Source organism: Zophobas morio, unplaced genomic scaffold, assembly GCF_036711695.1.
Source record: "Zophobas morio isolate AGI-343-1 ecotype UQ-CSIRO unplaced genomic scaffold, CSIRO_AGI_Zmor_V1 ptg000024l, whole genome shotgun sequence".
Classification (NCBI taxonomy): domain Eukaryota; kingdom Metazoa; phylum Arthropoda; class Insecta; order Coleoptera; family Tenebrionidae; genus Zophobas; species Zophobas morio.
The window spans coordinates 17,084,090-18,237,522 of NW_026972129.1; the positions used below are offsets into that span (position 1 = coordinate 17,084,090).

Here is a 1,153,433-nt window from a genome sequence, read left to right on the forward strand (position 1 = left end):
TAAGCAGAAACAGCAGATTCTTAAATTGCCCTGACTTGAAAAATGGACCAATAACCTGGAATGTGGAATTTTTAAATAAACACGTATATGCAACCTTTTATACAAATAATTAAGTAGACTCCTACCTTCACGCAAAAACCAATTTTCTAAAAGTTTTCGTTCTGCTACATACACTTTCTGATGATTTTACAGTGGTCCTATTTAAATAATGAGAACTAAAAAATAAAAATTTGTTTTAACATTTCTTTCTTTTGTTTATTACATAACGTAAAACGATATTCGTATAAATGAATTCTCTTGATGCTATTAAAAACCTGGTAATAGTTTTTATTTTCGAATAAACGACGGGCTCTATACGTTTTTTGCTTTTTTCTTGGGGTTTTCTGTTTTAACAAAATACATTTTCGTGGTGGTTATGCAACCAACATTTACCTTCCGTCGAAAACTAATACGGAGCTAAGTTCACACCGGTGTTGTCTGTTGGTAATTCTCACTTAAATGTCAAAGTCAAACTGAATTTACCGTTGATATTTAAAATTGTTTCATTAGTTGTTTGTGTTGTGTGAAATAATCCTGTAAAAAGTGTTAAGTGTTGTGTGAGAATATTGAATTGACTGAATATTTGATTAAGATGGAACCCGAACCAGAAAAGTTGGAGTAAGACTAAACATTTTTTATCACTTTTGTGACAACTGAATTTTTAGGGAACCAGAAAAGCCCATTTCTAAAAGAAGATCTTCGGTAAGAAACACCACATTTTCTGTGTCTACAAAGTGCTAATATATCACGTTTAACGTAATATTTAGAAAGAACTCTGAATCCATAGAATTAGAAGCCACATACTTCATCAATTGAGCATCATTGTTAAATAAGCATTACTGAAAGCTTTTATTTATTAAAAATGATTAAAACATCAAGTAAAGAAGGTTTAATACCAAGAAATGCTCATGATGGCTTTGTTATTATATTGTATTATCAAAAGTTGTAAAAAGGTTTATTAAAACCAAATTTTTCATGAATCCACCGTAAAAAATTCTTTGATATGAGATATGCTGTTTGTAATATTTATTTTTTGTTTCTTTGATGTGCAGTTGGTTCTAAATATTCGCATATTTTCAGTGAATATAATAGTGGGTAAAAGTAATTCTTGCCTCCAAGTATTGTTAATGTCAGTAAATACAACCCACAAAAAAGGTGTAGGAAGTCTTATTATCCCTTCAGGCATTTTTGCCAAATTTAAAATATAAACAGAAACGTATACGTTGCATTTAGATGTTACTACGTCACAACAAATGTTCAGTTATGCACCACTTTAATAAAAAATATTTCACATTAAAAAAACTCGTAACGTTTGTGACATAAACGACTACATAGTAAATTAAAATTCATCGTTTTGAGAAATCTGATTGCGTCGTCTTATTTTAAATTTTGTAGAAAAATTCACCTAAAAATGCGAGATTAATTACCCTTCAATAATACTTTGTTAGCATCAAGTGTGAAAAGTTTGATGTTTATTTTATCCATTGGCCCCAGAAGTTCTAAACTTTTTTTATTTAGGGCAAAGTAAATCATTTGCACAAAAATTCTATGTCATTTTAGTAATCAGGAGGTAGTTTTGCGCAGTTTCAAAAAAAATGTAAAAAGCCCCTCCAGGCAATGTAAAGTTTCACCAAAATTCCTACAACACCCTGCTTTCAGATATTAAAAATAGCCAAAGTGAGAAACCCGTTTGAGGAAATCGAAACAACGGAAACCTACACCGACTTCAACAGCACCAAACCAGTCCGTAGAGTCAGTTTCGCGAGCAGCAATTTCATAAAGTTTGTACTAAAACTAACTTAATTTTGATCACTGAAACTAAACAGTTCGGTTTTTTAAAGGCCATTCGTGGCAGATCCCGAAAAAAACACAATATGGGATACCACGTACGAAGAAGACGTAAATCACACGAACTCGACTCAGTCTTCGCAAGACCACAACACACACAGCTCCACGAAACTGGGATCAACATTCCACGAGTCCGGACCATCACTACATAATATCACGATGTTATCCGAACAAGATATGGAATATACCAACGTATTGTTACTTGCAGATAAGGAAAATATTGCACATTACCCCCCACAAAAGAAATTCAGTCTGGTTGACTATGCCAAAAAATTGTCGACAAATTCTAAAGACGTCGTACTTGATAAAACGACAGTTGTGTCAAAGAGTATGGAATTAACATGTCTTGCGCTTGATAAAACTAGCGAAAGCGTATATGATCGTCAAATTGGATTCAGCGAAGTTTCTTTGCACAGTGATGTGAAGGGAGAAAATTCACGCATAAACGAGATGGAATTTACTTGTCGAATTCCACTAAACAATTCAATAAAAACTGATGAAATCCCAAAAGGTGGCAAAAGATTGTCAACAAAGTGTGATAAAACAACAGTTGAATCAAAGAGTATGGAATTAACGTGTCATACTCTCAATGAAAATTCACGCATAAACGAGATGGAATTTACTTGTCAAATTCCTCTAAACAGTTTAGTAAAAACGGAAGAAATCTCAAAAGGTGCCAAAAAATTGTCAACAAAGTGCGATGATGTTGTAGTTGATAAAATTTATGAAAACGAATATGATTGTGAGACTGGATTTGGAGAAATTTCTTTGGCTAGTGATGTGGTAAAGGCAGAAAATACAGATAACATGGAATTTACTTGTCACCACCCTCTGAACAGTTTAGAAAAAACCAATAACACAGTGACAAATAGAAGCCAAATTTCAAGAGGTAATCTCACAATGGACTTCACGTGTCTTTCTGGTCTCCCTTCAACACAAATAAATGCTATGGAATTTACTTGCCAGACTCAACCAAATCTAGAGATTACTCGAGTTTCAGAAAGTAATTTAACAAAAACTGCCCAAACTATGGAACTCACTTGTCAAAGCACTGAAGCCCATTCCACAAAAATAGGTGATGCTACTGAATTTTGTCAGCCCCAGCAAAACGATTGCACGAAAAATGTTACTGGAGAATTAGAATATCAGGTTCAAAATAAGTCATTAAGAAACCACTCCATCAGATTAGATTCCATAGACGTGAATATGCCAATAAGTTCAGCAGATGTTGACACCGATCTGTGTTGGGACGACGATAATCCACATAGTTGTCCAAAAAGACCCAAATTTGACTTTGCGGACATTTCTCAAAACATTTCTATCAATTCAAAAGAAGCAGCGGCTATCGCTCAAATGTCGATCGGTAATTTTATGAAAAGAGACGACTCTTCTTACTCGGTTTCTCTTCAATGTTTAGTTAATGAGAACACCAAGACTGGTATTAAAACCAAATCGTTCGAGAAAAATGAAACTCTTCGGGAAAAATCTTGCCTAGCAGTGGATGATAATGAATTAATACCAGGAAGTATTAAAAACACTTCTAAAAATCTTGAATTAACCGACATTGCTGAAAATGTTGTCTTACCGAATAAATCAATGGAAACTTCTCGTCAAAATATTTCGCATTGTGGCAATAAACTCTATAAGAAAAGGAGTTCTGAAATGTTGATATGCTTTTCGCCGGTTGCTCAAACTACAGTCGATCAAAATCTTATTTTAAAAGACAGTTCTAATGGTTCATTGGCAGTTAACGAAATTTTTGTGGGCAAAAAAGACAACGAATGTGAACGCAGTTGTCAGATACCAACAGATCAAGTGAAGGAATCATCAGGTTTCAATAACACGTCTAAACTGCGTAACTCCAACACAAAAGAAGAGAAATCTTGTTCTGCAATGGAAATTGATGAGAGTTTTCTAGACGTTGAAAACCAACCACCAGTTGGTGTTTTAAACACTCCTTGTCAGAATGCAGGTGATAACAGTATAAGAAAGCCTTTGATTGATGTTGAAGTCAAAAGTATTCCTCAAAACCATTCTCTAGTGGCGAGCGAACCCGTGAACGTCTCTCAAATATCAGATGGTAATTTGACAACACAAAACAAAAGCTACTCTATTTGTCAAGATCTATTGAATATTCCCGTTCATAATGACACCACAGTTCCGTTAGGCGATAATGTGACAAAACTAAATGAAATCTACCCAGCTTGTCAAAATCTGTCAAATATTGATAATAACACCAGATTTGATGGTAAAAATGACAAGTCTGCGTTATCGATACCTATTCCTTCAGATGGTGATTTGACAAAACTAAATGGCAACTGTTCTTTTCGTCAAGATTCAGCAAATATTTTGGTTGGTGATAACACCACATTTGATAATAAATCTACATTATGGCCACCTATTCCTTCTCAGTCAATGACATTTCAGAAAAATGTAACCCTAGAAGAAAAATCTTGCTCCATGATGAAAGTAGATCAAACTTATGTAAATAAAAGTGTCATGGAAACAACAGCGGCAATTTTAAATCCTGAGCTGATGGCCACCAAGTTTGATAATAAAAATGATAACTCTACATTACCGTTTCATATTCCTTCTCAGTCAATGACAGTTCAGAAAAATGTAGCTGTAGAAGAAAAATCCTACTCCATGATGGAAGTGGATCAAACTTATGTAAATAGAAGTGTCATGGAAACAAAAGTGGGAATTTTAACTCCATTTGATAATAAAAATGATAACTCTACATTACCGCTTCATATTTCTTCTCAGTCAATGACAGTTCAGAAAAATGTAGCTGTAGAAGAAAAATCCTACTCCATGATGGAAGTGGATCAAACTTATGGAAATAAAAGTATCATGGAGACAAAAGCGACCATTTTAAATCCTAATTTGATTACAGATGACACCAGATTTGATAATAAAAATGATAACTCTACATTATCGCTACATATTCCTTCTGCAAATAAATCTCAGTCAATGACAGTTCAGAAAAATGTAAATGTAGAAGAAAAATCTTGCTCCATGATGAAAGTAGATCAAACTTTCGTAAATCAAAGTGTCATGGAAACAACAGCGGCAATTTTAAATGCTCATTCGATTCTAAATTACACCAGATTTGATAATAGAGACGATAACTCTACATTATCGCTACATATTCCTTCTGCTAATAAATCTCATTCAATGACAGTTCCGAAAAATGTCGAAGAAAAATCTTGCCCTACGATAAAAATAGATCAAACTTATGTAAAAGTGGAAATTTTAAATGCTTCTAATTATAGCGACCAACATCTGAATGTAAATAGAAACCTTGACAACAAGTTGGTAAAATCTCCCGAACAAAAATTACAACACGACCAATCGAACCTAGAATTAACCTCCACTATTCCGGTAATCAAAACACAACTGCCCAACTTGTCGACTTTAAAACACGAACTAAGCGCTTTGCGAACGCCAGAGCAGTCATTCCACCTAAATTTGACTATGAGTTCTGGTATTGACGACACTCAACAACTGCTTCAGTGCACTTATTCTAAAAGTCAACCGGTATCTTTCGCGACGCCTAAGTTCGAGGACAAAGACTCCAGTGGTTTCACCTGCAATTTGGAAAACACAGGACACATTAGTCGTCCAACTTTGACCAACATCAGCGAGTATGATTTAGAAGAAAACCTAGAAATAGGGAGGCGTGAATATAAGGAATCGCCGGACATTTCCATATTTGACATTCCAAGAAACAGCAAACTGAACAACATTAATGACACTTACGTCTTACAACATAAGAAAAAATCGGATGAATCGACACTTCAAACCAGTTATTGCGACGAAGACAACAGTGTGGGGATTATTGCAGATGATTGTCTACAAACGTTAGGTAGTGAAGACCAGTTGATTACGGACGACGCAATAGAAGAACTTAACAAAATGGCTGACACTTCTCCAACGATAAAAAAAGTGGAGCTAAAGAAAGTCAAGCTTGAAATAAGAAGAGTTAGTGAGTTGTCAGATTTGATGGAACGGATTCAAAGACAGCGAGCCGAAATAAAAAATTATCTGGAAAATTTCAAGTTCAGGCCTTTCCGTATCCCCGAAGAACTCACGATTTGGGAGTGCAATAAATCGCGCAATAATTCTGATCTCTTGATGGAAAGTAGTGACGAAAATTGCGACAGTTGTCCCACGATGGAAGACAGGATCAGAGAGCATGAAAAAAGGTAGTATCTTGTACTACCTACCTTATGGTTTAATTAAATTATATTTGCAGCTGTCAAAAGTGCTGGAAACTGGAGATGGTAGACGACGATTTTTATCACTTTTCTACGCTATTTGGAACTTTGGTGTTTGTGGTACGACTGGATGACGAGTCTGGTAAAGTTATCAATGTCCAAACAACAAGCAAACTGAAAGGTTAGTTGAAACGAAGCTGTAACACTTTGACAGTAATTGACTTTATAGAAACCGCTAAACCGTTCGCGCAATACGTCATGAAGTTGTTTTTGGACAGATTTGACACGCAAGTCGTGAAGTCTGCCATTGGGAATCGTTTTGACATGTTGTCACTGTTGGATTACGTTAAAATGACAATGTTACGACTTCATCGCTTCCAAAGGGAATTCATGTTGTGTCATGTGTTAAAAATGGAGGAAGAATTTGTGTAAGTGTTTATTTTTACCATTTAACTTGGTTTGACTGTTTGTTGTAGGGCTAAATTTACGATATGCAGCGTACCCTTAGGTATACATTGCGATGTCTTGGTAGATGTCGCCGACGTAGAAAACTTAAACTTTGAGAAAGACTTAAGAATTGTATCTCATATTGGAGTCGTCAACCAAAACGAAGTTATAAATTTAGCAAAAAAGTCTCCCAAAGGCTTAGATTTTTTCCAAGGTTTTGCTAAAAGCATAGAGGAATATTTTAATCACAAAGAAAAAAAAAGATTGGAGAAATGAGTTCTTAGTTCGAATGTTATTCAGATTCGTCACAAAGTGCAAATTAGGTTTTAAAAAAATTCTTTTATATATATCGTACGTTTATAATAAATGCTTTTCTTGTACAATTTGATTTTTACATTTACGGCTTAAATCGTGCTAAATATCGATAGTAACAAAAAGCAATAGATTACTTATATTATGCCTTATTTTTTTAATATACGTAGTCATCTGTTTTAAATTTTTTTTCTAAAAGATGACCACGTATATTAAGAAAAAAAGGCAAAATATAAGCCCCACCCACCCGCCCAATCTCAGTTGTGATGATTTTTTTATTCGTCGTGAACCAAGAGGGCGGAGTTTAATTGCAAAATCCTTATTCCTCGACAAGAAATTACCAGGTAAGATATGTTTTTGAGTATCATGTATCAAAGAATACAATATGTTGTAAGGATCCAATTCGAATTTTTAAATTTCAAATGAATTTCGCGCGCACAAGAAACGGTTGGTAAGAAGAAGAGGTTGGCAACCAACCACCCCAAAGAAACAGACGTGCGCAAAGTGAGGGTGGTATTGTCTTGAAAAATGGGTCACTTCGCTTTGACCGCTTCGAACAAACGGTCGACTTCCTTCGAGCGCTTCGAGCAACAGGTTGTATTTTTGATTGTGAATTATTCTGTGCCTTTTGCTGTTGTTTTTGCGTTTCCAGTGTTGATCCGTTCCATTGGGAAACCTAGCAGCCCCCGTTGAGCCATTGGGTGTTCCTGATTTCTCATCGTTCTTACGACGAGGTTTTTGTGTTCCTTTTGGCGGTAAGCCGTGTCGAAATCTTTGCATCTTTGGAGAGGTATGTTTTGAACACCTGTTTTGGACTGGGCCCTGTTTCGCGGCGAGTTTCAAGCCCCGCGGGTGCTTCTGACCTCGTGACACAGCGACGCGTGCGTTTTTTTCCACTAATCTCGTTTTTTTTTACCTTTCATTTAAAATCCATCGCAGTAGGGCTTTACAGGAAGTGATTTCTAGTTCGGGCCATGCTTTATTTAGCTATATTTGTGAAATCTGTATTTTGGATGGCGGCAAACGAGTTGTTATTTTCACCGTTCTTTGTTCAGGCAGCGGCCATTTTGAAGCGTCCATTTGTTTCTTTTAATCGAGCACATGTTTTAACTGAATCTATTGAACAAATTAACAAACATTGTGGGTCATGGGGGGACGTGCCTTTATTCTTTGGATTTAGCACATCGTTTATACAACGCCACAGGATTCATCGTATTTTTGCATCGCATATTTTCGACGCCTATTATTTGGAATGACGAATTCGTCCAACGCCATTTTGGATCTGCAGATTGTCTGCCATGTTTGTTTATGTGTTTTGTTTGGGGGAATGTATGTGTAATAATGGCCCACAATGTAGCTGAATAATTTCACGTTTGAATTTTAACCAATAACTTGACTGGACACGAATTAATATTAATCACATGTAAATTTGTTAACTCTACAATCTTTCACCTCATGCAATTTGTCTTTGTCTCATAATTTTAGCTTCAGTAATTTTCTTTGCTGTATAATTTGAATTGAACGTAAATTTCCATGCTCTGCAGTTTTGACCTAACATGATATTTAATTTGTACAAGCTTATTTCACACCAGATCTTGTTTTTAATAAATCTTTGCTAAGTTTTGATCATGTAAATATTTTGTTGATAAATGTTTCTATCATGTAAATTATCTGATGTCCAATTTTAATCTCAATTAAGAATTATTTGTTATTGAATTTTCGTAAGAGTGTGTGGCGAATTTAAATGTGGTTTATTGCTCTTGGTTGAAACTTTAACACTTGTTCGGTTGTAATTTAATATTAGAGTCATAGAGATTGAACATTTAAATGAAATTAAGGTAAATAACACATAACTCGTAGTGTACGTGGGGCGCGCGACTCCTTCTCAAACTGACGGGATTAATCGCGTCACCTGCACAAGTCCGCGGGTGTTGTATAGCTTCAGGGGGCGATCGCGGGTTTTTAACGCTGTCGGCTTCTGTCCATAGCCGGGACCCCACTACGGATCTGCGATCGTAACCGCCTCGTTTCGCAGGGCACGTTCGTAATGGAGAGATGCGTGTGAGCAGGCGTTGGTGTAGATAGAATCACCGTCGTGAGGGAGAACAGTGATGATCAGGAGTCCCAACCTCCACTGGCGTTACAACGCCCCCTCTGGGTATTTTGCTGTGCTCGTAAATGAAATTGATATATTTTGTTCTATGTTTTGTTCGATCGCCACACTCTCATAATGATTCGGGTTCTGCCATCCAATTTACATATGTGTAGGTCTTGTGTTTGTTCGGTTTTCATATGTGTATGTCTGTCAATTCGCGAGTGTTTTTCTTTCACATATCTTAAGGTGTTTGACATGTAATATGTCGGTGAATAAAACCCCAGGGGGTTTTGGGGAATGAAGACCGATGACACCTTGGCCCTGCGGACTCGCCAGAAGGGCAAATTGAGCCGTTGTCGTTCTTCGTTTCTTTTTCCCCCTTAGGAAGGCTTTTGACCAACCTAATTTTGTCTATTATTTCTTGCGCTCTCGACCGTGTATGCACTTGTATGAAAGAACGTCTTCCCGCCATTTTTCAAAAACAAAAAAAAAACACAACGTAGGTTCTCATTTGTTAGACGATCACAGCCAAGGCCAAACTTTGAACTTTGAATTTTTCGCGGGCCTTTCAAACTGTTTCAAGGTCAATTTTTAAGGCGGGAAGTTTGGGTTATCACAATGTATTAAATACAAATTAAAGCCAGATTTAGATCCGGACGAATGGGTGGAGCTTATCATTTGGCTTTCTTTTTTACTTAATCCATATAGTATTTTTCGTGGAAACATAAGGATTTTGCATTTAAGCTCTGCCTCCCAACTTACGACCAATAAAAAAAATCATCACGATTAAGATAGGCCGGGTGGGCGGGGTTTATATATTTTTTAAATTACCATTTTAAACATGTTTTAAGTCATAACGATTGAGTGGTGGGTAGGCGGGGCTTATATTTTCCCTTTTTTCCTTGATATACGCAGTCATCTTTTCTGAACAAGAAACTTAGAACATTTTTAACATGGTAGATCACTTATACTATTGTCGCAGATTTTAAAACTTGGACCAATCAATGTATTTGGGTAAAGCCATGAAGAATCACACAAGGTTATGCGCACTGAGAGGAAAAAAAACAGCGTCGCGAAGCCTCATTTTTCTATCTCAATAAATTCTTTTTGTATTTTATGCCCAGTACCCGACAAACGCGTTCCAGCACGCCTCTGAAACAATCGGTTTCTCAGGGCGAGTTCCATAAACTTTCTGTTTTGTTTTTGCAGAAATATATTTACAGTTGATAACAATTTTTTATTTCAGTTTGAAACCAACTGGAATTGCGACTTTGAAATAAAAATATATCTCGACCCACATCTAATAAGGCACAAATTTCAAAGATCACGTATGTTTTGTTGGTTGCCTGACATTTGACACAAATAGTAGATCAAATGTCACACCGCGTAGGTTAAACGAGAACTGGATTTTCGGGACAACCTACCTATGCAACATCTGGGTGAACGCACAAATGCAATAATCCACAAAAATGTGGTTTTTATATTGTAAACGAAACCTTTAACAACACATTACGTAAATTTTATCACTTAAAAATGTGAAACAGATTGTTAAACGCTCAAAAAACATGTTTCGGTGTACACCATGAGATTTTACAGGTAAAAAATTCAAAACACTGCGTTTGGTTAATTAACACTTTATTGATTGTTGTAGAAGATTTACAAAAAGGCAATACATGTGCTTGTGGTTTTTTTTAATTCTATTTTTTGTATTTTACGTGGAGTTTTATTTATATCTGAGTAACACACTTTCGTGGTTGAAGCCAAAATGTGGAAATCGAAACAATTGCACAAATATTCTCCTTGTTGCCGATCCTCAAGTTCTCGGCGAACGTAAAGAAATGTTCTCGTTTGTTACGCCTTTCAGTATTGCAGACAGTGATTTTTTTCTGAAAAAGACGTACTCTTGGGCTTACAGGTTTGCAGAACCTGATGTCGTAATATTCTTAGGTGACTTGATGGATGAGGGTTCAATTGCCAGAGATGAAGAATTTTTTGCGTATGCTAGAAGGATTTATAACGTTTTTACGGATAGCTCTCCAACTGCAGTAAAGGTAGGTTATTTCCATTATAATTCATTATGGTTATACTAGAATTGTGTATCTTTTTTTAGCACATTTGGCTGCCAGGTGATAATGACGTAGGAGGTGAAGAATTCGACGGAATAACTGATCAAAAAATGAAAAGATTTCATCGAGCGTTTCCACAGCCAGAACTCATCGTGCACAAAAATATTACCTTTTTTAAAATAAACCGACTGATTTTAAGCATTCCAGTCTTTAAAGAAAAAAGAGATTTTTATGATACTTCCAAAATTTTTATTGGGTTGAGTCATTTGCCTCTCATTTTCTTGCCTTCACCTTTTGTGGAAAAAGTAATAAATATCAACTACTTTCAACAAATTTTAAATATAACTTTGTAGGTGTTTAGAAAAATGCTACCTCAGGTTTTGTTCACGGCTCATGAACACAAATCCATGATTGTTATTACAGACGCGTTAATTAGACAGGACAGCCAAATTATCCCAGTGACACCCGACAATAATAAAATTTACGAGTATCCCTTGGGTAGTACAGATATGTACGAATTTATTATACCGACGTGTTCATATCGCATGGGTACTGATAAAATTGGCTATGGCTTCGCTGTGCTTGGTATGTATGTCTTGTCGCATGTTGTTCAATGTAACCGGGTTGTAATTAACACCGTCTTCATGTTACAGAACAAAATGAAATACGTTATACAGTGCTTTGGTCTCCGTCCCGTTTTACCCAACTTTATTATTATTCCATTTTTACATGTTTTAACTTGTTATGTGTTTGTTTTTGTTACTATTGTAAAAGTTCAAAAAAACGGTTTAGTCGAACCTGATCAGTACCTGTCAAATCCAAAGTACAATTGCGCTTAAATTGTGTCAAAATGCACCGTTTTAGTAATAATGATTGTTTTACCATAGAGAACTGACCTAGCAAATTGTCTACACAATGTGCCAATGCACAGAAATATGTATCTTTTGTGTCAATTGTAAGTGACTATAGTTTTTGTGTATTAATTGTTTTGTAAATAAGGAGTCACCAAATATTGGCACAAATTAGCTACATTTAGGATCTCAGGGCGACATGGCGAGGTGCAGTTTGTGACAAAATTTACAGCACATGACAGTCTTATACGTTACAACTAACTATATTTAAAAAAGCAATGTACATGAAAACTGCTTCTGATTTTTGAAACCAGAGTACTAGAATTTGATCATGTGACAACGTATTATTTGAAAATTTTAATGTCATAGCCAGTCGTAGCGAATTTGGCGGCAAGAACACATTATGGTTGTCAAAGATAAATTGCAGTAGGCGGCGCTAGTGTGTGTGAAACATTAAAGTCACTAGATATATATGGTTATCTAGGAACTTTATGAAACATTTGACACTTAAGTGGCAGCCAAAGTCCCTATATATTACTAATTTAGAGACTTGAAATGGCAGCTATTTTTGAACATTTTGTAATTTGGAATTGCTGCCGAAATCTTGCTCTGTTAAAACTGATAAATGTTGAAGTTTAAAGAAGTGAAGTTCGTGATCCATTCACAATTTCTGTTGCAAATTACAATATGTTTACCGCTTGTTATAAATAACTTTTAGAAGTGCCACATAATTAGGAATTTTGTACTAATAATACTTCTAATATTTTTATGCATTGACAATAGAAAAAGTATTGTGTATGAAATTTTCGACACAGGAAATTGAAAAACGTCCAGTCCATCCCTGGACAGAGTATAAATGTATTGATTATAATTGTTACAATTTGATTACCTTAAATTAGGATGTTTCTGTTGGTTTGTTGCGTCATCACGGTTAAAAAAACATTACAAGAACAATTTAAATATCCTCAGTCAACATTGGGTAATGGTTTTCAAACAGTACGATTTACGCAATTAAATTTTTCATTATGGTATGTTGACCTGAAAATCATTTGGAACATCAAATAAAACTGTAAACCATAGAACTGTTCAATTTTAGCGAAAAGTTTGTCTTCTCATTTAAAAAACCAATCTCGTAGTCGCTCTATTTCTATAAAACGATGTATGCACCAGTTTAGTATACATTTTAATGCAGAGTTGTCTTCGATTAGATTGCTTGAATTGGTATCACTGATTTAGTCGTGTGCCTGTCAAATTGATGCGTGCGCACAATTATCAAAACCCGCGGGAAATTTAAATTTGGCCTGGAATTGTGACAGTCAACAAAATGAAATCTACGTTGTGTGTGCGTTCAAGAGCCATTTACACTAGTGACAGGTATAACCAGTGTCGGATTGAGGGCAATTTACAAAGTGAGGCCCTGTGGTATTGTAAACAGATCTTGTTTTGAAAAAATTGTTGTTTTTGGAATTTTGATGACGCTACCAAGAAAAACAAAGCTAGTAAAAAAATTGTGGAAGGTTATTTTGACAGAACTTTCCTCGCCCTTGAAATATAGTCCGACAAATTCCGCTTGTTTAAAAATTATAAAATTGGATTTTGCGATAACTGTTTCTGTTTTTGCAACTTCAAAGTTAAATTGTTGATTTTTTTCCAAAAATCTGGATACGAAGGGTAAAAAGTCCTGTAACCTTAAAACGTTTGGAAAATTTCAGTACATTCGCTTTTGCAATTTTAAACTTAAATTGTAGAATACAATTGCGATTTTTTTCCCAAAAATCTCGATGTCTAGGAGGAAAACTCAACACGGATTCTAAATTACACATACGTGGAGTATGTAATTCTATAAAATTTGAGGAACATTTGTTCTGCAAAATTATAAAATGACGTGATCATTTTTTAGGAGGTCATGAACACATTTTTATTAAAGATGTACCATGCTTATGGTAATCTCAACAAGCTTGCATGTTTTCAAAGCATTCGGTTTTACAATTTCAAAGTTAAATTGTAAAATGTTATACAATCTTGTTTTTTTTTTTTTTTTTTAAATCTGGATGTCTATGGTGAAAACTCGACACGGAGTCATGGATCACATATGCAGGAGTATGCAATCCTATAAAATTAAATATATATAATACCAAAAAAGGGGCAAATTAGTGGTAAGTAAAATGATACGTTTCACCCCACATTTTTTTTTATTTATTATAAGGTGCTTTGTCTTTTTTTTTAAACTCCACGTCAAAAATTGCCTTTTTTATTTTATAAAAAAGCAATAAAAAATGCATGTCAAAGTTGGTCTGTTTTCTTAAAAAAATGATACAGTACCTTAAAATAGATGAAAAAACAGGTAAAAAAATAGCTTAAATAGATGGAAAAAACATTTGGGATGAAATGTACCACTTTACTTTCTACTGATTTCAATTTAGAAATTTCATCCAAAGAGCCTGATAATCCGATCCTTATATTTGGTAAATATAAATTAAAGAATTTAAGAAATTTCTCGGTGTCCCGGCGCCACAATCCGACACTGGGTATAACACATATTAGAACTATGCTTAAAGACCTGTCGCATATTATAAGCTTTACCCAGCCAGTTGTTGTCAAACTACGCGTTTCATGAATTTAACCTCTATTTGGGCAAATGACGTGAAAAACAAACCGTCAGCTCTGACTCATTTTCGTCACGCGATCCTGTGCTTTTATTTTAATTAAAATTCAAATCCTATCTTTTTGAAACTTGGAATATCTAGATAAGTACCAGAATTACCACGAGAGAAGCTACATTTAATTAAAACCAACGTTAATTAAAGTAGTTTGCGAATAAATGTTCAAATTTGAACTGTAGAAAAATATTAAAGCCCTTCCGAGTCCACGATGAGATTTATTTTACTGATGATAACTTTCGAGCCCTTTTCCCTCAAAATGTTTAGGACTAATTTAAATGCCATAAATGAATTATTATAAGTGAGAAAGATTATGAGTGTGGATAATGTAATAAGTAATAACTTAAGTAAAAACGTCCATTTTTTTTTAATTTTCAAATGGGGTTTCGCAATATTCTTTTTTTCCCCGATGTGAAATTTAATTTTTTAAAACGGAACCACAATCGATAAAACCAAGCGACTATAAAGCAGCACTCAAAAAGATTCGCAGGTGATTTAAAATCAGTGGTACCAATTACAAAGTGTTAACAATCTCATCATAATATCAGATTTTTAGGTTGATAATAATATAACATGTAAGTAGATCACGATTCTATGAAATTACCAGGGAAAAATTAACTACTGTTTGCTGCTATGGTTGGTTATAATCATGGTATAATGTTAACAAACAGTATTCAATACCCATGACAACAAAGCAACTTACAAGGTCGCGGTCAACGTCAGTTGATTTATTTGCAATAAAGTAAAACCCAGCTCACATGAAAACTTTATTATTATTTGTTTTTTTATTAGTGTGTAAACGCACCTAAAAATTGAAATAAAAATGTAAATGCTTTAAAATTACAAGATAAAAATCTTTTTTAGGCGTGGCTTGGATTTGACCAAACGAATTATGAAATTGCAGTTATAAATATCATCTTGTTCAATTTTAATTAAAAACTGTTTCATTTCGCTTAGAATAAGTCACTAGTTTGGAACGTCATGCGTAGATGAACATTGTTTTATAATTTTAGTAATTAATCTGTGATGATTTAAAAAAAATCGACTTGGGTGTACATATATCGTTTGACTTTTACTGTCAAATAACTGCAATGCCAACATTTTTATTTTAAAACACAATTCTATGCCTTACTACACTTTTTTTTGATCAAATGGTAACTGTGTATTTTCAAAAAAATTATTATTGACGACAAAAAATCGAAAATATTTAATACATATCGTGTTAATAGTAGTAGAAATGACACTAATAATGATACATTTCAAATATGCTGCCACTCTAACTCAGACATATTATCTACTTCAAAATCATCCAGTATTCGAACCTTCATGGCAGTTATTGTATTAGGAATAAATTTTTGAAGTAGCATTTCTAGGACTGGCTATGTCACACTTCTAGTAAGATCATTTTAATTTAATGTATGTACCTGCATGATACGTGTGTATGTGTGTATCAAGTAGTTTTTTAACCATTTATAATAATCGTAGTATAGGGAAGACTAAACTAGGAGCTAGTCTTTTATAAGTGACAAAGATCTAATAATGTGCATATTATTCCAATGTAAACTTATAAAGACATTTTTCTCTTGGTATTGTTAGAATGGAGTGCCAATAAACATATTTCTATATGTACTAAATTTGAACATATCAATATTAACTGATAAAGCTATAAGCAGTGAGAGTAGTAGTTAAAATTTGTTAGATATTGATTAGTGTGTTGTTTACTTTACTGAATGTTGATACTCCGTACTGTGGTGATTCACATGGAGATATGTTTCATGGAATGAATTTACATTATATCTCATTTTTATTATAAACCAGTTGCATTTTATTTTCACCTTCCAACGCTTGGCTTCGGTTTCCTAAAGCAGATACCCTTCAAAAACATGTTCATAGTCACGTTTTAATATCTTTGACTATTTCCAACGCTTGTAACACGCTATTTACTTGTTTAAAAATCCATTCGTGTTTATCTTTTAGTACGGCGCGACTGAAGTTATCTCTAAAAATACCGATTATTATCGTAGTTACGAAAAGGGATTAAATATAAAACGTTTTAACATATTAAACAAATTTATTCTCCTCATCTCCGAGTTACATAATAAAAACAGGGAATCGCAACTCTAAAATAAAACAATTTATCAACTAATCAGGAAAAGTGTTATCAGTCATATTTTGAACAAAATTATAAAATAAAAAATTATTCAACGCACTCACGCAGCAATAATTAAAGTGCAAAAAATACGTTACGCTTGTACAGGAATATAGCAATAGCGACCCACACAGCTGTACCCCAGAGGTTCATGAACAAATACGCCCCATGGGTTTCACTTGTGGGGGTCCACGCAAAGGGAAACGTGTCTTTGAATAACTCGTGCCCCACATACAGGACCAAAGAATTCATTCCTGGATAGAAAAACGGTCTACCACCCCACTTCCTCAAAATGTCAACAAGCACGAAGAGAAAGGCTTGAACGACAAAAGCCATTCCAGACAAAACTAAGGCAAAGGATAGAGACCACAATTGCTTATTAAGGGGGATCAGTCCGTCGTTTTGTTTGAATTCGCAAAGCGCCCCTCCAATTAGGGTCTACAAAGATAATAACTGTCATTCTGTCAATTAGTTAAAAATTAATACTTACTGTAATTAAACCCCAAGCTACCCAACGAACCGTTTTTGCTTTAACATCTTGGTAGGTATTGAGGGTGCGACCTGCTTGCACTCCAAAATAAACCGTCAATATTGCTGTTAAAGTTCCGAGAATACCTACAATGCATAATTTAGGTGCAAGTTAACTCAAGTAAACGTTTACCTTCAGGATCAAAATAAACATTGGTTTCATATAACTTCTTGCAAGCGGAATTTTTATACATGTGTTCCCCAAAAATTTGTCTATCAATGTATCCAGCAACACCTCCAGTGCAGTTGTAATGTTTACCCCCTTCATCTAAGCCTCCAGGCCCCAAATAACCTCTCCCACACCCTGGAACGTCCGCCAGGAACGTTACGCAAGTGTGTATTATAACTAGCGAAATCACAAAAAGCCACTGAGGCCATGCTACAACCACATCATGGATTAAAGAAACATTCTAGAATTAAATCATCAACCAATTGTCACAAACACACAAATTTTTACCTCAACTTCTCCTCTCTTAGTGAAAACTATTTCTAATATTCCAACCACAAAATACGTAATGCCGAATCTTTGTAACACTCCTGGGAATCTGAGAGACCCTATGGTTTGTAAATTTTGGTTGGAGTTGATGATAATACCCAACAAGATTAAAACGAAAGATCGTCTCATCACACTTATGACTAACTGTCGACGAGGAACAGCCCGTCGTAGTTTAGATTGTAAGGAAATAGTAAATGAGAGACCCATCAACCACATGAACCACGGAAATACTAAATCAGCAACCGTTATACCATTCCATACAGAGTGTGAGAAAAACCAGTATCTCCCGCCTCCATAATTTACAAAAATCATCACAATTATGCAAAACCCTCTAAATACATCTATGGACTTGATGCGATGCGGATGTTTCCGAATGGATGGAGTTCTTTCAATAACTAGGGGAGTCCCCGCTGATGAACCGCCTAAATCCTAGTATAATACAATTGGTTAAAATCAGAAATGTGGAGGTGATTGCTGCTTAAAACAATATTATTGTGTAAGTGAACGCTGTTTTAATAATGAAAATGATTGATCTTAATCTAGTTGTTTATAGTATTAATAATATTGCTTTAGAAGCTGAAATCACCTTAACACGACTAATTAGGTTGGTGATTAAGATAATTACATTCTCTATGTCTGTGTTCCATGTAATTAAGCTTCTCAAACGTCCGGAATTTTTATAGATACATTTAACCATATACCACAGTGTTCCAAAGCAAAAAAGTACGATAAAAGCGGTAAGTATTGCTATAAATTGAAATTATTTGTAAAACATCAAGTTGGAAATGTGAATAATTACGTAGATATGCACTGTCTGCAGGTTCTTTGATATAAATGGGTGGACATTTATGTTGTGTAAGGTTCCAACCATACCGATAATGTTCATACATTAATTTACTAACGCTACAACAATTTCATTTCAGATAACAAACTATGAAATCTATGCAACATTACATACCTGCATTGCTTTGTACTCTCTATGACATAGTACAGTTGCAAGGGATATCGAGTATTTACAAGTATTGAAGTATTCTGAAGGGGTCCTACCGTGGTCAAATCTTGAAAATCACATTGATGACACTCTGAATATTGCCCCACAACTTTAACTGTGTCGTTGATGCCGTTGAGGATGTCCAAACAAGCTTCATCGTAGACATAGTTTGGGTTGCGCATTTGGCACTTATTGATGTCTTTGAACAACATGGTTTGTTGCGTTGTTAATCAAAGGCAAATGGAAAATCTACTTGTTCGTGCCAAGAACGTGACTCATTTAATGCTGATATGAACAACACAAAAATCTACGCCATTATTTTCTTGTTCGATTTCGTTGTTTCTGCTGTCACTTTTTTTAATCCCCAACGTTAGCACTTTTGTGTGGCAAGTATTGTCCAATTTACAACAATTGTTCGTGGAATTTTGTGACGATAAGGAATCACACTTTACAAATAGCAGAGATCAAATAGTAAGAACATGAACAACACAACCCACTTTTCGACATTATTTGACAGCAACACAGCAGTGACAGATTACTCATAGGCGGCGTTGCCATGTTATAAAAAAACAAACAATCTTGACAAGACATTAACCTCGATGAGCAAACAAAATGTGGAGGGGGAATAATTTTGTTAACTTTATTCATTATTCACAATAGTAGTTATAAATATATAATATTTATATAAACATAATTTATGATGAATTGAAAATATAAGATTACATTCAAGAGAAGCTGCACCTCTAGAAAAATTTAAAACGCAACCAACAATACAATATTTTTAGCAAAACATTAACTTATTTTATTTAAGTTAAAAAAAAACAAATTATATACATACAAATAACGTTCAAAGGTTCAAACGTAAATCAGGAGCCACATTCTCTATCACCATTATATCAAATGGATTCTTTTAAAGACAACTTCTCTGTCCTTATGTAAAAATTGACCAGAATTTGTAGCGAATGAAAAATACGCGAAAAAATCTAGACCGTATATTTTGCCGACCGAAAAAAAGCAGAACCTGAAATTAGGCAAACTGGAAAATAGGTCGAATATTTATTATCATAATTAAAAGTCAGGAAAAAATTGTGTTGGTAACGGAATACGAATAATTTCACCTTTCTTAGATTATCAGCCTTCAACAATCTTAACAATGCTGTAACGGGCGATAAATTACTTATTTTTGGAGATGTTAAAACAATCGTCATTGTCATAAAAATCAAGGTTGTCCTTGTGAATCCTGGATTTTATTACTTCACACCATGCTAATCAAGGTTTATAAAGTTAAATATTGGCACCATTTGACTGGACACGATTTGTCTAGTTTTATAGATTCGTGATTTAAATTTGTTAATATCGGCAAAAAGTACATTTAGCCACTAAAAATCTTCATATTAAAGTTAATTAAGCTAATTTGATGGAAACACAAATACTTTTACGCTACCCGAAATAGACTGGTAACTAGTAAACAACTTTGAAAAACAACTCCTTTGGAAGGGTCTTCATCATGTCTTCATTTATGAAAGACCAAAAGATCCATTAAAGGTTAAAGGCCAGAGTTCCCTAACCAGTTGCCAGTTCAGTGTGTGTTGGTATAGAAGAGGTAAGTAAATGTTGTGATAACCCAAACATCCCGCCTTAAATTGACATGTGAAAAAAAAATGAAAGCCGAAAAATTTTAAAATTCAAAAATTGGCCTTGGCTGTGATCGTCTGACAGAATAGAACCTAGAACCCTACGTTGTGTTTCTGAAAAATGGCGGGATGCGTTCAGATGCAAATGGTGGACCCCAAGGTTGGAAAAGTACCGTTACATAAAACACAAAAGTTATGGAGGACATAGAATTATTTATTCCTCCACGCAATCGCTGTTCAGCTCCAAAAAAAAGAAAAACTTTGAATGACCTGGAATGAAATCAAACTAAACGTTCTGAATCAATGCAAATATGTATTTGAATATCAAACATTTAATAAAAACAAATCAAAATCTGAATTAAAGTAACTGGATGCAAATACACAAGTTATTACAGATGTGCGGCGGCAAATTTAAAATTATGGCAGTCAACAAGAGCACAACAAAAATACCCATAGGGGCGTTCTAGCACAAGCGGAGTTTGGGGCTACCGGTCGTGGCTGTTCTCCCCCGCGACGGTGATTCTACGTGCAGGCGATTACGGTCGCAAACTCGCAGTTGGGTCCCGGCTATCACGAAGCCTCCAGCGTTACGTCATCTCAACCGCCCGTGAATTCTATTTCTGCATCTTTTGTGCAGGTGGCGCGATTAATCCCGCCAGCTCGACTAGGAACTGCGCACTCCGCTTCTGCCACGTTTTCTGTGTTATTTAACTTCAATTCCATTCAACTGATATTAGCGACAACTGAACAAGTGTTTCAAAAAGAGCAATAAACAGCAATTCAATTCGCCATTCAATCTTGTGAAATTTTAAACAACAAATAATTCTTATGTGAAATTATAATTGGACATCAGATAATTTACATGAGGGAAACATTCATTAACAAAATATTTACATAAAAAAACTAGCAAAGATTCATGATAAAACAAACAGATCTGGTGTGAAGTAAACTTGTGCAAATAAAAATATTAAGTGAAGTTAAAACTGCAGAGCATGAAAGTTTACGTTCAATTTAAATTATACAACAAAGAAAAATACTGAAGTTAAAATTGTGAGCTTCCAGAGTTTATAACATCGTGAACTGCTTACCCCAAACAAAACACATGATAAATAAGGAAACACAAAAATATCCAGTCAGCGTTGCGAGGAATAAGCGTCTCGGTGATGTAATTTTTAGCGTTGCGAGGAAATGCCTCGGTGATGTAATCAATCTTTAACGTTGTGAGGAAATGCCTCGGTGATGTAATCAATCTTTAACTTTACGAGGAAATGCCTCGGTGATGTAATGATGATAACGATGCTAATAACCACATACGTATATGCATCCAAAAACCTTATACATAATTAAACAAACAAAATCAAACGAATTTTGACTCAGTGAATTTCATGAGATCTCCTAGTGTCTGTCTAAACAAATATAAAGTCCATTAAATTGTGTTAGAATCAGTTAACAATTAAAATCCTAATCTGATCGGTGAATTTACAAACAATAAAATAAATTTACAGCACGTGCAGCGTCGGTCGAAAATTAGCACTTTTCCGATTAGAAAACCGCAAGAATTAGTTGTGCGTGTTGGGGAAAACTGGGCGCCGTCGGCGTTACGATTAATTTTCGTTAAACAAAGGCTTCGTTCCTTTTATTAATTATCAAGCCAATTAATTTAACCAATAATGACGCTTTCACCATGCTCTCGCCATGCCGCCATCTTGTCTACTACTACCGCCTTCTAACTAAAAATCCCCTAGCGAGCTACCAACTACCCCCACATGGTTGCCTATATTTAACGATTTTTTTGATTAAATTTTTTTTCAAATTCAAATTATTCAAATGTGATTTCGCGCCACTATTAATTAATTTCAGCGCGAAAATTTGATTCAAATTCGGTCACCACAACCCTCAAAACAAATTGTTTTGAGTAACCAATCACTTGGATCATGGCATAATGCAACATCATATAAATTCTTTGTTTGAATCGTTGATAAAGTGTGGCAAATATTAACCTCATGTAATTTTGTTAGCTTTTGCAAATTTTTCACCCCATGCAATTTTTCTTTATATCACAATTTTGACGTCAGTAATTTTTGTTTACACATGTTTCACTTTACACCAAATCTTTTTTTGATAAATCTTTGCTAGTTTTCTTTCATGTAAATATTTTGTTGATTGATGCTTTCATCATATGTACAGTAGCGGTCATTTCTACGGAACCACTCGATAAAAAGTCAAGTTGGTAGCCCTGTCATCTAGTACTTTACACCGAACGCGGTTGGTAGCGGTAGTTGATATGGCAATCGAAACTAGCACAACACGGATGTTTCGGTTGCCCTCAGCTATGCCGAACTGTATCCCGTGCAGACTGTATGTTCTGTTCATCTATTTATTAAAATAAAATATCTACATGGACAATGGGGCCATCTAACCAGTCAAATTTTTGACACATATGTTTTTCCCCAGAAACCCGTCAAGGTCACTTACATCAAACAAATTTTGAAAATTTACACTAGGGAGTGGTTCTGTAGAAAAGATCGCGACTTTATGTATAAATTATCTGATGTCCAATCTTAATCTCAAATAAGAATTATTTGTTGTTTAAAATTTCACAAGATTGTATGGCGAATTTAAATGTTGTTTATTGCTCTTTTTGAAACTTGTTCACTTGTCGTTAATATCAGAGTCATAGAAATTAACATTTGAAATGGAATTGAGGCAAATAACACCGAAATACGTGCCAGAAGCGGAGGACGCGGTTCCTAGTCGAGCTGGCGGAATTTATCGCGCCATCTGCACAAAGATTGCAGGTTCTGTATAAGAAGTCAGGGGCGGTCGAGATGACGTAACGCTGTCGACTTGACCCAATAGTCGAGACCCAACTGCGAGTTTGCGACCGTAACGGCCTGCTCGTCAAGGCACTCTTGGGGTGCTGGGCGACAGTGCTTGCGATAGATAGAATCACCGTCGGGGGTAGGAGAACAGCCACGACCAGGAGCCCCAAATCCCGCTTGACTGCCATAATTTTAAATTTGCCGCCACACGCCTGTAATAACTTGTATATTTGCATTAATTCAGATTTTGCTTTGTTTTATCAAATTTGTGATTTTCAAATATTTGCATTGATTCAAAACGCTTAATTTGATTTTATTTAAAAGTCATTCAAAGTTTTTTTTTGGAGCTGAACATTAAGGCGATTAAGGCACAGATTAAGGGGTGTCCTCACCCGACACAACTTAGTCGCAGTTTTTTTTCTCTTTTTTTTTATCAGTGGAAGAATAAATAATTTTGTGTCCTCTATAAATTTTGTGTTTTATTTTGCGGTACTTTTCCAAACTTGGAGTTCACCACTTGCATCTGAACGCATCCCGCCATTTTTCAAAAATACAACGTAGGGACCAATTTTTTATGAGACGATCACAGCCAATGTCAAATTTTGAATTTTTCGCGGGCTTCAATTTTTTTTTTCACTTGTCAATTTAAGGCGGGTGGGCGGCATGGTTGGGTTATTACAATATTTACGCAAGGTCCTCCCAGTCTCCGTAAAAACTTTAACCAACAGTGTATAGTAGCATTATTCTTGTGGTTGTTTTGCGGAAAAATCTTTGTTGATGTATGGGATCTAATAAGAGTCATAAAACTTAAAAATGTTCTCTTCCAGAAAGTTGATGGCATCGTTTTCGTCAATTAAGAAAAGTGCTTCCAGAGTGTTTTTTGTTTTTATAATCAGAATATCTCAACCGATTTATCTTCCGGATTATTTTAAAGATGCATTGTCATATTATGTTTATTACACACGTATTAAAGGATTTAAAGCCATACATTGTGACTTCTATATCATGCAGACTGTGTTTGTACAACCCGATTCCACTTTATTACGATAAACTGTTATAACATTTAGCATAGAATAAAAAAATAACAGTGATTTTGTTATTTATTAAAATAAGTGAAAATACATTTTTATTGCTGTCAACTATCAGTAGTACAAGTTATAAGATAAACAATAAGATAATTCATACAATAGCAAAATAATCATAAAAAATCAGCGCCTATTTATTGATGAGGTGGTAAATTGTACCCATGTTGAGGACTGGGTTGTGTATAAGCTTTAGAATACGGATTTGCTTGACCTTGTCCATATACCCCTGGGGGTGGATGACTATACTGCTGACCAGGATAAGTTACGTTACTTTGTTGTGGATTAGTATATGCATTTGAACTCGGGACTTGTGTTGGATCTACCTGCTGCCCATACCTAAAAAATCAAGGAAGTTAGCGGAAATCACTTAAATCACGTTTACCCAGAATATGAGTACTGTTGTTGGGGATATGGCACACTTCTGTATCCCATCTGCGGATAGCTTGGGGTTGACGTCCTGTTGTAGTAGTCATTCATGTTATGATGGCTCGCTGCCGTCGAAGCAGCAATGGGCTGTCCTTGAGGCATGGGCAAGCCCGGCCCAGGTACCGGATGGGGTTGATGACTCTGTGCCTCATTACCGCCGCTCACGGGTGGCGTAGGTGTCGGTTTTGGAGTTTCTTTTGATTCTTCCGTTCCATTAGCTTGTGATTTGTCTTTAAGTGGGTCAAATTCACTCGAGTTTACTTTGTTCAAAGAATTTGGAATATCGCTGCCAGATTTATCTTCAACAACTAACACTTAGAAAGTAATAATGTGAAAATATGTTCATGGAATGAACTACCTTGTGTGGTTGAAGTTGCCGGCACTGTTACATTTTCACCTATTTCCAGAGAATCTAACAATTTGTTTACTTGATTTCTGATTGATTTTAGTTGTTGTTTAAGATTAATAACATCAGATGCGGATAAAATACTAACAGTCTCGCTTTTCTTATCACTGCTTGGTAAAATTTGTAGTTTTAAAATGCGACTACACTGGATAGCAAAGGAAAGATCTGAACTGTCAAATATTGTGATGAGGTCACCATCTGGAACACAATTTATTAACTCGGTACATTAACACTATCTGCTTTATTAATTAAATTATCTATCTTTCTCTACGACAGTGCGTCCTATTTTATTGTGACTAATAAAACACTACTCCAACTGCAAACATACCCTCATCTTTGTACTTTATAGTTATATCATCATTGGCTAGCAGTTTGCCCCTAAACACTCGCTGCATCATTAAAACTAATTCATCGTACGTAATTGCCTCATTATGTATAGGTATACGTCTAATATCATCCCCTAACTGCACTTTAATTATTAATTTGCCGCTAAGATCGAGTAATTCGCTTTTGGTATCCATGGTATATTTATTTCATCAACCTTAAATTTTAAAAATGAAAACTACTTTTCCAAATTATGCTTATGTGGTGACTAACTACTGTTACTTACGGATCTTTTTTTTAATAAATAATATGCTAAAACACTTTTACAGAACTCCAATGACAAACGTCAACTAACTTATGACATGTGTCAATTAATGTATTGCTAACTGTTGTCATCATATAGAAAGAAAAATCCCCAAAAATTAATAGAGACAATTTTTAGTTCCTGATTTTTAGTAGACGACATTTGGGTGGTTTATATGGAGTCTTAAACAATTTTAAGGTGAAAACGCGTTATTACATGAAGATTTTTATTTACCCCAAAAGCATAAAACTATATTTTTATAAAGAAACAAAAATTCAAAGATTTTCTTAATGGTGACTTTTTAGGGATTTTGATTATATCATTTCGTAGCTGGTATTGTGGTATGCATGAAGTTTGTTTATAACCATTTTACAAGAAAATAGCACATTATCGGAAAAGCGTTATCATTGTATATTATTAAACAGGCTGGAAGGGCATTAGTTAATATTTAAAATGAACGCCGAAAGCTTGAGGAAGTGTAAGTATGGTTTTCCTTTCGCTGCATGGAATAAATTTGTATTTAACATTTCATTCTAACCTAACATTTTCGCAGCCCCGAACAAAACCAACAAAGAAACCGAAAATGGGGCAGAACCTTCAGCCCCAATCTCAAAGAAGGGTATACTGACGTCATTCCTCACTGGAAAGTCAATGGATATTCCAGATTCAGATATTGTTTGTATTTACTGCATTACTCTCCACAATTTCTATTTTTCATTATTTTGTAGCTTGGGAGATGCAGATTCGTGTCAGAATTTGAAAAATTGAACAGAATTGGCGAGGGAACTTACGGAATAGTTTGTATGTTGCAGTTATTTGTGAAATTCTTGTTCTCTGACTGTGTTATTAGATCGAGCCAAGGATACAATTTCTGACAAAATAGTAGCACTCAAAAAAGTACGAATGGATTTAGAACGCGATGGAATCCCTGTTAGTAGTCTACGAGAAATTCAGGTTCTACTCAAATGCCGACATGAAAATATTGTGCACCTGAAAGAAGTAGTTGTTGGTCGGAGCTTGGAAAGCATATTCCTTGCAATGGAATACTGTGAACAAGATTTGGCGTCGCTACTGGATAACATGCAAGCGCCTTTTACTGAATCACAAGTTAAATGTATCATGCTACAGGTGTTGAGGGGTTTGCGTTATTTACACCATAACTTTGTTGTTCATAGAGATTTAAAAGTCTCTAATTTGTTAATGACTGATAAAGGTTGTGTTAAGATCGCCGATTTTGGTTTGGCTAGATGGTTTGGGGTTCCTTTGAGGCCGATGACACCACATGTGGTGACTTTATGGTATAGAGCTCCAGAATTGCTTCTACAAGCGCCTACTCAAACTACTAGTGTGGACATGTGGGCTGCTGGGTGTATCCTTGGGGAACTGTTAGGACACAAACCTTTGTTACCCGGAAGGTCTGAAATTCAGCAGCTGGAATTAATTGTGGACTTGCTAGGTATTTTTACATAATTTGCAATCAGTAATTTAGTTATTATAAAATTTTCTTGATTCAAGGTACTCCATCTGATGCCATTTGGCCAGGATTTAGTGAACTACCAGCTCTAGAAAATTACTCTCTGAAGCAACAACCATACAATAATCTTAAGCAAAGATTCCCATGGCTGTCAGCTGCTGGTTTGAGATTATTAAACTTTCTTTTTATGTATGATCCTCGTAAACGTGCCACGGCAGAAGAATGTTTACAGAGTAGTTACTTTAAAGAACCCCCACTTCGTAAGTTCATCAGATTTGAGCGATTTTGGAATTTATTGTGGTTTTTAGCGTGTGATCCAAAGTTAATGCCAACGTTTCCACAACACAGAAATATTAAAGGCAGTAAAACGTCAGCTCCTTCTGATAGTACCAATACTGGCGCAGGGGATCAAACCAATAATTTGCCAGCAATTTCAGATTTGGTAAGGAATTGTTACGTTTTTACAAAATGTGAAAAATGATTTTTCAGTTGGGGTCTCTTGTGAAGAAAAGGAGAATTGAATAAAATGGAACTTTAATTAACTTAAGAGTGTATAATTTTAGTTTTCTAGTTGCTGCAAATTGAGTTGTCCTAATTAATAAATGGAATTTCGTGATATGCGTGTTTTCTTATCATTATCACTTAATTTAATAAAGTGGTGTAGTAAGTATGTAGTGGTTTACTTTTGTGTATAAATGGTTGCCTACTCAAAGAATATACAACATCGACAACTTTCCAGTGTCTGGCGTGTATGGTGTACTTAACCTAACATTTTAAGTTCTTATGTCTTATTATTTTTAAGAAGAAGAGTTTCTTCTGTACAAAAATCTGTATCTAAAGCGTTGCGTGTTAAACTATAAAAAACATACGACTATTGTTTGGTCATGATAAAAGCAGGTAAGATTATATAAAATAGTAGATATGTAATTGAGGTTATGTCATAGCGGTTAGTAGAATAACAATTAAATAAAATGTTTATTTTTCAGATTTATCCATGAATATTCAAACGCATTGTTGTAGTTTATGCCTTCTTCTAAGACATGTATAACAGTTGTGGATTTTCGATTTTGTAACAAACGTTTTAGCAACGTTTTTGGGTAGAGGTTAGGTTGTGTTCAAGCAACACTTTTTGAAATGGAGAAGACACTCAGCTTTTCTATATTTAAAGAAAAAATTATCAAAACTAAGTAAATGTTATGAAGAGTAACTTAGTGCATACTATATATTTTTTTTTTCAGCGAATTACTTTGTGTTCTTCTTGAAAAAAATAAATCTTTGGACAAGTCACAAAAATTGATCCAGCAGTTAAAAAAGAAACTAGAACTAAACAGAAATGAAGTTAACAAGTTGAAACTTCGAAACGAAACATTAACATGTGATTTAACAGCAGTGGAGAAAGATTACAACTTACTCAGCACCGAACACATAATCTTGAAGGATCGATTTAAGCAACTAGAAAATGAATCCAATAACACTATCAATAATCTACAGGTAAATTATCAGTTGGCAAATCAAGAACTGAAACAATGCAAAGAGAAGCTAACCATGCTAGAGGAATTTAATGATGAACTTGAGACCGTACCATTTAAAAATCTAAAGTCTCCCACGAAAAGAAGACGAGTACCTTTTAGAAAGAAAAGATCCCCACAAAAAAAAGAGGGAATTGTTTTACATGATGTTGTTGCCATGTGTAAAGAAATCGATGAACTGAAAATAGAAAGGCAAAAACTTATTACAGAGAAGACTGACTTTCAATTGGAAGTATATGAATTAAAGAGAAAATTAACAGACTTTGAATCTGTTACTCAGGTGAATAAATAATGAGATATTTTTAAAACACAAAATCATTTGTCATTTTATTTCAGGATGAAAATAACCCCCTTAAAATGAAGGAAGAATTAGCGGAATTACGGAAAAACATTGAAGAAAAGGATAAGGAACTGGAGAGATTATCAAACAAAATCAAAAAAATCGAAAATCAAAAAGAAACATTGCAATCTGACAACGAAAGACTGAAAATTGAAAACTCCTTATGTCAAGAGGAAATTTCAACATTACAGAGCAAATGCCTTCAGAATGATAAACAGTCAGCAATCACTAAGACTAAAAACAAAGAGTTAAACAAACTTTCAGCTGAATTTAAACAGTTGCAACTAGAACGCTCTAGACTGCATGATGAAAATCAGAAGTTAAAAATTGAGAATAATTTTTTCCAACTTGAAATTTCATGTTTGCAAAACAAGAGTGAAAAAACCAGTGGAAACCCTTGTACACAAGAGGAACAGCATGACAGCCCAGTTCTAGATGATGGAAGCCCAACATTGAATGAAGAAAGCTTAGAACCAATAAATGACTGTAGGCGTGAAAGTAATAGTACACCTACAAATGAAGAAGTTAGTGCAATAATGAAGAATATGGTTGTTCCAGATAAATTATCCCCATTGATTGAACAACGTAAGTATTTTCTGGATTTATTTTTGTTGATTGCTTACTTTTTTAACCAAAGGTTAGATTCAGTTGGCAGTCTTGTTTTTGAAGAAATCACTAAAACAGAAATGTTATTTTTGAATGTAAGATTAGTTGACACCTTGATATGACATTCACAGAGCAGGATTGCCAACCAAATTTCAAAATCAAATAATCGGACATGTGAATTTCCATGAATTCATTATTAATAAATTGTTTTTATATAAATTAGCCCGTCACAACGATCAAGGTTTATCTTCACATGAAGACCACATTAACAGAAGTCCGTCCCCGCACGCCGACTTACGACACAACAACCAGGAATCCTCGCCTGCTAGGAGGGAATTGTTCCAAAGAAATATTACCAGAAAACGCAACTATTTAACGAAAAGAAGACAACTCGCAAGGAAAAAAGCCAAACAGGTGGATCTTTACGGCGCCTTACTTGCCTTGAAAAAAGCGAACATAAATTTCGTTATTAGCAGCAATTCTTTTGAGTCTCCCAATCGTTCGTCGTCTCGTTTAATAAATTTCGAGTGTGATAAAAATATTAAATTTAAAAATTTTGAGAAAAAGAAACCAGTCACCATTACCAAAGAATTAACTTGTTTGTTAGTAAATTGTAAAAGTACATATATGGTACTGAAAGGGTGCAAGGACGATGAGGACGCACCGCTGCTGGGTTTTGTGGGTGTTAAAAATGAATCCTTGGTGTCTCAGAATAATAATTTAACTGTAACAAGGCCTTTAGAGTCCCATATTTCTGCTACAAAGCGAGACACTACCAAGAAGTCTTGCAGTATTGAAAAGAATAGTGACGATGTTCCGAGAAATAATGAACAAGTTGTGCAGATAATAGAAGCAGATGATGAGGATATTTATGTTAAAAATACAGAAAAAAGGAACGATAGAAATAATAAAAAGGAAAAAACATCATTACAGAATAACAAAATCGTACATAACTGTAGCAATAATGAAACAGAAGACCCACTTTCCCATAACGAGGAAGATGAGAACACAGAAATGTCATCCTTGAATACAAAAAGAAAACCACCTAATCAGCCAGAACTGCGCAGAAGTAAGAGAAAACGTAATTCTTTAATGTCTATGTTAAAGAAAAGGAGAACTGGAACCGTGAATAAGTTAGCAATAACAAAATGCACAGCTTCATGTTTAGATGTAGAGGAAAAAGAGGAAAAATTAGAAAATGCCATTAAAAATCGAGCAAATAGCTCTGACAGCGTGCCAGTTCAAGATTTCGTATTTAAGAAACCCACAACAAGACCAAAATCATTCAAAAGGCCGCTTTGTAACAAAAAGCGGTCCCTACAACCACCGGTAATAAACGAACAGTGTGATACTAATGACAGTGGGGTAAATCTAGAGGAGGAAAAAACCGAAGATAGTATTGCTCCTATGGAAACGTCACCAGAAAAACTTCCCAAAACGACGTTTAAACGACCGGTTTGTAGTACTCGGAGTTCTCGGCGATTATCGATGGTTAGTCCAGAATGTGATAAAAGTAACGATAACCCGAAAATTCAAGAAGTAAATAGGGAAGAAAATATTGATTTGGAAAGCCCCAAGTCACCGACGCCCGAAAGTCAACCGCCCCCAGCCAACAAGCCAGTGTTAATTCCTCTAGAAAAAAAAGTACCTGAATTTGAAGAAAAAATTCCATCTAGCAAGATTGAAATGTTGTTCAGCAAACTCATCTTATACACAAAAGAGGAGGAGGTTTTGAACGAAGTTGTGCGGGAGTTTTCTTCCCAAGACCCGGAGTACATAGCTCAGTGAGTAGAAAATTTATATTTTTAACAAGTGTTATCTGTTGAATATATTTTCGAATTTTTAATTAATTTATAGGGCAGTGCTTGAAAGGATCGCTTTGGACTACCATGACAACCCAGACACCAAACACAGTCCCGCGCCTCTCATGACTGAGGTCCAGAGGACCATGTTGGGCTTCATGTCAAAACTAGAAAAAACGAGTGTGATCGGTGTGTTTGACAGTTATTTAACGTTATCTGAACAGAGACTTCTAACGTGTAATAAACTGGAGGAGTTCGGACCCGTCACGAGACTTTACCTAGCAATATGTAAATTGCATAAAAATATAACGCGGATGCGTAAATTGTGCTGTGATGTATTCTATTTTTGCGGTGATTTAGCGATACCATTTTTATTTATAGTTTTAACGTCTTGGCCGGAAGTAATACCTTATGCGGCGGATGCAAAAGGTAATGTCACACACTATGTTCTACTGATTTTTTAGGAAATTGGTTTCAGATTTTCCCTTGGCACGAGTTTTAGTTCAAATTGTGTACACAACTGACTGCAAAAAACCGGGTTATAACCACATGCCTTTGCGGGATATGCTCATCAAGTTTTATGGGTATCCAAAAGATAGGTGGGAATATGACGATTTTTTCAAAGAACTTTTCAACGGATATTTAAGTATGGTTGTTTGACTTGGTTAGTTGCATTTTATAATGGTTTGGGTTGCAGAAAATCCGTCTCGATCGTCAGATTTTGCGTTGTTGTTGTATTGTAAAAGCAGACCCGAAAAATGGGTCTACGAAAAAGTGGACGAACATCTGAAACCGTTAGTCAGTATGGAAATTCAAGATAATTTTAAGGCGACTTTAATTATTCTAATAGGCAACCTTTACAATAGATTTAGTTCCAAATCTGAAGTTAATTACTTACCGCAAATTCGAGAGTGGCTTTCAAGTCTAGTTAAAGGTAAGACGTTTTTGTTATATTTTCACAATTTAAACGTTTCCCTTTTGCAGAAGATACACCAGATGTAGTTAGGAAATGCGTGTATGTTTCTTTGAGTAGGTTAAAGAAAAAATAATTGTTTTAAATTATTTTGCAATAAAACGTTTTTTATAACTGGTTTAATTTTACCCTACAGAAAAAAAAATCTTCGGTTGTGTAGATTGTTTAATGCTTACAATACATTGTACCTAAATGACATCCTGATAAATCAACTTGTAAAATTAATTAAATATTTACAATTTAAAAATTTTCCTAATACTTTTACAATAAATAAAATTGAGTTATATACTTATAAAATCAAAATATCTTACTTAAAATTGACAGCCTCCCCAATTCTTTTATGTGGCAGTGGATCAAAAGGGCTAATATTTCTAATATACTGTTCCAAAGGCAACGACGAAATGTCAGCAGTTAATTCTTCCATAGCAATTTCTTTGTCTGCTTTTGCTTTTTTCGTTGCTTCATCAACAACGCTTCGAATTTCTGTATCAATAGTCTGAAAAAAAAAAAATACATATAAAAACATGCAAACGTTGAATAACAATTTCACCTTTAATTCCTCAGCTGTTACAAGATTTGCAGTGATAATTTTCTCCTTGAAAGAAGTAATAGGATCTCTAGTTTGACGCACTTCTTGGATCTCATCACGTGTCCTGTAGCTTGTGCCTGGATCCGACATTGAGTGACCTGAGTATCTAAAAAAAATAACAATGAAAGTCCGTTAATAAAATGCTTCTTCCAAGCTCGTCCTTTCAATTTTTTCCAATTTAAAAGAAGTGTGTTTTATAAGAACTTTGTTCACCCCTTCCAAAAATTTTATGACGTCATAACTCAAATATTACTTGATTATTTGTCATTTAGAAACGCACCCCTATTTTTATAAAATTTTTTCTCTAAAATTATTGTGTCACTGTCAAAATTTTTACAATTTTCTTGACTGTACCAGACTGTACTAGCTTTCCGATAATTTTTGTTGTACTGTACACCAATGAATCTAGTTATTTTGATGAAAGCACTTTTTACCAACCATTGAAATTTAATGTTAAAAAAATATGTTGGCAACACCCACGTGTTCGTTCCTTGTTTAGTTTGACAGTTAAAAAATACAAAACTTTAAAAATAGTTTTTTGTCAGTGAAGTTATGGGTTATGGGTTGAAGTTGTGGTGAGTCTAACATACAACACGACATATTTAAATAACTTACCTATAAGTGGCTGCTTCCATAACAACAGGACCTTTACCAGTGGCACAATGTTCAACTGCGAACCTAGCGGCTTCCCTAACAGCAAGGACATCCATACCATCAACCCATATACCAGGTATTACATCTCCTCTTGTATAATAGGCAGTATTTGCGGCAGCTCTTTCTGCACTTGTACCCATACCGTAACCATTGTTTTCACATACAAATATGCAAGGAAGGTCCCACAATTTGGCCATGTTGTACACTTCAAACACCTGCCCTTGGTTGGCAGCCCCATCTCCATATAAAGCTACAGCAACCCCATCTGTACCCTTATATTTGGCAGCAAGGGCTAAACCAACACCTAGTGGAACCTGAGCCCCCACAATCCCATTTCCGCCATAAAAATTGTTAGTGTACATGTGCATGGAGCCCCCTTTCCCCCTAGCACATCCAGACTGTCTACCTGTGAGTTCAGCAAGAACTCCCAGAGGAGGAACACCCATGATGTGGCTCCACCCATGGGCTCTGTAGGCTGTAATGACTGCATCATGGGGGCGCAGCGCGGCTTTAATACCCACAGCTACAGCTTCTTGACCCGAGTATAAATGGCAAAAGCCTCGAATAATCTTTTCTTTGTACAAGTTGCCAGCACTTGTCTCCATCCGGCGAATAGTGTGCATCTGGTTGTAAAATTTGAGGGCATCATCTCTAGTTAGGGTTACATTTGTTCCTGGACCTTGTTCTAAGTTATGTAAACGGAAGGGCTACAAGTACAATATTACATAAATAAAAATCCAAACATTATATAAATTTGTTTGCTTACTTTCGTTTCAAACGCTGCTTCAGTCGCATAGTTGTTTTTAGCATTAGAAATTAGTCCCAGAGCTTTCTGCAAAGAGAATTACGTCATTACTAGCTTAAGTAAGAAATAAATTTTATACATTTATGTTATAAACTAATTTCTTCATTGTCGAAAAAAGTGGAATGCGATCGATTACGGTGTAATTGCAGACCTTAGTTTAACCTTGCCCAACTTCCATTCCAAAATTTTCTAAAAAAATATTTTTGAAGTGGACTTACTTTTTGGGTTAAGGCTTTTTTGCCAAGAGATCTTGCGTAGCTTGGTAACATCTTGGTGACTTACAACAGGGGTAGTGATCTCTCGAATATGCGATAAATCGTATGGACGTCCTTTAAAATTTTGGTTAGGGAAAGGTCATTGCAGTCAGATCAGTTGTCAGCTGCGTGTGAAATGTCACTTGTCATAGTCTTGCTCTGTTTATCACGTGAATTAGATAAGGATATTTATTATCTCAAAATTGGCGTCTATTTTAAAAATAAAATATTCCAAGATTCTGGTTTTATTAGGATCCCTATGTAAAGACCGACGTAATTTGTGACGAATGGAAATTAAAAGCAGAACCCGAAAAATAGGTTGAAAATATGTTGTTAGAATGCGCGGGAAATATAAATGCGTTCATCTTGTATTATCACTTTGTACTGTATTGTTGGTTGCCTATACAAAAATGTAATTTTCTTTTATAATGTTATAAGATAAAATTATTATGAATAAAGCTCATAATAGACAATTGTTACGCTGGAAACAGATATATATTTACTCGTGCATTGCACTTACATGCTTGGCATATAAATATAGTGCATATTACGTTGCATAACGTCAAACAGTAGTGGTTGCATCTGGTGAACGAATTACATAAGTGACCTCGTAGGATTTTTTTTTACTTTAGAACAAAATTCTGCTTTCATATTTTGCCTGTTTTGTGCTTTTTCTACAAAATATATGATCTACATTTCTTTTTCGTCTAATTGTTCGGTTTTTACTTGAGTTCTCTTTTATTACCAGTGCGTAAATGCTTAATTTAATGACAAGTTGGACATGTTGTGGAAAAGTGTTTAAATTTTTTATACAAAATGCTTTTACTTCAATTGCGTTTTAAGGACCAAATTTTAAATGTTCTATTTCATTGGAAGGAACATTGAAGAATCGAAAAACTGAAACATCGAGACATCGAAAAGTCGAAAATTTAAAAACTTGATGTGTCGAGAAATCGAGAAATGAAGTCGATTATTCGGGAAACTGGGAAATCGAAAAATTGAAGAATCAAAAATTGAGAAATCGTAGAATTGAAACAGCGAAAAATCGAAAAATGAAAAAAATTGAGAAACCGACAATTTGAAGAGTCGAAAAATGAAAAATCCTAAAATTGTGATATCCAAAATTTGAAAATCGTTGGGAGATGTAGGCTAGGAAAATTTACCATTTTAAACGTGTTTTGAGTTTCTAAGAATTGAAAAAATCATCACAGTTGAGATGGGGTGGGTGGGCGGGCTTTATATTGTGTCTTTTATTCTTAATGTACATAGTATTCTTTGAACCACACGATACTCAAAAACATGTTTTTAATTTCCTGTAACGAAATAAGTATTTTGCAATTAAGCTTCACGGTGAATAAAAAAAAATTGAAAAATTAAAATAGCGAAAAATTGAAAAACTAAGGATTCGAAACATGAAAAAATCCATAAATTGAAAAACTGAAAAATCTAAAATTTAAAAATCGAAAAAGTAAAAAAACCGAGAAATTCAAAAATTGAAAAATTGAAGAATCGAAAAATCCCAAAACTGAAAATTCGGGAAATCCAAAAGTCGATAAATCGAAGTTGAAAAATCTAAAACCGAGAAGTCGGAAAATTGAAAGATCGCTAAAGTGAAACATCAACAAACTGAAATTTAAAAAATTCGAAGAATCGGGAAACAGAAACATCACTAAATCGAAAAATTGAAAATCGAAAAAGCAAAAAATCGAGAAATCGAAAAATCGAAACGCCAAAAAAATCGAAAAATTGAAGAATCGGCATTTTGAAAAATCCCAAAGCTGAAATACCGAAAAATTGAAAAATGGAAGAAACACTGAAGAATCGAAAAACTGAAACATCGAAAAGTCGAAAATTTAAAAAACTTGATGTGTCGAGAAATCGAGAAATGAAGTCGATTACCGAAAAACTGAAAAACCAAGGATTCGAAACATGAAAGAAATCCATAAATTGAAAAACTCGAAAATTTAAAATTTAAAAATCGAAATATTGAAACAACTGTTCCATAAAAAAAATGGGAAAAGAATTGAAGAATGGAAAAATAAAAAAAAAAACAAAATTGAAACATGGAAAAATTGAGAAATCTAAAACTTGAAAATTCGGGAAATCTAAAAGTCGATAAATCGAAGTCGAAAAATCTAAAACTGAGAAGTAGAAAAATTGAAAGATCGTTAAATTGAAACATCAACAAACTGAAAAATCTAAAATTTAAACAATTCGAAACATTGAGAAATAGAAGCATCAATAAATCGAAAAACTGAAGATCGAAAAAGTAAAAAAATCGAAAGGTCAATGTCAAAAGAATTGAAGAATCGAAAAACTGAAATATAGACAAAATTGAAAAATCGAGAAATCGAAGTCGAAAATTAAAAAAAAGTCGAGTAACCGAGAAATCAAAATCGATTATTCGGGAACCTGAGAAATCGAAAAATTGAAGAATAAAAAATTGAGAAATCGTAAAATTGAAACATCAGAAAATTTAAAAATAAAAATATGAAAAAAATGATAAATCGAAAATTTGAAGAGTCGAAAAATTGAAAAATCCTAAAATTGTAATATCGAAAAATTGAAAATCTTGGCAGATCTACTAGGGGAAGAAAATTCACTATTTTAAACGTGTTTTAAGTTTCTAGGAATAAAAAAAATCATCACAATTGAGATGGGGTGGGTGGGTGGGGTCTATATTTTGTCTTATTTTCTTAATGTACATAGTATTCTTTGAACAACACGATACTCAAAAACTTGGTTTTAATTGCTTGTAAAGAAATGCGTATTTTGCAGTTAAGTTGGTTCACGGTAAAAAACTGTCAAAGTTACAAAGCCATCGATTTTTTTTAAATAAAAAAAATTCCGTATGATCTACATTTCGAAAAAAAGTAATTTTATAAAAGTAAAAGTGGCAACACTGCACGCACCTAATGCGTGAATACTCCCGGCTTATTTTCATAGTAACGATGGTGACTGAAATCCACCCTTTATTTTTTTTTAGGACAATAACCGTAATAACCAGTAGTCAATATACGTTAATTATTAATAAAACAAGCTGTTATTTTTCATTAATAAATAAACAAACAAAAAACATTTAGTAAGACATTTATAAATTATAAACAAAAACAAAACCAACAAAAGAAAAATCTATTAAAGCATAACCAACTAAACACTAGAGAAGAGGTTCAAAATTCCTACCTTGGACATATAAGTAAGCTCGTAATGTTTCCAAATTTGGACCTGTTAATTAAGATAAAACTGATTTTGGCAAATGACATACCCGCGAAACAAAGAGAGGGTGGGTGGGCGGGGCTAATACCTGTTAAGATAAGGCTAATTTTGTCAAATGTCATACTCTCTAAGAAAATAGAGGCTAGGCGGGTGGGGTTAGTACCTGCTAATATAAGGCTGATTTTAGTAAATGACGTAGCTTCTAATAAGAAATTTAATTAAATTATTATAAGAAATGATACTAGAGGCTCCAAAGTACTTTCAAATTCTTTCCAAACAGGAATACCTAGAACCTCAAGATTGTTTTAAAATTTTCAGAAAGAAAAAACGGTTCCAAAATTAACTCAAAAACAGGTCAGGTCAGAATTTTCCAAAAATAGAACACCAAAGTCCCCTAAAATTAAAAGCGTAACGGAGAGTTAATCCGTCATTTTCCAGACACCCGGAATAAATATTGTGATCAAAGTAATAGGAAACTGCATTCAAAAACAATTCTCTGGAATGTCGTTAAAAAACAGTAATGGATGTTAAACTATAGATAATGATTTAATAGGAATTATTATTTTCCTATCTTTATAATAAGTTTCAAGTGAAAAATATCAACGTAATCGGACCAAAATTAAGTTGTACATGTGTATTATCGGGCGTGTTCTTGTAAAAACTAGATATAAAGGATGAGTATGCAACGTACTTCAAGTGAGACTTCTTTGATATGACTTAATCCATTTTGTAACAGACTTAAGTACATTTATTAAACTCTCTTGTTTCGGAGATTGCTATCTTAAAAAAAATCCAGCAGATAAATAAAATAAACAGAAAACTTACATATTCGTATTCTATAAGCCATGAGAAGACAAGAAAACATGCAATTTTTATTTCTTGTGGTAACAAAGTTGTGAAATTTTGATACTAGGATTAATTCCTGACATTTGTTGAGTCTTATTAGTGCTGCATAAAATCCATGAGTTTTGTCGCGAAGAGCCTTTAAGTTTATACAGGGTGTCTCAGAAATAAGTACATTAATTTTAACCAGTAACAGAACTCGTAAAACGGAACAACTTTTTTATCTAGCATTTTTTCGAAAACTCAAGTCGAATTTCGAATTTTCCCACCCATATATTCACGAGCCGTCTATGTTCACCTTAAATAATAACTTAAATAATAGCAACACTACAACAATGAAGAAGGTACCGTAGCAACCGTTTTGACACTGACAATCATTTTTATGTCAATGTTTTTATTAAACGTTGTCTCTTTAAAGTTTGTTTGGCACAGATTTCTAATTTATAGACGAAATGTGTTGAAATGGCTTTGTTTTCAAATCTGGAATGCACCGATATCGTTTTAACGTACGGTGAAGCTCGGGGAAACGGCACTCGCGTCCAACGAATTTTTTCAGAAAACCTCCCAAATCGTCTGCCAAATGTGCGCAGTGTTAAGAACGTTGCAGCATTTTCGAGAGTACGGATCTTTTAAACCGGCACCTCAGGATTGGGGTAAGTTACGTAGTAATAGAATTGCTAATATTGAAGAGGCTGTTTTGAAGAGTGTCGAAGCTCGACCGGGCACTAGCACGTATCACTGTCTAGTGTGATATATCGGAGAGTACTATTTGGAGGATACTCAGACAACAAATGTACCCCTTTTAGGACCAGGAAGTTCAGTTATTGAAATTAACAGACTTACCACGTAGGCAAAACTTTTGTGAGTGGGTTAATAGAAAAATAAACGAACAAGCAAATTTTGTATCTCTTATACCATCAACTGATGAGGTCGGTTACACGAGGGAAGGTGTTCAACACCCACATTTGGGCCGATGAAATTCCGTACGCCATTAGGGAGCAGGCTTTTCAATTTCTCTCTAAATGTTTGTCACATTGACAAGATTAGGAAAATACGTATCCTAGTAACTGTTTTTGACCATAAATTATTAATTATAATAATTATTAGTGTTCATGGGTGACTGAGGATCCATGGGCGGGTAAGCTTAATTGGGGTATAACTTTAACAATTTTTAACTTGATAATTAAAAAGTTCTTGACAAAACTCTACTAAAAAAAGTTGTTGAGTTCAATGAGCTCTATAACTGATTAAAATTAATGTACTTATTTCTGAGACACCTTGTATATTAGTAATTTATAAACCTTGCCACTTATCTTAAGTATAACGTATAATCCACATTAAGAACTCGGTCGATGTAGTGCGGACTATGTAAATTAATTCGCCAATCAAACTAAACATAATCTTGCAAGGCATATTTATTCGTAGTGTATTAGAGGGATATAAATGGCAATTGCACAGTAAAGTCAATTTTAAGTTCTTTCTGCTACCATGAGCAAATATTTAACTAAATGATATTAATTTCTTTACATTTTTTATTTGCTTACAACCCTTTTGACTGCGTTTCAGGTAATTACATGAGGTCATTTTCCATTTTCCACATGGATTGTGATGTCCTTGGGCGGTATATGATTTAGTGATTACCTAACGACGTAATTACGTTACCACGTGGCTAAATTGTCACCGGAGATCAAACGTGTATTTGTTAATAATATATATTTTTATACTAAAAGTTATCTTTAACATATAAAAATATTTTTAAAATCTTGTGTACAACAAGTACGTAGATGCGTTTTTTTTTTTTATTTTTTCCAAAACAAATATCTGCTTATTTTCGATCTTAATATTTTATAGTTTTTCAATTTAATAATAATATTGCTAAATGGTAATATTGCCTTCAATTTGACGTCAACATATCCTATGTCACTGGGTACTTTACTATAGAATGTTCTCACTTCACCCTTATATTTATTTTATCATCATACCACCAATATAGCTGGTTTTATGGCCATCTCTAATTCACTTCATTTACGAGAGATTATAAAACCCAAAAACCTCATATTCACGTTGACGTCTTCACACCTTGAGCTATTTTGCACTGTATGGTACCTACTCTTAATTTTACAGTTTTTTTTTTTTGTACCAAATTACTATTAAGTTTTATTTTATCACCTGATTAATTATATTAAAGTTACAAACGTATCAGATCATTACCATTAATTCACTAGACTACGTTTCTGAAAAAACTATAGTTTAGTCTACTAATGAAGGCACTGACGTTTTTAAATTTATTATAATTAAGTGGTCATTACAACATTATCAATAATATATGCAGAAGTCGTTACGATGTCGGTTTAGTATGTGCAAAAAAAACTCTCTATGTGTGGAATACATATAGGTATAAATAATTAAGCTTTCCAGTGGTGTACAAACAACTACTTGCTGACGTATTGAGACGGTAGCAAAAAGTTACTAAATCATAATAATAAATAATATTAGTGTGTAAAACTGTTTACTTTTTAAATATATTAATATTAATACATTTTTAATCAAAAATGGCAACTGCGTTGCTGCAGAATAAACGGTTTATTTTTGCAAAAAAGATTCAGTGTTATTTATAAGCAATAAGAATATTTTTTTGAAAACCGTACATCCAGATTCAAATAAGATAAGAACACAAACTATAAAACTGAAATAAAAAACTTGCGTACTACGTTCAGCGTTGCATTAACTACCAACAAGTATTTAAAACGCAGACCAGATTCTTTATCCTCAATCTCGACTAATCTGCATAAAAATGCAGAATACATAAATTTAAAACGAAAACAAAAATAAATAAACTTGCGCAAAAAGCGGGTTTTTCTTTGTGGCGGACATCCCACCAACGTAATTTACAATTTAACTCGTTTTGAATACCGAGTAATTTATAAAATTTGACGCAACCAGAACTATTTTCTCGGTAAATTTGATTATCGTCAATTTAAATGCAAAATAGTGCGGAACCGGTAGTCGTAATTTCTCAAAGCGCCTCCAACCCACTCGGCGTAAATTTTACCAAATTCGCAAATTTGAATCTTCATTGTTTAATAGCTGGATACGACTGATTAATTAATGCGAGATTAATTCGCAATGAAGGTTAATGCGCAAAACGCTTCTGAAAACAGGTTGGAAATAGTATGCGGGATTTTTCGCAGAACGAATATACACGTATTTTTCTATTTTTGTGAAAGGTGACGAGTCGAGAGGTAAAAATAAATGTCTAGGTGTTATCACTCGATGCACCTGCGCGTGCAACAGGAGGTAAATAAAAATCGTATGGGTTTTGCAATCACATTTATTTCAAAAATCGCTTTATATAAAATTTGTAAATGCATATAATGTCAAATTCGAAAAAAAATTACTACATTTCAATAGGTTTACACTAACGGATTTTGATTAACCAATAAACACAGACGTAGAGAGAGTAATCTGCTTATCACCGGCTGATCAAGACAATGCGACCTGCCCAACAACTTGTCTCGTTCATTAAAAAATACAAAACATATAAAATTTTCAAAGAAACACAACAACATAGATTGAACACGCTTTCAAAGCTCTTATGGATTACTAACACATAAAAATTGAGTTTTGGAAATTACGTCAACATCACTTCCACTTTTTGAATAGCTAACTTACAACTAATATAAAGCAACAGATCATACTTCTGGCACCATTATGGGCGCGGCTCGAATTTAACCGATTTTTGCACTACCAATGTTTTCCTTAAATAAACATTTAACGCAGATGCAGTAAAGAACTTTTAACTGTGAATAATAAAACTTGTTTCGCATAAAAAGGCGCATATGTAAATATTGTAAGGTATTAATCTCCGTTCTATGTAGAGAACAATTAATGTGAATGAACTTAGAGAATAAGAATTTTTTTAACTAATAATGTAAATTAAAAATAGTTATTATATAGTTATTATAAGTCTGTAACTAATTCATCAGTCTACAACACATTATCATTCAAGCCTTAGGCATTTGCAACTAAAGGTCAAACTTATTTGTTCTTTGCGAATCACGTGCTATTAAATTATAAATTTCGATTTTTTAAGTACCGTCCATGAGTTAAAACAGCAAATAAACAAAATAAAAACCATGTAGTACCATTATTGTATTATTAGCTATTATAAAGCAATTGAATAGACACTACCATAAAATAGCAATTTTCCAATTATCATTATTCGTGTAATTTGAAGCGGCGGAAGCTCTACTATTCACATCTAATTATGCACAAGCACAATTTTTCCAGGAGAACCTCCAAAGGTTTAATACGAGACGATACTTCAGTTGTAAATACCTGTCAGACTTGTGCAGCGTAAGTATTTTTAAAACGGAACACTTCAATGCCATTTTTTATGTAAATGAGCTTATAAATACTACGTTTTAAGTATTTATCCATATTACTTTTGTTTTTATTGTAAATTCATAAAAACGTTGAGTTTTGGCACGTTTTATCAAACATCAATTTTTGAAAAGAGAAAACCAATACACAATTGTAAAATCAGTAATGACTAGCTTTTTTCACAGTAACAACTCTAAAATTACGGTTAATTTCCAACAATATATTTGGTTTGAATTTTGTGATGTAATAAAACTTTAGCACCTTTTCAGAATAAAAGTGGATAAAAGTACTTACAACTAGGTATTCTTCAAAAAACAACTACTGAAATCAAAATTTAAACGTTTTAATACTGTCTAGTTAACGACTATTTCGTTCCTCCATTTTTCATAATTCTAATTGGTTTCTTAGTTCCGTTTACGCTAAGTGGTTGCTCTTCGTCTACGCACTTCTTGAGTTTCCTTAAGAAGAGAAATATTTTTAGTCTTGTAATCATGGTTTAAAAATTAATAACACTTACTTTCCAAAAGCTTCGCCTTCTTCTATGGTTTCTGGCAGCTTCTTGTTCAACGTTTCTGGTAAAACCAAAGATATGACACCTCCAAACAATGACAAGGAACCAAAAACTATCAAAGGAAGAGGGTCCCAAAATTTGCTCTGAAATAATAAACCAAAATAATTGCGTGTTTAAAAATGTCATACTAATTTTACCAGTAGATTAATGTAAGGTGAAGTAATCGAGCCCATGCGCGCACACGTAGATCCAGCACCTAACCCAGCATTTCTAATGGCAGTGGGAAATTGCTCAGTCGAAAAAATGTAAACTGCTCCATAGCTAGCAGTAATGGCTAGTTTTCCGATCATGGCTAAAGTAACTATTAACCATTGTTGATCTTCAATCATAAAAATTAGAGTGATTTAAAATAAGTTAACCATTGTTACCATTTGGAATGGCCATAGTAAGTAATAAAGCTAACCCGGCGGTGATCATGCATCCACACATCACAAACTTGCGTCCCCATCTATTCAAAGTCAACAAAAGAAAAATGTAAGCAGGAATTTCTACAGCTCCGGATATAACGAAGTTGATGTACGGATTTCCCCCTAAATTATTCGTGTTCCAAGAGAGGCCATAGTAAGTAATATTATTTGCAAACCTGCAATTTCTCGGTTAGTTGTAGTTCAAGGACATTTCAATTAAACTCTACCAATCAAATAATATAATCAGAGATCGTTTTCTTAAATTGGAATGTTTGAAAATATCCAGTACAGTCGCTTGATTGTCTAGACGATTGACAGGTTTTGCATCGGAAATGAGCAAATTGTGCAACTGGTCGTCCGTGATTGTTTTTTTGTTTGCTTTGGCAGCAATTTTAATAAGGGTTTTAGCTTCACTTATTCGATTTTGGCTGATTAACCATCTCGTAGATTCCGGGATAAACCTTGACGAAATCATCACATTTTAGCCACTGAAAGAACACAGCTCACTTCTTAACATCTGTCTGCGAATGGCCGTTAGAAATAATTTTCTGTTTTTTAAGAAGTGTGCTTGTTCTTCCAACGGCATACTCACCACCAGTAGCAAAAGAACACCAAACCGGGAATGGTCAACGCCAGCTGAAGGTTTCTCCAGTCGTTGATGTAAACAGCGAAGGCTGCAGTTAGCATGTAGCCAGCGGAGAAGAACATTTGGCACCCCGTTCCCGCCAAAAGCCGCTTTTGGGGTCCCACCATCTCCAAAGCTGCAACTCTTTTTTAGTAACGTGTACATGCGATATCGTTTTTTTACCGATGACGTAGGCTACTAAAAAGACGCCTGAAGTGGTAGCCCCGACGATGGCTCGAGCTAAAGAAAATGACCATAGTTCTGGTGCGAAGGCGGCGATTAAGCCAAAAACGACTTGTATTACTAGAGAAATGAAAAAGATGAGTTTCCTGCCGAATCTAAAAAACAAGATCGTCATAATGTTTGCGGGTTTTTTGTGCGAAGCATACTTGTCTGATAATTGCCCGAAGATTATAGAACCTAACATAACTCCTACCATAAAAATTGCATTGCTGGTGGCTATCGTGTGAGCTTTATCACATGTGAGTTCCCACTGAAAGCGTTATTATGCACTATTAAAACGCAGTTAATCGAAATTTTTACTAAATCTATTTAATTTGAGGATGTGTAAACGCTTACTTCGATTACTGCGGTGTATCCATACACGTCTGTGTCATAGACATATTCGTGGCATTTTCTTTCGGTATTATTAACAAGCATGACGCACGACGAATACTTTTTTTTGAAAGAATCCCATGGATAGGATTTATTCAATATTTCGGGGGTTAGGTGATAACTGGCATTGGGAAGTTCAGAGGGTAGTTTGCACCTAAAACAACGATTGCTGCAGTGATTTCATCCAAGGTTAGAAGTTTCTAATAGTTAAACGAATAATTTTTAAGTACATACTAGATTTTATTGTTCATATTTCACGCCACTAACTTATTTAAAAACTTAAGAGCCATTTTATATTACAATATTTTAATTGAGATTAATCACGTGGTACTTTAATGCCGTGTTAAAAATTTAATCGCAACGAAATATTTAACTGAGCTTTTGTAAACTGGTTCTAATTAGACTACAAAATGAAGGGCTATAAATACTACATAAATAATAATATAAACATTTTTTATCAAAATTCCTAGAATTCTAGGAACACAATATTGTTGATATCGGGTGAGCAAGATAATTCGTGATCGCCGTTGCCTGTTTTCAGAAAACGTATGCCGGTACTTTTTAAACTCATAACTGTTAAATGTTAACTATCGTATAGAGCTCACCCGATATGGTAATCGCTATATTTTTTGCACAGAAAAATGTACGTCATTTCAACTTGTTATTGAACAAAGTACTCGTAATATATGCAGTCTGATAAACTAGAAAGTACAGAAACGTTTTCTTAAAATTTTTGCTAATTAAGACTGATTTGGTAATTATAGAGCAATAACAAAATTTAATTTATGTATCCAATGTAGAAAATTGAAGAGGTCTATTAAAAAAATTATTAAATAAACTGTATTTTGAAATGTGGTCTTGCTTGTATTATGGTACTAAGTTTTTAATTCTTACAATTATAGTGTCTCAGATACAACAAGGTTATATGGCCCCACTAAACTTAATAATGGGATGTTATAATTCCTTTTGTGCGGCTCAATCCTAGCGTCATAAATCAAGGATTTGTCTCAATATCTTGCCACCTCAATATCTACTGCTGGGTAATCCGCTTAAATATTTTTCGTACATTAAACCCACACAATTTACAAATGTAGGTTTGCGTTATTAACTGATCCATTATCATCTTCACAGTACCCTAATTTTACAACACCCACATAACGTTGTAGTATCTGAGACACTATACTTTCAGAGGATGAATCCTATGAATTGGTTTTTGCTTTCAGTGTTTTTCAAAAAAGATCCACCTAAAGTGTTACAAGATAAGTACATTTCAATTACACCAGGAAAAACGATACTGCTTTTATTTTAATAATAAATATTTTATAAATCTTTACTCAAGAAATGAAAAGTAGATCTCTCATTTCCGCCTGCCTGCCTCTGTTGGCAATTTAATAGACATATAATCTCCGAAATTAGTGAACTGACTGTTGCGAAATTTAAACGTATTTGAGGAATATTATATAGATGGTGAAACGCTAATCAAAATTTGTTTGTTTATCCCCACCAACATTTGATGACGTAATCTCTAAATTTTGCTAAATCGTTAGTTAAATCCTATATAAATTTAAGAAAATACCTGTGTTTTATTAATTCGCTCTTATTTTGATCTTCAGCAACATTTTTGGGAAAAAAATAAAAATTGATAAGTACCTATATTTAACTTGTATAAAAAATTAAAACAGTGTAACTATAAGTACTTATGGTTTATCAGTGTACTCATATTTTTTAGAATTGCTGTAAAACATTTTCGTTATCTGTAGTTTAGGTAATAATCTACACCTATTTTTTTATTAGATATACAAAAAAAAAAACAAATTTCGCAGAATTAAATTTTATCATGTATAGGGTAAGCACGCGGTTTTTATATTTCATTAGCTGTTAGAGATAAAAAAAAGTCAAAGACCAATGTTGTACGGTTCTGTCAAGACTATACTCTACAATTATTTTAAACTCTGAAGTATTTTGTTTTCAAGGCATAACAGATCACTTAGTTTTTTTTTGATGAAACACTACATATTTTTTCATATTCTCACTAGTTTCTTCCTAGGCTTTATAACTACAGTTTATTTTTGAAATTCCGATGCGACGTTGCCACTATTTCAATTTCTTGAGTTTTTTAACAGTGTCAGTCTCTTAAAAATTAAGATTAAGCCCCATACACCCACCCGCCCCGATCTCAATTGCGATGAGTTTTTTTTATTCCTAATCAGTCGAGGGGCGGAGGTTAATTGTAACATATTATTTCTCTAGAAATTTCTACCCTTTTAAAGACACATTTCATATAGTAATAATATAGTAGAGAAGTGAGGATTTTGCAACTAAACTCCGCCTCCTTCAGCTCACGATGCATAAAACATTCACCACAATTGAGAACGGGTGGGTGGGCGGGGCTTATATTTGGTCCATGTTTTCTTAATATACGAAGTCTTCTTTTCCCAACAAGAAACTGACAATATGTGTAAATATGCTGTTGTTGAAAGAAAACTCTATATATTAAAAAAAAAAACAAACATTAAGCCCCACCCACTCGCCTTACCTACCTACTGAAATTCGGAATACTATATCGTATTAAGTAATAACTATTATGATAAAAACTTTTACACTGTCTTTTTTTTTTAATTAAATTATTATACATATACTTATGTAGTTAATGAGCGGCATTTAAAAATATTTGAACATGTTAGTAGAACTCTTTCTTTTATTTATTTTTATGGAAAACTGTAAAATATTAATTAGCTAGCATTAATTAAAAAATATCTGTATCTAGAGTTTTTGCATAGCAAATCTTAAAACTTAAAAATTAACGTTTTCCTTGTAAATCTAAAAAATAAGTCGCAGTTTAAATGTAATATATATATTTAACGTTCAGCTTTTTATCATGTTCTCAAGAGAAAAAAATAATCAGCCAATTAACACTGTTTACGTTATGAATTCTCATTAATAAATAAAAAAGTTGGAAGAGAGAATATGTATTTTATAAAACACCTGTATACTCGTATATTTGAAACCATAATACTTTTGGGAAAAAATATTTCACATTACAAATACACTAAATGAAACGCAGATTGTATTTGTTGCATTGTTTCAATAAACTTTTGTGTTCCAATGACATTTAAATGCACTTTTTTCCTTCTGAACAAAGAAGAGTGAGTTGACTTTTAAACCGCCGCTGATGACGGCACTACTTTGACGATGTCAGATCCAACTTTTCTAAACTACATTCTCGCTTCCGTCCCACAAAGGTCAGCTCAGATCGAGTTGTATAATAACTTATGATATATTATTATTATGCACATTATCCGATTTATAAAAAATCTGTTCCAGATATCGTGTTTTAAAATAGCGATATCAACAGCAAGTGACCTACGGAATTATTCCTATCAAGTCGCAGATATGAATAATTCCTTGAAGAGTGCATATCAAGAAAAATGTTGTATAAAATGCAATTTAATATGCGTCTGATTCATATGCATATGTCTAGAACGTTGTACTGTTGTACATATTTGATCACTCAAAACAATGACTAGAATAAATTAATTTAAACAGGTTTTTTGTGTATTTAAATTGGTTTTAAAAACAGTTAAAATAGTTTTGTTAATAATATGTACATAAATTTAATACAAAATTATGTATCCACCTGATAACATTTATCGGGTGAAAACAGTGATCAGAAGTGTGATGTATACACTTATGTCAACAGAATATCTAATTAATTATGTATTTTTAACCTGTTTATTACGGTGAAGGCTAACTAGTATCAATCTAACCAAAAATAACTGCTTCTGCGGTTAGATATTTTTTCTTATTGTTTACATTTAAACAAAAAGTCAACATGTCATAGTACATTGGAATATTAATGCACAAGTCATGAGACCTGGAAAAATATGTTATGACAATTTTATGATACCTGTCTTTTAATCTGCCATAAAAGAGATCAATAAAAGATTATTGTCATCATACCTTTTAAAAAGGATTATCGGAATAGTCAAATGAAGTGTAAATTCCATAAAAAATATATATAATGTTCTGTGAATAATTGGGCAACAAAATTAAGCACTTTCCTTACTAATGTATACACTATTAGCCTAACTTTTTTTAAATACACGAGCACAATCGTTAGTTACGTTCATATTTAATTACGGTGTTTGATAAGTCGGTAATAAACGTATATCGCTTGCAAAAAGCCATAAATATGGTGTTTTTTTTTTGTAATAGAATAAGAATTTTATACAGAATTCTCGTCTCGTTGTCTTTTTTGCTACACATATATTAGACATAATTCACTCAATTAATATTTTACGTAAAAATTTCAACTATTCTTCTAAAAATTACAGTAAATTGGTAATGAATTTACGTTTATGGTTGAAATAATTAAGAAAAGTGCAATGACCGACAATGGGAAAAAGTTGACATCTACAAGTTTACTGTCTAGAGTCGCAAGTATTTAAGCTCCACGTTACTACTTAAATATACATAAAGTTTCAATACCTTGGAATTTTATCTTAGTACGAGTTTTATTAGTTTTTTAGCTCCTCTTTAACCGTCAAACATAATTTTCTTGATTTATGAGCTTTCATTAGAGGGTCACTTATCGATATAATCTTAAGGTTAATTATCTATAATCAGTTCCATAAATTTCCACACAGACGTAGTCACAAATAATACTAAAATCGCTACTTTGACCAGACCACACATTTATTAAAAGAGATCTATTGTTGTCTGGTTACCGTCTTCTCGTCGCACTTTTCCATTATTTATCTTATAATGGAAAATTATGCTCATGTATGGATCAATTGATTAAATTTCAAAACAGCTACAAAAGTTATCGACGATAAACTTACGACACATTGTCAAATATCAATATGCGAACGTAAAAGGGTCAACATAATCTTACGGAAAAGTTACTAATAATAGCAGTTGAATGAACGTCTATTTATATGAGTGTTATTTTATAATTTAAATTAAACCATCTTATTTTAAACACTTAAAAGGACGATGGTTTATTTATTTGGATTTTTTATGCAACCTGTTACACACTAACGTTTCACTAAGTTTGCCCAGACCGCTCTGGCCTACTTTAGTTTCTAAATAAGACATTCCAAAAATTCAGAATTAGAAACGAGAAAAAATAAACACGTGATTTAATTACGTTGTTATAAATAAATAGTTGACAATAAATATTGACAATGTTTATTAGTGGATGACACTTTCATGTTACTTTAAACAACAGGCCAGCGTTTATCAAACCTCAGTGTTTACCACACATCCGTAAATGAAAAAAATGTATGTGATAATATGTATAAAATATATTGAAAATATTGATCTTGAAATTTGTGTTAAGATGTGAGACAGTGAAATAAAATGTAAATACTTCTATTAATATTTAATCTTCAGTCCAAGTTCCACAATTACTCATTCATTCATAACATATTTAAACAACTACTTACAAAAGTAGATATGTGTGGTATTTTTAATTAAAAAAAGTGCAACTTCATGTGAACTTAAATTTAAAGCAGGGTAAATTTACGAATTATTACACCCCCAAGGTAATCATAAGATAAATTAGGGAATAAAGCAAAACAGTAGTGTAATTAGTGTTGTAAGTGCTTCTTTTGTAATCATTTAAATATATTTAAAAAATGTGCTGCTGAAAGTACTTAAATAACATTGCTATACGTTACTTCTTCAATTGCGGCAATGTTAACAACGTAATGTTTAATAACTAAGGTTGTAAACAATTATATTACCTTCAGAAACAATTATGACATTATCTGTGTTGTATATGGTACACAATTGTACAGTTAGAAACTCAAAAACGTGAAGAATTCACTTTTCATACTTTTGATACACAAATTTATAAATTATTATTACAAACAGAAACTTATCGTTGTAATTAATTACAAATTTGTTTTAAAAACTTAAAGAAAGTGCATTGACTTCTATGTTGACACTTAAACCATTAACGAAGTATTTGTAACTGCCTAATTAGCGGCACTGGAACGTTGGTAAATATCTTTGATTACGCTGTAACATAAAAGATACATACGAGGAGTTTAAGCTCATAATAAAATAATTTGCCACAAGACATGAATTGAACAAAAGTTTCGAATCCAGTCGACGAAAAAATTACTGTCAATATTTGGCGATTACTGCATTTTTTTAAAAAATATTTAAAATAATGAATAACTACGTGCTTAATTGTATACTAGCACATACTGGTAACATTTACCACTGAAGTTGATTGCTGACACAGTTTTATTGCTTTGCTAATTAAGTGCCTGTTACAATATCAGCAATCAAAGGTCGCCAAAATACACACAATTAATTGTACACTTTCGGAATTTTTAAAAATTGTTCAAACATTCTCAAAATATTATTGACTTGTTTTTGAGAGAAGAAAGTGTTATCTTTAAGATAATACATTGATTTAGTAGGTATTTGTAATTTCTGCATTTTTAGTTTTAATTCCTTGGAACAATTTTTATCACATTTCGATTCAGTCAATGACAAATTTTATCTCTTTGGATCATGTTTCAGCATCAACTTCGGTACATATTGCTGAGTAATCCTTGACTCTGATCAGGGTGATAAAATAAAACTTGTTTGAAAATTTGCTAGTTGTAGTCTTGAATTGCAATTCATTTAATTACCTTTCTTTTTTGTCTTCTTCATTACTTACGCATTTGTGTTCCACCTTTCTAGTCTATTTATTCAATTTAAGATATATGCGATTAATTTGTTTCGAATTTAAATTTTAGTGTTTACATGATACGAGAATGATATTTTGTTGTTTTTACATATATTTTTTGAACCACATATTTTTATGTCTAATGCAGCCAATTCGTAAATAAGAACTAACCAAATGTAAAAATAATAAAAATGGTTATTTGGTTCTAGTAATTGAACAATATTGATTAGTACTCAATGATTACAGATATATGTTTAACATTAAATTTAAACTACCGTTAAAACAGTTTATGTGTAATTGTATGTGGTAATAATTTTTTTATATAGTTTTTACGTCTAAGTAGGTGCGCGTGACGTATTTTTTCCAAAAATCAATTTGTTTTCACAGAATCTTATAAAATATTATGTGTTACACAATATTACGCTAATTTTTTCCATTCAGTCTGTTAGAGCTTTTAAGATAGTGTCCGTCAAAAATATTGTTTTTAATGAACACAAGCAATTAGATAATAGATTAATCATGAATTGTAAAATCAAATTTAATGATATATAAATATTTTAACAAAAAAGGAAAATAAAGATACTTATTTGTAGAATACAAGTCAAAACAATTGACAAATAATATTTTTCAAATTTTTCTACTTTTTAATTCACCTCAAAACAAAATTTATTAAGAGTACATTTAGTAATGAGCAAATTATGAACAAAGATCTAGTCAAGTGTTACAATTTTTTCAATGCATATTATCACAAAAAGTAGAAAATATGTTTAATAATTAACAACGCTCGTATTTTTCAAAATTTGTAAATATGTACATACATTAATTGGTTGCCATTTTGAATAATTTACAAAACATGTTTTATGTTTTTTTTCCTGAGCACACAACTTAAATTTACTCAGGAACCCGTCCTTAAACGGATAAAAAAAGATATGAAAAAATAAAGTGGCTCAACAAAGAGACAGTGTTTTTAATTCTTCTAAATAAGAGTGAATTTAAAACTTTACCTGTATTCAGGTTCAGCAACGAGGAACACGTTGCCCAGTTTATGAAATGCACAGAGTATAGCTGGAAGGCATAATAGGAAATAGATGCGCTTCTGGTACCTTCCAAAGTCGCCTATTAATGGAATTACATCGTCGTATCCCATTTTATCGAATTCTGAAAGATAAATGGAACGGAAATAATTACAACTCTTGTGATAATCAGTAGCTTTAAAAGCCTTGTAGCATCTGACTTGCAATAATAAAATGTTTTTTTTTCAGTACCTAAAAGGTTTTTCTAGTAGTAATGGTATTTTTAATAGATAACGTCGTTATGCAAGCTTTATCACCATAAAGAATTTTTTCAAAAACAACAATCGCTCCTTTAATTTTTAAATCGCTGATGCAGACTAAAATCTGTAAACAAATCATACAAAAAGAGTAACTAATCACTTTCTACTCACAAATACCGGAATAAGTGATAATAATTAAAGAAAATGAAAAACTAATAAAACTAATTCGCATCCAAAACGAATTTAGCGCGTCTGCTGGCGTAACGACGTTACCTAGCAACGCGCCTAATGCGACCTCCGAGCCAACTAGGGCCGAACTAATAAATCGATACAATAAAATACAAGTCTACAGAGTAATCTCTATCAACCAAGAAAGTAAAACTTACCGATTTTACAGACAAACACTAATAGAGCTCACATGTAACACTCGCTACTTTAAAATCGAGCTTCTACACACGTTTCGGGCTAAATCGGGGTTACCAGTCTTCCAACTCAATTTTTACGCTGGCTTGTATGGAAGATGCAAATAATTTGTCTGGACCAACACACCGTCACGCCATCGCGATCATGCGCCCAAGAAAGATTCAAACAGCATGAGTTCTTGGGTTTGCTAAAAAATCGCTAAATTTGCGCAATTTTAGGATTTTTTTTGGGTCGGCTGCCCCAATTTCCGACAGGGATGATACAATAATAAAAGCAAATGCGAAATTTTCCGAGGGAAAAAGCACGCTTTACTTGGACTGGTGGTCGAATAAATGAGTCGACGGTGGTGGTACGCTTTAAAATAAAGGATTTACACGTAATGCAACTCGGGACGAGAGGTTAACTAATAATAACGATTTTTGACGAAGCTCGCATAAATAATACAAAAAAGTTTGAGGACCTCTGATCTGTGGTATTACAGTTGTCGACATTGCCGGCGTTGGGTATGTTCTGTCTTTGTTTGTTGTAGGTTATTCGTATGTGTTTATCTTTGTTTGCGAACTGTCATTTTTGTCGCTCGGACTGGTGTCAGACGATTTTTACTCTTATGTAACGTGTCACTTTGGCGCAATTTCGCAAGTGCACGCTTACAGTATCGGAAATTATATTGATTTGTGTCAACCGCAATGGTGACGAAGTGTTGAGGGTGTCGCGAAGTTGTATCTTGTATTTAGGCGAAAAAATTAATTAAATTGTCATCATGGCCACGTGTTTAACGTTAATTTAAGTTTAGTAAATGATATAAATCTACTCTGATCAGGTAAATAACGACAGTTTTGTTTTTATCTAATTTTGAGTAGTTTTTCGGGATGTAACTTTGTTTATTGAATAAACGCCCATTCCGTTTTAAATTACATCATATATGTAGTTGCTTGGTAGGAGAGTGAGTATGTTTGTGGTAGGTAAAATGTCCGCCGCTGGAACTCCATCCACAGACCCATGGGTCATTCTAGCCCGGGAAAGAGCACGTTATGACGAACAGTTCAAGTCCTTAAAACCCAACAATGGGGTAGTGACAGGAGAGCAAGCCAAGGGGTTTTTCCTCCAATCGCAGTTACCACCTTTGGTTTTGGGGCAAATATGGTAAGACCCACTTTAATCACCCCATATCGGTACTAAACCTCATTTTATAGGGCTCTAGCTGACACCGATGCCGACGGGAAAATGGACCTAAATGAATTCTCCATAGCTTGTAAACTCATAAACCTCAAACTGCGAGGTTACGAAGTCCCGAAAGTGCTTCCACCGACTCTTTTAGCATCTCTTAGAACTAATACTCCGCCTGCTATACCTCCTCTCCCCAATCCCGCTTTAATAAGTGCCCCTCCTAGACCAGAGCCGCCGAAACCAGCCTTAATGCAGAATCAGGTACCACCAACGCAACCACTTCTGCCCAACCTAAGTGGAGGAGGCGTTATGAATCAGCAGCCTCCAATCAGTGGGATTCCTCCAATGATGGCGGGGATTCCCCCACAATCATCCGGGGGAATTCCCACAGGAATAGTGCCTCCAATGCAGAGTGCTATCCCGCAAGTTCAACCTTTAATCGGGATGGGAGCGCAGCCTTTAGTCAATCAAGTAGTACCAAACACCGGTTTTCCCACTGCTCCTTTGGGGGCTAGCGTTCCACCCATGCCTAGCAATGTTCCGTTGATTCCGGGGGCGACGGCCGTACCGACTGCGGCGGCAGCCCCCATCGTTCCCGCTCCACATATGTCTCCAGTGGGGGCAACTACAGCCATTTCGAGCGTGGCGCCGTTGGGGCCGGGGGCCACGAGTACCCCCCGATCGAGCGTTGCTAGTTTGGATAAAACTGCGTCAATTGAGTCACCGTGAGTGGTTTTTTTATGTTTCATAGTCTCAAAATTGAGGGATTGGTTTTCAGACAAGTGGATTGGGCAGTACCACACCAAACAAAATTGAAATATACACAGATTTTCAACACAACGGACCGAACGCGGTCTGGGTTTTTATCTGGAGCCCAGGCTAGAAATGTTATGGTTCAGACCAAGTTACCACAAAGCATATTAGCGCAAATTTGGTAAGTAGGGTGTATTTAAAAGGGTAAATTTTGCTTTTGTTGTATTAAATTTTCTACAAGTTACGCTGAAGTTGTTTTTTTTGCATAACAAAAGATGTTTTACTATTGTGTATGTAGTTAATTCAAAGAAATTCGTGGTGAATGGGGAATTGTATGTGGTTACATAAATCAGGTCATATATCTGAGGCCGTTGCTATTGTGTAATTGTGTAAATACCATATAATAACGAGGGATAACTTTAAGGAACTGTACAAGGGCGACAATAGAATGTAGGCACCCGTGTTGATGACAGGAAGAGGGGCTTTACAATGAAAATGACAGCTCAATATTAATGTACAGTTAGAACCGATTTTCTAATGTACAGTAATAAAACTGTGTAGAAATGCTTTGAATCACAGCAGCTGATTTACTCCAATTTCTAAAAATATTTGGGTGCGTTTTTCAAGGGAGTGGATTTATGGTCGAAAAAATGACCCTCTAGTAGGGCATGAAATTTATTTTTAAAATAATGATGTCGGCATCGCATCTATTTGACCCTTTATTTGACCGTAACTGTTAAACCGAACGGAACGCGTTTAGTGTTACCAACACCACTTTTTTTTACACTAAATATCAGAACTTTTTTTTTAATATTTGTTTACAAAAACTAACCTATTTACTAATCAAATACTAACCGTTCTACCGTCGCTTACTACATATAGACTTTTTTTTTTAAATAGTGAATTACCAGCAACGGTAAATTTAATTGCTGGGGTACAATATTACGTGTACCGGATGTTGTGAGGGTTCTCAAGACATGGCAGCCTTAATTCTTGGCCATGTTAATTCCTTACACATTACGTGCTACAGTTATGTGACCAATGAACTCGGTTTATGTTGGGATAATTCCTGTATTAAGCAGATTTTGTTGTTATTTAGTAACATAATTTAAGATCAATTTGAAGTGGACCTTGGTGACTTCTGAGCTATATTTTCACCACAACGACTAATGATGCGTGATACTCGTTTTTTCCAACTCTGATTTTTCCAACCCCTCGTCTGTGAACAAATAGCACCTTGAACTAATACTGCTAAAGATAGCCGGTTCTGTTTAGGGAAAGCGTGCCAGGCTCTATTTCAGTTTTAGAAGGTGTCATAAATTTACATCTAGTACGTTGCGTTATTCGTTGACAAGGGTAGTCAGAGTCATAAAATCCCCATATCCCTTGAGCGTTTGGAGAATACAAAAAGATAATGAAACAAGAAAGAGGTAGATGTAATTTTCAATAGATTTCTTCATTTAATGAATTTCCAATTTTTTAAAAGATAATGCTAAGTTAGCAAACCGTATATGTGGATGTCAAATTATGTAATAAATAATTAATTCAGGTAATTATCTGTGTGACAGAAATTTGATAACAAGTTGATAAAACAGATAAAAAGTAGATTTTTTACACATACCTCACGCGTCACTGAAATATAACAAGTACATCTGCTATGCCAAAACGGATTTGTCGATAAAAATGTCTGTTTTTTTTTAATGACCTCAACTTTTTGGACGCGATGTGCGTATTGATTTTGGCAACTACAGTGTAATACAAATCATAATGTTAAAATTTCCTCAGTCATTTCTCTGATACCAATAAAATACAGTGCAACCTCGATTATCCGGGCCGACCGGGACCAGATGTTTGCCGGATAATTGAAATGAACGGTTAATCAAAATTATTTATTTATTTAGGGAAATACATATGTACGGTTAAATTAAACATGTTTTACAAAAAAAGCTCTCAATTTGGTTTGTTTTTTAGTTTTTAATTGTTTCTGTCTAATGAACGACTTCATTTTTTGTAAGTTTAAAATGGTAAAGTCATCAATATCTTGCTTTTCAAAATAATCAATCAAAGTATTACAAGCTTCCAGTGCTTGTCGATTTGTAATCTTATTGGAAGTGTGTTCTTCAAAGATATCATCATTTTCATCTGACTCTTCTTTGTTTTTTTCGTGATCTTCACCTGACTCTTCTTTGTTTTTTTCAGATTGTGCAATTATTTCTTCTTCAGTAAAAGTTTCAGTCCCGTGTTCTTGAAAATCGCACTGAATCCAATTGTCAATTACTTCAGCATCGACACCATCCAATGTTGAAATTTCGGAGGCAATGTTTGCTATGGCATTTGTAGTAACTTCACTCTCTACTATCGTTTCGTTCATATCTGGTACATCTTCTAATGTTAAAATTTTTAAAAATGCTCGCTTTATTGTGACATCTTTTACACAACTCCAAGCCTCAGCAATGCCATAAATCGCGTCCTTAATATTTAGATTTTTCCAAAACGTCATTGGGTCAGCGTCTTCTTGTAATAAGTCCATCATTATCTTTTTTCTGTAGTATCTTTTCATGTTCTCGATCACTCCTTGATCCATTGGTTGGCCAATAGATGTAACATTTGGAGGAAAGAACGCTGCAGTAATATTTCCATCTTCAGATTTCAATACTGTCTCGTCCATATGTACAGTCGCGTTGTCAAGAAGTAACAGAGCTTTTGGTGGCAATTTATTAACTTCAAGAAATTTTTTGACTTGAGGGATAAATTTTTTAAAAAACCATTCTCTGAAAATATCTCGTGTCATCCAACACGATTTTTGATTATAGTAATCCACGGGTAGATTATTTCTGTTAATGTTCTTAAAGGCACGTGGATTTTTTGACTTTCCAATCACAGTCAGTCGTAGTTTATGTCGTCCAGTTGCATTGGCACAACAAAGTATGGTAACTCTGTCTTTATTGGTTTTAAAACCTGAAGCACATTTTTCAGATTCGTGAGCTAAAGTTTTAGTGGGCATTGTTTTCCAAAATAAACCTGTTTCGTCGGCATTATATACTTGATCCAATTTTAAATCACGTTCCAGGATAATAGAGGACCCAGGTGGGTTAGGTAGCTTCGTGCTTGCCCGCTACACCCTGGGTCGTGGGTTCGATTCCCGCCCGGCTCTGGGTGTTGTGTATGTCCCCCGTTCCCCTGTAATTGGGCCTCCGGCCTGTTGGGGAACGTAATCAAATAAAATAAAAAAAAATAAAAAAAAAAAATATTTTCAAGCTCATAACAAAACTCAGTTAGAGCTACCTCGTCTGCACTCAGTTTCTCGCCTTCTATGGATAGCTCTCTTATTCCATGTCGTTTTTTAAATCGATATAGCCATCCATTTGAAGCCTTAAAATTTTCTCCAGGATTCAGTTTTTCTTGAAATAGTTGAGCTTGACGTAAGCACATTGGTCCCAAAATTGGCGTACCTTCAGCTCGTTTTTGTAGAAACCATTTAATCATTGCTTGTTCCAGTTCTTCAAACGTGGAAGCCTTCATTGTTTTTCGTTGGGAAACCACTTGCGTACTATCGGCTTGTAATAAAAAAGCCTGTAGATTTGTTTTGTTCTTGACAATATCGCGAACTGTTTGACGCCCTATTCCAAATCGTCTAGCTAGAGCTGCCACATTTTCTCCTAGATAAAACGTTTGTTTCAAAATTTAGATTTAATTATATATTCGACGAATATCTACCTGACCCATTTTGTTTGAAAATCTCAATTTTTTGTTCAATGGTTAGAACTGTACGCTTTCGTTTAGCAGAACCACTTGCACCTGGCTGATCCATAATTACTATATAAGTGTTCGATATTGAGTGAATATATTACGCTTTTACACCACAAAGTTTAAAACAGACTAAATAAATGTTAAATTAATCAGCTCATTAATAAAAAACGCTGTGGTAGCTATTATGATTTCAGTTTCATGCTTATACCACAACGCTGTTATAGGTGGGTAACATAATATTTTGTTTTACAAATCACATTTTAGCTGAGTTGTCGGCATGCTTGCATTTCGTGTTCGGCACGGATAATCGAACCACGGATAATCGAGGTTATCTACTGGCACGGATATTCCACCGCCCGGTTAATGCGCACCCGGATAATCGGGGTTCTACTGTAATCTGTTTCCATATTAATTTTTTGGGAAATGTGTAGAAATTGGCAGCATATTGGTGAAAAATAAGTACCTCGTATCGCATGTCATGTTTTCAATCAAGATCTATTTAATGAATTTTTTGAGATAAGGCCATCAACTTTTTGATGATGATGGATATATTAATTCTGATTTATGCAGTGTAATATTAGTCATAACATTGCTATGTTACCAGTTTTGGGGAAACTGGATCACCTTTTGCAGAAACAATTGATCAAATAAATCAGGTCATGCGTCAATTTTTTCAAACTCTTGTAAATAAAAACAAAAACACCAACCTGACGTAGTTGATAGGTGTTTGAGGTGACGGCTAAATAAACTTGTATTGATTTTCTGAAGTCGCTAAATCAATGATGGTGTTAAATTTTTGTATCGTTTTGGACGATATTAAAATATAAAAAAAAATCAGGGTGACCTGTGTAACAGTTGAGAATATCTGTCTAAAAATTTTTTAACAGACGACGGACAAACAGCAGACAGACGACCGGAAATAAGAGATTCAGATTCATTCAGTACGTCTAATTTTTATGATGAAGTCAGATTGTAAAAAAATATAAAGTTCGGTAAGCAAGTTAAGAAAAAAACTTTAAACGAACGAAGTTTAAGAGACGTATTTTTTCTTCTAGAAAGGAATTTATAAAAAATTTTTAGTCAAATTATGGGTTAATTGCATTCATAGAAATGGAAAATAAAATTTTCTTTTTTTACTTCCCCAGCGTAAACGAAGGAAGTATTGTAATCGCGCCCGTTGGCCGACTCTCTGCTTTTATGTTTCCTCGACCTTTCCGTTTGTCTGTCTGTCTGCCATCACGGATTTTGATTAGACAGTTAATCTCCGAAAATACTGGGCCGATTGTTGTCAAACTTCGTATTTATATTAGCAGCGCAGTGGAATTGTTGTGTTATATATTATAAACATGTCTCTAAAACACGGAACACTTTGATTCAGTAGATCTAATTGTCCCCTTTTATTCTTTAAAAAATTGTTAAAATGTGTTTTTATCAAATCTTCATCTGAGGGAGTTTGATTATCTAAAGGAAATTTGAAAAAATCTTCTAAATCTATAAATAAACCGCATCGACTAATTTTTATACCTAAATGTTCTCCTAAGGCTATAATGGCATCGGTTTCGTGATCTTGGCTCTTTAGTTATTTGCCGCGTATTATACAACATCGAACTAACAGTTTTTTCACTTGTTAGAGATTTGAGTGGACCAGAAAAATGGCTAAAATTTGTTTGACCACAAATTTTAAATATTCTGCCCCTGTATACTCAATCATTTATTAAAGTATTTTATATCTGTAAAGCGCAATGGATTTTTTAATACAATTTCTACTAATGTACCTTTTTGAAAATTTAAAATTGATCCATAAATAGCGAAAACCAGATAATCTCAAACTCATCACAATTTTAACGCGTTGTAGTTTCTTTTTGACAAAAAAATTTAAGAAACGGAAAAGCAGTCTGGGTATGGTTTTTTACGCTCATTTTAACGGTGTGCAGAAGTTTATATGTATTTCCATATGCTGGAATATGCTTTAGCTCACCCTTAAAATGATGAAGAGCTTATGTATATTATGGTTACTTGGTTTCTTAAAAAATCTGTGCTAAACTCATTTTAGATTTTAACTCTCTACTGGGTTAGGTTAATCTTCTCTTTGTGGAGACGAACCAGGTATAATAATCCCAGCAGATCAGGGAAACGATTCGTAGAGAAAAACAAAACAATATTTTTGAGTATTTGGGTTAAAAGTAATTGTAAAAGTGACTGAATTACTCAAAAGAAGTAATTCGTTACAATTACTCATTACTTGAAAAGAAATTGAAGTACAGTAATGAATTACTTATAATTGGATTATTTCCAACCCCTGGTAAATGATTTTTAAATTGTATGTAAAATTGATGACGTTATCTCAAAATTTAGCCAAATAAATTCTACCCAAAATGTGCAAAATATGCTGAGATTTTACTTGTGATTCATCATTGCATTCATATTTTTTATTGATCAAATTAAGAACAAGTCACCCCATTTTTCCTAAAACGTGAAAGCATAAACGTCTTTATTTAATACTCCTAATTTTTCTAGTGAAATTATGGGTTTATTACATTCATAAATAGAAAATAAAATAAAAGTAGCGTCAAAACTAGCTGCTCGCGGATAGTTTCCTTACTATAAAAATATTGTACGATTCTGTTCAGGAAATAAATTACTTTCGGAATGAGGATATTTTTGGTTTTTTCCTTGTTATAGGCGACGCTTTGGCGTACATGTCTAATCCACCTGATAAATTTACATTTTATTAATATCAATTAATTATCAGCATTGCATTAGTGTTTTTCCCGTTTATCGGTTGTTATCTTCACTGCAGGAATCTTGTAAGTAATTCTCTACTTTAACCTGTTTTGCTTAGTCAGATTGGAGATAATTCCGAAGAAATATATTTAATCAGTATACTAACGGATATGGAATGTTCCAGATGGCCTTATAAATATTCACGTAATGACTTTGCTTGACCTTCTAGCCAACAAACAAAAATTAATTCAAATATTAAACATGGGAGGGTGATATGTGGCAAATATATTGAAATCCACTTTGATTAGCTTGTTAGTTTCATCATTTTTAAAATTTTGCAAAAATATTAGATTTCAAACAAGTTGCAAATTTTTTTCAAAAAACACTATCAGGGAATAAGTCTCTAATTTCAGTGCAACAGTGAATAAAATTAAGAAAAATCTTTAAAGTCATTTACACATAAGTTCCTCGCCCTTGAAGCACAGTATGCACAAGAACAAATTTCTTTATGGCATTTTTTGAAACACGTCATCGATTTTTAATAAGTAATAAGTTCGTAGGTTATCAAATGTATCGTTTCTCTTTATTGATCTTGGATGAAATCCACCCGAAGTAGAGATCCTAAAATTAAATGTAATGTAATATGAACGGGGAAAAGTCAATTTGTGTCATCGTGTAATTTGTCACCGTGTATTCATTCTAGGGGATTGTCTGATATGGACGCTGATGGCAGGCTGGGTTGCGAAGAATTCGTCTTAGCGATGCACCTTTGTGAACAATCCCAACTAGGTAATCCACCTCCTGCAAAACTCCCTCCAGATCTCATACCACCATCCTTTAGACGTGGACCAAGGACAGCATCAATTTCTAGTCAAGGAAGCGGAGCTCCGATTGAACAGGACCCTGCTGCAACGCTGTTACAAAGTAACCCACCTCACAAAACGTGTTACAGTTACATTTTCTAACAAGCTTAATTGTAGCTTCGTTTGAGGATAAACGTAAAGAAAATTTCGAAAAAGGTCAGGCGGAGTTGGAAAGACGACGAAAAGCTTTATTAGATCAACAGCGTAAGGAAGCAGAGGAAAGAGAAAGGAAGGAACGCGAAGAAATCGAAAGAAGAGAAAAAGCGAGACAGGAAGCGGAGAGGAAGAGGATGGAAGAACTCGAGCGACAAATGCGGGAGCAACAGGAGCAAGAACGACTGAAAGAAGAAGAGAGGAAGCGACAAGCGGAACAAAGAGAAGCCGCTAGAAGGGAGATGGAACGACAGCGACAACTCGAATGGGAAAAGCAGCGATTGCAAGAACTGCAACAGCAGAGACAGAGGGAACAAGAGAACGTGTTGAAACTGAAAGCGAAAAGCCAAAGCTTGACGATAGAATTGTCATCTTTGAACGACCAAGTCAAAGAACTGTCACAAAAAATCTGCGACACCCGCTTGGGGGTGTCCAATGTTAAAACGACAATCGACGGTATGCGATCTACTAGGGATTCTCAAATGCAAGAAATGTCACAACTGAAAAATAAACTAAAGGAGCAAAATACGAAACTGTTGGCTTTGTCTCAAGAGAAGGCGAAGTTAGACGCAAAGAACAAACTTAACGCACAGATGGGTGGACTTGATGCGGAACAAGCGAAAATCGCCTTCGAAAATAAAGAAATCACGATCAAGAATTTGAGGGAGAAAATAGAAGACATGCAGAGGCAAATCGAAGGGAAGTTATCAGACATCGAAAACAACAACACCCAGTTATCCGACTTAAAGACACAGCTGCGCACACTCGTCAGTGAATGTGAAAGTTTGTATAGTGTGTATGAGGAAAAGAAGACTAAGGTTCTGGAAATGAAGAATTCGAACAAAGCTATGGATTATAGCGGGGGTTGGAAAACTAACGATGCTTGGGGAGATGATGGGACGCAAGCACCTTCTGACTGGCCAGTTGATAACTGGGGAGCAGCGGCTGAAACAACAGAACTACAGAGTGATGCTGGAGTTGTGAGGTATAGAGCACTGTACGAATTTGTAGCTAGGAACTCAGACGAGATTTCTTTCCAACCTGGAGACACAATAAACGTAAGTAGTCTGTGATTTACACAATTTGTTGAACATTCCGAGTTTTGTTAGGTTACGTTGTTATAACAAACTTGCTATTAACTTTAATTTACGATTAAAAATGTAAATACTACATAAATAAAGTAGAAAATTGCAAACTGGCTTGACGTAAATGTCATCCAATCAGTTTGTCCAACATGAAAAAAAAATATATCAATGCCTACTTTATTTGAGAAAATTAATAATTTGACAGTCGAAAATTTTAAAGATTTAAGTATTATTTATTTATTCATTAGGTTCCTACAAAACAGACTGGAGAACCAGGGTGGTTGGCGGGTGAAATAAGGGGGCACACGGGCTGGTTTCCCGAATCTTACGTCGAACCTATCGATGGTGTAAGCGTCAGAGATACACCAGCTGTTGAACCTTTTGCAGAAGAAACGGAAACGAAGCGTCTAGAGTAATTTTTACACATATAGACGTGCTCGTCGTTACCAGATTAATTTCAGGGGAATCGCCGAAGTTCCTGAAGTCACCGAAACAACGAATACTGTAGTCGAACCGCAAGAAATCATTCCCCAGCCTGAACCATCTGAAGAAGTCGAATACTACATAGCCAATTATCCATATCAATCTCAAGAAACTGGTGATCTTACGTTTAACGCGGGTGATGTAATAACTGTCGTTAAAAAGGAAGGGGATTGGTGGACGGGCAAAATCGGTAACATTGTGGGTATTTTTCCAAGTAATTACGTTCAAAAGGTGGATGTGGTAAGTTTCCGTGTGTGGATTTAGTGGTGACTTACGTGTGTTTTTGTTAAGAATTCTGGCACTAACTCATCTGCTGCGAATACGACCATTCCTCCTCCTCCTGCTTCAGCTGCAGATAATGCTAACACCCAAGTAGATAATGAGGTTTCTCAAATCAACGAAAATAAGGCTGTTGAGAAACCATTAGACGCGTCTATAACCTCGAGTGCACAGGTTTGTGAAGTTTCTTCTAACTAATTCATCTACATTTAATCAAGGAAACAATGCTTTGGTGAAATTAAAATAACCCCTCACACTCGTTAGTTTATTTGTTATATCGTCTCAGTAAATTAAAAAAAAATGATATGTTGAGTTAAAATTTTTATATTGAAAGTCAGTTATATACCTACATACAAATACAAACAATAACTGACTTAAGTTCGTTACAGAGTAGAGCTAATCCGGTCCTGTTCGAGATTTGAGGACCACCATGCTTCCACTGAGCATCTACAATTTATGGTTGTATGAATGAGGTGCCTAGTTTCTGTAACTTTTAGGTTGTAAAATTTTATTAGTATACAAAATAGTGCGCGAGGAAACAAAGTTCATATAGAAGCTTTAAAAAGAGATTGCATTTAAAAACTGAAACCGAACTTTTAAGTTAGTCATTGTTCACTGTATTTGTTTTGTCTTAGGAATGAAATTTGTGTACTATATATTTCAGTACTGTTACTACGACCATAAAATCAGGAAAATGAAACCTAGCGAAGATAACAGTTTAATTTATCTTAGTCATTGATTCTAATTTTACATATAAGTATAAATTTTAACAGGCTATTGTTTAAAATTACCAGGTTTACACACTGGTAGTTGACGTCGACAAACAATATTGTCAATTTAAATTATACAGTTACTTATTATTCTCATGTTTTTTTACAGAGTGTTAAAGGTAAAAAGCCCGAAATAGCTTCAGTTATAGCGCCGTATCAAGCAACAAGTGCGGAGCAATTGTCTTTGGCTCGAGGTCAGCTCATTATGATCCGTAAAAAGACGGATTCGGGCTGGTGGGAAGGAGAACTGCAAGCTAAAGGTCGAAAACGGCAAGTTGGTTGGTTCCCGGCTAGTTACGTCAAGGTTCTAAACAGCAGTGGGAGAGCTAGCGGTAGAACGACACCGGTTTCTACAACTAGAATGCAGCAAGAAGTCGTTATAGGTTGACTTTCATGAAAACAAGTTTTTGAAAATCTAACTGTATCGGTTTCAGATAAAGTAATCGCCTTATTCCCCTATGTCGCTGGCAATCCAGATGAGCTTAGTTTTGCTAAAGATGACATAATTAGTGTAACAGCTCGCGAAGAAGAAGCATGGTGGAGGGGGGAGCTGAACGGAGTGTCTGGGCTTTTTCCTAGCAATTATGTGGCTCCACTCCAACAGCAATGTAAGTAAAAGAATTTCGAATTCTAACTGCATGCATCATTTTTATTTGTCACTGGTAGAAATTCACCGTTTTGTTGTTTTTGTAGGAACATAACAGCACCCATCCTACCATAAGAAGCTGAAATAGTCGGAATTAATAGGGAAAAACTAGAATTATAGTGGTATAAGTTATACTCAGAATGTATGTGTATTTAAAAGCTAGTAAAATTCTATTGCGCTCCCTGTTTTAACAAGATAAGTTTTAAAAATTATGCTTTGTTGATTGTTATTTAAGTTTGAAAGAATCGTCATACAAAATCGCTAAAATCTTGTTATTTGAGTGACGTCGTGTCAATACTCTGTTGTTATCTTGTTAAAATGTGGTCACGTTGAATGTTAACGATGTGATTTTCATTGTTACTGTCTTGACTACATTGTGATTTATAATTTTGCTCATTTATTTTTTTATAAATATATTGTATTTATTTTTAACTTTTCAGTGAGTTTGGTAGGGTGGGTGTTGTTCTATTGGTAAGAAGTTTTAAATATTTATTTAGCAATAAGATTTTATTTCTACATATCTTCTCAACAACCACCCCACTAAACTACACTAAGGTCGAATAAATTAAGTTTGAACAATTTGCCTTTCCTGTTATGGAAATTATGTTAAATTAATTTATATTTGGAGAATTTAGGGCGCTTCCTATAGCACGGGAACAGTTACTCTTTTATTGTCATTTACAGCTGCTGACAGATCTTGCGCGGCTTAAGTCGTTCACTTAACTCTGTTAAACAAGTGACACTCGGTCACTATCCGCGCTCTCTGATACCTACGATATTTATGGCAACACTTGTTTATCTCACTGTTATGTAGTTGAAAAAAAAAATCTTTTTAAATACTCAATACTTTAAATGATGTAAATGTATTGCAAAATTAAATATATGCCACGTCCAGCCATTTTTATTTTTATGTGTGAGGTTAGTGGGTGATGATTGGCAGTACTGAGGCAAGTAGTCAATATTCATTTCTCCAGCAAACACGATAAACAAAAAGCGCCAAGATTCCATCAGAGAGTTTATTCAGACTGAGAAGGTGTACGTAGACGACATGTCCACAGTACATGAAGTTTTTGAAATACCTCTCAAGAAGAGTGGTGTCATAGCCAAGGACGAAGCAGAGAAGATATTTATGAATTGGCACGATATTTTACAGTGTAATCGGAATTTTTTGGCGGGTTTGTACGACTGGACGAGCTCAGGAAGCGATATACTGGGGCCAGTTATCAGTAAACATGTAAGTGATCGCAAATTTTTCGTTAGTGTGTGTAAAGCAAGCCAAACTAGGTAAAAACTTTTTAAAAGTGTGCAGACAACCACTCCACAGTTATAGTAGACGCCACTGTTTTACTACTTCGTCCAAGTATCAGATCATTAGAATTAATATAATGCACAATAGAACATGGTCTTGGGTAGATTTTTAATACTGAACAGTTTTTTCATCAGTTCTCTTTTTTTTTGTAGTCAGTTTGACTTGCTACACATATACATCGACGAAAAACCTGCTGCATTTTATTGTTAATATATCTGAAGCACCCCCACTGAGAGTTTTTGATCTTTTAGTTGCGCAATATGCAAGTTTACGAAATTTTTTGCGTCAAGCAGCTAGACAGTGCAGCTCTTTTACAAAAAGTGACAGAAACTTCGACAGCATTTCGAGATTTGATGAGAAAATGCCAAAATAATGTGGCTACGAAAGGAATGCCACTTTCGTCGTTTTTAATAAAACCGATGCAGAGAATTACAAGATATCCGTTACTAATAAGTAAAATTATCGAAAATACTCCACCAGACCACCCTGGTAATTATTATTTAGTTGGCGTGTGTTTGTAATCGCTGAATGGTATTACAGATTATGAATCGCTTCAAGAGGCTTTGAGGGATGCGGAAAAGTTTTTAAATGATATGAATGAAAACGTGAGACAAAAGGAAAACCAGGAGCGTTATGACTGGCTCCAAAGATGTGTTCAGAACGATCTAAATATAGTTTTTAACAGTGAGACGAATAAGTTAGGTCCAAGGAAGTTGAGTCATTTTGGTGGTTTAAGTAAAGTAAGAGATGAATAGTACATGTGACACTTAACAACTTTTTGACTTTTGTGAATTTAGGTGAAAAGTGGAAAAGAACTAGTAGGTTTTTTATTTAACGATTTCTTCCTTTTAATTCAGCCCAGCAAGAGCTTAGGCACACAATTTACATTCCAAAGAAACAATAATATTAGTTATAAAATGTACAAACAGGTAGGTGTTTTTACAACCAGTTGAATTCTCGCGTATGATCCTGATTTTTAATTCCAGCCAATTTTAATTCAAGATTTGACAATTAGTAGAGAGAGCACAGATCATGTCGAACAAGGAACAGATTCCAACAGAGTGATAAAAATGCAAGACAATAAAAATAAATACACGTTGTCTTTATTAGCGCCCACTGTAAATGAGTGCAATTTATGGGTGAAAAGGATTGAAAAATGTAAGGAAGTTTATGAGAAAGTGGAAAATTTGTCACAGCTGAGGCCAAAAACGAGTAAGTTTTGTTGTTGTTTGTTGTGAGTGTTAATGGTTTTGTGCGAGCTATGAAAATCGATGTTATATAAAGCTTTTGTTTCTAAACATTTAAATATATAGAGAGTGGTCACATATTTAAAGCTATCTTTTCATTGGAGGATCATTTATTTCATTAATTTAACATGTCTGAACAGTTTTTTTTTTATTAGCGTATTGCACAAGTCTGACCTAATTCGTTATATGTAGTTGTATAAAATAAACAAGTCTGTGCATGTTCATAGCCTTCACTGATATATTATTTCAAGGACATTTTCGACAAGTCTACACATGTTCGTACTGCTTATTGCACAGTATGACATTCCAAGCTTTAATATTTTTCATTTTATACCGGAAGTGTACAGACGGTTCTCGTTTTTGAAGTTACAATAAAAAATATATGTAACTAGAACAATTCATGGTTGCCATTTTTACCGAGTCTTATGAAAACTGTCTCTTGTGACCAAAAAATATTTTTCGTAGTAGAATTAGCGTGAGTGTATTCTCAAAGCTTTGTTATTTGTGTGCAGAGCCGCATTTGGGGAAATCTTGCGGTCGCCTTCTTGTTCTTGTCCAAAAAGGGAAACGCTTTGTTTCGTCCGGTAAGCCAATTTACATAATTTTCTTTGCATGATTTCAGTTAATTTTGATGGGATTTGGCTTCGACTAACCATTATTGGTGCTAATGAAATAAGTAGTAGAACTAGACACAAAACTAATAGTTTCAAAAAGAAAGGTATTTCTAGCATGAAGCTTACCAGTCGACGGCACTTCCCACAATGCTAATTTGTATCTGTTGGACTGTAGGTAAACCTCATACCGACAACGTGTACTGCAAAGTTACACTGGGAGATCAAAAGCAGCAGACGGACTTGTCTAAAGACCAAGTTATCAATGGAAACGTTCCGCAAAACGGGACACCTCAAGCTCCGACGATAGTCTGGAATTCCAGTATGCAGTTCCAGTTGCGAAATATTGACACCGAAATCGTAACTTTTACGGTTTTTGGACTGAATCTATACTGCCCGGATGGTAATAATTAATATGGCGTATCGAGAAATTTAATTAGTTTACGTTTTCGTTGTAGAGTTTTTGGGGCGCGCTGATTTAAAAGTGACGGAGGTATTTCGTGAAAGGCAACACACCAATGGTCCAATTATAAAAAAGTTAATACTGCATCAAGTAGAGTCAGGTGAAATTGTTGTTAAGTTAGATTTACAAATGTTCGATTTTTAAATATTGTTGACAACTGGAATCACAATTCCACCCAATCAAAATGTTAGTTGATATTGTTATTTATACATATATACAACACACTTTACGTGGTTATGTTATATACAACATTTTTGTATTTTTCTATTGTTGTATAATTTTTATATGACAATGTAAGTTATTGTGTAATGGTTATTACGTAGAGAGCATATTTATTTATATTTACTGGGTGCTTCTTCTGCCTCACCACAACTAACTGTAATTCAATGGTGCTCACTACCAGACTATTTTAGTTGCAACAACAATGAATATTTTTTATGAAAAAAGTAAAAGACAAGTGTGACAATTTTTGTGTAGCAAATATTTATGCCACTAGGTTAGTGTGTAGCATTTATTGTTAGTGCAACTAAAATAGTAGCACAAATTATCATTCTATTGTTTTCAGTTGACAATAATAATATGATTGATTTAGGAAGGTTATTTGTGGTGAGATCTTTCGTACAAATGTGTGTGGATTTTACATCCATTGTGTTCTAATAGAAGAAGTAATTCCTCATGACATAATTAGTACATCACATTTTGTAACACTATACACATAATGTACTACCGTAATTAACCCATTTGAAATGACTTAGCAAGTCTTATTTATCTCTTGCTCATCTTCATGACTTTTCAAAGATAACTTGTTATGCAACTTTTGAGGTGATAATGTTAATGTGCAACATAATAGGTAAAAAATCATGCTTTAATAATGTTCTCACAAAAAGTATGCAATAAATAATATAGAAATAACATTTTAATTTTATTTGCAACATGAATGTAAGATTTTGGTTAACGTTATTCACTTTCCTGACAACTTTAAAGTGGTTTCGACCACTTAGATTGGATTTGGATTTCGGATATTTATAACCTTGAAGTGAACAAAAATGGACATCCCATATCAAGAAATGAATACTATTATAATTAGTGAGAGAGCAATAAAAGACACGAGTAGAGGCAGCCATGGATTTTTGAAGATTGTCTTTGATCGAATTTTCAAATCCTGTCAGATTACCGTCAATTTGAAAGTCTGAGTTGAAAACGCAACAATCAAAGACACATTTTCAAAAATCGATGGTTGTCTTTGGTCGTGTTTTTTATTGCTCTCTACAGTTTTCAGATTACGGTAGGCTATGGAAATGTTATTCATTATTTTGATTGAAATTCTTGCTGTTTTTCCAAAGGAAATATGCGAATTTTCGACCGATGCTAACACGTGGTGTAAATTTGCTTTATTCTTTGTAAATTCACAGTTCGTGTTGGGATTTTAATCATTACTGGTTCCAACACAATTTAACAGTCATGAGATTGTTCAGAAAAAGCACATGCTAGGAGATTTTATGAGATTCACTTAGTCAGTATTCATCCTTTGTTTATCAAGTTATAAATAAGGTTTCTGGATGGTTATACTTAGGTGTTACATTATAACACTTCTTAGTTCCTCACACAATATTGCTAATAGTTCATTTACGGCAGTTAAATCAACCTAACCTCCCACGTTAGGGAAGGGATCGTGAAAAGTGTGATAGAATTCATAATATCGTGCACTGAGGGACGGGGGAATTAATTTTTTCCCCGGACATCAACGAGACGTATTTCTCGCGACGTGGGAAATTACACCACCGAGACATAATTCTCGCGACGAGGGATGCATTTTATGTTTATTTATCATGTGTTTGTTTGGGATAAGCTGGACAGTTTACGATATAAACTCTCAAAGCTAAATCACAGACTACAGCTGAATGTTCTAAGTAACCAGTCACTTGGATCAAGGTCTAATTTAACATAATGCAAATTCTTCGTTTGAATCGTTGATACTGTGTGGCAAATATTAACCTCATGTAATTTTATTAGCTTTGATGTATAATTTAAATTGAACGTTAATTTTCATGCTCTGCAGTTCCTAACCTCACGTAACATTTCTCATGTTCAGATCTTTTTTGTTTTTATAAATCTTTGCTAGTTTTTTCCCATCTAAATATTTTGTTGATTAATGCTTCCATCATAAATTGTCTGATGTCCAATCTTAATCTCAAATAAGAATTCTTTGATGTTTCAAATTTCACTAGACTGTATGGCGAATTTAAATGTTGTTTATTGTTCCTTTTGAAACTTTAACACTAGTTCGGTTGTAGTTTAATATCAGACAGAAATTGAATATTTAAATGGAATTGAGGTAAATAACACAGAAATACGTGGCGGAAGCAGAGTGCGCGGTCCTAGTCGAGCTGCAAAAGACCCAGATCTTGAATAGAAGTCAGGGGATCGGTCGGGATGACGTGACGCTCCCGGCTTGTTTTAATAGCCGGGATTTCCAACCACGAGTTTGCGACCGTAACGGCCTGCCCGCGCAGCACGTTTCTTCGTGATAGAGGGGTGCTAGGCGGCAGTGCTTGCCGATAGAATAGAATCACCGTCGTGGTGGGAGAACAGCCATAACCAGAAGCCCCAAATTCCGCTCGTGCTACAACGCCTGGGGTACCTACTTCTTTGGTCTTCGGGACACGAGTAGGTCTTCCGACCTGGCAATGAGCGAATCAATTGCCAACCTAAAAAGTGACATTTACTAGTTCTCTAGACGGTCTACCACTCTAACAACTGAAGATCTCCACACATGGTTGCCTATGTTTAACGTTTTTTCACAGTACAGAGATCATTGATGATGTGGTTTTTCTTAATTTGTTTTTCAAGTTCAAATTATTCAAATGCGGTTTCGCGGCGTTGTTTTTTTTCAGCGCGAATTAATTCAAACTGATCAATCGAATAAATAAACATCAGCATGCAACTCCTTAAATTTCAAAAGATATGACGGGACATTTTTAACTTCATTCTGTATATTGGGTTGCATAACCTCAGAAGTTATAGTGATTACACTCAATGAACGAAAATAGTCGAACATTTCAGGGAGGGGATAGTATTTTCTTCCCCGCTCAGTAGCTTGCTAACTTGACTTCTTTTTTACCGGCGCATGCTCACTTGGCCTACATTTAGTAGAACATTTTTCTGACTTAAATATATGAAATGCAAAATGCACATTTAGGTTCTAAAGTGAATCAGCGATAAGTTAAATTTTTTCGTCTTACTATTAGTTAAAATACCGTTGCAACTATGTATAATTGCTAAGGTGTCAGTAATCTTCAGTGTAATTTAAATATATACGTACACAGGCGGAACTAGTTAACAATACTTAAGTAAGTACTTCTTAACAATCGAAACAGTACCCTCCCACGCTTCAGACATGTTCGTGCGAATTTTAGAATAATCACTACATGACGTTTTCGGTGTGAAATCACTGACGAAGGAATGCAAAAACAATATAAGAGAAATCTCTTTAACGATAGTTATAATACTCTCAAAAAGGAAAGTCTTGTTTAGGATGAATTTATGAGATGAAAGCAAACATTTCTTTTCAGGGGTGAAATGATTGGTCACGTAGAAGGTTGCCACCTTTTGCGGTTGAAGAAATGAACATTAATTTCTATACATTGTTACCATTATTGTTATACAGTTTATTTATAGAATCGATAGTTTTGATTAGTGCTGGTTGTTTGTAAGCAGGGCTATGGTAGATTACTTAACACTTAAATATACTTTACAATTACAACCTCAACCCATCCAAGAGAAGTCATTTTTTGAAGTTGCATATCACAACTTGTTTTCTGATAAATTATTTAATAATTTTTTATACGTTTTGTAGTACCTAAGTCAATAGTAAATATTTTACCAAGACTAAAGTAAGGTATAAAATTCGATGGTGGAGACGTGTGGTGGCACAATATAATTGTGGAAAGTGAGGAGAGATAAATAAGCACGACCTCGAATAGTTTAATGGTCAGAACACCCGATTGGCAAGTGGAGAGAATTCTGAATACATTTCAGAATTGATCTTCACACAGTTATGAGAAAATATATTATGATTTATTTAAATAAATTACAATAAATAAATAAATAAACAAATAAATAAGTGTTTTTGTTAGATTCCCTTTTGCAAACAGGAGTCCTCGCAAATGTGCTTTTTGTATAAAATAACAGTGCTATCTTAATAGGAAGTCTTCCAGTCTCTTAATTCTACTTAGTTTACATTACAACTCGTCAAATTCGTCTACATTGCATATCTATATAAGATGATATTTATATTTAAAACAATTATGGAATATTCGCACAGAGTCCAAAATTTCGAATATCTCCACAACTTCCCCGCCAATCACCTAAGTCACTTGTTATTTTTGCCACACGAACACAGTCTTAATATAGTTTGTCACGTAATCACTCCTCTCTTTCACTGGCTTTCGCATCCTTCGTGCTATCCGACTCTTCGGGGAAATTATAAATGGGTTTAAATCCACCAATCAACTCCGGTTTGAAATTTTCTATATCGAATTCACTGGTGGTTGCTAGCGGTAAAGTTGTCACTTCCTCCCCTATCTCGGTGGTGGATTTATTTTTATCTCTCACCACCGACCACCCTTGAGACATCGAATCTAAGTTCATGCTCGCTTGAAAAGGGGCTTGAAATTCTTGTTGATAAATAGTCGACGAACTTTCAACATCGCTTCTATGGTTTGGAATTTCGTCATATTTGAATTTATTTTTTAACCCCAGATCGATCTGAGGGTGGGTGTGCATTACTGCACTCACTGTAAACTCGTTATCGGGGTTACCACGAATGGGATCTGCTTTATCGACAGTTCCTGGGCGAATTTCGGGAATTACGGGACTTCCGTAGTTCGGCATTGAGTATTTGTCGTATTTGTGGGGTTCGGTGGGTGTGTACGCAACAGCAATTGGTTTCTCAGTGTAAGTCTTCAAAGTGACTGAAATCTGATTCGAACTTGATGCCTTCAGCCCATTCACTATTCTAGATTCAATGTTTTCACCTATGGTGTTCCACTGATTACTCGAAACAAAGTTATCCGTCTCTTCCAAATTATTCCCGTTGTTGGAAGGAGTTTCCGGAATAGCTGGACTCAGTAGAGAAGGATCGGGTCTTTCCAGAGGGTATGGAAAGTCCGATTTTATTGGAAAAGTCGGTCGAGGATGCGGTTTTAGAATTGGAGCGTCATTACGGTCCTTGGGATTCAAAATCGGGTTCTGCTCGTAGTCAAACTTCTGGTTAATTTTTGATGGTGGTAGGGGTAACTCTGCTCTTGTACCAATCACAACGCTTTCCTTGTTAGCTGAATCAACCACGTCCATCTTAATAGGGGGTGTGTTCACGGGGTAGACTACATACAAGGGTTTGTCAGTTGGACCATTCATTTTTTCACTCTCTAAAGGAACTTCTTTCTTTTCTGATTTTTTGGCTTGGATCATTTGCAAGGTTTCCACGTCACCTTCGAGGTCAGCTATTCTTCTATTAGCTATGACTTTGGGTGGCATTTGAAAAAAACCGAACTGGTCTGGAAGAGGTTTCTTATCATTGATTATTCTGTCTTCAGCTATTGGTCTGATGTGATTTGGTGGTGGTGGTGGAGGTGGAGGTGGTGGGATTTTCCTCAAATTGTGAAGATTTTTAGGTGGCGGAGGCGGCTGCAGCTTCTCGAAGAAACCTACAGGTCTGTTGGAAGGTCTTTCCAGAAGTGGTTGCCGATTGAGATAAGGAGGTGGAGGCCCGTTGGGTTTCATATTAGGTCTAAACTGTGGCAAAATATTTGGAAGATTGTCTATCCTTTTGTACGCCATCTCTGGTGGTGGTCTTGGTGGTCTAACATATTCAGGTTTTCCGGAGTAGAAATGACCTGGTCTGGGATCCCATGGTGGTCGGGGTCTGTCAAGTCTAGTTGCTGCAGGTGGTACTACTTCTTTTTCCTTAGGAGGTGTGAGGTCACTTGGCAGCTGATGGTACATAGGTTTGGAACTTAATTGTAGAACTTCACGATTTAGTGGTGGTACCATACTGCCACCAGTGGTCTCTTTATCGTCCGGGAAAACAACTTTAGCTCCTGTACCTTTAGGGAAGTCAATTTTTTCTTCGTTTATTTCAAGCTTTTCGTCGACTACTTGACCAGGAATTTGTTTTAGACTGTCAACTGGTACGCCTATAGCTAATGAAGCTTCGGAGTTCCTTTGGGGTTGAATTGTAATAGAACTACCGGCTGGTGGGAAGTTTTGAACTGGTTTGTACACTTCGGGTGGTGTTTGAATAGGTGGTGGTGCTTGAACTGAATAACTCACACTATCTTTGCTATATTGGGCCTGTTGACCATACAGAGGTCTAAACGGGTTACTATCATAGGGGCTTTCCTTTAGTGAAGTACCGAGATATTGACCACCTTCTACATTCTGATGGTTGCCTACTACAAATGAAACCATGTCTTGGTCTGGCGCTATATGAATATTGCTGGTACTTGGAGGTTGTTGGGAAGGTTTCTCGTAACCAAACGGTTTAGGTAGTACTTTTTCGTTATTCAGTTGTTGGCGTAAGTTTTGTGTAGCGACAATTATCGACTGGTGGTTATTTACACCGGTTATGTGATTTTCACCAAGTGGTAAAGACGTTACTTTTAGGGCATTGTGTGGTTCTTGTGTGGGGGTTACAATTGGTTTCTCTGTTGGGCTTTCTTTGTCGTTATAATCATAATCGTCGTAACTGTCATGACTTGAGCTTGGATGGACAATAGTAGTACGTGTGGTACTTCTAGGAGTAGTAGTAGTAGTTGTAGTCGTGGTTGTACTACTAGTAGAACGTATAGTCGTGGTAGTTGGTACGATAATAGTGGCACTAGTTTTGTTCAAAGTCAATTTATTTTCGACAGCTATGTTGTCGTCGTGATCAAGATTATCTGCATATTCATCTTCATATTCGTAAGACGCCGATTCAAGTCCCATATTGGAACCAGTCAAAACGTTGGGTCCAGCGTGGGAATTAGGATAGTGTAAATGACTAGCGGTGGTAGAGGGAGGTTTTTCCGTCTTTTGTTCTACGTCGTACTTATTTTTATTGGACGGCAAGTTTTCAAAAAGTGTCGGTTTCGGTGACGGCGGTGCCGAAGGCTGCGGCTTCTGAGTAGTAGGATAATAGTCTTCATATTCCCCGAATAATTGTTCAAAAACACTCAACACTCTCCGCGTCGTTGTACTTGGTGCTTTGGTGGTCAGATAAATATCGTTAACATTCTTCGTCGTTAAAAATATATGACTAGGTTTTTCAGTCTCTTCGTAGTAATCTTCGAAATCTTCATGAAAACTGGGGTGGTTGATTCCACTGTTCATCAAATTCTGCGACGTTGACGTGAGATAGACCTGCGTCGTGGTTTTCGGAGTCGTAGTGGTTGTCGTCGTTGTTGTGGTAGTAGTTTCTGTTGTTTTCGGTCCGTTGAAATAAGTTTTCGGCGAACTGTAATAAGTAGGACTCCCGGTGGGTTTGAGCGTGGACGTCTTCACATTATAGTCTTTATGGTTGTGGTATTTGTTAACATTTCCTTGTATTTTTGTGTTGGCGTAAGAACTGGAGATCAGCGGATAGACATATTTGTCCGAGTTGTATTTAACAGGTAGGTTTAGAAAATCGTGAAAGTTCGGAGTTAGTTGGTTAATGTCACTGGGTCTGTGACTTCCTAAACTGCCGTCTTTTCGGTCGATGTTGGCTTTATCGTAGATGTTGGAGCTCGGTTCTTCGTCGACGTAGTCGTATAATTCGTCATCGAGTTTTAATGATGCCGTTTTGCTGTCGAAGTCAACTTTCCCGGTTAGTGGATCTTTCTCGAGATAGAAAGGTTTTCCTTTGTTGAATATGTTTTCCGGTAAATTGTAGCCGGGTAGTACCAATGGAGAAGGATTTGGAATCTCTTCGGAGTTGTCCGTTGAGTTTAAGACCAGTTTGTCCTCGTCTACATTCTGTTGTAAAAACAAAATAATGTATTTTTATGGAAAATTTTGATCGATAAAACGAGAATACTTACTGTATTATTTTTGACGATTTGCTGACTGCTGTCGCTGGTGATATTGGTTAAGGAACTGTTGTTATTGTCTAAGTGACCTCCCATAAGAGCAGCACCATCGACATAGTGTGACTGATTCAGCACGATTCCTGGTACCGATATGAGAATTTTTACAATTGTAAGAAGCACATATCGCAACTCCATGGTTACTGAAACTAAAAGAAATATTTAATAGACACCAGAAAAAATCTTGGATGGAACTTTTGTTGTTTTTTTAAGAAACTATTTTATTCAATTATTTTTTAAAGGTATTCATTTTCGAAGCTTAACAAAATTTTCATTATCAAATACGATTGAAACTTACATCACGCCACAATTTAAATTGATTATGGTTGGACGAAAGTTAAGAATGTTGAATGTTAAATCACAAGTAATTACAACTGGTTCGCCGTTGAAAGAATAACTGCAATTTGAATTTATTCGAAAATTTTGTTACGTAACTAAAACCTTATTTGTAATTTCGTGTTACGTACCGTGTTCAAGAAATAGCAGTTTTTCAAACAGATTTTAGTTGATATGACATACTCTTAATGTTTTATTTTTAATATTGTTTGTATTTTTTCTGATAACGTAATATAGGTTGTGATTTAGATTTATTTTTGTAAATGCAGATTGACAAATGTTCTGGATTCTTTTGTTAGGTCGGCAACATATTTAAAATTTTATGATTGTCGAATTGACATTTATGACACCCAGTTCGTAGTGTTGTCGTCTTAACCAGTTACCACGTTTGTGAGATGTACTCATGTCAAAATTGACAACTGTGAACAACCGACATATCAGCATGGCTGCCAATAATTCACAGTTGCAAACACAAAAATTTGCTTCAATCATTAATGGTCACCCGGTATAAAAAAACAATTAGAAATTTGACATTATAGTCAGAGTTACGGTTACTTGGAACAAAGATTTTCTATATTTGTTTATTAATAGTATTTAAACAGAATATTAAAGTCAACGTCTCACATCTTGAATTGGATGGGTATCACTTGACACTGCGAAAATTTAGCGCTAGTTGTTGTTTTCAGATTTCTTAAATCTCTAACATTACTGTTATTTACGTATCTTTATTATTATAATTATTAAATATTTGCCTTCGCCTATAATCTTAACAACAATTCCACTTTGTCAGCAGTGGAATAAATAATGTATTAAAAAATGGTCGAAGGTTATTTCTACAACACCTTCCTTCGCGCCTAAAATACACCAAAACAACTCAGCTTTTTTGAAAAATTATAAAATATGATTATACGAATTTTTTTTTAAGAGAACCCTTATAAGTTAAAATAAAGATATGTACGTATGTAACGTTAAAGTAAATGTAAAGAAGCGTGCTGTGCGTACGTTCCAAATGAGTTTTCCCTTGACAGTATTTTGTGATGACGTTATCAACATTTTTGCAAAGACACGTATATTACTTTGGGTAGGTGCTGTGTAATACTAATGATAACAGTATTGTATTGCCAAATTTTAATCAATAAAATAAATGGACTAATTTATTAATTTTTATGCGTCACCTTGTATAAGAAACTTAAAAACTTTTAATGCAGTTATAAATCACAAGTATGGACTCATTATATTTTGCGCATTTTGAATAGGATTTATTCGGCAAAATTTTGAGATGACGTCATCAATTTTTTGGCAGGGGATGAACGAAAAAATTTTGCTTAACGATTTATCATGATTAGGATAACCTAAAATATTTACAAGATTTCAGAGCAATCAGTTTCGCAGTTTCAAATTTATATTACAAAATATTGTTTCCAGTTTAGAATTGTTAAAAAAATTCGGGATATCTAGAGTGAAAATTCGACACGGATTCACACACCACCAGTACAGGAGTATCTTATTTTATAAAATTTAAAGAAACTTTTATTATACATTTTGGAGATGATGTCATCCCATTGGTGGTGGGGATGATTAGCCAAATTTTAGCTAGCGCTTAACCATCTACATGATATTCCTATTATACATACAAAATGTAAGAACAATCAGTCCAGTAGTTTCGGAGATTACTTGTTTAATACAAATGGATACGGACACCAGACAGACAGACAGACAGACAAACAGACAGGCAGACAATACAGATGGAAACGGAAGATCACTTTTTTCGTAGAGGTGTAAGTGGCAATTGGGCCGATGGACTCGATTACTATACTTCCTTTGGTTACACTCGGGAAGTAATAAATTTATAATCCCTTTACTATGCATTAATTTCAGCAAATCTTTGTTTAAAATTTTTATTAGTCGAAAAATTATGTTATTTGAGAGTAAAATAAATATGAGCTTCTTTAATTATAATTATTAGAGTACAAAATACAATTATGTTATTAGACTGAACATCCCTCATTTCTGAAGCACAATTAAATAAATCCAATTGTTTAGAAAAAAACAATATAGATAATACCATTCGCATATTTGGTCTGGTGCGGAGTGTCAGTTCGCACTTTTCTACAGATAATATGAAACCGAAATTCGATTGCATTATAAAGCGCAAGGCTATACCTATGTTTCTAGTGAGTTTTCCAAACGGAAACGGTTTAGATCAACATTTCCGCAAGGATACGTACCTATAGTCTAATATTGATAATAAAAAAGTCAGGCTTATGTATTATATGACTAAAAAGGAAGGTTTAAATAGTAATAATAGTAATAATATACAAAAACAAGGCGGATCCATAAAGCATAAAAGTGAAGAAGTATATTATTTTTTAAAATTGAAATGGCACATACTAAGCAAAATTTTAATGAGACAATTTTGATTAGCGTTTTACCATCTAGCAATATTCCTAACACAGAACATACATAAAAATTGACAACAATCGCTCGGGTACCTCCGGAAATTATCTGTTTAACAAAAATCCGCACAGGCAACCGACGACAGATGACAGACGACAGACAGAGAGATAGACTGAAACGGAAGCCTTATTTTTTCATACTCTAGGGGCCATGAAACGTCAACAAAACTTTTTACACCCAGGAAATAAAAAAGCGGACAATTTAAGGTTAATACAAAGTAGAGGACCAAATTGGTTTAAGAAAGTGTCAGCTTTAGTGAATCGAAATTTAAGATTTAGTAATAATACTGTTTATAATGACTTAATCAGGATTAGTGAAATAATAGGACGCAAAGATGTGAAAAATTAAAATAAATATTTATATAAAAATGTGATAAAGTTACAGAACGTTCCTCACCAGTGAATCAGTTCTTCATTCATAAGTTTTTGATAACATTTTGTGATGACGTTATGATATAATCAAAAAAATAAATTGCTTCATTCATAATTTTTTATTGAGATATTCCGTATAAGCAACTGAGAAAAATGGCAACATATTAGCTTACATCTCGAAGCATATTTTTCTAAAATACTTATTTAATATACTCTTTTGAAATTACGTCATCAATTTTCTAGTGGAGGTGAACAAACAAAATTTGGTAGATGTTCTGCAGTCTTTAACTCAGTGTTAGTTATCTTGCAAAAATTTACAAAAAAGTTCGTTGTGTAAATTCTAAGAGAAACTGTAAAGTTTCATTATATAAAATATAATTTAGCGATGTTTTTTTATGATAATCCCTATAAAGTAAAGCAAAATATTAATGCATTGATAAACCATAGGAATGTCAACTTACCATGCTTACGATAACCTTAAGCTTAACCTTTTCAAAATTTCAGAACATTTGGTGTTGCAGTTCCAGAGTTAAATTGGAAGACGTTGTTATATAATTTTGATTTTTTTCAAACATCTGAATATCAATATTCAACACGGATTCATAAATCACCAGTGCGAGAGAATGTTATTTTATTAAAGTTAAATAACATTTACTATTGTAACTTTTGGAGATGACGTCATTCCATTGGTGGTGGGGATGATTAGCCAAATTTTGGTTAGAGCTTTCCCATTTACATGATATGCCTAATACACATATAAAATTTGACAATAATCGGTCTGGTAGTTTCGAAGATTTTCCGTCTAATAAAAATTGACACAGACGGACAGACAGACAGACAGACGGAAACGGAGTACTTATTGTTTCGTGCTCTAGAGGTAATAACACATCTAGAAAATATGAAACTAACCATTCGTCGGATGGACCCTATTATATTTTACTTCCTTAGCTAACGCCCGGGAAATAAAAATGTGAATACACTAATCTCCCACAGAAGATAAATAATACAAGTGAAGAAACTTAAAAAGAGTGCAATAAGAAATAAAAACTGCCCTCTTTCAGCATTTTCGACAAATATCAATTAGACTAAATTCATTCCATATGCAGTTTCCACTTTGTATAAATACCATATGATCGAAAAAAAGTCCATGTAGTCTATGAAATTAATTTTTAAACTAGTGATGTCGGCATTATAATCATTTGATATTTTATTTGACAGTTATTTGACTGTAACTGTCAAAATCAACAAGGAACCTGTTGTTATTGCCAACACGTTTCATGGTTCACTAGATGACTTTTTTTTCGATCAAGTAATAGTGTAGTTATATGCCATAAAGAGTAAGAATAAACAAATTTCTTGGATAGAATCTGCTTATAGCAGAATAATTCTGTGTTGGCAACAATTTTTGAATTTTAAAAAATACTTGTTCCGTCCATTTTGTGTAATTTTCTTAAAGATATTTGGTAGTTTTAAAATTTTATAAACAAATTTTGTCCCTATTTATTTTTTAAACAAACATATTTAAGCAGAATATGTGTTGCAATTCACTACAATTTATTCTGCCAGTATATGGTTAAAATCATATTAATCAATTAATATCAAGTTTTAAACAGTCTGACGCAAGACTAGACACAAGTTATCATTACCATTATTATTATCTCTACCAAATAGGGTTAATCGACATTTAATTTGTACGAGTATGTCTTTCTAATATATTTTCTACTAATATGTCCCTCATTCATTGATTTTTATTTCGGGTTACACACGTACAAGTATGGTTGTTGCTGTTTATTTGTACTTAAAACATATATGTAGAGGCATTTTGGTTACTATATTTTTGGCACGCTAATCAAGAATGTTAAAATTGTAGGTGTTAATAACGGGAGGCGCTACTAAAAGTGTGCTTCCAAACATGTTTAGGAAGTTATGTTTGGTCAAGGTTACGTGGTTACCTTGCTCGAGTCTGTTGACCTACTTGTTTCATCATAGGGAAATAAACGGAATGTGGGTTCTTAATGAATAATCACACTCGGAAAGAAAATCGTCTTGATCTGCATCGAATCAAAGCCAGACAAATTTCACACTTCTAATTAATCGTTCCGCAATTAATTGAATAATACAGGAGCTGCTAGAATCCCGGTACTGTTACCACTTTAACGGATTATTAAAAATCCTATATAATTATTGTAACACTGCGAATGCTCTGTACAGTTATGTGTGATACAAATAAAAATTACAAAGAATCACCAGTTTCGTGCTCATTTACCTACACTTACGTTCACGACATTGTCAGTACAACGTAAAGTGAACCCAAAATAACTGTAATTGTAAAAGTAACCGCACTGGAAGCAGTTGCACTGTCTCCACTTTGTTTTTATTTTTGCAACTCATGGGAAGCCACTATTAATCCAAATTGCAGTCTACAATGCGATTTGGTGAAAGCAAAGTGAAGTTTTGGGAGCGATCATTGTTTCTTAAATTATTCATTGAGAACAAATGATCAATCTCTACAGATCTGCATAGCTTTAGCTATTGTTATCAAATGGTAAATGTAGCGTAGATTAACCTACTCCACTGACACTACTCTTTTGATCCTTTAGAAAATGGCAAAAGATGCAAATGAAGGATTTATTAATAAAACACCGTTAAACTTGTATTAGAATACGATGAAAGTGTAAAGCGACAATCTAGTCTTTGGTTAAAGAGCATCAGGTTTATGGAGAAAAGTTATTGGTACGACTTTAGACACAGTAACTAGTGCGTTATAAAACTTTTTTTACGTTTGTATTTTTCGAATCAACCGAAACGGTGAATTCGTGGTCAGTTTTGATAGTAGTTTTTACGACATTTTTTTTTTCGGTAATTCGGTCTACTACGTAAATTATAACCTAAATTAGCACTAGTATCAATTAAATGATATATGATAATTACATTTCGGCCCAAAAAACAAATACCACACACTCCTCGCCACAGTTAAAAGCATATTGATAATTTATTGAGTGTCCACAAAACGGTGTTACATATCAAAATAAAAAAAAATGAGTGCAAGAATGTACTTTTTTAATTCACCAAGAGATGCTTAACGGGACTGTTGAATAGTCTATGCAAATGTGTAGAGTTGTGAATAGTACCTGTGACAACTCCTCGCGACATATATCGTCGATTTGGTCACGAGAGTACCGCTACATTACCACGGTGTCTTCGTGAATATGTAGTTTACTGGTTCTTTGGGGCACGCTAAGTTAAGAACACCGAATATGTCATTAGCGAAATGGTACAAATTTTTGTTGGTCAAAAAAACAACGGCGATGTGTCAACACCGCTAAGTGGTCTCAGCGTCACATTGACTACTGACTTAATAACGAATTAATATTAAAGTGCATAGTAATTTTGACCATTGATGTCCGCTCTTGGCATGTTTTATAGATGCAGACTGCGAAAGCGCAGGTTTTCCTTTATATGTATATTTATTCTTACAAAATTTACATTTTGTTTCATTTACACGTACATAGATATTCCATTTAAAAAAAAAACACACGACTTTTACAGTAAGTGTTGTAAATTATACATGAACGTTAGGTGTATAAATCGAGGAAAAGTTTCACCAAATTGTAAATTTATATCATAGGTATAAATAATCATAGTACTACTTATGTAACGAGAATTCTTCCGTATATTGAATTTAATATTTTATTAAAACGTGAATTTTCATTGAATAAAAATAAAACTAGTTTATGACTTTAATATTAATTGTGTTCTTTGCAAAATTGTGTGGCTTAAATATCGTGTGAAGCAAATTTTTGAGTTGGCAATTCACAGTTATCAATGAGCGCCAAAAACCAATGAGGAGATTTCTACTGAATTGGCGCCCAAAATTTCAATTTTACATCAGGTATGCCATAATAAAATTTTAAATATGTTGCCAAGTTGACAAAAAAAGTCACAACATTAATGGTAACTCGGTATTTATATTTTTTATGACATTACAAAAACAATGAAAGGAAGTATTTCATGTCCAGTTGATTAATAACCTTATTATTAAATCATACGTTTAACGAAAGATTACATCACACTGATTATTATTTAAGTTAAAAAATGACATCATCTCAAAAAAATTGAAAACATCTTTATTGCTTATATCACTTTATTTTATTATTGTTTTTATTGTGTCAACAATTTATTGTAACAGTTTTCTCAGAAATAGCACATTTTTCCTGATGTAAGGTGGGATCAGCAAAAGACGTCTTCAGGTTGGCACTGGATGAGCAACCTGTTTTTCTCGTCGTCTGGTGCTCAATATAAGCATGAGAAAAACAAGCATCGCCAACTAGAGGACGAGACATACTGTATACAGGTACATATGTAATACATAGGTGTATATATATATTTTTTTTCGCTACATCATAAGCACTAACCTTATGTTTGGCGTGAAAAAAATCTTGTGTGGTTGTACATATATGCTGTAATGAAGGTAAAACAAAAACATAACCTGTTTAACTATTGTTTTTTCTTTAGTTTTTTTTGCTACTGTTTAATAATATGTTAAATATTGTTGACATTTACGTCAGTGACACCGATTTGTTAGTTTTTACAGTAGATAATGAAAAATATATTTAAAATTACAAGTAGGTACTGTAGATTAGTACGGACATAATAGACTTTTCAAACAACGAAAACTTTTAGGTTGAATAAATTTTATTATTAATGCATAATCTGGGTTCACTTTGCAATAACCTGTCAAATTTAGGATAACTTTGTATGCCTGTGCGTTATTCGTTAGGGATTTTTTATCTTGATGTTTAGATGACGAAAAATGTTGTGGCTACGTCACAGGAAAAGAAAAAGAAAAGTCACAATCACACTACTAAAAAAATACAAATATGTGAACCAAGTATAGCATAAATCACATTTCTCAATTGACATTTTTAGCTTAATATTTGTAATTTAATGAGTCACATTTTGATTATTAAATTTATTTTATCATAACACAAATTTTCAAATTATACTGTTAAAGTTACGAGAAGACGGATTAAATAATTTTGTAAAAAGAACACAATTTCGTTCCAAAATTTTTAATGTCCACTCGGATAACATGCTTGTTTACATAAAACTCTTTGTAAATATTTTGTTGGACAAGAGTAATATCTTTTTGTGTTTTTATATTTATTGTATACATTATCAGTATCTTTTCAAGTTTTTTCTTTCTAGAACTTAAAACATACAAATTGAAATTACTTGAAAAAAAAACGTAATTTAATATGTGAAGCTGACGTATCGTTATATTCTTTTTGTTAATCACACTTAAAATTCCTGTCAATAAAGTCGTTTTATATGTGAGAATCAGGTATTTTTGGTGACAATTTATTGCTGTTGTTGTTATAAACTTGTTTAAAATTATACATAATTATGTTTATTTTTCTGTTGTTTGAAATTTATAGACGTATATATAGTGCACTCAAAAATACGAAATGAATTAAATAAAACACACGTGAAAGAGATTTAACAAAATACAAGAAGAAGAGTTGTCATAAAACCATTTGATTCTGATGACATATCAATAAACAGTGTCTGAAGAATTCAAAAAAAATCCTTCCAGCAAACTTTTGAAAACATTAAGAAGAATTAATTTCATAATTCTGATTTATTTTAATGAACTGTATTTTGATAGAAAGCGATCTATAACGTCATTTTTTCTGTTGACAGATGTCATTTTTTATTTTAATCGAGTTTAGATTTGGATTAAAAAATATCTGATTTATGAAGTTAATTCTTCAATTCTGAAGTTTAATATTTAAAAAAATTTAGTCCAGACATTTTTTTCCATTTTTTCGAGTTGTTCAGAGCCTTCTTGACAACGTACCATCGAGCATAAACGTCATTTTTCCATCACTCTGTGTTTGTTTTTATAAAAATTAAAGTAATGGGCAAAGATTTTATTTAGTTAAGGTTACAAAAATGTAAACCATTTAAAACATGCCACAAAAAAAAATATCCGTCATCCTTGGATAAACGTATAACAGTTGCTGGCAATGTACTTTACTATTTTTGATAAGAGACAACAATTTACGTTAATTTAAAAGGCTATACAATTATTGGTTTCAACATTAACTACAATGTAATACGAATTTATACTCTAAAACCTCTAGAGTGACGATAAAATAAATACAGTTCAAAGTACCTAGCATTTAAAACAACAATACAGCGCAACAAAACTCTTAGAACAAAAATTAGAAGCTTCATTGTTCACTGATTAAATTTCTTCAATTTTTAGCAGAACTTCTTGCTCATATTTTACCTTTCTGATTAAAATATTTCATTGAAAAGGACTAGCTTCCACTATTATTTTTTTAAATTGAAACAAATTAAATAACTAATGTTGTGACGTAATAGAAACTTGATTTTAATTGCACGAGTCTGATTATGGGTTGTTAATAGTGTGGAACTTGTTGATTCAAAAATAGTTATACTTAGAAATTGCATTTTAAATCTAAGTCACATAAAAGTATTTGCGCATATGAAAATAATTTTACTTTTTAAATTGTCACAGGACTTATAATCAAACCAAAAAAGTTACATTGTCATAAAATATATGTGTAATGAAATTAATGAAGCATAAATTTTCAAATGGGGATTGGAACTGTTTTCCTTTCATTATATTAATATTAAATATTAAATAATGTTAATTATTCATTATTAAGTATAAAATATTAACATTAAATTACAAACAAACACCATATTTCATGATATGTATAAGAAACTTATTTGGTATGCGTGAATGTTCTTAACCGTCAGGAGTTTAGGATATCAATTTTTGCTTGAAATATCTTATTGATTTTGGAATTGTTTCTCTTATACTAAAAGTCTTTTACCAAACTGTGAATTTTAAAACTTCTACCTCAGTTTATTTATAAGTTTTTTACAAACTGTTCAAAAAGGGATTAAGAAAAACCAGTTGCGTGCAGTTTAAATAAGCAATAATAAAATAATACCACACATTTCAGTAAATCATTTTGTTACTTAAAATTAGTAGTGCTTAGGCCTTTTAGAGAAATATTTTATAAATCCAGCAAAGAACATTGACAAAAATTCAATTTTTTCAACTTACCTAATTGCTAGCCTCGACCTCAGATCACACAAAAGAAAGCGAAAATAAAGTCATAATTTTCACAAGCCCATAAATTGCTTAGTTCACTACACCACTAAATGGATTCATTTCAAAGCAAATAAACAAATACAAAAGTAGCTGACAAGTAAATTTGCAAAGAAACTTACATATCGTAAGACCTACTAATTTCACCGCAACAAACTCTCTAACTAACGGCAATAACGAAACAGACTTGTGACAAGGAAGTGTCAAGTAACGTTCACTAATCGATCAAGAACTTCACCGAGAACGAAAACTATCCGAATGAGCAAGCTTTTTACTGCAACGAGTTCTTTACTCTGCTAGCCGGTAAATGCAGTGACGTAGAAGAAGAAATGAAGAAAGTGGTACCGGAACACACACCCTGCTCTTCGTGATTCATTTTTATCCGGGTGGGCCAATTCCGAGGAATTCTTGGAAGTGCCTCGAAAAGGAATTCTTTCGTAAGTCGTGCTGTTCTAAATGAAAGATACCGATTCTATTTGTTTGCTACAATAAAGGAAAAGCAAGTGAATTTCGTAGATAATTCGTCAAGATGTTTGCCCCAGTTCTACGCCTCTGCATTGGTTCTACGGTACTTGCAGTGGGTATCAGGTACTGTTATTTAGCCGCGGGCTCACCTGCTATATAATTATTGACTCGAGTTATTACACATTTTATTAATTATTATATTTATTAGCACTTATTTACATCGTCAAAGTCTTAATAAAATGCTCTTCCTTGAGTACCGTTTTCTAGGTCAATTTTTGGTTTCATAACTCGCGGAGTCTTTAAGATTGCTATCTAAGCGTTTACCATCACGCGTTAAATTTTACGTCCTTATCCAGTAAAACGAGCTCAGTATACAACTTTCCCAAAATAAATGTGCAAAAGTGGAGACATGTTTTATTATATTTTATTGAAAATACTTAATTAATAGAGGCTGAGGAAATGATTTACACTCAACCTTCTTTAATTTTGCAAGAGTTTAACTGATTCATTGCTCATTGGTTAAGTGGGTCACTGTGTTTAAATACAGCAATTCAAAATTTACAGGAAACTGGAATGGGGACATCATTTCCAGTAATTTACATTCTTTTTCTTTGAACTTGAGCACTAAGTTTGGTGATTTGCGGTGATTTGTTACCTAATTGCATTGTGTGCTTATTCCCAGCTGCTACAGCTGTTGAAGAGATTGTTTTGTTCATGTTGAATACCCATTTTGTGAATATTTGGACTAGATACCGGAATTATTACAGCTGTCATTTATGATTGTAACAATAGCAAAAAAAAGCCATAATAAAATACGTCATTAAATTTATATAAGTTATTAATAACTGAGAAAATTATTGAAAGCCCCTCTTTCTTTGGAGGACCGAACAGACAATTTTGGTCAGCCTTTAACAATGTATAGAAGTATACATTTTCCAGACATACCTGCATTTTTGTATTCGACGAGCAGGAAAACATCAAGAAAACACAAAGCGACAAACATTAAAAAAATGTTTTAACAATAAAGTAACATAAAAATACGGAAGTCACAAATGTTTTTTTTAAATATGCAAACAAAACACTAAATGCTTGAACATTAGGAGGGTATCTATAACTTCACGGTACATTAGTGTGACATTTAGATACATGATATCTGTGTGAAATAACTATAAATATATCTACAACATGTGAAAAAGGTTTGCAATTTCAAAATTAAATTGTAAAATGTTTTTATACAACTTTGACTTTTTTCCAAAAGTCTGGATGTCTAGGGTAAAAAATCAAAATAGATTCATAAACCATAAGTGTAGAAGTACCTATGTTTTGTTATAAAATTTAAATTACACTTACTATGCAAAATTTTGAGTTAACGTCATCACATTATTGGCATAATAGACAAATTTTGGTTTTACCTGTCGCAATACTTTCTTAGTTTACGATGTAAAACTGAAACTTATTTTTATCATTAACACCAGTTCATTTTCGGTTATTTTATTTCTTTTATAAAACATCGATAATATATTTTCACAGATATCAGAAAACATCAGAAATAAGGCCACTTTGGTGACTTTACTCATCGCAGTCTTTTTAGTTTTAAATTTCCGCACTTCTATTAATATTAGAGTGCTGTTAAATTGCTTGTTGTGTTATCAGACACATTTTCAAATAAGCAAGTGACGAATTACAGATGATTTTCAAATATAAATCTGTATGGAGCAGTTAAAAGTATCATAAATTTATTTTGGGGGCATCATTCAATAAATCAATTTGAATTTTATGTTCTCGTTAAAATAACAATTTTCGTTCATAAATCAAATTAATTAATTGATATTATCCTTTCAAAATTTCGTCTTCAATTGCACTTGTGTACTACATACATAAAACAGTTTAAAGCGATATAATAGCGAAAAATATTGCAAACCTCGACACGATGCTGTTTAACCTGATACACTAAATTATTATTTCACCTAGAGAATATTTTTTGATAAAAATAATGTCATTGTTCACAAATTGAATACAACACTTAAAAAACAATGGTGGATGACGACCTTTTTCTGAAGTCGACATTGAAATCAAATTTTATTACACACTCTGATTTTGTTACTGTGCAACCTCAAAAGAATTTAATGTTCATAAAACTATTTTTTTTTTCAAATTTTTAATTTATAGGTACCAGTTTTGAAATTAATATTTAATGCGCATTTCGTCATTGAAGTTCTTTTTTATGGTCTTCTTTATTTTATTGCTTCTCCTTCTTTTGTACGGCATTTTCCTGAGCTTTGTCCATTTGAATAAAAGTTTAATTTTTCATCTACTAGTTTTTCTTTTTAATAAAGTTCAACTCGTTTACCTTTTTTAATTTTTTATTAGAATTATAAGCAATGGACAGTAGAAATATTGTCCATAATGTCATTAACGAATATTACAAAAAGTAGTGGTCCCAGTTTCTACCTTTGGGGTATGCCAAGATGAAGAAAAAAGTTTTAAACATGAAATTGCAATACTCAACCGAACGTTCTCTTTCAATAAAATAAGACTCTAACAGCAAAAGGAAGAAGAGGTTTTGAAAATCTAAATAACTCTATACAAAAAGAATAAATAAATAATGTGATCAAAAGCGGCACTGAAGTCAATGTAAATTACATCAACTTGGTTTTTGTGATCTATGGTGTCCAAAGCGTATTGACAAAAATTGGGGTAAGTAAATTAGAGGTGGAAGAACCTTTAATGTGAATGCGTGTTGAAATGGTGTAATGAGATGTTTAATTATTATTAATTATTAATTCTGACCTCACCTTTTTTTGAGTTAATTTTGGGACCCTGTTTTTTTTTGAAAAATTTAAAACAATCTTGAGGTTCTAGGTACATAATCCTGTTTAGAAAGAATTTGAAAGTGCTATGGAGCGTCTAGTTATAATAATGCAATTAAATTTCTTAGAGGGTACGTCATTTGCCAAAATCATTCTTATCTTACCAGGTACTACTAATTAATTTAATAATTCTTTTCAATAGAATAGATTCAAATATTTTGCAGAGTATACTTATTAGCTTGTAACTGTTAATACTTGTCGGGTTAGTATTTTTTTAAAACTGGTGTTATAATTGCTTTTTTTCAGATGTTTGCAAAATTGGACGCACAATCATTCAAGATAAAGTTAGGTATTGAAACGTGTCTTTGGATCTTCCCAGTTCTTCATAAACTTCGTTTTCAGATAGGTTTTCGTGTTTATTTCTCGACAGTAATGGAAAGACTAACTCTCTATTTATGTACATCGTATGTATAATGCATGGAGCTGAAGGGTTAACATGCAACGAGACACAAATGGGTCACTGACCATTGGCAAAATGCAAGCGTTGAATTAAACTGACGTGTTCAAGAAACTTGTGCCGTTATTAATATGACATGAGTAATTCGAAATTTAAATAAGATTTATTATGGGCTCTTTTGGAGATGACATCATCCTGTTGTTGGCAGGAATGATTAGCCAAATTTTGTGTACCATTTATACGATATTCCTAGTAGTTTCGGAGATTATGTGTGTAATAAAAATCGAAACAGATAAAACATGAAAGTATCCAGTCGCTCGAAGGATCCGATTACAATACTTCCCTAGCTTACGCTCGGAAGGAAGACGGAAAGCTAATTTGTGAACAATGTTTTTATTTGCTGCATAGCTGCTAACTAAGGTTGTCAAAATAACTGAATTTATTTTGATTGCTTTAAATTTCCTCATTAGAAAAAATAATCTAAGGCCATTATTACATTCGCCGCAAGCGAGTCGTTTTACAAACTTGTCCTCGTGTGATAGGTAATAATGGACTTAACAAAACATGTTTTTGAATATAATATTTTCTACAAGAGGGTTAAGAGCTATGTTAATTAAGGCATCGTTTTCAGCTGAAAACAATGTTTTAAATTTTGTGGTTTTAATATATTTGTCTTGCGAGTTGGTGGAACAATTTTTTAAATATCTTACTTGTCGGAGCTTATTTAATTGGGTGGCGAAAGGAACGCAGCTTAAAATTGTTTTTTTTATAATTTGATTATCTGAAAAAAAGGAAAGCTAATCTGTAAATAATTTTTTCATTTGTGGGAACTGGGTGTGACAACATTCGACAGTAAGTTGCATGACTGCCAACTATGGTTACCTAAATTTACTTTGATGATTTTTTAAAATGACGTTAAACTTCCTCAACAGAGATATAAATAATATAAAAAACTCGTTTTATAAGGTCACTGTCACATTCGTTCTTTGCAAAAACCCGCCGCAAACGGGTCCGTTTACAAACTCGAATTCGTGTAATAATTATGAACCTTACAACATAAGTATATTTTTTAATTTTTTTTCCATATCGTTGTATAACAGACTCTTAGAGCATTGTTTTGTGAGGTGGTATTACTGGTTTAATAATAGGGCTTGATCAAATTTGACATAACGGGTGTCTGGAAAATCGCGGATTAACTCTTCAGTACGTTTATGTACGGGGGTTTCGGGAGTCCCAAAAAAATAATACAAAATTTTTTTCTGATGTAGATTACGAAAAAAACGTAATTTTATAAACGTTAAATTGGCAACACTGCACGCACCGAATGCGTGAATACCTCCGGTTTACTTTCTGATTTCTGGTGACTGAAATCCACCTTTTATTTCTTTTGGGACTTAAGGCGCAATTCTGATTCAAACCTGTTAAAATTTAAAGGTTGTTAAAAAATAAACGGCCAAGCAGATTTAATAAATAAACCAAAAAAAAAACATTTAACCAGACATTTACATATTATAAACAAAAACAAAAGCAACAAAAGAAAAATCCATTAAAGCTTAACCAACTAAACACTAGAGAAGATGTTCAAAATTCCTGCCATGTGCATATAAGTAAGCTCGTAATGTTTTCCAATTTTGATCATTTTTTGTAAAAGTTAGTCATCAGTATTTGATAAGATAAAACTGAATTTGGCAATGATATACTCTCTAAGAAAAGAGAGGGTGGGTGGGCGGGGCTAGTAGCAGCCGAGATAAGACTGATTTTGGCAAATGAAATACCCTCTGAGAGAAGAGAGGGTGGGTGGGCGGGGCTAGAACCTGCTAAGATAAAACTGAATTTAGGTAATGACGTATCCTCTAAGAAACTTAATTAAATTATTATACTAAAAGACATTAGAGGCTCTAAAGCACTTTCAAATTCTTTCCAAACAGGAAAACCTCGAACGCTCGAACCTCAAAATTGTTTTAAATTGTCACAATTTTCCAAAAATAGAACAACAAACTCCCCTAAAATTGTTTAAAATAATTTTTAATTTACAAAAAAATGTCTCCCAAGTTAAAAAATGCGGCACTCAAGACTTTTTCAAATTCATAAAAAATTAAATACTACAAGCTCAAAAGATTTTTCAAGTTCATCCAGTAACAAAACACCAGATGGCCTAAAATTAACTGTCAACATTTTAAACTTAGGGTATTGAAAGCTTGGACAATTTTTGTTACGTCAAACATTTTTTATTCTTACTCGATTTTTGCTGATTAGTACCTTCGCTTTATATCAGGCAAACATTATTATCAAATGGAATTTTATCAAATTATTACAAAAACAACACAACCATATCTTTGTACATTCTAACTGAAATGGTAATTAACTAATTAAACATGGTCATGGATGAGAGAAGGAATTTTTTTACTATTTTTCCAGACTCACCTACTCATATACGTGTTTAATTTATATAATTGTCAACGCAGAGCTAATCTTACGATTTTTTTAAAAATCTGGATATAGATATTGGTAAATCAATAATTTTTCGTTTTGAAATTTTTCAATTTTGCAATCTTGCGATATTATAATTTTTCATTTTTTACGTCTACAGTTTCTCAAGTTTTAATTTTTCGATTTTTCAATTTTTTGTTTCCTCAATTTTCAAGTTCTTTATTTTTATTTTAATTTTTCGTTTCATTTCCTTCATTTTTTCAATGTTTCTTCCGATTTTACAATTTTTCATTCGTTACATTCTGCAAATTTTTCATTTTTTAATTTTTTTTTTGTTGGAAAAAAAAATTCGTATATTAAGAAAAAAAGGACAAAATATAAGCCCCGCCCACCCACCCCTTCTCAATTGTGATGAATGAATGAAAAATACATCACAATCGAGATCGGGGCGGGTGGGTGGGGTTTATATATACTTTGTTTTTTTAATATTTAGAGTTTTCTTTCAACAGCACGATAGTTAACATGTTTTCAGTTTCTTGTTGGAAAAGAAAAGAATTCGTATACTAAGAAAAAAATGAACAAAATATAAGCCCCGCCCACCCACCCATTCTCAATTGTGATGAATTTTTTATTCATTGTGAGTCGAAAGGTGGAGTTTAGTTGCTAAATCCTCATTTCTCTGCAAGAAATTACTATATGAAATATATTTTTAAAGGGTAAAATTTTCTAGGGAAATTTTGGTGTTACAATTATAAAACGCCGCCCCTCGATCTAACGACGAATGAAAAATTCATCACAATCGAGATCGGGGCGGGTGGGTGGGGTTTATACTTTTTTTTTAATATGTAGAGTTTTCTTTCAACAGCAGGATAGTTAACATGTTTTCAGTTTCTTGTTGGGAAAAAAAGACTTCGTATACTAAGAAAAAAAATGGTGTCCGGTCCTAGCATAGCAACAGAAACGTGCGTGTGAGAGGAGCTCCGCTTGGAAAAGCAGAATTGCACGTTTGTTGACAACAAGAATATTGTCGGTTTGGTGTATGAACAATAGTTGAGCCGAGGTGTGATAATAGTGTGGCACACCCGGGCAGTTGCAGAGTTTGAAGCAAAAACGAGGTAAGAAGTGCACGAAAAGAAACAAGAGACGTTGTGTTGTCGCCGGAGAAGGTCATCCTCTCCGACAAGTCGATTGGGAGGACGACCTTATCGCCGGCACTGAAGATAAGATACACTGTTACGACAGGGACGGCTTAAGGAAATTCAGATAGGCACAAGTAAATGTCCATATACAGTAAATTATTATCAAATGACAGAGGAAGGAAAGTACAGGAAAGAAAGTAGAAGCCGTAAAAGGAGCCAACCAGACCACGATACGTCACTGGAAGATAAAGCTTTCCAAAAAAGTAAGGTAACAAGCAGGTCACCAACAAAAATCACCCCACTCAAAAAGCAAGAAATGGAAGACATAAAAAAGTTGTTAGCGGAAATGAAGAGAGACCTAAAAAAGGAGATGGAAGAAAATAAGAAAGAAATAAGGGATGGTATTTATGATTTAAAGAAAGACTTAACAGATCTAAGAACAGAAACCCGAGAAAACAAGGAAGAAATACAAAACCTGAGACAAGAAATAGAGAAGAAGGAAGAAAGTTGGATAAAGGAGAAAAACGAATTAAGGGACAAACTAGCTGAAATGGAAGAAAGACTGGAAACCTTAGAAAGAGACAAAAGAAGGAATAATCTAGTAATAACTGGAATAAAAATAAATACAGATAATGAAGAAATATTAAAAGAAGCAATACAAAATATGATTGAAAAGGAAATCGGACTACAAATAGAGGTGACAAAGGCATATAAAGTAGGCGAAAAGATATGCATTATTGAAACAAAAAACTGGAATGACAAAATGGAAATTCTAAAAAAGAAAAGTGTGTTAAAGAACAGACCCAAAGGACAGGAAATATATATTAACCCAGATTACACTGTGAAAGAAAGGATAATTCAAAAGAAAATACGAGAGTTTGCAAAGAAGGAGAGAGAACACGGAATCTCTGTGAAAGTTAAATTTCAAAAAGTTGAAGTAGAAGGGAAAGTATGGAAGTGGAGCAAAAAAGACGATAAACTTATAGAAGATAAGATAAGAGAAGACTCAAAAAACTAGCAGAAATTGAAAAGGAAGGAACGATGATGACATTTGCTACGGAAAAGGAATATGAACAAGAAAAAGAAAAGGGAAGAAAAAAGAAAATCGAACAAAGAAAGAAATCAGGAGAAACTGAAAATACAAAAGAAACCTTGGACGAAGAAAAGGATAGAATAAGTATTATTTTTTGGAACATATGTGGGTTGAAGAATAAAGATAAAGACTTTTGGGATTATATAAGGAAATTCGAGGTGGTGGGCTTGGTTGAGACTTGGGTAGAAGAAAAAAAACTGGGAAAATACTAGAAATAAATTGCCAAAAGAATATAGATGGAAATCCGAACATGCGAAAAGAAGCAAGAAGAGGGGAAGAGCAAAGGGTGGAATAATAACAGGCATTAAGGAAGATGTAGAAGAAATAGAGGAAGAGAGAATTAAATCAGTTGAAGGAATACAAGAGAGAAGAATTAAAATAGGGGACAATAGTTGGAGGATAATGACAGTATACAGTCAAAACGTAAAAAAGACCAGTAGAGATTTAGATGAAATAAATTATGAAATAGATGAAAAATATTGCTTGGTGGTAGGCGGGGATTTCAATGCTAGAATTGGAAACAAGGGAGCTGAATGGGAGTGGGACAAGGAAAAGGATGAGGGAAAAAGGAAATCAAAAGACCGAACAGAGAACAAAGAAGGAAAGAAACTGTTGGAGTTGGTAGAGGAAAAGGGATGGAAAATACTGAATGGGAATACAGAAGGTGACAAAGAGGGTGAATACACATATATAGGGGGGCAAGGGAGATCAGTTATAGATTATGTTATCTGTAATGAAATAGCGGACCATGGCATCAGAGATATGGAGGTTGGAATAAGGAGCGACTCAGATAACCTACCAACAATTACACAGGTGGAAAAGACTAAGAAGGAAGAGTTAGAGAACAGAAGAGAAAAAGAGGTATACGAATGGAATGAGAAGTCGATTGAAGAATATAGAAGAAAACTGAGAGAGTACAATACAGGAGGAGGAACAGTGGAAGAGATGGCCAGAAAACTAAAAGTAGAGATGGGGAAGGCATCTCGTAAGAAGGTTATCAAAATGGGAGGAATAGAAAAGAGGGGAATTTCATGGTGGGACGAAGAATGCTGGCAGAAGAAAATAGAAGTAAGAAGGAAATTGAGACGATGGCTAAAGAACAGAGGTAATGAAAAGGAATATAGAAAAGAAATTAAGGACTATAAGAAATTAATAAAAGAGAAGAAAGCAAAGAAACAGGATGAAGAAGACCAGAAATTAAAGGATATAAGAACGGAAGCGGAAGCATGGAAATATATAAACCAAGAAAGGAAGATAAAAACGGGACCAAGTAAGAACATCAAGATAGAAGAATGGCGGGAATATTTTATAAGAATTTTAGAAGGCGCAGAAACTAACGAAGAACAGAAGACAGAAGTAAATAGACAGGAAACAGGCACAATAGAAGAAAGGGAAGAAATAGGGAAGGAAGAGGTGATAAGAGTAATAGGGAAAATGAAGAAAGGAAAAGCTGCAGGAATAGACGGCATTCAGAACGAACACTGGATTTACGCAACAGAGAATATAGTTGAGGGACTCACGAAAATGTTAGATAAGATCTGGAAAGGAGAAGGGTTACCAGAAGAATGGAGAGTGGGGTTAATCAGTCCCCTGCACAAGAAAGGAAACAGAGAAAAAGTAGAAAACTATAGAGGAATTACGTTGTTGAATACAACTTACAAGATCTACAGTTCCATTTTACAACATAAGTTGGAAAGGGATATAGAGGAAAAACAACTGCTACCAGAGGTGCAAATGGGATTTAGAAAGGGAAGAGGAACAGTCGAATGCATAGCGACCCTGGATCACATAGTAAGGAGGGAATTAAACGAAAAAGGAGGAAAGGTATACGCGCTCTTTGTAGATTTGAAAGCGGCTTTTGATATGGTTAATAGGGAAAGACTATGGCAGATAATGAAAGACATGGGCATCAGTAAAACACTAATAGAGAGAATTAGAGAAATCTACAGAGAGACAGAAAATAGAATCAGAGTTAATGGAGAAACGTCGATGAATTTCTGGACGAAGAAAGGAGTTAGGCAAGGATGTCCATTAAGTCCAACGCTCTTTTCCTTGTATATAGCAAAATTAGAAGAAAATCTTAGGAAGGCACAGATGGGAGGGGTCACTTTAGGGAAAACAAAAATCTGGTCACTACAGTATGCAGACGATATCGTCCTACTGGCAAAAACGGGTAAAGAAATAAGAGAGATGATGAAAACCCTACAAACATTTGTAAGAAGGAGAGAACTGCAAATGAATGTAGAAAAAACGAAAATGATGGTTTTCAGAAAGGCGGTAGGGAGAAGTAAGAAAGAGGTTTGGCAATGGGAAGAAAAGACGATAGAAGAAGTAGCGACGTTTAAATATTTAGGGTATACATTTCAAAGAAATGGAAGAAGAACCCAACATTTGGAAAATACAGTAAAGAAGGCAAATAGATTGTTGAAGGCGGTATGGGGACTGGCAGAGAGAAGGTTGAAGAACGATTTCGTTAGAAGAATATGGCTCTTCGACAGCTTAATAAAAAGTGTTATTATGTACGGTGCTGAAATCTGGGGATGGAAGGAAAGGGAGAGTCTAGAACGAGTACAGGCAAAGTATTTGAAATGGACGTTAGGGTTGGAAAAAGAGACACCAGAGTACATTGTATTAGAGGAAACGAAGAGAGAAAAACTAAGAATAGAAGCAGCACGAAGGGCAATGAAATTTGAAGAGAAGATCAGGCAGAACGTTGAATGCAAAATAATGAAAGAAATGTGGGAAGAGATAAGGGTAAATTATAAGAAGACAGCGGAAGAAAGAAGAGAATTTTACGAAGTAAGAGGTCTAACGGCAGAAGAAGTAGAGAGAAAAAGGATAGAGGGAGCAGAGCCCAGGAAGGAAATTTTAAATCTAGATGAAGAGTTACAAAGAAAAGAGCAAAGGAAAAAAATAGCAGAGTCCAGATATAATCCAAAATATGGAGAAATAATAGGAGGTCTAAAATTACCGGAGTATCTAATAAGAGGGAGAAAGAATGAAGACAGAAAGACAATAGCCAGATTTAGGGTGGGAAATGAAGAAGGAGAAAACTGTTACTGGAAAGAGGAAGAGGATAGAAGATGCGGATTATGTAGGGAATTTCCGGAGACGATTGAACACTGGCTAAAGGATTGTGAAGAGTTACGGGAAGTCGAGAAAGATAGGAATGAGCTATTGAACGAAACAGGTGATGGTCTGGAATGGATGAAAATGATATTAGAAAAGAAACGAAAATAAGGAAGCATTTCGAGAAAGAATATTAGTTTAAGTTAAAATATGTTTAATTGATATATATTTGTACATATATAGATATATTAAGGGAAAAATGTAAACCGGACTTCTTTCAAGTTCCGAATGGGAAAGAAATAAACAGTTACATACATACTAAGAAAAAAATGAACAAAATATATATACCGCCCACCCACCCCTTCTCAATTGTGATTAATTTTTTATTCATTGTGAGTTGAAGGGTGGAGTTTAGTTGCTAAATCCTAATTTCTCTACAAGAAATTACCACATGAAATACGTTTTTAGAGGGTAAAATTTTCTAGGGAAATTTCGGTGTTACAATTATTAAACTCCGCCCCTCGATCTAACAACGAATGAAAAATTCATCACAATCCAGATCAGGGCGGGCGGGTGGGCTTTATATATTTTTTGTTTATATTTAGAGTTTGCTTTCAACAGCAGGATAGTTAACATGTTTCATTTTCTTGTTGGGGAAAAAAATATAAAAGAAATGAAAAACTGAAAAATGTAAAAATTGAAATTTTCGAAATCTGGAATATCGGAAAACTGGAAAATTTTAAAATGAAGAGATATCGCAGAATTGTAGAAAGAAAGATTGCAAATGGAAAAATTGACGAAACGAAAAATTAAAAAAACAAAAAATTATAAAATTGAAACATTGAAAAATTGTAAAATTTTTTACGTCCACAGTTTCTCAAGTTTTAATTTTTCGATTTTTCAATTTTTTGTTTCCTCAATTTTCAAGTTCTTTATTTTTATTTCTCATTTTCTTAATTTTATTCACAATTTTTCGTTTCATTTCCTTCATTTTTTCACTGTTTTTTCTGATTTTACAATTTTTCGTTCGTTTATTTCATTCTGCAAATTTTTAATTTTTTAATTTTTTTTTTGTTGGGAAAAAAGTCTTCGTATATTAACAAAAAAAGGGACAAAATATAAGCCCCGCCCACCCACCCCTTCTCAATTGTGATGAATTTTTTATTCATTGTGAGTTGAAAGGTGGAGTTTAGTTGCTAAACCCGCATTTCTCTACAAGAAAGTACGTTATGAAATATGTTTTTAAAGGGTAGAATTTTCTAGGGAAATTTTCATGTTACAATTAATAAACTCCGCCCCTCGATCTAACGACGAATGAAAGATTTATCACAATCGAGATCGGGGCAGGTGGGTGGGGTTTATACTTTGTTTTTTTTTTTTTATTTAGAGTTTTCTTTCAACAGCACAATAGTTAACATGTTTTCAGTTTCTTGTTGGGAAAAAAGACTTTGTATACTAAAAAAAAAACGTAAAAATATAAATTGTTAAAAGCGTAGCGGAGAGTTAATCCGCCATTTTCCAGACACCCGGTATAATTGACCCTAGTTGCTGTGGAACGAATTTCATGTTATTCGACGCGTTTTGTCGGTTAAAAATCTTATTTGACTTGAAGGTACTAAGGAATTCCCGGCGAATTTGTAAATCCATATATTAACTTAGTCAAGGTAAGCTGAGCTCAGATAAAATTAGTTTCTATCTAAGAACAACCTTGCTTATGAACAATCTTTTTATTTGTCGCAGCTTGGTGTGCCTAAGATTGGCAAAATAACCACCGCCTGATCAAAAATGACTGAGTCTGTTGGCAGTACTTTTTAAACAAAAAAGTGAACTTTTCTTGCGTTTAGGTTGGCATAACGGAAGTACATAATTGTGTGATAGATATGTCAATCGTGACATGCGATAAATTTAGGTTATGTTTTGGATACAATGATACCAATTTCAGTTAAAAATTCAGAATCACCAACAGACTCAGTCATTTCTGATCATGCGGTAAATTTATGTTTTTTTTAAATAAAGACGTTTAATTTCCTCAATAAAAATGGTATAAAAACTAGTTTTATAAGGTCATTGTCATCCTTGTTCTTCTTTGTAAAAGTCGTATAATAATAATAATTGACCTTGTAAAATATATATTTGTAATATACTATTGTCAAACCAAGAAGATAAAATAAGTTAGTGGGATTGCTTTATCTTAATTTACTAATGATAACTGTATGCTTTCTTCGTATATTGTAGTGTGATTTATTATGTTATATGTAACCATAAATTTACTGCCTTTTTTTATTTTTTAAAAACATTAATTGCAATTGAACAATTTCATCGAATAGTGGGCCCATAATGTTGATGGAATTTTCTTGTTTAATTGTCCAAAATATGTCCCCAATACCTTTTCTGCATCAAAACTTGTAGATATGTTTTGACTCCTCAGGAATTAAATTTGAAAATACAATAAATATTAAGTGTGTGGTGTCCCAGTTTGAATTAGTTAGTTAGTGTAAACACGTGGTGAGCCTTAAGGGTACCTATTAATTTGTAGTATCGTAAAATTACCATTGCTTAAACAAAAATTAATCCTACTGACACCACAGTTTCTACCACAAGCGTAATTGTTTATTAATGTTTTTTTATTCTGAAATGTGAAGTTTCGCTCACGTGGTGTCAACTTTTATTTATTGTTTGTAAATTCACACTTCATGATAAGATTTTTAACTGTTCCTGGTTCTAACACAATTTAACAGTCATGAAATTGTTCAGATAAACCATTTGTTATGAGATTCACTTAGTCGGCTTCATTCATTTGTTTATTAAGTTTTAATTTCTCACTCGAGATTGCTAATAGTGCATTTATGGCATTTAAACTAATCTAAACACTAGTCCATTCTGCGGGAAAGGACTTTGAAAAGTGCGGTAAAATTCATATCCTCGTGGACTCGAAAAACGGGAGGGGTTTAATATTTTCTTACAGGTTTAATAGTATGTTTCAGGCATAATTATTTTCTTGAAGGTTTAGTATTATTTTATTGCGGCTTGAATTGAACCTTTATTCTCGACCGCGCCGCTCTCAAGCGTAGCGCTTCCGTGACCAGTTGATTTTGATTTTGATCTAATTAAATATATGTTTTTTTTTTGTATGTGATGTGGGGTTGCGGTCCACGCGTTAATCTATTTGATATAATTAATAATTTGAAAAAACACATGATTTATAACATCCTGTTTTTGTTGTTTAGAATTATGAATAAAGTGTGCCATATTTTAACCTCACTGTAAATTCATTGTTGGTTGACAAAGTGTGGCATAATTCAACTTTCATGTAACTTATTATCTATTCTTTAAAGATATTCTGTAGCAAATTTTTAAAAAGCTCATCAGTTACAATATACACAATTAAATTTGATGTTTTGAGAAACACCAGAATTCAATTAGACTTATTTTGTGTTTTCCTACGTCAGGAATTGTAATGACCATGCAGTAAAAATAGTAGTTAATATTTTTATCATGTTATGATTATAAATATGCAGAACTTCAAAACTCCATTAAATCTATTTATAATATTTATGAATGGTCTATTCAAATTACACTGCGGGTTTTCAATGTTGCTGGCTTTGTTGAAGCAAAACAAAGATTCCAATGTAGTGCACACAAAACAAACGCAGAACGTTAACTTTATAAACGATGCCGCTATGTGTGTAAATATGCAAACATGAATACACATGTGACAAATACAGGTCTCTATAACAACAGGTGTCCTCTTGCGTGCTATGAATTAAAAAACTTGTCGGTAATAAGGCTAAACGCTAAAATTTGTTTACATTTTAGTGTGTCGGAATTGATCAAAAACAACAAATAATAAATTGGTAGTCGTAAAAATTAATTTACTTAATTCAGCGCATAAATCATTTTAATTATTAAATAATCTCTTAAATTAAATTCTTCGTTCTTACTGTTAGTCCGGAGTGTTTATTTTTATTCAAATTAACTCATTAAGCAAAGACAAGTCGTCAAATAATTACGAGCTTCTTGTATTTAAATAAGTATACAAACAAAATAAATTACGTAACATTTCCTTGTTGTTAAAAGCTGTTTTTAATTCTTAGCGAAATTCTGATCCTAAAATAAATTTTATTTAAACCGTATTGTAGTCGGTATTCCGAAAAATCACGAGGCAGGTCCAATAAAATAAATTTAAGCACATTATAAAGGTATTTTTATTTGTTTATAACATTTGCCTAATGGTAGTTAGCGCCAAGAAAAATCTTAAATATTTACACAACGTCTTAAAGTGCATCGAGATCCATATAATAAACTCTTCGATTCAGGACTAATGAGTTTAGAATAGGAAATCACCGAGGTAGTCCAATAATAATTTAGCATTGGTCTAAATTTAAATTGTCTCTGACTGTCCAAGCTACAGCATGCATGCTCAATATTGCTCCTTCAGTTGTGTGCCGGAACCTGCGAGCTTTACGAGTCCTTAAGCTGCAGCCCATTGACAACAATGCTGACTTTTAGTTAACATCAGTGACTCGAACGTGAACTGTGACTGATTTTATGAACTGAACTGAATATGTGTTGAAAAAAATCGGGAAAAAATTCAGGTAAAAAAAATATTCCGAACTAAACAATTAACATTGAACTGAAGTACGGTAATGATGTTGCAAAATACTACGCCACCTACGAATTTACGACAATTGTTAAAGCGTGGGCATTATATCAGCAATAAAAGATTAGAGTTTAAATCGCAAAATGGGAGTGCTTACCTGAGAAACCTCGGTTTTCCATAAGAAAAAAATGCGGAGGAAAACAAAGAACAAAAGTGCGGTTTTACGGCGAAACGGGTTCATTATATGTTGTTTTAACATGAAATACCTTAATCAAAAATAATTTAAAATCCTTGTTTTTGTTTCAGATTTGGACAGTTTTGCCATGGTGGTATTTGGAACAGTGATGTTTGTCTTTCAGTTAAAAATTTTCTACGTTGTATCTGGGTTTATAAGTTATCCATCAAGAATATGATAGTGTTCTAAGGCATCATTTCCACTGTAAGTATAAGTCTCTTACATTAACACTTGCGAAGGTTATTTTATACTTAATTGAGAAATAATAGTTGCGTTAAATGTTGTAACATAATCTTTTACTTTCGTCGCAATAAAATAATGGTATAGTGTTTTAATGGTTTAAAATTAATTATTATGCTCGCACGTGGAATAAATGCGTGTCCAAAAAACGCGACGAGTTCCATTGAAAAACAACAAGTCTTTGTTTTAGTAGTTCCTAAGTATGCTCCTTTTCCTTGGCTGTTATGGGCTAAATAAATCAATTTAAATTCCTCCTGATCTCCAACCAAACCGATCCTACCATAACAGTAAAATTTATTGTGTCGTAATAATTAGGCACTTCGATTTAAAGTCGTCGCAGCGATCGTTCTTTCATTTCTGAAAAAAATGCACTTGAAATTTACCCGAAAAAATCGCTTCCTGGTACGTTTCCAATAAACTAATCACCACGTTGACCTACTTTGATTCATCAAAAGAGAACCTGAAAAAGTAAATAATCTCCGAAATGATTTGTTTTCGACGGTTGTAAACAATGAGAGTGGAGCAGCTTTAATTTTAGTAACTGCACTTCGGTGTATTACCGCGGCTAAACACCTTTCTTGGCTGATTTTCAACCCGATTTGTAACGTCATTTTAAAATTTTGGCAAATAAGTTTAGTGCTGTTGTGTGCTCGCCTTAAGCGAGTACACAAATGAGCAACTCAGAAGAAAGTGATAATGTGATGTGTGCGTTTCTGTTACTGGATTTTTTTCATTAATTGCAGTTTTGATAATGGATGAAGTCAACGACGATCCTTCAGTCCAGTTTCTGGAGTCTACAAGATTCTGGATTCAAAGGGTGCTTGTGCCTCTCATGGTCTGCATCGGGGTTGGTGGAAACGCCGTCACTGTTATAGTGCTGACGAGGTTAGTGTTTTTTTTTATTAACGTTTTCATGTGATAGCTCACAACAAAGTGAAATTTGATAATGACGCCTAAATTTTGCTTTAGTTTTGGAAGTTTAACTATTTTATATGTCTGAAATACACATCAAATGCGAAACATAACAATGAACGGCAATTAGAAACTTAATTTCACTGTGTAGTTCTTAAATTTGATCTTTAAGTGCGCATAAAAATAGCAATAAATTCGAAGCTATTTCTCGAACAAAATGATGATTGTAGGTTATGTGTAAATCCATTTTTCTACGCAGTTTTTGGTCATTTGGTTTTTTGGCGCGCAAAATTTTGTTACTGAAAGTTTCCATAGCGGATTTGCATACATTTTTCCATTTTTTTGAGTTGTCGATTATATTCTCAATGTATTAACAACGTTTATCCTTGAATTACGATGTCCGGGTCTAATCTACTGTACTAAAAATTCCAGAACGCATTTTCTGTATACACACAGGAGAAAGTTGCTTTCATTTAGGCTTCCGACACATAGTGACAATCTCGACTTTGTTGATTACTATTTTAAAAATCATCATACTCGAAAATATTTGATTTCACTTTTTCTAGAGTTTATGTTAAACAGGCAAAATTGGTGAAACAGTCTATATTTTAGAGAGAATTTAAAATGTTTGGTCTGACGTCAAAGCTATGACGTTATTGATAATATTTTTTAACTTCGAGTCATGATTTTTAGTGCGTGTTTAAAAGGAAAATAAAAACCCATGGTACCATATAAAATTTTAAATGTTAAGTGCTGGAAAAATAGGCAATATTATGAGCAAAACATGCAAACAATAATTAAATTTGAAATTTAGCCAAAATTTTGATCGTGTCAAATGCTTCTTCACTGTTTTTCACCTGTTGTTATATTGTAAGACAAAAAAAATGACCATTAAACATATCCCGATTTCTGTGATTATTTAAAATATGAACACATTGTTTTGGTTAAATTTAATTTCTCACAGTTTGTCACAATATTTACATTTTTTGTTGCATTTTTAATCTTCAAGATGTAGCACCACTTTTTTTCTCTTTTGAAGTATGTGTTATTTAAACATGTAATTAATGTGGTTACCATTTAAAAATATTGATGGCATCACCATTTTAGCAGGAAAACTCAAAATTTGGTCCTAAACTTCAAACAGTATAAAAAAGTAAATTAACCTGTTTTGAATATTTGCTTTCTTAATTTTTTTGCCCATCTTATGAACACACTCAGTCAACTGCGTCGTCGTACTTATATTTAAACCAGTCTAGATTCCACAAAGTCAAAAGTTGTAGTGACTACAAATACTTACATAAAAATAAATTAACTATCAAATTAAATACTGTTTTTTCAACCTTGAACAAGTTATCATTTGTTTTGTTGCAGCATTTGCAACATAATGTATTAATTGATCACTTATTTATGTAAATTATTGAACAATTAGGGTTTTATTTACAAATGTTTTCGTTTATTTGGGATCTGTAGAGTTTGAAATGTTGAAAACGTCTGAAATATACGATATACTTATATTTATTTTAAAGAAACTAACATCGGTACTACGAAAAAAAAATGTCATCGTCAAAATGTTCAATGTAATTTTATTTTTCAAAAAAAGGAAACAAATATAACAAATGAACACAATATTTTAATGGGTTTTCGGCCAACTTCAACAATTGTTCATGTCGAAGAATGATCACCCGAATCCTTCAAATTTTCCATAAATCCATAACTAAACGCTATAGAGCCACAATAATAAAAAATATTTAAAAGTTGAGACTTCTTCGTAATAATGGTTCGTTAATTCTGTGAAATAAAGCACTTTTCGTAGAATTACTAACTTTAGAACTTGGCAGTCTTAACACATTTATTTATTGTCCTAAAATTATATTTCATTTAAAGTGTGATTTGATGAGCAAATTCTTGCAACTGCAAACGCACTGAATGAAAATAACAAAGTATTTAAAAATATTAACAATGATCACAGACGAAATAGACGAATTCTGATACACTTTTTAAAGAAAAATTTATTTTTTTACAAATCTACCGAAAACACAAGATCTGACTGCACACTATTGTGTACTCAAAATAACGAAAAAGTTAAAATAAAATTTATACATTCGCATGAGTCACGTTTGTGACACTTTTATACTAAAGAAATGTTGAAATACTTTCATCGTTTGCGAATTGTCACCCAAAAAATTAATTTGCAACAACGGTGACCTTGTTCATTTCCAAAAATTAAAATAATGTCAATGTTAATTATTTTCGTATGTCTAAATAAATTCAAAACTTGCTGATGTAATGGTGTTTTTATGAACTTTAGAAATATTGCAGTCTTTTCTCCTTGTTACTCACGTAATAAAAAATGTTTACATACTTTGGTCACTTTTAACCGACCTTAATCTTGCTTCTAATTGTAAATTTTTAGTGTCTTGTTATTACGTTTCAAATTCAGCATATCCAGTTGAAGCAATTTAATATCTTTTTTCTTAGAATCTGGGAAACCTATTGCTCTCAAATTTTGTTAGACAAATAATCTGAGAAACTAATGAACCAATTGTTGTTAAATTTTACGTATTATGGGAATATCTATCGTGTAGATGGTAAAACGCTAAGCAAAATCCCCACCAACAACGTGATGACGTCACTTCGAAACTTTGCGTAGTAAAGTTAAATTTCATCAAATAACACAGGAGGATTCATGTATAGGGGCGAGGAGAATTCTATCTAAATAACTTTAAACCATTTTTTTACATTTATTCTTCTAATTTGAGCTGCTATAAATAAACCCAAGCAATTTGTATGTAGAATAAATTGATCTGAATGACAAATAATATTTTACACCAAAATATTCCAACCCATATACTTCCATACCACGCACGTGTTCAGAAAAGCGAGAACTAATTAACCAACTTTGGTGGATACAAATACTTTAAATACTTTTATTTTTCCCGTACAAAAATTTTGTCATAATGAGTAGAAAACTTTTCGTTAAAAAATCTCGTTTGCCCAACTACTAATATTTCAACAATGTATTTATTTTTTATTATTATTCAATTATCGCCTAATTAACATATTCTGTTTAATTAATAACAAGCAATACATTTGGCTGAACAAATAAAATCATTTTTGGTTAATCGTTATTCAAATTATAAGCATTAAATTCGTGTTGGCGCCGAAATGATGAAACTGTTTCTAATTACAATACAACTAATTAAAACGGAATGTTACGTCTTATGCACTTCCGATTTGATCTATAACGTAGTTTAAAAATAACTTACTTTTATCAGTTATCCAAAATTTTCAATGCCAATAATTAGGATTTCCTGTCTTTTTGATAAAAACTCCTGTGGTGACTAGTCTGGTGGATAAGGGGCTCAATTACGCATTTATTTATTTATAGCAATTTAGTTTCAATTACTTAGACTGGTGGTGATAATAGTTTCGACATCAAAGATGAGTGCGTTGATAGCAGTGCATAATGCTTTCATATTCTGGGACGCGATCCAATTTTCCGCAACTGTTTGAACATATATAATTGTGGATACTATTTAAATCTGTAAATAGGCAGATCAAATGACAATTTAAATTCAGTCGATGTGATTTATTCGAGGGAAAAATTTTATATAGCAGACATATTCTCAAATAACGATCACGATTGGCGTCAGGATACATTCATAAAAGCTGTGACAGTGGCATTAATATTCAAATTAAAGTTAATGTGACGGTTTCGTGTTCGCATCTCCGTGGATGATCGAAAAAGGATAATATTACATGCGATTTTCGAAAGGTTGAAATTTATTGTTCGTTGTATAATGGGGATTTTTTTTATATTCTAGATAATTAGAATAAGAGCAGAGATTAGAGGCTATTTTATTTTTCAAACAACGCAGTTAAAAAAATCGATAAAATAAAAATAAATTGTTGGAACATTTCCACACTTTGTTTCATTTGGCCTCATCAGTTACGAATTGACAGGAGTAATTTGCTTTTATTTGTATTGATAAAAATATTTTTAAAAGCAGTAAAATGTAGGTTGTGGGTAGCCTTGTAAAAAAAAGCGCAGATGCAGATGTAAGTGGTCGTTATACTAAATCTATGTAGGCAATTTTTGATTAGTTGGTCCCTGATAAGTCAAAATTGTTTTAGAAATGGCACAGAAAATAAAGTACGTTTAAAATTTCAAAATAATCGACTTCGTGATAGACCGAAGACAGACAGACAGACACATGGAAAAGAAATCTGCGTTTTCGTATTGATTAAGATAATCCTACTCCTACTTCAGTCCTTCGTTTAGTTATCGCCCAGGAAATAAAATTATTTCTAATAATATATACATATATAAACTAAGATAATATCGTGTAAAAATAAAAGGGCTTTTCACATCAAATGAAACTGGGTACGTTGGGGTCGCTTCTATAGTTTTTTTCCAAATCTTGGTTTCTGTTAGTCAATTAAATATATTTCCAAAGTTGACCAACGTTAAAAACATAAAATACTTGAAGTTTAACATGAAGTATTACTAAATTGTTCAGCCAAACGACGAAGCTACCTAAAGGTAAAACTCATATAAATCAAATTAACTTACAAAAATAAATCAAAGTGTCAAGGTTCGGTTCTGTACAAACTCATATTGGTTTAGTTATTTTTATAAAACAAGTCCAGGTGCGTCCAAAAATTTATAAATTGCACTGTGTGTAGCGTACAATTTATCATTTTCTGTTTTTGGATCTTCAAAATTTCCGCGTTATGGTGATTGAAAACCTAATAACAATGGCAAACATTTTTCCGAAGATCTAATAAGAACACAGTATAAGACATCCAACACAGTACCTTAACTAAAAGTTACTAAACACAAATGACTTCAATGCACCGATCGAACAGCTGCGGTATGAACTTCTGAAAAATAAACGGACGTCTTTTGTTATTCGAATTACAAACTTTAAACAGATTCTGTCTGGCATTGAGTTTTAGTTCTTGACTCGTTTGGCGGTTTTCACACAAACTTTAGAGATTTCTTGGTGTATTTGGGAAATTTATGGGTGTAATTCAAGTGCAAGTTCGTAATTTTCTGACAAAAACTTTGAAGGAAGGAGCATTCTAGAGGTCGCTAAATTGGAAGCAATCCATTGTAAGCGCCATTCAATTAGCTTTATCGGTTGTTTATGAACAAATCTATTAACACTGCAATACCTCATATTTAATATGAATCACCTTTTGTCGACTTCTACTTATCGTTTTTAATCTATTTTGGTCAATAACGGTATGGATCGATTCGTTTTTAATAAGCAATAACTAGAAATTTCGTTAACATGCCTTAAATTTTGTACAGTTTTGAAACTTTTCCATTTTTATTTTTTACCTATTATTGTTGTTTTGTTTGAAAAGTCAGACATTATACTACTTGCGTGTTTTATTGCACTTATTATTGGATTTCTTATTATATTAATGTTTTAACTATTTCATAATTAAATCGTTTAGAAATAAATGAAAATTACTTCAATTAACTCTTGGGACTGTTCATAGCGTGACTAACCGCAAACCCCAATAAAAGTTTATACACCGACAAAGCTTCTTTCCAAGGTTCGAACAATTTGCAAACCTGTTTAAGCACACAAAGGAACACTGTATTATTTATTTTTTGTAATTATATGCAGCTTAAAAAAGTGCAAGGTAAAAATAATATATCTGTTTATTTTACATATTCACACGTAAAATGCAGAACAATTACAAATTTGGTGCAGTTATTAGCAGACACTATGATTATTAGTGACCTCACTATCATCGTTGCAGGATTCTAAATATGTAATAAATTCCGTAAGCTTACGTAATCCTAGCTTCCCATTTACGAACTGCAGTTAGGGTCACTGCTGCCGAGTGAGCAATTCCTTCTACTGCACGCGGATCACACAAAGAGCCGCAATTCTTATCCACTCGAGACGAGAAGATTGCCCCGCTCAGCGGACTTATCTGCAATTCCAACCGGACCTTAACCTACAACAATTGGCTCCCAACGTGTTAATTAAGTTGGTGCTATAATTACGTATACATACTAAATATAGACTTCATGACGTGAAATTGTGCCTTCTGCCAGATAAAATATCTTTATATTATACTTTGAAATAATTTGATCATGTTACTTGACGTAAAGATGACATATTTATAATGTGGTAGTTCACTTTTTAACAACTTCTGTTGGCATCGAAAATTCCTCATTTTTTTCTAAAACGTTCATAAATTTATTATATCTTTTAGCGACCACAACAAATGCATCCGACAAAGATTTAAACTTTTTTTATCACATTGCATTCCTAACTCTTTATTGACAGATATATAACTCCACTCGTTAACCCAGTCCGACCCTGGAAAGAAAGCAAGCCGACACCTTGACAACGAGGGGTGAAAAGATAGTTCTGAACTCTAATTTCCAAAATTTAATGCACACTTTGGAGCAGTATCCAAAAATTTTCCATATCTTATTTTGGTCTACTAGTAGGCTGCTGTTTCAAGAACGCTGTTACCTGATGCACCTTACAAAAAAAAAAAAAACACAAAATTTATCTACACACCTGTTGACCTAAGTACCAAGTGACTATTAATGTTTGTGATTTGTTTGTCAGTGTGGCAATCTATTTAAAATTTCATGATAGCATATTTGATTGTCATTCAACGTCTCAATCAATCAACACATTTGTTATACAAAACTGACAACTGTGAACTAACGTACGAACAATTCAGAATTGCCAACACAAAAATTTGGTTCAATTATTAATAGTCACCCAGTATTTCCTTTAACGAATAACATTTTTTTAGGTGCAAATAATATGACCACATTGATGAGGATTAAAATTACATTTTGACTGTCCTTTTGTTTCTCCAATCTCAAAACAATACATATATACCTTTTACTATATTTTACTAGAAATACTCTTCCTAGAGCTTCCCGAGCTTCCATTAAAACAACTTCAAGGAAATAAACGTGTTGCTCATCAAAATTTTCATTAATTTTTATTTCCTGACCAGAAGCTAAGGAAGTATTGTAATAGGTTTCATCCGGCGAAAGGTTACAATATGAAAAAGTAGGTCGTTGCCACCTCTTTGTCTGTCTGTAGTCGGTCATCTCTAATTTTATGAGAAAATTTGTATTATTATTATTATTATTATTAATATTATTATAAGGTGTGCAGATAAATTTCAGTTTTCCGATTTCTCAAGTAATCTTTTTTTTTATTTTCCCATTTCTTCCCAAAGTTTCGATTACTCACTTCTTCAATTCTTCAATTTTTCGATTTTTTAAGCTTACGATTTTTCGACTTCTGGATTTTCCGATTTTCAGTTTTTCGTTTTTTAAACTTTAGATTTTCAAAAAATATTCGAATAATTTTTTGAAAGAAAATATTTTAATACCTAGAATGTATAAAATTATAAAAATTTGCATACTTTTAATTCAAATTATGTCAGCAATGAAAGAAGTCGACTTGTAAAAGAGTTTCAACAATGTTCGTATTTATATGAGTACATATATATGAGTATTTATGAGTTTTATGACCTGAACTGATTATCTGAAAGGGTCGGTCGACAAAGCTCCCTGTTCTGTCAAAGTGAACCATTGATTGAAACGGATCCTTTGTAAATAGAGTTGCCTAGTTTTACGTTATTTTCATTATTCAATATTTTTTTAAAACGCAAATATTTTGATAAACATAAATTTGAAACAAAAATGACCGGTTCTTCCCCATAGAGTCCAATGTTGTCTTTGCACTGATAAAAAAGTTGAAGCGAAACATGTTCTCTCCTCGTATAAAAATGGAATTTCCTTCGAAGAATGAACGATTGATTAAACACTAAACAATCACTTATTTTAAACAATATTGTGTCTTCCCCAGAGATTTAAACATAATCTATCAATTGAAATGTCGATCTTTTATTCAAAGTTAAAATCACGCCCGTGCAATGAACTTCTATTTAGCTCATTTTTCGGTCTGCTACTGGGCACCGTATAAGCTACAATCGACAAAACGTTAGGAATTTCATTATTATAATTCTTATTAAATAAAGACGTTTGTATTTTCACATTTTCGGGAAAATGGGGTAACTCATTCCTAATTTGATCAATAAAAAATATGAATGCAATCATGAATCACAAATAACAACTCATCACGTTTTGCACATTTTGGGTAAAATTTATTCGGCAAATTTCGAGATAACGTCATCAATTTTGTGGGGGGAATAAACAGATTTATTTTGATTAACAATTTACCATGCTTATATATATTTCCTTTTACTCCTTTTCGGTGCATAGGGCGTCCACCATGCTTACAACGACTTTAAAACGTCCGCAAGATTTTAAAGCATTCAGTTTTGCAATTCTTGATTTATTCAATAAAATAAATTGACTGATTTATTAATTTTTTTGGGTCACCCTGTATTAGCAAATCTAAAAAATATGAATGCAATGATAAATTACAAGCATTGACTCATCATATTTTACACATATTAGACATAATTTATTCGGCAAAATTTTTGAGATGACGTAATCAATTTTTAGGGTTGATAAACAGATACATTTTGATTAAAAAGTTACCATGCTTACAATAACTTTAAAACGTCTGCAAGATTTCAAAGTATTCAATTTTGTAATTCCTGATTAAATCAATAAAATAAATTCAGGCATTCATTAATTTTTTTGAGTCACCCTGTACAAGCAAAACCGAAAGATATGAACGCAATGATAAATCACTACAGTACACTAAGTACAGACTTTTGTACATTGTACATAGGATTTATTCGGCAAAACTTTGAGCTGACGCCATCATTTTTTTGGAGGGGATAAATAAATATAATTTGATTAAACATTTATCATGCCTATCATAACCTTAAAATATTTCCAAGATTTCAAAGCATTCGGTTTTGTAGATTCAAAATTAAATTGCAAAATGTTTTATAATTTTGATTTTTTCCAAAAATCTGGACGTTTGGGGTAAAAACTCAACACGAAGTCATAAACTACAAATATTTAAAACCCATTTAGTATGTACAGTTTTGAAGATGATTAGACAAATGTTGGTTAGCGTTTAGTCATTTACATATAAATACAAAATTTGATAACAATCGGCGCAGTACTTTCGAAGATTATCTGTCAATAAAAATCTGGGACGGCAGAGAAACGGACGGACGGGTAGACAGACGGACAGACGGAAACGGGAGACCTATTTCTTCGTACTCTCGAGGTCATGAACGGACGAGAAAAAGTAAAAGTAGAGAGTTGGCCGATTACGATTGTTATTAAAGAAAAATCCTATTTTCACCAAAATGCAAAAAAATATACATATTTTTTAAATAAATTCGTGTGAAAAAAATTGATTTACAAATTATTAATTAATTTTGTAACTTATCATCTTAGTGGATGTTTATCAGAAATTTTTTTGTCACTATAAATTAGTTCTGGAATATGTTTGATCCATGAGAAAACTAGGGAAGTTTTCGCTTTCAACATGTTTTGAACACTAACACTAGGAAGGAATGAGTACCTAATTTATCAAATCTTTTTTGCCAAGTACCTACAAATCAACGCATTTGGATAAACCAGATCATAAAAATATTAATCTTGACCCATCTTATTAAGGAGGTAAAACCAAGTTGTTAACATCTAGCGAAAATGATTATGTATTATTGTTTCTACGAAAATCATAACAATATGAACTTTTTGATGGAAATATTTATATTTCTTTTTTGAAATTATACGATAAACAAAAAAAAATTGCAAAATGTGCTGAATATATAGATATGCATTTTGCATAGAATCTGGATTCTATTCATGTGTTATTTATTCTTCGTTTTCAAATGCTTTTTAGTTCATTTATCCTTGTATCGTCGTTTCTTCCTTGTTTCGTAATCCTTTGAGTGTTGTGTAAAACAATTTCTTATTTATTCTGCTAAAATACATAATATGTTTAAATGCTACTTTTGTCTCTGTGTTGTTTTCCTTTACTATAATTCTCTGCTCATATTTCTCTGCCGTTTCATTATCCAGATTTTGTTTTCATGCTAATTTATTTTTCATAATTCCATTTTTTTCTTTAATTACTCCAGATAATTTCTTTTGCAGAGCTGATAATAGTTATTTATCTTATTAGTGGGATAGAGCCATTATTACAGCACTACGAGTGTGAAGATTGCAGAAGACGAGGTCGTTAGACCGAGTCATCTGTAATCACACGAGTTGCTGTAATATGCTCTAGCCCATGTATGAAATACAAAACTTTATCTACAACTGCCCAAAAATGAAAAAGAAAAAAAGCCGATTAAATTTTTTTATTAATTAAAAATCAAGAATCAAGAGAATTTTTGCAGTGTTATGACAACCGCTCAAATTTGTTGTAAACAACGCGTCAGTTTTTAGAAAAAAAATGTTGTTCAATCGAGAAATGAGTGATTCTGAAGCAGAAAGCTTGCCTTTCGAAACAGAAGAAGCTGCTACAAACCTAGTGTCTTCATTGTTCCCTGATAAATCAAAAACTAAATACGAAAAACGGTTCACTGACTGCTGTGCATCCAAGAAAATAAATCATGAAGCAAGATAGAAGGTGCTGTTGCCATTTTTTGAAGATTTGTCGAAAAGTTATAAATGCAGCAGCCTTTGGGCTGTATGTGAAGGTACTGAAGGTTATATCGACACTTCGATTGAAAACAAGAAAAAGACCGCTTCTGATATTCTTGGAGGTGATCCTGGAGCCAGAACAAGTACGGCCAGTAGCTACAACCGAGATTCAAGCATTATTAGAAGAGAAATCTTAAATACTGGAGCTGTAACAAACATTTTGTTAACAAAACCTAAGCATTATGGACAAAGATACAAATAATTTCATTTCATCTGGTATTAATATCAGTAATTGTAAGAAATGTATTATCGACGTGTATAGCAAATAAGTTAAGAATTAATCAATGTAATTTGTTGTAATTTACATGTTAATAAAATTCAACTAAGAAGTGGAGACCTTCATTACACCACTAGTGGTGTAATCTTTCTATTACACCACTAGTGGAATAAGAGGGTTTATTACTCAACTCAAACAGTGCCGAATGAGTTGTGTAATAAGGCCTTTATAAAGCAGTTGTAGATAAAGCTATTTAAAAAAATCCACTGTTGTTGTAGGTTTTCTTTCTGTCATTTCTTTTTGCTTGATTTTATCTTCCACCTTCTCTATATACTTTCGTCTTACTTCAGTATTTAATCTAAAATATTATGTGCCTTACCTGTGGTTTACCAAGCAATTTATTTTATTGATCATCTGTCCAAATTGATATAAGCAGCTACGTGGCCTTGCTAAAATGTTGACGCAATTTTGTAATGGAAGAACGCACTTGAAATAGACGCATAGCATGCTTTTTTACCTTTACTTTAATACTACACACAGTGAACCTGTAGGGTTATCTATAAAAAAATAAAATTGGCAAATAATCATGTTTTAAAATTTTTCGAAAAAGCTGTGTATGTCGTACTGTACTTCAGGACCGAGTGAAGTTCTATCTAAATAATCTTTGATCAATTTTTCAGTTGAGGTTTAACTTTTGTGAAATTAAATTTTTCATTCCCTAAAACTGAATAACTGAATAACGCGAGTTAATCATATTGTTATTTCGAATTATTTCGGTGAATAAAAATATGCTGAATTCACTTACATGTATATTTTCTATGCATTTTTTAAATACCACAATTATAGGTTTGAATAATGTTCACAAATTGAGTTAATCTTCAGAAGTCAATGAATAAAGTAACGTTATTAAAAACTAAAAGTGTTGAACTGAAAAACGAAAGCGAAAGCGCATTCTTCAGATAATTCGGACATTTCAGACATTTTTCATTCCTGACAGCTGAAGTGTTTGAAATAGCTAGGTATGCGTTTATGCATTAATATTACCCACCAGAAAGCCTATACATAACTCAATCTTCAACAAATTCAAATCTTTACGATCCTCGTGTATATCAACGCTAATCTATCAAACTAACAAACACGTCATTATTCTTTAGAAAAATGTGTTTAGAAAATTGTTTTCAATTTAGGTGAATGACAGAAGAGTTATATTCTCTAAAAGCATCAGCAGGAGTTCGAGGTTGAAAGAGTGGTAAAAATCCGTTAGTGCTACGATAATATATAAGATAAACATTTAAATCACCTATTTCATTACAAAAAGTAATTAGCTCGAATTTATTGCAGGAAACGTATGAGGTGTTCGACGAATATTTACCTAACTGCTCTGGCGGTGGCAGACATCGTTTATCTCTTGTTCGTCTTCTTCCTCTCCTTCGCGGTCTACAAGAACATCCACGACAGGAAGTACGAACTATATTGGAGATTTTATGGCTTAACGCACTGGCTCTGCGACTCTGCAAGTAAGCAATTTCCACCTACGTAATAATTTTCGATTGGAAATTAATTTCGCCCGATTCTACGGTGCGGAAATCTAATTTCACCTGCAAACGTGCTGACATTCTTGCAGGGGACATTCCAAACTCGACAGGAATTTTTCACGTGGCTGTAAAAAGTACAATGATTGTCTTTGTAATGAGTGTAAACATTTCCTAGTAGTTGTCAGTGTTAAAATTTATTTCAGTAGATAAATTGGATTGACGCCAAATGTGCATTTTCACAATACTAACGAAGTGTGCCGCATTTTCAAAATGACGTAGATAGTGAGCAATAACGCTTGAAAGAAACCTTTGATAAAATAGTCGATGATTTATTGAGATCGACGTGTGAGATGTTCAAAAAATATTCTCAGTGGGCGATTTTAATAAAACAGTCAATGCTGAATGGAGTTGGGTGTAAATTAGTTTTGTTAGAAATTGACTTGTCTGTCTTTATGCGTTATAAATTTTAACAAATCATTAAGCAATAAACAACCGAAGATAAAATAATAAACACATGTTAAAAATTTAAGACCTGAAAGTTGACAAACACTTTTCAGTAATAAAAGATTTTATTTAAGTAGATGGTACAAATTTTACCCACATCAAATTTTATGCAACGTCTCTCAAACATTGTCTCTAGATATTAAATTTCGTAAATTTTATTCCAAAGAACAGAATTTTTTTCAGTCTCAAGTTTATTGTATTTAGGAGAATTCAGAAAGTAAATTCTGAGACAAGTTTATTTATATAAGTATCCACTTATGAAATTCTTTAAGTTTCATAAAATACTCGTAGTTCCTTTGCTAGAAATAAATCGTCTGCGTATCACAGTTGGACGTAGTATAACGTAAAATTCAGGGAAATTATAAGGAGAACTAAAAATTAACTATAATTACTTATGGCAACGTCAGTAGTTATATAAAGCCAGTGTCGACCCACTTTCTGCTATAATAATATTAATGCAAGGGATAATTAACATCCTTGAAATGATCCTTGAAGTACACTCTCGGTTCTTGGTTATGCACCTGCGCCAGGTTAGGTTAGGTCAGTTCAGTAGTCAATTTGGGATTATTTTATTTAAGTTTTAATGTATTTTGAAGTATTTTACGTGGCAATCAAAACAATTATTTCCATGTAATATTTGTTTTACATTCATTTGTATACCCGAAATTTATTTTTTGAAAATTTACTTCATATTTTGTTAATACTAGCTAACACGCTCTAATGAGTCGATGTCCAGTTTACACTAGTAAAATCAAAGTGAAGCACGAAAAATATACGCAACAAATCTACAACAGAGTGAGGTGGACTTGTGATTTTAAAGATATTGTGAAACTGGCTTTAAGACACATGTTTTCTAACCAATAGGAACAATAGACTGTGTATTTACGCATGCACAATAAGATTATAAATATCTGACTTGTTTCTTGCTGGTCTTGTGCTCTGAATGTCTTTGTTGACTTAAAAGTTCCGTTTATTGTTCTGTGCCCATCGAGTGGGTATCTAAGTGTTGCTACATCGTGGAAATTCGTTTACAATACTAAATAAACTTCACATCTACAAAAAAATTTTTGTTGAAACAATAAATTTTCTAAAACTTGCGATTGCTTCAAAGATTTGAATTGGCGGCAGAGTTCAAATTTTCCGCTAAAAGGTGGGCCAAAATTGCTCTACATAACCACTTGTGTTAGCTTTGGACTGTGTTAGTATTAGTTACAGTCATTATCGTTTCATGTGTTTGTTGAATAAGAGCATTAGTAACTGTGATCTTGACTATTGAGCTCCAATTACAATAACAGCAATAAATTTTCGTGGCTAGTTCATAAAAATTTTCAAACGTCCTGTCACAAGCAGTTGAAGTACAATAAAACAAATCCAGTTAGAAAAAAAACAAAAAAATCGTTATGTTGTAATAATTTGATATGATTTCGATTTTTTTTTCACGAAAAATCTGGTTGATTCGGGTAAAAAATTAAGGCGGATTGATAAACCACCAGTACAGGAATATCTTATTTTGTAAAGTTTAAATAGCATTTACCATGCCAAATCTTGAGGAGAAGTCATCACCATCTAAAGATGAAACTGTACTTAACTAACCAAATTTTATCACTTGTAAATACACAGTATGAAAAGTTATTTTTGAGAATACTGTTGTAATTGTTCAGCTTATGAATAAAAATGTTTCTAGGATTGGAAAAATATGTTTGATATAATATATATTTATTTTTGGTAACTACGCCTTTAGTGTTTCCAATTTTTGAGTAGGTACGAGCCCTAACAACTAAATGTTCGGACAAACTAACCGGAGCGTTCAAAAACCACTCTTTATGAATTAGTTTTTAATTTTTATTATCAAATCACATAAAAATAGGAAGCTAAGATTTCAAAGAATAGTTTTTAATAAAAAATTTGAATGTTTTACTTTACATAGAATTTTAATTCAAATATGACTGTGGATTTTTCAGAAAAAGTGAATACACTTTGGCAACTAATTATTCGGACAAATATATAAAAACATTAATTTTCACTAAGTAGGCGGTGTGAATTGTTTGATTGTTAATAAATATCATTCTCCTCTTCCTGCTTTACCTAACTGTGTTGTAAGATCCATAGAAAAATATATATATTCTTTAACAAAATGGTTCGTGGACGTCCACTTGAAAAATCATTACGTGCACTTATTGTAAAGAAGTATTGCCAAGGTAAAAAAATTCGGGAAATTAGTGAAGAACTGAATTTAGCAAAGTCCACTGTAGCGGATATAATCTCACATTATCGCGAAACTGGTGGACTAGACGTTAAAGGAAAAAGTTCAGGAAGACCGAAATTAGTTTCAGAAAGAAGTCAAAGGCTCCTTGTAAAACTTTGTAAAAAAAATCGAAGAAACACATTGCGGGACATAACAGCACAATGGACGGATGAAATAGGGCATAAGCTGTCACGAGAATGTTGTAGGAAATGGATTCACAAGTCAGGATTAAGTTTTTATAAAGTAATTTTTAAGTTTTTGGTTTACATTTGTTCCACCGTGCCGTTACAGGCCAAAGAAAAACCTTTAATAACGGCAAATCAAAAGAAAAATAGGTACAACTGGGCAAAGTCTAAGCTGGCATGGACCTTGGAAGATTGGTCAAAGGTCATTTTTAGTGACGAGTCAAAATTTGATGTGTGCGTGGGAGATTTGCGGAGAAGAGTGATAAGATCAAAAAGTGAAGCGTTCAATAAAGACTGTTTAAAACGAACTGTAAAGTTTCCTAAAGGAATAATGGTGTGGGAATGCATGTCAGCTAAAGGGTTGGGGAATTATGAATTGGTGGAAACGACTATTAACGCCATGAAATACCAACAAATTTTAGAAAACAGTTTGTTGCCCTCTGTTGAAAAACTGTATCCGGACAACGATTATATTTTTCAACAGGACGGTGCATCATGTCATACCGCAAAAAGTACTAAGAAATGGTTTGGGGATCATGATATAAGAGTCCTTTCATGGCCTGCGAACAGCCCTGACTTAAATGTCATTGAGACACTTTGGCACGACACAAAATCCGTTTTGCGCAACAACCCCCAACGAACAGCAAAAATCGACGAAGTTTGGGCAAGTTTTACTCCTGAATACTGCAGAAGTCTTGTAAGTACTATGCCTGCAAGGATACGCGCAGTAATCAAAGCAAAAGGAGATGTTACACCATACTAAGTAAAAAAAAATACTCATGTCCGAATATTTAGTTGCCAAGTTTATTCGTTCATATCAGCTTCTTGTTGTGTTATAATTTTGTTAAGTTAATAATATTACAATTTTTGTTGAGAATATTGCATTAAAGATACCTACTTATATATTACTCTAGTTTTGTTTTTGTAAAATACATTTTTTTTCATTAAATTACATTTTTTTGTATAAAAGAATACGTGTCCGAACATTTAGTTGTTAGGGCTCGTAACCTCAACCCTTTTTGTTTCCCGAGCGTAAGCTAAGGAAGTATTGTAGTAGGATCCATCCGGCATGTTTCCTCGACGTTTTATGACCCCTAGAGTATGAAAAAATCTACCAGATCGGTTGTTGTCAAATCAAGATGTTATCACCTCAAAAATTTGCATGGTAAATGCTGTAAATTTTATAAAATAACATAATCCTGTAGAAACTTGTGGTTTATGAATCCGGCTTGATTTTTGTATACCCCAAATTGCATAACTGTATGATAGCATTTTATACAACCACATCGTATAGCGAAGTGGTTAGAGCGTTAAACTAACGTGGAGGTCGAGCGTTTCATTCCCTCATAGCTCACTTTTTTATGACAACTGGTGTTATCTATGTTTTCAAACCTACAGAGGTTATTTATCATAAAATAAATAAAATTTCGCAAATTCAAATTTTATAATTTTTAAAAGAAGCTGGATTAGTTGGAATGTCCTTTTTGATTTAACTTTGATTTATCTGCATACTGGTCAACGAAAATTAGGTCTTCAGTAGTATGGATTTCCTTAAACGTCAGGCTGTAGCGATATACATACTCGACATATTGGTGCGATATTTTTGTGAGTAGTATATATAAATCGGAAACCAGCTACAAAACCCTCCAAGCTTTCAGAAAAAAAATTACAATCCAGACAATTATTTAAATATTGCAAATTAAAATAAGCAAATACAAAACCGTCATTAAAATAACTGGATGGTAATACTCAAGTTGTAACGATGGAAACAAGTTGAGTGAAAAACAAACTTTGCAGTCTAGCCACAGCTGCGCGAAGGGCGTCTTCTTGTTAAGATCTATTTTCCCTAACTATCGCCACAACACAAGTTGTGGATTTTAAACGCAGGCTTTGCTTACTTTCAGCCCTGCAAAAGACGTAACTAACTAGCCAGCCTGATTCACTAAGGTTAAAAATAGGGTACTGTAGATGAACATTCATATGAAAACACCGATGAGAGAAAAACTTTCAATTTGAGTATGTAGTCCCGTCACTCCTGTCACGTCATGCATTAATCTCGGTTAGAGTTAACAATTTAGAAAAGAAAGTTAATAATTCAATGAAAATTAAATTCAAATAACATAAAAAATGCAGTCAAAATCAAAATAATAATAATTCGAGAATGAATGCTCATATTAGCTGTGAGAAAATAATTCGGATGTAAGAAGTTTAAATCCCACATATGAACTACATATTATGAATCTTGAGTAAGAAGCTATGACGTGTGGCTAAAGTAATAACAACTTAAGTAAACACATCCGGAATTTTTAGATATCATTGTTGTAAACAATAAGTTGAATCTGAATAATTGAATTTGCTGCGTGTATAAATTGTTGGAAAACTTTCTCAATCAATTTTAATGATTCTTGAGTTAAATTGTATTAGAACAATTAACCGTTATAAATGTTTACATGGACTGCAAATTTACAAAAAATAATTAACCAAAATTGGTGTCAGCAATTTGGAATAATAAAAGCATTACATATTTCATATTAGAAAATCATTAATTAACTGGTCTTGCACTAATTATACTCATTGAGTAGGACTCTGGCGTCGAATGCGATTAATTTTTGTTTAAATAATTGCTCTTTGGTAAATTTAAAAACAAAAAGACGTGCCTAATGTACATGTATTTCAGTTATTAACATATATACTGTTCAACATGTCGTCAAACTTGGGTTTTATCGTAAATAAAGTTAAATAAAATCATGTTGTACCTCTTATTTATTTTACGTCTAACCTGACCAGAGCTGACCTTACCTTACGTGACCAAGTGATATTTGTGAAGGAGTAACTTTAATGAGCATTACTTACCAAGAGTTAATTTTCTCCTTTTTAAATTAAAAACTTTCAACAACTTTGACTGAAAGTGTTACGTAGTCCATTCAGTGTTGATTTTTTTAATAACATCACCAATGTTTTTCGAGTGGAATTGCTTCAGTCCGTGCACTATTAATTTTTAATTTTTAGGCAGCGCATCTGTGTGGCTGACAGTATCTTTCACTTTGGAAAGGTACATAGCGGTTTGCCATCCAATAAAAGGTAAAGTGCTCTGCACCGAGAATAGAGCAAAAGTGATAATAACAGGAATCACAATTTTCTGCATACTTACCACACTTTCAACCACCTTCGAGTACGCACTCCAGATAAACGAAAGTTGCTCGCGTAACTGCACTCCCGAAGAGCTCAAGGCGAGACAACAAACAGTTGGTAAATGTCCCCAAAACGTAACCTTCCATCATCTACCAAATCATAGCATAGTAGTGACAAACCTTCAAAGTAGTGAAACCGACGAGTCTAGTGAAAACTTAGTGAAAGAGATCTACACTAACTTAGAGCCGACCATCAACAAACTACTTCCTGTAAATTGCACATCTCATCCGCACATCATCTATGTTCCTGTATATCCTTCGATGTTTAACGAAACCACTGTCAAAAAGTTTAATACTAATCTTATAGAAGGGCAAGTTAACACAAACAGTGAACCGTCAAAGGATCACACTGAACACTCGATTAAAGGAACTAATCATAATGAAACTTTTACCGCTACTGGTAAATTTGTAGTAACTACAAATGACACTTTCGACAATGACACCTGTTGTTTGAAGAAATTCACCGTTGATACCGAGCCGACTAATTTGGGCAAGAACAAAGCATACATAACCTTCATGTCCTGGTTCTCTGCCTTGGTATTTGCACTCATACCGCTGATACTCATTGCCACCTTCAACTGTTTTCTGGTCCACGCTGTGTACAAGTCTCAACACAGAAGAAGGAAAATGACAAATTCTCAGGTAAAAATAACATATTTTAGCTTGCATTTATCTCATTAATAGTTACAATTTTTCATTAAAAGAACTAATACCCCGTTTAGTTTAGATTACTTCAGTAAATAGCTCATTTTTGAGATACTCTACTAAATAATTCGAAATATGTAATTAATTATATCCACTCTGTACCACTGACATACTGAATTAGTTTAAGCTTTATTTTTCTTGTTAAAGTTGTGTCAACATTGATGCACAATTAACTTTTCGTGTTTGAAAAAAAAATACATGTAAACGTCAGCTTAATTAAATAAACAAGGTGTAAGAAGTGAGCGACTGCATAGTACAATTTATACAAACCAGGTTGTTTTTGATGACATGGTTAATATTCGATTAAATTTAAAGCAGCTTGGGTAGAGTGCTTTAAATAACACACCAAATTTTAAATGCATATTTTTGGAGCGGGCTTTAAATTTGGATTGAGATTTATGTTTTGTCGACCTAAACTGAGGTCAGTTTGAAACGGACCATTTAAGCAACAAACGCGTCACAATTGACATAATAGACTGAATAGTTTAATGAAAAAAATAAGTACATTTATAAAATGTTACGTCTGTAGCAATCGTGTGGGGGATTAAAAAATCCGATAAAACCATCAAAAATCATATCAAATGACTCAAAAATCTTCTTATTAAACAAATTCTTCAAAATTAAGCAAAAACATAAAAATGTACGCAAATAAATTCTATCAAATTCGGCGATAATTTTCCAACTTGGATGTTTTTCATTTCTAGCCAGCCATCACAATCCAGATACCATTTACTGGAAGAATTGTAAAAATGTAAAAATAAGAGAAAAAAATTTGTCTAAAAATTAGGTAAAAACTTATCCAGAATAACTAAAAAATTCCAAAAAACTGAAGTGTTCAAGATCCCCAAATTTTCTAGTCGTTCCCTTTGCGTGAGATCAATACTTGGCTAAAACCATCAAATTCCCAAAAACTTACAAAAAAAAAAATAGGAAAGAATCTTCTCCCACCCACTATATTTTGAGATAAAAATACTCAAAAATGAATATTAGTGGCGAAGTCGCTAAATCATACTTTTACAATGAAAATACGACTAACGCAACATTGACTGATACTAAATTGGGGGAAGAAAACAGGCAAAATCATCCTAAAAATGAGGTTTTAACCCCTAAACCAATTATTGTTAATCTTGTATCCCACTGCTGACACAATTTACAAAACTTTAACTTCGACTCCGTTTCCTCAAATAACCAAGAAGAACAAGTTATGTCCAAAACTTTCCAATAATTTTCAAATCAAAGTTAAAATTAAAATGAAAATTACAAAGTTAAAATTAAAATAAAAATTACAATGGATCAAAGGACGAGTTCATTGAGAGTTTTTCATAGATTACAAATTTGAAGCTACTTTTCGTCAATTTATTTAAATAATGGTAAAAATGGCCAAATTTTCGAAAATGTTCAGAAAAAAAGTTAAAACGAGTTCTTTTCTTTCGGGAAAAAGGATAATTTCGCTGCAATTTTCGTAGATTACGGATTTGAAGTTACTTTTGCTCTGTCGCTTCAAATGATTGATTGATTGATTGCTTGATTGATTGATGAAATAATTTTCGAAAAAAATTAAAAAAAAAAAACAGAAATAAGAGAAAAAGATTAAATTTATGGAAAAATCTTCATAGATTACGAATCTGATGTAACTTTAGATCGGCTTCGTCGAATAACCAAAAAAAACTGGATATTTTCCAAAAAATTTCGAAAAAATTCTTCAAAAAAATCATCTTCGTTTGAGAAAAAGCTTAAATTTATGGAGAATTCTTCATATACAAAGAATCTGAAGTAACTCTAGTTCTGCTTATTAAATAACCAACGAAAACCAGGACATTTTTTAAAAATTAAAAAAAAATGGTCGAAAGTTGTTTCAACAGAACTTCCCTCGCCCCTGAAGTAGAATGAAACATAAAAAATAAACACCTAATCAGATTTAGGAATTTAACTAGTTACTATGGAAATTTGCAATTTAACACCTTTTAAATTTAACAAGTTTTTACAAGATTAATAGAGGCCAAATCAGTCTTATCTTGGCAAGTACTAGCCCCGCCCACCCGCCCCCTATTTTGTCAGAGGATATGTCATTTGGCAAAATTAGTCTTATCTTAGCAAGCCTAGCCCCGCCCACCCGCCCCTATTTTGTCAGAGGATATGTTATTTGCCAAAATAAGTCTTATCTTAGCAAATACTAGTACCTGTTAAGATAAAACTAAAAAACTGATTTTGGCAAATGTGGCAATACAATATTAAAAAATATAATAAATTTATTTAGACAGAACATTCTTTGTCCATGAAGCACAAATAAACCTGCTAATTATTTTTAATTATCGATAAAAAAAAATCTTGTAAAACCTTACCTCAAAATATTTAATAATTTTTTAAAAAGATGTTATTGAGTTTTTGGTGGAGATCAATGATTTACGGGAATTAAATCGGCGTAAATTGTAAATATAAGAAGTTAATTAATATTTACATAATTTACTTTCGTGACCTTCTTCACACTTTTCATTCATTCTTCCAGTGCTTCAAGTTTTCGTCACATTTGTCTGAATCATTTGATTTTTTATGTTTCTTTTGTGTTGCTTTTGCTTTTTTTTCTACCACCATTAAAGTATGTTCATTCTTGTCTTAATATTCTTTGCACGCTTTCTTGTCGTTCTTTTACTTTAATTTCTGCAAAATTCTCTCAACTTTCATAGAATTTTGCCCCAAACTTCTTATACTTTCCCTCTTTTCTCCCACAATATAATTTCATTTCTTGTTTAATCCTGCTCCCATCTCGATTTTTTTTTCTGCGTTCTTTTATTTCTTTATATCCTTTCGTTCTACACATAAAAATAATATGTAATATATTATTACGTTGATCGGTGAATAAAATCGTCGTGGGTAAAACTCAACAATTTATTTCTTAATAATTCTAATTTACACCACTGATTACACAGCGATTATGTACAAAATAATTCCGGCGCAACTTGGCTAGATTCGTCTTCACTGAACCAACTGAATACTCCTTGTTCCCGACGGTGGCCGCTATTTAAACCTATACGTCCCGCTCGATGGATTGCGACTTCCGCTTCCAGGCTGTTCGTTTGCAAACGCCGCCCGGCCGATGAGTCATCATCGCCGTACATACTAGAACCCATAGGCGTCGTACAGGGGCGGTGTATGGGTTTCTTTCGTAACAATATATTTTCTACTGTTTTGGGCACAATATTTATCTACTTTATGGGGATAATTTTTTGCTTCCTTAGTAAGTGTGTTTCAGTAGCTACGCTGTGATTTTGAAATTTTTGGTGATCGTTCAATAGATTCTATATGCATTTCAATTACGTCTTTTTCTTTCACTTTTTTCTTTTTCGAGTTCATCTTCCGTAAAGCAAAAGTAACTTCACCTTTTTTTCTTTTATTTTTATTTTTGGTAACTCGTTAGTATTTTCGTGTAATTCTGATTTTAAATAAATAATGAGTTACGTTATTTGAAAGGACATACCTTTTTAAGTTGCTTTAACTGCCCATTCACAATGGACATAAGACATAAGAACGAGCGCATAACATAATTTACGTTTTTGGTTTGTGTCTGGCTTATGCTTATCTACGTTCACAGTGGACAGAGTGAACTCTGTAAGAATTGTTAAACTGCGCAAACGCAGAACGGTATAACTCCCGGCTAAACATAGAAACGGCTAACCTCAAACTGAGTTAAAAAAAATATCTAACCTAAAATTTCATACGATATTCGAACTTGACAACTCGCAGTACAGAACAGACTCGCCGTGTGAAGCTTTGATTATAATTTTTATAATATAATCAAAGGTGTGAAGTGCCAAGTGCCAACTGTCAAAGGGAATTCAATAGCAGCATTCAAAAGTCCCTAGATTTTAACATAATTTTGACATAATTCGTGCACAAAGTTGAACTTATTTCAACTTTGTGTACGCACACAAGGATTACATAAAACGTTCATAAGCATAAGAATTACGTTCGTCCACTGTGAACAGGGGTACGCGTTTTCCATAGTTTCAACTTTACGTATTTATGTAAGCTTTATGTACTTGTTATGCCTTATGTCCATTGTGAATGGGCAGTAACGTAGCAGAAAATAATGCGTTTTCCAGGTTTGTTGTGTCGATTTTAAAAAGGGTTTCGTGTTTCGTCCTTTTCATAAGGGGTACCTTCAGAAAATTAACGACCAGAAGAATTAAAACTTCGGGACAGAAACGAGCGACACTGGAGGTAGTAAGAAAAGATTTACTGTTTACTGGTCGTTCTTTTTGTTCCTTATTTCCTGAAGATGCCCTTTATTTATGTGACCAGAAACGTCGAAATTTTTCTATGTTTGGCTCCGGTTGTGTAACGTACGTCCATATAACACCCGATTTAGTAATTTTACTAGGAAATGATTAGTCGTTGTTGATGTGAGATCATGGGGTTTTTAATGTTATATTATGTTTCTGTATTGTTTGTCAGTTTGCACTTCCTCAGCGTAAGCTAATAGTAATATAATTATTTTTTTATAATTAAATAATAGTAATCGAATCCATCTGGCGATTTGCAACTTGCATGTTTTCTCGACGTTTCATGACCCCGAAAGTACGAAAAAAGTGGTCTCCCATCCCGTACCTGTCTGGCTGTCTGTCTATCGTCTAATCTAATCTAATCTTCGAAAATATTGGACCGATTGTTGTCAAATTTTATACATATATTAGGAATATCATGCAGAGGGTAAAATGAAAATCAGAAGTTGGCTAATCAAGATCACCACCAATGGGATGACGTCATCTCCAAAAATTTGCAATAGTATTTTTTTTATTTTATAAAATAAGATCCTCCTGCATTTTGGTGTATGAATCCGTGTTGAGATTTTACCCTACATTTTTCAACTATTTCGGAAAATTAGTTGGACATTTTCTTGTAAATTCAAAGAAATATTTAAAATTTGTTAATTTGAGACAATAGAAAAATCAGAACAGGTCAGGTCAGGTTTGGTCAAGTCAAGTCAGGTACATGAAAGAATAAATAAATTTTATAGCGAATAGTATAAGAAAAAAGTTACGATTGGCGCTTTTTTCTTATACTATTAATTACACTTTTTTGACCTCCTAAACAACAGAAGAAAATAATTAGCCCCGCCCACTCACCCTGATTTTTGAATGATTTTTAAGACAAAACTAATTTTGGCAAATCAAATACCTTCCAAGAAAATGGAGGGTGGGTGGGCGGAGCTAGTATTTGATAATATGTATAGAACTAATTTTGGCACTTTTAACATTTTTGGACCATTTTTCAACTATTTTCGAAACGTATTTTCTTGTAGATTTCGTTATCCAGTTTTTGAGCTAATCGTGGGAACCAGTTTGTTTTTTGGAAATTTAAAACAATTTTGAGGTTCTAGGTATTCCTGTTTAGAAAGAATTTGAAACTGCTTTGGAGTCTCTAGTGTCTTTTATTATAATAATTTAATTAAATTTCTTAAAGGATACGTCATTTGCCAAAATCACTCTTATTTTTGTTTTAATATGTGTAGACTTCTTTTCACAACATGAAAATTAAAACATATTTAAAATGGAAAATTTGTATAAGGAAAGTTTCTTGTTGTGAAAAGATAGCTATGTATTTAAAAAAAAGGCAAAATATAAACCCCGCCCACCCACCCTATTTCAATTCTGATTTTTTTTATTTGTCGTAAGCCGAGGGGCAGAGCTTAATTGTAAAATTCTTATTTTCCAGATTTTTTCATTTTCATTTTCTCAATTTTACATCACAATTTTTTGTTTTTTCATTTCCTTTCTTTTTCAATATTTCTTCCGATATATTATAATTTTTTGGTTCTTCAGTTTTCCAAATTTTCACTTTAGTTTTTGGATTTATCAATTATGCGATTTTCCAATTTCTTTAATTTTCGTTTTGCACATTTTCGATTTTTAAGTTTCTCAATTTTTTTTTCAGTTTTTTCATACTTCAAGTTCTTGACTTACGATTTTTAAATTTTTCAAAGATTTCGTTTTACAAGTACTTTTTCAATTTCACAATTTTGCAATTTTTCTATTTTTTTTTATTCGAAAAGTTGAGAAATCAAAAAATCGAAAAAATGAATAAGGAAAAATCGTAAGATCGAAAAATTGGAAAACCCAAGAATTGAAAAATCGAAAAATGGAAATCTTAAGTGTCGAGAAACTGAAAAATTAAAAATCTAAAACATGAAAAATCGAATAAATGAAAAAGTTTTAAAATCCAATAACTAAAAAACGGAAACATTCTAAAACATTAAAATTGAAAAAGTGAACAATTTTTTAAATTATATATATTTATTATTACATGTTTAAAATGAAAACTAGAAAAATTGTAAATAAAAAATTGAAGAAAAATTGAAAAATCGAGAAAATGAGAAATCTAAGACTTTTAATTCGCTTTCTATAAACCGGATTTCTTCTAAAATTGAAAAAACCAAGAATTAAAAAATCCAAAAATTGTAAACCCAAAAAGTAAATCAAAAAATAAAAATTCAAAAATTCAAAAATTTCACATTGAAAATTATAAAAATTATAAAATCAGAACATTGAAAAACAGAAATTTCGAAAAAAATATAGAAATTAAAAAACCGAAACGAAATGAAAAGTTGAAAAATAAAATTTCAAAACTCGTGAAACTGCAAACTGAAATATCCAAAAGTAGGAAAATCGAAAAATTGAAAAATTTTAAATGAAAACTCGGAGAATTGCATGTCGTAATTTTGAAGAAACAAAAAAAAGAGAAAAATTGAATATCCAAAAATTGAAAAAATTGGAATTTAGTTATACAGATTTTTGGAAAAAAAAATCAATATTGTATAACAACATTTTGCAGTTTAACTTTGACAGTGCAAGACCGAATGCTCCGAAATTTTACACATTTTAAGGTTATCGTATTCATGGGATATCGTTAATCAGAATTATTCGTTGAGCCCTCCCAAAAAAGCTGATGACGTCACCTCAAAATTTTGCCGAATAAAACCTCTTGGAAATGTAAAATATTATCACTCTCTACACTCACAGTTTTTAATTGCTTATACAAGATGACTCAAAAAAATTTATGAGTGAGGCAATTTATTTTCCTGAACTGACCTGACGTGACCTGATCTGACTTGACCTGACTTGATTCTTGAGACACTCACTACTGTTAATAAAAGCACGCTATTACAATTTAGCTTGAAAACAGTTTACGCATATAAAATTTTCTGACTCATCCTATTCATGTGTATGAAAATAAGTTAGATGAATAAAGTAATTTAATATTACCGCACTAGCGTAATATTACATTATAATTTAAAAGCAATGGGGCAAGTGAACTTTATCTCACTGGTGTAGATAATATGCAGTCGTTTACGTTATTCAATATAACTGAGGTAAAAGAATTATTATCACGTTATCATAAAGTTTACTTATAATGAAGCGTTAGTCTTGAGCTCCGATAACAATGTATTAGTGTGCGTTACAGAATTTGTTTAAAATTGTTTAGTGAAAAAAAATCTTAAGATATTTTTAATTTCAATCCTTTGTAGTAAATAAACTGAAAAAATTCTGTTTTCTCGTTTATTTGTGACTCTTGACCTGTGTGCTTTTTTAATAGTTCAATGTATGCACATACCGTCAGCAAATCGAATTAATTTCGACTTTTTATTACAGGAAACCGTTTCGATGTCCAACGAAAACCGCATAACGGTGATGTTAATTGGCGTGGTGTTTCTATTTTTAATCTGCCAAACGCCGACTGCTTCCTTCCTCATCTACAGCAATTTCCACGAATCGCAAGATCAAACCACAGAAAACATCCATCGCGGTAACACACAAGAAACGTACTTGTAAAAAACTGATAACGCAGATTCTTTTTCAGCTCTCGGCAACATATTCAATTTTCTCGTAACAGTAAATGCAGCTACAAATTTCATAATGTATTGCATTCTGTCGAAAAAATACAGAACGACGTTCAAGGCGTTGTTCTGTGGTCGTAGAAAAAACAGACAAGATACGTTAATATTGTCGTCGACTAGAACAAGATACAGTTCGGTCAATAATGGTATAAGAAGGAACGCCTCCGAATATCACACTCCAAGAAATTTGGAGGTAACTATATATTTCTTTAATAAAGGCAAATATGTAAACACCTACAACTTCTGCATTAAGATTTGAGCGAGGCGGAAGTTTACATGTTAAGGCTTTTTCCGCTCTTCTATATCGGTAAATTTTTATAATTCAGATATTAAAGCATTTGTTTTAACAACTGTGACTAATGGCTCTAATTAGAAATAACTACTAATACTGCACTGTTGACCTTAACTTTAGAAAGGTAAGTTCTCAGAGCGTATCCAAAGAGCAATATAACGCTCAAATGAACCATTTATGTGCTAATGACTAGTGCTTATAAGTAATAACTGCACATCAACACAACAAATTAGCAAATTCTCGACTAGTTTTTTTCCGTATTTGGTAATAGCGTTACATCGTGTAGTACAATTTTAATCGTCATAATTGATAATTGATGTTTACCTACTATTAACAATTTGTCTGAAAATGAAATTTTTAAAAGAAAAAACAGACCAACTTAGTTATTTGCTATGAAAAAAATAGTTCTGTTAGACAAATTAGAATACAGAAATATGTATTTTAGTGAAAAGAAAACGTGTAATTTTAAAAAACACAGATCAGTGCATCGAAAGTATGCAACCAATGTTACGTCAACCTCTTGATTAAAAAAAAACGTCTTGAATTATTGTCATAAAATAATCACAGATGCGTCGAATACAAACACCACCAAAAAAATGGAAGAAATCATGTTCTAACTGAAGAAAAGAAGTTAAAGACCGTACGCAATGTAGAAGAAAACCCAATTTATTGTTCTACAAAATCAAGATGTATTTTTGACGTAACGTTGGTTGCATACTTCCAATGCATTGACCTGTATTTAAATTGAAGTTAGGGGCTAAATGTGGGGTATATTTATAGTAAAAAAAGTTGGCAGTGTATCGAGTATATATAAAATTCCTTCTGTTAATACCTCAAGACAACTAGGTAGGTATTTATGTCACCAATAATGCAATTTATGTATTTTTATCTGATTAGGTTCCCTAACCAAGTGGATATGTAGGTACCAAGGAGGTTAAATGTATAGAGAGAGTACTGGGCTCGTTGTTTTGTGTCGCACATATACAAACCCTCTCTGCTGTTCGTATGGTGTTCGTACTAATTCGTGAATTGACGGATAAGCAATTGAGCGAGTCAGTGGCGGAACTAGATTTTACTGCTGTCTATTACACATTTGTCATTGTTCTAGATTTTAATGGATGTTTGCAAAGACCAGATACGCCAACGTGTGGGAAGTGTATTAACCACAGATTTTGTTTAAAAACCAATATTTTTTATTTTTCTTGAAATTGTACGAAATTGAAACTCGTCAGCCACTGTACTGCAGTACAGTAAACCTCTCGTGCCTCACTCCTCTCACCCGGGAGATGTTGGTCACACTTTGATATATGGAAGATACACGGCATACTCTCTCTATACATTTAAACCTCCTTGGTAGGTACTCAACTAAAATGATAAGTTCCTATTATGTCATACATATGTGATGTTCAAAAGGTAGATATGGTTATTTTGTACGTAGCATTTTAGATGCAACTGTTGTCGTATTTTATTAGTAGTCAGTGTAATAGAAACAATTGTTAGAAGTTTGCTTTTAAAAAGTTATATGTATGTATTTTTTTTTTTTTTTTGTAAAATTCACATTTAAATTTAAATTACATTATTGATGTAGGCAACCAACTATATGATAAATAAAAGTGCGCCGTATTTTGGGTTATCTAACGTCTGCACAGGATGAGAACAACCAGAAAGATACACAATTAAACCAGTTTAAATATTATTTTACCATTATTAGTTGTTTATCAAGTACTTAAATTAAAAAAATTTTATGGGTATAAGTAGTAATTGGGCACCTTTTTTTGTCTGAAGGTCGTAAACAAATTTCAAAATTTCGGCTGTGTAACAGGTCAAACTTTAAAAGTATTCCGATGTAACTGAGCTTCGTTTATTACATGTATGTACAAGCACTGTGTATAATGTACCTATTTAAAATGTGGTCTACCACATGGCCAAACTTTTGAACTATTAATTGTGCCATGGAGTAAATAAAATAGATTCTCTGTATAAGATGACGCTATGTTAATTAAAAGCATAAATTTTCCATAAATTTACAGTTCTTACATAATTTGAGACAGATGTTGATAAAAATTTAATTAGAACTCTCACTTGTACGTACACAAGTTTAATTTTACCAGCAAGCGTATGCTATATTTAAACAGTAGTAATAATGTTGGCAAAATTTTAACTATTTTGGAAAAAGTTAAGTAACAATCTGCACTAAATTGATTTGATTTAAATCATCTCACATGTTTTTTAGTTAAATGCCGTTATCATATTAAAAAGAGTAAATGTGCTTTAGTAAAATATCTTTTTACTTCCGTCCGTCTGTCTGTCTGTCGTCTGTCCGGATTTTTATTAGACAGGTAATCTCCGAAACTACTGAACTACTGAACCGAGTGTTGTCAATTTTTACACGTACATTAGGAATATAATGTAGATAGTAAAACTCTCACCAAAATTTGGCTAATTATCCCCACCACGAACGGGATGGCTTCATTTCCAAAATTTACAATAATATCATTTTTTTAATTTTATAAAATAAGATACTTTTGCACTTGTGATGTATGGATCCGTCTACAGTTTTCACCCTTGACATCCAGATTTTTGGAAAATCAAAATTGTATAACATTTTGCAATTTAATTTTGAAACTACAAAACCGAATCCTCTGAAATCCTGTAGACGTTTTAAGGTTATCGTAATGACGGTAAAAGGTTATTCAAAATTTGTTCGTTTATCCTCTCCCAAAAATTGATGACGTCATTTCAAAATTTTGTCAAATAATTCCCATCGAAAATTGTTTGTGAATTTTCATTGCATTTATATTTTTTTAGGGTGGCTCAAAAAAATTAATGAAGGAGTCAATTTACATTATTTTCAACTAGGAACGAGTCACTCCATGTCCCCGAAAATTTGGAAATAAAATACCGTTATTATTAGTATTACACTACACCTATTCAAATTAGTACAGATGTCTTTGCAAAAATATCGATGACGTCATCACAAAAGTTTGTAAAGGAAAAACTCATTTTCTCATAAAAATAATGAAAGAAAGAAGATGTACAAACAATATTGGTTAGCGACACGACAATTTTATGGCATAAAGTAGAGTCTGCCGTAAAGTGAATTTTGACTTTCTGTTTATTGTAACCTTGGCATGCTTTGATCCTCGGACAAGCAACCCAAAAGCAGACAAGCGTTGTAAATCATCACCACTAAAATACTGAATTACTGGAGATTTCAGTGACCACTTTTGGAAACAGAAAATCAATGTTCATTATTTCGCGGACTCTACGTTAATTTTTTAAATTTTATTCTAAATAGTAAATCTACATATTCGTAATCTGTCGGTTTGTATTGCTTTTGCTGAATTTTGCTTTTGGATTTTGTTGTTTTTTTACAGTGAGTGACATGATTTGCATTTGCTTTGGATAATTTTTTTACACAGTTTATACTAATTAAATTATTTTTTTTAACAACCCAAAATATAAATAAGCTCAGTGAAATAATTTTTCTCATGGTATATCTTTTTATAATTTTTAAGAAAAAGTTCTTTGGAACGTGTCAAATAAACGAACATTCAACATAATATGATAATATTTGTTTCAAACCCACACTGCTAATTATAGTGAGGGAGAAAGACATCATAATGTTGGAAATCAAAATCTGTACGTAATAGTAATATTAGTTACTTCCGTTTACCTAAGAGAAAAAATTCTCTTTGTTCTAGTTGAAATTTAAACAAAAACCGTTCTCAGAATTTACCAGAACATTTACCTTAATCTAAGAAAGTATCGTTTTTCACATTTGTTAAGACCTACTGATTAAAGAACAAAGTTGCCGCTATGCATTGTAATGTTATTGAAAAACCACAGTGTTTGCAACAGTATCGCATAACCAGTTATCAGTTTAGTTATTTATTTTAATATTTTCACAGTCACTTACATTTCATTTGCCACCCACACACTACAGTCCAATAATCGCAATAATACAAACACAAAACGCATTCCAGTCCAAAGTTGCAGATCATTTCTCAGGGTAATGAAGCAATCAATAATGTTGTATTACTCTTACAATTTTTACATTGATAAGTATTTCAAGTAAGATCACCATCATGGATCAAAAATTAAACTTACCTCGACGCCCACTGTAACATAAGTCAAAATAAACTTAATATTTTTATGTTTAATATTAAAGTTATTCAGACATGTGTACGAAATCACTGCAAAGGGTTAAAGAAACGTTAAAGTACTAAAGTTGCATCAAATACTTCAAAAGTTTGTTTAATAGGAGTCGTTAAAATCATAATCGCTCGAAATTATCTATTGCTCTTTTAATGAACTGTATCGAGTACAATTGTTTGATTTTTTCCGCTGCTCATCGCTTTTAAATTAGTTTGCACAATTCGCTAACATCTTGTAATCAATTTATGCTTATTTTCTATTAATGGAAAAAGTCTGATCCAAAATAAAATACTGTAGACATTTCTTGGCGATGAAATTTTATTTTGGATCTGACTTGAGATTTTATCTTTTCTTATATTATTCAGTATTATTGTCAATATTTTCGTTAAAGTGAGAATATTATATCATGAAACTGTCTCTGGTTGTTTCAGACGCAAAGTTTGACGAGCATTCCTCGATCCAAATCCCTTATGACCAGACCCCCTGGCAAAGCAAAATCCAGCGACATCAATCTTTAAACTATATTAGTTTACTTTTTCACTATCATGTATAATACATGTGCTTACCGATTTGTAAATAAAACACTAATTTTGTTTAATAAAAGATATTTATCAATTGTCGTTTTTATTTCCAGTAATTTTTTCCTTTCAGTATTTCAGACTACAGGTCATCATCCTCAAACACCTCCACAAGAAGTTGTGTTAAAATAAATAATAGTTATTTACAGTTTACAGAAGAAGTAACTTGTTTAGGTAAAAATAGACGTCAGAAAAAAGTTAAAATACATCGAAATTTTTATTACAACCACAACACGAAATAATAATAATAATTCTAGTCATTTTTAATTGAGGTTGACGGTTTTATTAAATGATTTCTTGTAGGAACCGTGTCCAAATTTACCAAATTTTATTATAGGCTGTATTTATTTTGGGAATAACGGAGCATGCACAGGGGATTAATGATTTTATTCATCAGTAATATAAACGATGTAAGTTAATCGCTAACATGAACACTAAAGAACATTAAATTTATTGTTTAAAATAAAGAAATAAATGGAATATCTTTGAGATGATTTTGTAGGTAAGTATGTAAAAAGTACACTTTTCTACTGAAATTTGGTCGTTTTTTTAACAAATTTATTTATAATATTGAAAACGTGTTAGTGTTAATACTTAAAAATCCCTGACAAAAAATGAATCCTTAAAAAATCTGAAATTGATTAAAATTAGTCGACGCGTTATACCAACCTTCACACAAACCGAGTTGATAACCTTGAAATGGTTGAGCAATCATAAAACACAACTAAGAAACATCTCGATTAAATCAGCTTTCAAACAAAAAAAGGCATTGAAATCGGTTCATCCGTTTGGAAGTTACGGTGCCAGAGACAAACGTTTCAAAGTTTGATTATATATTTTGTTACATTTTAATAGTGATAAATTTTATTGCTGAATTTTTTTATTAGTGTCAAATTAAAAATAATAAGCAGTTTTAGTCCCCGGGGTGCAAAGTTATATTATATATTAGGAAGCAATGTTAACTTTGAGAAAATCGAAATCGAACACAAATCGTGACCGATTTTAGGATTTTTCGGCAGGTAACTCTAAAAAACTGAAAAACACTGGCACACACAAGTCACTGTTTCAGACGGATGTACTACTCGACACCGGTGCTGATGTGTTTATGGAACTCGGCGCGGCATAAGGAAGTCTGGAATAGTGGCCAAGAATTCAACTAAATGACAAAGTGAAATCAGAGGAAAAAGTCTGATGAACGATGAAGAGTCTAGAGTCAACGTTCATGTAGATGCAGTTACTCAGCACAAAGTGAGATGTCTGGATGAATAACGCAATGCAACACTAAAAATATCACAGTTATTCTGAATACTGATTTATGTTAGGTATACCAGATTGATACATTCCAAAAATTAGAAATTCGTTTTGGAATCACGTTTTAAAATCACAAAATGAGTTACGATATTCTCCTGAAGATACATTTATTACATAAATCATTAATTTTTTTCTTTTTATTGTTTGCGATAAACCTGGGAAACTTTTCTAACAAAATATTGCTAAGATTGAAAAAGATGGAAGAAATACAAAAAAAAGTCGACGCGTTTCGCCAACCATGTTGGCATTATTGTCTGAACAAGAGTATAGTTTAATTGGGTCTAATAATGCCAATGTGGTTGGTGAAACAAGTCGACGATTTTTCTGTTTTAGGCAGTTGTGGGGTAATAAACGTTATGGCAGTGGCGGCTCGTGACCTTTTGAAATGGGGAGACACAATTTGATTGATGACATAGATATAAAACAGGTTGTTATCACCAATTAATAGACGAAATTGTGCGATGATGTTCTGATTTTCACACAGAATTTAAGAATTTATAAAAATACCTACAAGTCACAATGCATACATAATAATGTTAAAGTTTTTATTTTATACTGTCTTTCACTTATCACTAGAATGTAATTTTATTTATAATTAAAGTCTAATCTTCTGTTTTCGTTATTCATAAAAATATTTAACATTTTATTGTCAAAATTTTCAATTGTTTGCGTTAATTTTTTTTTCAACTAATAGCATCGCGAGTGCTTTTAATCGGTCCTGATTCATAGTCTTCATAGGACACACTTGATTCTCTTTAGGAAGCGCGGAGAATGAAAATTAAAACCCGCAGTTAAGTTACTGCTGCTGGGCACTGTCCGAACAGGACCCGATTCCAGTCCAATATCGCGACTACACGCACGGATTCCATGGCAACGGTGTAAACAAAACGTATCATATATCCAAAACACAACATCTTTAGATGTAATTGGACATAAGTTTTGATACATTTTATACAAGTGGAGCGAGATAAAAAAAATAGTTTTGATAATTATGACACAAATTTTCAGATAATTTTTTAAATATTGAAAATTACTATTTTGTTTTGTCCAGTGTGTTTGTAGACGTTGTAATTTTCGGGAACATGTGTCGTTTAGTTCTGAAAATATTTCGTCAATGATTTCCTTGATATGACCTATACATATATGTTTTACCTACTTTTTCAAACAAGGTCTATAATAAAGTTGCGTCATCCCATGAACATGAAAACTTTTCATTTTGTTGCGTGCTATGATTTTCGTCCAAACTTATGCATGTCGTAGAAGTCTCTTATCAAATTTTCCAATTTTCCAATGATATTTCAAAAGTGCTTTTTTCTAATGTGGCTATTTGAAAAAAAAATATTTCGATAGGACTTCCCTCTGCTTCTTTGAAAAATTATAAAATTTGATTTTGCGAATTTTTATTATTTCGATAACTTTCTGTACACTAAAACAATACAGGTAATACCAGTAACAGTGTAAGAAAGTAAATAAGCCTTATGTGTTTTCTAACACCCAATAAATGTATTTTAGCACTATTTTTTTTTATGTTTGTCTACGACAACAAACTTTTTTAAATGACATTCGATATATTTATATATTTTTTAGAGATTCTTGTCGAGCTTGTTTTTCTGAATTCATTGTTGTGTCATAATTTAATCACCAATACTTCGCTACTGCGCTTGATTCGAACACATTAAGTTACGAAAACACACTCTGTTAAATTATTTATATTTGATCTGGAGAGCAATACTCCACCCATGATAGGAAACTAATTAATAGTTGCTTAAAAATATGAATATAGTTTATAGTGAGTTTTTTCATTTGAAAATGTCCCGATCAACATTTCAGCAAGGACACGTATGTCAATTCCGACGCGTGCAGTATAATACTTATAATAAAATAATGCGGTGTACCGTTCTAATTTGATCAATAAAAAATAAACCACAAATAAATTCCAGTCGATATATAGAGTTAATAGTAGGATTTAATTATGTCCAAGGCGGGACGGGAAAACAAAAAAAAACTTTAAATTTATTACATCTACTTCAAATAAAAAAAATATACAGGATGTTTCAGCTGAAACTCCGCTGCTTAATATCTTAACATCTTAGTACAAAAAATAAAATTTGTAAACATAAAGAAATGAAAAAGAACTATTTTTGAACCAAATCTTGTTGATTAATAAAGTGCAACTGCTTTATTTCACTCAAATTTCATTTTTTGTTATAATATGAAATTGAAATAAATATCCAAGTGTTATACAAGGTGAGTCACTGAGTGCGCGTTTCTCGATATCTCATTACTTATTAGAAATAAAAAAAAAGTCAAACACCAAAATTGTACGGTTCTTTGAAAACTATACTCTAAAATTATGTTTGACTCTATCGAGGGTTTTGTTTTTAAGGCGTAATATATTAGTTAATTTTTTAATGAAACTCCCTATATATTTTTACATATCTAGATTGACTTCCTCTTAGACTTTACAACCACTTTTTATTTTTGAAATTACGATGCGGCGATGCCACGTTATTTCATAATTTTTGAAATTTTTTGGCTTTAAGGTTTCACAAAAAAAATCACAGTAGGTTTATTTTTTATATACATATATAATAAGGTACGCGCTCTGTTCGAGTATAAATGAGATTAATTTTTTTTTATACAGAATGTTTATAAAAATGTTTTAATTATTACAAGTTTCAAATATCGATATTTTAGTTTTTTTCAAATAGAACACCCCATATTTTTATTACTGCATCTTATTTTTTATTCTCTTTCTTTTTTGATCAATATTTTCTGTATATAAAAATAGAGTAAGATACAATAATAAAATACAGGGTATTCCATTTGAAAGAACTGAAATATCGATATCTGAAAATTGTAAAATTTTAATTTTTTTACAAACATTGTATACCTATATTAAAATTTGATTTAGTTGATACCACAATACAGCACGTATCTTTGTTTATCCTTCCACAAAATATTGTAAGGCAAACGTTAAAAAGAAGCCTATTGCTACTTTTTTTTTGAGAACCCTTTCACTGCCAAAAAAATTGATAATACGGCATCGGAATTGCAAAAGCAAATTGTGGTTGTAAGGTTACGGAAAGATCAAACAAAATATGCAAAGATGTATAGGGTGTATCATTTAAAAAACTAAGTTGAGTATTACATCTTAAAAATAGAACACTCTGTATAGTCAAATATAATTTTAAAGTACATATATATCTTTCTCTCTCTCTCTAATTAATGAAATATCGACGACCGTGTGTTTAGTGACTCACCCGCTCACCCTGTATATCACTGTAATCGTAATTTAACGGTTCCTCAAAATAAAAAAATATCTGTTTCAATTTAAAAAAATACTTATTATGTTTGAGTCGCGATGCCGATGTCATATTTAAGTTTTCCTTTTCAAACTAAAAGCAATAGTGTTTACAGAATTTCAATATCTCTATCTCTGTATACGCCATTTCTCTGTTCAGCAAAAATCAAACTTTTGTAAGTACGTAGTATACCAATAGTCACTCTCAAGATCGTGACGATTGGTTGGATTAGTTAAAGTGGTGTTCATGAATTTCAGCTATAATTTTTGACATATGAGTTGTGTCAGGTATTGCAACCGTTAGATAATATAATACCCTATGTGGTAGGGAAGTTTATTTAGTGCAACAGAACCCAACATACGGTGGACTTTGAAAAAAAGAAACATACTTTATATCTGAAGTGCATTCCCATTAAATCGCTGCTTGAGAGAGTTGTGGACTCGTGGAAGAAATAATACTGGTTTTAAAGTTGGGCCCAGGACACTAAACACAAGCTTGTATTAGGTTAAAAAGAACAACAGTTTTATTTGAATACAAGTGTTATAAAAAGAAACAAAGTACGCAAACCACATTTTATTTCGAAACATGGCTACTTACTGTTAATAATATGTAAAAAGATATCGCTAGACGAATATGTAATAGTTTAGCTAATTTAGATATACATGTTCTATAATTTTCCCATTATTTAGGTATGGTTTTAATTACACTATTATGTGTAATTTACTCTTAGAAATTTTATTTAAGGCTACTTTTTTCGTTAAAAATATATTTAAATTCATGTTTATTTTTTTGTTCCATGAAAACACTTTTTAGTACGACTTAAATCTGGAAATACATAAAATTGTCAACGTCATTTCAAAAAAAAAAGAGATAAGTCTAGCTTATGAGATCCTACGTTGCCGTTGTTTTATGAGAAAAAAAGAAACTTTATAGAAAATTTATAAATAAACATCATTTTTATCTTAAATATTAAACGATATTTATCAGTAAGTTCTTCTTAATCTCAATTTTCGGAATCTGCGACGATTGTCTAATCTAATCACTCGTCAATAAAATCAGCGATTAAACCACGAGGCAAAAACGCATGCCACCGATCACTCGCTTAAAAAAAGCAAATTACGAGTTCTTCCCTGAGTGCATTCCAGTCGAAGGTTCACCTGCATTTTTCCGAATACCTGCTGCAGCGCCGTTTTGCCGCCCACACCGAAATCAGCAAACCGACGCTTGCGTGTTGGCAACTGTTACCTACGCGCTGACATTTGAACATCGTCCAGCCAAGTCGAGTTGATCTGAGAATAGCACATGAACAAGTCTTCGGTTTACGAAACTAGTGTTGTGTGTATGTGGTGTGGTACAGGATACCTGGCGACTTTTGCAGGAAACCGTAAGTTTGCCGAAACCGTTTTACACCTCTTCGTCCTCCTTCGTGGCCAAAATTGGCCGCAAACTAGCAAGTGCACCTGCGTTATCACAAACGCGGACTTGTGTTGTTGTTATCGTTTTCGCATAAATATTTGCATAAAATGTTGTTTGGTAAAGTGATAAGTTGGCTGGCCTCTCGGCGACGAGGACTATTTTTGGTGTTATTTTTAAATTAGTCGCAGAATTAGAAAATTGTAGGTTTTCGCCTACATGTGTTGTTAGTTTAAATTGCATATTTATTAATTTTACCTTGAAATATTACATAATTTTCGCATACGATTGTTATATTTTATTAACTGTTGAAACGTGTTACAAAGTCATCAAATGATGCGTATTAGGTAAAGTACGGGTATCTTTTTTACTTCTCGTATGGTTACAACATTGCTTGCATCAGTTGCTTGTCCAAATTTGGTGAATTCTAGTTGTGTGGACGTACATACGGTAACATCATCGCATAAATGCGATTGTGATAATTTGTTTCCTTTTTCATCTTTTTATGAATGCTGTCACTTATTGTGATTGCATATCTATTATAACTAACAACATAAAAAGTATTAATTGTGTGTCAGTGTAACACTGTTGTAAACGGTTTAATAAATACAGAAAGAAAATATAAAACCGTGCCATTATTATGTACATACTTGTTATTTGTTTTAATTACTTACCTGGTATTACAATATTATTTTCTGTAAGTGCTAATTCATATTCAAAAGCTTCTGTTTATTTTACCTGAACCTACTTAAACAACTCCCATTTGTTCATCAGGCTACCAGACAACTATAAACTTCGTCGTACAATTACCTAGCACAGTTATTTTGTATTGTAAAGAAGTTAACAGATAGTGAACGAAATAGTAGCGCTTCCCCTCTTACGCAAAAAACGAACTTTCGAAAACCTGTATTTTATTTATAAGAATAATTAGTATATATTTTAAGTATATTGGTTGACACAAAACTATTTTTAAAATTTCTTTTGAACTAATATTGTTTCATTATTTGCTGCACTAGACATGTTTTTCTTGAAATTTAGTTCATTTTGATTGTTGTAATTTCCAAGTTTCTGAATTGGATCAATCGTGTAGAAGGTTATCTTAAACATCATTTGTTGTTGCAAATAAACGCAAACTGCAATCGTGGATTAGATTGTTTCACAAGGTCGTGTGTAATTGAAAGCAATTTTTCAATAAAGGAATTTTCGAACATCCGTAAATCTTTTTCTTAATAATTTGAATTGGTATATCGTCAAAATTTGGAAATAAATGACATTTTAAAAAAGTTTGTTCGTTTCTAAAATTGATTAACTGGTTATTGTTAACTACTATTGTGCAGTCTTGCCATGCATTTTGTTTGTAAGTTGGTACTGACAGATTGTCAAGTTCAATTTGAAATTTGACGTTTGATGTCAAAGTTTGACCACTTTTCTATTTGAAGTTTGACGTATTAAAATTTTAGGTTAAGCAGTGCGCAGTGATCAGAGGAAGTAGCAACTGATTTTAAAATCCATAACCTACCTAGATATCAAATATTCATGAAAACCCTGTATTATTATTGATTACTTAATTTCATTTCGTAATTATCCCAATATAATACTTCGAAATAGTTATAAACTTAATTCTGACGCCTACGTTGTAACACTAATCACAACGTAGCTTTTATTATTAAATAATATTGAATGTCAAAGTTGAAGAATTAATTTCCTAATTCTAAAGTATTTTAATGCACTGGATTGTCTAAGAGACTGTTAAAATCATTAATAATTTAATAAAAAAACATTATTTATAAAAAATGCCATTTTTTTGTCAATTTTTATCGGAAAATTAGATTTTCAATTAAATTCACATTAAAACACATCAGAATTACGAAGTTAATTCTTCAATGTTGAAGTTCGATATTTTCAAAAATGGTTCAGAGACTTTTTTTAAACATTTTTTTCAAATTCTGGAGAACTTTCGTAACAAAGTATCATCGAGCAAATACCTCATTTTTTCATCACACTGTATATCTATACAATCTTTTATTTAAATTTCCGAAATGGGAATTTCTCAACAATAAATGAAATTAGTGAAACATAATAATTGTTTTTTTTTTTTATTTGATTTTTCGTTTGACTTTCATTTAGGGAAATATTGCAATACCTTTTACAATATGAGAAAGGAGGTTCTCCGTTTCCGATTTCTACCTGTGGTCTATTGGAAATTTTATTAGTCAAATAATCTCCTAAATTAATTGAAATTTTTAATGGTATCATTCCCACTAAAAATGCTTCTAGACGTGTGATATATTAATCGATTCCTAGTTTTTGGAAAAATATCCAAAATTTATTACAAAATTTTACAATCTAACTTTGAAACTACAAAATCATAAATAACATATTGCTAAAATTCTGCAAATGACAAATAAATTAATTAATAAAACAATTAGTTTGATATATATAGTTTGATAATCTACCGCTTTCTTTGTTGGGAATTCAGTATCAAATTTTCTAATTTATCTAGAGATTATTAGATTTGCTTAATTGATTGTACTCCAGGGGCTCGGGAAGTTCAGTCTAAATACTTTTAGCTCAGTTTTTATTTCACGAGCGTAAGCTAAAAAAGTACATTTGTCTGGCTATTTTTGAATATCTTGAGTTTCATGACCCCTAAAATATGAAAAAACAGATCCCCTTTCCGTCTATCTGTCTGTCGTCTGTCTGTTGTCTGTCTGTGTCGATGTTGAATAAATAGATAATTTCCATGTATTTTAGGAATGTTGTGTAGATGGTAAAATGTCTACCAAAATTTGTCTAAGTGCCCCTATCAAAAATGTGCTGACGTTATTTTAAAATTAGGCATAGTAAATGGTATTAAAATCCTGTAAGATAACATATGCTACACTGATGGTTTATGAATCCGCCCTGGTTTTTTACACCAGACATGTAGATTATTGAAAAAAAAATCACAATTGTATTATTTATATCTTTTTTTGGCGTTAATGTAAATGCTTTTTAATTCGTATAAAATAACATCTATTCTTGTGGTTTATGAATCCGACGTGATTTTTTTATCCTTGACCCCCCGATTTTTGGAAAAAATAAAAAAATTTATCACAACATTTTACAATTTAACTTCGAAACTGCAAAACCTAATGATCTGAAATCTTACATGGTAAATCGTTAATCAAAATTTATCCGTCCACCCCCTCCCAAAGAACTGATGACGTCATCTCAAACTCTGTATTAGAAAACTCACTTGAAGCCTATGCATAGCGTGCTTCTTTATTTTTGTTTAACATAGCTTACATAGAAAATTAAATAAGTACGCAAAATCAAACCTTATAATTTTTCGAAACAGCTGGATATGTTGTACTATAGTTTAGATATAACCTTATTAGTCTAATATTGTACTCCTATTATTTATATTTTATTGGTTTGTATGAATTATTTTATGTTCTCATTACGTGTGTATAAACAATTTATTATTAATATTTTCTCCAATAATAATTAATTTAATATAGTAATTAATAATTAATAGTACTTATTGAATTTTTTTTTTTAATATGCCAATATGAACTGTCTAGAAAGCATGAATTGAAAGAATAAGTTTTATTATTGTGTTGTAATTCCTGAGCCAACGTTTTTTATGTTATGTAAGTAATATGTGTATTTTGTACTAAACGATAATAAAATAACACCAAAAAGTGGTAAAATCCTTATCTATAAATGCTATGACAAAAACGAAAGTGTCATTAAGAAAATTTAATTGTTAGCATACGTATTTTGATAAAAATGCATTGTTCATTATTTCTACCATTGTTATCTTAATTCTCTCTTAGTGATTATAATTAAATAATATTTACATTTGAAATTTGTGTTGTAAGTTTTGAATTTTGTTACACATAAATAATTATGTTAACTTTTGCGTATTTTTTTATTTATGTTGATTTTAGTTAGTTTATTGTATCAACATTAAATAGCATACATTTTGTTTGGTCTTCGATGTGGTCGTGTTTTATATAGCAACTCTTGTTAATACCTTTGAAAATTGCCAAACTGTAACGGATTTTGTAGCATGCTTTTTATTAATCAAAAAGTACAATTGGTTTTTGATTACGTTCTTAGTGGCAAGTGCTCCAGTGCAGCAATCTCTACAACATAGCATAAACTTCCATTGTTTATTATATGTATTTACAGGATTAACAATGTAAAGAATGCGTTGATAAGCGATGCTCTCTTTTTTCTAAAACATAAAGAGTAACAGTTCATAGTTGATTCAAAATTTGCGTAAAACAGTTGTATATTTTTAATGGAAAACAGTCATAAAGTTCCATTTCAATTTTAATAGCTATTTTATGATGTTTCAAAGTAATGGAAAGACTTAACTACTTACTTAAATTTTGATTAATTTTTGTATTTAAGAAAAACCCCTGGCTTTTGTGTGATAATATGTCAAAAACACCGACCTAATTTTTTCATCTTTCTCATCAAAATAATATCTTAGGCGTCTAGGATAACAATTAGGTCTAGCATAAACGGTTACAAGGACCCGCCATATTTTTTGGCAGCTGAAAAAACATCCTTGACCATTAACACTCACTCATACAACAAATTATTTTGTGTTTAAAATGTCTGAAGAAAATAAAAGTACAAGCAGCGAAAGTTCAATAAAATTCAAATGCTTACATTTTCAAGAGAAATCGTCCATCTAAAAATAATCCCGTTCAAATAAATAGATACGGCACATATTTTTTTATTTCATGTCGGCGTTGAGCCAGTTCTAGAATTAGTAATGATGAATTAATTATTGGGTTACTAAGTCGCTTGTTTAGCAAGGACAAAGCGCAAGTTTAACACAAGTGAAAATTTAAACTGGGCAGTTTTAGAGACGAGTGTGTTTCTAAATTTAAAAATACAATATGACTGCATTTGGCTCACTTCATTAATTTGTCACACTCAGTCAATTCTGTTAAGTCACGATGTCACATTGAATTGAATTAAAATGAAACGTGTGTTGATGATACTGATTAAAATAAATTAAAATACGGGGAGTGTGTTATATCGTGGAAGATATGTTTACTTTCGAGCTGGTAATTTTACTACACATCTTAGGAATAATCAAATACAGCCGCCGAGAGTCTGCAATTTAGCGACCTACGATAACCTATCGTTAAATAAAGTATGCGTTTACCAGATATATTCATCGTGAGAGTAAACTGTACTGGTACGTCACGAATTTGAATATAAAGTAAAATGTGGAAGGGGGTTTTAGTGAATTTTATTTTTGGGAACAATGTCGTGGCCTTTAATGATATGGCGAATAATATCGCAAAAATATTATCCTTTACTACGTTTCGTATGTAAATATGTATTTTTAGCTGCGAAATTTTTATACTTGGTTTATTTTAACTAAGTGACCTATAAAAATTTAATTCGTGGTACAAGAATTTTGCTAAATTTCCACGGGCACGAATAATTTTCCCAATTAAGGACCACAAAGGACTAAATTGTAAAACTACCAACTGCTTAAGTTGATCGCGGATCAGGTAAATTTGAATTTATTTAAAGAGGTGGAGAATTTGGAGTTTGGATCTCTATGGTTAAATGGATCCATTTCACTTTTAGTATTATATTTCCCGGCGCCTCCTCCAATTGTAGGTCCAAAAATAGAGAAAATTGTAATAGAATGTTGGGTTGCTTCCAGTATTTTAATGTACAACAGAATTTTGTATGTCAACAGTGTAAGTGAAACTAAATTAACCAAGTGATTTATATTTTTGTTGCAGTGGTTGTTTACCAACATCCGAGTGAAATATGACATAATTATATGACATACAGTGGACATATTACACAGCATGACGAACAATTACTGTTTCAGTTGGTATCAATAAATTTTCGTTGAAATTGGTAGAACTGGCACCCCATCCAATTTCGTGTTGTCAAAATTGACATAGTTCATAGTAACAATTCAAATATGAATTTATGATTAATTGTTCTTAAAATAGCATAACCTAACTTTCTTGAGCGCCTAAGGCTGAAATAGCCCCAAGCATTTGGCCCAGGTTCGGGAATAGCAGCACAAGAAAAAATTCTCACAGTTCGTTCTTATATTGCCAATTCAAACAATATTTGTAGATCACGCTGTATAATAAGCTTATTTTTTCTGATTTATAACAAATGTCATTTGTGATTAATGTAACATAATGATTATTCAATATAAAGTAGCCCAAGAGCTATAAGGTTATACGACCGTCATAAAAGTAGTTGACGGCAAATAAATACCCTCTTTGTGTGGTTCGCATTAAGCTTATCGGTTGTCAATAAATCGTCTTCTAAACATTTCTTCCTTGGATTTAGATATTTAGTGAAAGCGGCCCCTGAACGAAACGACAACAGTCGGTCGAACTGCAGTGGACATGTTATTTACGACCCTGAAACCTTTTCTATTGTAAACAACTTAACTTCGACACAATGGGATAATTTTAAGATGGCCGTATGACCTTATAGCTTTTGGTTTACTATACATCTAATTTTTTTCTTGTACATACCTAGTTTTTAAGTTGTAACTTTCAATGGTAAGAAACTCATATCTCTCTTATATTTGCAGAAATCCCCTAAGTTATTTATATAGAACTTTCCAAGATTTTAAAACAACAAATATCATACGCAGTAATGTTTTTTTTTTTAATTTTTCGAAATGAAATATTCATTTGCCTGGCGAAGAAAATAAACAAATGTTTGTTAATGTCATACATATCTTACAAATTATATATAATAATACCTTACCCAAATTTCGAAAAATTGTATTATACAGTATGTCCCCGGCATGAGTTCACAAGAGGAAAAAAACTGTATTTTCTGTTCAAAAAAATGACATAGGAATAACATTTTTTGCTTAATTCAAAACGAATAAATCTGCAATTAAAACTTCAATATTCCTGATCTGTACTCTTAAAATTATTTTTTTCATATTTGTAAATTTTTCGTTACTTTTAGTTTTTTTCGATTTTAAGGACACAGCCTGATAATATTAAGATCTTAATTGCAGATTTATTCGTTTTGAATTAAGCAAAAATGTTATTCCTATGTCATTTTTTTTTTAATAGAAAATACAGTTTTTTTTTCCTCTTGTGAACTCAATTCGGGGACATACTGTATAATTTTTTAGAAAAACTGTAAATTTTGGTGGTACAAACTCAAAAGCAACCTCTATTTGCGTAACAGTAAAAATAGGTACTTTTTTAAACTTTGACCAAAGAGTAAATCATGCCGCCCACCCGCCCTCTCTCTTCTGAGAGGGTATGTGATTTGCCAAAATCGATCTTATTTTAGCAGGTACTAACCCCGGCCACTCGCCTTATATTTTCTTAGATGGTATCTCATTTGCCAAAATCGGTCTTATTTTAGCAGTTTCTAGCCCCGCCCACCAACCCTCTCCTTTCTAACAGGGTATGTCATTTGTCAAAATCAGTTTTATCTGACCCACCCTCTCTTTTCTTAGAGCGTATGTTATTGCCAAAATCAGTTTTATGTGAGCAAATAGTGATGACTAACTTTTACAAAAAATGATCATAAAGTATTTTTTTATTATTTTTTTGGAAACCCCCGTATATAACGTACTAAAGAGATAATGCGCCAGTTCCCAGACACCGGGTATACATACATATAAAAAAATCAGTTATTATAATTTTCAAATATCGAAATTTCAGTTTCCTCAAATAGAACACTCTTATTCTATTTTTTCTCCTATTTCTTTTTGTTAAATATTTTCTATATTTAAAGTATTGTTATTGCGATTTTTAATTTTTTGACACCGAAATATCGAAGAAATGAAAACAAAAATTAGCAGTAATAAAATATTCCATTTGAAACAAACTGAAATATTTATCGATATTTGAAAATTGTAAGGTTTTAGATATTTTATGAACACTCTGTATATTAAAATTTTAATTAAGTGATGCCATAACACCTCTGTACCTCTCCATAAAATATGTAACACAGAATTCAGAAATAACATGACTGTGATTTTTTGTGAACCCTGCTAAAAAATATCAAGAACATTCGAATAACATGGCAACATCGCATCGGAACTTAAAAAATGAACTATGTTTGTAAAGCCTAGGAACAGACTAATGACAATATGTAAAAATACTACAAAGGTGTTCTATTAAAAAAAAAAAAACTTATGTACTATGCCTCAAAAACAAAATATTCCGTATAGTCGAAGATAATATCATTATTGCATACTATGTATGTATAAAAACTGTATAATTTTGGTCTATGATTTTTTTGTATCTCTAATCTAATTAACACGATATCAAGGACCACCTTTAGGACTCAGCCTGTATATTTAAAATAAAATGCAGACAATTAAATACAATTAATATTGGTTTGGTTTCTGTACCAATGGGAGTGAAAACTGTAAGCGGAAAATATCCAGGTCTGCCTACTATACAGTGTGTCACAGATAAAACTCCGCTGCTTTATATCTTGAGAACGGATAGAGATATTGAAATTCTGTAAACGCCATTGGTTTTAGCATGAAAGGGGAAACTTAATTTAGTATATTGCAAATATGGCGTCGGCGTCACAACACAAACCTGCTTTTTTAAATTCCAAGGAACATATTTTTTAACGAATTTTAATAGATCATTAATTTGCGTTACAATCATTTGGAAAATTAAAAAAAAATATTTGAGAATGTTTGAGCCTCTTTAACGCGAGACGTTATTAATCGCGAACTAATAAGAAGTTTTGACTTTACTGTGAAGGGCGACAATTCGAACATATGCTTAAATGGGTGTTTTTGAAACAGATTTTATTAATTATATGCGTCACATTTGCGATATACTAAATTAAGATTCCCCTTTCAAGCTAAAAACGATAGCGTGGACAGAATTTAAATATCTCTGTCCATTCTGAAGGCCGCGGAGTTGTATTTGGAACACCTGTACAAGCGAATTTACGTTCGCATTTTATGATAGGTGTTTGGTTTACCGAGTGTTATTATTTTCAAAATTTCTACAAAATTTTCTGTTTTTTTTTTCTAACGACGTCATTAATGTCATGGAACGGGTTGAGTACAAAAATTCCGTTTTTCTAAACCTTAAACTTAGAAACATTTGATGGGGGAAACCAGTTTATGTATTAAGTTTCTTTGTGATTATGCGGTACGCATAAATATAAAAATAAACCAAATACGTCTTTGTCGAGGGAAATTTTTTCAGTAAGAATATAATTTTTTTAGTTAGTGGTTTTACTAAGGTATTCACGCTTTGATAAGTTGTTAAATAAATCTCGCTGACAGCGTAAACAATTTAAAATGTAGATCACATAAAAATAAATTGACCGACCTCTTTGAGTGTTTGTACCAACTGCAGCTCTGAATTTTTTATCGAACTTCTTCCACCTTTTCTGGTCTTTGTGTATTTTGTCTCGACGTGCTTGTTGTCTCTTAATCTTATTTAAACATTTTCAAAGCACTAAACTATATCGTCATTATTGGTCTGAGTCACGTGCATTACAGTACATGCATTGTTGCAAATATGGACTATGCATGAAAATTAGTTACCTGATAACAGTAATGACGACATTTGAGCTATTTTATGTCAGCGTAATACCGACAGTTATCCAAGCATGAAAGTAAGAGTTGTGAGTCGCCTCTGTTGCTTGCTTCCACATAATTTTGATACTTATTCAATAAAACCCAATTAATTATACATGATATCTGAAATGATGCGACAGACCAGGCTAGAACAAGGCTATTTTTTCATTATTTACGAACAGAAGACGTGTTAAATTATACAATCCGCTTAAACAAATCACGGAATGTTTTTGTGACCACACAAAATAGTGCTCTATTACTTCTTCTTCGGAGGTTTAAGCAGGTTGGTTGGACGTAGTGGGCGGCCTTCACACCGTGTCTCTGACTACATCGTGGTTGCTATATTTGGTTAGGTCAATCTTTAGTTTGCAGCGTGTGGGTTTTTGACCATATGTTTTGGACTGCATATTTCGTTGCAGTGATTTTTTGTTCGATTATTGTTTCTGAAGGCCACCTTCGTACAGGAACGTTGCTTCTGATGGGACTGTTAATCGACCCGAAAAGAATCTTGAAAATGTGTCTTGATCTAACGCGTGCAATAAGAGATTGGTGGAGGTTATTCCTTTCATGTCATGCAAACTTGAGCTTAATTTAGAGAGTGGAAGTTGTATATCTGCACTACGTAATGTAAATTAATGGCCATTTACCTATGATTCATGCAAGTTTCTGGAAATGTGACCCCATACCAAATGGAGTGACTCGAATCAAAAATAAGGAATAAAGGAGTCTGGTGATGACATCACTTTATGGTTAAGAGAGATTAGTTGAGGGAATTCTCTATTTTGTTTTGTGGTGTAATGTCGTCTGGTGGGGTACAATGAACCTGCACGTTTTATTTTATTTTATAACTAAAAGTGCTAGATTTAGAACCTGAATCACTTAAGGGTACTTAATAGTACTTGTAAGTGAAGCCTAACCATAAAACGTAAAAAAGTTCCAAAAATTTTGAATGCTAAGGTTCCTTCATTTTTAGAAAAAGTTGCAATGTATGATTTTATATCTTTCATCACACTGTTGAAAAAAAAATAGTCGAAGGTTATTTCAACAGAACTTCCCCCGATTTTTCCGATTTTTGTTTGTTGAAAGAAAACTATGTATATAAAGAAAAAAACAAATATTAACCCCACCCACTCGTCCCGATCTCAGTTGTGATGAATTTTTCATTCCTAATCAGACGAGGGGCGGAATTTAATTATAACATCGATATTTCTCTAAAAAATTCTATCCTTTTAAAAACATATTTCATATGGTAATTTCTTGTAGGTAAATGAGGATTTTACAACTAAACTTCACCTTTCAGCTCACAATCAATAAAGCATTCATCACAATCGAAAAGGGGTGGGTGGGCGGGGCTTATATTTCGTCCATTTTTTTCTTAATATACGAAGTCTTCTTTTGCCAACAAGAAACTGAAAACATGTTCAACTATCCTGTTGTTGAATGAAAACTATGTATTAAAAAAAAAAAAACAAAAATTAAGCATGATCCACCCGCCTCGATCTCAGTTGTGATGAGTTTTTCATTCCTAGTCAGACGAGGGGCAGAGTTTAATTGTAACATCAACATTTCTCTAAAAAATTCTATCCTTTTAAAAACATATTTCATATGGTAATTTCTTGTAGAGAAATGAGCATTTTGCAACTAAACTCCACCTTTCAGCTCACGATGAATAAAGCATTTATCATAATTGAGAAGGGGTGGGTGGGCGGGGCTTATACTTTGTCCATTTTTTTCTTAATATATAAAGTCTTCTTTTCCCAACAAGAAACTGAAAACATGTTCAACTATCTTGTTGTTGAATGAAAACTCTTTTTATTAAAAAAAAAAACAAAGATTAAGCCTGACTCACCCGTCTCGATCTCAGTTGTGATGAGTTTTTCATTCCTAATCAGACGAGGGGCAGAGTTTAATTGTAACATCAATATTTCTCTAAAAAATTCTATCCTTTTAAAAACATATTTCATATGGTAATTTCTTGTAGAGAAATGAGGATTTCGCTACTAAACTCCACCTTTCAGCACACGATGAATAAAGCATTCATCACAATCGAGAAAGGGTGGGTGGGCGGGGCTTATATTTTGTCAATTTTTTCTTAATATACAAAGTCTTCTTTTCCCAACAAGAGACTGAAAACATGTTTAACTATCCTGCTGTTGAATGAAAACTCTATATACGTATTTAAAAAAAAAAGAAAGATTAAGCCTGACCCACCCGCCTCGATCTCAGTTGTGATGAGTTTTTCATTCCTAATCAGACGAGGGGTAGAGTTTAATTGTAACATCAATATTTCTCTAAAAAATTCTATCCTTTTAAAAAAATATTTCATATGGTAATTTCTTGTAGAGAAATGAGGATTTCGCAACTAAACTCCACCTTTCAGCTCACGATGAATAAAGCATTCATCACAATTGAGAAGGGGTGGGTAGGCGGGGTTTATATTTTTGTCCATTTTTTCTTAAAATACAAAGTCTTCTTTTCGCAACAAGAAACTGAAAACATGTTTAACTTTCCTGTTGTTGAAAGAAAACTCTATATACTAAAGAAAAAGATGAAACCCCACCCACCCACCCCGATCTCAACTGTGATGAATTTTTCCTTCGTTGTTAGACCGAGGGGTGGAGCGTAATTGCAAAATACATATTTCTCTATTGATTTGAATGAGTTTGTCTTCTTAAAACAAAGGACTAAAATTATTAATTAAACCACCATTGAACAAATTGGACACAATGTCGCCGGTTCGCCGAGTAAGCTGTTTGAGCCACGAGCTCATATATCTCGTAGTGGTAATATAACGTTATACCCTGCAATTGTTTTTGCAAAAATTTTGTTTAGCCAAAAAACTGAAAGCGGATTCGTATACTACAAGTATACGAGTATATTTTTGTATAATTCATTTTAAAATATGGTTCATTGAGGTGACGTCATCAAATTGTTGGTGGCAAATTTTGGATAGCATTTACGTGATATTTCTAGCATTCATACAAAATTTGACAACAATCGGCCCAGCAGTTTCGGTGATTACGTGTCTAATAAAAATGGATACAGACAGACATACAGACAGACAGACGGAAACGGGAGAGTACATTTTTCGTGCTGTAGGGATCATGAAACGTCGAGAAAACATAAAAGTGGCAATTCGTCCCATGAAAAAAATGTTCAAACTATATTCATAATCATAACCATAACACATTCATAAGATGTCTGTAGAGTGATGGTAATTTTAATCCGACAATGATGAGAGGTAATTTTAATTTCCTAAAGCCGATTACCGTAATGCACCGGAAAAATTCTTCGGCAAAGTTTTAAAAACGAAAATTGGTCTTTATCTGACAAAAATTTAAACAAGAGGTGGTTCACTAAAGATTGTATCTTTAAATTAACTCGTTCATCTAATTATAGCAATTCTTCCACATATCTCTATTAAAACGTAGCCGATTGCGAGGTAAAATCAACGAAGTTTATAATTATATGTTATCCGGTAGTTTCGATGTAGTTACATTACACACACAGTTAAACTTGGTTATCGAAGATGTTACTAGTAATGAAATATCCCCATAATTACTCGATTTATAGATATGATAGAAATCTCAATGCCAAAATTATATATCTTCCATCTTAAATTTTTCAGATATAACTGAATTAAATATATCTATGAATATAATAGGATTTTTTTGTGTAATAATAATGCAAATTTTATATTTAATTTCAAAATTTTGCACCCCTATTTCCATTGTGATAATTTTTTTTATTCACCGTGAATCAAGGGGGCGAAGCTTTACTGCAAAATACTTATTTCTTTGCAAGAAATTAAAAACATGTTTTTGAGCGTCCTGTTCAAAGAATGCTGAGTATATTAAGAAATAAAAAGGCAAAATATAAACCCCGCCCACCCACCCCATCTCAATTGTGATGGTTTTTTTATTCTTAGAAACTTAAAGCACGTTCAAAATGGTAAATTTTTGTAGGGAAATATGGATTTTGCAATTAGGCCCCGCCCCTAGGTCTGGCATTGAATGAAAACTTCATTAGTACATATTTAGATCAAGGCAGGTATGGGTATATTTTGCCTTTTATTTTGCTTAATATACATAGCCATCTTTTCACAACAAGAAACTTATGGTTAAAATGGTACAGTTTTGCAAGGAAATATGGACTTTGCAATTGCAAAATCGGTATTTCCTTATACAAATTTTCCATTTTAAACATGTTTTAAGTTTCATGTTATGAAAAGAAGTCTACACATATATTAAAACAATAAGGCAAAATGTATGACCAGTATACAGGACCCCATAGTGGTAACAAAAAATAACCTAACCAGGGAAGTAAGATAAAGATTTATTTCTATTTAAAAAATTCAATAACTGTCTCACATTTAGATCCAGTCACTATTAATACAGATCTAATTTGAGACTTAAATGTAGTGGCTAAAGCTAAATTAAGTATAGGCGATTGGCGTATCCACTTTGTCACTAAATATTGTCTCCGACATAGTTTTGGACACTAAATTTAATGTGTTGACATTAATAAAATATCTCCAATAATTTCCCAGTTTATAGACATGACAGAAGTATCATTAATTCATTACCTTAAGAGTATCAAGCACAAGTACCTACTATACAAGTAAAAATTTTTCCTGTTATATAAATTGGCTTATTTTTAACGAAGATAATTATTATTTATTATCATCCAGCTTTGATATCAAATTTTGGGCACCAAATAAATCGTTTATATTTCATGCAAAATAAAATATGGATTAAGGAACACCAGGAATTATTTGAAATGGTTTTCGTGAGTACTTCAAATCAGTACATAAGTAGTAAATATGGCAGTAGTGAAGGTCATCGCTAATTATATTTTCACTTTCACTATTCTAAATAGCCGCAGGGTTAAGCATTCATAATTATTATTACTCATGGTCATTCATGAAATTTCATGCACGTCACAAAATGTAGAGCAAATCAGTATGCGACATATATCTACATAAAGATGATATTCGCACTCGCTATACAGGTTTCTCTTCAAGTGTCTGATTACTAATGCTTGCACTTCCTAATTACTAGTGCTAATGATTGTGTAGTAAATGAATGAATGGTGATAAGCCCGACGCTAATTAGCATGGTGAAAGTGAAAGTGTAATTAGCGACGACATTCACTGCTGTCGTATTCACTCACTACGTACATACTCGACCCAGTTCATGACACTAGCCATTAAAACCAATATAACTACACCATAAAATTTATAAGATTAACTATATAAGACAATGTTCTGATTGTTCCATCAAGTATAGCGACATTCATGACCCCCTAGAGTACAAAAAAATAGGTTCCGGTTGCGATCTGTCTGCCTATTTGTGTTCATTTTTAATGGACAGATAATCTCCGAAACTACCGGACTGATTGTTTTTTTTATACGTATTTTAAAAATATCGTGTAAATGGTACAACTATAACCAAAATTTGGATCATTATCTCCAACAATAAGATGACGTCATCTCCAAAATTACCAACACTAAATCGTTTACCATTTAAAGGTTATCAGAAAACAAAAATTTTATATAATTTTTCAAAGAAGCAAGACTTGTTGGACTGTACTTCAAGGGAGTAGGAAATTCTGTCAAAGTAACCTTGGACCAATTTTGAACTTATAGGGTTAGAGCGATTATTATTATAATTTTTCGAAGAATCTCAATTTGTTCTCCCGTACTTCGAGGTGAGGGAAGTTCTGTTTAAATAATTTTGGACCAATTTTTATTTTCTGTGGTACGTGGATGTTAACACTTCATTCACAATTTATGATAACTTACTGCCGTTAACACACTGTGAGATATCGAAATTCGGCCTCATTCTAATCTATTTATTCATATTTCTACGTATATCTGTTTCGCAAAGATCTAGCTTAGATCATTTCCTGTTTTCACTGTTCATTAATGATTTACCGGTCAAGTTTTTATTTCGTTTGGTGTAAATTTAAGTTGCGACCGACCCAATTCTTTTTCTGGAATTGCTTCAAATTATTCTTTAACCTTCTAAATAATATTCTGACCTACGACTCTATAATTTGCCATCATTAGTTTTCACGTTCCAAGCGGTTTAATCCCTTTCTAACTACAATGTACATATACATAAATAGTTTATTTTTAGTTACTTAGATATGTCTACATACATGTCCTGAAATGACCGACATTCAGACATTACGCCCCACCTTCTCAAACTTCGTATGACCAGCAACCATTGATCCACGCATCACCTGACAACTGACTACTCTGATCTAACACACTTAGGGCTAAGCCATCCTGACCAACATGATTTGAAAGTTTATTGGAATTTAAATATTTTACTTTCTTAACCTATTTGAATGATACAGGGGCTAAACAAGGAATATCGAAAATACAAAACTTTACGTAATTAACGATTAAACTTTGAACGAAACTGGTTTGGTGAACTTGTTGAAAAAATATCATAAAGCGACTGCTTCCGTGCCACCGCCTTCGCATTATATTTTTAAAATAGCCCTACCACTTTTGTCTCGAAAACTAAAAAAAGATGTGAATAGATAGCTGAACATATGTATATTTTATTAATTATTTAAAGATTGTGCTGTAAACTTGTTTCCATTAGTAATTATAACCACCTCGCATATCGGCATAATCAAAATCAAGTACAAAATAAAGAAAATTTGCCACTTGTTAAGTGGTTCGTTTTTTTAATTAGTTAGTTAGATAAAATGACTTTGTTGCCAGTTGAAAGTCAAGGTGACGTATTTTGGGATTACTGTTCTATTGTATAATATTTTGTATAGGTATGAAAGATGTAGAATAAAAATTCCTAGTTCTAATTTTGCTTTAATTATACCATTATATCACTATTATTATTATTTATAAATCTAACTTCACTAAGATAATCGATATTCAGTGGTAACGGAAATTGGGGACACCTGTATATTTGTATCACAGTTAACAAAATGGTCTTCGAAAAATTGTGACATGTTCGTTAATATCACGAATAGTTAGTAACCTTTATGTTCAGAATTATGAAATAGGTAACAAAAGTGGGAAGTCTGTTTTTTTTTTGTTATATAACTGTGTAGATATATTTTATCGTCAAAATATCCTTAACTAAATAAATTAAGGAACGTGCTATTTTCTCATAAAATACACTTCTGCTTGTTAAAATTATCATTTAACACTTAATTAAAATTAATGGTACTGTTTATTCGGTAGCTGTATAAATCTATTGATGAATCTACAGCCTCCAGCAATTTTTTTATGTACTTTTAATTCTTCAAGAATCGTATGAATCGTGGCACAATCTTGGGATATCATATCATTTATTAAATCTCGTAAATTTGCATAAAAATTTATTTTAGTCAAGTGATGTCATAGTCTCGTTATGCAACCAGTCCCGTATTTTTCTATACACTTAAAAGAACATTACACTAATTCCAATTAAAATGTAGATTGTGTGGAACAAGTAACTGGTTTCAGCCTTGCATGATACTATATCTGTTATAAAATTATAACCATTTCCACATGTGACATTTTCATGGGGTGCTAGCCGTGGATTTATCGCGCACGTGTTAGACACAAAAAGAATTTGTAAACCATATGGTACGTGTTTAATTTACATTAAAGTCATGACACAGGTGCAAAGTTCACGCCATAACGTTAACATTTTTTCAGTTTTTATTAACATACAGATCAGGCGTAACTTCGTAGAACGTCAACAGTGAATCGACGCGAGCCATAAACGAACACGTTTCTTGTGTTTGTGATGGCAATTAGAAGCTTCTTGTTTGACAAGACTTTTCTTGTTCTTGCCATATTCACCGACTCTGATGCTAACGCAGCTAATGCAAGTGATTTCTAATTTTGTCAATAAGTGAAGAGACGGTTACGTAATACCTAATGTGTGTTGGCTTGGTATGCCGATACCTGGTAACAAAATACGTAAACAACGTTTGTTGTTTGAGTGGGACGTGTTCGTGAAACAGCGCGAAGCAACAAATATATCAGCTGCTTCATTCATCCGCCAGCGCAAAAGCCACCAAAATGGAGATGTAAATAGATTTATTAGTGTAACGGTGCTCGGACTGTCGTGTGTCCAAATGTAGACTTGTACCGGGTGTCTCATTATAATTTGTCTAACTATAGAACTTGGAAACGGAATAAAGAAATCTGTTGTTTTTAAAAAAACAGACGCATTAATATGAAAGTAAATTTAGTTCAAGTGTTTGGGCTAGCCATTCATTGATTTGTATGTGGTCACTGAGATCAAGGAATGTTGCCTATCGGTGACCAAAGTGGTGTGGTAACTAGAAAATTTACATTGTGTTTGATAGATACAAATCTACTGCGGTTGACATTTCGAAACTTTGTTTCAAGTTGAACCGCAAGAGGACACCTTGAAAGTGTTTTTTATGTATTTGCGAAAATTTGTCAAGCTGTCAGAAAACATTTATTTACTACTAGAGGACAAAAGTTTTGTTTTTGTATTGGCTTTGTGAAACGTTTCTATCGTATTATATATTTATTTCAGCAAAATGGCATGATACTAATTTTTGTAGTTTAATTTGTCAAAAAGCGAGAAAATAATACTGAGAATTTGTCAGATTCGCTGATAATGTTTGGTTGTACAAAGCTATTATTATCAAAAGGTGATACATCAAGTTGGCTTTGAAATTTCGGAAATTTTGCCGCCTCGTTGTGATCATTAATATGTCACAAAATGACGCTCTTAACCTAACTTTCGGTTTTTCGGTAAGTTCGTTGCCTGATAAGAGTGATAAGCAAACCAATAATTCACATCTAAGATAGGTTTGATACTTATCTGGATGAAACGGCATATTCTTATTAAAAATGCAATAGTAGATTTTCGAGAATCAACTTCAACGATACTTGTATATACATATTTTTTAATAACGTTGATAGAAATATGTATACATAGATAATAAATATTGAAAAAATGTGCCTCGGGACATGTAAAATTTCTGGCATAGTTTTGGAAATTACATTCTACCCTATAAAATTTTATTGGCAATAACGAGACGGACAGTAGTAAAATAGCAAGAGATATTTACAACTTAAAGTTGTTGCGTGCCGGTAACCCCCAGATGTTAGAAAACAGAATAATCCAGGTCCGGACAGGGACCATCGTTACTCACGAACGAAAATCACCATTATTTTATGAGTACAACTATAAATATTTCTTACCATTGTACTACTATCCGCCTCATTATTTTCAATAAAATTTTATAGGGTAGAATGAAATTTCCAAAACTATAAATCATTTGTGATTTTTGCCTTAAATTTCAACTTGTATAGAAGCGTTTATTAAACAATTCTAGTGATTTTTTTCTTATAACCTAAATTCAGGGTAAGGCTAATGTAACATTTATTATGGGTAAAAATTTAAGCATAATGCGGAATTTAGTTTGTTTTTAGGTTTTGAAATGAACACATTCATTTTAATGTGCACAACATTACACTAACTACTACTAATTATGCGACATTCCCATAATTTATGGAAATGATACTTAAGTATAATAAATGGATTAAATACTTTTTTTTTTCAAATATCACACCTCAGTAATTCTGAAAAATAAACTGATATTATGCGTTTGAATAAATTTTCTGTAAATAAAATAAATAGTGTAATAGGTTTTATTTGACGAACGGCTAATTTCATTATTTTCGACTTTTCATATCCTCTGGAATATGAAAAAGTAGGTCCCTATTTCTCTTTGTCTGTCACCTGTTTGTTATCATATGGTCATTGTTGTGATATTCTAGATTTGTTTGAAGAATGTCGCTGATTAAAATGTATTTCTTCTCGTCATTCCTACCAAAAAAGTTATGACATCATTTAAAATTTAATTAAGAAAATTTCACTTGAGACATAAACATAGCAAGCTTGTTAGTCTGTGATTTAACAATCCATTTCTATGTCTAACGAAAAAAGTAAAATTCCGAAAATCAAATTATATGCTTTTAATTTTTTGGAGGGGATTAATAAGCATACTAATAATAATTTTAAGGTATACTTGAAATTTCAGAGTAATCGGTTCGAAAGTTTTGCATATCGACGCCTTAATAACCAAGTGTCCAATATTTTTGTGCTCTACCATATGATAAATAAAAAACTTGTCAAGTGTACTTTGGAATTTATCAAAAAAAATTGATCGAAGGTTATTTCGACAAAGTACTTCTTCAAAAAATTATAAAATTATAATTTATAAATTTTATTTTTCACTGAAAAACCAAATAAATTAATGTACATGTAAAGGAGCATGCTATACTTATCTTTCAAGTGACTTTTTCTGTGACAAAATTAGGTGATGTCGTCATCAACATTGTATCAAGGACACTTGTATTGACTGTAAAACAACAACATTCACTCATTAAGTAGGCTTCTACCGCGCTTCTTTTAAACTATTTCTTTATTATTTACAATTAATAAACCAACCGACCGAATCTGTCAATATTTGGGATGGTTTATGGCTTAGGCGAACGGAGTTCTGAAATACACTATATAGTAGATTTTTTTTTTAATTTTGGCGAAATGTTGTAAAATGGTATATTTATATTTCTGTCTTCGTTCAACACACTGCATTTATGCAGGTATCGTTTCCGCCCCTAAAATGCTGAAAAATGCGAAATACAGTGTGTCGAACGAAGACAGACACCAAAACCTACCAAATATAACTGGTACTGTAAGCTGTAAGTTCAATGTAATACTAGATAATAATGACAGTGCTGTATACTCACACTTTCGGAAAAAAAAGAAAGAGGCATACATAATATTTTGGGTACTTTAGATTTGAGAGCATTCGGGTTGGCAATTTCAAAGTTAAATTGTAAAATGTTATTCAATTTTGATTTTCTTTTCTCAAAAATCGAATGTCTAGGGTCAAAAAAAGAATCTCACAAGTGCAGAAATATTTTTTAAATTTAAATAATGGAAATTTTGGAAATGACGTCATCTTTTTGTTGATGGGTACGATCACACAATTTTTGGTTAGCGTTTTACCATCTACACGATATTCCTAATATAAAATAAGATAAAATAATCAATCCAGTAGTTTCGGAGATTATCTGCCTAATAAAAATTGACACAGACAAAAGGCAGACTCAAACGGGGTACAGTTGGCTCCAGAAAAAACGGGAAATGTCAAAGTTAGTATGACAGATTATTGTGTGAGTTTTTCTAGTTTAAACGAGACTATTTTGAAATAGGTTAGAACCATAATGACATTGCAAAAATTTGGTGTCAAAATACTGACAAAACTGACAAATATTTAACAGATTTGTCAAATTGACAAGTAAGAGACAGGTACACTTTACATTGTACAAAAATTCCGTTTTTTCTGGACCCCACTGTACCTACTTTTTCGTACTCTAGGGGTCATAAAACGTCGAGAAAACTTAGTTTATGCTCAGGAAGTAAAAATATGTTAATAGTATCATTATTTTTGACTGACGTGATTTAAATCTGGCAATTTGACGTTATATTTGATAGAGGATGAATCACGGCTGTATAAATTATCGTTGACATTGATTTACATAACCGCAAAATATAAACGTGACACTATTCGACTTCTCGTATGAAAATGACAGAAATCGTCTAGAGTTTTTTTTTTTTTTTTTTGGACCATATACTTAGTACGCTTTAACAGATGTAAAGAACTATAAAGCAATATAATTACAGTTGTTAAGATGTCCTTATAATCTGTACTTGATACCAAAAAATGATACATAAACAATCAAAACTGAATGTGTAAGAAAAATGATTTAAGTATCTACACAGTCATCTTTTTATGGTTTGTTGTGTTCTACCGAAAAAAATACGATCAATTAGTTAGTCGACGAATCGTAGTAGAGTACACAGATTTGCACTTTCAGCCATCCAGCAATAACAATATAACGAGTGTTCAATCGAAAAAGTCATCAAGTTGGCGTTGTTTTTTTTTTGATAGAGGAAAACGCAGCGAAAAACGAATTTATTAACCCATACTTTTGTATATAATTGACATAAGACAGAGTTGTCGAATTTAGTTTATATACGAAAAAAAATCGTCGAAGGTTATTTCTCTCAGCCCAGAAACACAATAAAACAAATCCAGCTTTTTCGAAAAATTATAAAATTTGGGGAGGATTAGCTAAATTTTAGTTAGCACTTAGCCATCTACATGACATTCCTAATATACTTACAAAATTTGACCACAATCGGTCCAACAGTTTCGGAGATTACGTGTCTAATAAAAATGGATACAGACAGCAGACAGACAGACAGACAGACAGACAGACAGACAGACAGACAGACAGACAGACAGACAGACAGACTGACTGTAGGGATCATGATCATGAAATATCGGGAAAACATAAAGGTGGCCATTCGTCCGTTGGACTCGATTACTATCCTTCCTTAGCTTAGCTCGGGAAGCAAAAAGAGGTTAATTTATCGATTAAATTTTAGGTTTATTGTAAACACAATGTATGCAAATAAATCAACGCGAACTTGATAACTTCTGAACACCTAATATCTACGTTAAACAAAAGTTTTATCCGAACTTGTTTATTAACACTTTTTCTTGATGTGTGGAAATTTTTTGCACTGAATTTTGAAAATGATAGTTTTCACAATTATTTATAGTGTAATAAAAAATGAGCCTTTAATTTTCAAATTTTAAACAGTAATGACAGCAAGTAAAATCAGCTACACAGGAAAAACCAAAAGCATAATTTAGTAAACACATTTCTTTATGGACTATGTTTTTTCTTCATTTTGAGTCTTAGTTATATGTATAGTTTATTAGTGTTTTCCCACTTTCGGTAAAATCAAGAAATTAAGTTAGTTTATATCATGACAAATAATTTTGATAACTGAGTGCACGATCGCAAAATAAATATTTCTGTAAACGTTTTAAACCACTGTTTATACACTTAGAAATTGTATGAGATATTCTTCCCAAAGTAACTATATCGTCACTCCATTTAGAGGAAAATGAGACTTCTAATCTCTCCAAGAATGTGCTGTCCTTTTACGATCGTCTTTACATATTAGGCTTTATTGCTGCAGATACGTTATTTTATCACCACTTTGTATACCAATAAGCAATAAGTTTCTAATTTTACGATGTTCAAAAAGGAAGTGGGTATAAAAGGACATAAACTTAGTTTTATCATTTTTATTTATTTGTTTTGACTCAATAAAAGCGGTACCCAAACAATAAAACAAGCAATTCGTTAGTGAGTTTTCTTTATCGCTCCAATTTGCTAGGTGGTGTTATATTGATCACTTGAAATCAAATCTCAGCCAGTCTGTTTACATAAAAACCTAGACGCGATTCATATAAACCGACTTGAAACTAATTATATTTTCCATCTTTCCATTAAATCACTTCACACCTGGTTCGGTGCACCCCTCCAAGATGCAGATGTCGCAACAACCGGAAGCTCCGTTCAAGAAATGGGTTAACATCTCAACCCACATGTTCCAATTAGACTTCCCGCCTTAGTTTACGTCACTTTCAACAAAGCCTGAATCCTGCAATAAAACGTCATAATCCACTCACACTCTTCATCTGAAAATGGGATTGCGGTGGAATTTCCTCGCCCACATCTTTCCGACTAGCTATTTCCGAAAGTGACCCAGATCGGCAAAGGCGCCAATTCATGTCTTCACCAGCAATGACGAAGAGATAATAATACCAATGCATTAGCATGAACAGCCTTCGATTCAGTTCTAATTTTATCGCATCTTCGCTTTTCGGAGAGTTGCGAAAATGTTTATCACTTTTTAATTGGCGAATAAAAACGCATGAAACAAATCTCTTGGTGGCTATTCTTAGACGGTTCCGCCTAGTTTTCAACGACACCTGCAATCCATTATTAGTGAAATCGTGTCGCGTCACCTATTGTAAAGGCTAGACGACGTGGAGGTTTCTGAAGAGGTGAAATTGATGGACGTTACTGGGCTAAGGTCAAGCTCCGCGGTCGCCATAAAATCCCTATTATGGGCGAGAAGGGAACCTTGACCGCTTTGGTTCATTTGGTTTTATTGGGAATTTGACGTACACCACAAATATTGACGCCTCGTCAATGCCGTCATTTACAAATAAAAGACAAGTTTCACCTCTTTATTTGTTCGTCGAAAATGTTGTTTGGACGGACGTAATTTTTATGGGTTTGGTGGACTACTAACATTTTCGAATAACAAAATGGTTTTAAAAAATGGAAAAACTTAATGGATACAGATTTGATTTTAATGGTGGGTGTCTTCAGCTGTAAAGCTTGCATGCCAATTATAAAACAAAAAAAGCACATTTGCCGGACCTATAGGAGGTTTAATAATGGCAATATAGCCGCCTTGCGTGATACATTCAAATTTATTTGCTGAAGTTATTTGATAGGCACTAATGGACGTTTCACCTCACCCTAAAATAAACTTCACTTTAATTAAAACTTTATTTACACCCTGGAAATATTATATGTAAAAATAAATATGTAACAGACATAATTCTGACCCTGAGCATATGTTCAAGAACAAGCTTATTAGCTTGTCATGTGTTTTTATATATATATATTTTTTTGTGTAGGAAACTACGACCGGAAATTTATATTTGCACCATTTGTCACTTATTTTTACGTAGTGACTATAATAATTTTGTCATTTTTTTGGCAAAAATCGATGCTACTTCAGTGTGACAATTATTTATAAATGTATACCTTGTCGAAAAAGACAGCCTTATGTCAAAAAACACTATAAAAGCCAAGGGTGGTTTGTAGAATATGAAAAGTAGGTCTCTTTTTTCGTCTCTCTCGTGCGTCGTGTATCATCTGTGCCGACTTTATTAGTCTCTATTAATCTCTGATATTATTAGATTGATTGAACATCCCAACTAAAAATATAATGACGTCGTCTCAAAATTTTACTACAATTTTTCGTAGAAACTAAAACTGATTGCTCTGAAATTGTCTACACAAATTGTGTAAGGTTATCGTGAACATGAATTTGCTAAGTAAATCCTATTTAAAATGTGCAAAATAACATATATTTCTGTTAAGAAGACGTTAACCTGCAATTTTGTGGGATTTTTTTAATTGCGTCCTTATTAATTAATGTCAGACTTGATTGTCGACGTCTTTTGGATTTTTGTGGACTGCTTTTTACTTCTTGAGGGTAAGCCCAAGATAAAAGACGAAGTACCTAGTCCATCTAGCGAATGATTACTTTCACATTTTCTCGACGTTTTATGATCACAAGAGTACGAAACAATAGATCTCCCGTTTCCATCTGTCTGTATGTCTGTATGTGGTCTGTTCTTCGTGTGTATCGATTTTTATTAAATAGATATTCTCTGAAACTATCGGACCGACTGTTGTCAAATTTTGAAAGTGATTAGATTATCGTGTAAGTTAATCCCCGGCTAATTCCAATTCTTTTTTACTTGATGGGCGTAAGCTAAAGAAGTATTTTAACAGACCCTATCCAATCAATGGCTACTTTCATGTCGTACTTAAGGTACGAGAAAGTAGATCTCGCGTTTCCGTCTGTCTGTCATCTGCCGGTCATCCATCTGGAGGAATATCGTGTAGATAGTACAGCACTAACCAAAATTTGTCTATTCATCAATGGGATAACGTCATCTCCAACACTTACAATGGTAAATGTTATTAAAATTTTAAAAATAAGATACTCTTACACTTGTGGTTTATGAATCCGTGTTAACATTTTACCCTACACATCCAGATATTTGGAAAAAAAATGTATAAAATTTTACAAATTATGTTCTGAATTCTTGCAAAAAAACTTAATACACTTCAAGTCAGGTTCGGTCAAGCCAGGTCAGGCCAGGTCAGGTCAGGTAGGTCAAGCTAAGTCAAGTTGTAAGATTACAGTGAGCATGGTAGATCGTTATTCACAATTTATTTATTTATGACCTCTCCAAGAATTGATGACGTCGTCTCACAATTTTGCTTAATAAATTTTCAGTAAATTTTATAAAAGTGTATGTGTGATTTATGAATCCGTGTTGACTTTTTAGGCATCCAGATTTTTGGTAAAAAAATCAACATTTCACAATTTAATTTTGACATTGCAAAACCGAATATTGTGAAATCTTGCAGACATTTTAAGGTTGTCGGAAACATGGTAAATCGTTAATCAAAATTTGTCTGTTTATAATCCGCCAAAAAATGATGACGTTATGTTACAATTTTGCAGTAGTATTCTTCAGATTTATGATTGTTTACGCTAATATCCAGTTTTTGAGAAAAAAAAACCGAGTGTGAATTAATTAATTAATTAGACTTCTCATCTGTGTTGAAGATACATAATCAGTCAAATTTCATTTTCTTTTAACACAAATGTCGCCATTGATGCTTGTTATCTGAAGGTGCTAATAGTCGAATTCTTGCGAAGTATAGACATAAACAGTATAAGTTAGGCATGTACTGAGAAATTGAGAATACATTTTTTCTTGTTGGTTATCTGCTTTAAATATATTTCATTTTTTTTTGTTTATAAATTTTATTTTTTTTTAACAACTGAAAATGAAACAAATATTTATGTAATCGGACTCATCGCAATTTAATGGTCATTAAAATCCGTCAAAAAATATATGTTACAATTTAAAAAATATAGGTTATATGCATCACATTTATAATGTACAAAATTAAGCTTTCTCCTTTAAACTAAAAATATTGGCGTTTACAGAATTTCATTATCAAATTCTATAGCCGCAGAGTTTTGACTGGGACATCTGTATATTAAAAAAAAAACTGGTATTTTCTGGCTGACCTTAAATGAACAAATAAAGTACAACGAAATGTATCCAGCATTTTCGAAAAACTATAAAATTTGATGTTGCGAATTTTATTTTTTTATGAGAGCCCCTATAAATTGAAGTAAACGTATATATGTAATGTTATAGTAAATGTAAAGAAGCGTGCTACGCGTATGTTTCAAATGAGTTTTTACTTGACAAAAATTTTTGATGACGTCATCAATAAATAGATATTATTGTGGTTAACAACTTACCATGATTAAAGTAACTTTAAACCGTCTGCAAGATTTCAAAGCATTCGGTTTTACAGTTCCTGATTTGTTCAATAAAATAAATTAACTCATACATTTTTTTTTGTCACCCTCTATAAGCAAATCTAAAAATGTGATTGGAATGATAAATCACAAGTATAAACTCATCATATTTTGCACATTTCAGATGGGATTTATTCGGCAAAATTTTGAGGTGACGTCATCAATTTTGAGGGGGAGGAGGGACGAGCAAATACATTTTGATCAAAAATTTACAATACTTATGACAACTTTAAAACATCTCCAAGATTTCAAAGCATTCGATTTTGCAGATTCAAAATTAAATTGCAAAATGTTGTTATATAATTTCGATTTGTTTCCCAAACATCTGGACGTTTCAGGTAAAAACTCAACACGTATTCATAATCTACACGTGCAGAACTGTTATTTTATCGAATTTAAAACCCATTTACTATGTGCAATTTTGAGCTGATGTCATCACATTATTGGTGGGGATGATTAGACATGGTTTGGATACCGTCTACATAATACACATAAAATTTTGCAACCATCCAGTAGTGTCTAACAAAAATCGTCACGGAAGGCGGACAAACAGACAGACAGACAGACGGAACGGGAGACCCACTTTTTCGTCTCTAGGGATCATGACCCATTGAAAAAATATTCAACCAACCAGCCGCCCGATGAACTCGACGGTACTTTCTTAGGTTAAGCTTGGGAAGTAATATTAAACGGATTATAATGAGAAGAGAAATCCATTTTGAATTTAAATATTCTAAAAAAAAGCGTCATCGATTTTTTGAAGGAATTATTAAATTTATAGGCCGTTTTTGAATTTAAATATTCTAAAAAAAAGCGTCATCAATTTTTTGAAGGAATTATTAAATTTATAGGCCGTTTTTGTGGTATGTAGTAAAATTGTTCGTTATATATTTTTTACCTTCAAAAAGCGTATTAAATCACAAGGGAAATTATATTTAAAAAAATGATTTGGAATAATATTTGAAACATAATTTCTTGAAATAACTTCATTAACTTTTTGACAGAATATGTCGTTTCACAGGAATTAAATGAGTGGTTTTTAACTATAATCTTAAAGTATACCTAAATTTTCAAAGTACTCCGTTAGATAATATAATAATATAATAAATGAAAAAATAATACAAACAATTTTTTTTAGTATTTAATAATAATTTATAGCAGATATAATATGTGAAACGCTATTAAATATCAAACCTTTGATTTTCGAATAATCAATAAAAAAAGTTAATAGTAATATATTTTGATGTCACGTCCTTATGAAATCATGCTTCAAAAAAATCCGGAACGGCAGACAGACGGACAGACAAAACGACAGACAGACAGACGGAAACGGGAGACCTATTTCTTCGTACTATAGAGGTCATGAAAGGTCGAGGAAACGTAAAACTAGAGAGTTGGTCGACGGACTCGATTACAATACTTCCTTCGCTTACGCTCGGGAAGTAAAAATGTCGAAAATATTAAAATAACTATTCGATGTGATGTAGAATGGACAATGATCTTGATGCAAACAAGTTTAAGATAAAATGTTTTAAAATTTTCATGTGACTATTGGCTCTTTTTAAAAAAGTCGCTTAGCATCGTACAGAAAAAAGTACCCACTTTCATTTTTCAAAAAAAAGTAATATTGTATTTAAAGATAGAAAGTTGGAGAGGGTGACACTGCAAAAGTACTCACCATAACATTTTACATTCTTTTTATTTCATTTTATCACTCAACTTGTCATTAAAAATAAGTTTTATTACTCGTTGAATAAGGAAGCTATATTTTTTTATCATAGCTCGATTAAAAAAACAACTTAAATTCTGCCAAATTGTTAACTGAATGTCCTATTTTCTGGATTAGATGTTTTTAAATTGAAATTGAATAGTGATTCCAAATTTCAAAAACCGTTAAACCTATTTTACTTTATGTATCGTGATACATCGTATTTTGATATTCAGAACTTTTGGTTATATGAAAATTCTATAGCAAGTAGTTCGATAGTTTCGAAAATTATCTTTCTAGTAAGTTTGTAAGGAACACCAGACCGACAATGATAAAGAGATGGAAATAGAATTCTAATTCTAATTTTATATTCTATGAGCTCTGGAATATGCAAGTAGGTATTCTTTCAAATGTCCCTCAACTATCGCTCTTTACGCCTTCACCAAAAGAGATAGTTGCCAGAATACATCACAAATAAATTAAATTCGTATACTATGGATGAAATGAATATTTATTACAAGTTACATCCACCACACACAAAACCACAACAAACACATCAATTTTATCTATACAGAGAATAATATTAATAGTGATAGATTGTCGATTTGGAAACGTGCTTTTGACCTACGTACTAAAATAACCAAGAAACACGATAACAATAAAAAAACAAAAAATAACAGGCCATCAGTTTCCTGTAAAAGATTATGTCACACTGATTGCAACGAGTAGATCCTTAAAATGGTGTGATAAAGATTCACATTAAACCGAATAAAAAGAAAACAGCAGCTTTAGCTCAAAATTAGATTAGATTAGATTAGGACAAATACATTTTTGTTACATAATATTTTATTGCACAGGCTCCTTATCACATTTATTATGTCTTCACAATTTTTTGGCACGAATAGCAGAACGATCTCTGATTATACGTAACATCAATAATATAACCACTTTCAGAAGAAATTTAATAAAAAGTTATTTATCATTTTCCTGAAAAAAACTTCCTAGAATTTTATAATTTTAAGATAACTACCTACTAGTGTCACCTTTATTTCCACTGGCGTGGTACTTGAATTTAGCTAGCGCATCATGAATGACTTATTTATAAACCTAGAAAATAAAAATTTTGCTTCATTTAGGCCCCCCTACTCTAGGTGTACGCTTTCGAACTACTCACTATACAAACCCGAGTTCATGGTCTGAGGAGCGTCTGCTACATAAACTTTTACAACTAACACATCAACACATATCGCACTTGCAAGACTAATTTATGGATAATTTGTAACGAAAAACAAATTCTTGTCGGAAGCGGAATCCTTTGCATAAATAATTTTTGGTTTCAGATTAAACAACATGTCAACGATCGAACGAAAAGAATACCAAGAAACAAAAATAATGCGAACCGTGTCGCCAGTTCGCAACATCCGCAGTTCCAATCAAAACTTGGCAGAGTTTGATCACAATTTAGACTACTTGCTAGAGGACCTTCAAAATTCGGTCTCCCGTCCAGGCAGCTCTCTAGGAACATACCGCGAAAACCCAAAATCCATAGAAACTACAAAAACCAACTCGCTTAATCGCTTCGCTAACGTAAAATCTTCTAATCCTGTAACCGAATACTCATCCGATGATACTTACAGCTACACGGTATGTGATCAAAAATTCTTCAAATCTTTCGCCGAACTAAATTACCGAAATAAAAAATTTTAGTCGCCTGATGGCAAGAAGCACGTCACCGGGTACAAAAAGGAAACCTATTCTTATAAAAGCAGCGGCAGTGGTCCACCTGAAAATGTGCGGATGCAAAACAACATCAACCAGTTGGATTCGCTCTTGGACGACTTGCAACAAGTGAAGAATGCGCCGTTCCCGGAAAAAGGTGAGTCGTGTTCACACCTACGTGACTAATAATCATTGTTCCGAAAAATATTGTTAAAGACTTTAATTTCGTACTGACTCACGGGATATTTATAAAAGCGTTTGTTTTCCAGATTCTTATAATAACACTGGCGCTGATCCAGAATTTCAGTAAGTAGATTGTTGATTTAATTTCATTCGGTACTCCGAAATTTATTTTGATTCGCAGAAGAAACACCACGACCTCTTCGAAAAGGTCGGTGCAACGGGAATTACACTATGGCGATACTCCAAGATCGAGCTCCAGAAGTCGGACTTTGGAAAGGGCGGAGAAGGAAGGGTCGATCACTAGGGAGATCCAGTACACAAATGAAGGTTTCTACTAAGATGTTTTGGTCTTTTCAATGCTGAGTGTTTTCTGTGTAGGGACTTATGGAGACTTGCGACAAGTTAGAGGAAGATCGCCTTCCCCTTCGTCCAAAACTTCTACTCTGACTAAACAGAAAAAAGTCACCAACATGCATACTTATCCCATGGAAGTGGTGGAAACCACGAGTCCTGATATTAATCCAGAAATTTTGGCCCACCTTGACCCCAGCCTTCACCCTCCTGGCAATACTAAAGTAACCACTACCATTAAAACTTACACTTACGAAATTCCCGGAACAGGGAACTACCCCACGAATCTCGAGACTCCAGCGGATACGGATAAATATGTCTATTCTCCGAATCAGACCCAAACTACCCCCAGTAAAAGTTTCGTTTACAAGAAAGTTGAAAACAAGTCTTCCGAAAACACTTTCAATTATCCGTCGTATCAAAAACCAACACCACCAGGTTTTACTGAAACCGTAACCACTAGAACGTATCAGCCAGGTTATACACCCGACGTACCACCAAACCAAAGTTACGTATACAACGAAACTACCACCACTCGACAGGTCGATGAAAATACTCAAAGAGGTAGTCTTCCCCGCAATCAGAATCTTCCACCAAAAGCTTACATCATTGAAGAACATCACAATACTGTAACTAATAAAAATGTCAACCGTCCATATCCTGATGACCGAGACTATCCTCGGGGAAATCCTCCGCGCCAGGACACTTACATTATTAAAGAAATCCATGACACAAACACAACCAATATTAACCGCCCATACCCCGACAGAGATTATCCTCCTCCTACCCAACACTATGTGAAAGAAATCCATGACACAAATACCACTACGAACGTCCACCATCCTTATCCTAACGGATACCCTCCAAATGAACCCAATAGAACCATCATCTACAAACATGAGACCCGTACTACCAATAACTATGGACCTGGCAATAGACCTGGACCTGGACCCAACGATGTTGAGAATTTCGATCCCAATCATCCGCCGTATCCACATGATAATCGACGACCAAACGAACCACTCAATATCCAGTACAGGTACAAGTCGGAGAGTACCACGACTAATAATTATAAGGCTGGCTACCCACCGAGTGACGAAACCCAAGCGTTGTTGCCCAAACCCTTCCCAACTGAAAACCAACCGGATGGACCTCCGAAAAGACTGGACCAGCTTTTGGCTGATATTGGTAATGAGGTACGTATCTATACGTTAAACGAAAAATTTTGTCTCACATCAAAGTACTACAGTTTGACGAGTTCTTGTTTCAACAAAGCGGCAAAAGTCAACGCCTACTTTAATCTAACGGTCTTCGATTGTTTGTGGTTAAGCAGAAAGCGTTTTTTTTTTATTTTTTATTAATTTTAATAACATAAAAACAGACGAGACGTGTTGATTTTGCATGTCACGTTTTGTGGTTAAGCAAAATTTTCTACCTTCATGTCATCCAGCCATTTGCAATGAATATTTATTTCGAATAATAAAACAATACAGACATGAGAACCTCATCCGCATGACCAAAAATATGTGGAACGCCATGAAACATTCATCTAGCCGGTAACGGTCTGGACGTGATAGTAGCAGTATATAATGAATAAAATTAAAACGACTAAAAAAGTTAGATTTGATACAGTCATTGATGTAGGGAAGAAATAGAAGAGTGTCAGTTACAGTGCACATGGACTTGTATCAAATAACTATTCTGTTTAGTAAAAACGGAGTTGAAGAATTTTACTGCACTATGAAAACGATATTGAAGAAACGATAGACATTTTCAACAAAATTTAGAACAACTAAGAAAATTTGGCGGTGGTTCTACAATATTCCGACTTTAAGAAAAGGTTGAAAGTAGAAGCTTCATTAGATTTCTAAAATATTCAGGAATTAAAGCTAACCTTCTAGAAGAATTTCTCTTTCGAAGGAATAGAGCTAGAAAAAATTGAACTGCATTGATATAAGAGTTCTAAATGGGAGTCAATGAAAATCTATGAAAATTATAAGATTCCAGACAAAGACGTTAATCCTGATCAATTATAATGGATACAAATATTTTTAAAAATATTCTAATAGAATAGTTCAAAATCGCTAGTGGAGAATTTTAAACTAAAATAGAAAAGACAAGGAGATTTGTTTTTTTCAGTAGAAAAAACCCAACAAGTTTTTGAATATTTCATTACAAAATATAATACCCTAAACGGAATTAACGGACACCGTCAAAGAAAAGTACCTGCACTAACTTGTAAACTAATAATAAGATATGTAACGTCTTTGTTTAAATTTCGACAAGGCGGCAAAAGTCAGTTTTGCATTTTTTTGTCTTAATATTCATAATCTTCCCTTCACAACAAAAAACTGAAACATGTTTAAAATGTTAAATTTCATCCCCACACTTCTCTACAAATTTACCCTTTTAAACATGTTTTCAATTTATTGTCGTGAAAAGAAAACTATATAGGACACATATTAGAAAAAAGAAAGCATAATACAAATCCCGCCCACCGCCCCTTTCTCAATTGTGATAACTGTTTTTCTTTATTGTGAGCCGAGAGGCAGAGCTTAATTGCAAAATCCTTATTTCCCTACAAGAAACTACCATGTGAAACATGTTTTTAGGTATCATGGTGTGATAACCCAAACATCCCGCCTTAAATTGACATGTGAAAAAGATTTGAAAAGCCTCCGAAAATTTCAAAAATTAAAAAATTTGGCCTTAGCTGTAATCGTTTAACAAAAAGAAAACCTAAATTGTATTTGTTTGTTTTTTTTGTGGCGGAATGAGTTCAGATGGAAGTGGTGGACCCCAATGTTAGAAAAGTACCGCTAAATAAAACACAAAATATATGGAGGACACAAAATCACGTATTCCTCCACTGACAAAAAAAAAGAAAGAAAAAAAAGCTGCGACTAAGTTGTGCCGGTTGAAAACACTTCTTACTGATCAGCTTCAAAACAAAACTTGCCTAACTTTGAATGGAATCAAATCAAACTTTCTGAATCAATCCAAATATATGCAGTGGGGCGCACAGCGACAGCGGCATCAGAGCGCTATAAGAATGTGGCGATCGAACTATATCAATTTTATTCTAGAACACATCAAAAATACTCGGGGGGGGGGGGGGCGGTGTAGCACGAGCCGAATTTGGGGCTCCTGGTCCTGGCTGTTCTCCCCTCACGGCGATGATTATATTCTATCGGCAAGCATGCCGCCCAGCACCCCTTTATCAAAAAGAAACGTGCCGCGCGATAAGGCCGTTACGGTCGCAAACTCGTGGTTGAAAATCACCGCTATAGATAAGTTGACGGCGTCACGTCATCCCGACCGCTCCCCTGACTTCTATTCAAGGCCTGCATCCTTTTGTGCAGATGGCGCGACAGCCAGCTCGACAAGGATCCGCGCACTCCGCTTCCGCCACGTGTATTTGTGTTATTTATTTACATGTTCAACTTCTACATATAACTAATATTAAACTACAACTAAACAAGTGTCAAAGTTTCAAAAAGAGCAATAAACAAAACTTCAATTCACCATACATTCTCGAGAAATTTGAAACACTAAAGAATTCTTATCTGAGATTAAAATTGGATGTCAGGCAATCTATATGATGGAAGCATTAATCAACAAAATATTTACATGCTAAAAAAAAACTAGCAAAGATTTATACAACCAAAAAAATCTGGTGTAAAATAAAACTGTGCAGACAAAAATATTACGTGAGGTTGGGAACTGCAGAGAAAATTTTCGTTCAATTTAAATTGTACAGCAAAGAAAATTACTCACGCTAAAATTGTGAGATAGAGAAAAATTGCATGAGGTGAAAAATTGCAAAACTAAAAAATTTAAAAAATGCATCCAGCGTCGCGAGAATGTTTCTCGGTGGTGTAATTTCCAACGTCGCGAGAAAATATGTCTCGGTGATGTCATGATGATAACGACGATAATAAGTGCCCAAGAGGAAAAACTTCTAGTCCCCCTGTACCTCAGTGCATTATATTATGAATTCTGTCGTACTTTTCCCAGAGTGGGACAGAATTAGCTGCCATAAATGAACTATTAACAATCTTGTGTGAAGAATTAGGAAGTTATGTAATGTAACACTTAAGTATAAACATCCAGAAACCTTATTCATAACTTGATAAACAAAGGATGAATCCTAACCAAGTGAATTTCATGAAATGTCTTACCAAGTGTTTTATCTGAACAATCCCTGACGGTTAAACTTGTGTTAGAACCAGTAACGATTAAAATCGTAACATGAACTGTGAATTTACAAACAATACATCAAATTTACACCACGTGTTGGCGTTGGTCGAAAATTCGCATATGGCGTCGTTGTCTTTACGATTAATTTTCGTTAAACAAAGGCTCTCCCTTTTTTATTAACTACCAAACCCACTAAACTTTATCTAGCTACCTTACCGCGTCCTTCACTTACAGCAAACAAAACAACAATAACGTGCCACCTACCCTCTACCAAACAATTGAACTTCATTACCAACCCTCTCACTAGATACTACCCACAACTTTCCCTAGGAGAGCTACCAACTACCCAAAAAGAATTAAACGTGCACATGGTTGCCTGTGTTTAACGATTTTCTTGATTGAATTTTTTTCAAATTCAAATTATTTAAATGCGATTTCGCGCCGCTGTTTTTTTTTTCAGCATGAATTTTTAATTCAAATCTGGTCACCACAATGGTGTTGAAACAAAGCTGTATACGTCAAGAAAAAAAAAGTCAAAAATTAAGCCCCGCCCACCCACCCTCGTCTCAAATGTGATGAATTTTTCATTCGTTGTCAGACCGAGGGGCAGAGCTTAATTGTAAAATCGATGTTTCCCGCCAAAATAAAAATTTACCATTTTAATAAACGTTTTAAATATCTTGTCGTGAAAACATCATCATCGCATATATCTAGTCCGGGGGCGAAATTTAAAAAAAAATCAATATTTCTCTACAAGAACTTATCGTCTAAAACATGTTTCTAAGTATGGGGTTGAAAGAAACCTGTATAGATTTAGAAAAAAAAGCAAGAGATTTTTACTATACCTACCTATAATACATATTTATTAGTGTTAATATCATTTCCATTTCAAAATGTGAATTTTCATCGTATTTGAGTCTTTTTTATAAGAATTAACATTCAGATGTTGGAAAAACCTAAATATAACTTCCTCGGTTCCATAAACGTAATCAATTAATTTGTTTTAGCCCCCCAACAGTCCATACAATGCTAGTTTTAACGCACACGAACACGAAATGGAACAGAAGAAAAAAATCGAGACTCTAAAACGTCAGCAGGAAGAGGTTGAAGACGCGCAGAAAAAAGAACCTGTGCTGAAGAGCAAAAATGTGTCGGGTCCTCCAGTTTACTACCCACCTGGACATGAACTGTTTGCCCAAAAAGAAGAAAGTGGCGCCTGGAGAGCAGAAGTAAGTTTTGATTAAAATCTGTTACAACACATTTTATTATGTTGTGTTGTAGGGCGGCTATCAGAGAGCATCCGGAAAATATAAATACGAAGCAGAGAGTAAAAGCAAATCAAAAAGCAGTTCAGGTGCGGCGGTGGTGCCGGTGTGTTTACCTTTATGTTGTGGCTTGCCATGTACCATTCTTTAGAAGAAATTGGCTCAAAATTAAATTATTAACAAAAATTAAAGGTGCCTTAATGTTTGTCATATACCTCATCAACGTATCCGAGGATTTTGTTTAATAATTTATACTGTTGTTTTTGTATTATTTAACATTGTTTATTATTGTACATATTAAATTTTGGTATAAAGAGGTTTAAATCTTGCAATTCCTGTACTAGGATTAATATGATGTATTAAAAACGATAATTCTTTATTCGTTGACTAATTCTTGCCTCACTATTAACAATACTGCATTGATGTAAAGATGTATTTTATTATAAATAAATTTACAAATGTTACTGGATATTTTTACTCCTATCCTGAACTAGACCCAATAATACACAATCAGCCTCCAACAAGGTGACATCTTTCTCGTATCCTAAAAATTTCGACGACAATTCGAGCTGTTTTATGAGTAAACGCACTCTGGTGCCTCTCACATATTCACTGAAACACATTGATTCGGGTAATGCTATAATTGCATAAACAACCCTTACCCAGCATTTTTCTTTGGTCGTGGACAAACACAATGGAATTTCCAACCGAAATCTATATATAGGTCGTCATCCACCACATGAAATATTTTTCCAGTTACGACTTTACCTTCAGGGTCACCTAACTAAATGAAAATTATTCTAGTAAATGAAAGAAACTTAATTATGAACATACGTCAACAAATTTTGAATTACGAAGCAAGGATGCAAAAGTTTGTGGAAGTTCTTTACTTTCTTCTGTCTTTAGGGTCTCAAATTTTTCAAATGCTTGTGCATAACCTCCAAGTTTTGAGTCGGGCGGTTTTTCTCCACTAGCGTCTGAAGACAACGTTCTAACACATTTTAAATTGACAATTTTTGGATTTAATCTAACTAATTTATTTAAAGATCTTAACAAAGCCATCGATTATTTATATTTGTATTTGCACCTAACCTAAAACTTGATTTAAGTTGACAGTTTTAAAAACACGTGAAGTTATGTAACAACCGTACAGGTTATGTACATATGCATCTGCTTTTCGGTAAATATAAAATCATTGAAAATCTCGCACAGTCTCCTATTTTATTGATTTTTCAAATTTTTGTCTTTGAATAAAATTTTGCGCGATTTTTAAACATAATAATTGCTGTAACGACTGATAAAATTTGAATTTTTTCTTAACCATTGGCCTCCCTGAATAAATGTCAAAAAAATTATCCAACTAACTTCACGCGTCAAAACCAGTGAGCCGGTCTCAGTGTTCATATTTTTAGTACCTTGAAATTATTAATTTTTATACACGTGATTCTCACGACTCTCCAGAAATTGAAAAATGCCTTGCCCTGGTATTAAACCTCTTACCGGAAAGTTAGGACTGAAACCCTTGACATGTCAGAACATTTTATTCTACTACGCACCAATTCAAGGGGTTGTAAGTTACACATCTTTATCCATTAACGTCATGAACCCATCATTAATACTAAGGTGACTTCTAAAAAAAAACCATGCGGAGTAGCGTTACAGCTTGAGCAATTTCAGGTTATTTCCTCGTAGAGATATTACAAATATTTTGTTGGTTAACACCCTTGTTGGGTCTGGTTTATATTTGTATAACAGACCACACCTCAGTGCATTAGACAAGAAGGAGCGAATTGTGTACAGGTAATTAACACGTTGTGGCTAATTGTTGATTATTAAGTCATTCAAGATGATTTTAGTACCTTTGGAGCTGTGACTTTTTCCTTGGGTTCTGTGTTAATTTGGGCTATCCTCAGGAGTGTTGTGCCTGAGAATGTACCACTGTGTACAATTTGTGGAATTGGATCAGGTCTTGCAATGATTAAACTAGGGCGTGGATATGTGGATCACGTAGATAGTCTAGTTAAGAAGTAAAGCGAAACATGTACCTTAATACTTGAGCTTACCATATTAATAAACTTGAAGTAGTTGGTACATTTGTAGTTGTTTCTAGTCCCGCTGGACTAACTTTTAAAAAGAAGTCCTCCACTAAAGTGTAAATGTGGTTTTAATGTCAAATGTTACTGGGTGATGTACCATTAACACTTCACTTACTTTAAAACACTGTAAATGTAAGATGATAATGAATTTCTACTTCATTTATTTGTTATCATTTTGTACAAATGTTAAACTGACGCAAGCGAAAATAAACGTGTATGACATTATTTGACATTTTTATTATTATATAATTCAAAATTGGTGATGGCCATACTTAACACGTAATTTCAGCAACTAAAATGAAGAAATTAAAAATACAAACTTGAGTACATAGATGCGAAGATGGCCGAAATTTTAGACACTCCTCCAGAGGGAAGTGATTATATTAATGCTGAAATGGAACATCGACACCTGCTAAAATTCCTTGAATTGTTTTATATTACTGCTACACTTCAGGGAAGAATTGCATATTTTTTAATGTCAATTCATGCAGTGAATCCATCCATTTTAAAAAGGTAAATATTTTGTTGTAGAAACAATAATATTCTGATCGCACCATATCTAGTTTTACAGATTATAATCCTAAAAAGTACTTATTTGCTAACATGGTGTATGGTGTTGGTGTAATGCTTTACTGTAGACCGTCAATGAGGGCTATAAGTAGATTTAATCGGACCGTCTTTAGGTAATATAGGAGTATTTTTAAATTTTTCGCACTAATAGTACAAATGTATAAATATTGATTCTGATTTTAGTATTTTAGGGTCCTTGATGTTTAATCATTCCAGCCTGTTATTCTATGGATGGTTAGTTGAAAATTTTTCTCACCGGCCTTATATCTTAACGTTTTTGGGATTTATTAGTGGGAGAGTTATGATGCTGCATTTACTGGCATACTTGTACCATGTGGATTCCAGATATCGCGGGTTCCATATAAGACCGTACCCAGAATATGAGTCTATGTATCGTCAACATTAATAAACTAAATACAAAATGTATTGGCTTGTATATCTCGTGTTAGGTTAACCATTAATAGGTTACTGCTATCATTTAATTATTTTTTTAAAACGGATTATAGATATGTGGTAAGTTAAGGTTTAAAGCTTCAGTTTTAATTTTCCCGGGGTTAACTCGATTCCACTCGATACAAATCGAAGCTTGGCGAATACACCAGGCACGAGTTTATTGGATCTCAGCACAAATAGAGTTAAAATTGTGTAAGAATAAAAGAATAATTTATTACAAATGAGTTGAATTCACTTGCAATAAATTAACCTTTTTGTCAGTTTGACAAGAATTCAAAGTTCGTATTGTGTATTACTATGCAGTATTATACAGGATTTGCATACATTTTTCGTATATTAATGGTTATCTGTGACATTTGCACATACCTTACAGGATATTGGCCACTTCTTAGTAATGGCGGATATTTTTAAGGTTTTAATTACAAATCAGTGCTCACTTTAGATGTAAGTAGTACCGGGTTTTAAATCAGTCACATAAACGATTTATTGGTAATTAATGGTTGATATTAAATTTTTAATTGAGAGTTAGTCATGAGTTATACAACTTTAGATTTTGTTTATTTAAAATTGTTGTAGCAAATAAAAAATATCTATACATATAATATAACATTTTTATTATTATTTAGTATATATTACTCCTCTTATTGGCGTACGCATCCAAGAAGCAGATAAATACATATAGTGAGTAACTCGAATGAAATATTTTCAGTTGTGAAACAGAAAATCTTTGGTTGTGGTGCCATTTAGTGCCGCCATATTAATTTAAAAGTACCAGATATTATTCTGCTTTGTCTACGTATGAGTTGGGTTCCTCTCACTCATTTGTGCATATTCGGAACTGACCACACCTTAAAACAGTTGTAATAGTAATATGTCTAGTCACCTTAAAAATAAGTAGTAACAAGGACATCTTGCGTTTAGACAGCAATCTAAGTTTTTTGTCTGGAATTTATAATATAATCAAAGTGTCAGACATAACAATGCTTCATGTATTTTTGATCACAATGCAACAATGCAAAAGACTAAGAAATCGAAAGTGATATATTTATTACCAAATTTAAACATTTTTTTGTTTTTCGCAGTACAAAACATAAATCAATAAATATAATAACACATAGTTTGGTTGTTAAAAAATCAATTTAACTTTTAATCCTAAGATCTAGTAGGATAGGAATACCTATGTTAAGAAATTCTTAACTGCGCGATCGTATATATGAAATTTATTACCAAATAAAATGTTTTTAAAGTTTTCAGAAATGAAAATTCTGAATTATATTAAAAAAATGTATGTAGATTACAGTAAACTAATGCTAAGACATTTTGCTATATTAGGTTCTGTCAATACTTTTTTTTTTAACAAGTACCGGACCACTATTCACGATTGTGATTGTTTTGTCAGGTTGGTAACATATTTAAAATTTTACGATGGCATACCTGATTGCCAAAAATGAAAGCACCAAGTCAAGAATTGCCAACACAAAAATTTGCTTCAATCTTTAATAGTCATCAGTGGTCACAAGGTATTTTTACGGCTTTTGCGTATTTTGGCTACTAAATAGATTAATTATATTAAAACACATATGAAACATTTATCAGTTATCGTTATCAGTAACACCAACATCTTTTCAGTTTTAACAAATCCATTACCAAATCTTGAATAAAATCTATTCACGTTTTTAAAAATTTTCTTGACGTTTTTTAACCCTTTGAGTACGAAAAAATAGGTCTTGTGGTGACCAAATTTGAATTAAAAATTTCGCCCTGAAAAAAAATAGCGGCGCGAAATAGCATTTGAATAATTTGAATTTGAAAAAAAAATCAATCAAGAACATCGTTAAATCTAAGCAACCATGTGCACGTTTAGTTCTTTTTGGGTAGTTGGTAGCTCTCCTAGGCGAATTTGTGCGTACTATCTAGTGAGAGGGTTGGTAATGAAATTCACTTGATTGGTAGAGGGTAGGTGGCGCGTCACTGTTGTTTGTTTGGTGTGAGTAAAAGGACGCGGTAAGGGAACTAAGTTAAGTTTAGTTGGTTTGGTAGTTAAAAAAAGGAGGAAGCCTTTGTTTAACGAAAATTAATCGTAACGACAACGACGCCACAGTTTCCCGAACACGCGTAGCTAATTCTTGCGGCTTTTCCAAACGGAAATATGCGAATTTTCAACCGATGCCAACACGTGGTGTAAATTTGTTTTATTGTTTGTAAATTCATGTCAGAATTTTAATCGTTAACTAGTTCTAACACAATTTAACGGTCCTGAGATTGTTCAGATGAAGTACTTTTTAGGAGATTTCATTAGATTCACTTAGTCATCCTTTGTTTATCAAGTTATAAATAAGCTTCCGGGATACTTATACTTAAGTGTTACATAATAACACCTCTTAATTTCTCGCACAAGGTTGCTAATAGTTCATTTACGGCAGTTAAATTAATCTAACGTTGTCCCACTTTGGGAAAAGGACCGTGCAAAGTACGGTAGAACCCACTGGACTTAGGTAAGACGGGATTAAATATTTCCCCTTACAGAGACATTTTTCTTGCAATGTTGGAAATTACACCACCAAGGAGCATTTCTCGCGACGCTGTATGCATTTTGTGTCTATTTTATCATGTTTTTTATTTGGGATAAGCTGGGGACAGTCCACGATATAAACTGCCAAAGCTAATTGTTTTAAGTAAGCAATCACTTGGATACTGACATAATTTAGCATCATGTAAATTCTTTGTTTGAATCGTTGATAAAGTGTGGTATAATTTAGCATCATGTAAGTTCTTTGTTTGAACCGGTGATAAAGTGTGGGAAATATTAAACTCATGTAATTTCATTAGCTTTGCAAATTTTCACCTCATGCATTTTTTCTCTATCTCGCAATTTTAGCCTCAGTAATTCTCTTCGTTGTATAATTTAAATTGAACATAAATTTTCATACTCTGCAGTTCCTAACCTCACGTAACTTTTTATCTGCACAAGTTTTTACTCCACACCAGTTGTACCTTAATATCAGAGTCATATAAATTGAACATTTAAATGGAATTGAGGCAAATAACACAGAAACACGTGGCGGAAGCGGAGTGCGCGGTCCCTTGTCGAGCTGGCGGTCGGGTAATCTGCACAAAAGACGCAAATTTAGAATAGAAGTCAGGGGAGCGGTCGGGATGACGTGACGCTGTTAGCTTACTTATAGCCGTGACTTCCAACCACAAGTTTGCGACCGTAACAGCCTGTTAGCGCGGCACATTTCTTCGTTAAATAGAAGTATGCTGGGCGGCATGTGCTTGCCGATAGGATAGAATAGAATCACCGTCGTGGTGGGAGAACAGCCACAACCAGGAGCCCCAAACTCCGCTCGTGCTACAACGCCATCTATGGATAATTTTGGTGCGCTCTAGAATGAAATAGATATAGTTCGATCGCTACACTCTTATAGCTCTCTGGTGCCGCTGTCGTTGCATACAGTTTTTGTTATAATTTTGTTCTCTTGTTGACTACCATAATTTAAATGTGCCGCCACAATTTGTGTGTTAGGCAAGTTCACTTACGTCTGAACGCATTCCGTCACAAAAAAAAACAGACACTATGTAGGTATCCATTTTGTTAGACGAATTTTGAAATTTTCGCGGGCCTTTCAATTTTATTTTCACGTGTCAATTTAAGGCGGGATGTTTGGGTTATCACAGTCTTTCGTTTCCGTCTGTTGTCTGTATCGGTTTTTATTAGACGGATAATCTCGGAGCTACTACTTAGATTGATTGTTGTAAAATTTTATATACACGCATAGTGGAAATATCATGTAGAAGGTAAAATGCTAACCAAAATTTGTCTACTCATCCCCATTAACAATTTTATGACGTCAGCTCAACATTCTACGTAGTAAAGGATATTCAGATTTTATAAAAGAATGGTTTCAGGATCAGAAAAATAATGTATGTAAAAATTGTTGAAGTCTAAGTTAATTTTATACAAAACTTTATTATTAAATTCGAAGTACATATTTACACACGTGACATTATTGCATTCACGTTATTAAAGATAAGATCTGGTTAGAGTAAAGTTAAAGAATATAATGAAAAACAGTATTTTGCCATTGTTTGGGCCACATATCACTATTGCTACCAATTTAAAAAATATGTAGCTATCTGTTTTGTAAGTACTGTTTTTCAAACTGGAGTCCATTCAACGATACTACATATCTCGCACTTTAAAATATACACATAATTCTAACACTTCAAACACAGTCACAAGAATTTGATTCATAATTTCAGGTACACACAAAAAAAGGAAAAAATATGCGAATTGGAAATATTCATGAACGTAAACGTTATCTAGTGTACAAAATTATGTATCAAAAATTATATAAATAAATATAAATTAGCTTTAAATCAATGGATGTGTTCGTGGTGATGATGGGTGGTAACTTCGAAGTGTTCCGCATGTTCGTGATCATGAGAATGAGCACCTCCGTGGCTGTGCTCATGTCCAGCTGAAAAATAATAATAAGTTAGAAATCTGATTATTTAGTTGTACACTAACACTTCTCAAATAACCCAGCCAAATATACTTTAGTAAGAATAACGGGACATGCAACATAGTATTTAGCGTATGGTACGTGTCATAAATTAAAGATATAAAAGTTTATTTTGTAGCGGTATCTCCTCAGGCAAAATGATGCAATCTGCATAATGCATGTCATTGTAACCGGCGCCCCCACCATTTTTCAACAAAACTGAAACCAATTTTATAAGTCGAAACCCGCATCTATATTACTGTGTTGTTTCTATTTTCTCACTTTTCCTCATAATCTTACAGGAAGTGACTTCCATGTGTAGTTATTTGCATTCTTATGTTCAAGGACATGCGGGGCTGTACGGGAGAGTGAAGTATAATTCGATGTAATTATTGGTCACGGTTTGTGAAAATGACACTTTAGTTTCCTTAATTAATGTATTAGATATAAAATTACGTAAAAGTTGATTGTAATTTGTTGATCTTTATACACGGAGAACAAAGCAGGGAGAGGTGAAAACGAAGGTCGACCGAGTCTCCCTAACTAGGAAAAGTTGGTTCATATTTGGCTGCGTTCAGCAAATCGGAGCAAGATGGCTTCTCATAACCATAGTGGTTTTTGTTTAAGTGGAAGATTTTGCATACAATGAATTATCTCCTTTACATTTTTTAAATGTGCATTAAAATAACATGCAACATTTTCTCGTTACATTAAGAATTTTTTTTTATGTAAATGTGTGGTTTTATGCTGTCGGCTGGTTTTTAGATTTCTACTTAAAAACTTACGTAACTGAAAAACACCTTGTGCTTTACTAGGAATTAAAATACGTTATAATAATAATATTTTATGCGTTCTTTACGAAGTTGGGTCAGATTAGAAAACCAAATGTCATAATAATCATAGCATAAGCTAGTTTCCGTGTTCACTGTATCTAAGTTGAAAACTGGTTTGATTTCCCATAATGATTTTTTTAGGAATTCTGGTTTTTATTTTGAGCACATAACGTCTATAGGGGGATCTGACAAGATGGACCAATTAGCAGTTAAACAACCGTGAAAAATATATAAAACCATTTTTTCGGAATTTTTTTCGATGTCCCGGTATACGATAACACTAACGTTTAGCACAGGTCAGGTCAGGTCGGGTCAAACATTACAAAAATTTTCGACGCGTTTCACCAAACACGTTGGCATTATCTAGACAATGCTAACTGACTTTTTTGTTAATTTTGTAAACTTTACAGAGAATAGTGCATCTGGATTTTCTAAAAAAGTTTCCTAAACAAATTTTAAAAAGTTCTATGAACTGAAATACATCACAGAAATTTGCTAGAATTTTTATTACGGTGGATGATGTGGTGTTTTAAGATAAAAAAAATGGTCTAAATGGATAGAACTTCCCTCGTGGCTGAAGTACAGATGAATACATACAGATTATTGGAAAAAATAAAAAAAATATTTTGCGAATTTAATTTTTTTATGATAACCCCTGTAAGTTAAAATAATATAGGTGTGGACTCTTAAAGTACATGTCAGGTGAGTTTCACCATAACAAAATTTCGTGATGACGTCATGAACATTTTAGTAAGGACACGTATATCAATTTGAATAGGTAGTATAATACCACGAATAAAATAGTACTGTATATTCAAATTATTATCGATAAAATGTCACTCTGTATTAGAAATTCTAAAATATATGAATAGCATAGACTGATAACATTTTGGATAAATATACATTTAATTATTTACCATTGCAAATTTTGGAGAGGATGTCATCCCAGTGGTGGTCGGGATGATGAGACACATTTTGCTTAGCATTTTACCATCTGCACGATATTCCTAACGTACATATAAAATTTGAGAACATCGATCCAATAGTTCGGTAAAACACTAACCAAAATTTCTCTAATCACTCCCACCACTAATGCGATGACGTCATTTCAAAATTGTACATAGCAAATGGGTTTTAAATTGTATAAAATAACATAGTCCTAAACATGTAGTTTCTGACTCCGATTAGAGTTTTTATTCGAAACTATCAGATTTTTGGAAAAAAAATCAAAATTATAAAACAACACTTTGCAATTTAATTTTGAATCTGTTAAACCGAATGCTTTGAAATCTTGATCTTTTTAGTCAAAATATATTTGCTTATCACCCCCTAAAAATGAAAAAATTGAATTGACGTCACCCCAAAATTTTGCTGAATAAATCCTATCTAAAATGTACAAAATATGATGAGTCTGTACTTGTGATTTATCATTCCACTAGTATTTTTTGGATTTACGTATACAGGATGACTCAAAAAAAATATCATTGTATTTCAGGAGCGAGAAAAGTTCTGTCGAAACAACTTTCGACCAATTTTTTATTTTAATGATGTAGAGTTTGACAAAAAAAGTCAGAATTCTACATCACCATACAATTTAGCTAAAAGCTACAAAACCGACTGCTCTGAAATCTTGCAAATGTGTTAAATTTTAAAAACTGCATGACGTCATGTCAAAATTTTGCTAAATAATGTTAACTGAATAAATTTTGGGAATAGGTACCGCTGTTATTAGTATTTTTACTTCCCGAATATAAGCTAAGGAAGTATAGTAATCGAGTTCATCCGAAGAATGGTCACTTTTATATTTTCTCGACGTTTCAAGACCCCTACAGTACGAAAAAAGTAATCTCCCTTTTCCATCTGTCTGTTTGTCTGTCTGTCTGTCTGTATCCATTTCCACCAACAATTTGATGACGTCACCTCAATGAACCGTATTTTAAAATGAGTTGAATGTTATACAAAAATATTTTCTTGCACTGGTAATGCGCTGTGACAACTTTTCTTTGGTGCTGTGACTAGTATTATCCATGTTGATGGTGTCATCACAAATTTTTTATTGGTCAAATTAAAAACGAGTCAGTTACCCCATTTTCTCAAAAATGATAAAATAACAATTATAATGTTCATAATATTTTGTTCGATTGTGGTTGAATTAATAATTTTAGCCCTTTGTTTTGAGGAGACAAACTCATTCAAATGAAACTATTTTCTACGTAACATTCTTTCGAAGTATAGACATAAATAAACACTTGAGCTTCAGATTGCTATTAACTAGTGCTGAAGGACAAGATGTGCTATTTATGTCTCTGGTTACAGCCGTTCTCACAATACGAAATTCGTATAATCAGATTTTATAATTATTTTTAACGAGTTGGATTTTTAGAATTATACTTCGACAAGTTTTTTATTGATCAAATTAAAGCTTTGCTTATACAGGGCCACTCAAAAAAATTAATGGATCAGTCAATTTATTTTAATGAATAAATCAAGAATTGCAAAACTGAATACTCTGAAACCTTGCAGACGTTTTAAAGTTATTGTAAGCATGGTAAATTGTTAATGAAAATGAATCTGTTTATTCCCCCGAAAAAATTGACAATTTTGCAGAATAAATTCCCCCCCAAATGTGCAAAATATTGATGAGTTTTTACTTGTGATTTATGATTGCATTCATATTTTTTTAAATTTGCTTAAACAGGTGGCTCAAAAAAGTGAATGAATCAATTTATTTCATTGATTAAATCAGGAACGGCTCACCCCATTTTACCACAAAATTTTGGGAATACAATACTCTTATTTTTAGTATTAAACTGCGCCAATCCAAGTCGATATACCTGTTTTATTAAGTTATAAGAGTTATCACAAAAATAATTTTTATTTTTATTTTGAAGTGTAAACAAAATTAAATGGATCAAGATTCATAGTGCAAACTTGCAGCGAGCCAAACATATTGAATAAATAATGCTCGCGATGTGAGCAAGATGTTCTGTACGTTAAGTTTCATGGGAACTTCAAAGTTCGCAACTCATTGGTTTTATTCAGAAGTTAAATGACTTGTTATTATTTATAACTGTAGAAATTAGAGTACGTCAAGTTGAAAATCGATCGTTCAGTGTTTTGCTTTTTATATTTTTTCTCAGTCAGGTGTATTTGTGCTCCTTACACAATCTAAAAATAAATTAATAGGTAATCTTATCCGGTTTTTATTTTGATTAAACCTGTATTGGTCTTGTGCTTTTATTAATAGCAACATTCCTCTAATATCTGTAACCAAATAAATATTACATTTATTTTTTACTATTTCATTCTGGTTTCATTTAGTTGAATTTATTGGATCAAGAATGCAATAAAAGATATCCGTGCCCATGCACCAGTTTTGGGTACTATCGGATTTTAGCATAAAACAGTTCAATATAACGACAGAAATACTAATTGATCGTCGAATATAACAAAAGCTTCTTCAGACTAGCCAATTAAAAAGTAAAATTAAGTGTTAACAGATAAATGACAACGAATAACAAGTATAAATTACATGTTAATGTGCTTATAATTACTACAATTATACGTAGAGTCTAATTGTTTTTAATCTCCATTTCGTGTGCAATCTTTTACATTATTTACGCAATTTTAGTCATCGTATTGAATAATAACAGCTGGTTAATATTAAAATGTTACATAACGTATTGTGCTTTCGTGATTAAACATTATGTTTTAATTTACTACATTTTTCCAAAAAAAAAACACTTTAAAATTTAATTCATTATAAACATCCATTTGCAATATTAGAAATTAAAATTAGACCAGGTGACGAATAAGGTTTAATAACCTTCTTCGCAGAAAAGAGAATGTAAACTATTTTCCAATTATAATATACTATCAAGGGTAACGACCTTCAAAATTCTCGTTTGAATGGCAAAAAACTTCCGAACTTTCAAATGTAAAGATTTTTTTTTTTAATTTGAATCTTCGTACTGGTTTTATGAGTGGATTTCGCACGGCTTTATACTAATTTACTTTTTATTTTTCCCAGCACTAAATTATTATCGGTCTATTTTTAGCTGCGTTTTATATGCGTTAAATTACATAACGATTAACGTAATCATTATGTACGCAAAAATCTAAATGGGTTTAGTTTCGGTCTGCGTTATTTAATTGATCTCAATCAGTCAAATGTGTGTCCAATTAATCAAGAGAGTAGGTTTAGGGGACATTGCAATTACGGTAATCTGTTGACCTCACGTCTAAAATCTAAAACGCCTAATGCATGCATAACTGAATATATAAACTTACACGTTCTAATGCTTCAGATATTTCAAAGATGAATGACTTTATTTGCGTAATCCAATTACGTCAAAACAAAAATATTTTTACTAGGTTTTTAATATTACTAGTAAGGCTAAGGTGCCTTTCACAAGAGTGGAGTTGATGGAATTCTTTATTTTTATTAAAATAGCCCCTTTCAAATATTAACCACTAATTAAAATCTTTCGTAAATGGGAAGGCAATTTTGTGATGGTACCAAGTAAATGTATGCGGAAGTTGTGTGTAAATAACTTCGCAAACTTTTCTCTTAAGTAACAGTCTTGTCGATGTATACGCTTTTTCAGAACGTTATTTTTGTTTTAGTTGAAATGAAGTTAAATGGAGTAATAACCACGAATGTACTTTTAAAATTTTTGTGTCAAAATTTAAAACTCGTGCCAAATTTTATAGGTCAAGAATAAAACCTTATTTTAAGTTTAACCTTTTCAACTTTCCAACGTTACTCAACTTTAACATTTGCAAATTCCATCTTTATTTATCTAAATCATTAGTGGTATTTTTGACTTTTCGCAGCACCATAATTCATTATATAAGATTCTTTAGTGTAACATTAGCTAATTTAAAATATTTATCAACGAGTGTTTCATTAAACAGACATTAATTTTAATTTTAGCCAACATGTCAGGTGTTATTTATACAATTTTTGTTATTATTAATACATATTTCCGTGGTAACATTTTTGCACGAAGTCCTAAACATAAATATTATTATTCACGTATTTATTATTATTCTTCTCATACGACTAGCAAGCGTAAACTACAGCCGGACAAAAAGTGACTGACCCGTTGAATGACCTTCACATAGAAGCCACAACTTTTGCTTTTACACATTAAGAGCACGTCGTTTGTTCCGGAATAGCCTACTTTCTATCCAAGTTAACTTGAGCAAAATTACGTGGAAGTTAATCACTCATGACAAATACGGCACGAGTAGGCGCTCCAGCTCTTCAAATTGACGCTAATTGAAGAAAGCTTACCAGTACTTTTTATCACCAGATCTACAACGAAAACCCACCTTTCTAAATTAAAATCTCATTGGCATTCCCCAGTTCTACAACAATACTATCAAGGCGATCAATATTTACAGACAATCGAAGGCAAACGCACAATTACAACACTTAACACGATTTCTTCTCAAAAACATTTCCTTTCGAATCGGATAAGCACTCCAAGCATTAAAATGGGGACAACGCAGTTGCGAACACCATTTTGTTAGACTAAAATGGATTAATTTCACACAGCTCTTGCGACATGGCATCGCAAATAATAGGTAATGTTGGCTTTTGATGCAATAAGTGTTGTTCAATACGATTTATGAGTGTTTGAATTGATGCTGGCGAAACTGCAACATCAGTATTTCCTTTGGTGTATACAAATGTCACTTCAGGAAGTTTATTTAATAAGGTAAATATATTGGCTTGTCCTACAAAGTAAAGGACAGTTGTGAAGATTGTAAAAACATTGTTGTTGAAGTTATTTAAACAATAAAAAGAGTACATAATGGGTCTATTTATAGCTTACATTATTCCGGTTTAGTGGTAAATGTACCCAAGTTATTTTTTTCACTTAGAAAATAGCTTCCTAAAACGTATAATGGGGCCCATCCAACGAACAACGACTTATGTTTTCTGATGACCCCTAAAATACGAAACAGTAGGTCGCCTATTTGTCTGTCTGCCATCTGCCGTCTATATACATTTTTATCAGTGTGTTTATGTGTGTCAAGGATATCAATATTCAAATTTTATAACATAACATACCCCTGCATTTGTGGTTTATGAATCCGCCTTGAGACAAGTTCGGTTGATTTAAGGCGTTGAATTTCAGCAACTTGAACTATGCGCCCGTGAATCGGATCCCACCCTCGTCGACTTTTTTTTCTAGTATATACATGAATTTATTTGAATGTTTGACCTCAGGTCCGGGGAAAGTTTTGTGTAAATAAGGAACTTTGGACTAATTGTTTCTTCTGTATTTAAGTACATTTGTTCATAGGTATGTCTACTATTACTACTAGGTTTTGTAAAATTTGTAAATTTCTTTAATTTGTAGAGTGGAAATACTTTTATAATTAATCATTTATCAAACTTTGTGCGCATACCGTAATGAGATTTTACTAGAATTGTTATAGAGACGAATTTTGAATAAATGTTATTCAAAATTTTTATTATCGGTGCTGTATATTCCTCACAAAGATTTGTTAACCGACCTAATTTCATTTGATATATCACTGGGTTTATATATATTTTTTTCACTGAAATTATATATAACGGGCGTTCAAATAAAAGCGACGTCAAGCTGGCCTTGTAAATGTAAATTCAGGGCTTAGTGAACGATTCGTTCACATTTCCAAAGCCAACTTGACGTCGTTTTTATTTGAACGCTAGTTACAAATACATTTCTAAAAAAAATTGGTTGGAGTTTCGACAGAATGATAGGTATCCCTAATATTCATATAAAATTTCACAACAATCGGCCCGGCAATTTAGAAGACTATCTGTCTAATAAAGATCGGGACAGACGCAGGTAGACGCAGACGACAGACGATAGACAAACAGACGGAATCGAGAGACCTATGTTTTTCTATTCTAGGAGTCACGAAACGTCGAAAAAACATAAAAGGGGCGAGTCACTCGATGGATTCGATTCCTTGGTTCCATGTTTCTATGACCTTTCATAACGCCTAGAGTATGAAAAAGTAGGCACTCCATTATCTGTCGCATTAAATGGATGCTGTGAAATTTTAAACGTTTTTTAGGAATGCCAGAATTTTTGAAATTCTATGGGACTCGTGATGTTTTGTTTTAGAAAAAGTTTGAAAAATCACTAGCATATTTTTTTTTCAGAAGGCGGAAGAAACTTCGGGTCTTTGTCTTTTGCTTTTTGGAAGAGTTTAAAAGAATCTTGAGAGCTCCAAGTGACTTTTTTTAAAGCTCAAGGTATCTTGGGTGTACTGGTGTTTAATTTTTGAAACAAATACGAAAAACTTAGAAATGCCTAGTTGTTATTTTTTCAAGAATATCAAAACAATATTGGTCGCCTCTAGAGTTTTTTTTGTTTTAAGAATATGAAAAGTTCTTGGAGAATCTTGGTACTAAGTTTTTGAATGAGTTTAGGAAGAATTTTTAGAACCCCAAATCTTTTTCGAGTCCGTCGGCCGACTCTAAACTTTTATGTTTTCTCGACTTTCCATGACTCCTAGAGTACATGAAAAGGGTCTCCCTTTTCCGTCTGTCTGTCTGTCTGTCTGTCTGTCTGTCTGTCTGTCTGTCTGTCTGTCTGTCTGTCTGTCTGTCTGTCTCCCATCACGGATTTTTATTAGACAGATAATCTCCGAAAGTACTGTTTGCCAACTTTTATATTTATATTAGGAACATCGTGTAGATGTAGTAAAATGTTAACCAAAATTTGTCTAATCATCCCCACAAACAATGTGATGACGTCACTTCAAAATTGTACATAGTAAATGGGTATTAAATTGTATAAAATAACATAGTCCTACACAAGTAGTTTATGACTCCGTTTTAAGTTTTTATCCGAAACGTCCAAATTTTTGGAAAAAAAAAAATGATGGAACAACATTTTGCAATTTAATTTTGAATCTGCAAAACCGAATGCTTTGAAATCTTGCAGACGTTTTAAAGTCATTGTAAGCATGGTAAATTGTTAATCAAAATAAATCTATTTATTCCCCCCAAAAAATTGATTACGTCATCTCAAAAATTTTTCTGAATAAATTCTAGCCAAAATGTGCAAAATATGATGAGTTTTTACTTGTGATTCATCATTGCATTCATATTTTTTATTGATCAAATTAAGAACGAGTCACTCCATTTTCCCGAAAATGTGAAAATAGAAACGTCTTTATTTAATAAGAATTATACTAATGATATTCAGAACATTTTGCCGATTGTAGCTTACTACTTAATAGTTTTGATCCTTTGTTTTGAGGGGACGAATTAATTCAAATCAAACTAAGTCCATCGGGCAATTTGGTACTTTCATATTTTCTCGATATTTCATAACCTCTAGACAAGGCTGTAGCTAGAGGGAGACTGAGCCTCCCCTAGATTTAGACAAGTTATAATTAACCAAATGTGAATTACTAGGTATAAAATCAAAATAAAATGTAGTGTTTTTTTCAATAAGCGGAAGTCAGAGCAATAAAAAAGTCTGGACCGTCGGCATTGTGATCCGGTTATTCCAATTCGTAAAAAATATTTTTTAGTTTAGTTTCTGTTTTACTCTCATATCTACAGGTTGATAAGTGTTATGGCTATTTGTCTTAAATTACGAGTACCAAAAATGATTTTCAGTTCAGTCTTCAGTTATTACATTCGGCAGACGTGATTAAATTATTTCGTTATTTTATTGATTATAAATCACTATTCAAGAATCACAATAATACAATACTTTTATTATTGGTATTACAATGCATCTATAAAAACTGATTTTATTATTGGTATTACAATGCATCTACCCCAACTTGCAAAAATGTGGATGACATCAACACAAAATTTTGTAATAAAAAACTCACTTGTAACAAACGGTTAGCTCGTTTTTTACCTTTACTGTGAAACATTATATACATATTTTTATTTTAGGTTATGTTATAATGGTTGCCATAAAAAACAATAAAATTCGCAAAATCAAATCTTTTAATTTTTCCCAGTTTTTTTTTAATCTATGGATATGAAAATTCTTGGAGAATCTTGGTATTTTGTGATAATTCATTTTTAAAAAGCATGAAAAATCTTTGGAGTCCTCAATTTCTTTTTACGAGCGTAAGTATTGTAGTTTCGTCCATCTGTCTGTCGTCTGTGCCGGTTTTTATTAAATTTTGTATGCAATATGCATATTAAGATATCATGTAGGTGGGAAAACCTTAACCAAAATTTATGTAATCATTCCCACCCGTCATAATTCTATGACGTCAGCTCAACATTTTCCTCCCAAAAAGGATTTAAAGTCAAATGTGACACCCTTTGATTGGAATAAACCTACAAATAAACACCTTTTTATGCCAAATCATTTGTGCAAATATTATTATTGACTGCTTTTAAATTTTCTGCAAGGTCGTTGTTATAAGTGAATAATAATGTATACACAATAAAAAAAATGTGCATTTCGTAATTTTACAATGTATGTTCGATGTTGTCAACATCCGTTAAAATTAAATTTAAATACCACTGGTGTATGTTTCATTCAAACGGCTAGAGGCGCATGATTAGATGTTAATCGAAGAACTTAAAGTTCAATACATCCATTGTTAAAACTGCACATCATCAAAAAACAACCGAAATTTGAAATTTCACAGACTTGAATGGTTTGTAATCACAATGTGCGATCAGCAAAAAATGTCTTTGAGTTGGTATTGTATACGTGGGCTTGTATTTCGTTCCCCGATGTAAAACGACAAGAAAAATGCCATTCTGGTCAAACGCCAACTTGAAGGCGCAATTTATACCTAATAAATTTTAAAGTATATCTACTTACTAAAGTAGGTCTCCATATTCTCCTTGTTGAAATTTTAGCCTAAGTATGATGCAGTTAAACTGCGCGAATGCAGTTAATTGATATAAATTGGCGAAACCACATCAACGAGGACACTTATTTTGTAAGACAAAAACAATTTTAAATGTTTAAAACATGAAAATTTTAAGAACAGGTAGAGAAACAGAACCGGTTTTGCATACTTACAGGTAGGAGTGGTAATTTTTGGCCAATTGTATTACCCTTGAAAATATAAATTAACTTAACTTTATTTGCACCTTAAAACACTTTCCGCAATATTGTTTTGGTAATAATTAAAACAGTCTTTATTTAAATTACACACCGAAACCGAATAAGGCAATTAACCAGAAATAGTGTTGAAATTAGAATAATAATCCAATAGTTACAAAGAATCATTGATGAAAAAAGAACGGACGTTTTTTAGATCATTACTTGTAACTTGGGAAACCTTTCGTGTTAATTTTCCAAGCAGTTTATACAAATTAGTGTCACTGTAGTTTACTGTATTGTTTTAAATTTCACTAAAAACAGTGGTCCTTAATTTGGCCATTAAGCACGGATAAATTTTAATTTCCTGCAATTCACTACTCGTGACAAATACTCAAGGAAATAATGTTTCTTAGTACTGCATATTTAGCGTTTACCTTTCCATACAATAAAACTCACCTTATTTATTAATCCGGAAATTGCGCAATCGAAACGGAAGAAAAAATCAAAGCTTGTTAGTAACATCATTTTGTATCTTTAAGGAAAGTAGGCGCTCCTTCACCTTCTAAAAGCAATCAGTGATTGCCCAAAGGTATGACATTGAAGAGAAAATTTCTCTTATGTAATATTTAACAATCATTATTTGAAAAATGGTGGGGGCGCCGGTCACACTAACGAGCTTAAAATATGTAATACAAGCCAACAATTACTAATAGCACTAAAAGGAATGTTTTAATTTCGTTATAATTATTGATTACGTAGTTTTTAGTGTTTTGGAAACTTCCCAATTATATGCTCACTGAGTGGATCTTCTTATTAAAAGCGTAAGACACGTGCCGAACCAAATCGGAAGTTCAATGTTTCACTCACGCTTCATTACATAAACGAAATCGCGCGTTTTAATTGAGTAATAATGTGAATGAAAGTTGAAGATCCGATTAATTAATAAACAAGTCGGTAATTTAAACTAACGGTCGTCTTTATAGTTAACACGAATACCATTTTTCTTTCAGGTTTCTATTTTGTTGACGTCCGCAGAAAAATGAGGTTTACAAGTTGGAGACATTGCTCTGACATTGACCTTGTTGCTTTCTTTTTGCCTGGTTAATGTTATTATTTTGCCATTGTTTGCCAGTGAAAACAATAATAAAAAGTTAATGAAGCACTTTATACACACTAGTACCATTAAATTCATTCACGCAGAAGTAAAATAAAAAAAAAACTGCTTAGCGTTGCGCGTCGTCAAAGGCACTTTTTTCTAAAGCCTGAATTTTGCGAAAGTTTTACAATTGTGACTGCTTTCACCCTAGCCATGTGTTATGGTTAATTTTTTTTATTACTTGACGTGATCTGAGGTAGTTATTGTTAATATATGCCGCTAGAGTTTGTTTTTGTTATGTTAAGTGTTATGCACTATTGTGTACTTAATTAAATGAAGATGATAGAAAAAAATTTGTTCGCAAAGTTCAGTTTTTATTGTTAAGCTTTTAATATATGTGAATATAATTATTGCAAAAGAGAATGTGAATGCGATTCATGTGGTTTTCATTCATATTTATGACGTCAATTTGACCTTCTGCCCTTCTAATAGCGAGCTTTTTATGGTTTGCTCTTTGGTCGGACACTCTTTATTTGTCAACCAAAAAGGATCTCTTAAATATACATAAAGTAGTGTTTAATGTTTGCTTTTGATCATCACTATTACGACCTACGTTATATGTATTTATAGTACTATGCAAACGCTTTTTTCATCTTTGTTTTCAATTTTTACAGTACCTACTAGTTTTTTCTGTCAATTCTCAGAATCAATTAAAACGTTTTGCAAAAAGCCATTGCTATTCTAGTTCGTTTTTACGTGAAATTCAACAATTTGGTAAAATTTTCAAAATCGCTTGTGTTATAAATACGAAAAGTTACCTTCGACCTTTTTTAGCAGTGATTTGGGTTAAGAGATTCATATACATATGTAGACCGACAACTAATTCTATTATATTTTAATATAAAAAATGATGTTGAGCTTATTGCAGCAAATTAAATCTTTAATTACTAATTCTGACCTGAGCTGAGCTGAGCTGAGCTGACCTGACCCGACCCCATTTCCCCAAAACTGATACGAGTCTCCGTTTCCTATCATCGGTGGAGAAGGGTGAACTGACACTCCGCACCAGACCAAATATAAACAAGTCAACTGAGTGTGTTTGTGTCACAGAATGCGTTCGAATAAAAGGCAGTGGCAAAGAATGGGTGATTAAAGTATGACACATTAATGAATGCAAAAAATCTAGTTCTACGAGAATTTCTAAAAAAAAATACAAACAATCGTATTTTTGTTTCACGAGTGTAAGGTAACTTATTAAAATATCCCATCATAGAAATTTAAAAAAACACTGTAGACTTTTTGTTTTTATAGATATAGATTTTTTAATGAACAGATTCGATTTGGACATTTTGGAAGATAATAGACAGTTTTTAAGCGACAAATTTCGGTCAAAATAACTCCTGTGTTTGAGATATATATTTATTTAAGAAAAAGTGTACGTCAAAAATCCTTTTGAGAAGATGGTAAATCTTGGGACTATTTATGCTCAGTGCGCATAATGTGTTGAATAATTTATCTATTTTATACATAATGTATCACGCTGATTCAACAAATACCTCTAAATTTTTAAAGGAAGGTTGTGCACGCAAAATGTTTTAATTTGTTTGTGGAAACAGGAAGCAGTGAAGCGTAACTGAATTTTAAACAAATATTTAAATACGCTGATCTAAAAACTTCGTTAAAATAAAAACAATTAATTGTGTATACTGTAGTTGGTACCAAATAACCATTAATTGCAAAAAATCACACGACTTAATTATCCCTGTTGATTTTGGATTTTATTTTCTTTACAAAGTGTTTTTGTCTCTCGACAGGTTATTTTTCTTTTTTTTACAAATTATTATAATAAATGTTGAAATTTGTTGCGTAACTTTCTTATAAAAGAATTTTCTTGAGTTGATATTAATTCGATTAATTAACCGATTTAGCAATAAACTGCGTTTTCTAAAATAATTAAAATTATTCCATTAGTGTAATAATTACACGATCTTTCAGATATATCCTGATATAGAAATATAGAAAGTAGATGTATTCATCGACATCTGTACCATCGCTCCATTCTCGTCAACATAAATATTTAACATATCGCAATTTTCCACTTTACATTTCGAAACTTTCCACATTTTCGCTTCATTACAAGAAATTTCAGAATTTTATAGTGGTCGGAGTACGTGAGTGAGATTAATTGCACTTACTCAAGATCTGTAAGCAGAACATGACGGCAAACCCAAGTAAAATTGCAAACAATTGCCAAACGCCGCTATGGTGGTTTCCACGTTCTCTCGCTAGAACTTCGAAGAAGACGACGTATAGAAGAGTTCCTGCTGCCATTCCTTGCAAAACGATTGAAGCAACGTCCTCATGGCTGTCGTGAGATTCCGTCAAGACTAGTCCTATTCCTATGCCTGAAAGTTCAGCATAGATTAACTTTATGTTATATAACGTATTCATTATGCGAGTAGAATGGATGCATTTTTAAGATATGGATTTTAAAGGCCGCGTAGTCTACGTCGATTATGATGAAATTTTAACCAAGGATTATGAGTTTTGTGTCAGACAAACATCAGTTCAAATTAACAACCATAATAGTGCTTAGAGGTACATTTCACGTTTGTGACTTTGTATATTATGTTTACTGTCACGAAAATTATATTGAGTAATTTAAAATCAATTTAAATCTCCCAGAGGCGCATAGCCAACCGCAAACGTGTAGCTTTTTTAACACTCGTTAGATTCGTTCTAAGTATATGTGTAAGAATAAAAACCAATTTAAATTATATTTATTAGAGTGAAATTTGCGAGAACTGATACTTTTTCAAAACAGGTTGTAGAAGTGTAACTTTTTTAAAAAAATAACACGTCTATGTTAATATCATCAGTCATAACTCTTCAGATTATGACTCATAATTTCTTTTCTTGCAAAATACAGGTTTCTTGGTTGGTAGGGAAAGCCAGACACTTCGATACGCGCAGATAATAAAACCACCCAAAGTTGAATAAATATGAGGTTTTGTGGGCGTTTTCGTATTTTTTTTGTCTAGAGTCTACTTTTAAAAGACGAAGAGTAATAAATCGTATAATAATGAAATATAGTAACTGTGCTTTTGAACAGAAGTGGCAAAACATGTACCATTCACTGGCAAGAGATTGGAATGCAAGATATGGCGAATGTTCCGCAGTTCGTTGATTAGGTATCCGAGTATCCATCCCCTAAGGCTGTGACAAACAAAGCGAAATCCTTTTCAGGTATATTTAGTTGCAAGAATAATCCATGACATAGGCGGGTATTGAAGGTCATAATTAATTATGACAAGGTGCAATTATTTATGTTCTTTTACGAAAAATGGAAGGAGGTGTACATCATTGAAATGGTTTCAGGTAAATACTTATATAAGTACGCCGCTGGACTCTGTCCGTCCGATTTTTTAAACGGACTATAGGTGTCATTTTTAATATTTCTACTTATTATTATTTATTTACAATTACAGTAAAAGTTGGTGTTAGTTAGTGATGTTAGTCATTTTCTTAAAATTGTTCTTAGTATGAGCAAAGCTGCTTTATTTAAATTGTAGCCAATGCTAAATTTCAAAAAGAGATCAAGACGTATGCTATCCTGCAATCTTGATTTAATATGTATTTAAAAATGGCTTTTACTGTATTTCAATGGCTTGAATAAGCTTAAACACGAATTTTACTCCAGTTTTTAAACATATTGGGTATGCATTTGAGTAAATTGACCTTATTTCTTTATACATTGTGAACTATCTACAATAAATCTAAAATTTAATTGTTCACAAAAAACAAAGCCAACTTGATGACTTTTTCAAATGAACATCCGTTATTAGATACGTATACAGGGTAACTCACTAAGTGTTTTGTTTTTGAGGCATAGCACACCACTTAGATTTTCTAAACTACCTCACATATTTTTACACATTCTTATTAGCCTCTTCCTAGGCTTTATTTTTTTTAGTTATTTATGTATCAAATCGGCCGAGGATATAAACTTCAAATAATACCCGTCATACATAAAAATTGTATGTCTTACCGTTTAGTTTTTAATATTAACAAAAAAAAGGTATTTTTTGCACATTATTTTATTGGTTGCATTTACTCCATAAGAACTATTTCCTTAGATTAAAACAGCGAATTAACCACAAAAATAGGATTTATGTTTCTTGAGTTTCTGGAATTTTTTTGGGTCTTATTAATTTTTTCGATTTTTTTTTATTCCTGAATTGTTTGGTTTTTAGGGTTCTGGATTTTTTTAGAATTTTTTGTTTTTTTTTTCTGGATTTTTTTTGGATTTATTCAATTTATATATATTTTTTTTTCTTATTTCTTGCATTGTTTGATTTTTTGGATTTTTTTGAACGTTGTTGATATTTTTTGGATTATCTTGTTTTTCGGATTCTTTGGATTCTTCGGATTTTTCTAGAGTATTATTTCGTCAACAACGTACCAATAATCAAACGCAAAGACAAAATCATTAATCATAGTGTAGCACGTTTTCCCAACTTTCTTATTTTTTTTAGCAATGTAAGGGATCACAAAAGAAAACGCAATAATATTATTTTTTAAATATCTGTTACAATAGTTTTTGAACAGATAAACAGTCTTTTAAAAAAGTAAGTTAATTTTAGGTCCCCTGGTATATTATTTTCGGATAATTTAAAGAAATCTAATGTTTTGTTACTGGATGAACTTGAAAAAATCTTTTGAGTTTTTAGTGTTTTATTTTTTATGAATTTGAAAAAGTCTTGTGTGTCGCCGTGTTTTTTTTTTTAAACTTAAAACAATCATTTATGTCATTTGCCAAAATCGGTCTATTCTAGCAGGTACTAGCCCCGCCCACCCTCCCTCTATTTTCTTAGAGAGATCTCATTTAGCAAAAACAGTCTTATCTTGGCAGGTACTAGCCCCGCCCACCCACCCTCTCTTTTCTTGGAAGGTATGTCATTTGCCAAAATCGGTCTTATTTTAGCAGGTACTAGCCCCGCCCACCCTCCCTCTATTTTCTTAGAGGGATCTCATTTGCCAAAATCAGTCTTATCTTAGCAGGTACTAACCCCGCCCACCCACCCTCTCTTTTCTTAGAGGGTACGTCATTTGCTAAAATCACTCTTATCTTAGTAGCTACTAAACTATCAAGTTTAAATATAGAAAATACTTTACAAAAAAGAAAGAGAAAAAACAACAGAATAAGATGCAGTAATAAAATACAGGGTGCCTAATGGAAAAAACTGAAATATCGATATTTAAATTTTAATTAATTAATACTTAATTTTCGTTAGACCACAACAAAGCGCGTAACTTTATTTATCTTTCTACAAAATATTGTAACACAGGTTTTAAAAACTGAACCGTTCTATTTTTAAAAAACTTCAAAGAATTGTACAACTGCAGTCTGTAACCATTTTTTCTATTTTTGCTAATTAATGAGGTATCGAAGAGCCCGCACTTTGTGACTCACCCTGTAGATACAGCAAAATGCAGCAATGTGATTTTTTTAATTTCTGCCTTCGTTTACCTTAACGCTTACCTCAACTGTTGAGTCATGGCCAACTAGAGGAGAAATTTAAAAAATCACCTGATGCTAGTTTTATGTTTGGAGTTAGTTTTTGGTTGGAATTTTTTATATCGTCATATTTTCTAGTGACTTTTGTAATATTATTGCAGAATTTAAACTTGCATTTTAAAATAATTATCAACTTGCTTACATTTTGAAGATTCTATTTTTTGTTAATAGGATAATTTTAAACCCAATGAAATAACTAAGGTATTTCCAAATTTGTACCACCGGAGAGGAGAGGTGGACAAGCTTTCCAAGCCTAGTTATATCCTAAATAAATCTTTTTCGAAAAATATGGCCTAACATGCATCTAAAGACAGTGAAGTTGTGTAGAAACGACTTTGATTTCATGCAGTTTAGATAATTAAATGAAGCTTGTTTTGCTTAATTTATTTACAATAATAATTTTAAAAATGTAAAACAATTTAACCATATGAGTATAACTTTGGATTATCACTTAATTTTTTCCACAGATATTAATACAATGCTTTTCAAGGTAAATAAAGTTGACAAAATTGAGGAGATACAGTTTTGTCAAACATTTTAAATTTAATATATTTTTATTGCTGTGATAATTATCCAAAACATGTAGTTTAATTTGGCTTATCGTAAATGTATGTTCGACTGTATGTATATTTATAAATTGTTGTCAGTTGTTATTGACTATTATTCAAATGTTTTATTTACATGTTTAAATTGTTGTGGTAGGTCTTTCCACCTTTCGAGCATTCCATTTTATAGGACCTTGCATGATTTAAATTCTACCCACTGTCCAATTATAATGTTCTACAACATTGGTTGTCATGGATTATCAATAAATAATAATATTATCATCATATAGTTTAGATAGTTATGCTTGCATTCTACTATAAAATTGAGATCGTCGGCGGACAAAAAAATATTCACCTAATGGGGTGACAACGGCGAACGTTCCTATATACAACAAAACCAGAAGCAACTTCGTTTTCGAGGTCACAAGTTCGAATCCCACGCAGAATGCAATGACCAACTTATGTGTGGCTATGGCAGCGAACAAATACCAAACTCTCTGGACGTCGCCTTCAAGACCCACCGCAAGTCCTTCGAAAACGGCATGGAAGCTCAGCGCCAAAACCGCCAACAAACCACTGAAGGAATTCTTCAAGGCGGCGTCAATGTTGTGCGAATGCGAGTGCTTGTCGAAGTTAATGGTGGACTGGGAGTTGAGGAGCTCTTTATTCGAAGTGCTGATGTAGCTGATGTTCCCGTCGTCGAACTTATTCAGGGTGACCCTCGGGATAGTGAGGTTCCTCTTTTTGTTGCTGCACCTGATGGAGAGCGAGCGGTGCAGACTGTCGTCGTCCAGTTTCCTGTCAAGGAAGAGGTGAACCACTTCTTCGATGAGGTACACGAAAAAGAAGCCGAAGCAAAAAACCAGTTCTGACATCGGAATTCCACTGCCTATACTGGGAATTTTGTCGTGGGATTCCAGCATCATAAAACTTTCCCGCACTTCGGGTTGCAAATGGACGAAAGTCGTGAACAAGAGCACGCCACCACCGAAACATAACAACAAAGAAATCAACAAGTTTTTGTCACCGTCCACGGACTTGATGTTAATCCACTTGGTCAGTTTAATCGGGAGAATTCCGATTGCAAAGGACCCGATGCCTAAAACGCACATGGCCACCGCTTTCGCCAGAATTAAATCGGACGAGCCTTCGCTTTTCGTCGCGTTTCTAGTCACAGCTTCCATTTTTACGCCGACTTTTATCACACTTTTCACTAATTTGCAGCTTCGTTCCTACCTCTTCATGCCGAGTCTTCTTCCTAAACCCAAAAGCACACATTAGACACGAATTTCGAGAGCAGACGGTTCGTTCGACGTCTCGTAAACATTTCTTAGAACTGGATGAACGGGTTGAAATGTTCAGACCCAGTTTTAGCAAAAAAATTAGATCACGTAGCTAAGCGGTATAAAATTTTAATGCGAGCTTAGCCGGCGAGGTAGCTTTTTACGAAATATTCCACGGACGTGATAAATTCGTGCACATTTTTGCCAGTTTACTAGAGCGATCATTGCATACGATATCATTAATTATTCGAATGCGTTTTTCAACCCTTGACTTTCACTTCAAAAATATTGCAGGGAAAACCGAGCTTGATAGAGCTCGATGCGTTCGAGTGACCTCACAGCTAAATCTGGACACATTATTAGAAAACGAAAACGAGGAACGCAACTGTCTGGTAATTAAACTCAATTAAAAAGAAACCAAATTGGACTGCCTGGATTTTAACACGTTTTAAGCTCACAATGCACTCTAGCAAAGAATTTTACTTTTTCTTTCACTGCCGTAAGTTACACAATACGATATTCTAGTTGAAACTTTTTGTGTCAGGTTTCATAATGATCCAGTAGAACGAACTCTATTGGGTTGTTCTGGCTTAAATTATCGTTATTTACAATGGAAAATCTGTTTTTCCCTTTTGCGTTTGATTAAATCTCTATTTTCATTTTTGTTAGGTAGTTGGTGAAATTATAACTGTAATCTGATGGTCTCTATTAACATGTAATTCAAGCCGCCGTAACGGAAGTCGTTTTCTGGAAGTGAAACTGAAAACGCATTTAGAACGCGTAACAAGTGCATTTTTTTGGCATGCAAATTATAAAAGGACAATGCAGAGATATTTAATTATGGTATTACGTGCTTGCATGCTTACATCATGTATAAACGTACGTAGCTTCACTATCATGATAACGTGAAACCAAAAAAATATATATAATATATATGAAATACTTACTATGTAGTCTAGACAAATTAAATTTGATCGTTAATAAATGTCACAAAAATTTGTTTGTTTATTTTTTTGTTTTTGCTGTATTAAACTGGTCTAATAATTATATTTAGATCTATATGTCTGCAAGCATTTTTAAAATTTTTGTGTTCTGAATCACCACTGTCACGATTTTACCGTAATTCACCTCCTTCATCATTCTAGAATATAATTAATTATAATGCTAGTGAATTGCCGAAGACATTTAGCCTTAAAAGTGAAAGGACATATGTCTTAAGTTGTGTTTTCTTTTAAAATACGTTAGAAGTGAAGTAATCGTATGTAATCAAGACATGCCTCTTGGGAACTCTAATGTACAACAAACACAGTTGTACGTTTTTTAAATCCTGTTGAAAGACCCGCAGACACTTAAATACCAAAGTATTATTAAAGCTAAATATTACCTCGCGTGATAAAATTATGAGAAAAGGTCAGGTTTCTTGAAATTATAGGATCCTGCAGTATTGTGCACAACTATTGTCAGGTACGACGATAAAAAATGTGACCTTCTAATTAAAATGTTAAATACTTTGACGCAACAAACTTGGCAAAGTCAAAATTTGCAGAAAAGTAAGTTTTGGGACGATGGTCTGAATTAAAAATTGTTTATGTAGTAATTAATTATACCTAGTTAATTTTGACACCTTAATTAAGTCAAAATCAGTATTTTTTTTTAATAATGAATTTAAAGTTTATCATAATAAATTAGGTGTAGATCTGAATGTAATCCTTATAATTATTACTCAACAGTTGTTTACTTACGGGAAGGGATACATCTTCAATCGAAGGTTTATTTCTGTGATGAATACAAAATGTTTACCCTAATTTTTTTTTTGATGAAAATCATACCCTGAACTCACGCTGTGTTGTATTTAATCTGGCATTCATTGTAAAACACTCTAAAATGGAAAATAATTACATAAGAAATTCTCTAATTAATTAAACTCTATGAGGAAACTTACGAGAACTTCAAAAAAAGAAATCCTTTTCGAGCACTAGTTCCGAACTAATTAATAATCTCCATGTTAGTAGAAACAACGAAGGTTCATACGACGACCGTCGTTTTTAACAGTGGAATTTCAAATAATGTTAGTGTAAGAATAAATTGAAAAAGTAGTTAATATAACTATTCATTGTTTACTTTATTCCCTTGGCAATAACGATTTTACTTTATTCCTTTGGGGACAATGATTTTGAACGAATAAGAAAAAAACTTTTAGTACTTACTACAACGATTCATTATTTCAAATCGCCCGTGCATGGCATGGCATTTGCTTATTTCTTATGTTTTGTTTATAGGTTTTCGTTTTAAATTTTTGCGTGATTTTTACTTCCCAAAGTATTATAACAGCTACTTTCATGTTTTCTCGACGTTTCATGGCCCTATAGGACGAAAAAATAGGTCTCCTTTTTTGTCTGTCTAGCGCCTGCCGCCTGCTGTGTGCCACCTGTCTATGTCGATTTAAAAATCTTTGAAATTACCCTACCGATTATTGTCAAATTTTACACCGTATAAATGGTAAAACGCAATAATTTTATTTAAATTTCATAAAATAACATCCTCCTGCAACTGTGGTTTATGAAGCTGTTTCAATTTTTTATTTTAAGCGAACGGTCCCAAAGTTTGTAAACGTTTTAAGATTATCGCGAGAAACAATTTTATATCTTTAAATAAAATCTCACTTACTCTATACTTGCGGTTTATCAATGCATTGATAGTTTTTAGAATTACTTATACAGGGTGTAAAAAATATGTATATGTAATTTGCGTATACAGTACTATTATTAGTATTACACTGCACCTATTCAAATCGATACCAGTGTCTTTGCCAAAATTTTGATGGAAAGAATCACTTGAAACGTACGCACAGCATTCTTTACCTGTACTCTAATAGTCCACAGATATCTTTATTTTAACTTATAAGGGTTATCATGAAAAAATAAAAATTGCTCAAAATTAAATTTTGTACTTTTCCAAAGAAGCTGTCCTGTCTAAATAAATTTAGACGATTTTTTTCTTTATTTAGAAGTAGAAAAAGTGTAGTATTATTTTTGCAGTTGTGGGCATTAGTCACTCAGACGATAATGGCTATCATAATTGCTTATATAATGATATACATTTATGCACCGTCCGTAGAAAAATATATTTATATTCGTTCTAACAATTTTTTTTTTGCGATAACCCGTATGCGTAAAAACAAGACTTATAGTGAGCCAAATGTTGATGAGGCGAATACAAAAACTTTGGTTTCACAGTAATTTTAAAATCCTCCTAAAATTTTACACTGATCACTCCATCCAGCAGTTTTGAAGATGAGCTATTAAAAAAAATCTCCAAGAGACAAATCACATCAAACAAACATTTTCGGTAGAAACATAAAATCAGGCATTCGTCAAGATTACATTACAACATTTGCTTAATCTTATTACTGCTACTAACCAATTTTAATGATATTTGTACATAGCCACATAACTACACCTTTTTAAACCGTTACTCTGAAAAGAAATATTTTGCCGCTTCATAACTTCAGTAGTTTTAACTACATATTAGCTAAAGTGAAAAATAAAAAAATAATTTTTAAATACTAATTGTTACAATACTTCACTGATTTACGTTTGGAAAGTAAAAACACTTCAATATTTAAAAAGTTAGTTTAGGCCCATGGACCATTTGCGGAGTGACTAGTTTTACATATTCTCGATCCTTCATAGCACCCAGAATGTCAAAAGTAGGTTACCCTTTGTCTGTTATCTGTTGGCGATTTTATTTTTTATTTTCGAAACTAGTTGACAAATTGTTGTTAAATCATAGATTTGTTTCTAAATATTGTCTAGATCTAATCTAGATCTAATATCACCACCGGAAATATGACGACATCATCTAATAGTGTTGCAGAATAGGCTTTTGTGCCTATTGTGTATTATTTAATCAACCTTATTAAAATTGTGTATATAGGCTTTAAAAAAAAAATTAAAATTGTGTTACAAAATTTCACGATTTATCTTAAAAATTGGAAAACTGATTGTGCTGAAATTTTGTCCACGTTTTTAGGTTATCATGAATATGGTAAAACGTTAGTCAGAATTGATCTATTCATTGTTCAGTCTTATTCAAAATGTTAGAAAATCGTGCATATATTTTCTTTATTTATTTCATACACTCCTAATTTTCTTTCATTTAGGGGTTATTATAATAAAACATTTTTTTGCAGAATCAAATTTTATAGTTTAAGAAACTGGATTTACTTTAGTTGATCATACTGGTTAAGCGGAGGAGGTTCTATCTAGACAACTTTCGGGATCTATTTTGACTTGCTGAGCGTAAGCTAGGGAAGTATTGTAATCGGGTCCATCGGGCGATTTACCACTTTTATGTTTTCTCGACGTTTCATGACCCCCAAAGTGCGAAAAAAGTTGTCTATTTGTCTGCCCGTCAGTCTGTCTGAGTAGGTTTTTATTAGACCCATAATCTCCGAAACTATCAGACCGATTGTACCGAGTGCTCTGAAATCTGGCAACCGTATTCAGGTCATCGTAATCGTGGTAAATCGTTATTCAAAATTTATTCCTTTATCCTCACCGAAAAAATTGACGACGTAATTTCAAAATTTTGCCCAATAAATTCTCTCTGAAATATGCAAAATATACATTATAATTCTGTACTTGTGGTTTGTCAAAGCACTCATTGTTTTTAGAATTACTTATACAGGATGACTCAAAAAAAAAATAATGGAATGAAGCAATTTATTGCATTGATTAAATCAAGAACGACTCATCAATTTTTCCGAAAATTTGGAAATACAGTACTGTTAATATTAGTTTTACACTGCATTTATCCAAATTGATATACATGTCCTTGCAAAAATGTAGATGACGTCATCAGAAAATTTAATAACTTATAAAGATTATCATAAAAAAATAAAATTCGCGAAATCAAACTTTATAATTTTTCGAAAAAGCTGGATTTGTTGTATTATACTTCAAGGGCGGGGGAAGTTCTGTCGAAATACCTTCGACCAACTTTTTCTGAAATAAACTGTGTACTTTATGGATATTTTAGAGAGTATTTATTTGGCAAAATTTTGAGGTGACGTCCAGTATTTTCGGAGAACATCTGTCTAAAAAAAATCGACACAGCCGACAGACAGACACACAGACGGAAAATATAGGAAATATTTCAGTAGTTCAAGATTTCTGGCGGTAAAAATTAACAGTAATAATGTAATTATCGTGTTTGCACATCTGTGTCCATGACAATATATGGCAATTCGATATACGTGTTTCTTCTTTTAGACATTTTATCCAATACAATACATATAAGTGTATTACATCATTGTAATCGTAATTGAATTATCTATTAAAATCAGTTAAAAATGGCATATGTGCGTCTTATTTGCAAAATACTGAATTAAGATTTCCCCTTCAAGCTAAAAACCACGACGTTTACAGAATTTAAATATGTTTATTCATTCTCAAGGTCGCGTAGTTTTATCTGGGACAGCTATTTACTAATATTTCCTGTCTGAAATATACGAAGTGATCAGAATATAGTATCTAGAGTATTGCCATATTATTTATTAAATCAAAAAGTTCTCTTAAATAAGAAAAATTTTATTTAATTTAATATGAGTGTCCATATTATGCTTATTAATTGTACATATTAAAATCTTTGTTGTTTTTAGTTCTTGGTATAAATTTAAAACTGGAAAATAATATTTCAAAACTTTACCTATATTTATTCCTCATTTCCATAAAACAAAACCACTTTTCCCAATTTTATAGCTTTTATCTCGATTTGTTTAAATTAAAATTTGTTTAAAATTACGAATTCTTACTTTCTTTGGAGTAGATCATCAAAATAAGTAGTCGACAAACCATTGCAATTGCACAAGTTTTATAGATATGTTTACGCATTATAGAAACACATTTATCATTTTGAATAAGTATATGCACTAAACTAGATATGTTTTACCCGCTCGTTAAAAACAAACACTAACCTTGCTGTTATCAATAACAAAACTATTGGTAGCATACCTCAAAAAAAAATTCACGCACTGTAGTTGTATAACCACCTACAATTCACACAACCACTCTTCGAGATCCTTGAAGACGGGACTAACCGCCTGCATTCTCAGTTCTTCTTGCCTTGCATGCAATCCCAGCATGGGATTTACCATCACCTTCGAGCCACTAAAATTGGTCCGCAGGAATTCCCGCTGCAGCTGAAGAGTTGCAGCGAACAAAAAAGATATTCAATCGCAATTGTGAACTTGAAGGTCAGAACGCCAAACGACATTTAATAAATATTTTAGAAACTTGGTAAGAGGACTTTCTAATTTAAATACCGCGCCTATATCAGGAAACGATTTTAAATGAATGCAGTCACACGGTTGTAACCGAAATTGTTTTTTATTGCAACGATTGAACTTGATTTTTCAATTGAATTTACCACGACTGATCAATGTTACGGTCGATTATTGCTCTTAAAGAATTTACATAAATGGGAATTGTTTTGAAGGTCTGAGAACATTTCAGCGACATTGAGAATGTCGACACGAGGTGGATATTTCTAAGGGTTGTTTCTTTAAAAATGTAGAAGAATTAAATTTTAATAAGAGAGTATTCTCGTAGGGGAGGACCGCAGTTGCTTTATTAGAGGTGTGTTTAAAAAATTATTTGTTGTGTTACAGGCGAGCGTTCATTAAGTAATTTTTTTCATTCATGCTGGCATTAAAATGCAGAGTAGTCACCAGCACGACGACTCTAATTTGCCCCATTCAATTTAAATTAAACTTACTTCTTGCCGCTATAATTACGCTTAGATTTCGATTTTCAACACTAATTATTTTTATGCTTAGATCGGTCTTAAAAAACACAAAAGGAAAAATGAAAAAATAAATACCTGTAGAAGCGCTAATTTTCTTATTTAGGGGCACCGCTCACTAATAAAAACTGTAGCACTTCTTCCTCACATGTTTTAATGGAGAGAACGCGGCAACGCTAACCTCATAGCGAGTCGTTGAAGACTGAAGAGAAAAGGACACCGACATTTTACCCACACTGGATACATTATTATAGTAAGTACTGCACAGTGCTTCAAAAAATGTTGTGCATACATTGCAGTTTTGACGGAGATCCGCCTATTATTTATTTGGTTATAACGGTACACGGTAATTTGGACGCGGATAATAATTTTTTTTATTCAAAGTTTCATAAAGCATTGTATGTGTTAATAGAGCGAAAAAAATGATAATTTTTGTTGGTCACAATTTCCCAAATTTATAACTCATTTATAACAAAATTTTAGTGACATAAAATTTCTCTGTGATGTGCGGCGACCCACATTTTGTTAACTGTTTATGCCAATATTATGCCAGGCAATGATCAAGTTTTAGCTATTAGCTGTGGTAAAGAGAAAAATAAATATTCAGGGAACACCGAGGTGCAAATGTTAAGAACCGCTGCCTTAAAATCGTTAATTCCTATTGGTTGCGAGGACTGTTTGTAATTGGTTTGTTTTCAAATATACGCACTTGATTCCTACTTTAGAAAAAAAGAAAATAATTAAGACGTTATAATCACCTCACAATTAATAAAGTTGAGTCCGGTTTTATTTATTATATCTACTATTACATATATTTTAGTGGTGTTGACGATGACGGAAATGTTTTATCATTAAAAATATAAAAAGTGCTATAAATTTATTTACCTCGAACTTCGTCTTTGAAGCACAACAGTCCAATATAACTTATAGTGTGCATTATAACATAAATTTCAAACATCATTTGGTTAGTAAAATTTTGAGATTCCGTCATCATTTTTTGGTGGGATTGAACAGAAAAAAATAAGTTACCGTTTTATAAAAATTATCACACTGTGTACCTATAGTACAATAAAATATGTAAACCACAAAAACGACATGACTTATGTTGCACTATTTTTTTCTTCTTATATTTGTTTATAGAAAGAATTTTTCAAAAAAAATGAATGAATTGGTCTGTGTGTATTTTATTACTTAACAGCTTGTCACGTGAAGTGCTAATTTGATTTATAATTATTAATATAATTAGTTTCAAATTAAATACACACCAAAATCGGGACAATATTCGAACTTTGTACGTATAAAGTATTTTTGGTTTTATCATTCACAACTTTCTTTTGATTTAAGTTAGCATTTGCTTGTCGACTTCTTTGAAATCGTTTTCTAGCCTTTTGATGAATGAAAATGAAACTGTGAACTTGAAACTGTTACACATGGCTGCAGCTTTAATAATTTTGAGCTCATTAGTATGTCTTTCTTGTCTCAGAGGAAAACTGAAGGGTCTGTTGAACATAAGGTTGAGAACTGGCATGTACTGTTGTGACCGGTGATGGGAGTGAGCAGTAAAATAGCGAAGTGTATTGTGTTTTTTTTGATTACACTGATTTATAACTTATAATTATTTCTAATGACAAGAGACTCTCAAGTGATAGTTGTTTATTGTGGATTTCTTTGCATGTGTATTTGAAGCTATTAAATTGAGTACAAAAAATATCTGCAAGTTCTTGAAAGTTCTTTCACATAATGTTTACTTGTCGAAAGTAGCAAAAACGTCGACTGTATAGTAGTGTATAGTAATAACATTTTTAGTTTTACTTTAAGTTTTGAGATATAAAGATACAAAGTTTTTTTATGCCTTTAAAATTAAGTGTCATGGAATGGGTAATTATTTGGCACTGTGAAGTATTGGTCGGTAATTATCTTCGATATCATTATTACGGGGATATTCACTCTCATCACCGTATTGTGAAAAATTTTTCAAAAAAATTTAGTATTACTGTTATTATTAAAAACATTCAAGCATCGGAAATACTCAACTAGTTTTATGCGACGTGTTATTTACTTAGCAAATTTATTTCATGTGGTTAAAAGTGTTATTTATCCTTCTTCTACTTATATGTGGGGCGAACAATCATAGAGAACCGGTAGCAAACGATCTCTTATATTGGAGAGCTTAAATAAAATATGGATAGTCCGATGACCCGATGCTAAAAACCCGTCTCTTAGATTTGCTAGATGCAAATCTAACTTTTTATAGTTTTCGTTTTATGGATTGTTTTAAATTCTGGAAAGGGGATCTGACAGTTATTTTGTGCTACAAAATATTAAAATAACTTGTGGGTTTAGAAGTTTTCTGCAAAATAGTTTTAAGATATCTTAAATATTTGTACCAACATAATTTTATAATTATTTTAAATGTTAAACAAATAAGAAAAAAGTTCTTAGCGTAAACATCGACCAGATTTCTTACTTCTATATTTTAAATTTTATAATCTTTTTTTACAAAGTTTAAAGTGACATTTCTATTATTCTATGGCCTTTAGACCAATAGTAAACGTAGGACGATGAAGTGTCAAAAACCCGAAAAGTTCTGTTTCTGTGGATTTGATGCTCCCTATTCAAAAGCAAAATTTTTAACAAGAAAACAGACGTCGTGAAAAGTTATATACTAACTACTTTTGCTAACTATAATACGATATTTCTTTTGCGGTAAAAATTAGTTATGACGTTACAAATACAACAAATTTTTTTCAAAATTTACAAAGTCATAGTTTTCAACTTAACCTCCCTCGCTAATGTTTAGAAGCACATAACATCCTGAAATTAGAGTAAAACAATATCTTACTCATATTTACTAACATTTACGTGACCATAAAATCGTACAATACGGTACCATTTTTAAGGCCGAGTTTAATAACTTTACTGTACAATAAAAACCGATTTTATTGCTAATTTTTTGGAATTTTTACTGTTTTATTGCGAAGTCGGGTAATAAAAGTTGTTTGTAATTCAAACATTAAATTCAAAAATTGCTCTCATCACTCAATTTTGCTTCCCGAATTTGAAAAATGAAAAAAAACTAGATTCCCGTTTTCGTATGTCTGTCTGTTTGTTGTCTGGTGGTTATGTTATTAGAAACTATAGGGCAAATTTTTCTCAAATTTCGGATATATCTACTCGTATTTTAAGAAAATCGTATTTCTATTTCCCTTTCAAAAATTCTAGTGTAACTTTTAACACTCCGCATGGAGAGTTTTGGAAAAAAAAATCAAAATAGTACAACAGAATTATATAGGTTGATTCAAAAATGACTTATAAATATGACACGTTGTTAAAGGCTTGTTTATTGAATGAAAAAAAAATTATTTAAAAAATCCTTGGGTCCAAATGTAGAAGACAGAGGACTATAAAGTTTTAACAGACAGACGACAGATAGACGACAGACAAACAGACAGACGGAAACGGGAAACCTATTTTTCGTACTGTAGGGGTTATGGAACTTGAAACATTGAGGAAACATCAAAGTAGTCACTGTTCCGACGGACTCTATTACAACACCTCCTTCGGTTATTCTTGGAAAGTAAAAATAAAATTCACAGAATCAATTTCATTAAGACAGAAAACAATTTTAGACCTTTATCATCTTAGTTTAACGAGCAAGATGTAAGTTTTTTAATATGAAAGCATCTGTTTAAAATATATGAAATTTTGCTACAGAAATTTCAAAAAAACGTTACAGTTCAGAACGCTAGAGGATGTAAACCAAATTTGACATAAGCAAAGTTGTATATCTGACAACAAAAATATTCATGTATTGTTACGAAATAAACCCATACGCCGCCCCGGTACGACGCCTATGGGTTTTCTAGTAGGTGCGGCGATGATGGGTGAGTCATCATCGGTGACGGTGGCCAGGCGACGTTCCATAAAGACGAGTCTGAAGTGGGTTAGCGAAAGTATCGATTGCGGTACTCAGAAAAACCTCGAAGCGGCGTTCTCGATCCATCGAGAGGACCGTATAGATTTAAACAGGGGCCACCATCGGGAACGATTATTATTCAAGTCTTATTACTTTTGGAATGTAAGCTAAAGAAGTACATATTGTAATAGGGTTTATTAAGGGAATGGCTACTTTCATGTTTTCCGCAACATTTCATTACCAATAGAGTACGAAAAAGTAGGAGTGCCTTTTTCGTCTGTGTGATCTGTCGTCTGTCATCTCTCGTCTGCCGTCTGTCGTCTGTCATCTGTGTCAATATTATTAGACACGTAATCTCCAAAACTACTAATTCTTGTCAAGTTTTAATTTTTAACAATGTCGTGTAGACTATAGATGGTAAAACGCTATTCAAAATTTTTCTAGTCATCTCCACCAATAATTTGATAACGTCATCTCAGAATTTTGAATAGTAAACATATGATTTAAATTGTATAAAATGACATAAGCCTATTCTTGTGACAAATGAATTCAGTTTTTTCCAAAAATTATACAATTTAATTTTGCAGAAGTTAAAGAAGCATGCCTATGTTTCAGTTAGTTTTTCCATTACAAAATTTTCTTATGACATCACATAATCAACACCTTAGTACCGCACTTATCTCAATTTAGATAGGCGCAGTGTAATACTAATTTCCTAAATTTTTGGAAAATCGGGTAAGCAGTTTTTAATATGATAAATAAAATAAATTGCTTCATTCATTCTACTGTACCTCAGGGACCGAGACAGTTCTGTCTAAATAACCTTGGACCAATTTTTACGTTGTATTCATTAATTAATTTGTAACATAATGAACATGTTTATTTTTTACACTGACAAATAAATTTGTTAATATTATTTCTACTTTAATAAATAATATTGCTGGGTTCAATAATATGGCTTTCTGACCATAACAGGGAAGAGGATAAATTTGTTTAAAAACAAGATAAAATTGGCAAGTGAACACAATATCAACTATGTCATAAATCACTGCTAGCCCTTATTATTTTAGATTCACTAAGGTTTGTACATCTTTCTTTTTGTATATCGAACGCTATACAATCCAGAGATCTACCTCTGCTATAAATTATTGTTGTAAATCAACTAATTATATGTAAAGATATGAATTATGAATTTTTGGCTCTATTTCATATAAGCATATCGCATATACCGAACATTTTTGCCACTTATTTAACTTAGTAGTACGGATTAGTAATATCCGTTTTTTCCAAGTTATCCAACATTTTACACGCTATTTTATTACAGAAATGGAAAATCCTAAAACCCATTTTAAAACTTGTTGAAAATACCTTCGTAATCAACATTATCACGTTGTTCGTGTTTTACCACTAACAGCAATTAAATAACAGTTGACTACTTTTATGCTTGTAGTGCACGTACAAGCATATCAAAAGAAAAACTGTGTGTTGTGACGCAACAAATCTAGTATTTTTACTTTGTAAATGGATGCGTACAAACGTGCTCCTGAAGGCCATCGGTGGATTTCTTAACACTAATATTATTATTATTGTTCATACTTCCGTTGATCTAATATTATCTGTGAAAAAATTTAAAAAAGTAACACAATAGATTGTCGATATTGATTCAGTTTTTTACAAATGTCTTAACATTTACTTTAATAGTAGTAATAGTACACTTTAAATTAATAATAGACTCTATGCGTTTCACAATTCTTTTGCAATCGATCAAATCATTTCATTGTGAAACAAGTCTGTCGTACTTGACACACGCACAATAAATAATATTATTGAAAAGGCGAAATAAAAAAGTTTATTTTTATTTCAAACACGGAATGATGAAATGGCACCCATGACCTATCAGGGAATTATGGTCTGCCTACGGAGCAATGAAACTTAACTACCATTTACACACCAGTGTCAATTATTATAAACACAACTGCAAGAACCTATGAACAAAAAGACCGATAACCATGTAAAATGATTTTCATTAATTCGAGACAGCAGCTACTGCATTGTTTGCATTTATGGACGTACAAAATAGAAGCTTTTCCGCTGATTTAAAGCGTGATAACAACCATTGTTTTAAGTCAGACACTGCAGCAGTTCATTGCTGGTGGATCTCCATTCTTCTGAGCTGTGGATTTACAAATACTTATCGTTTCGCTTGCTTTTTTAAAACCATTCTCTAAGAACTGTAACGTCGGTGATGCAGTGAAGGTACACAGGTGTTTTTAAAGTTCGGACTAGATGAAATGAATTGAAGAAAGTACTTTCTAACACACAATAAGGCGATAATTTACTAATTTCTGCACGAAGCATACATTTAATTAACGAGCGAAAAAAGTCCACGTGAACATTGTAAAATCTAAACAAACAATTCCAAATTATGTCTAATAAAGTTATGCAACGATCATCACAATAAGTTATATTTACATCAGCGTAAAATTCTTCACACGCGTCTAAACTCGAATTCACGTCCGGAAAAGGATTTTAAGACGTGAACTGGAAATAATCAGCACCTTTTAAATCTAAGGATTCGGTTCGGGAGAAGGAAAACAAATATTTGTGGTTTTGTGGGGATATGTGTGTATACAACAGTAAACTGAGGGCTTAAAGAACGAATTTTAAATGATTGTAAAAAAGTTCGATGAAAAATTCTAGAATGCACTTTGATAACAACACTAAAACAGGTTAAACATCTTTTTACATGTACTGCATTTCAAGAACAAATTAAACTATTTTTAGTAGTGCTGTTAAGTAAAATTTACGGGTTTACATTTTTTTTTTTTTTTTTTAATAAGGAACGGCAAATGAAGTACACTGTACGTTCCTCGCCTCTGAAGCATAACCAATACCCCGTGGACGTCATATATTGTTTTTTAGCGTGGTTTATTTAAAAACATTAGTGTTAACAGTATTCAGCAGGGTATAAATATATTGAATTTATATTTTTATAAATGAATAAATCGTTTTTAGGACATTCTTTGTAAGACATAAAAACTGCAGCTGTATTTATTGAATCATATTTTAAAATAACGTCATCAGTTTTTTTGAAAGAACTAGGTACAATATAAAAATTTGTCGTTCTTACGTATTTACTAAATCGATTAGTAGTTACATCTTAGCAAAAATGTTATCGAAGTCCATAACTTAAGTAATTTGTTAAAAAAAATTGTAAAGTTTTATTTGTGATAACTCTCATATGTGAAAAATACCAACGTTGTACAGGGTGATAAAAAATTCACGGAAAAGTGCAATGGTACGTTATTGAGAGGTCACTGTAAAATTCGAAAAAAATTATTAAAATCCCTTTCGAACATGTTAAACTTCAAATTTGAAGACTTAACTATTACATTAAGTATTTAATATAATGCCCGCCAAGTAGATGACTGTCTCATTAAAATCTCATTCTGAAAATCCAGAGACGGAAATATCTTCATCTTTTACTTACAGATTCTAATAACGTGCCACTTCCTTGTGATTTTATTCTTTGCTTTACCTTTTTGAATTTTTTCAGAGAGATTATTCCACATAATAATAATATTCTGTAAGAGATCTTACGAACTTCTTAGGTTTTCATACTTTATGGAAAGGTCAGTACGATCTTTAAAATGTGTGTCATTTAAGTTTACATATCTAACTGAATTTTCATCTGCTTTTAGAAAAAAATTGGTGCAAAAAGTCTGGACAGAAACTTTTTTGTATGATAATGCCTGTAAATTTAAATTAAAGTATAGAAGAATTATTAGCATTATTTCCCGAACGTAAGCTAAGAAAGTACTGGTAGTAGGGTCCATCTGAGGAATGGCTACTTTCATGTTTTTTAGACGTTTCACGACTCCTAAAGTAAGAACAAATAATTCCTGCGTTTTCGTTTGTCTATCCTCTGTCTGTCCATCTGTCCGTCTGTCCGTCTATCTGTCTGTCCGTCTGTCCGTCTGTCCGTCTGTCTGCCGTCCCGGATTTTTATTAGACAAATAATCTCCGAAAGTACTCGACAGATTCTTGTGAAATTTTATACTTATATTAAGAATTTCATGTAGATGGTAAAACGCTAACCAAAATTTGGCTAATCATCCCCACCACTTATGCGCTGACGTCATTTCAAAATTGTATATAGTAAATGGGTTTTAAATTGTATGAAATAACATAGTCCCAGACATGTAATTTATGACTCTGAATTGAGTTTTTATCTGAAACGTCGAGATTTTTGGAAAAAAAACTCAAAATTATGAAACAACATTTTGCCATTTAATTTTGAATCTGCAAAACCGAATGCTTTGAAATCTTGCAGATGGTTTGCGATTATGATAAGCATGATAAATTTTTAATCAAAATATATTGACTTATCCCATCCAAAAAATTGATGACGTCAGCTCAAAAGTTTGCTGAATAAATCCTATCTAAAATGTACCAAATATGATGAATCTGTACTTGTAATTTATCACTCCATTCATATTTTTTGGATTTGCATATGCAGGGTGACTCAAAAAAATTAATGAATGCGTAATTGAAATCTTGGAGATGTTTTAAAGTTATCATACATAAGCATGGTAAATTTTTGATCAAAATGTATTTGCTCATCCCTCCTAAAAAATTGAGTACATATATACAGGGTGATAATAAATGATATATTTACATCTAGAGGACCGTGAACACGACTTGACAAAAAAAATTGCCGCTTTCGAAAAACACAGTTTCTAGGCGGCAGATTGCTCGATAAATCTCTTGGCCCGACCGAAAATAGGCTTTCATAACAAAATTTATTTTCTTGTAGAGTCCACATTTTTCTGTATCATTTATTCCTTTATGATTTAAAGAATAAACGTTAAAAATTGATTCAAGTTTGACAACTACTTAATTAACGGATTAATAATGATTTCACAAAAAGTCAAATGAAGCAGCAATTTCATAGTTCACTAGAAATCATTTATTAACGCCTGGTATTTACGATTATCAAAAAAAAATTTGAAGTAAAAAATTATTGGCAGTGAATGAGTCTGGTCCGTCAGTCTTCGGGATGAAACGCTCATTCGAGTAAATTCGGATTGAGCCACACCCCTGTTACAGGATGTACACTGCTGAATTTGGACTTACGAGTACATATCTCAAAAGAAAAATCAACTAATTTTTAAAACCACATTGAATTTAAATATGTATATCGAATGACCCAAATGAGAGTATGTAGATACTACAATAATTGACAAAATTAGCCTATTATTTCTTTCCACTTCCCGAATCTACCGGGCGACTTGCTCCTTTTATGTTTTCTCGACGTTTTATGGCCCGTAGAATACGAAAAAACAGGTCTCTCGTTTCCGTCGATCTGTCTGTCTGCCGTCCGATAGAATTTTTATTAAACTACTGGATTGTTGTCAGATTTTCTATGTATAATAGGAATATAGATGGTAAAATGCTAACAAAAATTAGGCTAATGATTCCCACCAACAATATGATGACGTCCGCTCATTATATTGCATAATTATCATTATCTGAATTTTATTAAATAATATACCCCTGCACTTGTGGTTAACACAAACATAAACAATTGAAATTAAACATGTAGGGTGATGATAACACATTTTTCCCGTTGGTTATGTACTTTCAATATATTTCAATTGTCCTCACGAACCACACCCCCTTAGAATTTACACTATTGATTTTTTAGTCAAATCATGAACGGTTGATCCCTTTCCTCAAAAATGTAGAATCCAGTAATGTCGTAAGCGGAGAAATAAGTATTTTTTCTTTGGAAAATCCAGTTTTGGTAGTGAATTTTTTCGAAAAATCATAAAATTAGTCATTCTTTAAAATTTCTCGATATGATATACTACGATTAAAATCTAGATATTTTTCGACGGTTTTGACATGAAATTCTTTTAGGGTGACGAAAATTCTTCCTTAGTTGTTCTCAGATTATTAATACTTAATTTGTCACGTAAAATTAGTAACTTTGACAACTACTTTTTAAGCTAAAATACGTCCATTACAATATTATTTTTCGTCTTGCTTGGCACTACGGCACATAAGCCGGTGATATATTTGAATGAATTTTGTATGTTATTTTTAAAATTAAGAATATAATTGATCACTAATATACAAGGATGAAAAGTCTCTTCCAGATATGTAGAATCATGCCATATAATCTGGAATAATATTTTTCAAAAAGTTATTATTTGACTTATTGGTTAATAAATCACAAATGCAGACATATAAGAGGACGTTAAATAGGCTCAGGAATTGTAGATAAAGTTTTATATGCACCACGTGGACTAACGAATAATTATTATCAAACTTGGACGATTACTCAACGTTGCTTTATGGATAAACTTTACGTTAGTGGTTAATAGTGCTTTCATACTACCGCTAGAATGAATAAATATAACTATGCGACAATTAACTAATACTGTTAATAAACACTGTAACTATTTACCAAGTTGGATTCATGAAAGCTAACTATTATATTATATTATTTACGACAGTTTATTGTTTTATATAAGACTCACGTTGAGGAAGCAAGCCACTCTAACTTAATAGGTGAAAATTAAAATAATTACAACAAACCTGATTTTGCGTTCCTGTGGTTAACTTGTTTTACTTTATTCTTGACTATAAATATTTCATATGTAATTAATTAATTACAGTGCTGCGCCGCTTTATTAAATTTATTACCACAAATAACTTAATTTTAGACGCAGACCCTTTTCCAAACAACAGACACCTGTTAAAATAATCACTAAAATAAATTAAACGCTTGTTGGTGGCCTTTAAATTTATACATTATTTAGCCTGTTGTAGTTATGATATCATTAAAGCACAATTAAACAGGGGCTAACAATTAATAAATGACAACGATAATATAAACAAAAAGGTAAATAACTGGAGGAAGTAAAATTATCTCATCTTGCAGCCAAGAAAAGTCAGTGTCCACTTAATGGTCAACATTTGTGTTGTTGAACTCGTATCAAAATAATGGATTTCGTTTGCTATGCAAATTTTAACTGTCTTAGGAACTAGAATTCACGCCGGGTTCTGCCTTTAAACACTAAATTATTTAAAGTAATTGACACTAATAAAGTGGAGGTCGGCAGGAACTATTTTAATCCTGTTTCTGACGCTGGACCTTAAAGCTGCAACAAAACAAAATAGGTATGCAAAGGTGCAGTTTAAGATATTTGCTAATATTAATCACAACTTTATCCTTGACTTCAAAACACTACATCAGAGATTCAATTATTATTCATGTGGTTCGTCAAGGTTAGTTATGCTCGAATTTCTGTAACTAGGGATTTTTTGCTAATGTTTGGTTGTACATTTATATTACTCATTATTGATTTATTATTGTTAGAGGAAGTTGGGAAAATTTGATGAATTTATTTTTCACAGTGCCAACAACCACACGTTATGCCTATCATTGCCACGAGATACGTTGGTAATGCACCGCTATTTTTACAATTATTGCTTAGACCCGTTGTCTATTTTTTTTAATTTTGTGAATATAATATAATGAAGAGGCGAGTAAGGTGATATGTAAATTGTCCCATTCATATAATATAACATGTTCGAAGAAAAAGTTGTCCAGCGACCATTAAAATTTAAGTTAAAAAATTTATGTTGGCAACACCAACGTATTCCTTGTTCATTTTAACAGTCACGGTCAAATAACTGTCAAATAAAGTGTCAACTAATTCCAATGCCAAGAAACATTATTATTTTTAAAATAAATGTTATGGCCTCCTACGACTTTTTTTAACCTATGGCACAGTTCATAGAATAATTCCGATAAATGTTTAATTCTATATTTGAGCGATCTTTCGCAGTTTGAAGAATACAAAAATGTCGGTCTTACGTTTCCATATTGTTAAAGAAATTTTACTGGAAATTTGTAGCATGAAGTACTCCATGTGTAACAGTTGACTGTTCTTAAGAGCGAAGTAACCATGAACCTTAACACTATAGTCTATTCTAGGAATTACCTCAAAGAATAATTATTCTGTTTGTTGTGTTCATGTCGTGTCTTTCAGTTTTAATTTATTTGTACAGTTTAAATAAATCTTATCTTGTCCAAGGAAAATCAGAGATTTTTTTTCAATAAAAAATATTTCTAGGAATTTTTATTAAAAGTATTGCTTATTTGTTGCAAAATGTTTACAAGCACGTTTTTTTGCCTTATCTTTCTAAGTCATGAAATTTTCAAGATAAAGTATAGTGTTATTGAAAAATTAATCTTGTAAGCAGGAAGAAATAAATGTGCAAAACACTCATAATAATCCAGATATATCGGTTCAGTGTAGGAAGGCAAAAATAAGTGTTAGTGATAACTACCGTAGAATTCATATTTTCATAAAATGTCTCAACAAAATTTTTCACTTCTTTGTAAATATAAAATGTTCTTAATAGTACAATCTTCCTATTTTCAATAATTATAAACACGTAAGTACTGGCATGTAAAGTGGAGCTTATAATCAACAATCTTGGCCATTTAACAGTTAACATAACTTTATTCCTAAACGGGAAAACCCAAAAACCCCCGATTCACGTTATTCATGACTCACAAGACCCAGGTATGAACACAACACCTTTGGTATCTTAAGTGTTTCGGTTTATTTCTTAGAAACTTTTACACAACAACTTTCAGCCAGCATCAGTACCAGGATATCGCAACAAACGTGGGAATACTAGGAAAAAATTTATATTAAAAATTCAACGATTACTCCGAGGTAGAAAATCGCCCCGAAGCAACAGCATCATTACGGTTTCTTGGAAATCATGTCGTCTCCCAGGCAGACACATAGAGGTTATTGAGTCATCTCTCCATTACAGATTTTTAAAATTGTATTATATTGAAGCTAATGCAGCGTAAACTGGAGCACGCGGTTATTTTGGAGAAAGAAAGAAATAAATCAAACAGTTATTATATAAAGGAATTAAATTAATAATTCTTCCCTACGCAAGACTTATTTTTCCGTTGCAATAAGTTTGTCATTTTCACACCGCCTACGCATTTCTTTTTATTAAAAGTACAATTGCGTCCTTCCTTTTTTACCAGAAGTTGTGGGCTTGCAGCTATGACATCACACTTATATTTCCATACAAGCTTCCGTATATTATAATTCACACTTAATGTTAATAAAGACAGCAAAGAGAAAAAAAATCGAGACCAATTTTTCGCATGCAGTGCAGATGTTATAAAGCAACAAAAAACTATCTACTGATTGTAATGAGAATAAATCCTAATATTTACAGTGCGTCCTAAAATAAATAAATGAAATCTTCGCACCTAACTTCTCTCGACTCTGAAAAAAGATTTATATTTAGAGATAACATCACAACTTTCTTGTAGCATACATATATGAATTTGTTGGCACATTTTTGATTCATTAAAAATGTGTTAAATTTTTTGAGATGACGTCATCAAGTTTTTGATAGGGATACAAAGATGATTTCTCATATATGTATACCATGAAGTGAAAACAACAGAAAATGTTAATGTATCTACAGTCTGAGATAATTCAAAGGATGTCAAATTCAGTGGAGCCAGTGACCAGCGAGCAGATATTCGCTAGGAACTCAAATTAACAATGCGTTAAAAAACATATGTTTTGTGTTGCTTACTAAACAACTGGTGTTTATTGTTTAATGTTTATATATTCCAGTTTATAAGAACCAGTCAAGGAAAAAGCAGCGTTAGATAGCAGAATAATTGCTTGCAGATAATAATTAATCAAACACAAATCATAGTAGAGCAGAAATACTATGAGAAGAACACACCAATAAAAGGACTCAAAGGAGGTAAAAGCGTCCATTTGCGAGTTTAATTTTTTATAACAGCACTAAAAACCTTAGAGGTTTATAGCTTCAATGGCTTTCACTATTTCTTCCCATACTTTTGTGTCCTTCGTTTTTCGTGTCCAGTTCTTAATTTCAGCTTTTCTTAATCTTCATCCATATTTTCTATGGTCGACCTCGATTTCTTTCTCCTCCTTTATTTAATAAAAATCCAGTGCCATACATTTTATTCCCACTATTAAATTTTTTATTAAATTATCTACTATTTCTTCAATTTGATTATTATTTCGTTTGGTTTCTTGTAATACTAGGATTTCTATTCCGTAATTGTTTGCCGTTCCTACCAGACTTCTAATGTTTTCTTCTTCATATACACTTTTATTTCTTTATCTTCTAGTTTACTAACAGTAACACTTTTCTTTTGTATAGAGATTGTTCTCCCTTAACTATCCGTTTTTGATCTCAATCTCGATTTCGTTTTCTTCGCCGGGTCCGTCTTCAATTTCCCTTTACCAGTTGGCCACTTTAGTTTTTTGCTTCTTGGATTTACCTTTTATTCCATTTCCACTCTTTTCCGTCTATCACTAATCTGTTATAGCCGATCTTAACAGTTTCCCATTTCTCTTTTTACTTCCCGAGCGTAAGCAAAGGAAGTATTGTAATCGAGTCCGTCGGCCGACTCTCTACTTTTACATTTCCTCGATCTTTCATGACCCCTAGAAGATGAAGAAATAGGTCTCCCGTTTCCGTATGTCTATCTGTCTGTCAGTCTGTCCGTCTGTCTGCCGTCCCGGATTTTTATTAGACAGATAATCTCCGAAAGTACTGGACCGATTGTTGCGAAATTTTGTATTTATATTAGGAAAATCGTGTAGATGGTAAAACGCTAACCAAAATTTGTCTAATCATCCCCACCACCAATGTGATGACGTCACTTCAAAATTGTACATAGTAATTGGGTTTTAAATTGTATAAAATTACATAGTCTTACACATGTAGTTTATGACTCCGAATTGAGATTTTACCCGAAACGTCTAGATTTTTGTAAAAAAGATCAAAATTATGAAACAACATTTTGACATTTAATTTGGAATCTACAAAACCGAATGCTTTGAAATCTTGCAGATGGTTTACAGTTATGATAAGCATGATAAAATTTAATCACAATATATTTAGTTATCCCCTCCAAAAAATTGATTACGTCACCCCAAAATTTTGCTGAATAAATCCTATCTAAAATGTACAAAATATGATGAGTCTGTAGTTGTGATTTATCATTCCATTCATATTTTTTGGATATGCATATACAGGGTGACCCAAAAAAATAATGAATGTGTAAATTTATTTTATTGATTTAATCAGGAACTACAGAACCGAGTGCTTTGATATCTTGCAAATATTCATTCATATTTTTTGGATTTGCATATACAGGGTGAACCAAAAAATTTAATGAATGCGCAAATTTATTTTATTGATTTAATCAGAAACTATAAAACCGAATGCTTTGAAATCTAATGCGAAAAAAAACATAATAGGCATGCAGTCGTCACGTTTCCGACAGCGAGGGAAGTACTGTCTAAACTCTTTAAACCAATTTTTTGGACCAACTTCAATCGTTTTGAAAATTTCCCCAAAATTTAAACTTCCTCAAATAAACGAATCACGGAACCTGATAAATTAAAACTGAAGTCCTACTTACCCTGTTTTCTGTCCTTTTCGGAAAAATATCCATTTTCTTTCGTGTTCACAGCAATAACACAACAGATTTTCGCTAATATTTGTTAATAATAAATTAGAAACTCGCGAAATTGCTCTACTCTTACGCCAAAAGGACGCGACGATCTTGTCGCCATCAAACATAAATTAAAACTGAACACGAAGGACCGAAAAACGTGACCTTTGGACAGGTAACTCACGTGACAGTGACGTCATCGCACGTCACGATAACATTGCAAAAATTATTTTTCATATTTTGTCCGCGAAATTAAGACATTTTCAGGATTAACTTAACAATATTCAAATAAATTGTTTTGTTTTTAATACCATCGTGTTTTTAGAAAAACGGTTTTCGGTTTGATTATCATATATTATTAGTTACTTACCATATTTGAGCATTATAAATAATATTAATTATGTCTGAATTATATTTAATGATATCGTGAAAATGTATAGCTTTGACCGATCAACTTCAACCGTTTCGAATTTTTTTCCAAAATTTAAACATTGTCGAGTAAACGAATCACGGACTTGATAAATTAAAACTAAAGTCGTACTTCCCCGTTTTCGGTCCTTTTCGGAAAAATATCCACTTTCGTTTGTGCTCACAGTACTAACACAACACATTTTCACTAATATTTACTAATATTAAATTAGAAATTCGCGAAAAGAAGTCTACATTTAAGCCAAAATATTTAGCCTTTTTTTCTTGTTCGTAATCTTCTTTTCGCAACATAAAACTTAAAGCGTGTTTAAAACAGGAAATATGGATTTTGTAATTACGCTCCGCCCCTCAACCTGGCAACGAATGGAAAATTAATCACGATTAAGAACTGAGATCGGGGTGGGGCTTATCTTTTTATTATTGTTTTTTTTTTTTTTTAGTTAATACATATTTTCTCTGAGCAACACCGTCACTGAAGAATAGGTTTCACATGGCAAGCAATTCTTGTAGAAAAATACGGATTTTACAATTAAATTCGGTTCCTTCGGCTGTCGACGATTAAGAAAAATCATCACAATTGAGATAGGATGGGTGGGTGGGGCTTATGTTTTGCATCTTTTTTTCTTCAAAATATATATTGTTTTTCCCCATAACAAGAAACTGAAAACATGTTTAAAATGGTAAATTTTATCCCATACACTTCTCTACAAATTTACCCTTTTAAACATGTTTCAGTTTCTTGTGAAACGAAAAGTACGGACATATATTAAGAAAAAAAGGCAAAATACAAAACCAGCCCACCCACCCTCATCCCAATTGTGATGAATTTTTCATTCGTTGTCAGAGCGAGGGGCGGAGCGTAATTGCAAAATCCCTATTTCCATAGAAAAATTTACCATTTTAAATATGTATTGTCGTGAAAACATTGTTGCGTATATCCAAAAAAAAAGGCAAAATTTAAGGTCCGCCCTCCAACCGCCATCTCAATTGTAATGATGTTATTCGTTGTGAATATTGAAATTCTAAAAAATCGATATATTTCATATTGGAAATTGTGGAGATGCGAGGGAAGTTCTATCGAAACAACTTTCGACCAATTTTTCTACTTCTGCTATTTGTCTAATTTGCTTGTGCTTGTCCCTTTCAGTTATTGTTAGATCCTCATTTACAAAAAACTTTGATTCCATATTTCTTAGGTTCATCTTAGTGTTTTGGGTTAGCTTGCATTTATCCTAGGCCACTAATTATTGTCTTCCTTTATTTTAAGATTTTCATTTTCTTTCCGAAATTCTGCATTCTCTTGCTTCAATTTTTTATCTTCTTCGTTAAAGCTTGGCAGGCCTTTCCTTATATGCTTTACTTCACATTTTATATCTTTCTACTCCATCTGGATCTGTTTCGTTACTCTTAATATACCTTGTCTTCCCCCACGACCGATCCTCCTGTTCTTTTACTTCTTCCAAACCCATTCTTCGTCTCCTTAATTCCTCACCTTTTTTTCCCAAGGATCCTTTGTAAAATATTCGTCAGTTGATATGTTCTTTTCCTTGGTTTCATGTCTTTACAATTTGCGAGTACTGTCCTGGCCTTGGCATTGATTACTTTTTGAGTTTTATCTTATCTACCTCTTATCAGCAATCAATTTGTAGGAGGTTTACGTCTATCGGAACTATTTCAAGTTTGTATAAGGCTGTTTATATTACGTTTGATTCTTATGAAATTGTTCTATGATCTCTTCTCTAGACTTTGTCACTTCTGTGATTTACACCACTCGATAGCGATATAAACACGTCTACACTCTCTGTACATTCACCTTTATAATTAAAAATATATAGGAGTAAATTTTTTAAATTCGTCCATTTCAAAACGAAAGTGCCTAAGTGACAAGTTGTCGTAACCGGACATGTTCTTTCCATAGTATTCCCAGTATACAACAATATTTGTACGTTTTTTGAATGAATTAAAAATGAATATTACTTGGGAATTTACATCATATATTTTTTTACAATTAACTACTAGTGTGATTTTGTTCTACGACATACATACAGATCCACACATCATTCTCATAATGACTTGGACAGATGACATCGACATTTCATGACTCCTAGAGTATGAACAAATAGATCCCCCGTTTCCATCTGTCTGCCGTCTGTCTATCGTGTGTCTCGATATTTTATTTATTGTACTAATCCACACATTTCTTTATTTTAACTTTTAGGTGTTCTCATAAAAAATAAATAAAATTTATCTGATTTATCCTGATATAATTTACCGTCGTGTAAGTGCCCGTACTAAACCAAAAAAACGTAATTAATTATTTCAAATTTTACTTAGGTATATTTTTTATTTGGACAGAATACATATTATTGACATTAAATGATAAAAATTTGACAAAAGTCATCATACAAAGTGCTATGTTGTAAGAGACCTACGATTTATCAGAGTTAACGACAAGATTTTTTCGATAGGGCAATCTTATCTGGAAGTTTGCAGTCCTAATTGCAATAACATACCTTATTTTAAAAAGCCGCCATACTTTTTAATGTAATTTATAGTATCCAATAAAAGTATATTCAATATTAAGTGATCTAAATTTAACTTCATTATCGGTATGTTCCAAGCATATTTGCCACCACTTCAGTTTTGAATAATTTTGTATTAGAATGCATTGATCAATCAAAATTGTCACTTATAGGTAAGTATCTCTTCAAACGAATGATGAATTCAAAATGTGAACTTTATCATAATACAGAGATTTTATTTAATCAATTAACTGTCACACAAAAGTAGCAAATAACGTATATCGTCTAAATTTTACGATAAATGTATAAAAAAAGAAACTATTTTTGAAACCATTAGATATGTTATCTTATTTTATTAAACTGGAAATGTACCAGTACAACATGTCTATTTTGTTCCTTTTAAAATAGGTGCTACCTACTCCTTACAACGTGGAATATTGTTGTATGTTTTTATTCATGATGTGATAAATTAGTATTAAGCTGGCTCAGGTCATGTTCCCGAGGATACGAGCAATTCAATACGAGAAGCTGTGTTGTAACTGTGTCTTTAAACACTACTTAATAATTATGAAATGATAAAATTATGAAGCTTATAGTTGATAATGGAAACATTAGAAGTAAGTCAAGTTTTCATTTATCTAAAATTTTTATTTGGCACATGGATATTTTTATATGTTTGCACTACAACAACGTATGTAAAATTTAAATATTATCTTATGTTAATTAAATCATCAATATATTTATTCTGGAACTGCAGTGACAGTAAAGCTCAGTATAATAACTTTCTGTTTTCATTTTCATGTTTATTTTTCACAAGTTGATGGATGTTTGGTATTATATGAATATAAGTTCAGTGCATTCAAACGAGTCTTAAAATTGTGCAAATGTTTATTGGCATCAACATTTTTGACTCAGTGTTAATTACACATACAATTTGTATCTTATAAAATGTAAATGACAGAAATTAATCATATTCTCACACATATGATTTCGAATAATCTCCCTGTGTAAATAATAACCAAATTTTAACACACACTTAGAAATGATTTCAATGTACACCATTTAACTAAGTAAATATAAAAATATTCAACACAAAGATAAATTAAAACTTAAAACTAGAACTAACTACTTGGTTTAATATATCACATAACCAAAAGAGATTTTTTATAAAAGTTGATCGTAGTTAATAAAAAAATATACTACAAAGTAGAAACCGTTAATCAATTAATGAAAACTAGTTCTCTCCACAGAACTGCTTCCAACATTCAATTTTCGAATAATTTTATGCAAAGCATAATAAGAAATCCCGCTAAAACAGCAAAAAACTGCTTAAGTCCACTCTTTCTTTCCGAACTCAAAATTTCGAAAAATACTACATACAACAAAGTACCTGAAGCAAGACCTTGTAAAAGTAATGAAGGCAAATCAGTAGCTGCTTGACCATCGTTCGTGACAATAATGCCCATTCCAATTCCTAAAGGACTAACCACGGCAAAAATAAACACGTACAATACAACTAACCACGTCCTCATACCTGAAGTTACAAGTTCAACTCCAATACAAAAAGCTATAACTAACTTATGTGCACTTACTGCTCCAAACATATACCAAACGTTCCTACTCGACGATTCTAAACCCACAGCTAAACCTTCAAAAAGCTCGTGTACTGAAAGTGCTAACACAACAAAGAGTCCTCTGATGGTTACCATAGTCGAGCTGCTTCCATCCGACACAAAATGACTGTGACCTTTACCATGTTTATGATGGTGGTCCATATGACTGTGGCCTATATGTTTCTTATCTTCTACACAGATAGTAATAGGACCTTCTATGTTTGTTCTAGCATAGTCGAATGACTGTTCATTTTCTAGAGTACCACGTCTTATGGATAGACTTCTTGCAAGCACAGTTTCTTCGTTGTGCTGACGATGCAAACAAGTGTGAACACACTCTTCTACAAAGTACATGATAAAAAATCCCGCGCACATTAAAAGTTCTGCATAGTGTAAGTCTTTCGTTCCAATGCTTTTTATACTTTTCATCTTCTCTGACACTTCTGGTAGCAGGTGGACGAACGTGGTATACAGGAGTACTCCACCACCCAGACAAAGCATCTTCTCGACATACGGATTCTTCTGTGAAGTGGAGTTCCACTTAAAGATCCGTGACAGAAGAATCGGAAGGGTTCCAAGCGTTAAAGATGCGGTAAATAAGACACACATCGCCACAGACTTGGCAGTGATTGTTGTGTCATCACGGTTCATTGTAATACAACTTTGAACAAATACAGGCAGCACAAATATACAAGATAACGTTGCTTCTACGGACAAAGTGGTTCTGATTATTGTACAAACATGTAGACTACTTTATGTTTAGAAAATTTCAAAGGGAAATCTTAATGAAGTAAGGCAAACGACATATTTACACCAAATATCGTTATCGACTACCTACTTTACGATATGATATCTTTTGCTTCAGAATAGGAGTGTAACGCTCTGATTTTCGAGTATTTGGAAATGTATCCTTTAATACTTAAGGTTAGTACTTACAACTCTATTTTAGAAGTATACAATGTCTCAGCTGTCTATTGTTTCATTTTTTTTTATTTTTACTAGAAGTTTTTAAATGTTTTATTTTCTTTTTTCCCTTTACACATAAGTACTTGTGAATCCTCGATTGTTCTTCTAATTCTTTCATTGTTTCAGATTGAGCCGTTTTACTAAAAAATCTAATCTCATCTAAACTAAATTATTAAACCAACAGTTGTAGGTTACAATAATGTAAATTTCATTGTTTCTAGATGTCTCATGACTTGTACAATGCAAAAATGTCGGTTTCCCATTTCCGTCTGTCTGTTGTCTATTGCCTGTCTGCTAGAGATTTTATTAGTCATGTACCTAATCGCTGAAACTACTAGACTGATTCTTTAGATGGTAAAACGCTAATTGTTCGGTCCATATTTTTATGATCAATCTAACCAAACTTTGTCCACCAAAATTTTGATGACATTAAGTCAAAAATGTATCAGTTAAATTATATTTAAAATGTGTAAAATGATATGTGGCTATACGTATGGTTTATTATTCCACCCACTTCTTTATTTTAACAGGTTAACATAGAGAAATTAGTACCATGTTATTAGACAAAACTTGAAGTTTTTAGAACAGGGAAATAGATAATGCCAATCACAAAAAAAACCCATGCTGTAATCTCTTATTTCTACTATAAAATGTTTTAAGTGTACTTTTTATGCGAAAATCTGGGTAAAAATCCAAGGCACATTCATAAACCACAAGTATAGGAGTTCAGCAGTATGTTATTTTATAAAATTTAAATAACATACAATTTTTTTTTGTGAAAAAGGCAAAAGATTATGGTGACATCATCAAATTGTTGCTGGGAATAATTAGACAAATTTTGGTTACGGTTTACCAGTCTACTCCTACTTGATCTTTCTAACATACATACAAATTTGACAAAAATCGGTCGATAGTTTTGGAGATTATCTGTCTAATAAATATCAACACAAACAACACACGACAGACAGACAGACAGACAGACAGACAGAAGACCTATTTTTTCATACTCTAGGGGTCATGAAACATGAAAAAAACATTAAAGTAGCTTTTTGTCCGATGCCTGTTAAAATACTTCTTAGCTTACGCTCAGCAGAATCAAGTAAAGTTCTGTCGTATTATATACATATGATTGTTTCCAATTTTTCTTTTCATTTCCCGAGCGTAAGCGACGAACGGCTACTTTCATGATTCCTCAACGTTTGATGACCCCTAGAGTACGTTTATCTGTCGCATTTCGTCTGTCGGAATTACCGGACCGATTCTTATCAAATTTTGTATGTAGAATACCGTCCCCCAACAATGTGATGTCATCTCAAAATGTTGCTTAGTAAATGTGATTTAAATTTTGTAAAATAACATTCTCCTAGACTTGCGGTTTATGAATCCGTCTTGATTTTTTACCCTCGATATTCAGATTTTTGGAAGAAATCAAAATTAGATAACAACAATTAAATACAATTCAACAAACACCAAGTGAGCAATTTTTTTCATTACGATAAGAATAAAATTATGCGGACCTTTTTAAGAATCAGACAAACACTCTGTGGAGTCGCCATCAGTGGCGGAACAAGCATGAAATTCCAGGGTGGGCCAACGGTTGGGCCCTCAAAATCTTAATTGGGCACGCATTGCAATGTTATATGTATAACCACATAGAAGTGACTTACCCCTAATGAAGTAATATTCGACGATTGTTGTGAGCAGCATCGAATTCTTTAACAATATCTTCGATGTTTGAAGATTTTGCCACGGCAGATTCGACGATGGTCACAACAAGATGAATTAGTCTTTCATTGGTCATAGAATTACGCACACATGTTTTTAAACGTTTTAAAGTGGAAAAAGTACGTTCACATGCAGCACTGGATACTGGAATTTTAGCACTAATAACCGCTAGTTTGTAAGTTTCAATAAATGCAATTTTATAAATTTTTAACATGTCTAAAAGGTCCATTATTCTCGTGATTTTCACGTTTTTTTCATTTTCATACATTGCCAACGCTGTTGGACGTATCATAAGTTCTGATTTCAACAAATCCAAATTACTTTGATAAAAAGTGGCTAAAGGAGTTAAGGCGTCAAAATTTAAAAATAAAGTATTGCTAGGATGCAAAGCTGCAACATCATCTGTGGGCACCGGGTTCATTTGCGGGGACTAAAAAAATGTTTTCGAGATTTTATTACAAAACAAGTTAAAAATTTACACCGGTATTCTTAGAAAAATTGAGGTGGGCACCAGGGTGGGCCGCAAAGTTTTTGGTTGGGCCATGGCCCACCCTGGCCCCCCCTCAGTTCCGCCACTGGTCGCCATGCATTTTTTACAAATAATTTGCGGTCAGGATGAATTTTTAATTAAAAGAAAAAAGTTCACAAGTAGATAGCCTTGGTAACAATATTATTTAAATGATTTAAGTGAATAAAACAAAGGACTAAAAATTATAATTGTTTACTTTGGCACAAAATTGTGGCGATTTGTGATTAAATGATTATACGAAAGAACTGTAAAGTGGGCCATTCGTAAACGTTTGGTTTATAAATCTACAAATCACTCAAATCCCTCAAAAATATTAAAATTTAAATCACTAGTCGATTAAAATGCGACGACAGACACTTTTCAACGACTTACTTTAAGATTGTGGCAGCTGTGGTTGTTGTTATAGACAACCAACACCACGATATCCTCACCATTATTCTGTATATTTTAAGTAAAGCTAAATGAGTTTTATTGCATCCGATTTCTAACAAAAAAAAGTTGACACTGTATTCTGATACGGTGTCTAGACTTTTGTAAGCTGCGAACAGTGGTGGAAACCGCATTCCGAAATTTTCATAAATATATAATTGAGATAGTGACTTTTAAAAATATTTGATGCAAAAATTTCAGTGAATCCTTTTTCATTTTACCACTATCCATCAATTTCGTTATACCTATATAATTATTATTTGGAACAACAATCAACTTGCCAGTAAAATTTGTTAAACTTGGAGATCTTTACGTGTTTTAATTTTAATGGACAAATATGTTTTTAAATAATAACATAGGTACTTTTACATTCTTAATTTTTGTTGAAAAATGTGAAATACCTATGTTGCCTCTTTATCATTCAAACAATTCATTTTTCACAATATTTTTTATTCTAAAAATAGTCTTTGTAATCATTTAGGTAATATGAATAGTTGGTAAATACATTCATTCACATAGGAAAATATTTACTAATTTTTATTGATATTCTGAGATATGAGTTCCCACGTATGTTTTATTTTAAGCGGAATACAAGTAATCTACAAAGAAAAAGGACAGTTTTTCTTACTATACAATAACATTAGTAATGTTTTGATAATAAAAGAGTCCAGACAAAATTCCTGTTCAAGTTTCAATTAGTAAATTAGTTGCATTTTGTAAAAAAAGAAATATTAAAACTGATGCAGAAACTTCGAGAAAAAAAAATTACTTTTGGTCAAAATCTAACCTTCACTAAACCTTACATTTAAATGTAATTTTGAACCTATAAAATACGAACTAAACTCTTGTTTGCGAACAAAAACATTTGTAAACACTGCTCATAGTGAAAATATGTAATGTATCTGTGTATATACATTATACACACACAAGTTAAAGCCTTAATGGTTACTTTATCAGACAAATTACTTGGATTCCCCTCACTTATTCGTCCATTTTAAAAATTTACCACAGCTTGAAAAAAAATACGTATACTAATCTTATTACAATTTGAACAATCATGCCGCGGAAACAAAAAACTGTTTATGAAAATTAAATAACTAATTTCTAAAAACATAAAATTTATAAAAAAGTATACAAATAAAAATTTTCCTGTTTCCTTGGTACAAATCATATTCGTTCGCCATATATTTTTAAACGCCACCTCTGTGTATTAAACTGAACGAAATTGAAATAATTCGTAAAACATTATGTAAATTTTGCTGTCTTGTTGTGTTTATTAATGACTACCGTCGTCAGTCGCCGAATTCTCCTAATCAATATCGGTTTGTTTGCTGAGTGGTAGATAACCAGTAATTCACTGCGAACAATAGACTTGCTACCTATCTTAACGAAAACACAAATTCTTAATAAAATTCCATTGACAGATTTTCCAAAACTAATTTGGCGAAATATCTTTATAATTACCTTGTATATTCTCAGTGAAACAGTTTTCGTTTTTGTGGTAAACTAAAATTCATTAATTTAATAACTTTAAAGTGCTTCCCAAACAACTAATGTTAATGGAAAAACATTTATTTGTTCTTACACATTCTCACAAAAAGCGTTATTTTCTTACTGATTAATAATACAGTGCGATTTTTTAAATTTCTGCTCTAGTTGGCCATTACATGCAAACGACTGACCTAAACGTTATGGCCAGCTAAAGCAGAAATTTGAAAAAATCACCCGATACATTCACACATTTTATTTATCTAATTCTTAATCTTAAGTTATCAATCACCATATTAAATGTTATAAATTTTACTTATAATTAATTGCAAAAAAGGTTATTTAAACAGAACTTCCCTCCTTTCCAAAGTACAGTGCAACAAATGGCGTTGTTTCGAAAAGTTATAAAATTTTATTTTATGAATTTTATTTTATAGTGTTAAAGTACAGGTAAAGATTCCAGAAGCATGCTGTAAGTATGTTTCAGGTGAGTTTTCCACCTCGCCAACATTTTACCAAGGACACTAATATCAATTTGAAATAATAATAATAGAATGAGTCGTTCTCCTCAAATTGGAAAATTTTGTTAAAAAATTGTAATCGCTTCAAAAAATCTGGAAATCTAGAGAAACAAATCAAGACGGATTCAGTTGTATAAAATTTAAATAACGTTTGCTACGCAAAATTTTGAAGTGACGTCATCACATTGTTAGTGGGAATGATTAGACAAAATTTAATGATTAATCCATTCATTTTTCGCCGTCCCGTTTTAACGAGAACATTATTATCAACCATAAAATTTTACGAGGTATAAATGCAACGAACGAAGTATATAACAATCAGTCCAGCAGTTTTGGAAATTGGATACCGGTCTACTAAAACCGCCAACAGACAGGCAGATGACAAACAGACGGAAACGGACGATCGCTTCCTAAATGAGCTTTATTTTAGCTTACCTTCGGAGGTAAAAATATGATACACAATTAAACCCTATTACTCAAAATAAACAGTGAACTTTTTATTGAAAGAGCGATAAAACTAATACTGATTTTCCAATCTGCCAAGAATTAATACGTTATAAATTTTCCTGCTAACGAAAATTGCACTGATAAAGAACTCTAAAAAATCTAGTCTATGAATTAGTGTGTATTTAAAATTTCACCATTTTTAACAGATTATAATTATAATTAGGGCAAACAAAAATTATAATAATACCTGGTTAAGCAGTCTAGAAACTATTTTTTTTGTATCAGACAGCTGATTAAATTCATGCAGTAATACTTAAGCTTTTAATCCAACATTACGCAGTAATTATAATAGTAATAGTAAAGTGTTCAATTTGGACCGATTTAGAAATCTGTGTTTATTTTACAAAAAAAAAACTCTTACCTCATAATTATTGTTTATCACAATTTTAAAATTATATTATTAAGATTTGTGTTACACACTTTTTGCATCATTTTAATTTACCAATCACACCAGCGTATTACTAATTTTTTTTTGTAGCTAAAACCACATTTTTTTTAATTAAAATTCGGCTTTTTTTACACGTTTTTTTTTCGTTCTGATATTTCCTTAAATTACTGGAAACATCCAACGATGAAATAAATGCATGTATTAAAAAAAAATGTTGCTACATACACTCTTATTAAGGGATGATATAAATTGTGTTATAGTTGGCGCGCGATAATCACATATCTTTGTAGATTTCAACTGCCTAATTCAAGTATTAGACCCACCATTGCAATCTAAAATTTTATTGTTAGTAACAATACCAAAATTTGTAGTATCTAAGGTGACGTTGAGTTTTGTACTCGTCTTTTATTTTATCTTATATCTACTACTCATTGTCGTATAAATCTATCTGTCAAGGAGTGATTCTCATCATCGTATTTTTCCGCATTAATTTATTTTTTAGGATTCTTTTAAGATAATTTCTATAAATAAACCTGTACTTTTTTACCCTTTGTATATGTATTTCTTCATTTTTCTTTTTGTATATTCTCACAAATCATACCGAAACAAACAACTCTTCCATATACAATAAAATTTTTATCGTTGCTTGATAATATATTTAAAATAAATAAATAAATTATTCACTTTCACTAAAACTAATTCCTAACATTATCAAAAATCCTAACAAAATAGCAAAAAACTGTTTGATTCCCGTTTTCCTTTCCTCTCTCAATATTTCGAAAAAAACAACATAAAGTAGGGTGCCAGAAGCCAGACCTTGTAATATCACAGACAATAACGCAGTTGAAGACTGTTCTTCTTCAGTAATCGCAATTCCAATTCCAATCCCCATCGGACTTACCACAGCAAACGTAAACACATAAATAACGACTAACAGTGTTCTCATTCCAGAAGTTACCAGCTCAACACCAATACAGAAGGCTATTACGAGTTTATGGGCACTTACAGCCCCAAACATATACCATACATGAGAACTAGACGACTCTAATCCGACCGCTAAACCTTCAAACAGTTCATGTATTGATAGCGCGAGCACTACAAGTAATCCTCTTATTGTCACAACTGTGGAATTTTCGATAATCATATGACTGTGACCTTCGTGACTATGGTCAATATGGTGGTGATATTCTGGGTTAGGATTTTCTAAAGACGGCACCAACTTTTCATCAGAACTAGAAGATAACTGACCTCGGCTAACAGAAATGCTGCTCCTTGCCGACTTCAAGTGATGGCGATTCTCTTTTTTGTGCAGGTAGACGTGAACACACTCTTCGACAAAATACATGGTGAAGAATCCTATGCACATCAAAAATTCGGCAAAGGGAAGTTTCGTGTCCGGGAAGTCTTGCAATTCTTCTAGGTTTTCGGCTACTTCTGGGAGAAGATGAATGAAAGTGGTGCATAGCAGCACCCCACCACCCAGACAGAGCAGTAGTTGGACGTAAGTGTTGTTTTTGGCATTGGTTTTCCATTGAAACCAATGAGACAGTTTTATGGGAAGGGTGCCTAAAAGCATCGATGAGAGGAAAAGAACACACATAGCCACTGCTTTTGCAGTGACTGTGTCGCTGCTTTCGTTCGTTGATGACATCGCTGTAAGAAATCTGTAGGAGAATGGGTTAAGGTGATATATATTTATCGCTGGGTATCTAATACTTACGTACTATTGGCTTAACACGCTGTTGGAATTTAGATCAGTAGTTGATATGGAATGAGAGTTTCCACTAAATTGAACGACTTATATAGCTGGGAGAGGGGAAGTGCATTATTAAAAAAAGAGATAATATTAAAACAATATACTCTAACTTCCACAAACACAGACTGTTAAATGCAAATAAGTAATTTGATAAGTGGGATTCACCTTAACATCAGCGTTGTTATTGCTAATTTTAATTGTCGTTTTATAAACATGTGCATTTTGACAAAATTAATTAATAATAAACCAGATAAAATATTTCCTTGTACAGGTAGTAAAGAAAAACTGAAAATTTAGTTGAAGGGTGTCCTTAAGAACATATTTCGTTCTGTCTGAATGCTGTTGTTACACTTTAAGTTTCAGTGTTTTGTGGCTATAAAATAAATTAAAAATGTAACTTAATAAGTCTACGACCTCAATAGTAGCATACATATTTTTCACATATTTTAATGACAACAATGGCATTATAATACGTGGAATAAAGACATTCTCTTTGAAATCTTTGCTGGTCGTTGATAAAAATGCTGAACAGAAGACACTGGATTACGATGTCAAAGTTTTAATTGATGTGAATTCACAAACTGATTAAATGTAGATAATCCCCAAAAAAATATAGATGAGTGTCTAACACAATATTGCTAAAAAATATTCACTTACAATGATGATGTATTACATGCATAAATGCATGTACTTCAAATTTTTTGTTAAAATTGGACAAAAATCTGAAAATAAATATTTTAGCTGTTGCAGCTTAGTCATCAATTTTGCTTAATTTTGATTGTAATTCTAAACTGTTAACTGAATTAAATTCACTCAGATCGAATTTTTCGTTGCTTTATATTAATGAATGTACCTACCAACAGAAAACGTTAAAATGTATATATAATCTACGATTTTATTGTTATTATTAAGTAAAATACACTGCCGATCTGACACAAAGGTTATACTTTTCAGGAAGTGTTTGACATTGTTTAGCTCTATTTTGTAATACTGGGTGATTCAGATAAACTTTATACGCCTCGTTATTCTAAGACCTGCTTGATTAAAATTCAACTGCAGCACTGCAGCACCCAGTATTTCTTCGTAATATAAAAAAGTTTAAGACGCCATTTTTTAAATTCAAGTATGAAATAAAAAAATATATGAAAAATCAGGGACCGTTTCTCGGCGAAAGTTATAACTCGCTGTGCTTTTTAAAAAATACCAATATATTCTAATTTAGACTATGTTTTTAATTTTCTCTTAAAATTGTAACTTTTTTAGTTATTGTAAAAAAAAAACAAAGTGCTTTTGGGGCAATCTCAGAATACGAGTTCCTGCACAGAGTGGGATATTGCATCCCCATTTCAAAGAACTTTTTAGTTCTGGTATTAGTTATATAACCTACATTATATAGTAAAACTTATGAACCGGAAAATCCAAAGCAATGATAATCTGATAAAATTAGCAACTATTACAACGACTTCAAGAAATGACTAATAAATAATCCTATTTATAACAAGTTTTGCGAAATCTCAGACAAATAACAGTTTTATTATTATTGTCCCAGTTATAGGCCGAGGAACTTCACACATTACGTTATAAGAGAATTATAAGTCACAGGGATAATGGTAATAGTGTAATAGAAAATCCGGGTTGCAAAAAAAATGAATAGAGAAATCACTTATCTACTTATTGTACTGAAATTAAAGAAATAGCAAAATCACCAAAAGCAGATATCAAATTTAATAATTTCTTAGAAATAATGTTGTAAAATTTAGAATAGCTACTGTGCTATCAAATTACGTAAAATGAGAAAAGTATATTAAATAAAAAAATTGGTCTAAAGAGTTTAGACAGTACTTCCCTCGCTGTCGGAAACTTGACGACTGCATGCCTATTGTGTTTTTTTTCTCATTACATTTTTGTAGTGGGAATTTAAAAAAAAATTGCGATGACGTCATCAACATTTTTGCAAGGACACGTATATCAGTTGGGATAGATGTAGTGTAATACTAAGAATAAAATTATTATATTCTCAAATTTTCGGGAAAATGAATTGGGTCGTTTTGAATATTGATTTGTAATAATCAATAAAATAACGAAACAATTTACTCACGTATACCTACGTATCAGAGGCAACTGAAAATCGTGTATGTATAAACATTCGTAATTTAAGATGACAGGCGTAACAGCATACGTGAGAGTCAAACAGAGAAACTGTAAACAAAACGACCATCGGTTTTATTGCTTCGACTTCCGCTTATTATATAAAACATTGGGTTTTATTTTAATTCTTGACGGTGAAATTCACAATTGGTTGATTATAAACATGTCTATTTCATATTCGCGGAACCAAGTGAACGCATAAAACAAATGCAGGTCTGTAATGTTAAAGTCGATGTAAATAAGCGTGCTACCCTTATGTTTCAACCCAGTTTTTCCTTTAACAAATTTTGTGTCTACCAAATAGGGTTGGTTGGGGTGTAATACTAATAATAAGTGTTGCCTTTAATTTAATCAATAAAATAAATTGACTTCATTAATTTTTTTGAACCACCTCTTAAGAAAATCTAAAAAATATGAATGGAATGATAAATCACAAGTACAAACTCATCATATTTTTTGCATTTTAGATAGGATTTATTCAGCAAAATTTAAGGGTGACGTCATCAATTTTTTTAGGAGGGATGAACAAATACATTTTGAACAAAAGTTTACCATACTTATAATAACTTTAAAATATTCCCAAGATTTCAAAGCATTCGGTTTTGTAATTCCTGATTAAATCGATAAAATAAATTCACGCCTTCATTATTTTTTTTGAGTCACCCTGCATATGCAAATCCAAAAATATGAATGGAATGATAAATCACAAGTACAGACTCATCATATTTTGTACATTTTAGATACGATTTATTCGGCAAACTTTTGAGCTGACGTCATCAGTTTTTTGTAGAAGATAACCAAATATATTTTGACTAAAAATTTATTATGCTCTTTATAGCCTTAAAACATCTGCAACATTTCAAAGCATTCTGGTTAGCAGATTAAAAATTAAATTTCAAAATGTTGTTTTATAATTTTGATTTTTTTTCCAAAAATCTGGACGTTTCGGGTGAAAAGTCGATTCAGAGTTGTAAACTACATGTGTAGGACTATGTTATTTTATACAATTGAAAACCCATTTACTATGTACAATTTTGAAGTGACGTCATCGCATTAGTGGTGGGGATGATTAGACAAATTTTGGTTAGCGTTTTACCATCTACATGATATTCTTAATATAAGTACAAAATTTCACAACAATCCGTCGAGTACTTTCGGAGATTATCTGTCTAATAAAATCCGGGACAACAGACGGACAGACGGACAGACGGACGGACAGACGGACAGACAGACGGAAATGGGAGACCTATTTCTTCGTCTTCTAGGGGTCATGAAAGATCGAGAAAACGTAAAAGTAGAGAGTCGGCCGACGGACTCGATTACAATACTTCCTTTGCTTACGCTCGGGAAGTAAAAATTGAAAATTTTAAAAAGGATATTTTAAATTCATATATATTTGACAATTACGAACATTGTGCAAGCTATTTTTGTGAAATATTTTATGTTTTGTATTGATGTTTTCATCAGTTTTATTCTTTGGTTCTCTCTAATATATCAAAATTTTCCGTCGAAATAATCTATTATAAAGTAAATGTTATTTTCTTTCTATTAAAATAACTGTCGATGGTGTAAATGATGATCAAAATTGCAACATAAATTTCATTTTGAAAACTGCGTCAAAACTAAACTTACTAATTGTTTTAAGTTAAAAATATGTAATCAAATAAAGAATATTCTTGAAATAGCTGAAGTAATTATTACCAAACACAGCTAAAAACCATCTCGATTAAACCAGCTTTCAAAACAAAAACACATTGAAATCGTTTCATCAGCTACTGTGCCACAGATACACAAGCAGACATTTTCAAAACAAAGTTATAACAGCTCTCCTTTTCACCAGAGGTTCTCTGTTACAAATTTAACATGCACTTAAACTCAATCATATGGAGTGGAAAGTAATGTTTCATTAGAAACGAGCTTTTTTTGTTGGTTTGAATTTGATCCAGGATGAAAAATGTTTATACGGTCAGCAAATACACATGCACTTTTAAGTCTTTTGTTTTCCACTAAAGTGCAGTAGTATTGCACAACTTGGTAATTAGTAGGTCATTTGGCTCGCGTGATTAACCTTGTACCTACTGATATCTTTTATCTCTTTTATTGTGAAAAATTTGAGTAGGTAAGTACACTTAAGTAGGCATGTTGTTCAGGTGTGAAATGGATCTCAATTGATAAAAAAACCTGGGCGTCATAATTTTAAATGACTTAGGTAAGTGACTTAGATTATACCGTATCTCTGACTTGTTTGTCCATGTTCGGAATGATGTGATTTCCGATACGATGAATATATGTGTAAGCTGTACCCATTGTATTAATTTTTTCGAGACTTTTCTACAAAGATAAGACGTATGACTTAAGTAATGTAGTTGGACATGACGCTTACGTCAACCGTTTCAATTGCTGTGCTGACGTATAGTAGCTGTCACAATAAGCTGAACGCCTCAAGCGCTGAATAAACCCCTAACCACGGCTTATAGATGCCATAAATTTGGGCCGAATGCCGCGTACCATTCAGTTAGTACTTAAATAAGAGCTATGCTGTGCCCAAACAGTGGAGAGTAATAAAAATTACAACCATCCTAATCACTTCAATGACTGGCAGCACGACCGCGCCCCAGGCAGCCTTCGGTCTAATTTGACGGCCACAATACGCATCATGGCCAACTAGAGCAGAAATTTAAAAAATAATAGGGTACCCACATATTATTAAAAATTTTAATAATTTTTTATTAATCAACTATTGCTTCTGCACTATTCGAAAGAAAAGTACAACTGAAGCGATTAATATATAATTATTACACTTTATATATATTATTAATATTATTGTTATTAAATATGCCAGCCAACAGGTTTTCACCCAATTACAAGCCGGCTTATAACAAAAAAATATTAGAAAATTATCGTCTAACACAGTAAGCAGCTATTATATTATTGCATATCCCAGAAAGGTGAGTTAAAGCGAAATAAAGAAATAAATGGATAAACAAATTTTTTCACTAGCAGCCATCAAGCATGCAAATGTCGACTCATTTAGTGGTAGCAAATTCAACTTTTGCGACCACCGGTTCAAAAAGAAAAATTGAGGTTATGTACGCAATGTTTGATGTGATTATTTCTTAAAAAATGAACAAATGTGTGCTACAAACATTACTTGAGTATACATATGGTAGTTGGTAGACGGTAGAAGATAAAATGATTAACTCAGCGACAAGTATAAACGGTTTTCTTTGTGTTGAAGATTTAGATTAAGTTTGATTAGAAATCAAAACAAAATCATGTTGCGTCAAAAAATTGAACGTTTATTTTTTCAGTTTATTGTCTTATGGTTTCTACTAATGAAAAAAATAGTATATTAACCACGATTGCAAAGCCACTTCTAGACCTCGCGCTTCAGAGCCCTCGACGCTGCGCGTCTCGGGTTCTAATTTGCGCTCGGTCTAGAATGCTTGGCTCTGCAACCTTGGCTAATAATATACTATTTTCTACTCACTATATAGAAAATGTGATTTTCTTCCCTCATTTAAGGGTACAAAGTGTCACTTTACCTCCCGGCGGGAGGTAAACTATTTTGGCTCCCGCCGGAAGCTAAATTACATTTTTGTCAAAAATGACATTTATAAAAATATAAAGTCACTAGATAGATCTATCTAGTGACTTTATAAAAATATAAACCATCTCGCCATCTCGTGGCTGTCGGTATTATAGATTCCTTCAGTAAACGTCGAGTCCCGAAACTGTCACTTCATTTCTTGCCATTTCGGAAAATATTTTTAAAATGAAATATTTTTTAAAATAAACTCAATGTCGGGGAAAAAATTGAATCCAATTTTCGTGCGTTAGGCATTTTGCAGGTTTCGGTCCCATGCCACCCTCCGCTTCGCGTCGGGTGGCAAATTAGGAGCTCAACCTGCAAAATGTTACCTACCGCACTCATAATGTAAATAACTATTTCATTTAAATTTTTATAAAATTGATTTTAAACGTTCGTTCGAAGAAAAAATTATATATATATCACTTGACCAAAGTGCCATTTCCTTCCTCGGATTCTTAAGGCCCTCCGCTATGCGTCGGGGCTCAACCTGAATCCGCGGGAGGAAATGTTTCACTTTGCTCCCTTGATATATAATAGTACATTATGGAACTAGTGGATGAAGTTGAATTTCAACGGCGAGAGTGATTTTTTCACACGAGCGAGTGCAACGAGCGAGTGCGAAAAAGAAACTCGAGCCGTTGAAATTTCTTCATCCGCGAGTTGCATATACTATTTTTTCTAAGAAATTAGGAAATAAATGTTTGTTTATGGTAGGTATTTTATTTTTGAAATACATTAACTGTAATAGAACAATTTGTGCAATTATCACCAATAATATTTACACTTTTATCGTAAGTATTATTTGAACTTGTATCTTTGTTTAAACTTAGTTGGCTGCTTCCTGTATCAATAACTGCACTTGTATCAGATTCGAAAATGCCGCATTGGCAGCATTCAAAATTTCTTCAAAAACTTCGTCAGTCTCACTCATGTTCATTGTTTTCACTTGTGTAAACTAGCAGTATTAAACGTCAAACACTAACGGGTCGTCCAGCCTAGGCGTCATGATTTTCGAAGCGCGCGAAGCGGACGGTGCGGTCGGTGCAGGCGATACGCGACACGTTTCGCTAGCTGCGAAACGCTCAGGCTGGACGACCCGTTAAAATCGTAGACGGCCGAGTATTTTTCCACTAGAGGGTGAAATGAAATTTCATCCACTGCCAGCGATGGGAAAATGACAAACTTCAACCTTAATGAGTAGAAAAATAACTATTATCTAAATGGTTCGAAATTATCATGGTACTTAGAACACATTTCATACAAGGGAAAAAATTTTTGAAATTAATACCTGGTGTTGCCAAATAAAATAGTTGATGGTAACGAGAAGAACATTTAGCTATGCCAAAACACATCTGATTTAGCAGTTGTGAACAATCGATCTTAGGGTAAATATTTTTTTAAGAAAAAACAATGAAGCTTTAACACGCCTAGATTGTAAAGTATCAAAGCCAAATCTTTGCAAGAGTTCGGACTGAGGAGTTCCTCTGACAGGATAAACACCATCGACCTTGTACGTTAAAAAATTCAGAAAACGTCTTTGAATTTTTTCAAGGGCATCAACATAAATTTGAGACGACGGAGCCCACACGATGCTTGCATACTCTAATTTGGATCTTACAAAAGCACAGTACAAATTACAAAGAGTGTTGATATTAAAGCAGCTACTATATAGACCTAATTATAAAACCAAGATTTTTAAAAGCTTCTGTGACTATGTTTCCAATGTGGTAAAAAAAGGTAAATTTGGCATTGAAAATAATTCTCAAGTCTTTAAATGAATCAACTCTTAATAACACAAATGCATCGGCGGTATAGTCATAAGATATTTTATAATTCTTATTTGTCACTGACATAATGCGGCATTATTATTATAATTACAGGTAAATTGTTAGATCTACTCCACTCCAAAAAGGTGTTAATATCGTCCTAGAGTTGCAGACAATCATTTACAGAGGAAATACGCCGGAAAATCTTGAAATCATCTGCATACATCAAATCTTCAGATTTAATATCCTTAACAATATCGTTTATAAAAACATCGAAAAGAAGAAGGCCTAAAATCGATCCCTGGGAAACGCCTGAAGTTACCGAGATCCTATCGGACTCATAAGCATAATGTTTAACATACTGAAATCTTGATGACAAATAAGAATAAATTAACTGAACCAGATGTCCTGACAGACCAATATTCAGTAACTTCACCAGCAATATCTCGTTACTCAGCTTGTCGAAAGCTTTCGAAAAGTCCGTATAGATTACGTCGACTTGATGTTTATTATCAAAGCTGTTGGACACAAATTGAGTGAAGTAGTTCTTAAGGCATGGGCGATATCTTCATTGGCCAGGTTATCTCACTGTTGAATACTCGTTGGTACTCTTGCAGTCTTTTAGTTCATGAACTACCTACCAAACATCGGGGACAAGAAAAGCTCTTCTTCCAAGTTATGCTGGAATGGTTAAAACCATTGCATTTGCAGTACCGGATAATATCCACAACATCATAGATATTGCGGCTGTCCAGTCCTATCAGACAATGACCGCATTTTAAAGTGTTTTTATATGAGATAATGTCAACTTGCAAGACTGCTTGAAAATAATCTTGACGATTCTTGATGGGCGCAAATTTTAAGAGAGTGCACTGTGCTGATTCCGCCAAAATATGTTTGTTTTGTTTTAACAAGTAAGAGATCGCCGTTTGTTCAGTTATATCTTTGGATTTACCCCCGCGATACGAATTCATTGTAACGGAGATTTACGTCCTGTATATCATATTTATCCTTAAGTTTTAACTCGTGTGCTAGTTTCTTAAATTCTGTTGGATTATGACATTTTAAAAGTACACCACCATTCTTTATTAATGTGTTTAACTTGCGCAATTCCAAGTTCTTCAGTATTATCAGGGTTAATTAATAGACGACAACTGCAAGTGTACTTTTAAGAGTAGCAGCATAAGTCAAACCAACTTCATTAGAAACATCATTTCCACCGTGGCGGTTAAGATTAGGATTTTGCTGCGTTACTTACTCTTTTAATTTAGATTATTGGGCAGATGTTTTCTGCATTTTTATAATTTGTTATAAACTATAAATAGTTAATTTCTGTAATCAGTGCCGACTGGTCAGACAAACTTATATAGGCTTGTACCAAGAGATCAATAAAAAACACGATTGGATTTTTGAAAGTTTGTATTTGTTAACTCAAACTTTTTAATCGACGATAATCTGACAATTCTATCAAAGACAAATCTTCTGCAATCCATGGCTATGTTTAATCGTGTTTTTTATTAGTCTCTCGGTGCTTATATGCAATTTACTAATTAATATGTTCAAACGTATTCACTATTCTGGTTGATTATTATTATTATTTTGCTTGTAAAAGTTTTTCAACGAATATAACTGACAATTTTTTTTTGTTTCATTTCGCCAGAATTTAATGTCTACGTAGTATTAATTTTGTAAATATGTACTTATTAACTTTTATACGATTCACTTTCAGCTGTAAATGACTTTACGTTGGTATGCAACCCTTAATTCTCTACCTGTAACGTGGGTGGCATATCTATCAAATATCAACTAGAGAATTTAAATTTGCGTTCTATTTCGCTTTGTGATGTTTTGTGACTGTTGTACAGCAGTTTAATATCTAACAAATACAAAAAATGGAAAAAAAACCTAAAGAAGCTGAAAACCCAAATGACGAACAAACTCTCAAGAAAGGCCGTCATCGGAAAAAACAACTGTACAATTCGATTTTGCAGCAAATGGAGTTCTATTTTAGTGATTCTAACCTCACAAAAGACCGCTTTCTTTCACAATTACTGCAACAAAGTCACTGTACGAACAGTCCTACTTTGGTATTTATTCTTAATTGATTAATGTTTCTTTTTCAGATGTGGAATTGAATGTGTTTCTCAAATTTAACAAAATCAGGAAACTTACATCAAGTGTCGAGGATATTCAAAAAGCTGTAAAGAACTCAAAACTGATTGAACTCTCAGAAGACAAGAATAGCATATGTCGGAAAGAACCAATTAAAGAGAAGACAAATGTTGACGAGTGCACAGTTTATGTGGAACGGTTGAAATCAGATGCCACTCATGAGTGGCTTCAATCAGTCTTCTCTGAATTTGGTAATGTCGTTTATACTTCCCTTCCAAAGTACAAAAACAGTAAAGGTATAAAAGGGTTTGCTTTTATTGAGTTTGAGAAAGAATCAGAAGCAGAGAAGGCTTTAACTTATTTTGAAAGTATTGGTTGTAAAATGCCTTCAAGTACAGAGCCTGAACAGTTGTGTAGTATTACTACATTTGAAGGCGCAAAAGAACGTGAGTTTACAAAGAAGGGGCTTCAAAGTTTGTCAAATAACACACATTCAGATGAATCTGAAATGAAAGAAGTTCAGAATGCATCAAATAAAAGAAAATTCCAAGAAACTGATGAAAGTATAAATGGTGGTAAAAAAGGGAAACGATTTTCTGATTTGGATGCGTCTGAAGGTGCTAATGACAATGAATTGAAACAACATTCTAAAAAAAAGAAATTAGAAGAAATGGAAGATAACAATGAAAATGATGAGGGTGCGAAAAAATTAAAGAGTGAAGCTGGTGAGATATCAGAATCAGAGGACACAGAAAACAGAAAAAAGAAAAAACTCAAAAAGGAACATAAAAAAAAGAATTATATTAAAGAGCTTGGTCTGCAAGTTTTATCAAAGTACGTGTGGTCGAAATTATATAATTATCTGATAAATATCTAATTGTTTTAGGAAAGAATGGAAGAGAATGAGAAATCGTTATTTAGATTTGCAGAAGAAAAAGATGAAAGAATTTAAGCAACACCTACATAAAATGAAATATGGTAATACGAATTATGGAGATAGACAAAATAAACCAAATGAGGCACCAGAAGAAAAAAAAGAACAGCCTTTGCCTAATAATGAGTTTGTGAAAGGTCTTATAGTGAAGATTAAATTGACTGAACCAATTGCAGATCCTAAAAAGATAAAGGTATAAATTTTCAATAATTTTTTACTTGAAAAAAAATATTATATTAAACATTTTTTTACAGAATGAAATTAGGTCTTTATCAACTGATATAAAGTATGTAGATGTACCAAATATAGGGAGTGAAGACATTTATGTCAGATTTGAGAACGATAAGAGTGCGAAAAATTTTTTTGCTCAGGAATTTGCTGGTAAAAAGGAAATTTTAACAGGCGAAGAAGAAACAGTTTACTGGGAAAAAATTCAAGCAAGTCGGGATGAGAAATTCAGTAAAACTAAGAAGAAACAACGTGGCAGGGACAAACTGTTAAAAAAAGCAAAACATATAAAGTTTGATGAGTAGTATTATGTACAGAATATGTGCAAACATCGTTCTCTGTTTTCATTTAAGTTTACAATAAATTCATATAAAAATATTCTATCAAAATTATGGTTTTATTTATTAAAAACCTTACAAATATTGACAACAGTCTCCAATCACACATAAAAAGCATACAAACATGTTAATCGTGGTAAAATGTTTGACATATTTTCACTACCACCTTTTACCACCTCCGCCTCCTCGTCCACCACCACCCCAGCCGCCTCTAAATCCACCCCCGCGGCCACCACGACCTCCAAAACTTCCTCCGCCTCCTCCTCTTCCTCCAAATCCACCACGATTACCGCCTCTTCCGCCGCCGCCACCACGTCCTCCGCGACCGCCACCTCTTCCACCTCGCTTCTGCACTGAACCAGGTTGTTTGGGTAAAAACCTCTGCAAAGGAAGCAACTTTGCCGGATCTATAAACAACTGCAAACAAAATAATTAACACTTCTCCACACATAAACTACTCAGTATTACTTTCTGATTCTTCTTGAAACTATTAGCTTTTACATCTTCTCCAAGCCGAATCGTGACATAGTAATCCCTTAAATTTCCAAAAATTTCATCAATCTTGCCTATTTGCTCCTTATTTTCTAAATAAATTGGGGCGTTGAAAAAAGGAACGTCTTCAATTTCCACTTTAGCAACTAAATCGTCTTGCACTGTGTAATCAAAGTAGCCTAGAGGAATGACTCTTTCTGGGGGCCCTTGATCGAAGTTCCTGCCTCCTCCTCGACCCCCAAAACCGCCTCTACCGCCGCCAAAACCGCGGCCGCCGCCGCCACCTCCAAAACTATTTCTTCCTCCGCCACCTCCTCGGCCGCCAAAGCCACGTCCGCCGCCGCCACCTCCGCGACCTCGAAACGACATCTTTTAAATGGTATTCACCGGTTGATCACGAATTCAGCTGCAACACGTGCCGAACTTTCCAAACACTTTCCAAACATAACCAACACAACGCATGTTTGAACAGTCGAGTGACATTTTAGTGATAAATTAAAATCCCCAAAAACTTTGAAAATTAATTTATTTTTATTAATAAGACTAATTACAACAAGACAACACAACAAGCACAAAATTACATTTTCCGGTGATTTGTCATTAACGCGTTTCATTAATGCATGATTTCTCTCTACAAATCATTCATTAATAAGGGCTATTAACGAATCATTTAATTGCTTTGATATAGGCAACCAGATATACATTTGACATTTACACCAACTAGATTTTCAAAATTTTAAATTTAAATATGATAAATTTAAAATAGTGCTTCATCAAAAATGGATGAGTACGAAGGTTTAACTCCCCCAGAAGTTGCGAAGACCGCAAATGTGGTGTCATTAGGTTTATTACCGGAAAAGAGTAGAATATTGTACGAAAAAACATACTGCGAATTTATAGTGTGGTGCGGGGAAAAACAAGTGTATATTTGGTTGCATAATTTCACTAAATTTAAATTTTTAAATAACTATAAAAAATTTATTTACGATCACCGAAAAAGCATTGTAACCAACACATTTGTTAAAACGCGATTAATAATCTCGAACATTAACGCGCTCGTTCCTCGCGCGTTAAAATATCTCGATTATTAATCGCCTTTATTAATAAACTTGTTGGTTAAATCGCTATTTGTACAAGTTTCTCAAGTTTACTCTAAAGGTTTCCTATAAACAGATCATGATTAACTACTGTAGCAACCAAACCCTTTTCGTTTTGAATTTTAGTTTCATCTTTGTCAGCTCATCATACTTTGTTGTCATTTTACCTTTCATTGCATTTATGCATGCATTTATGATTGCGTTTCCCGCACAAATGTTTCATTTTTTGATCGCGGTTATATGAACATAGGCATCCGCATTTCCCATTGCGACCTCTAGTGATTTATAACCTAGATTATTTGATCAATATTTAATCAAAAACATGTATTTTCAATTACCTGCACAAGTTGCTGAAATTAATTCAAATTTTTGGAAATTTTTGTTGAGAATTTTTTTGATTTCACCACTGTGCAACATTGACACAATATTCTTCAAAGTGTCCCTCTCAGGTTTCTAAAACAACGTACTCTTTTTTTAATTTGATGTTATCTAACACTCCTACCACATATTCTAAGTTACTAGACTTGGCGGTGTCCACCCACGCCCAGAAAGTCCGTGACTGACTTTCCAGAAAAGGTTTATGTCTGACACCGATCACAGGTTGGCCTTTTACAGCAACACATACCATTCTGTCACATACTGATACAGTTTTCCTACGTAAAGAAAGCATTAATTCTTTAAAATAACATAATCTTCAATGTACCAGTGTACTCGTATGTGGCATCTAAAGGGTCTATCCACACTGCAACATCTTTAATATCCGTCCAGGAATCATCTAGTGTTGTAGGAACTTCAACTTCAAGAAAATCAACTTTTTGATCTTCATCACATTCAGCTTTTTTCTCTTCTGAGATTACATTAAGTGTGGGATATGCATGTTTCAATGTTTTCATTATGGCACAGTATGACAAATAGTCTGCTGTCGTAACACTATCTTGCATGCCCTCTTTGGTAAGTCCCATTGTTTCAATTTTTAGGTTGTCTTTGTTGGAAACAACTTCTTTCCCGCCATTTTCGGCTGCGTTTATTGCCACTTTTAATAAGAGATTCTTTAAATTTATTTTAACAGACGATGGTAGTAAGAAGGCCCCTTCAGAACACTTTATTTTTTTTTTTATCATTTTGCTCTGTTTTTTAACGGCCTTTTTAAAATTAACATTTTTCAAAGATTTTTAAACTGTTTTGAATTTTGTACTAGTAAGGCCCCCTCAGCACACATCATTTTTTATGGAATCTACCCCGTTTTTCACAGTACCTTTAAAAAAAGTTAAAATTTTAAGGAAACTGTCTTGTTTTTCTGTTGGGACACTTCAGCACTAAAATGAATACGATTTCAGGCAAACAAATTCACCTTTGAAAACACTTAAAATTGGCCTTTTTGCCTTGTTTTTTGTTGGGTCAAGTCAGTGAAACGTTTGTTATTGTGATTCCTCTATAATAATAATAAAATTCCAACAGCCCCTTCAGAACGCTTTGTTTTTTAAGCATTTCACCCGTGTTTTTAAAGTATACTTTAAAATTAACATTTTTCAAGGATCTGACCTTGTTTTGAAGTTTGTACAGCCCTGTCTTTTAAGGTATCTTAAAAAGAGTTAAAATGTCAACCCTTTCAAACTGGTTTTACAACTATATAAAATCTGGTCAAGTAAGCCCAGAGACAATGTTAGAGCTAGTGTGTTAAGGCTTTTCCCTAGCAATCCTGTTTATGGGTCTATTCATTAAAACAATCAAACATTTTTAGACTTCACTGAGCAAAATTTAAACAAATTTTAAGAAAAATTATTTGATTTCTCAATCATCACTACCATCGGATTCACTGGAACTGGACCTAAAATTACAAGATCTAAATAGAAACAACAGTTAAACCAATCTTACTGCGGATCTAAGTCCCCTAAGGCCTGCGTGAAACGCAGTCTTTCTTGCATTGTTGCAAATGTAATGGTGATATTCATAAGATCATTGATGCGGAGTAGAATTTCTCTTTCTCCCATTAAAACTAATTTCTGCAGAGGCAGCTTATAATTCTCCTTGGGTGGATTTAAAGGCGTTATAGTTATTCGTCTTGTAGACACTTTTACACTTTTTTCGACCTCTTCGAAATTACAGAGGATAAGCGCTTTAGTAGCGAACGGCATAATCATGCGTTTTTGTTTAAGAGCAAACTGAAATAATCTCAGTTCTTCTATACGTGCATTTTTTACTCCAAAACGTTTTTACTCTATGGTAAATGATAAGCAAATATGTACAAGACAGAGTCGATTTGAAAAAAGGCTAATAAATGATAATTTCAATAATCTTTATCTAATAGTATCAATTTTATTATTCTCATATATCCTTTACGGATAAAGTAAAATAGATCGAGATAAATAGTAGGATCTTTGAAACAATTTTTAAATTTAAAAATAACTTCTTCTTTCATTGGATAATTAAATTTAATACTGTGGAAATTCCGCTGTTTGCTGTTTGAACAACAAACTAACGAGCCTATTTTTGTTGTCTGGAAAAATGCGTATCGACCAATGAGAATGCTTCGTAGCAGAGGGTGTGGCTATTTTAACACATGATTAGAGAGCGGATTTCTGTCGGGCTAGACAAGGCCAAACTCGGTACGGCTCGTACGGGATGGGAATTTATTGCAGGTACCGGCTGCACTTCGTTTATTTGAGATTAGAATAACGCTGCTTCGTTGCACTCTGCTGTTAATTCCAGTTCTCATTTACTTAGCCGTTTGATTAATAAATCGTTAATTGTATTTATGGAATCAAATGACAATTAAATGCAGTGATTACCTATCACCCGCTACTGAGTCCCGGCGATGCAGCGCGTCCCCACCTATATCGTGACGTAGCCCGACAGAAATCCGCTGTCTACACATGATACAAGTAAATATGGTATGGACATCCCATGAACCAAAACTCATCTTCTTCTGCGCAACGTTATCTGACGTCATGTGGAATGAATGACCTTCCACTTCTGTGTTGACATCTGATGTCAAATATCAATTTTAAGGGTTATGAGGCAGTTATGAGTTTTTGTGGTTATGAGGGTTATTGTTTATTGTTACCAAACTGATGCGTAAAAACAAATTGGTGGTTTGCTAGCGACCTAGCGTTGTTAAAAAAATAGCGGGGATGATAGCAAATAATAAGAAAATATGTATATTTCAGCCGAAGATACTCTGCAGAATAAAAATTGTGAAACATTGCAAATTGTTTTTACACTGATTGTGAATAGTAATAATAATTGTACAAAGAATCTCGTACATTTGGTAAGTACTAACCAATAATTGTCGTCAATTGCCTTGGTGGTAACACGTCTTCCACGACTGTTTGCTGGTTACCGGTGACACTTTCTCGTTGAATAGGGCTGGAGTTACTTTGGGACTGGAATAGTGTTCTTTCTGGTCCGTTAACTCAATAATTCTAGTACAGTCTGTCGTAACCTCAAATCGTAAACACATCAACCTTTCGTTGACAGATAGCGAAAATTACTAGCCTCGCGCTATCTTTGTTTAACACATAGGTTAGGTTCCTCTCTGTCGAATTCCGACCACAGGCAGTTTGCCGTACTTTCTAAAAGTAATAGTAGATCTATATTATTTTTCAAAATGGGCGCGAAGGTCAAGGACACGCAAAACCCAAAAATTTACTCTTAACTGTGTAGTTTAGTATTTTTTTACACCTCCTTATTTTACTTTATCGACAATGCAATAGTGCCTGATCTGTCACTTGAGACGTCAAGAACCGCATTAATTTTCAATCGTTTCTATGAACGCGTTCTATCGCAATATTTATGATAGTTTATGCTCGGAGTGGGGAAGTTAGAAGAACAACTTAAAAGCACCCAGCAGAGATCCTAAAAGAACAGATTTATAAATATGCCTAGGATAAATGGTATGGCAGTGACGAGAGCAAGAGGAATTATCCACCTATTTTTCAATATTCCTACCACTGTCAGTATAATCCAATTGAACTGGCCTAGGGACAGTGTAAACTATATTATAATAAACATATTCGGGAACACGCTGGTGCTATTGGCTATTGGTGTTGTACAGTCCCTATGGCGGGAGACCCCTTGCTACAGTAGGTGCAGACAAATAGCAAAATTTTATTAGACATTGTGAACGGCTGACGGGGATGATTGGAAGCGTTTAATGGGTAATGAATCATATGAAGACATACCCCCAATCATAATTTCTCTTGATTCTGATTCTGAATCAGAATGTTTTTCTAATAACTTGTCAGCTTGTCACTTTTTCATTTGGCATTTAATGTCAACAACAATCAGCATTAAAGCCCTCAATGCAAACGGCTCTAAAGTCCTTGTTATGTACTGCAGCAGTGTTGAAAGATAAGAGTGAAAGCAATGTAAATTCTGTGTTTTCTGTTATATACCATACTATTTAGTTACATTTTCTTTTGTTTACAATATTATAGACGTGTACAACAAAACGTGTTGTTTACTGTAATGTCCGCGACCCTACAGTTTTGCGAGGGTTCTGATCTCCGCTAACTACACTGGTAAGTTGTCGACCTTGAAATTTGCTTAAATTTTGAAAAGTGACTTTAGTTGGGCTCGGTAAATATTTCAATTTCCCGCCTGAATACAGCCAGGTGACGTCAGCAAACCTGCGTATGTCCATACCATATTTACTTGTATCATGTTTTAACATGTCTTATTCTAGAGGTATTATGCAACCAGTTATACAATCGGTATGAATTTTTGTTTCCACCAAAAAACAACTAAAAACAACTTAGTTTAAAAATTTATATTAAGTAGATTTGTACTATTTGTGGTAACAAAAAAATATACAACTGATTTTACCTCATTTTGAACTATTTATTCTTGTTCTTGCAGACGATCTCGGAACAGTTCGACAGATGTCGTTTATTTTCGCTCTTGGTCATTGTCATTTGTCAAAGTATTTTGTTTGATCTTTCGATTTAAGCAAGCAGGAGGGTATTCTATTAGCTGTGTCTATTAGTATTGCATTGGATTGAGGAGGATCATCTTGTTATCACAGGCATCCAACCATTCTGCTACAGTTCTATAGATTGGTAAGTGGATTTTTTCTTTCTTTGTCGTACTCATACTAATTTTATGTTTACGCATTGTTTGCTAAAGTCACAGTTTTTGTTTTTATTTTTTTGGAACCCTGCTCTGTTTTCCGCAAGATCATAATACACCGGATACCTAAACCCCATTCCAAATCTATATAGTTGACAGTCAAATTAAAGAATATTAAAGTGTAAACGAACGATAATATCCTTAATATACAATAGTTTAAGATTTAAATTTATTGAGGGTGTAAAGTTGGTTGAAGCCAAGCCCGCTTTACACAGTGCTTAATTTAAAACTCACTTTTGAGTTAAGTAAATACGATTTATGATACCACAACAATTAAAAATGGTGTGTTACAATCCTAAATATAACCATTAATGATGATTTGCCGGCTTTCCGTTTCCAAACGAATTTTTTTTATAAAATACTTATGTTAATTCTTTTGTACAATTAAATAAGTGTAAAGATTGGAAGTCCGATTATGTATCCCCCACATTTTTATCAGTGTGGGAAACAGTGTTGATGTAGTGTGAGGCGTGGGTACATATCATTAACTTGGTTATTTAAATCACTGAACCTGATGTTATATCAAATAGCCACAATTTTTCACAATAACAAATAAAAATTTTGGCGGTCGCTAACACGCTTGAAAGCAGTTAAATAGATACGTTAATTGACGTTAATATGGCAAATTCAACAGTTGTAAATAATTACCGGTAATAGTGGCGAAAAATTTAGATTTATTGGCGGTTGTCTATCTTCCGTATAAATATAAACAACTATCTGCAGTAAAATTAATACCAAATCGTGTATACGTATTGTATTAGGTGTAATAAATGTGTTCACAACATATTATTGTTTCAAAAAATATTGTTAAAAGTTGCTAAATGAAATTATATAAACTTGGAGATTAAAAAATACAAAAACAAAAATTACATACCCCCTAAGAAAATAGAGACCGATTTTGATAAAATGACTGGACAATATTAAGAGTACTCACTGGAATGAAGAGGGGGTGGGTGGGTGCAGGGCCGGCTTAACACGGTAAGCGAAAGATGCACCGCATCGGGGCGCCCGTGACAAAGGGCGCCGGGCGGCGGGCGCCGCCTATGCTATTATATTAACTCTATAAAAAAAAAATTAATATTAGTTTTGCATTGAATCACTACCAATAAAATATTATAGCAGTAACAGACCAAGGCGCCCATCGAAAACTTTTCAGAAAAAGCTACATTTTAACATTCCACTATGACCACCAAAACAGATCCCAAGAAGTCAATTCCTGACACTTTCAAACTGTAGTAATTGAAAAAAAGTGCGCCTTTGGGTTGGGTGATGGGACTTTTAGATCAATACCGACAAAAAATAACCAGATTTATGATGCATTATCTGGGTAACAATTTGACGAGACAGCGGTATGACCACACCCAGATGTTTTTCCTAACATTTGTCACGTTTGTTTTTACCATAAAAGTCCATGTCGGCATATTTAAAAATTTTATTTTCCAAGTCTAGTCGGTTGGTTTTGGTTGTGGCGGTTGTTCAACAGTTTTGTTATATTTTTCACTGTTCCTGTTTGTAGCCGAATTTGGTTGTGTGTATCATTTCGTGGTAAGTCTAAATTTAAAATAACTTTGAAATCGTATCAATTTTACAATATTAAAAATTGAAAAACGTTTGCAATATAAATATTTTTATATTTATACTATATATAGTTTAGGAAATATCGGTGTATCCCATAAAATTTTATTGACAATAACGAGGCAGACAGTAGTACAATGGTAAGAAATATTTATGGCTCACACCAGTCCCCCCGAATTTGTAGGAGAACATTTAGCAGGTAATTGTGCGCATAGGATCGGACTTCCGCTGCTTTAGAAATTTAAGGTCTGCGGATTACCGCCATGCGACAACTTTAAGTTGTAAATATCTCTTGCTATTGTACTACTGTCCGTCTCGTTATTGGCAAGAAAATTTTATAGGGTACAACGATATTTCCTAAACTATAGAAAAGTTGTTGCCCGCAGCTCCGTTTGCGTGGAATTCGCAATTAGGACTCATAATTTTTTTATACATGATCGTTTTCCGGGTTGGAACCGTGTAAATTGGGTTTCTGGGCTCAACGTTTCGCACACTTTCGTAAGTGGCATCTTCAGGAGCAGGGTTAAGAATAAGGCAAAAGAGCACGGTAACTCAGTATGTCAACCATACCAGAGGCGAAACTTTTTTGAGAAATTACACGGTTCCAACCCGGAAAACGATCATCTATTAATTCCGACCGTGGAAATCTCCGAAATTATCATTTTTCATCTCGTTCACAACTCCAGGGCCCCAGTGAACCCGTCTGACTTAAAAACTCACGGGATTTCTGCACAAAGTTTCATCCCCTATTTTGTCCCCGTAGGGACGGAATTTCCAGAAATCTTTTCTTAGGGTGTTTATGACAGAAAAGGAACCTACTGTCTAAATTTCATGTTTGTAGCTTCAGTAGTTTAGGCTTTGCGTTGATGAATCAGTCAGTCTGTCAGTTAAGACAAATACTTTTATATATTAAGATTGATTCATCATAATTTTATGCATGTTTGTTAATAAAAAGTATCTCTCTACAAAAATATGTGATTACAAAATTTTATTTGTTTTTTTTTTACAAATTTTTTTTTAAGGGCGTTGAACAATAAGTTTGCATCGGGGCGCCTGGTCGCTTAGAGCCGGCCCTGGGTGGGTGTGGGCTTGCTTATAAAAGATTCTGTATGAAAAAGTTAAACTTAACCCCCCCCACCCACACCTTCTTATTTTTCTTCAGAAATAAGAAATAAATGTTATAGCAAATAAGTAGTATAACAAAAAATTACAATTAACAGTCTACGTTCTATTAATTCCCATTTTCACTTTACAAACGAACATAAAATTCATAACGCCCACCCACTCCGCCTCCATTTCAGTGATTCATTTTGTCTAGTCCGAATGAAAGATGGATCTCAATTGAAGAGAGATAAACTCGTTAGAATGAGAACAGCGTGTGTGGGCGGGGCTAGTATCTGCTAAGATAATATTGATCTAGGTAAATGACATATCCTCTAAGAAAATAAAGGGTGGGTGGGAGGGCTAGTACTTGCTAAAATACGACTGATTGTGCTAAACGGCATACCCTCTAAGAAAATAGAGGGCGGGTGTCCGGGGCTAGTACTTGTTAAACTAGAAAAAGCTAAATTTAGCCCCGCTCACCTCCGTTCTCCATTTCATTGACTTATTTTATTCAGTGTAAAATGGAAATTGAAAAATAACAGTATTGTGTACCCACAATTTTCTCGGAAAATGGAGTGAGCAGTCCCTGATTTAATCAATAAAATAAATTGAACTTTTTTTTGAGACATTCTATATAAGCAAATCTAAAAAACATGAATGCAGTAATAAATCACAAGAGTAGACTCATCATATTTTGCACATTTAAGATAAGATTTATTCAGAAAAAATTTTGAGCTGACGTTATTAATTTTTTGGCGGAGATAAGCAAATATATTTTGATTAAAAATGTATTATGCTTACTGTCGAAGTTTGTATAAATGAATAAAGACCAGCGAACAGTAAGATAAATGTATATTGCTAGTGACAAGTGTTAGGATAAATAAGAATGATAAGAATAGAATAGTATATGACCGTGCGGTCGAGATAGTTGAATGTTAGTTACGAATTGAGAATTGTGAATTGAATGTGTATGAATGAGTTAAGAATTAAGAATCAATGCTACCCTGTGTTCCAAGGTGGGGGTGGCTCTGGCTCCCACCCTTACGGGTGGGGAGGGGTGAAACAGGTCCCCGCCAGAGGCTCTAACATACCCCCCGCCTTGAAACAATTACATTGTTTTAAGACCAAAAATAAAATATATGGAATATTAGAATGAAAACATTATTTAGTAATGATAAATACAGATGAAATTACATGAATTGGGTGGACATTGTTACAGAAAGCAATGAACCTGAAGAAATGCATTAAACGTTAAAAAAAGATATCTAAAACAAATTACATGTGTACAATATCAGTGAATACACATATTTACAATAGACCTAAAAGTAAATTTACAACAATTATAACGTACCGAATCAATGAATAATATGATGAGTGAATAATATGGCGAATGGATATAACAATATAAATATGAATTAATGTACATAATACAATAAACCAACAAGGAGATGAATATAACAAATTGACAAGATGTATGCAATATGGTTAAATAGAATGATAATGCATGCGATTGCGAAATTATCTTTTGCACTTCACCGACACTACACACACCACCACTTCCTTTCCAAAATGATGTTGGAGGGCCGCGTCCTAACCGCCACTGTAGACGCGGAAATTTCTCCTTTTTCACGAGGACCCATCTTGCCATTCCTGGAACGTTGGAAGATGGTCTTTGCCACCCTAACCTGCCTTTCAGTGTGGTCAAATATTCGAGGTACCACGACTTCCAGAAGTGTTGACGGTAAGCGTGGATGAGGTGGCAAGGGATGGCCTGTTGATGGGAACGACGGCGTGGTCTTTTCCTGAGGGACCAGTTGATGGCTGGCCGAAAGAGGCACTGGCCAGGTATAAATGCGACCAAATTATTGCGGTCGCTGGACAGAGGCTTCGAAAGGCGCGAATTCAGGACGGCTTTAACTCTGACAATGAGCGCATACACGCCCTCGCCCTCAAGATGGTTTTTATCAGTAATTTCGTTATACTTCCCGCTATTCATATTTAAACTCTTTGAACTAAGATTTAAACGGTCAACAACCTCGCAAAGTTTATTGGAAGAAACTTGGGGATTTAAAATACAATTGTGTGACAGGTAAACGGAATTATTTGCGGAATTTTCGTTAAGTACCTTCAGGTGCACAAGGTCTAGGTACTTCCTTTGCGAGACAATAAAACCCTCGTTACGTTTATGATTACGCCGCTCTGCTAACAATAGCAGTTGGAGAGCGAATTCTGGGGAATTTCCTAATTTAGGTACATTTTCGAAATAAGGGACTGTGGAATGCCCCAACTTCCTCTCGACTGATAATAGCCACTTTGGATGCATTTGTGTAAAATTCTCTAACCGCGGCTGATTTTCCGAAAAGGGGTGTTTGACCATGAAATAGCCATCGGGTGAATGGCCTGTGGTAGTATACTGAAAAGGGGTTGCACAGAGATCGCTTTTAAACCCTTTGCTTAATGACCTGCTTCCGGTTTTGACGGTTTCAGCTTCCAAGAACCGAGAAATAATTTGGGCTGAACTAATTTTGTGATTATGGGAAGTATTATTTTTTAAAAATGCAAAACTGTCGCTAAGAATCAACCCCAGCGCGGTATTTTGAAGCACCGGTGGGTTTTTACAGAAATGATTTTTTATTTTGGGTTTAGTATTTTCGGAATGTTTTTTCTTGTCGAGTATTGCTACGTTTGACGTATTGTCTTTAATATTCGAGTCTACGGATTTACATAAACATTGCGATCTACATTTAAATTGATTACAAACTAACAATAAGTCACAGTTTTTCGAATTAACTGTAAGACTTTTTACTTTGTCTAGTGCGGTAGATGACTCTGCATTAGAAGTTTTATCTAAATTAATTTGAGATACGCCTTCGGACTTGTAACAATCATTAACAGGATGATTTTTATCTTCATTCGGTGTTGAATTTGGAAATTTTGAACGATTTGATATTATACTAGGAGTTTTTGAAATAACGGAATCAAGAGGGGATTTTTTACCAATAGTGAACCTCAATTTACGTAGAGCATTGAAATGGGTTTTGTGAATTTTGATGGGTTCTCCATTTCTTAATTTGTGTACCTTTAAAGGCTTTAAATTTTGACAAGTTTTTTCCAGATCCGTGGTGGCTACGTTAGTGTTTATCTTACATGAATTCGAGAAAGTACACAATGGATTAGTTTTTTCAATGAGAACATTATATAATTCGGATATTTTTTGAATATAATTTAGCACGTCTCTGATATTATAAATTATAGGTTTGATCGTTTCCGTGTTACTCGTGTCATTCGGGACTACCATTGTTTCGGATTTTTGCTGAACTACAAGCATTTGTAATTCTGAATAAATTCGCTGTACGTCTTCATATCGACGCTTTAAGTGGCCTCTTTTTTGATGATTTGCAACATTTGATATAAAATTAGAATGTGAATCTATTTCGCTGAGAAGAATTGAAAATTTAACAAAAGTATTGTCTTGGATTACCACCATCTTGAGTACGAGAATAATGTATTACACCAATCAAACAGAATTAAAGCTTACCTGGAATCCTGGATTCCTGGATAGAATTATCTTGGCTGACGCTGAATGATACTTGAGGATTTTGCACAGCACTCGCGGTCGTCACCGATAGTTGAACACTGCGCGGATGATTTCTGTGTGATGTTTTGATAACTATTTTGCTGAATTCCAGCCGATGAATGATATGTTGAGAATTACACTTATCACTACCACTGTTATTCTGTCGCTAATCCGGCTCGAAGGACCATGTCGAAGTTTGTATAAATGAATAAAGACCAGCGAACAGTAAGATAAATGTATATTGCTAGTGACAAGTGTTAGGATAAATAAGAATGATAAGAATAGAATAGTATATGACCGTGCGGTCGAGATAGTTGAATGTTAGTTACGAATTGAGAATTGTGAATTGAATGTGTATGAATGAGTTAAGAATTAAGAATCAATGCTACCCTGTGTTCCAAGGTGGGGGTGGCTCTGGCTCCCACCCTTACGGGTGGAGAGGGGTGAAACAGGTCCCCGCCAGAGGCTCTAACACTTACCATAACTAAAAACATCTGCAAGATTTCAAAGCATTCGGTTGGGCAAATTCAAAATTAAATTGCAAAATGTTGTTTTATAATTTAGATTTTTTTTTCCAAAAATTTTGACGTTTCGGGTAAAAACTCAACACGGTATCATAAACTACAAGTGTAGGACTATGTTATTTTATACAATTTAAAACCTATTTACTATGTACAATGTTAAATTAACGTCATTATATTATTGGTGGGGATAATTAGACAAATTTTGGTTAGAGTTTTACCATCTACATGATATTCCTAATATAAATACAAATTGTGACAACAATCGGCCCAGTACTTTCGGCGTTTATATGTCTAATCAAAATGGGGACGGCAGACGGACAGACAGACGGAAACTGGAGACTTATTTCTTCGTACTCTAGGGGTTATAAAAGGTAGAGAGAACGTAAAACTAGAGGGTCGGCCGACGGACTCGATTACAATACTTCCTTCACTTACACTCGGGAAGTACAAATTAATATATCAGTCGTTTTAATTTATTGACCTATCTCATTTAAAAGGGTCAGGTAAACTCTCTTATTTTTAAATTCTGGAAATATGCTTTCTGAAACGCATACGATGTTAGTCCTACATTAAAGAGTGAGGAATTAATAAGTCTCAGTAAATTTACTGATCTTTGTTTTCTGAAAATTTTGCGTTCGTCTTATTTTGTGTAAATGTATTTCAACATTTTAATTAACGTGCCAAACTGAAAATAACCCAGAATACCAGTTAATATTTACAAAATAGTATTTCAGGAGAGAATCTTAAATTTTTTACAGAATTAATTGTACTGAGTTCGGTAGTTCGAAAATCATATGCTCAAAAAAATTTCAACACACAGATGAAAACGTGAAAATTAAAGAATTGAGGACGTAAACGATGAACTAGATGAAGAATTTTTATACTTATTACTTAAAAACAGTAAAAAATAAGGTAAAGTATAAACTTTTAAAACGGTGTTATCGTTTAGAACGTTAAAATCCCATTACTTTAGTATTTGTAAAAGCCTTAATTGTGTTATGTATTCTACTGATACTGATTGATAGCACACTGAACAAATAAGATTTCGACACTTCATGAAGTCAATGATTTTGCACTTACTTGATTATTTAACTTTTCACAAAAAAAAACAAAACAGATAAATAAGCTATATAACTGATACAGATCTGATCTCGTAAAAAACATCACCTGATAGGTAAATTGGTAAGCAAACACATGAAAAGACACCCCAAGTTGTCAATATGTCTGTATGTTTGAATTTAAAATTTTGTAGATTTTCGGAAAAATATTGTCATGTGAAAATGGCTGCTATATCACTTGTAATTAAAAAAGTATGCAGCACCTGTTAACAGTATATATTTATGATAAAAGCAGGACGTAGTGCTACAATTATTCATTTTGTTTATCAAAATATGAAGAAAGATTGCATACTCTGATTCATACATTCTTCGTTACGAAGAAATATTTCCACGGAAGTGTGTATACGTACAATAGGTATTAAGAAAATGTGTTTGTATATCCATATACTAATATTCTAGCTGTTGACACCAACATCAGGAAGCTGCTACTCCAATCGAAGTACCTAATTCAGTAATTGAATTAACCTTGAAAGTTATTTTTGATCCCTAACTACCTACTGTCACTACGGAGTTCACATTACGTGGGTTTGTTTGGCTCGTTCCAAATAAAATACCGTTCACATAACACTTAGAAAAACAACAAAGCTAATGTTTTTAATAATCTTCAAGAAAAACGACAACGTGTGAGGTTTTTAATAGTTTCCACTATTTATATTTGCTATACTTGTGTTTACTTTAACTTTGTTGACACAGCTTTCCATTCATTTATTATTGTTAGATGTTTGTAGTAAAATTCCATAAAAAAAAATTCGTTGGTCGTCTGACGACATTTTGATTTAAAGTGTATTAAGTAATACTTGGGTTGGGCACAACAATGCAGTTTTTTTTACATAACTGAGTAACAATCAATTCATTTATTTCTACAGCAACAAATCAATTCATTGTTACTGAATTAAAACTAAAACTAGGTAGTTTTCATTTGTACGTCAATGTCAAAAACTGAAAAATGATGGAAGGAGCTTGTATTAAGCGCACTCGCAAATCGATTAACATTTTTAACACAACAGGTTGCGCACAATCCTCGCAACAACGAATTCCATCTACGTATTTATTTGTTTTGCAGAAGAGATGGCTCCTGCTTACAAACTAACATACTTCCCGGTTGAAGCCCTCGCCGAACCGATCCGTTTCCTCTTCAGCTATGGTGGCATCGAATTTGAAGATTTCCGTTTTGATCGCGAAAATTGGCCACAGATGAAGCCGAGTATGTTTGTCTTTGTACCAGAAAGAAAATTAAATTCCGCGTTTTAGATATGCCATTTGGGCAAGTACCCGTTTTGGAACACAACGGAAAAGTTGCCCACCAAAGCATCGCCATGGCCAGATATGCTGCCAAAAAGGCAAAACTAGTTGGTAACGACGAATGGGAAGACTTGGAAATTGATGCTATTGTTGATACTGTAAACGATTTGCGTCAAAGTAAGTTTTCAGAGTTTTAAATGAATACAATACAGTCTAATTTTTTTTTTTTAGAAATCGCCTTATACCATTATGAAGCTGATGCAGCTGTTAAGGAATCTCGCAAGGAGCCACTTTTCAAAGAGACTTTGCCATACTATTTGCAACGTTTAGATGCTGTGGTTAAAGCCAATAATGGACATTTGGCACTGGGAAAGGTGACCAAAGTGTTTTATTGTTTGAATTTTTTAAATTACTGCTTTGTTTTACAGCTAACCTGGGCAGATTTGTATTTTGTTGCCATTTTGAAATATTTGAATTCCATGTGTGGTGGTAACGATATACTTGCGGACTACCCGAATCTTACTGCCTTGAAGAATACTGTGCTTGAGCTTCCAGCTATTAAAACTTGGGTAGAGAAACGTCCTAACACTGACATGTAAGACATGTAAAGTTAATATTATTTCACAAATGAAAGAATTGGGAGACTATATTTTGTAATTAATGTTCATGTAATAAAAGCATTGATAAAGTTACTGCATATTTTAATCACCTATTCACAATGTGCTGCTGTGTATGTAGGTTAAAAGAGTGGATTTCTCGGATTGGGTTCTTGGGCGACGGTGACTTCTCATTTGGTCTGGCAAGCGGACCAAAAGTTGCTGACATATTGTTTTTCCCTTTATCCTTGTCGTTCCTACCTAGTCAGCATTATAATTATTGTTTTATTGTTCTTCCAGTGATGTAGTCTTCCGGTTAATTTTAGAAAATTTTCCCGACTAAGTTTCTCTTTCCCACTGGCCCGTTCAAGAAGTCATGGACTATGTATAGTTTCCAGCTCATAACAGGACTTTCAAAACTTTACCAACGTTTCTTCTTCGTTTAGACGACAAAATATTTCAGAAGGAGCTAGGTCCTGTTTTTACAGGTATTTTATTGTAAAAAGTCCTTGCAACTTTATTTTTCCTTTGAAATTATTTGTTTTTTGACTGAGGTTCATTTGACTTTCTACAGTGGCTACCATCTTAACCCAGGTGGTAGCTATACCTTTCTCTGTTCATTCTTCTAAAAGAAAATTACTTTATTAATTCGTTGAATGTTCGAGAATTTCATAAAAGTTTTTTATTTTCGTCCCTGTTTTGACAGTTAACATTACAATTCAATGCATAATCAAAGGGGTAACTCTACCTCTAGACATATTATTTTAGAAACTTCGCAATAATTTCTTTTTTTTTTTTTTGTTGAGCTGTGTTCGTAGACTGCAGTGGAAATTCATTCTTCCTTTTTCCATTCCAAATAAAATTTTTGTTTAAATTTCTTGGTTCTTTAATTTCAGTTCGTACTGAGGTCGAAAATGTTTGTTCTTTTTTGTTTCCTAATAGAATTCTTCCAGAACTGTTAATTCCGTTTTTGGTTTATTTATTTATTCAATTACGTTGTGGTGACCGAATTTAAATCAAAGTTTTCGCGCTGAAATTAATTAACAGCGGCGCGAAACACATTGAATAATTTAAATTTGAAAGAAAAAAAAATTCAATCATAAAAAAGGAAATCGTTAAACATAGGCAACCTGGTGCACGGAAATGCTTGGTAATCGGACGATTTAGCGCTAGGGGTTTTTAGTTACAGGGTTGGTTGATTGGTAGAGACAGGGCGGCATGGCGTAAGGTCATTCTGAATGTGCTTGTGTGAGTGTAACCACGTGGTAAGCGCTAGGTTTAAATTAGTTGGTTTGGTAGTTAATAAAACGGGAGGAGGCATTTGTTTAACGACAATCAATCGTAACTGACGTCACTCTGTTGTCCCTAACCTGCGTGGTTAATTCTTGCGGCCTTTTAATCGGAAAATGCGGACTTCCGGTGAATGCGAAACACGTGCTGTAAATTTGTTTCATTGTTTGGAAATTCACCAATCAAGTTAGTTTTTCTTGATAGTTAGCTAATGCAAACACAGTTTAACAATCAGGATTATTTAAATAAACCACTTGCTAGAAGATTTCATGAAATTCACTTAGTCAGGAAAACACCTTATTGTTAATTACGAATAAGTCTCTGGATGCATATACGTAAGTGTTACATTATAACACTTCTAAATTCTTCACACAAGATTGCTAATAGTTCATTTACGGCAGTTAAACAAGTTCATTATACTGTGAACTGGCGGGAGGGGTTTAAAATGTTTTCTTCCCTTGGGCGGTTATCATCGTTATCATGATTAATTTATCAAGGCATGCCCTCGCAGCGCTATAGATTGATTAATTTATCAAGGCATGCCCTCAGACGCTTTTTCCTCGCAACGATTTTAAAATTTACATCACCGAGACGCTTTTCCCCTCGGAGCGATGATTGGATATTTTTGTGTTTGTTTATCATGTGTTTTGTTGGGGTAACCAGTTCGCGGTATTTTAAACTCTCAAAGTAAATTGGTTTTTTGAGTAACCAATCACTTAGATCATGATATAGTTTGACATAATGTAAACTAGGGTTGCCAGATTTTTTCAGAAGGTATATATGAGTTCCATGGAAAAATATATATGAGATCAGTTAAAAATATATGAGACGTTTTAGGCCGAGTTTACAGAAGCTCGAATTAATATTTAATTTAATCGCGTTTCTAATTTGACGTTTCTGCACCACTTTTTTGTCATGATTCAGCCGACAACTTTGCATACATGTTAGACAGTAGACTCTGAATTATTGGAATTCGAATTTAAGTTTCTGCGTCTAAAGTGCAGAGTACAGAATTCGAAATGGCGGTTAAAATGAAAATATATGAGATTATCTCATATATTTAATACTTGGTATGAGGTATGAGATTTTCTTTAAATATCTAATACTCATACCAAATATCTACTGTGCCAAATATATGAGATCTGGCAACCCTAATGTAAACTCTTTCTTTGAATCATTGAAAAAGTGTGGCAAATATTAATCTCATGTAAATTTTGTTAACTTGGCAAATGTTCACCTCATACAATATTTCTGAATCTCAGTTTTAACTTCAGTAATTTTATTTGTTGTATAATTTTAATTGAACGTAAATTTCATGTACTACAGTTTTAACCTCACACAATATTTCTATTTGTACAAGTTCATTTCACACCAGATCTTTTGTTTCATAAATCCTTGCTAAGTATGTTTTGTAAATACATACTGTGTTGATGAATGTTTCTATCATATAAATTATTTGATGTCCCATCTTTAGTCTCATATAAGAATTATTTGTTGTTCAAGATTTCACAAGATTGTATGGCGAATTTAAATGTTGTTTATTGCTCGTTGAAACTTTAATACTTGTTCAGTTGTTTTTAATATCAAAGTTATAAGAGATTGAATATTTAAAAATGGAATTGAGGTTAAATAACACAGACAACGTGGCAGAAGCGAAGTTCGGTTCCTAGTCGAGTTGGCGAGATTTATCGTGTCACGTGTACAAGTCCACAGGTTTGGATAGATTCAGGGGCGGCCGCCGATGTTGTAAAGTTCTCGGCTTCTGTCCGTAGCCGAGCTCCTCTTGCGGGTCTGGCGACCGTAATGGCCTAGTTTCGGACGGCATGTTCGTCCTATAGGCGTGTAATGTGCTGTTTGGGTAGGCTTTGCGATAGATAGAATCACCGTCGTGGGGGAAGAACAGCTCCAGACCGGTAGCCCCAAACTCGGCTTGTGCTAGCACGCCCCAGGGGTACTTTTGTTGTGCTCCTGTTAACTGCCGTAACTTAAAAAAAAAATCTGCTGCCACCGCCCCTAATAACTTGTGTATTTGCAACCAGTTACTTGATTCAGTTTGATAATAAATTTATGGCACTTAAACGATCCTAAAGGTGAGTCCATTTTGAGAGAAACGATCTGGAAAAGTTGCGGTTGATTTCATACCTTCGTGGACTCGAAAAACTGGAGGGAGTTACTTAATAGTTTTTACAGGTTTAATAGTTTGCTCAGGTCTAATTATTTTCTTACAGATTTAATAATTTTCTTGCAGCTTAAATTTAACGTTTATCCCCGAAGTACCCCGGACGTTTTCAGAGACCAGCTGATTGCGATTTTGATCGTATTATATATATATGTGTTTTTTTATATATACGATGTGTTTTCAGTTCACGAGGTAACCTGTGAATGTGATTTTATATAATTAATAAGTTAACTAACACATGATTTAACCGCATGTAAATTCTTTATTATTTAAAGTTCTTTGTTGATAAAGTGTGACATAATTTAACGCCATGTAAATTCTTTGTTGGTTGAAATTCTTCTTCTCTACTCTACTCCACTGACAAAAAAAAAAGAAAAGAAAGCTGCGACTAAGTTGCGCAGATTGAAGACCTCTTATTTAGTTCTCAACTGCAAAAAAAAAACTTGCCTAACTTGGAATGAAATCAAATTAAACGTTCTAATCTAATGTGTGGCGGCACTTTTAAAATTATGACAGTCAACAAGAGAACAAAGTTTTAATAAAAAAAAACTATGCAGCGGGGCGCACAGCGACAGCGGCATCAAAGCGCCTCCTCGTGAATGCTTATGACTCCAAAGTGTGTGCGATCGAATGATATCAATTTTATTCTAGAGCATAGCAAAATTTCCCATAGGTGGTGTTGTAGCACGAGCGGAGTTTGGGGCTTCTGGTTGTGGTTGTTCTCCCACCACGACGGTGATTCTACTCTGTCGGCAACCACATGCCGCCCAGCACCCCTTTATTTAACAAAGAAACGTGCCGCGCTAACAGGCCGTTACGGTCGCAAACTCGTGGTTGGAAATCCCGGCTATTGGGCCAAGCCGCGAGCGTCACGTCATCTCGACCGCTCCCATTTCAGCTCGACTAGGAACCGCGCCCTGCGCTTCTGCCAGGTTTTTTTGTGGTATTTACGCCAATTCCCTTTTAAATGTTCACTTTCTATAACTGATAGTAAACTACAACCGAACAAGTGTTAAACCAATAAACAAGATTTAAATTCGCCATACACTCTCGCGAAATTTTAAACAGCAAAGAATTCTTATCTGAAATTAGGACTGGACATCAGATAATTTATATGATGGAAGCATTAATCAACAAAATTTTTACCTGGTCAAAAAAAGTCCACTAGACTATGGAGGAGCGTATCTTTCTCCGCTTACCGACGTGTTATTGTGCCGCCACAGTTATAATCAAGGCGCGGAATAATATCACACGCTTGATCCAGTGCTGCCGCGTCGGTACTTTGATTACAAATATATTTTTCTTTTGGACTGTATCAACATAATATAACATTTCAAGATCACAAATCTGAAATGTGAATTTTTCAACCCTGTGGTTGAAAAATTAAAAAGGGCACCGAGTATTATTATTTGAAGTAATATGGTAATATAGAAGTAGTTTTTTTACTAGCTGTAAAGACTCCTAGAGACGTACTGGTAAGGGCTTGTGGACCAGATCAAAGCGTCCCCGCTACTCGCCATAAAACACACCTTACTTCAACTGGGGGATTGTAGCACTGTGATATAATTCCGCGCATTGGTTATAATGTAACACTTAAGTATAAGCATCCAGAAAGTATATTTATAACTTGATAAACAAAGGATGAGTCCTGACTAACTGAATCTCATGAAATCTCCTAGCAAGTGCTTTATATGAACAATCTCATGACTATTAAATTGTGTTAGAACCATTAACGATTAAAATCTTAGCATGAACTGTGACTTTACAAACAATAAATCAAATTTACACCACATGTTAGCCTCGGTCCAAAATTCGCATATTTCAGCTTGGAAAAAACGCAAGAATTAGCTACCCTTGTTGGGGAAACTGTTAATTTTCGTTAAACAAACGCTTCCCCCTTTTTTTAACTACCAAACCAACTAAACTTATTCGAGCTACCTTATCGGATCCTTTCACTTACACCAAATAAACAACAGTGAGCAGTGACGCATCTCACCCCTCTACAAAGCAATCACACTTCACTACCAACCCTCTCACTAGATACTCCCCAGAAATTCCCTAGGAAAGCTACCAACTACCAAAAAATAACTAAACTTGCATGTCTATGTTTAATTATTTTCTTTTTAATGATTTTTTTTCAAATTCAAATTATTCAAATGCGATTTCTCGCCATTGTTTTTTTTTTCAGCGTAAAATTTAAATTCAAATTTGGTCACCACAACACAACGTACTAAAAAATTAAATGAATTCCATTATGTGGTTTCATCGACAAATCGTTGATTGTGCTTTCTCTGAATAAGTATATTGTCAATGATTTCAAGCATTGTGTTTCCACATACAATTGCAGAAAAATTAAAGAAAAAAATATAATTGTTGACACTGTTGTATTATGTACTAAAAAAATAAATGGAAGTGTTTTATGTAAATCGTAAGATAAACTAAAAAAATTAATTTTGTAGATAATCGGTACGCTGAAGTTGAAAAATATAAACAGAACATTGAACCAGAGATCGAAACGCATCATAATTTTGAAATATCAAAAATCGTAATAAAGATTTACCAGTTTACTGCCAAAACCGACCGTCAGGCGGAAACTGGTGTCCGTTGTTGTGAAATGTTGCGAAGACATGCCTTCAGTTATTTACCACACCTAGCTCGAAAAGTTAAAATAAAGAAATAACATTTTAAATCATTTATTAAGGATGTAAATAAAAGTGTACACAATTTATTAAGTTTGTTCTACAATTGATAAACATGCTACTTACAAACTAATTTTAAAAATTATAACTCATAATTGGCCATATTAGCAGCATCTGACCAAGCACCAAATCTAGCACCATCCATTTCTGTTGCCACCGTGTTTCCGGCGGTCAATGTGTGGTGTCTTCCTCCAATTTTTGCTTTACACTCAGGACACACCGCTTCCTCCATTGCGCCTCCGCATTCTCCAATTGCATACGGATGACCGTTGGGACATTTGTACCAGTGTCCCTGCCTAAGACCAATAGCTTGCACAATTTCTCTTCGTTCTTTATCTGAAATCCCTATGCTTGCAGCTACCATTCGGCTCAGCTCTTTTAGAAGTACTATAACTTTGTCTTCGTCGCAAAATTTTGTAGCACCATGTAAAAGTTCATCAATTTGTTCCGCAATTTGTCGAACTCGAGCGTTACATGTGACGTGTACCCTATAATTCGGCGACTTCTTAATCTTGCTGAGTTCTGTCATTCTAGTAAGTCTATTTAGTTCAAGTTGTATGTCTTCAATTTCTTGGTCTGTGATGTAGTCTTCATCGCGTGAGAGAATTTTCACTAAAAATTTTACCTGGGGAGCGTAAGCGTCAGATTCACCAACGTCCACTTTTAGACAAATTTTGATGATGTGTTCTATTATTTGTAATTTTGATTCGATCGCCTTCAGTTCGGGTTTATTAATCTCTTGTCGTTTGCCTTTTCTGTCTGTTTGTAGACGTGTCTCGATCAGTTCTAAGAATGTTCTTACTTCAGCACAATCTGAAAGTTCAAGGGAACTCTACATAGAGGTATGCTAACTAGCAATACAATACTTACGAATCCTCATGACAATAGGCATTGTTTCATTCAAATCTTCTAATTTTGCAAGCAACCTTTCTCTCATCGTCTTGATTTCTTGCAGGTTTCCATAGAAGTCGTTCTTCACTTTACTAACGTCCGCCAACGCTGTCTTTATTAAATTACCATATCGCTGAGTAGTTTTAATAGGAGTCTTACATCCAGGACACACCTTAAATCCGATTTTGTTGCTGTCCTGCGCCATCCATCCATCTAACCCGACACTTTCGAAAATATGCCCACAGTCTTTCAAAAGTACAAAACGAGCACCTTCGTCCTCTTCAAAACCAAAGAATATTGTCGTCAGTTCTTCTTTGTCGCATATCAAACATTTGGGTGGACATGGATCTCCGCAAAACCCAACGCATGGATGACCACATTGTAACTTTTTGTCACAAGGTTGCTCACACGGAGGTACGTTACAAATAGAACCACAGAAGTTGGTACATTTTTGATGGGAACATCTCCTTGTGCACTTTTCTTTGCACGGGGTGCAAGCATCACCACATCTCTTGCTGCAAGACCCATGTTGACACTTATATGGGCATGGACGCGCGCATGGTCTGCATGCTTGCCTACAGGGGAATTGACACGGGTGGTTACAGATCAAGGGAAATTCACACTTTTCGTTGCAACGTTTGTGCACACGACCTTGGTGACATTCTCCGCACGTTCCTGGGCAACGATGGCCACACTTTAGCTGAGCAGAGCAAGGTTGGGTGCAGTACTTCAAAAGGGTTGCTGAATTTTGACGAGCACCTTAAAATCGAACGTTACCTATTGTTTGTTTCGAGAAAATAATTGTAAAATTGTTTTTGGAGCAATAACAAGAAGTTTATAGACTAATTATGAGAAATATTTTTCTCCAAAAAACAATAAAGATACTTAAGTACATACTATCTGATTTTGCTATCCAGCATTTAATTCTGGTCAGGCTGTGCCCACATGGAGCCTGTATTTTACAGTCAACGATTTCCCTGCAGCGTGTTGTACAGGGTTCGTTACACTTCTTTGTGCAATTATGACCACAAGGTAACTTAAGGGGGCATTTCTTGTTACATAAGGCTCTATCCGGTTCCTCACAACACTTAACTTTAATGGGATGACCGCAAATCGAATTGATTTTTTCGACCTGCAAGAATTGAAGTTGGCTTGGAAGGTTTAAGAGTTAGCCTGAGTGCTTACCTGAACTTCACATTTTCCACAAGGTTGATGACATTTGCTCTTACATTTATGTCCACACGGGAGTATTTTTATGCAAGGTTTTTCGCAAATAATTTCGTCAACGTTCGAAGAACAAGGTACGTCATAAACGTGTGGACATATGGTTCTCTTCTTGCGAACACGAATCAGACAAGGGTCGCATTCTTCATAACAGAGCTTTGGACACAAGTGGGTATCTATTTCCAGAGAACAGTCTTTTCGGTACTGTGCACATCTCTTCGTACACTTGTACTAAAAAATGAAAGGATATAATTTGTGTCATGATTCGGCAAGTTTTAAAATCGACTAATAATAATTAATAATGTAGATTAGCACAAATAGATCAGAGTAGTGTAAATTACGTTTCAAATGATAAGCGCATAACAGTGAGGCAGCAGACGAATTTATAAGAAGGATATCAATCAATCCACGTATAGAATACAAATACTTTCAAGTGTATCAACCACTCATTCCTACACATAACTTTTTGATAATTACCTGTAAATGATCTGGATCCTTTCGAATGTGACAATTCTGTGTACAGGCATGGCCACAAGGTTCAACCTTGATTTCGCAGGGGTGTGGACAGCGGTAAGTTTGAGGGTCTCTGTGACAAGGTTTATCGGCAACGTGGCCACATGGAAGGGTTGTGGACACCAAAACGACGCATTGGTAAGTATCTGGGTCCACATGACATTCCAAGTTAACAGTATGTCTACATGCCAAAAACCTAGGAACTGGATAGTAGCATGGACCACACTCTTGATAGCACATTTTCTCACACAAATGACGCGCGTCTGCGTCACACAATCTCCTTAAAACACAAAAATGTACCAAAATGCATCAAGTGATGAATTTCTTACTTGTTGCACACTTCTCTGCATCTATAGTTGTTGTGGTCTCGATCCGCAATATGACACAAAGACGTACATTTGTGGCCACAGCTTAAATCCGCTCCGCATTTCTGATCGCATCCGCCTTCCGGGATTTGTAGAAAGTCTTCACCTTTTTGTACGTAAGTAATTTTGTCTGTGTGCACTTGGCATCGTAGTTTTAATTCACTACCAATGGCGTTCTGCTGCTCAAGAGTACGACGTATTTTTTGCCAAAGCTGGAAGAAAATTTGAGTATCGCTATTTAAACAAAATATTGGCCACGAACCTGACTTGCGGCACATAGTTGATCCATGTTTCCCATTATGTAGAAACCGTTCCTCGCTCGGGAAAGCGCCACACAGACACGATTTTCTATTGATAAAAATCCAATTCGATTTTCGCTGTTACTTCTAACCAACGAAAGTAGAATTATATCACATTCTTCTCCTTGATAGTTATCTAAAACAGCTATTCTCATGTCTCCCAAGACATGTTTGTGTTTCTTCTTCTCTTTTTGCATCTCAAACATCTGGCCTAAGTACGCTGCTAAAATAGTTATGTTTTCTGGTTTGTAACCATTTAACACCAAATGCTTGGCAAACTTTATCAAAAATGAGGCTTCATGAAAATTCTTCTTGCTCGTTCCTTCACATTCGGCCTCCTTGTGAGTATGATTAATGAAAAATAAACAATTATCTAGTCCTTTGATAGAGGGTCTGTCGTTTACGCTTGAGTGATCTTCTAAAGCTGGATAAATAGTAGGCGATATCAAGCTAGATATCTCTGGCCTCATTCTATGTTGAACATTCAGCGTATAGAGTTGGCTTTTATTAATGACCATCCTTTCAAACAAACTAATTCCCAATTTATAAAATTTCTCAACACTGTAATTGGCAGTGCTGGGTTTTAGTTGTTGATGATCTCCAATCAGAATCAAATGCTTGCAGTTTTTAGTCAGTGAAGATACAATATGAGCTTCCAGAACTTCCGCTGCTTCTTCAACAATTACAATTGGGCTTTTTAGTGCCTGCAGCGATGACCTTAAACGCGCGGCACCGGTTGTTGTAATGCCAACAACTAAAGCGTTTTTCATGGATCTGGTATCTTCAACATCGCGTAGTTCTTCGTACGCTTTATAAACTTCACGAAACTCTTTATTTAAAGCTTCTAACCTTTTCCGCAACTTCTGTTTGTACAAATCTAGCCAATAAAAATAAAGGTTCCAGCGATCATTGGGTGGTATTTTGTGGGGCTGGTTTAGGTTGACAAACTGAGGCATTTGTCTCGGGACTGCACTTCTTTGCTTACCTTCTATTAGTTTTGCCTGACAACAAGATAGTAAAGAAAAAAAAAACAACAAAATAATACAAAACGTACATTTAAATAGTCATAACGACGTCTTAAAACCAACAGTTCTAAACGACATTGGTCTTCAAAAATGAGTTGTTCTGTTGTTGGTTCTTCAATTAGTTCCAATTGTGATATAGCACTTTGAAGATAAAAAATTCGGTCATTCATTGACGACACGGTGACAAGGGGAATACTGCAAGGGACGAACACCGATTTCACCTCATCAAACAAGTCGTCGACTTGATTTTCAAAATTTTCGTCCATTTCATCTTCGTTTTCGGATTCTTCTAGTTCGTCTTCCTCATTTCTATCTTCGACATGTAAATTATTAATTCCTTCGGAAATCTGAAACAAAATTGGTTACATCTTGATAGACCTACCAAAATGCAATTTACCTCAGCTACACTTGAACGGCCTGCAGCGTCTGGAAATGTAAAATCTTCATCTCCACTCAACAACCAATCTAAAATATCATCTTTTTGGACTTTTCTAAACCAAGTCTTTCCGAAATTGGGAACGACTTCTTCAAAAACGTCGAATGCTCTAATGCTGTGGTAGAACTCTATTTGTTTTAAGTTTTCCGTTATACTTCTTATTTGTCCCAACATTACCTGAACTTCATTTCTCTGCTGGTAGACGGCTGCACTCATTTTGAATCTGCTTCTGTTTTTCAAATTGAACAATTTCATCTTTTCGTTTTTACTTTGTCCTCCAACTCGGACAATCTCTCCGGTGAATTCGGTTATTCCTTCTAAAAACTGATCCAGAGCATGGTTCGTGTAACATATAACCAGCATAGGTGTCTTTGCATACCACAGTCGCCGATTTTCTATCAACGTTTTTGCGATTTTAAGCCCCAAAAATGTTTTACCGGTGCCAGGAGGCCCTTGAATGATTGAAAATTCTTGCGTCAACGCTGCTTTGAAAGCTATACTCTGGGATTCATTCAGTCGGTAAAAGTTTGTACTAGGCCAGTTTAATAATGGTGAAAATTCGTGTCCTCGTATGGTGTATCTACAAATCGGAGACGTCAAGTATTGAGGAGGTTCGACTGAAGAATCCACACGAATGATGTACTTTTCCATTGGAAAATTATCAACATTCATGGTCTGTAGCACGTTTAACACGTGATAATAGGGTTCAAAATAAACACCGCACTCGACCATTAGATAGTCGACATTGAACTGTACCCCAATATTTTGATCAAATCCAACTATCAGTTCACCTTTTTCTAGATCTTCGACTTTTCTTTCTGCAACTTTGCCAAAAATAATTGTCCTGAAGTTATCCAAAGTAAAACATAGCAACGATCCAAACATAAATCTTTTTGAGTTCTCATACTTGAAATTTTTCTTTTTTTTGGTGAAATCAAAACGCAGGCGGATGCAAAACTGTTCATTTACGGTTTCTGGATTTAAAAATCTTACTTTCTTGTAGACTTTGACATTTTCCACGCGTTTTCTTTCTCCTGATTGATTTTGTGACCGATAAGACGCAATGCCAGTCCTTAGAGGTCCCACGAAATCTTCTCTCAGCAAACGGAACTGGACGTCTAAGTAATGATTGACATCCCTATACGGTCCTTCGACAACGTTTTGTCTTAAAAATAGGGGAACACCACCCACTAATTCAAGTGAGCTGGGGTACACCGAGATGTGTCTAAAATCATTTGGCGGCTCTTCCTCAACCTGATTAGTCAACTTCTTTTCCATGTCGGCCTTTTGTTTTTCTTCATATTCTTTTACTAAAGCGTCGACAACTTCCAACAACTTTTTTACATTCTCTTTAATTTGATCAGAAATGTGGCGTTTATGTTTATGCTCGAAGTGTGGGAAACACTCATTCAAACTCTCCAGAATGAGGGGCAATATTTTTCGAGCGAACGTCGGTATAGCATCAGATACCTCCTGACAAATCCCGATGACATTATTCCAGAACTCATCCGGATTTTTCCAAAAATATCTGTTTCGGTTTTTACGGTCCATATTCTGCAAGGGTAAAAACAGAATGTACTTCGTCAGCTGTTCGACAAAATTATCGTCTAAATACATCTGTAAAACTTTGTATTTTCTTTCATCAAAAGTTGCATCGGTCACTTTCCGTAAAATTTTAATAAACAAAACGATTGCATCTTCGAACAAACCCATACTTATGAGTTCGGCAATCCCCTTTTTACTATCAGACAGTTCTAACAGTAATTCTTCTGGATCCTTGTCCACGAGAGCTTCTAAGGCTTTGAAGCCTATAGGCCTTGCAGTTCTACCTCGGTTAGTAGAATCTATGTTTTGATTATGTCTAGTATGGTTATTTCTGGGACGATCATCTCTCTGGTTTTGACTCCCAGAACCGTAATTAGTTCCTCTTGAAAAGGATTGATCTGAACTAGCGCTCGCTGTACGATATCGACGTGCTCCTGACGAACGAGAAGCAAATCGTTCTTCAGATGTAGCCCCATTTTCACGGTTTCCTTAAAAACAAATTACAAATTTTAAGCTATATTACGTTGTACATTATTAGCGTCTCTAAAAATAACTTATTAAAAATAGATACTGTAGTGAATTACGTCCGGATTTTGATGTCCGAGATCCTAGCAGTGGTCGTCACAAAAATTGCCCTTTAGGTTTAGGGTTGCTTCGGAGCAAGAGAACAATAAGTGACCACAAACATAAACATTAGGCTTCGGATAGAGTTACGTACCCTTATAGAATTATGCACAAAATATAGCAGAGCAGAGTTGTTTGGAACTTTCCTCAGTCGCGGCTCTTGGTTTGAAGGAACTCCGGGTAAAGTGGGACTAATCTAACCGTTCGTATTGGATGGGGTTTCCGGTGTTAAGGGCGGTGAATTGAGCGCGTGGACGAGGTGAAAACATGAGCAATGCCCTAGAGGACTGACTCTACCAGTACGGCACGCAAGGTCTGTACATAATCGAAAAAGGAAAACCCGATTGGGTGGTTCGTAAATTTGTCGTAGTTTTATATTTACTAGTTGAGTACACACGCAGAATTAATTAGGGCAGTGATAATTTATACCATAAGAGCCATCTGATCGAGCAGCAAGTTGAAAGTTGGGGAAGAGTCGAGAAGAGGCTCTTCGAACACGTTACAACCAAGGGGTGGAGGAAGTTGGGTATCGGGATTTAGACGGACTAACAAAACGTCTATGTCAGCGGGACTCAACTAAGTCCCTAGTCCTAATAGCATATTCTATTTAGGAGTATGTCGGAGTTTGGAGACAAGTTTCCATGCAGCTTTTTGTTGTTAGGTCAGACAGGTCATGAAACTATCGGTGACGCCTCTGAATCAGGGTCATCTCCGATTTTAATCGCCATTGAAGTATTCTGATTGGTTCCGAAGAAAGTTTGCCGATATTTGGCTAAAGAATGCGCCCTCCACGTGGACTGTTGAATGATTTCGTGGGTAGACAGTGAATTCCATCCTTATGTGGGACGGATTATGGATTGAATGAATTTTTGTAAGAATTGGAATAAGAAAACGGCTGCGATGTGGATTTGCGACGCCTTGAAAAATAAAACATGATTTTGGTATCCAAGGTATTTGAAGATGATGTCTTTGATCGTGTTTTATTGCTTTCTCGATAGTATTAACGACCGTATTGGGTTTCCAGAATTTCATGAAAGTTGTAGAAGCCATTTTTTTAAACAATAAAAAATAATGTTTCATTTATTAATTTTTCGAAATACAACATTTTATTTCGAAGTATATTTTTTGCACTTTATTCTATTCTAACTTCAAGAAAATATTTTCCACCACTTGGCCCTTTATATACATATATAGGATCGCGTGTAACGGTCTGATCTTCTGGTACCTTCGTGTTAGCAAATTTTTTTTGGAAATCCTGTTTATGGGAACTGTGACACTAAATTGCGCTTTGTCTTTTTTCTTTAATGTACGTTATTTTAAATGTTTTATATACTACGATGTGGTGGATAATTATATTATTTATATTACCTGCGAGTCCTGAAGCTTCATCCAATCTGCTGGAACTTCCATATCTTTGGGGTCTGAAACCTGAAAAAAATTGGTCGAAGGTTATTTCTACATAACTTTCCTCGTCTTTGAGGTACTACATAACTCCACCAAATCCCGCTTCTTCGGAAAATTATAATCTCTATAAAGTAGAAACCAGTGACGTAAATAAGATCCCTGCAGCCCCTGCACCGCGAGGGCGCAAATTCTAAGAGGCCGCCACAAGTAATACATTATGAAATATAATTAAAGCAGATAATAATCAATGGGAAAAAATGTGTTCTCATTCTCAATGTCTCCGCATATGTTTAAATTGGACTGTTTATGTTTATAGTTCGAAAGAATTCGACATTAACACGTTCAGATGATCAGCAGCAGCATTTATTTACTTGGGAATTATTTTTTTTTTTGTATGTACAGTTCATTTCTAACATTAGTTGCACAATTTTAGAATAGAAGGGACAATTAACAAAATTAAAAATGTGAAATGTGGTGTGAAACCATCTGATATTTGCAAAATTAAAATCTTTAAAAGAGATTGTTATGGTGTCTGCAATTTTGAAAAATATTAGAAGCTGAAACAATGCTCAGAAATAAAAAAACTCAAAAATCTTTGATAACATGCCACAATCTCAGGTATATGTATACTCTGTCTCCCACTGTGTTAAAACCGCCACCAAAACTAAGCCTTGGAGAAAAACTGCACTGAGCAAAACGTTCACCAGGTCTTCTCCAGCCCCTTTCATGTCCATCTGGAGGGGTAGAGCAAAAAATTGAACCTAATAACAAAAAAATTGGTCGAAGGTTACTTCAACAAAACTTCCCTCGCCCTTGAGGAACAGTCCGACAAATCTCGCTTCTTTGAAAATTTATTAAATTTGATTTCGCGCCGCGGAAGCGCAAATTCCAAAAATAGTACATGCTAAGATAAAACTAATTTTGGCCAATCATATACCCTGTAAGTAAATATAGGGTGGGTGGGCGGGGCTAGTACTTGGTAAGGTAAGATTGAATAATATTAAAGAGCAGTCACTGGAATGAAGAGGGGGTCGCCGGTGGGGCTACTCCTTGTTTATAAGACTCTTTAGAAAACCTAAACTAACACATTCTTAAAAAAAAGACATTTGGCGCCCTTTAGAAGGTTTTACATTTTAAAAAAAGACAGGTGGGACCCCCAAGAAAATTTCACATTAAAAAAGACATTTGGGGCCCCCGTGAGGGTTTTACATTTTTAAAAACGGCAATTGGGATCCCCGAGAAGGTTTCACATTCTTAAAAAAAGACATCTGGCGCCCCCGACAAGGTTTTAGATTTCTAAAAAAGACAATTGGGAGCCCCGAGGTTTCACATTAAAAAAAGACATTTGGCGCCCCCGAAAAGGTTTTACATTTTTAAAAAGACAATTAGGACCCCCGAGAAAGTTTCACATTAAAAAAGACATTTGGCGCCCCCGAGAAAGTTTTACATTTTTAAAAAACTGTTGGGAGCTCTGTGAAGGTGTCACATTAAAAAAAAAATACATTTGGAGCCCCCGAGAAGGTTTCCCTCGCCCATAAAGTACAGCTTGTCAAATACAGCTCTTTCGAAAAATTAAAAGATTTGATTTTGCGAATTTTGTTTTTTACTTTCCGAGCGTAAGCGAAGGAAGTATTTTTTATGGCAACCATTATAAGCTAAAATAAAAATATGTATCTAATGTTTGAATAAAGGTAAAGAAACGTGCTAATCGTTTGTTACAAGTGAGTTTTTCTATTACAAAATTTTGTTTTGTTAAAACGGGGAAAATGTATTCTCAATTTCTCAGTGCTCGCTTAACTTCGACTGTTTATGTTTATACTTCGAAAGAATTCAACTATTAGCATTACCAAAGTTATGCATTTGTGTTAAAAGCAACTGAAATGAGAGAATGTCTAACATAAACACTCATAAATTCGAAGAAATTCGGCACAACTGTAACATGACGTCATCATTTAAGGGCGGGCATAAACCGGCAAATTTTGAATAACGATTTACCATGCTGCCAAAACCTTGAAACGTTTGCAACTTCTTTTTTGTTTTCTTAAATTGTAAAATCATGTTATCAATTTTAATTTTTTCTTCAAAATTCTGATGTCTGGGGTAAAAACTCAACACGGATGCATAAATCACATATGCAATAGTTTGTTATTCTGTAAAATTTAAACAATAAATGTATTGTTAAACGCCATCATTTTTTGGGCGGCACGAACAACAAAATTCTGATTAAGGATGATTTACCATGTTTGTGATAACCTCAAACGTTTTCAAGATTCTGGAGCATTTTTTTTGGAGTTTTTCTTTATAATTACATAACTTTAAAATTACAAAATTGTAGGCTGAATTAATTAATTGATCTTCTTCTTTGTTTTGAGGAGACAAAATCAATCAAATTTAATTTTCTTTTAACACAAATGTTGCCGCGGATGCTTGTTATCTGAACCGGCCAATAATCGACTTCTTTCGAAATATAAACATAAACAGTTAAATATGTACTGAGAATACATTTGTCCCGTTGGTTAGTTTTAAATACATATATGTATTTCATATTGTCCCACTTGTGCGGTTCGCGTCCTCTTGGAATTTGCGCAAAGATGCGGGATTTGTTGGACCGTACTTCTGGGGCGAGGGAAGTTTTGTAGAAATTACCTTTGACCAATTTTTGAAAACCATGCCGCGATGGACACTCCGAAGAAGATTTTGGTTAACTTTAATAAATTTACAAAATTTAAACTAAAATTAAAGGAATCATCGTATTGTCCTCAATCACAGAAAAGATACTCAAGCGGAGGAACAATATAACCTAAGAAAAGATCCCCTAACGTTATCGTTCTTCGTCGCCCTCTTATCTTTATCTACAATATTTAATGACACATGATAACTCACTCCAGACATCGCACATTCGCGTAACTGATCCGTAACGATGCTATTACTGTACCATGCTACGCCGTCATGTACCTATACTACAGAACATATGGGTATTCTTTGGATTTCTTATAGTAGTTACGATTAGTAGCATAGAAAATATAGAAAAAAGAAAAAAAAACAAAACAAGATCGAATAATAAAATACTTCAGTGTCCGATTTGAAAAAACTAAAATGTGTATGATTACTTAAAAAATTATCTCTATTAATGAAATAGCGATCGAGGAGCACTTGTTTATTGACTGAGTATATATGTTATATCGGGTGATTTTTTAAATTTCTGCTCTAGTTGGTCGTGATGCTGACATCAGCCGTTTCAATTGGACTACTGACGTATGTGTATTATTCTAATGCTGCAATAAAATTATGTTTTTACAAACTGTCAAGACTTGTTAAAACAGCAACAAAGTCGTCGTTTACCTGATTTGATTCTCACAATTTTTTTTGAAAAAAGTACATTCGTCATCGTCCTGTGTATTTTTATTCTATTTTTGACGCTTCTGAAGTAAAATTATATTTAATGTGTACACATCACTACCGTGAGACATCAAAAAATGGTACACATTAAATGGTTGGTCAAACGCAAAATCCGATTTTTCACAGGTAAGTACAAGTTGTAAAAATGAAAGTTATTTATATTTTTATATAAGAAACGGCATTTTATTTCAATTTCTGAGAGCTACACGCACTTTTTTTGACAAATTACATAGGGACTCCATTAAAGATTAAAAGTTGTAGCCCGCAATATCAACACATGTGTACATTCTATTGACGCATTTCTACAGTTGTATTGTCTGATGAATATAAAATGATTAACATATAAACATATTTGAAAACCACGTTACAAAATAAATGTGATATCTAATTCGGGCGTGGTTTCCGATACCATTTTTGCTTCCATTGTTGCATATTGTTCATCCTTTTATATCGTTAAATACTATTTTTGCGCTCTAATCGTATCCTGAATAATAAGCGCTTAGTTCTTTCTGTGTACAATGTTCAAGTGCTGATAGGTAGTTATTTTATAATGGAAGATAATAAATCACTTGGCGGTTTTATTAACGCTCGGTATACAACATCTTGTGATATTACATAAAATCGCTTATTATAAAAATGTATATTTTTGCAATTTTGAATCAATATGACGACATTTTAGTATTCTGAGAGTAAATTGAGCATCAAAAGTACTAAAATAGAGTTTATATTGCAACTAGTGTTGAAAAATAAATTAATACTTACAATTTTCAGGAAAATTTTATTTAGAATTAAAAAAAAATACTTTTTTGTTAACGCAATTTACGGCGGTATATTGTACAGTGACCTTTTTTGGAAGGTTTTTCTTGTTTGACAGAAAATATTAGTTGACAGTTTAAGTTTAAAATTTTACATTTGTTATTTCTCCACATTCGACTGTGTAGAACAAAACACTTTCCAAGCAAAATTTAAATCAATTATTCTTATTTTTATGTCCTTTTTTGGCAAAATTGTCTCTTGAAATATTTATTTTTAAATTTTGCTGCAGAAAAAATCTTGCTGGCACACCTATGGGTGCGTCTAGTGCGTAAAGCATACCATTTCGCAACTTGTTGCAGAAACAGCTATTTTACAATTTCTATTAACAAAATTCTCATTTCATCTATGCACTTGACCCTGACGAAAGTAGAGTGAACTTAACTTCCACCACACTTGACCTTGACGAAGGCGGAGTTACTTTCCTTCTTTAAGTATTCATCAAATTAGTAATAGTACAATTAACATTTTTATGTAAACGAAATACCTAAGCAATATAATTTTCTGAAAATTCTGCGAAATTGGAAAAACTATTGTATGATACACGTAAATAAAGAAATTTTATCCACCCAAAAACATTATCGCACTCGGTTTCGCCTCGTGCGCTGAACTATTTTTCGTAGACTTATTCACTTATACCATAAATAGCTATTACGTAATTAAGTTTTTTTTCGAAGATAACCCTATTAATTTGAAGATACACAATATAATTTTAATTGTAATATCATTATCTTGTTAGATTATCCAACAACACTTGTCCATTCTCTTTCTCTCTACAATCTGTAAATAAATTACTTCATTGCTCTTGCAAAGGCAAAATTCTAAAAAATAAAACTGTATTATCAAAACACAAATAACAATGCATCTCGGGACATGTTTCTTAAATTGCATAGATACTTACATATACAGCGTGTTATTGAAATGTACGTACAAAATAAAATCGGCAATTGGTCTCAAAATGTGGGTGCTAAAAGTTAAAAAAAGTTCTGGCAAAAGTGTTCTTTCAGAGATAAAAATTATTAAATTTTTTTATTAGTCTTGAGAAAACTTTTATTTTTATCGTTGCTAGGATTTGCTAAAATAAATTAATTTTACCTATTTATCCTTCAGTAGCGTCTAAAAAGGTTAGATAAAGGTTCATTTTCCCTTTATAATTTTGAAAACACAAAATAAGTTTTTCAGGCTTCTTAGACTTCGCGAAGAACTGTCAATTTTGTTGTACGTACCTTTCAATAACACACTGTATACATGTATCTATGTAATAAAGTTTTTGAGATGACGTCATCAACTTTCGAGAGGGGATTTTATTCAAAATTTCAAAAATGTTCCTTATGTAAGTTCTACAACTGTAGATTTAACAGTAGTTTCACTAATGTAACATTTACATCATTATGTTATCATATTTAAATATGTAAATTTGATTTAATTGTTAAAAACCGTTTTTTTATTCTCTTTCTTTCAATATGGTGACGTGTTTCCTAAAAAAGTGAAAAATCGCAGAGAAACTACCAACTTTATATATAGAAAATACTTAACATAAAATAAAAAAGATCAAGTACAATAGTAAAATACAGAGTGTTTTGAAAAACCTGAAATATCGTATTTGAAAATTGTAACAGTATAATTTTGTATAACCACTACGAGAACCACTCTACATAGTAAGACCAGAGCTATGAAAGTCTCAGCTGATTCCATAAGAAATACATGGGGAGCTTACGGAACGACATAAAGAGGTCACTAGCGTCACTAAGGGTGCTCCGACCTTGAAGAACATAGTTTCTTTTTCATTTTAAGGTTTTCGGTGAACGTTGTGTCTGGTTTTGTCAACAAGAAATGTCATATTATTTACGGAATCATACGGGATGTTGGGTTATGGGGTTAAAAACAAACGTAAAATTTATTTTAACAAAGTAATAGATACTTACGATACATGTAAAAAAATACTAGAAAATTCCAGGCTAAAGAGGTCAACAAACTGCAGGTTAAACGAAATAGTTTAATTTTCGATGTGTACGTGTTTGAGCGGTCCAAGATTTATTTTTAAATTTTAGTGTGTAAAAAATTCTAACTAATAAAAACTGAAACAAGGTAATCAAGAGGAAAGTCTTTGCAGGGGTGGTGGAATGGTATTTTTGTATGGTTCGTTTTTTAGCCGCAAACCAGTTAACGACTACGGTGCATAAATTGGGAAAAACTCACAAAATGTATTACCATCGGAGTATAAACTGAAAAATGTTTAGGTGGTGGTATCATTAAATCACCAAAAATCACATCTTCATTGAAAACTTTAAGATGTCACACAATTAAAACAGGATGTACCACTTCGTAAGAATGTGCAAAGTTCACAACAAACTTCGCAGAAGTGGTGGTGTAAGAATTTTCGTATTAATGAGTATCCACAAACATACCATAAACAGTTGTGTTCTTTCAAGGTGAGTTTCCGGTAACTCACATCACTTAATGATTGTTGAAGAGGTTGAAATACAGGGGAGATGTGTTGTGGAAGTTTGTTTAAAAGTACACCTTAGCAAATTTTTCATTTCAAATAAAATAGTGTTTCACAGTTGGTTCTTGCACTCGTATCGAAATAATCTGTAGTAAATAGTTTCCGAAACACGCTTTGGAATTGTATTGGTGTGGGATTTATACAATTCCCAAATTGACGTCTCACAGAGCCAAACAAATATGTCAAACAAATTGTATTCTTTGAAAACTATTAAAAATAATAAGCAAAATGTTTATGTTCCTGAAGTTATTTTTTATTTTTTTGTCAGTGATTAAAAAATATTAAGAGTGAATTATAGGTAAATTTTGCAATTCACTTATGGATAACAACTTATTTCTCAGACTTGTTAAAGATTTAATAAACGCAGTTTAAAACGTCAAAATTGAATAAAAATGTTTTGCTTGAATATATTAATAATTTATAAGAAAGAAAAAAATGGCCAATGTCACTAGTACATGCCAACCATTTTTATTTTTGTGTACAATTATTAGTATTATATGAATCACATATGAATGTTACGAAATATTTGAATCTTCGTGTTTCCCGGGAACGGGCTCCCAAGGTCACACCCGTTCTGCAAATATTGCTGAAGTTTCGTTACTGATCTACTGTGGTAAGACTTCATTTTATTGATACTGCGTATCTTTGTTGTTGACACAAATCTTAAAAATAACTCCAATGCTTAATGCGATTTTTTTGTGAATTCTTGCATTGCTGAAAAATTAAAAAAAAGAAATGTCGTAGTATCGAAATTTCAAAAATAATATGGGGTTATAAAACCTAAAAAGACAACGATCTGAGGGTGTACAGATATACAAGTTTTGCATTTAAAAACACCAAATTTATGTTATGCCTTCAAAAAAGCACATTCTTTGTATAGTTGAAAGTAATTAATTTTTTCCATTTCAAATAATTAACGAGATATCGAGTACGCTCGCTTGATGATTCACCCTGTATATAAATAAATATGAATAGTTGAATACAGTTAGTTTATTTCCATAGCTGACATTTCTAAATTTAAAACGTCAAACACAAATGTCACGTTTTAACGAAGCCAACTTTAAAAAAATTAATAATTCGTATTTTTATTTAAAATACAACTCTAAACCGTGATAACACCGAATCCAATAAAAAAAATCTCAAAAAACGAACTCCTCGACAGAAAACCGTACTCAATAAAGTATTTATTGCAGTTACTGTACGACCTACCGTGCGGATGCCTCCAATTTTGGCCTCTGTTGGCCGTCCGTTCGTTTGTGGGATTACCCTGTCTCCGATTCATTTCGTAAACGTCACAAGTTTGCGTAACCGGCTAAATCAGTGACTCACTTGTCCGATTTATTTGACATTTTGCAATTTCTGCAAAAATGAGACTAATTTGGCAATCACCGATGCACTTTGAATCACACAATTAATAAAATAAAAGGAAGCGAATTGCAAGTGCACTATCACGCTCTCGCCTCGAAACGACGATTAAAATATCCATCGATTGCACGAGTGAGCTGGCATTCACGCTTCGTGTAACGTCGTGAGGTTTTCATTAGTTCGAAATTTCGCAGGGTACAACGCTTTGGCAGTTTCGCAGTTATGCAAATTCGACGTACAGCTTCGATGTAAAATAATTGAACAAGGTTGGTTTTTAAATTTAGCATGTATAATTTAAATTTACCGATGCACCGTACGAAGAGACGTTTTAGTACTAACGCCAAAGATTTAATCATGTATCCATATTTTTTACCTTGCAAACATGAGTTATCGTAAAAAGTAAAATCTAGAAATTGAAATTTTACAATCTGTCTTAATAAGGTTTTATGGTTTTAGTTCATCAGTGGTTTTAATAACAACATCACAAGTTTGACTGAAATTTCGATGAGACTAACATCAAATCTAACATTTATGTAATGAGTATAGAATGTAACTGATGAACTCGAACTGATGCCAACCCTGATGGTGTCAATTTAAAAAACTTTTATATAAATAATACTTTTTTTTCCTGAAAAATAGTCTCATTACCATTAATTTTTGGCAAAATAGCTCCGACTGTGATAAGATGAATTAACACGTTTATTTTAATCTAGGTGTCGGATTTATATGCATAAATATTTGGCAAAATATGCGCATTTATTTGCACAAAAATTCTTCGAAATATGCACAATGTTTGCTAAATTTGCACAGAGTTGTGCACATATGCAATTTACCTCCGGCGATCCAGAAAGAAAGAACAATAAACTGCAAAAAAAACACGCGAAATATCTATAATTACATTTATTACCTATAACATATTTTTACATAAGAATAAAATACACCATAAACTGCACATTTTTTTGTTTACAATTGTTACAATTAACAATCATATGTTTTTCCAAATTTTCCATTGTAAAATTCTGTCTTCAATCTGTCGTTAAGATTTTGCTTGAAGAAAAACTTCTTTCTACATCAACAAATGTAATTTTTGTTATATAAGTACGTAAAATCCAGCAAAAGATAAATGCAAACGCCGTCAACTATTTTATGAGGAGTATTTAGTAACTTAGACCGCAACCTGCAATAAAACCATTACGCATTGGGAATGCGTTTACTAGAGAACAAATACGGTTCTGGAAAGGTACAAGGGTAGCCACTAATTTTGATTGACAGCTTCGAAAGCGACTGGAGATTTTACAGCGGCAGTACTCATAATTGGAGTCCTTTGCATTTATCTTTTGCTGGACTTTATATACATGTCTTTCGGTCTTCGATGTAATCTTGATGGACACTGTGATAACCCAAACTTCCCGCCTTAAAATTTTGACCTTGAAACAGTTTGAAAGGCCCGCGAAAAATTTAAAAATTCAAAGTTTGGCCTTGGCTGTGATCGTCTAACAAATGAGAACCTACGTTGTGTTTTTTTTTTTTTTTGCTTTTGAAAAATGGCGGGAAGAAGTTCTTTCATACAAGTGCATACACTGTCGAGAGCGCAAGAAATAATTAACAGAAATTGTTTTGGAGGGGGGGAAACGGCACCACCCTCACAGGGGGAAATACGCTGCGAAGATTTACCCCTCAGCGCAAAAACCCCCTTGGTTTTATTCCCGGACGACATTTTATTACATTTCAGACCCTTAAGATATGTGAAAGAAAAACACTCGCGAATTGATTGAAAGAAAAACACTCGCGAATTGACTGGAAGAAAAACACTCGCGAATTTACAGACATACACATATGAAAAACGAACAAATGGAAAATTCTATAAATCTGTTTGGAATCAATGCAAATATTTGAATATCATAAGTTTAATAAACAAAGCAAAAACTGAATCAAGTAACTGGATGCAAATACACAAGTTATTACAGGCGTGTGGCGGCCGATCTCTTTCCCCTTTTTTTTTTTTGTTACGGCAGTTAACAGGAGCACAAGAAAGGTACCCCTGGAGCGTTGTGGCATAAGCGGAGTCTAAGCTACCGGTCTGGAACTGTTCTCCCCCCGCGACGATGATTCTATCTATCGCAAAGCCTACCCCACACGCATATCCCATGACGAACTTTGCCCTGCGGAACTAGGCCATTACGGTCTTCCAACCCGTAGAAATCTCGACTATTGGGCCAAATCGAGAAATGCACAAAGTCGGCGGCCGCCCCTGAATCTATCCAAACCTGTGGACTTGTACAGGTGGCGCGATAAATCTCGCCAGCTCGACTAGGAACCAAACCTCGCTTCTGCCACGTTTTTCTGTGTCATTTAACCTCAATTCCATTTTAAAACATTCAATCTCTTATAACTCTGATGTTAACAACAACTGAACAAGTGTTAAAGTTTCAAAGAGCAATAAACAACATTTAGATTCGTCATACAATCTTGTGAAATCTTAAAGAACAAATAATTCTTATGTGGGATTAAAGTTGGACATCAAATAATTTATATGATAGAAAACATTCATCAACAAAGTATTTACAAAACAAAACTTAGCAAGGATTTATGAGACGAAAGATCTGGTGTGAAATAAACTTGTACAAATAGAAATGTTATGTGAGGTTAGAACTGTAGAACATGAAATTTACGTTCAATTAAATTTATACAACAAATAAAATTACTGAGGTTAAGATTGTGAGATTAAGAAATATAGTATGATGTGAAAATTGCAGAGTTAACATAATTTACAGGAGATTAATATTTGCCACACTTTATCAACGGTTCAAACAAAGAGTTTACATTATACCAAATTATATCATGATCTAAATGATTGGTTACTTCAAAAATAATTTACTTTGAGAAGTTAAAATACTACGAACTGGTTACCCCAACAAAACACATAATAAACAAATACAAAAATATCCAATCATCGCTCCGAGGGAAAAAGCGTCTCGGTGATGTATCCAAAATCGTTGCGAGGAAAAAGCGTCTCGGTAACGTAAATTTTCTGTAGCGTTGGGGGCATGCCTTAATTAATTAATCAATCTGGCGTTGCGAAACATGCCCCGATGAATTAATCGTGATAACGATGATAACCACCTGAGGGGAGAAAATATCATAACCCCCCGCCAGTCCGCAGTATCATGAACTTGTTTAACTGCCGTAAATGAACTATTAGCAATCTTGTGTGAAGAATTTAGAAGTGTTATAATGTAACACTTACGTATATGCATCCAGAGACCTATTCGTAATTAAACATAAGGTGTTTTTCCTGACTAAGTGAATTTCATGAAATCTTCTAGCAAATGGTTAATTTAAATAATCCTAATTGTTAAATTGTGTTTGCTCTAGCTGAGTATTAAGAAAAAGTAGCTTGATTTGTGAATTTTCAAACAAAGAACAGATTCACAACACGTGTTCGCGTCCGACCGGAAGTCTGCAATTTTCGATTAAAAGGGCGCAAGAATTTACCGCGCGGGTTGGGGACAACTGTATCATTATGCAAAATACGTTTGATCGTCGTTAAACAAAGGCTTCCTCCCGTTTTATTAACTACCAAACCAACTAATTTAAACCTAGCGCTTACCACGTGGTCACACACACACAGCCACATTCGTAATGACAGACCCCTCCAGTTTTTCTACCAACCCTCTAACTGAAATTACCCTAGCGCTACGTGCTGCCACCTACTCAAAGATCATGCAAACTAACTCCTAAGCGCTACGTGCATTAGACCATCCATGCATATTTGGTTGCCTATGTTTAAGGAGTTCCTTTTCGTGATTGGACTTTTTTTTTTTTTTTCAAATTCAAATTATTCAAATGCGATTTCGCGCCGTTGTCAATTAATTTCAGCGCGAAAAGTTTGATTTAAATTCGGTCACCACAACACATTTTGGTTTAACCATTCTCTTGAATTAATTCATAATTTAACATCATCGTAAAATTACCAAGACTCGCTTATAAATGACCAGTTTTTACGAAATGACTTCAGTGTAGATATCTTGAAACTATTAACGTAATTTAAATTGTGTAATAAAAAAAACGCTAATAAAAATATTTATTAAATTGACACATACAGACAAAATTATGAATAATAGTTTCTATAATATATGTATGAGAAAACTCCCATCGAAAATTAACATATCGGACTTAACGTAATTATTCTTCAATTATAGATGTGTTTGCGTTAGTGAAAACTCCAGACGTAACTACATTACTAAACTGTTATAAACAATAATCAGTAAACTACTATGTAACTAAAAAAAAAAAAAAAAAAAACTAATGGAGAGAAGAATAAACAAGCACTTTCTTAGTTCTCCAAGTTTCGTATGTATTCCAGATCATAATTCATCAAGTTTGCTCTTTCCGAGTACGCACTATACGTAGCTCCATCCATTTCGGTAGCAACTGCATTATCATTTAAAAGTTGGTGATTTGACCCACCAATCTTTGCCCCACACTCATAACACTGTGCCTCTTGCATAGCACCACCGCATTCCCCAATAGCGTATATATGCCCATTGGGGCACTTAAACCAATGTCCTTTACTAAATCGCATAGCTTCAACTATCTGGATTCGCTCTTCTTCGGAAATGGCTAATCCAGATTTCAGAACATCATTTAATTCAGTCAGAAGTGCTTTCAGCAGGTCGTTCCTCTTTTTTGAAAATCGTTTACTTTCAAAAAGCTGCTTCTCCACAGAAGCGATTAGGTCTTTACCTTCTTCGTTATTCTTGGAGTAAGCAAACTGTGGAACCTTTTGTATACAACTATAATCTACTATTCTGGCTAGTCTGCTAATTTCCAAAGTAACATCCTCGATTTCTTGATTTGTAATGTAGTCAACATCCCGTGACAAAACACGAACTATAAAATTTACTTGTGGGAAGAAAATTTCTCGAGGTGTCGCAATCGAGACAGTTTTGTCGCAACAAATGTTAACCACAAGTTCAATGAGTTGAAGCTTTGCTTTAAGGGATCTCGCTTCATGGATGTTGATGTTTGGGTGTCTGCCTTTCTTGGTTGTCTGAATTCTAGTTTTTATGCCTTGTAGTAAAACGTGTATTGGTTGACAATCTGTAAGAACAAAAATTAATATTAATCATCATAACGTTTAGACACGTAGAGGGTGACTATATACTTACACATAACCAAGTTCCCAGATTGTTGTTCCAGTTTTCTTAAAACATACTGCATATCCTTTCTGATTTCTGTAATATCCTCAAGCCTTCCATTAGTTTTAAACTTAACTGCCGCCACATCTTGAATAGCTCTTTTGATATAGTCACTGTATCGTTGGGTAGTTCTAATTGCCGTCTTACACTTAGGGCAAACTTTATACGAAATCTGATTTTCATTGAGGAGTAACCATTGCTCCAATCCTGTATGTTCAACAATATGCTTACAATCACTCAAATAAACGTATCGAGCATCTTCACTCTCATAACCCAAGAATATCTCCAACAACTCTTCTCTATCACAAACCATGCATTTCGGAGGGCACTGATCTCCACAAAAACCAACACATTGGTGTCCACATTTCAGCAACTTCTGACATGGTTCTGTGCACGGAGGCACACTGCAAATCTCGCCGCAAAATTTATTACACCACTGATGCTTGCATCTTCTGGGACATCTTTCTCTACAGGGAGTACAAATTTCACCACAGAATTTCTTACAAGCGCTATGTTGGCATCTATATTCACAGACTTTTTTGCAAGGTCGGCATGCTTGCCGACAAGGAAACTCACATTTGTGGTCACAAACAAGTAAGGTGCCACATTTTTCCGAGCACCTTTTGTGAACGCGTCCTTGCGAACATTCACCACAACTTCCAGAACACGAGTGGCCACATTTCAGTATTTCTCTGCAGGGTTCTTTACAATATCTCACCAGTAGTTTTGGATCTACACACGATGTCGTCATGTGGCACTCGGTTCTGGTGACCAAGTGACCACATTCTGCTTCTATACCATCACAATCGACAATCTCGGTACATTTTTCAGTGCACGGTTCGTTACATTTCTTCGTGCATAAATGGCCACAAGGCAACTTCAAGGGACACTGTCTATTACAGTACTTGCGACTGGGGGCCTCGCAACATCTCACTTTCACTTGGTGGCCACATATTGCGTTTTCCTTAAAAACCTACAACAAGCTAGTTGAAATCATGAAAATAAGATTGTTTTTGTTACCTTCAACTGACACTCTCTGCAAGGTTCGTTACATTTAGCTTTACAAGGATGACCACACTTCAAGATTTTTGTACAAGGTTTCTCGCAGACGAGTTCATCCACGTCAGATTTACACGGTACGTCATAAAAGTGAGGGCAAAGGGTTCTTCGTTTCCGAACAGTTACAGTACAGGTATCGCACTCCTGCCAACACTGTTTCTTGCATCGGTGCTCCTCACTCTCAATAGAACAGTCTTTCATAAATTTAGTGCAAGGTTTTTTGCATCGATACTGTAAAACACACATTAATAAAAAATCACGGGAATCCTCAAATTACCTCTAAATGATCCGGATCTGTTCGAATGTGGCAGAGTAATTCACAAGAATGTCCACAGGGTTGAACCTGGACATCGCATATGTGTGGACACCTGAAAGTTTGCGGGTCGTAGGAGCAGGGTTTATCGGTTTTATGCCCACAAGGGAGTTCAGTCGGGACTTTAACTTGACATTTGTAGGTTTCAGGATCTACGTGGCAAGGAATATTGACTTCGTGACCACACGGCAAGGTTCTTTCTACCAAGTAAGTACACAATCCGCAATCTTCAAAACACATTTTCTTACAAATGTGGGTTTCGTCTTTGCTGCACAGCGGCCTGAAAGTGGTGGAAGACAAAAAATTGAAAAGTGATTATTGTGGTGTCCCGATTTAAAAATTAATTCGAATAACGGAGGAATTAGTGAAATGATGCACTCTACTGGTTGGTCATTCAAGCGTTTTGCAATGTGACGAAGGTAGATTATAAAGGGTTTCTTGAGTTCACTTTCTGGTTTGGTGGTGCGTATTAAAAATAGTGGATTTTTATTTTAGTTTGTAAATTCACAGCTCACGTTAAGGTTTTTAAAGTCGATTGCCGCTCACGTTCGTGTTCGCCGTTGACGTTGCCGTTGTAATTAAGCCCCGCCCCTTGATCTGATAACGAATGAAAAATTCATCAAATTGAGAATTGAGATCGGGGCAGGTATGGGTGGAGCCTATTCTTATATACATAGTATTCTCTGAATAGCACGACACTCAAAAACATATTTTTACTTTTTCGTGGAGAAATAAGGATTTTGCAGTTAAGCTCCGCCTTCTTGGCTCAAGACGAATAAAAAAAATCATCACAGTTGAGATAGGGCGGGTGGGTGGGGCTACATTTTGCCTTTTTTTCATAAAATGTGTAGACTTATTTCGACAAGTATCGATTTTGCAATTACGCTCCGCCCCTCGCTTTGACAACGAATGAAAAATTCATCTTAATTGAGCTTGGGATGGATATAGGTGGGGCTTAATTTTTGGCTTGCTTTTTTCTTAATATACATATTACTCTTTGAACAACACGATTCTCAAAAACATGTTTTTTATTTCTTGTATAGAAATAAGGATTTTGCAATTAAGCTCCGTCCCCTTGGCTCACGTCGAATACAAAAATCATCACAGTTGAGATAGGGTGGGTACATAGGGTCTTACATTTTGCCTTTTTTTCTTAATATGTGTATTGTAGTCATCTTTTCACAACAAGAAACTTAAAACATGTTTAAAATGGTAAATTTGTATAGGGTAATATCGATTTTTTGCAATTACGCTCCGCCCCTCGGTCTGACAACGAATGAAAAATTCATCACGACTGAGTTTGAGACGGATGGATGGGCTTCTATTTTGGTTATCTTTTTTAATTAATACATTTAGTTAGTTTTTCTTTGTAGAACACCATTAGTTAAGAACATATTTCACATGATAATTTCTCGTAGAAAAATAAGGATTTTACAATTAAGCTCCACCCCTCAGTTTACTACGAATAAAAAAATATATCAGAATTGAGATGGGGGGGAGGGTTATATTTTGCCTTTTTTTTTCTTAATATACATTGTCATCTTTTCACAACAAGAGACTTAAAACATGGTTAAAATGGTACATTTTTCCCAGGAAATATGGATTTTGCAATTATGGGGCTGAATCTAATTACTTTTTAATTAGTATTTCTTTATACAAATTTTCCATTTTAAAGATCTTTAAGTTTGATGTTGTGAAAACAAGTCTATACATATTAAAACAAAACGACAAAATGTAAGCCCGCCCTACCGCCTACCCGCCCTATCTCAATTGTGATGATCTTTTTATTCGTCATGAACCAAGGGGGCGTAACAGCAAAATATTTATTCCTTTACAAGAAATTAAAAACATGTTTTTGAGTTTTGCGTTCTTCAAAGAATACTATCTACATTAAGAAAAAAGGGCAAAATATAAACCCCGCCCACCCACCCCATCTCAATTGTGATGATTTTTTTTGTTCTCAGAAACTTAAGACATGTTTAAAATGGTAAATTTTTGTAGAGAATTATGGATTTTGCGATTAGGCTCCGCCCCTAGGTCTGGCAACGAATGAAAACTTCATTACTACATATTTAGATCAAGGCAGGTATGGGTGGGGCTTAATCTTTGACTTTAATTTTTTCTTCATATACATAGTATTCTTTGAACAACACGATACTCGAAACCATCTTTTTAATTTTTCATAGAGAAATAAGGATTTTGCAGTTAAGCTCCGCCCCCTTGGCTCACGACGAATAAAAAAATCATCACAACTGAGATAGGGCGGGTGGGCGGGGCTACATTTTTATTCGTTTTCTTAATACTTATAGACTTATTTCGACCACAAGAAACTTAAAACATGTCTAAAATTTTTTGTAGTAATCAATTTAAATCCCCCACTATTCTTCCACAATCCCTTTAAATACGGCAAAAGCTGAACATCAAAGTTACTATGAACAGCAATTTGGCAACGAAGTTTATAAATGACAATTTTCAGTTCTGAAAGCAACGTCAGCGGGAACAGCACGTTTATAAATCCCATATAACCGTTATAACATTTTATGTAAATGATTCACTTGTTCAAACTGAACTTATTTTAGTAACGATATCTAAGATTCTAGATTGATTTTACCTAAGTTATTGTATTATTCACACTTCATTTCACACTTCATAACTTCTCACAGGTTTAAAAAAATGTGGTATTTAAACTACTCTTAAACATGAATCCATTTTGAAAAAAGAATTTATCATCGGTTAAATGAATATCATTGTGGACTCGAAATGGAAAGAGTGTTTTATGTTCATTTAGTAGTTATTACATATACGAGTCATTTTCTTACAACCTTATTCATTGTTCATGTGAATATTTATCTGCAATAGCCGTCAGTGTATAAAATACTTACTTGTTGCACTGCGTCTGGCACTTGTAAAACATATGCGTTCTGTCCCTAATATGGCACAAGTATGTACACTTATGACCACACTTCAAATCCATATCACACTTTTTGCTGCATCCACCTTCAGACACAGAAAAGAAGTCAGTATCGCATTTAACAAGCGTGATTTGATCTTGATGGATCTGACACCTTAATGGTAGCGCCTGACCCAGAGCATTCTGTCTTTCTAAACTTGTTTTAATTTTCCCCCAAAGCTAAAAGAACATAAACAATGATTCTACAAAAAAAAAAATATGGTTATGTATACTTTATTTTCACTGGAAAGCTGCGCCATGTTGCCCATTATGTACATAGCATTTCTAGCTCTGGACAGAGCAACGCATACTCTGTTCTCTATAGACAGAAAACCAATTTTATTATCTTCGTTGTTTCGAACTAGTGAAAGAAGTATAATATCGGATTCCTCTCCTTGGTAGTTGTCTAGAACTACAATTTTTACACCATCCAACAAATCGAGATGTGCTTTAATCATGTTCTTGAATTCGAAGAACTGGCCTAAATAAGCAGCCAAAATTGTTATATTTTCTGGATTATATCCATTCAGAACCAAATGTCGTGCTAAATATATAAGAAACCTAACTTCGTGAAGATTAATTTTGCTTGACCCTTCATAAGGTTCTTCTAGGTTGTCGTGGTCAATGAAAAAGAGACAATTATCAATGCCTGTAATTACTGGTCTTTGTAGTACTGAAGGATGATCTTCCAAAAAGTCGTAAATTGCTGGTCGAATCAAACAAGCAATTTCTGGTCGCATGCGATGTTGTACATTAAGCGTGTAGCAGTGTAACTTATTGATAATCATTCTTTCAAATAAGCTAATCCCAAGACGGTACTGCTTTTCCAGATTGTAGTTAGCTGTACTTGGTCTTAACTGTTTATGATCGCCTATGAGAATGAGGTGTTTGCAATGTTTTGTAACAGAAGTCACAATATGTGCTTCCAGTACTTCAGCTGCTTCCTCTACGATCACTATAGGGCTCTTCAAAGTTTGTAACGAAGACCTCAAACGAGCAGCACTTGTCGTAGTCATTCCTATCACTTGTGCATCTCTCATAGTTCGCACATCTTCGATTTGTCTCAGTTCTTCATATTCCTTACACAACGTAGGAAAATCTTCGCAGGTCATTTTCAGAACATCAGCTTCACGCTGTCGATATAGACTTAACCAATAAAAATATAAATGCCATCTACTTTCAAAGGGAATCGTGTGCGGTCTACGCAAGTCGACGTTATCTGGTTGTCGGATGCGGCCTTGTAGATATCTACCTTCGGATAAACGTGCCTGTTTGGGTAATGGTTGTTAATTACCAAAGCAAGTGAACTACTTTGTAGAGAACTTACCTTTACATATTCAAATGTGCGGTGCAATTCATCCAGGTATATACGCGTCTGTTCTTCTCTAATTAGTTCGTGGAAAGTCGGGTTATCTATTTGCATTAGTTGCACTAGTGTAGTTTCGTATTCTCTCATTTGCTCTCGCATCGAATTCAATGTAATTAAGAAAAAGCTTCTTTTCACCTGAGGTAAGTAATCGAACACTTCCTCAAAAATCGAATCAAATTTTGAAATGATATGATTGTTAAAACTAGCGTCATCAGCCGAGTTTTCTGAGTACACATCGTTATTAACTTCGTCATTGATTCCTATTCGGTTGAATTCATTCCAAACCTGAAAACCATAAATTCAGTCCTAGACATATCTTTAAACACACTTTTTACCTGCATCGCTTCTAGATTATTGTGTGTCCTGCGCTGTCCATGATGAGTTTCTTCTAGAAGCCATTTTATTATGTCATCTTGTTTTGCCGTTGCAAACCAAGTGTCTTCGTAATCGGGTATTACTTCAGCGAAGTTGTAAAATGATACTACACTATTAAAATACTCGATCTGTTGCAGATTCTCCGCTGTAACTTTTATGTTGCGCAAGCAATCTTGAAGTTCCCTGCGTTTAATAGAAACGGTGGCATCTCTTTCAGATTTGTTTCTCAAATTATAAGGTTCTAATCTCGGGTTTTTAGACTGGCCACCCACACGAATAAGACTAGTGGTGACTGGAAGAAGACCTTCCAAAAATTGGTCTAGTGCATGGTTGGTATAACAAATCACCAACATGGGAGAAAAATCGTACCACAAATCTTTATTTTTTAATAACGTTTCTGCTATCTTTAGTCCCATGTAGGTTTTGCCAGTTCCTGGAGGACCCTGAATCACCGCTATTTCCTGCGTTATGGCCGCTTTAAAAGCCACCATTTGTGATTCATTCAAACTATAAAAATTGTCGTTGGGCCATTCTAACAAAGGGTTGAATTCGTGCCCTTCTATTTCGTAGGTACAGTCAGGCGCTGTTAGGTATTCAGGAGGCTGGACGGAAGGATTCACTCGTACGATGTACCTTTCCATGGGAAAGTTTTCTTCAGTCATGTTTTTAAGAACTGTTAAAACGTGAAAATAGGGCTCAAAGTAAACGCTACACTCAACCATCAGGTACGTACTATTATAATCTACAGTCAGTCTTTTATCAAAAGCGACAATTACTTGACCTTTTGTCAAATCTTCCATTTTTCGTTGAGCCACCTTTCCAAAGAACAAAGTCTGGAAGTTATCTTGAGTGAAGCACAATAATGAGCCAAACATAAATCGTTTGGAGTTCTGAAAACTTAACCCTTTCTTTTTTTTGGAGGCAAACTGAACTCGAAGACAGTAGAACTCATTGATGGTTTCGCTATTTAAAAACTGGACTGCCTTATGAATTTTAATGTTGTCGTTAAGAGGTTGCGATGCGCGGTAATTGGCAATGCCATCTCTCAAAGGCCCCACGAAATCCTCTCTTAGAAGCCGAAACTGCACGTCTAAGTAGTGATTTACGTTCTGGTACGGCCCTTCTACCACATTTTGTCGCAGAAACCCGCGACCGCCAACTATTTCTTCAGCACTTGGATAAACGCTGATTTGGCGAAAATCATCCGGAGGGTCCAAACTCTCAGCTGCGGCTGCTTCTTCCGAACATTTTTGCTTTTCTTCTTTTTCTTTAACGAAAATTTTCATCATGTCTTGCAGTCTTGCGGCTTTATCTTTGATATCTTTACTCAATTGTATGTTGTGCTGATCTTCAATGACGGGAATATAAATCTTGAGTGAATTCAGGATCGCTGGAAAAGTTTTACACGCAAAAGTGGGGGTTGTGTGCAGTAAATCTTCACAGATTTCCAACAGATTCGCCCAAAATTCATTAGGTTCTCTCCAAAAATGCGAATTAGGTCGCTTTTGGGCTAGTGGCAGGCAAGCGATGAATTTGTTTAGTTGCGCCACGAACTTGTCGTTGAACGAAGAGTGAAGGATGCTATATTTTGTATCGCTGAATGCGGAACTACTCACTTTTGTTAAAATTTTTACAATTAAGACAACAACGTCGGGGTTTAATTCTTTTTCTAATAAATCGGTGAAACCTTTGCGCTCTTTTACTAATGTTAAAATTATTTTTTCCGCGTCATTTCGAACTAAGTCGTCTAAAAACGTGTAGCCCATTGATCGGGGCTGTCTGCTACCGAATCTACCATGGTCCGGTCGATGTTCCTGAATACGTGAAATGCGAAAAGGTTGTCCGTTTCCTTTGTTAAACTTGGGTTGATAACTTTCATTTTCCCTTTTATTGTTGTACATAGAACTGGAAGGCCTATCTTCTTCATTTGCTTCATTTGTAAGAAAAAAATATATATTAACATTTTTTTCAGTTTCAGTTTCATTAAATGATATTTAGAGGGCGTTGTAAATTTTAATGATCTTTTAATGATCTGTTTACATCAAGGGCGAGAGATAAGCTTCGACCAACTTTTAACTTACTTAGTTACGAGAATATACGGAAAATTTCAAAACATGTCTCAGATAAAACTAAGATGTTGCGAAACAATGATAGATATTAAGTAGATGTGTCGGAATGTCAAACCGTTTGTTTATTGTTTGAGTAAATCCCTAAAATTACTTTTATATGTACTTAAGTAGTTTATTTACCATTGAAGCTTATTTATATTTTTACCCTGTTCCGAGTGGTGAGTTAAAATTAATACCATCAAACGCGCGGATAAAAAACTGAACAATTCTTGAAGTTATTCAGATATTTCCAATAAATATCATTTAATAATTTTTTGAGATCACACCAATTTTCTGCTGGAGATTAAAAATAAATTAATCCACAACTGCGCAAAAATGGCACGACATAATAAGAAGAAAGGAATTGATATTCCTACACTTTAAGAGATAATGTGAGATATCTCTCCATTCATTGTTTAGTTTATAACACAGAAAAAATAACGAACAGTATCTACATATATCATTCGTATGCGTCATTAGTCATAAGCGTGACTAATAAAATAATGATAATACATTAATCCCATGTATCTGCACATGTTGTATACCCGACGCTCATTGTAATCATTACATAAGGTGTTGCAATTTTCTGAAGGATTTTTTCATTCACAAGCACAAGTCAAAACAAGTATTGTGTCCATCTGACGAATGTCTAATTTCATGTTTTCGCAATGTTTCATGATTTATTCTATCTAGGTATAATCAAATTACAGTACTTAAATCTGAAAAGAATAAAATTATTTGAAATTTAGTAGGACGCTGTACACTAACTTAACAATTTCAAAAAAGTAGAGGGTCGGCCAACGTACTCGATTACAATACTTCCTTCGCTTACGCTTGGGAAGTAAAAATGAACAAAATTGTATTTATTCCTTATAGAAAACTTATGACGTAGTCTTAAACAATAAATTATAAAATCAATGTTTATTATAAGTATACTTTCAACATACTAGATAATTTTTTTCTATAACTGCTATTCAAAAAGCCCATTTTCGCATTGGAATTAAAGCGCAAAGGTAGTGAGAAATTTTTGTTCACACTGCACATGCGTATTAAAACGTGCTTATCATATAGCCTGGGACTGCAATTGTCATTATTCTGTTATTTAAAAATCAGGACTGTCGATAGAACAAAAGTCGGACTGAGATTAATTTAATAAAACAAGTAAACAAGTCCGATTATTGCTAAATTAACAAATAACTTCGTGTGTTTATGATTGCATGTTGAAATTTGTCATAAGTGCCTTGAGTGACGATTCGGACATTCAAAATACTCCATCAGAAATAACGGAAAAAGCAACAAATGCTTGAGCGAATTTATTATCAACGATTTTTCTCGAAAAGTATGAAATAGCCTACGATTAACTGTATTTCAAAATGAGTTGTATGATAAGTTTTTAATAAAACTGTTATTGTAAAGTTGTAAACTTAAATTTGGTCAGAAAAAAAAATGTGCTGACTTGGAATATATCAGAGACTAATGAAAAATCCGCTGGAACGCCACAAAGTTGCGCCGGAATTATTTTGTACATATTCGCTCTGTAATTAGTCGTGTAAATTCGAGTTACTAAGAAATAAAATTACTGAGTTTAACCCACGCCGATTTTAATCACCCGTTCAACATAACACTATTACCACATTTTTTTGGAAAAGATTGTCTGGTATATGTAATACCCATGGAGGTAGGATGATATATATTCTAACCACGGTAATACCATCTATCAATAGGAACTGATTATGTGTAACGCTGTCTAAAAAAAATGAAAAGATAATTTACTTGGCAAATTTTTGAGCATTGTCGTCAAAATTTCGCTGGGAAGGAGTGGCAAATTTTGGTTAGTGATCTATCAAACTGACGACAACTTCAAAGTGTGAGAGAAATTTTACAGCAATTGCAAACAGATTGTAAAATTTTATTATACTATTCTATTTTTGTTTGCAAAAATCGGCACTTGCAGAGTAAAAAATATAAACGACAAGCCCTAATATAGATTATATTTTCCATATCTTAGTGTTTATGCAGCAATAAATAAGCCATTTAGTTAGCTGACACAATCGAGTCAAATACATTTCTTTATATATTTTTTTAAATATTATCTAAAGATAAGAATATATTATGACGGGAACAGATCTTATCAGTACACGTTAAATTAATGTTCTATAATATCGAAATTAATGCTATCCCACAGTCTCTGAGATAATTATTTTCGAATTTTGTAGCTATTTCGAAAAATTATAAGATTTGATTTTAAAAATATTACTTTTAAATAATAACAGTACTGTACTGCCAAATTTTCAGGGACACTGAGTGAGTCGTTTTTGATTTAATCAATAAAATAGATGATCTCATTCATTAATTTTTTCCTGTATAACTACTTAATTCTGAGAAATGAGAATGCATTCATAAACGACAGAAATAAAGATTATATTTTAGGTAGGGAGATAGGATTTATTCGCCAAAATTTTGACTCGCGATTTAGACTGTTTACGATGTACTTACAACATTTGCAATGTTTCATAGTTTTAGGTTTTCAGTTTCAAAGGATTTTTAAAAATACTTGCAAGTGTAACTTATGAACAAAGTTCTATTCGATTAATCCCTCATTTTGAAATAGTTCTGTTATGAGAAGCTACGTATTCCTTACGAAAAAATTGGTGTAGTAGAGACAGTACTTCCCTCGCTGTCGGAAATGTGACGACCGCATGTCTATTATGTTTTTTTTCTCATTACATTTTTGTAGCGGGGCATTAAAAAAAAATACGATGACGTCATCAACATTTTTGCAATGACACGTATATCAGTTTGGATAGATATAGTGTAATACTAAAAATAAAAGTACTGTATTCCCAAATTTTCGGGAAAATAAATGCCGCGTATATTAGCAGAGCCGACTGAAAATCATTTATGTATAAGCATTCTTAATTTCAGACAACAATCGGTAACATTTGTTGAGGCTGTGTACGTGAGAGTGAAACAGAGAAACTGCAAACAATACCGATGGTCGTCCAGACTTTTTTATTGCTTCGACTTCCGCTTGTATATAACAAAAATTTAAATAAAATCCAATGTTTTATATAAAAACATTGGATTTTATTTAAATTTTTGATGATGTAATTCACAATTGATTGATTATAACTTGCGCTACAAAACAAATGCATGTGTGCAATGTTAAAGTAAATGTAAATAAGCGTGCTAGGCCTATGTTTCAAACGAGTTTTTACTTCACAAAATTTTGTGTCTATCAAATTGGGTTGGTGCAATGTAATACTAATAATAACAGTCTTGTATCTCCAAATTTTCGGGAAAATGGAGTGAACTATTCCTGATTTAATCAATGAAATAAATTGACCCATTCATTAATTTTTTTGAGCCACCTGTTTAAACAAATCTAAAAAATATGAATGTAATTATAAATCACAAGTACAGACTCAGCATATTTTGTACATTTTAGATAGGACATACTCAGCAAAATTTTGAGCTGACGTCATCAATTTTCTGGAGGGGACAAGTAAATATATTTTGATTAAAAATTTATCATGCCTATCATAACTGTAAACCATCTGCAAGATTTCAAAGCATTCGGTTTTGCAGATTCCAAATTAAATTGCAAAATGTTGTTTCATAATTTTGATTTTTTTTTTTCAAAACCCTGGACGTTTCGGGTAACATAACCTACATGCGTAGGACTATGTTATTTTGTACATTTTAAAACCCATTTACTATGTACAATTTTGAAGTGACGTTATCACATTATTGACGTTATAAAATTTTGGTTAGCGTTTTACCATCTACATGATATTCCTAATATAAATACAAAATTTGACAACAATCGGCCCAGTACTTGCGGAAATTATCTGTCTAATAAAAATCCCGGACAGCAGACAGACGGAAACGGGACTCATTTCTTCGTCCTCTAGGGGTCACGAGAGGTTGAGAAAATGTAAAAGTAGACAGTCGGCCGACGAACTCGATTACAATACTTCTTTTGCTTAAGCTCGGGAAGTAAAAATTACGAAATGAAACGATTAATTTTATACACCAAATCAAAAAAAATTGGTCTAAAGAGTTTAGACAGTACTTCCCTCGCTGTCGGAAACTTGACGACTGCATGCCTATTGTGTTTTTTTTTCTCATTACATTTTTGTAGTGGGAATTTAAAAAAAAATTGTGATGACGTCATCAACATTTTTGCAAGGACACGTATATCAGTTGGGATAGATGTAGTGTAATACTAAGAATAAAATTATTGTATTCCCAAAATTTCGGGAAAATGAATTGGGTCGTTTTGAATATTGATTTCTTATAATCAATAAAATAACGAAACAATTTACTCAGGTATACGGCGCCGGTGTGTAATATCTAGAGAGCGGATTTCTGTCGGGCTAGGCAAGGCCAAACTCGGTACGGCTCGTACGGGATGCGAATTCATTGCGATTGCGGACTGCACTTCGTTTATTTGAGATTACAATAAAGCTGTTTCGTTGCACTCTGCTGCTAATTCCCGTTCTCATTTACTTAGCCGTTTGATTAATAAATCGTTAATTATATTTATGGAATTAGTACCGATTAAACGTGACGTAGCCCGACAAAAATCCGCTGTCTGGTAATATGAAAGGCAACTGAAAATCGTTTATGTATAAACATTCTTAATTTAAGATGACAAGCGTAACAGCATACGTGAAAGTCAAACAGAGAAACTGTAAACAAAACGACCATCGGTTTTATTGCTTCGACTTCCGCTTATTATATAAAACATTGGGTTTTATTTTAATTCTTGACGGTGAAATTCACAATTGGTTGATTATAAACATGTCTATTCTACATTCGCGGAACCAAGTGAGCGCATAAAACAAATGCAGGTCTGTAATGTTAAAGTCGATGTAAATAAGCGTGCTACCCTTATGTTTCAACCGAGTTTTTCCTTTAACAAATTTTGTGTCTACCAAATTGGCTTGGTTGGGGTGTAATACTAATAATAAGTGTTGCCTTTAATTTAATCAATAAAATAAATTGACTTCATTAATTTTTTTGAACCACCTCTTAAAAAAAATCTAAAAAATATGAATGGAATGATATATCACAAGTACACACTCATCATATTTTTTGCATTTTAGATAGGATTTATTCAGCAAAATTTAAGAGTGACGTCATCATTTTTTTTAGGAGGGATGAACAAATACATTTTGAACAAAAGTTTACCATGCTTATAATAACTTTAAAATATTCCCAAGATTTCAAAGCATTCGGTTTTGTAATTCCTGATTAAATCGATAAAATAAATTCACGCCTTCATTAATTTTTTTGGGTCACCCTGCATATGCAAATCCAAAAATATGAATGGAATGATAAATCACAAGTACAGACTCATCATATTTTGTACAATTTAGATACGATTTATTCGGCAAACTTTTGAGCTGACGTCATCAGTTTTTTGTAGAAGATAACCAAATATATTTTGACTAAAAATTTATTATGCTCTTTATAACCTTAAAACATCTGCAAGATTTCAAAGCATTTGGTTTTGTAGTTCCTGATTAAATCAATAAAATAAATTTACGCATTCATTAATTTTTTTGAGTCACCCTGTATATGCAAATCGAAAAAATTTGAATGGAATGATAAATCACAAGAAGAGACTCACCATATTTTGTACATTTTAGATAGGATTTATTCAGCAAAATTTTGTGGTGACGTCATAAATTTTTTAGGGGGGACGACCAAATACATTTTGATCAAAAAGTTACCATGCTTATGATAATTTTAAAATATCTTCAAGATTTCGAAGCATTCGGTTTTGTAGTTCCTGAATAAATCAGTAAAATAAATTTACGCTTTCATTTATTTTCTTGAATCACCCTGTATATGCAAATCCAAAAAATATGAATGGAGTGATAGATCACAAGTACAGACTGATCATATTTTGTACATTTTAGATATGATTTATTCGGCAAATTTTCGAGCTGACGTCATCAAGTTTTTGGAGGGGATAAGCAAATATATTTTGACTAAACATTTATTATGATCTTTATAACCTTAAAACATCTGCAACATTTCAAAGCATTCTGGTTAGCAGATTAAAAATTAAATTTCAAAATGTTGTTTTATAATTTTGATTTTTTTTCCAAAAATCTGGACGTTTCGGGTGAAAAGTCGATTCAGAGTTGTAAACTACATGTGTAGGACTATGTTATTTTATACAATTGAAAACCCATTTACTATGTACAATTTTGAAGTGACGTCATCGCATTAGTGGTGCGGATGATTAGACAAATTTTGGTTAGCGTTTTACCATCTACATGATATTCTTAATATAAGTACAAAATTTCACAACAATCGGTCGAGTACTTTCGGAGATTATCTGTCTAATAAAAATCCGGGACGGCAGACGGACAGACGGACGGACAGACGGACGGACAGACGGACGGACAGACGGACAGACAGACGGAAATGGGAGACCTATTTCTTCGTCTTCTAGGGGTCATGAAAGATCGAGAAAACGTAAAAGTAGAGAGTCGGCCGACGGACTCGATTACAATACTTCCTTTGCTTACGCTCGGGAAGTAATATAGGACACCTGATCTACAGTATATAGTAGAAATCATACGTCATTGTAAGCTTTTTTTTCTCACTCTTGCACACACAGTATCTTTACATATTGTTAACAAATTAAAAACCAACACAAATATCAGGACTGCCTTATTTATTTTATTACATAATAAAGAAAATCCAGACAGGTCTTATCTTTGTCCTGAATCCTGATATTCTGAGAAGACAGAATTATATCTGTGTTTATTCAAACTGTATGCATTTATCGGATCGGATATGGAGAAAAAATTGTTCCTCCATGATTCGTATTAAAAAATTGATTATAAAGAAAATTTTGATGCAAATATACGCAAAGAATTGATAAAATTCGTGTAATCGGATTTATCATACTATTATATCAAATTATCTTACCTTTTGTTCTCCAGGTTTTTTCCCTATAAACATTGGGGGAGCTATTGCCCGATCTTCTTCCATGAAAATTGTCCATAGCTGTACTTCACAAAAGTGAAAACAGTGGCCTCGGTGAAAAGCTTCTACATACATTTAGTATTTTAATAAGAACCGTCCCAATAAATAATAAATTAATAAATAGGCACTTACCACCCAAACTAAAGAAAATATCTTAAAATAGGTACGTCTCACAAATACTTTCTTTTGGGTCACCACCCAAACGCGAATGACTCCAGCACGGAATATTCGCGATTTTACTCCATTTAAAACATTCAAACTGTATTAACCGTTCCTGTCTATCAACATCTTTTGTTGTCTATTTTTCAACATTAAGCACAATTTGACAAAACTATAAACTGTGTTTCACTAAACATAACCGGTTATTGAATATTTGTGTCCTTAATAGTGGAATTAAAGCTTGTATGACAATTATCGTCGCTTCCAGTATCAAGTAATGTTGAATGCACTCTGATATCCAAACAAACGTTGCCCCGTTGAGACGTATAAGAAGGGGAAACCCAGAAGTACGCCGGGCTACCAACCCTGCACCGTTAAAAAAAAGTTTGTGAATTTGATGATTCGATTGAAATAAATTAGAAGAGGAACGAGTCAGACAAGAAGAGGATATGCTTCAGTGATCAGTGACAAGAAATATATTCTTGTACAGCTGGTGTAATGCGACTTTGTGCAAATTATATTGTTTTAATTTTTACCGTTGGCAGTCCTGTCGTAACAGTACATATTTATATCCACCGTAGCGAAGAAATTTTTTTAAAAGTTTCTGTGATCAATTTGATGTTTTTTGAACTTAAATAAATAAATATGTATAAAATAAAACACGTTATATTTTACACATCACATTTTCATCTGGAAACGACAAAGAGCAATTGTTGAGAACACAATTTTATTCAATTAATTATTATTTTTGTGCGTCAGCTTGTTATAACAATACAAACATTGGTAACAAATCGTCACACATACAAATTGTTTTTGCATTATGCATCAGTTATAAAGTGTATTTGACAATAATTCAATTATTCAAGAATCTAAACATTGACCCTTAGAATACTTTAACAGTTAAAAAACTTGTTTAAATTACTCTAAGTTTATTAATTACTATTGTACTTTGTGGTAGACCTAGTCCTTACACATCTATTTGTGCGTACTTTGGCAGGAAATAATATAATAAAACTACACAATAACATGGAACACAATTTTTTAACTTTTAAATATTTGGTTAATTACAACGCAATTATGTGTAGATGATAGACACTATCATTAAAACTGTTAATTCAATTATAAAGGTATTGTATAATAATTGGTTCAGACATATAATAAATAAAATCTATTAAAAATTTACAACTAACAGCGTCTAGCATTACATAAAATCTTTAAAATCACAAGACCATAAGTAAATTATTTTCATACAGAATCATCTGAAAGCACAAGGTATTAACATGTACTACACTACACACAACACTCTTACCATGATACCACCATTTTGTTTTCTTTGGATTCTTATTGCAAGTTTTCACATAGAAAGCATTGTCTGGTGGTCTTTGCTGCAAAGGGACTTTATAGAGACATTTGATTTGTTCTAGCCTAGGTGACTCACCTTTTCTTTACAACTACTGAGCATCGATACAATCGAAAGACAGACCGACTGAACTGACAAAGCAGGTGACCAATCGTCTGTTAGTATAGAAAGACAAATATGTCCATTGCTGTATATGTGTGGATGAACTGGAATGTTATTCCCTACAAATGTTACCTAAAACATTGACAAAACAATAAACACTATTACAACAAAAAAATCACTTTGACACCTCAGGCGAGTCAAATGGGTATTTGTTACTAAATTTAAATTGCAATTGAAAACGTTCTCCTTCATACAACGTTCCTGCAGCCCCTTCCATATTTATAATCCAACTATGAAGAATAATATTTTTATTATGGATTAGCCTATCTACAGCGAACTTACTGTAACAAATTCTGTTCGGCCAAGTCGGCATCCACTTCTACGCCCGGTGGAGGCTCCTTCATGAGGGACATTAGTTCTTTTTGTAGTCGTTTCTAAAACGAACTCGGCGCATGATAACGCAATGAAGGAAAAACCAATGATTTGACTTACTTCAGATGGTGACATCCCTGCCATTTTGGAACTAACTTTTCATTATAAAATTGATACCTAAAGCGATCTAACTGAACGCAGTAGTTAATAAATCAACTTCAATTTAGCATCGACAGAATTTGGAAAACTTACTTTTGACGTTGAAAACAATCGACCAGATTAATTTGGCCTCTAGCACGTCTCAATTCTCAAACAATGAACAGCTCACCATGGTTTTGTAGCAAAGTAAATAGTTCCATTATTCACTTCTACCAGTGGCGTAGAGAGGGGCGTCTTGACAGGTCACGATATGAACACGTCACGATTTCAAAACACTCGCAGATAAAATTATCTATGGTTGGGAAAATAATTTGACATTGGTTTTGAACATTTTTAGTTAATTAATGTCCCTCCTCTTCTAGCTGTGTGCTGTGGTTCTGGTTCCTAACAAATAAAAAAAAAATTTTGCAAATTTTCATTAAAAAAAAAACTTGAGCTGCAGTAACTAATTTAAACCGATTTAATAATTTATTTAAAATATGTAGGTTACAAATGTTCGATTACGATTTGTACATGGAATAAACAGAACATACAGTTTGCTTCAATAAGCTGATGTTCGTTGAGCTATACATTTTTATTTAAAAAACAAAGAAGGTACATTCAAGTTCCAAAATATCTAGCCATACAGTAGTTAAGATATACGAAAAATCTTGCCAGTGTCACACAATCTGTTATTTGTTTGCTGAAGGTACTAAAGAAACAGTTAATTGATTATAAAATTTTGAATTCACAACTGAAAGATGAATCGTTAAAAAAAAGGTAGCTATTATTCTCGTTTAAATTTATAGTTTTTACGTATTTAAATTTTATGACTGCTATTAACTGAAGTGTTATAAAACCATTTGATTTGTGCTAATCATAGGTTGCACTCATAAAATTTTGTGGCAGCAACCATGCATAAATAAAAATCACAAGCATGAATTAAAAAAGTTTTTTAATTGGTGGTCTTTTATCGAAGGAAACATATAGATAATAATCTATATAAAAATGTGAATATTTCCATACAGTATGTTTTTTTAAGTCCACCACCTGCTGCTTTGTATGGGTAACATTAAAACTCTCCTATACATCTAATAATTTTGTACAGTGGCAGTGGTCTACCTCATTTTGGCTTTTTGTTTTAATATGTGTAGACTTCTTTTCACAACATCGAACTTAAAACATGTTTAAAATGGAAAATTTGTGTAAGGAAATATCGATTTTGCAATTAGGCTCCGCCCTATAATTGCGAAATACATGGCCATCTTGTTGTGTAAAGATGGCTAAGTATGTTAACAAAATAAAGACAAAATATAAGCCCCGCCCACCCGCCCTATCTCAATTCTGATGATTTTTTTTATTCGTCGTAAGCCGAAGGGCGGAGCTTAATTGCAAAATTCTTATTTTTCTGCGGGAAATTAAAAACAAGTTTTTGAGTGTTGTTCAGAATCGAAAATCAAAGAAATCGAAAAATCGATTAGCTGGAAATCCAAAAATTGTAAAATTAAAAAATTTAAAAATTGGAAAATCGAAGATAACATCGAGAAAATGAAAATATAAAACTGGGGAAAATGAAAAATAAAAATCAAGAACTTGAAAAATTGCGGAAGCGAGAAATTGAAAAGGTTGGAAAAATTAAAGTTGAAAAAACGAAAAATTATGAAACCGAAATATTGAAAAATGGAAAAATGAAAGTAAACGAAAAAACGAAACATTTTGTTATCAAAAAACTGTAAAATCGAGGAAAAAGGAAAACGAAAAATTGAAATACCAAAGAATTGGTCGAAGGTACATAAGTTCAGATTTTTAGAATAATTATAAGATATTAGAGGTAGTTCTGTAAAAACTTGTTAAATAGGGTTACTTTTCAAATCTAGTACAGAATTTTGTGGAGAGATACATAAAGATACGCACTTTATATGGTAGAAATAAAATTGGGTTTTAATATACAGAGTGTCCACAAAAAATAAATTGAAACAATTTTCAAATATCGATATTTCAGTATTTTCAAATAGAATGTTCCGTGTTTATTACTGTATCTTATTGTTTTTCGTTTTCATTCATTTTTGTTAAATATTTTTTGTAAAGTTGATACTTGTTGCGATTTCTCACTTTTACTTCCCAAACGTAAGCTAAGGAAGTCTTTCAGTTTCGAATCAAAAAAATGCAAAAATTACAAAATTTTAAAATTTAAAAAATCAAAAATGAAAAAACAAAAAAGCATAAACTAAAAAAAATGAAGAAAAGAAAAATTCAATATGTTGTCTTTTTCTCTTAATATACGTAGCAATATTTTGCCTTTTTGTTTTAATATGTGTGGACTTCTTTTCAGAACGTGGAACTTAAAACATATGTAAAATGGAAAATTTGTATAAGGAAATATCGATTTTGCAATGCTCCGCCCCATAATTGCAAAATCCATATTTCCTTGCAAAAATTTACGATTTTAATCATGGTCTAATTTCTTCTTGTGAAAAGATGGCTATGTATGTTAAGAAAATAAAGGCAAAATATAACCCCCGCCCTATCTCAATTCTGATGACTTTTTTATTGGTCGTAAGCCGAGGGGCGGAGCTTAATTGCAAAATTCTTAACAAAATTAAAAACAGGTTTTTGAATGTTGTTCAGAATCGAAACTCAAAGAGATCTGAAAATCGATTAACTGGAAATCCAAAAATTGCAAAATGAAAAAACACAAGCGCCTAGAAAACTCAAAATTTAAAGTAAGAAATCTAGAAGGTGCCAGGTTTACAAATGTGACAAAGGAAGTAACTTAAGCTAATTTTGTTTTCGTTTTCCACTAAAAACAACGTTGTGGACTTAAAAAAAACTTCTTTAGGTATCATATGATTGAAAAATCCCCCACTAGTGAGTTATGGATTTAATTTTTTCAAAAACTATGGTGGCAGTAGTATGTTTTTTATTGAAGTTGGCTGTCAGTTTGACATTAGCATTGTCAGTATAATAAAAAAATGCTAGAAGTATAAAAAAAAACAGAATATGCAATTTTAATTAACCACAGTTGTTATGGAAATGAAGTTTGCGAACAATTTTCCATGATCTTACGAATGAACAGCTGTGACAGTCTAATTTTGCTAACACAATTTAAAAAAAATATATTCTGTAGCTCACTAGAGTTTTTTTTTTTTCGATCATATGGTATCTATTACTCCTATACCGCTCACTCTTTAGAAATCCCATATATCTAATACTACTAGTACTAGATATATGAGAAATCCTATAAAAACGGTCTTTATGATCGAAAAGAGACAGAAGATATCTCCTGTTTTCTGCCTTTCTCACCACCAACGACGAAAAATATGGAATGCCAATTGTATGGTTTATCTTTTTAGCTTTTTGTTATAGCAACATTTGAAAAGTTGTTTTTTGTATTTTAAGTTAGAATTAGTTTTTCATATTACACTACACTCTTATTGCCTCACAAATTGCAATATTCTGTCTGGTCATCCATACAAAAATTCTTTGAGGAGACAGGAAGTCGAAATTACAGTCGGGGCTAAATAATCTTGTCCCTCAATGTCATTCCACTGTTACAACGTGTGAAACACCCATAAAAATAAAACACTTTAAAAGTATTGTAACATTTTTTTTATTAGTTTTGTCATTTTTGACTCTGCGGACATGCGACTTTCAAATTTTTAAACTTCAAACAAGTAAAAGTATAATACAGACTTCCTCAAAATTTTTAAAATCATAGAAAAATGGCGTCCAAGATTTTCTGGCCCCGATTGTATTTGTAAAATGAATTTACAAAATATATATTAAAATAAAACATGCTTTTTAGCTGTGACATTAAATACTTCCATAATCCGCCAAACAACCTCAAGACCATTTTAATTCGACGCCTCTGATACACGCATCATTAGTAACCTTGAGTTTGACACTTTGCACTAAGGTGTCTAACTTCATCATTGTTATCAAAGGTTAATAAATAAATAGTTCCCGAATTGATTATTTCAACAAATACAGCCAACGTGCTAGTATTTTTTCCTTTTGCGTTTTATTCTTATCATTATTTGTGTCATTGTAGATTCACCAGGTTAAAACCATTTTCATAGTACCCCCTGGTATGCATACAAAACTGGCACCAAGAGAATTACACCCCTTCATAAAACGGAATAATATGGTATGAGAAATTATTCAAAAAGTATGAATCTTGGAGGTGTTATTCGTTTAAACAAAACTGGAGTATGTGTTTTATTTGGTGCTCTAGTGATACTCTTCGTGTACATGTTGACTAGTAATTCAAACAGAAATGCTGCTTCGTCTGTTAAAATAAATTTAAAGAATCTCTTAAAAGTGGCAATAAATGCAGCCGAAAATGGCGGGAAAGAAGTTGTTTCGAACAAAGACAACCTAAAAATTGAAACAAAAGGGCTTACCAAAGAGGGCATGCAAGATAGTGTTACGACAGCAGATTATTTGTCACACTGTGCCATTATGAAAACATTGAAACATGCATATCCCACACTTAATGTAATCTCAGAAGAGAAAAAAGCGGAATGTGATGAAGATCAAAAAGTTGATTTTCTTGAAGTGGAAGTTCCTACAGCACTAGATGATTCCTGGATGGATATTAAAGATGTTGCGGTGTGGATAGACCCTTTAGATGCCACATACGAGTACACTGGTACATTCAGTTTTATGTTGTTTTAAAGAATTAATGCCCTCTTTACATAGGAAAACTGTATCAGTATGTGACTACAATGGTGTGTGTTGCTGTAAAAGGCCAACCTGTGATCGGTGTCATACATAAACCTTTCCTGGAAAGTCCATCACGGACTTTCTGGGCGTGGGTGGACACTGCCAAGTCTAGTAACTTAGAATATGTGGTAGGAGTGTTAGATAACATCAAATTTAAAAAAAGAGTACATTGTTTTAGAAACCTGAGAGGGACACTTTGAAGATTATTGTGTCAATGTCGCACAGTGGTGAAATTAAAAAAATTCTCAACAAAAATTTCAAACAATTTGAATTAATTTCAGCAGCTGGTGCAGGTAATTTAAAATATTATTTTTGATTAAATGGTAATTAAATAATCTAGGTTATAAATCACTGGAGGTTGCAATGGGAAATGCGGATGCCTATGTTCATATAACCGCCATTAAAAAGTGGGACATTTGTGCGGGAAACGCAATCATAAATGCAATGAAAGGTAAAATGACAACAAAGTATGATGAGTTGATTGATTACAAAGATGAAACTAATGTTCAAAACGAAAAGGGTTTGGTTGCTACAGTAGTTAATCATGATCTGTTTATAGGAAATCTTTAGAGTAAACTTGAAAGACTTGTACAAAATGTAATTTTGTGCTTGTTGTGTTGTCTTGTTGTAGTTAGTCTTATTAATAAATACAATAAATTAATTTTCAAAGTTTTTGGGGATTTTAATTTATCACTAAAATGTCACTCGAGTGAATCAAACATGCGGTGCAGTTAACCTCAACATTTGAATTTCAAGAATGAACACTCACTTTATAAATTTAATAAAAATTGTTAAAACCACAGTTATTCCTAAAGCCAACTCCGCTTTTAGAAACATCTTCAGTGAAAAGTATCTGCTGTATACAAACATCGGGTTGTCTGCAACGTTGTCAGGTGTGGGTGACTGTTTGGAACAATATCATGAAGTCCTGAGGTACAATACAGAAAGTTGGGATAAAATTCGAACCCGAAATATGTCAATATTTGGAGTTAGTGCTGGCATATTTTGCCACCATTGGTATATCTATTTAGACCGTCGATTACCAGATTGTACTGTGCGAGCTGTAATAAAAAAAGTCATAATCGATCAGTTTGTTAGTTCACCTGTTTGTATAGTGATGTTATTTCTTACTACGGCGGTTTTGGAAGAACAATCGAAAAGTGAATTGTGGACGGAGATGAAGGACAAAGCGTGGAAACTGTATGCAGCTGAATGGGTGATATGGCCAGCAGCACAATATATAAATTTTCAGTTCCTGCCAACGAGGTATAGGGTGCTATATGACAACTTAGTTTCTGTAGGATATGATACATATACATCGTACATAAAGTATATCGATAAGATATCAGAAAAAAATGAATGTGACAACAAATCCTAGTAAAATATGACCAATTAATTGGTATGTAAGTTCAAAAGTCCACAGAACAATAAATGTATATTTTTTACGTTCAAATGCAGTATTGAATTAAGCGAATGGAAGCTCTTTTTTATACTACAATACCCCACCACCTGTTGAACTACGTAGGTAACATGTAATCATTATGTAAACACTTATTCTTAGAAAGCAATGCTCAGAGAAGTTGTTGACAGCGCTTGACATAGTGTTCAGTGGCGTAGAACCTGTATGTGTATGAGCATATAACTATATTAATTAAATATTTTAAAACTATGAGTAAAATTCGCCACTTCGCTAAGATGTTACGAACGATGTTGATGTTATTATATAGTCTTAACAATAACTGCATTTCATGCCTCTACTTCAACAGCTCAGTGCATAGTCAACTGTCTAATTGCGAAATACTACGCCACTGTCTTCAGAAAATGTTGGAAGCACTGGGCAGAATCAGCGCACATTTCAAAATAGAGCTATACCAGACAATGATACGAGTATTTTGGGCATGGAAGACGGATTGTAATTATTATATTACATTATATTCATTTTGTCTGTGTTTATGGCTAGTTAGTTACATTTACATAACTGTGACTGGCCAATGACACAGCCAATGATGTCATTTTAGTTTTCATTTTGTAATGGTGGTATTTCGTGTGTCAACTTTTGTTGTTTTTTTTAAAATGTGAAGCTCTGAGGTTATCTTATAGACCTTCTAATTTATAATCAATTAAAAAATAATAACGCTACCCCTTTTTAACATAAAACATGAGCATTTTCCAAGATAATTCTCTAGCGGTTGATAACCCTCAAAGCAGAGAAGAGGAGGAGGATCTGGAAGAACAGCGGCGTCGCGAGGAAGAAGTTAGTATTTTGACCAATTTTTCAAATCCTAACAACATTTATATGTATTAGTTGTCAGATTTACTGGCGACTGGAATACACGCATTTAATTATGAGGACAGTACAATGAATTCTTCTGTAACTTCAGTCGAAGAGGTTGGACCAAATTATGTGAAGACAAAAGGCAAAAATGACTTTAATTACGAAGATAGTAGTAAAGCAGTCCCAGACAACTTATCCGCTAATTCGTCACAAGTTACTGAACGCAATTATAAAAACGTCGACCAGCAAGAACAGTTAAAAGTATTGTATGACGTTCGGGTAAGAGAAATTAACAATCTTAGAGAGGAGTTTAACAAATTTAAAGCTGAAAAAGAAAAAGAAATGACGGTTTTAAAACATAAAGTGACGTTATCAGAAGCAGAACTTCGTCATTGCCAGGTTACTTTATCAAATTCGGAAAGTCTGTTAGGTATGAACATGTGTTTTGATATGAAATTATCGGATTAGTAAATCATGGCTGTCCTGTAATTGTATGCCAATCTGCTAACTGACAATAAAAAAAAAACTGCTTGTGCTACGTTTGTGTAATTTTGTGAGGTAACTGAAAAGGTCAGTTTTGTGGTGATAAGGGTTTTCTTCACTTTTTATTATGTAGACGTTTATTGTAAAAAAGGCGGATTAATAAACCACAAATATAGAAGCACATGTTATAAAATTGAAATAGCATGCACCCAGCAAAATTTTGAGATGACGTCATTAAATTGTGGGTGGGGAAGATCAGACAAATTTTGACTAGAGGCAATTAAAATTCCGTTTTAATGAATAAAATGTTTTCCATTTCGTCAGCAGCGAGCAGATTGACATATATTTATGCCACACCTGTAGATTTACTTGTATATTTTAGTGGAAAAAAATGACGTTATTAACCATTTAAAAGGAAACATTACCTCACAAGTAGACGAAATTAGTAATTTAAAGAAAGTGCTTGAGCAAGTAAGTGTATCTTGTTAATTAATATTAAATGTGTTAATGAAAAACGATTGTAGCAAAATTTGGAAATTTGCACATACAAATCAACAGTTAATGAGCTGCAGATGAAACTCGCAGATAATAATCCATTTAACACAGGCGCTCGTAAATTAAATTCTGAAGAACTGCAGAAGGCGCACCGAGATCAGATTATAAAATTAGAGACTTTTCTACAGGAAAAGTCCAAAAAAGTGGAAATATTAGTAAGCATAGTTTGTTATTTTGTTATTTTTCACTTTGCTCCTGATACTTTTACTGTATGGCCCAAAAACATTAATTTTAGTCTGCAAATTTCACAAAAGTGAAAAAATATGTGCGTCTCAGTCGGGCACCAATTTTTATTTTTAATATAATGCAATAATTAATTAGTTAAAATATAGATAATACGGATCAAGATAAATTAACAGTGTTCCAGAACTAAAATAAATGAATTTGTAATATTGTTCTTAGGAAAAAGAAAAAAATAATTTAAAGGAAGACATGAAAAAGTTAGTTGGACAGAAAAATGAAGTGGAAGAAGAAAATAATTTAATGATTATAAGTTTATCAAAAAAATTGCAAAGCGCCCAACAACAATGTAAAGATCTCTTCTTATTAGGCGAAGCTATAAAAAAGGAGAGTGACCACTTTAAGGGTACTTTCAATTAAAAATTTGTGTATTTAAATAAACATTACTATTGTAGATCGAATTCAACAGTATGACAATAAAATTGATTTATCGGGAGACAGTTTAGCGCTTAATAATGTGGTAAGAATTAACTTTTGAATTTTCTAAATTGTAAAAATTGACAATCCAGACCACGTGCAATAGTTGTATGAAACCATTTTGTGATATTGATTTTAGGACAAAGACACCATCGTCGTACACATCGAAAAATTGAAACGTATGTTGTTAGACAAAGACGTCGAATTAAATACTCTCAAAACAAAACTAAAGTAATCAATATTATATCGGAAGTATTAAATAATACGTACGTGTTGTAGGTTCTACAACTCCGATCTAGATGAATTGTTTGAATATAGACAGTTGCTTAATAAAATGTACTCATGTGAAGTTAAGTTATGCAGTAGGTTTACATATTTATTTATAGTCGCATACGTAAAAGTTTATTTTAGACAATAGCGAGCATGAAGAACTCATTATTTTTATGCAGAGACAATTACAAAGCTACCAACAAGCTATTGATGACCGCAACAACCAAATAATGAGTTTAAATATGGTCAATAAGGAATTACAGGAAAAAATTGAAGAAATGTTAGAACAAACACGTACAGACATTCAGAATATTTCACAAAAGTATAGTTTGCCCCAGTTGGAAACAATGAGTAACGAACTGAAAAATGCGGAAGAAATGATCAACAATTTAAAACAACAGTTAACGGAAAAAGGCGATGACAAGGGAAAATTCGAAAAAATTCTTCGCGAAAAGGAGGATTTACAAGAACTTGTTACCCAAGAGAGGAAAAAGTTTGAGGAAAGTGTGTCACAAACGAAACGAGAGTTGAAAGATATAAATAACGAACGAAATAAGTTACTCCAAGAACTGTCAGAGTTTAAGAAAACCGAATTACAGTTGACGGAGGAGAACGAAAAAGTTAAAACACAGTTACAAAAGATTTGTCTAAACCTTGGGCTTTCAGAGGCTGAAATATTCGATTCTGAAGATATTCATGACGTAAGCACTTTAAAATCAAAATACGGACAAATACACGATCAGCTGCAGCACGTTCTTATGCATTTGGAAAGTATGAATGTGAAAAGAACAAATTTCAATATCGTTTTTAAGTTGAAAAAACAACTGCAGAACTTTTTAAATTTAATGACTGAGCAAAGTTTGGAGCAGAAACACGTTGAAGACAAATTGGAGCAGTGGGATAATATGTTGAGCGATTTTATTGAAAGTTTGAGACATGATGCAAGTTTGACGAACGGCGATTTGGAGCTGAAAGACAGTATTGAAGATGTTACGAATGCTAAAACGATGTTGGAAGGGGAAAAATTTGCGCTGGAATATCAGCTGAAAAGTCGCACACTTGAACTGGAAGAAGCTAAAAAGCAAATCGCTTTGTTGAATGAAAACAACAGCAGTCTTAGTCAAGAGTTTGAACAGAGTACGCGCTCGGTTCAGAAATTAAATGACCAGATACAAAATTTAAAGAAATGTTTACAAGTGGTTGAGGAGAATAAAGTTGAAGTAGAGAAACAGTTGGAGAACACTCAAAAACAGCTGAATGAAGCAAAGCAAGAGACCATAGATTTACGTAAACAAGTTAGAGAAGTAAATGAAAATGTAGTAAGAAAAAATTTGTGTAAAGAATTAAGAAATGTCGAAGACACGTTGCAACAAAGTAACAATGATGGTATTTTTGTGTTCACAATAAAACAACTTCGCTGATTTTTCGCAGTTTTAGGTAGTGATATTTTTCAAAAGTGTTTACAAGCTCAGGTGTTGAAAGCGGAAATTACTTTACGTGATAAACTTCATGAAGAAAATGTACAGAAAATGCAAAAAATTGAAGATCAGTACAAGAATGTGCTAACAGAAAAAACAGAAATGTATAACAAAGAGAAAGAAAAGTGGAAACGGCAGGAAGCCAATTATAGAAAACAGTTTGCCGCTCTTTTAGAAGAATGTGGTAAAAAAATGGAAGAATTAGAAAACGAAAACATTAAGTTAGTTAAGCGTGTAAATGGAGTACTCCAAGAGCACGAAGCGTTTAAAAACAACGCCATAATTAGCATTGAAAAATCAAACAAGGTAGCTGCCGATTGTAAAAAAGCAATGAGGGTATGGTATTGTCAATGGATATATATGTTTATAAATGTTTTAAATTTTTAGGAATCTAGCACTAAATGGGCCACACTTTTACAAAGTTATATGACCGATGCTACCAAAATTGAGAAGCAACAGCAAAGAATTGCCAAAGGCGTTTTAAAAAAAATTAAACTAAATCAAGCGGAGGTAATGCTGATTATTATGTTGCCACATTGGTGGATGGAAAAATAAACTCCGTTTTTTGTGAGTTTGCAAAACTTTTGTTTGACGGCTTACATTGAGTTTGTATAATGGAGTTTACTGTTTCCATCTATCAACATTTGTGTGAACACGAATCTTTACGCAATGATAAAGTAATGCTTGAGGTTCATAAAAACTGTTTTGTAAACGCAATAAAAGTCAAATTAAGCTTTAATTCCGCTATTAAGGTGCGGTTAATAAAACGTCCTGAAATTGGCGCTGGACGAACAAGATCATTGGAGGAATGATAAAAAGAAAGCTTACAATCCAACGCCAAATTAAGGCCACTTTTATTGGTTGCACCCTGTTTTTTGCATTGCTGCAACGACGATATGACGTCGTCATACCAGTGTTTTCAAAAGTAAGTATGTATCTTATGAATGATGATTGAAAAAAGTCCTTTAATAGGTCATTTATTGTTAAAATAATGATGTTGGTAACCCTTGTTCGGTTTGACAGTTACGGGTGCCAACATTATTTTAAAAATAAATTTCATAGCCTACTAGAGAACTTTTTTTCGATCATATGGTAGCAAAGTTGCGGTTTAATAACTGTCAAATATAGTGCCAAATAGCTGCAATGTCAACCTCATTATTTTAAAAATTATTTTTTTGGGGTACTAGAGGACCTCTTTCTGTCATAAGATACAATGCTATTTTAAGTTGGCCGCCACTTATAACTTTGAAATCGCTACATGTACAACTTTGAATTTTAACACGAATGGATGAGTAATTAAATGAATTTAATGGTACTCATAGTGACACGCGGTGTCTGAAATGTCAAAACTATGACAGTTAAAAAACTAAAAAAGATATTTTCTCAACAACAAATTTGTTTCTTGTGTATCAGTGACACAGTAGATCAGTGACTTCGGCGTCATGTGTAGGTAAAATAAATGATCAAAAAAGGGATCATATAGCATTTAAAATTTTTTGACATTTCAAGGTGATTGCGTGTCACTGAGTTCACGGACTACCCTACTACTACTGAGTTCAATCTCATCAGCATCATCCATTCAAAATTCAAAGCTGGACCGCCATTCAAATGTTTTAATGATGAAACAACGAATTTAAAATGAACTTTTTGCCCGTTTACTCTCATCATGGGTTGGGAAACGAACATAACCTTACTCGAAATTTAATTTGACAAGTTTGCATTTTGACGCGTAAGGTTTAATCAACGAAGTGAAGTGTTTCCCTGGCCTACCGTAAGCTGAAAACTTTTTGCTTACACTTTTTTTCTTTCGATAATGCATATCTCGTCTACACACATTTTTTTTTCATAATATACAATTTTTTTCTTTTCATTATCTTAATGTAAATTTATTTAAGAATATAAAAAACAATAAATCGACTGGAAAAAGTATGTCGTCCCATTAAAAAAACAAATTACGTCATAGTGTCGCCATAGCAACGCATGAGATAAAACACTGGAAAGGTGGAAAGTGGGTTCTCTTTTTATTTTTACCATTCTGATAAGTTTACAAATTTTGTACTTTACCAATACGTTACTTTATCAGTTCGGCTTGTAATTTTTACATCATTTTTAATTGTAGGTAACTCTAATAGAAAATTTGTATGACAATAAAATTAAGCAACTGAAAGAGAAAAACCTGGGTAACAAGTTCAACATTGTGTGATGAAATTTAGTTGATATTAACAAAAATGTATTTTCAGTATTAATTTGTGTTATTAAACTTTTTTGCAATTTTATCGGTGTTTTTTTTATTGTAAAAGCAAACTTTCGTTGGCGCGCTTCAATTTTTTTTTTTCAAATTTATTTTTTTTTTGCTGTCTTCATAGTGCACGAAATATGTGTAGATGTCGCTAGCGTATCCGGAGACGGAAGGAAGAGATCTTTATTTTTTGAAGCACATGTAAAATTTTTGACGTTTTTTTGACATATTTCGTGGTGTTTTGTGAGGAAAAATAAAATTCTCTTGCGGTTTTGTTACATAATATGGGTAAATTTTGTAAAACTGGAAAAAGAAGCGTATATCCCCCACAAAAGTGAAGTCGGTGTTGATCATGCGTAGTTTCATAATTATGTTGTATTTGGTGCATGTGTTGTGTGTTGCGTGAGTTAAAAGATGATTCTGGTAAATTAAAGTGGTGAAAAGTACATTAAAGATTCGATGATGGTCTTGGACCATTTTAAATTTAGTTACTTTTCAAAAAGAAATAAGACTTTGTGGATAAAAGCCCCGTGTATACCTAAGAAAGCTTCAAAGGTCTTTGAAGCTTTCGAGGCCGTGTTCATGGAACTATGAACCTAGACTCGTTGTCTTTTACCTTGTCACAAATAAGTTATTTAGTTGCATCATTAACCAAAAAGAACTACAAGCAAGTGGTTGCGGACCTCACAAAGGTAAGATTGGCCCTAACATGTCGAAATGTTTCAATATGCGTGTTCAAAATTATCAAAATGACAAATGGAATATCAGCCATGTTTGCAGTGCCAGCTGTCACGCTTACTTACCGATAGAGCAATGTTATTCTGAACAAAGGTGTTTTGATTGTTATTATTTTTTTTCGTTCACGTTCTCGCAAAAATGTCAATCAAACTGATGAAGTACTTTTTTCTCTCCCGAAGTCTTACTAAATTGAACCCATTCGTTTGTAGTTTGTAACTTTGCATGGTCTGGAGGCGGACCGTCACTTGCTCCAATGTCTATTTTCATCAGTGGACTTTTCTGAGTCTACGAGCAAGATAACCGCACCATCTCCCCAAAATCAAGCATTGCTAGAGCAGTGCTCCAACTTGTTGAACAAACCCTCGCTGCTGACGTCTGTTTGTTACATCACAGACAATCCTCTCAGTAACAACAAGGTAAATCGAAGACATACAAATTTTACTTATAACTTTGCTTTACATAAGCAAAAAACTATCTGGAAGTCGATGCTAATGCCAGTATTTTGATAAAGACTTTTAAACTAACCGTGCTTGTCGTAAGCACCATTTTCACCATGCAGATACTTGGCAGATATGAAAGACTCTCCAGATAGCATTGCTTGTGTAGATCAAGCCAAACATTGGTAATTTTAATTTAGCCACAAGAGACTAATTTTTATAAAAAATACGTAAGCGCTTTTCTTTGATATAGACTTGATAACCTGAATAACGCTAAAAAAAACAAAAAATCCATCCATTTAATCTACATTGGATACAAGAAAGAATTACACTATTTTGGCGACTGGAATATAGTTATATTTATTATTTGTAGACTTTGTGCTTCACTAATTTATTTTAGTTGATTTTGCAGCAACATCCTTAAAATTGGTTAATTTGTTACTATAATGTTTGAGTATTCAACAAATGTTTTATACAATGTGTATTTTATACTATTTTTTCTTTTTTGCACCTTTTTTAATTGAAAATTGGGGTTTTTAAATTTTGGGGAATTTTGAGTAAATCTCGTTCTGATGCGTACAAAAATGTATAATTTTGTTTTTTTGACGTTTATTTTATTCGTGATTTGACAGTAACATTTGTAATGCTACGAATTTTGAAAACGTAAATTATACCAGTTCTATTACGAATTTATAATTTGGGTGCTTTTAACAGCACGGTTTTGAATAAAAATTTGCACCTGTAATTTTCTGAATGAAAAAAAGTGTCACTTTATTCTGGTCCATGCATAGTGCAAAGGAAAGTAAAGTTTAAAAGTATTGATTCATAAAGCTGCGCTCTTATCGTTGGACATTGGTATTTGATAAAAGTTCAGTTTAATGACAAGTTGATTCATATATATTGGTTCTAGAATTATTTGAATTAGTTAATCTCTTTTATTATAAGGGTATTTATGTTCCGTTATGAAAGCAATTTCTTTGTATCAAGATCTAATATCACATGTCATGTGAGCAAGGAATATTTAAAAACTAAGTGTAAAATAAAAGGAACGTAAGCATTGTCAGATACTTCAAGCATGACTCATTCTACATAAGTTTTTGTAAAGTTTGTGTCATTTTATAAAGTAACATTGCATCATTTTTGTAGTGAACAAGAGTGTGACGAATCATGTTACATATTGTGTTTGTTGTTTTATATGTAAAATTTTAATTGTAATATGTTCAAATGTTTTTATGTATCTGTAAATAATTATGTCCATACACAAAATTTGTATTGTATTTTACTATGATTTGGATTGATTTTGACATGAATGATTGTATCGCGGGGAACTATATAGCCACCACTGTATTTTTAGCGTTAGATATCTACAGTACGCAGATATTTCAAGTAATAAGGGAGCTGTTGCATGTAGAATAAAATCTGAGACATCCGGTACGAAAATATGACATTACAAAAAAACAATAACAATAATAATGGGAATCTATTATCAGTACTTAGTACACGTATGGTTTTAAAGAAATTATCGTTAAAGATAAGCTTACATATGTAGATAGTTTACTATTACTCAGGTTATTTTCTTTTGTCTACGTATCTTATTTTATTTGCGTTATATTACTGATGATTGTAGAAAGAGTTTGTGTGTCATGCGCGGAAAGTCACATTGTCAAGCTGCGTGCAGTAAATAGTTTTTGTATAGAACGAAAATCACGATTTGTTTCTTTTGGTGAGTACAAAATGAATTTCATGAGGAAAGTGGTGACAACTAACACAAGTACATAAACACAATAATTTCAATCCTGTAAAAAGATTGCCAAAACCATTAATCTATGTAATTCCAGTTTTCAAGTTGATCGTATTATTGTAAAGTAAGTACAATCAATTTTGTGAAATATTAACTACTAAAGAAAAATTGGTCTCAAGTTGCTAAATTAGTTTGATGAGGCAGGTATTCTTTTACCATTGGTGTTTCGACAGAGATATGAATTTCGTTAAATCTCTAGATTTTCTAGGTTTTTGCTTAATTTTGAAACTATGCAGTAATAAAAACGTGTGATCTAAGTCTGAGCAACAAACTTAGCGTTGCCATTGGTTAGACAATACGTGGCTTGAAGTCGCAGTAAATTTAATTGAACTTTGGTGTGGGCATGCGTGCAACTTTGACCTGATTAGTGCATTTGCTGGTCGATTCTAGTAAGTGAGTGAGCGACAATAGCTCCGGAAAATGTATGAAACATTCAGGAAAAAATTCGAGATTGTTTGTACTCAGAATATTGCAAAATATGTACTCGGGTAAACTGATGCACTGCATGTTTCTATAGCATTTAAAAAAAAATCGTTTGTATACAAGTAACTTTAGTATAAAATGTTTTTCCAACTTCTCAAATTTTAATTGTAATTTTTTACCTTTCAAAACTTTTACACCTTTCTATTCGGTTTTAATATCTTCTTTTAAAATGCGCATTAAGAATAGGATTTCTGTTTAAAAGATATCGATAACATCGTAACTTTGAGAGCGCCAGCTGAAACTTTTTAAATTTATTAAGTGTTCTTGTTAGATAGCATTTGTGAATTTTTATCAAATTTGTTCTATAGGTTATATGAAAATATCGACTTGCAAGATGAGAGTAATAATTTCCTAAAATGTTGCCATGTAAATGAATTTGCATAAAGTATGAAGCGCATTATTCAGATAAAATTTTGTCATTTCCATATTTTCAAAGGAATAAATTTAATGATGATGTAATTTCCTACTAGAACCTTGTTTCACTTTTAAAGCAAAAGTCTCCGCGTGATAAAAAATTGTAAAGTTAAATATAAAATAGTTCGCTTTAACCGAAGTCATATCTCTTGTCGTTTCTCAGGTAATACTAGTGGGATTTGCTCTTGTAAACCAGCCTAACACTTTCCTATCTCGGCAGGCCCCCAAGTTCGGCCCCCAGTTCTTCCAGCAGTTGAGCAAGTGCCTTCGCCTCTCAGCTGTCCAGGAAGTCGTGTTTGCCCTCGCCCTCCGTCACTCCTCGAACCCGGAAGTCTCCTCTCTCGCCCAGGCCCACCTGCGCTCGACCGTCCCCGCTCTGGTACAGTCGTACGTCGAGACCGAAGGCAGCAGCCGGCAGCACGAGGGCGGCCTCCACGAGACCACCCCCGAGGTGCTGCACCTGATCCTGTCGGCGGTGCTGAAGGCCCCCAAAGAGGTGGGACTCGCGAACAACGCGCACCGGGCCTTCCTCGACACCCTGCAGCGGGACTTCCCCAAGGACCTCGTCCCCGTCGTGCTCGCGCCGCTCGTCTACCCGGAACACTGCGAGCTCTCGCCGGAGATGTCCTCCGAGGGCCCCGGTCTGTCCGGGGGCATGTTAGAGACGTCGATGGCCGATTTGGTGGCGGAGATCGGCTTCAGCTTCACCTCGTCGGTGGAGGAATGCTGCAGCAACCTGATGAAGCTCGGGGGGCGGGAGGTCTCCCCCGCCACCGTGGCCCGGATTCTCACCGTTATGTGCCGAACACACAGTGGCCTTGAGGAGTCGCTCAGCCTGCAGTCGCCGGGGAACTTCAGCAAGGGGAACGAAGGACGCGCGTCGTGGAACGTCGAGGTTTTCGTTCAGGCTTTGAAGGAGGTCGTGCCGAATTTTCAGTGGACGAATGTCGTGGCCGAGTTGGACCACCCCGATTTCGTTATTAAAGACAGACAGGGACTGATCATTTTAATAAGTGCACTTCGACAAGGCCTCCAGACGCTGGGATTTCATCCGGAGACGTTTCCGATCGACCAGTTTTACAGGAGATGGACGAACGTCGAAGGACAGTTCAGTCTGATGCAAAACATACTCAAGAATCCGGATGTGTTCTGTTTTGCCGACTACCCTGCGATGACTGTGAGCGTCGACGTTTTGAAAACACCACCCGAACAAGATAGTAAGGAACTCGCGAATTGGAGGTCGTTGAATTTGGTAGAGCTTCTACTTCACATGTCTGAATGCGGCTTGTTCAACTACGTACAAGAACTGTTCAAATTTCCGATACACAACTGTCCGGATGTCTTAGTCTTAGCCTTGCTGCAAATCTCAGGACCCATAACACTACTAAGACAAGAACTGCTTTCGACTCTCATACCGATTTTCTTACTGAATCACCCAAACTCGGCTATCATTCTCCACCATGCATGGCACACGACTAACATTAATATAAAATCGATCATAATGCATGCGATGGCCGAATGGTACGTCCGAAGCGACTGCGACCAAACCAGACTATCCCGTATTCTAGACGTAGCCCAAGACCTGAAAGCCCTCTCGATGCTCCTAAATGCCCAAAACTCCCAATCATATCCGTTCATAATCGACCTAGCCTGTCTAGCATCCCGTAGAGAGTACCTCAAACTAGAAAAATGGCTCGCCGACAAAATCCGAGAACACGGCGAATCCTTCGTTACGGCCTGCGTTAAATTCCTCCACCGCCGCTGTCCCCAGTTAATCGGCAAAAGCGACGACGCGATGACGAAAGCATCGTCACTCCCTAACGAAACCCTAACCACCATAATGCTGTGCTTACAATCGTGCGTTAACAACGTAAATCCGGAATGCCAAGAAGCCATAATAAACATCACCACCAGTTGTACGTTACTGTTAAAATCGCGTCAACAACCAGCCCTCGTGAGATCCAGGGGTGTCGATGGCCCGTTCAGTGTTTCAGCGATCTCCGGACAACTCTACAACCATTCGGGCGTTGACACGATTCCCGGTTTGACCACCAACTTGGCGAGTATGACGATGTCGGGTCCCACGACGTCGGCGTTTAATCTCCAGGGCGGGTTAGGGCCGCTGGTGCAGTCGCCCGGTTCGCCGTCGCGGATTCTGGGGGCGGGTCCGTCGAATAGTCCGTTCCCGATGATGCCGCTGCAGCATCAAGGGCCCGTGGGGACTAGTTCGTCGCTAGTTTTGGGGGTGAACCAGATCGGGAATATCGGGAGGATGGGGCCGACGTCCAATATTGACAAGAGGATTCCTGAGTATAATTTGTTCCCGGATATGACGTCGAACGTGTCGAAGGATATCGAGGATGAAGCAAATAGCTACTTTCAGAGGATTTACAACCATCCGCCGCATCCTACGTTGTCTATTGACGAAGTTCTGGAGATGTTGAAGAGGTTCCAGGATTCGCATAATAAGCGCGAGAGAGAAGTAAGTTGGTTTGTCTTTTATTTGCATTTGCTGTTTGTGAAGTTGCATTTTTTGCCGTCAGTGATGAAAAGGGAGATCTTAGGTGCCGCTTTTTGATTTATAGCTAAGGTTTGATAAGCAGAAGATAAAATTTTATTGTTATGATTTATGCGATTGGGCGTAGTTATTAAATTGTCAAAAATCTAGAACATCCATGCAAATCGGTATCCAAAAAATTTTGTTTTTAAAAAGTTTGTTAATAATATTGACAATTCTGAAGATGAATTTAGATGTTGGGTAGTTTTTTAAATGTCGATGTATTTTTTTAACGTTTATTTCATTTACAATTTCGCCAGTTTACTGAAAAAAAAACGTATTATAGAATTTATCCATAAATGTTCGCAATGTAGGTTGGCAATGTGTTAAGTCTATTATATTTTGTATGGTGAAGTTCATGTCAGTTTTTCCAAATCTATCAATTTTCAGAAAAAGTCAGTTAATTAATCTTATATGTTTTGAAATTTTCGATATACGAAATTTTTACTTCCGAAGCTACGGCTGATTTAATATTTTCTCGATGTTTCATAACCCGTGAAGTATGAAAAAATAGGTCCCCCTTTTTATTTTACTAGATAGATATCTTCGAAATTATTGGACTCAAATTTTAGGTGTATTTTACGAATGTCGTGTAGATGGTAAAACAATAACCAATCTTTGTCTAATCATGCTCATCAACAATTTGATTTGAACTCAATCCTCCTTAAAGTTATTAAAATAGCATTACTTCTGTACCTGTGGTTTATGAATCCAGTTTAATTTTTTTACCTTAGAGGTCCAGATTGTTGAAGAAACACTTTTAGAATTTAACTTAGAAATTGCAAAACTAAATGCTCTTGCAAACGTTTTAAGGTTTATGGAAAGTATGTTAAATTACTAATCAAAATGTATGACCATTCCCTCCAAAAACATCTCAAAATTTTGTTGGATGATCCTTTTCTTATTTTGTCAGGAACAGATTGCTCAAGTTTTTTGCATTTATTAAAAACCACCCTTGCTTATGAACCTTCGACCAATTTTTTTAAATAAATAACATTACACATGACACCTAGATTCTACAGAAATAGAAATAATTCTCAGTTTGTTCATACTTTTGGCGATCACACAAATATTTAAAAATTTACTGTTACATCATTTTTAAATATATTAGAAAATAAAACAGTACCAAGAGACAATTTAATAACTCGAATCGCATTTTCTCAAATGTGACTTCTGCAGGTCAAATTTCTTTCCATCAAATTTAATATAATGGGCGACTTGAAATGATGCACCGCATCGTGAATTAAGAAATTTATATTTTATTTATATTCATTGTTTTTATTTTAATTTCACGGCACGTGATTAACTTGGTATTTCTAAAGTTGCATGAAGCACGACTAACCACTAAATTTATATTTTATCTATGAAAAAGTCATTCTATAATGACTTCATGACATGCTGTTAACAACCAAAAGGTTAATGTAGACAGCTGAACAACATTATTATTATAAAGAGACAAAACCGATGTGAAATCCATCGAGTACGCACTAATTCGCAAGGGATGAATGTTGATTGTCTGCACATTAATTTTTGTTGTTGTCGTAGTTGTTACATTAAATTTGATAAATGTGCGTAGTCGAAAATTGGAGGGAAAGTGAATAGTGCATTACTTATCTCAGTGCTTTTAATTTTTATGGAGAATAAAATTTATTTTTGAGAGCTGACCCCAAAGGTTGACTTGGATTGCATATTTGGCATGTACTTAGTAGTGTTTGTTTTTGGTGTTGCTGCTTTTCTTGTGTTATGTAGTTGAGTGTTCGAGACGTGCGAACGTTTGCCAACGAAACTTTCAAAAAATTCCCTTTTCAGGTGTTCAATTGCATGCTTCGTAACTTATTTGAAGAATACAAATTCTTCCCCCAGTACCCCGAGAAAGAGCTCTTCATAACCGCCCAACTGTTTGGAGGTATAATCGAAAGAAGCATAGTGACGTCATATGTTGCTTTGGGGTTGGCTCTCCGTTTTGTCCTAGAAGCTCTTAAAAAACCAGAAGGTTCAAAAATGTACTATTTCGGCATAACAGCCCTGGATAGGTTCAAGGGTCGTCTTAAAGAATACCACAAATATTGCGAACATGTCAGAGCTATACCGCATTTCTCAGAGTTCCCTCAACATTTACAGGAATATGTAGAGTATGGTCTGCAAAGTCTTGAACCACCAAATAAACCTCAAGGTACAGTTTTACCAGCCAGCATGGCTTCAATGTTGGCACCGCCGAACACGCCAGTCTCGCAAGTGTATAAGCCCAACTCTACCATAAGTTCGAGCGCACCGAGCAAAGCTAACACGACCACGACTAGTACTTTGGGAAGTCGACCTTCCATAGCTAACGCTACCAACATCGATACTTTATTGGTGGCCACAGAGAAAGATGAGAAAGTGATTGCTCCACCTGAAGCCTTACAAGATAAGATAGCTTTTATTTTCAATAATTTGAGTCAGCTTAACCTTAAGACGAAGTGTGACGAATTGAGAGACTTGGTGTCGGAGGAGTACTTTCCATGGTTGGCTCAGTACCTGGTGATGAAGAGAGCCTCAATAGAGTTGAATTTTCATGGCTTGTATTCGAATTTTCTCGATACTTTGAATATCAACGAGATTTATAGAATGGTGACTAAGGAAACTTACAGGAACATCAAAGTGTTGTTGAGGTCGGATAAAGGTATTGAAAACTTTTCCGATAGATCGTTATTGAAAAATTTAGGCCACTGGTTGGGTATTTTGACGTTGTCACGAAATAAACCCATTCTGCAGATAGACCTAGATTTGAAGTCGCTGCTAGTCGAGGCGTACCACAAAGGTCCGCAAGAACTGTTGTACGTAGTTCCTTTTGTTGCTAAAGTCATAGAATCGTGTGCCAAGAGTAAAGTTTTCAAACCGCAGAACCCATGGACGATGGCTATAATGAACGTTTTAGCAGAGCTACATCAAGAACCTGAGTTAAAATTAACTCTTAAATTCGAAATTGAAGTCCTTTGTAAAAACCTAGACATAGATGTAGCTCAGCTCAAACCGAGCATGTACTTGAAAGATCCTGAACGTCTAAACAAAATCGAATACCAACTGTCACAACCGACAAAGAAAGAAAACGCGATGATATCTTCATCTCAAGGGAACAACCAACCGGCTACCATCAACGAGCCAGAATTAGTCAATATGATGCCAGGCCAAGCGGCAAACTCCCCCGTAACACACAACAACAGTACTACACCTACTTCTGCTTTGTCAGCACCACCGGAGCCCCGTTTCAGCTATGGAGACATACAGATCGCTGGAATGACGTCGTTCCAAACCCATACGGTTGTCAGCCCGTCGATTCTACTTTTCCAAAACCAGCCTCAGTTGAAGCCTTTAGTCAGATCATCCATCGAACACGCTGTACAAGAGTGGATCGCTCCCGTGGTGGATCGTTCCATCAAGATCGCGCTACAAACCTGCGAGCAGATAATCAGGAAAGATTTTGCCTTAGATCCGGACGAAGGTAGGATGAGGCTTGCGGCTCACTTCATGGTGAGGAATTTGACGGCCGGTATGGCGATGATCACCTGTCGCGATCAGCTCCTGACTGCCATCAATACGCATCTGAAGCAAGCCCTTCTGGCCAACATTGGCTCACCTACGTTACAACAAAAAGAGATGATCGAACAGGCGGCCAGTATTATTGCTAATGATAATATGGAGTTGGCTTGCGCTTTCGTTCAGAAAACCGCCGTCGAAAAGGCTATTCCCGAAATAGATAAACGATTGATGAGCGAGTACGATTTGAGGAAGATGGCGAGGCAGGAGGGAAGGTAAGCAGTTTTTTCTTTTCTTTTTTCCTAGTGTTTAACAATTTGATTTTTTTTATTCTGGTGTACTAAATTAAGCTTCAAGCTAAAAACAATGACGTTTACAGAATTTCAATCGTATCCGTTCTCAAAATATGAGACCGCGGAGTTTTATCTGAGACACCTGTACATCGGGTGTCCCTGTTCCACTTTAAGATAACAGTTATTTGAAAAGATAGAAGGTTTTATAACACATTTAATTAATACAAAGAAATCTACAAATACCGGGTGATTTTTTTTCACTTGTGATCTAGTTACGCAAAAATTTGTGATAGAAAAAATTCGGCTGAAAAGTCGGTCGTAATTAGACGCAGTTTTTAATTATGTAGCGGCACAATAATAGGTTGGTAAGCGAAGAAAGATAAGCCGCTCTGTAGTCTAGTGGTCAGGTCAGGTCACCCGCCCGGCAAGCGGGAAACGTGTGGTTCAATTCCCACCGGGGCAGCAACATTTTTCTTCGCTTACCTATAATTAAATATATATATATATATAACCATAACCCCTCGGACATTTTCAACAGCCTTGGGAGTTAGTTTTATTGTTAATGTGCGACTTCCTGATTTCCTCCTAATACTACCGGTCTCACGAAAAAATTTTATCGCATAACTGAGTGTCCGTGAAAAATTAGTTTCTGAGAGCTGAGAACAAGGCCAGGGGGTCGATTCTCGAACTCGTTCGAATAAGTTCCGCATACGCAAGTGGCCAACTTTCGAACGGTTTTGAAGATTCGGTATTCTCGAAGCGCGCGCACACGTTGGTATACGCAAATGTTCGAGCGCATACGAACGTCAAGTTACGAGTGGGTAGATGCGATCGCATTTTGGTTTGCGAGTGGTGAAAGCTAACCTAAAACTCTGTTTGGTTTTGGTCGTTCTGTTGTAACGTCAATATAATATCTTTAATATGCTGTATCTGTTAATATACATTAATAGAAAGGGTTACCATTCCAAAAATACACAAATTGTAATGTATCAATTTGATTGTGGGAATTTTATAATTTCATTTACAATTTTGACATTTGTGATGCAAATTTAAAAATTTTAAATTGAAACAGCTGATTTCTGTGTAGTACACATAATAGCTACATATGTATGAAGAAACAACGGACTATTGCGATATTTTGGGTAATTTCTAATTAACACGTTCTTATTATGGTTGTATCAATAATTTTTAGGTGACTCTGGCTAGGCACTGCGAACATTTCAAATATACGTGCAGTTGTTTCAAAAACAAAAACTAAAATGAATTCTGAAAGATCATTTACTGTACAAAACGGTTGTAATGGTATGCATAAATATACCTGAATAAATATCGGGTAACCAAACGCTAAGAATTTTCTATAAACTAGGAGAGTACACGCAGCAATAAAGGTATTAATATGCAAATACCTGCTGGCTGCGGTGGTCCCACTCAAAAATAAACATTATTAAGTTTGTATCTGCATCATTGTAAAAAAATCACAAGAATTTGTATTAAATACGTAGGGTTGCATAAAATCATAAAATCAACATTTTTTTTTAATCACGATTTTTTTATGTTTTTTTAGTCTGTCAATTATTTGGGATTAAAATCCTGATTAAAATAGTAAGTATCCGACTTAATGTCATCCTTGAGTCGTACTTCTTAGTTTTGAACAATAAAGAGAATTTATTGTAATTTACATTGCAAAAAAGGAATTGATAGTGTTATTTATAATATTTACTCCTATAATCTTTAAAATACAATTTAAAAGAATTATCGTTCCATTTTGTTGGAAATATTGTATTCTAGTTAAAGTTCAACTGATATTGATATAAATTTGCATTAAAAGGGCCGTAATATGCATTGCATATTCCAAACTGTAAAGAAAACTTAAAAAAAAACAATAATACTTTAAAGCAATAATTTAAATCGAGCCAATCCTGCTAATACGTGTTTTGCTGCTTAATAAATTTGAAGGTAACAAATTAAAATAGTCCTTCTTGGATTCAAACTCACTCCGCGTGAGTTCTGCCAACCATCGCATTTAAATATCCTCTGTATTTTGCCGCTGTTGCCATATCCTCACTCGAACAGAGGCCTTCGTATGCGCATCGAGTTGCTATTCGCATTGAATCTCGTTCAAGAAGACGGATTTTCGTTTCGAATAGCATCTTGGCATGCGCATCGATTCGTACTCGCATCTTTGCGAACGAGTTCGAGAATCGACCCCCAGGATTCATATACCCATTCAATATGCATTTGTTGGACGTTACGGACTCAAACATGAGTTTCTTATGATCTTTTTATGTCGAGATGAAAATTCTGTTTCGGTGTCTAAATACCGGGATAGTTTTGGTTCACTTTTAAATAAAGATGTAGCCTTAAAAAAGACTGAAATACAGTCAAACCAATCTTTCTTCGGTGAAAAGTTTCAAAACATAGTAGGCAAAATATATTTACTTATCCCCTCCAAAAAGTTGATGACGTCAGCTTAAAATTTTGCCGAATAAGTCCTATCCAAAATGTACAAAATATGAGTCTGTACTTGTGTTTTGCACATTTTAGATAGAATGTATCGCAGAAAATTTGGCGATGGCCTTTTCAATTTGGGGGTAGGGAGGAAATCAATTGTAAAATGTTACACAGTTTTGGATTTTTCTTACAAACACCTAGATATCAAGGGTAAAAAGCGGGACATAAACGATTAGATATTGATTTGCAAAATTCCAAAATAAATTTATAAAATGGTGCTATACAATTTTGACTTTTTTCCAAAAATCTGGATATCTAGGGTAAACAATTTACACGTATTCATAAACCACAAGTGCAGGGGTATGTTAATTTATAAAATTTAAGTTTCATTTATTTGACAACAATCGGTCCAATGGTTTCGGAGATTATTATCTGTCTAATAAACATCTGGACAGATGACAGACAGACAGACGGAAAAAGGAAATGTAATTTTTCGTACTTTAGGGACCAGAAGGCGTCGAGAAAATATGAAATTAATAAGTCGCCTGACTCTATTATAGTTCAGGAAATAGCGTTGTACCCTATAAAATTATATTGACAATAACGAGACGGACAGTAGTACAATAGCAAGAGATATTTACAACTTAAAGTTGTCGCGTGACGATAATCCGCAGATCTTAAATTTCTAAAACAGCGGAAGTCCGATCCTGTGCGTACAATTACCTGCTAAATGTTCTCCGACAAATTTGGATGGACTGGTGTGTGCCATAAATATTTCTTACCATTGTACTACTGTCCGCTTCGTTATTGTTAATAAAATTTTATAGGGTACAACGATATTTCCTAAACTATACAGCGCTTGGGAAGTAAAAATCACACGGTATTATAAGCATTATATTGTCGCCTTCGGTTTTTCCAAATGTGACATCAATTATTTGTCTTCACACAGAATATGTGTGTTTTAAGCAAGTTAAATATAATATTTTTTTTTATCTTTTCATACATGACATACTTGTTTTAATGCTTTAAAAAAATTGTGAAACAGCAGCCGTGTTTTATTAGTTTTACTCTAATATCTCGTTTATTTGAAAAGCTAACATTTTGAAAATTGCAAGTGTAAGTACATTAACACACATAAAAAAACGTTTAAAACGCGTATATTTTTAGCGGTAGATCACTTTTAGTTTTTCTGGAAAGGACTTCCAACTTTTTCCTTTTCCAGACAATATTATGTAAGTGTGTTAAATTGAATATTATTTACTGTGCACTGAAGTAGAGATACGATTTCAACATGGTGAGTCATCAGAATCTGACAACGGACTGTCAATCAGTAGCGTAACATGAACACTTCAGAAGGGTGATTTTTTAAATTTATTTTCAACACACTAGCTCGAATGAGAATGTATCTATCCGGTACTAATCTAAATAGGTACTCTTACGCCCATCCCTTAAATTTGAAAGTGGACTTGGCCCGACCCATTTTGTGCTTCTATGTAGATTTACGGCTGTGATGTACAGTGAATAATGTCTAATACGTGGTGCGAATAAGTCTAAGTGTAATTTTTTTTAAACTATCTATTTCAAATTTCTGTGTTTTCAAATAACTGTGAGGAGGCTTTCACGGTCGGAATCAATACATGATCGTTTTCCGGGTTGAAACCATTTAAATTGAGTTTTTGGGCTCACCTACCCCAAAAACTCAATTCACACGGTTCCAACCCGGAAAACGATCATGAACTGTGGAACAGGTAAACTGGGACACCCGGTAAATGTGCGTATTAATTAAATTATAGCGATTATACACTCAACCGTTTTAATTCAATTTCACATTGTTATGTTTTGATTTAATTTGAAGTATCTACACATGATTTTAAGTTCCATGCTGATTTTATGTGTAGCTTATCGGTTACTTTACAGACAGCTGTGTAATTGTTATATACTGAGAGTCCAACACATTTTTGAGTAGATCGGAAATTAAGATGAGTTAAAACAACAGGTTCTTAAAGAATACTAATAGATCTAGTTGTATTGAATTATTTATAGATGTTTCGAATCTCTCAGGAAAAACAAAATGGAAAATGAGACAGGTTAAGGCAAAGACAATTGGTGTTTAGGGGATATTAACAATAACAGTAAATTTTTGATTGTGATTAACACCAAAAAGAAGGTGTGACATTTGATTGATCTGTTTTGTTATTAAAAATTTTATGTTGGAATCAGTGATTACGAATCGTCAAAATTCAATGAATTTTTTGATAAAGAATGTTTTCCCATTTTAAATAGTCTTTTTTTTATTATGTCGCGTCCAGTGTGTAACTTTAATCACAAGAATCTGAGAGCAAATTTTAAAACTTTTTTGTCGAATTTCAGACGCTATTGCGACGCCATCGCCTTGACTTACCAAGCCGAACGAATGCCCGAACAAATTCGATTAAAAGTGGGTGGTATTTCCAATAGTCAGATGGCCGTTTACGAAGAATTTGCGCGAAACATACCAGGATTTTTGCCAAACGAACGAGACTCGAGTATTCTTATACAGAAACAAAATCTGACACCCATTGAAACCCAATTGCATGCATCTACACCATTTCCTTTACCGCAAGCCGCGGTCCTCAACGACGATTTATCTTTACTTTTTGAAAAACTGGGTTTGGAAATCGAGCAATTTGTGCAGGCCACTTCCGGACAACCACAGTTTGCACATATGAATTCTAACTTGTTACTAATCAGAGATTGCCTTATGCACACTTTGAGAAATAGGGATCCCACACCACCACAAGCCATTGTACAAAAGGTAAGATTTTAGCGTTTTTCGAGGTATATTTTTATTTAATTTATGTTTAATCTTCTCTAGTGTGTGGAAAGTTTGCAAGATTCCCTTGTTTCAACCCTAAACGACGCCGATCCCGTTGTTATGCGTTTCAAAGAGATCATCATCAGGATTTTGAAGTCCTTCCAAGACCCACGTGTCTTCGGCCAGCAGTGGACGAACAAGTTGGTCACGAGATTCTTAACAGAATGTCGCGAAGACTACCGTTACAACCTCGATGCAGTCGACACTTTGATTAAGTCTGGCCTTGTTCATGTTCCACAATATGACTTAGCGTTAGCCCAATGCATGGAAAATGGTGTAAATTACTTGGGCGTGAATTTCGCCATGCAATTGGTGCAGCTGTACTTGATAGATGACCGTTCCAATCAGTTCGTTACCGATAACGATCTCTGCAATACGATCGAGATGTTGGCTAAAATACAGAATCACGCCAGGCAACCACCGGAAGGGTTGGGTAACATTATCGACATCTTGCGACAGAACCCGGAAACCCCGTTCTTTGGAGACAGAGCGCCCGTTGGTCCCACAGTTCACATCCACAACGGAATATTACAGGTAATGGTTTTATGCTAGTGGGTTAATTTGTTAGTTTCATCTTAAATGTTGGGAATACTTAAGGAGTTGGGACTGGCTGACTGTTTATTTATTGTATCAGATGTAATACTTCTTAAATTTGTTTTTGCATTCGGTTATTACGTGTATCATCTACGATCTTCCTCCCTGTCCCACTCTCTGTACTGTTCCAAAGGTATTTCGTCTCCTTTTTTTTTTACCAATTGTCATTTCTAAAATATTTTCTGGTATATACCTGTAATTTTCACAGTTTCTTCTATTTCCTGCTTTGTGTGTTAGAATCATAGTAGAATTTGTCCATTCTTGCGGTATTTTCATGTTTAATATTTTCAGTAATTCTTTCCTTTTAATTGCACTCTCTTCTATCATTAATACTCAGTTTTTACCTTTTAGCCCATTTTAGTGTTCTCTATTTTGTCTCCCTTACGTTTTCCTTTACTGTGGTTCTCTGTTTCTAATACTATAAATCTTTGCGGTTTTGATGTCTACAAGATGTCTGTAGATATTATTTCTGTGCTATTTTTTTCTCAATTTTGTTTTTTATTTGTTCGCTGCACTATGACGTCTGCTTTTCCTTTTCGGTTGCTTTATTAACTCCAATTTCTTTTGCCGAACTGCTGAGAACCTCTAAAAAAAACGTTTTTCTTTCAAATTATTTCTTTTTGTTTGATTTTTTTCTTTCCCCATTTCTATATACTTTCGTTTTATTTCTGTTTGTTAGAACAAACCACCGGTACCGACAAAGTTTTATGTATTGGATTTTTTTTATCTATGATGTTTAATCAATCAATTCGACCAACACATCTTGCATGTTCACCCCCATGCGCATGATAAATGGACCCTCTTTCCCAGTATTGATACAGTGAAAACATCTTAAAAATACATGTCATTACGAGTTTCTTCAAATAAATACTTACTTGGTACAGGTGAACAAAGAAATATTTTATCCACGTGTGGTAAAATCTCTTACGTTTGCCACACTTTTTTTCTGTTAATTACTTTTAAAGTTACATTAAAATTAGTAAATCTTTATTATTTGCAACAAATTATTAGAAATTTGGCTAGCCATATATTTGTATTCTTTGTAAGTAATAGATTGCTTTATACGAAACCAAGTATTATAAATATAACTCACTTAAAAAAGAAGGGTGGAAAAACTCAAATTCAGAAATCATAATGAAATCCAAAAAGGTTCTAACTGTGAAGCTTGATAAACGCGTTTATTGTTATTAACTTATAAATAGAGTGAAAATTCTATGAGAACATGTTGGGTCATATAACCTATCACTGGTAATGAAAATGAAATATGTATGTAAATTAGTATAAGGTACGACACTGGACAAATAAAATTATTTTTAAATTAAGATATAAATAAATGTTTAATTAAATGTACAGTCGCAAATTATTCGAGTTCTGTAGTTTAGAATTGGTAAAAATTGAAAATTTGCCAACACAGCATAAATTTTTAATCGGACTTGGTCTTTACTGGATTTCCTCTTAAAAAAAATGATAGGTTGACGTTTTTACGAATTTGTATGTACATTAATAATCGTTTACATTTATTTAATTTTGATTTTGAATTTAAAATTTTAGAATAGGCACAAAATCAGTAAATTAGATATTAAAGCGATATCATTCGGGTTAGTTCGGGACAATTTTCTTTCCACTTGAGTGTCAACTAAAAACGAGGGAAATTGACTTTAGGTGATAGTTTTTTTTATCCTTAAGAATGAATGGGTGGAGATTATTCGGGCTATCTCAGGCCAACTCCAAGATTCTTCAAATTACGCGTTTTATAATTCTCTGTTTTATTTATTTATTTATTTATTTTTTGTAATTCATTTTTTATTTATTTATTGTTTTTATAAATCCGTATCCAATAAATAATTTCACCAACGAAACCATGAAATGATTCTTTTAAAATGATTGTCTTAACCTGAATGGAAGCATTTACTACTTACGTGCAGAAACGTTAAAAATATTAATGAAACAGCAGTAATTTATCACTTCATATCTATTATGTATAAGTACTTATACATTTAAAATAAACGTGACACAATATAAATGCAATTTAAAAATTTATCGCAACAAAAACGGTTATAAAAAAAGTGAAAATGGTCGATAACAAAAATAGCTAAAGGTCTGTTTTTGTCTGTGATATTTCTGAAAGAACCCTCCACCGGGCATGGGTCAGTTGCGTGCAGCGGTCAGAAAAATGGTCATATAATTCGAAGGGATAATAGCATGAACAGTTGTTGCTTGTTGCAGTCGTCTTTTATGATGTAGATTACCAGAAAAATGCAATTTTATAAAAGTAAAATTGGCAACACTCCACGCACCTACTGCGTGAGTACATACCTTCGGCTTATTTCCTGATTTCTTAGTAACGATGGTGACTGAAATCCACCTATTTTTTTTAGACCGATTTTGGCAAATGGCATACCCTCTAAGAAAAGAGAGGGTGGGTGGGCGGGGCTCTTACCTGCTAAGATAAAACTGATTTTTGCAAATGAGATACCGTCTACGAAAAGAGAGGGCGGGTGGACGGGGCTCGATAATAACGGTTTACATTTTGAATAGTTTCTTTACGAAGTTTTATTATTTCTATGAACCATTAGCAATAATTGTAGCAACGAGTTTTAACAATCAGGTTGCTATGCATATAATTTGTACCTGTAGGTTGGTGGTAAGGTAATTTTGTGCATATCAATGGCGCCGAGTGGGGTCAGGATTTTAGACTTTTTACCTCTGCATTAAAATTAAAAAAAAAAAACATGAAAACTTCTACACATTTTCATGAAGGCGTGGGTGTTTTTTCCACCTCTATTTCAAAGTCACTTTGTATCTAGATATATACTTTGGCATTTTATACAGAATTATAAGTTTGAAAAAAATGCAAAAACGTGTCAAGCCTTTCATTTTACTTTCCATCTTTTGAAATAAGTCAAAAAAAATTACTTCAAATTTGTAAAAGTCATGACATCATTAATGATTTTTTTTAAATGAGACGCTATAATTTTGATCGGATTATTTGATAAGCGTGTAAAAAAAATGGAGAAGTTTAAAAAAAAAAGAAATTCGATGAAAGGTGGATTGGAAGGCGTAGACCAATAGAATCGCCACCTAGGTCTCCGGATCTGACACCCCTTGATTTTTTTTTTATTAAAATAAAGTTTATTTTGTTGTTATTAATTTTCTCAATTTTTTTGTTACGCAACCCCTACATCAAGCTACATTTTCATATGCAATCAAAATTATACCTTCCTATTTAAAAAAATCATTGATGACGTTATAACTTTAACATATTTAACGTAAAATTATTTTTATTATACATGTATCATAATTCTTGATTAAAACACGCAGATGCGTGTGCAATGTGGCCTTTAAAGCACTAGTGTTTTAAAGTCGTCTAGGCAACAATAAATATTATCAGTAAGCGAGTAGGTACTAATTTTTATTCAAATAAATATAAAAATTACAACTACATATTATTGTTTGAAACTTGAAACCCCTCCGTTTTAAGTTGATTACTATTTGTTAATTGGAAACTAGTAGTAACTTCTTCATTTTCACTGTTTGGTTGAAAGTCCAGCAATGCGTTTGGAAACTATTGTGTTTGAAGTGGATTCTTCAATATTTGCCACTGGCCACGCTCGAAGATTTCCACCCTACTTGCCGTTTCAGCTCATCCACGCTCACTCCACTATTTGCCATGATCAAAGCCGAACTTCGTCTAAAAGCATGACGGGTGTATTTCTCAGCGTAGTTAGATTTTCTGGACGGAGTGACAGATTTGTTGAATAACTTGACATACAATATGTCAGAATCATCAATAACTGCAAATTTTCGGCCTTTTTCCGTTTTAGATGGACAAATAGTGTTTAATAAAACAAAACCCTCGCTCTTAATGTCAGACATGCGCCAATCACAGAGTTCATATCTTCTACATGATCCAAATATACCACAAATAGTTACAACCTGAAAACCAATAGCATCGATTCACAAATGTAAATGTATTTTAAGTTGGTACTTACTTTCAAAAACAGGAACGTATCATCTGGGGCTTGGGTAAAAAATGTACGTAACTTTTCTTCCGGAAATACTAACGATTTTTTGGGGTCATGGCCTTTGTTAATTCCTTTTTTAATTCTCAACATTGTCTGTAATTTTGAGTGAATACACCAAAGTGATGACGATTTATATTGACTTGACTATAAAGAATTAGAAAATTAGTGTTCATGTCCACAATGTCGGAATTTTTTCTTGGCATCCATTTCACTAATCTGTCGTATTATTTATAGTACGCAACTTTGGATTTCTCAGAAATTAATCTTAATTCTGCTTGTTCTGCCAATTTTTTAATATCTTCGTTCGTTTTGTACCAATTCAGGAAGGTTTTTGTTTGATTTTTTTGCTCAAACATAACGTAAACAAACAATTGCTATAACCCGTGCTATAACTAACTCTACGGAAACGATTGGATTTCAGAATCACATATAACCTTTGATCATTACAAATTTTATTATTCTCATTCCAATTTTCACATTGTAGTGCAGGTATAATAAAAAATCGCGTATAATAGTTGTATATAAGCGCCTTTAAAACACTAACGTCGTGCGTGTTTTAAAGGCTTGCTTATACACGCGTATTATAATGTACATACTATTAAGCATGACATGTTTTTGCATTTTTTTTTTCGGTTTTTTTCGGTTTGCCCCACTTCACCTTATTTCAAATTTTCAGCGTGATGTTGCTTCGTAAGCATTTGAATATTCAAGACGCTTTCGTCAGCCGGATTGTTGACTGCCAGGTTTGATTGGAATCTGATAAGGAAAGGTTGCACTCTGTTTTCTCCACAAAAAATGTAAAAAGTCGAATAAAGTACCTAAGATCATAATAAGTTGCCACGGGGTTTACTTCTCTGGAAATCGTGTATTTATTCCACTTCAAAGAGCAGAACCGACGCTAATGTTATGTTGTTTTTTGAAATATCATTTAAATAAAAAGGCACTGTGTTAAGTTTATAGCACCACACTATCTGTGTAAACTAAAAAATGAGATAAATGGGGAAATACTTTGACGCATTTCCCCATTTATCTCAGAAACACCAACAAGAGTGGCAACTCATTATGATTTTAGATAGTTTTTCACTAATTACAGTCGGCGTTTCATACCTTTAGAAAAAAAAAAGTCAGAGTTACAACTTATTGTCATTCCTTGTAAAATCAGAAGCTAGTTGAGCCTAATATAATATTGTTACATCTTAAAATGAATAATAAATAAAGGCGATGATTTGAGTATACATGGTTGGTTTAAGTATAGTAAGAAGTGTGTCAAAAAATTGAAAGTGCTTTCTTAATGTTAAAATAAGCGTTGAACACAAACACAACAGCCTGCAATGTTTACAATGACACTAATTTATATGTACACTCTTGCTTATTCATTTGAGCGCACGTTTTTTGCAAATCTAACTGAAATCTCCATAATATAATAAAAAATCAGCTTAAAACAGCTAATAAAATGTATTCTGGAGTTAATAATAGGTTAGAAAACTCCATATATAAGTGATTTAGATGCAGTTGCAGCAAAGAAATTACTCTTGGCCGAAAAATATTAGAGTGGGCAAAATTGCATGGAATGTATACCACCGAAGAATTACTATGTAAATGCTGTTTATCACTGTTCTGCTTTTAACGTTTCAAAAAATTATATACCCTCTCATTTCTAGGTGCGTGCACCAAACTATGAAGATCCTCCCGGCTTAGTCGAGAAAACCGACTTCCTCCTCAGAGAATGGATTAGCATTTACAACCAGCCCCAAGGGCGCGATTCCACGAAAGCTTTCAGTGTGTTCGTCCACCAAATGAACATGCACGGGATTTTAAAAACCGACGATTTAATCACAAGATTCTTCAGATTGTCGACGCAACTATGCGTAGAGGCGGTATACAGAATCTTTTCTGATAAAGCCAACGCCGCTCAGTTGCCAACCGTCAGAGCCAAATGCTACAACACCCTCGACGCTTTCGTTAGGTTGGTAGCGCTGTTGGTGAAACACTCTGGCGACGCCAACAACACCACCACGAAAATCCACCTGTTGAACAAGGTTTTGGGAATCGTAGCGGGGTGTCTGCTGCAAGACCACGACACAAGAACCATCGAATTCAACCAGTTGCCGTATCAAAGGATTTTCACGATGTTGTTCCTGGAGTTGAACTCGCCTGAGCCTGTATTGGAAGCCATTAATTTCCACGTTTTGAACGCATACTGCCATACACTCCATATTTTGCGTCCGACCAAAGCGGCTGGTTTTTGTTACGCTTGGTTGGAGTTGGTGTCTCATAGAATTTTCATGGGGAGGATGCTGGCGAGTACTCCACAGCAGAAATGTTGGCCTTTGTACGCCCAACTCTTGATCGACCTCTTCAAGTACTTGTCGCCGTTTTTACGGAACGCAGAACTGGCTAAACCGGTTACTATGCTGTACAAGGGTACTTTGAGGGTTCTTCTGGTCCTTCTCCATGACTTCCCGGAGTTCCTATGTGATTACCATTACAACTTCTGTGATGTGATCCCACCAAACTGTATTCAAATGAGAAATTTGATCCTGTCCGCTTTCCCGAGGAACATGCGACTGCCCGATCCCTTCACTCCCAACTTGAAGGTCGACATGCTGCCGGAGATCTCCTTCGGTCCCAGAATCCTCGCCAACATCCCGATGATAATCACCCCGGCGCAGTTCCGAAAAGACCTGGATTCGTACCTTAAAGCCCGAGCCCCGGTCACGTTCTTGTCGGAGCTGAGGAGCAACCTCCAGATCTCGAACGAACCAGGGGTTAGGTACAACATCCCGTTGATGAACGCGCTGGTCCTGCACGTGGGGATGCAGGCCATAGCGTACATCCGGGGTAAAGGTCACCCACCCAACATGACCACGATCGCCCATAGTGCCCATATGGATATCTTCCAAAACCTGGCTGTGGATCTCGACACCGAGGGCAGGTATTTGTTCTTGAACGCCATCGCCAACCAACTCCGGTACCCCAATAGCCATACGCACTATTTCTCGTGCACTCTGCTGTATCTGTTCGCCGAAGCAAATACGGAGGCCATTCAGGAACAAATCACTAGGGTCCTTCTGGAGCGGCTGATCGTGAACAGGCCACACCCGTGGGGTTTGCTCATCACGTTCATCGAGCTGATCAAGAACCCGACTTACAAGTTCTGGAGCCACGAGTTCGTGCACTGCGCTCCGGAGATCGAGAAGTATGTAAGCGGCTTAGTCGCGAGAATGAGATTGTAAGGTTTTGTTCTAGGTTGTTCGAGTCGGTGGCTAGATCTTGCATGGTCCAGAAGACGACGGTGCAGGCCCAAGAAAATGAAATACAAGAGTGATAACATGTCTTTGTGATTTGTATATATTGAAAAATGGTTACACTGTGAACTCGAATTTATTTTATTTTGCTTTGTATTCAGTTTTAATTGTTTCTGGTATTAAGCGATTGATTAAGTTTTCATAGGTATAAGGATAGCGTGTAGATATAGCTCTGTAAAAAATTAGTTATTTTTAAGAAATTTTCAAGTATTTGTAATTACTATAAATATGTGGATGTATTAAATGGTTTTCAATGTTTTGAAGAAAGCAAAACGAGGTTTTTCATTTATCTTCGTCGGCGATCAGTGAGGGTTGGGTTACGGTGCACTTAAAAAATGCCAGAAATGAAATTAAAATTTAACAATAATGTTTTATTTAATTTACACAGAGCCACTCCCTACATTAGTTACATCCACGCCTTCAAATTGAAGTAAAAAGTTGTTTTACAGTACGTACATAATTAATATACCCAGTCTGTGTGTCATGACCAGATGCACTCAAAACTTGATCCAATCAAGTTGCGCTATACTTAGTGGAACCGCTTCATTTAATGATATTACATCTGTTTACTTATAAATAACATAAATTTGAAATAAAGACATTAATTAACAGGAAACAAAATATACATAATAGGAAATATATGTGATAGATTAGCCGAACATATACAACAAAACGGTGTATATCTAAAATTGTCACAACCAGAAATCTATATATAAAAAATAAATTGATGCGTCATAAAACAGTACAATATAAAATTGAATAAAGTGTAAAACATGTAAAGGCCACAATATTCCATTCATAATTTCCATAATATACAAAATCATATAAAATAAACATACACATCAACTTCTGTATATAATAGTGCTGGATAAAAATATATCCTATATTGGCATCTATCTACTAGTTAAATGGAAAGTCTACTAGACAAGTTTTGTAACCCACTGCTATGTTTAAAATGTAATGTAGGTTAATGTTGCTCTGATAATGGTCCCTCATTTTCCCAAGCCGAACTCTTTAGCGTCATCCTCAGTGATGTCACCATATTCCCACATGTTGGAATGGTTCCTTTTCGCCACTTCTTGCGCCTCTCTGTACGAAGCAAGCTGAAACACAATACAATAAGCAATAACCAAAATATATTTGATTATCCCCCCCCCCCCAATAATTAATGACGTCATCTCAAAATTTTCCCGAATAAATCCATCTAAAATATACAAAATATGATACATCTGGAATTGCTTATACAGATGAACCACAAAAAATAATGAATGAGTCATCTTTTTTATTAATTATTAGATGAAATCATTTCAAAATTTTACCAAATGAATGCATAATGGCTTGTGAATTGCCATTGCATTCATATTTTTTTTACAATTGCTTATACAGGCTGACTAAAAAAAAATGAATGAGTCAATTTATCTTAATGATTAATCAGGAACAGCTCACTCCATTTTCTTGAAAATTTGGGAATACAATACCGTTATTATTAGCATTACACTCCACCAAATTGATATACCCATCCTTGCAATAATGTTGATGACTTCATCACAAAATTTTGTAAAGGAAAAACTTCAAACATATGCGTAGCACGCTTCTTTACATTTACTTTAACATGACAGACATATATTTACTATAACTTATAGAGGTATAAAATTAGCAAAATTAAATATTAGAATTTTTCGAAAAAGCTGGGTATGTTTTATTACTTTTTTCTCTTGTTAATTTGTGTAGTTTTTAAAGAATGATGCTCTTTCGTCGGTAGGTAAATATACTTTTTATAAATATATTTTTATATTTTTTATTGGCAGAAATTCTTTAATTTTTCTTCTCTGTATCAACGCAACTTATTCGATCATTCACTAATAAACTATTTGCTAAAGAAAGATTTATGAAGTAATTGTCGAAAGTTACTATCGCACGCAAAAATATTATCGAAACCCAGCAGCGAGGGATTCTAGACTGTTCCGCCTCCTCACTGAGGGTTCCACAATCCCTAAAATTAAACACTTCTAGGTAGAATAATATGAACAAGGATCAAACTTTCCTGGTTTGATTACAGAAAATATTGAACTCGAAACGAGAACTTTTTGAGATATTTTAAATATGTATTTTAAACATTTTAATCCAAACAGTGTTCTTGTTAACAATAATTAATATTTCTTTAAAAAATTTATTACGGGCAGATTTAGATGGGAAGTATAGTAATCGAGTCCGTCGACCGACTCCCTACTTTTACCTTTTCTCGACCTTTCATGACCCCTACAGTACGAAGAAATTGCCGTCTGTCTGGATTTTTATTACACAGATAATCTCTGAAACTACTGGACCGATTGTTGTCAAATTTTATGTGTATTATGAATATCATGTAGATGGTCCAACGCCAACCAAACTTTGTCTAATCATTCCCACCAATAATGTGATGACGTCACTTCAAAATTGTACATAGTAAATGGATTTTAAAATGTATAAAATAACATAGTCCTACACATGTAGTTTATGACTCCGTATAGTTTTTATCCAAAACGTCCAGATTTTTGAAAAAAAAAAAAATTAAAATTATAACAACATTTTGCATTTTAATTTCGAATCTGCAAACCGAATGATTTGATAAATTTTTAATCAAAATATATTTGCTTATCCCCTACAAAAAATCGATGACGTCAGCTCAAAATTTTGACGAATAAATCTTATATAAAATTTGCAAAATATGATCATCACTACATTAATATTTTTTAGATTTGCTTATACCGGGTTTCTCAAAAAAATTAATGACCGAGTCACGATATATTTGTTTATTCCCTCCAAAAAATTGATGAGATTATCTCAAAATTTTGCTGAATAAATTGTACCCAAAAGTTCTGTCGAAACAACTTTAGACTTATTTTTGTTAAAAACTCTGCTAAGGACTGTATAACTAATTTTCCACTAATAATCTTGTTAAGATCATTTAACCATTTTAAATTGATTTACGGTACATTTTGATTTTAATAAATACATACATCTTTATTTAAATTGTATTATTTATAATATTTAATATGTCAAGGGCCTTTAAAATACGTTACTTTGTCAGTGTGAGGATTTTCAAGCGATTCTGTAATGTTTAACACACAAAAAAAAATAGGAAACAATACAGGACAATGGCACTTTTTTTCATATTTCTCTGTCACATTTTGATTTTAATAAATACATACATCTTTATTTAAATTGTATTATTTATAATATTTAATATGTCAAGGGCCTTTAAAATACGTTACTTTGTCAGTGTGAGGATTTTCAAGCGATTCTGTAATGTTTAACACACAAAAAAAAAATAGGAAACAATACAGGACAATGGCACTTTTTTTCATATTTCTCTGTCACATTTTTTTGGTTTAAAACATTAAAAACTTCACAGTTTGATGTACAATACATCTAACAACAAGTGTCAAAATCAGTCATATCTTATAAAATGCTAGCCCCGCCCACCCGCCCTCTATAATATATAATTATGTTCTCCTATGAAGAGAAAGTGAAAACGTAATCGAATCTAGGGTGCGAAAAAAGTAAAAAAAGCGTTAATCGTAAATTGTTATACTATTTGCTACTGGCACTGTCAAAATTGCTACATTTCAATCGGCGATTTTGGAAGAACGATAGAAATTTTCGAAGAAACAAAGCCGAAAATGATTTATGGATGTCGAAATCCACAAGAAAATGTCTAGCCAATTTTCTAAAATGGTTGAAAATGTAAAGTGTCAAAATCAGTCATTTCTTATAAAAAAACTAGCCCCGCCCACCCACCCTCTATTTTCTTGGAAGATATGTCATTTGCTAAAAACAGTCTTATCTTATCAAGTACTAATAATAATAATTTTATATAAAAAAAAAATCGTTATACCTCCCCTTATTGTTATTTCTCCTATGTGGTAGGCAGTTGAAAACAAAAAACAAAAGTCATCAAATTATTGGTGGGTATGATCACATAACTTTTGGTCAGCGTTTTACCATATACACAAAAGTCATAAAACACACCTAAAATTCCACAATAATCAATCCAGTAGTTTCGGCAATTATATGCCTTTAAAAACGTCAATAGTCGACAGATGGACAAAAAGAAGACCTACCTTTTCAAATTCTAGGATTCAAAAATCGACATCACCCAAAAATTATTATTAATTTTTTATTTGATGTCCAACGATAAATGCGGTTTTGGTTGTATTTCTACCCGACACACCGCACCCCCAAATCTAAACCCCACTTACCAGTTTGTTCTGTCTTCGTTCTTTTCGATTTTCCACCAGAAGCAGTCCTTCAGTGATCAGATTCATGACGATATCCCCTTCTGAAGTGCTGTCGACGTGCAGAGATGCGGCGGGCGGAGTTCCTTGTACTCGGTATTCCACGTTCAGGAGCAACTTGCTCACGGCCGTGTCCTCGCGGAGATACTTGATGGCCATCGCCGAGAACTCGTCGTCTTTAGGCAGGCTGACGTAAGGCAGGACGTATTCAGTGGCGTACGGCTTCTCTCCGACGTACGCCGCTGGCAGAGTGGCGAGGCGGGTGGTTGGAAGAGTTTCGCGGTTGCCGTAGTCGAAGTAGTGCACGGTCGCCTTGCCACCTTGCACTTTCTCGACCTTCACCCTGTACCACTCGTCGTCGACGGTGTACTTGGCGGCGCACACGTCGCCGCGTTTCGGCGTGTAGGCGCCGGGAAGAGGCGGGTTGGCTTGGAATTCTTGGCGGAGTTTCGCGTTCAACGCCTCCGCCTTCGGACCTTCGGCGATTGTTTGGACGAAGAAAGAGCCCTCGGGAGTTACCTCGGTTACCACCACTTCTTCGTAGCTGACTTTCCGTTCAACGGTCTGCAAAAGGGTGTGTGTAACACTCGGTATAACATACAAATTACAGCACATAAGTCAATACTCCTAATATGTAACAAGACATTATTATTATCATCACTGGTCTATAATGGCGTGAATTTGAGGCACGTTGTTGAGCAAATAATACCCTAGGGCATTAAGAATAAAAACGCAATTGGCTGGAAATCAACTATTATTTAGTGTACTGTGTATTGCGCGGTCGCCGTATCTACACAACACGGTGATAGCACTAATTTATATTATTGAAATCACGATCTCTGGTAACAGGCAAAGTAAAAAAATCCAAATAATCTAAAAAATTGGAAAAATCGGAACAATTCAAGAAACGCAAGAAACTGAAGAACCTCAAGAAATGCAATAATCCGAAAATAGAAAATACCCAAAGAAATCAAAGGATTTAAGAAAGCCAAAAAATCTAAAAATGCAAACAATCCAAAAAATGAGAAAGATGCGATAAATCTGAAGGAAATAACTCAAAAAATTAAGAAATTCAAGAAACCCAAAAAATCCAATAATCCAATTAAAAAAAAAGGATTTAAGATATCAAAAAAATCTAAAAAATAAAAATAATATCACAAAAATTCCAAGAAATGAAGAACCCCAAGAATTTTTTTAAGAAATCCACAAAATCAAAAAAATCCACGAAACGCAAGAAACTTAAGAAATCCAATAATTCCGAAAATCCAAAAAATGAAAAGTATCCTAAAAATCCAAAAAAAAAAAAACAAAGAATCCAACAAATGAAAGGAAAAAAACCTCAAGAAATTAAAAAGATCGAAAAATAAAAGGATCTAAGAAATCCAAAAAATCTAAAAAAAAATCCAAGGATGCCAATACACTCAAAAAACTGACGAAATCCAACAATTCCAAAAACCCCCCCAAAAAAATCGAAAATTTCCTTTTGGGATTTTTGATCCCAAAAATCAGGAAGATAATAATAAAGCATCTAAAAAAATTAAAAAAATGCAAACAATCCAAAACAAATTTTAGAAATAGGAAAGGTTCGAAAAATAAAAAAAAATCAAGAAATGCAAGAAACCGAAGAACCACAAGAAATTCAATAATCCCAAAATTCGAAAATGTCCAAAGATTAAAAAAAAAAGATTTCAGAAACTCAAGAACCTCAAGAAATTCAATAATCCAAAAAAGAACGTAAATATCCATAAAAATAAAAAAAATCAAAGAATTTGATAAATCCAAAAGATCTAAAAAATCCAAGAAACTCAAAAAACTCAAGAAATGCAATAATTTAAAATATAAAAGATGCCAACAATCTAATGTTCAAGAAAATACAAGAACCTCAAGAAATCCAATAAATCAAAAATTCGAAAATATCGAAAAAAAAAAACAAAGAATTTATGAAATCAAAAAATCCGAAAAATCAAAAAATTCCAAGAAATGAAGAAATCCAATAACCTCGAGAAAACCGATAATCAAAAAATTAAAAAAAAACATGAATTTAGGAAATCCAAAAATCTAAAAAATACACGAAACTCAAAAAACTCGAGATATCCAATAATTCCACAGTCCCAAAAATCAAAAATATCCCAATAACCCAAGAAATAAAAGATACTAGAGAACTTCAAGAAATCCAAAAACAATCCAAGAATCCCAAGCAAATCGAAGAACTCCAAAAATCCAATAAATAATTCTATAAATCCATAAAATCAGATATAAAAAGAAAAAAAAAATAACATTATCCAAAACCTGAAAAAATTGAAAAAAAAAAAATCGAAGATATCAAAAAAATAAAAAAAAACAAAGGATTTAAGAAATTCAAAAAACCAAAAAATCCCAAAAATTCTAAACATTCCAAGAAATGAAGAAACCCAAGAACCTCAAGAAATCCAATAATATCCAAAAAATAAAAAAAAAATCAGAGAAATTAAGAAATCCACAAGATCTAAAAAAAATACTTCAAGAAATCCAACAATTCCAAAAACCCCAAAAAATCGAAAATTTCCCAAAAATTTCAAGAAATAAACAAACCCAAAACCTCAAGAAATCCAATAATAAAAAAAACATCAAAAAAAAATCTAAAAAAATCCAAGAAACAAAAAACTTAAGAAATCCAATAATTCCAAAAATCCAAAAAATCTGGAAATAATATGATAAATGCAAACAATCTGGAAATGAAATATGATAAATGCAAACAATCCAATAAAAATTTAACTAATAGAAAAATCCAAGAAATTCAAAAACCTCAAGAAATCCAGTAAACCAAAAATTCGCAAATATCCAAAAAATAGCAATAAATACGAAATCAAAGGATTTATGAAATCTAAAAAAATCTAAAACATCCGAGAATTCCAAGAAATGAAGAAACCCAAAAACCTCAAGAAAACAGATAATCCAAAAATTCGGAAATATCCAAACAATTAAAAAAACAAACAAAAAATAATTTCAAAAAATCAAATATAAAATTAACATTGTCCAAAAAAACGAAAACATTAAATAATTAAAAAAACAAAAAAGGCGACAAATCCAAAAAAAAATCCAAGAAATGCAAGAAACCCAAAAACCACGTGAAAACCAGTAACCCAAAAAATAAAAAAAAAATCGAAGTATTTATGAAATCCAACCAAAAAATCTAAAAAAATCCAAGAATCCTACGAAAGCTAAAACTCATGAAATGCAATAATTAAAAAAAAAAATAATAAAAGAAAAACAAAAAATGAAAGGATTTAAGAAACCCAAAAAATATAAAAAAATCCAAGAAACTAAAAAAACTCAAGAAATCCAATAAATCTCACAAATCCAAAAATTAAAAAATCGAAAATATCCACCAAATTATAAAAAGAAACAAAAAAAAAAATCAAAGAATTTAAGAAACCCAAGAAATTAAAAAAAAACAAAACATGAAAGTTAATAATTCCAAAAAATCGAAAATATCCCATAAATCCAAAGTCAGAAAATAAAATAAAAATAAAATTATCCAAAAAATCGAAAAAATTGAATAAATCCCCCAAAATAAAAAATCAGAAAAATCCAAACAATTCAGTAATCCAAAAACCTAAGAAAGTAAAAAAATCCAATAATTAAAAAAAATCGAATATACAAAAAATAACAAAAAAATCCAAGAAACCCAATTCAAAGTGCCTAAAATACTGTCGATCGGTATTTGTGACATATCAATACATTAATTCGTTTTTTATGGTCAATTCGCTATTTAATTCCGAGGAAATAAATTAGTTTTTCTCCAGAAAATGCAAGTAAGTAATAAAAGAATGTACAAAGGCGACTCTTTTTGGTAAACATCAAAAACTAAACGGCAAACAGAATTTTCTAAATAACGATTAGAGCACGAACCCCGAAACTATACGAGACGTTAGGCGAGTTTTCCGAGAAATGAGTGCACCAAAATGCCGTATGAATCGCGTATTTTATAATACATTGTTACAACTCATCACGCTACTTACGGTCTTCTCTTCCTCTGGTTGTTGTTCTTCCTTTTCCTCTTCGTAGTTCTCCCACATTCGCAATCTTTGCTGTTTGGCACTGTCTTCGGCTTCTTTGAGGAAGGTAGCATACTGTGATTTTTCTCCGGTGCGGTGTACTGAAGCGAATCCTTCCTTGACGAGAGCGACGGATAAGTTGACGTTATCTACCCAAAGCCATCCGATGAAGTTGCCTGCTTTGTCATGGGTGTCTACCTGAATCGAAACTTCTCTCTGAAGGCAACGTTCCTTTGTAAATTGCAAAGCCTCGTCGCCGAAAGGCTCCCCTTCTACGGCTGCTAGTGCATTGGTTGCTTGACGGGAAGCACGGGGACAGTTTATGCCTCCTGAAGAAGCGAAAAATAAAGTAGCCAAAAAAATATTTTCCAACTTTGTGGTTAAATTAATTTTACAATATATTTAAACCCCTTAGCTTAGGAAGTAAAAATATAATAAAATAAAATATTTTTTCATGCAAATTACTTATATTTTCTAAAAAGTAAATTATTCAATTTGACAGAATAACCATTAGTTTTGTTATATAAACAGAAAATTTTATTTTATTCCAAATATGTACTAATGACAAATTAGAACTTTATTTTGCAGACACCATAAAAGTCAATGTCTGATATGTATAATTAGGTCAATATCTAGAAATGTTGCAATTGATCGGCAACGATGACAAACAAACTCTAAAGCATTTCAACATCGATCAGCAACTTGTTGTAAACACTTTATAAGTAACATTGATGTAATCGTTTTTGTGTAAATGGATATGAATATGAAAACTGACACAAATCGTCTTATTTTCCGAAAAGAAGCAATTTACGCAACCCAAAAGTAAACCAGGCAACCTAAAATGCTCAATACTAGCGGCAATATAGCTCAAATCTAGCAAAATTCACAATAAGAGTAAGCGTTGAAGTTTGAACTACAGAGAAATCGACATTAATTTGAAACAAACCATAATAATTCACAAAAATTGTATACGTGAAATATTTAAATTTTAAACTGTTTGTGACGTGAAATAGTGGCAAACTCGTTAAAAAGCATTACCACGTTGGAGTCCACAAATAATCTGGCATCTACTATTGTCACACACATACAAAATGTGCGTGGGGTTTTCTGAGATGCCCAAGAAACAAACAAACAAGAAAAAAGTATAACAACTCACCCAATAAGAAGGTACACAAACTGTTTGACTTCGGTATAAACAGTCTCAACCTGGTGCCACTTGCAACGAATTCCACAACGGCATCGATTTTCTGCGCACGTTGGAAGGAAGACAGTTCGAGTTTGGCTCGAGCGGCGTCTATTTCGGTCACCCTATGTGCGGGAACCTCTTTTTTATTGTGGATTCCCACTTGCGATTTTATGGCCTTGCTTTCAGCGGTTAATAGTTCGTCGTAACGAGAACTGCGCTGATCATCATCTGGTCTGTATTTTACGACGCTGGCTAGACCTTTTGATACGAGAGCTTCGGCAACGTTCCTGTCGACAAAAAATTTAAAATGGTTGCTTTGAATTGTCGTTTATATCGTACTTTCCGCCGATTGAAACAGTCGCACAAACTTTCTCGGGGTACCCGTCTCTGGCTTCTTGGATGTAGTCGATGACGACGTGCACTTTTTTACCGATCAGTTTTTTGCGTAAGTACTCTCTGGCTTCGAACATCCACGGAATATCGTACAATGGACGGAATCCTTTAGGTCTTGGAGCGGTCTTACCATCTTCATCGGCAACACTAAATGGAAGATGAGAGATTAAAAAGTTTTAATATACAGGATGTCTGACTGAAAAAAAAAATCTATAAACATTATAATTGATGAAAACCATTGCATTGCATTGGTGCCAGTTTGCTATATTTTTCAGTTATAAAATATTTACATGTAAAACTTTCACTGAAATAAAACGTAGTATCTTTATAGCGCAGTCCGCGTTTTAGAAGATATCTCAACCAAAAGAAATTAACAAATTTCAAATTAAATCATTCTCCTAAGTATTAAATTTCTGAAATTGAATCATTGAAAATCAAAAACAGAATCTTCCAACGAAATAATGAAAGGAAAAATATTACCAACCGAAAAATTACCCATATTTTTTCCAATCAATTCATTGTTGGCACACCCTCATACCTCTTGTTATTTAAATTTGTATCTATAACATATTGTTTTTAATTATTTCTTTTAAAAGGTAACATTAATTCTCACAATTAATTTTTAATAAAATTTTGATCAACCATTGTGCTTTTTTGACTTGGTAGAAGACGGTGTGGGCAGTTTTTCCTATTACTTTATTATTAATTATTATTAATATGGTGCATTGTCCATTATCACAACTTATGTGGTAGTAGTAGGAATTAATTGATTAATCACCCACATTCAAAACCTTTTTGTATTCACTGTTTTGTAGTAGGTACTGTTATAAGTTGTCGCACCCAGTAAAAAAAATCACATCCCATAAAAGGTGGAAAATCTTTTATCTTCACTTCTAAATTTTGAAAGATTAATCTTTTTCGCGAATCCATCCAGGATGCTACCATTTTGGTACATCCACGTTTTATAAAGATATACAAAACTTACGTTTTCGTCGAACTTTTGATACTGAAGAAATTTTATGGGGGAAAAAACAAACAAACGATAACCCACGAAGTTTAAAATTTTGTACAAATCGTAATCGCTCTCCCCCAAATTCCAATTTTTCTCTTACATCTGTGTATCTCGAGTAAAATACAGATTTTGTCAATTATATTGCCAAATATGAGATTGAAGATGTTTTCGAAACACATGTTTAGAAATTTATCAATTTTAGCTCTTTTAGTGCAAAAGGAATATAAGGCAATAAAAAACATTAATTTATTTACCTCCATCATTACTGAATATCAATAAGGAAATTACCCTAAAAATATGTAACAGCCTTTCGATAATTTTTTCATTGGTAAAATCTGGTCTATCTTTTTTTTTTTGTTTTTTTTTTCACAACATTTTTTGATACACGCTTTCTTATCGGTCCAAATTACTTTCGGAATTAACCGAAAATTGAAAGATAAAATGACAGGAGTAAATTAGCATCATTAATGACAAAACTGGTAACAAGGCCAATATTTAAAAATAGAACGCTAGATGATAGAACCTAGCAAAAAATATCTTGGCCTGCTACGTGTGATACTAATACTTAATAACAGTATTGTTATCCCAAAATTTTCTGAGAAAATGAAGTGAGCCCTGATTTAATCAATAAAATAAATTGACTCATTCATTATTTTTTTGATCCACCTGTTTGAGCAAATCTAAAAAGTATGAATGCAAAAACTCATCATTATTTGCTCATTTTGAGTAGAATTTATTGGGCAAAATTTTGAGATGACGTCCTCAATTTTTCGGGGACAATAAACACATAGATTTTGAGTAACAATTGACCATGCTTACAATAACTTTAAAACGTCTGCAAGATTTCAAAGTATTTAGTTTGGCAATTCTTGATTTATTCAATAAAATAAATTGAGTGATTCAGTAACATTTTGAGTGATCCTGTATAAGAAAAGCTTAAAAATGAGGTTCTTAATTTGATCAATACAAAATTGGTCGAAGGCTCTAAGCATAATTCGACAAATCCAGCTCTTTAAAAAAATTAGGAGTATAATATATACATTGTTTTTACGATTTTCGTTTTGTGATAACCGCTGTAAAGTAAAAACCAGAGGCATAAATTATCATTCAACACTAGGTAATAGCAATCTGAAGCTCAAGTGTTTATTTATGTTTATACACCGAAAGAATGTCACGTAGAAATTAGTTTCATTTGAATGAGTTTGTCTTCTCAAAACAGGACTAAAATTACTAATTCTAATACAGAGTATTTATTTTTTTATACTTTTTTTTAGAAAATTAATTGCTTCTTGTATTAACTTTTTTGATACATCCTGTATAAATACGTGTACAGCACATAAGGTGGACAACAGCGGTGGATTAATAAATCGCAGACACAGAAGCATAATATAACACTTTAAATGGGGTTTACTTAGCAGAGTTTTATCATTTCCATTGATTTAATTGATTTAAAAAAATATATACAGTTCTATCACTAAACAAAATTATTAATGGATTAACTGAGCGTATAAAACCCATTACAACGAATTATGTACTAACGAATTTGCAGCGGTATTGTCAGTTACCAAAAACCTATCGATTTCTGAAGAAGTTTGTACTTGAAACGTGTAGAATTTACTACAAAATTTGTCTCATAACTTCAGAAATGCGTTTTTTAGTTTTTATCACGGTATATTTCAAAAACTGTTCAAAATCTAGCCTTCGTTTGTCAACAGTAATCTAATCAAACACTACTGATTCTAACAAGATATTTTTATTGCACTAGTTGTTTTAAATTTTAAAAAAATCTTTGTTGCGTGCACAAAAGGTGCATTTAAATTTTCAACAAGCGGGTTTTTTAATTGAAAATTTTATAGTCGATCAGCGCCAAAGTTGTCGATTATGGTCTAAAATAATTTGTTTAAATTCCAATACACCGAATTAGAAAAAATGTTTCGTTATTGATCATCTTAATTTTTTAAAAATAATTTAAGAGTATTAACTACAACTTTGTCGCAAATCAATTCAAAATTTTCAGTAATAAGAAAAACTCGTCTGCTGAATTTTTAGCAGCACGGAAGGGTAACAAAAGAGTTTTTTAAAGAAGTTTAAAGACATGAATAAAATCACAGTTGCATTGTCAGAATCAGTATTGTTCATGTACTGTTAAAAACCTAAGGCAAAACTTGATGCAGATGTTAGAATATGGTGTGACAGCAGAAAAATTAATTTTAAAAATATCAAAATTCAAGAAAAAAAATCGACTTACACGAAACTTTTAATAAATTAAAATCGCATTTTTAATAGAAAAGGAAAGGGAATTACACTAGCCTTTCAAAAAATTCTGCAAACTCATACAACTGACTTATTTAGGTGTGTCGGTATAAAACATTAACTAAAAAAGAACTAAATAATATGCATATTAAATAAATGTAATAATATCCTGCTATTTTTTAGAATTGCTTACACATATTGTTTACAAAAAAATAAAATATTAAGAATTGAAGAAATATTTTTGACGAATTATCTGAGATAATGCATTACTTCACTTCCTTGAAATTTTCGAACCACGTTATAATCAAAATTCCATTGCACATCCTACTATTGTATTTGTTCTCACCAAAATTTCGTACTTTCAACGCAAAAAATGGTTATATAAATCTTTAAATATTATCAATAACACGCTCTGAGAAGCACGCGGTATTTGTCGAACTTCAGAGACAAAGAAAATTCCAAGTAAATAATTGTACAAAATTGTGAAACTATAGGATGCCAATTAGAACAGTTCCCAATTTTTTCTATTATTAAAACGGCCTATTTGAAATAAATGTTGATATAATTGATAACAAACTGTGCTAAAAAGTACAAACGTAATAGACATCATAAAAACATAAAAATCATACTTCAAATAATAAATCAAATTTATTATTTTATCAATAAATAATTATCAGATATGTTTATTCAACTTTTATATACGTGTATTAACCACGATTTGACAAGTTTTCGCGGAGCAAAAACACCTACAGACGTCACACAGAGTCTAAACTAACCAAACGTTTTTATCGCCATTTACGGAATAATTCAGCGTAAAATAAGTAACTATAAAATGAGATTTTATTGTCGAAATTACTCGCGAAACATTTTGTCAATTTTGGACTTGTTTTGAAATGATTTAACAAGTTCAAAAATACCGACATCTTAAATATTCCGTTTTATGATTTTATTAAATTTCTTTTGTCTAATTTGGATATATATACATTGAACCAGGAATGTGGATTAAACAAAACAAAACAAATGTTAATTTTTTTTCTTGATTAAACTTACCGGCCAGGCTCCTTTGGCGGCCTAATGCTCGAGAGGAAGATCTTCTTAGATTGCCCGTTGTTAAGCTTAACAGAGAGTGCGTCTCCATTAATAACTTCGGCAACTGTAGCTGTAAAATCTTTTTCTTTCCCGGTGACCTGAGGAGCATTCGATTGCCAATCCTTCCAAATTCGCAAACGCGCCCCTTTTGCCTTCTTTTCGGCAGCTCTTAATCCCTCAACCCCTGATTTCATGAAGGCAATAGACCAATCAACGCAGTGAGCAAAGCCCTCTTTCAATAAGGCCTCAGCAATATTTCCCTTTGGATGAATGATAGTACCCACAAAATTGTTGTTATTAACAGACTCCAAAACGATGTCAACTTCTCTCTGCAAGAGACGAATTTCCACAAAATAGCGAGCCTCTTCAGCATAGGGCACTTTGATGCTCATGTCAGGTTTTCCATTGGCGTCCAGTTTAAAACCAGGACACTGCAATTTCAAATTAAGACAAGAAACCAAATTATCTACCGGTTACCCTAATTCCTGAAATCATGAGCGTGATGTGATAAAAATCTGGAAGAAGGAACGCCCTCACAGTGGATCCATCACGCACGTGTTCGATGATAGCCTTGACTGGCTTGTAGCCAAGTTTATCAACAAAAGAGCGCATATTTTCAACAGACCATTTGATGTCGCGGACGTGTTCAGAAGACGGACTGCTACCCCATTTACCTTTACCAGCCGCCTTCGCTGCATCTTCGAGTTCGGCCAGTCGTGTACCTTCGGGAGTCTGACGAACCCCCTCGCGACGCACTGTTACAAGACCCTCGGTAACTAAAGATTCGGTGATATTCTCGGCAGTGTTGAAATCTTTGCCCAAGTAGACAGTGCCGTACTCCCGATTCGTGTTCGGTGGCTTCTCGGAGGTGAAAAACACCTCTTCTCCAATGAGTTTCTTACGCAGAAACTCGCGCGCTTCCCAGGCCCACGCCTCATCTTTCGTTGGTTCGGATCTAGAATTGGTGTTTTAGATAATGCATTTTTGGGGAGTGCGTAACCTACTGATCCCCAGCTCTTCGGGCCAACTTAGGGGCGATGATTCCGGAAAAATTGATTTGTTTTTCGGGAGGAGGCGCCCCGGTGGGTCCTCTAATTATGACTGAGTCTCCGGAAAGGATCTGGAAGTGCAGAAATGGTTGTTTACCACACTGAACCCAAAATGTGCCAACTCATACAGCTGATTTAGGTTAATTGAATCAAAGTTCTTGGGAGACTCGCCCTGGGAAATTATGGGGTAGCGTTCGACTTCTCACTTAAATCGAACCGTAAATACGCCCGAAACCATTACAGTAATACATAAATATCGAATGCCATATGTAATAATCATGCCAACCAAGCACCTGGACATTAGGTGGCCATAACTTCCAAAATTTAACCATGAAGTGAATACGGCTTTACGCAAAACGAAGCTGAACAATTGGTTTGAACATTCTTCAAAGAAAAACGACTTACTTGTTTCACAATTCCACGTTTTGGCTGAATTTGTTGGGTAGTCATCGTGAACGGGCCATGCAACTTGTACTGAAAGGTGGATGAACGTCACTGGATCACGTGACTCGGTGAAAGCGTCGTTGGGGGTGGGTTTACGGATTAAACCCTTTTTACCTGACCAGTTGCGTGAAAGTGGCACCAGAATTTTGCTCGTCAACGAAAGGAAGCTCTTAACGGTACGTACCGGTCATTTAGCATTTAATTAAGCACTTAAACCATGATAAAAATTTAAACGTGGCAATTTTTTCAGTTGATTCCAACGCCACCTATAACGCGGACTGTCAATTGTCAAAAAATTACATAACCTCACAAACTCCACAAAAACGCGTGTTCGAAAACAAAAACAATTTATTTAGCTTAAAATCTACACGAATTATCAATCATCTCCATCCTCTGCCTTCATTTGCTCAATTAAACGCCGCCTTTCCTCCGCTTGCCGCATTTTGGTTAAAACGATACTTTCGTAATCTGACGGCTTCACCAGGGTACTCTGGGTTCTATGGTGCTTTCCTGGGGGCACATTTATCCACTGCAGTTTGATTCGATTGGATGGCAAGCCACATTCCATTTCAATGGCCATTTCCTAAAATACATAAAATTACGAACACTCACTATGCGAACATCACCTACTTACTGCTGCTTTTCTTGTTTCGAATTCGACAAGCGCACTTCCCATCTTTTTTGCCGACACCACCAGAGCATTAATATTTCCATACTGCAAGTTTTTCAGTTATTATCTACATTAAACAAAATCGTTTTTACTTACTTTAGATAAAAATCGGTGCAACATTTCATGGGTGTAACCCCCATTTGTGCCATCACCTTTGGCAACATACCATTTGATTTTGATTCTATGGTTAGCGCTCATCAGATCAATCAGATCATTTTCTGATCTATGTTTCTTCTGTGCTCTGATTTCCTCCTGAATTCTCTCTAACTCTTCCTCGACTTGTTTGGACCCTTCTCTGCGAAGCCTTTCAATCTCCGCTCTAAGTTTTTCATCTGCTGTTTTCTCTCTCTTGGAATCACAGGCGCGTTTTTCACGAGCTTCTAAGTCCTCTTTTAATTTACGCCTTTTACTGTCGAGTTCTTTGTGCCTTAAAGCCGCTTCCTTACGTCCTTTTAAAACTCCATCATATGCTTTTCGTGCAGTTTCATCAATTAATATTTCAAGAATTTTCGATAACTGGTGAAACTCTTTTGCAGCATTTGGATTGTCTGGATTTTTGTCAGGGTGACATTGAAGCGCTTTTTTCCTGTATGCCTTTTTAATCTAAAAGAAACAATAATTATAAATCCAGTTGTAGATATAAACAATAGCTCTTACCTCTGGAACACTGCTGTTGGGGTTTACTTCCAGAATCTCATACAAATCTAGGTCTTCAATCTTTACGTTGTCCATTATAATATTTGTAAATTAAGCTAAAATTACACTTTTACCCGTTTGTTCTCGTTATACGTGCACTTGTTACAACGTTTGTGTTGTTGTGTTGACGTTTTTAAGTTTAAATAACCTAAAAATTTGAGAAATTGTCTGTTCTGAAGATGGCGCCACATCCATTTACGAAAAACGCGCGTTATTTAAAAATCACTGTTGCAGAGATTTATTATAAACTACTGATGGATGAACTTCAAGAGTCCGCCCTCGGGACTCAAGAATATTGGGATAATCGCTACAAAGAAGAAATAGCCAATTTTGAAGATCACGGAGATCCTGGTGAGATCTGGTTCGGCGAAGACACCGTCGAACGCACTATTGAATGGATCAAGAAACAAGAATCCATTTCGAAAAATTCCAAAATTCTGGATATAGGGTGTGGCAATGGCATGTTTTTAGTCGAATTATTCACACAAGGATATGTTAATTCATTTGGCATGGACTACTCCGAAGACGCCATCGAGCTGGCGAAATCAATAGCCCAAAAACGAAACTTCAAAATAGAATATTCCGTGTGTAATATTTTAGAAGGGTTGGAGGGTCAGTTTGATGTTATTCATGATAAGGGGACTTACGACGCTATTAGCTTGAATGCTAACATTAAAGAGCATAGGGTAACATATTTAAAAAATATTTTCAAAGGTTTGACTGATACAGGGCTTTTTATCATAACGTCATGTAATTGGACGAAGAACGAATTGGTTGAACAGTTTACGGATTATTTTGAGTTAGTTAATGAGATACCGTCTCCACAGTTTAAATTTGGGGGTCAAGTTGGCAATACAGTTACCTCAGTTATTTATAGGAAACGATAGTTAAAACTTAAAAAATAAAAACTAAGTAAAGGCATTTTCACTTTGAATGCGGTTTATTTCTTCAAATTTAGTTATACAGTTTTGTGTAAAACATGAAATAATATTAAATATGTTTTACGTTTTATGGGACACGTGTTATTCAAGGCGCTAAAGTGGGCAACTGAAGAAATAACAGTTTCTTATTATAAAAACCCAGTGTAGAAATTCTAAGAATGTATGTATAAAGAATGTGTAGTGAGATTTTTTCTTAAGATATACTTACTATTATCTATGCTATTATAGGCAGATAAATATTGATTATAATTGATATGAAATTAGATCCTAAAAACCCCAGAAACCAAGATCACCAGATAAATATAAATTTCTAGCAGTAGGTGTCATTTTCTATGCCCTTAAAGTTCTTGAGTAGTGTCATCATCTTTTATGATTTAAAACAGTGTAACAATAATGTCATTGTATTAAATGAGAATAACCGTATTTTTTATTTAATTTTATTTTGGTTAACAAAGATGTCAAATGTTCTTTGCTTCTTTACTTATTATTAGATCCAATAATCCATTATCGTTAATTATATTTATGGAATTAGTACCGATTAAATTCAGTGATTATCAATCACCCGCTACTGAGTCCCGGCAATCCAGCGCGTCCCCACCTATAATCGTGACGTAGCCCGACAGAAATCCGCTGTCTAGTAATATGAGAGGCAACTGAAAATCGTTTATGTATAAACATTCTTAATTTAAGATGACAAGCGTAACAGCATACGTGAGAGTCAAACAGAGAAACTGTAAACAAAACGACCATCGGTTTTATTGCTTCGACTTCCGCTTATTATATAAAACATTGGGTTTTATTTTAATTTTTGACGGTGGAATTCACAATTGGTTGATTATAAACATGTCTATTCCACATTCGCGGAACCTAGACAGCGCACAAAACAAATGCACGTCTGTAATGTTAAAGTCGATGTAAATAAGCGTGCTACCCTTATGTTTCAACCGAGTTTTTACTTTAAAAAATTTTGTGTCTACCAAATTGGGTTGGTCCAATGTAATACTAATAATAAGTGTTGCCTTTAATTTAATCAATAAAATAAATTGACTTCATTAATTTTTTTGAGCCACCTCTTAAGAAAATCTAAAAAATTGGTCTAAAGAGTTTAGACAGTACTTCCCTCGCTGTCGGAAACTTGACGACTGCATGCCTATTATGTTTTTTTTTCTCATTACATTTTTGTAGTGGGAATTTAAAAAAAAAATTGTGATGACGTCATCAACATTTTTGCAAGGACACGTATATCAGTTGGTATAGATGTAGTGTAATACTAAGAATAAAATTATTGTGTTCCCAAATTTTCGGGAAAATGAATTGGGTCGTTTTGAATATTGATTTCTTATAATCAATAAAATAACGAAACAATTTACTCACGTATACGGCGCCGGTGTGTAATATCTAGACAGCGGATTTCTGTCGGGCTAGGCAAGGCCAAACTCGGTACGGCTCGCACGGGATGCGAATTCATTGCCGTTGCGGACTGCACTTCGTTTATTTGAGATTAGAATAACGTTGTTTCGTTGCACTCTGCTGTTAATTCCCGTTCTCATTTACTTAGCCGTTTGATTAATAAATCGTTAATTATATTTATGGAATCCAGCACGTCCCCCCCTATAATCGTGACGTAGCCCGACAGAAATCCGCTGTCTAAAGTCGCGATCTTTTCTATAGAACCACTCCCTAGTGTAAATTTTCAAAATTTGTTTGGTGTAAGTGACCTTGACGGGTTTCTGGGGGAAAACATATGTGTCAAAAATTTGACAGGTTAGATGGCCCCATTGTCAATGTAGATATTTTATTTTAATAAATAGATGAACAGAACATACAGTCTGCACGGGATACAGTGCGGCATAGCGGAGGGCAACCGAAACATTCGTGTTGTAGTAGTTTCGATTGCCGTATCAACTACCGCTACCAACCGCGTTCGGCGTAAAGTACTAGATGACAGGGCTACCAACTTGACTTTTTATCGAGTGGTTCCGTAGAAATGACCGCTACTCTAGTAATATGAGGGGCAACTGAAAATCGTTTATGTATAAACATCAGTGGCGGCTGGTGGGTCAAAATTTCGGGTCGGCCAAATATTTTGAGTCTACACCTTGGTGTTATATATTTTTGTAATGTATGGCTACTACTCATTAACCACTGACATTTTACGTGCCAGGATGTACAAAACATCTCAAATGTTTCGACCTGTTAAAATAATTTTTTATAGGAAATTGACAATGTCAGTTTGATTCCAAATACTATTAATCCTTAATTCTACTTGTTCTGCTTTATCATTAATTGAGAACCACCGAAACATTATTTTTACTGAGTTCCCCGTCGACCGGCGGCTATACGGCTTGCCGACCCCGGACATCCACAATTAAATAATAATAATTAAATAATGACATGCAGTTAAAAAATATAAAAAAATTGGTCTAAAGAGTTTAGACAGTACTTCCCTCGCTGTCGGAAACTTGACGACTGCATGGCTATTGTGTTTTTTTCTCATTACATTTTTGTAGTGGGAATTTAAAATTGCGATGACTTCATCAACATTTTTGCAAGGACACGGATATCAGTTGGGATAGATGTAGTGTAATACTAAGAATAAAATTATTGTATTCCCAAATTTTCGGGAAAATGAATTGGGTCGTTTTGAATATTGATTTTTTATAATCAATAAAATAACGAAACAATTTACTCACGTATACGGCAACTGAAAATCGTTTATGTATAAACATTCTTAATTTAAGATGACAAGCGTAACAGCATACGTGAGAGCCAAACAGAGAAACTGTAAACAAAACGACCATCGGTTTTATTGCTTCGACTTCCGCTTATTATATAAAACATTGGGTTTTATTTTAATTCTTGACGGTGAAATTCAGAATTGGTTGATTATAAACATGTCTATTTCACATTCGCGAAACCAAGTGAACAAATGCAGGTCTGTAATGTTAAAGTCGATGTAAATAAGCGTGCTACCCTTATGTTTCAACCGAGTTTTTCCTTTAACAAATTTTGTGTCTACCAAATTGGGTTGGTTGGGGTGTAATACTAATAATAAGTGTTGCCTTTAATTTAATCAATAAAATAAATTGACTTCATTAATTTTTTTGAACCACCTCTTAAGAAAATCTAAAAAATATGAATGGAATGATAAATCACAAGTACAAACTCATCATATTTTTTGCATTTTAGATACGATTTATTCGGCAAACTTTCGAGCTGACGCCATCAAGTTTTTGGAGGGGATAAGCAAATATATTTTGACTAAACATTTATTATGCTCTTTATGACCTTAAAACATCTGCAAGATTTCAGAGCATTCGGTTTTGTAGTTCCTGATTAAATCAATAAAATATATTTCCGCATTCATTAATTTTTTTGAGTCACCCTGTATATGCAAATCCAAAAAATATGAATGGAGTGATAGATCACAAGTACAGACTCATCATATTTTGTACATTTTAGATATGATTTATTCCACAAAATTTTGAGCTGACGTCATCAAGTTTTTGGAGGGGATAAGCAAATATTTTTTGACTAAAGATTTATGATGCTCTTTATAGCCTTAAAACATCTGCAACATTTCAAAGCATTCTGGTTAGCAGATTAAAAATTAAATTTCAAAATATTGTTTTATAATTTTGATTTTTTTTCCAAAAATCTGGACGTTTCGGGTGAAAAGTCGATTCAGAGTTGTAAACTACATGTGTAGGACTATGTTATTTTATGCAATTGAAAACCCATTTACTATGTACAATTTTGAAGTGACGTCATCGCATTAGTGGTGGGGATGATTAGACAAATTTTGGTTAGCGTTTTACCATCTACATGATATTCTTAATATAAGTACAAAATTTCACAACAATGGGTCGAGTACTTTCGGAGATTATCTGTCTAATAAAAATCCGGGACGGCAGACGGACAGACGGACAGACGGACGGACAGACGGACAGACGGACAGACAGACGGAAATGGGAGACCTATTTCTTAGTCTTCTAGGGGTCATGAAAGATCGAGAAAACGTAAAAGTAGAGAGTCGGCCGACGGACTTAATGTGACTCGATCTTGAAATGTGTGGCAATTAGTAACTTTTATGAAATAGAAATATATCTGTGTCCTTGTTATGCTCCGTCTTTTCGACAGCAGGTATTTTTTGCTTCCAGGATGGCGATCCTGTTACTGTCATTTGGTCATCAATTGCCTTGGTGGTAACACGTCTTCCACGACTGTTTGCTGGTTACCGGTGACACTTTCTCGTTGAATAGGGCTGGAGTTATTTTGGGACTGGAATAGTGTTCTTTCCGGTCCGTTAACTCGATAATTCTAGTACAGTCTGTCGTAACCTCAAATCGTAAACACATCAAACTTTCGTTGACAGTTCCTACATTTGATAGCGAAAATTACTAGCCTCGCGCTATCTTTGTTTAACACATAGGTTAAGTTCCTCTCTGTCGAATTCCGACCACAGGCAGTTTGCCGTACTTTCTAAAACTAATAGTAGATCTAGTGACTTTAGACGGACTCGATTACAATACTTCCTTTGCTTACGCTCGGGAAGTAAAAATATGAATGGAATGATAAATCACAAGTACAAACTCATCATATTTTTTGCATTTTAGATAGGATTTATTCAGCAAAATTTAAGCGTGACGTCATCAATTTTTTTAGGAGGGATGAACAAATACATTTTGAACAAAAGTTTACCATGCTTATAATAACTTTAAAATATCTCCAAGATTTCAAAGCATTCGGTTTTGAAATTCCTGATTAAATCGATAAAATAAATTCACGCATTCATTAATTTTTTTTTAGTCACCCTGCATATGCAAATCCAAAAATATGAATGGAATGATACATCACAAGTACAGACTCATCATATTTTGTACATTTTAGATAGGATTTATTCAGCAAAATTTTGGGGTGACGTCATCAATTTTTTAGGGGGGATGAGCAAATACATTTTGATAAAAAATTTACCATGCTTATAATAACTTTAAAACATCTCCAAGATTTCAAAGAATTCGGTTCTGTAAATCCTGATTAAACCAATAAAATAAATTCATGCATTCATTAATTTTTTTGAGTCACCCTGTATATGCAAATCTAAAAAATATGATTGGAATGATAAATCACAAGTACAGACTCAACATATTTTAGATAGGATTTATTCAGCAAATTTTAGGGTGACTTCATCAATTTTTTTAGGGGGGATGAGCAAATAAATTTTGATAAAAAATTTACCAGGCTTATGATAACTTTAAAATATCTCCAAGATTTCACAGCATTCGGTTCTGTAATTCCTGATTAAATCAATAAAATAAATTGACGCATTCATTAATTTTTTGAGTCACCCTGTATATGCAATTCCAAAAGATATGATTGGAATGATAAATCACAAGTACAGACTCATCATATTTTGTACATTTTAGATAGGATTTATTCAGCAAAATTTTAGAGTGACGTCACCAATTTTTTAGGGGGGAAGAGCAAATACATTTTGATAAAAATTTACCATGCTTATGGTAACTTTAAAACATGTCCAAGATTTCAAAGCATTCGATGCTGTAATTCCTGATTAAATCAATAAAATAAATTGACGCATTCATTAATTTTTTTCAGTCACCCTGTACATGCAAATCGAAAAAATTTGAATGGAATGATAAATCACAAGAAGAGACTCACCATATTTTGTACATTTTAGATAGGATTTATTCAGCAAAATTTTGTGGTGACGTCATAATTTTTTTAGGAGGGACGACCAAATACATTTTGATCAAAAATTTACCATGCTTATGATAATTTTAAAACATCTTCAAGATTTCAAAGCATTCGGTTTTGTAGTTCCTGAGTAAATCAGTAAAATAAATTTTGCGCATTCATTAATTTTTTTGAGTCACCCTGTATATGCAAATCCAAAAAATATGAATGGAGTGATATATCACAAGTATAGACGCATCATATTTTGTACATTTTAGATAGGATTTATTCGGCAAACTTTTGAGCTGACGTCATCAAGTTTTTGGAGGGGATAACCAAATATATTTTGACTAAAGATTTATGATGCTCTTTAGAGCCTTAAAACATCTGCAACATTTCAAAACATTTGGGTTAGCAGATTCAAAATTAAATTGCAAAATGTTGTTTTATAATTTTGATTTTTTTTCCAAAAATCTGGAGGTTTCGGGTAAAAACTCAATTCGGAGTCGTAAACTACATGTGTAGGACTATGTTATTTTATACAATTTAAGACCCATTTACTATGTACAATTTTGAAGTGACGTCATCGCATTAGTGGTGGAGATGAGTAGACAAATTTTGGTTAGCGTTTTACCATCTACATGGTATTCCTAATATAAGTACAAAATTTCACAACAATCGGTCCAGTACTTTCGGAGATTATCTGTCTAATAAAAATCCGGGACGGCAGACAGACGGACGGACGGACGGACAGACGGACAGACAGACGGAAATGGGAGACCTATTTCTTCGTCGTCTAGGGGTCATGAAAGATCGAGAAAACGTAAAAGTAGAGAGTCGGCCGACGGACTCGATTACAATACTTCATTTGCTTACGCTCGGGAAGTAAAAAGGTTTAAGTTATCGAAGAAATGAAGCCAGAAGTGACTTCTAAGGCCCAAAATCTACAAGAAATTGTATTCAGTTAAATTTCGAAAATCGTCGAGAATGGGTCGAAATTTGCATAATGGAGGTGATATATAATGGAAAATTTCATTTTTGAAAAATTCATCTAAAAATTCTGAAAAAATCCACCCCCCCTCCCCCCCCCCCCCCCCCCAACGAAATCCTGTATCCGCGCCTGTTCTTGTGGAAATAAGACCACCACCCTAGCGGCTGTATGACAAGCTCCTGTAGGAGTAACCCCCTCGACGCGCAATCGGCTGGATTTTCAGGGCCGCTCCCATGATTCCATGCCGATGGTTCCAATATACCTTGTATAGGCGCGATTTGATTTGCGACAAAAGTGGCCCAACGACAGGGCCGCGACTTAATTCCCATTAGCGTTACTCTTGAGTCGGGCCACGCATACACCCTGTGTGTGTTCAACACACCCTTGAGGGTTTCCCGGGCAAATGACAATAGGTCGGCCGCAAAGAGGCGCGACTCCAGGACGAGAAAACGGCGCACTGCTGACTCGGAGGACCGACCTAATAAGGACGGCGTCGTATCGGCGAAAGGTAATTGAATGTAGTATCTACCCTGGATGTCACGTGAGATCGCCGACGTCACTTTTTCCTCACACCAAACGTCTTGCCAAAAGCGTTTTAACGCCGCGTCTAAAGAATTGTCTATGGACGTACAAAAGGACCTGACCGCGGTTTGCTGTTTGTTACGCTTAACACCCCCAATCAGTACCCACCCGAAAACAGTATTTAACGCGGACGGTTTCTCGAGCCCACCTTTCTTGAACCCGGATGTCACGATTTGTCCGTAAACATCAGCACCCAACAAGACGTCCACTTGTTGTGGCTTACCGAATTCCGGGTTAGCCAATTCCAAATTACGTAGGTGACGAAATTGTCGCAAACGATCTTGTGACACTACCCTTGTGGGTACGTCACCGCAAATTTGAGACACAACGACCATTTCAGCTTTCAACGAAAAGCTACGCACTAAATGCGACCTCACTTCGCATTTTAATACACCCGACGTACTACTTGTCGACATTTGATTCAAGCCTTAAATAGGTACCACCGCGTTAGTTTGAGGAAGCCCTAAAACCTTTGCACACCGCTCTGTGACAAAGGTGGTCTCGCTCGCAGTATCCAAAAGCGCCCTAAATGCGCGATATTTACTTCGCGAATCCACTACAATTATTTGACACCGTGGTCGACAGATGGGTTCTCAAAAGTCCCTGACGCCTCTCCCGGCCCTGCGCTAGGTTTGGGGACAAAATGTAACAACGTGTGATGTCTACAATCACAAACCCGGCAGTTTAATTTAGATGGGCATTTGCTAACCGAATGTACCCTCGACAAACAATTGTAACATAATTTTTTTCTACGCACGAAAGTATGTCTATCCCGTGGTTCCATTTCTAAGAAAGCATCGGATCTCGTTAATGCGTGCTCATCCGAACAATTGAGACATTGTTCCTTGCTGGTCGGTGATCGCGTGACAAAGGATGACATCACGGGACGCTTAGCAGGTATGGAAGATGCAGCTGTGAGTTTATGATGGGCCGACGCGGAACTAAAACCCATTGTCATAGTTTCCAACGCGGTACAAAAATTCTTGGAGGTCATTGTAAGCAGGTACGGAATTTCCTACAATACTCAACTCAAATTTCTGTTTCCACGTGGTGTCCAGTTTTTGCAACGTTAAATTTAATAACGTGAAGTCCCACAAATCGACTTCATCGTACTGCTTCAACGCGGCCAAATTTTCAGAGAATACGTTTAACAAATTTCGCAACAAACTCGGTGAATCTCTATTCACTTTGGGTGCACTATAGATCGCTTGCCAATAATTTGTCATTAATACGCGCTTATTGTTATAACGCGCCACCAGCGCATCGAATGCGATAGCATAAATTGCCGCCGAAATCGGCAAATTCTTGATGACGGTAGACGCCTCACGTGACAATAACGTCGACAAATACTGAAATTTTTCAATTGTGCTAAGATTTGGGTTGTTGTGATCAGTTTTTGATCTGACCGTCAAACGTCGGAATTTGAATTTTGGGCAATTTGACGTTGTTTGATGTTAAATTGCCCCTAGGTGCAACCGATTTAATCGAATACTGCATATCGTCGAATTTTGATTGCACCTCGTATTGTTCGTCTAGCTGCTCAGGGGTGGTGGATAATTCGACAATCTGCAACTGTCGCTGCTTAAACTGGACAACAATATGGTTTAAGTTGACGGCTCGAATAAAAAACTCCCCTCGTACAGTTTCGTGGACTCGGGCTTGTTACGATAGATTCACTAAAGCCTCCAAGCGTTTGATCAAACTAGCTCGTACATTACTTAGCGCGGCGACGGTAGCTATGATGTAAGCCGGAATTTAAGTATTTCGATAATTTGTATCAAAATTAAAATGCGTGCTAATCACGCGTAGCAAAACTACAACAAATTTGTGCTGGAATCTACAAAATCTCTCGTAATTAACCCTAGATCCGGCTCGAAGGACCATATGTTGGACGTAAAGGCTTGAAAACACCTTTTTTCGCGGCGATTTACAATTTCAAAAAAATTAGATTTTGGATCGAAGCTGACAAACGCACTAAAAGGTCACCTACCTTGTTTTGTTCAGCTTCCCGGGTTAGAAAAGTTCTGTAGACTGCCTGCACAAGGGAACCACGTGTCTAATTTCGCGCCAATACTTCGCAATGTTACCTCTAGGAGGGTTTCTTGATAAAACAACTGTGCTCGATAACAGCGCCAACCGCAAGTACTAGGCCTTTTTGCTTGGTACTATGGCGCCTCTAATGGAAAGTGACCAAAATACATTTGTCAGCATTCCGCGGGAAAACAAACAAAATCAAAACAAAATATTAAACAAACTTCGAACCGGAACACAGAGTATTAAGAATTTTGCAATTAAACTCCGCCCCCCGGCTCATAAGGAATAACATCATTACAACTGAGATGGCGGTAGCTAGGCGGAGCATAAATTTTGCCTTTTTTCTAGATACGTATATATGTATATAATGATCTTTTCACGTCAAGATATTTAAAACGTTGTTACGATTTTTTTTTTCGGAGTCGAGGGTGAAAGAGGCTTAGACGAAGTCTCGCTCGATGGTTTTGATCAGTCGTAGCCACGGTTGTAGCGAACGCCTGTCACCGATCTCGACCTTTTTTTTTTATTGCGGATTGTCGCCGGCAGCTTCGCCAAATTTTGAGGTTTTTTTTGTCTCTACGAAGTAGTACTGGCGGGAACGGAGACGGGCAAGCGAGAGGAGGGGGTGCAAAGTGACACAAGAGACAAGAGAGAGAGTTGGTGCCGCGAGGAGGTGTATTTGAGTTTGGTGAGGTTTGATCCGATGGTTTCCTTTTTTTTTGAGAGGACTCGATTCCATAGGTTGATAGTGAGGCGTATCCCTTGTATAAGGTAAATTTCGTGCCTTTTTTCCGCATGTAGGCTTATTGCTCCACCTGTAGGGTCCACGCCAGGGGCGAAGTTTCGGAGCCGTACAGAGGCGACGTAGAGGGCAGCGAGAACGAGGGAAATTTGCTGGGCGCTGTGATCATCACGTAGCGCCGGTTAGGAGACCCGGAGTTTTGGATGATCGCGACGTCGAAGACACGGACCTGGTGAGTTGCACATCGGGGGATCCAGGCTGCGGCAGGACTTGGTCAGCGCGTCGCCGTCGTCCTGTGGGAAGACTCCTGTTTTTTTGTGAACTCCGAGTAAAAGAACACGCCTTATCGCGATTGGAAGTTTTCTTATCGTTTGTCGCCCAGACCAAACCGTTTTTTTAACTGCGTCTCTCTCTCTCCCTCTCTCTTTCACTCTCTACATGAAGATTGAAGACTTATTAGATTTGTATGAGATTCTGGAAGTAAACCCCAACAGCAGTGTTCCAGAGGTAAGAGCTATTGTTTATATCTACAACTGGATTTATAATTATTGTTTCTTTTAGATTAAAAAGGCATACAGGAAAAAAGCGCTTCAATGTCACCCTGACAAAAATCCAGACAATCCAAATGCTGCGAAAGAGTTTCACCAGTTATCAAAAATTCTTGAAATATTAATTGATGAAACTGCGCGAAAAGCATATGATGGAGTTTTAACAGGACGTAAGGAAGCGGCTTTAAGGCACAAAGAACTCGACAGTAAACGGCGTAAACTAAAAGAGGACTTGGAAGCTCGTGAAAAGCGCGCCTGTGATTCCAAGAGAGAGAAAACAGCGGATGAAAAACTTAGAGCGGAGATTGAAAGGCTTCGCAGAGAAGGGTCGAAACAAGTCGAGGAAGAGTTAGAGAGAATTCAGGAGGAAATCAGAGCACAGAAGAAACATAGATCAGAAAATGATTGGGACAGCGCTGATCATAGAATAAAAATAAAGTGGGATGTTGCCAAAGGTAATACAACAAACGGGGGATACACACATGAAATGTTGCACAGATTTTTATCTAAAGTAGGCAAAAACGATTTTGTTTAATGTAGATAATAACTGAAAAACTTGCAGTATGGAAATATTAATGCTCTGGTGGTGTCGGCAAAAAAGATGGGAAGTGCGCTTGTCGAATTCGAAACAAGAAAAGCAGCAGTAAGTAGGTGATGTTCGCATAGTGAGTGTTCGTAATTTTATGAATTTTAGGAAATGGCTGTCGAAATGGGATGTGGCTTGCCATCAAATCGAATCAAGCTGCAGTGGATAAATGTGCCCCCAGGAAAGAATCATAGAACCCAGAGTACCCTTGTGAAGCCGTCAGACTACGAAAGCATTGTTTTAACCAAAATGCGGCAAGCGGAGGAAAGGCGGCGTTTAATTGACCAAATGAAGGCAGATGATGGAGATGACTGACAATTCGTGTAGATTTTAAGCTAAATAAAATGTTTTTGTTTTCGAACACGCGTTTTTGTGGAGTTTGTGAGGTTATGTATCGAGCTGGCGAAATCAATAGGCCAAAAACGAAACTTCAAAACAGAATATTCCGTGTGTAATATTTTAGAAGGGTTGGAAGGTCAATTTGATATTATTCATGATAAGGGGACTTATGACGCTATTAGCTTGAATGCCGACATTAAAGAGCATAGCATAAAAGCTTGACAAATATAGGATTTGTATCATAACGTCATGTAGCTGGATAAAAACAAGGTAGTTAACAATTTTGAGTCAATTAAAAAAAAAAAAACAGAATAACACGCACTTTTATTTTTAGTATGGTTTATTTCTTGCGAATACTTACAGTTTTGTGTAAAAACATGAACGAACGGTGATATTAAATATGAAAAAGTGCGTTTTTCCCTTTGTGGAACACGTGTTGCTTTTCAAGGCGCCAAAGTAACTGAACAAATAAGTTCCTTACTGTAAGAACACGTCGTAACAATGTACAAAGAATATGTATTGAGTTTTTATAAGATGGAGTTGATCAAATCACCTATAGTATTTTTAAGAATAAAATAAAAATGGCGAAAGTCTGATGAGATCTGAGTGGTCTAATACTGAATCACTGTGGACTAAATATAAAGTTCAGCCAGTACACCCAAAGCAGTGTTAAAAAGCTATTTTCTTGTAAAAGTTTAGTAATTGTTCATTAAAAAACAAAGGCATAAGAGCTCTCTATATCTAGAATTTTAAAAATTTTAATCTCAATTCTAGTGCAAAGGCTAAAATTTTTGTTCCAAGAACTTTATACTATATATACTTCTATAGAAATTCAACAACCCTGCTGTATGTGTTTCAAAAGCATACACTATGAGTCACAATTTCTTAAATGCAACTCATTTAGTTAACATAATATATGCATAGACACCATGTATTCATAAGATTAGTCTCATTACTATAGACTACCATAATTGTTTAAAGAGCTAATAAAATTTGACGGGCGTTTCTTACGTGTTACAATGGAATTTTAAAAAAATACTATTCAACACCAAGAATAATGCGTAATGCATAAATCACTTTATAACATGCACTTAAAGGCAACTATTTCGTTAAATCTAAAACCTTACATCAAAAATTGCACGATAATGAAAAATAGTAATCCTACTATTAGTAAGAAATCTATTTCAAATTGGTACTTTGGTCAGTAAATCACTCCTTTAGCTTTTATTAATTTGACCAACTAGGTGATTTAATTTTTCATTAAGACTTTGTGCGTTGGGATTGCTAGACAACTTTTCTAGTGCTTCCCCTACACTGTTAGATTTCAAATGCTGAACAACAGGAGGTGAATTAACTAACTGTTCTAATAAAGTTAATAGATTCTCAATTGTGTGCTTATCCATTTTGTCACCGTACTTATTGACAACAAAGTTAAGATTTTTACCAATTTCAGCGCTTATGAATTGTTCAAACAAAACTCCATCATCATTGCCATGTTCGCCATTTAATCCGTTTGAACTATCATTTTCATTTGAAACCCCACAACCGATAATTAGCAAATTTAAAGCATAAAATGACTCGTTTTGCATCACCCCGTGATTCGAGGACGACATTTCAACCAAACATTTCACGCTATCCTTAGTCTGGATTAACGTTTTGAAAGGTTTGAATGAATGACAGTGTTTTATTAACCATGACAAGAGGCGAGGGACTTCACCGCGTACACCCAAATGGTCTGAGTTGTAACACCAATACATCAATTTTTCTAAAAAGTCTTTGCGCGATATGAGATCCAAAGCGGCTTTTTCTGTAAAAATTGACTTTAGATGGTTCCAATTATATTTTGATTTCTCACCTTGACCATCAATGACCATTCGAAAAGTTCCTAGTAGTTTGAATATGACCAAATATTGCTCTAAGTTTATCATGGGATAAATAGCATCAATTAAACCTTGTTCTAAAACAATTGGTTTGTTTTGTTGCGGGATCACAAGGTTTTTCAAGGTACTCAATAAGGCATGTTGCACTTTTATATCACTGTCACTGGTGTTGTGCTTCGATATTAAAGCTAAAATAATAATGTCAAATATTTCATGATTTGTCTTAATATTCTTACCTATAAGCTTTTCAGATATACCATGTTGTACCATTTGTATACAATGGGTATCTTTGCGGGCAAAATTTCCTATTGCTAAAACACCCGTACTTAATAAGTCTGGATCATCTGAATCCAGCCAAGTCACCATGTTTTCATATACTTTTCCATTTCCGTTATTATAAAGTAAATACATACAGTCATCTTTAAATTAAAATAATAAATAAACCAATAAATGTAGTATTAGTGACATACCTCCTGTTAATATTATAACAATCATATCACAAGCCATTTTCAAAACTGATCTACTCTCTTCATCATTTACTTGATTTCTGTATTTTTCTATCAACTCAAATACCAATTCACAAACACCCTTCTTTGCCAATAATGTTTTTATATCATCTAAAAATAAAATTAGTTTTTGAGTTTGTAGGTTTAATGAAAACTATACCTTTATCAGACTGTCCATGTAAAATTTCTAAGCACAAAACCGAAATTTCTGGAGTTGAGGACATTTTAAAAATGTCTACAATGGTGCAACACAAACTCTCAGTAAACGGTACATTCTGATCTTCAATAAAATCTATAACGTGATTTAACACCGTCAGCAAAAATGCAAATAACATCTGATTTTCATTAAATGTTTTAATGTACTTGTTCAAAATCTTTTCAATTACATCCATAATATTTAAATTTAACGCAGCCTTTTGCAATTCATCATTACTCATTAATAAATTCACAAGGAACCCAGTCACTTTCAAAGTTAGCAAATTATTCTTTCTTTTATCATCTTCTTCAAGTAATGATATAACTTTGGACAACCCTCCTTTATTAATAATTTTCCGTGCTTCATCATTTTCGTAACATATATTACCCAGCGCTCGAATGGTACCCACCACTAAAGACTCTTCCGACTTGTCTAACAGACTCAACAAGTATTCAATAATATCTTTATCAGTAAAAACCATCCTGTTATGCTCATGCTTGGACCATTCCGCTGCCACTTCAACAAATGCTTGGGTTATTTTGTCATTTTTTAGTGTGATGATCTGTTTCAGTATTTTATTATTTTCTAATTCGATGTCTGTACCCTGAGCAATAACACATGTTAAAGATTCCAAAATGCTCTCTTCATTATTCGCTTCCACTGCTTTTGTTAAATCGTTTAAAAGAGCACTCATTTCTGCCCGGCTAGTTTTAAAAACTATCAAAACACCACATATAACAAGTTGACAATTGGCGTCAACATAACCTTGTTTTATTTATGAATTCAAACGCCGTAATGCGCATGTGTGGTATTGGATACGATTTGCTCACGTGATGACGGGCAGCCAATTAGGTGTACACGCTTTTACCAGTGGCGTTACATTTTTTTTCCATAAGGAACAATATTTTACCGATTATAACCTGAAAAAACATTTATAAACAAAATACAAGATTGGATCTTATATACAGTACTTTATTTGTAAAACGGAATCTTAAAAAGTAGATTGCTGACATGAAACAGGCACGTGACAAATATTAGGACTGTAACTACTGCTATACCGAGAATCCAGCTTATTTACAATTGCTACTAATTAATTTAAGCACAAAGTAGAAATCTTAATAGGCTTCTCCTTCTTCATATTCGTCATCATACTGACGACTGCCATTTGTATTATCTGGTTCATACTTCTGTTCATCTTCATCTTCATATTTAACACGCGATTGATCATACGTTTCCGCAGGATACTGCGGATATTCTGGGTAATCTGTAAAACAAAATGTACTTGGTGTATTGTTTTTTACAAAATAAAACAAAAAACAAGCATGTGATGAACTATGACGTAGCCATGTATGAGGTTTATACTGCCATACAGCCTAGACTTGAAGACTGTTAGTCCTGTGAACCTCTTGTTTTTTAGCAAATAGTTTGATCAAAACTAATAGGGGAATTATAGTAATGACAATGAGTGATGAAAATGATGATCAGTTTTGATGTGAAATGAGATCAAACTAAGTTGCACGTACACAAAAATAAGAAATTTGTTGACACATTACCGTCAATTGGTTCCTCCTTAATACGGACTTCACCACCATCGTCTGTTTTGATATATTCAAGTCTTTCACCACGTTCTCGTTCTCGTCTTTCTCTTCTTTCGCGTTTGCGTTCACGATCTTTGTCTCTTGATTTCGAACGTCTCCTTTTACGCTCCCTTTCTCGCTCGCGATCCCTACAAAATAGATTCTGATGTAGCTAATTTCGTGGATTATCAATTTCAGTTAAAAAATGGAAAATATATAAGGCACATTTTTTTAAATTTTTTGTTAAATGAATAAAATGTAAAAGTTTGGGTGGTACGACTGCACTCATTTTGATATAAATCAGATCATGTTGGCAGTAAATCAGTGGCAAGTATCTTAACACGTGAACTGATGTACTAGAATTGCCAACACAAAAATTTGCTTCAATTATTACATCACCCGGTATATTAAAAACGAGTTTCATAAGATATTTAGATCATGAATCCCAAAATTGGAAAAGGAGCGCTAACATGTCTTATGAAAGTGAATTTTATACTAGTCGCACGTTTCATTTCATTTTTAAATGAAAATTAGAAATTTTTAAATTTTGGGGAATTTTGTCGTGGTTGGTATTACAAATGTCAGATTGTAACATTTGACGTTGAAATTTTCAGAATAATAATACAACATTATAAACAATATGTAGCGACAATATATAAAAGTACCTGTCCCTCTCCTTTTCTCTCGATCGTCTGTCAAAGTTGTCATCAAACTCCTCCCTGACGCGTTCTTTGCTACGTCTTCTCTTTTCTCTCCTTGGTGAACGCGACCGACTCCTTCTTCTCCTTTCCCTAGACCTGGACCGCCTTCTGTCAAAACCAACCCCACGATCCCTATCCCTGTCTCGCTCCCTATCGCGATCTCTCCCACCTCTTTCCTCCCTTTCTCGTTCTAACCTGTACCTTTCCCTCTCCCTTTCGTTGTCCTCGCGCCCTGAATGTTTTATATTTACCTCTGGACCTCCTCTACGGGTACCACCAAGACCGCCACCTTATAACAACAATGTAGAGACGTTTCCCCTGAAATTTATTATATATCTTACCGAGACGTCTAGGTAACCAACCCTTAACTGTGCGGGCCCTTTCGACATCAACTAAAACCCGTCTCCCGTCAATTTTCTTTCCATCAGCATGTTTGTATGCAGCTGAAAAGATCGAATTCAGTAACACAAAATTTTAAAAACCCGTGACGAAACCCCACATGCGTTTTTATTTTTTTGTTTTGGTTTATGTACATGTGGGATTTTTTTTGGTGGATTTTCAGAAAGAAAAAATCCACGTTTAATTGCTGAAACACCGATCTTCGCGCAAACGCGTAAAATAAAATTACAAACGGACCGAACTGATTGATTTTCAAAACGGAAATTACAAAAATAGGTATAAATGAAATATACCTACCCAGCTACTTACGTAATAAAACATCATAATGAAAAAGTTGTATTTGATTATATTTAGCAATCCGAACAGCTGAGAGGACTCCTTTTTATCATTACCTGGTGCGCAATTACTTACTGAGCGCATACCCATTTATAAATCAAATAATTCTATATGAACAACATTAATTTGGAATAATTATAAAATTCAACATTGACAGAACTGAAAATTTTTTACTTTTTTTTACTTATCTGATTAAGAACTCAAAACCCCGACAAACAACTCAAAGATATTATTTGTATGCAGGGTTCTTACCACACATACAAACCTATATAGCCAGCAAAAAGCGGAAGTATGGGGCAAACGGCACTAGTTGCCTGCAGCTCGGACTGTGTAAAAAATAGAAAAATATTAATTTCAGTCAATTCTAGCAATATCTTGTCAAATGGTTGCTGGCTACATAACCTAACAGGAATTTCAATTCACCACTTAAATTTTTTGATCAACATTTACTAAATAAACAGTTTTGTTTGCAAGTGGTGGAATTGAAAGTATGATTGATGAATAGAACTTCTCCTACTCACAGTGCATGTCCCTCTCATGTTCATACTCTATGAATGCATACCCCCTAGGTTTTCCATTAACGCTGTTATGGATCAGGACAATCTAAAAAAATTACTAAGATCATTGAAAAACCAAACACACAAATCTACCTTTTTGATTGGTCCATAAACTTCAAATTCTCTTCGAAGCTTAGACTCAGAAGTATCATAATTCTGAAAAAAAAATCACAGTTGTCAGAATGTAGAGAATTAATTTAAAAATAATATCTAGAATATTTCCATATGTTTCACATTCAAGTATTGAAATTAAACCGTTTCAATGAACACACAGTCATTTTCTTGGCTTTTTTATTTCTTCATAAATATGCCACAAAACGTCTGAAACCACTGGAAACCAGAACACAAATTTGAATATAAAAATTAACAGAATATGTTTATAGCCTAGATTGTGCCAAGTTAATTATGTATTACAGGACTTCATATTCAAAAATTCTTTTGTCTTGCAAATACTATTCCAGGGTTTTAAATTAAAAATATATCATATTACATATGTAATTAATTTCAGGCAATCATTTCACAGTACAAAGCTGAGGAAATAGCTTCTGCCACTGTCATTAATAAATATAGTGCTGTCAAATAACGTTTGAAACATCCGTAAAGAATGGTTGTTCCCTGTTTTTATTGTTACAACTTAAAATACAAATCACAACAATTTTAACAGGGTAAATTTAATTTTCCTGAGTTTACGTACATACAAGCCTACTAATTAAGCACGTATGTGAACAACACAGGCTTTCTCAAAATTAACAATAAAAAAACTTACGATTCGAGCAACAAAGAGTGTTTTAAAAGGATCTGCAGTGATATTTGGGGCTGAATTTGGATCCCAAACCGCGATTTCTTGTTCTAATTTGTAAGCAACTTGTTCAGCTCGTTCCCGTCGACGCCTTTCCAACCGCTCTTCTCGTGTTTCAACCCTTGTAGGAGGCGGAGTATCTTTCGGGTCCTACACAGCACGCAACATTCATAATAAAACAAAAGCGTTTAAATGCGACAATCTCACCTCAAACTCTGTCAAAAACGCACCCACACCTAAATAACCTCTCGTTTTTTTCTCATGGGGTAGCTTTGCCACTGGTGGAAGATACGGGACTGGGTCGCGAGGAGCGAACAACGCTAGCAAATTAGGTGGTAAAAACTGCGTCATTTTGCTACTTTACTAAAATTGTTTTTGCTGCACCGATTTCAAATCATTCTTTAAATAAACAAAATAGTAATCACAAATATACACAACCACCCTCAATACACCACAATGCAAAATGGCTGCCGCAGTGTTTCGCATTCAAGCGTCATGTCATGCGTCCATGGATGCGTCAAATTAAGCGTGGTATACCAAGGGAACGGACGCCACACGAGCGCGAATAAGGCGCGGCTGTTGTGATCACGTGGTGAAGTGGTTACGTATTATTGGTCGCGGTATTTGTGTCTTCAGTGCTACGGATTAACGCTACACTTCGCCAACACACTTGTACCAACGTAACTGACAATCATGTACAAAGACACTGAAAATGTGACGTAGTTGTTGACAACTTGACCAGCTGCGTGTGGGAGGGAGTGATGTCATCATCAACACTTGAAATATCAACAAGGGCTGGTAAGGGCTAGGGCGAGTAGTGTCTTGGAAAATGGGTCTTCAACAGATTTTGAAAAACACCGGAAGGGTGGCTGTTGGCGCTCTTAGTTTTGTTTCAACGTTTTATACGGTAATTGAGTTGATGTATTTTTTTTCTGACCCAAATTACTCAAAAAGAGTGGTGACATCTAAAGGTAAACATTAATATATTCATGATATAATTTTTAAATGCCGTATTCTATTTTCAGACGAGTACTTATCGGTGTCTTGGAGTTTGTTAATGAATATGTGTTTGCTCACATTATTTATTCTACAACATTCACTGCTGGCTTTGCCTTCCATAAAAGGTGTTTTTAAGAAATTTGGAATTCAAGATTTGTATAGGAGTCTTTATGTTATTGCAACTGCAGTAGCACTGCAAGTGAGGAATTTGATAAAACTGTGTGTTGTGAGTTAAAAAATGATTTGCAGATCTTCATGAGAAACTGGTATGAAATTCCTCAGATAACACTGTGGAAGTTTAATTTGAATTTTAAGCCATTTTGGTGGATTTATGCTGGTATCCATATCATCTCTTGGCTTGTTATTTATGTTGGTAATATTTGTATGGATGTGAATGAGCTGATTGGTATAAAACAAGTAAATGTGATACTAAATTTAAGTCATATTTTACAGTATTTTTTTTTTAGATATACTACAGCATAATAAATCTTCCAGACCCTAATTATCGAAAGTCAGTTCAATTACAACGCTTAAATTCCCATATGAGACATCCAAGTTTTGTGGCGTTTCTTGTAATATTCTGGTCAGTGCCAATTCTGAGGTATGTATTTTTGTTTCAGTTTTTAAACATATGTCTGACGTCTTTTTTTTAGTTTGGATCGCATTTTACTTGGTACAATTTTGTCACTGTACATGTTTATTGGTTGGAACACTGATGAAAGTGATTATGCTTATCAGTATTCACAATATATAAGAAAGTTTCATGAATTGGAAAACTTACATAGTTGAGATTGAAGAATTTTATTGTGTGCAGCTGGTTTTTGCTGGAGCTAAATATTTATATATTTCATTATAGAAATAATTTTGACTTTACAGATAACTAATTTATTGTGGATTTAATACTTAATATACCTTTTTATTAACTTTTTTCATTTTTACGTGACCTATATTTACTAAAATGTATATAAGTTACATGAAAATTTTCTTCACAAGCAAGTACATATGTAGATCAAGTTCAAAGCTATGCAAGTTATTTGCGTCACCTTGTAGTCTCATTAACAAGCCTCCAAAGGATATATATGCCGCCAACCTGCTGGAGTGTTCCGTGGCGGCGTCGCCTTCAATGCGGTAAACTTTACCTGACATCACATATTCAAAACTATCAGCGCGCGAACTCTCACTTTCTAAACCTTGGGGATTCCAGTCCCCATCAGGATATCCATCTTCGCGGAGAGTCGTCGCTAAGACTAGACGGAACTTGTCGCCCAGTTCCATGGGATAAAGCCAGGAGTTTATGTCCAGGATGAGTTCCATCTTGAAGGATTCACTCTCACAGTGTAAACGACTCACCCTTTCGAATTTTTTTCCTTCAGGATCTATGTCTTTAACGTTGAATATATCTTCAAATAACACTCCCGCCATTGAATAAACTGAAAAACGATTGAATTAAAATTCCAAAACTGTGTCTAGAATATTTGGGAGCACCTCTTCTAATGTGTAGATATTCACTGAGTAGTATGCATCAGAACTCTCTTGAAGTGTGGAATATATAAAAAAAAGTTAACAAACATCTGCGGCTTCACGGACGGTTAGAAAAAGAGGGGCATGAAGAGTTGTTCTAAATGGCTTATTCAAAAATATTCACTATAGAGTAAATAAGAATTTAAAAACTGGTTTTAATTGAATGAATACAGTTGTGTTTTTTTAAATAAGACATACTCTTCTGTAAAATAGAATATAATTATTTCTTTTATACATGAATGAGACAGTTTAACTATCAGCTTCAGTGATTTTTTTTTAACTAATAGTAAACAAGTTTTTGGTAAATTTAGACGTTGACAATAAATTGAATTTTTTTTAAGTTTTACTTTATAATAAGCATTCACGTTCGGTAGAAGTAACTGACAGAAACTTTTCTGTGGTTAAGTTGCAATCTTAAGATCACTAGAAATTTAAGATTGGCATCAACTGTCTAATTTTCTAATTCAAATGTCAAATCTGAATTGTGTGGAAAAAAACCGAAGTTTTTCTAATTTCAACACGCTTCGTTTCAAGAAAATCCTTAAATACAGCATGGAAACAATTTCCATAAAAGTAATCACGAGAAAGCTCATTTTAAAGGAAAAGAAACAAGAAATATTTCGTGGTTTTCAAAAAATTGGGTAAAACGGAAACAGTTAAACTGGTGGCAGAAATATTCTCCGTAAAGTTCGCTAGTGTTGTCGAGTGTTTTTCGAATTTTAAAATAATACAGATACAGCGGCGCTTGTGCCGTTAATATTATAATCAGAATCAGAAAGACGCCTGCGCAGATTTATATACCTACATGCTTTGTTGGTTCCGTTCTACAATTGGTTTTTAAGTTTTATATAATCGTTATTGTTTTGTAAGAGGTAAAACACTCGGCTTTGAAAATAATTGTACGTAATACACGTATAAATTTAGGTTTCCGAAGGCGAAGTTTTTCACATTTTAAACACGTTATAGCTGCCAGAATCAAATTTCTAAGGCGGTACCTATCTCCAATTGCGTGATTGTGGTGAAGATTTACTTTTCATTTTCTTGGATGAGACATGGATATACCAGAACGGATCCATGGTGAAATTGTGGATCCATGATGATGACATCAAAGCTTGTCCTCCTAAAAAAACTAGTGAAGGGAAAAGATTCAAAATTTTACATGCGGGTTGCTCTTTGGGCTTTTAGAGGGATGCGATTTTCTCCTTGGTTCGAAAATAGATTCACCAGATTACCACAAAACCATCACATTTTCGATATTTGACCTTTACTTACTTACATGTCACATTTTTGATACCTACTTTCTGACATTCCAGTAATACATTATACACTAGAACAATTATGTCCGCAATTACACAGCTTAAAAAAAAAAGTTACCAAATCTAGTTACATCTACCGAACGTGAATTCCTTATATGTACTATTGGTAATACTTAGGTTGGTACTTACTGGTGCATAATTTGACATTTGATTGACAATTGTCAAATAAAACTGTTCCGGTTTGTCAAACTAGTAGCACGTGTGTGCATGTATAGAATAGTACACCAATACCTTGTTTATTAAAATCATTGAAAAACAAGAGAGTTAAAATAGAAAAACATGTCTGACCACGAAATGGAAACTGTGGACGATGAGTCGGAAAATGAAGAAGTTATGGAAGAAGAGAGCGAAGACAACAAACCTCAAACTACAGAGGTATACCTTCCCAATAAACCTCTCGAAGAAGGCGAGGAGCTGGTTTGTGATCAGTCTGCCTACGTAATGTTACATCAAGCACAAACTGGAGCCCCGTGCTTAAGTTTTGATATAATCAGAGACAGACTGGGTGATAATCGGGAAAATTATCCCTTAACAGCTTACATTGTATCTGGAACCCAAGCCTCACAAGCACATGTTAACAATGTAATTGTAATGAAATTATCCAATCTCCATAAAACAAGTAAGGAAGAAGAAGAGGATGACGACGACGACGATGAAGATTCAGATGATGAAGTTTCAAAAAATCCGAAAATGACTGGCGCGCTTATTAAACACCAGGGATGTGTTAACAGGATAAGAGTAGGTTAATTCCAACTTGATTAACATAATCTAAATTCAGTTCTTTATAGAGTACAATCATCAATGATAAAGTAGTAGCAGCTTCTTGGAGTGAACTTGGACGCGTCAACTTATGGGACTTAACTCACCAACTGGAAGCTGTTGACAATGACCAGATCCTCCAGAGATACAATAAAGAAAACAAAGCAAATTCTGTGAAGCCGCTGTTCACTTTTACAGGTCATCAGAAGGAAGGTTTTGCCATAGATTGGTGTCCCACTGTGAGTGGGGTTTTAGCAACAGGAGATTGCCGTCGCGACATTCATATTTGGAAACCTGCAAGTGGAGCATCTTGGCAGGTTGATCAAAGACCTTTGATTGGTCATACTGATTCAGTGGAGGATTTGCAATGGTCACCGAATGAAAGAAACGTCATTGCGTCATGTTCTGTCGATAAGAGCATTCGTATTTGGGACACAAGAGCCCAGCCTAGTAAAGCTTGTATGTTAACTGCCGAAAATTCGCATGAAAGCGACGTCAACGTAATTAGTTGGAATAAAAATGAGCCTTTTATAGTTAGTGGTACGTTATATTGTTGTATTTATTGACAAAAAGTTCACGATTTTATTTAAGGTGGTGATGATGGTTTTTTGCATGTGTGGGATCTGAGGAGGTTTCATGAAAAAACACCAGTAGCTACTTTTAAACATCACACTGAACCTGTAACCACAGTGGAGTGGCACCCAACAGATTCTGCTGTTTTTGCATCAGGAGGAAGTGATAATCAATTAGCTCAATGGGATTTGTCTGTAGAAAAAGATAATGAGACAGACAGTGAAGAAATTGAGGTAAGAATACTAGACCGTACATAATTTTGTTCTGTAACTATGATTCTTTTAAGGGCGTACCACCACAACTATTATTTATTCATCAAGGACAGAACAATATTAAAGAATTACACTGGCATCCTCAACTACCTGGTGTTATTATTAGTACAGCAGAGAGTGGTTTTAACATTTTTAGGACAATTAGTGTTTAAAATATTTTATTAAAATTATACAAAACCCTAAAAAATTAAGTTTCATTTGTATCTATAAGGTCTAAATTGATTAGATGACGCATGGTTGGCCGCCCATGCGGACAGTTCTATTGTTAAAAACTCAAGTCAATTTATAATACTAAGTTGTAGTAATCACTTACCCATGGTTGTACAATTTCACCCATATGGTCAATTAATTTTCTCATGTCGCTGTTTGACAAAGATTTTCCAATCATCACAGATTTGCGACAAGCTCTAGACGCAAACATTGCTCTAATTCTGGATGGTCTACACATTGTATGATTGGAATCCTGAAACAAGAAATAATTTAATGTGATGAAATTAATATAAAAATACTAACTACCTGTAGCATAAATAACATTTCATCAATATCATCTTTGCCAAAAACTATACTCTTACTCAGTGGTACAGACGTTAACAGAACTTTCTTTGTACATGGAGCTAAAAATTTCTTACAGTTGATAAAATTTTTGTTAATTTATATGAACAACCTGATTCATCTATCTTAAATGTAAAACCATTCTTTTTGAAAATGTCTTCATTTTCAATCAACAAACTTTCATTTGCGGCTGTCAGTTGCAAAGGTCTGGGACTAAAAAAAAAAGTCAGAAAAGTGCTGGAAAATATTTTTAACTTAACTTGACAAGAACTTGGTTTTCCATCACAGTATTCGCTTGTAGATCTTCAAAGTTGTATTTTTCGTCAGTGGCGTGTTGGTCAATAATAAATAAATCGTTATATAATCTAGCTATAATAAAACCTAAATTGAACTGCCCTATTATTTCCATTTTTGCAAAGTCCTCTTTAGAAATTTGTTTACGTAATTCTTCTTCAGCGGTTTTGTTGGACTCGGGGTTTATTTTAGAACGGAAGCGCACTTTAATATCATCATTTTCTTTACATATATTCCTCTTTTTTAGTGCCTCTTTTATATCTTTCAGTGTTGTGTGTAAGGTTACGGACTTAGAAAACGAACGATCTCTAAACGTAGAATCCAGTACAAAATCAACATCTTTATCAGAGGTGTTGTCTTTACAGTCTTTTATCTCTTTTTTCGATTTGTCAACAATAGTTGAATCATCTTGTGAATCATTTGTGCCGTTTTCTTTAGAATCCATTTCTTCGATTTTCTCACCAGTCTTTGTTGACTCTTTTTTTTCGATTTTCTTATCAATCTCGTGCGTCTTAAGAGCCACTACGTTTTCAACAGCTTTTTTTCCTTCATCACAAACAATCTTAAATTCTATTTCTTCAATTTTGTCATCTTTTGACTCTGTTTGTGATTCTCCACTAATTTTTGCTACACTTGAATTAGCTTCACTTCCCACTGGAGTACTTAGTTCAGATTTACATATTTTTTTTGCATTTGTCTCTTCTGTACTTGGTGAAACAGGGGTATTTGGTTCATTTTTACATGCTTCATGAGCTAGTTTAATAAAAGTGTCCAACATGACAGTGTCATTATTTTTCTCACTTTCCTCGGCGATTTCTTTTAAACAAAAACTCGTCTGAGGGCTTAACTCATCTTTATCGTTTTCGGTTTTAGATCGTTTTTTAAATTTTTGTAAAATACTGCCTTTTTTTAGTTCACCGTCAGTGCTACTCCTTTTCAAGCCTCTTGCATTTGTTTTAGTTTCTAAGAAATCTTTAACTGAGGTGTTTTGTGTGAGGTCTAGATTCTGCATTTTATAAGAGGAAGGAAAATTCTTAAACGCTTCAATTAAAGACGCTTTTATGGTAGCAAGCAATAATTTTTCTTTTTCTAAAAATACCTGCCGTTTATCCGGGGTTACGTTAACGTCGACTAAACAAGACTTAGTTAAAATATTTAAATAAATAAACGGATACTGACTGTGGTTATACTGTTTATAAACTTCATTTATTAATTTTGTCAACTTTGTTGGTTCACATGGTCGTGAATTTATATTAAAAAATTGGCGATCACTTGTACTTCGACCACTGCCATGAATAACACTTGAAATGAAAAAATCAAAGTCAAATGGTAAAGAATTCTCTTCAAGTGACTTTATTCCATATTCATTTAGAAATGATTCATCAGGTTCTATAATTTCCACTTCAATTAAAGAAGAGATTTGTTTAGCGCCAAATACGTTAATAATATTATCTCTGACTGTATTTAATCCATCAGTAGAAGCAACCGTGTTTTTTGAACCCTTACTTGTCGTATTAGTGCATGAAAATTTAACTCCTTTTGATACTAAACAATAAGCGTAAAGCAGCTGACACATTTTGTTAAATTCACGTTTTAAATTTTTCACAAATTCTTTTCGCCTTACTGGTAACGTAGAAAATAAATTTTCTAAGGTAACTGTAGTACCCTGCTCACGTGCTCCCAACACTTCACTTATGATTTTCCCGTTTCGATCATACGTGATTTTCGTCGCATTTGTTGCTGATGTATGTTTAGTCAGGATCCTTAAATCAGAGAGAGCACACAAGGAACTAAGAGCTTCACCCCTAAATCCAAGAGTGGAGAGGTTTGCTAAATCATTGAATTGTCTTATTTTTGATGTATAATGTTTCAGTGCTACAAAAAATTTGTGTTATGTATATTAATCATACTTTGTGTATACTAACTCAGGGCTTGGAAGTTTTCTTTCTCAACACCACTGCCGTTGTCACAAACCTCGATTAGTTCAGACCCATATTCTTTTAACTGGATGTCAATTATTGTAGCTCCTGCATCAATAGCATTTTCGACTAATTCTTTCACTGCTATTGCTAGACTTAGAACCACCTTAAAATTTTAAATCAGAGATTTATTAAACAAGTTTGTGTTACTAACCTGACCAGAACAAATACGGTGCACCGTGTCGCGATTTATTGGCTGAATTATATCTGATTTAGGTTGTGAAGACGCTACAATATTTTCTTCGTTATCGCAGTCCATTATATTCTTAAAGTTTGCAAAGTTATAGTATAAATAAAACTTAAAATAAAACGAATGAGTTATCTTCCCGCTAGACTTTTCAACTGGTGAGAGAAGTGCGCGTGGTGCGAAAGGTGTCTTGAGGTTGGTAATATTATTACAACTTTATTCTTATTTTACTTATTTTAAATTTGTCAAAAATCCTTTACATTATTAATATTACGTTCATTAATTCGATAAATGTGTATATGTTATTGTACAACTTCCTAAATTAGTGAAAAACTGATTAAAAATACAACTTCATTTTTTTTAATAGTAGGTTGCCGTCTTGTGAGTCTGACATCTGTCACTGTCAGAACAGTTAATAATTATTAAAAATGTAGTAAGTCATAACCACAAAACCAAAACCATTAATCGCGATATCACCAAATCTCTTAGTATTTATGATAATCCTAAAAGAGCATAATTGTTGGAAGAACAGGAAGTTGTACGTTCATTTTAAATTATAAGTATCAGATGAAACCACTTAAAATTTTTTTATGTATGATTGTATGGTAAGTGTTTAAATTCATTATTTAAAAATTATTCCAATATTACATTTTAGGTCCGAAGTTCATTTCAATGCACGAAACTGAGAAGGGTAGAAAACCGTGGTCGAAGAAACTGAAAAAAGAGCGTTATGAAGCCAGAGACCCTTCTATTATCGGTACCGGCCACGTCTTCACATTTCTCCTGTTAATTTCAACATTTGTAATTTATGATGTGATTGTGATAACTAACCTACAGGACGAAACAAGTACTGATTTCCAGGCACTTAAGTCTGAGTTGGAGATGAGTGTTCATTGTCAACCTGAACCAGTAGCTGTTATTCTTGAGAACTTAAATAAAATCCAGAAGAATGAACAAACTATTGGCATTGTTAACTTTATCGGAAGTACAGGTGTTGGAAAAACATTTATTGCAAATATTATCAAAAGACACTTTTCACTGTTTTATGAATCCACTGGCTCTCTTAAAACGAAACTTCAGCATGACATTTGGAGTACAATTAGAGGGAGTCTTGCTAGGTACAATTTAGTAGTTTTTGATGATTTGACAGTGGATGATGTTGATGATTTACTGGTTTTAATTAAAGGAATGCCTCAAGACGTTGCCACACTTGTTATTTGTATTTTTAATATTCAAGAGACTGATAGTTTTTTAAATTATAACGTTAATTATGATAATATTGATCTAATTGAAAGTAAATTTAATTCAGCTGAAATTAAGCATGATGTGGCTAAATTCCATGAGTTCAGTGCAGGTGAAGTTCATGATTGGATTGTTAATCAGTTGATAACAAAAGGAGTCGATGCACAGTACCACACAAGAATTATAGAATCTGTATTTGGGGGCCACAATGTGAAATACCATGGTTTGAAAGGTTTAAATTCAAAAATAAATTTGGAACTGTGATAAATAACGAATTTAAATAAATTAATGAAGTTGTACCTCTTTGTTTTATTTCCTATTTAATTAATTGCAATAAAACTACTCCTATTATTAATTAAAATTTATTTTATTTTGTATCAAAAATATACGTTTCTATAATTACCGTGTTTTCAGTCCTAAATGTAATACTTTAAACATCAACTTAATTAAACAAATTAATCAACTTCCAGTTTTCTGAAATTTCCTGTTATTCCGCACAAAGAATCCCCTTCAGATCCACAGTTGATGCCGCCTCTTTTTAGAGCAGAAACTGCGCCTTCTTTCGCTTTTGCACTGAATAAATTTTCTTCAACTTCCATGCGGTCGTGGGACATCAAAATAGGATGAGATATTTTTAGCTCCTTTTTCCACGATTCTAAAAAAAAAAAAATGTTTATAAATCAACAACGGATTTCGTATTATTACCTATCATTTCGGCCATTGGTACTTCCCCTCCATACTCTTTAGGTAGAACATCTTTTTCCAAGTATCCGCAGACGATGGCTTCTTCAAGATTTGTGTATATTCTAACACGTTTTTTAATTTTGTCGGAAATTAACGACATTCCAAAGTCAAGGGCAAATTTCATAGAAGGGTGGACGTTAATAGCATGAACTTCTTTGTGTCTCATGGGTAATGTTTTCTAAAAATTAAATATTGTTGAACTTCCGTTTATACTAATGGCTGCAGCAAGTCTGATAAGCAGTCGTGGCCGAGCGGTTAAGGCGTCTGACTAGAAATCAGATTCCCTCTGGGAGCGTAGGTTCGAATCCTACCGACTGCGCAATTGACGAACACTTTTTTTTATTTTGTTTTATCATATTATAAAATGATTGGAGTAATTGTTACATGTAATAAACATTATATTTAATTATTCTTTAATTCATAATTTCTACATCTACGTAATTACCATATGACTGAAAAAAACGTCGTCTAGTCAGCCATGGAATTATTTTTTTTTTAATTTGAGGGCACGATCTGCGATCTCACAGTTGTTCGTTAAAAAAAATATATGTTCGGATTCAAGCATGTTTTTTTTAATTACATTGACAATACAATTAACGTCAAACTGATAATATGTAATTAAAAATTAATTTCATGGCTGACTAGGCGACGTTTTTTTTTTGATCATGTGTATTATTTATTTAAAAACTCACCTCTCCATTTTTCACAATACGTACTGCTTCTTTAATGGTAAATAGAGTAAGGTACGAGAATCCGACACCTTGACCATCGGCAAAATGCACAAAACCTCGAATCTGATTTTCTTCATCTTCCATTAATGTTTCGTAGACTATTCCGTGGATTCTACACATATCACCTTGTGTAAATTGTTCGAGATCAAACACTCCTTTAAAAACAGATATGAATTTTTGTTTAAATCAAAGATATTGTTATGTTAGTACAAGTCTGGAGGTACATACAGTTTTTATAACTATTATTTTATTCTACCGACTGACTATTTGTGTTAGTGATTTTTTTTGTCAAGTCGGCAAGATATTTAAAATTTTAAGGTGGTATACCAGTCCAGACTTTTGTATTCCTCGGACAAGAAACTGTATCTGACCTGGACGAGCAATTATAACTCTCCTCCCTTTACTGTCTCTCTTAGGGCAAGCAAACAGATATCCTCTGTTGGTGAGATCTTCCATCATTGGTATAGTAATATCTAGGCAATTAAAAGCCACTCCAAAAGTTTGACGCAGAAGTACGTATCTTTCCAAAGCTTCACAGGCAAGAGTAACGCTAAACTTTTTGAATCGTAAAAATCGTAGCAAAAAACGTGCATCTGCAATGGTTTTTCTAAGACAAAAATTTTCAGTTTGTTGTTTTGTTACCCATTCTGCAATTTTTAATACGAGGATTTTGTCTGATCCATTCACGCATGGAGGCCAGCGCGGTTTCTCGACTATGCTTCTCCTCGCGCAGCTCCTCCTTAGCCATGATTTGGAGTTCTTCAGAGAGTGTGCACACGTACTCATCTGGTTCTGTTACCCATTTGCGGCCTGACATGGTGGTGGATGGGGATTTTTCTTGTAAAAAATAAAATTAGTTAAAGTTGACCAAAGAACATTAAACATTGTATTTAAGAATTGTTACTTACAAAGTAATGTCATTATGTAGATAGATAGATGTAGATATCAATATGCGTAAAAGTAAAGTTTGAACTTGAAGTTCGAACATAATTTTTTAAATCACATAATAATCAGATAATAGTTTTTATTGATAGGTTGTTCTGAGTTATGTTAGTTAAGTTGCTTATGGTAAATTTTTTGCCACTTTTTGTGTAGTATATTATATCAAAAATTGTGCAATTGTGTTAATTTCGTTTCAAGTTAAATTTGCTTTGGAAAATTTTTAGATGACGTCATAAAGTTTGTGGAAGGTATGAACAGACAAATTCTGATTAGTAATTTACCATGTTTACGATAACCTTACTTCAGAGCAATCAATGTTGTATTTTAAGATAAATTGTACTCCTATTTTTTTTTTCTAAAAACCTATATACCCAAGGTTAGAAATAAGATTGGATTAATAATCAATCAATTAATCATATGTGCACACTATTATACACATTATACACATTTTAAATGTGATTACTTAGCAAAATTTTGAGATGAAGTCGTCACATTTTTGGTGTTTTTTTATGAGCGTTTTACCATCGATACGATGTTCTTCAAACACATCTAAATTTTACTACAATATGTTCAGCAGTTTCGGAGACTGCCTGTCTAATAAAATCGGCAGTAGGCGACAGACGATAGACAGGCGGAAACGTGATACTTAATTTTTCATATTGTAGAACCAATGAAACGTAGAGAGGAAGCAAGAGAGTATAGAACAAGAAACTACAACTTTATACATATTTTTACTTCTCAACGGTTCATGACCCCTAGAATACGAAAACATAGGTTTCTCGTTTCCGTCTGTCTGTCTGCCATCTGCTGTCTGTCTTCTGTCTTCTTCTGTTTCGATTTTAATTAGACAGATAATCCGTCTTGGGTTTGTACCCTAGATTTTTGTACTAAAAATCAAAATTGTATTACATTTTACAATTTAACTTTGAAATTGCAAAACTGAAACCTGGCAAACGTTTTAAGGTTATCGAAAACATGGTAAATCGTTAATCAAAATGTATCCGTTTACGATCTCCCTAAAAACTGATGTCATCTCCAAATTTTGCTAAATAGATCCTACCTAAAATGTGCAAATTATGATGAGTCTCTACTTATGGTTTATCAATCCACTAAAAATTTTTAAAATTGCTTATACAGGTGACTCAAAAAATTAATGAATGAGGCAATTTATTTTATTGAATAAATCGAAAACGGCTTCCTTCATTGTTCACTGTTATTATTGTGCAAAAATATTCATAACGATTCTTTACATTTACTTTTACATTACATACATATTTTTATTTTTACTTACAGACATTCTCATAAAAAAAAGTACATAACAAAATTTGCAAAATCCTTAGATCATATAATAATAATTTATTATATGATCTAAGGCAAAATCAAATTTTGTAATTTTTCGAAAACGCTGGTTATTAAAGTTTCTGCCTTTCAGATTTATCATAAAAATATTCAAATCGGTTATTTTGATAGTTTATTGTAAATATCTTCAATATTTTTTAATAATGGATTTTATATGTGTACTCAGTATATATAACATACAGGGTGATGAAAAAATGATGTGTAAGCTCGATGGTATGCTAGGAAGAACTTGATGACTAAATTTTCGAAAATATTAAACTTCAATTCTGATATGTTTCAATGTGAATTTAATTGAAAAGCTAAAATTCCGATAAAAATAAAAAAATAACACCTATCAACAGTAAAAAATTACGTTGTGGATCGTATTCTAGGTATTTATTAAGAAATTATTAACAACTAATTGTTTAACTGTCTCAAACAAGAGAGTTCAGTAAAATAAATCAGAATTACAGTTAATTCTTGAATTTTAACGTTTAATATTTTCAAAAGTTTGGTGCAGAGATTTTTTAACCACTTTTTTCGAGTTCTACAAATCTTTAATAACGTACCATCGAGCATATACCTACGTCATTTTTTCATCATCCTGTATATGTAGTAATCGTTAATTAATCAGATCACTTTCTCAAGTTTTATGGAAGCAGAAATAATGTTTTTATTTGTCTTAGTTAAACAGTAACTACAAGATATATTAAAAAATGACTAATTCAAAGTTCTCATTTAATCGAAATATAGACACTACAAAAATGGACTACTCAATAATTAAGAAATTACATTCAATCTATTTTTAAAATTGACTTTTACAAAAACTGGAATAAAAAAAGTTGTTTATGTCTATGTTTATATTCGAAAATTTTAGAATTTAGAAAAAATAATCTTGAAAGATATGTATGTACCAAATTTGGATTTGGATTTGCAGTGACTTATGTTTAAAATAAAAAATATTAATAAAAAAAAACTGCAAAGGTCCTTCCAAAAATCAAAAAAATCTGAAACTAACTGCACCATACTAAAACAGATTTGGACTTAAAATGATAACAATTCTTGAAAATTGTAAAAACCGAAATTACAATAAGCCTGGTGATAATGGAGATGTTACATTCTCAAAATCAATTGAGATCCTATAACAGAAAAACGTACGGATTGGCCTTAAAGCGGATTTAAAATTTCACAGTAGTCGGTACGATATTTTAAGATTCATTATTAAAAAAAAAAATCCCATAGCAAGACAGACGGAAGCGGAAACATGTGATACAGAAAGCGTGAAATTAGACATTTATTACAATAACTTTATTGAAATACTTTTTTTCGTAGCTATCGGTTAGTATGCAAAACAATTTTCACTTCAAGTTTATTTAAAAATTTGCTGTCATTTTTCTTTACAAATTTTGATTGAAAAATGGCTCAGTTAAAAACACAAATGTTGCTTTAATTTTAGACTAAACCGAAATTACAATAAACCATTTAGGTATTCGTAACGCAGATTGGAGCAAATCTTCACTTACTTTGTAGATAGATAAGCAATATCTAAAATCTTACTCACCCCAAATAAAATCTTTACACTATTTATCTTAAGTAGCAGGGCGCTGGAAGCACACTGATCTTAACTTACCTTTGAATGTTAATTTAAGGTGTATTGTAATTTTTCATCCCCACTGCTAAGATTTGCCCGAGCATTATCTTCCTATTTCTCCGGACACTTGCGGCACAGCATCCACTTTCTTTCTTTGAAATCAGTTTAGAAGAAAATTTGGGTGGGAACAGAGTCGAACACGACGCATGAACTGGTCAATCTTATTTTTAATTGAAGTATTAGAGGCGTTTAATCTGTAGAAAATGAAGCAAGTGGTTTATTGCGTTAATGTAAACATCCTTACTTAACTATCGCATTTGTGTATGGATGTACGAAGACTAATCTTATGTAAACTCACCTACAGTGATGAGGAAGCGATTGTTCAATATGGTTACGTGTCATACAGAGCTCATAACAACTTTGGAGCAATTATGGATCATATTCGTATGATGAGTTGCGATTTTTTATTAATTACTTAATTTTCGTACTAGTTTAGAATATTATAGGTGTCGTTCACATTTGTAGAAGAAACATAATATATTCAAAAGCATTTTTTGTGATTATTTAATAAAAGCGCTGCTCAGAAAAGACATGTAAAAGAATAATCAACTCGTAAGACAAAAAACATTAAATAAACTAAAAATGGGTCATACGTTAGTTTCCTATAGGAAATCAATTAGATTTCAAAGTTGATTGTTTACCGTTCTGAGAAAGTTTTACGCGCTCTCAAGTAACAACAGACTGAACCATTTGTTGATTTATATTCCATATTCAGTTTCGTAATAAATTCATGTTCGTTAAAATCACTACGCACAATTTTTTATTGTTATTCGAAGTAAAAACTGCCTCTCTGGTTTTTATATAGTTTTTAAAGAACATCAGTAAAATCAAAATATATTTTGCAACGCATCACCGGTTTTAGTTTGGTAAATACACATGGTAACTTGTTCTACAATATGAAATGACCCCCTTTGTTGTACTTCCTGAGGCTGCAAAGCCTGTACCACTAACCCAGCAATATTATACAAGATATTACATCACCTTTCTTTGACATTACTCATTCAATGTGCTAGTGAAAGTTCTTCTTGCATAATGACGATATCCTCCGTATACAAACCGTGTAACACTTTACGTTTTCTTTCCGAAGAAAAGCAGACTGGTATTTACGAATGAGTCTGCTACAGCAGCATTTGTTTGGTTTAATTTTTATAGAAACTGACTCTTACCAAAATGAGCTAATGAATAAATTTTAACTACTCATGAGAAGAATCTTGGGAAGTTATATTTTGTATATATTTTTTGATTTATTTTTAGAGTTATTTTAACAGGAGGTTTAACTCGGTTTTCTATAATATATAATGAATTAGCAAATGATAGAGTAAGTGTGGGAATGGGATGATTTTTTCTTATATTAGCTGTAATCTTCTTTTACTGATTGTTATTCCGGTAACTTTCTATTCCTCATATTCTCGCAGTTTGCAGTGCTTTCATTAAGATAGATATTTCATGCTTTGATTTATATAACCAAAGGATGTATTTTACAGTTAAGTAATACCTAATCACAACATTAGAATGATTAGGACAGAAGAGCCTTCGACTTATTTTATAAATTGGCATGACATAATATAACATTTTTGTAGTCACCATTAATTTGCAGACATGCTTTAAATTCTGACTTTATACAGAAAAAATGAATTAAAATTTTCTTGAAAAATGGAAGAAACAACTTTGACATGTTGTTAGTTATGTCTATATTTATTTATTTACTTGGAATGTTTAATTTTTTGTTACACAAATAGTTTACACTGAAATAATAATCAAAACATTAATGAGTAAAGAAATTGAGATTTATTTACAGTAAAAAGTAATTTTAACTTAAACTGGAAGCTGCTGGTTCTAAAAACTAAAACGCCATCTTTGATTAAATGTTTAATTACACATTAAGAATTATTAGATGTGACTTTATCCTCAGTGGTCTTCGTAAATAAGTAAGTTAATCGAGGTATGGTATTTTTGTTCGCTTGAAAATTATCCAGTTTTTGTTCTACGAGCGAAAGCTGGGAAAGGATTTTAATAGGGTCATTTTGACGTATGTGAGTATAATTTTGTGTTTTATTGACATTTCACAAAACATAAAATAGGAAAGTGAAGATGTCACAATTACGTATGTTTTACTTTTGCTGAAAATTTATTAATGAATCATCTATTATTTTCAATTTGGTGCGCACGATAAAATCATGGTGAAGATAAAGATAAAGATAAAATAATATTGCGCTCATTTTTCCAGAAAACTAAAAATATTTTTTAATAAATATCATCGATATAATTTGTAGTAGAGTCATCCTTGGAATTGAATCCGTATGTCTTTTGTAATTTTATTTGAAGAGAAAAAGTCTTCATAGATTGTATACAGATCAATAAACATTGGTTTAATATATTTTTTAAAGATAGTAACATTTTGTAGAAGGAAGGTAAATCGATAAATTTGATATTCCAAATTAAACGTATTCCTTTAGGGAGACACATGCACCGGGCGGGCTACATAATTTGTAATCGAGTCATCTTTGGAAAGGATTTAGCGTGTCGGTTAGTAAACCACACTCTTATACAGATTATTCAAAAATGTATTAAAAAAACTTTATTTTATATACATATGTTTACAGATTTTAATTGTGATTAAATATTTTGTTGTTATTTTCTATTTCTTTAACTATTTATGTTAAAAAAAGCATCAACATCGTAATTTTTATTTTTCAGTCAATTTCAATGCAGTTTTTGACACACAATAAAATTGTTTCAGCAAACAAATGAGACTGATTAAAATACTCCTATCAATTCTTTCTCAAAAAAATATATAAAACATATATCACTTTTGTCGCATTTATAATACTGTTACGATGATCGGTAATTGAAAATCGGAGTTGGTAAAACTCAACAATTTATTTCTTAGTAACTCAAATTTACACAGCCATTATGTACAAAATAATTCCGGCACAACTTGACTGGACTGTCTCAACATTCACTGGACTCGACTCGTTCACTGAATAATCCGTTTCCGAAGGTGGCCTCTATTTAAACCCCATACGTTCCTCTGGATGGTTCGAGGTTTTTCTACACCCCGCAATCTTTATGCAAGCGCAAAAATTTAATATCAATACGACCAATTTTTTATTGTAGTTATTTTAGCCAAACTATAGTGTAATTAATCTCTCAAGAATATTATGCTATACACATCAAAATTAACGTTTTTTATATCTTAAATAAATTGTGTTAACCCAAACATCCCGCCATATTTGAAACATATGAACAAGCTTTTAAAACCCTCGAAAAATTCAAAATTTGGCCTTGAACTTACTGGTATAACTTAACTCAGTTCACATATACCTAGTAAAACTTTACAGCTCCATTATGGCAACACTGGACAATAATAATCCTTGCGGATAAAGCTTACAATAGCCAGTTTGACTTATGGGTGGTTTGGTTTAAGCCGCGTAAGTCATAAAAGTTTTACAAGGTGTATATCAAGTGAGTTTTGTATACAAATTACTAACTTAAAGGGTGACATCCACAAATTATCTAACCGGCCAACCCTAGCTGAAGATCTCTACACATGGTGGTCCAAGTTTGAACGATTTTCTCCCCCCTTTTTTTTTCAGCGCGAAATTTTAATTCAAACCGGGACATTACAACATGTATATTGAAATATATGCTAATTTTAGATACATACAATAAATAATATAGCTTTTTTCTGTAGAATAAACAGTGAAAGATTTGATTTCAGTTCCTGTCACAAAAGCGTAAACATGTAGTTCAAGACAAAGAAAATAAACATCGTTGGCTTTTTATTAAGCTTTAAATTATATAAGGCATTTCAAAACGCATTTCACTGTACCTACTTTTGCATTCCTTTGTTTTATTGTGTTAATCTACAAGACTACGTTTATTTTGACAGAAAACAATATTCTTGCTATGTATAACTAATAATAGTATAAATAAAATTGGTCTAAAATTATTGAAACAGAACTGCGCTCGTTCTAGCAGCACATTACACAAGTCCAGTTAGATAAATACGATCAAATTTGATTCTGTGAATTTTATTTTTTGTTCTGACATCTGCTATAAGTTAATATAAAAAAGAGAATAAGAGGCCCAAACATTTTTTTAAATTCCTTTACAAACACAAAACATAAGGACCCCAAAAATTCTTTACGTACTTCAAAAATGACACTTGACTCTTTCACATACGGATTAAAAAAAAACTAGGAAGTCCTAAGATTCTTTTAAACTCTTTCTATATAAATTGCTCTATTCATAGTACTTTTTGAGACATATTATAGGCAAAATATGCATGCATTGACAAACCACAAATCTAGATTCTTATAATTTTGTAGATTATAAATAAGATTTAGCGAGCAAAATTTTAAGATGACGTCATTAAGTTTCTGGAGGGGATAAACAAAATTATTTTGATTAATTTGTTTATATCCTTAAACGTTTGCAAAATTTCAAAGCAGTCGTTGTGTTACAATTTTGGTTTTTCTTTCTCAAAAATCTAGACATCTAAAGTAAAAATAAAGGTAAATTTACAAACCGCAGCAACTTTTAGAATTTTCTACAACTTCTCGCTTTACAATTTTCAAAGAAAAAAATAAAATTTACGTGTAAATAAATCGTCGGCTGAGAATTATTTTGAACCAAGTCCCTAAAAACTTTGTCATGGAAATTACCCATCAAAGTTTTAATCGTGTGCTATAGATTTTGTAATGCAAAATAATACTTACCATTACTACTAAATATTTTAATTATTGTCGTATTTATTGCCGTACTACTTGGCATATTCATAACAACAATAATTTTAGAATAATGCAAAAAGTGAAAATGGACTTGGTTCAAAAGTGTGCAAAAAATATTACTAGAATTTTGTTTATTGAACCATGTCCGTTGTAATAACAAGAATGAATACATACATATCAAAACAAATTTTTAATTTAAGATAACACAAAATATTTAATATTTAGGTAAATAACTGGAAACATTATTAACTTCATTTAATGGAAAATTTGTGAAAAATCTACTAAATACATATGTACCTATTATAAGAAATTTAATATAAATATTTCTCGTAGAATGTACGATCAGTTTGTGCCATATATTTAAGCATAGCTTTAATGTCATTTGCCTTCTTTTTTTCCATTACTGGATTAAAATTAATAATTAAAAAGCACGAAATTTATACAAAATGGTGTAATTTTTCGGAATGAAATACTTCATCATGTTTTAAGCAAATTTCTCGTTGAAAAATAAGGATTTTACAATTAAGCTCCACTCCTCTGCTTATGACGAATAAAAAAATCATCAGAATTGAGATAGGGCGGGTGGGCGGTACTTATATTTTGCCTTTTTTTTTAATATACATAGCCATCTTTTCACAACAAGAAACTTAGAACATAGTTAAAATGGAAATATGGATTTTGCAACAAATATTTTTACTATTAAAATTACTCTTATTTAATAACACAAATACAACCAGCGGGCCTACCGGACCCGGGTTGCTCAGGTTTACAGATAAAATGCATTGCCTCGGATAAGGTAAAACGCAGTGAATAGTGAATTGTGGTTTATGGTTTTTAAAATACCATCTTACCATGGCTTAGATTTATTACCCCTCAGGATTATATTTAAAGATGTATAAGTAGTGAAGGCTACAATGTAGGAAATGATGGTATTTAAAATATGAAAATTTCCGTGACAGAACACTATTAGTGGACCTCTTATCTCTATTTTTGTTTATGTGACCAAAATCACCAACATGAAGTATCAAAAATTACTACTAGTATAACTCAACTAATAACTACTGAAAAAAAAGTGAAATGAAAAAATGTATCTGTATCTGCGCCATTAATTTTGTATCTAAATGCAGATATTTTGTGCTTAAATTCGATTGTATCTAGATACAGATACTAGATACCTAAAAATGTATCTAGATACTTTTTTTAGATACAAGTATCTAGATACTGCCCAACACTAATGGCTAGTAGATACTGCTGGATTTTCATATGAAATAGAACATGGTACAATATAATTCTACAAAATCGAACGAAATAGGACTTGGTTCAAATAAATACTTCAACTAATTGCTTTTACTGTAAATGTATAAAATTATACCCTTTCAAAAGACTATATTTTCATAACAGGAGACTGTATGATACAAAATCTATTATTTAAGAAAAAATGGACTTGGTTCAAAATAATTCTCAGCCGACGAAATGTCAAAAACGCGTTTTTTTTGAGATTTCGAAAAAAATCTAGTCATCTAATATTAATATTGAAGTTATTTTTGAAAGGAGTTTTTTTATTGACCATATTGTCATAAAACTTTATTTTTTCAAAATGAATATTATAAATAATGCATTGTCGGCGAAAAATGTGCGACAACATGGCATGTCGACGCCCAAGTGGACAATAAAGGATAAGATAACCCAATACAAGGGTCTAGTCACTTTGTACAGTAAGTGACTTCATCTATAAAAATTGTGTAACCTTACAAACCCTTTGAAATTTTAGAACGAGATCGCCAGATTACTGAAGTAGATACTGCCGTTGCTACAAAAAGACAATCTAAAGGCCTCCAGAGTTTGCGTAAAGCCATCGATGTAGATAGGAATGAATTAAATAATGCTGTGGTTGGAGATAGGCAACATTTGCGTAATATACTGGCTGACTGTAAAGAACTGCAACTAGCATATCAGAATTTAGAACCTAAAGTTGACTATTAAATCTATGTTGTAGCTGTAATAGCGTGAGTTTGTTTTTAGATAGCCGTTGAGAACATTCATCAAATTAATTTTACTAAACGAAAGGCTTTAGATAAGCTGCATTATCAAATGAAACTAAAATCTAAACAATTGATTGATTTGAAGGTACTCTTTGTTTTTACATTTGCATTCTGATACTTTTGTTAATTCAGTTAGAGGAATCTGCGTTACAAGATAGGCTTAAATATGAGGGATTTGACAAAATAAAGGAAGAAAAAAATGCCCAAATTATAACCGGGAAGGTACAAGATGCTCTTTTAAAAAAAGAAGCAGCTTTGCAAATACGTCAGACCTACACGCAGATAAGTGATCTCATGAAAAAAGTATGCATCTTGATAATTTTGTTGGTTGTTTAGTTTGATGATGTTGTAGGACGCTCTATATTTTGATGGAATTTTATTGACTATTCAAAATGATTACTGGTTTCAATGTAGATGTGTTTTGAATGCCACCAAACAAGGACAACTAGCTACTGAATATAAACACGATAGAGAACAAGAATTTGTAGCTATAGAGAAAGCCATTGTTCAAGATATGAAATTACAAAAGTTTGACCTAGATCGTATGCGCGAACAAGCTGAAAATTTGCAACTTGATTTAAAAATGTTGTTAAGAAGAGACGTAAGATTTATTTAAAAAATATATAAATAATATACACTGCTTTTTTAATATAGAGTGATCTAACTACATGCATACCAAAAGTTGAAGAATCGAAAGACCTTGCAATAATCCGTAGAGATTTACAAAAGATTGAAACAATATTAAAACTTTTAACAGACACAACACTAGTTACATCGTTTGAAAAAATATATCCCAGGTAAACAAACAAGAAAAAGAATCAAATGTAAATCAATAATGGTCGTAGTTTAGAGATGCAGCGATCACAAAAGAAAAAACTGAATGCGTTGGCTAAAAAATGCGAACGTGATAGAGACATTATTCTAAACAAGTCCAATCACGCTGAAGTTATGAGAGACATGTTGAAAAACACGATGGTTGAAACCACTGGAGAGTAATGTATTAACAGTAGGTAGTGTAGCAACTACGGTAGCATACATTTATTGTAGATATAAAAAAAGCAAATTAGAGTTAATCGGTTCAATAAATAAACAGTATGAAAGAACGGATACGTGTAACCGAAAACAACTCAGAATGTGTAATTTGACTGCAAAAATAAGAATTTCCTTGAAACAGTTACAACATTTGTGTATGCCAATCAAAATACCAACCCCCCAAAAGGAGATGAAACAAAATCTTTTTGGTTCGTTAATTTCTTTTGTTGAGGAAATTCCTGAACCAGAAGAAGAAGAAAATGATGGTAGGTATTTAATATCACGGTTATTTGATCTCGAATAATTCAAAATTTAGAATTTTAAAAATGAATATGAAACAAGTTTTTTAGAAACTATATTTATTTATTTTTGTAGGGGTTAAAATAATTGAAGAAATTATACCAAAATTGCAATTTTTAATGTCTAACGTTAAAGAAAGGTTAGATTCTTCTAACAACGCTGCAGCGTACAAAGTCTACGAATTCTTAATGAAACAACGCCGTCCTGAACCAGAACTTGAAGTGATAAATGATGAATGTAAGTGTCAAAATATTAAAATTTTTTTTTATTAAATTCGATAAATGTGCAGCATTTTTGGAAGGATTTAATATAGAAGTATCACATATTTTAACAAGGGAGGATATTAAAAAGCAGAGTAATGAAATTGTAGCCGCTAATACCCAAGAAGACGATTTAGTTTTCATACCGATCAAGAAAAAGAAAAGGAAATTTAAGTAGTGTACCCTATTATTTAGATTTATGAAAAATATACATTATTTTTAGTAAAAAGTGTAAAAAAGCGCTGTTTTTTTTTGTAAAATCTAAGCCGCGGTACAGTTTTAAATTTAAATCCAGTGTCTGGTTGTAGCGTCATGTCCTTTTCAACTACGACGCATTTTTTTAAATAGAACACTACTACATTTTTTATATTATTTGTAGATAGTAACTTTATCGACTTTTTCAAGGAACTCACACTTATTTTCAAAAATTCTTCAGGTTATTACATTTTTACGCTCCAATCAAATCTTCAAAAAAAGTTAAATCATGTATAAAATTGCTGATTGTTTTTTTGATAAAACCAAAATTCGACTAATTTTCGATATACAGGGTGACTCAAAAAAATTAATGAATTCGTGATTTATTTTAGTGATTTAATCAGGAACAGGAACTACAAAACCGAATGCTTTGTAATCTTGTAGATGTTTTAACTTATCATAAGCATGGTAAAATTTTAATCAAAATGTATTTGCTCATCGACCCTAAAAAATTGATGACGTCACCTCAAAATTTTGCTGAATAAATCTATAAATGTGTAAAATATGATGAATTTTTATTTGTGATTTATCATGGCATTCATATTTTTTAGATTCGCTTAAACAGGTGGCTCAAAAAAATTAATGAATAAGTCAATTTATTTAATTCATTTAAAGGGTGGGTTTATATAACATGGCTTAATTTTTAATTAGGTTAATCATAAAATTAATTTAATTTCGTGATTAAACTAATTGCGGTTTACATATCAATTTTTGCTAAGATAGGACACTATTAAGAGTACTCACTGGAACGAAGAAGGGGTGGATAGGCGGGGCTACTGCTTGATTATTAAACTAGAAAAAAGCTAAATTTACCCCCGCCCACCTCCTTTACATTTCACTGACTTATTTCATTTTTGTGTAAAATGGAAATTGAAAAATAACAGTATTGTATTTCCAAAATTTTCTGGGAAAATGGAGCGAGCCGTTCCCCAGGCAACATGATGTCGTCTTTTTCACGTGAATAAATGGTCATCAATTACGTCATAGTGACCAAAGATTTCACGTGATATTGACGTACCAATGACGGTCAAATGTCTCGTCTAGATGACGTCATTTTCTCACGAACTATTGACGTGATGTACTGACGTCTTAGAGTCGTCATTTTGTAACGAATTATTGACGTGATTTACTGACGTCCTAGAGACGGCATTTATTGTCCATTTTAAGACGTTTTTTATATGTTGATTTTTAGAAAAAAATATGCAATAAATAAAACGCTGAAATAATTTTATATTTTTATATTGTTTACCTTAAATAAAATATTATAATTCGTTGTAATCACCAGGTAAATCCCAAAACAAAATATATATTAATTAAAGTTAAAACAAATTAGTGTAAAAAAATTAAATTTACTACAATTCTGTACAACCAACAATGAACTTCAATAAACAAATAAAAAATATATGTCAATTAAACAAATTAAAGATAAACCACTCCTAAGAACACAAACAAATCTACATACAGGTAATTAAGAGTATAATTAATATAAAAAAAAAGGATAATATACAATATATAATCAAAAATTAGCGTTGCAATAAAATATGCTATTTAAAGAAAAATCAGTTTTAAAACACAAAAAAATCTATTTAGTTACAAAGAATATTAAAAGAAAACTATAATAAACTATAAATCAGTCTTAAAAACACAAACAAATCTATTTACAAAAAATATAAAAAAAACTAGAATAAAGGGAAAAGACAATTGAATCGCATTGTTGAAGTTACTTGATTTGAAAATGCACTGTAAAACTTTCTAATTCACGACGACTTGACTGTCCCCAACACACAAAAAAGTACCGTTAAAAATTAATTCTGTTTTAACAATAATATTAATAACCTAAGTTTTTTAAGTTTGCCTCAATTTATTGCACTGAAAAGAAAAACCCGTTAGAGTGCATGGATTAATGGAAATACAATCATTTTTTCGTGTATGGGCAATAGCAAGCATTTGGCTATTATTAAATTTAAGGGATTACAGCTTAAAGCAGAAGACAAATTCTGCATTTTAAAAATGCTAAATTTACTTGAATCTAACGGATAATCGTAAAATGGTTGCATTGACAAAAACGTATAGCCTATCAGGAAAATCTCGTTGTCAATACTTTTTACAATGAAGCGAAAGGTGCCATGTATAACTAGTAAGTTAACAAAAAGTATCGTAGTATTGTATATAATATCCAAATTATGTTATATGTATACATGAATTGGAATTCATTGTATTTTTTTAACTTACAAAGAAATCTGCTTGTTCTAATAGGCAAAGATAATCTTGTAATTCGTCAAAATTTGTTTAGGTGTGGTCTTGGCGGCGTAACTTCTATTTTTGTTTTTTTTTTCAGTTGTCCGATTTGATGACTTTTCCATGTTGGAGATTTTTTCACTCGTTTCCTTTAGCATTTCTTTCGTTTCGCACATGTGTTTTGTATTTGTTTCAAATCTAGAATAAAATTATGTTCATTAGTATTAGTTCATAAAAAATTGCACTAACATACCTTTGCAATATTTTATGGCGCCTTATTTTCAAAAACAATCACCGTAAGTTCTTCATAATCAGTGGGAGTATCTTCAGTGATTAATGGTGGTCTTTCCAGCTTATCTGAAAAAACTGCTTTTGTTATCTACATACAGTTAACAAAAATAACAGAAACACGTAAAAATTAAAATGATTACTTTATTAGATATTAACTTACCTAGTATAAATAAGTATAACCCACACTGAATCGCAGAAATTTTTACAAAACTGCATTAAAAATGAAGTGAGTAACGGATACACGAGAAAGTTTCGGTGGTTGAGAACCAACTGGAAATATTGGAATGCTTCACTGTGAAGTGCAATAAACATAAATACCGAAAAAAGGGAAAGTCCGAATGCACGCCTCAAACACCTGATGTATTGTATAGTAAATACGGAAGTTGAGCATTATTTTTTCACTAGATGAAATCAATTTAATAAAACTAAATATTAAATCACTCTCTAATTTTTTTGGTAACCATTATCACTTTATAAACGTCTTTATAAAATCAAAATTCGACGAAGGAATTCTTCAAAATCTTGTCCCGTTTTAGGGACAATGGACAAAGAATTTTTATGACCTTGTTTGTGTGGTAGGGTCTTTTCACAATTATACGGTCAACCCCGGATGTTCTATTTATAATTTGCCAAGCAGGTACTTACAAAATAGCACTTCTAGAGTAAACCAGTTTTCAGAAATAATTATTTTGTTAGAAAATATTAGAATGGAAAAACTTGTCTTTGGTGCATTTCTAATAAAGCCGTTGTATTTTTTGCTCTAAATAGTTATAATTAAGCATTATGAAGGCCACTTTTTAAAGAATACGACGACCCACATCTAATTGATCATATAATCTATAAAAAATGACGAAGAAAAGACGGTCTTTTGACGTCATTAATTGACGTCAGAAATAAGTCATAAAAATCTCGTCATTATCACGTGATTTTTTGGGTGAATGACGTCGCCGACGAGTTATGACCAAAAATTGACGTGAATCAGACGACAGTCTGCTGCTTGGGTCTTGATTTAATCAATAAAATAAATTGTTTCATTCATTAAATTTTTTGAGCCACCTGTTTAAGCAAATCTAAAAAATGAATGCAGTGATAAATCACAAGTAAAAAATCATCATATTTTGCACATTTTGGCAAAATTTTGAGATGACGTCATAAATTTTTTGGGGTAATAAACAGATAGATTTTGACCAACAATTTACCATGCTTACAATAACTTTAAAACGTCTGCAAGATTTCAATAATTAATAATTAACTGATTCATCATTTTATATTTATACATCGAAAGAATGTCACGTAGACGTAGAAGTTAACTTGATTTGAAAAACAGGACTAAAATTATTAATTAAGCCACAATCGAACAAAATGCTCAGAATTTTACAATTCGTATTTTATCAGACGTGCCTATTCTTTGCAATTTCGAGAAAATGAGGTGACTGGTTCTTAATTTACCCAATAAAAAATTTGTGATGACGTCATCGACATGGATAATTCTAGTCACAGCATAAAAGAAAAGTAGTCACAGGTTATAGCAATGCAAGAAAAAAAAAGGAAAGGGACAAGTTTGGCATCGAACCACAATCGTATTACGGCATGTTTAGTGTACGTTTTTGTATTGATATATGAATAAGTTGTATGTTGTGTTTGATTGTTAAATAAGAGCAGCGGAATGCGAGATAAATATTTGGTGTTTATTATCGGAAGGATACAGATCAACTCTCCGTTTCAAGGCCGGTGGTGGCCCGACCAAGCCCGTGAAGGCGGAGGGGGTAAAAACAGGCACCCCCTGGTCATTGGCTCTCACATAACCCCCCACCTTGAAACAATAGAAGTGTTTCGAAATACAGAATATATGCATATAATATTTTACACAGATCATACAGATAAACAAAAGTGCAAAGAAAGCAAGCAAATTATAGACACAAGTAGAAATGAATAGGAATGTCCAGATTTCTGGAATATAGATCATGGATTGATTAATATTAATCAATTGGCAACGCACACACTTTCGTAATTGCACGTTTAACTACACCACCTTTATGCCGCACTGACACTACACGCACCAGGCCGTCGTTTCCAGGATGTAATTGAGTAATACGCCCCAGCGGCCACTGTAACGGCGGTAGATTGTCGTCCTTTAGTACCACCAATGTACCAACTTCCGGAACTTTGGCGGATGTGTGATGCCACTTGGCCCTGCTCTGCATCGTAGTCAAATACTCCTTTGACCAACGTCTCCAGAAATGCTGGCGGCAGGCCTCAATCAGCTGCCAGCGAGACAGCCTATTGGACGAAATGGCGGTGTGATCCTTTTCTACGGGGGCGGTTAGCGGATGCCCGATTAAAAAATGGCCAGGCGTAAGGGCCGAGAGATCATTCGGATCGTTCGATAATGGCGTCAAGGGGCGTGAGTTTAGTACCGCTTCAATTCTGACCAACAGCGTGTACATCTCCTCATACGTAAGGTGATTTTCGCCGATTACGCGCTTAATGTGATTTTTCACTGATTTAATACCAGCCTCCCAGATACCACCAAAGTTTGGGGCTCGAGGAGGAATAAATTTCCACATGATATTTTCGTTTGCCAGTTTATTTTTAAAATTCTCGTTTTTAAATAATTGTTGAAGCTCTTTTCTCGCGCCTACAAAGTTAGTGGCATTGTCACTAAGAACGAAAGAGATATTTCCGCGGCGCGAAATTAATCGTTTCAGGGCACTAAGAAATGAGTCGGATGTCAGGTCGCCTACCAGTTCGAGATGTACTGCCTTTGTACTTAAACAAATAAAAAGGCAAATATAGGACTTAGTGGTTCTTTTCCCTTTTCCGCGGCCTTCTTTAATTAATAAAGGACCACCGAAATCAACCCCCACCTTGGAAAAGGGACGTGAGGGCATTATCCGCTCTTCGGGAAGATTTCCCATAATTTGACTGTAAGGTTTTGGATTGGTCCTATAACATTTTAAGCATTTACCAATTACCTTGCGAACTTGACGCCTGCCAGAAATCGGCCAATATTTTAAGCGCATTTGCGCAAGAGTACCTAATTGCCCCGCATGTAGTAGGCTTTGGTGTATATCTTGTATTATTAATTCGGTTATGTAATGTTTGGGCAACAAGATGGGAAATTTTTTATCAATTGGTAAAGTTTTGACATTGCTTAGTCTACCCCCCACCCTGAGCAAATCATTAGCATCTAGAAACGGATTAAGTTGTAAAATACTACTGTTACCAAGTTTTTTACTGTGAGACAACTGATGAATTTCGGAGGAGAATGCCTCCTTTTGAACTAATCGGATTATCGTAATTTCCGAATGTTTCAATTCATTCGTTGTTAAACTGCCCCTGATTTCCGGTTGTTTTTTGACCCTATTCCGTAGGTTTTTCATAACGCGCAGCCAACACGCAATTGCAACTTTTAATTTGCCAAAGGTTGAGTATAGGTCAAAGATAACATTTTTAAAAGAATTGGTTTGTAGATGCACTGCAGTTGAAACAAAGCGTTTTTCTAACAGTAAACCTTCGCCAGAGGAGTCGCACTTGTCTACATTAGAGGCATTAACAATCGGAATTTCCATTTTATGCAGCCAAGCTGGACCATTAAACCACAGTGTATTTGTCGATAATTCCCTAGGAGAGGCACCACGAGTTATTATGTCGGCCGGGTTCTCGCTGCTTTTCACATGGTTCCAGTGACAATTATTAGTTAACTGCTGTATTTCAGAAACGCGATTAGCGACAAAGGTTTTCCAATTACCTGGATCAGCTGCTAACCACGATAAAACGATCTGAGAATCCGTCCAACAGAAACACTGCTCAGGTAAAATGTTAATCGTTTTAGTGACCTTTACAAGCAATTGAGCTAACAAAAGCGCACCACATAATTCAAGTCTGGGCAAAGAGATGGTTTTTAATGGCGCCACGCGAGATTTGGCGCATAACAAATTGACGTGTATATTTAATTGGGAATCAATGGACCTAACAAAGATTGCTGCACCGTAAGCCTGTTCAGAACTATCGCAGAATCCATGGATTTCTATTTTGATAGCGTCACGACAAATTACTGTTCTAGGAAACTGAAGTTTATTTAGATAAGGCAAGCCGCGTAAGAAGGAAGTCCATGCTTTTTTAAGATTATCAGGAATTTCGTCATCCCAGTTAATTTTCAACGACCACAACCGTTGCATTATTATTTTTGCCATTGTTACCACAGGATTAACTAAACCGAGGGGGTCGAATAATTGAGCAATGGCGCTAAGTATAGTACGTTTGGTGGGCTTGACGTTAACAAAGTTAAAATGTGTGTATGAAAGATTATCAGATTCGTTGTCCCAGCGAATACCCAGAGTTTTCTTTTCAAGCTGTTTGTCCGTTATTATGCACTCATTGGAAGTAAGCTCATCTCTTAACACATCAGCACAATTAGATGACCACTTACTTAGAGAAAATTCCCCCTTCCCGAGAACTGTCTTTAATTCGTCCTTAATCCGCGCTAATTCGGGTATGGTATTTGCGCCAAACAATGTGTCGTCCACATAAAAACACTTCATGATGACGTCGTGTGCTAATGGATAATTATCCTTTAGATCTGCGCCCAATTGTTGGACACATTTAATGGCTTGGTAAGAAGAGGAAGTCAGGCCGTAAGTGATGGTTTTAAGTTGGTATGTATTTACGGGTAAATCGGGAGATTCTCGCCATAAGATTTGTTGAAATACACGGTCATCAGGATGCACCCAAATGCACCTGTACATCTTGGATATGTCCGCAGTTATTACGAATTGAGGCAGTCTAAATTGAATAATGATCGTAAGAAGATCAGGCTGCAAAACGGGTCCTGCTAATAAATTGTCGTTTAAACTAAGATTGTTTGAGCTTTTTGCCGATCCGTCAAAAACAACGCGTAGTCTGGTTGAAGAACTATTTTCATTTATGACCCCACTATGGGGCAGGTAATAAGAATGTTTCGAAACGTCGGCAGGTACTGGCTCCATGTGACCTAATTCCAAGTACTCGCGCATAAAGGCCAAATAACCCGCTCTTAATTTATGGTCGCGGGAGAGTTTCCGTTCAAGAGACAACAACCGTTTCATGGCTACATCACGGGAATTTCCCAATTTTGGAATTTGTCCGACAAACGGAAGTCGTACAACAAAGCGACCGTCTTTAGATCGGCTGGTAGTGTCATAAAAGTGGGCTTCGCAAAGGTCTTTGGAAGAATGTTTATTGATAGAAGGGACAATTACCTGGGGTTCAACGTTCTCTATTTCCCAAAACCTGGTAACAGCTGATTCCAAACTTATTTTGTAGCAGTGCAAGGGTTTATTATTAAAATTCGGAATTTTACCTGAGATAATCCATCCCAAGACACTATTTTGTAGAACAGGCTGATTTTTACCGAGTTTTATATTTCCGGAAGTAAGCAGGTTTAAAAATAATTCGGCCCCAATTAATATATCCACGGGAGATGAAACATTAAAAGTCGGATCCGCTAAGTCTAAATTATTGGGTAAATGGATAGTATTTATATCGAACGTATAAGAAGGCAAGTTTTCGGTAATTTTGGGAATAACCAAACATTTAATATTGTACATAAAATCAGTTGATCTACTTCTGATCTCAACTTCAGCAGACTTAGTCAATCTTGATTGACTATTTATTCCTAGGATCGACACATTTGAATTTTGAATTTTCAAATTCAACTGTTTACATAAATTTTCCGTTATGAAGTGAGATTGACTCCCAATGTCTAATAATGCGCGACATTCTTTTATTTTACCTGTGGGACCCTTAACCAATATTACTGCTGTTGATAAAAGTATGTTGTTTGAGACCGCTAAATTACAATGAGATGTCCCCTCTCCAGGATCCGTGATATCATTAACTAATTGATCAGTAATCGCATTGGAACTAGCCTTTACATCAATATGTAAAAGAGTGTGATGTTTTTTGTTGCACTGTTTGCAGCCAAATATAGTGCAATCTTTCGTAAAATGGTTTTGTCTAAAACAATTACTGCAACGATTCAATGATTTTATGTGTTGCAGTCTTTCCTGGGGGGTTAACTTTAAAAAATCAGCACAATTAAAAATATTATGATTTTTTTCGCATATAAAACATGAAGCTAACTTTTTGTTACTTTGAGCCTTATAATATGAAGTATGGAACACACGTTTTCTAAGCGGCGTATTAATGTTACATTTTTGAGGAGGGAGAGATTTTGTTTCTTTATTATTTTTATGGATGCTTATCGATTCTAAGGTTTTGCATCGCCTTTCTAAAAATGAAATTAAATCTGTATGGGACGGAATGTTATTGGGTTCAAGTGACTCTTCCCATGTGGAACTAGAAAAATGGTCCAATTTTGAAACTACAATGTAAATGATAAGATCGCTCCATTGATCGACAGGGCGATCCAACGCTTTCAGGGTATTTAAATTAATACTTAGTGTATCTAAAAAGTCCCGCAAGGATTTACAGTCCGATTTATTAACAAAAGGCAAACTGAAGATATTTTTTAAATGATTGTTAATGATGAAGCGCTTGTTTTCGTATCTGTCTTTCAATAATTTAACCGCAATTGCATAATTTGTGTTGTCCGCTTTTAGCGACTCCAGAGTTTTCTTGGGTTCATCTTCCAAGCATGATTTTAAATAATGTAATTTTTGAGAGTTGGATAATGACTCATTACTGCCAACTAAACTAGAAAAAGTATCAAAAAATGATGCCCATTCGGTATAATCCCCATTGAACTTAGGTAATTCAATAGTTGGCAATTTTACGTTAAGATTTTGATTTGAATGAGATGTGGTTGATGAACTACTAGATAACTGAGATGAGGCCTTTGTCACCAAATCATCATATACGCCAAGCACCTCAAATATTCGATTCAGTACATCCCTAAACTTATATTCGACCCGTTCATCAGACTCGTTTTCATCTTCTGAAGTTATTATTATAGAATTGGCACCATAGTGCAAACTGATATTTTCCATTTCCGATTTTAATTGTTCAACGTCCTGTAGGCGACGCTTTAATTGTCCAACCTTTGAATGATTAGTTTCGTCATCAACGAAAATCTCATGTGTGTTTAATTTATCAAGAAGAATTATGAATTTATTGATTGTTTCGTCCTGGCTTTTCGTCATCTTACGTACAAGAAATGCACAACGATATTATAAGAATTGGAGCTTACCTTGATGTCCCCAGAATTGTAGACGACGAATCACAGAAAAATCTGTGTATGACGGTTGACCAATATTTCCGATTTGAATAACTTTTTTGTCGAAATAGGCGCACTGCACTATTTATTATATAACACTCGCGGCCGCTGATCCGGCTCGAAGGACCATGTACGTTTTTGTATTGATATATGAATAAGTTGTATGTTGTGTTTGATTGTTAAATAAGAGCAGCGGAATGCGAGATAAATATTTGGTGTTTATTATCGGAAGGATACAGATCAACTCTCCGTTTCAAGGCCGGTGGTGGCCCGACCAAGCCCGTGAAGGCGGAGGGGGTAAAAACAGGCACCCCCTGGTCATTGGCTCTCACATTTAGCGTAGTTGTTTAGAGTATATTTTTGTATAACATTCTTATAATTATGTTAGAATACCATTCATTGAAATGACATCATAAAATTGTTGGTGGGGATGATTAGCCAACTTTTGGTTGACATTTAACCATCTACATGATATTTCTAATATACATACAAAATTTGACAACAATCGGTCTAGCAGTTTTGGAAATTACGTGTCTAATAAAAATGGATGCAGACAGACAGACAGACAGACGAAAACGGGAGACTACTTTTTTCGTACTGTAGGGATCATGAAACGTCCAGAAAGTGGCCATTCGTCCGATGGACTCGATTACAATACTTCCGAAGCTTACGCTCGAGATGTAAAAAATAAAATTATATAGCATTTCATGAAAAAATGAGCTCAAAAGTGGATGACGTATTTCCACACTGCCACATAATTGTAATCGAGTCATCTCTGGAACTGAAACTACGTCACAGAAACGTTTTTAACAAAATTAATTTTAGATAATTGCCGATAATTTTGTAAATCTAATATTTGAAACGAACACCTAAAATGGTAAAAACTTTGACACTTTGGTGAATTCATCAACACATGTTATTTTTAAGTTTTATCGTCTTTAAATTCACAGATTATGTTAAGATTTTTAACTTAAATTGATGATTTTAATACATTTTAATTACAATTGTGAGAATGTTCCCATAAAATATGTGGCAGGAGGTACAGAGTTATTCAAGCTAAACTTATTTTTTTGTAACGATATGTCTAAATTTCTGGATGTTTTTACTTAAGTTAGTATTCACACTCTGTAGCTTCTCACTTAACATTTGTAATCATTCATTAACAGCATTTACACTAGTCTTAAACATTGATCCATTTCGAAGAAAGAACCTTGAAAATTATCATCAATTTAATTAATATCTTTGTGGACTCGGAACGGAAGGGTTTACAAGTATAATAATTTCTTGCAGCTTGAATTTGAACATTTATAGTCTTGTACATAATACGGGGAGCGTTTTTCCAAGTCACTTTATTTTGACTTTACTTGCATTTAAAGTTTGCTTGTAGTGTGGTCTGATAGAATTCGTTTAGGGCTACAGTGAACAATTATTTTCAAATATATCTACATATTTATATGTACATATTTTTTAAACAATATCTTGTAGGGTTTCTCAAACATCATAATATCAGGAATAGAATGTAGCAACAAAAACTGAGCAATCTGCTGTCAAATAATGATATTTATTTGAAAGAAGTTTTTGTAACAACTTTTAAGTTTTTTTTATTTTTGTTATATTTTTTTACCCAAAATGAATATAATAAATAACCCGCTGTCCGCAAAAAATGTGAGAATTCACGGCATGTCTTCCGACAAATGGACTACAAAAGACAAGGTAACACAGTACAAAGGCTTAGTCACCTTATACAGTAAGTATATTTTTATAAAAATTAACAACTTCTTACAACTTTATTGCAAATTTTAGAACGAGATCGTCAAATTACCGAAGTAGACAGAGCTGTAGCCAGTAAAAGGCAACTAAAAGGACTGCAAAGTCTACGAAAGGACATTGAAAGCAGCAGACTCAAGTTACATAACGCTGTTGGAGGCGATAGGCAAAAATTGCGAAATATATTGAGTGACAATCATGAACTACAACTAGCATATCAAAATTCGGAACTTGAAGTTTTACTAAACGTTTAACGTAAATTTCCGTCAGCAGTAACCAAATTTCTTTTTAGAAAGTTACTGAAGACATAATGCAGCGTAATTTTAATAAGCGAAAAGCTCTGGATAAAATAAACTACCAAATGAGCTTAAAATCTCAACAACTGATTAATTTGAAGGTATTTCTTTTTTTGTTTTATTTTTACATTTCTGTTGGTTTAGTTAGAAGAAGCCTTGTTACAAGATCGAACGAAGTATGAAAGTCTTCATAACATCAAGGAAGAACACATTGCCAAACTTATAACCGGTAAAGTTCAAGATGCTATTTTGAAAAAGCAAGCAGCTTTGGAAATACGACAAACGTACACACAAATAATCGACCTCATGAAGAAAGTAAGCTCGTGTAGTTTTTTAATACATCTAATTGCAAAAACATTAAAAGGACGGCCTCTATTTTGATGGAATTTTGTCAGCTATTCAAGAAGACTTCTGGTATCAGTGTAGATGTATTTTAAATGCTACCAAACAAGGACAGTTAGCCACTGAGTATAAAAATGACAGAGAACAAGAATACCAAGATTTAGAAAAAGCAATTCTTCTCGATATGAAAACCCGAAAGAGGGATTTGGAAATCATACACCAACAAACCAAAATGTTGCAGTCTAATTTAAAGCATTTGTTAAGACGAGATGTAAGTCGTCATGGTTGTTAAAAAAGATTACATACTGTCGTATTTTAGAGTGATCTTACTACGTGTATAGTGAAGGTTGAGGAAAGCAGCGATTTTCATACACTGCGAAAAGATCTGCAACAAATTGAATCTACTTTACACTTTTTGCAGAATACAACTCTAGTCAGTTCATTTGAACAAATCTATCCAACGTAAATAGAACAAAAATTGAAACAAATCCATCACCTATTTTGTTGCAGTCTAGAAGAACAAAGAAAGCAGAAGAGAAGGTTGACTGCGTCCGTCGCACGATGTCAACGTAATACTGAGATAATAATGACGAAATTGGCTCACGCTGAACTGATGTATAGTACTTTGAGGAACAGTATGGTTGACACCACTCGAGAGTAATTCTATCCCTGGTCAAAATTTTTCAATTCTCAACTTATTTTTAGATACAAAAAACGAAAGGCAGAGTTAAAGGAGGCAATAAATGAAGAAGTGAAAAAACAGGAATGGTATGGGCTTTCACGCAGAAGAAAGTGCGAACTGTTAGCAAACGTAAGACTTTACTTGAAACAAATCGATCAATTGTGTAAACCAATACACCTACCCAAAGATATTGAGAAGAAACAAGAGGTTGTTATAGCTGAAAGTGAAGTGTCTGTACCAGAAGCTGAGGAAACAGATGGTAATGTTTTCAAATGCACATTTATGACTTTTGTAATTTTGAATGTGGTGTTCCTAACTACCACAAGCATTTTCAAGCTTCAACAGAATGTTGATAAAGTTCCGCACAAAATTAATAATTACGTTAGTTAACGTTTTTTAGAGTCGGACAAGCCAATTTTGTTTTATAACCTCCTATTTTTGATCCACAATGCACTTCAGAAAATTTTGTCTAGTGAATTGTGGTTGTATCTAGCGATGTTTTTGTTAAATCTTTTGTTTTACATTATTTTCAGAGTGTATGTTAGAGAAGTATTGTAATTAGGTTTATTTGACAAATTTAATGTTTTCTCAACGTTTCATGGCTCTCAAAATGCGAAAGTGCACGTCATCTGTTTCCGATTTTATTTATTTCTGAAACTATTGGACTAATTGTGAAATTGTAGATCTATTTTAAGACTATCTTGTACATGATAGAACGCTAATCAAAATTTTGATCACGTCGTCTCAAAATTTTGATATTTTGCTAAGTAAACTCTACTTGAAATGTGCAAAATAGTATGTCTCTGCACCTGTGATGTATTAATCCACTCCTATTTTTCAATTTAGATATGTAAGCTTCTGTTACAATTTAATTTAGAAACTACAGAACCGAATGCTTTGAAATTTTGCACATGTTTTAAGGTGAACATGGCAAATCGCCAGTCAAAATTGAACATTTTGTCTAATCCAAAAACTTGATGATATGAATTCAAATTTTATTAAGTAAACTTATAGTGTGGTTCCTTTATTTGGGGTTTAATAGTGTGTGTACGTTTTTAATAAATTGTTAACGAGTTGTACTAAAGGTAAAAGTAAATTTTGCAGTTTGTTTTAGATTCCATGAAACGAATTTTTCTGAAATTTTGGCGACAAGCTAAAAATGATTTAATTATTGCAGAATAACGGTGAAAATTTATTTATTCATCTCCTCTAAAAAATTAATGACGTCATCGTGAAAATATATATGTTTATTAGATGTGTTCAGAAATATTCAACATGTTTGCTGTTTAGTAATATAATATCTTTATTTTAGAAGTCTTTAAAGAATGTTTAAAACAATTTATGATTCAGTCAGTTCTTATAATTTCTTTAATTAAACACAATTTAGTTTCATTTTTTTTCAAAAGTATCAAGATTGTACTACTTTTTATTTTAGTACATTCAGGGTTGCTATAAATTATGGATACCTACAGCTAAATATTTCCAGAATATTTTATTAGAACTCATTGAAATTTGGTACACGAATAATAAAAGTATTTCAACTACATATTATATCATCTGAAACATTATTCAAATTTCCATCAACATTTGTTTTGAAAATACAGGATCAGCTTAATTTTTGTAATCGAGTCCGTCGGTCGACTCTCTAGTTTTACGTTTTCTCGACCTATCGTACCCCTCCAGTACGAAGAAATATGTCTCCCGTTTCCGTCTGTCTGTCTGTCTGCCGTTCCGATTTTTATTAGACAGATAATTTCCAAAAATACAGGGCCGATTCTTGTCAAATTTTGTAATTATATTAGGAATATCATGTAGATGGTAAAACGTTATCCTCACCAATAATGTGATGACGTCACTTCAAAATTGTAGATAGCAAATGGGTTTTAAATTGTATAAAATAACATGGTCCTACACATGTAGTTTATGACTCCGTGTTGAGTTTTTACCCGAAACGTCCAAATTTTTGGAAAAAAAATCAAAATTATAAAACAACATTTTGCAATTTAACTTTGAATCTGCAAAATCGAATGTTTTGAAATCTTGCAGATGTTTTAAAGTTATGATAAGCATCATAAATGTTTAATCAAAATATATTTACTTATCCCCTCCAAAATATTGATGACGTCAGCTCAAAATTTTGCCGAATAAACCCTATCTAAATTGTATAAAATATAATGAGTCTGTACTTGCAATTTACCATTCCATTCATATTTTTTGGATTTGAATATACAGGGTGACTCAAAAAATTTAATGAATGCGTGAATTTATTTGATTGATTTAATCAGGAACTACAAAATCGAATGCTTCGAAATCTTGGAGATGTTTTAAAGTTATCATAATTTTTGCTCTCAAAAGTATTTGCTCATCCCCCTAAAAAATTGATGACGTCACCTCAAAATTTTGCTGAATAAATCTTAAATGTGCAAAATATGATCAATCTGTACTTGTAATTTATCACTGTATTCATATTTTTTAGATTTTCTTATATCGGGTGACTAAAAAAAATAATGAATCAGTCAATTTATCTTATTGAAAAATCAAAAACTGTAAAACTGAATACTTTGAAATCTTGCAGACGTTTTAAAGTTATTGTAAGCATGGTAAATTGTTAATCAAACTATCTCTGTTTATTCCCCTCAAAAAATTGATGACGTCTTCTCAAAATTTTGCCGAAAAGGTGCAAAATATGATGAGTTTTTACTTGTGATTTATCACTGCACTAATATTTTTTAGATTTGTTTAAACAGGTGGGTCAAAAAAATTAGTGGATGAGTCAGTTTATTCTATTGAACCGCTCACTCCATTTTCCCAGAAAATTTCGAGAATACAATACTGTTATTTTTCAATTTCCATTTTACACTAAATAAAATAAGTCAGTGAAATGGAGAAAGGAGGTGAGCGGGTCTAAATTTAGCTTTTTTCTAGTTTTATGAGCAAGTAGTAGCTATGATAAGACTATTCTTAATATTGTTCAGTCATATCTTAGCAAGTTTTAGTGCCGCCCACCCACCCTTTTTTCTTAGAGGATATGTCATTTACCAAAATCAGTCTTATCTTAACAAGTGGTAGTGCTGCCCACCCGCCCTCTATGTTTTTAGAGGGTAAATATGTCGTTTGCCACAATCAGTCTTATCTTGTTAAGTACTATAGCCTCTGTCACACACCGTTTATTTTCTTTGAGGGTATGTCATTTACCAAAATCATTATTATTCGTACGATTTTATCGCTCTTCAATTGAGATCCACCTTTCATTCGGACTAGACAAAATGAATAACTGAAATGGAGGCGGGGTTGGTGGGCGGGGTGAATTATATGTTCGTTTGTAAAGTGAGAACGGGAACTAATAGATCGTAGGCTGTTAAAAAAAAGCGTTAATCGTAATTTTTTTCTTATACTACTAATTTGCTATAACATTTATTTCACATTTCTGAAGAAAAAAAAAATGAGAGAACGGGGGGTGGGCGGGACTAAGTTCAACTTTTTCGTACAGAATCTTTTATAAGCAAGCAATAGCCCCGCCCACCCAATCAATCTTATTTTTTGCACTCATGGCCTTTTTTGATGGCTTTCGCGCATTCACCAGGGTGCGGGAGTTCGAACTTCCCGCACACGTGCATTTTAACTTTCCGTTGTCATGGTAACCTTAAAATACTCGGGTAGTGTCAACATGACGTGTTGACGGCGCTGTCAATGCCGTTGTTTATAAATAACTCACAGTTAATCTCTTAAGTTTAAAGATGTATTCGTTGCAAAAAATATTGTACACAACACGTTCATGAGCTAGTTGCGTAAATTACTATTAACAAATACTAGCTATGCCCACCTGCCCTCTATTTTCTTTTAGAGGATATGTAATTTTCCACAATCAGTTTAATCTTAGCAAGTACTACACCATACTACACTACACCAATCCAAGTTGATATGTGTCCTTGCAAACATATTGATGACGTCATCAAAAAATTGTGTAAAGTAAAAATTCAACTCGAAAATGCTGGATGTTTCATTGCACTTTAGGTGCGAGGGAAGTTCTGTCGAAACAACTTTCGACCAATTTTTTTAAATGGCACGAGGAGTCAATATGTGTGTGACCTATTTTTTCCTGCTCTCTAAGGGTCATGAAACGTTGTTATAAAGTTAGTTTTCAAACTTTTATGTGAAATTAAACGAGCTGTGTATTAAAAAAAATACGCATCTTTTTTGAATCCCAAGCAAAACCTCAACCCAAGGCGTACATAATATTTTTTTATAAGTTTTTGATAAGCTTTTTAAACTAAATGTTTCGGAAGTTTTGGAAATTAGCCGTTAACGAAATAACTGAGTGAAAATAAACCGCACTCAAAATGATTTCATTAGACTAATTCTTCAGGCGTCGGTCACAGGTAAAATACGTAAGACACCTTACAACTTGAGCGGACTTCCTTTTATAAAACAATTTTTAAATAATCAATTTTAGGACACAAAATATTTGTCGAACTCGTAAAAAAATTAATGTTTTTAATGAATACGGCTGATGAGTTCATGGATGATCTTAAAACACATGCTGCCTTTAAATCTTATGAGGCTTTGATGAGCTGTCGCGCTATTGAACCAGAGGTTGACGCATTGGCTGACACAGGTAAGGGTTGTTATATTCTGCATATTGTGTATGAATTTTTGACATAAGGTGAAGCTCTGAAAACAAAATGCGTGAAAAATGGTGTATTAGTTTGGTTTAACCTCAATTTGTCTTAATGACAGATTGATAGTGACATTAAAAAAAAAAAAAAATAAACTACGACCTGTCGTTCTGTCTTTCACATGTTTTGTTTCCAGAGCCAATGTCAAACTTGGTATCATAACAGTAAAAATAATAACGTTGCAGCACGTCGAAGTATCGTTTCAGAAGGACCAACTCATACGTTATTGTCACGTGACGACATTAAAACGAAGAGCGTCGAAGTCGTTGCTATGCATTCTAGAAATGAAGACTTGATACCTATGTTTGCAGGAAGGAAAAAGAAGAAGTGGAAGTAAACTCCTTGTTATGTATTTTTATGTAGTTCATACGCCTTAATAAATATGTGCTGTTAATACATTTTTTTACATATAGAATTATCCCCTTAACGAATTAGTGGTTACCATCTACTTGCACTCCTCATGATAGGGTTCCAGCGTTCGTAAATCCCTCCATGTTGGTGGAAGATTTCCAAGTAAATGGTTTCCACACCTTTTACAAGGTGCACTAAATAAAGTGTTGTAGCTGTGAAACCAGTGCTACACATAAAATAAAAATGAAATTATTAAAATCACGTACGATCATATGAACCTTACCATAAATGAACGCACAGCAAGCTCGGGCATCATAGGAGAGTGAAAGTGGCACATAGCCGCATGACAATTTTCTGTAACTTTTCGAAAAACTTTATAGCGAGATTCTGACCATAGATCATTTGACTCAGAAAGTGCCTTCACCACCACCCACTCAATCATTAGTCCTTTAAATGCAATTATGGCTTTTAGAACTCTTCCCAAACAAGCCTAAAAATACAGCGAATAATTTATGAAAATTTTTATAAAAAAAAAAAACGAACCTGAATAACGGGGTTTGGTAAAAATGGTCTACTTGCTGTGATAGTTACATCAGGAAACAGACGATCTATACTAGTTATTAAATTTTCAATTACTCTAAAAACACACAAGGTATATTTTATGATTTTCTTGTCAGATCACTTACTCTGGTGAAACATTATGGTTACTGGTTTGCGTCTTTCTTCTTTTGGTTGTACTAAATGTTTTATATGTTTTGTTGAAAGAATTTGTTGCAAGTATGTTCCCAGCTAATGCACTGTACTCTCGAATCTACAACAATAAGACTATATTTTCACTATTTCAAGGATATAAAACCTTACTTTGTCTGTCCATTTGTAACTATTTACTAACTGTCCATACAGAGCTTGGCGTTCTTGTGTCGTTTCTTGTCCTAAATAAGTAGTGTTGCCAAGACTAAACGCCCCGGGTGGTGGAGTTAAATTACTTACTGCACTTTCTACATCTCTACAAGTTTTCATTTTATTAAATAGGATAAAAGGGTATTGTAATTTACCTTAAATTATTATTCACGGTGGTGAGTAAATCTTGCAATTCAATAATAAATTTGTTTTCTTTCCCTTCTTCACCATGGTCGGCTCGAAGACCATTACTTACCGATTCGAAAACTTGTCGAACGTTGGATCTTAGAGTTTTAATAGAGTTTAATGCTGAATTTAATTGTTCAATATCTCTCTCCATTCTGTTCAGTAATTTTCTAAGATTGAGTTAATTAAGTTACGATGTTTACAACTTTTTGATATATGAAAGTAAGGTTATGTTATCGTTTATTATTGACAGTTGACGTCAAAGTTCCTATATTAGTGTGCTACCAAAGTCTGACCAGCGTTACCAGCGGCAAACCTCTTACGTATGTTTGAAATCTCATTCATTATATTATACGTATTATACTATTACTATGAGTTATGACATTGTTTACGACACGGTTATATTAGTTAGTCTTTGTTCAAAGGTTAAGTGTAATGGTTAATTTTCTTTATGTAAGTATACGTAGACTATAAACCATGTTTAGGCGATGCTGCCGTGGTGTACCAGACGTGCTAGGCACCAAGCTCCAGGGTGCCGAGATCAGTCGTCACAGCCAATCGCCAAAGAGGGACTCGAAAAGTCGCCAAAATTAGAGACCCTAAATTGCAAAACGGAATGCTTTGGAATCTTACAAACGTTTTAAGGCAGTCAGAAACATAGTAAATTGTTCATAAAAATTTTAATAATACAGTTGAGGTCAGTTCTACCTGGTTCTACGGTGGTTCTACAGAACCACCCGATAAAAAGTCAAGTTGGTAGCACTGTCATCTAGTTCTTTACGCCGAACGCAGTTGGTGGCACGTTGACGTGAAAGAAAGAAAAGCCACGAGGACATTGTTATCCCAAAAAATAAGGACTGCGGCAATAAAATGTTACCGAAAATATAAAAAAAAAGCAAATAGAAAGCCCCACCCACCCGCTCTTATCTCAGTTCTGATGAATTTTTCACCAAAACATGCTTTAAATAGTATCATATTGTTCAAAAGAGATCATTTTTAGAAAAAAGAAACACCGTAACCCTCTCCCCTACTAAAGTAGCGATCTTTTCTATGGAACCACTCCCTAGTGTAAATTTTCAAAATTTGTTTAGTGTAAGTGACCTTGACGGGTTTCTGGGGGAAAACATGTGTCAAAAATTTGACAGGTTAGATGGCCCCATTGTCAATGTAGATATTTTATTTTAATAAATAGATGAACAGAACATACAGTCTGCACGGGATACAGTGCGGCATAAATGAGGGCAACCGAAACATTCGTGTTGTGCTAGTTTCGATTGCCATATCAACTACCGCTACCAACCGCGTTCGACGTAAAGTACTAGATGACAGGGCTACCAACTTGACTTTTTATCGAGTGGTTCCGTAGAAATGACCGCTACTGTATGTCAACAATAACAAAAAATGTTTCACATAAAATAAATAACAAAAAAATCATCACAGTTAAGATAGGGTGGGCGGATGGGGCTTATATTTTGCCTTTTTCCTTAATATACATAGTCTTCCCTTCGCCACAAAAAACTAAAAACATGTTTAAAATGATAAATTTTATACTTCTCTACAAATTTACCCTTTTAAACATGTTTTTAATTCTTTGTCGTGAAAAGAAAACTATGTACACATATTAAAGAAAATTGGTCTAGAGAGTTTAGACAGTACTTCCCGAGTACTTCCCTCGCTGTGGGAATCGTGACGACTGCTTGCCTATTATGTCTTTTTTCGTATTACATTTTTGTAGCGGGGCATTTTAAAATAAATTGAGTATTAATTTTTTCAATTTTGTCATTATTTGGCATTGACATCTTTGTCATTTTTTTGTGATTGCTATGACGGCTTATTAAAAAAAAATTGGACGAAGTCGTCTCTGGGGCGTATAATATGTTTCCTATGCAAAAATTGTCAGGCGTGAACAGATAAAAGGAACACCTGTATAGTACTTGTAATTTAAGACAAATAGTCATAACACTTATCAATCTGTAGACGTTCAAAGCGTTCGGTTTTGTGGTTCCTGATTAAATCAATAAAATAAATTCACGCATTCGTGTTTTTTTTTTTAGTCACCTGTATATGCAAAACCAAAAAATATGAATGGAATGATAAATCACAGCTACAGACTCAGCATATTTTTGTGGATGTTTTGATAAGATTTATTCATTATGTACAAATATTTACACCGGATAATATTGCAACATCGTAGTCGCGTTGGAACTCAGCGGCGGCGAGGAACGCGGTGTTCTTCGTGTTCTTGCTACTTCGGTGGACGATGGCGGAGAGAGCGAGTAGTGCTTCCATGGAGCCTTTTCTCAGCTTTTCTATTCACGCTTCTCGTTTTCGCTTCTGCATGGTACGTCAGCCAATTAGCGGTGGTCTCTACAGGCGTATGGTTGGTTGCCTATAGCGCGGGCAACTTGGTCGCCACATTTTGCACAAGCCCTGTATCAGTCAAACCTTTGAAAATATTTTTTAAATATGTTACCCTATGCTCTTTAATGTTAGCATTCAAGCTAATAGCGTCGTAAGTCCCCTTATCATGAATAACATCGAACTGACCCTCCAACCCTTCTAAAATATTACACACGGAATATTCTATTTTGAAGTTTCGTTTTTGGGCTATTGATTTCGCCAGCTCGATGGCGTCTTCTGAGTAGTCAATGCCAAATAAATTAACATATCCTTGTGTGAATAATTCGACTAAAAACATGCCATTGCCACACCCTATATCCAGAATTTTGGAATTTTTCGAAATGGATTCTTGTTTCTTGATCCATTCAATCGTACGTTCGACGGTGTCTTCGCCGAACCAGATCTCACCGGGATCTCCGTGGTCTTCAAAATTGGCTATTTCTTCTTTGTAGCGATTATCCCAATATTCTTGAGTCCCGAGGGCGGACTCTTGAAGTTCATCCATCAGTAGTTTATAATAAATTTCTGCAACAGTGATTTTTAAATAACGCGCGTTTTTCGTCAACGGATGTGGCGCCATCTTCAGAACAGAACATTTCTCAAAATTTTAGGTTATTTAAACTTAAAAACGTCAACACAACGACACAAACGTTGTAACTTGTAACAAGTGCACGTATAACGAGAACAAACGGGTAAAAGTGTAATTTTAGCTTAATTTACAAATATTATAATGGACCACGTAAAGATTGAAGACTTAGATTTGTATGAGATTCTGGAAGTAAACCCCAACAGCAGTGTTCCAGAGGTAAGAGCTATTGTTTATATCTACAACTGGATTTATAATTATTGTTTCTTTTAGATTAAAAAGGCATACAGGAAAAAGCGCTTCAATGTCACCCTGACAAAAATCCAGACAATCCAAATGCTGCAAAAGAGTTTCACCAGTTATCGAAAATTCTTGAAATATTAATTGATGAAACTGCGCGAAAAGCATATGATGGAGTTTTAAAAGGACGTAAGGAAGCGGCTTTAAGGCACAAAGAACTCGACAGTAAACGGCGTAAACTAAAAGAGGACTTGGAAGCTCGTGAAAAGCGCGCCTGTGATTCCAAGAGAGAGAAAACAGCGGATGAAAAACTTAGAGCGGAGATTGAAAGGCTTCGCAGAGAAGGGTCGCAACAAGTCGAGGAAGAGTTAGAGAGAATTCAGGAGGAAATCAGAGCACAGAAGAAACATAGATCAGAAAATGATCTGATTGATCTGATGAGCACTAACCATAGAATGAAAATCAAATGGTATGTTGCCAAAGGGGATGGCACAAATGGGGGATACACCCATGAAATGTTGCACCGATTTTTATCTAAAGTAAGTAAAAACGATTTTGTTTAATGTAGATAATAACTGAAAAACTTGCAGTATGGAAATATTAATGCTCTGGTGGTGTCGGCAAAAAAGATGGGAAGTGCGCTTGTCGAATTCGAAACAAGAAAAGCAGCAGTAAGTAGGTGATGTTCGCATAGTGAGTGTTCGTAATTTTATGAATTTTAGGAAATGGCTATCGAAATGGAATGTGGCTTGCCATCAAATCGAATCAAGCTGCAGTGGATAAATGTGCCCCCAGGTAGGGTTGCCACCTTTCGGATGACGCATTCCGGGACATTTTGCTCTTAACCACTACAGTCCCTTCCTTATACATTGTAACATTGTATAGATATAGTATGTGACCACAACACAAATACAACAAACATTTAAATGGTTGTTATATGTTTTTATTACAAAAAAAAACATGTAGGTAATAAAAAAAAAACAAATAAATTATAAATTCTCTAAACTTAATACATAAATACATATTGAAGTAAATAACTAAATAAAATTCTGACAGAAAAAAACAAACTGCAATTATTGTTTATTTTTAAAAGAATACTTTTTATCGCTACTAACAAGACGAAGTATGTCCGGAAACTCTTGTATGTAATCGTAAAATTCACTGCAATTCATATCAAAATTTAATCGAATTTTTAACTCTGCACCTATAAGTTCTGTAGCGATTTTATTTCTTTCATCACGATTAATAATGCCCATTAAACTAAAAACACGTTCACAATAAGCATTTGATACTGGGATGGACAGCACGAAAGACACGATTTTAGAGATTGCGGGTAAGTGGGCTCCTTTGAAAACTGTTACCCATTTCTGATCCACTTCGCTTGACAGTTTTTGATGACCAAATTTGTTTAATACTTCTTTCAAGATACAGTACTCTTCATAAATAGAATCCTTTTCTATATTTAAATCCAAAACGTCTACGATAGTTTCAAAACTCTGCCATTCGATTTCTGATGTTAAGTCCAAAAACTGAAAATGTTGAAAAATGGATTCTTCAAAGTTGTACCAATTGCACAGGTAGTTCACACAGCGGTTTAGGAAATCTTGAGCTTGTGTTTCAAAAGATTTTTTCTTGTTAACATCTAGTGTTTTCAAAATCTGATTTGCATTGTTTCCATAAAATCTATCTTTACCTCGCTGCTCCAGCTGCATTTTCAATTTTTTCATAATTGCATGTAGTTCAACAGCTGTTGTTTTATTATTTTCTAGTAAAAGAATAGAGTTATGAATAATTAGAGAAATGTTATGGGCAAACCAAAGAGTGCACAATGGCAAAGAATTTTCGTCATCGTCCTGAAAAGTTTCCAAGATTATTGCAGCATTGTTAGCTCCACCTTCGGACTGAAAGTAAGATTTAACCGCTGGCCAGTTTTTTAATAAACGATCTATAGCAGGGTGCAAAGATAACCAACGAGTAGGAACATGGCGCAGCAAATCTTGATATTCCAAATCCACAAATTCAAAAAATGATTTCAAATTTTCGGTTCTCTTTGCAGACGAAGAGAATTCGTTATAAATTTTTATTACCACTGATTCTACATCGACTTTAAATGCTTTACTTGCGTTTTTAACCATATTATTTATAACATGGCAGAGACAGTTAGCTTTTATTAATGTTGGTTTAACACTTTGCAATTTCGTAAACACAGAGTTAAATTTCCCAAAGTTTACAGAGGCATTGTCAGCACAAAAGCTGGATACCATGTTAAATGTTAAATTACATTTTTGAAAATTTTTTGGATATGTTCAAATATCTTTTGACTAGTTTCATGTGGAAATTCTGCAAAATCTAAAACTCTATGACATATGCCTTTTTGCATAGAGAAAAATTGAACAGTCAATGGATAGTATTTACGATTTTTTTTATTTGATGCGTCAGTACTAATTGAAATATATGTGTTGCTCAACTCTCCAAGCAACATTTCATGGGCCTTCGGTGCTAAAATATCTTTGGCGATGTACGTTTGTTTTGTCCTGCCACAAGTTACTTTTTTTGCAATATTAGAGTCCTTGTAAATTTTTTTTTGAAGTTTTGTAGAGCAGTCTTGGCTTAAATAACTCAAATGGTGATAAACGGTATGATAAGTTAGTGATATTTCTGCTAATGCAACTGATATTATTTCTGGAGTATCTTTTTGAATTAAAAAATTCTTCATCATGTGATTTTTGCTTTTAGCTTTCACTAATTCCAAATGATGCTTTGATTTCGCATGTGCTTCGATAGCTCCCCTGCCTTCATATTTTATTTTAAATTGAGTATTGCATATGTCGCATCTAGCTTCCTGGCTTCCTCTTTACCTATTCTACTTGGTCGCAGCGACTGTGTCCATTCAAGATTTTTCATCCATTCGTCATTAAACACACAATACCACTTAATACGTCTTTTTTTAGGTGGTGTAATAGAAGGACCCGCTTCATTATCCGTGTCCGTCATGATATTATTGAGAACTTGTTTAAGTTTTAACACTTTATTGATATTGTCACTTGTACGTTATGCATGAAACATAACACATAACCTAACTTAGACTCTTGAATCGCACAGTATAGTTAGTGGCGGTCTGGGGGTGGAACTTTGAGAAGGTGCGGTGCAAGGGGAACGATGAAACGTGATAATCTGCGCAATGGTCAGCGATCATGTCAAACGCACGGAAGTCTGCCGATGCTTGGTTACAAAAAATTAAAAAGTTCGACATGAGAGCATGAACACTCATTCCGGGACAATCCCGAATTCTGATGGGAATTAGTTTTCGCCGGGGCATGTATAGTAAAACCGGGATGATCCCGGTCATTCCGGGGCGGGTGGCAACCCTACCCCCAGGAAAGAATCATAGAACCCAGAGTAGCCTTGTGAAGCCGTCAGATTACGAAAGGATTGTTTTAACCAAAATGCGGCAAGCGGAGGAAAGGCGGCGTTTAATTGACCAAATGAAGGCAGAGGATGGAGATGACTGATAATTCGTGTAGATTTTAAGCTAAATAAAATGTTTTTGTTTTCGAACACGCGTTTTTGTGGAGTTTGTGAGGTTATGTAATTTTTTGACAATTGACAATCCGCGTTATAGGTGGCATTGGAATCAAGTGAAAAATAAAGTGAAAAATAGAGACCCTAAATAAGAGAGTCTGGCCAAAGCGTCGCTTGGTTTTAATTGGTGCGGCCACATCTTATATCACATTCTGTTTGAAAACGGTATGCCTGGTTGCAGATACGATTAAAACTGTCAGCTGTGACGACGGTGACATTTATCGTGTTTTTTATATTGCTTCATAAGATGTACGAATTTTTAAGCCATCTAGTAGTTTATACAGGGTGTTATTGAAAGGTACGTACAACAAAATTGACAGTTCTTCGCGAAGTCTAAGAAGTCTGAAAAACTTATTTTGTGTTATCAAAATTATAAGGGGAAAATTCACCCTTATCCAACATTTTTAGACGATACTGAAGGAAAAATAGGTAAGATTAATTTATTTTAGTAAATCCCAGCAACTGTAACAATAAAACTTTTGTCAAGACTAAATGTTGCTATAGAAACGAAAGATGATCTTTTTATCAGAGGCGTACAACGAATTTGGACATAAATTTTAATCATTTTTGTCTCTCAAAGGAGAACACTTTTACCTGAACTTTTTTTAACTTTTAGCAGCCATACTTCGAGGCCAATTGCCGATTTTATTTTGTACGTACCTTTCAATAACACGCTGTATATTATTGTATTTATATATTTCGTTCGTTGATGACCACCTTTGTTTTTGATGATTAAATAAATTTTTGGTAATTCAATAATCTTTTCCTTTAATTTATTTAATGTTTTGTTACCGAATTTCTACTACTTTTTTGGTTATTAAAGTCGCGATCTTTTCTATAGAACCACTCCCTAGTGTAAATTTTCAAAATTTGTTTGGTGTAAGTGACCTTGACGGGTTTCTGGTGGAAAACATATGTGTCAAAAATTTGACAGGTTGGATGGCCCCATTGTCAATGTAGATATTTTATTTTAATAAATAGATGAACAGAACATACAGTCTGTACGGGATATAGTGCGGCATAACTGAGGGCAACCGAAACATTCGTGTTGTGCTAGTTTCGATTGCCATGTCAACTACCGCTACCAACCTCGTTCGGCGTAAAGTACTAGATGACAGGGCTACCAACCTGACTTTTTATCGAGTGGTTCCGTAGAAATGACCGCCACTGTACACACATGACGCCAAATTTTAAAAAAGGCGCGCTTGATTGTGATATAAAATGGCGACTTTGGCCAGACTCTCTTATTTAGGGTCTCTAGCCAAAATCGCCAACCCAAAACCAAAGTACCTATATTAAATATAGGGACTTTGCCAACAAAATATTTTGTTGAAATCTAAATGAAAGCACTTTTCCTTTTTTTTAAATATTTATTTTAATTAAAAAATGCATTGACGTTTTCAGTGTGATGAACTGATGAGTGATGACTAATGACTGACGAGCGACTGTGAGGAGATGAGAGTGCGAGTGGTAGTTGATTGTTGACTTTTTCGACTTTTTTCACTACTTAACTGTACACAAAAATGGAAAAATAATAAAATCCCCAAAATTCGCCAAAATCGCCAACTGGCGCCGACATATAAAAAACAGGGCCAATCTTGGGCGCCAAGTCGCCAAAATGGTGATAAATCGCCAAATCTGGTCACCCTGCCAGGCTCACTTTTGACGTATCGTATCTAAAGTACAGACACGACCAAAAAGATTGGGATAAAAGTCTTGGAAGTTATTTTCAAGGAATTTTAGTTGTGTAAACTATTCTTGTAAGAATATTAAAAACTTCAAAAAATGGGCAAAGGAACATTTATAATTTAATGTTTAAAAGTGTCTTGAATTAATAATGTAACTTAAATGAGAATTATTACAAAAATGGGAGAGGGATGGCCGGTGCATCAAACCGCTCGACACTGGAAAATAAAAATTCAGTATAGAAAATTGTGAGAAGAAAGAGACAACAAGATAGAGTAGAGAGAAATCCAGGTTCAGCCAGACGTAGAATATCTACTCAAAATGAAGATGAAAATATAATTTGTTATGTAATTTATCCATTTCTTTCTGTCGTTCAAGCTGTTAAAGACACAGACTTTCCGGGCTCAAGTAGAACTGCAGAAGATGCGTTCAAGAATCTGACCTTCAGTTTATTATAATTCAATAAAAATTTTCGTTTGCTACTAGAACTATACTTTTTATTTGGAATACGGCTGCGCAAACTTTATTTATTAAAACCATGGAGGTAATATGACAGGAGGGAGCGTCTTTCATTTAACCAATGTTAAGGAGCCATTTCTGAATTCGTACCATGGTACATGTTTTCTTATATCGTGATCCGTACTACATCGGAAGCGGTCGGTTGTAACAGAGGATCAGAGGCGGTGCACTTTGTTTATGAAAAGGCTCACAGGTAGCAAATAGTAAAAGAATTTGACCTTATCTTCCCTGTTCTTATTCTACCTCCATGATTAAAACATATTATTGAAGTATTCGCAGCCAACAACATATCTCCAAATTTTGGGTCATTAGTTGCTACCACTATTAATTAGATTGTTGATCCTGTAGTAGTTTTATTCTAAATAATAATAGCTTTATTCTAAATTACACTACAAAATTGTAATAAGGTCCATTGGACGAATCGGTGATTTTAGGTTTTCTCGATATTTTATGACGCCTAGAGCACAGTATGAAAAAGTAAGTCCTCGTTTCCTTCTGTCAATCGGCTCTCTCTCTTTCTCTCTCTCGCTCTCTCTCACTCGTGTGTCAATTTTTATTAGATAAATAATTTCCGAAATTACTGGTTCGATTGTTGTTAAATTTGATAGGTATATTAAAATATCGTAGAAATGGCAAAATGCTAACCAAAAAAGTGTCTAATTATCCCCACTAACAACAGAATGACGTCATCTCCAAAATGTACAATAGCAAATATTAGTTAAATTTTATAAAATAAGATATGCTTGTACTTGTGGTTTATGAATTTGTGTTAAGTTTTTACTATAGACATACGGATTTTTGGGAAAAAATCACAATTGGATAACAACGTTTACGATTTAATTTTGAAATTACAAAACCGAATTTAGCCGTTTACCCTCTTCCAAAAAAATTGATGACTTTATCTCAAAATTTTGCTGAATCAATCCTACCTACAATATGCAAAATATTATGCCATTTTTACTTGTGGTTTATCAATGGATTCATAGTTTTTAATATTATTTATACAGGGTGACACAAGACAATTAATGAATTAGGAATTTTTCTTTCATCAAATCAAAAGTGGTTTAGCCTATTTCCCCAAAAATATGAGTACACAAGTACTGTAAGTACAAATACAAAATTTTGTTATGGAAAAACTCACTTCAAAGATACGCATAGCATGCTCCTTTACCTGTACTTTAGCAGTCCACACGTATCTTTATTTTAAATAATAGAGTTTATCATTAAAAAATAAAATTTGCAAAATTAAATACTTACCTATTATAATTTTTCGAAGACGCCGTATTTATTCCTTCTCTACTTTATAGAGGAGGGAACTTCTGTTGAAATAACCTTCGACCAAAATTTGTCGTTGTACATTTTTTTTATTTGAAAATCGTTAAGTTGAATTTTAAAATATAAAAATAATGACTGACGTTTGACCAATCATGTCGTGTTGTTCATATACATATTTTTTTTTAAGAAATAATACATGTTTTAAATATCGAAAGCACTGTTTTTTAAATGGTGAATTTGTAGCACCACTTTATACAACGTGTGTTTAAATTATTGTATATGTCAAGTTGGTTTTTAAATTTTGTGCCACCTCGTGATGATTGATCATTTTTCGTCGTTGGTCAATACCCGACTTTTTATGTATTTTTACTTGATAGATAGGCAACCAATAATTCAGTTCGGATGGTAGGTTGGTACAATTTGAATGAAACCGCAAATTTTGTATTAAAAATACGTTGACAGATTTCCAAAATAAACTTGATGTGGGACGTTTTATAATTACCTTGTAACATATTTTCATTGTAAATTTTCTGTTAGTACGAATATATACCGAGTGAATATTAATGTTTGTGATTTTTTTGAATTTTGATGACATATCTAATGGTCAAATTGACATTATGACACCAGATCAGTAGCTGCCATCGTATCAACCAATTGACACGTTTGACAGGTGTGCTCATGTCAAAACTGACGACTATGAACATATTAGCATGGCTGCCAATAACGCAGAACTGCCAACATAAAAATTTGCTTTAATCAGTAATAGTCACCCTGTATGTGAAATATACAATGAATATTACTAATTATCTGTGAAATATCATTACTTACCTATGAAATATCAAGAGAGATCAGACATGTGAGACGTTATCTGCCTGTATATACTCTGTTGTTAAAAATAAGGAAAACTATCCAACTATCCAGATGTCATTTTACTTTACTTTATAACCTGTTCTTAAAATGTGGAATAACTTGGAAAAACAGTTCAATTTAATAAAAATATCTTAACATAACTACAACTGTTATTTTATACGATCTATGCATTAAGAATATGTTGACAAATTGTTAGTTAATGTTGTCAAAACATGACACAAACAATATATTTTTAAACAGCGAACCTGTTTTTTACGATTTACTGCTTTAAAGTACTGTAAAAAATTATGTGCGATTGTAGGATGGACAGGACTACACAAAAATGTGTTTTGAAAATTCCTCGAAAATGGTCGGGACTATATGTATACAGGGTTAGTATAACTTTGTTATGTGAAAAGTTTTCTCTGCAATTTGCTTTGGATATATGTATAGTTAAACATGGCGACTTGATCACAAAATTTTTCTTTTTTTTATCGCTCTTGGTTTGACAGACAGGGCCGCCTACTTTTTTTTTTAATGGAACACCCAGATTTTTTTGACATTTTCTGAAGTAAAATAAAGAAACAATTTTCAGAAATTATTAACATGTTTATTTTTACTGATACAGAAAATAGAAAAAAAAAATCACAAAAAACACCTAATACTGTAAAATCATACATAAGTAATTCGATTGATAAATCACTGCCAAATTGTAAACGCAGAACACTCTGAACATTTATTTGTAGTCCCATTCATAGTTTATTATTTATTAGTATTTTCAAAAATGACGTGATTTTACAATATTAGGTGTTTTTTTTTAATTTTTTTTCTATTTTTGCTATCAGTAGATATAAACATGTTGCTAATTTCTGAAATTAGTCTTTTATCAGAAAATGTCAAAAAAAAACCTGGGTGTTCCATAAAAAAAAGTAGCCGGCCTTGTGTTTCAAACCGAACGCAATAAAAAAAGGAAAAATATTGTAATCAAGCCGCCATGTTTAATTACATATTCACCCCAAATTTCCAAAAAAAGCTTTTCAAATAACAAAGTTATTTAATCGTTCTGCGAATTTACACTAACCCTGTATATGTACCCACAATATAGTTGTTAGAAAAATGTACATAATTTTTCCAGTTTTAAAATCGATTTGCTGATATTGTTAAGTAGCTAATTCATCGTAAAAATATTTCCATTCGAAGTACTTGTATTTTCTAGTTTTTATAATTTTGGATTAATCCCGGCGCCTCCACCATAATGCAAAAAAAATCTTTAATTTTCTATTTAGCATTTTATCGCTAGGCGTTCCTCGATCATGTTTGCTTTCCAACATCTTTTTCTAAATGTTTAAGTCAGTAAGTAGTGTTAAAGTTACAATAATGAACAATTTTCAGGAAAAATTAAGTTACATTTTTCTGATTTTCACATGAGTAAAAATAAATTACTGTTTTACTTTACCCCCGATCTTTCGGTACAACTTCTCTGCTACAGAATGTCAAGTTTAGGTTATACTAGGTTACCATATCTTATTTTGATGAGTACCAGTGAGTTTTAAATTTTTAATGTTAACCGTCATAGATCCTAGGGCCAACTTTATCTGCATAGGCTTGGTGGTTAGCCATAGAGTGAAAATTATCAGATCGATGCTCCATTATTGTTTTGTGATCATGGTCTTTCACAAGTTCTGGTGGACGGGGTGAGGAGGGGTGTAAAAAAATATGTGTTCGTATAGAGATAGAATTTTATTGCGTTCAGGAAACTTTACATGTTTCGTAATTTCCATAATTCATGTAACATAATACTAGTCTAGTCGACTTTCGATCATCATCATTCATTCGAACAGAGTCACTCATCGTGAATACGAGTTCCATGTTTACCAAAAAATCTGACAAACATAAAACGATTTCGATTTACACAAATACCAAAACGTTTTAGAGAGGAACGTAATCCGTACTCTCGGTAAAATTTTGAATAATAATTTTTAAAAATATCTACAATTTTACTTAAAAATGTATCATCTAAATCTATCAGACATGCACACACTTCCTCGATAACGTTAAATAAAAATTACCGTTAGTAATAATTGTAAACACTGCATTCAATTTTTAAATATTATATGATTATTATTTTATTTATATGTAACAATATTTACATTTAGAATAATCATTTTGCTCCATAGTTTTGAAACAATGTTCTGTTAGCACTTGTGTTTATCGTTTTAGGCCAACAATATATTAAATGCACGAAAATAGTTTCGCAAAAATATAGCGCCAAATACGTTCGCCATCTAATTGACTAAAAGTTTGGACATACTGGGCAAATAGCGAGTTCAATGGTGCTTTTCAGTGATGGTATTAATTGTTTAAAACTATACGTTGAAGGTGCTCTTCTCTAATTTAGAGTAACGATCGGATCTAAAAGTGTGTGTCTTACTTAAACTCAGTACTAACAGGAACATTTCAAGTGGCGCTAATTTATATACTCCTGCAATTGTTCGATATACTGATTATTTTCATAATTATGTTAATCGTATGAGTCAACGTATATATCTATCTACGCAGATCTATGTTGAATCGCTAAAACTAGATGGTTTTTAAATATCCATTATAGCAATAACTTAAATAAGTCATAATAATTATATTACAAATCGTGGCTAGACAAATTATTATTAAACTATATAGAAAAAGGAAAACAAAACGAAATAAGGCGTGCCGACCTAGGTGTCGGGTCCTCCCACAATGAAAAACAATTCGAAAAATATGATCTCCATCTCTCGATAATCGTCAACAAATAACCTGATACGAAGACCTCCAACAATATATATATAATATTTATATACAACTCATCACATCAAAATAATTGCTATTGGGGGAGATGGGTGTCGTACCTGCGATCGTTCACGCCCTACCTTTTCCAATAGATCGGAGTGAATCGTCAATAATAAATTTGTATGTATAATATTAAACTTCTTCAAAAAGAACTTTAAAACATTAAGCAACAGACGTGTTATTTACATGTAATATTACAAAATATGTGTTAGAATTAATTGTATAGAGACATCACCCAAAACACTTTGAGCTAATATTAACATTACTATAAAAACAAATTGTACCCATACACTTTAGAATAAATTATTGAGGAATTTGAAGATTTTGCAAAGTTATCGCTTAATATCACAATAATAATCGAAACTTATCCAACGTAACAGATTGCCCTTTTTGCCACACACAATTTTTATTACTTATACGGGTACTCCCGAAGTACCCGTACAGGTGTTACGGTGTCAAAAAACAAATTATAGCCGAGACGTTCATCACGCATTCACATGGACTGATATGAAAAAAATTATGAATTCAAGCACCCTTGTGATATGTGACCACAGAAAAGTTCGTTTAGGAAAATACTCTTGTTCAAGGAAAATTTTAGATGAAATCAGAAAATCGTGTCCCTCTTACGATCTAAGTGTTTGTGTGTGGCTGTTGCTTACCGCTTAAATTATACAGTTTACGAACAAGGCAAGTTATTAGCTTTTGAACACTTAAACTGTACGAAAAAATTTCAGCGCGACTTTGCTGTTCTCTTGATTTACGCCTTGCCATGATATTCCCCATCATATGTTTAATGAGTGTGTTGGCAGTGAGACATTAATTTTATTATACGATTAGGTTTAATAATAATTATTTAATACGAATTCTTTGTCACATAACTTTGCAAATCTTTGTTTCGTCTCATATTATTCAAAATATGAAAGCAAAATACAGAGGTATATATTTAAAATTCTTCACTACAACACTCTTCGTTATTGAAAAGTTCTTTGATTATTAAAAATTTTACACTATTTACGAGTCCACTATGCTGTCTCGCGGAGGGAACTTCCATTTACCTCTGACGTCACATCCGTCAGGACTTGTTTTACTGTCAAAATTACTTTAATATAAAACTACATGAATTTTCGACTAATCGGAAGAACCCGAAATTTTCTCAAGCAACACTAAACTCTCGACTAGAAAAATCTCCCTCTCTACGAGAAAATCTCGCGTGCTGCCCGATCTTCACGAGCTTCAATCACACTGTACAAATTATAAGAACATGGTGGCCGCACTATTAAAAATTGAGCACCTGATTTCACCAGTCAAAAAATTTCTAAATCAAAAAATTACACGGGTTCAAAACGGTCCGCTTAGCGGGACTTCCCCAGGGCTCAACGAGGTAAGTAGGCCGCTTTCAACTCGCGTCTAATACGATATTATCATATAAATATTTAAATACTAATTTACGGTTTAAGGCCGCGCCTGCACGTGCTGCGAATCGGAGTGGCAGTGAATTGTTAGAATATTATACCGGATCTAGGGCTGACGCGCAGGCACAGCTTCCATCCTTCAGTTCAGCTTTGAAATCACCCTTTTGGAAAATTTTTTCTATTCGCGAACCGGAAGGTCCTTCTTGGCACCATGAGACGAGTAGTGGGGTCTACAATTCGATCACACACAACACTCACCTTCAAGCGAATACTATATCATTACTAACAAGTAAAAATGCACTTTTTAAATTTAAGTTCACCGTTTACACTTGTTTTTAACTGTATTCGGAAATCTACTGTTGCGACAGTTATTCATATTAAATCATCGTAAAAGATATACCTGGTGTTCTGTGTCTAGGAATTTCGAGAAAGTATTCCTCATATCTGAATAACGATTTTAGTCGATTATGGTTGTGTGTCTATATAAAACAATATTTAATGAATAATTATTATCTCAGAAGAGACAAACATTTGACAAACTGTCTAACAACGTTATATGAACACTGACACGCGTGATAAAATTTAAACAATAGAATTTGATCTGCAGGAATTATTTTTTCAAAATTTTCTTACACAAAAATTACCTTATTTCATGTGGAGTTTTCAAATTTACACTTGCATTTCTCTTTAGAAAATAAATTAAAGAGAGAAAATGTGCAAAAAAGGCATATTCTAGGCCATAGACGCAAACGAACGTACAAATCAGTGTAACGAGTTTACTGTTGAAGTGAGTCCACAATTTATAAAAATTTTTATATAGAACGAATTCTTTGCAAATCCATTAACTGATAAAATTATTTCAGTTGTTAAAAACTAATCAACAAATCTGCTAATAATCACAGAATGGGTAATATCTGATTAAAGTTTAATAATTTTGCTACGAAAAGCAAAATTTTAAAGCTTCAGAACTAAGTAGGCAGCTTTAGTAACTTTTGTGTTATAATGTGTTCGATTTTGGTGGATATGTCCAGTTTTATATAAAATAACATAAAGTAAATTGTAAAATGCAGACTTCCTTTTAGTTTAGTCTGTTTTTTAGTACGTCTGCACGTAGATGGTAAAAAATAATAACTTCTCATTCGAGAGAATGCTGGAACTTTTAGTTTCAAAGAAATGATAGTGAAATATACAGGGTGATGTCTTCATGTTTTTCACCACTGTAGTCATAAAAACATATAAATAAAATTGGTTTAATTTAGAAAAAAAGTGACATCAAAGATTGTTAATTTTACTCACTATAATTTTTGATATATTGCAAACATTTTATGTTATAGCTATATTCTGTACACAACAATACTGGTAGCACACTTTTGAAATATTTTTTTGTTTGTTTTGCCGAACTAGAGTTATCCTGTCCATAAAACTGTGAAAATATAATGTATATGTGCTAACTATTACATTTTTGCTGTTGTTGAAAAATTTTGGTTTGTGGTACATAATTAAAAATTGTTTTCTTTTGTCATTCCAATTAGTAAGAATATACAAAGTATCCAAAAGAAAAAATCGATGTTAGTCTTAAGCTTAATAGAAATTTGAAAATAATATTTCTGGAATGTCACTATCGAGCTCTACAACGATTCAAAGTTCCACAATATATCGAAAAAAAAAACATTATATGTAATTTTTTAAATTTAGCTAAATTTTGTCTAGTAATGACCTGAACTGATCATAATTTATTTCTATATTCTTCACACGTCAATGTATTACCATAAGATGTCAAAATTACAATATAATCAAAGATTGAGCAATGAGCAATTTTGATAAAAATGGTTACAGGCCACAATATTATATCTTAGTACAGATTACACTAATATTCTTCTCTATTCATGTATGTTAAGAATAGATACACTTTTTTTCTTTGTATCAATTTTACAAGTGTGTTTTAAATGTATGTCTCATTTTACCTAAATATGGTGTATCACTAACTTTCAGTTAATTTCTTCCTGTTGGTAGCACTCATCTGTAATTATTTGTGGAGAAATAACTTTTGTTACACCATGTGGGTAAATGAAAGCGTATGTTTTAGACTGAAATATACAGTGAACTTCATTTTCACGATCAAACTTTTTTTGATCAGATTTTTTTTAATTAAATGTCATATACAAAAACTATATGTCAATTAATTATTTATAACGGAAGTATACTACCAACTTCATTTCTCAAAATACAAAAGTTACTAATAAGCTGCTAAGGTTAGGTTTTTTTCTGAAATTTAATGTGCAATTTGTTTACAATTTTATAATTTATTACATTGTTTAAGCAATTTGTAGTATATGTATTACTTCCAATAAATTCCATGTTTTGTAGTAAAGGTTAAATTTATTATTTTCATATAAGATCTTCAGTTCTTTGTGAAATACATAATACGTAACCAGGTTAACCTAAGTGAAATTGCAAAACACCTAGTACTGCTAATGGTACTATTTTTTATGTTGTTCCAACAGTTCTGTCCACATTTTTTTCCCTAAATGTTAGAAATAGAATGCGAAAACATATACTCCTACAACATTTATACTGATTACGAATGTTTTGCGGTATTTTCTAGAATTATTAATACCCAAAAAGCTGTTAAATCAGTAAATATCGGAGACCAAATTTTTGATTTACTTGGAACAAAATTGACAGAGCATAAAAATGAATATAAAACGATTATAATAAAACAATTAGGAGGTATTGTAGTTCCTAATTATAACTTTTGTAATCAAGAATAAAACTGTGATAAACAAGGATCATAAACTCGGGATTAATTGAAGTGGATTATGTTAATCATCTAACTGTAGCAGTGATGATTCATGTTTACAGAATGTTGTTAGCAATTATATTAACATAACTGAAGACGTTAGGGGATGAAGAGGTTATGTAACATTTCTGTAAAAATAAACTTTCTCAGTAGGTTCACTTGACTAGCAAAAAACATATACTTAAATAATATATCTAACTATTTAATCAAAATGAAGGCTTAGTTTATCACAAAAGCCTTTAATTATTGTTCTAGCAAGTGCAAACCTTTTATTTTCGTCATAATATTTAATTTTGAATTTTTAAGATCCATTGTTTTCTGTTAACATAGTATCCGTTTGAAGCAGTGAGGAGTGATGTTGTCGAAAAGGCCACAAAACCCGCATCAAAGTCTTAACGATATAATGATAATACGAGTATTCTTGAGGGCGGAGGTGAGTTTAAAGGCTGAAATGAGTTTTGTATATCATTAAATTTATTCGAAGGTGCATTGCGAGCGGGTGCTTGTTAATAAATCAACACACATTCGCACTCCCGGTGTATGAGATTCTAGTACAACATGCGTCGATGCACCTACAATACTGGATAATAGTACCGGTGGCTTCGATGGGGTAATGAACTGAAGGTGTCGTGTCGGAAGGTAATGAAAGTCAAAACTACGTAACACAGAACACATAACAATCTACAGTCTACGTAGCCAGACAGAAACTTGTAGGTGCATGCTAAGATGAAAATGAACGAGGAGTCATTCTGAGGCATACTCCCATCACCAACCAAATACATGTCATCGTGAACGCAGCAAGAAGAAGTGAGCATTTCGCAGTTAGGTGAAGGGGTCACGACCTAACTAGAGCAGTCGATCGCTCGGCATTAACAATATAAGGGTCTGTGAAAAGTCTCGTTAGGCGAACTTCGGGCCACCTTAACGCTAGTCCAAGTGGTTACGATAGCACTAGTCCATTCGGGGCGAACTGAGCAGGTTAAGGCCGTTGAAGGAGAGTTTTTCGCTCGCGCATTCACGGTCTTCAGTGGCGCTGAGGGCGCTTGAAGCTGTTGCGGAGGTACGACGCGCAAGCCTTGCTCCGTTCAGCTATCATCTCCACCAGGTGGTCCTCCAGCACCAGGAGCGGCGCGGGTAACGGCAGTAGACTGAACGTGGCGATGTTAAGACTTTCCCATTGTCAAACAGCGCTGTTCGGGAATCTCGGAGGAGGCAGTGGCGGCGGCGGACGAGACCCCACGTCGCCCGCACGGGACGAGTGCTCGGACCCAGCTAAACACAACAAGTACAACGCTTAGAACACCCACCGGTCCACCCGATTGCTGGACTACCTTTCGACATTTAGTATATCTTCTCTATACTAACATACGTGAAAATAACTTTGCTCAGTTGATTTTTTTTGTAGAGGGCTAAGATGGTTGATCGACAACTCAATACACAAGAGTCAAGCGTCATGTGTATTTTGGGTTATCGATCAGTCCTGTCAGGCCTATCTTGTAGTAGTTGAACAGCTATCGTAAAAGTACTTTTATATATAGTATAGTATATATTTTTACCTTTGCTAGTATGGTGTATGTATATTTATGAACAGTATTACTTCCTGATATGTTTATGGTTATTTACATATTCTATTTTGAGAAAAATTCAAAAAAAGGGTAAATTTTGATTTTTAGTGGAACACATTTTATTCTCAAATTTGACGTTGTCGTTTTACGCCTCTGAACCCCACAGTTTCAACTTAAAATTTTAATAGGAAAGGACTATCGAGTTTGAATTTACTCCTCCATTTATTTGAAAAATGGGCCAATTCTTTCATATAAAAGTAAAAAGATAATATTTATTTGTTTTACTAAAAATGAACGGGATATGTAACATTGATGTACCTACTGTTAAAATACTGTCACTAGCATATGTTTTATGATTTTAATGATATCTAACACAGTAAGTACTTCTCTTTAACTTATTATTCTAAAGCCGTTTATCGAACAGATGGAGTGATCACGTGCACGCCACGTGCGTATAAAGGGGATTTCAAGTTTACACGATAACATCAAAATTGAACGTCCAAAGAAATTTCGGCAAAATATTTGACAATATTTTTGTTTGCATCTTATATTCCTTATACTCTATGATTCAAAATATTTTCATGAAGATTCATAAGAATTGTTTGGAATTCCGAGACAAGGCATGTTAATAGAAATATTATTATTAATATATGGTGTTTTGGTATGTAAATTATTTTATGCAAATTTTATTTTCATCATTTAATAACAAGTTTTAAATTTTTAAAGTTAAAGACAGCACATCAAGTTCTGGAAACAAAGCTTTGAGTGTATATTTGATGCATTTGTTTGTGTAAAAAGTTATTGAGTTGTCAAAGTTTTGACGTTCATATTGAAATTTTTGACTGCTAGTGAAAAATGGGTTGAAAAATTACCGACATACGTTTTGTGCAACGCAGACAACTGCGATCACAAATTATGTTGCTTACCCGATAAAAATATATGTTAATACTTGATAAAAATAAAAAAAAACACAATTTTATTCTGGTTTATTAATCTTTTTTAATAATAAAAGTCAACGACGCGAAGGTATAAGTAAGGGTGAAAGCTCCAGTAGACTTAAGCGGAAAGGACAGGAGGTTGTTGAGTTGTGTGAAGACGCACTTTTACAACTCCATCTGTTCGGTAAACGGAGTATACTTAGTTTTAAATCTAAATAGTTCGAAGTGGGCTAACTTTTTTTTTCATTTTAGCTATTGCAAATAATAAATAATTATTGATTTTTATTAGCAAATGATAAACAAATTTCAAAATAGGTTATGTAATGGTATAAAGTACCTTTCGCCATTTAAAATTTTAGGGTGAGGCCACAGAATCAAGTGTGACATCATGACTGTTTTTGAATTATTAAGGGTGGTTCCTTTTAAATAAATTCAGAAATAATTATTACAAAAACTTATGTGACACGGGTGAGAATTTTTATTGCTTCGATTAAACACGTTATCCACTTTTATTTACTTATAAATAATTATTTCGATTAGCAAGAATTAAGTCTATTGATTACAATTAACTTCGAAGAAACGTGATTATGATTACAAAATAAACAGCTGTCCTTCTCTAAATATACGTCGTATTTTAAGAGTATTTATCTTAATGTCTTTAAAATTCATTTAAAAAAAGGTATTAAGATATTTTTATGGAGATATTCGTAAAGAATGTTATACCGTGTGATCGAAAATAGCATAACATGGACATGTCATTTCTTGCCAAGTTTTGGATAGTACCGCTGTTCTTAATTTGACGTACATGTTTCATTTTTGACATTCGCAGGTGACAGAGTGATCTGATGTGTCAGTTGTGCAGTAGTACCACCTATATAACTGGTTTCACAGCCACATTCAATTCGTTTAATTTTAGACCACACGGTAGAATTACCTCGAATTAAAGTTTGACACAATTGTGGTTAGGTCTATCGGGTTAATATTTGTCACGTGAAGAGCCCCAACATTAGGTGTAAGAAAATTCATGTAAATGGTTATTAAAGTGTTTCCAAATTGTGTTTTAACTAGAGGTTCTTAATAGTTTTGGAGTATTACGGACTAATCACTAAGTATCGAATATTAAACATTCCTTTTCTATTCACTAGATCTTTAGAGACACTTTCATAAAAATTGGTAAGTTTATGTGAATGCATAACACATACATTTAATGGAATCATGTAATATTGACGTTAAGCATGGGCACTTGTTGGTCCTAATTAAATTAGACAAAATAATTGTGACATTATATTACATTTATGATTCTTTAATTGATATTTGATTTTATAATTTTAACAACATTGTTTTCGTATGATGTTAAAGCTGATTAGTTGTTGAATTATATATTTCTCAAAATTAATTCTAACCTATTCAAGACTTGTCATTAATAATAATACGCTCTTGCAATTATTTTAATTTGCTATGATAAAAATTTTTGAAAACTCGTGTTACCACAGCAGATTTTTTACGTTTGTCTTCACTTAATTAAACACAAACTAATATGCACTTGATTATGGATGTATGTACTGCCAACTCTAAACGTGAAGTTTTTCAATCTGCATTGTTTAGTTAGGGTTAAATAGTTGAATGAAGAAGAAACTAAATCGTTTGTTCACAAATTAGACAACTTTGGTACGAAAGGGCCTAATCCTACACAGAAAAGGTAAACTATTAAAACAATAATTTAAATACATATAATAAATATATTACTCGTCATTTAAATTTCACAAAATACACAACTGGCCACTATAAGAAGTTCCTACACTGACTTTGTATTTTTAAAGTTTGTTGTGCCAAGTGTACAAGTGTCTTTTTATGATTGAAATACTTACGTAGAGGATGGTGGGTATAAGACCTACATATGTACAGAAGTGACCACTCGCGGATTAGCCAACAAAACAACAACTATTTCTAGTTTTAACTTCGAATATGGATGACTTTTGTCATAAAATCTGTATTTGCTTGTTTGCGAGTGACCACTATCACTAGAAATGAATATATACATTTTTTCAATAAGATTCTCAGCTTGAACCTTTTGTAGCAGTTTGCAAAAGTTATTTTCATCGTATTTAAACATGTGTTATTTAATGCTGATACACTTGTATTAAATGTCGAATTTTTTAGTGCAACGAAGTTTAAATTTTGAGCAAAACACTAAGCTTACCTGATCTAATCATGCAAAATCTCATGCTGAAAATTTTAAATGTTGGATAACAGGAGTACTGTGGACAGGTGAAAATGTTGTGGATAATCTTCGAATGTTGTTTTTTTGCAGCAGTTCTGAAGTATATACGTGTGTCTGTATCTACAGCTGTGTATTGTATTTGTGGTTATGTATTTTTTTGTAGGTGTATTGATTTTTATGTAAGAGAACTAACTAAGCCAAAATTATGGTGATTCCTTGTGCCTTCCTAAGATAGTACAGTGTAGTGGGTGTGTGTACATGTGCGATTATGTACATGGTGTTTATTTTTCATTGTGCTAATTGTTAAATATTTTAAATACCTGGCACAGTAGCATAGGCAGAATGTCTTCTGGGGTTATATGTAGTTTTAAACATTCGTCTCTCGAATGGGTTGGGAACTAATCGAAATAATCTATTAAAAATCCAGTAAGGTGATTATCGTTTTCATGATGGAGGGGGAAGAAGGTAGAAAGAAAATAATGAACAATAAAATTCATGCTCCAGTCACATAAACTCTACTCCAGAAATTACCATGCATTAATAAAGAACAAACAACGACTCCAACTGATGAATGCTAGAACATCAAATTACAATTATCCTTCATTTTGGTAATCCTCTGATAAATAACGGATTACTCAAAGAATTATTCCTTTGGTGAGTCTTGGAATCAGTTTTCGTTTTTCAAAACCAGCGCTGATTGTAGATGTGAACTGAATTAACTAATTGTTGAAGGAGGAGATGAGAAACCAAATTACACAAAACTAAAAAAGGCAACAAACTTAACAGAAAATGACCGCAAATTTCATTCATTTGGAATACAAAATAATACAACATTTACGCCAATTGCAATACACAACACACACATAGACATCAGGAATGCACATGATAGTATAGGAAGGAACTACTACGTGGGCTTTCTTACATGAGTCTTGTTGCGTTTTCTCCTCTGCTATCACTAGTCCAGCCTGTTCTGTTACTGGCAGATGTTGCTCGAGTGCATTAACACAGTTTAGCATACTCCTGGAACATAAGCCTAGTTTTCAACTACAGCCCCAAACGGTTTCTATAGATTAATCTTACAATACATCATCATCTGTGTTGCTGTCTGGTGCAATGTAAAAGCAGCCAATCGTGATTTTTGTGTCTGCGTGATACTAAACTTTTGGATCCAATATCATTAGCTTTTTTTTTCAAAGAACGCGCTAAACAACGGATTTTTCCAGTTTGAAACAAACCAAAGTTAATAACATTGGATCATGAAGTCAAGTCATTTTGCTCACTGACACTTAGCAGTACTGTCTAAAAATTTTGCAGTTTTTGATCGAGAAAAATGATTATTTACAGGATTTAAGATTTATTTTTTTAACAAAATGTTATAATTGTTGTAAAATAATAAAACAATGTTGAGTCTGTATCTACAAATGAGTCTTCTCTGCAGATTCAATCCTTTCTTCTTTCTTGGCATTCATGTGAATGTCAGTTTGTGGCGTATCATCAACAACAGTACTGAAATAAAAACAAAACAAAAATAAAAATTAATCGCAACTGAAACAAATCAATCCTAACTCATGAATAATAGTGAGGGGTTAACAAATCAAGAATGATGGATAGATGGTTATGCTTTTAAAGCAATCGAGTGGTTTATTTGCGTCAATTATAGAGACTTTATAAGTATACTTTTTTATTTACATAAAATGACATTTCATTCATTTGTTCTAGTACATTAATTAATATTTACCTACACACGAATCAGATATATTTTTTCTACTAGAACTTTTATATTACAAGTTTCAATCTTATGAATGTCTCTTCATCAGAATAAAAAATACAATAAATTTTTGTACTTAGTAATATATGATGCAGAATCATTGAAATATTGTAAAATGTGGAACACGTGAAAATACAATTTCAGGCACAAAAACCTATAATATGATGAGGAAGACGGAAATGTCCCTGTGTTGTCAGATTTACTTTTTGATTTATTTTTTTTCTTTTCGGATATATCTATATGCACTCGCTATAGGGTTATTGGTACTTATGTAAATGAATTAATTGTGTTTCAATGTAAAAAGAGAAAGGTGGTTTTCTGAAAAAAATAGCATCAGTTTATTTTTTTCATACATTTTCGTAGTCCAAAAAAAAATGTATGTGTTCTATGAAATATTGGTTTTATTTTATTACTTTTTATTAAGTGTGTTATATTTTCAGTAATTTGCATTATAGTCCCTATTTAAAATTATTAGGTTACCCTGATTCTATAAAATTTTATATTAGGAAAAAATGATAGGTGAAAGCTTTACAGTGCTACCGTTAATTGTGCAGTACGAAGTGGAATTTTGTGTAAAAATAATTTGAAAAATTTAGAACGACATTACTTCAATAGTGTTTTTCTTTTTTTTTTAAGTAATCGCTCCTCGACTTACTTACCATTACATTGATTGACAAACACAATTAACTAAAGACTAAAAATTTAGTAGTACTCTTCATGAGATATTATTTTTGGAATATGATGCTGTCGAAAGAAAAAAGAATTACAGTTAGCTATGATTTTGTAATGGATGGGATGCGTTCTAAATTTACCTATAGGCACTAAAATTATAAGTTGATTACCATAGCCAACATTAAGTCTTTTTTTCACTACACTGTGTAGAAAAAGCATAACAATACTTAGTCTGACAATTAATGTCATGTATAACAGAAGTGTTATATTACGGTATCCCAATGATTTTAGATTTTTAGATTATATGTTAATTATTAGTGGAACTCTTTTATACATACTTGTTATAAATGGTGTAACTACTGTATAATTTGATGAATAGTTTATTAGGTAGATTTAATAAAGATTTTAACGGCCAACTCTAATCTCAAAAAATTTTGATCACCTATTATTTAGCATATACTAAACTTGTGTTGAAATCATAATAATAATAATAATAATAATAATAATAACAACAATAAATTCAATGTATTTTATTATATTTAAACGTTCTTGACATTCCTTAATATAGGCATTCAAATTTGAACTAATATCTGTATTCTATTTTTTTTGACCAATTTCAATTCTTTTACAAAATAATTGGAATTCCAGAAACAAATAGGCTGCCAATGTTTATGATTACAAAAAACGTATTTTGTTTAGAACACTTGAATTAGGGTAATTAATACTTGTTTTTTCTTATCTGTGACATGTAAATTTCGAGTTCAGTTATCAGATGTGTTATTTATCTTCATACACTAAAAAAAGTATCGTGTCCTTAAGCGTTGATTAGAATAGAATCTAGCACAAACAATTGATCTAAAAATACTTTTGAAAAAAATCAAAGTTTCATATTAAATTCATATACAGGGTTTTTATAAATGATTCTAAGGGCGTAGTTGGCCATGGATTTGAAAAATCCCTCCTGGCTGAAATTATGCCATCACAATTGAGACGAGGGCGGGTGGGCGGGGTTTGTATTTTGCCTTTTTTTTTCATATGTACGTAGTTTTCTATTCACGACAAGAAACTGAAAACTTGTTTAAAATGGTAAATTTGTAGAGAAGTGGGGGAAATAAAATTTATCATTTTAAACATGTTTTCAGCTTTTTGTTGTGAAGAGTATGTACATTAAGAAGAAAAAAAAGTCAAATCATAAGCCCCGCCCACCCGCCCTGTTTCAGTTGTGACGATTTTAACTGCAAAATTCTTATTTTACTACGAGAAATTACCATGTGCAATATATTCTTAAGTATAATAAGTACGTAGTATTAAATTTTCATATTTAATTAATTAACAAAATTTTTTCATAATTCGAATAATTTTTCTTATCCCTTAGCAGTTCGCCTTAGAGAGGTTCTACTGTATTTATTAACTGGAAGACATTTAAGTTAATAAGAAAAAAATATGAAAACACGAATTTGATGTTTTTTCAGTTAAAACTCACAAAACTGCCAACTTTAGAAAATGAACATAACGCCACTTTCAAAAAGTAATAAGCCTACAAATCTACAGTTCATTTTTTAAGGGCATCGAAATATTCACTCAACTCAAAATACACATTTCACAGTTAATCCGACAATTTTCATACGTGTTAAACAATTTTGAATCAATGTAAGATTTGCAAAAAAAGAAACGTCAACATTGACGTTTTTCCAAAACGTCGTTTTCTTAAAATGTCACATTATTGTTAATTAAAAATTTTTTGTTTCATTTGTTTCAAAATGTACACTTTTTATTCGAATTGAAAATTTAAACAACGTTACCCTGAGTTTGTATACATTATGTTCCATTATTTTGTCCACGCCCCTAAAAAGTGAACTGTTGAAGAAATTGTACATATTTTCGCCATATATTCTAATAGTGTCTAATCCAAAATCGCATCAAACAAGCCATGTACAGGTGAATCATTAAGAGTGCGTTCCTCGATATATCAGTAATTATTTATTAATTATAATAAAAATGTTACAGACTAAAGTAAAGGTTCTTTGAGCACCAAACATTAAAATTATTTCCAACTATACAGAGTTATGTTTTTGAGACATAACATACAATTTAGTTATTTAAATAGAAAACCCTATATATTTTTACATGTTCTCATTGGCTTCTTCCTAGGTTCTAAAACCATAGTCTATTTTTGAAATTCCGATGCGACGTTGGCACATTATTCCGATTTTCTTGAATTTTTTTAGGAATGCAAAGGTTTGTAAAAATCTGTGTTTTTTGGATAAATAAACGCGCTTTGTTACAGTATTAATCAAATCAAAATTGAATGTAAAAAATATTACTACATCTTAGTCTATTTTTTGCTTTCTTTCTTACAATATGTCGGTCTGTCTCTTAAAAGAGTAAAAACGGCAGTAACTATTACTTTGAAACATTGAAAATACTTCAAAAAGTAGAATAAGATGCAGTAATAAAAAACAGGGTTTCTATTTGAAGAAACTAAAATATCGATTTTTGAAAATTGTAATAATTTTTTTATACACCCTATGTATATTGAGACTCAGTTTTATTTAAACCACAACACCTTAATTTATTCTCCACAAAATATTGTAACACAGATTTAAAAATAACCCTATTGCGATTTTTTGCTAACCCTTCCATTGTGAAAAATTTCAAAAAAATTAGAATAACGTGGCAACTGGCATCGTCGCCTGAGAATTTCAAAAATAAACTGTGGGTATAAAGCCTAAGAAGAGGTCGATCAGAATATGTAAAAATATACTGGGTGAAAACAAAATGGTTCACTAAGTCTACGACATATGAACAAAACAATAATTTAAAAATATCCTTGCGCCCATTAGAAGACATAGATAGGCCTTCCAAGTTTAATTTTTCTTTTCAATATTTCCCAATATTGAACTTCACTATTTAGCTTTGGGTACTCGAAATTGGACAACAGTGGTTAATTTTTCACTTTTTTAATCTATCTAAATTGATGTTTTGTTTTATTAAATGGACGTCAAACTGACGTATAACCAAAATAAACATTTTTAATGATTTTTCTCGAACTTAGACGTATGAACTTAGTAGTGTGCCATTGAGTTCGTGCGTCATTTTTTAATCACCCTGTATAGCGTATTTCATTTGAAAAAAAAGTGTTAGGTTTAATAAACCGAACATTCTGTATAGATGAAAACAATTGCAGCGTAAGATTTTCAAATAACCCTATAACTTTAGTTTTTGATTTTTGTACAGCGATATGAATGAAGTTTTGAGGAGCACCCACCCTGTATATAATAAAATGTTATGTTTGCTAGAAAAGTACATCCGATTTTGCATTCGTAACATATTAAGTCGAATTATAGAGATCTAGGCATCACTTTTGACAGCAATCTGTGGTTTGTTCCTCATTAACTCTGTTATTACCAAATCTCTTAGAACTTATTATAGTCTAATATTATTTAAAGTAAATCCGGTTTTCGTTATGTGTAGTAACTATAATAAAATAGGTCACATTTCTCATACAATTTTTACTTTTAAATTCTTTCTAAGTGCCTGGAAAATATTTTTGGAATTTAGGTAGTCGGTATTTAATTTAACATACGTTTAATCTCAAAACTATTTTACTGCCGTTATTATTTTTGTAACAGTTTGTCCTTTTTTCTAATTTATTTTGTTTCTTTTAGTTATTTAAGTATCTCAATTTGAGTCTTTTTTTGCATTACCTCTTAAGTTTCCTGTAACTGGGCTTATAGCCTGTTTGGAAATGGAAGTAAAATTTTTCCTATTATTATTATTCTTAACTGGTGCTTACAGATTTACAGAATTTCTAAATTTTTAGCAATAGCATAACATCTAAAATTTTCTAATAATCTATGTCGGATTATAAAGTTTCGGGGAAGTTTTTAAACTGAGGGTCTCTGTCTAATCATTTCTTGAGGTTCCACGTTTCTACTAATAATTCATTGCTAACATTTTTAGGTTTCATCTTGACGAAAAAGCGTCAGTTGTAAATAACTGACTTTCCACACACACTGGAGTGTGCCAGTCAATTCCTTCGACTCGCGTATCTGTTAACCCCTCAAAAACAGAAAAAAACTGAAACGAAAGCGGTGACGTTTCGACCCATCCAGCATCTTCCTCGTCTTCCGCGCGTGGCAAAGGGTGAGAATGGTAGCAGATGATATGGAGACACCCACCGTTAGGGCTGCGAGTCCGGCCAGGTCCAGGAGAGCGCGCTGAGCGGCGCCGGGTCCTGCAGCGAGGGCCGCGCCCGCCCCCGCGTTTCACCGCCATAGCCGCCGCGTCTGCGGTACACGCCACCGCCAGTCAGCATCTGTTAGCGCAACGCGTAAGGCTGGCCCGAAGACTGTCTTGGAGCAGGGGTCAGCGCGCCGCCGCCGAGCCGCCAGCCGCCGCCGGCCGGCGGCTCGGGGGGCGGACGAGGCATGCAGCACTACACCGGAAATGGCTCACCCGGGATCGGACCCGCCCGGAAACGCACGAGCTGAGCGACGGATCCGGTCCAAATTCATCGCACCATGTGCCCGGGGGTGGATGAATTTAAAGCGGACGCTGCTGCGCGCGCCGCCCCCGGGGACGGGAGCGGCACGGCCGGGGACACCATCCAACACGTGAGAAGGGGAAAGGCTCGCATGCGTGACTTATATGTGTATCGTGTAAAAATTACTGAAGTAATGTCGTTTCGACTGCACGAAATTGCGACGGTAATTATGTATCTGTGTTGTATCTGAAATTATCCAATTAACAGAATTTCCGTAATTGAAAGTAAATTATGCAATGGGACTGTGAATGTGAAACAAATATGAAAAACTCACTTAGGTGAACTCAAATGGTAAATAAGAGTACCTTTGTTGGTTTTATAGTGCAGTCGGGTTCGAAACTTCTATTAACTATTGGATGAAAAGGATACTAATGGCTTCCCATTCTACTTGAATTTATTTGTTTAAAGTTAAATTTGTAAACTTGCGTTTTTAAACGTTGAAACGAATTAAAATTTCTTTCTCAAATTAACACCACATTCGTCTAACTAAAAATATACTTTCTAAATTATGCGAATTTGTACAATCATTTTTGTTATTATTATCAATGAGAGTAGATTTTAATGACCAATAATGTAGTGTGCACTTACTTTGTGATACAGTTCCAGTAATTTTCACTAACTGTATGCAATCAGCGTTAAAATTTATTCTATAGCGGCATTTTTTGAAAGCAATGCTATTTAGAATAACTGAAAAATTAACAATGATAAATTTTAAACGAGTTTCTAAAATTGTTAAGGTGAATAAAAGCTTAAATTAGGACGTTTCTTCTATGACAATTTATTTAACAAATTTTTGAGATGACGTCATCAACTTTTTGAATCAATCATAATATTGTTGTCTTTAACAATTCGAAGCAAACAGTATGAGTCGTTTTTCTGAAAAATGTATGACGGAATCATAAACATCAACGCAATTTTAGGGTGTAAGCAGGCACGTCCTGATAACATTCCAAATGTAAAATTTACTTAGAAAAATGTCGTCGTCAATTTTTAGAGAAATCAAATAAATTAACTTCGGTTAGTGTTTTACTTTGCAGGCTGCGATAGTTCTAGTCGATGAAGGACAGACAACAGACCGACAAAAGGAATCGAAAAACCGGCATCTGCGTATTCTAGTTTTTTCTAGAAAAAAATCCACCCATTTGTAATAAACAGTATTATAATACAACCAAGTTTAACAACAAACTTCATGGAACTGAATTTCAAAATAAAAAATATCTGAAAATCATGACATGCATAATATAGATTATTGCGACTTATTTAGCAGATTAATCCTAGTAATCAGTGTCTGATGCATCAGCACTCGGTAAATAGATGATAAAACAATCATCTCATAATTTGAAGATTATACTGGTTAAGAGTTATACGTCTTATTAAAAAATGTATTGCTTAAGAATGAGATTATGATCTCAATGAATAAAAATACATTTGAAGGCAAACATTTCATAATTTTCACGAAATTTTAGAAAGATGTATCGGTCTTCAAGGGAATTATAGTCAATAATAAAGATTAATCAAGTACTTATCTACATTGACGTTATCATCTTTTCACTTTGGACCACCCAAAATTTTGTTTGTATTGTAATTTTTTAGATAAATTGGAAAATTAGTAATGCAGATGGATGGTCAAGTCACAAGTGAAAACAATAATTTGAAATGACGTCATAAATCTCTTAGAGGGGATGAGTAAATGTTATGTTACAAATATTAGCGAAAATCACCCTTTTAGTAGAAAATGTTAGTTAAATAACATCCAAATTAGGAACTACTCACGATGATCAACAAAAAATTCGAACTGGGATTTCCAGAACAATATCATTGTCTTCTTATCAGTCCTATACTAGAGACTTACATGTTTTCTCTGAAGTGGCACAGATCATTATTTCGATGAGTCAGGCATAATAGCGAAAGTTAATTTTATCTGTTTGGAAGCATTTTTGTTAATACATAATCTCTTTGAAGCGAATATGAAAAACTATAAGAAGTTTGTAATAAACTAAAGAAATTTGGTATGGGAAGGTAAATTTACTGCTTTAATTTTAATTTAGATAGCGTGTGAAAAACAACGGTAAACAACGTATAATAGTGCATTAATTTACAAGAAAAAAGTTGGTAGAAAATTTATGATAAAAATAAATGTGTTCAGTGAAATAACACACTTGATAATGAGACACTGCAATGGCAGATTTTTTTCTTTAGAAAAAAATCCACAAAATTTTTCAGTTGAACGTAATAATCACGAAAAAGTAGTTTTCATGTTTCCGTCTATCTGTCGTCTGCCTGTCTGTCTATATCGTTTATTATTAGACCGATGATTTCCGAAACTACCGAATCGATTGCTGTAAAATTTTATACGTATTCTAGGAAAATCGTATAGATGGTACAGCGCTAACGTCATCTCTAAAATTTTTATAGTAAATTTTATTAAATAAGATTCTCCTCCACTTGTGATTTATGAATCCGTTTGAGTTCTTACTCCAGACATCCAGAGTTGTGGAAAAAAATCAAAATTGTATAACAATATGTATTTTGCGTTTTAAGATTTAAACTGTAAAACCGAATGCTCTGAAATCTTGCAAACGTTTTAAGGTTATTCTAATGCAAATCGTTAACCAAAATTTATTCGTTTATCCTCCTCAAAAAATTTGATGATGTCATCTCAAAATTTTGCCTGTCTAAAATATGCAAAATATTCGAATTTATATTTGTGGTTTTTGAAAGACTTGTAAAAAAAAATACACACACATACGCATATTATTTTAACTTATAAGAGTTATCGTACTCGTACTAAAAATAAAATTAGAAAAATTTAATTTAATAATTTTTCATTATTTAAATGTTATGTAATAATATATTCCTACATTTGTGGTTTATGAACCCGCATTTAGTTTTAATCACAATGTTAACAAAAATGTTTGTGCAATATTGGTTCCGTGTTTCATATACCTTATGAATGTAATAGGTTATTCATATACTTTTATCATTTTAAAATTTTGCAATTGTTCTACTAATTTTATAAATACATTTTTTTGATAAAAAATCTTGAAAATTACAGCAGCTGTATGATAATAACATTAAAAGGTAAATTTAATTTAATCAAGTTGTAAGTATTTACTCTTGTAAGAAATAGGGTATGAAAAATTGCTTTTTTGGTAGGAATTCTTAGCCACTAACTAAATGTAAAGACCGAATTTATAAAAATGATGAAAAATTGCATACATCAGCAATTGTCTGAAATAAATAAAAGTTCCGTTTTCCGGAAAATTGTTAATTAATTTTATCCACAAATGATATACAAAAATATTTTTAAAAGTCGACCTTTGAACACAGCCTGATACTAAAATGACCAAAAAATAAATTTAAAAAAATCATTAGGCCCAAATATAGAAGAGATAGATTAATTTTTGTTTTAGATATTTGGCCATTTGGCATTTCACTATTTGGTATTGGGTTCCTGAAATCGATCGTACTTTAATTATTCAAAATAATTTTGGAAGTATTCAGATTTCATTTTATAATGTTACAAAAAATGAAAAATTCTTCAGAATGAAACTGAGAGTGGCTAATTTTTCACCTTTTTTAATCCATCTACCAAAATTGGTATTTTATTATTGTAAGTGAAAGGCATAAGGATTTTTTTTTATTTTTTTCTGAACCTAGACTTGTGAACTTAATAATAGTAGTAGAACTTAGTACACGATATTTAATCACCCTGTATATTGAACTTAAAAGAAATCGTTTCTCTGTTAAACAAAACAACTGGATTTATTGTCGTATTTTCTAGATGAATAAAGTTTAAACTGCTGTAATTTTTTCAAAATTTCCAAAATTGAAATAAATTGGCCCTGTGAGTGAGTCTTGGTAAAGTTAATTTTTATCAAATAAATACATACATATACACATTATTAGTTATCAGAAGATTTCATATAAAAATTAGCCAATCTGTCAAGCAGATTGAGATTTTGAAATTTTGTTTTTTCCGTCGACCGACTCTCTACTTTTATGTTTTCGCGAGCTTTCATAACCTCAACAGTAGGAAGAAATAGGTTTCTCGTTTCCGTCCGTTCGTCTGTCTGTCTGTCTGTTTGTCTCTGTCTGTCTGTCTGTCTGTCCGCCTGTCTGTCCGTCCCGGATTTTTATTAGACAGATGATCTCCGAAAGTACTGGGCCGATTGTTGTCAAATTTTGTATTTATAATAGGAAACGTCCAGATTTTTGAAAAAAAAAAAAATCAAAATTATAAAACAACATCTTACAATTTCATTTTGAATCTGCAAAATCGAATGCTTTGAAATCCTGCAGATATTTTAAAGTTACAATAAGCCTGACACATTTTTAATCAAAATATATTTCCTCATCCCTTCCAAAAAACCGATGACGTCAGCTCAAAATTTTGCCGAATAAATTCTACCCAAAATGTGCAAAATATGATGAGTTTTTTTTAATTAGCATAAAAATGTGTATGTTGATTATTCTTTGTTAATGAATATTTAAAGTAACTCGATAAAAAAATCTATTAGTAGCTGGAAAGAAGTATAGAATTAAATTATGCTAACATAGAAGTAGCATCGTTACAACACACAAACTCCGTAAAGAAAATCACAAATTTGGTTTTCACATGTTTAAATTTATAACGCTAAAACGTACTTTTTTGTAAAATTTTACTAATATTATTTCTCGTAAGTAGTTAATACGGCTACAAGTTGTTTTGTGTGTATTTTGAAAATAAAATAGATGTGATTTTGTAAACGCCATTATTTTTAGCCGATATAAAAGAGCTTGACATTTAGAATATGAAATTGTTGCATCAGATAATTTATAAATTTTTAGAAGGAAAATAAACATAAGTAAAATTAATTAAGATATATTTTATAACACAAATAATTTTATCTTGTATGGTGTCAATAAATATATATTTTATTTTATTTACTAATTATATTACACCGTTTGATATTTATTGGAAAAACCAATGAAGGTGGCATTTAAAAATAAATAACAGTCCTATGTCGAAATATACATACAATAGAGACAAACATTTTTTTTTTTGGTATATAAAGTTGGATCACAAAATCAGTTTTTACTACAAGTAGCTTGTATTTATTACAGATGCAAATGAACAAACAACTAAGAAATAATATTTTGTTTACGCCACAAAAAATGTTTTATCGGTTGCGTTGCTCAGAAACTTGTTACCATGCACACCAAAATATTTGGGAGTGATATTCACAATTTTGGAAATAATGCGTTAAGTGCATACTTCTACAACGATCTTACCGATTCAAGGGTTTATTAAAAGTTTTTCTTAAAAAAATAAGCAAGTGTGATCATTTATTCTTAATTCATTTTAATGAAACAGTTTATTTTCGATACTGGCAGTAATTTTGAAGTACTGTAACTGAATAAATATAAAAGAAATAAATCCAAGCGAACGGGAGGTTTGAGTTTGATATTTTTTCAATACAAATATCTTTGTCTGTTACTGTACTACAGATGTATAATGTGTGTTTTAGGCATGAGTATTCTAAGATCTGGCTCTATTTATGTATAGAAGTCAGATAAAATAGCGTGCACATGCAAGACGATACAACACTAAAGAACATGCCATCACTCACCCGTACAGGCGGCTGTCTCGAAAACTAGCCCTAAACAACGTAAAAAGTCATCAATAATCACACATTTTCAAATCGAAAACAGCCGCTTTTACCAAAACTCCCATAAATTAAAATGATACAATCTGGCGAGTGGCAACGTAAGTGAAACCTTTTAATTACAGATTACCCACAGAATAGAATAATGTTTTATTCATCTCAAAGAGCACAGATTGTTGATTGGATACTTTAATTGTAAAAAGACTCGTGTTTTATACTAATTAATGCGTTGATGGTCTCAAGAAATGAAATTGTTTAAGAGGTTCATTATACTTACCTTCCATTTCCGTGTCTAAACAAGGCAAGGATTTCTTCAAAGGTCTTGTTCTTCGTCTCTGGGACCTTTTTGTATGTGAAAATCCAGAATATAGCTAGGAACACGCTAAATGGCAGGAACGTGTAGTTATCGAGGGCATTCTGAAACAAATCACAAAATAATTAGCGCTACTTTCGATACTGATTAATATAAAATTATAATAACTTGAACGCATGGTTCGATAATTGATAACTAGTCCAAGTTCATCTGTATTAGTCGACAAAATAAGAAAACTGTTAACTATTTATCATATATTAAAATATAACATATCTATTAATTCAAATTAGTGGAGCCCTTTCACGAATCATTAGTATATAATGGGGTTGGTGCCTCATGTCGGTGTCAGTTGTTCAGTACCGACCAAAGTAATAGCAACAACAACAACATGAGATTATTTATTGTAAGTAAATGACACGTAAAAGCGATAATCTCATAATTTTCTCTTCAGACATTATCGATTGCTTCATTTGGAGTGATCGGTGTTCTCTCCCAAGGAGGAGGAGGAGGAGGATATGACGAACATGGAGAAGGACTAGGAGGTGGCGGCTACCACTCTAAAGGCTCCATCATCGGCCTTAGCCGTGGCATTGAAATCGGCCATCATGGCGGCGGTGGTGAAGGAGGCGGCGGAGGCGGAGGCGGCGGCGGCGGCGGCGGTGGCGGAGGAGGAGGTGGTGGAGAACACCACCTGTTCGAAGGAGGATTAGAACTGGGCGGTGGAGGTGGAGGAGGAGGCGGCGGAGGCGGTGGAGGTGGTGGTGGTGGCGGCGGCGGCGGCGGCGGCGAAGGCCATCATCGCCGTGAAGAACATTACGGAATTGGATGGGGAGGATCTCATTTCATTACTCCTGTTGATGTACACCACGAAGAAGCTGTTCATTTGAAGGTTTGTTGTCATTTTTGGGTTCTGTTTTTTTTAATAGTGTTTTAGGCCCACCCTGAATATCACTACGATTATCGTGTAGCTGACCACAAAACTAAGGACTATAAGAGTAAACATGAAGTCCGTGATGGGTACAAAGTAAAGGGTAGATACAGTTTATTAGAACCAGACCACAAAACTGTCCGTGTGGTTGATTATACTTCTGATAAGAAGCAAGGATTCATTGCTAAAGTGTCGTGGAGGAAGCATCATGAATAAATTCTTAAATTGCCATGGTTTTAGCTGTTATTAATTATTGTTAGTTATGTAAAGTCGACCTGTTTTGTTGCGAAATAAACTTTAAAATATCGAATTCCTTTTGTTTTCTTTAATATCTTATTTCAAGAGATCTATCAAATAAAATACATCATGGAAAACATTTAGATGAGAGCCGTGCCATCAAAGTCATGCTGTTTCATTATCTGTTTTATAAGAGCTTGTATACAATCAAATCGAAACTAAGAATCAGTTCTTTTCAATTACCATTAAGTAACATAAATTGGAGCAGTGGTTACTATTTATTATCATGAGAACATAAAAATATTAACTAAATCGATGAAAGTATTCCACTTAAATTAGTAATTAAGTCAGTTCACTTAAATAGCTGCTACTTAAGTCGAGTAAAAATTATTTTCTTCTGATTGATCAGCTGGAAATGGTTACGTGCAATCCTTAATTGCTGCTATAAAACACAAAAGTCGGCCCAATCGTCAAAAAATCCAAAATTCTCTGTATAGGAAAGATTTAATTAGAAATTAATTTGTTTTATTAATTATGATGTTAAGAAATCAAGCTAGAAATTGTTCTTGTCGTTGTATTAATCTTTACGTGTCATCTAATTAAATTATTTCTATTGTAGAATTTTTTTTCTAATACTAATTACAACCAATTTAAAATAGGCATTAGAAATAATAAACACCACATCTGAAAGTAGGTTTATGAGCCCTCTAGTGCTATTGCACACTATTTTTGAAGATTTTTGCATACACAACTAGAACAAATAAAGCGAAAGTTAAAAATCTTTTATTTATGTTTTAGTTATAAACAAGTCGATATCAAAAAAATCATCTATGATACCTATTTAAACATATAATATAAATTTGATTACAGAAATGTCTTTTTATGTCCTAAATCTGTCATAAGTGTCTTAAATCTGTGTTATTTTTGCAGCATTTTGCAGCCAAGTTTTTGTAGAAATTTCATTCAGAGTTGCATACATTATTATCTGTGCCACAAATTTAATCTATTTGGACACCACACATGTTTTGGAATATGAAATAAGGTGTATTTTTACACATTTTAAAAAGAAATTGACACTGAATCACACATGAGTCAAACATTTGCCACACACAGAAAATATCTAGTACACTTTATGTGACCAAAACATGTGGACCGTATAATTGCCGCACGAAAAATTTAGACGGCAGGTTTAAGAGGAATTAGTCCAAATTCAAATGACCCTTTCACAAATCGGTACTATATAGTGTGGTTCCTGCCTCTGTCGTCGTCAGTTTGCTAACACGGACCAAAGCGTTTACAGCAGTAACATGAAATTATTTATTGTAAGTTTGGCTAAATTTAATATCTGGAAACATCAAACACAAAGTGTTTTTCTTAGACTTTAACAATCTTGTCACTTGGAGTGATCGGAGTTCTTTGCCAAGGAGGAGGGCACGAAGAACGCCGCGAAGGACATTACGGAATAGGATGGGGAGGATCCCATTTCATTACTCCTGTGGATGTTCATCATGAAGAAGTTATTCATTTAAAGGTGAGTGAGTCTCGATTGTACTATTTTTCTTAAATTTGGTCATCTAGGCTCATCCTGAATATCACTATGACTACCGTGTTGCTGATCATAAAACGAAGGATTATAAAGACAAGCATGAAGTTCGTGATGGGTACAAAGTAAAGGGTAGATACAGTTTATTAGAACCTGACCACAAAACTGTCCGTGTGGTTGATTACACTTCTGATAAAAAGCAAGGATTTGTGGCTAAAGTCTCATGGAGGAAACACGATTAATTGTTTAGTTGAACGGGCTAGAGATCAAAATAATGTAATTGTTAATATTTAGTTGTTGAAGTCAGATTGTTTTGTTGCGAAATAAAGTTTAAAATCATAGTTTTATTTAATTTGTACTTTCAGAGCAACAGAAGAAAATGTTTGAAAGTTTGACAGGTAAGGATATAGAACGATTCTGTTTACGCTCACTAAAGCATATTTATATTTCCTGTGACCTTTATTTTCAGTCAAAAACCGATGGATGTTGACGTTTTAGAGGCGATCTTGAAAGAGTTTTCTAAAGACAATATGGTCAATATGAGGTAAGATTATTGAATGAGCAAAAAAGCGACCAAAGGTAGCCATGTTTTTTTTGAAGATTTATCTTTGATAGAATTTTCGTCTTGTCATATGACCGTCAATTTGAAAACTTGAGGTTAAAATGCAACGATCAAAGACAAATCTTCAAAAATCCATGGCTGCCTTTGATTGTGTTTTTATTGCTCTTTCGGTAGAAGGGGATAACTAAACATATTAACAGAAGGAGTTCGCAAACATTATAAAATTTGTGGGATGATGTGTGCATTCCAACAACTAAAGCCGTTCAGAAGCATATGTGAGCCACAAAAGTGGCGTTAATAAATAAATACATTGACTGGTTTTTCTAGAAAATTTGTAAAGCCAGTTTCTAAAAAAAACCGTTATTTTATTAAGAGTCAACATCCTTCGCCTAAAAAGCACTACATATATCTCTTGCAGATCGATGTACATATTTTCGAGATGATTTTATTAGATTAGATACATAAATCCCCTATGATACGTATTTTAACAAATAAATCAAGTTTGTTTACAAAAATCCCTTTTTATTATCCTAAATCTACAATAAATAACTGTATTAAATCCGTAACATGTTTGTTTACTACTGTGAATATAACTTAATAAAATTCAATTTGCAGCAAAGTTTTTATAGAAAACTCACAAGGGTTCCATGCTTTAATTATTATGGTAGTTGATCGATACATCTATCATTTGCAGGTTGATGTACTTTTCAGCATAGATGAATTTGTTACATAACTTAATTTTGTGTACGCAACACTAATTATAATGAAATAATAGACAAAAAACTTGGCTTGTGCGTTTATTTCTTTTGAGAAATCCCCTGTAAGCAACTCAAATTATTTATGTTAGCATATTAACGAAACACAAGCGACACTGCAATTCCCCAAGCGAGTTTAACAGCTCATAGAAACTGAAATTGCAGGTTTCCATTTTCACTTGTTGGGGTTTAAAGTTGATAGGCAGTTGCTTTGGAATTTTAGATTAAAACAATAACCAAAATTTCCCTATTCACCCACAAACGTGTTGACGTCATCTCACACTTTTGTTAAATAAACTAAATCTTATTTATAATGGGCAATACAATCTTGTAATTTATTAAAAAACTACAAAACGAATATTTGCGATATTTTGTTAAAAAACAAGATTGAGAGAAATTAGATGAAAATAACTAAATAACACATATTATATTTGCGTAAGGTCAGTAGCTACTTCTTATGGGGTTTTCAGTACATTTCAGAATGTATTGAATATCTTCACTGTTAACAGACTTATATTAACCTGTCCATAACTTTCTCTAGGGAGTTTTGTTAAAAGCAGTTTATCATCATCTTTTTTTTTAATTTCAAAACGCGGTTTTCACCACTGTTTTCAGCTTAACAACACTCCATAAAATCTATTCAGAAATAAGATACAATAAAAGCAGATTGTGCCTAAGAGCTGCTTTTTACTGTATCTTATTTAGGAGAAAAAAGTTGACTTGTTTCCTCTAAGATTTTTAATTTAGTAAGCTAAAAACAGTGGTGAAAACAGCGTTCCAAAATTTATATAGTTAATTGAGATATTGGTTTTTAAAGACATGTGATGCAAAAACAAAATTAAAAAAAGGTGATGTGAAACAGTTTTTGAAAAACTTATCTAATATAGAGAAAGTTGTGGAAATGTTGTGTCTAGAATTTTATAATACAGTATATAAGTCTGTTAATAATGGAGAAATGGGGTTTATAATAGTTTCAGAATGTAATAAGAGGTAAAAGTAACTTCTCTTAATAATTTTTTGAGATGGCATCATCATTTTCTTGTAAGAAATAAACAAATTTAGTTAAAGTTTTGCCATCATTGCATCAACGCTAGAGTTACTCTGAATTTAAAGAAATTTCTTTCGTATTTTTTAACAGAAATTATAAAATTTAATTGTGCAAATCGTTACAAATAAAGTTAAATATTTAAAGTTAATGGTTAAATATATTATTTGTTAGAACAAACTGTACAATAAATACATTTTTGTTGTTATTTTACTGTTTATAATTTCATTGTAATCGGCAGACAGACGACAGACAGATGGCCGACAAATGGACGTAAGTAGGAACTCTGTTTTATATTCGAAGAACTGTAAATGCTGAATCGTCAAAATAACCCTTATTTACTTTATAATATGTTATTTTATATTAGTTTGGTATAGTAAAATTATTGGAATTTTTCTGAAATATAATGTCAGATGAAACGGAAAATTTAACTGTGGAGTGGTTTTCTAACAGGTAGAGCGTTTAAAGAACTAACTTTTTAGACCATGAAACATTTTTATATCGCGTGATTTTTTTAAATTTTATGACGCTTACACCAACCGTTTGAATTTCATTGTTGATGTAAATGTCATGGCTAACTAGAGCATAATTTTAAAAAATCACTTGGTATAGAGCCACGTAAGAAAATTTTTATATGAGATTGAGTAGTGGACCCCTTCTAATTAAAAAAAAGACCCGATTTGATGATCTCAATAGGAACATATGAAATATCCAGATTAGAATTTTTCACTGAAATTAGGCACTTCAAAACATTTTTACTTCCCCTAAAGAAGTATTGTAATCGAGTCCATCGGGTGACTCGCTATTTTTAGGTTTTCTCGACGTTTCATGACCCGTAGAATACGAAAACACAAGTCTTTCTTTTCCATCTGTCTGCCGTCTGTCCGCTTCTGTGTTGATTTTTATTAGACAGATAATCTTCTAAACTACCGGACCGTATAGATAAAATGTTGATAAAAATTTGTTTGATTATCCCCACTACCAATGCGATGACGTCATCACCAAAATTTACAGTGGTAAATATTATTTAAAGTTTATACAATAACATACTCCTTCAATTGTAGATTATGAATCCGTGTTGAGTTTTTGGCGTAGGTCTTCAGATTTTTGTAAAAAAAAAAATAAAATTGTATAACAACAATTTACAATTTAACTTTGAAATTGCAAAACCGAATGTTCTGAAACCTTGCAAATGTTTTAAGTTTATCGGAAACATGGTAAACCTTTGATTATAGTTTATCCGTTTACCACCCCCTAAAAACTAATGACGTCATCTCAATATTTTGCCATATAAATGCGACCTAAAATATGCAAAATATATACTGGCTGACTCAAAAAAATTAATGAATGAGTCAACTTATTTTATTGATCAAATCAGAAATGCAAAACCGCATGCTTTGAAATATTGTAGGCGTTTTAAAATTATCGTAAGCATGGTAGATTTGTAATCAAAATATATCTGTTCATCCGCTTTAAAAAATTGATGACACCATCTCAAAATTTTGCCGAACAAATCCTTCTGAAAGTGTTGTGATTTGTCATTGCATTCATATTTTTTAGAATTGATTATACACGGCGACTCAAAAAAATTAATGAATTGAGACAGTTTATTTTGTTGATGAAATCAGAAACTGCTAAACCGAATGCTTTGAAATCTTGCAAACCTTTTAGTGTTATATATAATAAGGAATTCCATTTTCCTTAAAAATTGGGAATTATCTGTCCATACTGATATACGTGTACTTGCAAAAATGTTGGCGTTATCATAAAATTTTGTAAAGGAAAAAATCAATTGAATCATACGCGCAGCAAGCTTCTTTACATTTACTTTAACATTACCATATATAGATATCTTTATTTTAACTTATAGGGGTTGTCATAAAAAAATTAAAATTCGTAAAATCAACTTTTGTAATTTTTCGAAAAGGCTGGATATCATGTTTTATTGTATTTCAGGGGCGAGGGAAGTGCTGTTGAAATAATCTTCGACCAATTTTTGATCTGAAGAATATTTTACTATATTTTGGATGCGAAATAAATTATTCTGTTATTTAATAATATTATGCTAGAGAAAATACATAAAAATTTCTAAAAACCAAGACTGTTGTAGCTGTCACGAAAACTTCAAAATTGCTCTTAAAAACAATGTATAACAAAGAAAATGCGTAGGAAGTTTGCATGTGTGATAATTAGATTTTTTTTTTCTATTTCGAACACAAGATTTACTAAGTACTTAGCTCCTAAAAGACCCCGTCAGAAGGCGAATCTCTTTTTAAAATCGCTGATATTTGTTGCTTCATTTTCGGGTGTTGTCGTTAATGGGAAAAATAACAATCAGTGAGAAAATTAACAGTCAGTGGGAAAATTAACAATTAGTGGGAAAAACGATCGTCTCTATCACTCTTCGCACTAATTAAGAAATCAGTTATTTTCCAGCAGTTTTTACAGTGACGTAGAAAAATGATTTTATCTTCTTATCCGATACAAAGTTATTGTAAATTACAAACGAAAGTAAGTGTTTCTGAAACGTAAGAACAATAACAAATAATATATGAAGAAATTGTTCCGTGATGTAAATTTTGCACGATTTTTGTTTCATAACTCGCCCATTAAACAAATTGTACAAAATCATATATTTCCCAGTCTTGCTGAAATACAATGACATGAATCAGTTTCTAACTCAATTTGTAGTCGTTTCGAATAAAACACCGTACTTAGTGTATGTTAAACCTGAAAAAATGCATTTATTTTGCACAATACATTTGAATGCACTAAAGTCTAATTTTGCCCTTTTCCGGATATTGCCTCAAGTCCTTCGACCAGAACACATTATGTTCGAACAAGTCATTAATAGCAGCAATAGCGTGATCTACACAAACTCATAGCTCGTGCTTACGAATTGCCACACCGGAATGCTATTCCCTTTTACCAATCTTTCACGCAGGAACGAAAAACGACAAAAAGACTCAAAGTAAATATGCAGCCAACGGGAACGAGTGCAACACATAAGCCCAATTAATCGTCGTTGTCATCATTTCACTCTTACACGTGTTCCAGTTATTTCTGTTAATGTCCTGCTTCTGGTGGAACTGAAAGCTTTGGTTTCAATTTTTGACCTCGTGTTGCAACAGTCATTGTCTTTCTCCAAAGTTTCAGCAACGGTAATCTCATGAACAGAACAGCGTTTTGCTAATTAAGTCCTTGTTTCAAACTCTGCATTAAATGTTTAGTAAAGGCCGGTATATCTTGTTTAATCATAGTTTCGAAATTATATTGAATGCTGGTGGAGCCTGTCTTGGCTGCTGAGAGCGTAATTATGTCACATTATGGCACTTCCTGGCAGAATTCATGCTCTAGTATGCAAACAGCGCCGTTTTGGATGCAGTGAAGGTGCAATTCGATTATAGATAATGCAGGATTGCATTAATAACGTCCTGACTCGATTACTGCATGTCTATTATACGTCTAGCTGTGTTCTGTTGCAACGAGAAACCTCAAACCGCTTCCTTAACAGCGCTTTAATCAGTGGGATTATGTTCGGGTTTATTTGCCTCTTGAAGTTTGCGTTACTGGATCATTTATCTTGTATTTTCGTTTTTCGTCAATATTTATTATTTGCTAAGCGATTACATGTGGCGTTTTACATAATAATTAAATGCAACGAAGTGCGTATACGAACCTTTTATGTTAATAGAGAAATGGCTAATGCGTAGATCAACCAGAGCAGAACGTTTCTTCCAGACACGTAGTTAACGTATCACTCAACATTGTTACAAAGGAGTTGTGTAATATTATCTGAGTTTTGAGAATGTGCAAATTGATCATTATGGTAAAGTTTACGAGTTGGAAATCCAATTGTAATTACCGTGTGATGACATTGTGGATGTAATTTGTTACTTGAGAACTTGCTCCAATTACGACTTTTTAAAAACGAATTTGTTCAATTATGAGATAATTTTATTGTTCGCACGGACTTTATTCTTGTTTAGCACATGTTAAACATTAAATATTATCTCACGCTAGTATTGACCCATAGACAAATAAAGGTTCGAAGAATGTTACTATTGTGTACTGTATTGTACAAATAAGATAGAAAAAGACATTTTATTTATAGCAAATTATTTGTTCCTTAATTTTAATTTATTACAATGCGCCCAATAAACACAAAATGTAAAAAGAAATCCATAAAAAAATCTAAAGTTGTGAGAAAACATTAAGACTTTGATACATTTTCAGAGAGAATAAATTTCATAATGATATTTACTGTTTCCATAAATAACGGTGATAATGTATTAATAGTGCAAATTTTTTCGGAACTTTCTTAAGTTCAGAAGCACCACCGATGTCACCTATATTTCAAAGAGTGTTTTTAGGCGCAAATATATTTGTGAATTAATTAATTTAGAGGTTGGGATAAATACGGTAATCTTGAGAATGTAACGGTAATTTAACGTAAGGCTTTAAGGGAATTAAGCTGCCATAAGAATGAATCAGTTTATAAACTATTTTTTTTTAGATTGACTATATAAAAATTTCCTGCGAAAAATAAACTTATATGTTATATACCTGAATCAAAGCAGTACCAGATCTCGGGTTGTACTTTTTGTTAGATATTTATTTAATATTTTTTTTGAGATGACGACAACAACTTTTTAGGGGGAATAAATAAATATATAAATTTTAGTTTTACATAAAAAAGCGTGCTACGCGTACGTTTCAAATGAGTTTTTCCTTTACAAAATTTTGAGATGACATCATCAATTTTTTTGAGTCACCTTGTGTAAGCAATTCTAAATTTGTATTATCTATATATATTGTTTCTATTTTATTCAGATTATCACAAAAGAAATTGGTCGAAGTACAGTCTAACAAATCCTGCTTTTTTGAAAAATTGTAAAGTGTGATTTTGCGATTTTTGCTTTGTGATAACCTCGATAAAACAGGGGCTAGTATCGTAAATTCCAAGAAGGCGTGGTCCGCACACGTACTGACAATATGAAATATATTTAGTGCTATTATCAGTGTACATACATAACTTAGATTATTTATATTTATACATCGAAAAAATGTCAGGTTTAGCACGTAGTAATTTGTTTAATTTGAATGAGTTGGTTTCCTCAAAACAGAGGACTAAACTTGTTAATTACCCCACAATGTTCAGAATATTATTATTATAATATATATTTATCGTTATTAAAATAAATAAAGACTACGTATTCAAACAGTTTAGAGAAAATGGGGTGGCTCGTTTTTAATTTGATCAATAAAAAAAGTGACCAAGTTCGACATCGAAAAGTGCGACCGCAGGTCCACGTGCCACTTCATGAAGATGCAATTATGCTGTGTTAATTTTTTTAAGAAAACCTGAAGTACAGAAGAGCCCTTCTGTTGCATTTAAACCTCAAGTATAGGAGTATATTATACTATAACATTTAAATCATTTTAATATAGAATCTTTTAAGATGACGTCGTTAAATCGTTGTTGAGGATGATTAGCGAAATTTTGGGTAGTATTTTACAATCTAGATGACATTCCTAATATACATACAAAATTTGACAACAATTGGTCCAGTAGTTTCGGAGAATATCTGTCTAATATGTATAAATTGACGCAGACACTTCGGGAAGTAAAAATATGATTGCAATGTTAAATCACGACTATAGTCATCATATTTGCATATTTTAGATATGATCGATTCGGCAAAATTTTGAAATTTTTGGGGGTGTGGGATAAATAAATATATTTCAATTAAGAATTTCCATGCTTGCGGTAACCTTAAAACTTCTGTAAGATTTCAAATAATTCGATTTGGCAGTTTCAAAATAAAATTGCAAATTGTGTATACAATTTTGATTTTTTTTCTAAAAAATCTTACGCTCGGGAAGTAAAAACACGACCATAGGGAACCAAGACGAGAAAACTTAATTTGCGTACTTTACTAGTTTGTAACGTCAACAAACTAAAAAAATTTTCTCAAAAAGTAGAACCTATATTTTATCTAATATTTATCGAATCAATGCAAGCTGTTTTTCAACCATAAAGCTTTGGTGTTTTACATTAGGTTAGATCTTATTTTCTAATATTTTCTTGTTTGGTAACGTTTTAAATGTTGGAAATATTATTTAAAGGTAATGATTTGCAAATTTGGCAAGTTATATGACCAAACTTTGAAAATGAACATGTCTTTGAGAGAACGGAAGCCATCCTAGAATCGAAAATGGGCAACAAAAAATTGGATGCCATTACTGTCAACAGAAGTGTTTTATTTTTGATGAGGTGCAGTATTTACGAGAAATACTTTAATTTAATAAAATTTTAGAAATATAATTCTCTAAGATTTTACCACCTACGCCCAAGCAATAGCCTTCAGTACCTAGGACTACTATACAGTGTTAGAGTATCGAAGTCTGGGATGATGGAGACATATTTGAATCTATTTAGAAAACTCAGACTGCTCAAACCTCTCGGAAAAAAGTACTTCTACGCCATCATATTATCGATTACCTGAACAACAACACTGTTTATCCAAATTGATAAAGTGGAAAATTTACCAAGAATGTTTAAGGTTACGTAATTTGGGTCATTGTCCGACGTTTTTGCGATGCGAATCTTCTAAATTTGCCGTAATATTTATCATATCAAATGAAATTATCATAACACATTGATCTTTCACTCAGCTACATAATATTTTGGAATTTATTTCTGTATATGTATTATTATTAATTGTTTAATTTAGTAGGATTTAGTCAAGATATTCAGATTTATTTTACAGCTTTTAAGTGTCTTTATCTGTTTGCTTTAATTAGCACAAAGAAAAAATAAAAATAAAATAATAAAAGCAATAGATGCAAGTGTATAGTTGCAAGATATAAGCATCCCCAAGTATTTGCTTTATGTTTGGTACATATAGGTATTGGATCAGATAAGAAAAGTGATTTTAAAAATAAACAAGACGGGGTTTTTCCTCTTGTCGCAAATGTTGCATCTGATCGCTAAAAATGATATAATAAGGGGCATTTTTTTATTTTCGCGTTTGTCTTAAAGCACACAAAAAACTTCAAGTAATCGGTTCACCAGTTTTGGAAACAAGACAGCACAAACAAGCCACGATAGGCAGGCAAATGGAAAGGGGAAAGTTGAATTTATATAATAAACCTATAAATAGATCCGTTGTCTTAGTTTAGAAAATTGACTATATCACCTTTGTTTAGTTGATAACATTTTTTTTAAGCAAAATGCATCGTCTTGACTCGTATTCAAAGCTACATTTTTCGATTTCATTTAAAGAGGCGTTTCAGAAAACTTGAATGTCATTTTTCCTGTCAATCTTGGACCACTATCGGACCAGTATCACCTATATATAGAAAAATTTAGGGCGATCTAAACCAGACTCGAAACGTCAGTATCGTCAGCGCATTCGACCAACCTACAGTCGAAACAAATTTCCGTAGGTACATAATCGTTTGTTGACTATTATCGAAGATTCTACAGTGCAAGGTAATTCTTTTATCTTATATAATTTTATTTGAAACGACCAAGCGTTACGATTCTAGACAACATCATGAGCGATTGTTCAGTGCAGACAAACACAAACACCCAAGAAAATAAGAAAGATGTGACGGACAACTCCACCGCTTCGAATACTAAGCCGAAGAACGCTCCAGAGCAGCCGAAGACAAACCGGAAGAAACGGCACATATTTGATGTTCCAGACAGAACGGATATAGGGCCGAATGGACGAAAAGTAGAAGAATTTATTTAAAAATCAAGTATTTATACTAAATCTATGATGTGTTCTACATTACAGTACTAATAAGCATGTACGTCCGAAAGTATTGTAGGTTACTATAAACATTTAACTGTAACATGTAACTGTAACTGTTAATTGCCACATGAAACTTGAAATACATGTTTTAAAATATTTGTTGGGGAGTTTAATTTTTTATTATTAAAGTTTCAATGAACAACTAGAGGTATAAATACACTTCATTTGAAAGATAAATTTCGTTCGATAGTTTCATTCGAAAGGTTCTACTGCCTGTCCATCAAAATCTACGTTGGTTCTATCAGGTAGATCAAAGGTTTGTCGTTTTCTTCTGCTTAATTGAGTACGGTTTTCTTCTGAACTGGCCTCTGTCGGGTTAGTATTGCTTCAGAAAATGCCGTTTCTCCACCGTTGTCTCACGTCGTAATAACAACTTCTACCTGAGTTTTCGATTAACAGTTTTTACCGACTAAAACTCCCAATTACAAAGGTGACTCAAAATACGCAGGTTGAAGGATTTCAACTTTGTTAAATATTTTCGTTTAAGAAGGTCTGCAATTTTAAGTTAATAATAGCATTTTCCGCGGTGTTGAATGTCGCCGAAAAATAATAAACGTTTTTTTGCGGCGTTTTAAAAGGAAGATAAGTTTTATTGTATCGTAAATATTTAAAAGACGAACTGTTTTTAAGGCAAGAATGCGTAGGAATTTAGTCACTAGGTTGCTAAACGTCCAAAAGCCCGATTATCATGAGTGATAATTCTGAAAACTGTGACACGAATACACCGTCTAATGAAGCCAAAGATCAAAAATCTCCTACCAAAAAGGTGCTAGTTCGGAAAGAAAGGCAAATATTTGATAGACCGGACAGACCCAACGCTGGACTGAGCCGCAATGAAGAAACAGAATTTACGTAAACGTGTTTACTTTTTGTACTAATTGTAAGCACTAATGCCACAAATAAATGGTTAAATGGTTCACTTTGTTTAATTTTTGGTAATCTCAACACTTTTTTCAGTGATAATTGACTGAATTTAAGTTGGCTGTGTATTTCTGTTGAAAAATTAAGTTCGTCCCGTAATTTTATTCGAATGATTCTACTGTATTTTCGTCAAAATCAATGTTGGTTCTGTCAGGTACATCAGAGCCATGTCATTTTCATCTGTTTCTTAATCTGATTAGTAACAGCTAAATTCAAAATATAGACTTTTATTCAACAAAATAAGATTCTACGAATACAATTTGATCAGTAACAATAATTAAATTTCTATTAACAAGAAGTTGGAAATGTTAACAATAATAATAAGTATATATTTATTAAATGTTTAAAGCATATAACCAACGGGAAAACATGACCTCTTAGCAATAATAACAAGCTTTAACTTCAAATGTTTGTTGAGAAAACATGAAAGTGGCGATTCGTCCGATGCATTCGATTACTATACTTCCTTAGCTTACGTTCAGGAAGAAAAAGAAAAATGTTATAAAATTTTCTTTAAATTCAATAGGAGTGGACATGTAGTTAATATATATAATAACCTATCAAATGATTGCAAATATGAAACAAGTATCAAAATATTTAAATTTAAATGGAAATGTCACTTAGTCAAAATGTATTTGTATTCTACAGGGCTTTTATTAATGTTTGATATTTAGTAGGCCATTGATTTTTAAAAATCAGTTGGTTAATTTCTGCGCATTACTGCGCACTCCATAATTTAAAATTCTAGTACGTCAAATACCACAACCTTAGATTTTGTCATCAAACCTCAAATTTCAAATTAAACTTGGCAATTAGTCAATAGTACCAACTTACGAAAAAAATTGCAAATTCTAGAAGTAGTATTTTTAGGATAGCCATCAGTACGTAGGACTACCCAAAAGTGTTAGAGTTTCGAAGTCTGAGATGATGGAGACATATTTGAATCTGTTTGGGAGATTCAGACTGCTCACACCTCTTACGAAAAAAGTACTTCAACGCCAACATATTACCGATTATCTAAACAACAAAACTGTTTGCTCAGATTCACAAAGTGGAAATTTTTAAAGTTACGTAAGTTCGGTCATTGTCCAACATTTTTGCCATGCGCATCTTCTAGAATTACTGTAATATTTATCATAGCAAATGAAATTATCATAACCCATTGGTCTTTAACTCAGCTACATAATATTTTGGAATTTATTTCTGCATATTTATTATTATTATTTTAATTTGGAAAATGAAGATGAATTAATCGTCCTAGAAAAGACTGTTTAATTTCCTAGGATTTAGTCATGATAATCACATTTATTTTTCAGTTTTTACGTGTACTTATGTTTTCTTTAATATCCAAAAACAAGAACAAAAATAAACTAGTAAGTGCAATAGATAAAGTACATAAAGTAACCTCATTTGACATACACCTTGTGCAACTTTTATGACTTAAGCGGCATAAGCCAAAGCACCCTTCTAAGTCAAACTTTCTATTGTATTACTTAATTCAGTTCACAGCTCCATTATACTAACAATGGACAGTAATAATCCTTGCGGTTCGGGTCCACAAAGCTTACAATAGCCAGTTTGACTTATAAGGGTGGTTTGGCCATAAAAGTTTTACAAGACGTGTGTCAAGTGAGGTTACAGTAGTCTTGTATAATTGTTAGATATAAGCATCCTCAAGTATTTGCTTTATGTCTTGTACATATAGGTATCGGGTGAGATAAGAAAAGTGATTTTAGAAATAAACAAGACGGGGTTTTTCCTTTTATCGTAAATATTGTATCTGGTCGCTGAGAATAATATATAATGACTGGTATTTTATTATTTTCGCATTTGTCTTAAAGCACGCACAAACTTCCAAGTAATGGCAATGCCATCTTTGTTCAATTTGAAATTTCTTGATATAATTTTTTTTTCGGTTTCATTTAAAGAGCCACATTAGAAAACCCGAATGTCATTTTACCTACCGAACTTGTACTACTATCGGACGAGTATCACCTATATCTAGAGCAATTTAGGTCGCCCTAGGCCAGACCCGGAACGTTAGTATCCTCAGCGCATTCGACCAAGCTACAGTCAAAACAAACATTTCAGAACACAATCGTTTGAAGATTTTTGAGTGTAAGGTAGTTATTTTATTTTTTTACCTTTTTTTTTGAAACGAGCTGCATTAAACGAACAAGCATTACGATAGCAGACAGCATCATGAGCGATTCTTCAGAGCAGACAAACGCAGGGCCCTAAGAAAATAAGAAAGATGTGACCGACAAATACACCGTTTTGGAGACTAGGCCGAAGAAGGCCTCAGAGCAGCCGGCTCTAGACCGGAAGACACGGCGGCACATATTTGATGTTCCACCCAAAGAGAGTTGCTTCGGGTTGGGTGGAGAAGAAACAGGAGAGTTTAATTAAGATCAAGTATTTATACTAAATCAGTGTGTTCTACATTATAATCATTATACTTTTTTATTGCATTAATAAGCATGTACGTGTGAAAGTATTGTATTTTACTATAAACATTTGTACAAATACATATATATGTAACTGTTAATTGCCACACGAAACTTGAAATACATGTTTTAAAATTTGCTGTGGAGTATATTTTTCTATTATCAAAGTTTCAACGAACAACTAAAGGTATAAATCACCATGCACTTCACTTGCGTTTCAAATATTGATAATTCTGTTTGAACTCATTCGTATTGTTGTTGAAAGATAAATTTCATTCCATAGTTTCATTCGAAAGGTTCTACTGCCTGTCCATCAAAATTGACATTGGTTCTATCAGATACATCAAAAGTTTCCTTCTACTTAATTCAGTACGGTTTTCTTCTGAACTGGTCTTTCGCATGAGTTTTCGATTTAACAGTTTTTTACTGACTAAAATGCCTATTACAAAGGTGAGTCAGAATAGGCAGGTTGAAGAATTTCAACTTCGTTAAATATTTTCGTTGGAGGAGGTCTGGAATTTTAAGGTAATAATAGCATTTTCCGCGGTGTTGAATGTCGCCGAAAAGTAATAAACTTTTTTTGCGGCGTTTTTAAAGAAAGATAAGTTTTATTGTATCGTAAATATTTAAAAGACGAACTTTTTTTAAGGCAAAAATGCTTAGAAATCTAGTCACTATGTTGCCAAACGTCCAAAAGGCCGATTATCATGAGTGATAATTCTGAAAAGTGTGACACGAATACACTGTCTAATGAAGCCGAAGATCAAAAATCTCCTACCAAAAAGGTGCTAGTTCGGAAAGAAAGGCAAATATTTGATAGACCGGACAGACCCAACGCTGGACTGAGTGGCAATGAAGAAACAGAATTTACGTAAACGTGTTTAATTTTTGTACTATTTGTAAGCACTAATGCCACAAATAAATGGTTAAACGATTCATTTTGTTTCATTTTTGCTAATCGAAGCACTTTTTTCAGTGATAATTCATTGAACTCAGGTTGGTTGTGTATTCCTGTTGAAAGATAAAGTTCGTCCCGTAGTTTTATTCGAATGTTTCTACGGTAAAATCAAAATGTTTGTTGGTTCCGTCATGGAAAACATGGCCTCTTAGCAATAATAACAAGCTTTAACTTCAAGTGTTTATTTACAGATCGGAAGAATGTCACGTAGAAATTTGTTTAATTTGTTTCTATAATTTTAAAATAGAATTCTTTGAAATTACGTCATCATATTGTTGGTGGGGATGATTAACCAAATTGCATGGCCTACTATATATTAGATAAGAAAATTTATGTGATGGAATATTTTTCTGTAGGATATAATAAAGTTCCAAACATGATCGTTTCTAAACTGAAATTCTGTAGGCAATTATGTTTAGTTTTTTAAATATAAAATATAAATACTTCAAAAAATATCTGTGATTTACTTTTAATGTGAACATGGTTAGCAAAATCAGACATAAGGTTTGAGTGATTTTGAACATACTCTGGATTTTATTACAGCAGAATGAGTCATTCTCTTTTAAATTTTGTAAGTTGCGTATAATAATAGCATATAGCCAGCTGTACAAAAATTAGATACAATTACATCCTAGAATCGAAAATGGGCAACAAAAAAACTGGATGTCATAACTGTCAACAGAAATGTTTAATTTTTGAAAAGGTACAGTATTTACGAGAAATTGTTGAAGAGAAAATCCTATTTAATATTTTTTTGTGTAAGAGTTTTTTTCTACGTAAATCGACATACTAAACTAATTTCAGAAAATTTTAGAAGTAGTATTTTCTAAGATTTTACCACCTACGGCAACCAACAGCCATCAGCATGTAGGACTACCCTATGGTGTTAGAGTTTCGAAGTCTGAGGTGATGGAGACATATTTGAATCTGTTTGGAAAATTCAGAGTGCTCACACCTCTTAGAAAAATGTACTTTCACGCCAACATATTATCGATTATTTAGACAACAAAACTGTTTGCTCAGATTGATAAAGCGGAAAATTTACCAAGAATTTTTAAAGTTGTGTAACTTGGGTCATTGTTCAACGTTTTTGCGATGCGAACCTCCTAAAAGTGCTGTAATATTTAACATGACTTCATAACAAATGAAATTGTCACAATCCATGGATGTTAAGTCAAAACTTTAATGTTTTGTAATTTATTATTATTATTATTTTAAAAACGGATATGAATTAGTCTTAAGATTGTTTAATTTGCAAGGATTTAGTCAGGCTATTCAGATTTATTTTAGAGCTTTTACAAGTGTTTATCTGTTTTCTTTAATTAGCAAAAAAAAAGATACTAATAAGTGCAATAGATAAATTTATGTATTTTGTCTGTATAAGTGTAAGATATAAGCATCCTCAAGTATTTGCTTTATGTTTTGTACATATAGGTATCGGGTGTGAGTGAGATAAGAAAAGTGATTTTAAAAACAAACAAGGGTTTTTTCTCTTATTGCAAATATTGCATCTGATCGCTAGAAATGATATGAGTAGCATTTTATTATTTTCGCGTTGGTCTTAAAGCACACAGAAAACTCCAAATAATCGGTTCGGTGGACATTGTTCAATTTGAAATTTCTCAACAACATTTTTTTTAAACACACATCGTCTTGACTCGTAATCAAAGCCACATTTTTCGGTTTCATTTAAAGACCCACATTAGAAAACTTGAATGTCATTTTACCTGCCGACCTTGGACCACTATCGGACCAGTATCACCTATCTAGAGAAATTTAGGGCGCCCTAAACCAAACCCGGAACGTCAGTATCATCAGCGCATTCGACCAAGCTACAGTCAAAACAAACATTTCAGTATACAATCGTTTGTTGATAGTGAAGATTATAGAGTGCAAGGTAATTATTTATCTTATCTATTTTTTTTAAAACGACCAGTATTAAACGAACAAACATTACGACAGCAGACATCATCATGAGCGATTCTTCAGAGCAAACGAACACAAACAATCAAGAAAATAAGGAAGATGTGACCGACAACGGTTCAAACACTAACCCGGAGGACGCCTCAGAGCAGCCGGCGCTAAACCGGAAGAAGCGGCACATATTTGATGTTCCAGTCAGACCGAATGTGGGACTGGATGGAGAAGAAACAGAAGAATTTAATTAAAGATCAAGTATTTATACTAAATCTGTGTGTTCTACATTATAACTATTATATTTTTTTATTGCGTTAATAAGCATGTACGTGTGAAAGTATTGTATTTTACTATAAACATTTGTACAACTACATATATATGTAACTGTAATTGTTAATTGCCACATGAAACTTGAAATACATGTTTTAAAATATTTGTTGTGGAGTATAATTTTTTATTATCAAAGATTCAACGAACAGAACTAGACTTATAAATCACTACGCACTTCACTTGTGTTTCAGATATTGATAATTCTGTCTAAACTGATTCATATTCCTCTTGACCGATAAATTTCATTCTATAGTTTCATTCGAAAGGTTCTACTGCCTGTCCTTCCAAATCTACGTTGGTTCTATCAGGTACATCAAAGGTTTGTCGTTTTCTCCTGCTTAATTGAGTACGGTTTTCCTCTAAACCGGCCTCTGTCGGGTCAGTATTGGCTTCAGAAAATGCAGTTTCTTCACCGTTGTCACACATCGTAATAACCTTCCACCTGAGTTTTCGATTTAACAGTTTTTTACCGACTAAAACCCCTTATTACAAAGGTGAGTAAATATAGGCAGGTTGAAGAATTTCAGTTTCGTTAAATATTTACGTTGGAGGAGGTCTGGAATTTTAAGTTAATAATAGTATTTTCCGCGGTGTTGAATGTCCCTGAAAAGTAATAAATTTTTTTTGCGGCGTTTTTAAAGGAAGATAAGTTTTATTGGATGGTAAATATTTAAAAGGCGAACTCTTTTTAAGGTAAGAATGCGTAGGAATCTAGTCAGTAGGCTGCCAAACGTCGAAAAGGCCGGTCATCATGAGTGATAATTCTGAGACCTGTGACACGAATGTACCGTCTAATGAAGCCGAAGATCAAAAATCTTCTACCAAAAAGGTGCTAATTCGGAAAAAGAGGCAAATATTTGATGGACCGGATAGACCCAACGCTGGATTGGGAGGCAATGAAGAAACAGAATTTACGTAAACGTGTTTATTTCTTGTACTAATTGTAACCGCAGTGTATGCACTAATGCCACAAATAAATGGTTAAACGATTCACTTTGTTTCATTTTTGTAAATCTAACCACTTTTTGGGCGATTATTGTCTTTCGATGGAAGTATAATGACCGGATTTTTCTGTGAACACACCAATGCACAATCAGTTGTATTTTAAATAGTGATAATTCACTGAACTCAAGTTGGCTGCAAAAATCTGTTGAAAGATAAAGTTCGTCTCGTAGTTTTATTCGTATGATTCTTTTATCTTGCCGTCAAAACCTAAGTGGGTTCTGTTAGGTACATCACAGCCATGCTATTTTCTTTCGTTTTCTCACCTGATTAGTATAAGCTAAGTTCAAAATCTAAGCTTTGATTAAAAAAATAAAGTACTTTTAGATAATGTACCCTGGCCCTAGCCAAAAAACTAATATACCTAATAATAAAATTTCTATTAGTAAGAAGATGAAAATGTTAACAATAATAATAATTACATAGAGATAAACACTGAATCTAATCAAATGTTGATTAATTTGATTTTTTGTCTGCAGGCCCTGCATAGAGGAAGGAGAATACCCATTTGGAATATTTTTTGACTTAAGCAAAGCTGTTGACACTATTTCTCATGATAAGCTTTTAAGAACGGACATGTTATCCAGGCGGTATTGCCATAAACATGTATAGAAAAACAAACTAAGTATATAAAAAATATATAATCAGATATGTTAGAAGGAAAGTTAGGTGTGCCACAAAGGTCTACAATAGGCCCCATTTTGTTTAACGTTACATCTATGACTTGAGCACAAGTCTAGGAACTAAAGAACTACAACACTATCTGAAAATAATTGAATAGTCATGGTATCCGCTGTAGACGACATCAAGCTACAACGAAAAGGTAATGAAATGTCCGAAAATATGTCGAATTCTTTAAATTCAATCATTAGAACTGGTTATATAGACTTAATAAAATCCGAAATGATTTCAAATATGACAGAAGTTCAAAATATTTAAATATAAATTGAATCTCCATCTAGTCAAAATGACTTTGTATTTTATGGAGCTTTCATTAATGTTTGATTTTTAGTAGGCTATTGATTTTTGAAGTCAGTAGTAGTTCTTGCACACCACTGTGCACTATTTAACCTAAAATTTTAATACATCAAAAACAACAATATACGGCTTTGACATCAAACGTCAAATTGAAATTGACAATCTTACAAATAAGGTGTTTGCTCTACTAGGTATCAAACAATTATAAAAGATCTGTATAAGAAAATTTTTGTGATGTAGTGTTTTTTATAAGTTATATGTGATTGGAGTTGTACATTTTGTAATAGTATATATAAAATGTAGACGTTTCAGAAAATATCACTGACTTACTTTAATGTGCAATATATATTTACATGGTTGGCAAAATCAGATGTAAAGTTTCTATTATTTTGAAATATCAATATAAGTTAGTAATAATAACGTATAGCAGATGGATACAAAAATTGGATATAACTAAATAGTTATCTTGTATTTCAAGAACAAAAACTACCGTAAATTCAGTGAAAAATCAATGGATAATTTTAACAGTAGAATTTTTTACGGTGGTAATGATAAGTTACCGAAAAGTAATAAACTCTTTTGGCGGCGTTTTTAAAGGAAGATAATTTTTATTATATCGTCAGTATATAAAAGGCGAACCATTTTTAAGGCAAGTATGCGCAGAAATATAGTCACTAGATCGCCAAACGACCAAAAGGGTGATATCATGAGTGATAATTCTGAAAAGTGTGACACCAATCCTTCGTTTAATGAAGCTGAAAATCAAGAGTGTTCTGAAGAAAAGGTGTTAGTTCGACCAAAAAGAGAACTAATCGATGTACCGGATAGACCCAACATTGGATGTGATGGCATGCAAATACAACCATTTGGCGAAAATGACAACTAATCGATACACCGAACAGATCCAGCATTGGATATGATGGCAGGAAAGAAGCAGCATTTACATAAATATGTTTACCTTTTTGTATTACTTGTAACCTTATTATAATCATTAACGCTATAAATAAGTGGTTAAACAATTCATTTTGTTTCATTTTTGTAAATCTAAACACTTTTTGGGTGATTATTTTTCGCTGAAAGCAAAATAACCGGACCTTGCTATGTCCATACCAATGCACAATTTTAAATAGTGATAATTCACTGGACTCAAATTGGCTGCGTACTCCTGTTGAAGGATAAAATTCGTTCCGTAATTTTGTTTGAATGATTCTAGTGTATTTTTGCCAAAATCTTTTTTGCTTCTAATGATCATTTTCATCTGATTCCTCATCTGGGTAGTAACAGCTAAGTTCAAAATATAGGTTTTTCTTCAAAAAAGTAAGATTCTTTCAATACACCTTGATCCTCGTCAAAAAGATGAAAATTTTAACAATAATATTAATTACACAAAGATAAACAGTGAATCCAATCAAATGTTGATGAATTTATTTTTTTTTGCCTGCAGGTTCTGGATAAAGAAAGGAATACTTTGTGACTTGAGCAAAGTTTTAACACTGTTTCTCATGATAAGCTTTTGGACAAACTGTAAAGCTATGGCATTTGGGGTATAGGTCCCAAATCGTAAATTTTGCACACGTGGCAATATGTGGTAAATAAATATTTGGATGCGAAACAAATTGTACACAAATATATCATCGGATAAGTTAGAAGTAAAGTTAAGAGCCACAAGCGTTTATACTAGACCCTATTTTGTTTATATGTTGCACTTGAGCACAATCCTACGAACTACAGTAAATACAATGCTACATGAAAATGATACAACAGTCGTGCTATCCGCTGCAAACTCTATGAAGCTATGCGAAAAACATAATGAAGTGTCCAAAAACATGTCGAGTTGGTTTAATTTTAACAACCTATATCTAAACGATCAAAAAGCGAAACCTATCAGATTGTATCAAAATAATGTAAGTTTGACCTAGATAAGGTTACGTTTTCTTTTCTTGATTCTCAATTAAGTAAATCTACAAATGTTTTTTTTTTTTGGAGTGATTTTAGATGAAAAGCTTAGCTGGGGAGCACATTACAGTAAACTAATAGAAAATAAGTCAAAAAGTTGGTTGTTCTTACGTGGTAGGAGAGAGATATTAAACACCAACCATCTGTTAATGATATACTTACTATGGTTAAGTAGATTCACGACTAAGATAGGGTATATATTTTTGAGGAAGGGTATGTTTATAAATGTTGTTGTACATAAATCAACGTAAGTTTATGAGTAATAAAGAAATATAAAAAAAAACTAGTCGAAGCTTATTTCGACAGAACTTCCCTAGCTCCTGAAGTACAGGTCCAACAAATTCCACTTTTTGAAAAATATATATTTTGGTTATCAAAATCAGAAATTATGTTTATGTGATTTTGAACATACTCGCGATTTTATTACAGCAGAACGGGTCACTTTTTCTTTATTTTATAAGTCATGTATAACAATAGCATATAATAGATTATAGAAAAATCGGATACAATTAGTTATCTTTTATTTCTGAAAAAAATAAAACTACCGTAAATTCAGTGAAAAATCAGTGGATAACATGACTTTAATAGTAGTATTTTTCGCAATGATAAGTTACTGAAAAGTAATAAACTCTTTTGGCGGCGTTTTTAAAGGAAGATAATTTTTATTGTATCGCCAGTATATAAAAAACGTACTAATATTAAGGTAAGTATGCGCAGAAATATAGTCACTAGATCGCCAAACGTCCAAAAGGGTATTATCATGAGTGATAATTCTGAAATGTGTGACACAAATACTTCGCCTAATGAAGTTGAAAATCAAGAGTCCTCTGAAGAAAAAGTGTTAGTTCGGCCAAAAAGAGAACTAATCGATGTACCGGATAGACCCAACATTGGATGTGATGGCATGCAAGTACAACCATTTGGCGAAAATGACAACTAATCGATACACCGAACAGATCCAGCATTGGATATGATGGCAAGAAAGCAGCAGGATTTACATAAATATGTTTACCTTTTTGTATTACTTGTAACCATATTATAATCATTAATGCTATAAATAAGTGGTTAAACAATTCACTTTGTTTCATTTTTAAACACTCTTTGGGTGATTATTTTTCGCTGAAAGCAAAATGACCGGACTTTTCCATGTCCATATCAATGCACAATTTTAAATAGTGATAATTCACTGAACTCAAATTGGCTGCGTACTCCTGTTGAAGGATAAAATTCGTCCCGTAATTTTGTTTGAATGATTCTAGTGTATTTTTGCCAAAATCTTTGTTGGTTCTGATGATCATTTTCATCTGATTTCTCATCTGGGTAGTAACAGCTAAGTTCAAAATATAGGTTTTTCTTCAACAAAGTAAGATTCTTTCAATACACCTTGATCCTCGTCAAAAAACCGAAAAGTAATGTACAATACAATAAAGTAATACTAATAAAATTTCTATTAGCAAGAAGATGAAAATTTTAACAATAATATTAATCACACAGAGATAAACAGTTGATCCAATCAAATGTTGATGAATTTGTTTTTTTTTTGCCTGCAGGTTCTGCATAAAGAAAGGAATATTTTGTGACTTGAGCAAAGTTTTAACACTGTTTCTCATGATAAGCTTTTGGACAAACTGTAAAGCTATGGCATTTGGGGTATAGGTCCCAAATCGTAAATTTTGCACACGTGGCAATATGTGGTAAATAAATATTTGGATGCGAAACAAATTGTACACAAATATATCATCGGATAAGTTAGAAGTAAAGTTAAGAGCCACAAGCGTTTATACTAGACCCTATTTTGTTTATATGTTGCACTTGAGCACAATCCTACGAACTACAGTAAATACAATGCTACATGAAAATGATACAACAGTCGTGCTATCCGCTGCAAACTCTATGAAGCCATGCGAAAAACATAATGAATTGTCCAAAAACATGTCGAGTTGGTTTAATTTTAACAACCTATATCTAAACGATCAAAAAGCGAAACCTATCAGATTGTATCAAAATAATGTAAGTTTGACCTAGATAAGGTTACGTTTTCTTTTCTTGATTCTCAATTAAGTAAATCTACAAATGTTTTTTTTTTGGAGTGATTTTAGATGAAAAGCTTAGCTGGGGAGCACATTACAGTAAACTAATAGAAAATAAGTCAAAAAGTTGGTTGTTCTTACGTGGTAGGAGAGAGATATTAAATATCAACCATCTGTTAATGATATACTTACTATGGTTAAGTAGATTCACGACTAAGATAGGGTATATATTTTTGAGGAAGGGTATGTTTATAAATGTTGTTGTACATAAATCAACGTAAGTTTATGAGTAATAAAGAAATATAAAAAAAACTAGTCGAAGCTTATTTTGACCGAACTTCCCTAGCTCCTGAAGTACAGGTCCAACAAATTCCACTTTTTGAAAAATATAGATTTTGGTTATCAAAATCAGAAATTATGTTTATGTGATTTTGAACATACTCGCGATTTTATTACAGCAGAACGGGTCACTTTTTCTTTATTTTATAAGTCATGTATAATAATAGCATATAATAGATTATAGAAAAATCGGATACAATTAGTTATCTTGTATTTCTGAAAAAAATGAAACTACCGTAAATTCAGTGAAAAATCAGTGGATAACATGACTTTAATAGTAGTATTTTTCGCAATGATAAGTTACCGAAAAGTAATAAACTCTTTTGGCGGCGTTTTTAAAGGAAGATAATTTTTATTGTATCGTCAGTATATAAAAGGCGAACCATTTTTAAGGCAAGTATGCGCAGAAATATAGTCACTAGATCGCCAAACAACCAAAAGGGTGATATCATGAGTGATAATTCTGAAAAGTGTGACACCAATACTTCGCCTAATGAAGCTGAAAATCAAGAGTCTTCTGAAGAAAAGGTGTTAGTTCGACCAAAAAGAGAACTAATCGATGTACCGGATAGACCCAACATTGGATGTGATGGCAAGGAAGTAGTACCATTTGGTGAAAAAGACAACTAATCGATACACCGAACAGATCCAACATTGGATGTGGTGGCAAGAAAGTACCAGTATTTACATAAACGTGTTTACCTTTTTGTATTACTTGTATCCGGATTGTAATCACTAATGCTATAATTAAATGGTTAAACGATTCACATTGTTTCATTTTGTGTCAATCTAATAATTTTTTAGGTGAGTTGGAAGTTTAATGAAACGGACTTTTTCGTGTCTATGCAATGCACTTCAATTGTTTTTTAAATATTGATAATTCTGTTAAAATGAACTCAATTTCGTAGTTTCATTCGAGCTTAGTTTTGTCAGGTAGATCAAAGACTAGGATCTGGTTTATAGAAACCGAAATTAAAGTTAATTCGCTGTTAACTTTTAATTGAGGTCCGTTGCTAGGCGACGTGCATGTTTTAACCAATCACGAGCTCCCATTCCACATTTTAATCCAGTGTTAAATTAATCGAGGATTAAATATTTAATTCACCTTTCTATAAACCGGCCCTAGGTGTTTTCTTCTGATTAAGCTTTCGTCCTATTTTAAATACATGTGGAACCCCATCACAATTCCAATAGTTACATTTAAAAACATTAAATCTATAGCTTTAAAAAAGTATCTTACGAGTTAACAAACTTGAGACCAGAGAACCTCCATATTTGTATTCCAGTCTGCAGTTTTTAATAAAAAACATTACAAACTTAACGAAATTTTGAGGTCAATTTAAACGGACGCATTCATGTATTTTTTTAGAAGGAGCTGCAATGGTTTGCGTGTTGAAAGAAGATCTTAAGAAAAGTTTCAGGTTTCTTGTGGTATTATTTAAAAGGCTAAAAAATCCGCGAGTGAGGTAAATAACTTCCGAAACTGTGTTCCAATACGAATTCGAAAATCGAACATTTTACAAACTGTGCTATCAGCTACCACGCATGATAACAAATTTCCCTCTACTTTAGCTATCTAGAGAAATTTTGGGGTGCCCTAAACTGCACTCGGAACGTCAGTAGCAGCCGCACATTCGACCAGACTACAGTCAAAACAAATATTTCAGTACACAATCGTTTGTTGATTATTATTGAAGATTCTAAAGTGAAAGGTAATAATTTTATCTTAAGTACTTATTTAGTTTTATTTGAAACGATCAATATTAACCACCAAGCATTACGACAGCAGACAGCATAATGAGTGATTGTTCAGAGCAGACAAACACAAACACTGAAGAAAACAGCGAAGATATGACTGACGATTCCAACAGTTCAAACATTAACCCAGAGAACGAAGCAGGTTCAAAACAGCCAACACGAAACCGGGTCAAACGGCAAATATTTGATACTGAAAACAGACCGAATGCGGGGCTGGATGGAGCCGAAAAAGAAGAATTTAAGTAGAGACTAATTATGTTGTTAATCTATGTTCTATATTAACTATAATCATTATACAGCGTGTTATTGAAAGGTGCGTACAAAATAAAATCGGCATTTAGTCTCGAAGTATGGGTGCTAAAAGTAAAAAAAGTTCAGGTAAAAGTGTTCTTCTTTTGGAGATAAAAATTTTTAAAACTTATGTCCAAATTCGTTGTACGCCTTTGATAAAAAGATCATCTTTCGTTTCTATAGCAACAACTTTTGACAAAAATTTTATTGTTACAGTTCTAAAAAGGTTGGATAAGGGTTAATTTTCCCCTTATAATTTTGATAACACAAAATAAGTTTTTCAGACTTCTTAGACTTCGCCAATAACTGTCAATTTTGTTGTACGTACCTTTCAATTACACCCTGTATTTAATACTTGCTAGATGTAACTAGAAATATATTTTTTAAAATCGGTAGCTAGTTACGTTTTCCTAGAAGTGTTAAGTTCGTCTCCGCTCTCTAACCCGAAGGTCTTCTTTCTTATCTTAAACTGTGACTAAAATATCGAAGAATGTGTAGGACTTTAGTGTTTTTACTGTTTCGAAGGAATGTTTATAGCCTAAATTGTGGTTGGAAAAATCTGAATTAGTGTTTGTTATGTCTGAATTTGAGTATTGTGTTCATTAATTCACAAGTTGATTTTTTACTTGTGCACTTTGCACTTTTTCATTAGTATTAAAAGGCAGAATATTCAAAATTAGGCCGTTATTGTTTGTAATAGATCTATGTGTAAAAAATGATATTAAACATTTATATATTGTGTCAAGTCAGTGCTTTGGTGATTGTTATAATTTGATTTCGGTAGTCAGGATTACGACTATTTTTTCGCAAATTGGAATTTTTGGGTGCTTAAACTTGTGAGTATAATGAGAAATTGTATTTTTTCTAGAAATTTTGACATTCATTTTTCAACAGACTGATACGAACTTTAAGATTTTGCAAAGTAAGTTCGTTCACAGATATTGTCAGGGCTAGAAATTTGTTGCACACAACTTTAGGTAAAAAAACCATTTTTTAATAAAATTTATGGAAAACTTGACACTGATATTTTATTATTGAAACGTTGTAAAGAAAGTGAAATGAATGAACAACAGAAATTAAGGCAAATATTTTCTGAAATTCTTGACATTATAATTAATCAAATACAAATTAGATTTTCTAGCATAGAAATATTACACATTTTTGACGTGATTAATGTTTCTAAAAATCCATTTATTGTCAAAAAAATTCCATGTAGACTCAAAAACGAAAGTACGACAATATATTTTTTTCGATATTTAGATATTCGAGCATTTTGTGCCTTGCCTCGTTAGTTTCCCAACTCTGCTTGTTTTCTAAATGCACTCCAGACCAAATATAAACAAGCGTGTTTTCGCAATATAATGCTTCAAATCATAGACAGTGGCGGAGAATGCGTGATTAATGAATTCAGAATAACTAGCTCTACAGGATTTATATGGATATTTGATTTCGACTAACACTGCTGGATAAAACTGAATAATAATACGATAGCTTTCTGAATGATATTATGAAATTCAGATTTACATTTTGTGATGGCACAATAATACATTGGTAAGCGAGGAAGGATAATTGGATAGTTCAGCTGGTAGAATACCCGCCCGGCAAGTAGGAGACGTGGGTTCGAATGTCTCTCTAGTTGTACATTTATTTTTCTTTACTTATCAAACTGTTGAAGGAAAATTCTGCCAAACAACAACGGATGTTATATTTTATTACTATTTTTTGTAATTTTTTATTATTATAACTATTAAAATATCACAGATTTTAAATGTAAATTTTACCTGAATAACCTCATTTTCTTTTACATTTTCCTGGAATTTTCACCCCATTTCAAAATTTACTCTTTTCATAGAGAGAGACCGAAAGATGGCATATGGAACGAATAAATTAAAACTCCAAACATTATCACATCTAATCTAAAATTCTGAAGTTTGTAAACAACGCATTTTTTTTTTAATGTAGCAAAGACTTCAATAATATCCGTGACTTGTTTTAATATGTATTATTCGTATATTATAACAAATTTCGGTTCAGGTTACAACTAGTTATCTCGTATTTTTGGAACAAAAGCTAAGTACCGTAAATTCAGTGAAAACACAATGGATAACATGTCAATAATAATGTTAGTATTTTTGATGATGTTAAAGATATGTCCCGAAAAGTAATAAACTCTTTTTGCGGTATTTTGAAAGGAAGGTAATTCTGAAAAATGTAACATGGACACTCCATCTGATGAAGCCGTAGATCAGGAATCCCCTATCGAAAAGGTGTAAGTCCGGCAAAAAAGACAAACATGATACACCGGATAGATACAACACTTCATGTGACGGCAAAGAAGTACCAGAATTTACATAAACGTGTTTACCTTTTGTATTACTTTCAATCATATTGTCAACACTAGTGCCACCAATAAACCGTTAAACGATTCACATTGTTTCATTTTCGTCAATCTCATCACGTTTCTTAAGCGACTGCCTTTTTTGAAAGTTTAACGACCAAAACTTTTCCGTGTCTATATTTAAAAATTACTTTCACACTTTTCTGTGGATTTCCCACATCACAATGAGAAAATAATCATTACGTTGCTTTTCTCTAAACAAGCGTTGACGCAGGTGCTAAATATTTACAAGTCCACCCTGTCTGAAGCACCGCATTATATAAACCGCTAAAAACAATAAACCATTACCGAGAAATAATATAATCCACCTTCAACTTTGTTAAATACAATCGAATTCCTATGAAACTCGACAGAAGTCTTTGAACGATTTCCAAATATGAATCAATAATCAAACAAATACGCCTTGAAAGCGGATTTATATTATGTTGTGTCGTATATTTAGAGGTTTGTTACTTCTTATTTAAGTGAATGAAAGATGTTCGGTGCTCATTGTTGATTTATTTTTGACGACTGGTGCGACGAAACAATGGTGATGTGCGACGGCAGCAATCAAGATTCTCAAACTGATAGTAATCAGAATTCCGAAACAAGTAATAATGGGCAGGTACAACAAACAAAGAAGCCGGATGAAGAATATATTCGAGTAAAAAAGCAAGCATTTGACGTTCCCACCAGAACGAATGTGGCAGTAGATGGTAAAGAAGTGCGAGAGTTTAAATAAATCTTAAATATTGTAAGTAAAACAAATATCAAATTTTTATTTTCATATGCAGTGAACATGTTATTTGCAGTTTATGGTTAGTCAAATATACTTTGGTCTTACAAGTAACAACACTGGTAGGCTATTTATACGTCGTCGATATGTAATATAAATAAAATTTTATCCAAGGAAAGCAAATTGTGTTTTCATTGACAATACACCAGCAGTGTCTATAAAGGATTGGTCTACTAAAGTACCTACTGACTTTTGCCGTCTTGTTAAAAACAAGAGTATTAAACATAAATTTCGTCTATGCTGTTCCTGCTACTTAATGTACTTACATTATTTGCTACCGATCACTTATTTATGTGTGCTATTAAATATTTAAAATTTTATTTACTTATTTTGTATTTGTTTGCACCGTTTTTATCTATTTGCGCACCGGAGTTTTCTGTTTATAATGATAAATCACTGGAATCATTTTTCTTGTTGTTAAATTCTATTATCTTCTATTTACAAATTGTTGATAATAACTGTAGTTTGCACATGGTTATGATTACGTACGTAATGTATTAAGGGTCCTCTATTTTATTCAATATTGATGATAAAAGTATAAAGGATGAGGATGATAGGAAGAACTAATTGAACAAATGGCAAAAACATCACCATTTAAGTCTAAATAATAAAAATAGGTCTAATACTTTTTTATTCATTTAAATGAACGATGATGCATTTTCAGAACTGCGTATGTTACATACAACCTCCGGCGGTTGTATTGCGTTACTATGCACACTTTGCTCTCAAAAAAATTTAGTTTATTTTATCTGCTATTTTAAGTTTAACCCACTGTACATTTAAAGCTGTGATGTGACGCAGATGCGGTAGTGAGAAAGCTACCATGGCCGAACCTGAACAGTCTTCTAAAGAAAACGAACAAGCTGAAGCTAAAGATATAGAGCTATGTTTTGAACCAGAAAAGGAGAACCCAATAAATAATGAGCAGGGTTCAGACAAACCCGTACCAACTTTAGAATGCAGGATGTTCATCGATGTTCCTGAAAGAGGGGAAGTCGGTTTAGACGGAAGAACGGAAATAGAGTTTCAGTAAAATTATAATTTGTGATGTGAAGTGTTTTAAGCCATGTATGTATCATATTTTTTGTATAAATTATTTATCTTTGTCTAAAAAGAAATAGTTAATAAAAAAGGATTTCCCAAACTGTTTTGTTATATTTTTAAATAATAATCTTAATTTAGTCTTGGAATTTGGTTTGCATTTAAATTATATTTTGAACGAAAACTAAACATTTATTCAGTTATCCGCACGTATTATTCCAAAATGAAATTTAATGTGTTTTAAATAGCGTACGCAAATGACGTAAATTAGGAAAACATCCAATTTGTAAACGCAGAATTAGATTTTCACTTTCAAAGCACATTAATTAAATACATCAACTTCAATTTGAATGTCACTAAAGAACACAAATTTAAACATTATGTTTAAATTACAGCGGGAACTATTCATAATTTTATTTATATTTTTTTAACTTAAATATTCAACCATACACTAAATATAATATTCGGTTAGCAATTTATTTCAGTATTTTTTTAAGAAATCTTAAAATTTCCACTAATTTCTAAAACAGAATAATGTTATGATGTGCTTATTTTTAAAATGATGGTTTTTAATGGATGTTCAATTTAACAAATTTAATAAAAAAATGTCTCAATGATTTAGACAGTATTTTCTTATCTTCTCGAACATGATAATCATCGTGTTAAATTAATATGGCGTGAAATTTTCAAATATTTCAATGTTTAATTTGTGTAACATATAATCTGTCATTGTCTTCTGTGCAGTTTTTATTATATTTTTATAAATTATATGATACGGATTCCAAATACGGCAGAAATAAGTGATTCATAAACTACACGTTTGGGAGTAAAATTTAAAACCCATTTACTATGTTCAATCTCGAGGTAACGTTATCACATCAAATTTGACAACAATCGGTCCGGTAGTTTTGGAGATTATTTGTCTAAAAAATCGACACAGACGGCGAACAGACAGACAGACAAATAAACAGAGATGGAAACAGGAGACCTATTTTTGCGTACTGTAGGGGTCATGACACATTGAGAAAATATGACAGTGATACTTATGTTCGGAAAGTAAAAATTTAACAATTTTCGACAGGGAACAAAGAAATATTTATTGCAGAAGTCCAGATTTATGACGTTAAAAATTAACAGTAGTAATATAATTGTGTTTGCGTACCTGTTTCTATGACAATATATAGCAATTCTACATATCTCATCGTATATATAATTTATATTATTTACAGCTAAAACTAACATAGCACATATAAGTGTTCTAATCATTGTAAACGTCATTTACTTAGGCATCAAAATTCTTAAAAAAATATATCTCTGTAATTAAAAAAAAAATGTGGGTTTGCAATGCGCTAAATTAAGATTACCCCGTCAAGCTGAAAACAATGGCGTCTACACAAATTTAATAAATTGCAAATATCTGGAACATTATTATCTATGCTCTTACTGAGTTTTGTGTTTAGGTATCTCCAGCTTACATTTTCGCTTAGAATTAATGTATTTCCGGAATAAAGCTGCATTACGTTTAGTGTGAAGCCCATTAGAAGCAGCATAATAATGATAGTGATAATTGAAATTCAATTTTAATTAACATTAAAAGCAAAAACGTGGGCGAGGAATCTAACAACAGTCTGCAACGTCACAGGCGGATACGCTTACCGCTAAATCACTAAGAAGCTGTAAAAGAGTGCTTACATAATGAATATTGTCGGTGTTACCACTTATAATTTTTTTATTATCATTAGTCAGAGGTAATAATAAAAATATAGATGCATTATTAAACCACAAAGGAACATGTCACAATGCAAATTTCAAGCGATATTTACTTGGAAAAATTTTGAGATATAATCTTAAATTTTTCGAGGCAATAAACATACAAATTTTGTTTAGTGTGGACCATCCAGTTCACCGAAAATTTCGCAATATGGCGGCCAAGTGGCAGATGGAAACGGGCGACCTACTTTTATATATTCTAGATGCTATGAGATGTCGTTAGATGCACCCTCTTTCTTAATGTCCATGTTATATTGTTATTTTTTAAAATCGCAACTTCAACTATGGGTATTTTGACTTTCACGGATCTGACATGTGTGTAGTAACATGTGGCATGCACAGGATAGCAACGATGCAGATTACAAGCTTAACAACCCAGGAACCGGATATTTGAAATTCACTGTTCTGAATTTATTTTTAAAGCAGCATAATAAACTGTGTAGACCAAAAATAGCAAATATATAAACTGTTAAAAATGAGGCAAAAATTGTGGATAAACATATTCGAGCATCAAAATTTAAAAATCGTTAAACGTTTTTAAGGAGGTTACGTTTTAAAAACAAAAAAAAAGTTTCTGAAATTTTTACATGTACATATGTCCAAATTCAGAAATAATTTACTATTCATTCACGAGGCAATAATAATAAGTCTTGCCTGAATGCCGGTCATTTCCGGGTCAGTGGTGGGTCTTAATAATAATGTATTAAAAAAAACTGTAAGTTATAAATTAAAATGATATAAATATTTTTAACATATAAGCTGATAAATTAGGATTAATTACTTACTTAATGGAGAGAATGATTATTATTTTTAAAGAAAAAAATTGGTAGAAATTTGTTTGGATAGAACCTCCTTCGTCCCTGAAGTACAACTCAACAAATCCTGCTTCTTTGCAAAATTATAAAAGGATTAAAAGCAATGTAGAAACTACTGGTCACAATGTAAGAGAAAAAAATTGGTCTAAAGAGTTTAGACAGTACTTCCCTCGCTGTCGGTAACTTGACGACTGCATGCCTATTGTGTTTTTTTTCTCATTACATTTTTGTAGTGGGAATTAAAAAAAAAATTGCGATGACGTCATCAACATTTTTGCAAGGACACGTATATCAGTTGGGATAGATGTAGTGTAATACTAAGAATAAAATTATTGTATTCCCAAATTTTCGGGAAAATGAATTGGGTCGTTTTGAATATTGATTTGTAATAATCAATAAAATAACGAAACAATTTACTCACGTATACGTATCAGAGGCAACTGAAAATCGTGTATGTATAAACATTCTTAATTTAAGATGACAGGCGTAACAGCATACGTGAGAGTCAAACAGAGAAACTGTAAACAAAACGACCATCGGTTTTATTGCTTCGACTTCCGCTTATTATATAAAACATTGGGTTTTATTTTAATTCTTGACGGTGAAATTCACAATTGGTTGATTATAAACATGTCTATTTCACATTCGCGGAACCAAGTGAACGCATAAAACAAATGCAGGTCTGTAATGTTAAAGTCGATGTAAATAAGCGTGCTACCCTTATGTTTCAACCGAGTTTTTCCTTTAACAAATTTTGTGTCTACCAAATTGGGTTGGTTGGGGTGTAATACTAATAATAAGTGTTGCCTTTAATTTAATCAATAAAATAAATTGACTTCATTAATTTTTTTGAACCACCTCTTAAGAAAATCTAAAACATATGAATGGAATGATAAATCACAAGTACAAACTCATCATATTTTTTGCATTTTAGATAGGATTATTATTCAGCAAAATTTAAGGGTGACGTCATCAATTTTTTTAGGAGGGATGAACAAATACATTTTGAACAAAAGTTTACCATGCTTATAATAACTTTAAAATATTCCCAAGATTTCAAAGCATTCGGTTTTCTAATTCCTGATTAAATCGATAAAATAAATTCACGCCTTCATTAATTTTTTTGAGTCACCCTGCATATGCAAATCGAAAAAATTTGAATGGAATGATAAATCACAAGAAGAGACTCACCATATTTTGTACATTTTAGATAGGATTTTTTCAGCAAAATTTTGTGGTGACATCATAAATTTTTTAGGGGGGACGACCAAATACGTTTTGATCAAAAATTTACCATGCTTATGATAATTTTAAAATATCTTCAAGATTTCGAAGCATTAGGTTTTGTAGTTCCTGAGTAAATCAGTAAAATAAATTTACGCTTTCATTTATTTTCTTGAATCACCCTGTATATGCAAATCCAAAAAATATGAATGGAGTGATAGATCACAAGTACAGGCTGATCATATTTTGTACATTTTAGATATGATTTATTCGGCAAATTTTCGAGCTGACGTCATCAAGTTTTTGGAGGGGATAAGCAAATATATTTTGACTAAACATTTATTATGCTCTTTATAACCTTAAAAGATCTGCAAGATGTCAGAGCATTCCGTTTTGTAGTTCCTGATTAAATCAATAAAATATATTTACGCATTCATTAATTTTTTTGAGTCACTCTGTATATGCAAATCCAAAAAATATGAATGGAGTGATAGATCACAAGTACAGACTCATCATATTTTGTACATTTTAGATATGATTTATTCCACAAACTTTTGAGCTGACGTCATCAAGTTTTTGGAGGGGATAAGCAAATATTTTTTGACTAAAGATTTATGATGCTCTTTATAGCCTTAAAACATCTGCAACATTTCAAAGCATTCTGGTTAGCAGATTAAAAATTAAATTTCAAAATGTTGTTTTATAATTTTGATTTTTTTTCCAAAAATCTGGACGTTTCGGGTGAAAAGTCGATTCAGAGTTGTAAACTACATGTGTAGGACTATGTTATTTTATACAATTGAAAACCCATTTACTACGTACAATTTTGAAGTGACGTCATCGCATTAGTGGTGGGGATGATTAGACAAATTTTGATTAGCGTTTTACCATCTACATGATATTCTTAATATAAGTACAAAATTTCACAACAATCGGTCGAGTACTTTCGGAGATTATCTGTCTAATAAAAATCCGGGACAACAGACGGAGAGACGGACGGACGGACAGACGGACGGACAGACGGACAGACGGACAGACGGACAGACAGACGGAAATGGGAGACCTATTTCTTCGTCTTCTAGGGGTCATGAAAGATCGAGAAAACGTAAAAATAGAGAGTCGGCCGACGGACTCGATTACAATACTTCCTTTGCTTACGCTCGGGAAGTAAAAAGAAGGTCTCGCCTTTAAAAAAAAAAGGCAATTGGGCCTCCGAAAAGGTTTTGGATTCTTAAAAAAGACAGTTGGGACCCCCGAGAAGGTTTCATATTCTTAAAAAAATATTCGCGAAAATTATTTCAGCAGAAATTCCTTTACCCTTGAAATGTAGTCGAACAAATCTGGCTTCTTTAAAATATTTTGTAATAACCTCTATAAATTAAAAACTAGTGGAGTAATTAACACTCCGCTTCCGCACAAGGTGGACAAGATGAATTATATTGAAAACCTGAAAAAAATGTAGAAATTCTCAATTTCTCAGTGCATGCTTAACTTCGACTTCGTTTATGTTTATACTTAGACTATTAGCACGTTCAAATACAAGCATCAGCGGTTAACATGAAATGAAATTTGATTTTGTCTTCTCAATGCAGAAGAGAGGACTGATTAATTAACCCTAACCACACTTAGTTCTTTTCACAAAAACACTCATAAATTTGAAAAACACTTATTCGGCAAAATTCTAAGGTGACGGACAAATTTTGATTAACGATTTGCCATACTGCCAATAATCTGAGATATTTGCAAGATTTCACAGCATTCGGTTTTTGCAATTTCAAAGTCAAATACATGTTAAATACAATTTTGAAATTTTCCCCAAAAATCTGGATGTCTAATTCTATCAAATTTAATTTTAGGCAAAAATTGTAAAATGTTGTCATCAGTTTTTAAAGGAACATATACACAAAATTTTTTATCAACGATTTAGCATGCTTACGATAACCTTAAAATGTTCGAAACATTTCAAAGCATTCGAATTTGCAGTTTCAAAGTTAAAATGCAAAATATTGTTATACGATTTTGATTAAAAAAAAATGTGAATCTCTAGAGTAAAAACTGAATACAGTTTCATAAATTATATGTGAAGGAAAATCTTCTCAAAAATTTAAGAGATAGAGAGAAAGGAGGAAAGGAAACAGGAAAGGAGAATATAGAGCGTGAGAACGCCTTTTAAGTCCAAATGACAAAAATACGTTAAATTACCGGGTGGCTATTAATGATTGAAGCAAATTTTTATGTTGACAAGTTTGCATTATTGGTAGCAATGTTAACATGTCAGTTCACGTTTTAGACAGGACTCGCTTTTTCTCTTTATTACTCTCTTAGTATCTATTAAAAATATACACAAGGTGATTTTTTTTAACCCGAAACTTCCAAATATCTCGGAAAATAAACACTCTGCGAAAAAATGTCCAGAAAAAAAATCAAGCCGCGGGAGAAATACATTAGTGCTAAAATTAGCCCCTTCCCCTTCTCCTTGTAGGTGGGGCAGGGGTTAACTTCTAAACCTTAAATGGGAACTGCTATTTTTAATTGCAGATTCGGAGTTTGTGGCTAAAAGTACGTATGATTTGCCTGAAACATTTTTTTCAATTCGTGATAGATGGCGCTGAATGGATGAAATTCAAATTTTTCCGATTTGTTCTACTGCGAACTTATGCATACGATTCGGCAACACGTTGGCAATAAAAAATACCACGTTTTATGTAAATACTCGAAATTCGTTGTCAAAATGAAATCTGGCGAACTAAGATTTGGTAATCTGTCAGGCCAATTTACCGGACCAGCTCTACCGATCCAGTGACTATTGAAATCAGGATCAAGTACTTCACGTCCTACCATCGACTAGTGTGCTGGACAACCAGCATGTTGAAACCACATGTTGTGTCGCACTTCTAACCTCAAGTTTTTTAGTAATGCTGGCAGTTCATTTTCCAAAATGTCTCGGTACATTTCACCATTCAAGTTGCTTTCAATAATGTGGCGACTCATTTTTGATTATTTACAATGAAAATGTGGTATTTTTTACTACAGAATTGTATGCAAGAAGGTAATAGGAGAAATAAAAAAAAAATTCGTTTATTACAGCGTCAATTAAATTATTAAATTTTGAATCTGGATATTTTTTTTAGAGGGCTTATTTTTCGAGATATTTGAAAGTTTAAAAAAAAACACCCTGTATTTTGAACTACTATTTGGAACTGAGAAGAAATGTGTCAATTTTGACATGTGTAAGGAATACCAGTCATAATACTACCGTATTTTTGACTTTCCGGGAGAATTAGATTCGCCGTTTTTAAGAAAATAAAAGTATTTTACTGAAGCATCAGTAAAACCGTATATTCTACTATTGGTATCCAGTCAAAATGTAGAAGACGTGTAAAGAAATAAATTATTAAGCTATATCTAGGAATCAAACGTAAAAAAAAACATAAATTTAGACATCTATCCTTATGACTTAACCATTTATTGGCGAATAAAATTGACTCACATTTTAATCCATCTAAATTAGTAGACTGACGATGACAGAAAATGGATAATTTTGTTTAACATGACTGCGCAATTTGACGGTACCTGTAATATTTTTGGTAATATTTTATGTACACAGATAATTTAGTTGTTAACCATTGTATTAAGTTAATTATATTGGTACACGCTATTGTAGAGCACCGTCAAACAAGGTGACGTGGAATGCAAAATATTTGTCCAGTTCTTAAACTTGTGTATTTAGATTTTTATCACCTTTTGACACATTATAAATTCATTTAGAGACGACTATGTATAATACATTAACCACACCAAACTGAAATTTAGTTTCACGTGTTGCTTCAAGATTAACTGAACTTCAAATTGTGTTGTTTTGATAACAACAAGTATTTGTGAACATAAATTCGAGTGCAGTCGGTAGCAAAACACGTACTTATCAGCTATCATGGCCGAACCTGAGGAATGTCCCCAAGAAAATGAAACCACTGAGTCTACGGAAGAAACCCCTAACGAACAGGAAAAAGAAAATCCTGAGGAAGGTGAAAAAAGTTCGGACAAACCAGCAGCACCCTTCGAATGTAGAATGTTTGTGGACGTGCCTGACAGAAATAACGTGGGCTTAGATGGACAGGAAGAAGAAGAATTCAACTAAATTTGTACATATTTGATGTGCCTATTATAACTAATGTATGTATGAACCTACAACAATGTTAATTTATTAAATAAAATTAATTAATGAAGAGTGTTATCGTTGTTGCGCGTCTAGAATCACGATGGACTTTTAATTGTTGCTCGCTTTTCTTCGTAAAAATCGTGAATGAAAGTAAACACGATTCCTAATTACGGCAGTTCAGTATGCATGTCAAAACGATTCCTGTTGGGTACGTACAATGAAAATTAAAAACGTATTCGATATGCTAATGTCTTATGGAAGAAAGTAAACGACCGTGTGTGTTTAAACTGTTACAAAATTTAATTGTTAATAACTTAACTTAAAAATAATTGCGAATGTAGCAGAGCGTAAAGTCCGTAAGCGGTGACATATTATGTTATCTATAAAGTAGATCTCGTAGGAATGAAAGATAAAAATTCCACTTTCAAGCAATGTGAATTTTTTTTAGTGTGGAGGAAGCGACGCATGAGGCCGCTACATTGGCGATAGTTAAAGTACTAATAATTGATCGAATTAAGTTTGACACAGTTCATAAAATCTTACATAACCTCGAGCAATTTATCATTCCTAAACTTTCCTTTGCACTTTACTGCATTTTTGAAATTTTTTTCTCAAGATTCATTTTTTTGAGTCTGATACATAATTTTATGAAGAGTTGGGAAAGTGAAGCAAGTAATGTACAGGTTCAGTGGAATCCGGTTGTCTTCCCAGATAAATCTTATCGTATAATATAATTGTACGAAAACAGTTTTTTTCGGCACATGCTTTGAAGTCCTCTGATTAGCACACACAACTATTCTATTTAATTAAAAGAGAAAATTCTGGATTATAATATTTACATAATTTTCTTTGTCGTTCGTTAAGTAAGAACGTTTCAAAAACAACATGTAACGATGTGCTATATAACGAAATAAAAAATACAATACAATGAATTTTGTTGATTTTATTTGGTTAATCAATAACACGAATGCTCACCGAGCCAAGAGAGATTAAAACTTCCTTAGTTATTTTTGTTTTACACTTGAGCGCGTAACTGGCTAATGAATACATAACACATGGACAAGCGTGCATGTTGACGACATATTTACTAAAATTATTTGGAGAAATTAATTTATAATGAATCGGATCATTCACGGCAAATAGACTACTAATAATAAAAGTGTGATCATGACCATTAAGCTAGAATTTCTCGTATGTAGCATCTGTAAACTAGTCTGTGTAATCAAACAGAACCTCATAAAAGTGGACTTGAACATGTTGTTATTGAGACAAATGTTCACTTCAGGATTGCATAGTCCACAGCGTTAGTCGTAAAATATAGGTCTTACACTTTCGAATGAAAATGTACAGGATGTTTCACACTTCTCTGTGACTTTGTTCAAAAATATGTTATACAATATTGTGTTTAATAATTGTTTTTCATAAGTGAAAATTATGTTTTTCTTAATTAAATACAAAATAACTGTAACCACAAACAACAGCGTCTGCATAATTTCTATATCTTAATCTATTCTGAACGTACATGTTAGTAAAATTTTAGGCAAAAGGACAATAAAAAAAGTACGTCGAGGTAAAAATAAGAAGTATATAATTTTAAAAACTCTAAATAAGATTTACTATTGTAAATTTTGGACATAATGTCATCTCTTTGTTCATCGGGATGTCTAGCCCAATTGTGGTTAGCGTTTTACCGTCTATACGGTATTTCCTACACACAACTAAAATTTGACAATCTGTTTGGTAGTTTTCGGAGATAAACTGTCTAATCGACATAGACAGACTGACGACAGATAGACGGAAGCGGAAGATCTATTTTTGCGTACTCTAGGGGTCATGAAACGTCCAGGAAACATGAATGAAGCCAGTCGCCCTATGGATTCGATTACAATAATTACTTCCTTAGCTAACGCTCGGGAAGTAAAAAATAATTAGACTTATAGATCACTAATTAAAGATGTTCAAATGAGGTGTTACAAGACAGGTAGTCATATTTAATAACAATATTAATGTGGTGGGAATAACTTAATAGGTCCTAGCAACATTTTGTTAGGTAAATATACAATTTGTTGATAGTTGTTATTAGTTTATTACAACCCATAAATCCAAGGTTTAAAGTTCTCTGTCAGTTATTTAGTTGTGTCAGTCATTTGTAATTACGATAAATTTGTAGTGTTTGGATTTTCCAGTGATAAGATAAAAAATCGTGTAATTTACGTCAGGCACTTACAATCAAATTTCACCTTTCTGAGGTTAACACAATGGTTAAAATTAATATGAGGTACTTATATAAATAATAATCCTCAAAAGTTTTTTAATTAAAGTGTTTCTCAGAAAAGCCCTGCAGCGAAGTCACTAGAATGACTACTGTAAGCAGTATTTCCAATTTAGGATAATATAAGACAGCTTGATAATAAATTTTCTGAAATTGCATATATATTTTTGGAAAAATCGTTGCTGTTCAGCCTTTAAAAAATCCTTTACAACTTGAAAATTTACTCGTCTCTAAAAGATAACAAGAACCAGATGTAGGTCAGAGTGAATTTTTTAAAAGCATTTTTAATAATTTCTCAGATGACGTCATCAAATTTTTGGTAGGAATATATATTATCTATTTATATGTTGCATATGATAATAAAATACTAATCATAATTGTGTTTATATATTTTTTAGATATACTTTGCATGTGGTTCTAAAAAATAGAAATAAAATAATTTTAGTGAAGAATTAATTTCTCTTGATGGATTGAATGAATAATTTATTAAAATTGAATTCATATTCTGTCATTTCTAAATCAGTGTTACCAAAATGTGGAAAAAGTCTGTTATGCAATTTTTCTTTATTTATTCGTAAGTGTAAGCTTAAAAATAAAAATGAATTGTTATATAACACGTAAAGTGCGATTTACTCCAAAATATTTTGAGGTGACCAATGAATTTTTCGTATGAGATGAATACGCAGATTTTGGTTACAATTTTAATATTTGCATAATAATTCTAAAGCATGTTTTCAAAATATAAGGTTATTGGTGTGATCATTGTAGATGTATGTTTTGGTCTGCAGATGGATTTTTTTTTACAAAATTTTAAAAAATACAGAAATTTATTAACGTTATATACATATAAAGGTATGCGTAAGGCTGGTTCTCACTGAAGTCAATCCAAGAATTAAACATCTTTTATGGGATAATTAAAATCTCCCAAGTGCGTATCGAAATCCGACTATCAGTTCTGCCAATTACCACCATAAACCACATCAACTAGAAACAACCTCACAAACAACAATTATATTCTACGAACCGATTGACGGCAATAATTAAATTTTAATCTTTCTTTTACACTAAAAATTTCCCGAGATCCATCAGATAAACAAATAAATTAGTCCTGCCTGAGTGAACAAAATTTGAATAATCTCCATTCGGCTAAATTAAGAAATTTACTGCCACAGTGTGACTGCCTCTTTATTGTCAATGCTCTGGTAAAAATGGCGCAAGCACACCGTACCAAGATCAAGGGAAAGCGCCGGTTTCCTCACACTTTGGTGGTAGGTAAAATCCGAGCGGTGGTTAAAATCTTCACGTACCTTTCACGACCACCACCAACTATAAAGTCTCACTCTTTTCCAGGACGATTCAGTTTAGTTCAGTCCTTTCGACCATCATCCTCTAACAACACTATAACGATGCTGTTCTACATTGTAAGTAGAGTAGCGATGTGTGATATCGTGTGAATATAAAAAAATTCTTCAGGTCAGTGCCGCTGCAATCTTCGTGGTAGTGAACGCCACTGGAGGCGGTGGATATGGTCAATTGGAGGAGTCTGCCTACGGAGGACATGGTGGATATGAAGGTGGTTTGGCTTTGGGCGGATACGAAGGCAATGAAGTCGGGCACGATATTGGAGGAGGGCATCATGAGGAATTTGTGGATTATTATGTAAGTGGAAAATCGATCAAATTATAAATAATAAGGGAGTTAGAGACGGATACTATTTTATATTTTTTATTTTGCTAAAAACGATTTTTTAAACTGTAACCGAATATAGTGAAAGTTAATTTTTTACTAACTATATGTATACAAAAAATCTACTGTCATTGAATCCTGAACAAGTCAGGTATTTTAATATCACAATGTAATAAGATTCTCATTTTCCGTCGAACCATTTCACGCTTAAGAATTCATTGAAACTATTTTTTTTAGAATGCAGCGATTTTATAATTAAATGCATTTTGTTACATTCCTTGCAGAATTAATTTTTGCATATCATGTTATATGCACTTTCTTTACCTCTTCTTATATTTTTGAATAAACTAGAATAATCATAATAAACGTTTTCAATAAAAATAGAACCACACTAGTTATAATTCAAAACTTGTATTTAAATGCATGCAACACTAGAAGGAAGTACGAAAGCACACCCAAGGTGGACAGACAAACATTTTAATTTTTCGGAAACTTTTTCAGTTTTTTTAATTTTTTTTACAAATTCTTCAAATTTTATGCTGTCATGTTGTTTAACTGAGTATTTTATAGGATTATAGAAGATAAGGAAAACTAAAATAATTTTGGATTAAAATCAGAGTACATTAAAAGCGTCTGAAGTTCAAGAAGCCCGAATTCTTGATGAGATAAAAAGTAAATTGTGAACAAACGAAAGATTATGTGATCAGAATATAAATATAAAATTAATAATTTACGATAATCACAAAGTATGTTTAATAACTTTAATTAGATATTCCATTAACGGTTATTAATGATAATTACACAAATATTTGACAAGTGTGGCAAACTATAACCGAAATTAGTTTTCTACTTTTAAGGCTTGTAGAAGATGTAAAAGGCGATAATTTTTAATTTTTCTCAAGAGTACTTTAAACATTCATACAAGATGTAAAATACAAGGATAAAGTTTTAATGAGTTCAGAAATATACAAAATTTTAATATTTTCGTATCAGAGTTTATCAGAGCGTTTATAACTTTATTGTAGGAAATACAAACGACATTTTTTGTATACTACAAAATCAGATTTTTCAGAATCGGATGTTATAACTTTATTTGTTTATTGATATGTTTGTGTTTATCTATTCCTAAAAGTCGTGTACATCTAAATATATAAAAATATATATGACTAATAGTAGTACTTCATTATTAAATGTATTCTTATTTTACAACCAAAATAATCAAACCAAAAAAGTGAAAATGGTGGCAAACAGAATTTTATAAAATGTTATAAGACCAAATGAAGATTTTTCAAAATTTTCTTTTCAAAGCAACTTATTTAGTCAACGGCCTTGTTTCGTTTTTTTTCATAAATTTTATTACAATAAATGAAAAAAATTAAAAAACTTTTTTTTTGCTTTTATCCGCATTTTTAGAATGCACGATTCTCCCTAATTTGAATGCAATGAAACGCATCAATTCCATCGCTTAAACATACATGTCACACTGTTGCTAGAAAGTGTAACAGTTGCGAAACATTATCAAGAAAACAATACAATTATTTGAATAGAAAACTGAATAAAAAGCCAAAAACCTCAAATTAATTGTGCCACACACCTCAATTAAAAACTTAATAGCGCAAGAAACGTTGAAAATATTAAAAGAATAATCACAATTGTGTTCTTACAAACCGAATAATTTTATTCTCAGCATCTTCCTCCGCTTTCACCTTTTATTTCCTGTTTTACTAAATGGGCAGAATTTTCTGCATTAAGATAAGTAAAAGTGCTGGATAACGAATGTCGTTGCAGGCTCATCCCAAATACCATTACGATTACGCCGTCCACGATTTGCACACCCATGATATCAAGAGTCAATGGGAGACTAGAGACGGCGACAAAGTTAAAGGTGAATACACCGTTGTGGAACCCGATGGTTCAAAACGGATCGTCCAGTATACGGCTGACAAACACAGTGGGTTCAACGCAGTGGTCAAAAACGTCAAACCCGGATATTAGACAAATAGACAAAATATTTATTCTAGTTTTAGACATTGTTATTGAAATGCAGTTGTTGAATTCGCCCATAATAAATCTCATTCATCATTTTGCCATACCACACGACATGTATAGGTTTACAAGATTTTTGCGAAATTTGTCTTGTATAAAAATAGATACTACTCTGTGTTCATGGTAACATCGTCATCTTTTCATATTGTTATTTTGTAAATTATTATAAGATACTTATCAGTATTGTTGTATATACCTTGTACCTTTCTAATGCTTATAAGAAATAAAATATGTTGATATTTGTATACATTAATGGTTTTATTTCAAGACTAAAAGACGTGACTGAAGAGCGTAACGAGAAATGCCCTAGAAGTGCTCCAAACTCTAATTATTATTAGGAAATGAATGAAAAGTGAAATGCACGATGTTTAAAATAAAACGAATGCCCGTTTCTAGCAAATTGCATTATTTATGTAACTTGTGCTTTGATGAATTTCTTAAAAAATTCTCGGAATGCGAGCAGTCAATTTGTAGACACTTCGTTATTTAATTTCTCATTAAGTACGCTTCGTTAAGTGCACTACTTTATAACTACCTTGTGGGTGTTACTCGTACACCGCGATTACATAGAAATAGACTTCCGTTGTTTATGTCGTATGTTTATACATTAACATCTCATTATTACACTTTCGGTTTAATGAAGCGTAAAACGTCCACACGGATGTTTGAAATTGCATAACAACACAAAAAGACAACAAATCTGCTTTGCATGGGAAATACCTAATAGTGTCATTCTTGCGAATATCTATTTATCTTTAATAATGATTGATTCCTGCAAAGTCTGTGTAGGATTAGGACTTTATTTTTAAAATGATATATTATCTTCGGTTATAAATATTAGGCAGCGTGAGAATTTTTTAAAGGTACTTGGCGACATACAGACGAGTAACTCATCTATCTATTGCAAAGTGTTTACAGTTAAATAACATGAGTGATACTAAAATTTCAATCAACGAAGTAATACCATCTGAGACGCCTACTTCTGACAACTCAGAAAATGCGCCCAACATTTCTAAGAGAACAAAAAGGATGTATGTGGATCCTGGCGCTCGAACAAATGTGGATCCGTCAGGAAAACAAGTCACCGAATTTTCAGGTAGCTCATAAGAAATAAGATTATATGCAGTGTACCTGCATGTATTATTATTTTTTGTTCTAATGTAATGAAATGTACTGCCAATGTAAAAATGTGTCCGGGACTTCCCACCTGATTATATTGTAGTTTATGTAGTGAATGTTTCATATTTAATATGCAAGTCGCAATATATTAATTTTTATGTACACTTATTATTAGTTTTTTTTTTTTGTAAACCTAAACATAAGGTGAGATGAGAATTTTAATTATTAAATTAATTAAACTTTGTAAGTTTTTGAAATTCATGTAGTGATAATTTAAGAATATGCTCTAATAAAAATTTGTAAAATACAAATATGTACATATGTAGTATTTTTTTTGTATCTTTTTTTAATTAAGTTCATTATGACAACTAAAAAAGAAATGCTCTCGTATAATAAGCCATAATTTGGAAAATGTGTTTGATCAAAATGGTAAGTTACATTTACTCTTAATTTGTCTATTTTAATCAGTCAAATCAATGAATTTGAAATTTAAAATTAAAAGCGATGTTTTACGAAAATTAATAAATTTTATGTACTTTGATCTAACATTAAAAAAATTGTTATGAATATTTTTTATGGGCAGCGTGATCTATCTTTAGGTGTGTAATTATGTATATCGGAAAAAATTAAAAATCAGTTGGTGTATGGCAAATTATTATTAAACATCAAATTAACAAGTAATTGTTAAAAACTACTTCATTTATTAAAAATAATGTTTTTTACGTATTTTACACTTGTGTTTTATACTAGTTAACGCTTATAAAAAATCTGATATTTATTTTGTACAAATTATACTTTTGGATATTTTTCATTTAAAATGTTTACACAATTTTCTACATTACTTCACATCCGATAGATTGCTATTTGCACAACCTACATAATTTTAAAAGTAAACCCTATAATCTGATATTAATTGATTAAATAAGTCGCAATCAGAACAAAGTTTTATTAGAAATAAAAATGAAAAAATATGTAAAATATGTTATAAATAAGATTCTGTTTTTTTCACTTCTATATTAATAAATTCAGTAAATTTGAAACATATAATAATGAAAAATATTAATTTAGGATAATAAAAATAATACACTAAATATAGGGCTAAGTTTCGACGATGGTTTTTTTTATATATAAACTAATAATAATTTACAACAGAATTGTGAAACATGTTGAAATAAAATTTTCACTCCTCAATTGCTCCTAAAGTACTAAGGAATTGATAAAGCGCCTGTGTTTCTAGTGGTTTTCCTATTTGAAAATGTTCCTATCAACATTTCACCAAGGACACGTATGTCAATTCCGACACGTGCAATGTAATACTAATAATTAAACAATGGGGTGTACCGTTCACGATTTGATCAATAAAAAATATAGATAATATCAGTAAAAGTGTAAGAAAAAAAATGCGACAATCGAACGTGTGTTATCTTCGTGTAACAAAGTCGCACACAGTAAGCAACGAATTGACGAATATTATTGTGGGAGCTCCACTTATATGATGTTTCGGGGAAAACCTGAAGTTGGCTTCATAACCCACAAGTACAGGAATATCTTATTACTATGAAAAATTTTGAGGGAACAGATGGCAGATAAACAGACATATAGACAGAAAGAAAGCAGTCGCCCAATACTTACGAAGTAAAAAAGATCAAGAGTGACTTTCAAGAAGCTCGAACCTTCAATTGAGATGGTACACCTCATGGTATGACTAGTGGTCTCACATTTTTAATAACACATAGGTTGAATGTAACTTTTATGACCTAATAAAACGTTTCATTATAAGTTAATATTAGCGATAAATTTTATTTTCTGGAATAAAATATTATGTAACGTTGCAGACGGGAAATGATATTTGTAAATATATTTTTGTAATCAGTCTGAGCAAATAATAACAATTCACGTATTTTTCGCTAAACAACTCTTGCTAATTTCTGAGAGAAGATTTTATAGGTCATCCAAATAAAAAATAATAATATATTAATTCTGATATGTATATATAACAATATTAATTATAAAAAATAATAAATAAATAGCTTTGTTTATTACTTTTTTAAATACCCGGTATAAACAAATCTAATAAATAAAAATTGCATCTGGGAGCAGGATATTTAAAAACATGTGTTTAATAATTCGAAAATACGGTTAAAGGAAAATTAGAAACTAACACTTTCTACCAACTGTGGAATGTCGGGAAAAGATGAAACAGGCTATTTTTGTCAGTATGACGTTATTACATTATTTCCTTCGCTTACGTTTCGGATGTGATTGAAGTTGGCACTGAAGTTGGCTTCAGATTTAGATTTTTTTTATTTTTTATTTTTTTACTTAAAATCAGGTCAGTTTACTGTAGACTCGTTCAGTAACAAAACTATTACACTTGAAATAAATATATTTTAACGGAAAAAAATGTCAACATAAGTAAATATCAAGAAACATAAGTTGAAAGGCCTGGCGAAAACCCAAAGAAAAAATATAAATATTTACCGACATTTAACAATTTTAGGTGAAGTTGATTACTCAATTAATCTAATACTCAGGAAACGCACACATATTGTGAGTAAATACTTTTATATTGGTTTATGACTGGGTGGAGACTGCAACAGTGCAATCAACCATATATCACTCTACATCAAATTTTATTACGATTTCAAGTATCGCTCAATCTTTAATTTACTAAATTTAAGAAATCACGCACCTTTTCTAATTTTTAGTGGCGATTTCATGCTATTATGTGTTACCCAGAAACAATATAGTAACACAGTTTGTCACATTCTGTGACAGGAAAATATTAGATTCGCGGAATGTTTTTCAAACATTGTATTTATTTTTCCCATATCATTTGGCCCATCTAATAAAACTATAGTTTTTTGGGTATCATAAAAAAATGTAAACTACTATATGCTTTTGTTAGTCCTCAAATTAATTAACATACAACTATATCCTTTTTTTTTTAATTTTAGCAATAAAATCAAAGACATTAAAAATTATGGCGTTTTTTTCTCGTTGGTCAATACATATTAGTAAAACAGAGTTTTCAGAAATACTGCATCTAATTTATAGATGAATTTTTACAAAAGAATACGCGCACCACTGACTTTGCTTCAGGAACGAAGAAAATCCTGTCTAAATATTTCTAAACATCTTACAGTCTCTGTTCTAGGCAACCAGTTAAACACAACATCATTTAGATCATATAGATATCCACGACTTGTTGCAAAGATGTCACTAACCACAAACCTAAAAATCATAGACTGCCTACCTCGTTTAAATTTTTAGCTGCTAAATTCCAGTGATGATATCAATTTCGTCTAAGAAAAGAAGTATAGGAGAGGTGCCGGTGCCACCACTGCATCTCCGTAATATTCTGGTTGTGAGGTAACTACTCCTTTTCATTGTGTGGTGTGTTCCCCATATATGTACCGAGTCAACATTAAGGTTTTTGACTTTTTGGCAGGTTGGGAACCTTATACTAACGTGAAAAGATTTTTGTTTCTAGATTTCGGAAAAGTCCAGGATTCACTTTGTCCAAAAATCAAAAAGTAGTTCAAAAATTTCGGAATTTCGATGAAAACATTTAGAAGTTTACTGATGTTAAAGTGAAAAAAAAAAAAAATGTATAACCCAGAATAAAATAAAAAATAATTCTGAAAATTAAAATATGATTTGCTTACTTGATAAGATAAGACTGATTTTGGCAAATGACATAGCCTTTAAGAAAATAGAGGGCGGGTGGGCGGGGCTAGTACTTGCTAAGACAAGACTGATTTTGGCAAAATGCCATACCCTCTAAGAAAATAGAGGACAGGTGGGGGCTTAGTGTTTGATAAGGTAAGATTTATTTTGGCACTTTTAACATTTTCGGCCTTTTTTCAACTATTTTCGAAAATTATCCAGTCTGGGCAGATATATGAAATAAGAAATAAATTTTATAGCAAATGGTATATAATAAAAAGAAATTACGATTAGTGCTTTTTTTATTTGTTTCACATCCTAGGTTTTATTTGCTTCCACTCCCACTGGGCAGAATAACATAATTAGCCCGCCCACCCACCCGGTCTCCTTGTCAGTGATTAATTTTATCCAATCTGAATTAAATTAATGATGTTATACTGAACAGAAATAAAATTAGTCGTTAGAATGAGACGAGAAAGGGTGGGCGGGGCTAGTACTTGCTAAGATAAGACTGATTTTGGCAAATGACATAGTCTCCAAGAAAATAGAGGGCGGGTGGGCGGGGTTAGTACTTGTTAGACTGATTTTGCAAATGACATAGCCTCCAAGAAAATAGAGGGTGGGTGGGCGGGGCTAGTATTTGATAAGATAAAATTCATTTTGGCACTTTTGACATTTTCGCCCATTTTTCAACTATTTTCGAAAATTATACAGTCTGGTCAGGTACATGAAATAAGAGATAAATTTTATAGCACATAGTATAATAATAAAATTTAATTTACGATTAACGCGTTTTGTCATTTTTTTCACATCCTAGATTCTAATAGTTTCCATTCCCACTAGATAGAATAACGTAATTAATTAATTTTATGATGACATACCTGATTGTCCAATGACATTTATGACCCCTTATTATCTCAACAATTCAACGCGTTTGTTAGGCCTGTTTAGAGATATTAGTGAAAAAAAAATGCTAATTTAAGCAGAAAAGTATATTTTAACTAATTATTTATTTAAAAGTGTTAAATGTTTATAACAACAAAAAAACGCAAAAAAAAAGAAAATACCGTTGTAAAACAAAATAATCTGCTTTAAAACGAAAAGAAAAAACGAATCATTTATTAAAAAGCGGTTATTTAAGGCGTGCTTATGTCAAAATTGACAACTGGGAACTGACCTATTAACATAGATGCCAATAATTCAGAATTGCCAACACAAAAAGTTGCTTCAGTCATTATAATACTAATACTACCAGAGACTTTAAATACATAGACTGCCTGTTAGTAACATTTCTAATGCATTTTGGTGAAGCCACGGCGCATGGTAGTATGGACGCCATTGCTATAACTTTTATGTCAAATTAAGTGAGGTTGTGGTGGTTAGCAGCAGTAGTTTCTAGCACAGAACGTTTCTAGACCTCGAAATAAAAGTGGTTGTGTGTCGTGACTTACGAGATTGTTTGTAAATATGGCTATTAAAAATGATTTGGTAACTAAAATGTTTGCCTTAACTTTGCAAAGTAGGACCATACATTTTTTTTCTACAAAATGAACATTGTTTAGTATGGATTAGTTGGACGTAAATAATTCTTATTTTAATTTATTGCTTAAATTAATTTTGAGAAATTATTTGACTCTCGGAATAGGTTATGAGTGCCGCTTAAGTACTGAGCGTGAAAAAGCTATCTCGCTAGACAAAAATTCACGAAATTAATTTTGTTTCAAGGACATTAATATTTTTAAAGGAATTTACATATACATATAGATATTATTATGCTAAATAAATAATTACAATTTGTTGTCTTTTTTATTTAACATTTTAAATTGCATTTTGTGATCGGAAAATTCAAATTTCGCGCACTTACGGTTATAAGCAATATGGCGGTCGAAAAACTTCACGTTTTTCCTGACACAGCCAGTCTATGTATTAAAGTCTCTGAATACTACTAATAATACTATAATAATAGTCACCTGATTCAAGTAATAAATAACAAAGTAAAGACGAGAGCAGCTTCTTTTGAATTTTTATTATGGCACTAAGTATATGTCTTGTAGAAGATTGTATATACGAAGGTAAAAGGCAGATTCAAATATGTACGATGTTTACACACTGAGTGCTCTAATCAAAGTGGTCAATATGTTGTCTGTCATAGTAACTATGACATTTGAGCTGTCGTTGCCATGGAGATGGTTAGAGGTGGCCATTATAGTTAGACACTCCGAAAGAGAAGGAACAAATCAGTGCCCATTTGGATGTTAGAATCATGTATTTGTCTACTTCTTTTATCACTCTTCACATCTTTTACTTAAATCTTGTTTTACATAAAACTGTTTAATTTAAATTTAAAATAAAATCTGTGGTGTGTTGGTAACATGACTTATTATAAGCGTGCCAGTGCCACAGTTTACAAAAATCAGTATTATAGATTGAAAAGGTAAATGCTTTTTGAAAAGAAAATTTTATTATTAGCCTTCATGGACTTATTTAACTGTTCTTTTTCTATATTTGTGCTAGTAACGTATAAAAATATTTAGCGACTGACAGTACATCTACTACATACGGGGTCAATTAATGCAATACTGGAAATACAATAAAATTTGCCTTTTTTGACTTTGCGTCATTTACTTCAAAATGACAATTTTGTATTGTTGTCTTTGTTTCTTCTTCTGGTAAAATGCGGTGTTGGTACATCTTCAAAACGAGAAAATAATCAAAAATAATTAATGGAAGTAGATAGTTTTTTTCAGTACTGAAGTATGTTTCATATTTATAGTTATACGGTTTTTGAGGGCGATAGTTGTTGAATGTATGGTTTATAATTTGAAGAGTTCTTGAGGTCATTGACATGTTTATAATATAAATTAGGAACCTTCGAATCTGATTTAATACATTTTTTGTGTCAGATCTGCTATTAAATATGTGTAGAACTGTAGACGGTAATAGTAGTTCCGCATATATAACAGAAATATTCTCTTGGACCATCGAATACGTTGTATATACCTCGTACAAAATAAATATTTCGCTTTAAAAATTGTGACTTACTTTTAGACTCTGGAACCCGATGCCCACCAGGAAGTTGGCAATCCAGTTGACTAGAACCGCAATTGACATGGCAGCCGGCCTCGGTCCTTGCGAGAAGAGTTCGGCGGTGATCATCCAGGGTATCGAGCCGGGGCCAACCGCGAAGAACACAACGAATCCCAACGTAGAGACCACAGACAGATACGACATCCAGTCTATCATCTCCTGCACGTATCCAAAAAACTCCTATCAGGCAGTAGTAAAGATGTTCTTTCCCGACAGGGAGGAGTGACCGCGATAGCGAAAATAATAATACCATGGGTAAGTGGTGTCGACTACTCTCAAGAGGAAAGGACGCTTTCGATCCCACAGGAGGACCGAAGGGGTCCCTCCTGGTGTAGTACGCATGCATTGTGTCTCGAGTGTGTATATAGTCTCGGCGTGCGGGTCGGTGGCAGTGGTGTAGGTTACAGGCGAGGTATTTACAGCGTCCCTCCTCCACCATGTCAGGAAAGTCGTCACACACAGACAGGGCGAGGCAAAAGAAGCGGGTGAGATGTGGAAGCAAGCAGGAAGCGCGGTTCGAAGGATAATGGGACTCTCACACTGGCAACGGGGTTAGTACAAGCGTTTTACAAGAGCCCTTTTATGTTGACGATTCTAAAGAAATTGCTTCCTGATTATGTTAGACTCGCTGTTGGATTCGTTGAAGATTTGTGGGCGGTTATGATGGCCTAGGCGGAAATCATTTGGGGTAGGTAATGCTATATTGTTCATTTTCGGTATTCGGTAGCTTGTTGACAACGGAGGGTGAGAAAAATCAGTATGAGTTCTGTAGGATAAGTCTACCTTACCTTGGAGGTAAAGAAATTTATATAAATAGTAAAATGGCGCCTTATGAAGATACCTATAATTTGAAAATTAGTTTAATGAAATGTTTTGAAATAAGAATGAAAAAAAAAAGGAGTAAAGAAACAGAAGGAGAAAATTTTGGCAAAGGGAATAATTTATCTTCTTACGGTCAAGTCTGTCTTAGTATTTAATTTGAAGCAAATCTTGTTTTATTAGTAACTCTGACGACTGTAATTAGGTGTAAAATGAAATTTTTGCAGCTAAATACTTAAAGCATCATACACTGCCACCACTTCTTTGTACACAAAACACTGGCGCCACCATATGTTTTTTGTCATAACTTGAGTTCTTGTTTTTAAAGCTAAAGGCTTGATTTTCCATTTAATGAAAGGCATCTCGACAGAATAATTAATTATTCCAAAGAAACAAACAGGCTGAAAATTTTAATAGAATTGTGAACAACATCATTAAAATAATGACTTTTCATTCATAACATCTTATAAAGCCCGTTTTAATGGCTTGGAAAAAATAAAAAACTTTACGAGACCATAATTCCATAAAAAGCAAAAAGTTTAATTCAATTGTTTTGGAAATGAAGTTGACAAAAGGAACGGAACTCATTAAATTAAAATTCGAGGTAAAATGGATTTAACACTGAATGAAAAGACTTTAAATGAATAAGCAAATGCGAGGTGTTGCAAATAAAAATTAAACATGCGGGGGTTATTTTCACAGATCGATAAGCAAAACTGCATTCTTGATTGAATGCAACTTTAATTACATATATTAATTTGAACAAGAATGCAATTTTGACAGACACTTCTGTGCCAATAAATGATATTTTAAGCTTTCTGTGCTCTCTTTACGCTTAGCTCGGTATAAATGAATCAAGACAGATTTTATCCTCAAACAAAAAATCAATATACGAGGCGTTTAGACGAGTAAATAATCTTGCCGAGCCTTCCCTTTTAAGATCATGTTAAGTAAATACTCGGCATTTGGAAGGATAAGCAGATATATCACGCAATCACAGAAAAGTAAATCATTTATTGGCACTTGAATACCCAGTACTGATCTATACAAACCGAGAAAATAAGAAATCATCTTCCACTACTCATATACTTGCTTACAAGAAGATTTCTTATTTAACGTTCGCAAAACTCCTGTGCGCTCCACTGAATAGGTCACAACATTTTAAAACTACCGAAGAACTGCCTTTTGCGAAACCGCCAGAAAAAGCACGTCTGGGTACAGACAAGAGGCAGCATTTCGATTTCCACCATCACCGTTCGACTGCACCATCACCAAGGAAAGGTGCCTTATCGCCAACGAACCAACCTTTATTAAAAATGAGATGGTGATGAATATCGAAAAGATGAACATGCCACCGAGGCCGTAAAGATGTAACGTCCGCCTGCCGGTCTTGTCCATCAGAGGTATGGAAACCAGCGTCATTACCACCATAATGGCGCCGATGCCAATGGTGGCGAACTTGGCGCTCTCTTCCGTTAACCCTGAGCTGACGAACAAACTGGTCGAGTAGTAGAACACCTGAAAATACATTGTTTATGAAGTTTTCTCATTTATAATGCGAAATTGGCTTAAAGTCTTTAAGGATGATAGGAATAAAGTACCCCAGAAGACTGATGCTTAAGGTAGTTTGAGTTTTACGTACCGCGTTGATGCCTGACAGCTGCTGCGAGAGCTGCATGACTACGCCGATGATCAGAGGCGCCCTCAGCGTCGGCGAACAAATCAGCTCCAACATGCTAATGGAAGCTTCGGCTTGTTGAGCTCTTTCCTCCGCCCGCATCTCTTCGATGTCTTCTTCAACCTGGTTGCTCGCCCTTAACCTCCGCAACGCCTTCCGCGCTTCTTCCTCCCACTGTTTGGTGATGAGCAAATAGCGCGGACTCTCCGGACAAATTGGAAGAAGTACTAATTGAAGTAAGGCAGGACATACGGCTAAGCCAAGTAGTAGAGGCCAACCGTCGTTGGTACCGAGAATTTGTTCGATACCGAGCACTTGTGATAACAGAAGACCCACTGTAACCGCTAATTGGTTCACTGTCCCAAGACCACCACGTAAATTTAAAGGAGCTATTTCGGATATATACATAGGTACTAAGGATGTGTTCAGTCCTGGAAAAGAAGACAAACTTTAGTGAATATATATACAACATATTTAAAAGAGTGATTGGTAAGAACATTGCCCGAAATTAATTCAAAATTCGCCCTACCGTTTAGGGTGGCTTGCTCTCTTCAAAGTTACGGATTAACTAATTAATGGCAAAATGTGTAAGTAACTTCGAAGGTGTATTTTAACGATTAAAAAAATTACTGCCACAAAACTGAGAAAAACTATGATTTTTTAGCTGTATTTTTGAGATAAGCGTTGCACTACACTGTAGTTTAAATAAGAGTGAGTCTCATCGACAGACCTTTTTTAGAAATTTTGAGAGATCTGTTGTATGATGGCGACCTGTTCCTTGTTGTATTAAAAATATACTGATCTAATGGAGCGTTTAAAGCGAGCTCGTTTTTCACGTGCCACGTCACAAAATACTTATATATTTATTGTGTTTTTATTTTTCTTTTCATTAGATTCTTGATGCTTGAGTTAAATTATTAGTCATGGTTTTGTCAAACAGGATATTTTTTGTCGTTAACTGTTAATTTGTTCTAACAAAGACGCATTATTCATAACTTTAAATTTTTTTCAATACTTTTAATTTATATATCAAAGAGTTGTGAATTTATTTCTTCATGACAAACTTTATGAGTTCATATTCAGCTAAAAATAAGTTTTTTTTTTATAAAACTTTCTAGCATGATCTTTGTATTTCCATAACGGTAAAATTTTAAAAGTGTAAAACTTAATTTATTTCTTATTATTCATAACCCTTCCCCCGGCAATAAAGTTTCGGATTCAGATTCGTGTTTTACTGACTTCAACTGAGGATAATTTTTTATAAAAATTTTAAGCAGAACATTAGTAGCTTAGTACCTTTTGTTTTATTTACGTCTGCTTCTTTCTCTTTAAGTTGTTTCACTAAATGCATCTGAAAACACTTCCCACTCTTTTACTGCACAAAGTAACAATGATTGTCTCCTTTAATGTCAGAAATTTGATATTTTATTAGAGTTTCAAAAAAAAGACCAACGTTGTATGGATTCTTGAGCAATTTAAATTAAGTAGAATTATTCTCGGTTCTACAAAGTGTTTTTGAAGCGCAACATACAACTTAATTTTTATTTCCTGAGCGTAAGTTAAGGAAATATAGTGATCGAGTCCATCGAACGAATGGCCACTTTTATATTTTCTGGACATTTTCTGACTCCTAAAGTGCGAAAAAAGTAGTCTCCCGTTTCCATCTGTCTGTCTGTCTGGCGTCTGCTGTTTTAATCAGTCCAGTCCTCAGGTTTAAGGAGATAAAATTAATTAAATTTCATTTTCTTTTATGCCGATGCTTATACGTGATTATAGTCGAATCCTTAAATAAACACTCGAAGTTAACTATGTAATTACTAAGATTTGATTTTCCCGTTGATGGTTATATGGTTTTTAATAAAATAAACGTATAAAAGGTGCTACGTATATTTTAAGTGAGTTTATCCATTACAAAAGTTTGTGATGTCATCAATATTTTTGCAAGGACACAGATATCAATTTGGATAGATCCAGTGCAAAACTACAGAAGTATAAACATGTGTTTAAATGGCCAATATACAGTAGCGGTCATTTCTACGGAACCACTCGATAAAAAGTCAAGTTGGTAGCTCTGTCATCTAGTACTTTACGCCGAACGCGGTTGGTAGCGGTAGTTGATATGGCAATCGAAACTAGCACAACACGAATGTTTCGGTTGCCCTCAGCTATGACGCACTGTATCCCGTACAGACTGTATGTTCTGTTCATCTATTTATTAAAATAAAATATCTACATTGACAATGGGGCCATCTAACCTGTCAAATTTTTGACACATATGTTTTCCCCCAGAAACCCGTCAAGGTCACTTACACCAAACAAACTTTGAAAATTTACACTAGGGAGTGGTTCCATAGAAAAGACCGCGACTTTATATATATTTTTATTTAAATGATCTGGAAAAAAATTGATTTATTTTAAGAATCCTTCATTATTTAAAAATTTTTGTATGTGAAAAATTCGTTTTAAGTCAAGGTAAAATTTTTATTTCTTTGATATTTTTGTATAAAGTAATAAATAAAAAAAATCTTGTAAACTCAATACGACACATATTGCATAATATTTGTATATGTTCCGTTCCCCCGTAATTGGGCCACGTAATCAAATAAAATAAAAAAAAATAAAAGTAAATGTTCTAATTGGCCCCTTTTTAGCTTTGAAATGCCGTTGCGACGTTGCCAAGTTAATTTAATTTTATCGATTTTTTTCACAATTAAGAAATCAAACAATGTCACAATAGGGTTATTTGTAATATCTCTGTTGCAATACTTATATACATATTAGGTAATCCAGATAAAACTCTTATATCTTGAAAATGGATAGAAATATTGAAATTCTGTAAACGTCATTGTTTTTAACTTGAACGAGGAAGCTTAATTTAGTACATTGCATATATGATACTTTTTAAAATTGGAATGTGTCATCTATATAATCAATTTTTCAACTGATTTTGATAGATTATGAAATTATTATGATATAAAACATTTAGGTTTTACTTAATTTTCAGTGGATAAAAAAAAACAAAATTTATGAATATAAATTTAAATTTAAAGTTGAATAAAATACAGTACTGCCACTTTATATTGGGTGATTTTTTAAGTTTATGCTCTAGTTAGCCATCCTTACGCCAGCAGTGAAACTGAAACGGCTTACGTAAGCGTCATGGCTAACTAAAGCAGAAATTTAAAAAATCACCACTTATTGATTTCAGTTGCTGACAAAAAAAACTCCAGTGGTGACTTTCATATTACACCGTTAAAACAAATTAAGTCAATTATATTAACGTTTGTAGAATTTGTCAGATGTCAGATGTCAGATTTAACACTATGGTGTTGTCAGTTGTATTTTCAAGGTAGAATACAGTGTCTGTGTTTTTTTATTTTGGTAAATACGATAGTAAGATTTGTTTCAAAACCAGTTATTTAAGTATGTCCTTCATGCTGAATACAAAAATAAATCTAAGGGCGTTAAATCTGGCCTGCGAGCTGGTCATCAAAGAAGGCCTCTTCTGCCGACTCAGTTTTCATAATAACTGTTTCAAAATAAAAAAATTCAACCAGTTTCAACAGGAAGTAATAGTACCAAATTTCTGACGTTCAACAATAGTACTTAGTGGAATTGTCTGCATTTTTGTTTCCATGATAATATATGCCATCTCATCATTTAGATCATTTATATTATTTACACTAATACGATACATAAGTATAAGTGTTTTACATCATTATATTATATTAATCGTAATTTAATGATATATCAAAATGTGTGAAAAAATATATACATATGTTACAAATTAAAAACATATGCCTTATATTTGCACTGTAATAAATTAAGAAGCTTCCTTCTTCAGCTTGAAAATAAACGCGTTTACAGAATTTCAATATTTCTAACCCTTCTCAAGACATAAGGTAGGAGAATTATATCTGGGATTCTCTATACAAACAAAAGTATGAGTTTTGTCACAGTAGTGATAAAATTGAGTCTTAATACAGAGTGTTTACAAAAAACTCTAGATGATAATATTTTGCAATTATACGTTTCTCTGTTTTTTCAAACGGAGCACTCTGTATTTCATTATTACATATTTCTTTGGTTTTTATTCTTTTTTTCACAATGATTTTCGATGTGTCTGTTAAAACATCTGAAAATGTTGAAACCATGAATTTTACATAAAAAAAAAAATTACAAGGAGGAAAGAAAATAAAACATGGTACAAATAATAATTTAAATTTTTTATCGAAACACTGTATCTTAAAATTCAGTTTTAAACTAAACTTGAAATATTGGAACACAGGTAGTAAAACAATCATAATACCTACGTTTTTTTTGTGAACTTTTGCATTATGAAAAATTTCAGGGAATCTGAAATAACTTGGCAACGTTGCTTTGGCATTTAAAATTAAGAATTGCTTGTAACAAAAATTCTGAAAAACAAAACATTCTCTCTAATTGCAAATTATTTTTAGTTATCTAGCTCAAGAAGTCGTTGACATTTTTCTCTCTCTATTATTGAGATATACATAGGATTTACACTTCGGGTTAATGCGTGAGAGCGTGTAGTTTGGTGGCAGTATAACGATAATATTAGCCACAACAACTTCGTCCATTTTTGTCAGCCGTGTGGAATTTTGCAATAAATTAAAATAATAAAAAACATAAAAACTCATAACATGAAATAACATATTGAGTATTACTTAGGTTATACACGGTGATGAAAAAATGACGTATAAGCTCTACGCTACGTTGTTCAGAAGGATCTGAAGAACCCAAAATAAACGGTTAAAAATAATCTGTTAACCAAATTTTTGAAAATATTAAACTTCCTAATTGTGATGTTTTAATGACAATTTAATTAACATTCTAAAATTCCGATAAAAATTGTCAAAAATGACATTTGTCAACAGTAAAAAATGACTTTCTGGAGTTTATTCTAGCAAATTATTAATAACTAATTATTTAACTACTAATTATGAAGTTTAATATTTTCAAAAGAGTTTTGAGACCTCTCTTGACAACATACCATTGAGCTTCTACGTCATTTTTTCATCACCCTGTATAGAGTATGTATCTTTTTGTGTGGGACCCGTTTAACAATTCAACAGTGGTTACTAATTTGCCTGCTCCATCATTTTCTCAGCTTTTAATACTACGAAATAAGAAAAGAAAATAACCAAAATCGCATTCGTATAATTGCTTCTCTTTACTAAATGTCTTAAAATGACGTTTTTAATTTTTTTAGAACAAATGCTTTATAAGGTGTAACCAAGAAAAAAAAACGTTATAACATTAGGTCGCATCATGTATGATTTCAGGTCTTATTGCATTCTTGTCTTTAACACATCCTTGACATTTTTTCACATACTCATCTCATTAAATTACCGCTAAAAAATCCTTACAATTTTACTATGACATTTTGCGATGTAAAGCCCGAGAACATAAAGTTCAGCCAAGAAGTGACATACTCACCACAATTGACCCCTATAATAAATCTGCCAAAAAATAGTATTTCATATGAGTTCGCTAGTTTGGTACACCACATTAAGCACGCCCCAGTAATTCCCAGGACGTTATTCAGAAGCAGTCCGCCTTTCCTGAAACAGAAAGTGAACTCGATTATGAAAATGTCACACAATTTCGCTACGTCTATGCCAGAAAAGTTGATATTAATTTACCTCCCGAATTTGTTGGCTACCATGCCCCCGCCGAATCCGCCTAACATCCCCCCTAAAGCAAATATGGACACAGCAATGGAGTAGAGGCCCCGTGCAGAATCATCCGACAGATCCTTCCCGTATCTTGTTTTGTACACGTCTTTCATGAAATGTTCGATGTTCTGCTCTGGTGCGTTTATTACTCCGGTGTTGTACCCAAACTGCAGCATGCCCAGGACCGCCGCCAGGATCGCATACGAGAGGAAGAACGTCAAGTCCTGAAAAAACACGCATTAATGTACGGCCACACATAATCGTTATTTAGCCACAAACGGAAAAACACGAAGCGTGAAAATTGCCTGCCGAGACGATGTCGAGGTGCACAACATGTCGAGAGCAAAATGATGACTTTACGTCAGTTACATGTAACGCTTGTTGTGCTGAGGCTGCAAAATGGATGGAAAAACGATCGCAATTTATAAGTTTAGTGAATATGTTGCATAATGTAGATATTGCAGTACTGTAAAAAAATATTTGTCCTGTGACAAGCTAAATTTAATTTTAATAAATAATATCTTAGAACGAAAAATAGGAAATTTATGTAACATTTCATGAACGGCATTTTCATTTTTAAATAAAAAACATATTTTGCTTCACTTTTGGATTAATGGTACGTAAATAAATAATGAACAAAAATTCGGTATCTGTTTTACGATTTATTGATTTGGAATAGTGTCGCAATTTTTATTAAATAAATTATACAATTAAATCGGGATAAATGGTCACATGTGCCACTGCATATACTTTACATTATTGTATAAATTAAGATGACAACTTTAGTGACAAATTGCGTGGATCTAGATATCAAGTAAATTGTAAAATGTGACTAGCGTTATAAAATAGTACATTATACACCTCAGCGATTCCTGTTGTGGAGTTTAGCTCGAGCGAAGCGAGCTCAAAATGAATTTGAATCTATGGTGTATACTTACTATTTTTCCACGCCCGTATTATTTAAATTAATAATAAAAGTAAGGCAACAATAAACGAGATGTGCCATATTGAATTTTTATTAAGCGCCAGTGCAGATTTATTTAAAAAACGTGTTGTTGGCGATAAAACATAAACTCACTTGATTTCCCTAAAATACAGGAGGCAGCTGCGAATGCCACAGAAGTTTCTTGTCCCCAAAATCAAAAAATATTTATGAAAAATGTTACAAGAATTCTTCGAGTGGTGTTCGAATCAATTAGTAAAAAAGTGAACTGAAAACGTTGTTTTGGCCTGTTTTGAGGAAAAGCATAATTGAACTTCCAACATAGTCGTATGTCTATTAAATGATGAATTCAGCAAGTCTGGTAAAATACAGTAGGTTCCTAAAATTCACTGCAAGTAAATTTATAATTTTGGTTTAGCTACTCTTAAACAGATTTGGACAGATTATATACAGGTCATAGTTGAAGACGGTGGCTGGCATCTTTACTAGCCGACAGGAACACTAGGAACACTTTACAAAACTAGTATTTTTAGAAATTTAAAGCATTTATTAACTCCACATGAACTTTCTGCTAAAATAATGGAACGTCTACCTACTGTTACTCTGTTAATAACTATCTATTAAGTTGATAACAACTTCAGACAGCACTTGTATGCAAGACATAATGCACTAAATGAAGTGGTTATATCAGTGGTTACATTGTGGTTACAATATTATCTCGTAATTCAGTGATCCTAGTGGTGCACCAGACTTAGCGTTTCTAGTCAAGTATTCATAACTTGTGTGTTTGAACAGAACAGAATTATTGTGTCCCGTGAGTTTAACTGTGTACCGCCACATTTAAAAATGCAAAGACAGAGTGTTCAATCTTGCTTTTGTAGATACTCACTGAGACAGTGTAAATTCAGTGCCAGTTCGCTGTGCAAGGTGCTGTCACACTGTGCACACAAAAAATTAACTATTCAGCAAAAATTTGCTATCACGAGAGTGCCAGTAGATGAATTTTATGAATCTGACCTCGTTTCGATTCGATCGTACCTTAGTAGCAGCAAATCGTTGCTGGACAGTCCAAATTTTTGAATAAACACAGTGAATTGGAACCTACAATAAATCAGTATTATAATACGAAAAAGGTTTGAATATTCCATGCTGTCTGATGTGTCTCCCACGAACAACGTCCTTGTCAGGACGAAAAAACGAATAATTTCCGAATCATGATTATTGGATTACAGTAGGTGTTTCTCGGTTTTCTAAATGTCAGATCTGCGCCTTCGCTCCATTGGAAGTGCGTCATGACAAAGCTGCTTTACTTGCCTGGTAAATATTGGTCATTAAATAATTTAAATGAGTCTCTGCCGTACTGGTCGATTCTATAATTATTATCGGCAAAATTATTTACATATGTATGACTTAATGATAGATTTGAAGAGAAATTTATTATTGAGGATTAATGGAGGTACCTACGTCAAAATTGGGAAAATACTGCGTTTCGGTAAAGAATTGTGCCATATATGTATATACAGGGTGATTAACCTAACATTTTAGTGACAACTACCACAATGATATAAAATGCGCGACTTTGACATCAAACGTCGAATTTCAAACTGAACTTGAAAATCTGTCAGTAATACCAGCTTACCAACAAAATGCATAGCAAACATTAATGAAACCCTTGTATAATTACAAAATATACGCTCTGATATGATGTTAGGGTAAATGTACTTGCTACATTTTAATGGTAAGTTTTTTAAATAATTCTGTGTAGGTGTCACACAGACAAAAAATAAAAGTTAGCATGCATCTCAAAAAGATTATTTAATGATTTCAAATATAACCTGTATTAATTAAAATTCTCTGGTTAATGCTGCTGGTTTATTTGAAGTCTTCAATCGTGTACAAGTTTGGCATAATAAATAATTAACTTTAGTTTTTATTTTCTCATTTTTAACTTTTTCGTAAAATGCGTTCTAAAATTAAGAACATTAGTTACGTACTTAACAAAAATGATTGAGTTTTCACTGTTATTTAAATTTTACAGTGAAAATTAACGACCTGAAAATGCTGTGATCTGGCAGGGTAAAAGATATAGATGCCTAGATGTATTTGTTTCAGGATAATTATTTATTTTCCACATGTATAAACGAATTTGACAAATACTTATCATTAATTTTTGACGTGTGCTAAGCAAGCAGAAAACCCACTTTTGGTACTATACATGTTATAAATAAGTAGGATTAATTTTTGGAATTTGGGGGTACTTGTCGGTATATTGCAAAACGATTATAAAATATCCTACATCATATCCAGTTGTCTTTGAAAAATCTGCCACTCTATTTTTAAGACGAGCTTTGTCACTTCAATGAAGTAAGTAGCAATCTATCATGAGATCTGAATTACTGGTTACCTACCTATCAGTCAACTTGACATACAAACATAAACATCTTGTATACTTTACATTCACTCTGCAACCCTACAGCGAATTTACAAACCTAAGAAGAACATTAATAGCTTATTACGTCCAAAATTTAACAAAATCTCTGCATCAGTCTTGCCGTGATTCTAGGTTTCAAAACGAAAATCGATATGTCAACTTAGTTTGCAAATCGAATTCTAAGGTAGAAACAACAAGTAAAGTATTTAATATTATGTCCGTTATATAACTTGACAATGACAAGTATGTCACATTTTTTGACATATAGGTGCTCAAAAAATCACGAAATGGTCAATTACATTCATTATTTGAACATTTGTTTTAATTGTACCTGCATTTATAATTAGTATAAAAAAAATCCTGATGAATTTTTTTTTATATTTCTGGTTTAGCCGGTTTTCATTTTTGGATACATAATCAAAAACTACAGTGTGATCAACAAGTTAGTACTGTTTGAGTTGACAATAGAATTAACCAATTTTGGTACAATTTTCTTGCGCTACCATTGTCAAACCTGATTCAAATGCTTAGCGCGATGCCACTTTTAAGCGCTCAGGAAATTTTGGTTATGGCTTATGGCATTTTAATAATAATAATAATCAATAATGAATTTTGACGTAAATTGAATGTCTCTGTCAACCATGTCAGTTTTGACAATAGGAAGTAAGATGAAGTAACAGGTCTACCAATTCTAAACAAAATTCACTGATATCAAATGAAGCAATATTTGTTGATCAGTTGAACACGCTGTACCTTAGTATATTGCGAAAAAGTTTCTGTAAACTGTAAAATTTATACATAGCTTCTTAGAAGTACCGCTTGACATCTTTAAATTTTTCTTTTGTGGTAGGTCAATATTTAAATTGACCCAATGAAACGAGAATGCGAATTATTGTTTTGTTCATGTCTTAATACAATACCGGGTGTCTGGAAAATGGCAGATTAACTCTTAAGTACCTTATTATAGAGGTTCGTGAGTCCCAAAAAGGGAATAAAAAAATTCTGTATGATGTACATTACGAAAAAAAACGTAATTTTATGAGAGTAAAATTGGCAACACTACACCACCTAATGCATGAATACCTCCGACTTACTTTCTGATTTCTTAGTAACGGTGGTCACTGAAATTCACCTTTTCCTTTTTTGTACAATAAGCATAACAACCACTAGTCATTAACCGTTGTGCATTATTATAAACAACAGCAAAAACAACAAAAGAAAAATCCATTAAAGCATAACTGACGAAGTACTAGAGAAGATGTTCAAAATTCCTGCCTTGTGCATATAAGTAAGCTCGCAATGTTTCCAAATTTTGATCATTTTGTGTAAAAGTTAGTCGTCAGTACTTAAAGCTAAGATTAAACTGATTTTTGCAAATGACATACTCTCTAAGAAAAGAGAGGGTGGGTGGGCGGGCAGAGCTAGTACCTGTTAAGAGTGATTTTGGCAAATGACATTTTCTCTAAGAAAATAGAGGGCGGGCGGGTGGGGCTAGTACCTGCTAAGATAAGACTGATTTTAGCAAATGACATACCCTCTAAGAAACGAGAGGGTGGGTGGGTGGGGCTACTAGCTGTCAAGATAAGATTAATTTTGGCTAATGATATACCCTCTAGGAAAAGAGAGGGTGAGTGGGGAGAGCTAGTACCTGTTAAGATTGATTTTGGCAAATGACATATTCTCTAAGAAAATAGAAGACGGGCGGGTGGGGCTAGTACCTGCTAAGATAAGACTGATTTCAGCAAATGACGTATCCTCTAAGAAAGTTAATTAAATTATTATAAGGAAATACACTAGATGTTCCAAAGCATTTTCAAATTCCTTCCAAATTTTTCAAAAAAAACGGGGTCCCAAATTAACTCAAGAGCAGGTCAGGTTAGAATTTTCCAAAAATGGAACACCAAAGTCTCCCAAAATCGTTTTAAGTAATTTACAAAAAAAATCTTTATGGGTTCCCAAAATAATACACCATAAGTAACACAAAAATCTCCCAAATTAACAGAAAAACATACTGGGTACTCAAGACTTTTTCAAATGTGATAAATTAAACTCTAAAAGCTCAAAATATTTTTTCAAGTCCATCCAGCAACCAGATTCCTTTAAATTTATCCGAAAATAAAACACCAGGCGACCTAACATTATTTGCGAAAATTTTAAACGTAGAGTTTTGAAAACTTTTTGATAAGTCAAACATTTTTAACTGTTTACTCGATTTTTACTGATTTGTACCTTCGCTTTATATCAGACAAACATTGTTGTTAATTGGAATGAATCAAATTATTACAAAAACAACACATTGTAACTGAAATGGTAATTGAACATGGTCAAGGGCGAAAAAAATATTAGCTAAAAGTTTTACTACTAGTTATCGTTATAATGAATGTGTTGTTTAGTTGTTAAACGTATCAAAAGAATCAATTTTAAAATCATCATAACTCCACCACAATGTGAGAAGGAATTTTTTCACTATTTTTCCCAGACTCACCAATTGATTGTTAAGAGCGTTGCGGAGAGTTAATTCACCATTTTCCAGGCACCCGGCGTAAACGAATACACAATTAACAAAGAAATATTTTAATCAGTTTTTATTTTTTGAAAGGTTGTTTTTAGGGGTCATTGTCCAACTAACTCCATGGACAAGCCGCCACTGATTATAACATTGAGTTGTTTTGTTGTGAAGCTATTTTTTAGAAGCTAAATATTTTGTTAGTAGCTATTTTGTCGGGAGTTATTTTGTTGGGGGCTATTTTGTCGGGGCGGTTTTGTTTTGGGTACCCCGACAAGTTATCCTGGGACAAAATATTTAGCTTTGACAAAATAGCTTCACAACAAAATAGTTCCGTCAAAACAAAAAATATGTACATGCACTATTTTTTATTAAACACGGTAATTTATTCTCATAAAATGACATATTGCGGGGTATTTGGTGGATTTTTTTAGAATGGCTTGTTTCTTCAATGGAAATTTTAGTTTGTTAATCTTTTTACAACATGAGTCCGAAGCTATTTATTAATTAAAAAGAATTCTTATCGAAAAATTGTATCGTATCTGCACAGCGTATCTACTTTCTAAATCAAAAGTGACTACTTTGAAAATGCTCAAAATACAAAAAATTGTTGGTTTATTCGCCATTTCGTTTTTCATAAAAAAAGTACACCTATAATTGTATGCATAAAAACATTACCACTTAATTATGACCTGACCTGCCCTGACCTGACCTCTCTATTGCCTCAAATAAAGAAATCTTAAACATTTGTGTGTATACATAAAAACCAAAAAGTACGTCGTTGAAACTGTTGTATTTTCTTAAACTAAAATTAATAATAATTTCCTTTTTTTTAAACCGGGGTATTTTAACTGGCCTCTTTTCTCTGGAGCGAATTTGTCGCTGAGCAATTTTGTCAAGGGGCTATTTTGTCGGGAACTATTTATAGTCGCTAGACAATTTTGTCGGGTCACGTGTCTAAAGACACAGAACCTTTGAAATCAACAATTTTTGGACATGGGTACATTTTCAGCTAAACTGGAAGTATAAAAGTAATGAAAATGTCATCTACAGAGACCGGACAAGAGCGGGTAATCTTCAAGTGGTCCATCGGTTCCAGCCTTAGCTGCATGTACGATTATAGTAACTAAATCTTAGTTAACGTTATGAATTATTGTTGTCTCAGAATGTTCGTCCATAAATTGTGTTTGTAATGCGATAATCGATGCGTTTGATATCTAATGTATACTATCTACGTCACTGGATACGAAGTAATTTAAGTGATTTGGAGTAAAACCAACCCTTTTTTGTACAGTACGTTTAGCCACCTGAAGGTTAATCGCTCCGATGGGAGGCTCAGGTGCATTATTCCAATAGCAGTTTTATGCATACAAAATTTCTAACATATCATTTTGCAAACAGCGGAAATTAATTGACCGTTCTGGAACTTTTTGTACACTCTGTATATGAGAACCGTTCCAATTTCAGGCACCATACACTCAAACACTGGCTGGGTTGAACGTTAAACATTCAGTTTTGGTACTTAGTAGAAACACTTATTAATTAATCTATTATATAAGTTTTTAAATTGAACCTCAGAAGTAATTTCCAAAATATTGTGTGGGTTAAAAGAATTTAAAACTTATGTGGAAGAAGCTTCAATAGGATATTCAGTCATGAAGTCGTAATGGTTAGTAACCCCAGAAATAAATGAGTACGAATATCAAATTGGGTTAACTGGTATAAATGAATAAGTGACGAATAAGTAGGAACAGCGGAGAAAACACTTTTAGATATTAATGCGTCAATTGACTAAACCTGACGCAATATCGAAAAATACATAACTCGCTTTTATTGTTCTAATTCAAGTCATCAATTGTTTAAGTTAAATAAGTTCCATTGTCAATCATTCCAAACAATGAAAAAAAATTGAATGTTATGTTGTTTTATTCTAAATACCTAGTTTATGGAGTCTGCTAATTAAAAGTTATGAGAGAAAAAAATGTCTAATTCACATAAAATGTATTTTTGTCTTAATTAAACGAATACTTCTAGCTGCAATAGGTAGTCAGAATGAATCTTTCACTATCAATTAATATGACAGACGATAATAATAATTAAGACGATTAATAGGTTATTTAAACTTTTTTTTCTGTATGCATTCGTTTGCCTAGTTCACTGTTTCTTTGTATACTTGTATACTCCAAAACAGCTCGAACATACTAAATGTTTTTCTAATAAAACAAACTGCAAGGAGCACCAACCTGCTCGAGAAGCCGCAACTTCCTACGCTGAGTGTGCTCCTCGAGCCGGTCCACGTACTCCCTCAACTCCTCAATCTCCTCCTTCACTTGCTGTACAGTGTCCAGCTCGTGCTTGATGGCTACCATGTCCCTCTTGACTTCCGATACTTCCGACTGGCAAGATTCCACCGACTTGGTGAGTTCTTGCAGTTGCGACCTGATCTCACAAAGAGCGACCGTCGTCTCCAGGTGTCGATCTCCACGTTGGAGCTCGTCCAGTTTGGCGCTCAAGTTCATACTCATCACGCTCACCTGTTTTTGCAGACTGCGGCATAACAGTACGTGGAAAAGAAGTAAAACGTGTCATTAATTTGAACGGTGAGAAACACTCAACGACAAATCTCATGCTAGGTGCTGATTCGACAATCATGCATGGATCCAAGTAACGGTGGTCAACGACATGATGCGGGTCTTCTAGTCGACAGAAATGATTTTTTTTCACATAGAATACACCATGTCTTGGGATTTGGTTGGTCGAGTTACAATATTACTTTGGATTGGAGTGTCGATACGAGGTGTCGGTGGCATGCAGTGGTCGTGCTTCGAATTGTCAACACTTACTACTAGGTCGTACGTAACGTCAACATACCCATAACTGTCTTTGGTTTTATAGTATGGAGAATGACAATGATGGCATGCACAAATGGTTTGCTTGTCATGATGTCATCAGGTGACCAAGCCACAGAAACGAACACAGATCATGCAAAAGCAAGCACCTACTGCAAAAGCTGTATACCTGGGAGGCAAGGATACCATGGCTGTGTTCCAAACTACAGTGGACACCTCCCCAGGTATCCTTTAACCCTCCGATAATCCCCTTCACTTCTTCTAGAAACTAATCTACACGCGGTGTTCGACTGCGACGCGGCATCTCGACGGCGTTTGACAATCTTCCACCTATAGTTTGGAAACACAGCCCATCAGGGAGCGTGCTCTTAACTTAATTTAGTGCACTAACACATTGCTACTGACCACAGATGATAGCAAAGGTCTAAGTACTTGCCAGGAAGATCAAAATTTTGACCAAGCAACAATTCGGTTCTACTCCAATGACCAGATTTGTTCTTGGATTAAGCGACTGTATACGTCTGGATGTAGAACTTCATCCGTTTGAGTTTGAAGTTGATTTCGAGATGAGAATCGTCAAGACAAAAAATCGGCTGAAAAGCATTCATTATTCATGATGAGTCGGAAGGTTGTATGAAAAAATTTTGGGGCTTGAGATTGATTCTTCGTTCATGTGCATTCCAGGGGTTCTATGATTACACACCTAGAGATCAAAATCATACAAGATGTGTTGATATGTTTTAATGTGGCTTATGATATCTGTGCAATCGACTGTCATAATAAACGATGTAGTTTAGAGGTGATCAGTTGTGCACGTGTGGAAGGAACGAAATATATACATACGTACATAAAATACAGCCGTTCTTAAATAGTTTTGTCTATTAGATCTTTTTCAACATATATTATTTTCACAAAATTGTTTATCATCTTTTATTCATTTATTCATATCAACTTTTTTTTGGTAGCCACTTTCTTTAGAAGTCTGAATGTTAGTATAAAAATAAATAAAAAAATTAAAACAGATTTAGTAATGAAAGTAATTATTATATTACTATTCATAGTTATAATTTTGGCTCTCAACCAAAATTACGTTCATTTAATTAAGGTTTCTTTTATAATATTTACTATAGTTTGCCGATACCACGTAATTCTCTGGATATCTTGAATATTCAGCCGATAATTTAACATTAGATTGTTAAAATTTTGATTTTTAGTATAGGTTTTAAAGTGTTTTTTCTAAAACAATCAATGGGTTTCATTCTAAGACAAATTTGTAAATGGTAATGAGCACAGATCTAAATTACAATATATAACAGATAAGAAGTTACAAGATTTTGCATATAAGAAGGCCATTTCTAGTAGTACATAAATATAGATAAATGTTGCTTTAAAAAATCTAGTATATTGAATTAGTGTTTTAGGTTATATTTTTGTTACTTTTTAGGGAAGACTGGGACTTCACAAAACCTTTAGTGTCAATATTTTATTAAATAAAATGGTGTTACTTGATATTAATATGTTAACAGCTTGACATATAAATGAGAATTAAAGCCCAGTCTTCGTTTGATTACACAATTTAGATCAATTTTAAAACTTTAATAAGATTAGTTTTATCTTGGCGAAATTCATTGGTAGTCACCAAGTTTTTTGAAATTTGCATATAATTGCATAAAACTTTTACAACAGTTTTAAAATATCTCTGAATGAAATATTAAGTTTTAAACAGATGACAGACAGCACTTAGCTGTTAGTTACAAAGAGATTTTTTGACTTATCCGTTTAAGAAGAAATTTGCATGAAATCCTAATTGGAATCTTTTACGAGCTTAAAATGTCTCTAAATGAAATAAAAAGCTTTAGAATGGGTGACTGATTAAATAATTAAACCAAGTGTCATTTTTTTGTACAGGCTATAGTTTGAAACTATATGGATTATGTCTGGGTAAAGTAGGCGATGTTCAAACTGTCAAATTGTTATCTCGATTCCACGGAACGTCTTGACTTTTTGACAACTTTTGTTTAATACGAATAAGAGATCTGTCACTAGATTTTCTAAGCCAACTTTATAAACGATAATTTATAGTCACCTTGTATATATTAGTTATATTGAAGAATCAATTATAATAAATCAATTAATTCGAAAATAAATTTAATTAAACTTTGCTGAAAAAAATTGTGTGTGCTCTAGACAACATTTTTACTGGAAACATTTTTGTAAAGTTGGAAAATAGGGCAGGGTGCCAAGGGTGTTTTTAGTTGAAGCTGTCCAAAGCACCTCTATCTTATTGGACAGATGGAAAATTAAAGAAAAAGTTGTAGAAACCTAGAATCGTTTTTTTTTTAGTGTTACACCCTCACAGAATTTTATGTTTTAACTGGTTCTCTTTAATCGCAGTTATTTTTTTCTAATGTTATTAAATTTTAAGTTTTTGTATCGCGTGCATTTTTATTTAAATGGAATGAAATAAAACAATCAGATTCAGTAAGATGCAGGTTTACTAAAAAATTGTTCAGAATTTAAGATTACGACCTTTGACATCTAGTAGGCTATCGATGTGTAAAACCAGTTGGTACTTTCTGCGCATCACTGTGCACAGCTTAACCTAAAATTATAATACGTTAAATGTCAAAGGGCAAAGTAGCCAAACTTTGACATCAAACGTCAAATTTCAAAGTGAACTTGCAAACAAACTGCATGACCTACTAAATATCAGACAATAATGGAAACCCTGTATTAAGAAAATGCATACGACGTTGTATTTGTTGATAGAAAAAAGTTGTTGGATTTTCTAGAGGTATTCAAGGAAAATTATATTGTTCAAAAGTTAACAGCACATTGTGAAAAATATGGAAAAATACGAAACAATCTTTTTAATTTATTTAGTTTTAAGAATAAAATATAGTTACATGAGAAAACACAATAACAATAGACAATTAATCGTAATAAATCAACTGTAGGGAATTAATTGCTGTTAAAATAGTGCACGAAAGATTTTGGAACAGCTTGCATATGTTTAAAAAATGTTTAGATTTTAGATCAATGCTTAGAATGAATTGAAACATTGCTTAGAAATGCACATTCTAAATAAGGTAAAGCAATAAGTGTAAAAGTTAAAGATTTGTGAAAAAGAATATTTAAGTTAAACTTGAATTATATCTGCACGATGATTTAAATGCATATTTCATTTAAGCTACAATTACGTAGTTTTATTAGTTTATTTTTTTAGTGCTTCATGCATAATAATGCCGTAGCGTGAATGGTGTATAGTAATTAATATAATTTTTATTACTGCTGGATACGATCTGAAAATTACATATTTTATTTTCGACCGTACAGTATCAGGATAAATGTAATTTTATTAAAGGTGGAAACTGTAATAAAAACAATTGAATGAGTTACGCACAAATAAAGCTATCTCCTGTGGTCAGTTAATTTGAAAATATTGTTTCGACCATACACGTAATATTAGTGTGGGTCAAGAAACAACACACAAACAATGGCGATGATCAAAATTATGAGATGATGTTGGTTTATTTAGGTATAGAAGAAAGAAAAACTAACACAACAAAAATTTATAACTGTGTTTATTAAAGAAAACGTTGTACAAAATAAAAATATATAACTCAAAATGGAAGTCTGTTTGATATCGATTAAGTGAAGATCTGGAGTAGTTGCATTTACATAAAGGAAAGGGACTTAAGTACGTTCCATCTGCATTGCCTGTTTGTTTTTTCATGACTGAATAAGAGTAAAGATCTTTAATTAAGTAGCAATAATCGACCAGAATGAAACGTTTGTTTTGTTGACATAGTCGTCTTTTATTATTCCGGAAGTAAAATTTTAATTGACACATAATTACATACATGTAAATTAAACAATGAGACGGCATGAATAAGTGAGTATTATCCATTCACGATTTGTCTGGGTCAAGGCTGGATTTAAAAACTTGACGTTGTTGCTTATGTAAACGTTTTCCCAGTGTAAATTTAAGGTAATTTTTGTTTAAGGTTATCTTGTACGTTTTGTAAAAGATAGTATATTTATTCAATTACGCAAAGTCAGCGGTTGCGTTTATTTAAGATTTTTTCGGTCACTGAATAGGTCAGGCTTATAAACACAAAAATCCCTAATTTATTTCTTTAACTATATCTTATTAATTCACATAATATAAATTTACTTACCACTTTACAAAATGTTTGAAATAAAGTGGATGTTTCTACGATCAAATTTGAGGGTTATAGAACGTACTTGACTTCAAAACTACTACCTGTATAGGAAATAACTTGCAGAAAATTATAAACTTATTTGTAGCGCTTCAGATTTCTTCGATAATAAAGACAACTTACGTTTCTTAACTTTCTTATTGCTGTATTGTGTAAACAATAATCCCTTCTAAAGAGCTAAAACGAGCTTATTTCAATTTTAAATTGATATTTAAGTGCCAAAAAGTGCAGTTCAATTAATTCCGAATTTTCTGTGTTTATTTACTCTCCATATATTTACATTTAATATGGCAGCCAGATCGTGAACGGATATTAACTTTCAGAGTGATTTTGGTAAAATACATTTTATACCTAGCAGTACCAAAAAACCTTGACGCAATTCGAAATATGTGTACATTCTCGTGTCAATATCGGTGTCGGTGTAAGTACACACCTCAACAAACGACAACACACAAAATAATTCAAAGTCCGCGTTATTTTCAATATTGTTTGCACACCTTTCCTTTATGTTTCCATTTGGCAGTAGTCGAGTTGATTCGGTCTGAGCAGGTTAAAAAAAAACAGTAAGGAAAAGAAGGAAGAAGAACCGAATGATGGAACGTGTGGGTAAAAAGTAGATAAGTAGTATGTAGATGTGATGGTGCGTGTATGCGTTGGGGTGTACCTAATAAGCAGCTCTCTGAGAGTGGCTTCATCGTCCTCTTGTATTTCTTTCTTCGTCTCATCACGCGCTGTTCGCGGGCGCGTCGGGGTGTGCGCAGGGCGGCCGCGGGCGGTCAGCTTGAGCGTCTCCCTTGCTTCGGACTCCGCATCGGAGCCCAGATCATGTTCCTCCACCTCGACTACCTCCGCTGAAACTGAAAACGACGCCATCATTATGCAACTCATGCACGCAGACATGCACAAACTGAGACACTTCCGAATTTTCGTACGGATTAATCGGTTTCAGGCGCACGGTATGATGGAATGTTTGAAGAATATGAGATTTTATTTGGTTAAGTTTGTGTGTGAAGCGCTGCTAGTCAAGTTCAAGGCGAGCGGGAGGGGTTTAATCAAGATGGCACTGACAAGGCGTTGAAGTATGCAAGAGGGAGCAGATGGTGACCTTGGTTGCATATTCATGAATAATTGCATATTTATAGTAATTATTTTTACTAAGTTGAGGCTAATCAAAATTAGTGTGAGTTCAGTCAGTCAAGTTCAATGCGAGCAGGGGAGTTTAATCAAGATGACACTGTCATGACGTTAAAATATGCAAGAGGAATTAGATGGCGACCTTGGTTGCATACTCATGATTATGTTTATCTCGAGTAGGGGGTAATACAAAATTAGTAAGGTTATTGTCGCATCTATAACGACGCGTCCAGAGTTCGAACACGTGACCAATGCTTTAACAAAAAATAAGACAAAGTAAAATAGGACGCAAAATGAATCAAGAAGTGTACAAAGTTGGCTCTTTTGGTGGAGCACATGGAAACGAAAGAGGACAGAAATTAATGAATTTCTGGGAGAACGAAGAGCTGGTTGCTATAAACTCATTTTTCAACAAAAAGAATCTCGGAGAAAGTCGACATGAGTAAGCCCTAATGGATTAACTAAGAAAGCAATAGATTTTATAATGGGCCAGATAAAAACGCAGTGGGAGACGCTATACAACTGAATGTATTTTTAAATGGTGTGATCAGCATTAAGTGAGGGTAAAAATAATATAAAACTAAAAATAGAATGCACTTAATGAGTCACGAGATTAAACATGGAAATGTTTTGTTTTAATTGCTTTAATAAATAGCTATTCATGTAAATATTACAAAAATGTTAATAAAACATGGAAGTGAAGCAAGTTTCAATTCGATAGATCGGATTAGAGTAGATCAAATTCACAATAAATTAGTTCACGTCTTGAAGGAAACAGCAAAATTCTTACTAAGGTGTATTAAAAATAAAGGGCAAAGGTTAACAGTAGAAACAAGAAAGTTTACTGTAAACAGGAGCGAATTTTATTATGAAGAAAAAAGACATAAAACCATAAAAAAATTAAAGAAAGAAGAAACGAAAAACATGACGAACATGTAAAAGAGTTATAGACGGAAAAAAGTGAAATTATTAAGTCTCGAAAAAATATATCTCCAGACATTCAGTTAAAATAAGTAATGAGAGGAATCAAAAGATTAAATACAAGGAAATCATGTAGGATTAGTGCAATCACTTTCAACTCTACAAGCAACCACTTTTTGCTTCCAGAACCTTGGCTACTCAAATGTTTTCTCGACGATTCATGACTCCTAACTACCAAAAAGTAGGTCTCGCGTTTTCGTCTGTCGGTCTGTTTGTCGTCCTTATTTTGTGCCTATATTAGAACTATCGTGTAGCCGATTTAACTTTTATAAAATAACATACTCTTGTACTTGTAGTTTATGAATCCGCCTTGATTTGTTGTATAACAAACTTTTATAAGCGGCCATGCCGACCTCGGAGTTGGAATACGAAAATTATTATCTATATTTTTTGTACATATAGAGATTATCATTATCACAAATAAAATGCCACAAAATCAAATTGTACAATTTTTCAAAAAAGCGGAGAAGTTCTGTCGAAATAATCTTCGACCAATTTTTTAGAGATATAAAATTTGCGGGTTTTGTTCTTATGATAAACCCTTCATGTGAAAATTAAAGTAGGGGTGGATTATTAAATTACAGGACCATGTCATACGTTTCGAAATTATTTCCAAAAACCAAGACGTTTAAGGAAAAAATTTGATCGGATTAAGAAACTATGACTGTAGAAGCTATTTTTTATAAAACTGAAACAGAATTAACACAGCAAAATTTTGACATTGCGTCATGAAATTTTTGGAGGGAATGATTTATGTAGCAGATAGACAGAGAGACAGACGACAGATAGACGACAGACAGACGGAATCACTAGTTTACACTCACACGTAACAAACTTTAAGAAACAGAAACAACCGAGCGCGCTTAGATAAGAATATATTTTAGTTGAGATGTTGAAAAATTACGGAGAATTATACAACCGTATGCATTAACATAGAATAAAACAACGCAAGACAATTTTATATCGAAATATTTAAAGTGGAAATAGAAGGGCATTAAATTGCAGAATGACCGTTTAAATAAAACTTGCCCACGAAATCGAGAAAAAAACAGAAGAAGTATGATTTAAAATAAACACTGGCAAGATAAGAGCGAAACATAGACCACATGCAAGAGTGTATTTTTTTGGGTGCTGGGTTCAACAGTTTTTTTTGACAATAATTATATCTTAAAAAATTGGTCTAGGGTGATTTAGAGAGAATTTCCCTCGTCTCTTAAAAACAATCAAACAAATCTAGGTTTTTCGAAAAATTATAATTTGATTTTGGATTTTTTATTTATTTTATGATAAACCATCTAAAAAATATAGATAATATATATATCATATTCAAAAAAAGACCCGGCGCCTCGCAAAAATTGTAAAATAATTGTGATAAAAATCCCAGGAGGAGGATTCATAAACCACAGGTACAAGAGTATATCATTTCTTAAAATTTAGATAACCTTAACTATGTAATGTAATGAGCGGACATCATCAAATTGTTGGCGGGGATAATTAGACAAATTTTGATTAGCGTTATACCATTTATAACATTACTCCGAAAATAAGTACATACAAAATTTGAGGACAACCGTTAGTTTTAGAGATTATCTATCTATTAAAAATCGACACAGACGATGGACAGACGGAAACGAGAGACTTATTTTTTCGTACTCTAGGGGACATGACACATCGCCAAAACATGAAAGTAGCGAGTTCTCCGATGAACACTATTACAATACTGTCTTCACTTATGCGCGAGAAGTAAACTTTGATTCGGTAAACACTACACTACACTCAACATGGATTCATAAGTAACAAGCGCAGGAATACGTTATTTTATAAAATTTAAATAGTCCTAACATCTATTTGGTAGAATTGTAAGGTGATATGATCCATTTTTTTTTTGGGATGGGAAGTATAAACGGATAAATTTTGATTAACGATTTATTATGCATCAGATAACTTTACAGGTTTGCAAGATTTCAGAGCATTCGGTTTTGCTATTTCAAAGTTACATTATAAAATGTTGTTATATAATTTTCATTTTTTCCCATAAATTTTGATCTCTAGGGTAAAAACTCAATACGCATTCGTAAATCCCAAGTGCATGAGTATGTTATTTCATAAAATTCAGATAAAATTCACTGTGTAAAATTTGGAGATAACGTCATCAAATTCTTAAAGAGAAATGAATTTGGTTAGCATTTCGCTATCTACACCAATCCAGTAGTTTCGGAGATTATCCATCTAATAAAAACCGACACAGACGACAGACGGCAGACAGGCGGTAATGGGATTCCCATGTTTTCGTAATGTTGGGGTCATAAAATGTCGAAAAAACATAGAAGTAGCAGTTCGCCCCATATTATTTCCTATAAGTGATATAAAAATGGATTGAAAATTGAAAGCCTTTTTTTTTTTAAATAGGGAGTCCGATGGAGTGCTTGTGTAGCGTTTGCGTATGTAACACAGGATTTTTATAAATTATTTTTGGCTGAGAAATTTTGAGCGTAAAGTTCAGCCGGGGTCAATCAGACTTTCCAGTAAATTTCGTAACGAACAACCATCAAAGTTTTATTATTCAGAGACATATTTTATAAATTTTACAACGCTTTTTAACCATAATCTTTTCGAGATGAATCGTAAAATTGCACCAAACCTAATTCTTTTCCCTCAAGTAAAGGGTCGTTAAGAAAAATCGAAGATGGAGCTGCTTTTCCTTCACTATTGTTAAATACACATTTTCTTATAATTTATAAATTCGTTTTCAGAAATTGTATTACTGTATCATTTAGATAAAAGTAGACAAGTTTAAGAGAATATGATGATTGCAAATAAAATTTGTTGAAAAATGCATGGATAAAGGTAAACAAATTATTAAATCGTTTTGAAGGAAAAGAGAGCGTTAAAAATGGTGGATGCGCCGGGATAAATTGTTAACAAATTTTAATTCTTTGTTAGTTAAGACATCAATATGGGGGAAAAGCCATAGTTTTCTCCCCTCTCCTCTTTAATATCGACTGGAGTGGTGTTTACATGATTGCGACATATAAATAATATTTTAGACTATATTGGTGTATGTGCATCATATTTCGGAGATGTTCGACGTTAATAAACTGCTCGTTGGTTTCTGTTTTAAATCACAGAAAAGTTACGACCTTTAACTCACAAGTGAGTTATAAATTTTTATCTCACTAGTGGGTTATAAATCATTTTGTTTGTTTAAAGTCATCAGATGTTGTTTTTATTAGGTGTTGACTGAAAAAAATATTCATAGATAATCTTGACGCTACCCCGGTGCGGGATAACAAAGAAAGAAAACAACAATGTGGCTCGTAAAGCTGGAATTGTTTTAATTTTCCGATGGAATTTGAAACATGGCAAAAAATGTTACGAGACCCATGGCCCCTCGCCTACTATGCGGAATGAGCAATAAACGCGATTCCCACGGCGACGGCGCTAATGCTTATCGGATGGTAGATAACAGTGTGCACCTGGGTTCGATTCCCGGAGGCCCCGCTCGCCGACTGATTAATGGAGCCAAGTTTCTAGACCACCGTAATGATAATTAATATATAAAGTTCGGGGGTCAGTTATGGGCAGCACTTGGCGAAGGGGAGGTTACTTACCGCAGTCGCTTGTTACCGACCCAAATCCGATACCGGTAGCAAATATTGGAACTAACACTTAATCGGAACAGACTGCCGACCGCACCGCCAATAATAAAACCCTAATCGAGATTAAACGTCAAAAAAGAGGACTCAACCAACACCGATTTATCTCGCCACCAGATTATAATTATACGGACGGCAGATTGTATCGGCGCGTTTTGTTGTGCGTGTCTAACAACAAATTGAAAAGAGGTTTTTGTCGGAAGGGGTGGGCAAAAATGCGTTTTTTGTGTGGTCAACCGGATCGAAAGAGGTTTTGGGCGTATTGTGAAATGCGGTGGCGGAACAACCACCCTCGGTTGACGGTTGTGTAATTGTAATTTTTTTGTAGGACTCGTCAAATAATTCATCCCCTACATTCTGAGCTTTTTATTTGGTTACGTGATAAATCTATAAAAAGGATAATCCGGCAGGAGCAGCGCCGGATGAGCTAGTTTTCCGTAATTTCGTATTTATGCGCTATTTTTGTCAGAGCAACACGATCCTGCGTCTATAGTTTGTCGTTTCCATTCCGCTTTTTATATGGAAGCACAAAAGAATGAATGTTATAAAAATACTTTCATCGGTCCTTTAACAGATCTGAAATCATCTTTTTTTTCCCTCTCGACAACAGCGTGTAGAAGAAATCTAGTTAAAACTTGTGGGGGAACACAGTGTAATTATTATAAACACATGTTAAAACCTATTTAAATTTAGTTTTGGCGTTTCAAAAGATGGTGCGCCCTAACCGCGCGGACATAGTGCATCCCCCCCCGCATACTGCACATCAGTCGCCCGGGTCTCCTGCGAGTACCCAATTATGTGCTGTAATAAATAAATAATTTTCACATGGTTTTGAAAAATATTGCAAAGTGTGTCACATCTGTTTTTTCTATGTTTGTGATTTTTAAGCTAAAAATGAAATTCGTTAGTCAATTTGTGTTTATTCGGCTACCATAAGGTAGCAGTTAACTGCCACTTGTCGCATCATTTTGAGTTTAGATGTTGTTTGCAATTTTAATTGTCGAAATGGGCAAAGCGGGCACTTGTCCGGTTTGTCCTTCTAGTGTATTTACTAAATATCTATAGTTGTTTCGAAAAGAAGAACAAAGGCAATGTGGAGTCTGTGAAACAAATTATAAAAGAAGAACTTGCTGAAGATAAAACGAAGTCTAAGAAGTGAAAAAACCAAAAAGAAAAATACGAGATATATAGCTTTAAAAAAATTATGTTTCGAATTACCAAACTTCAGTCCAGGGGACCTTCATATTTATATTCATATCTAGTCTACAGTTTTTACAAAAAAAAATATATATATATATAAAGTTGAGCAACTTTTACATCACACTTTAATCGGCACATTGATGCATTTTTTGACGAAGTGCTGAAGAGGTTTGCATTTTGAGATAGAAGGTCCTCTGGGGAAAAGTGTCAGCTTTCTTTTGATACCATTTATAATCCTAAAACAATCCATGACTGAGGTAAATAACTCTCGAAAAGTCAAAATCTATTAAAATGAGCTTACTTAACTTCTGGTTTGGTTGCAGACTTCAGTATTTCTAAAATGCAATTCCGGAAACCCCGACAATGTTCTCAATGTATTTAGTATAGAGTGAAACCGAACCAGGCGCCAACCTTAACCATTGCCTGGTTTGCCCTAGCTGAATGCCCGCTTTAGGCCTCCCCGTAGGGCAAAGCGGGCAGTTGTAAAGATTTAGTTATCTGCTTCAAACTTTTTTTTTAATAAACTTTCTTCAATTTTAGTTATGCATCATTGAAAAGGGTTAAATCAAGCATTATAATATAAAAATTTAAAAGATCTAGATTATCCATAAACTACTTTTTTTAATATTTTTCCTTATGGTGCCCGCTTTGGGCCCTCTTCCCCTAATGCATATAAAAAAATACTCCTTGTTCGCGTCTTGTTGGTTCTAGTAGCAGCACTTATTGCATGGACAAAGCATTCGTGCAAAAATATTTATTCAGAAGACTTAAATAAAACGAAATAAAAACCCGTGTTCTTGGTATAAATTATTTTGATAAAAATTGCGTAATGTGTGATGACTGCAAAATAGCACTTTAAATCATAAAATGCGTAAAATTTACATTAATGAAAAGTCTCCCTGTCCACATCGCTGTTATTGCAATGTTATTCTACGTGTTGTGGGCTAGATTACAGTGCAATTCCTTCCAGTTACTTTGATTTATTATTACTGTTACTGTTACCAATGTTATTAAAAATATTAACGGTTGCTTCCTGTCCTTTAGAAGTCACGATAGGCCAGTGGGGCTTTAGCATGGCACATAACCATTAATTTAGTTTCAAGTATTAATTTTACATAATTAATAGATATTTTCCCTTCGTGAGACGTTCTTACTCAAATTGGAATGAAAAAGTTGCGTAAATTTTTAACCAAATCTCGTCGACATACTTGTCTAAACAACTTTGAATTTGCTTAGCGAAAAGAAAAAGTGTTAAAAAATGATAATTATGCAAAAATATTTAAATATCGGAAAAAAGGGTCCGTCAAAAAGTATTTTTTTTCAGATATTCAGTTGTAAAAATTACACTATAACGTGTAATTTGTCACTAAATTTTGTTTTCTATACAAATAATCTTTATGAAAACTTAAGACCAACTTTTTCTCTCTTGGGTTGTTCAATACATTTTCAGGATGCAATATCTCCATTATTAACAGACTTATTGTTATAAAATTACTCTGGAGAAATTTTTCATCACGTGTATTTAAAAATGATTAACGCATACAACCAACCCAAAGGCGTGAAATTTTGAATTTTGACCAATAGCAAACGTTTTACAGCGATTAAACACGACTTTGCGTTTAATCAGTGTAAAACTTGGCATTTTAAAAGCCACAATTTTGCCAATCAAATAAAAATGTAATTACGGATTTTGTTTTATGCATTAATGCTTGGAATATCACTCCGTGTCGGTGTTTGAACTTGTGATATTTTCCAATGTCTTCGGGATAAGTTTTTCATTAATTTATTAAATGATTACTTCTTATGACATTATATACGAATATCTCAGTAATTTATGGAAATTTCGGCATGCGGTTTTCACTATTTTGTTGCTTTCAACCTACAAAATTCTATAAACTGTAAAAAACATTCACGACTTTGAAATACTGTATCTCATTTCCTATATAAAAAGCCTATAATATTTCTTTTGTAATGTCTAGAGTTTCGTAACCCGAAAACAGTGGTGGAAATCACATTCCGAAATTTCCATAAATAACTGAAATCTTTAGAGGTGTATGAACAAAAATTTCACCAAAATTTTGAGAATAGTTATAATGTAAATGAAAAAATTTGTAACCAAAAAATAGATAACCAGATTTGAATTTTCCTAAACATCTAAAGTATACTACATTACTAACGTATCAATCAAAATTTATAAATAAATTTATGTCTATCTGTCTGTTTGTCTGTTTGTCTGCCGTCTGTCTGCGTCGATTTTTTTAATCAGATAATCTCAGAAATTACTGGACCGATTGTTGTCAAATTTTATATTTATATTAGGAATATCGTGTAGATGCTAAAACGAACGGCAAATTTTTGCCTAATAATCCTGCCAACACTTTGTTGATATCACTTCAAATTTTTCATAATAAGTAATATTTAAAAATGAAATTTGACTGAGGGAATAAGATAAAATGAAAGGAGGTGTAGATGAAATTGGAGATAAACAAGTTCCATATGGGTATATTTATAGCGAGTTCTTCTAAATAAAATTTTGGTGGGATTGTGAAGTAAGAGGTATAATAAATACATACTTAAACAATTTTATCGATAAGTTTATTAGTTTCGACACGATGTAATACTAACAACAAGTTACTGTATTTCCATAATTTCAGAAAAATAACATCCGTTATTATTGACTCAATCAATAAAATAAAATGATTCATTATTAATTTTTTGAAACATCGTGCATAAGCAATTAAAAAAAAATATACCGATAAACCTATTATTTTGCGTATATTAGACAGGAGCTATTTTGCAAAATTCTGAGATAACGTCATATAGTTTTTGAAGTAGGTGAACAGAAGATCAGTTTAATATAAATATTTTTGTACATTTTTGTTTTTATAAAAATGTAGATATCTAAAAAAAAAGTGTAGGAACATGTTACTTTTTAAATTTAAATGAAATTTAGCTAGCAAAATGTTACCATGAGGTTGTTTGTGGGGATGATCAACTAAATCGAAATTTAAAATTTCAAAACACTCAGTCAGTAATTTCGGACAATAAAATCGTTAAAAGACTCTGTCGTCTATCCGACGACAGACAGACAGACAACGGAAACGGGAGACTTTTTTATATTTTAGGAATTATGAAGTGTTCACTGCCATTAAAAGAATGTGGAAGTTGTCATTTATTTTCGATTGCTCAAGTAAAAATTTTAATTTTGTTCTAAAATATTTGGCTATTAAAATACCGTTTAACCTCTCCTAAAGTTTTAATACTGAATTTGTCTTCATTTTTTAGTTCTGGGGCAGTAGAAAATATCGTAATGAAGTCATTTTGAAAAATATCAAATTTCAAAAAACAACATGTTTCGCGTTTCCGGTGTCTGTTTATCCGTCTAACGATTGTATTAGAATACACAAATCCCTCTGTTGTAGTACATCTGATTAACTTTTTGTTTTTTTTTTTTTTAGTAAGCCGATAGTTAAATTCACCATATTATTTATACCAACTAAATATGTATTAAGTGTTTACTAGAAAAAAATAACAAAGTTAACGTCGGATACATAAAATATTATCCACCCCATTCAGAAAGTTGACGAGTTTACCATAGTGAAATATTGAATATATCTTTATGTAATGAAGCTTCTAAAAAACTAGATCTGGCAATGAAATAGTCGTTGACACTAACAAACAGCTGTAAACAAGTTGTAGTGGACTGAAGTGCAAAGACTCTTTGAATCAAAACATTTTTTTGTTGGTATTTGTTGAGGGTTCAAGCAAACATACGCTTGTTTATATGTACATAACAACATAAAATGCATAAGTTTGTCAAGTTCGGGTTCGTTCATTTATTATGAATTTATGACACATAAACTGTTTGTTTGTATTTATTTTCGAATGTCAATTCTATTCATTTAGTCGCTTGCATGCAAGTATTTCTTCGAAATACTGCACCTTAACGTAAATCATAATAGACGTTCATTAAATATTCAGTGACTGTGTATTTGTTTTCTTCTTTGAATATGTCGATTCGGTTTGTTATGCGCTGCTTTTCGATCGCATTCGCAGGTGTTTATACATTGAAGATAATTTTGTACCCGACTTCTTAACTCGTTAGATTTAAGAACACATAGCCAAAAGAGAGTTTCTGAGACTCTTCACCGTAATAATGATCACCTTAGAAACTACCTCCGTGTTGTGAGAACCGGATTCCTTCCTTCGTGAAAAAACAACGGTGTTTATGCCAAAGTAAAAGTAAAATGAATGTTTACCAAGCAGTTTTTGTATTTTTGCAACGTTAGAGGGTCAACATGGCTAACGACTATGAAGTTTTTCGAAGTTTTCAATGTAACGACCAATAAACTTCTTTCATTTCAAACACTAAAAATGGGCGTCGCTACTGAACAACAACAGTTTTCCGTTGATTAAATGTATAGAGTGATTTCGCTAAAACTTCCAAATTGCTATAGGCGCGTAAATTACGCCTTCGAATATAAATTGTTTACGCATAAGTAACTAAATTGTTTATCTTTCTCTAAAGTAAACATGTCTGGAATGAGAAACGCGGATAATTGATCACGAAAATGCAAACTAAAAATCACGTTATTACCAACAGTGTTTTTACAATAGGTTTCACGTATCCGAAACTTTTTCGTCTTATGGTAACTAGTTGGGTTCACTCAGGTGATGTCTTCACGTGTATCCATTATACAGATAACAGGATAATGTTATTCCTAGTAAAACTTGGGAACTTTCCGAAGCCATTTGCAACGATGTTGCTAGTAAAGCTAATTATAGTTTAAACTAAGTTATAGCGTTTTTATTGTACTTCCAAAATTAAAGCAGCCATTTACATCACGGAGGGTATAACGGGATCTTCACTTCTCCTTAAAGAGTCGAAAAACAAAAAATAATTCATATTTGTTCTGACTGCGGGTCTGTTCATGTAAATTAAAAATAACACGATTAACACGGTGAAACAAATTTTGGACTTCATGACAGGTCAACTTACAGGAAATTGGTTCAGACTCATTATGAGTATTATCGAGCGTGTCAATTTTATTTATGGAATTGGAGCTTTTTCACCACCGAAAATAAATACATCAAGTGGTTAAACACTCAATTCAGCTTGTTTTATTATTTGTTAACGCATTTTTACCTCTTAAACCGTTCTATTTTTCAGTCAATAACCGAGTTATATTTTATTTTATATAGTTCGAGGGATTCTAAAATTTGGCTCTAATCTCTTTCTCTTTTACCGTTGTGAGTGGCTGAAGACAAAAAAAAAATGTCCATCAAGTGACACCTTGAAGACGTACGTTTTGTTGATCTCACCTTATAATCACTTCCTGTGTTATCTGTTCTGAGTACAAGCAATGTAATTATGAATATACGCTGCTTAGAATAACACTCCTACACATTGTCAACATTCACCAAGTTTTAGAATGAATAAATACTAATGAAATAACACGCATTTCCTCCTAATTTATGTTATTAATGATAATTACAACGAAAATTTACTTAAAGTTCGCTCCACATTTCCGGTTTTAAGATAATAACTTGCATGGGATGAAGTAAACTGAATATTATTAGCACCTGAAGTCATGACTAACTTACAGACGTATAGGTAGTCCAAACAAACATAAATTTACATGAGAAGTTGCATTCAAAATTAATGTTGTAGCAATCCTCTTTAAGTATGTTTAAAAATTGAACAAATTTAACCAAAAATTTGTATTGAGACAAAGAGAATATCATGTATTGTCACGTCTTGTGCTGCTATTATTGACGTTTGGGCCACGAGGTGAATAGCTGCGGGATTTAATTTAGCAGAGTCACTGCGTTAGAGCCGGCTACTCTCTAAAGTGGTATTTGCTGTACTGTAAATGAAATAATCTACAAAACTGTGTCAACCGATAACTTCATCTAATTCTGGACAGCAGGTTCATCAAAGTTTTTGTTGGTATGTCATTAATGGTGAAGGCCAAAAAGGAGGAATCTATACAATTTCTGTGTTAGTGTCCATTTAACTCCGTTTTTATCACTAAATTTAGACTTAATGGAAACGTGTGAAGACTGAGTAAATTAACTCTTGTATTATTTGATGCTACATAAAATGACAAAAATTGACTCTTCTTTGATGTTCTATGATGTTTTAAACCATTAAGAAGCAAAATTCTTAAACGACTGACGAACTACTACACGAAACGGTGCTATAGTTCCTACTAAACAATTACACAAACTACTAAGAAGTCAGAAAGTTGAAAATATGAGTGAGACATTGACACTTTATAAAAAACAAAAGAACAGTGAAACATTTAAAAGCCAGCAGAGAAAATGCAATAATAGGCATCCAACAAAAGAACGATCATAAGTGAAAATAAAGAAAATAGAAGCGATTCAGCACATGTGATGCGAATGTGCGTTTGGAAATATAAACACTCTAAACTGTTCCGTTTTCCATAAGAACAGTCGACGAAGTTACGATAAAATAAAGAAAACGTTCGACTAGATTGAAACTAACTTTCAACTATTTTGGTTTTGGGGAATCTCGATGAATATTAATGAATCATCTGTAACAGTGTTATTGTGTAGTCTTTTTCTGTATAAGGTTGGTTTGCGTATGCGGAGAGAAGGAAGACCTGCCAACTCCTCCAAACTTCACTAACGCACCTTCGGTTTGAAGGTGTTAATTATGGGTAGCGTTAGGGCACAATTACACGACTGCGCGTTTTCCAAGTCGAGCTCGATAAATGATAAATCACGTCGCATTTACATGTTATGACTTCGTTGACCGCCAGTGGCGGTTGACGAAGTTACGATTGCGAATTATTATTTGCCCAGCTCGGTTTGGCACACGTGCAGCTGTGTAATCGGCGCTTTAGAGATAGCGTGGTGTAGTTACCTGTATGTTGGGAGCCGGTAGTGGTGGTGAGGGTATCGACGGACTCGCTGGCAGCCGGAACGGTGGTAACGACTGGGTGCTGATGGTCGTGTCGGTGGTGCGGGCCGGCCGACTGTCTCATCGGTACTTGGCGCCCCGCCGGACTGCCGCCCCTGATCTACGGAGCTGTGTACACCGCCACCGGTTAGTAAAGGGACTTCCACGCCACATTATCAAAAGTGGTACATGCACATGATGGAAGTTGGTGAGGGTGAAGAAAGGGACCACTACCAACAGCATTGATCAAGAATAGAGTAATAGGGAAAGACAGTGATGACCATGATCATGACAATATATATTACAGCCGATAATTGTCAAATTAATGATGAGTCGATTTCCAGTAAAAATATAACTCCTGATCAGAGCAACAGTTCAGGTTGTATCTGAAAAATTGCGTTTACGTTCTTTGGAAGAAAGTAGATGTGTTAAAAGCATTCCTATTTAGGGCAAAGTAGACTTCGTTCATTTTGAATGAACGACTACTTGACTACTTCTATTCACAATTTGATAGTAAAATCACCTGTATTTCTTAAAAGAAGTAGACGGAGTATAGAATGCCCGTTCAAATAATTCACAATTCTTTGATGTATGTTCGAATTTTCTTTCTAATCATTGTAAGAAAAATTTCTCTTCCAGACTTCCTAACATTTCAATGAAAATATGTCATCGCTGGCAATGCTAAAACCAATAAATTATTTTTTTTGACGATTTTGTAAGAACATTGCTGATCTTTTTTTTTTATTTTTCGAATTTCCTTTTGGTGTTAGTATTGTGAAATATTTTTTTAGTTTATATTTTATCGAACAAAATACATAAGCTTTCTTTGTTAATCCTAATCACGTGAAAAAAAATATTTTCCAAGTATACATGGTCCGAAGAAAATAAGAACAAGGTCGCTAATGCTTAAAAATTCGTTTTAGATTCTGAGACAGAACTTCCCTATCAGCTAAAGGACAATCAAAGAAATCCAGTTTTTTTAGAAAAAACAAAGTGCCCGGTAAGGAGATGGAATTCGTGACTTCAGCATTATTCGCACTATGCTCTAGTCTAACCGACTAAAACAATAAGAACTTGCTTAATGTTCACTTTATATTCTAGTATAAAATATTGTTATAAAATTTTAACTTTTTACAAAAATGTGGATGGCTATGGTAAAAAATCAAGGCCCATTTATAAACCACAAGTACAAAAGTATGTTACAATACAATTTACATTTATTATGGAAAATTTTGAGACGACGTCATCAAATTGTTGGTGGGGATGATCAGAGAAATCTTGTTAGTGTTTCATCTTCAACAGGATTAATAAACTGTATAGTGTATAGTATATAGTAGTAAAGATGGGAACGGAAAATAATTAGGAGAAGAGTAGGAGAGGAAAGGACCGAAGAAGAATACATAAATATAAAGACATATCAAGAACCTAAAATTGTTGATAGCATAAGTTTAAAGAGATTGCAGTGGCTTGGTCGTATCAAAAGAATACAACAAGATAGAACGGTCAAGAAGATAGTTTGGACACAACCGGAAAGAAGGAGGAAGAGAGGGAGGCCAAGAAAAAGACGGAGAGAAGCAGTTATGAGAGATCTGAGAGAAAAGGAATTGACGAATTAGACAAGAATAGAGCTAAGAAGAGAACATTATGGAGAAACAACAAAACTGTGAGCCTAAAAAATCCTGTTGATAGCCAATTTATTACAATACTGTCTATAAGTATTTAGTTATCACTGTTTAAGTTTTTTGATAAACTAATCGACTGTGGAGGGACATATCTTCATTTTTTTGATGAATGCTCTATACGTAATGTGTAATTTTTGCTTATTAACTATCAAGAATTTTTCTTTGCTTTTTGCCATATTAATTATAAAAAACAGATATTTCGCAATTTTATCATCAATTTAATCAAAACTTAATTCGAAGTGAAAAATATATCACACCATTTTACCTCGAATTTTCAAAAAAATGTCATGTCCGAACATTTACAAAAAAATGGCCTAATTCAAAGAAAGATATTAAAAAAGACACAATTAGTAATATGTAACTATTTTATTAAGAGGAGATTTCTTCATTTGAAAAAAAAAAAAACGTTGGTTCCTAAATACTTATGAATAGAAGTATATATACGTATAAAATTTGAGAACAATTGGTACAGTAGTTTCGGGTATTATCTACTAAATATCGATACAAACGATATACAGGTGACAGTTCACACACAGATGACAAACGATAGACGACAGACGGACTGAAATGGCAGACCTATTTTTTCATATTCTACGGATTATGAAATGTCGAGAAATTATGAAAGGAACCGATAATGGATTGATTTAATTACAATACTGAAGAAGGTACCTAGCAACTGTTCAAGCTTGTTCAAGTACTGCACGAAAAATTATGAAAAAAAAATTGAGAAAAAATCTGTTTTAACAGAAAATCTGTATAAATAATTAGTTGACAAATTGCTTTTATGAAAAGAAAAAAACTAATTTGGACCAAGAAGAGAAGACGCTAGACGTTTTTTATTTCTGCTTGCAAAAAGCGATAATTTCCAAAATCTATTTTTTACTATAACTTAGTCTGATGGTGAAAAGTAGCCGTTTTTTGGCACCGGGGGAAACCAACAATAAAAAAATAATAAAAATTATTAAAATAACTAACAAAATCAAGACAAATTCATGAACCACAAGCATAGCAGTATGTTATTTTATAAAATTTATATAGCATGTACTAAGCAAAATTTTGAGATGACATCATCAAATTGTTCGTGGGAATGATTAGGCAAATTTTCACCATCTGCACGATATTTCTAACATACATATGGAATAGTCGGTGCAGTTGTTTCGGAGATTATCTGTTTAATAAAAACCTGACAGATGATAGTCAGAAACGCGAGACGTACTTTTTTGTACTCTACGGTCCATGAAACGTCTAGAAAACAAGAAAGTAGCCATTTTAAACTGTCTTCCCCATTCGGAGACTTTACTCTGTTTATTTTATTTAGAACTAGATTTCTGAAAACACATTTAGAGTCTACGTACTGTGAAATTTTAAATTAGCTTTTTTAGATCAATTGATAATACTAAGTGTTTCCGGTTAATATGGTCGCAAATTCATTACTGCGTGTCAGTAGTTTTTCAGGTCGGTTGTATATTTTCAAGCGGTGTATAACTTGGTGGCCGTATAAATATAAATAGAGAGCTGATGTGGCGCATGCACATGAATAAAAAAATGGAATTCAGCAAATTTCCAACAAAACGCATTTGTCGTGGGGCAAGTATAAAGGGGCCAATTTTAATATTCAAAGTAGACGTCGGTGTCATGATATGTACGGGCGGCTGACGCACACCCAACCTAATTTACACATTTTACTTCAACGCAGCGAATTTCATACACGGCTGGAACGTTTCTCGGGAGCATTTTAATAAAAACCCGACCATATCTGTAGCTGACAGTTTCCTAATAAACGATTACAATAAATTTTAAAGTTCGACAGTCACAAATAGTCCATTAGCATTTGCGCAAATGTCGAAAGGGTGTACCTGTGTTGTGTGGTCGTGAAGCAAGCGGCTCGTTTTAACGTGTTTTAATTACGAGTTGGTTAATATTGCAAGATTTAAAATAAAATTTTGTTTAAGGTTTTTTGATTGTTGTTATAAGTAAAAATCTGAGCTTGTTTCTACCGATTTTGTCAAGCATATTAAAATGCGAGCATCTGTTTTGCGTGGCACTACATAATTCTTCACCTGTCACTCAGCTGCTACAAACGTTTTCTTACAGTTGCTGATCTTTCTTGTAGCAGACGAATTATTATCATCTCATTGTGTATTTCTTTTTTTAAGATCTTACAAGAATTTACTCTGCTCCAGCAAATTTTGTATACACTATCTTTTTTCTAGGCCACATATTTCTTTGAAGGCTAACAAAGTTATTCTCGGGTCGCTGTTTCTGCGTGAAATTCAATATCGTTCACATTTTATTTATATGTGTATGTTGTAAAAACCCGCTTGTTAATTTGGGATATTTTTATTTGGTCTGTAGTTTATATTTTTTGATGTTTGTCTTTTGTTAGTGAACAACTTAGAAGACAACATATTTTTATATATTCTGATTAACCTCTTCTTTACAATCACAGTTCATTTTTGAAATTCAGATGCGACGTTGCCACGTTATTCCAATTTTCCTGAAATTTGTTAGCAATGGAAGAGTTCATAAAAAATCGCAATAGGGTTATTTTCGAAATCCTTGTTACAATATTTTGTGTAGGGATAAATAAAGATACACGCTTTGTTGTGGTATATATAAAATTCAGTCTTATTATACAGTATTTATAAACGAATTTTAAATGATTACAATTTTCCCATATCTATGTCAAATTTTTCAAAAGAAAAGAAAATTGGAATGGAGTGACCACATCGCAGGAAATTTAACAATAAATTACAGTTAAAAGCCTAGGAAGAGAACAATGACAGTATGTAAAAATATACAGGGTGTGATACTCAAAAAAACTAACTAACATCCAAAAGTTCTTTTTTCGTTGGATCTACTTTTTGTGATTTTTCAAAAGGCAAAATTTGGGAAGATAATATTTGCTTTAATAGTAACTCAGATGAAAATAAATATTAATTTCAGTTTAAACTTAGAACGACGGCATAATAAATAATTAATGTACTGGAGACATTCAAATGCAATGATTGCAAAATCAATCTTTAAAACCAATATCCATCTTAAACTTTAAAATATTTGTCTGCGTCCTGACATTCCTGTCTAAAATATATATTCGATATAAACATATACCGGGTGTACGATCAACCAAGCTCAGCCCTATGAAAATTCAAATTTTGATTTTTGAGTTTACGGAACTGTGATCCAAAAATACAACGTTTCTGCGTGGTTAATAATAAGTCTTGGTAAGAATTAATTGAAAAAAATGTTTTTAATATCAAAATGCCATTAAATCTACATACAATTTCAGAGACTTTTATGGCAGCCAGACATACGATTTTAATGATTTTTCTTTGGATGAGGTAGTTAGATACTCATTTAAAGTCCATCATAATAAATATTTAAAGACACAGTTGAGTTAAAAATATTTTCAAGTTAATGAGTTTCTTAAACAATTATTATTATATAGATTTGTTCTATGGATATTTTCCACGTATATTGTTGCTAAACTAATGTATGACATTCAAAAAATCAATGGAAATACAAATTTTCTTTTCTTAGTTTTGAGGATTGTATGCATCTTAACTTTTTTGACAATAGTGGCCATGAGTTATCAAGAAATTCTCCGAAATTTTTCTAAAATGACATATAGCACTTAATCCAAATCACTTTATAAATTAATCACCTCCGGTTGATTTTAACTACAATTTTCATCTTGTCAAATTACCGTATATTTAAAAGTTTCACTTGAAAATGCAACGATCAAAGACAAACTTTCAAAAATCCATGGCTGTTTTTGATAGTGTTTTTATTGTTCCCATATGGTCTTAGTTGGTCCCCGATGGTTTCGCTCCCGCTGTTGTAAATATACTTTTGGCATCTAAAATCCTCGACATACGTATTTAGGGAAGCGTTATTCTCGATCGTCAATTGTTTTTTGAAATTAATGACTGCACGCGTTTTTCTACCAAAAATTGACAAATCATTTCTCTTGGGATAGAGTTTTTTTTTAGAATTTTTTGTAATGTAGATTGGCATGATTTCGCCAAATTATCCCCACCAATAATGTGATGACGTCTCAATTCAAAATCTGGATAGTAAATCTCATTTATCCCAGATCAAATTTTTGGAAAAAATCAAAACTGTAGAACATTGTACAATTTAACTCTAAAACTGCAAAATCGAATTCTTTGAAATCTTGCGAACGCTTCAATTTATCAGTGCACGATTAATACGATTAATCTAAAATGTACAAAATAGTACATGTGGTTTATTAATGCATTCATATTTTTTATAATTGCTTATACAGACGACTCAAAAAAATGAATGATAAAATAAATAAAATTCTCAAAATCAAATGTTATCATTTTTCGAAAAAACTGGACATGTACTTTACTTCAGGAGCGAGACGAGTTCTAGCTAAATGATCTTGGACCAATTTTTTTCCTTACATAAGCAACTCTACATTAGATAATTCTAATTTTTATTTCGTAGATTGTCGTCTTTATATTTTTTTAACTATGTTGAACTAAAATCTTAAACAAAATGTCAGAAAAGCACTTAGGAAAAGAAACCATTGGGGATGAAAATTGCGGGGACAAAACGGGATGAAAAAAAATTTAACATTATGTCACTGATAGAAATTATCTTAATAATTACATAATCATACTATTAGAAATCATTGCATGAAAAATACCTCTGGCTCTTATGAGGTTTTTGAATACATTTTCATAATATAATATTTCCATTTTTAACACAGACATATTTTAATTATAACCCGTTCACAATTTTCTCTATTTACCGGAAGGGCATTTTTTTAAATACTTTCTCATAATTTTTTTTTATATTGGTGAAATTTCTCGTCACTTATTTTTGAAAATCAGTGTTTCAATTATTCATGGAAATTTTGAAATGCATTTTTCACTACGGTTTTCAACTAATAAAACTCTAGAAAGTATAGGACAGCCGTTGTCGCTTTTTTTTGTCAGAAATGAGATACAATAAAGGCAGTTTGTGTCAAAGAAACAGCTTTTATTGTATCTCATTTCCGACAAAATTATTCGACAATGTTTTTGTTGTAGTTTTCATAGTTTTCTAACATGAAAACAGTGGTGAAAACCGCGATCTGAAATTTCCATAAATAATTGATTTTCAAAGGTACGTGATGAAAATTTTCATGAAAATAAAAAAAAATATGACGACAAACTATTAAAAAACTACCCTTGCGTTAAATAGATAAAATTGTGGACAGTTTATATTTCAAATTTCATAACAATAAGTGTCTTAAAAATGGAGATATTACATTACATACAGCGATTGCAGAAATAAGTAATAATGCCAACAAAATAGCTATTTACATATCACGTTGCAAAATGAATGCTTGTTTCGCACTAAATTTTGAACAACCAAATGTAAATATAGGGCTTTTAAAAATGATTTTCAGGGTGTAGTTAACCAGTTATACGGATGCTTCTGGTGTCTGTCGTGAATCCTTGGGCATTTAGTAACATTCGCATAAAGTGATAGGCGGCACACATCCATGACTTACTTCGACCCTATAATCATTTATAGAAACCCTGTATAAATAAATAAATTATAATTTTGGTCATTTTGAAATCCACAGGTACTACTAGAAATAAAACGGTGAAGGATGAATAAAAATTTCCAAATTGGGAGGAAGACGTTACTTTGAAAACAAGTTAAATATTTCGGAGGCTTCTACGGTCGGAATCAATACATGATCGTTTTCCTGGTTGGAACCGTGTAAATTGAGTCTTTGGGCTCAACGTTTCGCACACTTTCGTAAGTGGCATCTTCAGGAGCAGAGTTAAGAATAAAGCAAAAGAGTAGGGTAATTCAGTATCTCAACCATACCAGAGGCGAAACTCTTTTTCAATTTGTCAAAAATATTGGTTGTAGTAATTACATTTGCGAGCATTGAAATCGGGCCACACAAATCCTGCCACTATTCACATCTGATTTTGAATAAAATTTTCCACCGAACTATATTACACTTAAAGAAACTAAAAAGCCATTAGAAAGACAAAATATTTGTCTTTAAAACAGAGTTACGAAAACTTCATGAAATTGTTTCGCAATATTCTTTTTTGGACAAAAAAAAAGGGAAAATTGTTCAATAACGAAATTTTTTATGTTAACAAAATCAACGATTTAAAAAAGAAAATGATGTTAATATTCGGTATTGCCACCCCTAGCTCTAATAACCGCTCGCATTCATCTATTCATTGACTCAATAAAGTGACGACAACTTCTTGCGAGATATTAGTCCATTCTTCATCAATGCCCATTCTGAGCTCTTGGAGTGACCCAGGAGCCGAGATCCTATCTCTAATTTTTCGTTTAAGTTCATCTCACAGATGTTCTATAGGATTCATATCCGGGCTACGTGCTGGTCAGTCCAAACACGCTATATTTGAATAGTGGTCCGATTTTAATGCTCGCAAGTTTATTTATACTTTGGGGAGTTTTCAAAATATTAATGAAAGATATAAAAAAATATACCAAACGTACGTATTCGTATAATTTATAAATTTCCTGAATACGGTATTGATGAAGTTAATATTCTTTTGCACTTTTTAGTAAAGAGATAGTTGAAATTAATTCTGTAATGCAAATATTTTCGGTAGTCATTTGATTTGTACGTATTTTTAACATATCTGTTAAGTTCCAATTCTTTCAAATCAAGATCTATGAAAAATAGTACATCTTGAAAAATATCAAAAAACATTGTTTTTTTTGTTGAAACGCAAAAGTGACTCTCGTGATCTAAATTACTTTTGTTGTAAGTTACTGTGCCACAGGCACTTGCTGTCACCTTCTTTCATCATAATTAAAAATCCACTCAACCATCAGAAGCTGAGCATCATATCACAGCTCTGTAAATTAATAAAATCTCCATCGAACGGAGTGTTATTGAAATATCGCCCCAGCTATTATTGTGGCCACCCGCTGTCCATATAACAAATATGAAGCATTGACAGTTTGATGTAACAAATTATCTCGATCAATAACGTTCCAGTGACACCAAATCCAGACGAATAAAATAGTCATCATCCTTAGTTGAACGTGACGGCGTTGTCGATGTCATCACTTATCTTGATTGCCTTATAATCCTTCGCGGTATCCGGCGCGTTTAAGTGGTGTTATCTGCTTTGTACTTGGAACTGTAACGTCCCATCAAAGTAACAATTAATTCGTTTTATTACTTTTTCAACCTATACAATTTAAGATCGCACTAAAACGTAGACAATTGTCGGTAAAGCTGGCAACCGTAAACCTTATCGGTTACACTAAAAGGAGCACATTGAATCCTTCTTACCTTAAACAGAAACCGTTCCATCTTTGTGCGCTTGTTTGGTCGCTCCTGCAGCTGGCGATGTAACCCTTCAGGTTGGCAGTCTGGAACAACAATCCGACGTAAATTTATATTTCAAGAATAAGTATACACAGTTTGGTGCATTTCAAAATAGTATCCATGTGTGTTGACACCAACACGTTATTTTCACTTTTTTGTGGCCGAGAAAACCACTCGACTTCTAATCCGAACTTGAGGTAAGATTGAATAATAATGAACCGGTTCTCAGAAGTTATTCTCGAGAGCCGAATTCAGGCCACCAGATCTGCGAAAGTCAAAGTTGTCTTCTGAAAGCGAATTCATGCACAGAAAGCACACATGTTGTATTTAAAATGTCTAAAGTTTTCGTTACACATAAGAGCGAGCTCTGATTTGAACATGAATGAACACGAATAAAGCCCAGATATGGGCTCATGAGTGCACAACGAATTCGAGAACTCGTGAAAGCACCAGTTTTGGTGGATGCGCGGTTCAGCTTTTCGTGAGCAATAAGACTTTTGAACTGTTATTTGTATCATTCTTGTTAAATTCTGCATCTCTTGTTTCTTTTTAAAATTCCATTTGTATGTCAACTTAAACTGCTCTTAAAAATTAGTCAAAAGTTATTTTGATTGAACTTTCCTCACCCCTGAAGTACAGTAGAATAAATTTTGCTTCTTTGAAAGATTATAAAATTTGTTTTTTATGGAAATCTATTTATTTTTTCTGAAAACTCTTATTAAATAAAAACAATATAAAGTGTAGAAATATATTTCAGTAAAATATTTAAATAATGAGATGAAATCATCAAATTTTGGTTAGCATTTTATCATCTACAATTCTACACGATACACATCTATAATTTGACAATATTCAGTCCAGTTATTTCGGAGATTATTTGTCTAATAAAAATCTGGGCAGATGGCAGACAGACAGACGGAAACGGGAGACGTTTTTTTTTTCGTACTCTAAGAGTCATGATACATCAAAAGAACATGAAACTATCCATTCATTCATTGGATGGACTCTACTATACTTACTTAACTAGACACAGAATTTAAGTGTTTTAAAATTAGCATTTTGATCATAGACGCTAACTAAAATTTTCCTGTTAGTTCCCAATAAAAAATTGATGACGTCAGTTAAAAAAAGTAAAAAAAAGTAAATCAAACGTGAAATTTATCTCTTAAAATTTTGTTTTTTGTAATTTAATAATATATAAACATCGTCTTGTAAGAAACCTAAGAATTTAAAAATTTTTCTTTGTACAGCCTAAATCTCCTTGCGATGGATTGTGTAGATGGGGTACCAAATAACTGCTCCGTATTCCAGTCTTAATCTTACCAAAGAATAAAATAATATAATAAGAGTTCGCTGATTCAGAAGTTATCTACAATTGCGATAAATAAAACCATACATCGTGTAAGCCTTAGCAATAATGTCTTTATAACGATTTGTGAAAAAAACGTTGCTATCGAAACTGATACCGAAGTCTTTAATGCAGTCAAGTTTTTCCAATTCAACTCCTTTTAAATTATGGTTAAAAACAACGGTGTATAAGAAACAACTTTATATTTAAAGATATTTACCAATGGTAAAGCAAAATTAAGCAAAACTGAAGATAGTAACAATCATTAATATAATTTGAAATCAGCCAATATACGTTTATTGCAGGGAATCGCATCAGGAAGATCGTTAATAAAAAGCAAAAACAACAAAGGTCCTAAGTTCGATCCCTGTACGACCCCAGAAAATGGAGTAAATGGTTTAGAGATAAAATTTATGTGTTTCACAAATGAGATTCTACCGGTCAAATAAAAGAATAAAAATTTCAATAACGGATTTCTGAAGCCAATATTTTATATTTTATCCAAAGCCTTTTAGAAATCAGTATATGACATCACATTGTGCCGGATGTCTGGACAGCTAATAGCTGTGAAGACAAGACTGATTTTGGCAAATGAGATATCTTCGAGGAAAATAAAGGGTGGGTGGGTGGGGTTAATGCTTGCCAAGATGAGACTGATTTTGCCAGATGACATAGCCTCTAAGAAAATGAAGGGTAGAGGATATATCATTTACCAAAATCAGTCTTATCTTGGCAAGTATTGGCCTCACCCACCCACCCTTTATTTTCTTCGAGCATATGTCATTTCCCAAAATCACTCTTATCCAAGTAAGTATCAGACCCGTCCACTCGCCCTACATTTTCTTAGAGAGTAGGTCACTTGCCAATATCAGTCTTATCTTAGCAGGCACTAGCCCCACCCACCAGCTAGTAGCTACCAAGATAAGACTGATTTTGGCAAATGACATACCCTCTAAGAAAAGAGAAGTTGGGCGGGGCTAGGACCTGTTAACATAAGACTGATTTTTGCAAATGACATATCCTCTAAGAAAAGAGAGGGTGGGTGGGTGGGGCTAGCGCCTGCTAAGGTACGACTGATCTTAGCTAGTACCTCCTAAGATAAGACTGACTTTTGCAAACAACGTATCCTCTAAGAAAAGAAAGGGTGGGTGGGTGGGGCTAGTGCCTGCTAAGGTAAGATTGATCTTAGCTAGTACCTCCTAAGATAAGACTGACTTTTGCAAATAACATATCCTCTAAGAAAAGAGAGGGTGGTTGGGTGGATGGGGCTAGTTCCTGATAAGGTAGGACTGATCTTAGCTAGTACGTCCTAACATAAGACTGATTTTTGCAAATAACATATCCTCGAAGAAAAGAGAGGGTCGGTGGGTGGGGCTAGTGCCTGCTAAGATAAGACTGATTTTGACAAATTATATATCCTCTACCCTTCATTTTTTTAGAGGGTATGTCATTAGCCAACATCAATCTTATCTTAGCAGGCACTAGCCCCACCCACACGCCTTCTATTTTCTTAGAGGGACCTCATTTTCAAAAATCAGTCTTATCTTAGCAGGTACTAGCTAAGATCAGTCTTATCTTAGCAGGCACTAGCCCCAACCACCCACCCACCCTCTCTTTTCTTAGAGAATATTTTATTTGCTAAAATCTATACGTTGTATAGATTTGGCGGTAGTACGTTTGATTTGGAAATGAAAGGCTGGGTTGGGTTCCCAGCTAATCCAGTTTTCTTTATCATCCTCAGAAAAAAAAAACTAATAATTGGTTCTTATTGAAGAACACGAACTGTTTTTATTTTAGAGGCGAGGGAAATTCAGCTACGTAAATCACTTTATACCATTTTATATTTTCGAAGCGTAAGCCAGGGAAATATTGTAGTACGAAAGGTTATTTTAATGTTTTTTCTGTTTCAAGACCCTAAAGTATGGAAAAATTGGTCTCCCGTTTCTATGTTTCTGTCGTCCGTCTGTTTGCTAACGATTTTATTAAACAGTTGATCTCCGAAACTAGTGGACGAATGCTGTGAAATTTTGTATGTATTTTATGCATATCGTGTTATAAATATTGTGTAAACTGCAAAACGTTAATCAAAATTTGTTTGATTATGCCACTAACAATAATTTTACATAGTAAATGTTATTTAAATTTGATGAAATATCATACTTCTACACTTGTGGTTTATGAATCCGCCTTGATTTTTACCCTAGATATCCTGAAATCAAAATTGTCAAATAACATTTTAAAATTTACATGAAAACTATAAAACCGATTATTCTGAAATTTTCTAGTTGTTTCAAAGTTATCGTAAACATGGTAAATCGCGATGACGTCATCTCAAAATTTTGCTGAATTAATTCTGTCTAAGAGTTGCAAAATATTATAACTATAGTTATCGTTTAGAACTGTTTATACGGGGTAACCAAAAAAAATAGTCAGTGAAACAATTTCTTACTTTATTGATCAAATAAAAAAAAAACTCATTCCAATTTCCCGAAAATTATTATTAGAATTATACTGTACCTATTGATATACAGGGTGAGTCGAACAATAAGCGCGCCGTTCTCCTTATCTCATTAATTATTAGCAATTGAAAAAAAGTAAAAAATCAAAGTTGTATGGTTTTTTGAGTAACATACATTAAAATATTTAGTTTTAATTATATAGGGTTTCTGTTTTTAAGGCGTAATCCGTGATTTGGTTAGGTTTTATAAACATAGTTTATTTTACTTATTATTGTAATCGAGTCCGTAGACCGACTTTCTACTTTTACGTTTTCTCGACCTTTCATGACCCCAGAGTACGAAGAAAGGTCTGCCGTTTCCGTCTGTCTGTCTGTCTGTCTGCCGTCTCGGTTTTTATTAGACAGATAGTTTTCGAAAGTACTAGGCCGATTGTTGTCAAATTTTGTATTTATGTTAGGAATATCATATAGAAGATGGTAAAACGCTAACCATTTTTTTTTTAATTGGGTTTTAAATTGTATAAAATATCATAGTCCTACACAAGGAAATCAGAATTTAAAACAACATTTTGCTATTTAATTTTGAATCTGCCAAACCGAATGCTTTGAAATCTTGCAAATGTTTTAAAGTGCATAATGAATTTTTAGTCAAAATATATTTGATTATCCTCTCCAAAAAATTGATGACGTCAGCTGAAAATTTTGCCATCTAAATCCATGCCCTATACGTGCTGATCAGAAATTTATTGAATCTTCTGGTATATTTCTTAAATTGGAAACTTTTCTCAAAGGAACTTTTCTTGAGGTCTGATCTTCTATTTGATATCAGCAAATTTAGCAAACGGTTTAATAATTTGGAGCAAGCGTTATTTCAGCAAGAATCGAATCGTTTTCTGGTGATTGCATGAACCGCGATTGCATCTATGTCATTGCACTTTAAAGACCTTCATAATGCAGTTTTCGCCTGAGCGAACACGGATTGCAATTATAATCAGTTCCAGTTCTATCTAAATGGGAGTAGGCGCCTTCAGTACACATATACGAGTATATGCCTGTATGAGCTTCACCGGGCGCTACACAAGTACACAATTATCTTCTAATTACATTCAGGGGTTAATTGCAGGTATTGTAATGCGAACATTTATCACCGCTTTACTGCGTAACCACGATTTACCTGTTCTCTGATCACACCACGTATTAGCTGATTCCACTCGGACATAATGCATCATTATGCGATCAAGACTACCTTTCAGATAATAGTAACGGAATATAAAAAGTTCTGGGAGGTTCTGTGCATGAGTTAACTTATTAAAATAGAAGCTTCTCTAGAGGAGGGTTTATTACGAGATAAGACTGGAACTAATTAGGCTAATCACATTTCTTAAATTATTTCTGAGTTAGATAACAAAAGTAGACCACGTTTAGAATCGTCTGATGTTTATCACACGTAGACATACTTCACCTTAAAACAACAAAATGATGTGCAGATTTCAAACTGATAACCGCCTTTATGAAATGAACAGAATATTACGCACCAAGACGTGTAATAAACTTCATTAATCTCCACTGAAACCACACACTGCTTTAATAATTTGGGGCATGTGGATCTCGCAATAAATATTTTTATGAAGGGTATTGTTTATAAACAAGTAGAGGTGATAAATATTGTAAACATAAACATAAACATAATTCCGTAACCAACCCTGTATATGTACATACATAGTCACTGATAACTATTTAAAATTTTGAAAATAAACAACGAATTAAAATAATAGTAGTTGTTTTAAATAAAATAAATACTTGTATTTGGGTCACATTTAATTTTTATTCTTCCTCAGAATAAATGCGTTCTCGAAGCAGCGAAAACAATGCCTGTAGTTTTTTCTTCGCATCATTTTTTTATCAAATGTACCCGTTTTTTAAGGTACCTGTGTTAAAAGTTAAGATTCGCCTTTTTGCCGGACGGTTGTCGTGAATGGTTGAAGCGAACTTCTGGGGTAAATTAAATAATGCCAATAACATTATATTTTGTACATACTTAATAACATTGCGGGACACTAATCATTTTGCATTTGTAAAGGCAGCTATGAATATATTGGTATTAAAATAATTTTCTACGTAGCAATCTTCATACTTGTAATCAATTTGTAACATATTAATACGAAACAAACCCACACGCCTCCTCGGTACGACGCCTATGGGCCGTCTGGTCTTACGCCCATGATGATTCATCCTCAATGCGACCGAGCGACGGAGCGCAAAAGAAACGCCTGGAAACCGAAGTCGCGAATGGGAGTTCAGGAGAAGTCTAGAAGCGGTGACGTAGGCGTTTCGAGAAGGACCGCGTGCTGTTTAAATAGAGTCCACCTTCGGGAACGATTATTTTTCAGCTAGTTGAGTCAAGAGAAGTCGCGTTATTCTATAATCGCTGTAATAGTTCAGTGTAACAATAGTTTCATTTAATTAATTGATATGTATATTGTCAAGTCTAATAAAATTTTATAAAATCTTTTAATATCTGTAACAAATTTTGTTTCCCCATATTTTGTCTCTGACCAAATCTATATATTTTATTTTCTTTCCCTTAACTTTCAATGTTTTTACTCTCTTAATGAGATCATAAATAATAATTTTGTATTGTCTAAATTCTTAAAATTTGTTATTTTTGCTCTATTATATTTTTTAAATGATCTTAAAAACTTAATCATTTTCTAGAGCTTATACCGTTTGGGTATACACCAAATTTTCCAATTCACATAGTTCTGTTTGGTAATCCTATATTGTTGCTATAACAGGGTGAAATCGCATATAATCCTAATTTTAATAAATACAGTTTTTACATTAATTTTCTTTTAAAATCGTTATCTACAGGAGTTTGTATAGCCTTAGTAGTAGTAAAGACGACGAACTATAATGTTCTTCATACAGACCGAAATAATGAAACATTCATAAATGGAACAGATAGATTGGAAAGATAATAGAATTCAAAGAAGTTGGAAGTTTCCAGTAAATATTGTAGCAGGCATTATGTACTTGTTAGAAATGAGTTTCGTTTTCATAAAAAATGTTTTCTCTGGAGTTTATTAAACTAATGACTGTCATAAATGTAAATCTAGTGCATTATTCAAATAATCAATTTGCGCAGTAATTATTAGTAATGCCGCAATCGTAATTTTAGATTACTGTAGATACAATTGTAATTCCGGTTATAGTCGGACTAAGTAGCATGATGACCAACAAGGGGATAACCAGTACTAGTTTAAATATTAGATTATATTTTAAGCAATAATTAAATATGATTTAATGTAAATGTTGTAGTATAATTTAGTTGAATAGAATTCGTGACTACAACTTTCCAATGATAGAAATCTTAAAATGGTGTTTTGCGTGAGTTAGGTGGTTGAAATAATTAAGGGAATACGATTTATCTTTCCTCTAATTTGTATTATATTCATTGAAGTTGATGTTGTTATATTATTCATTGACTTTAACCCTTGACTTTGGAAAATAGAGCCGTAACCTTTACAATTTTGTGCGGCTGTCATAAACACCGACCCTAAATATACCAATAATTATAGGTCTTTATTTTTATGCACATGTTGAAATTTGGTACGAGTTCTTTAACGTCTACACGCGTGTTAACGTTCAACTCGAGCCCAACACTTTTCATGTCAAAACTCAGATAATGTTATGTTTTAAAATGCATTTCCATATTATCATAACTTTATCGTCCATTCTGATCCGGCGATAAGCGTATTCTTATAAATATTTTCTTAATTTCTTTATTGATCAATACAAGTTGGTAAACATGAAATTTCTGGCACGCTTTTAATGAAAACCTTACATAAACATATAATTTTATTGTACCTGAATAAAGTCACGAGATTAATTTATACGATATTGTTCTCAAAGTAAATATGGTGTCAGTACCTGCAAACGTCGAAAATTTAAAGAGGATGAATTAATAATGTGCGTGACTAGATACCACCAGAGAAACACTCACGTTGACAGGTTTTCATGGAAACTTGAAAATATTAAGACAAGCTATACAAAACGCGAAGAACCTAAAAGCTATCGGTTCCCCGTTGGTAAAAATGGGGGAGAACCCATTTGTCAGTTTGAACTGAAATTAAATTAACTCAAATGTCAAGCGAATTTCGCTTTAATTAAAAAACATAACTGCAATTAAATCTCGTTTTAAAAACTTGGTAAAAAATGTGTGCATTTTATCTGACGACATAAAAGGTGTTAGTAGATGCGAGACGAAGTATTCAGACAAGTTATAATTAATTTCCTTATCAACGTGCCAGGAATTGTGTGCTGGAAGTTTGTTCCAGACAGTCCGAGCTTGAAAAGGAATCAGGGTATGAAATTGTGTAAAAAAATCCACCGGCTCTACCGTAATTACGGCCATTTTAAAAATACTTCATAATCCCTGATGTAAAATGGTGGTTATTTAAAAAATGTGACGTGACGGTGTAGCCACCTGACAGTTATAAACCAATTTTTCACACTAAAATACCTATTTTTTATACACGATAAGCTGAATCCACGCTAAGTAAACCCGGAGTGCACATTTGGTTCGTTATTAAAACGGGCACGCATTTTACTGAATACAATAAGTAACCTTGCAACAGCTTAATTTGATTTCAAATCAAAATTTAAACTGTTAGTGAATTTGTCTACAACTTAATACGGCAATAAACTAGAATAAAAACATCACGATCAATTACTAGTTGATCTACGTACCTGTAGAATATTTCGTCTCATGCATTAACCAAAATTTTGATTCATGTATCAAAGTTATAAGTTCCCACATATCTGGAAGGTTGTTAGCCAAGAGCGGTTGTATTAATAGCCCAGACTTGTAGATTCCACAAACTATGTAATCCAATTATTAACAAACCTGTAATCAATATGAAACCCATCGCCTGACATAATTCAGTATCGATTTCGATTACTCCAGTTCTAAACTACGCGTAGCGATCATTATCCTTGTTGCCGGAACCACCACACTATATTAATAAACTGGTTAAATATAACGTAATCGAATTTTTGTTGGCTTCGTTGCCGCTGGAAATTTCTGTGGGAAAGCTATTAGAAGAGGTCAGGATGTTGTCCACCGCAACAGACACGAATATCAGCTTGCCAACTGTTCTGATGATAATGTTAAAGTGATACTTTGTAATTAAGTAAAGAGGATAGTTTTCCTGAGAGGCTCGAACTTGCCGTTATAATCAGGCTGTGCTGATGGTGGCGAGGGGTTAACGAGAAACTTTGTAATTTAAGCAATTAAAAGCTTACGACAGTTTGCACAATGTATTGGCGCGAATCGTTGTATCTACTGGATGGAAGTTGTGTTGGATAATAAGTTTTCCTTATTTCATGTAGAATTCTTTATGAGATGGTAGAGCCATTAGTTTAACGCTGGCGGTATATATTTCCATGTTACTCGACTTTAAATTGTGTGGTATTAAAATTCAACCGATGATTTATTTCATGCTTATTTAGTATTACAGGAGTAAGTATATATGTGGCAGTTTAGTGAGTGATACGTTAATGTTATCGGAATTCAATATCACAAAATTTTAAAGATAACTGTATTATAGAAAATCGAACATAATCTTGGGTACCTTGTATTTCGGAATTGGTAGCTAGTTAAATATTCTCCGTGTTTGTGGGTATTTGGATAATTAACAAAACTGGTCACTAAGAGGCTATAACGAGAAGGAGTTCAGAACTTGGTAATTAGACGGATACATTAAATTTAATAAGATAGTTAGCGTAGCTACTAATTACTATATTGCCATGAATGGGTCATACTGATAGGTAAGTTTCTAGACTTATTCACTGCAGAAGACGTTCCAACACATGCAAAATTTTCCAAATTCATTTTGGTAATCAAGGTCAGCTTTCGTCACTTTTTAACAACAACTAGGTGAAGGATACTCATTTTTTCTTTATCTTGGAGATATATTTATGTAGGGATACTAACTAGCTATCAGATTACTGGGGCTAATTATCTATTCTATTCTACTTGAAATTAAGTTTAAATTACTTTGGGGGGCTAGCGTCGACTTAACCGTCCCCAATACAAAAGGCATTTATTGCTATATTTAGATGGAGCTAACCGGAGCCACGTCGAGAGGGCATGGAGCTAGATTTTGAGTAGAATTTATTAAGTGTGCAGTGCCAATTTAACGGATCCGGTTATATAATTCAAAATTTATGTTTCCGGTTTCCGTTGGTTTGAGGCTTGCCTTTGGTTTCTTCGGGTTTCTCGATTATGCCTGTATATGAAAAATTTACTAACTATGTATTAAAGAATTAGAATGATATATTTTTTCCATAATATTATTGCAACTTTTAATTTTAACATACACTGAGACTTGTGTTTAAAACAAAAACTGCAAATGGTAACACAAACAGTAATAAAACAGATAACACGGGTACAGAAAATTATTTTTACGAGAAAATTTTGTTTAGTTACAGCTTTCAAGTTCTTATTCCTAGAGGTGTTGTATTTGATAAAACATTTCATAACAGATAACATAATTTTTCTAAATGATGTAGTCGTATGTTTAGGAATATACTAATGTTGTGTGCTTTTTATATATTACTTGGACACAAGACTTTATAGCAGTTCCTAAGAACAAGCGTGTGCAGTAATACTAATTGCAGTAAAATATTCTTTTGTTATGGCAGTGTTGAATAACAATAACAACTTGTTGCGAAATGTTTTATCATACAGTAGGTATGTGGGTAGTTATTTAGCATATCAGACACACTTATCTACATTTTAAATAATACGTATAGAAGCAAAAACTGTCATGGATTAAATTCCAAGCAATAAACAGACAAAAGTTCAAAAATTGGTGTAGTTATTTCTTATACTTACTTAATTTTGAACACACACTTAGTTTAAATAATAATTCGGCATTAATTATATTTACGCAGTCTATAGGAGATAAATCAAGTATATTTAGTTCAGAACGTCTCAAATGAATTGTAAAGACCGTAAGAACGAACAAAAAATATCAACACTTAGAAACAAAAAAAGGGGAACATAGGAACATTAATATACCCGTTTTTATTAAATACAAACCTATCATAAGACTAATTATAAATATCGATTCTACGCTAGTAAATTTTACGGTGTCATGCTTAACTACTATGTTTGAATATCACGTGAAAAATGGGTGGTGGACAGTTCAAGTTGACATATTAAAGCAGAGTTCTTTAAATCAGGTGAGATTTCATTAATTTAGAACATTATAATTTATTGTGTACGGACTATTTAGGTACACACTGTTAGTCTAATTTAAGGTTTTAAGCAGTTTTAGTTCGGAGTTAAAACTTGAAACTTTATTAGAAACGTCAGTTGATAAAATAAAGGTAGAGTGTTCTAATCGTTTGAGATATATTTCTTTGGAAATGAGCGTTGAAAAAACATTTCATCATATATATTTTTTTTTCAAATATTTTGACAAATGTATTAGAAAAATTTAGTGATTTTAATATATGGTACACGGGATGAAATTTAGAAAATTTGCGTCTAATTGTTCAATAAAATTGGCAATGTATCACGTAACGCAAACAATTTTAATGAATACTTCATCATAGTAAAAATTCACCAAAAAAATCTTCAAAAATGGTCAAAATATTATTCAATTTTTAATTTCCGAGCGTAAGCTAAGAAAGTAAATACATATAATTGGATCTGTTCGACGAATGAGACCGATTATTGTCAAATGTTTTATATATGTTAGGAATATTGTTGTAGATAGTAAATCGTTAACAAAAATTTGTCGAAGGGTCCCCACCAACGATTTTTTTATTATAATAAATGCCATTTAAATTCTGTAAACTAACATCTTGTATCCTTGTAGTTTATGAATCCCGCTTGATTTTTTGCCCTAGCCATCCAGATTTCCCTCTCCTCAAAAATCAAACTATATAATCACATTTCATACCAATATAAGACCAATGAAGCGTGCTGAAATCTGAATTACTAAGACGAAGATCACCGGTTCGACCGAATAGTATGGCACGTGTCGAAATTAACATACGTGTCCTTTTTGAAATGTTTATCAAAATATCTTCCAGTGTGAAAACTCACTACAAACAGGCACCGCCTATTGGTACAATTGTTGACCGTTCACCCGATTTTTCCGCACTCCGTGTCAGACCAAATATAAAAAAGTTAACAGTGTGTTTTCGTAACGTAATGTGTTCGAATCAAACGTAGTGGCTATGGAAACCGCGACAAGTACCGACAGCCGAGGGTAAATCCGCGATCGTCCCGCGGACGCTGCGTCCACGAGGCAACTACCGTGTCGGACGTGTTATTCTTTTTGCTTATTTAATTTGTTTTATAATTATTTAAAAATTGCCCGCAAGATTATTATTTTAGCCGTGTAGCTGATAGCAGGGAATAAACCCGATTTATTGTTTAAAATTTCTTTCCGTTGTATCTTATTTTCTTGTTTTTGCAGGCGCTCACCAGACCACCTGGACATCTGTATCTTCGGTTTTAGAGCAACCCCGGTGATCCTTCCCCCGGAGAGGGAGCTGGCGCCCGAGCGACCGCTGCTCCCGAGCAAAGGCGTATAAGCCTAGGTCTGCCAGACATGTTTCTATGTCAGCGGCACTGGGCTCAAGGCTTGGGACCGAGGCACGCCGCCCCCAAGCGTTATCGGCGAGATTCCGGACCGTCATCCTCCGTCCACCGGAATTTCGTCGCAATTCCAGAAAAACAAACTCCACAAGAACCTCGAATACGAATAATCATGTTTACTTTCGAAGCGTAACTTACTTTTTAAAATTTTTGTTTTTATTAAAAGTTTTTTAAATTTTCTTCATTTATTTTACACGTGAGCTTTATTTAGGAAACAATAATAATTTTAATCTGCCCCGAGAAGTTATGACGTCATTAGCATAATTTCTACATGTAAACATTCATTTTTATGGGTATTTTCAGAGAGAGTTCATAGGTCTAGATATAACTGCAATAATTATTGAATTTTCCCACTTTGGTTAAATTTTGTCACTTTAGGTGTTAATAACATCACAATTTGACAAACGGATGCAAGAGTTCGAAAATTTTGGATCAAATGTCAACAATTTTGAGTGGATTTATTTAACATTTTATCCATTGGTTACAATTAAGCGTTCAACCTTTTATAAGTATATTTCTACGGGGTGATAAAAAATGACAGATAGTCTCAATTGTGCGTTGTTAAGAAGGCTGTGAAGAACCCAAAAAAATGTTTAAAAAAATCCCTCAACCAAATTTTTGAAGATATTAAATTTCAAAATTGAAAAATTAACTTCGTAATTCTGATATGTTTTAATGTGAATTTAATTGACGGTCTAAAATTCCATTAAAAACTGTCAAAAATGACAACTGTCAACAGTAAAAACAGACTCTGTCAGTTCATTAAAACAAATCAGAATTACGAAATTAATTATCCAATTTTGAAGTTTAATATTTTCAAAAGTTTGGTGCAGAAATTTTTATAACTATTTTTTTCGAGGTCTCCAAAGGTTACCATCGAGCTCATCCGTCATTTTTTGATCATGTATATGTTCGTCTAAATAAATAATAAAAAGTAGGTTATTTTAAAAAATCTTCATCAGGTAACAAACCTAGATTTTCAGATTTTCAAACTTGTTGTCATAATGAAATGTCATTCGCGTATACCACAAATGTTTCGAGAACAGATTATAACAATTATTACATGATTTTTTCTAAAATTTTGAAACTGAAACTGCATTTTTGCTTTTTACTGCCCGAGCGTAAGCTTAGGAATTATTGTGACGAATGGCTAGAGCTAGTTTCATTTTTCCTGGGCGTTTCGTGACCCCTAGAGTACGACACAATAAGTCCCCCGTTTACGTTTATCTATTTTTTTGATGTTTGTTGTCTGGCATCTGGTTGATTGTTGTCAAGTTTTAGGTGCCTATGAATATTATGTACACGGTAAATGCGAATCAAAATTTGCCTAATCATTCCCATCAACACTTCGATGACGTCACCTTAAGATTGTGTACATTAAACATTACCTTAATTCTGTATAACAATATACTCCCACACTTGTTGAGTATGAATCCGCCTTGACTTTTAATCGCAATTACTTTACAAAAATGTTTGTGCAATATTTGCCGCACGTTTCAATTAACCGAGATATCGCGCACGTGAGAGACAAGTAGGTCGTGGTCGGATGACATGAGGAGTTAAATCTGAGCAAGTGGAGCTTTGAATTTTAGACCAATGTTTTTGCGTTTTGTACTAAAATTGTTAAGAAAAATATACTTCCCTGAAATTCTAGTAACGTGGTACTTTTTTTATTAGTGTTATAAATACTGAAAGCTATACAAAATAGTGATTTATCCCTACTAAAATCTTGATGACGTCATCACAAATCTTTATTTTAACTGACAGGTTTTACCACATAGAATAAAATTCGAAAATTAATTTAATAATAATCATTCATTTATTATATTATATAGTTTTTCTAATTGTTTAATTGACCGTGTTTCAGGGGCGAGAAATTTCTGTCGAAATAAAGTTAAACCAATTTTTTGACACTGAACAAGAAAATAATTTTACTTGCTTGACCGTATTTTAAACTCTATCTGATTCTGAGTAGAAATTAAATGAAATTTTCTCCTCTGGAAGGTCATTTATGTGATGTATCTAATAATTAATGTTTAATTTAACGAGTTATTTCCGTTACGAAATGGAAATTCCCAATAAACAGCATTACTCCACATAACAGATCACGTGCATAATTTGTATAAAAATATGCGGTATTACCTTTTTAAACAATAAACCATAAAATGTGCAAAGGTTATGACTACAAAATGACATGTCACTTTTTTAAATATTTTGAAAGGTTAATCAACGCTATAATTTTACCGTTTTATTACTTAACTGGCCATAAGAAGTTTATTGCAATATTTCTGAGAGGAAAAAATTAAGTGGTATCAACGTAATGACCCAAATTGTTATGGAATGTGCGAATGTCATAGAAGAGCGACGATTTTATGCAGCAAAGTGAGAGTAAAATAAAGCCTTTTTGTGTTTAAAAAAATAAAGACAGTAACATGGTAGAAATCTTAGAAAATATTAAGAAAGTGCTACTTTAAATATGAAGAAATTGATTGTGTGATTCTTATTTAACTTTCTCTTGTTTTTAATGCTTTTGGAATTAGGGCAGACATCATGTTACATATGAAATCGTTAAGATAACCTAAGTAGGACCTTTAACAGTAATTATTGGAACTGACAATGAATAAACATGTAGTGAAATATTTTCAGTAATGCATTTTCCCAAGGTTCATTTCGTTATTCTACTGATTACAATTTTATCGGCAAAGTTGTGGTACTTTTTTATGAACCGATAAAATCAGTAGTTTAGTCACTCCACTGATAATGACCGTTTGTTACGTTTTTCACTGTTTGCCTAATGACATATTATTTATAATCCATACATAATTGTGCCTTATTCGTGTAATCTCGTCGACTCAATTTAGAAACCATGTAAATAACGTGTAGGTTTCCAAGTTGAAAGGCAAAGCGTTTAATCATTTTTCGTAGGAGCACCGGGTGTAAACAAATTGTTTACAAGTTGTTCGAATAAGACTATAAAGCCTTTCTAGTTCTGAAACTGACAATACGATAATTAGTAATCTCATTGTCAACGGATCACACATGTTAATTGAATCCGGAGGTTGGCGGTAGGTACGGTGTAAATGGGTAAACGTTGAAATTTCTGTGGCTCACCTTCTCCGTCTTCAGGCATTAATTATTCACAAACATTGAACACAATTATTGTTCACGACAACAAACACGTTATTCGCTTCACTTCAGATCCAGTTGAATGCACTTTATTTTAGCAACATCCGAGCACAAACGCTTTCTACTTGCAACTGGAACAGACAACAAACACTACCGTCGTACGAAGTGTGCGCGAGATGATAAGAAAAAGGAAAAAATACACCAACACCAACAAGAACGAAAACGAAACTGATACGCTGCACAGGTGAATGGCGAAGTGTACTTGTCTTTGATTACGAGATACCTCAAGGTGAAGGTGATTTAGACAAGAATGTAAGACACGATAGGAAAGTGTACGTCGCAAATCGGCTGCAAATGTCTTCAGATCAATCGTTTGCACCAGTTTACGCTGATGGATGTAATGTAATTTTCGCGAAGCTCTTTTTCGAGCCACCACAAAGTGCGGTTTATTTAATATTAGATTTGTACATGTGGAAGATGGAGGAAAAATTCGATCAAAGGGCGGTTCGGTGAATTTAAAGAAAATCTAAAAATACTACGGACACAAATACTAATCAGGTTAAGAGGATTTTTTATGAGAGACAAATATTTTTTGAATAAACTGAGGGATGTTTTGACAATAGAAAACCGGAAAACCCTTCAGTACAAGAATAACAATACTTTGTATTAAGGAACAAAATACGGGGATACGCGGAAGACATTTTGATCATTTTAAGTATCCTAAAGTGAGGACAAAGGCACCAGTTATTATTTTAAAAAATATTTTTCTAGTCACTAGTTTCGACACTTTGCTGTTTTTATCAAACAAGCAGAAAGCGAATAAAGTCTATTGTCAGTTTGTTGAGATTCGCACTATCAAAAGGCTTTATGTCCTATTTCTACTTCATAATTCCCAGCTTATTATGAATTAAATATTTGAGAATAGTTCAACAGTTCGTCTAAATTTCAAACGACCCTTTAATACTGTAACGTAAAGAATAGAGATCATCTCAGAACAGCACAGTGAGGCGTAGGGATTTTTATTTTTAAAAAGGGATCAGTCTAAAACATTGAATTAGAGGGGTAGATGGTAATCGCTCAAATTACCTAACCCCAAGGAATGTTGTATCTTATGTCCTTTTAAGATATCCGATTCAGAAGCCTGCATAGCTGAATCGAAAACGAGTTAATATTCACCAGCAACTCACTTAATTTTTGGACTTTTGTGTGTTCTGTGTTTGAAAATTGATACGTAGATTAGCACGAAAAATGAATCACTGAGGAAAAAATAGTGCAAGGGTCTGGGAATTTCTTGTGACTCAAGTATTATAAATTTTAACCATAAAGGTTAATCAACAATTCGAGGAAACATATTTCCTGTTGCCTAATAGAACAATTGGATGCAGAACAACAGGTTGTGTTTTTTAGCACAGTTTATGAATACAACACATACTTTTTTTGTGTTATATAGCTGTATTGGTTCTTCTTTTTTTTAATAAAGAAATTAGTTTAGTTGGAAGAAAAACTGGGGCTAACATTTGACAACTCGAAGATACACTGATTTCAAAAATGAAACAAAATGTGTTTGTTTGCTGCTCCAAGTACTTGTGAGAATGTCAGTCTAGCAGTTACCTACTGCGACAAGCTAATCACCGCAACTTTAAGGAGGGTCAACAACCGCACAATTTTCTGATAATTTCAACGACGTATTTGATGCGGTTAATATTCGAAGAAAATGAGGAAGATATAAACCACTTGTCTTTAGAAACAGTAGCTTGAAAATTTGCAAAATTTCTCCTTGTGGTCGCTATAGATAATGGACAAAATGTTACAAAAATTTAAAAATTGTCAACTAGGAATTATGGACTCAGTTTCCCGAATTGCTTGCATTTATTTAAACTTGAAAATAAATATTTCGAAAAGAAATGCTGACCAATAAACCTATCTTAAACTCATTCGTCTCACATTTTTCTAGGCTTGCTGATTTGAAATGATTGTAATTGTAATTACAGTAAAATAATTTTTATTAAGTTTTTAAATTTGGGATTTCAGTGTTTATAGACTTGGGATCTATAAGTCCGCTATCTTTTTTAGGTTGTGGATATATATTTTTGAGAAAAAAAAAAATGAAAACTGCAAAAAAAAATTTAAATTAACTTAGAAAATACGAAACCTTAGAAATTGGATGACGTCAGTGGCTAGCTCAAAATTTTATTAACTAATTTGTTTGAAAATATTTGAGGTTAAATAATGTGGTGAAAGGCTACTTTCATATTTTTTCAATGTTTCATAGTCTTGTTAGAGTACGAGTCCTGTTTCCGTCTGTCTGTCGTCTATCTGTCTCTTTGTCTGCTTCTATTTTGTGTCGACGTAGACAGATAATCTCCGAAACGCTATACGAATTCTTGTCAAATTTTACACGTGCATTGGGAATGCCGTGTAAAATTTGTCTACTCATCCCCATCAATAATTTGATGAAGTCAGCTTAAAATTGTGTTTGGTAAATGCCATTTAAATTAAAAAAAATATCACATTCCTGTATTTGTGGTTTATGGATCTGCCTCGACTTTTTATAGGTGTCTAAACTAATCTAAATTATCTAATAACATTTTATAACAGTATAAGAATAACGGTCAAATCGAGGGCGAACTAATATTGCACTACACTTTTTTCTTACACCTTGACTGATATTATCTATATTTTTTTTGCAGGGTTTATCATCAAAAAATAAAATTTCGCAAAATCAAATCTTATAATTTTTCGAAAAAGCTGGATGTGTTGGATTGTAGTTCAGGTTCAGTTATATGATCCACACCACTGTACTTGTCCCCACTAAACAGTTGATGACGTCACCACAAAATTTATTAACATAATCTTACTTGGAACATACAGTATCGCACTTTATCTGTTTACTATTTTTGATTTAATATATAGAGATTATCATAAAAAATTAAAATTCTAGATCAAATGTTATAATTTGTTTAAGGAACTAAACTTGTTTTTAAACATCCATTAGAATTGTTTTTTAAAAACGAAGTAATTTTATAATAAAATAAACTCCTCTACTTCTGATTTATGAATGTCCCTTGATTTTGTTTCTTGTTATAATTTTATTTTTATTATGTAATCTGTCTTGTTCTTGAGACAGTAATACGAAGCTCGATAACCATAGTCCTAGTCTAGCGATAGCGCGCCCGCTTCGCAGATGACAGGTCTACGAATCAATGCCGGGCCGCACCTTTTTTTTTATGAGACCATGAACGGTTCGTCCTATTTTCCTAAAAATTTAGAAGGTAGTACTGTTATTGTTAGTATTACACTGCAGCTATTCAAATTGATATATTTGTCCGTATTAAAATGTTGACGTTATCACAAAATTTTGCTATGGAAAACTCACGTGGAACATACGCATGACATGCTTCTTTACTTGTAGCTTAAAAGTCTGCACACGGCTATATTTTAATTTATATGTGTTATCATAAAAAAGTAAAATTTGCAAAATTAAATTTTATAAATACAAATTTTGTTCCTTTATTCTGGTTGTGGAGTCAAGCAATTTTTTTATATTAGTTTTATCCTATCAACATTTCATAATTAACATTTCATTTTAATTTTAATTTCCTATTGTATTAATTTTTCAAACTAAGTACATATATACATAAGTTGTTTCGATATCCCAAAAAGACGCACCACGTACCTATGACAGACTCTGAAGAAGTCTCAATTATAGGGGCGAAACGTTAGTACAATAAAAATAATATAAAAAGCTGAAAATTGCTTGAGTCTACAACCCGATTAAAACCATAACTTACAGAATACATTTTATAAATTTTCGAAGCTGTATTTGTTCGAATGTACTTCCGGGGTCAGGAAAGTTCTGATTTTTTTTTATTTTCGTCAAAGCCCAAATTACGTGAAAGTTTCTCTAGAACTGCAGGTAATAGAATGTCCTATATTAGTAAAACAACTAGTATAACTCTGATATTTTTAACATAACTGTTTAAATGAAAGAAAAATAAAATAAGAAGAAATAAAAATGTGAGCTTAGGATTCAATAGAAACAGTTGTTCCTCGCATTCTATTGGACATAAAGATAACCAATCAATTGTGTTCTTTTCATATGGAGCGATTTTCTCTCAAACCAAATATTATGAGACGCCAACTCATTACTAATGAATAAAATATGCTAATATAAAATATTTCAATGTTCCACATTTTATTACTTTAATTTTTTTACACTATCCTATTTTTCCTGAACGACGTAATATAAACTGCGCTCCGAAATTTTTTGAATTGCTACAGTCAAATTTTTGAAACATTGGTTGAGTATTCGTCCCATGAAATCAACTAACCACAGAAAGTTGTTTTGGACCTTTTCAAAGTGTAATTCAATTTCGAATTGTCAGTGTGAGTCTTTTTGGCTTATTAGGTTTTTGAGAACACAATCAGAGCGAATCTGAAGTCGTATTTAAATAAGGAGTTTGAATATCTTCCTGAAACTCGTCCCACGTTACACTTAACCTACTTTAATTAGACGTCAAACTAACCGAGAGTGAATTTGCTGTACTTACTTTTATTAAAATCTTATGAATATTTCAGTTTTCAGTTTTAATGATGCAGAGTTTTTATAAATTATTTTAACGGCATGGCTATGAATTTCAAAAATCTCGCTTCGCTGAAATTATGCCTCCTTATGATAGTTTTCACTTGTGGTTAATGTCATTTGTAACCTGTTGTTTAAAGTCACCGCTTTAAAATTCTAACGTTTTTCAAGTGTGAATTATAAAAAACAGAAAGTGAACATGTGCCTCGAACAAAATGGTGAACTTTTGAACATTTATTGTGATGTTTAACCACAATAAATTTGTTTATTTTTTGTAACTTTTATTTTTTAATAGCATAAGATAAGCATTTAGGCAGTTATACAAATGCGTCTGGTATTTGTCGTGCGGCCTTCGGCATTTAGTAAAATACATATAAAGTGAGAGGCGACACATTTCCGTGACCTACTTTGATCCTATAATGATTTTTAGAAACCTTGTACTTTACAAAAAATGCCGCTAGAAAACAAAATGACATATAAGGAACAAAATATATCGCCTATTATTTAAGGGAAGTTCTAAGGCCGGAATTAGACTAGACCTAAAAAACTACAATTTTATTTTTAAAGGTCTTTTCTTAGTGTATTCAATTAAACTACGTGATTTGTGAAAAAAAACTATAACTTCAACGTTCTAGCGCTAAAAAATAATACTCGTATTGCCCTAGCGCAACTTCTTGACATTTCAAAAGTCTACCAACTTCCAAATTGCCAAATTAATTTCGTCCTGTGAAACCGGATGTTTAATTTCTAGAAAGTCTTCACCAAGGAAAGACAGTGGCTGCATACCGTACGTGTGACCGACCGGAGAGACTCTCGTGAGACTTTCCGTGTTAAATCCAAAACAGATTAACCGCCGTGCATGCTAACGAGATCTCCCCAACACGACGACAATACCGCATCTATGTTAATTTCACGTCTGTGATGGACACACGGCCGATTTCATGGACCATTACTCAGGACTATCTGACAAAAAGTGGTCAATTTAATTTGCCTTGCATGACCGCATGACTTGAAAATCTTCCGAGCGGTTAAACGGAATTAGGATTGTTGGGGAAACATGAAGAATTATGATATACGGACGCCTGGAACGCATCCATCATTAAAATATTAGCAAAACGAAAAAGGAAACGTTTTATGGGTCTGAATAATGTCTCCCTGTTGCCATCGCGTATTTTCTCTTTCGCTGGGGTCATTTCAACTCCCGGAATAGTGCTAGAGGGTGGATTTGGTATATTAACGGAGTGGCCAGTTTCTTAGTTGTTAGTAGGGTTCGGATTTATGTGCGTGAGCGCTGAAGTATTTCTCATCAAAACACGGAAGAAAATAGCTTTAATTGCTAAAAGAATCTCAGCTACAATAACAGTGTTGAATGTCTTAAATCTTTTGATAAAACTTCCAGGACTTACAATATGGTAATGAGTTGGGCTCAATACCGTATATGTACGTAGGAAAGAAAATACGAAAATCGGTGTGTTAGCTGTCGTTTTAATTGTACTTTAATTCAGCCGTTATCCTTGATCTGTTCGTTTTTTTTTTTCATTATTATATAGCTGGATATAAAAATAGAAACAATAACAATATATGTATTCGATTTAGTATTATCCACAAATCCAAGAAATAACTGTTGTTTCTAGTGCGGATTATTATCTTGTTTAATTGGTTTACATGATCCTCCTTTACTTCTAGTGAAAAAAGACTTATATAAAATTAATTACTCTTACAATTCAAAATTTTACTTTAAATTTATTAATGCAAAAATTAATCCTCCGAACTAATTGTTGTCAAATTTTATGAGGGTTATGAGTGATAAAACGCTAATCGAACTTAAAACGAACGCTTTAAGGTTATAATAGGTACGGTAAATCATTAATCAAAATATATTCGTTTATCCCCCAAAACAATTGATGACGTCATTTCAAAATTTTGATGAATAAATTCTATTTAACATGTGTAAAATAGCATGAATTTATTTTAATGATTAAATCAAGAATGGCCCGTTTCATTTTCCCGACAATTTGGGAATAGATTACTATTAGGGTAAATGTGTACAAGAGTGCGCATATGTATAAGAGTACGCACTGATGATTTCTGCTTATTAGTGCCATCTGGGTAAGATGAAGTTATACCATTCAGAATTTAATGTTAAACCTGAGATAAAGGTGCAAAAGTGACCTGATTATAGTTTATAGTTTGGTCGTACTGACGATTTTATGTTCACACGTTGTGTGGATGTAATTTTTACCGCTCATAGTTTTAGTTTTTTGTAAGGTACGTACCAGTTCTTTTATTTTACAGTAATAATTTTCATTAGCTGTAACTTTTAAGGTGTCGTTATACACTAACAGTTTTACACTTTCTGTCCATCAAAAGCTTTTAACTTTGAAAACATTAGGTTATGTACAAATGTACAAGAGTGCGCAGTGAGGTATTGTATAAGCGTGCGCATTGCTTGCAATATGTAGTCTAATAGTCTTGGAGATACATATCATACGGTAATGAATTATTTAACTCTACTACTTTGTACTGCTTCTCAAGTTGTGGGGTGGTGGTTATGGTGATTTTTTTTTTATTTTTACTTCCTGAGCGTGTTGTAATCGAGTCCGTCGACCGACTCTCTATTTTTACGTTTTCTCGTCTTTTCAAGACCCCTAGAGTACGAAGAAATAGGTCTCCCGTTTTATGTGTAGTCTGTAGTCACTTATTCCCATTTATTTTCACCTTAGAAACAAATATTTTTTCATAAAATGTAATGCGTACTCATAAGCGTTCAAATGCGCACTCTTGTGCAATGAACTGTCTAACAGTGCGCATTTACACATCTTGACAAAAATTGAAATTACTCTTAAAATATAGTGGTGTTGGGGCGTACAATTAAATATATCTGATCTCTAAACATGTATATAACGAACCCATATCATAAAATTTGTCTATCCAAAAAAATTAAAAAGTTGTTGACAGTTTTACACTAAGTGCGTACTCTTGTACACATTTACCCTATCATTGGTATTACACTGCACCTATCCAATTGATATACGTAGCCTTGCAAAAATATTGATGATGTCATGCCAAAATTTTTAAATGGAAACACTCATTTGAAGATGGAGTTCTGGTGTTGTTGCGTGTATGAGTTTATCATAAAATGTAGTTTTTCCTGCTAATATAGATTTCATATTGTTTATTTTGTTTCAACAGGTTATGGGTGCAAGAACGAGACGCCGGATACAGTATAGAATGAATATCAGTTAGTATGTAAGGACTGCATACGGACTGTTTTGTTTCTAGAAGTAGATAATGACGGATAACGAACAGTTAGTTGTTCTTGATTCGAGGGGAAGAACTGCACACAGCGTCGTTGTCATCAGTGGAAGCTTGTGCACCATCATATCAAGAGTCTGTCACTTCAGAAAGCGTTATCGCTATAAGTTTATCATAAAATGTAATTTCTATGTTATTCCAGAGTTTGTATTGTTTCTTCTGTTTCGCTACCCCTTGGACCTGTAGCAGGTTATGGGGATAACGAAAGTCGGGGCAAGAGGGAGACGTACGATACAGTTTCAAATTAATATCGGTTAGTGTGTAAGGATTGTATACACACTGTTTTGTTTCTATAAGTAGTAAAGGACTAGTAACAAACAGTTAGAGATTCTTGACTCGAAGGGAAGTGTTGCAAATGTACAACATAGTTCGAGTCAAGTGGAATTGCCGTCAGTGGAAGCTTTGAAACTTTCATGGCGAACCGTTTAGCGCTTGCAGCATTATATCAAGAGGGAACACTGACTTTCACTTGGAAAAGTGATGTCGGTCAAGAAGGAAGATGACATGCTGATGTCGTAGAGCATGTATAAGTTTACCATAGAATGTAGTTCTTTCTGTTAATATAGAGTTCATGTTCCACAAGGCAGGCATTTCAGTCCTGTTTTATTTTCCTTTTTTGTGAACGATCTGACCTATGAATTAGATAATTCATTATCATCATTATTTACTGATTATTTAAAAATTTACTGCAAAATTACAAGTTGTAATGATTGCTTATTTCTTCAAAATAATTTTTAAATTATTTATAAACGGTGTAGTACATACATTTTGCATATGTTAAAATATACTTAATCTAAACAAAATATAACAAACTTCCTGGACCAATAATAAAACAATAGTAAAACACATCATAAGAGAAAAAAAATTCAAGACAGATAATTTTTTTCTTAAGAAAAATCAACGGATTTTAGTGAACAAATTTTTGTTATAAAATTTTAATGTATCAATAACCACGTCACCTGAACCAGATGGACAGTTGTCAATAAATATGTGCACAACTTTGAACATTTTAATGACATTAATGACACAGTCTTTCCAAAACAGTCGATTTCCTGAAGATTGGAGGTTAGCTATATGGTAAATCTGATGTTTAAAAAGTCGATAAATTTCAAAGTGTCAACTTTAGAGCCTTCGCGACTCTTACAAAAAGCGAAATTAGTGGAATTTGTGATGAACTGAGAAGATTTATGCGTGCGAACGTCATTCAAAAAAATTTGTATCCACTAACCTTGTTTGTGCCATAAATTGGGCTAAAAATGTGGACCGCAATATTGCTACCGAAATTTTGTATTTTCACTTCGATAAGGTTCACATAACAAAATTTTCGTTAAAACTTCGACGTTATTGCATATCTGGATAATTGTTAGAATGGATTCAGAGATTCGTAACTGATCGAAGCTTTGGTGTTAAAGATCACTGAGTGATCTGACAGCTGCACAAAGTGGAGTGTCGCAGGGTTCAGTACTGGGTCCGTTACTCATCATCACATTTTGCGGATTTAAAGTCAGAAATGAAGTCAAGAGATGGTTGTTCACCGCTGACGATTTAAAAATTTATAGTGATAGTTGATCGAATTGCAATATTTTTAGTGAATATACTTTAACAGTGGATCAGTGGTCCAAGAAGTGGTTTCTTCCGATAAATGAAAATATTGGATGGATCACTTAGCGTTAACAAGTACTAATACCAATTGAAATGTAGGTGTAATAGTAAGTAAACTCAGAATTAACACAGAGTGATCACATCGGGACTGTCATTAAGAAAGCGAATTCCATAGAATATTTGCTACAATAACCTTTATAACACCAAGTGTAAGTGCAACGATGATACCGTATACAGGTTTTGTGGAACCAATAATATTTTTTTTGTACAGAATAATTTCGACTAGATTAGAATGGATTTGATTAGACTCTCTCCCATTGTCTGGACTTCACTGAGTGTTCCCGACTGTGGTTCCCATTTAAACAGCCATGCGATCCTTTCGTTGCCACCGTTTGTAGGTTTGTTCTAGAGTACCCATCGCGACTTCCGCTTCCAGACTTTTCTTTAACGAACGCCGTCCGGCAGTTGTGACCGACGATGAGTTATCGCCGGACATACTAGAAAATCATCGTACGTAGAAAGGCGTCGTACCGGGGCGGCGTATGGGTTTATTTCGTAACAATATCTACAGACCTTTGCAAGCAACGTTTGGTGTCCTCTGCTAATTGGAAGTAAGAATCATTTGGTGGAAGTGAAAAGAAAAACAATTTTCACCTTCAGGTTCGAGAATACGTGGATGAAGAATTGTTTCGTAATAAACCAAGTGTTTGATATTTAGAACAAGCTGCCGGAGGAAGTCGTCCAAAGTCCTACTATTAATATTTTCAAATCCAAATTCTATAGTTTATAATCATCTCGTTTTGTGAAATGATTTCTTCGAAGTTCCATCGTATAAACGTAATTTTTCACTATCTTAGTGACAACTTAACTAAATCTGTTAATAAGTTTATTTATCTTAATTTTCATGATCTAAAATAAGATCATTATTTGGTACTGATTTACTAGTGTAGACTGTATATCTGTTTTGACTATAAAATATTTATTTATTTCATTAAAGTTATGGCGAGGCGTTCTAAAATTGTAGCCAACTGTGAATCCGCTTTCTTTTAATGCATAGCTGTTCTACTGTTTGGCTTTACGAAATACCTTCTTGGAATCTATCTCATAATTAAATTCTTGTTGAAAATATGAAAATGATTTGGGTCGATCACACCCACACATTCGTCTTGGTCATTCGTTATTTGCTCTGCAAACTACAAATCTGGGCGGTTTACGCCGCCGCCACCGACGAGATTAATTTTGCGAGGCGGTGATAGCTTAATAAATTGAAAATGTTCGTGATACACAAAATTAAAATGCGAAGCACGAGACTGCAATAATTACATAAATGAAGATAATCCACTTAACGTTTTCTTCTGCAAAAAACTTCTTGCGCGTTTTAGGGTTCAGCTTGTTTTAACGTCCAAACTGTTTTTATTACTTCAATATCATGTTTATATCTGCGTTGCCGCTGTATGAGATAATAATTATGAGATTTATAATCAACGTTATGTTTTTTTAATCTTGGAAAGATATTATTGACCTAGATACTTCTATACGATATGCCAAAAATAAAAGAATATACTTGAATTATTACACAATTACAGAAGTAGATCAGTTTTAAAGGACGAGAACAGGGAAAAATGCACACGAAGTATAATTTCGTTTCGAATAATGACAGATGTTTCTACAGAGTTAACTTACTTTTGCATCGAAATTTATGACAATAATGTCGTGTGATTAACGAGATTAGAGTTTTCAAACGATGGTGAAAACAAAATTCGTGTCAGTAGTAAAGGGAAAATCCTTACCTTTATAAATTACAATTACAAGCAAAGGTGTGTTCTGTATTCAATCAGATTGCTTGTGTCTTATTAAAAAGCAATCAAGTCTAGAACTGGAACAGCAAATCTGGGGCACAGTACAGTGTTGATTTTGGCGAGGTTTAAAAATGTCGATTTGTCTATGCAAATAATTATGAACTCAATGTTAATTAACAGAGTGCACCGTTAAGACAACAACAGTAACAAATCTTTTATGTAACCAATAGCTAACAATTCTAGTTGTATGTGGAGGCTACACATGCTTTTTTCATTCCAAAACCTCGACTTAATTTTGACAACGGAATTTCTGCAAGTTGGAATTCAAATTTCCTGTCAATTGTGTGAGCAAGTATTCGCGTTATTCTCTTTATCAACATTGGTGGTTCAATCAGAAGCTTGAATGTTCAGATGGTAGAACAGTCCTCTTCAACTCATAATCGCTTGTGAAGTAGTTCCAAACAAATTTGCAAATTATGCGCACATGTCGTGCTTGTTAGAGTTAGTTACTGATAAGTTATAGGGGTTGTATTGTTTCCAATACTTAAATTGAAACTTTTGGTAGCATTCCTCACAAACTTCACATTTTTGCAAAGTGGGGAGAATCATTTGCAAAAAATTCTATTTAAAGTATTCTGTAACACTTTAACAAAGTAAATTAAAAAAATGGTTGTTATTTGAGAACATAATTTTATAATAATATGCTAAAATGAAGAGTACTGTATATTTTAAATAATGCAAGGATAGCAAAGAAATGAACTGAAATAATTTTGTCATATTTGGATTAATAAAGTATATAACCAGAAATACAACACTTGGCATGATTAACTTTGTCTGATGTTAGATTTAGACAGAAGTTGAGTGAGTCCAACGAATTAATTTTTAATGTGACTGTTTAAGTGCTAATGATTATTACTACAGGAAGTAATTAGTCGTGAATTAGAGCTAATTAGTCTCAGAATAAATAGTTAATAACTTCACAACTTGATACACAAATAACCTCTTATGAAAATCTCATGCCACGTTGCCATGTTATTTTAGTTTTTTTTACATTTTTTTAGCAATGCATAAAAATTGCAACAATGTTATTTTTAAGATCTCTGTTTCGATATTTTATGTAGAGATAAACAGAAGTACAGATTTTGTTGTGATATCAATTAAATCAAATGTCAATATGCAGTGTTTATAAAAAAATCTAAAACGTTACAATTTTCAAATACCAATGTTTCAGTTTTTTCAAACAAAACAGCCTGCATTGTACTTTTTTTTGCTAATTTTTTTTCTATATGTTGGCGTGTCCTTTAAAAAACTAAAATAACTATTATCAAAAACACACAAAATATTTGTCAACGCGTTTCGCCAACCACATTGACATTATCTAGACAAAAATAAACTCTAAAAAATTGTTAAAATATTTGGACAAATTTACGTGTTGATTGTTTTGTTTCTAATTGTTACAATGGTAGTGTTATGACTTTGTCCTAAGCGCGATCTGTTTGATTTATAGTTTACCAAGCCCGACTTGGCAACTTTACAGCTGTGTAACCGCGTCTTAAGAGGAAATTATTCTCTCCGTTCGTGTTTGTAAAATCGCTGTAGGCTCATTATTATGCGAGAATAACCCTGTATATCAAAAATAAACACAATCTTCTGTTGCTCCCATGACCATCTTAAATTTCTGTTGAAGTGAACTTCCGTCGAGCAACCTTCTTTATATTCAGAAGTTCAGAACTACAGTCAATATTGACTTGACTATATTTCCATAACCAATTTGTTCAGTGTTTTAAATTTAATGCATAAATTGTGTACCTATTAGATTGTCTGTAGGTAAATAATAATCCCGAATAGACGCTAAAATCGACGTCATCCCGTCGTAGACCCTTCATTTGCATAATTACCAGCACACAAAAACGCTTAACGTCTAAAATTCCGTGCACCGTTTCTTATGCGCTCCAAGATGGATGAGGACGAAGCAAGGATTTATTCATCGTTCAGCGAACCTGCGTCCTGATAGTAAATTCATCCGGAATGGGGGCGATTTGTTGCGATTTGACATGGGATCGGCGGCACAGCATCTGAAAGGGGCGGACGGGCGCTCTCTTAGTCGACGTGCATCAGCGTCGCGACGCTGCCGGCATGCTAATGCTAGTTTTCCCGGTGCTCGCTTCCACACTACTCGACGTCGACGTCGCGAATGCAAATCGAGACATCCACAACGAAAAGCTGTAGCGAGAAAAGTGCTCTTTTCATGTTTTATAAACCGAGCGTTTGGAAAGTTTTAATTGGCTTAAAGAGATGGATGATGTATAGACTTCTAGGTCTGGTGGAAAGAGAATAACTTTTTGCAGACTTGGGAGAAGTCGAGAAGCGATTTTTAATTACAAACTCGCTTGTTTCTAGTAGGGGTTTTTCTCGGAGCAACTTTACCCCAAGAACGGATTTGGGATGGAAAATTAATATATACGTAATGTGTTCAGCTAAGTTAATATTTATTTTAAGGTAGAGTTTGGAACTGTTCCGCTCGATGCCATACATACCCAGTATTTTTTTTTATTTCGTAATAGATATGTATATATTACATCTATAAAAGGAATTGAATATCTCGGGAACGGTTAGTTGGATCTTCCTGAAATTTGGGCTATTCTTAAAAATACTCAGGCTCTATTTTCTGTTAATTTCTTAAACTTTTGAACTTCATTTGTTTTCGAGATGCAAGGCTGACTTATTTTTTTAAAAATAGCACCAGTAGTCAGATCGTTAATTTTTAAATAGAAGATTTTTTAAAATTTAGAACTTTAACACATGCAAACTTCTACATCCAGGTTTAAAAATATTTCAGTTAAACACTAAAATGGCACCATTAACAGAAACTGAACGAATAGAAATCTTGATAATGGTAGACTATGGCAACAGATGTCGAAGTAATTCTGAAGTAACAGCACTTTTTAATGAAATTCATCCCAATCGAGAACAAATTTCTAAGTCGACGGTTTCAAAAACATTGCACATTGCAATTTGACGAAACTGGTAATGTTAAAAATAGTCAAAGAACCGGAAGACCAAAAAATGTTACAATTGGGAAGAACTCTTTTAATATCATGTTAGATGTAACTGAAAATGAGTAGTTCAAAAAATACTCAAACGAGAAAAATATCAGCCATACAAAATTCATTTTTTACAAGCATTGAGTGAGGATGAGAGACTAGATCAGGATGGCAACTTCATAAACCAATTATTATTTCTGATGAGTCTACTTTTTGTTTGAATGGGCATGTTAATCGCCATAAGTGTAGATACTGGTCCAATACAAATCCACACTGGATGAAGGAGGTTCACACACAGTACCCCCAAAAAAATTAATGTTTGGTGCGGCTTTATTGGTCGCCACATTTTATATATAATATGTCCAACAAAGTATTATTCCTCCACTTAAGACAAATATTTCGCAACTACTTATAAAAACCCAAATTTATCTGCAGAATCCATCTGGTTCCAACAAGATGGAGCACCACCTCACTTCGAACGTCAAGTACGGCATACCTTGAATGAAACTTTTCGTGGAAGGTGGATAGGACCAAACAGAGCAGTTAAGTGACCAGCTAGGTCACCCGATTTAACCCCACTTGACTTTTTTCTATGGGGTTATGTAAAAAATCGAGCTTAGGTTATGTAAAAAATAGACCACAAAGCATCGAAGAACTCCAATAAAGAATATTAAATATGATTTTTGAGATTGCTCCTAATATTCTAAGAGATTCATTTGAAAACTTTGTGCAACGATATAATTGGGCGCTAATATAATTTTTGAATAAAGTGTGCTATGCCAGCACTATGACAGGTGATAGTATTGTCAAGGCTAGCTACGATTTTCTGATTTTCAGTATTTTTATTTTGACAATTTATTTTATCATGTTGGGAAAAAATAAAATTTAAGGAAAAAATGTTTGAATTTGGCGGGTTTGCGGTCAGTTACGTCATACACCCTCTTTTCATCACGCAAATCTCCCAGTACCAAGGCGCCTGTGGAATGTCAGTCTTCGGAAGTAGCATGCAATTTACCTCAACCAAAGCTACAACAGAGTCGATAACGTATACTCTAATGGGCATTATTTTATGCCCAGTTTAGTTTCAATGGAAATTCCATGAAAGTGTATTCAAGTTAAATTGGCATCTTAGCGAAACACAATGCTACAGTTATTACGTTGACATGAATGTTTCTCTTAGATCTCATTATTCTCATTAATAGTCAAATTATAAATTGTACTCTGTTACGGTGCTTATTTTTAATCCCAAATTTTTCGTAGAAGTGTTCTAAGACTGTATATACAGTTTTTACTGCAGAGTATTAGTTATTCGGTTTCAGTGTGCTGTGATGGTTTTATTAGTGCTATAATTTCAATTAAAACTTATTACCTCAACTTTCATGGTTTGGCGAAACTTAACCTAATTCTTTAACTTGCTTTTAAAACTATTTGTGTAAATAAAAAAAACAGTGAAGTAACGAATGTAATTGCTTTAAATTTACAAAAAAAAAAAAATGCGAGAACCTCCCGCGTCTCTGAAATATAATCGAACAAATCCAGTTTTTTTCGAAAAAATATAAGACTTGATTTTGCAAAATCTTATTTATTTTATGATGAGACTTATAAGTAAGAAAAAATTGGTCGAAGGTTATTTCGACAGAATCTCTCTCGCCCATGAAGTACAAAAAAAATATACTATTGCGTAAATTTTGGAGATGACGTCATCCAATCTGTGGTGAGGTTGATTACCCTAATTTTGGTTAGTGCCTTACCATCTACGTGATAGTCCTAATATACATAAAATTTGACAACAATCAGTCCGGTGGTTTCGGAAACTATCGTCTAATAAAAATGGACACAAACAGAAGATAGATAGCCGAAAATGCGAAAACATGAAAGTGGCTATTCTTTAGGTTACGCTCTATATGTAAAAAATATGTAACATCAGTCACAGAGTAAGAAAAAAAAGTGGTCCATCGAATCCGTGACGTTCGCGTTATTAGCACATGCCTGACCATCTGAGCCAATAACCATTTGATAAACGTTCCTGTTATATTAGCATAAAATATTATTATGCAGTTATGATTTTTTGCGAAAATCTGAATACGTAGGGTAAAAATCCAAGGCGGATTCATAAACCACACATACAGAAGTCTGTGACATCCCAGTGAAGCACTGCATGCATTATGCTCCAGCAATCCGTTTAATCTGAATTAAAATGACTTTAGAAGTTATTTAGGTTAGAAATAGAAATACACCGCGTAACACCATATAGTCGAAGGGGGGACGAACGAACGCTGATTGGCTCTACATAGGAAACATAGCATAAGAATACGCTAAAGTTGAAGTTCGGTCAACTTTTCTGTAGGCCACGATATGTCTTCTATGTTTTTGCTAGATGTGAACGGATACGTAAGATTCAATGCTTTCCAACTTTTTGTACTTAATGTATTTTATGTCATGTTACGTATGTTAAGTGGATGTGAACGAGCTTTTATTTTCTTTTTCATCTTACCAAGATCCGGTAGATACATACATACGTATAATTAGGGCATGACTTCGCAGAAAAATGACAAAAATATAAAAATTGTGTAAAATTCTGAAATTCGCGTGTTATTTTTTAAAATTTAAATAGAATTTACCAAACAAAATTTTGAGATGACGTCATCAAATTGCTGGTGATTTCAAAGATTATCTGTCTAATAAAAATCAACCCAGGCGACAGATAGCTGGAAACGGGAGACCTATTTTTTCTGCTTTAGGGATTATGAAGCTTCAAAAAAACATGGAAATAGTGTTTAAGTATAAGCCTGTGTTATTAGGAAGAAAATGAAAATTTAATAAATTATTTTATATAAAGAGTAGTTTTACTGACCCCATTACTACTACTAACGAAAATAAGTAATAACATTTGTTATATTGTTGTTATATAAAGCTTATATAATTTTGTAATAGGCCAGTTATTTATATTGCGAATATATAACAGAAGTATGTGGTAATTGTGCTAAGGTTATACTCCAGTAGTTTTATAGATTCATAAAAACTACCAAAACAAAGAATATATAACTGTTATATAGTCGTTACAGCATGTAACATATAGAATCTATAACACTGATATGTGGTAGATATATTACCGCAATTTAACCTTTGTATATCAGAGTAGCATATAACTGTTATATTGCTTGAGGCGGAGGCCGTTTCATGTTTTGTAACAATAATATGTTGTCATTATAATACTATTACAACTTTGTGTTCTATGGGTTGTTATTCAATCTCGATGATTATTGTGCTAAAAAATCACTTAGGTTGAATATATTCCTTAAAAAAAATTAAAGAAAATAATGTGAAAATGTGAATAATAATCTCGTAACTGAAGAACAACTGAAACTGAAAAACTTTAAAAACAGAAGCAATTTTAACTGTTTTCCATGCTTCAGGCAGATTTTGTGCTAGTGGTCGTGCGTGTTGTGGCGTCGTAAAGAATTGTTGAAATAAAATTTGTGATTAACTGACTCAAATGTTCTTAACGTAAAAAACTGTTGTCAAGAGATATTTATAATTGTGGAATGTGGGTAAATGGTAAACAAGAAACAAAACGGACTATATAGAGTGTGTTCATATGGAATAAAATTGTAAACAAATTTAAGAACACAGCGTGATATAAATGCTCGAATAAAATTTAAAAAAAGCTTGAAAATGTGAATGTCATTTTGTCATTTATTCCTTGTGTTGTTTTATTTTTTTTTATCTTTAAATGATTTTGGTTTTTTTTTCGAAAAACTTTTATCACCCTGTATTTCGAAACAAAGCATCTTTCTGAAAATCATCCAAGAACAAAAAATCTTAGAACAACACATTAATTAAATAATCCCCTGAATTATTGTCTCTTAGAAAACACCCTGTATAATCTATTTTTACGCTTTTTCGTACTGAAATCGTCAAATATATGTATGTTTAAGTACATTTTATAGAGTCTAATAAAGTACTCCTATATTTCAAAATGATGTCTGTTACAGCTGTTTATTATTGCTACCCCACATATTTCAAAAAATGTGGAGATGACGTAGTAACTTCGCAATATAAAATTTGTGAAGAAACTTAAAGTTTGGTGTGTGTTTAAATAAAACGCTAATTTAATATTTTTTTCTACCGCCCACGTTTTTTGGTTTTCTAATAGAGCTATTAACGCACGCAAATGACGTCACAGCAGTTCGTTAATAGCGGAAAGGCGTTCTTTAATAGATCTGGTGTAATTTAAATCGGTAAGATTGGTAGCAATGACGAGAAATGTCAGGTGAATGTCAGTGGCAAATCTAAACTTAAAATTTCCCATGTTTCCGGACGCGTAACTTCTTCGCAAGACATTTTAACCAATTTTAAATTACAAAAACTCGAATTGGTTTGAATTACAATTGTTGTTGTGAAAATTCGAACCTCAAATATTTCGTGGTTAGTGTCAGACCGACCCATCACCAACCACGACAAAAGTCCCCAGATTAAAAAAAATGCAAATTTCAAATAAATTTTGGGAAAAAACGTGTGCGGTAGAAAAAATAGTATAAATAACTCGTTCATAAGGCCATTGAGGCACTCATCCTTTATATAACTCGCGGCTTCGCCGCTCGTTCTATAAACTTGGATTCGTGTCTCAATATTTGCCTTATGAAACTCGTTCTTTAATATACTATTAACAAATACTCACTGTAATTAAAAAATTGTATTAAAAACTACTCATTAATTTACAGATAATTTTCTCTCAGTGACGTAATAATTTTGGCAGTGTTAATAAAAGTGTCTTTGAATTGTAGACTAGATAAAATATATGAGTGTGTTCTTTAGAGTTTATCAAATTGCGTACTTAAATTGATCAAATTTAGTTTCTATTACATGAATACCGTAGCTAAATATGCCACACAAACTTTGATACGAATATCATACAAACACAGGAAATACATCGGCCACAGTTTCCAGCGTGTATTGGCAACTAATGGCTTTTATCATAGCAAGAGTTGAAAATTAATGTGGTTACTGAGGTTACGTATTTAACTCAATCAGTGGTATTTGTGTTTTAGAGCTTCTTTATTTTATTTCCAATTCAATGCTTTTGGTGGCATCGTTTTCTCGTCACGGGAATGAACTTATTTAACTAAATTATGTGCATTTTTGTAAAAACAACGCTTAGTTTATTATATTATAATAGTTATTCAATAATGAAATAATTTCTATTCCACATTCTAAACTTACATGTGTGGCTATCTACCGAGCTTTGAAATTCACCCCGGACTAACAGTACATCACGTATGGGTGTCTATTTAAACTCTAATCAGTTAAAGTAAATTTTGCCCACTACACAGTGTACCTCTTCTGTCAACTCGGCAAGTTCCCTGTGTAAACTGGGAAACAGGGAAGCGACCGCGGTCTGGTTCAACAAAACCCGTTCGAGCGCGACTCTTCGACAGTCGACACCACTCTACGTCAATGGGATGACACCAGCATTGGGCCGATGTCAATTATTTGGACAGCAGTCAACAACTTTAACATGTTTGCCAAAACATTTCTATCGATTCGTTCACGATGGGTGCTTCGATTGTATCTGTTTCGAGCACCTAATTCAGCACTCGGCCAGTCGTAAAAAATACAATTTTTTACAGAGCATTAATTGGCGATGATAACGATGATAAATAATGGCAATATACTGGTATTGTTGTACAGTTATTGCTTCACGGACTTAATGTTTCGGCAATTTTTAAACTTAATTACATCATGTTGGGTGAAAAACGTCAGAACCTTTATTAGATTTGTGAATACCCACTTTAATTTAAAATATAACTTTTTTTGTTCGTTATTAATGTCAAAATTTAAGACGAATCTGCCTGAAACCGTTGCGAAATTAGAATTTATTATATAAAAAAATGATTTTTATACCCCCGGCAATGTTATTATTATTGCTTATTACTCTTATTAGGGATATTACTAAGTACTTTATAGATTTCAGGACTGCACAAAAGTATTAGACCGATATGTTTTGTCTTTCATTTTCAGTTCATTAAATGCATGAAGAGAAATGCAAATTTTACTGCCGTTATTCTATTATAACGGAAAATTTCCATACGTTGCAAAAGTAGACATAATTATATATACTGATTTTAAGAACAAATATTGAAGTAATATCTGGAGTGTTGTGGATGTGATTTTAACTTGTATTAGGTTGATTGCCTTAAGCTTTTTAACTACTTAAATTATTATTATTATTATAAATTAAAAAAAAAATGTAAGTCAAAAAAAGTATGTGAGAATAATTAAAATACAGACAAAGAAGCACGCTGTACGTGTGTTTTAAGTGAGTTCTCCAAGAAAATGTTGTGATAACGTCATTAAAATTTTAGTAGGGGACAAATATATCAATTTCGGTTGATACGATGTAATACTAATAACAGCGGTACTGTGTTCTAAGATTTTCAGAAAAATCAAGCAAACCGTTAGTTAATTAATCAACGAAAAAGTTGCTTCGTTCATTATTTTTTTGAGACAACTTTTGAGGTTGGATTTAGCTAGTAGCAAAATTTTGAGAGGACATCGTCAATTTCTTGATGGGATGATTAGCAAATTTCAGTATCAATCGAATCATTAAACTGGTAGATCTTACAAGCGCCAATATCAACAAATCGAAGATGATGTAACCAAAATGGTCACGATTCAAATGATGTAACGTTTATATCCATAGCCTATCCTACATATGCTCTTTAAAAAGTTTCGACCAAGGTAAGTCAAAAATACCTAAAATGTATCGACAAACACATAATTTTGTTTAAAATCGAAAGTCAGCAAAAATGCTGCACAAAGTACCTACTATCAATATATATTCTGAATATTCGAAGTTCTCGATGCATCATTACTGTCATTATTATTATTATACCCTTACAAAATTCATTGATAATTTTTTCAACACAAGTCCCCTCGCTCCTCAAGTACGATACAACAAATCCAGCTTAATTTTGCGAAATTTTACTTTTATTGTGATAACCTCTATTGTGGCACAAAAAGTATCCTGCTCAATGAGGTTCGTTCGGCACAAGTGCGCAAACTAAAATATATTTAGACAAAATAACCAACAGAAAAAATGTCCTCTCACTAATTATAGCATGCTTAACATCGAATGTTTATGTTTATATTTCCAAAGAGTTCGACGATTAGTACGTTCACATACCAAGCACCAGCGGTCGTTTACAAATGTGTCAAAAGAAAATGAAATTTGAGTGATTCTGTCTCGTTAAAACAGAAGAGAGGACTGATTCATTAATAAAGCTACAATTGAACAGGTGCGGATATTATTTTACTGTTATTAAACATAGGCGCGTGCAACATTATTGTATTCTTACCTTTTCGAGAAAATGAAGTGAATCGTTCTAAATGTGGTCAAAAAAAATTTGAAACGCTGTGGGTTCGGAGCCCTGTGACTAAAGAACAAGAACAAAAAACAATGTGGAGTCATAAAGCACAAAATGTAGGAGTAGACTATTGTATGACATTTAATTTATGTTCATTGTACAAAATTTTGAGAGAATGTTATCACGTTATTGATACGGATGATTAGATAAATTTTAATTATCGGTTTATCATCTACATGAGATTGCTGATACACACACAAAACTTGACAACAATCGGACCAGTAGTTTTGAAGATTATCTGTCTAATAAAAATCCGGACAGACGACAGACAGACTTGGACCTGGATTCGTGAAATGTCGAGAAAACATGAAAATAGTCAGTCGACCGATGGATTCGATTATAATACTTGACGTCATCAAATTGTTGGTGGGAGTGATTAGACAAATTTTTGTTAGCGTTTTACCGCCTGCACGAAATTTATAACATACATCTAAAATTTGACAACAATCGGTCCAGGGGGAGATTATCTGCAACATAAAAATTCACAGAGACGTCAGACGGCAAAGGGCTGACAACAGACAGACAGCCAGACAAACGGAAAAGGGAGACCTATTGTGTCGTATGATATGGGTCATAAATTTTCACAAATGCATAACACAATTGGTTCTAGAATAAAAAATTGGTCCAAGGCTATTTCGACAGAACTTCCATCGCCCTTAAACTATAATCCGACAAATTCCAGCTTTTTAAAAAAATTATAAAATTTTATTTTACGATTTTCGTTTTGAAATAACCTCTGTAAAGTAAAAACCACTGGCATAAATAACACCCCCGCAGCCGTACGTGCAATGTAAAATATATTTAAAGCACTTAATTAACGGGATAAAATGTCCTTCAGCACTAGGCAATCTGTAGCTCAAATGTTGATTTGTGTTTAATACATCGAAAGAATGTCACATAGAAATTAGTTTGATTTGAATGTGTTTGTCTTCTCAAACCAGAGGACTGAAATTATTAATTAAACCACAATTGAACAAAATGTTATGAATATTATATAAAGACGCGCGTATTCTCACATTTTCGAGAAAATGGGGTGACTCGTTCTTAATTTGATCAATAAAAAATTTGTTATGGCTTCATAAACATAGACAATGTACAATGCGAGAGAAAAAGAGAAAACAAAAGAAAAAAACGAAAGGCGAAGTCGGACATTGAACCCAGACAGGCAGACAGACAAACGGAAACGGGAAACTATCTTTTTCGTATTTTAGGGGTTATGAAACGTCGAGAAAATATAAAAGTGGCCATTTGTTCGATGAATCTTATTGCTAAGCTTCCTTAGCTTATGCTCGGGAAGTAAAAATTGGTCTAAAGGAATTTAAACAAAACTTCCCTCGCTGCTTAAATCAAGCGAAAAATTCCAGTTTTTTAGAAAAATTATAAAATTTGTTTATACAAATTTTTAACTATCTTGTAACCCCTATAAGTACAACAATATAAAAAATGCAAATCACACTGAAAAAAAAAACATTCGGTAAGGATGGGATTCAAACCCACACGACGCAGCGCACAAGTTCAGGAATCAGTCATTAGTAGATAAATGGACTAGGAAGCTTAGATGCAGGAACTAGATATCGGATACATAAACCACGTGAAAAATACCAAAAAAATATATTGTAAAGTAATGCGATAAAAATCATGGAGGATTCATAAACCACAAGTACAAGAGTAATTATGTCATAATATTTAGTTAACCTTAACTATTCCGTGCGAGGAGCGGGCGTCATCAAATTGTTGCTGGAGATGATGAGAAAATTTTGGTTAGCGTTTTACCATTTAAGGTTATTTAGACAGAACTTCGCTCTCCTCTATCAGTACAATGTAAGAAAAAAAAGTACATATAACTTGTCAACAATCAGACAATTATCTGTCTAATAAAAGTCGACAAAGACGACAGATGAATGACAAATGGAAACGGGAGACCTATTTTTCATGTACTCTAAGGGTCATGAAACGTCGAGGAAACATGAACGAAGCCATTAGTTAGCTTACGGCCGTGAAGTATAAAGCAAGTATCCGTCGGTCTGTATGTTAATAACTTTATTAAACTAAGTATTATTAAATAAAATTACAAATGTATACCATAATTTCAGACAAAAATAAATTTAAAATGTATACCATATTTTCGGGCGGAGGGAGTATAAATTTTCGAAACTATTGTCAAACAATGACTAAATTTTATCTATTTGGCTTAACTAAACAATTAGTAACGTAATATCAAAATAAGGATTACAGAAATAATGTTTTTGAAATTTGGTAACACAATTGTTTTAGTAGTAACAGAACGTTAACTAAAATTTATCGCCTTCGGGAAGTTGATGACGTCATTTAAAAAAAAATCAAATGAGCTTTTTCTGTTATTGTATTTTGTCATTTTATGAAACAGTAACTGTGTGAAGGTAGTTTTTAATTTAGCAATAATAAATTATCTTCTAGGATTTATTTTAGGAAAATTGCTTGATGAAACAAAGATACAGCTGTGTTTTTCATCGGTGATAAACTGCGCATACCAGATTTAGAACTTTAAAATCGCATTAAATTTATACTTCTCCAGATGTTCCATATTCGAAAGCAGTGGCTGTAAACAACGAGACCCTAATGTGAGATTATGTATGGACCTTTTGTAATTATTATCACGCTATATTTACATGAAACGGCAACATTGTTTAAAGTTTATGGTGCTATAAGGAGAACGCTGATCCAACAAATCCTTTTCGTGCCATAAAACATGAAAATAATATTTATTCTCTTTGTTTCGTAATTTGACGATGTCTGCTGGAACATATTTATTCAGAATATTTTAGTCTTTTATTTAATACTCGTACAACTGCCGGTAAATTACTTACGCAAGTTCGTACATCTTTATAACGACATTATTTGCGAGTTTCGTCGTAATACGCTGCAATCATAGCAAACATAAAGCCATTCCTGTAACGACGTTTTCATACAATGTGAACAGTATACATGTGGGTATAAAGACCTCAAACGTGAGACGCCTAGAATTAACATCGTGGAAGACTTTGTACTCACAATTTTGAATTTGTGCTACTTAAGATAGACTACTCAGTAAACAAAACTGATTTCAAAGTTTAACATAAAATGAACTAGTAAGACTAATGTTTTATATGTTAGTAAATTTATAATATAGATACTGTAATCTGAATAACTTTATTTTTAAATCCGTCCCTCATAAAGCTATATGAATTCGCTCAAGAACGTGATTTGCTCTTATTTTATTGAAATAAATAGCCAAATTTATGTTAAATTGAAGTTTTATGTGTTATTGATTTTTTTTATGGTCGACTATATTTTATATGATGTGATTTATTTCATCTTCTGTCATGTTTTATTTGAATAAAAGTTAAGGTGGGCTGAAAGCAAATTTCATATACAATTTTCCCTTTAATCTTTCGATTTTTTTGTTATTACCTAAATAAAATTTTCCTCGATATTGCAGACAAGGAAAAATGAATACACAAAGATATTCATCCTCACTACTGAGAAAACAGGTTATTTCTACACTAGTGTGTTGGAAAAATTATGTATCATTTTTTGATAACGCAAAACTACTGTTGTTTAAAATATTATTTTTTGTTTCTTAGAGTTTCAGTAGCACTAAAGATACAACAGGTGTCCATAATTAACTCAGTATTCAGTACTGTCAACATCTCGTCCTTATTAAACATACTAACTTTCCAACAACACAACCTATTATAAATCATAAAATAGGCATCCTTACCCCCAACAATGTTAATTGAAATTCTTGAACTAGACACAAATTTTGAAATCTATACTGCAAGATTTAATTAACAACCCTTATCGTGCCATTATGCTTATTGTCAGTAACGTTGCAAAGCTACGTTAAAATGCCAGAAGTGTTAGGTATCGAGATTGTCGTTATCAAATTATCAGTAACACTAGAGTCAGTATAAATAGACTAAACACAAAAGGGTCATTGAGTACAGCGCAGGGTTGAACAATGTTGGCTATAGTTAACGTGAAAACGCACGCAATGATCAATCGGAAAACCGATTCTGTCGCATTTAACGCATGCAGAGCCATTCGGTTGATCGTTTGATCATTTTGATTACTTGCCCTTTCTCTGCGATACGATGTTCTCTACCACTTACATGGATTTCAGAAGCGGAAGATTGTTTGATTTCTATGAGATAATCGAAACATGGTGCTTAACCGAAACTAAAACAGATTGCTCACGAACTTTCCACCTTATGGGACAAAGCGGTACGAGAATCTAACAAAACTCCGGTGGAGTTGAGATTGAATTAAATTTTAAAACTTGTGATATGTCCAGACACGTTAAGACAATTTCTTGAAAGGTGACGAGTATAAGACTGTAGTGTCGTGTGATTAAAAAATAGTAAATTAGAGTTGGCTATAACTTTAACACTTCAGTTGGCATTCGGTTGTCAACGAGTTTTGAGGTTTAGGATTCCCGTTATTCAAACTAAAGTACCTTTATTAAACTACGCGATAACAATACAAAGTTTATGGGTAAGAGCTATATGGATACGAAAATCAAAACACAACACCAGTTTTATGTTTTATACACACAATTATATTAGAATTTTCGTATAATACATTGTGAAAATTATAACGGTCAGCCTTATAAGATTAAATGGCATTCATAAAACATCGAATACCCTGACTTAGCCTTAAACTAAAAAATTGAATATGAACAATTAAAACAAATTTCTTTTGGTAAGACTAACACTAACCGGAGAATCAGAGCACATCCCCTGTACAAGATGAATGATCTTGTACTAAAAATAATTTGAAATAAATATATCCAGTATTTACAGAAATATGTTAATGACAGATTTAATATTACTTATATTAGAAACAATGCACCTAATTTCTCTGGAATATTAGAAACACGGTAACGTTATGATTAGTGTTACACTGAACGTATAACGTAATGAAAAACACACTGTTTTATTCATACTGTTGTATATAATTGACATTTGACAGTTATTGCAGAGCGTTAATTTTATTATACGAAAAAGTGAGGTTAAGTTGTACCATTCCGTCTTGTCAGCTGTGACCGATTAAATTCTAAGTTTATTATAGACATACTTCATAATGTTTACAAAAATCAAGGCCAACTTGATGACGTTTTCAATTGAACAGTCGATATATCGTACCAAAACTTTACATAATTTTTTCGAAAAATTCGAAGTGTGTAAAAATTACTTTTGGTTCATTTTTTAACAAATTAAAATTCATAATGTGTATAGAACGACCATTTTATTGGAAGTCTCGTATACGTATGTAAAATATCTATTTTGGCGCGCACTAATCGAATTGAATTTGTGATGCGATGTCAGTGATACACGCTGTTAAAAATTAAAATACCCAAAACACGTTCGTTGTTCGATTTATTGACAAATCCAAATATGTCACATCTATGTCCATAAAAAGAATAATTGTCGCTACTCGTTCACCTGTTCTCTCGTAATTTGTTTTAAAAATCGTAATTTAGTTATCTGTTTAGGGAGCAGCACAAAACCGGTGTTTTTAAAGTGTTACAAAAGTTGTAGTAAATTTTGACATGTTTGTAATGTAATCCTAATCTTAAATACATCGTTACATTAAATAAGGGTTGTGTAAACATGTACAGTACTGCTCAAGTTGACTACAATCGATTGTAAATATTTGCATATAATTACACAAAAAAAAACTAATCAATAAAATCTAGCAAATAACGTAATAATAACGGGTGAACAACATACTTTGTAGTTGCAAGAAGTTCTGGACACAAAATTTTGAGTCTATACTTGATCCATGCGATTGTGGGAAAAGTGACTGAATTGTCAAAATCTAGGTGTTTAAACTGATTAACAGTGTTTTTTTTTGCGATCGCTAATTACGTTCCTCACCTATTGCACGCTTGAAATATATAAAATCTAAAATTTCTGACATTCTTTATATCGTGCGATTTTTTAAATTTGTGATCTAATTTTCGCTGCCAATTACGTGACCAAGTAACATAGGTCGTTTCTTAGAACATATAACTCGTGTTGTGATGTTAACATAACCTAAATTGTGCTCTCTTTACATTTTCTGTGTAAAATCACGACCTACAATGCGTTTGTTTTAAGAATTCCATAGTCTTGTAAAACCGTAACAAATAATACTCAAACGTCACTATTTTTGTGTCACTTTCTCTCATTGCGGTTGAGATGGTACGTATTGCCTACCTAGCCCAAAAATTACAATAAGTGTTCTGATTGTAAAACATGAAGATGACCATTTTCGTAAATTTATTCTTGATTACACTGACATTTTTCTGATATATTGGTACTATCATCTACTACAATTTTCTCAAATAGAATTATGGAAATTTTAAAGAACGAACATAAGTCTTTTTTCTATAATTTTACATTTTGACCTGATTTCCTCTTATAGCTCGAAAAATTGTTTAAAAAAAACTACATCGTATGGAATATTTCTGGGTTTTTCTGCCTCTTGAATGTTTTTTAAGCAACAAATTGTCATTGACAATGCTAGTAGCTGCTAGGATAAGGCTGATTTTGGCAAATGAGATACCCTCTAAGAAAAGAGAGGGTGGGTGGGCGGGGCTAGTATCTGCTAAGATAAAACTGATATTGGATAATGACATACCCTCTAAGAAAATGAATCGTAGAGGGTATATCATTTGGCAATATCAGCCTTATATTGGCAAGCACTAGCCCCGCTCACCCGCCCTTTATTTTCTATTTCTACTCTCTAAGAAAATGAAGGGTAGAGGGTATATCATTTGGCAAAATCAGTTTTATCTTGGCAATTATTGGCCCCACCCACCCACCCTTTATTTTCATATAGAGTAGGTCATTTGCCAAAATCAGTCTTATTTTGGCAATTACTAGCCTAAAGATCTACCGGAACGTTCGTACAAAGCAAAAAACTGTTGAAAAGTAGATGTTTAATGAAACAGAGGAAATGTTAATTTTTCAACTTTGAAGTTTAGTATTTTCAAAAGTTTGGATTGGCAATTTTTTTTAACATTTTTTCGAGTGCTTGAGTGGTTTATTAACAACATACCATCGAGCTTATCCATGAGTTTGTGATCGTTCTGTATTTGTATGTGTTTGCACCCATTTTCTCTACTTTATGAGACCTTTTCATGAAATTCATCCTTCCAGATTTCTGAGCAGCGTTTTTATAAGTTTTTTTTTTATTGTTTTTACAGTGAATGGATTCATTTCCAAGAGTTTGTAATTGTGGTATTTAGAACGGTCATTTCAAGAGATTCTGTGTATTCAGCAGAAATTCCTTAGATACCATCACCTGTACAAAATTAATAAGCAATTGTTCTTCGGAAAATAGTAGTTTTTTTTATGTGTCATTAGTTCCATTTATTAGTTGTCTAGCGTCTTGAAAAAAGCGCAAATTATTCAAAGTGTGAATCGTGTCTTGAAGTTGTAGCGAAAATAATAATTTAGGAGTGTAATCATCCTTGACTCCATTTATTTCCATTCATAAATTTCCTATGGCGCGCAAAAACGTTGGGACAAGAAACCGAATGCCCTTTACGCGACATAAGGGCGATTGGCTTTCGTAAGTGAGGCGAAAACTTACCTGAACAATGGCACTAATTCAGAAGTAACGGAGATTAAGCTAGCAAATGTTCAGTCATCAATAACCGCTGTCATTCACAACCAAAACCATCACTTCTTGTTCAAATTGGGCGTCACTTTCACTCGTGCAGCATTTCGTTTAAATCTGAAACAAAGATCGGATAATTAGCAACTCCTGAACTCTTAAGTTCCCGTTTTTGGCGAATTAAGAAGTTATTAAAGAGGTGGCATGAAGATTCAGTCGGTTGATTAAAATCATCCAATACACTCGGCACTGTTCAAACAGAACCCTGCCAGTACAAAAAGGTTCATCGAAACCGAGGATCTTCGAGGATCATCTCCAGCTGAAGGAGTAGCTAAAGTGTTTGATATTTGGTGTAGTATCGAGATTGTGTGCGACACAAAGAGAGAGTGTGCAACATCGACGTGACGGTTCCGGTTCGAAAGCTCTCAAACCGGTAACACTCCCTAATTAAATTCCATCATGCAGGATCACTCACGGGATCAGATAGTTCATTTGCATTAACAAGTTAAAGGGAAGCGTGCGACGCCACTGTAGAACCCTCATGGTTTTACGCCAATTAGGTCGGGATTTTTTTTTTGTCGCAACTGGAAGGATTTTTTTTGCCCATAATTAGTTGGGTTATTATGTTGTGCGTGTTTGACATGGTCTGAGTACACAATATTGCAACATGTTATCTAAAAATAATACCTGACATAAATGACCGTTTGATTTAAACAAATTTAGTTATCAATTTTCAAAACTTATTTCAAATTAAATGCACTTTTAGGTAAATTTAATGTGAAATATTGTTCATATTTTATATAAACATTATTCTAAAAACATTAGACAGTAGGTAAATGGAGAACGCTCTATAGAAGTTGTTTGATTTAATGTTGACTGTTTAATTTTCATTAATGATTTTAATTAATTAAAAGGACAGTAATCGTTTTCCCCTCCCATAGACTAAATTTGGCTTATATGGTCTAATTAATAATAATTAACCTATAGTAACAAAATATGTATGTGTGGACAACTATAAGGCAAAAAATTCTGCTATGCGTGTGTTTCCCTTAATAAAATTTCGTAATGAAGTCATTATTGGTTTATAAAGACACACATGTATGTAATACTAATAATAATTACGGTGTATTTTTCGGGGAAAATTAGATAAGCCGTTTTTAATTTCATTAATTAAATAAATTGCTTCGTTCATTTATTTGACACCCTGTATAAGTAATTCTAAAAAATATTAATGCATTGATAAACTACATCTGTGGACTCATACCATTTTGAGATGACGAAATAACGTACCCGGAGGGGAAAACAAGTTTAATATGATAGCTTTAAAAGGCGAAAGTGTCAAATGTTTGAAAAGGACAGGTATAAAATTGTGTACCTTTTATAAAATTTAAATAGGGTTTACTATGCAAAATTTTGATCATGTGTTTATGCATAATTTTGATGACGTATTAATGGGGATGTTCAGGGAAATTTTGGTTAGTTTTACCATCTACAAGAGATTTATAAAATATTTCACAACGATCAGTGCAGTAATTGTGGAGATTATTCTCTAATATATAAAATCATCAACAAACATTAAATTTACAGTACTTTCCTAGTTTATTACTCTCTGGAAGTAAAATTTATGAACACAAGAAAATATGTTCCTCATTCCGTTAAATCTACATTATTCTGCCATTTCAAAACAACAACATATTGTTATCTTTTTCGGGTATTTAAAATTGGCGTGGGTGAAACTCAACAATTTATTTCTTAGTAGACCCAAATTCTCTCAATATTAACTGGACTCGACTCGTTGACTGAATCCTTCGTTCCCGGCCGCCGTCACCAATGATGAGTGATCCACCATCACCGTACATACTAGAAAGCCGTCGAGAAAACCATAGACGTCGTATCGGGGCGGCGCATGGGTTTATTTCGTAACAGTATTGATGTTGTTTCTTTTTTAGAGAAGAACTTACAAAAGCTATATGTTCAATTTTATAAAATTTATACACACTTTCAGACAATTGCAGCAGTTGGTTTTGCCCTGCCCTGCATACATATATATTTTTCTCAATATCAATGTTTTACTAAACATTCTGAAAAAGTTCGTTGTGCTGTTGCTTTTAAACAAATTGTACATTTTTATTCCGCTAAGTCTACATTTTACGATAACCTATGTATGCTAATATCGAAATAGGTGAAAGTGTGTTAATATGACTATTAGCACGTTCCGACAACAAACATCTGCGTTAAAAGAAAATGAAATTTGATTTTGTCTCCTCAAAACATAAGAAGGAGCCGATTTAATTAATTAAGCTGCTGTGGAGGAAAGCGGGTCGAATTAATTTTGGGCAGGTTGTTATTTTGGTAATTATTATTTTATTATTATTAAATTTAGGAGGGACCGACTGCATTCTTACATTTTTTTCGAGACAATGGGTGAATGATTTTTGATTTGAGCAAAAAAAAAGAAGCAACATATACTTAAGCAAAACAAAGGTAGATGCGTAAACCTCAATTACAGGAGTATATTATTTCACAAAATTTAGATAACGTCATTTACGCAGTATAGTGAGTGGACGTCATCAAAATGTTATTGGGGATGATTAGCCAAATTTTGATTATTAGCGTTTTATCTTTTATATGATCTTCCTAATATGTACATAAAAAATTGACAATTAATCCAATAGTTTCGAAGATTGAATAAAAGTTGACACAGTTCAGACAGACAACAAACGACAAACACACGGAAACGGGATGCCACTTTTTTGATCCTCTATTTATTTCATGATGACCTTGATGTGTTAACAAAATATAAATAATATCAATTACAAAATATAAGAAAAAAAAGTGGCCTATGAGAGGGATTCGCGTTATTAGGAAGACGTTTCATCAACTGAGCTAGTCCGTCATTGCCATTTATACTGTTATAAAATGTTATTATATAATTTAGAAGTTTTTGTCAAACTCTGTATTCCTAGGTTAAACAATCAAGGTGAATTCATAAATTACAAGTAGGGAAGTACTTTTATAAAATTTAAATAGTATTTACCATGCAAAATTTTGAGGTGCTCATCAGAATTGTGTGAAAACGATCAGACAGCTTTTGGTTAGCGTTTTAATACGCATTTAAAATTTGACAGCAATCGGTCTGGTAGATTCGGAGACAGAGATCTTTTTTTTACACTCTAACAGCTCCGAAACGTCAAGAAAACATGAAAATAGTCATTCGCCTCACGAAGTAAAAAATAAAACTATGCCATCAAAACACAAAAAACATTGGATCTCAGGGCATATAATTTAATAAATAAGTACCTACTTATTTAATATTCAATGGATATTATCAAAGTTATGGTATAGTGGAAATTGAAGACTAATTCCGTCGGCTGTTATTAACTTGTTTATTTTTTTAATGAAAGGAAAATTACAAGTTAATAGTTCAATAGTGGGGGTGCTGGTTCATTCTTTACGGAAATTAACATGAAAAGCCGTAAAAGTTTCAGAAAAGCACAAAACATTTTAGATGAGAACGACTTCGGAGGTAAGTTTTCCGGTTTTCTGGTTCACTTCAGTCCTTCAAAACGCGTCAGGGAGTGAGTTTTTTGTACAGGTGGCCACCGATTTTTTAGGGGTGAGTTTTCTGGTTCACTTCAGTCCATCAGACAATTTTAGGGAGTGAGTTTTTTGCTCAGATGTCGACTGCTTTTTGCTTCACTTCGAACATGGCCGATTTATTTAAGGGTGGATTTTTTGTCCAGGTGACTCGTTTTTTCTTTAAGGGTGACTCTCACAATGCACTTCGGTCGATCCTTAAAAACGTTTTAGGGGTGAATTTACTGGCTTTTTTGTGCAAGTGGTAACACTTTTTAGGGGTGAGTTTTCTGGCTCACTCACGACCACGGTCGATTAACTCCGGCCAGGTTCCGAGCTTGTCGAGATCGCGCTTTTCGACTACTTTTCAAAACTACTGCTTTTAGGTTGTTTTTTTTGTGAAAATGGTACCTTTTTGCTAAACTTTGCATATGTGACCGCTTTTTACTTTACCAGTTACTTTTTAGTTTACTCGACATTTCGTAATCTCTAGAGTATCTATGAAAAAATAGTTCTCCCATTTCTTTCTGTGTCGTTTTTTATTAGGCAGGTAATCTTTGAAACCACTGGATCAAATGTAGTCAAATTTTTCCATCTGATTTCCTGCAAACTGCTTTTTTGGTCAATATAATCAGCGCATAGTTTCGGAGATTATTTGTCTAATAACAACAATTATTTTGATGGTAAATAGCTTCAGTTAATTTTTGGTATTTCTGCTTACACTTTTTTTTATGGTCGTGGTAACGTTTAAGAGAAACCCGTGTTATCCCATGATGAACTTCCACCGGTTATGCGGATGGAGATGTCCTTTTTTGACGGATGAAAAATGGACACTGCAAAAACCGAACTGGGAAAGGTGGAACGAGTGAAGAGAACAAATTCAATTTGCTTCGACGTTATAAATAGCAGAAAAGCGGATATTTGCCGTGCGCGAGTTTTCATTTTTTTCACCCTACTTCCGTTAATTACAAAAACTGATCGACAAAGTCGTTCGCAGACCATTTTGATGCGAAAACAAGCCGATTAAATCATTTGGGGCAACAATAGCAAACTGCTGGCCGAAATTAATTAACAAAATCATTTCTCAACTTTCAATTTTAATACCGACTAGAAAGTTTCTCCGGTATATTGTGCTAGAAAACAACGCTTGATTAATAAAAAATTTAATTAAATAACTTTTAAAAGTTAAGATAAAGCGTCTTTGTTCGCTCCCTGTCTATATAAATTATACACAATTCTGCACCTTAATAGTTTCTACACTGTGTGGGTATTCATTTAACAAGCAGGTAACTCCGCGAAAAACTCTTGTAACTTGCAAATGACAGATTAATTACTGCTATCGCCAGTTCTAATAAAGTTGTTAAATTGAGTTTAGCGGAATGCATTACCACAAAATTTAGACACATCGCAAGGACTTTTATTTAATAAGGTTTTTCCACAACATGAATAAAAACTGGACCAATTTTTAGTATTATTATTGTTTGTCTTGGAAGGAAAAGAATCTACAAAAGACAAATATTTGAAACTGGTTTACAAAAAAAAAATCAATGGGATTAACCCGCATTATATTACTTACTTTGAAATGAGACACTCTTTCAGTCGGATCTGTTGTAAATAATGACGCCCACGATGTCTTAAATCGGGACTACTACCAAATAAATATTTTCTTATAATCCATAATTTTATAATATCGCAGTCATCAGCAAATCGCGTCGTCGAATAAACAAAACGTCAGCTCAACTATTCTCCGCTAGAGGATGGAAATTTCATAGAGAAATTACCTCTCCGATAATGCTTTAGCAAAATATTTATCAATTGCAATTCAAATAACTGTTATTGAAGCAAACAACAATAGAGAAGGGAATTCGGAGCAAGAACGGGATTGGAAAGGAGATTAAGGAAAGTCGGGTAACGGGAAGTGGGATGCCAAGGTCCCGGAAGCAAGGGATGTGTGACCTAATTCAGGAAAATAGTTCCGTCGCTACAGGGCGCAGGAGAGTTATGTGGCCTTATGACAGCACCGGTGACGTTTCCACGTCATAGATATCATCCAGGGACGGCTGGTCGGGAGTGGCAGAGTGGGCAGCACTCAAGCAAATAATATCAACGTGCTTGAACCAGGGCAAGTCGTTATTAAAGAAACTAACAAGAAGCTATCTGCAGAAAATATATATTTGACGCTTTTCAGTAAAGTGACGTCATCATTTTTTTAAAGGAAGTATGCATGTTTTAATATAACTTTCAGTAATAATATGCATTTTAAAACTTTTAAAGTAATCGATCTAGTATTTTTGAAGATTGTTTGCCTAATGAAGTTACAGTCTACAGATAGACAGAAATGGGAAACCTATATATTTCGTATTGAGTTAAATAAACACGAAATTATATATTCGTTCAATGAGCATATACAATACTTCTTAACTATGGTTTTGGAACTAAATAAAGAAGAATATTAGTACTAATCTGAGTTTGGTTATAAAAAATATAATCATTTACTTGCGTATATTGGTAATTACTTATTCAGATGCTTGCCACACAAGTAATCGCCATCATTACGCCCTCATCGGATAATGTACTGTTATTATTGTACGACAAGTCATTACAGACGTATAAGTATTTAATGTTACTTACAGTAAAAATAAAAGTCGTGTTGACTATATTTTTTTCTCTATATTTTGTCTGCTTAGATTCTTTACTGTAAATTATTCAAAGCATTAACAGCTATTTGAAAATAATTAGAAACGATTTTGACTGTGTAATGTCTATACATACAGTTAGGGCCAGTAAGTCTTGGACATCATTTTCTGTTATTTTGAAAATTGTAATATAATCCATAGTCTATACTGTCACTTTGACGTTTGAAGTTAAAAAATAAGATTACACAATACTTAATACTTTTATACTTTATATGACAGTGGAATTATATTGACGACCAAGAAATTTAAAGATTTAAACTTATCTTAAAATTATTACGAGCCGCTACTGTCGGCCCATATTGATTGTCGCGATGCCACCACCCGACATTTTGCCCCAAAGACAAATAACTTTTGACATTCTCACAGGAATAAGTATTATGGAGAAAATCAAAAAGGGCTCGCAGCGAAATTATCCTTGCGGGTAAATTATTGACTCCGAGTTGTGATATACTAAATTCGTATTACTGTTTTATTCATTCCGGGTTAGCATTCTGCGAAAAGTGTGTATTTTCTGGATGAATTTCCTTCAGTGGTCACATTAGCATGGACATATTTCTAATGGAATATTCATATTCCACTTAACAGGTAGCCAGATGGCGTAAGTTCATTCATTATGGAACCGTTTTTGGCTTCAAGGACCATTTAATGCATATGGATATCTTACACTTCATCCCTGGCTTCAACCGCAGAGCGCACACAAATCACGAAAATTATTATCCGGGAATCAATTTTGCCTGCATACGCTGGCCGGTAATGGCGGACCAAAAGCTGGGAATATAACAGGTTCTTTTTTCATAGTAGTTTGGAATTGTAGTAAATCAAGAATGCAAGCTATTTTTGTACCAAAAGTGATTTATTTAATGACTTGAATATTATAAATCTAGGGATGAGGGATTTTAATGTTTAAACTGGAAATTGATTAATTAAGTATTAATAGTAGCAATGCTTTAGTAATGATGCTTAAATAAATGTCACAATGTATAAAGGTGCCTCATTAAAATTTTAACAAGCAAAACAGCTGGATATACATAGATAAAGGTCAACAAATATTGCAGGTATTAAAAATTTAATAAATTGTGTAGACTCACTAGCATGACATGTGGAATTCAGCTTCGGTTCAAGCTACGTTTCCTACGTAAACTAATCTCAGAAGAGTGTAGCGCCACATAGAATAATAATTTAGCACTGATATGAATTGTGGCATTTTCGGTCCATATTTTAAACTTTCGTACTCACGAGACCTAAATACATCTTCAGGTTGCAAAAAAAAACAAATTTTCTTAGCTATAGTTAAAGGGAATACAGCAAAAGGGTAATTTGTTGAACGAGACTTCTAGCTGCTCCTAAATTGATTACGGTGCCTCTTACACTCGTAGATAAACATATTTTTTTAAAAGTCTGCTTTCATATACGTGAAGTATTTATAACAGGAAAAATACGGTCATTAACGAGCAGGCACATTGTAGTATGATCAATAAAATTGTTTAATAGAAGATAATGACCGCTACTCAAGAGTTAAACATATGTTTATATCATAACAGTCGTTGAAAGAACTTTATTTTTTTGATGCTACGCCCACCTAATGCAAAAATCAATTACTATCCATTACTAAAACAAATCTATGGAATAACCTTTACAAAGTTAGCTAGAATTAGTGGTTTTTAAAGCTTTTTAGAAATCGCTGCTTGTATGTAATGCGACAAAGATATTTGAAAATATTAGTTAAAAAATGTGCATAGTTGTATCTGAGGATTTTTTTATTCTAGGTCAAGTTTAAGAACTCTCGCAGTTAATTTCGATGACTTGACTTTTTATTTTGTAGAAGAAAAGTGGAGGATTTAAGTTGATTTCTACAAAAACTTACCATTTTAGACATGTTTTAAGTTTCTTGTTATCCAAATAATTCTACACATATTAAGAAAAAAAAGGCAAAATGTAGCCCCGCCCACCCACCCTATCTTAATTGTGATTATTTTTTTTTTATTTGTTGTGAGCCAAGAAGGCGGATCTTAACTGCAAAACCTTTATTTCTCTACGAGAAATTAAAAACCTGTTTTTGAGTATCGTGTTGTTCAAAGAATACTATGTATATTAAGAAAAAAATAAAGTCAAAGTTTTAGGCCTCACCCATACCCGCCCCGATCTCAATTCTCAATTGTGATGAATTTTTCATTCGTTGTCAGATCAAGAGGCGGGGCTTAATTGCAAGAGCCATATTTGTCTACAAGAATTTACCATTTTAAACATGTTAAGTTTCTTGTTCTGAAAAGGCGACTACGTATATTAGGAAAAAACGCAAACTATAAGCCCCACCCACCCGCGTTATTTCGATTGTGATGTTTTTGTTTTAATCGTCGAGAGCCAAAGGAGTGAAATTTAATTGCAAAACCCTTATTATATCACCATGTAAAACATGAAGAATACTACAGGTATACTAAGAAAAAATTAAACCCAAAGTTTAAGCCCTATCCATACCTGTCCTGATAAAATAGTAATGAAGTTTTCATTCGTTGGCAGACCTAGGGGAGGAACCTAATCGGAAAATCCTTATTTCCTTACCAAAATTTACCATTTTAAACGTGTGGGCGATCTTTATTTTTTGTCTTATTTTCTTAATATACATAGTATTTTTTGAACAACACGATACTAAAAAACCTGTTTTCAACTTCTGGTAGAGAAATAAGGATTTTGCAGTTAAACTCCGCCTTTTCAAATCACGACGAATAAAAAAGATCATCACAATTGAGACAGGGTGGGTTGGTGGGGCTACATTTTGCTTTTTTTTTCTTAATATGTGTAGACTTAATTCGACAAAAAGAAGCTTAAAACATGGTTAAAATGCTACATTTTTGAAAGGAAATATGGATTTTGCTATTATAGGGCGGAGCCTAATTGTAAAATTGATATTTCCTTATACAAGTTTTTCATTTTAAGCATGTTTTAAGTTTCATGTTGTGAAAAGAAGTCCACACATATTACAACTAGAACGCAAAATGTAAGCCCACCCACCCGCCCTATCTCGGTTGTGATGATTTTTGTAAAGAAATAAGTATTTTGCAGTTAAGCTCCGCCTCCTTGGTTCACGGCGAATAAAAAAAAACATCACAATTGACATAGCGCGGGCGGGCGGACTTACATTTTGCCTTTTTGTATTAATATGTCCACCATCAAAAATTAAAATAAAATCCAATGTTTTATATAATAACCGGAAGTCGAAGCAATAAAAAGTCTGGGCGACCATCGGTATTGTTTGCAGTTTCTTACAAACATTTTACATTTTGCCTTTTTGTATTAATATGTCTAGACATCTTTTCACAACATGAAACTTACAACATCTTAGAATAGTCTTCTTTATCACATCAGTGAGATTTTATAGTAATGTCTCTCCGTCCGAGTGTTAATAAAAACACCAAACTCATACGACTAGACACTTCAAAATGTAAAATTAAATTTTTTGTAGTTCATAGTGCTAAAATTAATAATTATAGAATACAATTAATAGTTTCAGACTCAATCATTAATTTTTTGGGTCAGCCTGTATAAATAAGCAGTTCTTAAAAATGTGACTTGTCATATTTTGTACATTTTAGATATAGGCAACAAACATGTTTTGATTAAACATTTACTATACTTACGAAACGTCAACAAGATTCGGTTTTGCAGTTACAATATTAAATTGCAAAATGTTCTTATACAATTGTGATTTTTACTTCCCGAGCGTAACCAAAGGAAGTATTGTAATCGAGTCCGTCGGCCGACTCTCTACTTTTACATTTTCTCGCCCTTACATAACCCCTAGAAGACGAAGAAATAGGTCTCCCGTTTCCGTCTATCTGTCCGTCTGTCCGTCTGTCTACCGTCCCGGATTTTTATTAGACGAACAATCTCCGAAAGTAATGGACAGATTGTTGTGAAATTTTGTACTTATATTAGGAATATCATGTAGATGGTAAAACGATAACCAATGTTTGCCTAACCATCCCTATAAATAATGTGATGACGTTACTTCAAAATTGCACATTAGTATGTAAATCGGTTTTAAATTGTATAAAATAGTCCTCCACATGTAGTTTATGACTCCGAATTGAGTTTTTACCCAAAACGTCCAGAATTTTTGAAAAAAAAAAAATCAAAATCATGAAACAACATTTTTCAATTTAATTTGGAATCTGCAAAACCGAATGCCTTGAAATCTTGCAGATGATTTACAATTACGATAAACATAAGTTTTTATTTAAAATACATTTACTTGTCCCCTCCAAAAAATTGATGACGTCACCTTAAAAGTTTGCCCAATAAATCCTATCTAAAATGTACAAAATATGATGGGTCTGTATTTATGATTTATCATCTCATTCATATTTTTTAGATTTGCTTAAGAGGTCGCTTAAAAAAATTAATGAATGAGTCCATTTATTTTATTGATTAAATCAGGAATAGTACACTCCATTTTCGCGAAAATTTGGAGATAAACACTGTTATTATTAGTATTACATTGCACCAACCCAATTTGATAGACAAAAAATTTTGTAAAGTAAAAATTCGTTTGAAACGTAGGCGTAGCATGCTTATTTACATTTACTTTAATATTACAGACGTGCATTTGTTTTGTTGGGCTGGGTTCCATGAATGTGGTATAGATAAGTTATAATCAACCAATTGTGAATTACACCATCAAAAATTAAAATAAAATCCAATATTTTATATAATAACCGGAAGTCGAAGCAATAAAAAGTCTGGGCGACCATCGGTATTGTTTACAGTTTCTCTGTTTGACTCTCACGTGTATAATCTCAACAAGTGTTACTGCTTGTTGTCTTAATTTAAGAATGCTTATACATAAATGATTTTGAGTCGCCTCTGCTAATACACGCGGCATACGTGAGTAAACTGATACGCTATTTTATTGATTATGAATCAATATTCAAGACGACCCAATTCATTTCCCCGAAAATTTGTGAATACAATACTTTTATTTTAAGTATTACACTACATCTATCCAAACTCATATACGTGTCCTTGCAAAAACGTTGATGACGTCATCGCAATTTTTTTTTTAAATTGCCCCGCTACAAAAATGTAATGAGAAAAAACCATAATAGGCATGCAGTTGTCATGTTTCCGACAGCGAGGGAAGTACTGTCTAAACTCTTTAGACCAATTTTTTTTTTCAAAAATTTGGATGTCTCGGGTAAAATCGCAGCACGGATTCATAAATTACACATATAGGAGTATATGTTATTTTATAAAATTTAAATTCCATTTACTATCTACAATTTTGAGGTAACGTCACCACATTGGAGATGATTAGACAATGTTTGGTGAGCATTTTACCATCTACACGGTATTATAACATACACATAAAATTTGACAACAACCGGTCCGGTATTTTCGGAGATTATCTATCCAACAAAAATCTACACAGCCGGCGGACAGACCGATAGACAAACGGACGGAAACCAGAAACCTATTTTTCGTACTCCAGGGGTCATAGCATATTGAGAAAACTTGAAAGTAGCCAGTCAGCCGATAAAGTCGCCTACAATACTTCCTTAGCCTACGCTCGCGAAGCAAAAACCTTTCAACTTTCATTAGAAATTCGAATGACTTCAGATTTATGTGCGTATAACTACGTAAACCAAAATTCTATATCATTAGAGAAAATTTTATCTTTTTAAGTGGATCGATATTTATACCGGGTGATTATTAGTAATTAAAGGAAATTTTCGTGCTTAATACATGTGATGGCAAGATGGTAGCTACTCTATATTCGTTCCTCCATGCTTGGTGTCCAAAATTTCAATTTGACAATGAAGTATGCCATCAAAAATATTTAAATATGTCACCAACCTGACAAAAAAAAATCATAAACGTTAATAGTTCTCGACATTTTTGATAAAGTAAATAAAAAAAGTGCAAAATTCTAAAGAAGTTATGGTTTGTACTTTATCTAAAAAACAGCCATACGGCAGTACGAATCAATAGGGTTAATTGATTAATAAATCAGTCATCATTATTTTAAAAATAAACCCACGACCTACTAGAGGAGTTTTTTTTTCGATCACATGGTATTTATACAATAAAATTACTTCATCCAAAGGCAGTTTTTAAAAATACTATTAAAGTGTAAGTTTTTACACAAACTTGGCTTACTGATAAGACGTATTTTGGTACACCAAACTTTAAAATTTTGCACGTTTCAAAAACTGTATGCGCTGAAACGTATCGTTACATATTTATCTCATAAAAATTTGGTTCACAATTTATCTAAATAATAACTCCAATAACGTGCAGTGCTGTGATGGCTATTCATCCTTTCATATCAAAGTTTATGTTGCACATAAGTTGAGCCTCAACACTGAATGCTTCAATACCTTATCCAAAGAGTGAATATTTTGTCATCGGTCGTATTTTCCATCTTTTGAAAAATACTTTAGGCATAACGACAGGCCAGTCAATTGTGCGTTCCCTCGTGTTGAAGTATTAGATTATAAAACCCCCGTCGTTGTGTGCATCGATGTGTCGTAAATCAGGGCGATTTCCGGGCAAACCTAGCTGCACACAATAAAGATTTATCGATTAAACATGTAAATCAAATTCGATTCTGCGGGATGTCAGCATAGCCGCCAACAAAGTATTATATATGAAATTGAAGTACCTGCATACGTACACACTGAGAAGGGTTTTACGAGGAGCATCAAAATATCGCATGTAAAATAAAAATATATGGCTGTGTGTGACTCCACCAACGCGCATTACTCAAGGCGATCGCGATGCTTCGATGTTGACTACTGGTGGAATCTTCATTTTTCTTGTTTAAAAGCAGCGAAGATATATAGAAAGCCATCACTATTTGTCCGCCTCTCAAACACACAAAAACTCACCATCGCTTTAACCACGATCGCTTTTACAACTGAAATAAATCGCGATGAGGAACGTTTAGCCCGTTGTCGTACGATTTTAATGTTTACTACGCGGAAGTGGTTAAAATAGTTCACGGCGTCTCGGCTCAGATGCTAGTGGTTCTTGCTTCCGTCAGACCGCAGAAGTACCCAAATCGGAAACTTAAAGTAAAACCAGAAAAACGTGGAAGCTAATGGCGTAATGAATGAAATATTGGGTTGAGGGCGACTTACGATTTATGAACTTGTTAGAAAATTTATTAATTTACTTAAATACCTAAATGGAAGAGAAATATTGAGTTACAAATTCGAGATCGAACGCAAAGCTTTTCGTATGCAAAACGTCACAGACCACGTTTCACACTCCTTCGTATTACGTATCTGAAGAACAAATTTGCTGTTAGAAAGATTAAACAATACAAATGAAAATAACATTTATTATGCAAAATTTTGAGATGATGTCATTAAATTGTTAGTTGATCTGTCTACTAAATATACTTTTTTGTACTCTAATGGTCATGAAACGTTGAGAAAACGCAAGAATATTCATTAAAAAATTAATTAATAATTTAACTATGTAATTTGATGAGTAAATCACACATAGCTTACCTAAATTTCCAAAATTCTAGAATACATTTTCGAAAATTTAAAAATTTAATTTTGGTAATTTTTTTATGACGACCCCTATAAATAAAAATAAAGATATCTATTTAATGTTAAAGTAATGGTAAAGAAGCGTGATATGCGTTTGTTTCAAGCGAATTTTTCTATTAAAAATTTTGTGATGACGTCATCAACATTTTTGAAAGGACACGTATATTAGTTTGGATAGATGCAGTGTAATACTAACAATAACAGTACTCTTTCCTCAAATTTTCAAAAGAATGGTGCGTGTCGTTCTTGATTTAATCAATAAAATAAATTACCTCATTCACTAATTTTTTGAATCACCCTGTACAACTAAATTAAAAAAACTATGAGTGCATTGATAAACCACAAGTATAGAGTCATAATATATAGCATATTTTGGAGAGGATTTATTCGGAAAGATTTTGAAATGACGTTTTTAATGTTCGGGGAGGGAATAACCAAATAAATGTTTAATAACGATTTACCATGATCATGATAACTTTAAAACATTTGCTAAATTTCAGAATAGTCGGTTTTAAAATTTAAAAGTTAAATTGCAAAACATTGTTGTATAACTTGGATTATTTTTCCAAAAATCTGTATGTCTAGAGTGAAAACTAAACACGGATTCATACACTACAAGTGCAGGAGTATCTTATTTTATAAAATAAAGAAAAATACTCTTGTGAATTTTGGAGATGGCGTCATCCCATTGGTGGTAGGGATGATTAGCCAACTTTTGCTTAGTGTGTAACCTTATGCCTAATTTCTAATATACGTATACAATTTGATAACAATTAGTCTTCTGGTAGTTTCGAAGATATCTGTCTAATAAAAGTTGACACAAACGACAGACAGATGGAAATGTTGACCAGTTTTTCGTATTTGTGCAACGTCGAGAAAACTTAAAAGTGGCAATTCGTCCAGGAAACCCTAGTACAATACTTCCTTAGCTTCCGCTCTGGAAGTAAAAATCGGTCCAAGGTTATTTACATCCCCAGAAGCAGTCCAACAATTACAAGTCCTTCGAAAAATTATAAAGTTAAAATAACTTTGATTTTTTAAATTATTGGCTGCTGGCCTTTGCTTGCAAATTACAAAATTAAAACTTCATTTTTACTTTTTTTTGTGTTTATTTCGCTGGACGTTTCGATAGGAAGTCCCTTGCCCTTATCAACCTGTCGGTTACAAAATCAGAAGTAAGGTTATGTGTATATTTACGAATCATAAATGTTAAAATAACCCTTATAAACCAGTCAAAGTATAAAAAAAAAATTGCTCAATGTTATTTCTACAGAACTTCCCTAGCTCCTGAAGTGCAGCCCAACAAATCCTACATTACGTACCTAATACTAATAATAGTAAATAATATTCTCGCAGCCCGCCTAAATTCCAAGGGAACGTGGTCGATACAAGTAAGGGATAAAATGAAATACTCGTATATTTAAAGCAAGTAACGGGAAAAAAAAATATTTTCAAAAAATCGAAAAACTGAAAAGTCGAAATATCGAGAAATTGATAGATCGAGAATTTGAGAAATCAAAAAAATTTTCAAATCTAAAAATTGAAAAATCGTAAAATTGAAGAAGTGACTGAAAAAATAGAGAAATTAAAAAATTTCAAAACGGAAATGACGAATAACTGGAAAATCGAAACATCCACAAATTGGAAAATCGAAAAATTGAAAAGCCTAAAAGTCTAAAAATCGCAAAAACTGAAATTGAAACTTCGAAAAATTCAAAAACTGAAACATGGAGACATCGAAATATCAAAATAACTAGAAATTGAGAAAGCGAAAAATTAACAAATAGAAATAGGCCAAAATCGAAAAGTTAAAAATCAAAAAATTGAAAAATTTGCTTTAGAAAAATTCGATAAATGGAAAAATTGAAAAATTAAAAAGTCTAAAAAGTAAACAATCGAGAAATCGAAAAACCGAAGTATTGAAAAATCGAAAAACTGAAAAGTCTAAATATCGAGAAATCGATAGATCGAGAATTTGAGAAATAAAAAAAATTTTAAAATCGAAAAATTGAAAAATCGGAAAATTGAAGAAATGACTGAAAAAATAGAGAAATTAAAAAATTTCAAAACTGAAATGACGAATAACTGGAAAATCAAAACATCCACAAATTGGAAAATCGAAAAATTGAAAAGCCTAAAAGTCTAAAAATCGCAAAAACTGAAATTGAAACTTCGAAAAATTCAAAAACTGAAACATGGAGACATCAAAATATCAAAATAACTAGAAATCGAGAAAACGAAAAATTGACAAATAGCCCAAAATCGAAAAGTTAAAAATCAAAAAATTGAAAAATTTGCTTTAAAAAAACTCGATAAATGGAAAAATCGAAAAATTGAAAAGTCTAAAAAGTAAACAATCGAGAAATCGAAAAACCGAAGTATTGAAAAATCGAAAAGTTTAAAAATCGAGATATTGAAAAATTCTAAAACTGAAGTATTAAAAAATTGAAAAATGGGAGAAATATTGAAGAATCGAAAAATTGGAAAATCCCAAAACTGAAACATCGAAAAATTGAAAAATCCAGAAATCGGAAGTCGAAAAATCGAAAATTTGAAAAATTGAAAAATTCGAAATAACAAAAACGAACAATCAAAAAATTCCCTTGCCCAAGGAGTACAAGAAAATATATCCAGTTTTTTCGAAAAATTATATATAAAATTTGATTTTGCGAATTTTATGGTTTTTATGAGAATCCCTATTAGTTAAAATGTTATGTTATATGTATATAATGTTAAAGTAATTGTAAAGAGCATGCAAATGAGTTGTTCCTTTATAAAATTCTGTGATGACGTCATCAACATTTTTACAAGGACATTTATATCAATTTGGATATGTGCAGTGTAATACTAATAATAACAGTGTTGTATTCCCAAATTTTCGGGAAAATGAAGTGCGCTAACAAATATAAATCCAATGATAAATCTAAAGCATAGATACACTCATCATATTTTGTACATTCGAGAGGAAAATTTTACTGAAAACTTTGAGATCAATTTTTTGGAAGGGGGTTAAACACATATTTAATTACTATGCTTACTTTAAAACGTGTGCAAGATTTCAAAGCATTCACTTTTGCATTTGCTGATTTAATCAATAAAATAAACCGATTCGTTCATTAGTTTTTTTCAGTCACCTTGTATAAGCAGTTCGAAAAAAATTTTTCTGGGAATAAACGAACATCTTTCGGTTTACCAATTTACCGTCCTTACGATAACTTCAAAACGTCTATAAGAGTTCAATCTAAAACCCACTTTGCACAATTTTGAGGTGACGTCGTCACATCGTTGGTAGGTATGATTAGATAAAGTTTGGTTAGCTTTTTACCATCTACATGACATTCGTAATAAATAACTATAACAATCGGTCCGGTAGTTTCGGAAATTATCTGTCTAACAAAAACTCACACGGACGGCGGGCAGACAGACAGAAACGGAAGACCTATGTTTTTGTACTTTAAGGGTCATAAAACATCGAGAAAATGTAAAAGTAGCCCGACACACGATGGACTCGATTACCATATACTTCCTTAATTTACGATCGAGAAGCAAAAATTGAAAAATTGAAAAACTGAAAAATTGAAAACTGAAAAATCGATACATTGAAAAGTAGAGAAATCGAGAAATGGGCAAATAAAAAAATCGATTAATCGAGAAATTAAGAAATTGAAAAATTGAAAGTTTAGTAACGTCACAAATTGAAAAGTTGAAAAATTGAACTATGAAAAAATTTAAAAATGCCAAAACTGAAACGTCGAAAAATTGAGAAATCAGAAAATGAAAAAACCGAAAAATCGAAAGTTTGAAGAATCTTTTGCAAGATTCAAAAGCAGTTGATTTTGTAATTTTAATGTTAAATTGTAAATTATTGTTATACAATTTTGATTTTTGTTTCCAAAAATCTGCATGCCTAAGGTAAGAAGATAATCCTAACACACACACAAAATTTACAATCGGTGTGATAGTTTCAGAAATTATCTATCTAATAAAAATCCGGACGGGTGGCAGACAGACAAACAGACAGAAACGGGGGTCACTTTTTTAGAACTCTAGGGGTCCTGAAACGTCGTAAAAAATGAAAGTTGCAAATCGTCCGTAGATTATGGGGAGAGAGAACAAAAATGAATATTTTTTGTTAAATTAGTGTATTAACTTTTTACATGGGTAATAAAAGTGAGATATTAAAGATGAAAAACAACTTAGAACGTTTTATATTTAAAGTATTTAATAAAAATTCGCAATAGCAGAAGTGTCCCAAGGGCAGTTTTTCCATTTTGTTCCAATTAGGATAAAAATCATGTTAAATGAGAGTCGGAACACTTGCAATCTATATGTAGATTAGAGACGATCGATTTAATTCATGCTTTATTGATTATTTTATGTTGTATTTAACGTAACGTTGTCGGTTTTACGGTAAAACAAAATACTAACTCAGTTCAAAAACAATAAACATAAGAGTTCTCGTTAATAAACAAGAGCAAGTTCAAAATAACTTTAAATTTTAGGACTGACTTAGAAACACAATTTATTTGTTATTCGAATGTCGTCAGCTGCAAATTGTTTCGGTTATATCTCAAAAGCAATATTGCAGATTTCTTCCCCGCTATTTAAGTTTTGAAATACTCCAGGAATTAACAATATAATACGAGTCATTCATTTTAACACTACTGAAATTTAATTCATATACAGTCCAAACGGATGCTTTCTACAGAAATCTGCAATTAAGCATTTAGTAACAGATAAATTAAATAGAATTAACGACTCGTGAAAAATGTGAATTTACATTACGAAAGAGCGAAAAATGCTACCCCTATCTCATAGAGAAATACTCGTAATTAGCAAAGTTGTCTCAACTAGATTCTCCACATATCGCACCAAAAAACCTATTCACTGCGGTACATTTTAATCACCGAAATTTCACCCACCGCCCATTTAGCTAACCTACATACAACTAAACCATAAAAAATACAGTCGCTGTAAAACGTATCCTATGCAAAACGTTCGAAAACTTGAGGAGCTCGAGAAATATGGTCGCCTTCCTGCGGGCTAGATTTTGGGCGTGGTCGCCCTGCCGTCCGATGTCGGACCTCCGCGTTAAACACGACTTCATTTTTATTTAAGCCGTTATAAAACGTCCACACTAAATCCAAAAACAAACAACAGCAATTCCAGGTGTCTCCATAAACCGTACAGTGCAGACACTAAAACTGTCAGTCGCAGTAAATATTTATATTAGAGGTAAAATTCTGGAACACCGCCGCCACCATCAACGTCGGAATCACGTCCATATCTAATCCCGGACCCGAAACTCGGCTGTAAAGACGAACTTTCCGGACTTCCTCTGCACCACACAACTCCCTGGAAAAAAGCGCTTTATTTATTCCCGACGAGCAGTGGCGGCTCGCCTTAGGAGCGACGGGCCCACTGTACATCTTACTAACGTTTTATAGACGCAGCTGTCAAAGTAAAAATAAGCTTGATTTTTAACCAAAGTTGTTAATTTTACTAAGACGTAATATAAATGAAACCGTTTAGTAAAGGTGGTTAAAAACGCACTGAACGAGGAGAGGTTGAGATATGGAGCAAATGGTTTTGCATGCGTGTGCCAAAAGCAGGCGTTAAATTTACGTTGTGGGTGAGGAATGCGTAAAATCGGCCTTACGCTTATACTTCAGTACGATTACAGTGAGCACGTTTCAGTCTTGCTTCAGCTGTTAATTGTTAAATCTAGGAGGAAATTTTGTGTGTAGTGAATCGGTGTCTGTAACGATACAGCATACCGAGTGACTATTAATTTTTGTAATTTTTTAGTCAGGTTAGCAAGTTATTTAAAATATAATGATGGTATACCTGATTGTTAAAGTAACATTTATGATAGCTGCCATCATCTCAACCAATCAACATGTTTGTTAGGCATGCTCGTGTTATAATTGACAACTGTGAACTGCGTACTAGCACATATGCTAATAAATCAAAATTGCCAATACGAAAATTTGCTTCAATGATTGATGGTCACGCAGTCTTATAAATAAATTCAGGTTTTCAGTGTAATAAGAGCTCTGTTTTCATCACCTTAATGACAAAATATGGTCTAAATCTAAAATGACAAACCTATAAAATAATTTGAAATAGTTACTACAATAAGAAACCATTGGATAATCACAGTAAAATCTTAGAAAGCTTAGAACCCTTCGAACCGTCATTTTACTCATTATTGACCGCTTCTTCAGCTTGCAGCTTATGTTTAAACAATTAATAGGCAAACATTTTAACAAAAGTACCCTTATCTTGATTTTGATTAAAACTAATCATGTGAAACAATTTTATTTGGTAACATATTTTAAACAATGTCGATAGTAACTTCCAAACCGACGTCATTTACACGAATTTACCGAAATCATTTGGTCACTTTTGGATCATTTTCATTACATTTTGAACTAAAATTTTCCTGAATTTCTCTTTTTTCTACAAGTATACTCTCTAATAATTTGATGTTTTTCCGCGTTTTGTACTAGAACCACTCATTTTTTACATATTTTTTAATATCAATGCAAGATTATCAATAATTACAGCCAAATTTCGACCAAAGCTATCCTTACTGTATTAGTAATCTTCTATTTTTAAATCTTAAGAAATGTTATCTGATAACATTTACTTTGTCAAAGGAGATTATAGTCTTTAAATACACCTCTAGCACTACATTGACTCATTAGTGAATTATCCTTTATTGATTATTATGAGAAATTATATGATGAGGGTTGTAGGATGATAGTTGGACTGACCTTATTTGGCCTGTCCTAGGACCCCCATAGTTTTTCTCGACCATTTAATCTGTCTTAAGACCCCCATAATTTTTCCTGTCCAGTTTGACCTGGCTTAGGGACTCCCATCATTTTTTGTCAACTAGTTGGCCTGTCTTAGGACCGCCATCATTGTTCCCAACCAATTTGCCTCTCTTAGGACCTCGATAATTTTTGCCGGAACAATTTGAGCTCTCTTAGGACCCTCATCATTTTTTGTCGATCAGTTTGACCTGTCTTAGGACCCCTATTATTTTTGTTAACTATTTGACCTGCCTTAGGACACCCGTCACTGTTCCCGATCAATTTGACCTGTCCCCACATTTTTCTGTCAACCAATTTAGGGGTCTTGGGGCCCCCATCGTTTGTTGTCTACCAATTTTTCCTGTTTGAGGACTCCCATTATTTTTTGCCGACCAGTTTGACCTGTGCTAGAACCTCCGTCATTTTTTGTCGATCAATTTGGGCTGTCTTAGGACCCCATCATTTTTTGTCTACCAATTTGACTTATTTTAGGACCTCCACTATTCATTTTTTCAAGTTCCGATTAGGTCTCACAGTTTTTATGGATTTAATGTTGTGATATTCAGGATTTTAGGTTTAGGACTCCGTGTTTTGGAATTTAATTATTTAATATTCAGCTATTTAGTATTCAGAAATCCAGATTTCAGGATTTTAAGAATCAGAATTTAAGCACTTTGAATTTTAGAATTCAGGATTTCAGTGTTGCGAAATTTAAAATATTCCTAATGTGGAATGTCAAAATTGGGGCTTTTAAGATTTAAGATTTCAGGGTTAGCATTATCGAAATCAGTTTTTAGGGTTGTAAAATTCAAGGTTTCTATTTCATATTCTAGCATCTATGGATTGAGAACTTCAGGGGTGGGATAAGCGATAATGAAGCGATAAATGACAAGGACGAAAATATAAATTTCAGATGTGAAAGAAAAAGACGACCACATTTTATCGGTACCGATATTTTATCGTTATAGAAACAAAATCCCACCCCAGGAATCTGCATATAAGTTTTGGAAATACTGGAGAATATCAGCCAAAAAATTATTATATGATCTAAGAATTATTCTCAGAAAAAAAAATTATTCTCAGAAACAATTTGAAATAGTTTAAAATATATCTGTTTATAGTAAAAAACAAAATTCTGTGTATTTCGAGGCAACGAAATAAAAAAAAAATAATTTTGATTTTTGCAGTTAGGTACTTTTATTTTTTTTTTTTGTATTTATTGTGAATCTATAAATATCGATATTTCTTGGAAAAAATCGGGCGACGAATTTCTTGGAAAAATGGCGCCACAAATTTCTTGGAAATAGTTGTCTGAGGACTCGATTCTTGGAATTCGCAGACTGCAAATAGGTCGCCGGGGGGAGCCGGAAGGGGGTGTAATACATGTTACCGAAACCAGTCTTAATGAATCCGCGGAACCGGAAATATGTGTCTTCGATTATTAATTATTAATTATTAATTAAAGATGAACAATGAGTGGTTTTTGAAAAAAGTCTTTTGGTTTTTGGTGGATAGTATTAAAGTGAAGTTTAAACAGTTTTTCAAAAACATTCTTTTGGTTTTTGGGGTAAGAGAAGATTAGAAGCAGAGAAGTAAGATTTTCTGGAGGCTGTGATGTTATGGTAAGTTTGTACTGCATGTGTTTTGTTACCATTTGTGAAATTACATCACAAACATTTAAAATTCGGTGTAAAGTTATGCAGACAGAACTTCCTTCGTCCCTGAACCACAGGCAAACTTTACAGAATCTTCGAAAAATTGTAAAATTTAATTTTACAAATTTATTTATTTTTTCTCTTTGATAACCCCTATAAGTTAAAATAAAGACAACTGCACACTGTTAAGTGGGTAAAGAAGCATGCTATATAGATGTTTCAGTTTTCAGGTGGTTTTTTTCCATACATTTAATGATGACGTCATCAACACTTTAATTAATTCACACTTACACATTTCTTTCAGTTCATTTGTATAAGTAATTTTAGAATATTGGTCGAAAATTATTTCCACACACACATTAATTGATTTTAATTTGGGAATTTTATTTTTTTATAACCTTTAAAGTAAAATAAAGATATAGTATGCAATGTTAAAGTAAATGTAAAGAAGCGTCTTAGGCGTTTTTTTCAAGTGAGTTTTTCCATTACTAAATTTTGTGATGACGTCATCAACAGTTTTGCAAGGACACGTATATCAGTTTGGATAGACGCAAAAATTGAAATTTTCTGCGATTTTTTTAATTTATTGTTAATATGTAATGTTTGTTCCGAAAATCAGATTTTATTAAATAATTTGAAACAGAGTGAGAATTTACAGTTAAACACGTGCAATATTTAGAACAGTATATTCCCCAATAAATTTCAAATTACAAGCGGGAAATGTGGTAATTTCTCTCTAATTGGGTCGTTATGACAAATAATTACGTCATGAGTCCATTCATAACTTAATTAAATAATATCTAAACAGTAATTATTAATTAATAATTAATGTCACAATTAAACAGAAACGCATTTTTCTGTAAACACGAAGTTAAAAAAATCAATTTGTACAAATATCGTCAAATTTCCCCAGAAAATGTGAAAATCTTATATATTTGTAAAAAATTAAGCGTTTTCGGGAATTTTCTAATTTATTATTAATAAATATTTATGAAAATCAATTGCGTTAGTCGTAGACACAATTTGAGATTTAATTCAGAGACTTAAGCGATTCGTTTTTAAGTTACAAAAATCCATACAGTGTACGAATAATTATTATTATTGTTAAATCGGTTCGACAAATTTAATCATTAAATTTTTGGAGAAACTTCCAGAACAATTCAACTTTGCCGAGCGCCTTTTTCGCGAATAGGAATTTTCTCAATTTTTCATTAGTCGCCAGAAAATTAAAGTTGCAATTCCCTGCCAATTTTTTAAAATTTATTGTTAAACATCGTATTAAATAAAGACATTAATTGTGTTTCTGAATTTTTCCTGATTTTTAGCTGCCTTAGAACCCCCATCATTTGTTGTCTACCAATTTTACCTGTTTTAGGACCCCCATCATTTTTTGTCGACCAGTTTGACCTGTCTTAAGATCCTCATCATTTTTTGTCTACCAATTTGACCTATTTATTTTAGAAGGCAGGATTTCAGTGTTTTTGGCGAATTTTAAAATTTCCTAATTTAGAATGCCAATATTGGGGCTTTTATTATTTAGGTTTTCAGGGTTTTAGAATTGGAATTATCGAATTCTGTTTTTAGGATTTTGAATTTTGTATTTCAGGATTTTAAAATTCGAAACTTGTATTTAATATTCCAGTTTCTAAGGGTTGAGAACTTCAGGAATCTAAATTTTAGGATCATAGCACTCAGGATTTGAGAATTTCAAGATTTTGATTTGTGAACTGGTTTTTGAGCTTGAAAATTTTACCACCTTTTATGGACTGCATATAAAAGTTTGGGAACTACTGGAGGATATAAGGCAGGAAATTTATTATTGAATTTAAGGATTATCCTCAAAAACAATTTCATGACGTCATCTCAAAGAACAGAAATAGCTTACCTGTGGTTTATGAATGCGCTTTAATTTTTTACCTTGGACACCCAGATCATGAATGCTCTGTAATTTTGCAAATGTTTTAAACTTATCGTAAGCATGGTAAATCGCTAGTTTAAAATACACCTGTTTATCCCCCTCACCAAAATTTGATGACGTCTTCTGAAAATTTTGCCGAATAATAAATCATATTTGTGTGATTTGATTTATGAAATTTTAAATGTATTTCAAGAACATCATCTACCTGGATAGTACGAGTCAAACGCCAACTGAAATTAGTATGATTACCCTCACCAACAATTTGATGACGTCATCTCAAGGTCTTGCAAAGGAAATCTTATTTAAATTTTAACTTGACATAAAATAACATAGCTGTGGTTTATGAAGCCGCGTTTATTTTTAACCTTCGACATCAAAATTTTTGGAAAAAAATATCACAATGTTGTAACATAATATAATTTAACTTAGAAACTGCAAAACCAAAAGGTCTCTAATTTTGTAAATCTTTTAAAGTTTATCGTAAATATGGTAAATCGCTAATTTAAAATATATCCCGTTATACCTCCTCAAGATGTGCTAAATATTATGAGTCTACACTTATGTATATGATTGAAGTTTTTTTGTTACTCATTATTAAAACGGCTTATTTTTTTTATATTGATATTTTTAAAATTCAGTATTTGTTGTTATGGGTACCCATCCAAATTGTTATACAAAAGGTAAGGACGTCATCACAAATTTTCTTATAAAAAAAATCACTTAAGTCATGCGAATAACACGCTTCTTTTTTTTAACTTACACAAAAAATAAAAATTACAACATAAAATTTTGTAAGTTTTCTAAGAAAGTGGACTTGTTCGACTGTTCTTCAAAGGAGAGGGAAGCTTTGTCTAAATAATTTTAGATCAATTTTTTTATTATTTAAAAAATTGTAAAGAAAAAATTTTTGGGAATTGGAGTTATTCCAGTTGACTGTAAAAGTTGAAATTTTCTCTAATTTTTGTATTTAATATTATTAATGATTGAAGCAAATTTTCGTGTTGGCAATTCTGAATTATTGGCAGCCATGCTAATATATCAGTTCCCAGATGTCAATTTTGACAAGAACGTATTGGTTTGTTGAGATGATGGCAGCCACTAACTGAGTGTTATAAATGCCAATTTGTCAAACAAGCATGCCATCATAAAATTTTAAATATGTTACCAATCTAACAAAAAAATAAACATTAATAGTCAGTCGGTATGTGTGTTTCCAAAATCACATTTTACAAATTATCAAATAAAAAATTGTACTTGCTTCATTGTACGTCAAGGTTTTCTAAATAATTTTAGCCAACGATTTTTTTTTTAGTTTTAAAGTTTTGAAGATTCTGATAATATGATAATGTTTCTTTGATTAAAATATTAACTTTATTCAGCAATTTACTTTATTACTTCCAGTTATTATTAGCTTCAAATAAAGCCCCGACACTCTTTTAAATTCTTTAAAAAATAAAGCAATAAATTTCAAAAAATTCTGTGTATTTGGGGACGAGGAAATTAAAAAATAAATAAATTTGATTTTTGCAGTCAGTTACTTTTAATATATATTTGTTTCTATTTATTGTGAATCTATAAATATCGATATTTCTTGGAAAAAACCACGCCACGAATTTCTTGGAATTGGCAGACTGTAATTAGGTCGCCGGGGGGAGCCGGAAGGGGGTGTAATGCACATTACCGAAACCAGTCTTAAGGTGTCCGCGGAATCGGAAATATGTCTCTTCGATTATTAATCATTAATTAAAGATGAACACTGAACATTGAGTGGTTTTTGAAAGAAATCTTTAGATTTTTGGTGGATAAAGTGTTAAAGAAAAGTTTAAATGGTTTTTCGGAAACATTCTTCCGGTTTTTGGTGGAAGGAGCAGAATGGAGTAAGTAATTCTGGAGGCTCTTCTTGTGGTAAGTTTGTACTGCAAGTGTTTTATTACGATTTGCAAGATTACATGACAATTATTTAAAAATCGGTCTAAAGTTATGTAGACAGAACTTCCTTCGTCGTTGAACCACAGACAAACAAATACAGAATCTTCGAAAAATGTTAAAATTTAATTTTGCGAATTTATTTATTTTGATAACTCCTATAAGTTAAAATAAAGATAACTGCGGACTATTAAGTAGGTAAAGGAGCATGCTATATAGATGTTTCAAGTGGTTTATTCCATTTATGGTGACATCATCAACACTTTAATTAATTCACATTTACACATTTCTTTGAATTCATCTGTATCAGTAATTTTAAAAGATTGGTCGAAAATTATTTCCATAGACCTTTCCTCACCCATAAAGTACAATACATCAAATCCAGCTGGTTCGAAAAATTATTTGACTTGATTTTGTCATCAACATTTTTTGCAAATTTTATAATTTATCTAGGAAACTAGATTTGTTTGACTGTATGAATGCAAGGGAAGCGTTGTCTAAATAATTGTTGATCAATTTTGTTTTTTAAACTTTGAACGTTTTGGTGACCTCCCTACGATTAACATCTACATCACTTTATTCGATAATTTGTAACAATTTTGACTAGCTCATCGTCCGACGTACGATGGCGTTTTTCTTAGATATACACAAGGCAAGGTCACATTTTTTTGCCCAATTGCATTCAGTTTTGACTTCGCTCCGGTGATAGCAACTTCAGGGCGCCGTTATGACTTATGACTTTAAAGGAGTGTATTTTCTCGAATCTTATAATTTATTGTTAATAAATATTAACGAAAATGTGTTGCCTTCGTCAAAATGTGGTGTGTTGATATTGTGAACGCGAAAAGAAGTGCACACTTCACACGGAATAATTTTCTAGAGAGGCCCGAAAACGGAGTAAGTACTAACTCAATAACTAATCCACCAAATCTCTAAACTGTTGTTGTTTATCAGCTTTTTCACTTCGTCGGGTCAATGCAAAAATTGAAATTTTTAATAATTTCTTTGTTTTCAAAGTCAGATTTTATTAAATAAGTGAAAATTTAATTGAAGTAGAGTGAGAATTTGCAATTAAATATCTCCATTATTTAAAACAGCTATTCCCGGAAAACATTTCAAATTTCAAGCGGGAAATGTGGTATTTTCGTTATTTAAACAGCAAAACATTTTTCTATTAACACGAAGTAATTAAATAATTACAATTTGAATTTTAATTCAGAGACTGAAGTAGGTAATTCGTATTTTAAGTTACAAAAATCCATACACTCTGGAAGTAATTATTATTATTGTTAAATCTGTTCGACAAATTTAATCCCTAAATTTTTATGGAAAAACTCCAAAACAATTCAAGTTTGCCATTCGAGCAAGAATCTTTTCGGCGAAACGGAATTTTCGCATTTTCCCGTTGGTTACGACTAAATTAAAGTTGCAATTTCCTGCAATTTTTTTTAAAATTTGTCAGTCATCCTATTAAATAAACACATTTGTGTTTGTGCATATTCCTTGATTTTTAAATTTATTGGTGATGGTCGTTAGGAACTAGAATCGTGAGTGCCATGATTGTTGCGCAATAATGTGAAATTTTTTAGGGAGGGTCATTTCTTCCAGAGAAGTCGGAAAAACGAGTTCGTATGAATAGAGGGATGTTGCTGTTGTTAGTGTAAGTTTTTCAATTTACGATTTTTAATTATTTTTAGCGATTTGAACTCGTGGAAATGCTGTTTATAAATTATCACGAAGTAATTAAAGAATATTTGAACAATGGTAATAAATAATAATTACCAATATTGATCATAAATAAAGTTAAAAGCGTTTTCCTATAAACACGAAGTTATAAAAGAAAATATTTTGTGCAAACATTGTTAAAGTGGTTTCCTCAGCCAAAAATTTGAAAAAAATATTTTTCGGTAATTTTCTCATTTATTATTAATAAATATTTGTAAAAATCACTTGCGTTAGTCGTATGATTACGAAGGAAAGTACCCACTTCCGGATGAATATTTTTCCAAGAAGCGTTGAAAACGAAGTACGTAAAAACAGTTTGAGTTTTATAATTAATATTGTTAAATCGCTTCGACAAATTTAGTCTCTAAATTTTTATGGAAAAACTGCAGAACAATTCAAGTTTGCTGGTCGAAACGGGTGCCTTTTCCACCCATAGGAATTTTCTCAATTTTCAGTTGGTCGCCACAAAACTTGCAATTTTCTGCGAATTTTTTAAAGTTTACTAATCATCGTATTAAATAAGTACATTCGTGTTTGTGAATTTTCCTTGATTTTTAAATTTATTGGTGATAGTCGTTAGGAAATAGAATCAAGAGTGCCGTGATTATTGCGCAATAATGTGAAATTTTTTTAACGAAGGTCATTTTTTCCAGAGAAGTCGGAAAAAAGTTCGTATGAATCGAGCGATGTTGCTGTTGTTAGTGTAAGTTTTTAAATTTAGGATTTTTAATTATTATTAGCGATTTGAACTCGTGGAAATGCTGTTTATAAATTATCACGAAGTAATTAATAATACATAATTACACGTAGGTTTTTCATTAGGCGAAATATAATACGTGCCACAAGTTCTCTTATGAAAAGAGTGTAATATACAATTTTTTCTTGTTTGCATTGTAAATAAATTTTAAAAAGATCTTCTAAAAAATATATTTTCGATGAGGGAGTTTCGACAGTCGATTGATAACAAAATCAACATTCATTTAACACAAAAGGGAGCAAATAGATGGAAATGTTAAATTTAGCTGGTTATTATTAACAATGCTCACTGACATTTTTTGGTTTCAACTTTCGGCCACCTTTCGACTGCTCGCATTGCCAACATAATCCAGGAAAAAGTTACTGTTTTGCTTGCTTTCTAATAAAAATAATTGTCAATCTTGTGAAACCCATATGCGATTCACAATGAAAGTATTATTAACGCAAAGTAGAAAAATAACCTTTGAACATTAGTAATTAACAATAAATTAATATTTATCATAAATAAACTCAAGAGCGTTTTCCTATAAAAACGAAGTTATAGAAAATAATATTTTGTACCAACATTGTTAAATTAGTTTCCCCGCCAAAATTTGAAAAAATTATTTTGGACGGCTCATCATGACGTTCGATGACGTTATTATTACGCGAGCTGCTCGAGTCTCGTTTTCCGGCTAATTGTATTTAGCCCACTGCTGGTAGGATATTTTTTCAAAAAGAGCTGAAAACGGAGTATGTAATTACTATTTGCGTTTTAATTCAAAAACTCAACTGATTCCTATTTTAAGCTACACAAATCCATACACTGTGCGAATAATTATTATTATTGTTAAATCTGTTCGACAAATTTAATTTCTATATTTTTGGAAAAATTTCGAGAACGATTCAAGTTTGCCGTTCGAAGCTCTTCACGCGAATAGGGATTTTCTCATATTTACGACAAAATTAACGGTGCAATTTCCTGACAATTTTTTTAAATTTATTGTTAACAATTTTAGGTATTTAAAGTATACACCATATTTTTAATTTTCGCTTATTTTTAAATTTGTTAATGATAGTTGTTAGCAAATAGAATCGCAATTTTAGTACATCACGCTTTACGGCCCTTGTTGTTTGTAACTTATGACGATGAAAATTTATAAAGTACGGCGTGCAATATATACAAAATAAAGCGTGCCTCATTTACTAAGTAAGGTGCTCATTGTTGAAAATTTATAAATAGAGAGCGGAAAATATGCAGCAAAATTTTGAGAAATATGATCATATGATATGCACCAAATTTATGCAAATAAGCAGTAACTTTCTTAATATATGCACAGATATGCAGTTGCATATGCTCCAAAAATTAAAAAAAAAGCTTAATAAGCGAACTAAATGTATTTATAAAATTCAAAAACAGGTTTCCCGAGCTTACGTTTTATTACAAAAAATACATAAATCGCATTGCAAAGTGTTTAATTACTACTAAAAAATAAATATAAACAGATCAAATTAAAAAATAGTAGTAATCCACTATTTTTAGATATTTTTCGAAATATTCTAACAAAAAGTTTTTCCGGTGATTCTAATGTATTTGTAAATAGAAAAACTGCGTACTACGTCCACAGATGTAAAAATACTTACCGGTTTAGGGCAGGCGCGACAAAACACAGCTCGTTCTTGAAGAAGTTCAGGAAAAGATTTAATCCATAAATTAATTTGAGTTATCTTCGATATATTGATGTACCTGTATCCCTTTAAATGCTTTCAGTACAAACTCACGATGAAAAATAATAGTATAACGTCCCTTCGACCACCACTAAACGTACCATTAATACACTTAACTAACGAACAAAATATTGGGAATGAACGGTATTTCCAAAAGTAATTAGGGCGCGAATTTACCTGGAAGGATGGCTAACACCCAGTGGTGTCTCCAAACTACCATAAAACCCAAACCTTTTCTAGTTATTTGAAGCTCAGGACAATATTTGCAATATGATTCATAAAATTTCGTCTTTCTAGATAAATTCCGATAGAATGACAATAATTTTTTTTTCAAATTAGCACAAAAATTGATAAAAATGCAAAATATGCACCCGTTGCGTGAAATATACAGCAGAAGGCAAATATATGCAAATATGCAATTTTTTGTAGCTGTATTCATTTTTAATTAGCATGATTCGTTCACATATTAAATATCAAGACTTATATGCAAAAAATAAAGGATATACAAATTTCATAAAATCCGGTCTCTATTTATAAAATATAGATAAATGATATATTTTTTTATTTACAGTGGACCCGAATCCTTGAAGAGTGAACTCGCCATAAATAGTAGCAGGAGAAGTCAAAACAGACGCTTTTTTAAATGTAGTGTCATTGGTGCGCGGTCCTAAGTTCCGAGTGCGTAGTGAAAAGTTGTGCTCTTAGAAATTCGACCCTGTGCTGTGTCAAGAAATGGCCGCTCAACTCCAACCGGAGAGACGATAAGTCATCTGGGCAGGATTTAAAGGGTTAGAACCATTTGTAGAATATTTTTTATCTTTAGGTGTTTAAGTGTCATTTTTTTTTTATTTAAATAAATTTTGATATCCAACGATACGAAAAATTAAATTTTGATAAATGACAATTTTCTTTATTTACAGTAGGTCCGTTGACTGAAGAAGAGGGAATTCGCTGCAACTGGTAGCAGAAGTAGAAGCCAAAAAGGTAGGATTTTTTTTTAATAAATTGTAATTTTTGCGCGATGTCAACTCCCGGTTGCGGCGTATTAAGTTTCCGGTGCGCGATTAAAAGACTTAGTGAAAAGTGGTGCTTCTAGAAGTTCGATCCTGCTCTGCGTCAAGTTTAGGACTGAATTTAAAAGGTAAGAACCCTTGTGGAATCGATTTAATTTTCTTCTAGGAAGATTACTCTAAAAATTATTTTCAGAAATTTTAATAAAAAAAAAATCATTTCAGATTCAACCATACAAAAATTAAACTTTTGCGAAATTATATTGTTCTTCATTTACAGTAGGTCCATTTCTTTGAAGATTAGGGGATTAGTCAGAAATGGCAGCAGATATACAAGCCAAAGGTAGGATTTTTTTCTTAACGAAGTGTCATTTTTACGCGATGTCGGAGTGTTAAGTTCCAAGTGCACGATCTTCAGTTCCGAGTGCGGAGTGTTAAGTACCGAGTGCGCGATTAAATCACGTAGTGAAAAGTAGTGCTCTTAGAACTTCGATGCTGTGCTGTGTCAAGAAATGGCCGCTCAACTCCAACCGGAGAGACGATAGGGCATCTAGGCAGGATTTAAAGGGTAAGAACCATTTGTAGAATATTTTTTATCTTTAGGTGTTTAAGTGACATTTTTTTTTAATTTAAGTAAATTATGATATCCAACGATACGAAAAATTAAATTTTGCTAAATTATATTTTTCTTTATTTACAGTAGGTCCGGTGTCTGAAGAAGAGGGGATTCTCTACAACTGGTAGCAGAAGTAGAAGCCAAAAAGGTAGGATTTTTTTTTAATTGTAATTTTTACGCGATGTCAACTCCCGGTTGCGGCGTATTAAGTTTCCAGTGCGCGATTAAAAGACTTAGTGAAAAGTGGTGCTTCTAGAAGTTCGAACTTGTTCTGCGTCAAGATATGGACTGGATTTAAAAGGTAAGAACTCTTATAGAATCGATTTTATTTTCTTCTAAAAGGTTACTTTAAAATTAATTTAACAATTAAAAAAAATCATTTCAGCATTCAAGCATACAAAAATAAACTTTTGCGAAATGCTATTTTTCTTCATTTACAGTAGGTCCATTTCTTTGAAGATCAGGGGATTAGTCACAAATGGCAGCAGAAATATAAGCCAAAGGTAGAATTTTTTTCTTAACGAAGTGTCATTTTTACGCGATGTCGGAGTGTTAAGTTCCAAGTGCACGATCTTAAGTTCCGAGTGCGGAGTGTTAAGTTTCGAGTGCGCGATTAAAACACGTAGTGAAAAGTAGTGCTCTTAGAACTTCAATGCTGTGCTGTATCAAGAAATGGCCGCTCAACTCCAACCGGAGAGACGATAAGGCATCTGGGCAAGATCTAAAGGGTAAGAACCATTTGTAGAATATTTTTTATCTTTAGGTGTTTAAGTGACTTTTTTTCCTAGTTTAAGTAAATTATAAAATTCAGGGATACGAAAATTTAAATTTTGCTAAATGATAATTTTCTTTATTTACAGTAGGTCCGTTGACTGAAGAAGAGGGAATTCGCTACAACTGGTAGCAGAAGTAGAAGCCAAAAGGTAGGATTTTTTTTTTTAATAAATTGTAATTTTTGCACGATATCAACTCCCGGTTGCGGCGTATTAAGTTTCCAGTGAGCGAATAAAAGACTTAGTGAAAAGTGGTGCTTCTAGAAGTTTGCTCTTGCTCTGCGTCAAAATAATTTAAAAGGTAAGAATCCTTGTGGAATCGATTTAATTTTCTTCTAGGAAGATTACTCTAAACAATATTTTCAGAAATTTTAATAAAAAAAAATCATTTCAGATTCAACCATACAAAAATTAAACTTTTGCGAAATTATATTCTTCTTCATTTACAGTAGGTCCCTTTCTTTGAAGATCAGGGGATTAGTCAGAAATGGCAGCAGATACACAAGCCAAAGGTAGGATTTTTTTCTTAACGAAGTCTCATTTTTACGCGATGTCGGAGTGTTAAGTTCCAAGTGCACGGTCTTCAGTTTCGAGTGCGGAGTGTTAAGTACCGAGTGCGCGATTAAATCACGTAGTGAAAAGTAGTGCTCTTAGAACTTCAATGCTGTGCTGTGTCAAGAAATGGCTGCTCAAATCCAACCGGAGAGACGATAAGGCATCTGGGCAGGATTTAAAGGGTAAGAAAGAACCATTTGTAGAAAATTTTTTATCTTTAGGTATTTAAGTGACTTTTTTTCTAGTTTAAGTAAACTACATATAACATTCAGGGAATCGAAAAATTAAATTTTGCTAAATGATAATTTTCTTTATTTACAGTAGGTCCGTTGACTGAAGAAGAGGGAATTCGCTGCAACTGGTAGCAGAAGTAGAAGCCAAAAAGGTGGGATTTTTTTTTTAATAAATTGTAATTTTTGCGCGATGTCAACTCCCGGTTGCGGCGTATTAAGTTTCCGGTGCGCGATTAAAAGACTTAGTGAAAAGTGGTGCTTCTAGAAGTTCGATCCTGCTCTGCGTCAAGTTTAGGACTGAATTTAAAAGGTAAGAACCCTTGTGGAATCGATTTAATTTTCTTCTAGGAAGATTACTCTAAAAATTATTTTCAGAAATTTTAATAAAAAAAAAATCATTTCAGATTCAACCATACAAAAATTAAACTTTTGCGAAATTATATTGTTCTTCATTTACAGTAGGTCCATTTCTTTGAAGATTAGGGGATTAGTCAGAAATGGCAGCAGATATACAAGCCAAAGGTAGGATTTTTTTCTTAACGAAGTGTCATTTTTACGCGATGTCGGAGTGTTAAGTTCCAAGTGCACGGTCTTCAGTTTCGAGTGCGGAGTGTTAAGTACCGAGTGCGCGATTAAATCACGTAGTGAAAAGTAGTGCTGTGTCAAGAAATGGCCGCTCAACTCCAACCGGAGAGACGATAAGGCATCTGGGCAGGATATAAAGGGTAAGAAAGAACCATTTGTAGAATATGTATTATCTTTAGGTGTTTAAGTGACTTTTTTTTCTAGTTTAAGTAAATTATAACATTTAGGGATACGAAAAATTAAATTTTGCTAAATGACAATTTTCTTTATTTACAGTAGGTCCGTTGACTGAAGAAGAGGGAATTCGCTACAACTGGTAGCAGAAGTAGAAGCCAATAAGGTAGGATTTTTTTTTAATAAATTGTAATTTTTGGGCGATGTCAACTCCCGGTTGTGGCGTATTAAGTTTCCAGTGGGCGATTAAAAGACTTAGTGAAAAGTGGTACTTCTAGAAGTTCGATCTTGCTCTGCGTCAAGATATGGACTGGATGAAAGGTAAGAACCCTTGTGCAATCGATTTAATTTTCTTTTAGAAAGGTTACTTTCAAATTAATTTAACAATTTTTAATTAAAAAAAAAAATGTGAAGTGATATTTTTCTTCATTTACAGTAGGTCCGTGGCTTTGAAGATCAGGGAATGGGTCAAAAATATTAGCAGAAGTGAAAGCCAAAGGTACGATTTCTTTTCTTAACGAAGTGTCATTTTTACACGATATCGGTGTGTTAAGTTCTACGCGCGGTCTGAAGTTCCGAGTGCGCGATTAAAACGCGTAGTGATAAGTAGCGCTTCTAGAAATTTGATCCTGCTGTGTCAAGAAATGACAGTGTACTCCAACTAGACAGACGAAAGGATATCTGGACTCGAGTTAAATGGTAAGAACCATTGGCTTAGGTTTTTAAGTGAACAATTTAATGAAAAAAAATATATCATTCAATGATACGTAAATTAAAAATAATCTTTTGCTAAATAGCATGTTTCTTTATTTACAGTAGGTCAGTATCATTGAAGATGAAAGGATTTGGTACAAAAAATAGTAAAATTAGAACCCAAGATGTAGGATGTTGTTTCTTATGAAGATGCAAAGATTTCATGGGGGCCACTTGTTGTGTTTAGCCAATAGGCGACACCTACGCCCCCACCAACTGTAATCAACATAATAATATATTGTTACTATAAACGGGTATTTAAAATTCGACGTGGGTAAAGGTCAACAATTTATTTTTCACTAACACAAATTTACACTGAATGCCTTGTTACTTTCCTTCTAGATATTCCGCGATGGACGTTTTTCTGGAGTACCCATCGCGACTTCCGCCTCCAGGCTTTTTGTGCCTTGTTCTTCATTACCACCGACGATGAATGATCCCCTTCATCGCCGTACATACTAGAAAGCCCTCAAGAAAACCCTATAGGCGTCGTACCCAGGAAGCTTATGGGTTTATTTCGTAACATGTAAGTATGATTAATTTTACTCTTTCGAAGTAAATTAGAGGTAAAAAAAAAAAATTGAAATCACAAATTTCATGAACCATATAATCCACGAACTTCTTCATCTTAGGTGCCCATGTTTAATTTGATAAAGTGCACCCTAACGCCTAACGAACTATCCAAAGCCCGCGCTACCTTCAGGAGGCTGCTTTTAAACGCATTCCCATTATTTTTCCTTGAATTAAATTTACTGCGTCGGCCACCCTCGACCCAATAATTTTCGAATTGAAAAGAAAATCAAGCTTGCACGAAATAATGATTTGCATAATCGGAATTTACATAAATATACTGAATATTCACAAGGGACGTGGTGCCGTTAATGCTTCGTTGCTAACGACAACTTCTGCTATAAAATGCAGGCTATTTGCGCGGGCAAAAACTACACATTGTAATATATAATATTATTTAAATTTCGCCGACAGCCAACGAACAGCCGTCGAGGGAAAAATAAATTTTTGCCGGGCTGTTGGCGAACTCAACGTCTATTAGGTCAGTGCCGGTAATGTGTTTATGCTTGCCGAATCTGCTTCATCAATATTTGTGGAAACTTGTTTTTAACGTAAACACTACGAAGTGACCCCGTAAAGCCTTCTGACCTTTCTGCCGAAGCGGCTTAAAGATTTTATCTCGGATTAATGTTGTATGCACCGATGCACAGCTCAATATTGATCGCGTTATTTATTCCTATTCTAGGGTTTATACATAGACTACGTAGTATAGCTTTCAGAGAATGACATTTAAAGCAAGCTTGACATGGCAGAGATTCGTGTATTATTTAGATCCCTTGAAAAATAAAAATGTATTTTATTAAAAAGACCAATGGCGGAAAAGATTTCTGAACGTAAATATAGATGTATTATGATCGATTGTGCAGTTTTCAGCAAAGCAGTGGTGAACTGTGTCGTCTATTAGTTCATGAAAATGACAAAACTTATGGAGTGATGGGTAAATGGCACAAAATGTAAAGACATGACATATTGATTTTAATGACTTTCATATTTTTCTTGTATAATTTACTTCTATAAACGTGGAGATCTGCAAATTTTGGAACATGGAACCGACCGGAAACAGCCGCTTGGAACCTTGGGAAAGTTGTTTACAACTGACTGTTGAAAGCGGTTGAGCTAAATTGACCTGACCTGACCTAAAATAACCTAACCTGACCTAATTGGTATTGCTACGTGTATAACTAGTCAGTTTGAGAGGCGACAACATCTCTTTCAAATTTGCTGTAAATGCATAAATGTAGTCTTTGACTATAAACAATTGTTAAATTAAGTCTTTTAGTTAATTAAAGTAAATACTTAAAACAAAAATCATATAATTCAATGACAATGTCCGACAACCACAATACATTTTAACTTGAAATGTAAAATCCCCCAGATAAATAAAAATCACGAATAACAACCTAAATTATCCAGTCTCGTCTTCCTTGTTAAGTGAAGCACAAAATGGGTTGTTTAGAATGACATCGTTTCAAATTAAACAAAACGAGAATAATGCGATTTGCTTTAAACAGGATGCAACAAATGGAAACTGAATATCCTGTCTACTTTTACTTTGAATTAAATTATGTCGTAAGAAATAAAATGTGAAATGGTGGAATTTCCTTTTGCATAAATAGATACCGACGTCTGAAATTCCATAGCAAATTTTACTTCTAGTGTTACGTTGTTACGGTAATTTATAGAAAAGGTCATGAAAGAAGGGTCGCATTTCTGTTCTCCTCTTTATGCTAGAATTTTATTTCCATACGCCTCCGATGTTTTGAAATAATCTTATAATCGCCCTTCAATAAAGTTGTAAACTCCACGGATGCAAATTTATGGGCGACGCATTTGTGCGCAGTAAATAACGGCTTGATAGTTCGGCCGAAGGGATGATCCTGAACTTTTCGCAAACGATTTTGCCGCGGTAGGAAAAAACGGCAGAGTCTCAACGTTAGCAAAATGCTTCGGATTAGTTAGTGATAAATTTCGAAATGTACAATGTAAATGTACAAATAACTAAAGTCTGAAAAGGTATTAACCAGATTAATTTTTTTAACCAACAAAAACGTAGAAAATATAAACTGTGTAGGTTAAACATCTGCTTTCTTTTTATTCTACGACAAATTTAAAATAAGCAACCATCAATCAATAAAAATAGAAATAAAAAATAAAATAAATAACCGGGTTCCAACACTAATGCTAAGTTCAACAAAACACGCTATAATTCAGGTCATTTTTTCTCATAACAACTATCTATCAGATATGCATATCTGATTAAACGCATGACACCTGGTTTATTTTCCCAACACTCTTTAACTCGGTATGAAAAATCCTGATTTCCCGAAAATAACATCAACATTGTGAAAAATTATTTGTAATAGGGCATCAGAAAATACAAATTATAACTCCAAATAAGAGAAGTTATGTATTCGACTACAGACTGTTTACTCCGAATGTTTCCACTTCCCCATTCCTTCTTCTCGATAAATAATTAATAATATATCAATATTTACGCACCTTCTGTATTATATTTATTCATTTCCATAGCTTCATTCATAAGTTCACAGTTTTCTGACCTGATTTCCGGTATTTTAGAACAGACGTTTAGTAAACGTAATTTAGATTTTATAAAATAAGATACACTTGTGCTTGTGATTTATGAATCTGCCCTGAGTTAGTATTCAAATTTTCGGAAAAAAATTCAAGCGGAAAAGGAATCATGTCTTGACTGTGACTGCTATTATCTATATATTTTTAATTTATTGAGGTTATCACACATAATACAATTTTATAACTTTTTAAAGAACCGAGATTTGTTAGACTAATTCAGCGGCGAGGGAAGTTCTGTTTAGGTAACCATAGACCAATTTTTTCCTTTGCAAATCTGTGATTATTATCAATATTTTGTTACAGTTTTATCAATGAAAAGATTGAAAACACTTACACGTTTTATTGTAAAATGTTTATCTCACCATAAATATAATCATGGACAAAAATATGGAGTATTTATTACATATTTATAAGAATAAAAAAAAGATAGGGTGGGTGGGTGGGGCTAGTATACTTGAATATAATCAGAAAAAAAAGAGCAGAAAGACTAAGATTGAAGTGGCTTATGGCAGACAACCTTAATAGGACTAATTAATAACTGACAAAAAAAAATACAAGAAATACGAAACTGCGGATAAACAAAACCAAAAAATTATGTGTACCTATTTCTTCAGTAATGTTATGTTTCTTTAATTTCGGATAGTATTTGTTCTGTGTGATACTCTTTCCATCCATTTAATATTTCGTTATAACCTGGACGCTGTTTGTCCACTATATGTAGATACGAATGATACAGTACACTACAGTAAATATACGAATATGTAGTAAAAAAAACTGTCACTTCAATATTTACGAAATCCTTAATTAATTACAACATTTAACATATATTTTTGTGTTACTTAGGTATAGTGTATAAAATTTAACTATTAATTAGAAAATTCCCACCGAAAAATTTCCGTACCTACATATCACTTTCATGTTGAATCAGAAAATTCCGCCTAAACCGCAAAACCGCCCAGCACCTAGTGTCCATTGATGTGTGGTCGATATTGAGGCGGTGGCTAACCGGCCGGCGGCAGGAAATTGCATTACTTGTCCGTGTTGGGCTTGGCCAACAATCATGAATCTCGCAGACATGCACACACACACACCGTCCAGGCAGAAATACACATCGCGTCTGTTCTCCTCGCCCGGCGCCGCCACCATCAGACACCGTCACACAACACTCAACCCATTTACGTCACGTACGAAACTGCCGCTGCATGCAAGAATGCAATGAGAATGCCATAACTCAGTGCAACAATCAAATTACGCTGTTCCATTTTCCTGCCAAACTGGCGACGGAAGCGGGTCAGGGACGAGCAGCGACAGCGTACACGTTGGAAGGGCCCGTGGACCGTCGTCTTCATCTGTCAAAGTTTTTGAGGGCTTGGTGTGGTTAGGTTGGCCATATTTGTACTAAGTTGAATTTTAATTCTGCATTTTTGACTGACCTATTTTTCTTAATTTAATTTTATTAGAATATAAAATGTTACTTCTAGACCAGGGTTAAAAACAGGCAGAATCATAAAAATTTTGCTGTTTCTCCAAAGGTAAGCAACCGAAGAAGACCTAAAATCTTTTAAAAACCACCAATTTTTATGCACCTTAAAAGTACCCAAATATCTATAGACGATTTAAAATTGGGCACACGAAAAAACCGTTGAAAAACACCCAAAATGATGCAAAATTATCTCAAGAGCACTTTAAAAAATTTTTCAAAATACCTTGTTTTTGAACACCTCAAAATAACTTTCTTTTTGTGGACCAAGCCATTTAACGCATGCAAAAAAAAAAAGGGAAAACAACACTAAATCAAGAAGGAATGGTACTGGGGTATTTGGTGTCTTAAAAAAGGTAGAATACTAACAGTTTACCTGTTTTTTCTAAAAGTACCCGAAGAAAACCTAAAATCCTTCAAATTCCGTAAATTTTATGCACCCCCAAAAGCATTCGAAGATCTATGGACCATCTAATTGCCTTAAAAGCATCAAAAACGTTACAAATGCGCTTGTTCTTGTACTTAAAAGTAGATATTTGAAAATTTTAGAGATTTATGTTTGAGAAAGAGTTATGGACTGGATCCTGTCTGGTATTGTAGAACGCAGGGGTTTGCTTGGGATTGTATGCTCAAATATACTTCAGCGGAGGTGGAACTATTAATTGATTATGAAATGTATGTGTTTTTTGAAAACAGAATTAGAGGAGGTATTTCCCAGTGTAGTAACAGATATTTGCAAGCAGATGAAAATACTCCGATCATCTATATTGATGCCAATAATCTGTACGGATGGGCTTTATCTGAGAGAGTAACATACTGGAAAGAAGGAAAATGATGAATATGGTTACAGTAACTGCAAAACTAGAATAATCTGTTAAAAGCGAAATGAGTCAACTAAAGAACGAAATGAAAACCGAGATGAGTCAATTAAAGAACGAGGTGAAAAAAAGAAGATAAATAATTGATAAAACCTAAATAGCTCAGTTGGTACAGAGTTAGGTAGATAATTAAAAGTTTAGAGTTCGATTCCTATCGTCGCTTTTTTTTAATTGAGAATGCAGTTGTTCTTAAATCTGGGCTGGTGAGATCTCGAGTGGTTATAGAGATTGATAACCCTCGAAGGTTGACGGACAACTGAGTGCTGCCAAATATTCTCAAAACATTTCTCGGTTTTGGAACTCTTCCATCTATTCCTGACTTACAGTAATATCGAACAATAATGACCTGTCCTGTTAATTCAGGATTGATGGTCGTGCCGATAATTCTCCTGGATAGACACCTACCTATAAACGGTATAAGCTGTCGTGAAAAAGGAGATGCTGTGAGAATAGATCGGACTTGGTAAATATTGGCATGGATTTTTTTTATATTAAATTATTATTAAATACGTTGGCCAACAGGGTTGAAACTGAGTTAACAAACAGCAGCGCAAAATTACTGCAGCTGGTATGTTAGTTAGATTTTTTCAAAATAAATCCAAATTGTCGTGACATAAAATGTAATTGGTACACCTTTCAAAGACAGGACAGTGTTTGTAAACATTAATCCTCGGGGTTTCCAAGTAAAAAAGTTGAAAGAAATGTAGGGAAGACAACGGGATGTGAAAGTTTAACTGGTTCAGAAGCTGGGGACAGTTAACTTGGAAATTAATATTTTTCTAAGAAAATTTAAGGAAGCGTGGATACACCTAGTCTTCAGATATTGAACATTACACCGGTTAAAGAATGAAGAAGAATTATTAAGAAAGCGCCTCTGGACTTTTTCAACTATGAATGTGTGTTTGAGTAGAGGGAGCCCAGATAATGCTACCATACTCCACTTCCGACCTTACGAATACAAAATAGAAAGATATAAACGTACGAATTTTGGGGTTTCAAAGAAAAGAGAAATTTTAATACGGTTTTGGATTTTTTGATGATCTAAGCTATTTTCTTAATTACAGGGCTTCCACAGACTCACTTTTTTCACTATTTCTCACTTTTTCCAAGAATGCTCACTTCTTTTACTATTTTTTCAATTCACTCACTTTTTTCACTTTTTCTCTGTAAAATCTTTTTGGTTTTAAATTTACAAATTTATTTATTTCTTTGTGTCTTTTAACGAATAAAAACCTGAAGTATTTTAAATCCATTGATCCCCAAGTAATAAAAAAAAATACGCTTTGAAATATTTTTTCTAAACTGTGTGAGACATTAAATATTATCATCCCAGGTAACGCTGTAGAAGAGTACAGGTTATTAAAATTTGAAACCTTACCAACATTAGAAAAGACCGATAGAATTGACAATTACTGGATAACATTTTTTGAAAGGCTGGAGAAGAACGTCGAAGAATAAAAAAATAATATAAAAAGCATTTTTCTAGCACCATGTTGCATAAGCCATGGGAATGCTTCCGTGGAAAGGGGATTTAGCGTTCTAAATTAATTCTAATTGAAGAAAAAACCAATATGTCGGTGAGAACTTTAAATGCGAGGCTAACTATCGCAGCTGCTTTGAAGTATTTCGACAATAGACCAGAGACTGTTTATATAGCAAACGAACTCTTCCTTGTAGCAGGTCAAGCTAGAAGGCTTTATCAAGATTATTTGGACGCGGAAAAACTGAAAGAAAAATAGCGGGGATCCAGCAAAAAGAAAAAGAAAAAGCTGAAAAAAATTAGCTGCTGAACAACAGGCGTTCGCAAAAGAATCGAAAAAGACTTTGCAAGAAATAGATTAAATGATGGTACAGGAAAAAAAATTAAAACTTAAAAGGAAAAAAGAAAAAAAGAACAAGGAGTGTAATGTTAGACTAAAAGCTGCCTTGGCGGCAAATAACACCATGAAAGCACGAATTGTGCAGGCCTTTATTGACGGAGCCTTGTCCCTAGAGAGGAAGAACGCGAAAGTGAAAAAAAAATCTCTGTTTTAGAAAAAAGAAAAAGTACAATTGTTTTCAACCTTTTTAATAAAAAAATCAAAACGTCTTCTTGAAGAAATTCGAGCGTAAATTTATGTCTTTTTTATTTCAAAAAACTTTGTTTTGATAATAAAGCAATCAAAACTTCATATTTTTTATTTTTGTGATATTTGTGAGAAGATTTACGTTTTGTTTGTTTTATATAAGTAATAGGAGTAAAATTTTTAGCTGAATTGTAACACTCAATTTTTTTTACTATTTTCCCAGCCGAACTCACTTTTTTCACTTTTTTTAACACAAATGTATGGAAGCCCTGTAATTACCAAAACCATAGTAGTCCGGAAATAATAATTTATTTTGGTTATTATTTTAGTATTCATTATGAAAATGAAAATATTAACCAAATAAAGAAAGATTTGGTAAAAAATTTCTCGAATTATAAAATTAATAAAACCAGTCTATTATTGCTTAGTCCAGAAATAAACACCCATTTAAAAACGAAGAATTTTGGGCGCTTTTCGGTTGTTTCATAGCCCTTTTTGTTTGGTAATTTTCCAAAGTATTTGCATGCGCCAATTGGACTGGCCCACAACTAAAAATCTTTTGATGGTTTTAAGGCAATTAGATGGTCTGTAGATCTTTGGATACTTTTGGGGTGCATAAAATTTAGGAATGTTTGAAGGATTTTAGGTTTTCTTCGGTTTAGAATTACTTAGACAGGATGACTTAAAAAAAGTTAATGAATGGAGCAATTTATTTTACTAATTAAATAAAGAACGCCTCACTCTAGTTTCCCAAAAATTTGGAAAACAGTACTGTTATTATTAGTTGTAAACCGATTAAATGTCCTTGCAAAAATGTTAATGACATCATCACAACACAAATAAAATTCACAAAATCAAATCTTATAATTTGTTGTACTAGGTATACTTCATAGGCGAGAGAAGTCTTCTCTAAATAACGTACAACCAGTTTTTTTCTTGATGAGCAGTAGATTATCTTCGTGAAAAATTATTGTAAAAATTAAATCCAAAATGGTATCGACGGTAAAATAAGATAGTTTAGATGTATACATATGCATATGTGACCAAAAGGGCATTGGGAAAACTTCTCAGCAAAAAAAAAAATAATCAGAAATCAGAATTAGTGATAAATGAAACAATCATAAATGAATTTTTCAATAAATGCTACTATAAAAATGTAAAAGAAAAGATCAGGTGACTATTAATGTTTCGAGCAAATTTTTGTGTTGGCATTTCTGAATTATTTGCTTCCGTCCTAGTACGTCAGTTCACAGTTGTAAGTTTTGACATGAGCACCCCTAACAAACGTGTTGATTGATTGAGACAGTAACACTTGCCATACATCTCATTTCGACAATCAGATACATCATTATAAAATTTTAAACAGGTTGCCAACCTGACAAAAACAATCGCAAACATTAATAGACAGTATTAACAGTATTAATTTAACGTTAAAAAGTATCAAAAAAACATTAAGACGGTCATGCAACTACTGGTAATAAATATCAACCAAAAACGATCCAAGTGCTCTATAGGCAAGATGTCAGCTCATAATTTTCCGACTATTAATCTTACTGTGACATTTAGGCTGCATTTGACTAATAGTTATTTTAGTCAGGCCACGATCGACCCATTTTGTTTCGAATCGAACAAACTGCAGTCCTCCAAGTGCACCAAGAGTAACTTTAAACACAACGATTTTGACCATAGCAACTATGAATCGAACCCAACCATATTAGCATACACCGACACAACATATTCCAAATGACTCACCATGTGTTAAATCTGTGATAATTATTTTCACATTTCCTAGCTCCGTGTAGTAATCATAGCTGAAATTCTCGACGTGAAATTTAGGAACAATGAACTCCAACTTTTTTTTTTGTAAGTTCTACTTCGAAATTTTTAAACATTTCTTTATTTTATGGTTTAAATTTTCAAAATAAAATTTTAAAGACGTACAAATTTTACAAGATGTCAAGAAAAACATGTTTTGAAATGTCTGAAGTTTTTGTCTAATGTTATAAAATCATTCGTAAAATTGGCACCCGAAGACTTGCTCTCAAAGTCTAAAGAGAGAGTTCCACGGTGTGCGGTGCGACAATGACACGTGATCGCCTACTAACAGAATGATGTTCGATGTTTTATTTCTGATTCGGTATTGTGTGTCTAGTTCAAACAGCCAAACACACAAACGTAGATGACAAGTTCACTTCGGCGGTGTGTCATTCCCCACATCGCGGAATTTGCCCTTAACCTGTTTCCTTGTAGCGGCGTGATAAATCTTTTACAACTCCTTTTTGATTACCAGCCACTAAGGTATTATTGTATTCTCCCGACAAAGCTCTATAATAAAATCCGGCGCTCAGTCTTTCTTGTTTAGCAGAAGCAGCCATAGCTCAAGCGCCGTGTACAGCTCCCACTAAAAAATAAGCCATAATTCCGTTACTTAAGAACCGTTTAAGATAATATTTAGATTCCGCTTTTATTCCGTGGAAAGTGCTTTCCTGTTACAACCGTAAGTAAGAAAACGGGAAAAAAATTATGACATCTAATAATGTTATGCACCCCAAATAACAGAGGGTCCCGTTCGACCTTGCGGATAACATTATGCAAATGACAGAAAAAATTGTGTTTGAGTAGCATTATGATTGTAAGGGTGTTTTTGCCGGTGCAACAACACCGCAGCGGCGTCGGCGGCGGCGGCGCTTCACCCCATCGGCGTCGCTGTCTATTTATAGGATCGTCGCGTACCTGATGCCGAAACGGCCGCTAATGGGGGCGGCGGTCGCGAGGGCGAAGGCCCAGTTCTCTCAAGTGGAGCAATGTCAGTGTCGGCGCGCGTGTGTGTCTGCCGGCACACTATTGATCTGCAGGCCCCGGCCCCGGCAGCCAGCTCGGCCCCGCCCGTCTTAAATACATGACACATGCCCGCCTTGTTAACACAGGTCTGCACGTGCACGGACTAACGATCATCCGGAGGAGAGCCACCGGATTATCCGGACGCGCGCTCACTACTATTTATGCTGAGGAATTGAGGAATTGGCGAGCCTGCGAAGAATTACCTCGGATACTCGTAGGTAACGCACATCTTGGAGCAGTCGTCGGGAAGCCGCACACCAACTGTGGGATTCGGTGCCGGCCAGGTGGTCTTCTGACGGCGATTGTTGCTACAATTTTCATGGATTTTCTATTATGATCTATCAATTGAAAAGCCTCACAAGAATCTCTCTAGTCACCGAACTGATGGTTCAAGTATAACAACTAGCAAAATATGTATATTAAACCACGAGGATATCTGTGCTTAACTTTTTATTTGCTTTCATTTTGATTTTTCTTGTATTTGTTTTTTGATGAATATTATTATTTAGGCAATCACAGTTAGCAGTTTGAATTTCTAGAGTATAGAAACGATTGGCGAAATATATCCACATTCTACTTTTTGACATGGTAGATGAAACTGTTGCTAAACGTAGATTTTGCAGGTTTTATTTACGTTTTTACTTCCCGAGCGTAAGCTTAGAAAGTATTCTCATAGCATCCATTTGACGAATGCCTAATTTCACATTTTTTAGACGTTTCATAGCTACTAGAAAATGAAAAAAAGCCACTTTAATGTTGTCGCGGCATTTCCTGACCCCTAAAGCATGAAAAAATTGGTCTCCCATTTCCGCGTGTCTATCGTCTGTCATCTGTGTTGATATTTATTAGACATCTCCGAAACTACAAGACGATTAGACAAATTTTGGTTATTATTAACATACTCCCGTACTTGTGGTTTATGAATCCACCTTGACTTTTTAATCAACTTTACAATTTTTATTGTTTATATTCATTATGTAGAATGATGTGAAACGTGGATTGTTCATTGGTTGAGCGTTCGTTTTGCATATGAAAGGCCCATTCAAGACCAAATAACCTTGACAAAATTGGCCTACGATAAAATAGCCCAGTGACAAAATATCTCCGGACAAAATCGCCCCGTCGACATAGCCCGGTGTGAAATTTTTATAGATTAAAAAAGAAATTATTTTTAATTTTTGTTTCACAAAATACTGTTTCAAGTTGTAGTTTTTGGTGTATATTTATTCACAGAAATGTTTAAAATTGCTTATTTGAGACAATGGAGGACGGATTACTTAGATCAAGTCAGGGCGAGACAGGTGAAGTCAAGTAAGGTCAGATGAGGTCAGATCAAGGCAGGTTAGGTCAGGTCAAGTCAGATTAGGTCGGTAATATCTAGTCTACTCTAGTAATCTTTTTTTTGCATACCATATACTTCTCTATAATAAACGAAACTTGAGAATTTACCAATAATTGTTTGCATTTTACGCATTTTATTTTACTCGTGACGGGGATTTGTCAGGAGGTATTTTGTGAGGACGATTTTGTCGAGCCGGTTTTGTCTCAGCCTATTTTACTTGATGAGGTACGAAAATCTAAAACCAGAACAATGTTAAAATTGAGAGACACATTTTCATGTCAAACTTGATCTTGTAAGGTTGCCCTTGGATCCAGCGCCCTTCATTTGAACGATATTTTGAATAAACTCAGCATTGGTATCCTCATTTCTCAACAAACAAAAAGAAATGTGCCAAATTACACCCTGTATAAGCAATTCTAAAAGTATGAATATGCTGCTATTGTAAATTTTTAGATAAGATTTATTCAGTAATATTTTGCGATAACGTCATCAAGTTTTTGGAGGGGATAGACAGATACATTTGGATTAATAACTCACCATGCTAATGACAACCTTAGAACGTTTGCAAGATTTGAGAGTACTCGGTTTTCTAGTTTCAAAATTAAACTGTAAAATGTTGTTAGCTAATTTTGATTTATTTTTCCAAAAATATGGATGTCTAATGTAATTCATAAAAGCTTCATAAACCACAAGTACAGGAATAGATTATTTTCCAAAATTCAAACAGGGTTTACTTTGCAAATTTTGATAAACGTCATCAAACTGTTGGTGACGGTGATTAGAAAATCTTGATGTTTTACCGTCCACTCGATATTCCTGACATAACGTATAAAATTTGACAACCGATCCTGTAGATTTGTACATATATGTACCTCGTGTCGTCTATCTGTCGTGTGAAAAACTAACCAAAATCTATCCGATTTGACAATTTGATGAAGCCACCTCAAAATTTTTTTCAAGAGAAATTCTATTTAGATTTTATGAAACAATATATTTACTTTATTTCTTCATTCTTATTTTTACTTCCTGAGCGTTTTATGACCACTAGAGTACGAAAAAATGGGTCTCCCGTTGCCGTCTGTCTGTCTGTCTGTCTGTCTGCCGTCTGTTCGGATATTTATTAGACAAATAATATCCAAAACTACCGGAGTGATTGTTGTCACTTTTTGTATGTATCTTATAAATGCCATGTAGATTGTAAAACGTTAATAAAAATTCGGCTAATCATCTCCATAAATAATTTGATGACATCCCCTCAAAATTTTTCATAGTAAAAACAAAACAAAACCATATACTCCTGTACTTGTGGTTTATGAATCCGTCTTTAGATTTTACCCGAAACATCCATCTTTTGGCAAAAAAATCAAAATTCTAGAGCAAACTTTTATACTAGTATAACCGAAGTTTTTGCAAGGTTGTTGCGTGGCTCATTATCATTACGTCGAGTGTTCGATTTCAAACATATAGAGGGAAATTCGGATACGTTCGAATGTCGCATGGGTTTTTTTTTATACTATTACTGTAATTATCTGTTATATTTTTTATTGACCATAGTCTTTTATTAATGATATTACACTATACTACTCTTTATGATATTTTTGGACCAATTGTTATCATGGTCACTCCAGACTAAATATAAATGTGTGTTTTTGTAACATAAAGCGTTCGAATTAGGTAGTGGCGAAGTATAGGTGATTAAAGTATAATACATTCATGAATTCAGAAAACAAGCTCTACAGGGAACTGCAAAAAATATAGTGTCATTAAATAAAATATTAATTAAATAAAATAATTAATTACGTAGTTAAGCTTATCTCGAAAGATTCGGTAAATTATAACTAAACACCCGAATGCATCAATTGTTCAAAATTCAAATCTGTAGTCTACTCAAAAAACATAGGTATATAAGAGACTAAATAAATTTCTCGAGCAGAAATTTTTGTTATTTTAATGTGTGATCTTTTATAATCAATATGGGTTGTACTGGATATCGACTGATCGAACTAATAAAATATATTTAAGTAAATCTCATCCTACATGCACAGGCTAACATGCTATCCTTTAATTTAGTAATAATAATCTACCCTTATTTTCAATTTTACGTTTTCGAATTGTCCTAAAAATAAGTTTCAAACATCACATTAATATTGCAAAGTCGATAAAATCTCTAGCCAGATGATTGAAAACTTTTTAAAACACATTTGAAATAAAAATCCAGAGCTACATTTTAAAACATTGTTGAAAACAAAAGGTAGGTGGTGAATGATAGATAATTTTGTATTCTATAAAAGATTCTAATTTTATACCGCTACAAATTTTAGCTTTGTACTCGTGATTTATGACTTGTGAATTCGTTCAATAGTTTCAAATTTAAAACATTTTACCTACACCCACGACAATGTTAGTATACCAAGTTCTTTAAATATGTACAGTCGAGAGCACGGAATCTTAGGCACTGATGTCATTTCACTGACCTAATTTGTGACACACTCGTTAGCTACCATACCTTACATGCAATTCATACACATCAGTCATAATGACAATAAAGTTTTGCACTAATTTTATTAATTATTCCTTATATGTATATGTACAGTCGGGGACAGAAAATCTTAGACATCAATGTCATTCTACTGTCACAAAGTGACAAATCTTTTCAATTTCTGACGTCAAAGTGACAATAACATATAGGCTGCATCGAATTTTCCAAAATTTCTGGCCTCGACTGTATACATACATATTTTTTTCTACAATTACAATCGAACATTTAACCGATCACTCGACCCTAATTAACTGCTAACCCTCTATGAAGTTTAATTTTGCCTTGCATTAAATTACTAAATGGAGAGGCACACAATTCGTTAGGTTAATTATGCCTGCAGCGAAAATGACGAACGCAGTAGTAACTATGGAAACACTCAAATTTAAGTGGATGCTGCAGCATCTCTTAACTAACGATCTACTCACATACTTAATCAATTGCTCCACAACATTAAAAAGAACAACAATCCATCCACACCGAGATAACCCATCACCACGCATAATTGTGAAACCAATTCCCAAAGTGCTGCAGTCATCCGAGTAACAAAAATATTAACCGATTACAAACGAATCTAACTTTCTTCACAAAGGAGAAGTTACATGGCAGAGAAGAACGAACGCACGATAGAAACTTCAATTCTTCAGATTATCGAAACCGCGCGAACGCGCTCCACTGATTTTATTGAGAGAAATTGGCGTGTTTGCGAAAAATAACGTTTCACTTAACAGGCGACGGATCGCTAGTTGAGACGCCTTCGCAGCAATTTCAAACTAAATCATGGGGTAAATACGCCTTTTGAGGCGTAACTGGCTTTCAAAAGTATCCTAAACGCTGCCATTTTTATTAAAAATTTAATAAAATAAGCAAATATATACACATAGAATATCGATCCTTAGAGAGCTTGCTGCACGACTTACCCATACAGGAATGCTAACCGCTAGATTTTTGAAAATTAGTACAAACATTACAGATAATCCACTGAATGACTTGTGTTATTTTTAGATTAAATAGCCGATGTAAGAAGAACGAAACCGGGAAAGTAATTTGGACTTTTTTGGGAAGATCCGGACGTCTAAGGTGAAAAATCAAGGCGGATTTATAAGCCACAAGTCAAAAGTCAGGAGTATGTTGTTTGTTTTATAAAATTTACAAAATTTTGAAGAGGCGCCATCAAGTTTTTGATGGGGGCGATTCAACACATTTTGGTTAGTAAATTACCATCTACGCTATATCCCTAACATACATTTAAAATTCGACAACAATCAGTCCGGTAGTTTCGGAGTTTATTTGCCTAATGAAAATCAACACAGACGACACATCGACAGAAACGTCTAGAAAACATTAAAGTAGTCATGCGTCGGATGGATCCTATTGTAGTCGGTTTACTCTATGTAAATCATTTTTGTTGCGATTTCTTATCTAATACATGTACTACTAGAAAATTCTGAAGTGATGGGCATGAAAAAACAATTTTTACTTCCCGAGCGTAAGCTAAGGAGGTATTGTAATCGAGTCCATCGAGCGACGGACTTCTTTCATGCTTATTCTACGTTTCATGACCCCTAGAGCACGAAAAGTAGGTCTCCAGTTTCCGTGTGTCTGTCTGGTATCGGTTCGGATTTTTATTAGATAATCTTCTAAACTACCGGACCGATTATTGTCAAATTTTGAATGTATGTTAAGAATATCATGTAAATGGTAGAATGTTAAGAAAAATGTATCTGCTTATCCCCACCAATAACGGAATGCCCTTATTTTATAGTAATAAATGTGATTTAAATTTTATAAAATAACGTAATAATACATTTGTGGTTTATGAATCGGTATTGAGTTTTTACCTTACATTTTACAATTTAATTAAATGTAAAAATTCAATTCTTCTTCTCAAAGTGACCGTAGTTAGTTTACCAAAAATATGTGAAAAATTAGGTCGACACCACATAAGTTACTTTGTAAGCTAATTTCTAATTGTTAAAAAGAAGCATAATTCTGAACTTGTGGTCTATGAATCCGTGTTGAATTTTTATCACAGACATCGAGATCTTTAGGAAACCAAATCAAAATTGCAGACATAATTTATCGATTTCCCAATTTTTCGATATTTCATTTTTGTGATTTTTCACCTTATTGATTATTGAATTTTTCGAATCGTCAATTTCTCTGTTTTCCAATTCAGATTTCCGATTTTTAGTTTTTCCGTATTTCAATATTGGGATTTTTTAATTTTTTCATTCTTCAAATTTAAGATTCTTCATTTCTTGATCTTTCAATTATTCAATTTTTCCATTATTCAATTTTTCAGTATTTAAGTGTTGGGATTTTTCAATTTTCCGATTCTTTAATTTCTCGATTCTTCAAATTTTCAACTTCTAAACTCGTTCATTTTCAGTTTTACAATTTTTCAATTTCTCGTTGTATATTTATTTCGATTTTTCAATTTTTTTATTTTCAACGTTGATAAACTTTTATTTTTTCTATTCCTTAATTTCTCGATGAATGGATTTTTTGATTTTCCCATTTCTCGATTTCTCGACTTTTCAATGTTTAGATTTTTCAGTTTTTCAATTCTTCAATTTTTTTATCTTTGAGGTACATGATTTTTTACTTTTTCGATTTTTTCCACTTTCCATAAATTTTTGAGTTTTTCGATTTCTCAATTTTTCGATGTTTCAGTTTTGGGATTTTTCAGTTCTTTGATTCTTCGTTTTTTTCTCCATTTTTAATTTATCTAAGTTTCAGTTTTAGGATTTTCCAATATTTCGATTATGCGATTTTACGATTTCTTAATTTTTTACTTTTCCAGGTTTTTAATTATTCGATTTTCAAATTTTAAATTTCTTTATTTTTTGAATTTTTGATGTTTCGATTTCTCGATTTATGCATTTTTCGATATTTTACTTTTTCTATTTTTAAAATTTTAAATTTTTTAGATTTTTCTGTTCTTAAATATTTCAATTTTTCGAATATTTAAAATTTTTGATTTTTCGATTTTCAATTTTTTTGTTTTTAAATTTTTCGATTTTTCAGTTTTTAACTTTTAGATCTTAGGCGATTCCGATTCCTCAATTTTTCAATTTTCGATTCCTCGATATCTCGATCAGTTGATGTTTCGATTTCTCCGTTTTTCAATTCCCCAGTTTTCCAACTCGGCTTTTCGATTTCTCTAGTTTTCAACTTTCGATTTCTCAGTTTTTCGACATTTCAGTTTAAGGATTTTTCAGTTTTTTTAATCTTTAATTTCAAAATTTTTCATCTCAATTTTTCGATTATTCAATTTTTCCAATACTCGATTTGTTGGTGTTTCAGTGTTGGAATTTTTCAATTTTTCGATTTTTCAATTTCTCGATTCTCCAAATTTTCAATTTCTACACTTGTTCATTGTCTGATACTTCAATTATACTACTTTTCCAATTTTTTGTTTTGTACATTTTTGGATTTTTCAATTTTTTTATTTTTAACGTTTCTAAATTTTTAATTTTTCAATTCCTCAATTTCTCGATAATTAATCAGTTTTTTGATTTTCCCATTTCACGATTTCTCGACTTTTCAATTTCGATTTTTCAGTTTTTCAATCATTTAATTTTTGCGATCTTTCAGGTTTTTGATATTTTCGATTTTTCTGTTTCTCAATATTTCAATTTTTCGAATTTTTAAATTTTAGATTTTTCAGTTTCTTGTGATGTTTCGCTTTTCCGATCTTGCAATTTTTCGACTTCTCGGTTTTATATTTTTCGGTTTTCCAATTTTTTGGTCTTTTAATTTTTCGATTTTCAGTTTTAAAATGTTTGATTTTGGCCAATTTCGATTTTTCGACTTCTCAATCATTTGATGTTTCGATTTCTCCGTTTTTCAATTTCTTGGTTTTCCGACTTTTTGCCTTTCCGATTTTCCTATTTTCCCATGTTTCGATTCCCAATTTTTCGTCATTTCCATTTTTCGATTCTTCAGTTTTCTGATTTTACAATTTTTGCTATTTTTCGAGGATTCAGTTTTCCAATTTTTAAATTTTATATTTTCGAATTTTTTCATTTTTTGATTTTTTGACGTTTAGATTTCTCGAATTTTCAATTTTTGAATTTTCCAATATTATTCCAATTTATTTAAGTATTAGATTTTCGATTTCCTGATTGAGTTTTTAAATTTTTGATTTTTCAGTTTTTGCTTCCTGATATTGTTCGATTTGGTTATACAGGGTGATTCAAAAAAGTTAATGTATGAGTCCATTCATTTTATTGAATAAATCCGGAACTAAAACCGAATGCTTTGAAATCTTGCAGAATAAATCCTACCTAAAGTGTGCAAAATATGACGAGTTTTTACCTATAATTTATCATTGTATTCATAATTTTTAGATTTGCTTATACAGGTGACTCAAAAAAAAATAACGAATGAATGAATTTATTTTATTGATTAAATCATTCCATTTTCTCGAAAATTTGGGAATACAATACTGTTAGTATTAGCGTTACAATGCACCAATCCAAGTTGATATACGTGCCCTTGCAAAAATGTTGGTGACGTCATCACAAAATTTTGTCAAGTATAAACTCATTTGAAACATAGCGTAGCACGCTTCTTTACATTTATTTTAGCATTACATATGTATATATGTTTATTTCAGTTTATAGGGTTTCTACTAAAAAAATCGTAAATTCTAATTATACACCTAATTTTTGAAAAAGCTAGATATGTTTCATTATACTTCAGGGGCGAGGAAAGTTCTCGACCAATTTTAATTCTAGGCAAGGAGACATTTTGGGAGTCATGGAAATGAAAATATTGATATCTGACGATAAGTAACGTGTAAACAGAAAGCTGTGTAACTGTATAGAAAATGACTTGCGTCATGATTTACATGTCTTAAGGTGAGGGTAAAGTGGCATTATTAAGTCCTTCCTTTTCTTAATTGTAAATCTCTTTCGTCGTCAAACGGAATCCTTGAATCCTTCCTGTATTAACTACCCCAAACAAATGCGGCAAATTGCGGCCATCAATTCCATCAAATTAAACAATAAATCTTTTGTTGTAGAGGTACAAATTCCTCGAGAATAAAAAATTGTATCGCTTTCTCCACCAAAACTCTAATGTCTTTTTTACATGAAAGCAGGGGGACGTGAAAACTTATTACCTTTAATAGCGGCCATTGTGTTAGAACCACTTCTATTCCGATAATATATTTTCGAATAAGAAAATTGCATTTTTCTTGTGGTCGTACGGCATTGTTGTTTAACATGCAATGTTTACGATAAGTGCAGGCCTAACTGTGGAACATTAAGCCGAGACCGCGCCCGTAAAAACCATAAAATAATATGTGCAACACGTTGACGAAAAGTATTTTTTACGTATGCAAACTGTGTGCTCTGAACTATTTTTGATAAAATTTTGTTTATGTGTGTACACGCAAACAATAGACAGTGATAATGGCCGCAACACAACACGTCGGTGGGAAAAAATGGCGATAAATAAACCATCCCGCGGCAATTTTTATTACAAGCACACAAAAGTGGCGTATTAATACAACGGGGCACGTTATATTGAGAAGGGTGCGTTATTTTTACCTATATTAATAAACAGGCTAAAAATAGCAACAATGGAGTCATCATGAATATTAATCGGAGTACGACCAAGCCTATTATATCTTTTCAGTCGAGGGAATATTGAAAATAATGTATCATACACTCGCACTACGGTGTAGACATTAATTTCGCAGGTTAATTAATACACAAAACCTCTATTAGGACGCTCATGTTTATTCAACGTTGCTAAATTCACACAAACGCTGTGTTTTCCTTCAGACGCTCGCTTCTCCGACAAATTTTTCGACGTTTTTATACTCACATGCAAATCAAACGCTTCGATCCGTTATTGACATCCACTGATACGAAATTTGCTTTTTCTATAAATGCAGCCTCGCGTGAGACACGTATGGATAAGGTAGAAAAAAGCTAAACATAATGAGAATCTCTTTCATAAACTGATTTATTACTCAAAATGTTTTTAAATTGTATTATGGCATGCATGATACGTATCGCTAATATCGAAATTTTCCGCAATCCACTACACGCGTTTCTCGAGTTGATCTCAGATCCTTAACGACTATAAAATAAAAATTAATTGTAGGAATACGTGTTCGAAATATACACCCCTGCGTTATGGCCAATTATAAGCCATTTTGACTGGAACATAACATAACATTGAGGGTCAAATTACTGACGATGCTGCCGCCGCTACGCTGTTTCGACTTTCGCTAAAAGTAAATGTCGTGATATTAAAACAGTTCCAAATGTTATGTATTTCAAACATGATGAAGCATTTAGCGCCCAAGAAATAGCCGACATGTTTCTAAATTATTTTCAGACTGTTTCCAAAAAGAAAACTATCCTAAATCATGACTTTATTAAGATTATAATTATTGATAACCAGTTTTAATGTAAATACCTTTCCGGCAAGGAATACTATCAGTTTATTTATCATAGAGCATTTAACATAGCTAATCAATAAACTTTAGCTCGTTTGATCCTGTAACATAAATGTCTTGTCTTACACACTTGAAATTTTAATAGGAGCAATTATTTTCTTCCACCGAACATCAACAAGTATCTAACTGAGTCAGTTAGATCACAAAAGCTGAGCTCAACTGATGAAATGGAAATAGGTAATGAGAAAGTACTATTTAATTCCAAAGCGGTAACTAAGGGTGTGCCTCAGAGATCGATTCTAGGCCCTCGTCTTTTTATCGTGTATGTAAATGACTTACATCTATCGATCTGTTCGCGGGATTTTTGCCAATTTTCAGATAACACTTCACCTGTTATATCACGTACTGGCCAGGATAAACTGCCCCACGCTTGTTGCTAAGTAGTAGTTAATGAATTACTTCATGGAGTCAATAACACTAAAGCTTGAAAAAACTAGAGCAGTTCAGTTTGGAATTAGGTCGGTTATTTTGGGGATATTGCCATTAATAAAACACAATTTTTTCAATTAAAAATCAATTTTAGTATACTTCATAAATTCATAATAATTGACATTTAAATTTATGGTGCCAAAGTCGTCAAAAAGCGCGTCTAGTATTTTCAAATTTGCATTGATTCAGTAGATAAAAAGACAAACAACCACAACTATCAACTTGTCAAATATAAAAACTTTCTCAATTAAATTTATTTGTAACCTCAAAACAGGCATCAACGGTTTCATTACTAAAATTACCAAAGTAGTTTTGTATTGTTAGGGGTAGTTTATATAAGCATCGCCAATTGAGATACCAAAAATTCTTAAATTCGCTCTAGATATACTCGTATAGTAAGTATAAATATAAAAATATATTAGCCCAGCGCCTCCACCATTTTTACTCAAAAATTAAAATTTGTCGAATCGATTGAATTTTTTGAATCTCTGTATATTCTCTTCAAATAGAGTCATTGTTATCAAAAATCTACTCAAGATCGAGAAATTTTGCCTTCTTTAGTCAAATCTCCACAGATATCGGAGAAACATGTGTTTCTACTTCCGAGCGTAAGCTAATTACTCTAGTGTAGTAGGGCCCATCCAGTGAATAGTTACTTTCATGTTTGTTCGACGTTCCATGACTTCAAACTGTGCGAAAAATAAGCATCCCATTTTCGTTTGTCTGTCGTCTCTCGCCTGTCGTCTACCCGTCTGCGTCTCTTTTTATTAGACAGATTACAATAGATGGTAAAACGCCAACCGTCCACACTAACGATTTGAGGACATCATTTTAAAACTATGCATAGTACTTCAGTGTTATTTATATTTCAAGAAATAACATACATCTGTACTTGTGGTCTATGAAACCCCTATTTTTTACTTTAAACATCCAGATTTCTCAAGTTTTTCCATCGAAAATTTCCTCTGGATCACGAATTTGTGTTTTTATTTTTCTGATCTCTTCAAATAAAGAAGATCCCTTTTGTGGAAAAATTTTAGAAAAAGAACTTGCTTCAGATTGGATATATTTAACAAATACATTTTTTTTTCTAAAATTTACTCGCAAAGAATAAATATTCTTTTAGCGAAGCATTAATTATCACCACAAAATCATCACCCCAATATGCCAATATGAAATATATTTAAAGCAGATAACCAACGAGAAAAACGTAAATATTCTCAATTGCTCAGTACATGCTTAACTTCGACTGTTTATGTTTATAATTCGAAAAAATTCGACTATTAGCACGTTCAGATTACAACCGTCAAAGGTTAAAAGAAAATTAAATTTGATTGATTTTATCTCTTCAACGCAGAGGAAGAAATTAACTACTCCGTTTTTTTCCCAAAACAACTCATACATTTTTAGGAAAATTTATTCGGGAAAATTGTAAGATGACGGACAAATTTTGATTAACGATTTACCAAGCTTCCAACAACATTAAAATATTTACAAGATTTCGCAGCATTCAGTTTTTACAATGTCAAGGTTAAATTATAATTATAAAATACAATTTTGAATTTTTTACCAAAAATCTGGATGTGTAGGATAAAAACTCAACACAAATTCTTAAACCACACATACAAAAGTTAATAATTCTATAAAATTTAAGAATAATTCATTCGAAAAAATTTTAGAGAACATCATTTTTTAAGACGGCATAAAAAAAAATTTGATTATCGATTTACCATGATTACGATAACCTTAAAATGCTTGTAATTTTTCAGAACATTCAGTTTTGCAATTTTAAAGCTAAAATGGAAAATGTTCATATAATAGAATTTAGATTTTTTTTTAAATCTGGATTTATAGGGTAAAAACTCAAAAAGATTGTTAAATCACACATGCAACAGTTACAAATTCTATAGAATTATAAATTACGTCATTATTTTTTAGGGGGGCATACACGAGAAAATTTTGATTAACGATGTATCGTGCTTACGAGAACCTTAAAACGTTTACAAAATTTCAAAGCATTTCAATGTGCAGATTCAAAGTTAAATTGTAAAATATTGTTATACAATTTTGATTTTTTTTCTCACATATTCAACAATATCTTACTTTATAAAATTTAAACAACACTTACTTAGCCAAATTTTGGTTAGAGTTTTACTATATACACGAAATTCTTAATACACATATAAAATTTGACAACAATCGGTCCGGTACAGGGATCATGGAAATCGTCCAATCGACTCGATTACAATCCATCCTTAGCTTACGCTGAGGAAGTAAAAACTTAAAAATATTTTTAATGGACAGGTGCCGTTTTTACTTTCCGAGCGTAAGCGAAACGTCGTGTCATGAGGCCTAGAATGCGAAAAAAGTGGTCTTCCGTTTATGTCTGTCTGTCTCTGCCTGTCGTCTCTGTCGATTTTTATTAGATCGATAATCTCCGAAACTACTGGACCGATTGTTGTTCAACTTTATAAGTATATTAAGAATATCGTCTAGATGCTAAAACGCTAACCAAAATTTGGCTAATCATCCACTAAGAATTTGAAGACGTCATCTCGAAAAATTCTACATTAAAATGATTTATACAATAATATAGTCCTACACCTGTAGTGTATGAATCCGCTTCGAGTTGTTGATCACCTTTTATACTAGAATAAGTACACTGTAACCCAAAGTTTCGTATTCGAAGCGGGGTGGCTTCTTTTTTTTTTCTTAAACAGTGACTCTTATTATCTGTATTTTTTATTTATCAAATCAAAAACGATTCACTCTATTTTTTCGAAAATTTGAGAATACGTAAATAATAATCGACCTTAACCTGTAGTGATAACATATTTTTTCCTGTTGTTATATGTTTTAAATATATTTAACATTGTTCCCTTACCTGTACTTTAACAGTCCACACTTTTCTTTACATTATTTTATTGGGGTTGGTATAAACAATAAATATAATCGCAAAATTAAATTTTATAATTTTTTGAAGAACCTGTATTGTCTAAATAACTGTAGACCAATTGGTACCATTTCTCATCACGATTATGTAAATGGCGCTAAGTCAGCGATCAAATTTGAAGTTGTTTACAAAAATATCTGAAGGTAATGATGAATAATAATATCTCCAGACTGTCTTAACTACTTCTGCTGTATGGTGTTCGCTAAATGATTTAGAACTTGCTTAAGACAAACGTAAATGCATTAGACTGACTCGTAAGTTAAATAAAACATATCCCACTTCTGAAAACTAACAATTTCATTGTCCTTAACAGATTACGCATTTTGATATTTCAAATTATTAGTTTTTTAGTACTAGAGGACACTTCCTTGAAAACAATCTCAGCTCCATTAAAACTATATATTGTATTAATAAAAGAGTTATTCTATCAATGAAAACAGTTATAGATTTAGCCGTGCATTATTTATCACATTTCGATTTGATAACGTATTAATGTACAAAACCCATCGTGCACGGTTATCGCTTCCCCGTCGCCTCCTTTCCCTGTCCTCTTGTACGTAATTGACCGAGAGAGTTTACACGAATTAATTACCCTTATTTTATGCAAAATAGTTTTAGTGCCTGTAGAATACTAAAGAGCACTTCACGTAATAAATTGAGCGGGTTCATTTGGCCAAAGCCCGAGTTATATACCTTGAGAAGATTTCATTAAGATAAATGCCAGTGATCAGAGGCAACTTTGATCAGTATTGATTTAAAGATACTCAAATTCACATTAACTCAACTTAATTGCTTGTCAAGTTGGTGCACTTCCAATTTTGTGTTCAACCAGTGTGTTATCCACTTTAATCTCTCTTGGAATTTTTACGTGCCAACTTCTCAGGCTTCGATTTAATGTTCGCTCGAATACCTGGTTGCCTACTCTGCTCGAAGATAAATGATATTCGATATTAATAATAATTAAGGACTTAGGGGAAGGGGGCCTAAAGCGGGCATAGAGCCTAAAGCGGGCACTCTCTTTAGTTTTGGCGTTTCAAAAGATGGTGCGCCCTAACCGCGCGGACATAGTGCATCCCCCCCCGCATACTTCACATCAGTCGCCCGGGTCTCCTGCGAGTACCCAATTATGTGCTGTAATAAATAAATAATTTTCACATGGTTTTGAAAAATATTGCAAAGTGTGTCACATCTGTTTTTTCTATGTTTGTGATTTTTAAGCTAAAAATGAAATTCGTTAGTCAATGTGTGTTTATTCGGCTACCATAAGGTAGCAGTTAACTGCCACTTGTCGCATCATTTTGAGTTTAGATGTTGTTTGCAATTTTAATTGTCGAAATGGGCAAAGCGGGCACTTGTCCGGTTTGTCCTTCTAGTGTATTTACTAAATATCTATAGTTGTTTCGAAAAGAAGAACAAAGGCAATGTGGAGTCTGTGAAACAAATTATAAAAGAAGAACTTGCTGAAGATAAAACGAAGTCTAAGAAGTGAAAAAACCAAAAAGAAAAATACGAGATATATCGCTTTAAAAAAATTATATTTCGAATTACCAAACTTCAGTCCAGGGGACCTTCATATTTATATTCATATCTAGTCTACAGTTTTTACAAAAAAACAAAACATAAAGTTGAGCAACTTTTACATCACACTTTAATCGGCACATTGATGCATTTTTTGACGAAGTGCTGAAGAGGTCTGCATTTTGAGATAGAAGGTCCTCTGGGGAAAAGTGTCAGCTTTCTTTTGATACCATTTATAATCCTAAAAAAATCCATGACTGAGGTAAATAACTCTCGAAAAGTCAAAATCTATTAAAATGAGCTTACTTAACTTCTGGTTTGGTTGCAGACTTTAGTATTTCTAAAATGCAATTCCGGAAACCCCGACAATGTTTTCAATGTATTTAGTATAGAGCGAAACCGAACCAGACGCCAACCTTAACCATTGCCAGGTTTGCCCTAGCTGAATGCCCGCTTTAGGCCTCCCCGTAGGGCAAAGCGGGCAGTTGCAAAGATTTAGTTATCTGCTTCTAACTTTTTTTTTAATAAACTTTCTTCAATTTTAGTTATGCATCATTGAAAAGGGTTAAATCAAGCATTATAATATAAAAATTTAAAGGATCTAGATTATCCATAAACTACTTTTTTAAATATTTTTCCTTATGGTGCCCGCTTTGGGCCCTCTTCCCCTATAGGATTAATTATTATTTTTGTGTCATGTATTATATGTATGTACTTTCAGTTTCAAGTTCCCAGTTTTCAACAAAGTAACAAGAGGATTAAAAAAAAATTAAAGAGCTTGGTTACTTTGTTAGCTTGGTATAGAAGTAGGTATCGTTTTATCAATAATTTTTTTAATGGAGTCACTTCAAATTCAATTCGTGTTCTTGATCTAAATTCACTTAAGAAGTGTCGAGTTCTGTTACAACCTAAATTTAGCATGGATACTTGATTTCAGCGAGGATTACTCGACTTGACTGAAAAATTGTTTGACCCAGTCTAAACAATTTACATTAATTTTCAAACATAAAGGTTACATACTTCAAAATATGACAGACAGACACACTATAATTATATTTATAGAATTCTATTCTATGTATATGTAAAATGGAGATACTAGGAATTATGATTACTAGTTTTCAGGATATTTGCATTTTTATGGAAAAAGATTTCCTTTATTTTTAACGATAAAAGTTTTGTACAAAACTAAACTTAACATCCATTTAAAAAGTCGAACAACATTTACACTTATCTATTCAAGGTAAATTTATGATTTATTTGTCTTCGCGTATTTTTTCAAATAGAACTCCCTGTACTTTGTTTGAACCAAGTTTGCTGAGGTTTATACAAAAATAAATAATAATTCAAAAAGGACTGCGAGGATAAAACTCAAAAATTTTGTACCAAAAGAAGCTTACTTCAATATAAGCTCTAAAGTATTGTAATATACAGGATGTTCTTTTTAACAATATAAGAAACTAGCATGTTTCAATTTTAATTACCTTATCATAAATAGATTAAGCCATCTCCTCCATTTTTACTTCCTGAGCGTAAGCTAATCGAGGCCATTGGGCGACTCGCTAATGTTATGTTTTCTCGACATTTCATGACCCCTAGAATACGAAAACATAGGTCTCTCGTTTCCGTCTGTCTCCCTGTCGTCTACTGTCTGCCGTCTGTCCGCGTCTGTGTCGATTTTTTTTGTGTATATGTTAGGAATATCATGTAGATGGTAAAACGATAACCAAAACTTGACTAATAATAATTAATGTCGTTATCTCAATATTTTGAAGAATAAATCCTGCCGAAAATGCGCAAAATATGATGAATCTATAATTGTGATTCGTCACAGTATTAATACTTTTGAGAATTGTTTATACAAAATAATGAATGAGTGAGTGTGTTTTATTGAATAAATCAAGAACAGCTCAACTCATTTTACCATAAATTTAAAAATACAATACTGTTATTATTAGTACTACACTGCACCTATCCGAATTGAAATAAGTGTCCTTGGAAAAATGTTGATGGCTTCATCACAAAATTTTGTAAAGGAAAAACTCATTTGAAACATACGCGTAGCCCGCTTCTTTACACTTATTTTAACACTATATACATATCTTTATTTTAACTTATAGGGGTTCTCATAAAAAGCTAAACATGTTTTAGTGTACTTCAGAAGCGAGGGAAGTTCTGTCAAAATAACCTTCGACCAATTTTTAAATATACCGGATTTAAAAATTTTCGTAAGATGAACAATTTTTATATAAAACTACAAAAACTTTCTGTATTTAAAAATAATTATTTTATAAATAATTTCTATCAAACTACGTCAAAAACATTTTTCGGTGATTTACGAAAAAGGCGTAATTTTTCACTTAGACAGCCTGTGTATATTTAACTTAACGAATCTAATACTAAACATTTTTTTTTATTTATAATTGCAAAATCTAGCAAACACTATTGTTGTAGAAATCATGATAGAAAATTATGCAATCATACTTATATAATGCATTTTGTACCGACACAACAATTATACGTTCAAGAGAGTCATGAATTTTTGAAGATGTGTCTTTGATAGAATTTTCGTCTTGTCAGATTACGATCAAAGACGAACTTTAAAAAATCTGTAGCCGTCTTTGATCATGTTTTTATTGTTCTCTCGGTACCATGATTGGAGTAAAATCGTGTTATTAGTGAAACCGTGAACAAACTAATTCTCTTGAAACAATAACTAAACTAGTTAGTTGTCGTTTACATAAAATACGACTTTCATAGGCAATTATATGTCCAGTGAATTAAATCTGAGCTCACCAACGGTCATGAAATACTTGAATATGTCATAAATTGATTCACATGATTACGAAAATAGAGGATTAAGTACCAGTGACACTATCTAATTTAAAACTTTCGTACTTTACTTAACAGCGAAGTCTACTGCTCCATATTTTTCGGAAAAAAAGAAGTTTCATAAATTTTCTATTGTTAAAACGACGTTATAATCGCAGAATTTACTAATGAGTTCTTAAAATTTGGTGAATGCGCCGGGATAGATCCGAAACTTGAAATAAATACTGATTTAATACTATATTATCTATAGTTATTATAAACCACAGAGTTAGATTGAGTCTTTAGTAAGATAATAAGCAATCAAAGGAAAATCAAAACACATCCTAAGTTTGAGTCTGACTGATTATTATTATTATTGATTAAAATTTGTATTGTGTTCAGCGATATTTATTTCCTTGCGGAGAATATTATTAATTTCGTCTATATATAACAAAATATTGAAGTTGTTGCTTTACTTCTGTCTGCTTCTGTATAAGATCAATTACATTAACCGTCTCAAGCTTCGTCGTTGTCAATTTAATTGAAACTATTTTTAAAACAGTGTTGAATTTAATAATTTTAACGTACTTTGAGTCAGGCTAAAGAAGTAAATTGTAACCACTAATTCGAACTACCTGCTTAGAGAAGTGGAGCGACCGAGTTAGAAGTCCTTTCCTCTACTGCCGTCAAAGCGAACTTCATCAATATCTTGTTATAATTTCTATTTCCGCCACGTTTCACTCAAAATGTAATTCTGTGGTAGTTAAGTGTAACGACTGGAAGCCATCTGCATCATCATACACCCCACTGCAGCATCTTCCAATTAGGTAAGACTCGATCCAATTGCAGCCAGCTTTGACGTAGTACGGATGCTAGAAACCGCAGTTTATAAACGGCATCAAACGAGAAACTCGCATTCCACAAACAGCGTATCAATCACCGACAAGATCGCAAATATCTAAATGGCCAAAAATAAACCCGACCAAACCCACGTTTAATTAAAATTAATGGCGAATAAACCGTGAAGTAGGAAACAGAGAAGTTGCAGTGTGAAGAGCGAGCCAAAAAAAGAAAAGATCTATTTTTACAACAGATCGTAAAAAGACACCCCGATGAAGTTGTTTGTCAAAGCTTGGCTGCAGATGTCAGCACTCGCTTCTCGCTTTTTCCATTTGCCTCCACCTTCCCTCGATGCTTTACTAGCTTAATATTACCACTCGTGCAGCGGGGGCGGCCAATTTTGAACCGTTTTGCGGGATGTTTCAGATGTCCCGAAATAATAAGGCGCGTTGATTTATCCTTTTATTGAAACCCGTTGTTCTGCTCCGTTGATTTTCTATTTCTTCGCCTACAATTAGCAATCTCTTTTTGTTGTTTTATAAATAAGGAGACGATTTAATAGAATTGAATCGTTATCTTGAGCGTTATGGGGAACGTTCTTTTCGCAATGTTCGTTCAGAATAAAAATCAAGAATAAGGAAAAATGTCATATCACTTCTTTCTTTTATGCTATTGGCCCAGATTGGCTCCTTGTATGAGAAGAGGGTGTCTTTTTTATGAAAATCATATATCTGGAATTTATCAATAAGAGCGTGTGCCAAATGAGGGAAATTTGGGGTTGCAAAGCCTCTACTATAATTCTACTTATTTTATTTCGTTCATTTATTCTTCGGGTTAATAATGTCGGACAATTAGGTTTTAGTCCGGAACTAATTTGTAACAAAGTGCCTCTTTACGGAAATGTTTTCCACTAAACTCCTGTAACAACATATTAAAGGTCTCCACGTGTCTCTTGGGTGTAACGTACACAAACGGGGGCTACAGGTTAGCAATTTTTTACATTTAAATAAACCAGAAAGTTTTTTAATTACAATTTTAAATTTACGAATACAATTCACAAGGTAAACTCTTTGCAAGCTGAAACTTGTTCACTAAAGCGAAAAAAGACTTACAGAGTTTGAAAGTGCTCACCTTTTTCAGTAAAAAAATAGACACGACAAAGAAAACGTTTTCATTTTTAACGCACAAAATAATGAAGATATTTGAAGGATTTATTTTGTAAATTTGTAGTTTTTAATCCCCTTAAGCAATTCTGATCCTTCAAAATTTAATATTAAAAAGTTACATTAGATTAGAAATTAATGATTAATTTTTTCGAACATTATAACAAAGTAACTGCCGAAAACTTTATCTAGAACCTAGCGACACGTCAAATTTTTGTGAAACTTGACGAAATTTATTGTAAAAATGATATCAAAAGTATACTTGATAAACCAGACGTGATTTAAGAAAGACAAATTTTTCTTTCTTCCTTCTCTCTTCTATCGATCCAGTTTTCCCACGTCTCCTGTCTCTGGCCATTATTCTCATTTCTGCAATCGTTTTCCCTTTTTCTCTTCCAACTTTTTCTATTTGTTCTGTCCATCTCATGCTGCGCTTTCATCATTTCTAGTTCAATCTGGTCATCTCCGCATGGTTTTCCTGCTTTGATTTTGGCAATACCAACTACCAGTTCCTCTATTGTTATTTCTTCTATTTGTTTTATATTCTAACTCTCTTCAGGGCTTTACAATTCCTCTACTAAATGTATCTTCCTTTTCCTTTTCTTTAAGTTTTTTATAGTAATAATTTGCCCATTTTTGTAATAATTATGTCGATTGTTTTGTTTTCACCTGGTTCTTCTCATTTCTTACCCATCTTAGCCTTTCTCACTTATTTCCTATAAGTTTTTTCACTATACTCTAGAACTTCTTGTTATTTTATTTGTGTATTTTTTCCAGTTGTTGTCTGAATTCCGACCAGAACGTCGTTTTGCGTCTTTTATTTTTAGTTTGGTCATTGGTTGTATTTTTTTTCTGCGTTGGATTTTGTACGAAAGTGTTTTCTGTATTTTTTGACTCAGCATATTTCTCCTCTTTTATTTCATATTATCTATTTCAAAGTTTTCCATTTCTCTTCTAAAGTCTAATCCGTTCTTCTCTTTTATTGTTCTTCTAGTTCTCTCCGTTTTCGTGACATATCTCTTTGCGTTACCTATCTAACTTCAATGTATGTATTGCTATTATATTCTTTTCAGCTTCTTCATTTGTTTGCACGTTGTTGGTGTTGTGTTATTATTGTCTTTTCTGGTTTTATGAATTGTTGTTTGTAGTTGTTCATAAAATGCTAACAAATTGTCTTCTTCCATAGTTTCAACCGATGCATACATCTGTTATTTTTTTAAGGACGTTCTATTCAATTCTGCAGTTCACTGATTTAATGATTATCACTCTTTGATTCATTCTTTTTTCATGAAAAGTATAGTGTATCTATATTCCACTTTCTCATTTCTTCAACTGTCTCTATTTCTGTTCCCAGGTAGTAAGAACTATCTTCTTTACTTTTTTACTTTCTTTACTTTGCTTTAGTGTAATGGGGTCCATCTGACTTTGCTGTTTTCTCTACTTTTCATGACCACGAGAGTACGAAAGAGTAGGTCTCACGTTTCCATCTGTCTGTCGTCTGTGTCAATTTTCATGGGACATATTATCTCCGAAACTACTATTACTACTGAGGTCAACGTAAGCATTGTAAATCACTATTCAAAATTTATCCGTTTATCCTCTACCAAACAATTGATGACGTCATCTCAAAGTTTTCCCAAATAATTTCTGTCTAAAAAATAAAACATTATAAATCTTCCAGCTTCTGGGTGACTCAAAATAATTAATGAATGAAGCAATCTATTTTGATTTTTCGAAAATTTTAATATACAGTACTGTTATTACACCACACCTATTCAAATTGTTATATGTGTCTTTGATAAAGTGTTGATCACAAAATTTTGTTATAGAAAAACTCACTTGAAGCATACGCATAGCATGCTCCTTTACTTTAATAGTACACACATAACCATACAAAAAACATAAATTCGCAACATTAAATTTTATAGTTTTTTTCAAGGATCTGTATTTGTTCGCCTGCATTTCAGAGGCTAGGAAAGTTCTGTCAAAATGACTTTAGATAATTAGTTTTCCGTTCGATGTTCTTCTGGTTATTGCCCACTGTTTTTTGGGACCGTTTCTGTGTTCTTGTTTTTATTATTTTTCGATATTCCTCTATATCATCCGATCTACTAGAAGGAATTAATCCAATGTAAGTTCTGCTCCTCTGCTTTCTTCTCGCTTTCCTGTTGCATTTTTCTAAATGCTTAATTCCTATTCATAAGTCTTCGTATTTTCTTGTGAAGCCTATAAACGGTCTTAGGCACCATATTTTGAAGAGAATTAAAGCGATAAAAGTTGTCTACCATTGGTTAAGCCACTTACGATCTCTAAAATTTCTAGGCATATTTGAAGATCTAGAAATAATCAAAGAGATAGAAAGAGTGTTCACTTCTGTGGAAAGTGAAAGTGGGACGAGTTTCACTTACTCAATAATGAAAATGTTTCAATATTTTCCCTAAAATCGTTAAAAGTGTTTTTCAATTTTAGGCGTTAATAATAATGATTTATTATATTACTATTAATTACATAATAGTAATATTCACAGGACATATTCCTATGGAAATTTTGTAATATAGGCTTAAAATTTTGGAAATTAAACTATTCAGTGTGCGGCAAAAATTCAGGGGGTTATTCCTTGCATTAGTTGAAGGTCTTTTTGTCATTGAATGGAAAATAGCGCATTAATCCACGCATACCCTACGAAATTTTATCTACGACTTCTGGCATAAAAAAAATATGAATAAACATATTGGTACAATAGCACACAAGTCTTAATTCAAATTAATGATATATAAAATATGTAAGATTTATGGGTCATTTGTTAGATAATTTTTGCAATTTTATATTGCTACAGTAGTTCCAGAAAAGATGTTACCGTTTAACTTCATTTAAAAAATCCACAGACTATTATTTATTCTACACAAGAGACAATTTTTGAGAAATTTCAATAATTTTAATTTCTTTCTGAATACGACGTCTGTTTCTAATAAGTCCAACATCAAGAGATTTTTGTGTTCATTACAGCCAAACGAAAAAACGCGCCGAACCAAATCGTAAATCGTTCAATTAAAATGTATTTATTCAATCCAGTGTCTATCTGGAGTATATAAATTGGTAGAAGTGTCTTGGAAGGCAGTTGCTAGATCGATCCATTTGTGACTCTTCAGCTCTCGGGGAAATGTACGAGAGCTTTGAGAGGGTTTCGAGATAAGAGATATTGGCATAGCTCCCGTCAACCTCAAGTGTTTTTCATAAAGTTAGCCACTACACTTTTTGGAAGTAGATAGTACTTATTTTCAAATTAAAATACTCGAGGCCATCAACATTGTAGTGAACTGTGCTCTCCGCGATCGCACTCAAGAAATTCGTTCAAGACGGTTAGAGCACATTTTGATAGACCGAACAGCTTTTTAATTAGTCCAAATTTTTCGTTCCAAAAGCAAGAACTGTATGGCGCTGTGCTGGATAGAGACGGCAGCTTGGGATAAATGCGTGACACGTTAATAAATTTTACATAACGTTTTGTCTGCTTGCGTGAAAACTTACCAAAGTTCAGAATGAAATAAGACGGATATGAATATCTGTCAACACACTGGTGAGATGGCTTCATATTATTCTTGGAATATGATCTACACTTTGTTAAGTATACACAAAGGTTAAACACAAAGATACAATGAGAACTGCAACAACGTTTATGCTCGAGTACAAGTTAAACAAAGTATCTAAAGTTTCTATTATTACTTGCTACTTTGTTGTTGCTATAAGTAAGCATTTTGAAATAATAACATTATTGGAAATTTAGGCAGTTGGTGGGACATAAACTTTACAACCGTACATCAGGCAGCTGAGAATATAGAGTGGTACAACTTAACCTCACTTTTTCTTATATTATTATTATTTAAAAAAAAAAGTATAAAAACTGTAAATTCCAGAAGACTCAACGATAAATAACACATTCAATGGAATTCTTTATTTGTTAACTACCGTGAGCTTAATCTCTTCGAAAAGCTTTCTTAATCATCGTTTCAATGAAAGTCATTTCGTGGCTCCTTCACCTTGGTTTCCTATTTAAAACCAATAGAGCCTCGGTAATCCCGTGTATCAGAGGTTTTCCCGTTCGATTAAATCCGAACTGTCCGATTTCGTTTATTTGTCCGCATCAGAAAATTGTAGGTCGAAATCGGAGCAATTCTGGCGTTGAGACTGCGAAAACGGTCCGAGATATCAATAAAAAGCAATGTCGAGGTGTTTGCGTGGTCGCCGAAGCGTAGGTCGATTCCCGACGGAGAATGTTTACCCGGTAAACTCTTAAACTGGGGCCAAGCACTAAAACACATTGCTTGTAGAGATATGTCAACACGGCATTGAAATTCGAAGGAGAGTGTGAGATACCTGCTTTAAACCAAATACGAATACATTATGCACGAGATACGTGTGTACGTAAACGATATCAACAAGAATCTTATAACGGAATTGTTATTCAAGCGAAAAACTAATATTTCTAGACAAATAGGTTGCCACAAAAAAGCGCAACGCAAGTGAGTTTTAGGGTGAAAAGTTTTGGGCGATCTAATATCTTAGTATCATATGAAGTTTTTCTGGAAGCGGCATTATAATCGGCACTTTATTAAACGATTTCGTCGCAAATGTGACTAAATGACCTGTAATAAAAAGTTTAATGCGAAACCTGTCATATGGTATTTATCTATGACCTCAAATCAAAGTGTATTTTTTCAAATTCAAAATTGCTGTGCACCTCGTCACGAAACTTTTTGTTATCACTCACGCGGTTAGTTACTTTGGCTTTGTTTCAAGAAATAATGCCTCTGTTCTTGATAAAAACTGTTTTTCATTTCCCTGACACACAACTAACTGCTATTGCTTAGAAAATAATAGAGAAATTTAAAATTCTAGTAGTAGTTCAACCTGGGTTTGAAAAATAGGGTTGTTAGTTCCGCACTAGATTCCAGTAGAAGGTCAGATTCATCACAGAACATTCGAACTATCTATTAACAGAATTGTAATTCTTCAAAACTGTGGCACTTAGAATTCTGTTATAATGGAAGTATGTAATTCCTTTTTATGGAGATGTAGTCGTCCGTGTAGGAAAAACTGCGTCAAATCACTATAAACTATAAGTTGTGTAAACGCAATCGCTTTTAGCTTGAAATGGGAAGCTTAATTAAGACATCTCAATTATGAATCTGTATATAATTAGTATAATCTTCTAAAACACGTAAGGGCCACAAATATGTCAAATCGGTTATGTATCACCACAAAAAAAAAATATGGGGTGTTAAATCTGGACAGTGAGCTGGCCATGTGTCCATTTTTGATCCAATTTTCATGACATATATTTCTCCGAATTAAAAAATATTGAAGTATTTTCGACAGGTTAAAAGTAAAGAGAGTAGGTAATAGTGTTTGGGGCAAATATACCAATTGGAATCAGTACAATATAACACTGATAACAATACTGACAAATTTTTTTGAGGCACTCTACAAATAATTCTTCAAAATTCCACCGACTTTTCTAATAAAATCGTCAACAAACAATAAACAGACTGCAACGGAGGATCTAATTTTTCATGTTCTAGGAACTACGAAACGTCAATGGAATTATTCGTCAAATTCAACCCTATTATAGTAGTTTCCCATCTTGTGCTGAGAAACGAAAATGGCAGTACAACGAATTTTTAGTGTATCATCCATCTACGATCTTTTCGACGTAAAGTAAGCATCGATAATAATTTTTCTTCACATTGTATGAAGTTGTCATGATTTGATTGTATATTTTTTTGTCTGTCGGTAGTCTGACATAATTATCCCGACATTTACTTCGAGCTGGTTTGCAAGTTTTCTATTTTATTCAGCGGACACGTTTTTTATTCAAGTAAACAAAAATTTTAATTTTGTCGGTACCGTATAATTTCAGCAAAAAAAAACAAAAATTTAGTATTACACAAAAAAATTGCCATAAAAAGATGAGTCTTGCAATGTTCTAAAGATTGCAGCTGAAAATATTAACAACGTTTCTGTTTCTGACACATTTCCTAACTTTAGATTAAAAGAAATACAACTTAACGAGCAAAATTGAGGCAATTTTGATTATGCGACTACCAACAAACTTACCAGATCATGAATAGATGTAGTGTTTCATATCATTATAAACGTAATTTAAAAAATTAACAAAATCCATTAAAAAGTGTACGTTGCATTTTAAGAAAATATAAATTAATTTATATTATGCGTTATATTTGCAGTGTACTCAATTAAGCATTCCCGTTACGCTAAAAACAATGGTGTTTACAGAATTTCAATTTATTTATATCAACACCTAAAAATCGCTGACTAAATCTGTACTTGAAAACGCTGTTCATTTTAAGTAAATCGTACTCTGATAAACAGAAACCTAAGTTGATATAAAAAACTTAGGAATCAAAATAATTTGCCAATGTAGACTTCAAAGCAAGTCCTGATTGTGCATTGTTTTGACTCGATTTCGCAGTGACACGTTATGCCAAAGCAACAATGCTGTGCCACTAGTTATATGGTGGGGCCTCTAGGCCACTTTGACCTCAGTTAACCTGGCCTAGAGTCCCCATCGCTTTTTGCGATGACTGTGTGGGGCACTTTGGCCTAACCTAGAAGCCACATACCGGTTCTAAGTCAGGTCAAATGAAGTCAAAGTCAGCTCGAACCAGCATGGGGCTTCTAGGCCAGGAACCATCAACGTTCAAACTTGATAACATTTTGAAAGATTATTTATGTCAATAACAATATTTCATTTTACAAGCGTGATTCGAGACAGTTTTTAAAGCCGAGAAGAGATTTCACATGAATTCTTTGATGGGATTATTTCTATTTAACCTCAGACAAAAATCAGTTAATTCCAAAAAACGCAAGCAGTCAGACCATGAACAGAATGTGAACCAAAAACGTTTTCAAAATTCACTATTTATTCAAGGATTTCCAAATTTTGAATTTTGATATTTATTATTAAGATTCAAGCTTTCAGTGTTCAGGATCTCAGTATTCAGCATTTCAGGGCCAAAATTTTATTATTAGGATAGATAGAATTAGATAGAAAAATTGGGATTTCAAAATTCGAGTTTTAACTTTACAGAAATTCGGGTTTATAGAATTAGAAATTTCAGAATTTTTAATCAATTCTAAAACCTGAAATTAGGAAAAAGGAAATACATAATCCTGAAATACCAAAACGATCAACCTGAAACCTTGAAATAGCATAGGTCTCAATTATGGACCCTACAATTGTAACTCCAGAAATTCTAAATCATGAAATTCTGGATCCAAAATATTTCATGTCCGTAAATATTGACATATTGGATCTTGTAGTTCACAATAACCAAATTCTAAAACCGTGATTCTCGAAATTTAGAATAACAAAATCTTCAAATTATGAATCCTAAGCGGAAAGATGTGGATTCCAAAATTTTGAATACGGAATTTGGAAGTCTTAAGTCCTTAAATCATGAATTTTGACGTTTTGAGTCCTGAAGTTATAAAACAGTCGTGAAATCTTAAAACTGAGCCGCCTAAAATCCAGAATTGATCCAGGACGTTCTAAAATATTTCACTTGAAAATGTCGTTATGTGTTACTGGAAGGCTGAAAACGTTACATTTTATACGACTTCTAGAATATTGAATGATTTGAATGAGATTTTAGAAGAATTTCACCTGAGAGAGAGAACAAATATACCTATAATTACTGATAAAAAAAATGTAAGATTAAAATTTAGATTCTAGTGAGACTAGAACTGGTGCAGAAGAGGGAGTTCATCTGATGGAAATTTGAGAAAGTTCTAACATAGTTAATTCGACAAAAGCATTGCATTGATAGTGTGGAATAGTTCCACCCTTATACATAAAATCAAAGAAACTTCGCAAGGAATTCCTAATACATGCCGCCAGTAAAGAGAAGGCAAAAGAAGGCTTACAGTTGGAAACAGCATAGTAATAAAACGTTAATCTCTGTGAAAATGAGAACATAAATCACAGCAATACTCAAGCATTTAAGGCACGGCATAGAATAGAACAAAAGGCCAATTAACGGAAAAAGATAATCGAATGAAAAAGCGAATGGTGAAGTAAATAACCTCTTCAATAAACGAAACGAAGAAAAATAAAAAAAAATTGAAAGAAAACCATCAAGAAAATCTTGGAATGACTGATAATGGGGAATGCAAATTAATCACATAATTGAAAACGTAGAAAACCATGTGCAAGATTTCAAAATAGAGAAGAGGCAAAAATGAAGAAAATCAATCTCTATCTGTGCAGATTCTCCAAATCAAGTCTTATTTGATCAAGTAAAGAGAAATAAGCAAAAAGGCAAACAATAGAACTAGTTCAGAAATTATTATTTATGAATTATGTCCTCTAGAGATAGTTACATAGTTTCTAACTGGAAGAATGACGGAATGTGTAGGTATACAAAATAAATAATACTTTTATCAAGTTGCTAAAGATGGCTGTCGCCGGAGAAAAACGAAAGGTGAAACCACTACATTTGAATTGTTTCCAAACTTGGGGGGTAACTACAGATGTTAAAGTGCATTTACAGAAAACAGCCGAGAAAATGCAGAAAATTAAGCTAACCTAACAGTTTTCAACTAGACAATTCTAATGAGATAAAGAATTTGTTTTTTTTTTCATTCCAGAACCAGGACGTCAACTTTTTTAAGTAAAGACGATATACGAGTATGTGGTTATATTTCCGACGTTCATTATTACCTTATACCAATAAATAAACAATCCTTTTATTAACTGTGAAACGTTTTCCAATCTAGCAAATATGACAACCAAAGAATCATCTTTGAATCCTACCAGAAAGAAAATCATAAACTCCATTCAGAAACGAATTAGAACGGTTAGCAGTATTGCTGACATCTGCACAGAAAAATCGTTACTGAAATGTCGACCTGAAAACTAAAGTATAACTGGACGTATTTCTTATTTTCCCGCTTCGGCAAACTGAAGTGACACTGTAATTATTGCAGTTATTAAACTTAAATATAAATAAATCAAAAATCCAATTTAAGAGGATATTGCGGCAATTACTGTCAACATTGTCAGCTGCTTGTTTGTCCAGAAAGCAAACTGTGGGGTGCAAAATGGAACTGGTCTATTTGCTTTAGGAAGGGATTGAGTGTGGTTAGTGGTCATTGCAGTTGGAATTGTGTAAATAAGAATGCTTTGGAAATGACAGTGCGATAAAAGAAATGACATGTTTGTGATTTCTTAATCAAGTAATAATAATAATGCTAGTTTTGCTTGTTACCTAAAAATATATTTTTCTTTGTGCACAATGTTCAAACATTAACAGTGTGAATTTGAAATGTTGCAGACAAATGTAGATTTCGTTTGACAATAAAAAGTGGGGGCACTTTTGTCTCTAGTGACATAATAACGGAGTCATTCACCTGAAAGCAAAATTGCGAACAGCAAGTATAAGTCACTGAAATGGAAGTTTGCTTTTTCCCACTGAAGTGTCATAACTCGACTAAAATAGTGGTGTAATTATTCAGTGCCAAGTGGTAGGTTGGCAAATGTGGTAATAGCAGAAGAGGGATGGCGTAAATCTTAGCGATGTATTCAATAACTTACCCTTAAATGTGGCTCGTTCGGGTACCTCCGTCAGAATCTGAAATAAAAACAGACGAACGGTCAGCCAGAAATGGAAAAACGACAATATAAATCACTTGTATTTGTATGATTAAGAGGTTTCCACCTTTCAATAAGCAGTAAGCACTTCTCGTTGGTAGCAACCGATCACGATTCGTTAACAAGATTAAAACTAAAAGCTGTTAATGAGTGGAGAAGATTCAATTATCAGGGTAAAAACGTCAATAAATCAATACATCAATTACACTCGTAAAGACTATATCGAGGGCTGTAACTTGTTTATAACAACTTTGTTGTTTTATGGGCTACTCGGCAAGTTTCTATTTGACGAGTTTGTACGTCTTACATGGAGTAATTCCGTGATGTATTGAACTTTCCAGCCGTATACTAGTTTTAAACTACTTAAATAAATCGAATCAGTTTGAAGAATTTTAAATTAAAGTAAAAAGTTCCAGCGAAAACCGTGCAAGTAACCAATCAGCTAAAAGTGAACTGACGTCAGAAGATTTTTTGTTTGTCTTAGGTTTTTTCCAAAAATAATGATTTTACTGTCAGTTGTCAGTCACTGCCAACTGAAATAGTTATTTATTCGTCAAGAAACACTTGAGAAGATTTGCAGTTGAACATGTTAAACATAAAATCTGCAAAATTATAATCAGCCGCAGCGCCATCTCGTTGTTTGCGTTGAAAAATCCGGCCGTCTTAAGCGGCGTCATTCCATTTCTAAAAGTAAATCGTATTTTAAAGAAATCTCGTTGGATTGATCTGTTGATCCGGCATCTTTAAATACACATGTTTAATGCTGAAGCGGCGGAAATAGGAAACGTATTTGGATTTGGTGTTTGCGTAGAATTTGCCGTGCAAATAGCTGAGGTTGAAGATATTGTCCGTCATAATCCGAATTTGTTTGGTCATTTTGTTTGTGTTTGGTGTGTCGGCCGCGTCGATATTATAAAATGACTGTCATCAATCTTGATGGAGGCTGAGCTGGCGTGCTGACAGCTCCGGGCTACTTTTAATTCCCGGTCTCATCCCGGTCCTCAACAATGTAGCGCGTCTCCTTTGATGTAAAGAATTAATACAGCCTTCAGAAGGCATTAGCGGGAGATGTTTGAGATGAATTATGAATTTTGCAAGTTTTCCCCGGCTTCTTTCGCAAGCGCGCCTTTCATTTCCGGTAAATGAATTTAGTTTGTACGTTTTGCAAGAGTCTGCATTCATGTGAATAATATAAATCGAAACGAATCTCGCCCTCCTTCCTGTTCAATTCTCATCGGAAAATTTACACTAAAGGGCGGATCTGACTTGTTTGCACAATGTACGATTTTTTGCACATGTTAGCATTTCTTGTCTTTTCAATGCAAATAGGGCATTCTGACTCTTTAAAATAAGAAGATATAATTTTCTTAAATAGAACAGGAAGATCTATAAAGCAAAAAATTAATAATTCAACGAGTTACACTGTAAATTTCAAAGGAAATTTATCTCATATTTTATAGTTTTTTTCTAAACAAATTTTGAATCGTTTTTTATTATCGTTTTGGTAATGAAGCTTTAAAAATTTGACGTACAGAAAGCGAAAATTTGAAAATTTGGTTTGCTATTTGATACTACCACAAATATTCTATAATATGGCGACATTCTGTCGTAAATTGTTTTTATTCCAGAGCGATTGAAACCATTTGAATATCTTGTAGTCATTTATAAACAAGGAATTTCTGTAATTATGCGCTGGAAATTATTTACAAATAGTAATATTATACAGAATAAGACATTCCACATGAAATACAAGCATCCATATTAACACTGAATACATTTTCGATACTTCTTTATATTAAATGCCAAGAACACGGGAAATTTAATATCGCAAGCTAGAAACATTTTTTATTTCCGAGTAGATTACACATCATTTTAAAATTTATTGTTATTGTATGAATACTTTACGATCGCTAAATACGTTAAACTTTACTTTCAGGAATATAAAACACAAAATAAATGCAGCTGAAGCACGTCAGTGCTGGTCATTAATTCGGATAAAATAAAGCAAAATTGTCGCATAATCGCATTTGCAGCCGGTTGCGTGTTTTTCTAAGTTATAGCACAAAATATGTAAATCTACATTCTGAAATGAACCCCCTAAAACATTATTTATTTGTTGAGGAAACGGAAAACTAACAATTATTACGGTTCAGTTCCTTGAAACTTTCAAAAGTGATGTATTACTAATAGAAGAGAAAATACAAAAATGCTTATCTGAGCTAGAATTATACGTGGTGCTAGAAGTTGTTAGTTTTGGTGTGACTTTTAAACGTAATCCATTTTACTAAAGAAATTATGTTACTTTGTGTTCGTTTCAATGTTAAAAAGTCATTTGTATAGATAAGTTTAAATTGTGTGAAATAGAAACAACAAAAAATGCCAATACAGAATATTATTTTCTTGAAACACTTTTCTCGGAAACGGGAAACCTATTTTTTCATATTCTAGGAGTCATAAAACGTCCAGAAAACACGGAATGGACCCTATTATATACAATACTTCCTTAGATTATGCTTGAGAAGTAATAAAAACATTCATAAACTAGTGTAAATAGACATTACTAAAATCTGTTACTGTTAATCTTGTTATTCAAAATTTTCGATACAATTTTTACAGAAATTGCTAGATTTAGCTGGATAAATATATAAATACCATCAGTTTTAAACGATATATATTTTAGTACAATTTTCTGAACACAGAGAATTCTAATCAAGTAATCACATTGAAGTCTCTGAACCTGTTGCAAGTTCTCATCACTAAAATCCAGTAATTTGGTGGCAGAACTGTATATAATATCAAGAAGGTTGGCAAGCGATATTTTTTTATCAAAAACTATTCTTAAATCTTTTATGGCCTCTTTCCCTTCCAATGGAATATCAGTCATATAATGAATAATTCATATCAATGAAATATAACTTCCTTGTGTACGATGCAACAAAAGATTTATCCCGATTAATCTTAGGTTTGTTTATACAACATGAAGTAGTTAGTCATTGGTCGCAAATACTTTCAAGTTGAAAATAAAACCAATCAACAACTCACTCATGAAAAGAGTAAATAATAATGGACCTTAATTGAATCTTTGAGGAACTCCAAATTTTTATAAACAATTATAAGAGTTACAGAAAAAAAAACAAAAAATCAATAGATTAATTTTAACAGAATCTCATTTAAAGATGTTCTTATAATCCTCTACACGAAGAACTGTTACACAATTTTTGAGAAAATTTTACACACCCAACTGTATTTCTAATGTTTCCAAATTATGAACAAATTATTACGAAAATTACTTGTCAACATTTTCAAGGGAAGATGGATAGGGCGACGTAAACCGTTTTTTTTTTATGAGGGTAATTTTCTAATCTAAAGTCTACACTAACAGACCAAACAATTTGGACAATATCATTCAGCATACCATTGAACAGAAAGTGTTCAGGCATTGTACTAATAAATCAAATTATTCGTTGTTGAAGCCACTGTGCAAAAACGGTTGGTTACAAAAAATTCATCTTTACGTCAAAAAGTGTCATTTTAAAAACTAAAATTGACTTCTCCGAGGGTTTTTCAAAAAAAAAGTAAATTAACGAAATTATGAATTTTATTATTATTATTTCTTAAATACACAAACTGGTGCTGAGTATCACTTTTTTTAATAATATGCCTAAAAATGTTCACAGTTGGCTGCTTAATACATTTAAACAAGCATTAAAAAAATTTTATTCCCGAACATAAACTAAGGAAGTATAGTTAGTAATCGAAACTATCGGGCGACTTTCCACATTCATCTTTTCTTGACGTTTCATGACCTCTAGAGTACGAAAAAAGTCTGTCTGTCTGTCTGCCACCTGTCCGGATTTTTATTAGACAAATCATCTTCGAAACTACTGGACCTATTGTTGTCAAATTTTGTATGTGTGTTAGAAATACCATGCAGATGGTAAAACACTAACCAAAATTTTGCCAGTCACCCTTACCAACGATTCGATGACGTAGCCCAATATATTGCATAATTCACGTTACCGATTTTGTATGAAAAAATATACTCCTGTACTGGTTTACGAATTTTATTTTGATTTTATTTATTATTAGTATTGTTACTATATTTGTTTGTTGTTTAATCCACATTCTAATTTTATACTTTTTCAGAGAAGTGGAATTTCTAAGACTTATGTTTCAAGCGCGAGGAAAATTGTGTGGAAATAAACTTGGACCAATTTTTTAATTGATAATGCACTTTATATTTTTTATGAATGCTTATACAATAAGCATGATTTATCTATTATACAGGGTCGCTAAAAAGTATGGAAGCAGTTGAATATCGCGTGAACGGTTATTGAATTTTTTTCAAATTTGGGCTGTCCTTACGAATACTCAAGTTCTATTTTCTGCAATTTTTTCAAATTTCATAATTCATTTGTTTTTGAGACGCAGGGTTAACTTGATTTTTTTAAATAGCACTAGTAGTCAAATGTTCCATATTTAAATAGTGCATTTATTTCTAAAATTAGAAAGCTAATGCCAGCATTATCTTATTTTTCCCCAACATGGTAAAATAAATTGTCAGTTATAATATAACAAGTGATATGATTATTATCGAAAATATTTCGAGTGAAACCGAGCTGCAGATTCAACGAGTGCGAAGCACGAGTTGAATGTGCTGCTTCGGTTTCACGAGCCATATCTTCGATTATTAATCATATCACGAGTTATATTCGACATGAGAATATAATGAATGAACACATTTTTTGATAACAGAATTGATTTCGTCGTTTTGAGCTTGCCCCCAACGTTGGCAAGCCATAATAGAAAAAAAAATTATGAAATTCTAAAATTTGTCAAATTTGACAGTTTTTAAATTTAGGTAGCAACAGACCACAATAAGGCAATAAAATTATTACCGCTGTGATAAGACATGTAACTAAGGGCATGAACAAATTCTATTGGAAGAAATGGGGTCATGTGATTCATGAATTATATTCTCAATTATAATATAACAAGTGATATGATTATTATCGATAATATTTCGAGTGAAACCGAGCTGCAGATTCAACGAGTGCGAAGCACGAGTTGAATGTGCTGCTTCGGTTTCACGAGCCATATCTTCGATTATTAATCATATCACGAGTTATATTCAACATGAGAATATAATAAATGATCACATTTTTTGATAATAGAATTGATTTCGTTGTTTTGAGCTTGCCCGCAACGTTGGCAAGCCATAAAAGACAAAAAAATTTATGAAATTCTAAAATTTGTCAGTTTGACAGTTTTTAAATTTAGGTAGCAACAGACCACAATAAGGCAATAAAATTATTACCGCTGTGATAAGACATGTAACTAAGGGCATGAACAAATTCTATTGGAAGAAATGGGGTCATGTGATTCATGAATTATATTCTCAATTATAATATAACAAGTGATATGATTATTATCGATAATATTTCGAGTGAAACCGAGCTGCAGATTCAACGAGTGCGAAGCACGAGTTGAATGTGCTGCTTCGGTTTCACGAGCCATATCTTCGATTATTAATCATATCACGAGTTATATTCAACATGAGAATATAATAAATGATCACATTTTTTGATAATAGAATTGATTTCGTTGTTTTGAGCTTGCCCGCAACGTTGGCAAGCCATAAAAGACAAAAAAATTTATGAAATTCTAAAATTTGTCAGTTTGACAGTTTTTAAATTTAGGTAGCAACAGACCACAATAAGGCAATAAAATTATTATCGCTGTGATAGACATGTAACTAAGGGCATGAACAAATTCTATTGGAAGAAATGAGGTCATGTGATACATGAATTATATTCTCAAAATAAAAATACTAAAAATCACAAAATCGTAGCTAACCTTGACAATACTCTTACCTGTCATAATCCTGGCGTAGGACATTTTATTAAAAAATTATACTAGTACCCAATCATTGTAAAAATGGTAGAACTGGGGGTATATAAACTGAATTAAAAATGCCAGGGTAACAGATTGATTTAAGTGCTGTTTCAAAATAATTTACAAAATATTCTAGAAATAACAATACTCCCATTTAATGATTGGAAATAGTGAATACATTGTTATGAAAGGTTTTTAAAAAATTTAAATAAAAAATTACATTATCGAAAAAAGATCAAATTAACATTTAAAAAGCAATAATTAGTAGTAAATACGTTGCACAAAATCGTCTTTGTCCTTTTTGCTACAACCAATTTTGATGAAATGAATGAAATCTAGTCCTTTTTTTTGTTTCAACTGAATTTCTAAATCACGAACAATGTGATTGCATTTTCGTTTCGAGTTTACCATTCGAACAAAAAGCTAAACATATTAAATCCTAGCCGCTTGTTGAAACTCTAATTTAAATTCACGATCCGCCATTTATTAATTTAACATTTTGCGACTCGCGTGCAGACTCTATCTTTTTTATGCATAAAAAAAGAAGCACACACCACGCTACTGAATTGGACACATAACAGAAACGTTACCACCTGACATCGCAGTCACGCCACTTTTATCCGCCAAATAACTCGCAAACCAATTACGTTATATCGCAATTAACAAGTAACAATTAAACACGTAAGGTAGGTTGCCGCATCGCCTCCGACTGCCGTCGATCTTTCTCGCTACCAGTTTTCCGCCGCCTTCCACGAGACACGCGACTTCCGCCCCCGAAGAAAGCCCCAGCCTTCATTATAAAACACTTCACTTCGAGACGCAAATATTTGCTTTCACGGCGAATATCTCAAAAATCGATCCATTTAAATATTGGTTATGATTAAATATCAAAGGGACGGAGCTTTCGACGCCAAAGCTCGTGTTTGATGCTTCAGTAATTATTCCAGTGAACTTTCAATTAGCGGTCGAAGAACGCCGTATTTGCACAGAGGTCGTAATTATTTATTTTTAGCCGTGGCGTTAATTGTACAACCAGCAGAACGTTCTCGTTCTTTTTTCATTTTACGATTTAATTAATGTGTTATGTATTTTATTGCCGCTGGTTTCTCATAAAGTCGGCAAACAATGTGCTGAGAATGGCAGTTTTGCTACAAAGTTGCAACCGTGTCTTCAAATACTGGTATCCACACTTTGAACGTGTTTTCTAACATGATTATTATCAGTAGTATTAAGTAAAGTTTTGTTGGCAGCGTTTGCACTTTTCAGATGGTTTTTTTTATCTTAAAAGGAATATATTTGGTTTCAGTAGTCAAGAAATCAAAATAGATAGATATAAAAGAAATTCCGAATTAAGTATCTTATCTAAACTTTTTACAACTGTTGTTGGTATCCGGAATTCATTTTGAATCTTCTGATCAAAATATTAATATAATATTAAAAGGCGTTCGCTAAGTGCATAGGATAATGTCTAATTTTAAATAATCTATCTTCGCAGCGGACAAGCATTTGTAAGCTCCTTTGAAATTTGAAGCTAAAACTTTTCAATTTCAAATTCATGTGTTAACTTTTTCATAAATTTAATGAATGATTGTATCACACTTTACTGTTTTATGTCAAATATTACTATATAACACAGTACAAGTCGGAAGTTTGGCCTAAACACATATTTTAAATTTAAAACTTTCGTGACCATTTTATTATTCTTGTGCCGTGCATTTTCGTAATCATAGAAGTTCTTGTCATCCTATGCATAACAGTTATTCATTGTTTTTTTATATTTCATTCCCTGTAGTTATATGCTGCAGTTTTTTTTCTTTCCACTGTCGTCAATTACGTACTGATTATACAAATTATTCGATATTTTTTCTACTTTTTTTAACTTTTTTTTTAATTAACCTGTTTACTTACAGGTAAAATTTACATCCTCATTGCTGTTATAGTACTAACTATCTATAGTTTGTAATATTATATTACTCTGTTGTTTTGTAAAGTTATATTACATCTATCACATTGTTATGAACTCCTGTCTTTAGTTGTCTCAGAAAAACCCAGATTCCAATATCACCATTTATTAACAAAATCTTCTTAAAGGTATTATAATAAGTGTGCTAAAATACGGGATAACTGAAAGGAACCGAACGGACTGTATCGAATTGTCTAATTTTCAATTGTGTCTAGAATGATGCGTTGCTAACATTTTATGTACTCGGTTTACAAAGAAAATGATTACAGATAAATAAATACAAATAGAACTTTATACCGAGCACGGGATGCACGAAGCGGGTTAAAGACATGATAATATAATCTAATTGTACATATTTAAGTCTAAACTGCATGGATCGAAATGGAAAAATACACAAATTGTGGGATAGGTACATAACACTCTTCCCCTCTTTTAAAATGAACGTCAGTGACAAAATTATTACAAAAATAGATTGAAACATTATCAAAAAGGAAAGTTAACAAATATATAGGTACAAATTTACATACGAAGGATTACTTGGAAAGATTCTCGCGACTCAATGATTTCCGAGATCGTAGATTATACGGATTGGAAACCGCCGGTGTTTCCTCGACAGTTTCTAAAGTAGACGTCTCATTGGATGACGATTTTGACAAAACTTTGAGTGGCAACATGATATCATCATCATCGGTGGTGTTGTTGCGACGAGACTCAGGAACGCAAATCACACTGTTGGTTATGTGATTCTTGCTGTTGTAACAGTACTCGATGAAGCAACTCGAGCGCTTGGGAATGAGTTTACCAATATACGGCAACCAGGTACAGTCAAAACAGTACCTACAACAACAACAACAAAAGATGAGTAGAACAGTTATAACAGTTATAACGCCAATTAGGGAACCCCAAAAAGTCCGATGTCCCCATGGGAATGGTTTGTTTATTTCGGCACGAAGCTCTTCTTCAAACTTGTCAAGTTGGTGCTTGCTGTGACGAAGTTCATCCAAATTCAGATTATTTAATTCCAGAGGTTTCATCTCGACTGCTTTCAAAATTTGTTGTTCCTTGATACAACAGTCATCGCTACTAATGTCAACTGAAGGAATAAAGTTCGTAAAATTCTTAGTCACGTTGTAACTTGCGATGAGGCTGGTTGACATTGTGTAACATTTACATTTGGGTCGGAGTGTGAAAATACCAGTTCCTTGAAAATTAATATCGATAATCTGATCATCCTTCGGGTCGCAGGAAATCGTGGCTGGGGTGACGGACGAAAGAACATACAACCATTGATTGGACCGTAGTGTATGCCAAATTTCGACTTCGGCTTTCATTGTTTTCGTAGAACAATCGTCTGGAATAAAGTTAAGATTTTCCGTTCGCAGGCGAACATCACAGACAGGACGTTGAGAAGTCAAGTAGATAACGGGTTGTGGACACATCCACTCGGATTCAGACAATTTAAGGCATGCAGAAATATCCTTCAAACGACCATAATGCGTCTTGGTAACACTCATTAATAAATAGGTGTTTTGTGGATCAATATAGGAAAATATGTTTTTTTCTACCGTAGGAATAGGAAGAGGAATTAATTTGTAAAGTATAAAAGTCTGTTCGTGAACCAGAGGAATTTGAATTACAAATATTAAGTTGTCACCATCAAATAAGACTGAAACTTGACAAAGTGAAAAATATTTATATAAAGATCTATAGTCATCAATTGGAATAGGAAATTGCAAAGACGATCTCAATGTAATCGATGCGAGTTGTGTTTGAAGTTCTTTCGGGTTAATAATAGACGGATGTAAAACGTTTTGCTTAGCAAATAAGATTGAAGAAATTAGTACATCATATTCTTCATTCAATTCAGTTATTAGCTGTGTCAATAAATTTAAATGTGTAATAATGTCTTCGACAACCGTTACTTGGTTTAGTTTTTTAGAAACAACTTTGCTAAAATTATTAAAGCGATTGATATTTTCATTTAATCTCATTTCATAATTTTTAAAGGAACTTACTGAGTTATTATAATTTGTTATAGCTGAGGAAATAATATGAATTTGTTTTTGCATTAGTAACTGAGTGTCACGGTTCTGGCTTAATAAGGATTTTATAGAGTCAGAATAGAATTCGGCATCATCAGCATCAGGTATTCCAAATAACCATTTTAATCCGGTTGACACTCCATTGACAATTCCACGTCTCTTACGAGAATGTATAAAATTATGACCTGACGCAGTAGTTGCATGATTTTCCTCTAATATATGTTGGATTTCATCTTTTGAGGGAGTAATTTTTTCATTATTAACGAGGACGACTTTAATGTCTGTGCAATTGAATATAAAATGTATTAATTCATTTATCATATCAGATTTAAATTTCTTATTATAACACAATGGATTTTTGAAGTGAATCTTTTGGACGTTATCTTTTAATAATTGTTTTTTCAGATTAAGTAAGGAATAAAATAATTCTTTATATGAGGGAACATCAAAATAATTTAAGTGTGTTACTAGCAGGTATGTTTTCTGTTTATTAGCATTAGTCAAAGGTATAACATCATATATGTTAATTTCTGGGGGAATTGATTTGAAATCGTACAATTTGTTCAGCGTTTCATAATAGAGATTTTGTTCGTTTAAATCCTTTGAAATTAAAAGTGCGTTAGGGGAGTTATCAAGAGGGTTTTCTTTTACTGAATCTACAGTTATCATTTCTTGGTTTTCGTAATGAAATCGGACAAAATCGTCATAAGAAGGGTGAAATGGTCTACTATCGCAAGTGGTTAATATGGGGTTTCGCGAAAGAGCATCGGCGTTGGAATTTATTTTACCCGGTTTATAACAGATCTCATATTCGTATTCGTTTAACAAAAGACGCCATCGAATTAAACGTGAACTAGGATCGCGACAATTAAATAACCACGTTAGAGGACGATGATCTGTCACAATTTTAAATTTCTGACCATACAGGTATGGACGAAAATGTTTAACAGCGTACACAATGGCTAATAGCTCTTTTTCAGTGGTGTTATAATTACATTCCGCCTTATTTAAAGTACGAGAAGTATAAGCTACAGGTAGATCGCGGTCACCTTGAGATAAAACGGCTCCTATAGCAAAGTTCGATGAATCCGTAGTAAGGGTAAAAGATTTTGAAAAATCTGGATATTGCAATATCGGTTCATTAGTTAATACCTGTTTGAAAGTTGTAAAGGAGAGTTCTTGTTCCGGTCCCCAAACGAAAGCAATGTCTTTCTTTAAAAGTGATGTTAAAGGTTTAGCAATGGCAGCAAAGTTTTTAATGAATTTTCTATAGTATCCTAATAAGCCTAAGAACTGTTTGATAGTTTTAGTATTTGTTGGCCTTGGATAGTCTGAAATGGCGCAAATTTTTTCGGGGTTAGGTTTAACTCCGTTTTCAGTAATAACATGACCCAAATAAGAAATTTCCTTGTGTAGGAACTCGCACTTGTCTGGTTGCAGTTTTAAGTTATTCAAACGTAGTCGATCAAAAACGTTTTTTAATTTAGTCTGATGTTCTTGTAATGATGAAGCATATATAATCACATCATCCATGTAAGTAAAACATTGAGTACCTTGCAAGCCACTCAGTACTGCATTCATTAATCTACTAAAAGTAGCAGGTGCATTTTTTAAACCGAAAGGCATACGCAAGTATTCGAAATGACCATTTGGCGTTGAGAAAGCGGTCTTTTCGATATCTTTAGGGTGTACTAAAATTTGATTGAAACCAGAAGCTAGATCTAATGTGGTAAAATATTTACTGTGACCTAATTGATCAAGTATGAAATCTATTTGTGGCAAAGGATAAGAATCACCTACTGTTACATTGTTTAGTTTTCTGTAATCAATAACTACTCGCCATTTACGTTTACCAGAGGAATCTTGTTTTTTTTCAATAACCCAAAGCGGAGAATTATATGGACTTAAAGAAGGTCGTATAATTTTTTGTTGAAGCATCTTTTGCACTTGATTATCAACTTCTGACTCATGGATTTTTGGAAATCGATAAATTTTGGACGATACCGGAGTAGGATCAGTAACTTTGATTTCGTGATATAAAGTTGTTGTGTGACTTAAACTATCACCAGGTAGATGAAATACATCATTATAGGACTGGCATAGGCTTAAAAGAGATTCTTTTTCTTCCAAATTTAAGTGTTCTAGTCGCAAATTGCTGTGAAGAAGGTCAAGCCTATTAGTTGACACATTGTCAAATTCAGTTGAGGTGTTAAGTGACAGACACTTAGCGAAAGGTATATCTTCTAAATATAAATTAATATAATCGATTTTTATTTTCTTATCGGAAGTATTTAGAATAGTCGTATAAGCGGTTTTATCAGTATTTACTTTTAAAATAGCTTTAGCGAGAAGGACTCCTTCGCAGATAGGAATTTCGGGAGTTACACCCTCGGAAATATTTTTATTCAAAATACCTACTTTTATTAAAGTTTCTGAACGCGGAGATAAATAGTAGCATGATTCATCATTTGGGTTTGAGTTGCAATTTATGTTTATTGGAAATGGAAGGTCTTTAATAGTTAGCTTAAGATTATCAAAGTCAATGTTGGCTTTTTGTTGGGTGAGAAGATAATCATTACCAATTAGTCCATCGAATGGTACATTAGTAGTGTCTTCTTTCACAATATGAAAATTAATATCGAGTTGATGATCGTTTATTCTAGGTATTAGAGTAACAGTGCCCAAAGTTTCGACAGGAGAATTTATGCTAAGACCGTTCAAAATCACTGTGTCATTAGGGTTATATGTTAGATTGGTTTGTTTAAGTTTCTGAGTTTTTATCAAAGAAATATTTGCACCAGTATCAATTAGGAATTTGAAATAAACAATACCCTGTTTGCCTTCATGCGGAAGAATTATATAAGAAACATTGTCATTTTTTGATAACTGAATGTCGATAACTCGACGACTGGAAATAATGGGAGATTCTTGTAATCGCGTATCAGTATTTGAACTGGAGTATAATGAACTGTTGTTTGTTAGCGGATGTAAGGAGACTTGATTTTTAGAATTAATGCAATTTTGAATGTCATATGTTGATTTTATAGATGATCCACTGGCACGGTCAATCACCTGGGATCTTTGAAAGTTTAAATGAACCTCCTGAGATGAAGATGCAGCATTATTTTGCGGTTGGGAAATATTACGATTTGACTGATTTCTCTGCCGATTATTATATTCTCTTTTCCTACACTCCTGAATTAAATGTCCCGGTTTCTTACAATAATTACAGAATTTTGATAGTTTGCTTTGATTGAAATTATTTGATTTACTTTGATTGAAATTATTTGATTTACTTTGATCATTATTGAAGTTAACATGATTAGAAGTATTTTTTAACCTCTGACGGCAATCTTTTACAAAGTGACTTGTTTTATGACAATAACTACAACTTTTGTGATAATTTTTTGATACGTTATCAGAGCGCTTAGCTAGAAGATATTTTTCTTCCAACAGAGCTTCAGTTAAAGCCTCTGAAAGAGTTTTAGGTTTGGAACGTCTCAAGGCTGTAGAAATTTCTTCCACTGTATGCAGAACAAAACGTTGCAAAGAAATGTCGCGAATTGTTTCGTTTCTACCCATTATGTGAGTACTGTGTTTAAGAGAGATTAAATTGAGTATTCGCGTTTGCATCTGATCTAATCTAGTATAGAATTTGATAACAGATTCATGTTTAAGTTGACTGATAGTATTTAGTTCTTCCATAAGTTGACTAAAATCTTTACCGTCTGAAAATGCATTGATAAGAACTTCTTTCAGTTCATCCCATGTATTAAATTCTTTTTCCCGAATTTGTGCACGAGCTGATCCCCTTAATTTGGATACAATAAAAGCTAAAATTAATTTCTTTTGTTGTGGAGACTGACATAAACTATGGGCATTTTCGCAATTTTGGAGAAAATCATAAAGGTCATTACGATCGCCCGAAAATGTTTCTGGAAGTAAAGCACGAATGTCGGAAAGACTGTACGATTCATTAGGGGTTTGAGTTTCGGAATTAAGAGTCATTTTGATTTTATTAAAGGATTGGACGGTGTTAACAAGACAACAAAACGGACAACAAAAAGAATATTTCCACTTACCAGTTTCTGATGATTAAGTTGGACTTCTTGCTGTATTTGTCGGACAGGAAATATGTTTATCTCTATCCCACTTCTGACACCAGTATGTTATGAACTCCTGTCTTTAGTTGTCTCAGAAAAACCCAGATTCCAATATCACCATTTATTAACAAAATCTTCTTAAAGGTATTATAATAAGTGTGCTAAAATACGGGATAACTGAAAGGAACCGAACGGACTGTATCGAATTGTCTAATTTTCAATTGTGTCTAGAATGATGCGTTGCTAACATTTTATGTACTCGGTTTACAAAGAAAATGATTACAGATAAATAAATACAAATAGAACTTTATACCGAGCACGGGATGCACGAAGCGGGTTAAAGACATGATAATATAATCTAATTGTACATATTTAAGTCTAAACTGCATGGATCGAAATGGAAAAATACACAAATTGTGGGATAGGTACATAACAACATATTGTAAATATGTAAGTGTTTCTAATGAATAACATAACTTACTAGTACAATGTCTAATCCTTCTAAATAATTGTCTTTGAAGTCGCAGCTTTTTCATCAAAATTTATACTAAAATAGGAAATTGTTTTAGTGGTATTTTTGTATCTCCTTGGTTGAAATACACCTCTCGAGCGAACTGTTACACTAAGCTCTATTTAACGAAAAACAAATTTCATGTTTTCTCGACGTTTCGTATCTCCTATAATATGAAACAATATGTCTCCCGTTTCTGTACTCCTCTATTAGCCATTTTATTAGACACAGGATTTCCGAAACTACACCACCAACTTACGAAATTTTAAATGTAAGTATTTGCAAAATATCGTGTATAAATTTTGTCAATTATATCCTATTTAAAACGTATATAATAATATTTGTGATTTGTAAACCTTGTGTATGTAAATACTACTTATTTTTTACATTAGTCGTTATATTTTGGAACAAAAAATCAACAACTTGAAAAAAATTTACAACTTAATTTAGAAACTACAGAATCCGTATTTTTAAACTTTGCAAACATTTTAAACTTATCGTAAATGTAATAAATCGATATCACAATTTATCTACTCATTCATTCTAAAAATTTGATGACGTCATCTCAAAATACTGTGTAACTGGCTGTTTTATCTGTGGTTTAACAATACATTCATTAATGACAAGTATATAATTATGTTATCCTTTTGTGGAAACTAATTTATTATTATTATAGATATGTATAGGGAGTGCAAATCATAGATTACGGTTACGGGATCGATGGCTCTAACCAAAGCGATTAAGTTCTCCTCAGTTTTAGCATTATATTGAAAGTGAAAGTGAAATTAAAAAAAAATGAATGAATAATAAATGAATCAATAAATTTTAGAAATTAAATCAAAAATGTCTAGGGTTATTTAGACAAAAATTCCTTCCCTCTAAAGCATAGTCCAATAAATACAGTGTTCTGCTTTTTTATTTATTTTATGATAGCCCTATAAGTTAAAAAAATATAAACAATAGATGGAATTCTAACTCACTTGTGTAAGGCTCAAGTTGAACGCATTAACCACATAGCTCACTTAACCGCCGCGTACTTGTCATTTTTTACAGTAATTATGATAAAAAATCAAGGCAGATTCATAACCCACAAGTACAGAAACGTATTGGTTTACAAAATTTAAATAGCATCTACTACGCAAAATCTTGAGCTAGTGTCATCAAATTGTTGGTCCGGATGACCATGGAAATTTATCAGCGTTGTACCATCTACACGATATTCCCAACATACCTAACAAAATTTGACAACAGTCTGTCCAGTAGTTTCGAAGATTATCTGCTTAATAAAATTTGACACAAACAGGGGCAAATAATAGACGTGTTTTTTCATACTCTAGGCGTCATGAAACGTCGAGAAAAACTTTCGCTCCGGAAGTAAATATCAAATTTGCCGAATCAACTTTTATAATTTATCTAACACACTGAACTGAGTACTTCGGAGGTGAGGGAAGTTCTATATAAATAGCTTTAGACCATTTTTCCTTCCCGAACGTACGTTAAAGATGTTTTCACGACGTTTCATGGCCCCTAGAGTACAAAAAATAAGGCTTCCGTTTCCGCCTGTCTATCGCCTGTCCATCTTGTATCTGTTGTCTATTTATCATATGTCTGTCTGTCGTTTGTCTGTGTCGATTTTTATTAGACAGATACACTGGTCGACTTTTTGCAATTATGTGAAATGAAAATACACGTTTCTGATGTAATTTTTCCTGCTGATTACGAACCTGCGTTTAGATTTTTGTTCGCACGCATAGTTTTTTCAAAATATTTATAATCAGAAAGTCATAGAATACGGAAACGGAATAAATGATTATTATAATTTTTGCAAGGATATAAAATTCAATTATTCAGTCATAGTTTGCCATGAATATTATTGAAAATATGTACAACGTGTTTCAAAATGATTTTCATCTAGTCGCTTATGGCTGCAGATTTTCATCAAGGGAAAAATAGGAGTTGAAGCGATTTCTAAGCTAACTAGATGAAAATTATTTTGAAACACCCTTTATATTTTTTTCATCTAAATGCGTTTAGGCTTTAAAAAAATCGTAGCACAATATAAAGGATCTCATACCACATTTTGAAAAAGAGCAGACTCGGAGACTAATTGTAGTTTGTTTTAGAAGTAGCACAACACATTGTAAAAAATATGGAGAATCTATTTTTTTGTATCTCAAGCGCTGAATGTGTTTTGATTTTAGAAACAGCATAATACACAATAAAGAAGGCTGAGAATCTATTGTTTTCGTTTTTAGAAGTAGCAATCTCAGGAGCTCATTCTGTTTAGTAGCACCAAACAAAATAAAGAATCTCGAGATACCGATTTCGTTTCGTTTTTAAAAATAACAATCTCTGAGACTGACTGTGTTTCACTTGTAGAAGTAGCAATCTCGAGGTCTAATTTTGTTTCATTTTTAGAATCAACAATCTCAGGCCGTAAAGATGCTTGTATTTGGATGTATTTGGATCTTAGAAATAGCATAACACAGAATACAGAATGTCTGTAGATCGATTTTGCTTTCTTTTTTAGAAGTAGCAATCCCGAGATATGATTGTGTTTCGCTTTTAGAATTAGCAATCTCAGAGGCTAATAATAATGTTTTCGTGTGAGACATAGCCTACAACACAATAAAGAACCTCCAGATCCCGATTTTGTTTCGTTTTTAGAAGTAGCAATCTTGAGGGCTTAATTTGTTTCAATTTTAAAACGGAAATTTCATATAAATAATTCTTTCACATGAACACGTATTACTATAGATTAATTAGGTCTCCTTATGTTCTTTCTTCCTGATGTTTAGCTGTAAACCAGTGTAACCTTTGAAACTACCCGATCGATTGGTGTCAGTAATGCCAATTTTTTTTTTAAACTGACATAATGGTGTATTTCTGAATTTTTTAGAGGGTGTTTTATATATGTGTATAGTTAGTATTAATCTGAACCGATATTCAATAAATTAAGGCTGATAACATTGAATTTAAAAATGCAGTTTGTTTAACTGGGTAGTTGACAACCACACTAGAATGCAGTAACTCCAAAAATTGTATGTAAACATTTTTAAATAACAACAATAATTGCAAAAAATGAATATGAAACAATAACTGATCAAACGTCTTCAGAATTTCGAAAGTTATTATGTGTTTCCGAAACAATAAGTCTCTTTTCGGGCATTTATATTTTTTATTTAATAACATATTCATATACTTGTTTTTTATGAAGCCGCTTTGATTTTTTACTATAGAGATCCAGATTTCCCCAAAAAAAATCCAGATTGAGTCATCACATTTTATACTAGTATAGGAGCACTGATATGCTGTGGTATTACCTATATTTTTGTTTCCCGGCCCTAAGCCAAGGAAGTGTGTATTCTCCATTCCACCAACAATTTGATCACGTCCCGTCATTATTTTAAATGGTTAACGTTATCTACATGTGATGAAATGATATACTCCTGAACCTGTGGTTTACGAATCCGCCTTGATTACCTAACATTGTTTTTGTACCATATTTTCGTCGTAGTTTATGCAGCGAATATCTCAGGCATACATCAAATGCTTCATTGATTTTCTGTTGTAAATGTTATTGTAATTGCCATGATCATGTTAATATACATGTATGAATGTAGTTAGTTTATATACTTGTTTATTGTTTGTTAATTCTGACGTGTCATATACAAAAATGTATTTTTTGTCTTTTGGCTAAAATAAACTTATACTTATACTTATTCGATTTGTTCTATTGTATCTGAAGAGCGAGAGACGTTTTGTCTAAATAACCTTAGGCCATTTGTTTACTATTAATTATTGGAGATGTACCGCACGTGTCGGAACTGACATACGTGTCCTTCTGTTGCAGCCTTGCATTTCAGTAACGCATTCATACAGTTGGGACAATTATTTGATCGTTCACCCGATTTCTCGACACTCCACACCTACCACAATGAATGTCTTGTGAGATGTTAAAAGACATCCATCTTGATTTTTTCAGTGAATGTAGCCTCTAAATCAAATCGAGACGCTTCAACAAGGCATTATAAACCAGTGTAGATAACTAGATATTTTATATACGTCTGTATAAGTGCTGGTAAATTATTGCTTACAAATGTCAAGTTGTCAAGAACCAGGTTTATCGGGAAATTGATACCTTAAACTACCTTTAACGTATTTCGTATTCTAATGTTGGAAACACATTCGTCCGGACGTAGAGGCTTAATTTTCGTAAAAAAATAAAGAGTTAGTTTTAACAAACCATACTTCCAAAAAAGTGAGATTGATGTAAATAAAAGCAAATTAACTACTAAATATTCATCCTACTTAAATTCAGTTAAATTGAACCGACCGAAACGACCTATTCCCGTGCCAAAAGCTCGTATTCGTCAAGGAAGTCGCTTTTAGTAATTCAACAAGAATAGTTCGTACATATTTCAGTTTTGGATACTCGAATGTGATTTTAATAATTCAACGACCTGTCTAGTACAGAGTCACGATGTGGTGTTATCCGCCTGGAATTATTAATTAATAACTGCGCGCATCAAGCACGAATATTTTAAACTATTCTAAGAAATTTTACGAGCCACCTTTGCCGCCCACAGATATTTTAAAGATTCAAAGAGAGCCTGTGCCAAAACTAAATGAATATGTCAGTGGTCATGATTAACACTCACCTTCATTCACAGTTAGCGTCGATGAAAGGCAACTTTGTAATCTTTCACCTTGATGAAAAAGTTTTCCCTTTCTTCGATAGATAATAATTTAAGAAAGTTCGGAAACAGGAAGTCGATCAAAATGGAAATTAAAAGAGGTCGATTAAGTGAACGATTTAATCAAATGATTAATCAAACCAGGTGCTCTACTGCACTTTTGTAATTCATAATTTGCAATTACATCGTCCATTAAATTAATTATTGTTATGAAGTTGTCACAAAAAAATTGTAAACGTTCGCTGGGCTTTATATTACGATCAATGCATTTTAATTTCAGGGAAATTTTATTGTATTTGGCATTTTTTAGCACCTATTTACCCATTTCTGGGCGTGTCAGACGTGTCAATAGTCGAGTATTGTTGAACATAGTATACACGTGATGATGGTCTGAGCAGACTTTGAATAATGGCAGGACTGAGTTTAATGAATGTGTTCATTTATTATATACGAACATTTGAAAAGGTCTGTATTTGAAGCTTTCAATGAACAATGCGTGATCCTATCGTTCATGTATTGTGCTCCAATACTGTTTTATCAAATAAACAATTTACCAGTACCTGTCCTACGACAAACTCGTATTTTAAATAAAACTTCTCCTTTGAGGACACGTACGAACAGTATCAAAAAATTAAATTAATTTAAACTAAAATCTGAAGTGCTCTGCACAAAGGATATTCGATTTACTGATTTTCAGTATTTTTATTTCGACAATTATTTTAACCATATTCGGAAAAATAAAAAATTGCAGAAAATAGAACTTGAGTATTCCTAACTTCCATACTTTTTAGCGACCCTGTAAGTACTCTTAAAGATACAATATTTTTCGTGCTAATAAAATTGTTTGACATTGATATCTGCTTTAATTTCAGGGCTGTATTTAAAAAAATATTATTTATTTTATTTCTCACATTGAACATTTGATTACAACGAATTTTACCAAAACAACAACTAAAATGTAAAGACTGTTTGTGTTCTCCAACTTTGTGAGTTACGTTTATTATTTGTGATACTAACATTATTTAGAACCGTTGTCACCACCGCACACAAATTAAAATACAAAAAGTGCTAAATAACAATGCTTGCAGAAAAAGCGCGATTCCCGATTACGTCAGAAAATAACAGTTTTCTACCAGCAATCACTGTCATGTAAACGCAATCGTGACAGCAATCTTCTCATTATCAGACGTGTAATGACGTAGGGCATTCGTGTTGAAAACACGTGCGTAATGGTTGTATTATCGACTTTCTATATCAGCTCCAGTTCATATGTTACATTCTGACCTAATTATCAACTCACCTCTCTGATGCTAAATTTAACACTATTTGAATTACACGGACCGAAACAAACTGACCAGTTGGATTCTCCCTAATAACATCAAAGAAAATAATATCCACTGAATGTCAACCGAAATTACAACTGGTTGTCATATTCCATCAATAACTCGCACAGTAATAAAGGTATGAATTTACGCTTTCGAGTGGCAATTCGTTACGATAATTCAGCAAATGCGAATAAAAATAGAAAAAATTGTTGCAACAAATCGTCCCTCAAAAATTTCATGCATTAAAATTTAATAGTTTAACTACGATCGTAATAGCTAGTCCTAGAGGAAAAACTCAATTTGGAGCATGTATAATGTGAAGCACGCCGCACATGGGATTTAAATCGGCGATTATTAATCACAATAATGGAATGACTTCAAAAGTTCAATTACGCGAGGGGATTTTCTGTGTCGAAACAGAAATTTAAGAAGTGGAATTAGAAACGTTCCCGGTTACTCAATTCCGTCTTGGTGTGAAGAAAATTGATTGAAATTTTATTGTTTCCAATATTTCGTTCGTTGTAAAGAAGGTGATTGCAAATCCCCGACGCAATTAATTATTTATCAATTAATATTTAATTTCTTTTTAAAAATATAATGGTTTTCCCTTCTTTTGTCACAGCTGTCAAACTGATAACGAAGCCTATAAAATTTTTATTTTTAATAAGCATGGATCTCATTTAAATCACGTCCCTTTCTTCCCCGTCCCACATTTCTCGTTTTATTCATTTTAATCGATTAATAAATTTACATTGCGAATTGGGGTGGTTTCCAATTTATTTCGAGCGACGGTTTTTCAATAACAGCTTCTCTACGAGTTCTGATTGTTGGATTTGTTAAACAAATAACTAGTTTATTTATTTTTTAAATGAGCTATCAGTAGAATCAGTTCGTTTAAAATATCGCTGAATGAGCTTTTGCAGGACATTTTCGACACACGTGCACAACAAAGCAATATATTAGGAGAACATTACAATAATCTAATTTACTCTCTAGGATTCGGAGAAAGCGAAGGTTCCATTCAATTTTCCACATTCTTGTGAATCTTGTTTAAAGAAATCCCAAAGACACTGATAGGGTTGAAAATGTCTTTTGGTATTTATTATTTTTGGTTTATAATTAATAAATAATAATTAACCAATATATCAAATAACAAAATTTGTACGCCTTATTGGTCAGCTCACGGGAAACTTTTTAATTATTATGATTAATGATTATATTACTAAATTACTGTAAAACAATTCGGATGACATAATGCTTTTGAGCGCGAACGAACAAATACACTTCACTTCTCACACAAAGGGTGTTGCTTCAACTCCCATCAAAATTAACATATGCAAAGACACACTAGACAACCACATTAATCATATTCGTTCTATTCCACTCTGGGACTAAAGTTAAATTATAAAATTAATGACATCAGCAAACAAGTAGGCTAAATAACACAATGCCTTGGAGGAGTACGAACAGCACAGATCACGACCTGGATGAACTGCACCACCACTATTTATAACGAAACTCGATTTATATACAACAAAAGACTAAAAAGATTAAAATAAATTTAAAAAAATACAAATAAAACACAAGAAACTGCCAAATTTGGAATACCATTAGTAAAACAACGAAATTTTAATAGAAACCAGATTTTTGTTAGACAGATAATCTCTGAAACTACTAGACCGATTGTTGTCAAAATTTATACGTATGTTAGAAATATTGTGTATATGGTAAAACCCCTAACCAAAATTTGGCTAATCAGCTACTTAAATTTTATAAAAAAAAGTTACTCCTGCACTTGTAATTTATAAATCCGTGTTGATTTTTTTACCCTAGACATCCAGATTTTTCGAAGACAAAATCAAACAAATTTCATTTTCTTTTAACCGCTTATGCTTGTAATCTGAACGTGCTATTAGTCGAATTCTTTCAAAGTATGAAAACCTGAGAGTATCTCCATTTTTCCCATTCTATACTGCACTATTCTTCAAGACCGAAATAAATTTAAGTACGCTGTTATTTTCTAATTGTTTCACTACGTTTTAGAACAGATTTTGCAGCTTCATTAGACAACGTAATACGCACGTGTACTCAGAATTGGTAAATTAATATGCAGTTACTCATCTTAGACAGAATACGGAATGCTTAAGTTAATACAACATGCATGTGAAGTGTGAGATTCTACATAGAATGACAGTAAAGAGAAATTGCCGCCATGAAAGTTATAGTTTTAGTATTTATGATCACCCGGATAAGAAAAAATCGTCTATCGAAAGAATTCTTGTAAGTTTGGATGCACACGATCAAAATCTTAACAGGGGCGTTTTTTCTTATCTCGAAAGGGGAAAGCTGACGTCGAGTTAAAGAATAGTTGATATTGTTTATGCTTAATGAGGCAAGACTGTTAAACGAAGCGTGTTGTAGGGTCTTCCTGTAAAAAAGCAGAATCGTTTTACATCAAGCTAAAAATTCGCACTATTCTCGCCCCAATAGGTTGAGAAGCAGGAGAACAAAAAATAGAACATAAATAAATAAAATTAATATCGTCATACTCTCCATTCAAGAGGCCAATTCGGAGACAAAACTGGGTCTTGCATAATTTACGTTCTCATTGTGTCTCCTCTTGCGACATTAATTAAAATAGCAATTAAACGCAGAGTAGATTGAGGAAACACGCCTAAACAATAGAGACAACATTTTCAGAAGCCCTCAAGAAAAATTCTTAATTTTAATTAATAGGTGGCTGAAAATGAGCAGGGACGAATGAGGAAGAATGTGGCTGAGAGAAGAAAAAACGAAACTCCGCAACGTCCCTGCGTAATTATAGTTCGAGCAAGTAATTATTTTCAATTTTTATTGAGTTATCAGATGAGCAGCTCTGCTGGGAAAAGGCGTGGCTGAAAGGGTAAGATGAATAATGAGTACCGGAGTGAATCTCTAATGAATAGACCGGAGCAGTCGGGGATTAGTCTTAAAAACTTTGCAAGAGACACCCGTTCCACTATTAATAACCGCTAATTATTTATTGCGATCTATTTTTAGACCCTCTGAAGCGACAATCCAGAAGAGATAATAACAAGCCGCTTAACACCACATCAGCAAACCCAATTTACGACATAAATACTCAATAGCGCCGTTTATGAAATCTTTATCAAAGCCATCAGTTTAGTAGTCAAGAGATACACTCTTTCTAAATTACTTCCCTCTGAGTCATAAATCGTATTATTGTCGTGACAGTTTCAGAGCTTTTCCACCGCCACGCAAGTAACAATGCAAAGTTTCACTAAGCTCTTCATTTAGAAGTAATCAAGTCTTAAATTTTAGATTTATTAATTGTTCAATTTACCTTCAAGTCTTAAGAGACGCCAACTTAGACAAAGAGCAAACAGACACTTCAAAACTTTAACCAAAAACCTCAAGATTCAGTACTACAACTCACCAATCACAAAAGTCTACCTATGAAATTTCAAAGTTAGTATCTAGGAACAAGATTTATAGACATCTATATCAAAGGTTAATTTTTTTTATTCTTGATTATTTACTGAAAAATTATCTAATAATGCTGCCCTGGTTTAAAACCTGTGATGTTAAGAAAAGTCGCGAAACTTTTTCTATTGTTTGTGTAAAAACGGTAACCCGATATTCTATTTATAAATGTTATTTTGAATGTTGGATGTAACTTGTAAAACTTGTAAACTTTTAACAAACACTATTTATAGTCCTTCTTTTAAGACACAAAACGGAAAAATTTAAACAAACCTCAAGATTTATCTGAAAATCTTACTCTGGAGCTATTCGCCACCATACTGACAGTAAGACCATACTATAATATATACATTTGTTTACCTAGTTAGGTAAAGAAAGAGTGTTTGGGCGAGAAGACGCAACACAATTAAACAGGTCAAACGGTTTTGTGACGTTCCATCTTGATTGTGCTAGTCTTCTCATCCAAACACTCGGTTCCCAAACAGGTATGATAAACCCTTCGAATATTGTTACTTTAAAATTAATGACAATTGACAGCTTGGGACCACCTGCCACAAATAGGTAATGAGAGTGTTGCTCAGAGGATGTGATCACTTTAAAAATTGTGCGTGCAAACAAGTTTGTAGCGTTAACTGACGTTACTACCTAGTTATGTAAAGAAAGAGTGTTTGGACGAGAAGACTAACACAATTAAAGTCGAACGTCATAAAACCTGACCTGACGCGACCTGTTTTATTATTATTATTCGTTAACATTACGTGGTTACAGTTAGTTACCGAAAAATAGCCTTGAAAAATGTATTTAAGAAAATAAATAGGGTCATTAAATATATATTATATATTGAAATAAACATCGGTTTGATATTTATGACACAACGCATTGTTCCAAAAAATACTGTGCAATAATTTAGTAAAAGATAATTCTACATTAACTGAACCAACATCCTGCTAATAAAGTCTACAGCCGCAGTTAATCAAAATGAAATATTATTAAAATACTTAAACTTTCATAAAATTAATCGTATTTTTATTCCTTCATAACAAGATTCTTTCTTAAATTATGTTCCTCGGTAAAATATGCTTAATATAGCTACCAAAGTTTTCTAGTGTTAATTTGCTCATAAATTTTCATGTAAAAATGGAAACATATTTCACGTGTTCCACTGCATACTTTCATAAAAACGTGTAAATAATTACATGCATATTTCTGATAATATCTTACTTGGAATAAAAATGGATGATTTCGTGCAAATTAGAGTTTTTTATTATTTCAAATGTCAAAAATTTGCATTAAGAAAAGACATTTCGTTGTGGAAAAGAGTGCCCACTCAACATGTACTAATTTTTTCTAATTACACTTAAACACTTTAAATTAACATTCAAATGGAATAAATTACTATTTCGCATATTTTCCTTTTTGTTGGTTCTTAAAAACTTATAAACTGCGTTGCAGCTCTGACGATTTTATAGTTTAAGATGGGAGGGTCGTTAAAAACCCACTTTAAATGTTATACGCATTCGTTCTCGGCAGAAGTACTTTTTAAACATCCCATATAACTTTATGGCCATAATCGACAAAATTGACCCCTCAAATATACGCATATATAACCATTTATTAAAAATGCTTCATACTACTTTCCCAAGATGAATCTAAAGTTTGTTAGATTCTTGAAACAAGTGTAATTGACACTATCGACATTAATCGAAATCAGTAAACAAAATTTATATCTTTTTTACTATAATATAAAATAGCTACCGCTGCAGTTCAACCTAACCTCAAATTCTTACATTTGCTTTTCTTCTTTATTTTGGTTGGATAAAGAAGTGCATCTTGAAACTTTACCTTAATATTCGACATAAAGACATGCAGATTAAAAATCAAGGATGATTCGATTACAGTCAAAGAGTTAACAGTGACAGATGATTCACAATCATTCAGTCAGAGTTACAATAGCCCAATTTTTCAAGGTTAGTTGCAGATAACCTTTATTTCCTCTGCTGGGTTCAATCATTTTAGTTATTCTTGAGATACGTAAGTTCATGAGAGTGAAATGACAGTGACACAGTTTAATTTGTTTGTATTTTCTGTTATCCCGTCACACCCTGCCGTGACATAATTTATCGCAAATTTAGTGGTCGGGCTTCAGCAGACGCTGATGTAAATTATCCCTTGTCACCCTTGCGAACTCATCTCTATCTTGAGTTTGTAACGCGTGTTATTGCAGTTGTCGCTTCCCTTCATAACGTGCGATATAGAAGAAGGATTCGCGAAGAAGCTATCTGAAAACGTGTGGACGAAGAGAAATAAATGAGCGCTCGTCAACTCGAGTGCATAATACAATACAGGTCGATATGAAAAGAGGGCAAGGGGACGCACGGAGACACCCTCGACTCGAACATTACTCTGCGATATTAAAACTAGAGTCAAAAGTTCAAGCTTGTATTTTTATGTAGTTGGCTTTTATGTCGCATAATATGACAGCGGCTGCTGTTGCCAGTGGACGGTGGAAGAGATATGGAGAGGAACATTTAGCAAAGACCCACATTTATGTCATCCCACGATATGCTCTCTGCCCCTGCTCTATGTTACTTTCTTTGTTTATGGTTCTTTATTTTTTACGTCCATCCCACCAACTTCTCCAGTAATGTCTTATCATATTTTGTTCAAATTACGGGTTTATGACCGTACGCACACCGAACCGGCATAATCATCAAATTATCTCTTTACCTAAATGGCAAATTACACAAATTTCTATGTCGCCGCGCTTGCAAAACGATATATTTGTTTTGTAAAGGGAGCGCGGTGTAATGAAACGTGAAGCGCTGGAAAACGTCGAATCAGAATAGAATTTTGAATTTCTCTTACAAATTAAGCTAATTTCAAGTAGCCGACGTCACTTACGCAAATAAATCTGATGTTAGATAAACTCTGTTTTTTGTATTAAATACATCGCTACCTCTGAGTAATGTTGTTCGTTATTTATTTATTAGCTTAAAGTTTCAAAGCCGACAACTTCCAACGTAACGGATGTTTTTCTGCAGATTGCTAAAAGATTATTCGTTAAGCAAAATTTTATCGTCAGAGAGAACTTCACAGTGGCTGCAGCTGTGAATAAATTTTTTAGTTTTTGATTTATTCAACAGAATAAATTGACTCATTCATTAATTTTTTAAGACACACCTGTATAAGCAATTGGAAAAAGTATAGACTGGTAATATTTTTATTTTGCATATTTTAAATAATATTTATTCGGCAAAATTTTGAGTTGACGCCATCAATTTTTTTGGAGGGGATAAACGGATACATTTTGATTAATGGTTTACTTAAGACGTTTCGGTTCTGCACTTCCGAAGTTAAGTATACAATTAGAAAATGTAATTACACAATTTTGATTCTTTTTTCTAAAAGTCTGCATGACCCTAGACATTTCGGTTAGTGTTTTACCATCTACATGATATTCTTTACAAACGTATAAAATTTGACAGGAATCTGTCCAGTAGGGTCTGAGAATATCTGCCTAATAAAAATCGATACAGAAGGACAGATAAGTAGACGACAGACAAATGATAGACAGATGAAAATGGAAAACTATTTGTTCATCCTCTAGAAGTCATGAAACGTCGAGAAATCATGAAAGTGGCCAGTCATCACTTTATTGACAGTTTTTGAAAAATTACAAAATCACACTTGTTTGACGTTAAAGTATATTGGAAAATGCAGTGTTATTAATACAGTAAATGTAATAAAAACATTTTCTCATATAAAAAATAATTAATAATAAAAATTTATTACTGGCATTTCTCTAGCACAAGGGACACATTTTTCAACTTTAAAAACAGATAATATAGTTTTCAGTCACGTTTATTGTTTATTGCGAAACAGTTTTTCTCAACTTTTGTGACTAGTGGTTTCAAAGATAGAAAGAAAATTTTAAGTATACAAAACTCACTTGACATACACCTTGTAAAACATTTATGACTTAATCGGCTTAAACCAAAGCACCCTTATAAGTAAAACTGGCTATTGTATAACTTAACTCGTTCACATTTACCTAGCAAAACTTCACAGCTCCATTCTGTCAACAATGGACAGTAATGTTCCTTGTGGTTTGGGTCCATTATAAGGGTGGTTTGACTAAAGCCATACAAGTTTTTTTTTCGAAATTTAGACTCATTCTCCAACTGAAGAAAATTTTAAATTTATTAGCTTTAAATGCAGAAGAAATAATTAATTTTTAAATGCTTATTTTGTCGAAAAATGTTCATAATTACCTGACTATCTATCAACCATTTGATTATGTAGAAGTTACACACCTGAAACAAAACACACTAAATGAGAAAAACAACAATAATGCAGCGAATTAGACGACAAACCCTTTTTAATAGAGTTCATAGAAATTCTAACAATTGTCAAAATATAAACAAAAATACCGTGTGCTGCCTACTTCAAAGCCCATTTTTTGCAAATTATTTATTTTTGTAAAATTGCAATTTAAAAGAAAACTTTATTGAAAGCTTCTCTCAAGTATCACAAAATACTTAACGTAAAAATGGTTAATTAATTTTAAAGTAAAACAAGGAATGAAAACTTCACTTACGAATTTTTAAATGGAGTTTTCTTCTTAACGTGCCAATTTTGACAATTTTTACTTCCAGAGCTTAAGGTGAAGAAGTATTACAATAAAGTCCATGCGACGAATGTGTGCTTTCATGTTTTCTCGACGTTTCATGACCCGCAAAATATGAAAAAATTGGCCTCCCGTTTTCGTCTATCTGTCGTCTATAGTATGTATTAATTTTTATTTATTTTTTTTACATTTTTTTAATTTAATATTGTAGTAAGGTCCATTTTAACAAAAGTCTAATTTCGCGTTTCTCTGACACGCTTAAATTAAGGAATGTGAAAATCTTAGTTCCTCGTTTCCAACTGTAAGTTTATCTTTCTGTCTTCCTTTCTGTAGGCATACAAAAATATTGGTCTAAAGTTATTTCGACATCCCTACCGCCAAAATTAGAAGTACAGTCGAGATATCGACTACATATAAACCACTTAGAATGCCACAAACACATGTAAAATAAATACGATGAAAATTCAGGGATTCATAAACCACGAGTACAGGAGTATATTATTTGATAAAATTTAGATTACTTTAAGTACGCCATATAGTGGAGGATTATACAAATTTTGATTAACGTTTTTCCATCTACTCTAGAAGTCATAAAAGGTCGAGAAGACATGAAAGTAGCCAGTCGCTTGATGAACGCTTACGCTCAGGAAGTAAAAATTAGACTCTAGTTATAAGGCAAAAATTCCCAGCCCCTGATTGATCGATTGATTGATTTAGACAGAACTTCCCTCGCTCCTGAAGTATATTCCAACAAATCTAAAAAACTATAAATTATAAAATTTGATTTAGCGAAATTTTGTTTATTTTGTGATCCCTCTAAATTAAACAATATGTAGATAATACCAGTCACAGTGCAAAAAAAAAAAAAACTATCAGGGGATCGAACCTGCAACCGTTGAGCTCCAGTGAACTGAACTATGAGCGGTTGTTGACCGTTCTCTTCTTGATATAAAATGTTATTATACAATTTTGATTTTTTGGGAAAATCTGGAGCTTAGGGTATATCTGAAAGCGGACTTATCAACCACAAGTACATGAGTATGTTATTTTATTAAATTTAAATAGCATTTTCTATGCAAAATTTTGAAGTGATGTCATCCTTGTGGAAATGAATGAATTTGACAGACGACAGACAAACGAAATCGGAAGACTAGAATCTAGGGGTCATGAAACGTCTAGAAAACATTAATACTTCGTTAGCTTACGCTCGGAATATGCAAATGAATGTGTTGAACGAACTATTTTATAGATTTTCTTAGAACAGAGAACGTGATTTACGTTACGTTGTTAATTTTATCTAGGAAGTTGATGTCGTCATCTCAAAAAATTATCAAACATACAAACATATACGTCCTAAAGATGTACCCGAAATAAGATACGAGTATATACATAAACGAAAATCTAGATCAGTATATTTCATCGATTAACTTGTATACAATATGTTACCCGCACATAACGAGCGATCAAAAACACCTCTAGTTATTTCTCGGTGGTCAAATGCTCTCTGAACGTATGATGTAGCTAACATCTAAGAATAATTTAAGGTTAGATAGACAGGTCTAATAGTGGCAGATAAGGGCAGTGATAGGAATAAAAAAACGAGTTTGGCACTGATAGATGTGCAACAAAGTTAGCCACACCATACGTTCAAAAAACAATTAGTGACTAGAAGTGTTTTATTTTTGATCATACGTTATTAAAATTAATATATCTGTCCTTGCAACACATTGATCCAAAAAATATTAAGACGAGCCAAGAAACCCCCCGAATTATTACCTGTTTCTCATTCATTACTTGGTTTTTATTTAATTGTCCAATTCTTCAAAATAAATCGCTACTATCAAGACCCCTACCAATAAGATCAACCCTATTCATCGTATACGATATCAAGAATAGTCTCGAGTTCTTGACAAAAAGCGAGAAACACCGATGTCCTCAACCTCGCTGCAGAAAACAGAAACGGTGATCCATTATACCGCGATTCTACTTGAGCAATGCGCAATAGCAATTAAGTTTGTGTAGCACCAGACACAAATATGCGTAATTTAAAACCTTTGTACTGAGCATAGCTGAAGAGCCGTCTTAGTGTTCCTCGGTTTCAGCAATCAAGCGAAATCGTCGTGGCAACGGCTGTAATCAACATTTCAATTTGTGGAAATTTGCGCGTTGATTCCGTGCACTTTGAACATTCATTTTTTGCAGGTGTGCTATCGGTAAAGGACGAGTCGTGAAAGCTGCGACATCCATCACGCCTCGCTGAGCCCAATCAAACCAGACAGGCTAGGCCACACTCACCCACAGACTCAGTTTGAAAGCTTATCAGGGCCGTACTTGCACTTTCGCACCCTCGATTCCTTCAGCAAACACGACCGAGTCGTGGAGTGTAAAAGAATACAAAAATTACACACATAAATTTTCGTGAAATAACAACTCTTACACAGATGTTAATTAAATGTAGAAACCATAGTACGACGATGTGACGATACTTTTCGCAACATGTCTGAATTAGTGCCAGTCAACCAAGTGATCTTCAGAACACAATTTATCTCATTACTATTATTATTATTATTTTGTTATAAATTGATTACACCTTATCAAACTTAAAAAATTTCAGGAACATATTCACTGACTCAAAACGATCGCAAAAAGAATTAATAATAAACATTGTATCACAGCAAAATTTGTCAGCAGTTTTTTGATACAGCAATGGTTCAAACTAAATCTGAACTACTTTTTGCCGACTGGTGCCTATCATGTTTGAATTGTTGGTATTTGTGTCAATAACGTTTCGGGTTAGATCTCAGTCATGGCAAATAATTGTAAATTCCGAGTACTTTGTAGAACACATGCAACAGGCAGAGTTAAATAAACAGGAGTTTTTTTGCTGCGTGAAACAAACTATGCTTTACAGTTTTTTACTAGAAGCTCTCTCTCTAGAGTAAAATCAGATAGTATATTACAAAATAAGGCGACAAGCAAATGTTTTTATTAGTGTCCTTAAACGAAAGCAATAATTTGCAGGCATTTTTTAAAATTCTATTAATTTTAAAAAATACTTAAAAGTACCTATACATTTTGTTGAAATTCTTCATGCTAAACCACAAATGACAGTATGTTCCTTAATAAACTGTTGCTAATAGTAGGTCAATCGTGCACCCAGTACAATAATAGTATACAGGGTTGCTAAAAAATATAGAAGCAGTTGAATATCTCGGAAACGGTTAGTCGGATCTTCTTGAAATTCGGGTTATATTTAAAAATACTCAAGCTCTATTTTCTGCAATTATTCTAAACTTTAAACTTCATTTGTTTTCAAGATGCAAGACTAACATGTTTTTTTTTTTTTAATAGCACCACTAGTCAAATCATCAATTTTTGAATAGAAGAATTCTTTCTGAGTTATTTTCAATTTCTAGATTTCTAAAAAAATGCAAAAGAAAAATTAATAATTCCTTTCCAAAAACGTTGTAACGTTGTAAAGAAACGCATTGGTTATGTTTGATGTTTTCGGGTTGATCAAGCAAATTCGTGTTTTTAAATCTCTTGACCTATACAACTCTTTGCATATTTGCTAAGTACGGCCCTGTCCACCTTCTCCACATTTGATTAATAACGGTCGGTTTTGAGCGAAGCAAGCACTTCTTTCGTTCGTATTCCTGAACGCACAATTCCAGATTATCACCTGAACGCGACGCCCCGTGGAAATTGGATGTAGCTCGAAAACGGAAGAAATTTTAAGCTTTGACGTCGCTGAACGTTTTTGATAAATTTTATATTTCGGCGACGGCTGCACCGAAATAATATCGTAAGGTTAAGGCACGTTTATTGCACGGAAATTACTTCGACGAAAACACATTCGATGATGGAATTTTCGGCAACTCATTTATTATATTATTTATAGGAAAAGAAGGCGAGATAACTCGCGTCTAAGGTGCTGTAAATTTATAATCACTAATATTTTACGCGGCCCCCTCACTTTCAAACGGGAAATGTAACCGACATCGTGCTTTATGATCTTTGAGAAAAAATAAAATAATGCCAGACTTCGTGTTTTAGTGAATTTTTTAGTGACATTAAACGCTTTATGATGGAAAGGGTTGCTTCATGCGGTTTAATGAAAAAATTAAATATGCGTATCCAGCTGTTCTAATTTTTTAATAAATTTACGAAGGTTATTCATTTTGAAAAATGGTCCCACAGAAGTGTAATTTATTTTATTATCGCTTCAAGAGAAGATGTATAAGAAAAAGTAAACGCATTGGTTATTCATTTAACAAGTACTTTTTTGTTAAACTATAAAAACCACAAAATGTCGAATTATTTTGTGGTGGCAAAAATAAAGAGTAAAAAGCATGTCCTATTTTGAAAGGATCAAATAAAGAATGAACAAGCACATCCTGCTTTTACTTAGTCGAGCTAAATTGACTCCAACCAACGTGACCAGCTTTCCTGCAGAATGGAAACTTAGCAGTGATTTTATCATTCCGGTCAAAAGGTTAAAACTAGTAAATTCAGCTTGGCAGAGGAACTAGTATCAAACTAATAGCTGAATTAACTGCCGTTACATTATTTATAGAACATTTACCCAAATCAATAAATCAGTTACACAAGTGTACTTGTAGTATGGCGGAAGACAATTATTTATTTTAACTTATCCAATTCTGACAAAACTTATTTTTACAGAGTTAAGGTATTCCTTAGTCATCTACATTACTTATTATCACTATCTGTATGAAGAAGATTGGACAGCTTACTGAAGTATCTTAACGCTTTTTGCCTCAATCGCCCTCAAAAAGGACAACCTTTATGCTTTTAATCCTCCTATAGTCGACGAAGTCTAGCGTATAATAAGATACCTTTACTCAAATTTTCACTTGCAAAGATCAAGTGGAAATGAGTAAAACGGCATCACCTGGAAATGTCGAGGATACACTTCACAGGATTTAATCATTCGACTTGACAGATGAGTGATATGATACTCTAACCTAAATTGTTACCACACTGAATTATGTCAAAGTCCACGCCCTTGAACGTGACTCGTAATACACAAATCTGCTGAAAATCTTAGCATAAACGACATTTGTAACAATTCTGACTAACAGGCTACACTTAATTTGGTGAAATTGAATTAATACAATACAATTCTGTACATTTTGTCACAACAATTTCACATATCTGGTCTTTCCTCAACACCAATGTCTCACATTTGGCAATTTTTTTCAACATTCATCTCTACTCCGAATCTCTAACAGAGTTGAATTATTTACGATCTGTATTAACGCACAACAAGAGAAAATAGTGTGGTTGTAATTTACATAGGATGAGTGTTATTTTTTTACATAAAAATTTTGTGGTCAATCATTTTCTTGAAGCTGAAAGTCCTCCATTACCATTAATATTACTTAAACTTATATTACAGAAACCAACATCCGGAAAATGTTACATCTGTGATTCAATTTCGTTCTAACATTTGCATACTGTTGAAGTTCCTGTAGTAGTTCAACAAGACTCTTTAAAACTCATCAAACACTAAACCAAATGAAAACACTGACCCTATGTAGAAAAGAGGACCATATGATGGTTAGGTTGTCCTTTTATCGAATAATAAGCTAACCTTGTAGAAATAATAGTCGAATGTTACTAGACAGAGCTTCCGTCGATCCTGAAGTACGATCAAACAAATCGAGTTTTTTGAAAAAATAATATAGACAACTTATTTTGTGATTGGGTTACCTACAATCTCGCGCTTTAACGTAACCTACATTGTGTTTTGTTGTCATTTTTGTAAGCTTGCGCTACTTATCGCCGAATTTGTTTTTTTCAACAAATTCTTGGGTAACTAGATAAAACAATAAAAAAACACTGTGTATTATACAATAAAAGGTTATCAATTTTTAATTTTTTTACGAAAATTTGATGCCTAGAAAAAATACTCAAGCCGGTTTCATAAACCACAAGTATGTTATTAATTATATAACATTTAAACAGCATTAACCAGGCAAAATTTTGACGTCACGTTAAATTTTAATACAATTGACATTTGTTTATCATTAAATTTTGTCTAGAACTTTTCACTTCCCTATCGTAAGCTAAGAAGATTGTATGTAATCGAGTCCATCGGGCGGCTGGCTAGTTTCAGATTTTCTCGACGTTTCCATGATATCTACACGGCGAAGAATGCGAAGTATTGTTGTCAAATTTTATGTGTATGCTAAGAATATCGTGAAGATGGTGAAATGGTACCCAACATTTCTCTAATCATCATCGCCAGCAATTTGGAGACGTTCCCTCATTTTTTTTTAAAAACGGGAGTTAAATTTTATAAAATAATGTACTTATATATTTGTACTTGTGCTTAATGAATCCAGATTGATGTTTTACCCTAGACAACAAAATTTTCGCAAAAAATCCCATCTGGTCATTTTTTACTTCTTAAGGGTAAGCTAAATACGTGGGTATTGTAATCGAGTCTATCGAGCGAGTGGCTACTTTTATGTTTTCTCAACGTTTCATGATCCCTAGAGTATGTAAACATAGGTCTTTCGTCTGTCTGTCGTTTGCCGTCTCGCCGCATCTAATTAGATTTTTTTTAGAAAGATAATCTTCTAAACTACCGGACCGATTGTTGTCAAATTTTATTTCAACTTTGGTTTTCTTTTTTAGTCAATGCATATAGTGTCCTTTGAACAACACGATTACTTAAGCATATGTTTCACAAGGTAAATTCTTTAGGCAAAGTAGGATGTTGCATTAAAGCACCGCCCCCCGGCTCACGACGAATTTAAAAAAATCATCACAATTGAGGTAGGGCGGGCGGGCGGGGTCCATATTTTGCCCTTTTTTTTTAAATAAATGTAGTCTTCTTTTCACAATAAGAAACGTAGAACATTTTGAAAATAGTAAGTTTTTTTAGGGAAATATATATAGTGCTACGCCCCTGGGTCTGATTACGAATGAAAAAAAAAACCATCACATTTGAGATCGGAGCAGATGGTGTGGCTTAATTTTTGACTTTTTTTTCTTAATATTTTATTTATATAATATTTTTTTAATATAAATTAAGAATATGATATAACGTCATCTCCAAGTTTACTTGTATTTTAGGAATCCGTGTGAGTTTCTACCCTAGGCATATAGATTTTTGTAAAAAAATCAAAACTTTATTAATTTTGTTACATTTTACAATTTAACTTTGAAATTGCAAAACTGAATGCTCTGAAACCTAGCAAATCTAAATCTAAATCCCATCTAAAATGTACAAAATATGTATGATGAACCTATGCTTGTGATTTATCATTCCCTTCATATTTTTTAGAATTGCTTAAACAGGGTGACTCAAAACAATTAATGAATGAATCAATTTATTTTATTCATCAAATCAGAAAACTGCAAAACCGAATGCTTTGAAATCCTTCAGACGTTTTAAAATTATTGTAAACATGATAAATTTGTAATCAAAATATATCTATTTTTCCTTCACAAATAATAATTGATAACGTCTCAAAATTTTGTCGAATAAATCATGTTGAAAATATACAAAATATGATGGTAGATGATAGAACTGCTTATACAGGGTAAAATTAATGGATGAGCTCACTCCATTTTTCCGAAAATTTGGGAATACAGTATTGTTATTTTATCTACTTCTACTTTAACATTACATACATATATTTATTTTAACTTATAAGGTTTCTCAAAAAAATCGCAAAGTAAGAATCTTAATTTTTCGAACAAGCTGGATATGTTTTATTGTCCTTCAAAGAGAAGTTCCATCGAAATAATTTTCAACCAGTTGTTTACTTCTCGAACGTAGGCTAAGAAAGTGTCTTAATAAGGTCCATCCGACGAACGGCTACTTTCATGTTTTCTAGACGTTTCATGACTGCTAAAATCCGAAAAAAATTTGTCCTCCGTTTCCGTCTCTGTCGTTTGTGTTGATTTTTATTACACAGATAATCTTCGAAACTACAGAAACCAATTATTGTCAAATTTTATATGTATGTCAGGAATATCCTGTAAATGGTAAAACGCTAACTAAAATCTGTATGACCATTCCCACCAACAATTTGATGACGTCCCCTACTTTTTTTTAATAAAGTCCATTTAAATTTTATAAAATACCTTACTCTTGTACTTATGGTTTATGAACCTGCTTTGAGATTTTACCCTACTTTTTCTACTAGTAACGCAAAGGTCGCGCGTTCACACCGCTCAAGATGCTTTGGTTTTTCCTTTTTTTTAAACTACGACTATTATTATTTATATCTTTTATTAATGAGGTTATCACAAAAAAATAATAACATTTTAGATGTACAATTTTTAAAGAAACGGGATTTGTTGGACTGTATTTCAGGGGCGAGGGAAGTTCTGTTTAAATGACCTTTTCTAAGATTTGAACGTTTTATTAGAAAAACTGTTAAAAGTTCCATTTCTAACGTTTTTTCAAAGAATTACTTTCCATTAAATTAAAGCTAGAATAAAGAAACTAGACCCAATCGTCTCCTTTTACCGAAAAGGGTCGATTCTGAATATCGCCAGCGTGTCAAGGCATTCAGAAATGTAAAAACAAGTCGAAATATAACTCCGAGCTCATAAATTTCAACTAACATCTTATTAGTATTTATATTAAGACCGTTTCCTTAGGATTTTTGAACTAAGTTTAGCTAAAAATTATTAGTAAAAATGTTAAAGGTTACAGACATAATTTGAGTGTTTTAATTTTTCCCATATTTTGTAGCTAGGCATTGTATTAGAAGAAACAACAACTTCCGATGTAAATAATCTACTTTACGAATGAACTGTTACTTTATAAATGCTACGTTTGAATTCGTAAATTAAGTAGATTTAAACTCTAACATACACACGATTTATATCTGACTGTCAAAGTGACATTTATGACACCTGTCATCGTTTCAACCAATCAACGTGTTTATTAGGCCTATAATTCAGAATTGCAAACTCAAAAATTTGTTTCAATCATTAATAGTCATCCGGCATTTTGTACATTTTCGATGGAATGTATTCAGCAAAATTTTGAGGAGATAAACAGATAAATTTAATTGACGATAAGCTTGTCTTATAACGTTTGCACGATTTCAGAGCAGGTTTTGCAAATTCTAATTTAATTTGTAAAATATGTATTGTTTTACACTTTCGATTTATTTTGCAAAAATCTGAATGTCCAGTTTAAAAAATTATCAAGGAATGTAGAAGTATATTATTTTATAAAATTCAAGCCGCATTTACCGGGCAAAATTTTAAGATAACATCATCAAAGTAACTTGTACGCACTTGATATTTCTAAAACACATCCATAATTTCAGAATAATCACTCCAGTAATTTGAATTATCTGTCTAATAAATTACAAACAGACGGAAACGGGAGACTTATTTCTTCATACTCGAGGGGTCATGTAACGTCAAAAAACAAGAAATTAGCTGTAACGGGATAAAGCCTATTACAATACTTCCTTAGCTTACGCTCGGGAAGTAAAAAAATATTTCAAATATACATATTATTTATGCGTCTAGAATTTATTACACAACGCTGATAAAACAAAAATGAACAAGTTGACTTCATTTATAACAACAAAGTAATTGATAAAAATCATACGAACTTTCACAATGTAACAATAATAATCGAATAAGCTCTTAAATGAATTTTTATAAGTGGGTTATGATTAGAGAGCGGATTTCTGTCGGGCTAGACAAGGCCAAACTCGGTACGGCTCGTACGGGATGGGAATTTATTGCAGTTACCGGCTGCACTTCGTTTATTTGAGATTAGAATAACGCTGCTTCGTTGCACTCTGCTGTTAATTCCAGTTCTCATTTACTTAGCCGTTTGATTAATAAATCGTTATTTGTATTTATGGAATCAAGTGACAATTAAATTCGGTGATTACCTATCACCCGCTACTGAGTCCCGGCGATGCAGCGCGTCCCCACCTATATCGTGACGTAGCCCGACAGAAATCCGCTGTCTAGTTATGATGTATCGCGAGATTAATAGAAAGTGTGATTAAAGACGGCCACTGATTTTCAGATACAGAGTTGCATTTTCAACTCAACTTTCAAATTGGCGGTAATTCGGCAAGAAGAAAATTCTGTCAAAGTGAAATCTTGAAAATTCCATGGCTGTCTTTGATAATGTTTTTTATTTCTCTCTCGGTATGCAGAGATAGATGAGAAGAAACACTCTGTATACAGTATCCGAAGAGAGATCGTTGTTTTGAAAACATGTAAATACGTCACTTAGTAAACATTTAGGATCGGCCTGCCTTGTCCGGCGCCTTTTTAATTAGAGAGTAACCCATACAGAACAATCAGAAATAAATAACAATTCCGCAGTTCAGTAACAGAATGCAGAATGTGAAAAGGGTTTGTCCAAAGCCATCTGGTGCGTGACTGGGTAACTAAATGAGTGGAAAATAGAATTACAGCTGCTGCGCTGAAACCACGACACCCACATTACACGTGATCGGGACGATCCACACTTGCGGACGCCACTGGACCGGTCGGCAAATAATAATTTTTCAATTTATACGCAATTTCACGAATTAAGCAAACATTAGCTTAGCTTAAATGGCCCTATCAAATTATCCGAGGCCGCGGAGGCATTTTTTGTTTGATTATCGTGAACGTGCCGAACAAAGTGTAGCAAAATGTAGCCGTCTTCCAGTTCCGGTTCATTTCGCACAGAAAACCATACTTTGAAGGCGTCAGCTCACCGAAATTTGACACCAGTTAGGCATGAAAAAGATTTATATTCGGGTCGGTGCACTGTCTTTTTAGGTCGGGAAAAGGGAAGCGGATGCGGATTGTAATAAGGTAAAAGTTGGACTAATTCGGTGCTGTGGTGGTAAGACTTTGTAAATTTTCTTAACAATTAAGTCCATCAAACTGGAAGGATAAAGTCGTATTTGGCGGATGCGCCGGGTTCGCTCTTATGAAACTACTGCTAAAAGTTGGGAACTTTGGTTTTATCGCGATGTTGTGCATACCTTTTCATCATTATTATTGGGAGGATTTTGCCTGGGATAATGGCTGCTTGCGACGACGACGACTCTACAACGATTATTGGACTTTATTATTTGATTTGCCAATGTTCAGTTTGCCGGCTTAGAATTGCAGATGGATTTACAAGAATATTATCTTACAAAGTCCTCAGTTTTATAACGACAAGGGAAATAACAAGAGTATTTTTCTATCTGGAGCATGCTGTTATTGTATGTACTACAAATTCTAGTGTAAGGGGATTTTGCAGAGTTGCATTTTTATTATGCAACAGATTACGAAAACCTTCAAGCCAGAACACTACAATTACGCCTAAATCTTTCAAAAAGAGTCTAATAACTCAAGTTAGTAAAAATACGACAATACAAATAATTCAAACTCAAATAAATTGTTCTCCCTCGCCCCTGAAGTATAGTCCGACAAATACCGTTTTGTTAAAAAAATATAAAATTTAATTTTGTGATAACCTGTATAAAGTAAGAACCAGTGGTACAATTAACACCCCTACAGCTCTAAATTTCAAGAGCTGTAGGGCACAAATGTGGACAATATGAAATATGTAAAACGTACGCAAAAAAAAAACAGAAAACTAACGGGAAAAAATGTAGATATTTTCAATTTCTAAGTAATTGCTTAAATTTGACACTTTGTTTGTACATCCAAAGAATTCAACTATTAGCACGTTCCAATTACAAGTGGTTAAAAGAAAATGAAGGTTAATTAATTCTGTCTCCTCAACACAGTGATTAATTAATTAATTAATTAACCACACTCAGTTTTTTCCCGAAAACACTCAAAAATTTGAACTACATTTATTCGGCAAAACTGTAAAATTATTTGATTAACGATGTACCATGTTTGCAATAACTTTAAAGTGTTTGAAAGATTTCACAGCATTCGGTTTTTGTAAACTCAAAATTAAATTGTAAAGTATTAGTTATATATATAATTTCGATTTTTTTCAAAAATCTGGATGCCAACATGGTAACACTTCAACATGGATTCATAAACCGTACATTCAAGAGCATGTTATTTTATGTAGTTCTAAGAAAATTTATTCGGCAGAATAGTGAGATGACGTCATAAATTTTGGGAAGGCCATAAACGAATAAATTTTGTTTAACGATTCATCATCATTCCTGTAACCTTAAAAAGTTTGCAAGATTTCAGTGCATTCGGTTTTGCAATTTTAAAGTTAAATTTTAACATATAATTTCCAATTTTTTCCCTAAAATCTGGAAATCTAGGGTAAAAACTGAACACATAGTGTTAAATCACATATGCAGGAACAAGTTTAAGGAAATTCTATTCGACAAAACTATAAAATGACACCATCAATTTTGAGGGGGGCATAAATAAAAAAAAATGATTACCATGATTACAATAACCTTAAAATGCTTGCAAGTTTCAGAACATTCAGTTTTGCAATTTCATAATTCAATTATTGTAAAATGTTGTTACGCATTTTTTTTTTTTTTCGGAAAAACTAGATGTCCAGGGTCAAAAATTCGCCACAGATTCATAAATCACACATGTAAAACTATTTAATTCTATAAAATTTAAACAGTATTTATTCGGTAAAATTATAAAATAATATTTTTTGGGGGGCATAAAAGAAAAAACTTTTAAGAACGATTTATCATGCGTACCTCCTTTTTAGATATCACAGCATTCGGTGTTGAGCTTTCAAAGTTAATTTAAAAAATGTTTTCCACAATTTTTATTTTTGTCCAAAAATCTGGATCTCTAGGGTAAAAACTCAACACATACTGTTAAATTACACATGCAAGAGTGTTTAATTCTATAAAATTTAAGGATATTCGACAAAACTATAAAATGACATCATCAATTTTTAGGGGGGCATAAACGAAAAAAATTTGAATAACAATTTACCATGATTACATTAACCTTAAAATGCTTGCAAGTTTTCAGAGCATTCAGTTTTGCAATTTCATAATTAAATTATTGTAAAATGTTGTTATACATTTTTTTTTTTTCGGAAAATTGGGATGTCCAGGGTAAAAGCTCGACACAGATTCATAGATCACACATGCAGAAGTATTTAATTCTATAAAATTTAAACAACATTTATTCGGTAAAATTGTAAAATGACGATTTTTATCAACGATTTATCATGCCTACGATAACCTTCTTCCTTTTTTAGATTTCAGAACAATCGGTTGCGTAGTTTCAAAGTTAAATTGCAAAATGTTTTTCACACGTTTAATTTTTTCCAAAAATCTGGATGTCCAGAGTAAAAACTCAAAGGATTCATAAACGACATGTGCAGGAATATCTTATTGATAAAATTTAAATAATAGATATTTATTTACTAATGCAAATTTTGGAGGTGGCGTCATCCTAGTGTTGGAGGACGGGCAGAGTAATTAGTCAAATATTGGTTAGCTTTTTACCATCTACGCGATATTCCTAATACACATACATATTAAATTTGACAACATTTGGTCCAGCAGTTTCAGGGAATATCTGTTTAATAAAAATCGGGACTGACCGCAGACAGACAGACAGACAGACAAACGGATGGAAACTCCAAGAGTCATGAAACATCGAGAAAAATATAAAAGTAAGTCATCCAATAAACTAGAATACGATACTTTTTTAGCTTACGCTCAGGATGCAAAAGTTTACTTGCTTTTATAGTAATTTGGACTACATAGCATAATCTGGAACATGCTCTAAATTTCAACATTGCTTGACTTACCACATCCGTCGTAGACATAATTAAAACCAATAATCCGAGATAGCAAAAATGTGGTTTCATTTGTCAGCAGATTGGTCTTTAGTCCAATCGAAAAATAGCTGACAACTAGCATTTAGTGCCAGGGTTGAAGGTAGTGTCACGTGATTCTGGTTATCCAAAATATGAAATATTAAGGTCGTCTATTTCTATTTCTAATTCTGCCTTCTACAAAACTTTGCAGACAACCTATATTTTCCATAAGCTCCAAAATTGGAACTTATTTAGCAGTTTATTCATACAAAAACTGTTTCTTAATTAGTAAGAGCACTATCAACCAATAAAACTAATAGGCGAAAACTCTTCATATCTAAGATTATTATGTTTCCGTCGCTGAAAAATATTGTAAGGATTTAATATTTGAAAATAGTGAGTATTAAGGTTGTATTGCAAAGCAGTAGGTGATTAAATGTTCAAAAAGTTGCAAAAAACCTGTTTTGAAAAAGTTTTCAAAAATTACATGTGTCCTGACAACTTGCTCAAAAAGTACCTACTTCTTTGCCAAGAAATCTTAATTGTCTCAATTTGTATTGACTTAAAAAATATCCTCAATAACTGTAAAAGAAGGAATAAATTTTCGCCGCCTATTAATGTTCCATTCATTTCGTAAATTTGAACGTCTTTTTGTATCCTCTCGTCCCGTAATCGAGCAACAAAATGAATGTTCCTCGCCGCGCCACGATATGAACAGCAATATCAAATTTGAAGAACATTGTAACGTAATCACTTGTAATGTACCTAAAATGCAATTTAGTTCCGGAGTATTTAATATGTATCTTCTTCCCCCGAGTTCTTTATCAGTTCTCCATTTCGGCGGCCCCGGAATTTCTCCCGGAATCTTTTCAGGTGGAATCGCAGAAAAATCGACTCGGCAAAACGAATTACCGAAATTAGCATCGCGTTCGAATTCTCGGGCGAAACGTTACGATCGATTCGAGATTCTAGCGCAGATGATGTTCTTCCTCTGTGAGTTGTGCGTTTCCGAGGCTGAGCCCTCGGGAAGCTGCTTCGGAAAGAGAATTATAAATTGCAGGTAATTGGCCATTAATGCGGAATCCTGCGATTTCGGCGAACGCAGCGAGTAATTTATTGTTTGGGCTCATTACAGACGCCAGCTTCGCATTGGCCCTGGCAGATGACAGAGCTGAGGAGAGTCATAATAAAATTAGTGCGCCGCATCGTCGCCGCGACGACAGCCGGGAACTTTGCGGATGAGTCCTTTAATTTAGGGAACAAAAGGAAGAAACGGCCCGTTATAGACAAAGACCGACAGATAGGAAACAATAGCAGATGCAGGGAAAGCTTTTACGAATCGTATTCACCTAATATTGAGGACACGGCGCGTTGTGGACGCTGACAAATAATGTATTGACAGAAAGAGGTCTTAAGAAGAAAATAATCACACAAGAATTCGACAATCCTCTTAATACAACGAAAATTATCAGTGTTATTAACGTAAGAAGTTTTTTTTCTTAGTGTTATAAACAGAATTTTTACAAACATGGTATACTCTCAGACATTACCATTTCAGTTTTGGTAAATTTAGTAAGTGTTCATAAAGTGACTATTCCCGCCATAAAAATTATATCTATTATCCAGACTACCTTCCGATCTACATCAAAGAGTTTTTGGCTCTCAGTATCCATAGCTTCCAAGTACAATAATAATAACAGTAATAATTATTATTACTTATGACTATGAGAGAAATCGAGTGCTTTTTAATTTTAGACCTTTGGAGAAGAGCTTTTTAAAAAAAAAATCGCTAACAAACAAGTAAACATCCTCGAAGGGCATCGAAACGTAAAAATCTGCTCAAATTTCCACACTGAAAATTTTACCTCATTCTAATATCTCTCGTATGGGATAAGGTAAGACTAATAACATGGTATTTGACTATCGTTCATTAATTCATTACTATTTCTTGAAAAAATCAAACTGTAAAATCGCTTAGCTATTAACTTTATTGGACTTCAAAATGTACAAAAATTCACCTCTTTTCTCCAATTGCAATTAAAAATTCTTCTAGGTTATTACTTATTAGTTTCGGGTTTGAAAACCCTTCATCATTTATAATAAATTATATAATTATATATTCTTAACCCTGCTCCTGAAGATGCCACTTACGAAAGTGTGCAAAACGTTTAGCCTAAAAACTCAATTAACACGGTTCCAACCCGAAAAACGATCATGTATTGATTCCGATCGTGAAAGCCTCCGAAATTATTAACTATATAGGATGTTCCAAAAATGATGGATAGTACGATGTTAAGAAGGGTCTAAAGCACTCAAAAAAAATGCTAAAAAATCCCGAACTAAATTTTTGAAACCATTAAATTTCATAGTTGAAGAACTGAAGAATGAACTTCGTAATTTTTTCAATTCAATTTTCAAAAGTTTGGTGCAACGACTTTTTAGGCATTTTTTTCGAGTTCTTCGGAGTTTTCTTAACAACGCACCATGGAACTTCTCCGTCATTTTTGGAACCCCAGTACGTATACTATACAGAGTGTTAATAAATGATTTAGAAAACCCTAAACACGACTTGACAAAAAAATTTGCCGCTTTCGAGTCTTGGCCAGACCGAAAATAGGCTTCGATAATAAATTTCGCGCCTTGTAGAGTCCACATTTTTCAGTATCATCTGTGATTTAAACAAATAAACGTTAAAAGTTATTCAAAGTTTAACAAATAATTGGCAGATTAACTAATTTTGCAAAAAATCAAATGAAACGGCACATTAACAAATTAATTTTATAGTTGACAAGATGTAAATCATTTATTAACACCCTGCATACATCTATATACACACTTTTTTTTGTGAGTAGAGAACTTTGTGGGTATAATGAAGAGTCTTAAATCCCTAAACTAGTAACCCAGAAGTACCTTTCATTAAAGTTAGAGAGAAAAGATTTTTATATATTTTGAAGTTCAATAAAACCTAACCTCCAAATAGGACGATAGAGAAAATTAACTTTACTCCAAGATTAGACGTCTAGGGGAGGATCCTGCTGAGGTTCTATTTTATTTTCGCTGTTCACTAATGAGTTAATGACACAACAATTTATTTTTTACTCACGAAGTCTTATGGAAAATTTAAAAATTATCTCAAAATACTGACTGCGTGATGGACTTGCAATTATTTAAGAAAAAATAAATCACTCCATAGTCTGCTTATATTTTATTTGAGATAAACGCCTTATACCAATGAACAAGTTATAAAATCTAATGTGTATTTATAATAGTATATACAGGGTAAGTCACGAAACCAGCGGTTCTCGATATCTCATTACTTATTACACTATGCAACAAATTAAAAAAAAATAAAATTCACAGAATGCACAGTATGTAGTTAAAATTTCTTACCTCAAACTCAATTGAGGATCATGCTTGAAAGAATCGTATCACATCAGGTTTCAAAGTGAAAAGTGTTTATTGAATTTTTTGAAATCATACAAAATTAATGAAACAAAACTTCATTTTTCATTGAAAAAGGTCTTTTTTTTCGAACGATTGGCATTCTTATTGTAGCCAGATCTCGCAGTATCCCTCTGAAGACACCAACAGAAGTCTGCAAGCATGGGTGGATACATAAAAGCGATATTTTTACGATTAAATGCAATCCAGTGACCCAAAAAGTAAGAAAAACAAAACACCCGTTATATATGTTTTATGATGTGATATGGGTATAAAACATTTTTTTCTTTAGTATATGGAGTATAGGTACCCAACATATCACATCAGATATCACAATGAAAAATGTTTATTGAATTTTTTGAAATCATACAAAATTAATAAAACAATACTTCATTTTTCATTGAAAAAGGTCTTTTTTTTTCGAACGATTGACATTCCTATTATAGCCAGATCTCGCAGTATCCCTCTGAAGACACCAACAGAAGTCTGCAAGCATGGGTGGATACATAAAAGCGATATTTTTACGATTAACTGCAATCCAGTGACCCAAAAAGTAAGAAAAACAAAACACCCGTTATATATGTTTTATGATGTGATATGGGTATAAAACATTTTTTTCTTTAGTATATGGAGTATAGGTACCCAACCTATCACATCAGGTATCACAATGAAAAGTGTTTATTGAATTTTTTGAAATCATACAAAATTAATAAAACAATACTTCATTTTTCATTAGAAAAGGTCTTTTTTTTCGAACGATTGGCATTCCTATTGTAGCCAGATCTCGCAGTATCCCTCTGAAGACACCAACAGAAGTCTGCAAGCATGGGTGGATACATAAAAGCGATATTTTTACGATTAAATGCAATCAAGTGTCTCAAAAAGTAAGAAAAACAAAACACCCGTTATCTATGTTTTGTGATGTGATATGAGTATAAAACATTTTTTTCTTTAGTATATGGAGTATACCCAACCTCAAACACTATCTGAACTTTCTGTGAATTTTTTAGTGTTGCATAGTGTTATTAGAGACGAAAGAAAATCACAAAACAACTATAAGTGTTAAAAAAATATATTTTTTTGGAAAACAAGATTTGCAGTTTTATGTATTCATAACAACATGTAACGTTCGGATAACAATTCTGCAAGTAAATAACAGAATCCCAAAGTCTAAACCCCAATGATCTAATTGAGTTTAATTTCAGCGAAAATACTGTCAAACGGCAGCTTTGGTTTTATATACAAACATTTCGGCAGAAATTCGCGTGTTTCACAGCCGACCCAGTCCAAAAATTTCTAGCTACAGTCGATACACGATATCGTATATTCAGTCTTTCAATAAGCTGCAGATCTTAATTTAAGTTTTTTTTTAGTTCTATCACTCAAATAAGTTGAATTTGTAGCAGACATTTAATGTGCTATTAAAAATCTTAAAATACTTAATGAAGAAGACTTTCCCAGAAAGAAATCTATACAAAACATTGAACATATCAGTAAATTTGTATAAATCTTCGCAATGTTTTTAACATAATGTATGTTTTCTTTTTTAAAAATACAGAAAAAATTGTGAATAAAATCAAAGCTCCAGCTTCATGCAACTATCAAAACTGATTGTTCGACGTTCGCATCAAGGGAATTTCAGTCCCCGCATGGGAATGCCAAACTGAATATTCAGTCACGAGTGCAATTTCTAAGAATCAACTATATGAAGCGAAATCCTTGTGTGAATTTGGAACCAGCTCTAAAGCTTGTCTCTCTTGAAACCGACACGCATTTCGAAATTTATGTTCCTTTCTCTAGAATACTGATGTTGTTTATAGGCCACTAAAATAAATGACTCTATCAAAACGCCAAAATAAATGATACTCCAGAAAGCATCGTGTTAAGGATTCCGTATAAATTCCACCATTTGACATGGTCAAAATGCCCGTATATCTATTATCGGTGCTTTAATGTGGCCAATGAGTCATTCGACTTGGAAGAAAAAGCATTGTGCGACAAGCTATAAAATTGCCGCACTATCTAACTTTTCAAAACACAAAAGCTCGTTTCTGGAATGAGAAAACTATTCCAACTATTTCAGACTTTCCATTAACAGCAATAAGGACTCGTTCTTTGAAAGAATAAACACCTGAAGAAAACCACTTTTACATCGTCTTTAAAATATACCGATCAAAATTAGTGTTTTAGCAGGCATTCCAATTTTCGGTTTAATTACCTAGTTTATCGTAAAAGCGCAATAAAAAGCAGTTTGAACGATATTTCATAGCTTCCAATAGACTACGTCACTCTGACATCAAGTCTTTATTAATGATACTTTATTTTGTATTATTTTTACTGATACTTTATAATTTATGATTTTATGATGCTCTTCTTTTTTTTATAAAAACATCAGATAAGAGAAATTATTTTAATGATCGTAGAAAAAGTACCTTCTCGATTATTAGGTTATTAATTTTATTAACACGTCGTCCATCTAACCTGCAATTTGTTTAACTAGTTAATATGACACACATTCCATAACAGTCTAATGAAGCGAAATTGGGCTTTAATTTATTTAGATCGATGAGTAACTTATTTGTCTATTAAATCGAGAACAATTTATTAAAGCACATGCGTAGCAATTAAGGATAATGTATGGTGATTAGTTGACGTAGCTATTTGGAAATCTCGTAACAAGAGTGATAGGTTACACATATGTGAGTGAAATCTCTCTGCGTGTAAATTTTGCAACACAGACGTTGTCATCGGGGTAACATTTCCTGAAATTTATATGTGGAATCTACGTTATGTATGTTTGTCTCCAAAAAATCATTTTTTATCTGCGCCTGGAAAGTAAATATAAGGAAACTGACAATGGTTAAAATGGTTAAAAATTTCGAAATCGAGTTTTCCACGAATAGTGATCAACAACCCCGAAATATCAAGACTTCAATAAGCTATCTGTGTCAATGGATATCCGAAAAAATAGTAACTTTTGAATTAAAACTGAATTGCGTTCATATTTTCCAGCGAGCGTTAAACACGTTTAAGATCATCAGGCGTAGGAGTCAAAATTTGGTCGTGGACTGGAAACTTCAACAAAAGGAGGTTTAATCTGTAGCGTTAGTTAATGGAATAAAATATGTAGATGTTAGAGGAAAGTCAACTAAGATCGACATAAAAAATATAGATAATATTGGAAGTTCAATATTATACCGCCACTTGTTGTGTTCACCGCTTTATAAAAGGTTGTTGTGTAGTTTGGGTTTTTTGCGAAGATTTTGATACCAAGGGTAAAAAATCAAGGCGGATTCATGAACCACAAGTATAGCAGTATGTTATGATACTAAATTTAAATGGTGTTTACTAAAAACATCATCAGATTGTTGGTAGGGATGATCAGCCAAATTTTGGTGGGTTTTTTACCATCTACACGATATCTAAAATACGTCTAAAAACGGGAAAATCTTTCCATATTAAAGGGGAATGAAACGTCAAGAAAATCTGAAAGTAGCCAGTATTACAATACTTCCTGAGCGAAGTAAAAATTAAACAATCTAAAACTCAATTTTTCTGTGAAACTTGTATTTCAACCCGATTTCTGTACAATTAACTTGCGTGTAACTAACCCACCCCTAGCGTAAATTGGGAACTTTGGAATAGTCACATGACTAAATTGTACGCCCACACAACTAGATGTCTCTAACGTAGAACTGAAGTAGAGTGGGGTGAAAATTAACCCAATCAGAACATCAATGGCTCATTATGTCATTTGTATTACCGTATGAACAACAAAATTTTAGACAAAGGAAGACCGTGATCAGCGTAGGGGGTGATAGATAAAGAGAAAAAAATAGGTCAAGGTAACCTATATAATTAATCTTTATTTAAAATTTTGTTGTTAATAGTGTATTGTCACTTGTTACGGTTTTGGTTGTTGTGTCTTTTAGCTAGCATTTTTTTCTGCTTGTTTTTTGTATTAATTTTTTCATTTTTCATTTATTTTCGAAATTACCTCTTCTAACATTTCTACTTTGTTTCCCTTATTAAAATAGCTGTTCCATCTAACAAATGCATCCTTTACATTTCCACATTTAAGCGATTCCTCTAAGCAAACTTTGGAAAGTTTAGAGGAATTACTATGTTCACAATGAATATTGAAAATTTAAACAAAAAGAGATTTCGAAAGTCTGAGAAAACATTTTTTGTGCAATTAAAATCCGGCGTTTTATACATGTGTTTTTGGCTTCTTAATTAAGAAACTTAATATTTTTCCCACTGGTATGAGACGTTAAGCAGGATATGGTTTCAGTGGTTTTGCAAAAATAAATCTACCTAATATTAGGTATCTACCCATTAATAAATGATTTTCTTCTACTAGAAAAAAATTTTTCCAACATTATCTAAAAGCACTGTTTGTATGCGAAATCTCCCCAAAGCAAAAACTAGGAACCAAAAATATGAATTTGACATCAGGTATGCCATTATAAAATTTTAAATATGTTGCCAACCTGACAACAAAAACAAGGAAAATTAATTGTCTCCGGTATTTCGAGACGATGTCATCAGTTTTGTAAATTTTGATTGGTTAGTTGGTTAGTTAATTAATTTTATCAATGTCACGATAATATTATTAGTCTAACAAAATCTCTAACGTACCGGTAAATCACAGAAAAGAGATAAAAATAAAGCATCCGTCAAACTGATTGCAGTACTACCTGAACTATAGCTCGAAAAATAAAAAGAATATTTGTTTCAATTAATTAAATGCATGAGTTATATTTATGTCACTTTGGTAACATTTTGATTTATTCGTTATCTTAAGGGTAGTTAAGAGGCTGTGTATATAATTTGAGTGAAACAGTTTGGAATTGTAACCTAAGGTACAATAATTTTGAATACATCTTGAACAGAGTATAATTAAATTTAATTAGAAAAAAGTTGAACCGTTAAGGTTTTTTATCTTTTAAATTGTTTCCAGGCCACCATTTGGAGATGCAAGCATGGCGATATTTCTATAATTGAGGTTGGAATTTTTCCGGCACCTGAGCGAAAATGCCGGCAATTTATATATGAAGGCATGCAACAAATAAAGCAGCAATATCGTCGGCAGAAATTTAGTGTTGTCGAGGGCTTTTGTTCGCGAAATGAAAATCCCCATTTTTCTATTTGTTCATTTCGCCACTTCGACTTCGATATGGGAAAGACGAGATAAAAAAGTATAAAAAATATCATCTGAAAAGTACGCAGCTAAAACAATAATAATGGAACAATAAAAACGGAGCGGCGCGGCGGCGGTGGCGGCGGCGGCGGCGGCGTCCCTTTGTAAGATATCCAGCAGGGTGTAAACTAAAGTAAAGCCGTAACGGGTCCGGATGTGGGGTAAAACCGGGATAAATCTGGACCATTAACTGCTCCCGCGCCCGACGCGGACGGTGACGTAGAGGTTGCCATGGACACGCGCGCAACTCGCGTGACGTCAGCTTCCGACGGAGATGGGCGTCGGCACTCTGGCCAGGGCTCCGATAATAGCGAACGCCGCCGCCGCCGCCGCCACCGCCACCGCCGCCGCATATTGAACAAGTGCAAGGCTAGAGGGCAGTCGGACGGAAGGACACGCTAGTGGACACGAAGAAACGCCCAGAACTAAATCAGAACGTTACACTGCTCCAGTATATGTGTAGCGGGTTAAGAGAACGTAAGTTGTCCCATCACATTGTATATGACCTAGAGAAACTTTTCCGAACACATACTAACCCACATGACGTATTTTGTTTAATTTTCACTACTTACAAGTGAAAACTATTTTTGTCGGTTAAAATTTCGGGCGCATCCACCATTTTTAGCCAGAGATCGTGACTTCCTCAAGATAATACTAGTAATTTAAAAAAAAAAAACACCGAAATCAATGTAGATCTAGTAAATATCTTTAAAACTTTAAAAACAAAAAGTCTTAGATACATTTTTGTTTTTAAGCTTATTTTTTAAGCTTAAATAAAAACAAAAAAATTTCGGGCGTTCATTTATTAATTTAGATAATAAACTAACTGCAACACGAATATTGTTCGCATAATAAGTGTCTCAAGAGATCACTCATGTTTGGTAAATTGTAAAAAACTTTATGTACCCGTCTATAGGACACAATACACTTAGTTTTATTTTCTGAAAAATTAACAAAGAAATTTTTATAACACGGTCATTTACTTTTACGTCTCCTTGACGTTTCACAATACATTGAACACAAACTTGCAAATTTTCCATAAATTGTCACATCACATTGCACTCGTATATGAGCTGAAGAAGTATAATTACAATGTTTCGTTTTTAACGCACTTATATTTTAATTTTCTGGAAAAAAACGACAGGAATTTTTATAATAGGGTTATTTTGACAAATGTTTACTTTAGTATCTTTCTAGTGTTTCACAACACATAGAATACAAATTTGTAAATTTTCCGTTGTTATCGATTTATTTGCCTGCTGAAAATTTTATTAGTCGACAATATCTAAAACTACAGAACTGATTACGTTGAAATTGCAATTAAGTAGTGTTTAGTTTATTAGTGAATACGGTAAGATGGTAATTAAATTTGTCTATTCAACGGCAGCTTAATTATTTATTTTATAAATTATTGTTTATCTTTATAATTAATTTACCCTAGAAACTATATGAAGATGTTTTCTGAACTTCCCGAGAGTAAGCTAAGTAAATATAGTAATAGGGTTCATCAGACGAATTACTACTTTCATGTTTCTCGACCCCTAGAATATGAAAAAGTAGGCTGAGAATACTAAACTACAGGCCAATTTATTGTCAAATTTTATACGTATATTAGGCACCAACCAACAATGTGAAGACGTCACCCCAAAATTTGTTTCGCTAAACTCACTTAAATTTTATAAGATAACATTCCTACACTTGTGCTTTATAAATCCGCCTTGATTTTTTACCCCAAGCATCTAGATTTTCGCGAAAAAATCCAAATTGTATAGTAACCTATGCGTACATGTATTTTTTAATTGACTTTTATTATCTACATTTTTTTAACTATAGAGGTTAACACAAAAAAATGAAATTTTACGATTTTCAATGGCTACAGATTTGTTGGATGTACTTCAGGACCAAAGGAAGTTCTATCTCAATAACCTTACACCATTTTTTTTATCTGTGAGTGTTTGAAAATATTAATTACAATGTATTTTTCATACACAATACATTTCACATTAAATATATATTTATCTCTAACAAAACACTACAAAAAATATATATACATCAGACGAATTATTTTGTCAGTTTTCTCAAAAGACTTCGGCTACTTTCCTAATAATTGTAGGGCAGCAGCAACATGATAACTTTGAAATGTTACCGATTTTTAATCTGCTTTAAAAATGAGAGAAATTAACAAACTTTCCTGGGAAGTATTGTAATAGAGTCCATCTAGCAAACGACTAATTTCATGTTTTCTCGAAGTTTCATGATCCCTAAAGCATGAAAAAATGGGTCTCCCATTGCCGTCTGTCTGTCGTCTGTGTCGATATTTATTAGACATAAAATCCCCGAAACTACTAAAGTAGACTAGATGGTAAAACGCTAACCAAAATTTGTCCGAACATTCCCACCAATAACGTGATAACGTCACCCAAATTTTGCATAATAAATGTTATTTCAATTGTAAAAAATAACACCTTTTATATTTGTGGTTTATGAATTCGCCTTGATTTTTATCTTAGATATCAACATTTTTTTAATTTTACATTAACAATATATACGAACGCCGTGCTTTATAAACGACCATGGCTCTTCCTGCTTTATACATTTTGAACGGCGTTATTTGTAAACAACATACACTGTCCTTGGTACATTCTCAAGACCTTAATTTATAAACGACGGATGCCGTACTTCGTAAATTCTGAACACCATACAGTTGCGCCCCCCCCCCAAAAGTGCACCATTTTTCGTTGTCCTGGAATTTTTTGAATTTTTAACTTATTGTAAGTCTGTCTATTACCAGTGGCGCAGCATTTTTGAATAAACAAAATGTCAAATTTGACAAATTTTGTTATTCGAGTGCCCATGATTTGAAGATAATTTGCAATAGAGAAAATTATCGTGCACTTTTGGGGAGGTGTTACTGTACATGATAAATTCTGAACGTCGTCCTTGATAAACGACTGACGCTGTATTTTGTACACTCTGAAACCAAGAGAAGTTAAAGCTTTAAACGCCGTACTTTATAAGCAACTAACATCGTAATTATAATTTTTATTATAGAATATAGTACTGTTGTTATATTAGTATTCTATGACACTTATATTTAGATTTTTTTGTAAAACTGTATTTAAACCTGTTTCCTGTTTAAACCAAAAACCACCCGCTAATTCACTTATGTACTCATCTCCCACACACTAGGTATTTCTAACGCATCTGTACGCTTTACACAGTGGTGTAAAAACGGGGACAATCAGAATATTAAATTTTTGCAATTTTTCGGTTTCTTAATGTTTTTTCAAATAGGGCACCCGGTATTTCATAACAATTTCCAAGCGATTAGGTGATTAGGTCTAAAATATTACTACTATAAAATATAGAGCATCCGCTACTTGAATACCATGAAAAAAATGAAATTCGCAAATTTAATTACCCTATTTAAGGAAGCTTAAATACTCAAAGTTTTTATGCTTTCGTCGAAGCCAGGTAGCTAAATCCTATATGTATGTCCATCTTTAAATATGGCGGAGTTGTAAGATGTAACGTTAGAATGCTACTATGGTGCTAAACTTTCAAAGAAAACACTCTGTATATTTGAAGTCTAGCCCTAAATGGGTTCTGTTAAACTGCGCCATTTCAATAATCAACACGAAATGCGTAATTTTGTGCCATCAGACCTGTCGGACACACAGGGCTAATATTTCAGCATAAGGACAATTTTATACTGTAGAATAATAAAATTAAAAATATACACACTATGTGACTATCAAAATGCAGTTTTTTTGAAAAATGAAACCAAAAAGGTAGGAAAATAAACTTATTCCAGTTCAAAAAAAGATGAACAAAATTTTACAATCTCGAAGTATTTTGCCAAATGAATGATTTTTAGTCGCAGAAACTATTGAATTTCAAATTGTTTACCTTATTTTTGAAATTTCAAATTATTTCTCCTATAATTAAAAAAATGTGTGGATCAAAATAATAAAAAAGTAAACAAACATAAGCAGCAAGCACTATTTTCACTGAATGACTTTCTGGATACAGTTCCAAGAATATTTAAATATATTATTGTTTGAGCCCGTCTGACTACCCATCGACCTAAACACACAATACTCGTAGCAGCGCTGTATCCTCAAAGTTAAAACCCTTCTTAGTTAAATAACTTTGCAAACATGGCTTGCTGACACATTTACCGCTCTATCATTATTTAAATTATACATAATTATATATAAAACTTTTAGATGGCAATGATCATTTAATATGAAAGAAGAATGAAAAGTATAGACATCAATCACTTTAATAAGATGACAAAGATTTTTACTTAGCTGTTGTGCTTAATATAGAAAGTACAATTTTGCGCAAAACTCATGTGTAATGTATTTGGTAAAAGTAAATAATAACTGCTTCTAACTTCAAAAAATTTCTGTATCGCTAAAATACATTGGAGAAGTGTGAATTCAAAATTATTAATTAACATTCACATTTCAATACAAATCACTTTCTGCATTATATTCTCTCCACGGACAGAATTGATGTATGTATTTCTATTTGTTGTTATATTTAAAACCCAAACATTATGCACAGTCTATGTTTTTATACGTTTGTGACAATTTCCCAAAACGACAAAACGCATGCGTATTATTTGCTTGGCGGGCTTTGACTCGAACAAAAACAAACTTCCTAACCTCTAACGTCAAATTTTTTGAGCATAAATTTTACATAATGTCTCGCTGATTTAATTTAAATTAAAGAGTAGTGACTTTGCAGTATGAGTCATAGAGTGAAACCTCATACCAATGTTGAGATCGCAAGTTGTGAAAAATACCTTAGTAAGATGTTGAAACATGACAGTGCCCTGGCGTCTAAAAAAAATCCAGCTTCTCGCCCATATCAAGACAAAATCTCGCAGATAATGAGACATCCAATAAATATGCAACCACAACGTATCAAACCTAAGCCAAGTGCCAAAACACAAAGTCCCATACAAAAAGTTGCTGTTAGTTTAATGAGTACCATGCCGAGAGAAATTGGAGATGGCAGTCGTATCAAGGAGATGAAAAGTACCAAACGTAAACCCAGGTCAAGATCTAGAAGCCGCTCAAGTAGTAAAGTGAGAGAAGCGTGGGGACACATTTTACTGAGTAAAAAGAGCGGAGAGAAAATGTCAACATTCAGCAATTTTGACCCACTAAGAACACTTCATTTTTTGTCGAAAGAATTGTCCACTAAATTGCGGACTGTTGTACCTGAGGAGGATGAAATTCTCCAAATCGTGACTGACATTCAACATGCCCTGAAACGAATTCCGCCAGAAGTGACCACGTTGTTGCATGATCCACCACCAGAAATTGAAGAACCGGTGAGTTGCTTTTATCGGTAACAAATTGGCCTTAGAATAAAATTTGTAGGTAGTCGAAGAACTTGTTCCATCCAAAACTACATCCACTAAAATTTGCCAAACCCCACCCACTTTATATCAAGAGGACACAGAAAGGTTTCAAAAAATAATGGAAGAAAATACATACAGGCTCGAAACTAGTTGTAGACAACTCGAAATGGTTTGTTCTAATTTACAAAATGAGAAAGAAATGACTGAGAAGGAATTAGATGAAGCAAAAGAAAATGTTGAGATGTTGTGTAAAAAAGTTAAAGAATTAGAGGAAGAAATAGTAAGTTTATTTTTGTTAGCTGTTATTATTAATGTATAAAATAATCTGGCAAGTAAGGTAATCTAAAAACATTTAAATTTATGCACTTCACGCAAACTGCGCGTGAAAAGGTAAGGCTCCCTCGCAAATTTATGGTTATTATAAATTCTTAATTTGCTAGAAAACTTTTTTGTGTACATAAAATACAAACGATTTTTAACGTACTGCAAGAGCAATAAAAAAACACGATTGAAGGCAGCTATGGGTTTTTTAAAGTTTGTCTTTGATCAGTGCATTTTCACAAATTTTTAAATTGACGGTTATCTTGTAGAGAATAAAAACGGTTTATTTTAAAACACGAACGTGGTTTTTTTGTAGTAATAATTTTTTTAATTATCTTTTTCCGATGTTTTGTATGACTGATGTTAGTTTTTGTTAGAAAGATAAAAAATTTTGATATATTTTTAGAGTAGCATACAAATAATCAAGCAAATTTATTTTTTATCTTCATAGAATTCTGTGATGTGGAAGTTCGAATTTAAACCCAAAGATGGCGCTACAGCAAATTTTAAAATTTTTATTTGCAAGGAAATCTCCACTATTAAATAACAAATACTCGCTAGTTTGCGGAAAAATGTGGGTATTTTAAATGCTTATTTAATTAACACTGCTAAATTTTTACAACAAAAAAAATTGGTCCCAAGTTTTTTCGACAGAATTTCATTTGCTCCTGATGTACCTACAAATCCAACAAATCCCGCTTCTTTGAAAAATTATAAAATTATATTTTACGAAGTTTTTTTGTTATAACTTCTATATAGTAAAAACCAGCAACACAAATAACATCCCCACAGCCACTGCATAGTAGGAACTCAAATTGCAATGGATCGTGTAAATTGCACAAGTACGGACAATCTAAAATATGTTTTAATGTAATAGATAACCAACGGGAAAAAATGGCCTGTCAGCAATAATAATAAGCTTTAACTTAAAGTCTTAGTTTATACATCTGAAAAATGTCAACACAGACGCCAGACAGACAGAAACAGGAGACTACTTTTTTCGTACTCTAGGAATCATGAAACGTCAAAAAAACATGTAAGTGGCCACTCGTCCACTCAATTGCTATATTTCCTTAGCTTACGCTCAGGAAGTAAAAAACACCAAAAAAACACGTTTTAAAACAAAACAAAAAGCAACCCATGTAATAAAAAACGCTTTTTAACATCTCCAGTCATCTGACAAGACGGAAATTCTCTCAAAGACAGATCTTCAAAAATTCGTGCTTACTTTGATCGTGTTTTTATTGCTCTATCAGCATATGTCCATAGTGTACAAATTGAAGGATTGCATATTAAATTGAAAACAATTTACCAAAAAAAATATTGTGGATAAATACCAAAACCTAATTTACGCCACTTTTTTAATATTTGGTCCATAGACGTTTGACAATGTTTACAGCAACTTTAAAGCTCGTGCAAAAGACAATGGTTTTGTAATTATTAAAAAAAGTAAAATTTTGTTGTAGTTTTAAATCTAAAAATACGATTGATTAGCGCAGTTTTGAGATGATACTATCAAATTTTTGGTAGGGATGATTAAACAAATTTTGTTTAGCGTTTTACCGTCTACACGATATGCTTAAAATGAAAACTACAATTTCACACCAATCAAAAAGGAAGTTTCAGAGTTTATTATTTTAAAATTTAAAACCGAACTCGGCCACACCAAATTTTACTTCCCTAGTGTAAGCGATGGAAGTATTGTAATAGAGTCCATCCAAACGGCTACTTTTCATGTTTTTTGGACGTTTCGTTAACCCAAGTGCACGAAAAAATAAGTCGCCCATTTCCGTCTCCCTGTCTGTGATTTTTCTTAGGTAGGTATAATCTTCGAAACTACTCAACGATTGTCAAATTTTGGAAGTACATTGGGAGTATCCTGTAGATGGTAACACGCTAACCAAAATTTGTGTCATAATCCCCCCCAACAATGGGATAAAATGTTATTAAAATTGTCTAAATTAACATATTCCTGTACTTGTGGTTGATGAAATCACCTTGATTTTTTAACCTAGTGTCCAGATTTTCACTTTCATTTTTAGGGATTATTATAAAATAAATAGAATTTTGCAAAATCAAATTTTATTTTTTTTAAGCTGGATGTATGGCATTGCACTTCAGGGGCTGGGAAAGTTGTATCTAGATAAGCTGCAACCAACTTCCTCTCTTGCTAACATATGATAGACGAAGATAGACAAACTAAAGAAGTTAAAGAAAACTACATATGTTTTTTTTTTGTCGTAACTATTATTATTTGAGATAAATATTAATAAAACTCCAGCAAATAAAAGACTAAATTTTATTCCTAAATTTATGTCGGTCGCGACTGTTGAAAGCTGGTAATCTACTGACGCTGATATTTACATTTAATAGAGCCCTAGTCGTGGTGTTGATGAATGACATTACTACCACAATTTATTGCTCACTGTACATTTCAGGGTTGTTAAAACCTTTTCTACGCCCTTACTGTGTTTGAATAAAATTTATTTTATTTTGCCTTATCATTATTTTTTTTTTATCAATAAACGTGTAAGAAAAGTAAAAAAATTCAAGAACGGCGAAAATGTGGCAAATATTTTGCCATATTATACTTGCATGTTGTTTACAGGAAGAAATAACCAGTCAAAAAATAAGAGAATTAGAGGAAGAGAAATACGAATTGCAACAACAGCTAGAGAAAGCTACTGAAGAAGTAACCAACAATCCAACACTAAATCATTTCAAGCAACTAGTGGAAGAGCTCAAAAAACAAAAATTGGCGGCGGATGAAACTTGCAACAGATTAGAATATGATATGACAGTTCTAAAAATGGAAAAAGAAAAATTCGCAACAATGTTAAATGTCAGGGATAAAGAGGTCAAAGAAATTCAAGAAGAAATGTGCAAAATTCAGGAGCAAGTACACAAACAACTGAAAAAATTAAATAGTGAGGTGATCGAGCGCGTCAATTCTGTGAAAGCGCTTTCAGGTCAGTCATTTTATTCTTGTCGTTTCTGTTATTGTGTTGTTTTGTGTAGATCCAACCAATGGAATGCACGAGTCTCTTTTCTTGGAAATTGGGGATACAACTATTTCATCAATTACTGCTAATGAATCTGACAAGGATACCATTAATATTATTAAAGAATTGCCGTGTGGCGACACTGAGCTTATAGGACTAACGAAAGAATCACATGAGAATTTTCTGCAAAAATTGAAGGTGCTTCCGGTTTAATTTATGTTTATGTACGGCGATTAAAATCGTCGCACTTTTGCGCGTTACCGTGATTTATTTTTATAACATCTGTGCAAACTTTGATATGAACTTCATTTATTACGTGTGACGCTAATCTAAAATGTTACACTTTTATAACAAATAACTTTCAGGGTACTAATGTGGGACCAGATTTACAGCGCAATAATAAAGAAATAGACTCAACATACGAAAGTCTAGTGGCCGGATTAAGTCCATCAATGCAAGCTTTCTTAGCGGCACACAAGGCGTGATATGTAAATGTGGTTTTTATATTTGATTGTACATTCCTGGATTTTCTGTATATATAAATTATATTTTCTTCTATTAAAAGTTTTTGTTCATGACCGGTGTTGTTTTCCTGAAAACAAAACGTTTGTTTGTTTTTTTAAGCGAAATAAACTTTAAAATCTGTTGGTAAGATCCTAGTCTATTTCTTTATTCATTATCAAGGAGCTTCAAACCGCAGTACGAAGTTTTTGTTGGGACTAGTGAAGCAGACTTTCGAATTAAACTTTCGCAGTTGTTAAAGATAAATTTAACAATAAGACAGGCTATTACCTTAAGACTACAGGTATACAAAGAGTAAGTTGTTTAGTCTACTTAAATACAAAACCAAAGGAGGTTTTTACTTCTTAATCACGCAGTGGAACATGTTTAGCCAGGTTCTATGGAAACGGTTGGCCTCTACCGGAAAATGTAAATCCCAAGCGAATAAAAAGTTTGCTTTTTGTTTTCGTTAATCTCAACGTACAACCAGCTCGCATGATTCCATTGCATGAGTTAATAAATTTATTACGAAAATTAGCACACAACCGCCTATTTGTCGTAGAAGTAAACTTTAAAATAACCTGATAAAGTTTTCTAATTTCCTGCAAAAACGTTAAATTTATAGTATATGATAACTTATAAGTCGATATAGGTGTACTATATAGTCACAGTCACGGGATTACTACCACCTAGCTGTTCAACTTGTTTGCATATTAGTTAAACTATTTAAGTATGAATAGTTAACTTCACAGTCATTTCACTGATTATGGGATGGTGTTGTGTTAGTAACCCCGCTTTATACAATTGTTCCAATCCTAACTAAATTATTTGTATGCTAACGCTATTTAAAAGTCTGTCAACCCTAGTAACTATGTGAAGAAATAACGGACGGCAAATCATGTTTACGAGAACGAATGTTTCAACGTGCACAAACATAATCAACCAGGGAAAGCATTAAATGTTGTTTGGTCTTTGTTAAAATTTTCGTAGTCAGCGACTAAAATCCTAAAGCTGAATTAATTTATTTTAATTTAATGTTTGTATTAGTTCCCAATTTGCGACGTTATGTACAAGACTCCAAGTTACATTATATTTTATTATCCAAATTGACACTAATAATTTTCGTTCACGAATAATTCATAGAAGCGTGCGAACATAAAATTATCATTGTTCTGAGAGAATGTGAATGTCCTGCATAATTAACCAAATTTAATGGAAAAGGCAAGTGACACATTAAGTCCATTTTCTGCTAAATAACACCTCAGTGACTGTTACTGTCAGTGGCAATAGAGTGTGATTTTTATTAAACTACAGAATTTGTGGAAAAAAACTGAAACACATTTAGAGATAAAGCGTTGGTTAAGAATTTTTGTAAACACCCCGTGACTATTAATGACTATGTTTTTACTTACCGAGCGTAAGCAAAGGAAGTATTGTAATCGAATCCGTCGGCCGACTCTCTACTTTTACATTTTCTCGACCTTTCATGACCCCTAGAGGACGAAGAAACAAGTCTCCCGTTTCCGTCTGTCTGCCGTCCCGGATTTTTATTAGACAAAATCTCCGAAAGTACTGAGCCGATTGTTGTCAAATTTTGTATTTATATTAGGAATATCATGTAGATGGTAAAACGCTAACCAAAATTTGTTTAATTATCCCCATCACTAATGTGATGACGTCACTTCAAAATTGTACATAGTAAATGGGTTTTAAAATGCATAAAATAACATAGTCCTACGCATGTAGTTTATGACTCCGAATAGAGTTTTTACCAGAAACGTCCAGATTTTTGGGGAAAAAAATCAAAATTTTGAAACAACATTTTGCAATTTAATTTGGAATCTGCAAAACCGAATGCTTTGAAATCGTGCAGATGGTTTACAGTTATGGTAAGCATAATGAATTTGTAATCAAAATATATTTACTTATCCCCTCCAAAAAATTGATGACGTCAGTTGAAAAGTTAGCCGAATAAATCCTATCTAAAATGTACAAAATATGATGAGTCTGTACTTGTGATTTATCATTCCATTCAAATTTTTTCGATTTGCATGTACAGGGTGACTCAAAAAAATTAATCTTGGAGATGTTTTAAAGTTATCATAAGCATGGTAAATTTTTGATCAAAATGTATTTGCTCATTCCCCCTAAAAATAGATGACGTCACCTCAAAATTTTGCTGAATAAATCCTATCTTAAATGTGCAAAATATGATGAGTCTATACTTGTGATTTATCATTGCGTTAATATTTTTTTGACTTGCTTATACAGGGTGTCTTAAAAATTAATGACTAAGTCGATTTATTCAATTTTTCAAAGAAGCGGGATTTGTGGCACTGTATTTCGGAGGCGAGGGAAGTCCTGTCGAAATAACTTTCGACCAATTTTTTTTGGTCAGGTTGTCAGCAATTTAAAATTTTATGATGCCATACGACTTGACTGTCAAAATGAAATCTATTGTGAACTGACATGTTAATATTGCTACCACGGTTGTAGAATAGATAGGTTGATACACTAGCATACATTTGCATATCCCTGGTCAGCGACGCCAATTGCCGATCGCGTCGCCTGGTTTTTGACGTTTTAGGGACACAGAACTCTATAGGCATCTGTCTATAACCGATGTAATTAATAAAAGAAATCGTACTTATCGACTCCGATCAAATGTCATTTACAAATTTTGTATTGTTCATAAAGCAATGTAAACGAAAATCCCCAAAATAACTAGAACGATTTCCGCTCGACAAGATAGAGGCGCTAGCTGTCTGTGTCCTTTCCATGGATATAGGGATCGAAAAGAAGCGTCGCCATCCCAAGCCATTAGTGTACAAACCTATCTATTCTACAACCGTGATTGCTACCAATAATTCAGAATTGCCAACACAAAAATTTGCTACCATCATTTATAATAATCCAGTCAGCTGGCACGTAGCAAGTGTAAATTAACTACGATCACTACAAGCTAAAATTTGCTTAGTTTTGCCGCGCACCCTTACAGTATCAAGAATGAATGAATCATAAGTGTATAGAATTTCATTATATTAATAAGTGAAAATAACTAATAAAACTCTTATTAGTACGTATATGCGTCTTGCGATATTGATAGAGGTTAGTTGTTTTGTCAAAATCAAAAATTTGTTGTTAAATTTGCAAAACACCCATGAAGAAAATATGCATGATTATTGATTCTTGTGAAAATAGGTACACTAGAAAATTATGGAATAAATTGCCAATTCCTGCTTCTTGTCAACAAAAGTAGCCAAATTTCCTTTATTTAAAAGTTACACAGTGTTCTTCTGCCGCCACACCAATATAATAACTTGAATATTTGCATCGAGTTGCTTTAATTCAGATTTATCTCTTTTTTGTGGGTGTTTAATTTGTGATATTCAAAGATTCGTAACATTTGATTTGATTTCATTTTGCTAGTACTAGCCAAAGTAAGGTTGATTTTGGCAAATGATATCCTTAAAAAAAAGAGAGGGTGGGTGGGCGCGGCCAATACTTGTCAAGATAAGACTGATTTTGGCAAATGATATACCTCTACCATTCATTTTCTTAGAGGGTGTCATTTGGCAAAATCAGTCTTATCATAGTAAGAACCAACCCCGTCCATTCGCCCTTCATTTTCTTAGAGAGTAGGTCATTTGCCATTATCAGCAGGCACTATCCCCACACACCCACCCTCTCTTTTTTTTGAGGATGTCATTTGCGAAAGTCAGTCTTATCTTAGCAGGTACTAGCCCCGCCCGCCCACCCTCTCTTTTCTTAGGGGATATGTTATTTGTCAATTGGGTCCTATTTTAGCAGGTCCTAATACCGCTCACCCGCCCTCTATTTTCTCATTGTCCAAAATTAGTCTTATCTTAGCAGGTACTAGCCCTCTAAGAAAATAAAAGGCGGGTGGGTGGCTCTAGTACTTGCCAAAATAAGACTGATTTTGGCAAATGACATATCCTCCAAGAAAAGAGAGGGTGGGTGGGCGGGGATAGCACTTGCTAAGATAAAACTGATATTGCCAAATGGCATACTCCAGAAGAAAATAAAGGGTGGGTGGGCGAGGCCAATACTTACCAAGATAAGACTGATTTTGGCAAATGATATACCCTCTACTCTTCTTAGAGGGTATGCCATTTGGCAAAATCTGTCTTATCTTAGTAACTACCAGCCCCGTCCATTCGCCCTTCATTTTCTTAGATAGTAGGTCATTTGCCAATATCAGTCTTATCTTATCAGGCACTAGCCCCACCCACCCACCCGCTCTTCTCTTAGAGGGTATCTTATTTGCCAAAATCAGTCTTATCTTGACAGCTACTAACGTCGCCCACCCACCCTCTCTTTTCTTAGAGGGTATCTCATTTACCAAAATCAGTCTTAGCTTGACAGCTACTAGCCCCGCCCACCCACCCCCTCTTTTCTTAGAGGGTATGTCATTGCCAAAATCAGTTTATCTTATCAAGTACTGATGACTAACTTTTACAAAAAGTGATAAAAAATATCTATGTTAAATGTTTTTTCTCGGCTCCCTTTCGGACTTAGTTAAATATCTATTGATTCAAAAATATTTTTCAGATCGAGAAACGTCAAAGAAGAAGAGGTTTCAGTAAATATTATTTACGATCCTCGGCTTCGTCTCGCATTTCATATTATTACAAGATTTTCGAGGTCTCCTCTGTATTCACAATTTTTTAGATTACTGTGGATATTTTGGTCCACCATTTTCCTCCAAATAAGGTAAGGGACGTATTTAAGGCAATTCTGGAAAAACTGCGTTGCCAAAAATTATGAAAAAAAATCTGTTTCCTATTTTTTATTTTGGCGATTTTGAAAAAATGCTACAAATTTTCGAAAAACTGAAGAATGTCCTCTGTTAAATTTTGGAAGTATGTACTCGAAAAATAATGTATTAGAAATGGAGATTTTCCCAAAGTTACTTAAAACTCCTCAAAAAATTCTATAAGGTAAATTTCGACGAGTTTAAGCCAAAAACTAGACATGTTGATAGCAAAATTTGAATTTTTCGAGATCACATATCAAGTTTTGGCGAAACATTTGTGTTATATTATAACCCAATACAAGCTGTTACAAAAAAATGTACCTATGTATACCTACGAACAAAATTGGTCCAGTATTTCTTGGGGAACAGAACTTATTGTTTAAAACGTTCTAGTCTATTTTAAAAAAGTAAGGTATCACAAAGAGTAATTCTTGTCGGCCTTATTGTTGAAGATTTCTTTAAAACAGTTTCAAAATAACGTCATCATCGACTATTTGATGAGGTAACATATAAATTCTGATATGTCTTATATAACAGTGAAGAAGAAATTGATGTAAACGGTTTCTTAGATAACATCGAATAAATCAATTCGTACAGTTTCCTTGGAACGCCTCCTGTAATATACTATTGTTGCTAAAAGCGTCTTACAGGCCCATAGACAATAAATACTGCACTTTTACCTTTACTTTTCGTTACAAATTTTGACAATATTTTGTTGACATTGCACTGCCAATTTTATGAGACGTACAAATAAATAGATTTTAACTAATCTCCTGTAATGCGCAAACCAATGTTTGTTCTTACTCCAATTCAAAGAAATTCATTTTGTATTTACAAAAAAAATAGAAAAATCTATTTATAGAAACTTTATTTTTAAGTAAAAAAAAAAAACAAAAAAATAAGTAAAGTAAAAAATATAGAATAAATTAACACAATTCACGCAAACAACGGAATAAATTACAAGCAAAATTTACTCAACATGGTTTTAAGATGACGTCAGTAATTTTTTGGGGGATAAACAGTCTAGTTTTAAATGCTTCACCATTTATTTGACTCGTGTTCAGACACGTTGATTTCCAGAAGGTGACAAAGACACCAAGGGGACGGCAAACCTACACTTTCGTATTCTGTGAACTAGGTCAGGAAAACAACACTAAACATTTGTCAAAATGCTTTTTATGAATACGTTTTCCAGTTATCTTTCGGGAAATGAAAAATGGCGGATGCGCTGGGTCATTGTAAAATTAAATACCATCGCATCCATTTCGATAAAAAAAGTTATTTTTCTAAAAAAATACGGAAACTTCAATTAAATGTATCAGAACAATCTAACTTTACTTTTTACGAGTTTAAGAGAATATGTACAAATGTGATCCGTGGCGTTGAATTTGAATGAAGTAGTTTTGAACAGAGAAAGTATAAAACCATTTTGAACAAAAATATCCAAACTTAGAAAAATACTTTTTGAAAGTCAAAAAAAGACATATTTGGAGAACTTTACGCATTCGCTGAACGAACATAATACTGGTTTCAAATAGTATACTAACTCAACCTAGAGTCAAGTAGCAGTTTGAGGAACTAAAGTCCGCACTTCTAATAGCTCGTGTTCAAGGACTCTCAAAGTGCTGAAGTGGAGAAATAGTTTCCCAGGTTGAAAGTCTCGCAATGAAAGTGACAGTCCTTTACCATTGTGGCGCCATCTGGATGACACTTTACCCGCATCCTGGTTGGTTTTGGAAAACTTGTGACTGTATTTTTAATAAGAATTTGGCGATTCCTACAAGAAATGAATTCCATGTTTGTGTAAGTAAGATAGCTAGATTATGATTGACATGTGTGACGAGTTGCATCAAGCATCACAATGAAGCGGCAAAATTTATAAGCCAACTTAAAATAAATCTGGTGTTAGTTAATTTATTATAAAAGAACATGTTTGTTCCTTTAGTTTTTGTTAATAAAAAATACAAATTCAATGACTCGGAAAAGCTCGACCGAGAAAATATTGGGTAATTTCCGAGGTCATCTCCTTTCTTTTTGCCACGTCAGTCAAAAAACTTTACCTTCATATCCATTATGAATCTTTTATATCAGCGTTGACCTCAAATAAATACAGCTCAGGTAAACAAAGAAAAAAAGCCGTCGAATAAATCGTGTCACCGCCCTAACAAATAAATGAATCAAAACTCATCTACGGAAAAACAAATAACGTATTCTCAGCCCCTTGTAAACAAAAACCAATAAAGAGACTAAAGAAGGACAGTTATTCCGGTTGGGGATCGGATGGCAACCTCAAGAGTCCCCGACGTGGATCTTGTGCAAAGGCCACGCTGCAATTCGCCTTATGCAAACGTGCCATTACGCTTGGAAATGTAAATAAATGACGAAACAATCTGCACATGTCGTCCTTTGAGTGCCATGATCAGGATACGTGTAACAAACCGCATTGTTTACTCGAGCAATAGAGATACGTACAGTGTACGAAATTCAATCAACGACCGACTGTGGGGATATACAGGGTGTCTCAGAAATAAGTACATTAATTTTAATCAGTTATAGAGCTCATTGAACTCAACAACTTTTTTTAGTAGAGTTTTGTCAAGAACTTTTTAATTATCAAGTTAAAAATTGTTAAAGTTATACCCCAATTAAGGTTACCCGCCCATGGATCCTCAGTCACCCATGGACACTAATAATTATTATAATTAATAATTTATGGTCAAAAACAGTTACTAGGATACGTATTTTCCTAATCTTGTCAATGTGACAAACATTTAGAGAGAAATTGAAAATCCTGCTCCCTAATGGCGTACGGAATTTCATCGGCCCAAATGTGGGTGTTGAACACCTTCCCTCGTGTAACCGACCTCATCAGTTGATGGTATAAGAGATACAAAATTTGCTTGTTCGTTTATTTTTCTATTAACCCACTCACAAAAGTTTTGCCTACGTGGTAAGTCTGTTAGTTTCAATAACTGAACTTTCTGGTCCTGAAAGGGGTACATTTGTTGTCTGAGTATCCTCCAAATACTACTCTCCGATACATCACACTAGACAGTGAGACGTGCTAGTGCCCTGTCGAGCTTCGACACTCTTCAAAACAGCCTCTTCAACATTAGCAATTCTATTACTACGTAACTTACCCCGATCCTGAGGTGGCGGTTTAAAAGATCCGTACTCTCGAAAATGCTGCAACGTTCTTAAAACTGCGCACATTTGGCAGACGACGATTTGGGAGGTTTTCTGAAAAAATTCGTTGGGCGCGAGTGCCGTTTCCCCGAGCTTCACCGTACGTTAAAACGATATCGGTGCATTCCAGATTTGAAAACAAAGCCATTTCAACACATTTCGTCTATAAATTAGAAATCTGTGCCAAACAAACTTTAAAGAGACAACGTTTAATAAAAACATTGACATAAAAATGATTGTCAGTGTCAAAACGGTTGCTACGGTACCTTCTTCATTGTTGTAGTGTTGCTATTATTTAAGTTATTATTTAAGGTGAACATAGACGGCTCGTGAATATATGGGTGGGAAAATTCGAAATTCAACTTGAGTTTTCGAAAAAATGCTAGATAAAAAAGTTGTTCCGTTTCACGAGTTCTGTTACTGGTTAAAATTAATGTACTTATTTCTGAGACACCCTGTATGTATGACGTAATGTTGAAATTGAGGTTGGAATTAAACAAAAATCAATAATGCAGTTGCATTAATTTGAATATCACATTTCCTACTTTAAACGAGCAAATATACGAGTGTTTGTGTGTATAAATGGGGCGCAAGTCAAATATACGTTTGTTATCTTCGTTAGGTACACATACATATTCAACAGTTACAATTAAGGAACAATGCATATTGTTATTTGAGAATTTTACGGGGATAATTTTGATTTACACGTATTTTCCAGCAGGAAAGGTTGATTACTAATCAAGTTTTTGTTGTTTTTTGACAATAAAAAACTTTCTAACTATTCGTTTCGTTGAAATAAAAATAGAAATAGTGTTTTCAGCTCTTTTTCTCAGCAAGTTCTTTATTGCGGTTTTAGATTAGGTTACATGGATCGCTGGAAATTGGTAGAAACAATAATTTTTTTACACAATAAAAAATTTCCACTTCTAATCGAGTATTGTCTTGAACTTATGCAGCAAACATCACTGTATGGTCGTAGAAAAAAACTACAAATTTTCTGTTTATTCTTATTTCTTACATCACTATACCTCTGGTCCTTGACTTTCATCAAAACATTCAAGAATTCGGAACAACAAAAGTGTTAATACGGACTACGAAGTCAGGAGAAGTCAGTTACTTTAATTTTTAAGGATTGCACTAATCTGAGTCGTCGTAATAAAAATTGTTGAGCTTAATAAAAATCCAGGCTAGAACCCTTTAGTCACAACAATTGTGTCAGAAAAAGAATTTAACTGGATTAGTGGGATTTAGAAAATATTAGCTTAGAATTGATGGATTACTGAGATCAAGGATTAGAAGAATCCAGAAACGAAATGATGAAAAGAAGATTATTTAAAAAATATAGAAGAACTTTGGTTTCTCTGTGGCACCTATGTTGAAAAAAAACATTAGTCGAAATACTTAAGACAAAATTCCAGAACAAGTCTACTTTGAAACGAAAAGACACATAGAAATGCCGGTTTCAGTGCTGAAATACACTTCAAGAAAGAAAATAACTAACGAACTTTGGAGAAGTTTTTGGAATATTTATATATAAACTGGCATTTAAAAGAGAAATTATTCGATAAAGTTCCAAATCCGAATAAAACATTACGACAGTGGAGGATAACTTCGCCATCTAGAATATTCTTTATAAGATTAAAGTGGATTTATAGCTAGAGAAAGATTATAACAGCAATTTTTCTAAAAAAAAAAATCTACTCACAAGAAGTTAAAGTTGGTACTCTTGTTCTCCACTGAAAAAATATTTGACATTCTAAAAGATTTTAGAACAGTTCAGTTTTGAAACAGGTCAGCTATCATGAAAACTTAGAATCAGAAAGCTTCATGAAGTTGTGAAAAATGGCAAGAACTGAATTTATTCTACTTACTTAAGAATACCCAGATATAGATACATATATATGTGGATACCTGTAACACTAAAACTATAGAGAAGTCAACTGAAGACGCAATGATGAGGTTTTAGAAGATTTTATTCGAAAAAAATCTCTTCTGAAACATTTTAGCAATATCAAAAATAGCAACTGTCGTACTATAGACTACTGACTAAAAAATTTGAATTTTATCAAGGACCTCTTTTTTAATATATACATATATGTAGAGTCGCACTCAGAGTGTATTACAATATGTTAAACATATTTAAAAATATATAATTATCCGTTGTCAGTACTATCGTCATCAAACATGATATTAAGAACACAACGACTCTGAAGACAAATTTTTGAATTTTCAAAAACTTCTAGAACAATTCTATTTTGAAAGAAAGTGAGGCGAAATCTGACTGCGAATCGTATTGAGACGATTCACGAAGAAAAACAACAATTTTGACTGCAGTAGAACACTGAAGATCAAAAGGAGTATTACTATTTAGTAATTACTATCAATAACGTTCTGGAAGGTGTTCGTTTGCGTAACCTTAAAAATCTAGAATAGTATCAGATCGGTTGTAATGAGAGGGTTGAAAACGGGAAGCTTCTATAGGGATCTAGAACATGACATGAATTGAACGTGATCAATTTAGAAGTTTGAAATCAAAAACAGATGTTTCTAGACGATTCAAAATCTCATAATTCCAGAAGAATTCTATTCGATGATAGAAGAAAACGATAGTCCGAACGACGGGAATAAATTTTGACGATAGAAATCAATTTACGAAGTTCTATCATTGTAAAATAGTTCTGTCTTTAAATAAAAGGTTACAGAACGTACAAAGAAACCGTGCCATTATTAAGCCAGTTACTAATTTAAAACTGACTACAAAAATCAAATATACTCTCAACATTTTATTGAAAAAATAGAGCAAAAACTTTGATGATAGTTTTCTGTAAGATTTTGTTCGCAATTTAAAAAGAAACAGTTAATACGTAATTCCTCGAAATGGTCACAGTTCGCGAGAAGATCACTTAACTACTTCAAGGGAACTTTCAAAAAGTAGCTGAGAAGTTTTATGTCTTTCAAAAATAATAGAAACTAAACAACAGTAATAAAAGAAATAAATAGTTATTTCTATTTCTATTACAACGCCAGAAAATAAACTTTTTCCAGTACGAATGAGTTTACCACGTCGAGCATTAGTCGAAGATTATTTCAACTTCTGCCTCTCCTTTCAAATCACGTTCCGATAACAAGCATCTGTGTTAAAAGAAAATGAAATTTGATTTTCTCCTCTTGATGAATGTTTGTATAATCTATCTAAGGAACAAGATGGTTTAAACAATAAAAATACATTAATAATAAACAAAATCAAGGTGGATTCAACAACCACAATTACAAAAGTTTGTTATTTGATAAAATTTAGATAATTAACGGTGCAACGATGAGCGGACGTCATCAAATTGTTGGTGAGGATGGTTAGCCAAATTTTTGGTTAACGTCTTACCATTTACATGATATTCCTACTATACATGTAAAATTTGACAACAATCGGTTGAGTAGTTTATTTATATATATACTATCCCTACTAATATTATAAATGTGAATGTGAGTTTGTTTGTTATGTTTTCACGCAACAACCACTTAACCGATCATCATGAAACTTTGTACACATATTTTTGGAGGTACTAGAAGTAACATAGGATACTTTTTATTAAAAAAAATGTATTTTTTACTATAGTTTCCAATTGACTATAGTTATCATATTGATTTATTTCTATTGAAATGATCTTTGATACTTATTTAATGACTTAAATGCGAGCGAAGCCGCGGGTAAAAGCTAGTAGGTATATATATATTTTTGTAACAGCTTGTATTGGGTTATAATGTAACACAAACGTTTCGCCAAAACTTGATATATGATCTCGAAAAATTCAAATTTTGCTATCAACATTGTCAAGTTTTTGGCTTAAACTCGTCGAAATCTACCTTATAGAATTTTTTGAGGAGTCTTAAGTAACTTAGGGAAAATCTCCATTTCTAATACATTATTTTTCGAGTACATATTTCCAAAATTTAACAAAGGAAATTCTTTTGTTAATTTTGATCTCCCGAATTTTTTATGGCTTCAGTTTTTCGAAAATTTGTAGCATTTTTTCAAAATCGCCAAAATAAAAAATAGGAAACAGGATTTTTTTCCTAATTTTTGGCAATGCAGTTTTTCCAGAATTGCCTTAAATACGTCCCTTACCAAAATACCACGATTGCTATGGAATTTTCGATTGAATTATTATTATTTGGAGAAAAATTGTGGACCAAAATATCCACAGTAATCTAAAAAATTGTGAATATAGAGGAGGTCTCGAAGATCTTGTAATAATATGAAATGCGAGACGAAGCCGAGGAACGTAAATAATAATATTTACTGAAAACTCAGATTTGGCAAAAACAGTTAAAGTATCAATATTTTTACAATCTTTGCTTCCGTTTTGAACAGCAACTCTCAACTTTGCCTCGCGTTTCCGATCTGAACAATATTTCTGAATTAATAGATATTTAACTAAGTTCGAAACGGAGCCGAGAAAAAACGTTTAACATGGATATTTCTTATCACTTTTTGTAAAAGTTAGTCATCAGTACTTGCTAAGATAAAACTGATTTTGGCAATGACATACCCTCTAAGAAAAGAGAGGCTAGTAGCTGTCAAGATAAGACTGATTTTGGCAAATGAAATACCCTCTAAGAGAAGAGAGGGTGAGTGGGTGGGGCTAGTGCCTGCTAAAATAAGACTAATATTGACAAATGACCTACTCTCTGAGAAAATGAAGGGCGAATGGACGGGGCTGGTAGTTATTAAGATAAGACTGATTTTGGCAAATGACATACCCTCTAAAAAGAGTAGAGCGTATATCATTTGCCAAAATCAGTCTTATCACCCTCTTTTCTTAGAGGATATGTTGTTTGGCAATATCAGTCTTGTCTTGACAAGCACTAATAACGCCCACCCACCCTTTATTTTCTTAGAGTGCTAGTTATATATAAATTTTTGAATTACAAATGAGGTTATGCATGACATTTGCAGTTTGATCAAAGACATGACAAATATTTCCATGGCCAACTCTAACCTGAAAACTTTTTGATCACCCGTTATTTATAAAATGGAAGCCCAAAAATAAATAAAAGTAGGATACAGGAATTCGTCCGTAAAACCGAACACCTAGAAAATGAAGAATGACCCCTATTATACAGTAATTCAAAAGTAACCTAACCAAATGTTAACCAAAACTGATTTGCAATAAAGGAAGAGGAAATTGTCGGACGTAAGAATAAAGACATCAGTGGTGCTTTGCTGGAAACTAAATTCAAATTCGTCAAGTGAAATGGAAGCGTTTGGTACTATGTAGATCAAATATCTCCTAAAATATAACGTTATAACGGAAAAACTGAAAACTGTCCAAAAAGCATCCAAATCCTGAACAAGGGGACATTAAAATAAAAATATACTGTTTCTATTTTATTATGGATTCTTGTAGAACTTGTTTTTCTGAATTCATTCATGTGCCAATCAGCATAGTCCGCCGCTGCCTTTGATTTGAACGCATTATGTTACCAAAACACACTGGTTTATATTGGTTTAACGTACAGTGCGGGGAAATCGGATGAACGGTAACATCACTACTACAAGTCAGTGCTTTTATACTGGTATGTGATGGTGTAATTTGAATTTTTTGTGAAAATGTGGATATCTAAGGTAAAAAAAATCAAGGCTGATTCATTAACCACAAATATCGGAATATGTTATCTGTCTAATAAAAATCGACTCAGACAGACGATAGATGACTGACAGGCGGAAAAGCGAGACCTACTTTTTCCTATTTTAAGGATCATGAAACGCCCAGAAAACATGAAAATATTCGTCGGATGAACCCTATTACAACATTTCCTCAGCTAACACTCGGGAAGTAAAAAGGAAGAAAATATGATTAACAAGACTGAAACAGTCGGCACTTGTGTGTGAAGCAGTTGATAGTTGAACTTGTGCTTTCATCAAGGTTTACCGACTTGAAATCAAAACGAAAAGATATGGAGAGATTCAGAAAAACACACATGCCAATGATAAGGTAGCAGCTACTGGTGCCCAAAATTTGAATTTGACATCAAGTATGTCAACATAATATTTGAAATATGTTGCTTGCCAACCTAACAAAAAAAAAAATATAAACAATAATCACTCGGTATAACTGATTAGTCGGCAAATCCTTATACTTGATTAAGTATACCAGTTTTAACTTGTTCCAATTAAAAACATATTCTTTTTGAGATACCAATATCAGTGTCGTTACACGAGTGCACCATTTCCACAATTATTAATCTCAAAACTATTAACTGCAGTCAGTCATCCACGCTCTCGAATCTGCGCAAAATAAAATTCTATGCATTCAGCCAAGATAACAATAGATACAAGCTTCTATTTCTGGTTTCATTGACAAACGTCGCCCTCGCGAGCTAAAAAACAAGCACAAAAAACCTTGCACTAATTAAAACATACCAGTGAAGCTTGTCTGCATGAGGTGAAATTTTTAATAACTCTATAAATTAGTTAAAATTTTGTGTTGAACCGTCATCCAGTAACTCGCTATCAAGAACAGCCTGCAAACTTAATTAAAGCGGCTAATTCAAGCGTGACGAGTTGCTGCAGTCGTTATTGTAAGTTGCAGGTAGCAGAAATAGCAGGAAGGTCAAAGTTGAAAATCGGCAGTCACGACAGGAACGCATTTTCCCTGACTCATGTCTGCTTGTATGCACAAAACCTATATGTTCGAAAGAGGACAATGCATTTTCTGCTCTCACTCGAACGACTTGCCAAGGACCTGCGACATTATCGACAAGAAAACGGCCATAATATGTTCATTTTGTTCCTGGCGTAGGTAGATGGAAAAGCTACGACTTGGAAAATCTTTTTCTGATTACTTGTATCGGCTGCCATCAACTTCAATTGCCTTACACGTGTAGGAGTGCCATATGGGGTCTCCTGAAATGGCGGCGCTAAATGGAGAATTATATGAGGCTAAATGATTTTATCTGTTGGTTGATTTGCGTGGCAGCACCCCGGAAAAACATGGAAAACATAATACCTCCTAAAGTATGGGGTGAGCAACATAATTTGTAATCGAGTTATCCTCTAAAAGGATTTAGTAATACGGTGATTAAACCACACAGATAAATGTCAAAAACTAACAAAAATAAAAGCCAGTTTTATCAAATATTGTCTACACAAGAAAACACAAATAAAGATATAACAGTAATGGCGCTGCTATTTTTATAATTATTATTTCTTCTTCTAAAATAAAACTTCTACGCGGATATGAGCACCCATTTACGTAGCTGCATTAAAAGTTCTGTAAGTTTCTCGGCAATAGCAATCCGGAGAAGAGAAAGAACTAAAGCCTGGCCACTTTAACATGTACAAAGCCAAAACTAAAAACATGCTTTTAGAGAAGTGGCCCCAACCATTGACGGTGTAATTCAAAGCGTAGTCGTCGAAAATATGGTAATTTCTTCCAAGTCTAAAGAAAATGCTTTTAACGTGCAAACAGCGCAACTTTCCCCATGCAAAAGAAAATGGAATTGTCAGCAAAACGCTCATTATTGTCGTTTAACTCGTAACACATATGTATGGTTTTTATTAAAGCTAAAATAAAGGAATATGTATTTTAAACGGGAAAATGAAAGAAGAAATTTAGCTTTACGACCAGTAAAAGAAACATTCCTAAACGTAGCTCCGAAAATAATAAAAAGTTTTTGTATTATTCACCGAACTTTTTACAAAAACAGATCCGTTATAGGAGGAAAAATTTATTAAAGACGACATATTTTATTAAAATTGTACTTTTATATAAATTTTTAATTTCAGAGGAATCCGCAATCAGTGACATTTTTTCAACGAGACCCTTTTTAATATAAAATGAGCATTAACATAGACGTTAAAACGGTGCTGCGAAAATACTACTGTCAATCAATAAAATACCCATTGCTTCCGAAACCTCGTTAATTTTTTGATGAAAGCGAAATTATCGTTCTTTGTGTAACGTAAAAGTGGATTTATATTACAAAGCGACCAGTTTCATACGTGCGATCTAATGACGAGATTTTATGACCGATACAGTTCTCTGCACGGTAATTTTGATGAAATGAAAGAGGAAATATTCGAATATTAAAATCAGACATAAAATCTTGATGATTACGTGCGACGAAACGTCAGCGATAAAATTACATTCTGAAGAAAATGTTGTACGATACTTTCTGTAAAAAAGAGTTTGTCCAAATTTCAAAGCTATTATTTTTGTGGAAGTTTAACTGTATTAACTCTCCATAAAGGTGTTCATTGCAAAGAAGAGACCCACATTTGTTACAAACAGTGTAATTTTATTGCAAACTCTGACTTTGAAAGCGTATAGTTTTAGCTTGAGGCAAGGTTTAAGGTAAGTTCAAACCTACGCATTCGTAATCACATGAACCAATTCAGAACAGGGCTTTTGTTTTCTATGTCCTCTACTGAGCTCAAATTTAATTGATAATACGGTAAAATCCATTTCAACTTGTCTGAACATTTGAATAGCTTATGAAATTAAATTATATATAACATAACACGAACCACGAGAAATATCAGGTTGTGATTTTCGTTTTGGTTATATCTGTATTTACCCATAGCTGTCTACAGAATGTATAGCTTAATGAAGAATGTTATAGCGTTATTACACATTAATCGTAAGAAAACTTGTAGAATTTATTTTGTAAAAGTAAAATGTCAAAACTTTTATAAAACTGTGCACTTTTTCAGAAGATTTTGTTCAAACAGCATTGAGTGAAACCATGTGTATGCATTTTTGTTGAATACACATACACATAGGTACTGTAATATTCTAAATAAATAAGTGAAATAATATACAATTGTACAAAATTAAAAACGAATGTCAGTAGGATATGAAACATCCTGTACATTCTCTTTAAATGGAAGAGAATCCATTGACATAGTGATACAATTAAGTCAAATATTTTGACAATTGTATGCATAACTTAGTTTTGCATCAAATGCATGTCGTGCATTGTGTATACATGAATAGAAACTTCTATTTAAATGACACTATTGAGCTCGCTCCGCTCCAAATGTAACAGTTTTGTAATCATCTAATAATACAGCCGGTGGAAGTTATGTTTGATGTTAATTTTACTCAATAAAAATGTAAATTAATTTGTTATTAAGTATAGTTATTTGCGATGCAAAACTGTATTTATTATTTATTAATTATTATTCAAGGTTTGATTAATGCTTGTTTGGAATTTCTGATAATTCAACTCTGTGTTTTTATCTTTACAACTTATAAAAGTGACGTTAAACCAACAGTGTGTGTTCCTTGCTAATATCTGTGTGAGTCATTTATTTCTGTCTTACATTTTTGGCTTTAAACAGATAAATCCGTTTAACGTAAGGTACAATGGAACAATGGAACATATTTATAGTCGATTCCGAAATTTTTAGGTTTTAGTTAATGCTGAGGGTTTTTATTCCTGAAAGACTTTTTCCTTATTGCCGCCTCTCAGAAAAACTGAATATACTACAAGTGAAACTTACAAAAAAAAGAGTCAAATTGCATTATCCCCATGTTTTTGATAATGATTAGTAGTAGTAATCGTGTTAATGAAACAGTAGCTCTGATGTATTCTAGTTGTTAACATACTAGGTACATGGTCAACACAAAATTCAATCAATGACTAAAATTGTAAGGTGTCATGATTAGCACATACTGAAACTATTTTCAGCTTACAGAGTGTTCTATCCATATATGTTTTTACGTGTTTTTCACTTCCCAAGTTTAACAGATATTGATTTTCCAATTTTCCTTAAATCCATTAACACTTCAAGGACTCACGGAAATAATTTCAATGGGGTTATTTTTAACACTTGTGTTGCAATATTTTAAGGCGTTATAAACAAAGATGCACACTTTATTATCAATAAAATTGACAGATTAATGTTTGTAAATTTATAAAATACTTATTGTCATTTCGTATGTTCAAATATCGATATTTCAGTTGTTTCAAGTAGGACACCCTATATTTTACTACTACATCTTACTGTGTTTTTATTCTCTTTCTTTTTGTATTTTTTGTATCTAACGTTGATAGTTGCTGCCATTTTTCATTTTTTTAAGAGACAAACCATATAGAAAGAGAGAATAAAAAAAACTGGTCTAAGATAATTTACTCGCCCTTGAAGTACAAACAAATTCCTCTTCTTGAAAAATTATAAAATTTGATTTTGGGAAAATTTATTTTTTATGATAACTTCTATAACTTGAAAAAAATAGAAATAATACCAGCCACAGTGAAAGAAAAAAAATCCGCAGGTTATAATTCAATTGGTTGCCTAGGTGAAACTTCAAAGCGGATTCATAAACCAAAAGTTCAGGAGTATCTTGTACTATTTAAATGTTATTTTTTATGAAAATTTTCAAGTGATATCATCACGGTGTTGGTGGGGGATCTACACGACATTCTTGACATAGATAAAAAGTTTGACAGAAGTTTTGGAGATTACCTGTCTAATAAAAATCGACACAGAAGAAAAAGCGAGAGCTACTTTTTCGTTTGAAACACCAAAAAAACATGAAAGTAGCCATTCGTCGGATGAACCCTATTGCAATACTCCAGTAGCTTACGCTCGGAAAGTCAAAACAGGAATAAAATGGAGGAATAAAAATACCTATTTGACAAAACTCAAATGTCGATATGTGAAAATTGTAATATTTTAGAATTTTTACTTCACGAACGTAAGCTAAGGAAATTTATACTGGGGTCCAACCTGTGAATGGCTAATTATATATTTTCTCAACGCTTCATAATCTTTAGAACATGAAAAACTAGGTCTCCCGTTTCTGCCTGTCCGTCTATTTTGATTTTTATTAGACAAATAATTTTTGAAACTACTGCACCGATTGTTATCAAATTTTATATGTATGTTAGGTTAAAACTTTACCCAAATTGTAACCAAACTTTGTTTTTGCCAACAATTTGATGACGTCAGCTCAATTTTTGTCATAGAAATAGTATTTAAATTTTATACAATGACGTACTCCTATACAGGTGATTTATGAATCTGCCTTGAGTTTTTACCCTAAGCAGCCAATCGCAAAACAATCACAATTTTTATATACTTACTATTTTTGAGTCTATAAAGGTGCGGTTTTCGCCATCTCATTAATTAATAAAGATGGAAAAGTCACAAACGGTTCTACATTTGTTGTACGGTTAGACGCTAAAATTATTTTCGACTATACAGAGTGTTCAGTTTTCGAATCACAACACACTACTTAGTTTTTAAATAGAATACCCTATATATTTTTACATGTATATTGACATAATTTTATTAGATCATTAGTCGATTCCTCTTATTTTTGAAATTCTGATCCAACGCTGTCACATTTTTTTGTAACTTTATAGTATTGCAAGGTTTCACAAAATAAATCGCAATAACGTCATTTGTAAGATTTTTGTTGGAATATTTTATGGAAAAATAAACATATGTACGTGCTTTGTTATGGTATCAATTATATACAAATTTAATGTACAAAGTGTTTATAAAAAAATTAAATTTTACAATTTTTAAATATCAATATTTCAATTTTTTCAAATAGAATAACCTGTGCAATATTATTGCATCTTAGTCAATTTTTTGTTCTCAATAACTATATCAACTTTTCTTTGCCACAATTAAGAGGGTACATATTTTTATTTGTCTTTGCACAAAATATTGTAGCCCAAATTTTAAAAACAACCCTATTGCGATTTCTTGTGAAACTTGGAATAACTTGGCCACGTCGTATCAGAATTTCCAAAATAGACTATCATTATAAAGCCTAGAAAACGGAACACTCTGTATAGTTGGAAATAATTTTGGTATATGGTCCTTAAAGAACTGTACTACTTTGGTCTTAGATTTTTTTCTGTTTCTCGTAATTAAGGATATCGAGAAGCGCGCGTTTAGTGACTAACCCGTATATACCAATTTTAGTCCTAAATATATACTGCTTAAAGTCCCTAATTGTTGGCTATAATTATTGATATAATAAAATTAATGATGATGGTTGCTTGAAAAAATTGATTTAAAATTAAATAAACTTTCCTCGCCCCTAAAGCACATCAATTCAACAAGTTCACTGCCTTACGGTATGATTAAATTTGGTTGTAAACAAATACTTTTTATGATAACTTCTGTATGTTAAAATAAAAATTAGGTGGACTATTCAAAATAATATAGGCAGAGGAAAAGATTATACTTTATATTGTACATGACATTTTCTAAGTAAAATTTTATTATGTCATCAATATTTTAAAGAGAATGGCAACTAAAAGGGGCAAATGCTATAAATTGCAAGCGATTTTAAGATTGCGTCATCAAGGAAAGGGATGCAGAGATGAATTTTGGTTAACGATTTATCATGTGTCCGAGAACCATAAACCGTGTACAAAATTTAAAAAAAAATAGGTTTCCAACTTCTCAATTAAATTCCACTAGATTGTTGTACGATTATAATTTTTTTCTTCACTTTTAGAAGTTTTCATAATTGTTATTGTGGTTTAGTGGAAAAAGGGGCAAAACTTAGTCTTTTAAAACTTAGTTTATTTATTTCCATAGTTGAGGATAAGTGCTATATTTTAAATTTTAATTCATTACGATTTACCAATTTCATTGTTTCAAAGTTTACAACATAGGCAACCATAGTTACGTTAGTTACATAAATCAGATAATTATTACTCCTATTATGTTTTGTATTTAAAATAACATAGAATTCAGAGAGGTTTAAAACTTTAATTTATTTTCATAATATATAATTATGTATTACCTCATATTATTACATTTTCATTGAGTATAAAAATATGTAAAATGTCCAATAATCTTTGTACAACGACCACAATTAAATTATCAACAAAGATCCACTTCCAAGCACGTTAGTTATTTGCTAGGGAAGACAACGAGTTTGCATATTAATGAAGTATCGCATTTCTGATTTTCACTGTGGTTTCTAGCGCACCCTATTTATATCACCACTGGACTGCGGTGGGGGATGGGCGCCTATGAGACCCGCAGAAAGTCAAACCAACTTCCCTAAGTTTGGTCAAATATTCGACACGCAGTTGCGTTTTCTAGATTTCACTTTAGATAACAAATCTCTGACTCAATTTATTGAAGTTATAACTAAATTGCCGAGAAAAAGTTATAGAATGGTATGTCCTATTTATATATACGAGGTAGAAAATGTGTAAGTCTTTATGATCCACTGGTCAAACAAAATTTCTCATTAACTGTTGTAAAAAATAAAATTCTTGGGGTGGTTATTTATATCCACATCTTTGAGGACGTTATGAAGATCTAAAAATGAACAGAATATAATTACGAGGGATATTAAAAAACGTAAAAGAAATTTAATTAAGTAATGTTAAAGGACAACTTCGTCTGTGAGTTGGCTGCACAAAGGAATCCTTTTTCTTAATTAAGGGACAAATATTAAAAATACTATTCTGTATTAAAATTGTACGAGATAATTTCTGCAAAATTTCTGTATGAAGAATAAATCTTGAAAATATAATTTTTAAATAAACTGTGTATAATGAATCACAAAATTTATATATTAGCATCAAGCTGATGGTACGAAAATGTACTTTAATTAACTGTTTTCACTTACTACACCACACAGTCATTAGACATGAAATTAATGACCGGGGACTTTCAGATATTATCTGTGTGAATGAAATACAGCTGATAAAAATTAACAAATAAATCAAAATTATTATGTGTCTGGAACAATTTTTACGTTATTAGTAATTTGTATATTTACCACTAAAGATAACAAAAATATTGAATAATTTATTGTACGAAAATAAAATAAATGTTACAAGTCTTGCAATAAAACAGAGCTTATCTGATTTTAATAAAATTTACGATAAGCGAAACATTTTTCCTACGAAATAATTTCACCCCTTTAATACATATTTTAAGATTTAAATATTAAACCTGTGAGTAAGCTTGGCCGTAATGCGACCAATAATTTAATCCACAATTCATCAGGTTCAAAAATGTTGCATGTACTGTGGAGAATCCGGTCATTATCTCTCTTGTCATTCAAATAGTTTATCTAACCACTTTGCATTATGCATCAATACATGATTTACTATTTCATTCGGGACTTGCATTATTCATACCGTAAACTATGCAACACGCCCTCCAAAATTGCAGATAAATCACAGTAGGAGCAGATTTCCTGCAATATGCAGCTTTTCCTGTAGTAAAAACCTGGAATACTGTTGAACTGTTCGCAAATACCGCAGCAAAACGCAAGACTTTTTGTGTTGAAACGAGCAACACTCGTGAATGTATGGAATTACGTACATCAAAAGAAGCCCACCGCATAAAGCCCTAGAATATATCGGTCTTTAATGTATCGTATTGAAAAGAAAGCAGCGGGGTTTTATACTGTTATTGAAGGTAGATTTACTCTTGGTGGAGGCGCCGGGTATCTCGTGTGAAAATGTGAGATTAAAATTCTGTAAACCATTTATGGAATTAACGTATATAAAAGAAATTTATTTAGTTGCAATTTTTGTGGATCTACCTTTATAACATACAACTACTGACCGCATGTAATGTTCCTCTGAAATTATGTTACCAATAGTTTAATGTTCAAGACCAAAAGTCTCTGGGTCGCATTGGACGAGGTCATTTTACTTTTAATGTCGAAAAAACCCTCAATAACTATTTTTAACACTACAACATTACTATTCCCAGGACACTAGAAAATTTAGACAAAGCAGCTGTCATTTTCTCGAATTTAAATTTTTAGGTCAATCATAAATTTGTAATTAATGCCCACCACGTGTTCATCCCCTCAAAAAATTGATGACGTCATCTTAAAACATTAAACGTAATTATGGACTTCACTGTATGTATCATATTTTCCTTTAACTTTGATTTAAAAAAAAACACCCTTATTTAAGTTTACGTCTTAATAGACACAAACAGTTATCACTTGTCATATTCAGAAAACTGACGACTCTGCTTCAAATAATTATTTAACTTTCGAAAAACAAAACACTATGATTAATGTTGCGTTGTACGACGTCAATTTAAAAAGAATGGTCTTATATTATAAGACAGAACTTCCCCCGTTCCTGAAGTACAATCAAACAAATCTAGTGTTTTAGAAAAAATATATAGATAATCACAGTGACTGAGGTATAAGCCCAACCGTTGCTCTTATATGCCTAGGGTAAAACATCAAGAGGGATGTACAAACCACAAGCACAAGAGTATTTTTTTTTTTATAAAATTTAAGTAGCATTTACCCTGCAAAATTTTGAAGTGACGTCATGAAATTGTTAATGGGGATGACTAGAAAAGTTTTGCTTGACGTTTTACCATTTTTTACTTCCCGAGCGTAAGCAAAGGAAGTATTGTAATCGAGTCCGTCGGCCGACTCTCTACTTTTACGTTTTCTCGATCTTTCATGACCCCTAGAAGACGAAGAAATAGGTCTCCCATTTCCGTCTGTCTGTCCGTCGGTCCGTCTGTCCGTCTGTCCGTCTGTCCGTCTGTCCGTCTGTCCGTCCGTCTGTCCGTCCGTCTGCCGTCCCGGATTTTTATTAGACAGATAATCTCCGAAAGTACTCGACCGATTGTTGTGAAATTTTGTACTTATATTAAGAATATCATGTAGATGGTAAAACGCTAACCAAAATTTGTCTAATCATCCCCACCACTAATGCGATGACGTCACTTCAAAATTGTACATACTAAATGGGTTTTCAATTGTATAAAATAACATAGTCCTACACATGTAGTTTACAACTCTGAATCGACTTTTCACCCGAAACGTCCAGATTTTTGGAAAAAAAATTAAAATTATAAAACATCATTTTGAAATTTAATTTTTAATCTGCTAACCAGAATGCTTTGAAATGTTGCAGATGTTTTAAGGCTATAAAGAGCATCATAAATCTTTAGTCAAAAAATATTTGCTTATCCCCTCCAAAAACTTGATGACGTCAGCTCAAAAGTTTGTGGAATAAATCATATCTAAAATGTACAAAATATGATGAGTCTGTACTTGTGATCTATCACTCCATTCATATTTTTTGGATTTGCATATACAGGTGACTCAAAAAAATTAATGAATGCGTAAATATATTTTATTGATTTAATCAGGAACTACAAAACCGAAGGCTCTGAAATCTTGCAGATGTTTTAAGGTCATAAAGAGCATAATAAATGTTTAGTCAAAATATATTTGCTTATCCCCTCCAAAAACTTGGATGACCTCAGCTCGAAAATTTGCCGAATAAATCATATCTAAAATGTACAAAATATGATCAGTCTGTACTTGTGATCTATCACTCCATTCATATTTTTTGGATTTGCATATACAGGTGACTCAAAAAAATTAATGAATGCGTAAATATATTTTATTGATTTAATCAGGAACTACAAAACCGAAGGCTCTGAAATCTTGCAGATGTTTTAAGGTCATAAAGAGCATAATAAATGTTTAGTCAAAATATATTTGCTTATCCCCTCCAAAAACTTGATGACGTCAGCTCGAAAGTTTGCCGAATAAATCATATCTAAAATGTACAAAATATGATGAGTCTGTACTTGTGATCTATCACTCCATTCATATTTTTTGGATTTGCATATACAGGTGACTCAAAAAAATTAATGAATGCGTAAATATATTTTATTGATTTAATCAGGAACTACAAAACCGAAGGCTCTGAAATCTTGCAGATGTTTTAAGGTCATAAAGAGCATAATAAATGTTTAGTCAAAATATATTTGCTTATCCCCTCCAAAAACTTGATGACGTCAGCTCGAAAGTTTGCCGAATAAATCATATCTAAAATGTACAAAATATGATGAGCCTGTACTTGTCATTTATCACTCCATTCATATTTTTTGGATTTGCATATACAGAGTGACTCAAAAAAATTAATGAATGCGTAAATATATTTTATTGATTTAATCAGGAACTACAAAACGGAATGCTCTGACATCTTGCACATGTTTTAAGGTTATAAAGAGCATAATAAATGTTTAGTCAAAATATATTTGCTTATCCCCTCCAAAAACTTGGATGACCTCAGCTCGAAAATTTGCCGAATAAATCATATCTAAAATGTACAAAATATGATCAGTCTGTACTTGTGATCTATCACTCCATTCATATTTTTTGGATTTGCATATACAGGGTGATTCAAGAAAATAAATGAAAGCGTAAATTTATTTTACTGATCTACTCAGGAACTACAAAACCGAATGCTTCGAAATCTTGAAGATATTTTAAAATTATCATAAGCATGGTAAATTTTTGATCAAAACGTATTTGGTCGTCCCCCCTAAAAAATTTATGACGTCACCACAAAATTTTGCTGAATAAATCCTATCTAAAATGTACAAAATATGGTGAGTCTCTTCTTGTGATTTATCATTCCATTCAAATTTTTTCGATTTGCATATACAGGGTGACTCAAAAAAATTAATGAATGCGTAAATTTATTTTATTGATTTAATCAGGAACTACAAAACCGAATGCTTTGAAATCTTGCAGATGTTTTAAGGTTATAAAGAGCATAATAAATTTTTAGTCAAAATATATTTGGTTATCTTCTACAAAAAACTGATGACGTCAGCTCAAAAGTTTGCCGAATAAATCGTATCTAAAATGTACAAAATATGATGAGTCTGTACTTGTGATTTATCATTCCATTCATATTTTTGGATTTGCATATGCAGGGTGACTCAAAAAAATTAATGAAGGCGTGAATTTATTTTATCGATTTAATCAGGAATTACAAAACCGAATGCTTTGAAATCTTGGGAATATTTTAAAGTTATTATAAGCATGGTAAACTTTTGTTCAAAATGTATTTGTTCATCCCTCCTAAAAAAATTGATGACGTCACCCTTAAATTTTGCTGAATAAATCCTATCTAAAATGCAAAAAATATGATGAGTTTGTACTTGTGATTTATCATTCCATTCATATTTTTTAGATTTTCTTAAGAGGTGGTTCAAAAAAATTAATGAAGTCAATTTATTTTATTGATTAAATTAAAGGCAACACTTATTATTAGTATTACACCCCAACCAACCCAATTTGGTAGACACAAAATTTGTTAAAGGAAAAACTCGGTTGAAACATAAGGGTAGCACGCTTATTTACATCGACTTTAACATTACAGACCTGCATTTGTTTTATGCGTTCACTTGGTTCCGCGAATGTGAAATAGACATGTTTATAATCAACCAATTGTGAATTTCACCGTCAAGAATTAAAATAAAACCCAATGTTTTATATAATAAGCGGAAGTCGAAGCAATAAAACCGATGGTCGTTTTGTTTACAGTTTCTCTGTTTGACTCTCACGTATGCTGTTACGCCTGTCATCTTAAATTAAGAATGTTTATACATACACGATTTTCAGTTGCCTCTGATACGTATACGTGAGTAAATTGTTTCGTTATTTTATTGATTATTACAAATCAATATTCAAAACGACCCAATTCATTTTCCCGAAAATTTGAGAATATAATAATTTTATTCTTAGTATTACACTACATCTATCCCAACTGATATACGTGTCCTTGCAAAAATGTTGATGACGTCATTGCATTTTTTTTTAAATTCCCACTACAAAAATGTAATGAGAAAAAAAAACACAATAGGCATGCAGTCGTCAAGTTTCCGACAGCGAGGGAAGTACTGTCTAAACTCTTTAGACCAATTTTTTTATCATATGGTACTACCTTAGCTTACGCTTGGGAAGTAAAAATTAAATAAATTTTAGGCAAATATTAGCCGTAATGTGCTTCAATAATATTTAAGCACAAACTATACAGCTTTTCTAAAAAAAAAGATGAATTTATTTTACAGTTGTCTCAGAAACGATTCACCTTATTTATATATTTATTCGGATTAAAATTGATGACGTCACAAAAAATAACTTATCTTTGTTAATACGAACGGATTTGATGTGATATTTCTCGTGCAATTTCATGTTGTCTTGACGTTTCGCAGATCCCAGAATATGAAAAGCAGGTTCCTCATTTCCGTTTGTACATCTGTTGGTGATCAGGTTAGACAGATAATATCCGAAACAAGTGAATTGATTGCAGTAAAATTTTAGAGATACTTTAAGAATATCTCCGCCAAAAATTTGATGAGATCTCTCAAAATTTGGTTAAGCAAATTTTGCTTAAAATTTGCAACATGACAACATTATTTGATTATTTTATTAAGTAAGACATCTTTATTACTTCCCGAATGTAAACTAAGGAAGTATTGTAATAGAGTTCGATCCATCTGACAAATGGCTACTTTCTTGTTTTCTTGATGTTTCATGATACTTAGAGTACGAAAAAGTAGATATAGCGTTTCCGTCTGTCCTTCTGTCCGTCGTCTATCGTCTCTCACCTGTCTCCATTTTATGAGACAAATAATTTCCAAAACTACCAGACCGATTGCTGTCATATGGATTCAAATTCCTTTCTTAGAGAATGTTTTTTTTATCAAATTTTATAATTTTTCAAAAAAAAAACAGTATAAAGTCAAAAATGGTTTATCTAATTTTTCCAAAATTCTGGGATAATACTACATTTTTTTAATTTAGTATAGTAGCGTTTATATACTAAATTAAAAAATTAGTTATAAAAAATACAGGATTAATTTTTATAATTTATTTTTTCTGTCAATTTTCTCTGCACATGCATTAGTTCTGTAACAGTCGATTTTGAATGTAATTGTTTTCAAGGTTCTGAGATGAATACTATAACGTTTTTTACTTCCCGAGCGTAATAAAAAGAAATATTGTAATGGGATTCATCGGGTCACTAGCTATTTCGTGTTTTCTCGAAGAGTACGAAAAATAGTTCTTCCCTTTTAATCCGTTTGTTTACCTTCTCTGTGATGATTTTTGTTAAACAATCTACTGAACCGTTTGTTGTCAAATTTGATATGCAAGTTATGAACCTCGTGTAAATGGTGAACCGCTAACCAAAATGTGTTTAATTCGCTGCAATTTTTTCGTAAATTTGCACCCGTCTATATTTAATAATAAAAATTGGTCTAAAGAGTTTAGACAGTACTTCCCTCGCTGTCGGAAACTTGACGACTGCATGCCTATTGTGTTTTTTTTTCTCATTACATTTTTGTAGTGGGAATTTAAAAAAAAATGCAATGACGTCATCAACATTTTTGCAAGGACACGTATATCAGTTGGGATAGATGTAGTGTAATACTAAGAATAAAATTATTATATTCTCAAATTTTCGGGAAAATGAATTGGGTCGTTTTGAATATTGATTTGTAATAATCAATAAAATAACGAAACAATTTACTCACGTATACGTATCAGAGGCAACTGAAAATCGTGTATGTATAAACATTCTTAATTTAAGATGACAGGCGTAACAGCATACGTGAGAGTCAAACAGAGAAACTGTAAACAAAACGACCATCGGTTTTATTGCTTCGACTTCCGCTTATTATATAAAACATTGGGTTTTATTTTAATTCTTGACGGTGAAATTCACAATTGGTTGATTATAAACATGTCTATTTCACATTCGCGGAACCAAGTGAACGCATAAAACAAATGCAGGTCTGTAATGTTAAAGTCGATGTAAATAAGCGTGCTACCCTTATGTTTCAACCGAGTTTTTCCTTTAACAAATTTTGTGTCTACCAAATTGGGTTGGTTGGGGTGTAATACTAATAATAAGTGTTGCCTTTAATTTAATCAATAAAATAAATTGACTTCATTAATTTTTTTGAACCACCTCTTAAGAAAATCTAAAAAATATGAATGGAATGATAAATCACAAGTACAAACTCATCATATTTTTTGCATTTTAGATAGGATTTATTCAGCAAAATTTAAGGGTGACGTCATCAATTTTTTTAGGAGGGATGAACAAATACATTTTGAACAAAAGTTTACCATGCTTATAATAACTTTAAAATATTCCCAAGATTTCAAAGCATTCGGTTTTGTAATTCCTGATTAAATCGATAAAATAAATTCACGCCTTCATTAATTTTTTTGAGTCACCCTGCATATGCAAATCCAAAAATATGAATGGAATGATAAATCACAAGTACAGACTCATCATATTTTGTACATTTTAGATACGATTTATTCGGCAAACTTTTGAGCTGACGTCATCAGTTTTTTGTAGAAGATAACCAAATATATTTTGACTAAAAATTTATTATGCTCTTTATAACCTTAAAACATCTGCAAGATTTCAAAGCATTCGGTTTTGTAGTTCCTGATTAAATCAATAAAATAAATTTACGCATTCATTAATTTTTTTGAGTCACCCTGTATATGCAAATCGAAAAAATTTGAATGGAATGATAAATCACAAGAAGAGACTCACCATATTTTGTACATTTTAGATAGGATTTATTCAGCAAAATTTTGTGGTGACGTCATAAATTTTTTAGGGGGGACGACCAAATACGTTTTGATCAAAAATTTACCATGCTTATGATAATTTTAAAATATCTTCAAGATTTCGAAGCATTCGGTTTTGTAGTTCCTGAGTAGATCAGTAAAATAAATTTACGCTTTCATTTATTTTCTTGAATCACCCTGTATATGCAAATCCAAAAAATATGAATGGAGTGATAGATCACAAGTACAGACTGATCATATTTTGTACATTTTAGATATGATTTATTCGGCAAATTTTCGAGCTGAGGTCATCAAGTTTTTGGAGGGGATAAGCAAATATATTTTGACTAAACATTTATTATGCTCTTTATAACCTTAAAACATGTGCAAGATGTCAGAGCATTCCGTTTTGTAGTTCCTGATTAAATCAATAAAATATATTTACGCATTCATTAATTTTTTTGAGTCACTCTGTATATGCAAATCCAAAAAATATGAATGGAGTGATAAATGACAAGTACAGGCTCATCATATTTTGTACATTTTAGATATGATTTATTCGGCAAACTTTCGAGCTGACGTCATCAAGTTTTTGGAGGGGATAAGCAAATATATTTTGACTAAACATTTATTATGCTCTTTATGACCTTAAAACATCTGCAAGATTTCAGAGCCTTCGGTTTTGTAGTTCCTGATTAAATCAATAAAATATATTTACGCATTCATTAATTTTTTTGAGTCACCTGTATATGCAAATCCAAAAAATATGAATGGAGTGATAGATCACAAGTACAGACTCATCATATTTTGTACATTTTAGATATGATTTATTCCACAAACTTTTGAGCTGACGTCATCAAGTTTTTGGAGGGGATAAGCAAATATTTTTTGACTAAAGATTTATGATGCTCTTTATAGCCTTAAAACATCTGCAACATTTCAAAGCATTCTGGTTAGCAGATTAAAAATTAAATTTCAAAATGATGTTTTATAATTTTAATTTTTTTTCCAAAAATCTGGACGTTTCGGGTGAAAAGTCGATTCAGAGTTGTAAACTACATGTGTAGGACTATGTTATTTTATACAATTGAAAACCCATTTAGTATGTACAATTTTGAAGTGACGTCATCGCATTAGTGGTGGGGATGATTAGACAAATTTTGGTTAGCGTTTTACCATCTACATGATATTCTTAATATAAGTACAAAATTTCACAACAATCGGTCGAGTACTTTCGGAGATTATCTGTCTAATAAAAATCCGGGACGGCAGACGGACGGACAGACGGACGGACAGACGGACAGACGGACAGACGGACAGACGGACAGACGGACAGACGGACAGACAGACGGAAATGGGAGACCTATTTCTTCGTCTTCTAGGGGTCATGAAAGATCGAGAAAACGTAAAAGTAGAGAGTCGGCCGACGGACTCGATTACAATACTTCCTTTGCTTACGCTCGGGAAGTAATAAAATAAGAATTATTATAATAACAGCTACTTACTCAAAATAATATTCAGAGCGTTTTGGTTCATTGTATCGGAATTAATAATTTTGGTGAGCTTCTCTCTTTTGAGGAGTCACTTGGGTGCAAGCTTAACACTCGCATTCTGTCAATACATATTTAAGTATCTAAGTCAATATATAAACAAAATAAGTTAAGCATGTACTAATAATATATTTTTCCGTTTGGTTTTCTGTTTTAAATATAAGGGCTGCGGGGGTGTTATTTTCGCCACTCTTACTTTTTAACTTGTGTTTGTTGTTTTTTTAATTTTTCGAATGTAGGTAAATTCTGTTTAAATAACTTTAGACCATTTTTTTTTCTATAGCCAGACAGTCTATTTTGCTCGTCATCAATCGTACAGAAGGCCAGTTTTTTTATTTTCAGTAACACGAAAAAAAATTCGACACAAAATTGCATATCAAAATTAAAATAATAACAAAAATCAGGGAACAGATTTACATTAAAAATATTGTGCTATAGACAAATGTGAGCAGGGGAAACATTTTTTACATTCATAAAACCGTATGGTTAAATGTAGTTGCTAAAAAATAAATAAAAAAAAAATATTGTTACTAAAAATTCAAGAACACCAATTTTTCAGTTACCCAGTTTCGATTATATGTCGTTGTTATTACCTGAATATACGGTTTTTTAAGCAAAGCTTAAACATTCCTCTTGATATGTGACAAAAATTTCAAATGACACTAATAAAAAATGAAAAACGAGAGTATGCAGCAAATTTTTAAATTTCTACTCTAGTTGGCCATGACGCTTACGTCAGCGGTTTGACGTACGCGTCATCGTTAACTAGAGCAGAAATTAAAAAATCACACAATACTCGTGTAAACCAACCAACTTTCATTTTTTCATTCAATCATTCTTTACCGAATATCGATTTCTGAACTAATAAGGAAGCTCTTACCTGCAATAAAAATGGTCACTAAATTAAACTACCGAATAAAAGTAGATTTGCGATTGCTCATTAATGTGCTATTAACCTACAGCGGAAATTTAGTTTTATGTTACCGTTGATATTATTTTGATAGTCAATTGTATTGTTTTTTTGTAAGATAGAAACAAAGCTAATGGCACTCTTAAGTGCATAATATTTTCTTCTTGTAGGTTCCAACTTGTTAATTTTAATTCACTGAAAACGATAATCAAAACAACTACTGAATTGTAGGAAAAACTACACACAGTGAGACACTGCTGTGTAATGGGTTGACTAAGTATAACGCACTTCAAACAATTTCATGAATTTATTAACAATTTTTAAAACAAATATGTCTCATGTGCATACTAAATATAAGTAATTACACAACTCGTTATATATTTTATATTTCCGTATCTACGGCGACACGCTACTAAAATTAGCCTCGAATTCAAGTCGGAATGCTAGTGGATCAGTTAAAAATTATGCAGTCAAACTTTTAATATTTATGATGAAATAAGAACAATGTTTGAAAATTAGAAATATCGAAAAATCTGAAGTTCGATACAGCAGTAACCCTTTAGACAACAGCTTTTAAGGAACCTAAAAATTTGGAAAACCAAGAATTCTGTTTGTTAGTTGTTCGTAAGATTTTATAGTTGTAACTTCTATCACAGTCTTACCGGTTTGCAAAATGTCCTTAAAAAATGCTACGTTTCGTTACACGCGTTGTCAGTTGCATAAATCTGACATTTACGTTATATGCAAATTATAAAAAAAATTCGATGTTATCAACTGTCCCGCTTTTCAAAGTAACAATTAACCAAAAATAATTTTACAGTAATCATTAGGCACTTGTGTCTAACATTACTGAATAATCGTCGTTTGAAATAAGCTGTGTGGTACAACAATGGAATTTGGCTTTCGGTGCGTTGGACGCTCCCAACATCAAATTAACATAAGCAGTTAACGAGATTTAAGATACAAAATCTGAGCAGAAAATGTTAATTTAAGGCTTTGTAACTGTTGCTTTTGATGCGGGTTTAATTTTCGCTGCATGTCATACTCGTGAAAATTGAGGGAGGTAATTGTTAAAAGATAAAATTAGTACAGTACAAAAGTTAAACAAAATATGTTGTTACCAAAAGTATGTGTAGATAAACGCATGTAAGAATTATTTTTGTTATTTTGAAAAAATCATAGAGGCTAAATTTGGCTAAGAAAATAAGTCGAACCAACATATGGAACTGCAAAATTAATTCTGGTATAAAAAGTCCAGGAAGAAAATCTTTATTAGTTAATTTATTTATTGATACTGAATGAATAAACTTCCTATTAAAGAACAGAAAACTGGCGACTTAATTAAAATAACACTTAAAACTTGTGTTAACATGTATATGTAACTAGCAGAGGCGTAACCGGATCGTAATTTTGTTTTTTCGGTTTTTTCTTATCTTTTTTACCAGCTGAACACTGTGAGAGTGTCTAAATCTACATACAAACCAGGAAACAAATAAAACGTGAAAGTTTTCATTTTTGTCTCTACGAATTTTGGTTTCTCTCGAAATGTGTCCTGGGAAAAAATAAATTTGTAGTTTCTCGGTGTACTACGACCCGTTCATTATGGAAAGAGTAACCTACGGAAGAAATAACATATAGGACAGTTTATAAACAAGATTTTCAAATCTGACCTACACAAAATATTTTCCTATTTGAAAAAACAATCTTAAAAAATATTAATAGCTTGATTTTAATTTCCCATCAAACAAACAGAAACGTGACGAATTAATTAAAAGAACACGTAACCCTTGCGTTTGAAGTTGTAAACATAACTAACAAGGGTGTAATCGGGTCCTGGTTCCGTTCTTTTCCGTTTATTCCTTATCTTTTTATCAGTTGGACATTCGCGCTAAATCATCATCTAGACTCTTTGCCCGACTATAAATCCGAATCCTGATCAAGAAACAAGCAAACCCTGGAACTCTGCATTATTGTCTTTACTCCAGGATCGTATTTAAACTTAGAGTACACATTCAATGTCATATTTTTTTTTATTTTTAGGTTATTTCATTGTTTCTTGAATGTGTTTCTTTTGTTGATAAAATCTGAAAGTAAATTTTTTATAGGAAAATTTTAATATAAAATAATAATAGTAATGTTCATAATGAGTTTTCATGCCAAATTGTGTAGAAGCGTGGCAACATTTCAGAAGAAAAACTGAAAATTCGAATCCTATCCGAATTAAATCCGGATCTCGTGAACACCACTGATTTGTAACAATGGAAACTCCAAACACCAATCAAACCTTTAACTATAAAAAAATTCGTTTTTATCCTGAAGCAACTAATTCGGTGAATCGCAAAGAGCTGTAGTGGTTATTTATGTAACTAGTGCTCGAAATGGCCCTTTGAAAAGTCGAGACGAAGTCGAGAAAAGAGTCGTTCGAGAGCGCCAAAATCGTTTCGCGATCGAGTTACACACAGTTCTTTATATGAGTGTATTTTTAATAAGAAGAATCAGAAAAGAACATTGAATTTCAAACAAAGTCTTGTTTTTTTTTTTTTATTTTTTATTTATCATTTTTTCGTTAATTTTGTTAAATTTCTTGTGTCGTTTTCTTTACTCCTCACATTTAACGCAATGGATGAATTTTTTGTAACAATCAACCCTCGAATAAAATAATAAACGAAAAATGAAACTCGTAAATTTCCCCATCAAACAAGCAAAAAAGTGGCGAATTGATTAAAAGAACACGTAACCTTTGCATTTGAAGTTGTAAACACAGCTAACAAAGGCGTAACCGACTTTTGATTTCGTTCCTTCCGTTTATTCCTTATCTTTTGGTCAGTTAGACATATTGGAAACTATTAAAATTTGCGCGAAATCATCATCTAGACTCTTTCCCCAACCCTAAATCCAACTCCTAATCAAGACACAAGCAAACCCTGAAACTCTGCATTATTGTCTTTCGGAATTTTTGCTCCAGTGTTGTATCTGATCTTAAAATTCACATTCAATTGCATATTTTTTTGATTTTTTTTTCCTATAATGAACTCTTTACGTTGCTTAGTACGTGCAAGGTCAACGGGAGTAATAAGTAATGTGAACTTGTATTGGACCAAAAACTTACAGCCCAATTATTTGAGAGTGCAGAAAAATTTCAGTTGATATATTTTAGAAATAGGTCTTTATTATTTAAATATGTTTCCAAACAGACTCATTGTAAGAATATAGACTCTGCAAAGTGAAAAATCCAAAACAATTTATATTCGGATGCAGTAGTAGATACATACTGTATGTATGTAAAGGTGAATCTGTTAGATCGGAGTAGAAATCCACCTTCAGATACACAGATTATCTGAACAACCAGATTCAAAAGACCCAATGATTCGGATCTGGATCCAAACTTGACTCCTCTTAGGAGACACATTTAGAAACGGATTCAGATGTACATAGGATCGGGATGTAAATGTGGATCTAAATTACGGATTTTACAAAACTGAAAATCCGAATCCGATCCGAAATAAATCCGGATCTCGTGAACACCAATGATTTGTAACAATGGAAACTCCAAACACCAATCAAACGTTTAACTATAAATAAATACGTTTTTATCCTGGATCAATTCAATGGAAATATTCGGTGAATGGCAAACAGTTGTAATAGTTATTTACGTAACTATTGTTCGAAATAGCCCTCTGAAGAGTCGAGACGAGTCGAGTTAAAAAAATCATTCGAGAGCGCCAAAGACGTTCCACTCTGTTTTTCATATAAGTGCATTTTAAATAACAAGGACCAGAAAAGAATATTGAACTTCAAACATTAAGTAACGTAAGTCTTGGATTTTTTATTTTACTAAAAAATTTCATTCGGTGAAATAATTGCAATTTTTTCGTTAATTTTGTTAAATTTCCTGTGTCGTTTTCTTTACTCCATACATATAATGCAACAAGGTCCTCTTGGATGAATTATTTGTAACAATCAACCCTCGAATAAAATAATAAACGAAAAATAAAACTCGCCAAATTTCCCATCAAACAAGCAAAAAAGTGGGGAGTTAATTAAAAGAACACGTAACCCTTGCATCTGAAGTTGTAAACATAACTAACAAGGGCGTAACCGGGTCGTGGTTCCGTTCTTTTCCGTTTCTTCCTTATCTTTTTGTCAGTTGGACATATTGGAAACGATTAAAATTCGCGCTAAATCATCATCTAGACTCCTTCCCCAACCCCAAGTCCAACTCCTAATCAAGAAACAAGCAAACCCCCAAAATCTGCATTACTGTCTTTCCGAATTTTTATTTCTTTCGGGGCGAGTCCGAGGGCGCGTGTCGAATTCCACGTTACAAAACTAAATTTTCTACTCCCACACGATCTTTGAACTTAGAACCAGAGTGGGAATTAGCTAGCGAAAGGTCCTTCTGGGCGGGCGGACCGCGTGCACCAGGACCCGGCCATGGGCAACGTGGGGCGAAAAGGGTTACCTGCAGCAAGGACGGTGGTGCATGGGGCTGCCGATCCTCCAGCGCCGGTCCTCGGGCTGAGCCAGACTCACATCTCGCACAACACGCACCACTGCACGATCACGGCCTGCTCTTGTGTCACTCTTGTGTATGTGGTGACGCCCCAAGTGAACACACGGGACACAGGACAGGTACCACACGGGCTGTGGCTCAGCACTGCGCGCTCCTGCAATCAATAGCCGGCCGGGACACACTGAGGGCTCCTGCCACCACAGTCGCGCCCTTCCGTCGCTGCCTGCGACGCCCCACAGATGACGCCACTTGACGAGCGCCACCCCCGGCGCCGCGCCGCCCCCAACGACGACGCCGGGCTGTGCGCGCATTGCACCTGGCTGGCCCGGTTCGGGACGGCAGATGGGGAGGAGCGTAGAGGGCGCTGGAGGGATTCGGGTTAGGCAGGCTCTTTGTGGGAGACGCTGGAGAAGGAAGGAGGTGTGCTTGGATTCTTGGGGTTTGAAGCTGGACAGGGCTTTTGTGGGACGGGAGATGCACTTTCATCATGCAAATGTTGGCACGATGGTAGATAAGACTGGGTATTTTACTCTGATTTTGGGATGCAGGGTACATCGTGGAATTGATGGAATGATAGTAAGACATGCGAGATCTTTCGTTCGGGTCACACCCCTCGAAGTTAAAAATTGTACCAAGATAAAGACGATGCTTCTACCATCCAATATTCAAATATTACAGATTATATGATACCATTCACTTTGGAGCTATGTGATCATACATACTCGTGTTTAATAACTTAAAATTACATTTCGGAAATGGTCATGAGATTTTTAGGCTTGGTATCCACACTTCACCCAAGAATAATGTCGAAGAATATGTTTCAGAACTAAATACACAGAGGTCAACTTACAGTTTGAACGACATTGTCGATAAATTAATTATAGAAGATATTATTTAAAGATCACATTATAATTTTTAACGAAGTTGAAATTTTAGTTTTTACTTCCCCAACGTAAGCTAAGATGGTACATATTGTAATAGGATTCATCCGGACAATGGCTAATTGCTTGTTTTCTCGACGTTTCGTGATTCCTAGAGTAAGAGAACAGGTCTATCGTCTGTCTGTGTCGATTTTTATTAAACAGGTGATATCCCAAACTACCGGGTCGATTGTTATTGTTGTTCTTGTTGATTGAAGAAATGTTGTAAGTAAGTTAGGGGTTTCGTGTAGATGGTAAAACGCTGACCAACATATGTCTAATCCTCCCCTCCACAATTTGATGAAGTCAACTCAAATTGTTTCATGTGTGCTAACAAAGCGTCTTATTTTATCTTTAATCAAAATTTATAGCCCACTTATAACCGTAATGGTATTCTAAAATTATTTAAATGCTACACAAAAATATACTCATATACTTGTAGTGTACGAATCCACATTCAGTTTTTCGTTAAACGTTCAAATTTTCACAAAAACATTTGCAAAGTATAATAACGTTTTATTCCCGACACGGTTTGAACGTCTCCGTGGCGTAGTGTGTGTATCGTAGAGAGCGGGGACCTGCGGTACTGCGATTGTCGTTCTATGGCGAACTTGGCCGTTTCCTTTTTTTTCCTTGCATTGGTATAACGCTGTGACTACTTTTCTTTTATGCTGTGACTAGAATTATCCATGTTGATGACGTTATCAGAAATTTTGTATCGGTCAAATTAAGAACGAATAACCCCATTTTCTCGAAAATGTGAAGAATACGCGCATCTTTATATAGCAATGATTAAATAAGAATTATAATATTCTGAACATTTTGTTCGATTGTGGTTTAATTAATAATTTTAGTCCTGTTTTGAGAAGACAAACTCATTCAAACCAAACTAACTTCTATGTGACATCCTTTCGATGTATAAACATAAATAAACAATTGAGATTCAGGGTGCTATTACCTACTGCTGAAGGACAAGAGGTGTTATTTATGCCTCTGGTTTTTACTTATGGCCTTCGATCGATTTTTTGTTGATCAAATTAAGAACCTCATTTTTACTTCCCGAGCGTAAGCAAAGGAAGTATTGTAATCGACTCCGTCGGCCGACTCTCTACTTTTACGTTTTCCCGATCTTTCATGACCCCTAGAAGACGAAGAAATAAGTCTCCCATTTCCGTCTGTCTGTCCGTCTATCCGTCTGTCCGTATGTCCGTCTGTTCGTCTGTCCGTCCATCTGTTCGTCTGTCTACCGTCCCGGATTTTTATTAGACAGCTAATCTCCGAAAGTACTGGACCGATTATTGTGAAATTTTATAGTTATATTAGGAATATCATGTAGATGGTAAAACGCTAACCAAAATTTGTCTAATCATCCCCACCACTAATGTGATGACGTCACTTCAAAATTGTATATAGTAAATGGGTTTTAAATTGTATAAAATAATATAGTCCTAAACATGTAGTTTAATCCGACTCCGAATTGAGTTTTTACCCGAAACGTCCAGATTTTTGGAAAAAAAATCAAAATTATAAAACAACATTTTGCAATTTAATTTTGACTCTGCTAATCCGAATGTTTTGAAATGTTGCAGATATTTTAAGGCTATAAAGAGCATCATAAATCTTTACTCAAAATATATTTGGTTATCCCCTCCAAAAACTTGATGACGTCAGCTCAAAAGTTTGCCAAATAAATCCTATATAAAATGTACAAAATATGACGAGTCTGTGCTTGTGATATATCACTCCATTCATATTTTTTGGATTTGCATATACAGGGTGACTCAAAAAATTAGTGAATCCGTAAATTTATTTTACTGATTTACTCAAGAACTACAAAACCGAATGCTTTGAAATCTTGAAGGTGTTTTAAAGTTATCATAAGCATGGTAAGTTTTTGATCAAAATGTATTTGCTCATCCCCCCTAAAAAATTTATGACGTCACCACAAAATTTTGCCGAATAAATCCTATCTAAAATGTACAAAATATGGTGAGTCTCTTCTTGTCATTTATCATTCCATTCAAATTTTTTCGATTTCCATATACAGGGTGACTCAAAAAAATTAATAAACGCATGAATTTATTTTATTGAGTTAATCAGGAACTACAAAACCGAATGCTTTGAAATCTTGCAGATGTTTTAAGGTTATAAAGAGCATAATAAATGGTTAGTCAAAATATTTTTGCTTATCCCCTCCAAAAAATTGATGACGTCAGCTCGAAAGTTTGCGGAATAAATCCTATCTAAAATGTACAAAATATGATGAGTCTTTTCTTGTGATTTATCATTCCATTCATAGTTTTTGGATTTGCATATACAGGGTGACCCAAAAAAATTAATGAATGGGTAAATGTATTTTATTGATATAATCAGGAACTCCAAAACCGAATGTTTTGAAATCTTGCAAATGTTTTAAGGTTATAAAGAGCATAGTAAATTTTTAGTCAAAATATATTTGATTATCTTCTACAAAAAACTGATGACATCAGCTCAAAAGTTTGCCGAATAAATCCTATCTAGAATATACAAAATATGATGAGTCTGTACTTGTAATTTATCATTCCATTCATATTTTTTGAATTTGCATATACCGGGTGACTCAAAAAAAATAACGAAATCTACTGGGAAAAAAAAAACATAATAGACATGCAGTCGTCACGTTTCCGACAGCGAGGGAAGTACTGTCTAAACTCTTTAGACCAATTTTTTACATTTGCTTACACAGGGTCACTCAACAAAATTAATTAATCAGTCAATTTATTTTTTTTAATAAATTAAGAATTGCAAAACTAAATACTTTGAAATCTTGCAGACGTTTTAAAGTTACTGTAACCATTGTAAATTGTTAATCAAAATCTATCTGTTTGTAAATATTGATTAAAAAATTGATAACGGCATCTCAAAATTTTGTCGAATAAATTCTACCCAAAATGTGCAAAATATGATGAGTTTTTACTTGTGATTTATCATTGTATTCATACTTTTTAGATTTGCTTAAACAGATGCCTCAAAAAAATTAATGAATGAGTCAATTTATTTTTATTGATTAAATCAAAAACGTCTCACTCCATTTCCCCAGAAAATTTTGGGAATGCAGTACTGATGTTGTTAGTGTTATACTGCACCAATCCAAGTTGATATACGTGTCCTTGCAAAAATGTTGATGACGTCATCATAAAATTATGTAATGAAAAAACTCAACTCGAAAATGGTGGATATGTTTGTTTCATTTTACTCCAGGAGCGAGGAAAGTTCTGTTGAAACAACTTTCAACCAATGTTTTTCTATGATAAAATGCTATTAATATCGATCTATCTACATCAAACTGCAACTTTTTTTCAGGTTCAAAATATCTGTAAACAATTCAATCAACCAAAAAAATGTGACAGAGAATATTGTAAAAAAAGCACTATTGTATTCTTGTTTTTTCTTCTTTTTTGTGAGTTAAACATCCTAGAATTACTTTAAAATACTCACACTGGCAAAGTAACGTATTTTAGAGCTCCGTGTCATATTAAATATTGGTTAGTAGAACAACTTATTTAAATAATAATGTATTTATTAAAATCCAAATATACTTAAATTAATTCAAAACACATCGATTAATTTTAACACGGCTGTTAGTGGAAAATTGATAATACAGTCCTTGGCAAAATTTTTGACAAAAACGAACAATTATTGAAAAAATGGTCAGTTTTTTCGATTACTTAGTGGTTCTAATAAAAAAATATTATTTCCCATCTAAAATCCACTCGTAATAAAGTTATTAAATTAAGATTCATTTTTGTAAAAAAAATCATTTTACCCTTTGGTTTAACAAAAGTTCTCGTTTCAAATTCAAAATTTTCTATACTCAAACCAGAACTATATTCTGTTTAAGTGTTTGGGGATTATGGAAACCCGTACTGAGGAGGCGGAGCAGTCTAACAACCCTCTCTGCTGGATACCGACAATACTTTTGCGTGCTGCAGTAACTTTCGACAATTACTTTATAAATCTTTCTTTAGAAAATAGTTTATTAGTGAATGTTCTCATTAGTTGCGTAGATACAAAGAAGAAAAGAATTTCTAAAAAGTATAAAAATATATTTATAAAAACTATACACAGAGAGGCATAAAATTTTATTCACATTCTTAAAAAAAACAACTTGCTCTTAGAACTACGAATATTAACAATAGAAAAATTTTGTTTTTCTTAACAAAAACCTAATAATAATAATAATAATAATAATAATCACTAATATCGTCTCTGCTTACTCCACCTTAGTGACGAGTTTAATCAAATTTAAACTTGCCCGTCGTCGAGCGTTCCACCTTAATGAATAAAATCTTTCGTGTTCTAAGCTAAATGTATTATAATTTCAATTTGTTTCTTAGGTAAGTACTGTTTAACCATTCTGTGCGCACGCTCATGATATATCTTTCCATGACCCTACCTATAACCCACCCCACCCTAATTTGAGTTACGATCTGAGATCAGAAACCACTGCTACAGAGCTTGCAGTGTTTACCAACACATACCTACCATGTAATAATAATTTATTCATATCTTGTTTCATGTGGTTGTACTTTAAATATTAAATTCGATGATAAATAAATTATTGCTAATTAGGTTTGTTTCTAAAATAGACATAGGTAATAAATTTTACGCAGCGTATCAAATCATTTAACTGTTGTGGTTTACTCTGTTAAGCATTTAAAATTAGTATCATAAAAAAAACTTTATAAAATATCAGTCATGTAGGACGACTACTAAAGTTTCAGACTTGTAATTGTAATTAAACGTATTGAATGGCTCATTTAATTTCTTAATTTCTACTGTTTTTATCTTCATAAATCTTTATCAAATCAACAATTTCTATTTACAATTAAATCACCTGGATCTGGTAAAAGTGAAAGAAGTGAAAACGCAAGTGTATTCTGTTTAATCTGTGACTAAAGGATTTGTCGATGTTTACAATTTTTTTACGTTGATTGTCTTTATCTGATTAAAAATAAAATACCTCTCATGCACAACTAGGATAAAACAGAATTTTCATTAGCACTACGTTTGAATTTTCTCTGGGTCTGTCGTGACCTTAGAATCTGCTAGAGTGTGTAAAGACCAAGTACATTAAAGTAAGACTTAATACAAGAATTTTATTATACTACGCTAAAATAAAGTTTTTACGTGATTACCACAATTTATTTTTTAAGATTTGTCTGCGAAAAGTTTGTTACAAAAATTTGTGGCAGACAACATTAATAGAAAACTCGGTTTGGATTGGTCATTTTGGTGACACACTTGCTATTATGACGTAGATGTCCCCGTTGCGACAGAACGTTGACAGTTTTGTAACTCGTATTAAAAATCGCCGCTTATTAAATAACAAAATAACACTCTAAACGTACATATTTATCTATAAAAAGCTGATGGTGAAAATGTCCATAAACAAGTGTATCTAACATAGTATTTTTCTGCTTAGTAGACCGCTTATATCCGTTACAATGAGGACATCGCGCCATCAAACATTTTTTAAACGATTTAATTATATCCCCAGTAGCAAGCAATATTTTTCTAATATTTATACAAGATTGATATAATATTAAATTGACTAGATATTACAAATATTTATATAATATTCATTTTATATTTATAAATTTATATATGAATTTCAACATATATTACATATTTATGAAATGTCTTTTTATCAAGATACCGAACAACAAAAATGAAAAAATAAGTACCATGTTGGGACAACTTGTAGGTAATTTATTTCATAGGGTTTTTATTGGAGCAGTATTAAAAATTGATTTGAAAAAATACCAGCTATTGTGAAATTGACACTATTCGAAATCTCGCTTTGCACACTATTAATTGCTCATTAAAAACTAATTTTTTTTTATTTTTGCGAACAAAAAATAACAATTTTATTCATCATTTTTATAAAACTTACTTAAATTTGCGTTTCACCTACAGATGCGCTTGCTCTGCTGGAACGCGTTTGCGCAATTTGCAACATATACATATTTTCTGTTATTGTTGGTGGTTCAAAATAGTATATTATTAGCCAAGGTTGCAGAGCCAAGCATTCTAGACCGAGCGCAAATTAGAACCCGAGACGCGCAGCGTCGAGGGCTCTGATGAAGCGCGAGGTCTAGAAGTGGCTTTGCAACCGTGGTTAATATACTATTTTTTTCACTAGTAGAAACCATAAGACAATAAACTGAAAAAATAAACGTTCAATTTTTTGACGCAACATGATTTTGTTTTGATTTCTAATCAAACTTAATCTAAATCTTCAACACAAAGAAAACCGTTTATACTTGTCGCTGAGTTAATCATTTTATCTTCTACCGTCTACCAACTACCATGCGTATACTCAAGTAATGTTTGTAGCACACATTTGTTCATTTTTTAAGAAATAATCACATCAAACATTGCGTACATAACCTCAATTTTTCTTTTTGAACCGGTGGTCGCAAAAGTTGAATTTGCTACCACTAAATGAGTCGACATTTGCATGCGTCATGGCTGCTAGTGAAAAAAGTATTTTGTGTAAGTTCATGGTGTTTGTCCTATTGTGAATTGTGATTATCGGTACTGCGATAAATTCAGAATAGTGAAGTAAATACCGTTTGTCAAGAAAACAGTACTAAACCTACATAACCTCACTTCTACATGCAATGCAGAAAATGCAATTTCTCAACACGTAAGTATATTTAAGAGGTTTAATATTTCTGAATATAAGCATATTATGAATGTAGAGACAAAATGATGAATGTCCGGGCGCAACCAAAAAAAAAAGAAGAAACCGAGTTAGAAATTGCGGGAGATACGCAGAAATTGGATGAATTGGTAAGCATTTATTATTATTATTATTAACTTCTAGTATTTATAAACTAGTTTCAGACTGATCATAATGTTTATTTGTCAGGAAGAGAAGACGTAAAAAAACATGTATGCAATTTTGAAGAAATTACTAATACTGACCCAAATTGCTTTCAAGTTTTCAGAGCAAGGAAAAAATAAGCTCTCTTTTAGTGAACTCACAATTCACAAGGCTACAATATGTAAAGTTATGTGATTTCTTAGAAATTACGAACTTTGTAAGTTAATTTAATTGTAGGTACGTACCACACGGAAACGTCACAAAAACGCCACAACTACTGAAATTTAAAAAATGGTAGGACCTCATTAAGCGCAGACAAAAGCAAGAATGAATTTTCATTGAAAAAAACATGAGGTATGATTTTTTTTTATTTTAATTAATTATATCGTTTTTCAATGAATTGGTTATAGAGCAAATATAATTATTAAATAAATATTTCTGTATAACGATTAAAATGTAGCAGAACATTGTTAATTCCATTGACAATGTATTTTTATTTCATTGTAAGTTGGCACTGTATTTTTATGTTTAAAAAATTTATATTGTTTTTAATATCAGGTGATTTTTTAAATTTATGCTCTGGTTGCCCATGAAGCTTATGCCAGCAGTTTCAGTTTCGCTGCTGACATAAGTGTCATGGGTAACTACAGCAGAAATAAAAAAAAACTCACCTGGTACAAATTTTCAACCAATTGGTTGTAGGACAAATAATTTTTAAATGTATAAATATTGCCGCAACGTTTGAAATACACTGTTATTTCCAGTGACAGTGTATTTTTGTGTTTAATAAAATTTATATTGTATTCCACACAAGTTTTTTTATATCCATACCCCCTTTCATATGAAGAACATTTATTAAATGTTCTGAACTAAATAAGTATTAAACATTGAAAATAAATATATATTCAATATTTAAAACCAATATTGATTTCTAAAAAAAAATCTGTCGTTACCCATATTATTTAAATGTTAGAACTTCAATATTTATTATATATAAAATGTTACTGGGGATAGTTTGTAATTAATTCTTTACATTTGTACTACTTCCTTAAAAAAAATTTACTTGATCTTTATTTTACTTGATTTATTTAGGGAAAAAAAAACTATATATATTTTTTATATTCTAATTTCAACTTATCAGAATTGTAATATAGTATCTGTTGACGAATATAAAGTTTTATGGTTTCTTAGGACTTCGTAGGTTTTATATACAAAAATCTCGTTATACTGTAAATTTTAAATCTCTTTTAAATTATCATGAAGAAGTAAAAATCGAAACATTGTCTGTTCATCTCTTTCAAAAATTGATGACATCATCTCAGAAGTGTTAATAAAAGTATTTTGTCTCATATATACAAGAGGGCTTGCTAGTTTACACAATATTATTTTTAGTTACCGAGCGTAACCCTAGCTCGACGTTTTATGAACCCTAGAACATGAAAAAATAGGTCTCCTATTTCCGTCTATCTGTCTGTCGTCTGCGGTTTGTGTCAATTTAGGGTCTGATTGTGGTTTATCAACAACGTCATATCAACATTTTACATAGTAAATGTAATTTAGTTTTTATAAAATAACATATTTACTCCTACAGTTGTATGAGTTCCAAATTAGACCTAAAAAGCACGAATTATGTAATAATATTTTATACCAGTATAAAACCCAGTAATAGCCATATTCAACCACCAATGGGGCGGTCTCTAGTTCGATCTCTTCATGCGCTACTTTTTTTCTTACATTGTGACTGGTTCTATTCATATTTTTTAATTTATATGCGCTATCATAAAAAATACAATTTCTCTAAATCAAATTTTACAATTTTTCGAAGAAGCTGGATTTGTTGGACTGTACTCCAATGTCCTTAACCAGTGCTTTACATTGTTGATACTAGTTATTTTAAAAATGTAAAGTTTACATACTCAAACTTTCCAAATTATTTCAGGAAGAAATTTAACGAAATTTAATATTGTTTACAACATATTAAGGCGGAAGAGTGGAATTTTCGATCTACTTTTTTTTTTAGAAACGATACACAGTAAAAAAAGCTTGTGTCATAGAAGTTGCTAACTTTTATTTGTATTATATCTCAGTCCCAACAAATAAAGTCAAAAATAGACCTTGTACGATTTCTAAAATTTTGAAAGCTGAAAACAGTGGTGATAACCTCCTTCCAAAATTTCCATAAATAATAATAAAGAATTATTGATATTTTAAAATATATACATTCTGAAAATATATTGACAACACCGTAAGAGCCAAACGTAGCGAGTAGCGACTCCTCTTAAGCAAAATTATCTCAGAAAGTATAATTTTCTCGAAATCGTTACAACACTAACGGTATGTTTAATGATATCTTGTACAAATGGAAATCATTACACTAATCACTAAGAAAGAGATGATGACGTCATCACAAAATACCACTACTTTTTCAATTTTAACGTGTCCATTGTGGAACAGTAAATTCAAATCTAACAAATCATCTAAAACATGTATGCAATTTTGATCGGTAAAAAAATCAAGACGGATTCACCACGAGTATTGTATATTATTTCAAAAATTTAAATGGCATTTACCAGGCAAAATTTTGATATGACGTCATCAACTTGTTTGTAGGGATGATCAAACAAAATTTGGTTAGCGTTTAACGTCAGTCCAGTAGTTTTTGAGATTATTTGTCTAATAAATACCAACACAGACGACAGACAGACAGAAACGGGAGACCTGTTTTTTCTCATGAAACGTCCAGAAAACATGAAAGTAGCCACTCGGTGGATGGAGTCTATATTAATGCTTCCTTAGCTTAAGTTTGGGAAGTAAAAATGGTCTAAAGTTATTTATACAAACGTTCCCGTTGAATTTGCTATTTTTATTTTTTTATAAGTCCTTTTAAAATATTAAAGATGATTTGGTGACGTCATTAACATTTTAACAAAGATAGGATACAGGATGATGCAGAGCACTATGGTAAAAATAACCAAAAAATTCTAGTAAAATTATGATCATTTCTCAAATATAAAGAAGGTACAGAAGCTTTAAATTTGCTACGTTATCAAAGCTACTTTCCGCCTTCTTTAATTTTATCAGTAAAAAATTGCTTGATACCTTAAAAACACATGGTTTTCTTGATTGTTGCGGTTGTGTAGCCATGGAAATGCCATTATTACGTATTTCTTTGGTAACCTCTAAAAATTAAACGAAAGGTGTTACAATAAGAATTGTGTTCTAATAAATTAAAGTGGAAAGAAGTTTTGATTCTTAACTTTTTTTTCATATGACTCGGCATTAAAATTATGCGGTAGTGTCCTGAATCACCCTGTATATCATTGAATAGATGTACAATGTAGTTCAAGGAACAACATGTTTTGCTTTAATCAATAAAATAAATGGCCTCATTCATTTTTTTTTGAGCCACCCTCTAGAAGGAATTCTAAAAAATATCTATACATTAATAAACCACAAATCTAGACCATAATATTTTGCACATTTTAGATAACTTTTGTAGGTTAGTTGTTTCTAAGTTGAATTGTAAAATGTAGAATTTTAATTCTTTTATAAAAATTTAATGTACGAGTGTATTATTTAATAAAATTTAAATAATAATAACTCTGAAAATGTTGAGAAGTCATCTTTAAATTGTTAGTGAGGACGATCAAATATGCATATTTTAGTTTTACCATCTATTTATATAATATTCGTAAAATATTAATACAATTTCACAACGATCAGTCCAGTAGTTTTGAAGATTATCTATTTAATATGATCGCCAACAAACGACGAACGAAGGACAGACGGAAACGGAGCCCGAGTTTTTCATGCTCTAGGGATTATAAAGCACCGAAAAAACATGAAATTCACCTAAATATTACAGCTTACGCTACGAAAGGAAAACCTTCTTTTTAAGAGAGAATGAAGCTTATAATTTCCTACATAGCTGTTTTCGGGTTTAATCACGGCGTGGGAATGGTTCTTGATTAATCTGCATGATTCTCCTAAGTTAGCGCAATAAAACAAAAAACTAATAATATTTGATTTTACTTACAATGCCAGTGTTTAATCATAATCTAAAATTAAGTTCGTCAAACAAGGCTTCTTTGCATACATTACAAAATCCACTTTCCCGTCCATTAGAACACGCCATGTGATCTGACTAATCATCACTTACATCTTTTACCACGCAACTTTTTTCTTTTGCAATTATTTTTTCATTTCAATAATACTATTATTTGATATTCACAAGGACATCCGCAATTATTAAGTCCGGAAACACCTTCGGCGCGGAAAAACGTAGACTTTTACAGTAGTACCATACAGTACCTAGTGGAATACGGAGCGGTGTAGGTAGCTTCCGCGCGCTTTGATTTAATCCACGATGGTCGTACTTTTTTGTGCTGGCTACTTAGTGACTGAAGAATTTCTATTTCGATAGTAACAATTATGGCTAAAAATGTTCAGTGAACAGACTAAAGTGTTATCAATGAAAGAGTTAATGACAGTTTTTCGTTTATGTGAACCAGACAGAAACGGCCGGATTAAAATAGATTATTTACAAGAACTTGCTGGCAGCTACGCACCCCATTCGGATAGTCTACAGGTAACTTTTGTCGTGATACGATGGTGATAAAAAATAATTCCATAGCAAACAGTAACGTGTTTTAGTAGTTTATAATTTATAATACAAACACAACAATTTTAGAGTCTGATTAAGACGATTTTAATGACAGTGGCCTTGATTTAGGGTAATTATTTTCGAACCTAGTTATTTTAATAAGATGGTGTTGTTAGTGTAGCAACTGTGTTATAATGACACGATTTATTTGCAAGAACAATATTTTCTTTTAATAAATGATAATCGTTTCTTTTTTATTAGGTATTCATTACAGTCGTGCAAAGAGTGAAAACAACAATTACCAACTACTGTAAGTAGTATGTAAACAAAATTTCAAGAATTACTATATTCAATGAATCACGTTATGCTTACTTCATATTACACTAACATCCGGTAAACTACAGAACTGTTTCCAGTTGGGAGAATTCACGGAATGTAAAGCAATAAACGTGGTTAGGGGTTCACTTTTCGATAATGAGAGAGACAGTTGTTTGCCACAGGAAATTGCGATATATTCAAATTTTGTATGTTTTGTACGCACAGGTAACGCGCAGTTTTTGTATGGATGAAATATGCGGTCAACTACCTTGTCATATTTTGTTCGAATTTAGAAAAACTTTGGATAAATTATGTAACTACACCATAACGGTATTCTTTTAAAATACTTACAAACAAAATTTGTTTGAAAAAATTAAATAAATTTTTGTCGGTACTTTAATTTCAGTACTTTCTAAAAATAATGCTTGAATTATCATTTGCTGATAATAATATTCGTGTAATGTACGTTAAAACGTTTAAAACTTCACGCGCTAAAGGTATTTTTTGTCACTTTCCATCCACCGACACAGAACCGAAAAGGACGAAATTTTATAGCCAAACTTTTTTTTCGTCATTTATCAATGTGAATACCTTAGAAAAATTTTTAAACTAATTTACAAAGAACATCTTTGAAGCACAACCTTAAGAATGCTAGAACACGTCTTTTTCGTAAGGATTTTTCAAAAAATATTTTTTTGTTTCGCACGACGTTATGCAATTACTTATACAAATTTCGATATATGCAATTAATTATATTATAATAACAATTAAAAATAGGGTTTATAATATTTTAAGATGACTTAATTAATTTAATTACCATATATTGCTGCCTACCCAAGAATATCGAAATAATTTAACACAATAGCGATCTTGAAATACCCATTCAGTAATCAAACAACGAATCATAAAAATAAATATTCATATAAACTTGAAAACAATTGCACTTTTTGAATATTTGAAATGCTGAAGTGAAACTCCACTAAAATTTTTTAATTTATTTGTAAACTTTATCAATGTATCAATAATGTTCTACAAATAAATTACATATTTTGGAACTAAAACTAGGTCACAAAACTTATTTAAAAATTTGAATTGTATTTTTTTTATTTTGCCATCTACATTTGTAAAGGATACTTCTCGAGCGTAATGTCTACTTTCATGTTTTCTCGACGTTTCATGACCCCTAAAGTACGAAGCATAGGTCTCACGTTTCCGTCTATCTGTCGTCCGAAACTAGTGGACCGAATGTTGTCAAAGTTTATACGTTAGGAATATCACATACATGGGAAAACGCTAACCAAAATTTGTCAATCATCCCCACAACTTGTGGTTTATGAATCTGTGTTGGGTTTTTACCCTATAGATCCAGAAAAACCGAATGCTCTGAAATCAATAGTTAATACTCAAAATTTATCCGTTTATCGAGTCCAAAAAATTGATGACGTCATCTCAAAATTTTGTCAAATGCATCGTACCTAAAATATGCAAGATATTATCAGTCTATAGCTGTGGTTTATTAATACATTCATATTTTTTATACCAGATGACTAAAAAAAATGAATGATGATATCTATTTTATTGGTCAAATCAAGAACGATTCACCTCATTTTGCCGAAAACTTGTTCGCCTGTACTTCAGAGGCGAAGGATGTTCTATCTTTAGACTAATTTTTTACCCACGAGTATGCCATACTTGGAGAGAAAAGTTATAGTCAAACTTTATTTAAACAATAAATTTAAAATTAAATAGTGTAAGACATGAAAAAGTAGTTCTTCCTTTTTCGTCTATCTAGTGCTGTCTGTCTGTCAGGCTGTCGACCATCGTCTCAGGTACGGTTTGGGACACGGAATTTCAAACGACAACCAACTTTCTGACATTTAAAAAACATTGTAGTCTTATACCTTACTTTATTGTCATTATGATTGACAGGTCGTTTGAAATTCCGTGTCCCAAACTGTAATTTTATGAAACCAGTAATATCCGAAACTACAGGACAGGTTATAGATAAAGTGTAGATGATAAACGCTAACTAAAATTTGTTTGTATGTCTCCATCTCCACCAAAAATTTTGAAATGTGTCTTCAAAATGTATTTAAAATCTGCAGAATAACGTGACCTACTTGTTTATTATTTCAGTCCTATTTTTTACTTCGTACATATAGTGTAAGTTTAGAAAACAATTTTAAATGATTCAACAAAATTTTACAGTGTTACAATGTTACGAAAAAACGGTGTTATAATAATAATAATGATAATTTTGAAGTTTTTGTCTGTCTGTGGGATCGTAGCTCCCCACTGAATGAACCAATTTCAGCACGATTTTATTTTTGTTTGAAAGCTGGTTTAATGGAAATGGTTCTTAACTCGATGATAGTCACTTCAGTCATTTCAAGATCATCAGGTCATAACACAGTTGATGTAGGAATCAGCTCGGTTCGTGCCAACGGGATAACGCGTCGACCGGTGCAGCGAATCTTAACCAATTTTACACTTTCTTTATTTTTATCGAGGATTTTTTAGTATTATCACTTGTTTAGAATGGTTTCTAGGGGAGGTTAAAAAAAATTAATGAAGGGAGCAGTTTATTTTATTTTAATTTACAGGAGTTACAACAAGAAAAAAATTAGATTTTCAAAATGAAATTTCTAAAATAATATTACTTGTGTTCATCTAAGAATCTGAATTTTGGTTGGACTTTAAAGACAGGAGAAATTGTGTGTAAACAACTTTATACATGCGTTATATTATATCTCGTAAAGGCTGTAAGCGTACATAATATGACACAGATTTTTCCGGAAAAGTCAAAATTGTCGATTAAAACACACCTATTCAAATAAATCTTCAGCTTTTAGTGACAACAGGAAAAGATCAATCTAAACAAAACAAAAAACAGAAAAAATCATGCTTGAGGGTTACTGGAACCCACATTAAAAATAAGAAATGTTTTTAGTGTAGCTAACGGCTCCTAAGCCCTCTTTATTCGAGTTTCTCTTAACCTGATAAAATAATAATTGGATAAACAGATAAATTTTGATAAAAAATTTACCATGCTTACGACAATCTTAAAACACTTGCAAGATTTGCGAGAATTCGGTTTTGTAGTTTCAAAATTAAATTGTAAATTTTTGTTTCCAAAAATTTGGATGCCGAAGGTACAAAATCAAAACGGATTCAGAAACCACAATGTTATTCTATCGAGATGAAATAACATTTGCTATACACAATTTTGAGCGCAGAAATGGAGAGAATATGATGAACTAGAGAGAGTGCAAAAATATGACGTTGGTATTAGAATCAAATAGGCAAACATCAGGATACATAGTGAGAGAAAAAACTAAAAAGCATAAGGTAAAAATAGAAACTAGAAAGAGAGCGGCAAAATTTAAAGAGAAAATAAGCGAGACTACAGATTGTAAGATGCTGATAAATGTAGAAGAGAGATAGAAAAGAGTGTAGCAAAGGAATACCAAAAAAGAGAGATAAGTACTATAAGCGAAACGGGCATGCGTGTATGGAGATCAATGGAGTGAGAAGAGAAGGAAAGACTATGTACAAGGAATAAGTTATACGAAACACGAATGGAGAGAGAGATAGTATAAAAGAATCAAGGTACAAAGAACTGATAATGATATTTGATAACCGATCAAGAGCAAATGGGAAAGAAAGAATGATTGCAGATTTAGATGCGGGATTGAAGAAAAAGAAAACAAGTTTTGGTTGGGAGTAGAACAGAGAGTATGCAGAATATGTTGTAGTATGAGAAAAAAAAGCGGACGGAAGAGGAATGAAATGGATGAAAAATGTGTACAAGGCAAGGGAAAGGTTACGTAGATGGCGGAAAATAAAAATAAAAGAAGAGGAGTTTGTATTTAGACATATAGTCATATGTATACAGACATATTTTGCACGTATAAAATTTGATAACAATCGAACCGGTAGTTTCAGAGATTATCTGTCTAATCAAAATCTACACAGTCAACGACAAATTGTAGGCAGAGAAACGAAAACGGGGAACCTCTTTTTTGAGCTCAAAAGGTCATGAAACGTCAAAAAAAAACTGAAAGAACCATTTTCCTGATGAATTTTATTAACTTACACTCGGGAAGTAAAAATAAAATTCATTGGATAGTGAGTTTAACACATAAGGGGAATAAGAAACCTTGTGTAATAGTACCGCCAGAGCAACAATGAATTTTGGAAAATTTGTCAGATTATGATCAATTTGAAAATTTGATTTGAAAATGTAGCGATCGAAGACAAACTTTCAAAAATTTATTCTTACTGTCTTTGATCTTTGATTATTGCTGTCTCAAAATCATTTTGACATTGGATTTATTTCACGTTTTCATAGTCAGTAATTATAGAAGTGCAAATTTTTTCTCATTCATAAAAAAAATTTCCACCTCTATTTCTGGCTTTAAGATTTATAAATATATGTTTAAACTATAAAAGACTTGGAGTACAAACACAAAAAAATAGAAACTATACCAAATGGTCTCCTTTTTCGAAAACGAATCGATTCTGCATATCATAAGTGCAGCAAGGTGTTCAGAATGCTCAAAACAAGTCGAAATGTGTCCTACAACTTATAGATTTCAACAAAAATTTAATTTTTACGTAAACTTTGAGTGTTCTCTTGTTAATTTAGAGTTCGTGGGTGGAGAAATTGCTATAGATTTATTATAAAAAGGGTTAAAAATTACACTCCTAAAGTGTATGAACCGGTTTTATTTACAATTGTTTTCAAAAAAGCTCATTTATTCCCTTAAAACGTTACGAACACGGTAAAATTACGATTATTTTTATACTGCTTTATTTGCATTAATCTATTTGTGTCTCGAAAAACCGTATTCCGTTATTTTCAAAAAATATTTATGGAAAAATATTATCTAAATTGGCTGTCTTATCAAAAACAGGGAGGATATAGTCTCCGAAATACTACAAGGTTATATGGCTCCACTAAATTTAATAATGGGATGTTATAATTTCTTTTGTGCGACTGGTTACCGACTCAAGCCTAGCGTCATAATACCTCAATATCTACTGCTGGATAATCCGCTTAAACAGTCGCAAAGATTTACAACTGTGGATTTGCCGTATTAACTGCTCCATTGTCGTCTTCACAATACCCTAATTTTACAACAGCCAGATAAACCTTGTAGTATTTCGGAGACTATATTTATATATACTTGTAAACAGCATTAATTGGAATAATACCACTTACTTTTTCATCGAGATAAATATGTCAGTTTTTACATTATGTATGATGTAACGTTAATTATAGTAAACGTTTCTAGGTTTCTCAAATTTAAATGAAATCAGATAAGTCGTGTTTGACATGGTCAATAAAATAACTCGAATAGTAGTATCCTGCACTGTATGGTTTTTTAAAAACAAAAACTATTCTGCTTTGAACAAATATTCATTTAATACCTTTTAAGATGGCATCATTAGTTTTCAACATTTTATTTAATCAGCAATAGCATCATGTCAAAATTTCCTGAAAGTCTGTTAAGCAATATTAGCAAAATTTGATGACAAAATATAATTAAAAGCAAGATCTCTAAGCAGATAAAGAAGTATGTTATGCTATATATTTAAAATAAAATTTACTTCACAATATTTTGAGATGACGCCAACAATTTTTATTAGGGGGATATAAAAACAAATTTCCACCACTTTCTGTATAATCTACAGGCAACAAGCAGACAAAAATACGAAAATGCATTTTTGTATTATACGAACTGAAACGCGCCAAGCAAACATTAACGAACAATAATTATATTAGCTAGACGGTCGTTGAAATGACCCTGTTACATTAAGGATTAGTTTATACAACATTTTAACTGAGATTAAGTTAATCACACGTTTAGCGTCGTCTGATTGGCGTAGAATCGCTGGACAAATAAAAGTAATAAACCTTTCATTACATTAGAATATATTAGCTAGCACTTGCTATATATACATATTTATTTATCGACACCCATTTGGGTCAAATACCTCTAAAACAGTTCTTCCAAGCTATTGTTATAAAATTATATCACAATAGAAAAGTAATTTTAAACAAATAATACATCACAAATGCGGTATCTTTTGCTTTATGTTAAAACACTTTCACTTGTAAACATTTAACAAAGTTATGAGCAATTAACCCAGAATCTAAATAAATACATCTGCAGAATTCGACTTTTTATTCACGACTTGCATAAAAAAGCCACTACCAGAATTCTATAGTTAAATAAAACTAGCAAATGAGAATTTAATGCAAATAATCATCAAATAAAGTGTGTCACTGTTCCTAATTATAACAGGATATTTCCGTATAGAATTTCATCGAACTTCCAAAGGAAATGACAGAGAAGTTCGAAAGTCGTTATTATTATGCAATTTGTTTTTTCTCTTCTTTATTGTAATAAAAACGTGTTGTTACAGGAAATAAACAATATCCTCAATGAACTGGATCCTCACGGCTACGGTACTCTGTCATTCAGAGAATTTTGTTCAGGTGTACGTTCTCTACGACGCCGCCAGAAAATTCAGGAAAGGAAAGACTCGCTGAAAAAGTATAAAGGTAAAACTTTTTTATATATGATCTGATTACTTAATAGAGATGCAAAAGAAATGGGAATTTAAACCACAAAATTTGCCAGCGGGGTTTTGTCTTAAAATCAATTTGCATTCACTGGACTATGAAAACTTGTATTTTTGTGTTGGTTTGTTTTGAGATCTAGTTTTTTATCATTAGGCAATCCTTGTGATTATGTCACTCGTGGTCATGACTTTTATTGCAAACTCTTTATTGCACGAAACAGTTACACATCTTTTTTATAAACTATTGTAGAGTGTCTTGTTAACGTGTTATACTAATCATGCTGCACAAATTTGACGGAAAGAAACATTTTTATTTTTAAATGAATGGACATTACTATTATTAATTAGTTTCAGAAATAGCACAAATTTTAGTATAGCATTATATGTTAAGTTTTTAGAATAAAAGAAGTTATTTGGTAAAATGCATGCGACTTGAAAATCTGAACATTAACAATTGATATTTTATATATATGGATTTAGATTTAAATATTTCATTACGCGACATTCGAATGACGCATGCAGCTCCTATGACGTTAATCTTTTAACATTATCATTATTCTTTTACACTAACGTCAAAAGCTAATAGCGATAAATTAAAAAATATACATACCTAGTACTATGCCATTACGCGACAATACAAAATAGTAATTAGTAAAATAAGCAAGTGCCAAGGAAAATCATATTTTCAGTTTTCTAAAATTTTGCAGTTGTCATTAAACGCAGCTTTATCGTAGTTATCTCTGTCTTTGTTCGTGTTTTTATTGCCATCTCGGTATTTTTTCTAATGTTGTAATTAAACTATCGAATCCACCCGAAAATATAACACTGATTTAATTTTACCTTTGTGTTGTATGTTATAATTTTTTTATAAATTTTAACAAATCTATTATCAAGAAAAATCATGAAAATTGATACAACGTATTATTTAAAAGAAGCATGAAATCCAATAATTTCGTTATTTTGCCGATTTCTAACTGAAACTTAACGTATTTAAATAAATGCTACAACTATGAGGTAATATTCCACAATCACTACGTAGGAAATTACAGTTAATTTTGTTGAATCCAATATTTAACCATAAAACTAGAGAATACGAATTTCATAAGCTTTGAAGTATAGGCAACCAATTATACTGCGGAGTTGGAATTAGCATTATTAAAGTTGCTATATTAATTATCATAACTATCTGTGAAAAATTAATAATTAATTATCTCCTACAATTTGTTTTAATTTAAATATCAACACAATTACATAGTTTAAGATAATAATCTGCAGTTTCGCAACCGGGAGTATTTTCTTCGTTAGTTTCATAATACCCACCAATAGCGCAACAATGTTGCTAAATGAAAAACAACATTAACAACAATAACAAACACATACACACATTTATACACATTTAAACATCTTGTAAAATTTTAATTTCTTGATTTTTTAACACGACTCTTTTATTCGGAGATTATTGTTGTTTATTTTTAAACCTTTTACATAGGGGAGTAATATTTAACAATATAAATTACTTGTTCACTAATTGCGATTTTGTCAACCTTGAGGAATTTCTTGCTTTTCAACGGTTCCCGCAAAGGATATTATTACATTGTGTTTTCACTAGAGAGTGACCCCTGTTCTCTTTACAACGGACGGACGTTGTTGTCGTTATATGATACTGGGTTTATATAATACTTGTAAAAACTTAAGACTCACTTCGTTTAGGACATCCGCTTGTTAAGCATGAGGGATTCCGTGAGAAAACCAGTGAGAAGAGTTGGTTAACTTAATAACTGTCGTTTTTTGCAATTAATAAAATAAACATTCTAATAAAGTCGTTACAAAAAAAACGGCGATATCTATAGATGTATAATTTTTTTGTATATTTGTTTTAAATAACGCTACATAAATAATAATTATTAATTACTCATTGTATTATACGAGTATTAACTTCACACAATATATTTAATATCAAACAACATCATCTTAAGACTACATAGATAAAAGATAAATAACTCAAAATCTAAAAATACCATAAAATCTATTTGAAATTAGGAATGATTAAATGCATTTTGAACAACGGAACGGTTTGACATTTTAACAAATGGTGTTTATTGATTAATGCCACCTTTAAGGTGATGTTATCGGTTTAGTTTTCAGTGAATTTACAGTAGATTTTGTTTCACAAATACTAGACAACTAGTTGGAATCTGAACTAAATTGTTTTTTTACAGTATCTTTGATATGCTATTAGTGTCCGGAACTTATAAAATTGGAGAAAAAATGACCTGTTTTGCTGTAATAAAATCGCAAATATGCTCAAAATCACACTAATATTAGGTCCGACTGTGCCGATCATAGTTATAAAATTCACATTAAAGTAAGTCATGGACATTCTTTGAAGTATTTACTATGATATTTCAAAAAGAAAAAAAAATGTTAGATTTATAAAACTTCACAATTTTGGTTTAAAACTGATCATGTTTGAAGCTTTATTTTATCCGTTCCATTTGCTGTCTCTTACTGCGGTCTCTCTCGGATCGGGGTATAACACCCACCGAACGTTCTTGGACCGATGGGATAATTTATTATTTCCGACATCTTTTGGGTGACAAATTTAATCTTTGCATAAATTTACTTCAGTGTAGTTATTGAACTCGTTGTGACCATTGAAATATATAAAGAGTAAATTTTGAAATCGGACGAAAGTCTAAGATTCCACTTTCAACGCCACGAAAAAGTCGAAAAAACTTTTATCAGAATTATTATGTCAAAAACCTACTAAAACTACAGACAAAAATGCAGTTTAATCATCATTTGATTAGTTTTACTATTATGTATTATGATTTTATTTCCTAATTTCTGTACATATAAAAATTTTTGTTTTCTAGACCCGCCGCTGTTTTTATGCACTTACATAAAGTGTAAGTCAATGTTACTAATAGAAATTTTATTATTGTTACTTTATATAATCACCAATCCTATTGCTTCTCGGCTTTTTGTCAAAGATCAAAGTGTATTACCTGAAAGAATTTTATTTTGTTGAATAAAAGATTACCATAAACCTTATAATTAGCCGGATAACCATTCAGTATACACAGGTAGTTTCTATACCACTTTAGTTTGAACTTAGCCGATACTAACCAGCTAGGGAACCAGTTATAATTGAAATATGTAAACCAAATAATTGAAGTACTTAGTTTTAAGTAAAACAATTGGGTACATTTATAAATACGCATAAATAAAAACTAAACAAATTATTGGTCTCTAGTTTATTTTATAATTTGCATTACATCATGACATATAGGTACGTACTGATGCAGAAATTGGTGATTTTCTCGTTGCATTTCAGTATAGGGACACAATCAGTAGAACCATTTGGACACTTAAAATTGATTTTGTTTTACTTGCCACAAATCTTTTTAAGTGTTCCGAAAGTGATTGTTTTGTGTCCGAAAAATTGCATTTATAATTATTCGGCTGAGTGCTTTTTTTATTGTAAATCAATCAGTTTCCCAATTAGATTATAATTGCTTGGACTTACTATTTGTTGTCTTAATTTTTCGAAGTTCATTTTTGTACATATTCAGATTTTTATTTCTTATTAATTTCTTGTGGTCATTTTTCGTATATGAAAATTGAACTGTTGACGAACGAAAATCGAACAATAATACACGACAAGCGGGTGCCGAACTGTTACCAGAGATTATGGGTGTCATAAATTACACCCCAGCTTTCCTGAGTTTCAACCAGCCTACCACTACTTCTCGTCTTTATTTTTCTACACGCAAACTTCTTGTGAAGACAATAACACGGCAAAATTAAAAATCCGACAGTTTTCTTTTAGCAAACATCCCCTTAAGGTTAATAATGTTAATGTATTATTTAGATGAAGTTATAAAATTCAGAACCTGTTGTCTGACATTAGCATAATGCTTCAGGAGAAAGCAAAATTTTATATTAAAATAAAGTAACATAAACAAACTGTTAGAATACTTTTAAAATTGTATGTGCCATAAATTTTCTTTTTTGTTGAATTTACCTACTAATTAATACCGCCATTATTTACTGTAGTTTCCACCAATTTAATCCCTAATTAAATTTTTGTTAATGAAACTAGAAAATTATGATTTACGTCATATTTGTCCAAATAATTCTACAAAGTTACAGGCATGAACGAACCGCTACACAATTATAGGCAATTTCCAACTCAAAAATTATAAGTTTATACAGTGGTGCTGAAACTTTTTAATTTTGTGTCAAATAACATGTGTTTTATTTAAACAATAAAAACAGTGAAGAGTGTTTTTAAATCACTAAGAAAACAATCGATTTGTTTTTAATTTGTTATAATATCAATAAAATGTCTTTTTGATATGTATTTTGTTTGTGTTTTTATACTAATCTGGACTTGAAATATTTGAAAAACCAACACGTGCATCGATTATAAAATAAAAAATATCGTGGTAATATTAAACCGAGAAAATGTTAAAATAATTCTATATTCCATTCAAAATTTAGAAAATTTGAAGATTTATCGAGGGATTTAATCAATGTCGAGGTGGTTTCCTTTTTTATTGAAAAATCTGTGACAGTATATTACGAAGAAAACTGTCTTTCAAGAAGACTTATTTTAAAAATGTAATAAAAACTGCTGTTATGTTATTACATAGAATTTACTCACATCTCATATAAAAATCAACCAAATTCAATATTTCAGAAAAAAATTGATAATACTGTCATACTTCACTAAAATTGAAAGTAGGATGTTTAGCACTTATAAAGTACTTCGTCAGAATTTATAAAGTGCAGTATTCGTCGTTTAAGCAACGTTCAGAATTCATTAAATTGTTTATTTCGATGTTTTGGGCTAAAATGATAAATTTTGCCTTTTTACTGCAGTTAAAAAAAAATATCTAGGAACTATACAAGTGCGACGTTCAACATCTATAAAGTACGGAAGGGTCAGTCGTCTATGAAGTAAATTTTAAAACATCTGGATGTCTAGGGTAAAAGATAAAGACGGATTCATAAACTACGCGTATAAAATATGTTATTTTATGAATAACATTTATTATGCAAAATTTTGAGATGACGTTTTTAAACTGTTACCGTGGATGACTAGTCATCCACGCCTAGGTAAATTCTGGTTAGCGTTTTATCATTTACATGATATTCATAAAGTACGTTTAAAATTTTACGGCAGTCAGTCCAGTAGTTTCGAAGGTTATGTGTTTAATAAAATCGTCAACAGACCACAGACAAACAACATACGAGAGACGACAGACAGACGGAAACGCGAGACCTATTTTTTCATATTCTCGGGCTAGCTTACGATCGGAAAGTAAAAATTAAGAAAACAATTTGTAAAACATTGGTGTATAACGAACTGAAATTATTTGTTTTATCACAAATAAGAACAATACACGAAAGATGGCAAATAAAATCAGGCTAACATTAAATTTTACTACAAAATAAAAATTGTGTTGGTGTTACGTCAGAATAAATGGCGTGTTTCATTTAACTTACGAATTCACGTTTCATAGTTTCCAGATCATGAAAGTGTAGATCTAATGTTTCCGTCTGTTTGTCGTCTATTGGTGATGATTATATTAGACAGCTAACTTCCAAAACTACTGTACTGATCACATGAATTGGCCACATATCATATAAATTTAACTTTATACGTGTAGGTTTTTAGAAAAAATTCGACATACATATTTTTTTATTTGTGGATTGGCCCATGTCATTTAACCAAGCAGTTTATTTTATTACTTAAGGTGATGTTATCGGTTTAGTTTTCAGTGAATTTACAGTAGATTTTGTTTCACAAATACTAGACAACTAGTTGGAATCTGAACTAAATTGTTTTTTTACAGTATCTTTGATATGCTATTAGTGTCCGGAACTTATAAAATTGGAGAAAAAATGACCTGTTTTGCTGTAATAAAATCGCAAATATGCTCAAAATCACACTAATATTAGGTCCGACTGTGCCGATCATAGTTATAAAATTCACATTAAAGTAAGTCATGGACATTCTTTGAAGTATTTACTATGATATTTCAAAAAGAAAAAAAAATGTTAGATTTATAAAACTTCACAATTTTGGTTTAAAACTGATCATGTTTGAAGCTTTATTTTATCCGTTCCATTTGCTGTCTCTTACTGCGGTCTCTCTCGGATCGGGGTATAACACCCACCGAACGTTCTTGGACCGATGGGATAATTTATTATTTCCGACATCTTTTGGGTGACAAATTTAATCTTTGCATAAATTTACTTCAGTGTAGTTATTGAACTCGTTGTGACCATTGAAATATATAAAGAGTAAATTTTGAAATCGGACGAAAGTCTAAGATTCCACTTTCAACGCCACGAAAAAGTCGAAAAAACTTTTATCAGAATTATTATGTCAAAAACCTACTAAAACTATAGACAAAAATGCAGTTTAATCATCATTTGATTAGTTTTACTATTATGTATTATGATTTTATTTCCTAATTTCTGTACATATAAAAATTTTTGTTTTCTAGACCCGCCGCTGTTTTTATGCACTTACATAAAGTGTAAGTCAATGTTACTAATAGAAATTTTATTATTGTTACTTTATATAATCACCAATCCTATTGCTTCTCGGCTTTTTGTCAAAGATCAAAGTGTATTACCTGAAAGAATTTTATTTTGTTGAATAAAAGATTACCATAAACCTTATAATTAGCCGGATAACCATTCAGTATACACAGGTAGTTTCTATACCACTTTAGTTTGAACTTAGCCGATACTAACCAGCTAGGGAACCAGTTATAATTGAAATATGTAAACCAAATAATTGAAGTACTTAGTTTTAAGTAAAACAATTGGGTACATTTATAAATACGCATAAATAAAAACTAAACAAATTATTGGTCTCTAGTTTATTTTATAATTTGCATTACATCATGACATATAGGTACGTACTGATGCAGAAATTGGTGATTTTCTCGTTGCATTTCAGTATAGGGACACAATCAGTAGAACCATTTGGACACTTAAAATTGATTTTGTTTTACTTGCCACAAATCTTTTTAAGTGTTCCGAAAGTGATTGTTTTGTGTCCGAAAAATTGCATTTATAATTATTCGGCTGAGTGCTTTTTTTATTGTAAATCAATCAGTTTCCCAATTAGATTATAATTGCTTGGACTTACTATTTGTTGTCTTAATTTTTCGAAGTTCATTTTTGTACATATTCAGATTTTTATTTCTTATTAATTTCTTGTGGTCATTTTTCGTATATGAAAATTGAACTGTTGACGAACGAAAATCGAACAATAATACACGACAAGCGGGTGCCGAACTGTTACCAGAGATTATGGGTGTCATAAATTACACCCCAGCTTTCCTGAGTTTCAACCAGCCTACCACTACTTCTCGTCTTTATTTTTCTACACGCAAACTTCTTGTGAAGACAATAACACGGCAAAATTAAAAATCCGACAGTTTTCTTTTAGCAAACATCCCCTTAAAGCAAAAAGGGGTTAACCGACATTCTAGGTAAACAATACTTTTGTTATTAGTGTACAATGTATTGTACAAAAATACACTCGCGGTCAGAAAATCTTAAACGTCAAGTCGTTCCACTGTCACCTTTAAATATTGTAACCTTATTTTTTTAGTTTCATCATTTTGCATTTTGGACATTGACGACGTGATAGATCTTTTAAACTGCAAACGCCAAAGTGACAATACATTGCATAAAAATTTTCAAAATAATGTCCAAGATTTTCTGGGCACGACAGTAGATAAAGTTCTCTTCGCTAAAAAGTTAATGATTTCATTATAGTTTATTAAAAAATTGGTCGAAAGTTGTTTCGACGGAACTTCCCTCGCACAATGAAACATATCCAGTATTTTCGAGTTTTTTCTTTACCCAATTTTGTGATCACGTCATCAATTTTGTGGGGGGAATAAACAGATATATTTTGATTACCAATTTACCATGCTTACGATAACTTTACAATGTTTGCATGATTTCAAAGTATGCACTTTTGCAATTCTTGATTTAATCAGTAAAATAAATTGATTCAGTCATTAAATTTTTTGAGACACCCCGTATAAGCAAATCTAAAAAATATTAATACAGTGATAAATCACAAGACTCATATTTTGCACATTTAAGGTAGGATCTGTTCAACAAAATTTTGGTGTGACATCATCAATTTTCTAGCGGGGATGAGCAAATACATTTTGATCAAAAATTTACCATGCTTATGATAACTTTAAAATATCTCCAAGATTTGAAAGCGTTACACTTTGTAGTTCCTGATTAAATCAATAAAATAATTTCACGCATTCATTAATTCTTTTGAGTCACGCTGTATATGCACATCCAAAAAATACGAATGGTATGATAAATCACAATTACAGACATCATATTTTGTAGATTTTAGACAGGATTTATTCGACAAAACTTTTGAGCGGACGTCATCAATTTTTTGTAGGGGATAAGTAAATGAACATATTTTGATTAAAAATCATTATATAATTTTGATTTTTTTTTCCAAAAACCTGGACGTTTCGGGTAAGAACTGAACACAGAGTCATAAACTACAGGTATAGGACAAATTTTGGTTAGCGTTTGACTATAAAATTTGACAACAATTGTAATTTCTGAGATTTTTTGCCTAATAAAAATCCGGGACGGCAGACAGACGAACATATGGACAGACAGACAGACAGACAGACGGTCAGACGGAAACGGGAGACCTATTTCTTCGTACTCTAAGGGCCATGAAAAGTCGAGGAAACGCAAAAGTGGACAGTCGGCCGACGGACTCGATTACTTCCTTCGCTTACCCTCGGGAAGTAAAAAGTCTTTCTTGAAATATATAACATAGTTTACGGCTTTACCTGTATAGTGTAACAAGTCACCCACATTTTTATTTTAACATACAGGGTGATAAACAAAATGACGCACTAACTCAACATTATCATGTTCACATATTTTTAATTTCGAAAAAAATCAGTAAATAATTATTGTCAATTTGCAATTTGTAAAGAGAAAATATCGATCTACAGTCTCTGCCAGAAAATTTTGGGCGTCAATGTCATTCTACTGTCACAAGCACCTTTAACTATTGTAACCTTATTTTTGTATTCTTGTCATATTTGATATTGTGGGCATGCTGATACTGGATACGACGTGACAAATCTTTTAAACTTCAAACGTCAAAGTGAAAATATAGCATAGAGAACATCAAAATTCGCAAAATGACAGATAAATGAAGTCCACGATTTTCTGGCCCCGATAGATTAAATCAGATTAAAAAAGAATGGTCCCTAAAATATAGTCCAACAAAATACAGCTTTCAAAAATTACCAAATTTAACTTTGAGAATTTTTTTTATGTAAAAATTTTGACATGATGTGATCAAAATTAATTTTGGGGCAAACGGATACGTTTTGATTTAACTATTTATTTTATTACGATAGCCGTAAAACGTTTGCAAGATTTTAGAATATTCGATTTTACAATATCAGCGTTTAAAATGCAAAATGTTTTTACACAATTTTGATTTTTTTCCAAAAATTTGCATGTCATTCTAACTGAATATGGTTCCATAAATCACCTATGCCAGCATGTTATTTTAAAAAATTCAAATAACATTTATTTGGCAAAACTGTAAGATGACGTCATCAGTTTTTAGGGGAGTCGTAAGTAGATAAATTTTGATGAACGATTTACCATGTTTCCGACGGTCTTAAAATGTTTGCGGTTTTGAAATTTCAAAGGTTAATTGTAAAATGTTATACAATTTGATTTTTTTACAAAAATCTGGATGCCTAGGGTAAAAACTAAACACCTATTCATAAATTGCAAGTGGAGGAGTATGTTATTTTATAATATTTAAATAACATTTACTATTGTAAAAGTTGGAGGTGACGTTATATCATTGTTGGTGGGGACACAGACGCGAACAGGTGACAGATGACACACGGACAGATAAGTGTATTCCAGGGGTTATGAACTGTCGAGAAAACATAATATTTTTATGTATGATAAAATAAAGAAAAGATGGATAAAAGATGTGATATTTCCAAAATTATTTTGAAAAAAGTCCGATCGATTTCATGTACTCAACATTAAGTGGGGAATTATTTAAAATATGAAGAAATATCGAAAAGGAAAATTAAACTTTGAATGCCTACATCTTCTACACTGGGGCCCAAGGATTTTTTAAATTAATTCTTCCTTGCTCAGTAAACAGTGCCTAACATAGTGCGCGATTTTTTGATCAGCCTATTTATCAGGAAAATCAATTTGATAATTTTTCTAAGAAACTAAATTTGTTTACTGTATTGACCTTCAGGGGATAAGGAAGCTTTGTTTAAATGGCTTCATCAATTTTTTCGAATCAAGTTTTAAATATGGTCATAAAATATAATATATTAACTTCATTTTACTTATTTTGTTCGATATTTTGATTGATTTAGGCCACCTACTGTCTATCACAAGTTTATTATTTTAATTTGTACTCGTAGTAGGTAGGTACAAGTGACAAGGTTGATTACATGAATTCGTGAGTGTCAAAACTATGAGAAAATAAGTGTGTATTTATAATAAATTATTTTAATGTGATTAGTTCTTTTTTTCGCTGCGCATGCAACTTTATATCATGAAAAATTCAGGTCAGTTGCTATTTTGATCGGGTTGTCAAAAACAGGTCCTCAATCATCCATTCAAATGTGGCATCACAAACTATATTTATCAAACATGTATAATTTAAGGGGAAGGGCTATAGAAACATTCTTATAGCAACATTTTACAATTATTACTACCAATTTATAAACGATGTAGAAATAAAAATATCTGTTTTAAAACAGGGTATCTGTCTAGGTTCCTTTTATTTAAAGTAAAAAAGGTTCAAAAATGCATAAGTCGAGTACTAAGCACCAGGGTTAATCGTCTCTTCTACCTCAGGTAGCGAAGTTTTTAGTTACCAACCGTGTTAAAGACTTAAAAGGAACCTGTAAAACTCGTCCCAAATTCCGCCCCTTACTGAAACTGAAACCCAAATAAAATAAACCCGAGCTTACATTACAACATTCAACAAGCTATTAAAAAGTTCTTTCATATCTAGAAAAAAAAACCTTTATGTATTTCTTTCGGAACCTTCAAAGAACCCGACCCACTAAAATTTAACTATGAGGTATGCACTTTGAAATCATTCCATTATTAATAGCCCATTCATATTTTTGTCTACAAACTTTTTAAAACTATAAAGTTGCTTGTTGCATAAAGTTTTATGCAACTTTAATTCCGGCCCGGCCTCAGGTAAATGTCACACGTCTCGTAACCCAAAACAAGCGACTATCGCAAATAACAATTCTTATCGCCTTTATCTTATTTGAGAACCGAGAATTTTAATAAAGTGCAGTTGATACGATTGATAAAGCTCAGCTAAATCTGTAGTTCACCACAAAAAACATTTTTCTCAAGCCTGGTAGTTCGTTCCTCCTCTCGGTCTGTCCGCCTACAACCGTTTGAGTGTCGCTGAACACAGGTGAAACTCAATTCTGCGCAAACTCTCCAACATCACCGTCAAATTCTTCCCACTGATTCTTCAGTCCGTTTCCACAGAGCGGCAGGTGAGTGCTCGTGCTTTCAAACAAATGTTTTTTAATTTCTTTTATTATTTATTCCGGTTCAGTTCAAACATAAACATTATCGAAAGTGTGGAATGATCGTATGGACCAGTGGTGTGTAGTTCAAATTCACTTAGAAAATCTGGGTTCTCCTTGGATGTTAGAAATTACCTAACCTGCATTACACCTGTTTTTTTATTTACAATCAGGTAAGATATTAGGTAAAGTCGTTTCTTCTCTTGAATGAGAGTCTCCGTGCTACTTACGGACTGTTTTGATCCGAATCAACAAATTTAGATAATTTTCTTTGTTTTTGGAACAATTAACACCTTTGTACGAAGTGTCTACTTCTCATTTGATAAGGTGCATTAGTTCTAAGCCCCAAAGTACATAATTTACTAAATTAGCAGAGATTAGTATTCATTGGTTTAAATTATTGTGTTGCTCCCCTAAGTTAATCTAATATTCAACAATAACTGTGGTAACGCACTACGAAGTCGTCGTGAATTTGTGAGAGGTAGGTGGATGTAATTAAACTACCTGTTTCGGTAATTTCACCTAAAAAGAAAGTTTCCGTAATACGTACGGTGGAAATTGCGATTTTTAATCGACTAACCATTTTTACACCTACATTTTTTGATAAGAAAAATTTAATTGTGTTGCGAATGCCAGCAGTGCGCTAAAACAATGGAGCCGCTTCGCCACATTTAAAACGTGCATTGTTTTTCGTAAAGTACATGAGATGCATTAAACAATGGTAAGAAACTGAGTAATTCCAGTTTTGTAAAAAAATATCGACGTTTTAGAGTTATGTCAAAAATTTCATGAATGTAGCGACCGACTTAAGTAATGTAATAAGCTACTTAAAAAACGAAGGGTTGGACGTCAGCCATAAAAGGAGCAATAAATGGTAATAGAGTTGAGGAATTCGTTTCGTTTCCAAGAATTTATCGCCATGCATCACGTGGAAGGAACGCATTTATGAGATTCCGGGATAATTAGGGAAGAAATGTGGTGAAATTACGTTATCTAACAACTTTTTGAAATTAGTCATACCCAAAATGTTATCAGATAAACAGAAACGCCCACGTTTGTGACTAGTTCTGTATTGTGACGATTGAAATAATAGTAATAATAATGTGGAGAAATTTGCTCAATACCTAATTGAAACTTTTTTACTGCTTTGATGTGGAACATCACCCACTCACTGACCTTTAGAAAACAAGAATGTTTTATAATATGAAATAACAATACGTACATTTGTACAGGCCGTTTCATTTCAGCTGAGTGCTTATAAGCATTATATCTTTTGAAAATGTCACTTTAAAATCTAGTACAACTAAAGACTAATCGTTAGTTTTGATTGTAATATTTTTTATAAAAAAAACGCTAAAACCGATTTTACCGTAAGACCTGTACAAAAAATAAAATAAAATAAAAATGATGAATTGGCTTCAGCATCCTATTTTAAATTATTAAGGTGAAAATGTTATGCAATAATTTTTAGGATCTTAGCAATCGTTAAAGTTTTGTTATTATTGCTGCTGTTTGAATCAACGATTAAAAACCTTTGCTAAATTGGAGAAAAGTTTAATAGTTTTAAATAAACAAAATTCTGTTTTTATTAACAAAGAAAAAACTTATGTAATATAATGACGAGGTTTAATTATTCAATTAACGTAATACCCACATTACAAGTTAAAGATACCACAATACTAAAATAAAAATATACCAAGAGTAGGACAAAAAGTACTAAAATAAAGGATTGTATATAGAACATCAAAGAGTAGGTCTCTCGTTTGCTTTCACAATTATATTTTATGCAAGCGTTTTCCAAAACCACTGAACAAATTGTTATGGAAGTTTAAATATGTTCTAAGAATGCCGTGTAGACAGTAAAAAGACAACCAAAATTGATAATCTCCTTTCATCTCCTTCGAAAATGTCATGACGTCATCTCAAGATTTTCTTAAGCCAAATATGCAAAATACTGTACATTATTTATTTCTCCGTACTAAAAAGTTAATGACCTCATCACAAAACTTGTAAATCTCAAGCAAAACATAACGGGCTTCTCTGACTGTACTTTATTAATACTTTTATTTGATAAAAAATTACTTGTAATTTAAGAAATTTGGCTTTTTTGATTGTGTTTCAGAGGTGAGGGAAGTTCTGTTTGAATAACTTTATACCACTTTTTTAATGACGATATAATGAACATACTATATTTCTAATGTTTCTTATATACAGCGTGAATCACTAAGCGCGCGGTGATTAATTATATAGAGATACAATAAAAATTCAAACACCAAAGTGATACGGTTCTTTAAGGATTGTGCTCTAAAATTACTTGAGTTTTGTTTTTAAGGTGTAACTCAGAAGTTTTTGTTTTCATGAAACACCCTGTGTATATATTTTTACATATTCTCATTAGCCTCTCCCTAGCCTTTATAACTACAGTTTATTTTTGAAATTCCGATGCGACGTTGTCATGTTATTTCCATTTTCTTGAAATTTTTTTTGCGATGAAAGGGTTCACAAAAAAATTCGCAATAGGGTTATGTTTAAAGTTTGTTTTACATTTTGTGGAAGGATAAATAAAGGTACGCGCTTTGTTGTAGTTTTAATTAAAACAAATTCTAATATACCAAGTATTTTTAAAAAATTCTAAAAGTTTACAAAAATCGATATTTCAATTTTGTAGTTATAAATCCTGAGAAGAGGTCAGTCAAAATATGTAAAAATCTGAAAATATATACGATATTTCATTAAAAAAACAAGTTGTGAGTTACACGTTAAAAACAACACCCTGTATAGTTAAAAATAATTTTAAAGTATAGTCTTCAAAGAACCGTAAAAATTTGGCCTTTGACTTTGAGACATCAAGGAATGTGTGTTTCGTGACTCATCCTGTGTATACAAATAAAACATATACGGACAAAAACGGATGTACAACTAATATTTGTCAACGAAGCTTTTTCGTGTAGTAATAGTTACAAGGTCAACACGTGGTATTGATCAAAAAAATAGTCCAGTGTTATTTAGACAGAACTTCCTTCGTCCCTAAAGTACAGTCGAACAAATACAACTTCTTCGAAAAATTATATAAATTAATTTTGCGAATTCTAATTTTTTTTATGACAATTCCTATAAGTTACAATAAATATGTCTCTGACCTGTAAAAGTACAGGTAAAGAAGGATGCTATCCAGGGACGCAAATAAGTGCACGCAATATGAAATACATTTAAAGGAGATAACCGATGGGATAAATGTATTCTCAGTACATACATATTTAACTTCGATTGTTTATCTTTGTACTTCAAAAAAGTTCGATTATTAAGCACGTACAGATAACTAGCACAGCCACAGATCAAAATATGCAGACACAGAGAGACGAAAACGAAAGACCCATTTATTCGTACTATTTTTACATTTTCATGAAAATAAGAGTTCAAATTGAATCAGCGATTTAAATGTAAGCACCTTCAAAATTGCAGCGTACATGTCAATGCATTACAATATTCACAATTCCACTACAAGTTAAAACCGATATACACTGTTGTAATCTTTGTTTTCACTTCTTATGTAACATTGTAACATCAAATGAGCAACGTATGTATCTATTAAGAGGTATAAATAATACAAGAAACACTTCTTAATAGCTTAAGGTTCTTGACAAACTGTTAATTATGCAATAAGGCTTGACATTTCTTCACACAAAAAACTGATATTATTTCTATGTAAGTACCTAAAATTAAGTTGCAAATATTCACATTAACTGTCGTAAGAAATAAATGCTGTTGGCTGTATATTACTACTATATCGTCACAGTTACTTATATCAACATTATCGCCGTCATCCAAAAGTCACATGTATTTTTTGGAATTATTCAAAGAGTCATATAAATTCTACTTTTTATATATTTTTTTGTCAACATGCGTCATTTAATTTATCTACTTTTAGTTTTAAATTACAAATTTCGGTCTATTGTTTTTAAAAAACTTTTGGTTAATTTTTCTTTGTGCTTTACAATTGCCTTTTAGAATTCTTATTTAAGTAGTTTCTGCTTCAGCAGTCGCCTTGCACAATCAGAACTTTCATTGTGATTTTTTTTCCACGACTAGTTATTTTAACGTTCCCACAATTAATGTAATACACATTCAATGGCACATCGTAAAAGTGTATATTTTGACTGTTTAAAGCTATGATAGTTGAAATTTATTTTCGTGCTTACCTATGTTGATTCTTGATAATGATTGCTGCATTATATCACTGTGTAGGTTAAATCGTTAAATCAGCCAGCAACCAGTGACAAATTAATATTGTCAAAATTTGTACAAAAATGTGTCCTTAAGTAAAATTAGTTAAAAGATCCATACATATACATAGTATATGTGAAGTAATTTTGGCAACAAAATGAAGCACCCAGTATATATAATAACAATAACATATATGTTTTTCAGCAATTTTGCTAATAAGTAGTTGGACACATTTTCTTGAAAGTGTATAAAAAATGCAAAATCATGCCGGCAGACCCACTGTTTGTTTTGGACGATATTTAAACACTAATTACCGGATGTTTTGGTGTTATCAGGTAGCCACTTACAGCATATGGAGCGTAAACAATTGCGCCAACTATTACCTTACTAAGTTGTTTAGTGTTTAATATCTTTTATAATATTGATAAATAAACATTTCGCCACGGAAATTGTGGCAGAGAAAAATGTTTAATGCACTGGAACTGATGAACATCCATCGCGAATTTTGTATAAACACTTTAATGATGTCTGTCATCTACTTACGGGTCATTTATTACAAAGAGAAAAATTTTGTGAACAAAAAAACAATAATTTAGTTCATTAAATTGTCAAAATTCTCGGTTATAAATATTAATTTATGTTGCCATAAATGGATATCGCCATTGTCAGTGGATGAGCTAATTTGCTCAAGAGATCAATAAACTTGTAAACATACTCCTGAAAAATATAAAACTTCAAACTTTTATGAAATAACGAAGTTACAGTCCCCTAACAATATCTGATCACAAGCGGTTATAAACTTTAATGCTTGTCCACGTAGTCGAATGAATAAATTTTACTATGTAATTTTGACTTCCGGAATACCAGCCAGAGGAAGTAAAAATTGGTAAGAGTAATGAATGATGAAATGTCTTGACGTTTCATTTGTCTGTCGCCTATTGCTGACTGTCTATTTTGAGATTGTGTATTTTAAGATTATTGTATGTAGTATTGTTTTATGTTTTATGATAAGTATTTATTTTGTTTCATCCCATCGAAAAAAAGCTGGTGAGATCACCTCACACTAGTTTGCAGCATAATATTATTCCGTCACCAGTGGCTCAGCGAGCCAGTTCCACTTTTAAAATTTACATATATTCGTTTTAAAAATTGAAATTTGCAATTTATCTCAAAAATTCCACAACAAACTTGGAAATTTTGCCCGGAGACACTGTTGATTACAGTTCTAGAAAGTTCACTGGATTATGTCAACAAATATATTAATAAGTAAGACTGTAGCTTTTTCTGCTGCATATTTTTTACTTCTCGAGCGTAAGCTAGGGAAGTATTGTAACAGCGCAGCGGATGGTGACGTTTTATTTTACTTGTAGAGTATGAAAAAATAGGTCTCCGTATATTTTTAAAAGTTCATAGAAATCTGTATTTTAAATTATAGGAGATATCATAAAAAAATTAAATTGTTAAAATTAATTTCTGTCTAAATAACTTGAGCCCAATTTTTTTAGAAAATCGTTGAACTCATTTGCAATTGCACCTTACATTTATATCCAACTGAAAATGTTTTAAGAGGAAAATTTTAATTCTCACCGTTGCCTCCAACAGTCATTCTCATTCAGCGCAAAACAATTACAAGGCAATCTAAATTTTCTTGAACCGGAGAAAAGAAACTTCTGGGAAAAACTTTTAACATCATTTAGAAGAGTCGTTCGCCCATAATCTTTGAATAATCTTTCTTTAAACGCTTCATACTTTCTACGATGTCTCAAGAAATTTAAGGAAATGGGTTTGTCCTCAAGTTGTGGGCGACCTAAATTATTTTCCATCCATCGCTAGGTCATTACTCATTACTTCGTGGTTCTATTTTATTATCAAAAGTAATGGCCGCCCGTGTGTAACTGTAACTTTCTTTGATTAGAGAAAATTATGCAGCTTTAACCTTTTTAGGTAAAAATTACCACTGACATGATAAGAATAATGGGGCATGGTAAATGTTTTGATAACATTTTCCTTCGTCGATGTGGGTCACTCCATTTATTACCGTTTACCGCGAAGTGAAATTTCAATAAAACAAAAGTCTCGATGGAGTTTCTATTGTTCTCATTTAGTGATCAGGCAATTTACGGTGCTGAAATCCTTAATTTTTCATCGTCGCTTTTTTGGGATGTTTTAATTATGTAACACTTTCTTTTCTGTAAACACTTTATTTTACACTTACACAAGGGGCGAGTGCCACTCTTCTCAATTACAGCCAGATGCTCCAGATGGCAGGCGTGACAAGTAACAGATCTACATATTTATATCAACCGTGTAACATTAAACACTTAATGCGTCTCCATGATGTTGGAAATGTAGAAATTTATTAATCGCTGATGTTAATTTTCATGGCCCAGTTATTTTTAGAATTACTGTGACAGCTGTTAAGCTTGCTTGCACATGAATAATCTCCTTAATGATAATCAAAATTTTTAATTCGATTTTTCACCTACTGGAGAAACTTATAAATAGGTGAAGTGGATGTGATTATTAACATATTTTAATAAAACTAGATTCATTGGTTAAAATTCATTGATGGTGGACCTTGTGACATTTAAAAAATGGTGGTTGTAATATTTATCAGGTACACGTTCATATCAAAGATTTCCTTTTGTCCGTTACCGTTTTGACAATCAGACCCATCCAAACCAACTTTAATTAGCACTATTTTCATTGAAAACGGAAATACAAATTGGATAGTGTGGTGTAAGTTTAATTGTGGCGCTTTGTAGTGGCAGTTATTTCCTCGATTTAAATAATTTGACACAAATTGGAAAGCCGGATTATTATTCACATTTGGTGTGGGTAAAATGCTATGTTGTAAGCAAAAAACGAGGATTTAAAATAACCTACATCGAAGATAAACTTTTCAATTCCAACTTTAACACTCATTGTTGTTACCAACATTTTCACAGAAAGCTAATCAACACGAGTCGTTTTACAATCGTCACTAACCCTGCTACTGTGTCGTCCTACGCTTCACAATCACAATATAAAATTTTACTGGATACAAAAAAACACTCTGAGGATAGTCCCCAGGAGAGTGAAGGAAATATCGATTCACACCATTTCTCGGGAAGCATGCCAATTTGTATCTAAAGTCAACCAGAGAAAATAAAACGGCAATAAATTTATTTGCTCCCTTTAAATCAGGGAACATGGATAAGCTTTTTCCAGGTCTCGTACAAAAGACACTAGAACGTCTTAATGGGTCGGTGTTTCATCTTCTCAGAATTTGCGACTAGGGAATTTTAAACCGATGAGTTTAAGGTTGATTTTTGTTAATAGTAACTTAATAATCTATTTTGGCTAGAGTGAACACAAGTTAAAACTTTAACCTACATTTGAAGATTTATGAAAATAGATTTTTTTATTTGTGTCTGTTTCTCAGTATTAAATTTCATAAGATGATTCATAGCGGAGACATTCTAGAAAAAAAAACATTGCCAATATTCTCTAAATATGGAATTTGTTAATCTAGTCGAGTTGTCGACCGTCATTGAAGAACCTTAGCAGAAACTGTTTCTTTCAGTCTTAACAATGGTGTCTGAAATGACGCGTATTTGAAGAAGTGTTTGATACAAGACCAAAACAAATTGAATCAGAGAGGGCATGCATTAGAAACAAGACACAGACAAGAATTAAGAAAAGAAGATCTAGCAGAATTCTATTTGGAAAATAGAAATATTTTAATCATCTCAATTTTAGAACGGCATTGACATTATTTAACCTAAGTTCGACAATAATTTAGAAGAGCCCTGTTTTAAGACCACAAAGAAAGAAACAGACCAATATCGAATTTAGAAGTTGAAGGAAGTAGACTACAGTGGGATCCACAGAACAGAGGCTTTCAAGAAAGGATTGAACATCAATCATTTCCTTAAAATTCTAGAACGATCAAGTGTATGAAGTGACTTTTTTAAATAAGAACCAATAGAACGCATGCATAGCAGAAAGAAAAAGGAATACGTCAAAATGGGGTTATGAACTCGGAATTTCTACGGGTCATCAGGTCATGGATTAGAAGTATTCGTTACTGCTTGAAAAGATTGAATTGTGGTCCAGCTTTGAAGGTGAGAGTAGGAGAATGCACTCACGGAGTATCGTGATTACCTAGTTAAATAGTGACGTTCTGACTACCTACCTAACTAGCTAACCTAAAAATTTAACGCAAGGTGGTACCGACAGCGTGCTGGATACTGTGTACTCGAGAAAGTCTAATGATGTTTTAGAAAGGGACAGTGCTTTAAACAGGATTTGAAACCACGCAGAGTGATGTTAAGTTTTTGGAGCTTTTTGTTACTATTAATTGGAACCAACGCCAGAAATCTTATAAATCGGGGAATACAGCAGTTTTAGAATAGAAATCTTACTTATGTGTTGTTTTACTGACGTTATAAAGAAAGATAATACAATTTTTTTTGTGGAACTATTTTTACCATGTTTGTGTTAATACACTTCATGCTTTTGATTTAATTGGGTCGCTTTCTTCGTTTGTTTTGTATTTTTGTCTATTCTCTTTTCGTTTATATTTTTCTTGCTCTTGTTCTTCTCGAGTTACTACTTCTTTATGTGCTTTTGTGTTTTGTAGTAGTTTTTGAGGATTGTCTGTATATTTTGAACTTTGGGCTCACAATTTTGATCAACTAGCTTCTCTTTTAATGAAAATTTTATATTTTGGTCAGCTGTGCGCCCCGGCCAGAAAAGTCTGCAGGTGGACAGTCGCACACAAACTGCCTGAGAGGTAAGGGACAGTTGCGCGCAGCGGTCAGATAGGTTTACATATAATTTGAAGGGTTAATACCAAAAACAGTTGTATGTTGTAGTCAGAGTTGTGCCGGACAATTTCGGGCATGTTGTTCATAAAATACCTAATCTCAATTTTACTTCGATTCAAGTTCGCCGTGAATTAACTTATGTAATATCGGCAACTGCAACGGCAAATACTTTTATTGCTTTTAACTTTTCTACCAATAGGTTCATCTTATAAAACATTAAACAGTTTGTTGAAAAATTCTTTAATTTTTTTTTAATAAATCTGCAAGAAATATTTTTTACAAAAGTAGATATACTTTCTCTACCGCTAGACTTTCTATGAAACTCACAGAATTGAAATGTAGTAGGCTTCTTATCAGCCAAATTACCTTTAAGTAATGACAACGCTTATAATCAGGTATTTGTTCGCAAGTGTCCTATGACCTTTTAAGGGATTAGAGCTACCATATGGGTTACATGAGGTAAACAAACTGTTGCGGGCAAGTGACCAACACCCGTCCACAGGTAACTAGCGGGGAACAATGGATTCTCAGTTTCTTAGTACTTGGTTACCTTCGACTGTTTATGTTTATACTTCAGCCATTAGCACGTTCATATTGTATCAGCGCCTTCATCAAAGAATGCATTTGCGTTAAAAGAAACTGAAATTTGATTTTCGCTCCTCATTAATTTATTTATTAAGCGCTCTCGGTTTTTTCCCAAAACATAAACCGCGTTACCAGAAATGACCTAATCTGTTAGCAATGCTGGATCTTTAGTTGAAATTGGTATTATGAAATTTTTCATAATGTCCTGTTGTTAGCTATCAAGATTAACAGATTATAGACATTTTTAAATTTGCAAAATGTATCCAAGACATAACCTAAATTTATCGCATGTCTCGATTGACATATCTGTCACAGAAATACACACTTCCGTTATACCAACGTAAACGGAAGAAAAGTTCACAACTTCATTTAAAAAGTACTGCCAACAGACTCAGTCATTTCTCATCACGCGATTCTCCTAGATAATAGAAGGGATAGTATAAGAAACAAAACAAAAAAAAAAACAATGGCACACTCGAACGTGCGCTATTTTCGTGTTATATCCTCGAAACCAAACACGCTACAGTAACCTTGTACGAACACCGCTTATACTAATCAAAAAAAAGTTGCTATACAATTTCGATTTTTTGCGAAAATTTGAAGACAAATTCATAAAGAATAAGTACAGGAGTACCTATATTATTTTATGAAATTTAAATTCTATTTATTCTGAAAAGTGTGGACATTCGGATGGACGGACGGATGGAAACGGGAGATCTTTTTCTCGGACTCTAGGGGGTCATGAAATGTCGAGAAACTTAAAAGAACCTAGTCGCCCGATGGACTCGATTTTAGCATAGAGGTAAAACAACACTGATAGATAAAATAAAAATAAAATTCATTTATTTATGGCATTTTTATCATATTATTTTAAGTACAAAAATTTATAATTGATCAGTAAGAACAAGTTCTAAACGAGTGGTAAACGATGCTGGTCAATTGGGGCATGATTGAAGCCCATAATTTCATATTAAGTTCCTGCAATGACTAAGTATATAAAAGGGAACTTTTTGAATATTTAAATAATCAGTCACTAGAGTCACTAAGCGCGCGTTTCTAGATATATCAAAGGCCAAATTTGTACGATTCTTTGAAGACTGTACTCTAAAATGCTTTTTAACTGCACAGAGTGTTCTGTTTTTAAGGTGTGACGCACCACTTCATTTCTAAATATTTTTACATATTTTGATTGGTCTCTTCTTAGGCTTTTATTTTTTAAATTCCGATACGACGTTATTCGTAATTTTCTTGAAATTTTGTGGCAATGAAAGGGTTCACAAAAAATCTGGGTTATTTTTAAAATCTGCGTTACAATATTTTGTGGAGAGATAAATAAATGTACCCGCCCGTTGGTGTAAATTAAATTTTTATATACAATGGAATAGAGAAAAGCTTGGATATCGTGGCGGAAATCTGGATGGCGGATTCCAGAACAACCTCGAAGGTGGCGTTCGCGGTTTAAATAGGGACCACCGCACCGTGGGGAACGGCCAGGGTCTAGTCAAATCCATTCCAGTCGAGTCGGAATTACTCTGTACATATGGGTTTATTTCGTAACAGTACATATAAATACCTTGTATATGAAAATTTAATTTAATTTACACCAAGCGGGTACCTTTATTTATCTCTCCACAAAATATTGTAACACAGATTTTCAAAATAAACCTATTGCGATTTTTTGCGAACACTTCCATTGCAAAAAAATCAAGAAAATTGAAATAACGTGGCAACGTCGCATATAGTTATAAAGCCTAGAAAAAGACTAATGAGATTTTTTTATTTCTAATAATGACACATCGAGGAACACGCGCTTCATGACACCCTGTATATTTAAATATACTGCATCAGTTGTTTTGCACACGGTTGTGTGCGTTTCAGATATTATTCAATTGTTTTTAGTATTACTCATTATAATTAAATGAAAGTTACGCTTAAAAACCGATCTTTTCATTGTTTCGATAACATTCAGTAGCTTAGTAGTAAAAATGGTGACGACAGCAACTACTTATTAAATAATACGACATTTAATAGCTGGTTTCAGTAATAAAAAAATTTTGTAGTCTCAATTACCAAATCTAGAAATATGACATTCTTTAAAAACGAAATTTCGTTCCAGATCTACTTTTACCATTTCGGTCATGTTAGCGAATACTTGTGAGACCTATTATTTAGACGCAAATGTAACCATTAAATTATAATTTTGTGCAAATTTAATTAAATATACACATATATAAATATAAATGATTGGTGAAATTATAACGTTGTATGCTTTCCTTAGGTTACGTGTAAAATGCACAATCAACAACTACAATAACCAGTATTTAAGCAGTTAAAACTGTGCATCCTTGAATTAAATTCATTGTTAGAGAAAGGATAAAGAGTTGTCGTCACATCTTTAATATGCATACTTTCATTATTCTTTCCTAGTAATCGAAATATCATTCTCCTTTTACCAGGAATCTACGATTAATCCGAAGCTGAAAATTTTCGTTCGCTGTATTAAATATGAATATCACACCAAAGTTTTGCTTTTAATTTTAGCCCGACTCTGGACGAAGATAACTGCATAATAACACAATGAAAGATTTTCACCCAAAACATTTTGATGTCTCCTTTTGCAATAAATGCTCTAGTTGTCACGTTTAACGATCCGTTTATATACCTGAACGAATACAATTACGCATTCTTATTAAAGCTATTTAAGAAATCGTTTCCAACTTTCAACAAAGGATTAATTTATTCATAACTGCACTCTTATTTCGCACTTGCAGCACTTTTCTTTCTTGTGCGAAAGGACGCGATTTCTTTGTAATTGAGCAAAGGAAACTTTTACACGATTCTGATTAATTACTTAGATGTTACGTTGATGCTTTTGCTTTTTTTTATGGAAAATGGATCATTTCTGTTCCGTGTAAATGGTTTTGTAATTGTTGCGTTTAGTTGAACAGGTTTTTTAGCATAGTTGAGATAAATATCGAAATGTTAGATATTCAGGTCATCAAAGCAATTTGTGCCTATTCTGGGGACTAAAATTAAGCTATCGCTTTGTTGCTGTCATTGTGAATTATTGTTAGGATACGGAACGTAAAAGATAAATTGTAATTAAAATTAGATGCTTGCTTTCTACTTGAACACGTGGAAACAACAATCGACCAGCGTCGACGCAATTTATGTCACAAATATGCAGTACTCCGCAGCGTACAAATACGATATTTGTGTTGTAAACATAAGAAGAAATGTAGTGCAATTATATGTTATATAACCAACAAGGGGTCATAAAATCGTAGTACAGTTTTAATTTCAGCTACCTATTAACGTTTCTAATTACGAAAAAAATTAAACACCGCACTGTTAATTAAAAACATTCAATTTGGTAACGATAATATTAACGAAATAGTAGCATCATCATGACTCACACGTTATGCATAAAGATCTACTTTACTGACAAGCAATGAAATTATCCTTACAGTTTTAACAATATTAAATGTGAAATGTGTTTCCGTTGCAGTTTGTTTGTTATATTAACGAACTATGAAAGTCTCCATCAGGACGAATGAATTATTTGTTGTCACTTTTAAATTTTCAGTGTGCAAAAATACAAGGTTTTGAGAACGAGGACAGCAGGTTTTTACGGTATAGATATAGCGCGTTATATGAATGTATAGGTATGTTATCTCTTTTCAGTTTATAGCATGGCACGTACTGGTACAGCGCGCGGTACAACTTCATTGTTGACTATCAATCAGGAATTCCTTACTTTAATGTCGAGATTTTTCCGAGTGAATGAACTTGAAAATCGCGCATTGTTTTCTAATTGATTTCTGCACATATAATTGCATATGTGACGTTTTTATGTGGAAAACTAGAAGTGCACACTAGAAATAGAGGACTTTAACGGATTAAACCTAAGCTCAGATCGAAAACTATTCTCGTACAGATTGACCTTAGATCAAATCTTTGAGTGTATAAATTACCACCATAAAATTCATTTTTTTCTAATCACCAAATACCTAATTTATAGAGGTAGTTAATTAAAATAAAATTCACAATTAGATGTCAATATCTTCGTAATTATGAATAACTGATTAATTCCAGCCACTGGTAGATAAGAGGCAATTTTGACAGTCATATACAACAAGAAAACATAATTTTTTGTGGTGATCCTCCTATTTAGGAAGTTTGCTCTTGTTCCCACCATCCATGAGTGAGTAATAATCACCAATCAGACACATAAGCTCCACCAATATTTAGTTTCACACTTAAGCATTTGTATTTTCAGTTAATTTTCTTTATTTAAACAAAAACTTCAACTTGGAGGCGTGGGAAACATCGACTTGGAATTTTGCTGATTTCAATGTGACTTTCACGAAAACAATTCTACTCGACTTTGTTCGTGCGTCATTGGTCCTTGTGGCAGAATTAATTCAGTGTACAAATTGTTTCAAATATTTACTCATCTCATTAACATCAACAGGAAAAATCGGTTGTACTCGTTGTGTTAATTTTTCCGATAGAATTGCTTGATGTTTCGAAATTGTAAGGACAGATTTTGATAACTGCGTGTAAACCATGAAAAGAAGGCAAAATATACTTATAATAAGCGACGGCACCATGGTGTCATCATCATATGCGTATTATTGTGTCGCAAATTTTGAAATTCACTTCCTTTCCATTAGAAATGAAGACATCTTTTGGGTCTAAATATTTGTAATTTTCCGCCACTAGCAAAATATGCAAATTAAATCATCAAAATATCGGCATAACCGGAAAGGTAAAAGTAAATTGCTTAATTTGACTGTTTGAAATATACATTCAGGAGTGTGGTTTATATAACACCACTTAAATTGGTCTAAACTGATTTAAACAGAACTTCCCTTAATCTTATAGCACATTCGATTAAATAAATTTGATTTTGTCTTCTTAAAACAGAGGAGTCGACTGATTAATACAGCAAAATGGTCCGAAAATTATTTTGGGAAAGGAGCTGTTATTATGATAAAAATTATTTGCGGTGTGACGCTCGTAATTTTCGAGTAAATGGGGTGAAAAAAAAATGTTGAGCTGTTGTTATAAAATTGTCGGTGATGATGATTGGACAAATTTTGGTTAGCGTTTTACCATCTACGTATCACTTCACTTCATTAAGAAAAGTCGCTATTTTTAATTCTTATAGCGTTGTCAATACATTTTTAGAATATAATCTCTCAATTATTAACATACTTTGTTGTGAAGTTTTAAATGTAACGTGTCCACAACTTTCAGTGTATTTTATTGAAATTTTTGCATCACGTATTTTAAAAATATCAATATCTCGATTATTTATGGAAATTTTGGAACGCGGTTTTCACCACTGTTTTCACCTTACATAACTTTAACAATCGTATAATATAAATGTATTGTCGATTATATTTGTTCGAACTGAGATACAATAAAAAGAAACGCAACAAGCTTGTTTTTACTATCTCATTTCCAATAAAAAATGTCGACGATATATCTGGTACGATTTTTGGACATTTTTAAACCGAAAATATAGTTGAAAACCACGTTCCGAAATTTGTATAGATAATTGAGATATTGATTTTTTAAATATAGGTTATGCAAAAACTACCTTTACGCTATAAAAAGAAATTATTATTATTATTAATATTATGACATACATAGTGCAGACTGATGAGACTAATCTATTAGTCCGCAGAGTTAACATAATATAATTGGTCTTTTTAATAATAAAGAAAACAAAATTTAAAATTTAAGCCTACATAAAAATACAAATTAAATTTAAAAGAAAGGTAACTTCTGAAGCTAATAAGTTTCATAAGTGTAAATTTGCATGTTGGTCGTATCGGTTCTGAAAGATGTTAGCGGACTGCGAGTTGATGACTTGTTCGGGAAGATTGTTCCAAATCTGGAATACTCTGTTTGACAGGAAGTTTTGGCTTTTTTGGAAATGTAAAGGTTACATTTAAAAAAAGTTTTAATTTTGAGAATGTATTGAAAATACCAGCGATTTCTAACATAATTTGTCAAATTTTATTGTATCTAAATTGTATTTTTATTTCCCGAACGTAAGCTAAAAAAGTATCGATCCGGAGAATGGATACTTTCGTATTTTCTGGAAGTTTATGATCCATAAATTGTGAAAAAATAAGTCTCCCGTTTCCGTCTGTCTGTAGTCTTTGTCGATATTTTATTAGGCGGACAATCTCCCAAACTACTGGTCTAATACGTGTGAAATTTTATATGTACCTATGTTAGGAACGTACTGTAGGAAAAACCTAGCAAAATTTTCGATATAGCATCATCCAATTGTTGGTGAGGACGAATAAACAAATTTTGGTTAGCACTTAACCACCAACACTACAGCCCTAAAATACACCGAAAATTTCACAGCGACCAGTCCAGATGTTTATCTATCTAATAACACTAGTTTACAAGATTTTATATCCAAAGACAAAAATAGTTGAATCGAAAGGATTTGGGTTCGGGAAATTCAAATATGAAAGCAGAAAAAATCTATCACGTCAGGTTTTTGAGATATTTATATAAACATACCCCGTATTTCTTTTCTTTTATACAACTCTTGTAACGTTTTTATTTTTAAATATATATGAACATATAGTTCTTTGAGCAAATTTGTAACATTTTAAAAGATCATTTACGTAAATAAATAACATGAGTGTCAATTTTTCAAGCTACTAGATTGTCATCAATGTTTTATTTAAAATTTTTCAAGTATTGATTTTAGAATAATTGGTTGCTTTTGATTTTTCTACGAGAAGGGATAATAAAAATGTGGGGTTGGCCTCACAAAGATCTTTTAAAATGATACAAATTTGCTCAAAGAAATACAAGTTTATCTTTAAGAATAAAGAAGTTACAGGGGTTGTATCAAATAAAAGCAACACCCAGTATATATTATAAACATTATGACTCAAAATTAAAAATGATAAACAGTAACGTTTCTTTTATTGACAGTACTGACAGTTTCCCTTATAATAGACCAACAGTAACACATTTTCGTCCCAAAATCCTTGATACCTTCTTTTATGTTTATGTTTATGTTTACTTTATTTACGGAAAACTCCATTTAAAAAAAATATATATATAAACAAGGTAAACTAACAAAAGTAAATAATCACTTCCTACCATTACTACAAATACAAAATGATATAAAGAAGTAATAAAAACTATCAAACTGAATATAACAAAAAAGCTAAGCTAAAATAAAATAAAATAAAACTATAACTTATTATAATATAATGAAATCAGAGACCTAAACCGAGCTTTCGACAATTCAAAAGCATATGCTTTTTAAGCATATTTGAACAGGTCTTGCTTTAGGTACTATAATTTTACCATAAACGTAACAAAACCGATTTGCACTTACTTTGCACGATCTCTAAGACATTTTTTATGCGACAATGGTGCATTAACATGAATCAGTTCGACACTAACGTGATGGTAAGAGCAAAGTTCATTTTTTTGGATTTATGAAAAACCTGACGTGATAAGGATATTCCGTTTTTGGATTTGTTATCAGTAAGTAATTTAGAAGTAAAAAATATTTTTTTTATATTTGGATACGAAAAAAAGTTTAAATTTGTAAACTAGTGTAATTAAAGTCACAGACCGACGGACAGACAGGCAGATAAACGGAAACGAGAGACCCACATTTTCGTATTGGACAAACCGAAAAAAGTAAAACATGCTAGGACCGTGTAATTTTAGAAATTTCGGCTCTAGTTGGCCATGACGTATATCAGCAGTGTAATTATTTACACATCAAATTAAATCGTTTTAAATATACATGCTACGATTCCCTTTGAAAAATTAATTGTTAACGTTCAATTTTTTTTGTGACACGCTGATCGGCAAAAAAAACCGGCCACCCTGAAAAATTTCGCAAAACCAAACTTTAAAAATTATTAATTTATCTAGCGATCGTTATTTTATTAAAAAACCATTCACTATTGATACATAATGTATAAATTAGCAAAAAAAGAAGACAAATAGACGCAGAATTTAATTTAATTTAACAAAATAACAGAAACAGAGCGACAATTTGAGAGGTATCTGTAAGAGTTCGCGTGAAAACGATTATTAACTGCCAAGCTTATAATCAAATGATGAAAAACACTCTTTACAACAACAACCTCCTTTATTGTTTAAATTAAGAGAATATCGTACTTGGTCTGTTTCTGTTATTTTGTTAAATTACGTTTAATTCTGCGTTTATTTGTCTTCTTTTTTTTGCTAATTTGTACATCATGTGTCAATAATGAATGGTTCTTTAATAAAATAACAATCACTTATTAACTTAATAATTTTTAAAGTGGTTTTGCGAACTTTTTCAAGGTGGCCGGTTTTTTTGCCGGTCAGTGTATTTTTTTTAGAGATTTTTGTGGAGATTTTTTTCTGAATTTATTGATGTACTTTTTCTACTTAAATATTTTCATACATTAATAATTTAATATTTGCAATAAAATTTTGTATTGAATTATTACTTTCATGTAGAAGAAAATTAGATTTCAAATTTAAATACTTCTGTACATTAGCAAAAGTTACAAAAATTGCTAAAAGAAAATTTGCGATAAAGTAACTAGATTTGTATACGCAAATAATAATGTTAATAAATTCAAATTATTTATTTAAAATATGTCATTAAAAAAAGTTGTATGTTGTAGACAAAACAAATGAACGTCAAGTATTGATTTTTTAAATCAAATCAAACGATTTAATTTGACTTAAATTTGACACAATGCTGTATTGGAAAAAATAAAACTGCTACGGGCATGGTCTTTTTTTTTTTAATACACGGTCTATGTTTATGTATCTTAATTTTTTCATAATTTTGCGTTTATATAAAATCAATAATAAGCACAATTTAAGAATCGCCGAAGTTAAAAATCGTAAAATGTCGTTGGTGTGGGGAAAATACTAGTCATAGACCTCTAAATATTATAATTGATGCACGTTATACTTTTAAATAAATGCACAGTAAAACTCTGTATATAAAGGTAGTCTTTATCTACTCAGCACTTATAATTACTGACCTTGTCAGTATTTACAAGGTTTCTTTGATTCCTTTTGTATGATGCTTGTATATCTAATTAGGAGAGTTATACTTGCCGAATAAATAGAATTGTATTTTCCAAGAATAGAGCATATTTTTCTGTTTTAAGCGAAAACAACAATATTTTCATTAAATAAATTCTAATGCAAAGCAAATATGAATAAGCTGATACGTTTCATACATACTAGGCTTTAAAATCAAGCTTTAGGTATTACAGTTACAGTTCATGAAAAATACTGAATAATATGCGACAATATCATATTTCATGAAAACTAATGAAAACTACACTGCTAAAACAACGGTATCCATTTGTGGCCCTATGTAATAAATTCTTAAAACAAATTTTTTTTTTTAGTTTTATAACCTTATCAGATTTTTATGGCAATAAATAAATATCAATTTTGATAGGTCAGTGTCCCAAGAGGTGTAAAATAAATTAGTTGCTAGATTTTTTTTGTCATAAAAAAGCAATACTGCATTTTTGTTGGATCTGAAAACATTACTTCTTGTTTGAATTTTCCCATTTTCCAAATAATATTTTTAAAATTTCAAGGTAATAATCGGTATTGTATTGTCGGAAATTATCGATTAATACACGAGAAATAAATAGAAATGGACAAACAACATTTTCGTGTTCTACAAACTGTAAAGCGTAAGAACTCATTAAATTTAACATTGTCAAATTGTTTCCATGGCTTGCTGCGGTAAAAGGTCGTGAATCCGTTATATTACTCATGTTTTAATGTAAATTCCATTCTAGGTCCGTTTATTGGTTAATGATGACTGCATGTATAGTGCAGTTCAAGCATTAGGGCGATAAGCGAATGTTCATGAAAATATTAATATTTCAGTAACTTAGCACCTACATCTTACTAATTGAAAAAAGCTGATTAACCTTTGCCATGACAAAATTCTGCTCGGTTAACTTTTTTTGTGAAAGGCCTTCAGTGAACCTGTAATCAGAGTCAAGATATTTAAAACCGATAACCGCTTTAAGGCGCCATTAATTAATATCAATAGGAAGTGCATTCATTCGTTTCGGTTTCCATTCTTTTTGCGAGCCTGCTTTTATTATCTTGTTCAATGCACTTGTTTTACAAGAATTTCATAATGGCCATTATTTTTTAAGTACAAGCAATTTGAATTTTTTATAATTGAATCTGCAAATTAAACTGACTTCACACAGAAAAATGTAAGGAATATAATTGCTTTAAAAATGTAGGAAAATTGAAGCTCATTAAATTTTAATTACAGCGATTGCGAATAATTACAGGCACAAATAGGTTGTGCGTACGTGCTTACAGGCAAATTGGGTGTAATAGTTTGAAACTGCTCGCTAATTTAGATTTTTGCGATTGCGAACCCCTTGGAAGTTTTTTTTATAAGTATATTACTATCCATAGTTAGTTCTTTAAACTCATGTTGGTTTACATTTCAACTGTGGTAAATTTCTTTCAAATTGTATATTTTGTCAGATAGAAATTCCGCGATTAACTCAAATACATGTGAACAAACTTTCACCGAACTAAATCGATTTAAGTCAAGAATTTTCTGCTGAAAGCATAGTTTACGTGTAATAGCCACCAACTACCTGGAAATTCATACTGTATTTTATAAAAACTGTTTTCAGCTATTTAGACGTTATCTGATGGAAAGTGTTAAGTCTTAAAAGTACATATTTGCATAATGAACTTCATTTCCTGGCGGCCTTAGATAACCTCAAGCGCAATAGAATTAACAATAAAGAATTTTCAGGCGCTCAACATTTTTGTGCTAAATGACATTACGGTTGTTCAGACTAATTTGACTTTTCTTATTAGCTGACAACAGTTAAAGTAAATTTTATTCACTTCCATCTATACATAGAGGTAATGAGGTTTACCGCTCATTCATGATTACATACTTTTACAATGTCGAGCATGTAATGTCACGTACCTGATGCAGGGCCGGATTTGGGTGCAATGAAAAAGTGCTATGTCGGCATGCGTGCGTAGGCCGCCAAGCTGAAAATACGAGATGAACGGATTTATTTTGGTTAAATTTATTAAGTGATCAAGAAACTCAGATTAAATTATACACACATGTTTGCTTTTAGTAACAAAAGTGTGCGAATTGTGTGGAACTACTTAAATAAAATACTAAGGTGTAAGTCATGGTGTTATATACGTCTTGACAAAAACTATCTAAATCGCTGAGGACAAAATTACAGGTTTTATTATTTAGACAAAAATAGAATAATAAGATAAAGAAAATATAGCTGTAATAATTCTTTGCAAAGAAGTATTAACTGAATATAAAGTTCTTGGAAGAGCACATAAGTCCGTAAAGTTTTTTAAGTTCAGGTTTAGCACTTGCTTGCATTTGGTTCTCATTTATTATTATTATTACTACAGTATAAGATTTTTCACAGATAGTGCATACATTGTGTCATCATTATCTACATATTTTTTCTAAATAACAGTTGATTTCAGAAGTTCACTTATTTTACAATTCGCTAGTGACTACTGCTAACGTTAGCAATAAATAAAAAAAAGGAAATTATATAAATTTGGAAACGTATAGAGTGAAAACATTATTTTGGTTAACCAATAAAAATTTGCTGTCGAAAAGTTAAGAGCCGAAGCCTGCACTGTAAATAGCTGACGCTTGTTAGAAACTTGACGGTCGGCAAATGATGAACAGGGACGTATTTGTTTTATTCTATCTAATTTTTTTAATGGGATTATCGCAGTATTTTTTAATATTTAAATTATCGTTCAAAGTAGCAAATAGAAAAAAATGACAAAATGGTATGGCTATTTACCTAAAACTGGATGTCTAGAATTTTGTTTACTACTGTTTACTTTTCGTGGCTTAAAATTTTTTCAGATTTAGCACAGATGTAATAAATTTGTACACGGATTTAATTACGTTTTTTCCAGTTGAAACGCATGTCTTTAAATCTATTATTATAAACACTGGCTTGGGAAAACCATGTTTTTAAATCACAAACCACATTATATCTCCAATTATGTAATAATATTTTTCCAACCTTTCACGAATTGAACAAAAGCAATTTTATTACATATATTTATTTTTTCCACTGCCAATTGAAATTTTTAAGTGAGGTGATTAATTTATAGTTCCCTAGTGTAAGCTAAGAAAGTATTGTAATAGCGTGCATCCGACAAATGGCTACTTTCATGTTTTCTCGATGTTCCATTACCCCAAGTGTATGAAAAGTTACGCTAATTAAATTTTATAAAATAACATACTCTTACACTTGTGATTTATGAATTTGCCTTGATTAGGCATCCAGATTTTCAAAAAAAAAATCCATATTGTACCATGACATTTTTACACCAGTATAAGAGCCCTAATATGTGATAAATTCTAAATTCTGTAACCGTTCCGTAAAAATGTTGAATTGTGTTGTCATAACATAATACGTTTGAATCAAAGGCAATGGCGGGGTATGGGTAATTGAAGTACGATACATTAATGGATTCAGAAAAACTAGCTCTACAAGCATTTCTAAGAAAACACAAACAATAATTATATTTTGAGTTCCCAAGCGTAAACTGCTTTTTTATGTATAGAGGTTATCAAAAATAAAATTTCGCAAAATCAGGTTTTATAATTTTTCAACAAAGTGGGATTTGTATCAATTATTTTCACGAAAATGAAAATATATAATTCTATACAAATATGTAAACTTATTCTGAGTATATATTTAGATGTTCGTAATTTTCTTAAATAAAAACTCTTTCCATAAATTTAAACTAAAATTCCAATGTGTTGTCCACACTGTCCAGAGTCCAACTCTTTATTCACTTAAACGTGGGTTTTAACTTACATTATTTCCGCAATGCGCTATTTTTATAGCGAATACAAACGATTTAAACTTATATTGAAAAGAATATTTTAAAATAGACCCACACAACTTTAAAAATACATACTTAAATACTTTGACCCTTTACAACAAAAGGATGATGATCTAAAATCAAATAGACAGGTGAACGAATACAGATTCTTCTAAAAGCGATAAAATTAAATTTTGCGAAATTTTAATAGGTGCAGTGTAGTACTAATAATATTCTATAGTCAAATTTTTGGAAAAATGGGGACCCGTTCTTGATTTGATCAATAATCTGAATGTAGGGTAAAAACTGAACAGATTCATAATCCACAAGTGCAGGAGTGTCTTATTCCAGAAAGTTTAAATAACATTTACTATTGTAAATTTTGGATATGACATCACTCCATTTTTGGTGGAGATGTTTACACAATTTTTGGTCAGCATTTTGTGATCTAGACGATATTCCTAACATACGTATAAAATTTGATAACAATCGGTCCAGTGGTTTCGAATCCTAATAAAAATCGACACAGACAGACAGACGGAAACGCGGACCTACTTTTTCGTATACACAAACATACATTGGTCGGACCATAATAGCAAAGAATGAGTTTTTGGGTCAAGCACTTAAGGCAATTGCAAAAGACAAAAAAATTGTATTAGCAATTAAATAAACAAATTTTTATTTTCTAATTTTTTAAATGTAACATGTTTTGAAACTATTTTTATTTATTTCTTACTAAGCATTATATTTATAACGAATTTATGCCTTTCAAATGTTTTTTGTCAATATTTCTTATTTTCTCTTAAAATAAAGAATTAGATTAATAAACTGGGTATAGATTATGTGAAAACTTTGATTAAACATTCTTCTAAGGTTATTTAGACAATAGACAGACATCCCTTAAAAACAATCGAATAAATGTAGTTTCGAAAAATTATAAAATTTGATTTTGCAAATTTCATTTATTTTATGAGAATCCCTAGAAGTAAAAAATGTAGGTAATAGAAGTAACAATGAAAAAAAAAAACTCGCTAAGGATGGGATTCGAATCCTCACGAAGCAGACCAGAAATAATCATTAATCCCACTCGACTACGAAGCATTTCGCGCATAAGCAAAATATCGGCTACATGAACCACGTGGAAAATAATACACAAAAACTTGTTTGTAAACTAATTGTGATAAAAATAAATCACGAGTACAGGTTTATAATATTTCATCAAATTTATGTAACCTAAACTACATCATCAAATTGTTGGTGGGGATGATTATACAAATTTTGGCTAGCGTACGATATTTATAACATACATATAAAATTTGACAACAATAGGTCCGATAGTTTCGGAAATCTGTCCAATAAAATCGATGCAGCCGACAGATAGACGGAAACGCGAAACCTACTTTTTCATAAAAGCAACCATTCGTCCAATGGACCCTATTATAATACTTCCATAGCTTACGCTCGGGACGTAAAAAAATGCGTTAAATTTAAAGTAAAGTATTTCTTTTTGGGCCATGATTTATATATTAAAAACCATAAAATATTTGCATTAAAAAGGCATTTATATAAAAGCTCAACTATAAGTGCAAAATTAATTAACTAGAAATACATTATGGTATTGTATCCCAAAAACTACAATATTATATGGCCCCACTAAGCTTAATAATGGGAATTAAATATATATTACAAAAATTACGCGAAAAACTACTAAAATTAGCTATTTAAGCCTGTATTAAAAGAAAGCTTATCCAACACAAGTACGAGACACAATGAGGAAAAGGCTGTTGGCAATTTTTTAATCACCCTGTATTGTTGTATTACCATTCTTCTTCCTTGAATGGAGATTTTATAATGAAATTTTTTGATGTCGTCAAATTTTTAATAGGTGCAAATATACCACTTTGAATAGGTACACTGTAGAGTGGAATATTTTTTTGAGATAGTCTGTATTCTACAAAATTGGAGTGCATGAAAAATTGAACATGTACTGAATATTTCAAATCAGTCAGAGATTATTTGTCAAATCAAATCGTCAACAGACAACAGAAAGGCGAGAACGGGTCACCTACTTTTTCGTGTTCTAGGAACTTCAGTGAAATTATTGGTCAAATTTAAATCTATAATAGTATGGTAGGGAAGCAAAAATTATAGCATTTCTATGTCCTCATACATTTTTATCGTAAAATCAAACTGTCAATTTTTACGTTAAACCTCGTTAGATGAAACAATCTGCTTCAGGATGTTTGTCTTATAAACGTTCAATCATAATCAAGAAAACTAATGTTAAGTGGTCAACCAATAGACCGCTTAACTCTCGTTTCGTGGACTTCAGTCACTCCCTTACCACAAAGATCACGAATGGAATGTAGACTGCAATCCAAAAATAAAACTTGAAAAAAATCGTTCACTTTTTAAAAGCGCCTTATTCCTGAGTCCGGCCCTGTTTATGCGTACTTAGATTTACCTCTAATAACAGTAATCAATACGACTAATTTACTATTGCGATGTCCTGCTTTTAGAGAGCATGATGTCGCCCACCACGGCAGCCACAGACTCTACGATGGGAAATGGAAGCGCAGGCCCGGAACCCACTTTTCTGTTGAATCCACCAGACAGTCCACGTCCTGCTGAGCAAAGCAAAAGTCAGTGTTCCTCTTTGTCAGACGGCGAAAACTACGAATGGAATGGGGAAGGTGTTGACATCGACGCCGACTCAGGGATTTCAAGCGACCGGAATTTAGGGTGAGTTGACAGCAACTTGAAATTTACATCAGCAGGAAGACGTTGCACGTGTTGGCATGGATTAAAGAGCCGTCGCGGACGCGTTTTTCAAACTCGGGTGTATTGGCACGAAAAGCGATAATTAACGTAAGATCAATATTTGTGTCCGATACAGAGCTTTGCGCGAAATATTAGAAGAGTATATTTATTCGCTCCGGTGTGTATGGTTGCCGGTTTTTCTCGCCTTGTCCTTAATTATTGCCGTGGTTAATTAATTTTCTTCCACTTCCAAGTAAAGCGCAACCCGTGTTTTATTATTACCTGCTCATATTACATAAGTTTGTATGAGTCATGTCGAGAAATTTATAAGGTTTAACTTTCACTAACAGTAAAGCGTGAGAGATAGCTGCAGTGTAAATTGTCGATAGGATCTTGAAGTATTGTTTGAGAAAATTGGTTACTTTTCGTTTCATTGTTTGTAAATCTTCGGTGTGAAATTTCTAAAATGCACGGCTCGAAACAAGTTTACACGAAAAATATTGAAATGTGAATTTATCTTGTGGTGTGTATCGAGTTTCATGCTTATTTATATCGTGTTACTGTTTTGTAAACTGACACAAAGCACCGATAATCATATTTACTACAGTTCTTTACAAATCGATCATACTTGAGATACTTTTTGTTAGATTAATTGAAATCGGGAATTAAAATTGCCACTTTTTGCACTAACGGCAATATTCATTCAGTTCAGTAGGGTTTTTCAATTTACTTTAGTACCTATTTACGTTATATTTTCGAGATCTTTTTTCACGTGCTCTATTATTATCTTAATAAGTTTACACAGGAATAGATAAAAGAAAAAATGCAAAAAAGTAGATCGACGTTGCATAACAGACCAAATGTGCTCACTCGTACCCTGTCAAGTAGTTTTCCAGAACCATTTTTAGAAAGGTCATTCCTTCAATGTATTCCACGTCTATTGATGTTAAAATTTTAAATTTCCATTTTTTTATTACATATTTCTGTTATGCGTCGAAGCATGTTTCGAAATTCAGATTTTATGCTAGTTTTTTAATAGATTCCAATTTTAATAATGGCACTTCTACGACACTAAAAGGTTTTTAAAATATTTTGAAATTTTCAGCACGCCAAAGTCTTTATATTGAGATTTTTTCGATTAATATATCTCCCAGCTTAAATTTTTTCAAACTATTTCGGAATCTTATTCTATAACCACATCACTGCTTTGTTTGAAAATTATCAATAATACAAAATGTCTTATTTGTTGGTAACCTCAAAACATGTTGGGCAATTATAGAGGACCATTTATTGTTTAGCAATTTAAAAATTAAAAGCTTAAAGTTTTACACCTTGTCAACTAAACGTGGACTGAAGTATCGAGCTAAAGATATGTAGATAGTGTACGTTCTAAACCTAGATAAATTGATTTATCTGAAGTTGCTGTCTGTCAGAAAAAAAAATGTATGTAAAAGCTGATTCATATGCACGCCCATAAATACATACATATCAAATTTATAAATTACCCAAATTTTGTAACTAGAAATCTTGAAATGCAAAAATTGTAGTGTTGTAATAAATAGAGTATTTTTAGCGTTTGGCATCATTCCCACATGTATTTGGTCACAACTTTTTAATAATATTAGTAATAAACTTTTGAAAAAAGCTTCATATAAATAGAAATTTTTATATCAAAAAAACAAGTAACTTTCATCTGAAACTTATCCTCGTCCAACTTTTTTATCTGCAAAATTTTATAACACCCATATTTGAATTGATGAATTTATACTTGTTAGAAGTCTTATCACATTTTTTTTATTATTATAAATTTAGTTATACAATGTAAGTTCCAAAGTATTTTATTTGCAGTAAACTGTACACGTATTTCGACACACAGTACCTTCATCATAAAAATATTACAAAAAATTAAATTGTCATACTCATAAGTATGTGCAGCCTTACATCAATGCCGATGTTTCCGGAAATAGCACATATTGTTTTGTTTTTAAAATAAACTAAACGAAGCCGAAACAGGTGGCCACAAATAAGAAACAAACTGTTGATGTTTCGGAAAACATAACACTCCAAAATTAATAATTTTGTAATTTTTGCTAACATAATATCAACAACACGGTCATTTTATAAATGTTTTATATCAACTAATCGTTCCACATTTCAAAGTTCTGTGTTCTTAGATATGTGTGATTTGTTAAATCTCTGTCCTAGTTGGCCATGATGCGTACGTCAGCAGTGAAACCGAAACGGCCGACGTAATACTCATGGCCAACTAGAGCAGAAATTTAAAAAATGATCTGATATTAGAGTAAACCGAGTAGATACTAAATAGGGATGCCGTTCATTTCAATTTTTTTAAGATTAAACAATGAATGACACACCAACTGAACGGTATATTATTAACTTCTCAGGTCTATAAATTCGCGAAAAATTGTTAAGAAAATCGCTTACGTAAATTTTTTCTCTACCTCGTAAACATTCTTGAACAATGTATCATAAGCTGATGCACCATTTTTTAAGCACCCTGTATATTTGTACCAATTAGGGTTGGAAAGAATCGAATTTTTTGTTTTAGTTTTTCAATTATTTTGTGTTAAAACTTGAGTTTTAAATTTATTCTGTTTTTATTGTTTTATTCTTAAAATGAAAAAAAATGGTCGAAGGTTGTTTCTACAGAACTTCCCTCGCAGCTCAAGTACAATGAAACATATCCAGGATTTTGGAAAAAGTATAAAATTTGATTAAAATCAATTTACTAAGTACAATTTTGAGGTAACGTCATCACATTATTGGTGGGGATGATTAGACAAAGTTTGGTTAGGGTTTTACCATCTACATATTCATAATGCAGATATAAAGTTTGACAAAAATCGGTCAAGTTGTTACGGAAATCATCTGTTCTGTCTAACGAAAATCATCACGGACGGCGGACAGACAGACAGACGGACAGAAACGAGATATTAATTTTTTCATACTCAAGGAAATCGAAAAAATATGAAAGGAACCAGTTGCCCGATGGATTCGATTACAATACTTCCATAGCTTAAGCTCGAAAAGTGAAAATTGGTCTAAGGTATCATACAAAACTTGCCTCGCCCACGAAATACAGTCCAACAAATACTTCGAAAAATTAAAAAAAATAATTTTTGCGGTTTTTTTTTATAATAAATCCAGTAAGTTAAAAAAATCGAAGCGGATCATAAACCACAAAATTAGAAGCATATTATTTTGTTTAACCTTTTACCATCTGTACGATATTCCTAAAATACAAATACTTAAAACAATCAGTCCAATAGTTTCGGAAGTTATCCGTAAAATGAAATCGACACAGATAGAGACGACAAAAGATAAACAAATGGAAACATGCTAGTACCCGTTCGCCGAATGGGTCCTATTATTATACTTCCCTAGCACACCTGGTAAGTAAAAAATAAAAAAACATTCTAACCAATGTTCAATTTTATTTTGCCTGAAAGTGCTTTTTTACTTCCCGAGCGTAAGCTAAGGAAGTATAGTAATGGAGTTCATCGGACGATTTGCTACTTTCACGTTTACCTGACGTGTCATGACCCCTAGAGTACGAACAAAGAGATTCCCAGTTTCCGTCTGTCTGTCTGTCTGTCTGGTATCTGTATCTATTTTTATTAGACAAGTAATCTCAGAAATACTGGACCGATTGTCATCAAATTTTGTATGTATATTATAAATATCATGTAGATGGTTAAACGCTAACCAAAATTTTTCTGATCATTCCCACCAACAACGTGAAGACATCCCCTCAAATTTTTTCATAAGTAGGGTTTAAATTTTTTAAATTACGTATTTGTGCACTTGTTCATTATGAATCTGTGTTCAAATTTTCTCCGGAACATGCTAATTTTCGCACAACGAATGGAAATTGTACATCAACCTCTTCTACGAGTATAAGAGGGTACAGTGTACAGTATCCAGTATCTATTATCTATACTTTTTGGAGAAAAAAAAACGAGTTTGCTTACTTAATTAATAGACCCTCTCTTCTGTATTGAGGAGACAAAATCAATCAAATTTCAGTTTCTTTTAACACATATGCATGCATTTATTAATGCCAGCGTTACGTCGAATCTTTCGAAGTATAAATATAAACTCTTAAAGTTAAAAAAGTATAGTTTCCCCAGTTCTAATTCGGTTTTATGATGTGTAGAAGTTAACTTCCTTAACAATAGATTACTACTGCCGGTGATTTGACAGTCGTAAATAAGGATTTAACATTATACTGTATATTTATGACTGTCCTATCACCGGCAGTAGTACCCCATTGTTAAGGAAGTTAACTTCTACACATCATAAAACCGAACTAGAACGGGGGAAACTATACTAGGAATTAAGAGTACATACATTGTTTCCCGCTGATTAACTGCTTTAAATATATTTCATATTGTCTGCATTTGTGCAGACTGTATCCCCTTGGAATTTGCACCCTCGCGGCTGAGGGGCTGAGGGGGGGGTGTTATTTACCCCACTGGGATGAGGGAAGTTCCATGGAAGTAACCTTCGACATATCCGCCCTTTATTCTCTTAAAGGGTATGCCATTTGCCAAAATCATCTTATCTTATTTTTATCAGTCTTATTTACCGCAAAATTTTTGTATCATCCCCACCAATAATTTGATGACGTCCCCTCAAAATTTCACATGCTAAATGCTATTTAAACTTTATTAAATAACGTACTCCTGTACTTGCAATTTATGAATCCGTCTTGATTTTTACCCTAAGAATCTATATTTTCGCAAAAAATTAAAACTGAATGTCAACTTTTTACAATTTAGGTTAGAAACTGTAAAACCTAATGAAATTTTGCACGTTGTAAGGTATTAAGATTGTCGCAAGCTTGCTAAAACACTAATCAAAATTTATCTGTGACTTGATTAAATTTTACTGAATAAATCCTATTTAAAATGTGCGAAATGTTATGAACGCATTCGTATTTTTACAATACCTTAAACCAAGTGACTTTTTGAAGAAACTGGATTTGTTGAACTGTACTTGAGAAACAAAGGAATTGCTGTTTTAGAGCAATTTTTTTCATTTATTGTAACCATCGAGACTGCTGAATTTTCTCCCACAGATATTATTTGTTATAATAGAATCGTATTTGTTAATTTTTATGTCATCTACTAATGAAACATAGTTTCCGTTCGATATCGACCGGGTGGTGGAATCTCAAATAGACTTTTTGTCATGTTAATAATTAATATCAGTATCACTGTTAATTAACACGTTTTATGAATTATTGTGCTTAATAACAATAGTGATGAAATGACAGTTATTGAACTCCACAAATTTCATTTTCTCGTGTCGTTTTGGTCTTTTTTTAAAGTGGAAGGTTCTTCAAGTTCATCAATGAAATTTTCAAATTCCTGTAATATAAATTTTTCGAGCTTAAGACAAGTCGTTACTATCTTGGGATCTAACAGGATCGATTTTTCTCCCAAACGTATCCACAGAAAAGATAACTACAAAAATTCTACAAAATTTTAGATGTCCCCCAGTTATCAAATTTCCGTCTTAGGTTATTTCTTATTTTAGCAAAGTTCATCATCAATTACATTTCTGAATTTTCTGCATCCTTTGGTATATTTGATTTAGTTCTTGAGCTTGGCATAGTGCCGCAATTCCAAATGCCAAACCTCGCAATAATCTGCAGCAACATATCACGATTCAATGAATTAAACAATTTCGTGACATTTATGATTACTTTTAGTAGTAAATAAGCTTCGTCTGAGACATTTTTAGAGTCATTAATTCGTGCTCCTGCAACAATCTTCGATTGCTTGGGTCGGTAACCTTTTAAATGGTGCTTCAAAAATAAAATTAATTCAAATATTTGGAAATATCTACATTGTTCTTGGCGTGCAATGTGCTTCTAACCATGCAATATTGTGCCCACACGGTCGATGACTTCATTTGCTGCGACAGTTCCAAAAGATATGCTAATAACACGATTTCTTAAAACAAACTGGATTTCATAGTAACCTGCCATTTCGTAAATTTAAAAAAATAAAAAATGGTGCAGCTATTGACTGTTTCATTTCTGAACAAGAAAATACGGAATCGCTGTCCATTTCAAACCACAACCTGCTATTTTTTAATTCGTTTTATTTTTCTGATTTTGCTCAATTTTATGAAAATTATTTTTAATATTTTATGACAATTGTAGAAAAAATAGTCTTATACATCTGGAAAAATTCATTTTTTACATGGAGAGTTTTATTCAAAGCGAAAGTCATGCCAAAACTGCTTAACGTGACGTTACTTACCGCATTTTTATTTTTATTTTTCTTGGCGAATAGTGCATAATTTATTTTTAACAGTGTAACTACAACACTGTTGAATGACTACATTTGAAATATCATGTAAATAGCTCGTGTTGTTTCCTTTTTGCTTAATGTGTTTTAGTTGGTTTTGGTAAGTAACGTAGAAATATTTAATAATCGGTTTTTGTATGCATATAATATACATTTCCATTATGAATACCTGGTTTCACTTCGATGCATTGTTGTCTATGGTTAGTGCTCCAATTCTACGTTGCCACATAGCTACACAATAATGAGCATGTGAAAATCCCAAATTATTACTAAACCATTTCATACCAGTGTATGCAGATCTCCATCAAACAGTTATTGTTTGTGCGTGTAGAAATTGAGAGTAACCGTTATAATATCGTCTGATCGTAACCGCAAATGAAAGGTGAAAATGTGGAAAGTTAAATTTTTGTTTTTCTCTTTTTTGCAGTGACGGGATTCGAACGCGAAGTCCATCTTCAAGCATAAATCGACACGCATGGTTACGGACGAGCTTGAGGAGGTCTTCACCAAGGTGAGAGTGCTAGAAAGAAATCGATATAACAACCAAATTCGAATAATTTTACATAAATTGTTCCATAATCCGGGCTATTCCATTTACTAACAATAGTAATGATATTAGCACCGAAATGATTTACTTTCGATCAATACCATTACCATCCGTTAAAAGCAATAACGCGCGTAAACACATCATTACTTACACGTGGTAATGAAATCGACAAATTTAACAAAAGTTATTTTCGTCGCACATCTCCGGATTGACGTTTTCAATCCAAAGCGGCGTGACGCAGATGATTTATTTTCCATTGTCCGTTTTTATCACATCGACGCGAATAAAAGACCGCAAAAAGCTCCAGTGGGCGGTTCTTTTTTAATTTCCTTTAGTACTTATCCTTTTATTTTCTTGTGGATATCCGCAGCCTCGGAAAAAGATATTAATTCCAACCGCTTTTTCAGCCACCAGGATAACTTGCCAAATCGGAGATGGGGTTCCTTCAGGCAGTAAGTACTCTCGTTTATATTTTATGGGGTTATTTGGCTTTCCAGCTGCTACCACAAAATGAATCATACCACAGCCACAATGAATAAAGGAATGTTGTCGTGAATGTGGTGGCAACTGGCGAAATTGCACTAAAATTGCAAGTATGCGTGCTCGGAACGAGTTTGTTTAGTTTTTATTTTGGTGTGGTAAAAAAGCGCACTTATTTTGGGTAATTAGAATCGTAAATAGTATTAATTTATATGGTATTGATGTTTGATAGTAAAGTGGCTAGAAGCTTAAATAATAAATGAATCGGTAGAAAACTAATAACAGCAATGGCACAGGGAGTTCAAAGGTCTGGCGGAATGAAAGAAGTATAAACATATTGATTGAAAATCATTTTGTATTTATGGTTGGTAATAAAGTGTCGTGTATTCAGGTTGAACTATTCTACTGAATAACACCTATTCAATTTCTTATTTTTATAATTTGATTTCATATACTACACAATAAGATAGTTCCGACGTACGATTCAAAATACATTCAAGCATCGAGCAACTACTTGACGTCATTTTTTGTTGATCACGCTGTACTTACAAAATACACACAAGCATGTTTTTTTTTACTGTGGTCCAAACATAATCTGGTCACTAATTCTTCGATAACAGAGCAAGATCTAAAAATCAATATTAATTTGACAGATTCCACAAATATAAGAAATACAGAATGTAAAGGTTTAAAATTTCAGTCATTAGATCAGAATATATTATGTTTAAGACCTGAAATATGCGTTTCGAAAATTGACGTTTATTTAAAACACAGCTCTATTAGCAACAGGTCTTAAATAACATCTTCGACTCTCTTCTATTATCCTGATCCACTTCTTCTTATTACTAGACTCCATTTAAACCCTTACCCTTTTTGAGAATGTTTCCGTTTCTCGGTCCGTCCATCACCAGAACTTTCTCAACTCTGGAGTTTCCACCCGTTTTCTCAGTGTTCCTTTATTTGACGCTGGAACCGCTATACATTATGTTTTTTATGTTCTAGAACTTTTTCAATTGGTCGTCGACTAACTGAGTCTTCAACAAAAGCTATATTAGCTATTCACGATCTATCTGGACAAGGGTCGACTATTTAAATTTGACACCTTTTTTTAGTTTAAAAACAGCTTTAAAAATGAGTTATGAATTGAATCATTCGATGCGACAAATCGGATGGTACCATAAAATTCGCTATTAATGAACTTTTATCCTTTGCTAATTGATTTGATGTTTTATTACTCTGTTTAAGATCATAAGTAATTTAGTATTAACTAAGGTACAACATATCCAGACCCCGACAACCTTAATAAACAAAACAAATTTTTTTTTTTTATTTAATAATTTCACCTTGAATCTGGAGCTTCAAACGTTATGAATTTAATTGCATGATGTAGATCTTCCAAATATGTTCTTTCAACATATTTTTTTGAACTTCAAAAATTTTCAACAAAGGAAAATAAACTTACTGGCCGAGCTTAATGTTTCAGTACACTTTGAAAATCGGTAATTTTATATTTGAATGCAATAATAACGAAATATTTAATTTTAAATCTAACAAGAATATCAATTCATTATCTAGGTCACCGTCATTCATCTGATTCTGATTTAGATTCTCCTAAGGAAATAATAAAAATTGGTCGAAGGTCATTTCGGCCGAAAATGTGGATATTCTCAATTTCTCAGTACAAGTTTAACTTCGACTGTTTATGTTTATACTTCGAAAGAATTTATTAGCACCTTCAAACTACAAGCATCAGCAGTTAAGAAATTGATTTTATTTCCCCAATGCAGGGGAGGACTGATTAGTTATTTAACTACTCACGGTTTTTTCCCAAAATATTCAACAGATTTGTAAGATGGCGGACAAATTTTGTTTAAAAATTTACCATTCTTCCGATGATTTCAGAGCATTCGGTAAAAACAGGGTAAAAACTCAACACGGATTCTTAAACCATACATGGAAGAGTATGTGATTTTATAAATTTTAAGGTTCATTTATTTGGCAAAATTATGAAATGACGTCATAATTTTTTAGGGGGACATAAACAAAATTTTTATTACGATTTACCTGCTTACGTTAACCTTAAAACGCTTGCAAGTTTTCAGAGCATTCGGTTCTGTAATTTCAAAATTAATTTATAAAATGTTACACAATTTTGTTTCTTTTTTCCCAAAAATCTTGATGTCTAGGGTAAAAACTCAACATGCATACCCAAAAAAAAAACATGTGCAGGAATATCTTATTTTATAAAATTTAAATAATATTTACTAATGTAAATTTTGGAGATGGCGTTATCTCCTAGTGTTGGTGAGGATGATTGCCAAATTTTAGTTAGCGTTTTACCATCCGCATGATATTCCTAATACATATATGTACATATAAAATTTTACAACAATCGGTCGAGTAGTTTCGGAGATTATATGTCCCATAAAAATTCGGACAGACGGTAGACACACAGATAAACGAAAACGTACGCTACAGACAATATCCTCACTTGTAAAGTCTGACCCGTCCTTTTAAAATGGCACAAAACAATTTTTGAGTGCAATTTTTTACCCACAAAAAATTGATTTTCCTAAATTCAGCGCTAAATTACTACAGTATTTGGAGAAGTAAGGCAAAGCGGCCCAAAACGCACGACAACAACAGCAGCAAAGACTCCACGTTAGGTCTTTAAAATAGTTTATCCAACATTTAAAAATTAAATTCAGAAAAATCGTGAATGGAATAATAAATTTTGAATCTACTCATTGTTGAAATTTCTTTTCGATTCTTCTATCTTCAGCCTTACACCTTCTCGTTTGGATATTTTAAAATGTTTAAGAAACTCCATATATCTTCCTTCTTCAGTTTCAGTTCCAGACAGAAGTCAATATTCTTCAGTTAAACTGCAATTCTTCTGTAATTTCTTCTTGTCTCCATTGTTCTTCAAACTTCCATAATATACGATCTCACTAATCCGTTTTTTCCTAATTTCACGTCTTCGTTCTGACCACTTAATTAGTGAAATCCCACTTATGCCACCAGTGTTACGCTTAACGGGATTTTAGCATAAGTTCTGTGCAATGACTGAAACTCAAGAAACAATTTCAATTGAATTACAACAGCTCTAACATAGCAAGTACTATTTAGTGCAGCTTTTTTTTCTATCCAAATGCACAGTCTTGACTCTTTTTGATCTCAAATATTGTTGAAAGCATTGCATTTTTCTGGAATGCTCCGTTTCTCAAGTCATTCAACACCAAATTTCTCAATCTCAAACCTACGGTTGCCTTTCATTGTAGTATTTTACTAAAAGACACAAATCTGGCGGTTAGGAATTTATTGTGTTTTTAGAAAAAAAAAAAAAAATGAATATTTATAGTGACATAAATAAATGCATCACATTCTCGCTTAGGTATTCAATCTCTGATTAAAATAAATTGCAAATTATACTGTTATATGACGAATATATGCATATAATTAAAAGCGAAAATTTCGTGTTATATTTAGCGTAATAAACGCAACTATTTGCATATTACATAATCTGGATCGTACATGCCGATTCTCTGAATTTACCAAGCACACCCTCTACTTCATAACTAATTATTTTGAGTGCTGCTATTTCTGGCACAGGATGTTTGCTAATGTTTTTTTGCTCCAATATTTTTAATTTATTTATTTTCTCAAATAGACGTTTCTTACGTGCAAACGAGACTGAGTAGGTCTGTAATTCCACTAACGACACGATATCGACTTCTCAGATTTTAGGGAGAGCTAGGTCAGTTTCACTGTCATAAATTAAACAACCCGAGAGTGACGCATACTTGTACCGCTTTGCATGATTTACCTTTTTCTCGGTGGTAGGCGTGTCAGAGGTAACTTTTATGGTATGCGACTGAGTCTCAAGTATCCCATGCTAATGCAGCGTTGCCATGGTGCTAAATGTTTCTGAAAAAATCGCCAAATTTGAAATCATTTAAAAATTAAATTGTAGGAAAAATACTACATTAACAGTACTAATGAACTGTTATCTGATATCTGTACTCTAATTACGTGACGCCACTCAACTTAAGTCACCTCTTGTTCCACAAAGATCACCACCCGTCCTACACAGGACTTTGACATTTTGCGCCAATTTGGCAACCCTGCTTTGCGAAACTTTTAAGGAAATGTAAGTTTGGATTACGTTATGAGCTTGCATGAGAGTGTCATAGTCTTTCTCGTCCGCACGACAGTCAGTCTCATTTTGCTCACCTATGATGTGTTTGTTTCAGCAATGGGAAGAGACAGCTCGGATCGAATGCCTTAGCGAGGTGAGTTTGATAAGTCTAATTTTTTGCGCGTATTTTTTTTAAACGTACTTTTGCTTTGTTGATACATGAAGTGATTACAGTCAATTATACCGCAGCTCCAGTTTCAATTCGTCAGGAAGGAGCAGCACTTGCGACACTGCCGATGACATGTACTCTGATGCTTCCTTAGAAGAAGACGTGCATGATTTACACCATAAGGTGAGTGTGATTTTTTATTTTGAAATTGATTAGGAATGTGAATAAGGAAATTGTTGTGAGTCACTGGCTATGGATGTAAAAATGTAGGCGACACAATGAGAGTCCGTGCTTGGAATTTTTAGTAGTTAATTAAATTTGACTGTTATTATTAAAGAATAATGAAATTTTCTGTGGTTATATTTTTTTCGTAATAGATGTACTTTTTTCAACACCATACTTGTTGCAGTAGTTCATCGAATAACATATTTAATTTTGTTTTGGTCTATGTAGAGCATTTAAAACATTTGGCCCACCCACTTTAAAGAAAACAATTTTTGCGGTCACAACACAATTTTTTTTTACTAAACTACAACAAGGTATTTTATAAAAATGATTTTAGTATGTTTGATTATTATAAAAAATATATAAGAACTAACATTGAATAACGTATAAAATTCATAAAAACTGGGACATCGTAACTCAAATCTTCAACACACTGTAAGCGAACGAACGAACAAGCACAATTAAGAAAATTAATTTACCTTTGTTAAGGGTTTTTACATCACCAGTTTTTAACGATATTAAATTTTCATTTTTTATGCTAACGTCAGAGGCAAACAAAAAACAACTTAAATTTAATTGGACGCAAAATCATGTTTATTGTAATGACTAACGGTAAGAGTTTAAGTACATTTTGTAGAATTGAATTGAATTAAATGCATGAGTGCAACCCATGATTTACGATTTTATTAGATACTTATCAATTACAAATAATATAGAAGGAGGAATAAAAAAGCGATCAAAAGCAGCCATTAATTTTTGACGATTTATCTTTGATGGAATTTTTGTCTTGTCAGCTTACCGTCAATATGATTAACATGCTTATTGTTATGAAATTTCAAATATAATCGTCCACTTACTCTGTATAGCGCAAGAGCAGTTTTTTTAAGGATATCATCACCTTTTTTTTTAATTTGATGAAATTTTTCAATTATTTATAGACATTTCGGAACGCGGTTTTCACCACTGTGTTTAGTTTACAAAATTCTAAATCGCACCAAAACATTGTCGACTTTTTTTCTGGAAATGTGATATAATAAAATCAAATTGTATCTCATAGTTATTGAGATATTGATTTTTAAAGATGCATAGTTAATGGAAAATTTCACTAAAATTTTAAAAAGACGACAATAAACACCAAATAACGATTTTAAATATGATTTGAAAATTCACACTTCTTTGCAAGGATTATTAATTATAATTATCAATTTTGTTTCCTTACTGTGATCTATTTGCCGTCGTTTATATTGTTCTCCCAAATCCTAAGACCTTTCGCGTTTGTGACACCTGTCAAACATATGCCTACCCCCTTGTTTTAAATAAATTTTCAGAAAGTTAAGGCAGTCATAGTCAAAATACACACATAATTCGGTGGCCGGCAAGAACTCTGGGCCTTAAACCAATCGATTTCTTTTTGTGGCTTTAAACACGGTAGTCTTTATATTTTGCCCTTTCTTCTTAATATACGTAGTATTCTTTTCACAACAAGAAACGTAAAACATGTTCAAAATTTTTGTAGGGAAATATATATTTTGCAGTTACGCTCCGCCCATCGGTCTGACAACGAATGAAATAGATCATTACAACTGAGATAGGGTGGGTGGGTGGGGCTTATATTTTGCCCTTCCTTCTTACACTATAGTTAAATATGTTTTCAGTTTCTTGTTGGGACAAGAAGAAGTGGGATATTAAAAAAAAGTACGAAATATAAGCCTCGCCCATCCACCCTCTCTCAATTGTGATGATTTTTTTATTCATCGTGAGCGGAAAGCGGAACTTGGTTGCAAAAAAGTAAAATTTTGTAAAGAAATATGGATTTTGCAATTAAATTCCCCCGCCCTCTCTTCTTAATATACGTAGTCTTTTTCTCAGGACAAGAATTTTTTACAAACGTGTAAGTTAAGATATTCTTTTAATACCAAGTGTTTGGTGGGTTATAAATCGGGCGAAATTGCTTTAGGAGTTGACTGATTGAAAATTTAATTTCTTAAGGCTTAATATTTAAAAAATGTTCAATGTCATATTTTCATACGTTTTTGAAGTTACATGCTATAAAAATTACGTTCTTTCATTATCTTTTTTATTTCTCTAGCGTATAAGCTAGGAAATGTAATTTCGTATTCCGGGTCTATTTGACGAATGGCTAATTTCATATTTTTTTCTACATCTAATAGCTTTTGTAATGTGAAAACGTAGGTCTCTCATTTGCTTCTACGTGTCGGATGTTGCTGATTTTATTAAACTAACTAGTAAGCTCCTGGACAGATTGTTGTGAAATTCTAAATTTGTTTTAAGAATATGGATAGTAAAACGGTCATCAAAATTTTCTTCTCCATATTCACCAAAATTGATGACGTCATCTCAAAGTACTATATTCACATACTTTTAGTTTATTAATTCGTCCATATTATCTAAAAAAAAAAATATTAAGTATCTTTTTAGAAACTACATCGATTGTGCTGAAATTTTGCATACGCTTTATTTAACATTATCGTATTAACCGTTTTCAAAACGTGAAGAAGTCATCTCAAAATTTTGGGAAATAAATCTCATCATATTTGAAACAAAAAAAAATTGCTTCAATACGGGGTCACTAAATCTAAGTCACTAAGGTCGCGGTCCTCGATATCTCATGAATTATTATTAGAGATATAAAAAAATTGGTCGAAAGTTATTTCCACAGGACTTCCCTCGCCTCGTAAGTACAGTGCCACAAATCCCGTTTCTTTGAAAAATTAAATAAATTGACTCAGTCATTAATTTTTTAGAACACCCTGTATAAGTAAATCAAAAAAATATTAACGCAGTGATAAATCACAAGTATAGACTCATCATACTTTGCACATTTAAAATAGGATTTATTCAGCAAAATTTTGAGGTGACGTCATCAATTTTTAGGGGGGATGAGCAAATACATTTTGAACAAAAATTTACCATGCACATCTCCAAGATTTCAAAGTATTCGGTTTTGCAGATTCCAAATGAAATTGCAAAATGTTGTTTCAAAATTTTGATTTTTTTTCCAAAAATCTGGACGTTTCTGGTAAAAATTCAATTCGGAGTCATAAACTACATGTGTAGGACTATGTTATTTTATAAATTTTAAAACTCATTTACTATGTACAATTTTGAAGTGACGTCATCACATTAGTGGTGAGGATGATTAGACAAATTTTGGTTAGCGTTTTACCTACCATCTACATGATATTCCTAATATAAATACAAAATTTGACAACAATTGGCCCAGTACTTTCGGAGATTATCTGTCTAATAAAAATCCGGGACGGCAGACAGACGGAAATGGCAGACCTATTTCTTCGTCTTCTACGGGTCATGAAAGGTACAGAAAATGCAAACGACGACCTCGATTAAAATACTTCCTTTGCTTACGCTCGGGAATTAAAAATCGGAGACTAAAGTTGTTTTGAATTTGTCGGTTTCTAATTTTAACCTAACGATTGACGTTTATTTCGAAATTATCGAAACCAAACCGCCAACTATGTTTTACTTAAAAAAATAATGTTTGTAAATATCAAAGTCTGCCATGTAATTGTATGTATCTACAGTTGCGGCCCCCCAAAAGTGCACGATAATTTTCGCTACTGTAAATGTATCTTCAAATCATGCGCGCTCGAATAACAAAATTTGTCAAATTTGACATTTTCTTTGTTCAAAAATGCTGCGCCACTGGCAATAGCCAGACTTACATTAATCATGGCCGACTAGTATAAAGATTATGGCCTGTCCAAGAGGTACGATACGTGTTGCCATCTATTAATAATTACACTTAATAATTTAGCAAAATTTTAATTTGACTTGACATTATGGGACTTCAAAACGTGTAATGGTGGTTTGTTTCGGTATGAATGCCTTTGTGCCTTTCAAACAGTGTTAATAATTCTTTTGTCGTTTTTGAATTATTAATAGATGGCAGCACGTATGGTACCTTTGGCAGTCCTTTGGACAGGCCATAATCTTTATACTAGTCGGTCATGCATTAATTTAAAAATTCAAAAAATTCCATGACATTGACAACGAAAAATCGTGTACTTTTGGGGAGCCGCAACTGTATTGTTGGTTGCGTTTTAAATTTTTTAGGCGAGGAACTACTCGGTAAATAATCCTATAACCATATTCTTGTTAGCTTCTTCGTAGGCTTTATAACTATAGTTTATTTTTGAAACTCTGCCTCGTTATTTCCACTGTTTTTAATTTTTTAGCTAAGCAAGGTTTCACAAAAAAAATGGTAATAACGTTAAAGACCTGTGTTGCAATATTTTATAGAGAAATAAACAGAGGTACTTATTGTAACAATTAAATAAAATTTTAATATACAGTGTTTATAAAAATAAACGTTACAATTTTCAAATATCGATATTTCAATTTTGTCAAATAGATAGAAATTACTAGCTCTACTCTATTTTTTCTTCTAGTTCTTTCAAATATCGGCTTGTCCCTTAAAAAAGTAAAAAGTCTCAGTAACTATGAACTTTAAATTATAGATAATACTTAATAAAAAGAAAAGAAAAAATGGTCCTCAAAGAACTGTACAACTCATACAGGATCTTTTAGTAATAATATATTGTTTATATATTTTATTAATTAAATTATTATGTACTGAATAAAGAAAAAAAGCCGTTCTGTTACAAAAATTGGTAGTTGTAGTTATTTTTTGCACAATTTAAAACAGTACACCACAAATTTGTTTTAAAAATTTGGAACATACAGAAATAGGCGCTAACAACAAAGAAGAACCTCACATTGATTTACAATTGGAAATGTTGCGATTGAACCCTAGAATAACATTTGCCAACCATTAGAAACTGGTATGTAGCGTTGACAATTTAATTAGTGTAATTCTTGTTTCGACGAGATGGCAAAAATTGGTACCTCATTTTATTAAGCGATTATGACAGTCATAATAACTCATAAACTGTGTTGATTATTGGATTCAAATGAACTTTGATACAAACAGTATAAGTAATATCTCTTTCTTACGTATTAAATTATTGTATTTTATAAAAAAATTCCTCAGATTCATATATGGAACACAGTTCTTTTGTTCCATATAATAAATTCAATAATAATAGGTAATTAAATTATATGATTTTTCTTTTATTTAGTTTCAAATTTTATTGTGTATGAAGCTTAAATGTAGGTTAACATTACTCCACAAACATAATACCTATTTGAAAAGCTATAAATGTGGTAGTAATTGCAAACAGAGAGTGTGATTGATTTTGTATAACTTCGCTTTGCACACCTTTAATCTCGTGAATAAAAAAAGACCCACCTACGCATTGAATAGCCCAGGAATTTCGAGTTTCGAAGAACTAAATAAATTGAATGGTGATGAAAACTGTAAAAATATATTACGTTGGTAATTTTAGAATCTTTTGACACAAGTAAGTTGCTCATGTAATATTACAGATGCATGTATCTGTCTTAGAGATATATGATGAGAGGCTGCGAATAATAAACAAGTGGACCACACAGTACGAATCGGTCGAATGAAATTTAATCCGATTCACGTCTTCTCAAATTATTAATGGGCGAGTTACGAAACTAACTCATATTTAAATTTTTTGACAGAATTATTTTAAATTTCATTTTATTAATAGGATAGCCCGAGTGTTATTACATTAAGTATTTAAATTCACGAGAAAAGGTGAGCATTTTTGGGACCAAACTTTCTGTATTTTATTCTGTATTCATGATACCTATAAAGCAAAGACACGAAATTTAGATTTCGTTTGATTATGTTTTGGCCAGCTTTATACCAGACGCTGAACGAATTTAAAGTTGCAACCTAATCCGTAAACACCGTTGAAAATCAAAATTATTCACTTAGACACAATTTCCCAAGCATAATCGCCTACATTTTTTTTTTCTTTTCTTTAATAAAAATGTATTTATTAATTTTCTATTTTAATTTTACGCCGTTACACGAGTTTCAGGAGAGTTAAATGAATCTGTTTTGAAGTAATAAAAAAGTTGAATGAATTAGTTCAGAGGAAACTGTGAACATAAATATATCGGTTTATCTGTGTATTATTTTTAGACATCCTCTGTAAACGCGTATTACTACAATAGTAGTAAGATCTCATTTCAAAGCATATTTTTTAAGAAACATTTATTTCATATTTTTTTAATACAGTTATAATCTTTTTGTGGACAATAATACAGTTTTGTCGATGTTCTATAATGATGACAATAATAATAACAATAAATTTCAAGCAAATTCAGTTTTTTAGATAAATTGTAAAATTGGACTATATCGTTTTTTACTAAAACTCCTACATGTTAAAATAAAGTAAGTACAAATGTTTAGTATAACACCACAAATAATATATGTTGGCTTCCCATAATTTCTTCGTTTTTTGATTTAAATAGAATAAATAAGAAATATTTTCCAAACCATATTTTTAAACAATTATTTAATACAGATTTATTCAGTAAAGAAAAAATAATTTTAAAAATCCTTGGACCCATATGTAGAAGATATTAATTTCTTCCCGATATTTCAGCATATTTTTATCCTTAACTTAATGTGAGTACATGAGATTCGACTGGACCTCTATTAATTAAAACAATTTTGGAAGTATCATATTATCTTTATCCATCGTTTCCTTCATTTTGTAGGTAATATCACGAAAAACTTAAAAATTCTCTGACATTATAACAAATATATTTCTTTATGACTTTTCTCGTTCTGAAACTTGTGAACTTTTTGATCAGCCTGTATATGATAAGAATAAAATCTGCGAGACCCTAAAAAAAGAACTAAAATCAATTCAAACAATTTTTTAGACAAGATATTTTAAGAAAAACTGGGTAGTCTTAACACCTTCATACCTACATTTTTTTATATTGCTGTCGTTATCATTGGAAAATTGTTAACGAGGTCGTAACGTTACAAATCGACTTTTTAACTTACTTTGGTTTTCTTTTTTCCCATAATTAATTTTGCTTAACTACTCAGAAATATACATGACTACTTCAGTTGTTAAAAAAACTACGCCTTACAAACGTGGTGAGATGAGTTGAGGAATTTGACAATCAAGTATGCCATAAAATTTTAAATATGTCGCAAACCTCACAAAAAAAAATCACAATCATTAAAACTTAGTCACCCGGTATTATGGAGGAACAATTTAAAAATGATTTGCTAATTATTTCTCGTATTTATTACAACATTACTATTCATTAGAATTATTTTCTAACACATGTTCATTAAATTGTTCACAAAAAATTAAGACTCGTGTTGACCACAACATGAAATTATTTTATAATCTTGGGAAAGTCCTTGTGTTGTTCGAGTACACTAAGCTACCGAAGTATGTCTACATAAACGTAAGTCTTCATACCGTCTATATCATGTAAACGTATTAAGGAGGGGCTTCCGGTTGAACAAATATTTTAATCGATTCCTTAAGCATGTGAAATTTTATACATTGTCCTAATTACACTACAGTTTTACGTAATACGGACAAAACAAGGTCGTTTTTAATTAAACACAAAAAAATGAAATAAACACTTTACTTAGACCATACTCATATAAAACTTTGTTTATCCCTTTTCTGCTCCGAAAAGCTGCTGCATCCAACGTCCTCTGGCACCGCTCCAAATTGATGACAAGAGCTTATTTTAGGCGTTTATTCTGTTTTTTCAACGTACACGCTGCGATGTAACTCCACAACTTGTCAGTTCTTTTAATAGCGGAATAAAATTGTCAGTTGCGTCAGTTAATTTCATGCTAGAACCAAGAAGACGCCTAATTAGGCCTATCGACTGTCATAATTGGCCATCCAGACCAGGTGGATAATTAGAACCTTCGTTGAGTCCATTGCATGCACTCGAATTATCATAAACCAGGACGTAGTGCTCATTAAAGAAGTCTCAACATCTTCAGATAGTGAACGGTCGGATGGCTGGCATCTGCATGCCTGTTGTTAATACAAAGTTCATGACGTCACTCAACACATACACATTGCACGCCTGATGGAGTTAGTCTGCCGGCTTTAACTGAAAGCGTAAGGCGCGGTTGCAGAACCTGATTCCTGAAAGTTTGTTTACTGTATCCTTCGAAGTTGTCATTTTGTTTGTGACTATTGTGCAGGTGCTGTGGATGTGTTTTCGTTGCGGCTATTTCCGAAGAGAGTTTCCTGCTGATGCGCCTCTCCTGCTACGAAAAACATCCGTTCTATGTTTATAATTAAATTTAAACGCCTGACAGCGAGGGTACCCAAAGGAGACTATCGAATTTCGACAGCGGAGAAAAATCGCCGAAAAAATTCGCTTTCACGGCGGAGGGAAAGCGCTCACCGCAAGTCAACAAACAAAGTCGTCCTTTTTTCATTTTCCCTTTTACTACTACGCACTCGAAATAAGGCGAACTTAATTAGAATTTCCTGGCCAGAAGTGCAGCCTTTTGGAAATGATTCACTTCGCGATTCGCACATCACCTCCCTCTTGGACTAAATTTAAGTTTTGCAGATTTATTATTAGCGAGGCAGTAATACACAAACTGAACGCTACATAGATAAGTCACCGGGTTATCACCGTCTTATCAATTTGTGTATACGACACAGTTGAATAGTTGAAGTGGCGTGCTAGTGTCGGTTGACGTTCTACTTATTTGTTTAACCAATAAATTTAAATGGGTGCTTAAATTAACAATGAGTGATGATGAGAATGATGTCTCCTACATTTCTGAACTGGATTATGATATGTGGGAGGGGCAGTTCGAATTTATTGGACCATCGGATGGCAATTTCACTCCTCAGGGACTTCTGAGACCTCCGCCTTATCTCCCCCATTCTGTAAATGGAATCAAGAAAAGCCCCGCTCATCAGTGGTGCGAAGAAGTGACGGATCAAGTATGTTTTTAAAGGGGGATTTGTGCCAATATGTGCCATGCGGATATAATTGGTATTCAACACATGGGGCGATGAGTTTTGTTTACCTTAAGTGACTAACGGTATTAAAATTATTTCGGTGACTTTGAACGATTAAAAATGCGGGCGTCAAGGATAAATTGATGATAATGGTCATTATAAAATGATTCACTTACTAAACGTTGGGTGGAGCTTTAATGAGCCAAAGAAACCAAAAGAAAAGCGACATGTTGTTTTTCGAATCAAGAGGTTGCTCAGGTTGTATAAAACGAAAATTCAAGTTTCCCATATCCATCTTTGGAAAATTTATTAGATCATTTCCGGTTTACCTGTTACCTTGAAATTTTAACTCTATCTTAAGATTAGTTGAAAGAAAATTACATATAAAATTTTCGGGTTTATTTGAAAGATTACACAAGAAATTTTTTCCACGTTTTAGAAAAACACTAAGTTTGGTTAAGAATTCGGAGAATTCCAATAAAAGGTGTTTACTCACTTCCTATGGACAGTTTATGACCTCATCTTAACAAATTGATAAATAATAGGAGCAGTATATTAAAAAACACGTTTCATAAGATATTATTTTAGGACACGAATCCCAAAATTAGAAAACGAGCCGTCAGACGAATTTTTTAAGAGATGATGGTTCAAATATCGTGTAAAACGTGTTTGTTATACTATTTTTCTACTTCGCACAATTGTTTCCATTTTAAAATCGCAGTTGGATTTTTTAAATTTTGGTGACTTTCGTCAACTGTCAAATTATAACATTCGAGGTTTAAATTTTCACAGTAAAAAAAAAATTATTAGTAATGTGTGAAGTTTTATTGCCAAATAAATCTGGTTCTCTGTATTAAAAAAACCATTTTGATTTATTTGTTATATGATAGTGACATTTATAATGACTGCCAATCTGAAAAACATGAATTACCCCAGTTCCACAAAGCGGATTCTCATAATGCAGATCTTATAAAATGTACACATATGTGTATATTCTATACATAGAAAGCTTCATGCTAGTAAAATAACTAAATACATATATATTTTGAACATGTGTCAGCGTTATTTTTTTAAATATACCGTGTCCCAGTTAAAATTCCGTAAACGCCATTGTTTTTAGCTTAAAGAAGAAAGCTTAATTTAGTAGATTGCAAATATGACACATATGGCGTCGGTGTAGAACGTATATCAATTTTTTTAACGGATTTTGATAGAGCGTTAAATTGCGATTGTAATGATATACAATACTTACATTTTTTTCATTTTCAGTTGATAAAAAATAAAATCTAGGCAAAATGGGAGAAATACTTTATTTGATTGTACCTGTTGACAGAAACGTCAACCGTAAAACAAATAAATTTTTACAAGTAGAATCTTTGTGGCAAATTTCTGTTATTATTAGAGCACATGTTTCAACAATAAAAAACACGATCAAAGTCAGCCATGGATTTTTTTAAACTTTCAAATATCCATGGCTGTCGTTGATCGTGAGAACATTAACTTTTTGCTCCATTGTGTCGTTTCTTTATTTGAAACTGTAGATGCTCAAAAAGAAAAAAAATCTCACCCATAGATGTCATTATTTTAAAAACTTGAATATTGGCGCCTTACTGACCATAAAGAAAACTTTTTTGGGTCAAGCTTTGATATAATTTGACTTAAACAAGGCGGACGTGGCTTTAACCATGGAAACATTGAAATTCAAATGTTATGTAATGTATAATTTGTTGACCTACCGTACGAACATGTACTGTTTGATCTGCAGTGAGCTGTGACTAGCAGTTGGCATAATTGATTTAAAAATGATCTTATGTCAATTTCATATAAGTTCATTGGACGAAGGGGTTAGACCTGACAAACTGTCATATTTTGACAGAACATGTTGGAACAGAATAAACTTGTTTAAAATCAACGCAATGTATTTTTTAAAATTAATGACGACTGAATTTTGTATTTCAAAGTATTTGCCAAATTATCTCCAAGGTTACCCTTTTTTGTTTTAAATTACCATTTCTTTTATCTATTTGTTTGCTTTTTAATTTACATATTGTTATTTGTTTATTTGAAGTTTGGGTTTACTTACGTTTTCTTTTTTCGGGATGGCAAAAATACTTGGCCAACTTTGACTAATTTCTTTTTCGATCTCGTGGTACTATATGATATGTTGTTGAGTTTACTGCACGTTTTGCGATTTCTCTTTATTCTGGTTTTATACATAAAGTCGCGATCTTTTCTATAGAACCACTCCCTAGTGTAAATTTTCAAAATTTGTTTGGTGTAAGTGACCTCGACGGGTTTCTGGGGGAAAACATATGTGTCAAAAATTTGACAGGTTAGATGGCCCCATTGTCAATGTAGATATTTTATTTTAATAAATAGATGAACAGAACATACAGTCTGCACGGGATACAGTGCGGCATAGCTGAGGGCAACCGAAACATTCGTGTTGTGCTAGTTTCGATTGCCATGTCAACTACCGCTACCAACCGCGTTCGGCGTAAAGTACTAGGTGACAGGGCTACCAACTTGACTTTTTATCGAGTGGTTCCGTAGAAATGACCGCTACTGTATAATGAAACATATTGATTCTTTCGAAATTTTATATTAAATTTAATTTTTCAGTGTAATGTAATACCGAGAAACTATGAATATTTGTGTTTTTTTTTTATCAGATTGGCAACATTTAAAATTTGATGGTATCTCTGATTGTCAAATTGACAACTGTAAACTGACATATGTACTAAAATTGCTGCCAATAATTCAAAATTTCCAACAGAAAAATTTGCTGCAACTTCAGAACTATTGTACGTGTTAAATAACATGATTTAAGTCGATCAAAATAGTGCTGATATGGCGTTCCAAATACAAATCGATACATCCTTCTTTATTGATCTAATCTGACCTGAGCTGACCTGACCTGCAACAAAAAAAAAAAAAACACACACACACACACACACACACGTTGGTGACGGAGTCCCTATTTTCTTGAAAATTTAATACTTACGCAAAGTTAAGAGCAAAAATATTTTATAAAGACTATAAATTTTTAAATAGCACGAAATTTTTTAAACGAATTGTTTTCATGTCTCCTGTGTCAGTTACGTCTCCCAAGTTTCGGCCTATTTGAGAGATAACGATAGCAAAAATAACAGACAAAAAATTATAAACATGCGACGTCTTAATTTTAGTAAATATTAAAAATAAACCAAGGCGAAATGTTAATGTGATCTAAAATCGCAAAAGGTGCCTTTAGAATATAGCTTGAGAAAACGTTTTAAATCATAATTCATAACCAATTTAAATAATGTCTGTTCATTGAAGTACAAATCGCTGTCACCGTACCAACTGAAACAAGAAATCTCAGAACAAAATTTCTGTCACGAAAATAACGAAATATACAGGTGTCTCAAAAATTCATTGACACAGTTTAATTTAGGACTACAATTTAAATTATTTTTAAATATAAATTTCACTTCAAAGTTACACAATATACTTGCATCATATTTAAAAATTTAAATTCCGCCATATTTAAATATGGAAGTCTGAAATTTTCCAGAATACATTATTTTGTCAAACGTGCAAAAATACACGGTGATTATAATAGAAAATTGTCAGTCTTATTGTTATATTCAAATTGGGCAGAGTTTCTTTTGACATATTTGTTGAGATTTATCTTAACAGTTTTTTTATTATTATTACATACTACCATAAATCCCACCAAAACTTATATAAAAAAAATTATTTAGTCAAATTATATAAACAAGTTTAAACCATGCTGGACTTTTTAAATATAACTATGTATGTTAAAAGTTCATAAAAAATTCTAAATATTTGTCTTTAAACCATCGGGACACCTGTATATTTTAATTTTACATATACATTCTAACTTGATTTTTTTTTGTGTTGTTAAGATCAGAAGATTGCTAAAGAGCCTATTGTAATATAAAACTGCAGTGTGTAGGATACAAATGGTTAATTTTAACAATTTGTAAATTTTAAATTTAAAAATGTGACTAATTAAAAACACAAAGAAATATGCAGATTCAACTCATTTGTCGCAATTTAAAAATCAGGTAATTAACATACACGGATTAAACAGGTCTTAGTTTGAACAAAGCAAGCTAATAACCTAGATTATTACAGACTCCGATATGCTTGGAAGTATTAATGTTAATCCTATAATTCCGTCACTAATTTAAAAACCTATTAATAACAAACAGTGAAAACATTTTTCTTATCTGCTTCGAAATTCGGTCGTTTCGATGTTTCCACCAATCGCAAAAAATTAACCAGGCTCTTCCTGAACACGGATACTTGAGTGCTTGACCATGAGTGCGAGAAAGAAATCAAGACCAGAAAACTGTGTTTAGAACTAGTCTACATATATTGGAATCCTTATCTAAATAGGTCACAAGCCATATAATAAAGTTTCTTGAAACTATCCTTGAAAGCACAGAAATCAAACGTTCCATCTAGCCCTCATGGATCTTTCTGTGACACTTCCAGCCCAAAAACGCCCGACCCACTTTTACTGTTGTCTTTGTTGTTGGCTCACGCATTTTCCATGTTACTTTATTCGGCTTTATCGATCTACGATTCTATTTACGATCCTTGTTGCAGTTCCAAGTTCTTCAACAGCAAGTGGGCGTTCTCCAAGATTCCGCACACCAGAACGATGAAAGATACACGAGAGCCAAATCCGACAACGCCGCCCTTCAGGCCAGGGTGATAATGCTAGAGGAGCAATTAAGGGACACGGAAATGAGATACAACGAACGGATACAGGTGAGTTAAGAAACGAAAGAAAAATCGCGATCGATTGATGTGCTTATCCAGGACGAGCAAAGAAGATCTAGAGAATTAGTAAATAGAGTGGAACGCGAAAAACAACTACAGTTAGAAAATGCCAGCATTCGTTTACACGGGGCGGAGACGGAGGCGTCGAATCTGAAGGAAGAAGTCTCAAGACAGAGGATGCGAATAGAAAAACTTGAATCTGAAAGGAAAGAACTGACTGACCAAATCCAGGAACTGACCAATGAAGTGATACTTGCGAAGGAGCAAGCCACTAGCTTTAAGGAGAAAGAACGAAGGTAATTTGCCGGTTGGTTGCGGGGCACATTATTTTGCTGCTTTACGACTTTTAAAAAAAATGTTCTAAATTTACGCTTTTTCTGGATAATATAATCAGTGGTCATTTTTAAATTGTCGAATTTTTATAATATCAGTTAAAAATTATTAAAGCACTTACGTAAGTCGTGACTTCACACTGTTCGGGGGATTTTAGCTTGGACTAATTGAGTACTGATTTGCCCCATCTCTGCTTAGAAAATCGATGTTGTGCCATTATTCGTTTTTGCGTAGATGTTTGCTTTTTCCTTTTTAGTATTAGATTTGAAATAACTAAAAAACATGGACACTCTTAAAAAGAATGAACTTTTACAAATACTTGCAGTCACTATGTTTAATTTCAAGGTAGATTTAGTTTCAAAAATAAATTCAAAATTTTAGTAATAATTTAAGATGCAAATAAATTTGTTGTCTAAAAAATAAATAGTTTCATATTGTGTCTAATAATAAAATTTTTATTTGTTCTTTCCTCGGCAACGATTTAAATCATTTTTCCTACATTTATAGTAAGCAACATTTATAATGCTGTATACCATTAGAAGGAAGTTCACTATTTTTAATAACATTCTAATGTCATTTACAGATGAATTAATAATGTCTCCTGCAAACAGATAGTACATTTGTAATGATTAAAGCATCATGAAAGTAATCTAGTAGGCCATGAATTTTATTTTTAAAATAATGGTGTTGGCATCACAACCATTTGACAGTTATTTGACCATTACTGTCAAACCGAACAAGGACCGCTTGGGTGTTACCAACATATTTTTTAGCATTACATTTCAACGTTTGCTAGTGGAATTTTCTTTCAACCATATGACATTTCAAAAAAAATGAATAAAATATCAATAACATTGATTGTTTATTATAGCCATTTCCTAGAATGGTAGAGCACTTCGTTTTACAAAATTAACTGAACATCAACCCGACAATATTGTTGCTTTGCACAGCGCATCTGTTTGTGAATTTACATTTTGGAAGGCCATCCACATTCAGTCAATGTTAACAATAAGGTCAGAAATCGATAAACTGTTTTATGAAGCAATATCACCAAATTTTTTAAAATAGAAGGGCGTTAATTGCATTGTTTAAATTCTATTTAAACTGCACATAAACTGCTTCTTTGACGAACTTATTTGTGTTTGCGCTTTTTATATTCAATGATTTTTGAAGAATCATTGTTTTGGAAAAAAATTTTACTTTAATAAATTTTACCGAACTGTATTTTCTTTCATATGCTAATGCAACCACTAGAACATTCACAACTCACGGTGAGCTAGCCTTTCTGTTTGAAGCGTAAAGCTTTGATTAAACTTGTATACCCTTGATAATTTTAAGTTACTATCTAAACACAGAGTGTAGAATTTAAACATTGAAGTACAGTAATCGAAAAATTATAAAATTTGAATTTGAATAATTTATTTATTTCATCATGAGTCGTAGAAGTTAAAAAAATTAAATAATACCAGTCACAGTGTAAGAAAAAGAAATTGCCCATGTGGGGATCGAACATGCGACCTTCAAGTAATTAACACGACGCTTCATCAGCTGAGCTAATCAGCCATTGCTCTCTCAAAGCAGATTCATAAACCACATGTACAATAATGTGTTATTTTATTAAATTTAAGTAGCCTTTACCATGAAAAATTTTGGTTAGCGTTTCACCATCTACACGATATTTCAACAATACATATAAAACTTGACAACAATCGGTCCGGTAATTTTCGGGGATTGTCAGTGTAATAAATATTAACACAGACGACAGACAGCCAGACGAAGACGAGAAATGTATTTTTATTAATAAATACTTAGAATATTAACTCTAGCGATCTTGAAACGACGAGAAAACATCAAAGTAGCCATTGGCCGTCCAGTAGTTTCTTACACTCGGGAAATAAAAAGTGTTGAACTTTCTTCGCTTAGAAAACACAATAAATACCACATTATTTGTGATTAAGAACCATTCATTTAAGAATATGCATATCGGATTAAATTATATCGTTTCGGAATAATATTTTGAGCCTGTAGTGAGGGTGATTTTGATATGTCTGGTAGAACTAGAATAGAACTAATGCTCTTGTCCAACTAGACGTAAAAGAGGAAAGCTTTACAAATATGTATATACATTTTTTTAATCAAAAAAATTGATAAAATGAAGCCGTTCTAACTTTTGGAAGTCGAAATTCGTTAAAAAAAGTCGTTGCTTAAATTTTGAAAATTGGCCGAATTTTCCATTTCATATCGAAAAATTTTGATTTTGAAAAACTTGACAAAAAATTCTGGGATATAGTTTTCCTCGTGCTGATTGCAAAAACATGGCGTGTTTAAGCTCTCGGTGGAAGATTTTAAAATATTCAGTTTCGTAATATATTTTTTTAATCCCAAAATTGCGATATTTTAGTGGGCGATTTTGGAATAATGTAGTAGGAGCCATCAAAGAAATGAAGCCAAAACTAACTTTTGGAGGTCGAAATCCATAAGAAAATGCCTTTGGTTAAATTTCGAAAATTATTAAAAATTGGCCGAAATTTTGATATTGAAAAATTTTGCTTTTGAGAAAATCCAAAAAAAAAAACAAAAAATTCTGGGATATAGATTTCGTCGTGTCGATTCCAAAAGCATGGCGTGTTTATGCTCTCGGTGCATGAAAAATTTTGAAATGACGTCATCAAATTTGTGGTGGGAACGATCAAAAAAAAATTTTGGTTAGCGTTTTACCGTCTACAATACATATAAAACTTGATAACAATCGGTGCGGTAATTTCGGGGATCATATGTATATTGAATATCGACAGACGACAGACAAACAGGAGAGACAGGGAAACATTAAAGTAGCCATTCGCCGTACAATACTTCCTTAGCTTACGCTCAGATAGTAAAAAAAATTGAACTTCCTTCGCCTAGGAGACACAATAAATACCACATTTTTGATTCAGTGTAAAGTAAGTACATACTCGTATGTACAAATCTTTTCGGAATATTATTCTCAGTCTGTAGTGAGGGTGATTTTGATATGTCCGACGTAGAACTAATGCTGTTCTAGACGTTTAGAGAAAATGACTTGAATTGTTCCTGAGAAAAAATTAAATAAGATTTTTTTTAACCCAAAAAATTCCCATATTTCAGTGGGCGATTCTAGAAGAATGATAAGAGCTATCGAATAAATGAGAACGAAACTAGCTTATACAGATCGATTCTAAAAAACAGCATAAACACGATCTAGGCGTAAATGTTTAAAAATAATTTTTTTGATATACATATGTATATCAAAAAAATATATATTTTTTCATTCAAAAAATTTCAATATTTCATTGGCCGAATCTGGAGAAATGGCAGGAACTATCGAAGAAATGAGGCCGAAACCAACTTCTGGAGGTCAAAACCAAGAACAAAATATATTTAGTTAAATTTCAAAAATTGGTGGAAATTTTCATAGGGGCTGTAGAAAGATTGTTTTTGAAAAAGTTTCCAAAAAATTCTTGAATATAGATTTCGTAGTTGAATTTGAATTTAATACATTTATTTAAGCATGTTTTGATTACAATTGGTACTTATTAGATAATTATATTTACAATGGTACGCTGCTGAGGCTTAGGGTCTTTTCAGCGTAGATTTCGTAGTGCTAATTCCAAAAACACAGTGCCTATGCTCTCGTTGCAAGATTTAAAAATATCCGGTTCCATTTTTTTTTTGCAATATTTCAGCCGGCAACTCTGGGAAAATTGTAGGAGCTATCGAAGAATGGTAAAATAAAAGTTTTGGTAGTTAGAAAACAATGAAAAAATTGTATACAAATTTACAGTTATTCAAAATATATTTTTAAATTTGAGTTTGAAGAATGTATGTTCTTTAACTATTTTATCTTTAGTCATTGCAAGATTCGTCGCGCTAGAGTGAATTAAGATCGAATTTCTGGGTGGAGATGGGACAAATCAGTACTTTGTTTAAACTATACTTGGGTGTGTTCGACTTCGTATAATTTTTAGTTTTTAAAATTTACACTCTTTTTCGCTGTTTGTTGCTTGATTCTTCGTTTAAGCGTATTTCCCGCTACTATCACGCTACATTTTGCAGACTGAACCAAGAACATGAGGCACAAGTTCAACTAATAGAAGATCTATCCAGAGAAATAGAAAGGTTAAGGTCAGAAGCTCGGACTCCAGCGCTACCAACTACCTCACCGGAAACCATTCGACTCGAAGAACTCCACGAAGAAATGACGGCCTTACGAACGAAAAATACTCAGTTGCAAGAAGCAAACGATGAGTTGCAAGCTAGTCTACTCCACGCTGGACTGGAACAGGGCAGGATGCTCACTGCTGGCGAAAACAGTCTTGCTGCAGAACTAGAAGCCATGACACATGACGAGGTAAGTGTAGAGTTTATCACTCGACCAGTGGCGTAACTAACGCTATTTTTAATGTACTCATTGAGCGACGCTCATTCATGCTAAGTTAATCTGCGAAAGGCTATTCGCAATGGATCGTACTGTCTGAGATCGCGTGAAGGCAGACGTTAAGCGTTAATTATTTTTGTTTCTCGGATAGACGACGTTGCGAATGGCTTTGTAATTAATACTTGGCGGTAGTAAAAAATTGCGTGCAAGATGCTTGAGGCCTTAGTTTTAAACAGCCGATAATGGCGCAATTATGGCATGTTAGCGTGTTAGGCAAATAGGGGAGCTGTCGTTTTTGCTATTTTTATTAAATGTATTTTCATTACATGTGTGTTTCATTCAAAGAAAAATTTTAAGACGTTTGTGTAACTGTTTTTTTCTGTGTGTCTGTTTTCACGAAAAAGCGCAGTGTGTGAACAAAAAACAACTTTTATAATAAAATTCCTGGTGCTCTCTATATTATAATTATCTAATAGCAATTAGTTCAGAGAGAAAGTTTCACCACCAACAAAAAAGTTTGTAAATATATGTAAATTCCTGGGAAATCGACTAAAATAAAAAAAAAAAATACGTAATAAGCAACTATCTGAAATAAAATTTATTATCTGTTTATAATTATTATAAAACACCATTTGTTTATTACGTTGCCAAAACTAAAATAGTTGATCCCACTTTTGGCAAGAAGTTGTCAACAAACGTTAAGCAGTTGCAGTACTTTCAAACACTCATTGCTTTATTTAAGTAATATATTTAAATCTGAAAAAATTAATGATAATGTAAGCAAATTACATTGACGCTCTAATGGCATCTATAATTAGCGTTCTGAAATCGAATACGAAAAGTTTCTTTAAGTACCTATAATAATTATTAATTACAGATATCAATAGCGTAAATAACTTTAGTAATTACCCCTTGAGGAAAATTGCCGGAAATACTACAAACATACTTTATTTGGACTGTAACGAGTACATCTATTAGCGTCTGACTTTCTGCAAAGTGTTATTATTTTCCAAAAAACTGAAACGCTATTTTTTGACTTGAGAATTAATAACGTGTGAAATGTGCACAATTTGAAAGTATCACAGACTTCTATGCAATAGAGTGCTTACATTCATGGGCGCCCATAGAAAACTTCCTGGGGGGACACCCTTAAATTTTTGTAATATACTCTCTATCTCATACATATAGGGTGTTAATAAATGATGTACATTGGACTATGAAATTCGTTTATTAATGTGCCGCTTCGTTTCACTTTCTGCTAAATTAGTTAATTTGTCAATTAGTTGTCAAACTTTAAAAATCAGATTTTAACATTTATTAGGTCACAACGGTAACGAAAAAATGTGAACTCTAGAACAAGGTAAGTTTATTCTCGGTCTAGCTAAGAAACTGTGATGAAGTTATAGACAGGTTATATATTTAAAATATCATAACAGTAAGTCTGTTAATATTGGAGATATTAGGTTCTGAAAAAGTGTTGAAAATCCCATGCCAATCGTAGAGACTCCTCTTAACTTAAAACTTTCAAAGGCACAAAACATGGTAGCATAGCTTTTATTATGAGCAGTGCCAACATAATGTAAAGAAACGCTAACTCAATATCAGCTGCAAAGGCTGATTTTTGCCCGGTATTGTTGATTTAATATTGATGATTGGCAAAGAAACGACGTCATTAATAATGGGTACGCATTGATTCGTTGTTTCGATTTTGTTAGGAAATTGATGCAAAACTCTCAACGTCGCCCCCCTGGCCCCTCCCTATGGGCGCCCTTGCTCACCTTACATACAAAATAATAATTGGCTGAACGTCTTATACATTTTGATTGGCTACGATCCACTGCACATGCGCAGATTATTTTCAATTTAAAATTTTTAGCGCCGAAAGAACCGTTGAGAAATGTCAAACTTTTAAAAATGTTTGCATAAAAAAATTAGTAGGTTACTACTGGTTAATTCCAACTAAAAAAATCAAAATTTTAATTTTCAAATTCGTAGTAAATATTGTGGTTTTCTTAGGAACTATATAATTTACACCTCGATCAAGGATGTTAAATTATTGCAGCGTCACCTTAAGAGAAAAATCTGTTGCGTAGTTAATCGAAAAAGCGCCGTATGTTACACGTGAATAAGTAGATTTTATAACTAGCGAAATTTACTATTGGGCCAAAGACCTTTCGTAGTAAACTTTCCTCTAGTTAATAAATTATATCTTTATTCACGTGCACGTACTATAAAACAGCTATTTGTGATTTAATGGTGCACTATGATTTTGACAGTAAGAAGTTAATCCTGTAATAAAATTATTGTTTGCGTTATTTTCCAAAAAAATAAACTAGAGCGCCAATCTAAGAGTGAAGATCAAAAAATGAGTTTAAATATTTTAGCTTAATAATAAACAACAATAAACTGTTAACATTTTGAATTTTTTTACATGGAGTAATGTTTAATATCTTGAGACACTGGGTGTGGCGAAATTCCAAATCAACATTCATTCACCATTTTGTCTTGATTTGTCCTTACCTAACGCAGCTTCCATAAATATTGCACGTCTTTTAATAAATTAATTTGTGATTTTGATTGCTTTATATTGGGTTGCTGGTTGCTTATAAATGTCTTTCTGTTTTTAGCCTGTCATTCCACATGATTGCGATTCTGTAGCTAAGGTATGCACCATTGAAATAAGTTTAGATAGATTTATAATAAGCCGAGTCAGTAGTTGCACTGTATTGTGCTTGCAATTCTCACATTTATTATTTTAATAATAATAGTAATAATAAACCGAGCGGTCAGTTAAAAATGGTGTTTACTTTTCAGATCCAACAAGCTCTGAAGGAACAGCAGGAAGTAAATTTACAATTGAGGTGCTATATCGACGGGATTTTACTCAATATTGTGGAAAATTATCCACAGTTACTTGAGGTGAAACATAGGTCTACATAGTCGATAATAAAAATTAGATAATTTGTATTTTAATGTTAATCTCTGTATATATAATCTATGAAATGTGTTTAGTCTTAACTGTTGCGAATAATTACATAAATTTTAATAACTATAACTAATGTATATAAATGTTATAAGTAGCTCAATGGTCCGTCCATTATGTGATTAGACACTGTGATTGGTGGATGATGTTTTAGAAATGCTACTTACATTACTATTGCATTATTTAATTTTTATATTAATTTATTCAAGTGCCTCGCTCTAGAGTGTTAATTTTTATTGTTGATCTTGTAACTTTTAACAACCAAACTCACTTATGTCTAAGATTTTATAACGTTTTTGTAAGTTTGGCTCAAAATAGAACTAGTTCAATTTTGAACCAAATAACTTGGCAATTTAAGTAATGCGATGTTTAATTCTGTTGGAAATTAAATAATGATAATGATATTTTATTTATTGAATGTTAAATGTATATTTTTGTAAAATTAAGTCATTTAAAAGAAGCTACTTGTTCCCAGTATTTTATAGATATTTGTATATTTTATATATATTGTCAGTAGTAAACCGGCCTACATTAAACTCTTATCTGTGTACTTAATGAAGATTATACACAGGTGCAGCCTAGAAGTGTCTAGGTTTGTTATACAGTTAAAAATAAATTTAGATTGGAATATTCTTATGTATATATTTTTTTATAAAAGTACAAACCAATACATTAAAATTTTAAAAACACTGAATTCTTGATTGTATCATGTTACATTGGCACATTTTCTTCAACATTTAACGAAGACTCCTCAACTGCCTCTAAACGTAAACGCATAATGTCATCATCAACCTGCTTGGAAAAGCAACATTAAAATAATCCTAAAACATCCCCAACCTACTCACGTTATCAAACCTGGAAAAGTACGGCGTAATCAAATTCACCGAATTAATATTAAATTTAGTTTCCTCGAGTTTTTGAGGGTCGGCATTACAAAGACTGCACTTCTTATTCTGACGAACCATCGTATTCAACGCCAGACGTTCTTTAGAAAGCGCAATTTTTTCCTCGGCTAGTTTCTTCTCTCTGTTAGATAGCGTCACAAGCTGGTTCTGCAAATCCCTCAACCTTTCATTGTATTTGCTTTCAATAGTTTTTGATTCAAAAATCGCTTTTTCGCCCTCACTTTTCTTTTGTTCGGCGTCCCGCATTAAGCTGTCTAGTTCACTTTCTCTCAAGCTTAATTTTCGCTCATGATCTCGCAGAGTTCGTTTCAGTTTTTCCACTTCGCATTTTTCGCGATGAAGACTCTCTCTTTCTTTGTCGGTCATTTCTGCAGCTTCTTTTGCTATTTGAATTGCTGCGTCGATTTCGGATTTCGCTTTTTGTGAATCGTAATTCATCATGAGTTTGCTGGAGGTTTCCAGACGCGATTTTTCAGCTGAGAGTTGTAATTTTTCTTCTGTTAATTGTAAGAACATTTTTTCTTGTTCTGCTAAAATTGATTCCTTCAGGGTCTAAAAAAGTGGTGTTGATTGTAATACTATCATTATAACCTAAAAATAACAACTATACTTTCAACTGCTCCCTTTCTCTTTCAAGGGCCGCCCTACTAAATTCTGATTCTCGGTCCATAGCAGCTGATCTTGCAGCTAAAGTACTAGCTGCTTGCTGAAAAGCCCATCTTTCTTCACGGGTGTTCTGATTCTGCTCAGCAATCTTGGTTTCTAAGGTTCTGACCAAACTTAGAAGTTCAGCTCTTTCCTTTTCTGCAGCCTCTCGACACTTTTCTAAAGTAGCTCTCATTACTAAAAAGAAAATGTGAAACAGGATCATAGAAAAACATGTTATTACGTATTATTTCTTGTTCCTTAGCTTTTAAAGTCTCTTCTCTTGCCTTTGACAATACCCCATAATCCTTCTCAATATGGTCTTTCAACTCCACTAGATTCTTACTGTTAGCATACAAAACTTCAATATTGCTGTCTAGTTTCTGAATATAGGAACCCGTTTCTTGAAACAAGGTTGATTCAGATTTCTTAGCATCTTTTATATTTTCAAGGAGAGTTGAGTGCTCGTATTTAATTTCTTCAATAATCCTTGAGGAGTTGTCCCTTATTTGTTTGATTTCTTCGAAATGCTGCGATTCCACATCTTGTAATTTTTGCTTGTATTTGCCAATTTCGTCTTTGTTTTGCTGTTGCAGAAGTTTCATTTTTTCTTCAAACGCTTCAGATACTTTTTCGACGTCCGTTTTCAGTCGTTTTTCCACAGATTCCAGACTTTGTTCCAATAGAGAAATTTGTTTCCTGAAAAAAATATTAGTCGTACTGTATTGAAAAACGATACCACAAACTTGTAAGATTCTTCTAATAAAAAAATCTCCTCATGTTGTCTCTGTTTCAATGAGCTTATTATATTCTCGTATAACTTCACACTTTCTTCACTAGCTGTCTTCTTCAGTTCGTTCACTTCTTCCTGGCTTGAATTTTTTGTAATAGGTGGTTGTGCGATTAACATCTGAATATGATTATTGATACGTTCTTGTTGAAGACGCATGTTATTTTCCATTATTTGTTGTTTGGCAAACTGTCTTTCCAACAGGATGTTAAATTGTTGTTCTTGCTTCATTAACACTTCTTGTTGTTTAAACTGTATTTCAGATAAATTTTCTTCATATTTCTTCAACTGGAGGGCCATTAATAGTTGTGTTTCTTGTTGCTGCATCGCGATTGCGGTGTTTTGATACTCCATGTGGGAATGAGCGAGTTTCTGTTGAGTGAGAATAGAATTTAAAGCAACTTGACTTTCTTCATTTTCGAGATTACTAGTATCAGCTGGTTTGAGACTTTGAACTGACTCTTGTCTAACCACTTGGACAGGTTCAGGTGCTGGTTTAGATTCTTCACTATGTTTGTTTAATACGTTCTCAGACTTGCTGTGTTTTATAGGTGTTCCACCCAACCAGTCAGGAAGTTCTGAATGAACATAAGGTTATTTATTCTACAGAAATAGGTATCTTAACTTACCTTGATTAGAGATGTTGGGGGTGCTCTTAGAATGAACAGCTTTAGTTGAAAAAGTTTCATTCATGGCAGTCGCGGAGGGTTTTTCTTTAACAGTAGCTGAATCTTCTTGTTTTGCCTCATTACTAAAAAGACCCAGAGGATCCATCAGAGTTGCTGAAGTTCTTCTTCCTCTTCGACCTTCCCGCGGGCCGTCACTAAACTGTAACGAATCTGTCACACCAAGGCTTGGTTTTGGCGTTGACGAAGCAGAAGCGCTAGGACCTTTGGCTTTACTATCTTTGAAAATATCATCAAAAGGTGATTTCTTAGCAGCGTCTTCACTTTTAGATCCACTTTTCGCTTTACTTTCTTTAAGAATGTCTTCAAAGCTCGTTTTTTTGTCCAATTCTTCATTTTTGGGTGGTCCCAAGATGCTTTCAAACAAGTCCATTTTTTTCGCTGGTTTGTTTTCTTCCGTGGACACTTCAGTCCGGCTTGCTGGTCGTTTGCTAAAACCCAAATTTCCCAAAAGATCGTCATCGTCTTCGAAGCTGATTTTTTTCGTTAGTTTTTGAGTACGAGATGGAGATTTGGTTTCTTTGGTGTCTAAACCCAGCCAGTCGTCTGATCGTTTTGGTGGTTGGGCACTTTCAGTTGACTTTTCGGGAAGGTTGAAGATATCAGTGACCGATTTCTTCTTTTCCGGTGTTTTGGTCAGACTTGCTCGCTTACCGCTGCGTTTGGGTTCATCGAAAAAGCTGTCGTTGCTTCCATCGGAAAGGTCACCGAGAGGATCGTCTCCGAAGTCCATTTTATTATCTTTTTTTCAATATTAGTGGATTCAGAAAATGAGAACACGCTTCGTTTGTTTGTATTGTATTTCGTTATTGATTGACTGATGTTTGATGGTAAACAAATGGATACCGACGTGTACCATGGAAACCGTTGAATATATTTACCAACAACGAGGTATTAACCAAAAAATTACAACAAACATTAATGCAGGTAAGAAACTTTCGGATTTTCGAATTATTTCGTAAATAATCTCACCCCCATTTAAATTAACCGCGCAACTCTGATCGTGGTTGCCATGGTGATAGTGACAGCTGTGTCAAATGTTCCGGAGGCATTCAGGTTATGTTGTGCACTGTTACTTGTGTTTGTACTTAATGTAAATTTTGTAATGCCGTGTTATAATCACGCTTAAATTATCAAAATGGGTGAAAACTTGTAGATTAATCAATAATTCTACAATAACGTTGTATAAAACTTTACTTTTTCAGAGATGGGTTTGTCCAAAATGACGAAAACGAGAGCAACGATGCGACGTCGGCCTTTTCTGATATTTATAAGTACACAGGTAGGACAATGTCCTTCACTCTTGAAAAGAAAAGACACGAATTTCTTCAAAACCAAAAAGAGTAAGCAGTGAATTCGTTACAATTGTTGGGTTAAACCAACTACCAATTACAGAAAAAGGAAACAAGCATTTGACGAAAAAAGGGACTTAGTACATTTTTTTGGAGAGGAGGGACCAGAATTAATGGAGTGTGATGCTCCGAATAGACGACGGAGTAGAAAAAAAGTTCCTTTTGGTTATAAACTCATGGGTTCTGAATGGTTCACGGAGGTACCAGATGACTTTCAAGAAAATTGGATTATTAAGTTGTGTCCTGAAGGAATCCGTTATTTAGTTGTTGCAAATAAAGTAAGAAATATGTAGTTGCTTTCAATTCTTAATAATTTTATTTAGGGAATTACTACCTGTTACTACAGAAATGGCAGAATTAGTTTTAAGTTTAAATCCAAACTTCCAGGTGGAAATAACGAATATGCACATAAATTTACTGTCTTGGATTGCATTTACAATAAAACTACGAATACTTTGTTCGTTTATGACGTCCTTGCTTGGAATTCAGTGTCATTGCTTCATGCAGAGGTATGTGATATTAATAAATAGTCTACATTTACTGACATAAGATTTATTGCAGGCACATATGAGATTTTTTTGGATTAAATCAAAATTTGAAGAAAATCCAGAAATGTGTGAAATAAATTCACAGAAAAATTTTAATTTTGTTGTGATGGACTACTTACCAGCTGAGTGTTCTATAGTACAAGATAAATTATTTATGCCTTTTATAGTAAATGACACTAAAGTACCTTTTGATGGAATACTTTTTTATCATCGAGAAGGGCACTACGTTTTTGGTCGCTCGCCTCTAGTAGGGTGGCTAAAGACGTTTATGATACCTGAAATTTTACATATTGACGTCGACTCCTCACATCTTTGCAGTAAACCAGAAGATTACCAGTCGATTCAGCAGTATTTAGCGTCTAAAAAGAAAAGGAAGGAAGAAATTCCCGATTCGGTAATTCCATATATGTACACTTTTCCATGCAAAAATTGGCAGGTTGGACAAAAGTAGCGAGGGAAAGAGTCTCTAAAGAGTGCCATGTCAGCAGGCGAATATTTTTTTTCGCCCATAGAGATTGTATTACAGATATAGTATTTCACTACTTCAGTCAAACCTTACAAGTTTTATGAGGTGGCATAATTAGAATGTTTCAAAAGGCCTGAATGTTGTGAAGAATGAAGTATTTTAATTTAATGTTCTATATTGCCTATATCTACTTTAATGCATTTTTGAAATTTCGATGCGATGTCAAGTTATTCCAATTTTCTTTATTTTTACTTCCTGAGCGTAGGTAAACTAAGAAATATGAACTCTAGAGTATGAAAAAGCGGTATCCCGTTTCCGTCTGTGTATCAATTTTTATTAAACAAAAAATCTTTGAAACTACTGGACCGATTGTTGTCAAATTTTGTACGTGCACTTGTGATGTATGAATCCTTGTTGAGTTTTTTTTTTTTTTTTTGAAGAAAAATCAAAATTGTATAACAACATTTTACCCTTTAACTTTGAAACACTGCAAAACCGAATGGTCTGAAATCTTGCAAAATCTTTTAAGATTATCGTAATCAAGGTAATCGTTAATCAAATTTGTTCGTTTATCCGTACCCAAAAAATTGATGACGTCATTGAATATGCAAAAGCATTGTGATTCTATACTCGTGGTTTATCAGTGCACTCATAGTTTTTAGAATTACTTATAGAGTGACTAAAAAAAATAAAAAAGGAGGTAATTTATTCCGAGAACTGCATTTTCCGAATTTTTTCATTTTCATTTTCTCGGTTTTATATACAATTTTTCGTTTTGATTTTACAGTTCCTCGATTTTCTGATTTTTAAATTTTTCAATTTTGCAAAAAAAAAGAAAATAAAAATCCAAAACAAAAAATTACAAATACAAAAATTGGAATTGAAAAAAAAATCATAAAGTACAAACATTCAAAAACCGAAAAACTGAAGACATAAAAACTTGCGAAATCTAAAAAGTGAAACTTCCAAAATTGGAAAACCGAAAAACTGGAAAATTTAAATAATAACATATGGAATTTGAGATTTTTGTTTTTTACCTCTATAAAGTAAAAACTCCGAAAAATCGAAAAGCAGAAACATTGAAAATTCAATATCGAAACCTGAAAACTCATGTCGAATTCAACTTTTTCTGGATCTTTTAATGATTCGATTTCTCCATGGTTTAATTTTTCATTTGTTCGATTTTTCGACATTTCGATTTTTCAATTTTTCCATTATTCAATTCGTTTTTTTTTTAATTTCAGATCTTTCGATTTCTCGTTTTTTGATTTTTGAATTTTTCGTTTTTTTAAATTTCCCATTTATCGAGTTTTCAATTTTTCCATTTTACGATTTTTTTCGATTTTCCAAGTTTTCGATTTCTCAACTTTTCGGCACTTCTGTTTTGGGAATTTTTACATTTGCGGATTCCTCTATTTTTTCGATTTCTCGACGTTTCAGTTTTTGAATGTTTCTTCGATTTTTCGACTTTTCGGCCTTTCGATATTGCAAATTTTCAATTTTCAAAATTTCGATTTTTCCATTTATCAAGTTTTCGGTCTTCCAATATTCGAATTTTTTTAATTTCGACGTGACTTGACCTGATCTATTTCGTTGAATTTTCGAATTTTCAATTTATCTCCTTTTCGATTTTTCGACTTTCAGTTTTTAATTCTTCGATTTTTCAAACTTTCAAATTTTCGCATTTTCAATTTTCCAATGTTTCCATTTTTCAGTTCTTAGACTTTTCAATTTCTTTGATTTTCGATTTTTTGATGTTCAAGTTTTCAATTTTTTTACTTTTCGTTTTTCAGTTTTTTCGCTCTTTCGTTTTTAAGTCGAAAAATCAAAAAATGATAAAACTGAAAAATAGAAAAATTGAAACATCGAAAACCGTAAAATCAAAATACGAGAAATCGAAGAAATCAACATAACAAAAAATTGAAGAATCATAAGAAATGAGAAATCTCAAAATTCGATCTCCAAAAATTGATCAATCGATAAATCGAAAAATTGAAAAAGAAAAACTAAGATGTCGAGAAATCAAAAAGTCGAGGAAGAATCGAAAATGGAAAAATCGAGAAATCGCGAAAGTGAAAAGCCATGAAAAATTCAGCAATGGGAGAATCAAAATATCCAAAAATCGAAAAATTGAGCAATCTAGGAAGATCAAATGATCGAAAATTTAGAAACACCAAAAACTGGAATATTAAAAGATCGAAAAATTGAAGATTCGAAAATTAAAAAATCCTAAAACTCGAATATCGAAGAAAAATTGAATAGAAAAGTGAAAAATCTCAAAACTTGGACATTAAAAAACTGAAATAGGGGAAAATTAAAAAAATCGAGAGATCGAAAAGTCGAGAAACAATGGAAAATATGAAAATTGAAAAACAGAACTCGAGACACCGAAACACGGAAAAATTGAGCAATCGAGAAAGGAGAAATTGAAAATATCGAAAAATCAAAACTCCAAAGTCAAAAAATCGAGAAGTCGAAAAATCGAGGAATCGAAAAACAAAAAATCGATTGATAGATAAATTAGAAAATTTAGAAACATCAAACGCTGTAATATTAAACAATCGAAATATTTAAAAATCGAGAAATTGAAGAATCGAAAAATAAAATAATCGAGAAATGAAAAATTGGAAAAATCGGGAAATTTAATATACGAAAAATTGGAAAAATCGGGAAATTTAATAAACGAAAAATTGAAAAATCCCAAAACCCAAAACTTGAAAAATTCTAAAATTGAAAAAGAATAACTAAAATGTCAAAAAATTGCAAAATCGAGAAATCAAAATATCCAAAAATCGAAAAATCTAATATAGTCAAAAGGTCGAGGAGCCGAAACATCGAAAAACCGAAAAATTGGGCAATCGAGGAATGGGAAGATCAAAATATCGAAAATTCGAAAAGTCGAGAAGAGTTAGAAATGGAAAGTCGAATGAAAATTTAGAAACACCAAAAACTTGAATATCGAAAAATTTTAAAATGGAATAAAAATAATAGAAGAATAGGAAACTGAAAAACCTCAAAACTGGGACATAGAAAAACTGAGATAGGGGAAAATTAAAAAATCGAGAAAACGAAAAGTCGAGAAACAATCGAAAATATGAAAATGGAAAAACTGAGAAGTCGAGACACCGAAACAAGGAAACAAGGAAAGATTGCGCAATTGAGAAATGAAAAATCAAAACCTCTAAAGTCGAGAAGTCGAAAAATCGAGGAATCGAAAAGTCGAAAAATCAAGAAATCGAAAAATCGGTTGATAGAAAATTAGAAAATTTAGAAACACCAAACGCTGGAATATTAAACAATCCGAAAATTAAAAATCGAGAAACAGAAGAATAGAAAAATAGAAAAATCGTAAAACTGAAATATCGGAAAATAGAGAAATCGAAAAATAAAGTAATCAAAAAATGAAAAATTGGTAAAATCGAGAAATTTAATAACCGAAAAATCCCAAAACCCAAAAATTGATCAATCGATAAATCAAAAAATTGGTCGAAAGTTGTACATTTTGACTAAAAAGTTACCATGCTTACAATAACTTCAAAACGTTTGCAAGATTTCAAAGTATTCAGCTTTGCAATTCTTGACTAAATCAATAAAATAAACTGATTCAGTCATTATTTTTTTAGACACAATCTAAAAAATATTAATGCAGTGATAAATCACAAGTATAAACTCACCATATTTTGTACATTTAAGATAGGATTTATTCAGCTATATTTTGAGGTAACGTCATCAATTTTTGGGGGGGGCGTCAGCAAATACATTTTGATCAAAAATTTACCATGCTTATGACTTTAAAAATAAATTGAAAAACAAAAAATTATAAAATCGAAACATTAAAAAAACGTATCACTGAAAAAATAAAGAAAATAAAAGCCGAAACGAAAAAAATTGAAAACTTGAGAAACTCAAATCGAAAAATTGCAAAATCTAAAAATTCAAAAGTTGGAAAATTGAAAAACTAAAAATCCTAACTCGAAAAATTGTAAATCGAAAAACTGAAGAAACAAAAAAATGAAAAATTGAACTGAAAAATTCACATCCAAAATCCCGCGGAAGCGGGATACGTCACTGGTTTTTACTTTATAGAGGTTATCAGATATTTATAATTTTTCAAAGAAGCGGGATTTGTTGAACTCCACTTCAGGGGCGAGGGAAGTTAAGAAATCACCTTTGGCCAATTTGTCGTAATAGTAACAAGGTCCACAAAAAATCACACCAGGAGAAACATTCATATCTATTTTTTCAACTATAGAACACCCCCTGTTTTATGTATAACCGACGTTATACTAATATATCTTTTTTTCAGGTGGACATGGAAGAAATACTGGAAATGGAAAGCATAGACTGTGACAACGTGTAAGTAATCTTTTTATTAGAGAATATAGAAGTTATTGGTCGTTGTTACAATAATAAATAGGTATCTTAATCTACAAACAGCCTAAAAAAATAATTTTTAAATAAACATGTCCTCTCAAAAAAATCAACTTTTTTCTGACCTTTACTTTTATATAGTGTCTCTCTAATAAATTGGCACTTCGTGCGAATTTATAATAGAAAATCAAACCTAAATAAGAGTATAAACCTAATTACAATACGAAGAGACGTCTTTACATGTGCCTTGTGTTTCCAAAATTGATGCCGGATTGGTTGGCCCCCTTATTGCTTCCCATCTGAAGCCCAATAATAGTCTGGCCCGCCTTTAGCTTCTCCTCTGAGAACAATCTTTCGTTTTTCTCGGCCTCTTTTGGTCCTATTGATGGCTTGCCGTAGTTGCCAGCCTTGAAAAAAAAAGTTAATTAGAAAATAAAATCATTTAGGTAGGCGAGCATACCTTTCTCCCCAAAGACTGCAAACAGATAACGACAGAATTCAGATTTTGCCTCTCCCAAAGATCAACCGTTTGGAAAGTTTCCTGCGCGGGAACACCCAGCTCTCTCGCAGCTTCCAGGAAGGCGTTGATATTTTCCATACATTTGAAGGCCATCTGACTACTATTGACTTTTTTCACAATTGACGGTTTGATAGTATTAACCAGTCTGTAAAAGGTGAATGATAAGGCGACGAGTTCGTTGAATGTACCTATGTTTGTTTATTTTAAATAAATCATGATCTCATTGTGGATATAACTATTATCGTAAAAGGAAATGTTACGTCAGACATTCATCACAACTGAATACGTACTTGCACAAGAGTTGCCCATCTTTTAATACTTCATAGAAGTTGTCCATGTCGCCGGCAGTGCTGATACCATCGCCTGTTATGGATGCTATCCATTCTAGACTTTCACGGGCCAGTTCTTCGCTGTATTTTGCGTTTACCTGCAACAATTTTTTTTGTTTAAGTTATAATTTGCAATATTATTAATATAAAAAAAATAGGGGCAATAAAAACGGCTTATCGATAATGCACAGTCGCAAAAAATAATTACTAGTTAAAACACTCATTTAATAGAGGATATGCTCTACTAAGCAACCTTTTAACGCCTTTCCACAGGATTTAACATTACTTATCTTTTCAATAATGGACGGAAGTTTATTATAAGGCTTCTAAACAAATATAAAAGGGAACTACTTTTATATTTGTTGAAATTATTATCAAAGGGATGTGGTTTTTTCACAATAAAGATAGTAGGACGACAAAAATCACTAAAATAATGAGTGTCTATAATACCAAATTTAATTTACTAATGACTTGTGAATGTGTCGTTGCCATCTAAGTCGGTTGTAAACAGTGACACCTAGAAATTTAATAGAGTCATTTACACCAATTGATTTGGAGTTAACACGCACATATAAGATTTTATCAGTTGCGTGATTTCAAACTCAAGTTTTTTTTTAATGTAGCGATAATTCATTTATTTAACGCCACTCCCATCATTGTAGTATGTTCACAGAATGAACAGTTTTAATTATAAACTGTCACAAACAGCCGAGACGAAGCATAAAATAAAACAATCGTCGATTGAAATCAATCACAACCGTGCAAGTAATAATTTTCAATTTTAAGTCAGTAACTTTTGCATTTTTTCCCCCTTTTTCTAGTTTCCCAAGAATTATTATTTCTCATAAAATTTATTACAGTTATTTTCGCCTAAATTTGAGTTTAGTAAGCACATTTTATAACAAATGTTGCCGTCTTTTTGTTATTTTTTCTTTTGGCACACTTTGAGGTTCAGTTTTTGTCTTTGCACTCGTTTCCAAAGCAGTAAATAGTATTTATGTGATACGAAGACCTAGTATCTCCCAACAAAACCTACAGGAAATAATTTTATTACAGAATTACAACCAACGTAATTTCATAAGTTAATTTTCATTAAAATAATTAATTGCGCACGAACTCTACTACTCCGATCTACACGAAACTGTGTTTAGCAGCATTAATCGGGGTCCACTACTTCTACAGAAAATATATATTCATTAAGAAAATAAGTATCAGTTTTAAAATTTTTTTTTACTAGACTTTGTCCTATTACCGAATGGTTGTTTATTGATGTCTACTTTCACTGTATGTGGGTAATGAGACAGTTAGTATTCAACATACATTACTCTTGCACACGAACTTGGTAAACATTTAGTAATGTACGTAATACAGCATTACTCCCGTCATAGTGGTTTGTATAAAAATGGACGTGTAATATGCTACTTATGAAAATTTTTGCACAATAATGTCAACACTTTGCATAACTCGTGATAATAATAATTTCGTTTCGAAAGACATAAAGAGAAATAAAGGTTTGATTATATTGGTAAGACATATTTTTCTTAATCAGATTAAATTAACGATTGCTGTGTGCTCATAATATTCTTAGTAGACTATACGTCTCCTCTATTTTCGTACATATTTGAGTAACTTTTTTGACAGGATTTTTTTTATATTACACTTCTGATCCACTTTGTTGTATGTGTCGTACCACAGTAAGAATCCAAAAGTTACTACTGTCGTTCTTACATTGTTGCAAATTAATACTCCCACATACATATCAAGTAACCTTGAATAGTTCGACTTTCAGTAGCGCCGTTTATCTTGTGATATGCATAACATATCCATTATAGTGAAAAGAGTTCGCAGAAAAAAGTATTGTCACAGTAGACGTAAACGCATCCGGACAGGTCCACTTAAGAACTAAAGGGGAGGAAGTTGTCATAGTCGTACCGCCAGCGGCGTTAGTTATTCTGTGATCTAATTTAATGTTTGTCTAAAATCTTATATTTATCCGAAAATTAAAATATAAGCTCTTAAGTGACCATTAAATTAAATTATACTGTCAAATGTAATAATAATCAATCAATCAACTAGCTTATCAAATATCTTATCGTTCAAATCTTGAAGGTAAGACAAAAAGTATTTAACTGCCTAATCAGTAAAAATTAATTAAAAATATACTTAAGACTAAGAATTATCCACTTTAATATGAGAAACGCACGATGAAAGTGAAACGAGAACACGATACTGTGCAAAGGTATCGATATAAATCTACACTTTCGAACAGAACTTCTTGAATAGTTCAGTGAAGTAACATTTCCCTCTTGATTTCAACTAAACACTCCATACAGAATTTTGCACTTTATACTCAAAATTTAAGTTCAGTGCTGATTTTTTCCGACAGTGTGTTATTCAGAATAATGAAAGCTTGTGAGGTTTAACCTTACACAGACAGGTTAAGGCAAAACATCAAGCCAATGTACGTTGAAATACTCAGTTTACTTATTATGTAATCAAATTTCGAAACTAGTAAGCCTAAATATAATCATGAACACAATACTGAAAGAAAGTAAATAACCGATTATTACAAATAACTTCGGTGTCCATTGATATGTCCTATGAACAGCACGGCATAATCTTCAAATCATTAGATATAGTTAAATATACAACCATATATGTCCATCCGAATGCATTTCGAATGGTTGTCAAATATTTAATTTTCTAACCAAATATTATTAACAATATAATAAACATTATTATCGCCGAAGACTGAAAGTGATACGGTTTCATGGTACATAGTAACTAAACTATTTGATAATCTTCTAGTAAGCTATATTTACATCAGTGACACAATCTTTTTCCAAAAAATTCCATTCACTCTATACATGGTGACTGATTTTTTTTTAAATTTCCGTTGTACGTTCCTGAGTGTTCGTTAAGATTGCGTCATGATGAGTCACCTGAGCGGCTGCTAGACTTGAATTAAATTGATGGAGGATACCATCAAGTATGGTAGAGACAAGGTGAATTTTCTAGACCGTTGCGAACAATAAATGGGCTTATAATTAAGGCGGCGTGGGAAAAGTACTTCAAAGTACTGCAAAATCGTCTTTTTTGCTACTTTATGTAGAGTTATTGTAAAATAATGAACAAATAATATATTGTGATTATTTCTATCACTTTATCGTCTCGAATATTAACCACACACAATAAGTTAGTGACTTGAATCTGTTACAAGGAGAACAATGGCTATTCAACAGATTCGTCTACTAGTAAATCTAGATTTTAGTATGCATACAGACACTGCCCACAAATATTATTTTTTTAAGTGGGTGTTGTTTCTTCTATTAATTTTTCCGCATTAATTTTTTTCGGTTGGTATGAATACGTAACTTTTTTTGTGCAAGTTTTGGAAGCTTAAAGTGTGTTTTTTTTCAAAAGCCTACCACCTGTTGCATTCTGTTCACTAAATAAGCTCCCCTATCACATAGGGGAATATTATAACTAACAGCTGGAATACCTGACTGTCACTCCACATGTCAAAAATAACAGGTAATAATTCAGTAAATGCCACTTTTGACATAATTAAATCCTTACCTTCGTTCTGTCTATACTTGGTTACTATAAGTATTATTTATCACTAGAACTTATTTCTTAATTCAAAAGTGGCTGCGAAAAATTATATTTAAGTACTAAGTCCTCACCTCTAGGAGCAGAACCTGAACTCATCGACACAGAATGACTCGTAAAGGACTAAAGGACAAGCGCTAGCTATTTTGAGTGAATTATTCAATGCGAAATTGTATTTCAAATTGGCGTGAAGTCATGGTCCACACAACCAAAGATTGTTATAACCGTACAGTACCGATTTGTTGCCACATTGTTAGTTATTCCCTGTTATTATAGACCGCCTACAGTTTTTAAGCTTCAAACTGAAATAAAAATGTCTATTAAGTCATATTTTATTGAAGGTTCCGGCTTCGATAATTTTCCACAAACCGAACTTATTATTTTTACATTGGACATATTTTTTACGCGATTTCGTCATCTGATAGATTGGTAATCAAAATAAAATTTTATAAGCTTTTAGATGGCGCAATTTTATACCGTTGTAAATAAAACGTTTTTAATTTGTAGGGGACCTCTACTTTAAACAGATTTTTTAATTGTACGCAAAACTGGGAATTAATGAAGTAGACTCATGGTTGTTAGTACAGTTAAACTATTTCGTCAATATTACTTAATACCTACACCACCTACACCTACCATTCGAACATAAAAAAAATAAGAACAATTTCAGATTAAAAATTATTTTTTTGAATTTAATCCTGGGAGATTTTCGGAGTGAAATAAATACAGTGCGATCAAGAATTATTGTTTGAGTTGGTATCAACAAATGTTGCTTAAAATTGGTAGACCTGTCACCCCACCTTACTTCTTGTTGTCAAAAGTGACATGACTGACGATGGAATTTAATTTAAATCAAAATTTGTTACCTACTGATTATTGAAATGTCATTTAAATTAAATTAAATGGGCACTTAAAAGTGGCAATAACAGAATCGCAAAATTGACACTTTCCTTGCAACAATGAAAATAATCAAGTACAAAAATGTTGCTTAGATAATTTAGGTCGGTATAACCACAAATATTTTTTTATCTCCAACCGGCTCTTCTAGAATACGAATTCTTGAATGTTCTGTGCATTAATTACAAAAGAAGTAAAGTTACATTTGTTAAATGTGTAGGTGCACTTTCGAGTCTGAATCATTTCGTGATTATTCCGAAGCAAAAACTGAGCATAACATGTGTTAAATCCATTTATTGCACGTGCCACAAGCACGTTTCAAAATCTTAAGACTTCACACCATATCCTGCTGTGGTTAACAACAGTGCAGCAACAAAGCTATTTATAAAAATGTCAGTAATTGCAAATAGTCTTAGTCTTTTCAAGTTACCGTAGTTGCCATCTGCCAATTAACATTAACAGTATCTGTTCAAACAAATTAAAGCAGTTGCATGACTCATAACGGTTATCATTACTGGCATGGTAATCTTCAGTGAACTCTAGCGTTATCTTAAAGACCATGACACAAAAAGAGTGATGCACCAGAAGGTCTCAAGTCTTGCGGTATGCACTCCGACTGGATTCCTGCAGCCTCCAGCTTTCTTCTTTTTGTATTGAAATATCAAGTATGATAAATCGAATGCAAAAAAAGGAAATTCTTACGCAATGTCTAGCACTACAGTAAACCTATTTGCTGAATCAACTCCTTATATGGTAACATTCACCATATGGCATGGTTTTACCATGTAATGTGAGTCCTGTCGGATTCCAGCTATTTTGTTATTCAATCAGGAAACACTTGACATTCAACGTCCACGCGATGAGTATTTTAATTAAACAGTTTCCTACTTCCCTTTTCTTATCTTTTGGTTAATGAGGGTTTCCGTTGATGCATTTGTGTCGGTATCGGTACACGACAAACTCTGTTGCTGATTTAGCTTAAAGCAATTCCAATTTTTATCTCTCGAGGCTACAACTGTTGAGCAAGCTGTGTCACGAACACAAAGCTATGAATTATTCCATTAAAATTCGTGTTCATGGAGTCTCATTGTTTGTGCGTGTATGGTATTGGAGGTATTTGTCGGATTGAGTTATCCACAATCGATAAGAGTACTCAATCTGCTCATTTAGCTGGATTAGTGGCTGGTGCACAACCGTTCAGTTGGTACCTTAAAAAGTGGCAACTAGGTACCATATATGAATGTTACAAATTAAATCGTTTGAAGTATTTATTATCATCCACTGTCCCTGCAGTAGTGTTAATTGGAGCGCAGACGTTTATTAGCTGGAACAATCAATGTCCATCTTCATATATCGCACTAAGTATTTACTTGATCCATTTATCTCTTTTTTTCTTCTTCATTTCCATGAAACTCCATTAACTTTTTGCGGTTTTATTTATCAAATAAAATTCATCCATCATCGTATCTCACTATTTATAGATGTGACAGCAGCCACTCAGGCAAGAGTTCCCACAGCTATTGAAGCACTACAAACTATTCCAAATTCAAATTCCAAAGTGAAATTGTTTTTTGGAAAGTTATTTCGCACCACATTCCACACTTAATGCATACAAAGGTCAGCCGGTGCATAAAATGAATCTTATCTGCATAGTTACTCGATTCTTAATCACTGCATCTTAACACTGTTCATATTGATTTTCTTCCTGACCTACATCTTGTCCAGGGCAGTAGCGAAATTTGGCCCGGAGTTAGCACGATTAAAAATTCTGCAACTGTTGTGTGACAAACCGAACAAAATCGTCTGCATTCGCAATCATTTTAAGATAAATAGAATTAACAACGATAAATAAATAAGCCTGCAAAAAGATAAAGCCCCGCTTATACGTGGATCATTTTAATTTATGAATCCAGCGCATTGTGAGTTCATCAACATTTCAAGTTACTGAATTTTCTGTGTTCGTAGAAATGATCCCAGACAATAGAGAAGTGACTCGCTACAACAAGGTGTGGTGTAAACAACCACCTGCTCACTCTTACCACCGAACGAGGTTTCTTAAGCACTATTTTGTAAAAAATACCAACTATCTAAGTATTACCTTTCTTTGTGCTTCGGCAGCAAATCCGCTTTTGGTTGCTCTGTTAGTAGCCATTTTTTTGAATTCAAAACACACACAAAACCACTTTTGCTATCGACTGCGAAGTGCCGATACTTTCGTTTGCACCGTAGAACGGAAACAGCTATAGTAATAGAGAAGAACGAAGTCCAACGAGTATGCGTATGCCACGTCCCCTCTCTGGCGGTTGTTTGCCGGTATTCAGAGGTACACAAGCTCGATCAAACGTTGAAATTTCTGGGAGTGTTTTCTCGAAACAGGTTTCTTATCATTGGCGTATACTTGAAGGTTGAAGTGTCGGCGGGTCATTTCATTGGCGGGAAGGTTCGGCAGGTTTTTTGAATGTTGCTTGATCTGAGGAGCTTTTCCACTGAATAAAAATAACGAACTTTGGATTAGTGTTCAGAGATTTCGTGGTTGTTGCAGCGGAACGTCCGGTTTAATTTTCGACTTCGTGTGAAATAACAGAGAATACTTACTTAAGGCTGATTTTGATTAAATTAACCATTCATGTTGTATTCTGCACAATTAAGTACTTATAATTCTCTGTTAAGAAACGAAATTAGTAGTTATTACTTCCCTAGTGTATTGGTTAATTTTAGATTTTCTCGACGTTTTACGACCTCCAGAGTATGAAAAAGTATGTCCCGCGTTTCAGTCTGTCTGTCTGGATCAATTGTTATGTATAGAACGATGGTTAAACAAATCGACGAATAGGTAAAAAATTACGATAAAACTTTTTTAGATGATGTGATCACCAATATTCGATAAAAAAAATCAGTTCATAGATAAACCGAGAGACTCATTGTCTAATTTTTCAAGAATGCGTCATCAATTTTCCGAATTAATTAATTTCAGTTATTGTTTTGTAATCTCTGAATCAATGTTACACTGACCACATTTGGGAGTGCACGTTTAGTTAAACGATAGCAAAAGTTCTGAAAAATTTTAGGACTGTAATTTTGCACTGGAATAACAAATCAAATACACTGTGCACTTTCAACTACTTGTTGTGCACCTGAACCTTGCGTCGGAGTGATTAAACTTTTGGCTCACCGTTACAAAATGCAGCGCGGACGCGAGTCTGTGGGCGACTTGAAAATTACTCTCACGAGTCCGGTCACGAAACAAATGATAGTAAATTCCACCCATATTTTTTTGTATCCGTAAATTTGAAAATTTATCATTCGTTAAATGATTATTTAATTACATGATAAACGAACACACTAAATTTATTAATTTGACATGACGCGATCGAATTTTTGAAGATAAACTAACAGATTCACGATTAGATTTAAAATTTTAAAATACTCGGTTCAGATTGTCTGTAACATAAAATTTTCATATACTGTGACCGAATAAAACGCGGAAACGCCGAGAATATATTACTAGGGGAAAACAGAGCAAAGTGAGATGGGAGAATAGAGTGAAGTGTAGCATTAAAATTTGAACGACCGTGCCACTTACGTTTGAATTTATATCGTGAACCGTTTTTCGAGAATTGATATTTATGCGTTGCAAAGCTATTGACAGCCACTTTTGATATTAACTTGTGAGACTTTTTTCTTGTATTAATTTAACAATTGTCTTTTTATTTAAACGCTAAATATTAGGTTATACTCATATACGTGATATTCATATTTATTGATATAGCTTGGAAGCAAAAATATGGAATAACAAATATATTTTAACAGTGATTGAAAATGGTATAGTGGTCCAACTCTGAGTTCGTTTTTATGGCACTGGAATCTTAATGACCGCAAGTATTAGGAACTCTATTGAAAATGTAAATAGCCGCGCCATAAATCATCTTAAAGGTTTAGAGGCGCATACGGCCCTGTGTAGTGTAGACAGTTGGTCCCTTGATGGTTTATAACCGCTAGATTAGCTGCGGCAGAGGCCTATTGTGGAACACTTAACTCCTTCACAATAGGATGCAGTCATAAAAACGAACCAGCAGTTGCAGCACTATACAATGGTTTAAGCGTGAACGTTTAAGTGATATATGAGAGAATTTAAAAGTAATATATGACTACTATAAATTTATTTTTTTAATTAGTTTATAGTTACAAATATCACATATTTGTATGCTTTTGTATATTTTTGTGCTCCAAAAAAAAAATCAACTTGGTTATAGTGAACCAAGAGTTATAAGGTTATATGGCCATCATAAAATCATCCCATTGTGTCGAAGTTAAGTTGTTTACAATAGAAAAGGTTTTAGGGTCGTAAATAACGTGTCCACTGCAGCTCGACCGGCTCTTCTGGTTTCGTTCAGGGGCGGCTTTCACTAAATATGAAAATCCACCACTCCACTATTTCTTTACTACCTGCAGCCGCTGAGGGTTCCGAAATAACCACTCGCTTTGAAAGCCGGCCCTGTTAAATTGAGCAAGAAATGTTTAGAAGATGATTTATTGCCAACCGGTAAGCTTAGTGCGAACCACACAAAGGGGGTATTTATTTGCGGTCAACTACTTTTATGATGGCCATATAACCTTATAACTTTTGGTTCACTATACTTTAATGAAGAGTAACACGTGTGTCACGAATTTTAAGTATGTATTTGTTTTAATCAATTAGCAAAATGAAGGAAGTATTGTAATCCAGCCCGTCGACCGACTCTCTTCTTTTACGTTTTCTCGACCTCTCATGACCTCTATAGTACGAAGAAATAGATCTCCCGTTTTCGTCTGTCCGTCTATCCGTCTGTCTGCCGTCCCGGAGTTTTATTAGATAGATAACCTCCGAAAATACTACGCCGATTGTTATCAAATTTTGTTTAATCATCTCCATAATGTGATGGCGTCACTTCAAAATTGTATATATGTAGTAAATGGGTTTTAACTGTATAAAATAACATAGTCCTTCACATGTAGTTCATGGTGCCGTGTTGAGTTTTTATCCAAAACGTCCAGATTTTTGGAAAAAAAATCAAAATTATAAAACAAACATCCCGATTAAACCAGCTTTCAAACCCCAAAAAAAAACGCATTGAAATCGATTCATTCGTTTGGGAGTTACAATGCCGGAGATAAACAAAGGTTTCAGAGTTATAACACCCTTCTTTTTATGCCGAGGGTTAAAAACATCTAGATAATACCAGTAACAGTTTAAGAAAAAACAAAAAAAAAACAAAGCCCCATGAGCAGTTCGAACGTCCGGACTTCGCGTTACAAGTCATTATGTCAATTTGGGTTTTTTGCTAAAATTTGAATGTCTGTGGTAAAAAATCAAGGCAGATTCATAAATCACTAGTACGAGAGTATGTTATTTCATTAAATTTAAATGACGTTTACTAAAAAGAAATGTTCAACAGACGTCATTAAATTGTTAAAATTTTGTTAGATGTAGTAACATGAAACCACATGTATTTATCCAAAAATCATTCTTGAATTTCACCTGGAGGTCTTTAAACATTGGTCTTATTAAATAGGACCTTCCTCGCCACTAAAACACAAACATTAGGGGGAACCCTCTGTCCAATTTGTCGCATTAATAATAACAATAATTCCTACTTTTTTATATAACTTATAAGAGCTATGTTTCCAAATTTTATTTTAAAATAAAAATTTCGGTGGAGGCGCGAGACAAATTTTGGTTGTCGACGTATCAGATCAACAACAACCTCGAAGTACATATTTTCTAAACTAAATTGTAAAATTTTGTTGTAAAGTTTTAAATTTTGAATTGAAAAAATATCTGCACTAATATACCGCCACTGTAGATGCAATATTTAGTAAAATTTTGAGATCAAGTTTTTAAATGGAACGAACAGAAATTTCGATTAGCGACTATGTGATCGTTGAAATTTTTTTTTTCAAATATTTTGTGATCTAGGTTAAAAAAAGGGCATAAAAATTAAATATCATTCAAGTTCGTAAATTTTGGTTATAGTTTGACCATCTGCACGGTGGTCTTAAAATACACCCAGAATTTTTATAGCAATCGATTTTTTTTCATTTCCCCATTTTGCTTTATTCTATTTTTTTTTCTTTTTTTTTTCGTTTTTTATTATAATGTACATATTTAGCTTGTTCTTTGTCTTTTATTGGAGATTACATGGTAGAATAGAAACCTGGCCAAATTTCGCCCCATCACAATAGAGATGGGTGGGTGGGGGTTTAATTTTTGTTTTTTTTTTTTTTAATATACAGAATTTTCTTGCAACAACAGGATAGTTAAACATGTGTTCAGTTTCTTGCTGGGAAAAGAAGACTTCCTAGATTAACAAAAAATGGACAAAATATATGACCCGCCCATCCATCCCTTCTCAATTGTGATGAATATTTTATTCATCATGAGCTGAAGGGCGGAGTTTAGTTGCAAAATCCACATTTCTCTACAAAAAATTACCATATGAAATATGTTTTTAAAAGGGTAGATTTTTTTAGAGAAATATTGACGTTACAATTAAACTCCGCCTTTCAGTCTGATGGAATCAAAAACTCATCACAGTTGAGATTGGGACGGGTGGATGGGGCATAATTTTTGTTTTTTTTTTTTTTTAATATGTAGAGTTTTCTTTCAACAACAGGATAGTTAATTGAACATATTGTCAGTTTCTTTTTGGAAAAAGAAGACTTATGTGTTAGGTTTAGTTATTTTATATAATTAATATTACTATCTAGTAATTTCGAGGATTACATATTTGATGAAATTACCAACAGCAGACGACAGACTGGCGGAAACGGGAGATCGACGTTCTGTGAGGCAGAAATGTCAGCAGTGTCATAAACTTGCTTTCTGTGAATTATATAGACTGGTTTTCTCTAAAACCAACAAAATAATAACACGATTAAATATAAATAGGGGCAAAACTTAAAGACTTTGGCATTTATTTATAAATCAACATCAGTATATTGGTGTTCTTTAATTAACTGGCACTTTTTTTGTATTTTGAATGGCTTTAAAAAAATAGCCTGAATAGATAATATTTAATAACTTCTTCACCAAATATTGACGTATTCTTGTATTAATTGTATCATTAATTTCATTATTTGACGTTGACGTTTACATCTAGGGTCTGGGAGAATATAATTATGCCAACAGACAAATTTTAGTGCACCACATTTGGAGCACCGCTGATTATACAGTTGTCAGAAACTTGACATTACAAGAAACATAAAAAATGTCCACAGATTTATTTACCTGAAAAAAAAAATACATCAACACCAACTGACTGAGTGTAAATAATTTTTCATTTACACTCAGTCAGTTGGTGTTGATGTATTTTTTTTTTTTTAATAAATAAAATCGCCATAATAAATTGTGTATTCTATTTGTTAAACAGTCTCACTCACTCATTACAAATGGTGGAAATTATGTCATAATTCAAAGATACAAACATCATCCCACTAACCCACTCATGACTAGTACATACATCTGAAGTCAGACTTGTCTAAATGTGGATGTAAAAACGTCACAGCTGTGACTCACAACCTGTTGTAAAAAAAACTGTACCCACATATATCAAAAGCACCGTTTTTGAAAGCAATTAAGCGAATTACTTATTCCTATCTTGAAATTTGTAATTAAAATAACTTTGTATGTAGGTCAATTTTTTATCGCTCAAACAACAATAACAGCAATTCTTCAAACAATAACTACATGTTAATGTTCTTGATAAGGTGCAGTGTGTGCGGTACTCTTAAGGTTAGGCGTGATAGAACCTTAAACAATCACAAGTAAAAATTGAACCCAACTACTCAAATAACTTTTACCCAAAATCATCGCAAGTGGACTTTGAAGTTGGTAATACCGCCTTATAAGGTCAGGATTTAATGTGATTACCTTCTTTGCTTTCGTTTTATGTACTTTCCTTATAAAGTGCACCAGAGATTGACATAAATGTTACGCCGAGCGAGTAAACATATATAATTTAAAAAAAATAAATTCTTGAAGGGAAAAATACAGAATGTGATTGCTTATTTAGCAATAGTAAAAAGCTGAGCAATTAGTTAATCTATGATGAAAAAATATGACTAATTGCTTCTCGATTATGGAATATCGAATTCGCACTGTTTGTAACTAGCAACTACCATTTATGCAGAATCAGGTCAATGAGATCTAAATTCTTAAGTGAATTCTGCTGGTAAACCGAACAACTGTGAACCAATATCGCAGTTCCAATTAAATCATTAAATTCACAAAATTATGTGATTGTCTGTAATAGACAATAATGAATTAAAGACTCTAGCATATCTAATTATTTCATTCCGAAAATACTGCAATATAACTGAAATCTGCAGGAACTCTTGCGTTTGTTATAATAATAAATAAATATGTGCTTCGGTGGTTATTTTTTATTTCCTTGATTTTTTCTCTAAAATTCTAGTAAACAAGATGTTCACGCTTGACTTCTTACGTCGTCCATCTGTTCTACAAAATTCCATTCTTTAAAATATTCTTTACTCTATTATATTTTTCTGTGTGTCTTCAACTTTTGATACTAGCGTTGCTGTCACTGTTGATAAGTTCATGTGGATTTAAATTCTGCAATCAAAACATTTTTGTCAAGGCCTCACAACTCAGCAAATGATGTATGTATACTTTGAAATATTTCACCGTTTTTACTTTCAATTCTAAAGTAGCATCTTCGTCACAAACCATCAACGTGTTTGGATGAAGCTGAAATGCGGATATAGTCCACATGTGATTGACCCCTTCCTCAATGGCCTTGTACAAAGCAAATGCTTTATGGGATCCAGTAATCAAAATCATCACCTGTAAAGGAATTAAGTGCTATTATATGAACAATTTGGTTTGTAAAACAGATTCACTAGGTAATTAATAAGTGTTCAGAGGTGTAACAACTGACTGTATCTGATAAACCCGTGGGAACTTCCCTTCAGACCCTTCAGTTTTTTAGGTTGACGGCTGGAAATAAAGTTTTGTTCACGACTGGATGAAGATAATAAAATACTCCTTATAGCTTCATACATTTTTAAATAGGAAACTTGATGGTGTAAGATTTACGACAAGGTACAAGCGTAAGTTTGAAATACGTTTGACGTTCGGCGTGAATTATGAAACAAAGAAGTTTGGAGAAAAAGTCGCTGAGACTTGGCGTGTACCTCTGCTGAACGTTTTCAGTAAAATTATAAACATTTTTAAAAAATAAAAAGCCGCTGATTTTATTTTGATCATGTAAAAACTGTTTTAAATGCAGGAAAACTTCTAAAATTCATGTTTTAATTCAGCATTAATTTTCAAGCATAAAATTTGACGAAAATTTGCCATTGATAAAAAATTGGTGGCTGACGTGTTACGGAAAATTCCACGAAACACAATTGGTAAATTAAACTGCACAATGGATAACTTATACAGCTCAATAAAATGCACTTTAGTAGGTGATAAAACACCACCTTGATGTTTTGTCGTTATAAAATAGTATTATGTGATGGTTTTGTTCTTTAGATGTTTTGAAATTTTTATGCATCACACTCTGTACGTTTATTTTTAATCTGGTTTTCCTAATTGTTGCTTTTACAAAAAATGGTGATTTAACGATTTAAGCAGATTGTACGTACGGAATACGGGGTATATTTACACAGGAAAAGGGAAACTCAGAAATAATGATTTAACTTTTTCAAGAATGAAATATGGAGTTTAACGTTTTAAAGGTTATGTGATTATATGCGTAAATATTTGAGTGTGTTTTGTTTATCGAAAATGTTCACGCTACAACGTTAATTCCAAGTTTATTGCATTAACATTTTTCTCCAGTAATAGAAAAGAGAAAATTTTTTTAAATACAATGAAGCTTCGGCAGTTGTTCAAAAAATGTCTATTAGCAGTTTGACCATTATAAAAGTATCTATCGGTAGTCTATTCCCCTATTGGACTGAACAGGCAAAAGTTCAAAATTGTTCATTTTCACTTCACACCAGGCATTTTCTTAAAAAAAGTGCGTTGTTACAACTTGTGGTTGGGGCTAGTTGTAACAGCCATCAGACAGGTAGTAACAATAAAAATAAAGCTGATGTTGATACATATTTAGACTTTATTTTTCAAAAATCAACACAACACTTCATTACATACAATTTTTTTTCAGTAAAACTGAAATAAACTTTCAGAAAAAGAGTCAACATTAAAGATTTGAGTTTTGTCTTCCTTTTTCTTAATATACTCATATCTGAAAAGCGATATAAGGTATAGGTCAAAGTTTTGGCTCTCTTTTCGTATGCTAGGGACGAGATTTGTAGAAGTGAATTTGGGATAAGTTGTAACATGTTACAACTTGCCCCAAACATATTGTTACAACATGCCCCGTAGCACAATTTCCTACATTTAATTACATTTCGAAAAAATTAGGTGGTTTAGCGTCAAAATGTGTAAGGAATATCAAAGCTGAGTAATTTTTGAACTACATACAAAACTAAAAAGTTTTAAATTAATTAATAACTGATACGAAAAACCAAATTTTACTAAAGCAATATTTTACATTACTTGGCCAAAACGAAACACGTGCACGCATCCACTCACTGCGCTGGCTGAAGGAACAGTGGTTGTGATGACATGATGTCTTATGGTGCAAGAATTAAGTTCAGTAAAAAACCTGACGTTAAAGAGTTTAAATTCCGGGTAAAAATTTAGTGTTACAACTTACCCCTGTTACAACAAGCCCCTAGTTCCCCTACATGCAATGTTGTTACCCTGTCCATCTCCCGCCTCCATTCCTTTGTAAATTTCTTATCTAGTGACTGTTAAAAACTATTTCGTACTATGTTCAGTTATTTAAGTTTTTTTGAGTTTGAGCACAAAGTATCACATATGTCAAATATCAAAAATTAACTATGCATTCCAAAATTATTTGTAATAAATTTTCTTTTGTCTTATCAGTGTTTCATTTTTTCTGTTAGACTTCTTATTCATTATAGGCTCTTTTCCGTCTTCAAAGCATAATTCGCTTAGAAGCAGAATTTGTTTCCTTTCTTTCGTTTTCAAATTCCTGTCACCTTCTATCCTTATGTCTGTGTTTCTTTAGTCTGTTTTATAGTCATGTTTATTCCTTATTAATCAATTTTGTCACTCATTAACTCCATCATCTCTCCATAGCTCTGTATCTTGTCTATAAATATATCTAATTATTTAATAATATTTCATCTTTTTTGTTATCATATAGATACTCTGAAGCAGTAACCTCATTTTTTTGATACTCACTTATCTTGTGTGTGTGTTTTTTTTTTTTCAAAGATTTGTCTAATCTTTTTTCAAACAAATTTTAATAACACATTCAAATTTATAAATTTTGTATTTGTTAACATAATAACTACTTTCTTAAAAAATGTTATAATTGTTGTTTCCGGTATTTTAAAAAAATATTATAAAATATGTAGTACTTTTGAATTTCGCTGTATTGCCAATGTACTTTAGCTCCACTATTCAGTTTTGTCAAAAGGCAGATTTAAGATTTTCTAAAAATTTATGGAGCATTGAATAAATAGCTTCATCTAACCACAAATACTTTCTCAAAATTGTAAAAAACACACCTAGTTATTTTTTATTTTTAACATTTTGGAAAGAAATTTTCAAAATTAATTAAAGTCTACAGAGGAATCAGTTTTTCAGTTTTTATTTGTAGAATAAACTCTATATAAAACCAACGTCTGCAAACAAAACTGAGAAGCTGAAGAATGAATTTAATCTAAGAATTCAGTTTTTTGTCAACTCATACAGCCGTGTGTGATCAGATTTTTTTCAGTTAAGTATTTAGATGGTATGTATTGATTATGAAAACAATTCTTTGATGCAGTCTAATACAATTTAAAATTACTTTGAAGACGTTATATTTTTACAGATTTAAATTCCTTATTCAAAAAGCAGAAAAATGATATCGGACACAAAAATGTTTTGATCAAATGTGTTCTGTATATTTAGCGTTGGAGGTAAGAATTCTGCCCAAATGTTTTATTTACCTGGCTATAAACGTATAAAAAATTGAAGAATTTTTAACTTTCAAAGTATCGATTTCGGATAGCCTGTATTTTATAACATTTGCAAGCTTATCTTTAAGTGAACTTTCTTTCTTTTAGTACTAATAAATAAATCGAGTATCGAAAGAATGCCTAATTAATTAATTATATGAAGACAAGTTCGAACATGATATTAAATAAAATGTGTCCTATTTGAAAAATATGAGAAAAGTAACAATTCGAACAGCTCTGGTGAAGCTCTGTGAATTTTGTTGTTTTTTTTTTTTTTGATAAAAATGCTAATCTTTTCAAACCACCGTATCAAAAAAATCCTTGCTGACCGGACCTGATTTGACCTGACATACTTTTGTTTCTTTCTTCATGAAGATTCTAAATAAATATGTATGTATACAGGATTATTCAAAAATGACACTCTATCCCAACGGCACATTATTGAGTTCACGTCAATACTTACTTACAAAAACAAAATATCGATTTAGATCGATAGATTAAAAAATATCTGTCTAATTTTTAAGTTTTTTGTAATATAAAATTAAGAAAACCGTAGTTAGAGACATGATACTTCCAAAGTTATTTTGAATAACGAAAGTCCGATTGATTTTATGTACCCAACACTAACTAGTGAATTAAAATAAGGTCAAATATCTAAAAAAAAATTAAACTGTGGAGGTCTATATTATTGTGTACATTTGAGTCCAAAAATTGTTTAAATTATTGTTTAAATTATTTTTTCTTTGTTTAACATACAGTCCTTGACGTGTCATAGAGTTATAAGTGTCTCATTTGTGAGTCACCCTGTATAAGGCGATCCATTAACAAAATTTTGATATGTAACTTCAAAATATTCAATAGTTCTAAATTATAATTATAAATCATCCGCCAACAGACCAATGGAAAACCCTACAATATGAGCACAAACTGCGGAATCAAGCTATTACAATAATAATCAGAGATGCAGTTTTCGAAAATTTTTGAAAAGATCAAACGACTTTTCGTGATACCGATATTTTGAAAACAAATTACTAGTTTTATGGCTATTGTCTTTTCAATAGTACTTTAGCTTTCCAGTACTCCACTAGTCAAAAGAAACACCGTTGTCAAGAGACAGGTTTAAGGTTTTCTAAAAATTTGTGGAGATTGTAATTCATTCACATAACCTGAAACACTTTCTCAAAATTAAAAAAAAATCTGATTACGTGTAAAATATTATTATCAATTCTCCTAAATAACCCGCAATGATTAATAAAAATTACAGAATTATTATACATAACGTAAACCAAATCAATTTTGAGTCACTGCAGAAGCTTCACTTCAGAATCGAAACTGTTTGACAACAGTTCAAGCTTGGAAAACTCTGGTTATTTCAAACTTTTTGGAAACAAATCTTCTAAATTAATTCAAGTGTACACATTAATGATTTTTTTTCAGTTTTATTTCAGTTCATATAGCCGTCGTGATCTGAATTTTTTTCAAATATTTATATGGTACGATATTCCTATGGGTTGAGCTACCTATCAGGCGCGTCCCCAGGTTGCGGATAGGGAGAGTGTCCCCTCAAGGGGACCGTACCTGCATTGTCTGGATAAGGGAGATCTAAGGAGGGAGGAAATGCCCCCGCGGAATTAAACACTCTTGAGGGTGGTGGAAGTCCGATCTAGATTTTCCCATCTCCAGATATGTGGGTTAGGGGTGGGTTAGGGCTGAGGTTCGTCTTGCCTGGACATGCCTTGGTGGTGGCCGGCTTAGACGGACGCGAAGGCGGTCCAGTAAAGGCGGACTGGAAATAAACGGACCCTCCCGGGAATAAATCCCTGGCGTGGGATCGTCAAAACAGCCCCGCGGACAAGCTCCCGCGTGTTTGTGCTATGCGCGGAGACCCGTTAGGTGGGATAAAACGAATCCTGAAAGTTGGACAACACGCCTTTTTGGCCTGGATTTCCACCAAAACGGGAGGTCGAGATTAACCCATCTCAGATCAATCGGGTGCGTCGTCGGGTCAAACCGCCAACAGGGTGGGTCCTTGGGAGAAGTGTAGTGTGTAGTCTGAGCACAAGTAGTCTCAGTTGTTGCACGATTTGCGTCTCTGAGAGCTATATCAATTCTTCTGCTAGCTCTGGGGTCGAAGTTCGATGTCCCCTTATTGGATTCTGTAATGGGTGAGGAAGTGCCTTCGGGTGCACCTCAAACTGGAAACCAGCCACTGTGGGGTTGCAACCTCCTAAGTGGAAGCGAATCTGCGGGGCTGAAGTAAAAGGCGGAGGAAGGCTCCCTTACAAGCGGAGTGCCAAATACCGACCCATCTTCCTCCGGGATAAACCCCAAGGGCAAAGGACCCAAAACAACCTAACGGAAAAAAGACCTCAGGGTCAAAAAACAGAGTGCGGTCCTCAACCTCCACACCTTCGGTAGCACAAACATCTCTAAAGAACATAGCTACAGGGAGGTAGCTGCAAGTCATCTCCGTATATAGCTGTGATTGATGTTCAGCATCCACTTGGCAAGCTGACTGCTGACCAGGCGGAGTTGGTACAAAATGGCCTGCGCTCTCTAACACCCTTGTGGGAAGGCGCACAACTAACGTGGTCCCCTTGGCTGAGCTACCAAGGCTGGTGAGGGCGACCCTGTGGATACCGGGACCACCGGTTGATGCAGAGGTCGTCCTTCACCGCCTGCAGGGTCAAAACCAATGGGGCCGCGTCAAAAAATGGCTTGTCTTCCATCACGAGGTCAAACCCGAGACTGCCTCTCTGGACAACCTCTTTGTGTTTGGTTTTGGGATGGATGCGGCCAAAATAATCAGGGGAGAGAGGGCAGGATCAACTACATGCTGCCCTCCTTCAACCTGAAACGTAAGGAGAACGAGGCGTCGACTCAGGATGGGCATCCCTATGGAAGAGGCAGAAATCCCAGGAAATGAAGCCTTGTGTCTCCTAAGATAGGAATGTCGTCGCCTAGCTAAGATGCAAAACACCATAGCAGTAATCCAAGAACCATGGATCGTAAAATCCAGGATCACGGGGGCGGGTAATTTAAGTGGCACTGTTGTTTCAGGTACCACAATAGAATCTCTAAGGACATGTATTTACATTTCCAGGAAATTAAAGTCATCCTCAGATTGGATTTGCATCTAGGATGTACCTTATGAAATTTTTTTAACGGATCCGACGAATTGTGTTTTATTATTATAAACTATTAGATTTTTTCAATTAATTGCCCAATCGAATTTTCGAAAACTTTATACATATTACAAAAATTATGGTATGAAAACTGTTCTTGTAAATCTTCATGAGAACTTGTTCATGCATAAATCTCACATTATCTTATGACACTTACATTAACAGAAAAACTGCCTTACCAGCTGCGAAAACGACCTACAAATAATATTACCAACAAACCTCTCTCGCATCCATGACAGTTCCAACACCAACGGTGAGTGCTTCTCTAGGGACCTGGGAAATATCATTATCGAAAAACCGAGCATTGGCCTCCCGAGTGTCATCGGTGAGAGTCTTCACGCGAGTGCGGGAAACCAAGGATGATCCTGGCTCATTGAACGCGATGTGACCATCTGCTCCGATTCCTGCATTTATACAAGCACAATAATATTAAATCAACACACTTGTTCGAGTCGTGAATAAAGTTTACGCATAATGATGCTATTCCGTTACGACCATTTATTTGATAATGGATGGTAATGTGATAATTCCAGGGTAAACTCCCATTTGGTCTCATTAACTTCATCAAAACAGGTTAAATACAATCCCGGATCTAATTTACGTCAGTAAAAATAAGGCATCAGAGTCACTGCCACCCGCATTTTAATCAGGCTCTTTGTCTCTGTATAATTGGCTAAATTTCAACTTCTACTCGTTTCCGTCGCTGTTATAAATTCAGGATGGATGAGAGATAATGTTATTATTTAATAATCTTTTGCTGTTACGTTCGAACGATCATATTAACGAAGTCAGGAATGCAGAGTATGATTTCATGTGAAATCCATTTAAATTTATTCAGCTAGGTACTTTGAATGCACCTGATCAAACGATGATTATTTTACCAATAAACGATAAAACACGTTTTAAATAGGGCGTGTTTACAAAATATGGAATTACGTTGACACAAAATTGGCGATGAAATTTGTACAAAACGCTAGAACAGATTAAAGTATTTTTTGTGCTACCAAAATTTGCGTGAATACTCGTTGTTTTATAGTAGTATAATGTCATGCATTAATGATTTAATTATAGTGAAATTAATTGCCTTGTTTTATTTAATCATTAAAAGTACATTATTTCGTTCGAGATATGACTCAAACAAATAAAATGTGTTGAATAACAAAGTGATTACGTCGTGATGTTCTAGAAACTTTCAAAGTTTTTGACACGTATCTAACTTGTGTCAGATATTATTAATTGCTCCACTTAATTAAGTACATTGTGATTATGATCTTCTAGTACTTAAAATATCTGAATACTTCTGAAATAGCATTATGCTCTAGAAGGACTGTATTTTTTCTGTATTCACGTATGCAAAACCATCCATAAGAAAATATAAAGATAACACTTAGCACCTTAGGAATCTTTTAAAATTATTTTTTAAATTATATTAGTGTATTACCTAATTATTTAAAACTTTAAGAACATCGAAATAAGTTTAATTTATATTTATAGAGACTTCAATTTAGTATCAATTATCGGTAGAGAATTCCAAAGTATACTCCTAAAAGAAAAATTGTGTGATGCTAAATACGAAAAAGTGACCAGATTTTTTTTGAGTAACACAAACATTTTAGCCTTAAATTAAATTGGTAGTATTTGTTTTGCAGACTAAAAGATTATTTTAGGGTTCAAAATTTCACGTAAGATTAATAAGATTATTTACAGAATTATAACAATACATCATTTTTAAGGTTTTTCCAGCTGTAACACTGTAAACCAGAACTATTTTGTTGTATGACACTATGAGATAATAGGAAACAAGATAATGAATCATTTTATTTGTAAGGTGTGATATAATGACGTCGAATTTAGACAAAAAATTATCACAGTCACGTTAAAAATACCGATTTCATAAATACTATAGTGCAACGGAAATTTATTTAGATAAAAGCCACTTATATTAGACAATCCACACTTCTTTCTTTTTGACAGTTATTGACAAGGCAATTTACATTTGAGACAACGTATATAATAATCAGTGATTGATTTCAGTTGGGTGTTGTTTTTTTTTTATTCTTTGAAATTATGTATACCTTCAAAAATAGATTTTATATATAAGTGTATCTTATCATAATTAATCTCAAAATTTCAGCAGCATATTCTCTGAACAGAAATATTCAAATTAATAACTTTTAAATGGTTAGTGTTCCCTTGCTATAGTTGTAGATTTTAAAACAAACGGCTACAAACAACACATTTTGGTAGGCAAAGAAAAAACCAAATTCATTATTAATGATAATGATCTTCAACAAAAATGTAACATTGCAATTTTGTTACGATCTCCATTAGAAGTAGTGTTTCCAAACAGAAAATTATTTTTTTTAATAAAAAAATTACTGTATTTTTATTTCTTGTATTAAATTATTCTTTATGACTGATGGAAGAACAACAATGCGTCATTTTGCTTTCTTATTTTTTGCAAATAATTTGGATTAAAAAACTGCACGGTCTTGACAAAGAAATACTTCATACAATTATTATTTCTGTTAAAAATATTTAATTACTTTAATTTCTTATGAGGAATTTACAATTACTTATTTAATACTATGTTCCGTAATCGGCACTGCTGTTGGAAAATAATAATAATTATTATATTAACCGTAATTTACTATCTTGCTGTTAAACCAGAACTTGTTTTATTTTATGAAACAAGAATTAGTCTACTTCCCTCGCTCCAAATCCATGTCAGGGTTTTTTCTCACACAGATTATTTCGACGAGAAAACTTTATAAAAAAGGAACATCGCGTTATATTGAGTGTATTAAGCCAGATTTTCTTAATAAAATTCTCAAAAGACGCCATCAAGGTTTTGGTGAAAATAAATATATCAATTTTGATATCTTGTATATGATACATACTTTTAAAATATATCTAACAATCAGTCCAGTAGTTTCGGAAATTATATTTGTCTGTGCCAATAGACAAACAAACAGACAGAAATGGAAGGCCTACTTTTTCATATTCTAAGGACTACGACATGACCACCAAATGTAAAAATGTTTGTATGAAATAAGAATTCAAAATAATTTTTCTTGTAGAATTTTTACGTTTTTTATTATTATTATTATGTATTGGCAGTAGAATATGTATTACTACCAATAGATTATAAGTCAATTCAAAAAACTCATTTCAGTCGGTGAGTTCTCCCAACATCATTACTTGTTACTGAAAACGTTGTACGTATACAGGGTGTTTTTGAAATTCATTAACAAAAAAAAATTGGAGCTGTCTAGTGAGCCAAGAGGTCTGAAAAATTACGTTCTAATAATTATAAACTTAACCCAGTGGCGCTCAAGAATTTTTGAGTAAAATTTCAATGATTTTATCTCAAAAACGAGAAGACTTTTATTCCAACTTTTTTTATTTTTACGATATACTCAATATCAAGAGCCTTCAAATTTTTTTTGTACATGAATTTCAGAAACAGCCTGTATGTTTATGAAAATTTTTGAATGTTTTTTGCTCAGACAATTCGCTGTTAATTTTTTTTTGTTTATCAACTTTCTAATACTGCAAGCTTTATGTTCTGTATCAGATAATAAATTTAAAAACCGACATAAATTTAAAGTGGAAAAAAACGCCAGTACCATAAATCGTTACACCCTTCAAAATCGTGCACCAGTTTGAAGGCTGCATTGCACTTTCGACTAAATTACTTCAGAATTATTAGTAATTACAATAATTAATTAAATCTAATTGTGTACATATTTAAAAAATGTGGCATCAAAACAAACTAGGTCACAATTAAGTCTGGATTTGTTTCCAGGCAGTTTCAATTTATTTGTTGAAGTCGCCGTTCCCCCATCGAGGACAGATAAGTCATGGGACGTCGGGCGTAAAATAGATACCGCGAAGCAATGGGTTCGCAGGATCTGGGACTCGGTCAACCAAAATACCATCTCACCCGTTCGTTAAATCTGCACTGTACACAATCAAATACAGTCACGCAGCATTTGATTTCGGTGATCCGTATTTTATCGTGTAACTGGCGAATGCGACCAGACGTAAAAAATAAGATCGATAAAATTCGTCTATAATTCATTTATTTTAGTTGTTCTAAAAAAAAAAAAAATGAAAATTGAACAGTAAAAAACGACGAAAACACTGGGATAGGTCAAACACAGAGTGCGACTGCATTTTAAACCGGATATGCTTAGAAAAATTTTGAGATGACGTCAATAAATTTTTGGGGGGGATTATGACAAACTTTGATTAGCGTTTTACTATCTCTATTCAGTTCAGTAAACCATAAAAAACCGACACATAGAAATGGTCATATTCTAGACAAAATCGGGAAGTAGAAATAATGCAAAGTACAGAAGTTTAAATGGTCTTGAGATGTTTTCTCCATTTGATATATGCCAATAAATTACATCATTAACACTTTATCCAGATCACAAAATAATTGTCAGTGTCACCGAAAATTGTATTAATTTGAGTTTCGTTTTTCGCTGACTTAAACTCAGTTACAACAGCTGAACAATTTTGATTAATAAACCTACGTTCATTGTTTACCTCCTATAAACAAATCAAATCCTCCGATCTGCTTAATCTTTTTCTCATAATCTGAACATTCCGACTTCAAATCCGAAACGGTTCCATCCAGAATATGCACATTCTTCGGATCAATATCAATGTGCTTGAAGAAGTTATCATACATGAAATAGTGATAACTTTGGCTGTGAGTTTTGGGCAAATTTACGTATTCATCCATATTAAATGTAACAACATATTGAAACGACACTTTTCCTTTTTTGTGTAGTTCAATCAACTTCCGGTACATTCCAAGAGGGGTACCACCTGTAAACAAACAATTAGAATCTTACTACCTACAACAAAAGGAAGTCATCGCCCAACGGTACCATTAAAACAATAACAAGAATAAAGTGCCTAGTAAATTAAGGCGTTTGTTTATATCGAACTAAGGACAACAGACTATGATAAACGAACCGGAAAAAAAATCAGGAAAAAAGTACCGTGGTTTAACTTGATAACACATAATGATAACGCCAAAGTCAAGTTCATCACCTCGAAGGACGAGACCTGTCGTCATTCGTCTCACCAAACACCTACACAACCTTCTGGTTGTGGGTGGTGTAGTAATTCAATAGCGAGGTAAGGTAATTGACATCACAACCCAGGTATGTTCGACGACTATCGTTTTTATGGCCATATCTTACCTGTGGGAAGGCCAAGGACAAAATACCTGTCCCGACTTGGCTTAGATTCGTTAATCCTTTTAGCAACGTATTTAGCAGACCACGAAGCAACTTCGTCCGGAGAATCTAGTATCAACAGTTTCATTTTTTTGACTAATAACGAAACATTTCTACTATCGAATTTCGTTAAATTGATGACAATGACCGGATTAATACAAAATTGACAGTAACAGCGGTTACATTTGTCATCTGCAAACGCCAATGTTACAGCAAGTCATCGCAAAAAGTATTGATGATTTTATTCATTTTAACACTCGACGTCAACGTTTCCTTTAAAATGTGCATCACTTTCTATAAATAAACGTTACGTTGCGATACGACCCTGCATGATGATGTTATCAGCTGTACGTCATAAAGATATTGTTTCTGTGTTATTAAACCAGAACGGGTTATCAGCATGGAATGATAAACTCCACCACAAACGGGCATTCGTTGCATACAATTTTCGGAATGAGAGATATACAAGTTCGAATTCACACATCGTGTGGAATTATTATTGTAGGTTTAAAGTGGATTAACATTTATTGCACAATAAATATTTCACATTCCTCGGTTTTGGTTTCCGAATTTTTTTGAAACCTGAAATCGTTCAACAATGCGTTTAGAGAAAGAATGACTTTAATTCAAGAGATGCCATCCATTGTTTAATTCTCATTGTATTATTTGATTGTTGTCATTATTTATCAGTGTCAGTTTAATTATTAAGATTACGTGGATTTAACACAACGCTATTATTTTAGTCTATTCATATTCCATTTTAATTCATTGTTGTTAAATATTAAATTTAGATAACTTTGATAAATTATTTGCAAGAGATTGTTATATTGTTTATTACTTTAATGCTTTAATTTGTATAGATTCTATTTGACAAACGGTGAATTTTATGTTTTTTCGAAGTTTTATTACTTTTAAACTATGAAAAATTAGGTCCTTAAGTGTGTCCCCCATGTGTAGGTGATTTTATTGAACTGCTGAACTTATTGTTGTTAAAAAATAACATGCAATAATTGTAGTCTGTAACCAGCCTCTAATTTTTACATGAGACATCTACATTTTTTTTTTAAAACTTTGAAAATTTATCAAATGTTATCATGGGCATGGTATGTTGCTAATCAAAATTTATCTAGATTTCAAAAATCAAATGATGTTATGCTTTTTCGAATTTGTTGTATAGGATGTGCCAAAAAATGAATAAAGCAAGGTATTTTATTGATTAAGTAGAAAACAGCTTATCTACAGCATTGTTGTTAGTATCACACTGAACCTCTCCAAATTAATATACATATAATTTTCTACACTAAATAGATGATGATGTCTTATTTTTATTTTAACTTATAAGGGTTCTCATAAAGAAATTAAATTCAGAAAAGCATATTTTATCGTTTGTCTAAGAAACTGGGTTTGTTTGATTGCGCTTTTTTCTGTACTTTTCACTACGCTTTGGATAATGTTCATCATATCTTTTAAACTTTGTTTTGTGGCTAAATCTCAACACGAATTCATAGACCACAGGTGTAGGAATTTATTTTATAAATTTTAAATAAGATTACTATTGTAAATTTTTGGAAAAGACGTCATCCCATTAAATTGTGGTGGGAATGATTGGACATATTTTAATTAGCGTTTCATCATCTATACGATATTCCTAACATACACATAAAATTTGATGACAGTTAGTCCAGTAGTTTCGGAGATTATCTGTGTAACAAAAATCGACACAGACAGATAGACAGGCGGAAACGCGGGACTATTTTTTCGTACTCTTGGGATCATGAAACGTCGAGAAAAATGAAAATAGCTATTTGTTTTTTTAAGAATTTCCAAAATATATTTTATCATTTGGAAGTTTCAAAGTAGAATGGAACCAAAATACCAAAATAAATCAAATATGTAATCTGATATAAACATAAATAACATTTACAACAGCAATAGCGTTTTGACAAAACAATCACATTAATAGTAGTAGTAAGTAATAAGTCATAACACTCTACTAATAGTAGGTAATTCGTGGATCGTGGAAGTCATTTTTTTTTTAATAAAACGGAAAAATTTGTAACAAAGTTTGCAATAAAGCGTTTTATTTCATGAGCTAAGAAAGTATTGTAATCGAGTCCATCAGGCGACTGGCTACTTTCATATTTTCTCGATGTATCATGACCCCTAGGGTACGAAAAACTAGGTCTCTCGTTTCCGTCGGTCTGTCTGTCTGTTTTTCTGCTGTCTGTGTCAATTTTTGTTACACGGATAATCTTTAAAACTACCGGACCGATTGTTGTCAAACTTGATACGTGCATTATGAATTTTGTCTAATCTACTCCACCAACAATGTCATATCAAAATTGTACTTAATAAATGGGTTTTAAATTGTATAAAATGACATAGCCCTACAAAAAAATCAAAATTTTACAACAACATTTTGCAATTTAATTTTGAATCTGCAAAACCGAATGCTTTGAAATCTTGTAAATGATTTAAAGTTCGAAAGCATGATAAATTTTTGATGAAAATATATACTTAGGTATATTTTTATCCCCCCCAAAAAATTGATGACGAAATCTACAGGGTGACTCAAAAAAGTTAATGAATGAATCAATTTATTTTATTGATTAAATCAGGAACTGCAAAACTGAATGTTTCAAAAAATTGTAGACTTTTTAAAAAAATGAGGACACCATCTCAAAATTTTGCCGAATAAATCCTATCTAGAATGAACAAAATATAATGAGTCTAGACTCTTGATTTATCACTGCATTTAATTTTTAAAATTGTTTATACAGTTAAATATTTTTTGACGCTATTAAAAAATTTTGAGATGACGTAATGATGAATTTTAGGTCAATATTTTTGTATTACCATGCTTGCAATAGTCTCTTAAAGAAAATTTTGTAATTCATAGGGTAGATTCTGAATTTCTCTTTATAATAAAGTTGTCAACAGACAGACGTCGGAGAGTCGGAAATGGGAAACCTATAATTTTCCAATCTAGCAGCTGTGAAACGTTAAGGAAAATTTGACTTACAGATTCGTAAGAGCAAACCCAATTCCCTTTGGCAAGAAAGTAAAAATGAGAAAAGAAAAGAGTTTTAATCAAAGTTATATAGATGGTCTTTTTGTAACAATGGCAGTGGAGTAAGTACATATATAAAGTGTTTATACAGGGTTACAGGATAGTTCAAGAAAATTAATGAATGACTCAGTTTAGTTTATCGATTAAATCAGGATCACAATTTTTTTTTAAAGAAACACCTATTTACACTACATACATATCTTTATTTTAGCTTATAGGGGTTTTCAAAAAATGAAAATCTAAAATTTGATTTTTCAAAAAAACTGATTATATTTTACTGCATTTCAAAGGCGAGGAAAGTTCCGTCTTCGACGAATTTTTTCAGTTGTTATAACGTCAATAACGCAACCAGCCGAAAAAGTTTTACATTTTTTGATTACTCGAAATACTATATCCACAAACATTAGTTAATTAGTCATTAATGATTGAAGCAAATTTTTTGGTTGGCAGTTCTGTATTATTGGCAGCATTGTAAGCGTGTTAGTAATTAGATATATGGTAATAAGTAATGCTATAGCTGCTATTATCGTAGGACTAGTTAATTTCAAACCAAGAGAACTGTTTTACATATAAATATTTTTGGTAAATATTTCCTGACTTTCTAAAGTTTTGCTTATCCATCCAGAAAATTTAAAATATTTAACCAAGATATGAAGCAAAGCTCTGGATGGAAACGGGCAAGCAAAAATAAATTTAATATCGTATCATTGAAAAATTTCAGATCAACGACACCCAGGAAAAACAAACGCCGTTCTGTTGACAAAACTATAATACGTAACAGTTGTTATCGGTAACACGATGACAGCATAGGCAGTAAAAATTGTAGTTGAATTTATTTATGGTTAACATAATTTGAACACGTAACATCCTTGAACGTGTGTAGTACTAGATTAATCGTCAAGTTAAGGTTCATTATTGACCTGTATTTAGCGCAGACTTATACAATTTCACGTCGAAGGATAACTCAGTTACAGCACATGATGTATTTTACAATAACTTATTTACATTTTAATAAGTAAGCAAGTAAATATTTTTGCAGTAATGTAATCAGCGTTAAAATATCTACATGTCAACGGTACTCTGTTTGTAATTACATATAAGCAAAGCAAATACATGGATAATATATTTTTGAACGTAGTGTTTCTTTTTCATAACAAAATTATTTAAATGAGTTTATTAAAAAAAATATTGAGATGACGTAACAATGAATTTTAGGTAAATGTTTGCTTGCAATAGTCTTGAGGTTCACTTAAAAAAAAATGTAGTAATCGATGGGTAGTTTCTGAACTTCTCTTTATCACAAGTTGCCAACAGACAGATGGCAGAGAGGCGGAAATGGGAAACCTATAATTTCCGAATCTAGCAGCTGTGAAGCGTCAAGGAAAATTTAAATTAGATATTCGTAAGAGGAAACCCAATTCCCTTTGTACAGAAAGTAAAAATGTGATAAGAAAAGAATTTTAATCAAAGTTATATAAATGGTCTTTTCTAAAAATGGCAGTGTAGTAAGTACATAAATAAAATAACAAATAAATAAGTATGTCCAAAAAAAAAAAAGATTCGCACTGTGGACAACAGTTTGTTTTCTTGTCATTTTAAACCATAAGTGTAGAAATATTTGAAAAGAATAATTTTAAATATTACGATAAGGTTAAAAATTGAAGTGCACTTAAAACTGTCATGATAACTATAAAACGCTTATAACAATTTGTGCATTGACACTTCTAGAGAAATTTTGCCATGTAATCTCACTTAAAATTCGTGTGAAAAGAAATTGTTTATATCAGTTTTTCGTTAATCGTATAAAACTTTTTAATGCTCCTCTGTCTATTTATTTATAGTCAATAGGTTGACAACAAAAATTATGACTGTGACATACATTAAAACTTGTCCTTTTTTTGATGTGAACCACATTTCAAACTAGTGTAATGTACTCTTAAAAACTCCGCAGAACTTTCCGGAACAAACATTACTTTATGGTCCTGTTTGCATACAATTGATTTTTCGATTTTCCGTCTGCTCAGCTGTCTATTCTGTATGAAAAGCTTTTAGATAGCTTTTTTCTGCACTAATTTTGCGACTATTTTTAAGTTATTTACTCTCATTGTTATATTTTTCAATTTAAGGTAGAACAACAGATAAAATTTGTGCGGAATTTGGGCAAATATAAGTTCGGTTAAAAAAACCGATTCCGATGACCCAGTTGTGTCGCCATTGCAAATAATGTCTACAGAAAAATCTGATCCGCATATGTCCGCGATTACGAAATTTTTATTCTTAACTTCACGATACATTTGGCTCTAATATATCCATTTAATGAGCGAATGTCTCCGTTGAAATTAATAAGCACCTTATAACTTGCAATAAATATTTTAACGCAAAAAAACTTGGTTTCAAAGTGAAAATTAAGTATAAATAGATTTTTTTAGATTTAAAATGTCGTGCCGCTGGGGAAATTCCCAGACTTCGTTCGAAATACCGAAAATTCAGCAACCCTACAACGATTTAAATAAATATGCAAATAAATTGCTAAAATTCTCCTCTTGCTCACTTATTACAACAATCTCGTAACTGTCGTTTAATAACCGAAAACAGTGAGTCTGGATGATCAATGTGTTAATTGAATTCTCCTTTTATTTGAGTGCTTTTCGACCTTGTTTACATTGAAAGCATCGAGAGCTTTCAGTGGATAAAAATAGATGTCATTTCCTTTTTAATAATGGCTTTTAAATGTTTCGTCGTTTTTAAACTCATCTACTCAAGTTTTTAACGCACCAGTAACTCTTTTAATGATTTCCATAAAAAATATGGGCGCAACTGTGCTTTCCACAACCCTAGAAATGCCACTTTCTTCGTTCCTTAAAACATTTGTTATGTAATTTTTTTCTTCTGCAACGAATATTTGTTCAAGTGAATCATTTGTTGACCCAAATGAAAACTTTCACTGCACACATGTTCACAGGCGGCCGGACGGCACCACCGACTCCACTTGACCTCCCTGACATAAATCCTTCGTTGTCTTCGTCAACACTGCAACAATTGTTCAAATAATTCCGAAGGCGCACGGGAAAAGCTCCAACTGAGTGACTTTATCGGGAACGTCTCGAACGTTTTCCGTATTTCATTTTGCTTGACTTATTCTTTTGGATCGTGTGAGAAAAATGTCAGTTTCAGGAATAAAGAGTGGACGTCACTGGTTTGGGTGGTCTAAAAAAGAAAAACCTTTAACCGTTTCCAGGTTGATCGTTTTAGTTTTTTCAGATGAATAGCATTTATACGATAAAGTCAGGTGGTGAATGCTATTTATAGACAGGGGTCGTGTTGTAGGAGAAAAGAAATCTTTTTATTTTTATACTGGAACGGTGTTCTTGCTTTTATTTTTGCACAAAAACGTTTTTTCAGTTGTTGTAATAACTAATAAGACTTTTAAACTGTAATTATTTTTATTACCTCATTCTTATTTTTCTGAACCAATTAATAAAACTGAGGATAGTGAAACGTTGCTGTCCTTGTATTGTTGGTTGCGTCAGAAGGTTCGTTTTATATTGAAATTTCTTATTTCATTTATACAGCATACAAAGCTCCTGATGTATCATTTATAATATCTGTCAGTATATAAGTGGGAAGTGTCATACTTGTAAAAATTTCATTGTGACGAATATCTATCTGATTTCATGTGTTCATAGGTCATAGTTTGTCCAATACGAAAAGGCAGATTTTTCATTCCGTTGCGTCTGTCGGAAATTTATTTATATCAAACTATAAACATAATTTTTTCAAAGTTTGAAGTGTTTCGTCAAAAACAAATGATATATCTATGTCTTATCAACTTAATATACTTAAATATTTACATGATCATTTTTTTGAGGAAAAATTATTTTGAAATTTTAATGTGACACATCGCTTTCAAACTTATTTACTGCTATTTTTTTACTGATCATCCGCGGAAAACTGATAGTCATCTCAAAAATTAGATAAATAAATATTTGCCGGAAAATACGCCCTGAAATGCGGTTTTTCCCGGGCTGTATTTTTTTAGAGTAATCATAATTTATTTAACTATTACCTCACCCACCTTCAGTTTTGGGAAGTCATGACGTTACGATTAATTTGTTATCAAAACTAATATAGCCGATTATATCATCTTAAACGAGGTATTTTTTGTACGATTCATGTATATATTCCTAGAACTATGTATTTATTCCACGAAATCTCTCAAACGTTTTTCTATGAATGAAATGTTATCGATTACCTCAGATAAGCTCATATAATTTCCTTGAAAGTTCGGAAATATAGAATGTAATTATTATAAAGCAAAATTCCCAATTAATATCCTGACCAAAATTATATAACCAAAAAATTCGATATTATCAAATATCAGAAGAAATAATTTTTTTTTTAATTTTCGAAAATTATATAAGAAATTCTACTTTAATTATCAAAAAATTAAAAATTTTGAAAAAATGCGATACCCACTGTATTTTTCAAAAACAGTTTCGGTAAGTTCAGTTTCTAATTTTAAAGTTTCAGTCAGTTCACTGACGAAAAGCCTGGAAGCGGAAGTCGCGATGGGCAGCCCAGAAAACTCTCGAAGCGGCGTTCTCTAACCATCAAGAGGAACGTTTAGGTTTAAATAGAGACCACCGTCGGGAACCAGGATAATTTAGTCACTCCAGTCCACGACAGTACAGTTAAGTTGCGGCGGGATTATTTTGTAGATAATCGCTGTGTAATCGTCGTGTAAATTCCAGTTATTAAGTAATAAATTGTTGCGTTTTACCCACGTCGATTTTTATTTTAATCGCCCGTGCAACGTAACAATACGTATTTACTTTTGCAAAGTTATAAATGTACACAAGGTGTGTTATCGCAACAAATTTATCAGAACTACTAAAAAAAATGGCCTAAAGTTATTTAGACCGAACTTCCGTCGCCCCTGAACTATATTTGAATAAACACAGTTTCGTAAAATAAAAAAAATACATTGCGAATTTTATTTACTTTTTATGACAACCCCTATAAGTAAAAATAAAACTATGCGTAGACTTTTAAAGTACAGATAAATTACCATGTTATACAATGGTGGAAATGAAACTCCGGTACCCCTACGCAACGGATGGCGCAGTCCGCAGAGGCACCAGCAATATCAAACACATTTAAAGTAGATAAGCAACGGGAAACATGTATTATACATATAAAATTTGGCAACAATCGGTCTAGCAGTTTCGGAGATTATCTGTCTAATAAAAATTGACACACACAGATGACATACACACGACAGGCAGGCGGAAACGCGAGACCCACTTTTTCGTATTCCAGGGGCCATGGAACGTCAAAAAAAATTGAAAGTAGCCATTCGTCGGATCGATCCTATTCCAATACTTCCTTAGCTTATGTTGAGAAAGTAAAAATTAATCTAGTTTCAACATGACAACATGAAAATGTCAGTTTTCCGTTTCCGTTTAAATGTCAATAGAATCCGTTGCTACGTCTTAGATTCTATTTAAATTTTATAAGATAGTACTACTATGTTTCAATACATGTGCTTTATGAATTCGTTCTTATTTTTACATGACACCAAAATTCAGAATAATACAACATAATTATATAATTTACCTTAGAAACCATCAAACGCATTGTGTAATTTAACATGGACTTTGAAGTTCTCATCAGCTTCTATATTATTAATATATTCATACTAAAATTTGCCTATTGAAACCTACCAAAATTTTGATGGCATCTCTCAAATGTTTGCTAAGTACGATTTATTTAAAGTGTGGGAATTAATATGAATATATACGTGTGATCTATTCATTTACCCATATTTTTTAATTTAATAAACCGGGTGAATCACTAAGCGCGCGTTCTTCACATCTCATTAATTTTATTAAAAAATAAACAAAAAACAGTTAAAACCAAAGTTGCACGGTTCTTGGAGCGCTATACTCCAGAATTATTTTTAACTATACAGATTTTTCTGTTTTTAAATGCAACACCCTACATATTTTGACATACATACTTTGATTAACTTCTTCTTAGGTTTTACAACGATGTAGTATTAAAATACAGGGTATTTTATTTGAAAAAACTGAAATATCAATATCTGGAAATTGTAAAGTTTTAGAACTTGTTATAAGCACTCTGTATATTAAAATTTGATATAATTCGTACCAAAACAAAGTGCGTACCTTTATTTATCCCCCCATAAGATGTCGAAACACAGATTTTGAAAATAATTCTAGTGTGATTTTTTTATAAACCGTTCCATTGCGAAAAAATTTCAAAGAAATTGAACAACGTAGCAATGTCACATCGGAATTTCAAACATAAACTGTGGTTATAAAGCCTATATGTGAAAATATGTAGCGCATTTCATTAAAAAAAATCTCTCACTCTGTATAACGTTGCCATTAAAAATAAAAATTTGCAGGATCAAATTTTACAATTTATTTAACACAGTGACAGTGCTGGTGGTCTAGAAAATTCTCCCTAATTTTAAGTAATTTTTTGAAAATTTATATTGGGTTAAAATTATTAATAATATGTAATTCAAACGAAAGTACTGTAAAGTTTAATGCTTTCTTAACATTTCATAGCGCCTAGAATATAAAAAATAGGATTCCCGTTTCAGCCTGCCTGTCGTGTGGTGACGATTTCATTAGACAGCTAATCTCCGAAATAATTGGACTGATTGTTGTGAAATTTATAGATGTTTTATTTTACAAAATTAGATCCCTAAACGTAAGCCAAAATTTATTTGATTATTAAGAATTTTATGAAATTGATAATATAATTTGTTCAATAGCTGGCATTTACTTATTAATATAACCATATTTTTAACTCTTTTTTTATTTTTTTTAACTGTTTTAACAGGATATTTAAAAATACTGAAAGGGCAATAAAAAATACGACAATTTTCTTTCGATTTTATCCATGGCTTAAGTTTGTCTATGATTGTTGCATTTTGAACTCAAACTTTCAAATTAACGACAGACGAAAATTCTATTAAAGATAAATTTAAAAAAAATCCTTGGCTGCCTTTGACCGTTTTTTATTGCTCTCTTGGCACTATTCGACGAATCAGTTAATTTTATCGATTAAATGAAATTTTCCCAAACGTCAAAAGTACTATTTTTTAATACATTTATGTGTTATTTAAAAAAATGTTATTAATTTGTCTGTGCAACAAAATAAGAAAGTTTTTCAATGTTTTTACTTACAGCAATAAAATAACTAGTATAATAACAAAAAAATTTTAGAAAAATACTAATAAGAATTATAATTCAAGTACAAATACGAATTTACACGACTAACTAACTATACAGAAATTACGTACAGAATAATTCCGACTCAACTGGGTCCCTTTTTAAACCGCGATGCGTTTGAATTCGCGAACGCCGCCTTCGAGGTGGTTCCAGAGTCCGCCATCGAGACTTCCAGCACCGCATCCAGACTTTTCTCTATTCGAACGCCGCCGTCACCGATGATGGGTCACCACCACTCATCGCCATACATACTAGAAAATCCATAGGCGTCGCCCCGGGGCGGAGTATGGGTTTAATTCGTAACAATACGTATAGTACTAGCGTACTATAAAACCGATAATAATCTTGTCAAAAATAACTTAAAATATGAAATAAGAATTTCGATCTCAAAAACGGAGGGTAGGTGCGGTACAATTTACGCTGTATCTGAATAATTTTATGTTCTCATATTCAGGGAGATGATCTAAGTAATTCCAACAAATTATAGTTGAGGTGAAACACTCTGTATATCTATTTTATGTCTATTTTAAAATATGCCATAAACAGAGTTGCCATAAAATTCAAATGATGTAATAACTTTGACAGCACGAACTAGAAAATTTGAAATTCGTGTCTAAAGCATGCCCTATTTTACATTATGCAAAAGATTAAAAAACAAAACAATTAAATCTAACACGTTCTAGACCATGTAAAAAAGTAATTAAGGACAAGAAAACATGACCCCAAAGCAAGCAGCAACAAAGAAAATCCAAAGAACGACCAAATCCCCCCGATAACAAGCTAAATTCCGCGGTAAAACCTCCCAACTTCCATTTAATTTTTAAATCTCCAGACATCCGTCAGGCCTAAAAATTCGTTAGCATCACAATGGTTGAGGTAGGTTAATTTGCACCATGGAATATTTGTACTTTGTAGGGGCTTGCATACCACCTGGCACCTTGTGGTGTTATATCGACCGTCTGGGGTAGACAGAGCGCCGCCGCCGCCGTCGACGATCGGGATGCGAGCCGCGTTCAGTTGAGTCGCGTTTAGACATGTGATCGCTGCCCCAGCCAACGACTGCCGCCCCGCAGACATGGGGAATGGCATGAATAAGGCAAGTGCTCACTCTGCATGTGTTTTATCACATAAAAGTCATACACACTTCATCCCTCAGTCAAATCACGCTACCCTCTGCAAATTTTATTATCGCTTTATTAGCGGTTTTTGCATTTTTTGCAGCACGATGGAATCTGACATGTGTTAATCTCGCGCCGACTCGTGTCAGATTTTATTGCTAATAGTGTGTGGAATTTCAAAAGGGGATGTTCAAATTTTTTGCGATTATTTCAAACAAATGGGGCTTAATAGGCAACCAGCTTTACGAATTGTATTGTCCTGGAGTTCGATTCCGTGCTGATTGGAGGATACTTGGCTTTGTTTAAGCGCGTGTTGACTGCCTATTAATAAAACTTTTGATTTCTGTTAAATGAGGCTTTCGTAAATCTTATTTTTAAAATCCTGTGTAATAAATGTGTAATGCACAAGTATCGAGCAAGTATAGTTTTCCGAGTTTTTTCCCAAACAGTAACGAAGGAGATGGCGTTTTTTTTTTAAATAATAATAAAAAAAAAATTTCATATTATTATTCAACTAAAAAAATAATAAAATATTTTTAGTTATTTTTTCTTAATTGAAAGGTCTCTGCGTTTTATGTTCTATCTCTCTCACACACGCTGATTGTGATTTTTTTGTCTTTTTTCCCCTTATTACGCAAATAATACTATACCATCTGATATATAATTTGTCTTATTATCAATAATCAATTTTTTTCGTGATTTATGATATTTATAGTTAGTTTTCTTTATTTCCCATTAATGAGATTCTGCTAAATTAGAAAAAATCACGCTATTTTATGACGATTTGTAATCTACAATTTTATTTTAAATGTTTTCATTATTGTCAAGATTGTTTTGTTTTTTGCTTTCCAAGTAACAAATTACAATCACATTTTTATTATTTAGCTTTATTTCTCTAAATTACACCATACAATTTTTTTATTTCATTCTGCGTTGTTTTTACAAACCCCAGAACTTTTTCAGCAAATTATAGTAGAAATTTTATAATTTTGGCAAGGTGTTGTAAAATTACTATTTATATACAGGAAAAAATGTCCGCAGTTAATGAAAATTAAAAAAAATCTACTACGTATATGACATGTCATGCATAAAATGGTAAAATTTAAAAATATACCTATAGAATGTTTTTCTCAAAAATTAAAACAAAAACAATGTATTTTTCATTGGAAGCAATAAGTAATGAAAGTGGTGTCTCATGTATATGTAGAAGAGTTACTACATGGTACCTAGTGACTAGTGAGTCTACCAATATAAATTTGCTCTACAGAAATAGACAAAATTTAACCTTTGTTGTTGTTTTATTTTTACACCAATCCTTATGCAAAGAAAAAACAAACATGGATTAATAAATCCAGAGTAAAGAAACATACAAAATTTTTTTGAGATGACATCAATACTTGTGAGGCCACAAATGTTCACTTGTTTTAATATACCACCAAGCCATAATTTCGAAAAATTAGATAATCCGTTGGTAAATAAATTACTAAAATGAATGAGGGGATGAACAAACAAGTTTTAATTATTGTTATACCAGCCTTGAATCACTGTTGTTATTAGAACGATATTTTTGTTTCCATTCAATTTAAATAAATGTACAAACAGGTCGTAAATCATACTGCATTGGTAGTAGATAATAGATCAGAGTAATTCTTCAATTTTAAACTGTAATATTTTCAAAAATATTTGGTACAGGAATTTTAACCATTTTTTTCGAGTTCTTCAGAGCCTCCTTAACAACGTATCATAGAGTTGATACCTCATTTTTTCATCACCCTGTATAGTAATAGGGTCCATCCGGCGAATGGCTACCCCTTTCATGATTCCCAGAGTACGAAAAAGTAGGTCTCCCGTTTCTGTGTGTCTGTGTCAATTTTTATTGGACACATAATCTCAGAAACTACCCGACTGATTGTCAATTTTATATAGATTTAAAGGCGCAGCAATATATTACAGTTTCGGTCAGTATGAAAACATAAAATGTATTCTTATATTCAATAACAGTTTTGATTTTTAATCATTTTTTATAACTAAATGAGATATTTACTAGTATTTTAATATATCGTCGATTTTGAGTTAATCAAAGAAAACGTTTTGCTACGAAAATATATTTTTTATTTTTAAATCGAAATATAAATAAAATAATTTCAAAGACGTGCACAGAAACATTAAAAAAGATATTAAGATTTACTGTACAATACAGATAAAATAACGTTTAAATTTTACCGAATGGTGAAAACTGACCAACTATTTATCTACTTGCCCAATCATTTTACCGCTGAAATAATAATTGTACCGCGTATCTGTATATCGATATAGGATTAAATAATTAATCAAATTCCTTTACTCTACTAACTAAATTCTACTGCACAATGCAGCTACCCGTTTAGTTAGAAACCACTTAATTAATTATTTATATATGTGTTAGGAATATTGCGTAGAATGTAGATGATAAAATGCTGACTAAAATTTGTCTGATCATCTGCATCAACAATTACATGACGTCCCCTCAATTTTTTCCTTTTTTAGTACTTGTGGTTTATGAATCCGCCGTTAATTTTTACACTAATTATACAAATTTTCGCAAAATATCCAAACTGCCGGAAAGTTCAGTCTAAATAACCTTAGATAATTTTTTAATTCTAAAAAAACATTGATTATAAAAATTCGATCGGTAATAGAGGCATAGTCAAGGTCCTTAAATTTATTGTTGTGGCGATATATAAAATATTTGGGGTAGTCGGAATTGCCCAATTCGGAAGATTAAAAACATGAATTGGAAATGTTCGAGCCTTTGTAAGGCGTGATACGTTATAGTTATTAATTGTGAACTTACAAGAAATTTTGTATTAACTGTGAAGGGTGAGAGTTCGCACTTGGGCTTAAACTAAATTGATTTGGGGTTAACAAAATCTTGGACAGGTGCTAAATACTTTGGAACAAAGTTTTTTAATTTCTTAGCAGTTACAAAACAAAATTCGTCATTTACACATTTTAAAAAGAAAATCAAATATTATTGACAAGCAAGGCTTTTTATGGCATGAAACAATTTTGTAGGTACAAAGTCATTTTAAAATTAATTTAAATATGTATTGTTTAGCTTTAAGTTGTTATTTTCTTTATCGACTTTATTATACATATAATTATAATCGTAATTGAATGATATACCAAAATCCGTTATAAAATACATGTATACATAGTCATTTAGAAAAAACATGGGTTGGCTACTTGCAATCTAATAAATTCAGCTCCCTCCAGCTAAAACCAATAGCGTTTACAGAATTTCAGTATCTCCATCCGTTTTCAAGATTTATGTCGTCCAGTTATATCTGCAACAGGCTGTATATTTGTAAAAGCGATAAATATATAGATTTAAAAAAACAGAGGGTGGTGAAGAAAAGAAACGGTATATAAAGGAAACAAATTTTTCAATTAGATTTTTTTCCAACGACCTACCTATAAACTATAATGTCAAAATTATTTCGGCAAAGCCAAATGCGCAAAATGTGTCTTTTTTTAAAGAGAGCTTGTTTGTTTGTTGATATTATTTCAATAATAACAACTGTGGATTATTTGGCGTCTTGCTAACGATGATACCAATCATATTAGAAGATCTATATATCTCAAAAATCTCAAATTCAGCAACGAGAACTCCGATATTGTTAAATCTTTAATTAAAAAAACGTTAATATTGAAAATTGTTTCCGCGCGGAGCTCTAAAAACCTTGTGCACTCGACGAAATTGCACGGGTTTTCAGACACTGAGATAACTCCCTTACTTTTGTATTTTTAATCCAATCGAACTGATCTCAAAGCAAGAATCAGAAAAAACGACCATCCTGAGAGTTCTCCCGCCCTAGTAAATACAAGCAATTATTAGACGCGTCTACTTAAAATGGCAAAAGCGCATTGAATACATTAGAGAAGTCCAAATAACTTGTATTGAAAAGTCACCGCAAAACATTCTAATTAACAGTTAATAATGATAATTCATCCTCAATTCTGTCAGTTAGAATCCCAATGTTTTCACCGAAGGTGAACCGATAATTGTGCCGTCCAGCCCCCTAGAATCACATTATAAAATTTCAGTGGACACAAAAATAACGTCACGACTTACGAGTATACTAACTTGCATTAATTAGATTAGCAAAATCCTAAACCTAATCTCTAAAACGAAATATATTTATATAATCTAGACGTGTTAATTTAGTACTACAGTATTGTCCGGTTATAATGAACCCGCTTGTAATGAACTTCCGGCTATAGTGTACTGTATTTCAAGTAACGAAATTTTTTCCATATATCTAATGTATTTTTTTTCGGTTATAATGAACCACTGAATCCGCTTGTAATGAACTTTCGGATAAAATGAACTAAATATTATTCAAAATAAAGTGCAGTTTTCCGTTTATAATGAACTTTTCGGGGATTCCCTGATTTACGCGCTACGCATTTCCCCACCAACTTGCTTTCTGTGCCAGTCGATTCTTGGTCACTGTGTCGAAGTAGCGCTACATAAGTACTTACTTGTGTAATAACATTGTTCGAAATGGAAAAACAAAAACGTAAAGCTCTAACCTTAAAGGACAAGTATGATATTATACAAAAAATACAAAGTGGTGTTAAACAACGCGATGTTAGCCAGGAAATGAACTTGATAAAATCCACTGTTTCTATGATATGGAAGCAAAGAGAAGCCATTTTATCAGCGTATGGTCAGGGAAATTCTACGTGTAAAAAAATGAGAAAATCAAAGCACCATGAAATGGATCAAGGGCTTCTTAAGTGGTTTACACAAAAAAGACAAGAAAACGTTCCTGTAAGTGGTATTATTCTACAAGAAAAAGCTAATGAAATGGGTAGTAAAATCGAAAACAAAGACTTCAAGTGTTCTAAAAGTTGGATTGAACGTTTTAAAAGAAGACATAATATCCGAACAGGAAAAATTGTGGGTGAGTCTGCAGCAGTAGATTTGAATGTTGTTAATGACTGGTTAACTAATGTTTGGCCTCATATTCGGAAAAACTATGACAGTGAAGACATTTTTAACGCTGATGAGACAGGGCTCTTTTATCAAATGACTCCTGATAAGACTTTAAAATTTGTGGGAGAAAGTTGTGCTGGAGGAAAGTTATCTAAATTGAGGATTACAGTTTTAGTAGCTGCCAATATGTCTGGAACAGAAAAAAGGAAATTGTTGGTTATAGGCAAATCTGCCAATCCTAGATGTTTCAAAAATAAACAATTGCCCGTAAAATACAAATCAAACCGTAACGCGTGGATGACCTCTGAAATTTTCACAAATGAACTGCTTGAATGGGATGAACAATTAAAACAAAAAAATAGGAAAATTGTACTTTTAGTTGATAACTGTACAGCTCACCCTGAGATTAAACTAAACCAAATTAAATTAGTTTTTATGCCACCGAATACGAGTTCAAAATTACAACCGATGGATCAAGGTGTAATTCATTCATTAAAGAGCCATTATAGGAAAATTTTACTCGCGCAGATGATAGAGGCTATGGACAACGGAAAAACATTTTCAGTTAGCATTTTAGATGCTGTAAATTTTATTCACATGGCTTGGCAAAAGGTTAGCAAAGATACAATAGCAAACTGTTTCAAGCATGGAGGATTTTCTGAAAAAAGTGCTGAATTTGATGCAGACGATGAGCTTCCCCTAACAGAATGGTTAAAAAAACATGAAGATGATCCTGGACTTATTTTCACAGATGTGGATAATGCAATTGAAATTGCAGTGCAAGAGAAAATCGGGGAATTTAATTTTGAAGAATATGTGGAAATTGATAACGACATAACGGTAACAGAAAGACTAACTGACGAGCAGATTATAGAATCAGTGACATCAGTCATGGCAACAAGTGACGAGGCCGAGGGTGAGGAAAATGAGTCTGATGAAGATGTTGATGTTTATGTTCCTTCTCTTAATGAAATGGCGCAAAAAATGGCAGAGACTCGCAACTTTTTAGAATCGCGCACTGTTCCGGAGCCTATATGGAACAGCTTTTGCAACCTCGAACGCTATATTAGTGACATTCACTTTTCTAATAGATATGTACAGACAAAAATAACTGATTTTGTCAAGTAGACTTGTGTTTATGTGACGTCTTGTTATATGTAATTACATAAATAGCTATGTTTTTTTTTATTTTTAGTTTATAAACCAAGAAATATTTTTTGAATTGTTCCCAACGTAGAATTGAAGTAAATTGAATTTAAACAAACGCAGTTTTTATTTTTCCGTTAATAGTGAACTTCGGATATAATGAACTAGTTTTGTTACATTTTTTGAGTTCATTATAACCGGACGCTACTGTACTAACGTTTGAACGACAAACATATTATCCAGAAACCCTTTAACAGCTGAGAAACAGAAATATTCTTCTATATTTACATTTAGGCTTTTGTCACTATGTCAGAGTTTGAATTTTAAATATGTTACAATATGAATGTGAATTTAGTATAAATAATTAATTATTGATTTTCAGAATACAAAGAGTCTCGAACACACATAATTTCCATTGTCAATATAACACATTTTACGACGGATTTACAGAAAATAAATCGATGGTGGAATGAAAGTATGAATGAACTCAATTCCCAAAAGTATAATCTTGTAAGAATTTAATATCGTGGAAAAAACATGTATATACATTATACAAAAGGTAACTAAGGTAAAGTAACGCGCTGTCTCGTATCGCTGCACTCTAGCCTTATCTCTTCTACAGAGTAATATATCATTTAGAAGCTGCCTTAATTATTATTATTAAAATATTTTTCATAATTTTAACGACGAACCACTAAAAAAACAGAGTAAATGTAGAAGTATTGGTCAATATAAAACTGACTTCGTCCCTCTCCACCACTTATATTTTTATTTTACAATGTAGCGTATGATTACTAAAAACTCAAATTGTAATGGGCCGTCTAATAAAAATGTGGGTACGATAAAATAAACGATTCTATAAACATCAGATCATAATTCGAATTTTCGACATAAGGCAGTGCTAAAAGCTTTTTCATACACTTATTATACGAACGTTGGAAAACTCAGTCAGCTTCTAAGAACTTGGAATGAATTGTTAAATAGAAAGGAGTGGATTAATTAAAAGAAAATTATTCCTGTCTTACTGCGTAATTTTCAGTTTTTTAATTACTACGTACTGTGTTATTCCAATAAGAATAAAACTGATGTGAGATAGGTACAGTGTATCGTCGCTTGACAACTTGTTTGATCTACAGACCACAGCGCATTCAGGCCAATGTCAGCTCTAATCGTTCAGAAACGATTTGATCTATAAGCCATCCTAACCGGTTTCGACCATAATTTCTACGGGAAAAAATTGCTTGGTGGGACTTCACAACGAATAAGTGAACATTTTGGTAGTTACATGTGTTATTTATTGACATGTAACTATTTTTTGTTTAATTAAGAAATCATTTTTTAATTATGTTCGGTACTACCAAAATTCCGCAAATTAACAATACAGTTGGAATCGTTATCATGCAATAGATTTTTTTCGGAAAGTGTAGTTATTTTTATCTTTTGAAAACGTTAGAATCTACTTTGCATGAATTTTATTTATTTATTTTTTTTATTAATCGATGTTTTAATTTTCCCATATCTTGACTTTCTATTGTTTAGATTTTTTAGTTTTTTATTTCTTCAATTTTTCGATTTTTCAGGTTTTTGATTTTTCAATTTTTTTATGGTTTCGATTTTTCGACTTTACTTTTTTGATTTTTCGATTTCTCAATCTTTCAATTTTTAAATTTCTCAGTTTTTGGATATTTCAGTTTTAAAATTTTTTAGTCTTTCCATTCTTTAGTTTTTCCTTCATTTTTTATTCTTTGAAATTTCAGTTTTGGAATTTTTCAGGTTTATTTATTATTCAATTTTTCGATTTTACAATTTTTCAATTTCTCGATTTTCAGTTTTTCGATTTCTCAATTTTCCGATGTTTCAGTTTGACGTTTTTCAGTTTTTCTCCTCTTCAATTTTACGATTTTTAAATATTTCGATTTTTCAATTTTTGATTTTCATAAACTCTCAATTTTTCGATTTTTCATTTCCCAAAACTCTCAACTTTCGACTGTTTCGATTTTTGAGTTTTTCAGTTGTTCAACTTTTCGATTTTTCTGGTTTTTGATTTTTCAATTTTTCTATTTTTTCGATTTCTCAATTTTTCTATTTTTTAATTTCTCAGTTTTTGGATATTTCGGTTTTGAGATTTTTCAGTTTTCCATTCATTTTTCAATTTTTCAAAATTTCAGTTTTGGGATTTTGCATTTTTTTGGTTTCTTAATTTTCCGATGTTTCAGTTTTACATTTTTCTGATTTTGACTTTTATAAACTCTCAGTTTCGATTTTTCCTGTCATCAATTATTAAATTTTTCAATTTTTTTGTTTTTGAGTTTTTCCTCCCTTCAGTTTTTCTTTCATTTTGCAATTTTTAGAAATTTCAGTTTTGTTATTTTTCAGATTATTCATTATTAAATTTTTGTTTTTACAATTTTCAATTTTTCAATTTTTCGAATTCTCAATTTTTGGATATTTCGATTTTACAATTTTTAAGTACATATGTATTCCGATTTTTCAATTTTTCAATTTTTGACTTCTAAATTCTCAATTTTTCGATTTTTCAATTAATCGATGTTTTGATTTTCCCATTTCTTGACTTTCGACTATTTCAATATTCCTGTTCATTAATTTTTCAATTTTGCAATTTCAGGTTTTTGTTTTTTCAATTTTTGTTTATTTTAAGATTTCGATTTTTCGACTTGGATATTTCAGTTTTGGGATTTTTCAGTTTTCTTTCATTTGTCAGCTTTTTGGTATTTCAGTTTTGAGATTTTTCAGCATTTCAATTCTTCAACGTTTCGATTTTTGACTTCTGGATTTTTCGATGTGTACATTTTTTTACATTTGTGGTTTTTCAATTTTTCGATTTTTAAATGTTTCAATTTTTTGATATTTTAATTTTTCAATTTTTAAAATTTTAGGTTTTTCAATTTCTCGATTTTTCATTTCAGTTCTTGGATATTTCAATATTTCAAGTTTTCGAATTTTTCAAATGTTTCGATTTCTTAATCATTCGATTTTTCGACTACCCGATTTTAGATTTACTGTTTTTCGATTTTTAATTTTTCATTTTTCAAATTTTTCGATTTTTCAATGTTTTAATTTCTCGATTTATCGAGATTTGGATGTTTCGATATTTTGATTCTTCAGTTTCTCAATTTATGAGTTTTTCAGTTTGTAACTTTTCGAATGTTTATTTTTCAATTTTCCAATTATTCAACTTTAAATCTTTCGTTTTTTCGATTTTGGCCTATTTCGATTTCTCAATTTTTCGATTTCTGGATCTTTTGATCTTTCGACTTCTCAATATTTCAATTTTTCGAATTTTTGACTTCTCGATTTTTCGATCTTTTGATTTTTCGATTTCTCGGTTTTTAGATTTTTACTTTTCGGATTTTCGGTTTTTTAATTCCCCAGTTTTTCGAAGTTTCGATTTTCAGTTATCCGATTTTTCAATTTTTCGGTTTTTTCAAATTTTACATTTTCCGATTTTTCAATTTTTTGGTTTTACGATTTTTTTTGTTTGGATTTCTTGACATCTTGGTTTTTCAATTTTTAAATTTCTCGGTTTTGAGATTTTCAATTGTTCAAATTTTCCATAATTTTAATTTTTCATTTTTTTCTGAGTGTTAATATCATACAATGTATCGAAAATATCCACAAAAATTATCACTAAAAGCCTTTAAAAATTCATACAAAGTAGAACACAGTATTTCCAAAACATAAAAATAACTACATTTTCCCGAAAAAAATCCATTGGATTGTTACGATTTCAACAATATTGTTAATTTAAGACGTTTTGCTAGTATAAAACATAATTAAAGAATTAAATCTTAACTATTTCCCCCAGAAATTATAGTCCGAACCAACCAAATCGCTTCTAAACGCGTATAGAGTCGACACTGGCCTGAGCGCGCTCTGGTCTCTAAGATCAAACAAGTTCTTAGGCGACGATATTACAAAAACTATAATTTTAACTGTCAGATTTTGCTGAAGTTTGTCAAGTGAATTTTCTTGTAACATTTGCTTATTGCATGATAATTCATCAAACTTAAGTTTACAGTAAAAAAATAACGAAAATCATTTGAGTCTGTCAATAAAGGCGTAAAACACAACCCTAAGGTATCACGTTTAACACAAAAAGACAGTCAGACGTACCTTATTGTAAAAGTAATTTAATAGATTCTTAATTTACAAATAAAATTCCCAAAAATGAATAACCCTTATCATTTCCGTTTTATTCAGGCTTTCCAGTCAAGCACTCGCTGGCTACGAATTACGCAGAGTTGAAACACTACCACAATTTATGTTTCAGATTAGCACCTCGTTTAGTGTGGGTACACACCAGGGAATCTCTATATTGATAAAGTCATTTACATGGGGAATTTATCACTTGGGAAATTTGACTTCGGCTGAAGCGATAATTTTCTCTTTTTCCTTTCGGGTTTCGCTAGTTTTCACCAATTTCAACATCATCCCGGCGAAATAAAGAAATTACTCAGTGTCGCCTTTATCCTAAAAACTTTAGCTCGTGCAATCACCCCGTGTGGGACAGATTAATCCTTAAAAAATCGTTTCCACGTAGCACGCCAAGAACGAAACGTAACACGGATTCGTTCGGAACAGAGCTGGATTATTAAATTTCAAGCTTCTGAGTTTCATATTTACATTACGTCGTTTATTCTTTTGATAAAAGTTTGCTGCAAAGTTCAAAAAGCGGATGTTAACCTTATGTTTCTTTTTGGTGTTCGTCAGATGTAATTAAATAAGTTGTTTGGGTCGACGATTTTTCATTAAAAAGTTTTACAACAAGGCAACAACACTTTGGCAAAGCTTTGCCAATGCATTGATGATTAATGAAATGAAAGCTTCCCGATATACAAATCGATTAAAATGTAATTAATTACACAAAGGATACCATTTTCGAATTTAATAGGAAATCGAATTAGTGGTGGGGTCAATGTTTCCATGCGGAAAAATTAAAATTGCAATTAGAAGTGTTAACTTTGTTGGCACATTGAATTTAATGCAAGAAATTTAAACTCTTATTTTTAGCTTCGAATATTTTACTAGATTTTACGACGTCGGCATATTATTAACATAATTAGTGGTAATTAAGTTAGCGGAAAAATTAATTTTTTCATATTCTTTAACGTAATATGACGCAAGAATATTACACAGATGTAAAAATTAAACTTGAAATTTTGTACGGAACATCATGGGTTTTAAATAATGAATAATGCAGTCGGAAAAAATCACACTAATGAACACATTTGCATGACGGAATAATTTTTCGCAAATGAGGCATACAGTATCAAGGCGCCACGAGAACAAAAAAAGTTAATAGCTACCGACTTTCAGATAACATAAATTCACCCTCGCAGGTGGTTTTTCGTGAGGCTTTTGTTCCTCGTAAAAACACTGAAGCCGTGTATTAACTGTACTACTTACTTAAAATAGATCTAATTTAGATCGATTTTCAAAAAATTACTAATTTAAGCAAGTCAATAGTTCCACTTTGATCCTACCTACTTTACTTTTATGAACTCTAATAAATGTCTTCGCTGTTTTAAACGGCCAGTTAAGGTACAGATTGCTTCAACTCACTTGAGAGTTAGCGTTAAATATTGATGTAGTTTATTGAACGGATTCGGTTTCATCGACCTCACCTGACCCGATTGTTTTGCAATGGTAGAAAACATTTTGTTTGAATCACCACTACCATACGCTGTTATTGTAGGGTCCTAAAGGGTTTTCTTCTATAATGACACGGTAATTTGATGTAAGTGTGCGATAACAATGTTACGGGGAGCTGGGCTACTGCTTTTGTGAGTAATTTACGATTTTATTACCACTAGAAAGAACACAGCGCTATTGTTTCTTTTTAGGAAAAGTGCCATAAATTCCACTTATTTTATGCTTGTTACATTCAGTGGAACTTTTTAAATGAGTTTTATGCGACCCTAAGTAGGGAATACCCAGATGGAAAATGAATGTGTATTACAAACGAGTGAATAAATCCTGTTATTCACGCTCTTGTGGAAGGTAGACCGAATTAAAGTCCGAACTTTTGCCAACAAATTGCCGCCTAAAGATAATCCCCAAAATCTTAATAATTATATGACTTGTTTTGCTTAACTTGGAACAATAAAATTTGGTGTAGCTAAATAAATTGTTCATTAGTATACAACAAAAGGATATGTTCTTTAAAAAACGAAATATGTATAACAGAAATTAATCATTATTAGCCTCGAAAAATTAAAAGTCGACAGACAGCAGACAGCGAAATTTAAGTTCTTCGTCGAATGCTGTCACCCTTTCTCGGTGGTTCTACTTTATAGATAGGTATAACACACGTTCGACATTTCTATCCTCAAAAAACTGCCGCATATTATATTCTTTACCCGGTGTTCGCAAAACAGTCCAGCTGTTGAAACAAGCTACGCGTTTCACGCGGCAGTGAGTCTCCCCTTGCAGTTTCAGTTTCAACATGTGATTCTCATTTGGGCAACGACAAAACCATAAACTTGAAGAACCGCGTGCTCCCCTTTCACAGCGCGAAGTTGTGCCCTTTTTTTTTAATTTAAGTTCAAAATCTATCTCTCTCGAAATGATAACGATGAATGAATGAGTTTTGAAATTATTTAAATTAATTATGCCATACAATTTTAAACAAAGAATTTACATTTACAGTTCGAGTTACGACTAAAACAAAATGCATTCGAAGGTTTTCTCATGGACTGAAACCTCCACATCACATACAAAAAAAAAACACATTCAATACGATCAAAATTACAGTAAGCTGGTTTCGTAAACGCTGTGCTCTAATTTGTAATATTATATAACGTTAAACTTAAGTAAAAATATCCAGGAACTGTAGTTATAACTTAATAAATAAAAGAGTGAAGCCTGAATAAGTGAATTTCTTGACACGTGGTTCCTATGAACGATTTCATGCATGTAAAGTTGTAGTAGAACCAAAAACATTCAAAAATTTAACAACTGTGAATTTGCAAAAAATCAAACAAAATGAACACAACGTGTTGACGATATTGTCAAAATTTCACCCATTTTTAATAATGACTTAGATACGCTTGTCGGAGGGAAAATTATTTTCTGAAGCTACAAATTAAATTTAAGTTCCTCTTAATTTTCATCATTTAGACTCACACCAAATGAACCACAAAACCAAAACAACTCTACTTTTCCATGCATTACCAACCCCTCACCAACTACCAACTTAAAGAGCGACAATCACTAATTCTCTAGACGGTCTACCAGCCTAACTGAAGATCCTTGCACATGGTTGCCTATGTTGCACGATTTTCTTAATTTATTTTTCAAATTCATATTATTCAAATACGGTTTTTTTTCTCTTAGCGAGAAATTTTAATTCAAACTGGGTCACCAAATCCCAGTTTTAGCACAATTCTGTTTAGAACAGAGAAGATGAAATAATTTTGACTTCGGTGTAGGATTGATGTTGAAAAGAAAAAATTATTAATATCAATTTTGGGAAGATTCTAGTTGTCTTATAGAAAATAGGACAGTTAAAGAAAATTTGGCTGGACACTACACGTAAATTTGAAAACATTCCAGAAGAACTTATGACTTATGTAACTTATTCTTTTCAGAACTTAGTTCTGGAAAGAATACGTCACAAGAATTTCCGTTTCAGTATTCTATGGATCGGGATCATCTAAATGGGCTATAAGATGGAGCTCAAAAAGAGAAGTTTACATCAAATTCTAGAACATGCAGTAAATAGAAGCTGATATTTTAAAAGAATTGCTTCGAGGACAAAAAAGAAAAGGAATGTTTAGATTTTTGTGCGTCATTAGAGTTACAAAAGAATATTTAAAATAAGTTATTAGGGAAAATCGTAGATGTTCCTATGTGCCACTGAATATAACGGAGTTATGATGTCCAAAATTAGTCTTCTGGTAAATCAGGAATTTTAGAAATATCTCAAATATTTTATATTTGTCAAGATTAGGCACAAACCGTAGTAATGAAATAACAAATAAAACAGTTAAAGACATTTTCAATAAAATATCCAAAATTATCGAATAGAAAAATGTAGAGAAAGACGAACGAAAGCATAAAATCAAAAAAACGGGCGGATGTATGAGCTGAGCAAGTAAATGAAACAAAAACCAAAATCAGATATCAAATTGAGAGAAAATTTTACAGTATATTTTCGATAGGTTAAGACCCTATTTCACGATTAGCTCGCTCAGTATTATGGGTAAGTGTCCAAATCGTTTCTGGATTGTCAACATAGCATCGATGTTTAACAGTACCCCAGAAAAAAATGTGACTTTTAAGAGGTATCCTCGAAAATTACCTAAAAAGATTTGTCGACTTCCACCACCTCAACCCGTTTTCTTAGAAAATTCCTACCATTTTTCCAGCATTGTTAAAACAAAATAGCAATTTTTGAAATATTTTAAAACCTCACGTTGAAACCGAATATTTCAAAAATTTTGGTCCAGACCTATCAACACGCTATTTTCGTTTCAGCTTACCAAAGTATGTATCCCAAAATGTTTTGTGCATTTTTAGGCAACTTCGCCAAGAAACTAATTTTTTTTGGTTATTCGAATTTTCGTCGAAAATTGCCAAAAAAGATTCTTTTGTTAATTTGGACCTCCAGAACTTGTTTTCGGCTTCATTTCTTTGAAAATTTCGACGAGTTTTCTAGAACGACAATTTTAGGATATTTTTAAAAATCCACTTTGAAACAGCCATGTTTTTCGATCCGTTTTTTTTTATTTTCATGCAACTTCGTCAAAAGTTCTATTTTTCAAACAAATGAACTTTTTTACCATTTTTGACAATTCTCAAAAACTACAAAAAAAATTCGTTTGTTAATTTTGACCACCACAACTTGTTTTCGCCCTAATTTTTTTGAAAATGTCCACGAATTTTTCAAAATAAAATACGGCAATTTTCGGGATATTTTAAAAATACCACATGTAATCGAGTATTTCAAATACTATAGTCTAGGACCATCGACACGCTGTGTTTTTTGATGCAGCTGGTTCAAATCTATATCCCTGATGTTTTTGTGGATTTTTAAGTAAGTTTGGCAAAAATTCAATTTTTGCGTTGAGCATGAAATTTTAATTTCCTTTTAAGCATCTTCGAAAATTACCAAAAATATTTTTCAGTTAATTTCTGATCTGTAGAACTTGTTTTTGCCTTCATTTCTTCGAAAATTCCAAAGATTTTTCCAGTTTTTCGATGTTTTAAGCTTACGATTTTTCGACAATTTTTTGGACATTTTTTTCAGTTTTGGGATTTTATTCAATGTTTCGATTTTTTGACTTCTCGATTTTTGGACTCCTAGATTTTTTGATTTCTCGTTTTTTTACTTTTTGGCTTTTCAATTTTTCGTTAAACTTTAGATTTTTCAATTTTCCGACTGTTTTATTACTTCAATTTCTCAATTTCTTCAACTTTTCGATGTTTTAATTTTTCCATTTTTAAAATTCTAGATTTTTCGATTTCGCGAGTTTTCAATTAATAACCTTTCTTCTCGGCTTTCGACTCCTCGATTTCTCGATCCTCTGGTTTTTCGATTTCTCCATGTTTAGGTTTTTTGAATTTTTCGATGTTCGATTTTTGGATTTTTCGGTTTTTCGATTTTTGAATTTTGGGCCTTCCAATTTTTCGATTTTTCGATGTTTCAATTTTTTAGTTATCTGACTTTTCAATTTTTTAAATTCTGGAGTTTCCATTTCTCGATGTGTCGATTTTTCAGTTTTTCGATTTTTAAATTTTTATTTTTTGATTTTTTGATGTTTGGATTTTTGGATTTTTCAATCTTACGATATTTTAATTATTCAATATTTTAAATTTTAGATTTTTAGATTTCTCGATTTTTTTATTTTTTAGTTCTTCAGTATTTCTATTTTTCAATTTTTCAAATTTTGACGTTGCTAAATTTTCAGTTTTTCTGTTTTTCAATTAATCTATTTTTGAATTTTCCATTACTCAACTTCTCAAAATTTCGATTTTTCGATTTTTCGACCTTGCTTTTTTGGTTTTTCGATTTCTCAATTTTCCAATTTTTGAATTTCTCAATTTTGGATATTTCTTTCAGTTTTTGGGATTTTTGTCAATATTTAGATTCTTCTACTTTTCGATTTCTTATTTTTTGGATTTTCAGTTTTTCGTTATTTGAACTTTAGATTTTTCAATTTTTCGACTGTTTTATTACTTCAATTTTTCAATTTCTTCAACTTTTCGATGTTTTAATTTTTCCATTTTTAAAATTCTAGATTTTTCGATTTCTCGAGTTTTCAGTTCTATATTTAAATTTTTCAATTTTCTGAATTTTTAAATTTTCGATTTTCCAATTTTTCTTTTTAAAATTTTTCGATTTTTCAGTTTTTTGATTTCCTGATTTATCGAATTCAGATGTTTGGAAGCTTTGATTATTCAATTTGTCGATTTATCAATTTTTCAATTATTAACCTTTCTTCACGGCTTGCGACTCCTCGATTTCTCGATCCTCTGGTTTTTCCATTTCTCCATGTTTAGGTTTTTTGAATTTTTCGATGTTCGATTTTTGGATTTCTCGGTTTCTCGATTTTTGAATTTTGGACTGTTCAATTTTTCGATTTTCTAATTTTATTTTCCGATGTTTCGATTTTTCAGTCATCCGATTTTTCAATTTATCAATTTTTTAAATTCTGGAGTTTCCATTTCTCGATCTATCGATTTTTTAGTTTTTCGATTTTTAAATTTTTATTTCTTGATTTTTTTATTTTTTAGTTCTTGTGTATTTCTATTTTTCAATTTTTCAAATTTTGACGTTACCAAATTGTCAGTTTTCCGATTTCTCAATTAATCTATTTTTGATTTTCTCATTTCTCGACTTCTCAGAGTTTCGATTTTTCAGTTCTTCAATTCTTCGATTTTTCGACTTTGCTTTTTTGGTTTTTCGATTTCTCAGTTTTCCAATTTTTTAATTTCTCAGTTTTTGTATATTTCTTTCAGTTTTGGGATTTTTCAATATTTCGATACTTGGACTTCGTGATTTTTCGACTTCTGGATTTTTTGGATTTTCAGTTTTTCGTTTTTTAAAGTTTAGATTTTTCAATGTTTCGACTGTTTTATATTTGGATTTCTCAATTTTTCAACTTTTCGATATTTTAATTTTTCAATTTTTAAAATTCTAGATTTTTGGATTTCTCAAGTTTTCAGTTCTTCTATATTTTTATTTTTCATTTTCCGAATTTTTAAATTTACCATTTTTAAATTTTTTGAAATCTCGATTTATCAATTTTTCCATTTTTAACTTTCCGATTTTTCGACTTTGGGCCATTTATATTTCGAAACATCGAAAAATTGGAAAATCGAAAAAATAAATTGGAAAATCGAAAATTTAAAAATTCCGAAAATTGAAAAATTGCAATATAGAAGAAATGAAAACAGGAGAAATCGAAAAACCCAAGATTTTAAAAATTGAAAAGATAAAATGTCGAAAAGTTGAAAAATTTAGAAATCGAAAAAACAGCCGAAAAATTAGAAGTTTAAAAAACGAAAATGCAAAAAGTAAAAAGTCGAGAAATCGAAAAATCCAAATGTCAAAAAATCGAAAAGTCGAAATTCTAAAAAAATCCCAAAACTGAAATATCGAATAATTGAAAAATAGAAGAAAAATGAAAGAATCGAAAAACTGAAAAATCACAAAATTAAACGAAATATCCAAAAATGGAGAAATTAAAAAATTGAAAAATCAAAAATTGAAAAATCGAATAATTGAAGACCTGAAGGATTGAAAAATTAAAACTTTGGCAAATCAAGAAATGGGAAAATAAAAAAATAAATTAATTGAGAAATCGGAAACCTGAAAATTCAGAAACGTCAAAATTTGAAAAATTAAAAAATATTGCAGAACTGAAAATCTAAAATTTAAAACATTGAAAAATTAAAATATTGTAAAATCTAAAATTTAAAAATCGAAAAACTGAAGAATCGAGAAATCGAGACTCGAAAATTAAAAAAAAATATCTACACTTCCAACAGAATAATTCAAAATAACGTGCGATTCTTTAAACTTAGGCTGGTTTAGAAACTGATGTGCGTGCGGTGTGCATACCCACATCTGTCAATGTCAAGTTAAATTCGGAACAGTGAACAGTAATATTTAACCTAAAAAAGTGAACACTTGGAAATTGGTGTTGTCAACGACAAAACTTTTTATTCCAAAGCCAACCTAGATTCGAAATTTAAAAAAGTCGCACATTATTGTCACTTGTCGACCGTACAACAATAAAAATAATTATTAATAACAAAAGAAATAGACACAAATATTAATTTATTAGTTGGAAAACCCACCGGTATCTGACGAACTCAAATTATCATGTCTTGTTCGTCGAAGTTGGAGACCGATCGATATCCTTCTAAACACAGTCATTAAAACTGGTTTTAAATTGATACGAAAATGATAAGTTGACGAACTTTAGATACTAAAAATAAAATAATAGCTAGCGAGTTTAGAACAGTTAAATTTATTTATCCTTCTTTGACTGAGCAAAGTTAAAAAAAAAAAAATAAAAACACTTGTCATAAAACTCATAATTTGTCAATAACAGATAACTTTTTTTTTAATCTGCAAGAAATGTTCGGTTTTGTGTGTACTGGTGAAACTATTGTCAGCGTTAACCGACAAAAAACGACACATTTTGGTATTTCAAAGGTAATAATAATTATTATTATAACATAAAATACTGTAACACGGATAATTTGAAATTAACTAAGTAACAACTAGCAATAGTAAATATTATATGACTATTTTTTTCCATTTTTCTTGGAGGGGATGGGGTTAGAGACAAAGATCAAAAAATTGCAAGAATTCTGGGTGAAAATTGTAGAAAGAACTGAAGTGAAAAGTGAGGTTATAATTCATTATTAAAATGCTATGTTGACATTCTAAGAAAGTTTTAATGTGTACCACAATCCTGTTAGTAACAAAGAAATGTTCTAAATTAATTTAAATAATATCTGTTTACAAGTCGATTGTTAATGATTTAAATATTGCAAATAAAACACAAAAACAAAAAACAAAGCGCATTTTTTTTTCATTAAAATTGTAAACTTCGAACTTTAAATTGCGCCTCTTTAATTATCTTTGGTATGAAACGTTTAAACATTTGTTGTTATATGTATACAATTGTTAATATATTTTCCCAACTGTTCATTTACAACACGCGATTCTTGATTTATCATATTTTTAACTTTTTATTTCTAATGATCTGCTCTAGGGAAGGTTTCACATAATACAAACTGAGTTCTATACACCTGAAATACTTACGATCCATTTTAACAAAAAAAAAAATTGTTTTTCATTAATTCTGGAATGGTTCTATTTATTAAACAGATCAGCTTTTAGTGGTACACCGCAACGTGTACAACAATCTTTAGAAATTGGTATGCAAATATCTACATTTCCGCTTTACCCCTTTATGTTATATTGCCAGTTAGTTCGTGAACAAATAGACTCCTTGGATGCCAGACCTCAATTATACACAATTTTCTCCACTTGGACCACACAGCTGAAAGTATTTAATAATGCAACATGATAATTACCCTCCTGCTTGACACCGCTAGCACCTCTCCCATTTAGAATACAAAACTGCTTGCTGAATTGTTGAATCTTGTTTCAGGTGTTACCGGGCCTTTATGTCGGAAATTACAGGGACTCAAAAGACGCTAACCAACTAGCTAAACACAACATTACTCACATCGTTGCCATTCACGACTCTGCAAAAAGAATACATTCCGTAAGCATGAACAAGTCTTTGTAGATTTCTGCTCGTAGTTTATTTATTGATTTATGCGTTGTCGTGATCGTGTATTTTTACTCGTTAATAACGGCGTTAACAAAGTTCAAAATATACTAAATCCGAGCTTCACTTCAAAGCATAATAGTCAATTTCAAAGAAACTGTTTTGTCTTCAATTTTTGAAATTCGTTTTATGTTCTGCGGGATTTTTCCTTAAAACATTCCAACCGCTGGAAATCCAACTGTTTGATTTCACGAAACACTTACGGCTGTGTTCTGCCTTTCAATTCAAATACAGATACATATAAATTACATTTCTTACACTTCTGCACTGAATGCAGTGACTAGATCGAAACCTCGTAAAAACAAGTGTGAAATCGTGCTCAACTTGTTTGCTATGCGTGTTTAACTGCAAAGTTTATTTACCCTTAGCCACATAGAGCTATAAAGTAAATTTATTGTTTATTGTTTAGCGGTAATTACCTATGAGTGATGTCTAGTATAGGTAATTAGTAACATCGTTTCAAGCTTGCATCACACGATCAGATTTCTACATGAAGATTATATAACAGTACTTAAACAGAAAATTATGAAACTCGTCTCCCTTTTTTTCTTTGTACATTATATATATATTTGTGAACAATATGACAAAACTGATGGTCTTATCAATATCAAAAACTTAATTTAACAGATTATACACGCTCGCGTCAACCCGATGCATCAGTTTCTTTCAAAGCTCATTGTTTTCAGCTAAATGGAATATTTTATTAATTGCATTACGCGTTATGGCGTTCGTGATGACTCTGAAATGGAATACATTAAAAACTTGTGTAACGAGCAATTTGCAGGAAAATCATCCTCAATTATTTAGAATTATCAATCGCTAATATAACTGTCGAGGGGCTTAATAACTGCAATTAATTGGTAATGTACACACGGTGATAAAGCAAGGTAGGAAATTATAGAGAGAACATTTTGTTAGAAACGATAAAGTTTACGAACGATGTTCCAATTTCCGGCAACACACTCAATACCGGATTTAATTTTAGTTCCAGCAAGCGAGCAATTTATGTCTTATTTCTGTCTGTTACCAGTGGAAGTAAATTAGCATAATAATTACATTTTTCCGACACAGTTGTGGATGTTGAGAAAGAGTTTTTCTTTTAGCAAATTGTTAGTATGGCGTTATTGTATAGAAATATTACGATTGTTTGCGGGGCTTTTGTTTTTGTGTAGTGTAGCGAGCTAATTAGAATGTATTTTCTTGATTCATAAAATTTCACACCTATTAACATCAAAGTTTCTTGACGAAATAGTCGAGTTCGACTTTCTAGTTGTGTAAACTCTACCTCTACATGTTGAAAGAGTAATAAAAACACGATCAAAGATAAGCATGGATTTTTGAAGATTTATCTCTGATAGAATTGTCGTCGTGTCAGATTACAGTCAATTTGAAAATTTGCACTGAAAATGCAGGGACCAAAGACAAACTTTACAAAATCTACGACTGTCTTTGATCTTGTTTTAATTGCTCTCTAGGTATTACACTCACGCGATTATTTCTTTTTGTTGGAATTACTGTCATATTTTCTGTAAATGCAAATCAAAAAAATGCATAATACTTGCGAAAATACAATAGAAAATTATGAAATAATTTCCCAATTTTTGAAACTTTTATTCAACGAAAATCAGCAAATTGTGGCTTACTTAAAATTTCAATTGTGCACTCCTGCTGTGGCAATCAACAGAATTTTTTGCAACTTAAATGCACGTAGTATCACTTTTGTAATTAAAAATAAAAACTTCTAACTTTTATATAAGTATCTATTTAGTAAAATTATGAAGTTCTGAATGGTTAATTAATTAGGTTAATACTGTTTCTTGATTATATTTAAGCTGGGAATAATGGTTAGGTTTCTGACACAATTCATAACCTTAAATCGGTGACAACCCAAATCAACACAAAGAATCTTAATATTTCTAAAGAAACTTTAACTTCCTAATGTTGAAGTGATTAGCAACCAAGTTACTAGATTTCTATGGCTTGCTGCGGTCTAAAAATGTCGTGAATGTTTTACAGGATTGCACTGTCGTCGCCTGAGAACTTGTTTGATCTACAGACCAGAGCGCACTCAGGCCAATATCGACTCTAAGCGATTTATCTATAAGCCGACATTCGTTAGAGCTGATCTGACACATCCACTACTAATCCGGTTTGATCATCTAGTCGGACTTCACAACGACGAATAAGTTCTTGAACACCTTTTAATGACTTAATACATAATGTTCACGAATGATAAAATTAAATTTATATTTCAAATTGTATTATCAAATGGTAAAGGGCTCACCAAAATTTGTCGCCAACAATGAAATGACGAAATCTCCAAATTTTACGATAGTAGATGTAATTAAAATTTTATATCCTCCGTTTGTGGCTTATGAATCCGTGTTGAGTTTTTACCTTAGACGTCAACATTTTTTGAAAAAAAAAATCAACAGCATTTTCCAAATTATAGTTATTGGAAGCATGTTAAATCGTTAGTCAAAATTTATCCGTTCATGCCACCCAGGAATTGATGATGTCATCTTATAATTTTGTCAAATAAATGTTATTTAAATGTTAAAAAGTAGCATAGTCCTGAACGTGGTTTATAAATACGCTTTTGAGATGTTTCGTCGTTTCGATTTCTCGATTTTTCGACTGTAGATGACTCAATTTTTCAATATTTCAATTTTGGGTTGTTTCGATTTTTCCATTACTTATTCAAATTTTCGACATTTTCATTTTTCGATTTCTCAATTTTCCGATGTATCAATGATACGATTTCTCAATTTTTGTCCTCTTCAATTTTACGATTTTAAAATATTTCGATTTTTCAATTTTTCAAATTTTGACGTTTCTAAATTTCCAGTTTTCCGATTTCTGAAGTAATCTTTCTTTTATTTTCCCATTTCTCGACTTCCCAAAGCTTCTAGTTTTCACTTCCTCAATTCTTTATTTTTCGGTTTTTCAGGTTTTTTATTTTTCAGTTTTTCCATTTTTTGAGCTTAGGATTTTTCCACTTCGCTTTTTTAGTTTTTCGATTTCTCAATTCCCGAATTTTTTAATTTGTCAATTTTTTGGATATTTTTTTCAGTTTTTGGACTCCTGGATTGTTTGATTTCTCAATTTTTTACTTTTAGGCTTTTCGTTAAACCTTAGATTTCTCAATTTTTCAACTTTTCGATGTTTTAATTTTTCAATTTTTAAAATTTTAGGTTTTTCGATTTCTCAAGTTTTCAGTTCTTCTATATTTCAATTTTTCAATTTGCCGAATTTTTAAATTTTCGGTTTTCGAATTTTTATTTTTTTAAATTTTTCGATTTTTCAATTTTTTGATTTCTCGCTTTTTTGATTTTTCAGTTCTTCAGTATTTCAATTTTTCAAAGTTTGACGTTGCTAAATTTTCACTTTTCCGATTTCTGAATGAATCTAGTTTTGATTTTGCCATTTCTCGACTTCTCAAAGTTTAGATTTTTCAATTCTTCAATTCTTCTATTTTCGATTTTTCGAATTTGCTTTTCTGGTTTTTCGATTTCTCAATTTTCCAATTTTTTAATTCTTCAATTTTTGGGTATTTCTTGCAGTTTTGGGATTTCTGTCAATATTTCGATTTTTCGATTTTTTATATTTTGGATTTTAAGTTTTTCGTTTTTTAAACTTTAGATAGATTTTTCAATTTTTCGACTGTTTTATATTTCGATTTCTCAATTTTTCAAGTTTTCGATATTTTAATTTTTAGAATATCTAAGGGCGCACAAATTTTGTTTTTATTACTGTTTACTTTTGAGAGATGTTCGAAGCCGTTATAAAAATGTTATTTCAAAAGTATCTCTTCAACTTCATTTTAAACATAACATATTGAAAAATTGATAAAATACATATTGAAATTATGCCTAAATATAATTATTTCAAGATAACTAATCTTTCACTCAGGCATTAAATTACATTTTAGATAGTGTTTGTATTTTTTACATTAAATAAAATATTTATAAAGCAATGCAAATTTTGTCCACTTAGAAATATTTTTGTATACTTATTTGCGATGACTTAAAAAAAAAACCCAAATTGGTCCATCGTGTATACCAAAATGAGGTAATTATTTGCAAGGCATAAGGAAAAATATTTCAAATTTTTTATTTTCCAGATAAAACTTCGCATCATTAGAAATATTGAAATTCTGTAATCGCTATTGCTTTTAGTTTGAAGAGGGAAGCATAATTTAGTACGTTACATATGACACTTATATTGTGTATTTTAAATTGCAACTTATGTTGTTATTACGGATTTTGAAATTCGACAATATTCATAGTATCGTAGGCCCAAATCTTCCTGAATAGACAATAAGCAGGATCTTTTAAGAAAAATGTAGTGTAAGAAAGTGATATCGAAACAGGAGCTACAGTTCCATCCGATGAAGAAGATATGAGTGCTGATACTGATCAGTGTTAAAATTTTTAATTGTTTTTTTTTTTTGTAATTACAGCGTATTATTATTTTCTAAAATTTCATTTCATATTTTTTTTTAGGTGATTCAAGCTGTTACTGAATTAAAAAAAAAGCCAAAAATGCTGCATGCCAAAAGTTCTATAAAACTTCGAAAGCTTTGTTATCCTGTATAGATTCTGATACTTTTGACATCTGATTTTATGACTAACAATAACAGTTTTGTTTATGTAAATCATATTTTTTTCATTAAACACAGTACAGCAACATTGGTACTAGCATTGCTTTAAAGAGCTTTATTTACTTAAAAATTTCGTCACGAACGTAATACACGTTTTGCATTATTGGGATTATTACATAATATTTCCAACAGATAGTTGAGTCAGAAAAAAGCCAGTCCTATCGAAAAAAAAAAAAAATAAATGAAATATGCTACCCACATATTACAATATTGCTAACTGGACTTTTCTCTCTTTTATATTCGGGGTTATGCAATTTATTTCTTATCCAGGAACTAATTGTGAAATAATTTGATTGTTAGATCAAAGGGAAACAACTCATAACAGCCGCTTTGTTTACAAAAAATTTAAAAGTGTTTATGAGATCAAAAAGTGCAAATTAACAACCACGTCAACCTGATATAAATTTTATTAGGACTTTAAATTAGACGTCCCTTAACCATTAGTTACTATTATATTAAATTTTTTATTCAGTACAAGAATGTAGAACAAAATTAATCTTTAGTGCTAAAGGTAACATTAAGACAGATCGAATGATTTTTTTGAATTATATCACTAGCAAGAACAAAAGTCCCGAGAAAGACATTTTTCAGAGATAAATCGCAACTAAATCAGTTCAAGAAATGGTAAAGATTTTGCTGACTACTTTAAAACTGTGTTTCAGTCGTAAAATGTTAATAAAATTTTTGATATCATAAAATACTTCATTGTCATCAAAATGCTGCGGTGTTTGTAATCTAATAAATTCTATAATAATCGAATGTGGGGAAGCTTTTTAACTAGATTCGTTTGTAATTACTATTTGTGATATAAGAAAAGCTTACGAGAAATCGAAACCCAATTTTACTAATGGATATCATGAATTACCTTCGGTTTTAATAAAATTAGAAGCTATTGGTTTGGAGATGCTCTTTGCTTGATCTTCAAACTTATCACTCAAAGACGTTGAGTTTCTCTAGAAAAGTGGAAATCGTGAATTTGACGGAAAAACTACCCTACAGTTAGGCACCTAAAGGCTAATCGCTTCGATGTGAGGGTCAAGTGCATCACTTTTAAACGATCACTATCCACACATTTCTTTTTTAATGGAGCATCTAATGAACATCGAAACGAAGTTGCAAGTATAACTAAGCATTTAATGTTGAATTTTAAAATTCAAAAGCTCTTTACTCGTGAAATTTCAGAATCATTGTAAAGAATTAAAAATGTATTTTGACTTTCCAATGTAAGCTAAATGTGGCATTTCTTTTCCGAATAGTTCCCTACCTAAAACGAAAACTTAAAATCTGTCGGTTTTCATGTAAATCTGGCTTCAGATACGCTCGTTCAACCCTCGCTGCCTCATTTTTCCACTTCGTTTTCCATGTATTATAACGTGTAGAGATGAAATAAGATTATAATCAAAGTTTATATAAGTCAATTAAATTATTAATTTATTATTAAAAGTGAAATTACTATAGGATTTACAATTATTCTTTTTTATTTTTACAATCATTATTTTAAACAATTTAAGAATAATACTTAGAGTCACCTTGATTTAACTTAATAAAATAGGTACCGCGTCAATTCGTCGTGCACAATTCGTCGCGCGACAATTGATCGCAAACAACTGATCGCAGTGTCAATTGGTCGCAGCGACAACTGGTCGCAACGACAACTGGTCGCAGTCACAATTGATCGCAACACAATTCGTCGCAAGTACAACTGGTCGCATGCGACAATTGATCGCAGGCGAAAAATGATAGCGTTTATAGAGAAATAAGTAATTGTAATGAATGAGGAAAATAAATTAATGTGCTATATTCTCAAAAATTTCATTATTTCTAAAAAAAGTGTCAAAATAAATACATACGAGTTCCATAAAAACGGTAACTATTAGGCTCATTTCCGACTAAACCAAAGTGCAAAAAAGTGAAAATATTGTAAAATATTTTTTTTAATGCTGACACATCTCGTCGGTATGCTACTGTAATGTTCATTTGGATTATTCGTCTTATTGATTAGACGCTCAAGTAAGTGATTCAAGCTTTTCTTCTCACAAGTTTAAAGTTTGTCAATTAAACGAGTGAAAAAAATAGCTTTCAAAACGTGTTAGACGTCATTTTTCTTTAATAAAAAATGGTTTTAAAATTATTACAACTGTCAAATTAAAAAGTTATAGATAAATCGTGAAAAAACTCTCGTTACAGTTTTAAGTGAAAAAATATTATTTTCATTACGTTTGATAGTTTAAAAAATTAAATATATATATTTTTTAATAAATTTGGTGCAAAGAAATTTGAATTTATGTATTAACAATTAATTTTGGAGTTTAAAACGATGCCAAATGTAGTGTTTCTATGTAACGGCTGAATAAAGTTATTATTATTGCATTCTTTGCAGACAATTTTTTGCTCACTACAAATTAGTTCTGGATTATCTTTAATCCATGATAAAACCAAAGATGTTTTTTCATTCAGAACTTTTTTGAACGCTCACACTGTTAATAAGGCGCTTGTAGATACGACAAAATGAATAATTTATCTCGTTCCCTTTGCTAAGTACCTACATACCAATCTCCACTTTTACGCCATTTCTGTAAACAAGATCGTAAAAAGATTAGTTTTGACCATGGAGCAAAGGAATATACTCATACTGGAGGAAGTGCCAGACTTAAAATGATGGTTTCGAGCCAAACCGGTAAAGTGTCATAAACAGTACCCCTCATTACCCAGATAAGACTGCCGATGACAGTGACGTAGTTTTTTTTTTTTTGATGCGGCTCATGGAATAAAATTTGTTGAATAAAACAACGCACATAACAGATTTATATTCTCTATTAATTAATATTATTTAAAATATTTAAATCAATCAACACATCACGAGTAACAAGTAATACAAACAGTGAATACCGTTAAAAAGTACAAACAACCAGGATGACGACGCCACTGAGTAGTGGTTATTCGCAATGGCGTGACTAATTTTTAGCTTGGGAAGTTTGAAAAGTTTTCACTCGGAAGGCCGACTATTCACTCAGAATTATTTGCCAAATCTGCCGGATGTAGGTGGGCTTCTCCAGCCCATGTTGTAAATTTTTGTAGGATGCAAAGTGCGGAGAAGAATAAAATCAGGTAGCAGCCCGTAGTAGGGTCATTCATGGAAAACTGCGAACCAATTATTTCTTCCTTTTTTTAGATCTGAGAGCTGTTTTACACGTCACAGAAATATCTATCGTAAAAGGAATTTTTAGAAATAATTTTCTCGTCATTAATCGGTTGCAAAAGATCAAGAGGCACTCGAAGCAAGCCCTGACAAACTTATTAGCGGCGCCAGCGGAGATCTCCAATTGGCCGCGGTACCACCATGGACACTCGCGTAACCTCCTTTTCCAGAATTGTCAAAATGACATTGCCAAACTCAAAGCAATCATGAATTAAGCATTTCATTTTAAATTCAGTTAGTATCAAGTGGTACATGGTATTCGTATTTTGGGTTGCGTAAAAATAATTTTCAGAAATAATTTTCTCGTGACTAACCCTGTATATGTATTTTTTACACCCACATATGGTACAACTGAATTTTTCTTCAGTACAATACTAGTCACATAATAATAATTAAAAAATTAGTTTTTAGTTGCATAAGTACCTACATTTCTTAGATTTCCCGGTAACACAAAATTATTCTTTACGCTCTAACAAAAGTTTTTGCAATATATATTTACAATACACGTAAACCTTTCTCAAACCCTGTAAAAGATCCGTTGCAATTTACAAGGGATTAAAATAAGTATTATATCCGTCCAGTGGAATTTATATTCGCTGCATATGGATACTCTAGATGTACTATTAGTTCATAAATTTTATTGTTTGGTGATATGTATAAAGACAAGAATAGACAATAGAGGCAATTCTGTATCAAAATGTGTTAAAATTTAAAGGTTGTTAAAAATATGATTTTTTAAATAACTGTAATCTAGTTAAGAACAATAAACACTTGTTTTTATGTTGAGTACTTATTATAATGAAGCTAGTTCCTATAATATAATAGGTAAAATAAGCAACAAGATAAATAGAAACAATCTCTTAAAAAAAATAACCAAAATGACAATTTATTAATAAAAAATCTTATGTAACAAGGTATTTACGCTCGTATTTTTTAATTTTTAAAGTGCAACTACAAACTTCGTCACTTATCTATATTCAAATTGTTTTTAATTCGATATTTACACCTTACCTGGTTGCTAAATTTATTCCAACTTAAAATTCAGAATACAAAATATTTAGTTTTAATAAAAGAAAATACTTCCCGATGAATTTTACCTTGCGATCAATTGACGCTGCGATAAATTTACGTACGATCTATTGTCGCTGCGATCAATTTACGTGCAATCAATTGTCGCTGCGATCAATTGTCGCCGCGATCAATTGTCGCGTGCGACCAATTGTGCTGCGACGAGTTGCTTGCGATCAATTGTCGCGCGATCAATTGTTTGCGACCAGTTGTCGTAGAATCAATAAAATAACCATACATTTTTAAATTTACAAAAAAATATTACGTAACAAAATTTTCACTTTAAAATAATCGGTACAGTCCAGATCGTTACATAATGGGTATGTCGACGAAAACGATTTTAATTTTTTTTTAGAGTATATGTACTAAATTCGCATATTGATTAAAGTAAATACACCTTAGTTTATTTAACTAAATAAATGAAAGAGTTTTTAATATTCCACTGGCGTTTGTTTTAGCTTCCACCATGGCTTAGGCAATAATTGGTTTCTTTTGGATTTTGGTTCGTAATTAAAGTAAAAAAGTAAACATTATTTGATCATACAAACATTATTTTATTATTATAACCTCTATACGATAAATAAGGTCGGATTATTAAGAAGCATATAACGCTGAATGTTCCAAAATTCCAGAGTAATCGATCCACTAATTTTGGAGACTATGTGTCTCGTAAAACCGGCAACAGACAGGTGACAGACAGATCGACAAACAACAGATAGACACACGACACACAGACAGCAACGGGAGACCGATATTTTAACGTTACACAAGGCACAGAACATCAAGAAAACACGAAATTCGCCAGTAGGATCGTACGTCAAGCAATATAATTTTTTACGTACCGTTAGCAACAGCTAATTATATCTTCATTATCTTCTACCCGTAATTACCAAATCTACTTGCTGTACACATGCGTACTTTTGAAGTGCAAATTGTATTACAATCTGTTTCTAAAACAGAACGCATCCTACACCATATCAAAGTCAACTACAAAATTAAATTAATTCCCTACAACAGCAATATTCCCCACCAAGATTAAATCTCACAGCTGCTTGTTCATTCCTGGCATAGCAAAGCCCGTAATCTTTTATGATTATGGACGAAGTAAAAAAATTGTTTTTATTAGTGTCATTTATTGCCAGCTTTTGCTCCGTCGTCGATAGAAATATGGTGGAGGTGCCGGTTCTAATCTGTTAGAAGCAAACTGCAATTTCTCAAAGCGATTGAAGATAAATGTGCACTTTAAAAATAACACTTTGTTTTTTTTTTGCAGGATAAGCATTATCTCTGCGTGATGGCTTCCGATTCGCCGGATCAAAACTTGACCCAATATTTTTCGCTGTGCAACGATTTTATCCACGCTGCGCGGCTTCGTGAAGGCAACGTTTTAATACATTGGTAAGTATCAATAGGTGTATTGTGCGGTCCCTGATGGTATTACTTTTTCACCTTGTTCCTAACCGAAAAGAACGGTCTGGCGGGTTTTTATACCGATCGATATTTACAAGGGGGGAGAAAGCTGAAAGATTTCACGTTCTTCGATTCCTAACATAACAAACCGGATGATAATAATCCGAAGCCGAACCCCTGAATTTGGGCGTAATTCAATTTTAGCATTTTTGGGAGTGCACGTTCGAAATTGGAATGCACAAGAAAATAACACTTAAATTAGTTTACATTGAGTCTTTCAATCATTGCTATTTGGAAACTATAACTGTTATCTCTATTGACAAACTTTTTTACGAGTCCTAGATAAAGTTATAACAACTGAAACTACTAAAAAATACAATAACAAAAGAATCATTCTAACAGAGATCTCAGTGTTAGATTTCGTAACAGTATCTTTACAAATATACAAAGTTGTTAGAATGTTATTTTTGATCAGTAGTATCGGATCACAGGGGTATTTGTTTCATATCCATTGAATGTGGGAAATTTAGTAACTACGATATATCTACAGTGAGATGATAAAATTTCGCACAAAACTGATAATTCCGATAATAATAATAACGTTCTCTTGAAAAATCCTGGAACAAGTCAATTTTATTTTTTAAAATGACACTTTTTGACGTACAATTTTTTTGTAACTAGCGTTTTTGTACAATGACGTCATCAACGATTTTTTTAAATAGGAATTTTTTCATCGGATTCTGATAATTTTAATACAAGTTTGAAATCCCTCATTTGTTTCCAATGTAAATCGACTTTTTTGTTTTTCCAGCTTCAATAGGATTTTTCCTCCAAAAAATGCTTAGTATATTAGGTACCAACTTTTTTCTATGGCCATTTATCTAATAAGAAGTTCAGATTATGTAAGAAAATGTTGGTTATTAATGACGTCACTGTGTAAAAAAGTGTCATTTTAAAAAATTAAGTTCACCTGTCGAAGGATTTTTAAAAACACTCTGTATATACAAAAGAAAATGAACCTATCAGGACTGATATAGAAAAAAAACATTTACTGTTGCTTCATACATAATAAATTAATACTGAAATAACTTGTAAAAAAAATTCTTAATATTTGTTAACATAGCTTTATCAAGGCGTTTCTAATTTGCAGACCACAGTTTATCTTGCAGACTGGGGGTTAAAAATGCTCCAATCAAGTTGAAACTCAACAGTTGCTTATTTCTCAATACGAAGATTATTGACACAAAATTTCAACCCGATCGGAGAAACCGTTAAAAACTACCCCCAAAACAACCTTGCAGACTGGCACTTAAAAATACTCTAATCAAGTTAAATTTTGACATTCGCTAGTTTTTCAATACCAGGATTATTGATGCAAAATTTCAGCCCATTCCGAGAAACCCTCAAAAATCACCCCCAAAACAACCTTGCAGACTGGGGGTTAAAAATGCTCCAATCAAGTTAAAACTCGATATTTGCTTATTTCTCAATACGAAGATTGTTGATACAAAATTTCAAGCCGTTCGGAGAAACCCTTAACAACCACCCTTAAAACAGATTTGCAGACTGGGGGTTAAAAATGCTTCAATCAAGTTAAAACTCGATATTTGCTTATTTCTTAATACGAAGATTGTTAATACAAAATTTCAACCCGTTCGGAGAAACCGTTACAAACTACCCCTAAAACAACCTTGCAGACTAGGGCTTAAAAATACTCTAATCAATTCAAAATTCGACATTCGCTAGTTTTTCAATACGAGGATTATTGATGCAAAATTTCACCCCATTCGGAGAAACCCTCAAAAATCATCCCCAAAACAACCTTGCAGACTGGGGGTAAAAAATGCTTCAATCAAATCAAAACTCGATATTTGCTTATTTCTCAATACGAAGATTATTGACACAAAATTTCAACCCGTTCGGAGAAACCGTTAAAAACTACCCCCAAAACAACCTTGCAGACTGGGGCTTAAAAATACTCTGATCAAGTTAAACTTTGACAATCCCTAGTTTTTCAATACGAGGATTATTGATGCAAAAATTTCAGCCCATTCGGAGAAACCCTCAAAAATCACCCCTAAAACAACCTTGCAGACTGGGGGTTAAAAATGCTCCGATCTAGTTAAAACTCGATATTTGCTTATTTCTCAATACGAAGATTGTTAATACAAAATTTCAACCTGTTCGGAGAAACCGTTAAAAACTACCCCTAAAACAACCTTGCAGACTAGGCCTTAAAAATACTCTAATCAAGTCAAAATTTGACATTAATTTATTTTTTTATTATTTTATTGTTAATTATTATTAATTAATTTATTTATATTTAAATTTAAAAAATATATAAATTACGAATACATATAGGAGTATTTGTTACAGATACGTGAATTGTGATAATTTGAGTTCATGTTTATCGCTGTTAGATAATTGTTGCTACTATGTAAGAATGCGTAAGTTGGGCATTTTTTCGTCCAATCTCTCATTTTTTGTGCGTTTTTACACGTCATTTTTGCTGTTAACTTGGTTCATTCAGTACATACTATATGCTGGTTTTGAGTTCTTTGAGATATAATTAAACTTTCATCATCAGTCAAAAAATACAAAGTTAGTGGTGTCCAAAAGAGAAAATTTAAAATTTAGAGGAAACAAAATCTTAAAAGATATTTTAAAGAAAATTAGAGACATTTTTAATTTCCGAGAAATCTAACGTAAAAAAAAACGTTTTGAGAAAAAATTTAAATTAATAATAGGAAGCTCAAACTTAATTTTATTTGAATTTCAAAAAGAACCCAGAAATATGCTAATTTCTTAATTAATTATTATTAATGGGAAAACAAATAAAGATTCGTTATATTCAATACGACGCAAAATTGTCTTCATATGTAGGTCTTACAGCCTTTGGATGGTGTCCACGTCCATTTGTCTAACTGTCTGGTAAATTGTTCTTTTTAATTGTTCTTCTAAATTGGCTTCCCAGCCGTTGTTGTAAACTTTTCTACTTAGTATTCCCCAAATTTTGTTTTCGATTGTTCGCACTGGGGGCACTATGGGGGGATTACCTTTTCTTAGGTACAAATACAAAACTTATATTATTGCTTTCTAACCAATCCCTGGACATTCTAGTATAATGGCAACTTGCTAAATTTGGCCAAATATTACATCGTCGTTATTATGGTGTTCCCATATATTGTTATGTATTGACCGCGTCACCTTTAGTACGGCCAATGAATTGTGCTGAAACGCCGGCCGGAGATATAGCCCATCAAACCAAAATTTTATCATCAAATTTCGCCTTCGACTTAAATTTTACTTTTAATTTCTTCTATATTGTTTGTATAAAATCCATCGTTACCTTCGATGATACTTAGGTGATTAATTATTGTAGGAATTAGCTCGGTTTGCGCAAAGGTGGAGATAACACAACGACCGTAGCAACGAATCTTAACCAATTAAAAACTCAAGTAAATTTGCTGCTGCTGCTTTTATATGCTTTCTTATGAAATTATTTTTGTTTTATGCCTAGTATCCCGCAAACGCTTTCGAGCACGCCACTGGAACAACCAGTTTCTCGGAGGACCTGGAAGAACCATTTATGACCCTAGTAGGCGGTACCAGGCTTCAATCAATCTTCCCTCCTCTCATTCTATCTCTATGGTGCGCACCTACTTTAGACATAATGTACTGTCTCTTTATATGTGTCTGAAATTTTTCTGCTACTTGTACTTTAAATGAATGTCAACTATCAATCATTTTTATAAGTTGCTTCAAGGTGACTAAAATTTGACATGATAATTTTTTTGTGTAAAGAACTCAGCAAGTGGTAACTTTCGACTCAGTTGGAGTATTTTTAAGCTTCCGTATGAAAGATTGCTTTGGGGAACTTGTTAAGAGCAGCTTAAAAAAGACTGTTTTTTGCATTATCACTTCGCGTATAGATAAAAACTAAACACCAAGTTTCGATTTGGTAATAATATTTTTAAGGCCCAGTCTTCAAGGTTGTTTTGGGGGTAGCTTTTAACGGTTTCTCCAAACGGGTTGAAAATTTGCATCAACAATCTTCGTATTGAGAAATAAGCAAATCTCGAGTTTTGACTTGATTGAAGTATTTTTTACTCCCAGTCTGCAAGTCTGTCTGGGGGTAGTTTTTAAGGGTCTTTGCGAACGGGTTAAAATTTTGTGCCAACAATCTTCGTATTGAGAAATAAGCAAATGTCGAGTTTTGACTTGATTGGAGTATTTTTAATCCCCAGCCTGCAAGGTTGTTTTGGGGGTGATTCTTGAGGGTTTCTTCAAATAGGCTGAGATTTCGTATCGATAATCCCCATATTGATAAACTAGCGAATATAAAATTTTGACTTGATTGGAGCATTTTTAATCCCCAGTCTGCAAGGTTGTTTTGGGGGTAATTTTTGAGCGCTTTTTCGAATAGGCTGAAATTTTGTATCAACAATCTTCGTATTGACAAATTAAGAAATATCGAGTTCTGACTTGATTAGAGCATTTTTAACCCCCAGTCTGCAAGGTTGTTTTGGGGATGATTTTTAAGGGTTTCTCCGAACGGCTTGAAATTTTGTATCAACAATCTTTGTATTGAGAAATAAGCGACTGTCGAGTTTTGCTTTGATTGAAGCATTTTTAATCCCCAGTCTGCAAGGTTGTTTTGGGGGCGAGTTTTACGGGTTTCTTTGAATAGGCTGAAATTTTTGTACCGATAATCCTCGTATTGAAAAACTAGCGACTGTTAAATTTTGACTTGATTAGAGTATTTTTAAGCCCCAGTCTGCAAGCTTGTTGTGGGGGTAGTTTTTAACGATTTTTCCGAACGGGTTGAAATTTTGTATCAACAATATTCGTATTGAGAAATTAAGAAATATCGAGTTTTGACTTGATTGGAGCATTTTTAACCCCCAGTCTGCAAGGTTGTTTTGGGGGTGATTTTTAAGGGTTTCTCCGAACGGCTTGAAATTTTGTATCAACAATCTTTGTATTGAGAAATAAGCGACTGTCGAGTTTTGACTTGATGGAAGTATTTTTAATCCCCAGTCTGCAAGGTTGTTTTGGGGGTGATTTTTGAGGGTTTTTTCGAATAGGCTGAAATTTTGTATCGATAATCCTCGTATTGAAAAACTAGCGAATATCAAATTTTGACTTGATTGGAGTATTTTTAAGCCCCAGTCTGCAAGGTTATTTTGGGGGTGGTTTTTAAGGGTTTCTCCGAACGGGTTGAAATTATGTACCAACAATCTTCGTATTGGGAAATAAGCAAATGTCGAGTTTCGACTTGATTGCAGCATTTTTAACCCCCAGTCTGCAAGATAAACTGTGGTCTGCAAATTAGACAGGCCCGCTTTATCAGCTATAATTTTGATATCATGATAAAATGAAACAAGTACCCTATACATTGTAACTATTTTTTTAATTTAAGTAATTCAGTTAAAATATCTAAAAAAATATTTAAATCTTATAAAAGAAAATATCAGGCAAAAATTGTGATGACGAAAAACAGGTCAATGACAGTAGAGTACAGAGGAGAAGAGTTTGGCTCTTATGGTGTTGCCGATATATTTTCAGAATGTAATATGTATCTCCATTTTTAATATATGTGCATATTTGTCCACAACTTTCGCCGTTTTTTAAACAGTTTATTATCTTATATTTTTTAAATTTTGCTGAAATTTTGGCGTCACGTATTTTGAAAAATCAATACTTCAATTATATATAAATATAATGGAAATTTTGGAACGAGGTTTTCCCCATTGTTTTCAGCTTTCAAAACTTTAGAAATCGTACCAGATCTATTTTCGACTTTATTTGTTGGAACTGAAATGTAGTAAAAATAAACGTTTAGCAGCCTAAGACACAAGCTTTTTTGAGTGTGTATCATCTCTAACAAAAAACGTTGACGATATATCTGGTACGATTTCTGTGGTTTTGTAAGCTAAAAAAAATGTTGACAACCATATTCCAAAATTTCCTTAAATAATTGAGATATTGATTTTTAAAAATACGTTATGAAAAAATTTCACTAAAATTTAAAAAAAGTATAATCACATACTGTTTTTAATAAAACTTACAATTAAAATTTCACAACCATAAGTCTGTTAATAGTGAATATATTACATTCTGACAATGAAAAGAAAATTTCATGTAGAAAACATAGCGACTGACCTTAAGAAGGCTTCCGACAAACAGAAGGCTGTGTGGGAAGTAAAAAGCAAGGCAAAACAGTCTTTTCATAAAAATTTAGACATGGACATCTTTAATAATTACTTTTCCTTCTCCTCTGAAAATACAATCAAGTCTATAGATATTTCAGATATTGATAATCCTATGAGTTTTTTGCGTCTGGAAAAAATGTACGGTTTTAAGTTTAAAGAAAGCTCTTTTGTTGAAGTTAGCTAATTAACATAATTAAGATTTTAATAAATGACGGGATTAGAGTTGGCCATGGGAATATTAAATTGCTGTCAATTACAACTCAAATCTATTGTTGGAATAATTAAACACGGGGTAAGGCAGGGATCCGTTTTAGCATTAATACATTTTCTTATAGTATATGCAAATCATATGTCCCAATCTTTAACGGACATAATTCTTTTTATCAATGCCATCTCAATTGTTGGAAAAAGTAGCAATGAAACTGTATAAAACTGAAAGCGTGAACTGATGCTGATAAGCTTTGTATAAATAATAAAAAAAAAACACAAATTATGAAATTCTCATTAGCGTTAAACTTCTAAAGGCGTATATGGATTTAAAAATAACATGGGAATGCATAAAAAACAAAAAAATTTGAAAAAATATATACATAATTCGCCAAATAATGGACATAACGTCAGTCTAAATTTACTTTAAATTAAACTTCCATGTTTTTATTCATCAAAATTTCCATAAACACTGAAATAATTTTATTTATTACAAATGGGAGTTCCAAAACACTTGTAAAGCCTGATGTACACGGAAAAGTTTTCTTTCAAGTCTCTCCAAACTTTGTCAGCTTATGTTCTTCTATCTCATGCAAACAAGAAAGAAAGCTTCACTTGTGAACTTTCATTTCTAAGAACAAACTTTACAAGTTTGTTGAAAACATGCTCTAAAAACTTAAAAGCTAGTCACAGCAGTGCTGCCAACAAAATTTTAGAAAACTTGTGAAGTTGTTAAGTAAAACTTGCTCACACTGGGTTTTGGGCATAATTTGACTAAATGAATCTTCATTATGAATGATGTATTTAATTTATCACATTTTTAATCAAGCAAGCAATCAATTTTGAATGTGGTGGTGCTATCATTAAAAATGTTTATCAACTCCTTTTGAATAACAGATTAATTTTAGGAACGTTTTTGTTCAATAATGCTTTTATTATTCACGACGGTGACTAATATTCCTTCATTCACGGTTTGTAACCAAGAGAAAACAACATTGCATTATTTTAGTGCAAATTTCTTCGTCACAAATAGTCGTCATCGTTATTCCAGCTAGTCCACATTTCAAAGAATGCTAGCTAACAAGGACATCAGTCGACTAAAATTATTATGGTTGAACTTTATTTTCATTAAATTGTTATTCTTCTTGAAAGATATTGGGTGTTTGTAAAAAACTATAACACTATAATTTCTTGTTCATAACGTTTTACTATATCGTCATTTTGTGAGACATCCTGTATAAATATTTCTCAAAAAACTTATGTTGTCTTATGTATAAGTTTGCTGTCTGTTGATTTATGTTAATAACAGAATAAATATCGCCCGTGACTGACACCACAGTAATTATTTAATGGCCATTAATTACCCGAGGGTCATCAAAAGATTAAATTTAATACAACTGTCCTCTCAATATAAGGAGTGAGTCGTCTGTGTGCTGGTATACGAGAAATTACATTAAAACACACTAACTTTAGAAAGCTTTTGGTTGCCAGCGAAACTTAGCCTCATTTGCCATTTATCAATTCAGAGTATTTTCTGAGGTAATTGCGGTATTGGTGGATTATTAAATTAAATTAGACCACACTTTTTCCACAATAAGTCCTCAAGCGTTCATTATAATTATATTACACAAATCGTTTTCTTTATAAAAAAATGATAATTTGTTACTTTTCCACTTCAACTAGTTACTTGAAACGTGAAAGTTGGGAAACCAGAACAGACGCTGAAGAAAAGTTATGTGGGTAAAAATAGAACCTATTGTGTTGTTTTGCCATACGTATTTCTTACTAATTTACTTACTTTTCGTGTCCAACATAAAAACAATTTTGTCTAAATCCGTTTAGAAATATCAGCTTTTTGTTTGTTTGCATGAATATCAAACCTTTATCATAGTCATTAATTTTTCAGTACTAGAAATGTTATAAATGCATGCAATGATATAATCATAAACATTGTTTTTTTTCCTGCAAATGTTGAAACTGAACGGAATAGAAAAAACACATTTATTTTGCAACTAATGACATAAATATCTCCCGTATCAGCTAAAACAATAAAATTTAACTTCATGATGACAAAATAAGACCGGTTTTTCACGAACGAATTTCCAGCCACAAATCCCGGACTTCAATACCACCCGGAAAGGAACTTTTTAACCACGAAAATACAGTTGTTTACTTCGCTCCGTAAATCAGGGTGACGGCAATGGATGTAATAATCTGTTGTCATTCATCTTCATCATTGGACGCTCAACAATACCAGTAAGCAATTTTTCATTTTTTCAGTCTGGCTGGGATGTCTCGTAGTGTCACAGTGGCAGTGGCTTACATCATGTCCGTAACTAACCTCAACTGGAAGGAAGCACTTAAAGTTGTCAGAGCTGGAAGGGCAGTGGCCAACCCCAACTTGGGCTTCCAGAAGCAGTTGCAAGATTTCGAAGCCACTCGTGTAGCGAAGGTAATTAGCTCATTTAGTTCAGTGGTTCCCAAACTTTTTTAATTTCCTTTCACTTTTTACTTCATATTTCTGTGTTTGTTACCTGCGTATGGAAGTGGACATATTTAGTTAGTGCTTGTGAAAACCAGTATTTGGCAAAATTTGCCGATTAAAACTTTACTGAGCAGGGATTAGTTCAGCACATCCGAGACGTGATTGATAGATTTGTAACAACTGGAAATGCGCATAAAGACAAATCACCAGGACGTCCCTCAATCAGTTCAGGATGTATAAAATAGATTAGTACAAAGTTCTAATAAATCAATAAGAAAGCTTCTCGTTGCAAGCTAATGTTCCACCAAGAACGTGTCATAAAATTGCAAAGAAAATATTGCATTTGTATCCACGTATTGTCACAATTTTTTGGTAACCGGATCATCAGTAAAGCTTTACAACCTGCACGATCTCCTGATTTAAAGTCACTTGATTCTTTTAAGTTTTTAAACGAATTAATTAAGACGGGTTAGGTCACGACTGCCACTTTGGAAACCGCTGATTTAGTTGAAAACGTTTGTATTAATATGACCGATTATTTGCTTTTAATTAAGTTTCCAACAGAGTTAACCCCGGCTGTTCTGAGAACCATTGACCACAAGTACTAAGATAAACTCCGTTTGCAAGTTTCGGTTGCAAATTTAGTGGAATGTGGTTTTGAGAGCGAAGTTTTAGCAAGTTTTAATGGTCTCGTGGGAAACAAAATCTTTTCACTTTTTATTTATGATTGGCTTGCAGTTTATAATGCATAAAATCGGTTATTCGAACAACATAATACAATATGCATTGGATAAAGCTGTCACTAGTTGAAATTTCTAGCACGACCAATTTAGATCAGTTGCAATTTTAAGGCCGTAGTGTAATAGAAACGTAGCACATAAGAAAACTCCAACAAGGGAAAGGCTCTGGCGGTTATTTCGCTGTGTTGTTTTACAAAGAAAAGTTTCTTTTGGTATGAAAGTTTACACCACCCCATCAACTTTACTTACCGGAGCTTGGAAGTTAGATGTGTTATATATTTCAAAAGTTGTATAAATTTATAAGAAAGTTTCAACATTTCACTTAATGCAACTTACAATTATTTCTGTTTTTAGTACGATCCTACTATTTCAAAGTCACTATTCTTTACTTCTATGTAAGGATCATTATAAGTAAAGTTTAAAAAAACTATAGTCATTTACGGATAAAGTGTGCTTAAAATTCGAAGTTGTATAAGCAGAGGACTTAGTGGTCGCGCATTTCTCGTATTCTTGGAAGCGTTACGAAAGGAACTTCGGTCACAAAGTTCATAAATTAACTTAAAGTAGTGCAAAATCCTCGAGAAATAATTAGGTGGTAAAGAATACTGGTATACCAGAGTTTGCTAAATCCTGAGTAAACAAAATTTTCAACTAAACTAAACATAATTTAGTATAATAAACTATAGATATATCCTTAATGCGGTTAATACGCTGCCGATTAATGGACAACATACATCAACTTAATAGATGTTGTTACATGTGTACAGCTAGTTACGTAATTACAATACTTAAAATCTAATCAATATGTTAATTCAATTTTGAGTATCTGTTGAATTGTTGGCTAATAGTTTGGCTCCAATAGAATGCTGAAAACTAGAACAAACATGAAAAATTAAATTAAAATTGCTATAAAAAAAATGTCAACAAGGATGGGGTCCTTAACCCAAATATCAGCTACGCGTACAAAAATGTGTGTAAAATAATAGCGATAAAAATTAAGGTAGACTCATAAACCATAAATATAGGAGTCGGCTTTGTTATAAAGTGTAAATATGAGCTACCACGCTCAAGAAGTAAAAATCATCCACTTACGAGTTATAATAAAGACAGTATTGTCTATGGTTTTCACAAACATTGATTTAAATTTAAAATGACTATACTTAACCGTCTGAATTTTTTATGAAGTTACAGCAATAGCGTTCTTGAATCGATCCAATATTCGATTAAGTCTGTCTATAGTTACGATTTCTGATACGAAACACATTTGTACGTGGTTGGATAATTGTTAATCTCAAGGAAGTAGTACAATCGGGTCCATCGAGCGACTTGCTGCTTTCATATTTTCTCGACGTTTCATGAGAGTACGAAAAAAATCGCTGTGTCAATTTTTATTAGATAGATAATCTTCGAAACTACTAGACCGATTATCATGTCAAAAGATTCTATATTAAACTGATTTATATGTTATACAATTGTTATGTTATACTTCTACAATTGTGGTTCACGACTCCGGGTTGCGTTTTTCACCTAGACACCCAATTTTGTCAAAAAGATCCAAGATGTACATATGAGTCTTGAGTTTTCTAACCCCAAGTATGATACGAATTCAGAAAAACAAGCTCTAAAAGATTTCTAAAAGATGTATAGTGTCATTAAAATTAGATGTCGCAGACAAACACAGGAAAAATATAGGTTGTCAAAACACATCATTGTTACTGGTATTATTTTCCATATTTGTTTTAATGTATGTAGAGGTTAGCACAAGTTATCTTAACTTGAAATGATTTAATTTTCCGCATGCCTAAGTTCATAATGGCTAAATACATAATCAAAGCTTCAAACAAACCCTGTAATTATTTCAACATCAAAGTACATGATTTCAGTTAGGATTGTTTCACTGGGACCTTAGAGAACCAATTTATTGAATTATATGGCTATAATAAGAGTATGAGGAAACAGTATTGGCTGTTCGGTTTACATCACAGGGAATTAATTATTGAGTTGATTGCCCCTTGAACTGTGACTTCGATATACAGGGTGCCGCATCCAAGTCTGGATATAGGGAATTAACATGAGAATTGGTTTTTATTTTATAATATCTCCCCAGATCACTTTAAAGCTATTATTGAGTGATGCCTTTGTGGAGGTCAAAAAGGGCTATCGGCCAGTATTTTTTTCAAATTGTTGCATCGCGTTCATTCACTGTAAAAAGGTTTTAAAAATCGTATTTTGAAATTCGCGCCCGATCCGATTTGTCGCGAAGTGCTCCGTCCCACTGTCGAAGTTCGGCGATCGCGTGTTTGAATTAATCATGCAAAATCCAAACGTCAAAGTGAAATTAGAAATTATTCTCAGAAATCAACGAACTCAAGCTGAATTATTTTATCCAGTGTGATGATTATTGTAAGTCAATTTAAACGGAATAAATGCACAAACTGAACAAAATATTTTATTAGGTTATGCTATGTTCTACTGCGATTAGACGAAAAAGCGAGGGCCTGCTTGTTCTTCAACGGTTAATTTAATTAGTAGGTAATTTGGGTAAATTTCACACTTTTTTTTCGAATCACTAAAGATTGGAAGTCAATTGATTTTACGTTCGTTAAGCAGGGATGGAATTTTGCCACCTGGAAGCATGTTTGTTACAAGAAATTTTTGAGAGAGAAATGTAGAACATTGATTCATTAACATTTTAAAGTATTTTTCTCTATTACGAATGTGTTTTGGGATTCAGAAACTTTTGTATTACTGTTTTATTTGTTTATTTTGTTAACAACAACAAAAATTAAAATAATATTTCACAAAACAAAGTTACATTTATTTTCAAAGGTGATAAAAAGTAAATAAAATCAGGTGGGCACAACGTTTTCTAGGGATCTTAGAGAGATGGGATAGAAGTTTCAAAAAGCATCATGACAAAAAATTGAAGCCTGAGGACTACTTCTCACGTATGGAGTTTTACGAAGAAACGCTTGAGAGAATCTAGGCTGATGGAGAGTTTTTCAGGAACATTTGTTTTACTGACGAATGTTCATTAAGTCTTAAGGGAAGTTATAATCGTCAGAACGATCAAATTTAAGCATTACACAACTCTCACGTGGTCCATGAGTATCGTTATCAATGGCGTACAACTGTCAGTGTATGACTGGGGCTTCTAGGACATCATGTCATTGCACTTTTTTTCATCGAATCCGGAATGAATGCTCAGAAGTAGGACAATATGCTAGCTCAGCAAATACTTCCTGAGACTCGAAGGGTGCGGCATCTGCAGCAGGTCTTTTACATCAGGGACCAAATCTCCAGCCATATAGCTCTCATAAATGTTGTCTATTTGGACCAGTATTTTCCCGCAATGTTGGAATGAAAAATTTGCACCGCCCCATTGGCCTGTGCATTCGCAGGATCTAAATTTTTTCTTTGGAGATTTCTTCACGACCATCTGTATTCAAACAATACCAGCTATACAAACAGAGAACGCTGAAACAAGCAATCCAGCAATATTGTCTTCAGATTGCAACTCAAATGCTGATCGACACGCGTAGGAGTTTTGAAGATCGGCTTACTTACTGTACAGCTGCTGAGAGCAGTCTTTTTGAGCAATTCTTGAAAATAGTGCAATACTTCTCCAGATTCGTACAATATTTCATTACTTTATTCATCAACAATTCAAGTTTTGTTCTTTGTAGTTATCTAAATGGTTCATTAAAAGGTCCTCTTCAAAAGCGCCAGCTGTTTTGATGGTAAATCTTATCATCACACAATAAGAAAAGCGGGCCCTCGCATTTTCATCTAATCGCAGTAGAACATGACATTTTAATGAGATTTTAGTAATAAAGACTCGATCAGCACCAGCAGCATAACCTAATAAAATATTTTGTGCAGTTTGTGCATCTATTCCGTTTAAATGGACCTACAATAATCGTCATATTGGATAAAATAATTCAATTTGAGTCGTTCAGTGATTAACTGAGTGAGGCAGCGCGAGTACATTCCTAGCTTGAGGGCTCCCGGTACATGTCAAAATGCTGCCGATGGGGTTTTGAGGAAGACCAGCTGCTCGAAGTCTTCATCTCGGGCTTTTTGGATACGGTCTGAGCGTAGTTCCGAGATGGCTCGTTTAACGGGGTCGCGCACTACGACGAATGAATGGATCAATTTGTGCATTTATTCCGTTTAATTTGTCCTACAATAATCATCATACTGGATAAAATAATCCAGTTTGAGTTGTTCGCTGATTTCTGAGAAAAATTTCTAATTTCATTTTGACATTTGGATTTTGTATGGCTATTCCAAAGACGCGATCGCCGAACTTCGACAGTGCGACGGAACATTTCGCGACAAATCGGATTGGGCGCGAATTTCAAAATACGATTTTTAAAACCTTTTTACAGTGAATGACCGCGATGCAATGATTTGAAAAAAATACTGGCCGATAGCCCTCTTCGACCTCCACAAAGGCATCACTCAATAATAGCTTTAAAGTGATCTGGGGAGATATCATAAAATAAAAACCAATTCCCATGTTAATTCCCTATATCCAGACTTGGATGCGGCACCCTGTATTAAACCTATTAACAACCCTCTGTTTCCAACCAAATATGTATTATTAAAAATTCAATTTTCAATAAAAATAATCCACATTTTGAGTAAAGTCACAGACAAAACTTAGTAACAATTCAGTGTGTAAGAATTTTACATTTGTCAATTTTTGACATTTATCAGTGTCCATCCAATGATGACTCGATCACAAATTAAAAAATTAATAAATGAAATAATGGTTATTTCATTATTCTGTGCGTGATTCACTACTAAAAACTTGTATGTTTGTGATATAATAATTTTATGACGCTAAACTCCACGAACGATCAAATAAAAAAAGTAAAGTTGTACTTATCCAATTTCAATTAATAAATAATTCGACATATATAAATAAATTATACTTTGAGTGTGTTTTAATTAAAATTAATGTACATTTTGTTCGTATTTTACAGATATCTCGTAGTGAAGTTCTAAAAGCACAGCCAGATTTAATCCCATTTTTTTCTAATGAATTCAAGCTTAGCATGTTTCGCCCAAGTTGATAATCGTCAAGTTCATGACAGATATATGTACAAAGTTGGTGCTTATAGTAGACTGTAGGTAATTTAAATGTAGAAACTATGAAACGACTTGAGGACATTATCGTCAAAGAAAATCACCTAATGGTCATTATAAACTCTTAACGGCTGCGGCGACCTAAATCAAGAAAACACTCTACTCGCAGACTAATACAAAAATCATTAAACCAACTATTTAATCTGAATCCATTATTTACAAATGGATATTAAAAGCTGATGTGCTACTTTTCCAGGATGTGACAATGTGCACCATGCTACATTGCGTGTCAAATTATCACATCAGATTGACTGTGTATACCTATAATTTTTTGTTTTACATGTCAAGCTCGAGACACGTAATTATGATGCCTTGAGCGTATAATAATTTTGAGGACTGGGGCTCATAAAAAATACGAGCCCAAGTTACATAACGTGTGGGCCATTAATGCATAATAATATACCACTATGTTCCCTAATATACTTTATTTGGCAATTTTTCATTGTTTGACTATACCCAACAGAGCCATAAAGCACGTGAAGGATGTTGCGGTACGCCTTGCAAATTCCCAGAACCAATTAATTTAAAGGAGGTATGAAAAAGTACGTTTAGAGGACATGAACCGTTTACAGGTGCTTTCCCGACCTTCTCTTTAATCCTATGATTCTACTGTTTATTTATGTAGGTTTACTGTTTTGGGTGCGTCCTAATTTCAATTAGGGTGGGTACAAGGTAGCAAGCGTGACTTTTTGCATGCGTCACGCAATAGTGTGGTATTTCAAAGTGAAATCGATCAATTGTTGATAGATATCTTGTAATTTTTAATCTCCGCTCCAATTTAAGTGATTGCACCTAAGGTGTGTAGTTAGAAGCTGCAGTGAATTTAGTTGATTAAATAAAGTGGATGCTGATATATAGTCTGTTCTTTTTTTGTGGCCACGCCTGCACACATCAGATCCTGTTTTTGACATACAAAACGGTCCATTGTAATTATGTAAATATAGAATGACTTACTTAATGAGAGCATAGAAATTAAGCATTAAAAATGCATCTTCATTACCTAATAAAAAAAAAACACACCTTGGCTTAAAGCTGTTGTACATAAATTTTGTACTGCGAAAACAATTAAAATCTTTTATTACATCAATCTTAAACTGCGGAAGTACATTGTAAATTCCATTCTTACAGTGACACAATTTCAGTTAGTACAAATGAGCGCCAGTGGTTAAAAATATAGAATTTATTTCAGTGTCGATTCTCTGCATTAAAATTTATTGCTGTCATCATCTCCTACTTCCTTAAAGAAGTTGATTTTCCAATACAAATTCTATAATTCCTGTAAAATCCGTTATAAAATAGTTAACTTAAATCTGACAGCATTTCAGACGTTTGTATGATATGATGACAAAGCCGTTAATGTACAATACCCGTTAGCTTTATAACATTGATAAAGTCTAGCCTTCAACATTATAGTGCAATTTTACAGTGCAATATGACGATGGTATATTGCAATAAACTTTAAATTCTCATTGTAAATTATGGAAACATCTCTGTCACAATTTTAGTATACTGTGAACTCTGAGCGAGTATACCATAGGGAATTTGTGAGAGGAGAACGGAGCAGAAGCTAGTATAACACAAACTTTATCACTGAGGACTTAACAAACTGTTGCAAAAGTAACGTGAATTTTTTTTTTAGTTCTCAAAAAAAGTGGTCAAGTGGGTACAACATAACTTATAGTTATTTACTTACTTAAGTGCGTTTGGGGATGTGTTCGTGTATAGAGGTCGCTGACTCTACTATTCCTCATTACCCCGTCTGTGAACTTCCGGGCATCGAGAATAAAATGTTTTCGGAAAACACGTCCTTCACATGTTTGTATATTCAAATGTGGTAATCCATAAATTTCTTTCCGAAGCTAATATATTACTAAAAAGAAGGGAACCATTGTTGCAACAACCATTAAATAAAACAAAACACCATTCCTGTTGTACGACGCGCAGTTCCTGATAAATAGTTTCCAACTTTGTCATTTCTTTTTTCCTGTTGTAGTTCTGTGATTTTGAAGTTTTTGCGAAAAGGAAACAATCTTACCCCTAATTACAAGTTCCTTATCTTATCATTCATTAATTTCTAGTTTCAAATCAGCTTTTTCTATAACTTACAAGTTAGATTTTAAATTATTTGTACAACAAATTTAAAAACCTAGTATACACTAATAATAATAGTTTTATTTTTGAGGTCTACATATTTTGCAGTTACCTAACTGTAACTGAGACAAAGAAGGGACAAAATGCGAACATTTTTTCTCATTCGTTTGATGATAGTTTTCAGAAATTCCAAAGTTTTATTTACGACTTTTTACACAGTACATTTTTTGCTCAAACTTTATAATTTAATGTCCACTTTTTGTTTGTTTGTCGTCTCTTCTCTTTCTGTCGTTCGCTTGCTTATTATTAGAGAGATAATTAATCCATCTTTTAAACTAATCGATGAATGATTGATATTATAAAATTTTAAAAGTAAAACCAAAAATTTGACGGCTTTCTTTATTTAGCCCTAATAGAAAGTTGATGATGGTTATCATTTCGAAGATGTATTAAATAAACATTCTTTAACACACATTCCCAAAGTTGCAATATTCTTTGCGTTTTCAAAATAACTACATATGTTTTTTTCCAAGTGTTTATCTATCATCTGCCTGTTTGTCCTGTATTGGCGATTTTATTAGATAGACCCTAATCAATAGACCCGTTGTTATGAAATTTTAGAGTATTTTAGAAATATCATGTAGATGGTAAACCGTTGACCAAAATTTGTTTAATCAATAAATTGAAGATGCCATCGCAAAATTTTGCTAAGTAAATCGTATTTAAATTTTATAAAATAATATGCTCATGTACTTGTAGTTTATTAAACCGTTCTTATTCTTTACCTTTCTTTTTTATCTACTTTTAAAATCTTGATGAAGCTTCTCAAAATTCTGCTAGACAAATACTATCTAAAGGGTGCAGAATATTATAGTATTATGGGTCTACATATGTGGTTTCAGGTTATCATTTTTCTAGAATTACTTATACAGAATGTCTTAAAAAAATTAATAAATGTATCAGCAAAAAATTCTGCACTGTTGTCATCCATTAATATTATGGACGTGTCTACCTTACCTAAACTATGTATATTTGTTAAAAAACTGACGACGTGTCACAAAATTTTATTATTAAAAACCTAGTGAAACATACGCATACCATTCTTATTTACTTATAGTTAGGGGTTTATCATAAAAAAAAGAAATAAAATTCGCAGAATCAAATTTTATAATATAGCTAAGGAACTGGATTTTTTTTATTGTACTTGTGAGGCGAGAGAGGTTCTATCTATAGGATCTTAGGCCAGTTTTTGAATTTTTTATAAAATTGTCTGAAAAATAATAATTAATAAAACATTTTATTTTATTTTATTAATTAAATGGAACATAATATGCTCCTTTGCCTGTAGTTTAATAAATCACCCTGAATTTTATTTTACAATAGATATAGGAATTATTTTCAAAAATGACACTCGAATCTTGAAATTAATTTAAAAAACTAAATTAATTCATTTCAAATTTTTAGTAAAATAGTGACGGTTCGTCAAGCTGCAAAACATTTAGCTGTGCTTGGCATTTCACGGCGTAGCTTCAACTATTTTCATTCAGGCTTCATTGTATATTTGTTTTCTTGATAAAGTCTCTTTGTTGTGTTCATTACATTCGACTTTTGGATCGTGGCGTGTCGTATGTGTCAACATCACGTGGATACTCTGCGACGCATTTATCTGGGCGACTGCTCAAGGCCGCTCAGGGTATATTTTGCGCCTGGTGATAAGAGAACATTAAGAAAATTTTATGTATTCGTCTCCTCAAAAAATAGATAATACAGGGTGTCTCATCTAAAACTAATATCTTGAGAACAGATAGATATATAGAAATTGTGTTAACGCCATTGTTTTTAGCTTGAGGGAGGAAATGTATGTATGGTGTCACCGTTGCGACGCATATCTATATTTTTTTAAAATGATACAAATTTGCTCAAAGATCTACAGGTTTATCTTTAAGAATCAAAAAGTTATAGGGGTGTATCAAATAAAAGAGACACCGTGTATAACACTTGAGTTGATCAAAAAAATATATAAACAAAAAATGACAGTTGAGTAAAAGTTGTAATTAAAGAAATCTGTTTCAAAAGTAGTTGTTTTCGCATATGTTTGAACTGTCGTAAAATAGTGGTGCCTCTGTATTTATTTCACGTAACTTTCACTTTTTTATATTTATAAGTTTTATTTTTTTGATCAACTCATAATGAAATAATAAATATGTAAGTGTTGTGAATATTTGTAATAAAAATTTAACGGTCTCCCAAAATCCGTTCAAAAAATATAAGTATGTTGCAGTTTAAAAAAATATAGGTTTGAATCGCGGCGCCGCAACGTACTAAATTAAGCTTCATCCTTCAACCTACAAGCCATAGCGTTTACAGAATTTTATGTATCTCTATACGTTGTCAAGATATTAAGCAGCGGAGTTTTAGTTGAGACACCCTGTATATCTCAAAATATAATTAAATAAATGTTGCTTACACAGGACGGGCAAAAATAACATGCTATATGTTCACAATTGAGGCATTTTTTACAAATATAATTTAATCTTTTATTAGCGAATATTTGTAGAAGTTGTTAAGCACTTAACAGTTTATCAACAGAAGTTCCAGTCGAGCTAATAACTTTTTTTTTTCAAGATCAAAATAATCACATATACGCAAAGAAATGAAATATAACACGAACGCGAAGTAATAGCAACTTCAGAAGTATGGGTTTAAATAGAGGCCACCTTCGGGAATAATTATTATTCAGGCAGATCCAGACAGGATAGAGTCCAGTCAAGTTGCGCCGGAATTATTTTGTACATAATCGCTGTATTTTGTATCGTCTAAATTTAAGTTACTGCGGAATAAATTGTTAAGTTTTACCCACGCTGATTTTATTCACCAATCATCGTAACAATATCATCAAAAGACATTATTATTAAAGTAATTAAATAAACAATCAGAACTTGATAACTTAATTTAAATTTTAAATAAAACAAAATTCAGCGACTTTTGTTGCTGTTGTTTTTCTTCACGGGTGTGCTACAACCCTAAAATCTTTTCCGATTGTAAAACTACTATCTAAAAATGTTGCACTTTAATTTTGAAAAAACGACTGTCCTCTGGCAAGATGCATTTAAGTATGTATTAAGCGTTTTAGTTATTTTCCGTTATTAATAATTTAATTCTAGGTACTATACAATAAAAAAAAAACAATGAAATTCAAAAGCGCAGCTGGGCGTAGTTAGTTTTACTTTTTTGTCTAAATTACACTGAATTATTATTATTATAAAATCTACTTTTTATCCAATAAAATGATGATCAGAATGAAAACAGGGTGGGTGGGCGGGGCCACTTTGACATTGTTTAAGCGTTCAAATTTCATCTGAAAGTAAACAAAAAAGGGAACACTGTAAATGTCGAAGCATTTTTGTAAAAATTGTATGGTTAAACATTATAAAGATATGGAAAATAACCCAAAGTTGCGGTTCAGTTGAACTCGTTTTGAACCAGGCATTTATAAAACCGACCCATAGAGTGTAGCTAATTTGCTAAAATCAGTCTTATCTGAACAAATACTAGCCCCGCCCACCCGCTCTCTATTTTCTTAGAGATTAGGTCCTTTGCCAAATTCAGTCTTATCTTGACAAGTATTAGAATAAAAATTAGAATACCGTCTAAGAAAATAAAAAGCGGTTGGGCTGGGTTAATACTTGCTAAAACAATACTGATTTTGCCGAATGACGTATCTTCTAAGAAAATAAAGGGCGGGTGGACGGGGCTAATACTTGCTAAGATAAGACTGATTTTGCCAAATGACACACCCTCTAAGGAAATAAAGGGGTGGTAGACGACGCTAGTAGAGAACGAGAAATTAAATAAATGTACAAAATGTGTTCGTGATATACCTACAATTCAAAAACCTTCTTTAAACTAACTTCGCCCAAATACAATGCAATTTATATATTTACTATCAAACAATTAGGGGTTTTCGAACTAAAACGCTTAACTTTGTGAACAATCTTTCTACTTCTGGTGATAACTATAATATAATTTCATTTTCGCCTAATACCAAATTAATAATACTTATTGGTGGCCAAAATCAGTCTTATCTCAGCAAGACTGAGCCCCGTCCACTCGCCCTTTATTTACTTAGAGAGTAAGTCATTTGCCAAAATCAGTCTTATCTTAACAAGAACTAACACCGCCCACCCACCCTTTATTTCCTTAGAGAGTAAATGATTTGCCAATTTCAATGTTATCTTGGCAAGTGATAATACCTATTATTCCGTTGTACAAATCTGAGCCGTCGTTATCAACATTTTCTAAATTTGAATCAGATTCCTCAAAATACAAATTTCCCATGGGTTTTCAATTAGTCACACTAAGTTCTGCACAATGTTTACTAAATTACATCTTTAGAATACATTAGACCCTCAAGTCATAAATTATCGACCTTACTTTTTGGGTGGAGGCCGAAAAGTTATGTGTTTGTTATAATAAAATTTACAAAACCTCTACATCATTTCAATAGCGTTGTATTGACAAAAGTATGGGGGTAATCTACCTCATAACCACGTCTTGTCTGTAAGTCGTTTTTTCTGTTTTTTCAATACTGTGATCTCTTGCATTTGACTTTTTCTGCCAGAAAATATGGGTAGTTTGTCGAACTCCACCGAATAGTATTTTACATTGTCCATTACTACTACACACTTTCGTTGCAACTTGTTCAAATCAGAAATAAGCTCATTGACCACCCAATTTTGAAAAATTGTCCAGTCCATCGGTTTATAGTAATATCTGTCGCTATTTCTCGAATTTAATAAAAAGTTACTTTTTACTTTTACTTTTCAAATCTGAATCGTGTATCCAACGACGAATAGAAGAGCCATTTTGGTAAACCCATATTTTGTCAAAACACGCTAATTACATCTTATTACATCTTCACTAGAATTTAGAAATTGAAGAAACTGTGTCAAAAAAATAATTATAGCTGAAACGACACGGTTTTGTTCCCTCTCAAAAATTTTGATTTCGATTCTTTAGCCAGAGGATGAAGTCGATATGATCACAAAAATTTTTGAGACAGCTCACCTACATTGATCGGACGTTTTATTTCCAATAAAACTTCTTTTGACATTTTAAACGTAATTGTTTTATGTTAATGTCTTTAAAATTTTACTTACTTGAGTAAAAAAAGAACACCACTTTTCTGATACCTGAAAAGTGGCAAACATGTCAGACGTGACAGTAAAAAAACAGGTCAGTTTGGGTAGCCAACAAAAAGAAAAACACGTGGTCTACTCAGGTCTAGACAGGTCGCGAATATAATATACCTATTTTTTTTTTTAATCTACATGTAGATATATGTACACATAATCTTCCTGTCCCTACACATTAATTTACATTTCTAATCGCTGTTAAAACTTTAGCCTTTCCCCATGTTGCAAGGAAACAAGTTAAAGGTTCGTTCAGAAACGACAATATTTAGTTAGGATAAATCAGCTTACAGCTACTAACACTCCTAGAATGCTTAACCACGTACAGTAACCTTTTATTACAACTTTAGTATGTCGGGAATTAATGACCCTTGTTCTGGTGGTTCGTTAAAATTTACATAGAGAAGTTTAATTTAGCCTCTGGATTACATTCGCATGACGTATAGTATCATTTGCAAACAGTAATAAATAAATAATTAACGAGGGGGTGAAATGGCAAACATAACAGTGTTCTAAATGTAATGGTCCGGGTGAAATGTGTAATATAATATTCACGAGTACAGTATAGCAAACTCCATAAAACCCTTGTCATTATATACTAGAATATTACAAAAAGACTTTGAAACTCCTCAAAACACAAATAGAAGTTTCTTGTCTGATCTTTACTTAAAGTAAATTTCCTCTGATGCGTGCTTGAAGGCTTTCATCAAACAGAATAAGGATCCGGGTTATAATATCGTGTAATGAAAATTTTAAAATTACGGAACTTGCCCTCCACTGAAGTGAATGAACTCTGTTTTTACTTCGCACCCTCCGTATCACATATTACGCGAAAACCTAAAACGTACAGGGTTACTAAAAAGTATGGAAGCAGTTGAATCCCTCGGGAACGGTTTATCAACACTAAATGTGCTTCCTTCTGTCTTTACGACAAAACAAATCATCTTCGTGTTTTTTCCCATTCTCTGCATTGCTATTTCTGATTAATAATATAACAACAGAAGCTAATACATAAAGAGAAACCTGTTGAATGTCAATCAATACGTTCGCTCGAATGACCTCTACCTTGCCATTTCGCCAAGAAATTCTCGCATGCTACTACCTCACATATTAACGTTTACTACTCGATGATCATAACACTAAAACATTGCTAAATTTGATTACAGGAGCGCCGACGTCTCAAGGAACGTTATCCAAGTTTAGCCCTTGTACATATAGACCGAGAACAGTGTTCTCTTATGCTCAATAATTATGAAGAGTTGCTGCAAAATCGGTCGATCTGCGAAGGCCGGTGCGTTATGGGCGAGGAATGTCCGACCGGAATCTGTAGATCAAGAAATCAAAATCCAGCTGCACATCAGTCGCGATCGAGGAAGCAAAGAAGTGTTAGGTCGCGGTCGGAAATGACAAGAAGCCCTAGTACTACTAGCACCGCTAGTACTAGTAAAGCGAGGCCTCGCTCTGGACCCGCAGGACTCCGAAGCCTTACAGGTGCACATAAAATTATTGTTGTAATGGTGAGAGATTTTTGGAAATACGCACGGTATTGCTTAAAGAGCACGGTTTTGTCACGATTTTGGCTTCGTCACACCTTCTCGCAGGCACATGCTTTCGAAAAATTGGCCTAAGTGGCTAATTTTTTCTTAAAGATTTTCTACTAAAGAAGTCTTTATGAGAAAGAACCAGACACGTTTTTTCGAGCACCTTTGTTATGAAATCCATCAACTTTAATTAATTTAACTTAAGTAAGTTAACTCACTTAAGTAACTGGATTATAACACATGGCACAGAAACTGCGTTCTAAATTCCATTGAAAGCAAAAATATACCTGTACTCAGAACATATTTTTGTTTGCAGAATTATTGACGTTTGTAAAATAACTCGCCTTTGGGGAATATATAGGTGTTATAATTCAGAAAATCGAAACCCACAAGTTTTCAATGTTTACGCACATTGAAATTTAAAAATTGGTAGGTTATTTCGACAGAACTTCCCTCTCCTTTGAAGTATAGTCCAAAAACCCTGCCTCTTTCAAAACTTATAAAATTTGATTTTGCGATTTTTGTTTATTAAGAAAAAAAAAGAGAAAATCAAAACATAGATTAAAATCTTCTGGAAAACCAAAAACTATAAAAGTAAATAAATCGATAAAATTGAAGTCTAAAAATGAAGCAAGAAAAAATTCTAAAAATCAAAAATCGAAAAGTAGGAAGATTGAAAATTCGACTATCGAAAATCGGAAACTCCAGAAATCAAAAAATTAAAAAGTAAAATCATTGGAAAAGCGGGAGACTGAAGAATAAAAAAATTGAAAAACGAAAAGTAAACAAATAGAAAATTCGAATATCGAAAAAGATCTAAAATTGAAAAAATTAAAAATTGAAAATTCGAAAATTTGAAAAATCGAAAGACAGAAAAATTGAGAAATCAATAAGTCGAAAAGGAAGAAGTTGAAAATCGAATATCAAAAAATCTAAAATTATAAAAATTGGAAAATCAAAAATTCGAACATCGAGATTTGGAAAAATCCAAGAAAAGAAATATAGAAAAAGCGAAATATCGAAAGTCGATAAATCGAAATAAAATATATCGAGAAAATCGAAAATTCGAAAAATCGTGAAATCAGAAAATTTTAAACATTGAAAAACCGAGAAATTGAGAAATGGAAAATATGAAAAACCGAAAAATTGAAATATTAAAAAATTTAAAACTCGTACAGTCGAAAAATGTAAACATTAAAAAAAATGATAAATTGAAAACTAAAAAATCAAAAAAACAAGAAACCGAGAAATCGAAAAATCTAAAAATTATTAAATCAATAAACTAAAATATCAAAAAAATTAAAAATCGAACAATTTAAAAATCCCAAAACTCAAGTAACGAAAAATGAAAAAATTGGTCTAAAGAGTTTAGACAGTACTTCCCTCGCTGTCGGAAACTTGACGACTGCATGCCTATTGTGTTTTTTTTCTCATTACATTTTTGTAGTGGGAATTTAAAAAAAAATTGCGATGACGTCATCAACATTTTTGCAAGGACACGTATATCAGTTGGGATAGATGTAGTGTAATACTAAGAATAAAATTATTATATTCTCAAATTTTCGGGAAAATGAATTGGGTCGTTTGAATATTGATTTGTAATAATCAATAAAATAACGAAACAATTTACTCACGTATACCTACGTATCAGAGGCAACTGAAAATCGTGTATGTATAAACATTGTTAATTTAAGATGACAGGCGTAACAGCATACGTGAGAGCCAAACACAGAAACTGTAAACAAAACGACCGTCGGTTTTATTGCTTCGACTTCCGCTTATTATATAAAACATTGGGTTTTATTTTAATTCTTGACGGTGAAATTCACAATTGGTTGATTATAAACATGTCTATTTCACATTCGCGGAATCAAGTGAACGCATAAAACAAATGCAGGTCTGTAATGTTAAAGTCGATGTAAATAAGCGTGCTACCCTTATGTTTCAACCGAGTTTTTCCTTTAACAAATTTTGTGTCTACCAAATTGGGTTGGTTGGGGTGTAATACTAATAATAAGTGTTGCCTTTAATTTAATCAATAAAATAAATTGACTTCATTAATTTTTTTGAACCACCTCTTAAGAAAATCTAAAAAATATGAATGGAATGATAAATCACAAGTACAAACTCATCATATTTTTTGCATTTTAGATAGGATTTATTCAGCAAAATTTAAGGGTGACGTCATCAATTTTTTTAGGAGGGATGAACAAATACATTTTGAACAAAAGTTTACCATGCTTATAATAACTTTAAAATATTCCCAAGATTTCAAAGCATTCGGTTTTGTAATTCCTGATTAAATCGATAAAATAAATTCACGCCTTCATTAATTTTTTTGAGTCACCCTGCATATGCAAATCCAAAAATATGAATGGAATGATAAATCACAAGTACAGACTCATCATATTTTGTACATTTTAGATACGATTTATTCGGAAAACTTTTGAGCTGACGTCATCAGTTTTTTGTAGAAGATAACCAAATATATTTTGACTAAAAATTTATTATGCTCTTTATAACCTTAAAACATCTGCAAGATTTCAAAGCATTCGGTTTTGTAGTTCCTGATTAAATCAATAAAATAAATTTACGCATTCATTAATTTTTTTGAGTCACTCTGTATATGCAAATCCAAAAAATATGAATGGAGTGATAAATGACAAGTACAGGCTCATCATATTTTGTACATTTTAGATATGATTTATTCGGCAAACTTTCGAGCTGACGTCATCAAGTTTTTGGAGGGGATAAGCAAATATATTTTGATTAAACATTTATTATGCTCTTTATGACCTTAAAACATCTGCAAGATTTCAGAGCATTCGGTTTTGTAGTTCCTGATTAAATCAATAAAATATATTTACGCATTCATTAATTTTTTTGAGTCACCCTGTATATGCAAATCCAAAAAATATTAATGGAGTGATAGTTCACAAGTACAGACTCATCATATTTTGTACATTTTAGATATGATTTATTCCACAAACTTTTGAGCTGACGTCATCAAGTTTTTGGAGGGGATAAGCAAATATTTTTTGACTAAAGATTTATGATGCTCTTTATAGCCTTAAAACATCTGCAACATTTCAAAGCATTCTGGTTAGCAGATTAAAAATTAAATTTCAAAATGTTGTTTTATAATTTTGATTTTTTTTCCAAAAATCTGGACGTTTCGGGTGAAAAGTCGATTCAGAGTTGTAAACTACATGTGTAGGACTATGTTATTTTATACAATTGAAAACCCATTTACTATGTACAATTTTGAAGTGACGTCATCGCTTTAGTGGTGGGGATGATTCGACAAATTTTGGTTAGCGTTTTACCATCTACATGATATTCTTAATATAAGTACAAAATTTCACAACAATCGGTCGAGTACTTTCGGAGATTATCTGTCTAATAAAAATCCGTGACAACAGACGGACAGACGGACAGACGGACAGACGGACAGACGGACGGACAGACGGACAGACGGACAGACGGACAGACGGACAGACAGACGGAAATGGGAGACCTATTTCTTCGTCTTCTAGGGGTCATGAAAGATCGAGAAAACGTAAAAGTAGAGAGTCGGCCGACGGACTCGATTACAATACTTCCTTTGCTTACGCTCGGGAAGTAAAAATCGGGAAATCGAAAAACTGAAGAACTGAAAATTCAAAAATCGAGAAATCGCTATGTCGAGACACTGAAAAATCGAGAAATAGGAAAATCAAAACATTGCAAAATCCAAAAGTCGAAAACTGGAAAAGTCCAAGAGTCGGAAAAACGAGAAATCGAAAATTTAGAAACGTCAGAAATTGAAATATTGAAAAATCAAAAAATTGAAGAATGAAATAATTGAAAAATCGTAAAACAGAAATATGTAATGGAAAATAGAAAAATCGAAAAATAAAAAAATGAGAAAAAAAAATTGAAAAATCAAAAATCTAAAAAATCGAAAAATTGAAAAATGGAGATACTAAAAATCCAAAAATCGAAAAATCCAGACGTCGAGACACCGAAAAATCGAGAAATAGGAAAATCAAAACATCGAAAAATCCAAAAGTCGAAAACTGGAAAAGTCCAAAAGTCGAAAAATTGAAAACTTAGAAACGTCAAAAATTGAAATATAAAATATGTATTGAAAAATCGAAAAATTTAAGAATAAAAAATTCAAGAATCGAATAATTGAAAAATCGTAAAATACAAATATGTATTGGAAAATAAAACAATCGAAAAATAAAAAATTGAGAAATCGAAAATTTAAAAAAACGAAAATTAAATTGAGAATCTGAAAATCCAAAAATCGATAAATCGAGAAATAGGAAAATCAGAATATCGAGAAATCGAAAATTAAGAAACTTCAAAAATCATAAAATTTAATAATCGTAGAACAGAAATATGTATTGGAAAATAGAGAAATCTAAAAATAAAAAAATTTAGAAATCGAAAAGTCGAGAAAACGAGACATCGAGAAATCGACAAACTGAAAAATCTCAAATTAAAGTATCGAAAAATTTAGAAAATTTAGAAATAGAAAAATTCCCAAAATTGAAGTGTTGAAAAATTGAGAATTCGAAAACTTGAAAAATCGAGAAATCAAAAAAATTTTAAACCTTGAAGAAGTTGAGAAATGGGAAATTGGAAAAAACGAAAAATTGAAATATTAAAAAATTCAAAACTCGTGAAATCGAAAAATGTAACAATTAAAAAAAATGATTAGTTGAAAAATTGAAAAGTGAAAAATCAAAAAACCGAGAAATCGAAAAATTTATAAAATCAAAAAATTAAAATATAAAAAAAATGAAGAATCGAACAATTTAAAAATCCCAAAACTCAAAATAAGTCGAAAAATTGAAAAATCAAAAATCTGAAAAATCGAAAAATTTAAAAATCAAAACATTGAAGACTCGAATTGAAAAATCGTAAAACAGAAATGTGTATTGGAAAATAGAAAAATCGAAAAATAAAAAAATTGAGAAATTAAAAAACTGACAAATCAAAAATCTGAAAAATCGAAAAATTTAAGAATGAAATAATTGAAAAATGGTAAAACAGAAATATGTAATGGAAAATAGAAAAATCGAAAAATAAAGAAATGAGAAATAAAAAAAATTGAGAAATAAAAAAATTGAGAAATCGAAACATTGAGAAATCAAAAAACTGACAAATCAAAAAATTAAAAAATCGAAAAATTGAAGAATTGAGAATCTATGAATCCAAAAATCGAGAAATTGAAAAATCAAAAATCTAAAAAATCTAAAAATTGAAGAATTGAGATTTTAAAAATCCAAAAATCGAAAAATCCAGACGTTGAGACACCGAAAAATCAGGAAATAAGAAAATCAAAACATCGAAAAATCCAGAAGTCGAAAACTGGAAAAGTCCAAAAGTCGAAAAATCGAGAAATCGAAAATTTAGAAACGTCAAAAATTGAAATACAAAATATGTATTGAAAAATCGAAAAATTTAAGAATCAAAAAATTCAAGAATCGAATAATTGAAAAATCGTAAAATACAAATATGTATTGGAAAATAGAACAATCGAAAAATAAAAAATTGAGAAATCGAAAAATTAAAAAAACGAAAAATTGAATTGAGAATCTGAAAATCCAAATTCGATAAATCGAGAAATAGGAAAATCAGAATATCTAGAAATCGAAAATTTACAAACGTCAAAAAAATTTAAAAATCGAAGAATAATAATATGTATTGGAAAATAGAGAAATCTAAAAATAAAAAAATTGAGAAATCGAAAAGTCGAGAAATCGACAAACTGAAAAATCTGAAATTAAAGTATCGAAAAATTTAGAAAATTTATAAATGGAAAAATTCCCAAAATTGAAGTGTTGAAAATTTGAGAAATCAAAAACTTGAAAAATCAAGAAACCAAAAAATTTTAAACCTTGAAGAAGTTGAGAAATGGGAAATTTGAAAAAACGAAAAATTGAAATATTAAAAAATTCAAAACTCGTGAAATCGAAAAATGTAACAATTAAAAAAAATGATAAGTTGAAAAATTTAAAACTAAAAAATCAAAAAACCGAGAAACCAAAAAATTTAAAATTTATAAAATCAAAAAATTAAAATATCAAAAAAATGAAGAATCAAATAATTTAAAAATCCCAAAACTCAAAATAAGTCGAAAAATTGAAAAATTAAAAATCTGAAAAATCGAAAAATTTAAAAATCAAAAAATTGAAGACTCGAATTGAAAAATCGTAAAATGTGTATTGGAAAATAGAAAAATCGAAAACTAAATAAATTGAGCAATCGAAAAATTGAGAAATTAAAAAACTGACAAATCAAAAATCTGAAAAATCGAAAAATTTAAGAATTGAAATTCTAAAAATCCAAAAAGAAGACGAGACATCTAAAAATCGAGAAATAGGAAAATCAAAACATCGAAAAATCCAAAAGTCGAAAACTGGAAAAGTCCGAAAGTCGAAAAATCGAGAAATAAAAAATTTAGAAACTTAAAAAAGTGAAATATTGAAAAATCGAAAAGTTTAAGAGTCAAAAAATTGAAGAATCGAATAATTGAAAAATCGTAAAACACAAATATGTCTTGGAAAATAGAACAATCAGAAAATTCAAAAATCGAGAAATTGAGAAGTTGAGAAACCGAAACATCCAAAAATGAATAAATCGAGAAATAGGAAAATCAGAATATCGAGAAATCGAAAATTTAGAAACGTCAAAAATTCAAATATTGAAAAATTTAAAAATTGAAAAATCGTAAAACAGAAATGTGTTGGAAAATAGAGAAATTGAAGAATCGAAAAATTGATTTACCCAAAAATTGAAAATTGAGAAATTGAACATTGAAAAATCGGGGAAATGAAAAATCGAAAAATTTAAAAATCAAAAAACTGAAAAATCCCAAAACTGAAATAACGAAAAATTGAGAAATAGAAACCTGAATAATCGATACATCGAAACACTGAAAACTCGAAAAGTTGAAAATTGAAAATATTAAGAAAACGAAAAATTATAAAATTTTAACTTTTTCAAAATTTCGATGTCTAGGTTAAAAACTGGTCCACAAGTGTAGGAGTCTGAATGAAATTGAATCGAAAAAATTGAAAAATCAAAAAATATAGTCATCATTGCTAGTGGGGATGATTACCCAAACTTTGCTTAACGTTTTACCATCTACACGATAGTTCTACTATACACATAAAATTTGACAACGACCGGTGCAGTAGTTTCGGAGATTTAGACAAATTTTATGTGTGTATTACAATTATCGTGTAGATGGTAAAACAGTAACCAAAATAATAATAATAAAAATCCGGACAGATGGCAAACAGACAGGGAGAAAGAGAGAGAGACACTCCAGGCGTCATGAAACGTCAAGAAAACATAAAAGTAGCCAGTTAGCTTACGCTCGGAAAGTAAAAAAGTACGGGATTCTACCTGTAACTGATTTGTTTAAACAGCTCTTACTGTATTTAACTTCAGAAGTCAATAAAATTTTAGCACATACAAAAATAACGTTCGCGACATAAAATATGTATGAACGTGAGAAAAGAACAACAGGTAGGAATAACGAAACTATAAATTATTCGATAGTTTAATTAAAATACTAATTTATATGCAAGTACCACTAACTTCATAACTGTGCCAGAAACATTAAAAAACGAGGCCTTATATCTTGGGAACGGATAGAAATATTGAAACTCTGTAAACGTCATTGTTTTTAGCCTAAAGGGTACAGTAGTAGTACATTACAAATGTATGTTCACTATCCATTTCTTTACTGATTGCCTAAATGCACCAATTCTACGAGAAATATAGAAGACCTGGCACCTTTTCGCACGTTTTCAACACTCAGTCTCAATGACTATCAAAGCACAACGCTGGTTTTTGCATTTATTAAAGTCTGTTGCGGTTTTCATAACAATTTTCAACGTTTTCAGGTTCTGCTCCGCCGTCTCGGGCAAGTTCCCGTTTAGATATAACTTCCACGGGTGTTTCTGGGACTCTCACAGCCCCATCCACCCCCCATGTAAGCCCTCCAATATCACCTAAGCGTAGAGGAACAGTTCTGGTGCCTCTTGCACTGAAGGAAGACGATTTCGATTCATAGCCCACGCCACAAGATGCGATTATTCGATATCGTTAATAAAGTTAAACTCCAGAGGTTACAGCAAATCGAAATTTGATGTTTGACGCCCTTATCTGAGCATGGCAGAAGGTAAAAAAGGTGCAGATATTGTCGTTGGTTGTGATTTTAAAATAAAGAATTTATATACACCGTGGCCACTAGCAGCTTAATGCTAAATATGTAAGGAAACACTGCTTAAATTCCATCCGTGTCGTGTGTAGTTAAAGTAGTACCATTTTAGGATTAGTAGGAAAAATTGTGGTATAATGTAACTCATCATATCATCTCCCTATTACGACTGATTTGTACCCATTTTGAACCTTTATTCGTATGCGATAGATTACCAAATCGTCCATTTAAAATAATTAGCCGCTCTAGAAACATATTTTGTTGTTTATGAACCTGATCGGATGAATTTTTGAGCGAAGCAGAAACGGAAAAATCAGATTTTTGGCTACAGAATCACGCACAAATAGATGTTAAACATATTCCCTCTATAGATTTCAGTTTGAATGACGTGGTTCTTACATTAAGAAAGTGGTGGTGATCTACTAAAGATCTGCTAGTGGTTGTATATACAAAGAAAGGTTTAAGTCACGAATCTTGGTAACTCTAGTGGGTTCTACAGATGAAATTACAACACAATACAGTTTTTATTAATCAAGTACAGATCTGATCGAATTAGGCAATCAGGGGATTCATTAATTTCTACACTAGATATACAAAAAAGAAAATGCCAAAAGACATAACTTTGTAAGGAAAAATTGTAGTAATATCAGCGAAAGCGCATTTTATACATTTAAAAAAAACATATACATGCATATTTATAAATAAATATAAAATTAGTAAAACAATCGGTGCGACAATTCAAACTCGCCCAATTTAATTATTGCTAATAATTTCACACTCCCGGAATCTAAAGATTTTTTATTTATATAAACATAGAATCTGTTACAATTTTTTTGTACCGCTCATTTACGATTTAAGTAATTTTTAAAAACAAAATTTAATGAGAAAAACGAATACTAATCACCATTTTTGCCTTACCCTTTCCTATATTCTAGTTAAGTTGTTACATTAGCTTTTGTAAAATGTAACAGTACGTCTGAACACAATCATTTATTTGCGAAAGTCATTTTGTAAGTAAACTAAACAAAGAGTAATAGCGTTTTACGGGGATAACAACATGTTTGAGCTAGTCTCAATGGACTGACTTACCATTTGATGATCTATTAATACAGACACAACTCATCACAGCACAAGATTGTTTTACTAAAATAAAAAACATATACAAACATTTAAAACATGATCATAATTATTGTTAATGAAAGCAATGATTTTTACCAATGTGAGAGTAGACCGTAAATAGTGTGCTCAACAGGCTTAGTAAAACAGTTATTATTAAGTAGCACAAATTATAATATTACTTAGTGATAAAGTTAAATTTTATTAGAGGTGTAGGTTGTTGTTCTTGGTGCTGGTCGCCAGTTTATTGCAATAATGACACATTTATTGTTATTAGTTTAAGGTACAGTTTAATATTGTTATTAAATGCACTCGATAGGTATACATATTTTGTATAACTTGAATTATGTAAAATAATGTATAATACAAACCAAATTGAAATAGTACCTAACGAACTAAAAAACTAATCCCATACCTACACTGTGAAATGGATCTGTACACTCACTAAAGCGTCAGGTTGGTAAAAAAGGAAAATTACACCAACGAAATTAAAAAAAAAACGCTACTTAAAGGGTGAACAGATACATTTCATCTGCAGTTTACTGTTTGAAGCTGGGATTGAAACTGAAGCTCAATTTATAATCAAAATTTAAGAAAACCAATTTGGGACCTAGTTTCAGTTCTTGCTTCAGTGGTTACAGTTCACTTGACCCCGACGAGAATTTGCCCAAATCGTTGTTACTGATTCATATGTTAATAATAGTGGTATTTTTTTACCTAATTAATTGCTATTTTTGACAAACATTGTGAATATCAAATATATACTAAAAGTGATGGAAATGGAAACGACGACCTTTTATGAAATTGTTACTTCAACGACATACTCATCTATAAATTCTCAGGATATCTCTATTTACGTAAGAGTGAAAGAGAATAAATCAATATGTGCAATAATCTGCACGAGCAGTGATTGACATTCCTATTCATCAAAAGCATGTTCATTTCAACCTACTCTAGTTGCAGTAACAATTTCCATTTCTGTTTTATTGTAGCGATAATTTTTTCTTCACGTATTTAACAAAACATACACATCTTGCACAAAATAGTGGTTGTCTATGAAACTAATAAGATAAGCGCGCAAGGAAGTGGTATAAAGTATAAATAGTCAACAGTGCGGCAGAAATGAGGTATAAGGCTGGTTTAAATAATGTTACGACGAAACATGAGGATGCACCTAATTATTTGAATTAATCAAACACCCAAAAATCATTTTTTTCACAAAATTAGTAATAATTAGGATTTTGGCGACGCCATCTGTCTGAACCATCTATATTTGAATTTCAACAAATCGAACTTTCACTATTCACTAAAAAAAAGTGTTAACACAACTTCGAGTTATGACAGGTGTACAATTTTATACTAAAACTAGACCAAGCTATAGAGTGAACTAAAAATATATGTCCATTTACATAAACACATACAAAAAAATAAATAAAAATCAGTACAATCTAAACCTAAAGTCTCGTGCCTTGTTCGCTTAAAAACTGCACGAACACAGTGAACATCACGATTTTGAGTTACGAGGTTCGACTTACGGAAGTTCGACTGTATGCATCAATTTTAACAAACATACAGTGTTGATTAATTCAAATAATTTAACAGTATTATGATGACACCATTTTACTCGTACGTGGTGCCTGACACGGTTTCTAAAGTAATGGTGATAAAGGATAATCGTGAGTCGGTTTTTGAATACTTAAGAATGATAAGAAAAAGAAAGTACAAAACAGATTATTTTGCGATTTTTTTACAATTGCAACGCTTTGCCAATCAATATCTTCAATATAATATATAAAGAGCGTTTATTTTATATTGTAGATAAAAATGTAATCACGCGCATGACCCGTAGAAGTGTCCTTATTTAAGCTACGTGTTTGGTTTTGTTGGATGTTGTGTACAGACGACAAAATGTGTCAGCTTATAATTCACTTATGTGCATGTTCACAAAATAATCGGTCCAATACTTTTATAGTAAAAAAAATGCTTGCAAACATGAACATAAGTCTCTTATAAAATTATTAACAGACAAACACTGCATTATATTTTGATCACATTTATCATCTGTACATCCATCCTCTAGATGCAATACTGTATTAAATTTTTATTCCATTTTATCCCATGTGTTTGCAAAGTTATCAATAAAGAAAAAGTTAACCCACTTGTTTTTTTTACAATAAAAATACACTGCGTTTCATTAAATGTTTTATTAATGTCTGCGTACATCATCAACGTGAATATAAAATTTACCAATACAAATGCAATACTTTGAAACAACAATAAATAATAATACACACCAAAAAATTAAAAAAGTGTTTGATTTACACAAGTAAACAACTTTCCACGGGAAACAAATTAAAGTTAATCGAATACACTAACCAAATTATCTATTTCCTCATTAAGCTGAGGATTCATCCAATCTAAACTTATATTGTCTAAGTGATTATCAAAATCAACAATTAAATTGTATCCACTGCGTTCTAATAGGCCTGAGCAAACATCTAACGCCGTGTCCGGATTTAAACAAATGCGGTTTGTGTCAGATGGCTTGTAACTACCATCAACAAACTGGGCCACTTTTAGAGCCACATTGTCCATGTGAATGCCTAATTTGGTATTATCCACCTAAAGACAAAAAAATCAAATCCTGTTCAAATCTCACTAATGTGCTATTTACCACAACTAGACATGGAGACGGAAAGTTAGACGGTAATTTATCGGCTATTCGATGAGTCGCTTTTTCAAATGAACAATCCCTTATGTTTTCTAAAGCTGTGTAATATCCCGAAATTACTAAATCTTGTTGTGATGCAAGTTCATCAATCTTAAATCCGGTAATTAAGTACAGTAATTGAGTAAATGATGTGTACTTACTTGCATTAGGGCTATTTCAGCCATCGGTGTTAAATTAAGCGCAATATGAAAAAGGGGGACAGCATCGACAAACTCGATTTCTTTCCCTTTTGATGACGAAGACTTCGATAATAACACACCGTTCACAGAACAGTGAGGGTATTTCGCGGCGTGCAAAATTATTTTGCAGTAAGCTCTCGCTGAAAATGTTATATCAGACATTATTATTGATTTAAAGTACTGACAATCACGCTTAATTTGAGGTTAACTCAGTGCAGTACTGCAGTTTGACGTAGCATAAACAAAATCCCTAGATTCAAAACAAAGATTTTTAAAAATTTTTTCGTATTTATTTTACACACAGCTGTAAAGTGTAAATTGTATGTCGGTTTTATATTGAATTGAGTAAAATGAAAAAGTTATTAAGTTTCATTTATTTTAATGCAAGTTTTAATTCTGGACACGTCATTCCAAATCAGATCCTGACGTCATGATAACGTCAACGACACATGTTACATGTCAATAAATGTCAATCTGACGTACGAAAATATGTCGACTGTCAATTCAGTAAAAATGTGTTTTCATCATGAACAATAACAAACAAAGTAAGAAAAATCATGAAGAAATAAAGCATATATTTACTGGTTTGAACCGAGAATTTCTCAAGTCTGGATTTAGTACAAAGGAACTTTACAATGCTTGCCTACCATCAGAACGTTCAAATTACGCAAATTCTGGATTATTTATAGCGTTTTTAGGATTAGCGTTCCTAGTAATCAGTACCTATCAATATGAAGTATTTTCAACTGCCATCAATTACTTCCTGGGAGTTCGGTGTATTGTCCCGAACAACTATTTTGTATGGGAAGCTACCAGACCAGTATCAGACTGCAACTTTTGTATAAATATTACCAATCCTATCGTACTACAAAATGTAACAAGAGAAGAGTTTGCTCCATATGCCTACACATCTAAACCAGTAGTTATAAAAAAGGCATTTTTACACTGGGCAGCGATGAAACACTTTGATTTTAATTTTTTTAAAGAACTTTATAGCAGCATAGAAGATTCCTACAGAAGTGTGGATGAGGAGTGCCAATTTTTACATTTTAAATCAAATTTTATTTCTATACGTGATGTTTTTGAAATGACTGAAGCTCGAATTAAAAATCAACCAGGGGAAAAATCATGGTATGTGGGATGGTAAGTGTACACGTATTATTGTGCTTTTGTGTTAATAATGTCAATACAAAGGGGCAACTGCCATCCACAAATATTAGCTGAAATGAGAAGATACTATCCTAAACCACATTTCCTGCCAGAATCGTGTGAAATCCCATCTAAAGAATACGTTTTCATGGGTTATGACGATGGTGCCACCATGCATGTAAGTACTAACACCTTGTAAGACAAAAATTTTCTAAACAAATTACAGCTGGATTTTATAAATCGCTTGATGTGGCAAGCTCAATTAAAAGGCTCTAAAACTTGGCATTTAATTCCACCACCAGAGTGTGAAGATGTTTGCTCACAATTTTCGTTTTTAGTAGAACCAGGAGATGCCAGTAAATCAATAAAAAAAAAAAGGTTTGTTTGTTAGTAATGCATTTATTTTAGTTTTAGTTGATACAAGAGTTTGGTATCATGGAACAACAATCACTCCAGGCGAATTTAGTCTTTCTGTTCAGTCTGAATATGGTTGACTGCGTAAAAAATCACGCATAGGATGTACTCAAATTTGATAAAAGTCTGATTTTATCTAGTGCCAATAGACAATTTTTAAATTCAGCCAAAGACTTTAAGCTCATAAACGTCCTATTATTTATTTATTTTTACTAGTCTTCTTTTTTAACTTTAGTCATTTTCTTTTATTGTATTTTAGTTACCAGTAAAACAAATTGGAGTAGTGTGGAATGAAAATGTATATAATGTTTTTTACTATCTATAGTTTCACAATAATGCTAACCCAACATTATTTTTGTGCCATTCTTTGTTCAGTTTTAAGTTAAGGATTGTTTGAAACCATGGAACCATAAGGTGAAATTATTTTGTGACTTGGAACTTATGGTTTTATGTTATTTTATATATATTATTATTTACAAAAGTCATTTTATTTTAGTCAAGATAAATGCTCTTTAATTTAACCAAAGTCATTGTATGTTCAAATAATTTAAAAAATAGGTGCACTTTTATTATTTGTGAGGTTTCTGAGAAATTTGTATACAAACCCACCACAAAAGTTTAAGGCACTTATTTATTTATCACGTAGAATATTTTCGTGTTGAAAGTTTTAAGATTAATATTTTTAAAAATAAACGGGAATTAATTATTATTAACTAATTTTTTTTCCTAATTTAATCCGTTTTGTTGTGTATACGCAGACCAAACGTATTATTGAAGTTTAAATTTGCCACGTTTCTTGCTGTCAACTTTTGACATATGGCAGGCAAGATGCCAACATAAATATTGACAAAATCGCTACTTGGAATAATTTCTGTGCAGAATAAAAGCGTTTATTTATAATCTTTTGCTCATTTGTATTTGCATCCATTCATTTTCAGTTGCAGTTATTTCTATATAAGTAATAAAACATTTTTGGTACCTATTAACGTTCTTTCTGTGAGTCACACGTTTCGGTCTTCGTTTCAAGATGGAGTGTGTAGGTAAGGGATTCTTTAAATTTCTTGTTAATTAAATGATTTTTGTTTTCTCCCGGTACATTTAACTCACATTTGAACCCTTTTAATTCGGTCGATTAGACTGTCAATATCTTTCACAGTATGTGATTTAGTTTTCTTGAAATTGTTGCAAGTCATTATCTGTCAAACATTCCATTGAAGTTCTCTGCCATACATTATCAAAGAAAAGTGTCATTCTTTTTCTCCAAAAAAATGAAACGCGGTTATTGTGAGCTTTGGTTTCCAATTTCTGCAAGTATTAATTCGTCTTATTGTAGCTAGCGAAAATGACAGCAAAATTTCAAACATCTCTGAAGAGAACCGAACCAAAGACGACAGTGATAAGTTGAATGAGCCTTCAGAGTGCAAAATACCTAAAACTGACATAAGTGAAAGTAAATCAAATGAAGAAGTGAGTGAAGTAATAGAAGTTAAAGTAGTTTACAACAAAAAGAAATATGATGTAAGTGCACCAGCAAACTGCTCAATTGCAGACTTTAAAAAACAGCTACAGGGTCTCATAGGTATAAAGCGTGTTTTATGACGAGCGGGCGGTGTTAATCATGAGTTTTAGGAATACCTGATTCCATGCAAAAATTAATGTATAAAGGACTTTTACAAGATAGTCAAACTTTGTCCACTGCTGGGATAACAAAAGGTTCTAAAATTATGTTAGTCGGTTCTACATTAAATGACGTTTTGGCGGTGTCGTCGGTTAGTAAACAAGTAAGTCGGTGACTCACTAGGAATATTGGTTTCATTGTAGTTTATAGGATGTTGCAGAAATGGAAAAAGCCACTACTGTTAAAGAACCATTATGCAAACAAAAAATACACAGAAAAGTTTTGGATAAAGGTGTACCTGAAGATGCAATGCCTGGAATTAAAAATTTGAAGGTGGGTAGTAATCCATTTAAGTCAAATTAATGGAATTTGTGTGATGATATAGGAAGGCCTGCCTCCCTTGCCTTTGTCTGGAATGTTGAATAAACATGGAGGAAAAGTTAGACTGACATTTAAATTAGAAAGTGACCAGTTGTGGCTAAGCACTAAGGAACGTACTGAAAAGCTACCAATGGGATCAATCAAAAGTATAGTTTCAGAGTCAATTGAAGGCCATGAGGAATACCACATACTGGTAGTAGATTTTAGTGTAATTACAATAATCTGGTTTTATTTTCCAGGGTTTGCAATTAGGTCCTACAGAAGCGTCAAGATACTGGATCTATTGGGTGCCTGCACAATATGTAGACGCAATTAAAGATGCAATTTTAGGTAAATGGCAGTACTTCTGACTTAGTTGTGCGCGCCAAGCTAACAGTATTGAGATCAACACATTTAATTTTATGTTAATGTATGTGCAGAGATTACATTAATCTTTTACATGCATCTTGACTTAACGGGGAATCAATAAATAGTTTTATTTCACTATTGGATTTATTTGTATGAAATTTTGTACTTTTTGTAGGTTTGCTTTGTGATAATGATACTTGATATTGTTAGCATAACTGCTTTGAATTCAAGTGATGAACTCAATATTTGTGATGTATGTTGATTGGTAGAGTTGACAACAAGTTCTAAAATTCTTTGTATTCACCTCACAAACTACCTTATTGTTGACTGTATCATTTCAACAAAACTGTTATATACCTAATTTTTATAAAAACTCTACAAATGATTTCTCAGTAGTTATATGTTAATTAAGATTTTCAGTTTGTATCGTGTGATTAAAAACAAATACATAATTATGTTTTAAATAATAGTTGTGTGTTTAAATTTGCGGACGCATTGAAACCGGTGAAAGTGAAAAATGCACTAGATTTATATTTCCCGCCACACCTTCGTTGGCAGCAGTGGCATCCTGTCAGATCTGTCAAAAATTTATAGTACAAACTAGGAACGCCAAACTCACCGTTGTTTTCGCGGGTTAATTGTTATTTATTATTATTAAATAAATTAAAATGCCCCCCAAGAAGCGTGAGAAAGATCTGGACTCCTCCAAGAATCCACGAATCGACCATATACAAGCCGATCACGAATTATTCCTTCAAGCCTTTGAAAGTAAGTTCCAAGTATTTGACCTCATACTGGGAAACCAAAGATTAAACGTAAACATTATTTTTCACAGAACCCACCCAAATTTATCGGTATTTAAGAACAAGAAATATGTGTTCTGTAAGTAAGACCCTTCACCTTTGAAAAACTTTTAACTACAGCATGCTTAACTTGCAGCCAATTTTTCTCAACAGAACATTAACGTACATGCGATATCGGATGTCCAGGAGTCACAAATCACGAATAAATTTCAAGGTGGATTCGATTTTAGACAAAGTGACGTCCAGACAGGACCATTCCACTATACAACCAGGTTTTATAAATATTACATTCTTAGGGTTTAGTGATAAAAGCCTTGATCATAGTGCTCAAACTGCTCAGGTGGAAACAGTACTTTTAAAAATAAGCCACAAAAAACGTAAAGATAGCTCAGCTCCAAGCATGCAGATTTCGCTTGGGACTGCTGAAATCCCCGTAAACCCCGACGACCAGCAGATACCTATGACAGCCCCCACAATAAGTGTTTCAACAGATTCCTTCAACCCATCGAACGGGCCGTTAGCGAAATCGTACATTTTTCTTTTCCGCGTTAAAATTCATATCGAAAGAGCGAATTCCGACGAGGAGGAACCCGCGTTGAAAAAGCGAAAATCGAACGGTACCACTGATATGATGAACGAAAAAATCTATGGAGCTGAGCTAACTGTGTATGATAAGTATAATCGGTGCTATTTAGCTGACGGTGATTACGACGTCATACTCCAAGATTTTACCTCGCTGACTAAATCTTCCCCAAAAAAACCTTCGAGCTGGGAGAATGGTAAAGATATCATAGAGACCTGTGGCAATATTAACTTAATGATGAAAGGGGGTGCAATGTTGAAATTTAAGTTGAATTGGTCTCCGGAAGCTTGCGCAAAGTACGTAGATCGCCCTAAACTCTACCCTTTGAGCGAGAACAAAGAAAATATCCCTTTAGTTAATAACAATGACAATAAGGAAAAACTTCAAATTGTGTACCAATTCGTGTATAATAACAATTCCCGCCAGCAAACTGAAGCCTGCGAGGACTTGCACTGTCCTTGGTGTAGCATAAATTCTGATCAGTTGTACACCTTGCTCAAACACTTGAAGCTGTGTCATTCTCGATTCACGTTCACGTATGTTCCAATATCAGTGGGGGCGCGTATCGATGTGGCTATCAATGAATTGTACGATGGCTCGTACACTGGGTCGCCACACGACTTGATCTCCCAACCCACGGTGTGTGCGTTTTCGAGGAACGGTCCAGTTCGCAGAGCTTCAGTCACCCATATCCTGGTGTGCCATCCGAAACGTGCCAAACCCAGCTTATCCGAATTCCTGGAGCTGGATGACTGCGAATATGACGGCCAAAGACCATTTATCACGGGCCATAATCGTCTGTATCACCATACAACGACCTGCCTGCCCATTTATCCCAAAGAGATGGATGTAGATTCGGAGGGGGAGAATGATCCAGAGTGGCTCCGAAACAAGACCATGATGATGATCGACGAGTTCACCGACGTGAATGAAGGCGAAAAGGAGTTGATGAAAATGTGGAATTTGCATGTGATGAAGTATGGGTTCGTGGGAGACTGCCAAATACCGCTAGCTTGTCAGATGTTCGTGCAACATAAGGGCAAAGAATTGTTGCTGAAAAATTTATACAAGAACTTTGTGTTGCACATGGGGAGTTTGTTCGACTTCGGGTTGGTTAGTGCGGTTTGCTTGTACACGACCATACAGAAACTTCAAGAAATGGCTGGTGAGACAGGAGCCATACGTAACGTTCTGAAGGAATCCCGCGAGGCACAGATCGACAATTGGTCGAAAAATGGAATTCAAAGTAGTGATAAACCCAGTACAAGCAAAAGTACTGGGAGGAAAACAGGGAACGTGGGGATGCAGAGGAGGAAAGGAACGCCGACGCCTTCAGAAACCCCCATCAGGAGGAAATCTGTTGGAGGAGAGACGAGTAGGAAGCGTCCCTAAACAAAGATTAGGTAGTTATAAAAAGGTATTATGCGTGTGATATCCGACTTCTGTTTTGTCCATAATCAGAAATTTTGTATAGCAAGACTGTAAAATAATCAATACGAAATAGTTGGACGCTATTTCTGAATAAATTATTGACTCGTATACCAATATAATTTTTTAAAGTCTGCATTTTCTTTCGCCGGCTTGTCTGTAGCTTAGAACTGTAATTATTTCTAAAGATTCACTGCCTTATAAAATTGGCCTTCTAGTCAAATAATTTTGTAACCTATTGAATTTATTTCTATCATTGTTTTAAATAATTATTTTACAATAGTTGATTGCAATTAGGCCTTGGATGTGCATTACTCATTTTAGATTACATAATTTTTATCAAAGTCCCAGACGCTAATTGTGGTCAGCTATATCACGTTAGTAAATTTTATAAACCCATATCAGGGTTAATTTAATCTCAAATATACATGATATTGCGTATAAGACACATATGTTTACAATTTACGCAATGACATGTTTATATAGTGTAATTCGACACTATGTTAAGTGTTCAGTTTCGCACAAATAGGAAATTGAATTAATCCCAAATTTTAAATCAATGACTTTTAATTGATGCAACATTCTTGTAATGTTTAATTTTATTATTTCCCTATGTGCTGTATATACTGTACGTGTTCAATTTTAACTTTGTAGTTTTTTAATATATTGTAAGTTATTTACTTTTTTAATTATATTGTTTTCTTTCAAACGCTTCAGATTTTTGAATGTTACTTCCTAAATGATTGTTCTAAATTGAATAGAAATAAACATAAAGGTTGCAAACCGCTACGAACACAACTGAAACATGAGCAGCAACAGTATTTATATCTGAGTAGTTGTATTGGCATGTCTATTACATTTTTCATATAGAGGTCCGAAGTATTTTAACATGGCGCAAATCATGTCTCAAGAATGCACTATGAAAACAAATATTTTGCCGCTTCATATCTTCAGTGGATGTAACTATTCACCAAGTTGCTGATGAGTGATGAGTACTAAAGTGTGAACGCACAAAAAACAAGCTAATTATGTTATTCTACTAAGCGTTTTTTCGTTATCCTCGTTAAACCTAGTACTTAATGTAACATTTTACATATCGAAATGTGTTTTTTTTTTATTTTTTCTGTTAACGATATAATTGTTTAAAAATTATGTAGTTCAGTTTTATATACAAGAAAATGTTTCGCTGTTCTGTTCTTGTGTAAGTTTATGTTTGCTTTAATAAAATGTTGAGGTCATCAGTGACTGAAAATAGTTACATAAAACGTCAAAATAAATATATTGTTAGTTAATTTGAATAATGCCTTTGCGAAATGTTAATTATGTATACTTTTTACCGCAAACGAATGTACATACAATATATGCTTCTTGAAAATTTTACTCATTAGGTCCCCTAAATTCAAATAGTCGTCAACCATAAAAAAAACGGTTTCATTAGAACTGTTCATAAAAGTCTAATTAGTTCCCCTGGAAATGTTCCAGTAATCAGTAATCACCGTTGTTTATCCATATTTGTTTTATAGTAACGAGATATCGCGTTGCACATATTTAAATTTGAAACTAATCAGACATACAACATCCTAGTCGTAAACGTGACCTTTATCGTAACTGAACTTACTTGGATACCGTGTTATCTCGAAAAGAATTATTGTCGGTGATATTAAATAATAGTGTTATGTCTATATTTACTAGAAAATGGCCATACAATTCGTGAATACGAAGTAGCAAACTAGATTTTGAAAGTGTCTTTACGTGAATAAAAAATGCAAATTCGATGTGTAATTTGTTAGTATTAAGTGGGCTCGACGCGAAGAAATTCTAACATGAACACGAAACGCCGTCGTTTCAAAATGAACGTTACTTCTTGTGTCCTTTAACCACCGTTTTGTTTCATTTTATGCGTATATGTAGTATTGTAATGACAAAGTTTAACTTCCAGCAGTGTTCATTTAGAATATACATTTTTCAGTAGTAATGTCGCGGGGAATCAATATGGAACGTGCTGTACTGGAACGGAACACATTATTTCAGAATACATCAAAGAAACGAAACAATTATAATGTATTTTGGACCAAAAGAAACACGAAAGTGATTATACCACGTCATCAAGGATATAATCACCGACATACCTATGTAAAGAAAATGCTGTTGCCATTGGTTAATGCTTTAGTGAGTTGTCTAGCAGGCTATGTGCCACGTTTATACGTTGCTGTAAACTTTTTCTACCTAGTTTATATTGTCATACAAAGGTAAAAAGGTTCAATGTTGGAATTCATGTTCAATTCTCTACTTACATGATTCAACTACTTACCTCTAAAGATCATCTTAGAGCGGTTTTCTGATGGTATTTGGCTTTCGTTTTTCTAGCTACACTTATTTTTTTTTATTTCATCCACAAAAACTATTACGATGACCATTATTATTGCGTTTCGTTAATTTTATTTGCCATACTGGTAAATACGTTCTCTAAAAATTTTCTTACCAATAGTTTTTATTGTTTACCACCATTTCTGTTTTAAATTAAAAGTGGTTGGTTTTTATAATTTGGAAATGAACGTCAATTGTTAGGTTAAAAACAAAAACAAACAAATTCGAAAAGAGCTCGTCAGGGCATCTACGGATGGATAACCGTAAAGCATTCACCCTGTATGATTGGCCGCATTTCTAGGCACGAAAATTTTGAAATAAGTTAACAATTTTGATCCTTAAACAACGTCCCTTTACGGATCTTTGCATCTTTCAAATTTCGCGCCCTCAAGCGACCTCTGGTGACCAAAACTGTCAAATGTGTAAGGAAAAAATTTAAACAGACTTTAAATGTGCAAAGTACGGCTTCAAAAAGTTATACCGGGTGTCTGGAAAAAGACGGATTAACTCTTCAGTACGTTATGTACGGGGGTTTCGGGAGTACCAAAAAAATAATTAAAGAAATCTTTATGATGTAGATTACGAAAAAAACGTAATTTTATAAAAGTAAAATTAGCAACACTGCACGCAGCTATAATAATGCGTGAGTACAATACCTCCGGTTTACTTTGTGATTTCTTAGTAACGATGGTGACTAAAATCCACCTTTTATTTTTTTTAGGACAATAACCATAACAATCAGCAGTCATTAATCGTTTTGCACCATTATTAATAAAACAAGTTGTTATTTAAAGAAAAAGACATTTATAAATTATAAACAAAGACAAAACCAACAAAAGAAAAATCCATAAAGCATAACGAATTAAACACTAGAGAAGATGTTCAAAATTCCTGCCTTGTGCATAAAGTATAAGTAAGCTCGTGTTTCCAAATTTTGATCATTTTCTGTAAGAGTTGGTCCTCAGTAGGTACTTGCTAAGATAAAACTGATTTTGGCAAATGATATACCTTCTAAGAAAAGAGAGGGCGGGTGGGCGGGGCTACTACTTGGTAAGATAAAGCTGATTGTGGCAGATGCCATACCTACGTTTAAAATGTTAACAGTTAATTTTAGATCCCTTGGTGCTTCATTTTCGGATAAATTTAAAGAGATCTAGTGTTTTGTTGCTGGATGAACTTGAAAAAATCTTGAGTGCCACAGTGTTTTTGTTTTTTTAATTCGTGAGGCTCTTGGGTACCCATGGTGAATTATTTTGGGAGCTCATGGAGATTTTTTTTGTAAATTATTTCAATCAATTTTGGGGGACTTTGGTGTTCTATTTTTGGAAAATTCTGACTTGACCTGTTTTTGAGTTAATTTTGGGACCCCGTTTCAGTCTTGTCCCGCCCACTCGTCCTCTATTGTCTTAAAGAATGCCAAGATAAAGCTAATATTGTCAAATAACATATCCTCTAAGAAAATAAAAGGCGGGAGGGTGGGGATAGTACTTGCTAAAGTAAGACTTATTTTGGCAAATGACCCACTCTCTAAGAAAATAAAGAGGGGATCGGCATGGCTAGTATACTTGCTAAGATAAAATTGATTGCTGGCATACCCTTAAAGAAAATAAAGGGTGGGTGGGCGGGGCCAATACTTGTCAAGATAAGACTAATTTTGCTAAATGATAATAATAATAATTTAATTCCAACAGACTTAACGTCTATGGTGGAAACTTGTAAGCATTAATTCGGAAAAACAACTGACAATTTTCAACTTAAAACTAAAAGATGCTTAAAGTGAACAGAGGAAAAAATATGATATGTTTACTTACATTGTAATGTAAATATAAATATATACGCTTAATTAACATTTTTACAAACAGTTAATAGCTTTAGTTTAAGTTTTGGATTATAAAAGTTGTCAAAAAATACGTCTATCTCATGAGGTATTATACAATTAGACAGTCTTAAACATTAATTAACATTAAAATTTAGCAATTTTTCGTAATACATTTAATATAAAATACATATATTAATATAAACTTGATAATAAGGCATCCAAATTATGCAACAATATTCAACTTTGCCTCTTACTAAAGTATAAAACAATATTTGAATACTAAATACTTTTTTAAAATCTGTTTCATTTCTTATAATAAACCCTAACCCTACCGTTCTTAGAGAGCTATTAACCATTTGTTCGATATGTGGGACGAAAAACAAAGTAGAATCAATTATGACTCCTAAATCTCTGTATTCATTACACTTTTGTTAACAGCCCGCCATTGATATTATAATAAAAGTTAATTTTATCTATCTTTCTAGTCCAACTCATGATTCTGCGTCTTTATTAATTTCGAGTTTATTAATACAACTCCAAGTAATAAAATTATCAAAATTGCCCTGTAGCTTTAAGCAATCATTATTAGATCTTATGATGTTTACCATCTTTGGGTCGTCTGCGTATATGAAACATTTGCAGTTAAGATGCAGATGTTTGACAACATCATTGAAGAAAATTACAAACAGCAAGGACCTAAGTTAGAGCCTTGAACAACCCCACTATTTACGATAAACTCAAAAGACTAAAGTCCAACATACTCGACGAACTGCCTTCTTCCCACAATCATTGATTTTAATAAGAGTAATATATTATCACAAAATCCATGCATTTCAAGTTTTTTAAATAGTACCTACACAATGGTTTACACGATCAAACGCTTTTGTCAAATCCGTGCATAGCACATCTATCTGCAAACCATCTTCTAAAGCAGTAGACACAAACTGAGTAAATTCATATAGATTTGTGACAGTCGATTTGACAAAAGCATGATATACTCTCTACCCCTTCATTTCTTTAGAGAGTTGGTCATTTGCCAATATCAGTCTTATCTTGGCAGGTACTAGCCCCGCCCAATCACCCTTTCTTTTCTTACAGGGATCTCATTAGTCAAAATTAGTCTTTCTTAGCAGGTACTAGACCCCCCAACCACCCTCTATTATCTTAGACGATATGTCATTTGTGAAAATCAGTCTTATCTTAGCAGGCCCCGCCCCCCGCCCACTCGCAAAATTCCCGTACATAACGCACTGAAGAGCAGAGATATGTAAAAGACTTACATATCTCTGCTGAAGAGTAAATCCGCCATTTTCCAGACACCCGGTATTACTAATACAGGGACTTTGACAGTCAAATAAAGCCTCACACAGCTGTAATGCCAACATCATTATTTTAAAAATAAATTTGGTGGCCTACTAGAGCACTTTTTGGATGGGATAGTTTAGTAAATTTTAATTAATGCTTTATAAATACTATACAATATTTGTACCATAATAAAAAAAATTAAAGACGTGCGCTGTATAATTTTCTAAGATAAATAGTAAAATTGAATTGCACAAATTTTATTTATTTTTTACGGTAAAATGGGTGTAAAATTAAAAAGTGAAGTAGATTATTAAACCTACCGTAAAAGAGCACGCCACGCTTAATTTCAAATGAAATTTTCTAAAAAGAATTTTTTAGAGGGGGCTGGACACAAAATTTCCATTGAGTATAAGTATTACCATAGTTTGCAGTAATATACAAGGTGAGCTTATCCATTGTGCATTAAAAGATTGGTGGTCAGATAAAACATGTTTTTTGATATTTTTTGGAAAATAGAATGAGGTCAAATAAAAGTAGTGTAAACAGATATCTGCAGAATTATTAAAAATACACTGGTAATCTCCGAAACTATGAAACTTATAATTAGGTACTTTAAAATTTTATATAGTTAGCTTACAAATATCGTGTATGATTGATTATATCTGACGAAGATGGAAATTTTTAGAGTTAACAACATTAGTGAAAAAATAAACAAAATTATAAGGACTGAATCTATATATTCTCATTCACAGTTTAAAAATTTTAAAAACAAAGAGTATTTAGACGACGGCCATGAATTTTTAAGACTATTCTTTGCTAGAATTTTCGTCTGGTCAGACGACAATCAGTTTGAAAGTTGGAGTAAAAAATGCAACAATCAAACATAAACGTTAAAAAATCCAGAACTGTCTTTGATCGTATTTTTTATTGCTCTCTCGGTAGTTAAACTACGTAAAAATGTAAACACTGGAGAACTATTAATAGAGAACTTCCAAAAAACCACAGCTTCGACGATGATAATGCCAATTTTAAGCGAATGTGACCCTTATCGTAAAATACATAGACAAGGTTGGGTTATGTACAGTAACAATGATTTGTGTACATACGAGGTGTATTGAAACTCCAGCAGTTTTTCGATTTTGATGTTTTTTTTTTGTTTCACAATTTATAATCTTAAAATTAATGACGAATATTGTAAATAATTACAAAAATACATATCCTTAGACATTTTTAATTGGTTGATGGACAATAATTTTCATCAACTTATTACTCACTAACGATCTCAGGAATGAAAAAAGAAAAAAACTTTTTGTTCATTTTAAACAACATAATTTATTTAAGGGTTACCAAATGCTACCGTTCTTTATTATTTTTTTTTTCTTTGGAAGACTTCTAGCACTCATACTAAAAAAATCTCCGTTTTAAGATTAGTGTAAAACCTATTATTATTAAATACCTACTTACTATACCAACCAAAAACATCAAACATACTTGTAGATAACATGCTACAAAAGAACTTCCCTGAGGGTAGGTTCGAACTCAGGTACAGAATAATAGTGCTTTTGTGTTCGTTGAAAAGATTCATAGTAGTCCGTTGCAGAGTTTTCGTTAGTAACCGTCCAAACATGATCTGAAATCTGTCGAATGGTCGGTTGGGCAGACAGACTGAAAAAATGCATCAAATTCCTTGACTTCAAAAACGTGTCAAAATTCCTTTCTTTTGACATTAGGATAAAAAAATTCAAAATGTCTGGTAACAGAAACAAGAAGAATGGTAAAAAAAACAAGTTCGGTAATACTCCCGGTGAGATTTCTGTCACAAAATAAGTATAATCTCCTACATAACGTCATTTTCAAAATTTAGAAGTACTTCAAGTCAAATCGGTAAAATTAGAAACCCACAAAGCTAATAATAAGGACGGCAAATCCAACGCGAAATCCGAGGACAACTTGCGAAAAGGCCGGAAATTCAACATTTTAAAAAGCCATCTTAATTACGACAACGATCCCATCAGTAATGAAGGTGGTATGGCAGAGGTAGGTAGTAGCACTAGACGTTACTTTAAATACAATTGCAACCTTCTTACTGCTCAGCTAGAAACTTGCTTGGCGAAAAAATTCAAATCATTATCTTTAAGCAATGAAGGTGAAAACAACATGCCTAGTACTAGCATGTTGAAAAAAAGTATAGAAGAACCTTGCGTCGACGTAAGATGTGTCATTTCTCGTATCAGTATACGCATTACCGCGTTTTAGGTGAAGAAAACTAACGCTCCGGAAGATGAGCTTCCCCTGGTTATGGAATATTGTCCAGAGTTCGTACACGAAAAAGTCGAACAGCCAGAAGACTTCGCCGCAACTTACAAATATTACACTAAAAACACGAAATCTATTAAGTTCACAAATCAAGTTACGGTTCTTTACTTCAACGGAGAGGACATTCTTTGTACATTATCTCAACTTTTGTTGTTACCAAATAAATTCGATCGGTTTTAGGCGAATCCATGGAACCTCTGAAGAAGGAACAAGATCAACAACTACGAAACAAAGAGATGAGAAAGGAACATCTAATGAGCAAAGGGCCAATCGATAACTTATATTTATTTTAAAATAAAATCTTTACATTATTAAGTGTGTTTGTTTAGAGTAATGTGGCATTTAATGAAACCTGTCTTTTTACAAATAACATAATCTATGGTCTATAATACTTAAACGAGTGAAATTTAAATTTCGTCCTCAAAAGTCGACGATATCTTCCATAAAACTAGCTCCTTGACCCTGTCATATTGAAAATACTGTGGAAAATCCAGTGGAACTTCCTCCATTTCGATATTCTCAAGCTTCTGAAGGCACTCGACGAAATACTCGTAACAAGGTGCAACTGCATCGCAGTCAGCAATTGTAAAAACGAATCTTTTTTCTAAAGCAACATAAATAGATCTTTTCGGAGGTTTAGAAAGCAGATGGCCCATCGTTCTCACAAAAGCTTGGGTAATAACGTTATCATAAACCACTAAAATAAACCACAACACCTTCTAGAACGGAAATAATTAAACGACTCACCATCGGCAGCTATCACAATTGGCGTTTTCTCTAAAGTCGCGACGATTTCCCTGGGTAGAACCTGTGATAAAAAGTCTAATTCCAAGACGGTAATCGGATGCTTGGTTAAGTGAGAGTTTCGCAAGGCATTTCCTTTGATTAGTTTCAACAAACCGCCTTTATTTATGTCTGTAAATTATTTATATACATAGTTTGTGACTTATTTAATGGGTAGATTTTACCAGTGCAAAAAACGGGGGTAAACATGGCTGCAACTATACTACTTAATCCCACTCCTGAACCAAGTTCTAGTATGTAATGACCTTCTTTAAATGTCTCCCGGTTATATAAAAGCCAGTCTGCCAGTAAAAGTGCTCCTCGCCATATTTGTAGCCCCACTAAATCTAATACTGTGCTTTTGCTGTGTTCTTAAATAAAAACAATGTAATGTAATTTTAATGTGTCGGGTACGTTAGTTACCAATTTCTATTACGCCTAGTTTTTCCCGTACATTTTTTTTCTTTCTTCTAACAATTAAATCGCCATCTGAATCTACTTTAGGCGGCGGCGGTGGGTATTTAAATTTAAATTTTGATACCGTATCTGAATAAATACAGTTGCTTTTAGTGACAAGTGACAAGGGTTGGTGTTGTCCGGTAGCTACTTACTTTTTGGATTTATCATAGGTTTAGACGACGATCCATAATCATGTTCAGTGTAAAGTTCGGAGGATACCTGACAAACTTCCTCATCCATTGCTATCCTCCAAGGGTTTCTAGGACCTGGTGAAACTGCTATATTAACTCATAAACTGTACACTTATCCACTTTCAGTTCGTTAATTTTTTATTTGCCTAATATTGTATCTACAAGCCTTGAAGAATTAAAACTAGTGGACACACATCGTTGCTAGAGAGTTTTCGAAAGATGTGGATTAATAGAGAGAAAAATTTTAAATAAATTAAGTAGGAAGCTTCGATGCACAAATTTAGAAAAAACTTACGTTGTTTTGTTAGATTAACTACAAAAATAAGTGGCCTTTATTTAGAATTATTAAAAGAAAGCAAAGCAAAACAAACAATATGTGCTCATCACCTCGTTGCACCGACTTCTATAATTACTGCACACAAGAAAATGTTATTACTCTTGAATAATTAAAGAAAAGTAACAATAATTATTAACTACCTAGTTAAATGTTTTTTATCAGTAAGTTATTGCGAGATTAACAAGAGCGTGTTTTATCGATATTTGTTTTACAAAATACTGAATTATTTTGTTTGGTTCGGCCAACAAATAAGCACCGAATTAATGACACTTCGCTGCCAAATCATGTTCCCAAAATATCGTAAAAACATATTAAAGCTACACTTCACAAAAAATAATTATATATTAATTTAGATATGGCCCATCTGCTTTAATAACGTCATTAATCCCAATGATAGATATATGAACCTTAATTTTCAACGCCATTAATACCAGTGACAATTATATGAAGCTATATAAGACGCTGATATTAAAATTACTAATGGCTGATATAGCTGATATATTTTTTGTTATTATTATATATTTTTTACCGTTACCCGTTCCCGTCTGTTTGTCTATCATCTGTCCGCCGGCGATTTTACGAGAGATCCCCTGAAAGAAATGATCTCATCACAAAATGCACATGTTTGGACTATCAAATTTTATTATTTATAGTGGAGATCGTCACATAATGGACTTGTTAGAAATTTTAGTCAGATATATTTCAATAACGAACTGTGGTAGCGTTAAAATAGATTTTTTTTTAATCTTTTCTGTAAATAACGCATTGATTTTAATCTTATTAACTTAAAATACGCTATTAACATATATAGTTAACGTATTCTGACGTCAAATTAACATACAAAATACACCAACTTTCAACTACACACTCACTCAAAGTACATGTTAATTCTTCCGATAAAGTGTAATTACCAATTTAAAAATAATTATCAAACCAAAACGAAACGTACATTATTATCATATATCTTGGAAAATTTACATACGAATTTAAAAGTTACAGAAATGTCACCGTACTTTTTAATAATTGTATGGGTTAACGTCCTAAGAACTTTCACATAATGTCTACTGTACAATCAGTGAGATAAATTGTAATAGAAGTATAAAGTAGTGTACTTATTTTATTAAAAAAAAAAAAAAAATAGTCAAAGATTATTTCGACAGAATTTCCCTTTTACAAAATTTGATTTTACGAATTTAATTTTTTTATGATAACCCTTTTAAGTTAAAATAAAGATACGCATATAATGTCTAAATAAAATTAAAAAAGCGTGCTATGCGTATGTTTCAAATGAGTTTTTCCTTTACAAAATTTTGTGATGACGTTATCAGCATTTTTGCAAGGACACGTGTATCAATTTGATAATGATAGTCGCAGTGTAAAACTAACACTTACAGTATTGTATTCCCAAATTTTCGGGAAAATGGAGCAGGCCGTTTCTGATATAATCAATAAAATAAATCGACTCATTCATTATTTTTTTTGAGTCACCCTGTATAACCAGTTCGAAAAATATTAATGCAATGATAAATCACAAGTAAAAACTCATCATATTTCGTAAATTTTATATAAGATTTATTCGTCAAAATTTTGAGATGAGGTCATCAATTTTTTTGGGGAGATAAACAAATATATTTTGTTAAAAAATTTACCATACTTACGATAACTTTAAAACGTCTGAAAGATTTCAAAGCATTCGATTTTGCAGATTCAAAACTAAATTGCAAAATAGTGTTATACAATTTTGATTTTTTGTTTTCAAAAATCTGGATGTCTGGTAACAACTCAACACGGATTTATACATTTAAAACCCACTTACCATGTACCATTTTGAGATAACATCATCAAATTGTTGGTGGAGATGATTAGACAAATTTTGGTTAGCGTTTTACCATCTATATGATATTCCTAATATACAGGCTGTTCAAAAAATGGCCAACTCAACGATACATGATTAAATTCACAAGTCTAAGTTTCAGAAAAATCATTAAAAAATTTGACGTTCACTTTTTTTATTTTTTCGTGAAAATTTAGCCACTGTCGTCAGATTCATCATAAACATTTTTAACGTTTTTTGTAAAGTTATAAAATGAAGAAATCTATGGATAAAGACAAGATGTTTCCAAAATTATTTTGAATAATGAATGTTCAACACAAAGTAGTCAATTAAAATATGGTGAAATTTCGAAAAAAAAACCTTTGAAAGGCTATATCTTCAACATTTGGACGAAAGGATTTGTTTAATTATTTTTCCTCTGTTCCATAAATGGTCGTGAACAACGTGCACAGAGTTGGTGCGCCATTTTTGAACACCCTGTACATACAAAATTTGACAACAATCGGTCCAGTAGTTTCGGAGATTGTCTTTCTAATATAAAAAGACACAGACAGACATACGGAAACAAGAAACCATGTTTTTCGTACTCTAGCGGTCATGAAACGTCGAGAAAACATGAAATTGACAAGTCTCATAAACTCCGACAAGAAGATGGAAACTGAGACATCCATTTTTTTAAATATGAGTCAGAAACAAAAAAAGAGAACATATTATAAATAATAAAGATTCAAAGCTTTAAATTGTCTGCGAAATATCTATTATCTATTTATACAAAGTACCTATTTATTTCAAATTTACTAACTATTTGTCTGGCAATCGATTACTAGATACGTACTATTAAGAAATTAATAAGTTATTATATAAACTTTGTGGCCAAAAATAGGAAATGTGACACCATTTTACCAAGAAAGTATTCAAGTATAATAATATAATTAATAATGATACTTAAAGTGTCATACTAAACATAATATTACAATACTCCAGGAATTTTTAAAAATTATTCAGATAGGCGGTTATACGATAAATGAATGTTTTACTAAGCAAGCAATTATAACACATACATTTAATTACTAAAACCCAAACAGTATTTACCTCTGGGGGTCTTTTTCATTGAAAATGTATTTAATAATTCTGTGAGGTAACGTTCAACAAATTTCCGAAACGAGTGGTTCAATACATTTTAATAAACTTACTGTAATCATAAATAAATTAAATCTGATGAAAATTCCGAGGAAATCTTAAAATAATATCTACGATAAATAGTAAAATTTCGTAATATCATTTGGTAATAAGACTATTTTGAAATGAGGCCATCCTTTTTAGAAAGTATAAACAGCCACTTGTGCTTAGTTTTTTAAAGTAATCGGTTCGATAGTTTCAGACATGATTTACCCAATACATTGTCAACAGAAAGACATTATGGAAACGGGAAAAATGAAAGTCGAAATGACTGCAATTTGCGTTAAACGTGGCTTTTAACTTTAATTGAGTGTACTTATAGCAGCTGATATATGACATTTTATTGTGCGGTTGCTCTGAATCATTTTTTCTTTCATCATGTCTTGTTCTTCTATGTGATGTAACATGTAACTATGAGTGGACTACGAAAATAAAAATAGGAAAGTGGGACATTTTTCTAAAACGATATGGGTATGGTCCCTATTAATAAACCATATATTAAAAATAAATTCATGTTAATGTAAAGAGATAAAATATTTTAAACTGAAATGATAACCTTCAGCGGTTAATCAGTGGCTTTAAAAATTATCTTTACTACTTAATTATAGCTCATTTATTGAAAAATATTACATAATAAATGCAGAAACCACATAAATGTGCGAATAGAGAAAAACAACACGAACAGGTGTTCTAAATTATGGTGACCGGTGTTTTTCACAATCGTAGCTCAAAATAGCAAAATTTCCAAAAAAAAAAAATTAAAATAAAATATATTGCTCAATAAATGCGCAAACAACATAAAAGTGTGAATAATGAAAATCAACACGAACAGGTGTTTTAAAATATGATAACCGGTGTTTTTCACTTGCAGCTCATAACGGTAAAATTTCCAAAATATACCTCAAAAAAAATCCAAAATGGGTGTTGTCGACATATTTCAAAAATCCAATTTACACACCCCAAAACAAAAAACAAACCGCCATTCAAAAACTAACCTTAATCCGTCGAAAGAACCGAACGCATATTTTTAGCCGCGTCGATAATCCGCAGTCAGTCCGGCACCAGCTCACACGGAAAAGTGTTGTGTTTATAATGAAAATGCGAAGAAAATTCTAATTCGAACATTACATAAAAGCACTGCTCATATTCAAGGGTGAGATCCCAAGATTTATTTTTGATTCCTGTGTAAACGTCACAGATGTCTGACAACTGAGAAACGTCACTTGCAGCCAATCAAATCGCCCCACGATTTGTGCCACGTTGTGCTGTCATCAGCATCACTGTACGCCTCTTACTTCATGTTGGTCGGGCAGTCGACGTTTGCTAATAAGGGAGTGAGTTTCATTAAAAATTAAGATGTATGTTCTTTCGGCTTTTTGTTTAATTGCTACGGCATCTTTCGCGTTCGCCAACGAAGAAATTAAAACTGAAGACGGCGTTCTGGTGCTAACAAAAGACAATTTCGAGAGAGCCATCATCCACAACGAATTCATCCTCGTCGAATTTTGTGAGTATCCACCTACACTGTTATCGCTGTTTCGGCGAGACTTGTGCTTTATGTGGGAATTTAATGAGCCGGAAACGAAATTACAAATTATATAGCTTGCTTTAAAAAAAAACCGAAGGCTAACTTCACGGCGTTGATGTTAAGGCCATGTTTGAATTTTTTCTCGGTTTGATGATCGCTTCCATCTGTACCGGTTTGATTTTTTTTTAAAGATTGTCGATAAATCATGTTTTTGAGGTGAAATTTAACTTTATGAACTTGAGGTCATCAACCCTCTGTACGCTTGGTTGCCGCGTGAGCAATCTGTACGTGTGAGAAGTTCAAGACATCCGTCATTTTTGTCTGCGACCGGCGAGTTTTTCACTTCTTTGTCACTTTTTGTGGAGCTTTTTGCAATTTTTTTCATTTCAACGAACTTGAAATTATTATCAACACTTGGGGTGATCTTATGTGGTGCAACCCAGACCCCATTTTTATTTTACAAAAAATTAATTAAAAAAAAATATTAAGGTAGTTTCCATTTTCACATTTTTATCGTTGATATGACGCTACGTGTAAAGAATGACGTGTAAGGATGGTACATTTTATTTCGCACGTGACCCAGACGGTAACAATTTCGAAATTAATAATCATTTGTGATAAGGGTTGTTAGTGGTCAAAGTCTTTTTTATTTATCTTTATAAAAAATGTAATAAATAAGTGGCCACGTAAAGCTATAGGTTCTCTAATCTTTTTCCCAAATGCCACATCAGACTATAGTGAATAACAAAATAATCTCAATGGGTCAGATATTGGCTAATAATACCTCAAGTACTTATTTATGGTGACAGTTTAATAAATGGTATTCATTTAACTGTGTGAATGAAATACCTTTGGTGCTTTATTCAAATTTCACATTTGCATTAAGAGAAGTTATCAGTATATAAATGGATGTGTTGACTCCACTTAGATAATTAACTGTGTTATATTAGTTTAATTGGTCCGTTTTATTGTCGTCATAGTCCAGTCATATGTATAACGCCAAAAATGAAATTAATTTATGTTATACCCTGCCTGAACAATTATGGGAAATATTTGAAAATTGATTAAAAAAAAGTTGCCCAATAAGCCATGAACTTTATTTTTAAAATAATGATGTTGGTATTGCAGCTATTTGACAGTTACTTGGCCATAACTGTCAGATCGAATATGAAACGCTTTGGTTTTGCCAACATAATTTTTAGCATTAAATTTCCATGGTTGCTAAACAACTTTTCTCCCGAAAATATGGTATTTTTCATTAAAAAAGTTTGAAGGCGAACTTCCCGCGCCTCTGAATCATAAACAGCATCGCGCGTATGTCAATTTAATACTAAGAAGTTGCTAATTTAGCGACAGATTTCAGCGGTTATCTTCATCCATAGCTTGTGGCTTTTTATATCACGTACACGTCGATTATCCGAGAAAAAACGATGTTTTTGTTTCGTTGTTATACTAGGAACTTTTTTACTTCACTGACATCATCTATAATTTACATGTTCACAACTGTAATGTTGTGTCTAATTTTTTATCTCTGTCACATTTCATAGCTTCTAGAATATGAAAAAGTAGGTTTTCCGTTTCCGTCTGCCTGTCGACTGTTGCCAGTTTTATTAGACAGATAATCTCCGAAACACTGAGTTGATTATCGTGATAAGTAAATATATCGCGACACATCCTTTATTTGTAGCTTAATAATGTATCCATATGTTGTAGAATTTATTATTTGTAGAGGGTATTCGATAAAAAATCGACTTATTAGTGGATTATTATCTTTCAGAGGCGGGGGAAGTTCTGTCGAAATAATTTTTACTTCCTGAGCGTAAGCCAACGGATGAATGTCATGTTTTCTAGACGTTTTCTTTGATGTTCTCTCATCATTTTGCACACTTAACGTTGTCTAAATTTTTATGAAATAATATACTCCTGTACTTGTGGTTGATAAATCCGCCTTGAATTTTATCAAATTAGATTTTCCGGTTCCGTCTCTCTCTCTGTGTGTGTTGTATTTTTTTTATGACAAACAATCTCCGAAAGTACCGGACTGATTGTTGTCACATTTTATATGTATGTTATGAATATCGTGTACAGTAAACTCATTTGAGATACACCTTGTAAAATTTTTATGACTTAAGCGGCTTAGGCTAAACCACCCTTATAGTTCAAATTGCTTAAGCCTTATGGACCCAAACCGCAAGGATTATTACTGTCCATTGTTGCCATAAGGGTGCTTTGGGTTAAGCGGCTTAAGTATAAAAGTTTTACAAGGTGTATGTCAAATGAGTTTACTGTAGATGGTAAACCGTTAACCAAAATTTATCATATCGTCCCTACAAACAATGGAAAAACGTTCTCTCGAAATTTTGCAATAGCAAATGTTATTTAAATTTTATAGAATAAGATATCCTTGCACTTGTGGTTTTTACCCCAGATATCCAGATTTTTGGGGAAATAAAAAAAATCTGTTGGATTGTACTTTAGGGGCGAGGGAAGTTCTGTCGAAATAACCTTCGATCAATTTTTTTTGGCGTGTTGAACATTACGCTTCAAGCTTGTACTTGATTAAATACAATAAAAAAAATACCATGGACACCTTGTCAGTTATTGTTTCTACGGTCTTCTGACAAATTTAAAGTAAACTGTTTTCTTTGAAATCGTTTAAAATATTTAAAAAAATTGAAGACTAACTACTTCGTCTACAAGATGCCATAAATAGTTCCTCAAGAAACAACAAAAATTTAATAAGAACTAAGAAGATATTTAAAAGAAGTTAACTTGCCTAAATTTTTCCTAATAATCAATTAATCATACGAAATATATTATTATTACTTCCTGAGCTAGTCCTAGTCGCTGCTTTCAGGTTATTTCGACGTTTTATGACCCTAGAATATGAAAAAGTAGATCCCCGTTACCGTCTAACTGTCTGCCTGTCGGTGTCAATGTTTATTAGACAGATAATCTCCAAAACTACTGGTTGAATTGTTGGAAAATTTTATGTTTGTTAGGAATATCGTGTATATGGTAAAACGCTAACCAAAAATTGTTGGATCATACCCATCAACAATGAGATTTTTTATGAATCTGTGGCAGTTTTTCACCCTAGGCATTCAGATTTTTGGAAAAAAATCAAAATTAGGTAATTGAATAAAATTTTACAATTTAACTTTGAAATTCCAAAATCGAATGCTCTGAAATCTTGCAAACATGTTACGAAAAAAATTGATGACGTCATCTCAAATTTTGCTGTATCCTATATAAAATGCGCAAAATGTTATGCTCTTTTACGTGTGGTTTATCAATTGCTTCATATTTCCTAATATTACTTATACAGAGTGACACAAAACACTTATTCAAATTGATATACGTGTCCTTGATAAAATATTGATGACGTCATCACGAAATTTTTTTCAGTTGAAACATAGGCATAGTATGCTCCTTCACTTGTACTTATAACAGTCCACACATGTCTTTTTTTTTAACTTAGAGGGTTTATAATTAAAAAATAAAATTTGCAAAATTAAATTTTATAATTTTCCCAAGATCAGCCCAAGTTTTTTAACAGTTAATAATAATAATAATATTATCAGTACAGTACAACAAATTTACAGTTTTTAAAAAAATCCCAATTTATAAAGAATCGTAATTTTTGTTAACGAATTTTCTTTGGGTTTGTATTAAATTTGAGCATCTAATGTGAACATTTTTTTTAAGAAAAACTTTTCCATTCTATCCTGTATTTATACATGTTATTTCTAAAGATTCAAGCATAAATGATCATCACTTGTAATTTAACTTTTGAAAAAATATGAAAGTGCTGATTTTAATCTGGAATAAATCCTGATGTAGTTTTAACCAATTTTTCTTAGTTTCATGTTGATAATATCTGGTTTCTTCGTACATAGCCTAATCTAAGTAACTATTTGACTAGTAATGAAATAAGTTTTATTTTTTTTTATTCCAGATGCATGCTCCAAAATACTCTTTGTACGAATCCAAAAAAACATGCGATCGTTAAAAAAATACTATAATGGTTAACAGTTTTATTAGATGAACGATCAAAACAAGAAATGTCACAAAAACAAAAGTTTATGTAAGTAATAATTTACGTGGAAATAACAGTGTAGTGTAATATGTAATGCAGTGGTTTTAAATCTGTACAGGATATAGAAATATTGACATTTTTGGGGAATTATACATGCTTAATTAAGTTATTTTTAAATTTTGAATATCACTTCCTTGTTTTACCTCTATTTCCTTCAAATGTTCTGTACACTTTATAATTCGATAACTAGCTAAATTTATTGATTTCTATTTCGTTTTTAACAATGATTGCAGTTTGCATTTTATTATTTGTTTTTAAGTCGCAATTATTACTATACACCTTGAATTACAATGCGTATTACAATTAAGTACAAACCGGATTGACAATTGAACTTTACTTAATGACGGACTCCACTGAATTCCATTGAATTAATTTCTTGGTTCCTTATACAGAAATGGAAAATGCAAAATTGGAGTTTCTTAGTGATGTCGATGTACTTGACGGAAGCCGAAGATAACAAAAATATGTATTCTACGTACTTTTGACTATACGTAGAATTATGGCAATTATTATCATTAGTTTTTATCATGTAGGGAAATTTTTATATTCTAAACTGCAATAAGCGGGAGAAAATCTAAAATATGATGTGTTAAAGATGACTCACTTTAAGGTAAATGTGCAACGTTTTTAAAAAATATTTATTCAAGTGTGTAAATTTTGCAATCCATGAAAAGTATTATCTCTTATACAATTTATCCGATAAGAATGGGTTATCACGACAATCAGCAATCAACCCTAGGTGAGATTATGATATAAAAGATACGGTAACAATTTGTCCGGAGATAATATTACTTCACGTTGATTACAAAAATAGATATAAAACTTTATTTTTTAAATAGCAAATAACTGACTTTGAACCTGACACACCCTAAAAATGTTTAAGTCTTTTGTAATAATTATTGTTCCATATATTAGAGTGTACACCTTTGGGAAACCTGTATGTTTGCAGATATTTATATTGTTGTACACGCTCTTAAATTTCATATCATTTAATAGCAAACACAAACAGCGTACCTACGCAAAAATTTTATTATAGACAAACCTGTGCTCACTGAGCTATTCACATTAACATACAAATTTTCGTTGCCATCTGTTTCCATTAATTATTATTAAAGTTGCATTAAATTTGCAGCAACAAAGACGTGTGTGCATTCCTCTGTACATATCCCATTTATTTTTGGATTAGGAAATCTCCATTACAGTAGCAGAAAGTTTGCAGAAAGTGACTTTGAGGTAGGAAACTACAACACAACAGATGCGCTTACTCAAAAAGTTCATTTTGTATTCCGTTTTATCCTTGACATAACGTGCAGGAATGATTAATTCATTATATAATAAAATATGAATGTAATTACGTGCATGTATCTCTGCGTGTAAATTAGAAAGTCATTCATAGCTACAGCAAAGTACAATCATATACAGTATTTTTTAACAGTCCAAATGAAGAATATTTCTATTATTGTTCGGATACTTTGATTTTTTGCGGTATAAGCAAACATTGTTGCTCATTATATATTAATTTCATATTATGAGATCAATAACTATGTTAAAGTGTTTATCTATCCCTTTTACTAGATTTTAGAAAGAATTGCTGGTGTCATTTAGGGCGCATAATTCAAACTTACCTCTCGTCTAACGTTCCACCTTAAATGTTTATATTCAAAATGCTCTTTGATTAATTCTATGTTTGTCCAACACTTGCTAATAAAATATCTTCATAATAGATGCGCCATGGTGTGGACATTGTAAAGCGTTAGCCCCAGAATATGCAAAAGCCGCAAAAACTCTCGCCGAGCAAGGATCCGCCATTAAATTAGCAAAGGTCGACGCTACAGAAGAAACCGAACTTGCAGAAGAATATCAAGTAAGAGGATATCCAACTCTTAAATTCTTCAGAAGTCAAGCGCCTGTAGAATACAACGGTAAGAAAAAAAAATTACACCATCAAGAATGTATTTAACGATTCTTTAGGTGGAAGGCAGGCCGACGACATCGTATCATGGCTTCTGAAGAAGACTGGACCTCCAGCGAAAGAACTGAAAACAGTCGAAGAAGCGAAAGAGTTCATCGAAGCCGCTAATGTTGCCGTCATCGGTTTCTTCAAAGATCAAACTAGTGATACAGCCAAAGCGTACTTATCGGCTGCTGCTACCATCGACGATCATCCATTCGGAATCACCTCGGAAGAAGCTGTGTTCAAAGAGTATGAAGCCGAATGCGGAAATATCATTTTGTTCAAGAAGGTGAGACTTTTACACGTTTGCTTTATCTCGTGATTAAAAATTGTTTTCTTCTTTTTTGCAGTTTGATGAAGGAAAGGTGCTGTTCGAAGGAGAAGCCACTGAAAAGGACATCAAGAAATTCGTCACTGGAAACTCTTTACCGCTAATCGTCGAATTCAATCACGAAACTGCACAGAAAATCTTCGGTGGCGACATCAAGAGCCACCTTCTTCTTTTCTTGAACAAGGGCGAGGAACACTTCGAGAAAGTAGTAGAAGCCGCTAGATCCGTTGCTAAGCCATTCAAAGAGCAGGTATTATTCGTTACCATCGATGCAGCTGAGGAAGACCATCAACGAATCCTCGAATTCTTCGGTATGAAGAAGGAAGAAGTACCAGCGGCCCGTCTCATCAAACTTGAAGAAGATATGGCGAAATACAAACCAGATAAAAATGATTTAACAGCTGAGAGCATCAAAAGATTTGTCGAACGCTTCCTAGCTGGTAAACTCAAGCAGCATTTGCTCAGTCAAGAACTTCCAGATGATTGGGATACAGAAGCAGTTAAAATTTTGGTAGCGAGCAATTTCGACAGCGTAGTGTTCGATTACAAAAAGAACGTGTTGGTTGAGTTTTATGCTCCGTGGTGTGGCCACTGCAAGCAGTTGGCTCCCATTTACGACAAAGTCGGGGAGCACTTCAAAGATCACAAGAAGGTAGTCATTGCCAAAATCGATGCTACTGCTAACGAATTGGAGCATACAAAAATTACGAGCTTCCCTACGATAAAACTGTATACCAAACGTGAAAACAAGGTTATAGAGTATAACGGTCCGAGGACCTTTGAAGGTTTGATCAAGTTCATCGAGTCTGGAGGTGTGGATGGTGCTGAAGAAACTGATCCATTCGAAGAAGAAGAGACGGAAGATGATGACTCTCCTAGGAAAGACGAGTTATAAACTTTAGGTACTTAGTTTTATTACTAACGTGATTTCTAAATTATCATTTATACCGATTTTTTATATCAAAATTTACGGCGACTGTTTTGGCACTCGGTTCGTGTAGGTACCTATTCAATTTGAACTTCCTAAAATATTTTTTTTAATTGTACCTCCATTTAAGGAGGGTTTGTGAGACTGGTTGTGAAATTGATATCTGCCTAACATTAAGGTGCAATTTCTTTATTAACATTCCTTTTTCTATACTCTCTTCATTAGGTTTTGTATATTTTAGTTCCAAGTATTTATTTTGTAATCAATTTCTTATATGATATTTTTCTACTGATTCTGTTGTAGTGGTTTAGCAAAACGATGTGCACAATTGGCAGATTTGTTGTTGTATGTGGCGTGAATGTGTATTTTTTAACATTAAAAGAAGTGTAAACTAAGAGATATTTTTTGTGAATTATTGTAAGGCAAAGCTGAAACAAATAAATGAAATTACATGTAAAACTTCGTTTTTTATGCGTAGACAATTAAAATTCATGGAATTTTAATATACTGGAACTTTTATGTCTGTTAAACCTCATAACAAATTCAAAACAAGTTAAAGCCGGCGATTTTTTGATACTTTTTGCGTTATATTTCTTTATTCTCCCAGCACAAAAAACACCTTTATAATCTGAAATGTGTTCCGTTAAAATCATTATTTAAGTAATAACTAATAATAAGGAATGTAAAGACGTGTTAACATTCGAGGTAAGCGAGTACGAGCCGAGGCTTGTTGCTTGCCGAGGATGTTAACAAATCTGTATGTACCTTGTTACTTATTAGGTTTTTCCCGCTGCCGGTCGAAATTCCCTTAAATTTGCATAAAAATTACGTTTTACTTTTTTGTTCTAAGTTGCCTGTGTGCGGAACTATGTTACGAAATACAAAAAATTCAAACGAGGCAAAAATATTCAAAAAGTGTCATCATAAATCGTAAAATGGATATTAATGAAGCTGCCATGCTTGGTTCTCAGATTTGGTACCTAATAAATAAAGAGCGAGGTACGGAATTTACGTATGAGTCTTTTAAAAAGTGGTGTGCCAAAAAAAGTGTGGAATCTGTATCAGAAAACGTTATGCTGGCTTATATGTTGGAAAGATCGAACATGGATCAAACCAGCTAAAATCATCAGTCAGTTTATGGTGCGAGAGTATTCAATGTTGAAAACAACACTGGATTACAAAGATAATGTCGACATCTTGAAATTTTCAAAACTATTGGAATTTTTGAAGCAATCATCAAGGTTATCGGCCGAAGAAGTCACAAGTATTATACAAGGGAAGAAATTTTAAAATTCTTAGAAGACGCTGCAGATGAAACTTAACTTTTAATCAAGGTAAGTAAGTCTTTTTTTTTAATTCGTAAAATTAAACTCGATTTTTTTATTTGTTTTAGACCGTAGTGAGCATATGAGCATCCAGAATAGACGAATTCTGTAAAATGAAATGGCTGATCTTACTGACCATGGAAAATACGTAATTATAACAATTCGGCACTCCAAAAATTTGTACGAAAGTCCACAATTGTTGAAAATCTTGAAAGTAAGACAGTTTATTTAAAAATTTTGAAAAAGTATTACGAAATTCGGAAAATGTAGGTAACAAAAATTTGTTTGTATTAATCTCGGATATTTTAATTTTATCATTGTATTCTTTCAAGTGTTAATTTCCATGTTACTAGTTTGTTAAACATATACATGACCTGATGATGACGTTAAATAAAGTCGAAACATGTCGTAAAGTAACTACAACCATTTAGTCTCCTAATCATATACTACGTTCAAGAGGCGGACAACTATCCCAAATTAAATATAAACTTGAACAGAATGGATCTCCATCATTTGTAGTACCTGTCCAAAGTTCTCAGAATTTTATTTTTATTAAATTTATGTTGTTAAGAAATATCAAAAGAATATACCTAAACTCAACCTTTAAAAAACAAATTAAAATACTGTGGTGTCCTGATTTGAAAATTTAAATTTCGCACCGAGAAAAAAACAACGCCCCTAACCCAGAGATATGGAGAAGGAGAATGAGCTTCGACTTCTGCGCATCGGTACACTATGGGGGCCGCCATTTTATCAGTTAACCTTAAAGTTTTGTTTACCTACGAGGTTACGACGTTGTTGAACCAGTTGTAATTTGGAGTTAAAGTTATTATTTAATTTGTTTTACCGTTAGTGTACGTGTGAACGTGCTTATTAGTGTTAAAGGACATTATTATTGACAACAAACATGTCTTGTACAGTTTCTCACTGTAAAAATTGTCAACGATTTCGTTCAGAAGGTATATCTTTTCATCAGTAAGTTTTCATCATTATCTTATTAAAATCGAATACGTAGATATTTATAATTAATAACAATTGGTTATTGCAATACTATGTGATCAATATTTATTATATCTGATTTTAGGTTTCCGAAAGATCGAAAACTTTTAAAAAAGTGGCTGATTGTTGTGAAAAAAGATGACAGCTTCAAACTGACTAAGTATAAGCTGGTGTGCTCAGATCATTTCACAACAGATTTCATTGTTGTAAATGAGTGAAAACGATTGAAATCGAACGCAATTCCCAGTGTGAATTTAGATGAAAGTCTAGAAGCTTCTTCAACTTCAATGAGTACTGTGAGTGCTACTTCAGCTGATATTTGAGAAGAGTCTCCATCGATTATACCTCAAGGTGTAAAGAGGACATTAAGGTTTGAATATTTTATTATATTGAATTTTTTACTACTGTTAATAATTATTATTTAGTGCTGCGCAGAGATACCATGGAAAAAGCAGTAGCAGTACAAGTGGAAGTAAAAGCAAGAACTCAAAAAGTAGTTCTGACAGGAGGGAAGGTGATAAGCTGGCGTTACATAAAGAAACTACATGAATTACAAAATGATGAATTCCTAAATGTTGCAAACAAGTTGAAAAAGGCAGATTTGGAGTGATGGAAACATAAAATGAAAGTTGTTGTTTTCCTGACAATATTCCTTATTGACAATAATTAAGTTCTATTATAGGTGAGTTTAGCAGCACAAACTCTTAGCAAGAGTTGCGGATGCACTTGAATTTTTAAAAGATCTTGGTATTAGTGACTTTCAAGGTTGTGAAACAACAATAGAATTCATCAGAAGGATAGATTCTTTATTTGATATTCTCAATTCCCGAAGTGTATGTGCTAAGAATTTTAAGGCACCTTTGAGAGAAAACAATGAAGAAATGTGGCGTCCATTTCTCATAGACACCAGTGAGTATCTTCTGAATTTGAAGGATGTCACTGGCGGGCCTTTGTGGTGCACGCCCCGAAAAACGTCAATTCTGGGCTTTGTTATTTCCGCTACGTCGTTAATGGGAATTTTTGATGAATTTGTTAGTAGTAAGAGGTTGAATGACTTGCTAACATAAATGTAGTCAAGATCATCTAGAAATTTTCTTCTGCTCAGTGCGGTAAGCTTTTAAAAAAACAATTGTATTACTTTTTTATGCACTGGATTTACACAAATCTGTATTTATTTTTCTATTTTCAGATCGAGAAATGGGTGAAACAATAACCCTACTCCTCTACGATTTTGTAAAACTTTTAGAAGATTGCTTCTATTTACAAACATAACGAGGGAAGGAGGAAATTGTAAAGTGCTTTGCACCACCTGTCTGCTCTCTGTTAGCATTGGCCCAAAGCAAAAGAGCACAAATGTTCAACAATCAGTTGACGTGTTTGTCTTGAAAAAATATGATCTCGATATTTTGACGGAAGCACTTGCAGATCATGACTATGAACGTCTAATTTTATTGGGCTGAGTGAAGTGGCAGAAAACGTGGCATATATTGGTAGCTATGTTGTCAAAATGCTGATGAAGACGTTTAAGTGCGCAGACTGCATTTCTTCTTGCATTGAAACACGAGGAAGTGACACAGTTTTACAGATTATTGGACAAAAAAAACATGGGTAAAATAAAATACTTACAATAGTTATTTTTTAAGTCTTAACAAAATTTTGATTTTAGGTGGGCTTATTAAACCTTTTGCTGGGGTTGTGAAGACTTGTTGTTACTGTTAATACGAAAAATTTTGCAACTCACCGATAAACTTCCAAGCGATGAACAATTTTTTAAAACTTTCGGCATGCCAGCATTCTTTTTCCTAATTTAGAAGACCCACGCACTCGAGACGGTGGCCATCGATGAAGGCCATTTATATATTCTTATTAAACAAATAATTAATGCCTACATGCGAATAAGAATGTTTAATTTGAGCAAAAGACTTTCATGTCTTGCTCAAGGCACTTCTGTTAGACATGTGTACACATAATTAGTACTGTTTTCGCATCAATAAATATATTGAAGTATAATTATGTTTATTTATTCGTTTAAGGTGAAATATATTTTAGTTGTGATTTATTATTAGGTGATTGTAATTAATGATTTTAAACTTCCCGCCCAATAATCAAGCAATTGTCTAGGGATATCAAGTTCTGTTAGTGATTTGTGATTATGTTGGCAACAGTCAACTGATAAAATGGCTGCTTTCAATTTTAGACCAAGGATTTCGTCTGCGCATGGGGAAGCTCATTCTCCCTCTCCATATCTCTGCCCTAACCCCATTTGAAAAATAAAAAAAATATTTCAGTAACGTAGGCAGGCAATCACCCATGTTTTAGTGCCATTGGGGGAATAGCGTAAAAGTCACCCTAAGATTGGTAGTTCTAGGGGCAGGTAGAATTCTAAAAAGACACTCACTCACTTCCTGTTTTTGGCGCGCCACTTCTTGTATTGGTGTTATGAGTGTCAACACGTGTTAAAATTAAGGGTAATTGTATAAACAAAAATAAATCGTCTCGACACCGCCGAATGACGGGTCCACACCCAGGTTTTTTGTTTTAATTGGCATTGTTCATGTGAATGTTTATGTGCAGTATCAGATTTCCGCCACCGTGAATGAGGTCGTCTAGCTGGTTGCTTCCTTTGCGAGGATGGACAGTAATGCGAGTGTTGAATCGAACGTCGCATATGTAATTTTCGCCACCATTAAAAATTTAAAAAAAACTGTGTATCTTTCTCGAATTTTTAACGATAATTGGATGAGCATCACATTTATACGAAATGAAACAAGCAACATTTAATTACGCCACACTCTCACAGTACTTTCGGACAACAAGAACTCACATGAGGTTAAAGTATACATTCATTCAAGTTAATTATTAAATCAGAACAGTTCATTAAGATTACATCATGACTCAACAAATCCCCGTATCATAAAAACATAAAACAATAATAATAGTTCGAGAATAAATGTTCAAATTCAAGCTGTGAGAAAATAATTCGGATGTAAGAAAATAACACATTAAAGTAGTATAAAATAAACATAAAATACACCGCCCAAGTCGAGTCCATGATATTAATTTAACTGATGGTCCTAAAGTTTATATTCCTCTACAAATGCGTGGTTCTCTAAGTTATTAAATGTTTTTTCTTATTTTTTATATTTTTCAAATGCCGAATGCCGTCAAATGAAAAATGAAATGAAATCACATGATAAGGACCAAAAAAACCTATTTTAATTTTAATGTGTACGTAAAAATCGAATCGAAAATCGAAAGGTTCATGGATCGACTTTTTCAGAAATCGGTAGGTTTTTGATAACAAATTTCACCGAGAATTGTCCTGCATGAAGAGCGTTTTCTGCGCTTCCAAGGACAAGGTGGAACGGACAACAGGTACCGAAAATTTGCGATGCAAATTTTTATCGTTACTTATCAGTTTTTATGGGGTCCTTGATGTATTTTCTGTGTGATATAGTTCCGTTTGCCACTCAGGACAGGTGACAATGTGGTAACTAACACTATAGGAAACATTAATTTTACATACTGGTGAGAATTTAGCGTGCAGAAAAAACCGTGTAGGTCAATATACTTTTTTTCTCACGTTTGATCAAATAATCTCTTTTTAGCAGTTATTGTAATATTTATTAAGTGTGAACTTCAACAATGGCCTTAAGGACTGCACGTAATCTGGCATATTGTTTAAATTCTATCAGAAACTATTCAACAAACGGTCCTCTGGTAAATGTTACTGTTAATGAAAAATCAGGTTTTGCAACGGTGACACTCCAAAACCCACCTGTAAATAGTATGAACTTGGAACTCTTGACCGAAATATCTCACACGCTACAACAACTGGAAAAAAACAAATGCAGAGGTTTAATATTAACTTCTGTGATAACATTTTAAAAATGGTCAAGATTTATTAAACTAATTTTTGATCTTGTAGGCCTCAAACAAGGTCTTCAGCGCAGGCATAGACATTTTTGAACTACATAAACCCAATTCAGATCGCATAAGTCAAACTTGGTCATTTGTGCAAGAAATATGGATTAGGTTATATGGCAGCGCATACCCAACAGTTGCTGTTATTAATGTACAAATTAATTATTAGCTGCGTGTATGAAACTGAATTATTTTTAATGTAGGGTCATGCTACTGCTGGAGGATGTTTGTTAACATTAGCAAGTGAATATAGAATAATGTTGAATAAGTTCACAATTGGTTTGAATGAGACACAAGTTGGGTTGACTCCACCAACCTGGCTTATAGACGCCATGAAAAACACAATTGGAGGCAAGCAGACCGAATTTGCGTTGACAGCAGGCACCCTTTTTGAAACTGAAGAAGCTTTAAAAATAGGGTTGGTGGACGAAGTTGCTCAAAGTAAACACGATGCTATTGAAAAAGCTGAAAAATTCTTAAATAAATTTAAAAGAATTCCTCCTCATGCGAGATCTATTACTAAAGCAAAACTACGTGGAGCTAACATTCAGGTAAGTGTAACATAAATTGAGAGAACGAAAGTTTTAAAACTGACAGTACCGGATTTTTGCCGTCGTGAATCAGGCCGTCTAGCTGGCTGCCTCCTTCGCGAGGAATGTGAGTGTTAATCGCACGTTGGATGTTGTAGCTACATGATCAGTGTAAATAGATCCTCACATAGGTACTGTTGTACTCAACTGTTTTATTTAAATTTGTCGCCACACCATGGTAATAATTTGTGTATTACCATCGTAAGTCATAATAAGTTGTACGTACGTTCTTTGTTCTAGGCTCTCGTTAGGAATAAAGATAAAGAAGTGAAGGGTTACGTAGATTTTATTACTGATCCACAATTTCAGGACACAGTTGGGAAATATATAGAGTTAGTAAAACAAAAATCAAGCAAGTGATTTTGTCATAAAGGATAATGTTATATTTTATATTTTTACGTTTACCCAAGTTTGATATAAATTGTCTAAGTAGTTTAAATAATTGTAATATACACGAAATGCACATGCTATTAGAGTATGAACGCTTTTTTTTGTATTCATAGAAAAATAAAGAACAGTTAAGTGTGATTAACTACTACTAGCAGTACTGTTCTGGCGGTGGTGGGACATACTTTAGTGCGCATTCTGCGTTACCAACTTGTTATGTTATTTGCATAGATTATGTGAATTATGTTTTTTTTTTATTTACTGTAAACACATAACTACTCTGTGTATCACAACAGCTAATAAATATATCAATGTCAAGATATTCAAATAGTCTATTTATATATTAAAAAAATGATTTTTCTGTTGTAGTTTGTGGTGCCCCAGTTTGAATTAAAGTTTCGCACTGAGAAAAAACAACGGCGCGAAACCACATTTTCACGGGTTTTCAGAATTTGTTTACATGTCAAATTCTGGCGGGATGTTTGGGTTAACAAAACTTACTTATTCTTCCTTCGCTTTCTTTAACTTCACTTTCGTAAACAAGTTATAGTAACACCTCCTACATGGCGCAGTTTATTAAAACGATAAATCCGAACGTACAACAAAATTGTTTCACAAGTGTGGACAGTTTACATGCCATATTATCATGGTTTATTGCTAATGTTTTGTTGTGAAACACCTATACGTAGTAAAAGCATGATATAAAGTAACTAGTTGTGTACGACGCGAGTCCGAAGTTTCATCTTAGTTGCAAAAAAGTTTAAACAGTCATAATTAAAGAATTCCTGTCAAGGCTTCACAACTATGCTAAATCACATGACTAGCTGAGTTTATAAAAACTTTTGATTCACACAAGTAGGGGTAGTACCTAGCCGACAAACGCAAAGTACCTGGAACCTCAGTTAGTCTATGAAGGTGGTTAAGCAGTTTCAAGTAGACTGAAGTGTTGTGATGGTCCAGTACACCGGAAATGTAGTAGCTGCCAGGTTCGGGAAGCACCGGGTCTACCAGCAACAACTCAGCGTTAGTAAGTCATTCCAGTTTATTTCACAATTCTTTATGATAATCTCCCATTCTGATAGTTTAGTGGTCAGTACACCCGTTCGGCAAGTGGGACACATGATTTCGAATCCCACTCAGATCGTGACATTTTTTTTCACTCGGTCCACTCGTCAAACGACTACTTTCTTGTTGTCTCGACGTTTCATCATTCCTACAGTACGAAAAAGTATATCCCGAGTTTTAGTTTGTCAGTTTATTGTCTATCTGTCTCTCTTCTGTACCCGTTTTTTTATACAGACAATGTCCAAAACTATTGGACCGATTATTATATTTTAAAAACATGAAACATGTGAAAGGTAAAACTTTAAGCAAAATTTGTGTAACCATCTCCCCCCACCGTAACACTGTGCATATTAACTGTTATTAAAATTTATTTTATTGATTATTATTATCATCCAAATGGGTACACAGGGTGATTTAAAAATGGCGCACTAACTCTAGGACATGTTGTATATTGAGCAAAGGATTCAAAATTGTTCACAATGAATCTGACAATAGCGGCTAATTTTTCACATTTATATTCTAAGACCCAAAAAATGCGAAAATCTATGTAAAAATTATAATCTCATTGTTTTTTATCTATCGTTCTTGGAATAACGGAAATGCAGTGTTTATTTTTCATGGCATAGGATTGGTCTACAGTGTGTTTTTTTTTACGAAATAGGGATTTATATGATGTAAACTTTTAACTGGTGTCAATGGTTTTTCTACTACGAATTTCCAATTTCTTTTTGTCACACGCTTAGTTTACATAATTTTTTACGAGTTCTGACAACTTTTATTGAGTCCAAGAAGTACGAATTTTCTAAAAAAATAAAATAAATAAAACTATTCCAATTTTTAATGAAGTTAGTCGACTGCCTTCATTAACAAGCTTTAACTTCAAGTGTTTGTTTATACATCATTGGAAATTTGTTTCATTTGAATGAGCTTGTCGGCTTAAAACAGAGGACTAAAATTATTAATTAAGCCACAGTCGAACAGAATGTTTTGAATATTATTATTATATCACTTTTATTAAATAAAGATGTGCGTATTCTCATCTTTTCGATAAAATGGGGTGACTCGTTCTTAATTTGACAACAGTCTGTCCAGTAGTTTCGGAGATTATGTGCCTGACAAAAATCAACACAGACGTCAGACAGACAGACGTACGGAAACGGGAGACTACTTTTTTCGTACTTTTGGAGTCTTGAAACGTCGAGAAAACATAAAAGTGACCATTCGTTCGATTACGCTCAGGAAACATCGCTTGCCGAGGATGTTAACACGTCTGTATATTTTGTGTTACTTATTATTAAGTTTTTTCCGCTAGCGGTCGAAATTTCCATAAAATTTACGTTTGTTCTCATACCCGTGTTGATTTTTTTAACTTTTATGTTCTACTTAAGTTGCCTGTGTGCGTAACTACATATGTTACGAAATACAAAAAATTCAAACAAGGCAAAAATATTCAAAAAGTGTCATCACAAATCCAAAAATAGATATTAATGAATCTCCTATTATAGCAGCTAAAATTATCAGCCAGTTTATGGTGCGAGTGTTCTATGTTGAAAACAACATTGAACTACAAAATAATATCAACATTTCGAAATTTTCAAAACTAGTGGGACAGTTATTGACAAGAGAAGAAATTTTAAAATTCATAGAAGACGCTTTCTTTTTTTCATTATTAAAATTAAACTCGATTTTTTGATTTGTTTTAGACCGTTATAATAGTTGGTATCACAGGAGCACGCAGCACAGACGAATTCTTTAAAATGGAAATGGCTGATGTTACTGAGAGTTCGAAGGCACACAGACAAAATCCGTGTAATACCTCCAAGTTACTGTTTCTTTTTTGGGAAATGTTACAATATATTTTGCAAATGTCATAAAATGAAGATATGATAAAATGACTTAAATTCTTACCTGAAAATACGTACCTAATTATAACAATTCGGCACACCAAAAATGACGTTACAGGAAATTTCACAATTGTTGAAAATCTTGAAAGTAAGACAGGTTATTTGTTTTGCGCGAAATAAAATCACCTTTTACTCGTAGTTACACGGTTTATTTAATAACGCACAAATAATATAAAAATTACCGGTCTCTCGGGTCGGCACGTCTTTACCCTCTCGATACTTCTCGACGACTCCCCGAGAGCATGAAATAATAAAAATTAGGTAAACTACCCTAAAACGGGTGGGAGTAGGGTGGACAAATTGGCTACGCCCAAACCCCTGTTCAGGTAAACTGAACATAGTCCCCCCGTTGAAGTACTAACTTCAAGGATGACCTACTTATTGAGATAAACAATACATAATAATAAAGAAACAAAAAATGCCTAATTAAATGAATACATGTCAACTAATATTATATGACAGGAATTAAATGTAAATTAACAAGAGTGCAATAATAAAATGAAATATATATATATACATGTATAGCCCAATTGCGCATTACATTGGTAACGGGCTCAATTTCCGCACTGATCTTTGCACTATCCCGTTTCTGGTTCGCACTGACACAGTCCTTATTTCACCATCGCGACCTGGATGTACGATTTCAACCCGACCGAGACACCAACACAACGGGGGCACGTTATCCTCGTGCACGATGACGATGTCGCCCACATCAGGTTCGGCAAGTGACGTAAGTGCAGTACCGATCAAAAAATGGCCAGGAGTGAGTACGGATAGATCGTCGGGATTTGAGGATAATGGGAGTTATAGGTTGAGAGTTAAGACACGCCTCGATCAATGTCAAATAGGTATACATTCCCTCATATGTGAACAATGACTGCCCTATAACTCGTTTTAGATAATATTTAATGGTCTTAATGCCTGCTTCCCAAATTCCACCAACGTGTGGTAAGCGAGGTGGGATAAAATCCATCAGATTTAATAACACCGAAATGTATGACTCGTAATTCGCGATTGGCTCCCTTAAAATTTGATGCTGACGAAGTACAGTCGGTAACTATTTCTAGGTGAATTGCCTTGGTGGCAAAACAAATAAACAAACAAATATAAGCCTTTATAGACCTTTTTCCACGACCCCTCCCTTCTCGAATTAGTAAATTATCGTCTAGAAAGGGGTTTAATTTGATTAAAGGAGTAGGTTTTGGTAAGGCATTACCTTTTATGAGACACTTGAATTCCTCAGGAAATGATTCCTGTTGGACTATTTTAATAATAACGTTGCGACTATTTTCAATTTCCTTTACAGTTAGTGCGCTATTTACAGTTTGTCTATATTTGACTCTGTTGTAAAATCGTAAACAAAAGGCTACGTTTATTAATTTTGAAAATGATGAGTACCTTAATAATAAATCTGATGGTGATTGACCTTTATTGTGTACTACTGCCTTTGAATAGACGGTCTGACGTCGTTCTTCAATTTCGAAAATAATATTTGTTAGTACCTTAAGATCATTCGAATATGTGACATTTTCACGTAATAAAATTGGATATAAAAACGAGTGGATTTTTGGACCAACTAATAACTCGTCATTTAAGCTTTTATGATTAGATGATCTAAATGATGAGTCAAACAAAATATGTAATTGTGTCGTGGTACTTTCTTTAAGAACACCGTGGTGTGGTAAATAATAACTATGTGGATTATCAATTTCGTCTTCAGGAATTTGTTCCGCATGACCTTGTTGTAAATAGTTTGTAATTACTGCCGAAAAGGATACTTTAAAATTCTCGTCCTTTCGGAATTTGCATTCTAAAGATTTAAAAGGTTTTATGGCCCCTTCCTGAGATGTACCTAAGTTTGGGTTTTCCGCCTTGAACGGAAGTGGTACCCAATACCTTCCCATTTCTAAGCGTTTATGACCCTTCATAAATTTCTTTTCGCATAGGATTTCGTCGGCCGATTGAAGTTTTACGGAAGTTTTAAATTCATCTAATTGCCAAAACTTTCCAACCATCTGTTCTAGGACGGGTTGGACATAATAAGAAGAACCCTGTTTTACAACCCCCGGATTATCTCCATGAGCATTAACCACTACCCAACCGAATTTAGTTTCCTGTAGAATAAAATCCTTATTCAAACATCTCCGATTAGGCTGTAAAATTTCGAAGAAGGGTTGTGCACCTAACAATAAATCTATCGTCCCTTTGACATGAAATGCGGGATCTGGTGATTTGTTGTGGTGCGGAAATTCTAAATTAGCGATTGAAAATGACCTGGATGGTAAAAATTCCGAGATTTGTGGCAAAATAACACATGAAAGGTTTAATTCATAATGTCGGTAATTAGAATTAATTTTGATACTTGCTAATTGTGAGGCACTAGTATTACAACGGTTGACACCAGCAATTGACAAAACGTTCGGTTGTGATTTAAGATTTAATAATTTTCGCTCTGAAATAAAATTTAATTCGGAGCCGCTATCTAACAGTGGCCGCACTTGAGGTTTATTTCCAAATTTGCCATAAATTTGTACTTGGGCTGTTGGAAGTACTTTACTAAAATAAACTTGTTGAGAATTTGCCTTAAGAACAATGGATTGATCTGATTCGACTTGATTATTTTCACTGCTCGTACTTGGTATTTCGTTTGGCTCGGGATTGTCTACATGTAACAACGTATTGTGATGTCCTTTACAAATTTTACAGACATACGATGATTTACATTCCGTAACTTTATGACTGTTCTGAAAACAATTAGAACATAGTTTTTTGGACCTCACGATCCTTAACCTATCTATCACCATTAGGTTAATGAATTTTGCGCAACAAAATAAATTATGAGGATCGGAACAATATGGGCACGTTACCGATCTGTTTGAATTGGTATTTAAATTTGTTTTCCTGTTTTTATTTGTTGATTTTGCTGCTACTCTAAATGTTAATTCTGGCAGTTTTACATTAACAGCGCTATTTTGAACGATAGGAATATCATATTTTTTTGCAGATTTGGCTGAATATTTGGCTTCCAATGCCTCTAATTCGCACACAACGGTATAACATTCCTTGTCAAAAGTGATACACTGATCTGCCGTAGATGTTTGTTTTAAAATAATTTCCAGTTCCTCAATTTGACTTTGAATGTTGAAAAAATCGTCATACATTGACCTGGTTCTAGTCAAATATTCTTGTATTATTGACAAACAAGTTGTACTTTCTTTAGATGACTTTAAATCGTCTATGAAGTTTTGAGCCATAGTTAATTTGCGTTTTATCGCTCTCCGCTTAATATTTAAACCAGAAAGTTGTTCAGTAGTCATTGTTCACTAATGATCCAACGATAATCTACTTGACACTGATACGAAATACAGGACTAATGAAAAAAAGGGAATGAACTGCACTTACTGGTTGTCGTCAGATGTCACGATGCTCAGGATTGCCCTGGACGTGAAGCTGCCGAAGAAGTCGTCTACGGTCTGGCGATGCGGTTGTCGTCAGATGTCACGATGCTCAAGATTGCCTTGGACGTGAAGCTGCCGAAGAAGTCGTCTACGGTCTGGCGATGCTGTTGTCGTCAGATGTCACGATGCTCAAGATTGCCTTGGACGTGAAGCTGCTGGCGAAGTCGTCTTGGACTTTTAAACTGGTTGTCGTCAGATGTCACGATGCTCAGGCTTGCACTGGACGTGAAGCTGCTGAAGAAGTTCTCTACAGTCTGGCGATGTTGTCGTCTTCGGATGTCACGATGCTCAAGATTGCCTTGGACGTGAAGCTGTTGCCGAAGTCGTGTTGAAAATGACGTGGATGTCGTCGTTGGATGTCACGATGCTCAAGATTGCCTTGGACGTGAAGCTGTTGCAGAAGTTCTGGGGATGCTGTCGTCGTCGAATGTCACGATGCTCAAGATTGTCTTGGACGTGAAGCTTTTATCGACGATACAGGCGAGAACAGTACCACTAATTCCGCGAGATATCCGGCTCGAAGGACCAAAATGTTTTGCGCGAAATAAAATCACCTTTTACTCGTAGTTACACGGTTTATTTAATAACGCACAAATAATATAAAAATTACCGGTCTCTCGGGTCGGCACGTCTTTACCCTCTCGATACTTCTCGACGACTCCCCGAGAGCATGAAATAATAAAAATTAGGTAAACTACCCTAAAACGGGTGGGAGTAGGGTGGACAAATTGGCTACGCCCAAACCCCTGTTCAGGTAAACTGAACATTATTTAAAAAATTTCCAAAAGTATTACGAAAGTTGGAAAAAGGTACTTACTCTTCTCGTTTATTTTTGCGTTATCAGTGTGAAAAATGCTGCAACCAACGTGTGGGAAAGCATACTTTCGCTAAGATGCCATCAGTTATTGCGCGATTTCTAAATTTACTAGACGCCAATTTATACATTGGACACTCCTTTAGGCGTTTCTCCGCCACTTTACTGGTTGACTCTGGCGAAGACTTTTTAGGCCTAAAAAGACACGGCGGTTGGAAATCGTCTACAGTGGCCGAAAATTATGTAGCGGAGTCAGTTAAGAATAATTTAGATGTTGCCAATAAAATATTGTGCAAGAAAAATCTTGAGCGGAAATACCTAGACAAAAAATTATTATTAATAGTGTATATTAAGTGTGAAAATAAAATACCAAATTTCTAATTCACTGTCATTATAGTCCTAGGAATGTAAATGGCCCAATTTACATTAACGGGAGAAAAAAGATTTACACGATTTAAAGTTTACATCATTTCTGAATTCTGATAGAGTAGTATATCTATTTAAATAATCGATATAATTTTAGAAAAAGAAAGCAACTATTACTATTATTATGATTATACTGTTTATTATTTTAAACCTCCTTCACCGTTTACCACAGTGGCGGCTCGTGACTGTCTGATGTGGTGAGGCGATGATAGAAATTTGACAATAATAGTAATATTACCTGGTCTTACTAGTTAGTAATGATAGAAATCTTGCCTGAATACCGGTCATTCCCGGGTCAGTGGTAGGTTCTAATAATAATAATAATAATAATAATAATAAATAATAACACCCATAACACATTGAATCAACAATGTTTTTACAAGTCAAAATTTTGTTGAAAGTAGCACTTTCTTGGAGGGATTCGGGAATAGTTGTTGTGTCCTTTTCTAAACGTTTTAAACCCATGAAATTTTTAATGTGTGTAACGCGAGGCCGCTAGATGGCGCTACCAGAGTATCACCCCACTGGCGGAACCACCCTCGTACCTTCTTCTTCCCTGACTCCCTGAGTCGCGGACGCGGACGGTCGTGTTTTACATTGCGTTCATATTATAATAAAGTTTTATACACATTTATTATCAGTTTTGTGAATAAAGTTTTCGTAGAAAGAAAAGTGTTTTCCTGGTCGTGGCGAAAAAGTAATCGTCGCGTAACATGTGTACTTTGGAACTTTCATGTAACTTTCCACTTCGGATGAAATTCTTTAAATCGTTATTTCCCCGGATGTTGTGTAAATATTACGGCAGAGCCATTATTTATATGTATCGTAGGTACCAAGTTGATTTAAAAGACTTGGAGTACTGACGATCTGTCGCTTATCAATGGAAGTTAAATGAATTGCCGACGTTCTAGCTCGGTTCGCCGTGAAAACGGCGTTTCAAGAACCAACATGACGATATCGTACTCGGGATTCATTTTTCACTCACCTGTACCTATGAAAGAGACAATAACACAAAACACCAACACGTGGGTTTTTATTCACGTTCATGCTAATTACCCACGCACCCCGCAACCCTACCGTTCTGTAAAATAAATGGAAAAATGGTTTCATGAGTACGCCGAAATTGGCCGAGAAGCACCGAAGATATCGCCTCAGTTCCGAGCGAACGCATGTATAGGAGTATAGGAGCTAAGCCATGGAAATCCGTGTCTGTGATTGGACTTCGTTGGTTCAAGTGAACCCACGTTCTGGCCGCTTCAGTTAAAGAACTAGGGGCATAAATCGTACGGTATTCAACGAAAAATGTCAGCAGGAAGCGTAAAAAATAAAAAATCATGTACAGATCTCCCATTTCAACATATTTTTGTAACTAAAAATGCATTGAAAGCTCTTTTTTAATTATAAATTAAGTCAATCTGTTCTTAAGATATATGCTGTGAGGCGCCGCCTCACTTGCCTCATCTGACGAGCCGCCACTGGTTTACCATTACGTAAACCTGGCAATACGCACTTTAAAATGCTTATAATTGGTGCTGTGTGCTGTCAGACGTCAAAATTGACGCACAAACAAGTGGTCGATGAAAGAGAAAGAGATATGGAGGGGATTTTGTAAGTTTGGACCCACATTTATATTTATAAAAACAATCATGACTTGTTTCTTTTTAGCGATATTAGTAATATTTACACAGTGTAAACTTTAACAATGGCTTTTAGAACTGCACGTAATCTGGCATATTTTTCAAATTATATCAGAAATTATTCAACAAACGGTCCCCTGGTAAACGTCACTGTTAATGAAAAATCAGGTTTTGCAACGGCGACACTCCAAAGGCCCTCCGTAAATAGTTTGAACTTGGAACTCTTGACCGAAATATCTCACACGCTACAACAACTGGAAAAAAACAAATGCAGAGGTTTAATATTAACATCTGTGATAAAAATGTAAAAGATGGTCAGGATTTATTAAACTAATGTATTACCTTCTAGGCCTCAAACAAGGTCTTCAGCGCAGGTCTAGATCTGTTTGAGCTACATAAACCCAATGCAGATAAAATCAAACAAATGTGGTCAACTCTGCAAGAAGTATGGATCAAATTATATGGCAGCTCATACCCTACAGTTGCTGTTGTTAATGTACAAATTAAGTATTATTAGCCATGTGTATATAACTGAATTATTTTTAATGTATGTAGGGCCATGCTCCTGCTGGGGGTTGTATGCTAGCCTTATCATGTGAATACAGAGTAATGTTGAATAATTTCATAATAGGACTGAATGAGGCACAAATTGGGTTTTCTGCGCCAATGTGGCTTATAGACGGCATGAGGAACACAATTGGAAGTAGGCAGGCCGAATTTGCGTTAACGGCAGGAACCCTTTTTAAAACTGAAGAAGCTTTAAAAATAGGGTTGGTGGATGAAGTTGCTCAAAGCAAAGAAGAGGCTATTGAAAAAGCTGAAAAATTCCTAAACAAATTTGCAAAAATTCCTCCTCATGCGAGATCAATGACTAAAGCAGCACTACGTGGAGCTAATATTCAGGTAGGCGCAATATGCATCGAGCAAATGGCTACTTTCATGTTTTCTTGACGTTTCATGATCCCTTTAGTGTTTATCAAAATTTAAAAACCACCAACACTGCATTCTACAATGTCACTGAAAAATGTTACAAAAAGCAGGGGAGGTAAATTAGTCTTGAGACTCAAAAGATTTAAATGTTACAGAAAAATAATCAAGATGGATCTGTTTTAGAAAATGAATTATTTTATGTTATTTATCGTCCAACACAAAGACAAATATTTAAATATATTAATCGTGACATTAAAAAGATACCTAAGTAAATTTTATTGTCTGTTACTGACACAGTTAGTTCTCATGCATGGTTGAATTTTTGAATTCTGAACAGAGATTTTGAGATAAAGAATTTTCTCCGACTATAAAAGTACAATAAAGCAAATTCTTACAAGGATCACATTGAAACTTGTAAGAACAACTTTCGAAATTATTGGAAGTGTTGTGACCGAATTTGAATCAAATTTTCACGCTGAATTTAATTAACAGAATCACATTTGAATAATTTGAATTTGAAAGAAAATCAATAAAAAAAATCGTTAAACTTAGGCAACCATGTGCACGTTAACGCTTGTTGGGTACATGTCGGAAAACATGTAAATTTTTAAACGACGCCAACCCGTGTAAATTTAATTCATTGTTTGTAAAGGCATCGATCAGGTTAGGATTTTAATCGTTAACTGGTTCTAACACAATTTAACAGCCATTAGATTTGTCTAGAGTCTAGACCAACACTAGGAGATTTCATGAAATTCACTTAGTCAGGATAACACCCTTTGTTTGTTTAATTACGAATGAAGTTTCTGGATGCATATACTGAAGTGTTACATTATAACACTTCTTAATTCTTCACACAAGATTACTAATAGTTCATTTATGACAGTTAAGTTAACAAAATTCATTATATCGCGAATTGGCGGGGAGTTAAAATAATTTCTTCCCTTAGGCAGTTATCATCGTTATTAGCATCGTTATCATCATTGAGGTATTTCCTCGCAACGTTAAAGATTGATTACATCACTGAGACATTTCCTCGCAACGTTAAAGATTTCACGATGACTGGATATTTTTGTGTTTATTTATTATGTGTTTTGTTGGGGTAACTCAAAGTTAATTATTTTAAGTAACCAATCACTTGGATCAAGACATAATTTAACATAATGTAAACTCTTTGTTTGAATCGTTGATAAAGTGTGTCAAGTAGTAATCTCATGTAAATTTTGTTAGCTTTGCAATTTTTCACCTCATACAATATTTCTCTATCTCACAACGTAGAGTTCCATTTTGTCAGACGATCACAGCCAAAGCCAAATTTTGAATTTTTAAATTTTCCGCTGGCTTTCAATTTTTTTTCACATGTCAATTTAAGGCGGGATGTTTGGGTTTTCTCATAGTCTTAATATTTTTAGCAACATTTTGTATGGACATTATAGACACTAAGTTTTAAATTTTGTAAAATTGTATGACTTTTTTTTGTGTTTTTTTTTTATGATAAGTCTAAAGTTGTATATATGTTCGTTGTTCTAGGCTCTCGTTAGGAATAAAGATGAAGAAGTGAGGAGTTACGTAGATTTTGTTACTGATTCACAATTTCAGGACTCACTTGGTGAGTTTATAGAGTTAAACCTAAAACAGAAACTAAGCAAGTGATTTTGTCATAAAGGAAAATGTTATATTTTATATTTTTACATATACCCAAGTTTTATATAATTTGTCTACTTTAAATAATCATATTAATATGCAAGAAATATAGGTATACTTGTTTTGTTTATCACAGAAATTAATAAATATATCAATATCAAGATCTTCAAATCGTTTGTAGTATTTATTCTCCCTTGGCTTCCTTTTCTCCATTTTTGTAAATAAAATATTGTAACACCTTCTTCTATCCATCCGTCGAGCGGCTACTCTCATGTTTTATTGACGTTTTATGACACCTAGAGTATGAAAAAGTATGTGCCACGTTTCTGTGTATCAATGTGTCGTCTGTCTCTCTGTCTGTCACTCGTCTGTATTAGAGAGATAATCTTCGAAACTGCTGGACTAATTATTGTCAACTTGTGTGTGTGTGTGTGTGTTAGGAATATCGTTTAGATGGTAAAATACTACTACTATAGAGTATATTATAGGAGTATATAATATTATAATATATGGTGGATCAATCCTATGCTATAAAAAGTAGATAATTCATGTTTTTCTTTATATTGGATTCTAATAAATTAGTATAGCTATTTAAACAGTCAACATTATTTATAACAACAAAGCAATACCTACTTGTTATTATTACTAGTATTTTTACATTTATGTATAGTTTCTCCAGTTTAAATTCGGTTTTATGATAGTACCCCATTGTATAAAAGTTATCACTGCCGGTGATAGGTCCGTCATAAATAACCATTTAACCACGCCGATAGCATTATACAGTAATTACAGTATAATGGTTAAAAGCTTATTTATGACTGTCCCATCACCGGCAGTAGTAATCTATTGTTAAGCAAGTTAACTTTTATACATCATAAAACCGAATTAGAACTGGGGAAGCCCCTTCAGCATGTGTCAATACGTGTTGGTTTACCCGGTAATGCGCACTTAAAAATGCTCAGATGTCAAAGTTGCCGGCATCAACACATGTGAATAAGGGGGGGGGGACTTTGGATCAACATACGGACTTTCATGTTGGGAGCAAAGTTCGATGTACTGATTATTGTATTTTTAGCGATATATTAATGTTAGACTTATAAATATAAGCCAAAACGTATGGAAAGTTGATGCAAGTTACAAAAACTTCTTATGATATCCAGTATTGTGTTTAGAACAGTTTTATCACTTTTTTAAATCTGAAAGTTAACTTGCTTGTGTCTCAATGGCGTTAAGAGCAGTACGCAGCCTCGCTTCTCTTTCAAATCCTATTAGGACCTACTCAACAAGTGGCCCTCTGGTTAACGTCAGCATTAACGAAAAAACCGGAATTGCAACAGCAACACTCCAAAGGCCCCCTGTAAACAGTCTGAATTTGGAACTCTTGACAGAACTATGCAGCACTCTGGAACAACTGGAGAAAAACAAAAGCAGAGGTTTAATTTTAACCTCCGTAATACTTCTGGAATAAATATTTCTTGTTAAAGTTAGTTCTCCATGTTGTAGAGCTCAAACACCGTCTTCAGCGCAGGTTTAGATATTTATGAAATGTACAAACCTAACATGGATCGCTATAAACAATTTTGGACAACTCTGCAGCAAACCTGGATTAATTTGTATGGCAGCTCGTACCCTACAGTTGCTGTTGTTAATGTATGAGTAATTTAATAGCTGTGTCTGGTTGTAATTGAGTTGTTTTTAATGCAGGGTCATGCTCCTGCTGGGGGATGTTTGTTAGCCCTGTCGTGTGAATACAGAATAATGTTAAATAATTTCACAATTGGCTTGAATGAAACAAAGCTTGGAATGATAGCCCCGACTTGGTTTGCAGCATCTATGCGAAATGCAATTGGAACCAGGCAGACTGAATTAGCGTTAATTACTGGAAATCTTTTTACTACTGATGAGGCTTTAAAAATAGGGTTGGTGGATGAAGTTGCTCAAAGTAAAGATGAAGCTCTTGAAAAGGCTGGAAAGTTCTTCGATAAGTTTAAAAGAATTCCTCCTCATGCGAGGACAATGACTAAAACATTGTTACGTGGAGCCGATATTCAGGTTAGTGCAGCATAAATTGTTAAAATATAAAATCAAGAGGCGTTTACAGATGATACAAAACAAAAATTGGTTTTCATAAAAAAATATTAGTTTTGCTTTTTTTTAATTTTTACTTCTAATTTGTGTTTTATTCACGATGCTGTTTCACAGGTTATAAATTACGACATAATGGAACTAACGAACCGATTACTTGCATAATTATAGAGGGTGAATCACCAAGCACACGCTTTTCGACATTCATTATTATTAGAGATCTCTCAAAAAACCGTACAACTTTCGTCTGAAACTTTCTTTTTATTTCTTATAATTAACGGCGTATTGATGAGCGCGCGTATATACGTTGCATGTATAATTATGTACATATGGCGCGAAAAATAATATTAGATGCGAGTTCAATATTTCGGAATACGGAAAGAGAATTTTGGAAAATGAATACATACCAACAAATTTCCAACAATTTCAAGTGATGCACACAATTTATTAATAAAAATCGACCTCTATTTCCAGTTTCTTATATATATATTCTTTAAAAAACGCATATGAAGAACATTGATTGCACAGGTACCAGTAATTAACAACAAAATGGCATGATAATTGACATTTAATAAAATAGTTCTGTCAAAATTACCCAAGATTACTAGATTGGACCGCAATTAAGTGGTACCAACATTTTTCCAGCACAAATTTTGAATAAAAATCGTCCACATTCTTTGAGTAAATATTAAGTGCTTAAAACATTACCATACTTAAAAAAAAACAATCAACGCAATGATTAGATAGTTGACAGTGGCGTTTAATTTACGTCAAAATTTTGTAATTGATTTATTATGAAAATGTGATAACCTAACTTTCTTGATTGCGTCAAAATGACAGCACCAAATATTTGAATCAGGCTTGGCAATAGCAGCAAAAGAAAATTTTCTCAATCGGTTATTCTTTTGCCAACATTACTTGTTGATCACGCTGTATATTCGTAAAACCAGTCAATGTAGGTACAAGGAAACGTTGTAAAAATTTATTGGGTATGTTGTAGAACGACGACAGTTTACGTTCAGATTCAGATGATTATTACAAACTGTAAATATTTATTAAAACATTTTTTGTTCCAGGCTTTGGTTAAAACTAGAAATGAAGAAATGAACAAATTAACCGCATTCATAAATGATCCAAAATTACAAGAAGCAATTGGTATGTATTTGGAATCGCTGAAACAGAAGCAGAATAAATGATTTCGTCATAAAAAATTGTTATATCTTTATAGCTACTTATATAACTACAGATTTTATATTATTTTGCTAATTTTACAAACGTACGAAATACAAATGTTAAAAGAGTAAATACCTTTTATTGATAGTTAAAACTAAGTAATATTTATTTGATGAGGTATTAATCTGCTGAGGCAACTTCTTCAGGTTCTGGTGCGTATTCGGCGTTTAGATCGTCAAATTCTTCTCGTTGTATGTCAAGAAAATGGTTTATTTCCAATATTTTACCCCTATTTCGTTTTACTTCATTTCTGAAAGTTAAAAATAGGCACTGAATGTTAAAATACTTTCTCCGAGATGTTATACTTCATTAAATTGTCAATTAGATCCTCCAACCAGTCTCTGGCATTACCACTCAAAGTATCTTCACGAGCATCTATAATTTGCATGTGCACGTCATGACTTGTTGCTAGTGAATTATGTAAAGCATCCTTATCGCTCATTATCTGTTTAAAACACAAAAAGAACAATCAATGCTGTCAGTTTATGTTTATAAATCATGTGTTATCATAATAAGGCTTGGATAATATGCAAAATGCCTATTTTAATGTTAAGTGCATTTTTATGCATATTTTAAAATTTTTGCTGCATTTTTCGCGGTAATTGGTGGAAATCTTAATTTTAATACAGTTGGTTATTGGCAGTATGCAGGTAAGTACCGATTTCATTTATGGGCAGCCCCAATTATAGGCGTATTAATGGAAATCTTTACTTAACGGCCTCTAAGCCGGATGTTTTAAATATAGATGAGGTAAAAGTCCCAGTCAGTGATAACGTCCCAGTGGATGACCAAACGTGCAAAAATAATTGTAAAATAAGAATTGTGCAGCAGAATTTCGTAAAATCTTTATACTTTATAGAAATATTATCTTGAAGAGGTCTGTATGAAATCTGCATTTATTGCATTTTTGTACACTGAGGTATTGGTAAATGGCAGTCTTAATAAAAATCTGAAGTCACTTTCCAGCTCAATTTCACAGCTTCTCTTACGTAGATCGCTAAACAAGTGAGTACCAAAATAATTTTATTATTTGGCTTTAAGCGTTAGTCAGATTAATGTTAGTACTCCTAGCATGTCATATTGAGAATTAACTTTAAAATATATTAATTCTCAATAGAATTAGGTTATAATCCATAAAATTACAATTCATCTACTGGTACTCTTGCAGTGCTTAATGTATTAGTGGTTGATAACAGAGGTAACATTTAATGGGTCATTGAGGATTATACCAGTTGATGATTCCAAATTTCCAGTTCTGAAAAGAGTAATTTTAATGAGAACACTAAAAATTTTGATGAACATGTTGAAGAAATCACAGCGACATTATAGAGAGTGAGACAACAGAACGTGAAATCAAAATATTCAAGTTTTTCCAATAACTCCTGAAAAACAGAATGACAAAATATTTCTTCAATAGGCGTATTAAATTTATTCTTGTATATAGAATGACAAAACACTGACTTATGTTCCATAGCCTTTCAAAAAGGTTCTGGTCTGGCCAAAAACTCCGAAAAAGAAAAACAGAAAGGAAAAAAGAGATTGTCCAAAGAAAAGATTCCTTCTGTGGCGAGGTCTTCCGGCTGGCAGATGTATCATCGAAAAAAGAAGATAAAAGAAAACCAAAAACTACAACGAAAGAGGTTACATGAAGAAAAGCAACAACAAAAAGAAGCAAATACTTTCAAGAAACAACAAAAGGTCAACAAATTACCCTACCAAAGGAATGATTTTGTTATTATCAAATATGAAGAGATGTACTACCTGGGACAAATTTTAAAACATAGTTGATCAATAGATCAGGGTCAATGTTATATGTTATCTATAAAAGTGGTGTCAAGACGGAGGCCAAAAAATGGAAATGGTCGGATGCCATAAATGTTTTATGGTACGACAAAGAAGATACTGTTAAAAAAATTGAAACACCATGGAAGCTAAATAATTGAGGAGTTTTTAATGTGGAAGAAATACAGGAATTTTATAATTATTTTTAATTTTTTCTTTAATTTTTCGTTTATATATTTTTTTGATTTTTTAAAAAATATGTTTTTGTTTAATCAAGTTGATATGTTTTAATCGCAATTTTGTTAAGTTTTGGTAGTTAATAGACTGAAATTCGAATTATCATCTACTACGACAAGACCGATCATTTACTGGTTCAGAACAATTTTCGGTAGGTATATCATCTACTAGTACAATTCATTATTTAATAATAATAATTGATTTAATATTTCTCATTCAAATGATCATATATTTACTTAAAAAAAAACAACTTTTGCAAAAATTAATGATTTCATAATAAACCTACATATCAAATTCGGTAAAAAAGAGTAGAAATGAATTTTTTACGGGATTTCATTTTAAGGGATCTGCTTAAGTTATCATCTATAGGGACTTTTACCTTAATTCTGCAAATGTATTTAACGAGGGGTTGGAAGAGATGGAAAACCTAGAATGGATTTGTAAGTACTTCATTTTTCGATCGATTTTTGAAATATATGAATTTTCAGTTGGTTAGCTAAAGTCTAAGAGAACCAAATAAAAAACTATTATTCAATGTCAATAATAGGTATCTCTTAGATAAATAATTCTTTGTTTTCAATTTTTGTACAGATTTCGAGCACAAAGAAATATCTTATAGATGAACACTGCAGAACGCCTTTTCACAAAAGAAATTGTGAAAAAAGACACTCAACCAGTGTAACTCAAACAGCAATGCGAGAAATTTTATCTGCTAATGCAGTCAAAAATGAAGAGGAAACATTCAAGTTCGAATTATGCTAGACCATGCTTGCCTCGAATATTCCATTAAATAACTTAACTAACCCTACATTTAATTCATTTTTGGAAAAATACTGTAAAAAGAACCATTCCAGACGAAAGTACTCTCAGGACAACAACTGTAGATAAATCTTATACCGAAACTGTTGCTAAAATTAAGACACCTTTGCAAAATAACTTTATTTACTTTGTTGTTGACGAAACAACAGATGTGTGCGGAACATATATAGAAAATTTATTAGTTGGTATTTTATCCGCAAACTTTGTGTCAGATTCTTATTTAATTGCTGTTAAAGAGTTAGAAAAGGCGAATAATGTAATTATAAGTAGTTTTGTCCAAGAAAGTTTAACCAACATATTTTTACTCAATGCTATACTATTTCATAAAATCGTATTAACGCTTTCTGAGGGTGTCCTAAATTAAATCAGAACTTAAGTTTCATAACAACAACTACGAATTAATTGGTGTAACATTAACAAAATTAGAAAAATAAAAAGTACCCCTTTTAGTGAATCCTTACAGCTAATGCATAAAGCACAAAGTCCTATTGCTCAGACAATTTCAAAAAAACTAGACGAAGTCCTTAGTAAAAATGGAGGTTTTACTAGACTAACTAATATGGCAAAAGTTTTAGATTTAAACTTTTCAGATGAGGTAAATATAGACCCTCAAATTGTGTCGTCTCTTAAATATGCCCCAATAACGTCTGTCGATGTAGAGCGTAGTTTTTCAGTGTATAAATATATTTTAAGTGATCGAAGACATTAATTTAAAATGGAAAATCTAGAAAAACATATTATAATAAATGTAAATAATAATATTTTTCAAGAGAGTAACTAGTTAGTCAATAAAATAGCTAGTTAGTAGAGTAATAGAATACACCGACGTAGTTAGTTTTAATTTGTAAATGTGTAGTTTAAGTCCAAATATGTACTATCTAAGTCATAAATAATTGTTGTAATAAATGATATAAATTAAATATTAATGTGTAAAAAAAGTTTTTCTTGCATATTTTGCATATATTTCTTGCATATTTTAGCAATTTTTGTGCATACAGTGCCAAATTTCTCTGCATGTAAAGGAGCACATTTATCTACATGTTTGGTTTCTGGATATAATTCCGAGCTTTAGTGATCAAGATGTTTGGTCATAGACCATTTCACGTCAAGAATAACCAGATTTAAGGGTTATTATATGTACCTTCATTATACCGTCATATTTAGAAAAAATAAGGAAATATAGAAACGGTATATCGCGTTACCGGCTTAAGGATCTCAGGAACGACGATTTCTTCACTTAAGGTAGCGTTCGTTTGAAACTTCAAAGCAAGATCTCCAATATTCTCAGCGTAGCTAACTTCCAAGTCTCGAATTTGGGAAAAGTAACCTTGCGAGGATTCAATAAACTGATTAACAAGTTCCGTTATACTTTGTTCAAACGTTTGATTGACTTCTTCCATTTGTTCATAAAGTTCCAGCTCCAGTTTCATAAGCGCTTTCCATATATCGTGCAATAGTTTGTCATATTCCAACACTAAAACGTCACATTTATCAATAAATTCTTCATAGGTTATTTCGTTGTTGTTCAACAGTTTCTGAATCCCTTTTATCTTGTAAAACACTTCCGCCTTCTGTTCTATGAAAACTTCCATATGTTTCTGAAACTGCATGTTGAGAAAAAAAAAACCGTTATTTTTAGCCTTTTACTATGCTCTCCTGTTGGTTGCTTGTTTGAGCATCCTCGACACATTTCATAAATTGATCGATCTCGTCTGTTCGTAAACGGTACTGTTCCTGACCGTTCTCGAAAATTTGCATACATAGAGCTAAGAACTGTTCTTCGTATTCGTCATAAAAGTCTTTCGCGTCTTCTATCAGAAGTAGATGTTTTCCGTCGTCGTCGTTGAGGAACAAACTGTCAAACAAATGATGAGTGTTTAAATATTCAACAAAACTTGAAGCATGCAGTGCGGCGTCGGCTATCTCTTTGTCTATTTGCATCCTCGCTTCTCTTTCTCGTTCTTCGCTTTCTAATAATTGTCGTAATTTTGAACTTGAAAAGCGTGAAATAAATATTTTTGGTTTTTTGTCAGAGAACATACCCAAAAATCTCCTGTCCCAGTTCCCGTTCCATGTCATAAATCAGTTTATATTCATAGTAAACTAGGTGAGGGAGGAAGGCTGCGATAAATAAACGGAAATCTTCCGTTTCAGAGCAGGGATTTTGCACCATATTTAAACATTTGAGATTAGAGAATTGTCGTAAGTAAAGAACCTGTAACTTGAATGTTAATTTTGGTAAATTTTGGTGTACTAAGTACGCACATTTTCAAGTTCTGCGATTTTGTTTCTTCCAATGCTGAAGACCGTCAGTTTTGTCAAAAAATCCATGTTCTCGAGTACTTCGATTTCGTTATCATAGAAACTAAGTTTTTCGAGATTCGCAAGTTCGTCTAAGTTTTCAATTTTTGATATCTTGTTGAACGATAGGTTCAGTTCAACTAAATGTACCAGTGTTTCCAAATTCTCAATTTTTTCGATCAAATTATTGTTAAGATTTAACTTTGTTAGAGACGTAAGTACCCACAAGTGGTCAATTCGTAGTATATCTGAAACGCGAATTAGTAAGCCGCAAACTTTACTCGAACGCTAAAAATACTTAAAAACTCTAGTCTGATTTGTGGAACTTCTTCAAGTGGTACTTTTTCAATTTGAGCCAAACGACCGGCTTCTCCTTTAGGGCCTTGTTCCTGCACACACTTTTCAAGCAAGGCGTTGTTTATCACTTTAGGTTCTTTTAATTTACAGGGATTCATTTCAGTAGCTTTGTCAGAAAGTGTACTTGGGGAATAAGGTAGCAAGTCTCAAACGTGACGAGTGCAAAAAATTATTGATGTCACAAGTGTTGTCATGGCTTTTTTTATTACCCCTCAACACTTCGTTTACCTAAAACTATGGAAACTTTCGAAATATTTTTTTGACTACTCCTCGTAGAGCATGATTCATATCAAGGTGGCGATGTGAAGGTCATGTCTGACATTCCGTCGCAGGACTTCATGTAAACGTTGTAAAACTCCAGCGCATTTTTCTCATTTATAGCTCAATAAATAAATATATCTGTAGACTTCTGAGCACGCTACGTTATTCATGGTTGTTAACTTTGTAGTTTATCGTACAAGTAAATTATTATTCTGGGACGCGCCGTTTTTATGAACACAGTTCTGGCGACGACGCAGTAGTGTTTTGTTATTTTGACAGGTGACAGTGACAGTTAGTACAAGTCAAGTGACAACAAGAGAGTGCAATCAAACGATTTGTTATAAAAATTAAATAATGTCGTTTTTTGGAAATGCTTTAGGTGGAAATCCTTTTTCCACTCAAGTAGGTTCGAGAATAGGTGAGTTTCACGGCCAATTCCTAAGCTTGTATCCATCCGGATTCCGTTATCAAAATCGATTCAGTAAAACGTAAATAGAATAGAAAACCGGTGCTGACAGTATTTTTTATTGTTTATTTCATATTAAATGTTGCTTTTATTAACTGATTAGTCACTGTTCAAGTTGGAGATCATGTGATAATTGTTGTTTTGAAGATTATTTGTCATTCGTTTCGTGGTGTGTAGGTTTTACATTTACATTTTTGTTTGTCATTACTTAAACTAAAATGCCACAAACCATATTTGTTTATAGTTTACTTTACATTTAATAGGTGTGACACGTTTTTTTGTAATCTACATAAGCTATCAGCTGAAACATTTCAGCTTTCTTTGCGGTAGTTTATGTAAGTTTTCTATTGTAACCTATAGTTAAATGCAAATTGCGAGGCGTATTATTCAAAGTTATTTATAGTAAAATAGAAGTCAAGTTCTCTATGGCAGTGTAATAATTATTTCTGTTTATTCCAGCCTTATGCAGAATTTTTGTTTATAGTAGTAAAAGTATTAATCACCTAATCGCTGGTACAGATATTCAATCATGTGTTTACTTAATTTAGATTTTTTTGAAGAAGTGTTGAAAACAGAATTTAATATGCTGTTTATATTTTCTTTGTCTGAACAAAGAACTGTCTAGGATTAATCAATTGTTATCTCCTTAATCCGGCAGTATTAATTTTTTCACATATCAGCGCGCAACATTTTATTGCCTATTCCGAGTAGACATTTAAAACATTATGAAACTCGATAAACATCTAAGGACGTCATATTCATATAATATTTTAAAGCGATACAAAAATCTTTGAACTCTGGCCAACTGTGGGTGGCAATTGTGTTTTACATTTAACATCATGTATTTTCTGAGAGAATTAAAGAGAAAGATAAAAATAAACGCAAATGTATCATACTAATCGAAATAAATATCTAACTCTATTGTTGAAGTTCATTGATCGTTTTTTGTTTAGGAGCATGAGAATGTGACGACTTTGGGATAATTTTTCCAATGGTGTCGAATTTTGCTCAAAATTTTACGTGTCTATTAAGTGTGTTAAAGCGTAAACTATGCATAACATAAATAATAAAATATAAATTGTGTGAAGAAACTTTAGATCACATTGTGCAAGCTCAACTAGTCTGTTGTGCTAGTTAAAGAAAATTTCTGCACCACATTTATTGATTTTTTTATCACTTTGTTGAGAATGACTTGCCAGTATATTTTTGTTCAAAACCATTTGTATAAAATCCCATTAGTTAATTTATGGAAGGACTATAGAGAATGCGGTGGAAAAATAAAAAAACACAGTTCATTTTTATGTTGTATCGTTCATGTAAAACGTTATCTATAGAAAATAGCCTGTTTTAATTTTTTTTTTTTTGAGTAGCTAACAACGTCACAATCAATCGTGATTTCAATTTAATCATTTCTGAACACCTGATGTAGATAAATAATCTATATTCGACACCAGTTTCATCCAAACTTGAATTAGTTGCACTTAGATTGATGTGACTTGGCTACAATCTTGCTAAAGATACCACAAATGACACAAATTTAGAATCAGATCCTTATTGTTACTGGGTTTGTAAATTTCGATGTGACTTGGGTTCAAACTAATTACAATCGTGGTAAAGATACTGGCGTGACTTATGACTCAATCCTAATTTAATTGCATAAATTTGAAACACCATTTAGGACAATTACGGCGAAAATTATTGCTTTAACTGGAAATCCAGTCAATTCGTTCTATTTTTAATCATGTGGGCAAACTTGAAGTAATGCTGGTAAAAAGAGATGGGTTGTTATCTCTGTTTCAACATTAACTACTGCATTTTTTGAATGTGGTTTTTGTGGTGTCACATTTACTAAAGAAATTTAACGAAGAAATAGTATAAAAATTTTATTTCATTATTTAAAGTATGCACCAATTCTTGGCGTAGTATCTTCAGTATCTTTATGTAGAGTAGTTTGTTCTTGTTAAACGTCAACTTCTAAAAGTAAATGAGGTATAACTTATGGGTAGTTGTATCACAGTTTTCCCAAGAATGTTACGTTGGGTGTATCTAATTCCGCTTCGCGGTGGGCTGTTACCAAGCAATGTTTCTTCGAAACCGATCGATCGATGTGGAAGGGACAATCTAAAAATTCACCAAACAGCCATTTAGCCATTTAAAGTAATTTTGTGAAATTTATATCACGAAATGTTTCCGTTGTGTAAGCTAACAAACATCTTATATCTTTCCGAAAAGCACTCCTGGTGTTGTTGACTAAAGTGAAAATGTACATACAAGTGTATAAGTTTATTTTTATTCTAGTTTATTCCAACTCATTATATCAGTATATCAGCCTGTAGAACAATAATATAAAACTATTATTTCAACACACAAAAAACAGAGTATAACAGAAAATTATACAACCTTGAGATGTTTTCAGTAAGAAAACCACAATTAGCATGATTATCTGTAAAGAAGTAACGTAGCGCTTGTTTCACGTAAAACCAAATATAAACATAATTTTGAATAGATACCAGCTCTAACTACAATACCTATTCGTACTTTTAATCCACCAATTGTTGTAAGATGAGTCAACTGAATTTTGTATTCCTTATCGTAATTCCTAATGTCTTAATCGCAATAAAATATCTGATTTCATCTTAAGTAGCTTCCACTCCTCAAGACATTCATCTCTCTGTTTCACTGATTTTCCTGGCTGTAGTTAAAATCCTGCCAAAACGGTCATGTGACGTGCGAAATTATAGTTTTGTACTAGTTCTTTGCGTAGCTGTTTTTGAACTAAAAGTCTTAGTCTGTCGGTTGTTACTATAATTATTTTTAGATTGTTATAGCATGAACAATACCTGTATTGTTTTCTAGCCCGTTCCTTAAATATTTACGAGTGCTTATACAATGGAATCTTGTTTGTATCGATTTCATCTATATTAAGACACCTTAATAAAGTCGAAATTGATCCAGGATAGTTTACTTTTTTATGCAGTGGTCCTGAGACATCCCCGGGTTAGATTTTTATTTATTAATGAATATATGATTTATTAGAGAAGGTAAACAGGTTGTAAAGTTGATGAACAAAGACATTTTTGTACATATTGGTAGGTTAAAGTATAATCCGTTAATAAAATACAGACATGATTTGAAAAATACAGGAGTAATAAATGCTAAATACAATTTCAAAATATTCGTCACACTTGATTTAAAACCTTCAGGATTTAGTTACGTAATGCTTTTTACTTATAATTGATAAAACAACTACAATAACCTCTTTTATGGCATAATATTTTCCAAACATAATGCACTGTTTAAGTAGTAAAGTATGCAAGTAGCGATAGTGATTCATACCGTCGTAAGTCGTCTGTTAGAGCCTCTGGCGGGGACCTGTTTCACCCCTCCCCACCCGTAAGGGTGGGAGCCAGAGCCACCCCCACCTTGGAACACAGGGTAGCATTGATTCTTAATTCTGAACTCATTCAAACACATTCAATTCACATTTCTCAATTCGTAACTAACATTCAACTATCTCGACCGCACGGTCACATAATATTCTATTCTTATCATTCTTATTTATCCTAACACTTGTCACTATCAATATACATTTATCTTACTGTTCGCTGGTCTTTATTCATTTATACAAACTTCGACATGGTCCTTCGAGCCGGATTAGCGACAGAATAACAGTGGTAGTGATAAGTGTAATTCTCAACATATCATTCATCGGCTGGAATTCAGCAAAGTAGTTATCAAAACATCACCCAGAAATCATCCGCGCAGTGTTCAACTATCGGTGACGACCGCGAGTGCTGTGCAAAATCCTCAAGTATCATTCAGCGTCAGCCAAGATAATTCTATCCAGGAATCCAGGATTCCAGGTAAGCTTTAATTCTGTTTGGTTGGTGTAATACATTATTCTCGTACTCAAGATGGTGGTAATCCAAGACAATACTTTTGTTAAATTTTCAATTCTTCTCAGCGAAATAGATTCACATTCTAATTTTATATCAAATGTTGCAAATCATCAAAAAAGAGGCCACTTAAAGCGTCGATATGAAGACGTACAGCGAATTTATTCAGAATTACAAATGCTTGTAGTTCAGCATAAATCTGAAACAATAGTAGTCCCGAATGACACGAGTAACACGGAAACGATCAAACCTATAATTTATAATATCAGAGAAGTGCTAAATTATATTCAAAAAATATCCGAATTATATAAGGCTCTCATTGAGAAAACTATTCCATTGTGTACTTTCTCGAATTCATGTAAGATAAACAATAACGTACCAACCACGGATCTGGAAAAAACTTGTCAAAATTTAAAGCCTTTAAAGGTACACAAATTAAAAAATGGAGAACCCATCAAAATTCACAAAACCCATTTCAATGCTCTACGTAAATTGCCGTTCACTATTGGTAAAAAATCCCCTCTTAATTCCGTTATTTCAAGAACTCCTAGTATAGTATCAAATCGTTCAAAATTTCCAAATTCAATACCCAATGAAGAGAAAAATCATATTTTTAATGATTGTTACAACTCCGAAGGCGTATGTCAAATTAATTTAGATAAAACTTCTAATGCAGAGTCATCTACCGCACTAGACAAAGTAAAAAGTCCTCCAGTTAATTCGAAAAACTGTGACTCATTGTTAGTCTGTAACCAATTTCAATGTAGATCGCAATATTTATGTAAATCCGTAGACTCGAATATTAAAGACAATACGTCAAACGTAGCAATACTCGACAAGAAAAAACATTCCGAAAATGGCATACCCAAAATAATAAGTCATTTCAGTAAAAACCCACCGGTGCTTCAAAATACCGCGCTGGAGTTGATTTTTAGCGGCAGTTTTGCATATTTAAAAAATAATACTTCCCATCATCACAAAATTAGTTCAGCCCAAATATTTTCCCGGTTCTTGGAAGGTGAAACCGTCAAAACCGGAAGCAGATCATTAAGCAAAGGGTTTAAAAGCGATCTTTGTGCAACCCCTTTTCAGTATACTACCACAGGCCATTCACCCGATGGCTATTTCATGGTCAAACATCCCTTTTCGGAAAATCAGACGCGGTTAGAGAATTTTACACAAATGCATCCAAAGTGGCTATCATCAGTCGAGAGGAAGTTGGGGCATTCCACAGTCCCTTATTTCGAAAATCTACCTAAATTAGGAAATTCCCCAGAACTCGCTCTCCAACTGCTATTGTTAGCAGAGGGGCGTAATCATAAACGTAACGAGGGTTTTAGTGTCTCTCAAAGGAAGTACCTAGGCCTTGTACACCTGAACGTACTTAACGAAAATTCGTTAAATAATTTCATTTACCTGCAACACAATTGTGTTTTAAATTTTCACATTTCTGCCACTAAACTCTGCTTAGTTGTTGGCCATTTAAATCTTAGTTCAAAGAGTTTAAATATGAATAGCCGGAAGTATCACGAAATTACTGATAAAAACCATCTTGAGGGCGAGGGCGTGTATGCGCTCATTGTCAGAGTTAAAGCCGTCCTGAATTCGCGCCTTTCGAAGCCTCTGTCCAGCGACCGCAATAATTTGGTCGCATTTATACCTGGCCAATGCCTCTTTCGGCCAGCCATCAACTGGTCCATCAGGAAAAGACCACGCCGTCGTTCCCATCAACAGGCCATTCCTTGGCACCTCATCCACGCTTACCATCAACACTTCTGGAAGTCGTGGTATCTCGAATATTTGACCACACTGAAAGGCAGGTTAGGGTGGCAAAGGCCATCTTCCAACGTGCCAGGAATGGCAAGATGGGTCCTCGTGAAGGAGGAGAAATTTCCGCGTCTACAGTGGCGGTTAGGACGCGGCCCTCCAACATCATTTTGGAAAGGAAGTGGTGGTGTGTGTAGTGTCGGTGAAGTGCAAAAGATAATTTCGCAATCGCATGCATTATCACTCTATTTAACCATATTGCATACATCTTGTCAATTTGTTATATGCATCTCCTTGTTGGTTTATTGTATTATGTACATTAATTCATATTTATATTGTTATATCCATTCGCCATATTATTCACTCATCGTATTATTCATTAATTTGGATTATTATAATTGTTGTAAATTTACATTTAGGTCTATTGTAAATATTGTGTATTCACTGATATTGTACACATGTAATTTGTTTTAGATATCTTTTTTTAAAGTTTAATGCATTTCTTCCGGTTCATTGCTTTCTGTAACAATGTCCAATTGTCCACCCAATTCATGTAATTTCATCTGTATTTATCATTACTAAATCATGTTTTCATTCTAATGTTCCATATAGTTTATTTTTGATCTTAAAACAATGTAATTGTTTCAAGGCGGGGGGTATGTTAGAGCCTCTGGCGGGGACCTGTTTCACCCCTCCCCACCCGTAAGGGTGGGAGCCAGAGCCACCCCCACCTTGGAACACAGGGTAGCATTGATTCTTAATTCTGAACTCATTCAAACACATTCAATTCACATTTCTCAATTCGTAACTAACATTCAACTATCTCGACCGCACGGTCACATAATATTCTATTCTTATCATTCTTATTTATCCTAACACTTGTCACTATCAATATACATTTATCTTACTGTTCGCTGGTCTTTATTCATTTATACAAACTTCGACATCGTCATTTCTGCGAGCAAAACAACACAGTTCAAGATCCAGTTTATTCTAATTTTGTAAATACAGACATACGTATCCTAAAAAAGAAAAAAAACGCGATTACATACTAAAATAAAAGGTAGATAATTTTATCTTGTCTTTAAATTAAATTAATTTGTCTTGCAGGAACTGTCGGTCACAGATTGTTTTCGTGCCGTTCTGTGCCAAATTAGTACATGTTAAACCTTGGAGGCATCGATTTTTTTCAGCTTTTGTTATCTTAGTTTAGATAAAGACAAGAATTTCAAAGATTCGTTCTTATTTGTGTTTTTAAAATGTGGTGTTATTTATAGAAAAAGTCGTGAACAATTTAATACAAAATATTTTAAAAGTAGCCAAATATGATAAAGAAATTGCTCCGCAAGATTACCATGTCAAGGCGAATTTTCAAAACTTCATTCGTTAGTGTTTTACGATGTCGTTATCAGCTTGAACACCAAATTTCAGGAAAGAACAAAATAAATCGATCCATGGAGTATTAAAAAAATTGGTCTGAGGTTATTTAGACAGAAAAATTACAGTATTTGATTTTGGGAAATTAATTTTTTTATGATAATTGATAACCCTTATAGTAAAAAAATGTTGATTATTCTAGTCGCAGTGTAAAAAAAATGCCGCGTGAGGTAATCGAACCCACGGCCTTCGCGCTGCGGCAATGTAAGCGCTCCGTATATATTAGTGAAAAGTTATTATTCAATGTGGATTTTTTTCGCGAAAATCTCAAGGCGGATTTATAAGCCACGAGTATACGAATATGTTATTTTAAAAAAATTATATCGTATTTATTATGAAAAATCGTCATCAAACGATCAATGTGTTGGTAGGGATGATCAGACAAATTTTGCTTAGAGTTGTTATTATCTGCACTGTATTCCTAGTTTCATGTTTTCTTGACGTTTCATGATCCGTAGAATAAGAAAAATAGGCCTCCCGTTTTTGTCTGTCTGTATGTCTGTCGTCTATCTGTGTCAATTTTTATTAGATAATCTCCAAAACCCATTGTTGTCAAATTTTATAAGTACGAGTAAGTTAGAAATATCTTATAGATGGTAAAACGTAAATTTTACAATAGTAAATGTTACTTTCCTGGATATCAGAATTTTTGGAAAAAAAATAGATATGTATAACAATTTTTCGTTCTCTTAATTTTTCAAAATTTCCATTTTTCGGCATTTCGATTTCTCAATGTTTCGATATTTCAGTTTTTTTATTCTTCAATTTTTTGATTTTTCAAATTTTCAATTCCTCGATTTTCAATTTTTCGATATGTGTCTTGGAATCTTTCATTTTTTCGATTCTTCAGTTTCTCGATTTTTCAAATTTGCGGTTTCCCGATTTCTTCATTTTTCGGTTTCTCAATTTTCCGATGATTCAGTTGTAGGACTTTTCGACCCTTCAATTTTTCAATTTTTCAATTTATTATTTTCCCGTTTCTCGACTTTTCAATGTTTTGATTTTTTAGTTTTTCAGTTACTTCAATTTTTCAATCTTTGGATTTTTAGGTTTTTGATTTTTCAATTTCTCGATTTTTCTAATTTTCGATTTTGCAATTTTTCGATTTCTCGATTCTTTAATTTTTCGGTTTAACGATTTTTTTGGTGTCTCGATTTCTTGACATCTTAACCGAGATGATGAAAAAATCGTCATCAAAGTATCAAAGTGCTGGTAGGGATGATTTGACAAGTTTTGCTTAGAGTTGTTACCAATATTTCTACTTGCATGTTTTCTTCGACGTTTTATGATCCGTAGAGTAAGAAAAATAGGCCTCCCGTTTCCGTCTGTCTGTGGTCATATATTTATTTATTAGATAATTGCTGAAACCCGAAACTATCGGACCGATTGCTATCAAATTTTGTGGCTTATGAATCCGTGTTGAGTTTTTACCTTGGGCATTTAGAATTTTGGAGAAAAAATGACAACATTTTACAATTTAACTTTCAAATTGCAAAATCGAATGCTTTGAAATCTTGCAAACGTAAGTTTATCGGAAGCATAGTAAATCGTTATCAAAATTTATCTGTTCATTCCTTCCCAGGAATTCATGATGTCCTATAATTTTGTCGAATAAATGTTATTTAAATGTTAAAAAGTAACAGTCCTGAACTTGTCGTTTATGAATCCGTGTTGAATTTTTATCCTAGATATCGAGCTTTTTGAAAAAAAGCAGATATAACAATTTTTGCCTCCCTCAATTTTTCGATATTTCGATTTTTCGACATTTGGATTTTTCAATTTTTCCATATTTCAGTTTTGGAATTTTTCAGTTTTTTTATTCTTCAATTTTCCGATTTTTCAATTCCTTGATTTTCCAATTTCTGGAGTTTCAGTTTTTCGATTACTGAATTTTTCGATATGTCAGTGTTCGGATTTTTCAATTTTTCAACTCTTCAATTGTTCCATTTTTTAATTTTTGACGTTTCTAAATTTTCAATTTTTCGAGTTCTCCATTTCTCGAATATTTTTTCTCGATATTTTAGGGAGTTCCCATTTTTCGATTTCTCGACTTTTCAATGTTTCAATTTTTGAGTTTCTCAGTTCTTCAATTTTTCAATCTTTCGATTTTCAGATTTATATATGATTTATTAATTTTTCAATTTTTTTGATTTCGATTTTTGGACTTTTCGATTTCTCGATTTTTTTAATTTTTCGATATTTCAGTTTTGGGATTTTTTACTTTTTCGTTTTTTAAATTTTAGATTTTTCAATTTTTCGATTTTTTCATGTTTTGATTTTTTAATTTTTCTGGATATGTATTTCGGTTCTTAGATATTTCTTGGTTTCAATTTTCCAAGTTTTCGATTTTTTTAATTTTTTGCTATTTCGATGTTTCAATTTATCGAGCTTTAGATTTTTTTGATTGTTCAGGGGTGAGATAACCTCGAAATTTATGTCAAAATAGCAGTTCAAAATCGTAGTTCTGAGTTATAAGTTCTTAAAATTAAGGTAATTGTAAACGTTTGAGCATCTAATATGCAAAGAATAAATGCAAACTTTTGCATTTAAAAGCTACGCAATGACATTTATCGCAAGTGATAATTTATCACTTGGATCGAGAAACAAAATCGCACCCCAGTTTCTCAACTTTTCGATTTTTCGACTTCTCGATTTCTCCGTTTCCCACTTTTCCGCTTTTCGATTTACCAGTTTTTCGTTTCATTTCCCGATTTTTTAGTTTTTCGATTTTTTAAATTTTGGATTTTCGATTTCCCGGTTTATCGACTTTTCAATTTTAGATTTTTGAATTTTTGGGTTTTTAAGGTTTCGATTTCTCAAGTTTTCAACTTTTTCAATAGTAGATTTTTCGATTTCCTGATAACTAATTTTTAAATTTTACATTTTTCGATTTTACGGTTTTTTGATGTTTCGATTCTTGAGATTTCGGTTTTTCGGTTTTAAAAATTTTCGGCTGTTCGATTTTTAATTTTCTCAATTTTTCACGTTTTCAGTTTTGGAAAATTTTCAATTATGATTAAAAATTGATTTACTAACTAAACCGTTGTAAGCTGAGAAAGTATTGCAATATGGCTGTTTTCTGACGTTTCCTGACCCCTAGAGTATGAAAAATAGATCTCCTGTTTTCGCCTGTCTGCCGTCGGTTGGTTGCCTGTGTGGATTTTTATTAGACATATAATCTACGAAACACCGGACCGATTGTTGTCAAATTTTATATGTGTTCTGTGTCGTGTAGATGGTAAAACCCGAACCAAAATGTTTCAAATGACATGTCCTGTATTCCTAGTTTATGAATCCGCCTTGATTTTTTTACCCCAGAGTTTTATATAATAGGAATGCAACTGATCAACTGAATATCATCTATATATATTTTTAGAACACTGGATTTGTTTGACTGTATTTATGGACTCAGGGGAGTTCCGTCTAATTACATAACACTATTTTTTTCAAGATGGAACTCAGTTCCCATATTGAAGTTTCTAACACACACTTTTTGATTAGCGGGGATAATAGCAATAAAAGTAACTACTTAATTTGAAATAGACTAATTTTACAACTAGAGTTTTAACTGAATAAAACTTTAATTCAAAAATATGGTTAAAAATCTAAAAATGAAATAGAGAGAGATTGGGACGATAACAACGCTGAGTACTATTTCATTCAAACTTTGTATTATATGCTTCCATTGTTGAAAAAATTGTGATGGTTAGTAATTTGTCCTTGGATGAATTAGACCAGTTTGTCATTGAAATTAGTTGCGGAAGTTAAGCGAAATTAAAAATAAGATAATCCTAAAAGATTTTAATATTATTGATGAATATTTCTATACATTTCACGTAGTATTAAAATTCAATTTGTTTTTATCTGTTAAAATTCTCGTATTTTCAAAATTATTGAAGCAGTTTAACTTGTCAGTGTAGAAATGGCTAACATTTTTACCAAGTACATGCATACCTATACTATGTACTATATGTACGCCTCACACTAAATTCATTTATATAATCAAACATCTTGCTCAAACGTTAATCTAGAGAACGATATTTTTTTATTTGTCGAAGTTTCTGTTTCTTTTAATTAATTTATAATAAAAGAAACCCTTCTTTGCGTAAGTCGGATTATTTCGAGAAAATATAATAGCAACTTAAATCCTTTACCTTTCCAACAACTTGTATACTTCAATAAAATTAGAAATTTCTCTACTCAGCTTAAAAACTTGAAGTTATAACAAAACTCCGCTGCAATCTCATCGATTTTATATTTGCGTGTTGTGAAGGTTATCTTCCTTGGGTCAAATTGTGTAGAAATGTAATGTTCAGTATACATGCAACTTTATAATCACCTAATGCACATAACTCTTCTTTTTGAAATTCTCGCATATACCGCTTTAGCAAAATATGAAAATACTTTTCAGAACAAGCCACAGATGGCACATTGGCTTCAGAAAACTGGAGCCTGAATATGGAAATATGCGATCTAGTAAACGAAACAGAAGATGGTCCGAGGGACGCCGTGAAAGCCATTAGAAAGCGCCTTGCCCAAAACGCAGGAAAAAATTACACAGTCGTTATGTACACGTTAACCGTTTTAGAAACCTGTGTAAAGAATTGTGGAAAGAAGTTCCACGTTTTAATCTGCAACAAGGACTTCGTTTTAGAATTGGTAAGTTCAAGCTTTTTCAGCAAACTCCACTACTAAAGGTTACGTAGGTGAAGTTAATCGGCCCTAAAAACGACCCACCTACAGCTGTCCAGGAAAAGGTATTGAGTTTAATTCAGTCTTGGGCAGACGCTTTCAGAAACCTGCCGGAGATGTCCGGAGTGGTTTCTGTGTATCAAGATCTTCTAGCTAAAGGAATAGAGTTTCCTGCTACAGATCTTGATTCTATGGCTCCAATTCACACTCCGCAGAGAGTAGGCGTTAGTTTTGAAAAAATAAATATGTACCTTATTGATTAAGCCCCTTTTAGAGCGTGGAGTCTGAAATTCCTGTAGAAACTCCCGTCTCCCAACATTCATCACCTACTCCCCATGTTGCTAGTCCGACTGGATATTTGACGGCCGAACAAAGGGCTAAATTACAGTCTGAACTGGATGTTGTTCAGAGTAATATGAATGTTTTAGGGGAAATGTTAAGTGAGATGAAACCTGGACAGGAACAACCGGACGAATTGGAATTGTTACAAGTTAGTATGCTTTTTGCACTTTAATGAATGGTTGTGTTAATGTGTGACACGACATTGTATAAATTTGTGTGGATGATTCAGGTTTCGAGAGTTTGTGGACATATACGAGTGACAGTGGGCTTCTTAATTGTGTTTTGTAATTTTTCATGCATTTAATAAAGTACTATCATTATTTGTCAACAAATTGCGTCGTTTGTTTTAAAAGTAGAGGCGCGAAAATGTGTTTTAAGGTGTTGTAAGCAGCATAGAGTCATCGTTAAAAGAAGTCGTCATTTTACAAATAAATATTGACATGATAAATCTACTTGTTTGACAGCTGAACAAAACGTAAATTCATTTAATTTGTAAGCAATAAAACTAAATTGACGAAAAATTTGGATTTACAATTAAGTATTCCAAGTCACAGTTTCTGCTACGCGCCTTGGCCAACTTCATTTGTATCGCTGTAGACTTGTGTGGATTAAAAAATACATATGTAATATGTATAAGTAAAACATGGAACCCTTAATATTTTTGCTGCTATATAAACACAGTGTAAGAAAAAATTGCGTTTTTTCTTGCGTTATAACAGAGTTTTTTTAATATTTTTTTTTATATATTTAAGACTCGTTGTTATAGCTCATTATTAGCTGATTATCCAAATTTTATGAGTTTCTCGGTATTTTGAATATGAAGCTTGATTTAGAAAAAGACGAAAAATATTGAAATTTTAACGGCAAATATCTTTATTGTGTTCATTCTGCTAGTTGGGTAAAGAGTATGGAACTGTAGAAGAAAATCAGATTCATTACTCTGTGACCACAGATTCCTGGTTTATGCCTTATTCCCAGTAGCAAAAACTTTCAAAGCGTTAAAATACTTGCAGTTGTTTTTTATTTGTAGGTGATAGAGAATCTGGAATCGTTGAATTATTTAGGTTTAAAAAATATATTGGGCACACTGCATTTTATTCGGGAAGTGTGGAAAAAAGATTGCGGCAAAGATACAAAACTCGATGAGGTTCGATAAGTATTCGAAAACTACAAATTAGTTCGGTTTACCTTGACTTTGTAAACCTTATACTGAACCTTATCGAGCTTGGTAAATTAATTACCCACTAAATTTGTACTTGCTGTTAGTTTGTTATTTTTTTTTTTTTTGATAAGGCAAAACCTGTTAAAAATTAATCAAGTAATTTTAAAATAATAGTGTTGGCATTGCATTTATTCATAGCGTAATTTTTATAGACATATCTTTCTGTAATGTGCCTTTTCCTTCTAAAGTTAATATAAAGCCGAAATAACGATAAAACGAATTAGAGTTGGCTGTGAGACCAGTTGTATAGGTGGTACTACTGCACAACTGACACATAAATATTTCTGTTGTCTGTCAATGTCAAAACAATTAAACACGCAGCAGAGATTTATTTTCGATTGCAGGATATTTACTACAGAGTATCACATCACTATTATTAGCACAAAAACTGCTGGTTTTTAACGTTTTAAATTTTCGTTAATGTAATAAACCACCGCTTTGCTATTTGGAATCTTTTCGAATGTGTATGTAATATGTCAATGACTAGTTTTTCAACATTATATAGGGTGAGTCAGCTAAAAGAGGAAATCTCGAAAAATTTTGTATTTACTAGCCAAAAGTAATGATATTAAATTTGCAAACGGAGAATAATAATGCATGGGTAAATGCATTGCTTAAAAAAGAAAAGGAAAACATTGCAGAAATACCATTTATTGTTTTATTTTTCAAATTTTGTAGATTTTTTTTATTATGTATTAAAAAAATATCTCTATTAGCTTCCCTATTTAATAACGTGCAATTCTTTAGATTTTTAATATAGATAGATTGGTGATAACTGCGTTACGAAATTTCCATAAATAATATAGATATTGATTTTTAAAGATATGTATGAAAAATTTCACCAAAATACGAAAAAGACGATAAAAAAACTGTTTTTCCATTATATAGCGAAAGGTTATACAGTTTGGGACACGGAATTTCAAACGACCTGTCAATCATAATGACAATAAGGTATAAGACTACAATGTTTTGAAATGTCAGAAAGTTGGTTGTCGTTTGAAATTCCGTGTTCCTGACTGTACATATTTAAAATTTCGTGACAATAGTTCTGTTCATAACGAAAAGAAAATATTACTTTCTAAAAAAAAAAAAACAAAACGAAAAAAGTGAACGTGTTTTCTTTACAAAGCCTATCTAGATTTTAGCTAATTTTCTATCTAACGACTATGAATGGCGGCTATGAAAAAAGATGATAGACAGTTGTAACAGCTAGCAGCTAGCTCCTCCGTAATGACAACAGTAAAAAAATAAATTTCACTACGTTTAGTGAAATTATTATAGCACCTAGTGTATTTATTGCGATACGCGATTGCGTATGGTAATAGACTTATTATGAACACAAAGGGGACAAAATGTTTTACAAATGCAAATAAAACGTGTTAGTAATAAATGTATGCCATAATTCTAGGATCTCCAAAGTTATTATATTAATCTAATCAATGCATATTATTACTGGGTCTTAGTACCTGTAATTGTAGAAGTCTTGCCTAAATGCCGATCATTTTCGGGTCAGTGGTGGGTCTAAAAATAACAAATATTGAACACTACAGAGTATTTTTTTCCTTAAATTTAAGCAAATTTAAAATGTTTTTTTTTTTTACGATTTTTTGTGTTTTCTACTAGATGTTTCATGCTTTAGCGGACAGGATGCTGAAAAAATGGCGCACCAACTCACCGGTACATTATTAAGTTCACAAGTCAAAGTTCGGGAAAAATAAAAAAAATCTTGATGTCAATTTGACGTTCACTTATAGAAAAAAAATATGGATTTGGACCGATAAATCAGAAAACTAAAAATTAGCCACACTTGTCTAATTCATCCTAAACAATATTTAAGTTTTTTGTTATATTAAAAAATGAAGAAAACAAGATACTTCCAAAATTATTTTGGATATGGAAGTTTAATTGATTTCACTAACTATCCAACACAAAGTGGTGAATTAGAATATGATGAAATATTGAAAATAAAAGTTAAATTTTGAAGGACCCAAGAATTTTAAATTATTTTTTCTCTATATTATAAACAGTCTTCAACAACACGTTATAGAGTTGGTACGCCATTTTTTCGGCACCCTGTATCTGGATTTTTGTGCTTGACATAGTGGCTGTTGTTTCGACCTAATTTGTAAGAAGTGTTAATGATGAATAATTAATTCATTAATTAATTATGTATGAATACGAAGAAGGAAAATAAAGACAAATTTATTTTTGAACATCAAAACTGGTATCCATAGATGCAATATACATATACTCTCAAAAAATTACAAATACGCGCAGATTATTATTATTAAAGTAATATCCATCATGAAAATTTAACATTAAATGTTAAAAGATGTATATTTGGTAATTTTTCAGTTGTTTATAAATGATGATATGGAAGCATAAATTTTACAATTTGAGGAAAATATGAAGCTTTAATATCTTGTTGGAGTATTACATGAAATAAAATCCATTAACTAAGATTTTAAAAGTCGAGCTAATAGAGATGAGGAAGGCGGTCGAAAAAAAATAAGTACATGTGCAAAAAAATTTTCGGACTTTTGACACTGACAGACAACTCACAGTCGTAGTGAATAAAAAAAAAACTCCTAGTAGGCCATGCAGTTTAGTTTTAAAATAATTATGTTGGCAACACCAACGGTCAAAATAGCTGCACTATCAAAATCATTATTTTGAAAATAAATTGCACGGCCTACTAGAGGAGTTTTTTTTTCTTCGACCATATGGTATAAAAGTATAAAATATCAAGTACATTGTGAATAAAGTACCATCTGATTAAAAAAAGTTTTTCTAGTAAGCCATGAAATTTCTTTTTCTTTCTATTTGTCACTTTTTTTGACAGTTATTTGATCGTAACTGCAAACTGAACAAAGAACGAGCTGCTATTGTCGACACCATTACATATTTTTAAAAATAAATTGCATGGCCTACTAGAGGACTTTTTTCGATTATATGGCATAAAATATAAACAACATATTAGAATTGTGAGGTTTCTACTAGACAACTTAAAAGTATAAGCAAATGTTCCTTTTAATAATAACTATTACCCAAAAAGTAATCTTGCAATTATCACTTGTCTTTTAAACTTTTTACTTTAAGACATTCAAACTGACGCCTTGAAAATAAAATGAATTACAGTTGGCTATGAGATCATATAGTTGGTACAATATTGGGAGCAAGTATAGCAAATTAGTGTAAAACGGATATTTTACGTCAAAATGACTCAACAATGGCGTTTAAGCTCAAGATAACACGAATAAGTGACAAATATTTTAAATTTAACTCAAACTATTCCGTGCTCCGTATGTCTTATTGTGTGTGTCAGCTAACAGTGTCAGAGATGAAAAGTGCATCCGTTATTCATATTATGTCACCACCTAGTGACAATGATTTATGCCAGTCGTACCATCCAAAACTTGACGAGGCAATGCCAACTCTAACTCATTTTACTTTCGATAGCAGGGTATTAGTATTGCTAGACAATACAGCTTATAGTATGGATTCCTTTACGGACTTTTTAATAACTAAAAAATTACGACGTCTTGTGTAACGAATTAGCAGCAACATTGCTATTTTTTAATCGATTTTTTATTGCATTTATTATCTTTATTGAATGCGTTTATGATAATACATAATAGCACAATAAACAATCGAATTGCCATAGCTTTGTTCATGAGATAAATTTGAGGTCATTTCAGGTTAATAAGCTTCTGTCTGTATTACGGTTTTAAACAAAAATAAAACCTAGTTGTTAACATTTTCGAGTCGAAGTTCTTTGTTATGTATAATACAATCTTGTAACATTAACAACAATTGTACAATTGGAAAAATCCTAACTAATAATCATCAACTAGCGCCCAAGCTACGTCTCTCCAGGCCTTTTTTGTTTGTAGGAATTACACGTAACTTGTCAAAGTATGCAGGAGAGGTTGGTTGAACTAATAAGTAAATTATCCAACGACGAAATGACAGCGGAATTATTGCGCATTAATGACGATTTAAACAATTTGTTTCTACGATATAGTCGTTGGGAGAAAAACAGGGACAGCGGTAAACATTCTGCCTCTGCAGTTTTGGCTAAAGCCATTCCTCCTACAACAAAACCACCACTAGAGCAAGAAGACAGTCTCATAGATTTCGGAGACGATTTGCCCGAACAGCTCAACAAATTAAGTAAGTAGACAACACCAAAATGCCATCGTTTCTACAAAGTTTGATGCAGGTACTGGTAATAGTGCCTCAACTCAGTTATCCGCCATCGAAAGTGTGAATGCTAAAAACGCATCGAGCAAAGGCGATGATGAATTCGACATGTTTGCTCAGTCAAGAAATGCGTCTTATGAAAATTCTAAAAATAGGTGAAACATACTGTTCGATTTTGTACGTAACGTAGCAAATTTTTATTTTTAGCGGCAGTTCATATAAGGATAATTTAGAACCGGATCAGATTTCGGGAGGTTTAAGCACGGTCACTCAGGGAAAACAAAACGTAAGTGGATTTGTTTTTTGAAAATATTATTATTATCTAGGGCATGATTGTAAATGCAACTATCACTGTATTTTATTTTATTATCGGTTGCATCTACACATTTCCATTCATTTTGTTCAATGTAATGCTTAGTATAGCTTATGTGTTACCTACTGCAGAGTCCACCAGATCTTGAGTTTGACGAAATGGCACAGTGGCTTGGTCAGACAGTAAGTGCTTTGCTTGTTTTCGTTTTTATATAGAGTATAGGTATATAGAGTTTGATGAAAGCGACTGTAGATTTATATTCACTTGAAAGATTAATAAACCCAAATTTGAACTTAGGTATTTGTGTAAAAACAGCAAACTTTGCTTTTTTAGTACTTGTAGTTTTTGAATTATAACAATTTCATTGTAGAAGCAGGTGAGTGTGTAACATGACGTCATACTGCCAGCAACCAATTCGCTATATATGTAATGGTACGATGGTTATCTGTCACTTAGTTTAATAGTAAAAATTTTCACAAAAACTAATGTAAGTATTTCAAAAATTAAAAATTTATTACATTTGTACAAAAACTAGAATCTTTATGTAAATATATTACGAATACTACGAGATAACTAAAAAACTGCATACAGGAAAATATATAAAATTGGAATGTAGAAGTTGTTTGTGACGCAAATTCATTTTTTCGGTATTATTCTGCCGGAACAAACAAAACTATATCAGATACCACAGTTTTTAGTTGATCACCTTGCAAATTCTAAGAACCTGATCAAGTGGATGTCGGTATGACGTTATACGTTGATTTCGCTCTACTTTATTTGCTCTGAGTCAAATACTTAGTACTGGAAGGGCAAGCTTTTAATGCATATTTTTCTATTTTGTGTAAAAGGTTCAAATTTTGGTAATTCTAAGAATGATTATTAGTCAGTGGCGATTTAACAAATTGGCTAGTGCATAATTTCATTTATAAATTCACATTTTGGGTTTGTATCTTCCCGTTTCGTATTGCGATTCTACACCTTTTGCCGCAGTCGGTTTTAACGTTTTTTCGTAAAATTACCTTAGTGTGGTTTTCTTAAAATTGCATGGTTGAAAATAGAATAACGATCCCCACACACACTGAAATTATTAGAAATATACCTCGTCATTGTGGAAATTTTATTCCTATACATGATCAAAGCTTACTTAAAAAATTCTTAAAATTTTGTATTGCTATATAATACTAATAGAAGTTGTATAAACAGCTTTACATACATACTTGATGATTTAATAAATACATGCGTAATGTGGCTAACACCCACGTAAAATGCTATGAAAGGCGCAACTCTTCATGGTATTAACCCTTAAAACTAGATACAATTTTTTCTGACCGTTGCGCGCAATTGTCCCTTACCACGCAGATAGTTTGCGTGCAACTGACCCGGGATATGCTGCTGTATTTTTGTTTTAAATACTTAATTTTTTTTTTTTTTTGTTAACTTGAGTACGGTTAATTTTTACAAAATAAATCTAAAATATTAAATTTTACAGTTCATTTAGTAAAATACGCAAGAACTTCTTTAAAGTGTTGGTAAGGCAATTAGTATTGATTTTGTGATTATCGAGCAGAACTTTAGATCCGGTTTTTAAAAGCGTGGAGTTAATCATGCGATGAATTGATTACTGATCAAATCCAACTAATCAAGTTCTCAAGATCAGGGCTTAATGCACCATTAAGTATTTGATATTCCATTAATTATTATTAATTTACGTTTGATAAACTCGTCCTAGTATTGAACGAAGTTTTTTGCTAAAAAAGCAAAGTTAGTCGATTATTGGTCATTATTTTTCCTAATTTTCCTCCTAGACCATCTTGAGAGGGTCTTGTTCTTCTGTCTTGGAACACTTTTTGGGGGGATTTTTTTTCCAAATAAGTAACAATTTCAAATTTTATTTTTTATATTTACAGGAGTAAGTCATGGATCAAATGTCCTGCATTTATTTTTCTTTTAAGGTTTCAAATTTCGTTCATACACCGGGTGTCTGGAAAATGGCGAATTAACTCTTCAGTACGTTCTGTTTCGGGAGTCCCAAAAAAATAATAAAAAAATTCTTTATGATGTAGATTACGAAAACAGTAATTTGGGGCTTATTTTCTGATTTTTTAGTACCGATGGTGACTGAAATCCGCCTTTTATTTTTTTTAGGCCAATAACCGTAACAACCAGTAGTCATTAATCGTTGTGCATTATCATTAATAAAACAAGCTGTTACATTTCATTAATAAATAAACCCAAAAAACATTTAATAAGACATTTATAAATCAGATACAAAAACACAACCAACAAAAGAAAAATCCATTACAGCAAAACCAACCAAACACTAGAGAAAATGTTCAAAATTCCTGCCTTGTGCCTATAAATAAGCTCGTTCAAATTTTGATCATTTTTTGTAAAAGTTAGTCAGTCGTCAGTACTTGTTAAGATAAAACTAATTTTGGAAAATGACATACCTTCTAAGAAAAGAGAGGGTGGGTGGGCGGGGGTAGTTCTTGATAAGATAAGACTGATTTTGGCAAACGAGATCCCTCTAAGAAAATAGAGGGCGGGTGGGCGGGGTTAGAACTTGCTAAAATAAGATCGATTTTGGCAAATGACATATTATCTAAGAAAATAGAAGGGCGGAACTGATAAAATAAGACCGATTTTGGCAAATGACATACCTTCCAAGAAAAGAGAGGGTGGGTGGGCGGGGTTAGTACCTGTTAAGACTGATTTTGGCAAATGACATTCTCTAAGAAAATAGAGGGCGGGAGGGTGGGGCTAGTACCTGCTAAGATAAGACTGATTTTAGCAAATGACATATCCTCTAAGAAATTTAATTATTATAAGAAAATACTCTAGAGGCTCCAAAGCACCTTCAAATTCTTTCCAAACAGGAATACCTAGAACCTTTCCATGGGCTCCCAAAATAATACACCATGGGTACCCAAGAATCTCCCGAATTAAAAAAAAAACTGCGGCACTCAAGACTTTCAAATTGGTAAAAAATAAAACACTAAAAGCTCAAAAGATTTTTTCAAGTTCATTCAGCAACAAAACACCAGATTCCTGTAAATTTATTCCAAAATAAAACACCAGGGGACCCAAAATTAACTGCGAACACTTTAAACGTAGGGTTTTAAAAACTTTGTTGTCAAATGGAATTTTATCAAATTACGAGCTGAAAGTTTTATTGCTAGTTATTATGATAATAAATGTGTTATTTATTAGTAGTTGTTAAGCGTAGCAAAAGAACCAATTTTAAAATCATTATAACTCTATAATATATTTTTCCCAGACTCACCAGTTGATTGTTAAGAGCGTAGGGGAGAGTTAATCCGCCATTTTCTACACACCTGGTATATTATCGAGGTCATAGTATATTACAGAGTGAGTCACTAGGCGCCCGGTCCTCAACTCCTCAATATCTGATTAATTATTATTAAAGATAGAAAAAAAGTCAAAGACCAAAGTTGGTCGGTTCTTTGAGCAGAATACTCAAAATATATATATTTTTTTAAGTATACCAAAAGGTTTCGTTTTTAAGACGTAATAGACACTTTTTTTAATGAAACAGTCCATATATTTTTAATAGTCTTATTACCCTTTTCCTTGGCTTCATAACCACAGTTAATTTCGGAAATTCTGATGCGACGTTGCCACGTTATTTCAATTTTTTAAGAAAATTTGACAAAGGAATATGACAATGGTTTCCAAAAACATCGCAATAAGGTTATTTTTAAAAACTATCACAATATTTTATGGTCAATTTAAATCAAATTTTAATACAATGGTGCTATAAAAAAATTCTAAAACTTTGTAATTTTCAAATATCGATATTTCACTTCTTTCAAATAGAACGCCCCATATTTTATTACTGTATTTTTTGTTCTCATTCTTCAAATATATTGATGTCCCTTAAAAAAGTAAAAAATCGCAGTAAGTATCAACTTAGAACTCGAAAATACTCTATTTAAATTCTATTTTAAAAAATTGAAATATCGATATTTGAATATCGTAAAAATAAAATTATATATATAAACACTTTGTATATGAAGATTTCATTTTATTTATATCACAACAAAGCGCGTACCTATATTTATCGCCACAAAATATTGTACCATAGATTTTAAAAATAACTCTACTGCTATTTTTTCCGTAAACCCTTCCAGTGCTAAAAAAAAATCAAGAAAATTGGAATAACATGGCAATATCGTATCAGAATTTGAAAAGGAGACAGGGTGGGTGGGTGGGGCTAATTATGTTCTTCCGTCGAGTGGGGGAGGGCTAACTAATAATAGAAACCGAAAATGACTTCTAGATATCGAAATGTACAAGAAAATGTCTTCAACAATTTTCGGAAATGGTTGAAAAATGGTCGAAAATGTCAAAAGTACCAGAAACAGTCTTATCGTATCAAATTTTAAGCCCCGCCCACCCACCCTCTATTTTATTAGAGGATATGTTATTTGCCAAAGTCAATCTTATCTTAGCAAGTACTATCCCTACCCACCCACCCTCTTCTCATTCTAATGACAAATTTTATTTTTGTTCACTATATGATTATACATTTCATTCAGATCGCATAAAATCAATCACTGAAAAGGACACAGGGTGGCTAGGCGGGGCTAATTTTGTTCTTCTATCGAGTGGGAGTGGAAACTAATAATAGAAACCGAAAATGACTTCTGGATATCGAAATGTACAAGAAAATGTCTTCAATAATTTTTGGAAATAGTTGAAAAAAGGTCGAAAATGTTAAGAGCGCCAAAATCAGTCTTATCTTATCAAATACTACTTATGATCTTCTGTCGAGTGGGAGGGAAAAATAATAATAGAAGCCGAAAATGATTTCTGGATATGTCAAAAATGCCAAAAACAGTCTTATCTTATATAATTTTAAACCCCGCCCACCCACCCTCTATTTTCTTAGAGAGTATGTTATTGGCCAAAGTCAATCCTATGTTAGCAAGTACTAGCCCCACCCACCCTTTTCTCCTTCTAATGACAAATTCTATTTCTGTTCAGTTTAAGGTCATTCATTTCATTCAGATTGCAGAAAATCAATCCTTGAAAAGGAGACAGGGTGGGTGGGCGGGGCTAATTATGTTCTGCTGTTGAGTGGAAGGGAAAACTAATAATAGAAACCGAAAATGATTTCTGGATATGTCAAAAATGTCAAAAACAGTCTTATCTTATCAAATTTTAAGCCCCGCCCACCCGCCCTTTAGTTTCTTAAAGGATATGTAATTTTCCAAAATCCGTCTCATCTCAGCAAGTATGACCTTTTTTCTATTTCTAATAATTAATGAGATGTCGAGGAATAGTGAGTCACCCTGTATATATTTTGCAACAAAAGACAGATTTAATATGTTTATATGAAAATTGCTACTGAAAGTTTCAGCTCAGAATACAAGTTAAAGTACGTATATATTAAATTTTGGACTCGTCTATACGGTCAATAATAAAATAAAAAATATTGAAAGTCACAAGACATAAATTTCAGAAAGCTAAATAATATCGATATACTTACTGACTTAATTTTTTTAAAAGTGGAACATATTTGTCGGTATGCTGGAAAAAATTAGAAATTAATTGAAAGCTTATACAGTTTTTAGTTAGGGTAGTGTTTTGTTGTATTTTTGTATTTTCAAAAAAGTGGGATTGAATTTTGGAATGTCCATTTTTAACTTGTGTTTATTTTTGATTTGCTCGTTTGTGTGTAGTTATAAAATGTAACAGATTTTCCTTTAAGTAAGATAGTTGGGTTTTGAAAATGCGCCTGATTAATATAGTGCTTATTTTATGTGTATTTGACAAGCATGAGGTTTTGCTGTGTAGTAACTTGTGTTCCGACAAACTTATTACTAACCAATACCAACAGAGAAACACGATGTTTCCCAACCTGACTAAAATACACTATTAATTTTTTAGTGAATGTTACAGTCGAAAATTACAAGCAGCAACTGTTTGATTGAAAAGTTGTAATTTCATTTACCTCTACAATCATTGACAACAATTTGTACATATATTTTTTTAATAAATAAATTGTTTCTTTGTGTATCTACAGACAGGGGGAGAAGAATCGGTAACAAGTAGCGAATTTGAGCGCTTCTTAGCCGAAAGGGCGGCAGCTGCGGAGCAGTTGCCAACTGTTACAGGTAGTACCAACAGCACCAATTCACGAAATAATCCCGCAAAGGACGAAAAGAGCCTGTTTGCTTTATAAGTTGTTTATTTTATTCGAATGTAAGTATTATTAAGAGTTACTCCATGAACTTTTACATTCTTCCTTTAAAGACCAATTTTATTCTTTGAGTGTATTTTTATTTGTTGTTTATGTGGTTCAGTATCAATTCGTCATGGAGTTTTTGAGTGAATTCTATATCGTTAGTCTTGATAGATATTTATACGCAAATATCATTACACCTGTACTTATAAGTACTAATTTTAATGTATATAAAATATATCTTTAATTTCATACAAAAATATCAGAGTTTTGCGATTTTTGTAAATCTTTCATTTTTATGAATGAGTGAAGAAAGTGACGTATCAGTAAGTGGTTACAACTGTAAATTAAAAATGTAAATAAAGTAATTTAATGATTATTTAAACAATCAGTTTTTTGTATTTATTGAAGAGTATCAGGTATTTAAGTTGTTCTTTTGGCGATATGAATCTCATAGTAATTATAGAATGTAGGGCATATTCGTAGCATTTTTATAATATTTGTAGTTGTGTACCAAAGATTTTCTTTAATTTTAACCAGTGTACGTTTGTGTTGTTTTTTTTCCCGTTATATAAACTTAATGTTAAAATTGATAACAGAAAAACATAAACGCAGGATTCTATATCAAATGCAAAACTAGTGCAATGCATCTCATACGCTTGCTGCTGTAGAATGCGATTTAGTTGCGCGTTATTTGGTTAAAAGGTGACCATCAGTCCTTTAATCAAATAATGTTGATCAGCGCGCCGTTATTTTTTTATTTACAAAGTTATATAATAAATGATTTATAAGTTGTTATGTATTTATGATTTTAATATGTATATTTTGAAATAAATGACGTGTTAATGTAAAGCTTAAATTATTGATTCCATTTCAGCATCCCATTCCTTCACGAAAAGTTTTATCAATACAGTGTAACTATAGTAGTAACCTGTCAATCTGGCAGGATGGTCAGAAGTAAGTAAAAATTACATTTAAGGTCAATTCTACGTCTTGAATTAACAGTTACAGAAGACTTAATCAGAAAAAAAGCGGAACATAACGAGGGTCTCATCGGGACTTTGGAAGAACTGTCTCTTCACCAAGAAGACGTCGAAAAAATCGAACACATAAATAACTGGTGCAAAGACATACAAATCCTCTACCTGCAAGCTAATTTAATCCCCACAATAGAAAACCTAAACAAGTTAAAAAAGTTGGAATATCTGAATCTAGCCGTAAACAATATCGAAAAAATTGAAAATTTGCAACGTTGCGAGTCTTTAGAAAAACTAGACCTCACTTTAAACTTTATCGGCGATTTGGAAAGTGTTTGTTCGTTACAGAACAATCTTAATTTAAAACATCTGTACTTGACTGGAAATCCCTGTTGCGATTTCGACGCTTATCGCCAGTATGTCGTTGCCAAACTTCCTCAATTGCTCGCTTTGGATGGAACGGAGATTACAAAAAGTGAGCGAATAAAAGCAAAACAAAATATATCTTCAGCTGAAATAAAAGTTAAAGAAGCGCAGCAAGAATATGCGCGTTTTAGAACGGAACAAAAAACACGAGTTGGGCATAATCATGATCCGACAATCAGTGACGAAGATTTCTGGAGAAGCACGAGTGAACACTGTCCAGAAACTAGGGTCGAAATATCGCGAAGATCCAGAAAATCGAAAGAACTTGAAGAGGAAAAACCGCAAAAGAAGTTGGTTTCATTGTTTTCTAAAAGCGGTAGACCTTTAAATGTCAATCAGGCGAAATTAAATTTTAAATTCCTGGATGATGATCCAGAGAAGTTTGTTCTCGATTTAGCGGTCTATAAGTATACACATTAGAGTTGATTGATTACTTGTGTGAAAGAAAAATTTTCAGGCACTTGGACACGAATTTAATTGAAGTTGATTTGCAACCGATTTATGTAAGAATAACCGTTAAAGGAAAGGTCTTTCAGATAGTTTTTTCGGAAGAAATTTTGGTTGATAAAAGTACAGCTAGAAGGTCTCAAACCACCGGACATTTAGTTCTTGATATGCCTCGGGCTAACTGCAAGCCACTAAAACGTAAAGAGAATACTATGTTATTAAAAACAAACGATAAGAAGTACGAATTGAAGGTTCCAAATTTGTACTGTTTGTAATGCTAGTGTTTTAGGAATTTTTTAGATGTTCAACAAAACGACGAAATGGACTTCAGTAAAATCGTGGAAAAGAGTGATAAACCGTCATTTGAGGATAACACGGAAGTACCTCCATTAGAATATGGATAAAAATGACATTTATTTTGTTTTCTTTATTTTTGGAAAAGCATATTTTATACACGTAAATAAATCGTTGCAAGTTTCTACATTAAACTGAATACTTTCTACAAACGAAAAACATGTATATGACGAACTTAAAAAATTAGCACATACACACATTAATGTACAGGACCAGAGAACCATTGGCAACCCAATTAAATAATACACAACGATCTTCAACAACCAAATTCAGTAATGACTTCATTATATAAAAAAAACTAACATAAAACTAATCCTAAACTTAAGTTCGATTCGAGTCTCTCTGGTTTGTCCTGCTTAAATTTAATATCAAGTTTTAATTGAACAAATATAATGTTGAAAGCAACAATTTTTTATTTATGATAGAAAACATTTGATAAAATTGCACCTAAACATCAAATACTCATTCAAATGATTACGTTGATGTGAGCGAAATATCTAAAAAATTGTCATATTACAAAATGTAATTCTATACAAAAATGTGAAAATTTTTCACATCAGTGAAGTACATCATCGTATTCTACATCACACTGGATAAGTTTATTTTAAAGCAAATGGCTTATATTAAATATATTAAAAAATAATTTGTATCTTGACATTTACCATACAATAAGTAAAGCACATTTATAATATATAATTAAACATTTGTGCCTCTGTAATTTCGTTTTAAAAGATTTGAATATTTCAAAATCTGAAACCAAAAATCAGAAGCTTTCAGCAATATTTGCCATGTAGAATTGATTCCAACTACACCTACACTCAGATTTTTGGTTTATGACACATACAGCACAAATGAACTGACTTCTCCCTTTTTACTTTTCTTAGACTATTTTGTAAATGGTAAAAAAACTTGTTCAGAGTAACAATTTTTTTTTAGAAATCAGTTCTTATGCATAAGATTAATTGAAAAAGTTGAAATACTTAGAACTAATTGTTACAGCAAGATCTGGAAGTATTTGACTGCTGTTTTCTATCTACCAATACCCTATCAACATGATCACCTGGTTCTCTGCCTGCTGTCTTATCTAAGATGGCCTCGGCAAGGTCATTAAAAGCTTTATCTATATTTATATTGGCTTTTGCAGATGTTTCCATAAATCTAATGCCATGTTCACGTGCAATCTGAAAACACAATATAAAATAAAACGAACTGAAGTAATTATTTTATAATTACAGTTTCTCCTCGTTCTCTGCTCACTGTTCTTTTGTCAGACATATCACACTTATTACCAAGGATCATTTTCTCCACGTCTTCATTCGCATGCTGAAAATGTCCCCTGTAACCTCTCTATTTTATGGCTTGCGTGTACCTTACCTCATCTATATTTCTTAACCATTTGACTATGTTTTCAAAACTTTTTTCATTGGTTATATCATAAACTAACATTATACCCATGGCACCTCGATAGTAAGAAGTTGTAATTGTATGAAACCTTTCCTGCCCCGCGGTGTCCCATATTTGAAGTTTAATCTTTTTACCCCTTAATTCGACAGTTTTAATTTTAAAATCTATACCTAAAAAGCAGCGGTTTAAATTTGGCGCCTAATATGACCTCACCCTGTGTGGTTAAAAATACACTACAAAGTTTATTCTACTTTATGAGAAAAAGCAATTAACTGAACTGATTAAGACACTATTCTCTTTGTGTTAAATGACCATTTCATACAGAACAATAAACAAGTTCAGAGCAAAGGTTAACTTACCTATAGTTGATATAAAAGTTGTTGTGAACGCATCATCAGAAAATCTGAATAGTATACACGTTTTTCCAACCCCGGAGTCACCAATTAGGAGCAATTTGAATAGTAAATCATATGTCTTTTTAGCCATTTTTTTAATAATATAAATTAATTAATTTTGACGTCTGAAAATGAAAAACTGTGAGAACACGAAAACACTAAACGAAAACACCAGGAAAACACTGGTGAATGCGCATTACATCGATGACTCGATGAGTCTGACGATGATATCATCGATGCATTTCTACGAATTTCGATGTTAATGTTTCGATAAATTTTTCCAGAATTTTTTTTCGGAGAAATGTTAAATGGACAACTGATGTGATCGTAACCTTGCTTTTAAAATTAAGTTCAAAATTGATCTGACGCGAGGCTAATGTTACGTTATTTGAATGGTTGCGATTTCGCGGTAATTGGAAAAATAAGTATATTGTTAAAAATTCTACTACCTCGTGCCGCTGTTTATGCATCCTATACGAAACAGAACCTCAAGAGAAAAATTTTGTTTTCATGTTTTTTGTTTCTTATAGTTCGATGTGTTGTTCTGTACATCGAATTTCCACTGCGCATGTCTCCTTTTCTTGTGCCGTGTGTTTTGGTGTTGTGTGCGGTGTGCGGTGTGATTCTGCGTCATGTATGCTGTCAAATGTCAATTTAACAATTTCCAGATAATTTCCGAAAAAACGTGAAGTGGTCTTTTGTCAGTTCACCAGTGTTTGTTATTTTTTGTGGTCAGCTTTAGGTTCACGATATTGAGTAACTGGAAGATAGATTTATAAAGGTAAAAACTAGTTATAAAATTAGTGCCATGACCCATATTGTTGTTTGCATTTCCGTTCATGTACAGTAAATTTATGGGGCGTATTTTCCGCTAGGTAATAACCTGTAATTTTACTTCTATATGATTTGACACTGATCAATATTTTGAAATTTGTTATCATTTGTTTTTAGCTTTATCGAATACACTTATTACAGACGTAATGCGTACATATTTAGCTTTACTTTATTGATTTTTATCCGAATGATGACTCACGCACCTATAAAGTGTGGTTTTGTCCACAAATTTATTCGAGATATTTTATCTTGTCATAGTGCTTTAATAGAGTACAAGTGAATTACCAACTTATTGTTTGCAGGATGTCTTGGAATAGTGGACCCTATCCACAAGGTATGTAGAAAAATAATTGTTAAAGTGTTGACTTTCGAACCATGAAGTTACGTTTATCGTCAATTCACGTGAGTTGTGTTTGAGTTTTTGAGAATGTTGACATTTTTAAGACACATTTTTATACTCCATACAAGGGCTTATTTTTGACTATAAAGGGTTCAATTGGTATGCCATTTTTCTGTAATTTTAATAAAAACTGATGTACTTTTAAAGTGCATATAAATTAACAATGTAGAAACACTACGTTAATGCATTTGCTGATGTTTTGATCACCATAGTTCTAATTTCCATGCGAAATTGGTCATTATTATGAAGTTAATAACAGGGACATAATGCAGTTAATTACCATTTTATCGATTATTTTATGTACTATTTAGATGTGAATATTATCTTATTAATAAAAGACAGGAATAGAAAAAGGGGATTTACAGGATAATGATTCAAAGTCAGAGCTTGTGAACAAAAATTGTGTAATAGTCACTTAACTTCCCAGAGATTCTAATTTATTTTGGCAAGAAATGTTTTCTATGAAGGATTTCGTTGTACATCGATCAACACAGCAATTTTCCGGTTCTGATAAAGTGTCTGCTATTGTCAAGACTTCAGGTTCATTAATCAACAGAGAGCTTGATGGTCAGTGTTGAGCACTGCAGGTGTTTCTTCTGCTTTGAACTTGTTTACAGTCTGTGTCAAGGCTAGAACTTGACGTTCGTGAGTGGGCGGGATTTCTCCATCAAGCTGAGTATGAATTCTTTATGCCATTCTATGTATAGAAGGGTGAGAAGTTTGATCGTGACTGTTGGTGACATCCTAACAATGACTTGAACCTTTCGTGAGTTTGTTTGATTTTATGGAACGTTTTAAAGAAGATTGTGTCGATTGAATTATTGTTATACAGGTGGTTAGGGATTTTCTATATCGACTTTTCAAAGTCGATAGAGAACGAAAAAGTTGGTCTTCCATTTCCGTTTATCTGTCGTCTGTCTTCTGTTGACTACAACAAAATTTTGCAGAGTAAATTCTACTTAAATTTGATAAAATAACATATTTCTGTATGTGTGGTTTATAAGTCAGCCTTTATTTTTGGCCTTGAACATGCAGTTTTTTTGGAAACAAAAATTACATTTTACAGTTTCAGGTAGACACTAAAATTGAATGCTGAAATATTGCGAACGTTGTAAGGTTATCGCAGGCATGGTAACATGGTAAATCGCTAATAAAAATTTATCTGTTTGTCCTCCAAAAGCTTAAATCGTCATAAATCAACTTCAAATTTTGCCGGATAGATGCTATTTAAGATATGCAAAATATTATTTAGTCTGCTCTTGCAGGCATTCATGTTTTTTAGAACTGCTTATACAGAGTGATTAAAAGAAATTAGTGAATGAAGCAATATATTTTATTGGTTACATAAAACGATATGTACTCTTGCTAAAAATTTCATTATGAAAAACTGAGACAACGGAAGAGGTCGGAGCATTGTCGTATTGTTTTACCTGATACGGGAATCTAGCTGAATTATCAGATGAGTCAGATTTATTATTATTATAATATAGCATTTTATTACGTGAATCATTTTTGGTACAATTGACGTGAAAAAATGTATTCAATTTTTCGAAGATAAACCCACATCACATATTTTGTTGACAACGTAATAAAGACACGTAAAAACACGATATTGACAATAATTGATTCATGAAGATTTTGTAAATGTTTGCTCGGAATTATAAAAATTGTGAGTATCAGAGTGATGTATTAATTTTTACTTCCTGAGCATAAGCTAAGAAAGTATCGTAATCGAGTTTATAGTACGACTGACAACTTACATGTTTTCTCAACGTTTCATGGCCACTAGAGTACGAAAAAATATGTCTCTCGTTTTTGTCTGTCTGTCTGGATTTTTATTAAACAGATAATCTCTGAAACTACAGGACCGATTGTTATCAAATTTTATATGCTTATCGTGTAGATGGTAAAATGCTAACCAAAATTTGGCATGTCATCCTTACCAAAATTTACGTTTGTAAATATTATTTAAATTTTATAAAACAAGATATTGCTGTACTTGTGGTTTATGAGTCCGTGTGAGTTTTACCCTAGACATCCAGATTTTTGAAAAAAAAAATCAAAATTGTATAATTTTGAAATTGCAAAACGGAATGCTGTGAAATCCTGCAAATATGTTAAGATTATTGAAAGCATGCTAAATAGTCTAATCCAAATTTTTCCATTTCTGCAAAAATGTTGTCGTCATCAATTTTGTAATGGAAAAACTCACTTAAAACAAACGCGTAGCATGCTTCTTTACATTTACTTTAATATTACATACATATCTTTATTTTAACTTATAACGGTTATCATAAAAAATAAATTTCGCAAAGTTAAAATTGTATTTTTTCGAAAAATCTGGATTTATTTACCTTTGACTAATTTTTTGATCACAATTTTTCGTTTTTTCGACTTTAATTTATTCAATTTTTCAATTTCTCGATTTCCAAATTTTCCAATTTTTCGATATGACAGTTTCTCATTTTTCGATTGTTCGGTTTATCAATTTTTAATTTTTTGAATCTTCAATTTTTCGTATCCTCAATTTTTTACGTTTTTCATCTTTGTTTTTCATTTTCCCGAGTTTTTAATTTTCATTTTCTCCACTTGATATCGCGATTTTTCGTTTTTTCATTTCCTTTATTTTTTTTTTATGTTCCTTTCGATTTTATAATTTTTCGTTCATTCAATTTTTCAAATTTTCAATCTTTCATTTTTCAGTTTCTCGATTTTCCGATTTTTGTAATATTCAATATTTCCTGTTTTCGATTTTTAAGTTTGTCAATTTTTAATCTTTCCATTTTTTAATTTTCCAATTCTTCAGTTTGTCGAGTTCTTGATTTCTAGTTTTTAGATTTGTCAAAGTGTTCGATTTTATAAAATAGGATACTCCTGTACTTGTGATTTATGAGTCCGTGTTGAGTTTTACCCTAAACATCCAGATTTAAAAAAAAAAATCAAAATTGTATGATTTTGAAATTGCAAAACCGAATGCTATGAAATCTTGCAAATACTTTAAGATTATTGGAAGCATGCTAAATAGTCAATCAAAATTTCTCCATTTCTGTTCCTTCTCCGCAAAAATGATGACGTCATCTGACAATATTTTCTTCAAACGTGCTAATTCTCTCGAAGTGCATATAAACATAAACAGTTGAATTTAAGCATGTACTGAGAAATTGAGAATATCTCATTTTTTCCTGTTAGTTATCTATTTTAAATATGTTTCATATGCAGCACACTGGTTTTTACTTTGTAGAGGTTATCAGAAAACGAAAATGGTAAAATCAAGTTTTATAATTAAAAAAAAAAAGCGGGATTTGTAGGATCATCTTCAAGGGCGAGGGAAGTTCCATCAAAATAGCCTTCGACCAATTTTTTATTCCTTAAAAGTGTGTTTGTTATTACTGAATAGTGCTTGATTTTCGTTGATTTAAAAAATTCGTGGTGTAAATGTTTTGCCTATAAAACCTTACTAATTCGTGTTATTTTTCTTAAATTCAGTACAATATTTAAATCCTCTGTACGTGTATACATATTCAACAGATGGCATGGTATTTCTAGGATTATGTGAAAAGTATAAACTTGTCAAGTTTTCAAGTATACAGGGTGCTTGTTTTTGTTTCCGCAATATACTACATGCAATTCTGGTCGACCATACATAACGAAATTTTTTATAATTTAATAAATACGGTTTTTTACTTCGCCAGCGTAGGCTAAGGAAGTATTATACTAGGGTCCCTCAAATGGATATCTACTTTCATGTTTTCTGGACGTTTTATAACGCCTGGAGTACGAAACAATAGGGCTCCCGTTTTCCTCTGTCTGTCTGCCTGTTAATATCCGAAACCACAGGACTGATTGTTGTCAAATTTTATATATATATATATATATATATATATGTTATGAGTACTGTTTAGATAGTTAAACGCTAACCAAACTTTGTCTAATTATCCCCATACAGGTAGTAGTTTTAAACTAATTCGGACTAGTAAGTTATACAAACAGCTTCTACATCGAAAATTTGTCAATTTCTTTATCGTGTTACCACTTTGATCTGGTAAGGTCTTGTTGAACGACGACGATTTTAGCAAATCTTAGATAAATCTTTTTTTTCTTCTAGAAAATGAAATGTTATAATTAGGGATCTTTGTTCAATGAAGAATACTGATGCATTAACACTACTTCAAAGTGCTTTTTCTCCAACATATTTGGAACTAAACAGAATTCGTCGTAATTTTTAGGGGATTAATACACTGGATACAAATAATTACACGATAAAAACTAAAAAAGGTTATGACGTTATATCGTCATTAAATCAACACATAAAGTGGTATAATTAAATTAAAATGAATTTGTGCTGTACAACTGTTTTTGTGGTGGGACCATATCAATACGTTTAAAAACTGCTTTATTATTTTCCCATTTCAAACTTTCTAATAGGATTAATAAAATTTTGCTTTTCTAGAATACAAGTACAATAAAAAGCATTTGTTTTTTAGTGTGTTCATATTGTTCATTATCCCAATTACTCATACTTCACGTTCTCAAGAAACTCAAACTTCAACATATTTTTATTGTTTCCTGAAATGTGTAGTCATTCTTACACGTTTCACAATTAATTCTACTGATAATGAATAACAGAGAAAAGGTTAAAGATATGACTTTCATCGTAATCACTAGGGAATTACCAACTGACAACATATCACATGTTTTTTTTATGAATAGGAAACCAAGGTTACTATGGAGGTCCACCACCGCAGCAACCATTTCCGGGTGCCGGTGGTTACCCTGGTGCACCTCCATCAGGATATCCTGCACCACCACCAGGTTATCCAGGTGCACCGCCACCAAGTGCATACCCTGGACAACCGGGATTTAATCCACCGCCACAGCAGCCATACGGAAGCCCATATGACTCGGCCCCACAACCAGGTGAAACAACTCCCTTTTCTTATAACACTGGTTCGTTTTTCTTAGTTCTTTGGGATGAAGGTTTTTGGTGCACCCTGTTTTAGAGCTTGTGTCTTTATTGTAATGCTTAGTACGTATTAACTAACACCACTAATACAGTAGATGCAAATTTAGTAGACATATATATACATTTTGATATCTTTTAGTGGAATTATAATACTTGTATTTCGTTAACAATGTCAGTGGCTGTGCGGTGTATTTTTATGATGTGTTGTGAAATGTAATTGATTTGTTTGTTCTGTTACGTAAAATAAGTGATAGCAATTATCCGAAGCAATACAATTAATTAACAAGAAAAAAGCTGCTCATAAGAAATAGGAATAATCATGTAATTTTTCTAATCTGGATTTTAAGAATCTTGGAAAGGGTGTAAGAGTAGCATCCACATGGCTTATAAATTTTGACTTTTTTTTTAAAAAGCGTCGGGTCAAAATATGTTTATCAAAACAACCCATTACTTTTTACTTTAAACATTAATGATATCAGTAACTGTAAAATTTGTATGTTCTTCCGACGATTTAATATTGTTTTAAAAAACATGTATACATAATAAGTCTGTAACGCAGTCTTTATAAGTCGTTATGACTTTATGGATTTAAATATTTGAAAATGTAAACGTATTCGGTTTTCGTGGAAATACTGTAAGTAACCTTGGCATAAAAATTGATCCTCAGCTTAGACTTGTTCAAATTAAAAGAACAATTCAAAAATTTAAATTAAAAAAAAAGTGGTCTTTGTAACTTAAATTAACGACAGTTGTGTAAAGTTTAATTCAATCCAGTTTTATCGTTTAAAAGTGGCAATTTCGTATCTCACTTACTACTAAGTTTGTGTTATTTTTTGAAACTTTAATTAATTACATTCTCTTTTTAAACGACTGTGTATAATAAAAAAAGTTTAATTTGTGGAGAATACTGACTCAGTATGCGTAAAATGATTTTTGTGTGAATAATTTTCTAGTTCACATTAAATTTTCTGTGTGTTCTGCAGTTATTTTTTCTAAGCCTTTGTGGTAATGTGAAAGTGCGTTGCTTTGCGGATTTTGGGTTTGTTTAATTTTTTTACAGAGGCGTTTAATCTTCATTTCAGTTTGTTGAAAAACTCAAATTTTCACACATACAAACGTCTGTAAATTGTGAAAGTTATACATGAGTCACTCAACTGACTAAGTGTTGCATTAAAGTAGTGTAGATTACACTTTTTATAATTTTAATTTGAGGAACGGCGTCATGAAGAACGTTAGACTTTGGTTGAATTTGTTTACGCATTTTTAAGGTGTAAATATGTAAACGATATTTCTGATTTAAGAGAAAAAACAAAAGCAAAGTATGTTAACAGATATACAAAGGAGAATAATAGTATGGATGAGAACAATTTTTAGCTTATAAATGAGGCAGTTTATTGTATTGATTAAATCAAGAACGATTCACTCCATTTTCCCGAAAATTTGGGAATACAGTACTGTTATTATTAGTACGTATTACATTCCAACTATCCAGATTAATATACGTGTCCTTGCAAAAATGTTGAAGACGCCATCATCAAATTTTGTAATCGAAAAACTCTTACTTTAATATTGCATACGTATCTTTATTTTAACTTAATAACGGTTATTATAAGAAATAAATTTCGCAAAATTAAAATTATAATCTGGATTTATTTACCATCGACCAATTTTTTGATATCACAATTTTTCGTTTTTTTCATTTTTCAAGTTCTTGATTTTTATTTTTCATTTTCCCTGTTAAGTTTGATGGATTATGAACAACGCGCGGAATTGTATCTCATACGCTAGAACCAGTGCTGTCGCGGCGATAGTTTGATTACAAATATATTTTTCTTTTGGTCTATTTCAACATAATATAACATTTCAAGATCACAAATCTGTGGTCCTGTGGTTGAAAAATTAAAAAGGGCATCAAGTATTATTATTTGAAGTAATATAGTAATATAGAAGTAGTTTTTTTACTAGCTGTAAACACTCCTAGCGACGCACTGGCTACGACCTTGTGGACCAGATCAAGGCGTCCCCGCTACTCGCCGTAAAACACACTTTACTTTAACTGGGGGATTGCAGCGGTGAAACAAATTCCCGCGTAGTGATTATGAATAAGAGCAGCGGACAGTCGTTTTATAGTTTTATTAAATAAATAACAAGTGTGTTCTAGAGCGAGTATGATTTTATGACCGTTAGGTCCAGAGATTGAATATAAAGACTATGTTAACCGCTTGAAGAGTGCTTGAAGAGTGAATGATGAATAGTGAATGAATGTTCCCTGTATTCGAAGGTGGTGGTGGCCCTGGCTCCCACCCTTACGGGTGGAGAGGGGTGCAACAGGTCCCCGCCAGAGGCACTAACATACCCCCCACCTTGAAACAATTACATTGTTTTAATACCAAAATAATAGAATGTTAGAGTGATAACATGATATCGTAATGATCAATTCGAATCAGAATACATGAGTAAGATTTACTACAATTAACATTGTATAGAATGGATTCACAGTGATTATACAATATGGGCAATAAACTAAGAATAGCGATTTACAACACTTGCCCACATACAATAAGAATGCATTACTTATACATGGAATACACCTGAAAGAGAGATTTACAACTCTTTATCAGGTACAATATGAGTGGACAAACTTTATTTACAATAGTGTGTATGTAATGAGTTAACCAGAGCCCGAATTAGTAAATGGAAATACCGTTTCCGAATTGGCGCACTTTATGATGCAATTTCGACACTGCACAGACACTACGCGAACCAGATCGTCTTTGCCGCGATGCACTTGCACTATTCGTTGTAATCGCCACCGCAACGGGAGCCGGTTGTCTTCTTTGATCGGTAGTACCAGCGCTCCAGTGCCGGGAACGTTTCTTGAGAGGGTTTGCCACCTGGATCTCCCCTGCAGCGTCGTATGATATTCCGCGGACCAGCGCTTCCAAAAATGTTGGCGACAGGATTCACTCAATTGCCAACGGGAAAGGATGTTGACAGGAATAGTAGTGTATTCCTTTTCTACTGGAGTTGTCAATGGATGGCCAACAAGACAATGGCCCGGAGTCAGTGCGGCTGAATTAGTAACGTCGCTGGAAAGCGGCGTCACAGGGTGCGAATTCAGGACAGCTTTAATCCTGACCAAAAGCGCATACATCATCTCGTACGTTAGATGGTTGTATCCGATAATGCGCTGGATGTGAGTTTTTATGAATTTAATCCACGCTACCCACAAACCACCAAAATTGGGCACACGCGGGGGAATTAAAGTCCATTTGATATTTTCTGGTTTTAGCTTATTCTGAAATTCTTTCCCTAATAGCAATTCGCTTAGCTTGCGCTTAGTACTTACGAAATTTGTGACGTCGTGACTAATGAATGCTGCATATAAAAACGATTCTTTTTGGTTATCCCACCTGATATCTAAAGTTTTATTATTGTATTGTTTGTCAGTTATTAAACGATTACTGTTGGATGTAGCCTGAGCGCATTCTTGTATATCAGTACAATTAGACGACCATTTACTTATCTTGGAACTTGCCTTCGCTAGAACGGTCTTTAAATCGTCTTTGGGCTCGATTAATTTGACTAAAGAATTTGAAACGAACAATGCCTTATCGACATAAAACCAATGATTGTGTTCAGGAGATTCTAGCCACATGATTTTTTGATAATTGCGGTCGTCCGAGTGAAGCCAACCACACCGGTACATCTTCGATATATCACATGTGTCGATAAATTGGGGCAAACGAAATTGAATTAGAATTGTGAAAGGTTCGGACTGCAAAACGGGGGCTGTTAATGAGTTGTCGTTTAGGCTTGAATTGTTTGAGCTAAGATTTGAACGGTCAAAAACCTTGCAGAATTTAATGGAAGAAATGTAGGGATTGTAAACACAATTGTGTGGCAGGTAACTAGGATTATTTAAGGAATTTCCGTTAAGTACCTTCAGGTGTACAAGGTCTAGGTACTTCCTTAGAAAGACAATAAAACCCTCGGTAAGTTTATGATTACGACCCTCTGCGAACAATAACGGTTGGAGAACCCCTTCTTGGGAATTTCTTAATTGAGGTGGATTTTTGAAATAAGGGACGGTGGAACGACCCAACTTTTCCGAAAAGAGGAGTTTAATTACGAAACGACCATCGGGTGAATGGCCGGTGGTATTTTGAAAAGGGGTTGCAAATACAGAGGTTTTAAGACCTTTGCTTAATAACCTGCTTCCGGTTTTGACAGTCTCAACTTCAAACAAATGAGAAATAATTTTATTCAAACTAATATTGTGATGACGGGAATTTTTTAAATGCCCAAAACTGCCATTAAGAATCAACCCCAGCGGGGTATTTTGAAGCGCCGGTGGATTTTTCATAAAATGATTTTGTATTTTAAGTTCGGCATTTTCTGAATGTTTATTCTTATCAAGAATTGCTACGATTGACGTGTCGATGCTATGAATATGTAATTCCAAAGACTTGCCCAAATTTTCGGTGATGAATTGAGATTTACTCCCGATGTCCAAGAAAACGCGACATTCTTTTACTTTACCTGATTGGCCCATTACGCGAATCAAACCGGTGGATAAAAGTACACTAGACGGAATAGCTAAATTACATTTCGAGGTGTCTTCAGGATTATCGGAATCCTCATCTGGTTTATTTTTGATTTCATTTTTGAGAAGGTTATTGTTTGTTTCTGCGTGCAAAAGCGTGTGGTGCTTCTTATGACATTGTTTACAATGCCTTGATATGTAACAATTTTTCGCGACATGATTACTTCTTAAACAATTGAAGCAACGATTCATTTTCTTTATTTGTTCCACTCTATCGTTGGGCGTTAAACTTAAAAAAGTTGTACAATTGAATATGTTGTGCATTTGGGAACATATAAAACACGGGATTGATTGATTATTGCTTACTTGTACCTTCTTTGTGTTTGATTTTAATGATTTACCCAAATATTTGGTTTTGGATTCACATTGTTTACCGGTATCCAATAATGAGCTACAATCTTTCAAATTATCTGTATGACTTTTTATTGGAATTAACGCGGTGTCTGATTTTGGATTGGATGTGCTATCTATCTTAGTTTGGGACATGCCCACAGAGTTGCAAGAATTATTATCCGGATGATTTTTCGGTTTGCTTGATATTGAATTTGATAATAATTTGTGAGAATTCGGTATTAACTTATGCGTTTCTGAAATAATGACTTTTTTGTTATCTATAGTTTTATACTTAATGAATAGTGCAGGGGTAAACCGCACATTAACCGAAGCATTGGTAGTCTTATGAAGTTTAATGGGTTCTCCATTTAGCATGTTGTCCACTTTTATGGGTTTTAGATTTTCACAACGTTTTTCGAGATGAGCATTGTTAGTATTTACGTTAAACGAATTCGGGAAAGGAAGATGATACAACAAATCGGCTTTTTTGATTAGAGCAGTATATAATTCCGATATTTCATGGATATAGGTTTGCACGGGTCCGAGATTATAAACTGCGGGTTTGTTAGATTCTTCGCTACTCGTGTCATCTAAAAATACCACGATTTCCGATTTATGTTCAACTATAAGATTTTGTACGTTAGATTGTACCCGTTTCAAATCTTCCAACCTGCATCTTAACTCGCCTATTTTTTGGTGGTTTGTAACTTCCGAGATGAACTCCGCATGTGAATGCACATCGTTAACAAGAACGATAAATTTCCAGAGAGATTCGTTATTCGACATCGTCAGTACGAGAATAATGCACTACGCAAAATGGACAAAACTAAAGCCTACCTGAGTTTCTTGATGAATGACCCTCGATGATTTGCACTGCACTCGCGGCCGTTACCGATTTTTGAATACTTGATGATTTAGGTGGAATGTTGAATTCCAAGCGATGATGATTTATCGAACTACACTTATCACTGTTACTGATTTTCTGTCGCTGATCCGGCTCGAAGGACCATGTTAAGTTTGATGGATTATGAATAAGAGCAGCGGACAGTCGTTTTATAGTTTTATTAAATAAATAACAAGTGTGTTCTAGAGCGAGTATGATTTTATGACCGTTAGGTCCAGAGATTGAATATAAAGACTATGTTAACCGCTTGAAGAGTGCTTGAAGAGTGAATGATGAATAGTGAATGAATGTTCCCTGTATTCGAAGGTGGTGGTGGCCCTGGCTCCCACCCTTACGGGTGGAGAGGGGTGCAACAGGTCCCCGCCAGAGGCACTAACATTCCCGATTTTTTAATTTTCATTTCCCCTATTTTTTCTATGTTCCTTTCGATTTTATGATTCTTCAATTCCTCAATTTTTAAATTTTTCAATTTTGCAATTTGTGGTTTCCAGTGATCCGATTTTTTAAATTTTCAATATTTCATTTTTTCGATTTTGCACCTTTTCAATCTGTAAGTTTCTCAATTTGTTGTTAATCTGTCGATTTTTGAATTTTCCGTTTCTTCAATTTGTCAAGTTCTTGATTTCCAGTTTTTAGATATTTCAAAGTTTTCATTTTATACTTTTTCGTTTTTTCAGTTTTACAATTTTGCAGTTTTTTCAATTTTTTTTTATTCGAGAAGTGGAAAAATCGAAAAATTTAAAAACCGGAACAAATTTAAAAATCAAAGACGGAAAATACGAAAAATTGCAAAATTGAAGAAGTGGAAAAGCGAAAAGTTGCAAATCGAAGAATTAAAGAAACGGAAAATTGAAACAATGAAAAACTAAAAATCGAGAAACTTAAAATCGAAAAATTACAGAATCGTCAAAATTTTAAAGTCGAAAAACTGTAACATCAAAAAATTTAATATCGAGAAATTAAAAATTAACAATCGAAAACTGGAAAAATCGAATGAATTTAAAAGTTTTAAAATCCAGAAATTGAAAAATGGAAAAATTCTAAAACACGAATTGAAAAAGTGAATTTTTTTAAAGTTATAATTATTGCAGATTTAAAATGAAAACTAGAAAAATTGAAAATCAAAAGTTGAAAAAACGAAAAATTGAAAAATTTCACATTTAAAAAAGAAAAATTAGAAAATCAAAACATTGAAAAAGCTAAAAATTCAAAAATTAAGGAAACAAAAAACCAAAACGAAAAATTTCAAATCGAAAATTGAAAAATTGCAAAATCTGAAAATTGAAACATCCGAAAGTTGCAAAATCGAAAACAAAAAAATGTTAAAATGAAAGCATTACAAAATTAAAAATTGAAGAAACGAAAAAATGTATAACTGAAAAATCGCAAATCGAAAAATTGTAGAAACGATTGAAAAATCGAATAATTGAAAAAAAAAAGGATTTGTTTTCTTTTTTTATTAAACCGAAACGAAAAATTGCAAATCGAAAAAGTGGAAACATAAAAATTGACCCGAGAAACTCAAATCGAAAAATACAAAAATTCTAAAATTGGAATATTGTAAAACTGAAAAATTTAAACTTAAAAACTCTAAAAATTGCAAACCGAAAAACTCAAGAAATAAAAAAATTAAGAATTGAAAAATTTAAGTTGCAAAAGCTGCGGGAGTGTTATTTACGCTATAGAGATTATCAAAAAACAAAAATTGCAAATTTTTTTTTTAATTTCAAAGAAGCGGGATTTTTTTATTGACCAATTTTTTCCTAGTACCGGATGACTTGATAATAATTGAAGCAAATGTTTGTGTTGGCAATTCTGAATTATTGGCAGCAATGTTGCCATGTTAGTTGACCGTTGTCAATTTTGATATAAGAGCGCGTAATTATAACAAACATGATAAGAAGATGACAACATTGGCAACTACTGATTGGTGCCTAAAATTGACAATCAGGAATACTATAATAAAATTTTAAATGTGCTGCCAACCTGATCAAAAAAATCACAAACATTAATAGTCACTAGGTATTTACTTAACCATATTTTTCGCAGTTCGCTTTTATCAGTGAAGTATCACTTCAAGTTTTTATTGTTTCCTGAGAACAATGATTACCTCCATATTATTTCATGTTTCGTGATTGATTAACTTGAAATTTGTCACATCAGATGCATATCAGGAATAATCTTGTATTATTTTTTTAATTTGCACTCTGCAAAGTGGGTGGTACTAGTCATTAAAACGATGACGTTTCACGCACGTACTCATTTTTTTTTAATTGCTCTATAATTTTCAGTTATTGTGGAATATTCTCAATAAATAACCAGTTTTATTATTGACACTCATGCAACAATCAAACGATTAAATTATATTTTGGTCTCGTATACAGTTGCACCAATGTAATGAAAACCTGGCTAAAATGTCCGTTTATGGAATTTTCAGATTTCACTCAAATCTTTATCCGTTTGAAAAAAAATTGTTTTCTCTTTCACTTCAAAAAATTATCGTACCATCATGCAGCTGATAAATTGTTGTCCTTATCGCTAATGAAAATGTAGCATTTTTAATTGATTATTACAACAGGACTGAGCGGTTTGTCAGCTTCAAAGGGCTTTAATTTTCGCGATTTGATTGTTATTTATTTTCAATTAGATGGAGGGGGAAGCACAAGGTAAGGAGAATATTTTGTTTACTTTTTGAGTGCTTTAATCTCATTGATGTTATTATTGTTGCATACAAGTCGCGAAAAACTTTTGAGAATTTTGACCAGGTTTTCATGACATTGGGTCCCGTGGGAAATTTATTTATTGGTAACTCGACTGTTTATTCAACAGCTGACGCAAACGCATCGAAATATAATCAGATTTGATACAACAGTGAGAAAAGAACGAATTTTACTCTCCTATCTATGAAAAAGGGGGACCTCAACTTTGACTTTGACATGTGTTTTGCAAACTTACTACGTGTATTTTTTAAGTAAATGTGGCGTTGATCAATCTTTAGAATGTGACCAATTAAACGTTAAATATTCCATAGGTTTTTTCAAGGTAACCACCATTACAAAAAATATTTTTGGAATTATCTGCTCATTAAAGAAATATCACGTAAACTTATTGCGACGAACGTGAATCATAAAATAATCTTAGGAAAGTTAAATTTAATGTATACATCGCATTACTATTTGGTTTATGTTCGTAAATGTATGTGCCATCACTTAATTAAATTTTGGGAAAAAACGTGTGCGGTAGAAAAAATAGTATAAATAACTCGTTCATAAGGCCATTGAGGCACTCATCCTTTATATAACTCGCGGCTTCGCCGCTCGTTCTATAAACTTGGATTCGTGCCTCAATGTTTGCCTTATGAAACTCGTTCTTTAATATATGTACTATTTTCTACAGCACAGGTTTTTTGGTTTTCTAATAGAGCTATTAAAGCACGCAAATGATGTCACAGCAGTTCGTTAATAGCGGAAAGGCGTTCTTTAATAGATCTGGTGTAAGATTGGTAGCCATGACGAAAAATGTCAGGTGAATGTCAGTGGCAAATGTCAAATTAAAATTTCCCGTATTTCCGGAGGCGCAAGGACTTCGCTAACTTCTTCACAAGACATTTTAACCAATTTTAACTTACAAAAACTCGAATTGATTTGAAATACAGTTGTTGTTGTCAAAATTCGAACCTCAAATATTTCCTGGTTACTGTCAGACCAACCCATCACCAAACACTACAAAATTCCCCAGATTTAAAAAAAGGCAAATTTCAATTAAATTTTGTGAAAAAACGTGCGCGGTAGAAAAAATAGTATAAATTACTCGTTCATAAGGCCATTGTGGCACTTGGATTCGTGCCTCAATATTTTTATGAAATTCGTTCTTTAGCATACTATTTTAAATATGTGTATTCGTTAAAAATGATTTTATTAGCGAAATTAGTAGAAGAACAATATATCTACACTTTTGTAAGTACTGCGAAAACACTTCAGGTCTTAAGAATAATATCGATATTTCATCTTACCTCACGTGTTGTTTACTCATGAATAAGAAGTATACTTATTGAGTTATCGTCGTTTTTAACGTGAAGGTTTTATGAGATAACCAAACGTAGTACATGAAAGTTTACACTTCTCAGAAAGCAACTACAATCGATCTATTCATGAATAAGTTGACACAAAAAGAAACTGTGTACTAACAAATTGTTTATTCAAGTGGAACAAAGATTAAAGCTTTTTGACAAAATTCACGTTATAATTGACCGTCGCATCACTTACGAATAAGAAAAATGAAATATTCGTATAATGAATACAATAATTATCCATATTTTCCGAATTCGATTTATTTTTGTACAAGTTAATATTCGATAAATTATTATAAGTTTACATTTCTCTTTTTTTTTTCATTTTGCAAACACTTGCTAAAGTTGCTAAAAGCTTTATCTTTGTAAAAGCGACACAAATTTTTGGATGGTCAAAATGCAAATTTGACACATGATTGTCACAACATATCGTTAAAATACAATAAGAATAAGATGTACCTAAGGTAAGATCCTTGTTTAACACCACTCCTAGTAACATGTAAAACTCACCACGTTGTAGAATTTATAATCTACAAAAGAAAGAAGGGCCAAAAGCTTGTAGGTTGCGACTTCAAGTAATTTAAAGTTTTTTATCTGATACTCTTATAAAAGCATTTTTCATGTTTATAAGCAAATTTTTTACTGGTTCAAAGCATGATACTAAATTTAGAAGGGCTACAACTCTAGTCAGCTGCATGTGGCATCCGTACTCGTGGTATGGTAGTGAGTTTTTTCTTTATCGCATACAAAGAGGGACAAAGTTACACTTTTAATGTACTCACTTGTATGGGGAAACTTCACAAGTTTTATGAACCGTACTTTAAAAACTGAATGCTATTCACTTAATTATTGTAAAAAGACTCAGGTCATGGTAAAATATGAAAAATAGAAAACTTGTGTGGTTGTAGAAACAAAACTGCACTTTATGGAAATTAATGTAGTACATTATTTATTATGTAATGTGATGGCTATTTGAATGGTCAATTATCGGAACGTGTGTGTACACCCTTACAAGAACAGATGGATCACAAGAACACACTTAACTTGGACGTTATTTCCATTGTAGATTTTTTGTGTTATTATTATGTCAGCGTAACTCTACTTTGTACAGAAATAGGAATTAACTACTTTTATTGAGTTCTACTCATGTTGAGTTATTTATATGGAAGACATTGATTTCCACTAAACGTGTTATTTTATTTTTAGCGTTACTAATTCATACCTTAATAACATTATTTTACTAACTTCGCTACAAAATAAATTACCATTTCTAAAATTGCATTTTAACGTAATTCATTTTTTCTAATTCGTAATTAAAATATGTTGGCAACACTAGTCATTTGTGTAACATTTTCGAAAATTTATTTTAACCGATTTAATAATTTTTCCAGGCATGTACGGAGGCGCAAGCTACCCTGGCGACGATCCCGAAGTGAAGGGATTCGACTTCTCAGACAAAAGTATCCGTCGCGGCTTCATCCGCAAAGTCTACTCAATTTTGATGGTACAGCTTTCCATATCTCTTGGATTCATCGCGTGGTTTTTGTACCATGAACCGACCCGACTTTTCGTCAGAGCCCACGTCGAGTTGCTGATTATATCCCTCGTGGTCTTGTTCGTTACAATGATAGCCCTGGTCTGCTGCGGGGAAGTACGAAGAAAGACCCCGACAAACTACATTTTCCTCTTCATCTTCACTCTGGCAGAATCCTTCGTCCTTGCGGTCAGCTCCTCGACGTACCAAGCCGAAGAAGTTATGATGGCAGTTGGCATCACGGCAGCCGTTTGTTTGGGGTTGACACTCTTTGCTTTCCAAACGAAATACGATTTTACGATGTGCGGTGGAATACTGTTTGTTGCGGTGTTGATTCTGCTGATCTTTGGTATTGTCACTATTTTTGTTCAGACTAAAGTTTTGAAAATGGTCTACGCCTCATTGGGCGCTTTAATATTTTCGATCTACTTGATATATGACACGCAGCTCATGTTGGGTGGCAACCATAAGTATTCCATCTCGCCCGAAGAATACGTTTTTGCCGCTCTTAACTTATACATCGATATTATTAACATTTTCATGTACATTTTATCGATTATTGGTACTTCAAGGGACTAGGAGTAGCTTACAAATTGTGAATAGTTTGTACTGTTTTGGTGAGAATTTTTTTTGTTTTTTTGTTAATTATTGTTCTTGAAAAACTACGTTTTGTTATATTTGGTATTTAATAAACGCTATGGAAATAACTTTTCATAAATAATTAACACGTAAGAAAAATTTTTTATTCTTTCGTTCGAATACATTTGGAGTACTACTCAATGTTGGTTGTTGTCTTAATACTTCTAACTATGTCAACACCAGACTCTGAGACATTTCTGCTAATATAACGTGACTTCAGGTGATTTAAAGCGACTGAATTTTATGATAACTTTTACACGGTAGAGGGATTTACGCAGGCTTCACGTTTGGTAGGTCTTGCAGAAGTGTCTCATGCTTTCAATCTTACTGATGAAAATAACTGTAGAATTCGATCAGTGGAAGTAGTTTTTAGATTATTTGAGATCAGTGAATATAGCAGCCACTGACAAACGCTTCACATATTTAAGACCTAAAAGCGTTTTGTGATGACTCACTGTTACCTTGATCACAATAATTAATAATTCCTTAATCAGTATATAATAATATATTGTATAGAAATAGAGATAACTATAGTTTTTAATGTTTACTGTATTATGCTTAAATGAAGAATAAATGCACTGAAATATTGTCTTAATTGATAATTTTAGTACATTAATCGGTAGTGGCAGTTACCTGTTGAACATCAGTTGGGTAAATTTAACTTATTCGAGTGATATGAATCCAGTTAATAACGGTACTTAGTTTTCAATGCACTTTTTTCATTTATTCAAAATGCCTTCATTATTTTAACTATTGATAAGAAATTTTACACAAATACGAAAAACCTGAAATTCAAATTTGGCGCTGTGCGTAATACAAACAATTGTCAAATGTCAGCCATGTTGGAACACAAAAACTAAGGTTAGGAATTTGTTTATTTCAAAAATGTTTAACCATATGATTACTAAATCGTGTGCCATGTCACGTATGCTCTAAACATTGAGACGAAAACTGGGTGAAAGCAGGTAATTGGAATAGTCATCACAAAGTATATTGTGTTATACTGGTGAACAATTTGTCTGTATAGCTTTTAAAGCAAATAATTGGCCAAAATGAGCGGAAGAAAGAAATATGTGAAAGTCGTGGTTCTTGGTGACATTGGGAGAAGCCCACGTATGCAGTACCATTGCAAGTCTTTGACCGAAATGGGGCACCAGGTGGACATAATTGGTTATGGAGATACTGAACCTATGGAATCTGTAAAGACTGATCCTTTAATTTTGTATCACTATATGTGTCCAGTTCCCCAGTTTCCTATGAGACTGTTAAATTATGCTTTTAAGACTATATTTCAATCATTAAACTTACTCTTCTTGCTGTCTATAACTTCCAAATCGGACATTCTTGTTATGCAAAATCCCCCAGCTATTCCTGCTGTGATAATTTGTTGGTTTTATACCAGACTTGTTGGAGCTAAATTTATAATAGATTGGCATAATTATGCACATACTATAATGGCTTTGAATGTTGGTACATCACATCCATTAGTTAAAGTGACAAAAAAAGTTGAAGCTATTTTTGGGAAAAAAGCAGATCATAATTTTTGTGTGACTAAAGCAATGAAGGATGACTTGTGTAAGCAATATGGGATTGAGTAAGTCAGTGTTTGTGTTTTTAATGAAAATAAATGGCTTATTTGTAGAGCTACCACACTCTATGATCGACCCCCATTAATGTTTAAATCCATCACTTTAGAAGATAAGCATAAATTTTTGCTTCACTGTGGTCAAACATACCACAAAGTTTTCTTAGGGGAAAATGATGAAACAACTGCTTTTACTGAAGTAGCAGATGGAGTGGTAAGCTTAAAACCAAAAAGACCTGGTCTTTTGGTTTCAAGTACTAGTTGGACGGAGGATGAAGATTTTTCTGTTCTTTTAACAGTATTACAAGGTACACAAAAGTCTTTAGGTGACTGTAATACATATGAGTTTCCCTAGATTATGAGCGCCAATGTCAAAATGGAAACCCTAGACAGCTGCCAGAACTAATCTGTGCTATAACAGGGAAAGGACCATTAAAAGAATACTACCTTCATAAATTATCTAAATTAAGTTGGAACTTTGTGACCATCATTACGCCATGGTTAGAACCAGAAGATTACCCCTTACTTTTAGCTTCAGCAGACTTAGGGGTGTCCCTCCACACTAGTTCAAGCGGCCTCGACTTACCAATGAAAGTTGTAGACATGTTTGGCTGTGGCCTACCTGTTTGCGCTTTCAATTTCAAGTGGTTAGTAAAACTAGATAAATACAGTTGGTGTCATTTCACCCAATTTATTTCAGCTTAGATGAACTGGTTAAACATGGAGAAAATAGTTTCGTATTTTCAACGCCTCAAGAGTTGTCGAAACTACTTCTAGATTGGTTTGAAAACTACCCCAACAACGACAAACAACAACACATTGAATCCAAATTTAAGACTGAACTAAAAACATTCCAAAATTTGCGATGGCAGGAAAATTGGAGATTGGTTGCAGGACCTATTTTCGAATAACAGTTCTTGCTACAGCTAGTTTTATTGAAAAATTGTTCACTTAAAAAATAAATATGTCTATGCTTAAAATTAAACGAGCAGGCGCTCAATTTCCTGTTGAATGGCTTCAATTTGTGGCTTTAATTGAGAACCTTCGTTGATAGTGACACTGCAGGCAATCACTGACCTTGATACACCACAAGCACGTCCAAGAGCCTGCTTGGAACGCACAAACACATAGGGCACATTCTTATCTTCACACAAAAGTGGGAGATGTAGTAAAATTTCCAAGGGTTCGGCATCTGCAGCCATTACAATAAAGGCTGCAATGTTACGGTTCAGAGTTTTTGTGACTTCATTAGCTCCTTTACGCAGCTGTTTGTAGTTCATTGCTTGTTGCACCAGGTTCAGGATTTTCGTGGTTAAGATAGCTTCGGCCAAAGGGTAGGCTTTTGGGTTGACTTCTTCTGCCTAATTAATGTTGATTGGTAAACAAACTTTTAGACGGGGTTAACAATTTACTTACCATTCTGATCAAGTTGTTGGATTTGTCTTTGGATAAAAGTATTCGTGTGACAACCTCTCGGCGAACCTTCGCTTCACGGAGGAGTCTCTGGGTAAAACACGTGTGAAAACTTTATCAGCCGCTTAACCTCACAATAATGCGTACACAAGACGCTCGAATGTCACTATTTCCGGGGGATTTTGTTTCGAGGTTGGTATTGATTTCGTAGCTGTCGTTTTCGAAAGTTGCGTGATGTCATTGGAGTGGGGGTGCCATGTGTACAAACGAGTTCCACGTATCACCTGCTGGCTGAAAAGTAGAAATTGTAGTGAGATCGTATTTGGTTAGTTTCAGATCGCCGGATGAGATTTGTGCAATTAGTTCAATAAAAACTAGATTAAAATGAAGTCCTTTTTCCTAATTGCTTTATTGGTTCTACCAGCAGTCATCTTCACGATAGATAATGGTAAGCTTCTTTAAGTTTTTCAAAATATTTTCAAAAATTTGCATTTCATTGAGTACATTGACTTTTGGCCAATTTACGTGGCACAACTTCATATTCAAAGTTCGTGTAAGTTTGATATATTCTTCATTTAACTGAATTAAACTATTAAAAGTTGCCTCAATTTGGGACAATTTTTATACAAAATTTTGCTATTCATCTTCGAGCATATGTGTACTATTAGCATGTCTGTGTGTATGGTTACATAAGCTTGTCTTTAGGTCACAAGATAACGGCATATGCTGAAGAAGATCCTTTGGAAGATGAAGTTGAAATTGAGGGAGAAGGTGATGTGGAGGAAGTAGCAAGTACAGATGAGGAAGAGGAGGAGGAACGAACAACAGCCTCACCTGATGCAGATACAACGTTATTGTTCGTTAGGCCCATTGCTACCGCTTCTCAATTAGGTTGGTTGTTGTTAACTTGCTGCTGGTTTTGTGAGTTTGTTATAAAAAAATAATCGTACTTATGTTGAGCTAGAAAATTTACACCATTCTGACTAAGATGGTGTGAGAAATCCTAATTGAATTAGTTGAAACCAACAGCTTGTTTAAGTTAGGACAGAACACAAAATAAGGCCTTCCTTGATTAAGCTTTTTTACATAAACATAAATAGGAAAGCTTAAATATTGTAACAAATTAACAGAAAAGAGAAAAGCACCAAACATAACTACTAGAAAATATTTTGTTTAGAAATGCATAACTATAAACAAGTTTGTGCTTGTGTATTGTCTTAACTAATGCAATTTGAGAAACTGGAAGATACTTAGAAGTTCAATGAGAAAAAACACCGTTAAGTTTTACCGTTTTCAAGGTGTCTGACAAAAATCTGGAATTATCTTTTTTGAATGATTCTGTAATATGATGAGGCGATTTAGAAATATGTAATTCAATAGTGCCCATAAGAGATAGTAAAGCTAATTAAATACTTAATTCAAAATGGAGTAATAAATAAATTCAAAAATATTTTTTTAAATTCTAATGTATTAGATGACTGCTTAAGATGTCCATATTAGTTAAAATAAGGACATTATCTATTAACGCTTTAAAAATCGACGAGTTCTAGTGTAAGTTGTTGTCTTCAGATGTCAGAAATCATACAAACAATATATTAATTCTTTTAACGAGTTACAGATTACACAAAATAGCGCATGTGTTGTCTAATTTTACTTGCCTCATATTTTTTACATTGTCCAAGGTCTCAATAAGACACTATTCAGTATATTGTTAAAATGTTATCTCTTATTTTTTTTTTCGTGTTTGATATGATTTGTTTATATTTTTGTAAATGAGGTTGGGATAATTTATTATCATCAGATATTGTAGGTTGTTTTTCAAAGTGAACTAAAATTAACTGTATGTGATGATTTTGGGAAATTTTTCTAAAAACTAATAGACCAACTTTGGTTTTTATTCAAGATAATTATAAATTGTGTGATCTTTAGAAAAATATTGTTGACTGCAATAAAAGTGATATGAAGTGCTATTAAAGATAAGAATTAATTGGAGATCTATCGAAAAGTGTTATTCAGACATGCACACAACAATTTACTACTATGAATGAGTTAGTAAATTGAGTACTTTCATGTTTTCTCGTTTCATGACCCCTAGACTATGAAAAATAGGTCTCCCGTTTCCGTCTGTATATCGTCTGTCGATTTTTATTACCCACCTAATCTCCAAAACTATAGGACCGATTTTTTACCTGTTTGCCTAATCATCAGCGCCAACAATTTGATGACGTCTCCGCAAAATTTCGCTTAGTACCTACATGCCTTATAAATTTTATAAAATAATATAATCTTGTACTTGTGGTTTATGAATTTGTCTTCAGTTTGTATATTGTTATAATTTTTATTATTCAATATTTCTCTAGTAAAGCTTGTTTTTAAATACATAATACCAACACTTGGAAATTATGGAAATCGCATTAGCTTTGCATCTGAGGGGTCCGGGGTTCGATCTGCGATATATCCATTTTTTTTTTCTTACATTGTGACTAGTTTATCTGTACTTTGGCAGCCCATACATATCTTTGCTTTAAGTTATAAAGCTTATTATAATTTTTCGAAGAAACTGAATTTGTTGTACTATCCCTCAGGGGGTGGAAATAATCTTGGAAACATTCTTTTTTTATTAAGAAAATATCGTTTTTTCCATTAAAAAAAATAGGGAAGTTATCAAATAAGCACAGAGTTGTAATAATAATTTTGTTGATATGTTTTATGGTAGGGTTTTACATTTAATTTTATGCTACAGTTGTTAGTTGTTAAAAAACTTATTTGATTAATTTTTATACTGTTCTAAAATTTCAAAATTTCTGCTCTTTCTAACAAAAACTAACATCAGTCACATCAAACATCTGAAAAAGGTAATTGAAAAAAATAATTTAAACAAACTGTTTTTTATTCACTAACATTTTTAAATAAGTAGAAACAATAGTAAATTATGACCGTCGGCCTCTCCGCCTCCTGTTCTGAGTTTATGGTTTCTTGGAAAAATGCTTTTGTATCAATGTAAAATTTAGCAGAGAAGCCGTTAACAATCCACTATTTTCTTTAATATCTCGATGTTTATGGTTGTTGTGAGTGATATCTTAAAAATTAATGAATGAAGCAATTTAGTTTATTGATTAAATCAAAAATGGTACAGAAAATTTGGGCATAGAATATTGTTATTTTAGTATTCACTCTACATATCCAAATTGATATACGTGTCCCTGCTAGAATGTTGATGACTTTATCACAAAATTTTGTAATGGAAAAATTCACTTGAAACATAGGAATAGGTTACCTACCTCTACTTTAGTACACATATTTTTTTATTTTAACTTACATCATTAAAAAAGTAAAATTTTATACATTTTCGGAAAAGGTCGATACATTGTACTCTACACAGCTCCTACAATATAAAAAAGTTGGTGTCCCGTTTCTGATAAAAAACCAAAATTTGTTTGCTCGTTCCTCCTAAAAATATGATGACGTCACTTCTAAATTTTGCTAAGCAAATCTTTTTTAAAGCGTCAAGTATATTCGTGTAGATTTATTGATCCAACTGTATTTTTAACCTTGTGCGTTTATGTTAAAAAAATTAAACATTTGTTTATCTAATAAAATCTCTAATTTTGGCTGAAATTTTGAACAACTTTTAATATTGCGATGAACACGGTAAATCGCTGATCAGAATTTATCTTTTTATCCCTTTCCAACAATTTTGTGACCTATCTCAAAAGTTTTTTTGATGTAAATGCATTTTCTATGAAAACTTGTAGCTTAATAATACACTTCTAATTTTATCTGAACTTAAAAAAAAATCAAATTCATACAAAGGATTTTTTAATTTATCTAAGATTAAACCAATTTTTTAAATCCTTTACAACAAGGTTTTAGTAGTTTTTTGAATTAAAAACTATTTTGTCAGATAAAGATACCTGTTATTCTGCATTGAAGATATTGTTTTTGTTGTCGGAGAAAAGTTAAATATGATAATTTTTGACCTGAAAGTTCAATATTTTGTTTATATATATATTTTTTTGATAAGATAGTCTGTTTTTCTAATTATTATTTAAATAGCGTCTTTAACACCTTGTTACATTATAATTAACCCATCATTATTTAAAGATATAATAATAGTATAAAATATAAGGGTGGAATGAAGACAATAGAATAAAGAAAAAATTGTTTGCAGCATTTGCAAAAATTAGTAATTTTCTATGTTTGTTTTAAATTTTTACAGAACTACCAGCCGGTGTTCCTGTGGAATTCTTGGTCGGCTTCCGTAACAAAGGCAAAGAGGATTTCACTCTAGAGGCTCTAGAAGCGTCATTCCGTTATCCCATGGATTTCAACTTTTACATCCAAAATTTCTCTGCGATTGCGTACAACAAAATCGTACAGCCTGATCAAGAAGCCACTTTAGCATACAGCTTCGTTCCATCTGAAGCATTCGCTGGAAGGCCTTTTGGTTTGAATATAAATTTAGCCTACAGAGATGTCTCTGGAAATTCGTTCCAAGATGCTGTTTACAATGAAACAGTACAAATTGTAGAGTTGGAGGAAGGCAAGTTTTTAAACGATATGCTGTGAAATAAATTAATTAAATTAATTTTTTCTTTGAATCAGGTTTGGATGGAGAAACCTTCTTCTTGTACGTATTTTTGGTGGCTGGAGTTGTTCTTTTGTTGGTTATTGGCCAACAGACGTTATTGTCATTTGGAAAGAAGCGCATTACCCGCAAAACAGTACCCGTGGAAACTGGCACAAGCAACCCCAATAACGTTGACTATGATTGGTTGCCAAAGCAAACGTTGGCCACATTGAGTAAGTTTTTGTAAACTGAGGGTGTAGTGCTGATTTAATTGTATTTTTTTTTTCAGATAAAGAAAAATCACAAAAGTCTCCCAAATCAATTAAACAAAGTCCAAGGCAACGTAAAGTTAAAAGATCTACAGGATCAGAATAGTGATCATTACTCAGTTTTTTCTTCATTTCACTGTTTTCATACTTCATCTTCATTCAACAGGAACATAAACTTTTGCGTTACAAACGTTGCAAACTGTCATCTATTTATGTTTTGTATCCTGTGTTGTGATTTTTTTTTTAATAATTGTTGAATTTTCCACATAGTTGTAGAGTTAAATTATGTGTACATATAAATACGACCACCGTATTAAAATACGAATTGAATAAAGCGTAACATTCTTTTTTAAAGTATTGTTTATTTATATGGTACCTTTTAATTTTGAAAAATGACAAGACACTATTTTAATTACTAATATGGCGTTGATCGTAAAATTCGAAGTTGCTATGTTAATAAATTAATAATTTAAATATAAAAAATATGATGAACTCTAAATGAGTTCATAATGATGAGTGCCAGAAATGTCGGGATCGGTCAAAGTTAAAATTAGATAGCTGATATTAAAACATGTGAGTGAACTTTGGGTTGCATAAACATAATTATTAAATGGACGCTATTCGTGAATCACCGTATAATATAAAACTGAGGATTATGCTATGTAGTAAATACTTATCCAAATGGAACCAAAACTTGTAGATATATGATGTGCTTCGCTTGCCTGTATGAATGTATTCTACAATTAATTTACTATTTGAATTTCCCGCCTTAATTAAAATACTTAAAACCTGTGACTGAAAAGTTTTTGAGTTATAGTCGACCATAATATGCTCCATTTGATTGGCATCATTAATTAAAAATGACATTACATTAATCTCAAACATGTTTATTTATTTAATAGGTGAGGGTCTATGCGGGTTCGTTATTTGACGAGACAGTTTTGTTTGCCATTTGACTGTTGTATAAGGGTCTTCTGACCCTGTGATTAGCTAAATAGCCAGAGAGGTTTTAACCTCTATTGTGTGACAAACTCGTATAGAAGCAAAGCGTGTGTGGAACTGTTAAAATAATAAAATACTGTTTAAGGAAACTGAAAAGCGCAGCTGTCAATTAAATCTCTTGGGAAAAGAGCTGACTTAATTTTTTTTCTTTTCTTTGTTTTTCCATGATCTACAAAAATCTAGACTGGATTTCATACTACAACTTTGTTCAATCGTAAGTTGTGTTAGTAGAAAAAGAACTTTTCAGTATTGTTATAGAAACAGAAGTCGTCGTATGTCACTATAATTTTGGTGGAAAAATCCTATCTAAAATGTCCAATATATAATGAGTCTACCTTGTGGTTTATCAATACATCCAATTTTTTTTAGAATTCTTTACAGTTACTCAAAAAACTTCACACATATCTTGGGTTTTTAACTTATAGTGTTTATCAGTTATCTAAGAGATTGGATTTGTATAACTGGACTTCAGGAGCAAGCGAAGTTCCGTCTAAATAACTGTAGACCAGCTTTTTGGTGTGAAATCGTTTGGATTGAGTTTCTTTGTTATTAACTGATAAGTAAAAACAAGTTTGTTTACTCTCTGAAAGTATTGTAACAGGGCCATTTTGACGAATATATCATTTTCTGTTTGTTTGTCTATCTCTTGTTGACGATTTTATTTGATGAATACCTAATCTTCGAAACTATTGGATTGACTACAGGACTTTAAGGTCATAATGTAGATCGTAAATCTATAACCAAAATTTGTTTGTTCATCTCTAGCCCAAACATCCCGCCAAAATGAGACGTGAGCAAAATTTTAAAACCTGCGACAAATTTAAATTTTGACTTTGAACCGTGTTTGTCAACACAATGGAATCACGTTGTATTTTTTTCTATGGCGGAATGGGTTCAAGTGCAAAGTCGTGAACCCCAAGGTTGGAAAAGTGCCGCTAAATTAAACACAAAATATGGAGGACAAAAACTGTGTATTCCGTCACTGTGGAAAGGGAAAACCTGCGAGTTAGCTATAAAAGCCTCTTCAGCTCTCACAAATGAAATCAAATGTCCCGAATCAATGCAAATATTTGAATATTGCAAATTTAAACACACAAAGTAAAAAATTTACCGAGAGTAACTGTTGAAACGAGATGATTTTACTATATCGACAGGATAACACACATCACATTTCTATGCCTAAAACACCTGCCGGATATTATACTCTCTATCCGGTCTTCGCAAACTAGCCAACTATTTAAACCAAAGTGCGCGTTTCGCACGCAGACAACAAAGAATTGATATGATGTTAAATTATGCATTAGCTAATTCAAGTTATGAATCGAATAAAAATCAATTCACAGATTACCTTCTTGACGCCATTTCATATTTCAACAAAACTTAGATTTAATAAGATCAGAATCAAAATAAGATGATCTCGGAAACCCTCGGCGCACTTCGAGAATAAATGTTCGAATTCAAGCGGCAAGAAATGATTAAACTTGAGGACATGAATTTAACGGATGATAATTTTGAAGGTCTGAAAATTATTAAAAAATTCTTTACGTGAATTTGACATTCACTTACAAACACAAAATAACGCTTTAGATAGATGGATTAAAAAACGTAAAAATTTAGCCACTTTTGTCAGATTCGTCCTAAATAATTTTAAAGATTTTGTAATGTAATAAAATGAAGAAATCTATGGATAAAACCAAGATACCTCCAAAATTATATTGAATAATGAAAGTCCAATCGATTTCAGATACCCAACACAAAGTAGTACATACATTAAAATATGGTGAAATTTAAAAAAAAAGTCGACATTTAATCAAAAGGATTTTTTAAATTATTTTTTCTCTTTTCTTGAACAACGTGTCATAGAGTTGAATTAGTGGCCAATTTTTTTGAACACCTGTATATGACTTTCCCGACACCTGGTTTATATGAACATTTACATGTGCGTGTTGACGGCGTTGTCGAAACTTTACACACAACATTTCAAATTAGTAAATCGTTAATTAACTAAATTACCTTAAATTACACTGGTTGAGGCAGACTGTGGCACCCAATGCGATTCATTTTTATTTAAATATTTGCTTTTTTATGAAATTACAAACTAAATTTTACTTACCAATTTTTAATACGTGTCTTAATTGTTTTAATTTTATTATGTTCGGATTCATAGTCAGTTTTCACACGGAAATACAGACACAACATTCGAACCATTAAAAAAGCTGCACAAAAATCCAGTTGAAGTGATATCGCAAGACGGAGGGCATTTCTTTTATTTCCTGTGCTCGATTTCGTCTCTACTTTCATGACGTATCGATTCTATCGTGTGAAATATTATTTTTCTTTTACCCTGGGTTGTAAACCTTCTATTGAGTTCAGTTAGGTACCCTAGAGGAAATATATTTACAGTAAAATGGTGACTATAAATGGCGGCCGCTGATTTAAAGAAAATATTGTGTTGTTAATTTTTTCTTTTCAAAGATTGAATAAAACATCTTACAGAGCAGGGTTCTGCATCGGGGTAGATTGTAATTATGACCTGTTTTACAGTTAGGAAAGAGAGGGCGCTTGAAGCTCGAAATATATTAGAAGCTGAAACTTGGCGACAATATTTTAATTAGAATCAAATAGCACTTAATTGTGAACACATTGTTTAATTCCCTGATGTTTTTAAATTTGTCTTTCATAAATTGGTCGTAAATGTTCAGATTTTTTCTGAGCTGCTAGCATTTAAAGCTTAGATAATTTTTCTTACATGTTAAAACGCTTATGTTTGTTAAAATTCGTAACCGAAGCACATCAGGACGTCAATAGATACTATAACAGTTTTGGAAGATGACGTCATTAAGTTTGTGGTAGGGGTGAATAAATAAAAACTTTGATAGAACTGTTTTTTAAATGACTACTGGGAAAGTCGTTTAAAGAAAAAAAAAAACGTTCGGTGGAAGGGGTCATAAAACAATGGTCTAATATCGTAGCCTACTCAAACTCTCTTTTTTTTGGTACATTAGTTACATGATTTTAAAATAGCCATAAAACTTTTTAGGTTCTATAATGTAATACATTTATGAAAGTCTAACAAACAATCGGAAACAATAATTCAGAAAATAATAATCTAACTTTTCTCGGTTTCATAACAGATAATTTAAATTTACTAACTCGAATGTTTTCCGTGTATTGTTTCCTGAAAATAGAGGCAATCTGCTTTGTGACGGTGTTCCTCTTTCAAGCCTTTGCAGGGAAACTCCCTGCAAGCTAAAACGTATTTAATGGATCTATATTTTACTTTTCAGTTATTATTAGACGTGGCACTAAAAAATTTCTACCATTTATTAGAGCCGTTGTCAGTTCTTAAGAATTGCACCACTATATTTTAAAAGCAATGTAATGTTATGACGCGCTTCCAATGGCTCATAAAAATTCCGCTAAAGCTGGGGATGAAAATGCGGCAGGCTTCGATCTCTAGAGATGGGGATTACTCAACGGTTTCGTCACCTTCGGCGGTTCTGTCTCTATTCCCCGTCACCTGCCTCGTCTAGTTGATAAATTTTACGCTGGTTACACAGCCACCATTTGCCACTCAAATTGGGGTAGTCGATATTATATTTGCATTTTTTAATGATTATAAATTATTATGTATTTCAGATAAAATGTAGTACAAGATATCGTGATGATTCTACGTGATCTTCTCTTAGTATTTCCATACTATAATATGCAATTTTAGTTAAGGTGACCAGAATTTCAAAACTGCTGAGGAGGACGCGTAATAATAATAATAATAATAAAATACACATGGATTTTTTTTTAACTTTTTAATACTAATTTACATGGGTTAATAAGGTAAACTATAGAAATTACTATGTATACTTATCACTAGAATGATTTTTTTTTTAAAGTACTTCATTTTCTGATAACATTTTAGAAAACTCCTGACATGTCATATTAATGTTACATTTTACAACAGTCATTGCCGAAAGAGTCTCTACTGTTAAGCGCGATTTTTCGGTAGTCCAAACGTCATTAACAATGGAGAAGACTCTTTCGACCGACTTGTTTGTGCCTGGCAAACAAAGAAATAATTCAACTAATATTTTTAAATTTTCACACGGAATATACTGATTTTTAAAATGGTTGAATACATCAAGCCATCTTTTATCACAGTCCATTATTTGTTCGTTCCACTCTTGTGTTGCAATAAATTTGTAATCTCCGTATTGCGTCGAATAAACGATTGTCGTCAATAACACAATTACATTTTTCCAATGCAAATTGTATCGTCGTCTGAACTTCTTCCCACGTAAAATTTGATCTCAGTAAAGTCCAATTCATAACATCAAGATCTTCTGTATGTTTTGTCAATTTACTGAGGTTTGCACTCGGAATACCAACACAACTACAGTAAATTTTCTAATTTAAATTAATTTACCATAGAAGTAACGTAAACCGTAAAAAAGTAAAGCAACTTAATTGATCAATCAAAAAGGAGGATATTTTTTATTTGAGGAGGACACGAGGAGGACATTTACGCTAGGAGGACAGCATACATGAAAGGAGGACTGTCCTCCTCAAAGGAGTACGTCTGGTCACCTTATTTTAGTTTGTTTATAGTTTTAACTACAAAAAATGATGTTGGATGAAGGACTAAAGTTTTTATGAATCCGATCTGCATGAACACATTTTAGTGGTCAAAAATGTCCGATTCATTTGATGCTTTTAGACGTTGTAAATAATCATTATTATAATCCTGAGTAGTTTATTGGCTTTCCAAAATTATTTTTGAAAAAAGAAAGTCAATGTCCATTATTTGGCCGTTTCGAGTATGCATTTTGTCTAGGGATTTGAATTAGTTCCAAGTACTATCACAATGGTTGCAATTAGAAGCTGCCTGTTGTGAAGTTAAGTACTTGTACTTTTCCAACCTTTTCTACCTGCTGAAGGAAAGGGTGGGAAGTTTACTGTAGACGGAGTGGAGTCAGTTACTATTTGGTACTTCGTGCTGTTTGTTTACCGGGAGTTTAAATTCTCCAATACAAATATTGTTGATAAATTTGAAAACTTTTTGAGTTTGAATTTTTGTGTAGTAATAACGCTGGCGTTGATCGAATTCTAAAAATATCTTACTAAAAAATTGTTCAATATTTTGCATTATACAATGGCGGATTTTTGGTGGCTTCAAATGCTGGAATTGCTGGATGAGGCATTTGAAAGACGACGAATACCAATTTTTTGGCCGAGGTATTCATCACTTATAGTTACGTCACTTTTCTTCGTTAGTATGTCCATCATAATGAACAATTTACTCATTTGGCTCGCATTTCGTTATCAGTGGGCAAGATGGAATTACAACCGAGCGCAGATAATGTGGTGGCAACACTATAATATTCAATGGTAAGTAATAAGTTTGGTTAAGTTTTATATTCTAAAATAAACTGTTCTGTGAAGGTAAAAAATGTCCGGCATTGAAGTTGGCTTCGAACCTGGATTTGAGTCTCTTTTTCTGTAAAATCGGGTGAGTCATTCTTGATTTAATTAATAACTTATTCAACCATATACATCGAAATATCAAAGAAAAGAGTGCTTCTCTGCTACCAAGGGCGAGGGCTCGATTTTGCATTGATACAAACAGATTATTCTAAGAAGCCATAAACTCACAACAAGAATCGGAGATGGCCGGTGGCCACAATTTACGGTTGTTACTTCTTGTTTGATATAATGCCAAATTTTTTGAATGCAAATAAATATTTCTTATTTCAAAAAATTGGTCCAAGGCTATTTACACCCTGTGAAATACAGTCAAACAAATTTAGCCTCTTCGAAAAATTATAAAATTAAAATAACCTTTACAATTTAAAGTAAATGGATATATATTGGAGATCGAACTGGGGATCCATGTTTTTTATGGTTGGTATTATGTATTTAAAGACCGGCTTACTACGAGAAATATTGGATAATAAAAATTAAAATAATAACAAACAAAATCAAGGCAAATCCATAAATCACGAGTGTAGGAATATGTTATTTTATAATATTTATAAGGCATGTGCTAGGCCAAATTTTGAAATGCTGTCATAAAAGTTTTGGTAGGGATGATTAGACAAATTTTTCATATATCTTTTTAACTGCGTCTTTTCAACTATGTTTTTCCCGTTTGCGTCAGAACAACTTTGTTAAAGTGATTTTTTATTATGTCTTAGTAGTCATATCTCGTTACACTGGTATGCCTTAATTCCTGGTCTTAACTCCGGTTCAAATATTGTGTTATTTTTTATAACAAATTTTGTAACTCCATAAATACTAATATTGCGTAAATAAACAATTAGGATTAAAATAATTTTTAAGGTACTTCGCTTCCTAATCTAAAATGAATTGAATGTGTTCCACCAATAACTTTGCGGCTTTCATAATATTACAAATTCACATTTGTTTCAATTTGCATGGATTTTATATTTGAAATTTAAAAAGGGACAGCTAAAATTTAGTTTACAATAGATTCTTTTATCAGTTTGGACGGGAGTTAAAGCAAGGGATTAAGGCAGTCCAGGTAACAGTATAACGAGATGTGACCTTGGACCAGAGTTGATGATAGTCCGTGGTCGTCACTTCTTTTCTATGATGGCTGAAAATATGGCTCTTCGTATTAATAAACAATAAATGTCAAAAAGCAATTAATGCTAATTTATTAAGAATCGTGGAGAAAGAAAAGATTTTTGCGAAAATAGAAGATTTTAACTATCATCTGGATAGAACACGTATATACTTTAGTACTAAATTTTGGAAAACGAAAACAAGTAATTTTATCTTCGAAGTCGAATACTAATTACAAATTTCCAGATGCATTATATTGATTAAAAATTTATTTACAAACCTTTTTAAGTAAGAATATAAATTTTCACTGGTCTGATCTTATTCGATTTTTTTCTTTACCGAAATGTTCTAAAATGGTTCCATTATATTATGACATTATGAGGTTCAAATAGAAATCGAATGGAATAGGAAAAAATAGTCAAATTACTTTGCTAGTAGAGAATTAATACTGATAATTATGGAGCAAATTAAGTTTTAAAGTTCAAATAAGAAATCGTATGCGACAAAAATATTTATTGGGTCTATTACGTGATTTTTAACGAGAGTAATTTCTAAAACTACTCGACCGATTGTTGACAAATTTTATCTATATTTGAGGAATATTATGTTTACCAAAATTTGTTTGATCAACCCCACTAAAAATGTGAAGACGTCTTATTAAAATTTTGCATAGTAAATTTTATTTTCGTTTTATAACATAACATACTCCTACACTTGTGGTTTATGAATCGGTTTTGATTTTTCCCCTAGACATCCAGACTTTTGGAAAAAAATGAAAATTGTGAAAAAATATTTTCAATGTAACTTTGAAACTGTAAAATCGAATGCTTTGAAATCTTGCAAACTTTAACAAACTTGATTTTTTTTTCTGAAACTCTTGTAGTTTTTAATTAATTCTAGTAATTTCTAAAAGATCCTTAAATTTTAGCTGAAATAAATTTTGATGAAACAAAATACTTCTGTCTTTCAGTTTTACACAAGCCTTAATTTAGAAAAAAGTTTGAAAATATTTTCTTCTATGTTAATAAAAATAGTAAAATGCAATAGTTATTTTGAATATCATAGTTATAAATTAAATCAGTCATTAATTTTTTTCAAACACCCCGTATTAGCAAATCTAAAAAATTTTGATGCAGTGATAAATCACAAGTATAGACTCATCATATTTTGCACATTTAAGACTTTTTAGGGGGGGATGAGTAAATACATTTTGAACAAAAATTTACCATGCTTATAACTTTTAAAAATTTTCAAGATTTCAACGCATTCATTTTTTTTGAGACACCCTGTATAATCAAATCCAAAAATATGAATGGATTGATAAATCACAAGTATAGACTCATCATATTTTGAATATTTTAAATAGGATTTACACGGCAAAATTTGGGCTGAGGTCAACAATTTTTTGGAGGAGATAAGCAAATATATTTTGATTAAAACATTATCATGCTTATCATAACTTTAAAACATCTGTAAGATTTCAAAGCATTCGATTTTCCAGTTTAAAAATTAAATTGCAAAATGTTTTATAATTTTGATATATATTTTTTTTAATCTGGACGTTTTGGGTAAAAACTCAACACGGCTTCATAAACTACATGCGTTGGACTATGTTATTTTATACAATTTAAAACCCATTTGCTATGTATAATTTTAAAATGACATTATCACATTATTGGTGGGGATGATTAGACAAATTTTGGTTAGCGTTTTACCATCTACATGATATTCCTAATATACAGGCTGCTCAAAAAATGGCAACGGGACACCTATTTCTTCGTACTGTAGGGGTCATGAAAGGTAGAGAAAACGTAAAAGTAGATAGGCGGTCGACGGACTCGATTACAATACTTCCTTTGCTTACGCTCGGGAAGTAAAATGTTATACAAATTTTGAAATGATATCTACAGAGTGGTGGAAAGTGAGCTACTAACTTAATATAAAAATTTTATTAATCTGTAAAATTTTTGAGCCTAAACACTTTTCAGAACAAAGAAGCAGACACTTGTATATTTGTTCATTATACATTAATTTGTTAGGAACACATTTGTGTAGACATTTTATGTGCCATTGACCTCCACATTTTGTTTACATATCGTGATATAAAATTCTGTAATTTCTAGTTAAAATCATCCACACAAAAAAAGGATAAAATAAAAAGTTAAATATATTTTATGCGAACTGCGAAACAACCAAGATTTTTTAATAAACCGTTATATGATTTACGTAGAAAATAAAAAAAAACACGGTTTGTATACATTGTGTTAAAGTCTAAAGCATTTCACAAAGGAAAAAACGAAAAATTCTTTAGTATAAGGGAAAATATAAATTGAAGTAAAAAAATCTATTTTTTCTTTTTTTTTGTGCCTCAATTTTTGTAGGATTTGTTTTACTTTACAAATTAGAATTGTAAACGACTATATACTCAGTTTTTTATTTTTGTTTAAATTACGCGAGAAAAAGCTTGGTGTCAAATTACAATTTTGTTTTTTTTTTTTATTCACATCGTATACTTTTAATTTAATCTATTCATGTGGAATAGTAGACGACGTAGGTGATTAAAATTAATAGTGAAGTAAAGTAATAATTCTGATGATATTAAAAAGGATGAATATGTTAATTTCTTTCCTACTTAGTTTTAAAGTTCGTTAAGAAAAAGGTAATGTACACTACAATAAATTTGAAAAAATGTTAAACTACGACTTGTTGCAACCGTTCTTTTGACATTAGCTAAATCTTGATGGCATTGATGGCAGTCTCGATTTCTTTCTCGTTAATCATTTTATCCCCAAAATCAAAATTTTGGGAGGTTCGTGGGTCTTAGTAATTAAAGACAATACAAGGTATTTAAAAGATTTTCCGTAAATACTAATTTTAAATGTCATCGTGCCATAATCTAACCTTGAACGTCGCAACATTCGGCATTGAATTGGGTGTGGCGGCGACAATAACCGGACTAAAAATCCCAAATCCGGAGCATTTATTTACCAACGTGCAATTAAATACTTAGAAAAATTACATACACAAAAAAAATAATGACGTTACGTTTGTGCGCAACGCATCCAAAGTCATTGAATGCAATCAACTAATCTCTTCCGAACTATCGTCAAAGATCCGACGAAATTTTTTCGCGTAATTATGGTGGACCATGTAGGAAATGGATTGAATGTCAAAAGCCTGTTTAGGCGTGTACAATATTTACAGGATTAATTTATATTTCGAGTAGGGGAGTAACTAAAATGGGCGAGTATAAAAGCAATTCGGACTCCTGACAAAGCGTATTCATTTTTCAGACCTACAGCAAGGTTAGAAAAATCGTAAAATCAACAAAATGAAGGTGAGTGTGCGTTGCTCTTTTAATTAATTTTACCAATTAATTACTGTTTTTACTTGCGTTTTCATTAAACAAAAGCACATCGCGCTTACAACATAATTATACAAATTAATGGTAATTGGGAGGGCTTTTTTGATCTTTTGGGCGTTAATTTTGTAATTTTACATTTTTTATTACTGATGAGGGGTAATTATGAAAGTCCGATATGATTTTTTGCGTGCCTCTGCTTTCTTATTATTTTCATATGTTTTGATGTTTTGTTCCTGGCTTTGTGAAAAAGGTTGGCGGCGTTTCTTATCCTTAATGAAGCTTGTATTGTTCGTGAAAGATAAATATTTCATTCATCAGAATTAAGAAAAAATGTTTTTTAATTTGTAATTTTTTGCAAAGAGCTTATATTTTCGTTTTAAAAGTGATTTTACTAGATGAAAGAAGTTTAATGTATGATTAGTTTATTACGAAATTCGGAATTAAACTTAACAAGATTTTACGACCTTTTGTAATGCTGTATTACTTTAAATTATTTCAGTAAGATATTTTTTTGCTTTGTTCAACAAACTTGATGTTGTGAAGTAAATTGTAAGCAACGGATTGTTGATAAATTATATCTAAAACGTTGTAAAATTCTAGCGAAACGTACTCTCTCATGATAAATGTTGGTGACATTTTATAGTATCTAGAGAGAAATTTAGTTTTTTTGATGCGTCTAAAATTTCGGTAATTAATTTATCATGATACTTTAAAAAAGATAGAATATGTAGTCCAGTATACATACATATTTCATTCAGGATTGCAAAATCTACGCAGAAATAAATATCACTCGAAAATTAAGTTAGAGATAAATTATAATCACAAATGGAAAGGTCAAGGTGGAAAACTTCCACTTTTTGTTTGTGCGAAAGAAAATTTTAAAATGCATTTATTAATCTTAATTTCGATTGCGTTTTTTATTACTTGATAGTTTTGTGAAAATAAATTATTGCCTAAATTTTACATGAGTAATAAATGGGAAATAAAAATTGAGGAAGTGCGCAAAATTATGTCCTATTAATTATTTAATCATAAATGTGTAACCATTGTTGATAAAATCATTGCTTGTTAAGGGATGTGTTAAAACCAAAATTTCAAAGCTGAAATATTAAACAGAATATTTTATAAAGTCAATTTTGTTTGAAAATATGAAACAATTGTGAAATTGTTGCACATGCTTCCAACAAAAAATATGATGATATATTACAATATTTTTCTTGTAACTTTGTAGTAATTTTGCTAAAAATTCCCGCGGGATTGTGGATATATTAACCAAACTGCAGTTTGTAATTTTTCATCGTTCTAATGATAATGCGGCTACAGACAACCATTACCAAAGTTCACTTGTGTAATGACCTAATAATTACCAATTAAAGCGTAGACATTGCGCTACAGATGGCTGTTATGGCAATTAGGTAATTGTGGGAATGAAAATAAAATTATCCTGTATATTGTGGCGAAATTTCCTGAAACCCAGGAACAGTAAATTAGTTTTCAGAGTACTCGCTTCACCATTAAGTCCATTATTTCAACAAATTCCCCGCCAAATAATCGCCACAATAAACTAAAAACTCCGTGTGACATAATCCTCCAATCAATTTCTCGTGTCCTCTACGGCAAAAGTTACCGTTTTTTGCTCCCATTCGTATTTTTCTAACCAGTGTCGCTGTCATCTCTTGCATTTTTTGTTGCGGTATCTAAGGACATAAGCAAGGGATGCGAAGGAAGCGCCAGATTTACCCCGCCGTTTCTGAGCTTTTTACGTATTCAGTCTCTGAAAAATTTATTAAAAGATGATATGTTTTCGGGCGGACGTCTAAGCGGTCCACACTTTTATAAGTAAACACGACCTATTGGAAAATACAATTATTATGGGACCTTGTTACGATTTCATCGAATGTCCAACAAACTAAAGTGCAAGAATGTGTGCTGTCTGAACTTATTGTTGTTCGGAAAAAGTTTTTCAAGAAAAAAAATGTTTCTTATATTTCGGCAGGGTCGGGATTCAGAAATCTTACAAAAGCAGAAGTAGTATCATCTAAAAATACATTCCTTATTATTATTTTACATTAAGGTTCCTGCAATTAAATTATTTTCGTTTTTTCGGTTTCTCTTGCTATTAAATCCACTAAATTAAAATGTTCCTCTAGGTCAGTGACATTTTTTTATAATTTATTTACGAATCTTTATAGCTCAATTTAAACGCAAAAAATGTGTTCATCTCTTGCAACACTTTAATTTCTTATTAAATTAAAAACTGGAAAACATTTGCAACAAATCTGCAAGTACTGGGAAATTTTTCTACGAAAATCCCGCCGATAAACTTCGCAATCCTCAAGCGTCATTAACGCACAACACTTTTTCCAGTCCTTCGTTGCCCTCTGCGTCCTCCTCGCTGCCGCCTCCGTCAACTGCGGCGTCATCCCCGCCACCACCTTCGTCCGCACCCCCAGCTTCGACAGCGCCGTCATCAAGTCCGACCGTCTCGGCGGCAATTTCGCCTACAGCACCGTTGAGGGCCATGCTTACGCCGCCGTCTCCCCGGTGGTGCAGCGTGTCACCGAGCCCGTCGGCGTCTCCTACACCGCCCACCAGGTCAACCTCGGACATGTGCACACCCCCGTCGCCGTCTCCCAGCCCATTTACGCCCAGCAGTCCGTGGTAAGTAGGGCGAAACGCACCGCAGAACCAGATTAAACCGATTCTCGAAGCGACGTCAAGAAAGCACTCGATGTAGCACGTAATTACGGTTAATTTGCTTTGTATGGAGACGTCAAACTTGGTCATTAAACTAAAAATTGTACTAAACCGGTTACCTAATCATGTAAACAAAAATCAACTATTGAGAAATCTGAAGTCACTCTACTATTCTATTGTTATGTTAAATTTAGTCAAAAAAGGAACACTAACAGTAATAATAATTTATTGGTGATTATTACAACCAAGGTATTAATATGTATCAAAATACAAATAAGCCTAGGGCTCCTCTATGTTGTTTTATAACAATAATGAAATTTAAAAAATAAGGTTATTTAAAAATAGAACAGTATCCGGAAAAGAACGATACTGGTTTAAACTGGTTCCCTCCCAAAAAATGTACCATTTTTTCATGGTTTTGCCCAACAGGTAGCGCAACCCATCGTGTCCCACCAGCATTTGTTCTCCGCCCCCGCCCTGGTGTCTGGTCCCTCGGTGATCTCGTCGCCCATTTTCGCCCAGCACCCCGTGGTGGGTGGCATCGCCAGCCCCGTGTTGGGTGGCATCGCCAGCACCCCCATCGCCGCTGCCCCCGTCGCCCCCGCTGCCCCCACCCCCGTGCAAGGAACCGTTGTTGATGCCGATACAGTTGCTGTAGAGTCTGCTTAAATGTTACGTTAGTCAGTAAAGAATTATTTATGGTAATTTGTTATTTCGTCGAATCGTATCGATCAATAAAATGTTCACTGCCTAATTCTGAGTTTCAATGTTAACGGGGCATTTGCATAAGAAGTGGTTTAGTAGAGACAGGAAAAGGAAGGTGAATGTTTATTCACTGATATGGCTTGTTTTGACACTGGTATGAATAAATCAGAAGTTAAATTCGATTGACCGTTTTTTTGATTATTTTAAGGACGAGATTTCTTTGAAGTTTTAGCTCATGGAAATGAAGTGAGTTGAGAGAAATTTTTGGATGATTTGATTCTTCTTTTTCCTATCTGGTTTTATAAAGGATTGATTTTGTATACGCAGTGATCATTTTATTATGTCGATAAGCAATTTACATGATTAGTTACTTTTTTCTGGTTGAGATACTTTCAAAAACGTAGCAAAGGGTGTGGATTTTATTTTTGTTGTAATAAGTCTTTATTTACGCGTGTGCGAAGTATGTGCAGTGGAGGTCGTTGCAAAAATTTTGTATTCATTAATATGTATTTGTATACTTCCTGTAGTTATTATAGATCTTATTTTTTTGCGTTTCATTTTTAATTAAATGTCAAGAACGAAACCGGCACCTACGGTTCCTTTAGAAGTTGTTTTGTTTTAAGTTTAGCAATGGATCTGTGTTGTGGTTTGGTGAATATCGTTACAATGTGTTTATGCATACATCTTGAAGACAATTTTTTTAGTTTATATAAAGAACTTAGCATTTTATGTAGACACATTGTAACTAGAGTACATTTAAGTGTAAATGAGGCTTATTTTTACTTGTATTAAAATTGTTTAATAAAAGTTCCTTGATGATATTAAAATTTAAAAAAGTATTACGTATTTAATTTTTCCTCCGATACTGTGTTTTTTATGCCAAGGACACATAAATTATTTTCCTGCTATTTTTTGATGTCGATATAGGTTGATATTCTCTTTTACGAATTGTCTATGGAGGATGATTAAATTAATTCCACTAATTATTCAAGATAGATGAAATGTTAATAATCAAAGTTCCATGGTTTTTTGAATTCCATAATTTCCTCTTTTCAGATTTGGGTACACAGTGTTCTGTTTTCCGATTCTCATCTGAATAACTCGGGTTTAAGGTTTGGATTCTCCAACGTTTATATGAAATTTCTAAATTGAAATCATTAGAAGTAAAATATGACGTTCCACCTCACATTTTTTCTCATCTAAGTATTTAAGCTATTTTTACCCGTCTTTTCATCTGTTTTAAGTATTATTTTTTTAAGAAAATAGGCCAATTTTGACGAAGTTTTTTAATGCTTCTTTATAAAATCAAAAAGGTTAGTTTTTTTGTCGTGAAGTTTTTTAATATATTTTTTTAACAAAACAGGCCAATTTTTAAAAATTTGTAGAAGTAAATGACGGTTTATAATAGTTATTTAAGTTATAAGCAATTTAAAGCCGTGTTAACATTCGAGGTAAGTGAGTATACGAACCGAGGCAAAACCGAGGCTTGTCGCTTGCCGAGGATGTTAACACCTCTGTACGTATATTACGTTTTTTCCGCTGCTGGTCGAAATTCTCTTAAATTTGGATAAAAATTACGTTTGATTTCATATCCGTGAACAATTTCTAATTTTTTTGTTGTAAGTACGAATTTACGTATGAATCTTTTAAAAAATGGTGTGCCAAAAAAAATTGTGGAATCTGTGTCAGAAAACGTCGTGCTGGCTATATGTTAGAAAGATCGAACCAGCTAAAATCATCAGCCAGTTTATGGTACGACTATTTTATGTTGGAAACAACATTGAACTACAAATATCAACATATCGAAATTTTCAAAACTAGTGGGATTTTTGAAGCTGAAGCGTCAAGGTTATCGGCCAAAGAAGCCACAAGTATTAACAAGAGAAGGATTTTTTTTAAATTCATAGAAGACGCTGCAGATGAAACCTATCTTTTTATTCAAGGTAAGTCTTTTGTCTTTTCATTATTAAAATTAAACTCGATTTTTTTATTTGTTTTAGACCTTTATGATAGTAGGCATCGCAGGAGCATGCGCAACAGACGAATTCTGTAAAATGGAAATGGCTGATGTTACTGACCATGGAAAATACGTAATTATAACCAGTGGCGGCGTAGCGTACCCCCCATATAATAACAACAAATATAAACGTGCTCACTGGTCTTTATTTTAGCAAAATATTCTATGATCTTATCAAAATTTACTTTCCTTTTTTTTTACTATTGATAAATAAAATGGAAAAATTGTTTAATCGCGCTTAGCTCATTGTGGACCTTAAGCACGATTTTATCAATTTTAATTTTGAAAACCTTCTTTCACATGAAGCCATCGAGACAAATGGTTAAAAAAATCTTAGACACAACGCTAAACTCGGAACAGACTGAGAATAGCTCCATTTTACTATGAATCTGAAAATTACGTCCTAATTTTTCATTCGTTGTCAGATCGAGGGGCGGGGCTTAATTGCAAGATCTATATTTGTCTACAAGAATTTAGTATTTTAAACATGTTTTAAGTTTCTTGTTCTGGAAAGACGACTACGTATATAAAGAAAACAGGCAAAATATAAGTCCCGCCCACCTGCCCTATATCAATTGTGATGTTTTTTTTTAATTGTCAAGAGCCAAAGGAGTGGAATTTAAATGCAAAATTCTTATTATTTCTCTACAAGAAATTAATGTAAGACATGTTTTTGAGTATCGTGCTATTCAAAGAATGCTATGTATATTAAGAAATAATTAAAGCCAAAGATTAAGCCCCACCCATACCTGCCCTTATCTACATAGTAATGAAGTTTTCATTCGTTGGCAGACCTAGGGGCGGAGCCTAATTGCAAAATTCATATTTCCTTACAAAAATTAACCATTTTAAACGTGTTTTAAGTTTCTGAGAATAAAAAAAAATCATCACAATTAAGATGGGGAGGGTGGGCGGGGTAAATATTTTGCCTTTTTTTCTTAATACATATAGTATTTTTTGAACAACACGATACTCATTTATAATTTCTCGTATTTTGCAGTTAAGCTCCGTCCTCTTGGTTCACTGCAAATAATAAAAAATCATCATAATTGAGATAGGGCGGGTGGGCGGTATTACATTTTGCCGTTTTGTTTTAATATGTGTAGACTTCTTTTCATAACAGGAAACTTAAAACATATTTAAAATGGAAAATTTGTATAAGGAAATATCGATTTTACAATAGGCTCCGCCCCAAAATTGTAAAATCCATTTAACCATGTTTTAAGTTTCTTGTTATGAAAAGATGGCTATGTATATTAAGAAAAAAAAGGCAAAATATAACCCCCGCCCACCCCTGCTATCTCAATTTTGATGATTTTTTTTTATTCGACGTAAGCCAAGGGGCGGAGCTTAATTGTAAAATCCTTATTTTTCTACGAGAAATTATCATGTGAGATATGTTCTTAAGTAATCGTGTTATTCAAAGAAAACTAAATGTGGTAATTAAAACAGAAAACCAAAAGAGAAGTCCCACCCATCCGTCTCGATCTCAACCGTGATGAATTTTTCATTCGTTGTCAGACCGAGGGGCGGGGCGTAATTGCAAAATCAATATTTCCCTATACCAATTTACCATTTTAAACTTGGTTTAAATTTCTTGTTGTGAAAAGATGACTACACAGATTAAGAAAAAAAAAAGGCAAAATATAAGCCCTTGTCAATGTAACGTCAACGGATGATATAAACGACGCATACCTTCGCTGCGTATTTATCTTCCATCGGCAACGTCAACGGCGAAAAGCAACGTCAGCGACAAATTTATAAATCGACTTTTAGGTTGAACAACACTAAATATTACGAGAATATCATTCATTGCTGTCTAACGATGGTCTAGCTCTTCGTAAAATTTATCAAGACATTATTTTTAATTCCCGAGCATAAGCGAAGAAAGTATTGCAATCAAGTCAGTCGGTCGACTCCACTTTTACATTTTCTCGACCTTTCATGACCCCTAGAGTACTAAGAAATCTAGATGACTAGGGTAAAAAATCAACGCGGAATCATAGATCACAAGTATAGGAGTATGTTATTTGATAAAATAGAAATAACGCTTACTCATTATGAAATTGTTGGTAGGAATGATTTATTTAATAAAAATCGACTCAGTCAGACGACAGGCGACAGACGACAAACAGACGGAAAGATGAGACCTACACAATTTGGCGTTTTTTTATTTTCACCTGAGGGGGTACCATTTTAAACCCACCTTTATCCCAATCCTACGTTTAGACAGATCAGTTTAAGATGGACGTAATTATTGTCAATCCTTAAATTGATATTTGCATATCTTTTAAAAATAGAATCTGCTGTAATTGGAACAGTTACGTTTAAAAAAGAATTCATTACGTATTGAGTGAAAATGTTATGTTGCTTGAAGCATTTTTTTTTAATTATGTAAAATAAAACACAAATTCTCTATTATATAACTGTATTCATAGTTAAGATTTAGTAACAACTGACAGTTAAAACTATCGCCTGACAATAAACGCCGTTATATGAACGTCTTGTTTTTAAAAACAAGATGTGGTTGCATAAGATAGTTTCTCTACTTCGCGCTTTTTTTTTATTTTAAAATAAAAATTGGAATTTTAAAAATTTTGAGGAAGTAAAAATGAAAAAAAAAGGATTCGTATTTTAAAATAATGTTTTATGAAACTTGCGTAGAAGAGGTTTTCCTTATTATGAAATATGTCCAAACAGAAATAAAAATTGCAGTTTCTAAAAAATTAAATTCGACTCACGGTGAATTCAAGATTCAGGGAATTATAAAGAAAATTGTTGTAAGAAGCGACATTTTTTCGATTAAGCGTCCAAATTGTGCAAATTACATTTAAGTCTATTACTTTTAATCTTACAACACATTCACTGTACTGAATTCTCGACTGAAGTTTTAAATAACAGCTAACTCCAATTTAGTTTTTTCGATCACACGCTTTAAACACGTCTCTTCGTAGCTCAGTACTAACAAGCAATTAAATTTTTCGTTTGAAATGTATTACAGGGAAACTCACGTAATAAACATTTTCTTTATGAAAAAATCTTGATTTCTTCGACTTCGAGTAAGACGCCTACAAAGAAAATAATGAAAACGGTTTTTGCAAATCACACAAATATACGTCCTCAGTACGGTGGCAATAACACAAGTCGTGATATTATAAATTTTTTTGTTTGATGTTAAGTGGCCATACAAAAGACGCAACATAAGGGAACAGCCGAAAAATGAATAAAATAGGAGCCAGAAATGTAACGGCGTTGTAATTTATTGTCCCGCTCGCCACACACCATGGCACGAATTAATTGCAATTAGTTCTGAAGTGAAACTTTTTTAATACATCCTGGATCAATAACTATATTCCCGTTTTGTTATTACAGGTAAATCATGTTTTCTCGTGACACGTACACAGTGAACTTGGGTTGAATATCAATTTCATTCGAGCTATGTTTTCTATACTCAGATGAATAAATAACAAACATTGTATACATTATTCATCCTCCCCTCAATGTTACATTCCAAAATCAATTTCATGTAAAATTTTCAGGATATATGTCATTTTTATTTATGGGTCACCAATATTCCGGCTCAATATTCTGCTAAGGGTCCATAATTAACTAATATTGCAATAAAAAAAAAACCGAAGGAGCTATTTTTTTACTAAAAAATAATGAAGCAAAATTATTATTATTAATTTGCGTCGTATAAAAACAACTTTTTTGTATGTCGCTATGTATAATCCTCAAACTGTTTTGTCCAATAATGTTTAAATTCATTCTAAAAGTATTTTAAATAAACCACAACGTATTATTTCGTAATTAAATATTTGTTTAGGCACAACATGTTTCAATAACGCGTTATTTATTCTATTAATATGAAATAAAAATGTGCAAATATCAATTGAATGATTGACATCTTAAACTGATATGTCTAAATGCAGGCCTGTGACAAAGGTGGGGTTAAAGTGGTCCTCCTCGGGTGAAAATTAGAAAAAATTGGTAGATCTCGGTTTCCCTTTGTCGTCTGACTGTCGATTTTTATTAATTTAATCTCCGAAACTACTGGACCGATTGTTGTCAAATGTTGTATGTATATTAGGAATAAAATCTGGATGGTAAAATGCTAATCAACATTTGGCAATTTTTTTTTAGTACGCGTTATTTAAATTTTATAAAATCACATACTATAACTATACTTGTTTTTACCCTAGGCATCCAGATTTTCGCAAAAAAATCCATTTTGTATAATAACAATAACCGTTGTATACTAATATCTACTTATAAAATCTATTCTGATAGTTGCAATTTGCAGTAATAATTATTATTTTTGTGCTATAAAAAGGTCGGATTGGTTTTGACTCTATTTCATCGGTTTTAATTGACATTATTTTTAGTTTTGTTGGAATTATTAAGGATTGAGTTTACACCTAAAAATCATACTGTAATGAACAGCGTTATGTAAGTCGTTTAATGCCACTTGTTTTTGGCGAATTCTAAGCAAATTTTTGTATTATTCAATTCAACCACAAAACCTGAGAACTTTGCTTCATTTGTAGAAAACGTTTTCAATAATAATTTAATACAAATATTTGCTCTATGCTGCTTCGATTATAAGTTTCACAAAAAATCTCTGATAAGAATGCCGTGAAAATTTTTTGTTACTTAATGTTGCGCAACGAAATTAAATGCGTTTTGGCACAGAACATTTTTGACCTCGTTGAGTGTGTGTTCGATCCGCAAAGTGATTTCTTTATATGGCTTAATTTTGTTAAAAATAATTTATTTCTGTGGTAAAGTAAGATGTGCCGTGAGTGATCTTGAGGGGTCGCCGCCGAAAGAAAGGAAATCCGGATTTAAAGGGTAAATATTGTTACTACAAAATAATTTTTAGTGGAAATTATGAATCTCCATGTGTTTTTCTTTATAATTGGTAGATAAACTGTGCAATTTTCATATATTGTTTGTCATTACAGTTAAATTTCTGTTTACTAATCGTAGTTGTAAATCACAGTTTTACATGAGTTTTCATAAAATTACGATACGATTTTCTGTAAGGTTTCAGACACCTTTAAAAATTTTGACTCAATTTTGTAACAGTGCCAAATAGATATTACCGATTGTAACGTTTTTTCTGTTTTGAGTAAAACGTTTTTCCACTTAATATTTTAAATATTGTGTAAGTATGTAATTCTAATTTTGTAATGTTGGTCTCCATCGTTTTTAACAATTAACGTTAAAAAAGTCTAAGTTAATTTTAATTGTGTTTATTCCACTGGGTTCGTATACGAAGAAGAGGGGGTTTGCTGGGAATAGCAGAAGAAGAAGAAGCCATAAACGTTAGAATTTTGTATTAGGGATGCTTTATATGTATGGTGACGGATATTTTAAAGTCTTTATTAGCCATTTTAAAGTTATTTTTAAACAAGTACACAATATTTTTACTTTTGAACTTGTGCTGGGTAATTCTGCCTTTTTATATTCTTAAGAAAATTTCTTTTGGATATTTGTTTATTTTAGGTTATTATTTAGTTTTTAATATTTGTTCTATATTAGTCCTATATTTTTCTTATTTGCATATTTACTGACAAACTATTTTTTTAAGTTTTGGTGCAGCCACTGCGTCCTAACATGATTTTTGTTTGCTTTTGTTTTACTATAATTTGGTCAATTTTTACTTCCTGAGCACAATTAGTATTGACGTGGTGCCAGAAACTGTCGTGTTAAAACTTTTAACTATGTTTTAAATACTTTAAAAAATAGTGTTATTAAATATCAAAAGTTTACACATTATGGGTGGTGTTTTTAATTTTTTAGACGACGCGCTTCTCGTGAACAACCCTGTATAAAAAATCTAAAATATTAAAATTTTCTAATTGTCATATCTCAGTTTTTTGAAACAGAACATTCTATAATTTTATTATTGTATCTTACTCTACTTTTTATCTTTCGCTCGATCTTTTGGTGCATCTGTTAAAATAACAAACAAACTGTATAATAATACATAACCTTTATCTGGCTATAGAATATTATCAGAGATATCAAAATGAACCCTATTGTATTTTTTGTTCAAAAATTTCAGGAAAACTGAAATAATACTTGACAATGTCATATCAGAATTTGAAAAATAAAATATGCACATAAAATCTACACAGAGACAAATTACTCTATATAAGAATATATTAGGGGTTTTATTTAAATAACTCAAATTATATGTTGTGCCTTTTTGATTTTGTCCTTTATAGTTTGATATTTAGCGTCTTTTGTAACTACTCGTCAGACTACTTCACTCTAACTTGGTCACGTGTTTATTTCTCTTCAATTTCTCAGGACATGTTTGGAAACTCTCTAGTAAATTTTTTTATAAATATGCAAATGTTTTCGGTTTTTTGTTTTTCTTTGGGTAAGTTTTTAAGAGCAATGTTTTGTATGCTAAATTACCTCTGAAGATGGTACCAGTAGGTACAGTGTCGGTACTTTTGAAATAAGCGATTGTCAACGTGGCGTCGATTCAATTTTTCATCTCCATATGATGTTAATTGATTTGATACTTTGGACTATAAAATGGACTGGATGCCAAAAGAAAATAAAAAGTTCTCATCTATTTATTTAAAGATGAATATTTGGGAATATGAATAAGAGCCAACGTAGGATTAAAATAAAAAATGTAAGCTATGAGACATAATGAAATTTACTTAAAACAAATACAGCAAAGAAAGTAAATGATTCGAAACTAAAATGAAAGAACAGAAAGTATGTAATATATTGACAAAATGGATTTTAAACGTACAAGGACTGTTTACTTGACCATTTTTGTTCAAAAAATGTATTAAAAAAAGACAAAAATTGAATTGCGTCATTTATGACAAGCTGCCGACAATGGGCCTTCAACGCAGAATAATCATTTTCTGTATTCTAAATGATTAAAATTAAACTTGGGATGATATAAATCTGTTAATTACATTTTGCAAGTGTGGCTATTCAGTTTGTACGTAATACTCCTAATTAATTTTATTCTATTGTTAAGAGGTGTAATTAATTTGTCCTGTAAATGGAATTATTTTGTTGGACAAATAAATCTTTATCCATTTATTTATATTTTTTTAAATATTAATTAACTATCCAAATTCTTGCTCTGTGTACTGAATTATCTAAAAAATTTCGGTGTCCAGAAAAAGGTAAATTTTACTAAATAAGGCAACTCTAAAAATGATGCACTATAGTAGATCAAACTCGTTACTAAAGTGGAGTAGGTTGACACAATATTATTGAGTGTTATAAAGTTTTTATTAAGAAAAAATAAATAAAGCTTTTCTCTTGTTCATATGTGCAGTTTTAATTGTAGTTTTTTAAGAATGTGAATAAAATTCAATGCTCTTCCGTTGGTAGGTAAATATGCTTTTATAAGTATATTTTTATACATTTTATTGGCAAAAATTCTTTTATTTTTCTTCTTTGTATCTGCATAACTTGTTAGAACATTCACTAATAAACCATTTTGCTAAAGAAAGATCTATGAAGCAATTGTCAAAAGTTACTATCGCACGCAAAAGTATTGTCGGTATCCAGCAGCGAGGGTATTAAACTGTTCCGCCTCCTCACTGTGGGACTGTGGGATAAGGATCAAAATTCCCTGCGTTGATTACCAAAAATTTTTAATTCTAAACGAGAAGTTTTTGAGATATAATACATATATATTTTAAACCAAACAGCGGAGCGATTTTTTTTTAACAATAATTAATTTTTATTTAATACATTTATTGCGGGTAGAGTTTAAATGGGAAGTAGAATTTTTTATTAACAAATCAACCTGTTCCAGTGAGCAATCGAAAAAACTGACCAATATTGATAATTTGAAAATTACACAGGCGAGACTTCGGAATGAAATGTGCAAAAATTAATATAACCATTTCTTCTGTTCAAATGATGATACATGTTCCCGGTTATTTTATTGTTTTTATATTGTTTTTTAATATTCGTGTTTTTCTTTATTGACTTCATATTGATAATTTATTATATATTATCTCTGTTCCATGTACGTATCCGACTGCAAAACCGAATGCTTTGAATTCTTGAAAAGGTTTTAAGGTTATTATAAACATGGTAAAAGGTTAACCAAAATTTATGAGATTGTTCATCAAAATTTTAATAATAAAGAAATCCTGTTCGTCTATAAAACAAACTTATTTTAGCTACGAGTATTTGTAAAAAATATATCGCTAAAAAATGTACGTAGGTTTGTCCTGACTGCGATTATGGTTTAAATTTCAAACAATCCTGACATGGAAACTTAAAGCGACTGGACGTATAGCTTTTATTAAACACTTCCTTTCTGGGATCAGTAGTAATCTTAGCTGCTGATAAGTGTTAAACAATGCCTATGTAGTTTTATTACTAACAACGCAAAATATACATTAAAAATATTATAATGAATTTGTAGTAATAATAAAATAGAATGGACATTTTTAATCTACCATGGACTAGAAATAACTACTCAAACCGTGGTGAATTCAAACACATTTTTTTAAATAAATGTCCGGACTTATCTATCACTAATTTTCCAGTAATAATATACATACATATAATAAATAATTTATGGTGTATTTTGATTTTAAAAAAGACATTATTATTTAAATAAATTGTACTACCAATAAATATTTACTGTGGCAGGGGCTTTTAAAATACGTTATTTTGTTACGGTGAGGAGTCAATCTATAATGTTTCATATCGATCTGTTATATTTTTTTGTTTGATTGAATTGTTTTCAGGGGCTTACAAAATAGAGAAAGCTGCAATTTGATGTTTAATACATCTAAATTAATATCATTTTATTATTATGGAAAAAAAAATTATCGAAGATTATTTATTCGGTAAATTTTGAGATGACGTCATCAATTTTTTGGGGGGATAAGTGGATATATTTTGATTAAAAATTTACCGTGCTTACAATAGCTTTAAAACGTCTGTAAGATTTCAAAGCATTCGGTTTTTCAGTTTCTGAAATACATTGACTCATTCATTAATTTTTTGAGTCTCTGTATAAGTAAATCTGAAAAATATTAATGCAAAAATAAATCACAAATATAGAGTCATGATATTTCGCACATTTTAGATAGGATTTATTTGGGAAAAAACTTGAGATGACGTCATCAATTTTTTGGGGTAGAAACAAATATTCCTATTTTGATTAAACATTTATTATGCTTATGACAATTTTAAAACGTCTGCGAGATTTGAACGCATTCGTTTTTGCAGATTTAAAATTAAACTGCAATATGTTATAAAATTTTGTTTTTTTTTCTCCTAAAATCTGGACGTTTCAAGTAAAAACTCAACACGGATTCATAAACAACACGTGTAGGACTATGTTATTTTATACAATTTAAAGTCTATTAACCATATATAATTTTGAGGTGACGTCATCACATTATTGGTGGGGATGATTAGACAAAGTTTGGTTAGTGTTTTACATGATCTACATGAAATTCATAATATACACATAAAATTTAACAACAATCGGTCCAGTAGTTTCGAGGATTATTTGTCTGACAAAAATCGATACAGACGACGGACAGACAGACAGACAAACGGACGGATGGACAAACGGCAACTACGGACCCATTTTTTCGTACTTTATCGAGAAAATTTTAAAGACGGAACTTCACTTGTCTCTGAAGTACAATCAAACAAATCCAGTTTCAAAAAAAATAGATAATAACAGTCACAGTGTTAGAAAAAAGAAATCGCCTTCCCCATGGGCCACTTCTTTTTTCTTTATACGATTCGTTAGCAAAATTTTGAGATGACGTTACCAAATTGTTGGTGGGAGTCGTCAGTTTTATTCCAAGTGTAACACAATTAATCACCCTAACGTGAAATGTGTGCAAACAAATGTCTGTGGCCTTGTATATATTTTTGTAAATATATTAGACCTTTTGACGTTGTGCTATTATCCGAAGCGTTGGCCTGTTGGAATAATGATGAAAGTGGCTTAATGAACTTATTCAGTTCATAATTCAGGGTAAATGTAATTTGAGTGCATCGGTTTGAGCAAAATTAATTACATTTTAAAACAATTAATGAAAGTGGACGCTGCTCATGTATGTGTAACATTATAAATAACTCCCCTCGCAAACATTAACTGTTATATTAAACGTGTGTTTACACGAGACCCTCTGTACTGCGATAAACATAAACTATATGCATGAAACAAAATTACATCATCACAGAAAATTAAATTTCCCAGTGTCAATATCTTAAAAAACATACAAACTCGATGAAAAGTAGTAGCAAACAAAGATTGTTTATCGTGTGTTGTTAAATACAAAGGAAGCGCGAATCTATGAAACTAATTTAGCATAATATGAATATTAAAACTTGAACCAGATGCTGAGGCAATTAAAAGCATATCTAGCAGAATTTAATAAGGTTTAATCTTTATATTCAGTGATTAAGTCTTCATTAGTTTCTCTCACGTTATTACACTACGTTTAGTAGAGAACGAGTATGGTTAAAAACAAGAATATTACGGTACTTAATAAATCTAACTAATTAAACTTCGTTTAACTGACGTTTTGTTAAGTTGCACATTGTCCTCGATGGAGGAGCTCTTCTTCCTACAGTTCCCTAATGAATTTTTAATGATTTATGCAGTTGTGCATTATAGCTATGGCAACTTCATTTGCTAAGCAGCTTTTACGTCTCATTCGAATGAGGCCAGAGCGCTTTGTTAGTTTTATTAACGCAGAGCTTTTATCTTATGACGAAAGGAGCTTATTATGGTTATGTCGCGGTTATTTTCTCAGTCGTAAGATCTAACTTTGTTTTAATATAAGCCACTTCACGTGCTGCTTTATACGTCTGTTCAAATCGTCATTCTGAAAGCTGCACCTGTTCCTAACCTACACAGAACTTCGGGTGATTAGATATGTACCAGGTGCGCAATAACGCCGGAAATAAATACAAAACTATAAGATAAAATAAATAGAAATAAAATAACGTATTAAATTACACATTTAAGGGATTGTAACTGTATTTTATCCTTGTAATTTATCGGAAATGTAAAAAATTAATGCTAGCTTAAAACTTTTTACATTAAATTTAATACGTTCAAGGTATTTGTACAAGGGGCTCTTTAAAAAATTTAATAATTTTTTTTGACACTTGACATGCTAATATTATATAAGGGGGTGACGTCACAAATAAATCACATTTTATAACAATATCAATAACCTGATTTTTCAAATAGTTAAGTATATTTTTTTACTGAAAACTTCGTTTTAACAATCGCATTGATTACATTATTCGTAAGTTTGCAAGTGGATTCCCAAAGCAAGCGGATAACTTTATGACCGACTTGCTGCTATTCGTAAGTTAACTATTACTTGGTTAGTCCTATTCTGGCGTATGGCATCTTTACATAGTGGCCTTTTTACGCAAACCACGTAATTCCATTACAAGGAGTGTAAAGAAAATTTTGTAACTAGTTAATCTCTAAGATGGGATTCAATAAATCTATGTACACGTAAAATTAAAGATTTGTGCTGATTAAATGAAATTTGAACTTTAGTTTGCTTTGAAACTTTAATAATTATGTTGATGGGCAGAATTTTTGGCATTTTCTAATGTTATAATGTCTAATAAATAATAATACCACTGTTAATAAAATTCCATCAGCAGCAAATAATTTAGTTCATTTATTTATTTTTTAATTGTTCTTAGAAGATATTTAACTTAGCTAAATTTAAAACGGTTGTAAGTCCTATAATTGTTTATAACGTGGATAAGTTCTAATCTAGGAAGGCTTTAGAGTAAAAAGTCATGCCGTTGATAACACCAATTTTCAACGTGTTTACTTTTTTAGGTTAAATGTTACTGTTCTGCACGTTAGGAATATTGTGTAAATTTGTCTTATCATCCCCACCACCAATGGAATGACGTTATCTCCAAAATTTACACTAGTATCTTATTTAAATTTCATAAAATAATATACTCCTACACTTGTGGTTTATGAATTCGTTTATCATTTGGAAAAAAATCAAAATTATACATTTTGCAAGGTTATCGTAAGCATGGTATCAAAATTTATCAGTTTATCCCCTCTAACATTGATGACGTCATCTCAAAACTTTGCCGAATAAATCCTATCTAAAATATGCAAAATATTATCACTAAACACTTGTAGTTTATCAATGCACTCATATGTTTAGAATTACTTATACAGGGTGATTTAAAAAAGTTAATTATTGAGACAACCTATTTTATTCATCAAATCAAGAACGGTACACCCCATTTTGTGTTGTTGCTAAAATGTTGACGACGTCATTACAAAATTGTATTATGGAAAAACTCACTTAAAATGTAAGCATAGCATAAGGTCACCAACTTTTTCGTAGGAATAAATAAACAGGTGTTGGTCACTTGCGCGCCACGTTTAGTTTAACCCATGTGGCCGGTTTAAACCCCCAAAAAAGGTATAGGACACTTGATCGCAATAGATACATTTTAGTTCCCATAAGTTTCAGTGACAAAAAATGATTAACCGATCTACTTTTGTAAAAAGTGTTTTGTAGATTTGTAAAAGAATAAAATAATTTCTGAACATACTGTTTTATTTTTGACAAGATGAACCCATTGGTGGTAGAAAATTTAAGAGGAATAAAATTATTTTCAGCTTTCCACTAGGTTTGATAAACTCTTCTAAATTAAAAAAAAGGGTTTAATTAACAAATCAAATAATTTTGACAAAGTCGCTATTCCGTTTTTCAAATCAAAAGCGTACATTCAAATTGGTAGTGATATGAAAAAAATAAAAAATAAATAAAAACTAAAACTTTATTAGGTCTACGTGGTATATTTTTCTGTGGGCGTAACTATACATATTTAATTATTAATACTACGACGAGTGTTGCATAAAGGAATTATTCTCAAACATCAAATTGAGTAAAATTTGACTCGAAGTAAAATTGAGATAAAATTTTTGTATTCGGTGTTTTATTCATAAAATGTCCGAAATTATCCGGCTTTTAAAAAAATCACCACAGAATTTCTCTAGTAAGAAAATTATTTGTAAGTTGGCAACCCTGACTACGACAGGCAGCAACTGTTTATGGTATTAACACTTTAAATTATATACAAATCTTTCTGACTGCTGCGCGCAACTGTCCCCTATGTCTCAAGCAGTTTGCGCGCAACTGACCCATGCATAAACTACTTTTGGAAAGTGCAGTGTAATATTAATAACAAAAAAATTGTATTATACTAACGGAATTTCAGGAAGATGAGATAAGATAAGTCGTAAAATTATAAAATTTGATTTTGGGAAAGTTTAGGGCACTCTAATCGATACGCCACTGGTGATTGTAATCACTCTTAATTATTAGTATAAAAGATTGTTAATCAATTTGGATATTTAACGAAAATCTGAATGCCTAGCGGACAAACTTAAGGTGAGTTCATAAACTACAACTACAGGAGTATATTATTTTATAAAATTTAAAAGGCACTATCACAGTATAAGTGAGGAAGATTAGCTAAATTTTCGTTAGCGTTTTACCATTTACACGATATTCCTTACATATTACATACACGTAAAATTTGGCAACAATCGGTCCTGTAGTTTTGGAGATCATCTGTCTAATAAAAATTGATACAGACAGATGACAGACTGACGGAGACATACTACTAGAAAACATGAAAGTATCTATTTGTCCCATGGACCCTATTACAATACTTCCTCAGCTCACGCTTGGAAAGTAAAAATAGAGTGTATGGAGAAACTCCGTATAAGAAGCTATTATACTTACCATTTTAAATGAGATTAATTTGATGAAATTTTGATATGATGTAATCGAGTTTTTGGAAAGGCTGTACAAATAAATTCGCAATAACAGTAAAGTCCGTAGAAAATTTCATAGCAGTCAGTTTTTTAGTCTACGATAAATTGTAGGAGTAGTTATTAAACATATTATTTTATTTTAAATAAAATTTTACTTTGCCGTATAGGAAAATTTTTAATTTCGTTGGACAATATGTTGTGTATTTAATAGTGTGTTATGTAACAAGTTTTATAAACGCCTCTTTGGTCACGAGTTTACTTAAACACAATCGGAGCGAAGCGATTATTTAAAAAGGAGTGTCCACAGAAGCTTATAAACGTGTTACATACTATGCTTTTTCTACAGCTTCGTTAACACATATTAAATATTGCTCTTTATTTGAACGATGCCAGTTACCGGTTTGAAATGACAACTAGTGACAAGAATAAACTGTTCAAAGGTAGTTCGATTTCAAGTTCTTTTTAGCCAAGCCGTGTTTAATGAACCGGGCACACTCAAAACGTGATTAATGAGCTCGAACGTATCTTCGACCTGTGTTTAATGAGTGCAAAGCCACAGATTATGAAACTATGATTAAAACATCGTTTAGCGCCGTGCATTTACGTTCCTTAAATAAGGGAATAGTATAAATTATTTTTCAATTATTACCTTAATCTTTTATACATGTGAATTTACTATTCCCCCATATTATCGTATTTTAATTGGGTTTTAGAATTTTCTATTCGGTGTTTATGGAAAAAAATAATTACTTTAAATCATTTATGGATTTTTCTGTGTTTTGTTTTCCTCAAAAGTGTGTGTAAGAGTTTAACGCAGTAAATTAAAATGACAATAAAGTAGGAAAAATGAAAGCAATTACTTTCCAAAAATTCTCGTTAATTTACCTGGCGCCTCCACCAAAAGGTAATCGTAAAATCTCACGAAAAGCATGCAAAGAATGTCAAGAAAATTTTCTAACTATGTACTTAATCTTCAAGAATGATTACACGTATTGTATTAGTGGAGTTCGGCTCCAAAACATTGCGAAACGAAACTTGAAGTTTGGTTTGCGTTTAAACATTTTAATAATTATATGGATATTCAGAACTTTCGAAACTTTTTAATTTTAGAACCTCTAGTTTGAATCAGAAGTTGTGATAGAATTGTGTTCTTTTAAAAGGATTACAAATATATCCTATGTTAGTTAAATTTATTTTTTTTCTGCTTAGCTATCGCAATTGGAAAAAAAAATGAAAAGGATTTTTTTTTAATTTTTTAGTTATATTTTTGGAACGTTTTAATAATTAATTCTTTATTTCTCGTCTTTTTCACGTTTTCGTATAGAAAGACAACAAAATACTGTTGATTGCAGAAAAAACGATTTTAATCTTGTAAAAACAAAACGTAATTTTGTGTCACTCACAATTAAGATTTTAAAATGGCGTCTTCTCAAAGTTGAGTTAAACACGAATTTAAATAAAATTAATTAGTGTCTTTAAAACGACAATTACTGGTAAGAAAATGTTCTTTTTAGAATACTTTGGTCCTCAGATGCCCCATTTGATATTTAAGTGAGCAGTAAACATAAAATACGTATATTCGGTAAATTTTAGTGGATTTAGATGGGAGTAAATCCAACGCATCCGTTTTTAATACCGAAGAGCCATAAAACACTCGTAGGGAAATTATAATTCTTATTCGCTTATAGAGCGGGAGAAAAACGCTTTTAAACGCCTATGAGTGTCAAACTGGGTAAAAGCGACCACATTAAGTTGATTGCGCGTTTAATTTAACCAAATAAAATAAATTAGTCGACGTTGGTGTTTGGGGGCGGCGGTCCCAAAACTAATCTGCAGGTTTTGGCTCTTTAGCACTTTTTCTGGACTTCATTACTTAATGACCCTTTAAGGTCCGTGTTCAGGGGCGTAAAGCGAATATTCGCCCTCTGCTTGACCCATGTCGCAGTCACGGGACGCCCCACCAGTGGTAATGGTGCGTCTCTTTCATGGCCTGCTACGATCTCTGGTTGACTGGCTTTGAATACCGCCAACACGAACGGACGTTTTAGGAAAATGCTCTCCTTTTAAACACAAATCCTGATTGCCTCCGCAAGTCATTTCTTCGCTCAGGAACACATTCGAGATACTTTAAACTTTCCACTGTCGTGCAATAAAATGTTTCACAATTTTCTACCGAGCTTAGATCTTTATTAGGCGAGATTTACGAACTAACACGAAACGACTCCATAAACGGTTGCAGCTTCCTCATCAAAATTAAATGGGACTGGGAGTTTTTTGAGATCGCTTGCTTGAAAAGGAACCGCTAACATGAGCTGACACTAAAAGAAGGTATTTTTCAAGTGTTACGTTCTTTAAGCTGGGTGTTCGAGTTCAAACACTAATTTCATTTATCGTTGTATTTTCAATTACGAAAGCTGTTTCAAAACTGTAGTTATTTCACTGAACATAAAGTAGTTCTACTTTAATGTCGGTTTTATTAAATCGTTTTAGGAACCTCTAAAATTATTTGCATGTCTTTTAAAGTTAACGAATACCGTACTTATTTTAAAATGTGTTTTTTAGTTTAAGATGTATTTTATAATTTTTATACTTTAATCAAGAGACAAACAAAGATAGATAAACAGGTGAAGATGGGAAACTTGCATTTTTGGATACTGCGAATTGTGAGACGTCAAGCATACAGAAATTTGCTATTTATCACAATATTTCTCGAAATGAAACAAAATTTTCCATTAGTCTTCCGTTTCCTTTCGTCCGTGTCCGACTGTGTTGATACATAATCTTCGAAACTACTGAAGTGATTGTTGCGAAATTTTATAGGTATTTTACAAATGTCGTGAAATGGTAAAACAGTAATTAAAATTGATTTTATCTTCCCCTTCCAATTATTTGATGATGTCTCAAAATTTTGCATAGTACCTAAATCGTACTTAAATTTTATAAAATTCGTACTTCTGCCTTGTGGTTTATAAATTGGCCTTGAATTTTTACTCGAAATACGTATCTTATTTTATCGTATAGGGGTTATCATAAAAATTAAAATTTGCAAAATCTGACGACAAAACGTATGTTACGAATTGCAGCACAATTTAAAGTGTTGCCTTGCAAGGGCTGATTTTGTCCTGTTACAACACACATTTTGAAAAATTTAGTAGAATGAAATATGAAACTGTATGATTTTGGGAAAGTTTAGAAGCCGAAGCCTCCACTCGATGAATTTTTTTTTGTACAAAAAACAGTTCTGATGAATGTAGAGCAGATAAAGTTTAGGAGATGATACTTATATTTATCTTTTATATCATTTTAAACCTTAAATTAAATTGGAATCGGAGCAATAGTGTTTTAAAATAAAGCGCGTTCTTTGTCTTACGTTGGAAAGGTTAGGTTATTAACAATATTTCTAAAATAATAACGAAATATTTTTTGGTAGCATAACAAGGCCTTGTCGCATACACTTGACTTTGATAAAAAGTTTGGATCAGGAAAAATATTAAGATGAAATAATAACAAAATGGGGTCTAAATAAATTGGATACTGGTTCATTAAAACGCCTAAGCTGGAATCTACACCCACTGGGAGGTCAAAAGTTCACTCTAATGAAAATAAATAAATCATGTGAACATTTAAATGAGAGTTGAGGTTGTATTTACTAAAGTTCGCAGTCTGAAACGCGTGGGTTCGATTGTAAAGAAAGCTATGCTTTTTACATAGTGTTGTTTAGTAATTTTTAACAATTTCAGTTTTTAATTTACTCGAATAAGAAATTATGTACTAGAATAAAATTGATACTGAAAACTTTAAGATGGATATGTCTATCTTGGACAGCTTAAATTTTAATGTTTTCTTACTTTCAAATTTTTCTATAAACTATCGACTAGATCGCTTAAAATCAGTGATACGCAACTTGCGTGAACGAAATTTATCCACTTTTTAGTAGACCTTCCCATTAACCCCCTTTGTCTTCATAATTAAATTCCTCCCCTATAACGCGAAGGAATAATAACGGGTGTGTCAGTTTTTTCCATAATCCTTTCAGCCACAACCAGAATTTAATACTTGCGGGATGATGCTAAAAGCACCGAGAATAAAGCTTTTATAGACATAACGCTGAATATAACTTAATAAAACTGATATCCCAAAAAGTTTTGAAAGAAACTTGGCGTCTCCGTGAGAGCTCATTTCTTTTGTTTCCATTGAAGTCTCGCGCGGACGAAGATGGTTGTTTTGTCCGACCACTGCGTCTTATATCATGAAAGATTTCTTGAAAGCGGAAACTCGGTCTCACTAGTTTCTCGTACTATTATTATTATTTTGTGCCATCGCGTCTAAACAGTTTCTGTGGCGCAGGTTTATTTGTAGAAACTCTAATCTCCTTTCATGTCCATCCCCTTTCGCTAAGACCGACCATATACCTGGGGGCGTACAGGAATTAGTCAAGTAGAGGAAGATCCTGCGAGAAATATATTCGCTAAGCACCCAAAATAAACATTGCCGCGACGCTAGAAATAAACAATAATCGACGAAAATAACTGCAACATTTATTTAATGAGCTAGAAGATGGTTGTTTTCTGCCTCATCAATTTAAATTGATGTATAGTTAATCGAAGATTCGAATAATACAACAGAAGTTTTTTCGATATTTTTTTTTCTAAAATTTTTCTTTTTGTTAAAATATTGTAGTATTGCAGTTACTTCCTAGTAGGCTGTAAAAAATGGATAAGAAAATACGAGCCGTAAAAAAGTATAAAGAAGGAATGGTGACAACTATAATTCGATTGTATAAGTCATAGAAAAGATTTTGTCCGAAAAGTAAACAATATTCATATTATATATATATATATATACGTCAATAATAACTTTTGGCCTCGCGCCAGATTTAGGCAACAAGTAATGGGAGTATATGAAAACCACATCCTAGCCTCAAACCTGTCATATCAGTGTTCAAATTTGTATTTATGGTTGCATCATTTACAACAACCGAATGCTTGACACGTTGTAAAGTAGGTAAATATTTGGAGTTATAGTTTAAACTGTTTTCGAGTAAAAGAAAGAAAAAGTGGTATGAATCAGTTTATTCAGAAACAATTTTTTGGAATTAAAACAGCCACATAGAGGCTGAAGAAATTAAGATAATCAAAGAGAAAAGAAAACAACTTAAAACTAGGAAAGCTTACTTCGTAGTAAGTGCAATTATATTCTATGAACATTTAATACTACTATAAAACACCAAAGTAGATTATTCATATTTCTTATGAAGTTAGAGATTGCAATTATTAACAAAGTTGACAACGTATGGATAAAGTTAAATATATATCTTTTAGTCAAAAGAGGTGTCTGCATAATTTGTTACAGTGTGTTTGCAGGTATATTTGTACAATGCAGCAGCTGCTGCATTCACTATCCAAATGTAATGTATAAATAATGATTTGTCTGGTGTATGGTGCGGTCTTAAAATTAGGTATTTTTACTATATTTCAATTGGATAAATATTTTTACACATATTTGTAAATTCTCGTGCTTTGCCAGTTTTAGACGTTGGAATTTTAATTATTAGCGTATCGTTTTTGTCTTGAATGCCGTCATTATTTTTCAATTTATCCATTCCACATGCTCCTACAACTTCTAATAAAAAATAAACCTAAAACATAATGATTTATAGACAATGTGATTGACCTTGTTTGAGATCACCTTTAACATCATGTACATTTAATCACGGGCTTCTGTTAAAAATTTTGGTAAGTCTTCTCTTGTAAATATATTTGATTTCTTGGCAATGTAACCTATATTTTTTGCTTGAAAACTTGGTGTACTTAGATATATCTATGCTGTTTTTTATTAACAGAGTTGACTTTAACTACGACTATGCAGCCCAAAGTGTTAAAGATTTCACAGAATTTGCTTTTTCAGCGAAATACTCGTATGCAATGAGGTGTTCTCCATATATTTTGCATGGTTGTTTCTGCGCAAAAAAAAAAAAAATTCATACCGCTTTTCATAAACTGTGGCTGAGTTTTTAGGTAATAAATTTGATATATTATCTGCCAGTTTTTGCAAGTTCGGTCGAATGCATGTAAACTGCTTGTTATTATTGCTATCCATCTCTATTTTGCAATTGCTACAGATCTTTCTGCAAGCAAAAATATTAAAAGTGCCGAAAAATAAGAGGTATGCTTCATACTTTCATTTAAAATGGGCATGTAAGCTAATAATCTGTTCTGTAATAATAATAAAAGCTTATTATAGGTTATGTAGATACAAGAAAATTGTTCAAATTCTTCCTTTCCGCATACTCCTACAACTTCGAATAAAAAATATACCTAAAACATTATGTTTTATAGACAATGTGATTGACCTTCTTTGAGATTACCTTTGACATTAGGTACATTAATCACGGGCCTCTGTTAAAAATTTTCGTAAGTTTTCTCTTGTAAATATATTTGATTTCTGGGAAACATAACCTATATTTTTTGCTTGAGAACTTGGTGTACTTAGATTATATCTATGCTGTTTTATATTAACAGAGTTGACTTTAACAACGACTATGTAGCCCAAAATGTTGATTTCACAGAATTTTCTTTTTCAGCGAAATACTCGTATGCAAAATGAGATATTCTCCATATAATGTTTTCCATGGTTGTTTCTGCACCGAACAAAAACTTATTACAGGTTATGTGGATACACATTGTTCGCTGCCATAGAATGTCGCTGCACTTCAAGAAATCCGCTGTTGCCATGCAAGGTTGCGACGTTGCGAGATTACGCGCAAATTTAGTTAATAAATTATATTTATAAAATTAATAAACCGGATGTGTTTCTAATAACTAATAAAAAGGGTTATCAAAGAGTATAGAATTACTGCTAAACCGAAAAACAATTTATAACCTTGTAAAATGTAATTGTGGAGGTAGATAATACTAATATGACAACACCGCATTTAATTTCTGTGCCGATTTTTGAACATAGAAAAAGCACATTACTGCGCGATTTCGAAAAAAGAAACATTACTATTTTTTAGCAGCTTTTAACCTCTCTTTTTATATTTCTCCAAGAAAGGCGTACATGTCAATTTTAAAATACCAGTTTAAGTTGGAGTAAGAAATTTACTTTTATGGTTGTGTGTACAGGCACTTCTACAATTAGCAGTACAAGTTTTTGTTAATCTCTTAAATTATTTTTCTACTTATGGAGCCAATCTGGATATTTGCTTAAGGGTGTGCTTTAAATGTTAGGAATTAATATCTTGGAACGTCATGCATCGTTTCCATACATTTTTGAGCTTCTGTTTTATTTTCTAATCACTTGGAATTTCATTTCCAAAAACAAAAATTGTACTTGAAATGATAGATATGAAGCTCATTATTCCGAAACATGTAATTATAAGATCAAATGTTACTATGCATGAAATGTATTATTTGATATAAAGTAACTTTTGATATCGCATTCTTTAGATTTTTTTCATGGGTACTTTACAGTTAATAGTATCACCATGAAATTGTTTCTTAGATTTGTTTTTCTTTCTTCCGGTATTTGAATCACAATTTGATAATCTTAAAACAACGACAATTAATTTAACTTTAGCTTGAGTTGTGAACCTGAAAGTTGTTTTGTATGAATTTGTGTGACAAAAGTGTACTAAAGATGAAAATAATTACTTATACTCTTTTATAATCATTAATTACATTTGTAGCAATTTTTGGCCTCTCGTATTTTATATTATTTTATCCAAGAAACAAGCGAAATTTGAAAAACCAGTTTAATATTTTAATGGAGCAGTAATTATGAACCCAAATGTTGCTATGGATAAAAACTATTATTTGATTTAAATTAACTTTTGGAATCACAGTCTTTGGATTTTTTTCGTAGATACTCCACAGTAAACAACATAATTATAAATCTGTCCCTTTGATTTATTGATTTCTCAATCCGCCGATATTTGAAAGACGATTTGGTATTCTTAAAACAAGGGTTACTAATTTAATGTCCCCTTGGACTGTGAGCCTGAAAGTTGTTTTGTATGAATCCATATGGGGTCAAAGTGTACTAAAGATGAAAAGAATGACTTCGTTTATAGCAACTTTTGGCCTCTCGTGTTTAATATTTCTCCAAGAATGTTTTTAATTTTGTAAGATATTGGGCCAATAAAACATACACAGACAACATTATTTGCAATTCTTCCAACCACCTATGGATTCATAAAATATCAACTTTTGCATCTTTAATTGAAATATTGTTCAATTCTAATCTAAACCATGAAAACTATAATAAAGAACTTCAGTCCATAAAACAAATTGCAATAAATAATGACTTTAAAGTAAAATTAATCCACAATCTAATTGACAAAATAAGATACAAAATTAAAAAAAAACAATGTTGCTCGTTGTTCAAAACGGACCATGATACTAAGGAAGACATAGGTAGATATTATTTTCTGGATTTTATTGAAACATTATCTTACAAAATTAAAAACATACTAAATAGAGTGAATAAAAATGTTAATATTTGATTTATAAAAATTAATTCAACCAGAAATCAGTTACTGAACAACAAAGATAAAATTACTTAACTAGATAAAGCCGGAGTCTATCAATTACAATTTGAATGTTGAGATTGTGCCTTAAATTTTACGAATCCATATCGTGAAATAATACACCTCATGAATTTCACCGGCTTGTGTTGAAATTTCGGGTTTCCAATTTTAAATTTATTAATCTAGTACTTCGTTCCAAAAACAAAATTGTGCCCGGAATGATGGGTTAATTACCTGTTTTCACATATACGAAGCGCACGAGTCCGAAAGTTACCTAACATGCAATTATGAGGCTAAATGTTGCTATGGATGAAAACTATTATTTGACTTAAAGTAACTTTTGGCATCACAGTCTTTAGATCTTTTTTCATAGGTATTTTACACTTAACAACATCATTATGAATTTATTTCTTAGATTTATTTCTCAATCCACCAATATTTGTCTTAACCTCATAGAAAATGTTTCGTCTTATGGAAAAAATCTGAATCTTTACACTTGGGGGTGTGCCTGAATATATAGCACCGAATATTGCCTCACATGAATTTTACTGCCTCGATTTGACCAAATTTTGGGTTTCCGATTTTAGATTTAATCATGTTCCTAGTACTTTAAGATATGTTAGCACATGAGTCCGAAATTATGAGGCCAAAAGTTTCTATGGATGAAAGCCATTATTTGATTTAAAGTAACTTTTGGCATCACAATCTTTAGATTTTTTTAATAGTTACTTCACAATTAATAACACAATTATGACTTTTTCTTTTAGGTTTATTTCTCTTATCTGTTATTAAAATAACTGCTATTAAGTTAATTTTAGCTTGGGTTGTAAGTTTGAAAGTTGTTTTCTACGATTCTGTGAGGCCAAAGTCTACAAAAGAAGAAAGTAATTTTAGGTTAGATGGTTAAACATTCAGCCAATTATTTGTTTTTATTTATACTACTTAAAAAATTTAAATTATCACTTTAACTTTGAATAAAAAAATATTTTTATGAATGAGTCTACAGATACTTCTACCATTCACAGTCTAATTTTGTCTTAACTTCATACAAAATGTTTCGTATTATTGAAAAAATCTGAATCTTTACACTTGGGGGTGTGCCTGATTATATAGCACCGAATATTGATTCACATGAATTTTACTGCCTCGATTTGTCCAAATTTTGGGTCCCCGATTTTAGATTTATTCATGTACCTTGTACTTTACTGTATGTTAGCACATGAGTCCGAAAGTTATTCGTCATTTAATTATGAGGCCAAAAGTTTCTATGGATGAATGCCATTATTTGATTTAAAGTAACTTTTGGCATCACAATCATTAGATTTTTTTAATAGTTACTTCACAATTAATAACACAATTATGACTTTTTCTTGTAGGTTTATTTCTCTTATTTGTCATTAAAATAACTGCTATTAAATTAATTTTAGCTTGGGTTGTAAGTTTGGAAGTTGTTCTCTACGATTCTGTGAGGCCAAAGTCTACAAAAGATGAAAATAATTTTAGGTTAGATAGTTCAACATTCAGCCAATTATTTATTTTTATTTATACTATTTTCGTGTGGTATAGCAAGAATAATGGTCAAAAATCAAGTATTTTAGGATCAAAAAACGGCACATCATTTTCCAGATAATATTAACACTAATAAGTCTAAAAATCTAACCAAATATTGACTTTTTTAAAGTGTTATAAGTTTACTGACGAGGTGGCTGAGAAAGGGGATGAACCCTGAAACTGCTATCACCAAAATAGTATAAATAAAAATAAATAATTGGTTGATTGCAGAACTACATAACCCAACTTTATACCCACGCTAATATGGAAACACACATATCAAAATAATTAGCTCATTTATAGCAACTTTCGAACTCTCGTATTTTATATTTGTCTAATAAGTAGCAAGTACTTAAAAAATATAAATTATCACTTTAACTCTAAATAAAAAAATATTTTTATGAATGCGTCTACAGATTCTTCTACCATTCACAGTCTAATTTTGTCTTAACTTCATTCAAAATGTTTCGTATTATGGAAAAAATCTGAATATTTACACTTGGCGGTGTGCCTGAATATATAGCATCGAATATTGATTCACATGAATTTTACTACCTCGATTTGACCAAATTTTGGGTTTCCGATTTTAGATTTATTCATGTACCTTGTACTTTAATGTATGTTAGCACATGAGTCCGAAAGTTATTCGTCATGTAATTATGAGGCCAAAAGTTTCTATGGATGAAAGCCATTATTTGATTTAAAGTAACTTTTGGCATCACAATCTTTAGATTTTTTTTAATAGTTACTTCACAATTAATAATACAATTATGACTTTTTCTCGTAGGTTTATTTCTCTTATTTGTTATTAAAATAACTGCTGTTAAATTAATTTCAGCTTGGGTTGTAAGTTTGAAAGTTGTTTTCTACGAGTCTGTGAGGCCAAAGTCTACAAAAGATGAAAATAATTTTAGGTTAGATAGTTCAACACTCTGCCAATTATTTATTTTTATTTATACTATTTACATGTGGTAAGTATAGCAAGAATAATGGTCAACAATCAAGTATTTTAGGCTCAAAAAACGGCAGATCAAATTCCTGATAATATTAACACTAATAAGTCTAAAAATTTAACCAAATATTGACTTTTTTAAAGTGTTATAGGTTTACTGACGAGGTGGCTGAGGAAGGGGATGAACCCTGAAACTGGTATCACCAAAATAGTATAAATAAAAATAAATAATTGGTTGATTGCAGAACTACATAACCCAACTTTATACCCACGCTAATATGGAAACAAACATATCAAAATAATTGGCTCATTAATAGCAACTTTGGACCTGTCGTCCTTTATATTTGGCTAAGTAGCAAGTATTTAAAAAATGTAAATTATCACTTTAACTTTGAATAAAAAATATTTTTATGAATGCGTCTACAGATACTTCTACCATTCACAGTCTAATTTTGTTTTAACTTCATACAAAATGTTTCGTATTATGGAAAAAATCTGAATCTATACACTTGGGGGTGTGCCTGAATATATAGCACCGAATATTGATTCACATGAATTTTACTGCCTCGATTTGACCAAATTTTGGGTTTCCGATTTTAGATTTATTTATGTACCTTGTACTTTAATGTATGTTAGCACATGAGTCCGAAAGTTATTCGTCATGTAATTATGAGGCCAAAAGTTTCTATGGATGAAAGCCATTATTTGATTTAAAGTAACTTTTGGCATCACAATCTTTAGATTTTTTTAATAGTTACTTCATAATTACTAACACAATTTTGACTTTTTCTTGTAGGTTTATTTCTCTTATTTGTTATTAAAATAACTGCGATTAAGTTAATTTTAGCTTGGGTTGTAAGTTTGAAAGTTGTTCTCTACGATTCTGTGAGGCCAAAGTCTACAAAAGATGAAAATAATTTTAGGTTAGATAGTTCAACATTCAGCCAATTATTTATTTTTATTTATACTATTTTCGTGTGGTATAGCAAGAATAATGGTCAAAAATCAAGTATTTTAGGATCAGAAAACGGCACATCAATCTCCAGATAATATTAACACTAATAAGTCTAAAAATCTAACCAAATATTGACATTTTTAATGTGTTATAAGTCTACTGACGAGGTGGCTGAAAAAGGGGATGAACCCTGAAACTGGTATCACCAAAATAGTATAAATAAAAATAAATAATTGGTTGATTGCAGAACTACCTAACCCAACTTTATACCCACGCTAATATGGAAACACACATATCAAAATAATTAGCTCATTTATAGCAACTCTCGAACTCTCGTATTTTATATTTGTCTAAGTAGCAAGTACTTAAAAAATTTAAATTATCACTTTAACTTTGAATAAAAAAATATTTTTATGAATGCGTCTACAGATTCTTCTACCATTCACAGTCTAATTTTGTCTTAACTTCATACAAAATGTTTCGTATTATGGAAAAAATCTGAATATTTACACTTGGGGGTGTGCCTGAATATATAGCACCGAATATTGATTCAGATGAATTTTACTACCTCGATTTGACCAAATTTTGGGTTTCCGATTTTAGATTTATTCATGTACCTTGTACTTTAATGTATGTTAGCACATGAGTCCGAAAGTTATTCGTCATGTAATTATGAGGCCAAAAGTTTCTATGGATGAAAGCCATTATTTGATTTAAAGTAACTTTTGGCATCATAATCTTTAGATTTTTTTTAATAGTTACTTCACAATTAATAATACAATTATGACTTTTTCTCGTAGGTTTATTTCTCTTATTTGTTATTAAAATAACTGCTGTTAAATTAATTTCAGCTTGGGTTGTAAGTTTGAAAGTTGTTTTCTACGAGTCTGTGAGGCCAAAGTCTACAAAAGATGAAAATAATTTTAGGTTAGATAGTTCAACACTCTGCCAATTATTTATTTTTATTTATACTATTTACATGTGGTATAGCAAGAATAATGGTCAACAATCAAGTATTTTAGGCTCAAAAAACGGCAGATCAAATTCCTGATAATATTAACACTAATAAGTCTAAAAATTTAACCAAATATTGACTTTTTTAAAGTGTTATAGGTTTACTGACGAGGTGGCTGAGGAAGGGGATGAACCCTGAAACTGGTATCACCAAAAGTAGTATAAATAAAAATAAATAATTGGTTGATTGCAGAACTCTACCTAACCCAAATTTATACCCACGCTAATATGGAAACAAACATGTCAAAATAATTAGTTCATTTATAGCAACTTTGGACCTGTCGTCCTTTATATTTGGCTAAGTAGCAAGTATTTAAAAAAATTTAAATTATCTCTTTAACTTTGAATAAAAAATATTTTTATGAATGCGTCTACAGATACTTCTACCATTCACAGTCGTAATTTTGTTTTAACTTCATACAAAATGTTTGGTTTTATGGAAAAAATCTGAATCTTTACACTTGGGGGTGTGCCTGAATATATAGCACCGAATATTGATTCACATGAATTTTACTGCCTCGATTTGACCAAATTTTGGGTTTCCGATTTTAGATTTATTCATGTACCTTGTACTTTAATGTATGTTAGCACATGAGTCCGAAAGTTATTCGTCATGTAATTATGAGGCCAAAAGTTTCTATGGATGAAAGCCATTATTTGATTTAAAGTAACTTTTGGCATCACAATCTTTAGATTTTTTTAATAGTTACTTCATAATTAATAACACAATTATGACTTTTTCTTGTAGGTTTATTTCTCTTATTTGTTATTAAAATAACTGCGATTAAGTTAATTTTAGCTTGGGTTGTAAGTTTCAAAGTTGTTCTCTACGATTCTGTGAGGCCAAAGTCTACAAAAGATGAAAATAATTTTAGGTTAGATAGTTCAACATTCAGCCAATTATTTATTTTTATTTATACTATTTTCGTGTGGTATAGCAAGAATAATGGTCAAAAATCAAGTATTTTATGATCAAAAAACGGCACATCAATTTCCAGATAATATTAACACTAATAAGTCTAAAAATTTAACCAAATATTGACTTTTTTAAAGTGTTATAGGTTTACTGACGAGGTGGCTGAGGAAGGGGATGAACCCTGAAACTGGTATCACCAAAATAGTATAAATAAAAATAAATAATTGGTTGATTGCAGAACTACATAACCCAACTTTATACCCACGCTAATATGGAAACAAACATATCAAAATAATTGGCTCATTAATAGCAACTTTGGACCTGTCGTCCTTTATATTTGGCTAAGTAGCAAGTATTTAAAAAATGTAAATTATCACTTTAACTTTGAATAAAAAATATTTTTATGAATGCGTCTACAGATACTTCTACCATTCACAGTCTAATTTTGTTTTAACTTCATACAAAATGTTTCGTATTATGGAAAAAATCTGAATCTATACACTTGGGGGTGTGCCTGAATATATAGCACCGAATATTGATTCACATGAATTTTACTGCCTCGATTTGACCAAATTTTGGGTTTCCGATTTTAGATTTATTTATGTACCTTGTACTTTAATGTATGTTAGCACATGAGTCCGAAAGTTATTCGTCATGTAATTATGAGGCCAAAAGTTTCTATGGATGAAAGCCATTATTTGATTTAAAGTAACTTTTGGCATCACAATCTTTAGATTTTTTTAATAGTTACTTCATAATTACTAACACAATTTTGACTTTTTCTTGTAGGTTTATTTCTCTTATTTGTTATTAAAATAACTGCGATTAAGTTAATTTTAGCTTGGGTTGTAAGTTTGAAAGTTGTTCTCTACGATTCTGTGAGGCCAAAGTCTACAAAAGATGAAAATAATTTTAGGTTAGATAGTTCAACATTCAGCCAATTATTTATTTTTATTTATACTATTTTCGTGTGGTATAGCAAGAATAATGGTCAAAAATCAAGTATTTTAGGATCAGAAAACGGCACATCAATCTCCAGATAATATTAACACTAATAAGTCTAAAAATCTAACCAAATATTGACATTTTTAATGTGTTATAAGTCTACTGACGAGGTGGCTGAAAAAGGGGATGAACCCTGAAACTGGTATCACCAAAATAGTATAAATAAAAATAAATAATTGGTTGATTGCAGAACTACCTAACCCAACTTTATACCCACGCTAATATGGAAACACACATATCAAAATAATTAGCTCATTTATAGCAACTCTCGAACTCTCGTATTTTATATTTGTCTAAGTAGCAAGTACTTAAAAAATTTAAATTATCACTTTAACTTTGAACAAAAAAATATTTTTATGAATGCGTCTACAGATTCTTCTACCATTCACAGTCTAATTTTGTCTTAACTTCATACAAAATGTTTCGTATTATGGAAAAAATCTGAATATTTACACTTGGGGGTGTGCCTGAATATATAGCACCGAATATTGATTCAGATGAATTTTACTACCTCGATTTGACCAAATTTTGGGTTTCCGATTTTAGATTTATTCATGTACCTTGTACTTTAATGTATGTTAGCACATGAGTCCGAAAGTTATTCGTCATGTAATTATGAGGCCAACAGTTTCTATGGATGAAAGCCATTATTTGATTTAAAGTAACTTTTGGCATCATAATCTTTAGATTTTTTTTAATAGTTACTTCACAATTAATAATACAATTATGACTTTTTCTCGTAGGTTTATTTCTCTTATTTGTTATTAAAATAACTGCTGTTAAATTAATTTCAGCTTGGGTTGTAAGTTTGAAAGTTGTTTTCTACGAGTCTGTGAGGCCAAAGTCTACAAAAGATGAAAATAATTTTAGGTTAGATAGTTCAACACTCTGCCAATTATTTATTTTTATTTATACTATTTACATGTGGTATAGCAAGAATAATGGTCAACAATCAAGTATTTTAGGCTCAAAAAACGGCAGATCAAATTCCTGATAATATTAACACTAATAAGTCTAAAAATTTAACCAAATATTGACTTTTTTAAAGTGTTATAGGTTTACTGACGAGGTGGCTGAGGAAGGGGATGAACCCTGAAACTGGTATCACCAAAAGTAGTATAAATAAAAATAAATAATTGGTTGATTGCAGAACTCTACCTAACCCAAATTTATACCCACGCTAATATGGAAACAAACATGTCAAAATAATTAGTTCATTTATAGCAACTTTGGACCTGTCGTCCTTTATATTTGGCTAAGTAGCAAGTATTTAAAAAAATTTAAATTATCTCTTTAACTTTGAATAAAAAATATTTTTATGAATGCGTCTACAGATACTTCTACCATTCACAGTCGTAATTTTGTTTTAACTTCATACAAAATGTTTGGTTTTATGGAAAAAATCTGAATCTTTACACTTGGGGGTGTGCCTGAATATATAGCACCGAATATTGATTCACATGAATTTTACTGCCTCGATTTGACCAAATTTTGGGTTTCCGATTTTAGATTTATTCATGTACCTTGTACTTTAATGTATGTTAGCACATGAGTCCGAAAGTTATTCGTCATGTAATTATGAGGCCAAAAGTTTCTATGGATGAAAGCCATTATTTGATTTAAAGTAACTTTTGGCATCACAATCTTTAGATTTTTTTAATAGTTACTTCATAATTAATAACACAATTATGACTTTTTCTTGTAGGTTTATTTCTCTTATTTGTTATTAAAATAACTGCGATTAAGTTAATTTTAGCTTGGGTTGTAAGTTTCAAAGTTGTTCTCTACGATTCTGTGAGGCCAAAGTCTACAAAAGATGAAAATAATTTTAGGTTAGATAGTTCAACATTCAGCCAATTATTTATTTTTATTTATACTATTTTCGTGTGGTATAGCAAGAATAATGGTCAAAAATCAAGTATTTTATGATCAAAAAACGGCACATCAATTTCCAGATAATATTAACACTAATAAGTCTAAAAATTTAACCAAATATTGACTTTTTTAAAGTGTTATAGGTTTACTGACGAGGTGGCTGAGGAAGGGGATGAACCCTGAAACTGGTATCACCAAAATAGTATAAATAAAAATAAATAATTGGTTGATTGCAGAACTACATAACCCAACTTTATACCCACGCTAATATGGAAACAAACATATCAAAATAATTGGCTCATTAATAGCAACTTTGGACCTGTCGTCCTTTATATTTGGCTAAGTAGCAAGTATTTAAAAAATGTAAATTATCACTTTAACTTTGAATAAAAAATATTTTTATGAATGCGTCTACAGATACTTCTACCATTCACAGTCTAATTTTGTTTTAACTTCATACAAAATGTTTCGTATTATGGAAAAAATCTGAATCTATACACTTGGGGGTGTGCCTGAATATATAGCACCGAATATTGATTCACATGAATTTTACTGCCTCGATTTGACCAAATTTTGGGTTTCCGATTTTAGATTTATTTATGTACCTTGTACTTTAATGTATGTTAGCACATGAGTCCGAAAGTTATTCGTCATGTAATTATGAGGCCAAAAGTTTCTATGGATGAAAGCCATTATTTGATTTAAAGTAACTTTTGGCATCACAATCTTTAGATTTTTTTAATAGTTACTTCATAATTACTAACACAATTTTGACTTTTTCTTGTAGGTTTATTTCTCTTATTTGTTATTAAAATAACTGCGATTAAGTTAATTTTAGCTTGGGTTGTAAGTTTGAAAGTTGTTCTCTACGATTCTGTGAGGCCAAAGTCTACAAAAGATGAAAATAATTTTAGGTTAGATAGTTCAACATTCAGCCAATTATTTATTTTTATTTATACTATTTTCGTGTGGTATAGCAAGAATAATGGTCAAAAATCAAGTATTTTAGGATCAGAAAACGGCACATCAATTTCCAGATAATATTAACACTAATAAGTCTAAAAATCTAACCAAATATTGACATTTTTAATGTGTTATAAGTCTACTGACGAGGTGGCTGAAAAAGGGGATGAACCTTGAAACTGGTATCACCAAAATAGTATAAATAAAAATAAATAATTGGTTGATTGCAGAACTACCTAACCCAACTTTATACCCACGCTAATATGGAAACACACATATCAAAATAATTAGCTCATTTATAGCAACTTTCGAACTCTCGTATTTTATATTTGTCTAAGTAGCAAGTACTTAAAAAATTTAAATTATCACTTTAACTTTGAATAAAAAAATATTTTTATGAATGCGTCTACAGATTCTTCTACCATTCACAGTCTAATTTTGTCTTAACTTCATACAAAATGTTTCGTATTATGGAAAAAATCTGAATATTTACACTTGGGGGTGTGCCTGAATATATAGCACCGAATATTGATTCAGATGAATTTTACTACCTCGATTTGACCAAATTTTGGGTTTCCGATTTTAGATTTATTCATGTACCTTGTACTTTAATGTATGTTAGCACATGAGTCCGAAAGTTATTCGTCATGTAATTATGAGGCCAAAAGTTTCTATGGATGAAAGCCATTATTTGATTTAAAGTAACTTTTGGCATCATAATCTTTAGATTTTTTTTAATAGTTACTTCACAATTAATAATACAATTATGACTTTTTCTCGTAGGTTTATTTCTCTTATTTGTTATTAAAATAACTGCTGTTAAATTAATTTCAGCTTGGGTTGTAAGTTTGAAAGTTGTTTTCTACGAGTCTGTGAGGCCAAAGTCTACAAAAGATGAAAATAATTTTAGGTTAGATAGTTCAACACTCTGCCAATTATTTATTTTTATTTATACTATTTACATGTGGTATAGCAAGAATAATGGTCAACAATCAAGTATTTTAGGCTCAAAAAACGGCAGATCAAATTCCTGATAATATTAACACTAATAAGTCTAAAAATTTAACCAAATATTGACTTTTTTAAAGTGTTATAGGTTTACTGACGAGGTGGCTGAGGAAGGGGATGAACCCTGAAACTGGTATCACCAAAAGTAGTATAAATAAAAATAAATAATTGGTTGATTGCAGAACTCTACCTAACCCAAATTTATACCCACGCTAATATGGAAACAAACATGTCAAAATAATTAGTTCATTTATGGCAACTTTGGACCTGTCGTCCTTTATATTTGGCTAAGTAGCAAGTATTTAAAAAAATTTAAATTATCTCTTTAACTTTGAATAAAAAATATTTTTATGAATGCGTCTACAGATACTTCTACCATTCACAGTCGTAATTTTGTTTTAACTTCATACAAAATGTTTGGTTTTATGGAAAAAATCTGAATCTTTACACTTGGGGGTGTGCCTGAATATATAGCACCGAATATTGATTCACATGAATTTTACTGCCTCGATTTGACCAAATTTTGGGTTTCCGATTTTAGATTTATTTATGTACCTTGTACTTTAATGTATGTTAGCACATGAGTCCGAAAGTTATTCGTCATGTAATTATGAGGCCAAAAGTTTCTATGGATGAAAGCCATTATTTGATTTAAAGTAACTTTTGGCATCACAATCTTTAGATTTTTTTAATAGTTACTTCACAATTAATAATACAATTATGACTTTTTCTCGTAGGTTTATTTCTCTTATTTGTTATTAAAATAACTGCTGTTAAATTAATTTCAGCTTGGGTTGTAAGTTTGAAAAGTTGTTTTCTACGAGTCTGTGAGGCCAAAGTCTACAAAAGATGAAAATAATGTTAGGTTAGATAGTTCAACACTCTGCCAATTATTTATTTTTATTTATACTATTTACATGTGGTATAGCAAGAATAATGGTCAAAAATCAAGTATTTTAGGATCAAAAAACGGCACATCAATTTCCAGATAATATTAACACTAATAAGTCTAAAAATCTAACCAAATATTGACATTTTTAATGTGTTATAAGTCTACTGACGAGGTGGCTGAGAATGGGGATGAACCCTGAAACTGGTATCACCAAAATAGTATAAATAAAAATGAATAATTGGTTGATTGCAGAACTACCTAACCCAACTTTATACCCACGCTAATATGGAAACAAACATATCAAAATAATTGGCTCATTAATAGCAACTTTGGACCTGTCGTCCTTTATGTTTGGCTAAGTAGCAAGTATTTAAAAAATGTAAATTATCACTTTAACTTTGAATAAAAAATATTTTTATGAATGCGTCTACAGATACTTCTACCATTCACAGTCTAATTTTGTTTTAACTTCATACAAAATGTTTCGTATTATGGAAAAAATCTGAATCTTTACACTTGGGGGTGTGCCTGAATATATAGCACCGAATATTGATTCACATGAATTTTACTGCCTCGATTTGACAAAATTTTGGGTTTCCGATTTTAGATTTATTCATGTACCTTGTACTTTAATGTATGTTAGCACATGAGTCCGAAAGTTATTCGTCATGTAATTATGAGGCCAAAAGTTTCTATGGATGAAAGCTATTATTTGATTTAAAGTAACTTTTGGCATCACAATCTTTAGATTTTTTTAATAGTTACTTCATAATTAATAACACAATTTTGACTTTTTCTTGTAGGTTTATTTCTCTTATTTGTTATTAAAATAACTGCTATTAAGTTAATTTTAGCTTGGGTTGTAAGTTTGAAAGTTGTTCTCTACGATTCTGTGAGGCCAAAGTCTACAAAAGATGAAAATAATTTTAGGTTAGATAGTTCAACATTCAGCCAATTATTTATTTTTATTTATACTATTTTCGTGTGGTATAGCAAGAATAATGGTCAAAAATCAAGTATTTTAGGATCAGAAAACGGCACATCAATTTCCAGATAATATTAACACTAATAAGTCTAAAAATCTAACCAAATATTGACATTTTTAAAGTGTTATAGGTTTACTGACGAGGTGGCTGAGGAAGGGGATGAACCCTGAAACTGGTATCACCAAAAGTAGTATAAATAAAAATAAATAATTGGTTGATTGCAGAACTCTACCTAACCCAAATTTATACCCACGCTAATATGGAAACAAACATGTCAAAATAATTAGCTCATTTATAGCAACTTTGGACCTGTCGTCCTTTATATTTGGCTAAGTAGCAAGTATTTAAAAAAATTTAAATTATCTCTTTAACTTTGAGTAAAAAATATTTTTATGAATGTGTCTACAGATACTTCTACCATTCACAGTCGTAATTTTGTTTTAACTTCATACAAAATGTTTGGTTTTATGGAAAAAATCTGAATCTTTACACTTGGGGGTGTGCCTGAATATATAGCACCGAATATTGATTCACATGAATTTTACTGCCTCGATTTGACCAAATTTTGGGTTTCCGATTTTAGATTTATTCATGTATCTTGTACTTTAATGTATGTTAGCACATGAGTCCGAAAGTTATTCGTCATGTAATTATGAGGCCAAAAGTTTCTATGGATGAAAGCCATTATTTGATTTAAAGTAACTTTTGGCATCACAATCTTTAGATTTTTTTAATAGTTACTTCATAATTAATAACACAATTATGACTTTTTCTTGTAGGTTTATTTCTCTTATTTGTTATTAAAATAACTGCGATTAAGTTAATTTTAGCTTGGGTTGTAAGTTTGAAAGTTGTTCTCTACGATTCTGTGAGGCCAAAGTCTACAAAAGATGAAAATAATTTTAGGTTAGATAGTTCAACATTCAGCCAATTATTTATTTTTATTTATACTATTTTCGTGTGGTATAGCAAGAATAATGGTCAAAAATCAAGTATTTTAGGATCAAAAAACGGCACATCAATTTCCAGATAATATTAACACTATTAAGTCTAAAAATCTAACCAAATATTGACATTTTTAATGTGTTATAAGTCTGCTGACGAGGTGGCTGAGAAAGGGGATGAACCCTGAAACTGCTATCACCAAAATAGTATAAATAAAAATAAATAATTGGTTGATTGCAGAACTACCTAACCCAACTTTATACCCGCGCTAATATGGAAACAAACATATCAAAATAATTGGCTCATTAATAGCAACTTTGGACCTGTCGTCCTTTATATTTGGCTAAGTAGCAAGTATTTAAAAAATGTAAATTATCACTTTAACTTTGAATAAAAAATATTTTTATGAATGCGTCTACAGATACTTCTACCATTCACAGTCTAATTTTGTTTTAACTTCATACAAAATGTTTCGTATTATGGAAAAAATCTGAATATTTACACTTGGGGGTGTGCCTGAATATATAGCACCGAATATTGATTCACATGAATTTTACTACCTCGATTTGACCAAATTTTGGGTTTCCGATTTTAGATTTATTCATGTATCTTGTACTTTAATGTATGTTAGCACATGAGTCCGAAAGTTATTCGTCATGTAATTATGAGGCCAAAAGTTTCTATGGATGAAAGCCATTATTTGATTTAAAGTAACTTTTGGCATCATAATCTTTAGATTTTTTTAATAGTTACTTCACAATTAATAATACAATTATGACTTTTTCTCGTAGGTTTATTTCTCTTATTTGTTATTAAAATAACTGCTGTTAAATTAATTTCAGCTTGGGTTGTAAGTTTGAAATTTGTTTTCTACGAGTCTGTGAGGCCAAAGTCTACAAAAGATGAAAATAATGTTAGGTTAGATAGTTCAACACTCTGCCAATTATTTATTTTTATTTATACTATTTACATGTGGTATAGCAAGAATAATGGTCAACAATCAAGTATTTTAGGCTCAAAAAACGGCGGATCAAATTCCTGATAATATTAACACTAATAAGTCTAAAAATTTAACCAAATATTGACTTTTTTAAAGTGTTATAGGTTTACTGACGAGGTGGCTGAGGAAGGGGATGAACCCTGAAACTGGTATCACCAAAAGTAGTATAAATAAAAATAAATAATTGGTTGATTGCAGAACTCTACCTAACCCAAATTTATACCCACGCTAATATGGAAACAAACATGTCAAAATAATTGGCTCATTAATAGCAACTTTGGACCTGTCGTCCTTTATATTTGGCTAAGTAGCAAGTATTTAAAAAATGTAAATTATCACTTTAACTTTGAATAAAAAATATTTTTATGAATGCGTCTACAGATACTTCTACCATTCACAGTCTAATTTTGTTTTAACTTCATACAAAATGTTTCGTATTATGGAAAAAATCTGAATATTTACACTTGGGGGTGTGCCTGAATATATAGCACCGAATATTGATTCACATGAATTTTACTACCTCCATTTGACCAAATTTTGGGTTTCCGATTTTAGATTTATTCATGTACCATCGGTGGAAATAAAAAACTGGGACACTGAAAATTTTTACATTGTAAACAGCTCTTTAAAATGTAATTCAAAATGAAATTTAAAAAATGTCACCTTGATTAATGTCAAGTGCCAATTCAAAAATGCCAAGTTTGAATGAAGTTCAAAAGCAAACTATTGCGCAACGTTTAAGGGATGGGGTCTCAATTAGAACAATAGCAACTGAGCTGCATATTAGCAAGAATACTGTCCTACTGGCGAAAAAAAAATTAATGAATATGGTAGAATTATCAGACGAGCGGGGTCGGGTCGTCCAAAAAAAACGACTGCAGACGAAAACATTCAATTGGCAAATTTCATTGGAGAATATCCTTTCGAAACAGTGGTTAACGCAAGGCAGCAAACGAATTTCTCTGCATCATTGAAAACAGCCCGGAAGAGAGTCCACGAAACTGAATTAAGAAATCGGGCTGCTGCCAATAAAATATTTTTAACTGAGCAAAACAAGGCAAATAGGGTATTATTTGCTTAGGAATTTGTCAATGAACCTGCAGATATGTGGAATAATGTGATATTTTCCGACGAAAAAACTTTCAAATCATATAGTAAGTAATGGGCGTCGTCGTGTCTATAGACCCCCAGGAACGAGATATGATGAACGCTATTGCAATAAATATAAACAATCCGGTCGCTTTTTCGTTAATGTTTGGGGGTGGGTTAGCAGCAGAGGACGTGGAATTTGCGCAATAGTAGAAGAAAGATTAAACGCTAATGTATACAGAAGGCTTCTAGAGGAACTTATGCTCCCCTCAGTAATACCAGTTTTTGGAGAACGAAACTTTATATTTCAACAAGTTTGTGCTACTCTTCTTTTCATTTTTTTTTTAATAATTATAAAACCCATTGCAGGATAACTGTCCAGTTCATAATGCCCGACTGGTAAGTCGGTATTTGGAAGCCCAGGGAGTGAATGTTTTGCCTTGGCCCTCTAGGAGCCCAGATTTAAACGTAATTGAAAATGTTCGGGGAGAAATGCAAAAATATATTTATCAAAATGATTTTCGACCTAGAAATCCACTAGAATTACAAGAAAAAATTGTCGAGGCATGGGAAACTGTAACACCTGGATATATGAGGCAGTTAGTTGCTTCCATGCCTCGTCGACTACAGAATGTGATCGATGCAAATGCAATGACAAAATACTGATCAGTTGAATTGGCATCTTCAGTATAATGTTTCTAGTTATAATTCCAGTTTTTTATTTTCTCTTGAATAAAGTTACGTTCCTAATTTTACGCTCTCGTTTACGCCTTTATCTTTTCGACTAATTTCTTGAAAACAATAAAGAAAATATGCGAAAATGTTTCACAAACCTAATAAATAATATTTTTGGCAGGAAAAGCCCAACTTACACGTTTTAAATTTCGAATTTTCAAAATTATCTAGTTACCTATTGTGTCCCAGTTTTTTTTGTCCAGCGATGGTACCTTGTACTTTAATGTATGTTAGCACATGAGTCCGAAAGTTATTCGTCATGTAATTATGAGGCCAAAAGTTTCTATGGATGAAAGCCATTATTTGATTTAAAGTAACTTTTGGCATCATAATCTTTAGATTTTTTTAATAGTTACTTCACAATTAATAATACAATTATGACTTTTTCTCGTAGGTTTATTTCTCTTATTTGTTATTAAAATAACTGCTGTTAAATTAATTTCAGCTTGGGTTGTAAGTTTGAAAGTTGTTTTCTACGAGTCTGTGAGGCCAAAGTCTACAAAAGATGAAAATAATGTTAGGTTAGATAGTTCAACACTCTGCCAATTATTTATTTTTATTTATACTATTTACATGTGGTATAGCAAGAATAATGGTCAACAATCAAGTATTTTAGGCTCAAAAAACGGCGGATCAAATTCCTGATAATATTAACACTAATAAGTCTAAAAATTTAACCAAATATTGACTTTTTTAAAGTGTTATAGGTTTACTGACGAGGTGGCTGAGGAAGGGTATGAACCCTGAAACTGGTATCACCAAAAGTAGTATAAATAAAAATAAATAATTGGTTGATTGCAGAACTCTACCTAACCCAAATTTATACCCACGCTAATATGGAAACAAACATGTCAAAATAATTAGCTCATTTATAGCAACTTTGGACCTGTCGTCCTTTATATTTGGCTAAGTAGCAAGTATTTAAAAAAATTTAAATTATCTCTTTAACTTTGAATAAAAAATATTTTTATGAATGTGTCTACAGATACTTCTACCATTCACAGTCGTAATTTTGTTTTAACTTCATACAAAATGTTTGGTTTTATGGAAAAAATCTGAATCTTTACACTTGGGGGTGTGCCTGAATATATAGCACCGAATATTGATTCACATGAATTTTACTGCCTCGATTTGACCAAATTTTGGGTTTCCGATTTTAGATTTATTCATGTACCTTGTACTTTAATGTATGTTAGCACATGAGTCCGAAAGTTATTCGTCATGTAATTATGAGGCCAAAAGTTTCTATGGATGAAAGCCATTATTTGATTTAAAGTAACTTTTGGCATCACAATCTTTAGATTTTTTTAATAGTTACTTCATAATTAATAACACAATTATGACTTTTTCTTGTAGGTTTATTTCTCTTATTTGTTATTAAAATAACTGCGATTAAGTTAATTTTAGCTTGGGTTGTAAGTTTGAATGTTGTTCTCTACGATTCTGTGAGGCCAAATTCTACAAAAGATGAAAATAATTTTAGGTTAGATAGTTCAACATTCAGCCAATTATTTATTTTTATTTATACTATTTTCGTGTGGTATAGCAAGAATAATGGTCAAAAATCAAGTATTTTAGGATCAAAAAACGGCACATCAATTTCCAGATAATATTAACACTAATAAGTCTAAAAATCTAACCAAATATTGACATTTTTAATGTGTTATAAGTCTACTGACGAGGTGGCTGAAAAAGGGGATGAACCCTGAAACTGGTATCACCAAAATAGTATAAATAAAAATAAATAATTGGTTGATTGCAGAACTACCTAACCCAACTTTATACCCACGCTAATAAGGAAACACACATATCAAAATAATTAGCTCATTTATAGCAACTTTCGAACTCTCGTATTTTATATTTGTCTAAGTAGCAAGTACTTAAAAAATTTAAATTATCACTTTAACTTTGAATAAAAAAATATTTTTATGAATGCGTCTACAGATTCTTCTACCATTCATAGTCTAATTTTGTCTTAACTTCATACAAAATGTTTCGTATTATGGAAAAAATCTGAATATTTACACTTGGGGGTGTGCCTGAATATATAGCACCGAATATTGATTCACATGAATTTTACTGCCTCGATTTGACCAAATTTTGGGTTTCCGATTTTAGATTTATTCATGTACCTTGTACTTTAATGTATGTTAGCACATGAGTCCGAAAGTTATTCGTCATGTAATTATGAGAATTATGAGGCCAAAAGTTTCTATGGATGAAAGCCATTATTTGATTTAAAATAACTTTTGGCATCACAATCTTTAGATTTTTTTTAATAGTTACTTCATAATTAATAACACAATTATGACTTTTTCTTGTAGGTTTATTTCTCTTATTTGTTATTAAAATAACTGCTATTAAGTTAATTTTAGCTTGGGTTGTAAGTTTGAAAGTTGTTTTCTACGATTCTGTGAGGCCAAAGTCTACAAAAGATGAAAATAATTTTAGGTTAGATAGTTCAACACTCTGCCAATTATTTATTTTTATTTATACTATTTTCGTGTGGTATAGCAAGAATAATGATCAACAATCAAGTATTTTAGGCTCAAAAAACGGCAGATCAAATTCCTGATAATATTAACACTAATAAGTCTAAAAATTTAACCAAATATTGACTTTTTTAAAGTGTTATAGGTTTACTGACGAGGTGGCTGAGGAAGGGGATGAACCCTGAAACTGGTATCACCAAAATAGTATAAATAAAAATAAATAATTGGTTGATTGCAGAACTACCTAACCCAACTTTATACCCACGCTAATATGGAAACAAACATATCAAAATAATTGGCTCATTAATAGCTACTTTGGACCTGTCGTCCTTTATATTTGGCTAAGTAGCAAGTATTTAAAAAATGTAAATTATCACTTTATCTTTGAATAAAAAATATTTTTATGAATGCGTCTACAGATACTTCTACCATTCACAGTCTAATTTTGTTTTAACTTCATACAAAATGTTTCGTATTATGGAAAAAATCTGAATATTTACACTTGGGGGTGTGCCTGAATATATAGCACCGAATATTGATTCACATGAATTTTACTGCCTCGATTTGACCAAATTTTGGGTTTCCGATTTTAGATTTATTCATGTACCTTGTACTTTAATGTATGTTAGCACATGAGTCCGAAAGTTATTCGTCATGTAATTATGAGGCCAAAAGTTTCAATGGATGAAAGCCATTATTTGATTTAAAGTAACTTTTGGCATCACAATCTTTAGATTTTTTTAATAGTTACTTCATAATTAATAACACAATTATGACTTTTTCTTGTAGGTTTATTTCTCTTATTTGTTATTAAAATAACTGCTATTAAGTTAATTTTAGCTTGGGTTGTAAGTTTGAAAGTTGTTTTCTACGATTCTGTGAGGCCAAAGTCTACAAAAGATGAAAATAATTTTAGGTTAGATAGTTCAACACTCTGCCAATTATTTATTTTTATTTATACTATTTTCGTGTGGTATAGCAAGAATAATGGTCAACAATCAACTATTTTAGGCTCAAAAAACGGCAGATCAAATTCGTGATAATATTAACACTAATAAGTCTAAAAATTTAACCAAATATTGACTTTTTTAAAGTGTCATAGGTTTACTGACGAGGTGGCTGAGGAAGAGGATGAACCTTGAAGCTGGTATCACCAAAATAGTATAAATAAAAATAAATAATTGTTTGATTGCTGAACTACCTAACCCAAATTTATACCCACGCTAATATGGAAACAAACATATCAAAATAATTAGCTCATTTATAGCAACTTTGGACCTGTCGTCCTTTATATTTGGCTAAGTAGCAAGTATTTAAAAAATTTAAATTATCACTTTAACTTTGAATAAAAAATATTTTCATGAATGCGTCTACAGATACTTCTACCATTCACAGTCGTAATTTTGTCTTAACCTTATAGAAAATGTTTCGTTTTATGGAAAAAATCTGAATCTTTACACTTGGGGGTGTGCCTGAATATATAGCACCGAATATTGATTCACATGAAATTTACTGCCTCGATTTGACCAAATTTTGGGTTTCCGATTTTAGATTTATTCATGTACCTTGTACTTTAATGTATGTTAGCACATGA

General features: G+C 32.8%; 77 protein-coding genes, 9 long non-coding RNA genes, 1 other non-coding gene and 2 pseudogenes across 152 annotated transcripts; 51 read left to right on the plus strand and 38 right to left on the minus strand.

The window, feature by feature from the left end:
- Positions 1-518: 518 nt before the first annotated feature.
- Positions 519-6,937, plus strand: LOC135135082 (uncharacterized). Of its 2 annotated transcripts, none has more exons than XM_064064042.1 (7): positions 519-657; positions 705-741; positions 1,699-1,820; positions 1,881-6,095; positions 6,146-6,288; positions 6,337-6,535; positions 6,584-6,937. In XM_064064042.1, the coding sequence occupies exons 1-7, from the start codon at positions 632-634 to the stop codon at positions 6,828-6,830; spliced, it is 4,989 nt and encodes a 1,662-aa protein (XP_063920112.1). In that variant the 5' UTR covers positions 519-631; the 3' UTR covers positions 6,831-6,937. The 2 variants fall into 2 exon arrangements, with proteins under 2 accessions (XP_063920112.1, XP_063920113.1); XM_064064043.1 differs by having other exon boundaries at positions 519-651.
- Positions 6,938-10,370: 3,433 nt separating this feature from the next.
- Mppe (Metallophosphoesterase) lies at positions 10,371-16,352 on the plus strand. Of its 2 annotated transcripts, XM_064063952.1 has the most exons (5): positions 10,371-10,557; positions 10,613-11,012; positions 11,072-11,332; positions 11,381-11,612; positions 11,681-16,352. In XM_064063952.1, exons 1-5 carry the CDS (start codon positions 10,544-10,546, stop codon positions 11,827-11,829), a joined length of 1,056 nt encoding a protein of 351 aa, XP_063920022.1. In that variant the 5' UTR covers positions 10,371-10,543; the 3' UTR covers positions 11,830-16,352. The 2 variants fall into 2 exon arrangements, with proteins under 2 accessions (XP_063920022.1, XP_063920021.1); XM_064063951.1 differs by having other exon boundaries at positions 11,381-16,352.
- A 237-nt stretch (positions 16,353-16,589) lies between these two features.
- Positions 16,590-19,251, minus strand: LOC135135104 (heparan-alpha-glucosaminide N-acetyltransferase-like). The gene is made up of 7 exons (XM_064064090.1): positions 18,670-19,251; positions 18,511-18,614; positions 18,337-18,458; positions 17,673-18,140; positions 17,349-17,625; positions 17,178-17,302; positions 16,590-17,125 (listed from the first exon to the last, which is right to left on the minus strand). The coding sequence occupies exons 1-7, from the start codon at positions 18,912-18,914 to the stop codon at positions 16,763-16,765; spliced, it is 1,704 nt and encodes a 567-aa protein (XP_063920160.1). The 5' UTR covers positions 18,915-19,251; the 3' UTR covers positions 16,590-16,762.
- A 4,994-nt stretch (positions 19,252-24,245) lies between these two features.
- Positions 24,246-25,791, minus strand: LOC135135063 (protein TFG-like). Of its 3 annotated transcripts, none has more exons than XM_064064010.1 (5): positions 25,686-25,791; positions 25,404-25,616; positions 25,028-25,273; positions 24,626-24,968; positions 24,246-24,579 (listed from the first exon to the last, which is right to left on the minus strand). In XM_064064010.1, the coding sequence occupies exons 2-5, from the start codon at positions 25,594-25,596 to the stop codon at positions 24,378-24,380; spliced, it is 984 nt and encodes a 327-aa protein (XP_063920080.1). In that variant the 5' UTR covers positions 25,597-25,616; positions 25,686-25,791; the 3' UTR covers positions 24,246-24,377. The 3 variants fall into 3 exon arrangements, with proteins under 3 accessions (XP_063920080.1, XP_063920077.1, XP_063920079.1); XM_064064007.1 differs by having other exon boundaries at positions 24,626-24,977; XM_064064009.1 differs by having other exon boundaries at positions 24,626-24,977; positions 25,673-25,748.
- Positions 25,792-26,010: 219 nt separating this feature from the next.
- LOC135135062 (cyclin-dependent kinase 10) lies at positions 26,011-27,793 on the plus strand. The gene is made up of 7 exons (XM_064064006.1): positions 26,011-26,181; positions 26,257-26,378; positions 26,432-26,504; positions 26,554-27,159; positions 27,219-27,437; positions 27,486-27,619; positions 27,667-27,793. Exons 1-7 carry the CDS (start codon positions 26,157-26,159, stop codon positions 27,700-27,702), a joined length of 1,215 nt encoding a protein of 404 aa, XP_063920076.1. The 5' UTR covers positions 26,011-26,156; the 3' UTR covers positions 27,703-27,793.
- Positions 27,794-27,940: 147 nt separating this feature from the next.
- On the plus strand, positions 27,941-32,541 carry LOC135134887 (putative autophagy-related protein 11). Its single transcript, XM_064063764.1, has 9 exons — positions 27,941-28,074; positions 28,164-28,364; positions 28,416-28,986; positions 29,043-29,631; positions 29,876-31,436; positions 31,510-31,883; positions 31,933-32,100; positions 32,152-32,388; positions 32,439-32,541. The coding sequence occupies exons 2-9, from the start codon at positions 28,312-28,314 to the stop codon at positions 32,501-32,503; spliced, it is 3,618 nt and encodes a 1,205-aa protein (XP_063919834.1). The 5' UTR covers positions 27,941-28,074; positions 28,164-28,311; the 3' UTR covers positions 32,504-32,541.
- Positions 32,542-32,579: 38 nt separating this feature from the next.
- LOC135134888 (probable pyruvate dehydrogenase E1 component subunit alpha, mitochondrial) lies at positions 32,580-34,870 on the minus strand. Of its 2 annotated transcripts, XM_064063766.1 has the most exons (6): positions 34,758-34,865; positions 34,555-34,664; positions 34,437-34,502; positions 33,632-34,377; positions 32,978-33,122; positions 32,580-32,923 (listed from the first exon to the last, which is right to left on the minus strand). In XM_064063766.1, the coding sequence occupies exons 2-6, from the start codon at positions 34,579-34,581 to the stop codon at positions 32,735-32,737; spliced, it is 1,173 nt and encodes a 390-aa protein (XP_063919836.1). In that variant the 5' UTR covers positions 34,582-34,664; positions 34,758-34,865; the 3' UTR covers positions 32,580-32,734. The 2 variants fall into 2 exon arrangements, with proteins under 2 accessions (XP_063919836.1, XP_063919835.1); XM_064063765.1 differs by lacking the exon at positions 34,555-34,664 and having other exon boundaries at positions 34,694-34,870.
- A 7,233-nt stretch (positions 34,871-42,103) lies between these two features.
- Positions 42,104-54,184, minus strand: LOC135135409 (organic cation transporter protein-like). Its single transcript, XM_064064449.1, has 11 exons — positions 53,737-54,184; positions 53,082-53,235; positions 45,354-45,543; positions 45,164-45,267; positions 44,958-45,112; positions 44,742-44,910; positions 44,377-44,610; positions 44,111-44,325; positions 43,880-44,061; positions 43,689-43,825; positions 42,104-43,629 (listed from the first exon to the last, which is right to left on the minus strand). The coding sequence occupies exons 2-11, from the start codon at positions 53,222-53,224 to the stop codon at positions 43,536-43,538; spliced, it is 1,623 nt and encodes a 540-aa protein (XP_063920519.1). The 5' UTR covers positions 53,225-53,235; positions 53,737-54,184; the 3' UTR covers positions 42,104-43,535.
- LOC135135408 (intersectin-1) lies at positions 50,867-70,970 on the plus strand. Of its 5 annotated transcripts, none has more exons than XM_064064445.1 (19): positions 50,867-50,935; positions 54,736-54,916; positions 54,967-55,665; positions 55,719-55,874; positions 62,871-63,091; positions 63,148-64,241; positions 64,517-64,680; positions 64,730-64,991; positions 65,043-65,204; positions 65,910-66,183; positions 66,235-66,408; positions 67,421-67,680; positions 68,007-68,244; positions 68,296-68,495; positions 68,553-68,684; positions 68,742-68,967; positions 69,625-69,720; positions 69,792-70,016; positions 70,072-70,969. In XM_064064445.1, the coding sequence occupies exons 2-19, from the start codon at positions 54,741-54,743 to the stop codon at positions 70,218-70,220; spliced, it is 4,908 nt and encodes a 1,635-aa protein (XP_063920515.1). In that variant the 5' UTR covers positions 50,867-50,935; positions 54,736-54,740; the 3' UTR covers positions 70,221-70,969. The 5 variants fall into 5 exon arrangements, with proteins under 5 accessions (XP_063920515.1, XP_063920518.1, XP_063920516.1 ...); XM_064064446.1 differs by lacking the exons at positions 50,867-50,935; positions 69,625-69,720 and adding exons at positions 54,397-54,593; positions 69,515-69,586; XM_064064444.1 differs by lacking the exon at positions 50,867-50,935 and adding an exon at positions 54,397-54,593.
- Positions 70,971-74,178: 3,208 nt separating this feature from the next.
- LOC135135137 (uncharacterized) lies at positions 74,179-88,795 on the minus strand. Its single transcript, XM_064064136.1, has 3 exons — positions 88,451-88,795; positions 78,137-78,330; positions 74,179-78,071 (listed from the first exon to the last, which is right to left on the minus strand). Exons 2-3 carry the CDS (start codon positions 78,317-78,319, stop codon positions 74,502-74,504), a joined length of 3,753 nt encoding a protein of 1,250 aa, XP_063920206.1. The 5' UTR covers positions 78,320-78,330; positions 88,451-88,795; the 3' UTR covers positions 74,179-74,501.
- Positions 88,796-104,341: 15,546 nt separating this feature from the next.
- On the plus strand, positions 104,342-138,128 carry LOC135135375 (FMRFamide receptor). 3 transcript variants are annotated; one of them, XM_064064399.1, is made up of 9 exons: positions 104,342-104,553; positions 104,865-104,997; positions 105,777-105,918; positions 118,149-118,324; positions 124,286-124,525; positions 124,775-125,109; positions 132,819-132,972; positions 133,015-133,256; positions 137,945-138,128. In XM_064064399.1, exons 3-9 carry the CDS (start codon positions 105,785-105,787, stop codon positions 138,029-138,031), a joined length of 1,368 nt encoding a protein of 455 aa, XP_063920469.1. In that variant the 5' UTR covers positions 104,342-104,553; positions 104,865-104,997; positions 105,777-105,784; the 3' UTR covers positions 138,032-138,128. The 3 variants fall into 3 exon arrangements, with proteins under 3 accessions (XP_063920469.1, XP_063920467.1, XP_063920468.1); XM_064064397.1 differs by having other exon boundaries at positions 104,344-104,553; positions 124,286-125,109; XM_064064398.1 differs by having other exon boundaries at positions 104,346-104,553; positions 124,286-125,109; positions 133,027-133,256.
- A 5,683-nt stretch (positions 138,129-143,811) lies between these two features.
- On the plus strand, positions 143,812-180,692 carry LOC135134809 (uncharacterized). Of its 2 annotated transcripts, none has more exons than XM_064063643.1 (8): positions 143,812-144,091; positions 173,851-174,154; positions 174,218-174,386; positions 174,499-174,535; positions 174,594-174,739; positions 174,791-175,959; positions 179,971-180,192; positions 180,245-180,692. In XM_064063643.1, the coding sequence occupies exons 2-8, from the start codon at positions 173,861-173,863 to the stop codon at positions 180,377-180,379; spliced, it is 2,172 nt and encodes a 723-aa protein (XP_063919713.1). In that variant the 5' UTR covers positions 143,812-144,091; positions 173,851-173,860; the 3' UTR covers positions 180,380-180,692. The 2 variants fall into 2 exon arrangements, with proteins under 2 accessions (XP_063919713.1, XP_063919712.1); XM_064063642.1 differs by lacking the exon at positions 143,812-144,091 and adding an exon at positions 173,718-173,788.
- Positions 180,648-181,494, minus strand: LOC135134810 (small ribosomal subunit protein bS1m). The gene is made up of 3 exons (XM_064063644.1): positions 181,063-181,494; positions 180,891-181,012; positions 180,648-180,840 (listed from the first exon to the last, which is right to left on the minus strand). The coding sequence occupies exons 1-3, from the start codon at positions 181,288-181,290 to the stop codon at positions 180,690-180,692; spliced, it is 501 nt and encodes a 166-aa protein (XP_063919714.1). The 5' UTR covers positions 181,291-181,494; the 3' UTR covers positions 180,648-180,689.
- Positions 181,495-181,592: 98 nt separating this feature from the next.
- LOC135134812 (uncharacterized) lies at positions 181,593-182,319 on the plus strand. Its single transcript, XM_064063647.1, has 3 exons — positions 181,593-181,851; positions 181,906-182,028; positions 182,085-182,319. Exons 1-3 carry the CDS (start codon positions 181,700-181,702, stop codon positions 182,257-182,259), a joined length of 450 nt encoding a protein of 149 aa, XP_063919717.1. The 5' UTR covers positions 181,593-181,699; the 3' UTR covers positions 182,260-182,319.
- Positions 182,320-182,421: 102 nt separating this feature from the next.
- On the plus strand, positions 182,422-183,318 carry LOC135134811 (uncharacterized). The gene is made up of 4 exons (XM_064063645.1): positions 182,422-182,837; positions 182,888-183,007; positions 183,078-183,128; positions 183,186-183,318. The coding sequence occupies exons 1-4, from the start codon at positions 182,665-182,667 to the stop codon at positions 183,298-183,300; spliced, it is 459 nt and encodes a 152-aa protein (XP_063919715.1). The 5' UTR covers positions 182,422-182,664; the 3' UTR covers positions 183,301-183,318.
- A 3,979-nt stretch (positions 183,319-187,297) lies between these two features.
- LOC135135298 (zinc transporter ZIP1-like) lies at positions 187,298-214,255 on the minus strand. 4 transcript variants are annotated; one of them, XM_064064322.1, is made up of 4 exons: positions 214,116-214,255; positions 206,306-207,208; positions 202,023-202,232; positions 187,298-187,828 (listed from the first exon to the last, which is right to left on the minus strand). In XM_064064322.1, exons 2-4 carry the CDS (start codon positions 207,132-207,134, stop codon positions 187,728-187,730), a joined length of 1,140 nt encoding a protein of 379 aa, XP_063920392.1. In that variant the 5' UTR covers positions 207,135-207,208; positions 214,116-214,255; the 3' UTR covers positions 187,298-187,727. The 4 variants fall into 4 exon arrangements, with proteins under 4 accessions (XP_063920392.1, XP_063920395.1, XP_063920393.1 ...); XM_064064325.1 differs by lacking the exon at positions 214,116-214,255 and adding an exon at positions 213,286-213,396; XM_064064323.1 differs by lacking the exon at positions 214,116-214,255 and adding an exon at positions 213,248-213,396.
- A 12,053-nt stretch (positions 214,256-226,308) lies between these two features.
- LOC135135569 (uncharacterized) lies at positions 226,309-226,895 on the plus strand. Of its 2 annotated transcripts, none has more exons than XR_010281607.1 (3): positions 226,309-226,425; positions 226,482-226,576; positions 226,631-226,895. It is a non-coding gene; the product is annotated as an uncharacterized LOC135135569 (long non-coding RNA). The 2 variants fall into 2 exon arrangements; XR_010281608.1 differs by having other exon boundaries at positions 226,482-226,556; positions 226,607-226,895.
- Positions 226,896-233,124: 6,229 nt separating this feature from the next.
- On the minus strand, positions 233,125-236,605 carry LOC135135053 (zinc transporter ZIP1-like). 2 transcript variants are annotated; one of them, XM_064063996.1, is made up of 2 exons: positions 234,057-236,605; positions 233,925-233,998 (listed from the first exon to the last, which is right to left on the minus strand). In XM_064063996.1, the coding sequence occupies exons 1-2, from the start codon at positions 234,726-234,728 to the stop codon at positions 233,993-233,995; spliced, it is 678 nt and encodes a 225-aa protein (XP_063920066.1). In that variant the 5' UTR covers positions 234,729-236,605; the 3' UTR covers positions 233,925-233,992. The 2 variants fall into 2 exon arrangements, with proteins under 2 accessions (XP_063920065.1, XP_063920066.1); XM_064063995.1 differs by having other exon boundaries at positions 233,125-236,605.
- Positions 236,606-236,630: 25 nt separating this feature from the next.
- On the minus strand, positions 236,631-242,442 carry LOC135135054 (zinc transporter ZIP1-like). 2 transcript variants are annotated; one of them, XM_064063998.1, is made up of 2 exons: positions 242,355-242,438; positions 236,631-242,294 (listed from the first exon to the last, which is right to left on the minus strand). In XM_064063998.1, exon 2 carries the CDS (start codon positions 242,279-242,281, stop codon positions 241,307-241,309), a length of 975 nt encoding a protein of 324 aa, XP_063920068.1. In that variant the 5' UTR covers positions 242,282-242,294; positions 242,355-242,438; the 3' UTR covers positions 236,631-241,306. The 2 variants fall into 2 exon arrangements, with proteins under 2 accessions (XP_063920068.1, XP_063920067.1); XM_064063997.1 differs by having other exon boundaries at positions 236,633-242,294; positions 242,351-242,442.
- Positions 242,443-246,710: 4,268 nt separating this feature from the next.
- LOC135135376 (la-related protein 7-like) lies at positions 246,711-253,555 on the plus strand. Of its 3 annotated transcripts, none has more exons than XM_064064402.1 (5): positions 246,711-246,743; positions 250,007-251,959; positions 252,016-252,838; positions 252,891-253,131; positions 253,193-253,555. In XM_064064402.1, exons 2-5 carry the CDS (start codon positions 251,785-251,787, stop codon positions 253,469-253,471), a joined length of 1,518 nt encoding a protein of 505 aa, XP_063920472.1. In that variant the 5' UTR covers positions 246,711-246,743; positions 250,007-251,784; the 3' UTR covers positions 253,472-253,555. The 3 variants fall into 3 exon arrangements, with proteins under 3 accessions (XP_063920472.1, XP_063920471.1, XP_063920473.1); XM_064064401.1 differs by lacking the exon at positions 246,711-246,743 and adding an exon at positions 249,706-249,863; XM_064064403.1 differs by lacking the exon at positions 246,711-246,743 and adding an exon at positions 249,706-249,863 and having other exon boundaries at positions 250,057-251,959.
- Positions 253,545-258,570, minus strand: LOC135135379 (probable H/ACA ribonucleoprotein complex subunit 1). The gene is made up of 3 exons (XM_064064406.1): positions 258,374-258,570; positions 253,973-254,402; positions 253,545-253,921 (listed from the first exon to the last, which is right to left on the minus strand). Exons 2-3 carry the CDS (start codon positions 254,363-254,365, stop codon positions 253,664-253,666), a joined length of 651 nt encoding a protein of 216 aa, XP_063920476.1. The 5' UTR covers positions 254,366-254,402; positions 258,374-258,570; the 3' UTR covers positions 253,545-253,663.
- Positions 255,305-257,388, minus strand: LOC135135377 (putative inositol monophosphatase 3; annotated as a pseudogene).
- A 1,432-nt stretch (positions 258,571-260,002) lies between the features above and the next one.
- On the plus strand, positions 260,003-270,052 carry LOC135135378 (glutathione S-transferase-like). Of its 2 annotated transcripts, none has more exons than XM_064064405.1 (5): positions 260,003-260,150; positions 269,182-269,322; positions 269,370-269,537; positions 269,592-269,734; positions 269,789-270,052. In XM_064064405.1, exons 2-5 carry the CDS (start codon positions 269,187-269,189, stop codon positions 269,957-269,959), a joined length of 618 nt encoding a protein of 205 aa, XP_063920475.1. In that variant the 5' UTR covers positions 260,003-260,150; positions 269,182-269,186; the 3' UTR covers positions 269,960-270,052. The 2 variants fall into 2 exon arrangements, with proteins under 2 accessions (XP_063920475.1, XP_063920474.1); XM_064064404.1 differs by lacking the exon at positions 260,003-260,150 and adding an exon at positions 269,046-269,125.
- A 6,050-nt stretch (positions 270,053-276,102) lies between these two features.
- Positions 276,103-292,647, minus strand: LOC135135654 (NFX1-type zinc finger-containing protein 1-like). The gene is made up of 11 exons (XM_064064779.1): positions 292,378-292,647; positions 284,415-284,474; positions 280,839-282,910; positions 280,471-280,788; positions 279,380-280,417; positions 279,082-279,329; positions 278,717-279,032; positions 278,201-278,470; positions 277,913-278,147; positions 276,995-277,774; positions 276,103-276,937 (listed from the first exon to the last, which is right to left on the minus strand). Exons 1-11 carry the CDS (start codon positions 292,448-292,450, stop codon positions 276,207-276,209), a joined length of 6,141 nt encoding a protein of 2,046 aa, XP_063920849.1. The 5' UTR covers positions 292,451-292,647; the 3' UTR covers positions 276,103-276,206.
- A 3,956-nt stretch (positions 292,648-296,603) lies between these two features.
- LOC135135670 (NFX1-type zinc finger-containing protein 1-like) lies at positions 296,604-313,258 on the minus strand. Its single transcript, XM_064064805.1, has 10 exons — positions 313,052-313,258; positions 312,863-312,984; positions 303,761-305,730; positions 303,384-303,710; positions 302,290-303,324; positions 301,989-302,236; positions 299,071-299,386; positions 298,755-299,024; positions 297,705-298,707; positions 296,604-297,636 (listed from the first exon to the last, which is right to left on the minus strand). The coding sequence occupies exons 2-10, from the start codon at positions 312,936-312,938 to the stop codon at positions 296,870-296,872; spliced, it is 6,012 nt and encodes a 2,003-aa protein (XP_063920875.1). The 5' UTR covers positions 312,939-312,984; positions 313,052-313,258; the 3' UTR covers positions 296,604-296,869.
- Positions 313,259-314,231: 973 nt separating this feature from the next.
- Positions 314,232-315,286, minus strand: LOC135135338 (ubiquitin-conjugating enzyme E2 W). 2 transcript variants are annotated; one of them, XM_064064369.1, is made up of 7 exons: positions 315,165-315,286; positions 315,033-315,099; positions 314,883-314,974; positions 314,728-314,830; positions 314,517-314,672; positions 314,388-314,463; positions 314,232-314,337 (listed from the first exon to the last, which is right to left on the minus strand). In XM_064064369.1, exons 2-7 carry the CDS (start codon positions 315,054-315,056, stop codon positions 314,324-314,326), a joined length of 465 nt encoding a protein of 154 aa, XP_063920439.1. In that variant the 5' UTR covers positions 315,057-315,099; positions 315,165-315,286; the 3' UTR covers positions 314,232-314,323. The 2 variants fall into 2 exon arrangements, with proteins under 2 accessions (XP_063920439.1, XP_063920438.1); XM_064064368.1 differs by having other exon boundaries at positions 315,033-315,103.
- A 3,654-nt stretch (positions 315,287-318,940) lies between these two features.
- LOC135134980 (putative inositol monophosphatase 3) lies at positions 318,941-320,447 on the plus strand. Its single transcript, XM_064063911.1, has 5 exons — positions 318,941-319,051; positions 319,102-319,701; positions 319,752-319,903; positions 319,954-320,068; positions 320,116-320,447. The coding sequence occupies exons 2-5, from the start codon at positions 319,200-319,202 to the stop codon at positions 320,343-320,345; spliced, it is 999 nt and encodes a 332-aa protein (XP_063919981.1). The 5' UTR covers positions 318,941-319,051; positions 319,102-319,199; the 3' UTR covers positions 320,346-320,447.
- Positions 320,448-320,492: 45 nt separating this feature from the next.
- Positions 320,493-321,249, plus strand: LOC135135207 (mpv17-like protein 2). The gene has a single exon (XM_064064225.1). It carries the CDS (start codon positions 320,533-320,535, stop codon positions 321,151-321,153), a length of 621 nt encoding a protein of 206 aa, XP_063920295.1. The 5' UTR covers positions 320,493-320,532; the 3' UTR covers positions 321,154-321,249.
- A 550-nt stretch (positions 321,250-321,799) lies between these two features.
- LOC135134997 (repetitive organellar protein-like) lies at positions 321,800-327,767 on the plus strand. Of its 2 annotated transcripts, none has more exons than XM_064063926.1 (12): positions 321,800-322,029; positions 322,081-322,480; positions 322,916-323,004; positions 323,058-323,243; positions 323,491-323,674; positions 323,724-323,788; positions 323,885-323,976; positions 324,025-324,107; positions 324,157-325,401; positions 325,447-325,829; positions 325,881-326,003; positions 327,613-327,767. In XM_064063926.1, exons 1-12 carry the CDS (start codon positions 321,934-321,936, stop codon positions 327,694-327,696), a joined length of 3,030 nt encoding a protein of 1,009 aa, XP_063919996.1. In that variant the 5' UTR covers positions 321,800-321,933; the 3' UTR covers positions 327,697-327,767. The 2 variants fall into 2 exon arrangements, with proteins under 2 accessions (XP_063919996.1, XP_063919998.1); XM_064063928.1 differs by having other exon boundaries at positions 325,453-325,829.
- Positions 327,768-327,959: 192 nt separating this feature from the next.
- LOC135135325 (CCR4-NOT transcription complex subunit 1) lies at positions 327,960-351,476 on the plus strand. The gene is made up of 8 exons (XM_064064351.1): positions 327,960-328,424; positions 328,680-328,886; positions 331,826-334,087; positions 335,972-337,953; positions 342,793-343,216; positions 343,277-343,810; positions 349,557-351,094; positions 351,145-351,476. The coding sequence occupies exons 1-8, from the start codon at positions 328,323-328,325 to the stop codon at positions 351,221-351,223; spliced, it is 7,128 nt and encodes a 2,375-aa protein (XP_063920421.1). The 5' UTR covers positions 327,960-328,322; the 3' UTR covers positions 351,224-351,476.
- Positions 347,316-348,317, minus strand: LOC135135336 (uncharacterized). Its single transcript, XM_064064367.1, has 2 exons — positions 347,863-348,317; positions 347,316-347,806 (listed from the first exon to the last, which is right to left on the minus strand). The coding sequence occupies exons 1-2, from the start codon at positions 347,983-347,985 to the stop codon at positions 347,459-347,461; spliced, it is 471 nt and encodes a 156-aa protein (XP_063920437.1). The 5' UTR covers positions 347,986-348,317; the 3' UTR covers positions 347,316-347,458.
- An 83-nt stretch (positions 351,477-351,559) lies between the features above and the next one.
- On the minus strand, positions 351,560-366,990 carry LOC135135326 (staphylococcal nuclease domain-containing protein 1). Its single transcript, XM_064064352.1, has 9 exons — positions 366,905-366,990; positions 366,455-366,570; positions 365,928-366,405; positions 365,412-365,881; positions 361,043-361,243; positions 360,674-360,990; positions 359,482-359,846; positions 355,445-356,044; positions 351,560-352,306 (listed from the first exon to the last, which is right to left on the minus strand). The coding sequence occupies exons 1-9, from the start codon at positions 366,947-366,949 to the stop codon at positions 352,196-352,198; spliced, it is 2,703 nt and encodes a 900-aa protein (XP_063920422.1). The 5' UTR covers positions 366,950-366,990; the 3' UTR covers positions 351,560-352,195.
- A 38-nt stretch (positions 366,991-367,028) lies between these two features.
- LOC135135335 (EEF1A lysine methyltransferase 2-like) lies at positions 367,029-369,929 on the plus strand. Its single transcript, XM_064064366.1, has 2 exons — positions 367,029-367,119; positions 368,544-369,929. Exon 2 carries the CDS (start codon positions 368,564-368,566, stop codon positions 369,194-369,196), a length of 633 nt encoding a protein of 210 aa, XP_063920436.1. The 5' UTR covers positions 367,029-367,119; positions 368,544-368,563; the 3' UTR covers positions 369,197-369,929.
- LOC135135332 (dnaJ homolog subfamily C member 17-like) lies at positions 367,274-368,465 on the minus strand. Its single transcript, XM_064064363.1, has 4 exons — positions 368,271-368,465; positions 367,710-368,216; positions 367,578-367,658; positions 367,274-367,526 (listed from the first exon to the last, which is right to left on the minus strand). The coding sequence occupies exons 1-4, from the start codon at positions 368,343-368,345 to the stop codon at positions 367,320-367,322; spliced, it is 870 nt and encodes a 289-aa protein (XP_063920433.1). The 5' UTR covers positions 368,346-368,465; the 3' UTR covers positions 367,274-367,319.
- Positions 369,930-378,982: 9,053 nt separating the features above from the next.
- On the plus strand, positions 378,983-380,788 carry LOC135135333 (dnaJ homolog subfamily C member 17-like). Its single transcript, XM_064064364.1, has 5 exons — positions 378,983-379,322; positions 379,373-379,800; positions 379,855-380,352; positions 380,404-380,484; positions 380,536-380,788. The coding sequence occupies exons 2-5, from the start codon at positions 379,732-379,734 to the stop codon at positions 380,740-380,742; spliced, it is 855 nt and encodes a 284-aa protein (XP_063920434.1). The 5' UTR covers positions 378,983-379,322; positions 379,373-379,731; the 3' UTR covers positions 380,743-380,788.
- Positions 380,789-381,088: 300 nt separating this feature from the next.
- LOC135135329 (GTPase-GDP dissociation stimulator vimar-like) lies at positions 381,089-384,229 on the minus strand. Of its 2 annotated transcripts, XM_064064359.1 has the most exons (5): positions 383,313-384,226; positions 383,117-383,263; positions 382,883-383,065; positions 382,622-382,834; positions 381,089-382,573 (listed from the first exon to the last, which is right to left on the minus strand). In XM_064064359.1, the coding sequence occupies exons 1-5, from the start codon at positions 384,040-384,042 to the stop codon at positions 381,984-381,986; spliced, it is 1,863 nt and encodes a 620-aa protein (XP_063920429.1). In that variant the 5' UTR covers positions 384,043-384,226; the 3' UTR covers positions 381,089-381,983. The 2 variants fall into 2 exon arrangements, with proteins under 2 accessions (XP_063920429.1, XP_063920428.1); XM_064064358.1 differs by having other exon boundaries at positions 382,622-383,065; positions 383,313-384,229.
- Positions 384,230-384,299: 70 nt separating this feature from the next.
- LOC135135331 (U1 small nuclear ribonucleoprotein 70 kDa) lies at positions 384,300-388,194 on the minus strand. Its single transcript, XM_064064362.1, has 8 exons — positions 387,925-388,194; positions 387,685-387,867; positions 387,012-387,074; positions 386,883-386,964; positions 385,968-386,069; positions 385,591-385,915; positions 384,902-385,074; positions 384,300-384,612 (listed from the first exon to the last, which is right to left on the minus strand). The coding sequence occupies exons 1-8, from the start codon at positions 388,066-388,068 to the stop codon at positions 384,464-384,466; spliced, it is 1,221 nt and encodes a 406-aa protein (XP_063920432.1). The 5' UTR covers positions 388,069-388,194; the 3' UTR covers positions 384,300-384,463.
- A 352-nt stretch (positions 388,195-388,546) lies between these two features.
- On the plus strand, positions 388,547-389,639 carry LOC135135334 (nurim homolog). The gene is made up of 5 exons (XM_064064365.1): positions 388,547-388,688; positions 388,743-388,915; positions 388,966-389,133; positions 389,184-389,317; positions 389,370-389,639. The coding sequence occupies exons 1-5, from the start codon at positions 388,547-388,549 to the stop codon at positions 389,503-389,505; spliced, it is 753 nt and encodes a 250-aa protein (XP_063920435.1). The 3' UTR covers positions 389,506-389,639.
- A 41-nt stretch (positions 389,640-389,680) lies between these two features.
- On the minus strand, positions 389,681-396,316 carry LOC135135327 (DNA-directed RNA polymerases I, II, and III subunit RPABC3-like). 5 transcript variants are annotated; one of them, XM_064064355.1, is made up of 8 exons: positions 396,137-396,316; positions 395,929-396,088; positions 393,970-395,878; positions 393,822-393,922; positions 393,674-393,771; positions 393,471-393,620; positions 390,202-390,248; positions 390,061-390,146 (listed from the first exon to the last, which is right to left on the minus strand). In XM_064064355.1, exons 1-7 carry the CDS (start codon positions 396,239-396,241, stop codon positions 390,222-390,224), a joined length of 2,550 nt encoding a protein of 849 aa, XP_063920425.1. In that variant the 5' UTR covers positions 396,242-396,316; the 3' UTR covers positions 390,061-390,146; positions 390,202-390,221. The 5 variants fall into 5 exon arrangements, with proteins under 5 accessions (XP_063920427.1, XP_063920426.1, XP_063920424.1 ...); XM_064064354.1 differs by lacking the exon at positions 390,202-390,248 and having other exon boundaries at positions 390,003-390,146; XM_064064353.1 differs by lacking the exons at positions 390,061-390,146; positions 390,202-390,248 and adding an exon at positions 393,299-393,416.
- Positions 391,709-393,344, plus strand: LOC135135330 (glutamate-rich WD repeat-containing protein 1). Its single transcript, XM_064064361.1, has 4 exons — positions 391,709-392,291; positions 392,342-392,852; positions 392,904-393,118; positions 393,172-393,344. The coding sequence occupies exons 1-4, from the start codon at positions 391,833-391,835 to the stop codon at positions 393,307-393,309; spliced, it is 1,323 nt and encodes a 440-aa protein (XP_063920431.1). The 5' UTR covers positions 391,709-391,832; the 3' UTR covers positions 393,310-393,344.
- A 105-nt stretch (positions 396,317-396,421) lies between the features above and the next one.
- Positions 396,422-397,710, plus strand: LOC135135339 (uncharacterized). Its single transcript, XR_010281503.1, has 2 exons — positions 396,422-396,774; positions 396,825-397,710. It is a non-coding gene; the product is annotated as an uncharacterized LOC135135339 (long non-coding RNA).
- Positions 397,711-397,757: 47 nt separating this feature from the next.
- On the minus strand, positions 397,758-402,797 carry LOC135135340 (alpha-tocopherol transfer protein-like). The gene is made up of 6 exons (XM_064064370.1): positions 402,728-402,797; positions 399,529-399,723; positions 399,258-399,479; positions 398,848-399,041; positions 398,117-398,333; positions 397,758-398,066 (listed from the first exon to the last, which is right to left on the minus strand). Exons 2-6 carry the CDS (start codon positions 399,701-399,703, stop codon positions 397,867-397,869), a joined length of 1,008 nt encoding a protein of 335 aa, XP_063920440.1. The 5' UTR covers positions 399,704-399,723; positions 402,728-402,797; the 3' UTR covers positions 397,758-397,866.
- Trnas-aga (transfer RNA serine (anticodon AGA)) lies at positions 398,393-398,474 on the plus strand. Its single transcript has one exon. It is a non-coding gene; the product is annotated as a tRNA-Ser (tRNA).
- Positions 402,798-409,109: 6,312 nt separating the features above from the next.
- On the plus strand, positions 409,110-411,363 carry LOC135135374 (uncharacterized). The gene is made up of 10 exons (XM_064064396.1): positions 409,110-409,265; positions 409,322-409,521; positions 409,573-409,677; positions 409,725-409,895; positions 409,945-410,193; positions 410,247-410,389; positions 410,438-410,584; positions 410,640-410,890; positions 411,000-411,161; positions 411,214-411,363. The coding sequence occupies exons 1-10, from the start codon at positions 409,148-409,150 to the stop codon at positions 411,360-411,362; spliced, it is 1,695 nt and encodes a 564-aa protein (XP_063920466.1). The 5' UTR covers positions 409,110-409,147; the 3' UTR covers position 411,363.
- A 1,715-nt stretch (positions 411,364-413,078) lies between these two features.
- LOC135135534 (uncharacterized) lies at positions 413,079-414,233 on the minus strand. 2 transcript variants are annotated; one of them, XR_010281587.1, is made up of 3 exons: positions 414,129-414,233; positions 413,931-414,034; positions 413,079-413,875 (listed from the first exon to the last, which is right to left on the minus strand). It is a non-coding gene; the product is annotated as an uncharacterized LOC135135534 (long non-coding RNA). The 2 variants fall into 2 exon arrangements; XR_010281586.1 differs by having other exon boundaries at positions 413,931-414,043.
- A 1,359-nt stretch (positions 414,234-415,592) lies between these two features.
- LOC135135288 (uncharacterized) lies at positions 415,593-417,138 on the minus strand. Its single transcript, XM_064064312.1, has one exon. The coding sequence runs from the start codon at positions 416,989-416,991 to the stop codon at positions 415,948-415,950; it is 1,044 nt and encodes a 347-aa protein (XP_063920382.1). The 5' UTR covers positions 416,992-417,138; the 3' UTR covers positions 415,593-415,947.
- LOC135135620 (uncharacterized) lies at positions 417,123-421,110 on the minus strand. The gene is made up of 2 exons (XM_064064712.1): positions 417,195-421,110; positions 417,123-417,139 (listed from the first exon to the last, which is right to left on the minus strand). The coding sequence occupies exons 1-2, from the start codon at positions 421,108-421,110 to the stop codon at positions 417,123-417,125; spliced, it is 3,933 nt and encodes a 1,310-aa protein (XP_063920782.1).
- Positions 421,111-422,749: 1,639 nt separating this feature from the next.
- Positions 422,750-429,341, plus strand: LOC135135071 (uncharacterized). The gene is made up of 10 exons (XM_064064029.1): positions 422,750-422,931; positions 422,988-423,187; positions 423,244-423,348; positions 423,392-423,562; positions 423,612-423,860; positions 423,909-424,051; positions 424,100-424,246; positions 424,295-424,530; positions 428,725-428,886; positions 429,133-429,341. Exons 1-10 carry the CDS (start codon positions 422,814-422,816, stop codon positions 429,282-429,284), a joined length of 1,683 nt encoding a protein of 560 aa, XP_063920099.1. The 5' UTR covers positions 422,750-422,813; the 3' UTR covers positions 429,285-429,341.
- On the minus strand, positions 429,282-430,641 carry LOC135135072 (mediator of RNA polymerase II transcription subunit 27). The gene is made up of 6 exons (XM_064064030.1): positions 430,354-430,641; positions 430,160-430,304; positions 429,985-430,109; positions 429,842-429,935; positions 429,582-429,788; positions 429,282-429,524 (listed from the first exon to the last, which is right to left on the minus strand). Exons 1-6 carry the CDS (start codon positions 430,536-430,538, stop codon positions 429,393-429,395), a joined length of 888 nt encoding a protein of 295 aa, XP_063920100.1. The 5' UTR covers positions 430,539-430,641; the 3' UTR covers positions 429,282-429,392.
- A 2,128-nt stretch (positions 430,642-432,769) lies between these two features.
- LOC135135073 (EEF1A lysine methyltransferase 2-like) lies at positions 432,770-433,289 on the minus strand. Its single transcript, XM_064064031.1, has one exon. The coding sequence runs from the start codon at positions 433,287-433,289 to the stop codon at positions 432,774-432,776; it is 516 nt and encodes a 171-aa protein (XP_063920101.1). The 3' UTR covers positions 432,770-432,773.
- A 90-nt stretch (positions 433,290-433,379) lies between these two features.
- On the plus strand, positions 433,380-437,168 carry LOC135135074 (dnaJ homolog subfamily C member 17-like; annotated as a pseudogene).
- Positions 437,169-443,242: 6,074 nt separating this feature from the next.
- On the minus strand, positions 443,243-781,080 carry Glut1 (Glucose transporter 1). 10 transcript variants are annotated; one of them, XM_064064028.1, is made up of 14 exons: positions 780,904-781,080; positions 684,344-684,380; positions 609,175-609,318; positions 564,162-564,241; positions 528,278-528,534; positions 528,072-528,196; positions 522,576-523,042; positions 522,239-522,451; positions 520,070-520,294; positions 466,195-466,334; positions 465,882-465,911; positions 454,206-454,303; positions 453,604-453,681; positions 449,740-449,831 (listed from the first exon to the last, which is right to left on the minus strand). In XM_064064028.1, the coding sequence occupies exons 4-14, from the start codon at positions 564,180-564,182 to the stop codon at positions 449,740-449,742; spliced, it is 1,746 nt and encodes a 581-aa protein (XP_063920098.1). In that variant the 5' UTR covers positions 564,183-564,241; positions 609,175-609,318; positions 684,344-684,380; positions 780,904-781,080. The 10 variants fall into 10 exon arrangements, with proteins under 10 accessions (XP_063920092.1, XP_063920098.1, XP_063920089.1 ...); XM_064064019.1 differs by lacking the exons at positions 609,175-609,318; positions 684,344-684,380; positions 780,904-781,080 and adding exons at positions 536,434-536,737; positions 541,927-542,119; positions 555,126-555,290 and having other exon boundaries at positions 520,070-520,273; positions 564,162-564,244; XM_064064018.1 differs by lacking the exons at positions 609,175-609,318; positions 684,344-684,380; positions 780,904-781,080 and adding exons at positions 536,434-536,737; positions 541,927-542,119; positions 555,126-555,290 and having other exon boundaries at positions 564,162-564,244.
- Positions 465,674-467,468, plus strand: LOC135135075 (adult-specific cuticular protein ACP-22-like). Its single transcript, XM_064064032.1, has 5 exons — positions 465,674-466,018; positions 466,521-466,633; positions 466,682-466,907; positions 467,040-467,119; positions 467,165-467,468. Exons 1-5 carry the CDS (start codon positions 465,994-465,996, stop codon positions 467,372-467,374), a joined length of 654 nt encoding a protein of 217 aa, XP_063920102.1. The 5' UTR covers positions 465,674-465,993; the 3' UTR covers positions 467,375-467,468.
- LOC135135541 (adult-specific cuticular protein ACP-22-like) lies at positions 468,539-469,250 on the plus strand. The gene is made up of 3 exons (XM_064064625.1): positions 468,539-468,717; positions 468,774-468,926; positions 468,974-469,250. Exons 1-3 carry the CDS (start codon positions 468,703-468,705, stop codon positions 469,178-469,180), a joined length of 375 nt encoding a protein of 124 aa, XP_063920695.1. The 5' UTR covers positions 468,539-468,702; the 3' UTR covers positions 469,181-469,250.
- LOC135135421 (uncharacterized) lies at positions 478,617-479,224 on the plus strand. Its single transcript, XR_010281536.1, has 2 exons — positions 478,617-478,798; positions 478,855-479,224. It is a non-coding gene; the product is annotated as an uncharacterized LOC135135421 (long non-coding RNA).
- On the plus strand, positions 481,855-482,632 carry LOC135135364 (uncharacterized). Its single transcript, XR_010281516.1, has 3 exons — positions 481,855-481,905; positions 481,976-482,170; positions 482,239-482,632. It is a non-coding gene; the product is annotated as an uncharacterized LOC135135364 (long non-coding RNA).
- Positions 484,931-486,689, plus strand: LOC135134953 (uncharacterized). Of its 3 annotated transcripts, XR_010281412.1 has the most exons (4): positions 484,939-485,349; positions 485,415-486,018; positions 486,083-486,193; positions 486,393-486,689. It is a non-coding gene; the product is annotated as an uncharacterized LOC135134953 (long non-coding RNA). The 3 variants fall into 3 exon arrangements; XR_010281411.1 differs by having other exon boundaries at positions 484,931-485,349; positions 485,415-486,193; XR_010281413.1 differs by lacking the exon at positions 486,083-486,193 and having other exon boundaries at positions 484,947-485,349.
- Positions 493,630-495,071, plus strand: LOC135135286 (uncharacterized). The gene is made up of 2 exons (XR_010281485.1): positions 493,630-493,716; positions 493,791-495,071. It is a non-coding gene; the product is annotated as an uncharacterized LOC135135286 (long non-coding RNA).
- Positions 509,307-512,443, plus strand: LOC135135117 (adult-specific cuticular protein ACP-20-like). Its single transcript, XM_064064111.1, has 3 exons — positions 509,307-509,928; positions 509,981-510,166; positions 511,982-512,443. The coding sequence occupies exons 1-3, from the start codon at positions 509,716-509,718 to the stop codon at positions 512,186-512,188; spliced, it is 606 nt and encodes a 201-aa protein (XP_063920181.1). The 5' UTR covers positions 509,307-509,715; the 3' UTR covers positions 512,189-512,443.
- Positions 692,313-698,798, minus strand: LOC135135180 (uncharacterized). The gene has a single exon (XM_064064181.1). It carries the CDS (start codon positions 698,306-698,308, stop codon positions 692,792-692,794), a length of 5,517 nt encoding a protein of 1,838 aa, XP_063920251.1. The 5' UTR covers positions 698,309-698,798; the 3' UTR covers positions 692,313-692,791.
- On the plus strand, positions 740,090-744,715 carry LOC135135273 (myosin heavy chain, clone 203-like). The gene is made up of 5 exons (XM_064064300.1): positions 740,090-740,784; positions 740,834-741,094; positions 743,744-744,104; positions 744,154-744,335; positions 744,503-744,715. Exons 1-5 carry the CDS (start codon positions 740,194-740,196, stop codon positions 744,620-744,622), a joined length of 1,515 nt encoding a protein of 504 aa, XP_063920370.1. The 5' UTR covers positions 740,090-740,193; the 3' UTR covers positions 744,623-744,715.
- Positions 781,081-793,171: 12,091 nt separating the features above from the next.
- Positions 793,172-871,197, plus strand: LOC135135661 (rab11 family-interacting protein 4). Of its 6 annotated transcripts, XM_064064792.1 has the most exons (13): positions 793,172-793,333; positions 800,099-800,247; positions 811,799-811,872; positions 836,960-837,182; positions 843,969-844,052; positions 844,496-844,540; positions 848,822-848,860; positions 848,941-849,058; positions 862,615-862,779; positions 862,831-863,087; positions 867,199-867,493; positions 870,148-870,183; positions 870,335-871,197. In XM_064064792.1, the coding sequence occupies exons 1-13, from the start codon at positions 793,187-793,189 to the stop codon at positions 870,458-870,460; spliced, it is 1,758 nt and encodes a 585-aa protein (XP_063920862.1). In that variant the 5' UTR covers positions 793,172-793,186; the 3' UTR covers positions 870,461-871,197. The 6 variants fall into 6 exon arrangements, with proteins under 6 accessions (XP_063920862.1, XP_063920857.1, XP_063920860.1 ...); XM_064064787.1 differs by lacking the exons at positions 793,172-793,333; positions 800,099-800,247 and adding an exon at positions 811,935-812,078 and having other exon boundaries at positions 811,753-811,872; XM_064064790.1 differs by lacking the exons at positions 793,172-793,333; positions 800,099-800,247 and adding an exon at positions 811,935-812,078 and having other exon boundaries at positions 811,753-811,872; positions 848,956-849,058.
- LOC135135660 (fas-binding factor 1-like) lies at positions 871,148-874,450 on the minus strand. The gene is made up of 6 exons (XM_064064786.1): positions 873,473-874,450; positions 872,800-873,421; positions 872,298-872,752; positions 872,019-872,251; positions 871,349-871,960; positions 871,148-871,295 (listed from the first exon to the last, which is right to left on the minus strand). Exons 1-6 carry the CDS (start codon positions 874,260-874,262, stop codon positions 871,215-871,217), a joined length of 2,793 nt encoding a protein of 930 aa, XP_063920856.1. The 5' UTR covers positions 874,263-874,450; the 3' UTR covers positions 871,148-871,214.
- Positions 874,451-874,569: 119 nt separating this feature from the next.
- LOC135134844 (snurportin-1-like) lies at positions 874,570-880,375 on the plus strand. Its single transcript, XM_064063694.1, has 6 exons — positions 874,570-874,681; positions 874,735-874,872; positions 874,925-875,159; positions 875,205-875,390; positions 875,443-875,823; positions 880,202-880,375. Exons 1-6 carry the CDS (start codon positions 874,668-874,670, stop codon positions 880,253-880,255), a joined length of 1,008 nt encoding a protein of 335 aa, XP_063919764.1. The 5' UTR covers positions 874,570-874,667; the 3' UTR covers positions 880,256-880,375.
- Positions 880,247-887,945, minus strand: LOC135134846 (myophilin). Its single transcript, XM_064063695.1, has 4 exons — positions 887,723-887,945; positions 881,077-881,213; positions 880,727-880,931; positions 880,247-880,673 (listed from the first exon to the last, which is right to left on the minus strand). The coding sequence occupies exons 1-4, from the start codon at positions 887,774-887,776 to the stop codon at positions 880,503-880,505; spliced, it is 567 nt and encodes a 188-aa protein (XP_063919765.1). The 5' UTR covers positions 887,777-887,945; the 3' UTR covers positions 880,247-880,502.
- Positions 887,946-894,040: 6,095 nt separating this feature from the next.
- Positions 894,041-906,296, minus strand: LOC135134973 (glucosamine-6-phosphate isomerase-like). 2 transcript variants are annotated; one of them, XM_064063898.1, is made up of 5 exons: positions 906,077-906,296; positions 905,412-905,696; positions 901,074-901,258; positions 894,293-894,466; positions 894,041-894,235 (listed from the first exon to the last, which is right to left on the minus strand). In XM_064063898.1, exons 1-5 carry the CDS (start codon positions 906,198-906,200, stop codon positions 894,179-894,181), a joined length of 825 nt encoding a protein of 274 aa, XP_063919968.1. In that variant the 5' UTR covers positions 906,201-906,296; the 3' UTR covers positions 894,041-894,178. The 2 variants fall into 2 exon arrangements, with proteins under 2 accessions (XP_063919968.1, XP_063919969.1); XM_064063899.1 differs by lacking the exon at positions 906,077-906,296 and adding an exon at positions 905,925-905,993.
- Positions 906,297-917,476: 11,180 nt separating this feature from the next.
- Positions 917,477-982,865, plus strand: LOC135135147 (dual specificity protein phosphatase 22). 2 transcript variants are annotated; one of them, XM_064064143.1, is made up of 6 exons: positions 917,477-917,543; positions 937,348-937,464; positions 947,734-947,858; positions 956,573-956,744; positions 971,121-971,445; positions 979,403-982,865. In XM_064064143.1, the coding sequence occupies exons 1-6, from the start codon at positions 917,523-917,525 to the stop codon at positions 979,570-979,572; spliced, it is 930 nt and encodes a 309-aa protein (XP_063920213.1). In that variant the 5' UTR covers positions 917,477-917,522; the 3' UTR covers positions 979,573-982,865. The 2 variants fall into 2 exon arrangements, with proteins under 2 accessions (XP_063920213.1, XP_063920212.1); XM_064064142.1 differs by lacking the exon at positions 917,477-917,543 and adding an exon at positions 936,257-936,380.
- Positions 982,866-983,024: 159 nt separating this feature from the next.
- Positions 983,025-983,965, minus strand: LOC135135148 (ER membrane protein complex subunit 8/9 homolog). The gene is made up of 3 exons (XM_064064144.1): positions 983,707-983,965; positions 983,510-983,656; positions 983,025-983,457 (listed from the first exon to the last, which is right to left on the minus strand). Exons 1-3 carry the CDS (start codon positions 983,905-983,907, stop codon positions 983,194-983,196), a joined length of 612 nt encoding a protein of 203 aa, XP_063920214.1. The 5' UTR covers positions 983,908-983,965; the 3' UTR covers positions 983,025-983,193.
- A 195-nt stretch (positions 983,966-984,160) lies between these two features.
- Positions 984,161-986,017, plus strand: LOC135134941 (uncharacterized). The gene is made up of 4 exons (XM_064063848.1): positions 984,161-984,888; positions 984,940-985,072; positions 985,121-985,250; positions 985,303-986,017. The coding sequence occupies exons 1-4, from the start codon at positions 984,272-984,274 to the stop codon at positions 985,386-985,388; spliced, it is 966 nt and encodes a 321-aa protein (XP_063919918.1). The 5' UTR covers positions 984,161-984,271; the 3' UTR covers positions 985,389-986,017.
- Positions 986,018-986,135: 118 nt separating this feature from the next.
- Positions 986,136-988,124, plus strand: LOC135134890 (ubiquitin domain-containing protein UBFD1-like). Of its 2 annotated transcripts, none has more exons than XM_064063768.1 (6): positions 986,136-986,348; positions 986,642-986,887; positions 986,938-987,089; positions 987,137-987,259; positions 987,312-987,500; positions 987,547-988,124. In XM_064063768.1, the coding sequence occupies exons 1-6, from the start codon at positions 986,336-986,338 to the stop codon at positions 987,655-987,657; spliced, it is 834 nt and encodes a 277-aa protein (XP_063919838.1). In that variant the 5' UTR covers positions 986,136-986,335; the 3' UTR covers positions 987,658-988,124. The 2 variants fall into 2 exon arrangements, with proteins under 2 accessions (XP_063919838.1, XP_063919837.1); XM_064063767.1 differs by lacking the exon at positions 986,136-986,348 and adding an exon at positions 986,482-986,592.
- A 118-nt stretch (positions 988,125-988,242) lies between these two features.
- LOC135135201 (polycomb protein SUZ12) lies at positions 988,243-991,178 on the plus strand. The gene is made up of 3 exons (XM_064064211.1): positions 988,243-988,423; positions 988,491-988,537; positions 988,595-991,178. The coding sequence occupies exons 1-3, from the start codon at positions 988,324-988,326 to the stop codon at positions 990,431-990,433; spliced, it is 1,986 nt and encodes a 661-aa protein (XP_063920281.1). The 5' UTR covers positions 988,243-988,323; the 3' UTR covers positions 990,434-991,178.
- A 6,382-nt stretch (positions 991,179-997,560) lies between these two features.
- LOC135135648 (uncharacterized) lies at positions 997,561-998,587 on the plus strand. Of its 2 annotated transcripts, XM_064064763.1 has the most exons (5): positions 997,561-997,764; positions 997,825-997,997; positions 998,055-998,168; positions 998,217-998,406; positions 998,457-998,587. In XM_064064763.1, the coding sequence occupies exons 1-5, from the start codon at positions 997,605-997,607 to the stop codon at positions 998,567-998,569; spliced, it is 750 nt and encodes a 249-aa protein (XP_063920833.1). In that variant the 5' UTR covers positions 997,561-997,604; the 3' UTR covers positions 998,570-998,587. The 2 variants fall into 2 exon arrangements, with proteins under 2 accessions (XP_063920833.1, XP_063920834.1); XM_064064764.1 differs by lacking the exon at positions 998,055-998,168.
- Positions 998,457-1,004,249, minus strand: LOC135135647 (methyltransferase-like protein 22). Of its 9 annotated transcripts, none has more exons than XM_064064755.1 (7): positions 1,004,055-1,004,249; positions 1,000,576-1,000,636; positions 999,671-999,784; positions 999,483-999,605; positions 999,245-999,430; positions 999,024-999,191; positions 998,457-998,973 (listed from the first exon to the last, which is right to left on the minus strand). In XM_064064755.1, the coding sequence occupies exons 2-7, from the start codon at positions 1,000,604-1,000,606 to the stop codon at positions 998,684-998,686; spliced, it is 912 nt and encodes a 303-aa protein (XP_063920825.1). In that variant the 5' UTR covers positions 1,000,607-1,000,636; positions 1,004,055-1,004,249; the 3' UTR covers positions 998,457-998,683. The 9 variants fall into 9 exon arrangements, with proteins under 9 accessions (XP_063920825.1, XP_063920824.1, XP_063920823.1 ...); XM_064064754.1 differs by having other exon boundaries at positions 999,671-999,793; XM_064064753.1 differs by having other exon boundaries at positions 999,671-999,796.
- A 4-nt stretch (positions 1,004,250-1,004,253) lies between these two features.
- Positions 1,004,254-1,012,358, plus strand: Pdi (Protein disulfide isomerase). Its single transcript, XM_064064752.1, has 4 exons — positions 1,004,254-1,004,566; positions 1,010,411-1,010,608; positions 1,010,658-1,010,929; positions 1,010,991-1,012,358. Exons 1-4 carry the CDS (start codon positions 1,004,416-1,004,418, stop codon positions 1,011,864-1,011,866), a joined length of 1,497 nt encoding a protein of 498 aa, XP_063920822.1. The 5' UTR covers positions 1,004,254-1,004,415; the 3' UTR covers positions 1,011,867-1,012,358.
- A 1,530-nt stretch (positions 1,012,359-1,013,888) lies between these two features.
- LOC135135451 (uncharacterized) lies at positions 1,013,889-1,016,233 on the plus strand. Of its 2 annotated transcripts, XR_010281557.1 has the most exons (6): positions 1,013,889-1,014,199; positions 1,014,309-1,014,593; positions 1,014,649-1,014,851; positions 1,014,906-1,015,332; positions 1,015,413-1,015,831; positions 1,015,890-1,016,233. It is a non-coding gene; the product is annotated as an uncharacterized LOC135135451 (long non-coding RNA). The 2 variants fall into 2 exon arrangements; XR_010281556.1 differs by having other exon boundaries at positions 1,014,649-1,015,332.
- A 1,426-nt stretch (positions 1,016,234-1,017,659) lies between these two features.
- On the plus strand, positions 1,017,660-1,019,442 carry LOC135135354 (enoyl-CoA delta isomerase 1, mitochondrial-like). Of its 3 annotated transcripts, none has more exons than XM_064064379.1 (5): positions 1,017,660-1,017,780; positions 1,017,835-1,018,096; positions 1,018,152-1,018,298; positions 1,018,351-1,018,698; positions 1,018,978-1,019,442. In XM_064064379.1, the coding sequence occupies exons 2-5, from the start codon at positions 1,017,869-1,017,871 to the stop codon at positions 1,019,095-1,019,097; spliced, it is 843 nt and encodes a 280-aa protein (XP_063920449.1). In that variant the 5' UTR covers positions 1,017,660-1,017,780; positions 1,017,835-1,017,868; the 3' UTR covers positions 1,019,098-1,019,442. The 3 variants fall into 3 exon arrangements, with proteins under 3 accessions (XP_063920449.1, XP_063920450.1, XP_063920448.1); XM_064064380.1 differs by lacking the exon at positions 1,018,978-1,019,442 and adding an exon at positions 1,018,772-1,018,915 and having other exon boundaries at positions 1,017,832-1,018,096; XM_064064378.1 differs by having other exon boundaries at positions 1,017,661-1,017,780; positions 1,017,832-1,018,096.
- Positions 1,019,443-1,028,304: 8,862 nt separating this feature from the next.
- LOC135135353 (enoyl-CoA delta isomerase 1, mitochondrial-like) lies at positions 1,028,305-1,031,163 on the plus strand. Its single transcript, XM_064064377.1, has 5 exons — positions 1,028,305-1,028,399; positions 1,028,457-1,028,721; positions 1,028,778-1,028,924; positions 1,028,984-1,029,331; positions 1,030,889-1,031,163. Exons 2-5 carry the CDS (start codon positions 1,028,494-1,028,496, stop codon positions 1,031,009-1,031,011), a joined length of 846 nt encoding a protein of 281 aa, XP_063920447.1. The 5' UTR covers positions 1,028,305-1,028,399; positions 1,028,457-1,028,493; the 3' UTR covers positions 1,031,012-1,031,163.
- A 739-nt stretch (positions 1,031,164-1,031,902) lies between these two features.
- LOC135134785 (enoyl-CoA delta isomerase 1, mitochondrial-like) lies at positions 1,031,903-1,034,392 on the plus strand. The gene is made up of 4 exons (XM_064063610.1): positions 1,031,903-1,032,452; positions 1,032,506-1,032,652; positions 1,032,707-1,033,054; positions 1,034,164-1,034,392. Exons 1-4 carry the CDS (start codon positions 1,032,225-1,032,227, stop codon positions 1,034,281-1,034,283), a joined length of 843 nt encoding a protein of 280 aa, XP_063919680.1. The 5' UTR covers positions 1,031,903-1,032,224; the 3' UTR covers positions 1,034,284-1,034,392.
- LOC135134778 (dynein regulatory complex subunit 3-like) lies at positions 1,034,365-1,040,184 on the minus strand. Of its 2 annotated transcripts, none has more exons than XM_064063599.1 (7): positions 1,039,758-1,040,184; positions 1,039,424-1,039,707; positions 1,039,201-1,039,373; positions 1,038,806-1,039,013; positions 1,038,361-1,038,756; positions 1,034,626-1,034,765; positions 1,034,365-1,034,570 (listed from the first exon to the last, which is right to left on the minus strand). In XM_064063599.1, the coding sequence occupies exons 1-7, from the start codon at positions 1,039,912-1,039,914 to the stop codon at positions 1,034,441-1,034,443; spliced, it is 1,488 nt and encodes a 495-aa protein (XP_063919669.1). In that variant the 5' UTR covers positions 1,039,915-1,040,184; the 3' UTR covers positions 1,034,365-1,034,440. The 2 variants fall into 2 exon arrangements, with proteins under 2 accessions (XP_063919669.1, XP_063919668.1); XM_064063598.1 differs by having other exon boundaries at positions 1,038,806-1,039,151.
- Positions 1,040,185-1,040,275: 91 nt separating this feature from the next.
- On the plus strand, positions 1,040,276-1,065,475 carry LOC135134779 (TOM1-like protein 2). Of its 3 annotated transcripts, none has more exons than XM_064063600.1 (9): positions 1,040,276-1,040,495; positions 1,052,055-1,052,302; positions 1,052,350-1,052,559; positions 1,052,610-1,052,825; positions 1,057,793-1,058,072; positions 1,058,122-1,058,257; positions 1,058,310-1,058,388; positions 1,058,547-1,058,597; positions 1,064,465-1,065,475. In XM_064063600.1, exons 1-9 carry the CDS (start codon positions 1,040,432-1,040,434, stop codon positions 1,064,621-1,064,623), a joined length of 1,443 nt encoding a protein of 480 aa, XP_063919670.1. In that variant the 5' UTR covers positions 1,040,276-1,040,431; the 3' UTR covers positions 1,064,624-1,065,475. The 3 variants fall into 3 exon arrangements, with proteins under 3 accessions (XP_063919670.1, XP_063919671.1, XP_063919672.1); XM_064063601.1 differs by having other exon boundaries at positions 1,040,278-1,040,495; positions 1,052,350-1,052,553; XM_064063602.1 differs by lacking the exon at positions 1,058,547-1,058,597 and having other exon boundaries at positions 1,040,278-1,040,495.
- An 86-nt stretch (positions 1,065,476-1,065,561) lies between these two features.
- Positions 1,065,562-1,066,880, plus strand: Tilb (touch insensitive larva B). Of its 2 annotated transcripts, XM_064063606.1 has the most exons (5): positions 1,065,562-1,065,580; positions 1,065,629-1,066,075; positions 1,066,124-1,066,433; positions 1,066,484-1,066,711; positions 1,066,763-1,066,880. In XM_064063606.1, the coding sequence occupies exons 1-5, from the start codon at positions 1,065,571-1,065,573 to the stop codon at positions 1,066,875-1,066,877; spliced, it is 1,110 nt and encodes a 369-aa protein (XP_063919676.1). In that variant the 5' UTR covers positions 1,065,562-1,065,570; the 3' UTR covers positions 1,066,878-1,066,880. The 2 variants fall into 2 exon arrangements, with proteins under 2 accessions (XP_063919676.1, XP_063919675.1); XM_064063605.1 differs by having other exon boundaries at positions 1,065,629-1,066,433.
- Positions 1,066,881-1,066,885: 5 nt separating this feature from the next.
- Positions 1,066,886-1,068,801, minus strand: LOC135134786 (ras-related protein Rab-10). The gene is made up of 4 exons (XM_064063611.1): positions 1,068,591-1,068,801; positions 1,068,202-1,068,401; positions 1,068,061-1,068,150; positions 1,066,886-1,068,008 (listed from the first exon to the last, which is right to left on the minus strand). The coding sequence occupies exons 1-4, from the start codon at positions 1,068,715-1,068,717 to the stop codon at positions 1,067,814-1,067,816; spliced, it is 612 nt and encodes a 203-aa protein (XP_063919681.1). The 5' UTR covers positions 1,068,718-1,068,801; the 3' UTR covers positions 1,066,886-1,067,813.
- Positions 1,068,802-1,069,221: 420 nt separating this feature from the next.
- On the plus strand, positions 1,069,222-1,087,503 carry LOC135134783 (protein lifeguard 1-like). 2 transcript variants are annotated; one of them, XM_064063607.1, is made up of 4 exons: positions 1,069,222-1,069,407; positions 1,069,763-1,069,794; positions 1,074,571-1,074,807; positions 1,086,127-1,087,503. In XM_064063607.1, exons 2-4 carry the CDS (start codon positions 1,069,764-1,069,766, stop codon positions 1,086,846-1,086,848), a joined length of 990 nt encoding a protein of 329 aa, XP_063919677.1. In that variant the 5' UTR covers positions 1,069,222-1,069,407; position 1,069,763; the 3' UTR covers positions 1,086,849-1,087,503. The 2 variants fall into 2 exon arrangements, with proteins under 2 accessions (XP_063919677.1, XP_063919678.1); XM_064063608.1 differs by having other exon boundaries at positions 1,069,223-1,069,407; positions 1,074,571-1,074,777.
- LOC135135355 (uncharacterized) lies at positions 1,076,936-1,079,138 on the minus strand. The gene is made up of 2 exons (XM_064064382.1): positions 1,077,398-1,079,138; positions 1,076,936-1,077,346 (listed from the first exon to the last, which is right to left on the minus strand). The coding sequence occupies exon 1, from the start codon at positions 1,078,530-1,078,532 to the stop codon at positions 1,077,495-1,077,497; it is 1,038 nt and encodes a 345-aa protein (XP_063920452.1). The 5' UTR covers positions 1,078,533-1,079,138; the 3' UTR covers positions 1,076,936-1,077,346; positions 1,077,398-1,077,494.
- Positions 1,087,504-1,087,716: 213 nt separating the features above from the next.
- LOC135134781 (chitobiosyldiphosphodolichol beta-mannosyltransferase) lies at positions 1,087,717-1,089,514 on the plus strand. The gene is made up of 5 exons (XM_064063603.1): positions 1,087,717-1,087,873; positions 1,087,936-1,088,502; positions 1,088,551-1,088,801; positions 1,088,849-1,089,140; positions 1,089,194-1,089,514. Exons 2-5 carry the CDS (start codon positions 1,087,961-1,087,963, stop codon positions 1,089,402-1,089,404), a joined length of 1,296 nt encoding a protein of 431 aa, XP_063919673.1. The 5' UTR covers positions 1,087,717-1,087,873; positions 1,087,936-1,087,960; the 3' UTR covers positions 1,089,405-1,089,514.
- On the minus strand, positions 1,089,408-1,090,063 carry Hoip (hoi-polloi). The gene is made up of 2 exons (XM_064063612.1): positions 1,089,910-1,090,063; positions 1,089,408-1,089,854 (listed from the first exon to the last, which is right to left on the minus strand). Exons 1-2 carry the CDS (start codon positions 1,089,910-1,089,912, stop codon positions 1,089,474-1,089,476), a joined length of 384 nt encoding a protein of 127 aa, XP_063919682.1. The 5' UTR covers positions 1,089,913-1,090,063; the 3' UTR covers positions 1,089,408-1,089,473.
- A 97-nt stretch (positions 1,090,064-1,090,160) lies between these two features.
- L(1)g0320 (lethal (1) G0320) lies at positions 1,090,161-1,095,099 on the plus strand. Its single transcript, XM_064063609.1, has 5 exons — positions 1,090,161-1,090,354; positions 1,090,612-1,090,797; positions 1,094,126-1,094,449; positions 1,094,512-1,094,709; positions 1,094,766-1,095,099. Exons 1-5 carry the CDS (start codon positions 1,090,291-1,090,293, stop codon positions 1,094,849-1,094,851), a joined length of 858 nt encoding a protein of 285 aa, XP_063919679.1. The 5' UTR covers positions 1,090,161-1,090,290; the 3' UTR covers positions 1,094,852-1,095,099.
- Positions 1,095,100-1,105,555: 10,456 nt separating this feature from the next.
- On the plus strand, positions 1,105,556-1,109,141 carry LOC135135420 (uncharacterized). The gene is made up of 3 exons (XM_064064465.1): positions 1,105,556-1,105,663; positions 1,108,058-1,108,351; positions 1,108,817-1,109,141. Exons 1-3 carry the CDS (start codon positions 1,105,658-1,105,660, stop codon positions 1,109,054-1,109,056), a joined length of 540 nt encoding a protein of 179 aa, XP_063920535.1. The 5' UTR covers positions 1,105,556-1,105,657; the 3' UTR covers positions 1,109,057-1,109,141.
- Positions 1,109,142-1,129,991: 20,850 nt separating this feature from the next.
- Positions 1,129,992-1,132,150, minus strand: LOC135135359 (uncharacterized). The gene is made up of 4 exons (XR_010281514.1): positions 1,131,302-1,132,150; positions 1,131,113-1,131,251; positions 1,130,623-1,131,061; positions 1,129,992-1,130,572 (listed from the first exon to the last, which is right to left on the minus strand). It is a non-coding gene; the product is annotated as an uncharacterized LOC135135359 (long non-coding RNA).
- Positions 1,132,151-1,153,433: the final 21,283 nt, after the last annotated feature.

Bases quoted from the DNA above. Each gene is read 5' to 3' on its own strand.
- LOC135134844 (XM_064063694.1), top strand. The intron at 875,160-875,204 runs GTAAGAAATATG...AATTTTATTTAG, and splicing joins ATTTAGTTGTTGCAAATAAA to GGAATTACTACCTGTTACTA. The intron at 875,824-880,201 runs GTAATTCCATAT...TCTTTTTTTCAG, and splicing joins AGGAAGAAATTCCCGATTCG to GTGGACATGGAAGAAATACT.
- Tilb (XM_064063605.1), top strand. The intron at 1,066,434-1,066,483 runs GTATACACATTA...AAAAATTTTCAG, and splicing joins CTCGATTTAGCGGTCTATAA to GCACTTGGACACGAATTTAA. The intron at 1,066,712-1,066,762 runs GTACGAATTGAA...CTAGTGTTTTAG, and splicing joins TTAAAAACAAACGATAAGAA to GAATTTTTTAGATGTTCAAC.
- LOC135135378 (XM_064064404.1), top strand. From the start codon at position 269,065: ATGATGGAAGGAGCTTGTATTAAGCGCACTCGCAAATCGATTAACATT. The intron at 269,323-269,369 runs GTATGTTTGTCT...TCCGCGTTTTAG, and splicing joins TTGGCCACAGATGAAGCCGA to ATATGCCATTTGGGCAAGTA. The intron at 269,735-269,788 runs GTGACCAAAGTG...TTTGTTTTACAG, and splicing joins GACATTTGGCACTGGGAAAG to CTAACCTGGGCAGATTTGTA.
- LOC135135137 (XM_064064136.1), bottom strand. From the start codon at position 78,319: ATGGAGTTGCGATATGTGCTTCTTACAATTGTAAAAATTCTCATATCG. The intron at 78,072-78,136 runs GTAAGTATTCTC...TTTTTACAACAG, and splicing joins AAATCGTCAAAAATAATACA to AATGTAGACGAGGACAAACT.
- LOC135135375 (XM_064064397.1), top strand. From the start codon at position 105,785: ATGGATGAAGTCAACGACGATCCTTCAGTCCAGTTTCTGGAGTCTACA. The intron at 105,919-118,148 runs GTTAGTGTTTTT...AATTTATTGCAG, and splicing joins ACTGTTATAGTGCTGACGAG to GAAACGTATGAGGTGTTCGA. The intron at 133,257-137,944 runs GTAACTATATAT...TGGTTGTTTCAG, and splicing joins ACACTCCAAGAAATTTGGAG to ACGCAAAGTTTGACGAGCAT.
- LOC135134888 (XM_064063765.1), bottom strand. From the start codon at position 34,744: ATGTTACCAAGCTACGCAAGATCTCTTGGCAAAAAAGCCTTAACCCAA. The intron at 33,123-33,631 runs GTAAGTTATTTA...TATTTTTTTTAG, and splicing joins ATGGAAGCAGCCACTTATAG to ATACTCAGGTCACTCAATGT. The intron at 32,924-32,977 runs GTGAAATTGTTA...TTTTTTTTTCAG, and splicing joins TAACAGCTGAGGAATTAAAG to ACTATTGATACAGAAATTCG.
- LOC135135660 (XM_064064786.1), bottom strand. From the start codon at position 874,262: ATGGACTTCGGAGACGATCCTCTCGGTGACCTTTCCGATGGAAGCAAC. The intron at 873,422-873,472 runs GTAAGTTAAGAT...ATGTTCATTCAG, and splicing joins CCCCAACATCTCTAATCAAG to AACTTCCTGACTGGTTGGGT. The intron at 872,252-872,297 runs GTAATAACATGT...TTTTCTTTTTAG, and splicing joins TAAGGAACAAGAAATAATAC to TAATGAGAGCTACTTTAGAA.
- LOC135135063 (XM_064064007.1), bottom strand. From the start codon at position 25,596: ATGGATACCAAAAGCGAATTACTCGATCTTAGCGGCAAATTAATAATT. The intron at 24,978-25,027 runs GTAGTTCATTCC...TCTAAGTGTTAG, and splicing joins GGCAACTTCAACCACACAAG to TTGTTGAAGATAAATCTGGC. The intron at 24,580-24,625 runs GTAAACGTGATT...TTGATTTTTTAG, and splicing joins CAACAGTACTCATATTCTGG to GTATGGGCAGCAGGTAGATC.
- LOC135134809 (XM_064063642.1), top strand. The intron at 174,155-174,217 runs GTATGTGATCAA...AAAAAATTTTAG, and splicing joins ATGATACTTACAGCTACACG to TCGCCTGATGGCAAGAAGCA. The intron at 174,387-174,498 runs GTGAGTCGTGTT...TTTGTTTTCCAG, and splicing joins TGCGCCGTTCCCGGAAAAAG to ATTCTTATAATAACACTGGC.
- LOC135135340 (XM_064064370.1), bottom strand. From the start codon at position 399,703: ATGTCAGGCCGCAAATGGGTAACAGAACCAGATGAGTACGTGTGCACA. The intron at 399,042-399,257 runs GTCAGATACAGT...CTGTTTTTAAAG, and splicing joins AGTTATAATTGCTCGTCCAG to GAGTGTTTGATCTCGAACAA. The intron at 398,334-398,847 runs GTGAGTTTTTAA...TTTAATTTTTAG, and splicing joins GTATTGTGAAAAATGGAGAG to AAAACATTACCCATGAGACA.
- LOC135135298 (XM_064064322.1), bottom strand. From the start codon at position 207,134: ATGGAAGCTGTGACTAGAAACGCGACGAAAAGCGAAGGCTCGTCCGAT. The intron at 202,233-206,305 runs GTGAATATTTTT...CTGAACTTTCAG, and splicing joins CGCCGTTGTCACCCCATTAG to GCATAGGAATAGGACTAGTC. The intron at 187,829-202,022 runs GTAAGTGCAATT...ATTATTTTTCAG, and splicing joins GTTCTGCTTACAGATCTTGA to CTGGACATGAGCACAGCCAC.
- Glut1 (XM_064064018.1), bottom strand. From the start codon at position 555,246: ATGAGACAGTCGGCCGGCCCGCACCACCGACACGACCATCAGCACCCA. The intron at 536,738-541,926 runs GTACACCCCAAC...GTTATGCCGCAG, and splicing joins CTCAGAGAGCTGCTTATTAG to TCTGCAAAAACAGGTGAGCG. The intron at 454,304-465,881 runs GTGAGTGATGGC...CTTATGTTCCAG, and splicing joins CGAGACAGCCGCCTGTACGG to GAGTATGCTAAACTGTGTTA.
- LOC135135420 (XM_064064465.1), top strand. The intron at 1,108,352-1,108,816 runs GTAAGTAGGGCG...TTTGCCCAACAG, and splicing joins TTTACGCCCAGCAGTCCGTG to GTAGCGCAACCCATCGTGTC.
- LOC135135104 (XM_064064090.1), bottom strand. From the start codon at position 18,914: ATGTTGTTCAAAGACATCAATAAGTGCCAAATGCGCAACCCAAACTAT. The intron at 18,615-18,669 runs GTATGTAATGTT...AAATTGTTGTAG, and splicing joins GAGAGTACAAAGCAATGCAG to CGTTAGTAAATTAATGTATG. The intron at 17,626-17,672 runs GTAAAAATTTGT...ATTTAATTCTAG, and splicing joins CTAAGAGAGGAGAAGTTGAG to AATGTTTCTTTAATCCATGA.
- LOC135135355 (XM_064064382.1), bottom strand. From the start codon at position 1,078,532: ATGTACCGGTGTGGTTGGCTTCACTCGGACGACCGCAATTATCAAAAA.
- LOC135135075 (XM_064064032.1), top strand. From the start codon at position 465,994: ATGATACAATCTGGCGAGTGGCAAC. The intron at 466,908-467,039 runs GTGGAGAACACC...ATCGCCGTGAAG, and splicing joins CGGTGGCGGAGGAGGAGGTG to AACATTACGGAATTGGATGG. The intron at 467,120-467,164 runs GTTTGTTGTCAT...ATAGTGTTTTAG, and splicing joins AAGAAGCTGTTCATTTGAAG to GCCCACCCTGAATATCACTA.
- Mppe (XM_064063951.1), top strand. The intron at 11,013-11,071 runs GTAGGTTATTTC...ATCTTTTTTTAG, and splicing joins GCTCTCCAACTGCAGTAAAG to CACATTTGGCTGCCAGGTGA. The intron at 11,333-11,380 runs GTAATAAATATC...ATAACTTTGTAG, and splicing joins CTTCACCTTTTGTGGAAAAA to GTGTTTAGAAAAATGCTACC.
- LOC135135376 (XM_064064402.1), top strand. From the start codon at position 251,785: ATGGAAAAAAAACCTAAAGAAGCTGAAAACCCAAATGACGAACAAACT. The intron at 252,839-252,890 runs GTACGTGTGGTC...TAATTGTTTTAG, and splicing joins GGTCTGCAAGTTTTATCAAA to GAAAGAATGGAAGAGAATGA. The intron at 253,132-253,192 runs GTATAAATTTTC...ATTTTTTTACAG, and splicing joins CAGATCCTAAAAAGATAAAG to AATGAAATTAGGTCTTTATC.
- LOC135134810 (XM_064063644.1), bottom strand. From the start codon at position 181,290: ATGGCTTTGTTAAGATCTTTAAATAAATTAGTTAGATTAAATCCAAAA. The intron at 181,013-181,062 runs GTATGTTCATAA...ATTTTCATTTAG, and splicing joins GTAATTCAAAATTTGTTGAC to TTAGGTGACCCTGAAGGTAA. The intron at 180,841-180,890 runs GTAAGGGTTGTT...AATGTGTTTCAG, and splicing joins CGACCAAAGAAAAATGCTGG to TGAATATGTGAGAGGCACCA.
- LOC135135148 (XM_064064144.1), bottom strand. From the start codon at position 983,907: ATGTCTGATATAACATTTTCAGCGAGAGCTTACTGCAAAATAATTTTG. The intron at 983,657-983,706 runs GTAAGTACACAT...ACCGGATTTAAG, and splicing joins CTGAAATAGCCCTAATGCAA to ATTGATGAACTTGCATCACA. The intron at 983,458-983,509 runs GTAAATAGCACA...TTTTGTCTTTAG, and splicing joins CGTCTCCATGTCTAGTTGTG to GTGGATAATACCAAATTAGG.
- LOC135135647 (XM_064064753.1), bottom strand. From the start codon at position 1,000,606: ATGATAGACAAACAGACGGGAACGGGTAACG. The intron at 999,797-1,000,575 runs GTAAAAAATATA...GAGTTAATATAG, and splicing joins ACAGACGGGAACGGGTAACG to CAGTTTCACCAGGTCCTAGA. The intron at 999,606-999,670 runs GTAAGTAGCTAC...GTATTTATTCAG, and splicing joins ACCTATGATAAATCCAAAAA to ATACGGTATCAAAATTTAAA.
- LOC135135062 (XM_064064006.1), top strand. From the start codon at position 26,157: ATGAACGCCGAAAGCTTGAGGAAGT. The intron at 26,379-26,431 runs GTTTGTATTTAC...ATTATTTTGTAG, and splicing joins ATATTCCAGATTCAGATATT to CTTGGGAGATGCAGATTCGT. The intron at 27,438-27,485 runs GTAAGTTCATCA...TGTGGTTTTTAG, and splicing joins CTTTAAAGAACCCCCACTTC to CGTGTGATCCAAAGTTAATG.
- LOC135135333 (XM_064064364.1), top strand. From the start codon at position 379,732: ATGAAGATTGAAGACTTATTAGATTTGTATGAGATTCTGGAAGTAAAC. The intron at 379,801-379,854 runs GTAAGAGCTATT...TGTTTCTTTTAG, and splicing joins CCAACAGCAGTGTTCCAGAG to ATTAAAAAGGCATACAGGAA. The intron at 380,485-380,535 runs GTAAGTAGGTGA...TATGAATTTTAG, and splicing joins TCGAAACAAGAAAAGCAGCA to GAAATGGCTGTCGAAATGGG.
- LOC135135288 (XM_064064312.1), bottom strand. From the start codon at position 416,991: ATGCGCTTAAAATATTGGCCGATTTCTGGCAGGCGTCAAGTTCGCAAG.
- LOC135135334 (XM_064064365.1), top strand. From the start codon at position 388,547: ATGGGTCTTCAACAGATTTTGAAAAACACCGGAAGGGTGGCTGTTGGC. The intron at 388,916-388,965 runs GTGAGGAATTTG...AATGATTTGCAG, and splicing joins CAACTGCAGTAGCACTGCAA to ATCTTCATGAGAAACTGGTA. The intron at 389,134-389,183 runs GTAAATGTGATA...TTTTTTTTTTAG, and splicing joins AGCTGATTGGTATAAAACAA to ATATACTACAGCATAATAAA.
- LOC135135331 (XM_064064362.1), bottom strand. From the start codon at position 388,068: ATGACGCAGTTTTTACCACCTAATTTGCTAGCGTTGTTCGCTCCTCGC. The intron at 387,075-387,684 runs GTAAGTTTTTTT...TTTTTTTTTCAG, and splicing joins CACTCTTTGTTGCTCGAATC to AATTATGATACTTCTGAGTC. The intron at 384,613-384,901 runs GTAATGTGTCAA...TTTGTTTTACAG, and splicing joins TAAGGAGGAACCAATTGACG to ATTACCCAGAATATCCGCAG.
- LOC135135330 (XM_064064361.1), top strand. From the start codon at position 391,833: ATGTCTGACCACGAAATGGAAACTGTGGACGATGAGTCGGAAAATGAA. The intron at 392,292-392,341 runs GTAGGTTAATTC...AGTTCTTTATAG, and splicing joins GATGTGTTAACAGGATAAGA to AGTACAATCATCAATGATAA. The intron at 392,853-392,903 runs GTACGTTATATT...ATTTTATTTAAG, and splicing joins TGAGCCTTTTATAGTTAGTG to GTGGTGATGATGGTTTTTTG.
- LOC135134781 (XM_064063603.1), top strand. From the start codon at position 1,087,961: ATGAGCGGAAGAAAGAAATATGTGAAAGTCGTGGTTCTTGGTGACATT. The intron at 1,088,802-1,088,848 runs GTACACAAAAGT...GAGTTTCCCTAG, and splicing joins TCTTTTAACAGTATTACAAG to ATTATGAGCGCCAATGTCAA. The intron at 1,089,141-1,089,193 runs GTTAGTAAAACT...AATTTATTTCAG, and splicing joins TGCGCTTTCAATTTCAAGTG to CTTAGATGAACTGGTTAAAC.
- LOC135135117 (XM_064064111.1), top strand. From the start codon at position 509,716: ATGGCGCAAGCACACCGTACCAAGATCAAGGGAAAGCGCCGGTTTCCT. The intron at 509,929-509,980 runs GTAAGTAGAGTA...AAAATTCTTCAG, and splicing joins TAACGATGCTGTTCTACATT to GTCAGTGCCGCTGCAATCTT. The intron at 510,167-511,981 runs GTAAGTGGAAAA...ATGTCGTTGCAG, and splicing joins AGGAATTTGTGGATTATTAT to GCTCATCCCAAATACCATTA.
- LOC135134846 (XM_064063695.1), bottom strand. From the start codon at position 887,776: ATGGCTACTAACAGAGCAACCAAAAGCGGATTTGCTGCCGAAGCACAA. The intron at 881,214-887,722 runs GTAATACTTAGA...AAATTGTTGCAG, and splicing joins CTGCCGAAGCACAAAGAAAG to GTAAACGCAAAATACAGCGA. The intron at 880,674-880,726 runs GTATGCTCGCCT...TTTTTTTTCAAG, and splicing joins TGCAGTCTTTGGGGAGAAAG to GCTGGCAACTACGGCAAGCC.
- LOC135135654 (XM_064064779.1), bottom strand. From the start codon at position 292,450: ATGAATCGGAGACAGGGTAATCCCACAAACGAACGGACGGCCAACAGA. The intron at 284,475-292,377 runs GTAGGTCGTACA...AATTTTTTTCAG, and splicing joins AAATTGGAGGCATCCGCACG to GTTTCAGACCCCAAAGATAT. The intron at 277,775-277,912 runs GTATGTACTTAA...TTCGATTTTAAG, and splicing joins CTGGATAGCAAAATCAGATA to GTGCTCGTCAAAATTCAGCA.
- LOC135135201 (XM_064064211.1), top strand. From the start codon at position 988,324: ATGCCCCCCAAGAAGCGTGAGAAAGATCTGGACTCCTCCAAGAATCCA. The intron at 988,424-988,490 runs GTAAGTTCCAAG...TATTTTTCACAG, and splicing joins ATTCCTTCAAGCCTTTGAAA to AACCCACCCAAATTTATCGG. The intron at 988,538-988,594 runs GTAAGTAAGACC...CTTAACTTGCAG, and splicing joins GAACAAGAAATATGTGTTCT to CCAATTTTTCTCAACAGAAC.
- LOC135134997 (XM_064063926.1), top strand. From the start codon at position 321,934: ATGAGCATTTTCCAAGATAATTCTCTAGCGGTTGATAACCCTCAAAGC. The intron at 322,030-322,080 runs GTTAGTATTTTG...TATATGTATTAG, and splicing joins AGCGGCGTCGCGAGGAAGAA to TTGTCAGATTTACTGGCGAC. The intron at 324,108-324,156 runs GTAGGTTTACAT...AGTTTATTTTAG, and splicing joins ATGTGAAGTTAAGTTATGCA to ACAATAGCGAGCATGAAGAA.
- LOC135135073 (XM_064064031.1), bottom strand. From the start codon at position 433,289: ATGGATGAACTTCAAGAGTCCGCCCTCGGGACTCAAGAATATTGGGAT.
- LOC135135147 (XM_064064142.1), top strand. From the start codon at position 936,303: ATGTTCGGTTTTGTGTGTACTGGTGAAACTATTGTCAGCGTTAACCGA. The intron at 937,465-947,733 runs GTAAGCATGAAC...TTTTTTTTGCAG, and splicing joins CTGCAAAAAGAATACATTCC to GATAAGCATTATCTCTGCGT. The intron at 947,859-956,572 runs GTAAGTATCAAT...TCATTTTTTCAG, and splicing joins GGCAACGTTTTAATACATTG to TCTGGCTGGGATGTCTCGTA.
- LOC135135541 (XM_064064625.1), top strand. The intron at 468,927-468,973 runs GTGAGTGAGTCT...TTGGTCATCTAG, and splicing joins AAGAAGTTATTCATTTAAAG to GCTCATCCTGAATATCACTA.
- LOC135135071 (XM_064064029.1), top strand. From the start codon at position 422,814: ATGAATATAATAAATAACCCGCTGTCCGCAAAAAATGTGAGAATTCAC. The intron at 423,563-423,611 runs GTAAGCTCGTGT...AAACATTAAAAG, and splicing joins TAATCGACCTCATGAAGAAA to GACGGCCTCTATTTTGATGG. The intron at 423,861-423,908 runs GTAAGTCGTCAT...GTCGTATTTTAG, and splicing joins AGCATTTGTTAAGACGAGAT to AGTGATCTTACTACGTGTAT.
- LOC135135207 (XM_064064225.1), top strand. From the start codon at position 320,533: ATGAACACTCACTTTATAAATTTAATAAAAATTGTTAAAACCACAGTT.
- LOC135135325 (XM_064064351.1), top strand. From the start codon at position 328,323: ATGAACCTAGACTCGTTGTCTTTTACCTTGTCACAAATAAGTTATTTA. The intron at 328,425-328,679 runs GTAAGATTGGCC...ATTCGTTTGTAG, and splicing joins TGGTTGCGGACCTCACAAAG to TTTGTAACTTTGCATGGTCT. The intron at 328,887-331,825 runs GTAAATCGAAGA...CTATCTCGGCAG, and splicing joins ATCCTCTCAGTAACAACAAG to GCCCCCAAGTTCGGCCCCCA.
- LOC135134811 (XM_064063645.1), top strand. From the start codon at position 182,665: ATGGCCGAAATTTTAGACACTCCTCCAGAGGGAAGTGATTATATTAAT. The intron at 183,008-183,077 runs GTAATATAGGAG...TTCTGATTTTAG, and splicing joins TTTAATCGGACCGTCTTTAG to TATTTTAGGGTCCTTGATGT. The intron at 183,129-183,185 runs GTTAGTTGAAAA...GGGATTTATTAG, and splicing joins AGCCTGTTATTCTATGGATG to TGGGAGAGTTATGATGCTGC.
- LOC135135648 (XM_064064763.1), top strand. From the start codon at position 997,605: ATGGTCGGTTGGGCAGACAGACTGAAAAAATGCATCAAATTCCTTGAC. The intron at 998,169-998,216 runs GTAAGATGTGTC...ACCGCGTTTTAG, and splicing joins TAGAAGAACCTTGCGTCGAC to GTGAAGAAAACTAACGCTCC. The intron at 998,407-998,456 runs GTACATTATCTC...GATCGGTTTTAG, and splicing joins CAACGGAGAGGACATTCTTT to GCGAATCCATGGAACCTCTG.
- LOC135134779 (XM_064063600.1), top strand. From the start codon at position 1,040,432: ATGTCGTTTTTTGGAAATGCTTTAGGTGGAAATCCTTTTTCCACTCAA. The intron at 1,058,073-1,058,121 runs GTAAGTAGACAA...AGTTTGATGCAG, and splicing joins CGAACAGCTCAACAAATTAA to GTACTGGTAATAGTGCCTCA. The intron at 1,058,258-1,058,309 runs GTGAAACATACT...TTTTATTTTTAG, and splicing joins TATGAAAATTCTAAAAATAG to CGGCAGTTCATATAAGGATA.
- LOC135135374 (XM_064064396.1), top strand. From the start codon at position 409,148: ATGAATATTATAAATAATGCATTGTCGGCGAAAAATGTGCGACAACAT. The intron at 409,678-409,724 runs GTACTCTTTGTT...TTGTTAATTCAG, and splicing joins AACAATTGATTGATTTGAAG to TTAGAGGAATCTGCGTTACA. The intron at 410,390-410,437 runs GTAAACAAACAA...TAATGGTCGTAG, and splicing joins TTTGAAAAAATATATCCCAG to TTTAGAGATGCAGCGATCAC.
- LOC135135338 (XM_064064369.1), bottom strand. From the start codon at position 315,056: ATGGCAGGGATGTCACCATCTGAA. The intron at 314,975-315,032 runs GTAAGTCAAATC...AGTTCGTTTTAG, and splicing joins CAGGGATGTCACCATCTGAA to AAACGACTACAAAAAGAACT. The intron at 314,831-314,882 runs GTAAGTTCGCTG...TATTCTTCATAG, and splicing joins GCCGAACAGAATTTGTTACA to TTGGATTATAAATATGGAAG.
- LOC135135332 (XM_064064363.1), bottom strand. From the start codon at position 368,345: ATGGACAACGTAAAGATTGAAGACCTAGATTTGTATGAGATTCTGGAA. The intron at 368,217-368,270 runs GTAAGAGCTATT...TGTTTCTTTTAG, and splicing joins CCAACAGCAGTGTTCCAGAG to ATTAAAAAGGCATACAGGAA. The intron at 367,527-367,577 runs GTAAGTAGGTGA...TATGTATTTTAG, and splicing joins TCGAAACAAGAAAAGCAGCA to GAAATGGCCATTGAAATGGA.
- LOC135134887 (XM_064063764.1), top strand. From the start codon at position 28,312: ATGGAGAAGACACTCAGCTTTTCTATATTTAAAGAAAAAATTATCAAA. The intron at 29,632-29,875 runs GTAAGTATTTTC...TATATAAATTAG, and splicing joins ATCCCCATTGATTGAACAAC to CCCGTCACAACGATCAAGGT. The intron at 31,437-31,509 runs GTGAGTAGAAAA...ATTAATTTATAG, and splicing joins GACCCGGAGTACATAGCTCA to GGCAGTGCTTGAAAGGATCG.
- LOC135134973 (XM_064063898.1), bottom strand. From the start codon at position 906,200: ATGAAACTGTTGATACTAGATTCTCCGGACGAAGTTGCTTCGTGGTCT. The intron at 901,259-905,411 runs GTAAACAATGAA...GTATAAATGCAG, and splicing joins ATTTGATTTGTTTATAGGAG to GAATCGGAGCAGATGGTCAC. The intron at 894,467-901,073 runs GTTTGTTGGTAA...ATTCCTTTACAG, and splicing joins CTGTCATGGATGCGAGAGAG to GTGATGATTTTGATTACTGG.
- LOC135135661 (XM_064064792.1), top strand. From the start codon at position 793,187: ATGTTCAGTGAACAGACTAAAGTGTTATCAATGAAAGAGTTAATGACA. The intron at 844,053-844,495 runs GTGAGAGTGCTA...CCGCTTTTTCAG, and splicing joins TTGAGGAGGTCTTCACCAAG to CCACCAGGATAACTTGCCAA. The intron at 849,059-862,614 runs GTGAGTGTGATT...TCCTTGTTGCAG, and splicing joins TGCATGATTTACACCATAAG to TTCCAAGTTCTTCAACAGCA.
- LOC135135408 (XM_064064445.1), top strand. From the start codon at position 54,741: ATGTCCGCCGCTGGAACTCCATCCACAGACCCATGGGTCATTCTAGCC. The intron at 64,242-64,516 runs GTAAGTAGTCTG...TTTATTCATTAG, and splicing joins AACCTGGAGACACAATAAAC to GTTCCTACAAAACAGACTGG. The intron at 65,205-65,909 runs GTTTGTGAAGTT...GTTTTTTTACAG, and splicing joins CTATAACCTCGAGTGCACAG to AGTGTTAAAGGTAAAAAGCC.
- LOC135135273 (XM_064064300.1), top strand. From the start codon at position 740,194: ATGAGTCATAGAGTGAAACCTCATACCAATGTTGAGATCGCAAGTTGT. The intron at 741,095-743,743 runs GTAAGTTTATTT...TGTTGTTTACAG, and splicing joins AAGAATTAGAGGAAGAAATA to GAAGAAATAACCAGTCAAAA. The intron at 744,336-744,502 runs GTGCTTCCGGTT...AATAACTTTCAG, and splicing joins ATTTTCTGCAAAAATTGAAG to GGTACTAATGTGGGACCAGA.
- LOC135134941 (XM_064063848.1), top strand. From the start codon at position 984,272: ATGAACAATAACAAACAAAGTAAGAAAAATCATGAAGAAATAAAGCAT. The intron at 984,889-984,939 runs GTAAGTGTACAC...GTCAATACAAAG, and splicing joins AAATCATGGTATGTGGGATG to GGGCAACTGCCATCCACAAA. The intron at 985,251-985,302 runs GTAAATCAATAA...CATTTATTTTAG, and splicing joins AGTAGAACCAGGAGATGCCA to TTTTAGTTGATACAAGAGTT.
- LOC135135054 (XM_064063998.1), bottom strand. From the start codon at position 242,281: ATGTCATCAACGAACGAAAGCAGCGACACAGTCACTGCAAAAGCAGTG.
- LOC135135353 (XM_064064377.1), top strand. From the start codon at position 1,028,494: ATGGCTTTTAGAACTGCACGTAATCTGGCATATTTTTCAAATTATATC. The intron at 1,028,925-1,028,983 runs GTACAAATTAAG...TAATGTATGTAG, and splicing joins CTACAGTTGCTGTTGTTAAT to GGCCATGCTCCTGCTGGGGG. The intron at 1,029,332-1,030,888 runs GTAGGCGCAATA...TCGTTGTTCTAG, and splicing joins TACGTGGAGCTAATATTCAG to GCTCTCGTTAGGAATAAAGA.
- Pdi (XM_064064752.1), top strand. From the start codon at position 1,004,416: ATGTATGTTCTTTCGGCTTTTTGTTTAATTGCTACGGCATCTTTCGCG. The intron at 1,004,567-1,010,410 runs GTGAGTATCCAC...TCTTCATAATAG, and splicing joins ATTCATCCTCGTCGAATTTT to ATGCGCCATGGTGTGGACAT. The intron at 1,010,930-1,010,990 runs GTGAGACTTTTA...TCTTTTTTGCAG, and splicing joins ATATCATTTTGTTCAAGAAG to TTTGATGAAGGAAAGGTGCT.
- LOC135135329 (XM_064064358.1), bottom strand. From the start codon at position 384,042: ATGAGTGCTCTTTTAAACGATTTAACAAAAGCAGTGGAAGCGAATAAT. The intron at 383,066-383,116 runs GTATGTCACTAA...TTTAATTTAAAG, and splicing joins TGTTATAATATTAACAGGAG to ATGACTGTATGTATTTACTT. The intron at 382,574-382,621 runs GTGAGAAATCAA...CAATTTTTACAG, and splicing joins AATGGTCATTGATGGTCAAG to AAAAAGCCGCTTTGGATCTC.
- LOC135135053 (XM_064063995.1), bottom strand. From the start codon at position 234,728: ATGAACCGTGATGACACAACAATCACTGCCAAGTCTGTGGCGATGTGT.
- LOC135135072 (XM_064064030.1), bottom strand. From the start codon at position 430,538: ATGGAGAGAGATATTGAACAATTAAATTCAGCATTAAACTCTATTAAA. The intron at 429,789-429,841 runs GTTCGTTTTTTT...CTGTATTTTTAG, and splicing joins TACCAAACCCCGTTATTCAG to GCTTGTTTGGGAAGAGTTCT. The intron at 429,525-429,581 runs GTAAGGTTCATA...TTTTATGTGTAG, and splicing joins TTGCTGTGCGTTCATTTATG to CACTGGTTTCACAGCTACAA.
- LOC135135379 (XM_064064406.1), bottom strand. From the start codon at position 254,365: ATGTCGTTTCGAGGTCGCGGAGGTGGCGGCGGCGGACGTGGCTTTGGC. The intron at 253,922-253,972 runs GTAATACTGAGT...TTTTGTTTGCAG, and splicing joins GTTTCAAGAAGAATCAGAAA to TTGTTTATAGATCCGGCAAA.
- LOC135135354 (XM_064064379.1), top strand. From the start codon at position 1,017,869: ATGGCCTTAAGGACTGCACGTAATCTGGCATATTGTTTAAATTCTATC. The intron at 1,018,097-1,018,151 runs GTGATAACATTT...TTGATCTTGTAG, and splicing joins GAGGTTTAATATTAACTTCT to GCCTCAAACAAGGTCTTCAG. The intron at 1,018,299-1,018,350 runs GTACAAATTAAT...TTTTTAATGTAG, and splicing joins CAACAGTTGCTGTTATTAAT to GGTCATGCTACTGCTGGAGG.
- LOC135135327 (XM_064064353.1), bottom strand. From the start codon at position 396,241: ATGGACTGCGATAACGAAGAAAATATTGTAGCGTCTTCACAACCTAAA. The intron at 396,089-396,136 runs GTTAGTAACACA...TAAAATTTTAAG, and splicing joins ACCGTATTTGTTCTGGTCAG to GTGGTTCTAAGTCTAGCAAT. The intron at 393,417-393,470 runs GTAAGTGATTAC...TTTTAACAATAG, and splicing joins GTGAAATTGTACAACCATGG to AACTGTCCGCATGGGCGGCC.
- LOC135134812 (XM_064063647.1), top strand. From the start codon at position 181,700: ATGCCTTGCCCTGGTATTAAACCTCTTACCGGAAAGTTAGGACTGAAA. The intron at 181,852-181,905 runs GTGACTTCTAAA...GAGCAATTTCAG, and splicing joins AACCCATCATTAATACTAAG to GTTATTTCCTCGTAGAGATA. The intron at 182,029-182,084 runs GTAATTAACACG...AGATGATTTTAG, and splicing joins AAGGAGCGAATTGTGTACAG to TACCTTTGGAGCTGTGACTT.
- LOC135135082 (XM_064064042.1), top strand. From the start codon at position 632: ATGGAACCCGAACCAGAAAAGTTGGA. The intron at 742-1,698 runs GTAAGAAACACC...CCCTGCTTTCAG, and splicing joins TTTCTAAAAGAAGATCTTCG to ATATTAAAAATAGCCAAAGT. The intron at 6,096-6,145 runs GTAGTATCTTGT...TTATATTTGCAG, and splicing joins ATCAGAGAGCATGAAAAAAG to CTGTCAAAAGTGCTGGAAAC.
- LOC135134980 (XM_064063911.1), top strand. From the start codon at position 319,200: ATGAGAAATTATTCAAAAAGTATGAATCTTGGAGGTGTTATTCGTTTA. The intron at 319,702-319,751 runs GTACATTCAGTT...CTCTTTACATAG, and splicing joins TGCCACATACGAGTACACTG to GAAAACTGTATCAGTATGTG. The intron at 320,069-320,115 runs GTAATTTAAAAT...TAAATAATCTAG, and splicing joins AATTTCAGCAGCTGGTGCAG to GTTATAAATCACTGGAGGTT.
- LOC135134778 (XM_064063598.1), bottom strand. From the start codon at position 1,039,914: ATGAATCCCTGTAAATTAAAAGAACCTAAAGTGATAAACAACGCCTTG. The intron at 1,039,708-1,039,757 runs GTATTTTTAGCG...TTCGCGTTTCAG, and splicing joins AATCAGACTAGAGTTTTTAA to ATATACTACGAATTGACCAC. The intron at 1,039,152-1,039,200 runs GTATGTTCTCTG...ACGCTTTTCAAG, and splicing joins CTGGGACAGGAGATTTTTGG to TTCAAAATTACGACAATTAT.
- LOC135135670 (XM_064064805.1), bottom strand. From the start codon at position 312,938: ATGGACAATTTTCATGGAAGAAGATCGGGCAATAGCTCCCCCAATGTT. The intron at 299,025-299,070 runs GTAATTTGAGGA...TGTGTTTTACAG, and splicing joins CAGATCCGGATCATTTAGAG to TATCGATGCAAAAAACCTTG. The intron at 298,708-298,754 runs GTAACAAAAACA...AGCTTGTTGTAG, and splicing joins GCAGAGAGTGTCAGTTGAAG to GTTTTTAAGGAAAACGCAAT.
- LOC135134783 (XM_064063607.1), top strand. From the start codon at position 1,069,764: ATGTCTTGGAATAGTGGACCCTATCCACAAG. The intron at 1,069,795-1,074,570 runs GTATGTAGAAAA...TTTTATGAATAG, and splicing joins TAGTGGACCCTATCCACAAG to GAAACCAAGGTTACTATGGA. The intron at 1,074,808-1,086,126 runs GTTCGTTTTTCT...TAATTTTTCCAG, and splicing joins TCCCTTTTCTTATAACACTG to GCATGTACGGAGGCGCAAGC.
- LOC135134785 (XM_064063610.1), top strand. From the start codon at position 1,032,225: ATGGCGTTAAGAGCAGTACGCAGCCTCGCTTCTCTTTCAAATCCTATT. The intron at 1,032,453-1,032,505 runs GTAATACTTCTG...TCCATGTTGTAG, and splicing joins GAGGTTTAATTTTAACCTCC to AGCTCAAACACCGTCTTCAG. The intron at 1,033,055-1,034,163 runs GTTAGTGCAGCA...TTTTTGTTCCAG, and splicing joins TACGTGGAGCCGATATTCAG to GCTTTGGTTAAAACTAGAAA.
- LOC135135336 (XM_064064367.1), bottom strand. From the start codon at position 347,985: ATGTTGAGAATTAAAAAAGGAATTAACAAAGGCCATGACCCCAAAAAA. The intron at 347,807-347,862 runs GTAAGTACCAAC...ATTGGTTTTCAG, and splicing joins ATACGTTCCTGTTTTTGAAA to GTTGTAACTATTTGTGGTAT.
- LOC135135620 (XM_064064712.1), bottom strand. From the start codon at position 421,110: ATGACGAAAAGCCAGGACGAAACAATCAATAAATTCATAATTCTTCTT.
- LOC135134786 (XM_064063611.1), bottom strand. From the start codon at position 1,068,717: ATGGCTAAAAAGACATATGATTTACTATTCAAATTGCTCCTAATTGGT. The intron at 1,068,402-1,068,590 runs GTAAGTTAACCT...GCTGCTTTTTAG, and splicing joins AACTTTTATATCAACTATAG to GTATAGATTTTAAAATTAAA. The intron at 1,068,151-1,068,201 runs GTAAGGTACACG...GGACATTTTCAG, and splicing joins GGTTAAGAAATATAGATGAG to CATGCGAATGAAGACGTGGA.
- LOC135135409 (XM_064064449.1), bottom strand. From the start codon at position 53,224: ATGGGATACGACGATGTAATTCCATTAATAGGCGACTTTGGAAGGTAC. The intron at 45,268-45,353 runs GTAAGCGTTTAC...TAACGCTTTCAG, and splicing joins GATACACCGCAGTAATCGAA to TGGGAACTCACATGTGATAA. The intron at 43,826-43,879 runs GTAAAATTAGTA...TTATTATTTCAG, and splicing joins CACCTTACATTAATCTACTG to AGCAAATTTTGGGACCCTCT.
- LOC135134890 (XM_064063767.1), top strand. The intron at 987,090-987,136 runs GTAAGTCGGTGA...TGTAGTTTATAG, and splicing joins TGTCGTCGGTTAGTAAACAA to GATGTTGCAGAAATGGAAAA. The intron at 987,260-987,311 runs GTGGGTAGTAAT...GTGATGATATAG, and splicing joins CTGGAATTAAAAATTTGAAG to GAAGGCCTGCCTCCCTTGCC.
- LOC135135335 (XM_064064366.1), top strand. From the start codon at position 368,564: ATGGATGAACTTCAAGAGTCCGCCCTCGGGACTCAAGAATATTGGGAT.
- LOC135135326 (XM_064064352.1), bottom strand. From the start codon at position 366,949: ATGACTACCCAACAAATTCAGCCAAAACGTGGAATTGTGAAACAA. The intron at 361,244-365,411 runs GTAAGTTTAATC...TCTTCCATTTAG, and splicing joins CCGCCAAAGGAGCCTGGCCG to TGTTGCCGATGAAGATGGTA. The intron at 360,991-361,042 runs GTACGATATAAA...TTTTGTCGACAG, and splicing joins ACTGTTTCAATCGGCGGAAA to GAACGTTGCCGAAGCTCTCG.
- LOC135135180 (XM_064064181.1), bottom strand. From the start codon at position 698,308: ATGACTCTTAATTCCGAAACTCAAACCCCTAATGAATCGTACAGTCTT.